General features: G+C 46.2%; 4 protein-coding genes across 25 annotated transcripts; 1 reads left to right on the forward strand and 3 right to left on the reverse strand.

The window, feature by feature from the left end:
* The first annotated feature begins 110442 nt into the window (after positions 1-110442).
* SHANK2 (SH3 and multiple ankyrin repeat domains 2) lies at positions 110443-803657 on the forward strand. 12 transcript variants are annotated; one of them, XM_073658796.1, is made up of 24 exons: positions 110443-110816; positions 314212-314440; positions 370221-370424; positions 371646-371717; positions 373234-373342; positions 374224-374375; positions 388606-388773; positions 392538-392654; positions 393641-393718; positions 448322-448388; positions 533220-533526; positions 547656-547813; positions 553975-554088; positions 619007-619082; positions 652895-652977; positions 656153-656277; positions 766506-766641; positions 771270-771350; positions 772923-772943; positions 776348-776478; positions 777478-777589; positions 779459-779479; positions 785332-787723; positions 800272-803657. In XM_073658796.1, exons 2-24 carry the CDS (start codon positions 314225-314227, stop codon positions 800825-800827), a joined length of 5496 nt encoding a protein of 1831 aa, XP_073514897.1. In that variant the 5' UTR covers positions 110443-110816; positions 314212-314224; the 3' UTR covers positions 800828-803657. The 12 variants fall into 12 exon arrangements, with proteins under 12 accessions (XP_073514897.1, XP_073514896.1, XP_073514899.1 ...); XM_073658795.1 differs by lacking the exon at positions 110443-110816 and adding an exon at positions 274358-274465; XM_073658798.1 differs by lacking the exons at positions 110443-110816; positions 779459-779479 and adding an exon at positions 274358-274465.
* A 23400-nt stretch (positions 803658-827057) lies between these two features.
* CTTN (cortactin) lies at positions 827058-864039 on the reverse strand. Of its 4 annotated transcripts, XM_073658807.1 has the most exons (17): positions 863885-864039; positions 849039-849118; positions 846972-847045; positions 846376-846505; positions 845079-845189; positions 844464-844518; positions 840937-841047; positions 838750-838860; positions 837670-837780; positions 835651-835761; positions 834097-834152; positions 833266-833335; positions 832213-832361; positions 831068-831157; positions 830832-830985; positions 828956-829027; positions 827058-828875 (listed from the first exon to the last, which is right to left on the reverse strand). In XM_073658807.1, coding segments are annotated over exons 1-17 (1623 nt in total). In that variant the 5' UTR covers positions 863886-864039; the 3' UTR covers positions 827058-828738. The 4 variants fall into 4 exon arrangements, with proteins under 4 accessions (XP_073514908.1, XP_073514910.1, XP_073514909.1 ...); XM_073658809.1 differs by lacking the exon at positions 835651-835761; XM_073658808.1 differs by lacking the exon at positions 863885-864039 and having other exon boundaries at positions 849039-849119.
* A 31600-nt stretch (positions 864040-895639) lies between these two features.
* On the reverse strand, positions 895640-948660 carry PPFIA1 (PTPRF interacting protein alpha 1). Of its 8 annotated transcripts, XM_073658811.1 has the most exons (31): positions 948347-948660; positions 943810-944073; positions 931720-931821; positions 931379-931543; positions 929679-929753; positions 929509-929604; positions 929091-929312; positions 928216-928362; positions 927833-927967; positions 922468-922551; positions 920920-921051; positions 920346-920408; positions 917830-917909; positions 916803-916953; positions 915313-915536; positions 914925-915159; positions 912801-912830; positions 912428-912579; positions 911830-912002; positions 911594-911687; positions 909421-909502; positions 909143-909343; positions 907173-907235; positions 904590-904616; positions 902809-902984; positions 902634-902731; positions 901771-901946; positions 901612-901680; positions 899820-899985; positions 899058-899128; positions 895640-897716 (listed from the first exon to the last, which is right to left on the reverse strand). In XM_073658811.1, the coding sequence occupies exons 2-30, from the start codon at positions 944071-944073 to the stop codon at positions 899070-899072; spliced, it is 3741 nt and encodes a 1246-aa protein (XP_073514912.1). In that variant the 5' UTR covers positions 948347-948660; the 3' UTR covers positions 895640-897716; positions 899058-899069. The 8 variants fall into 8 exon arrangements, with proteins under 8 accessions (XP_073514912.1, XP_073514914.1, XP_073514915.1 ...); XM_073658813.1 differs by lacking the exon at positions 912801-912830; XM_073658814.1 differs by lacking the exon at positions 907173-907235.
* Positions 948661-1031844: 83184 nt separating this feature from the next.
* On the reverse strand, positions 1031845-1043234 carry FADD (Fas associated via death domain). The gene is made up of 2 exons (XM_073659550.1): positions 1042706-1043234; positions 1031845-1032446 (listed from the first exon to the last, which is right to left on the reverse strand). The coding sequence occupies exons 1-2, from the start codon at positions 1042986-1042988 to the stop codon at positions 1032163-1032165; spliced, it is 567 nt and encodes a 188-aa protein (XP_073515651.1). The 5' UTR covers positions 1042989-1043234; the 3' UTR covers positions 1031845-1032162.
* Between the last annotated feature and the right edge of the window lie 23565 nt (positions 1043235-1066799).

Consider the following 1066799-nt stretch of genomic DNA (forward strand, 5'->3'; position numbering starts at 1 on the left):
TAATGCACAGACCATAGTCCTCCATATAGTATAATGCGCCCCTCATATTCCTCCATATAGTATAATGCACTCCCCATAGTCCTCCATATAGTATAATACACCCCATAGTCCTCCATATATAATGCACAGCCATAGTCATCCATATAGTATAATGCACAGCCCATAGTACTCCATATAGTATAATGCACAGCCCATAGTCCTCTATATAGTATACTATAATGCACTCTCCATAGTCCTCCATATATAATGCACAGCCCATAGTCATCCATATAGTATAATGCACAGCCCATAGTCATCTATATAGTATAAATCACTCTCCATAGTCCGCCATATATAATGCACAGCCCATAGTACTCCATATAGTATAATGCACAGCCCATAGTCCTCTATATAGTATAATGCACTCTCCATAGTCCTCCATATATAATGCACAGCCCATAGTACTCCATATAGTATAATGCACAGCCCATAGTCCTCTATATAGTATAATGCACTCTCCATAGTACTCCATATAGTATAATGCACAGCCCATAGTCCTCTATATAGTATAATGCACTCTCCATAGTCCTCCATATATAATGCACAGCCCATAGTACTCCATATAGTATAATGCACAGCCCATAGTGCTCATTATTGGAGGTAGACATAGATTTGTATGATTTTAGGATTACTGCTTTATACGAGCCATTCAGAGTAATCGCGGTTTCCGTTTTCTTATCACTATAAATAGATGACATCACACAATACACAGGGAACAATCGGATACTTGCTGACAAAAGCTGAAGAAATCAGACTAATAGCCGACCCCAGAGATTCACTACCAGGAATTAATGTACATTCAAGAGGGAGAGATGGAAAACTAACGAGATCTCATTTTGTTCGGTCGCCTGATTATTATTCTGTTTACGGATATAAATGTTGCTTGTGATTACCAGGGTACGAGGTTTAATGTAGTGGCCGGTGTGTCCTGAAAGAGCCAAAAATAAGTCATAGAGATACATAACACAAAATACACATATACATTTTACTTTGGACATTCACTTTTTTGTCCGATTGCAAACGATTTGCAGGGGAAGCTAATGTTCAATTTCAGAATAGTGAGTGCAGCTCTGGAGTATAATACAGGAGGTAACTCAGGATCAGTAATGTAATGTATGTACATGACGCGCCCCCTGGGACATATTCCTTTTTGAGGGGAATACCCGGCACCGGATCAGATGGGGGGTTGTAGTCTCCGAGCGGCTGTGACCCGGTCCCGTGCCCAGGGCGTCAAGCTAAGTGTTATGTGGCAGCTTTACAGATGTTACTAAAGTTCTTTTGTGTCGACTACGCCACCCGTTGTGATGCGGTCACTGTGGCCGCCGCTGCTGCAGGGTCCGCTGAGGCTGATGGTGGGTGCGCAGCTTGGTGAGATAACCCCCAACGGGAGGGGTATAGCCTCAGAGGGGACAGGCGCAGAGGATGGGGGTTGTGGTGGTGCGATGCAGCCGGCAATGAAGACAGACTCGGGTTGTGCAGTTAAGGGTGTTTACTTACTGCTGATGTTGTACTGGTCACTCCAGCTGCTAGTGACCACCCGAGCCGTGCTGCGTCCACCAGGTCCTGGATCCAGCCAACCCCCAAACAAGTCCGGAGCGTGGCCCTGAGCTCTCCCTCTGTCCTTTCTTCAGCCGTCCCCACCAGTGATTCACCTAGGTCCAGCTCCCTCGGGCCTTCTTTTGGGACACCCTTGGCCCTGGGTTCCCTGACCCTTCATGTGGTGTGCCTTCGGGGTGAATGTGGTGGGTGACCGTGACAGACACTGCCCACGGTCTCCGGTCTCTGGCTGGGGAATGTCTTTGCCCCCACCAGCTTGGGTTCCGGTACCCTCTTGCTGACTCCTCACCCGGTGCTCTAATTTGGGTTCTTGGGTCCCTTCAGTCTTCCCCCTCTGGGTCTTTCTCTGCTCCACTCTCTCTCTCTCCAGGGCTGCTGTTTCCTTCTCTCTCCTCTCCAACTGACTTGTTCTCAGCGTCTGACCCTGATCTAAGTTGGTGCCCTCCTTATATATCCCTCTATGTGTGAGCTCAGGTGACCAGCACCCAATGAGCTCCTATCACTACCCAGACTGCTCCCCCTATCTGCCCCTACACTACATGGGATGTACCACCCCCCTCCCACTCCAGCCAGGAACAGGCTCGGTTGTACCTGCACATTTCTAAGTGGGAGTACCGTCGGCCTGTTCCTCTGGAATGGGATGTATGTAGTGCATGCAGTCTATCTGAGCTCAGTTCCACACTCCTTCCTTACCCGGGAGTGGAATATCACACCTCTGGGTTGAGGTGCAATACCCCTGTAGCAGCCGAATCCTCAGGGTGCTACATTCCCCCCTGGTAAATCACAGCACGTCCTCGGGCTGTAAGACATAAAACACCAAAACATACAAAATTTTTTATATGAACATATAAAACATATAAACATTATATATATATAAAACTTTTTATATAAACATTCTCGTAGACTTCTCTTGTCTCTGGTTCCTCCTCCGGACACTGTGCACGTGTGTCCGGGAAAAGTGCGACAGTCTCTTAGAAAATCTGGTTTTCTATAAAACCGGTAGGGGGCGCTTTAGGAAGCGCAACTATATACAAGGGAAGTTGAAAGTTGGCCGCTCTCAGTCCTCGGCCAGGTAGAGGGTAGGGAATGGCTGCTCACAGTCCTCAGCCTGTAGGATGAAGGGGTTAACGGGTAAACAGTTCCCTGGTCCCAACGGGGACTATTTTAGCAGCAACAGTTTCAATTTCTATATACCCCGATTGGGTAACTATTTACAGCTCCTGCTCTGCCGCACTCAACGGCGTCTTCCTCCTGCTCTTTCTTGATATGATGTTTCTTCAGACCCGTCCGGCCATGTGAGCTGGCTGAACAAGTCCTCTCCCGGACGCGGCACCCTTGGTTTTACGGGTGCGGGCGCGGTGGTGGTGGCGCCCGGGTTGCCCAGGCCTTGCGGCCAGGCCTGGGGCACCTGGAAGGTGAAGGGCACCGTTAATACGGCGGCGCCCTGGGCTACCTGGCCTTGCGACCAGGCCGGAGGCTCCGCGGAGGTAGGGGGCGCTGTTGGTGATGCGGCGCCCGGGGGTACTAGGCCTTGCGACCAGGCTGGTGGTACTTCCTGCTTGGTCACGCTCGGGGTCGAGGCGTGTGACGTCACAGGGGTCGCGGCGGCGGCTTCCGGTTGGGGCCTAGTCTGCGTCGGTGACATGGCGTTTTCGGGCACAGCAGGGGGACTTTCGGGCTCTGCGACGGGGAGCTGGGCCAGGTAAGCGGTGTCACGGCTTGGGGTATAGGCGTCCCCTTTACCTGCCTCCATGCGTTCGGCTCCCTCCTCGGCGCCGTCTCCGGCCTTGGGTCCTCCCGCGCCATCCTCAGAGGCGGTCTCCTTCCTCATCTCGGCTGGCGTGCTCCGGGTCTTGGTTTGCTGGGCCATCTCTCGGCTCCACTCCGCCAATGTCTCTCGCTGTACCCGGGCCATCCTCCGTGCGAGGCCCTCCAGGGCAGTCTGCGCACACTCCCGGTCTCGGGGGAGCTGCGCTAAGATCTCCGCTAGACCTAGCGGGGTTGTGGACTCTAGCAGGCTCCTGACCATCGGGTCGGTGCTGCTCTGCTCTTCTTCCGGCAGGCTCCTGGCCAGCGGGCCGGTGCTGCTCTGCCCTCCTTCCTCGGTCTCTAGCAGACTCCTGGCCAGCGGGACGGTGCTGTTCTGCTTTCTCTCCATCTCCGGGTGAGCTCCTTCGATATTCTTCGTTAGACCTCTTGCCTCCGGGTGCGCTCGCTCCAGACTGCTCCAAGCGACACCCATCTTTTCTCTTCTCTTTCGTCTCCTCCCACTTCGAGGGCGGTCCCGGGGCAACTCGGTGACTGTCAGCTCCAGGGGTAGTTCTTTCACGCTGACAGACACCTCCAGCATCACAGTCTCTGTTGGTGGGGGCGGTTTCCACTTTTGGCGCCATTTTCTGTCCTGGCCCACGATGGGAGGTGGCCTCTTGCCCTCCTTTGGCATGCCCATAATGGCGTCCGCTGCTCTTCCAAGGCGGGAAATCTGCGGTTTTGGCGGGAAGCGTCGCCCAGTGGCGGGAAACTCTGCAGATGGCGGGAACAAGCTGGAAATGGCGGACAATCGGCGGGAAACGACTGGTGATGGAGTCCGATGGCGTGGACCCTCCGGAACCGGCAGGAGTCTTCTTTCTGAGGTAAACTTGCACTTTTCTTCAGGCACGCAGTACCCGGGTGTTGCGGGCACGTAATCCTGCCGACTACGCCAAAGTTGACGCGCCCCCTGGGACATATTCCTTTTTGAGGGGAATACCCGGCACCGGATCAGATGGGGGGTTGTAGTCTCCGAGCGGCTGTGACCCGGTCCCGTGCCCAGGGCGTCAAGCTAAGTGTTATGTGGCAGCTTTACAGATGTTACTAAAGTTCTTTTGTGTCGACTACGCCACCCGTTGTGATGCGGTCACTGTGGCCGCCGCTGCTGCAGGGTCCGCTGAGGCTGATGGTGGGTGCGCAGCTTGGTGAGATAACCCCCAACGGGAGGGGTATAGCCTCAGAGGGGACAGGCGCAGAGGATGGGGGTTGTGGTGGTGCGATGCAGCCGGCAATGAAGACAGACTCGGGTTGTGCAGTTAAGGGTGTTTACTTACTGCTGATGTTGTACTGGTCACTCCAGCTGCTAGTGACCACCCGAGCCGTGCTGCGTCCACCAGGTCCTGGATCCAGCCAACCCCCAAACAAGTCCGGAGCGTGGCCCTGAGCTCTCCCTCTGTCCTTTCTTCAGCCGTCCCCACCAGTGATTCACCTAGGTCCAGCTCCCTCGGGCCTTCTTTTGGGACACCCTTGGCCCTGGGTTCCCTGACCCTTCATGTGGTGTGCCTTCGGGGTGAATGTGGTGGGTGACCGTGACAGACACTGCCCACGGTCTCCGGTCTCTGGCTGGGGAATGTCTTTGCCCCCACCAGCTTGGGTTCCGGTACCCTCTTGCTGACTCCTCACCCGGTGCTCTAATTTGGGTTCTTGGGTCCCTTCAGTCTTCCCCCTCTGGGTCTTTCTCTGCTCCACTCTCTCTCTCTCCAGGGCTGCTGTTTCCTTCTCTCTCCTCTCCAACTGACTTGTTCTCAGCGTCTGACCCTGATCTAAGTTGGTGCCCTCCTTATATATCCCTCTATGTGTGAGCTCAGGTGACCAGCACCCAATGAGCTCCTATCACTACCCAGACTGCTCCCCCTATCTGCCCCTACACTACATGGGATGTACCACCCCCCTCCCACTCCAGCCAGGAACAGGCTCGGTTGTACCTGCACATTTCTAAGTGGGAGTACCGTCGGCCTGCTCCTCTGGAATGGGATGTATGTAGTGCATGCAGTCTATCTGAGCTCAGTTCCACACTCCTTCCTTACCCGGGAGTGGAATATCACACCTCTGGGTTGAGGTGCAATACCCCTGTAGCAGCCGAATCCTCAGGGTGCTACATACACAGTGACTGCACCAGCATAATAGTGAGTGCAGCTCTGGAGTATAATACAGGAGGTAACTCAGGATCAGTAATGTAATGTATGTACACAGTGACTGCACCAGCATAATAGTGAGTGCAGCTCTGGAGTATAATACAGGAGGTAACTCAGGATCAGTAATGTAATGTATGTACACAGTGACTGCACCAGCATAATAGTGAGTGCAGCTCTGGAGTATAATACAGGAGGTAACTCAGGATCAGTAATGTAATGTATGTACACAGTGACTGCACCAGCAGAATAGTGAGTGCAGCTCTGGAGTATAATACAGGAGGTAACTCAGGATCAGTAATGTAATGTATGTACACAGTGAATGCACCAGCAGAATAGTGAGTACAGCTCTGGGGTATAATACAGGATGTAACTCAGGATCAGTAATGTAATGTATGTACACAGTGACTGCACCAGCATAATAGTGAGTGCAGCTCTGGAGTATAATACAGGAGGTAACTCAGGATCAGTAATGTAATGTATGTACACAGTGACTGCACCAGCATAATAGTGAGTGCAGCTCTGGAGTATAATACAGGAGGTAACTCAGGATCAGTAATGTAATGTATGTACACAGTGACTGCACCAGCATAATAGTGAGTGCAGCTCTGGAGTATAATACAGGAGGTATCTCAGGATCAGTAATGTAATGTATGTACACAGTGACTGCACCAGCAGAATAGTGAGTGCAGCTCTGGAGTATAATACAGGAGGTAACTCAGGATCAGTAATGTAATGTATGTACACAGTGAATGCACCAGCAGAATAGTGAGTACAGCTCTGGGGTATAATACAGGATGTAACTCAGGATCAGTAATGTAATGTATGTACACAGTGACTGCACCAGCAGAATAGTGAGTGCAGCTCTGGAGTATAATACAGGATGTAACTCAGGATCAGTGTAGTGCCGGCGTCCCTGCCCTCTGCTAGGCAGGGACGCTGCTCCTCTCACCGCTCTGCTCCGTGCCCAGCATCCTCCCCCCGCTCTGCTGTCAGCGCGCGCTCCGTCCCGGCGTCCTCCTCCTGCTCTGCTCTCAGCGCGCGCTCCTTCCCGGCCCCTGTGCTTAGGGCGCGCGCACGCGCGCTCCCCTCCTCTTAAAGGGGCCGCGCGCGCCGCCCTAAAGAGTCCCCGGCCAATGGCCGGAGGACTTCATCATATATAAGGCACCTCCTCCAAAATGGAGGTGCCCGAGCAATGTTGTTTGCACCTGTGTCTCACCTGTGCTTCAGCCCTCAGGTCCCGTTGCCAGTTACCTGCCAGTTACCTGCCAGTTACCTGCCTGATTCCTGCCAGTTACCTGCCTGATTCCTGCCTGAATACTTGTTACCTGTCTGCCAGTCTGAGGTCCGACGGTCTGCCTTACTACTCCTGTCAGTCTGTCTAAGGACCAGCCTGCCCGCTCACCTGGGAGCGCATATCAGCTACCTGCCTGCTTGCCTGAGGTCCGACGGTCTGCCTTACTACTCCGGTCAGTCTGTCTATGGACCAGCTTGCCCGCTCACCTGGGAGCGCTTCTCCGTTACCTGCCTGCTTGCCAGCCCGGAGGCTCCGTTGTCACGTGCTGTGACCACCAGCTATCTCAGAGACTCTTGCCCGCTCACCTGGGAGCGCATCTCCGTTACCTGCCTGCTTGCCAGCCCGGAGGTCCCGTTGTCACGTGCGGTGACCACCAGCTATTCCAGAGACTCTTGCCCGCTCACCTGGGAGCGCTTCTCCGTTACCTGCCTGCCTGCCAGCCCGGAGGCTCCGCCGTCACGTGCCGTGACCACCTGCTATTCCAGAGACTCTCGCTTGCTCACCTGGGAGCACCAATCTACCATCTGCCTGCTAGCCTACCCGGAGGCTCTGCCATCACAGGTCGTACCTACCCCTTACCCAGAGACTGCCCTGATCACTTGCCGTATCTCCCTGTCCGTTCACCCAGAGACTGCCCTGATCACTTGCCGTATCTCCCTGTCCGTTCATCCAGAGACTGCCACCCGCTCCCTTACAAGGGCCGCCCCCTTGTATAGTAGCTCAGAGGTTCCGCCTCCCGGACCCGTTACAGTTTGCTCGGGCCATGGAACCCGGTGGCACCCAAGCTCCCTCGCTCACGGACCTGTGTCATGAACTATCCCGTCAAAGGTCCCAACAGGAGTCCATCCTGGGTCACCTGCGGAATGTCAATACTCGCCTGGACACTCTGACTGCACCACCTGCAGCCACTGCCAGTACCATGACTCGCAACCCGGCAGCTCCGCTACCCACTAATACCATGGTAACCTATCCCGGACCCCGGCTGTCTGCACCTCCTCGCTTCGGAGGTGACTCCGCCCAGGCTCGGGGCTTCATAAATCAGTGCACCCTGCACTTTGAACTTTTGTCCCATCAGTTTAATTCCGACCGGGCCAAAATTGCCTTTATCATGTCCCATCTCACCGGGGAGGCCCTGGCCTGGCTAAATCCTCTATGGGAGAGAGGAGACCCCCTGGTGTCCAACTTGCCTGCTTTTCTCTCAGCTTTCCGGAAAGTCTTCGACGAACCCGGACGGAAGACCTCATCCGCATCCTCTCTGCTACGCCTCCGTCAGGAGAATCTCACCGTGGGCCAATATGCCATACGGTTCCGCACCCTTGCCTCGGAGCTGGCCTGGGATAACGACGCTCTGGTATCCGTCTTCTGGGAGGGTCTGTCCGGTCGTATTAAAGATGAACTTGCTGGTCGGGACATTCCTACCTCTCTCGATGATCTAATAACCCTTGCCACCCGGATTGACCTACGGTTCCAGGAGCGTGCCAAAGAGGTCACCCGTGAGAGAAGGATTCCACGTTTAGCTCCTACTTTCCAGAAACCCGTCATTCCCTCCGTTTCTCCCCAGGTACACTCTCCTGAGCCTATGCAGGTCAACCAGACCAAGATGGTCAAAACCCGTCAGGACTCACGCCGTGCCGAGGGGAGCTGCTTCTACTGTGGCAGTAAGGAGCACCGGATCCGTGCCTGCCCGGAGAGGTCGGGAAACGCCTGTGTCTAGGTTCGCTCAGAGAGGTCCACCTAGACAAGAATAAATCCTCTCCATCCCTGCTGTTGTCTGTTTCGATCATCTACGGGGAGAACCGTTATTTCGAACTAGCCCAACTTGACTCTGGAGCAGCCGGGAACCTTATTTCACAGTCCCTGGTTGAGAAATACCGCATCCCCACCAAACCTCTGGCTGTACCCTTGTCTGTCGCTGCCGTGGATGGGGGCCTCTTACCTCGCCCCATTCAACTCATCACCGAATCCATTACCCTGCAGGTGGGAATGCTGCATTCTGAAAGTATCTCCTTTCATGTTCTGCCTGGACTCTCTCACGCCCTCTTGCTAGGTCTGCCCTGGCTCCAGAGACATGCACCCGTGCTAGACTGGCAAACCGGAGAGGTCCTTCGCTGGGGACAAGACTGTCATAAAACCTGCCTGGTTCCCGTCCATCCCGTCCGTCCCTCTCCTACCCCAGCTAATCTACCTGGACTTCCGATTCCTTATTGGTCTTATGCAGATGTCTTTAATAAAAAGGAGGCAGAGACATTACCACCACATAGACCATACGACTGTCCCATCGATCTGCTACCCGGTACTACTCCTCCCCGTGGGCGTATCTATCCTTTATCCGCTGCTGAGACCCGGTCAATGTCCGAATATATTGAGGAGAATCTGGCCACAGGATTCATCCGGAAATCTACCTCCCCGGCGGGAGCAGGCTTCTTTTTCGTCAAAAAGAAGGACGGCTCTCTCCGTCCCTGTATAGACTATAGAGGCCTAAACCTGATCACGGTGAAGAATAAGTACCCCCTTCCGCTCATTCCAGAATTATTTGATCGTCTGAGGGGGGCTAGGATCTTCACCAAACTGGACCTTCGTGGGGCGTACAACCTGGTTCGTATTCGTCAGGGGGATGAATGGAAGACGGCATTCAACACCCGGGACGGCCACTATGAATACCTGGTAATGCCCTTTGGTCTCTGTAACGCTCCTGCCGTCTTTCAAGAGTTGGTCAATGACATCTTCCGGGACCTTCTCTACTCCTGCGTAGTGGTGTACCTGGACGACATCTTGGTCTTCTCTCCGGATCTCCAGACTCACCGGAGGGACGTTCGTCAGGTCCTGCTCAGGCTAAGGCAGAACCATCTCTACGCTAAATTTGAGAAGTGCCTCTTTGAGCAGACCTCGCTTCCGTTTCTGGGCTACATTATCTCTCAGACCGGCCTACAAATGGATCCTGAGAAACTGTCTGCCATCGAGAAATGGCCCCGACCGGAGGGGTTGAAGGCCATTCAGCGATTCCTGGGCTTCGCCAACTACTACCGCCTCTTCATACCACACTTCTCTTCCCGGACGGCCCCAATTTCTGCGCTCACCCGTAAAGGTACTAATCCCAAAGAGTGGCCACCCGAAGCAGAGGAGGCCTTTCTTTCCCTTAAACAGGCCTTCTCTTCCGCCCCGGTGCTGCATCGCCCAGATGGCAACAAGCAGTTCTTCCTGGAAGTTGACGCCTCCTCCTCTGGAGCCGGAGCGGTACTTACTCAAAAATCATCTTCCGGGAGGATGGTAACTTGTGGCTTCTTCTCAAAACTCTTCTCCTCCTCTGAGCGCAACTATTCCATAGGAGACCGAGAGTTATTGGCCATCAAACTGGCATTGGAGGAGTGGCGTTACCTGCTCGAGGGGGCTCTTCACCCGGTAATAATTTACACTGACCACAAGAACTTGGCTTACCTCCAGCATGCCCAGAGACTTAACCCGCGCCAAGCCCGGTGGTCCTTGTTTTTTGCTCGTTTTGATTTTGTCCTTCATTTTCGCCCGGCTGACAAAAACGTCAAGGCGGACGCCTTGTCTCGATCCTTTCTGGTGTCTGATCTCGAGGAGGATCCGAAACACATCATCGATCCCGCCAGAGTAATGCAGGTGGCTCCCGTGAGTCTAAATCGTCTTCCTCCTGGTAAGACGTTCGTACCAGTACCTGATCGGGAGAAGATCCTACACTGGGGTCATTCGTCTAAACTAGCTGGCCACGCCGGTCAGAAAAAGACCCTCCAGCTTATTACCCGGCACTACTGGTGGCCTAACCTGCACAAGGATGTAATTGACTTTGTTTCTGCCTGTGTGTCCTGCGCCCGCAACAAAGTTCCGAGACACCTGCCGGCCGGCCGCCTCCTACCTCTGCCAGTACCTGCTGCCCCCTGGCAGCATATAGCGATGGACTTCATAACTGATCTGCCCGTCTCTGCCGGTTGTACGGTCATTTGGGTGGTCGCTGACCGCTTTTCCAAGATGGCTCACTTCATTCCACTGCCAGGTCTTCCGTCTGCACCCGAGCTGGCTAAAGACTTTATTCGCCACATCTTCCGTCTTCATGGCCTGCCCCGTCACATCGTGTCGGATCGAGGAGTACAGTTCACTTCCCGTTTCTGGAGAGCCACTTGTAAATTGCTGGACGTCACCCTGGACTTCTCCTCCGCTTACCACCCACAGTCTAATGGTCAAGTGGAGCGGATCAATCAGAACCTGACCAGTTACCTTCGGCACTTCGTTAATGCCCACCATTCTGACTGGGTGGATCTCCTGCCATGGGCCGAATTCTCGTACAACAATCACGAGAGCGAGTCTTCCTCCAAATCCCCGTTTTTTGTAGTCTACGGTCAGCATCCTCGGATCCCGTTTCCCGTCTCCACCTCGGTGGACAATCCGGCTGCGGAATCTCTTGTTAACAAATTTTCCTCCATATGGGAGAGTACCCGGTCCGCACTCCTTCTGTCATCCGAGCGTATGAAAAGACACGCTGACAAGAAACGTCTGGACCCTCCTCAATTCCGCCCTGGGGATAAAGTCTGGCTCTCGTCCAAATATGTCCGGCTCAAGATCCCTTCCTATAAGTTAGGGCCTCGGTTCATCGGCCCACTGGAGGTCATCAGTCAGATCAACCCGGTGGCCTATAAATTGAAACTCCCGGCCAACTTACGGATCCCTAACTCCTTCCATGTATCTCTCCTCAAACCTGTGGTGCTTAACTCTTTTTCCAAGTCTACAGGTACGCCTCCTGCTCCAGTTTCTGCTGAGGACGAGTTTGAGGTAGAGAACATTCTTGCCACCAAAAGGGTAAGAGGAAAGACCTTTTTCCTGGTAGATTGGAAGGGGTTTGGTCCTGAGGAGAGAACGTGGGAGCCCCGGGAGAACATCCATGCCCCTCTCATCCTAGCTAAATTTCTGTCTGGCCTAAAAAAGGGGGGGCCTAAAGGGGGGGGTACTGTAGTGCCGGCGTCCCTGCCCTCTGCTAGGCAGGGACGCTGCTCCTCTCACCGCTCTGCTCCGTGCCCAGCATCCTCCCCCCGCTCTGCTGTCAGCGCGCGCTCCGTCCCGGCGTCCTCCTCCTGCTCTGCTCTCAGCGCGCGCTCCTTCCCGGCCGCTGTGCTTAGGGCGCGCGCACGCGCGCTCCCCTCCTCTTAAAGGGGCCGCGCGCGCCGCCCTAAAGAGTCCCCGGCCAATGGCCGGAGGACTTCATCATATATAAGGCACCTCCTCCAAAATGGAGGTGCCCGAGCAATGTTGTTTGCACCTGTGTCTCACCTGTGCTTCAGCCCTCAGGTCCCGTTGCCAGTTACCTGCCAGTTACCTGCCAGTTACCTGCCTGATTCCTGCCAGTTACCTGCCTGATTCCTGCCTGAATACTTGTTACCTGTCTGCCAGTCTGAGGTCCGACGGTCTGCCTTACTACTCCTGTCAGTCTGTCTAAGGACCAGCCTGCCCGCTCACCTGGGAGCGCATATCAGCTACCTGCCTGCTTGCCTGAGGTCCGACGGTCTGCCTTACTACTCCGGTCAGTCTGTCTATGGACCAGCTTGCCCGCTCACCTGGGAGCGCTTCTCCGTTACCTGCCTGCTTGCCAGCCCGGAGGCTCCGTTGTCACGTGCTGTGACCACCAGCTATCTCAGAGACTCTTGCCCGCTCACCTGGGAGCGCATCTCCGTTACCTGCCTGCTTGCCAGCCCGGAGGTCCCGTTGTCACGTGCGGTGACCACCAGCTATTCCAGAGACTCTTGCCCGCTCACCTGGGAGCGCTTCTCCGTTACCTGCCTGCCTGCCAGCCCGGAGGCTCCGCCGTCACGTGCCGTGACCACCTGCTATTCCAGAGACTCTCGCTTGCTCACCTGGGAGCACCAATCTACCATCTGCCTGCTAGCCTACCCGGAGGCTCTGCCATCACAGGTCGTACCTACCCCTTACCCAGAGACTGCCCTGATCACTTGCCGTATCTCCCTGTCCGTTCACCCAGAGACTGCCCTGATCACTTGCCGTATCTCCCTGTCCGTTCATCCAGAGACTGCCACCCGCTCCCTTACAAGGGCCGCCCCCTTGTATAGTAGCTCAGAGGTTCCGCCTCCCGGACCCGTTACAATCAGTAATGTAATGTATGTACACAGTGACTGCACCAGCAGAATAGTGAGTGCAGCTCTGGAGTATAATACAGGATGTAACTCAGGATCAGTAATGTAATGCATGTACACAGTGACTGCACCAGCAGAATAGTGAGTGCTGCTCTGGAGTATAATACAGGATGTAACTCAGGATCAGTAATGTAATGTATGTACACAGTGACTCCACCAGCAGAATAGTGAGTGCAGCTCTGTAGTATAATACAGGATGTAACGCAGGATCAGTAATGTAATGTATATACACAGTGACTCCACCAGCAGAATAGTGAGTGCAGCTCTGGAGTGTAATACAGGTTGTAACTCAGGATCAGTACAGGATCAGTAATGTAATGTATGTACACGGTGACTGCACTGGCAGAATTGTGAGTGCAGCTCTGGAGTATAATACATGATGTTGCTCAGGATCAGTAATGTAATGTATGTACACAATGACTGCACCAGCAGAATAGTGAGTGCAGCTCTGAAGTATAATACAGGATGTAACTCAGGATCAGTAATGTAATGTATGTACACAGTGACTGTACTAGCAGAATAGTGAGTGCAGCTCTGGAGTATAATACAGGATGTAACTCAGGATCAGTACAGGATCAGTAATGTAATGTATGTACACAGTGACTGCACCAGCAGAATAGTGAGTGCAGCTCTGGAGTATAATACAGGAGGTAACTCAGGATCAGTAATGTAATGTATGTATGACGCGCCCCCTGGGCCAGTGTTGTTGGGGATACCCGGAGCCGGATCAGATGGGGGTTGTAGTCTCCGAGTGGCTGTGACCCGGTCCGTGCCCAGGGTGTCAAGCTCAGTGTGTGGCAGTCCTTATAGATGTTACTAGATGTTCTTTTGTGTCGACTACGCCACCCGTTGATTTGCGGTCACTATGGCCGCCGCTGCAGCAGGGTCCGCTGAGGCTATTGGTATGTGTGCAGCTTTGGTAGTATAACCCCCAACGGGAGGGGTATAGCCTCAGGGGGTCAGCCGTGGAGGATGGTGGTTGTGAAGGTGCAGCAAGGAGACTCAGAGGCATAAAATGCAGTTCCAGGGTTTTACTTACTGGTGTTGCTCGGGTCACTGTGTACAGCAGTGACCACCCAAGCCGTGCTGCGCCCACCAGGTCAACTCCCAGGCAACTCCGGAGTGTGGTCCTGAGCTCCTTTCTGTCTCTCCCTTCTTCTGGCCGTTCCCACCAGGGATCCACCTAAGTCCGGCTCCCTCGGGCCTCTTGTTGGTCAAGCCTCCTCTGGGCTCCCTGACCCTATTCTTGGTCTGCCTTCCGGGTGGATTTAGTGGGTGATCGTGGCAGATCCTGCCCACGACCTCCGGTTCCTGGCTAAGGTGTGCTGTAGCCTCTGCCAGCTTGGGATCCGGTACCCTGTTGCCGACCCTTCACCCTATTAGCTCTCTTATGGGCTCTTGGGGTCCCCTCTGCGCCTCTGGGTCTCTCTTCCTTCTTCTCTGCTCTGCATCTCAGGCTCTCAGACAGACTGTCTGACTGGCTGACTGACAACCGACTGACGTCTCACAGACTGACCCTGATCTAAGATGGTGCCCACCTTATATACTCCCTCTATGTGTGAGCTCAGGTGACCAGCACCCAATGAGCTCCTAACTTTACCCAGGCTGCTCCCCCTATCTGCCCCTACACTACTGGGATGTTCCACCCCCCTCCCACTCCAGCCAGGAACAGACACTGTCGTACCTGCACATTTCTCTAGTGGGAGTACCATCGGTCTGTTCCCCGGAAATGGGATGTGTGTAGTGCATGCAGCCTACTAGCTCAGTTCCACACTCCATCCTTACCCGGGAGTGGAATATCACACCTCTGGGTTGAGGTGCAATACCCCTGTAGCAGCCGAATCCTCAGGGTGCTACATTCCCCCCTGGTAAATCACAGCACGTCCTCGGGCTGTAAAATATATGTAACGGGTCCGGGAGGCGGAACCTCTGAGCTATTATACAAGGGGGCGGCCCTTGTAAGGGAGCGGGTGGCAGTCTCTGGGTGAACGGACAGGGAGTTACGGCAAGTGATCAGGGCAGTCTCTGGGTAACGGGTAGGTACGACCTGTGATGGCAGAGCCTCCGGGTAGGCTAGCAGGCAGATGGTAGATGTGTGCTCCCAGGTGAGCAAGCGAGAGTCTCTGGAATAGCAGGTGGTCACGGCACGTGACGGCGGGACCTCCGGGCTGGCAAGTAGGCAGGTAACGGAGATGCGCTCCCAGGTGAGCGGGCAAGAGTCTCTGAGATAGCTGGTGGTCACAGCACGTGACAACGGAGCCTCCGGGCTGGCAAGCAGGCAGATAACGGAGAAGCGCTCCCAGGTGAGCGGGCAAGCTGGTCCATAGACAGACTGACCGGAGTAGTAAGGCAGACCGTCGGACCTCAGGCAAGCAGGCAGGTAGCTGATATGCGCTCCCAGGTGAGCGGGCAGGCTGGTCCTTTAGACAGACTGACAGGAGTAGTAAGGCAGACCGTCGGACCTCAGACTAGCAGACAGGTAACAAGTATTCAGGCAGGAATCAGGCAGGTAACTAGCAGGAAACTGGCAGGAAACTGGCAGGTAACTGGCAACGGGACCTGAGGGCTGAAGCACAGGTGAGACACAGGTGCAAACAACATTGCTCGGGCACCTCCATTTTGGAGGAGGTGCCTTATATATGATGAAGTCCTCCGGCCATTGGCCGGGGACTCCTTAGGACGGCGCGCGCGGTCCCTTTAAGAGGAGGGGAGCGCGCGCGCGCGCGCCCTAAGCACAGGGGCCGGGAAGGAGCGCGCGCTGAGAGCAGAGCGGGAGGAGGACGCCGGGAAGGAGGGCGCGCTGACAGCAGAGCGGGGAGAGGACGCCGGGCACGGAGCAGAGCGGTGAGGGGAGCAGCGTCCCTGCCTAGCAGAGGGCAGGGACGCCAGCGCTACAGTACCCCCCCCTTTAGGCCCCCCCTTTTTTAGGCCAGACAGAAATTTAGCTAGGATGAGAGGGGCATGGATGTTCTCCCGGGGCTCCCACGTTCTCTCCTCAGGACCAAACCCCTTCCAATCTACCAGAAAAAAGGTCTTTCCTCTTACCCTTTTGGTGGCAAGAATGTTCTCTACCTCAAACTCGTCCTCAGCAGAAACCGGAGCAGGAGGCGTACCTGTAGACTTGGAAAAAGAGTTAAGCACTACAGGTTTGAGGAGAGACACATGGAAGGAGTTAGGGATCCGTAAGTTGGCCGGGAGTTTCAATTTATAGGCCACCGGGTTGATCTGACTGATGACCTCCAGTGGGCCGATGAACCGAGGCCCTAACTTATAGGAAGGGATCTTGAGCCGGACATATTTGGACGAGAGCCAGACTTTATCCCCAGGGCGGAATTGAGGAGGGTCCAGACGTTTTTTTGTCAGCGTGTCTTTTCATACGCTCGGATGACAGAAGGAGTGCGGACCGGGTACTCTCCCATATGGAGGAAAATTTGTTAACAAGAGATTCCGCAGCCGGATTGTCCACCGAGGTGGAGACGGGAAACGGGATCCGAGGATGCTGACCGTAGACTACAAAAAACGGGGATTTGGAGGAAGACTCGCTCTCGTGATTGTTGTACGAGAATTCGGCCCATGGCAGGAGATCCACCCAGTCAGAATGGTGGGCATTAACGAAGTGCCGAAGGTAACTGGTCAGGTTCTGATTGATCCGCTCCACTTGACCATTAGACTGTGGGTGGTAAGCGGAGGAGAAGTCCAGGGTGACGTCCAGCAATTTACAAGTGGCTCTCCAGAAACGGGAAGTGAACTGTACCGCACGATCCGACACGATGTGACGGGGCAGGCCATGAAGACGGAAGATGTGGTGGATAAAGTCTTTAGCCAGCTCAGGTGCAGACGGAAGACCTGGCAGTGGAATGAAGTGAGCCATCTTGGAGAAGCGGTCAGCGACCACCCAAATGACCGTACAACCGGCAGAGACGGGTAGATCAGTAATGAAGTCCATCGCTATATGCTGCCAGGGGGCAGCAGGTACTGGCAGAGGTAGGAGGCGGCCGGCCGGCAGGTGTCTCGGAACTTTGTTGCGGGCGCAGGACACACAGGCAGAAACAAAGTCTATTACATCCTTGTGCAGGTTAGGCCACCAGTAGTGCCGGGTAATAAGCTGGAGGGTCTTTTTCTGACCGGCGTGGCCAGCTAGTTTAGACGAATGACCCCAGTGTAGGATCTTCTCCCGATCAGGTACTGGTACGAACGTCTTACCAGGAGGAAGACGATTTAGACTTACGGGAGCCACCTGCATTACTCTGGCGGGATCGATGATATGTTTCGGATCCTCCTCGAGATCAGACACCAGAAAGGACCGAGACAAGGCGTCCGCCTTGACGTTTTTGTCAGCCGGGCGAAAATGAAGGACAAAATCAAAACGAGCAAAAAACAAGGACCACCGGGCTTGGCGCGGGTTAAGTCTCTGGGCATGCTGGAGGTAAGCCAAGTTCTTGTGGTCAGTGTAAATTATTACCGGGTGAAGAGCCCCCTCGAGCAGGTAACGCCACTCCTCCAATGCCAGTTTGATGGCCAATAACTCTCGGTCTCCTATGGAATAGTTGCGCTCAGAGGAGGAGAAGAGTTTAGAGAAGAAGCCACAAGTTACCATCCTCCCGGAAGATGATTTTTGAGTAAGTACCGCTCCGGCTCCAGAGGAGGAGGCGTCAACTTCCAGGAAGAACTGTTTGTTGCCATCTGGGCGATGCAGCACCCGGGCGGAAGAGAAGGCCTGTTTAAGGGAAAGAAAGGCCTCCTCTGCTTCGGGTGGCCACTCTTTGGGATTAGTACCTTTACGGGTGAGCGCAGAAATTGGGGCCGTCCGGGAAGAGAAGTGTGGTATGAAGAAGGGGTAGTAGTTGGCGAAGCCCAGGAATCGCTGAATGGCCTTCAACCCCTCCGGTCGGGGCCATTTCTCGATGGCAGACAGTTTCTCAGGATCCATTTGTAGGCCGGTCTGAGAGATAATGTAGCCCAGAAACGGAAGCGAGGTCTGCTCAAAGAGGCACTTCTCAAATTTAGCGTAGAGATGGTTCTGCCTTAGCCTGAGCAGGACCTGACGAACGTCCCTCCGGTGAGTCTGGAGATCCGGAGAGAAGACCAAGATGTCGTCCAGGTACACCACTACGCAGGAGTAGAGAAGGTCCCGGAAGATGTCATTGACCAACTCTTGAAAGACGGCAGGAGCGTTACAGAGACCAAAGGGCATTACCAGGTATTCATAGTGGCCGTCCCGGGTGTTGAATGCCGTCTTCCATTCATCCCCCTGACGAATACGAACCAGGTTGTACGCCCCACGAAGGTCCAGTTTGGTGAAGATCCTAGCCCCCCTCAGGCGATCAAATAATTCTGGAATGAGCGGAAGGGGGTACTTATTCTTCACCGTGATCAGGTTTAGGCCTCTATAGTCTATACAGGGACGGAGAGAGCCGTCCTTCTTTTTGACGAAAAAGAAGCCTGCTCCCGCCGGGGAGGTAGATTTCCGGATGAATCCTCTGGCCAGATTCTCCTCAATATATTCGGACATTGACCGGGTCTCAGCAGCGGATAAAGGATAGATACGCCCACGGGGAGGAGTAGTACCGGGTAGCAGATCGATGGGACAGTCGTATGGTCTATGTGGTGGTAATGTCTCTGCCTCCTTTTTATTAAAGACATCTGCATAAGACCAATAAGGAATCGGAAGTCCAGGTAGATTAGCTGGGGTAGGAGAGGGACGGACGGGATGGACGGGAACCAGGCAGGTTTTATGACAGTCTTGTCCCCAGCGAAGGACCTCTCCGGTTTGCCAGTCTAGCACGGGTGCATGTCTCTGGAGCCAGGGCAGACCTAGCAAGAGGGCGTGAGAGAGTCCAGGCAGAACATGAAAGGAGATACTTTCAGAATGCAGCATTCCCACCTGCAGGGTAATGGATTCGGTGATGAGTTGAATGGGGCGAGGTAAGAGGCCCCCATCCACGGCAGCGACAGACAAGGGTACAGCCAGAGGTTTGGTAGGGATGCGGTATTTCTCAACCAGGGACTGTGAAATAAAGTTCCCGGCTGCTCCAGAGTCAAGTTGGGCTAGTTCGAAATAACGGTTCTCCCCGTAGATGATCGAAACTGACAACAGCAGGGATGGAGAGGATTTATTCTTGTCTAGGTGGACCTCTCTGAGCGAACCTAGACACAGGCGTTTCCCGACCTCTCCGGGCAGGCACGGATCCGGTGCTCCTTACTGCCACAGTAGAAGCAGCTCCCCTCGGCACGGCGTGAGTCCTGACGGGTTTTGACCATCTTGGTCTGGTCGACCTGCATAGGCTCAGGAGAGTGTACCTGGGGAGAGATGGAGGGAATGACGGGTTTCTGGGAAGTAGGAGCTAAACGTGGAATCCTTCTCTCACGGGTGACCTCTTTGGCACGCTCCTGGAACCGTAGGTCAATCCGGGTGGCAAGGGTTATTAGATCATCGAGAGAGATAGGAATGTCCCGACCAGCAAGTTCATCTTTAATACGACCGGACAGACCCTCCCAGAAGACGGATACCAGAGCGTCGTTATCCCAGGCCAGCTCCGAGGCAAGGGTGCGGAACCGTATGGCATATTGGCCCACGGTGAGACCCTCCTGACGGAGGCGTAGCAGAGAGGATGCGGATGAGGTCTTCCGTCCGGGTTCGTCGAAGACTTTCCGGAAAGCCGAGAGAAAAGCAGGCAAGTTGGACACCAGGGGGTCTCCTCTCTCCCATAGAGGATTTAGCCAGGCCAGGGCCTCCCCGGTGAGATGGGACATGATAAAGGCAATTTTGGCCCGGTCGGAATTAAACTGATGGGACAAAAGTTCAAAGTGCAGGGTGCACTGATTTATGAAGCCCCGAGCCTGGACGGGGTCGCCTCCGAAGCGAGGAGGTGCAGAAAGCCGGGGTCCGGGGTAGGATACCATAGTATTAGTGGGCAGCGGAGCTGCCGGATTGCAAGATATGGCACTGGCGGAGGTTGTTGGTGGATCAGACAGGGTGTTCAGTCGAGTATTAACATTCCGCAGATGACCCAGGATGGCCTCCTGTTGGGACTTCTGACGGGACAGTTCAAGACAGAGGTCCGAGAGCGAGGGAGCTTGGGTGCCACCGGGTTCCATGGCCCAAGCAAACTGTAACGGGTCCGGGAGGCGGAACCTCTGAGCTATTATACAAGGGGGCGGCCCTTGTAAGGGAGCGGGTGGCAGTCTCTGGGTGAACGGACAGGGAGTTACGGCAAGTGATCAGGGCAGTCTCTGGGTAACGGGTAGGTACGACCTGTGATGGCAGAGCCTCCGGGTAGGCTAGCAGGCAGATGGTAGATGTGTGCTCCCAGATGAGCAAGCGAGAGTCTCTGGAATAGCAGGTGGTCACGGCACGTGACGGCGGGACCTCCGGGCTGGCAAGTAGGCAGGTAACGGAGATGCGCTCCCAGGTGAGCGGGCAAGAGTCTCTGAGATAGCTGGTGGTCACAGCACGTGACAACGGAGCCTCCGGGCTGGCAAGCAGGCAGATAACGGAGAAGCGCTCCCAGGTGAGCGGGCAAGCTGGTCCATAGACAGACTGACCGGAGTAGTAAGGCAGACCGTCGGACCTCAGGCAAGCAGGCAGGTAGCTGATATGCGCTCCCAGGTGAGCGGGCAGGCTGGTCCTTTAGACAGACTGACAGGAGTAGTAAGGCAGACCGTCGGACCTCAGACTAGCAGACAGGTAACAAGTATTCAGGCAGGAATCAGGCAGGTAACTAGCAGGAAACTGGCAGGAAACTGGCAGGTAACTGGCAACGGGACCTGAGGGCTGAAGCACAGGTGAGACACAGGTGCAAACAACATTGCTCGGGCACCTCCATTTTGGAGGAGGTGCCTTATATATGATGAAGTCCTCCGGCCATTGGCCGGGGACTCCTTAGGACGGCGCGCGCGGTCCCTTTAAGAGGAGGGGAGCGCGCGCGCGCGCGCCCTAAGCACAGGGGCCGGGAAGGAGCGCGCGCTGAGAGCAGAGCGGGAGGAGGACGCCGGGAAGGAGCGCGCGCTGACAGCAGAGCGGGGAGAGGACGCCGGGCACGGAGCAGAGCGGTGAGGGGAGCAGCGTCCCTGCCTAGCAGAGGGCAGGGACGCCAGCGCTACAATATAAACATCCAAAACATACAAAATTTTTTTTTTTTTTTTTCATAAACATATAAAACATATAAAACATCATATACATCATAGAAAACAGTTTCCTATAAAACCGGTAGGGGGCGCTTTAGGAAGCGCAACTATATACAAGGGGATATGGCCGCTCTCAGTCCTCGGCCAGGTATTAGGAACTAGGGACACACGGGCATCAGTTCAATTGGCTGGTCCCAACGGGGACTATATTTTAACTAGAACAGTTCTTATACCCTGACGGGTAACTATGTACAGTCTCTCTCTACCGTACTTCAACGACGGCGTCCTCCTGCTCCTTCTTTAGATTCTTCAGACCCGTCCGGGTCCTCTTGCTCCTCCTCACACCGCAGCTCCTCCTCCGTCAGGCGATGCACATGGAGGGCGTAGGGTCCTTTGGCACACTTGTGCCGGGTGAAGGTGACCTCGTCCCCTACATACAGGTCACGACCTCTGTGTCCCTCCGGCAGATGGCTTTCTACGTCTCTGCGGGTTACAAAGACGTCGCCGGGGGTCTGATGGTCTCTAATAAAGCCCCATCCGTGCTGCATGTTGAATTTTATCACAGTCCCGGTGGAAGGGGGACCATGTGCTGCACGGGGATTCCTCCTGGTCCGGCTCTTCTGCTCCGCGCTCCTTATCTGCGCTTGCTGTTCCCGGACCCGCCTCTCTCTCCGCTCCCTCTCGAAGACCTCGAGCTGCTGCCGGCAGCACTCTGCACGCTCTGCTGCGGCCGCCCGAGTCTCCTGAGTGAACCCCATGAGGTCTTCTCCGGTGGGGTCCCACTCGAACTGTGCCTCCTCCAGCGGGGGCGAGGTCCTCTTTACAGGCTTCGGAGCCGGAATCAGGGGCTCGTCTAGGGGCCTCTCTTTCTGGAGTCGGAGATGGTGAAACTCCGGTGGCCATATAAAGGGCTGCCCATCCGGGCACGTATGCTGGGCGAACAGATCCTCACCCAGGTGCGGCACTCTAGATGTTGAGGGCGCATTGATGGTAGTGGCGCCCGGGTCGACCAGGCCTTGTGACCAGGCTTGGGGCACCCTAAAGGCAAAGGGCACCATAAGAACGGCGGCGCCCGTGGTTACTCGGCCCTGCGGCCAGGCCGGTGGCTCCGCGGAGGTAGGGGGCGCTGTTGGTATTGCGGCGCCCGGAGGTACTAGGCCTTGCGACCAGGCCGGTGGTATTTCCTGCTTGGCCACGCTCGAGGTCGAGGCGTGTGACGTCACAGGGGTCGCGGCCGCGGTTTCCGGTTGAGGCCTAGTCGGCGGCGGTGACGATGCAGCGACGGGCACGGCAGGGGGAATTTCGGGCTCTGCGACGGGCATCTGGGGCAGGCACGCGGTTTCCCGGCTCGGGGTAGAGACGTCCCCTTTACCTGCCTCCGTCCGTTCAGCTCCCTTCTCGGCGCCGTCTCCTGCCTTCATTCCTCCTGCGCCATCCTCAGAGGCGGTCTGTCTCCTCGTCTCGGGTGGCGTGCTTCGCTGGCGGGTTTCGGTCTGCTGGGCCATCTCTCGGCTCCACTCCGCCAACGTCTCTCGCTGCACCCGGGCCATCCTCCGTGCGAGGCCCTCCAGCGCGGTCTGTGCACACTCCCGGTCTCGGGGGAGCTGTGCTAGGATCTCCAGCAGGCCTTCTGGAGTGGCGACCTGCAACAGGCTCCTGACCACTGGGTCGGTGCTGCCTGACTCTCCCTCCATCTCCGGGTAGGCTCTCTCTGGACTCTCTTCCAGACGTCTCATCTCCGGGTGCGCTCTCTCCAGACTGCTCCAGGCGACACCCATCTTTGTTCTCTTGTTCTGTCTCCGCCCACATTTAGGGTGGTCCCGGGGCAATTTTGTGATTGTCAGTTCCAGGGGCAGTTCTCTTACGCTGATGGACACTTCCAGCATCACAGTCTCTGTTGGTGGGCGCGATTTCCGCTTTTGGCGCCATTCTTCGACCTGGCCCACGATGGGAGGTGGCCTCTTGCCACCCTCCGGCACGCCCATAATGGCGTCCGCTCTTCCAAGGCGGGAAATCTTTGGAAATGGCGGGAATCGTCTCCCAGTGGCGGGAAACTCCATTGATGGCGGGAAAAAGCTGCAAATGGCGGACAACCGGCGGGAAACGACCTGTAATGGGGTCCGTTGGCGGGGACCCTCCGGAACCGGCGGGAGACTTCTTTTTAAGGTAACGGTGAACTTTTCTTCAGGCACGCAGTACCCGGTTGTTGCGGGCACGTTATCCTGCCGACTACGCCAAAGTTGACGCGCCCCCTGGGCCAGTGTTGTTGGGGATACCCGGAGCCGGATCAGATGGGGGCTGTAGTCTCCGAGTGGCTGTGACCCGGTCCGTGCCCAGGGTGTCAAGCTCAGTGTGTGGCAGTCCTTATAGATGTTACTAGATGTTCTTTTGTGTCGACTACGCCACCCGTTGATTTGCGGTCACTACGGCCGCCGCTGCAGCAGGGTCCGCTGAGGCTGTTGGTATGTGTGCAGCTTTGGTAGTATAACCCCCAACGGGAGGGGTATAGCCTCAGGGGGTCAGCCGTGGAGGATGGTGGTTGTGAAGGTGCAGCAAGGAGACTCAGAGGCATAAAATGCAGTTCCAGGGTTTTACTTACTGGTGTTGCTCGGGTCACTGTGTACAGCAGTGACCACCCAAGCCGTGCTGCGTCCACCAGGTCCTGGACTCGGTCAACTCCCAGGCAACTCCGGAGTGTGGTCCTGAGCTCCTTTCTGTCTCTCCCTTCTTCTGGCCGTTCCCACCAGGGATCCACCTAAGTCCGGCTCCCTCGGGCCTCTTGTTGGTCAAGCCTCCTCTGGGCTCCCTGACCCTATTCTTGGTCTGCCTTCCGGGTGGATTTAGTGGGTGATCGTGGCAGATCCTGCCCACGACCTCCGGTTCCTGGCTAAGGTGTGCTGTAGCCTCTGCCAGCTTGGGATCCGGTACCCTGTTGCCGACCCTTCACCCTATTAGCTCTCTTATGGGCTCTTGGGGTCCCCTCTGCGCCTCTGGGTCTCTCTTCCTTCTCCTCTGCTCTGCTTCTCAGGCTCTCAGACAGACTGTCTGACTGGCTGACTGACAACCGACTGACGTCTCACAGACTGACCCTGATCTAAGATGGTGCCCACCTTATATACTCCCTCTATGTGTGAGCTCAGGTGACCAGCACCCAATGAGCTCCTAACTTTACCCAGGCTGCTCCCCCTATCTGCCCCTACACTACTGGGATGTTCCACCCCCCTCCCACTCCAGCCAGGAACAGACACTGTCGTACCTGCACATTTCTCTAGTGGGAGTACCATCGGTCTGTTCCCCGGAAATGGGATGTGTGTAGTGCATGCAGCCTACTAGCTCAGTTCCACACTCCATCCTTACCCGGGAGTGGAATATCACACCTCTGGGTTGAGGTGCAATACCCCTGTAGCAGCCGAATCCTCAGGGTGCTACATGTACACAGTGACTGCACCAGCAGAATAGTGAGTGCAGCTCTGGAGTATAATACAGGATGTAACTCAGGATCAGTACAGGATCAGTAATGTAATGTATGTACACAGTGACTGCACCAGCATAATAGTGAGTGCAGCTCTGGAGTATAATACAGGATGTAACTCAGGATCAGTAATGTAATGCATGTACACAGTGACTGCACCAGCAGAATAGTGAGTGCAGCTCTGGAGTATAATACAGGATGTAACTCAGAATCAGTAATGTAATGTATGTACACAGTGACTCCACCAGCAGAATAGTGAGTGCAGCTCTGTAGTATAATACAGGATGTAACTCAGGATCAGTACAGGATCAGTAATGTAATGTATGTACACGGTGACTGCACTGGCAGAATTGTGAGTGCAGCTCTGGAGTATAATACATGATGTTGCTCAGGATCAGTAATGTAATGTATGTACACAATGACTGCACCAGCAGAATAGTGAGTGCAGCTCTGGAGTATAATACAGGATGTAACTCAGGATCAGTACAGGATCAGTAATGTAATGTATGTACACAGTGACTGTACTAGCAGAATAGTGAGTGCAGCTCTGGAGTATAATACAGGTTGTAACTAAGGGTCAGTAATGTAATGTATGTACACAGTGACTGCACCAGCAGAATAGTGAGTGCAGCTCTGGAGTATAATACAGGATGTAACTCAGGATCAGTACAGGATCAGTAATGTAATGTATGTACACATTGACTGCACCAGCAGAATAGTGAGTGCAGCACTGGAGTATAATACAGGATGTGACTCAGGATCAGTACAGGATCAGTAATGTAATGTATGTACACAGTGACTGCACCAGCAGAATAGTGAGTGTAGCTCTGCAGTATAATACAGGATGTAACTCAGGATCAGTACAGGATCAGTAATGTAATGTATGTACACAGTGACTCCACCAGCAGAATAGTGAGTGCAGCTCTGGAGTATAATACAGGATGTAACTCAGGATCAGTAATGTAATGCATGTACACAGTGACTGCACCAGCAGAATAGTGAGTGCTGCTCTGGAGTATAATACAGGATGTAACTCAGGATCAGTAATGTAATGTATGTACACAGTGACTCCACCAGCAGAATAGTGAGTGCAGCTCTGTAGTATAATACAGGATGTAACTCAGGATCAGTAATGTAATGTATGTACACAGTGACTCCACCAGCAGAATAGTGAGTGCAGCTCTGGAGTGTAATACAGGATGTAACTCAGGATCAGTACAGGATCAGTAATGTAATGTATGTACACGGTGACTGCACTGGTAGAATTGTGAGTGCAGCTCTGGAGTATAATACATGATGTTGCTCAGGATCAGTAATGTAATGTATGTACACAATGACTGCACCAGCAGAATAGTGAGTGCAGCTCTGGAGTATAATACAGGATGTAACTCAGGATCAGTAATGTAATGTATGTACACAGTGACTGTACTAGCAGAATAGTGAGTGCAGCTCTGGAGTATAATACAGGATGTAACTCAGGATCAGTACAGGATCAGTAATGTAATGTATGTACACAGTGACTGCACCAGCAGAATAGTGAGTGCAGCACTGGAGTATAATACAGGATGTGACTCAGGATCAGTACAGGATCAGTTATGTAATGTATGTACACAGTGACTGCACCAGCAGAATAGTGAGTGCAGCTCTGGAGTATAATACAGGAGGTAACTCAGGATCAGTAATGTAATGTATGTACACAGTGACTGCACCAGCAGAATAGTGAGTGCAGCTCTGGAGTATAATACAGGATGTAACTCAGGATCAGTAATGTAATGTATGTACACAGTGACTGCACCAGCAGAATAGTGAGTGCAGCTCTGGAGTATAATACAGGATGTAACTCAGGATCAGTAATGTAATGTATGTACACAGTGACTCCACCAGCAGAATAGTGAGTGCAGCTCTGGAGTGTAATACAGGATGTAACTCAGGATCAGTACAGGATAAGTAATGTACATAATATTTGTATTTTAATTCTATAAATAAACTGTAAGATAATGTAAATTTTCCTACATTGATTTACATTCTGATTATAATCACCCCGTTCTCTGTATATAATGAAGTTCTGTCCACCTAATTAAACTGAATAAACATGTATGCAAAAAAACTTGGTGTACGAGATCTGAATTAAAACACATTAATATATCTGTATATATGTAAATATGCATTTATGATAAATAATGAATATAAATGCATGACAATTCTACATGGATGCGACATACTCATCAAGCTATTAATTACTGAAAGACGGGCAAACGTGCCCTGCGGCTGAGTGGGGGAGAGGTGCAGGCACATTGTAGGGTTTTAGATTTTATGTCATAGAATGACTGAGTAGGGGGATTAGCGCCTCATGTCACGGATCTGTTCAAAATAAAACCGCCAAACAGATCTCAATAGATCATGACAGATCATAACAGTATAAAGTAAATCATGACGCGAAGATATCACATTTTAATAACTGGTTTATAAAGAGGTTCTGACTTCCGCATGGGAGGTGAGCGGCACTGATCTCTGCCAGGATGGTGGATGATCCTGCACCCGTCCTTATTGTCGCTGACCCGAAATATGTGCTCGCCAATATACAAAGTCGTAACATCTTTGCCTCGGCAGCATTGGAAGACTGCAGTGGCGCTGAATCCGATGAGATACAGCGATCTGAGCAGCGCTTACAAGCACTATACCAAAGAGTTCGTAAGTACTGCATTCTTTATCTAGGAGACCGCCAACCGCTGATATACTGATGGCTTAAAATGTTGCTATAACTTGGAAGTTTTATTGGACGTTGTACTTATGTTCTATGATATATTGATGCTGATATTATCCTGTTTATTCTTTCTTTTTGTATTTTTGTTATAGAAAATGATGTAAGCTTTTAATAAAAAATGAATTAAATAAATAAATAAAAGAACAAAGAAGAAACATAAAAATAAGAATAGCATGAAACAAAGCAAAGATGAGCAGGCGGTCATTAATGCTTTCCTTGCTTGCCAGGTTTTTTTTGCTTTCACTTGCTGTCTCCTTGAAGCTTACGCTCATGGCACCACCGATGTAGGAAAACAGGTCAAAAAGAGACTCCAAGCTATTAGACAGAAAATGAGGGCAGTGATAATTACCTGCGCACAGCTGCTAGCGCCAGACGACATGGAGGCAGCCAGGCACCGGTAACGCATGGCACATATGGAAGACGCTCTTTAGGCTTTGTAATGTGCTGCATATCAACTACATTGGTAATGATCATTGTTTTGTGCTTTAATGTGATTGCTTAAAGGGGAAATTTCACCAGGTCAATTAATTTGCTTTGCATAATGCCTCATGAAAGCAAAATGCAAGGTCTCCTGACAGAGCCATATCTTCAGTGGAGAATGCAATATTTTTTGAAGGACACATAGAGAGAAGCCACCCGGTGTTGGCCATAACTAATAGACAGGGAGTTGGGGAATCACTTGTCTGTCTTGTTAAGTGCAATATACCAATATTACTTATCATAAGAGAATGGAGTTATATGAAAAAAAAATAAACAAAAAAAAAAGCTATGCATGATACCTAGTAAACAAAGCAAATAATATTCTTAGACCATTGGACCTTTGGGGGCAGAGGAACTATTTTTTTTTTATTAGGCCACGGCCCCACTATCACTATTTGGTCAGTATTCGGTCAGTATTTTTTCCCAGGAGTGGGAGCCAAAACCAGGAGTGGGTGATAAATGCAGAATTGGTGACTTGTTTCTATTATACATTTTTTCTGATTGTTCCTCACCTGGTTTTGGCTCCCACTCCAGAGAAAAAATACTGACCGAATACAGACCAAATACTGATAGTGGGGCAATGGCCTTAAAGGGAATTTGTAAGCAGGTTTTTGCTGTTTAATCTGAGAGAAGCATAATGTAGCAGCAGAGAGCCTGATTCCAGGGATGTGTCACTTATTAGGCTGTGAGCTGTAGTTTCAATATAATCAGAGTTTTATCAGCAGGAGATTATCACTGCCTGACTAGGTTACACGTGCAAGGCAGTCAGGCTAATCTGTGCAACTCCGCCTCCATCACTGATTGGAAGTCTGCTGACAATGTAGTGTACACGGGAAGCTGCCAGTCAGTGGTGTGGGCGGGGCTATACACAGCTCAGTATTCTGAGCTCTGCTAAATCTGCAGCAGAGAAAATAGGGATTCTAACAAAACTACAGCAAGCAGCCCAGTAAGTGATACATCACAGGAATCAGGCTCTCTGCCTCTACATCTTGCTGCTCTCAGATAACATAGAAAAACCTGCTGACAGATTCCCTTTAAGTCTACCAGTTGAGTATAGTTTTATTAACGATGCTCCATGTGAAAGAAAAATTATGCAAATTAAATCTGTCACATAAAGTAAGAAAACGATCCCAATATAGAGAATCTATAATATGTCTGACAATTTAACAGACCTTGCAATCAATCTGCAGATGGTACCTGGCTTGGGTAATGCACTAAATCATTTGCAATAGACATATATTAGCCTATTCAGTAGCTACTTCTAACAGGTGCCAGCATCAAGAGAATGTTCTTACTTTCTGCGAGACGGCTACATTCGTTTTTTAATTAAGCATTTCCAATGAAGCACCAAAAATAGCTAGGATATCCCCCAAACCAACATCATAGGTGTCTCATTCGGCAACTCAAATCCTGTTCTTGGAGTTGGAAAGCGTCCCACCATTAGATAGCTGTCAGTAGATGGAAGTCTGACTTGCTATTTATCCCGGGTCATGTTCTTTAAAGTGCCAGACATTTATCCAGGCCCCGGAAGAAGCTAGTGGTGAAACGCGCGTTGGGGTGAGGGTGACATCACTCATATCCTGGTTTACCCTTTGCTCCTAGACACCATCTCTGATAAAGTATATCTCTTTTTAAGTCCTTAAACCACCTTTGTGTTTGTAATTCATCATGGGATTGCATGCACACTATACTTTATTAAGTAGGGCTTGAAAAGGTCACTTTATGTATGCCTCTATATGCTACATTTAATTAATAAATTGTGCTTTTGGGATTACATTCCATTATTTGTAGATTGTGTTATAAGGTTGCTGGTGTCAGTATAAACTGTCACAAGTGGTAATTATATTCTCTTTTTGAATTTGATTTTCCTATGCTATAAATGATACTATGTCAGTAATATGACAGTGTCCCCCTACCGGGCACTCTGTTTCTATTTTTCTATTTTCATTTTTTAATATATTGTTTAAATAAAAATTAAGTTTTATTATATATGGATCTCTTTCTTTACTCTGGATTCAGATTGTTAAACAGAGTTTGTGATTGTGATATTGTTTGAAGTGCCATAGCTATTATATTGGACTCTCTTTTGATAATAGATTTATCCAGAAGGATAGCTACCTCTGATAGGTGACATTGGTAATGGAATAAAGTGCCATGGCACCCTAATAAAAGACCCATCTCTTTCTATAAGGAATCAATTGCTCGCAGGCTCCCTAGGGGAACTAAAAAAAAAAAATGTAACAAATTCTTAAAAAAATAGAAAAGCAGCGAAAGAAATCCTAAGCAATGGCAAAGTTGCGTGTTTTTCACATTTCAAGGCACTTTAATTTTTTCCCCCCATTTTTCAGTACATTTTATGGTAAAATGAATGGTGTCTTGCACAAAAACAAGCCCTCGTACAGCCGTGTAGACAGAAAACAAAAAAAAAGAAGGTACAAAAAGGAAAAACTATTGGTGTCCTTAAAAGGGTTAAAGGTAAAATTTCCTCGGTTAATATTTTACATATTAAACTCTATCCCATTAGGATAATTTCTTATACAGCAGAATATGTTGTACGTGTGAACGTGAGCGAGGAGGTTAGAACATTTTTCGCTTTGTAACGAAGCTGCTGTAAAATGTCAGTGTAATAGAACATAATGTATTTTACAGACATATCTGGAAATGGCAGAACTGTGTCATTAAATATCCCACTAAATTCATTATATTTGTCATTTCCGGTTTAAAATGTGCAAATGAATGAGAAATGAAATGAATCTTTCCCTGCTCAACTGCACTGTGGTTCCAAAAAGGACATGAGAAGAATATTTAGGGTTAATGCTACATGTCCACATAAAAGCTTATTGACTGCAGATCCTCTAAGTATGCACTGCTTATGACTTAAGGAGGACCTGTCACCAAGTCAAAAGTGGCCAGTATTTGCTACTTTTTAAATCATTTTTTTTCTGGAAGAATTTTCAGAAGGCTCATTATCAACAGAGGCATAAGTACAAGGACTGATAACTCCTCTATATACAGTAGATGACAACAACTCTATATTCAGGTGATAACACAGGGTCCCCCATTCATAATAGGAGATGTCACAGCTCACCTCCTCCTCCTGTACAATGAGTGATAACACGTCTATATACAGTAGATAACACAGGATCCACCATTCACAATAGGTGATGTCACAACTCACCTCCTCCTCCTTCTGTACAATGAGTGATAACACCTCTATATACAGCAGATAACACAGGATCCTCCATTCACAATAGGTGATGTCACAACTCACCTCCTCCTCCACCTGTACAATGGCTAACACCTCTATATACAGTAGAAAACGTAGGATCCACCATTCACAATAGGTGATGTCACAGCTCACCTCCTCCTCCTGTACAATGACTGATAACACCTCTATATACAGTAGATAACACGGGATTCACATTCACAATAGGTGATATCACAGCTCACCTCCTCCTCCTGTACAATTACTGATAACACCTCTATATACAGTAGATAACACGGGATTCACATTCACAATAGGTGATATCACAGCTCACCTCCTCCTCCTGTACAATGACTGATAACTAGTGTTGAGCGAACATGCTCGACACTGCTCGGTACTCGCCCGAGCATCACGCTACTCGGGATGTTCGGCGAGCACAGAGCATTTCCGGGTTACTCGGACGGGAGCTCGGGTCTCCACCCTGCATGTTTGGCGCTCTTTACAGAGCCAATGAACATGCAGGGATTGCCAGCCAGTCACTGCAATGCTGCAGCCATGTTGTTTGTGGGCATTACAGTGATTGGCTGGCCGCACAGCGTCACCTCGAGTATTTAAAACCGGGCGCCGCCATCTTGGACACAGTCGCTCCGGATTAGACAGTGTAGGGACAGCGCTGCTGATTTAGGGAGAGATATTTCCTGCAAAATAGTTAGTGTAGGGTCTGTAAAGGCTGCCAGATCAAACAAACAGTCCTTTTCAGGACTAATATCCATCCCAGATACCAGGCAGGCAGGCTGTATAGGAGACGCAGTGGTTATACCAGCAAACGCTGCATTGCAGTCCTGTGTGCTCCTGTTGCTGAAATTGCTGGACTTAGCACCAGGTGTCGGGGGCCAGGAAAAATCCTTTTTTTTTCATCTAAATCCTCCTTTTTTTTTCCTCCTTCACACTGTACAAATACCCGTCTTATTAACCTTTTGGTGTGTCCCCCCCCCCCCTCAAAAAAAGCGTGTCTCTGATTTTTCAGACACAAATATAACTGTTGAAAATAGTCTGGTGTAGGCTAGAGAAACAGAAGTGTTGTTTTGCACTTCCACGGTTCAAACCTCTGTATTATCCATTTTGGGCCATTTGTATCTAAAAAAAAAAACAGTTTGAGTGTGTCGCTCACTGTTCAGCCGCAAATCTATATATTTAAAAAAGTCTGGTATACCCCAGTAAACAATAACTGTGGTTTTGCCATCCCACGGTAAAAAAATCTCTATTATTCAGGTTTTGGTATATTTTCCGTAGAGAAAAACAGTAGTGTCTCCTGACTGTTGTGACACAAAAATATATCTGTTGAAAATAGTCTTGTGTAGGCCCGACATCCCAGTGTGGTTTCGCAGTTCCATGGGTCAAATCGCTGTACTATCCAGTTTTGGGCCTTTGGTATCTAAAAAAAAAGCAGTTTGAGTGTGTTGCTCACTGTTCAGCCGCAAATATCTCTATTTAAAAAAGTGTGGTATACCCCAGTAAACAATAACTGTGGTTTTGCCATCCCACGGTAAAAAATCTCTATTATTCAGCTTTTGGTAGTTTTTTCCGTAAAGAAAAACAGTAGTGTCTCCTGACTGTTGTGACACAAAAATATATCTGTTGAAAATAGTCTTGTGTAGGCCCGACATCCCAGTGTGGTTTCGCAGTTCCATGGGTCAAATCGCTTACTATCCAGTTTTGGGCCTTTGGTATCTAAAAAAAAAGCAGTTTGAGTGTGTTGCTCACTGTTCAGCCGCAAATATCTCTATTTAAAAAAGTCTGGTATACCCCAGTAAACAATAGCTGTGGTTTTGCCATCCCACGGTAAAAAATCTCTATTATTCAGGTTTTGGTATATTTTCCGTAAAGAAAAACAGTAGTGTCTCCTGACTGTTGTGACACAAAAATATATCTGTTGAAAATAGTCTTGTGTAGCCCCGACATCCCAGTGTGGTTTCGCAGTTCCACGGGTCAAATCGCTGTACTATCCAGTTTTGGGCCTTTGGTATCTAAAAAAAAAGCAGTTTGAGTGTGTCGCTCACTGTTCAGCCGCAAATATCTCTATTTAAAAAAGTGTGGTATACCCCAGTAAACAATAACTGTGGTTTTCCTCTTCCACGGTTCTAATCTACTCTTTATTACCCTTTTTCCATTGATAGTGCAAGTGTAAGCTATTTTACTTCATTTACAATGGGCAAGGCGCGTGGCAAGGGACGTGGAAGTGGACGTTCTGGTGATGGTTCATGCAGAGGACGGGGCCGTGGCCAAGGTGAAAATGTGCCACAACCAACAGCCACATCTTCTCGCTCCCACTTCTTGACCGAATTACTAGGGAAGTACAGAACAACACCAGTATTGAGAACTGATCAGTGGGAACAGGTTATTAATTGGATAGCAGATAATACTTCCAGTTACCTGGGCACCACCACCTCCGGTCTGTCTTCCACACGGTCAACTCTTAGTAGCTGTGAGTCTCGACCGCATACTCCTCCTCACCCTGATGCTCCTTCCTCCCACCATGCCGAGTGTCGTCAGACAGCAAGTGATCCCACACTTGGACACTCTGAAGAGCTGTTCACTGGTCCATTTCCATATTTGGGCCCCTCGCCTGATACGCTTGAAGTGGTGGAAGAGGAGATCCCATGTTGCGATGCCCAAATATTTGAACAGCCACGGCCACAGGAAGTCGACGTTGGCAATCTGTCACAAGAGGTGGACGATGACGAGACACAATTGCCAGGAAGTGAGGAGGAGGATCGTGGTGCGCAAGTGGAAGAGGAGGAGGTGGTGGATGATCTAGTAACTGACCTAACGTGGAAGGAGGACATGCAGAGTGAGGCCAGCAGCACACAGGGGGAGGGAGGCAGAGTACCCCAACAAGCAGGAAGAAGCAGTGTGGTGGCCGCAGACAGAAGGCAGGCAATCGTTCCCCATAACACCAACACGAGGGACGTTGCCAGTACAAGCGGTAGGTCTTCCAGAGTCTGGAATTTTTTAAAGACTCTGCTGATAACCCCAAAAAGGCCATATGTTCCACCTGCCATGCCAGCATCAGCAGGGGTGACAAAACTACCAGCCTGACCACCACCAGCATGATCAGGCACATGGCAGCAAAGCACCCGACTTTGTGGGGCGAAACCCAGGGTCCACGACCAGTGTCAGCGGGTGTCACCACTGCTTCTTCCACTGTTGTGCGTGCAATAGAACCCCCTGTTGTGTGTGCAAGGCAATCCCCTGTCCATACTGCATGCAAAGATGCCCCCTCCTCTCAGTCTTCACTTGTTATGGCAGTTTCTCAAGAAACAGCATCAACGTCCACGTCCATGTCCCACCGCAGCATTCAATTGTCCATATCCCAGACCTTTGAACGAAAGCGGAAATTCGCAGCTAACGTCCCACAGGCCACAGTCCTAAATTTGCACATTTCACGACTGCTTGCGTTGGAAATGCTGCCTTTTAGGCTGGTGGAGACGGAATCCTTCCGCAATCTTATGGCGGTGGCCGTCCCTCGGTACTCGGTCCCCAGCCGTCACTATTTTGTCCGGTGTGCCATCCCCGCACTACACAAGTACGTGTCCCAAAGCATCTGCCGTGCCCTCAACAACGCAGTTACTGGGAGAGTCCACCTGACAACGGACACGTGGACAAGTGCTTGTGGCCAGGGACGGTACATCTCTCTGACGGCACACTGGGTAAACATAGTGGAAGCCGGGACCCAGTCGGACCTTGGGACGGAACACATCCTCCCCACATCAAGGATTGCGGGCCCTATGTCAGTCAGAGTTGCCCCCACAATGTACAGCTCCTGCGCATCCTCCTCCTCCTCATGTTCAGCCTCCATCTCAGATATCACCACATCAGTTACAAGCTGGAAGCATTGCAGTACTGCCTCCGCCAAGCGGCAACAGGCTGTGCTGAAACTCATAAGCTTAGGTGATAAACCTCACACTGCTTGTGAGTTGTGGACAGCTGTGAAAGAGCAGGCAGATCTGTGGCTGAGACCGCTGAACCTACATCCCGGCATGGTCGTGTGTGACAATGGCCGTAACCTGGTGGCAGCTCTGAGGCGAGGTGAGATCACACACGTACCATGCCTGGCTCTTGTGCTTAACCTCGTGGTTCAGCGGTTTCTTAAATCGTACTGTGGCACCCCAGGGGTCTGGTTTCCACAGTAATGTAATGTTATGTCTGAGAGCAGGTGGGAGGTCCTTTGGTCAGGGATCCTGTGCATGCCACACCTCCTGCCCAGTCTTGGGAGGGGAAGAACTTCCCCTATATAAACCCGGGGCTGAGGCAGGGTTAGGAGTAGAGAAGAAGCAGAGACAAGAAACAGTCATAGGAAGAAACAGCAGAAGCTCAGTGGGAGCAATACTACTACGAGTCAGGGGCTGGCAGCTGCAGAGCTCGCCCTGACTGAGAAGCTTTCGTACCGGACCCGGCGTCCGAGGCTGTGGGGACTAACTCTTACCCAGCAGCAGAAGCCGACCGGCAGGGGATTTCAGGTCCTCAGGCCCAGAAACCCGAAGGCAAGGTCACACGCGTGGGACCACCACCGCCATCGTGGAGCGGAAGCCATTAGAAGGCCCCGAGTCACCGGCCATACGGGTGAGCACCACACGGCACACTCAGGGACGTGGGCTACTTATATCCGCTTCTAGCAAGGTAGCCAGAAGAGTACAGTCAGTTTGGGAGGCCTACAACTCCGCCTGGCCAGGGGAGATCCCATCTGCTCAAGGACTGACCAGGCCCCGTTCGCTAGCAAGTACTCCGGGAGGGTCTATCGTTGTTACCAGTAAAGACCCTGAATTACACCGCACCGTCTCTGAGTGGTTCCTGCTACCCCCATCTTCCACGTCGGCTGCCCTGAGGCCATACCCCTCCCGTTGGGGGTTATACTATCACGCTGCACAATTCTACATCGGCCTCAGCGGTCTGCCCTGCAGCGGCAGCCCCATAGCTGCAAATCAACGGGTGGTGTAGTCGACACTCAAATAACACCTATCAAGACTGCCACACACTAAGTTTGACTCCCTGGGCACGGACCGGGTCCCCGCCACTCGGAGACTACAACCCTCATCTGATCCGGTTCCGGGTAAGCCCCCGAGTGCGAGACGCTGCGCGACACAGCAGGCCCAGGGGCGCGTCAACTTTGGCGTAGTCGGCAGGATTTCGTGCCCGCAACCACCGGGTACTGCGTGCCTGAAAAAGAGACTTTCAAACTCACCTGTGGTGAAGATTCCCGCCATCCGGCGCCATTTTCAGCCTTCTTCCCGCCATCTGTGAAGATTCCCGCCATCTTCAGCCTTCTTCCCGCCATCCGTGGAGTTTTCCCGCCGTTGGACGCCATCTTGAGGACGCCGCGCGGGAAGAAGAGGGGCGTGGACTCCGAAAAGCCCGCGAGAACTGAAGCCCCGCCTCACGTCCGGACGTTGCGTAAGGTCCTGGAAGGAGCCCAGCAGACGCCGACGTCACCGGAGCGCGACGGAAGGTCCTCAACCCAGACGATCCACTGCGGAGCCGCGGCCTACGGAAGAGGATCATCGCAAGGTAGGCCACGGTCCACTAGGGGGGAGAAGGATGTCGGATACGGAGGAGAGCTTCACCGCTTCAACCCCCGCCAGCGCCACCGCTGTCGCGGTCATGCCTTTCACCATGCCCTATATCCCGGGGGCAGCCTGGCTACCCCAGTACTCAGGGGAGTCACATACCCTGCAGGACTTTAGAGAAAGGCTGGATAGCCTCTTCCAGGTGTACCCCCTCACAGAAGAGCAAAAAGTGAGCATCCTGGTGGCCCAATTAACCGGAGCAGCCCGAAGGGAGGTAAAGTCCTGGCCACCTGGGGGGAGGACTGTCGCAGGGATACTAACCCGGCTGAGGGACACCTTTGATACCCGCACCTCAGCCGAGATCAAGCTTAGATTCTACGGGTACAAACAGCGGGCCCATGAGAGTATAAGGGACTATGCCCTGAACCTACAAGAGGCCCTGAGAGCCGTTAAGCAGACCGACCCTGACGGCGTGGGAGACGAGGACAGGCTGTTGACTGAACAATTTATAGAGGGTTTATATTGCAATGTCCACCGAACCCAGTTGCGGGCAATGGCCCTACAGGACCCTCATCTGGGATTTGCACAGTTCAAGGACAGAGCCATCCGGGTGCTCCGAGAACCGGCACCGGATGGCGTTGTGACCCACAGGCGCCCAGCTATCACTTACCACCAGGAGGCGGCGCCCTTGTCGGCAGGGCCTGTAGGGGCTGATGCGCAGGCTTTGAACAATGACCCGGCTCCAGACCTGCACCATCAGGTCCAAGAGCTAGCTAAAAGCGTTGCTGCGTTAACCCGAACTGTGCAGTCTTTAAAGGCTTCCACTCCAGGGAAGATCCAGCTGGCATCCGGACCGGAGAACATCCCGTGGCGTCGACCAAGGAGGACCCCACCGGCCAGAGGAAGACCCAGTGACCAGTACAACGAGGACGGACGACCCATCTGCCGCCGCTGCAATCAACCCGGACATATGGCAAGGTACTGTCCTTTAAACTGGCACAACCTGGAGGTAGAGGGCCAACCCCCAGGAAAAAGACCACCAGGCCCATCGAACTGGCGCGACAAATATGTCGGAGGGCGTCCAGTCTTGCCTGTGGTACTGGATGGCATCCCTATGAGTGCCCTACTGGACACCGGGTCACAGGTCACCACCATCCCGTACGTGCTCTTCAAGCAGTACTGGAATGACTCGGATATAACCCGCTACCCTGACGACGACTTGAGTATCATCGCCAGCAATGGTCAGCCCGTGCCACAGATCGGATTTAAAGAGGCGACCATTAAAATTGGTAGAGTCGAACTGGCAGCACAGGGACTGATTATTGTAGACATTGACAAACACGAGAGTCACCCAAAGATAACGCTAGGAACTAATGTAATTGAAAATTGTCTTGCAGAGGTGATTTTCCTTTTACAACAGGTTGCCAAGAACGCCATCTCCGGCGAGCAGCGAGTGCTCCAGAAAGAGATCCGGGCACTGATGCGACGGCAACAGGTGGAACTCTCCGGCGGTGAGATTGGTAGCGTAAGAATGTGTGACCCTTTCCCTATTGCCATGCCCCCAAAAAGTGAAATGATGATTTGGTGCCGGGCAGCTATTGGTCCGAGAGGTAGGGATTACCAGGCAATGGTAGAACCAGTTTACTCAGACAGTAGGCCCACCATTTTGACAGCACGGGGGGTGGTTCATGTACGCCATGGGAGGGTGCCCGTTCGCCTAATAAATATCGGGAAGAGGGAAGTATACCTACCCCGGTATGCCACGCTAGCCAAATTATATACCATCAACCAAAACTCTATACAGTCTGTGGAACCCTTGCCTCCATCTCACCCGGAGGAAGGTAACGGCTCTAAGAAAGTAATGGAGGATTGGTGTCAGCAACTACACTTGGGAACTGACTCCACTCCCTCCCACCAGAAACAGGGAGTCTACCGGGTGGTTCAAGAGTATGAGAGAGTGTTTAGTAAACACCCGTTAGACTTCGGGCGAGTTAAGGGGGTAGAACACCGCATACCCACGGGAGATCATCCTCCCATAAAAGAGAGGTATCGACCCGTACCCCCTGCACATTACCAACACGCCAAGGGGATGCTTAGAGACATGAAGGAGGCTGGGGTAATCCGGGATAGCTGTAGCCCCTGGGCAGCCCCACTAGTTTTAGTCAAAAAGAAAGACAACACTATGAGGATGTGTGTAGATTACCGGAAAATCAATCGTATCACACACAAGGATGCATACCCTTTACCAAGGATAGAGGAGTCTTTGGCTGCTTTAAGATCTGCTAACTTCTTCTCTACCTTGGATCTCACTAGCGGGTACTGGCAGGTTCCTGTAGCAGAGGCGGACCGGGAGAAGACCGCATTCACCACCCCGATGGGACTTAGCGAGTTTACCTGTATGCCGTTTGGACTTTGTAACGCACCCGGAACCTTCCAACGATTAATGGAGTGCTGTCTGGGACACAAAAACTTCGAGACGGTCCTGTTGTACCTGGACGATGTCATCGTATATTCCAAGACTTATGAGGACCACCTGAAACATCTGGCGGAAGTGTTCGAAGCCCTGGCAAGTTACGGCCTGAAGGTGAAACCCTCTAAGTGTCACCTCCTGAAGCCAAAGGTGCAGTACCTGGGACACGTGGTGAGCGCTGACGGAGTGGCTCCCGACCCTGATAAGATCACCGCAATTAAGGAATGGCCAAGTCCCTCCAGTATAAAGGAAGTGCGGCAGTTCCTTGGGTTGGTAGGCTATTACCGCAGATTCATCCCCGGTTTCACCAAAAAGGCAGCTCCCATGCAGGACCTCCTGATAGGCCAGTCCCGGAAGGCCAAGAACCAGAAGCCGCCCTTCAGATGGGAGAAGTTAGAAGAAGAGTCCTTCCGCCAGCTGAAGATGGCCCTCACGGGGGATGAAATCCTGGCGTACCCCGATTACAGCCAGCCCTTTATCCTCTACACTGACGCAAGTAACATCGGGCTAGGAGCTGTGCTGTCCCAGATCCAGCAGGGGAAAGAACGAGTAATCGCTTACGCCAGCCGAAAACTGCGACCCACCGAGAGAAACCCGGAGAATTACAGCTCCTTTAAGCTAGAGTTCCTGGCAGTGGTGTGGGCAGTCACCGAACGCTTTAAGCACTACCTCGCTTCTTCCCGGTTCATCGTGTACACGGATAACAACCCGTTGACACACCTGGACACAGCAAGACTCGGTGCCCTAGAGCAGAGATGGATGGCTCGTCTGTCCAACTACGAGTTCACAATCAAATACCGGGCAGGACGCTCCAATACCAACGCGGACGCCCTGTCCAGGATGCCAAATCTACCGGACGTAGGAGAAGATCCAGAGGAATTGGAAGAAGTCGAACTCCCTGCGTTCCACCGTCATGGGACTATCCAGTGTTCCCACCGGGTAGGGAGTAAGCAAGCCGCTACGTTTAACCCCTTGCCTCACTACAACTGGGCGGAAACGCAAGACAGCGACCCTGCCGTCCGGCTGGTAAAGGAGATGCTGACTCGGCCAGAGGCTCGCCTTGACCCAGACGCTCCGGAGGAAGCCAAGCAACTATGGGCAGAAAAGAGTAGACTGTTCCTTTACAAGGGGAAGTTGTGCCGCAGAATGGTTAACTCCCGGACGCATGAACTAATCTGGCAAGTAGTGGTGCCACGAAGAGACGCAGCCATGGTGATGGAGGCATACCACGACGGGGCTGGACACTTCGGATGGAAGAAGCTGGAGTTCCTGCTGCGCGAGCGGTTCCACTGGGTAGGCATGAGGGGAACCATCGAGAGGTGGTGCAGAGACTGTGGCCCGTGCAACCTAAGAAGGAAGGACCGTGCCAGCCAGAAGACTCCCCTGCAGTCCATCGTCACCCGGCAGCCGTTGGAACTGGTAGCCTTGGATCATGTAAAACTGACCCCAAGCAGAAGTGGCTACGTCTACGCACTAACCATCGTGGATCACTACTCCCGGTTCTTGGTTGTCGTCCCCGTCAAGGACTTAACAGCTCGAACAGCAGCTAGAGCCTTCCAGCAGCATTTCTGCCGTCCACACGGGTACCCGGACCAAGTGTTGACAGACCAGGGACCTGCCTTTGAAGCGGAGGTCTTCCAAGAATTCTGCACTCTGTATGGCTGCCGGAAGATAAGGACGACACCCTATCATCAGCAAACTAATGGACTTTGTGAGAAAATGAACCAGGTGGTAATGGATCTTCTGAAAACATTGCCCCTGGAAGAACGCGGTCTGTGGCCTGAGAAGCTGCCCGATCTGGTGGACCTATACAACCACATCCCGGTAGGTTCCACCAACTGTACCCCGGCTTACCTAATGAGGGCGAGACCTGGTAAGTTACCTGTTGACCTGGAAATGGGAGTCCTGACACCCGAGGACACTTCACCAGAAGCAGACTGGGACACAGAGAGGCAGCAGCAGTACCGGAGAGTACAGGAGAGCGTGGAGCGAAGTCTCTGTCAGGCTAGGGAAAGACAAGAGAAAACTTACAACCAGTATGCTCCCGCTGTTCCCCTGGTACCCGGAGAGCAGGTCTTGAAGAGAAAAAGACGGCTCCACAAGTTGGACGACCAGTGGGAGAAGGACCCGTACACCGTACTGCCCTCAAGCCACGACAACCCAAAGGTCTGTACCATCAGTAAAGACGGAGGGGAAACCACAACCATTGTATCCCGGGATCACCTGAAGAAGTGTCCCGAACAGCTACGGAACCCTGAAGAGGAACAAGAAGACCCTCGACCCGTAGAGGAAAGGGAAGACATGGTTAGTACTGTGCTCGGAGACTTCCCTCGGTCTTGGACTCAAGTCAATGGCGCAGTTGTGGTACCTGTACTCACCTTCCTCCAACCCGCATCCCAAGCACCTACGGAGCGACAGGTAGAGCTGGAAGAGCAGCCGGTCCAGGAGGCAGAAGACTCCACACAAGCAGAACAGGAGGATCAACCCTCTGCTTATAGTGAGCCTGCCGTACCCCTAGTGAGCCAAAGAGCCGGTAGACAGCTGCCCAGTTTACCCTTGACAGCTCCTACACCCTGTAGTTCAGGGCTAGACAGTCAGCTCCGTAGGTCCACTAGGGCCACTAGAGGCCAGTTACCCGCACGTTGGAGGATTTGAAATGTATAAGTTGTTTTATTTGTGGTTACCTGTTTTTCTTATTGCTTGTGTATAATTATGTGTTTATAGTTGTTTATAGGAGTCTTTGGTGGATTTACCGGGAATCCTGTGTACATAGTTGGAGCGTAACCCAGGACGGACTAAAGACTGTTAAGGACTCGGGGCAGAACAGACCCCTACCTGGTTACGTCTCCCTGTTTTGGTGAAATGGACACCTTGCTTTCTTCAAAGACTGCACCCGGTTACGGATATCCGTGACCACCTTTATGTGTTTCTTCTTATTGTACTATTATTGTTGTTATATCTTGTTATGTTTTTCTAAAATATGTTTAGTCCCGGAGTACTAAATTTCACTAGGGGGGAATGTGGCACCCCAGGGGTCTGGTTTCCACAGTAATGTAATGTTATGTCTGAGAGCAGGTGGGAGGTCCTTTGGTCAGGGATCCTGTGCATGCCACACCTCCTGCCCAGTCTTGGGAGGGGAAGAACTTCCCCTATATAAACCCGGGGCTGAGGCAGGGTTAGGAGTAGAGAAGAAGCAGAGACAAGAAACAGTCATAGGAAGAAACAGCAGAAGCTCAGTGGGAGCAATACTACTACGAGTCAGGGGCTGGCAGCTGCAGAGCTCGCCCTGACTGAGAAGCTTTCGTACCGGACCCGGCGTCCGAGGCTGTGGGGACTAACTCTTACCCAGCAGCAGAAGCCGACCGGCAGGGAATTTCAGGTCCTCAGGCCCAGAAACCCGAAGGCAAGGTCACACGCGTGGGACCACCACCGCCATCGTGGAGCGGAAGCCATTAGAAGGCCCCGAGTCACCGGCCATACGGGTGAGCACCACACGGCACACTCAGGGACGTGGGCTACTTATATCCGCTTCTAGCAAGGTAGCCAGAAGAGTACAGTCAGTTTGGGAGGCCTACAACTCCGCCTGGCCAGGGGAGATCCCATCTGCTCAAGGACTGACCAGGCCCCGTTCGCTAGCAAGTACTCCGGGAGGGTCTATCGTTGTTACCAGTAAAGACCCTGAATTACACCGCACCGTCTCTGAGTGGTTCCTGCTACCCCCATCTTCCACGTCGGCTGCCCTGAGGCCATACCCCTCCCGTTGGGGGTTATACTATCACGCTGCACAATTCTACATCGGCCTCAGCGGTCTGCCCTGCAGCGGCAGCCCCATAGCTGCAAATCAACGGGTGGCGTAGTCGACACTCAAATAACACCTATCAAGACTGCCACACACTGAGTTTGACTCCCTGGGCACGGACCGGGTCCCCGCCACTCGGAGACTACAACCCTCATCTGATCCGGTTCCGGGTAAGCCCCCGAGCGCGAGACGCTGCGCGACACAGCAGGCCCAGGGGCGCGTCAGTACCCCGAGTTGCCAGATCTGCTCGTGAAAGTACGCCGCCTGTCAGCTCATTTTCGCAAGTCGGCTACAGCTTCCGCCGCCCTTGATGTGTTGCAGCAGCGTTTGCAGCTTCCGGCACACCGACTGGTGTGTGATGTCCCCACACGTTGGAACTCTACCCTCCACATGTTGCAAAGGATTTGTGAGCAGAAGAGAGCAGTTGTGGAGAACCAGCTGCAACAAGGCCGTCGATATTCAGGTCAGACTCCACACATAAGACCTCAGGAGTGGACCTGGATGTCTGACATATGTACCATCCTGACAAACTTTGAGGAGGCCACCAAGATGGTGAGTGGCGATGACGCCATTATTAGTGTCAGCATCCCACTTGTCTGTCTTTTGCAACGCTCTCTGCAGAGAATTAAAGAGGAGGCATTGCAGCCAGAGTATGATGAGATGGATCAAGAAGCCGTAGCGGGCAATTACACACAGCCCAGCCTCATCTCATCCCAACGTGCATTGGGGGACAATGAGGGAGAGGAGGAGGAGGAGGAGGAGGAGGAGGAAGAACAGGAGCTGCTATCATGCGTTGTAAACGGTAGTACCTGTACAAGTGTCATACCGTCGGTTCAGCGTGGGTGGCCTGAGGACAGGGGGGAGGAGGAAGAGGAGGAGGAGGAAGAGGAGGAGAGCATGGTCAGTCGTCATCTTGGTGAGGACACGGAAATCTTGCCCGTTACCAGTCTGGCATGCATGGCTGACTTTATGTTACGCTGCCTTAACCGTGACCCTCGCGTTGTCAAAATGTTGGGTGACAGTCATTACTGGTTGGTGACACTTGTAGACCCCCGCTACAAGGAGAACTTTCACTCTCTTATTCCTGAGGTGGAGAGGTCTACAAAAATGGGGCAATACCAGAAGGCCCTTGCTGCAGAATTCTTAAAAAAATTCCCATCTGAACACGCTAGCGGCAGAGGTCACAGTTCGTTGCCCAACCAAGGCGTACAGGCGAGAGAGATGCAACTCCAATCCAGCAGAGGCAGGGGAACACTGTCAACGTTCTGGGACAGTTTTCTGACACCCGCCCAGCTTACAGGCCCTGAGGCGCGGGGTACTCTCACAAGGAGTGGAAAGTTTCAAAAGATGGTGAGGGAGTACCTTGCCGACCGTACCAGCGTCCTCCGTGATTCCTCTATGCCTTTTAATTATTGGGTATCCAAGCTGGACACTTGGAATGAACTCGCTCTGTACGCCTTGGAGGTCCTGGCCTGCCCTGCCGCTAGCGTGTTATCGGAGCGTGTTTTTAGTGCCGCTGGGGGAATTATAACTAATAAGCGTACTCGCCTGTCAACTGACAATGCTGACAAGCTGACCCTTATCAAAATGAACAAGGGCTGGATTGGGCCAGACTTCTCACCACCACCAAATGACAGCAGAGTAACATAAAGTCAAATCCACTGTGTTATTTCGGGAGGTGTATTTACATGCACCGCTTCACACCCACACATGGGTATACGCTTCCTCGTTTCGGCTGTTTTATCTTCTTCTCCTTATCCTCAGCCTCCACCACCACTATACCACCAGGGTGCCAGCATTGCAAGTTCCTTCCTCCTTATTTTTGGCAGCTTTTGCTCGCAAGGCATAAGCAAATACTATGGGACACCCACTCCCCAATAATGGGACTTATGTTTGTAATATGCTGTACTGCATGGCTCTTGTAAGGGGCATTGCAAGTTGCTCCATCCTAATTTTTGGCAGCTTTTGCTTGGAAAACATAAGCAAATACTATGGGAGACACACTCCCCAATAATGGGACTTATGTTTGTAATATGCTGTACTGCATGGCTCTTGTAAGGGGCATTGCAAGTTGCTCCGTCCTAATTTTTGGCAGCTTTTGCTTGGAAAACATAAGCAAATACTATGGGAGACCCACTCCCCAATAATGGGACTTATGTTTGTAATATGCTGTACTGCATGGCTCTTGTAAGGGGCATTGCAAGTTGCTCCGTCCTAATTTTTGGCAGCTTTTGCTTGCAAGGCATAAGCAAATACTATGGGACACCCACTCCCCATTAATGAGACTTGTGTTTGTAATATGCTGTACTCCATGGCTCTTGTAAGGGGCATTGCAAGTTGCTCCGTCCTAATTTTTGGCAGCTTTTGCTTGGAAAACATAAGCAAATACTATGGGAGACCCACTCCCCAATAATGGGACTTATGTTTGTAATATGCTGTACTGCATGGCTCTTGTAAGGGGCATTGCAAGTTGCTCCGTCCTAATTTTTGGCAGCTTTTGCTTGCAAGGCATAAGCAAATACTATGGGACACCCACTCCCCATTAATGAGACTTGTGTTTGTAATATGCTGTACTGCATGGCTCTTGTAAGGGGCATTGCAAGTTGCTCCGTCCTAATTTTTGGCAGCTTTTGCTTGCAAGGCATAAGCAAATACTATGGGACACCCACTCCCCAATAATGGGACTTATGTTTGTAATATGCTGTACTGCATGGCTCTTGTAAGGGGCATTGCAAGTTGCTCCGTCCTAATTTTTGGCAGCTTTTGCTTGGAAAGCATAAGCAAATACTATGGGAGACCCACTCCCCAATAATGGGACTTATGTTTGTAATATGCTGTACTGCATGGCTCTTGTAAGGGGCATTGCAAGTTGCTCCGTCCTAATTTTTGGCAGCTTTTGCTTGCAAGGCATAAGCAAATACTATGGGAGACCCACTCCCCAATAATGGGACTTATGTTTGTAATATGCTGTACTGCATGGCTCTTGTAAGGGGCATTGCAAGTTGCTCCGTCCTAATTTTTGGCAGCTTTTGCTTGGAAAGCATAAGCAAATACTATGGGAGACCCACTCCCCAATAATGGGACTTATGTTTGTAATATGCTGTACTGCATGGCTCTTGTAAGGGGCATTGCAAGTTGCTCCGTCCTAATTTTTGGCAGCTTTTGCTTGCAAGGCATAAGCAAATACTATGGGAGACCCACTCCCCAATAATGGGACTTATGTTTGTAATATAGTGTACTGCATGGCTCTTGTAAGGGGCATTGCAAGTTGCTCCGCCCTAATTGTTGGCAGCTTTTGCTTGCAAGGCATAAGCAAATACTATGGGAGACCCACTCCCCAATAATGGGACTTATGTTTGTAATATGCTGTACTGCATGGCTCTTGTAAGGGGCATTGCAAGTTGCTCCGTCCTAATTTTTGGCAGCTTTTGCTTGCAAGGCATAAGCAAATACTATGGGACACCCACTCCCCAATAATGGGACTTATGTTTGTAATATGCTGTACTGCATGTGACGCGCCCCCTGGGCCGTGTGTACACGTGTGTGGGATACCCGGTGCCGGGTCTCTGGGGTCTGTAGTCTCCGTGGCGGTGACCCGGTCCAGTGGCTCAGGCTGGTCAAACCAGTGGCAGTCTTTCTTAGGTTTTGAGGTTAATTGTCCGACTGCGCCACCCGTGGATTGCGGTCAGGGAGTACCACCGCTGCGAGGCAGACCGCTGAGGCTGGTGTTGTGTGCGCAGCAGAGAAAGGGATAACTCCCCACGGGAGGAGTATAGCCTCAGGGCAGTGAGTGTGGATGATGGGGGTGATGGTGCAAGAGCGCAGCAGGAACGACTCAGAGTCTTTGCAGTGCAGTTCAGGGTCTTTACTGATGATTATAAGGTAGACCCTTCCGGGAGTACTGGCTAGCATAAGAGGCCTGGTCAGTCTGTGAGCAAGCAGGAGTTCCCCTGGCCAGGTGGAGTTGTAGGCCTCCCCGTCTGTCTGCACTCTTCCTGGCTACCTTGCTGTAAGCGGGTAGAAGTAGCCCACGTCCCTGAGTGTACCGTGTAGTGCTCACCCATATGGCTGGTGACTTGGGGCCTTCTGTTAGCCTCCGCTCCACGACGGCGGTGCAGGTCCCTTGCTTGTGACTGAGCCTCCGGGCTTCTATGGCCAGAGGACCTGAAATCCCTTGCCGGCTGGTTTCTGCTGCTGGATATATAAGTCCTCACAGCCTCGGACTCCTGTGTCCGGTTCCTATTGTCTTCTGCCAGGGCGAGCTCTGCTCAGCTTCCAGCCCCTGGTCTTTAGCTCCTAGCTCCTACAGAGCTCCTTGCTGTTACTTTCCCTTGCTCTCACTCCAACTCTGACTGTTCTCTGTTCTCTGACTCACTCAACCCCGCCCCAGATCCAGTTTATAAGGGCAGAATTCTCCCCTCCCAGGACTGGGGCAGGAGGATGTTGCATGTTTAAGGCATCCTGACCAGGAAACCTCCCACTTGCTCTCCAACGTAATATCTCTATTACTGTGGTGACCAGACCCCTGGGGTGCCACACATGGCTCTTGGAAGGGGTATTGCAGTTCCTCATAATTTTTGGAAAGCTTTCCATTTACTGCTTAGGCCAACAGTGCACAGGAGACCCAGTTGCTATAAATGGAAAAAAAGGTTTAGTTAACGCCCTCTGACCTCCATGTCATTTCCAAGGGGCATTGGAGTGCCTCGAAATTTTTGGTAGGCATTGCACTCACTGTATGCCCTATAACTGTGTAGCCGAACCGCTCCTTTTGTTACAGAAACATATCCTACAAGACATATCTGGTTGACTGGCCTGATATTGATGTGAATGGTCCCTGTTCCTCCTGCTCTTTCTCCTTTGCCACTACCTCATCCATCATTTATCACCTGAAGCTTTGTTTTAACGGGAGTCATAGAACTTGGATAGTAGCAGGAAAACATCCAGCAATCCTCGGAGGAGGTAGGATATGTGCGAAAACGCTGACCACCTCAGGCCTAGCCGCTACTACATACATGCGCTTGCTTTACAACAAAACAAAGCAGATGCTAACTTCTATCATCCTCATCATGCTCCTCACCTTGGCACTCTCAACTCCCCTGATGGAGAAGCCAGGGCCCACCGGAGGAGTCTGATAGTCCGGTGGGCTTGGCCAATGCTGCCCTAAAGCAGGCCAGGCTAAGAAAAGTGTGGGAAAGGTTACCGGGACAAATAGGGGTGGCTGGGGACCGAGTATGGACACCCGGCCACCCCCTGGAGGCTGGGGAGCAAGCGGGGACACCCGGCCACCAGGCGGCTGGGGACTCAGTATGGATACCAGGCCGCCGACACAGCCATGGCGTGGTGGCCAGATTCCGCCTCCACATGCCTAAAAGGCCCAATTTAAAGTGCAAGCAAGCAAGCAGTATGGTATTGCAGCCTGGGGGTGGGTGGGTGGCAGGCTGCATACTTGCGCTTGCATTGCAAGGAATGGGAGAGGTACAATTGAACACTACCCTGGGATAAGGACTTAAATGGGGATAGTTGCAAGTCTGCAACGACAGGTTCAAGGTGGGAGGCATCTTCGCATGTACCATGAACAGGGGTTTGGCATGCACACACTACAGCGGAATAGGCTCTCCTTCCCACTAAATGCACTGGGGAGGGCACAGGTAATGTTTTGGTATATGCGCTTAATCTTATGTATAAGGCACACCAGGACAAATAGGGGCGGCTGGGGACTGAGTATGGATACCTCGCTGCCGAAGCAGCCATGAGGTAGTGGCCAGCTTCGGCCTCCTCCAAACTAAAAGGCCCCATTTCAAGTGCAAGCTAGCAGTTTGCAATTGCAGTCTGGGGGTGGGTGGGTGGCAGGCTGCACACTTACACTTGCATTAAAAGAAAACATAGCAGATGCTAACTTCTGTCATCATCATCATGCTCCTCACCTTGGCACTCTCAACTTCACCGATGGAGAAGTCAGGGCCCACCGGAGGAGTCTGGTTCTCTGGTGGGCTCGTCCAATGCTGCCTAAAGCAGGCTGGGCTAAGAAAAGTGTGTGGGGGGATGTTCCAAGGAGAAATAGGGGCGGCTGGGGACCGTTTATGGACACCCGGCTGCCCCCAGGCGGCTGGGGACCGTGTGTGGACACCCGGCCGCGGGGCAGCTGGGAACCGAGTATGGACACCCGGCCGCCGGGCGGCTGGGGACTGAGTATGGATTCCAGACCGCCAACACAGCCATGACGTGGTGGCCAGATTCCGCCTCCACATGCCTAAAAGGCCCAATTTCAAGTTCAAGCAAGCAAGCAGTATGGTATTGCAGCCTGGGGGTGGGTGGGTGGCAGGCTGCATACTTGCGCTTGTATTGCAAGAAATGGGGGAGGTACAATTGAACACTGCCCTGGGACTAGAACTTGCATGGGGATAGTTGCAAGTCTGCATCTTCTGATGCGACAAGGATCACTTATGATGGGCACACTTTTAGACAGTGACCTGGGAGTCAGAGATGCTTCCAGGGGTCTTCCCCATGCTGTTCCCATGTCTTTTCAGCATTTTATGCATGTGTCACACAGCACATGGCCAGATAAGGTTGTAAAATGTTAAAATGACATTTCCCGGTGAATGCATTTGTCATAGTTGAAAGCAATACAAAAGTGCAAAAACGCATAAAAAATGCTACTTGTGAACATAGCCGAAGGTGTGGAGGAGTATTTTTGTTTTTGGTCATTTATTTTAACTTATACACAAGTCTTTTCCCTGGAAAGGATGTTCCTTAACATATTTCACAGGAAAAAAGTTTCACTTTCGTTTTTGAACGTTTTATTGTGAGCCCGTAAAAGTGGCTTAATACCTCTGACCACGTTGTTGACAGCAGTGACCTGGGGGTCAGAAATGCTTCCTGGGGCGATCCCCATGCTGTCCCCATGTCATTTGAGCACTGTCACTATCGCTTTGGGCACTTGTTAGGCTTTTAAAAGACTGCCGGGGGTGCCGCCGCAAAAATGCTCAGGTCTCCCATAGACTAACATTGGGCTCGATGCTCGGGTCGAGCACCTGAGTATCACGGCGAGCTCGGCCCGAGCTTCGAGCACCCGAGCATTTTAGTGCTCGCTCAACACTACTGATAACACATCTATATACAGTAGGTAACACAGGATCCACCATTCACAATAGGTGATGTCACAGCTCACCTCCTTCCCCTCCTGTACAATGACTGATAACACCTCTATATACAGTAGATAACACAGGATCTACCATTCCCAATAGGCGATGTCACTGCTCACCTTCTCCTCTTATACAATGACTGATAACACCTCTATATACAGCAGATAACACAGGACCCACCATTCACAATAGGTGATGTCACAGCTCACCTCCTCCTCCTGTACAATGACAGATAACACCTCTATATACAGTAGATATCACAATAGATGATGTCACAGCTCACCTCCTCCTCCTGTACAATGACAGATAACACCTCTATATACAGTAGATAACACAGGATCCATCATTCACAATAAGTTATGTCACAGCTCACCTCCTCCTGTACAGTGACTAATAACACCTCTATATACAGTAGATAACACAAGATCCACCATTCACAATAGGAGATGTCACAGCTCACCTCCTCCTCCTAACATTATCTAATAATATTAATTATAATTCATAGTATGAAAAAATAAGCCAACATATTTAGAATAATTTCTATAACACAAAAGCTTATTTATACAATACAGTTTCTGGTGACATCTTCCCTTTCAGTGCGCTATTGGTATCTATTGGTAAATTGATTCTGACCACAGATTGCATGACACGGCCTGATCAATCCGTGCAACTTTATTGCTTTCTTATTACAGAATTGATTTTGTATCTGGTATTCCCCTATCTCGTGTCATATCACTGTACATCCCTGCAGGGTAGGAACGATCAAGCTGATAGGTTTCAGCTACTGCAGCACCTCTTGGGATGTAGAACTGCCAAATACATATCTGATTATTGAAGACGTGCATAACGGATTTCATAGAGCGAAACTACAGGAATTATTTCTCAAGAGACTTTTGCATATTTTGTCTGCAACGTCAGAAATCCACTTGTGATTAATAAGCGACTGTCATTTTATCATTGCAATAACTTGTCCAAACCCCAGAACTTGGGCCGGAATATGAGACCATTGGCCAGGGAGGATTAAAAGGGTTAGTCCATAAGTTACTCACAATTTATGTTTCAGCTACTTGCCCTTTTTCTGGTTCTCTGCTAGATCTCATAATAAACACCTCTGCAGCAGCTGAGGTGTATTATGAGGTTCTGCAGCAGCTGAGGTGTATTATGAGGTTCTGCAGCAGCTGAGGTGTATTATGATGTTCTGCAGCAGCTGAGGTGTATTATGAGGTTCTGCAGCAGCTGAGGTGTATTATGAGGTTCTGCAGCAGCTGAGGTGTATTATGAGGTTCTGCAGCAGCTGAGGTGTATTATGAGGTTCTGCAGCAGCTGAGGTGTAGTATGAGGTTCTGCAGCATCTGAGGTGTATTATGATGTTCTGCAGCAGCTGAGGTGTATTATGAGGTTCTGCAGCAGCTGAGGTGTATTATGAGGTTCTGCAGCAGCTGAGGTATATTATGAGGTTCTGCAGCAGCTGAGGTGTATTATGATGTTCTACAGCAGCTGAGGTGTATTATGATGTTCTGCAGCAACTGAGGTGTATTATGAGGTTCTGCAGCAGCTGAGGTGTATTATGAGGTTCTGCAGCAGCTGAGGTGTATTATGAGGTTCTGCAGCAGCTGAGGTGTATTATGATGTTCTGCAGCAGCTGAGGTGTATTATGAGGTTCTGCAGCAGCTGAGGTGTATTATGAGGTTCTGCAGCAGCTGAGGTATATTATGAGGTTCTGCAGCAGCTGAGGTGTATTATGATGTTCTACAGCAGCTGAGGTGCATTATGATGTTCTGCAGCAGCTGAGATGTATTATGAGGTTCTGCAGCAGCTGAGGTATATTATGAGGTTCTGCAGCAGCTGAGGTGTATTACGATGTGCTGCAGAAGCTGAAGTGTATTATGATGTTCTGCAGCAGCTGAGGAATATTATGATGTTCTGCAGCAGCTGAGTTGTATTATGAGGTTCTGCAGCAGCTGAGGTGTATTATGATGTTCTGCAGCAACTGAGGTGTATTATGAGGTTCTGCAGCAGCTGAGGTATATTATGAGGTTCTGCAGCAGCTGAGGTGTATTACGATGTGCTGCAGAAGCTGAAGTGTATTATGATGTTCTGCAGCAGCTGAGGAATATTATGATGTTCTGCAGCAGCTGAGTTGTATTATGAGGTTCTGCAGCAGCTGAGGTGTATTATGATGTTCTGCAGCAGCTGAGGTGTATTATGATGTTCAGCAGCAGCTGAGGTGTATTATGAGGTTCTGCAGCAGCTGAGGTGTATTATGATGTCCTGCAGCAGCTGAGGTGTATGATGAGGCTGTGCAGCAGCTGAGGTGTATGATGAGGTTCTGCAGCAGCTGAGGTGTATTATGATGTCCTGCAGCAGCTGAGGTGTATGATGAGGCTGTGCAGCAGCTGAGGTGTGTGATGAGGTTCTGCAGCAGCTGAGGTGTATTATGATGTTCAGCAGCAGCTGACGTGTATTATGAGGTTCTGCAGCAGCTGAGGTGTATTATGATGTCCTGCAGCAGCTGAGGTGTATTATGAGGTTCTGCAGCAGCTGAGGTGTATTATGACATTCTGCAGCAGCTGAGGTGTATTATGAGGTTCTTCAGTACCTGAGGTGTGTATTATGAGGTTCTGCAGCAGCTGAGGTGTATTATGAGGTTCTTCAGTACCTGAGGTGTGTATTATGATGTTCTGCAGCAGCTGAGGCGTATTATGAGGTTCTGCAGCAGCTGAGGTGTGTATTATGAGGTTCTGCAGCAGCTGAGGTGTATTATGAGGTTCTGCAGCAGCTGAGGCGTATTATGACATTCTGCAGCAGCTGAGGTGCATTATGAGGTTCTTCAGTACCTGAGGTGTGTATTATGATGTTCTGCAGCAGCTGAGACGTATTATGAGGTTCTGCATCAGCTGAGGTGTGTATTATGAGGTTCTGCAGCAGCTGAGGTATATTATGAGGTTCTGCAGCAGCTGAGGTGTATTATGATGTCCTGCAGCAGCTGAGGTGTATGATGAGGCTGTGCAGCAGCTGAGGTGTGTGATGAGGTTCTGCAGCAGCTGAGGTGTGTGATGAGGTTCTGCAGCAGCTGAGGTGTATTATGAGGTTCTGCAGCAGCTGAGGTGTATTATGATGTCCTGCAGCAGCTGAGGTGTATGATGAGGCTGTGCAGCAGCTGAGGTGTGTGATGAGGTTCTGCAGCAGCTGAGGTGTATTATGATGTTCAGCAGCAGCTGACGTGTATTATGAGGTTCTGCAGCAGCTGAGGTGTATTATGATGTCCTGCAGCAGCTGAGGTGTATGATGAGGCTGTGCAGCAGCTGAGGTGTGTGATGAGGTTCTGCAGCAGCTGAGGTGTATTATGATGTTCAGCAGCAGCTGACGTGTATTATGAGGTTCTGCAGCAGCTGAGGTGTATTATGATGTCCTGCAGCAGCTGAGGTGTATTATGAGGTTCTGCAGCAGCTGAGGTGTATTATGACATTCTGCAGCAGCTGAGGTGTATTATGAGGTTCTTCAGTACCTGAGGTGTGTATTATGAGGTTCTGCAGCAGCTGAGGTGTATTATGAGGTTCTTCAGTACCTGAGGTGTGTATTATGATGTTCTGCAGCAGCTGAGGCGTATTATGAGGTTCTGCAGCAGCTGAGGTGTGTATTATGAGGTTCTGCAGCAGCTGAGGTGTATTATGAGGTTCTGCAGCAGCTGAGGCGTATTATGACATTCTGCAGCAGCTGAGGTGCATTATGAGGTTCTTCAGTACCTGAGGTGTGTATTATGATGTTCTGCAGCAGCTGAGACGTATTATGAGGTTCTGCATCAGCTGAGGTGTGTATTATGAGGTTCTGCAGCAGCTGAGGTATATTATGAGGTTCTGCAGCAGCTGAGGTGTATTATGATGTCCTGCAGCAGCTGAGGTGTATGATGAGGCTGTGCAGCAGCTGAGGTGTGTGATGAGGTTCTGCAGCAGCTGAGGTGTGTGATGAGGTTCTGCAGCAGCTGAGGTGTATTATGAGGTTCTGCAGCAGCTGAGGTGTATTATGATGTCCTGCAGCAGCTGAGGTGTATGATGAGGCTGTGCAGCAGCTGAGGTGTATTATGATGTTCAGCAGCAGCTGAGGTGTATTATGAGGTTCTGTAGCAGCTGAGGTGTATTATGATGTCCTGCAGCAGCTGAGGTGTATTATGAGGTTCTGCAGCAGCTGAGGTGTATGATGACATTCTGCAGCAGCTGAGGTGTATTATGACATTCTGCAGCAGCTGAGGTGTATTATGAGGTTCTGCAGCAGCTGAGGTGTATGATGATGTCCTGCAGCAGCTGAGGTGTATTATGAGGTTCTGCAGCAGCTGAGGTGTATGATGACATTCTGCAGCAGCTGAGGTGTATTATGAGGTTCTTCAGTACCTGAGGTGTGTATTATGATGTTCTGCAGCAGCTGAGGTGTATTATGAGGTTCTGCAGCAGCTGAGGTGTATTATGAGGTTCTTCAGTACCTGAGGTGTGTATTATGATGTTCTGCAGCAGCTGAGGTGTATTATGAGGATCTGCAGCAGCTGAGGCGTATTATGAGGTTCTGCAGCAGCTGAGGCGTATTATGAGGTTCTGCAGCAGCTGAGGTGTATTATGAGGTTCTTCAGTACCTGAGGTGTGTATTATGATGTTCTGCAGCAGCTGAGGTGTATTATGAGGTTCTGCAGCAGCTGAGGTGTATTATGAGGTTCTTCAGTACCTGAGGTGTGTATTATGATGTTCTGCAGCAGCTGAGGCGTATTATGAGGTTCTGCAGCAGCTGAGGTGTATTATGAGGTTCTGCAGCAGCTGAGGTGTATTATGAGGTTCTGCAGCAGCTGAGGTGTATTATGAGGTTCCGCAGTACCTGAGCTGAACATAAACATCTGTGATTTTATTCTACTTATGACATGGTTTCTATTGGAGAATATCTTGAGTAAATGGCGCGGTGTTAAGTGCTAGAATTTCTCTGTCAGCAGTTCCTCTATATTCTACTGTTTGACCTCTCGGGTTTGTGTATAGTGTTTCCACGCTGTGATGAAGTAGTTGATTGTTCCTGTTATGTCCTAAGTAAAAGAATTCATTGAGAACTGAATGATTCTGCCGAAAGCTGAAATCCGCAACAGGGAGCAGGAATCCAATCACATTGTATCCATCGCACCTCCCAAACCTGCTCTGTAAAGGTGGAGATAGCGGTTATACACGACCGGGGCTATGATTATACACCTCCATCCTGCAGGTGAGGTTTTATATCGATGCTCTACTGCTGGAAAATCTGTATATAATACTGTATCTATCTATCTATTAATACTGCGCGATTTGAGACATCATACATAATTTTGCCCTGTAAATGTTGTTAAGTATGGGACTCCAGCTCACCTGCTTCTATTGTTCTCGGTGACACCCGGAGGATATCGATTGAATTATTCACAAGTCACATTTTCTGCTCTTATGTCTATGCTTTTTTTTTTGTACACATCGTCGTCCGTTCTAAACAAGACATCTGTAGGGAGAATGCAGAAGAAGACGCAAAGATGTGCACGAGAGTCTGGAATTGATTTCTCAGAGAATGTGGAGATACACCAGTCTACGTGGAGCTGGGAGAACTGGCGATGGCAGCCATTGATTGAACCTGGAAATGCAGCAGAAGACAATCAACCTGGTGACAACTGCAATTCCATAATTAAATATGAACAGCGTCACTATAAGGACATGGGCTGGAAAGCGGTCCGGGTTCATTGCAATGGACTGGTTGCTCTGTATACATTCCTATCTGGTTTTGGGGCAGCACATCCCTAACAATCAATCTGTCAGGTCGTCAGCGCCGGGCTGAATTGTCACTGTCATAGAACAAGTAAACTAGGTAGTATTTTATATTTTTTTAATGGCAATACCAATTCAACATTTTAAAGTGACGTCACTTGGGGACAAGTTAAAGGGGTTGTCCATTGAAGGTAAGTTCTCACCTATCAACAAGACAGGTGATAACTTATTGATTGGTGGGAAACTGACCAATGGAATCGGCACTGATCGACATAACTGGCATTTTCATCCTTGTTAGAATGGAGCCCCATTGCAAATGCCCGACCACCGCTTCATCCATTCTCTATGGGGCCGCCAGAAAATGCTGAGTGCAACGCTCAGCAGACTCAAAGGGAATGAATGGAGCAGCAGTCGGGCATGCACAAAGAGGCTCCATTCAGGGATAAAAGTGCCCTGTTCTGCCAGTGTGGGTCCCAATGTTTGGTCCCCCACCAATCAATATCCTGTTGATAGGTGATAACTTATCTTCACTGGACAATCCCTTTAATGGGATTACCAAATGTAAAGTCCTTTAAGGGAATCTATCAGTCGTTTTTTTGCTATGTAATTTAAGAGCACCGTAATGTAGGAGCAGAGACCCTGATTGGGGTGCAATCAGACAGCCGTATAAATCGGACCGAGATCAGACTGCAATGTTCGGACTGGTCAGTGGCTCTCCTGACACGAGCGTGACAGCTGCATAAAAATATATAAAGCTGTCACGCTTTGGTCAGGAGAGCCGGCGACCGGGCCGTGCATTGCGGTCCAATCTTGGTCTGATTTATTCAGCTGTCTGACTGCGTTCTTACAGTGATGTGTCACTTCTTAGGCTGAGTTTTGCCGCTTCAATACAATCAGTGTTTTATCAGCAGGAGATGATCACTACAAGACAACTGTCCTCGTGCCTTCTAGTCCAACCTCCAATGATTAGCAGCTTTCTCTCACTATACAATGTACACAGAAATAAGTGGTAGGGGTGAGGTTATACAGGGCTCAACAACTGATCTCTGCCAGATCTGCAGCAGGGAAAACTGTGACTCCACCATAATTGCTGCACCCAGTAAGCTAAGTGACACATCACTGGAATCAGGGTCTCTGTCCCTATATCATGCTGATCTCAGATTTAGCCCCACTATCAGTAGTTGGTCAGTGTTCACCAATTCTGCATTTATCACCCACTTCTGGTTTTGGCTCCCACTCCTGAGAAGAAATACTGACCGAATACTGATAGTGGAGCCGTGGCCTAAAGAGCAAAACCTGCTGACAGATTCTTCTTGCCCTTCTTAATATTCACTGAATCAGCTCTAATACATATTAAGGTTGGATTGCGGTGTCACATTGAGACGTCGCCTGTAATGAATTCCAGTGTTGCAGCATTGCAACCTGCGACCTACCGCAACTGCGACACAGGATTGCAAATGTGCAAATCGCATGTAACTCACTTGTTACAAAATTGCAACTCTAAAATAGTCGCTCGACAGCAAGTTGCACAGATATTTTTGGCTGCTCTGCATGTCTGGCGTGTCATTCATAGCACATAAGCTGATCACATATATCCCATTAGCAGAATTTGTTCTGTATATTCTCATCCCCTTTTTATGTCAAGAACGATGTTTGATTCCCGCACAATTCCCAGGTGCTGCTCCTGCGCTTTGTTTCATCCAGAGAATGTATGAATTTTGTATCTCGGGCTCATGGGACGGTTGTGGAAAGTGAACAGCCGGCTGGAGGGCTGGAAGTCAGATGAGGAATTCCCTTGGAAGGCATTCTGTGATTCTACAGCAAACGAAGCCAGAGTCCCAATGTCAGAATGATCGCAGTTTGTATGTGTGATGAGCTGTTTATGCAACGGGTTTATGAGCGCTGCAGAATTATAGTAATTGCTGGACTGAAAATATGATGATGATGATCATGAAAGTAAAAATGTAAATAATTATTCATATACTATAAATAAATGCAAAGCCACTTTAGAACACTATTATTTTTTCACACTTAGAAATATCTATATAACAGCTTGAGTCACTGTGCACATACATAATATATCTTATACTTACCCTGAGTTTCATCCTGCATAATACTCCAGAGCTGCACTCACTATTCTGCTGGTGCAGTCACTGTCTATATACATTACATTACTGATCCTATACTGATCCTGAACTACATCCTGTATTATACTCCAGAGCTGCACTCACTATTCTGCTGGTGCAGTCACTGTGTACAAACATTACATTACTGATCCTGAGTTACATCCTGTATTATACTCCAGAGCTGCACTCACTATTCTGCTGGTGCAGTCACTGTGTACAAACATTACATTACTGATCCTGAGTTACATCCTGTATTATACTCCAGAGCTGCACTCAATATTCTGCTGGTGCAGTCACTGTGTACATACATTACATTACTGATCCTGAGTTACATCCTGTATTATACTCCAGAGCTGCACTCACTATTCTGCTGGTGCAGTCACTGTGTACATACATTACATTACTGATCCTGAGTTACATCCTGTATTGTACTCCAGAGCTGCACTCACTATTCTGCTGGTGCAGTCACTGTGTACAAACATTACATTACTGATCCTGAGTTACATCCTGTATTATACTCCAGAGCTGCACTCACTATTCTGCTGGTGCAGTCACTGTGTACATACATTACATTACTGATCCTGAGTTACATCCTGTATTATACTCCACAACTGCACTCACTATTGTGCTGGTGCAGTCACTGTGTACATACATTGCTGATCCTGTACTGAACCTGAGTTACATTCTGTATTATACTCCAGAGCTGCACTCACTATTCTGCTGGTGCAGTCACTGTGTACATACATTACATTACTGATCCTGAGTTACATCCTGTATTATACTCCAGAACTGTACTCACTATTCTGCTGGTGCAGTCACTGTCTATATACATTACATTACTGATCCTATATTGATCCTGAATTACATCCTGTATTATACTCCAGAGCTGCACTCACTATTCTGCTGGTGCAGTCACTGTGTACATACATTACATTACTGATCCTGAGTTACATCCTGTATTATACCCCGGAGCTGCACTCACTATTCTGCTGGTGCAGTCACTGTGTACATACATTACATTACTGATCCTGAGTTACCTCCTGTATTATACTCCAGAGCTGCACTCACTATTCTGCTGGTGCAGTCACTGTGTACATACATTACATTACTGATCCTGAGTTACATCCTGTATTATACCCCAGAGCTGCACTCACTATTCTGCTGGTGCAGTCACTGTGTACATACATTACATTACTGATCCTGAGTTACATCCTGTACTATACCCCAGAGCTGCACTCACTATTCTGCTGGTGCAGTCACTATGTACATACATTACATTACTGATCCTAAGTTACATCCTGTATTATACTCCAGAGCTGCACTCACTATTCTGCTGGTGCAGTCACTGTGTACATACATTACATTACTGATCCTGAGTTACATCCTGTATTATACTCCAGAGCTGCACTTGTAGCACCCTGAGGATTCGGCTGCTACAGGGGTATTGCACCTCAACCCAGAGGTGTGGTATTCCACTCCCGGGTAAGGATGGAGTGTGGGACTGAGCTCAGAAGGCTGCATGCACTACACACATCCCATTTCCGGAGGACAGACCAACGGTACTCCCACTTAGAAATGTGCAGGTACGACCGAGTCTGTCCTTGGCTGGAGTGGGAGGGGGGTGGACCATCCCAGTAGTGTAGGGGCAGATAGGGGGAGCAGTCTGGGTAAAGATAGGAGCTCATTGGGTGCTGGTCACCTGAGCTCATACATAGAGGGAGTATAAAAGGTGGGAACCATCTAAGATCAGGGTCAGACAGGCAGACAGCAACCAGTCAGCCTGTTGTAGTGAAGACTTTGCAGAGCAGTGGAAGAAAGCAGAGGAGCAGAGCAGCCCCAGGCCCAGAGTGAGAGAGGAGAGAACGAAAGACCCAGAGGGGGAGAAAGAAGGAACTCTGAGAGCCCAAATACAACCACAGGGTGAAGAGTTGGCAACAGGGTACCGGATCCCAAACTGGTGGGGGCTACAGCATACCTCAGCCAGAGACCGGAGGCCGTGGGCAGCATCTGCCACGGCCACCCACCATATCCACCCGGAAGGCAGACCACGTGAAGGGTCAGGGAACCCAGAGTCAAGGGTTTTACCAACAGAAGGCCCGAGGGAGCCGGACTTAGGTGGATCCCTGGTGGGGAAGGCCAGAGACGAGGACAGGACAGAACGGGAGCTCAGAACCACGCTCCAGAACTACTTGGGGGTTGGCCGAGTCCAGGACCTGGTGGACGCAGCACGGCTCGGGTGGTCACTCAAGGCCGGAGTGACCGGAACATCTGCAGTAAGTAAAAACCCTGAACTGCACAACCCGACTCTGTCTCTGATTACCATCCTCCCTGCACCTCCACAACCACCATCCTCTGCACCTGACCCCCTGAGGCTATACCCCTCCCGTTGGGGGTTATACTACCTGGGCTGCACAAACACCATCAGCCTCAGCGGACCCTGCTGCAGCGGCGGCCGAAGTGACCGCAATTCAACGGGTGGCGTAGTCGACATAAAGAACTTTAGTAACATCAGTAAGGACTGCCACACACTGAGCTTGACACCCTGGGCACGGACCGGGTCACAGCCACTCGGAGACTACAACCCCCATCTGATCCGGCTCCGGGTATCCCCAACAACACTGGCCCAGGGGGCGCGTCAAGCTTGGCGTAGTCGGCAGGATCTCGTGCCCGCAACACCCGGGTACTGCGTGCCTGAAGAAAAGAACAAGTTTACCTCAAAAAGAAGTCTCCCGCCGGTCCCGGAGGGTCCCCGCCATCGGACTCCATCACAGATCGATTCCCGCCGGTTGTCCGCCATTAACAGCTTTTTCCCGCCATCTGCAGAGTTTCCCGCCACTGGGAGACGATTCCCGCCATTTCCGAAGATTTCCCGCCTTGGAAGAGCGGACGCCATTATGGGCGTGCCAGAGGGTGGCAAGAGGTCACCTCCCATCGTGGGCCAGGTCGAAGAATGGCGCCAAAAGTGGAAACCGCCCCCACCAACAGAGACTGTGATGCTAGAGGTGTCTGTCAGCGTGAAAGAACTGCCCCTGGAGCTGACAATCACCAAGTGGCCCCGGGACCGCCCTCGAAGTGGGAGGACTGAGAACAAGAGAGCAAAGATGGGTGTCGCCTGGAGCAGTCTGGAGAGAGCGCACCCGGAGACAAGACGTCTGGAAGAGAGTCCAGAGAAAGCGTACCCGGAGATGGAGGGAGAGCCAGGCAGCACCGACCCAGTGGTCAGGAGCCTGATGCGGGCCGCCACTCCAGGCAGCACCGACCCAGTGGTCAGGAGCCTGTTGCAGGTCGCCACTCCAGAAGGCCTGCTGGAGATCCTAACACAGCTCCCCCGAGACCGGGAGTGTGCACAGACCGCGTTGGAGGGCCTCGCACGGAGGATGGCCCGGGTACAGCGAGAGACGTTGGCGGAGTGGAGCCGAGAGATGGCCCAGCAGACCGAGACTCGTCAGCGGAGCACGCCACCCGAGACGAGGAGACAGACCGCCTCTGAGGATGGCGCAGGAGGACTGAAGGCCGGAGACGGCGCCGAGAAGGGAGCCGAACGAATGGAGGCAGGTAAAGGGGACGTCACTACCCCGAGCCGGGAAACCGCGTGCCTGCCCCAGCTCCCCGTCGCAGAGCCCGAAGTATCCCCTGCCGTGCCCGTCGCTGCAACGTCACCGCCGCAGACTAGGCCTCAAACGGGAGCCGCGACCCCTGTGACGTCACACGCCTCGACCCCGAGCGTGACCAAGCAGGAAGTACCATCGGCCTGGTCGCAAGGCCTAGTACCCCCGGGCGCCGCAATACCAACAGCGCCCCCTACCTCCGCGGAGCCACCGGCCTGGTCGCAGGGCCAAGTAACACAGGGCGCCGCCGTTCTTACGGTGCCCTTTTCCTTTAGCGTGCCCCAAGCCTGGTCGCAAGGCCTGGTTAACCCGGGCGCCGCTACCACCACGGCGCCCATAACACCTACAGTACCGCACCTGGGTGAGGACCTGTTCGCCCAGCATACGTGCCCGGATGGGCAGCCCTTCGTATGGCCCCAGGAATACATCCAGCTGGAGCTGCAAAAAGCAAGGGCCATGTGCGAACCCCTGATCCCGGCTCCAAAGCCCATGAAGAGGATCTCGCCCCCGCTAGAAGAGACCCAGTTTGAGTGGGACCCCACCGGAGAAGACCTCATGGGGTTCACTCAGGAGACTCGGGCAGCTGCAGCGGAGCGTGCAGAGTGCTGCCGGCAGCAGCTTGAGGTCTTTGAGAGGGAGCGGAGAGAGAGGCGGGTCCGGGAACAGCAAGCCCAAGTAAGGAGCGCGGAGCAGAAGAGCCAGACCAGGAGAGACCCCCGTGCAGCGCATGGTCCCCGTACCATCGGGACTGTGATAAAGTTCAATCTGCAGCATGGGTGGGGTTTTATCAGGGATCACCGCACCCCAGGCGACGTCTTCGTGACCAGGAGAGACGTTGAGTCCCACCTACCGGAGGGACACAGAGGTCGTGACCTGTATTTAGGGGACGAGGTCACCTTCACCCGGCACAAGTGTGCCAAAGGACCCTACGCCCTCCATGTGCATCGCCTGACGGAGGAGGAGCTGCGGTGTGAGGAGGAGCAAGAGGACCCGGACGGGTCTGAAACTGAAACTGTCCACAAAGAAAGAGCAGGAGGACGCCGTCGTTGAGTACGGTAGTGAAGAGAGTGTATAAAGTTACCCGTCAGGGTATAAGAACTGTTACTGCTGCTAGTTAAAATATAGTCCCCGTTGGGACCAGCCAAAAGTGAACTGTTAACCCTGTGTGTCCCTATTCCCACTGACCGAGGACTGAGAGCGGTCATTCCTATCCATAACCTGGCCGAGGACTGAGAGCGGCCATATCCCCTTGTATATAGTTGCGCTTCCTAAAGCGCCCCCTACCGGTTTTATAGGAAACTGTTTTTCTTCAAGAGACTGTCGCACTTTACCCGGTCACAAGTTGCACAGTGACCGGAGGAGCTAGAAGCAAGAAACGACTACGAGAAAGTTTTATATGAAAAGTTTTATGATGCTGCTAATATATGTTGTTTTATATGATGTTTTATTATGTTGTTTATGCAAAAAAATTGTATGTTTTGGTGTTTTTTATATCTTACAGCCCGAGGACGTGCTGTGATTTACCAGGGGGGAATGTAGCACCCTGAGGATTCGGCTGCTACAGGGGTATTGCACCTCAACCCAGAGGTGTGGTATTCCACTCCCGGGTAAGGATGGAGTGTGGGACTGAGCTCAGAAGGCTGCATGCACTACACACATCCCATTTCCGGAGGACAGACCAACGGTACTCCCACTTAGAAATGTGCAGGTACGACCGAGTCTGTCCTTGGCTGGAGTGGGAGGGGGGTGGACCATCCCAGTAGTGTAGGGGCAGATAGGGGGAGCAGTCTGGGTAAAGATAGGAGCTCATTGGGTGCTGGTCACCTGAGCTCACACATAGAGGGAGTATAAAAGGTGGGAACCATCTAAGATCAGGGTCAGACAGGCAGACAGCAACCAGTCAGCCTGTTGTAGTGAAGACTTTGCAGAGCAGTGGAAGAAAGCAGAGGAGCAGAGCAGCCCCAGGCCCAGAGTGAGAGAGGAGAGAACGAAAGACCCAGAGGGGGAGAAAGAAGGAACTCTGAGAGCCCAAATACAACCACAGGGTGAAGAGTTGGCAACAGGGTACCGGATCCCAAACTGGTGGGGGCTACAGCATACCTCAGCCAGAGACCGGAGGCCGTGGGCAGCATCTGCCACGGCCACCCACCATATCCACCCGGAAGGCAGACCACGTGAAGGGTCAGGGAACCCAGAGTCAAGGGTTTTACCAACAGAAGGCCCGAGGGAGCCGGACTTAGGTGGATCCCTGGTGGGGAAGGCCAGAGACGAGGACAGGACAGAACGGGAGCTCAGAACCACGCTCCAGAACTACTTGGGGGTTGGCCGAGTCCAGGACCTGGTGGACGCAGCACGGCTCGGGTGGTCACTCAAGGCCGGAGTGACCGGAACATCTGCAGTAAGTAAAAACCCTGAACTGCACAACCCGACTCTGTCTCTGATTACCATCCTCCCTGCACCTCCACAACCACCATCCTCTGCACCTGACCCCCTGAGGCTATACCCCTCCCTTTGGGGGTTATACTACCTGGGCTGCACAAACACCATCAGCCTCAGCGGACCCTGCTGCAGCGGCGGCCGAAGTGACCGCAATTCAACGGGTGGCGTAGTCGACATAAAGAACTTTAGTAACATCAGTAAGGACTGCCACACACTGAGCTTGACACCCTGGGCACGGACCGGGTCACAGCCACTCGGAGACTACAACCCCCATCTGATCCGGCTCCGGGTATCCCCAACAACACTGGCCCAGGGGGCGCGTCAAGCTTGGCGTAGTCGGCAGGATCTCGTGCCCGCAACACCCGGGTACTGCGTGCCTGAAGAAAAGAACAAGTTTACCTCAAAAAGAAGTCTCCCGCCGGTCCCGGAGGGTCCCCACCATCGGACTCCATCACAGATCGATTCCCGCCGGTTGTCCGCCATTAACAGCTTTTTCCCGCCATCTGCAGAGTTTCCCGCCACTGGGAGACGATTCCCGCCATTTCCGAAGATTTCCCGCCTTGGAAGAGCGGACGCCATTATGGGCGTGCCAGAGGGTGGCAAGAGGTCACCTCCCATCGTGGGCCAGGTCGAAGAATGGCGCCAAAAGTGGAAACCGCCCCCACCAACAGAGACTGTGATGCTAGAGGTGTCTGTCAGCGTGAAAGAACTGCCCCTGGAGCTGACAATCACCAAGTGGCCCCGGGACCGCCCTCGAAGTGGGAGGACTGAGAACAAGAGAGCAAAGATGGGTGTCGCCTGGAGCAGTCTGGAGAGAGCGCACCCGGAGACAAGACGTCTGGAAGAGAGTCCAGAGAAAGCGTACCCGGAGATGGAGGGAGAGCCAGGCAGCACCGACCCAGTGGTCAGGAGCCTGATGCGGGCCGCCACTCCAGGCAGCACCGACCCAGTGGTCAGGAGCCTGTTGCAGGTCGCCACTCCAGAAGGCCTGCTGGAGATCCTAACACAGCTCCCCCGAGACCGGGAGTGTGCACAGACCGCGTTGGAGGGCCTCGCACGGAGGATGGCCCGGGTACAGCGAGAGACGTTGGCGGAGTGGAGCCGAGAGATGGCCCAGCAGACCGAGACTCGTCAGCGGAGCACGCCACCCGAGACGAGGAGACAGACCGCCTCTGAGGATGGCGCAGGAGGACTGAAGGCCGGAGACGGCGCCGAGAAGGGAGCCGAACGAATGGAGGCAGGTAAAGGGGACGTCACTACCCCGAGCCGGGAAACCGCGTGCCTGCCCCAGCTCCCCGTCGCAGAGCCCGAAGTATCCCCTGCCGTGCCCGTCGCTGCAACGTCACCGCCGCAGACTAGGCCTCAAACGGGAGCCGCGACCCCTGTGACGTCACACGCCTCGACCCCGAGCGTGACCAAGCAGGAAGTACCATCGGCCTGGTCGCAAGGCCTAGTACCCCCGGGCGCCGCAATACCAACAGCGCCCCCTACCTCCGCGGAGCCACCGGCCTGGTCGCAGGGCCAAGTAACACAGGGCGCCGCCGTTCTTACGGTGCCCTTTTCCTTTAGCGTGCCCCAAGCCTGGTCGCAAGGCCTGGTTAACCCGGGCGCCGCTACCACCACGGTGCCCATAACACCTACAGTACCGCACCTGGGTGAGGACCTGTTCGCCCAGCATACGTGCCCGGATGGGCAGCCCTTCGTATGGCCCCAGGAATACATCCAGCTGGAGCTGCAAAAAGCAAGGGCCATGTGCGAACCCCTGATCCCGGCTCCAAAGCCCATGAAGAGGATCTCGCCCCCGCTAGAAGAGACCCAGTTTGAGTGGGACCCCACCGGAGAAGACCTCATGGGGTTCACTCAGGAGACTCGGGCAGCTGCAGCGGAGCGTGCAGAGTGCTGCCGGCAGCAGCTTGAGGTCTTTGAGAGGGAGCGGAGAGAGAGGCGGGTCCGGGAACAGCAAGCCCAAGTAAGGAGCGCGGAGCAGAAGAGCCGGACCAGGAGAGACCCCCGTGCAGCGCATGGTCCCCGTTCCATCGGGACTGTGATAAAGTTCAATCTGCAGCATGGGTGGGGTTTTATCAGGGATCACCGCACCCCAGGCGACGTCTTCGTGACCAGGAGAGACGTTGAATCCCACCTACCGGAGGGACACAGAGGTCGTGACCTGTATTTAGGGGACGAGGTCACCTTCACCCGGCACAAGTGTGCCAAAGGACCCTACGCCCTCCATGTGCATCGCCTGACGGAGGAGGAGCTGCGGTGTGAGGAGGAGCAAGAGGACCCGGACGGGTCTGAAACTGAAACTGTCCACAAAGAAAGAGCAGGAGGACGCCGTCGTTGAGTACGGTAGTGAAGAGAGTGTATAAAGTTACCCGTCAGGGTATAAGAACTGTTACTGCTGCTAGTTAAAATATAGTCCCCGTTGGGACCAGCCAAAAGTGAACTGTTAACCCCGTGTGTCCCTATTCCCACTGACCGAGGACTGAGAGCGGTCATTCCTATCCATAACCTGGCCGAGGACTGAGAGCGGCCATATCCCCTTGTATATAGTTGCGCTTCCTAAAGCGCCCCCTACCGGTTTTATAGGAAACTGTTTTTCTTCAAGAGACTGTCGCACTTTACCCGGTCACAAGTTGCACAGTGACCGGAGGAGCTAGAAGCAAGAAACGACTACGAGAAAGTTTTATATGAAAAGTTTTATGATGCTGCTAATATATGTTGTTTTATATGATGTTTTATTATGTTGTTTATGCAAAAAAATTGTATGTTTTGGTGTTTTTTATATCTTACAGCCCGAGGACGTGCTGTGATTTACCAGGGGGGAATGTAGCACCCTGAGGATTCGGCTGCTACAGGGGTATTGCACCTCAACCCAGAGGTGTGGTATTCCACTCCCGGGTAAGGATGGAGTGTGGGACTGAGCTCAGAAGGCTGCATGCACTACACACATCCCATTTCCGGAGGACAGACCAACGGTACTCCCACTTAGAAATGTGCAGGTACGACCGAGTCTGTCCTTGGCTGGAGTGGGAGGGGGGTGGACCATCCCAGTAGTGTAGGGGCAGATAGGGGGAGCAGTCTGGGTAAAGATAGGAGCTCATTGGGTGCTGGTCACCTGAGCTCACACATAGAGGGAGTATAAAAGGTGGGAACCATCTAAGATCAGGGTCAGACAGGCAGACAGCAACCAGTCAGCCTGTTGTAGTGAAGACTTTGCAGAGCAGTGGAAGAAAGCAGAGGAGCAGAGCAGCCCCAGGCCCAGAGTGAGAGAGGAGAGAACGAAAGACCCAGAGGGGGAGAAAGAAGGAACTCTGAGAGCCCAAATACAACCACAGGGTGAAGAGTTGGCAACAGGGTACCGGATCCCAAACTGGTGGGGGCTACAGCATACCTCAGCCAGAGACCGGAGGCCGTGGGCAGCATCTGCCACGGCCACCCACCATATCCACCCGGAAGGCAGACCACGTGAAGGGTCAGGGAACCCAGAGTCAAGGGTTTTACCAACAGAAGGCCCGAGGGAGCCGGACTTAGGTGGATCCCTGGTGGGGAAGGCCAGAGACGAGGACAGGACAGAACGGGAGCTCAGAACCACGCTCCAGAACTACTTGGGGGTTGGCCGAGTCCAGGACCTGGTGGACGCAGCACGGCTCGGGTGGTCACTCAAGGCCGGAGTGACCGGAACATCTGCAGTAAGTAAAAACCCTGAACTGCACAACCCGACTCTGTCTCTGATTACCATCCTCCCTGCACCTCCACAACCACCATCCTCTGCACCTGACCCCCTGAGGCTATACCCCTCCCGTTGGGGGTTATACTACCTGGGCTGCACAAACACCATCAGCCTCAGCGGACCCTGCTGCAGCGGCGGCCGAAGTGACCGCAATTCAACGGGTGGCGTAGTCGACATAAAGAACTTTAGTAACATCAGTAAGGACTGCCACACACTGAGCTTGACACCCTGGGCACGGACCGGGTCACAGCCACTCGGAGACTACAACCCCCATCTGATCCGGCTCCGGGTATCCCCAACAACACTGGCCCAGGGGGCGCGTCACACTCACTATTCTGCTGGTGCAGTCACTGTGTACACACATTACATTACTGATCCTAAGTTACATCCTGTATTATACTCCAGAGCTGCACTCACTATTCTGCTGGTGCAGTCACTGTGTACATACATTACATTACTGATCCTGAGTTACATCCTGTATTATACCCCAGAGCTGCACTCACTATTCTGCTGGTGCAGTCACTGTGTACATACATTACATTACTGATCCTGAGTTACATCCTGTATTATACCCCAGAGCTGCACTCACTATTCTGCTGGTGCAGTCACTGTGTACATACATTACATTACTGATCCTAAGTTACATCCTGTATTATACTCCAGAGCTGCACTCACTATTCTGCTGGTGCAGTCACTGTGTACATACATTACATTACTGAACCTGAGTTACATCCTGTATTATACTCCAGAGCTGCACTCACTATTCTGCTGGTGCAGTCACTGTGTACACACATTACATTACTGATCCTGAGTTACATCCTGTAGATCTTTTATTATAAAAATGAAAAACATAACAATAATAATAACAGAAACATAACAAAATTAATAACCACAAAATAAATAATGTAATGAAACTGGTCCAGCCGCTCCCTCTCTCCTCACACACATATTATACATATATACACAATAATAACTACTCATATTACAGACTTCTGGTCCGGTTACCAAAGAAAATAATAACCACAAACAATAAATAAAATAAACATAAACAAAATAAACAATAGCTGACAAAATATATACAAACTTTTTTTTTTTAATTAATATAAAATAAATACTAACTATACAAATATATACAAGACTAAACAAAACACCCCACACTCGAGCCCACCATTCCCAACCCCGGCACTGACCTGAGAGCTGGTCCTGCGCCTCATGCCTCAGTCCAACGTCCATAGGCCAGATCAGGCAGTGCCAGTTTTTCACCCAAATACCCAGTGTCCCAAAGTCCCACAAGATGAACCCACCTCCCCCCTTTTCCCACCACCCAACTTAACACCTACACCAAAACCCTTATATACAATATATACAGAAACAAACAATACAATAACCACAACTGACAAAGCCCAAGTTCGGTCCCTGCAGCCCTACATCACTGTCTACTGATCAATAAAACAAAAATCTATGGTGTCAGCAGCAGCCCACCACCAGGAGAGGAGATGACCAGACTAGGGCACACTAAAAGAAAAGCCCCTCCAGAGGAGAGCGGCCCTCCGTGTACCCAGTCTCTCATACTCCAGAGAACGCACCTTCACCAGGTCACCGAGTATGGTCCTAAACGCATCGTCCACTGGGAGGATTTTCCGTTGCGTCGATACTAAGCACCGTGCGTTCCACGTGTGATACCTAACCACTGCACTAACTAGAAATAAGGTGCAGCGGTCCCGACCACCCAGGTCTCCGAATGCTCCATAGGCCCATTCCGCATAAGAGAGACTGGCCAGCTGGGGCCAACCAATGGAGGCGCCCACCCTGTTGTACACCTCTGTGTTAAAGGGACAACGAAGCAGGAAGTGGTCCATGCTTTCCAGCATGGTACCACAATGCTCCCGAGGACAGTTCCTGTCCTCAGAGCTCCTACACTTCAGATTGTCCCTCACACACAGTTTCCCATGGAAGCAGCGCCAAGCCAAGTCCCAAAACTCCAACTGGATCCTGATAGAATTCAAAAGATGCAGACCCACCACAATATCCCAACTTGGGCAATCCCTGAGTGCCAGAGGCCTCTGAAAATGGGTCAAGAGAACCCATTTGTCAAGGAGCTTCCTTGGCAGAATCCTGACCTCCCACATTCCCAGACCCCACCGGCGAATTACCTTCAGAACCATGGTAGCGTAAGTCGGGAGATGTCCATGCGGTGTGCGTAGATCCTTCACTTGCCCTCCTGTCTCCCATTCCTGGAAGAAAGGCTGAAACCATCCCCTACAGGAGAATACCCACGGAGGAGCCCTCTCTTTCCAGAGGTTTGCAATATTGATCTTAATGAAGGTATTCACAAGGAATACCACAGGGTTGACCATACCCAACCCTCCTAGTCTCCTCATACGATAAGTAACCTCCCTAGTTTCCGTCTATTCCCCCATAACAGTTGGAAGAACAAACTGTAGACCCGAGTCCAGAGATGCTCTGGCATGATGCACACACTGCCCAGATAGATCAGCAAAGGGAGCAGGTAAGTTTTGATCAGGTTTATCCTTTCCCTTAGGGTCAAAGACTAACCCTTCCATTGGTTCACCTTATGAGTGGCGATCTCTAGCCTGCTGTCCCAATTTTTTCAGGGGTAATCCCCCTGGCCAAATTCGATGCCAAGAACTTTTGCAGAGACTTTGGGTCCTGAAAGGGTGTCCGGGAGATCAAAACCAGGATCTCCTCCTCCCAACCAGAGACTCTCACACTTATCCCGGTTGATCTTAGACCCGGATGCCTCCAAGTAGCGGTTTACCTCTGACATCAGCCATTCTGCCTCCCCATCAGAGGAAACAAAAACGGTGACGTCATCGGCATACGCCACCACTCTCAGAGTTGCTTCCGGTGCTGCCCGGTCCATCCCGATCCCAGCCAACAGTCCACGCTCCACCCTCCTAAGAAGTGAGTCAATCGCAAACACGTACAGCAGCGGGCCCAAGGGACAACCCTGGCGAACACCACATCCAACCTCAAAAGAGCTGCCAATCCAAACGTTCACAAGCGGGAAACTCTCTGCCCAAGCGTACAAGGTCTTAAGCCAATCAACAAACCCCCCCGGCAGGCCATACCTCAGAAGGACAGACCAGAGGTACTCATGATTAACCCGATCAAACGATTTTGCCTGGTCCAATGACAGCATGTACCCCTTCCAGTGGCCAGCAAATCTAGCCATATTTGACTTAATGCTGGAGACATTAATTGACGCCAGCGTCAACGGAGTGGGTACCGCCATCATTGGCGATTGAGTTAGATGGCTTTCTTCTTCCCTCTCCCCTTATCCTCTGCCTCAGACGAGGAATCCTTCCCCCTCTTTAACGATATAGAGGTGTCCATTCCCACATTTTTCCTTCTTTTTTTGTCCTCATCTCCGGACTCTGGGCCAGTCCCTCCTCCCAAGGACCTTGCATCCCCAGGAGAAGGAGACTCGGCGCCCCCTGTAAGCTCCGCCGAAGCCGGAACCTCAATCTCAGCCTCCTCTTCAGAGGAAGAGATGTTATCAAGGGCTTGGAACCGGTTAGAAAGACCAACTAGAGGGGAGTCAGTTTTACCTTCCTTAGGTACCTTGGTCAGAGCGGGAGAAGATGTTTTATCTCCCTTCTTTCTCTTCTTTTTGGTGCCTAGCTTACGCTTGTCCTCTAGCCACCGCTTATTATCCTCATCCATACTTTCATAATGGGAGGATTCTGAGGCAGAGGCGGTTTGCTCCCTGTGGATCCTCCTGACCTCCTCATCCAACTCATTATCCCTTGGGGCCTCAGCAGCAACACTGGCATCCAGGACAGGGGCTGCTCCAGTACCCCGGGGCTCGCCCCGCTCCCTCTCCTGTCTGCGCTTGTCTAGACGCCTCAGCTGGGCAGGCGTCTTTTTATTGCTTATTTCCCTGGCCCCTCAGCTCCCCCACCCCTGCTAGTCCCCTCCCCAGCAGAATCGGCCTCACGGCTTTCTCCCACCGGGGTCTCGACTGCATTAGCGAAGGAGCGAGGACAACGGCTGATTGGGTGACCTAACTCACCACACAGGTGGCACCTAATCTCCACACAAGAGGCAGCAAAATGGCCGACACCCCAACACAACGCACATTTCTGCACAGTTCAGTTTGCACTGAAGTGTGTGGGGTCGCCACACCTGTGACAGAGCTTCGGTTGCCCCTGGTAGAAGACCAGGATATGATCCCTACCCAGGAAGGCAGATGATGGAATGTGGGCAACCGTACCACCTGAACGCTTAAGTTTTACCATAAACGTCCAGGCCCCTGACCAGGTACCAAACTCGTCGCGGTTTTTCTTTGGCATCTCCATCACCTCTCCATACTGACCAAGCCACGTCATGATGTCATAACAAGAAAGTGACTCGTTACAAGTCATCACGGTCACTTTCTTGATTTGGTTTTGGCGAGACACTGCCTAAACGGCAAAGTCTTGCCAGTCGGGCTCATTTTTTGCCAACTCATAATTCGTCCAGAAGAGCTCAAGCCCCTCCGGCCGAACAAAGCTGACATCAAACTCAGGTGTGGAATAGGGATGTATCAAGGCGTAGATGTCAATCGCCTTGAAGCCCATCCTCAGTAGGAGCTCCACAACTTTAGACCTTGGAGGACATGCATCACGGCCCCTCCACCGAAGACGGACCACATTCCTATGCACACTCCCTGGCCCGGCTGTTGGGAGGGACCACACTGTATCTCCCCCTTTTTGCTCTCGGAAGGCCCCGAGGCCATGCCTCTCTATCTAGAAGGATAGATCAACCTCTCGACCCTCTACCATTAGTGATCTCTCCCCCTTCTTCAGAGTCTTCAGAAGGCGCCGTAGCAACATGCCGTCCCCAAAGCCCGGAGACGAGGAGGAGGATGCCCTATTTGCCCCGGAGGTGACACTGGCATAACTCTGGACAGGTGTTGCCACCACCGGGGGGGCAACTGGACCAGTGACTACATCAGCCCCAACAGCATCACCATTACCCACCTCCATCTCACCCTCCACCAAACCAGCAACCATACCACTAGACAATGAATTGGCCTCATTCACACCCACCACCACATTCATTCCTGCTGGACCAGTAACAATGGTGGATGACATTTTGACCTCAGCATCATCAGGCACAAGGGGCTCAGTCACCCCCATAGAACTATAGGTGACCTCACCCCTGGTCTTATGTGTGCCCTCCACATCATCAGTCGGTAATTTCTATTTGACATTAGGTATAATGCGCCGCTGATCTGTAGCTGCTGTGAGGCGCCGCTGTTCTCTAGCATCAGGATCCTCCAGACCAGCGACGCCAACACAAAATAGCACTTTCGTGGGAGGACTGGAACTCTCAGCCTCAGCTGACCCCTCACACTGCCGCCGCTTCTCAACTAAGTGATCAGCGGCAACAGCATTCAGAGGCGCCGAGGCTACCGGAGCTGCCCCCGACACTGGACTGCTCCCCCCTCCCACTGAGGAGCACACCACAGCATCGTGGCCTGACCGAACGCCCGCCGCCGGGTCGCCCTCACTGTCCAGCCTCTCGGCTGATGCACCTCCTGCTGCATCCCCGCTACTACAAGCAGAGACGGAGCTCTGCACCTCACTACCACGCTCTGTAATCTCCCCGAACCCTTGGCACCGGATCCACAGCAGAACCCGGCTGGGCAACGTGCAGCGCAGCTCCTCCCGAAGCCTCCTGACGAGCTTACTCGCATCTTCATACTCACGAAGGTGGCTCATGACCCAGGAGGCATAGGTGGACACAGACTCCCGGGGACTTTGAATCGTCCAACCTTCCTCCTCAGTGAGGTCGGCCTCACCTCCGTGAGCACTCAGCTTTCCTCCGGAAGGAGCACCATCATGCACGCTGTCAGGCTTACCCTCCATGCTGGAATCCTTGCGGCTTCTAAGAGTCTCCACAGTTCCGGGGGGAGTAGGAGCCACATTGCTGCGACTCCTGGTGGAGCGTCTCACCCCCGAGTCCTCCGATGTGCAGGCTGGTTGCTGGTTTCTCCTGCCCCCCGCCGGCCTGGTTCGGGAAGCAGAAGCCTGGGACTTGGCTCCATCACTCATCCCAGGAATCCCACTCCCTCCCTGGGTAGGAGAGAGAGCAGATCCCCAGGTGGAGAGGTGTTGGTTTTCACAGACCTCAGGAGCACACAGCAGGATCTGCAGCCACCACACCCACAATCACCACAGTGAGCAACAGCTGATCAGAGCTGCACTCACTATTCTGCTACTAGTCCTGTACTGATCCTGACTTACATGATTGTATGGAAACTGTATTATTCTAGCACTATTTGATACACCCTTACGCTTGGGTCACCCAAACGTTTTTCTCTTATCCGAGAACATCGATGCAATTATGCTCATCACACTCTGATTAGGGTTTGATTAAAGTGTGATCCAATTTTCTCAGTTGAGAAGAAGATAGAAAAATAAAATTTCTCCATCCTCTACAATTTGTTAGTCTGGGAAAATCAACCGCACTCGGATGTCATCAAGGCGCGGTCCGATTTTTTTGAAGGACCCATTGACTTGCATGGCCCAGTGCAATCTAATTTATGGATGCAAATCGTGCATGCTTCGATTTTTTTCCTCGGACAGATTCTTTCCTAGGAAAAAAAAAATCTGACATATGCATGGCCCCATAGAATAACATTGGCCTGAGTGCGATCTGATGTTTTGTCCGAAAATATGGCTTTCTGCATGAGTCCTAGAGAGAAGTCATTTCGGAGAACAAGTCTTGAACAATTCTACCATTGACTGGACAGATGGTAAATTCAGAGCAGAAACGAGTCCAAAAATGGGTCACACGGTGGCTCGGATACTCCACTCTCTCATTTTCTAGCATAATAGGAGTATTGGCATGACTGCTCACTACTCAGAAGCACCCACATAATGCATTGCTGGAAATGAAGAGACAACTAAAACATAGACAAGTGCACTGAACATAAGTCCATGTGAGGGCTGGAAGCACATTAATCTCACTGGTCATCAACTACTTCTAACAACGCCAAAGCCTGGAAATAAAATACAAATGCAAATAGAAACACAGTGCATTAGAAGAATCATAGCATCAATAAGAGCAACATAATAGCATAACTTGATAAAAAAAAAGGTGGCTAGCATCCTCTTATATGTAGATAAATATTTAGGTAGGTAGATACATAGTTAAACCCAGACCTTTTCAGAATTTTCGGTGGATGAAAATGATCAGAAGTCAGCAGGTAACCTATATTCAGTATATGCACTTAGTCATCCTGACTGTGACAGATTGAACTTACTAAACATGCAAGTGAGCAATGCATTGTCCTGCTATGTGCAATAAATCAGGAGTCAGCAGCTTCTTTTATCCAAATCCCAGGAAAATCAACAAGTCCTATTATAGTCTTTGAAGAAGCTGCAAATATGATTGATTAGGTTAACCAATCGAACACATTTCTTGAACGTCACCGAATTTCCGCCTGTGGAATCTTTCTCTGAGTTAAAGTGCACCTCCAAATAAAGATAATTCTGCAGAACTTACTGTTAAGTAAGGAGGTGTGCAGCTATAAGGAGAGGAGGCAGCATTTAAATATAGGCTCTGGAACCAAAAGTGTTCCCAAAATCCCCTGTGCCACATAAGACACCAATATTATTAATGGCATACAGATACAACTGCTTGTACTGCACCCAGTACAGCTCATGTGTGGCACCCCAGGGGTCTGGTCTCCACAATAATAGCAATATTATGTCTGAGAGCAGGTGGGAGGTCTCTTGGTCAGGGATTTTATGCATGCCACACCTCCTGCCCAGTCCTGGGAGGGGAAGAACTTCCCCTATAAAAACCTGGGGCTGAGGCAGGGTTGAGAGAGAGAGAACAAGAGTAGAGAAGAGAAGCAGCATAGGAAGAAACAACAGGAGCTCTGTGGGAGCAGTGCTACAAGGAGTCAGGGGCTGGCAGCTGCAGAGCTCGCCCTGACTGAGAAGTTATCACCGGACCCGGAGTCCGAGGCTGTGGGGACTAATCCTTACCCAGCAGCAGAAACCGACCGGCAGGGGATTGCAGGTCCTCTGGCCCAGAAACCCGAAGGCACGGTCACACGCGTGGGACCAGCACCGCCATCGTGGAGCGGAAGCCATTAGAAGGCCCCGAGTCACCGGCCATACGGGTGAGCACCACAGGGTACACTCAGGGACGTGGGCTACTTTTACCCGCCTCTAGCAAGGTAGCCAGAAGAGTACAGTTAGCTGGGAAGGCCTACAACTCCGCCTGGCCAGGGGAGATCCCATCTGCTCAAGGACTGACCAGGCCCCGATCGCTAGCAAGTACTCCGGGAGGGTCTATCTTTGTCACCAGTAAAGACCCTGAACTACACGCATCGTCTCTGAGTGGTTCCTGCTACCTCCATCATCCACTTCGGCTGCCCTGAGGCCATACCCCTCCCGTTGGGGGTTATACCATCCCCGCTGCACCATCCTTCCACCGGCCTCAGCGGTCTGCCCTGCAGCGGCAGCTCCAAAGCTGCATTCAACGGGTGGCGTAGTCATCCAACATCTACTGCTAATAGACTCGCCACTTAGTTTGACTCCCTGGGCACGGACCGGGTCACCGCCACGAGACTACTACCCCCATCTGATCCGGCTCTGGGTAAGCCCCCGTGCACGCGATGCCGCACGACACAGAAGGCCCAGGGGCGCGTCAACTTTTGGCGTAGTCGGCAGGATTTCGTGCCCGCAACCACCGGGTACTGCGTGCCTGAAAAAGACTGTTCAAACTTACCAGTGGCGAAGATTCCCGCCATCCGGCGCCATCTTCTACCTTCTTCCCGCCATCCGCGAAGTTTTCCCGCCATCCGGCGCCATCTTCTGCCTTTTTCCCGCCATCCGTGGAGTTTTCCCGCCGTTGGACGCCATCTTGAAGACGCCGCGCGGGAAGAAGAGGGGCGTGGACTCCGAAGGCGCGCGAGAACTGAAGCCCCGCCTCACGTCCGGACGTTGCGTAAGGTCCTGGAAGGAGCCCAGCAGACACCGACGTCACAGGAGCGCGACGGAAGGTCCTCGACCCTGACGATCCACTGCGGAGCCGCGGCCTACGGAAGAGGATCATCGCAAGGTAGGCCACGGTCCACTGGGGGGGAGGAAGATGTCGGATACGGAGGAGAGCTTCACTGCCTCAACCCCCGCCAGCGCCAGCGCTGCTGCAGTCATGCCTTTCACCATGCCCTATATCCCGGGAGCAGCCTGGCTACCCCAGTACTCAGGGGAGTCACATACCCTGAATGACTTTAAAGAAAAGCTGGATAGCCTCTTCCAGGTGTACCCCCTCACAGAAGAGCAAAAAGTGAGCATCCTGGTGGCCCAACTAACCGGGGCAGCCCAAAGGGAGGTAAAGTCCTGGCCACCTGGGAGGAGGACTGTCGCAGGGATACTAACCCGGCTGAGGGACACCTTTGATACCCGCACCTCAGCCGAGATTAAGCTTAAATTTTATGGGTGCAAGCAGCGAGCACATGAGAGTATAAGGGACTATGCACTAAACCTACAAGAGGCCCTGAGAGCCATTAAGCAGACCGACCCCGACAGCGTGGGAAACGAGGACAGGCTGTTGACCGAACAATTTATAGAGGGACTATATTGCAATGTCCACCGAACCCAGTTGCGGGCCATAGCCTTACAGGATCCTCATCTGGACTTTGCACAGTTCAAGGACAGAGCCATCCGGGTGCTCCGAGAACCGGCACCGGGTAGCCTTGTGACCCACAGGCGCCCAGCTATCACTTACCACCAGGAGGCGGCGCCCTTGTCGGCAGGGCCTGTGGGGGCTGATGCGCAGGCTTTGAACAATGACCCGGCTCCAGACCTGCACCATCAGGTCCAAGAGCTAGCTAAAAGCGTTGCTGCGCTAACCCGAACTGTGCAGTCTTTACAGGTTTCCACTCCAGGGAAGATCCAGCTGGCATCCGGACCGGAGGACATCCCGTGGCGCCGACCAAGGAGGACCCCACCGGCCAGAGGAAGACCCAGCGACCGATACAACGAGGACGGACAACCCATCTGCCGCCGCTGCAATCAACCCGGACATATGGCAAGGTACTGTCCTTTAAACTGGCACAACCTGGGGTAGAGGGCCAACCCCCAGGAAAAAGATCACCAGGCCCATCGAACTGGCGCGACAGATATGTGGGAGGACGTCCAGTCTTGCCTGTGGTACTGGATGGCATTCCTATGAGTGCCCTACTTGACACCGGGTCACAGGTTACCACCATCCCGTACGTGCTCTTCAAGCAGTACTGGAATGACTCGGATATAACCCGCTACCCTGACGACGACTTGAGTATCATCACCAGCAATGGTCAACCCGTGCCGCAGATCGGATTTAAAGAGATGACCATTAAAATCGGTAGAGTCGAACTGGCAGCACAGGGACTGATCATTGTGGACATTGACAAGCGTGAGAGTCACCCAAAGATAACTCTAGGAACTAATGTGATTGAAAATTGTCTTGCAGAGGTGATTTTCATTTTACAGCAGGTTGCCAAGAACGCCAGCTCCGGCCAGCAGCGAGTGCTCCAGAAAGAGATCCGGGCACTGATGCGACGGCAACAAGTGGAACTCTCCGGCGGTGAGATTGGTAGCGTAAGAATGTGTGACCCTTTCCCTATTGCCATGCCCCCGAAAAGTGAAATGATGATTTGGTGTCGGGCAGCTATTGGTCTGAGAGGTAGAGATTACCAAGCAATGGTAGAACCAGCCTATTCAGACAGTAGGCCCACCATTTTGACAGCCCGGGGGGTGGTTGATGTACGCCATGGGAGGGTGCCCGTTCGCATAATAAATATCGGGAAGAGGGAAGTGTACCTACCCCGGTATGCCACGCTAGCCAAATTATACACCATCAACCAAAATTCTATACAGTCTGTGGAACCCTTGCCTCCATCTCACCCAGAGGAAGGTAACGGCTCTAAGAAAATAATGGAGGATTGGTGTCAGCAACTACATTTGGGTACTGACTCCACTCCCTCCCATCAGAAACAGGGAGTCTATCGGGTGGTTCAAGAGTACGAGAGAGTGTTTAGTAAACACCCGTTAGACTTCGGGCGAGTCAAGGGGCATCCCCACGGGAGACCATCCTCCCATAAAAGAGAGGTATCGACCCGTACCCCCTGCACACTACCAACACGCCAAGGGGATGCTTAGAGACATGAAGGAGGCTGGGGTAATCAAGGATAGCTGTAGCCCCTGGGCAGCCCCACTAGTCTTAGTCAAAAAGAAAGACAACACCATGAGAATGTGTGTAGATTACCGGAAAATCAACCGAATCACACACAAGGATGCGTACCCCTTACCAAGGATAGAGGAGTCTTTGGCTGCTTTAAAATCTGCTAACTTCTTCTCTACCTTGGATCTCACTAGCGGGTACTGGCAGGTTCCTGTAGCAGAGGCGGACCGGGAGAAGACCGCATTCACCACCCCGATGGGACTTAGCGAGTTTACTTGTATGCCGTTCAGACTCTGCAATGCACCAGGAACCTTCCATCCATTAATGGAGTGCTGTCTGGGACACAGAAACTTCGAGACGGTCCTGCTGTACCTGGACGATGTCATCGTATATTCCAAGACTTATGAGGACCACCTGAAACACCTGGCGGAAGTGTTCGAAGCCCTGGCAAGTTATGGCCTGAAGGTGAAACCCTCTAAGTGTCACCTCCTGAAGCCAAAGGTGCAGTACCTGGGACACGTGGTGAGTGCTGACGGAGTGGCTCCCGACCCTGATAAGATCACCGCAATTAAGGAATGGCCAAGCCCCTCCAGCGTAAAGGAAGTGAGGCAGTTCCTCGGGTTGGTAGGCTACTACCGAAGGTTTATTCCCGGTTTCACCAGAAAGGCAGCTCCTATGCAGGACCTCCTGATAGGCCAGTCCAGGAAGGCCAAGAACCAGAAGCCACCCTTCAGATGGGAGAAGCTGGAAGAAGAGTCCTTCCGCCAGCTGAAGATGGCCCTCACGGGGGATGAAATCCTGGCATACCCTGATTATAGCCAGCCCTTTATCCTCTACACCGACGCCAGTAACATCGGGCTAGGAGCCGTACTGTCCCAGATTCAGCAGGGGAAAGAACGGGTAATTGCTTACGCCAGCCGAAAACTGCGACCCACCGAAAGAAACCCTGAAAATTACAGCTCATTTAAGCTAGAGTTCCTGGCAGTGGTGTGGGCAGTCACCGAACGCTTTAAGCACTACCTCGCTTCTTCCCGGTTCACCATGTACACGGATAACAACCCGTTGACACACCTGGACACAGCAAGACTCGGTGCCCTAGAGCAGAGATGGATGGCCCGTTTGTCCAACTATGAGTTTACAATCAAATACCGGGCAGGACGCTCCAATACCAACGCGGACGCCCTGTCCAGGATGCCAAATCTACCGGACGTAGGGGAAGACTCAGAGGGACTGGAAGAAGTTGAACTCCCCGCATTCCACCGTCATGGGACTATCCAGTATTCCCACCGTGTAAGGAGTAAATCCGCTACGTTCAACCCTTTACCTCATTACAACCGGGCGGAGACGCAAGACAGTGACCCTGCCGTCCGACTGGTAAAGGAGATGCTGACTCGGCCAGATGCACGCCTTGACCCAGACGCTCCGGAGGAAGCCAAGCAACTGTGGGCTGAGAAGAGTCGACTGTTCCTTTACAAGGGGAAGTTGTGCCGCAGAATGGTTAACTCCCGGACGCATGAATTAATCTGGCAAGTAGTGGTGCCAAGAAGAGACGCAGCTATGGTGATGGAGGCATACCACAACGGAGCTGGGCACTTCGGATGGAAGAAGCTGGAGTTCTTGCTGCGCGGGCGGTTCCATTGGGTGGGCATGAGAGGAACCATCGAGAGGTGGTGCAGAGACTGTGGCCCGTGCAACCTAAGAAGGAAGGACCGTGCCAGCCAGAAGACTCCCCTGCAGTCCATCGTCACCCGGCAGCCGTTGGAACTGGTAGCCTTGGATCATGTAAAACTGACCCCAAGCAGAAGTGGCTACGTCTACGCACTAACCATCGTGGATCACTACTCCCGGTTCTTGGTTGTCGTCCCCGTCAAGGACTTAACAGCTTGAACAGCAGCTAGAGCCTTCCAGCAGCATTTCTGCCGTCCACACGGGTACCCGGACCAAGTGTTGACGGATCAGGGACCTGCCTTTGAAGCGGAGGTCTTCCAAGAATTCTGCACTCTGTATGGCTGCCGGAAGATAAGGACGACACCCTATCATCCGCAAACTAATGGACTTTGTGAGAAAATGAACCAGGTGGTGATAGATCTTCTAAAAACATTGCCCCTGGAAGAACGCAGTCTGTGGCCCGAGAGGTTGCCCGACCTAGTGGACTTATACAACCACATCCCGGTAGGTTCCACTAACTGTACCCCGGCTTACCTGATGAGGGCAAGACCTGGTAAGCTACCTGTTGACCTGGAGATGGGAGTCCTGACACCCGAGGACACTTCACCAGAAGCAGACTGGGACACAGAGAGGCAGCAGCAGTACCGGAAAGTACAGGAGAGCGTGGAGCGTAGTCTCTGTCAAGCTAGGGAAAGACAAGAGAAAACTTACAACCAGTATGCTCCCGCTGTTCCCCTGGTGCCCGGAGAGCAGGTCTTGAAGAGGAAAAGACGGCTCCATAAGTTGGACGACCAGTGGGAGAAGGACCCGTACACCGTACTGCCCTCAAGCCACGACAACCCAAAGATCTGTACAATCAGTAAAGACGGAGGGGAAACCACAGCCATTGTATCCCGGGATCACCTGAAGAAGTGTCCTGAACAGCTACGGAACCCTGAAGAGGAACAAGAAGACCCTCAACCCGTAGAGGAAAGGGAAGATATGGTTAGTACTGTGCTCGGAGACTTCCCCCGGTCTTGGACTCAAGTCAATGGTGCTGTTGTGGTACCCGTCCTCACGTTCCTCCAACCAGCATCCCAAGTGCCTACGGAGACACAGGTAGAGCTGGAAGAACAGCCGGTCCAGGAGGCAGAAGACCCCACACAAGCAGACCAGGAGAATCAACCCTCTGCTTATAGTGAGCCTGCCATACCCCTAGTGAGCCAAAGAGTCCGTAGACGGCTGCCCAGTTTACCCTTGACAGCTCCTATACCCTGTAGCTCAGGACCAGTCAGCCAGCTCCGTAGGTCCACTAGGGTCACTAGAGGCCAGCTGCCCGTACGGTGGAGGATCTAAGTGTTTAAGTTATTTTATTAATGTTTATCTGTTATTGTTGCTTGTGTATAATTTTGTGTTTCTAGTTATTTACAGGAGTCTTTGGTGGATTTACCGGGAATCCTTTGTGTATAGTTGGAGCGTAACCCAGGACGGACTAAAGACTGTTAAGGACTCGGGGCAGGACAGACCCCTACCTGGTTACGTCTCCCTGTTTTGGTGAAATGGACACCTTTGTTTTCTTCAAAGACTGCACCCAGTTGCGGACACACCGTGACCATCTTTATGTGTTTCCTTATTGTATTTTATTGTTGTTGTTATACCCTGTTATGTTTTTGTAAAATATGTTTAGTCCCAGAGTACTAAATTTCACTAGGGGGGAATGTGGCACCCCAGGGGTCTGGTCTCCACAATAATAGCAATATTATGTCTGAGAGCAGGTGGGAGGTCTCTTGGTCAGGGATCTTATGCATGCCACACCTCCTGCCCAGTCCTGGGAGGGGAAGAACTTCCCCTATAAAAACCTGGGGCTGAGGCAGGGTTGAGAGAGAGAGAACAAGAGTAGAGAAGAGAAGCAGCATAGGAAGAAACAACAGGAGCTCTGTGGGAGCAGTGCTACAAGGAGTCAGGGGCTGGCAGCTGCAGAGCTCGCCCTGACTGAGAAGTTATCACCGGACCCGGAGTCCGAGGCTGTGGGGACTAATCCTTACCCAGCAGCAGAAACCGACCGGCAGGGGATTGCAGGTCCTCTGGCCCAGAAACCCGAAGGCACGGTCACACGCGTGGGACCAGCACCGCCATCGTGGAGCGGAAGCCATTAGAAGGCCCCGAGTCACCGGCCATACGGGTGAGCACCACACGGTACACTCAGGGACGTGGGCTACTTTTACCCGCCTCTAGCAAGGTAGCCAGAAGAGTACAGTTAGCTGGGAAGGCCTACAACTCCGCCTGGCCAGGGGAGATCCCATCTGCTCAAGGACTGACCAGGCCCCGATCGCTAGCAAGTACTCCGGGAGGGTCTATCTTTGTCACCAGTAAAGACCCTGAACTACACGCATCGTCTCTGAGTGGTTCCTGCTACCTCCATCATCCACTTCGGCTGCCCTGAGGCCATACCCCTCCCGTTGGGGGTTATACCATCCCCGCTGCACCATCCTTCCACCGGCCTCAGCGGTCTGCCCTGCAGCAGCAGCTCCAAAGCTGCATTCAACGGGTGGCGTAGTCATCCAACATCTACTGCTAATAGACTCGCCACTTAGTTTGACTCCCTGGGCACGGACCGGGTCACCGCCACGAGACTACTACCCCCATCTGATCCGGCTCCGGGTAAGCCCCCGTGCACGCGATGCCGCACGACACAGAAGGCCCAGGGGCGCGTCACATGCTTGCCATCTTTCCTAGACCATAAGGTGATAAGAAAGAAAAATAAATTGTAGCCAACATCTGTGCACAACTGTGCACCAATCTGATTGAGCAAATTGGGTAAATGTATCCAATTATTTAGTGGTGGTAATGTCCTTGACTTTTATAAGTTTTCAAGTCTTCGAGACACTTGCATAAAGGTCTTGCATGGCAGCGCAAGGCTATGGTTTTCTTTATCGTGAGTCCCGGCATACAGAGGCACAGTTAAAGGGATGAAACGGGGCATGGATGGGGCATGGTCTGTGAAAGAAAGGGGCATATTTATGCAAAAAAATGCTTAAATTGGGAAATGAGAGTTGTCAAGTGTGCTAAAGCTATGCCACCTTGTAACACAGTGGAACAGAAATATATTCCATTGATTACTGCGGCTTCATCTTTAAATCCAGTACTGCAGAATAGCCACCCAAAGCATCCTCTGCTGCAAGGTGGCTACCAGGCAATTGCTCAGTCTGGCCTGCTGCTAAGGAGGAAGGCATACAATAGCCACTTGTCTTCTACCTCGTAGGTTTAAGAGCCTCTCCTGCACTCATTGTAGAGTAGATAAACTGCTCAAGAGTCACTTAGAAAATCAGGCATTGGAAACAATGGTATTTTCTAGATCCCTAAACTCCACAGACCCTGGTAAATACACAGCTCCGGGGTCTATAGTGAAGAACTGTATCATGTAGTAGAATGCAAATACCAATAACATATGATAGAAACCTTTAAAGGGATTGTCCAGGATTAGAAAAATATGGCTGCCAGTCCTGTCTACAGTTTGTTTGCGGAACCACACACAGCACAGACTGGAGCAGCTCAAGGGAATAAGGTTAAGTCAGTACTTTTCTTTCTACACCGACAAACTACAGGGAAGCAATGTTTTGAACTTATGACTTCCAGGTTCCATATCTCACCATCCACTACTGCTTCAAATGTGAGACTAGACCCTTTTCCCTTGTTTCTTCCAGACCCATTTGCACCCATCAGAGCCGCGTCTATTGACTTTCGTCTCATGGCTCCAAATCTCCCGTATCCAATCTTCTACTGTCCACTTTTCGTACTTTTTTTGCAAACTCGAGCCGACTCTTCTTATGACGATATTGAAGTCAACGCTTCTTCATCTTTTTTCGAGCCACCATTCCAGACTTGTGTAACGTGCGTCACACTATTTAAGAGCCACATCCATTGCCATTTTTGTCAGAACTGATGGACCTTGTGATGAGTCAATTTGTTGACTTCGATATTTTGCCCGGACGTCCACCTCTTTGCTTTTGAATGGATGGACGGACTTCATTTCGTATTCTTCCAGCTGTCATGGCGCTCACATGATGCAGTTTGGCAATTTTCTTGGCAGAGAGACCGCAATCGATGAACTGGGTGACGCTGTTTCTCTTTTCTTGGGAAATCTTCTTCATGACTGCTCCTTGGATCAAACCAGTGACCTTTACTTGGGAATCAACCTAATAACACACTGAGCTGTTAGGGAATGTAAGAACAGGTTGTAATTTGTAGTATACAAAAGAAAAAGATTTTTCCACCACCAGGAGCAAAAGAGTAACAATGCAGTGACAAGACTAGAATCTTCAGGATAAGCATATGAATACAAAACTTACAACTTACCAGGTGACCGGTTTCCCCTGATAAAACTAGAAGTGACACAAAAATAGGATATAAAAAAAAAAACATATTTTATTATCAAAAAATTAATAAAGCAACAATTAACACAGGAATAAGGTGCTAATAGAAAAAGAAACATTGAAGCTAATGATTTACAACAATAGCGTGACAGGTAAGTATCACATGATTGATATTGACCTTTTATTGTCTAGAAATTGTCCCTAATGGTAAATATCCCAGTAGAAAACGAATAGTGTAGTGATAGTTATCGTCAGCAAGAAGATATTTCTAAATTTATACCGCACGATAGTGAAACAGTGGTACCACAGTGGATAGGAGTTTCATTAGGAGCATTGTTTCTGTGTGCATACTGCAATGTATCTCCGTCTCCTTTTCTTTAAAATTTGGGATGTACGCCCTTCTGTGACTGCTCTTTTTGTGAGCATTGGGAGCGAATTTGGACTGTTGCTATTGGGTCCCATGATTTCTATGAATGCCCCTGCCTGTATGACCTGAAATTTATCCAGTAAAAGGCAAAAATTGAATTTTGAAAATGAAATTATATTTACTAGTGTTTCTTTTTAAATTATTTTAGGGGAAGACAGTTTCCCATTTTTCTCTATGTAATGGATGCCTCCAAGATGAATTGTACCGGCAGCAGGCGATGTTATCATTGATGCTTTGCTGGGGATAATGAATGGCTCACATGATTTTTCTCAGGCTGCCCAGTGACGCACAGAGAGGAGCTGGGGACCAGGAGAACATCACGTGTAATTAATAAATGTAGCAAGGGGCATCCAAGTGGGAGCAATTTGCCAGGTTGCCAAAGGCCAAGAAGAAGTGCGACCGGACAGAAGGACAAAACTTGTAATATAACTAATATCGGAAAATCAATAAATACGTATTTAATAAGATATATTGTGGAGGGATCAGAAGAAAAGCAACTGCTTTCTCCTTATTTTATGACAAGCTTGTAGTTAAGAGGTTAATTAGAACTGCTGTTTACTCAGTGGAAATTCGCTTCTGGATAAAGGGAGGTCTGTACTTGTATTGTGAGTGAGCTATGGAAGGAGATATCGCTCCTTGTAATGGTTTTCGTGAGGCTACATTTTTTTTTATAAGCACTGATTTATCGCTGTTTTTGTGGTTCTTTTATCTCCTTTATTTTTCTCTATTTTTTGCAAAGAATCTTTTGCAATCTGGAAACCATCAACAAGCAGGGTCTCAGCTGATGACATATCTGTATGTGACTTACAGCCGGGACTACTCACTTTTTAGAACTCCTTCGTACATAAAGAGGTTTTCAGAAGCGATGAATTTTTTTTTCATAATTGGTCCTAAAGTTGGGAATGTTATAAAATAACACCCCTGAAAATTCATAACATTCCTTAATATATGGACAATCAAGAAATCATGTAAAACCCTTTAATGGCTTATATTTAGGAATGGCCATTAGTATTTGATTGGAGGGGTCTGCTGACCTTCGGGATCCCTGTTGATCAGCCTCCTATTTAGACAGGATCGTCGGCTAAATTGTATGATTGGCTTCCCTTGGTATTGCCCCATTAGGGGATCCCAGAAATTGGCAAAAGACTGATGAAATATTAATATATATATATATATGTATAAATAAATAAATATATATATATATATATATATATATATATATATATATATATATATAAATATACAGTACAGATCAAAAGTTTGGACACATCTTCTCATTTAAAGATTTTTCTGTATTTTCATGACTTTGAAAATTGTACATTCACACTGAAGGCATCAAAACTATGAATTAACACATGTGGTTCTAAGCTCATCAAGAGAATGCCAAGAGTGTGCAAAGCAGTCATCAAAGCAAAAGGTGGCTACTTTGAAGAACCTAGAATATAAGACATATTTTCAGTTGTTTCACACTTTTTTGTTAAGTATATAATTCCACATGTGGTAATTCATAGTTTTGATGCCTTCAGTGTGAATGTACAATTTTCATAGTTATGAAAATACAGAAAAATCTTTAAATATCACAAAAATACATCTATCCCTGCATTATTGGCAGATTTTTAAGCATTATTTCACCCCATGGACTATTACTCCTTTACTATTGCTCTGTGTAACTCTTGCAGTACAGGCTGCACACTCTTTCATGTTTATTATAGAAGAGGAAATGATGAAGATGATACATTCTCTTTATCATAAGAGGACCTAATACTAGTATAAATTCACTAGATGGTGGCCCGATTCTAACGCATCGGGTATTCTAGAAGATGTATTCGGCCGACCGGGCGCAATCAGCAGAGCGATGTTTAAATTTGGCGCCAATATCGCTGATTGTTCGTGGCCGGCTGCCGCGACCAATCAGCGAACCGTGTTAGTGAGGACCGGAGAGCGTGTTTAAATTTGGCGCCAAAATCGCTGATTGGTGGCGGCCGCGACCAATCAGAAGAGCGGTGTTTAAATTTAGCCCTAGCCGCTGATCTCCCGACGGTAGCCGCATGGAGGTCAGTGGCGCCGCCGGTCGGGGTACTTCTGCTGCGAGCAACGGGGAGATGACCGGCGCTTGCATCGCCGCTGACCTCCGTGCAGAGTGGTGTTTAAATTCGGCGCCAATATCGCTGATTGGTCGGGGCCGGCGGCGAACCGTATTAGTGAGGACCGGGGAGCGGCGCTGCCTGTGCGGGTACTTCCGCTGCTCGCAGCCGGGAAGAAGTATCCCGACCGGCAGCGCTGCTCCCCGGTCCTCCCTTCACACTTGCCGTCGGGAGATCAGCGGCCCTAGCCGCTGATCTCCCGACAGTAGCCGCATGGAGGTCAGCGGCGCCGCCGGTCCGGGTACTTATGCTGCGAGCAGCCGGGAGATGACCGGCTAGCGCCGGTCATCTCCCGGCTGCATCGCCGCTGAGCTCCGTGCAGCAGATGAGCCGCTAATGGCCGCCATCTTGTTCTGAAACCCCGGGTCGCTGATTGGCCGCGGCCGGACCAATCAGCGACGCGGGATTTCCTGGACAGACGGACAGACAGACGGGATAAGTCGATTATATAGTAGATTAGATAATGATCAGAGTTCCAGGGGATATTGCACTAATCAGATAAATAGTCTATCCACAGCAATACACCCTTGTGCACTCAAAGTACTAAGCAGAAAATTTCTCTGAAGGTGACAGTCTGAGAACAAAAGGATCGGAAATCCAAAACTAGGCATGCTGGATCCTTCTCCTAGCTGACATCATCTGTCGGATCGAGTCGGGAGGCCCACACATACATTAGACTGTCAGCCGAGCCTGCTGATATTGGTGCCTTCGACCAACGTTAATGTGATGTGTATGGGGTATTTAGACAGAAATGTGTTGTACCGCTACTGATTGATTTTGAAGGCGTTTTCCCCTTTTGTATAAAGTTAATCCTAATGTTCTCATTAGATGTGATAAAGCAATAAAAAACAAACAAAAAACTACACTCACTTCCAGATCGGTGATGCTCCTTTGCTCTCCATACTGAGTCCCTGACCGGGAAAGGTCAGCTCCAATGAAATGTGAAGACTTCAGCTGATCAGCAGCCGCTGATTGGCTGCAGTGGTCACGGGAAGTCCTTTGCCAGATGTTGAAGACAGTAGACCAGAGGGGAACACAGAGTGCAAAAGATCCTCACCAGACCAGGAGGGGAGTATAGAAGTTTTGTTTTAATAGGCTACATTCCCATGATGAGTTTTTGATGTTGCAGATTTTCTCCACCAATTTTGCACCCATTAAGTAAAATAGATAACGTTGCAATTTTTCAAAAATCTGCAACATCAAAAACTCACCAAAAACTCATCCACATTTGTTTTCTTGCCTTGAGGCATTTGTTGACATTTTTTTTGCACCAAATTCTTCAAAATGGTCCACATAGGTCATGAATTTGGTGCAAAATCAGAAAAGCTCTTTTTTATTTTTTGTCTTTCACCGGGTTTTTTTTGCAACTTTTTGGTGCAAAAAGTAGCAAATCCCTTAAGAAGTTGCATGTTTGACTTACAATGTATCAAATTAAAAACTCCGCCAGAATCCTTTAACTCTAGGGACAAGAGTGAGGTGCACCAAAAAATTGTGACATTTGATAAAAAATCGCATTTCGTGAATCTAGCTAAAACATCTGAATAACCAAACTTGTTGAGGAAAAATAAAAATAAGTCTTAAGGGGAAAAAAACGTTAAAAATTATGCAGATCGGAATGCAGCGCACAGACTGGCTGGCTGCTCTCCTGACCTCAGCGTGACAGCTTCATGTATTTCTATGGTTGGGAGAGCCGCCAGCCAATTTGTTCACTGCGCTCGGAGCTAGGTCCGATTTATATGGCCGTCTGACTGCGCTCTTATAGAAGAAGAAACGGTAATGTTCATGAACTCGAAATTCAACCGGCTATAGCTGACGCCGCATATATATACTGAAAAAGAGAAAGTTATTCCCAAAAAATGTAAAAACATCAGTGATGATCTGGGGCCATTGAGTTGTATGCAATCTTGCTAAATAGCAAATATCCACTGTAGTGCAACAAATGTTTCCCTGTGCCCCAAGCTTTACTTGGTGAGTTGTCCCACACTATTGAGGTAGATACATTATAGCAAAGTATCTAAAAATTGTTGTTGCAAAAATACAACAAAAAATATGGATTTTAGGACAAACGGGATTTATATTTTGCAATCCTACATCTCCCATACACGGACTAAACTAAAGCGACACCCACTGATGGTTAGATTGCGCCCCTTGCCGCTCTTTCTGCTGATATCCTCAATGTGTTGTACTGTGCGTGTCATGCACTAATAATAACACTAATAATAAGCGCCATGGTGCCTAATAATAGTGCCATACATTAGCAAGAAACCATATATACAGTTTTCTAAATAACAATAGTATACAGTGAAAACCACCAAAGAAAATAATTTACAGTGCCTAAATAGCAGTGCCCCATCATGCAAAGCATAAATAATACCGACATGCAGTGACCAGATAATAGCCGTACACCCATACGTAACAATCTATACAATGCCGACATAATACTGCTTTGCAAACAATATTAAGCTCTACCTGCCCTGCGCCTCCCAGCCTCTTATTCTGCCTTCTCTTCTCACTAATGGCTTATTATTTATTTCGGTTAAAGTCGTGAAGGTATTGAAATAACCTGCAGCCCGTTCTCCCGGGAAGCCGAGCATTATTGCTGTGAGTTTTCACCCAGCTCTGAAATATCTATTTACATTCATCTAAGTAAATGCATTGAAGACGTGAGTGTACTAATGAGTACGGATACCCGGTCTAATAAAATACTAATGTTTGCTGCAGGGTAGAAGTATTAATTGGAAGAAATATTCTTAAAAAGAGCCGCACTGTGGTCTATGAACAGAAATGGCTGCTCTGCCTGCATTTAATATGTAAACAGATGTAATTAAGCAGTAGGACACATCGCAGTCTGCAGCGAGAGTGGAAATCTCCTTACAGGAAGCCTGTTATCCGCTCACTGCAAGCGCTCCTTGTTACTGGTGCAAATAGGGAAGGCACAGAGGGTACACGACCTGGGCATTCACCAACTTAAGACCTAGCAGTCTTAGAATCAGGTTTTTATTTAATTGAAATTTTTTCTTTTTATTCATTCACAATAGGCAATGTCACAGCTCACCTCCTCCCCTCCTGTACAACGACAACAACTCTATATTCAGCTGATAACACAGGATCCACCATTCACAATTGGTGATGTCACAGCTCACCTCCTCCTCCTGTGCAATGACTGATAACACCTCTATATACAGTCATGGCCAAAAGTTTTGAGAATGACACCAAAATTATATTTTCCCATGATCTGCTGGCCTCTGGTTTTTATTAGTGTTTGTCTGATGTTTATATCACATACAGAAATATAATTGCAATCATATTATGAGGACCAATAGGTTATATTGACAGTTAGAATGAGTTAATGCAGCAAGTCAATATTTGCAGTGTTGCCCCTTCTTCTTCAAGACCTCTGTAACTCTCCCTGGCATGCTCTCAATCAACTTTTGGACCAAATCCTGACTGATAGCAGTCCATTCTTGCATAATCAATGCTTGCATTTTGCCAGAATTTGTTGGTTTTTGTTTGTCCACCCGTCTCTTGATGATTGACCACAAGTTCTCAATGGGATTAAGATCTGGGGAGTTTCCAGGCCATGGACCCAAAATCTCTATGTTTTGTTCCATGAGCCATTTAGTTATCACCTTTGCTTTATGGCAAGGTGCTCCATCATGCTGGAAAAGGCATTGTTGGGCGCCAAACTGCTCTTGGACGGTTGGGAGAAGTTGCTCTTGGAGGACATTCTGGTACCATTCTTTATTCATGGCTGTGTTTTTAGGCAAGACTGTGAGTGAGCCGATTCCCTTGGCTGAGAAGCAACCCCACACATGAATGGTTTCAGGATGCTTTACAGTTGGCATGAGACAAGACTGGTGGTAGCGCTCACCTCTTCTTCTCCGAATAAGCTGTTTTCCAGATGTCCCAAACAATCGAAAAGGGGATTCATCAGAGAAAATGACTGTGCCCCAGTCCTCAGCAGTCCACTCCCTGTACCTTTTGCAGAATATCAGTCGGTCCCTGATGTTTTTTCTGGAGAGAAGTGGCTTCTTTGCTGCCCTCCTTGAAACCAGCCCTTGCTCAAAGAGTCTCCGCCTCACAGTGCGTGCAGAAGCACTCACACCAGCCTGCTGCCATTCCTGAGCAAGCTCGGCACTGCTGGTAGTCCCATCCCGCAGCTGAAACAGTTTTAAGATACGGTCCTGGCGCTTGCTGGTCTTTCTTGGGCGCCCTGGAGCCTTTTTGACAACAATGGAAGCTCTCTCCTTGAAGTTCTTGATGATGCGATAGATTGTTGACTGAGGTGCAATCTTTGTAGCTGCGATACTCTTCCCTGTTAGGCCATTTTTGTGCAGTGCAATGATGGCTGCACGTGTTTCTTTAGAGATAACCATGGTTAACTGAAGAGAAACAATGATACCAAGAACCAGCCTCCTTTTAAAGTGTCCAGTGATGTCATTCTTACTTAATCATGACTGATTGATCGCCAGCCCTGTCCTCATCAACACCCACACCTGTGTTAATGGATCAATCACTAAAGCGATGTTAGCCGCTCCTTTTAAGGCAGGACTGCAATGATGTTGAAATGTGTTTTGCGGGTTAAAGTTCATTTTCTGGGCAATTATTGACTTTGCAAGTACAGTAATTGCTGTTAAGCTGATCACTCTTTGACATTCAGGAGTATATGCAAATTGCCATTACAAAAAATGAAGCAGTAAACTTTGGAAAAATTACTATTTGTCTCATTCTCAATACTTTTGGCCATGACTGTACAGCTGATAACACAGGATCAACCATTCACAATAGGTTATGTCACAGCTCACCTCCTCCTCCTGTACGATGACTGATAACACCTCTATATACAGTAGATAACACAGAATCCACCATTCACAATAGGTGATGTGACAGCTCACCTCCTCCCCGCCCTGTACAATGACTGCTAGCACCTCTATATACAGTAGATAACACAGGATCCACCGTTCACAATAGGTGATGTCACAGCTCACCTCCTCCTCCTGTACAATGACTCATAACATCTCTATATACAGTAGATAACAAGATCCACCATTCACAATAGATGTCACAGCTCACCTCCTCCTCCTGTACAATGACTGATAACATCTCTCTATACAGTAGATAACAAGATCCACCATTCACAATAGATGTCACAGCTCACCTCCTCCTCCTGTACAATGACTGATATCACCTTTATATACAGTAGATAACACAGGATCCACCATTCACAATAGGTGATGTCACAGCTCACCTCCTACTCCTCCTGTACAATGACTGTTAACACCTCTATATACAGTAGATAACACATGATCCACCATTCACAATAGGTGATGTCACAGCTCACCTCCTCCTCCTCCTGTACAATGACTGATAACACCTCTATATACAGTAGATAACACATGATCCACTATTCACAATAGGAGATGTCACAGCTCACCTCCTCCTCCTGTACAATGACTGATAACACCTCTATATACAGTAGATAACACATGATCCACTATTCACAATAGGAGATGTCACAGCTCACCTCCTCCTCCTGTACAATGACTGATAACACCTCTATATACAGTAGATAACACATGATCCACTATTCACAATAGGAGATGTCACAGCTCACATCCTTCTCCTACTGTACAATGACTGATAACACCTCTATATACAGTAGATAACACATGATCCACAATTCACAATAGATGTCACAGCTCACCTCCTCCTCCTGTACAATGACTGATAACACCTCTATATACAGTAGATAACACGGGATCCACCATTCACAATAGGTGAAAATAAATGTCCATGTGAAAATCAGGACATAAGAGTTTAATATTAGACCTAGTAGCCTCTAAAAATTGTAATATGGTTAATATTTGATATATAGATATAAAAATTACATGAGCAAAAACGTAAAAAAAACCCTGCTTTAAGCAATGTAATTTCTAATGACAGATTCCCTGTAAAATGTTGGAAAACCCTGAATGGCAAATAATCCTTAGTAGGCAGTGTAGGCTTGGAAGACTTCGGAAAACTGAGCGACATCCTGCATCGGATAATAATAATAATAATAATAATAGATGGACGGCAGCTAATCCTCTGTCTCGGAAAGCTTCATTACATGGCCATTCTTTCGTATTTCTTTATCCCATCCACTTATTTTCTCATCATAGCAGCTGTGGACGTTGATAGAATTAATTAATCCTAGCATTCATTGTTGTCTAAGCATTTCCCGTAGTTATGGCAGATGCTACACACAATCTAGGAGGTTGAGTCCAGTCGGTCACAGGGTTCAGTGGATGATACAACTATATGAACTAATGTAGCAGAGCTTAAAGGGGTTGTCTAGGAATGGATTAGAAACCATGGCTTGTTTCTGGTTGCAACCATTCAAGTGAATGGAACAGAGCTGCAATACCACAGACAGCCAATGGTCAGGGGTGGCACTGTTTCTAAAACTGTAAAGCCCTTTAACCCTGACATCTGCCTTATATTTACAGTGGATGTGCGCACTTACTATATGGAGCAGGTTCAGGGACAGAGCCCGCTACATACAGCGCATTTGATACAGTTGACACCCAAGAATAACTGCTGGGATTGGAGATAGCGCTGATCACAACAGGTTAATATCTTAGATGCCACTGTCAATCATGGCTGTAGCATTTATGGGGTTGAGAGGGTCACATCCATACCCATCATCTCACCCCCCTTCCAACAGCACAACGTGATTGTCAGGTGCCGATGAGTTGTCATCCCAGCCGGAAGCTTACTGAATGCCTCTGTGTCAGCCATGTTAGTGCAGCTATGAAGCCCAGCTGGTGGCCCGGCTTCATAGGTGTCACAGGTGTGTCGGAGGTGACAGACAGTCGCCCTGCAGTGGCCTGTAGGGGTTTTCCACGTTTGGCATTGCAGACAGCTTCCTAGATAGGAGGTTGTCTTTAGGACCCAGAAACTACCTCCCTCTGGCCTGGGTGTATATATACCTGGTCTCTGTAGGGGGGCGTCGCCGGTTATACTCATTCCTACTTGGAACTTGGCTGAAGTAGCATCACGTCCTCTTTGGAGTCTTGAGGCCGTGTGCCCTGTTGGAGATTCTTCTAAAGCTAAGTTGTAATTCCCCTGTGTTATAATCCCCTTATGTCTTTAGAGAGCTAGTAGAGGTTGTCTAGTGCGCATCTCCTTCCATGCCTAGTTGTAGCCTTACGCCAGGGATAGTAGGGCGAGGCACATGATCGGCGACAGCTGCGGAGACTGTATAGGGACGGTAGGGGAAGACAGGGTGACGCTAGTCCAGTTTAGGAGGTCACCACTTCCCCTTTCCCTAGTGTCTGGGCTCCCTTTCCCTTTCCCCCCTGTATTGCACTCACACCTGGTGTGACAATAGGAGGCTGATACTAGTATCATAGACTGCAATACCAGTATATCAGTTTATTGTATATGTCTTCTGTATTCCTCCAAACTAGCCGAATAATTTATAAACTCCGATGAATAAGTATTTAGTTGAACTGATCACTTAAGCAGTACCCTCAATTTTGCAAACTTGTTACATTGTGTACTCGGTCCATTATTCCTTTTCAATAGAGCAGAAGACGAATGAGTCTTTCTAAATTTCCAATTCACCTGCTTTAACAAATTTTTCCCCAAAATTTGATTTGTGGCAAATCACAAATATTTATTTATTTTACTAACTTATATAGCGCCATTAATTCCGCAGCGCTTTACAGACATTTTGGCCACTGTCCCCATTGGGGCTCACAATCTTAATTACCTATCAGTATGTCTTTGGAGTGTGGGAGGAAATCGGAGAACCCGGAAGAAACCCACAAAACACGAGAACATACAAACTCCTTGCAGATGTTGTCCTTGGTGGGATTTGAACCCAGGACCCCAGTGCTGCAAGGCTGCAAACACTACTATGACGCACCTACCTGGTCCGTGGGGTACTCAGTAGCCGGGCAGGTTGGTGCTGGGGATGTCACAATGGCAGTGACCCGGTCCGTGACCCAGGGCGGTCAATAAAAGGGGAAGTAAAGTAAAAGGGAAATAAAGTTTTTATATATTGTATAATGTTCGTGACGCCACCTGTAGTATGCGGCTATATGGGGCCGCCGCTGCGGTGCAGGTCCTCTGGAGCTGATGGTGACGCAGCAAAGTTGGTACAGCTCTCCACAGGCAGAGCTTAGCCCCAGGGCAGGATATAGTGATGCTATGAGGTAGATGTTGCTGGTTCTGTGTAGTGCAGGGCTGGTGATGGCACAGCAATAATTCTAGGACACAGTGGGGTGCAGTCTTCAAGGTTTTACTCACAGTTTTTCAAGACTCCAAGTTACCAGCGCCAGTGTAACCTCCCACGTCGTCCTGCGTTCACCAAGGAAGGGGTTCTCTCAGGTATTTCTGGAATACTTAACGGGACCCCTTTCTGTGTGCCTTCCTCTGTCGTCTTCCTGCGCTGGCCCTCACCCTCCTGCCCTGTGCCTCACAATCAGTGTCCCAAGCCGGTAGCCTCTGATTTTGGCGGGCAAAGTGCAGTCCCCTGAATCTTATGCGGCCACCTTTTTGGCGATGTAATTGTGGTAGTGGAAAGCTGCACCCTGAAAGTACAGTAGTCTCTGGTTCCTAGTTGAGCCTGGTTGTTCTCCACTAGTTCGGGGCCGGTCCCCTTTGCAGTCTGATCCCTCCACGTCTGTGTAGATTCGGGCGCACGGGTGGCTTCCGCACTCGCCGTGCCCCTGGGATCCCCTCTGTTCCTGGAGTCTTCCCTCAGCTACCGTCCTCTCTCAGCCTGTCCTCCTGGGCCTCTCAGTCTAGGCCCGCTCCTCTCTCCTCTCTTCCTGAGCAGAGTTCCCACAGAGCTCCTGCTCTCACTCTTTCTCCTCTCAGACTCAACTGTCTCCTTCAAGATGGTTCCCTTTTTATACTCCTTCTGAAGGTGCTCCCCTTTTCTACTTCCTCCACTCACACCCACTACATGGTTCCCCCTCTCTTGGTTCCCCCCCTTCCAACCAGGCACAGGGCTCAGCACTGTACGCATGCATCTTGCCCCGCCTGCTGGTCTGGAATGGTGTAGTGTTGGATGCAGGTGGGTGGGTCCTGGGCAGTACCCCATCCTTACCTAAGAGTGGGGCACCACACCTCTGGGTGAGATGCAGTACCTCTGTGGCGACTGAACCCGCAGGGGCGCCACACTACAATTGCTCTAGAAAGTGAGATCTCCTAGGACTGTATCCAACTCTTTTCAAGCTTCTTAACACAAGCACAAGCTTCTTACACAATGTGTAAAATGATGGCGGCCATTTTTTGTGATTTTTTTTTTTTTGTGATAAGCAAATTTATCAGATTTCTAAAAATGATATACAAATTCCATTTGCAACTAATGGATTTGCTCATCTCAACTTTCCTTGGATGTCCCGTTTGTCCATCCGCTGTTGCAACTTATGGTTGCCTAATATGTGGCTGTACAACTGAATCTCCGACTGGCAAGACTCCCGTACCCCTTGAAATGAACAGGACGCAGTATTGGTCTACTGCTGTGGTCTTTGCAAAGTTTCTCCTTGCACAGCGGCACTACCGACCCCTAGCTATCTAGTGAAAAACTGAGCGCTTGTACAGCCACTAATCTCTGGTTGTTACAGTACATTGGCGGATACAGACAGGAGACGCCCCGGTGCAAAAACAGTAAATGGGCACTTTCCAGTCCAATAGTTCCTGTTAATGCATAATTCCAGCTGTTTTGGAGGTGGTAGAGGCCCCCTAACCTCTTTGACCCCTCTGCGGCTGCACAGGTTGCACCAATGATATGTTACATCCCAGGATCTGTCGGGTGACACATCCTGTTAAATTACTCTAATATTGATGATAAAAAAACGTTGAACTCGACTTTCCTACATCTGTGTAACACTTCTATTGCAAACTGATAATTTGTCCGTGCAGCACTAAAGCTGGATCCTGCCCTGCCCACCCGCTGAGGCAGCCCCCTTTGAAGTGCTCAGCTCTATATCTTAATTTTGATCATCCAATATATCAGCCACCTGCGGTACGGTGTCACCTAAATGCATCGACAGTAAAAAATGGTTTCCTGGAATCCTCGCAGCATTAATTAGCATCAAAGTCAATAAATTCATGAAGCAGCCGAGGATCAGGTAGTCCTTGAGCTGGCAACGCTTGGTCTGCAGCAGTATGCGCCCGCAGCAGGTATATGACCGTCATTGTCACCTCTGGCTCTTCAACTCCCATTAGTATTCATCGGCGAATTAAGTGCATAAAGCAAATGGCAGGTTGTGACTGAGAGGTAAATTAATCCTAAATGATCCAATTTATCAGGACATCAGTGGATATTGTAATAGACTGGCAAGGTAATGCAGAGTATATAACAAGGCTCCATTCATGCAAGCAAAATGTGAAGGTAGGTGTGCAACCATGATCCAGTACTGTGCCCAAAACCCCTCTATATAGCAGACTTGTTTAGTTATGGTCAATATTCATCTAGTATGCCATCCATGTATGCTAGCCATGGTATCTAATCCATGGACGCAAAAAGTTTTACTAAATATTCCAAGAGTATTCCATTATACAGTTGTGCCTGTAAGGGAAATTCCCAGAAAGCTCCCTAAATCGTCCTTCTCTTCTCTGGCCTGATCCTCCTGCCACCGACTCCTCTTCAGCTAAGCGAGTAGGTGCATCAGAGGGTTATTCCTATCTAAGCAGTCGGTTACTCATCTATCTTGGCCCCAGTGGTGCATCCCATGCTCTTTGGGAAGCTGTTAAGCTCAGCTGGTGAGATGGATCTTCTAAAACCAAGGTCCAGGTGGGCGTTAGTGCAGTAAGCAGGTGAGGCACCTGGGATATAGAAAGTAGAGGTACTGGACACCATAGAAGGACAGGAGACTGAGGGACAACTCTGTGACCATTCTTGATTGGCCCAGCCATAGCCCTGACCTCAATCCAATTGAGCATCTCTGGAGAGACCTGAAAATGGCTATCCACCAACGTTCACCATCCAACCTGACGGAACTGGAGAGGATCTGCAAGGACGCATGGCCGAGGATCCCCAAATCCAGGTGTGAAAAACTTGTTGCATCATTCCCAAGAAGACTCATGGCTGTACTAGCTCAAAAGGGGGCTTCTACTCAATACTGAGCAAAGGGTCTGAATACTTATGACCATGTGATATTTCAGTTTTTCTTTTTTAAGAAATTTGCAAAAATTTCTACATTTCTGTTATTTCTCAGTCAAGATTGTTACAGATCTGGGTGGTGGAACCTCTGTGCTGCAGTGCAAGGAGGGACCCAGAGGGGCGTAACTAAGTATCAACTCGGACTGACCCTGGTCGTACGGCGGCTAACGACTCCGTGACTAGGGAGGGACCGAGCAGAGGGACCAGGTACTACTCTGGGGACGACCTTGTAAGGGAGCAGGTGACTCCCACGGTACAGATGGCGGGGACTGACCGAAATTGCAGATGGGCACAGCAGGCAGGCTGACGAGCAGAAGCCTCCAGGTAGGCTATCAGGTAGACACGGCAAGTGACGGCAGGAGTCTCTAGGTAGGCTGGCAGGTGGTCACGGCAAGTGACGGCAGGAGCCTCTAGGTAGGCACGGCAGGTAACAGGCAGGTTACAGGCAGGTAACAGGCTGGCGGGCAGGACTGGCAGTCAGGCTAGCAGCGGGACCTGAGGGCTGAAGCAGAGGTCAGAAACACTGTGCAACAACTTTTGCTCGGGCACCTCCATTTTGGAGGATGTGCCTTATATATGGGAGGGCCCTCGGCAATTGGCCGGGGACTCCTTAGGACGGAGCGCGGCCCCTTCAAGAGAGAGGTAGCGCGCGCCCTAAGCACAGTGCCCGGGGAGCTGCGTGCGCTGGCAGCAGGAAGAGTAGCGCTGGAGAACGCAAAGCGGGGAGCGAGGAGGTGAGTGGGACGGCGTCTCTGCCTGGCAGGGGGCAGAGACGCCGATGCTACAAAGATGGGGTGCAAAGTGTACTTTAATGAGAAAAAAATGAATTTTTTAAAAACAAAGAGTGAAAAATTTAAAGGGGTCAGAATACTTTCTGTACCCACTGTACATTACTGGGTACTCTGTTATATCATTGTTCAGCTCTACTACACTGGACTGAGTGACTAACCCAACTCTGCTACATCACTAGGTACTCTGCTATACAGTTGACCAGCTCTGTTATACAGTGCCTAGTGCCGATCCCAGCAGTGCTCTGCTACGTTGCTGGGTTCCTCAGCCTACCTCTGCATTGGACATATTGGCAATGATATATGTTTTTAAAATGGCACAAAATGTTTTAGAGGAGAGTCACAAAATTAAGGACCTGATTCATCATCAATTTTCATCTAGAATTTTAGTTTAAAACTTCTGGGAATCTAGTAACATTTTTGTGCAACTCAAAACAGTTGTGCAAGATAAAAGTGCAACTTGTGGCGTGTTTATGCCACCGCTGGCCTGTTGTCCCAACTTTTTGAAAAGTGGAGGTAGAACGGGTGTAGTTTATGACGGACATGTTTTTCCTCTGGTTTGTTGGGTGCCCTCATCCGTTTGGAGAGGGTTATGAAATACCAGATATTTCTGCACTTTTTGGTGAGGCCTGCGCCACTTTTTCTGCACATGGTTGGAGAAAGTCGTAGTCTCAACCAAAGAATAAACTGTATGAAAAATTAGAAAACACGGTAATGAGTTTATTAAATGAAAAACAGTAACAGCAGCTCCACTTTAAGTCGTGGACATGATATTTGAGCTTTTTTTACGTCACCCTCGTGGAGGCAGACGGGTTGCAGTGTTTGCTTGCTCTCTGTAAACCGATGAGTCAGTAAGGTGCCCAGATTTCTGTCTGTGTATTACTACTAAATATTGATGGTGTATGGTGCATCCGGTATTAATTAACCTGACTGCCATCGCCAAAATGAAAGCAAATATCCGCAAGGTTGCTATGAGACCCGCTTCCTATCAGACGGGATATATATACGATACGTCACAGATCACAGAGATTCCCTCTCTTCAGTTTTCTATAAGTGATGTGGATAATGGGTATATGGCAATATATGAGGAATGAAAATCACATTTCTGCAAGAGTTCAAGTCAGTTTCCGAGCGAGAGGCAACCTCATAGTTAGGATGTATGGATCGGATTTGCGGGTTGAACAGAATTCCTTAGGGGGCATATCCCTAAAGGGGTCCGACTAGAGACACAGACTTTCTCTAACGGGTTTTTAAAATTTACTTTTTTTTTTACATTACCTTAAAATATTAACTGTTAATTGGGTCTAAAGAGCACTGCCGGAAAAGAAAGCTTAATGTCTGCTGCTGGGAATCTCAATCTCTTCTCGCCCCCAGGTGCGGCAGCCTCGGTACGCATTGCTCCCCCTTCAAGGGTTACATTTAGATTTGAAAAATATTCTGGGGAAAAATAGGATTATTTAAGCTTATAAACTATATTATATAAAGTATACATGTGCATATATTTTATATATAATGTGTATACATAATGTTGTACAATACTGTAATATTTCCATGTAATGTATAAATGCCGGTCTCCTATGAAACCTGGGAGCAGGTGTGTACAATCATGGCAGATGTGGCGGCCTTCAATGCCATTGCCACTCCATGGTCAACCTATTTATTCCTGCTCTCACAATTGACAGTAAGGGGTACCGTGATTGGAGTGAGTCAAACTCAGGTGCCAGCTGTACAATACAGCCAGCAACGATGGTGTATGGAGAAGGCACAGATCCTGAGACCGCTCCATACATGCAGTACACACAGGGCCTAGTGGGCTTCCCTGGTGGAGTGGACCTCTGCATTTGCCTGGGATCATGGGTGCTGGTGCCGGCATGGGTTGCATTTTGGCTTCTCTAATCCCATGTGAAGATCCTACAAAGACGGTTACAGCCAGAGGAACAAGCAAGATTCAGAAAAGGCAGAGGAACAAGAGATGTGATTGCTAACATTTGATGGATAATGGAAAAGGCTAAAAAATATAACAAGGAGATCGTTGATCAGTGGTGATCACCAGAAACTTTGGAATATCATGAAGGATATGGGTGTGCAGAACCATCTGATCAGCCTCATTAGGAACCTTTACATCGACCACAAAGTAACAGTCCGAACAGGACATGGCGACACGGCATGGTTCAAAGAAGAGCGAGGCGTCCAACAAGGCTGCGTCCTGTCACCATCTCTCTTCAGTTTTTGTGCAAAAGCTATTTTCAGAAAGGCTGGACTTGTCGAAAAAGAAGAAGGAATCAATACAACATTGATAGCAACAAGTGTAGATGGAATGAAGGACTTATTACTGAGTGTCAAGATGGAAAGCTTGAACATGGGACTCCTACTCAACACAAAAGAAGTCAAAGATATTGACTACTGCCAGGTACGACCGGGACACATTTGAGATGGATGGCGACGAACTGGAAGTTGTAAAGGACTTCAACCTACTCAGATCGATGATCACTCAAGATGCAACGACGACAGAGGAAATCAATAGGAGAGAAGCTATGTGCAAATCAACAATGAAGTCACTGGACAAGGTCTTCAAGTCAAAAAACATTTCACTGGCGACAAAGACATGGCTTGCACATAGTCTGGTGTTTTCTGTGTTAACATAGAGATGTGAAATCTGGATGATAAAGAAGCAAGACAGGAAGAAGAATCGACGCCTTCGAAATGTGGTGCTGGAGAAGGAAGTTATCAATACCATGGATGGCAAGAAGAACAAACAAATCAATCTTGTAACAAATCAAGCCAGATATGTCACTGGAAGCAATCACTGGAGAAGGACATCATGGTCAGAAGAATAGAAGGAACAAGGTAAAGATGAAGACCAGCAACCTAGTGGCTTGATACCATCAAGATAACAGAGGAGAAGATCCTGGTGGACCAATCAAGCCAGACATGTCACTGGAAGCAAGGATCACCAAGCTTTGACTTGCCTACTCTTGACACATCATTCGAAGAAAGCAATCACTGGAGAAGGACATCATGGTCCGAAAAATAGAAGAAACAAGGCGAAGAGGAAGACCAGCAACCCTATGGCTTGATACAATCAGGATAATGGCGGAGAAGACTCTGGTGGACCTATCTAGGCTTGTACAAGATCAATCTTCCTACAAGAGCGCTCATTCATCAAGTCACCATGGCTCGAGATCGAGCAGAAGGCAGTTAAATAATAATAATGGCCTATGGTCATGCACTTAGAGGAGGGGAGATAAGTCTCATCTTGGGGGCCCCTTCTTAACCCTTTATGATATGCATATATCCCATACAGACACAACAAAGAACATAATGGGAAGAATTACAGCAGATACATCTAAAAATGTAACACAAAGAAAAAATATTATATTAGTTTGCTACGTCTTTAATGCACAAATTTTGGTTTGTTCAGCAACTTAATGACAATTTCTACAAAAGGCCTGAACTTCAGGGGGATCAATTAACAAAAATAATAAATGCTCTTTCTATGGCACAGGTAAGTAAAATGTTTACCTACTGGGTAATTATACTCTTCTAAGCAAGTTAATTACGATGATTAATTTTTTAAGCGCAGCCTAGAAGATGGGATTTCCCATTTACTTTGTCGCTCAGCCATGGGGGTGATTCTGCAAAGATTCCACTCCCGAGCGAACAGCACAAGGGTGGGTGGTGTGCGGAAAACAGGATTGTTCACGCTAGATTAATGGTTCGCAGGAAACCCCTAATTGGAATGATAGGATCAGCACCTGGACTGTTTTGACTGCACGGGGATGAGGACAGAAGCTCGATAAAAGACTCAGGACATAACATCAGCTGTCTGACCGCGGCGTCATACTGTATTATATGGCAAGTGGTGAGTAATACTCGTATCACACGCTGATTGACCTGTGCAACAGGACTCAGAGCTTTATGGCCGTCAGTCACAGGACTGACCTCGCAATTACCCAGCGCAACCCGAGACTGGAATTTACATGGCAGGATGAGCAGACGAGTATCTGCAGGGTGTAACAGTATCACATGTATAGTGAGAGCTACTATTAATGCACACTATATGGAGAGAACTATTGGACCCCATATCTTCATCGTTGAATCCTAGTCTACCAATCCATCCAATTGCTCCCAGTGTATAACCTCCGGCCCCCCACCCCCAGTGTATAACATCTGGCCCCACTGCACCCAGTGTAACAAGTCCGTCCATGACATTTCTTCCTCCTGAGTCTTCACCATCACCTCTGAGGGATATTATTGAAAAGTGGAAGGAGCTGCAGCAACTCAGCCACGAAGTGGAGACCCCGTAACATTACAGATCGGGGGGCCGAGTGCTGAGGAGCATATATCACCAAGCACAATGCCGAGCGTCGGATGGAGTGGTGTAAAGCCGCCACCTCTGGACTGTGGAGGAGACGTGTTCTGTGCAGTGATGGATCGCACTTCTCTGTCTGCGTCTGATGGAGGAGTCTGGGTTTGGTGATTCCAGGAGGACGTTACCCCCTGACTGCATTGTGCCCCCTGTACAGATGGTGGAGGAGGATAATGCTATGGGCTGTTATCAGGGGGCGGCAGCGGACCCTCAGCTCCAGTGATGGGAAATCTTAATACAAAGTAAAGTTAATGTGATTGAAAATAGCTCATCGTGCAAAAATAAAACAAGCCCTAGTGGTAATATACGCTGAAAAATACGGTGAAAAATAGAAAAGTTATGGCTTTTAGAAAAAGCAAAGTAAAAAAAAACAGAAAATGGCTCCAGCAGGAAAGAGGTTTAAAGTGTTATGCACTTATCTTTCTTTTTTTTTTTTTACAGCATTTCGCTTTACGTCCAACACTCCAGCGCTGATTCATTTCCGGCTTTCAGACTTTGTAAATTAATTGATGGTGACTACCAGTAACCGCCACCAGGGGGCGCTAACTACACAGGGATAGAAAGCCACAATACAGTTTAAAGCACTATGCAAGGAGCTCCCCCTATTGGTGACTGCAGGCTACCGTGTTCATGTGAGCCGAAAGAACAGCGTGAGGTCTTGCTGGGCCCCTCCAGTTAGGGCCTGGATGCAGCGCGTTTCTTTTCTTACCGCTGTCAGTGCGCCCCGTGTGGTTACTGGATGTATTACACCTATCAGTACTCGCTGCGCAGGTGGGAGGAGCTATAACTGCGCGCCAAACATCTGAGGTAACAGACGCGGAATGAGGCAGAGTCCGGCGGGCGGTGCGGGATGTGTCGTCCTGGTAACCGCCGGCCGCGGGGACATCACCTGCTGTACAGCGCCGAGCACCGTCCCCGCTGAGTGGTGAGAAACCCGGGGCACAAGCACAAAGGTGCAATATTGTATATTATCTATACTATTGTTATAGCAGAAGTTGAGGCCCCTCAAGTTCAAAGACCCCATCTATGCTATATAAGTCTGACAGTTACTTTAGGTCAAAACAACAACTGCTGAATGTTCCTTCCTTGTATCAATAACGTGTCCTTGCTAGAAGATAACGTGTCCTTCCTAGTCAGATATGCCTAATTAAATGTTTCAAGGCATAAGCATCACGAGAACAGAAACTAGTTTTCTTTTTTGCTTGCATAGTTAAATTCAGGGTGTATATAAACCCTATGCTTTGTAATAAAGTTAGAGCTTGTTTGACACATACATCCTGTCCTGTGTCTCATTCTCTCCGATATCGTAATCCAAGGATAGAAGACCCAGAAAGCAGTGACGTCACTATCTGTGTTCCAGGGCTGCAGAGCAGCGGTCATGACAGATAGAGACCCCCAGACCTGACAGGACGTGTTCAGACCCCCAAAATGTGACCCTATATACACTTCCCACCAACATATGTGATTATATACACTGCCCCCCAACATGAGAGTATATACACTGCCCCCCCAACATGTGAGGGTATATACATTGCCCCCCAACATGAGAGTATATACACTGCCCCCCAACATGTGAGGGTATATACACTGCTCCCCAACATGAGAGTATATATACTGCCCCCCAACATGTAAGGGTATATACACTGCCCCCCAACATGAGAGTACACACACTGCCCCCCAACATGTGAGGGTATATACACTGCCCCCCAACATGTGAGGGTATATACATTGCCCCCCAACATGTGAGGGTATATACACTGCCCCCCAACATGATAGTATATACACTGCCCCCCCAACATGTGAGGGTATATACATTGCCCCCCAACATGAGAGTATATACACTGCCCCCCAACATGTGAGTATATACATTGCCTCCCAACATGTGAAGGTATATACACTGCCCCCCAACATGTGAGGGTATATACACTGCCCACCAACATGTGAGGGTATATACACTGCCCCCAACATGTGAGGGTATATACACTGCCCCCCAACATATGACCCTATATACACTGCCCCCCAACATGTGAGTATATACACTGCCCCCCAACATGTGAGTATATACACTGCCTCCCAACATGTGAGTATATACAAAGCCCCCAACATGTGAGTATATACACTGCCCCCCAACATGTGAGTATATTCTCTGCCCCCAACATGTGAGTATATACACTGCCCCCCCAACATGTGAGATTATATACACTGCCCCCCAACATGTGAGTATATACACTGCCTCCCAACATGTGAGGGTATATACACTGCCCCCTAACATGTGAGGATATACACTGCCACCCAACATGTGACAGTGTATACTCTGCCCCCAACATATGAGGGTATATACACTGCCTCCCAACATGTGAGTATATACACTGCCTCCCAACATGTGAGTATATACACTGCCTCCCAACATGTGAGTATATACACTGCCCCCAACATTTGATAGTATATACACTGCCCCCAACATGTGACAGTATATACAATGCCCCTATAGGTAAACCTCCTCTGTGGTACTGGCGCCGAGCTCCTCCCCTGTGGTTCTGGCGCCGAGCTCCTCCTCTGTGGTGCTGGCGCCGAACTCCTCCTCTGTGGTGCTGGCGCCCATCTCCTCTGTGGTGCTGGCGCCCATTTCCTCCTCTGTGGTGCTGGCGCCCAGCTCTTCCTCCGTGGTGCTGGCGCCCAGCTCCTCCTCTGTGGTGCTGATGCCCAGCTCTTCCTCTGTGGTGCTGACGCCCAGCTCCTCCTCTGTGGTGCTGGCGCCCAGCTTCTCCTCTGTGGTGCTGGGGCCGAGCTCCTCCTCTGTGGTGCTGAGGCCGAGCTCCTCCTCTGTGGTGCTCAGGCCCAGCTCCTCCTCTGTGCTGTTGGCACCCAGCTCCTCCTCTGTGCTGCTGGGGCCGAGCTCCTCCTCTGTGGTGCTGGGGCCAAGCTCCTACTCTGTGGTGCTGGCGCCGAGCTCCTCCTCTGTGGTGCTGGCACCGAGCTCCTCCCCTGTGGTGCTGGCGCCGAGCTCCTCCTCTGTGGTGCTGGCGCCGAGCTCCTCCTCTGTGGTGCTGGGGCCGAGCTCCTCCTCTGTGGTGCTGGCTCCCAGCTCCTCCTCTGTGGCGCTGAGGCCGAGCTCCTCCGCTGTGGCGCTGGCGCTGAGCTCCTCTGTGGTGCTGGCACCGAGCTCCTCCCCTGTGGTGCTGGCGCCGAGCTCCTCCCCTGTGGTGTTGGCGCCGAGTTCCTCCCCTGTGGTGCTGGCCCGAGCTCCTCCTCTGGTGCTGGCGCCGAGCTCTTCCTCTGTGGTGCTGGCGCCCAGCTCCTCCCCTGTGGTGCTGAGCTCCTCAGTGGTGCTGGGGCTGATCTCCTCCTCTGTGGCGCTGGCGCCCAGCTCCTCCGCTGTGGTGCTGGCGCCCAGCTCCTCCCCTGTGGTGCTGGCGCCGAGCTCCTCCCCTGTGGTGCTGGCACCGAGCTCCTCAGTGGTGCTGGCGCCGAGCTCCTCCTCTGTGGTGCTGGGGCCGAGCTCCTCCTCTGTGGTGCAGGCGCCCAGCTCCTCCTTTGTGGCGCTGAGGCCGAGCTCCTCCGCTGTGGCGCTGGCACCAAGCTCCTCCCCTGTGGTGCTGGCGCTGAGCTCCTCCCCTGTGGCGCTGGCGCCGAGCTCCTCCCCTGTGGTGCTGGCGCCGAGCTCCTCCACTGTGGTGCTGGCGGCGAGCTCCTCCTCTGTGGTGCTGGCGGCGAGCTCCTCCTCTGTGGTGCTGGTGCCGAGCTCCTCCTCTGTGGTGCTGGCGCCGAGCTCCTCCTCTCTGGTGCTGGCGCTGAGCTCCTCCTCTGTGGTGCTGGCGCCGAGCTCCTCCTCTGTTGTGCTGGCGCCCAGCTCCTCCCCTGTGGTGCTGAGCTCCTCTGTGGTGCTGGGGCTGATCTCCTCCTCTTTGGCGCTGGCGCCCAGCTCCTCTGCTGTGGCGCTGGCGCCCAGCTCCTCCGCTGTGGTGCTGGCGCCCAGCTCCTCTGTGGTGCTGGCGCCGAGCTCCTCCCCTGTGGTGCTGGCACTGAGCTCCTCTCCTGTGGTGATGGCGCCGGGCTCCTCCCCTGTGGTGCTGGCGCCGAGCTCCTCCGCTGTGGTGCTGGCGCCGAGCTCCTCCTCTGTGGTGCTGGCACCGAGCTCCTTCTCTGGTGCTGGCGCCGATCTCCTCCTCTATGGTGCTGGCGCCGAGCTCCTCCTCTGTGGTGCTGGCGCCCAGCTCCTCCCCTGTGGTGCTGAGCTCCTCTGTGGTGCTGGGGCTGATCTCCTCCTCTGTGGCGCTGGCGCCCAGCTCCTCCTCTGTGGTGCTGGCGCCAAGCTTCTCCTCTGGTGCTGGCGCCGAGCTCCTCCTCTGTGGCGCTGGCACCGAGCTCCTCCGCTGTGGTGCTGGGGCTCAACTCCTCCGCTGTGGTGCTGGCGCTCAGCTCCTCCGCTGTGGTGCTGGCGCCAAGCTTCTCCTCTGGTGCTGGCGCCGAGCTCCTCCTCTGTGGCGCTGGCACCGAGCTCCTCCGCTGTGGTGCTGGCGCTCAACTCCTCCGCTGTGGTGCTGGCGCTCAGCTCCTCCGCTGTGGTGCTGGCACCCAGCTCCTCTCCTGTGGTGCTGGAGCCCAGCTTCTCCCCTGTGGTGCTGGAGCCCAGCTTCTCCCCTGTGGTGCTGGCGCCCAGCTTCTCCCCTGTGGTGCTGGCGCCCAGCTTCTCCCTGTGGTGCTGGCGCCCAGCTTCTCCCCTGTGGTGCTGGCGCCCAGCTCCTCCTCTGTGGTGCTGGCGCCCAGCTCCTCCTCTGTGGTGCTGGCGCCCAGTTCCTCCCCTGTGGTGCTGAGCTCCTCCTTTGTGGTGCTGGGGCCGAGCTCCTCCTCTGTGGTGCTGGCACCCAGCTCCTCTCCTGTGGTGCTGGCGCCCAGTTCCTCCCCTGTGGTGCTGAGCTCCTTCTTTGTGGTGCTGGGGCCGAGCTCCTCCTTTGTGGTGCTGGGGCCGAGCTCCTCCTCTGTGGTGCTGGTGCCCAGCTCCTCTCCTGTGGTGCTAGAGCCCAGCTTCTCCCCTGTGGTGCTGGCGCCCAGCTCCTCCCCTGTAGTGCTGACGCCGAGCTCCTCCTCTGTTGTGCTGGCGCCCAGCTCCTCCTCTGTGGTGCTGGCACTGAGCTCCTCTGTGGTAATTGACTCTTCTTTTTTTGGTGGTGGCATTCAGCACCTTAATAATACTGGCACTTCACACCTCACTTTAACACTTGCTTCAGGCACCTTTTTAGTGCCAAACCAGATCAGTAGTGTGGTATTTTAGCGGTAGAATTGGTATATTTGGAGGGTATGATATGTGAGAGACTTTCTTAGATCTCCAATGGAGCGGGCATCTGTAGGGGGTCACCCCGTATAGTTGTCTGTTGTTGCTAAGCAACAGTCCAAACATCTCTCTGCTACTGAGCAAAATGCTTTCATTAGAAAGTCAGGAAGATTCCCTAATAAATAATTCCAGGGGAAACCTCCAGTTTTTACGGGATTTTCCCTTTAATGTCTAGGCTGCTTGGCAACGGGCAGAATGTAATGTTGCATCCCTTGTAAATATACTGAGTGACAGTATGGGGGGTAATGTACAAAAATGAGGGCAAGAGAAAATGAATGAAAATCTAGAAAGAGAACAGTTTACGGTTTTACATAAAGCACCTTGCACTTGTGCACGCTCTTATAGTCGAGGCTTTGTAGCTGGATAAAACCTGACATATCTGATCCTTGGGTCCCCTGAGAGACGTCTGGTGATGGTTGTTCTCTTTATGTGCAAATCTGCTCTAATTTTAGGCCTATGGTAAAAATCTTCTGATGTATAGTATACCTCTTACAAAAGCCTGCAATGTATGGATATATAGTGGGATAGGTCACCACTGACTTCCATTGTAAAAAAAATATATATATTACATGTGAACAGGTTCAGACTACACATCAAGAAGACATATACATCCAGTGGAAAGCTATGGCACAAACGTAGCCATTGCCTACTTGACGGCTGCAGTGCGACAGCAAAAGTGTAGTGCTCCACTCCTTCGCATACTACCCTAACGGAGGCCAAAACTATATATTAATAGAGCCCTATATAAACATGTCACCGTTTATAAGCACTGTGCTTGTCCAGAACAATACGAGGGGGTTTCAGAGACACCTCTAGTAAAAACAGATCCTTTCAAAACTGCACAAAAGCCATTGCAAACAGATACAAAAGTTTCAGTTTTATTTAACGGATCTAGAAATATTGGTTTTTGCGTCCGGTTTTTGTTCCTTTTCCGTTCTTAAGTTCACCAGGATCCGTTCCAAAAATAAATGCGAACATTGACTCAGATTTTTGGCTGATCCTGTTGTAATCGTCAGGACCCCTCACCAAAGTGCCTTCTAGTCTGTGCTGCTGCTTTCCTGCCATTACAGTTTGCACTTCACTTGCTGCAGGCTTTGGTAGGACTTGTAGTTCCGCAGCAAGCCAGAGATTGCATAAGAGAGGACTACATTATTAAACAGACAGGACTGTGAATGGAAGCCTCAGCGGCTTGTCCTCCTCCTTACTATCTGCCAGGTGAGGAGTGAATTATTCCCTGCTAGAGAGGAGTGAGATGCCTCCACACAGTCCCTCCTCTCCCTATCCTCCTCCTTTTCCCATTATCTCCCTCCCTCCTCAGGTCTCCCTCTCCGATTCCACTTGCTTGAACTGTTTCATTGGGAGCTATCAGCTGTGAGAAGGCTGGCATACAGGGAGGACAGCCAACTTCTTATAACCAGGAGATCCGCATTCCTCTTCTCATGTGGATACCCCACTTTTTTTTTTTTTTTTAAGGGCACACTCTCAATTATCCAGGGTGGATATCCCTGCCTCTTTACAAGGACATACCTACACTACTTGTCACCTGTTTCTTCTGCTCAGGACACCCATATTCTTTGTATTTTACTCTCCTTTTTTGGATCCCCCTCCAGGAGCTGTGACCACCCTGGGACATGCCCTTTTCTTCTTGAGGTTACCTGCGGATTGTCGTTTTCTGATGAATGCCCAGCCATTCTGGACACAGGTACGTGCCAGGTTACAGACATTATTGCATCTCTAATTGAAAGATTGTCTTATAATAGAAAGTATGTCTAGGGACGATGGGTAGGAGAACGCACACTTTGTTTCAATCTAGGTCACTAACTTATAAAATTAGTATTGTAGTACTCTGCACAGTTCTGGAGAGGGACCTAATTAGGTTGCGTTTCCCGGTACAGAAGCAGAGTGCTTTTACTGGGTGCACCTTGAGATGCAATCCATGGCTATCTGGTTACATATGGAGACAATGCGAAGAGTTCTCGTCTTACTAAATGGCAGCTCTGTAGTCTGACATGAATGTCTGAGACTTTCTTTTATAGCGTTATTTTGTGTGCCAGTCCTGGAAAACTGTCAGTGCAGATTTTGTTCAATGAGAGCTACAGTTCCCAAGAGTTTAAGATGCCTAAATATTCCTATAAGCAGCTCCGTACATTGACAGCATTTTATCCCAGATTCACTGGGCAACAGTATGATACAATATATAGCTCCTTAATTTCCAGGAGTACAGAGTGCGAGAGCCTAGAGAACTATTAGGCATACATAGATGTAATAAGAAAGGTATAAAAATGTTAAGGTGGATAGTGACCGCAGATGGTAAATGAATGGAGTGGACAGTACAGTGTCCTCTTTGAAACATCATTGCTGCTGACGAGCCACAATAATGGTATATCCTGTCAATAAAGCCAGGATACCCCTTTAAACTCTTGGTATAGATCCATTTAGAAGTGAGTGGAATTTAGCAACCATAGGTTGGACTTTTGCTTTTTTTTACAGCTATAAGGCTGCACAGTGATTTTGGCCGTGACGCAGGTTGTGCGACTGAGATCACTCTATGCTACTGCTACATTTAGGTGTAAAATGATATCGCGGATACGATGCAGATTCCACAAAATCTATGACAGTTTACGCTACAGTACATGTATATGTTTTTTTTCAAAACCTCATCCAAACGTAGCTGCAAAAACTCGTTCAATTCTTTTGCGGATTTTCTTTGATGATTTCAATGTTGGGTGAGTTCTGCATTAAATTCTCAGCAAAAATCGTATGCTACATGCCCGATGTGGCAGTTTCAAAACTGATAGAGAGAAGAAGGATGGAAAAAAAAAACTGGTCTAATACATTTAGATGAACATCTACCCAGACTTGAAACATAACAGTGAAAATGTGTAGATCTCTATAGGCATGTCAACTGAAGTATTGTGATCCGTAGCTCATCAAGTGGGGTGTAAATGAGCTGCTGCTCATCCTCTCTGTACTGTGACATACAGTACATATCATTACAGGATATATGGGATGTAAAAGTTGCGTCCAAACCACAGAATGATTGCAACTGAAATTCCAGATTCGAGGTACATTGACCAGCATTATCAGCAGTAAGATCAATAGTCTCATGGCATGAGAGTCATTGCTCGTGCAGAGACGTACACCTCTGTCCTGCTGATGGCATCAGAGCATAGTTGCTGTTTGTGGTAGTCTGCATTTTGGAAATGGACAGTTCTGGGAAAACTTCACTTGCAGAATGCAGGTTGCCATAAACAACACTTGTACACTGCTAAATGGCAGCAAGGAAGTAGCAAATGATTTGATTTCTTTGCAAGGCTGTTGCTTTCTGGAATTGCTTTTTAAGTAATTTCCTAATGTTGTGCGGCACAAGTGGCTTATTGATGATAAGTCTATGAAGATAACTCTATGTTAGGTTGGGGCTACATATGTCACGCAACATCAGTTTCTCAGACTAGTCGTGCACCATTGCGCAACTTGCAACTGTTTTACAGCTGCTACTTTGCTGGGAAAAAATGAATAAATGTCCAAGTCGTATGAAAGTCGCAATCGCTTGCAACTTAAATTGAAGTCCTTGACAAGTGAGTTTCGTGCAACATGCTACCAGTAACAGGAAAACAAACACATTTGGAAATTTTTGTGACTTGTGTCATGGTCACGATAGGTCGCAGGTCAAAGTGCCGAACATGTAATATTGTAATGTTGCAACGCAGCACTGCTATCTCTGTGTCGGGTGACACATATTGCCGTGTAGCCCTGGCCTTACTATATCGGTAATGCTACTACGTATTTCCTTTTTCCAACTTTTGGATTGATAGCGGAAGTTTATGTGGACGTATACAATAAGTTTTATTATAAATAATACATTTGCAGATCACCTCATTAGAGCGAGCGCAGAGTTACATGTTGGCAGGAATTACAGCGTTATCCATTTTTCAAGATTTTTTTGGCCCCACAGAGAAGAATATGCGTCTGCCCGTAAGTCAGCAGGTAGCATCACCTCGGCAAACTACGACTTTTTCGTTTATTGATGCACTAGAAGTCTCAGCAAAATCAGCAAATCCCAACAAAAATAATAAAGTGCTACAATTTCGTTAAAGTCCAACAGTTCAGCTTTCATTGTTGTTGTGCTGGGACCTGTAGTCCTAACCTGTATACAGAGAAAGTTTCACAGTACCGCTCGATGACAAGTCTCGTTAGTGTAATTAAGCCTTATGGGAATAAAATCCATTCTAGCGTCCATACATATGCTGTATTCTCTCATTATTCTTGCAATGAATAGACTCGAGGCTCACAATTTTTACCTTATTACTTGTAGGGCAGTGAGAATCGAGCAGAAGACTCATCATCTGCATGCAGGACGGAATTAGGATTGGTAATGTAATTGACGGAAGAGGAGGGATGTAGATTCCTATATATTTTGAATCTATTTCTCGATGTGCCAAGTGTCAGAAGAAACAATTAGGTCAACTTCTGACAAATGAGCATTAGGAAAACCCAAAATCCTTTCGTCCCCCAATAAAGCATGTGGGGCCGCGATCGGAGGCAGCTTTGAACCTTTTTTACATTTTACACATTCAGTGCTGTATTTTTAGTATGTAATTGGATGATGATGCCAGGAACGTTTCCAGGCTGCACAGAAGAATAGGTCGCTGCATACTGTAGATATGTCATGCTGTTCTAGCAGCAGGTATGTTGCCGTCACCTGACAAACTGAATTCATTTTTCACTCTCTGGAGTTGCTCTTAAAGTGTACCCATCGTTCATTTCTCTACCATCGTGCACGTTCTGTAGAGTGCCCACTTTTTTTTGTACATTTTTTATTTTTTTTTTACTCTAATGCATATATTTCGGGCTAAAAATTATTTTTGAAATTGGATTTCATTTGCATCTCTTAGCTTTTACAGGATCTTTTTTAGTTGCAAACTCTGTGTCAGATCCTCATAGCGGGCTAACTGACCTAGCGGACTAATTACAACCGGCAATAGATAGTGCTATAGAAGACAAACGGTGCATATTTTTTAATGAAACCGAATTGCAAAAATGTTTTTTTTTTTTTACAATTCAATTGAATATGAGGCGTATGTGCAGTAACAAGTGCCGGCCACTACAACTTGACGGCCAAGCACCACAGGTAAGGACTTCCGGCCTGTGGCAGATTGACGGGGGTGCCGCGTGGAGGACCCCGGCCGATCATGCATTGATGCGCTATCTTACGGATAGGGCATCAATGTGAAAGTAGTGGACAACGCCTTTATTTATTTTACTCACTTATATAGCGCCATTAAATCCACAGCGCTTTACAGACATTATTGGCACTGCAACCATCAGGGCTCACAATCTACATTCCCTATCAGTCTTTGGAGTGTGGGAGGAAACCGGAGAACCCGGAGGAAACCCACGCAAACATGAGCGGAACATACAAACTCCTTGCAGATGTTCTCCTTGGTGGAATTTAAACCCAGGACCCCAGCGCTGCAAGGCTACAGTGCTAACCACTGAGCCACCGTGCAGTGCTAACCACTGAGCCGCCGTGCTCCTTTAAGTATAAGTGTCACGGGTGTGTCAGAGGTAACAGACAGTCGTCATGCAGTTGGTTGCAGGAGATCTCTACGTTTGGCATTATAGACATCTTCTTAGAGGCTGTCTCTAGGACCCAGCAGCTACCTCCCTCTGGCTAATTAACACTCTGCCTGGGTATATAAATACCTGCTGTGTTTCAGAGGGAGGTTCCGGCGATAGTCATTACTACTTGTGAAGGCTTTAGGAAGAGCAGTACTTCGTCCTCTCTGGAGCTTGAGGACGTGTGTTCCTTTGTCTGAATTCGTCTAAAGCTAAGCAATTTCCCCGTTTGTCATCCATCCTTGTTGTCTATAGTGTTTAGTGGAGATCAACTAGTGCTCATCTCCCTTCCCTAGCCTTAGCCATGCGCCAGGGAAAGACAGGGGAGGCATGCGTGTGGCGATTGGTGAAGAGCCAGTACAGGGACGTTAGGGGAGACTGTTATGCTAGATCAACCTAGGAGGTATCCACTTCCTCCCTTTCCCTAGTGTCTGGGCTCCCTTTCCCTCTTCCCTTTATGTTGCACTAAGTCTTTCCCACACCTTGCGTGACAATAAGTTACAAGATGATGTGATAGCATAGCTTTAATTAAAGTCTTACTAACGTTTTGCTGAGCTGTAGCAGTTGCCCAAAATTGTAGCTTCGTTAAAGCGACTCTGACAGCACAGAATGACTGTTCAAACCCAGTACAGGCGCTCAATGCACCATGGCGGGGCCAATCATTTAGGTGCACCTCCCACCTCCTTGTTTACCATCCTTCTCTGACTCTATGAAACCAGAGCTGTCAATCAAAGAAGAGGGGTTGGAGATAGAGGGAAAACAAGCAGGTGGGAAGGTGCACTGAAATCTTTGGCCACGCCACTGTGCATCGAGTTCCTGTACTTGGTTTGAACAGTCATTCTGTGCTGACACAGTTCCTTTATAGGGATTATCTCATTATGACAACTTAATTTTCCCAGCGTGTACTTTGTTACCATTGATCACCATTTACTAGATGGATAGGGTTTTTAAAAACCTGATCTACACTGTGGATTTTCAGTGAAAAATCCGTACTTAACATCTGCAGCATGTGAATTCAGCCGTACACTCCCTGACAGAAGTTATGTCGCTTATCCATGTTATGTAAATAAAAGCTTATAACCTGGCGTTAAATTCATCCATTGGTTTTATAAATTACTCTTTTGAAAGCTGAAACCCTCCAAAATTTGGTTTAGGTTAAAAAAATAAATTGTCATCAATGCTGAAATATTGATCATTTCATGAACACAAAATGGTCAGATTTTGGCAAGACAAAAGTTTTGTCGCCCACAGAAAGTAATGTGATATTTAAACAAATAATTATCTTAAAATACAAAAATATGTTGCATAAAATTGATGAATGCAGTTGTGGTGCTATTAGAGTCATATTTAATATTTTGTGTGACTTCCATGAGCTTGAAGGACTGCATCCATGCGGTTCAACAATGATTCATACAATTTATTAATGAAGTCATCAGGAATAGCAGAGAATGCCGTCTTACATGCCTCCCAGAGTTCTTCTAGATTCTTTGGTTTTGTCTTCCAAGCTTCTTCTTTCATCCTACCTCAAACATGCTCAATGATGTTCATGTCTGGTGACTGGGCTGGCCAGTCCTTCAGCACCTTGATCTTTTTTGCCTGGAGGAACTATGTTGTAGAGATGGATGTATGAGATGGAGCACCATCCTGCTGCAGAATTTGACCCCTTTTATGATTTGGAATGTTATCTAATACTTCTTGATATTTTAGGCTATTGATATTGCCTGCCACCTTGCAAATGTTTCGCACACCCCCATACTGAATGTAACCCCAGACCATGATCTTTCCACCACCAAATGTAACTGTTTTCTGGGTGTATTTTGGATCCATACTGGCTCCAGTAGGCCTCCTGCAGTATTTGCGGCTGCTGTGATGTAATTCTACTGAAGATTCATCAGAGAAATCCACCTTCTGCCACTTTTCCAGCATCCATTTGTTTAGCAGGCTGTGGGACTTTGCAAACGCCACACGGTTTTTTATTTGCCTTTTGTTTAGTGCTGGCTTCTGGGCACTGATTCGACCATGGAGGCCATTTCGAGACAGAATCCTACAAACTGTTCTAGTTCACACAGGGACTTGAGGTGACCAGGCCTGTTGGAGCTCTGCTGCAGTGGAAGAGGGGCTTGCTTTGGATTTTCTAACCAACAAACGTTCCTCCTGAGCAGTTGTCTTGCGGGGTCTGCCGGACCTGGGCTTGTCAAACACATCTCCAGTCTCTTCAAATCTTTTATTTAATTCTTTGTACTTGACTCTGAGACACATTAAAGGTGCCAGCCACCTCTGCAGTGGATCTGGTCTTCAGCCTCTTGATAATCAAGGCTTTGGTCGCAGGATGGATTTTTTGCATGTTGTCAGAGCTCAAGTTGCAGTTCAAGTGAAGGTCTGGGGTGCTGGGTTTCTTTTTATACACACCCACTAATTAACCGATCATTTACTGAGCACTGGTGAGGATGTAAACTAGGACTGGGTGCATTATATGACCAGGCGACAAAACTTTTGTCTTGCCAAAATCTGACCATTCTGTGTTCATTAAATGATCAATATTTCAGCATTGATGCCCATTTATTTTCTTTACCTAAATGAAATTTGGGAGCGTTTCAGCTTTCAAGAGTAATTTATAAATCCAATGGATGAATTTAACGCCAGGTTATAAGCTTTTATTTACATAACATGGATAAGCGACATAACTTCTGTCAGGGAGTGTAGAGGGTGATCCTGTCAATCTTACTAAAAAATCAGCAGTGTGCACCCATAGAGGGGAGGTGCTCGCATTTTCTTAAGACAAGCTATATAAAGGGTATTAACAAAAGTATTGACAGCATAGTACTATGATGACTTTCTGATCAGTCGGTGTCTTAACTCTGGGTTTGTGAAATCAAAGGGACTGAGTTCTTGTTCAGTGATGATCCCTGGCACCAACTTAGCAAAGAATTGTAACACAGGTACTGTAAAATGGTTTTACTAATCGTGGTCTTCAAATATAATTTTATAGCAAGGTTCTGTGTTGTCACACATATCCAAAATATATGCAACTGTGCTCGTGTTTAGTTGACTGCAACTTTTGATTTAATTAATGCAACTATTTCCAAAACAGTAAATTCATTATAATTCCACTATGCGATTTGGTTCACATAATCCTCCCACTTCTGGCATCAGAGCTTAAAAAAACAGCCCCATTGCCCTAGTTGAAGACCATGTTCTCCGTGTTGTGTTATACCTGATTGCAGATAATAAGCACGTTCATTCCTCCCGGTAATGAATGTAATCGTTCTCAGTGTTCTCATTACATTTTTATTATTGTTCATATGAATATTTATCAGATATAAATTTCGGGGTTATTTTTCTCGTGTAGCAAAAGAGGTAGAATCTTGTAAGACGTATGGTTTTCTTAACACTTGTTTGGATCGTGATGATCTGACCTCGCTGTCACTGTGTGGGAAGAATGTCGGAAATGTCTTTATTCTGCTAAAAGAATAGTCGTTTGAATCTGTAGAAAGCGGCATTATTTATGTGGAGGGACCAGAACTAGCGGAGATGATGTTATAGTGCTGTTTCAGTTCTTAAAGGAAAAGTGCTACTTTACCATGAATTCTGGTTAGTTTCGCTATATCATGCTTGTGATAGGCCTCACATTATCTGGTTTGGGACAGCATGGTGGTAGTTGAGTGGAACGAAGACAAAATCTGCATGGAGTTTGGGAGTATGTTCTTCTTGTGCTTGATAGATTACTAATATACCAGATACTCTAGAAAACATTGATTAAAGAGGTGATGCGGGACTTTTTGTTTTTTAAACATGAGCTGAGACCAGGAAGGGAATTAGACAAAATAGGCAAGACTTATCTATTTAATTCAGTGACGGTCCAGCACCACCGCTCCGGTGGTCTACACTGGTGCTGCAAAGATTACATCATATTCATTATTCACACAGCTGCAGCCAATCACTGGACTGGCATGTACACCACATATGTGACAGCTACAGTCAATCACTGGACTGGCATGTACACCACATATGTGACAGCTACAGTCAATCACTGGACTGGTATGTACGGCACATATGTGACTGCTGCAGTAATGATTACGTCCATCATTCACACAGGACTGTGGAGTCGGTAAGCCAAACATCCGTCTCTGACTCCGACTCCTCAACTTCCATGACTCTGACTCCACGACTCCAACGCCGACTCCCTCATACACGGCTCATGTTTAAGTGATAAATTCACTGTAGCACACATTCATCTCAGCTAAAAGTCTAGACCCTTAGATCAGGAATAGGACAGACATTTATAGGACATTTCATAACTTTTCCAAATTCTTATGAAAAAATATTCCCCACAAACTGCATTGAACTATTGTACTCAATTTATTATACACTGCTCAAAAAAATAAAGGGAGCACTTAAACAACAGAATATAACTCCAAGTGGATCAAACTTCTGTGAAATCAAACTGTCCACTTAGGAAGCAACACTGATTGACAATCAATTTCACATGCTGTTGTGCAAATGGAATAGACAATAGATGGAAATGATTGGCAATTATCAAGACACCCTCAATAAAGGAGTGGTTCTGCAGGTGGGGACCACAGACCACATCTCAGTACCAATGCTTTCTGGCTGATGTTTTGGTCACTTTTGAATGCTGGTTGTGCTTTCACACTCGTGGTAGCATGAGATGGACTCTACAACCCACAGAAGTTGCTCAGGTAGTGCAGCTCATCCAGGATGGCACATCAATGCGTGCTGTGGCAAGAAGGTTTGCTGTGTCTGTCAGCGTAGTGTCCAGAGGCTGGAGGCGCTACCAGGAGACAGGCCAGTACACCAGGAGACATGGAGGGGGCCGTAGGAGGGCAACAACCCAGCAGCAGGACCTCTACCTCCGCCTTTGTGCAAGGAGGAACAGGAGGAGCACTGCCAGAGCCCTGCAAAATGACCTCCAGCAGGCCACAAATGTGCATGTGTCTGCACAAACGGTTAGAAACCGACTCTATGAGGGTGGTATGAGGGCCCGACGTCCACAGATGGGGGTTGTGCTCACAGCCCAACATCGTGCAGGATGCTTGGCATTTGCCACAGAACACCAGGATTGGCAAAGTCGCCATTGGCGCCCTGTGCTCTTCACAAATGAAAGCAGGTTCACACTGAGCACATGTGACAGACGTGACAGAGTCTGGAGACGCCGTGGAGAGCGATCTGCGGCCTGCAACATCCTTCAGCATGACTGGTTTGGCAGTGGGTCAGTAATGGTGTGGGGTGGTATTTCTTTGGAGGGCCGCACAGCCCTCCATGTGCTCGCCAGAGGTAGCCTGACTGCCATTAGGTACCGAGATGAGATCCTCAGACCCCTTGTGAGACCATACGCTGGCGTGGTTGGCCCTGGGGTCCTCCTAATGCAGGACAATGCCAGACCTCATGTGGCTGGAGTGTGTCAGCAGTTCCTGCAAGATGAAGGCATTGAAGCTATGGACTGGCCTGCCCGTTCCCCAGACCTGAATCCGATTGAGCACATCTGGGACATCATGTCTCGCTCCATCCACCAACGTCACGTTGCACCACAGACTGTCCAGGAGTTGGCGGATGCTTTAGTCCAGGTCTGGGAGGAGATCCACAGGAGACCATCCGCAACCTCATCAAGAGCATGCCCAGGCGTTGTAGGGAGGTCATACAGGCACGTGGAGGCCACGCACAATACTCAGCCTCATCAGGAGCATGCCCAGGCGTTGTAGGGAGGTCATACAGGCACGTGGAGGCCACACACAATACTGAGGCTCATCAGGAGCATGTCCAGGCGTTGTAGGGAGATCATACAGGCACGTGGAGGCCACACAGAATACTCAGCCTCATCAGGAGCATGCCCAGGCGTTGTAGGGAGGTCATACAGGCACGTGGAGGCCACACACAATACTCAGCCTCATCAGGAGCATGCCCACACGTTGTAGGGAGGTCATACAGGCACGTGGAGGCCACACACAATACTCAGCCTCATCAGGAGCATGCCCAGGCGTTGTAGAGAGGTCATACAGGCACGTGGAGGCTGCACACAATACTCAGCCTCATCAGGAGCATGCCCAGGCGTTGTAGAGGTCATACAGGCACGTGGAGGCCACACACAATACTCAGCCTCATTTTGACTTGTTTTAAGGACATAACATCAAAGTTGGATCAGCCTGTAGTGTTTTTCCACTTTAATTTTAGGGGTGACTCCAAATCTAGGCCTCCATTGGTTAATAAATGTGATTTCTATTGATGATTTTTGTGTGATTTTGTTGTCAGCACATTCAACTTTGTACAGAACAAAGTATTCAATGAGAATATTTCATTTCATTCAGATCTAGGATGTGTTATTTGAGTGCTCCCTTTATTTTTTTGAGCAGTGTATATTTTAGGTGTTGGAGTCGGTCCATTTTATACCGATTCCGACTCTACCAAAATGGATACCGACTCCGACTCCACAGCCCTGCATTCACATACCTACTGCAGCCAGTCAGTGGATTGGCATTTATGGTATGTGTGTGACTGCTGCAGTGAATCACTGAACTTGCATGTACAGGACATGCGACTGCTGCAGCCAATCACTGGACTAGCATGTGCGCCACATGTTTGACTGCGGTAGCCAATCACTGGACTGGCATATATGGCACATATGTGACTGCTGCAGCAATGATTATGTCCATCATTCAAATACCTATTGCAGCCAGTCAGTGGATTGGCATTCATGCTATGTGTGTGACTGCTGCAGTGAATCACTGGACTGGCATGTACGGCACATGCAACTGCTGCAGCCAATCACCGGACTGGCATGTATGGCACATATGTGACTGCTGCAGCAATGATTATGTCCATCATTCAAATACCTATTGCAGCCAGTCAGTGGATTGGCATTCATGCTATGTGTGTGACTGCTGCAGTGAATCACTGGACTGGCATGTACGGCACATGCAACTGCTGCAGCCAATCACCGGACTGGCATGTACGGCACATATGTGACTGCTGCAGCCAATCACTGGACTGGCATATATGGTACGATGACCACTAAGATCATTGATTGGCAGCAGTCAAGTGAATGTTGCATATGATCTCATTTGTGTAGTAGTAGACAGGGACTATCGGAAGGGGCAGTACTGGAGAAGCAAGGGATCGAATAAGTGAGTATTGTTTATTTTATTGCTGTTGTACTTTTACTGTTCTTAATCCAATGAAATCCAAGGCTTTTGCGCAAGATAAAGAGCATGCTGTGGACCAGAACATTTGCAGCATGCTTGTTACATCTATGGTGATTTTTTTTTCTGACTTGTGTGGATAGAGTTTTTAAAACCTTGTCTTATGTGTTGAACTGTATATTTTAGGGAATTTCTGTACAAATTCTGCACTATGAATCCTCAGCAATTCTGCACCCTCTTTAAGGGTATGTGCACACACGTTGTGTTTTGCTGCGTATTTTGCTGCAGATTTTTATGTAAATTTTCAGCTGCGTCTGACAGTACCAGCAAAGTCTATGAGAAACCAGATATTCACTGTTCCACATGTTGCTTTTTGTTTGCCAGTGATTAGAAAAACACTGAAAGAAGTGACATGTCACTTCTTTAAGCATTTTTTCAGCGTTTTTTCACCCATAGGAAGTAATGGGGGGATGAAAAAATGCTACAAATGCGCAACAAAAACACACCAAAAAAATGCACCTGCGTATTTCGCTGCGTATTTGCAGCGTTTTTGATGGTAAAATAGAATGGGAGTCTTTTTTTCACAGAACTTTATGTGCATTACTAAATAGAGACAGAAGGACAGTGAAAAAAACGCTGCAAAAACGCAGCTAAACCTGCTTTTTTGACGCAGCTAATCTCCGGCCAGGGAAAAGTTATCAGCAGATTTCATGCAGATTTTGGAGCAAAAAAAGCACAACGTGTGTGCACATACCCTAACGCAGCGTAAGTCATTCATACTAGAGCTAAACAGTTTTTTGTGTATTTCATGCATTTTATTTTTACCAGATAAAGCAGTGCAACTTGTTACCGCAACACATTAAAAAAGATTTATTACCTAAAAGAACGGTAATATATTCTATACTAACAATGTTTTTCAGTACGACTTTTACTCGCGTTCAGCTCACAATGACCTTCCATGTTGCCAAGGAACCACCCATATATCTGGAACTGTTAACCTCATTGTTTAAGTGTCAGTGTAAAGGCCCTAATACTCATTCCAATAGTGTTGGCTGAACCCACTGATATCAACGGGTTCAGCTGACTGCCTGATGTATATGGATGGGCCGGCTGACTTATGGTCGGGTAAGGTGTCGATTGAGCACGTCCTATTTTGGACTGCTGATTTGATTTGTTCTCCCGGCTATAAGACGCCTGCCTACGTATCAGTCGGCAGCTTTGTCTTAGAGAACACAGGAGCGTTCAGCTCTTACAGCAGAGTCGGCCGAGATGGCTTTTGGGCCAAACAATAGGCCGACGCATAGGTCAGCTGGCTGCCATCTAATGTGTACGGTCAGTCGGCTGTTCCTGCTGCTGATCATATAGTTTAGATATCTGCAAACACTATAAAACACAGAAACCAAAGCAATGGTGCTGGACCAGGAGAAGATGAATAAATGTTTTTCTTTTTTTTTTTTTTTTTTCACAAGTATCCAGTCATATGGGGACCACTTTTTTTATAAGCAGAAAACCCCTTTAAAAATCATGCTCACCATTGGCCATTGGCTATACGGTAAGTGGCTGCAGAATCCCAGCATCAATATGTGTGCCAAAAAAAAAAAAAAAAAAGCAAGGCAAATGGTATGACAAGTGTACATTTCAAGCCTTCTTCAAAAGGAGAAGGGTCCTTAACCAATGCTCCTATCCAGGGAGCCTGAAATGTATGCAAAAAAAGTCAGTTCGCTTACGCTGCTCTGTGTCTGTATAGGGGTAATAAAGTGAACAGAATTCAATTCAAAACAGGTAATGCCGCCCCAAGAACCCGAGATTGGCCACTAGACAGTATACAAAGCTGTACACTGTGTACATCCATTCATCAGGAGCAGTGCAGAGCTGATCAGTAGATGTGCCTGGTCTCAACCCTTCCCTGATGTGAAGTTGTGGAAAAAACCCTTTAAATTTGACCCACGGAATCTATAGTCTGGGGTAATTAAGGCAATAAGTCCTTTGTAAAAGAAAATGAGAGAAATATGCAAATGTTTTCCAAAAAGCACAATCTGACCATCGACATTGGTTGCCTTTCGTAACAGATCGACAGCCCTGAAAACTTGTTCTTAATTTGCCTTTTCTGGACAACCCCTTTATCATCTACCCGCAGGATAGGTGTTAACTTGCTGACCTGTGAGTGACTGACTGCCCGAGCGTCAATTAATTCTCCATTGAGTTGCTGGAAATATCTGAGGGTAGCACTCGGTAGCCCTATAGAGAGAATTGAGCAGCGGTTAAGCATGTGCTCTGCTGCTTTGTTCTAATGGGGCCAAAAGTGTCCGGCTCTGACATTTGGTGCGGACCCATTAATTCCTATGGATAGGTGATTACTTGTTTTCACTGGACAAACCCTTTAATGGGATAGGTTTTAAAAACTTTGGAATGTTTCTGGATAATAGTGACCATAGAAACCTCTGTCATTTAAGTCTTTTTTTTTTTTAATTAATAACACACCAGAATAACTGACCACATGGGAGGAGCTTATGGATAATATGTATCAAAGCTTCATTGCTCCACCCATAATCAACAACTAAACATCTGGTTGCCAAGCAACTGACTCAAAAATAGACTGTAAAGCCGTCCAAGAAAAGACAGGGAGGGGGTATATAATGTATTTTCAGATGGCAACTCCATGGTTTTGTTTCATGGAAGAATATTCATCTCTTTTCTTAATAAATTCCTCAAAAGCCCAAGTGATAATCCTACTCCTTCATTATGCCTCTTTGTCACTCCGCTAAGGCTCTATTAAGATTTTTCAGGAATTTGTGAAGAATAAGCCCTTGTTCCGCCCATTGTATTATTACTTTTATCTTTCTAAGACGCAAAGCACAATGGTTTCCAGAGCGCTCCTGAATGAGGGTTTTTTTTCAGTGAAATACAATGACAGATTTTCATGGGGATGCCTGGCGTAATGAACAGGAGTAAAATAAATCAGTCTTGGCCTTGCTGGTAAAGGTGACTGTAAAATGCACAGTATATCTGGGTGATACGTGCTAATGATGAGGAACGTGTCAGAATCAAGTTGTATGTTCAATAATGAAGCAGATGGGGAAACTAGACCAGGAGATAGAAACTTTCTGAAATGAGGTGTCACACTCAGTCACCCGGATGTATTGCTAATAAAGATGAAAGGTAGAAGAAGTGGGGGAACGAGCAATTAAACTTTGGGGTTGTTTTATAAATAAATGATCACTGGGACCAGTGGCGGACACAGCCAGGAAAGGACCTGTGTGCAGGAACAGTATATGGGTGTAAAGCACACGCCCGGGCTGAGCGGCGTGTGCGTGTGATTCCACTGGACCGTGCCGGAGAGTGAATGCCTGGAGGGGTGTAACTAGGTATTCACCCGATCCGACCAGGGTCGCACGACGGCATACGACGCCAGTGCACCAAGGAGGAACCGAGCAGAGGGACCAGGTGCTACTCCAGGACAGACCCCGGACACGGCTGTTGACCCACACAGGGGAATACAGGAACAGACAGGTTAGGCTGGCACACAGACTGGTGGGAATAGGCAGGCACGACTGGTATGCAGGCAGGCGGGTATGCAGGCAGGGGGGTACAGGCAAGCACGGCTAGAGTGCAGACTGGGAGGCGCTAGCAGGTAGGAACACAGGGGGAATAGGACCCAGTACACACTGGGACTCAGGAACAGAACCACAGATGTGGCGGACAAACACAGCCGAGTGAGGCCGCCCAGAGAGGTGAGCGAGAGCAGGGCAGGACGAGACCGCCCGGAGCGGTGAGCAAGAGCAGGGCAGGACGAGACCGCCCGGAGCGGTGAGCAAGAGTAGAGCAGGACGAGACCGCCTGGAGCGGTGAGCAAGAGTAGAGCAGGACGAGACCGCCTGGAGCGGTGAGCAAGAGTAGAGCAGGACGAGACCGCCTGGAGCGGTGAGCAAGAGTAGAGCAGGACGAGACCGCCTGGAGCGGTGAGCAAGAGTAGAGCAGGACGAGACCGCCTGGAGTGGTGAGCAAGAGTAGAGCAGGACGAGACCGCCTGGAGCGGTGAGCAAGAGTAGAGCAGGACGAGACCGCCTGGAGCGGTGAGCAAGAGTAGAGCAGGGCGAGACCGCCTGGAGCGGTGAGCAAGAGTAGAGCAGGACGAGACCGCCTGGAGCGGTGAGCAAGAGTAGAGCAGGACGAGACCGCCTGGAGCGGTGAGCAAGAGTAGAGCAGGACGAGACCGCCTGGAGCGGTGAGCAAGAGTAGAGCAGGACGAGACCGCCTGGAGCGGTGAGCAAGAGTAGAGCAGGACGAGACCGCCTGGAGCGGTGAGCAAGAGTAGAGCAGGACGAGACCGCCTGGAGCGGTGAGCAAGAGTAGAGCAGGACGAGACCGCCTGGAGCGGTGAGCAAGAGTAGAGCAGGACGAGACCGCCTGGAGCGGTGAGCAAGAGTAGAGCAGGGTGAGACCGCCTGGAGCGGTGAGCAAGAGTAGAGCAGGACGAGACCGCCTGGAGCGGTGAGCAAGAGTAGAGCAGGACGAGACCGCCTGGAGCGGTGAGCAAGAGTAGAGCAGGACAAGACCGCCTGGAGCGGTGAGCAAGAGTAGAGCAGGACGAGACCGCCTGGAGCGGTGAGCAAGAGTAGAGCAGGACGAGACCGCCTGGAGCGGTGAGCAAGAGTAGAGCAGGACGAGACCGCCTGGAGCGGTGAGCAAGAGTAGAGCAGGACGAGACCGCCTGGAGCGGTGAGCAAGAGTAGAGCAGGACAAGGCCGCCTGGAGCGGTGAGCAAGAGTAGAGCAGCCTAGAACCGCCGGAGTGGTGAGCAAAGGCAGAGCAGGCTAGAACCGCCGGAGCGGTGAGCAAAGGCAGAGCAGGCTAGAACCACCGGAGCGGTGAGCAAAGGCAGAGCAGGCTAGAACCACCAGAGCGGTGAGCAAAGGCAGAGCAGGCTAGAACCGCCGGAGCGGTGAGCAAAGGCAGAGCAGGCTAGAACCGCCGGAGCGGTGAGCAAAGGCAGAGCAGGCTAGAACCGCCGGAGCGGTGAGCAAAGGCAGAGCAGGCTAGAACCGCCGGAGCGGTGAGCAAAGGCAGAGCAGGCTAGAACCGCAGGAGCGGTGAGCAAAGGCAGAGCAGGCTAGAACCGCCGGAGCGGTGAGCAAAGACAGAGCAGGGGGGCAGGGCTCTGTTCACATGGAACAGACAGGAAGGGAAAGGCAGAACCAGATACCCACAGGGTACTTGCAGTGAAGTAGCGAGTGGACCACAAACTCACAAACGGGAGTACAGTGACAACAAGCAGGAGTTAGGTACGAGTTCAGACTCTGCAGAAAAAGGAAAGGTACGGACATAGAGAAACACGGGAAACAGGCTAGAAGAGTATACAGACAAGAACAGACACAGTAGCAAGATACAGGAGCGGGTCTAGGTAGCAGCCCCTAGAAGGCAGGAGGAACAGGCTAGGAGCGTGTTCAGACAGGACAGACAAGATACAGGAGCGGGTCTAGGTAATTGGCCCCTAGAAGGCGGGAGGAACAGGCTAGGAGCGTGTTCAGACAGGCCTGGAAATACAGCCTCCAGGATAGGAGGACAAGAGAACACAGAAGGGACCTGGCACATTCAGAGTGCAAGAGCACACTAAATGAAACACAATGCTCAGGCAGGGATTGATTGGAGCAGCTGGGTTAAATACCAGGTGACAGACAGCAATAGGCTGAGGACGCACAAGGGGTGTGCCTGCAGCATGTACAAAAAGCAGGAAGTGATCGGGCGCTGCCCTTAAGCAGCAGAAACAGACACAGACAGCATGGAGGGAAGCCAGAGAGACATTCTGGACTGGAGATCAAGTGCGCGCTCTTGCACAGTGGGAGATGGACCACTATGCAAGGACGCCGCCAGGTATGTTACAATGGGGTTCTTGCAGTCCGATAGTTCTGTCTTAGATACAAGCTGCTTGCTGCTTTGGAGGTGGCAGTGGGCCCCCTTACCTCTTGGGCCCCTGTGCGACTGCACATGTTGCACCAGTGATATGTCCGCTTTTGACTGGGACCATCAGCAGTCACGAGAACAGTCTCAAGTGGGTGGCCCTTTTCCATAGGCTCTTTTATATTTAAAAAAAAGATCATTCGGTTTTACTCACCCTCCCCAGGTACAGCGCTATGTCTCCGATGATGCCCTGGTCTTTGTTTGGCTGCAGCGGTGACGACATGTCAAGAATGCTGCAGCCAATGACTGAGCTCGGCAGCTCTGCCAGTGTTGTTTTTTTTTACATGTAACTGAGCCCATGGGAAAAGTTTGTTTAAAGGGGACAACTTCTTTCAAATCTTTTTTTGTGAGAATAAAACAGTACTGGCCATGTGCGACCACTGCTCCATTCACTGAGTGGGAGTGGTGGTCGCACATGCTAACTACTGCTCCAGTCACACAAGTGATTTTGAGAATCATATATTTATCATCTATTCTGTGGATGGGTGATAAATGCTTATGGTACAACCTTTTCAATTTCTTGACCTACCTAACTACCAGGACCATAAAATATGAAAATTTTAAGTTTTTCTTTGTAATTTTATAATGGATTTCCTTTCTTCAGTCTATCTAATATGTCAGTTTCTGGTTCTTCTGTTTGATAAGCAGCACCACAAATAAGTTTTGGCTGTTGCCTAGAAAGTCAATGTCTAGGTGGCAAACCCCATCTTGATCTATCTGACCTTGTCACTCATTTCTGCTGGAGGTGGGTAATGCCAGAGAGGGAAGAAAATGATCCCTTCTCCCCACTGAGGACTGTGTTGGTGGGTAGAATTTTGTCAGAAAAGTTTGTCATCCTTGCATAGTCTTCCTTCAAAAAGACTGAGGAAGACACATATATAAATTAGTGCAAGGGAAAAGCGAAGTTGTAACGAAGACTTTTGGAAAATCTAAGGGGGGGGTCCTAATTAATTGTTATGGTTAATTTTTCTCTATTCTACTAGTTATTAGATTGCTTAATGTGACTGGTAAGTGATTCCTCCAGCCACTCGACAAATATAGATGCCATGGGCGTAGGTGTAGGCGGTGGAAAGGTAGCAGTTAAACCCAAGCCGTGGTGATTGAGGTGGATATAAGGCTTCTCTAACCCATAAGGAGAAACCAGTATTATAAATTGTCTTTGGTAGATGTGGGGTCTTATTACAGGTTTTGAATTTGGGCCCAAGAGCTTTAAGTTATGACTTCAAAGGATGCTGTACTTGGAATAGCATGTGATTATTATACTAAATTCTGCCATCTTTTCAACATATTCTTTAATTGCTTAGGCCAGCTTATTTGCGTCTTAATTTAATTTCCTTCGATGTAGCCTTATGAGGGCTTATTTTTTGCCGGGTGTTTTTTTTTTTTTTTTTTTTTTTTAATTTTACCATTTAAATTGAATAGTAAAACTTTTCTTAATATTTTCACAAGAAGACGGGAAAAACACCAACTGTTTTTGGACCAAGTTGATAGAATGAGGATAGCATGAAGGCCTGATGTCCTGTAGTGGGACCTCTGCTTGAACACCAGCATTTTGGCAGGTCCACCGTCGGCGACTTGTTCTCTTCACAGATGGGAGCAGGATCACAGGGAGCACAGATGAGAAAGAGCTTGGAGACCCCATGATGACCATTATGCTGCTGGCAACATCATCCAGCATGGCTGGTTTGGCGGTGAGTCAGTGATAGTCTGGGGAGGTGTATTCTTGAAAGGATGCACAAATCTCAATGTGATAGCCAACGGTGCCCTGACTGGTGTTCAGTACCTCTTGGACATTATGTATCAGTACATTTGATGCTGCTACGAGCGCCAAAGACTGTCTAGTAGCCACTGATGTCCTTACCTGATTAGGAAGGACAATATTCAGGACAACGTCCGTCTCCTCCTCAGCAGTTAATAAAGGCACGTGAGGGCCAAACACACTCCCGAGTCACATTATAAATTGCTATAATGAAATATCTGCAGATTGGATCCGTCTGCAATATCATTTTTTTTACTTGGGCTTTCAGGGGGAATTAAGCCCTTAGTTGACAACTTTGGTTTCCATTGACCGCTGATAACATATTAGTTTATATCGGGAAAGATTTTCTACTTGAATCGTCATTCATCAAGATCCAAATGTGTGAATTACGTGTTCTGAATCTTTTTTAAGCAGTGTAGATTTTTTTTTAATGCGCAATTAACACCGGACTGTAAACTCCTTTTATGTTGCAATTTTAACAATATTTTGTGTTAATTATTCTTGTGAAGTAGCCAAAAAGGATTTTAAAGGAAGTAATCATTAACCAAACTGGAAAGTTAAAGTATCACTACACGATCCCCTTCACAGCAGCATACTTTGACTGTTGCAATTTGTTACTGAAAATGAAGGTTTGCACAAAGGATCTTGTAGGTAGGTTGCTCAGAGTGGCCTATGAGAGAGGACAGTGAAAGTTTTGGAAACGGAATTAAAGCTTTAGAAGTGCCAGAGGCTGCCTGCAGGTGTAGAGGATCTCTGTGTTCTATCACACCTCAGTGTGTGCCGGCTGATTGATACACTGGGGTACAGTAACATAGATACTAACTGGTAATTGTAATTAAGGCAATTAAGTGGTGGATCGATCCCAGCTTTTCACGTGCAGGTGACACTGCCTGAGGCACATGTTATATAAAAGACGTTTATTAATCTCTTTCACAGTTATAGATTAACCATGTAACGTCTTACAGCTAGTATTTATCACTTTATAAAAATGGTGAAGAAATGTAGAACCCATTAGTTAAAGGGGTATTCCCATCTCCAAGATCCTATCCCAATATGTAGTAGGTGTAATAAGAATAATATTAGCAAATACCTCCAATTAGAAATGTAGTATAGTTTTTCTGATTCGATATGTCTCTTTCTTCATGTGCAGGTATTGCAGGACCTTAGGTATCCATGGTTACGTCCACTGATATAGTGACAGTTGGTTATCTAGCTGCCAGTGGTCGTAGCTGTGGATACCTAAGGTCCTGCGATGCTCTGCACATGAAGTAAGTGACATAGCGAATCAAAAATACTATACTACATTTCTAATTGAAGATATTTGCTAATATTATTATTATTACACCTACTTCATATTGGGATAGGATCTTGGAGATGGGAATACCCCTTTAAGTCTCTAAATGTGCTTCTAAGCCTGGCAATGGACTATTTATTCTATACCATTGGTTAAAAAAACACAGGTGCATTGGATACCTGGCTTCTTGGATTTCCCCTGCATTGCATAAGATTGCATCCTCAGCAATTAAGGATTAACTGTACTTTCAAGTAACTTTTCAGAATAATCTTTTCTGTGTATGTACACTAGGAGTAATACTATATTTGGCCATTATGTGACTTGTGTCCTGTAATTTTATCAGTTTTCCTCTCTCTGCAGGTGCGCTCTCTTACCGGGCTGTGCTCATTCTTTATTCTGTCTTCTGTCATCTTGGTTGCCCTGAGGATGGCACGCTCCTGGAGTTTTACAGTTCAGACCAGCAGCATGATAGTGACACGCCCCTGGGCCTGTGTCGCGCTGCGTTGCGCACGCGGGAGCTTACCCGGAGCCGGATCTCTTGAGGGTTGTAGTCTCGTGGCGGTGATCCGGTCCGTGCCCAGGGAGTCAGACTAAGTGGCGCTGTATTAGCGGTAGATGTTGGACGACTACGCCACTCGTTGAGTACAGCTAAGGAGCTGCTGCTGCAGGGCAGACCGCTGAGGCCGGTGGTAGGATTGTGCAGCGTGATAGTATAACCCCCAACGGGAGGGGTATGGCCTCAGGGCAGCCGACGTGGATGATGGGGGTAGCAGGAACCACTCGGAGACGGTACGGTGTAGTTCAGGGTCTTTACTGGTGACAAAGATAGACCCTCCCGGAGTACTGGCTAGCGATTGGGGCCTGGTCAGTCCTTGAGCAGATGGGATCTCCCCTGGCCAGGCGGAGTTGTAGGCCTCCCAAACTAACGATACTCTTCCGGCTACCTTGCTAGAGGCGGGTATAAGTAGCCCACGTCCCTGAGTGTACCGTGTGGTGCTCACCCGTATGGCCGGTGACTCGGGGCCTTCTAGTAGCTTCCGCTCCACGACGGCGGTGCTGGTCCCACGCGTGTGACCGTGCCTTCGGGTTTCTGGGCCAGAGGACCTGAAATCCCCTGCCGGTCGGTTTCTGCTGCTGGATAGGAGTTAGTCCCCACAGCCTCGGACTCCGGGTCCGGAGATAACTTCTCAGTCAGGGCGAGCTCTGCAGCTGCCAGCCCCTGACTCCTTGTAGCACTGCTCCCACAGAGCTCCTGATGTTCTTTTCCTATATCTGCTTCTCTGTCTCTACTTCTTCTCTACTCACTAACCCTGCCTCAGCCCTAGGTTTATATAGGGGAAGTTCTTTCCCTCCCAGGACTGGGCAGGAGGTGTGGCATGCATAGGATCCCTGACCAAGAGACCTCCCACCTGCTCTCAGACATAACATTGCCGTTACTGTGGAAACCAGACCCCTGGGGTGCCACATTCCCCCCTAGTGAAATTTAGTACTCCGGGACTAAACATATTTTTAGAAAAACATAACAAGATAATAACAATAATAATACAATAAGAAAAACACATAAAGATGGTTACGGCGTGTCCGCAACCGGGCGCAGTCTTTGAAGAAAAGCAAGGTGTCCATTTCACCAAAACAGGGAGACGTAACCAGGTAGGGGTCTGTCCTGCCCCGAGTCCTTAACAGTCTTTAGTCCGTCCTGGGTTACGCTCCAACTATACACAAAGGATTCCCGGTAAATCCACCAAGGACTCCTAAAAATAACTAGAAACACATAATTATACACAAGCAACAAGAAAAACAGGTAACCACAAATAAAACAATTTATACACTTCAAATCCTCCAAGGTGCGGGTAACTGGCCTCTAGTGGCCCTAGTGGACCTACGGAGCTGACTGTCTAGCCCTGAACTACAGGGTGTAGGAGCTGTCAAGGGTAAACTGGGCAGCTGTCTACCGGCTCTTTGACTCACTAGTAGTGTTGAGCGATACCTTCCGATATCAGGAAATATCGTATCGGATTGGATCGGGCCGATACCCAAAAAGTATCGGATATCGCCGATTCCGATACCGGAAACCAATGCAAGTCAATGGGACACAAATATCGGAATGAAAATAAACCCTTTCTTTCCTTGTAGGTTAATTCTACATGAAGTAAAACAACTAAGAATAATGTAGAATGACATGAAAAGCCGGCAATTCATCAGCGGCATACACCGGTACCCGACAATTTACAACAGAAAGAATAGAGCATCACACATAGATTAGATAGATAGAAACATGTCAGTCACATATATATGAAGTACAGTGACAGTGTTGCTTACTGTACTTGTCATTTAGTGTAAAGGATTTATTAAAAAAAATATTAGTGTTTTCGTGCACCGTCTCTTTAAAAAAGCCGGCCGGCAATTCAGCAGCGGTACCCGACAATTTATAACAGAAAGAATAGAGCTTCACACATAGATTAGATAGATAGAAACATGTCAGTCACATATATATGAAGTACAGTGACAGTGTTGCTTACTGTACTTGTCATTTAGTGTAAAGGATTTATTTAAAAAAATAATAGTGTTTTCATGCACCGTCTCTTTAAGAAAGCCGGCCGGCAATTCAGCATCTGTACCCGACAATTTAGAACAGAAAGAATAGAGAATCACACATAGATTAGATAGATAGAAACATGTCAGTCACATATATATGAAGTACAGTGACAGTGTTGATTACTGTACTTGTCATTTAGTGTTAAAATAAAGGATTTATTTAAAAAAAAATTGGCGTGGGGTTCCCCTTAATTTTAGGCTCTAGCGGAGGTTAAGCAGACAGCTGGGGCAAATGTTTGAAGCCTGGGAAGGGGGTAATACCCACGGAGCTTCCCAGGCTACTAATATCAGCCCCCAGCTGAATACCTAGCCTTTACTAGCTATTAAAATGGGGGAACCCCCCCAAAAAAATAACGTGGGGTCCCCCCTAATTTAATAGCTAGCACAGGCTAGGCAGACAGCTGGGGGCTGATATTAATAGCCCAGGAAGGGTGCCATGAATATTGGCCCCCTCCCAGGCTAGAAACACCAGCCGTCAGCCGCCCCAGAAATGGCGCATCCATAGGATGCGCCAATTCTGGCACTTAGCCTCGCTCTTCCACGCTGCCCTGGTGCGGTGGCAGGGGGTAATAGGGCTGGGGTTGATGTCAGCTTATAATGCCAGCTGACATCAAGCCCAGGTTAGTAATGGAGAGGCGTCTATAAGACACCCCCATTACTAACCCCATAGTCAAAGTTAAAAGAAAACACAAACACCCAGAGTAAAGTCCTTTAATTGAAATAAAGACACAATTCTTTATTGTTCTAAATTAAACCATACTTACCATCACGCCCATTCCAGCTGAAGCCAACGATCTCCTGCAATAAAAGTAAAATAATAAAGCAACCTCATCCTTACCTTTCGATGGTTCCCAGGACAGCTCCAGCTCTGCTACATCGAGATGACAGGATGGACCGCAGCAGAAAGCTGCCATCCAGCCTGTCATCCCGCGGACACTGAGAAGCGCAGGCATGCTTGCGCTCCTCAGTGTCTCTCTGTGACGTCATCCAGATGAGCCGAGTTCATGCCCAATGAACTCAGCTCACCTCATGCACGTCACTGACAGCGTGGGAAAGTTCTCCTGCACTCAGCGCTTCAGCGTGAGAATTCTCCCACGCTGTCAGTGACATACATGAGGTGAGGTCATGTCCAATGAACTCAGCTCACCTCATGCACGTCACTGACAGTGTGGGAAAATTCTCACGCTGAAGTGCTGAGTGCAGGAGAATTTTCCCACGCTGTCAGTGACGTACATGAGGTGAGCTGAGTTCATTGGACATGACCTCGGCTCATCTTTATGCCGTCACAGCCAGACATTGAGGAGCACAAGCATGCCTGTGCTTCTCAGTGTCTGCGGGATGACAGGATGGATGGCAGCGTTCTGCTGCGGTCCAGCCTGTCATCTCGATGTAGCAGAGCTGAAGCTGTCGTGGGAGCCATGGAAAGGTAAGGATGAGGTTGCTTTATTATTTTACTTTTATTGCAGGAGATCGTTGGCTTCAGCTGGAATGGGCGTGATGGTAAGTATGGTTTAATTTAGAACAATAAAGAATTGTGTGTTTATTTCAATTAAAGGACTTTTTTCTGGGTGTTTGTGTTTTTTTAAATACTTTACTAGAAATTCATGGTGGTCATGTCTAATATTGGCGTGACCCCATGAATTTTGGGCTTAGGGCCAGCTGATAATACCAAGCTGGCCTTAACCCCTTTATTACCCAGTGAGCCACCGCACCAGGGCCCTGGATGAGTTGGGTACAGCGCCAGAAGATGGCGCTTCAATGAACGCGCCATTTTCTGGGGCGGCTGCGGACTGCAATTTGCAGCGGGGGTGGCCCAGAAAGCTTGGGTCTCCCTGCGCTGCGGATTCCAGCCCCCAGCTGCATAGTTGTATCTGGCTGGACACAAAAATAGGGCGAAGCCCCAAGCATTTTTTTTTTTAATTATTTCATGAAATTCATGGAATAATTAAGAAAAAAAGGGCTTCCCTATATTGTTGTGTCCAACCAGGTACAAATAGGCAGCTGGTGGTTGGGGGCAGCCCATTCCTGCCTGCTGTACCTGGCTGGACACAAATATAGGGCGAAGCCCCACGTCAATTTTTTTTTAATTATTTCATGAAATTCATGGAATAATTAAGAAAAAAAGGGCTTCCCTATATTGTTGTGTCCAACCAGGTACAAATAGGCAGCTGGTGGTTGGGGGCAGCCCGTTCCTGCCTGCTGTACCTGGCTGGACACAAATATAGTGCGAAGCCCCACGTCAATTTTTTTTTAATTATTTCATGAAATTCATGGAATAATTAAGAAAAAAAGGGCTTCCCTATATTGTTGTGTCCGGCCAGGTACAAATAGGCAGCTGGTGGTTGGGGGCAGCCCGTTCCTGCCTGCTGTACCTGACTGGACACAAATATAGGGCGAAGCCCCACATAATTTTTTTTTAATTATTTCATGAATTTCCTGAAATAATTAAAAAAAAATTGACGTGGGGCTTCACACTATATTTGTGTCCAGCCAGGTACAACTAGGCAGCTGGGGGATGGAATCTGCAGCGCAGGGAGGCCCAAGCTTTCTGCCCCCCGCTGAAAATTGCAGTCCGCGGCCGCCCCGGAAAATGGCGCGTTCATAGAAGCTGGATGCTGTACCTGGCTGGCATACAAAAATATGGCGAAGCCCACGTCAAAAGTTTTGGGAAAAATTTATTAAAAAATAAATAATAATTTAGGGACTGCATCTTTATTAAGTCCTCAAATGTCATTTAGTGTTAAAATAAAGGATTTATTTTAAAAAAAAATGGCGTGGGATCCCCCATAATTTTAGTCTCTAGCGGAGGTTAAGCAGACGGCTGGGGCAGATGTTTGAAGCCTGGGAAGGGGGTAAAACCCACGGAGCTTCCCAGGCTACTAATATCAGCCCCCAGCTGAATACCTAGCCTTTACTAGCTATTAAAATGGGGGACCCCCCCAAAAAAAATGACGTGGGGTCCCCCCTATTTTAATAGCTAGCAAAGGCTAGGCAGACAGCTGGGGGCTGATATTAATAGCTCAGGAAGGGTGCCATGAATATTGGCCCCCTCCCAGGCTAGAAACACCAGCCGTCAGCCGCCCCAGAAATGGCGCATCCATAGGATGCGCCAATTCTGGCACTTAGCCTCGCTCTTCCACGCTGCCCTGGTGCGGTGGCAGGGGGTAATAGTGGTGGGGTTCATGTCAGCGCCAGCTGCCATGAAGCCCAGGTTAGTAATGATGGGTGTCTATAAGACACCCCCATTACTAACCTACAAAGTGTTAAAAAGAAAAAACACACTACACCCAGAAAAAAATAATTTATTTGAAATAAAACACCATTTTATTTAATTCTTAGTTTACTAAAAAAAAATAGTTACCTGTCCACGTTCCTGCGCTGATCTCCCATGCACAGCTGTCACATCTGGAGATGGTGACAGCTGTGCATGGCTGCTGTAAGCTCACGCTGCCGGGAACACGTCCGCTCCCGGCAGCGGGAGCCACTGACTGAGGTTACCGGAGTGCATTCAGGCAGCGCAGCTCCGGAGACCTCCTTTACGGCAGTGCTGTACCGTGGGAATTTCTCACGATACAGCAGTGCCGTAAAGCAGCTAACCGGAGCAGCGCTGCCTTAACTCTGGTGAACCCTTACGGCCCCGTCATTCTAGCGGCGGCAGCGGTTCAGAGCGGTCACATTCTATGTGGCTGCTCTGAACTGGAGATCTTCGTGGGACACTCGTGGACTGCTACGGAGGGGTAAGGATAAGGTTGTGGTTTATTATTTTATATTTTATTACAGGAGATCGATGGCTTCGGGGAATTAGGTGTCTAGGTGAGTATAGGTGTAGTTTTTTATTTTTTACTTTATTTTAGGTGACGATCGGCGGGGACAGGTAATGTATAAACTAATTTCTTTTAGGTAACCACTGGCCACCAATGACATGTATCTAACATTTATTGGGGACACAGTAGGGCAATTTATATAGCAGGATCAGGCTGATGGGAACTACTGCTCCCATCGAGCTGATCCTGCTGGCACGAGTGGACGGGGGACAGACATAGGCCGATGGGAGTAGTAGTGTCACATCGGCCTATGTCTGCCTGCACGCACAGACACCCCGCACACACACCCCGCACACACACACACCCCGCACACACACACCCCGCACACACACCCCGCACACACACACACACCCCGCACACACACACCCCGCACACACTAATCATGACGGGTCTGGGAGGTGAGGCTGACCTGTGCGGCCGTGGGAAAGTTCATGTGAGTTCATGCAGTCAAGCATGAACTCACATGAACCCTCTGAGGGCACCGCGGCTACTTCAAATGAACAGCTGATCGGCATCACCTGATACCTCAGCTGTTCATTTGAAATAACCGGCGGGAAAGCGCAGCACAGAACGGGAAAGCCGGCGGTGAAGTCTTTTCACTGCCGGCTTCCCCGCCCGGGTCCTTCGCTCCTTGGTGCTGCGCTCCCCGCCCGGTCCTAATTTACGATTGGGATTGGAGGTGGCGAGGGGAGCGGAGGATCGGGGTGGGAGGCTGCGGGGAAGCAGTATGGGGCTGTGTGATTGTTTAAAAGCCGGCGGCTTTTTACCGCCCGCCGGCTTTTAAACAATCAGGAGAATTCTCCCACGCTGGGATGGCATTCTGATGACAAGCTGGATCGCAGCTGAGCGCTGCCATCCAGCTTGTCATCCTTCACAGACACTGCAGAGCGCAGGCATTATGGGAACTTCCGATTCCGGTATTCGATATTATAAAAGTATCGGAATTAAGTATCGGAATTCCGATACAGTGAATATCGGCCGATACCCGATATTTCAGTATCGGAATGCTCAACACTACTCACTAGGGGTACGGCAGGCTCACTATAAGCAGAGGGTTGATCCTCCTGTTCTGCTTGTGTGGAGTCTTCTGCCTCCTGGACCGGCTGCTCTTCCAGCTCTACCTGTTGCTCCGTAGGCACTTGGGATGCTGGTTGGAGGAACGTGAGGACGGGTACCACAACTGCACCATTGACTTGAGTCCAGGACCGAGGGAAGTCTCCGAGCACAGTACTAACCATATCTTCCCTTTCCTCTACGGGTTGATGGTCTTCCTGTTCCTCTTCAGGGTTCCGTAGCTGTTCAGGACACTTCTTCAGGTGATCCCGGGATACAATGGCTATGGTCTCCCCTCCGTCTTTACTGATGGTACAGACTTTCGGGTTCTCGTGGCTTGAGGGCAGTACGGTGTACGGGTCCTTCTCCCACTGGTCGTCCAACTTGTGGAGCCGTCTTTTCCTCTTCAAGACCTGCTCTCCGGGTACCAGGGGAACAGCGGGAGCATACTGGTTGTAAGTTTTCTCTTGTCTTTCCCTAGCCTGACAGAGACTTCGCTCCACGCTCTCCTGTACTTTCCAGTACTGCTGCTGCCTCTCTGTGTCCCAGTCTGCTTCTGGTGAAGTGTCCTCGGGTGTCAGGACTCCCATTTCCAGGTCAACAGGTAACTTACCAGGTCTCGCCCTCATTAGGTAAGCCGGGGTACAGTTGGTGGAACCTACCGGGATGTGGTTGTATAGGTCCACTAGATCGGGCAGCTTCTCAGGCCACAGACTGCGTTCTTCCAGGGGCAACGTTTTCAGGAGATCCATTACCACCTGGTTCATTTTCTCACAAAGTCCATTAGTTTGCGGATGATAGGGTGTCGTCCTTATCTTCCGGCAGCCATACAGATTGCAGAATTCCTGGAAGACCTCCGCTTCAAAGGCAGGTCCCTGGTACATCAGCACTTGGTCCGGGTACCCGTGTGGACGGCAGAAGTGCTGCTGGAAGGCTCTAGCTGCTGTTTGAGCCGTTAAGTCCTTAACGGGGACGACAACCAAGAACCGGGAGTAATGATCCACAATGGTTAACGCGTAGACGTAGCCACTTCTGCTTGGGGTCAGTTTTACATGATCCAAGGCTACCAGTTCCAACGGCTGCCGGGTGACGATGGACTGCAGGGGAGTCTTCTGGCTGGCACGGTCTTTCCTTCTTAGGTTGCACGGGCCACAGTCTCTGCACCACCTCTCGATGGTTCCCCTCATGCCTACCCAGTGGAACCGCCCACGCAGCAGGAACTCCAGCTTCTTCCATCCGAAGTGTCCAGCCCCGTCGTGGTATGCTTCCATCACCATGGCTGCGTCTCTCCGTGGCACCACTACTTGCCAGATTAGTTCATGCGTCCGGGAGTTAACCATTCTGCGGCACAACTTCCCCTTGTAAAGGAACAGTCGACTCTTCTCAGCCCACAGTTGCTTGGCTTCCTCCGGAGCGTCTGGGTCAAGGCGAGCCTCTGGCCGAGTCAGCATCTCCTTCACCAGCCGGACGGCAGGGTCACTGTCTTGCGTTTCCTCCCAGTTGTAGTGAGGCAAGGGGTTAAACGTAGCGGCTTGCTTACTCCTTACCCGATGGGAATACTGGATAGTCCCATGACGGTGGAACGCGGGGAGTTCGACTTCTTCCAGTCCCTCTGGATCTTCTCCTACGTCCGGTAGGTTTGGCATCCTGGACAGGGCGTCCGCGTTGGTATTGGAGCGTCCTGCCCGGTATTTGATTGTGAACTCGTAGTTGGACAGACGGGCCATCCATCTCTGCTCTAGGGCACCGAGTCTTGCCGTGTCCAGGTGTGTCAACGGGTTGTTATCCGTGTACACGGTGAACCGGGAAGAAGCGAGGTAGTGCTTAAAGCGTTCGGTGACTGCCCACACCACTGCCAGGAACTCTAGCTTAAATGAGCTGTAATTCTCAGGGTTTCTCTCGGTGGGTCGTAGTTTTCGGCTGGCGTAAGCGATTACTCGTTCTTTCCCCTGCTGGATCTGGGACAGCACGGCTCCTAGCCCGATGTTACTTGCGTCGGTGTAGAGGAAAAAGGGCTGGCTGTAATCAGGGTACGCCAGGATTTCATCCCCCGTGAGGGCGATCTTCAGCTGGCGGAAGGACTCTTCTTCTAACTTCTCCCATCTGAAGGGTGGCTTCTGGTTCTTGGCCTTCCGGGACTGGCCTATCAGGAGGTCCTGCATAGGAGCTGCCTTTTTCGTGAAACCGGGGATGAATCTGCGGTAATAGCCTACCAACCCGAGTAACTGCCGCACTTCCTTTACACTGGAGGGACTTGGCCATTCCTTAATTGCGGTGATCTTATCAGGGTCGGGAGCCACTCCATCAGCGCTCACCACGTGTCCCAGGTACTGCACCTTTGGTTTCAGGAGCTGACACTTGGAGGGTTTCACCTTTAGGCCGTAGCTTGCCAGAGCTTCGAACACTTCCGCCAGGTGTTTCAGGTGGTCCTCATACGTCTTGGAATATACGATGACATCGTCCAGGTACAGCAGGACCGTCTCGAAGTTTCTGTGGCCCAGACAGCACTCCATTAATCGTTGGAAGGTTCCTGGTGCGTTGCAGAGTCCGAACGGCATGCAGGTAAACTCGCTAAGTCCCATCGGGGTGGTGAATGCGGTCTTCTCCCGGTCCGTCTCTGCTACAGAAACCTGCCAGTACCCACTAGTGAGATCCAAGGTAGAGAAGAAGTTAGCAGATCTTAAAGCAGCCAAAGACTCCTCTATCCTTGGTAAGGGGTACGCATCCTTGTGTGTGATACGGTTGATTTTCCGGTAATCTACACACATCCTCATGGTGTTGTCTTTCTTTTTGACTAAGACTAGTGGAGCTGCCCAGGGGCTACAGCTATCCCTGATCACCCCAGCCTCCTTCATGTCTCTAAGCATCCCCTTGGCGTGTTGGTAGTGTGCAGGGGGTACGGGTCGATACCTCTCTTTTATGGGAGGATGGTCTCCCGTGGGGATGTGGTGTTCTACCCCCTTGACTCGCCCGAAGTCTAACGGGTGTTTACTAAACACTCTCTCGTACTCTTGAACCACCCGATAGACTCCCTGTTTCTGGTGTGAGGGAGTGGAGTCAGTACCCAAATGTAGTTGCTGACACCAGTCCTCCATTGTTTTCTGAGAGCCGTTACCTTCCTCCGGGGAAGATGGAGGCAAGGGTTCTATGGACTGTATGGAATCTTGATTGATGGTATACAATTTGGCTAGCGTGGCATACCGGGGCAGGTACACTTCCCTCTTCCCGATATTTATTATGCGAACGGGCACCCTCCCATGGCGTACATTGACCACCCCCCGTGCTGTCAAAATGGTGGGCCTACTGTCTGAGTAAACTGGTTCTACCATTGCCTGGTAATCTCTACCTCTCAGACCAATAGCTGCCCGGCACCAAATCATCATTTCACTTTTCGGGGGCATGGCAATAGGGAAAGGGTCACACATTCGCACGCTACCAATCTCACCACCGGAGAGTTCTAGCTGTTGCCGTCGCATCAGTGCCCGGATCTCTTTCTGGAGCACTCGCTGCTGGCCAGAGCTGGCGTTCTTGGCAACCTGCTGTAAAAGGAAAATCACCTCTGCAAGACAATTTTCAATTACATTAGTTCCTAGAGTTATCTTTGGGTGACTCTCGTGTTTGTCAATGTCTACAATGATCAGTCCCTGTGCTGCCAGTTCGACTCTACTGATTTTAATGGTCACCTCTTTAAATCCAATCTGTGGCACGGGCTGACCATTGCTGGCGATGATACTCAAGTCGTCGTCAGGGTAGCGGGTGATATCCGAGTCATTCCAGTACTGCTTGAAGAGCACGTACGGGATGGTGGTGACCTGTGACCCGGTGTCCAGTAGGGCACTCATAGGGATGCCATCCAGTACCACGGGTAAGACTGGACGTCCTCCCACATATTTGTCGCGCCAGTTCGATGGGCCTGGTGATCTTTTTCCTGGGGGTTGGCCCTCTACCCCAGGTTGTGCCAGTTTAAAGGACAGTACCTTGCCATATGTCCGGGTTGATTGCAGCGGCGGCAGATGGGTTGTCCGTCCTCGTTGTATCGGTCGCTGGGTCTTCCTCTGGCCGGTGGGGTCCTCCTTGGTTGACGCCACGGGATGTCCTCCGGTCCGGATGCCAGCTGGATCTTCCCTGGAGTGGAAACCTGTAAAGACTGCACAGTTCGGGTTAGCGCAGCAACGCTTTTAGCTAGCTCTTGGACCTGATGGTGCAGGTCTGGAGCCGGGTCATTGTTCAAAGCCTGCACATCAGCTCCCACAGGCCCTGCCCACAAGGGCGCCGCCTCCTGGTGGTAAGTGGTAGTGGGGCGTCTGGGGGTCACAACGCCACCTGGTGCCGGTTCTCGAAGCACCCGGATGGCTCTGTCCTTGAACTGTGCAAATCCCAGATGAGGGTCCTGTAAGGCCATTGCCCGCAACTGGGTTCGGTGGGCATTGCAATATAAACCCTCTATAAATTGTTCAGTCAACAGCCTGTCCTCGTCTCCCACGCCGTCAGGGTCGGTCTGCTTAATGGCTCTCAGGGCCTCTTGTAGGTTCAGGGCATAGTCCCTTATACTCTCATGTGCCCGCTGTTTGCACCCGTAGAATCTAAGCTTGATCTCGGCTGAGGTGCGGGTATCAAAGGTGTCCCTCAGCCGGGTTAGTATCCCTGCGACAGTCCTCCCCCCAGGTGGCCAGGACTTTACCTCCCTTTGGGCTGCCCCGGTTAATGGGCCACCAGGATGCTCACTTTTTGCTCCTCTGTGAGGGGGTACACCTGGAAGAGGCTATCCAGCTTTTCTCTAAAGTCATGCAGGGTATGTGACTCCCCTGAGTACTGGGGTAGCCAGGCTGCCCCCGGGATATAGGGCATGGTGAAAGGCATGACCGCAACAGCGGTGGCGCTGGCGGGGGTTGAAGCGGTGAAGCTCTCCTCCGTATCCGGCATCCTTCTCCCCCCTAGTGGACCGTGGCCTACCTTGCGATGATCCTCTTCCGTAGGCCGCGGCTCCGCAGTGGATCGTCAGGGTTGAGGACCTTCCGTCGCGCTCCTGTGACGTCGGCGTCTGCTGGGCTCCTTCCAGGACCTTACGCAACGTCCGGACGTGAGGCGGGGCTTCAGTTCTCGCGCGCTTTCGGAGTCCACGCCCCTCTTCTTCCCGCGTGGCGTCTTCAAGATGGCGTGAAAACTCCACGGATGGCGGGAAGAAGGCAGAAGATGGCGCCGGATGGCGGGAAAACTTCGCGGATGGCGGGAAGAAGACAGAAGATGGCGCCGGATGGCGGGAATCTTCACCACTGGTAAGTTTGAACAGTCTTTTTCAGGCACGCAGTACCCGGTGGTTGCGGGCATGAGATCCTGCCGACTACGCCAAAAGTTGACGCGCCCCTGGGCCTGTGTCGCGCTGCGTTGCGCACGCGGGAGCTTACCCGGAGCCGGATCTCTTGAGGGTTGTAGTCTCGTGGCGGTGATCCGGTCCGTGCCCAGGGAGTCAGACTAAGTGGCGCTGTATTAGCGGTAGATGTTGGACGACTACGCCACCCGTTGAGTACAGCTAAGGAGCTGCTGCTGCAGGGCAGACCGCTGAGGCCGGTGGTAGGATTGTGCAGCGTGATAGTATAACCCCCAACGGGTATGGCCTCAGGGCATCCGACGTGGATGATGGGGGTAGCAGGAACCACTCGGAGACGGTACGGTGTAGTTCAGGGTCTTTACTGGTAACAAAGATAGACCCTCCCGGAGTACTGGCTAGCGATTGGGGCCTGGTCAGTCCTTGAGCAGATGGGATCTCCCCTGGCCAGGGGGAGTTGTAGGCCTCCCAAACTAACGATACTCTTCCGGCTACCTTGCTAGAGGCGGGTATAAGTAGCCCACGTCCCTGAGTGTACCGTGTGGTGCTCACCCGTATGGCCGATGACTCGGGGCCTTCTAGTAGCTTCCGCTCCACGACGGCGGTGCTGGTCCCACGCGTGTGACCGTGCCTTCGGGTTTCTGGGCCAGAGGACCTGAAATCCCCTGCCGGTCGGTTTCTGCTGCTGGATAGGAGTTAGTCCCCACAGCCTCGGACTCCGGGTCCGGAGATAACTTCTCAGTCAGGGCGAGCTCTGCAGCTGCCAGCCCCTGACTCCTTGTAGCACTGATCCCACAGAGCTCCTGATGTTCTTTTCCTATATCTGCTTCTCTGTCTCTACTTCTTCTCTACTCACTAACCCTGCCTCAGCCCTAGGTTTATATAGGGGAAGTTCTTCCCCTCCCAGGACTGGGCAGGAGGTGTGGCATGCATAGGATCCCTGACCAAGAGACCTCCCACCTGCTCTCAGACATAACATTGCCGTTACTGTGGAAACCAGACCCCTGGGGTGCCACAATAGCGCCGCTGGTCTGAATCGTGCAAAGGGGCACTGAAGCTAATCAGATCCAGAGAGCCAGCTTCAGAGAGGCGCTTGCAAGCTGTATAGCAAATAGCTTGCAAGCGTGTGCTCCTTGCCTATGAAACTGACCACTCTGAGTGAGACGGTAATTTAGTTAATTAATGAGCAGTAAACTTTGGAATTAAAAATCCCTCCATTCTTGAGACTGGAGAGTATTGTTTTTAATAAGAAATAAAGTGAAAAAAGGTTAACGTCTGTGTACAGGTTAGATGATAACTTATAGATCAGTGGAGGTTTGACTGCTGGGATAATAATAATAATAATCTTTATTTTTATATAGCGCTAACATATTCCGCAGCGCTTTAAATACATTATCATCAGTACAGATCAGCAGAATGAGTCCCTTAAACCCAACTAGATTGGAGCAGCATTGCTTATGACCGACCGCCACTCCATTCCCTGACCGCCATACCATTCATTCCCTTTGGTGCTGCCGATATGGGTCTAAGAACCTATAATCAGATAGTTGCTAACTATCTGCCTGTTTTACCCAGCGATCATCTCTGCTGGCTCAGAGAGTTTTTCTTCTACCGGTCACAGAATGGTCCTACTGGCGATTCTCCTACTTCCGGTGACGTCACTACAACAGAGCAGCTTTTTGTCTGCTGCTCCGCGCTATTGACGGGGCCTCACTGCCGATGTCATACTGGGAGGCAGCTGTCAATCAGCATGACGTTGGCAGTGACGCACCATCGACAGAGCAGACCAGAAGAGAAGACGCTGCTCTGTTGATGTGATGTCAAATGAAGCATGAGAGTCTTCGCCTGAGCCGACAGAGATCATCACTGGGTAGAACAGGTAGGTAGTTAGCAATTACCTTCCTGTAAGTTCTTAGCCCCATAGCAAAAAATAATCAAAGTCTCAGATAACCCGTTTTAAGTCTTGCAGAAATTGTGGTAAACTCAAGATTGCTGTGTAACTTCAAGGAGAAGGAATTTGTCAATTATACTGGCAACCATGATTTTATCATTTTTCCGGCTCAGTTTCATGCAGACCAAGTGAAAGCTTGAGTCTATTGATATACCTTGTTACATTCACATGCTTTTATTTCCCCATCGTGTTTTATCAGTGTGAGGTATGTAGAGGACAATTGTAGATTAACGTCACGCTTCCTCCATCTAGTAAATTGCCATAAGTATGGCATTGTATGGTGACTGATGGTAAAAGCCAGGGTTAGTGTGACAACTAAGCTACCTCAGGGTTTCCATATCAAGGAGAAAGCTGTACATGTCTTCCACGGTACACATTAAGGTCACGACACTCGCCATAACCCTTGATGATCATTGCGTGACCAAAAGTGATTGTGCAGGTTACCCCTGGGAATAATTTAGAAGCTAAGAGCGTGACACTTCCAATATTTCATGCAGAAAGAAAAATTGTTTATATATTCCCATGTGAAAGAGGTTTTAATCAGGACGTTACCAGGACGTGTGACCAGATCCTGAGCATAGCATTACGCTGAGACCACAAGGAATCAGCTTGACTGTACAATAAATGCTTTGGCGTTTAATGTTTAATGTCTTGTCCTAAATTAAACTCCGGGAGAGGAACGTCTTACCTCAACACAATTCTGCTCTTATATATTGACCGCTGTCATTCGACCTGACGCAGCCAGCGCTCTTCTCCGTACTATCAAGCCTGGTATTCAGCTTTTGAGTTACATTTTTAATTAAACCCTTTTGGCTGAAGCTTTGTGATTGACAGGACATTTAGTCTGCCATTGTAATGTTAGAGGATCGCAGGCTTTGGAATTGGCCATGCTGAGTTTTCACTTATACAGAAGCTTCAATGACCAGCAGTATCTATAATCGGAAGAAAATGAATAATGCAGTCACCTCTAATATAGTCTATTGCAAAAGTTTATGTATCCCTAGTCAAGTTCAATGTTTTACTGATGTGAATAGAATTTGACCCAACGGCTGCAATGAGTTAACATAAATAGGAAAATTATCTTCTAATTATAAAACATAATTTCCGGTGCACCTAATCCACTGGATAGGTCATAATTGTTAGATTGATGTGGATCACACCACTAGGATTGTCAAAGATCAGCCAAAACTGGATACTTGTCTGCACTATTTTCACGTGGTTCTCTCCTAGCCACAAGAGCTTGACCAAGGGAAGTTGAATGTAGTGGCTAGTTCCACATGTGTTTTGTGGATAGGAGAGTATGGGGGAAGCAAGTTCCAAGTTTTGACTTCCTGGGGATGCATTGCTAACAATGATGACTTATCCAGTGGATAATTTATATAGCTGACTGCTGGGACCACCACCTAGAATGGGGCTCTGAAGACCACTTTGTGAATGGAACGGAGGCTGAGCTTGCTTATGTAACAAATCCTAACTGAAATGTTTCACAAATCCATTGATCTTGCAACAATTTCTCCAGATCCCTTCTGAATTCTATACAAAATAGAACATTTTGCAACACGACTACTCCAGCTTATTGTTTGCACCATTTACCGAAATCCATGATAGCCCAATGTGGATTCAGAGCTCAGAGACCTCCTATACTTGGAGGGGACTAATTATTATAGGCTTTAGGAACTAATTTGGTTTTTAATGGCCGGTGAATGAGAATTGCCATAGACATCAGTAGAAAAAAAAAAAGTTAGCTGCCAGCAAGAGATTTCTAGGAGCATTTGAAATTAGACTCTTGAGATTTCCCCAGCCCTGTCCTTAGCTCTTGTTTATCCACATGCTTAAATAAATTATTTATCTCTAGAAGTGATATCGCAGCATGCTTTTGAACATGTTGGAAGAAGCTTTGACCTGTGATAAGTGGCCATACAGGGAGATACATCACTGGTACATTGTTGCACTTCCAAATGTAAGATGGGCAAACACAACAAGTTTATAGTCGGTCTTCTTCCCAAGATGATCAACTGTGGGTAAAGCTGGGTAGGTGAGGTCGTTCCTAGTGGAAAGCATGGTAAATCTGCTTCTATAATATTAAGTATTTAAAATTCATCATAGTAAAATCTGGTCTAGATTTGAGGTGGTCTTAACTCCTTGGTGGTGTGCCCTGTACATGTATAGGAGATGTACACCATCACTGTATGGAGCAGGCTCAGGAGCTGAGTTCGTTCATTGCAACGCAAGTGCCAGCTATAAAGTACAGCGCCCAAGAAAAACTGTTGCGAATAGAGCTTGCTCTGATTGCAGCAGTATAACCTCTTAGATGCCTTTTGGCAAAATCTAAAAAATTAAAAAATTAACTAACAAAGTCTAAAAACATTTATCCTATAAGATGAACGCCAAAAAAAACCTCAAAATTACATAGTCCCTGTGTTTTTTTTCCTGTCACATCAACACCAAAAAATGGAATAAAAATAGATTAAAAATTTCTATGGACGTCAAAGTAGTAATGATAAAAATTGTAGCTCGTTCTGCAAAAAAAATAGTCCTGATACAACTCTGTCAACTGAAACATTTTTTTTAGGTAGTAAAACAGAAAAAAATATTTTACATTTGGGATCACCATAATGGTACTGACTCGTGGAGTAAATTTACCACTTCATTTTTACTGCAAAGTCAACACTGTAAAAACAAAATCCAAAAAACAATTTTTTATTTTTTCAGTTTACAACTCCATGTTTTTTTATTTGGTAAAGTGGTGTCGTTCAAATCTAGAACTTGCCCTGCTAAAAACCATCCCTTATCTGGCTATGACAATGGAAAAATAAATAAGTTATGGCTGTTGCAAGAAGGGGAGTAAAGAACGAAAATGCAAAATGGGAACACTCACCAGCTTGTGAAAGCTTACTTTTGTTGACTGTAACACCCCTTTATCACCTATCCAGTGGATAGCTGGTAATTGTTTTATAGATGTTTGTCCCACACTTTTATCATTTTCCTTGCGATACCTCACAAGGAAGAGTTGAATGGAGTGGCTGCTCCCATACTCTATTCTAAAGGCCTCCATACACAGTAGACAAAAGTAATCAGATCCCACCAATTTAGGTGGTATTGGCCAGCAGTTTAATGTGTATGCAGGCCTCCCAACTCCTGACATGATTTCGGAAGAAGTATCCGACACGTTCAGATGCCGGTAGAGGAGTCTGGAACAGATAGAGGAGTCTTTCAGCGGCTCGCTTGTGTTCAGCTGTTTATGGATGAGTCTGGGGAGATAGCTCTCAGACAAAAGATTGTTCGGCAGTCAAATGTCCCACACTATGGCAGTCAATGGGAGTCGCAGGATTCTGAGCCAAGGTAACAATTCTTACCTAGCCAGTAGATAGCTGATTATTAATGTAGATTGGATTATCTCTTTAAAGTATTATTAGCAATCTGCTGTAGATAGCCTCTTGCTGTAATCAGCAATCTCCTGTACTCCCAAGAGCGTTGGTGTGCTTGTTCGACCATGGCTGTGTTAGAACTCGGCACTTTAGATGTCCATTCTCAGGATCGATGGTGGCACTTACATACTCATCATTGTGGTACCCAAGACAAAATCCCTTCATTATCAGACACCAGACCAAAGAATAATTCAGATCCTAATTTACTTATTTTTGGTTGATTTTCTCCATCTTCTTGACTTCCCAGGCAGCCCCACACAAAACCTCCTGACCATCCCTGGTGTCAGGACCAGGTCAGGCCACTGCAGAGCATGTCCTAACACTGCCCCTTTTCTTCTCATCCGAAACCATGCATGGTCCCGTGCAGCTGCTATGGCTGTGACATTGGTTTTAATGCTTTTGAATTTCCTGCATATGAGGAGCTTCATAATCAAAAACAAAGTCCTTGGCCACCATCCTGACCACAACTTGCGGACAGAGAGCAAGATCACTTGGTCTACTCCCTTCTCTATGCAGTCTTATAGCAACTATAAATCCTGGATCTACGCTAAACGTACCATTGAGAAATATAAAAATATAAAATTCTTTGCTGCTGTTAATGGTCCAACCTTTTTATTTTATTTGGATAAACTTCAGTGGCTTTCATGTTGCTCTTTCCATCTTCAATGACGTGAGCATCAAACATTTGAATATCAATTGGCAAGATTGTATTCGTAATCGCCAGGCTGACATTTTCTTGGGCTACTTAATAAGCTTGCCCTATTCTGTTTATAAATATGCACAGTATACCCTGCTGGTAATATACATCAGATGGTTTCATTACAGAGGTGGTGGTGCATGCCTCATTTCCTCGTCAGGGTGAATGTCATCCCCATACGCTTAACATTGTCCATTGCGGTAGTTTCCAGATTACTGTGAACAGTTTGTGAAATGGCTTATTTCCCTGTAGACCAACCTGTCGTCTTCAATAACATTGGATGTTTTTCATTGTTCATCTCATTTAGAGTGTGTATCAATTCTGTCATTCTGCTGCGTTACAATGTATCATGGAAAATGCAATGTTTTCTTTTTCTATGAATTCATTAATGGCATTATAGGGGGTTGTGCATTTGTAATGATTGGTGGCATTTCACTTCCATATCAATGTTATTAGTATGTGATCCGATTGCTAGGACCCTCACGATCTCAGGTGCTTGTGCCCGTTTTTTTTTGTCACTAAAAAAAGGGGATGTCCCATGATTAATATAACCCAGCTTCAGTGAAGTGAATGTGGTGATATGGGTACAATATAGCAATATGGATCAGTGTATTTATAGTAATACCAAGTGTCTGCAAATTGAGATTCTGATTTGGCTATTATCCTAAGTCATATTGCAAGACTTGTTAAAGGGTAGATTGTGACTTGTAGGATTACTGCTTCCAATAGGTGGCGCTATAAAGTTCAAGTCTTCTTTCAATCAGAAGAGGCAATTTGTATAAAAGCCTAGGAAGACAGCAGGAGGCCCTAAACTATGTTGACAACACATTGGCAGCCTGAAACCTTCTTGTGTGTGTGTATCAATAGTTACTTACGGGTGCCAGCTGTATAAGTCAGCCACTACCCACGCTGCATGAGGCCGGTTGCATACAGTAAATGCGCACATCCGCGTTAATGTACGACAGATTTATCTAAGGAGTGTGGCAAGACGACTCGCTCGGCTCTCCCGGAGGCAGACTCAGGACACACGTTCTCAGGTTACCTTTCTGCTGGTTTATTATCTGACATAAACTCATGCAGGGTTCCGCAGGAAAAAATAAACAAGACCCCTCTGGGGTAAACGGGAAAACAAAACAAAGTATAGCTCAGTCCATAGGTGAGCGGGTTCCGCCCGCTCTCGGTAGCATAAACTGCACAGGTAAAGTCCAGGTAACAAGCTCTGCAGCTTCCACAACACTGTCTGGAGACTTCCCTCTCCAGACCACACTCCACAGGGAAAAAAAAAAAGGACTGAGCTTTTACACATTGCTCAGCCACACCCTGAGGGGAGGTAGGGGGAATGGCGTCCCACCCTCTTTGCCATTCCCATAAAACCGCACACCCGTTAACAGAGTAAACCTACCAGCATATAACACGCTGGCAGAAAAATAAAGTAGGTCTTAGTTCACACAGGAGAGCATCCTGAGTGACACATACCTCCCCTCACATATAAAACCAATGACACTGTCACAGGAGTTAATGAGAGGTCAGATGACCACCGTGTATACAGCCAGATTAGTACAGCTCCATACAGTGTAGTGGTCGTTCTTCAGTGCTGCAGAACAAATCACATTCTCTTTAATAGGAGTTGAGCTACCCACCTAAAAACAACCACAATGCAGTTTACGGAGCTGTGCTGGTCTGTCTCTATACACTGTGTACGTCAGGTGGGCACAAGACATGAGCTGATTGTTAAAGCTGTCGGGCATCGAACCTCCGCGGATCTTATATTGGTGGCCTGTGTCATATATGTCCTGGAGAGCACCTTTAATACTTTCATTGTCATTTTCTTGCTGATATTAACTGATCATGCAGGGCCAAATGGACAAGCCGTTTAATGTTGCAGCGCAGGATGATGTGTTTTGTTTTTGTAATATATAAATATATACAGTACAGACCAAAAGTTTGGACACACCTTCTCATTTAAAGATTTTCTGTATTTTCATGACTATGAAAATTGTACATTCACACTGAAGGCATCAAAACTATGAATTAACACATGTGGAATTATATACTTAACCCTAGAACGCATACCTGGGGCCTCGCAGGCCCGCTCTGTTAATTGTTTTCTATTTTCTGCAAGATTACTTTAGTTAGAATTTTGAAACTCTAGGTATTCCTCAGGTGTATAGTTGTTTGGCATTTTTGTTTGAGTTATTCCATGTTATTTGCACATGGGCCTAAAAGGCCCCAGGTATGTGAAAGTGTAGATTTTTATGGTCATGCGTTCTAGGGTTAACAAAAAAAGTGTGAAACAACTGAAAATATGTCTTATATTCTAGGTTCTTCAAAGTAGCCACCTTTTGCTTTGATGACTGCTTTGCACACTCTTGGCATTCTCTTGATGAGCTTCAAGAGGTAGTCACCGGAAATGGTTTTCACTTCACAGGTGTGCTCTGTCAGGTTTAATAAGTGGGATTTCTTGCCTTATAAATGGGGTTGGGACCATCAGTTGTGTTGTGCAGAAGTCAGGTGGATACACAGCTGATAGTTCTACTGAATAGACTGTTAGAATTTGTATTATGGCAAGAAAAAAGCAGCTAGGTAAAGAAAAACGAGTGGCCATCATTACTTTAAGAAATGAAGGTCAGTCAGTCCGAAAAATTGGAAAAACTTTGAAAGTGTCCCCAAGTGCAGTTGCAAAAACCATCAAGTGCTACAAAGAAACTGGCTCACATGAGGACCGCCCCAGGAAAGGAAGACCAAGAGTCACCTCTGCTTCTGAGGATAAGTTTATCCGAGTCCCCAGCCTCAGAAATCGCAGGTTAACAGCAGCACAGATTAGAGACCAGGTCAATGCCACACAGAGTTCTAGCAGCAGACACATCTCTACAACAACTGTTAAGAGGAGACTTTGTGCAGCAGGCCTTCATGGTAAAATAGCTGCTAGGAAACCACTGCTAAGGACAGGCAACAAGCAGAAGAGACTTGTTTGGGCTAAAGAACACAATGAATGGACATTAGACCAGTGGAAATCTGTGCTTTGGTCTGATGAGTCCAAATTTGAGATTTTTGGTTCTATCCACCGTGTCTTTGTGCGACGCAGAAAAGGTGAACGGATGGACTCTACATGCCTGGTTCCCACCGTGAAGCATGGAGGAGGAGGTGTGATGGTGTGGGGGGGCTTTGCTGGTGACACTGTTGGGGATTTATTCAAAATTGAAGGCATACTGAACCAGCATGGCTACCACAGCATCTTGCAGCGGCATGCTATTCCATCCGGTTTGCGTTTAGTTGGACCATCATTTATGTTTCAACATGACAATGACCCCAAGCTCACCTGCAGGCTGTGTAAGGGCTATTTGACCAAGAAGGAGAGTGATGGGGTGCTACGCCAGATGACCTGGCCTCCACAGTCACCTGAACCCAATCGAGATGGTTTGGGGTAAGCTGGACCGCAGAGTGAAGGCAAAAGGGCCAACAAGTGCTAAGCATCTCTGGGAACTCCTTCAAGATTGTTGGAAGACCATTTCCGGTGACTACCTCTTGAAGCTCATCAAGAGAATGCCAAGAGTGTGCAAAGCAGTCATCAAAGCAAAAGGTGGCTACTTTGAAGAACCTAGAATATAAGACATATTTTCAGTTGTTTCACACTTTTTTGTTAAGTATATAATTCCACATGTGTTAATTCATAGTTTTGATGCCTTCAGTGTGAATGTACAATTTTCATAGTCATGAAAATACAGAAAAATCTTTAAATGAGAAGGTGTGTCCAAACTTTTGGTCTGTACTGTATATGTTTATGAAAGAAGCATATTTACTGTGTGATAGCAACAAAACCTAAAAAACTATATAAAACTGGCATCGCTGTAATCTCACTGACCTGGAGAATAAAGCCATCTAATCACTTTTACCGCACAGTGAACCGCACTAAATGAAAAATAAGAACTATTCTTGCACTGCTGTCTATATGTTCATTGTGCCTCCTAAAAATCAGAACAAGGCTCGGGTCACATTTATCCTGCGCTCTTCACTGAGCGCTTACGACGGGGTTTCCGTGTAAATTCCCCCAAACCGCAATTCAGACAAAAACCCATACAGAACCACTCTCTTTCTAGGCGGAAGGATTCACTTCGGACTCCGTCTGGTCTCTGTTCCGGCGGTGTCCCATCATTTTAGGTGTCTTTTTAGCGCACAAGTGTGGTTGACCACCGTTCTGTGAACACCTAAACACATGGATACCGCTGGCATGGACACCAGACGGAGTCCAAAGTGTCTTCATCTGCCTTCTTAGAGTGACTGGTTCGGGGATTTTGTCTGAATCGCATTTTTGTGGGATTTACACGGAAACCCTGAGTTAAGTGCTCAGCATACAACACAAGAATGTCATCCAGCCTTATTCTGGAAGCAATAAAAAAATGTTATATACCCCAAAATGTAGCCAATAAAAACCTTAAGTTAGCTCTCACAAAACTAGCCCCCACCCAGGTCCGTCATCTGTCACAGGAACTATAGGGGGTTCCCACATTACTGGTGAAACAAAGACTCTTGAAAAGTGACAAAGCTCCCACCTCATCCAGTGAAATCTGCGCTCCCAAATCCAAATGCCCCCTTCCTTCTGAGCCACACTGTGCCTATGTAACACTATGCCTGGCGCCCCTGAACGCTGTCCCCTTCTCCCTTCGTGCACGGACTTCGGTTTACTCACCAGCCCGGCACTTGGCACAGCCCTCGCCGTGCCCCTGCTCTAGCTTCCTTGTTCCTGTGTACGTGCTGCTACCTGCCGCACAAGCATGACCTCACCACTAGAGGCTCCAGTGAGCTGCTTAGTCACTCCCCTCCAGAGTAGGCCTGGTCCGTGTCGCAGTGGGTCCACAAATCCACATGCAGCACCCTTTGCGGCGCTACAATATATGGGGGCCCTGCAACGTATGGTGGCATATTTGCAATTCTCCAGTAAAAAGCATAGTTCCTGCAGCCGTGGAGGAATTCATTGAAAGGTGCAATTTCTACATAGGGGCCACATTTGGGGTTTTTCTGCTCTTCTAGCACCATAGGGGCTCTGCAAATATTGGCCGCTAACTATTCTAAGGCTCCAAAAGGCAAATAGCTTGCTGCCTTTTCAGCCCTGATGTGTGGCCAAACAGTAGTTTCTGACGAGATATGGTGCATCACCGTGTTCAGGAGAAATTGTGCAATAAATTGTAGGGTCCAGTTTCACCTATTAACCCTGGTGTAAGTGATAAATTTGCAACAAATAAGAAAAATTTAATTTTTACCGTTAAAATGTTATATTTTCATGTTCCAACGTTTTAAAATTCTGTGAGGCACTTGCACGTTCAAAATACTCTCTACACCCTTGGATGAATTCCTTAGGCAGTGAAGTTTCCAATATGAGGTCACTTAGGGGGGGTTCTGCTGTTCTGGCATCTCAGGGGCCCACAATCTATTCACACGGAATCTGCTTTATAAATGCAGAGTAGCGCTCCTTCCCATCCGATCTCTGCTGTGTGCTCAAGCAGTAGTGTACAACCACATATGGGGTACTGCCTCATTTGGTAAAAATTGCATAATAAACTACGGGGTCAATTTTCTCTTATTACCCCTCATGTAAATTATAACAGTATTTTACTGGAAAAAAAAATAATTTTGTTTTCACATCTAAATGTTATAAAGTTACCTGTAATTGAAAAATTCTCCAAACACCCCTAAATTAATTCATTGAGGGGTCTACTTTCCAAAATGGGGTCACTTGTGAGGGGTTTCCACTGTTTAGGCACATCAGAGGCTTTGCAAATGCGACATGGCGTCCTCTATCTATTCCAGACAATTTTGTGCTCCAAAATTCAAATGGCGGTCCTTTCCTTCCGAACCCTGCCGTGCGCCCAAACAGTAGTTTTCTACTACATATGGGGCATCGGTGTACTCAGGAGTAATTACACAGCAAATTGTGTGGTTCATTTTCTGCTATCACCCTTGTAAAAATGCAAAAGTTGGGGCTAAATTAACATTTTTGTGGGGAAAATTTAAAATGTAATTTTTTTTCCTCCCACATTGCTTTAATTCCTGTGAAACACATAAAGGGTTAATAAACTTCTTGAATGTGGTTTTGAGCACCTTGAGGGGTGTAGTTTTTAAATGGTGTCACTTTTTGGTATTTTCTGTCACATAGGCCCCATCAGTCACTTCAAATGTGATGTGGTCCCTAAAAGAAATGATTTTGAAAATTTTGTTGGAAAAATTAAGAAATTGCTGATATACTTCTAACTCTTCTAATTTCCTAAGAAAAAAAAAATGTTTTAAAAAATGATGCAGATGTGAAGTAGACATGTGGTAAATGTTATTTATAAATTATTTTGTACAGCTTAATTGTAAAAATTGAAAGTTTGAAAATTGCGAATTTGTCTAAATTTTGGCCAGAATGCAAAACTTATCCACCTAAATTTACCACTAACATAAAGTACAATGTGTCACGACTAGTGTTGAGCGATACCTTCCGATATCAGGAAATATCGTATCGGATTGGATCGGGCCGATACCCAAAAAGTATCGGATATCGCCGATTCCGATACCGGAAACCAATGCAAGTCAATGGGACACAAATATCGGAATGAAAATAAACCCTTTCTTTCCTTGTAGGTTAATTCTACATGAAGTAAAACAACTAAGAATAATGTAGAATGACATGAAAAGCCGGCAATTCATCAGCGGCATTCACCGGTACCCGACAATTTACAACAGAAAGAATAGAGCTTCACACATAGATTAGATAGATAGAAACATGTCAGTCACATATATATGAAGTACAGTGACAGTGTTGCTTACTGTACTTGTCATTTAGTGTAAAGGATTTATTAAAAAAAATATTAGTGTTTTCGTGCACCGTCTCTTTAAAAAAGCCGGCCGGCAATTCAGCAGCGGTACCCGACAATTTATAACAGACAGAATAGAGAATCACACATAGATTAGATAGATAGAAACATGTCAGTCACATATATAAGAAGTACAGTGACAGTGTTGCTTACAGAACTTGTCATTTAGTGTAAAGGATTTATTTAAAAAAATAATAGTGTTTTCATGCACCGTCTCTTTAAGAAAGCCGGCCGGCAATTCAGCATCTGTACCCGACAATTTAGAATAGAAGGAATAGAGAATCACACATAGATTAGATAGATAGAAACATGTCAGTCACATATATATGAAGTACAGTGACAGTGTTGATTACTGTACTTGTCATTTAGTGTTAAAATAAAGGATTTATTTAAAAAAAAATTGGCGTGGGGTTCCCCTTAATTTTAGGCTCTAGCGGAGGTTAAGCAGACAGCTGGGGCAAATGTTTGAAGCCTGGGAAGGGGGTAATACCCACGGAGCTTCCCAGGCTACTAATATCAGCCCCCAGCTGAATACCTAGCCTTTACTAGCTATTAAAATGGGGGACCCCCCCCAAAAAATGACGTGGGGTCCCCCCTAATTTAATAGCTAGCACAGGCTAGGCAGACAGCTGGGGGCTGATATTAATAGCCCAGGAAGGGTGCCATGAATATTGGCCCCCTCCCAGGCTAGAAACACCAGCCGTCAGCCGCCCCAGAAATGGCGCATCCATAGGATGCGCCAATTCTGGCACTTAGCCTCGCTCTTCCACGCTGCCCTGGTGCGGTGGCAGGGGGTAATAGGGTTGGGGTTGATGTCAGCTTATAATGCCAGCTGACATCAAGCCCAGGTTAGTAATGGAGAGGCGTCTATAAGACACCCCCATTACTAACCCCATAGTCAAAGTTAAAAGAAAACACAAACACCCAGAGTAAAGTCCTTTAATTGAAATAAACACACAATTCTTTATTGTTCTAAATTAAACCATACTTACCATCACGCCCATTCCAGCTGAAGCCAACGATCTCCTGCAATAAAAGTAAAATAATAAAGCAACCTCATCCTTACCTTTCGATGGTTCCCAGGACAGCTCCAGCTCTGCTACATCGAGATGACAGGCTGGACCGCAGCAGAACGCCGCCATCCAGCCTGTCATCCCGCAGACACTGAGAAGAGCAGGCATGCTTGCGCTCCTCAGTGTCTCTCTGTGACGTCATCCAGATGAGCCGAGTTCATGTCCAATGAACTCAGCTCACCTCATGCACGTCACTGACAGCGTGGGAAAATTCTCCTGCACTCAGCGCTTCAGCGTGAGAATTCTCCCACGCTGTCAGTGACATACATGAGGTGAGGTCATGTCCAATGAACTCAGCTCACCTCATGCACGTCACTGACAGCGTGGGAAAATTCTCACGCTGAAGTGCTGAGTGCAGGAGAATTTTCCCACGCTGTCAGTGACGTACATGAAGTGAGCGGAGTTCATTGGACATGACCTCGGCTCATCTGGATGCCGTCACAGCCAGACACTGAGGAGTGGAAGTATGCCTGCGCTTCTCAGTGTCTGCGGGATGACAGGATGGATGGCAGCGTTCTGCTGCGGTCCAGCCTGTCATCTCGATGTAGCAGAGCTGAAGCTGTCATGGGAACCATGGAAAGGTAAGGATGAGGTTGCTTTATTATTTTACTTTTATTGCAGGAGATCGTTGGCTTCAGCTGGAATGGGCGTGATGGTAAGTATGGTTTAATTTAGAACAATAAAGAATTGTGTGTTTATTTCAATTAAAGGACTTTTTTCTGGGTGTTGTGTTTTTTTAAATACTTTACTAGAAATTCATGGTGGTCATGTCTAATATTGGCGTGACCCCATGAATTTTGGGCTTAGGGCCAGCTGATAATGCCAAGCTGGCCTTAACCCCTTTATTACCCAGTGAGCCACCGCACCAGGGCCCTGGATGAGTTGGGTACAGCGCCAGAAGATGGCGCTTCTATGAACGCGCCATTTTCTGGGGCGGCTGCGGACTGCAATTTGCAGCGGGGGTGGCCCAGAAAGCTTGGGTCTCCCTGCGCTGCGGATTCCAGCCCCCAGCTGCCTAGTTGTATCTGGCTGGGCACAAAAATAGGGCGAAGCCCCACGCATTTTTTTTTAAAATTATTTCATGAAATTCATGGAATAATTAAGAAAAAAAGGGCTTCCCTATATTGTTGTGTCCGGCCAGGTACAAATAGGCAGCTGGTGGTTGGGGGCAGCCTGTTCCTGCCTGCTGTACCTGGCTGGACACAAATATAGGGCGAAGCCCCACGTCAATTTTTTTTAAAATAAGTCCTTTATTTTAACACTAAATGACATTTGAGGAGTTAATAAAGATGCAGTCCCTAAATTATTATTTATTTTTTAATTAATTTTTCCCAAAACTTTTGACGTGGGCTTCGCCATATTTTTGTATGCCAGCCAGGTACAGCATCCAGCTTCTATGAACGCGCCATTTTCCGGGGTGGCTGCGCACTGCAATTTTCAGCGGGGGGAGGGGGGGGGGCAGAAAGCTTGGGCCTCCCTGCGCTGCAGATTCCATCCCCCAGCTGCCTAGTTGTACCTGGCTGGACACAAAAATAGGGAGAAGCTTCACGTATTTTTTTTTTTTAATTATTTCATGAAATTCATGAAATAATTAAGAAAAAAAGGGCTTCCCTATATTGTTGTGTCCAACCAGGTACAAATAGGCAGCTGGTGGTTGGGGGCAGCCCGTTCCTGCCTGCTGTACCTGGCTGGACACAAATATAGTGCGAAGCCCCACGTCAATTTTTTTTTAATCATTTCAGGAAATTCATGAAATAATTTAAAAAAATTGATGTGGGGCTTCGCCCTATATTTGTGTCCAGTCAGGTACAGCAGGCAGGAACGGGCTGCCCCCAACCACCAGCAGCCTATTTGTACCTAGCCGGACACAACAATATAGGGAAGCCCTTTTTTTCTGAATTATTCCATGAATTTCATGAATTTAAAAAAAAAAAAACGTGGAGCTTCGCCCTATTTTTGTGTCCAGCCAGGTACAACTAGGCAGCTGGGGGCTGGAATCTGCAGCGCAGGGAGGCCCAAGCTTTCTGGGCCCCACCCGCTGCAAATTGCAGTCCGCAGCCGCCCCGGAAAATGGCGCGTTCATAGAAGCGCCATCTTCTGGCGCTGTACCCAACTCATCCAGGGCCCTGATGCGGTGGCTCACTGGGTAATAAAGGGGTTAAGGCCAGCTTGGCATTATCAGCTGGCCCTAAGCCCGAAATTCATGGGGTCACGCCAATATTAGACATGACCACCATGAATTTCTAGTAAAGTATTTAAAAAAAACACAAACACCCAGAAAAAAGTCCTTTAATTGAAATAAACACACAATTCTTTATTGTTCTAAATTAAACCATACTTACCATCACGCCCATTCCAGCTGAAGCCAACGATCTCCTGCAATAAAAGAAAAATAATAAAGCAACCTCATCCTTACCTTTCCATGGCTCCCACGACGGCTCCAGCTCTGCTACATCGAGATGACAGGCTGGACCGCAGCAGAACGCTGCCATCCAGCCTGTCATCCCGCAGACACTGAGAAGCGCAGGCATACTTCCACTCCTCAGTGTCTGGCTGTGACGGCATCCAGATGAGCCGACAATGAACTCGGCTCACCTCATGTACGTCACTGACAGCGTGGGAGAATTCTCCTGCACTCAGCGCTTCAGCGTGAGAATTTTCCCACGCTGTCAGTGACGTGCATGAGGTGAGGTCATGTCCCATGAACTCGGCGCACCTCATGCACGTCACTGACAGCGTGGGAGAATTCTCACGCTGAAGCGCTGAGTGCAGGAGAATTTTCCCACGCTGTCAGTGACGTGCATGAGGTGAGCTGAGTTCATTGGACATGACCTCGGCTCATCTGGATGACGTCACAGAAAGACACTGAGGAGCGCAAGCATGCCTGCGCTTCTCAGTGTCCGCGGGATGACAGGCTGGATGGCAGCGTTCTGCTGCGGTCCAGCCTGTCATCTCGATGTAGCAGAGCTGAAGCTGTCCTGGGAACCATGGAAAGGTAAGGATGAGGTTGCTTTATTATTTTACTTTTATTGCAGGAGATCGTTGGCTTCAGCTGGAATGGGTGTGGCGGTAAGTATGGTTTAATTTAGAACAATAAAGAATTGTGTCTTTATTTCAATTAAAGGACTTTTTTCTGGGTGTTTGTGTTTTTTTTAAATACTTTACTAGAAATTCATGGCGGTCATGTCTAATATTGGCGTGACCCCATGAATTTCGGGCTTAGGGCCAGCTGATAATGCCAAGCTGGCCTTAACCCCTTTATTACCCAGTGAGCCACCGCACCAGGGCCCTGGATGAGTTGGGTACAGCGCCAGAAGATGGCGCTTCTATGAACGCGCCATTTTCCGGGGCGGCTGCGGACTGCAATTTGCAGCGGGTGGGACCCAGAAAGCTTGGGTCTCCCTGCGCTGCAGATTCCAGCCCCCAGCTGCCTAGTTGTACCTGGCTGGACACAAAAATAGGGCGAAGCGCCACACATTTTTTTTTTTAATTATTTCATGAAATTCATGGAATAATTAAGAAAAAAAGGGCTTCCCTATATTGTTGTGTCCGGCTAGGTACAAATAGGCAGCTGGTGGTTGGGGGCAGCCCGTTCCTGCCTGCTGTACCTGGCTGGACACAATTATAGGGCGAAGCCCCACATAATTTTTTTTTAATTATTTCATGAATTTCCTGAAATAATTAAAAAAAAATTGACGTGGGGCTTCACACTATATTTGTGTCCAGCCAGGTACAGCAGGCAGGAACGGGCTGCCCCCAACCACCAGCTGCCTATTTGTACCTAGCCGGACACAACAATATAGGGAAGCCCTTTTTTTCTTAATTATTCCATGAATTTCATGAAATAATTAAAAAAAAAAAAACGTGGAGCTTCTCCCTATTTTTGTGTCCAGCCAGGTACAACTAGGCAGCTGGGGGATGGAATCTGCAGCGCAGGGAGGCCCAAGCTTTTTGCCCTCCCCCCCCCCGCTGAAAATTGCAGTCCGCGGCCGCCCCGGAAAATGGCGCGTTCATAGAAGCTGGATGCTGTACCTGGCTGGCATACAAAAATATGGCGAAGCCCACGTCAAAAGTTTTGGGAAAAATTTATTAAAAAATAAATAATAATTTAGGGACTGCATCTTTATTAAGTCCTCAAATGTCATTTAGTGTTAAAATAAAGGATTTATTTAAAAAAAAAATGGCGTGGGATCCCCCATAATTTTAGTCTCTAGCGGAGGTTAAGCAGACGGCTGGGGCAGATGTTTGAAGCCTGGGAAGGGGGTAAAACCCACGGAGCTTCCCAGGCTACTAATATCAGCCCCCAGCTGAATACCTAGCCTTTACTAGCTATTAAAATGGGGGACCCCCCAAAAAAAAATGACGTGGGGTCCCCTCTATTTTAATAGCTAGCAAAGGCTAGGCAGACAGCTGGGGGCTGATATTAATAGCTCAGGAAGGGTGCCATGAATATTGGCCCCCTCCCAGGCTAGAAACACCAGCCGTCAGCCGCCCCAGAAATGGCGCATCCATAGGATGCGCCAATTCTGGCACTTAGCCTCGCTCTTCCACGCTGCCCTGGTGCGGTGGCAGGGGGTAATAGTGGTGGGGTTCATGTCAGCGCCAGCTGCCATGAAGCCCAGGTTAGTAATGATGGCCGTCTATATGACACCCCCATTACTAACCTACAAAGTGTTAAAAAGAAAAAACACACTACACCCAGAAAAAATAATTTATTTGAAATAAAACACCATTTTATTTAATTCTTAGTTTACTAAAAAAAAAATAGTTACCTGTCCACGTTCCTGCGCTGATCTCCCATGCACAGCTGTCACATCTGGAGATGGTGACAGCTGTGCATGGCTGCTGTAAGCTCAGGCTGCCGGGAACACGTCCGCTCCCGGCAGCGGGAGCCACTGACTGAGGTCACCGGAGTGCATTCAGGCAGCGCAGCTCCGGAGACCTCCTTTACGGCAGTGCTGTACCGTGGGAATTTCTCACGATACAGCAGTGCCGTAAAGGAGCTAACCGGAGCAGCGCTGCCTGAACTCCGGTGAACCCTTACGGCCCCGTCATTCTAGCGGCGGCAGCGGTTCAGAGCGGTCACATTCTATGTGGCTGCTCTGAACTGGAGATCTTCGTGGGACACTCGTGGACTACTACGGAGGGGTAAGGATAAGGTTGTGGTTTATTATTTTATATTTTATTACAGGAGATCGATGGCTTCGGGGAATTAGGTGTCTTGGTGAGTATAGGTGTAGTTTTTTATTTTTTACTTTATTTCAGGTGGCGATCGGCGGGGACAGGTAATGTATGAACTAATTTCTTTTAGGTAACCACTGGCCACCAATGACATGTTTTTAACATTTATTGGGGACACAGTAGGGCAATTTAAATAGCAGGATCAGGCTGATGGGAACTACTGCTCCCATCGATCTGATCCTGCTGGCACGAGTGGACGGGGGACAGACATAGGCCGATAGGAGTAGTAGTGTCACATCGGCCTATGTCTGCCTGCACGCACAGACACCCCGCACACACACACACCCCGCACACACACACACCCCGCACACACACACACCCCGCACACACACCCGCACACACACACACCCCGCACACACACACACCCCGCGCACACACACACACACACACACACACACCCCGCACACACTAATCATGACGGGTCTGGGAGGTGAGGCTGACCTGTGCGGCCGTGGGAAAGTTCATGTGAGTTCATGCAGTCAAGCATGAACTCACATGAACCCTCTGAGGGCACCGCGGCTACTTCAAATGAACAGCTGATCGGCATCACCTGATACCTCAGCTGTTCATTTGAAATAACCGGCGGGAAAGCGCAGCACAGAACGGGAAAGCCGGCGGTGAAGTCTTTTCACTGCCGGCTTCCCCGCCCGGTCCTAATTTACGATCGGGATGGGAGGTGGCGAGGGGAGCGGAGGATCGGGGTGGGAGGCTGCGGGGAAGCAGTATGGGGCTGCGTGATTGTTTAAAAGCCGGCGGCTTTTTACCGCGCGCCGGCTTTTAAACAATCAGGAGAATTCTCCCACGCTGGGATGGCATTCTGATGACAAGCTGGATCGCAGCTGAGCGCTGCCACCCAGCTTGTCATCCTTCACAGACACTGCAGAGCGCAGGCATTATGGGAACTTCCGATTCCGGTATTCGATATTATAAAAGTATCGGAATTAAGTATCGGAATTCCGATACAGTGAATATCGGCCGATACCCGATATTTCAGTATCGGAATGCTCAACACTAGTCACGACAAAAACAATCTCAGAATCACTGGGATACGATGAAGCGTTCAAGAGTTATTGCCACATAAAGTGACAATGGTCAGATTTAAAAAAAAGTTAAGGTTAAATTTGGCTCGGTCACTGAGGGTTTAATCATTGTCTGAATTTAATAGATAAAATATAGCTAATATATTCCCTTTGTTTTCCCTGCAAGGTAAATTTGTGTCTTAAAACAGTGGCTGAAACTAGTCTGTCTGAAACATTGTTAAAATAATTAGTAATTTCCTGCCTGATAAATCATTTCAAATTAGAATTGATTATGAAAGCCAAGATTGGTAATTAGATCATACATTATATTTAATTATTTAGACTCTGTTCTGCACCTTTGAAAGCAGAAAAGTAGCACTTGCAGCTCTTAAACAGCGACGCATCAGTACAGATCCCACATGGCCGAATTATAGGAAGGACAAAATGGTTCGGTAGCGGAATTCAGGCTTTTTTTTTCATCATTTCACCCTCATTTGGATATTTTGTTCCTGTTTTTCAACACTTTATATAGGAAAGTAAATGAAGATATTTAAAATTACAACTCGTCTTGAAAAACAAACACTCATAAAGCTTTATCAACCGTGCAAAAAAAGTTATGGCTCTTGGAAGAAGGGAAGGGAGAAAAAAAAACACAGAACAAAAGTGAAAATTGGCCCCATCCTGAAGGGTTTAAAGCAATGGGAACGTAAACTAATCTCCATTTGTTTTTTTTAAATTTCCCATTCCTCTTTTGGGAAATTCTAGAATTCTATACAGTTGGTGAGCCACATTTCATGTTCCCTTAATCTGCGTGCATACAGTATGTGGAGTCAATGCTGCTGCTTCCCACTATAAGGGAACTGTAACCAGATTTCAATTCCTATTGGCAACATTTCCTCCTCTCATCTCCTTTATAACCAGCTCTTTTTATTAGAGTCCCTCTTTTAGGACAGGGTTCATTCTTTGGATTCTCTTTGAAGGTTATTGATCTTTTTTTTTTTTTTCTTTTAGTAACCGATGAAAAAAGGTTTTGAATTAATACTTGAAGGTACATTAAACTTCTCCAAAAGCGGAAAGTATGACCATCATTTATAATGTGCGCCATGAGATCAATTCAATCCGGCAGTATCGCTGCTGCCCTGTACAATTGATGGAGCCACAAGTGTTCCTATAATGCGGATGATGATCATGTCATGTCTCTCCTTCGGGTAGACTTGCTCTTTTGTCTGAGGTCGCTGGAGGTGAATTTTTATTTAAATAAATACAGTCTTTTAGAAGTAAAACCTTTAAAAGGCGACTCAGGCTTTTTCAAGGCTAAGTGGCTGGTAATGTAGAGTTTGATTTTGCTATATTTTTAGGAATATATTTATATTACATCAACGTATTACGCAGCAATGAACATCGGTCGCATAATTCCTTGTTCACAATTTATATTCCATATTATTCTATCAGTATATTTTTTGGTGTGTGCGAGGAAACAACAGAGAGAACGAATAAAACATGCTGATGTAGCCCCGGTTTGAATCAAACCTAGGCCCACAACAGTGCCAAGGTTACATAAGGCATAAGATTTAGTAAAGAAAAAATAACACAATGCTTTCAGTTATTTTTCCCATTGACCCCCTAATATTCATTGGGGTCTGTTGTGCGGCATTTTCCTCTGTGGCTGCTATTTTTAATTTTGGATGTTGAAGTGACGCAGATGTGAACCTAACTTAATATGTACCGTATGTCATGTCGGAGTCATTTGGTAAAAATGGCTGGCAACCAAAACCAATGTAAGGGATGTATACTTACATATCGTATGTTTCCCATGTACCCCTTTAGTCCTTTGTAAGCTACTAAGACTGAATTCAGACGTCTGTGAAACATAGTCCGTGTCTGAATCGTGATGTAAGGACTGGCGTCCGGTCTGCTGACCCCAACTCAACGTTCTATGAGGCTGTTGAGTTTGGGTCTGGAAACCCGCGGTCAAGTCTATACATCACAATCTGTGTACGGACTGAGTTTCATGGGCGTTTTAATTCGGCCCACGACTGCACAGACTAACCTAATGCACACTGCGTAGCGCTCTGTGTGCAACTAGACGGTGCAATATTGCATAAATATACCTCCTTACTATGGCATCTGATGAAACATGACACAATAAATTCAACAGAAAAAAATAATTCTCTATTTATATATAGTCGATAACTGATAATAATAAACACCTTTTAGGCATTTATATTATTTCCTAATTTTTATACCTTTTCTGCCTGACAAGGAATGAACCATCTATTTTACATACGACGATGGGAATGATGTACGTAGCTATAAGCGTTTAATCACTGCAGGCGTCCTCATCTGTAAATTAAGTAATTGATGCCCCCCACTGTGACAAACCGCATATAATCCGTCTATATTATCAGGATCTTCATTTTAATTCCTTGATAACGAGATGAAGGAACAGCTCATATTGGGTTCTTTTTAAAAAAAAAAAAATGTAAATGCATTTCATTACTTCTCACTGGAAGTAAAATAAAGTAATAATTGTAAAGTATTATTTGCATACTTTAATAAATGGGGTTTGGGAAGAGACTGCAAGATGTCAAAAATGTGGATTAGGACAGCGGGAAAAGGTTGCAGTAAAGCGGTGGCGTATTGCGTCTATTCCTTAATTGTTAGGTAATTGTTAAATCACTACAATTTCTTTTAGGTTGTCAAAGCCTCACTCCTGTTCCATCATATGGATGTTAGGAATCCGTCCACTCAAATAGTCATTCATAGAGAGACATTCACATATCCACTTTTACATGAGTGTAAACTGGACTGTTTCTTTCTCGTGTGTCAACCGTTTTGCATCTGTTTTTAAAATCTGAAGTAGGTAGACTGTCAGAATGTTTTTAGTCATTGACTCTGAGCTATGAAACAGTTAAAAACAGATGAAACTTTGTCAGAACTCTGAACTATAAATGACGCCTTCTACTTTTCATCTGTTCTTTAACAGATCCCCATAGATGTTAATGGCCAAGTCTGATCTGGAAAAAACAAATAAGAATAGGTAATGTTCCGGGCAAGGTAGATCTGATGGATATACAGTATATATGGATCAAAGACACTTTATGCGCTGTCCGAAGCAGCTGCTTGCCACTACCAGAAGTTGATAGAAGAAAAGTTGCAAGCCGGGTCAGAACCAGAGATACAGGGACAGAGGCTGAATCCAAACCAATGGAGTAGTCAGGAGAGCCGAATTCAAGTCAGAGAGTAGTCAAAGCTGGGCACCGAAGAGTTAAACAGCAGAGCAAATGAGAAACAAAACTGGGTCACATACAGAGGGGTATCTAATAATATAATACTGCAATAACTTCTGCTGGCAGGGAGTCACATGGGCATTTAAATTAGGCACCATACATACTTATTGGCTGCCAGACCCATCCTGCTATTGGTCCTCTGGCTGGCTCCATAGACACGCTTCCCCATAAGACCATGGTAGACCGCTATACCTTTATTAATATTGGCACATACCACCCTGCAGGAAGGGAAAGCACTCCCTCTTCTAAGGCGTCCTTCTTTATATATATATATATATACATATATATATATATATATATATATATATATATATGATGTATAATGTTTAAAGATGCAGATAAACCCCTTACAATAGTTTAAATTTTGTTTCATAAAGAGAGCCGATGATTGCAAGCCCTATTTGGTTTGTTCTCTCCAACCTGGTGGACTTCAGCTGTCCTTGTATTACCTGGGAGCCATTCAATTAAATTATTGTCATATAATATTGCATCAATATCTTCAGGGAACTTGAATACCTGGGGACAGAGACCTCATTCAGAAGCAATCCTTTAAAGGGAATCTGTCACCCCCTGGGACGTTTTTACCTATTAATGTGGGCATACAGGTAATAGAATTGTTAAACTGATTATACCTGTACTAGATGGTGGCCCAATTCTAACGCATCGGGTATTCTAGAATATGTATGCGGCCGACCGGGCGCGACTAATCAGCGAAGCAGTGTTTAAATGGGTTGTGCACTACTTTAAATTCAGGACAGCTATGTTTTAAATTTCGCGCCAATATCGCTGATTGGTCGCGGCCGCCGGTCGCGACCAATCAGCGAACCGTGTTAGTGAGGACCGGGGAGCGGTGCTGCCTGTGCGGGTACTTCCATTGCGAGCAGCCAGGAGATGACCTCCATGCGGCTACTAGCCGCTGATCTCCTGACCGCAAGTGTGAAGGGAGGACTGGGGAGCGGCGCCGCCTAGGCCACCGGTCTGGGTACTTCTGCTGCGAGCAGCCGGGAGATGACCAGCTAGCGCCAGTCATCTCCCGGCTGCATCGCCGCTGACCTCCGTGCGTCAGATGAGCCGCTACCGGCCGCCATCTTGTTCTGAAATCCCGCGTCGCTGATTGGCCGCGGCCGGACCAATCAGCGACGCGGGATTTCCTGGACGGACAGACAGACGGGATAAGCCGATTATATAGTAGATGCCCATATCTGATGTGCAGAAATCATCTTTTATTCATGTATGCTAATGATTTCTTCCAGGCTCCAGGGCGTGAGGTGTCCGGAAGAAATCTCTGTCTCTGGTTTTCATTTGCATAGCACCCCCTTCCCATCAGTGTCACACTGCCCTGTGACGTGCATTTCTGGCCCCGGAATCCCGTGCCTGCGCCCTGTAATTGCACTATTATACTTATTTATTTCTCTCTTCTATGGGCATTGGCTTCTGCGTTCTTCTGCGCAGAACAGTTATGCCAATGCCCATAGCAGGGCGGAATAGGCAAGTATAATCGCGGGATTCCAGGGCCAGAAATGCATGTCACAGTGAACCTGACAGCTGATACTTTCTGCCCGATCCAGGGGCAGCATGTATCAGGCATTGGCTGTATGAACTCAGCCGACTATGTTTGACTCCGAAACACTGTGAGACCTGTCAATCCAGGGCAGTGGTCTGGGAAAACCCAGCGAGGACCCGCCTGTCTGACTACTCTTCCGTGACTACTCTTCCGTAGCGATCATGCTATTATAGAATTTTGGATAACTAGAGGAGGAAGACATGTGAAGACTCAAACTTCAAGGTTAGATTTTAGAAAGGCAGATTTTAAGAGACTCAGAAAGAGAATAGGAGGGATCCAATGGCTGGATGTCCTTAAGGACAAAAATGTCCAGGAAGGATGGGAAATTTTTAAAAATGAGATTCTCAAAGCACAATCGTTAACAATCCCGAAAAGTAGGAAGAATGGGAAGCATTTAAGGAAACCAGGATGGATGAACACAGAACTTAAACACATGCTAAAAAGAAAGAAAGAAATGTTTATTAAATGGAAAGAGGGAGGCATATCTAAAGAAGATTATAATGCAGTCTGCAGATCCTGCAGGGCACATATCAGGTTAGCTAAAGCTGACAATGAATTAAGGCTTGCAAGATATGTCAAAAGCAATAAAAAAGAATTTTGGGGGTATGTCAAAAGTAAAAGAAAAGTCAAAGATGCTATAGGATTTTTACAGGATGAAAATGGAGAAATGGTAAGAGAGGATGTTGAGAAGGCCGAACTTTTTAATTCCTATTTTGCATCTGTTTTCTCTCAGAAAGAAAATGTAACATCAACTGATCTTCACTGTCCTTTCAAAGGAATAGAAGAATCCAAGTTATCTGTAAACAGAAAGATTGTGAGGGAATATTTAGCTAACATAAATGAGTTCAAGTCTCCAGGTCCAGATGAATTACACCCCAGAGTACTGAAGGAGATCGTAGAAGAAATTTTAGAACCACTCTCCATAATCTTTGAAAATTCTTGGAGAACAGGAGAAGTCCCAGAAGACTGGAGAAGAGCAAATGTTATTCCTATCTTCAAAAAGGGGAAGAAGGTGGACCCAGGGAACTATAGGCCGGTGAGTCTGACTTCTATACCAGGAAAGATCTTTGAACAAATTATTAAACAACATGTATGTAAGTACATGGATAAGAATGAAGTGATTAACCAGAGTCAGCATGGGTTTGTAACTAACAAGTCATGTCAGACTAACTTAATTTCCTTCTATGACAGAATCACTGACTGGGTGGATCAGGGAAATGCTGTAGATATAGTATATCTTGACTTCAGCAAAGCATTTGACAAAGTATCTCACACCATCCTTATTGAAAAAATGACCAAGTATGCAATGGACCAGGCAACTGTTAGGTGGATTCATAACTGGCTTAGTGATCGGACTCAAAGGGTGGTTGTAAATGGCTTCACATCCAGCTGGATGAATGTCTCAAGTGGGGTACCACAGGGCTCCGTCCTGGGACCTGTATTGTTCAACATCTTTATCAATGATTTAGATGAAGGAATTGAGGGTAAACTGATTAAATTTGCTGATGACACAAAGCTAGGAGGGATAGCTAATACTAGAGAAGATACAGAGAGGATTCAGAAAGATCTTAACAAGCTGGAGCAGTGGGCAGCAACTAACAGAATGGTTTATAACAGGGAAAAATGCAAAGTACTACATCTGGATAAGAAAAATGAAAAAGCATCTACAGAATGGGAGGAATAGAACTAAGCAACAGCACGTGTGAAAGACTTGGGTATACTAATAGATCACAGACTGTACATGAGTCAACAGTGTGATGCAGCAGCAAAAAAGGCAAATACAATTCTGGGATGTAATAACAGAAGCATACAGTCTAGATCACGTGAAGTCATTATAGGTCTTTACTCCTCTTTGGTCAGACCTCATCTGGAATACTGTGTACAGTTTTGGGCACCACATTTTAAAAAAGACATAGACAAACTGGAGCAAGTTCAGAGAAGAGCGACCAGAATGGTGACTGGTCTGCAAACTATGTCCTATGAGGAACGGTTGCAGGATTTGGGAATGTTTAGCTTGCAAAAAAGAAGTCTGAGAGGAGACTTAATAGCTGTCTACAAATATGTCAAGGGCTGTCACATTGTAGAAGGATCATCTTTATTCTCATTTGCACAAGGAAAGACTAGAAGCAATGGGATGAAACTAAATGGGAGGAGACACAGATTAGATATTAGAAAAAACTTTTTGACAGTTAGGCTGATTAATGAGTGGAACAGGCTGCCACGAGAGGTGGTGAGTTCCCCTTCAATGGACGTCTTCAAACAGAGGCTGGACAGACATCTGTCTGAGATGATTTAGTGAATCCTGCTTTGAGCAGGGGGTTGGACCAGATGACCCAGGAGGTCCCTTCCAACTCTACCATTCTATGATTCTATGATTCTATGATCAAGTATAGTCAAAGGTATGATAAAATGCAAAAAGCCTTATAAAAGATCAAAAAAGGTAACAGGTGGAAATACAAAAAATGCAAAAAAGGGAGCGCATGCCCAGAAGTATATAAATACCAGGGTACATAAATAGGGAGTCATGATTCCATGAAAAAATGCATAACAGTAAGTGTATGTAACTATAAACATAAGTACCGTATATACTTGAGTATAAGCCGACCCGAGTATAAGCCGAGGTACCTAATTTTACCACAAAAAACTGGGAAACTTATTGACTCAAGTATAAGCCTAGGGTGGGAAATGCAGCAGCTACTGGTAAATTTCCCCATCCTGGTACACATTGCTCCCTCATCCCAAATCCTGGTATGCATGGCACCCCTCACCCCCAATCCTGGTATGTATGGCCCCCCTCATCCCCAATCCTGATATGCATGGCCCCCTCATCCCCCAATCCTGGTATGCATGGCCTCCTCATCCCCCAATCCTTGTATGTATGGCATCCCCTTCACTGCACACATAAAAAAATAAACACACTCACCTTCCTTCCTCCCCTCTGCTCCAGCGCCGTGTCCTGTTCTTCTGCAGCATCTCATGTCAGCATCTGAGCAGTGCATGACGTCACTGCCATGCGCCCTCAGGCGCTGATGTGAGCTACCGGAATATTCACTCCTCTCCACGCTGGGACTATGAGCGTGGAGAAGAGTGAATATGCATTCTCTTTAGTAGCACTCCTCTGTACACTCTACTAACGAGAATGAATATTCATTCTTCTCCATGCCCATGGGAGTGGAGAAGAGTGAATATTCATCTCCCTTTAGCAGCGGGCACGAGTGGTAGCTGTAGCAGCCGGCTACTGCGTGTACTCCGCTCATTTGCCTCCGCAACAAAATGTGCTGAAAAACTCGGCTTATACTCGAGTATATACGGTACATCCTGCTAAGGCAAATATCATATGCACAACCAAGTATATCAAACGGTGTATATATATACAGTACAGACCAAAAGTTTGGACACACCTTCTCATTTAAAGATTTTTCTGTATTTTCATGACTATGAAAATTGTACATTCACACTGAAGGCATCAAAACTATGAATTAACACATGTGGAATTATATACTTAACAAAAAAGTGTGAAACAACTGAAAATATGTCTTATATTCTAGGTTCTTCAAAGTAGCCACCTTTTGCTTTGATGACTGCTTTGCACCCTCTTGGCATTCTCTTGATGACCTTCAAGAGGTAGTCACCGGAAATGGTCTTCCAACAATCTTGAAGGAGTTTCCAGAGATGCTTAGCACTTGTTGGCCCTTTTGCCTTCACTCTGCGGTCCAGCTCACCCCAAACCATCTCGATTGGGTTCAGGTCTGGTGACTGTGGAGGCCAGGTCATCTGGCGCAGCACCCCATCACTCTCCTTCTTGGTCAAATAGCCCTTACACAGCCTAGAGGTGTGTTTGCGGTCATTGTCCTGTTGAAAAATAAATGATGGTCCAACTAAACGCAAACCGGATGGAATAGCATGCCGCTGCAAGATGCTGTGGTAGCCATGCTGGTTCAGTATTCCTTCAATTTTGAATAAATTCCCAACAGTGTCGCCAGCAAAGCACCCCCACACCATCACACCTCCTCCTCCATGCTTCATGGTGGGAACCAGGCATGTAGAGTCCATCCGTTCACCTTTTCTGCGTCGCACAAAGACACGGTGGTTGGAACCAAAGATCTCAAATTTGGACTCATCAGACCAAAGCACAGATTTCCACTGGTCTAATGTCCATTCCTTGTGTTCTATAGCCCAAACAAGTCTCTTCTGCTTGTTGCCTGTCCTTAGCAGTGGTTTCCTAGCAGCTATTTTACCATGAAGGTCTGCTGCACAAAGTCTCCTCTTAACAGTTGTTGAAGAGATGTGTCTGCTGCTAGAACTCTGTGTGGCATTGACCTGGTCTCTAATCTGAGTTGCTGTTAACCTGCGATTTCTGAGGCTGGTGACTCGGATAAACTTATCCTCAGAAGCAGAGGTGACTCTTGGTCTTCCTTTCCTGGGGCAGTCCTCATGTGAGCCAGTTTCTTTGTAGCGCTTGATGGTTTTTGCAACTGCACTTGGGGACACTTTCAAAGTTTGCCCAATTTTTCGGACTGACTGACCTTAATTTCTTAAAGTAATGATGGCTACTCGTTTTTCTTTACTTAGCTGCTTTTTTCTTGCCATAATACAAATTCTTACAGTCTATTCAGTAGGACTATCAGCTGTGTATCCAACAGACTTCTGCACAACACAACTGATGGTCCCAACCCCATTTATAAGGCAAGAAATCCCACTTATTAAACCTGACAGGGCACACACCTGTGAAGTGAAAACCATTTCCGGTGACTACCTCTTAAAGCTCATCAAGAGAATGCCAAGAGTGTGCAAAGCAGTCATCAAAGCAAAAGGTGGCTACTTTGAAGAACCTAGAATATAAGACATATTTTCAGTTGTTTCACACTTTTTAGTTAAGTATATAATTCCACATGTGGTAATTCATAGTTTTGATGCCTTCAGTGTGAATGTACAATTTTCATAGTCATGAAAATACAGAAAAATCTTTAAATGAGAAGGTGTGTCCAAACTTTTGGTCTGTACTGTACCTGTCTGCAATCACGCAGCCAGTGTCTGATTTATGTTGCCCGTGGTTTGGACAGCATGAATTTGATTTAAAGTTCCCCTTACTAGTTGGACTCGTGCTAGTTTGGCTTCATTGTGTTATTTACCTGTTTGTACCGACTGGTAGTTCACTTAAGGCTGTGTCCCCACTATGCGTTTTTTAAGCGTTTCCGCAGCGGCAATTCCGCTGCAGAAATGCTTAAAAAAACGCTTGGTAGAAGGCCTGCCATGTTCCCCAATGATAATCCGCATGTGCTGAGCACATGCTGCGGAAATTTTCGCTGCGGATTATCATTGCGGACAAAATCCGCAGCACTACCAATTATTTTGCGGAAGCGTGGCGTTTTCTCCACCATTGACTTGCATTGGAACGCATGGAATCCGCATCACTGCATCTGTACATGAGGAATCCATGCGTTTCAATGTGCGGATGGTACCCGGGTCTGGAGAAGAGGATGGTACCCAGGTACCATAGAACCTGTAAAAAAAAGAATAAAATAAAAAATATACATTATATTACCTTCTGATGGCCCCCGGTGTCCTTGTCTCAGCTTACCGGCAGCTCGCGGTGGACTCAAGGACCTGCCATTTCGTCATTTAGTCATGTGACGGGTCACGTGACCGCTGACGTCGGCAGGTCCTTTAGTCTACCGCGAGCTACCGGCAAGCCGAGACGCATCGGATAAAGACACCGGGGACCATCAGAAGGTAAGTATAATATTTATTTTTTTTACCATTCTTTCGGTCACACTATATAAATCAATGCCGGTTGCATGGATTTAGGCTATGTGCCCACGTTGCATAAATGAAGCAGAAAATTTCTGCTTCATTTCTGCAAGTCCTCTCCCGGAAAAACGCATGCGGAATTCCAAACGCGTTTATCGCGCATTTTTCGCGCGTTTATCACGCGTTTTCCACATGCGGAATTGCCTTGCGTTTTTTATGCATTGGACAAAGGCAATTCTGCTTGCGGAAACGCAAAATTAATTGACATGCTGCGGATTTTTGAACGCAGCATAAACGCTGCGGAAAAATCCGCAGCATGTGCATAGAACTTGCGGAATCCCATTGGGGACCATGGGGTGCGGGTTACCAAGCGTTTTACAAGCGTTTCCGCTGCGGAAATTCCGCATCAAAAACGCTTGAAAAACGCTACGTGGGCACACAGCCTTATATCGTGTGACCAAGTTGTCAAGCACTTTCCAAGTGATGCTAAAATCGCTTGTCAACCCGCATGCGGAAATGCATGTGAAGAAGGCTACACATCCGCATGTCCCTGGCAGGAAAAACGCATGTACAATCCGCATGTACAATCCGCATGTACAATCCGCATGTACAATCCGCATGTACAATCCGCATGTACAATCCGCATGTACAATCCGCATGCGTTTTTTCTGCCAGGGAGATGCAGAAACGCTCAGGAAAAAATCCGGAGCATTTCTGCATCGTGGGCACATAGCCTAAGAATTAGCTGGTAAAGCAAAAGCTTCTTTTGCAATGTTATTTTGCAATTATAGGGGTTCCTATAAAATTGGGAAAGGGGGTTGGGTTGGATTAACGTTCCGCTGATTTGGTGATCTCACCAGTCTTACCTCCCGGTTTTAACCAAATGACTGCTCCTGCCGATCCCTCGTCTCAGCGGTGTTCTGCTAAGTCGGAGATGATGTTGGTGTCATGATGACCCTGACTTCCCTTGTGATGTGTATTTGCTGTCAGTGAAGCCGGTCCCCTTCCGTGGCTCGCTAGATTGTTTCAAAGTTCTGCTTTGTAATGAACTGTGCATCTGTGTCAATAGAGCAATTCCCTAATAAATTCTGAAAAAATGGCTGCACAGCTTTGCTTTAATGCCACTGCTTAACCACCCTCATAATAAAATGTCATTCCCAAGCATATGTCACATAACAGAATTGTGATTCGGACATGTCATATTGCTCCACAACTATACCCTGCATTTCTAAAATATTGATGATGGAGGAGAACATTGACATTTTAAGGTGGAATTGACCTGAAATCGCCTCATTGTAACGGCCTGTCCTTATAACAGAATAAATCAAAAAGTGATGGTTGCATGGAAGTAGATTATAATTGGGATAGCAAGCCCTGGAATAAAGATATTACAGTGTACTCACTATTTGTTTACAGCGAAATTGATTAAAAGGGAGAATGACAAGGACACAATAATGACAGCGAGATGCATCGACGTGCACATACATACTCTGGTGCTTGAGATTCAGTGCAGTCCTCTCTCATCTATTGACCCTGCTCAGCATGGTGTTTATCTGTCCTTTTAAATGCTACTTAATTGAAGCATAATTGCAGCTAATGAGCATTCTTGCCATTTCTGATAAGTGTTCTTTACTGGTATGCTACATTCATAAAGGAAGCACATCGCATGTGGAGAGCGGAGCTGGATCTTTTCCATTAATAATAGTTAGCAGAGGCAGAATTACGTTTACAAGATTTAATTTCTTTACTCAATTCGTTTTTGTGCCTGTCATTAAGAGTATTTAAAGAAAACCAGCTTATAAACTTAAGCAATAAAACATAGGAAAGAAAAGGAACAAGAGTATGGTGCTTCGTCTAATACCTTCAAGTGGGTAGATAGTAATTGTAGGGGAGGTCCCACCATGGGAAAGTTTACTTTTTAGTTAAGATAAATGTGTGTATAATCCACAAACGGGTGATGGTCAAGGTAGACTGATGTGCTCGATGTCCTGGTATATACACTGCTCAAAAAAATAAAGGGAACGCTCAAACAACGGAATATAACTCCAAGTGAATCAAACTTCTGTGAAATCAAACTGTCCACTTAGGAAGCAACACTGATTGACAATCAATTTCACATGCTGTTGTGCAAATGGAATAGACAATAGATGGAAATTATTGGCAATTATCAAGACACCCTTAATAAAGTAGTGGTTCTGCAGGTGGGGACCACAGACCACATCTCAGTACCAATGTTTTCTGGCTGGTGTTTTGGTCACTTTTGAATGTTGGTTGTGCTTGCACACTCATGGTAGCATGAGACAGACTCCACAACCCACAGAAGTTGCTCAGGTAGTGCAGCTCATCCAGGATGGCACATCAGTGCGAGCTGTGGCAAGAAGGGTATCTATTAGTGATGAGCGAGTATGTTTTGTTAACCCTTTCGCAGTTCAAGTGAAGGTCTGGGGTGCTGGGTTTCTTTTTATACACACCCACTAATTAACCGATCATTTACTGAGCACTGGTGAGCATGTAAACTAGGATTGGGTGCATTATATGACCAGGCGACAAAACTTTTGTCTTGCCAGAATCTGACCATTCTGTGTTCATTAAATGATCAATATTTCAGCATTGATGCCAATTTATTTTCTTAAGCTATACCAAATTTGGGAGGGTTTCAGCTTTCAAAAGAGTAATTTATAAAACCAATGGATGAATTTAACGTCAGGTTATAAGCTTTTATTTACATAACATAGATAAGCGACATAACTTCTGTCAGGGAGTGCATTATACTAAGTCAGCTGAATGTTGATTTAAAGAGCCCCTGCGATACCAGCTATGTAAATTGATTAGCTCAAACAATGAGACCTGGTGAGCCTTCATCTTTACCTCTAACCCCGACCTGTGCCAGATGACCTTACACAGATGTAAATATAAACAGGGATGTGTCTGTAGTGCTGCAAACAGAATCAAGGAGAAGCAAGAGGACATTCAGACTCTCTTCAAACCATCAGCTTGGTAGTATGGCTTTACCCAAAGAGACACAGATTTTGATTCTACATGATTCTAGCCTAATGGTATATAGCCCTAACTGGAAAGATACGGATCTGCTCCATTGACCATCAGAGAGACCATGGATACATTTTGGGGAGACCAGGTTGGGACGATGAAGTCACCTGGCCCCATGGATATGTTTGGGGTTGCCAGGAGGGACCTACCGGTCACCTGGCCCCATGGAAACTCTTGGAGAGGCCAGGGTGGGCCCCTCGGGTCTCCTGGCCGTGTACTTTGATGGACTGCTAGCTTCCTAAGCTTGACGCTACTTTCAGTGGGGGGCCCGCCAGACGCAGGGGGCCACTGGTTGAGGTAGTTGGCCCTGGAAGTCCCAAAGTAGAAGCTGTTCTATCCCAGACAGGTGGAGAAATGTGAAATTATTATTAGAAAGTGGCCTGAACTGCACTGTTTACTTGTACAGAAAAAGTCATAATTGCGATATTTAGCGGAAAGGTTCATTGAACTGGTACTGCAAAAGGTTTGTGCTAATTTGTTTCTTCAAAAATGGTAATTTTCAGCCATTTGGGGTGTATCTGACAGTTTAAAAAATATTAAAAAGCAGCACTTGTAATGCTTATAATATATTGTGCAATACCATAGTATATCAATCACAGTCTGTTATGTACACCATCCACCGGCTGTGATTCAGCAGACCCTCCTCCTCATCCTCCGGCTGTAACGACAGCCCATCATCGCCCCACGAATCACGGTGGGTGGGCAGTGGGTGCATGGAGCAGCGCGCCCCTCAGTCCGTACGCTTTAAATGCCACTATCAGAGATTGACAAAGGTAGTTAAGATTAACACCAGCGGGAAGCGCTCAACTCCACTTGCTACTGTTAAAGGCAATCCTGGCTGTGTATCACAGCCATTACTTGCCAGCAGTGATGCAAGCTCGGTTTTTGAGCTTGAATAAAAAAATTTGGACCGATATATGACTATAAATAGTACGTCATGTCAGGAAGGGGTTAAAAATTGTGGAAGTTCTTTGTTTGCCTGCACATTCAACTTTGATGTGGTCTGTGGTCATAAATCAGCCAAGAGAAGCTCAAAAAAGTACAAATGAGTGCAAACTACGCAAAATTTTTAATGAAACTAATTGCAATTTTTTTTCCAAAAAATACATGCATTTAATTAAGAAAAATATATATTGTCCCCAAAGCTGGACAACCCCTTTAAGTAAAAGAAGAGGCTGGTATACCTTATTTTATCACATCTGCTACAATATTTACATTTTTTTTTACATTTTGGATGGAAAAGTTGCTAAGTGTTTTTAGATCATTAGTTTATTGTGACGAAACAGCTTCTTATCTTAATCAGCTAGACGTCAAGATGTGTTAAGCCAAGAAGAATGACTATTGTGTTTGTGTTGACTTTAGAACTTGTGTGTGTTTCTTTGGTGGGTCAAGAAGGACAGACCAGTATTTGTATAACACTGAATGTTGTCTTCTCTTGTGTTCTGAAACAATGATGTTTGTTACTATGCTAATTTCATATTGTACTAAAGCCAGCTATATGTTTATTTACAAGAGCCCCCTGCTATACCAACTATGTAAATTGATTAAATACTCAAACAATGAGACCTGAGCCCTATGGAATAATACCCTCCCCAACCCTTGCCCTGTGGATGTGTACTTGAACGAACAAATGTGAACTTTTTAAGGAACATATGCCTCTAGCAGGCAGAATTGAAAGAGACTCTACAAGGAGAATCAAAGATCAGACTCTCTTCAGACCATCAGCTTGGTAGCAAGGCTTTATCCAAAGAGACACAGATTTGGATTTTACATGATTCCAGCCTAAGGTTATATGGCCCTGACTGGAAAGACACGGATCTGCTCCATTGACAATCAGAGAGCCCATGGTTACATTTGGGGAGACCATGTTGGGATGATTAGGTCACCTGGCCCCATGGATATGTTGTTGGGGGTTGCGAGGTGGGACCCTCCGGTTGCCTGGAACCCATAGAGACATTCGGAGTAGCCAGATTCGGACCAGCCTGTCGTCTGGCCCCATGGAAACTCTCGGAGATGCCAGGGTGGGACCCTCGTGTCTCCTGGCCTTGTACCTTGATGTACTGTCAACTTCCTAAGCTTGCCACTACCTTCTCTCTGTGGGGGCCCACCAAAAGTGGCGGGCCACTGGTTAAGATAGTTGGCCCTGGAAGTCCCAAAGTCGCAACTGTTCTATCCCAGGTGGACCAGCAGAAGGGTGAGACTGTAATCTTGTGCCATTTTGGATATTTGCTGGGACTGTTCTATGTGTTTACCCTCACCCTGTGTTGTCTGAGTAATATTGTGCCCACAGAAGACCTCGGATCTTCAGATTTATGTTTGATGGCTTTCTTACAATCCAAATTGTGAAACATCGGTAATCCAGAGGAGAAAATTGAAAATTTTCAGGATAAAGGGGATCTATTTAAATTCTCACTCTTGCTTTGAGGACTACATTTAGTGATAAATCATTTTGTATGTGTTAGAATTGTGCAATTTGTGGACACCCATCTCGTCTGATGATTTTGGCCTTTAGAGACGTTTATGTCATTTATCTGACAACATTACTCCCAAGCATTAGTGACTTTCTGTGATGGAGATTCTTTTCTGAGTTTTGACGACTGTATGTTCTCCTGAAGTGGAGCCTTCTCATTACCGCCATTGTGTTCCACTTGATTAGTAGGTTATAAATGTTTTCAATTTGCTTCCCGTTTGGATGGTGCATTAAGTTGTCAGCAGCTCGGGCATTAGCCACTTTGTCGTTTTCACAACCTGCCTGCAACTCAGTGACAGATTATTCAAATGATGCCGCCTGACAGCGCGTCTGTAAAATCACTAAATGAGTGGTGTCAACAGAAAGACAATGCGCTAATGATTCATGGAATTGAGTCTGCCACATAAATAAGTGACACCTGCACCAAGAGTATAGCCCGGCTGCAGCTAGTTCCACATCCTTCTGGCACGCAAGAACATATTCACACGGTGTCGTTTTGGTTGTGTCTTTTTGGAGCCGTTTCTGGATACTACGCGGTTTAATTGGCCGCTGTTTTTTTTTTAGACATTTTGATCTGAATTGATAGGTGATGTGATGAATAGACAATCTGCAATTAACAGTCTAAAGAAGTGTGTTTTTAGGGCATGCTTAAAACTGTGGGTATTGGGAATTAATCAAATTGTCCAGGGTAGTGCATTCCAGAGAATTGGCGCAGATCGCGAAAAGTCTTGGAGACGGACGTAGGAGGTTTGGATTATTGAGAATGTTTGTCTTAGGTCATTACCTTAATGGAGAGCACAGGTAGGGTGATAGAGATGAGGGAGGAGATGTAGGGTGGTGCAGAACTGTGGAGTAATTTGTGGGTGAGAGAGAGAAGTTTACATTGGACTTTGTAGCAGATGGGCAACTAGTGCAATGACTGCAACCAGTGCAATGAGTGGAGCCATCTGTGTAGTGGTTGGAGAGGAAATTTGGGTTTAGGAAGGTTAGTAGAGGGAGGAAACACAAGGAGTTCAGTATTTGACATTTTCAATTTTAGGTAGAGGGAGGACATGATGTTAGAGACAGCAGATAGACAATCACTGGTATTTGTAGTAATGCGGGGCATGAGCATGAGTATAGGAGCAGTGCCAGGACATGATAGACTGCTATGTGCAGCACAAGCAGGTATAATTTGTTGTGAGGGATGAGGACAGTAAGATCATGCCTTTCTTCAGGTGTTGTATGAAAGGATAGGTGTTTTATTTTAATCAGAGCTTGCAGCATTGTGAATTCAGCCATGTTGTGTTCCAGCGGCTGTAACATCAGATCAACACAAGATAAGTAATGCAATGTATATCCTCTTCTTAGGCATGTAATGGGTGTATGAAGGTGGACATTAGTGATGAGCGAGCGTGTATTTCTAACCCTTTCGGCGAGCACGCTCGTGTGCTCGCCGAGTATTTGCGGCTCGCTCAGCATTTACACACGTGGTCAAAATTGTTGGTACCCCTCGTTTAATGAATGAAAAACCCACAATGGTCACAGAAATAACTTCAATCTGACAAAAGTAATAATAAATTAAAAATCTATGAAAATGAACAAATGAAAGTCAGACATTGCTTTTCTGCTTCCACAGTAATTTAAAAAAAAATAAACTCATGAAATCGGCCTGGACAGAAATGATGGTTCTTCTTAACTTAATATTTTGTTGAATAACCTTCTGAGGCAATCACTGCAATCAAACAATTCCTGTAACTGTCAATGAGATTTCTGCACCTCTCCACAGGTATTTTGGCCCACTCCTCATGACCAAACTGCTCCAGTTGTCTCGTGTTTGAAGGTTGCCTTTTCCAGACCGCATGTTTCTGCTCTTTCCAAAGATGCTCCATAGGATTTAGGTCAGGGCTCATAGAAGGCCACTTCAGAATAGTCCAATGTTTTCCTCTTAGCCATTCTTGGGTGTGTTTTTAGCTATGTGTTTTGGGTCATTATCCTGTTGCAAGACCCATGACCTGCGACTGAGACCAAGCTTTCTGACACTGGGCAGCATATTTCTCTCTAGAATCCCTTGATAGTCTTGAGATTTCATTGTACCCTGCACAGATTCAAGACACGCTGTGCCAGATGCAGCAAACAGCCCCAGAACATAACAGAGCCTCCACCATGTTTCACAGTAGGGACAGTGTTCTTTTCTTGATATGCTTCATTTTTCCTTCTGTGAACATAGAGCTGATGTGCCTTGCCAAAAACTTTTTTGTCTCATCTGTCCAAAGGACATTCTCCCAGAAGCTTTGTGGCTTGTCAACATGTAGTTTGGCAAATTCCAGTCGGGCTTTTTTAGGATTTTTTTTCAACAGTGGTGTTCTACTTGGTCGTCTCCCATTAAATCCACTTTGTATCAAACAGTGACTGATGGTGCAATTTGACACTGATGTTCCTTGAGCTTGAAGTTCACCTTTAATCTCTTTAGAAATTTTCCTGGGCTCTTTTGTTACCATTTGTATTATCCGTCTCTTTGATTTGTCATAACTTTTCCTCCTGCAGCCACGTCCAGGGAGGTTGGCTACAGTCCCACCGATCTTAAATTTCTGAATAATATGTGCAACTGTAGTCACAGGAACATAAAGCTGCTTGGAGATGGTCTTATAACCTTTACCTTTTAACATGCTTGTCTATAATTTTCTTTCTAATCTCCTGAGACAACTCTTTCCTTTGCTTCCTCTGCTCCATGTTGAGTGTGGTACACACCATGTCACCAAACAGCACAGTGAGTATCTGTAGTCCTATATACAAGCCACTGACTGATTACAAGATTGTAGACACCTGTGATGCTAATGAGTGGACACAACTTGATTTAACATGTCCCTTTTGTCACATTATTTTCAGGGGTACCATCATTTCTGTCCAGGCCTATTTCATGAGTTTAATTTTTTTTATAAATTCTGTGGAAGCAGGGTTGAAAAACAATGTCTGCCTTTCATTTGTTCATTTTCATAGATTTTTAATTTATTATTACTTTTGTCAAATTCAAGTTATTTCTGTGACCATTGTGGGTTTTTCTTTCATTAAACAAGGGGTACCAACAATTTTGACCACGTGTGTATCTTAGTGCTGCCACGGGTGCATGTGTCACGGCTCGTGGAAAGGGTTAACAATACATGCTCGCTCATCACTAGTGGACAATGCTGTTAGTGAAGCCTAAAGACAAGTTTATAGTTTTACTGCTATTTTGCACTTGCAGATTTTAAAATATACCTAAAAACTAAATGACGTCGCACCAAACTTGCTAATCAGAAAGGGCCCCAGGGATGTCGGCAGGTAGGAGGCTGATCACTGGGATCCTTCTAATTGATTTGCTCAATTGATTGCTTAAAGTAAAATGTTGCTCCTTTTCTAGATCACTTGACTCAGTTGAGAATTTCATGGTCATAGCATAAGCTGCCCATACACTTTAGAGGAAAATCAACCAAAAATGCATTTTTAGAGAGATCTGCCAATATTTTTAATAAACACAAAGAACAGTCCCAGCAAATACCCAAGATGGTGCAAAATTACACAGTCTCACCCTTCCGCTGGCCCGCCGGGGATAGAACAACTGCGACTTTGGGACTTCCAGGGCCAACTACCTCAACCAGTGGCCCCCCGCTTTTGGCGGGCTCCCAAAGAGAGGATGTAGCGGCAAGCTTAGGAAGCTGACAGTCCATTGCAGTACAAGGCCAGGAGACCCGAGGGTCCCATCCTGGCTTCTCCGAATGTCTCCATGGTTTCCAGGCGACTGGATGGTCCCACCTGTCAACCCCAAACAACATTTCTATGGGGCCAGGTGACCTCATTGTTCAAACCTGGTTTCCCCAAATGTATCCATGGGTTCTTTGATGGTCAATGGAGCAGATCTGTATCCTTCCGGTCAGGGCCGTGTACCCTTAGGCTGGAATCCTGTAGAATCCAAATCTGTGTCTCTCTGTGTCACAACTGATGGTCCCAACCCCATTTATAAAGCAAGAAATCCCACTCATTAAACCTGACGGGGCACACCTGTGAAGTGAAAACCATTTCCGGTGACTACCTCTTGAAGCTCATCAAGAGAATGCCAAGAGTGTGCAAAGTAGTCATCAAAGCAAAAGGTGGCTACTTTGAAGAACCTAGAATATAAGACATATTTTCAGTTGTTTCACACTTTTTTGTTAAGTATATAATTCCACATGTGTTAATTCATCGTTTTGATGCCTTCAGTGTGAATGTACAATTTTAATAGTCATGAAAATACAGAAAAATCTTTAAATGAGAAGGTGTGTCCAAACTTTTGGTCTGTACTGTATGTTTCTTTGGCTGGTCAAGAGGGGCAGCGACTCAATGTTGGGGAACAATGATGTTTGTTACTATGCTAATTGCATATTGTACTAAGCCAGCTAGTTGTTGATTTACAAGAACAGGGGGTTACCAACTATGCAAATTGATTAAATGCTCAAACAATGAGACCTGAACCCTGCACCTTTCCCACTGACCTGTGAATGATGACTTGAGCCACAGAAAAATATAAAAAGGGATTTCTATCGTGCTGCAAAGAGAATCAAAGAATCAGAATCACAGAGAGACTATTTAGCACAGTAGTTTGGATTCAACCCATTACCAATTAATATATAATGATACAGCAGACAGACACTATGATCATTTAAAAGTAGGGGTAGTACTAAGACCTGTGCAATACGTGTGTGGGGAGCTATGTGTTACAGTTTTTCAGAATGGCATTTTTCTGCTTGTACATCAGTTGATACATCGGATGCTCACCCTAGAAAACATCGTATTTCCTAGCTTCTGTCTGCCATATGTACACAATGCAATTTCTTACTGTCTGACCCCTGTCATAGTTACCAAAGTAGTATGATTAAGAGTGTGCATAGCAAGCTGCGTAGTGACAATTAAAGCTGTTTATTAGATGTTAATTGGAGTATCTTGTGGACTAAGTGGTAGCACAGCGGTCGTTAACAACCTCGGACGTTCATAGTGCACACATCTTGTACAGCCAATTACATGAGTGATGTAAAATCTTCAGGTTGCCTTACTAAAGGGCAGGAAGGGCCCTTTATACTTTAATTAGAATGAAATCTCATGGCTTCCCCAATTACAGCAGCATTTTTCCACTTTGCCGCCAAGTTATTTGACAGAGGGCAAATGTTCGCCTACCCGACAAGTCCTCCATAATGGTGCAACTTTATACAACCACAGAATGTACTAAGGCTGGATTCACATTTGTATTGGAGGCTCCACCGCATATTGCTTGAAATTTTGCTAGAGAATTGTCATAGACACCACAATAGAAAGATGAAGGAGCCTATTATAGTCAGTGGGGTATGTTGGGCGCCATTTGTCCCCATTGGTTTTTGTTATTTGGATGGATGATTTAGTACACTGATGTGAACCTTGTCTTTAAGGCGTCCACTACTCGGACAACCCCTTCTTAAATACTACACTTTTTTTAATTTTGAAATTGCAACGCCAAAAAGTAAAAGGCATAAAATGATGGAAATCACAGGATGGATAGACATGTTAATGATATGCAAATGATGAAACAATGGAAACAAGATTTTAAAAATATTTTGAGTCATTCAGTATAAAGCATGAGTGCCACGGTGCAGAAATCCCCAAACTTACGAGCCTTGAGTACTTACATTGAGGTTATTAATCAGGACTGTGGAGTCGGAGTCGGAATTAAATGGACCGACTCTGACTCCTAATATATATAAGTAATTGGGTTCAGTAGTTCAATGCAGTATGTTCTGTAAATGTTTTCATAAGAATTTGGGAAAGTTTTGAAATGTTCTATAAATTTCGGTTATATTCCTGATGTAAGAATCCAGGCTTTTAGTTGAGATAAATCTGTGCTGCACTCTATGTACATGCTCAGCAGTAAGGCAGGGCTGTAGAGTCAGAGTCGTGGTGTCGGATTCGGGAGTCAGGGAATTTGAGGAGTCGGAGGTTTGACTTACCGACTCCACAGCCCTGTTATTAAAGGGGTTTTCCCAAGAACAAAATTTTATTTTAATCAATGGCTGTGTCTGATCGTGTAACATTGTCTGATCATACCACAGCTCCTGGGCTAGGGAGGGGAAGCAAAAGAGTATAAAGCATGGGATCACAGCTGATTCTTTTTGTGGGGTAAAGCACTTCACTGCCTTTTTTAAAGCATATTTTTACCTCACAGAAGGAATCAGTTGTGATCCCCTGCTGAAATGTCTGTATTGTCTTTTGCTTCCTCCCCTGCCCAGGAGATGTGGTATGATCAGACCATGTTCCCTACACGGTCAGACACAGCCAATGATTAAAATTAACTTTAGTTCATGCGAAAACCGCTTTAATGGTTGTCTGAGGAATATCCTGCCATGCTGAATGTACTTGAGGAAATCATCAAGATCTGCTGCTGGCAGCTCCATTTGCAGTTGCCGACAAATGATGTCCCAGATGTGCTCTACCGGAGACAATCTGGAGACACTGCCATGGTAGCACGTTTAGTCCACTCAAGCTCCTCATAGTAGCACGATCAACGCGTGGACTGGCGTCATAGTGTTGATAAATGGGTTGTGCGGCCCTCTGGGGAAATGGTCATAACACTGGTTCCACAATTGATCCATCCTGCACCGCAAGTAAAATTGGACATCACGTACCAAGCCTAAGGCTTCACACAGCTTCTACACAAGCCATCAGAAAGTTTTCGACTGTCATTGGGTTACGACCTAGATGTCAAGCTACATTTCTTCCATTGACCTCACATCACCGCTCTCAATGGCTATCATGGTGGAGAGCAAGACGACAATAGAGACTGGAAATGGGTGTCCATCTTCTTCATTATTGAAGGATGTTATATTTCCTAGTATAAAATAAAAATAATAGATGATCACCTCCTGCTCCGGCTCTGTTCTAGTTAAGTCGGTGTGGGTGCATGATATTATGCCATATAAGTATTTCAGGCAATCAGTGGTCGCTAATAGCCTGTTTCGCTCACACTTTCTTCGGACAAACCTCAAACATGCAAAGAAAGTATGAGAACTGCTGTGCATTAGTGGCCGCTGATGGTCATGAAGCATAGCAATGTCTTGTGAGCCCCTGGACATGTGGTGCCGACATCTTGTGAGCCCCTGGACATGTGGTGCCGACATCTTGTGAGCCCCTGGACATGTGGTGCCGACATCTTGTGAGCCCCTGGACATGTGGTGCTGACATCTTGTGAGCCCCTGGACATGTGGTGCCGACATCTTGTGAGCCCCTGGACATGTGGTGCTGACATCTTGTGAGCCCCTGGACATGTGGTGCCGACATCTTGCGTGATCACTTAAAAAGTTAGTTATGTAACTTGCTAATAATTTGATTGTCACTAACACTTTTTTTGTACCTTTTCATTTGTGTGCACTAGTGATGAGCGAGCACTAAAATGCTCGGGTGCTCGAAGCTCGGGTCGAGCACATTGGAATACTCGGGTGCTCGACCCGAGCAACGAGCCCAATGTAAGTCTATGGGAAACTCGAGCATTTTTCTGGCTGTCCCCCCCGACGGTCTGCAGAAGGTCAAAAATTGCCCAAATCGATGGGAACGGTGCTCAATTAAACGTCAGGCAGGCTGAATATATAGGCAGACAGGCAGGCAGGGCATACAGGAGGGTGTATGAAAAACATAGCAGGGCACTTGGAACTCACTTGTGCCCTCCGATTTTCATGCACCCGTCTCTTTAAAAAAGCTGGCTGGCAATTCATCAACGGCATACACCGGTACCCGACAATTTAGAACAGAAAGAATAGAGCATCACACATAGATTAGATAGATAGAAACATGTCAGTCACATATATAATAAGTACAGTGATAGTGTTGGTTACTGTACTTGTTATTTAGTGTTAAAATAAAGGATTTATTTAAAAAAAAAATAGTGTTTTTGTCTCTTTAAAAAAGACGGCCGGCAATTCATCAGCAGCATACACTGATACCAGACAATTTAGAACATAAATAATAGAGTATCACACATAGATTAGATAGATAGAAACATGTCAGTCACATAGATAAGAAGTACAGTGACAGTGTTGATTACTGTACTTGTCATTTAGTGTTAAAATAAAGGATTTATAAAAAAAAAAAATTGGCGTGGGGTTCCCCGTAATTTTCGTCTCTAGCGGAGGTTAAGCAGACGGCTGGAGCAGATGTTTGAAGCCTGGGAAGGGGGTAATACCCACGGAGCTTCCCAGGCTACTAATATCGGCCCCCAGCTGAATGCCTAGCCTTTACCAGCTATTAAAATGGGGGACCCCCCCAAAAAATGACGTGGGGTCCCCCCTATTTTAATAGCTAGCAAAGGCTAGGCAGACAGCTGGGGGCTGATATTAATAGCCCAGGAAGGGTGCCATGAATATTGCCCCCCTCCCAGGCTAGAAACACCAGCTGTCAGCCGCCCCAGAAATGGCGCATCCATAGGATGCGCCAATTCTGGCACTTAGCCTCGCTCTTCCCACTGCCCTGTAGCGGTGGCAGTGGAGTAATAGGGCTGGGGTTGATGTCAGCTTATAATGCCAGCTGACATCATGCCCAGGGTAGTAATGGAGAGGCGTCTATAAGACACCCCCATTACTAACCCCATAGTGAAAGTTAAAAAAAAACACAAACACCCAGAATAAAGTCCTTTAATTGAAATAAAGACACAATTCTTTAATGTTCTAAATTAAACCATACTTACCATCACGCCCATTCCAGCTGAAGCCAACGATCTCCTGCAATAAAAATAAAATAATAAACCAACCTCATCCTTACCTTTCCATGGTTCAAAGGACAGCTGCAGCTCTGCTACATTCACATGACAGGCTGGATCGCAGCCGAAAGCTGCCATCTGGCTTGCCATGCCGCAGACACTGAGAAGCGCAGGCGTGCTTGCGCTCCTCAGTGTCTGGCTGTGACGGAATCCAGATGAGCTGAGTTCGTTTCCAATGAACTCAGCTCACCTCATGCACGTCACTGACAGCGTGGGAGAATTCTCCTGCTGAAGCGCTGAGCGCAGGAGAATTCTCCCACGCTGTCAGTGACGTGCATGAGGTGAGCTCATTCATGTCCATTGAACTCAGCTGACCTCATGTACGTCACTGACAGCGTGGGAGAATTCTCCTGCGCTCAGCGCTTCAGCAGGAGAATTCTCCCACGCTGTCAGTGACGTGCATGAGGTGAGCTGAGTTCATTGGACACGAACTCGGCTCATCTGGATTCCGTCACAGCCAGACACTGAGGAGCGCAAGCATTCCTGCGCTTCTCAGTGTCTGCGGGATGACAGGCTGGATGGCAGCGTTCTGCTGCGCTCCGGCCTGTCATGTGAATGTAGCAGAGCTGAAGCTGTCCTGAAAACCATGGAAAGGTAAGGATGATGTTGCTTTATTATTTTTCTTTTATTGCAGAAGATCGTTGGCTTCAGCTGGAATGGGCGTGATGGTAAGTATGGTTTAATTTAGAGCATTAAAAAATTGTGTGTTTATTTCAATTAAAGGACTTTATTCTGGGTGTTGTGTTTTTTTTAAATATTTTACTAGAAATTCATGGCGGTCATGTCTAATATTGGCGTGACCCCATGAATTTCGGGCTTAGGGCCAGCTGATAATACCAAGCTGGCCCTAACCCCTTTATTACCCAGTGAGCCACCGCACCAGGGCCCTGGATGAGTTGGGTACAGCGCCAGAAGATGGCGCTTCTATGAACGCGCCATTTTCTGGAGTGGCTGCGGACTGCAATTTGCAGCGGGAGGGGGGGGGGAGGCAGAAATCTTGAGCCTCCCTGCGCTGCGGATTCCAGCCCCCAGCTGCCTAGTTGGACCTGGTTGGACACAAAAATAGGACGACGCCCCATGTATTTTTTTTTAAATTATTTAATGAAATTCATGAAATAATTAAGAAAAAAAGGGCTTAATTATATTGTTGTGTCCGGCCAGGTACAAATAGGCCGTTGGTGGTTGGGGGCAGCCCGTTCCTGCCTGCTGTACCTGGCTGGACAGAAAAATAGGGTGAAGCCCCACGTCAATTTTTTTTTAATTATTTCATGAATGGGAGCCATGGAAAGATAAGGATGAGGTTGGTTTATTATTTTATTTTTATTGCAGGAGATCGTTGGCTGCAGCTGGAATGGGCGTGACTGTAAGTATGGTTTAATTTAGAACATTAAAGAATTGTGTCTTTATTTCAATTAAAGGACTTTATTCTGGGTGTTTGTGTTTTTTTTTTAACTTTGACTATGGGGTTAGTAATGGGGGTGTCTTATAGACGCCTCTCCATTACTAACCTGGGCTTGATGTCAGCTGGCATTATAAGCTGACATCAACCCCAGCCCTATTACCCCCTGCCACCGCTACAGGGCAGCGTGGAAGAGCGAGGCTAAGTGCCAGAATTGGCGCATCCTATGGATGCGCCATTTCTGGGGCGGCTGACAGCTGGTGTTTCTAGCCTGGGAGGGGGCCAGTATTCATGGCACCCTTCCTGGGCTATTAATATCAGCCCCCAGCTGTCTGCCTAGCCTTTGCTAGCTATTAAAATAGGGGGGACCCCATGTAATTTTTTGGGGGGTCCCCCATTTTAATAGCTGGTAAAGGCTAGGTATTCAGCTGGGGACTGATATTAGTAGGCTGGGAAGCTCCGTGGGTATTACCCCCTTCCCAGGCTTCAAACATCTGCCCCAGCCGTCTGCTTAACCTCCGCTAGAGACTAAAATTACGGGGAACCCCACGCCAATTTTTTTTTTTAATCCTTTATTTTAACACTAAATGACAAGTACAGTAATCAACACTATTACTGTACTTATTATATATGTGACTGACATGTTTCTGTCTATCTAATCTATGTGTGAAGCTCTATTCTTTCTGTTCTAAATTGTCAGGTACCGGTGTATGTTGCTGATGAATTGCCGGCCGGCTTTTTTAAAGAGACGGGTGCATGAAAACACTATTATTTTTTTTTTAATAAATCCTTTAGTTTAACACTAAATAACAAATACAGTAACCAACACTGTCACTGTACTTATTATATATGTGACTGACATGTTTCTATCTATCTAATCTATGTGTGATGCTCTATTCTTTCTGTTCTAAATTGTCGGGTACCGGTGTATGCCGCTGCTGAATTGCCGGCTTTTCATGTTTCACTGTGAGCACTGTTCCCATCGATTTGGGCAATCACTGTAATGCCACAACCACCATGGCTGTGACATTACAGTGAGTGGCAGACAATCCCTGCTTGATTGGTGCTCTAAATAGCGCCAAACATGCAGGACGGGGACCCGAGCTCCCGCCCGAGCATCGCGCAAGTACTCAGCGAGCTCCGAGCATCTCGAGCACTGAGATGCTCGGGCGAGTAGCGAGCAGTGGCGAGCATGCTCGCTCATCACTAGTGTGCACTTTTTTTTTTATGTTTTTGTAAATAGATATTTATCCTGCTGTAAAAAGCGAAAGCAGGAAGCGGAAAAAAGAAGGAATTATTAGGAAGATCTGTGTTTGTTGTTGTTCTTTTTAAAATAAAAGGCTGTTACAATGAAACCCCAGGTTAGTAAATGTGTCCTCCCAAGATGGTGGAGAATGAAACGGGTACTGCAGGTGTGACCCTCACTGTTTACTGACTATTGAAAAGCCTGTTTGCTTTGTGCAGATTAAGAATACCCCATTTATAATGGCTAAATGTCACCGTTGCAGTAGAGTGGTTGACATTTGTAGGAGTATGGAAGCAATAAGGAAGCAGAATCTTGTGTTTAGCTTTGGTTTTATCTGTCACTTTATAAATTATATAATGTGTGAAAGATACTGTGGGCTTGAAAAACATGAATATGTAATAATAATAGCTAGAAGTGTCCAAGACATAAGATTTGGCCCTACCACCTCCATGTGACGAGGCTAAAAAGCGGTAGGGGTTGTTCGGTTTCTCCAAAAAAATATTCTATAGACAGGATCTGTGGGTTCGATCTTGGGAAATGTACCGGTACTTACTCATCCATGTCCACGAGGAAATCATGTTACCAGGTAATTTTACCGCACAATGATTGCTATGTAATAAAACTCTAAAAAAAAAAATGCTTTTTTTTCTTCAACATTTTACCCCACTTAAAATTTTTATCAATACATTATTTTACTTTCCACATATTCAAGACTACAACTCACCCTGCAAAAAGCACGTGGATTTATTGAAGGGGAAAAAATAAGAACCACAAACAAAATTTTATGGCCCTTGGAAGAAGGGGAGGAAAAAACAAAACAAAATTGCAAAAACTTAAATTGACCCGGCCAGGAAGGGGTTAAAATGATATACTTGACGCGCCCCTGGGCCTGTGTCGCGCTGCGTTGCGCACGCGGGAGCTTACCCGGAGCCGGATCTTTTGAGGGTTGTAGTCTCGTGGCGGTGATCCGGTCCATGCCCAGGGAGTCAGACTAAGTGGCGCTGTATTAGCAGTAGATGTTGGACGACTACGCCACCCGTTGAGTACAGCTAAGGAGCTGCTGCTGCAGGGCAGACCGCTGAGGCCGGTGGTAGGATTGTGCAGCGTGATAGTATAACCCCCAACGGGAGGGGTATGGCCTCAGGGCAGCCGACGTGGATGATGGGGGTAGCAGGAACCACTCGGAGACGGTACGGTGTAGTTCAGGGTCTTTACTGGTGACAAAGATAGACCCTCCCGGAGTACTGGCTAGCGATTGGGGCCTGGTCAGTCCTTGAGCAGATGGGATCTCCCCTGGCCAGGCGGAGTTGTAGGCCTCCCAAACTAACGATACTCTTCTGGCTACCTTGCTAGAGGCGGGTATAAGTAGCCCACGTCCCTGAGTGTACCGTGTGGTGCTCACCCGTATGGCCGGTGACTCGGGGCCTTCTAGTAGCTTCCGCTCCACGACGGCGGTGCTGGTCCCACGCATGTGACCGTGCCTTCGGGTTTCTGGGCCAGAGGACCTGCAGTCCCCTGCCGGTCGGTTTCTGCTGTTGGATAGGAGTTAGTCCCCACAGCCTCGGACTCCGGGTCCGGTGATAACTTCTCAGTCAGGGCGAGCTCTGCAGCTGCCAGCCCCTGACTCCTTGTAGCACTGCTCCCACAGAGCTCCTGATGTTCTTTTCCTATATCTGCTTCTCTGTCTCTACTTCTTCTCTACTCACTAACCCTGCCTCAGCCCTAGGTTTATATAGGGGAAGTTCTTCCCCTCCCAGGACTGGGCAGGAGGTGTGGCATGCACAGGATCCCTGACCAAGAGACCTCCCACCTGCTCTCAGACATAACATTGCTGTTACTGTGGAAACCAGACCCCTGGGGTGCCACATTCCCCCCTAGTGAATTTTAGTACTCCGGGACTAAACATATTTTTAGAAAAACATAACAAGGTATAAACAATAATAATACAATAAGAAAAACACATAAAGATGGTTACGGCGTGTCCGCAACCGGGTGCAGTCTTTGGAGAAAACAAAGGTGTCCATTTCACCAAAACAGGGAGACGTAACCAGGTAGGGGTCTGTCCTGCCCCGAGTCCTTAACAGTCTTTAGTCCATTCCTGGGTTACGCTCCAACCAATTGTACAAGGATTCCCGGTAAATCCACCAAGGACTCCTAAAAATAACTAGAAACACATAATTATTTACAAGTAACAGACAGGTGACCACAAATAAAACAATTTAAACACTTCAAATCCTCCAACGTGCGGGTAACTGGCCTCTAGTGGCCCTAGTGGACCTACGGAGTTGACTGTCTGGCCCTGAACTACAGGGTGTAGGAGCTGTCAAGGGTAAACTGGGCAGCTGTCTACCGGCTCTTTGGCTCACTAGGGATACGGCAGGCTCACTATAAGCAGAGGGTTGATCCTCCTGTTCTGCTTGTGTGGAGTCTTCTGCCTCCTGGACCGGCTGCTCTTCCAGCTCTACCTGTTGCTCCGTAGGCACTTGGGATGCTGGTTGGAGGAAGGTGAGGACGGGTACCACAACTGCACCATTGACTTGAGTCCAGGACCGAGGGAAGTCTCCGAGCACAGTACTAACCATATCTTCCCTTTCCTCTATGGGTCGATGGTCTTCTTGTTCCTCTTCAGGGTTCCGTAGCTGTTCAGGACACTTCTTCAGGTGATCCCGGGATACAATGGCTATGGTCTCCCCTCCGTCTTTACTGATGGTACAGACTTTCGGGTTCTCGTGGCTTGAGGGCAGTACGGTGTACGGGTCCTTCTCCCACTGGTCGTCCAACTTGTGGAGCCGTCTTTTCCTCTTCAAGACCTGCTCTCCGGGTACCAGGGGAACAGCGGGAGCATACTGGTTGTAAGTATTCTCTTGTCTTTCCCTAGCCTGACAGAGACTTCGCTCCACGCTCTCCTGTATTTTCCGGTACTGCTGCTGCCTCTCTGTGTCCCAGTCTGCTTCTGGTGAAGTGTCCTCGGGTGTCAGGACTCCCATTTCCAGGTCAACAGGTAACTTACCAGGTCTCGCCCTCATTAGGTAAGCCGGGGTACAGTTGGTGGAACCGACCGGGATGTGGTTGTATAGGTCCACCAGATCGGGCAGCTTCTCAGGCCACAGACTGCGTTCTTCCAGGGGCAACGTTTTCAGGAGATCCATTACCACCTGGTTCATTTTCTCACAAAGTCCATTAGTTTGCGGATGATAGGGTGTCGTCCTTATCTTCCGGCAGCCATACAGATTGCAGAATTCCTGGAAGACCTCCGCTTCAAAGGCAGGTCCCTGGTCCGTCAGCACTTGGTCCGGGTACCCGTGTGGACGGCAGAAGTGCTGCTGGAAGGCTCTAGCTGCTGTTTGAGCCGTTAAGTCCTTAACGGGGACGACAACCAAGAACCGGGAGTAATGATCCACAATGGTTAACGCGTAGACGTAGCCACTTCTGCTTGGGGTCAGTTTTACATGATCCAAGGCTACCAGTTCCAACGGCTGCCGGGTGACGATGGACTGCAGGGGAGTCTTCTGGCTGGCACGGTCCTTCCTTCTTAGGTTGCACGGGCCACAGTCTCTGCACCACCTCTCGATGGTTCCCCTCATGCCTACCCAGTGGAACCGCCCACGCAGCAGGAACTCCAGCTTCTTCCATCCGAAGTGTCCAGCCCCGTCGTGGTATGCTTCCATCACCATGGCTGCGTCTCTCCGTGGCACCACTACTTGCCAGAATAGTTCATGCGTCCGGGAGTTAACCATTCTGCGGCACAACTTCCCCTTGTAAAGGAACAGTCGACTCTTCTCAGCCCACAGTTGCTTGGCTTCCTCCGGAGCGTCTGGGTCAAGGCGAGCCTCTGGCCGAGTCAGCATCTCCTTCACCAGCCGGACGGCAGGGTCACTGTCTTGCGTTTCCTCCCAGTTGTAGTGAGGCAAGGGGTTAAACGTAGCGGCTTGCTTACTCCTTACCCGATGGGAATACTGGATAGTCCCATGACGGTGGAACGCGGGGAGTTCGACTTCTTCCAGTCCCTCTGGATCTTCTCCTACGTCCGGTAGGTTTGGCATCCTGGACAGGGCGTCCGCGTTGGTATTGGAGTGTCCTGCCGGTATTTGATTGTGAACTCGTAGTTGGACAGACGAGCCATCCATCTCTGCTCTAGGGCACCGAGTCTTGCCGTGTCCAGGTGTGTCAACGGGTTGTTATCCGTGTACACGGTGAACCGGGAAGAAGCGAGGTAGTGCTTAAAGCGTTCGGTGACTGCCCACACCACTGCCAGGAACTCTAGCTTAAATGAGCTGTAATTCTCAGGGTTTCTTTCGGTGGGTCGCAGTTTTCGGCTGGCGTAAGCGATTACTCGTTCTTTCCCCTGCTGGATCTGGGACAGTACGGCTCCTAGCCCGATGTTACTTGCGTCGGTGTAGAGGATAAAGGGCTGGCTGTAATCAGGGTACGCCAGGATTTCATCCCCCGTGAGGGCCATCTTCAGCTGGCGGAAGGACTCTTCTTCTAACTTCTCCCATCTGAAGGGTGGCTTCTGGTTCTTGGCCTTCCGGGACTGGCCTATCAGGAGGTCCTGCATAGGAGCTGCCTTTTTGGTGAAACCGGGGATGAATCTGCGGTAATAGCCTACCAACCCGAGGAACTGCCGCACTTCCTTTACACTGGAGGGACTTGGCCATTCCTTAATTGCGGTGATCTTATCAGGGTCGGGAGCCACTCCATCAGCGCTCACCACGTGTCCCAGGTACTGCACCTTTGGTTTCAGGAGGTGACACTTGGAGGGTTTCACCTTTAGGCCGTAGCTTGCCAGAGCTTCGAACACTTCCGCCAGGTGTTTCAGGTGGTCCTCATACGTCTTGGAATATACGATGACATCGTCCAGGTACAACAGGACCGTCTCGAAGTTTCTGTGGCCCAGACAGCACTCCATTAATCGTTGGAAGGTTCCTGGTGCATTGCAGAGTCCGAACGGCATGCAGGTAAACTCGCTAAGTCCCATCGGGGTGGTGAATGCGGTCTTCTCCCGGTCCGCCTCTGCTACAGGAACCTGCCAGTACCCACTAGTGAGATCCAAGGTAGAGAAGAAGTTAGCAGATCTTAAAGCAGCCAAAGACTCCTCTATCCTTGGTAAGGGGTACGCATCCTTGTGTGTGATACGGTTGATTTTCCGGTAATCTACACACATCCTCATGGTGTTGTCTTTCTTTTTGACTAAGACTAGTGGAGCTGCCCAGGGGCTACAGCTATCCCTGATCACCCCAGCCTCCTTCATGTCTCTAAGCATCCCCTTGGCGTGTTGGTAGTGCGCAGGGGGTATGGGTCGATACCTCTCTTTTATGGGAGGATGGTCTCCCGTGGGGATGCGGTGTTCTACCCCCTTGACTCGCCCGAAGTCTAACGGGTGTTTACTAAACACTCTCTCGTACTCTTGAACCACCCGATAGACTCCCTGTTTCTGGTGTGAGGGAGTGGAGTCAGTACCCAAATGTAGTTGCTGACACCAGTCCTCCATTGTTTTCTGAGAGCCGTTACCTTCCTCCGGGGAAGATGGAGGCAAGGGTTCTACGGACTGTATGGAATCTTGATTGATGGTATACAATTTGGCTAGCGTGGCATACCGGGGCAGGTACACTTCCCTCTTCCCGATATTTATTATGCGAACGGGCACCCTCCCATGGCGTACATTGACCACCCCCCGTGCTGTCAAAATGGTGGGCCTACTGTCTGAGTAAACTGGTTCTACCATTGCCTGGTAATCTCTACCTCTCAGACCAATAGCTGCCCGGCACCAAATCATCATTTCACTTTTCGGGGGCATGGCAATAGGGAAAGGGTCACACATTCGCACGCTACCAATCTCACCACCGGAGAGTTCTAGCTGTTGCCGTCGCATCAGTGCCCGGATCTCTTTCTGGAGCACTCGCTGCTGGCCGGAGCTGGCGTTCTTGGCAACCTGCTGTAAAAGGAAAATCACCTCTGCAAGACAATTTTCAATTACATTAGTTCCTAGAGTTATCTTTGGGTGACTCTCGTGTTTGTCAATGTCTACAATGATCAGTCCCTGTGCTGCCAGTTCGACTCTACCGATTTTAATGGTCACCTCTTTAAATCCAATCTGTGGCACGGGCTGACCATTGCTGGCGATGATACTCAAGTCGTCGTCAGGGTAGCGGGTGATATCCGAGTCATTCCAGTACTGCTTGAAGAGCACGTACGGGATGGTGGTGACCTGTGACCCGGTGTCCAGTAGGGCACTCATAGGAATGCCATCCAGTACCACGGGTAAGACTGGACGTCCTCCCACATTTGTCGCGCCAGTTCGATGGGCCTGGTGATCTTTTTCCTGGGGGTTGGCCCTCTACCCCAGGTTGTGCCAGTTTAAAGGACAGTACCTTGCCATATGTCCGGGTTGATTGCAGCGGCGGCAGATGGGTCGTCCGTCCTCGTTGTATCGGTTGCTGGGTCTTCCTCTGGCCGGTGGGGTCCTCCTTGGTCGACGCCACGGGATGTCCTCCGGTCCGGATGCCAGCTGGATCTTCCCTGGAGTGGAAACCTGTAAAGACTGCACAGTTCGGGTTAGCGCAGCAACGCTTTTAGCTAGCTCTTGGACCTGATGGTGCAGGTCTGGAGCCGGGTCATTGTTCAAAGCCTGCGCATCAGCTCCCACAGGCCCTGCCGACAAGGGCGCCGCCTCCTGGTGGTAAGTGGTAGTGGGGCGTCTGGGGGTCACAACGCCACCTGGTGCCGGTTCTCGAAGCACCCGGATGGCTCTGTCCTTGAACTGTGCAAATCCCAGATGAGGGTCCTGTAAGGCCATTGCCCGCAACTGGGTTCGGTGGGCATTGCAATATAAACCCTCTATAAATTGTTCAGTCAACAGCCTGTCCTCGTCTCCCACGCCGTCAGGGTCGGTCTGCTTAATGGCTCTCAGGGCCTCTTGTAGGTTCAGGGCATAGTCCCTTATACTCTCATGTGCCCGCTGTTTGCACCCGTAGAATCTAAGCTTGATCTCGGCTGAGGTGCGGGTATCAAAGGTGTCCCTCAGCCGGGTTAGTATCCCTGCGACAGTCCTCCCCCCAGGTGGCCAGGACTTTACCTCCCTTTGGGCTGCCCCGGTTAATTGGGCCACCAGGATGCTCACTTTTTGCTCCTCTGTGAGGGGGTACACCTGGAAGAGGCTATCCAGCTTTTCTCTAAAGTCATGCAGGGTATGTGACTCCCCTGAGTACTGGGGTAGCCAGGCTGCCCCCGGGATATAGGGCATGGTGAAAGGCATGACCGCAACAGCGGTGGCGCTGGCGGGGGTTGAAGCGGTGAAGCTCTCCTCCGTATCCGGCATCCTTCTCCCCCCTAGTGGACCGTGGCCTACCTTGCGATGATCCTCTTCCGTAGGCCGCGGCTCCGCAGTGGATCGTCAGGGTTGAGGACCTTCCGTCGCGCTCCTGTGACGTCGGCGTCTGCTGGGCTCCTTCCAGGACCTTACGCAATGTCCGGACGTGAGACGGGGCTTCAGTTCTCGCAGGCTTTCGGAGTCCGCGCCCCTCTTCTTCCCGCGCGGCGTCCTCAAGATGGCGTCCAATGGCGGGAAAACTCCACGTATGGCGGGAAGAAGGCTGAAGATGGCGCCGGATGGCGGGAAAACTCCACCGATGGCGGGAAGGAAGCGGAAGATGGCGCCGGATGGCGGGAATCTTCACCACAGGTAAGTTTGAACAGTCTTTTTCAGGCACGCAGTACCCGGTGGTTGCGGGCACGAAATCCTGCCGACTACGCCAAAAGTTGACGCGCCCCTGGGCCTGTGTCGCGCTGCGTTGCGCACGTGGGAGCTTACCCGGAGCCGGATCTTTTGAGGGTTGTAGTCTCGTGGCGGTGATCCGGTCCGTGCCCAGGGAGTCAGACTAAGTGGCGTTGTATTAGCGGTAGATGTTGGACGACTACGCCACCCGTTGAGTACAGCTAAGGAGCTGCTGCTGCAGGGCAGACCGCTGAGGCCGGTGGTAGGATTGTGCAGCGTGATAGTATAACCCCCAACGGGAGGGGTATGGCCTCAGGGCAGCCGACGTGGATGATGGGGGTAGCAGGAACCACTCGGAGACGGTACGGTGTAGTTCAGGGTCTTTACTGGTGACAAAGATAGACCCTCCCGGAGTACTGGCTAGCGATTGGGGCCTGGTCAGTCCTTGAGCAGATGGGATCTCCCCTGGCCAGGCGGAGTTGTAGGCCTCCCAAACTAACGATACTCTTCTGGCTACCTTGCTAGAGGCGGGTATAAGTAGCCCACGTCCCTGAGTGTACCGTGTGGTGCTCACCCGTATGGCCGGTGACTCGGGGCCTTCTAGTAGCTTCCGCTCCACGACGGCGGTGCTGGTCCCACGCATGTGACCGTGCCTTCGGGTTTCTGGGCCAGAGGACCTGCAGTCCCCTGCCGGTCGGTTTCTGCTGTTGGATAGGAGTTAGTCCCCACAGCCTCGGACTCCGGGTCCGGTGATAACTTCTCAGTCAGGGCGAGCTCTGCAGCTGCCAGCCCCTGACTCCTTGTAGCACTGCTCCCACAGAGCTCCTGATGTTCTTTTCCTATATCTGCTTCTCTGTCTCTACTTCTTCTCTACTCACTAACCCTGCCTCAGCCCTAGGTTTATATAGGGGAAGTTCTTCCCCTCTCAGGACTGGGCAGGAGGTGTGGCATGCACAGGATCCCTGACCAAGAGACCTCCCACCTGCTCTCAGACATAACATTGCTGTTACTGTGGAAACCAGACCCCTGGGGTGCCACATACTTACCGATTGAATCCCTTGTTATACCAGCCTCTCCCCTGCTCTGGGGAGGATCACAGATAACAGATCCTCCTCCGCTCTCTTTACGCTCTTAGTTTGTCCCCTACTTTCCCTCTATTTGAAGTTTCCATTTCAACCTGACTTTAAAACAAGAACAAGATGTCGGCTCCAGCTACAATTTAGGTTGAGCTACAGTTTGGATGAGAAAAATAATGCTGAAGGCCAGCTTTACATGGATGTAACGTGGCTGCAAGGTCACCCACGGGACCACTGAACCCTGACCATAGGGTGTATATAGTGATCTCCTCTTAGTAGGAGCTTCCATAGAAGCTAAGATGCAGCCAAAGTACTTTAACCAGAACATTTATTTCTTCCTCTCTTCACTTTGGCAGTGAGGATGAAACGCGCAGTGTTAGAATTATTTTACAGGTGCTTTCTGTCAGCAGAAATAGGTGGCAGCTGATAGAAAATTTCCACTTTTACATATTTGGCTTCTTGACATCCTAATTTATACAGATTTTAATAGATCATTGTTCCGTGTTGCTGGTCCTTAAAACAACGTCGGGTGCATGAGAATCTCAGATGAATAGTTAATAGACATCAATGATGTATATCGGTATTAGCATGCCAGCGTCAGGAGCAAAGGTGACATCCTAATCTAGAATGGCGTGAACTGACAGGTGTGCGGTATTGTTCACAGCAACAGAGCCATCTGCTTATTTTATTTCATTTTATCATTTCTAATAATTAACTGTTCACGTTTGATTGAGTTTCTGGCTGCGGCTTCTCAATGAGCATCTACAATACATAAAAACTGCATTATATTGAAAGAGTTTCCACTTGAAATGAAAAAAGTAACTACCAGTAAATATAATGCTCTTGGCTATATTCTCAGCGTGCGCGGTTTAAATGTTTGCTGTCATTTCAACAAACCTTTGCCTCGATCAATAATACAATATAACCAACTTTGTAATATATCTTATCAGAGAAAGCTACTCATTTCTCCACTTAAGAGTCACTTCTACTCCGTCCCTCCTGACTTCTCAATGCAGTATTAAAGACAGACTGTAAGCTCACTCAGGGATCAGATTACTGCTGCCTATTGAAGTCTATTGGAATAGAGTGAGTGAGAGAGACAAAGAAATCCCGCTGCTGCTGTTTCTACTATGTTAAGATTTTCTTAAGCCGTCAGACCAAAAAAAGACTAAGTTTGACACACTTGGCTCTAGTCTCTCCCATCTAGCAGATCCAAGAGGAACACTGAACTTCACCTTTTAACCCGAACATTGGGACTTACAATGGGCCCCCTTTGTTGTCTACGTGGAGTGGCTGCTGGTGAAAGGAGCAAGCCTGAGGCAAGAGTAGTCCAACTAACTGCGCCATAAACTGAAGGACAGAATCATGAGACAAAATGGTATTCAGGGAAATAGCCGGGTCAGATATCAGGAGATCAGTTTACGGTCAGGATCAGGGGGGTGTGACGACACAGCATTTATTCATTTATTCTTAATTATGCCAGACATATTGTTCAGTAAGTCAATGGAGATGAGCCATTGTTCATATGAGCCTGTAGGTTGACTCTTGTTGTATGGTAATCTGTGGAATGCCTGCTGGTTACATATTGCATCATCCCCCTGCAGTTTACTAGTCTACACAATTTAGGACAAAATGCAGGTCAATTGAATAATGAGGGAGTACCTACCCCCACCCCCAATCCTGTGGGAGAATGTCCTGAATGGGAGCTGTGGGTATAACACCTCTGGCTCCCTCTCCAGAGAGACACTACAGGAAGAGCCCATGGAACCATTACATTATCTGGTGGAATACAGATCTGCTCTACTGCTCATCACTGAACCGACGAAGATGTTTGGAGAACCCTCACTCAGGTCAACTGGCCACATACATCACTGTGCCCGGTTTGCCTTCTAAGCTTGCCGCTACCTCCTCTATTGGTGCCCTCCAAAATCGGGGATGTGATTGGTTGGGATAGTTGGCCCTGGATGCCCCGAAATCGCAGAGGTTCTAATCTCCAGCGAGCCAGCGGAAGGGTGAGACTCTGTCATTTGCACCATCTTGTGTACTTGCTGGGACTGTACTAGATGTTGTTACCGTCTGGAGCTGGAAGCACGTGCTATGTTCGTGGTATCCGTCGTCTGGAGGAGCATGGACTGTTGACTACAGACTATACTGGCAGGAGATACAAAAGCTGTGAGCCAACCAAAAGTTGGGAGACAGTGGATATCGCCTGGTACGCAGGCAGTGGAACTACCAGCCCCCGGTTGGGATCTTGTGGACTGGGGGCATTGTACTTTGGCCATCTACCCGGAGTTGCTGTAATGCCATGGACGTAGGGAATGAAAATAGTTGCATTTTAACCTGTTTAGGTGATTAATACAACCCACAACTTCAGATCCTCACAGGGGTATCACAGAGGCAGATGTAGTCGGGGTACAAGCCGGGTCAAAATCACTGTACATACAACAAAAAAAACACAAGGGTCCAGGGGACAATTCGGACACAATGTCTGTTAACTTCCAGCAATATGCTGGGAGTTTAAGTAGGGTGTGGTACTGCCCCATTGACCACAGTGGGGTGGCCTATTACATCTGTTGGACTACTGGACAGTGGTCACTGGCTCGGTGGCACTACTGGTCTCAGTAGCATAAATCCCTGGCTGGACAGCATCTGTCCGAGACAGAGATACTGACTATGACGTCGCCTCCAAATACAGTGGCATCTAGCAGACATCGCTGGAACAGGTCCAGGTAGAGATGTAACAAGTGTTTTATCTTACCCCACAGCTGGATTCACAATTACTCTGCTCAGTACTGATGTTTAAGATCCTCCATGCTGTTGCTGCTTTGTAGTAAGTGTTTATCTCACCCAAGCGCTGCACTGCTATATAATGACGTCCATTCTTCTGCCTCTCCTGACCATGTTCTACATAGAGACGGGAGCAGGAATCCGTCAAAAAGTGTCTTGTTTTAGTAGGATAATGCACCCGCTCACAAGTCTCCTATTGCCCTGCCAAAATTTTATGAAATCCCCTTTGAAATTGTTGATTGTCCGCCATATTCCTATTTTCTTCTGATTAGGCCCCATCTGATTATTATCGCTTTCCGAAGCTCAAACAAAAGAGCCGAATGGTCATTATTTTAATAATGTGGTATTACTTCGAAAACATCGTTTTTTTTTCAAGGCAAGGCCGACTGTATATCAATGCCCCATCATATATACTGTATATGTAAACGTGTGTGATATATATGTGCACTGTATGCATAATGGACTGTGGAGTCCATAGACATTGCTCCGAGTACTGCTATTAATCTGTATCTTCATATATATAATGTAAGTATTGTTCTCTATGGAGCATAAGCCGCAGCTGCTTTGAAGTGCTGCTTGTCGTAGATAAGTATCTATAATACAGAACAAAGAGTTTCTAATCTTGGGAGAAAATCTGTTTATTGCTCTATTGTAATAAGAGTTCTAAATTAAAAACTGTCCGTGTGAATCAACACAGCTGAGTAGATGAAGACGACGGCGGAAAATACAATACAGGGATACAAGTAATATCCTTCTAATCTAAGAGGTTGCTCTAAATGTTTAATCCAGGCATAAATTTTGTATGATTTTTTTTTTTACCCTGAAATGTTGTACCCCTTTACCCATTAGCTGATATTTTTAGGCCTGTATGGCAGTGCATGACGTCGCTTCCTATTACTCTGTACTACTACACATTGTTACTGGTCCGGGTGGTGGAACCTCTGTGTCGCGGTGCAAGGAGGGACCCAGAGAGGCGTAACTAAGTATCTACCCGAACCGACCCTGGTTGGACGGCGGCTAACGACTCCGTGACCAGGGAGGATCCGAGCAGAGGGACTAGGTGCTACTCTGGGGACGACCTTGTAAGAGAGCAGGTGGCTCCCACGGGCCAGATGGCTGGGACTGACCGGTATGACGGATGGACACAGCAAGCAGGCAGAAGTCTCTGGATTAGCTGACCGGTGGTCACGGTACGTGACGGCAGAGCCTCCAGGTAGGCTAGCAGGTAACAGGCGGGTAACAGGCAAGCTCTCCCAGGTGAGCGGGTTAGCAGGTAGCAGGCAGGTAACTGGCAGGTGCTTCCTGGTAAGCAGGTGGACTTGCCCATAGACAGACTGGCGGATGACCGGAGACAGACTGTCGGGCTGGAGAGTAGACAAGCTGGCAGACAGGACTGGTAGTCAGGCTGGCAACGGGACCTGAGGGCTGAAGCAGAGGTAAGAATACTGTGCAACAACTTTTGCTCGGGCACCTCCATTTTGGAGGAGGTGCCTTATATATGGGAGGTCCTCCGGCAATTGGCCGGGGACTCCTCAGGACGGCGCGCGCGGCCCCTTTAAGAGAGAGGGAGCCGGCTGCCGCAGGAAGAGGAGCGCTGGAGGACGCCGCGCGTGGAGGTGAGAGGGACAGCGTCTCTGCCTGGCAGGAGGCAGAGACGCCGATGCTACACACATTAGGGATTGTCGACTGAACCTTCTGATCTTGAGTAGACCAGCCCTTTCCTCGTTGCAAACACATGCACGTTCCTGTAAGTGTGCATGTGTATATGGGAGGGGAAATAATAATAGTTATAGGCCAAATGTGTGTTCATGTATGGTCCCATTAAGTCGAAGAAAGTGTGTTGTATGGTTCCAAAACATGGCGCCTTTTTCCAAATATTTTCTCTCTTCAAAGCTCTGGTATGGGAGAATACTACCGAAATGAAACATACAGTATAATTGAGAGACTCCTTATAGGTAACGCTGAGCTGTAATACCCCAATGGGCATGAGACCTTAAAAAACATATTCCCAATATTTAAAGGGCTTTTACCAAGTTTTTGAAGTTATCCCCTATCATTGTGGATATGGTATAACTTATCCACACGGAGATCAAACCCATCATCATTCCCATAAAATGCTCCATCAGTCCCATAAAAAATTAATGGAGCTTTGATGACTCATTTCAGAAGTCTGTTTTCGGATTCCACCACCCATCTGCAAGTTATCACCGATTGTGTGGACAGGGAATCAGATTGAAATATTGGTAATTACTAGTGATGAACGAATTTGCTGGAAATTCAATTAGGATCAGATTTATCCAATGCGATTCAAATGTGTCTTTTTATGATCCTGCTTGTCTCCAGACCCCATAACATAATAAATGTAGAGTGGGAAAAAAAATGAATGGTCAACTCTCTTCGGCCCTCAAGTTGTCCCTCACCTCACTAGGCTGACAGTCGTCCTCACAGTATGAGTCCTGTGACCCGTATCACGAAGAAGACCGGTGATCTGTGAATGGAGAGCTGCATGGGAAAAGGCGAGGGCCGAGGAAATGTTTTAATTTATTTCATTTTTAACACCTTCCTGGATCTTTTGAAACCAACAAAATGTTGGCAAAACAAATCATATTCTGGTGAATCCGAAATTCAAAGCAAATTTGATTTGCCTTGAAATTAATCCCCGTCTCTAAGAATAACACTTTAATAATCAGGGCTGTGGAGTCAGAGCCGTGGAGTCGGAGTCAGTACCCATTTTGGTGGAGTCGGAGTTGGTATAAAATGGACCAACTCTGACTCCTAAAATGTATAATAAATTGGGTTCAGTAATTCAATGCAGTTTGTGGGGAATATTTTTTCATAAGAATTTGGGAAAGTTATGAAATGTCCTATAAATGTCTGTCCTATTCCTGATCTAAGGGTCTGGACTTTTAGCTGAGATGAATCTGTGCTACAGTAAATTTATCACTTAAACATGAGCCGTGTATGAGGGAGTTGGAGTCGGAGTCAGAGGTTTGGCTTACCGACTCCACAGCCCTGTTAATAATACACTTTTATTAGTTCAGGCACACCTAAAAATAGTCAAAAAGTCAATTGAAATGTCAATGCTTGTAAGCTTTATCGCCCATCAGAAGTTGCTTCTGGTGCTACAATTTATCAAATAATTTGACTTCCTACTAAAGTGCACGATAATCACATATTCCAGGCTATTATACACCTACAGACAGGTGCTTCTCACTAAATTAGAATATCATCAAAAAGTTAATTGATTTCAGTTCTTCAATACAAAAAATGAAACTCATATATTATATAGAGTCATTACACACAGAGTGATCTATTTCACGTGTTTATTTCTGTTAATGTTGATGATTATGGCTTACAGCCAATGAAAACACAAAAGTCATTATCTCAGTAAATTAGAATAATTAACAAAAAACACCTGCAAAGGCTTCCTACGCCTTTAAAAAGGTCCCTTAATCTGTTTCAGTAGGCTCCACAATTATGGGGAAGACTGCTGACTTGACAGATGTCCAGAAGGCAGTTATTGACACACTCCACAAGGAGAGTAAGCCACGAAAGATTATTGCTAAAGAAGCTGGCTGTTCACAGAGTGCTGTATCCAAGCATATTAATGGAAAGTTGAGTGGAAGGAAAAAGTGTAGTAGAAAAAGGTGCACAAGCAACCGGGATAACCGCAGCCTGGAAAGGATTGTTAAGAAAAGGCCATTCAAAAATTTGGGGGAGATTCACAAGGAGTGGACTGCTGCTGGAGTCATTGCTTCAAGAGCCACCACACACAGACGTATCCAGGACATGGGCTACAAGTGTCACATTCCTTGTATCAAGCCACTCATGACCAATAGACAACGCCAGAAGCGTCTTACCTGGGCCAAGGAGAAGAAGACCTGGACTGTTCTCAGTGGGCCAAGATGTTGTTTGAAAGTAAATTTTGCATTTCATTTGGAAATCAAGGTCCCAGAGTCTGGAGGACGAGTGGAGAGGCCACAATCCAAGCTGCTGGAGGTCTAGTGTGAAGTCTCCACAATCAGTGATGGTTTGGGGGGCCATGTCATCTGCTGGTGTAGGTCCACTGTGTTTTATCAAGACCAAAGTCAGCGCCGCCGTCTACCAGGACATTGTAGAGCCCTTCATGCTTCCCTCTGCCGACAAGCTTTATGGAGATGGAAATGTCATTCTCCAGCAGGACTTGGCCCCTGTCCACACGGCCAAAAGTACCAATATCTGGTTTACACACAACAGTATCACTGTGCTTGATTGGCAGAAAACTCGCCTGACCGTAACCGCATGGAGAATTGATTCAAAAGGAGCCCGACCAAATATTGAGGGCATTTACTGAACAGACATTTCAGTAGGGCAACATTCCGGATTTTAAAAACATTTTTCAAGCTGTTGTTATAAAGTATTCTAATTTACTGAGATAATAACTTTTGTGTTTTCATTGGCTGTAAGCCATAATCATCAACATTAACAAAAATAAACACTTGAAATAGATCCCTCTGTGTGTAATGACTCTATATAATAGATCCCTCTGTGTGTAATGACTCTATATAATAGATCCCTCTGTGTGTAATGACTCTATATAATAGATCCCTCTGTGTGTAATGACTCTATATAATAGATCCCTCTGTGTGTAATGACTCTATATAATAGATCCCTCTGTGTGTAATGACTCTATATAATAGATCCCTCTGCGTGTAATGACTCTATATAATAGATCCATCTGTGTGTAATGACTCTATATAATAGATCACTCTGTGTGTAATGACTCTATATAATAGATCCCTTTGTGTGTAATGACTCTATATAATAGATCCCTCTGTGTGTAGTGACTCTATATAACAGATCCCTGTGTGTAATGACTCTATATAATAGATCCCTCTGTGTGTAATGACTCTATATAATAGATCCCTCTGTGTGTAATGGCTCTATATAATAGCTCACTCTGTGTGTAATGACTCTATATAATAGATCCCTCTGTGTGTAATGACTCTATATAATAGATCCCTCTGTGTGTAATGACTCTATGTAATAGATCACTGTGTGTAATGACTCTATATAATAGATCGCTCTGTGTGTAATGACTCTATATAATAGATCGCTCTGTGTGTAATGACTCTATATAATAGATCCCTCTGTGTGTAATGACTCTATATAATAGATCCCTCTGTGTGTAATGACTCTATATAATAGATCCCTCTGTGTGTAATGACTCTATATAATAGATCCCTCTGTGTGTAATGACTCTATGTAATAGATCACTGTGTGTAATGACTCTATATAATAGATCGCTCTGTGTGTAATGACTCTATATAATAGATCGCTCTGTGTGTAATGACTCTATATAATAGATCCCTCTGTGTGTAATGACTCTATATAATAGATCCCTCTGTGTGTAATGACTCTATATAATAGATCCCTCTGTGTGTAATGACTCTATATAATAGATCCCTCTGTGTGTAATGACTCTATATAATAGATCACTCTGTGTGTAATGACTCTATATAATAGATCACTCTGTGTGTAATGACTCTATATAATAGATCACTCTGTGTGTAATGACTCTATATAATAGATCCCTCTGCGTGTAATGACTCTATATAATAGATCCCTCTGCGTGTAATGACTCTATATAATAGATCCCTCTGCGTGTAATGACTCTATATAATAGATCCCTCTGTGTGTAATGACTCTATATAATAGATCCCTCTGTGTGTAATAACTCTATATAATAGATCGCTCTGTCTGTAATGACTCTATATAATAGATCGCTCTGTGTGTAATGACTCTATATAATAGATCGCTCTGTGTGTAATGACTCTATATAATAGATCGCTCTGTGTGTAATGACTCTATATAATAGATCACTCTGTGTGTAATGACTCTATATAATAGATCCCTCTGTGTGTAATGACTCTATATAATAGATCACTCTGTGTGTAATGACTCTATATAATAGATCACTCTGTGTGTAATGACTCTATATAATAGATCGCTCTGTGTGTAATGACTCTATATAATAGATCCCTCTGTGTGTAATGACTCTATATAATAGATCCCTCTGTGTGTAATGACTCTATGTAATAGATCACTGTGTGTAATGACTCTATATAATAGATCGCTCTGTGTGTAATGACTCTATATAATAGATCGCTCTGTGTGTAATGACTATATAATAGATCACTCTGTGTGTAATGACTCTATATAATAGATCGCTCTGTGTGTAATGACTCTATATAATAGATCCCTCTGTGTGTAATGACTCTATATAATAGATCTCTCTGTGTGTAATGACTCTATATAATAGATCACTCTGTGTGTAATGACTCTATATAATAGATCCCTCTGTGTGTAATGGCTCTATATAATAGATCCCTCTGTGTGTAATGACTCTATATAATAGATCCCTCTGTGTGTAATGACTCTATATAATAGATCCCTCTGTGTGTAGTGACTCTATATAATAGATCACTCTGTGTGTAATGACTCTATATAATAGATCACTCTGTGTGTAGTGACTCTATATAATAGATCACTCTGTGTGTAATGACTCTATATAATAGATCCCTCTGTGTGTAATGACTCTATATAATAGATCACTCTGTGTGTAATGACTCTATATAATAGATCCCTCTGTGTGTAATGGCTCTATATAATAGATCCCTCTGTGTGTAATGACTCTATATAATAGATCACTCTGTGTGTAATGACTCTATATAATAGATCGCTCTGTGTGTAATGACTCTATATAATAGATCGCTCTGTGTGTAATGACTCTATATAATAGATCCCTCTGTGTGTAATGACTCTATATAATAGATCCCTCTGTGTGTAATGACTCTATGTAATAGATCGCTCTGTGTGTAATGACTCTATATAATAGATCGCTCTGTGTGTAATGACTCTATATAATAGATCGCTCTGTGTGTAATGACTCTATATAATAGATCGCTCTGTGTGTAATGACTCTATATAATAGATCCCTCTGTGTGTAATGACTCTATATAATAGATCTCTCTGTGTGTAATGACTCTATATAATAGATCACTCTGTGTGTAATGACTCTATATAATAGATCCCTCTGTGTGTAATGGCTCTATATAATAGATCCCTCTGTGTGTAATGACTCTATATAATAGATCCCTCTGTGTGTAATGACTCTATATAATAGATCCCTCTGTGTGTAGTGACTCTATATAATAGATCACTCTGTGTGTAATGACTCTATATAATAGATCTCTCTGTGTGTAATGACTCTATATAATAGATCACTCTGTGTGTAATGACTCTATATAATAGATCCCTCTGTGTGTAATGGCTCTATATAATAGATCCCTCTGTGTGTAATGACTCTATATAATAGATCCCTCTGTGTGTAATGACTCTATATAATAGATCCCTCTGTGTGTAGTGACTCTATATAATAGATCACTCTGTGTGTAATGACTCTATATAATAGATCACTCTGTGTGTAATGACTCTATATAATAGATCCCTCTGTGTGTAATGACTCTATATAATAGATCCCTCTGCGTGTAATGACTATATAATAGATCCCTCTGCGTGTAATGACTCTATATAATAGATCCCTCTGCGTGTAATGACTATATAATAGATCCCTCTGTCTGTAATGACTCTATATAATAGATCCCTCTGTGTGTAATGACTCTACATAATAGATCGCTCTGTGTGTAATGACTCTATATAATAGATCGCTCTGTGTGTAATGACTCTATATAATAGATCCCTCTGTGTGTAATGACTCTATATAATAGATCCCTCTGTGTGTAATGACTCTATGTAATAGATCACTGTGTGTAATGACTCTATATAATAGATCGCTCTGTGTGTAATGACTCTATATAATAGATCGCTCTGTGTGTAATGACTCTATATAATAGATCCCTCTGTGTGTAATGACTCTATATAATAGATCCCTCTGTGTGTAATGACTCTATATAATAGATCCCTCTGTGTGTAATGACTCTATATAATAGATCACTCTGTGTGTAATGACTCTATATAATAGATCACTCTGTGTGTAATGACTCTATATAATAGATCACTCTGTGTGTAATGACTCTATATAATAGATCACTCTGTGTGTAATGACTCTATATAATAGATCCCTCTGTGTGTAATGACTCTATATAATAGATCCCTCTGCGTGTAATGACTCTATATAATAGATCCCTCTGTGTGTAATGACTCTATATAATAGATCCCTCTGTGTGTAATGACTCTATATAATAGATCCCTCTGTGTGTAATAACTCTATATAATAGATCGCTCTGTCTGTAATGACTCTATATAATAGATCGCTCTGTCTGTAATGACTCTATATAATAGATCGCTCTGTGTGTAATGACTCTATATAATAGATCACTCTGTGTGTAATGACTCTATATAATAGATCACTCTGTGTGTAATGACTCTATATAATAGATCCCTCTGTGTGTAATGACTCTATATAATAGATCACTCTGTGTGTAATGACTCTATATAATAGATCGCTCTGTGTGTAATGACTCTATATAATAGATCCCTCTGTGTGTAATGACTCTATATAATAGATCCCTCTGTGTGTAATGACTCTATGTAATAGATCACTGTGTGTAATGACTCTATATAATAGATCGCTCTGTGTGTAATGACTCTATATAATAGATCGCTCTGTGTGTAATGACTCTATATAATAGATCCCTCTGTGTGTAATGACTCTATATAATAGATCTCTCTGTGTGTAATGACTCTATATAATAGATCACTCTGTGTGTAATGACTCTATATAATAGATCCCTCTGTGTGTAATGGCTCTATATAATAGATCCCTCTGTGTGTAATGACTCTATATAATAGATCCCTCTGTGTGTAATGACTCTATATAATAGATCCCTCTGTGTGTAGTGACTCTATATAATAGATCACTCTGTGTGTAATGACTCTATATAATAGATCACTCTGTGTGTAGTGACTCTATATAATAGATCACTCTGTGTGTAATGACTCTATATAATAGATCCCTCTGTGTGTAATGACTCTATATAATAGATCACTCTGTGTGTAATGACTCTATATAATAGATCCCTCTGTGTGTAATGGCTCTATATAATAGATCCCTCTGTGTGTAATGACTCTATATAATAGATCACTCTGTGTGTAATGACTCTATATAATAGATCACTCTGTGTGTAATGACTCTATATAATAGATCGCTCTGTGTGTAATGACTCTATATAATAGATCCCTCTGTGTGTAATGACTCTATATAATAGATCCCTCTGTGTGTAGTGACTCTATATAATAGATCCCTCTGTGTGTAATGACTCTATATAATAGATCCCTCTGTGTGTAATGACTCTATATAATAGATCCCTCTGTGTGTAATGACTCTATATAATAGATCACTCTGTGTGTAATGACTCTATATAATAGATCGCTCTGTGTGTAATGACTCTATATAATAGATCCCTCTGTGTGTAATGACTCTATATAATAGATCCCTCTGTGTGTAATGACTCTATATAATAGATCCCTCTGTGTGTAATGACTCTATATAATATATGAGTTTCATCTTTTGTATTGAAGAACTGAAATAAATTAACTTTTAGATGCTTTTCTAATTTTGTGAGAAGCACCTGTACATACAGAAATAAGCAATGTATATGGGCAGTAGTAATTTTTGTACTATCTGCTTTCCAGCGGCTACTGACGTGCCTGCGCTGATACCTCGACTTTCGAGCTCCAGTATTTGAGGCTTCAGCCTCCTTTTCAGCAGCTATTGAGGAACTCGTGTTTTTGAGTTGTGACTTTTAGAATTAACCTTTTTTTCTACAGATAATATTGTTCCTAATGTGACATTTTGTACATTTTGCGAAGCACTGGGGAAGCCTAGCTTTGATTTATAATTATGCTATAATTAAGATTTCATTTAGTGCCGTCTGTTTTCTGTTTCTCATGGTTTCATCTTTTCATCAAAGAGCTGAGGAATTATAATGGCTCCTAATTCTATGTCATTAGACTCGAATCCCGTGGTTTGAGGTTTATTTCGTGTTTATGTACCTACGAAGTAATCACAGATTATATTAAAGAATATATTCTCTCTAATGAGGCAATTTAGGATCGTTGTGGCATTACAGTAATTACAGGTATTGAGGGTACTGGCTCGTCAACCTGTCACTGTTCTCATTAATATTCTCCCGAAACATTGGTAAAAAGAAAAGAATAGCATAATCTGTTTAATGTTTTTTTTTTTTTTTTTCAGTGATATTTAGTTTACTTTGCCTCAAGGGATCAATTAAAAAAAAAAAAAAGTTTAAAGTTTTTCTAGTTTGTCCATAAATGAACTTCGTGTCTTCACGTTAAATCTTAACCTCAAAGCAAGTTAAAATCTGTGGCGGGAAACTTTATTACGAGGTATTGTAGACCTAATAAGCCTTTTTATAATGATATATTGACTTTTATTGTACATTTTTATATTTTCTACTTACATCTGTAGTAGTACCTAATATACACTGTACTTGTTTCACTAATCTCAAATGTAACCAATTGGAGCAATTCCTATAATAGAGAAGAACTTTCCTTGTGAAAGAGTGTTAGAGACAGGTTAACGGGATTGTCCAAGATTTGGATATTGAAAATCAGCAGACTAGGTCATCAATATTAGATCAGTGAGGGTCCGACATCCGCTGACCCCATCGATTATCTGTTTGAAGTAAAGGCTCATTTAGACATCCGTGCAGATCGATCTGAGATCGAACCGCAATGCACGGACTGGCCCGAGCGGGACAGCCTCATAGGAATGCATGAAACTTTCATGCCCTGATCGGGAGACCCGCGGCCAGTAGTGCATTAGCGGCCCATTCTCGCACCGATGTGAATGGATGTCTGAATGAGCCTTAAATAGTATCTGAAATGCAGTATCTGAGAACGGACATTCCACATTGTACGCAGCTGTGTTACCCCCACTGTTACCCTCCAGCCCCCATGGGTCCTGCAGACAACTGATCTGTTATTAATGACCTACCTTAGGATGTGATCAATATTTAAGTACTGGACAGGCCCTTAAAAATCCAGCCTGTCTCATCACCATTTTCCGAAACTGGAAACGCAAAGGCACAAACATTACTGCTGTTCTCCTTGCTTGGCAAGAGATAGGTGGTTCTGCTAACAAACAGGCAGACCTAAGGGGTGTATGACTTGTGCAACTGCAGAAGGCACATTTCTTTTCATTAATGAAGGGGGCATTACTGGCCCAGGTGGCCTGGGCAACCCCGAAAATGGTGACCAGAAGTATGGAAAGGCATCTGCATTCCCTAATTCATTGATATAACTATATTATTGGGGTAACTTGTGGCAATATTATTCAGGCACCGCACAGTATTGTTATCAATAAATTATATGCTCTTATTATTTGGGCACCTAGGGGAAGGGGCAATTAAAAGGTCCACTTTTGGGGCCTTTTTTTTTTTTAATTTAAATGCATGTGGACTAAAAATAATTTTTGCAATTGGGTGTCATTAAACATTTTGCATTGTTTGTCTTCTATAGCCTCTGTGTTGCTCTGTCTGCATATTGAGTCAACTGAGAATCAGTCAGCCTTGTATGAGGGTCCGACAAGGATTTTCTCATTTATCTTTATTTTACTGAGGTCGTCTGAGCTGATTTATGACCACGGACGACATCAACGTTGAATATGGGCAGCACGGTGGCTCAGTGGTTTGCACTGTATGGCGGCTCAGTGGTTAGCACTGTATGGTGACTCAGTGGTTAGCACTGCAGCCTTGCAGTGCTGGGGTCCCGGGTTCAAATCCCACCAAGGACAACATCTGCAAGGAGTTTGTATGGGTTTCCTCCGGGTTCTCCGGTTTCCTCCCACACTCCAAAGACTGATAGGGAATGTAGATTGTGAGCCCCGATGGTTGCAGTGCCAATAATGTCTGTGAAGCGCTGTGGAATTAATGGCGCTATATAAGTGAGTAACGGAGGAACAGAGCTTGTACAAGTCAAATGGTGTAAAATTTTTAATGGAACCCAATTGCCAAAAAATGTGTTTTTTTTGCCGTAAATACATGCATTTAAGTAAAAAAAATGTATGCAGAGGTGGACAACTCAATAGAAATTACTATACAGACCACCATTCAACCTAAGTCCACACATGCTGTTAACTCGAAACCGTCTTCATTAATTTATTAGAACTTTTTATGTACGGGGTTTTTCCTAACAGACGTGATGGTATACTGTTTATATTCAATGGGCAATTGTCTGACCGCTGCTAACACCAATGATCTGCAAGGTCAAAAAAACTATGGCAAGTGCCTTATCCCCATTTAAATTTTTGTCTGAAAATGAAAGGCTCCAAAACAGTCCATTGATTTGACAGCCAGAAAGTCAAAGGGGCCTCAGAACTGGTGAGGTCCTTGCAGTCAGTTCACAACTCATAACTTAGACATTGATAATGTATCCTTTGGATAAGCAATTAATAGTGATTAATAGTGAGAAAATCAAAAGAATTGTCCAAAATCAACAGAAAATTGGGCAAGGAGGGACATGCCATAAAAGCGTCATGACTTGCCTCTTAAATTTCCTAACTCTGACGCTCCTGCACTCCATACTTGTCTTGGTTTAGTTGGCTGTGGTTGTGGGTGTAACGGGTCTGGGAGGCGGAACCTCTGAGCAACTATACAAGGGGGCGGTCCTTGTAAGGGAGCGGGTGGCGACCAGGCAGGCAGTCACAGCAGGTGACCGGGACAGTCTCTAGAAGAACGGGCAGGAGGTCACGGCAAGTGACCGGGGCAGTCTCTGGATGAACGGACAGATGGTCACGGCAAGTGACCGGGGCAGTCTCTGGGTGAACGGGCAGATGGTCACGGCAAGTGACCGGGGCAGTCTCTGGGTGAACGGGCAGATGGTCACGGCAAGTGACCGGGGCAGTCTCTGGGTAAAGGGTTGGTACGACCTGTGGCGGCTGATGGTAGACGTGAGCTCCCAGGTGAGCAGGCGAGAGTCTCTGGATAAACGGGTGGTCACAGCATGTGACGGCGGAGCCTCCAGGAAGACCAACAGACAGGCGGCAGATGAGCGCTCCCAGGTGAGCGGGCAGAAGTCTCTGGACAGGCGGGTGGTCACAGCACGTGACGGCAGAGCCTCCAGGTAGGCTAGCAGACAGGCAGCAGATGAGCGCTCCCAGGTGAGCGGGCAGGAGTCACTGGACAGGCAGGTGGTCACAGCACGTGACGGCAGAGCCTCCAGGTAGGCTAGCAGGCAGGTAGCAGATGTGCCCTCCCAGGTGAGCGGGCAAGCTGGTCCATAGACAGACTGACAAGAGTTGGAAGGCAGACCGTCGGACCTCAGGCAAGCAGGCAGGTAGTTGATGTGCGCTCCCAGGTGAGCGGGCAAGCTGGTCCTTAGACAGACTGACAGGAGTAGTAAGGCAGACCGTCGGACCTCAGGCTAGCAGGCAGGTAGCAGAATATCAGGCAGGAATAAGACAGCAAGCTGGCAGGAATCTGGCAGGTATCTGGCAGGTAACTGGCAACGGGACCTGAGGGCTGAAGCAGAGTAGTGAACAGTGCAACAACATTGCTCGGGCACCTCCATTTTGGAGGAGGTGCCTTATATATGGTGAAGTCCTCCGGCCATTGGCCGGGGACTCCTTAGGACGGCGCGCGCGGCCCCTTTAAGAGGGAGGGAGAGCGCGCGCGCCCTAAGCACAGTGGCCGGGAAGGAGCGCGCGCTGCCAGCAGAGCGGGAGGACGACGCCGGGCACGGAGCAGAGAGGTGAGGGGAACAGCGTCCCTGCCTAGCAGAGGGCAGGGACGCCGGCGCTACAGTACCCCCCCCTTTAGGCCCCCCCTTTTTTAGGCCAGACAGAAATTTAGCAAGGATGAGCGGGGCATGGATGTTCTCCCGGGGCTCCCACGTTCTCTCCTCAGGACCAAACCCCTTCCAATCTACTAGAAAAAAGGTCTTTCCTCTTACCCTTTTGGTGGCAAGAATGTTCTCTACCTCAAACTCGTCCTCAGCAGAAACCGGAGCAGGAGGCGTACCTGTAGACTTGGAAAAAGAGTTAAGTACCACAGGTTTGAGGAGAGATACATGGAAGGAGTTAGGGATCCGTAAGTTGGCCGGGAGTTTCAATTTATAGGCCACCGGGTTGATCTGACTGATGACCTCCAGAGGACCGATGAACCGAGGCCCTAACTTGTAAGAAGGTATCTTGAGTCGGACATATTTAGATGAGAGCCAGACTTTATCTCCAGGACGAAATTGTGGAGGATCCAGGCGTTTTTTGTCAGCGTGTCTTTTCATCCGTTCGGACGACTGAAGGAGTGCGGATCGGGTACTCTCCCAAATGGAGGAAAATTTTCTAACGAGAGATTCCGCAGCCGGGTTGTCCACAGAGGTGGAGACAGGAAAAGGAATCCGAGGATGCTGACCGAAGACTACAAAAAACGGGGATTTGGAGGAGGATTCGCTCTCGTGATTGTTATAAGAGAACTCGGCCCATGGTAGGAGATCCACCCAGTCTGAATGATGGGCATTAACGAAGTGCCGGAGGTAACTGGTCAGGTTCTGATTGATCCGCTCCACTTGACCATTGGACTGTGGGTGGTAAGCGGAAGAGAAGTCCAGGGTGACGTCTAGCAGTTTACAAGTGGCTCTCCAGAAGCGTGAGGTGAACTGTACCCCACGATCCGACACGATGTGGAGGGGCAGGCCATGAAGACGAAAGATGTGACAAATAAAGTCTTTAGCTAGCTCGGGTGCAGACGGGAGGCCTGGCAGGGGAACGAAATGAGCCATCTTGGAGAAGCGGTCAGCGACCACCCAAATGACCGTACAACCGGCAGAGACTGGGAGGTCAGTTATAAAGTCCATTGCTATATGCTGCCAGGGGGCAGCAGGTACAGAAAGCGGAAGGAGGCGACCGGCTGGCAGATGTCTCGGAACCTTGTTGCGGGCGCAGGACACACAGGCAGAAACAAAGTCTATTACGTCCTTGTGCAGGGTAGGCCACCAGTAGTGCCAGGTAATAAGCTGGAGGGTCTTTTTCTGACCGGCGTGGCCAGCCAGTTTAGACGAGTGACCCCAGTGAAGGATCTTCTCCCGATCAGGTACTGATACGAACATCTTTCCGGGAGGGAGACGATTTAGACTCACGGGAGCCACCTGCATTACTCTGGCGGGATCGATGATGTGTTTCGGATCTTCCTCGAGATCAGACACCAGAAAGGATCGAGACAAGGCGTCCGCCTTGACGTTTTTGTCAGCCGGGCGAAAATGAAGAACAAAATCAAAGCGAGCAAAAAACAAGGACCACCGGGCTTGGCGCGGGTTAAGTCTCTGGGCATGCTGGAGGTAAGCCAAGTTCTTGTGGTCAGTGTAAATTATTACCGGGTGAAGAGCCCCCTCGAGCAGGTAACGCCACTCCTCCAATGCCAGTTTGATGGCCAATAACTCTCGGTCTCCTATGGAATAATTGCGCTCTGAGGAGGAGAAGAGTTTAGAGAAGAAGCCGCAAGTTACCATCCTCCCGGAAGATGATTTTTGAGTAAGTACCGCTCCGGCTCCAGAGGAGGAGGCGTCAACTTCCAGGAAGAACTGCTTGTTGCCGTCCGGGCGATGCAGCACCGGGGCGGAAGAGAAGGCCTGTTTTAAGGAAAGAAAGGCCTCCTCTGCTTCGGGCGGCCACTCTTTGGGATTAGTACCCTTACGGGTGAGCGCGGAAATTGGGGCAGTCCGGGAAGAGAAGTGCGGTATGAAGAGGCGGTAGTAGTTGGCGAAGCCCAGGAACCGCTGAATGGCCTTCAACCCCTCCGGTCGAGGCCATTTCTCGATGGCAGACAGTTTCTCTGGATCCATTCGTAGGCCGGTCTGAGAAATAATGTAGCCCAAAAACGGAAGCGAGGTCTGCTCAAAGAGGCACTTCTCGTATTTAGCGAAGAGGTGATTCTGCCTGAGCCTGAGCAGGACCTGACGAACGTCCCTCCGGTGAGTCTGGAGATCCGGAGAGAAGACCAAGATGTCGTCCAGGTACACCACTACGCAGGAGTAGAGAAGGTCCCGGAAGATGTCATTGACCAACTCTTGAAAGACGGCAGGAGCGTTACAGAGACCAAAGGGCATTACCAGATATTCATAGTGACCGTCCCGGATGTTGAATGCCGTCTTCCATTCATCCCCCTGACGGATACGAACCAGGTTGTACGCCCCACGTTGGTCCAGTTTGGTGAAGATTCTAGCCCCCCTCAGACGATCAAATAACTCCGGAATGAGCGGAAGGGGGTACTTATTCTTCACCGTGATCTGGTTAAGGTCTCTATAGTCTATACAGGGACGGAGAGAGCCGTCCTTCTTTTTGACGAAAAAGAAGCCTGCTCCCGCCGGGGAGGTAGATTTCCGGATGAATCCCCTGGCCAGATTCTCCTCAATATATTCGGACATCGACCGGGTCTCAGCAGCGGATAATGGATAAATACGCCCACGGGGAGGAGTAGTACCGGGTAACAGGTCGATAGGGCAGTCGTATGGTCTATGAGGGGGTAGTGTCTCTGCCTCCTTTTTATTAAAGACATCAGCATAAGACCAATAAGGAATCGGAAGTCCAGGTAGATTAGCTGGGGTAGGAGAAGGACGGACGGGATGGACGGGAACCAGACAGGTCTTATGGCAGTCCTGTCCCCAGCGAAGGACTTCTCCGGTCTGCCAGTCAAGCACGGGTGCATGTCTCTGGAGCCAAGGTAGACCTAGCAAGAGGGCGTGAGAGAGTCCAGGCAGAACATGAAAGGAGATACTCTCAGAATGCAGCATTCCCACCTGCAGAGTAATGGATTCGGTGATGAGTTGGATGGGGCGTGGTAAGAGACCCCCATCCACGGCAGCAACAGACAAGGGTACAGCCAGAGGTTTGGTGGGGATGCAGTATTTCTCTACCAGGGACTGTGAAATAAGATTCCCGGCTGCTCCAGAGTCAAGTTGGGCTAGTTCGAAATAACGGTTCTCCCCGCAGACGATTGAGACTGACAGCAGCAGAGATGGAGAGGATTTATTCTTGTCTAGGTCGACCTCTCTGAGCGAACCTAGACACAGGCGTTTCCCGACCTCTCCGGGCAGGCACGGATCCGGTGCTCCTTACTGCCACAGTAGAAGCAGCTCCCCTCGGCACGGCATAAGTCCTGACGGGTTTTGACCATCTTGGTCTGGTCGACCTGCATAGGCTCAGGAGAGTGTACCTGGGGAGAGACGGATTTCTGAAAAGTAGGAGCTAGACGTGGAAACCTCCTCTCACGGGTGACCTCTTTGGCACGCTCCTGGAACCGTAGGTCAATCCGGGTGGCAAGAGTTATTAGGTCATCGAGAGTGGTAGGAATGTCCCGACCGGCAAGTTCATCTTTAATACGGCCGGACAGACCCTCCCAGAAGACGGATACCAGAGCGTCGTTATCCCAGGCCAGCTCCGAAGCAAGGGTACGGAACCGTATGGCATATTGGCCCACTGTGAGACTTCCCTGACGGAGGCGTAGCAGTGATGATGCGGATGAGGTCTTCCGTCCGGGTTCATCGAAGACTTTCCGGAAAGCCGTGAGAAAGGCAGGCAAGTCGGACACCAGGGGGTCTCCTCTCTCCCATAGAGGATTTAGCCAGGCCAGGGCCTCCCCGGTGAGATGGGACATGATGAAGGCAATTTTGGCCCGGTCGGAGTTAAACTGGTGGGACAGGAGTTCAAAGTGCAGGGTGCACTGATTTATGAAGCCCCGAGCCTGGGCGGAGTCGCCTCCGAAGCGAGGAGGTGCAGAAAGCCGGGGTCCGGGGTAGGATACCATGGTATTAGTGGGCAGCGGAGCTGCCGGATTGCGAGTCATGGCACTGGCGGAGGTTGCTGGCGGAGCAGTCAGAGTGTCCAGGCGAGAATTGACATTCCGCAAGTGACCCAGGATGGACTCCTGTTGGGACCTCTGACGGGACAGTTCATGACACAGGTTCGAGAGCGAGGGAGCTTGGGTGCCACCGGGTTCCATGGCCCGAGCAAACTGTAACGGGTCTGGGAGGCGGAACCTCTGAGCAACTATACAAGGGGGCGGTCCTTGTAAGGGAGCGGGTGGCGACCAGGCAGGCAGTCACAGCAGGTGACCGGGACAGTCTCTAGAAGAACGGGCAGGAGGTCACGGCAAGTGACCGGGGCAGTCTCTGGATGAACGGGCAGATGGTCACGGCAAGTGACCGGGGCAGTCTCTGGGTGAACGGGCAGATGGTCACGGCAAGTGACCGGGGCAGTGTCTGGGTGAACGGGCAGATGGTCACGGCAAGTGACCGGGGCAGTCTCTGGGTAAAGGGTTGGTACGACCTGTGGCGGCTGATGGTAGACGTGAGCTCCCAGGTGAGCAGGCGAGAGTCTCTGGATAAACGGGTGGTCACAGCATGTGACGGCGGAGCCTCCAGGAAGACCAACAGACAGGCGGCAGATGAGCGCTCCCAGGTGAGCGGGCAGAAGTCTCTGGACAGGCGGGTGGTCACAGCACGTGACGGCAGAGCCTCCAGGTAGGCTAGCAGACAGGCAGCAGATGAGCGCTCCCAGGTGAGCGGGCAGGAGTCACTGGACAGGCAGGTGGTCACAGCACGTGACGGCAGAGCCTCCAGGTAGGCTAGCAGGCAGGTAGCAGATGTGCCCTCCCAGGTGAGCGGGCAAGCTGGTCCATAGACAGACTGACAAGAGTTGGAAGGCAGACCGTCGGACCTCAGGCAAGCAGGCAGGTAGTTGATGTGCGCTCCCAGGTGAGCGGGCAAGCTGGTCCTTAGACAGACTGACAGGAGTAGTAAGGCAGACCGTCGGACCTCAGGCTAGCAGGCAGGTAGCAGAATATCAGGCAGGAATAAGACAGCAAGCTGGCAGGAATCTGGCAGGTATCTGGCAGGTAACTGGCAACGGGACCTGAGGGCTGAAGCAGAGTAGTGAACAGTGCAACAACATTGCTCGGGCACCTCCATTTTGGAGGAGGTGCCGTATATATGGTGAAGTCCTCCGGCCATTGGCCGGGGACTCCTTAGGACGGCGCGCGCGGCCCCTTTAAGAGGGAGGGAGAGCGCGCGCGCGCGCCCTAAGCACAGTGGCCGGGAAGGAGCGCGCGCTGCCAGCAGAGCGGGAGGAGGACGCCGGGCACGGAGCAGAGAGGTGAGGGGAACAGCGTCCCTGCCTAGCAGAGGGCAGGGACGCCGGCGCTACAGTGGGTTACGTGTGACCACTAAGGACAGTGATTGGCTGCAGCGGTCACATGTGTCGATGTGACATAATTACTATACACCCTATAGGCATCACCAGATAGTGGCTCCAGAGCAGGGATGTCAAACTTAAATACACAGAGGGCCAAAATGAAAAAAATTGGACAAACTCGCGGGCCAACCAGTATACAGTATAATGGGCCCCACATAGTCCTCTATACAGAATAATGGGACCCCCATAGTCCTCTGTACAGAATAATGGGCCCCCCATAGTCCTCTGTACAGAATAATGGCCCCCCCATAGTCCTCCATACAGAATAATGGGCCCCCCATAGTCCTTTATACAGAATAATGGGCCCCCCCATAGTCCTCTATACTGTATAATGGGCCCCACATAGTCCTCCGTGCAGAATAATGGGGCCCCCCGTAGTCCTACATACAGAATAATGGGCCAAACATAGTCCTACATACAGAATAATGGCCCCACATAGTCCTCCATACAGTATAATGGGCCCCCCGTAGTCCTACATACAGAATAATGGCCCCACGTAGGGGTGGCAGTTTTGGTGTCGCGGGCTAAATATAACCACCCTGCAGGCCAGATTTGGCTCACGGGCCGGAGTTTGACACGTATGCTCTAGAATATGTTGGATTAATCATGTACTAATACTTCTTTTATTATTTTATGGCATTTATTAGCCTATTTTTTTGTTGATCTCAAGTGACCCCTTTTATGAGATAAAAGCACATTTGTTTAAATCCACTTATTTCCATCAGAGGTATATGACAGATGTTTTCCAGGAAAGAGCCGCTCTTTTGGTATGCATTTTGTTCATGGGGTCCTATGCATGCATTTGGTGCGTGCACCTGTCAAAATCTGTAGTAAGACGAAACGTGAGCAGACCGTACAACAGTTAGACGCATTATTGGTGGTGGTTAGATCTTGGGTACCTTTGTAAAGCTCTGTCATTGTGGCATGATTCCCTGACCCAAAGCTCACGCCTAATATTAGTATAGCTACTGTGGAGATGCTGCTTTTGGGTGAGACAGAGCGTTATCTAATTTTTAATGAGATAAACACGCTTGAGATGTTTCTGCTGTGATGGAGGATGAGGTCAGGAGCTGTTGCAATCTGTCCTGTTCCAGCTGCTTGACTGTGTTGGCAGGCATAAAATAACAGTCATGGCGTGTCAGTGTGCTGGGGTCTCCTGCTAAATTTTCTCTAGATCTCTGGCACTGCATGTGTTGATGCATTAACTCATCTCAAGCTACTCTTGGATTTGTGATGGTAATAGGTAGAAGGTTTTGTCCCTTGCTTGTCCTGCCTGTCATGTCTCATTATGCAGTAAGCCCTTGTATCACCTAATTATGTAAAAACAGGGATGATTTTGTTTTAGGTGTTGTTTTATCTTATTTTTCATGCCTTGTTTGAAATTAGTAGTGCAATATGATTCAAAGAGGTAGCGGGTTAAAATGTATTTTTAAGGTTAAATCCAAGGAACGAAAATGCGAACGATAATCCAAGGAACGAAAATCCAAAATGCGAGTGACAGTAAAATAAGACAGGATGAACTTGACATTTTTGTTTTGGAAAAAAAAAAGTTTTTCAATTTCTTCTTTAAAAATTGCTGCTCGTTTAAAAGAACACTAAACACCGAAAATGCATAAAAATGAAAGTTTCCCAGCACTTCCTCTATTTATTTTCTCCTCTTTTTTGATACCATTTTGTTTTTTATTATGATTAAAACTGATCAATGTATAAAGAAATCTGTGTGTCTCAGGCGTTTTCTATCTGTGCTCTCAGTGTCCTTTGTGTGATTGTAAGACAGGTGGCTGAAGAAGGAGCCTCCTCCTCAATGTTTTGTGTCTGGTTGTAAGACAACTGGCTGCAGCAGGAGCCTCTTCCTCACCATCTTGTTTGGTTGTACTACAACTGGCTGCAGCAGGAGCCTCCTCCTCACCGTCCTGTCTGGTTGTAATACAACTGGCTGCAGAAGGAGCCTCCTCCTCACCATTTTGCCTGATTGTAATACAACTGGCTGCACCAGGAGCCTCCTCCTCACCATTTTGTCTGGTTGTAATACAACTGCCTGCAGCAGGAGCCTCCTCCTCACCATCTTGTCTGGTTGTAATACAACTGGCTGCAGCAGGAGCTTCCTCCTCACCATCTTGTCTGGTTGTAATACAACTGGCTGCAGCAGGAGCCTCCTCCTCACCATCTTGTCTGGTTGTAAGACAACTGGCTGCAGCAGGAGCCTCCTATGAACCATCGTGTCTGGTTGTAATACAACTGGCTGCAGCAGGAGCCTCCTCCTCACCATCTTGTCTGGTTGTAAAAGAACTGGCTGCAGCAGGAGCTTCCTCATCATCATCTTGTCTGTTGTAATGCAAGTGGCTGCAGCAGGAGCCTCCTCCTCACCATCTTGTCTGTTGTAATACAACTGACTGCAGCAGGAGCCTCCTCCTCACCATCTTGTCTGTTGTAATACAACTGACTGCAGCAGGAGCCTCCTCCTCACCTTCCTGTCTGGTTGTAATACAACTGGCTGCAGCAGGAGCTTCCTCCTCACCATCTTGTCTGTTGTAATACAACTGGCTGCAGCAGGAGCCTACTCCTCACCATCTTGTCTGTTGTAATACAACTGGCTGCAGCAGGAACCTCCTCCTCACCATCTTGTCTGTTGTAATACAACTGACTGCAGCAGGAGCCTCCTCCTCACCGTCCTGTCTGGTTGTAATACAACTGGCTGCAGCAGGAGCCTCCTCCTCACCATCTTGTCTGGTTGTAATACAACTGGCTGCAGCAGGAGCCTCCTCCTCACCATCTTGTCTGGTTGTAATACAACTGGCTGCAGCATGAGCCTCCGCCTCACCATCTTGTCTGGTTGTAATACAACTGGCTGCAGCATGAGCCTCCGCCTCACCGTCTTGTCTGGTTGTAATACAACTGGCTGCAGCAGGAGCCTCCGCCTCACCATCTTGTCTGGTTGTAGTACAACTGGCTGCAGAAGGAGCCTCCTCCTCACCATCTTGTCTGGTTGTAATACAACTGGCTGCAGCAGGAGCCTCCTCCTCACCATCTTGTCTGGTTGTAATACAACTGGCTGCAGCAGGAGCCTCCTCCTCATCATCTTGTCTGGTTGTAATACAACTGGCTGCAGCAGGAGCCTACTCCTCACCATCTTGTCTGTTGTAATACAACTGACTGCAGCAGGAGCCTCCTCCTCACCGTCCTGTCTGGTTGTAATACAACTGGCTGCAGCAGGAGCCTCCTCCTCACCATCTTGTCTGGTTGTAATACAACTGGCTGCAGCAGGAGCCTCCTCCTCACCATCTTGTCTGGTTGTAATACAACTGGCTGCAGCATGAGCCTCCGCCTCACCGTCTTGTCTGGTTGTAATACAACTGGCTGCAGCAGGAGCCTCCGCCTCACCGTCTTGTCTGGTTGTAGTACAATTGGCTGCAGCAGGAGCCTCCTCCTCACCATCTTGTCTGGTTGTAATACAACTGGCTGCAGCGGGAGCCTCCTCCTCACCATCTTGTCTGGTTGTAATACAACTGGCTGCAGCAGGAGCCTCCTCCTCATCATCTTGTCTGGTTGTAATACAACTGGCTGCAGCAGGAGCCTCCTCCTCACCATCTTGTCTGGTTGTAATACAACTGGCTGCAGCATGAGCCTCCTCCTCACTGTCTTGTGTCTGGCTGGAAGATTACTAACTAGCTTCTCTTCGGTGGCTGTAAGACATCTGGCTGCAGCAAGAGCTGCATTTCCTCCGCATTGCCATGTATCTGGCTGTAAGATAATGGCTAGGCTCACTGAAAATAAAAATAATTCCGAAGGATTTAAATAAATTCATTGAGCTCCCAGGGCTGTGGCGTAGGAGTCGTGGAGTCCGTGTCTGTTACGGATCCGGGTGGTGGAACCTCTGTGCTGCGGTGCAAGGAGGGACCAGAGGGGTGCAACTAGGTATCAACTCGGACCGACCAAGGTCGTACGGCGGCTCAATCGACTCCGTGACCAGGGAAGGACCGAGCAGAGGGACCAGCTGCTACTCTGGGGACCGACCTTGTATGAGAGCAGGTGACTCCCACAGGTCAGAAGGCAGGGACTGACCGGTACAGCAGATGAGCACGGCAGGCAGGCTGACGGGTGATCCGGGCAGACGGACTGGCCGACACGGCAGGTAACAAGCAGGAGCCTCCAGGTAGGCTGGTAGGTAGGCACGGCAGGTAACAGGCAGGTTCTTCTAGGTAAGCGGACTGGCAGGTAACAGGCAGATGCTTCTAGGTAAGAGGGCTGGCAGGCACGGCAGGTAACAGGCAGGTGCTTCCAGGTAAGCGGGCTGGCAGGCATGGCAGGTAACGGGCAGGTGCTTCTAGGTAAGCGAGCTGGCAGGCATGGTAGGTAACAGGCAGGTGCTTCCAGGTAAGCGGGCTGGCAGGCACTGCAGGTAACAGGCAGGTGCTTCCAGGTAAGCAGGCGGGCAGAGCCCATAGACAGACTGGCGGACTGGACTGTAGACAGACTGGCGGGCTGGAGAGTAGACAAGCTGGCGGACTGGACTTGTAGTCAGGCTGGTGGACTGGACTTGTAGTCAGGCTGGCGGACTGGACTTGTAGTCTGGCTGGTGGACTGGACTTGTAGTCAGGCCGGCGGGCTGGACTTGTAGTCAGGCCGGCGGGCTGGACTTGTAGTCAGGCCGGCGGGCTGGACTTGTAGTCAGGCCGGCGGGCTGGACTTGTAGTCAGGCCGGCGGGCTTGACTTGTAGTCAGGCCGGCGGGCTGGACTGGTAGTCAGGCTGGCGGGCTGGACTGGTAGTCAGGCTGGCGGGCTGGACTGGTAGTCAGGCTGGCGGGCTGGACTGGCAGTCAGGCTAGCAGCGGGACCTGAGGGCTGAAGCAGAGTAAAACACAGAAAGCTACAACCTTGCACGGGCACCTCCATTTTGGAGGAGGTGCCTTTTATATGAAAGGTCCTCCGGCCATTGGCTGGGGACTCCTTAGGACGGCGCGCGCAGCCCCTTTAAAGGGAGGGAGCGCGCGCACGCCCTAAGCACAGTGCCCGGGAAGCTGAGCGTGCCGGCAGCAACAGAGGCAGGAGCGCCGGAGGACGCCGGGCAGGGAGCGCGGCGGTAAGTGGGACTGGGTCTCTGCCTGTTAGGGGGCAGAGACGCCAATACTACAGTGTACCCCCCACCTTTACGCCCCCTCTTTTTTAGGCCTGAAAGAAATTTTTTAAGGAGAAGCTTGGCGTGGATGTTCTCCCTGGGTTCCCAAGTTTTTTCCTCTGGGCCAAACCCCTTCCAATCCACCAGAAAAAAGGTTTTTCCTCTTACCCTCTTGGTGGCCAGAATGTTCTCTACCTCATAGACGTCCTCAGCGGAGACTGGAGCTGAGGAGGTACCTGGATTGTCGGAAAAAGAATTAAGCACAACTGGTTTGAGGAGAGATACATGGAAGGAGTTGGGAATTCGTAAGGTGGCCGGGAGTTTTAACTTGTAAGCTACTGGGTTGATTCGCTGGAGGACTTCAAATGGGCCGATGAACCGTGGACCCAACTTATAGGAGGGTATTTTGAGACGAACATGTTTGGAGGAGAGCCAAACCTTGTCTCCCGGATGGAATTGAGGCGGATCCAGACGTCTCTTATCAGCATGTCTCTTCATCCACTCGGAGGATTGAAGAAGTGCGGACCTAGTGTCCTCCCAAATGGCAGAAAATTCGCTGACCAGAGACTCCGCGGCAGGGTTGTCCACAGCAGCGGAAACGGGAAACGGAATCCGGGGATGTTGACCGTAGACCACAAAGAACCGGGACTTGGAAGAAGATTCGCTCTCATGGTTGTTCTAGGAGAACTCGGCCCATGGTGGGAGCTCCACCCAATCGGTATGGTGAGCGTTGACAAAGTCTTGGAGGTAGCTGGTAAGGATCTGATTGATACGTTCCACTTGGCCATTGGACTGCGGATGGTAAGCAGAGGAGAAATCCAGGGTGACATCCAGCAGTTTACACGTAGCTCTCCAGAAGCGCGAAGTGAACTGGACCCCTTGATCAGACACTATGTGGAGGGGTAGGCCGTGGAGACGAAAGATGTGATGGATGAAATCCTTAGCCAGCACAGATGCAGACGGGAGACCAGGCAGAGGGATGAAGTGGGCCATTTTAGAAAAGCGGTCAGCGACCACCCAAATGACCGTACAACCGGCAGAAACAGGGAGATCAGTAATAAAGTCCATAGCAATGTGTTGCCATGGGGCTGCTGGTACGGGAAGAGGCAGGAGACGGCCGGCTGGAAGATGTCTGGGAACTTTATAGCGAGCACAGGACGAACAGGCCGTGACGAAGTCTACCACATCTTGGCGCAGGGTAGGCCACCAGTAATGCCGGGTAATGAGCAGGAAGGTCTTCTTCTGGCCAGCATGGCCGGCTAGTTTGGATGAATGACCCCAGTGAAGAACCTTCTTACGATCTCGAACCGCTAAAAACGTCTTACCGGGTGGGAGACGAGAAAGGTTCAAGGGGGCCACATTCATCACTTTGGAAGGATCGATGATATGCATAGGCTCCTCCTCTTGATCGGACGACAGGAAGGATCGGGACAAGGCATCAGCTTTAACGTTCTTGTCCGCCGGGCGGTAATGTAGGGTGAAGTTGAAGCGGGCGAAGAACAAAGACCACCGGGCCTGACGCGGATTGAGTCTCTGGGCATTCTGTAGATAAGCCAGGTTTTTGTGGTCAGTATAGATGACCACCGGGTGCAGAGTCCCCTCAAGCAGCTAACGCCACTCCTCCAGCGCCAATTTGATGGCCAGCAGTTCTCGGTCTCCTATGGAGTAGTTGCGCTCAGACGAGGAGAAGAGCTTGGAGTAGAAGCCGCAGGTTACCATTCTCCCGGATGGAGATTTCTGGGTGAGCACCGCTTCGGCTCCGGAAGAGGAAGCACCAACCTCCAGAAAGAACTGTTTGTTGCTATCAGGACGGTGCAGCACAAGGGCGGAAGAGAATGCTTGTTTTAAGGAAAGGAAGGCCTCCTCCGCTTCGGACGGCCATTCCTGTGGAATGAAGAGACGGTAATAGTTGGCTAAGCCCAGGAATCGCTGAATGTCCTTCAACCCCTCCGGACGGGGCCACTTTAAGACGGCAGAGACCTTCTCGGGGTCCATCCGTAGACAAGTCTTAGAGATAATATAGCCCAGGAACGGAAGGGAGGTCTGCTCGAAGAGGCACTTCTCAAATTTTGCATAAAGGTGATTCTGCCTGAGCCTAAGCAGGACCTGACGAACATCCCTCCGGTGTGTGGGAAGATCCGGAGAGAAGACCAAGATGTCGCCCAGGTACACCACCTCGCAAGAATATAAGAGGTCACGGAAGATGTCGTTAACTAATTCTTGGAAGACGGCGGGAGCATTACAGAGGCCGAAGGGCATCACACGGTATTCATAGTGACTGTCCCGGGTATTGAATGCCGTCTTCCACTTGTCTCCTTGGCGGATCCGGACCAAGTTATACGCCCCACGAAGATCGAGCTTGGTGAAGATCTTCGCGCCTTTAAGGCGGTCGAACAGCTCAGAGATGAGCGGCAGGGGGTATTTGTTTTTGATAGTGATTTGGTTGAGACCTCTATAATCGATACATGGGCGTTGTGAACCGTCTTTCTTTTTTACGAAGAAAAATCCGGCTCCAGTCGGGGAGGAAGATTTCCGGATGAATCCCGTAGCCAGATTTTCTTCGATGTCCTCTGACATGGCCCTAGTTTCGGCCAACGACAACAGGTAAATACGCCCACGGGGTGGAGTGGCACCGGGTATCAGGTCGATAGGGCAGTCATATGGCCTATGAGATGGCAGTGTCTCTGCCTCCTTCTTGTCGAAGACATCGATATAGGACCAGTAAGGTGCCGGTAAACCGGGTAAATTAGTCGGAGTAGATGGAGATCGAGCCGGGCGAACCGGAACCAGGCAGATCTTATGGCAATCCTGCCCCCAACGGAGCACCTCACCGGATTGCCAGTTCAGAACGGGTTCATGTCTCTGTAGCCAGGGTAGACCTAGCAAAAGAGGGTGAGAGAGTCCGGAAAGCACATGGAAGGAGATCCTCTCTGAGTGCAGCATTCCCACCTGCAGGGTTACGGGCTCTATGACGAGCAAGATGGTCACCGGAAGGAGTCTTCCATCCACGGAAGCGACTGCCAATGGTTCAGCCAGAGATTTGGTAGGAATTTGATATTTCTGTACAAGGGACTGGAAAATGAGATTCCCAGCGGCTCCGGAGTCCAGATGGGCGGTCTCAAAGAAGCGGTTCTCTCCACAGGAGATAGAGACGGACAAAGTTAAGAACGGAGAGGATTTATTCTTGCCCAGGACGACCTCTCCGAGCGGTCCTAGACACTGGAGTTTCCCGGCTTCACCGGGCAGGAACGGATCAGGTGCTCCTTACTACCACAGTTGAAGCTGCTTCCCTCGGCTCGGCGTGTTTCTTGGCGAGACTTGACCATCTTTGTCTGGTCGATCTGCATAGGTTCGGGCAAGCATGCCCGGGGAGTTGCTGATTGGGAAGGCGGTTTCTGGAAAACTGGAGCAAGACGAGGAAATCTTCTCTCCCGGGTAGTCTCCTTAGCACGTTCTAGGAAACAGATGTCAATCCGGGTTGCTAGTGACACCAGGTCATCCAGGGTGGTAGGAATGTCACGGCCGGCTAACTCGTCCTTAATCCGACCGGAAAGGCCCTCCCAGAAGGTGGACACCAGGGCCTCGTCCCAGGCAAGCTCAGAAGCGAGAGTACGGAACTGTATGGCATACTGGGCCACGGTGAGACTCCCTTGGTGGAGACGGAGCAATGAGGAGGCAGTAGAAATCCTTCTTCCGGGTTCAGCGAAGACCTTCCGGAAGGCAGTGAGGAAAGCCGGAAGATCGGACACCAGGGAATCCCCTCTCTCCCATAGAGGGTTAAGCCATGCCAATGCTTCTCCGGTGAGGTGAGACATGACGAACGCCACCTTGGCCCGGTCGGAGGGAAACTGATGTTGCAGAAGTTCAAAGTGCAGCGTGCACTGGTTCAGAAAGCCCCGACATAGGACGGGGTCATCTCCAAAACGAGGAGGCACAGAAAGCCGGGGTTCTAGGCTGGATGCCGTGGTATTGGTAGGCAGCGGCGCTGCCGGAGCGGGTGTTGCTCGACTTGGGGCTGGCGGGCTGGACTGGTAGTCAGGCTGGCGGGCTGGACTTGTAGTCAGGCTGGTATTATGCTACCATCCAGCCTGCCATCTCAAAGCCATCCCAGCGTGGGAGAATTCTCCTGCTCCAGCGGTGACGTCATTTGCCGGCTCCACATGCGCAGGAGAATTCTCCCACGCTGTCAGTGACGTGCATGAGGTGAGCTGCGTTCATTGGACATGAACTCGGCTCATCTGGATGCCATCACAGCCAGACACTGAGGAGCTTCACTGAGGAGCTTCTCAATGTCTCTGGCAAGCTGGATGGCAGCGTTCTGCTGCGATCCAACCTGTCATGTGAATGTAGCAGAGCTGAAGCTGTCCTGGGAACCATGGAAAGGTAAGGATGAGGTTGGTTAATTATTTTTCTTTTATTGCAGGAGATCGTTGGCTTCAGCTGGAATGTGCGTGACGGTAAATAGAGTTTAATTTAGAACATTAAAGAATTGTGTGTTTATTTCAATTAAAGGACTTTATTCTGGGTGTTTATGGTTTTTTTTAACTTTCACTATGGGGTTAGTAATGGGGGTGTCTTATAAACGCCTCTCCATTACTAACCTGGGCTTGATGTCAGCTGTCATTATAAGCTGACATCAACCCCAACTCTATTACCCCACTGCCACCGCTACAGGGCAGTGGGAAGAGCGAGGCTAAGTGCCTAACCTGCGCTAGAGACTAAAATTACGGGGAACCCCACTCCAATTTTTTTTTTAATAAATCCTTTATTTTAACGCTAAATGACAAGTGCAGTAACCAACACTGTCACTGTACTTATTATATATGTGACTGACATGTTTCTGTCTATCTAATCTATGTGTGACTCTCTATTCTTTCTGTTCTAAATTGTCAGGTACCGGTGTATGCCGCTGCTGAATTGCCGGCCGGCTTTTTTAAAGAGACGGGTGCATGAAAATAGGAGGGCACTAGTGTGTTCTGAGTGCCCTGCTATGTTTTTCATACAACCTCCTATATACCCTGCCTGCCTGTCTGCCTATATATTCTTCCTGCCTGATGTTTAATTGAGCACTGTTCCCATCGATTTGGGCAATTTTTGACCTTCTGCAGACCGCCAGAAAAATGCTCGAGTTTCCCATAGACTTACATTGGGCTCGTTGCTCGGGTCGAGCACCCGAGTATTCCAATGTGCTCGACTCGAGCTTCGAGCACCCGAGCATTTTAGTGCTCGCTCATCACTAATAATTATACATGATTGCACTTATACGATTATAATCGTACAAGTCTATGACATTCACAGACCGCACCGCACACTCATGGCATATGTGTGCTGTCCGTGATTAACATTGCAATGCATTGGAGAAGCTTTGTAATATATTTATTTTTTACGTGAGAAACACTGAAGAAAAACGTAACACGCGGACCAAATACTGATGAAAATTGTAATTAAAACACTGGAGAACAATGGTCCATGCTTTTACGGAGAATAAAAATTATTGTTTTCTGAATGAGCTTTAAGGGTAAATGGAGTTTTGGAATCATCAGTAAGGAATGAAGATCTTTGTAGGTTTTAGGATAGGTCATACCTCTCCTATCAATCCAGTGAAAGGACTTGACCCATGCTACTGATAGAACTGAGCTCTAACGCCGTCCTTTCATTAATGTTTTCCCTGTGGTTACTAATTGACCTGCTCTGGACATTCCAGTAAATACCAAGACCGGTTTCCCCATAGAGCAAAGTTGAAATATTTTTTTTAGCAAATATTTTACCAGTGTCCATTCCAATGTGACTCACACATCTGGGTCTTATAAAGTCACCTGTCAATAAACATCTATTATAATAAAAGAGACACAGACCTGACTTAAAACTGAGCCTTGTGTGCATTATTTAAAGACTTATCCAGGGCAGCACTATTTAATTTTTTTTACTGTGAGCCTAAGATTTAACACTACCTGCCTGTTGCCCGCCACCGATCTCTGCCGGCACAGAGCGGTCACAGACGGCTCCTGCCGGCAATTCATCGGCTAACGTCATGTCGACAGAGCAGCTGCTTCTCTTCAGCTCTGCTCTTTTGACGGGGCGTGATTGTCGATGTATTGCTGATTGACCAACTGCGGGGAGCCATCTGTCAATCAGCATGAGGTCAACAGTCACGCCTCGTTGACCGAGCAGAGCAGAAGAAGAAGAGCTCCTATGTTGATGTAACATACCTGGCGGCGTCCTTGCATAGTGGTCCATCTCCCACTGTGCAAGAGCGCGCACTTGATCTCGTGTCCAGAATGTCTCTCTGGCTTCCCTCCATGCTGTCTGTTTGTGTCTGTTTCTGCTGCTTAAGGGCGGCGCCCGATCACTTCCTGCTTTTTGTACCTGCTGTGGGTCACACCCCTTGTGCGTCCTCAGCCTATTGCTGTCTGTCACCTGGTATATAGCTCAGCTGCTCCCATCTATCCCTGCCTGAGCATAGTGTTTCATTCAGTGTGTGCTTGCACTCTGAAGGTGCCAGGTCCCGTTCTGTGTTCTCTTGTCTGCCTATCCTGGAGGCTGTATTTCCAGGCCTGTCTGAACACGCTCCTAGCCTGTTCCTCCTGCCTTCTAGGGGCCGATTACCTAGACCTGTTCCTGTATCTTGTCTGACCTGTCTGAACACGCTCCTAGCCTGTTCCTCCCGCCTTCTAGGGGCTGATTACCTAGACCCGCTCCTGTATCTTGTCTGTCCTGTCTGAACACGCTCCTTGCCTGTTCGTCCTGCCTCTCTGGGGGCCGTATTCCCAGACCAGCTCCTGTATTCCGCTGCAGTGTCGGTCTCCTCCGTACACTCAGTTCCAGTCTGAACTCTCTCCTATCCTTTACCTGTTTTGCCTCTATGTCCGTTCCCTTCCTTTTTCTGCAGAGTCTGAACTCGTACCTAACTCCTGCTTGTTGTCTCTGTACTCCCGTTTGTGAGTTTGTGGTCCACTCGCTACTTCTCTGCTAGTACCCTGTGGGTGTCTGGCTCTGCCTTTCCCTTCCTGTCTGTTCCGTGTGAACAGAGCCCTGTCCCCCCTACTCAGCCTTGCCTGCTCTGACTCCTTTGCTCACCGCTCTGGCGGTTCTAGCCTGCTCTGACTCCTTTGCTCACCGCTCCGGCGGTTCTAGCCTGCTCTGACTCCTTTGCTCACCGCTCCGGCGGTTCTAGTCTGCCCTGCTTCTGCCCGCTGCTCCGGCAGTCCTGTCCTGCCCTGCTTCTGCCCGCTGCTCCGGCAGTCCTGTCCTGCCCTGCTTCTGCCCGCTGCTCCGGCAGTCCTGTCCTGCCCTGCTTCTGCCCGCTGCTCCGGCAGTCCTGTCCTGCTTCTGCCCGCTGCTCCGGCAGTCCTGTCCTGCCCTGCTTCTGCCCGCTGCTCCGGCAGTCCTGTCCTGCCCTGCTTCTGCCCGCTGCTCCGGCAGTCCTGTCCTGCCCTGCTTCTGCCCGCTGCTCCGGCAGTCCTGTCCTGCCCTGCTTCTGCCCGCTGCTCCGGCAGTCCTGTCCTGCCCTGCTTCTGCCCGCTGCTCCGGCAGTCCTGTCCTGCCCTGCTTCTGCCCGCTGCTCCGGCAGTCCTGTCCTGCCCTGCTTGTGCTCGCTGCTCCTGCAGCCCCGTCCTGCTCTGTTCTTGCCCACCGCTTCGGGCGTTCCCTCTCTGCTGTGGTTGTCTACCGCATCTGCGGTTCTGTGACCCAGTCTGTACTGGGTCTTAACCTTTCTGTGCTCCAGCCCGTCCTTTCGGCCAGTACCTCCCTGCCTGCATACTCGCCTGTATCCACCCATCTGCATACCTGCCGTGTTTGCTTATATCCACCAGTCTGTGCCAGCCTAACCTGCCTGTTCCTGAGTCCCAGTGTGTACTGGGTCCTATCCCGCCTGTGTTCCTACCTGCTAGTGCCTCCCTGTCTGCACTCTAGCTGTGCTTGCCTGTACCCCTCTACCTGTATTGTTCCTGAGTCCCAGTGTGTACTGGGTCCTATCCCGCCTGTGTTCCTACCTGCTAGTGCCTCCCTGTCTGCACTCTAGCTGCGCTTGCCTTTACCCGCCTGCCTGCATACCAGTCGTGCCTGCCTATACCCTCCAGTCTGTGCGCCAGCCTAACCAGCCTGATCCAGTAATCCCTGTGTGGGTCAACCCCCGTGTCCGGAGTTTGACCTGGAGTAGCACCTGGTCCCTCTGCCCGGTTTCTCCGTGGTGCACTGGCGTCGTATGCCGTCGTGCCATCTTGGTCGGATCGGCCAGATACTTAGTCACGCCCCTCCAGGCACTCTCCGGTTCATGGTCCAGTGGAATCACTACAATCACACGCACACGCCGCTCAGCCCGGGCGTGTGCATAACAGCATGCTCAGGCCATGGTTCCCGTTGAGCCCCACGGCCTTCGCTCTCTGAGAAGTTTTCCAGCGAATACATGCATTAAAATAAATAAATACATTTTTTTTTTTCCTTTAGCTGAGTTCCAGGCGAATTACGCACCCGTCCAGATGGATCTATCTGCTCTCGTTCCCGCGGATCCGCTACGTTATTATGGGGATCCTAGACAAAGTCGTGCATTTGTGGAGCAATGCATGCTACACTTCAAGTTCTACCCTCTATGTTTTCCCACCGATCGGGTTAAGGTGGCATTCATTATGTCTTACCTGGCGGGTGATGCCTTGGAATGGATCAACCCCCTATATGAAACACAGGATCCGATCCTCCTGGACCTAATGGCCTTCCTGGTGGCCTTTCTAATGGTCTTCGATGATCCTAACCCGGAGGCTCCTGCTGAAGCTTCACTTCCCAATATCCCGGAGCAGCCCCAATGGGTAATGTGTGTGGGTAGCGCAATAGTCCTCCAGCCCAATGAGACTACTGCCCACCCGGAATCCTCACAGGGTGACTACGCTTTCCGGAATACTTCTCCCAACCTCAAGAGGCAGTCCAGACGTGCTAGACGTAGAGGCAAGCCGTCACGCCAGGGTCTGTCCTCCCTGAGACCTCCTGACCCCAACCTTGAAGTCCCTACTGAAGCTTCATCTCCCTGTATCCCGGAGAAGCCCCAACGGGTAATGTGCGTGGGTAGTGCACCAGTTCTCCTGCCCGAAGAGACTTCTGCCCATCCAGACTCCACACAGGAGAACTTCCTGCACCCGGCATCAGATGCTTCACCCACTTTAACCGGTGTGCATGTCCAAGGATGCTCCAAAGCTGTGGTTACCTCAGAGTCTGTGCACCTCTACTACCTGGCGGAGGACCCCCTGTTGCCTCCTGAATCCTCCGGGATACCACTCGATGACAAATGGAGAGAGAATTCTCTACACCCGGTACTCGATACTTTGTCCGCTTCGTCCTGTGAGCCTGACAATGGGTACCCCAAAGTGGTAGTTACCCCCGAGTCTCTACACCCCTCCGACCAGGCGGAGGACCTCCAGTTGTCTCCTGAACCCTTCGGGGTGCTACCTGGTAGCGAAAGGACAGAGACTCTCCTATACTCTGTACCTGATACCTCGCTCGCTTCGTCCAGTGAGTCCAACCTAGTGTACTCCGAAGCAGAGGTTACTCCCGAGTCTCTATACCCCTCCGACCAGGCGGAGGACCTCCAGTTGTCTCCTGAACCCTTCGGGGTGCTACCTGGTAGCGAAAGGACAGAGACTCTCCTATACTCTGTACCTGATACCTCGCTCGCTTCGTCCAGTGAGTCCAACCTAGTGTACTCTGAAGCAGTGGTTACTCCCGAGTCTCTACACTCCTCTGACCAGGCGGAGGACCGCCAGTTGTCTCCAGAACCCTTCGGGGTGCCACCTGGTGGTAAATGGACAGAGACTTTCCTATATCCTGGATCTGATACCTCGCTTGCTTCGTCCAGTGAGTCCGACCTAGTGTACTCTGAAGCAGAGGTTACCCGTGAGTCTCTACACCCCTCTGACCAGGCGGAGGACCGCCAGTTGTCTCCAGAACCCTTCGGGGTGCCACCTGGTGGAGAATGGACAGAGACTTTCCTATACTCGGTACCCGATACCTCGCCTGCTTCGTCCAGTGAGTCCGACCTAGTGTACTCTGAAGCAGATGTTTTCTCTGAGCCTCTGCACTCTTCTGACCCGGCGGAGGACCTCCAGTTGTTTCCTGAATCCTCCGGGGTACCACCAGAAAACAAAGAGACAGTGACTTTTCCTCATTATGTACCTGATAACCCGTCTATTTCTTCCTGTGAGCTTGACAAGATGTACCTCGAAGCAGAGATTACCCCCAAGTCTCTGTCCCCCTCCAACCCGGTGGAGGACTTCCAGTTGTCTCCTGTACCCTCTGGGGTGCCACCTGAAAATATGTGGAGAGAGACTTCCTTGTGTGCTGTTCCTGGTACTCCACCCGTTTCGTCTGTTGCTAAGGGTGGCTGGATGGGAGGTAGCATCCTAGCTACCCAGAGGAGACCAGTTTTTCCGGTGGACAGGGGAAGTGATCTCTTCGAAGTGAAGAATTGGCCCTCGAATTCCCTGCGGAAGATTCTGGCAGGCCTGAAGAAGAGGGGGCGTAAGGGGGGGGGTACTGTAACATACCTGGCGGCGTCCTTGCATAGTGGTCCATCTCCCACTGTGCAAGAGCGCGCACTTGATCTCCTGTCCAGAATGTCTCTCTGGCTTCCCTCCATGCTGTCTGTTTGTGTCTGTTTCTGCTGCTTAAGGGCGGCGCCCGATCACTTCCTGCTTTTTGTACCTGCTGTGGGTCACACCCCTTGTGCGTCCTCAGCCTATTGCTGTCTGTCACCTGGTATATAGCTCAGCTGCTCCCATCTATCCCTGCCTGAGCATAGTGTTTCATTCAGTGTGTGCTTGCACTCTGAAGGTGCCAGGTCCCGTTCTGTGTTCTCTTGTCTGCCTATCCTGGAGGCTGTATTTCCAGGCCTGTCTGAACACGCTCCTAGCCTGTTCCTCCTGCCTTCTAGGGGCCGATTACCTAGACCTGTTCCTGTATCTTGTCTGACCTGTCTGAACACGCTCCTAGCCTGTTCCTCCCGCCTTCTAGGGGCTGATTACCTAGACCCGCTCCTGTATCTTGTCTGTCCTGTCTGAACACGCTCCTTGCCTGTTCGTCCTGCCTCTCTGGGGGCCGTATTCCCAGACCAGCTCCTGTATTCCGCTGCAGTGTCGGTCTCCTCCGTACACTCAGTTCCAGTCTGAACTCTCTCCTATCCTTTACCTGTTTTGCCTCTATGTCCGTTCCCTTCCTTTTTCTGCAGAGTCTGAACTCGTACCTAACTCCTGCTTGTTGTCTCTGTACTCCCGTTTGTGAGTTTGTGGTCCACTCGCTACTTCTCTGCTAGTACCCTGTGGGTGTCTGGCTCTGCCTTTCCCTTCCTGTCTGTTCCGTGTGAACAGAGCCCTGTCCCCCCTACTCAGCCTTGCCTGCTCTGACTCCTTTGCTCACCGCTCCGGCGGTTCTAGCCTGCTCTGACTCCTTTGCTCACCGCTCCGGCGGTTCTAGCCTGCTCTGACTCCTTTGCTCACCGCTCCGGCGGTTCTAGTCTGCCCTGCTTCTGCCCGCTGCTCCGGCAGTCCTGTCCTGCCCTGCTTCTGCCCGCTGCTCCGGCAGTCCTGTCCTGCCCTGCTTCTGCCCGCTGCTCCGGCAGTCCTGTCCTGCCCTGCTTCTGCCCGCTGCTCCGGCAGTCCTGTCCTGCCCTGCTTCTGCCCGCTGCTCCGGCAGTCCTGTCCTGCCCTGCTTCTGCCCGCTGCTCCGGCAGTCCTGTCCTGCTTCTGCCCGCTGCTCCGGCAGTCCTGTCCTGCCCTGCTTCTGCCCGCTGCTCCGGCAGTCCTGTCCTGCCCTGCTTCTGCCCGCTGCTCCGGCAGTCCTGTCCTGCCCTGCTTCTGCCCGCTGCTCCGGCAGTCCTGTCCTGCCCTGCTTGTGCTCGCTGCTTCTGCAGCCCCGTCCTGCTCTGTTCTTGCCCACCGCTTCGGGCGTTCCCTCTCTGCTGTGGTTGTCTACCGCATCTGCGGTTCTGTGACCCAGTCTGTACTGGGTCTTAACCTTTCTGTGCTCCAGCCCGTCCTTTCGGCCAGTACCTCCCTGCCTGCATACTCGCCTGTATCCACCCATCTGCATACCTGCAGTGTTTGCTTATATCCACCAGTCTGTGCCAGCCTAACCTGCCTGTTCCTGAGTCCCAGTGTGTACTGGGTCCTATCCCGCCTGTGTTCCTACCTGCTAGTGCCTCCCTGTCTGCACTCTAGCTGTGCTTGCCTGTACCCCTCTACCTGTATTGTTCCTGAGTCCCAGTGTGTACTGGGTCCTATCCCGCCTGTGTTCCTACCTGCTAGTGCCTCCCTGTCTGCACTCTAGCTGCGCTTGCCTTTACCCGCCTGCCTGCATACCAGTCGTGCCTGCCTATACCCTCCAGTCTGTGCGCCAGCCTAACCAGCCTGATCCAGTAATCCCTGTGTGGGTCAACCCCCGTGTCCGGAGTTTGACCTGGAGTAGCACCTGGTCCCTCTGCCCGGTTTCTCCCTGGTGCACTGGCGTCGTATGCCGGCGTGCCATCTTGGTCGGATCGGCCAGATACTTAGTCACGCCCCTCCAGGCACTCTCCGGTTCATGGTCCAGTGGAATCACTACAATCACACGCACACGCCGCTCAGCCCGGGCGTGTGCATAACAGTTGACATGCAACTGCTGAATCGTCGGCATGACTGGTCGCTAATTGCTTTGAGTCAGCGCTGGTTAGAACAAGCAGGTTGTAGCATTTGTTAGAAACTACCTGTCTGTTAATTTTTAGGCACATAATAAAGAAAATAAAATAGTCTTGGATAATCCTTTTAAGCTTTAAAGGGGTTTTCCAAGAGGTCTTATTCAATGGGTTTGACATCCCCTTGAAAATGTTCTTAAACTTATAAAACTCTTTTGATATTTTATAGCCTTATTAATACCCTTAATAGTCCTGTTGATCGGTCCTGGTTTGGGTCATGGGACACCACTTGAGTACTAAATCACAGGGCAGAAGCACCCAGTGAGTCCATGAATGTGCGCAGGTGTCGACGGCAGTGTACTCCTTTATAGAATACGCTCCAAAACTAGGTGCTGTCCAATGAAAAACTCTTCAACACCTCATCAGGAAAAAAACTCCCCAAAGCAGCAGCGTTTCCTGAAGAGGTTTCTGCATAATTTTTGAAGGCCTCAAGAAAGCTCTGTGCTCCTATTCCTTCCTACTGCCCCCTTCTATATGTACTTTTTGCAGAACCCTGATGTTTGTGACGACAGTCTGTAACAAATGTATGTAAACAGATATTAAATGTTGTAGTATTCCGTGACTCACACATGAAACATCCGTGCCCTAATTTAGCAGACCTATTTATGAGGAGAATGCGTTAGGCTGGATTCTGTGTTTGCTTTGGTTGCTACTTTTATTATTTCTTCCTTTTATTATCCTCTTTTATTTGTGTGCGGTCAGCATAATTTTCATTGTTACAGTCTGTGACTAATTCTGTATTCATTAGTTTTATTATGGAGCATTGTGACAACATAAGTGTTACAAGTCAGGGTGAACCCCAGCGATTATGTAGAGACATTCTCCTCTCATGACACACATTTGTCCTAGTTTCCGTGGACCAGTTTTCAGTTTTCCGGAAGACTAAGCTACATGGTAAAAATAGATCAGCTGAAGGCCTTACACTTATTGCAGTGTTACTCTTGACCTCCTAATAAATTGATCATCATTCGTTTTGATAAACCCATGCTTAAAAGATGTGACTGTCTTGTTAAGAAAATATTTTTGTGTCATTGGTTACTGTGCCTGAAAGGGAACCTGTCTTTTCCAGAAACTATATTTACCTGCAGACACAATGGTAATTTGAAGGTAAATAGCATTTAAATCATGCCTGGCTGCATTAGGGTACCAGTGACTCCTTGCCCCGTGTTAGTGCTGAGTTAGGTATTGGTTAGCTGGGTGAGAAGCCTCTGACGGATATCTAGGGGGTACGGTTTCTCCTTGTGCAGGCCACTATTAAAACAATGTGCAACTTATCTCTCTTCCGAAAGGAAGAAAGCTGGCTCTCTAGTGCTACATTTCGGAGGTACATGTAAACCTTGCATTTTATTCAATTAAATCTCTGGCGTTTGTATTCAGGAGTCCAGTGGGTGGTCCCAATCATTGATTGATAGTCTTCCCTGTATGACCGTCCATGCAGAGATAGCTGTCTGTTGCTCAGCCCATCCGTCCACTGGACTCATCCAATCAAACAGCAGGGATTTCAATGAATAGACTATAGGATTTACTGAATCTTTCCATCACTTTGCTCAGCTTCTTCATCTCCACATCATGGTGTCCACAGATCGGACTGCATGTACAACATGACAGGTTTCCTCTAAAGGTGAGACGTTGACTTATAAGGTTTTACCTACTATAGGTGGCATAAGAGGGCTAGCTTCTTGGAGGAGAATTTTGTGGCTTATGCATACAATAGTATAGTATTAAGTTTACAATGTCCCATACTGTCATTTTGCACTATTCTGATTTATTATACAGAGTCACAAACTATCAGCAGTATTTTTTTGGTAGAATATTGTACCTCATGGTGACACTTGGAATGACTATGAATCCATAAAACAGAAGAGCATTGCTGAATGCATAGATCTTTACAGTGCAGCTCCATTTTGGATTTACTTTTCCTTCGTCCCTGTCAGTATCCCTGTCAATAATACAGCGTGTTCTTAATGATATAACAATGCCGGAGAATCTTTTCTTAGAACTTTGTTGTACAATGTCCCAGTTATCCCTACGCGATATTTTTTAATAAATTGACATCTGGGTGTTTCCAGTTAGGGGTGTGTCCAGTAATATTGTCCAGTTGGGGCTGACACGCACCTTTTGACATAAGGAATGGTCTGATCCCAGTTGATTTTTTTTTTCTTGGAGAAATAACAGGAATCACACAAGCAAAGTCATTAAAAATGCTCCAGAATTGCGATCTCATGATGAATACAAATATTTACTAAAAGAGACGTGTCCTCTTTGGGAAGCTATTAAAGCACTCAGGGACCGTCATATTCTTTCCTGCAGGGTCGTTGTGTAGCACATTACATTTACGATGACCACTTTTGTGCATGTCTCAACTTGAGTTAAAATAATTGCTGCCGTGATAGGAAGTAAAGTATATTCTACCACACCTGAAGTATCATATTCTGTGCTCTGACAGATCTCTATACACAGTCAGCTCTACTACATCAGACCCTATATAACAACCAGATCTGTCACACCAGACCCAACACAACACGGTTTGCTCTGCTGCACCAGACGCCACACTGTCTGCTCTGCTGCACCAGACACCACGCTGTCTGCTCTGCTGCACCAGACACCACACTGTCTGCTCTGCTACACTAGACACCACACTGTCTGCTCTGCTTCACCAGACACCACACTGTCTGCTCTGCTCTGCTGCACCAGACACCACGCTGTCTGCTCTGCTCTGCTGCACCAGACACCACGCTGTCTGCTCTGCTGAACCAGACACCACACTGTCTGCTCTGCTGCACCAGACGCCACACTGTCTGCTCTGCTGCACCAGACGCCACACTGTCTGCTCTGCTGCACCAGACGCCACACTGTCTGCTCTGCTGCACCAGACGCCACACTGTCTGCTCTGCTGCACCAGACGCCACACTGTCTGCTCTGCTGCACCAGACACCACGCTGTCTGCTCTGCTGCACCAGACACCACGCTGTCTGCTCTGCTGCACCAGACACCACGCTGTCTGCTCTGCTGCACCAGACACCACGCTGTCTGCTCTGCTGCACCAGACACCACGCTGTCTGCTCTGCTGCACCAGACACCACGCTGTCTGCTCTGCTGCACCAGACACCACCCTGTCTGCTCTGCTGCACCAGACACCACACTGTCTGCTCTGCTGCACCAGACACCACACTGTCTGCTCTGCTGCACCAGACACCACACTGTCTGCTCTGCTGCACCAGACACCACACTGTCTGCTCTGCTGCACCAGACACCACACTGTCTGCTCTGCTTCACCAGACACCACACTGTCTGCTCTGCTCTGCTGCACCAGACACCACGCTGTCTGCTCTGCTCTGCTGCACCAGACACCACGCTGTCTGCTCTGCTGCACCAGACACCACGCTGTCTGCTCTGCTGCACCAGACACCACGCTGTCTGCTCTGCTGCACCAGACACCACACTGTCTGCTCTGCTACACTAGACACCACACTGTCTGCTCTGCTTCACCAGACACCACACTGTCTGCTCTGCTCTGCTGCACCAGACGCCACACTGTCTGCTCTGCTGCACCAGACACCACGCTGTCTGCTCTGCTGCACCAGACACCACGCTGTCTGCTCTGCTGCACCAGACACCACGCTGTCTGCTCTGCTGCACCAGACACCACGCTGTCTGCTCTGCTGCACCAGACACCACGCTGTCTGCTCTGCTGCACCAGACACCACGCTGTCTGCTCTGCTGCACCAGACACCACACTGTCTGCTCTGCTGCACCAGACACCACACTGTCTGCTCTGCTGCACCAGACACCACACTGTCTGCTCTGCTGCACCAGACACCACACTGTCTGCTCTGCTGCACCAGACACCACACTGTCTGCTCTGCTGCACCAGACACCACACTGTCTGCTCTGCTCTGCTGCACCAGACACCACACTGTCTGCTCTGCTCTGCTGCACCAGACACCACACTGTCTGCTCTGCTCTGCTGCACCAGACACCACGCTGTCTGCTCTGCTGCACCAGACACCACACTGTCTGCTCTGCTGCACCAGACACCACACTGTCTGCTCTGCTTCACCAGACACCACACTGTCTGCTCTGCTCTGCTGCACCAGACACCACGCTGTCTGCTCTGCTCTGCTGCACCAGACACCACGCTGTCTGCTCTGCTGCACCAGACACCACGCTGTCTGCTCTGCTGCACCAGACACCACGCTGTCTGCTCTGCTGCACCAAACACCACACGGTCTGCTCTCCTACACTAGACACCACACTGTCTGCTCTGCTGCACCAGACACCACACTGTCTGCTCTGCTACACCAGACAAAACACTGTCTGCTCTGCTACACCAGACACCACGCTGTCTGCTCTGCTCTGCTGCACCAGACACCACGCTGTCTGCTCTGCTGCACCAGACACCACGCTGTCTGCTCAGCTGCACCAGACACCACGCTGTCTGCTCAGCTGCACCAGACACCACGCTGTCTGCTCTGCTGCACCAGACACCACGCTGTCTGCTCTGCTGCACCAGACACCACGCTGTCTGCTCTGCTGCACCAGACACCACACTGTCTGCTCTGCTGCACCAGACACCACACTGTCTGCTCTGCTACACCAGACACCACACTGTCTGCTCTGCTACACTAGACACCACACTGTCTGCTCTGCTGCACCAGACACCACACTGTCTTCTCTACTACACCAGACAAAACACTGTCTGCTATACTACATCCGACACAACAATTCCTGCTCTGCTACACTAGACACAACAAACTGGGCTCACCTTGGTTTGGAGAACATCCTTTTGGTTGTAGGTGAATTCAATTAGATATGTGGTGAGGTACTGATTGAGCTATTGAGCTATCCTCCCATCACCTTTCTTCCCCATCCCACTCAAGCATAGAAGTAGTTTTTGCTTGATCTGTGTATGTGTAAGGAGATGGACATTTCGCCCACGTTCCCCCTCGAAGACACCACTGTAAAGCTAAGTGCCCACGATGCAGAAATGCTGCATAGTTTTTCCGCTTCTCCCTGGCAGGAAAAATGCATGCGGATTTTAAATTTGTTTTTCCCGCCAGGTAGAAGCGTTTGTCAAGCGTTCTTCACATGCATTTCTGCATGCGGGTTATCAAGCACTTTTCCAAGCGATTTTAGCATCACTTGGAAAAGTGCTTGACAACTTGGTCACACTTTATAAATCCATGCAACCGGCATATATAGTGTGACCAAGTAATAGTTAAAAAAAGAAGAATAAGAATTGTAAAAAATAACGATTATACTTACCTTCCGATGGCCCTCGGTATTTTCTCCGCTCCGTCCGGTCTCCCCGGTGTCTCGCGGTGGTTTGAAAGGACCTGCGATGACGTCATTGAGTCATGTGACAGGTCACGCGACCGCCGACGTCAGAAGGCAAGTATAATCTTTATTTTTTATTTTCAATTCTTTTTTTTACAGGTACTTATGGTAGCTGGGTCAGGAGGAGAGTCTGCTCTTCTCCAAACCCGGGTACCATACGCACATTGAAACGCTTTAATATCCGTGTGTGCAAATGTGCTGACACGGATATTAAGCGTTTCAGTGCAAGTCAATGGCGGCGATTGACATGCTGCGGATTTTTCCGCAATGATAATCCACAGCAGAAATTTACGCCGCATGTGCACAGCACATGCGGATTATCATTTGGGGGCCATGGGGCACGTGTTACCAAGCGTTTTTTAACCGTTTTCGCTGCGGAAATTCCGCGGCAAAAACGCTTGAAAAACGCATAGTGGGCACGCAGCCTTATATGTCATGTATAACGTGATAAGTGTTAATAATGTGCAATGTGAATTGTAATATGTGCTGTTAGTGATAGACGGTGCTGGGCCAGACAGTAGGGCAAGATAGAGTTAATGTTTGCCTTGTAATGATTTGCACTGTACTGTGAGGAAGCTGTGTTCTGCTCAGCAAAAGACAGTGAGTAGGGACAGTTAGAGTTCATGTTTGGGATTAGCCCATAGTGGGAGGGGGCAGTGACTGTTTCCTTCTAGAACGGCAGATAGGGCCTGAATAGAGGACCTAAGGTCCATTGTAAGCAGTGGCGCATTCTGGGGTGTCCCTAAAGTGAGAGGAGACTGAAAGAAAGATAGTGAGATCCGGAGCAGAAGTGACTAAGAGACAGAGCGAATTACCGGAGATGGGTCCTGGGATAGGACGCCTGGCAGAAAGGCCCAGAGTTTATAACACCAGGAGGAGAAGGATGATGATGGAACTGGATATTCGGATTCGAAGATAATTTTTATTTCAAACTAAAATACAAGCGGTTTCGACTTCTTTGTGTTAGAACCTTGCTGTTAGTTTTTTTTTCCTTTGCTGGTCACATGACCTTGTTGGCCTATTTAATCCTGCTCCGCCCTTCTGGCTTTGCTGGACTTCATTGTATATCTACTTTCTAGCTAGCCTGTGCTCTGTATCTAACTCTGTTAGTTTGCTTGGTCTACGGACCTCTATGTTCTATCTATTTTGTTTGTTCGTCTGTCTGCTACTATTTCTGTTAGGAGGTGTCCCATATTCCTCCCAGTCCTTAGTACTTGTAGGGATTCCCTCCCCACATCTATAGGTCTCCGTACAGACTAGATTAGGACTTTAGCAGGTCTGATCGCAGGATCAGGTTCCCTGTTACATCGTAGGGATTCAGCTGAGTCCTATAGTAGGGACAGATCTCCTCTCTTTCCTTAGCTTTGGTAGCAGAACATAACAGTAAGTCCAGACAGCAAATTCTCTAAGGAAAGATTTTTCTGTTCCATCATGGTGTCGGTTCAGGATTTGGCTCATCGCCTGCAGGGACTCTCTCTGGAGGTGGCCGAGCTCCGTCAGCACGTGAGTAACTGTCCTGGAGCACATTTCTTGGAGCCTAAGGTATGTTTGCCGGATTTATTTTTTGGTGAACACCGAGAATTTTTTTCATTTAAAAATGCTTGCTTATTGTATTTTCGTTTGAGACCTAAGTCCTCTGGGGATGAATCCCAGCGCGTAGGGTTCATAATGTCACTTTTGCGCAAAGAGCCTCAGGAGTGGGCCTTTTCTTTGCAACCTAGTGATTCATGCTTCAGATCAGTGGATAGTTTTTTTTCTGCTTTGGGACTATTATATGATGATCCTGACCGTGTCGCATCAGCTGAGACTGAGTTGAGACGTTTAAAACAAGGATCAGGTAATGTGGAAAAATATTGTACACATTTTCGTCGTTGGTCCACTCAAACAGGGTGGAACGATTCTGCTCTGAAAAGTCTATTTCTTGCTGGGCTCAGTGAAAGGGTTAAAGACCTGCTAATTGCTTATCCTACACCTGAGGATTTGCAACAGGCTATGCAATTAGCTATACGGGTGGATAGAAGACTGCGTGCTAGGGTTAATGAGAGCAAATCCTCTGCTATGTCAGTTTCTGGTTATGATAATGTGTGTACTAACAGTGGTGAACCGATGGAGATTGGATCGGTGGCACCTCGCTCTCAAGAAAAAGACCGTCGTTTTTCGGAAGGCTTGTGTTTCTATTGCGGAAAATCTGGTCATTTGATTAAAGGCTGTGAGCTTCGTATGAAGAAAGAAAAAAAAAATGGTCAGTCACGCCCGTATTGCCTGTTTAAATTCCAAGGGTGTATTTTTAGCTGCTTCCACGATTGCTCAGGAAAAATTAATGGAATTTCGGGTGTTTGTTGATTGCGGGTCTACACTGAATGTAATTGATGGGGGATTCGTGGAAAAACTCAATTTAAAACCTGAACCTTTATCATCCCCCATTGCTGTGGTTTCTGTGGATGGTTCCCCTTTGAAGAATATTACTCTCAAGGTCAGTGAATTTCCTCTCACTATTAATGGTGTTCACCATGAGAAATTGGATTTGGTAGTGTTGAATAACTTGCCTTCTCCAGTAATATTGGGTTTGCCCTGGTTAAAATTTCACAATCCTGTACTGGATTGGTCTACCAGTGAAATTAAATCCTGGAGCCATAAATGTTATGACAAGTGTTGTAACGGGCGTATTGCAGCTTTGGATAGGGGAGAATTGCCTGTTCCTATTCAGGATTTTTGGAGAGTTTTTTCTGAGAAGGAATCGCAGGTTTTGCCTCCCCATAGAGACTATGATTGTTCTATTGAATTTGTCCCTGGAGCGACTCTTCCTAAGAGTCGTTTATTTAACCTTACTATTCCTGAGAGGAAGGCTTTGGAGGAATACATACAGACAAGCTTGGCCGCCGGTCACATTAGGCCCTCTAAGTCTCCTGTGGCGGTTGGATTTTTTTTTGTAAAAAAAAAGGACGGCGGTTTACGTCCTTGTCTGGATTTTCGTGAGATTAACAAAATTACGGTACGCAATCCTTACCCACTGCCATTGATTCCTGATCTGTTTAACCAGTTATTGGGGGCCAAGTGGTTCTCTAAAATTGACCTTAAGGGGGCATACAATCTGTTGCGCATGAAGGAGGGTGATGAATGGAAGACTGCTTTTAACACTCCTGTGGGTCATTTTGAGAATCTGGTTATGCCTTTTGGTCTTACTAATGCTCCTGCATTTTTTCAGAATCTGATTAATGACATCCTTAGACCTTTGATCGGTAAAAATGTGGTTGTGTATTTGGATGACATTTTGATTTATTCGCCAGATCTGGAGTCTCATTGGCGGAGCGTGCGTGAGGTATTACAGTTATTAATGGACAATTCGCTTTTTGCTAAGCTGGAGAAATGTGAGTTCGCTGTACAGAGAATTAGTTTTTTGGGCTACATTATCTCCAGCAAAGGTTTTGAGATGGATCCGGTTAAGGTTCAGGCGGTGCAGGAATGGCCTAGGCCTATTGGTTTGAAATCGATACAGAGGTTTTTGGGTTTCGCCAATTACTATAGAAAATTCATAAAAATTTTTTCTAGTATTGTCAAACCTCTGACTGATCTCACCAGGAAAGGTGCTGATGCGGTTCAGTGGTCTTCTGAGGCCATTGAAGCTTTTGTGTATCTCAAAGAGAGGTTCACCTCTGCTCCCATCCTTATGCAGCCTGATGTTACTAGGCCGTTTTTGGTTGAGGTTGATGCTTCCTCTGTGGGGGTTGGCGCAGTATTGTCTCAGGATAACGGGGATGGATTACATCCCTGTGCCTTTTTTTCAAAAAAATTTTCAGAGACTGAATTGAATTACGATATTGGTAATCGGGAATTATTGGCTATTAAACTCGCATTTGAACACTGGCGCCACTTCTTGGAAGGTGCGGAATTTCCCGTTCAGGTTCTTACGGATCATAAAAATCTGATATATCTTGATGCTGCCAAGCGCCTGAATGCCCGTCAGGCTAGGTGGGCACTGTTTTTCTCGCGGTTTAATTTCTCCGTTACTTACATCCCTGGTACTAAGAATGTTAAGGCGGATGCCTTGTCTCGCAGTTTTTCTCCCATAGTCGGTGCTGAGAAAGAGGAGAACATTTTACAAGAGGGTGTTGTGATAGCTGCTTTGGACTCCGTTTTGGAAGATGAGATTCTTAAAGCTCAGGAGAATGCCCCATCTAACACTCCTCATGGGAGGTTGTTTGTGCCTGGGACCTTTAGGAGAGATTTGTTTGTTGAGTGTCACGAATCTCGGTTGGCAGGTCATCCCGGAATCTCTGAGACCAAGAGACTGGTGGGTCGCAGTTTTTGGTGGCCTGGATGGCAGAAGGAAGTCATTAAGTGGGTGCGCCAATGTACTATATGTGCTAGATCTAAGTCCTCACATACTCCTGCTGCGGGGTTGCTTTGTCCTTTGGAGGTCCCCAGTGCTCCTTGGACACATTTGGCTATGGACTTTATAACTGACCTTCCCCCCTCTGAGGGTTTTACTGTCATCTGGGTGGTCGTGGACCGTTTTAGCAAGATGTGTCACTTGGTTCCCTTCGTCAAACTGCCCTGCGCTAAAACTCTCGCTAAGGCCTTTGTCAAGGAAATTGTCAGACTTCATGGCGTTCCTACTGACATTGTTTCTGATAGGGGTCCTCAGTTCGTGGCTCGTTTTTGGCGTGCCTTTTGTGACAGGTTGGGAATTCATTTGTCGTTTTCGTCCGGATATCATCCTGAATCTAATGGCCAGACAGAAAGGAAAAACCAGGATGTTGAGCAGTTCTTGCGTTGTTTTGTGGCAGACAATCAAGAGGGGTGGTCTGAGTTTCTGCCACTTGCCGAATTTGCTCTGAACAATCATACATCTTCTTCTGCTGGTTGTTCGCCTTTTTTTTGTTGTTCTGGGAGACATCCGTCGTTTGGGTCGTTCTCCAAGTTGGGATCTGCCGTGCCTGAGGAGGAGAATTTTTCCGGTGATTTGGAAAGAGTTTGGACGGATGTGCGTGGTAATCTTCAGGAGCCAACAGAAAATCTAAAGACTACTTTGATAGGAAACGACAGGAGGTTTTGTTCGCTGTTGGTGACATGGTTTGGTTGTCCTCTAGGAATCTGCGGTTGAGGATTCCTTCTAAGAAATTGGGTCCCAAGTTTGTAGGGCCCTTTAAGGTGCTTCAGGTTGTCAACCAATCTGCTGTTAGGTTGGAGGTTCCTACCTCCTGGAGAATTAATCCGGTCTTTCATGTCTCTCTGTTAAAAAAAGCTGTTGTGTCGGATGGTGACGCCTCTGCCTCTGTTCCTCCGGTGGTGGAGGACGGGGAATATGAAATTTCTCGCATCCTTGACTCTAGACGGTATAGAGGTAGTTTGCAGTATCTTGTGGCCTGGAAAGGTTTTGGACCCGAGGATAACTCTTGGGTGAGGTCAGATGATGTTTCCGCGTCCAGACTTATCAGAGCGTGTCACAGGAGATTTCCTGATAAGCCTGGTCCTAGGGGATCCGGAGGATCCTCTTAGAAGGGGGGGTACTGTTAGAACCTTGCTGTTAGGTTTTTTTTCCTTTGCTGGTCACATGACCTTGTTGGCCTATTTAATCCTGCTCCGCCCTTCTGGCTTTGCTGGACTTCATTGTATAACTACTTTCTAGCTAGCCTGTGCTCTGTATCTAACTCTGTTAGTTTGCTTGGTCTACGGACCTCTATGTTCTATCTATTTTGTTTGTTCGTCTGTCTGCTACTATTTCTGTTAGGAGGTGTCCCATATTCCTCCCAGTCCTTAGTACTTGTAGGGATTCCCTCCCCACATCTATAGGTCTCCGTACAGACTAGATTAGGACTTTAGCAGGTCTGATCGCAGGATCAGGTTCCCTGTTACATCGTAGGGATTCAGCTGAGTCCTATAGTAGGGACAGATCTCCTCTCTTTCCTTAGCTTTGGTAGCAGAACATAACACTTTGAGCCTTCCTCAGGTATAACATCATGCCTTAGACCAGCTGGGCTGGAGGGTTGGAGAATGCCAGAGACCCATATGACTGGTTGACTGATGTAATCACTGCCAGATTACATCAGGGGAGTTCAGGTCACATAGCAGCCACTCCAGAAGACCAGGAGGAGACACTTACACATGGAAGAAGAGGGTGATAAAGGGGGAATAATGGAGAAAAGTCTGAAAGTGGACAACCCTATTAAGAATTTTGCTATTATGTTCTGCAAAGTACCTAAAAAATGTGTCACTGGTAGATGCAATAAAACCTGGGCTCATTACAACTATGGCTGAGTCTCGTTTGAGTTTTCCTGTCCTATTGCATCATATTAGAAGCTTTTGAAAAAATCAGTTTTCTGTGCATATTTTGCTAATTGTAGAATTTATCAACCGCTTCCATGATAGCACAGTACCAGCTTCACAATCTCCAGACATTGTAAGGTCAGCAGTTGATTTAATTATATCATGTTCAACTGTGCCAGAAAGTCCAGAGAGTCTGACTGCACAGCGAGAACCCTCTGCATGACTATACCGCCAACCAGAGTAATATTAGCCCTGACATTGAGCCATGGAATAGATTTTCTATCTTAATTTTTTTAATTAAGTTCTCCAAAATACAAAGGATATTTTTGTAGTAAGTTAAGGAGAGAACTTCTATTAAAAAAGGTGGTCAGCAAGTATAGTAATTGAAAATACCCACAGGACATGTTATAAAACAACCATTATCACCCGTGATGTATAGCGATGATGGTCCCTACAGGGGTGACATTGCACACATCCTCTTTGCCACTGAAGCCAATTACTAGCCTTAGCTTTAACACTGAGACCCGGGATCGGATGACGTAGCTACGTGGATATATGGCACATTTGTGCATTTTACTGACAGCACATTGTTTCTAAGAGAGAATTCCTTAAAAGGATTTTGGCATCAGAAAATAACCTTGCTTTAAATGTACTTTTTTTTTTAAAAGCTTTTGGCAAAGTTGTTTTTTTAAAAAATTTTTTACATTACTATCTGTGTAAAAAAAAAATATAGAAATCCTACACTTTTTAAACTCCTACTTCCTGTTCTATCAGGAAATGCACTTATACATTAGCAGCAATGAACAAATTCAGACCCTATCAATTTGTATTGAAGCATCTAATGAGCGTGTAAAATAATTATGAAGGGAGTGGTAGCAGAGTCAGCTACTGTATTTGGTGGCTCCTGTGTATAAAGGTGTTACCTTGTCATGGTAATCTTGCCTCTGATGATAATGAGACTTCTGAAAAGTGTTTTGTAAAATACAAGAAGTTTGAGTCTAAAATAGCCAGTGGCAAGCGTGAAAATAGCAAGTTTGTTTCCAAGAAGCTATCACTTTAGGAGATGTGAGTACCCCTTAAAAAATATGGTGTAGTTAACAGACAATTCCTTCCTGCATTCACTTGTACAATTCATCTAATAAATCTCCCTCATATGTCCATGATTTCTCCAGCTTTTCAGCCAAGCTTCTGTCTCCCGTCTGTGTTGACCCTTGTTTATATGTATCTGTATAATGATTGCTGGGTGACCTTCCCTCCTCGCTGCAGAACAGAAAAGGCCAGCATAAATCCCCCCCTCGTCAGTGACAATCCGACAGCGTGTTACTTGGTAACATTAACGTGGTATGTGGAATAAGTCCAGATATCAACCCAGCAGAATCCATGTCCTCGCGTTTTCATCAGCTATCACACTCAGTGTTGAGCCTGACGCTGTTTAGGAAAGATAGTCTTTGATTTGTGTGGGTGGCCCGTTGACAAGATGAATTATCTTGCCATCAGGATATAATTTTACAATGGCACGGAGTTTTCTCTTACTGTCATTTTTATGGAATCTTGATGGATACGTTGCATAAAACAGCAAAGTTGGTTAGATGAGACCAACAAGTGTGCTGGAGATGGCCAAGTACAGCTTTCAGTTCCTGGTATCTGATATTCGCTGCTCTGCTGATGCCATTTTGACAGTGCGTCAGCTAATCCTTGAGTTCAGCAGTTTACTATCTACATGGGCAGAGCCGCTGAAGCTTAGCGATGTCAACATGATGTCAGATCAACAACCAATATAAGATATTGGGAGAGTCAGTGGAGGACTGGAGATGGTGAGTAAAGAGGTTTTCCCACAAACAAAGTTAATTTTAATCAATAGATCTTGGAATAATAATAATTTCCACGATTGGATGTTTTTTAAAAAAATGTTCCTGTGCTGAGATAATGTTATAAATGTGCCCCTGCTGTGTACTGTGTAATGGCTGTGTCTGACTGTGCAGGAACATGGTCTGATCATACCACAGCTCCTGGGCAGGGGGGGAGAAAAAGAGTATACAGATAGCACAGCATGGGATAGCAGCTGATTCTTTCTTTGAGGTAAAACATTGTTTAAAAACAGGCAAGTAAATGCCTTATCTCATAAAAAAAATCATCTGTGACCCCCTGCTGTCCTATCTGTATACTCTCTTTATCTCCCCCCCCTGCCCAGGAGATGTGGTATGATCAGACCATGTTCCTGCACAGTCAGACACAGCCATTACACAGTACACAGCAGGGGCACATTTATAAGATTATCTCAGCACAGGAACATTATTATATCACATCCAATTGTGGAAATTATTATTATTCAAAGATCTATTGACTAAAATGTACTTTTTTAGTGGAAAAATACTTTTATGCACTGTTTTTTTTTTTTTTTTTTTTAAATAATAAACTACACCCATACACCCAGGGACCCTGATTTTCTGAAAGGGTACAACCCCTGTAAGTGTTGTCAAATAGCACTAATGCCTCATCTCTCACCAACCATAATACAGTTGTGGCACTTGCAGGAAATGTAGCTGTTGTGGGCGGTTACAGACTCAATTTAACGGAACGTCCTGACGACTGTATTATCGGTCCGAGTGTCATGCGACAAAACATCGGATGGCACCCGGACCAACCTTAGTCTATTAGGCCATGCACATGTCCGATTTTTTTTCCTTGGACAGAGTTCAAAGAAAAAAAAACGCTGCATGTCTAAGTTTGATCCGATATTTGGATCACACTCGGCCGTGCAAGTCAGTGAGTACATGGAAATCTTCAGACTGTACACGAATGACATCCCAGTGCAGTCTGTTTTCCCTGCACTGACACAATGGAGAAGATGGAGAAATTTTGTTTTCCATCTTCTCCTCACAGTGTGCTCTAATTCTCTCATCTGAGAGAATCGGATCACATTATGCTGACAGCCTGATCAAACTCTGATCAGAGTGTAATTTACATAATCGGCTTGATACTCTTGGATGAGAGAATATACGTCCGTCTGCACCTGCCCTAAGGCTGTGTGCCCACTATGCTTTTTTTCAAGCGTTTTTGTCGTGGAATTTCCGCAGCGAAAACGCTTAAAAAATGCTTGGTAATACGTGCCCCATGGCCCCCAATGATAATCCGCATGTGCTGTGCACATGCTGCGGAAATTTCCGCTGCGAATTATCATTGCGGAAAAATACGCAGCATGTCCATTAATTTTGCGGACACGCAGCGTAATCGCCGCCATTAACTTGCATTGGACCACGTGACATCCGCATCACTGCATCTGCACATGCGGATATCACGCGGTTCAATGTGCGGATGGTACCCGGGTCTGGAGAACAGGAGACTCTCTTCCAGACCTGGGTACCATAGAACCTGTTAAAAAAGAATTTAAAATAAAAAATAAAGATTATACTTACCTTCCGATGTCCTCCCGGTGTTTTCTCCCCTCCGTCTGGTCTGCTGTATGGGTCGCGGTGTTGTGAAGGACCTGCCATGATGTCATTGAGTCATGTGACCTGTCACATGACTCAAAGACGTCACTGCAGGTCCTTCACAACACTGTGAGCCGCCCAACACACCGGACGCAGTGGAGAAAACACCGGGAGGACATCGGAAGGTAAGGCTATGTGCCCACGATGCAGAAAATTTCTGCAGTGTTTCTGCATGGTCTTGGCAGTCAAAAACACTTGCAGATTTTACACGCGTTTTTGACGCGTTTTTACATGCGGATTTGACTTGCGTTTTTCAAGTCCATTGGGACCTCAAATCCACATGCAGAAACGCACAAATAATGGACATGCTGCGGATTTTTCCGGAATGATAATCCGCAGCAGAAACTTCCGCAGGATGTGCACAGCACATGCGGATTATCATTGGGGACCACGGGGCACGTATTACCAAGCATTTTTTAAGCGCTTTCGCTGCGGAAATTCCGCGGCAAAAGCGCTTGAAAAATGCATAGTGGGCACACAGCCTAACAATCTATCATGGCCAGGTAGGTTGTCCTGCTCGGGTATAAGATGACTGACTACTTGGTGATGGCACTTTGTTATCATCGTGGGCCACATTAAACATCCACATTTTCTTTCAACCAATGACTATTGCTTTGCACAATATTAGGTGTGACAATGTAACATATTTTAAAGAGATATCCTGTGCCTAACAGACAGAATGTTCTTTGTCATCATTTATAGCGTTAACTATTTATTTTTGTAGGTTAACATTTCCAAAATTGAATTAGGAAATAATCTCATGGAAAATCGGAACCTAACCCCCTGAATGTCTGAAGTGTGTTACTTCCACCTGGAAAGGCCAGTACATTCAGAGTGACGGCTCCTTTCTTGTTCATGCTCCGTCACGTTCTGTCCTGGTTATGTGAACCATGTGCTCTGTGCTCGGTCACATTTTGATTGGCAGCAGGTGGCCGATAAGCGGATAAATTTTCATGCTCCCACAGGATCCTCTGCACATTATCTGATTAATCTATCCACCGCTCGCCAGCTGAGCTCCGCACATCACGAATGTGGCCCCGAAAATTACTCTTCTGGCGGGGGCTCGGGTACAACTTTGCTATATTAACCTTTCTGTGAAGTTGCAACATTAATAATTCTCACTTTACTTCCTTTTATTTTAGTGTGTGAATTTTGTTGATAGCAAGCAGTAGACTGGAAAAGATTCTGTTCTGGTATTCTTCTAATAAATTAGGTTGTCCAGGATTAAAAAAAATAAATAAATAGTATTTTTATTTAACTGTAAACTCCATTCAGTAGGTTGTGGTCAATATTACAGTCCCATTGAAGGAAAACTGTCATGAGTCAGGACCGCTGTTGAAGTGGCGTGCACCTCCGCGTGCGTCTCGTCACTTATCTTACTTCAATCGGGAGCTGGTGTAAGAATTGTGGTATAGCGAAAACTCCGCCGCTCATCATGCCCCGTCCCCCCCTTTCAGCTTAACCCACTAGGCAAAAATGACTATAAAAGTCGCAAAATTTTAGCACAGCTTTCAGTTGTGCCAAATCTTTACGACTTTTCAAAACTTTTTTACTCCAAAATTCTGGCTTAAAAGCTTTGATGAATTAGGCCCTGTGTGTCAGCACACAGCGATTGATGTACACATGAGCTTAACTATTGCTATATACGTACAAAATAATCTAGGGTCCTTATAGTTAACATTTTTTGATCAAGAAATAAAAACAAACAAAAAAAACAAACAACATACAACCACATCAAGTTGTACCTTAATTTTGGATGGCTCCTACATCTAATGACTCGCCTCTCTGTGTGCCTTTCATATAGTCATTAATTTTTATTTGGAGACATTGGTTCTTTAGTAATAAAAAATAGTCCTCTACGTGGATTAGCAACCGTTTCAGAAAGTATGGAGGCAGAAGAGTTTAGTAGTGGTTTGGGGGATGGGGTGAAGTGGATTATCTGACAGGTTCCCTTGAAATAAAATAGTGTGGAGCTGCAATACCAGGTGCAACCTATGATCAAGCGTGGCACTCTTGCTGGGGGAAAAAAAAGCAGACCCTTTTGTAATTGCAGACAATAAAAGGGATTCTGTGTTACCTAACAGCAGGTCACCAGCAATAAATATGTTTGCTCTACGTAGTCGATGATCCCTTTTTATCTAAGAAGTCTTTTCATGTATCTGAACAAATGTGCCCTTATTATACAGCCTGTGAATAGGTAAGGTGCATTCATCTTCTTTTATATAAGCCATCACTTACAATGAGGAACAGACAGACCAGTATCTGGAATAGGCTCTTTGTATTATATATGTAGCACCCTGAGGATTCGGTTGCTACAGGGGTATTACACCTCAAGCCAGAGGTGTGATATTCCACTCCCGGGTAAGGATGGAGTGTGGAACTGAGCTCGGTAGGCTGCATGCACTACATACATCCCATTTCCGAGGAACAGGCCGACGGTACTCCCACTTAGAAATGTGCAGGTACGACCGAGTCTGTTCCTGGCTGGAGTGGGAGGGGGGTGGTACATCCCAAGTAGTGTAGGGGCAGATAGGGGGAGCAGCCTGGGTAAAGATAGGAGCTCATTGGGTGCTGGTCACCTGAGCTCACACATAGAGGGTGTATATAAGGTGGGCACCATCAAAGAACAGGGTCAGTCAGTCAGTCTTTGCAGAGGAGTCAGTCTGTCAGAGGAGCAGAGCAGCCCCAGAGAGAGAGAGAGGAGAAAGCAAGAAAGACCCAGAGGGGGAAACAGAAAAGGAACTCTGAGAACCCAAAGTCCATCAGCGGGTGAAGAGTTGGCATCAGGGTACCGGAACCCAAGCTGGTGGGGGCAAAAACACACCCCAGCCAGAGACCGGAGGCCGTGGGCAGCGTCTGCCACGGCCACCCACCACATCCACCCCGAAGGCATACCACGTGGAGGGTCAGGGAACCCAAGGCCAAGGGTCTCCCAACAGAAGGCCCGAGGGAGCTGGACCTGGGTGGATCACTAGTGGGGACGGCCAGAGAAAGGACAGAAGGAGAGCTCAGGGTCACGCTCCGGACTCGCTTGGGGGTTGGCTGGATCCAGGACCTGGTGGATGCAGCACGGCTCGGGAGGTCACTTGAAGCTGGAGTGACCGGAACATCAGCAGTGAGTAAATACCCTTAACTGCATAACCCGACTCTGTCTTCCTTTAACATCTATGCTGCACCACCACAACCCCCATCCTCTGCATCTGACCCCCTGAGGCTATACCCCACCCGTTGGGGGTTATACCATCAAAAGCTGCACCAACACCATCAGCCTCAGCGGACCCTGCTGCAGCGGCGGCCATAGTGACCGCAATACAACGGGTGGCGTAGTCGACATTAAGAACTTAATAACATCTGTAGGACTGCCACATACAACTGAGTTTGACACCCTGGGCACGGACCGGGTCACAGCCACTCGGAAGACTACAACTCCCATCTGATCCGGCTCCGGATATTCCCCCTAAAGAATATGGCCCAGGGGGCGCGTCAACTTTGGCGTAGTCGGCAGGATTACGTGCCCGCAACACCCGGGTACTGCGTGCCTGAAGAAAAGGACGAGTTTACCTCAAAAAGAAGTCTCCTGCCGGTTCCGGAGGGTCCCCGCCATCGGACCCCATCACCAGTCGATTCCAGCCGGTTGTCCGCCATTAACCGCGTTTTCCCGCCATCTGCAGAGTTTCCCGCCACTGGGAAGCGATTCCCGCCATTTCCAAAGGTTTCCCGCCTTGGAAGAGCGGACGCCATTATGGGCGTGCCAGAGGATGGCGAGAGGCCACCTCCCATCGTGGGCCAGGACCGAAAATGGCGCCAAAAGTGGAAACCGCCCCCACCAACAGAGACTGTGGTGCTAGAGGTGTCTGTCAGCGTGAAAGAACAGCCCCTGGAGCTGACAGTCACCAAGTGGCCCCGGAACCGCCCTCGGGGTGGGAGGAGACGAAAGAAAAGAACGAAGATGGGTGCCGCCTGGAGCAGTCTAGAGCGAGCGCACCCGGAGGCAAGAAGCCTGGAGAAGAGTATCGGAGGAGCTTACCCGGAGATGGCGAGAAAGCAGAGCAGCACCGGCCCGTTGGCCAGGAGCCTGCTAGAAACCGAGGAGGGAGAGCAGAGCAGCACCGGCCCGCTGGCCAGGAGCCTGCTGGAGACGACTGTAGGAGAGCAGAGCAGCACCGACCCGTTGGTCAGGAGCCTGCTGGAAACAACGACCCCACTAGGACTAGTGGAGGTCCTAGCACAGCTCCCCCGAGACCGGGAGTGTGCACAGACCGCTCTGGAGGGCCTCGCAGGGAGGATGGCCCGGGTGCAGCGAGAGACGTTGGCGGAGTGGAGCCGTGAGATGGCCCAGCAGACCGAGACCTGTCAGCGGAGCACGCCACCCGAGACGAGGAGACAGACCGCCTCTGAGGATGGCGCGGGAGGACTGAAGGCCGGAGACGGCGCCGAGAAGGGAGCCGAACGAGTGGAGGCAGGTAAAGGGGACGTCTATACCCCAAACCGGGAAACCGCGTGCCTGCCCCAGCTCCCCGTCGCAGAGCCCGAAGTCTATCCTGCCGTGCCCGTCGCTGCAACGTCACCGCCGCAGACTAGGCCTCAAACGGGAGCCGCGACCCCTGTGACGTCACACGCCTCGACCCCGAGCGTGACCAAGCAGGAGGTACCACCAGCCGGGTCGCAAGGCCTAGTACCCCCGGGCGCCGCAATACCAACAGCGCCCCCTACCTCCGCGGAGCCCCCGGCCTGGTCGCAGGGCCAAGTAGCCCAGGGCGCCGCCGTCCTTACGGTGCCCTTCACCTTCCAGATACCCCAGGCCTGGCCGCAAGGCCCGGGCAACCCAGGCGCCACCACCACCGCGCCCATAAGACCAAGAGTGCCGCATCTGGGAGAGGACCTGTACGCCCAGCATACGTGCCCGGATGGGCAGCCATTTATATGACCACCGGAGTTCCACCGTCCCCGACTCCGGAGAGAGAGACCCCTGGATGAACCCCTGATCCCGGCTCCAAAGCCCGTAAAGAGGATCTCGCCCCCGCTAGCGGAAGCACAGTTTGACTGGGACCCCACCGGAGAAGATCTTATGGGGTTCACTCAAGAGACTCGGGCAGCTGCAGCGGAGCGTGCTGAGTGCTGCCGCCAACAGCTCGAGGACTTCGAGAGGGAGCGGAGAGAGAGGCGGGTCCGGGAACAGCTAGCTCAAGTAAAGAGCGCGGAGCAGAAGAGCCGGGCCAGGAGAGACCCCCGTGCAGCGCATAGTCCCCGCACCACCGGGACTGTGATAAAGTTTAACCTGCAGCATGGGTGGGGCTTCATCCGAGACCACCACACCCTAGGCGACGTCTTTGTGACCAGAAGAGACGTTGAGTCCCACCTGCCGGAGGGACACAGAGGTCGTGACCTTTACATCGGGGACGAGGTCACCTTCACCCGGCACAAGTGTGCCAAAGGTCCCTACGCCCTCCATGTGCATCGCCTGACGGAGGAAGAGCTGCGGTGTGAGGAGGAAGAGCAAGAGGACCCGGACGGGTCTGAAACTAGAGCCAAAGGTAACCAAAAAGCAAGAGCAGGAGGACGCCGTCGCTAAGGACAGCGAAGCAGAAGCTGTATATAGTTGCCCGTCGGGGCACAGTAAACTGAAACCGTGAACTGAAACTGAAACTGAAACTGAAACTGTTGCTGTTGCTAATATAGTCCCCGTTGGGACCAGCATGTGTGAACTGTTACCCGTATTTCCCTTAATCCCACTGACCGAGGACTGAGAGCGGTCATTCCTCCCCAATACCTGGCCGAGGACTGAGAGCGGCCATAGTCCTTGTATATAGTTGCGCGTCCTAAAGCGCCCCCTACCGGTTTTATAGGAAAACCAGTTTTCTAGAGAGACTGTCGCACTTTACCCGGTCACACGTTGCACAGTGACCGGAGGAGGAGCCAGAGGCGACGAGAATGTTTTATATTGATATATATATATATATATAATGTTTTATATGTTTTATATGTTTATGCAAAAATTTGTATGTTTTTGGTGTTATGTCTTACAGCCCGAGGACGTGCTGTGATTTACCAGGGGGGAATGTAGCACCCTGAGGATTCGGCTGCTACAGGGGTATTGCACCTCAACCCAGAGGTGTGATATTCCACTCCCGGGTAAGGATGGAGTGTGGAACTGAGCTCGGTAGGCTGCATGCACTACATACATCCCATTTCCGAGGAACAGGCCGACGGTACTCCCACTTAGAAATGTGCAGGTACGACCGAGTCTGTTCCTGGCTGGAGTGGGAGGGGGGTGGTACATCCCAAGTAGTGTAGGGGCAGATAGGGGGAGCAGCCTGGGTAAAGATAGGAGCTCATTGGGTGCTGGTCACCTGAGCTCACACATAGAGGGTGTATATAAGGTGGGCACCATCAAAGAACAGGGTCAGTCAGTCAGTCTTTGCAGAGGAGTCAGTCTGTCAGAGGAGCAGAGCAGCCCCAGAGAGAGAGAGAGGAGAAAGCAAGAAAGACCCAGAGGGGGAAACAGAAAAGGAACTCTGAGAACCCAAAGTCCATCAGCGGGTGAAGAGTTGGCATCAGGGTACCGGAACCCAAGCTGGTGGGGGCAAAAACACACCCCAGCCAGAGACCGGAGGCCGTGGGCAGCGTCTGCCACGGCCACCCACCACATCCACCCCGAAGGCATACCACGTGGAGGGTCAGGGAACCCAAGGCCAAGGGTCTCCCAACAGAAGGCCCGAGGGAGCTGGACCTGGGTGGATCACTAGTGGGGACGGCCAGAGAAAGGACAGAAGGAGAGCTCAGGGTCACGCTCCGGACTCGCTTGGGGGTTGGCTGGATCCAGGACCTGGTGGATGCAGCACGGCTCGGGAGGTCACTTGAAGCTGGAGTGACCGGAACATCAGCAGTGAGTAAATACCCTTAACTGCATAACCCGACTCTGTCTTCCTTTAACATCTATGCTGCACCACCATAACCCCCATCCTCTGCATCTGACCCCCTGAGGCTATACCCCACCCGTTGGGGGTTATACCATCAAAAGCTGCACCAACACCATCAGCCTCAGCGGACCCTGCTGCAGCGGCGGCCATAGTGACCGCAATACAACGGGTGGCGTAGTCGACATTAAGAACTTAATAACATCTGTAGGACTGCCACATACAACTGAGTTTGACACCCTGGGCACGGACCGGGTCACAGCCACTCGGAAGACTACAACTCCCATCTGATCCGGCTCCGGATATTCCCCCTAAAGAATATGGCCCAGGGGGCGCGTCATATACATAACTAACAGTGTTGCAATATAATATTACTATAGTTGAGCGCACAATGCGTTGTATCGAGGGTCAGTGGTTTGCTTTCTTCTGCACTTGGTAATATGTGGGTGTAGCATCAGCACATTATATTGTGTCGAGTTGCTTTTGTTTTCTTTTCCCATGGTGGCCTTTATTTCTCTCTTACGGCACTGGTTTGTATTTTGAGTCTTTAGAATATTTTTATCAGATGTTTGAAATTAGCATGAAATCTAAAATCCTGGTAATATATTTACATTGTTATTTTGCTGTTTTCAGCTCTTCTTTTTAAGAGCATAGTTACAAGTCAGTTTTTCTCATCTGTGTCCTGTCTGTTTATAAAGATCATAGAGTTTAAAGGGGTTGTCCACTACTGTACAAGCGATGATCGAGCCGGTCTTTCCGGGTGATTGTGTGATTTTATGATCGGTTGCAGCTCGCAAGTGACATAATAATGTCACCTGACCTATAGGAGATACAGCGCCAACATCGCTAGAACAGCGCCGGTCCGGGAGGTAAATATATGTTTTATACTTGGGGCATTTTAGAAGGGGTAGCCCTGTAGTGGACAACTCTTTTAGAGAAACTGTTCACGCATTCATTTTTTTTATGGATCCAAGCGCTTGTTCCGTTAGGCCAGGTTCAGACAAGCGCTGTTTTTTAATCCACAAAAAAAAGCAGACAATTTTTCATTCGTATGTTGTTCTGTATGTCATCCATATATTATCCATTTTGGCACATGGACAGTCCAAAAGTATGCTTATCTGAGCCAGTCATCATTTGCTCATCAGACTTGATGGATGATGGACAGCACGGTGGCTCAGTGGTTAGCACTGTATGATGGCTCAGTGGTTAGCACTGTTGCTTTGTAACACTGAGGTCCTGGGTTCAAATCCCACCAAGGACAACCTCTGCACACAGTTTGTATGTTCTCCCCGTGTTTGTATGGGTTTCCTCCGGGTTCTCCGGTTTCCTCCCACACTCTACAGACATACTGATAGGGAATGTAGATTGTAATTCTCAATGAAGACAGTGATTATAATGTATGTAAACCGCTGTGGAATTAATGGCACTATATAATAATAATAATAAAAAAAGTTTACATCCTTCAGTTTTAAAAAAAACAGATAAGAAAATATTGGATAGAAAATTGAACTGAATCGGACATTTTTTGCGGTAAACAGATGTGTGAATATGCCCTTAATCTGTGCGGTGTAGGAAAAAAAAATATAACTTCACTCTGAAACTTCAATCAGCAAGCTGTTGATACAGAAATCCTGTTAATTCCACACAGAGATACAATTTCAATGTAAATCTGCAGATTTGGCCATTGATTTTCAGCAAACTCTGCAGTGAATCCATGGAAAGCTCACATGTATTACATGCGGATTTTGCAGCGGGTTCGGAGCAGGTTGCACCCCCCTCGTTGGAAGGGATACAATCTGGAGTACAAATCTGCAACATAAATTTAAATGCTGCAAATACGTTGGTTTGATCAGCGTTTTAATGATTCAAAGGGGATGAGTAGCAAACTATTCCACTCGTAGTAATCTATGCATTGACCATTCTCTTAAACTCTTGCTGATGAGAGGGGTTCACGGATACAGCACTTCTGTTTTTAACTTGGAAAAGAGACAGCCCGAGGCAGGAGGAGAATGTGACACAAGACAGCCAGGAAGCTTAGACGATATGTGAAGACTCTCTGACCCATATTTGAAAAGTAGAATCCTTTTATCTGAAATGACATGCTAACCTTATTCCAAGGACTCCAAAATATCCGGCTTTTATATAATGTTCCAATTTAGAGTGAAGGAGAAAGGAAGAGACATCCTAGAATTCAGAAAATACCATGCAGATCCGGGGTCCGTCATTGAAGCGCTCTGAGGACCCTCAGTCTTTATAGCATTGAACAGGGCAGCTAGTGGGTGTCTGATGGTGACTGTGGAGGGGGCAGAAGTGATGCAATGTGTGAGATCATTCTGTAATGATTTATGACTTATACTTACCTGGTTCCACGCCGTTCTGGAAATCTGGGGGTGTCTTCTTACATGTGTCTCTTTCTACTTGGTTGCAGGTCATGAGCTGGAATAACTCTTGGCCCATGTATCTGTCAATTGTCAAACTCTTCTTGTAGAAATTTTCATAAACGTACACATTGTAGCTCCACTTTGTGAAACCAATAGACTGTGACATTTGATTATTAATCGTTTATACATACTGTTCATCTCATTAGGAAGGAGAAGTGCGGCCTATAATCAATTCACTGTCCGTTCTGCATGATAATTATACAAACTATTATATCCTTTGTTCAATGAGGGGAAGGGTTAGATCCAGGATTTTTAGGAAAGGCTGATTACCTGCAAAATTGAGTGTGCCAGGCTGGTTTTTGTAGTCCAATTTTATTCCCTTCCAGCGCCGCCTTTTCCTGCTTAACTGACAGCCTCTATTGCTGTGTGATTTCAGGCAAAGAAGCTGTCAGTCATGTAGGAAGAGGCAGTGCTGGGCAGGAAATAGAGCTGGAGTGACAAAGGCTGTAGATCTAGCATAGCACTTTGCATACCAATTCAAACGCTGATTTCTCAGTAGCTGAGAACCAAACCGGCCATGTAAAGATATTGCTGGACTTTGAAACATCTACATGCCCATATTAATAGTTTGGGGGTGTGAAGCCCTCCTGACAGATTCCCTTTAAGCAGATGTATCAAATGGATCTGTTTAAAAACAGAAACGTTGGTTTCCATTTGTTATCCTTTTGTGTTCATTTCCGCTTTTTTTTATTTAATTGAATCCATTACAAACGGATCCCAAACGGGAGAAGTGAACCGAGCTTGTACTCCCGAAAGACTTGAATATTTACAGACTGACCACCCTCCTCCAATTCTTTTGATTTTACCGTCCTCTGTGAGGATGTTCATTGGTGGTGACCATGGTAGGGGCTGCACAGATTGGCAATTAATGCACAATCTTAGATATTCAGAAAAGCAATGGTTGTAGTGTACTGAATGTTACCGCATCATAGGTATATACACGGAACAAACGCAGTGATCTTATTGATACATATTGCTTCCTTTATTGAGTTATTTGCAACATGTCTAGTTCGATATAGTAGTTGTATGGCTGCTTCATTTTGTTTACATCGGTATCAATAACGCCTTTTTCTTTATGATATTGATCCATTACTGACTTCAGATTGGCAATCTATTGCTTCAGGGCACGTGACGTCCTGTATTAAAGAATGTACTATGACTCCATTGTTATATGGAGTCATAATACGGAGTCTGCAATGGTCAGTCTGGGTCTCTGTGATTTCTTACAAATGGCATAAAGAAGTTTCTGGACAAATACAGCAAAAAATATAAAAAATAATCGGATGGATTCTTTACAGATCTGTGAGGACTCAGTAACCCTCAGCATAAGCTCATTGCACATGGTCATGATTGTGAGACCTTAGCTAACTGCTGGTGGACGCACAGGCTCACTTACTCTTCCTATAGTCTGGTTTCTGCAAAGTGATCCTCTGATCACTGCAGAGCAGCCAATGGGAAGAGCTTGAAGCCTGCTTGTCAGGAAAGGAGGAGAGCCTCTACAATACATGGCATTTTAGCTGAGAAAATGCAGGCAAAGTTAGAAGGGGCTATATTGTCAGCTGCCAGAGGGGGAAGGAGACTGATTCTGACAATAGTCAACCTCAACAGATCAAGGAAAACACCTAGAAGAAAAAAAAGGAATTGTATTTTATATGGTGCAAAACTGTAAACTGATTTCATATGACCAAAATTCCTTAAAATGTTTCATTGGAGAATCCCTTGCCATGTATATACAGTATATACATTAGGTAAACAAGCGCAATGCAGTGAAATCTTCGCGTTCTGTTTTCCATGCGATATTAGCGGCTTGTTACATTCCTGAAGTGAAATCTATGTGGACGTTCCCAAGAGATTCATTGCTTTGCAGGAAGTCTCTGAGGTTTTATAATGTTTCTCCTGGATCTCGACAGCCATGTTTGAGCATTATGCATTGTTTATCAGTAGGAAGCTTGTTACTTCACATGAATCCAGGTTAGTACAGATATACCTCGGAGGTAGTTAATAATTGCACGGTTGGGTGATGGGCGGCGAGCCAGCCGTAACACGAAAGCTCCTCTGATGTTGACGTATATTCTGTAAATCGTCCCCTGTTACAGTGGAGGATTGTCTCCCGTAGACTCATGTTTACTTATGGTTGGCATTTTGCTGCGGTATTTTTTTTGCCTTTGTACTGTGACACGTCCCAACCTGCTCATAATTTTCTAGGACTGTCCCAAAATACACGTCCTTGTTTTCCTTCTAGTACTGATCATCAACTGTACAAATACATCTGATTCAGTTCTTATCATCAATTTATGGCCTCTCCAAGCACGTTATGTCAATATGTATTGATAGTGAGTAGTGAAAAGGCAAAAAAACGTCTATAATTCAGAAAGTATGGAACGATGAGAGGTGTCGTGCTGCACGGCTCTCGTTCTATCACACACGATAGTGGTTATTTTATATTTGTCAGAAATATAGGTTTATTAAAAAGTATGTGTACAGGATTTTTCACAGACTACAGACAGTAACGCTATACATTGCTATTGATCTATTACTTCTTTAGCAAAAAAACTGTCCTAAAGTCTCACAACCAAATTACTACTCCATACGAGTTGTACAGAGCCATAATAAGGACACACACGACTGTGGAGTCACCATATGGCGACAGCAGTGGAATCTCCTAGTGGGCGATGTTCGGATTTCTTTGTTCCGCAACCGTGATAAAGATCTTGTCCAATACTTCTACAGCATGAACCGTTTAATGGAAGCTCTGACGATAAGTCATAATCCAAAGGAATGAAGGCTCTTAATTGGATTCTTCCAAAATGACAACATGAAACAGCTGTTGAGGTGTCTGAACTATGACCAACATTTGTGGTCCTTCTGTGGTGATTTAAAGGTGGTTGCCCTCTTACTTGGTCTCCAGGGTGGATACACAAAATAATGCTGCTTTCTGTATGAGTGGGATAGTCGTGCAAGAGAATATCACTACAATAAAGGAGACAGGCCTCTCCGACATTCACTTCAGCCACGGAGTAATAATGTCCGGCATCCAGCACTTGTTGACCCACATAAGATTTTGTTACCACGATTGCATATCAAGTTGGGCTTAATGAAGAACTTTGTAAAGGCAATGGATAAAAATGCAAAAGCATTCAAGTATCTCATTGATAAATTTCCAAGGTTGAGTGAAGCAAAGATAAAGGAAGGAGTCTATTGGATCTGAGATTGGTAAACTTCTTCAAGATGAGGAGTTTATGTGTTTGTTGCAGGGGAAGGAAAAGGCTGCATGGGTAGCATTCACATTAGTGGTAACTCATTTTTTGGGAAGCCTAAAAAACAGATAACTATGGAGAGTAGGTGGAAAATCTCCTCAAAACATATAAGGATCTTGGCTGTAACATGTCCGTAAAGATTCATTTCTTACATTCGCATCAAGACTTTCATTGTCTGATTTGAATTCAGGAGGTCAAAAGGAAATACAGTAAATGGACATGTGCAAAGTCCCATAGAATAACACGGGAATGAGTGCTATCCATCAAAACCAGGATACAACTCATCTGAGTTATATGGTCTGGTGTAGAATACATTTAATTCTGAAACTAGACTAAAAGATACAGTGGCTGGCGTAAGTATTCACCCTCACCATCCCCCCCTCCATCCCGCCTTGGCTTTTTACCTATTTTGTTACATTACAATCTGTGTTTAAATATTTTTTAATCCGATTTGTGTGTGATGCATCAGCAATAAATAGTCTAAGTTGGTGAAATGAGAAAATATAAGCATAAATTTAATTTATGGGATCAAAAAACTAAAAATTGGCATGGCATATGTATTCATACCTTTTGCTATGAAGCCCCTAAAATATTTCTGGTGCCAGCAATTCCCTTCATAAGTCCCATGCTTAGTGACAGGATGTCCCCCTCTGTGCAATCTAATGTCACGTGTCTGTCACTATATACACTTTACCTTTTCTGAAAGGCCACAGAGGCTGCAACACCATTAACAAAAGGTACCACTAACCAAGCAACACCATGAAGACCAAGGAGATCTCCAGACAACACCATGAAGACCAAGGAGATCTCCAGACAACACCATGAAGACCAAGGAGATCTCCAGACAACACCACGAAGACCAAGGAGATCTCCAGACAACACCACGAAGACCAAGGAGATCTCCAGACAACACCATTAATAAGAGGCACCACTAACCAAGCAACACCATGAAGACCAAGGAGATCTCCAAACAACACCATGAAGACCAAAGAGATCTCCAGACAACACCATGAAGACCAAGGAGATCTCCAAACAAGTCAGAGACAAAGTTGTTGAGAAGTACAAGTCAGGGTTGGGTTATAAAAAAAATAAATAAAAATATTATAATCTCTGATGATTCCTCGGAACTCCATCAAATCCATTATCATCAAATGGAGAGAGCATGGTACCACAACAAACCTGCCAAGAGAGGACCACCCACCAAAACGCTCAGCTCGGGCAAGGAGGGCATTAATCAGAGAGGCAGCACAGACACCAAAGGTAACCCTGAAGAAGCTGCAGAGCTCCCAAGCAGAGATGGAGTATCTGTCCATGCAACCACAATAAGCCGTACACTCCATAGAGGCGGCCTTTATGGAAGAGTGCAGAAAAAAGCCTTTACTTACACACAAAAATTGTAAGGCTCATTTTGAGTTTGCCAAAAGACATGTGGGAGACTCCCCAAATGTATGGAAGAAGGTGCTGTGGTCAGATGAAACCAAAATTGAACTTTTTGGCCACCAAGGTAAACACTATGTCTTGCCAAATTGACTCAGCTCATCACCCCAAGAACACCATCCCCATAGTGAAACATGGTGGTGGCAGCATTATGCTGTGGGGAAAGGGAAAATGGTCCGAGTCAAGGGGAAGATGGATGGTGCGAAATAGAGGGATATTCGTGAGCAAAACCTGTTTCAGTCGGTCAGTGATTTGAGACTGGGATGGAGGTTCACCTACCAACTAGACAATGACCCAAAGCACACTGCTAAAGCAAGACTCGAGTGGTTTAAGGGGAAACGTGGAAATGTTCTGGAGTGGCCGAGTCACAGCCCAGACCTTAATCCAATTGAGAATCTGTGGTCAGACTTGAAGATTTCTGTTCACCAGAGGAAACTATCTAACTTGATGGAGCTGGAGCAGTTTTGCCTAGAGGAATGGGCAAAAATTCCAGTGGCAAGATGTTGAAAGCTCATAGAGACTTATCCAAAGCGACTAGCAGCTTTAATTGCCGCAAAAGGAGGCTCTACAAAGTACTGACTTTATGGGTGTGAATAGTTATGCACACTGATGTTTTTAGTTATTTTGTCTTATTTGTTGTTTGCTTCACAATAGAAATAACACCAAATGTTTACAGTTGTAGGCATTTTCTTTACATCAACTGATGCAAACCCTTAAAAATACTGAAATTCCAGGTTGTGAGGTAGCAAAACCCGAAAAATGCGGGGTGGTGAATATTTATGCAAGCCACTGTATCTCCAAACTTCCAATGACATTGACAGCTACCTGTAATAAACACAACAGCTATGCCAATTTTACAAATAATAGAGAACACGTATGATAGAATTTGGTGCAACTTGCTGGGTACGTTTGACGCAGTTTTCTTCTTTGTGTCATGGCATTACACATGTACTATTATATGTCGCAATACATGTTTCATACCTCTTCTTCACCGTGTCTCTTTTTTTTGTCTAAAGGTAAAATGTGTAAGACACATGCAGTTGAAACCAGAAGTTTTTATACACTATATAAAAAGACACATATGCATGTTTTTCTCAATATCTGACTTGAAATAAGAATAAACCTTTCCTGTTTTATGTATCTTAATGCCTTTACTTGCGCATATTTTTTTGTACAGATGAACGAGGCACCTTCAGGTATCTTGAAATTGTACCCAAGGATGAGCCAGACTTGTGCAAGTCCACAATTCTCTTCCTGATATCGTGGCTGATTTCTTTAGACTTCCCCATGATGCTTCACAAAGAAGCAGTGTGTTTCAAGTGTGCATTAACCCCTTTACAGCCCAAGGTGGTTTGCACGTTAATGACCAGGCCAATTTTTACAATTCTGACCACTGTCACTTTATGAGGTAATTACTCTGGAACGCTTCAACGGATCACCCTGATTCTGAGATTGTTTTTTCGTGACATATTGTACTTCATGATTGTGGTAAAATTTCTTCGATATCACTTGCGTTTATTTGTGAAAAAAATGGAAATTTGGCGAAAATTTTGAAAATTTTGCAATTTTGAAAATTTGAATTTTTATGCCCTTAAATTAGAGAGATATGTCACACAAAAAAGTTAATAACATTTCCCACATGTGTACTTTACATCAGCACAATTTTGGAACCATAATTTTTTTTTTGCTAGGGAGTTATAAGGGTTAAAAGTTGATCAGCGATTTCTCATTTTTCCAACAAAATTTACAAAACCATTTTTTTAGTGACCACATCACATTTGAAGTAACTTTGAGGGGTCTTTATGACAGAAAATACCCAAAAGTGACACCATTCTAAAAACTGCACCCCTCAAGGTGCTCAAAACCACATTCAAGAACTTTATTAACCCTACAGGTGCTTCACAGGAATTTTTGGAATGTGGAAGAAAAAAATGAACATTTAACTTTTTTCACAAAAATGTTACTTTAGACCCAATTTTTTTTATTTTCGCAGGGTTAACAGGAAAAAATGGACTCCAAAATTTGTTGTGCAATTTCCCCTGGGCACGCAGATACCCCATATGTGGGGAAAAAACACTGTTTGGGCGCACGGCAGGGCTCGGAAGGGAAGGAGCAGCATTTGACTTTTTGATTGTAAAATTAGCTTGAATAATTAGCGGACGCCATGTTATGTTTGGAGAGCCCCTGATATGCCTAAACAGTGGAAACCCCCCACAAGTGACCCCATTTTGGAAACTAGACCCCGCTGGGAACTTATCTAGATGGGTGGTGAGCATTTTGAACCCCCAGGTGCTTCACAAATTAATCCGTAAAAATGAAAAAGTATTTTTTTTTTTCACTTTTTCATTTTTACGAATCAATTTGTTAAGCACCTGGGGGTTCCAAGTGCTCACTATGCATCTAGATAGGTGCCTTGGGGGGTCTAGTTTCCAAAATGGGGTCACTTGTGGGGGAGCTCCAATGTTTAGACACACAGGGGCTCTCCAAACTCGACATGGTTCCAATTTGTTAGCGGACACCATGTCGCATTTGGAGAGGCCCTGTGTGCCTAAACATTGGAGCTCCCCCACAAGTGACCCCATTTTGGAAACTAGACCCCTCAAGGATTTTATCAAGGGGTATAGTGAACATTTTAAACCCAGAGGTATGACACAGAATTTGATAACATTAGGTCATCATATTGAATAAGTTGTCATTAGTCTTGAGCGCAAGTGCTCGCTACTTGAGTTTGCATCGGGTACTCAGGTATGCACCATGTACTGCGTGTGCTTGAGTGACATGCTCGAGTCCCTGCCCCGCATGCGGGGATCGCTCGTGCATGGCAGGCAATCCCCGCAAAGTTTTTTTGCCCGCGAAGCATATGGGGCGGAGACTCGAGCATGTCACTCAAATACACACGATACTCAATGCATACCAGAGCACCCGATGCAAACTCAAGTAGCGAGCACTTGCGCTCAACACTAGTCACCATATCGCCATCTTTTTTTCTTACTTTTGAAAAAAATCCCAACCCCATGACAACCCTAACCCCAACCCCAGCCCAACCCTAACCCCAGCCCAACCCGAACCCTAGCCCTAACCCGTGAGTTTATTTTTTACGCCGTTCCTCGTGCGGTATAAGTGATTAGACGACTTTATTCTTCGGGTCGGTGCGATTACAGCGATACCAGAATCATATGGGGTTTTTATGATTGACAGCTGTCACACACTAAAAGACGCATTTTTTTGTAAAATCTAGTTTTTGCATCGCCATATTTTGAGAGCTATAATTTTTTCCATATTTTGGCTGACGGAGTCATATGATGGCTTGTTTTTTTGCGGGATGAGTTGATGTTTTTATTGGTGCCATTTTCAGGCACGTGACATTTTTTGATCACTTTTTATTCCGATTTTTGGGAGGCAGAATAAACAAAAACCAACAGTTCAGGAACTGTTTTTTTTTTATTCTGTTCCGCGTGTGGTAAAATTGACAAGGCTGCTTTATTCTTTGGGTCAGTATGTTTACAGCGGTACCACATTTATATAGTTTTTCTATGTTTTGGCGCTTTTACACAATAAAAGCTATTTTATAAAAAAAATGATTTTTTAGCATCGCTTTATTCTGAGAGCTATAACTTTTTTATTTTTCGGCTGATGGAGCAGTATGGCGGCTTGTTTTTTGCGGGACGAGATGACGTTTTCAGCTGTACTATTTTTATTTATATTCGTCTTTTTGATCGCGTGTTATTTCATTTTTTGTTTGGCGGTATGGTGATAAAGCATTGTTTTTTGCTTCGTTTTCTTTTTTTTTTAACATGTTCACTGAAGGGGTTAACTAGTGGCACATTTTTATAGGTCAGGTTGTTCCGGATGCGGCGATACCAAATATGTGTACTTTTATTGTTTTTTTTGTTTGTTTTTTTTTCATAATATTTATTGATGGGTACATTATATTTTTATTTTTGGTGGATTATTTATTTATTTATTTTTTTAAAATATTTTTACAATTTATTTTTTATTTTTTTTTACTTTCTGACAGTTTTTTAACTTGTTTACTTTAACTTTTTTTTCTCTGATCGCCTGCATAGCATAGGGATGGAGCACCATCCCTGTACCGTGCTGGCTGTCAGCGCTGGACAGGGAGAAGATAATTTGGAAATGCTCTGCGCATGTCCAAAAAATCTTCCTGCTGTCTGGTGACCCGGATGTGGTCATGACGACATCAGGTCGTCATGGCAACATCCTGGAAGCCGCGGCAGACAGCACTGGAGGCCGGAAGAGGAGGTGAGTATACCGATCACCTCCCCTTAGCCACCGCAATGCTGCGATCGACTTCGATCGCAGCATTGCGGGGGTTAATGTGCCGGGAGCGGTGCGGGACCGCTCCCTGCACATAGCACCGGGTGTCAGCTGTGACAATCAGCTGACACCCGGCGGCGATCGCACCCGCACAGCCTGTGTGCGGGCGCGATCGCGATGACGTACTAATATGTTACAGGCTTTTAAAGCCCAGTGCACAGACGCGTATTAGTACGTCATAGGTTGTAAAGGGGTTAAAATACATCCACTGGTTTGTCTCTAATTAACTGAGATGTTGCAAAAAAAAACAACCCTATCCTAAGCTTCCAAACACATGACATCATCATATGGGCAGTCCAGAATTGTTTAAAGTCATAGTAATTTTAGTGTATATAAAGGTTTGACTTTGTAGTAAGTAATAAAAATGCCTTAAAATATTCTCTCTCTCTCATTATTCTGGCATTTGGCAAATATAAAAAATTACGGTAATACTAACTGACCTAAAACGGGAAAGGTTTATTCTGATTTCGTGTCAGATATTGAGAAAAACGTGCAGATGTGTCTTTTTATATAGTGGATGGAAACTTCTGGTTTCAACTGTAATAACTTTTACTCTGCTCTTTCGTGGGAATTTGAAACAAATTTCTCCCCCATTGTGTTCTTTATGTTCCAGTGTATTAATGTCGTGGCTGTGGAGAGGTTAATTGGGAGGAGAGTGCTCAGCGTAGTTGCAGGCTGCATTCATGTCACCCGCGGCAGCAGGCACATCTTAGAAGTGGGAGAGGCTTTATTTTTTGGCAGAGAGCGTTATTGGCTTTGTGAGTTGTTTTGTGCTCATGTGCTCGATAGGACTCAGGTGATAAGTTCTGATCATCTCCGGTAAGTACAGCCAGCCTGATATAAAGGCAGATATCTCAACATTTCAGCGATCAGACCTCCCCGGCTGTTGTGCAGCCACAGATATTAGATTGCTGGGCGTTGTGGTAGCCCTACGTCTGTATGGACATCTTTCCTATGTAGCATATGTTTAACTTGGTGTGAAATGTAAAACTTTCTATTATGTTTGTTTTATTAGTTTTTTTTTTCTTTTCTTTTTCATTAGAAATACAATTATTACTTTTTTGGGGGATCTCAAAACATTAATGCTGTAGAATTCCTTTTTTTGGCAACTAATAATCCAGAAAGTCTGATAATTTGACACAGAACTGCAATGCAATGTGGAAGAAGCATGCTGGCAGCAGAAAAATTAGTAGTTGGAACCAAAGTTATAGATGGTTATTTTATACGGTGTATAGATGATATTGTAGAGCTTTTATATATAGTATAGTGTTATACCTAGCTGAAAGAGCTGAAAATATGTTACAGATCTGTCAGAGCTATATTAGTAGAAGAGACGCACAGAGGTCAGATCCAGCCTATATTACTGGGAGAGACGCACATACCTCACATCCAGTCTATATTACTGAGAGAAACACACAGACCTCACATCCAGCCTATATTACTGGGAGAGACACACAGACCTCACATCTAGCCTATATTACTGGGAGAGACACACAGACCTCACATCCAGCCTATATTACTGGGAGAGACACACAGACCTCACATCTAGCCTATATTACTGGGAGAGACACACAGACCTCACATCCAGCCTATATTACTGGGAGAGACACCTGGACCTCACATTTAGCCTATATTACTGGGAGAGACGCATAGACCTCACATCCAGCCTATATTACTGGGAGAGATGCATAGACCTCACATTTAGCCTATATTACTGGGAGAGACGCATAAACCTCACATAAATTCCTGGGAAGAACACGTGTACCTCACGTCAAAGTTGTATTACTCAAAAAGACACCCAGATCTCACATCCAGCCTGTATCACTGCGATGGACTTTCCCACCAGATAAATAATCTAACATTTGGATCAGGCAACAAACTGCATCTCATAGGGATCTGAAAATGTACAGAGAGATGAATATTGCAGACTGAAACTTAGTGGCATTTTATCCGAAGGCAATGACTAACATGTGTAAAAATCATTATTTTCCATGTCAAAGGTCTCCATATCCCTAGTAGGATAGATTTACTCAGTTGGATTTTCATATTAGCCCGAGTGGCCCATTTCTCTGCCCCACTTCCAGTTTTGTGCTCCACCTAGGACAGCGATTCCAGTGTAAGGCCGGGGCCCCACTAGCGTATGGCATCCGATGCGATATGCTAATGACACTCGGCTCCTGCTCTGCTGCGAGCGGGAGCCGAGTGTCAGTGCTCCGTGCTCTGATCCTCTCGCACAGCTGCGGAGGGGACAGAGTAATCAGTTTCCCCATCTCCTCTGTTGCCGGCGTCAGCAGGAATCGCACTGCACTCGAGTGATATCCGAGTTCAGTGCGATGTTTCACATGCACCCATAGGCTTATATGGGTGTGTGCGATCCAAATCCAACATGCAATCACAGCATGCTACAATTTTTGTTCAGCCTGATTGCAATCCGATCAGAGCTGAAACCAAAAAAAAAAACCGCCACTGAGCACACCATCATAGGACTAAATTGGTCTGAATGCAATCCGATTTTTTTTTTTTTTTTATCGGATTGCATCCGTCCGATTTAATCGCAAATGAGAGCGAGCCCTAAGTATGTGATCGGGGCTGTATGTGATGGAGGCCGGCTGATTGCTTATTTCAAAAGCTAAGCCAACCCCTTCTCAGTACCGCTGTATGAACAGAGGAGGGTGCTGGCTTAGCTATTGAAGTAAGGACCCAGGCGGCCTTTTTTTCTTACACACCACTGGATGGATGCGATGGATATTCTCAGCGAAGAAAATCTTATATTACACTAGCAGCACTGTGGTGGGAGATTTTGCAAAATCTCATATACCCACCGCAGGGAAAAATCCATAGTGTACGTTCACTGCCGCTATACATGTCAAATCCACTGCATTTCGGTTTAAGCTGTGGCTTTCCCTGCAAATTTCATCTTTTGCAATGCAAAATCTGCAGCCTTTCCACTGTGAAATTCTGCAGTGTACAAGTCCTGTGTGACTACATGCAATGCTCTCCCCTCCCGTAAGAATGACCCTACGATGGAATCCGTCCGGTCCTTTCAGTGGGGTGCCCATCTCATGAAACAGATCCGACGTCCGTGACATCACTTGATTTGTTGTACCACGACCATGGGTTTCTCATTAAAGGATTGCATGATACGTTTATTACAGCATACGCTGCCGAGAGAGCATGCGACTCTGAAATGAGCGAACCCCTTACATTTAGCAATTGTTTGTGATTCACGGTGAAATAATTGCCGGCTTATTTTAAAACCTGAAAATGCAGCATATCTGTCCGTTCATAGATGCTGATTTCGAAAAGATTTATTGCAAGGTTTCGACAATGCAGTCAACTGAGCAATCGACGTGTAGATCAGGTTGCTATCAAAAGAAATCACGTCATGCAAACCAGACACCCCTATTATTACAACATTACAATACTTCTTATTCATATTGCTGCCTGCTCATGATTATTGCCCACAAAATGGCAACCTCCGCTGGTTGTGCAATAAGGCGATCGTCAGTGCATTAATATGCCCTTATAATCTGATACTGTGTGGTTGTTTGCATTCCCACACTCCAAACACATTGCTGTATATTTATACAGGGAGTGTCCGCCGCCCGTGCCATTTGCAGAGCTTTAGATGTGGCTCTTCTCTTACATTTATAGTGCTTGGTGATGTATACAGCCTGGTGGTTGTCAGTCGTCGTATTACAGTCATGGAGGGAGGGGGGAGAACGGATTTTATACTTTTTTTTTTATTTTTTATTATAGAATGTCATGGTAAATATACCCATATGTGCCATAATATACTGCCCTTATAAAGGTGCCCACTGTGTATCTGTGACATATATTATATCCTGTTCTTCTATCCCTGGTAAACATGTCCTCTGAGTGACGTGGCACCATGTGACTACTTAGGGTTTGTTGATATGCTTTACCTGGATTTATCTCGTCTGTCTTACTGAAAACATGAAACGAGCGATTGTTCTCCGAGACTTACATTGATTTGTTCTATAAGACGCTGCGATGCCAGCGCTCCAGCCAGCGGCAGCTTCTGTACCTGGAGTCTGATTTGTGGGAACTACGGACTGTTTTTCTGCATTTGGTCACGGAACCACTATCAGTATTCGGTCAACCTCTCTTAGGCCCCACTATCAGTATTCGGTCAGTACTTTTTCTCAGGAGTGGAAGCCAAAACCAGGAGTGGGTGATAAATGCAGAATTGGTGACTTGTTTCTATTATGCCTTTTGTCCAATTGATCCTCACCTGGTTTTGTCTTCCACTCCTGAGAAAAAATACTGACCAAATACTGATAGTGGGGCCGTGGCCTAAGATTGTGTATTGTGACCAGGGCTGTGGAGTCGGTAAGCCAAACCTGCGACTCCGACTCCTCAATTTCCCTTACACCGACTCCGACTCCTACATATATTGCTTATATTTAAGTGAAAAATTTATTGTAGTACAATGTGAACATCAGACATTTAATCATTTTTCTGATACAATAATCAAGATATTTAGATGGAATATAATGATGGATAGCTGGAGGGATGGATGGATAGATAGAGGGATAGATGGAGGGATAGAGTGTCATAGACAGATGACAGCTACAGACAGCAAATAGTACATTGCACATATAGTTCACACACATTGTACAGAGAGCCCATAATAATCACCTACAATGTTAGCATTAGTTACCTTCCTGTGACCGAGATGAGCAGTAGTACTTTCACTTTCTCCAGCTCGGGGCCCAGAAATCGGATCCTGTGCAATGCAGGCACCCCTCCCCCTCCTCTCTCTGGTGAAGACGGCAGAAGACAGGACAGAGGAGGAGAGATTGCCCCCTTCAGTCTGGAGCCGGTGCAGGATGGGAGCACTGCAGTGAGTTTTGATAGGTGCGTGCCCCTGCTTCTAGGGGGGGGGGGGGGCAGCTGCCCCCCTGCCCCTCGCTGGCTACTTCCATGATTCACACAGAGTTTTTGGGGATCCGTTTTTTGCAGTAAAATGCAGTGTCTCTCGGCATCACAGCAAAGTCAATGGGTTTCAAGATATGACATTCAGACACATCGTTTTGTGAGGATCCGTTTTTGGGCTCAAAAACGGATCCTCACAAAGAATGAGCATGTCAGTTTGTTCGGCGTTTTTGTAATCTGCTTTTGCTATTGAAAACATTATCTATGAGCTCAAAAACCTTTCAGGTGATGCGGTTTTTTAAAAAGCTGATCTGCTTTTGCAGCTGAAAAATGTGTCTGCAAAAAACGCAGCAAAAACGCTGTGTGTGAATGTAGCCTTAGATCAGGAATAGAACAGCCATTTATAGGACATTTCATAACTTTCCCAAATTCCTATGAAAAAATATTCCCCACAAACTGCATTGAACTACTGCACCCAATTTATTATATATTTTAGGAGTCGGAGTCGGTCCATTTTATACCGACTCCGACTCTACCAAAATGAGCACCGACTCCACGACTCCGACTCCACAGCCCTGATTGTGACAGAGTCACTGGTGTGATATTCGAGGGGAGGTATGTGTCACTCAGGTTGATCTCCTGTGTGAACTAAAACCTAGTAAATTTCTTCCAGCATGTTATATGCTGGGGGTTAACACTGTTAAAGGGTGTGGTTTTATGGGAATGGCAAAGAGAGTGGGAAGCCATTCCCCCTACCTCCCCTCAGGGTGTGGCGGAGCAAGGTTTAAATGCTCAGTCACTATTGTTTCCTGTTTGTAGTGTGTGGTCTGGAGAGGGAAGTCTCCAGGCTGTGTTGGGCTGAAGCCAGAGAGCAACACCGGAGGACTGATGTTGCTGAGACTTCACTATGGTACCTGCAGCGGGCAGAGTCTCGCTGGCTAAAGGACTCTGTTATACGTTATCTTTTGTCTTCCCGTTAACCCAGAGAGGGACTGTTTATTTTTATGGGACGCTGTTGGAGTTTATGCCACAAAATAAACCCGCAGGAAGTTTACCCGAACTGTGTGTCCTGTGTCTGCCTCTGGAGAGCCGAGCAAGCCGCATTACCGCAGTATTCACTGCAGGAATATATATTCTCATGTATTAGAACAGAACTGTAGATGTCATTTTGGACAGATGTCATTTTCGAACTTGAAGGTTTTTTCATGCGTCCCTAGCAATAAACCCCCACCGATCTAAAGCTTGGTTGGGGTCCAGCAGTTGAAATCCCATCAAATAAGTAATCCTTATCCTATTAAAATTTTGTGCAAATCTGCGGCTGCTCATAGAGACTTTTTTTTCACCTCGCCTTTAAAGCAGTGAGAAAAGTGCAAAGATTTAGAGCAGCAGGGGAGGGAGACCCAAAATTTCTCTAACACATTTATTTAAACTTTCTCCTGAAATGCCACAAATTGTTGCACAAATGTATGTCTGCCCACATCAGGTGTAGATTGCAATATCTGGCACAACTGCAGACAAAGATGCCCCCAATATATTACAATTTAACGCATCTCACTGCAAGATAAATCTACCCTGTGGGTCCCAACAAAGTCTACCCAGCAGTGTTCCCCCAGTCAATCTTCCTTCTCATGAATGGGCTAAATTCATTACTTATTATGTGCACAGTGTGAACCAGCTCATGCTTTTCACGATACAGCAGGAACTTTCTCTATTTGTTACCTTGCACTTTTAATTGTTTTGGCACATCTGCCGTGCGGAGTTTACGGTACACCACTGTGAGAATTTCCGATATTCGTGCATTTGTGTCAATGGCTGAGCAGTTACTTTGTGTATCAAGTGAAGATTTCTTTGCGTTCTGTTTGATTTCTCCCTTTTCTCTTTTGCATCTGTAGTTGCAGGTGGGTGACCGAGGAAGACATTCCACCGTTCCATGATATGAATAGTTCTGCCCTTTTTTTTTATCCCCTCTGAATTAGGTATTTTGTATAACAGGTACAGCTGGACATGATCCTGATCTGACCAGACCTACATTTATGACATCAATACAGTAGTATTTAATATGCCTTCAATAAGACACATTCCCCTCACATGCGATCAGACAATATTGTCACTGCCGCATCTATAAAAGTATATCATTGAAAGGCTAAGTAATGAAACGCAAAGATTTCTCAGGTGATGGCTGGGTCGTGCAGAGACGATCATGAGATTTAGCCAGAGAAACATCTTTCAGGGTATAAATCAGCGTGATATTGGTAGTATACATTGTATATTATGTGAATTCAAAGAACATTTGTGGTGGTGCCAGGACTGATTTCTGCTGCAGCTATTCTGTATTTTATAGCATTGCACACTTTCTGCCTCTTGGATCTAATGATTTTGAAGTGTTCCACAATTTTCAAGCTGTACTTGTTCATTGTTGCCATCTATAAAAAAAGATTTGCAGAAGTTTTGAATTAAGAGATTGTAGAAATTGTATAGAGCACTATAAAGAATGACCACTTTGAGACACAAATTTGATGGAGGTACTGACAGGCTTCAAACAGCCCTCTCTACCTCCTCCCAGAGATATACTCTATAAAGAAATAAGATCTGAGGACTGTGAAAGCCAGGAAAGTAAAGAAAACTCACTATCATGTTCCTGGAGCCAATTCATGACTATACGATCCTTGTGGCATGGTGCTTCCGCCGTTGGGTAAACTGGTGCTATGAAAGAATGGACTTGGTGGGCCACAATGCTTATGTAAGCACTATAGTTTTTGGAGGTGTTGCTCGCTGGAATCGCCTTTTTGTTTTTCTTAGACATCATTGGCTCTCAAACTGGTTGTCTGTAGTGCTGAACGAGCACTAAAATGCTCGGGTACTCGTTTCTCAGGTCGAGCAAATTGGAATGCTCCGCTCGATCCGAGCAACGAGCCTAATGTAAGTCTAATGGAAACTCAAGCATTTTTCCGGCGCCTCCCCCATTTCCCCCCGGTGGTCTGCAGAGGGTTTAAAAATTGCCCAAATCGATGGGAACAGTGCTGAAATGACATGGGAACAGCATGGGAAAGACCCCTGGAAGCATGTCTGACTCCCAGGTCAATGCTGTGAACAGCGTTGTCAGGGTATTACGCCACTTTTACGGACTCACAATAAAACATACAAAAACGAAACCAGAATGGATTTTCCTGGGAAAAAATGTTAAGGAACATCCTTTCCGGGGTAATGACTTGTGTTTAAGGTAAAATAAATAACCAAAAAACAAAAATGCTCCTCCACACCTTGGGCTATGTTTGATGCATTTTTGCACTTTTGCATTGCTTTCAATGGTGAACAATACATTCACCAGTAAATGTAATTTTAACATTTTACTACCTTATCTGCCCATGTGGTGTGTGAGACATGATCAGACACATTCTGCTTCATTTATGAAGGAGGGACTCTGAAAGTCACAAAGGCTATTAGGGCCATTAGGAGGCCCTTACTATTCTTAAAGGGCCAGCATGTTGTTTCACATTATTAACGAGTGGGTCTCCTATACTGTTATTGCGTACCAAAAATGTGGACGCACCCCAATACCCCTTTGAAGAGACAGAGGAGGGCCTCAGTAAAAAAAAATGTTACCATTATAAAGGAGTGGGTCTCCTATAGTGGTAATGCTCATGCAGTGACTGCAAGGGCTACCTAAATTTGGGAAATACCCCAATACCAATTTAAAGACACATAGAGGTGGGCCTCAGTACCGACATGTTCCCATTAGAAAGGAGCTGTTCTGCTATACAGTTATAGGGTACGCAGTGAGTACAACGGCTGCCAAAATTTGGGAAAAACCCCAATACCAATTTAAAGACACATAGAGGTGGGCCTCAGTAACGACATGTTCCCATTAGAAAGCGGGTCTCCCATACTGTTATTGCCTATGCAGTCAATGCTAGGGCTGCCAAAAATGTGGATGCACTCCAATGCCCCTTGCAAGAGACGTAGAGGAGGGCCTCATGAAAAAAAATGTTCCCATTATTAAGAAGTGGGTCTCCCATACTGTTATTGCCTATGCAGTGAATGCAAGGGCTGCCAAAAATTTGGAGGCACTCCAATGCCCCTTGCAAGAGACATAGATATGGTGATATGGTAGATATGGTGGTAGAGGATGAGGAGAGGTAGGAGGACAAGAGCAAATAGACCAAGTCAGGAAGCGTATACCCATGTCTGGGTGTGAAGACAGGTGCATGGGAATAGAGTTAGACCTCCCAAAAAAAGACACTGGATTTGAGTTTGTTGCGCTGCTATCATTCGGTGGTGTTGAGAAGTCTGGCCCAATCCAGCCCTTGTTCATATTTATAAGAGTCAGCCTGTCAGTGTTTTCAGTTGACAGGCCGATGCGCCTATCAGTTATAATTCCACCAGCGGCACTAAAAACCCGCTCTGACAAAACTCTAGCAGCTGGGCAGGCCTAGACCTCCAAGGTGTAGAGAGCCAGTTCATGCCATATGTCCAGCTTGGATACCCAATAATTATAAGACACAGAGGAATTACAGAGGACGTTGGTACAGTCAGTAAGGAACTTCAGCATCTTCCCAAACTTTTCCCTCCTTGTGAGACTATCTCGCACATCAGGACTTTTGCGATGGTAGGGTCTGAGAAAATTGTCCTAGAACTTTGACAGTGTTCCCCTGCCTCTGCTGGATAGGATTTATGTCTCTCGTCTGTACTCCTTGGTTGTCCAACAAACTGTGACCTCTGCCGCCAGCACTTTCAGATGGGAATTTTTTTTAATAATTCCGCAACAAGGGCTTTCTAGTACTGCCCCATTTTAGCAGACCTGTCAACCGCGGGAATAAGATAGAAAGTTCTCCTTGTAGCTTGGGTCTAGAAGTGTTGCCAACCAGTAATGACTGTCACACAAAATTTGGAGAATGCGAGGGCCACTGGAAAGGCAGCGTAACATAAACTCAGCCATGTGTGCCAGACTGCTAACAGGCTAGACTTCCATGTCCTCACCAAGAGGGCGACTGACCATGCTCTCCTCCTCCCTCTCAGGCCATCCATGCTGAACAGACGGTATGACAGTTGTGCGGGTAGTACCGTCTATAACGCAGGAAACTAGCTCCTGTTCTTCCTCCTCCTCTTCCTCATTGTCACTCAATCCACGTTGGGATTAGATGAGGCTGGACTGTATGGAATCACCCTGTATGGTTCCTTGCTCCTTCTCATCGTGCTCCGCCTGCAATGCCTCCTCTTTAATTGTGAGCAGCGAGCGTTTCAGAAGACAGAGAAGTGGGATGGTGACGCTAATTATGGTGTCATCGCCGCTCACCATCTTGGTGGAGTCCTCAAAGTTTTGGAGGATGGCACAGATGTCTGACATCCATGCCCACTCCTGAGGTTTTATGTGTGGAGGCTGACCTGAATACTGATGGCCGTGTTGATGCTGGTAGTCAACAACTGTCCTCTGCTGCTCACAAATCCTTCCGAACATCTGCAACGTTGAGGTCCAACGTGTGGAGACATCGCACACGAGTTGGTGAACTGGAAGCTGCAAACGCTGCTGAAGCATGGCAAGGGCGGCGGAAACTAGCTGACTTTATAAAATGGGCACACACACAGCGTATTTTGGCAAGCAGTTTTGGCAGATCTGGGTAGGTTTTGAGAAACCGCTGAACCACAAGGTTAAGCACATGGGCCAGACATGGTACATGTGTGAGCTCGCCTCGCTTCATAGCCGCCACCAGGTTCTGGCCATTGTCACACACGATCACGCCTGGCTGTAGGTTCAGCGATGTCAGCCACAGATCTGTCTGCTCTTTCAGAGCTGTCCACAACTCTTCAGCGGTGTGCAGTTTGTCACCTAAGCATATTAGCTTCAGCACAGCCTGTTGCCGCTTGGCCAAGGCAGTGCTGCTGTGCTTCCAGCTTGTGACTGATGTGGTCATTTTGGAGATGGAGGCTGAAGAGGAGGAGGAAGAGGTGCAGGAGCTATAGAATATGGGGGCAACCCTGATTGACCCAGGGCCTGCAATCCTCGGCGTCAGGAGAACGTGTTCCTGTTAGTACTTTTTGTCAGTTTGTCTTTTTTGTGTTCTGCAACAACTTCTGTTTAGGAGGTGTCCCATTTTTGTCCCAGTCCTTAGTTCCTTTAGGGACCCCTCCCTTAATTCTATAGGTCTTCGTTCAGACTAGCCGAGGACTAAGGCGGGTCTGTTCACTAGGAACAGGCAGCCTGCTACATCATAGGGATTCAGCTTAGCCTTACTGTAGGGACAGCTTTTCCCTATCTTTCCTTAGTACATGTTGCAGATCATAAAAAGACAAACTGACGAAAAGTACTAGAGGTCCCAGAGGACCAAGCGAACTTGACAGAGAAAGGCACAGAAGCACCAGGCTAGAGAAACAGTCAAACACTGAAGTCCAGCACAGCCAGAAGGGCGGAGCTGGAATATAAAGGCAGATGGTCACGTGACCGCAAACCACAAGATAGAAAAAACAAACAGGAGGGTTCTAACAGTTCCGTCCCAAGGTCCAACTGGGTCCCTGCTTCCACTATATTAATCCAGTGTGCCGTCAGCGAGATGTACCGTCCCTGCCCACAAGCACTTGTCCTTGTGTCCCTGGTGGTTAGGTGGACTTTCCGGGTAACTGCGTTGTTGAGAGCACGACTAATGTTGTGGGACACGTACTTGTGTAATGCGGGGACCGCACACCGGGAGAAATAGTGGTGGCTGGTTACCGAGGGACAGCTGCCGCCATCAGGTTGCGTAAAGCTTCCGTCTCCACGAGCCTAAAGGGCAACATTTTGAGCGAAAGCATTCGCGAAATGTGTGAATTTAGTAGTGTTGCCTGTGGGGCGTTAACTGCGTATTTGCGCTTGCGTTCCAATGACTGGGATAGGGACAGCGGAACTCTGCGCTGGGACAAGGATATGGATATGGTTGCTGATGGTGCTAGTTGATAGTGTGCAATGACAGGTGCAGGGCAGGAGGCTTCTTCGCATGCGCCATGGACTGGGGATTGACGTGCACGCACAACAGCAGAAGAAGCAGTGGTGTCACCCGCAGACACTGTTTCAGGACCCTGGCGTTCGGCCCACCTAGTTGGGTGCTTTGCTGTCATGTGCCTGATCATGCTGGTGGTGGTCAGGCTGGTCGTTTTGCCACCCCTGCTGATGCTGGCCGGGCAGGTGGTGCAAATGGCCTTTTTGGGGTCATCTGCAGAGTCTTTAAAAAACAACCGGACTCGGGAAGACCTAACAGTTGTACTGGCAACTTTCGTTGTGTTGGTGTTACGGGGAACGCTTTCCCGCCTTGTGTCTGCGGCCACCACACTGCTTGTTCCTGCATGTTGTGGTGCTACACCTCCCTCCCCCTGTGTGCTACTGTCCTTCCTCTGCATGTCCACCTGCCAGGTTGGGTCAGTGACTATATCGTCCACCACCTCGTCCTCCACTTCCGCACCCTTGTCCTCCTCCTGACTTTCTGGCAATTGTGTCTCATCATCATCTACCTCTTGCGACAGTAATTGCACTTTCCCACTGTCGCCTTCGTGTGACCGTGGCTGCTCAGATATTTGGGCATCGCTACACGCGTTCTCCTCTTGCCCCGCTTGAAGCTGGCAAGGCGAGAGGCCCAAATCTATAAATGGAAAAATTAACAGCTCCTCGGAGTGTCCAAGTGTGGGATCAGTTGTCTCCGAGCACTCGGCATGGTGGGAGGAAGGAGGATCAGGTTGAGGAATATGCGGTCCAGACTCACGGCTACTGAGACTTGACCATGTGGAAGACAGGGTGGTGGTGGCAAAGTGACTGTAGTGCCGGCGTCCCTGCCCTCTGCTAGGCAGGGACGCTGTTCCCCTCACCGCTCTTCTCCGTGCCCGGCGTCCCTCTCCCGCTCTGCTGGCAGCGCGCGCTCCTTCCCGGCCACTGTGCTTAGGGCGCGCGCCCTCCCTCCCTCTTAAAGGGGCCGCGCGCGCCATCCTAAGGAGTCCCCGGCCAATGGCCGGAGGACTTTACCATATATAAGGCACCTCCTCCAAAATGGAGGTGCCCGAGCAATGTTGTTGCACCGTTCTACTCTGCTTCAGCCCTCAGGTCCCGTTGCCAGTTACCTGCCAGTTACCTGCCAGATTCCTGCCAGCTTGCTGTCCTAATCCTGCCTGATTTCCTGTTACCTGCCTGCCTGCCTGAGGTCCGACGGTCTGCCTTACAACTCCGGTCAGTCTGTCTAAGGACCAACTTGCCCGCTCACCTGGGAGCGCACATCAGCTACCTGCCTGCTTGCCTGAGGTCCGACGGTCTGCCTTACAACTCCGGTCAGTCTGTCTATGGACCAGCTTGCCCGCTCACCTGGGAGCGCTTCTCCGCTACCTGCCTGCTTGCCTGCCCGGAGGCTCCGCTGTCACGTGCTGTGACCACCAGCTATTCCAGACTCTTGCCCGCTCACCTGGGAGCGCTTCTCCGCTACCTGCCTGCTTGCCTGCCCGGAGGCTCCGCTGTCACGTGCTGTGACCACCAGCTATTCCAGACTCTTGCCCGCTCACCTGGGAGCGCTTCTCCGCTACCTGCCTGCTTGCCTACCTGGAGGCTCCGCCGTCACGTGCTGTGACCACCTGCTATTCCAGAGACTCTCGCTTGCTCACCTGGGAGCACACATCCTCCATCTGCCTTGCTAGCCTACCTGGAGGTTCAGCCATCACAGGTCGTACCTACCCTTTACCTAGAGACTGCCCCGGTCACTTGCCGTGACCTCCAGCCCGTTCTTCCAGAGACTGCCCTGATCACTTGCCGTGACCTCCTGCCCGTACACCCAGACACTGTCCCGGTCACCTGCTGTGACTGCCTGCCTGGTCGCCACCCGCTCCCTTACAAGGACCGCTCCCTTGTATAGTAGCCCAGAGGTTCCGCCTCCCAGACCCGTTACAGTTTGCTCGGGCCATGGAACCCGGTGGCACCCAAGCTCCCTCGCTCTCGGACCTGTGTCATGAACTGTCCCGTCAAAGGTCCCAACAGGAGTCCATCCTGGGTCACCTGCGGAATGTCAATACTCGCCTGGACACTCTGACTGCTCCACCAACAACCTCCGCCAGTGCCATGTCTCGCAATCCGGCAGCTCCGCTGTCCACTAACACCATGATATCCTACCCCGGACCTCGGCTTTCTGCACCTCCTAGCTTCGGAGGCGACTCAGCCCAGGCTCGGGGCTTCATAAATCAGTGCACCCTGCACTTTGAACTATTGTCCCACCAGTTTAACTCCGACCGAGCCAAAATTGCATTCATCATGTCCCATCTCACCGGGGAGGCCCTGGCCTGGCTAAATCCTCTATGGGAGAGAGGAGACCCCCTGGTGTCCAACTTGCCTGCTTTTCTCACGGCTTTCCGGAAAGTCTTCGACGAACCCGGACGGAAGACCTCATCCGCATCATCGTTGCTACGCCTCCGTCAGGAAAGTCTCACCGTGGGCCAATATGCCATACGGTTCCGTACCCTTGCCTCGGAGCTGGCCTGGCATAACGACGCTCTGGTTTCCGTCTTCTGGGAGGGTCTGTCCGGCCGTATTAAAGATGAACTTGCCGGTCGGGACATTCCTACCACTCTCGATGACTTAATAACTCTTGCCACCCGGATTGACCTACGGTTCCAGGAGCGTGCCAGAGAGGTCACCCGTGAGAGGAGGTTACCACGTCTAGCTCCTACTTTTCAGAAACCCGTCACTCCTTCTGTCTCTAACCAGGTACACCCTCCTGAGCCTATGCATGTCGACCAGACCAAGATGGTCAAGACCCGTCAGGACTTACGCCGTGCCGAGGGGACCTGCTTCTACTGTGGCAGTAAGGAGCACCGGATCCGTGCCTGCCCGGAGAGGTCGGGAAACGCCTGTGTCTAGGTTCGCTCAGAGAGGTCCACCTAGACAAGAATAAATCCTCTCCATCCCTGTTGTTGTCAGTTTCAATCGTCTACGGGGAGAACCGTTATTTCGAACTAGCCCAACTGGACTCTGGAGCAGCCGGGAATCTTATTTCACAGTCCCTGGTAGAGAAATACCGCATCCCCACCAAACCTCTGGCTGTACCCTTGTCTGTTGCTGCCGTGGATGGGGGGCTCTTACCACGCCCCATCCAACTCATCACCGAATCCATTACTCTGCAGGTGGGAATGCTGCATTCTGAAAGTATCTCCTTCCATGTTCTGCCTGGACTCTCTCACGCCCTCTTGCTAGGCCTACCTTGGCTCCAGAAACATGCACCCGTTCTTGACTGGCAGACCGGAGAAGTCCTTCGCTGGGGACAGGGCTGCCATAAGACCTGTCTGGTTCCCGTTCATCCCGTCCGTCCTTCTCCTACCCCAGCTAATCTACCTGGACTTCCGATTCCTTATTGGTCTTATGCTGATGTCTTTAATAAAAAGGAGGCAGAGACACTACCCCCTCATAGACCATACGACTGCCCTATCGACCTGTTACCTGGTACTTCTCCTCCCCGTGGGCGTATTTATCCATTATCCGCTGCTGAGACCCGGTCGATGTCCGAATATATTGAGGAGAATCTGGCCAGGGGATTCATCCGGAAATCTACCTCCCTGGCGGGAGCAGGCTTCTTTTTCGTCAAAAAGAAGGACGGCTCTCTCCGTCCCTGTATAGACTATAGAGGCCTTAACCAGATCACGGTGAAGAATAAGTACCCCCTTCCGCTCATTCCGGAGTTATTTGATCGTCTGAGGGGGGCTAGAATCTTCACCAATCTGGACCTCCGTGGGGCGTACAACCTGGTTCGTATCCGTCAGGGGGATGAATGGAAGACGGCATTCAACACCCGGGACGGCCACTATGAATATCTGGTAATGCCCATTGGCCTCTGTAACGCTCCTGCCGTCTTTCAAGAGTTGGTCAATGACATCTTCCGGGACCTTCTCTACTCCTGCGTAGTGGTGTACCTGGACGACATCTTGGTCTTCTCTCCGGATCTCCAGACTCACCGGAGGGATGTTCGTCAGGTCCTGCTCAGGCTCAGGCAGAACCATCTCTACGCTAAATATGAGAAGTGCCTCTTTGAGCAGACCTCGCTTCCGTTTCTGGGCTACATTATCTCTCAGACCGGCCTACAAATGGATCCTGAGAAACTGTCTGCCATCGAGAAATGGCCCCGACCAGAGGGGTTGAAGGCTATTCAACGGTTCCTGGGCTTCGCCAACTATTACCGCCTCTTCATCCCGCACTTCTCTTCCCGGACTGCCCCAATTTCCGCGCTCACCCGTAAGGGTACTAATCCCAAAGAGTGGCCGCCCGAAGCAGAGGAGGCCTTTCTTTCCCTAAAACAGGCCTTCTCTTCCGCCCCGGTGCTGCATCGCCCGGACGGCAACAAGCAGTTCTTCCTGGAAGTTGATGCCTCCTCCTCTGGAGCCGGAGCGGTACTTACTCAAAAATCATCTTCCGGGAGAATGGTAACTTGTGGCTTCTTCTCCAAACTCTTCTCCTCTTCTGAGCGCAACTATTCCATAGGAGACCGAGAGTTATTGGCCATCAAGCTGGCGTTGGAGGAGTGGCGTTACCTACTCGAGGGGGCTCTTCATCCGGTAATAATTTACACTGACCACAAGAACTTGGCTTACCTCCAGCATGCCCAGAGACTTAACCCGCGCCAAGCCCGGTGGTCCTTGTTTTTTGCTCGCTTTGATTTTGTTCTTCATTTTCGCCCGGCTGACAAAAACGTCAAAGCAGACGCCTTGTCCCGATCCTTTCTGGTGTCCGATCTCGAGGAAGAACCTAAACATATCATCGATCCCGCCAGAGTAATGCAAGTGGCTCCCGTGAGTCTAAATCGTCTCCCTCCCGGTAAGACGTTTGTTTCAGTACCTGATCGGGAGAAGATCCTACACTGGGGCCATTCGTCTAAACTAGCTGGCCACGCCGGTCAGAAAAAGACCCTCCAGCTTATTGCCCGGCACTATTGGTGGCCTACCCTGCACAAGGACATAATAGACTTTGTTTCTGCCTGTGTGTCCTGCGCCCGCAACAAAGTCCCGAGACATCTGCCAGCCGGACGCCTCCTTCCGCTTCCTGTACCTGCTGCCCCCTGGCAGCATATAGCAAAGGACTTTATAACTGATCTCCCCGTCTCTGCCGGTTGTACGGTCATTTGGGTGGTCGCTGACCGCTTTTCCAAGATGGCTCACTTTATTCCCCTGCCAGGCCTTCCGTCTGCACCCGAGCTGGCTAAAGACTTTATCCGCCACATCTTCCATCTTCATGGCCTGCCCCTCCACATCGTGTCGGATCGTGGGGTACAGTTCACCTCACATTTCTGGAGAGCCACTTGTAAACTACTAGACGTCACCCTGGACTTCTCTTCCGCTTACCACCCACAGTCCAATGGTCAAGTGGAGCGGATCAATCAGAACCTGACCAGTTACCTCCGGCACTTCGTTAATGCCCACCATTCTGACTGGGTGGATCTCCTACCATGGGCCGAGTTCTCTTATAATAATCACGAGAGCGAATCCTCCTCCAAATCCCCGTTTTTTGTAGTCTTTGGTCAGCATCCTCGGATTCCTTTTCCTGTCTCCACCTCTGTGGACAACCCGGCTGCGGAATCTCTCGTTAGCAAATTTTCCTCCATATGGGAGAGTACCCGGTCCGCACTCCTTCTGTCATCCGAGCGTATGAAAAGACACGCTGACGAAAAACGCCTGGATCCTCCACAATTTCGTCCAGGAGATAAAGTCTGGCTCTCATCTAAATATGTTCGACTCAAGATACCTTCTTACAAGTTAGGGCCTCGGTTCATCGGTCCTCTGGAGGTCATCAGTCAGATCAACCCGGTGGCCTATAAATTGAAACTCCCGGCCAACTTACGGATCCCTAACTCCTTCCATGTATCTCTCCTCAAACCCGTGGTGCTTAACTCTTTTTCCAAGTCTACAGGTACGCCTCCTGCTCCGGTTTCTGCTGAGGACGAGTTTGAGGTAGAGAACATTCTTGCCACCAAAAGGGTAAGAGGAAAGACCTTTTTTCTGGTAGATTGGAAGGGGTTTGGTCCTGAGGAGAGAACGTGGGAGCCCCGGGAGAACATCCATGCCCCTCTCATCCTAGCTAAATTTCTATCTGGCCTAAAAAAGGGGGGGCCTAAAGGGGGGGGTACTGTAGTGCCGGCGTCCCTGCCCTCTGCTAGGCAGGGACGCTGTTCCCCTCACCGCTCTGCTCCGTGCCCGGCGTCCCTCTCCCGCTCTGCTGGCAGCGCGCGCTCCTTCCCGGCCACTGTGCTTAGGGCGCGCGCGCGCGCCCTCCCTCCCTCTTAAAGGGGCCGCGCGCGCCGTCCTAAGGAGTCCCCGGCCAATGGCCGGAGGACTTTACCATATATAAGGCACCTCCTCCAAAATGGAGGTGCCCGAGCAATGTTGTTGCACCGTTCTACTCTGCTTCAGCCCTCAGGTCCCGTTGCCAGTTACCTGCCAGTTACCTGCCAGATTCCTGCCAGCTTGCTGTCCTAATCCTGCCTGATTTCCTGTTACCTGCCTGCCTGCCTGAGGTCCGACGGTCTGCCTTACAACTCCGGTCAGTCTGTCTAAGGACCAACTTGCCCGCTCACCTGGGAGCGCACATCAGCTACCTGCCTGCTTGCCTGAGGTCCGACGGTCTGCCTTACAACTCCGGTCAGTCTGTCTATGGACCAGCTTGCCCGCTCACCTGGGAGCGCTTCTCCGCTACCTGCCTGCTTGCCTGCCCGGAGGCTCCGCTGTCACGTGCTGTGACCACCAGCTATTCCAGACTCTTGCCCGCTCACCTGGGAGCGCTTCTCCGCTACCTGCCTGCTTGCCTGCCCGGAGGCTCCGCTGTCACGTGCTGTGACCACCAGCTATTCCAGACTCTTGCCCGCTCACCTGGGAGCGCTTCTCCGCTACCTGCCTGCTTGCCTACCTGGAGGCTCCGCCGTCACGTGCTGTGACCACCTGCTATTCCAGAGACTCTCGCTTGCTCACCTGGGAGCACACATCCTCCATCTGCCTTGCTAGCCTACCTGGAGGTTCAGCCATCACAGGTCGTACCTACCCTTTACCTAGAGACTGCCCCGGTCACTTGCCGTGACCTCCAGCCCGTTCTTCCAGAGACTGCCCTGGTCACTTGCCATGACCTCCAGCCCGTTCTTCCAGAGACTGCCCCGGTCACTTGCCGTGACCTCCAGCCCGTTCTTCCAGAGACTGCCCTGATCACTTGCCGTGACCTCCTGCCCGTACACCCAGACACTGTCCCGGTCACCTGCTGTGACTGCCTGCCTGGTCGCCACCCGCTCCCTTACAAGGACCGCTCCCTTGTATAGTAGCCCAGAGGTTCCGCCTCCCAGACCCGTTACAGTGACTGGAAGCATTATCTGCTATCCAACCAACAACCTTTTTACACTGCTCTGGGTTCAGTAGTGGTGTTCTGCGGTGCCCTAGTAATTGGGACAGGAAGGTCGAGCGACAAGATGTGGGTGTTTGTTGTGGCACAATTTCAGCTTAGCCTCGGCCTTTGCATGCACCATCACGTCCACTTCCCCGTCCCTTGCCACGCGCCTTGCCCATTTTAAATGGAGGATATTTTCCACGTTCACTACAAATGCCTGGATCTGAACCGCAGTAACAGTTGTGCTCAAAAGTTTACATACCCCGGCAGAATTTTTCCTTTCTTGGCCTTGTTTCAGAGGATATGAATGATAACCATGAGTGGAGAAAAAGTTTTTCTGTTATTGGTTGGGTGAAGCCATCTATTGTCAAACTACTGTGTTTTCTCTTTTTAAATCTTAATGACAACCAAAAACATCCAAATGACCCTGATCAAAAGTTCACATACCCTGGTGATTTTGGCCTGATAACATGCACAGAATTTGACACAAATGGGTTTGAATGGCTACTACAGGTAACATCCTCACCTGTGACCTGTTTGCTTGTAATCAGTGTGTGTGCATAAAAGCTGAGTGAGTTTCTGGGATCCAGACAGACTCTTGCATCTTTCATCCAGCCACTGACGTTTCTGGATTGTGAGTCATGGGGAAAGCAAAAGAATTGTCAACGGATCTACGGGAAAAGGTAGTTGAACTGTCTAACACAGGAAAGGGATACAAAAAAATATCCAAGGAATTGATAATGCCAGTCAGCAGCGTTCAAACTGTTATTAACAAATGGAAAATCAGGGGCTCAGTAATAACCAAACCACGGTCAGGTAGATCAACAAAAATTTCGGCCACAACTGCCAGGAAAATTGTTCGGGATGCAAAGAAAAACCCACAAATAGCATCAGCTGAAATTCAGGACTCTGAAAACTAGCGGTGTGGCTTGGAGGCAACATGGCTACGGCATTATAGTGCGTGGCAGACAAACCCAGCATGTTCACTGGTTCTCTAAAACATGCAGGGCGGGAACCAGAGCTCCCGCCCGAGCAACCCAGAAATTCTCGCTGAGTGCCGAGCATGTCGAGCACAGTGATGTTCGGGCGAGTACCGAGTAGTGGCGAGCAGACTCGCTCATCACTAGCTGTCTGCTGTTATAACCCATCCATGATAAGGAACGGCTTGGACACATTAGTTGGACGCCAGTGTTTTATTTGGATGTGATTTTCTTAACTGCACAACGTCTCTTCATCCGAACGATTCTTTATTGCCTCCTCTGATCCATTTTATCAAAACGATTCTTCATATTCTGATTCTTTCATCAGAACAATTCTTCATGTCTTTCTCTGATCCTTTCATCAGCACGATTCTTGTCCTCCTCCTCTGATTCTTTCATCACACTATTCTTTATATACTCTTCTTAGTCTTGTGTTTTTTTTTCATATAACAATATCAGTTTATGAAATACTAGCCCTGGCTTGCACCAATGACGAAGCACCTTTGAAAGTCACTTAGACTTCTCCTTTGTGGATTCAAATAGAAACTGAACCACGGAAAACTGATCACTTTCATTTCATGCTGTTGGGTCAGGGGTCTAATTTCTCTACACATAAGCTCTAATTATTAATAGCGTAGGTGTCTCTAATAAAGTTGGCGCCGTCATGTTTTGCTGCCTACTTTTTTTTATTACTGTACAGACAGTAGAGGGTTAATAATAACTAAGGACTCAGCAGAGAGTGATCACAAGTAATCAGAAACACTTAGGCTGAGTGCCCACGATGCGGAATTAATGCGTTTCCGCAGCGGCATTTCCGCCGCGGAAACACATTAAAATCGCTTGTTAAGAGATCTGGGATGTTTCCCAATGATAATCCCCATGTGCTGTGCACATGCTGCGGAAATTTCCGCTGCGGCTTATCATTGCGGAAAAATCCGCAGCACAACCAATTTGGGCTTGATTTTGCGGCTAAATCGCGCCCATTGACTTGCATTGAACCGCATAACATCCGCATGTGTACATGTGTCCTCTTTGGTCAGACCTCATCTGGAATACTGTGTAGAGTTTTGGGCACCACATTTTAAAAAAGACCTAGACAAACTGGAGCAAGTTCAGAGAAGAGCGACCAGAATGGTGACTGGTCTGCAAACCATGTCCTATGAGGAACGGTTGCAGGATTTGGGAATGTTTAGCTTGCAAAAAAGAAGACTGATAGGAGACTTAATAGCTGTCTACAAATATGTCAAGGGCTGTCACATTGTAGAAGGATCATCTTTATTCTCATTTGCACAAGGAAAGACTAGAAGCAATGGGATGAAACTAAATGGGAGGAGACACAGATTAGATATTAGAAAAAACTTTTAGACAGTTAGGGTGATTAATGAGTGGAACAGGCTGCCACGAGAGGTGGTGAGTTCCCCTTCAATGGACGTCTTCAAACAGAGGCTGGACAGACATCTGTCTGAGATGATCTAGTGAATCCTGCTTTGAGCAGGGGGTTGGACCAGATGACCCAGGAGGTCCCCTCCAACTCTACCATTCGATGATTCTATGATTCTATGCTAGTTATACACCGGGGGGCAATGGGGCCGAATGTTATACACCGGGGGCAATGGGGTCGGATGTGATACTCGGGGTGCAATGGGGCCGGATGTTATCCATTGAGGGCAATGGGACCAGATGTTATACACTGTAGGCAATGGGGCTGGATGTTATACACCGGGGGCAATGGGACCGGATGTTATACACTATGGGCAATGGGGCCGGCTGTTATCCATCATGGGCAATGGAGCTGGATGTTATACACCGGGGGCAATGGGAGTGAATGACAAACTGGAATTCAGTGATAGGGGACCAATATTTTTCTCCACATAGTGTATTTCTTCATAATGCAGGCGCTACATGAAAGCTGTGAGTGACTAATGACTGATTGTGTTACAGACCATAGAGCACATGCATCGTCACATGAATAGTTGCCTTTCAAGTATGGAAGCAGTCACCAAATGTTCTGACAAAGGCCAATCACTGTCTGTGGCATTAAATAGGTTTTCACTTACTCAGCAATCAGGTAGCAATTCATGTATCTGTCTTCCCATCCTCAGCATTATCACGTACGGAAAGGATCTGTACACTACTCACAAAAGGAAAAAAAAAATAGGAATTCACTTCTCACCGTCCTTCATTCACCAGCAGAACAGGTTTCATAATCCGTCCTATGAAGAGCTGAATGATGTGGTGATTGCCATTTTATAGATCTTATTTTATAAAATGCCTTCTTACAGACTTCACAGGAATTTTCCTGGATGATTAGGATATTGGGTTCATATTAAAGAAGCACTTCAGCAGTAAATGGCAGTCTTTCCTCAGGCCTTCTCTAAGTAAAGAGGTTGTCGCCACATGGTAAAATTGCTAAGTACTTGTAAAATCAAGCAACCTTGCAAATAACTTGTTATTAGTGTTGAGCGAACATGCTCGACACTGCTCGGTACTCGCCCGAGCATCACGCTACTCGGGATGTTCGGCGAGCACCGAGCATTTCCGGGTTGCTCGGGCGGGAGCTCGGGTCTCCTCCCTGCATGTTTGGCGCTCTTTACAGAGCCAATGAACATGCAGGGATTGCCAGCCAGTCACTGTAATGCTGCAGCCATGTTGGTTGTGGGCATTACAGTGATTGGCTGGCCGCACAGCGTCACCTCGAGTATTTAAAACCAGGCGCCGCCATCTTGGACACAGTCGCTCCGGATCAGCCAGTGTAGGGTCAGTGCTGCAGAGCTAGGGAGAGATTTATACTGCAAAATAGTTAGTGTAGGGTCTGTAAAGGCTGCCAGAACAAACAAACAGTCCTTCTCAGGACTAATATCCATCCCAGATACCAGGCAGGCAGGCTGTATAGGAGACGCAGTGGTTATACCAGCAAACGCTGCATTACAGTCCTGGGTGCTCCTGTTGCTGAAATTGCTGGACTTAGCACCAGGTGTCGGGGGCCAGGAAAAATCCTTTTTTTTCATCTAAATCCTCCTTTTTTTTTCCTCCTTCACACTGTACAAATACCCGTCTTATTAACCTTTTTGTGTCCCCCCCCCCCCCCCCCAAAAAAAAGCGTGTCTCTGATTTTTCAGACACAAATATAACTGTTGAAAATAGTCTGGTGTAGGCTAGAGAAACAGAAGTGTTGTTTTGCACTTCCACGGTTCAGACCTCTGTATTATCCATTTTGGGCCATTTGTATCTAAAAAAAAAAAGCAGTTTGAGTGTGTCGCTCACTGTTCAGCCGCAAATCTATATATTTAAAAAAGTCTGGTATACCCCAGTAAACAATAACTGTGGTTTTCCTCTTCCAAGGTTCTAATCTACTCTTTATTACCCTTTTTCCATTGATAGTGCAAGTGTAAGCTATTTTACTTCATTTACAATGGGCAAGGCGCGTGGCAAGGGACGTGGAAGTGGACGTTCTGGTGATGGTTCGTGCAGAGGACGGGGCCGTGGCCCAGGTGAAAATGTGCCACAACCAACAGCCACATCTTCTCGCTCCCACTTCTTGACCGAATTACTAGGGAAGCACAGAACAACACCAATATTGAGAACTGATCAGTGTGAACAGGTTATTAATTGGATAGCAGATAATATTTCCAGTTACCTGGGCACCACCACCTCCGGTCTGTCTTCCACACGGTCAACTCTTAGTAGCCGTGAGTCTCGACCGCATACTCCTCCTCACCCAGATGCTCCTTCCTCCCACCATGCCGAGTGTCGTCAGACAGCAAGTGATCCCACACTTGGACACTCTGAAGAGCTGTTCACTGGTCCATTTCCATATTTGGGCCCCTCGCCTGATACGCTTGAAGTGGTGGAAGAGGAGATCCCATGTTGCGATGCCACAGGAAGTCGACGTTGGCAATCTGTCACAAGAGGTGGACGATGACGAGACACAATTGCCAGGAAGTGAGGAGGAGGATCGTGGTGCGCAAGTGGAAGAGGAGGAGGTGGTGGATGATCTAGTAACTGACCCAACGTGGAAGGAGGACATGCAGAGTGAGGCCAGCAGCACACAGGGGGTGGGAGGCAGAGTACCCCAACAGGCAGGAAGAAGCAGTGTGGTGGCCGCAGACAGAAGGCAGGCAACCGTTCCCCGTAACACCAACACGAGGGACGTTGCCAGTACAAGCGTTAGGTCTTCCAGAGTCTGGAATTTTTTTAAAGACTCTGCTGATAACCCCAAAAAGGCCATATGTTCCACCTGCCATGCCAGCATCAGCAGGGGTGACAAAACTACCAGCCTGACCACCACCAGCATGATCAGGCACATGGCAGCAAAGCACCCGACTTTGTGGGGCGAACCCCAGGGTCCACGACCAGTGTCAGCGGGTGTCACCACTGCTTCTTCCACTGTTGTGCGTGCAATAGAACCCCCTGTTGTGTGTGCAAGGCAATCCCCTGTCCATACTGCATGTAAAGATGCCCCCTCCTCTCAGTCTTCACTTGTTATGGCAGTTTTTCAAGAAACAGCATCAACGTCCACGTCCCACCGCAGCGTTCAATTGTCCATATCCCAGACCTTTGAACGAAAGCGGAAATTCGCAGCTAACGCCCCACAGGCCACAGTCCTAAATTCGCACATTTCACGACTGCTTGCGTTGGAAATGCTGCCTTTTAGGCTGGTGGAGACGGAATCCTTCAGCAATCTTATGGCGGTGGCCGTCCCTCGGTACTCGGTCCCCAGCCGACACTATTTTGCCCAGTGTGCCATCCCCGCAGTACACAAGCACGTGTCCCAAAGCATCTGCCGTGCCCTCAACAACGCAGTTACTGGGAGAGTCCACCTGACAACGGACATGTGGACAAGTGCTTGTGGCCAGGCACGGTACATCTCTCTGACGGCACACTGGGTAAACATAGTGGAAGCCGGGACCCAGTCGGACCTTGGGACGGAACACATCCTCCCCAAACCGAGGATTGCGGGCCCTATGTCAGTCAGAGTTGCCCCCACAGTGTACAGCTCCTGAGCATCCTCCTCCTCCTCCTCCTCCTCCTCATGTTCAGACTCCATCTCAGATATCACCACATCAGTTACAAGCTGGAAGCATTGCAGTACTGCCTCCGCCAAGCGGCAACAGGCTGTGCTGAAACTCATAAGCTTAGGTGATAAACCTCACACTGCTTGTGAGTTGTGGACAGCTGTGAAAGAGTAGGCAGATCTGTGGCTGAGACCTCTGAACCTACATCCTGTCATGGTCGTGTGTGACAATGGCCGTAACCTGGTGGCGGCTCTGAGGCGAGGTGAGATCACACACGTACCATGCTTGGCTCATGTGCTTAACCTCGTGGTTCAGCGGTTTCTTAAATCGTACCCCGAGTTGCCAGATCTGCTCGTGAAAGTACGCCGCCTGTAAGCTCATTTTCGCAAGTCGGCTACAGCTTCTGCCGCCCTTGCTGTGTTGCAGCAGCGTTTGCAGCTTCCGGCACACCGACTGGTGTGTGATGTCCCCACACGTTAGAACTCTACCCTCCACATGTTGCAAAGGATTTGTGAGCAAAAGAGAGCAGTTGTGGAGTACCAGCTGCAACAAGGCCGTCGATATTCAGGTCAGACTCCACACATAAGACCTCAGGGAGTGGACCTGGATCATTATTGTCAGCATCCCACTTGTCTGTCTTTTGCAACGCTCTCTGCAGAGAATTAAAGAGGAGGCATTGCAGCCAGAGTATGATGAGATGGATCAAGAAGCCGTAGCGGGCGATTACACACAGCCCAGCCTCATCTCATCCCAACGTGCATTGGGGGACAATGAGGGAGAGGAGGAGGAGGAGGAAGAACAGGAGCTGCTATCATGCGTTGTAGACGGTAGTACCTGTACAAGTGTCATACCGTCGGTTCAGCGTGGGTGACCTGAGGACAGGGGGGAGGAGGAAGAGGAGGAGGAGGAGAGCATGGTCAGTCGTCATCTTGGTGAGGACACGGAAATCTTGCCGGTTACCTGTCTGGCACGCATGGCTGACTTTATGTTACGCTGCCTTAACCGTGACCCTCGCGTTGTCAAAATGTTGGACACTTGGAATGAACTCGCTTTGTACGCCTTGGAGGTCCTGGCCTGCCCTGCCGCTAGCGTGCTATCGGAGCGTGTTTTTAGTGCCGCTGGGGGAATTATAACTGATAAGCGCACTCGCCTGTCAACTGACAATGCTGACAAGCTGACCCTTATCAAAATGAACAAGTGCTGGATTGGGCTAGACTTCTCATCACCACCAAATGACAGCAGAGTAACATAAAGTCAAATCCACTGTTTCATTTTGGGAGGTGTATTCACATGCACCGCTTCACACCCACACATGGGTATGCGCTTCCTCGTTTTGGCTGTTTTATCTTCTTCTCCTTATCCTCAGCCTCCACCACCACTATACCACCAGGGTGCCAGCATTGCAAGTTCCTCCGTCCTTATTTTTGGCAGCTTTTGCTTGCAAGGCATAAGCAAATACTATGGGACACCCACTCCCCAATAATGGGACTTATGTTTGTAATATGCTGTACTGCATGGCTCTTGTAAGGGGCATTGCAAGTTGCTCCGTCCTAATTTTTGGCAGCTTTTGCTTGCAAGGCATAAGCAAATACTATGGGAGACCCACTCCCCAATAATGGGACTTATGTTTGTAATATGCTGTACTGCATGGCTCTTGTAAGGGGCATTGCAAGTTGCTCCGTCCTAATTTTTGGCAGCTTTTGCTTGCAAGGCATAAGCAAATACTATGGGACACCCACTCCCCAATAATGGGACTTATGCTTGTAATATGCTGTACTGCATGTAACGCGCCCCCTGGGCCTTGTGTACACGTTTGTGGGATACCCGATGCCGGGTCTCTGGGGTCTGTAGTCTCCGTGGCGGTGACCCGGTCCCGTGGCTCAGGCTGGTCAAACCAGTGGCAGTCTTTCTTAGGTTTTGAGGTTAATTGTCCGACTGCGCCACCCGTGGATTGCGGTCAGGGAGTACCACCGCTGCGAGGCAGACCGCTGAGGCAGGTGTTGTGTGCGCAGCAGAGAATGGGATAACTCCCCACGGGAGGAGTATAGCCTCAGGGCAGTGAGTGTGGATGATGGGGGTGATGGTGCAAGAGCGCAGCAGGAACGACTCAGAGTCTTTGCAGTGCAGTTCAGGGTCTTTACTGATGATTATAAGGTAGACCCTCCCGGGAGTACTGGCTAGCATAAGAGGCCTGGTCAGTCTGTGAGCAAGCAGGAGTTCCCCTGGCCAGGTGGAGTTGTAGGCCTCCCCGTCTGTCTGCACTCTTCCTGGCTACCTTGCTGTAAACGGGTAGAAGTAGCCCACGTCCCTGAGTGTACCGTGTAGTGCTCACCCGTATGGCTGGTGACTTGGGGCCTTCTGTTAGCCTCCGCTCCACGACGGCGGTGCTGGTCCCTTGCTTGTGACTGAGCCTCCGGGCATCTATGGCCAGAGGACCTGAAATCCCCTGCCGGCTGGTTTCTGCTGCTGGATATATAAGTCCTCACAGCCTCGGACTCTTTTGTCCGGTTCCTATTGTCTTCTGCCAGGGCGAGCTCTGCTCAGCTTCCAGCCCCTGGTCTCTAGCTCCTAGCTCCTACAGAGCTCCTTGCTGTTACTTTCCCTTGCTCTCACTCTGACTCTGACTGTTCTCTGTTCTCTGACTCACTCAACCCCGCCCCAGATCCAGTTTATAAGGGCAGAATTCTCCCCTCCCAGGACTGGGGCAGGAGGATGTTGCATGTTTAAGGGATCCTGACCAGGAAACCTCCCACTTGCTCTCCGGCGTAATATCTCTATTACTGTGGTGACCAGACCTCTGGGGTGCCACACATGGCTCTTGTAATGGGCATTGCAGTACCTCATAATTTTTGGAAAGCCTTCCATTCACTGCTTAGGCCAACAGTGCACAGGAGACCCAGTTGCTATAAATGGAAAAAAAGGTTTAGTTAACGCCCTCTGACCTCCATGTCATTTCCAAGGGGCATTGGAGTGCCTCGAAATTTTTGGTAGGCATTGCACTCACTGTATGCCCTATAACTGTGTAGCCGAACCGCTCCTTTTGTTACAGAAACATATCCTACAAGACATATCTGGTTGACTGGCCTGATATTGATGTGAATGGTCCCTGTTCCTCCTGCTCTTTCTCCTTTGCCACTACCTCATCCATCATTTATCACCTGAAGCTTTGTTTTAACGGGAGTCATAGAACTTGGATAGTAGCAGGAAAACATCCAGCAATCCTCGGAGGAGGTAGGATATGCGCCAAAACGCTGACCATCTCAGGCCTAGCCGCTACTACATACATGCGCTTGTGACGCGCCCCCTGGGACATATTCCTTTTTGAGGGGAATACCCGGCACCGGATCAGATGGGGGGTTGTAGTCTCCGAGCGGCTGTGACCCGGCCCCGTGCCCAGGGCGTCAAGCTCAGTGTTATGTGGCAGTCCTACAGGTGTTATTAAGAGTTCTTTTGTGTCGACTACGCCACCCGTTGTGATGCGGACACTGTGGCCGCCGCTGCAGCAGGGTCCGCTGAGGCTGATGGTGCAGGTGCAGCTTGTGATGATAACCCCCAACGGGAGGGGTATAGCCTCAGGGGGAACAGGTGCAGAGGATGGGGGTTGTGGTGGTGCAGTGCAGACGGCAGTGAAGACAGAGTCGGGTTATGCAGTTAAGGGTGTTTACTTACTGCAGATGTTGTACTGGTCACTCCAGCTCCGAGTGACCACCCGAGCTGTGCTGCGTCCACCAGGTCCTGGATCCAGCCAACCCCCAAACAAGTCCGGAGCGTGGCCCTGAGCTCTCCTTCTGTCCCGTTCTCTGGCCGTCCCCACCAGTGATCCACCTAGGTCCAGCTCCCTCGGGCCTTCTGTTGGGACACCCTTGGCCTTGGGTTCCCTGACCCTTCATGTGGTGTGCCTTCGGGGTGGATGTAGTGGGTGACCGTGGCAAACGCTGCCCACGGTCTCCGGTCTCTGGCTGGGGAAAGTTTTTACCCCCACCAGCTTGGGTTCCGGTACCCTGATGCCGACTCTTCACCCGGGGTTTTAATTTGGGATCTTAGAGTCCTGTTCTTCTGTGCCTCTGGGTCTCTCTCTCTCCTCTCTCACTCTGGGTCTTTCCTTCTCCTCTGCTCCTGACTTGTTCTCTGCATCTGACCCTGTTCTTAGTTGGTGCCCACCTTATATACACCCTCTATGTGTGAGCTCAGGTGACCAGCACCCAATGAGCTCCTAACTTTACCCAGGCTGCTCCCCCTATCTGCCCCTACACTACTTGGGATGTACCACCCCCCTCCCACTCCAGCCAGGAACAGACTCGGTCGTACCTGCACATTTCTAAGTGGGAGTACCGTCGGTCTGCTCCTCGGAAATGGGATGTGTGTAGTGCATGCAGCCTACCGAGCTCAGATCCACACTCCATCCTTACCCGGGAGTGGAATATCACACCTCTGGATTGAGGTGCAATACCCCTGTAGCAGCCGAATCCTCAGGGTGCTACATTCCCCCCTGGTAAATCACAGCACGTCCTCGGGCTGTAAGACATAAAACATCACCAAAACATACAAATTTTTATAAACATATAAAACATATAAAACATTATATATATATAAAACTTTTCATATAACATTCTCGTCGTCTCTTGTTTCTGGTTCCTCCTCCGGACACTGTGCAACGTGTGTCCGGGAAAAGTGCGACAGTCTCTTAGAAAAACAGGTTTTCTATAAAACCGGTAGGGGGCGCTTTAGGACGCGCAACTATATACAGGGGAAGTTGGCCGCTCTCAGTCCTCGGCCAGGTAAGGAGGGAAAGGGAATGGCTGCTCACAGTCCTCAGCCTGTGGGATTAAGGGGTAAACGGGTAAACAGTTCACTCAGCTGGTCCCAACGGGGACTATATTAGCAGCAACAGTTTCAGTTTCTTTATACCCCGATTGGGTAACTTATTTACAGCACCTGCTCTGCCGCACTCAACGGCGTCTTCCTCCTGCTCTTTGCTTATAGCTGGTGGTAACTTCAGACCCGTCCGGGTCCTCTTGCTCCTCCTCCTCGCACCGCAACTCCTCCTCCGTCAGGCGGTGTACGTGGAGGGCGTAAGGTCCTTTGGCACACTTGTGCCGGGTAAAGGTGACCTCGTCCCCGATATAAAGGTCACGACCTCTGTGCCCCTCCGGCAGATGGGACTCAACGTCTCTGCGCGTTACAAAAACGTCGCCGGGGGTGTTGTGGTCTCTGATGAAGCCCCACCCATGCTGCTGGTTGAACTTGATCACTGTCCCGATGGTGCGGGGACAATGCGCTGCACGGGGGTCTCTCCTGGCCCGGCTCTTCTGCTCCGCGCTCCTTATCTGGGCTTGTTGTTCCCGGACCCGCCTCTCTCTCCGCTCCCTCGCAAACTCCTCGAGCTGCTGTCGGCAGCACTCAGCACGCTCCGCTGCAGCTGCCCTGGTTTCCTGAGTGAACCCCATTAGATCTTCTCCGGTGGGGTCCCACTCAAACTGCGCTTCCGCTAGCGGGGGCGAGATCCTTATTACGGGCTTCGGAGCCGGAATCAGGGGTGCACACATGGCCCCAACCCTCCTCTGGTGCTCCAGTTCGTGATACTTCTGGGGCCAGATGAAAGGCTGCCCGTCCGGCCACGTGTGCTGGGCAAACAAGTCCTCTCCCAGACGCGGCACCCTTGATTTTGCGGGTGCGGGCGCGGTGGTGGTGGCGCCCGGGTTGCCCAGGCCTTGCGGCCAGGCCTGGGGCACCTGGAAGGTGAAGGGCACCGTTAGGACGGCGGCACCCTGGGCTACCTGGCCTTGCGGCCAGGCCGGAGGCTCCGCGGAGGTAGGGGGCGCTGTTGGTATTGCGGCGCCCGGGGGTACTAGGCCTTGCGACCAGGCTGGTGGTACTTCCTGCTTGGTCACACTCGGGGTCGAGGCGTGTGACGTCACAGGGGTCGCGGCGGCGGCTTCCGGTTGGGGCCTAGTCTGCGTCGGTGACATGGCGTTTTCGGGCACAGCAGGGGGACTTTCGGGCTCTGCGACGGGGAGCTGGGGCAGGTAAGCGGTGTCCCGGCTTGGGGTGTAGACGTCCCCCTTACCTGCCTCCATGCGTTCGGCTCCCTTCTCGGCGCCGTCTCCGGCCTTTGGTCCTCCCGCGCCATCCTCAGAGGCAGTCTGTTTCCTCATCTTGGCTGGCGTGCTCCGGGTCTTGGTTTCAGCTTGCTGGGCCATCTCCCGGCTCCATTCCGCCAATATCTCTCGCTGTACCCGGGCCATCCTCCGTGCGAGGCCCTCCAGGGCAGTTTGTGCACACTCCCGGTCTCGGGGGAGCTGTGCAAGGACCTCCACTAGGCCTAGTGGGGTCGCGGTTTCCAGCAGGCTCCTGACCAACGGGTCGGTGCTGCTCTGCTCTTCTTCCAGCAGGCTCCTGGCCAGCGGGCCGGTGCTGCTCTGCTCTCTGGACATCTCCGGGTGAGCTTCTTTGCTGCTCCTCTCCAGGCTTCCTGCCTCCGGGTGTGCTCGCTCCAGACTGCTCCAAGCGACACCCATCTTTGTTCTCTCCTTTCGTCTCCTCCCACTTCGAGGGCGGTCCCGGGGCAACTCGGTGACTGTCAGCTCCAGGGGTAGTTCTTTCACGCTGACAGACACCTCCAGCATCACAGTCTCTGTTGGTGGGGGCGGTTTCCACTTTTGGCGCCATTTTCTGTCCCGGCCCACGATGGGAGGCGGCCTCTTGCCCTCCTTTGGCACGCCCATAATGGCGTCCGCTGCTCTTCCAAGGCGGGAAATCTTCGGATTTGGCGGGAAGCGTCGCCCAGTGGCGGGAAACTCTGCAGATGGCGGGAACAAGCTGGAAATGGCGGACAATCGGCGGGACACGACCTGTGATGGGGTCCGATGGTGTGGACCCTCCGGAACCGGCGGGAGACTTCTTTCTGAGGTAAACTTGCACTTTTCTTCAGGCACGCAGTACCCGGGTGTTGCGGGCACGTAATCCTGCCGACTACGCCAAAGTTGACGCGCCCCCTGGGACATATTCCTTTTTGAGGGGAATACCCGGCACCGGATCAGATGGGGGGTTGTAGTCTCCGAGCGGCTGTGACCCGGCCCCGTGCCCAGGGCGTCAAGCTCAGTGTTATGTGGCAGTCCTACAGGTGTTATTAAGAGTTCTTTTGTGTCGACTACGCCACCCGTTGTGATGCGGACACTGTGGCCGCCGCTGCAGCAGGGTCCGCTGAGGCTGATGGTGCAGGTGCAGCTTGTGATGATAACCCCCAACGGGAGGGGTATAGCCTCAGGGGGAACAGGTGCAGAGGATGGGGGTTGTGGTGGTGCAGTGCAGACGGCAGTGAAGACAGAGTCGGGTTATGCAGTTAAGGGTGTTTACTTACTGCAGATGTTGTACTGGTCACTCCAGCTCCGAGTGACCACCCGAGCCGTGCTGCGTCCACCAGGTCCTGGATCCAGCCAACCCCCAAACAAGTCCGGAGCGTGGCCCTGAGCTCTCCTTCTGTCCCGTTCTCTGGCCGTCCCCACCAGTGATCCACCTAGGTCCAGCTCCCTCGGGCCTTCTGTTGGGACACCCTTGGCCTTGGGTTCCCTGACCCTTCATGTGGTGTGCCTTCGGGGTGGATGTAGTGGGTGACCGTGGCAAACGCTGCCCACGGTCTCCGGTCTCTGGCTGGGGAAAGTTTTTACCCCCACCAGCTTGGGTTCCGGTACCCTGATGCCGACTCTTCACCCGGGGTTTTAATTTGGGATCTTAGAGTCCTGTTCTTCTGTGCCTCTGGGTCTCTCTCTCTCCTCTCTCACTCTGGGTCTTTCCTTCTCCTCTGCTCCTGACTTGTTCTCTGCATCTGACCCTGTTCTTAGTTGGTGCCCACCTTATATACACCCTCTATGTGTGAGCTCAGGTGACCAGCACCCAATGAGCTCCTAACTTTACCCAGGCTGCTCCCCCTATCTGCCCCTACACTACTTGGGATGTACCACCCCCCTCCCACTCCAGCCAGGAACAGACTCGGTCGTACCTGCACATTTCTAAGTGGGAGTACCGTCGGTCTGCTCCTCGGAAATGGGATGTGTGTAGTGCATGCAGCCTACCGAGCTCAGATCCACACTCCATCCTTACCCGGGAGTGGAATATCACACCTCTGGATTGAGGTGCAATACCCCTGTAGCAGCCGAATCCTCAGGGTGCTACACTTGCATTACAACAAAACAAAGCAGATGCTAACTTCTATCATCCTCATCATGCTCCTCACCTTGGCACTCTCAACTCCCCTGATGGAGAAGCCAGGGCCCACCGGAGGAGTCTGATAGTCCGGTGGGCTCGGCCAATGCTGCCCTAAAGCAGGCCAGGCTAAGAAAAGTGTGGGAAAGGTTACCGGGACAAATAGGGGTGGCTGGGGACCGAGTATGGACACCCGGCCACCCCCTGGAGGCTGGGGAGCAAGCGGGGACACCCGGCCACCAGGCGGCTGGGGACTGAGTATGGATACCAGGCCGCCAACACAGCCAGATTCCGCCTCCACATGCCTAAAAGGCCCAATTTAAAGTGCAAGCAAGCAGTATGGTATTGCAGCCTGGGGGTGGGTGGGTGGCAGGCTGCATACTTGCGCTTGCATTGCAAGGAATGGGAGAGGTACATTTTAACACTGCCCTGGGACAAGGACTTGAATGGGGATAGTTGCAAGTCTGCAACGACAGGTGCAAGGTGGGAGGCATCTTCGCATGTACCATGAAGAGGGGTTTGGCATGCACACACTACAGCGGAATAGGCTCTCCTTCCCACTAAATGCACTTGGGAGGGCACAGGTAATGTTTTGGTATACGCACTTAATCTTATGTATAAGGCACACCAGGACAAATAGAGGCGGCTGGGGACTGAGTATGGATACCTCGCTGCCGAAGCAACCATGAGGTAGTGGCCAGCTTCGGCCTCCTCCAAACTAAAAGGCCCCATTTCAAGTGCAAGCTAGCAGTATGGAATTGCAGTCTGGGGGTGGGTGGGTGGCAGGCTGCACACTTACACTTGCATTAAAAGAAAACATAGCAGATGCTAACTTCTGTCATCATCATCATGCTCCTCACCTTGGCACTCTCAACTCCACCGATGGAGAAGTCAGGGCCCACCGGAGGAGTCTGGTTCTCTGGTGGGCTCGTCCAATGCTGCCTAAAGCAGGCCGGGCTAAGAAAAGTGTGTGGGGGGATGTTCCAAGGAGAAATAGGGGCGGCTGGGGACCGTTTATGGACACCCGGCTGCCCCCAGGCGGCTGGGGACCGTGTGTGGACACCCGGCCGCGGGGCGGCTGGGGACCGAGTATGGACACCCGGCCGCCGGGTGGCTGGGGACTGAGTATGGATTCCAGGCCGCCAACACAGCCATGACGTGGTGGCCAGATTCCGCCTCCACATGCCTAAAAGGCCCAATTTCAAGTTCAAGCAAGCAAGCAGTATGGTATTGCAGCCTGGGGGTGGGTGGGTGGCAGGCTGCATACTTGCGCTTGTATTGCAAGGAATGGGGGAGGTACAATTGAACACTGCCCTGGGACTAGAACTTGCATGGGGATAGTTGCAAGTCTGCATCTTCTGATGCGACAAGGATCACTTATGATGGGCACACTTTTAGACAGTGACCTGGGAGTCAGAGATGCTTCCAGGGGTCTTCCCCATGCTGTTCCCATGTAACACAGCACATGGCCAGATAAGGTTGTAAAATGTTAAAATGACATTTCCCGGTGAATGCATTTGTCACAGTTGAAAGCAATACAAAAGTGAAAAAACGCATAAAAATGCTACTTGTGAACATAGCTGAAGGTGTGGAGGAGTATTTTTGTTTTTGGTCATTTATTTTAACTTATACACAAGTCTTTTCCCTGGAAAGGATGTTCCTTAACATATTTCACAGGAAAAAAGTTTCACTTTCGTCTTTGAACGTTTTATTGTGAGCCCGTAAAAGTGGCTTAATACCTCTGACCACGTGGTTGACAGCAGTGACCTGGGGGTCAGAAATGCTTCCTGGGGCGATCCCCATGCTGTCCCCATGTCATTTGAGCACTGTCACTATCGTTTTGGGCACTTGTTAGGCTTTTAAAAGACTGCCGGGGGTGCCACCGCAAAAATGCTCGAGCCTCCCATAGACTCCCGAGTATCACGGCGAGCTCGGCCCGAGCTTCGAGCACCCGAGCATTTTAGTGCTCGCTAAACACTACTTGTTATTAAAAATATTCTCTGTTCTGAAGAACCGAAATTTTTAACTACCGTATATGTCCTCGTTTCATAGGTTACCTACCTCTGCTGCAATCTGCCAGCGGTGGCTGGTCACCTAGGCAAACAGCGCAGCACTTACAAGCTGGATTTGCTCAGCCTCAGTCCCCACCGGCTCCTCCGATACTGGAGCAGCAAAGCAGTTTCTGCTAATTTCACTGAAGCCAGAAGTCAAACCATGCCGCTTCCCCGACATGTCGATTTTCGGTTATGATTTTGAAAATCGATTTTGAGAAAAAAAAACCTTTAGGCCATGTTATCACGTAGCGTAAACACTGCGTTTTTTCTGTGTTTTTTTTTTTGCATTTAACAAATCAAGTAAATTGGATGTGGATGTGATTTAACTCATGCACACTGTGTGTTTTAAAGACGCTGTTGAATTGTGTGAGTTTTTGGAGTTTTTTTTCCCCTATAGGCTTCTATGGGGAGTCTGAAAAACACATGTAAAAAATGCAATGAAAAAAAGGGGAAAACATAAAAAAGCAGCAAAATGCTATGATCTGCATAGATTGCTATTGCATATTTTGGTGCAAATACCTATAGAGAAATATAGAGGGAAAATAGTTGCATTTTTTGCACATGGGGTTTTCCAGTGCTAATAAACTGATGAGTTATCCTTAGGGCAGGTGCACATGACCTTATTTTTGTTCCGAACGCGATCTGCCAAAACATCTACTCACACTCAGGTCAATGTTAATCTATTGGGTTGTGCATATGTCAGATTTTTTCCTCATACCGAGTCAGTCCGAGGAAAAAAAATCGCTGCATGCCCAAGTTTAATCTGATATTTGAATCGCCATGCAAGTTAATGGGTGCGTGGAAATTATCGGACTGCACTCGGATGACATCTGAGTGCAGTCCGATTTCCATAGACTGACTGAATGGAGAAGATGGATAGTTTTTTTTCTCCCCATCTTTTCCTCATCCAAGAGAATCGGACCATACCATGATGACACATTTTTTGGGGGACTGTCCCACCAAAATGGACAGTTTCTGATGAATTTAATGAGTACTGAAACACTGCTTCTACTCCATATATTTGAAGCACCTTGTAATCTGTGATATAAAAAGTTAGATTTTTCTTTCTACTGCTCAAATTTCATATAAAGATCCATTCACGGAGGATAGCACTCGGTTATCTGTGTGCAGACAAGTGCGACCAAGACGTCTTCTCTTGCAAGAATGATTCCGCTGGAGCTTCACGGCGTGAGGTTTTTAGCACCGCGTGGATTGTGGGTATATTCTGTGCAGCTTTACTGACAAATTTGTACAGATAAAGCTTGGATAGCAAAATCCTGGAGTTATAGTTTTCCTGTGCACATGATTACTGCTACAGAAAAGTCTCTGCAAATGCATTTTAATTTTTTTTCTATTCTTGCAAAAGTCATAACTAATAACTAAAAATAATAATAAAAAATACACATCTATGGTATTGCTAGGTCCATAAATATCCAATCTATCAAAATATAAAATTAATTGACCCAATTGGTAAACGCTGTTACGAGAGAGAAGATCGAAACGCCAGAATTGGATTTTTTTTTTTTTCCCGCTACTCCACAAAAAAAATGCAATAAGTGATCAAAACGCCATATCTACTACAAAGTAAAAACGGCAGCTCACAACAAAAAAGCCCTCATATGTCTATGTTGATGGAAAAATTAGTTACGTCTATTGGAAGAAAGGGTGGAAAAAGCAAAAGCAAAAAAACTAAAAATTGACAGTTTGGGAAGGTGTTAATGGTGTCATTTCAGGGCACATATGATGTTTTCATTTTTTTTTTTTTTTGCTGCATTTTTAGTGGGAGACTGCGGCAAAAAAAGCCTGCAAATTTGGTAGTTAGGAGCAGCAAGATGACAGCGATTTGGGGTGGGGGACTGCAGCAGGTCCCCGGGTGCAATGTCAATCCTTTGGCACCCTGAGATCCCATTGTGGCGGGATGGCGTAACCTAAATGTCTCAGTCAATGGTTGATTGACAATGGCATTTAAGTGGTTAAACAGCATCAATCAAAGCTAACTCCTATCATCGCTGCTACAGGCAGATGCGGAAATCTATATCACACGTTGCGTTTTTGCTGCATTTTTTAATGCAAATTTTAAGCTACGTTTCACATTACCAGCAAAGGCTATGAGATTTCAGAAATCTCATGCACACACATTGTTTTTTTTCTCCTGACTGATTTGGAAAACTGCTGCATTTTTTGCACACTGCAACATGTCACTTCTTTCAGCTATTTTTCACCCATAGAAAGAAATGGGTAAGAGTAAAAAGCGCAGCAAAAATGCGGCAAAAACTCAGCAAGAGAGCAGATTTTGCATGCGGAAAAAAAAAAAACGCAACTTGTGAACATAGCCTAACACGGCTCCTGAGCCGCTCTATATACCCCAATCCATGTTGGATACATATCCTGATGGCACGCTTACACTTATGGAAATAGTGTCATGACTATACAGGCTCTAATTCCCTCCAAACAGCGTATTGGAGAAACATCCCAGATCAGACTATGCCTGTTATCTTGCCCACTGATAGCTGAGGTGCAGCAAATCTGCAACAATTTTGCGACGAAATCTGCAATCAAAGTCGCTTGATAAGTTGGAAATTGTACCGCTGCACATGGATGTAACCTATTATTTCCCACACTATATGAACAAGGTGATCAATTATGAGTTCTAAGCAGCAAATTTATTAGAAGGCGCACAAACACCTCTTAATCAATTTGTCAAATCTTTACCCGTAATAAAAATGAAATCTGCTCCATCTCCTAGCTATAATTCACACCAATTCCTGGCATGAATGATGAAAGTAAAAGCTGCTGTGCCGAGAAAAACAGTGTCTCCAATTAATGCATAGAAATGCCGCTGTAGATGTAACAAGGTGGTAATATCAGCCTCCATTATTTGTATTTTCACACTTTTCTCTTTCTGATCACGTTTCGATGTTAATCTTTCCAAAAAATGTTAATCCCAACATATGCTGTATAGCAAGCAGAATATTGTAGAGTAATCCCGCTGCGCTGGGGAAATAAAAATAACTCTGATTTTTGCATATATATTTTAAGCAAAACTACCTCCAAAAAGAAAAGGGTTTTTTTTTTTTTTTTTTGCCCTTTTTTTTTTTCTTTTGCTTAGATTTAATTTTGAAAGTTATTAGAAATTACAGTTGATGGAATAAACTTGTTAAGCACATCACAGAAATTAAAAAAATCCTTGTTTATTAGTTACCGCTGTCTGGCTAGGGCCCCTGGGGGCCCACCATGCTTCTCCGCAGGCGCTCAAGTCTCAGATTTGTAAAGATTATGTTTATAAGGGGTAAGTTTATTAGAAATGAATACTGACTGGCCGAGCTGTCGCCTCTTTAATTCACAGTTTATGATTGATAGCGGTGATGTGTGCGGAGTTAAGTTAAACAGGTATTCAAGTCTACCTTTGATTCGCGATCCTCTGGGAGCTTAGACCCGCTGCAGGTTTAGGAAGACTTTAAAGGAAGGCAGAATTGCAGAAAAGGGCATCTCGCAGCTTCCACTTCAAACGTTCAGTTCTTTTTACTAACACGTGATGTTCTGAAAGGTAAAATTAGCACAAAGTACATTTTGCATCTAGACAGTTCCCCGAGCGCACATCTATAATCATTCATTCTTACTGGAGGCTCGTCTTCAAGTTGTGGGGCACAAGCACGAAGCTGCAACTGAGCCGAACGGGAAGTTCTGAAATTGAAATGTTTTGAAACGGTAAACGGGCAACCTGCTGCCATGAGGACTCATTGGGACTTAGATGTCATTCACTTAAAGATTCTTACATTTGGTATTGGTTACCTTTAGATAATAGAATTGTACTAAGTTTCAGTCTGTAATCTTCATTCTTTCATTCATTTTCAGACACCCGGATATGAATTTTTTTGCAGCTGGATTCAAGTCTCAGATTTTTCTCTTATTGGAGTGTCTCTTCCAGTAATATAGTGTGTCCTTAACAATAATATAGGCTGGATGGAGGGCTGTGAGGACCTGAGTTCTGTGTGAAACAGTAATACAGGCTGGATGTGAGCTCTATATGTGTTTCCCAGTCATATAGGCTGGATGTGAGCTCTGTATCTTTCTCCCTGTAATATAGGCTGGATTGGAGGTTCATGTGCTCCTTCCAGTAATATAGACTAGATGTGAGGTCTGTGTGTCTCTCCCAGTAATTATAGGCTGGATGTAATGTCTATGTGTCTCTCCTAATAATATAGGCTGAATGTGAACTCTTTGTCTCTCCTAGTAATATAGGCTGGATGTCAGCTGTGTATCTTTCTCCCTGTAATATAGGCTGGATTGGAGGTTCATGTGCTCCTTCCAGTAATATAGACTAGATGTGAGGTCTGTGTGTCTCTCCCAGTAATTATAGGCTGGATGTAATGTCTATGTGTCTCTCCTAATAATATAGGCTGGATGTGAACTCTTTGTCTCTCCTAGTAATATAGGCTGGATGTGAACTCTTTGTCCCTCCCAGTAATATAGGCTGGATGTGAACTCTTTGTCTCTCCTAGTAATATAGGCTGGATGTAATGTCTGTGTGTTTCTCCCAGTAACATAGGCTTGATGTGAACTTTTTTTTGTCTCTCCCAGTAATATAGGCTGGACATAAGGTCTTTGTGTATCTAGGCTTCTGCTGTCTTCATGTAGCGGCTCAACTCTAATATTGCAGTTTTCTCCCTTCCAAGATATAACTGAGAAAGCTGTGGGCAGCTGCAGTTTTCAGCCACTCAATCTGGCCTTTCTCTTATCACACCAGAAACATTTATCATCTGCCCAAAGAATAGGTGATAAATGAGAATCGGGAGCTCCTTACGACCCGAACTCTGATAGGTCACACATTAACCCGCTATCCTATATGCATGGCTCTGACACAGTCAGATAACTGCGTTATTTTTCTGCTGTACAAAATTTCTGCAAAACTGCAAAGTGTGAACACAGCCTAAACACAATCACACAATAATGACCTTTCTAATGGAGTGAAAATGGCTGTAAAGACCACTGTAAGCAAAGTTAGCCATGTACTGTTTGCTAATTTTTATATCAATCTAAAACATTTATTTTTATCTTATTTCCTTGGTAGCGCTTCACGGTAAATGACGCTGAATATGCCACGCAGTCCTACTTCCAGTGAAGATGAGATGGCGCAGAGCTTTTCAGACTATTCAATGGAGTCCGAATCAGACAGCTCCAAAGAGGAGACCATCTACGACACCATCAGGGCCACAGCCGAGCGACCAACCAGCCGGCTGGAGGATATTCAGACCAACACCATGGTCATCAGGATAGTAATACCTGATCTGCAGCAAACGGTGAGTCCTGCTTTGGGAAAGTCATGTTTTATTGGCAAACTTTTTGGATTTAGCTGGATAAAAGCAGCTGCCTTTAGTCACTTTTTGAGGTGAAAAGTGACTAACAGCATCTTATTCATCCCATAAACTGTGTCCGTGTAGATTTGTAGATGGGAGATATTTTATATCCATACAATACATTTCTGTAGATTTTTATGCATTTTGCTGTAGATGCAGAAATAAGCCACAATAGGACTGCTATGTCTGAATATACCCTGAGGCTATGTTCACATTGTAGCAGAAACCACTACAAAATTACTTTGAAAGCTTCCAAATTATGTCTATAAGATATCTACTCTAATTGTTATGTGATATTTTTTTTTTTTTCCTTTTTTTTTCCTTTACGTTTTGAAACTGCCTGCAAAAAAACAACTGCATGTCACTTCTTTGAAACGGATCCTGATGAAATCTGCTCCAGACTAAACATTGTCCAATCAAAATGCTGTGTAAAACTCCTCAGAAAAAAAAAAAAACTCTTCAATACCTTTTTAACAAAAGAAAAACTTCTCCAAAAACTTACTGAAAAAGGAATAGTTCCTGAAACTGTTGTTTCCCTTTGAAAAACTTATTGGAATCAACAGCCACAAAAACTCCATGTGAAAATTGGCTTAAGGTATGGTCACCCAAATTTTTTGACGTGGATTGTGGGGCCGGTTTGCTTAAAAATCCACATAAAAAAACTCATTGTGAGCAAAGCCGAAGGTTTTTTTTTGTAGCTTTTTGATTGGACAGAGGTTAGTTTGGAGCAGATTTCTCAGAAGCTGTTACAAATAAGTTACATAAACTTTCTTTTCCACCAGGAATTGTTCATAACTTCTTTAGGAAAAAAAGCTCAAAACCTCATATGTACAGCAAATTAGATTCCAATTTATAGGAAGAGGTCTCCAAGCATTTTTTACTAGGATTTTGGAGTGGATCCATTCCAAAACTTCAAAAAAAGCTCTTTATGAGCGTAACCTGCATTCAGTTTTTTTTTAATTGTTGAAAAGTCTACTTCTATGGGTTTTAGGGTTTGTAGCATTTTTTTCACAATACAGAATGTTTTGATTATATAGTATAGTTGTTTTCTTTTTTTCCATATGCTTTCAGAAAAATCACACGTTACAAAATAAAAAAAAAATGGCACCAAAAACTTTAGAACTTCGTGTTATTGTTGCACAAAAGTTTAAAACATTGAATAAATATTGTGTGTGACGGAAGACTACGACAGGCTTTTTGGCGTTATAAATTTATGATAGTTTACACGTGGCTGATTTGCTGTGGATTTTACCTGCCAATTTCTGCTGTAAAATCTGTAGCTTATAGTGCATTGTGACGAAACACCATCTAATCTTAATCAGTCAGACGGTTAAATTTGTTAAGCCAAGAGAAATACACTATTGTGTTTCTGTTGACTTATGAATGTATGTGTATTTTTGTGGCTGGTCAAGAAGGACAGACCAGTATGCAATTAACATAGTAACAAACATAATTGTTCACAGACCAATAGAACACAACATTTAGGGCTGAATATTGTGTTCTATTAGTCTGTGAACAATTATGTTTGTTACTATGCTAATGGCATATTATACTAAGCTAGCTAGTTTATTTACAAGAGACCCCTGCTATATTAACTATGTAAATTGATTAAATGCACAAACAATGAGGCCTGAGCCCTGTGGAATAATATCATCCCTAACCCTTGACCTGTGGATGTGTACTTAAAAGGAAGATATGCCTCTGTAGGAGGCAGATTTGAAACCGAGAACTGAAGGAGAATCAAAGATCAGAGACTCTCTTAGACAATCAGCTTGGTAGCATGGCTTCATCCAAAGAGACAGATTTGGATTCTACATGATTCCGGCCTAAGGGTATATGGCCCTGACTGGCAAGATACAGATCTGCTCCATTGACCATCAGAGAGTCCGTGGATTGGGGTTTCCAGGTGGGACCCTCCGGTCGCCTAGAACCCATGGAGACATTCGGAGAAGCCAGATTGGGACCAGCCGGTCATCTGGCTCCATGGAAACTCTCTGAGAGGCCAGGGTGAGACCCTCGGGTCTCTTGGCCTTGTACCTCGATGGACTGTCTGCTTCGTAAGTTTGCCGCTACCTCCTCTCGTTGGGGGCCCGCCACAAGCAAGGTTGAGGTAGTGTACGCCGATGGAAGACCCCAGGTCTTCACATGCATGTGAATGAGATTTCACATTATTCCATCCTCACACTGCATATCATTTCAAGGCGAATTTTAACATTTGGGTCAATTTATATTTTAGTCTGAAGCCTGTCAGATTTCAATATATAGAGTGCAAATCTGCAGTGAATCCATTGCTCAATCTGAATCTAAATCTTCATGCAACACGCTCTAATTTTGCAGTGGATGTACCACTCATTTGGCGCAGAGAAAAAAAATCCACTATATATGTGATCAGAGGGAGGGGTCTTGCAGGGAAATTTCCTTTATAGCTGTGTGCTTTGCTTTAGGCACACATATTTCAATATGTCACCGAGAAGGTTGTTTATTGATATGAGTGGGCCCTATGTAATGCCTAATATTTTCTGTGGAGGCGATGCAGGGGAATTGAGCATGTGCTGCAAGATGCATCGGCAGGCTACTGCAGATCTATGGGCACCTGAGCAGCTTGTTTCTTCACTGGGATCCCTTCTAATGTAAATGAATTATGCTCATTATATACCCCTCTAAGCAATGCACTGAACCTGGATGTTTACCATCATTTAGTATTAAATGATTCCCTTATTTTTTAGCAGCTTCCATTTCTGCAGAGTCTTAGAAGCAGGCAGAAGTACTCAACCCACGGGTGATGCAGAGAATGTGTTTAGACAGATTTCCAGTTCTTAAGGCTAATAATACAAATTAGGTTACTTAGGGGAGTGTAGGACGGAGCAATCAGCACCAGCAGGGACCATGATGAGGGCAGTGATAGTCTGCTCCCGCAGAGTCCGGCAGCAACGCTCCCATAAAGAGCACAGAAACTCTTGGTGGCTGCGTCGGGGATTGGGGATGGGGAAGATGGGAGAGATAATTATCTCCCGCTGCGCTGCCTGGATATACAGGGTACAGAGCCGTAACCGCACAGCTCCATACACCGTGTAGTGGCCGTTCTCAGGTACTACAGCTCATCAGGAGTGATGAACTAAAAGATCCCAGCAATCAGGATGGTCATCTCACTGGCACATCACCTGTATTAATGACGATAGCAGATTGGCTGCTATTTCTGACTTTCAGATGACTGTTGCACATTATATATGTTAGAACCCTCCTGTTTTTTTTTTCCATCTTGTGTATTGCGGTCATGTGACCCTCTGCCTTTATATTCCAGCTCCGCCCTTTTGGCTGTGCTGGACTTCAGTGTTTGACTGTTTCTCTAGCCAGGTGCTTCGGTGCCTTTCTCTGTCAGTTCGCTTGGTCCTTCTGGGACCTCTAGTACCTTTTTGTCAGTTTGTCTTTTTGTGTTCTGCAACAACTTCTCTGTTTAGGAGGTGTCCCATTTTTGTCCCAGTACTTAGTTCTTTTAGGGACCCCTCCCATTATGCTATAGGTCTTCATTCAGACTTGCCGAGGACAAAGGCGGGTCTATTCGTTAGGAACAGGCAGCCCGCTACATCGTAGGGATTCAGCTTAGTCTTACTGTGGGGACAACTTTCCCCTATCTTTCCTTAGTACTTGTTGCAGATCATAACAGTAAGTCCAGCCCAAAAAACTAAAAGGAAAAAAATTCGGGGATCAATATGGTTTCCGTCCAGGATTTGGCTTAACGCTTGCAGGGATTGTCTCTGGAGGTGGCCGAGCTACAGCAACACATGAGTAGCTGTTCTGGAGTGCATTTTGAGGAACCCAAAGTAGGACTGCCTGATGTTTTTTATGGTAAACAGCAAGATTTTTTTTCCTTTAATCCCTTTACGACATAGGGCGTATTAGTACGTATCTGTGCCCTGGGACTTATGGACCACATACATATTAATACGCCCTGGCAATTTCGCCCGCACACAGGCTGTGCGGGCGCGATCGCCGCCGGGTGTCAGCTGATTGTCACAGCTGACACCCGGTACTATGTGCAGGGAGCGGTCCCGCACCACTCCCGGCACATTAACCCCCGCAATGCTGCGATCGAAGTCGATCACAGCATTGCGGTGGCTAAGGGGAGGTGATCGGTGTACTCACCTCCTCTTCCGGCCTCCAGCGCTGTCTGCCGCGGCTTCCTGGATGTTGCCATGACGACCCGATGTCGTCATGACAACATCCGGGTCACCAGACAGCAGGAAGATTTTTTGGACATGCGCAGTGCATTTCCAAACTATCTTCTCCCTGTCCAGTGCTGACAGCCTGCATGGCACAGGGATGGTGCTCCATTCCTGTGCCATGCAGGCGATCAGAGAAAAAAAAGTGAAAGTCCCATAGTGGGACAAAGTAAAAAAGTAAAAAAACTGTCATAAAGTGAAAAATAAAATAAAATAAAAAATTGTAAAAAAATTAAAAAAAATAATCCACCAAAAATAAAAATATAATGTACCCATCAATAAATATTATTATGAAAAAAAACAAAAAAAAACAATAAAAGTACACATATTTGGTATCGCCGCGTCCGGAACGACCTGACCTATAAAACTGTCCCACTTGTTAACCCTTTCAGTGAACACGGTAAAAAAAAAAAAAACGAAGCAAAAAACAATGCTTTATCACCATACCGCCAAACAAAAAATGGAATAACACGCGATCAAAAAGACGAATATAAATAAAAATGGTACAGCTGAAAACGTCATCTCGTCCCGCAAAAAACAAGCTGCCATACACCGCCATCAGCCGAAAAATAAAAAAGTTATAGCTCTCAGAATAAAGCAATGCTAAAAAATATTTTTTTTGTATAAAATAGCTTTTATTATGTAAAAGTGCAAAACATAGAAAAACGATATAAAAGTGGTACCGCTGTAAACGTACTGACCCGAAGAATAAAGCTGCCTTATCAATTTTACCACACGTGGAACAAAATAAAATAAAAAAACAATTCCTGAATTGTTGGTTTTTGTTTATTCTGCCTCACAAAAATCTGAATAGAAAGTAATCAAAAAATGTCACGTGCCTGAAAATGGCACCAATAAAAACTTCAACTCATCCCGCAAAAAACAAGCCATCACATGACACTGTCTGCCAAAATCTGGAAAAATTATAGCTCTCAAAATATGGCGATGCAAAAACTAGATTTTACAAAAAATGTGTCTTTTAGTGTGTGAAGCTGTCAATCGTAAAAACCCCATATGATTCTGGTATCGCTGTAGTCGCACCGACCCGAAGAATAAAGTCGTCTAATCACTTATACCGCACGAGGAACGGCGTAAAAAATAAACTCTCGGGTTAGGGTTGTGCTAGGGTTAGGGCTGGGGTTGGGGTTGGGATTTTTTTCAAAAGTAAGAAAAAAAGATGACGATATGGCGACTAGTGTTGAGCGCAAGTGCTCACTACTTGAGTTTGCATCGCTTGCTTGGGTATGCATTGAGTATCGTGGGTATTTGAGGGACATGCTCGAGTCTCTGCCCCATATGCTTCGTGGCCAAAAAAACTTTGCAGGGATTGCCTGCCATGCACAAGCGATCCCCGCATGTTTTTTTTTTTGGGTATCTAATAACCGTGAAACATGCGGGGCAGGGACTCGAGCATGTCACTCGAGCACACGCAGTACATGGTGCATACCTGAGTACCCGATGCAAACTCAAGTAGCGAGCACTTGCGCTCAAGACTAATGACAACTTATTCAATATGATGACCTAATGTTATCAAATGCTGTGTCGTACCTCTGGGTTCAAAATGTTCACTATACCCCTTGATAAAATCCTTGATGGGTCTAGTTTCCAAGAAGGGGTCACTTGTGGGGGGAGCTCCGATGTTTAGGCACACAGGGCCTCTCCAAACACGACATGGTGTCCGCTAACAAATTCAATGGAAAATCGGCTCAAATTGTTAGCGGACACCATGTTGCGTTTGGAGAGCCCCTGTGTGCCTAAACATTAGAGCTCCCCCACAAGTGACCACACCTCCTCCTCCATGCTTCACGGTGGGAATCAGGTATGTAGAGTCCATCCGTTCACCTTTTCCTGGTCGCACAAAGACACGGTGGTTGTAACCAAAGATCTCAAATTTGGACTCATCAGACCAAAGCTCAGATTTCCACTGGTCTAATGTCCATTCCTTGTGTTCTTTAGCCCGAACAAGTCTCTTCTGCTTGTTGCCTGTCCTTAGCAGTGGTTTCCTAGCAGCTATTTTACCATGAAGGCCTGCTGCACAAAGTCTCCTCTTAGCAGTTGTTGAAGAGATGTGTCTGCTGCTAGAACTCTGTGTGGCATTGACCTGGTCTCTAATCTGAGCTGCTGTTAACCTGTGATTTCTGAGGCTGGTGACTCGGATAAACTTATCCTCAGAAGCTGAGGTGATTCTTGGTCTTCCTTTCCTGGGGCGGTCCTCATGTGAGCCAGTTTCTTTGTAGCGCTTGATGGTTTTTGCAACTGCACTTGGGGACATTTTCAAAGTTTTCCAAATTTTTCAGACTGACTGACCTTCATTTCTTAAAGTAATGATGGCCACTCGTTTTTCTTTACTTAGCTGCTTTTTTCTTGCCATAATACAAATTCTAACAGTCTATTTAGTAGGACTATCAGCTGTGTATCCCACAGACTTCTGCACAACACAACTGATGGTCCCAACCCCATTTATAAGGCAAGAAATCCCACTTATTAAACCTGACAGGGCACACCTGTGAAGTGAAAACCATTTCCGGTGACTACCTCTTGAAGCTCATCAAGAGAATGCCAAGAGTGTGCAAAGCAGTCATCAAAGCAAAAGGTGGCTACTTTGAAGTACCTAGAATATAAGACCTATTTTCAGTTGTTTCACACTTTTTTGTTAAGTATATAATTCCACATGTGTTAATTCATAGTTTTGATGCCTTCAGTGTGAATGTACAATTTTCATAGTCATGAAAATACAGGAAAAGTCTTTAAATGAGAAGGTGTGTCCAAACTTTTGGTCTGTACTGTATCTCTCTGATTTAAGGGCATAAAAATTCAAATTTTGAAAATTGCAAAATTTTCAAAATTTTTGCCAAATTTCAGTTTTTTTTCACAAATAAACGCAAGTGATATCGAAGAAATTTTACCACAATCATGAAGTATAATATGTCACGAAAAAACAATCTCAGAATCAGGGTGATCCGTTGAAGCGTTCCAGAGTAATTATCTCATAAAGTGACAGTGGTCAGAATTGTAAAAATTGGCCTGGTCATTAACGTGCAAACCACCCTCGGGGGTAAAGGGGATATAAATGCTTGTTTGTTATATTTTCGTTAGAGACCAAGGTCCTCTGGGAATGAATCATAGCACATTGGTTTTATTATGTTTTTTTTGCACAATGAACCACAAGGGTGGGCCTTTTCTCTCCAACCTAATGATCCATGCTTAAGGTCTGAAGAAGAATTTTTTTCTGCTTTGGGGCTATTATATGACGATCCTGATAGAATCTCATCTGCTGAGGCAGAACTCAGGCGTTTGAATCAGAGGTCAGGTGATGTTGAAAATTATTGCACACACTTCTGAAGATGGGCCTCGGAAGTTAGATGGAATGATCCTGCGCTGAAATTTTTATTTCTTGCTGGTCTGAGTGAAAGGGTTAAGGATTTGCTAATTGCATTCCCTGCACCTGAGACTCTGCAGGATGCCTTGCAATTAGCTGTTCATGTGGACAGGAGGCTGAGGTTCAGGCTGAATGAGGTAAAGACTCTTGTAATGTCAGGTCCTAGTCCTCAGAAAATCTGCTCAGATGGTGGAGAACCGATGGAGGTTGGGGCGATGTCATTCCGTTCTCAGGAAAGAGACCGGAGGTTCGCTGAAGGATTGTGTCTTTATTGTGGTAAAGCTGACCATTTGATTAAGTATTCTGAGCTTCGTTTAAGTAAAGAAAAAAAAAGGTCAGGTACACCCGTATAGCTTGTTTACGCTCTGCAAGTGTTAGAACCTTGCTCTTAGGTTTTTTCTATTGCTGGTCACATGACCTTGTTGGCCTATTTAGTCCTGCTCCGCCCTTCTGGCTTTGCTGGACTTCATTGTATTACTACTCTTTAGCTAGCCTGTGCTCAGTATCTAACTCTGTTAATTTGCTTGGTCTTCGGACCTCTGTGTTCTATATATTTTGTTTGTTCGTCTGTCTGCTACTATTTCTGTTAGGAGGTGTCCATTTTGTTCCCAGTCCCTAGTACTTGTAGGGATTCCTTCCCCACATCTATAGGTCTCCGTACAGACTAGCTGAGGACTTTAGCAGGTCTGATCGCAGGATCAGGTTCCCTGTTACATCGTAGGGATCAAGCTGAGTTCTATCGTAGGGGCAGATCTCCTCTCTTTCCTTAGCTCTGGTAGCAGAACATAACAGTAAGTCCAGCCTGCAAATTCTCTAAGGAAAGATTTTTCTGTTCCATCATGGTGTCGGTTCTGGATTTGGCTAAACGCCTGCAGGAACTCTCTCTGGAGGTGGCCGAGCTCCATCAGCACGTGAGTAACTGTCCTGGAGCACATTTCTTGGAGCCTAAGGTACGTTTGCCTGATTTATTTTTTGGTGAACATCAAGAATTTTTTTCATTTAAAAATGCTTGCTTATTGTATTTTCGTTTGAGACCCACGTCCTCTGGGGATGAATCACAGCGCATAGGGTTCATAATGTCACTTTTGCGCAAAGAGCCTCAGGAGTGGGCCTTTTCTTTGCAACCTAGTGATTAGTGTTGAGCCACCCCCGTAGTGTTCGAGTTCGGTTCGGTTCGTCGAACACCCGTGTGTTCGCCGAACTGTTCGTCGAACTGTTCGTCGAACACCTTCGAACACCGTTAAAACCAATGGCAGGCAAACAAAAACACATAGAAACACATAGAAAACACCTTCAAAGGTGTCCAAAAGCTGACAAACTGCTCAGAAAAATAACTAACACATGGAAAAGTGACAAGTACATATAGTCATGCGAAAATAAAAGAGGTGGAGGAGTAAAAGGAGGGGGAGACACAGATATAGGCATGTCATGCCCTTCTAAAATCCAAAAAGTGAGAAGCCGACACGGCCAGTCCGCTCCTGCCCGTGCCACCTCCGTGTCGCCGGGTTTGTGCCAGAGACGCGGTGAACCCTGACGGCCAGCCCCCCTCTCCCAATACTGGTGCCTGTCCGCTGGTGGGTCGAGCGAGCCCCCCTGTGGTGGAGGCAGCTCTAAGCTTTTTAATTTAAATTGTCTCTCTAATTTGAATGAATACACTTTAAATCCATTTACAAGGATCTATTGGAGGGCAAGTCTCATGCCAGCAGCCGCGGTAATTCCAGCTCCAGTAGCGTCCACTAAAGCTGCTGCAGTTAAAAAGCTTTTATAAGGATCGAGCTCGGCTGTCCACCGCAAGGCATCCTACTGCCAGTCCCAGCCCCTATGCCTTGGGGTGCCTCCTGATGCTCTTCACTAAGTATCCCATGGTCCCGAAGCATTTCCTTTGAAAAAATTAAGTGTCTAAACTACAGGTGGTGCAGCTTGCTTAACAGCCGGGATAATCCGCTCACTAGCAGACACTGCTACTAGGCACAAAGTATTTCCTGGGCTAGATGCAGTTAAAAATTTGTAATTAGATACTCTCGTTGGATGCTGAGAAAGCATTCCATAGAGTCTCCTGGCACGCCATATATGATTCTCTTAAAAAGCTTGGGGTAGGGGTCTAGGGGACCCTTTTATAGCCAAAATCACGGCCCTGTATCGCAATATGTCACCTAGGCTGAAGATAAATGGAACTGTAGCACCCTGAGGGCTCGGTTGCTACAGACGTATTGCACCTCACCCAGAGGTGTGATATCTCACTCTCAGGTAAGGATGGAGTGTGGATCAGGACCCGACACCTGCATGCATTACACCACATTGCCGTGGGGCAGGGCGACCAATATGCCCCTGAGATGGGCACGACAGTCCCTGTCCCTGGCTGGAGTGGGGGGAGGGAACACTGAGGAAGGGGAACCCTGTAGTGCAGGAGCAGGGAGGAAGCAGTTCCTGGGTGCATTGAGAAGGGAGTATAAAAGGTGGGCACCATCTTAGTTCAGTGCAGAGAAGTCTGAGCAGAAGTGGCAGGGAGCAGGGGCTCTGCATGAGCTCTGCTCCGGAGGCGGGCCTAGTAACAGAGGCCCAGGCCTGGAAGAGGGAGAAGGAAGGAAGAGGAGCGGAGAAGGCTCCAGGAACGAGGAATGAAGGGATCCCAGGGGTGCGGACGGGCGAGTCGCCACCGCACGCCCGAATCCACCTGCGTGGAGGGGTCAGGCCAAAGGGGGAGACCGGTCCCCGAACTAGTGGAGGCAGGAAACGACCCTCAGCTAGAAAACGGAGGCTCTGACATTTTATGTGGCGCAGCCCCTCGCTACACCCGCTAGGAAGGCACCACATAGGGTCAGGGAAACTGGCGCCAAGTTTACCAAGAGGAGGCCCGAGGCAGCCGGACAGAAGTGTTGGTAAGAAAGGCCAGACAAAGGACACACAAAGGGGGTCCTGTGAAGCGCTCCAAAGTTATCTGGGAGTTGTCTGAGCCCCTCACCTGGTGAGCACAGTACGACGTGGGCAGCCGTTACCTGCAGACGTGGTCTGGATAATAAGAACTGTGAGTAAAGGCCCTGAACTGCATCACTGACTCCGTGTCGTTACTGCTGCTGCCCTGTACCATCACCCCCATCCTCCGCATACACTGCCCTGAGGCTATACTCCTCCCGTGGGGAGTTATGCTACGCTCTGCTGCACCCACAACACCAGCCTCAGTGGTCTGCCCTGTAGCGGCGGTTCACTCTGACCGCAATCCACGGGTGGCGTAGTCGGACATTTAAACATGAAAACCACATAAATAGTTCCGCCACTGGTTTGACCGCCCTGAGCCACGGAACCGGGTCGCCGCCACGAAGACTACAACCACCAGCATCCACCAAAAAGGGTCCGGCTCCGGGTGTCCCAAGGCCCAGGGGGTGCGTCAGAACATTTTCATCACCTTTCACAATCACCAATGGGACAAGGCAGTGATGTCCTCTGTCCCCTCTCTTATACATCCTAGTGACGGAGCACCTGCTCTCATCAATTCGCCATAACCCCAATATTAGGTGGATTGAGGTGGGAGGCACCGAGTACAAGTGCTCTCTATTTGCTGATGATGTCCTAGTATATATCACTCAATCACATATATCCATCCATGCTGTTATGGCTGAAATAGATCACTTTGTTACATGGTAAAATTTTAAAATCAATGCAGCGAAGTCTGAGGCCCTCGATGTCTCCCTCCCCAAATCCATATAGGATTCCATCCAGTCCAACTTTCCCTTTGCCTGGCCCTCACAGGGTATCAAATACTTAGGAATTCCTATTCATAGAGACCTCTCCCATCTATGTTATCTTAATTTTGGGCCCTTTATTGAACAACTCCATACAGACCACGGTTGGCAAGTTAGAACTGTAAGATTCACTACGTGAACCACTGGTGTTTTGTGGAAAAGCACATGTACACCGCGTTCCAAATTATTATACAAAAAGTGTTTAGGAGTGATAAGGGAAGAATTTGTTTGTTTGTCAGTTAAACTCATTGATGGTGATGTGTGTCAGGGCTCTTTATATCACTGTAAGCAATTGCAGACACCTGTGCTAATTAGTTTGGCAGGTGTGTCCAATGAAAGGCAAGACTACTTAAGAAGGCTCTCTCACATTATTAAGCAGCCTACATTTTCTGCCAAAATGGGAAAGAAAAAGGATGTGTCGGCTGCTGAGAAGCAACAAATTGTGGAGTGTTTAGGTCAAGGCATGACTACAATCAACATTGTGCGATGATCAGGATGAAGTGTCTTGGCAATCAAGAAGTATGTAGCTGATTCACAGTACACACGTGTGCGTGCTGATAAGGGCAAATTGAGGACTCTTTCCTACAGGCAATTACGTCAGGTTGAAAGAGCAGCGGCAAAAAAGCCTTGTCATAGCAGCAGACAAGTTTTTGAAGCTGCTTGTGCCTCCAACGTCCCCCGAACAACAAGATGCAGGGTCCTTCAGAGGTTTGCAGCTGTGCATGCGCCATCCTGTCGACCTCCTCTATCCACTTCACACAAGCAGAAACGGCTCCAGTGGGCCAAACATTACATGAAGACTGATTTCAAAACTGTTTTGTTCACGGATGAGTGCCGTGCAGCGCTCGATGGTCCAGATGGATGGAGTGGAGGATGGCTGGTTGATGGACACCCCACGCAAACACGGCTACAGCGCCAACAAGGAGGAGGTGGAGTAATGTTTTGGGCTGGAATCATGGGGAGAGAGATTGTCGGCCCCTTTAGGATCCCTGAAGGCGCTAAAGATGAACTCCATAATGTATGTGGATTTTCTCAAACAGCACTTCCTGCCATGGTTCAAGAAGAAGAACCGTGTATTTCACAGCAAGATCATTTTTCTGCATGATAATGCACCATCTCATGCTGCACATAAAACATCTGCATCTCTGGCTGATATGGGCATAAAAGGGGACAAACTTATGGTGTGACCCCCATGCTCCCCTGACCTCTACCCCATTCAGAACCTTTGGAGCATCATTAAAAGGAGTGTCTATGATGGCGGGAGGCAGTTCACATCTAAGCAACAGCTCTGGGAGGGTATTCTGTCCTCATGCAAAACAATTGAAGCAGAAACCATCCAAAACCTGACAAATTCAATGGACGAGAGAGTTCAGAAGCTCCTTTCGAACAAGGGGTCCTATGTGAAAATGTAACATCACCTAGAATAAAGTTTTGAGTTGAAAACTGTTTGATTTCAGTTTCTAACAACCTGCTAATGCTTATAATTTCAAAAATGACCATTTTTTTGGTCTTTATTAAAATGAAAAGGTTGATCGAAAAGTTTGGGGGATCTAAGAGTGTGGCAACCCAGTAGTCATGATTACTTTGAATTCTGACAATATGAGGGTCATGCTGCAGGTAGTGCAGCAAGAAGGCACTTATGTGCCTTGCGCATCTCGGAGCCCCAAAATTATTTTCCGGGCTAGATGCAGCTAAAAATTATTTTTAATTTTAAATCTGGTGAAGCTTATTATAGATGGCCTAATAGGATCAGTGCTGCACACTGCTACAAAGCCCAAATTATTTTCCAGTCAAGATACAGATAAACATGATTAGTAATTTGAAAGCTTAAAACGGTTGGTAGGGTGATTTTAACCAATCATCAAGCTTTTACTCTCCCCAGGATGACACAGGGGTAGAAAAGTCGTTTCGGATCCATGATTTGTTCATCTTTATGAACGTGAGTCTGTCTACATTATCAGTGGAGAGCCGCGTGCGCTTATCTGTCAGCACACCACCAGCAGCGCTGAACACACGTTCAGACAGAACGCTGGCTGCGGGGCATGACAAGATCTCCAAGGCGTAAGTGGCTAGCTCCGGCCATTTATCCAGATTGGAAGCCCAAAAAGAGCAAGGGTCCAGTGACACAGTCGTGGCTTCAATGTTTACTTGGAGATACTCCTGTACCATCGTCTCTAGGCGTTGACTATGTGTCAGACTTCTTGTCTCCTGTGGCCTTGCAAAGGATGGGCTAAAAAAGTGGTGAAATGATTCCGCAAAATTGATGTTACCAGCAGATACTGTGGTTCTGTTACGGTTTGAGTGCTGAACACTTGACGGTCCCACGGTTGGCAAGTTGGAACTGTGAGATTCACTACGTGCACCACTGGTATTTTGTGGAAAAGCACATGTAAGATTCTGCAACAGTCTCTGCTGATACTCCTGCATGCGTGCATCCCTTTCTATGGCAGGAATAATTTCTGCAAATTTACTTTTGTACCGGGGATCTAACAGTGTGGCAACCCAGTAGTCAGGATTATTTCTAATTCTCACAATTCGAGGGTCATGTTGCAGGTAGTGCAGCAAGAAGGCACTCATGTGTGTTGCGCATCCAGGAGCACCAAGTCCCTGTTGTGTTGGTGGCGAGGTAACAATCATGCTTCCTTCCTCTGTCCTCTCCCCCCAACCTCGCACAACAGAAATGTGATCAAGGTCTCCCTCATCTGATGAGTCTTCCATCAGTTCGTCCTCCACTTCTTCCTGGGCTCCTGCACCTTCCTCACTAGTTTGGCTGCTACCATGCGCCCTGGTAAAACCATCTCCCCCACCCTCACATGCCTGCTGCCTTGGTGCTGCCGACCGTCTGGACCTTGCAGATGTTAGCCCTTCCGCATACAACTCCTCCTCCTCTACTTCCTCCACCTCCTCTTGTGCCACCACCTGACTCCGAATTCTGTTTAACATGTGCTCCAGCATGTAAATCACCGGAATAGTCATGCTGATAATGGCATCGTCAGCACTAAACATCTTCGTCGCCATTTCAAAACTGTGCAGAAGGGTGCATAGGTCCCTGATCTGAGACCACTCCTCCAGCGTGATTTGCCCCACCTCTGAATCTCGTTGGCCCAGGCTATACGTCAGAACGTATTGCACCAGGGCTTGTCGGTGCTGCCACAGTCGCTGCAACATGTGCAGAGTTGAATTCCACCGGGTAGGCACATCGCATTTTAGCCGGTGAAGTGGCAGGCCCAACGACTTCTGTAGAGATGTAAGTCGCTGAGCTGCGGGATGCGAACGGCGGAAGTGAGCACACAGCGACCGTGCCCTCTGCAGAAGGCCATCTAGTCTGGGATAGTGGGCTAAAAATTGCTGGACAACCAGGTTCAACACGTGAGCCATACAAGGCACGTGTGTGACATTGCCCCGGCGAAGGGCCGCACCCAGGTTTGCAGCATTGTCGCACACGGCCTTCCCTGGTTTCAGGTCCAGTGGAGACAACCATTCATGAAATTGGTTCTCCAGAGCTGACCACAACTCCTCAGCTGTGTGACTCACATTTCCCAGACATTTCAATGTAAAAACCGCCTGATGACGTTGAGCCCTACTGCCAGCATAGTAAGGAGGTGTGCAGGATCCCTTCTGCGCAGTTAGAAAGCTTGTGGCATGACCAGACAGGCTTTGGGTGCAGGTGGAAGACCGAGAGGAGGTTGAGGAGGCAGAAGCAGTGGAGGAACTTTGACATAAAGAGGATTGACGCACAACTCGTGGGGACGGCAAGACTTGGACAGCAGCCCCTTGTCCTGCTGTCACCATAGTTACCCAGTGCCCAGTCAGCGACATGTAACGCCCCTGTCCATGCCTACTCGTCCAAGTGTCTGTGGTGAAATGCACCCTGTCACACACAGAGTTTCTCAAAGAAGCGGTGATGTTGTGTGCGACATGCTGGTGGAGCGCAGGCACACCTTTCTTTGAGAAGTAGTACCGACTGGGCATCTGGTACTGGGGCACTGCGACGGACATAAGGTCTCGAAAATCCTCTGTGTCCACCAGGCGGAAAGGCAGCATTTCTGTAGCCAAGAGCTTGCAGATGGTGAAATTCAACCTCTTAGCTTTCTCATGGCTAGGAGGAAATGGTCTTTTACTTGTCCACATCTGAGGGACCGAGGGCTGGCTATTGTGCTTAGACGGGGTTGATAAGGGTGTCCCCGGCAAACTGCCGGTCTGTGAGGAAGATGCAGGCGGACATGTTAGGTTGCCTTGATCCAAAGGTGGTGCTATCGATGTCGGACAGCGCTCAACACCAGCTGGTGTTACCACCTCCAAAGAAAATGATGACCTGCCAATCACGCTGGCTGTTGCGGGTAAAGAGGTGGCAGGTCTGCGCCCCAAAACAGGTGTGACTGCTGTCCCCCCAGTCACAGAGGATGAAGAGGCCGCGGATGCACAAGATATGGCAGACGGTGATTGGCCCGGCCGGCTAGGCCGCATTGTAGCACACTGAGCTTCCCACTGCAACTTATGCTTCATGTCCATGTGCCGGTTCATGCATGAAGTACTCAAACTATGTATTTTTTGGCCTCTACTTAGCTTTTGCTGACAAATGTTACAGATAACACGAGTTGGGTCATCTTTATCGATCTGAAAAAATGCCCAGGCTATGCAAGGCTTAGCACCCATGCGACCTGAAGAGCCACCACGACTTGTGGTGAGAGGCAGAGTTGTGTTTGAGGATGCAGTTGTTGACGTGCTTCCAGTACTACGTCTCTGTCCAGGAAGGCGCAACCTGACCTCGTCGTCACTAGCATCTTCCTCCACCTCCTCTGCTGACCTCATCTCTTGGCTGACTGTGGGTTGACAGTGTAGCACCCTGAGGATTCGGCTGCTACAGGGGTATTGCACCTCAACCCAGAGGTGTGATATTCCACTCCCGGGTAAGGATGGAGTGTGGAACTGAGCTCGGTAGGCTGCATGCACTACACACATCCCATTTCCGAGGAGCAGACCGACGGTACTCCCACTTAGAAATGTGCAGGTACGACCGAGTCTGTTCCTGGCTGGAGTGGGAGGGGGGTGGTACATCCCAAGTAGTGTAGGGGCAGATAGGGGGAGCAGCCTGGGTAAGGATAGGAGCTCATTGGGTGCTGGTCACCTGAGCTCACACATAGAGGGTGTATATAAGGTGGGCACCAACTAAGAACAGGGTCAGATGCAGAGAACAAGTCAGATGCAGAGAACAAGTCAGCGAGCAGAGGAGAAGAAAGACCCAGAGTGAGAGAGGAGAAGAGAAAGAGAGACCCAGAGGGGGAAACAGCAGAAAAGGACTCCAAGATCCCAACTTAAATCCCCGGGTGAAGAGTCGGCACAGGGTACCGGATCCCAAGCTGGTGGGGGCAGAAAACACACCCTAGCCAGAGACCGGAGACCGTGGGCAGCGTTTGCCACGGTCACCCATCACATCCACCCCGAAGGCACACCACATGAAAGGGTCAGGGAACCCAAGGCCAAGGGTGTCCTAACAGAAGGCCCGAGGGAGCTGGACCTAGGTGGATCACTGGTGGGGACGGCCAGAGAACGGGACAGAAGGAGAGCTCAGGGCCACGCTCCGGACTTGTTTGGGGGTTGGCTGGATCCAGGACCTGGTGGACGCAGCACGGCTCGGGTGGTCACTCGAAGCTGGAGTGACCAGTACAACATCTGCAGTAAGTAAACACCCTTAACTGCACAACCCGACTCTGTCTTCATTGCCGTCTGCACTGCACCACCACAACCCCCATCCTCTGCACCTGTCCCCCCTGAGGCTATACCCCTCCCGTTGGGGGTTATCCCACCAAGCTGCGCACCCACCATCAGCCTCAGCGGACCCTGCTGCAGCGGCGGCCACAGTGACCGCATCACAACGGGTGGCGTAGTCGACACAAAAGAACTCTTAATAACATCTGTAGGACTGCCACATAACACTGAGTTTGACGCCCTGGGCACGGGCCGGGTCACAGCCGCTCGGAAGACTACAACCCCCCATCTGATCCGGTGCCGGGTATTCCCCTCAAAAAGGAATATGTCCCAGGGGGCGCGTCAACTTTGGCGTAGTCGGCAGGATTACGTGCCCGCAACACCCGGGTACTGCGTGCCTGAAGAAAAGTGCAAGTTTACCTCAGAAAGAAGTCTCCCGCCGGTTCCGGAGGGTCCCCGCCATCGGACCCCATCACAGGTCGTTTCCCGCCGATTGTCCGCCATTTCCAGCTTGTTCCCGCCATCTGCAGAGTTTCCCGCCACTGGGCGACGCTTCCCGCCCAATCCGAAGATTTCCCGCCTTGGAAGAGCAGCGGACGCCATTATGGGCGTGCCAAAGGAGGGCAGGAGGCCGCCTCCCATCGTGGGCCAGGACAGAAAATGGCGCCAAAAGTGGAAACCGCCCCCACCAACAGAGACTGTGATGCTGGAGGTGTCTGTCAGCGTGAAAGAACTGCCCCTGGAGCTGACAGTCACCGAGTTGCCCCGGGACCGCCCTCGAAGTGGGAGGAGACGAAAGAAAAGAACGAAGATGGGTGCCGCCTGGAGCAGTCTGGAGCGAGCGCACCCGGAGGCAAGAAGTCTAACGAGGAGTAGCGGAGGAGCTTACCCGGATATGGAGAGAAAGCAGAACAGCACCGGCCCGCTGGCCAGGAGTCTGCTAAAGACCGAGGAAGGAGAGCAGAGCAGCACCGGCCCGCTGGCCAGGAGCCTGCTGGAAGAAGAGCAGAGCAGCACCGACCCGTTGGTCAGGAGCCTGCTAGACACCACGACCCCACTAGGCCTAGTGGAGGTCCTTGCACAGCTCCCCCGAGACCGGGAGTGTGCACAGACTGCCCTGGAGGGCCTCGCACGGAGGATGGCCCGGGTACAGCGAGAGACATTGGCGGAGTGGAGCCGAGAGATGGCCCAGCAAACCAAGACCCGGAGCACGCCAGCCAAGATGAGGAGACAGACCGCCTCTGAGGATGGCGCGGGAGGACCCAAGGCCGGAGACGGCGCCGAGAAGGGAGCCGAACGCATGGAGGCAGGTAAAGGGGACGTCTATACCCCAAACCGGGAAACCGCTTACCTGCCCCAGCTCCCCGTCGCAGAGCCCGAAAGTCCCCCTGCTGTGCCCGTAGCCGCCATGTCACCGCTATGGACTAGGCCCCGACCGGAAGCCGCCGCAGCGACCCCTGTGACGTCACGCGCCTCGACCCGGAGCGTGACAAAGCAGGAAATACCACCAGCCTGGTCGCAAGGCCTAGTACCCCCGGGCGCCGCATCACCAACAGCGCCCCCTACCTCCGCGGAGCCTCCGGCCTGGCCGCAAGGCCAGGTAGCCCAGGGCGCCGCCGTCCTAACGGTGCCCTTCACCTTCCAGGTGCCCCAGGCCTGGCCGCAAGGCCTGGGCAACCCGGGCGCCACCACCACCGCGCCCGCGCCCGTAAAACCAAGGGTGCCACACCTGGGGGAGGACTTGTTCAGCCAGCTCACATGGCCGGACGGGCGGCCCTTCATCTGGCCCGAAGAATACCATGAGCTGGAACGGCAGCAGAGACTAAGACCCATGGATGAACCCCTGATTCCGGCTCCGAAGCCCGTGGCACGGATCTCGCCCCCGCTAGCGGAAGCACAGTTTGAGTGGGACCCCACCGGAGAAGATCTAATGGGGTTCACTCAGGAAACCAGGGCAGCTGCAGCAGAGCGCGCTGAGTGTTGCCGACAGCAGCTCGAAGAGTTCGCGAGGGAGCGGAGAGAGAGGCGGGTCCGGGAACAACAGGCCCAAATAAGGAGCGCCGAGCAGAAGAGCCGGACCAGGAGGGACCCCCGTGCAGCGCATTGTCCCCGCACCATCGGGACAGTGATCAAGTTCAACCAGCAGCATGGGTGGGGCTTCATCAGAGACAACAACACCCCCGGCGACGTCTTTGTCACGCGCAGAGACGTGGAGTCCCATCTGCCGGAGGGGCACAGAGGTCGTGACCTCTACATCGGAGACGAGGTCACCTTTACCCGGCACAAGTGTGCCAAAGGACCTTACGCCCTCCACGTACACCGCCTGACGGAGGAGGAGTTGCAGTGCGAGGAGGAGGAGCAAGAGGACCCGGACGGGTCTGAAGCTACAACCAGCTACAAGCAAAGAGCAGGAGGAAGACGCCGTTGAGTGCGGCAGAGCAGTGGATGTAAATAGTTACCCGACCGGGTACCAAAGAAACTGTTGCTACATATATCTAGTCCCCGTTGGGACCAGCTGAGTGAACTGTTTACCCGTTATTCCGTATCCATATCAGGCTGAGGACTGTGAGCAGCCATTCCCTTCCCTTTACCTGGCCGAGGACTGAGAGCGGCCAACTTCCCCTGTAAATAGTTGCGCTTCCTAAAGCGCCCCCTACTGGTTTTATAGGAGAACCAGTTTTCCAGAGAGACTGTCGCACTGTACCCGGTCACACGGTGCACAGTGACCGGAGGAGGAGCCAGAGGCGACGAGAAAGTTTTATATATATAATGTTTTATATGTTTTATATGTTTATGAAAAAAAAAAAAAAAAAAATGTATGTTTTTGGTGTTATTTATGTCTTACAGCCCGAGGACGTGCTGTGATTTACCAGGGGGGAATGTAGCACCCTGAGGATTCGGCTGCTACAGGGGTATTGCACCTCAACCCAGAGGTGTGATATTCCACTCCCGGGTAAGGATGGAGTGTGGAACTGAGCTCGGTAGGCTGCATGCACTACACACATCCCATTTCCGAGGAGCAGACCGACGGTACTCCCACTTAGAAATGTGCAGGTACGACCGAGTCTGTTCCTGGCTGGAGTGGGAGGGGGGTGGTACATCCCAAGTAGTGTAGGGGCAGATAGGGGGAGCAGCCTGGGTAAGGATAGGAGCTCATTGGGTGCTGGTCACCTGAGCTCACACATAGAGGGTGTATATAAGGTGGGCACCAACTAAGAACAGGGTCAGATGCAGAGAACAAGTCAGATGCAGAGAACAAGTCAGCGAGCAGAGGAGAAGAAAGACCCAGAGTGAGAGAGGAGAAGAGAAAGAGAGACCCAGAGGGGGAAACAGCAGAAAAGGACTCCAAGATCCCAACTTAAATCCCCGGGTGAAGAGTCGGCACAGGGTACCGGATCCCAAGCTGGTGGGGGCAGAAAACACACCCTAGCCAGAGACCAGAGACCGTGGGCAGCGTTTGCCACGGTCACCCATCACATCCACCCCGAAGGCACACCACATGAAAGGGTCAGGGAACCCAAGGCCAAGGGTGTCCCAACAGAAGGCCCGAGGGAGCTGGACCTAGGTGGATCACTGGTGGGGACGGCCAGAGAACGGGACAGAAGGAGAGCTCAGGGCCACGCTCCGGACTTGTTTGGGGGTTGGCTGGATCCAGGACCTGGTGGACGCAGCACGGCTCGGGTGGTCACTCGAAGCTGGAGTGACCAGTACAACATCTGCAGTAAGTAAACACCCTTAACTGCACAACCCGACTCTGTCTTCATTGCCGTCTGCACTGCACCACCACAACCCCCATCCTCTGCACCTGTCCCCCCTGAGGCTATACCCCTCCCGTTGGGGGTTATCCCACCAAGCTGCGCACCCACCATCAGCCTCAGCGGACCCTGCTGCAGCGGCGGCCACAGTGACCGCATCACAACGGGTGGCGTAGTCGACACAAAAGAACTCTTAATAACATCTGTAGGACTGCCACATAACACTGAGTTTGACGCCCTGGGCACGGGCCGGGTCACAGCCGCTCGGAAGACTACAACCCCCCATCTGATCCGGTGCCGGGTATTCCCCTCAAAAAGGAATATGTCCCAGGGGGCGCGTCAACAGTAAGTGGGATCTCCGACCTCATCATCATCACCCTGTGCGTTATCACACCCGTCGTCCTCAGAGCCAACCTGTTCCTGCCCTGACAAAAAACTAAAGTTGTCGCTCCAATCAGGTATTTGAGTCTTATCATCGTCTTCCTCATTGTCTCCACCAACAGGAGTTACAGTTTGGGAATGAGGGTCTACATTATGGTCAGAACCTTCTGCGTCTGGTCCTGGATCCGACTCATAAAGATTCTGGGCATCAGTGCAGATCATTTCCTCGTCTGGATTCACAGAAGCGCTGGATTCGACCTCTGATTCCCAGGCTATAGTATGAGTAAACAGCTCTGCAGACTCAACCATCTGTTCTACCTCATACTCAGACGGGCAGCTGGAGATTTGGGAGCTGTGAGGAAGCAAGTGCGATTTGGGTGACACCTTTGAGGACTGGAGTATTTGTGATGTTGAAGTTGATGTGGAGGAGAGCCCACTTAAAGGAGCACTTGATATCCGTTGAAGCACCTGCTGTTTTTGTGCCTCATCTGGAATTTGTAGCGATTGGCGTGGCCGTAAGAAAGGGATCTTATCACATTGTCCGCTAAAAGAAGTAGACATTTTAGTTTGGCTGGAAGATGGTCTTTCTTCTGCAGATGTTACTGTTGCTTTAACACCTACCCCACGGACACAACCTTTTTTCCCCTTCCCAACACGCCTATTCCCCTTTCCACCAGCAGCAGGCCTTTTTCCACTCATTTTGGTGGTTAACTAATTCACAACTCTGGAGTTGTTTGCACAAAATAACAATGGATGGTAACCGAGCAGAGCTGAGTGGCCAAACTGTGGTATTAGGCCAAAACTATTGGCTGGGTTAGATGCAGAAAAAAATTATTTTGAATTTGCAACCTGATGGAGGTCAGTATAGATGGACTAATACAAATAGTCCCACACACAGCTAGAAGCCCAAATATTTTTTCAGAGGTACTGTAGATGCAGATAAAAATTATTTTTAATTTGCAACCTGATGGAGGTCAGTATAGATGGACTAATAGACCAAGTCCCACACACTGCTAGAAGCCCAAATATTTTTTCAGAGCTAGATGCAGAAAAAATTATATTCAATTTGCAACCTGCTGGAGGTCAGTATAGAAGGACTAATAGAACAAGTCCCACACACTGCTAGAAGCCCAAATATTTTTTCAGAGCTAAATGAAGAAAAAAATTATTTTTAATTTGCAACCTGATGGAGGTCAGTATAGATGGACTAATAGACCAAGTCCCACACACCGCTAGAAGCCCAACTATTTTTTCAGAGCTAGATGCAGAAAAAAATTATATTCAATTTGCAACCTGCTGGAGGTCAGTATAGAAGGACTAATAGAACAAGTCCCACACACTGCTAGAAGCCCAAATATTTTTTCAGAGCTAAATGAAGAAAAAAATTATTTTTAATTTGCAACCTGATGGAGGTCAGTATAGATGGACTAATAGACCAAGTCCCACACACCGCTAGAAGCCCAAATATTTTTTCAGAGCTAGATGCAGAAAAAAATTATTTTTAATTTCCAACCTGATGGAGGTCAGTATAGATGGACTAATAGAACAAGTCCCACACACTGCTAGAAGCCCAAATATTTTTTCAGAGCTAAATGAAGAAAAAAATTATTTTTAATTTGCAACCTGATGGAGGTCAGTATAGATGGACTAATAGACCAAGTCCCACACACTGCTAGAAGCCCAAATATTTTTTCAGAGCTAGATGCAGAAAAAAATTATTTTTAATTTGCAACCTGATGGAGGTCAGTATAGATGGACTAATAGACCAAGTCCCACACACCGCTAGAAGCCCAACTATTTTTTCATAGCTAGATGCAGAAAAAAATTATATTCAATTTGCAACCTGCTGGAGGTCAGTATAGAAGGACTAATAGAACAAGTCCCACACACTGCTAGAAGCCCAAATATTTTTTCAGAGCTAAATGAAGAAAAAAATTATTTTTAATTTGCAACCTGATGGAGGTCAGTATAGATGGACTAATAGACCAAGTCCCACACACTGCTAGAAGCCCAAATATTTTTTCAGAGCTAGATGCAGAAAAAAATTATATTCAGTTTGCAACCTGATGGAGGTCAGTATAGATGGACTAATAGAATGATGCTATGCCCAAAAGATTTTACTTCACTAGGTGCAATAAAAAAATTGGTATTCTATACACAGGTGGTATATCTTGCAACACAGATAGGCTACTCCACTGACTAACACACTCTGCAATAGGCCAAAAAGGATTAGCTTTGCTAGATTCAGCCAAATGCTGTGAAAAAAACTTGCACAGCACTGGCACAGACCTGCCTGGCAAAAACTGATAGGAACTGATGTAACCTAGTCCTGAAAAGGACTCCAATTACAATTAGTCTTTACTCCCACAACCTATCTATTTAAGAGCACAGACCTCCCTGATAAAAGTCGTAGGAAATGCTGTAACCTAGTCCTTAAAAGGACTGCAATCACAACTATTCCCTACTCCCAAGCTATCTGTATATTTGTGCGAAAATTGGCTTGAAATTAACAAGGTATAGCGCACACAGCAACAGCGGTGCCGTCTAACACGCAGCTGCAGCAGTAAGAAAATGGTGGCGACGGGGAAAATGGCTTGGTCTTATAGGGCAAGGACATGTGACATACACTGCCAATGACACATGCCCTTGCTTGTGTGAAAAAAAGCACTTCGCTCCGTGTGTGCGCTGCTGATAGGCTGACAGATTGCACCTCCCCACTGCAAATGCGGGAAAGAGAAAAAAAAATGGAGATCTTCATTGTTCCTGCAGAGATCCATCCCCTGCCCCTCCCCCCACCCTGCTGTACACTCAAACTGCGTATTAACATTAATTTTCATCATTACTGAGAAAAAATCCAGTTATGATTTTGGTGCACGAACAGTTATCGAACATAACCTCGAACAGCCGAATTTTTCTCAAATTGTTCGTGTTCGCCGAACGGCTCGAACACCGCCCAAAACAGCTCGAATTTGAGATTGGCGAACAGTTCGAGTCGAACAACGCTCATCTCTACTAGTGATTAGAGATGAGCGGTGTTCGACTAGAACTGTTCGCCAATCTCAAATTCGAGCTGTTTTGGGCGGTGTTCGAGTTGTTTGACGAACCCGAACGATTTGCAAAAAAATCGGCTGTTCGAGGTTATGTTCGATAACTGTTCGTGCACCAAAAGCGTGTCCTGCATGTCTGGCGCTATTTAGAGCACCAATCATGCAGGGATTGTCTGCCACTCACTGTAATACCACAGCCATGGTGGTTGTGGCATTACAGTGATTGCCCAAATCGATGGGAACAGTGCCAACAGTGAAACATGAAAAGACGGCAATTCAGCAGCGGCATACACCTGTACCCGACAATTTAGAACCGAAAGAATAGAGCTTCACACATAGATTAGATAGATAGAAACATGTCAGTCACATATATATGAAGTACAGTGACAGTGTTGCTTACTGTACTTGTCATTTAGTGTAAAGGATTTATTAAAAAAAATAATAGTGTTTTCATGCACCGTCTCTTTAAGAAAGCCGGCCGGCAATTCAGCATCTGTACCCGACAATTTATAACAGACAGAATAGAGCTTCACACATAGATTAGATAGATAGAAACATGTCAGTCACATATATATAAAGTACAGTGATAGTGTTGGTTACTGTACTTGTCATTTAGTATTAAAATAAAGGATTTATTATTAAAAAAATTGGCGTGGGGTTCCCCTTAATTTTAGGCTCTAGCGGAGGTTAAGCAGACAGCTGGGGCAGATGTTTGAAGCCTGGGAAGGGGGTAATACCCATGGAGCTTCCCAGGCTACTAATATCAGCCCCCAGCTGAATACATAGCCTTTACTAGCTATTAAAATGGGGGGACCCCCCCAAAAAAATGACGTGGGGTCCCCCCTAATTTAATAGCTAGCAAAGGCTATGAAGACAGCTGGGGGCTGATATTAATAGCCCAGGAAGGGAGCCATGAATATTGGCCCCCTCCCAGGCTAGAAACACCAGCCGTCAGCCGCCCCAGAAATGGCGCATTCATAGGATGCGCCAATTCTGGCACTTAGCCTCGCTCTTCCCACTGCCCTGTAGCGGTGGCAGTGGGGTAATAGGGCTGGGGTTGATGTCAGCTTATAATGCCAGCTGACATCAAGCCCAGGTTAGTAATGGAGAGGCGTCTATAAGACACCCCCATTACTAACCCCATAGTCAAAGTTAAAAAAAACACAAACACCCAGAATAAAGTCCTTTAATTGAAATAGACACAATTCTTTATTGTTCTAAATTAAACCATACTTACCGTCACGCCCATTCCAGCTGAAGCCAACGATCTCCTGTAATAAAAATAAAATAATAAAGCAACCTCATCCTTACCTTTCCATGGTTCCCACGACAGCTTCAGCTCTGCTACATCGAGATGACAGGCTGGACCGCAGCAGAACGCTGCCATCCAGCCTGTCATCCCGCAGACGCTGAGAAGAGCAGGCTTGCTTGCGCTCCACATTGTCTCTCTGTGACGGCATAAAGATGAGCCGAGGTCATGTCCAATGAACTCTGCTCACCTCATGCACGTCACTGACAGCGTGGGAGAATTCTCACGCTGAAGCGCTGAGTGCAGGAGAATTTTCCCACGCTGTCAGTGACGTGCATGAGGTGAGCCGAGTTCATTGGACATGACCTCGGCTCATCTGGATGCCGTCACAGCGAGACACTGAGGAGCGCAAGCATGCCTGCTCTTCTCAGTGTCTGCGGCATGACAGGCTGGATGGCAGCGTTCTGCTGCGGTCCAGCCTGTCATCTCGATGTAGCAGAGCTGGAGCCGTCCTGGGAACCATGGAAAGGTAAGGATGATGTTGCTTTATTATTTTTCTTTTATTGCAGGAGATCGTTGGCTTCAGCTGGAATGGGCGTGATGGTAAGTATGGTTTAATTTAGAACAATAAAGAATTGTGTGTTTATTTCAATTAAAGGACTTTATTCTGGGTGTTGTGTTTTTTTTAAATACTTTACTAGAAATTCATGGCGGTCATGTCTAATACTGGCGTGACCCCATGAATTTTGGGCTTGGGGCCAGCTGATAATACCAAGCTGGCCCTAACCCCTTTATTACCCAGTGAGCCACCGCACCAGGGCCCTGGATGAGTTGGGTACAGCGCCAGAAGATGGCGCTTCTATGAACGCGCCATTTTCCGGGGTGGCTGCGGACTGCAATTTGCAGCGGGGGTGGCCCAGAAAGCTTGGGCCTCCCTGCGCTGCAGATTCCAGCCCCCAGCTGCCTAGTTGTACCTGGCTGGACAAAAAACAGGGCGAAGCCCCACTTCAATTTTTTTAAATTATTTCAGGAAATTCATGAAATAATTAAAAAAAAAAATTGACGTGGGGCTTCGCACTATATTTGTGTCCAGTCAGGTGCAGCAGGCAGGAACGGGCTGCCCCCATCCACCAGCTGCCTATTTGTACCTGGCCGGACACAACAATATAGGGAAGGCCTTTTTTCTTAATTATTTCATGAAATAATTTAAAGAAAATTGACGTGGGGCTTCGCCCTGTTTTTTGTCCAGCCAGGTACAACTAGGCAGCTGGGGGCTGGAATCCGCAGCGCAGGGAGGCCCAAGCTTTCTGGGCCCCCCCCGCTGCAAATTGCAGTCCGCAGCCACCCCGGAAAATGGCGCGTTCATAGAAGCGCCATCTTCTGGCGCTGTACCCAACTCATCCAGGGCCCTGATGCGGTGGCTCACTGGGTAATAAAGGGGTTAGGGCCAGCTTGGCATTATCAGCTGGCCCTAAGCCCAAAATTCATGGGGTCACGCCAATATTAGACATGACCACCATGAATTTCTAGTAAAGTATTTAAAAAAAACACAACACCCAGAAAAAAGTCCTTTAATTGAAATAAACACACAATTCTTTATTGTTCTAAATTAAACCATACTTACCGTCACGCCCATTCCAGCTGAAGCCAACGATCTCCTGAAATAAAAGAAAAATAATAAAGCAACCTCATCCTTACCTTTCCATGGTTCCCATGACAGCTTCAGCTCTGCTACATCGAGATGACAGGCTGGACCGCAGCAGAACGCTGCCATCCAGCCTGTCATCCCGCAGACACTGAGAAGCGCAGGCTTGCTTGCGCTCCACAGTGTCTCTCTGTGAGGGCATCCAGATGAGCCGAGTTAATGTCTAATGAACTCGGCTCACCTCATGCACGTCACTGACAGCGTGGGAAAATTCTCCTGCACTCAGCGCTTCAGCGTGGGAGAATTCTCACACTGAAGCGCTGAGTGCAGGAGAATTCTCCCACGCTGTCAGTGACGTGCAGGAGGTGAGCTGAGTTCATTGGACATGAGCTCACCTTATGCACGTCACTGACAGCGTGGGAAAATTCTCCTGCACTCAGCGCTTCAGTGTGAGAATTCTCCCACGCTGAAGCGCTGAGTGCAGGAGAATTTTCCCACGCTGTCAGTGACGTGCATGAGGTGAGCCGAGTTCATTAGACATTAACTCGGCTCATCTGGATGCCCTCACAGAGAGACACTGTGGAGCGCAAGCAAGCCTGCGCTTCTCAGTGTCTGCGGGATGACAGGCTGGATGGCAGCGTTCTGCTGCGGTCCAGCCTGTCATCTCGATGTAGCAGAGCTGAAGCTGTCATGGGAACCATGGAAAGGTAAGGATGAGGTTGCTTTATTATTTTTCTTTTATTTCAGGAGATCGTTGGCTTCAGCTGGAATGGGCGTGACGGTAAGTATGGTTTAATTTAGAACAATAAAGGATTGTGTCTTTATTTCAATTAAAGGACTTTATTCTGGGTGTTTGTGTTTTCTTTTAACTTTGACTATGGGGTTAGTAATGGGGGTGTCTTATAGACGCCTCTCCATTACTAACCTGGGCTTGATGTCAGCTGGCATTATAAGCTGACATCAACCCCAGCCCTATTACCCCCTGCCACCGCTACAGGGCAGCGTGGAAGAGCGAGGCTAAGTGCCAGAATTGGCGCATCCTATGAATGCGCCATTTCTGGGGCGGCTGACGGCTGGTGTTTCTAGCCTGGGAGGGGGCCAATATTCATGGCTCCCTTCCTGGGCTATTAATATCAGCCCCCAGCTGTCTGCCTAGCCTTTGCTAGCTATTAAATTAGGGGGGACCCCACGTCATTTTTTTGGGGGGTCCCCCATTTTAATAGCTAGTAAAGGCTATGTATTCAGCTGGGGGCTCATATTAGTAGCCTGGGAAGCTCCGTGGGTATTACCCCCTTCCCAGGCTTCAAACATCTGCCCTAGCTGTCTGCTTAACCTCCGCTAAAGACTAAAATTAAGGGGAACCCCACGCCAATTTTTTTTAATAATAAATCCTTTATTTTAATGCTAAATGACAAGTACAGTAACCAACACTATCACTGTACTTCATATATATGTGACTGACATGTTTCTATCTATCTAATCTATGTGTGAAGCTCTATTCTGTCTGTTATAAATTGTCGGGTACAGATGCTGAATTGCCGGCCGGCTTTTTTAAAGAGACAGTGCATGAAAACACTATTATATTTTTTAATAAATCCTTTACACTAAATGACAAGTACAGTAAGCAACACTGTCACTGTACTTCATATATATGTGACTGACATGTTTCTATCTATCTAATCTATGTGTGAGGCTCTATTCCTTCTTGTCTAAATTGTCGGGTACCGGTGTATGCCGCTGCTGAATTGCCGGCCGGCTTTTTTAAAGAAAGCGTCTTCTGAGCAGTTTGTCAGCTTTTGGACACCTTTGAAGGTGTTTTCTATGTGTTTCTATGTGTTTTTGTTTGCCTGCCATTGGTTTTAACGGTGTTCGACGGTATTCTAAGGTGTTCGACGAACAGTTCGACGAACAGTTCCTCGAACATCCCGGTGTTCGACGAACCGAACCGAACCCGAACACTACGGGGGTGGCTCAACACTACTAGTGATACATGCTTTAGATCAGTGGATAGTTTTTTTTCTGCTTTGGGGCTATTATATGATGATCCTGACCGTGTCTCATCTGCTGAGACTGAGTTGAGATGTTTGAGACAGGGATCAGGTAATGTGGAAAAATATTGTACTCATTTCCGTCGGTGGTCTACTCAAATAGGGTGGAACGATTCTGCTCTGAAGAGTCTGTTTCTTGCTGGGCTTAGTGAAAGGGTTAAAGACCTGCTAATTGCTTATCCCACACCTGAAGATTTGCAACAGGCTATGCAATTAGCTATACGGGTGAATAGGAGACTGCGTGCAAGGGTTAATGACAGCAAATCCTCTGCTAGGTCAGTTTCTGGTCATGAGAATGTGTGCACTGACAGTGGAGAGCCGATGGAGATTGGAGCGATGGCACCTCGCTCTCAAGAAAAAGACCGCAGATTTTCTGAAGGTTTGTGTTTCTATTGCGGAAATTCTGGTCATTTCATTAAAAGCTGTGTGCTTCGTATGAAGAAAGAAAAAAAAATGGTCAGTCATGCCCGTATTGCCTGTTTAGATTCCAAGGGTGTATTTTTAGCTGCTTCCACTATTGCTCAGGATAAATTAATGGAATTTCGGGTGTTTGTCGATTGTGGGTCTACTCTGAATGTAATTGATGGGGGATTCTTGGAAAAACTCAATTTAAAACCCGAACCTTTGTCATCCCCCATTGCTGTGGTTTCTGTGGATGGCTCCCCTTTGAAGAATGTTACTCTCAAGGTCTGTGAATTTCCTCTCACTATTAATGGTGTTCACCATGAGAAATTGGATTTGGTAGTTTTGAATAACTTGCCTTCTCCGGTGGTGTTGGGATTGCCCTGGTTAAAATTGCACAATCCTGTACTGGATTGGTCTACCAATGAAATTAAATCCTGGAGCCATAAATGTTATGACAAGTGTTGTAACGGGCGTATTGCAGCTGTGGATAGGGGGGAATTGCCTGTTCCTATTCAGGATTTTTGGAGAGTTTTTTCTGAGAAGGAATCGCAGGTTTTGCCTCCCCATAGAGACTATGATTGTACTATTGAATTTGTCCCTGGAGCGACTCTTCCTAAAAGTCGTTTATTTAACCTTACTATTCCTGAGAGAAAGGCTTTGGAGGAATACATACAGACAAGTTTGGCCGCCGGTCACATTAGGCCCTCTAAGTCTCCTGTGGCGGTTGGATTTTTTTTTGTAAAAAAAAAGGACGGCGGTTTACGTCCTTGTCTGGATTTTCGTGAGATTAACAAAATTACTGTACGCAATCCTTACCCACTGCCATTGATTCCTGATCTGTTTAACCAGTTAGTGGGGGCCAAGTGGTTCTCTAAAATTGACCTTCGGGGGGCATACAATCTGTTGCGCATGAAGGAGGGTGACGAATGGAAGACTGCTTTTAACACTCCTGTGGGTCATTTTGAGAATTTGGTTATGCCTTTTGGTCTTACTAATGCTCCTGCATTTTTTCAGAATCTTATTAATGACATCCTTAGACCTTTGATCGGCAAAAATGTGGTTGTGTATTTGGATGACATTTTGATTTATTCGCCGGATCTGGAATCTCATTGGCGGAGCGTACGTGAAGTATTACAGTTATTAATTGACAATTCGCTTTTTGCTAAGCTGGAGAAATGTGAGTTCGCTGTACAGAGAATTAGTTTTTTGGGCTACATTATCTCCAGTGAAGGTTTTGAGATGGACCCGGTGAAAGTTCAAGCTGTGCAGGAATGGCCTAGGCCTATTGGTTTGAAATCGATACAGAGGTTTTTGGGTTTCGCCAATTATTATAGAAAATTCATTAAAAATTTTTCTATTATTGTCAAACCTCTGACCGATCTCACCAGGAAAGGTGCTGATGCGGTTCAGTGGACTGCTGAGGCCATTGAAGCTTTTGTGTATCTCAAGGAGAGGTTCACCTCTGCTCCCATCCTTATGCAGCCTGATGTGACTAAGCCGTTTTTGGTTGAGGTTGATGCTTCCTCTGTGGGGGTTGGCGCAGTATTGTCTCAGGATAACGGGGATGGAGTACATCCCTGTGCCTTTTTTTCAAAAAAATTTTCGGAGACTGAACTGAATTACGATATTGGTAATCGGGAATTATTGGCTATGAAACTCGCATTTGAACACTGGCGCCACCTCTTGGAAGGTGCTGAATTTCCCGTTCAGGTTTTTACGGATCATAAAAATCTGATATATCTTGATGCTGCCAAGCGCCTGAATGCCCGTCAGGCTAGGTGGGCACTGTTTTTCTCGCGGTTTAATTTTTCCTTTACTTACATCCCAGGTACTAAGAATGTTAAGGCGGATGCCTTGTCTCGCAGTTTTTCTCCCATAGTCGGTGCTGAGAAAGAGGAGAACATTTTACAAGAAGGTGTTGTGATAGCTGCTTTGGACTCCGTTTTGGAAGATGAGATTCTTAAAGCACAGGAGAATGCTCCCCATGGGAGGTTGTTTGTGCCTGGGACCTTTAGGAGAGATTTGTTTGTTGAGTGTCACAAATCTCGGTTGGCAGGTCATCCCGGAATCTCTGAGACCAAGAGACTGGTGGGTCGCAGTTTTTGGTGGCCTGGATGGCAGAAGGAAGTCATTAAGTGGGTGCGTCAATGTACTGTGTGTGCTAGATCTAAGTCCTCACATACTCCTGCTGCGGGGTTACTTTGCCCTCTGGAGGTTCCCAGTGCTCCTTGGACACATTTGGCTATGGACTTTATAACTGACCTTCCCCCCTCTGAGGGTTTTACTGTCATCTGGGTGGTCGTGGACCGTTTTAGCAAGATGTGTCACTTGGTTCCCTTCGTCAAACTGCCCTGCGCTAAGACTCTCGCTAAGGCCTTTGTCAAGGAAATTGTCAGACTTCATGGCGTTCCTACTGACATTGTTTCTGATAGGGGACCTCAGTTCGTGGCTCGTTTTTGGCGCGCCTTTTGTGACAGGTTGGGAGTTCATTTGTCGTTCTCATCCGGATATCATCCTGAATCTAATGGCCAGACAGAAAGGAAAAACCAGGATGTTGAGCAGTTCTTGCGTTGTTTTGTGGCAGACAATCAAGAGGGGTGGTCTGAGTTTCTGCCACTTGCTGAATTTGCTCTGAACAATCATACATCTTCTTCTGCTGGTTGTTCGCCTTTTTTTTGTTGTTCTGGGAGACCTCCGTCGTTTGGGTCGTTCTCCAAGTTGGTATCTGCCGTGCCTGAGGAGGAGAATTTTTCCGGCGATTTGGAGAGAGTTTGGACGGATGTGCGTGGTAATCTTCAGGAGGCTAACAGAAAATCTAAAGACTACTTTGATAGGAAACGACAGGAGGTTTTGTTCGCTGTTGGTGACATGGTTTGGTTGTCCTCTAGGAATCTGCGGTTGAGGATTCCTTCTAAGAAATTGGGTCCCAAGTTTGTAGGGCCCTTTAAGGTGCTTCAGGTTGTCAACCAATCTGCTGTTAGGTTGGAGGTTCCTACCTCCTGGAGAATTAATCCGGTGTTTCATGTCTCTCTGTTGAAAAAAGCTGTTATGTCGGATTGTGACGCCTCTGCCTCTGTTCCTCCGGTGGTGGAGGACGGGGAATATGAAATTTCTCGCCTCCTTAATTCTAGACGGTATAGAGGTAGTTTGCAGTATCTCGTGGCCTGGAAAGGTTTCGGACCCGAGGATAACTCATGGGTGAGGTCGGATGATGTTTCCGCGTCCAGACTTATCAGAGCGTTTCACAGGAGATTTCCTGATAAGCCTGGTCCTAGGGGATCCGGAGGATCCTCTTAGAAGGGGGGGTACTGTTAGAACCTTGCTCTTAGGTTTTTTCTATTGCTGGTCACATGACCTTGTTGGCCTATTTAGTCCTGCTCCGCCCTTCTGGCTTTGCTGGACTTCATTGTATTACTACTCTTTAGCTAGCCTGTGCTCAGTATCTAACTCTGTTAGTTTGCTTGGTCTTCGGACCTCTGTGTTCTATATATTTTGTTTGTTCGTCTGTCTGCTACTATTTCTGTTAGGAGGTGTCCATTTTGCTCCCAGTCCCTAGTACTTGTAGGGATTCCTTCCCCACATCTATAGGTCTCCGTACAGACTAGCTGAGGACTTTAACAGGTCTGATCGCAGGATCAGGTTCCCTGTTACATCGTAGGGATTAAGCTGAGTTCTATCGTAGGGGCAGATCTCCTCTCTTTCCTTAGCTCTGGTAGCAGAACATAACAGCAAGAGTATTTCTTTCTGGGAGTACTACTTTGCAGGGAGATTTGATTGAATTTCTGGTATTTGTGGATTGTGGTTCAACACTTAATGTGATTGATAAAGGGTTTTTGGAAAAAGTTAACTTGAAATCCAAACCTTTGTCATCACCTATTTCTGTGATTGCAATTGATAACACTCCTTTGAAATGTATTACTGACAAGGTTGCTGCATTTCCCCTCACTATCAATGGAGTTCACCAAGAAATTTTGGATTTGGTTGTTTTGGATAATTTACCCTCTCCAGTCGTTCTAGGTTTGCCTTGGTTAAAACTGCACAATCCTTTACTGGACTGGTCTACTAATGTGATTAAGTCTTGGAGTCCGAAGTGCTATGATAAATGTTGTAATGGTCGCATTGCGGCTGTGGAAAAAGGGGAATTACCTGTACCTATTCAAGATTTTTGGAGGGTTTTTTCGGGGGAGGAGTCGCAAGTTTTACCTCCTCATAGGGATTATGATTGCACCATTGAGTTTGTTCCGGGAGCTACTCTTCCCAAGAGTCGCTTGTTTAATCTGACTATCCCTGAAAGAAAGGCCTTGGAGGAGTACATACAGACTAGCCTGGCTGCTGGTCACATTAGACCTTCTAAGTCGCCTGTGGCAGTTGGATTTTTCTTTGTTAAAAAAAAGGATGGCGGTTTACGTCCATGTCTGGATTTTCGTGAAATTAATAAGATTACCGTACGCAATTCCTACCCATTGCCGGTAATTCCTGACTTGTTTAACCAGTTAGTGGGGGCCAAGTCGTTCTCTGAAATTGATCTCCGGGGGGCATACAATTTGTTATGAGTGAAGGAGGGTGATGAATGGAAAACTGCTTTTAACACTCCTGTGGGTCATTTTGAGAATCTGGTGATGCCTTTTGGTCTTACCAATGCACCTGCATTTTTTCAGAACCTTATTAATGACATCCTGAGACCTTTGATTGGTAAGAATGTGGTTGTGTATTTGGATGACATTTTGATTTATTCACCAGATCTAGAGTCCCATTGGCAGAGTGTACGTGAAGTTTTGCAGTTATTGAGTGATAATTCACTCTTTGCTAAGCTGGAGAAATGTGAGTTCGCTGTGCAGAAAATTAGTTTTCTGGGCTACATTGTCTCCAGCGAGGGCTTTGAGATGGACCCGGTGAAGGTTCAGGCTGTGCAGGAATGGTCTTGGCCTGTTGGTTTGAAATATATACAGATATTTTTGGGTTTTGCCAATTATTACAGGAAATTCATTAAGAATTTTTCTGTAATTGTTAAACCTCTAACCGATCTCACCAGGAAAGGTGTGAATACGGCCCAGTGGACTATTGAGGCCATTGAAGCGTTTAAGTATCTAAAGGAGAGGTTCAGTTCTGCCCCTATCCTTATGCAGCCTGATGAGACCAAGCCTTTTTTGGTCGAGGTCGATGCTTCATCGGTGGGGGTCGGAGCAGTTTTGTCTCAGGAGAACAGTGATGGAGTACATCCTTGTGCATTCTTTTCGATAAAAATTTCGGAAACCGAACTGAATTATGATGTTGGAAATCGGGAGTTGCTGGCTACTAAATTCGCGTTTGAACATAGGCGTCATTTTTTGGAAGACGCTAGATTTGCTATTCAGGTTTTCTCAGATCATAAGAATTTGATCTATCTGGATGCTGCCAAGCGCTTGAATGCCCGTCAAGCTAGGTGGGCACTTTTTTTTTCTCGGTTTCATTTTTCTGTTACCTATATCCCTGGTACTAAGAATGTTAAAGCCGATGCTTTATCTCGCAGTTTCTCTCCTACGGTCGGTGCCGAGGAGGAGGAGAGCATTTTGCATAAAGGAGTTGTGGTGGCGGCATTGGACTCAGTTTTGGAGGATGGGATTCTGAAAGCTCAAGATGTTGCCCCATCTAACACTCCCCATGGGAGGTTGTTCATGCCTAGAACCTTTAGGAGAAATTTGTTTGTGGAGTGTCATGAGTCTCGGTTGGCAGGTCATCCAGGAATTTCGGAGACTAAGAGACTTATCAGTCGCAGTTTTTGGTGGCCTGGATGGCAGAAAGAAGTCATCAAGTGGGTGCGTCAATGTACTGTGTGTGCTAGGTCAAAGGCTTCACATACTCCTGCTGCGGGGTTGCTTTGCCCTCTGGAGGTTCCTAGTGCGCCTTGGACGCATCTCACAATGGATTTTAATACTGATCTTCCTGTGTCCGAGGGTTTTACTGTCATCTGGGTGGTCGTGGACCGTTTTAGTAAGATGTGTCATTTGGTCCCATTCATTAAGTTGCCCTGCGCCGAGACACTTGCTAAGGCGTTTGTTAAGGAGATTGTCAAGCTTCATGGCGTTCCCACGGATATTGTTTCTGATAGAGGACCTCAGTTTGTGGCTCGCTTTTGGCGTGCTTTTTGTGACAGGTTGGAAGTCCATTTGTCATTTTCGTCTGGTTATCATCCTGAGTCTAATGGACAGACTGAAAGAAAGAACCAGGATGTTGAACAGTTTTTGCGTTGTTTTGTGGCGGACAATCAAGAGGTGTGGTCTGAGTTTCTGCCTCTCGCAGAATTTGCTCTTAACAATCATACATCCTCCTCTGCTGGGTGTTCTCCTTTTTTTTGTTTTACTGGGAGACATCCGTCTTTTGGTTCGTTCTCCAAATTGGGGTCGGCGGTGCCGGAGGAGGAGAATTTTTCCGGTGATTTGGAGAGAGTTTGGACTAATGTACGTTGCAACCTTCAAGAGGCTAACAAGAAGTCCAAGAAGTATTTTGACAGGAAACGTAAGGATGTTTTGTTTACTGTAGGTGACATGGTTTGGTTGTCCTCAAAGAACCAGCGGTTGAGGATTCCCTCTAAAAAACTGGATCCTAAGTTTGTGGGTCCATTTAAAGTGTTTCAGATTGTTAACCCGTCTGCGGTTAGGTTGGATGTCCCTACTTCCTGGAAGATTAATCCTGTGTTTCATGTTTCCTTGTTGAAAAAGGCTGACGTTTCTAATAGGGACGCCACTGTCACAGTTCCTCCTGTGGTGGAAGACGGCGAATATGAAATCTCTTTTGCCTTGAATTCTAGATGGCATAGAGGGAGATTACAGTATCTTGTCTCCTGGAAGGATTTCGGTCCCGAAGACAACTCCTGGGTAAGGACAGATGATGTCTCTGCTTCTAGGCTTGTTAAAGCTTTCTACAAGAGGTTTCCGGATAGGCCTGGGCCTGGAGGAGCCGGAGGATCCTCATAAAAGAGGGGGTACTGTTAGAACCCTCCTGTTTGTTTGTTTTTTTCCATCCTGTGTTTTGCGGTCATATGACCATCTGCCCTTATATTCCAGCTCCGCCCTTTTGGCTGTGCTGGACTTCAGTGTTTGACTGTTTCTCTAGCCAGGTGCTTCGGTGCCATTCTCTGTCAGTTATCTTGGTCCTTCTGGGACCTCTAGTACCTTTTTGTCAGTTTGTCTTTTTGTGTTCTGCAACAACTTCTCTGTTTAGGAGGTGTCCCATTTTTGTCCCAGTCCTTAGTTAGTTTAGGGACCCGTCCCCTTATGCTATAGGGCTTCGTTCAGACTTGCCGAGGACAAAGGCGGGTCTGTTCGCTAGGAACAGGCAGCCCGCTACATCGTAGGGATTCAGCTTAGTCTTACTGTAGGGACAGCTTTCCCCTATCTTTCCTTAGTACTTGTTGCAATATACATCGCTGACTGTGATTTATAGAGGAGATGAGTTCCTGGCATTTCTAACAGCTATTCGGATGCTGCTTTTCCGCACTTTCTTCATACATGGGATTCTGTGTTCATCATTTCCCAGTAAACCAGTTAGCGGTGACCTACTCTTCACACATTAAAATGAAGCCTAGTCTTGCATGTCGCACAGGAGCTTTTATAATCCAGCCGGGTGCAGACACCATAGTTTTATATTCTGCTGAGTATTTCTAGGGACAGACCTATGTGTTATGTTGGACATGACATGTCATCTGTTTGGAGTCACATAATGGTATTTTTTTATGAATGAGCTCTTGTATTGGCATTTTTAAAGGAGCAATACAATCTTAAAGGGGATGTTCAAGATTTAAATGAAATAACTTACTGGTGTTGAATGGTGATGCCAGTAAGTAACCCTGAAGCCAGTGATTGGCAGATTGGCAGCCTGCATACAAGGATCAGCGGGCAGCTATGAAAGCATCTGTGTTGGTTTGGCAGGTGATTGCAGTCAGACAATTCCTTTAAGGCTGGTTTCACACATCCGCTTATCTCCTGTACCTGAAAAAAAAACAGTACCGGAAATATCCGTGTCCCATGTGTCCGAGTGTGTCACACGTGTTGCAACCGTGTGCCGCATCAGGATCACACGGACGGCGCTTGGGAATCAGCGCTACAGTTAGCACTGTTCCCAAGCGCCGGGTGCTGAACACTGCCCTCATCATGGTTCCCTGCCAGTGCTGCGATCAGCACCAGCAGGGACCATGATGAGGGCAGTGGTAGTCTGCTCCCGCAGTGTCCCCACCTGTAAAAATAAGAATAAAATAAGAAAATCCATGTACTCACCTCTCCTAGGTGTCCCCTGCTCTAATCCATACGACCGCTGCGGAGGAGGAGCCGGGGAGAATTAGCCAGAGCTGCGCTCAGTGAGTGACAGGTCACCACTCCTGAGCTCAGCTCTTGAGCCGCTCATTCTTCCCGCCTCCTTGGCTGCAGCGGTCATATGGATTACAGTGGCGGACACCTAGGAGAAGTGAGTACATGGATTTTATTATTTTATTCTTATTTTTACAGGTGGGGACACTGTGGGAGCAGACTACCACTACCCTCATCATGGTCCCTGCTGGTGTTGATCACAGCGCTGGAAGGGAACCATAATGAGGGCAGTGTTCAGCACCCGGCGCCTGGTAACAGCGTTAACTGTAGCACTGATTCCCAGGTGCCAGTACGTGTCACACGGATGTCATCGGTGTGGTATGTTTTGCGGACTGTGTATCCGCAAAAAAACTGACTTTTCTTCGTGTGGAGCACACGGACACACGGTCCGTGAAGACATAGTGAGATGTGCACAGACCCATTCATTTGAATGGGTCTGCGTGTGTCATTGTCTCTGGTACGTGTGGAAACTGTCACCACTCGTACGGGAGTCACTGACGTGTGAAAGAGCCTTAAGTCTGCAAGTCCAAAAATTTTATCTTATTTGACAAGTTTCTAATAATAGCCACATAGATTTGTAAATGATTTTTCTGGCAATAAGTGTTGAGTGACTCTACATCCAGTCTCTTCTGAGACTTTAGGAAAAAAAGTATAAACAGCTGCAAATCTTATAAAATATAACACAACAATCCTTCTTCCTAGTCTCAGTGATCCAACCTTGATGCTTTGATCATCCTCTCAGTTTTTGATTACACCCTTCTTTGTGACCGCTGCAGGCAATTAGTGCCCGCAACCACCTCCATTCTTTACAGGCATCACATGGTGCTAGTATTATAACTAGTGATGAGCGAGCATGCTCGTTACTCGAGATTTACGAGCATGCTCGGGTGTTTTCCGAGTATCTTCGGCGTGCTCGGGTGTTATTTTTGAGTCACTCCGTACTCATGATTTGCGACTGTTTGACAGCTGTAATACATGTGAGGAATGCCTAACAGTCGCAAATCATGCACACAGAGTGACTCAAACATAACACCCGAGCACGCTGAAGATACTCAGTGAGCACCCGAGCATGCTCGCCAAAAGGGGTAACAGAACATGCTTGCTCATCACGAATTATGACCTGTGAACTCAGAAAGATAAGTAGTGGTTGTTTGTTTTGTTATATTGCTTTTGTTTGCAGTTGTTTTTATTTTCTTTTGAAAGTTACTCCTATAGTACAATGTCTGATAACTGAAGACAATAGATGGCATTCGACTCCACAGTAAATGGAGGTAGCGACCTCTTAGTACAACACGGGTACATTCATAAAGCACTTCTAAGACATTCTTATATTGCGTTAAGGGATGACACTTTATGAAGAAAGATATTTATATAGTTGATCATTTTGTGTAGCACTATTGATTCAATAAAGCTATTATCAGAGGATGATTCGCCTCTGAGCTACAGAACCCTGGTAAACATGCTTGTAAGGTCTCAAAGGAATTACTGGAAAATGTGAAGCCTGAGGTGAGAGTGCGGGTATTGTACTGCATGTATGAATGGAGAATGATAGAGGCCAGAACTGATCATTAAGCTTAGAGTAAAACTGTACAAGATTGATATCTGCCATAATTATGGGAGATCAGGACGACGGAGCCTCAAATATTGGACATATGGCTACCGATAGAGATTTGCTTTGGATACTATATTATTATTTTTTATTATAGCGCCATTTATTCCATGGTTCTTTACATGTGAAAGGGATATATATAGCACAAACAATTACAGTAAATTTTGAACAATACAAGTCGGCGACTGGTACAGGAGGAGCGAGGACCCTTTCCGCAAGGGCTCACAATCTACAAGGGATGGGTGAGGATACAGTAGGTGGGGGTAGAGCTGGTCGGTCAGCGGTATGGTGGAGCGGAGGTTACTGCAGGTTGTAGGCTTGTCGGAAGAGGTGGGTCTTCAGGTTCCTTTTGAAGGTTTCCACAGTAGGTGAGAGTCTGATGTGTTGGGGTAGAGAGTTCCAGAGTAGGGGGGATGCACGGGAGAAATCTTGTATACAATTGTGGGAAGAGGCAATAAGAGGGGAGTAGAGAAGGAGATCTTGTGAGGATCGGAGGTTGGTAAGTATCGGGAGACTAGGTCACATATGTATGGAGGAGACAGATTGTGGATGGCTTTGTATGGGTTAGGGTTTTGAACTGGAGTCTCTGGGCAATGGGGAGCCAGTGAAGGGATTGACAGAGAGGAGAGGCGGGGGAATAGCGGGGGGGGGGGCAGGTGGATTAGTCGGGCAGCAGAGTTTAGGATAGATTGGAGGGGTGCGAGAGTGTTAGAAGGGAGGCCACAGAGCAGGAGGTTGCAGTAGTTGAGGCGGGAGATGATGAGGGCGTGCACTAGTGTTTTTGCAGATTCGTGGTTGAGGAATGTGCGGATCCGGGAGATGGTTTTGAGTTGGAGTCGACAGGAAGTGGAAAGGGCTTGAATATGTGGTTTGAAGGAGAGATTAGAGTTCAGGGTTACCCCGAGGCATTGAGCTTGCGGGTCTGGGGAGAGTGGGCAGCCATTGACCTTGATGGATAAGTCAGTTGGGGGAGTTGAATGAGACGGTGAAAAGATGATGAATTCAGTTTTATCCATGTTAAGTTTTAGAAATCTGGCAGAGAAGAAGGATGAGATGGCGGACAGACATTGTGGGATTCTGGTTAGTACGGAGGAGAAATCGGGTCCAGAGAGGTAGATCTGTGTGTCATCAGCATAGAGGTGATACTGAAAGCCATGTGACTCTATGAGCTGTCCCAGGCCAAAGGTATAGATGGAGAAGAGCAGGGGTCCTAGAACTGAGCCTTGGGGGACAGATAGGGGGCAAGATGAGGAGGTGGTGTGTGAGTGGGAGACCCTGAATGTCCGGTCTGTTAGATATGAGGAGATCCAAGATAGGGCCAAGTCTGTGATGCCAAGAGATGAGAGAATCTGTAGTAAGAGGGAATGGTCCACTGTGTCAAAGGCAGAGGACAGGTCCAGGAGGAGGAAGATGGAGTAGTGTCGCTTGGATTTGGCAGTTAGTAGGTCCTTGGTGACTTTAGTCAGGGCAGTTTCAGTAGAAAGGTGTGGTCGGAAGCCAGATTCTAAGTGTAGCACCCTGAGGACTCGGTTGCTACAGGGGTATTGCACCTCGAACCAGAGGTGTGGTATTCCACTCCCGGGTAAGGATGGAGTGTGGAACGGAGCTCAGTTAGCTGCATACACTACACTCACCCCATTTCCGGGGGACAGATCAACGGTACTCCCACCAGATAGATGTGCAGGTACGACAGCGTCTGTCCCCGGCTGGAGTGGGGAGGGGGGAGGAATATCCCTGTGGTGTAGGAGCAGACAGGGGAGGGACTCTGGGCATAGGTAGGAGCCCATTGGGTGCTGGTCACCTGGGCTCACACATAGAGGGAGGTATATAAGGTGGGCACCATCTTAGATCAGGGTTCAGTTCAGGCAGGAGGAGAAGAGGAGAGGAGCTCAGCCAGAGAGGGCTGACGGGGAGCTGTGGCTCAGTCTGGGCCCAGCTCCAGAGGCAAGCCTGAAGTGAGACCTGAGACAGAGAGAGAGAAGGAACAGAAACACAAGGAAAGGCCCAGAGACGCAAGCACAGAGGGAACCCTGAGATCCCACAAGATACCGGGTGAAGGGTTGGCAGAACAGGGTGCCGGATCCCAAACTGGTGGAGGCCAATTATCCTTAGCCAGGAACCGGAGGTCATGGTCAAGTTTTGGCGCGACCCCTCGCCACATCCACCAGGAAGGCAGACCATATAGGGTCAGGGAAACCGGGAAAGGTTTCACCACCAGAAGACCCGAAGGAGCCGGACAAAGGTGGGTCCCTGGTGGGGACGGCCAGTAGGAAGGAAGAGAGGGGAGCTCTGGACCACGCTCCGGAATTGCCTGGGAGTTAACCGAGTCCCTCACCTGGTGGGCGCAGCACGGCTCGGGTGGTCCTTACTGCGCACAAGTGACCTGATAAAGAACTGTGAGTAAAGCTGTGAAAACTGCAACCGCACGTCTCAGTGATTCCTTGTCACACCACCACTACCACCATCATTCCTCCCTGCCTCATTAGCTGCCCTGAGGCTATACCCCTCCCGTTGGGGGTTATACCATCCACGCTGCACCACCGTACCACCGGCCTCAGCGGTCTGCCCTGCAGCGGCGGCTTCATAGCCGCAATCAACGGGTGGCGTAGTCGAACTCTATAACATCTTAATGCCGAGCACTGCCACTTAGTTTGACCACCCTGGGCACGGACCGGGTCACCGCCACGAGGACTACCACCCCCAACAGATCCGGCTCCGGGTATTCCCCGCGTGCGCAACGCTACAGAACATGGCCCAGGGGGTGCGTCAACTTTGGCGTAGTCGGCAGGATCTCGTGCCCGCAACCACCGGGTACTGCGTGCCTGAAGAAAAGTTCACATGTACCGTAAGAAGAAGTCTCCCGCCAGTTCCAGAGGGTCCCCGCCATCGGACGCCATCTCGGGTTGTTTCCCGCTGTTTGCCCGCCATCTGCAGCCTTTGCCCGCCATCCGCAGAGTTTCCCGCCATTGGGAGACGATTCCCGCCATCTGAGACGATTTCCCGCCCTAGCAGAGCGGACGCCATTATGGGCGTGCCAGAGGGTGACAAGAGACCACCTCCCATCGTGGGCGTGGTCCCAGAAGGGCGCCAAAAGCGGGAACCGCCCCCACCAGCAGAGACTGCAATGATAGAAATGTCCATCAGCGTGGGGGGGCCGCCCCTGAGACTGACAGTCGCCAAGTTGCCCCGGGGCCACTCCCAATGGGGGCGGATAGAGAACAATTTTGAGAAGATGGGTGCGGCCTGGAGGAGTCTGGACAGATCGCACCCGGGGATGGAGGAAGAGACAAGCGGTACCGACCCCGTGGTCCGGGGCCTGCTGCAGGCCGCCACCCCAGAAGGCCTGGTGGAGATCCTGGCACAGCTCCCCAGAGATCGGGAGCGTGCACAGACCGCGCTGGAGGCCTTGGCCCGGAAGATTGCCCGAGTACAGCAGGAAGCACTGGCCGAATGGAGAAGGGAGATGGCCCAGCAGGCTGGAACCCGTCAGCAGAGGATGCCACCCGCAACATGGGGCATGTCTGCCCCTGAGGATGGTGCAGGAGGGACGAAGGCCGGAGACGACGACGCGGAGGGAGCCGCAGGGATGGAAGCAGGTAATGGGGACGTCATCACCTCGTGCCCAGTAGCCGTAAGCCTGCCCCAGCTCCCCGTCGCAGAGCCCGAAGTCATACTCACCGCGCCCGTTGCCGCACCGCCGCTGCTCCCAACTAGGCCTCAAGCGGCAGGAGCCGCGGTCGCGCCCTCTGTTACGCCACGCCCCTCGACCCTGAGCGCGGCAAAACAGGAAGTGCCACCGGCCTGGTCGCAAGGCCGAGTACCTCCGGGCGCCGCGGTCTCCACAGCGCCCTCTACCTCCACTGTGCCACCGGCCTGGTCGCAAGGCCTGGTGCATCCGGGCGCCGTTGCCCCTCCAGCGCCCTCCTCCCCAAAGGTGCCATACCTGGACCCAAAGAGGATGCCTCCGGCCTGGACGCAAGGCCGAGTACCTCCGGGCACCGCTGCCCCCACAGCGCCCTCGACCTCCACAGTGCTGCCCCTGGGCGAAGATCTCTTCGCGCAGCATACTAGCCCGGACGGGCTGCCCTTCGTGTGGCCACCGGAGTACATCAACCCCCGACTCCGGAGGGAACGGCCCCTGTGTGAGCCTCTGATCCCGGCACCGGCGCCCGCCAAAATTGTCCCGCTCCCGTTGGAGGACGCCCAATTCGCATGGGATCCGACCGGTGAGGACCTCATGGGGTTCACCAAGGAGACCCGGGCGGCCGCAGCCCGGCGTGAGGAGTGCTGCCGTCGACAGCTAGAGGTCTTTGGGAGAGAACGGCGAGAGAGGCGGATCCGCGAGGAACAGCTGCAGGCCCAAAGCGCGGAGCAGAAACGCCGGGCCCGACGAAACCCCCGTACGGCCCACGGTCCCCGCGCCAACGGGACCGTAATAAAGTTTCAACTGGAGAACGGCTGGGGCTTTATCCGGGATCACCGAACCCCCGGCGACGTCTTTGTCACCCGCAGGGATGTCGAGAGCCACCTGCCGGAGGGACACCGCGGACGTGACCTCTACCCGGGTGATGTGGTCGCCTTCACCCGGCATCAGTGTGCTAAAGGACCGTACGCCCTTCACGTACACCGGCTGACTGAGGAGGAGATGCAGTATGAGGAAGACCAAGAGGACCCGGACGGGTCTGAAGACTACCCTCAGGAAGGAGCAGGAGGACATCGTTACTAATGAACGGTAACTGAAACTGTATATAGTTACCCGTAAGGGTACCTGTCATGCTGCTAATTGGAGTGTGGTCCCCGTTGGGACTAGTGTGGAACTGTTAAAGAACTGTTTCCTGTGTGCCCCTATCCCTAACCAGGCTGAGGATTGTGAGCAGCCATTTCCTTATTCCCCACTGGCCGAGGACTGAGAGCGGTCAACACCCTGTAAATAGTTGCGCTTCTTAAAGCGCCCCCTATTGGTTTTATAAGGAACTGTTTTTTCTACTACGGAATTGGTGACTGTTGCACTTTACCTGGTCACAAGTTGCACCGTGGCCAGAAATCAAGAATATGTTCTGAAAACGTTGTATGTGAAAATGTCTTATAATAGAAAGTTTATTATGCTGCTAAAACAGTAACGCCAAAATCTTGTGTAGCACCCTGAGGATTCGGCTGCTACAGGGGTATTACACCTCAAGCCAGAGGTGTGGTATTCCACTCCCGGGTAAGGATGGAGTGTGGAACTGAGCTCAGTAGGCTGCATGCACTACATACATCCCATTTCCGGGGGACAGACCAATGGTACTCCCACTAGAGAAATGTGCAGGTACGACAGCGTCTGTCCCTGGCTGGAGTGGGAGGGGGGTGGAACATCCCAGTAGTGTAGGGGCAGATAGGGGGAGCAGTCTGGGTAATGCTAGGAGCTCATTGGGTGCTGGTCACCTGAGCTCACACATAGAGGGAGTATATAAGGTGGGAACCATCTTAGAACAGGGTCTTTTGTAGAGGTTTGGTCCGACAAGCAGAGCAGCTCGGCCAGCTCCAAGGCCAAAAGAGAGAGAGAGGAGAAAAGAAGGACCCAGAGGGGGAGAAGAGGGAACTCCAAGAACCCAAAATTAGACCAGAGGGTGAAGAGTTGGCACAAGGGTACCGGATCCCAAGCTGGTGGAGGGCACTAATCCTTAGCCAGAGACTGGAGGTCGTGGGCAGGATCTGCCACGACCACCCACTAAATCCACCCGGAAGGCAAACCAAGAATAGGGTCAGGGAACCCAGAGACAAGGGTTTTACCAACAAGAGGCCCGAGGGAGCCGGACTTAGGTGGATCCCTGGTGGGGAAGGCCAGAGAGAAGGACAAGTCAGAAAGGGAGCTCAGGAACACGCTCCAGAATCACCTGGGGGTTGGCCGAGTCCATGACCTGGTGGACGCAGCACGGCTCGGGCGGTCACTCAAGGCCGGAGTGACCAGAACAACAGCAGTAAGTAAACACCTTGAACTGCACAGCCCGACTCTGAGTCTTAATACCACCCTCACTGCACCACCACAACCACCACCCTCTACAACTGACCCCCTGAGGCTATACCCCTCCCGTTGGGAGTTATACTACCTGAGCTGCACACACACCACCAGCCTCAGCGGACCCTGCTGCAGCGGCGGCCGTATTGACCGCAAATCAACGGGTGGCGTAGTCGACACTAAAGAACATCCAGTAACATCTGTAGGACTGCCACACACTGAGCTTGACACCCTGGGCACGGACCGGGTCACCGCCACTCGGAGACTACAACCCCCATCTGATCCGGCTCCGGGTATCCCCCAAACAACACTGGCCCAGGGGGCGCGTCAACTTTGGCGTAGTCGGCAGGATTTCGTGCCCACAACCACCGGGTACTGCGTGCCTGAAGAGAAGTTCAAATTTACCTTAAGAAGAAGTCTCCCGCCGGTTCCAGAGGGTCCCCGCCATGGGACGCCATCACGGATCGTTTCCCGCCGGTTGCCCGCCATCTGCAGCTTTTTCCCGCCATCCACGGAGTTTCCCGCCACTGGGAAACGATTCCCGCCATTTCCAAAGATTTCCCGCCTTGGAAGAGCGGACGCCATTATGGGCGTGCCAGAGGGTGGCAAAAGGCCACCTCCCATCGTGGGCCAGGTCGAAGAATGGCGCCAAAAGCGGAAACCGCGCCCACCAACAGAGACTGTGATGCTGGAAGTGTCCATCAGCGTGAGAGAACTGCCCCTGGAACTGAAGTTGCCCCGGGACCACCCTCAATGTGGGCGGAGACAGAACAAGAGAACGAAGATGGGTGCAGCCTGGAGCAGTCTGGAGAGAGCGCACCCGGAGACAAGAAGTCTGGAGAGGAGTCCAGAGAGAGCCTACCCGGAGATGGAGGGAGAGTCAGGCAGCACCGACCCAGTGGTCAGGAGCCTGCTACAAGCCACAACCCCACTAGGCCTAGTGGAGGTCCTGGCACAGCTCCCCCGAGACCGGGAGTGTGCACAGACTGCGCTGGAGGGCCTCGCACGGAGGATGGCCCGGGTGCAGCGAGAGACGTTGGCGGAGTGGAGCCGAGAGATGGCCCAGCGGACCGAAACCCGTCAGCGGAGCACGCCACCCGAGACGAGGAGACAGACCGCCTCTGAGGATGGTGCAGGAGGAGTGAAGGCCGGAGACGGCGCCGAGGAGGGAGCTGAATGAATGGAGGCAGGTAAAGGGGACGTCTCTACCCCGAGCCGGGAAACCGCGTGCCTGCCCCAGCTCCCCGTCGCAGAGCCCGAACTTCCCCCTGCCGTGCCCGTCGCTGCATCGTCACCGCCGCAGACTAGGCCTCAACCGGAAACCGCGGCCGCGACCCCTGTGACGTCACGCGCTTCGACCCTGAGCGCGGCAAAGCAGGAAATACCATCAGCCTGGTCGCAAGGCCTAGTACACCCGGGCGCCGCCATTCCAACAGCGCCCCCTACCTCCGCGGAGCCACCAGCCTGGTCGCAGGGCCGAGTAACCACGGGCGCCGCCGTTCTTACGGTGCCCTTTTCCTTTTAGCGTGCCCCAAGCCTGGTCGCAAGGCCTGGTCAACCCGGGCGCCGCTACCACCACAGCGCCCATAACACCCAAAGTACCGCACCTGGGTGAGGACCTGTTCGCCCAGCATACGTGCCCGGATGGGCAGCCCTTCATATGGCCCCAGGAGTACTACCAACTGGAACTCCAAAGGGCGAGGCCCCTGTGTGAGCCCCTGATTCCGGCTCCGAAGCCCGTCAGGAGGACCCAGCCCCGCTAGAGGAGGCACAATTTGAGTGGGACCCCACCGGAGGAGACCTCATGGGGTTCACTCAGGAGACTCGGGCGGCCGCAGCGGAGCGTGCAGAGTGCTGCCGCCAGCAGCTCGAGGTCTTCGAGAAGGAGCGGAGAGAGAGGCGGGTCCGGGAACAGCAAGCACAGATAAGGAGCGCGGAGCAGAAGAGCCGGACCAGGAGGAACCCCCGTGCAGCTCATGGTCCCCGTACCACCGGGACTGTGATTAAATTCAACCTGCAGCATGGGTGGGGCTTCATAAAAGACCATCATGCCCCCGGCGACGCCTTTGTCACCCGCAGAGACGTAGAAAGCCATCTGCCGGAGGGACACAGAGGTCGTGACCTGTACGTAGGGGACGAGGTCACGTTCACCCGGCACAAGTGTGCCAAAGGACCCTACGCCCTCCATGTACATCGCCTGACGGAGGAGGAGCTGCGGTGTGAGGAGGAGCAGGAGGACCCGGACGGGTCTAAATCCAAAAAAGGAGCAGGAGGACGCCGTCGTTAAAGTACGGTAAAGAGACTGTAAATAGTTACCCATCGGGGTACAGTGAACTGTTGCTGCTTTAAATATGTCCCCGTTGGGACAAGAGTGAACTGTTAACCCGTTAGTCCCTATTCCCATTACCTGGCCGAGGACTGAGAGCGGCCATACCTCCCCTTGTATATAGTTGCGCTTTCTAAGGCGCCCCTTACCGGTTTTATAGGAAACTGTTTTTCTTGAAGAGACTGTTGCACTTTACCCGGTCACAAGTTGCACCGTGGCCGGAGGAACAAGAATGTTTACTATGAAAAGTTTTATATGAAAAGTTATGCTGATGATATATATAATGTTTTATATGTTTATGTTTATGAAAAAAAAAAAAATTGTATGTTTTGGATGTTTTTTATATCTTACAGCCCGAGGACGTGCTGTGATTTACCAGGGGGGAATGTAGCACCCTGAGGATTCGGCTGCTACAGGGGTATTACACCTCAAGCCAGAGGTGTGGTATTCCACTCCCGGGTAAGGATGGAGTGTGGAACTGAGCTCAGTAGGCTGCATGCACTACATACATCCCATTTCCGGGGGACAGACCAATGGTACTCCCACTAGAGAAATGTGCAGGTGCGACAGCGTCTGTCCCTGGCTGGAGTGGGAGGGGGGTGGAACATCCCAGTAGTGTAGGGGCAGATAGGGGGAGCAGTCTGGGTAATGCTAGGAGCTCATTGGGTGCTGGTCACCTGAGCTCACACATAGAGGGAGTATATAAGGTGGGAACCATCTTAGAACAGGGTCTTTTGTAGAGGTTTGGTCCGACAAGCAGAGCAGCTCGGCCAGCTCCAAGGCCAAAAGAGAGAGAGAGGAGAAAAGAAGGACCCAGAGGGGGAGAAGAGGGAACTCCAAGAACCCAAAATTAGACCAGAGGGTGAAGAGTTGGCACAAGGGTACCGGATCCCAAGCTGGTGGAGGGCACTAATCCTTAGCCAGAGACTGGAGGTCGTGGGCAGGATCTGCCACGACCACCCACTAAATCCACCCGGAAGGCAAACCAAGAATAGGGTCAGGGAACCCAGAGACAAGGGTTTTACCAACAAGAGGCCCGAGGGAGCCGGACTTAGGTGGATCCCTGGTGGGGAAGGCCAGAGAGAAGGACAAGTCAGAAAGGGAGCTCAGGAACACGCTCCAGAATCACCTGGGGGTTGGCCGAGTCCAGGACCTGGTGGACGCAGCACGGCTCGGGCGGTCACTCAAGGCCGGAGTGACCAGAACAACAGCAGTAAGTAAACACCTTGAACTGCACAGCCCGACTCTGAGTCTTAATACCACCCTCACTGCACCACCACAACCACCACCCTCTACAACTGACCCCCTGAGGCTATACCCCTCCCGTTGGGGGTTATACTACCTGAGCTGCACACACACCACCAGCCTCAGCGGACCCTGCTGCAGCGGCGGCCGTATTGACCGCAAATCAACGAGTGGCGTAGTCGACACTAAAGAACATCCAGTAACATCTGTAGGACTGCCACACACTGAGCTTGACACCCTGGGCACGGACCGGGTCACCGCCACTCGGAGACTACAACCCCCATCTGATCCGGCTCCGGGTATCCCCCAAACAACACTGGCCCAGGGGGCACGTCACTTGCATAATGTTTTACAAAAGAGTTCCGGTGGCATTAGCCAGATATTTTATAATGTCATAGGAAAATGTTTTATACCTGTAACGTTCTAGGAGAAGAGTACCTCCCATAAAGGGATGAGTTCATAGTTAATATCTTATATGTGAGTGCACTCTAAAAATTTTTTGTATGTCTAATTGTTTTATTCTATTCCAGCCCGAGGACGTGCTGTGGTTTACCAGGAGGGAATGTAGCACCCTGAGGACTCGGTTGCTACAGGGGTATTGCACCTCGAACCAGAGGTGTGGTATTCCACTCCCGGGTAAGGATGGAGTGTGGAACGGAGCTCAGTTAGCTGCATACACTACACTCACCCCATTTCCGGGGGACAGATCAACGGTACTCCCACCAGATAGATGTGCAGGTACGACAGCGTCTGTCCCCGGCTGGAGTGGGGAGGGAGGAGGAATATCCCTGTGGTGTAGGAGCAGACAGGGGAGGGACTCTGGGCATAGGTAGGAGCCCATTGGGTGCTGGTCACCTGGGCTCACACATAGAGGGAGGTATATAAGGTGGGCACCATCTTAGATCAGGGTTCAGTTCAGGCAGGAGGAGAAGAGGAGAGGAGCTCAGCCAGAGAGGGCTGACGGGGAGCTGTGGCTCAGTCTGGGCCCAGCTCCAGAGGCAAGCCTGAAGTGAGACCTGAGACAGAGAGAGAGAAGTAACAGAAACACAAGGAAAGGCCCAGAGACGCAAGCACAGAGGGAACCCTGAGATCCCACAAGATACCGGGTGAAGGGTTGGCAGAACAGGGTGCCGGATCCCAAACTGGTGGAGGCCAATTATCCTTAGCCAGGAACCGGAGGTCGTGGTCAAGTTTTGGCGCGACCCCTCGCCACATCCACCAGGAAGGCATACCATATAGGGTCAGGGAAACCGGGAAAGGTTTCACCACCAGAAGACCCGAGGGAGCCGGACAAAGGTGGGTCCCTGGTGGGGACGGCCAGTAGGAAGGAAGAGAGGGGAGCTCTGGACCACGCTCCGGAATTGCCTGGGAGTTAACCGAGTCCCTCACCTGGTGGGCGCAGCACGGCTCGGGTGGTCCTTACTGCGCACAAGTGACCTGATAAAGAACTGTGAGTAAAGCTGTGAAAACTGCAACCGCACGTCTCAGTGATTCCTTGTCACACCACCACTACCACCATCATTCCTCCCTGCCTCATTAGCTGCCCTGAGGCTATACCCCTCCCGTTGGGGGTTATACCATCCACGCTGCACCACCGTACCACCGGCCTCAGCGGTCTGCCCTGCAGCGGCGGCTTCATAGCCGCAATCAACGGGTGGCGTAGTCGAACTCTATAACATCTTAATGCCGAGCACTGCCACTTAGTTTGACCACCCTGGGCACGGACCGGGTCACCGCCACGAGGACTACCACCCCCAACAGATCCGGCTCCGGGTATTCCCCGCGTGCGCAACGCTACAGAACATGGCCCAGGGGGTGCGTCATAAGCAGTCAAAGAGGGAGCAGGAGGAGAGGTGGGAGAACAGTTCAGAATGGACGTGTTGTTCCAGTAGTTTTGAGGCGTAAGGGAGAAGTGATATGGGGCGATAGCGAGACAGAGAGGATCGGTCAAGGGAGGGCTTTTTGAGGATGGGTGTGATCGAGGCATGTTTGAAGCATGAGGGGAAGACACCAGTTGTTAGTGACAGGTTGAAAAGGTGGGTTAGGGTTGGGATGAAGACTGTGGTGAGGTTAGGGATGAGGTGGGACAGAATTGGGTCAAGTTAGCAGGTGGTGAGGTGTGATTTGGAGAGTAAAGAGGAAAGTTGATCGTCCGTAATGGTGGAGAAGCTGGTTTTGGAGGAGGAGGGTTGAGTAGATAGGAGGGGCTGTGGGGACTTTAGGCAAAAGCTTTGTCTGATGGTGTCAATCTTCTGCTTGAAGAATGAGGCAAAGTCTTCGGCTGAGATGAGAGGAGAGGGAGTAAGCGCTGGGGGACGGAGGAGAGAATTGAAAGTGTTGAATAGCTGTTTAGGGTTGTGAGACAGGGAGGATATGAGAGATGAGAAGTAGGTTTATTTTGCTGCAGTAAGTGTGTACTTGAAAGTAGTGAAGGACTGTTTGAATGCGATGAAATGCTCGTTGGAGTGGGACCTATTCCATTTCCGCTCAGCGACCCTGGAGGCCCTTCACAGTTCTTTAGTCAGGTTCGTGTACCAGGGTTGCCTGTTAAGTGGTATGCATGAGGGGGCGATCGAATTGAGAGCTGCAGCTGTTGTGGTGTTTTATAAACTATTTAACTATACTATTTAACTCAGCTTATCATGAATAAAAAAGAAGCTTCTCACTTTGGTACATTTTCAGTTGGCTCTAAGCTATTGGTTGGAAACTAGCTACTGTAACGTCTCCCATACACAACACACACAAACATAAGGAATGTCTGATCGGTTGTCTCTATATATATTCAGAAATTCATGGAGGACATTATAATGGTGTTCTGACCAGTGTAGATGTGAATCCAGCTCCTGCGGTGAGAAAAAACCCCACTTACTAGAAAGCAGCTGTGTCAAGGACATAATACTACAGTACTGAGAAGTATAACTGTGAATCCAGCTCTGTGGTGAGATAAAACACTAGGAAGCAGCCTTTCGGAGGACATTTTACAGCAGTACTGAGCAGTGTAGATATGAGTCGAGCTTCTAGAAAGCAGCACCGTGTTGGAAATTATATAGCAGGACTGTACAATGTAGATGCGAGTCCAGCTCTGTATTGAGATGATACGCTTACTGGAAAGCAGCAGCACAGTTTGTGTGTGTCAAATTAGGCTTTTCTCTGTCACTAATTCTATTACACCCTTATCTTCCCTTTTCCTTACACCAATAGGCAGCTGTAATCTGACCCGTCAGTTATCTGTGAGTCTGTCTTTTCATGAGAAGGACTGATTTTAGCAATTTTCCACAATGAATGATGCTTTTTTGGGGTAGGAAGGAGAAATGTCTGACAAGTGGAGAAGGAAATACGTTTCTCTGATACGATGTTAGTTTCTAATATTCACTTGTAATATTGATTGAGGTGAACTTTGTGGAATAACAGCGACCATTTGTTACGCTTCTAACCCATGTGCTTTGTTCTTTGAGCTTCTTGTCTCTTCAGCTAATAGGAGAGGGTCCTGATCAAGAGACTCTGGTCCCATTTTTCAAAAGAGTGTATAAAATAGATCAAGTAGTAAAACTGGTCAATCACAGCGACAGCAGGAAAGGAAACCTGAGCTCTGATTGTTTACTACAGACAACAAAGCAAGTTGTTATCTCAAGGAGTTTTAATAGATGACAAACTTTATAGGAGATTTATCAGAACAAATACAGATGCAGATGAACAAATGCACATGGAGCAGTTCTCAATAACAACCACTCGGGTAACTACTATTCTGATTTCAGACAGCCCGCACAAGACAGTCTGAGTGGGTCATGACAATTGCTGTTTAGGACCCTTTAAAGATTTGTGGACCAACGAGGTAACAATCTGGGATGCAGTGAGCAGCAACGCTTTAAAAAAAAAAGCTTTTAACTTTTTCTATTCTTTCAAATGTGACTTTAAGTTAAAGGGATTGTTCATGGTAGGAAACCGATCTTCATACACCCTATTAGGAATTACAATTTATTATAAAATGGTCCTTTTCTATGGATTCTTATCTCTTGCCCAAAGCATAGTAGTCACAGAGAGCGTCTCTCACTCTCATTAAATGGTGCCATTAAAAATTGCGACTCTTCCATGCAAAAAAACAAAACAAAAGCATACACAAAACGAGAATGTAAATAGCTATGTAAAAAAAAGTTGTGGCTCTTGGAAGTTGAGGCAGATTACAGCTGCCTATTAAAGTTTTAAAGTTTATGGACAGGGTTGACTAAGAGAGAAAAAAAGTCAAGAACTCCCAAACCCCCTGTTCCTGCTTTCTAGTAAGTGTTTTAGCTCAACCAAGAGTTGGATTCACAACTACACTGCTCAGTATTGCCGTATAAATTCCTCCATGCTGCTGGTTCTTAGTGTTTATTTCATTCCACGCCTTTAGTCACAGCCACACTGCTCATTACTGCTGTAGGATGTCTTCCATTCTGCTTCTGAACATTGTAGCACAATCACAAAAAAATGACCGAAGCCACAGAGCTACATGTAACTAAATCTATACTATTCGTGAAGTCACAAAGACTGAATATATAGACCTATAGGAAGCGTTGGCAAAATGCGCGTCGGTCGCTAACATGGTGGAGTACAATCCATATGCAGCTTGGAGAATTATTAAGCACACCGTCTACCTGGCCTGTGAGTCTTTTCAGCCCTGGTTTTGATGTCAAACATGCTCCATTTGTACTGATTTATTACTAAGCTACTGATGTGGCACATATATCTTTGTATTCCTTGGATCTTTTGTTTCGTGGTCTATGTACACTGGGTGAAATAAGTATTGAACACATCATCAAATATAGTAAATATATTTCTAAAGGTGCTATTGACATGAAATTCTCACCAGATGTTGGTAACAACTCATCTAATCCACATAGGCAAAGAAATCAAACCATAGATATCCATAAATTAAATTTGTGTATTAATGAGAAATTACACATCGAAAAAGTATTGAACACATGAAGATAGGTGCAAAAGCCCTGGAAAGTCATGAAACCATCTGAAATCTATTGGTAATTAGAAAGCCATCCTGCCACTTAGTGAAAAATAATATCAGTTGGTTAAACTGATGGCCTATAAAAAGGTGTCTCATTACCAAGGTGCCAAACAAGACACATCTCATGATAGATAAGCCCACCGAGCAGTCTCAAGACCTTTGAAACCTTATTGTTGCAAAACATACTGATGGCATTGGTTGCAGAAGAATTTCTAAACTACTGAAGATTCCAGTGAGCACTGCTGGGGCCATAATCCAGAAGTGGAATTGAACATCATTTCACCATGATGGGCCATGACCAGGTGCTCCCTGCAAGATTTTTGACAGAGGAGTGAAAAGAATTATCAGAAGAGTTGTCTGAGAGACCAGGACCACCTGAGGAGAGCTACTGAAAGACTTGGAATCAGCAGGTATAATTTTTTTTAAAAGAAAACTATAAGTAGTTCACTCAACCTCCATGGCCTGTATGCACGCTCAATACGCTACCTCCATGACTTTTATGCACGCTCACCCCGCAAGACTCCATTGCTGAACAAAATGCTTGTTCGAGCACGTTTAAAATTTGCTGAACAACATTTAGACAAGTCTGTGAAATACTGGGAGAATATAGTCTGGTTAAATGGGACCAAAATTGAACTCTTTGGATGCCTTAATACACACCATGTTTGGAGGCCAAAAGGCTCTGCAAATCACCTCAAAAACACCATACCAACAGTGAACTGTGGAAGTGGGAACATCATGGTGCGGCACTGGCAAACTTCATGTAATTGAAGGATGAATGGACAAATGTACCGCGGCATTCTTGATAAAAATCTGCTAACATCTACTATCATGATGAAGATGAAACGAGGTTGCACATTTCAGCAAGACAATGATCCCAAACACTCAGCCAAGGAAACTATGAATTGACTTCAGAGAAATAAAATAAAGCTTCTAGACTGGCCGAGCCAATCACCTGATCTGAATCCAATAGAAAATGTAAGGAAGGATCTAAAGCTCAGAGTTCCTAGAAGGAGCCCATGGGACCTTCAGGATGCGAAGAGTAGTTGTATGGAAGAATGGGCCAAAATCACACCTGAGCAATGCCTGCGACTAGTTTCTCCATACAGGAAGGGTCTTGAAGCTGTCATCACCAACAAAGCCTTTTTTTTTAATGAAGTTCTAAATAAATTTCAGTGACGTGTTCAATACTTTTTCCCTCTGTCATTTCTTACTATTACACATAACTTAATTTATGGACATCTATGGTGATTACTTTTTCTGTGTGGATTGGATGGGTTGTTACAGACAGCTGGTGAGAATTTCATGTCAATAGCACCTTTAGCAATATATTTATTTAGAACATTGGTGAAGTGTTCAGTACTTATTTCACCCGCTGTATTTAAAGGGAATCTGTCACCACATTTGACCTATCAAATCTATTAATATGGGCATACAAGTTATAGACTGCTGAAAAAAAGTCTTACCTGTATGTCTCATATCAGATGCCTTGTTGTTGACAAATCATATTTTATTTCTTTTAACTTTTGCTCCTAACAATGTTCTATTAAAAAAAAGAAAAGAAATCAAGACGAGCAGCTGTGTCTCTGTTGCGGCTAAAACTTATTTTTCACTCTTAATCCTTTACAGAAATGTATCCGGTTTAACCCCGATGCCACCGTTTGGGTGGCAAAGCAGAGGGTCTTATGCACTCTCAATCAGAGCCTGAAGGATGTTCTCAACTACGGCCTTTACCAACCTTTCAGCAATGGCAGAGATGGAAAATTTCTCGATGAAGAACGACTACTCCGGGAATATCCTCAACCCATGAGCAGAGGCGTGCCTTCATTGGAGGTCAGTGAACTGGCTTTTTTTTTTTTTAATTGGAACATAATTTATTTTGGCATCCATGTGCCGCAAAATAACATAGATCTAGCCAAAAAACCATAAAATATAATGGGTACATAGCCCATCTTAAAAAAAAACAGACATCCTAACAGTATTCCATGTGCCCTGTTAGGGCAAATGTCCTATTATACAGAAGAATTTCGCCTGACAAAGCATTCAATAAATGTTAAAAATAATGAATGTATGCACAGCAATGTGAAAACAGCCTGCTGTGCACATGTTCTGTCTTTTTTTAACTTCCTTTAACTACTTCAGACTTCAAAAGCCGTGATAGCAAATGAAAAAGTTCCTCTTAGAGGTCACTATAATTTTATATATGAAATTTTAAAAAAAAAAGCGTCCGGCAAAGCCGCTGCAAAAAAAGCCAACTGAAGAGACGACAATGAAGCCGCTTCAGGAAAAATGCCGCGTTTTCCGAAAGTGTCTTTTACGTCAAAAACTATGTGTGTCTGCCTACTAGTACCATTCGTTTTTTTTTATTTTTATTTTTTTGAGTTTTTCTAGCAGAAACTGCTTCATCACAACGTCTGCTTTGGAGTGGATTTAATCAGGATCCACTTCAAGCAGGTGACATTCTCTTTTTTTTTTTCTCCAACCGGACATTATTCAAAAACTTTTCAGGGAGAAAGAAAAAAAAAAAAAACAGAACTTCCCATATAAATAAAATGTGGATTTTCCATAGAAATGAATTGTAAGAGTTTTTTTAAGTGATTTTTCTTTTGATGATTTTGAAGTGGATCCACTCCAAAAACTCAGTATGAATAAAGCCTTGGAATATATGGATGTAGCGGGAGTCCCCTGTCCCCTGACAGCTGTCAGTAACCGCAGCTGATTGTTGGAGGTTGTAAAAGACAGATCTTTATCACTTACCTAATTGGGCCGACATCATTTTTTTAAGGGGACTTTATAAATGAGTCGCTCCTTTTAAAATACAGACGTACAGAAGATACCGTGATTTGAGATTCATGAAAACTGGTGCAAAAGGCAAGTGGATGAGTTACCCACAGCATCCAATCACATTGCTCCTTTATTATTTTAGTCGCCAAATATCGAGAGATAGAAGTTGCCTGATGCGATGAGCTGCAGCTCTAGTTATGGTAAATCTCCCCCAGGACCAGTATCACATACATTGGTCAGTCTGTTTAGCGTTTTGCTTTTTCTTTGCAGTTTCGTTATAAGAAGAGACTGTACAAACAATCCAGTATTGACGAGAAACAGATCGCCAAGTTGCACACCAAGGTATTTCTTCCTTATTTCAGTGTGTCCTATAATCTGCTTATCATATAATAGAAAAGTACAACGTGTCATTATGAGCATAAGTGATGGCAAATGTCCTATTGTTCTGGTATCTTATTGTATCACAAGGTCATTATCTCAGATCGTGTGTCAGCGGGTCATTGTTCTTTAATATCAGGTGTCCCGTGTACCACAATCCTGTGGTCACATGTGTCCTGTTATATCCTATTGTTCTATTGTTCTGGAACTCATTTATATCCTGCTGTTCTAGAACTTTCTAGGGCACATTTACATTTCCTTTTAGAAGCTGCTGTTTGGTTGAGAAGGATCATGCAGCCCAACAGATTTCTTTTTAGCCTCATAGTGGGGAACGTAGCTTTAAGGCTGGAAAATCATCACAAAGCTATTAAAGGGATATTCCCACAATTTAAAGTTATCCCCTATCCAATAGACTGATCGTTGGAGTTGGACCGCTGGGATTGCCAGCGATCCTGAGAACGGGGCTGTGGATCTCAACAACGGGGCTCTGCAGACATAAGAAGCAGAGCGCTGTGCTCGGCTCTCCATAGACCATGAATATCGCAGAACTTAAGCATGCACAGCCCCGCTCTCAAGATCACTGGTTGTCGTATTGATCAGACTCCCAGCAATCAGTATGTTACTCCCTATTCCACTACATCACGATTATTGGTGTTTTTCTACTTGGGGAATATCCAAACTTATTAGAAAGGTTCCTAGGTATTACACTAATCACAAAGCGTCTCTCCTTCGGAATCCCTATTAATCAGCTGTAATCTATGGGGAAACCTGACAGTAAAAGGTCCATTCCTCTGCAGCGCCCCCCACAGGGGACTATGAAACATTACACAGTGCCCATTCACATCAATAGGTAGTGTGTATAGAGGACAAGGTACCTCCAGAAGGAGAGACTTTTTGTGACAATCCTCCACTCTGGTGAAGATGAGGATCCTGAACGCCGGACACCCTTCTAAAATAGGATGTATGGACATGGGGTGTATAAACTGGGCTAAACGTTTTTTTAACACCTGCAATCAATCAGCTAATCACCCCCAGTTCATCAGCCGAACTCCTTGGTGTTCAGCTGTTATTGTCAGGGAAAATAAATGGAGAAGTCCATTGCTCACATACTATTAAATGGGCTTTCGTCCACCATGAGTCCTCCCAGAGAGTCCCTACTCCAGCTAACAGAGTAGAGGACTCTCATCTAAATAATTATTTATTATTATATAATCCATCATGACAACTCTAAATATGAACAGGGGTTATCCTAAGGATACAACCTCTTTCAATTTTGCGTCAACTCAAAAAACTTTCCGCTTCTACTGACATAAAAATCGCAGTGATTTACAGAACTGGTTTTACAGTCAAGAATTATTATTATTATATTTCTTAATTTTTGATAATGTAACCCATAAATATGTATCCCTGAAGCTCATAAAATAACCAGTGTCTTCTGAGCAAAACCTGTTGAATGTTTATGGTTTTTCTATAATTTCAGGCAAGTTTACGGAAATTCATGGATTACATTCAGCACTGTTCAGTGGATAAAGTCTGCAAGATGTTAGATCGGGGGTTGGATCCGAATTACCATGATCTGGAAACTGGTGGTAAGAGTACAGGGCATTCTCCTGGTGCAAATATTTAGTGGCAGTGTACAGGTCAAGCGTTATACTTGGTGTTTTTCCTGTAGATTGGACGGTATGTAAGAGATTAATTAGCGATTTCCTGTAATGGCCAATAATAAAATCAGATGGTACGCGTTCATCACTGGGTGCCGCGACGGCTCTCCACTGCTGCTCTGGTCTCTGACTTCAGCAGTGACGACATGACTATAGCTCACATCACCGCTGCAGCTAATCGCTGAGCTCAGCGGCTCATTCTGGACCTCAATGATTGGCTATAGCAATGATGTGCACATCCCCAATGCAGCCAAGGCACAGAGATCGGAGCAGCGGCAGAGAGATAGTGCCTGACCGGGGGATTATGAGTATCATCTGATTTTATTATTTGTACACAATGCTGGATATTAGAAGGGAGAACCTGAAAGTGGAAAACCTGTTTCATGCAAGCGTCTATCGCCATCCTCTGATGATAGTCTCCATTCTATCATGACAAATAAATTCTGTGCGGCACTTACCTAAATTTTAAACCTTTCAGAAATTACCAGGGAAAGACGCAAGGCAAATTATCAGGGGAGCCCCAACAATTCACTTCATAATCGTACACTGTATACGTCCCTCTGATAAGAGTTTCCATGCACCAGTCCCCAAATTTTGTAATATTATATACTATGACATGCAACAAATGTAGTCTGGGGTTCTCTTTCTTGCTATATACTATGATATAGTTGGATAAATCCTTTCTGGGTCGTACAACGGTCTGATGCCGAAAGGCAATATGGCCACACTTGCACTTAGCAGATTGTTATACATGATAGTGGAGCCGAATAGCCATCATAATCTGCATTTCTGCTTTCTTTCCCCTCCAGATACTCCGCTATCCCTGGCCGCCCAGCTGGATAATTCTCTAGATGTGATCAAAGCTCTTCGTAACGGTGGCGCTCACCTAGACTTCCGAAGTAAAGATGGCATGACCGCACTGCACAAAGCTGCCCGGGCAAGGACACAAACCGCCCTCGTGGTAAGTCTTAAACAATCCCAGGATTCTTATAGTATATCTATAAACATCAATGTACGCATTCAGAGTTGGGTTGTGTTCAAATGACTGCTGAACTTTCCGGACCATTCGCTTCATGACTACCTACATTTGAAGATCTGTGTTCTTGTCGCAAAAGGTTCTTTCAGGTTATTGGATCAGTCACATGCCTGGAAGGAACGTCAAATTGTGGTAGTGTATACATAATGTGCAGCAGGGATGTGTGTGTTGATTTAGCAGAATTGTGTGTGTGTGTACATGTGGAAGAGCTATATCTGTGTGTTGAGGTAGCTGAGCTGTGTGTTTGTGTGTTGAGGTAGCTGAGCTGTGTGTGTTGAGGTAGCTGAGCTGTGTGTTTGTGTGTTGAGGTATCTGAGCTGTGTGTGTTGAGGTAGCTGAGCTGTGTGTGTTGAGGTAGTTGAGGTGTGTCTGTATTGAGGTAGCTGAAGATCCATGAAACTGATTTCCTTCCCCAATATTTGTGAACGAGTATTTATAGGTTTCACATCAGTTAAGATTCTCGATATATATATATATATATATATATATATATATATATATATATATATATATATATATATATATATATATATATATATATATATATTTGACATTTATGTACAGGTTATTTTGAAAAACATGGTTTTAAAAGTCTTTATAAATGTTTTAATTTGTGTTTTATCACTGGTTTTAATTACATTTTCAATTTGTAAGATGCCTTGTTATCTGATTATATGGGATAAGGAAGGATTGGTGTCTGCAACTTAAGTGGCTGTCCCACTAAATACCTTATCACCTATCCTGTATAATCGATGCGAGTCTGCCTGCTGGGACACACACCATTCCCAAGAACAGGGTTCCCAAAGTTTTGTTTGTTAATATAACAGTAATGCCAAGTGTAACCTCCGCTCTATTTTATGGGACTGACAAAATGGCCATTTCTATCAATCTCATAGAAGTGAATGAAGTTGTAATCACACATTCACTTCACCACTCCATTGTTATGTCTTACGTGGTGAGGTGGATCCAAAAAGTCTCATCTCAGGTCTGGCTGAGCACGTCTTATGGAGCACGGGCAGGTGGCACTGGTGCAGCAGGGAAGATGAGTTGGTAATGTAGTTGTGTTGGAGATTTAGCTGAGTTGGTATAGCAGAATTGAACTAGGAGACTGGAATGTAGTGAAGCTGAGTAGCAATAATGGAGTAGTGGATAGTTGGATGTAGCAGTGCTGAGCAGCAGAACTGGACTAGTGGAGACTTGGATGTAGCAGAACTGGACTAGTGGAGACTTGGATGTAGCAGAACTGGACTAGTGGAGACTTGGGTGTAGCAGAACTGGACTAGTGGAGACTTGGATGTAGCAGAACTGGACTAGTGGAGACTTGGGTGTAGCAAAGCTAAGAAGCAGAACTGGAGTAGTGGACAGTTGGTTGTAGCAGAACTGGAGTAGTGGGACTTATATGATTCAGAGCGGAGCAGTTGAAGTAGTGGAGGCTTGGATGTAGCAGAGCGGTGTCTATATTGAGGTAGCTGAGCTCTGTCTATATTGAGGTAGCTGAGCTGTGTGTGTTGAGGTAGCTGAGCAGAACTGGAGTAGTGGAGACGTGGATGGAGCAGAGCTGAGCAGCGGAACTGGAGTACTGGAGACGTAGATGTAGCAGAGCTAAGCAGTGGAATTGGGGTAGTGGAGACGGGGATGTAGCAGAACTGAGCAGCATTACTCGAATATTGGAAAACCTAGCAGTAAGCCTAACTAGCTTAATATGCCATTGAGATGTGCCGGGTTGCTGTTGAGAAACAAGATACAGCACTCGGTCCTGGAACTGGGAAAGGTGATTAATGTCTGTTTAAACAGGATTTTGATGCCCCTGTTCTCAGGATTGTTGCAATCTTGTGATTTAGTGAGACAACCCCTTTAGGCATTTTTTTTCAGCATTTTTTTTTGCAGCGAAACCTGATCTCTTGGCAGGAAAGAAACTGCGTCAAAACGCTGGTTTTGATGCGTTTTTTGGTGCGTTTTTCAGGATCCCAAAGTTCAGCTTTGCTTCCACCACAGAAGCATGAACACAGGTCACCAATGCAAGACATATGTGAAACCATATTAACCTGAATTTCAAATGTAACAGTGGGGGGAGGCGAATTGTTCAGTAATAGTTTACCTAAGACACTGGCAGTGCATTGAATTTGTAGGACACTATATATTTTCACACTATGGTCTGCCATTGAGTTGCTCAGGGATTGTTCAATTTCACACCAATTGTACACATCACTAATTTAATTAAACTGTCCTAATCCTATCTGCCATCTCAGGTGATCAAGGCAAAATGGTAAAATCACAAAAATAAACAAGTTTCACATACTGCTCTACTTGCTTTATTTCACTAAGAACGCAGAAAAACCTGATAGCTATGTTCTCACTAGGCGTTTTTTTTTTTTTACCACCCATTACTATCAATGGGTGAATAATGCTGTAAAAACGCAGAAAAAACACCGAAAGAAGTGACATGCTCTATTGTTCAATAAACCATGCAAAGCACAAAATACTGATGACACAAAAACCAATGTGTGTGCATGAGATTTCTGAAATGTCATAGACTTTGTTGATACTGTAAAACACAAATGAAAGTTTGCATAAAAAAAAAAAAACGCTTAAAAAACACCTGTGTGAACATGGCCTAAAAGAGTATCTACTAGAAAGCTCCTGGATGATAAGAGCAACAGGGTGGTCAGCTACTTGCCTCTCCTCCCAGTGATGTGCTTAAGTCTGTAGGAAAAACCTGACAGCAATTTCTCAGCAGCACCCCTCACAGGAGAAAAGGAGAATTACATGGCTTCTATTGCAGTTATCCAGCTGTCCATGTGATGAATGGACATGCTGAGAGCGCTCTGTAACCCGCTCTCTGCTCTGGTTCTGCCCCTCTCTGTAAACTTGGGGTATTACAAATCAATATGTTCAGTGCACCTAGAAAATCTCTGACTCCAGCTCATGTGGCTGGCATCTTAAATAACCGTCGCCACAGAGTGGAATTCAGGACAAGCTGTGAACTTTCAGATCTGCCACGTGCAGTCCTGTTGTTGAAATGTCACGGATTTTCACCGCTGGTTCCACCATTAGCAATGCAAATGTGAAATCTGCAGCAAAATCTGCCTAAAACTTTGGTCTAAATGATTGCTTCCTTAAGTCTTCATCCTTCCGATGATCTGACCTTTAAACCTGGAGTTCCAAAATATTTGCTAGTGACTCCTTAATAGAGCTGAAAGTAGAATAGATCTAGTGTAGGATTATCACAAAGGCTGAGAAACGGATGGGAAGAGATCACATGCATCCCCGCAGACGGGAAATTCACATCAACGCCGTTTGTAGCAAAATGAGATCTGACATTTTTTATTGCATTGGGTTTTGAGGGACTACCATGTATTTTGTATATATATATTACACGATACATACAATATATATATCTCATCATGATAAATACACTCGTGACGGAGGATGGGAAGCCTTGTTTTCAACACTGAAAGTGCGTCAAGTGATTGGAAAGCTTAGAAATTCCATGTACGCATTGATCCACAGCGTGCCCTATCCGTCACATACTAATGGCCAACACTCGGTCGCATGCAAATACGGAATCATCCCATGCAAGCTTTCTTTAAGACGGTCTACATAATCAACTCTAAAAGATTTATTTGGATTAGTTTGGAATTTGGGATCCACAATGGATGGAGTAACACGTCTGGTGGCCTCTAGGGCACACGCTTTTCTGTACACCTGTCATTGCTCCGATTAGCAAACTGACTTGCAGCACAGGAGCCCTGCTATCCTTCTCCTACCTGCCGGCATCATTGGTTCCTTTTCTGATTTGTAAATCAGTCGCAACTTCTTCATGACGCACACATAACGTCGCATAAGGCCAGTTAGTCAAAATAGATGCTGGGACTGCCGGCAGGTAGTATGCGGTTTGCAGAAGACAATTGATGTGGCCTTTGGACCAGGGTTCTGTCAATCAATCAATTTGTTGTTCTCTATCCTATAAATCTAAAATAAGAACAAATCTAGATTTAAAATCTCTTACCATTATGTGTATGCAGCTCCTGTGCCGACCTATGTGTCGCCATGGTTACAGACTACAAACTGTCCCAATGTAGTCACATCCTGCAGTCTTCCCTTTCTGTAGATTATATAGTGAATTAAGGCTAAGTGCACATAGTCCTCGTACCTACTGTCGGGCGAATAGACACAAGGTATACGTGCTACAGTGACCATAAAACAGATTGGTGCCGTGGACGCAGTGCACACTCAGCCTAGCAGGATAGTGGGATGGGGCTGCACGCAGGGTTTGCTTGTGGTCTGTAACCATGGCGACCCACAAATCTGCACAGCATCTGTATACTCCAAATCGTAGAATAGTCATATTAAAGGGTTTTTTGTTTTTACATCTTTACCTTTACTTAGCTGTAGTGCAGGTCCGGGTCTTGAGACCCCCCATCGATCGCTCACACTGCTCTGCATACTCTTTTTATTGAGTACTCTGCTCTTTGCTTGCACCAGTGCACAAGCTGAATGTTTCTTCCTTCGGAGCCGAGCCTTACAGAGGCGATTTTTGGAGAGATCAGTGGGGAGTTGAAGGCCTGGACCCCAACAGTCTGCTGGATAAGTAGATTTAGGATGCTAAAGATATTAATAAAAACCCACACCCTTTAAATAAAGATCATTTGCAAAGTTTCTTCATATTTTATCTAGGTTACACATGTCAATGTGGTGCCCATAGTACTATATGGAGGATTATGTGGGCCCGTTATACTGTATGGAGGACTATATGGGGTCCATTATACTATATGGAGGACTACGTGGGGTCCATTATTCTGTATGGAGGACTATGTGGGGCCCATTATTCTGTATGGAGGACTATGTGGGGCCCATAATACTGTATGGAGGATTATGTCGGCCCATAATACTGTATGGAGGACTATGTGGGGCCATTATACTATATGGATTACTGTGGGGCCCATTATACTGTATGGAGGACTATGTGTGGCCATTATACTCTATGGAGGACTATGTGGGCCCATTATTCTGTATGGAGGACTATGTGGGGCCCATTATACTATATGGAGGACTATGTGGGGCCATTATTCTGTATGGAGGACTATGTGGGCCCATTATACTGTATGGAGGACTATGTGGGGCCCATTATTCTGTATGGAGGAATATGTGGTGCCCATTATACTATATGGAGGACTATGTGGGCCCATTATACTATATGGAGGACTATGTGGGGCCATTATACTATATGGATTACTGTGGGGCCCATTATACTGTATGGAGGACTATGTGGGGCCATTATACTATATGGATTACTGTGGGTCCCATAATACTGTATGGAGGACTATGTGGGGCCATTATACTGTATGGAGGACTCTGTGGGGCCCATTATTCTGTATGGAGGACTATGTGGGGGCCATTATTCTGTATGGAGGACTATGTGGGGCCATTATACTGTATGGAGGACTATGTGGGGGCCATTATTCTGTATGGAGGACTATGTGGGGCCATTATACTGTATGGAGGACTCTGTGGGGCCCATTATTCTGTATGGAGGAATATGTGGGGCCATTATACTGTATGGAGGACTATGTGGGGCCCATTATACTGTATGGAGGATTGTGTGGGGCCATTATACTGTATGGAGGACTATGTGGAGCCATTATACTGTAGAGAGGACTATATGAGGTCCATTATACTATATGGAGGACTATGTGGGGCCCATTATACTGTATGGAGGATTGTGTGGGGTCATTATGCTGTATGGAGGACTATGTGGGGCCATTATACTGTATGGAGGACTATATGGGGTCCATTATACTATATGGAGGACTATGTGGGCCCATTATACTGTATGGAGGACTATGTGGGGCCCATTATTCTGTATGGAGGATTATGTGGGGCCATTATACTATATGGAGGACTATGTGGGGCCCATTATACTGTATGGAGGATTGTGTGGGGTCATTATACTGTATGGAGGACTATGTGGGGCCACTATACTGTATGGAGGACTATATGGGGTCCATTATACTATATGGAGGACTATGTGGGCCCATTATACTGTATGGATGACTGTGGCGCCCATAATACTGTATGGAGGATGTGAAGCCCGTTATATTTTGTGGAGGGCTGTTAATATCAAGGTTGGCCCGCGACTTTGTCCAAGTTTTTTAGTTTAGCCCTATGTGTATTTGAGTTTGACATCCCTGATCTAGGTAGTAAACGAAATCATATGATTGCAAGTTATAAACTTTCTAAAAACAATGTTGAGATAAAAGATAAAAAAAAGCAAACCAAAAACACTTATTTTTTTGATTATAGGTCATTGCACCACAGGACACAACGAGCAAGGAGAGACTTTACCTTATGGACGTTTTTATTTTATTTTGCACTATGCACTTTGTTCAAATGACCATTGATATAAAACAAACAAACCATGGTTTTATAAATGTTCATAAATATATACAATGAAACACTTATATATTCTTAAATCTAAAAAGCGAAACCATATCCCCCCCATTAATGCCACACTGTGTCAATGTCAGCAGAGCTAAGAAGCCGCAAACCACATAATTGAAGAAAGGCTCGATTGTATCATGACATAAGCGATCATTGGGGATTAGATATGTTGTGTCTTCAGCTCAGCAACTTAATCCAAAACCTTTAGATGTTTTATAACAATCAAACAAGTAACATAAACCCCATAGTGACGATTCACTGTCACAAGAGATGTACCGGAGAGCAATGATCGGCTCACGGCGGCCCATTATCCTTTGTAATTGTCTGCTCTTAAAAGACGTAAAAAGCGGCAGACAACAAAAGTGAAACAGGAAAAAGAAGACTTGGGGTGGTGCAACATCTCAGGGAGAGGCAGGTGTACTCTAGGACGGCTCCGAGAATCTGTGCTTCTTTGTGGCTACAAGCGAGTGGCAAGTGGCACCATAAAGGTCTCGGATGTTTCGAGATCTGTGCTTGCTTTCAATTAAGTGTAGGTTTTCATTAGGCCCCATGCACACAGAGATTGATAATATATTCCCCAGTATTCAGTGCTCTTTCCGTAATAAGACATCCGATGCTATTGTCTACAGGTTGGATGATAACTTGCTGATAGCTGGGGGTCGAACTGTTCAGACCCTCCCTGATTCAAGGAACAGGGCCCATCTGGGCAAGTGCCAGGTCCTGAGCATCGGTGTGGCCCACTATGTCCAGGTGTACATGAATGGCCAGATGTGCGCACTGCATGTATGGAGTGACCTCAGGACCTGTGTTATACAACCGGCACCCAAATTCACTCCAGTTGCAACAGTTTAACCTCTTAGATACCTCTTTTAATCGTGACACCGTCATTTAGGAGGTTGGAGATGGAAAAAGGTGTCCAGGTTGCCCGAGTGTGTGCATGCAACTAAACAAAGTCATCTTTCTCTACTCAGGAAAATAGAAAATGCAGAGGTACGGTCAAGCCCCATAAATTTGGATCCGTACAAGTGAATATTTGCACACAGAGCTACAAAACAATCTATACTGACAGCAATAGGTGATTTTGCAAATTAAACAGACCCAAGAAAGCTGCATAAAGATAAACACCCGGCCCCCTACAGACGGTGATATACTCACCTGGTACACCTGTGCTGTGTGCGAGAGCTGTGCATTATTTCAGGAGGCCCTTCCTGTAAAAAGTAAAAATCTTACACACCTTCAGCCCTGGTTCAGTCAGTCTCTGCAAACTCTTGTTTCTTGGGGAACTAAAGCCTTTGTTCCTGTCTCCATCTCATCCGTCTGTGAGGTTCCGACTTCTCGCAGTGTAATCACATCACTTTGCTATGCCTTCCCTTAAAGGAGTTGTCATTTCTCAGTATCTTCAGCAGGTACATAATGCACAAGTATTTGGTGCAGTGTAGCAGGAAGAGGGTCTCATCCTCCAGGTCGCAATGTGGGCACAGTCTGTTCTCCCTGGGCTTGTAGCTCTGTCTGCAGGCCTGATTCAATGGCCAGACTATGGGCACTGAGTCTGTACCGGCTCACGATCTGGTGGTCTCTGGGGCTCAGGAGTTTCTCCAGATATGGGACCAGTCTTTAGACGATATATGGTCAGTTTCTGTGAGGTGATGATATCGTTCCACCAGTCACTGACATACCTCTCTTGGCTCTCGTCTACCATCTTCCTGATTCCTGCTTTTCTCAGGCTGATGTGGTTTGGCTCAGCATGGGTTTGGGCGAGCTGTTCCGGAGGACTTGGACCACCTACATATAGCAAGGCTTTATGGTGATAAGCACTTGTAGATGGGCCCAGAATGACAGCTCTATCTTCTGGACTGTTAGGTGTGAGGGTATTTTGCCCAGGTCAGACCGACTAGCACTGTTGGAGGGACTCCGATGGACCTGGGGAACGGGCTGCCGAATTTAAAGTAGAATATTTCTGTTGAGCTTGAATCCCACCTTGACCAGTCTGGGTATGTGTGAGGACCCTAGAATTCACTGTCCGTAAAGGAGTATTTTCAGCCAGGTTCTGAAGGACTTAGCTGTCTATCTATCTATCTATCTATCTATCTATCTATCTATCTATCTATTCATCCATCTTTTCCCATCCATCCTTATCTAATGTACTTGACTTTTTTTCTGCCAGCATTAACCCTCTCAGTGCTTGTCATGCTATCTTTGGCCTGTAATGAGGCTCGTTTTCCATGTGCTGACCTCTCAGGTTACTCATCGTATCACTGAGCATTCTCAAACTGTTTCTCATCTTGGAGAATCAGGTGCCCCTCCAGGGTTTCTCATGGCCTGAATTTAATTCCATATATTTCTGCTCTTTACTGGGTCACCTGTCTTGAAATCTTCCATTAGTTTCAGTGCTACCAGTGTTATGTTCTGCATTACAAGGTTGTCTTCTCAGAATGCACCTGGCGAGAAAAATGGGAAAGTGCTCAGACCCTGAGCTCTTATCAAGCACATTATATGGCAGATCAGAATGGCCATTATGGTCACTAAATGGATTTACTGTTTCTATGCAATTAGATCCTGTGGTTAAGAAACTGCACCGCACTGCTGAATTATCCAGAATGTACCAGGCGACTCTTCTGCGTGTTGACATTCACACATACATTATACATTCATGGTGTCTACTTCTTTGTAAAAAAAAAAAAACATATATATATATACAGTACAGACCAAAAATTTGGACACACCTTCTCCTTTAAAGATTTTTCTGTATTTTCATGACTATGAAAATTGTACATTCACACTGAAGGCATCAAAACTATGAATTAACACATGTGGAATTATATACTTAACAAAAAAGTGTGAAACAACTGAAAATATGTCTTATATTCTAGGTTCTTCAAAGTAGCCACCTTTTGCTTTGATGACTGCTTTGCACACTCTTGGCATTCTCACACTCAGGGTCCTGCAAGTGCTGCGGTTGCGGTTCAGAGCGACAGCTCGGACAGGGGACATCATCGGGACCTGATTGGATCAGGTCCCAAAGATGTTAACCCTTTTCTATCTTCTATATGCCGCGATCTATAGTGATTGCAGCATATAGAAGATAATGAGAGGAGAGGGGGTTGTCCACTTACCTCTCCGACTGCCCCCTGATGCCTTCCAGGACCTGCCGTTGTTATGGCAGCTGGAGGTCACATGACTGCCTCCAGATCTGCCATATATGGTGTCCTGTTGAGCTCAGCCTGCAGCTGAAGCCAGGCAGGAGACTGACTGTGTGAAACTGTCAGCAAAGTTCTCATGCAATGTAATACATGTCTATTGCATTGCTTGAGAACAGTGATTAGAACAATAAAAATTAATGTCCCATACAGGGACTAAGTAAAAATGTAAAAAAAAAGTCTAAAAAATGTTTTCAAACTGTTAAAAAAAATATCACAAAATAAATAAAAATAAATAAATAAAATATTAAACCAATAAATCCGTATATTTATGCAAAAACAAAAAGAGTACACATATTTGGTATCGCCGCGTCCGAAACAACCCGATCTATAAAACTGTCACACTAATTAACTCCTTCTGTGCACACCGTAATAAAAATAAATAAAAAACAGAGCAAAAAACTATGCTTTTTCATCATATCGCCAAACAAAAAGTGGAAAAAAATGCGATCAAAAAGCAAAATGGAAATAAAAATGGTACCGCTGAAAACGTCATCTTGTTCCGCAAAAAAAAAAGCCGCCATACAGATCCATCAGCCAAAAAATAAAAAAGTTATAGCTCTCAGAATAAAGCAATGCAAAAAAAATATTTTTTCTATAAAATTGTTTTATTGTGTAAAAGCGCCAAAACATAAAAAAATATACAGTAAATGTAGTATCGCTGTAAACGTACTGACCCGAAGAATAATGCTGCCTTATCACTTTTACCACACGCAGAACGGCATAGAAGAAAAACTCAAAAAACAGTTCCTGAATTGCTGGTTTTTGTTAATTTTACCTCCCAAAAAATGGAATAGAAAGCGATCAAAAAATGTCTCGTACTCAAAAATGGTACCAATAAAAATGTCAACTCGTCCCGCAAAAAACAAGCCATCACATGACTCTGTCGGCTGAAATATGGAAAAATTATAGCTCTCAAAATATGGCAATGCAAAAACTAGATTTTGCAAAAAAAGTATCTCTTAGTGTGTGACAGCTGTCAGTCAAAAAAACCCGATATAAATCTGGTATCTCTGTAATCGCACCGACCCGAAGAATAAAGTTATCTCATCACTTATACCGCACGAGGTAAATAAAACCAATTCTTCACCTGCTACTGATTTGTTTATTATGTCTCTCAAAGATCGCAGTAAGGCTCTGCCCACATTTATCCTGTGCTCTGCGCTGAGCACTTACACCAGAGTTTCCGTGTAAATCTCTGAAATACGTGATTCAGACGGAACCCATGAGGGAAGATTCCCTGTAATGAGGCAGATATAGGCCACTGTGGATGCCGTCTGGCCTGTGATCCCACGGTGTCATTTGTTTTAGGCGTGCATAAAAGTGCGGTTGGCCACAATTTTGTGCACTTCTGAATAAAAGGACACCGCTAAACAGAGGCCAGACGGAGTCCAGAGTAACTCTGCTGCCTCATTACAGTGAATGGATCCCGCAGGGGTTTCATCTGAATTACATCACTTGGAAATTTAGATGGAAACCCCGATGTAAGTGCTCAGCCTAGAGTGCAGGATAAATGTTACGTAAAATGTTCCCAATAAAAGCTTCAACTCAGTCCTCAAAAAAAGCTAGTCCCCTCTCAGGTCCGTCATCTGTTAAAAATATAAGGGACTTCCAAGTTACTGGTAGCAGAAAGGCTCTGGAAAAGCGAAATGGCCCTTGCCCCCCAAAAGAAATTCAGAAAATTTTGTGCTCCCAAATCCAAATGCCTAATCTACAATAATTTGTTCTCCAATTGTCAAATAGCACTCCGTCCCACCCAGATCTCGCCGTATGGCTGAGCGGTACGATACAGCCACATATGGGGTATTGCCACTTTTAGAAGATATTGTGTGACACATTTCGGCACCATTTTTACCCATTGCCCTGTGTGAAAATGTAAAATCTGAGGGTAAAACATTTTTTGTGGTAAAAATACAATTATGTTTTCTTCACTTCCCAATGGTATAAATTTAAAAATTAAAAAATACTCACTACTTCCCTAGATGAATTCCTTGAGAGGTGTAGTTTACAAAATTGAGTCACTTGTGGGGGTTTCTGCTGTTTCGGCATGTCAGCGACTCTTCAAATGTGACATGGTGTCTGCAACCTATCCCAGCCAACATAGCGCTCCTTTCTCTTCCGAACCCTGCCGTACACCAAAGCAGTGGTTTTCCCCCACGTATGTGGTATCGGCGTACTCAGGAGAAATTGCACAACAAATTTCATGTTGCAATTTCTCCTGTTACCCTTATGATAATGCAAAATTAGGGGATGAAAAACATTTTTGTGGGAAAAATGTGAAAAATTTATTTTTACGGCTCAATATTATAAACTTCTCTGAAGCACATGGGGTGCAAGGTGCTCACCACACATCTAGATAAGTTCCCTAAGGGGTCTAGTTTCCAAAATGGTGTCATTTGTGGGGGATTTCCACTGTTTAGGCACATCAGGGGCTCTCCAAACGCAACATGGCGTCCGCTAATTATTCAAGCAAATTTTACATTCAAAAAGTCAAATGGCGCTCCTTCCCTTCCGAACCCTGCAGTGCGCCCAAACAGTGGTTTTCCCCCACATATGGGGTATCGGCGTGTTCAGGAGAAACTGTACAACAAATTTCATGGTGCAATTTCTCCTGTTATCCTTATGATAATGCAAAATTAAGGGATGAAAAACGTTTTTGTGGGAAAAATGTGAAAATTTTATTTTTACAGCTCAATATTATAAACTTCTGTGAAGCACCTGGGGGTGCAAGGTGCTCACCACACATCTAGATAAGTTCCCTAAGGGGTCTAGTTTCCAAAATGGTGTCACTTGTGGGGGGTTTCCACTGTTTAGGCACATCAGGAGCTCTCCAAACGCAACATGGCGTCTGCTAATTATTCAAACAAATTTTACATTCAAAAAGTCTAATGGTGCTCCTTCCCTTCCGAACCCTGCAGTGCGCCCAAACAGTGGTTTTCCCTCACATATGGGGTATCAGCGCGCTAATGAGAAATTGCACTACAAATTGTGTATTCCATTTTTTCCTGTTACCCTTGTGAAAATAAAAAAATTGGGTCTAAAGTAACATTTTTGTGAAAAAAAGTTAAATGTTCATTGTTTTCTTCCACATTCCAAAAATTCCTGTGAAACACCTGAAGGGTTAATAAACTTCTTGAATGTGGTTTTGAGCACCTTGAGGGGTGCAGTTTTTAGAATGGTGTCACTTTTGGGTATTTTCTGTCATAAAGGCCCCTCAAAGTCACTTCAAATAAGATGTGGTCCCTAAAAAAATGTTTTTGTAAATTTTGTTGGAAAAATGAGAAATCGCTGGTCAATTTTTAACCCTTATAGCTTCCTAACAAAAAAAAAATTTTGGTTCCAAAATTGTGCTGATGTAAAGTAGACATGTGGGAAATGTTATTTATTAACTATTTTGTGTGACATATCTCTCTGATTTAAGGGCATAAAAATTCAAAATTTGAAAATTGCTCAATTTTCAACGTTTTCGCCAAATTTCAGATTTTTTCACAAATAAACGCAAGTGATATCGAAGAAATTTTACCACAATCATGAAGTACAATATGTCACGAAAAAACAGTCTCAGAATCAGGGGGATCCGTTGAAGCATTCCAGAGTAATTACCTCATAAAGTGACAGTGGTCAGAATTGAAAAAATTGGCCCGGTCACGAAGGCGAAAACAGGCTCTGGTGCGAAGTGGTTAAGTGCTATTTGTTATGCTGGTGTAATTTATAATTTATTTTTTAATCTGTATGGACCAATTCTGACACTGGCCATACACTTTAACTGGGATTTTCTGGCTGAATTTTCTGTTTTTATTTTTATTTTTTTACCTGTTTTTTTCATACTTTGTACAGTTTTTCTGCTCCTATTGATTCAGAGGTCAAATTTATTTTTCAAGCAGAAATTACTTCAGCAATGACATATTACTTCTTTTTCTCTTGTGCTCTATAGTCGGGGTTTTCCATAGACATCAGTAGGAAGATTATTTAAAGAGTATTTGAAGTGTTTTTTTCATGGGGATTTTGGAACAGAAATTGCTCCAAAAATCCACATGCAAACTTAATAATCCATAAACGAGCTGTTATTTCCGACTGTTGGCCTATATAAATGTGCCTCCGATGAACTGACCATTGAGCAAAACTTGGTCGTACGATCATGTGTTGTCCATGCAGAGAAAGGAGAAAGCTGCTACCTGACTTCTCCATTAGATCAAAAGGGACGGCCATGGGGATTTATTTTGCTCCCTTCCTCACCAGAGGTGTCTGGCAGCGACTACTCTCCTCTCCTCATTCAAAACAAATGCATGCTAAGCCGAACCGAATCTGCATGTGTATAACGGAGTCAAGAGAGTCCTTGTCAAATGAGAGGTGTATGGTCTCCATTAGATTGTGATTATATAATGACATACAAAACACGGGATTGGTCCCCATTATTACCTGTAACCCGCGTCCACTGGAGACATTGCATTATCTGTACTTGGTCACTAATGATGAGGATGAGGAATTCACTTTTCATTGTATCCCATCACTTGCAGACTCTGTTGGAGTTGGGAGCATCTGCCGACTACAAGGACAGCCGAGGACTGACCCCTCTGTACCACACCGCAATGGTGGGTGGAGACCCCTACTGCTGTGAACTGTTACTGCACGAGCATGCCACAGTGGGATGCAAAGATGAGAACGGCTGGCAGGAGATCCACCAGGTGAGCGACCTCATACTGTTGTCTGTCCTCTTTATAAATATCCACGTAATATTCTGCAAGTTACCGTTCAAGACTCTGCCAAGTATTATTAATACCTTAAAGAAGGGTTATTTCCTTCTCTACATTCACTCTCTCAATTTATTTCTATGGGAGTCCTGAGAGGAGCCTATACAAGTATGCTCGTCAGTATTAGGAAGTTACATAGAAATGATTAGAGAGAACCGTGCTTGTGCAGCGTGAAATGGGACGTGAACAAAAAAACAAAACAAAACCCTAAATGTCAGAAATGCCTTTGGTCAATGCACCTCTCCCCCAAAAAAACGCTATAAAATGTGATCAAAACATTGTATGTACACCAAAATAGTGCTAATAAAAACTACAGCTCGGAAAGCAAAAAACATGCCCCCATATGACTATGTTGATAAAAGAAAGTTATGTCTCTTGGAAGAAGAAAAGGAAAAACAAAAGTGCAAAAAACAAAAGACAATTGTCCGCAGCATGATAGAATTAATAAGCTTCCGTCTCTGATTCAGATTCCTATGGAGGATGTGACTGTTTCCCTTGTCAAATATGCATTGTGTGCTGTACTACATGCATCTTTTATTATCCTCTTCTATATGTGTTACTGTATATTACAAGTCATTAATCTCCATGCATGGACTCCTCTATGGCTGATGTACGAGTCTCACCAGTAAAGAGCATCATCGGCTCATATCCTCTGCTGTGTATAAACATGACATTACTACGGATGAAGAGGCTGTAAATGTGCCAGTGTTATGGACACTCATCTATTCATCGATTCCTCCCGATTGCGGCTCATAGTTGCAACCAGGATTTATGCTCAGACAGCACAGAGAAGATTACATATTATATAGCCCATTACTGACGCTCCGGCGAGCGTGCTGGGTCACTGTAAGGAATATGGCGGTAATTTGTCGTGCGCTATAACAACATCATTTAATCCTAATTAAACAGAAAGGCGTCTCAGCCCCGGACCCGGCATACAAGGAATCCACTGCTAATGGGAGCATTTTCTCTCCATGTCCTGCCAAGTCCTCCCTCCGCCTGCTTTCGCTATCCACGTCCATTAACACAGATACTCCATGTGAAACTAATAGTGCTCAATATAGCCACAGTTACAAATATGCCAAGTGCCATTTTACATGCTGGCACGTTTTCAGAACTGGAGTAAAAAAGAGAGAGAGTGAAAGTGGCAGCATTAGCGTATCTGCGATGCTCTGCATGTCCTGACACCTTTTTATCATAGCTGCAATGCTCTGCGTGTCCTGATATTGTTCTATCACAGCTGTGATGCTCTATGTGATCAGACACCTCTCGATCATTTCAGCAGAAACTTTTCAGAACTTTGCTCTACAGTATCTCTTCTGTAGTATTACCAGTTTACCACCCCACATGTACTGCTAGATGTAGAGCACCCATTTTCCCCCTTCCACAAGACCGCCTTACATCACCAGCACCCTACAAGACCTGCCCTATGCAGTGAACACCTCACACAACCCGCCGTATACTGTGAACACACCATAAGACTGGCCGCATGCCCAGAAAACCCTGCAAGACTGCCATATAGCTGGAATATCCCAGCAACCCACAAGACCTGCCATATACAGCGAAACTCCACAAGACCCGCCATGTACAAGGAACACCCCATAAGACCTGCTGTGTACGGGACATACTACAAGACCTTTTATATACCAGCAAAACCCCACAAGACCTTCCGTGTACGTGGAGCACTCCACAAGACCTATTGTATACTGGGAACATCCTGCAAGTCCTGCCCTATACTGGGAAAACCCAGAAGACTTACCATATACAAGGAACACTCCACAAGTCTTCTCATATACCAGGAAGACCTCACAAGACCTGTCATATAACGGGAATCCTCCACAAGACCTGCTTTATACTGAGGACACCCCACAAGACTTACCATATACAAGGAACTCCCCACAAGACTCACCGTATACAAGGAACACCCCACAAGGACCGCCGTGTATGGGGAGTATGCTTCAAGACCTTACATATACTGGGAACACACAACAAGACCTGCAGTATACCGAGAACATGACACAAAACTCTATATATCGTGAAAAAATTTCCATATATTGGGAACACACCACAAGACCCGCAGTATATTAGGAACACTCTACAAGATTTGCTATATACCGGGAAAACCCCATGAGACCCATGTTATACCAAAATCACTGCACAAGACCTCTCTTTTATCGGGAACACCCCGAAAGACTTGCTGTTTACCGTACAGTTGGATCTGACTACATTGTGCATCAGGGTCAGCTGAGTATAGACGGCTGGCAGCAGGCTTAGCTTTTTTGTATTAGTATATGAATGAGGAGTGCTCCGTCCGTGCTGTTCAGTGCATTGGGCACCCGCGGTTGGTTATTTCATGCCATCTGTACCATTCAGCTTCTACATAAAACATTCATGCTGCTGTGTGACTTGTCTTACCACGCTGAGCTTGTGATAGAGACAGCGATCACACAGACTTTCTCCTTGTAAATGATGAATTAGGAGCCCGACCCGCTCCGTCATTTTCTTTACACCGGGTCTCTGGCAGCCTCTGCTGGTACAGAGACCTCACAGCAACGCAAACTCTAGAAATGCTCACAAGCCTGACCATTGCCAAGCACCATAACAGCAATGTGCAGCAAGGCTCTGCAGAAATATCCATAGTGTACCATTATCTGATGGCCTACAAGGGGGCTGTTATGCAGCAGTGTGCTACTTAGTACGTAGTATTTGTCCTCAGTTGGAGTCGTAGACCTTTAATCCCGAGGCTGGCATCAGCACCTAGCGAACAAATGTCGAGGTTTGTTCGGCTGAGATATCCGTAGGCAACATGTACGGTGAATGTACATACAGCATGTATGGAGTGGGTTGCGGGTCTCGTCAGTTTAACCTCTCAGATGCCGCCGTCAATCCCGACATCAGCATTCAAGACGTTGGGGAATGTGCCCCTTCCAAATTGTGGGATGTCGGAGACGTTGCACGGCCGCCAGGGGCCTACTGAAGGCCCATTTATTCGCCATATTTGTAGACTTATGTAGATTGTGGCTGGGCATTATAGGAAATCTGTAAATTTAATCACACACCATTACAGTACTGCAATGTAAGTCCTTTAGGGGGGCCGATAAGAATGTAAAAAACAATAACAAATATTCATAGTAGTTCATATCACCCCCTCCGCACAAACCATTTCCTGACACCATAAATAATATGGAAAAAAAAATATTAACAGATTTGATATTTCAACATGCCTATCTGTCCAAACTAATGAAATATCATATTTATCTCATATGGGGAACACCGAAATGGCAGGAAAAAAAAAATTGAAATGGCAAAAATGCTGGTTTTTTTTGGTCACTTTGCTTCCCCAAAATGTGAAACAAAAAATGATCATAAAGTTGTAAAGACCTCAAAATGAAAAACTAAAGCTCATACCAAAACAAAAAAAACGTAAAAAAACAAGCCCTGATCCAACTCTTTGCACTGAAAAGTAAAAAAAGCTATCATCCTTGGAAGGTGAGAACGGAAAATTGAAAGCGAAGAGAGGAGCAAAGTGGGACTCTGCCGTGTAAGAAGAAGGATATGGAAAGTGTCCGGACTGTGAAGAAGTAATAAGAATATATTGGTTGTGTTCATTTACTATATGAATGGTGTAATTAGTTAATGGAAGTTGTATTCTCGTTGTGAAGTTGTACTAGGTTACTAAAGTTCTCTGTGGTCTACAGGCATGTCGATACGGCCATTACCAGCATCTGGAGCACCTACTGTTCTATGGAGCAAACATGGGGGCCCAAAACGCGTCCGGAAACACCGCACTTCACATCTGCGCTCTGTACAATCAGGTAACTAGCACACACACACCAGAGACTATACTGTGTCTAATCATTAACGGCATTGAGTTAATTTTGCCTCCAATATCCACCCCTAGAGTATTCCCTACAGGGTAGATTGTAGGAAACCTGCAACTTCTTTTCTGTACGACCAGTTTGCAGCACAGAAAGCATCATATCCCAGTAACCTGACGAAGGAAGCTATTATTACAATTTATGTATTGATAATTAAAATGTGACATCTTTCAAAAAAGCAAAATTTTGACAAAATCAGCTTAGATTGATTGACAATCTGCAGAATAATATGGCAGCTAAAACCTAGTGTTCCCTCGGCCATGCTTGGTATATGCTGTCACCTTTCATTGTTGGGGGTCCGATCTCGGAGAGATTATTAGCCTTCTCACCAGGGTCCCGCCGCCGAGTGATAGTAGATCAGGTATATAAAGATGAGTATTTGATGTTTCCTTGTGGCAGCAGATACTCCTACACAGATCAGTTATACAGGCCTCCATTTCCGGACACCTTCTTAGTCAGGATGCGTCATAGGTGGTGCTGTGTCTATACTCAGTGGACACGTTTTACTGCTATAAGAGGATTTGTTCCAATTAAAGGCACATGCAGTTTAATTAAAGGTGTAAATTTGTAAGCCCAGAGACTGACGTAGTCCCCTCAGTGCTGAGCAGTTATAAAATCAGAATAAAGAAATAAACAGCTGAGAGGGTTGTTTTTTTTTTCAGAGAGATGATGGTAGCAAATAGTATTAGTCCAATGATGGCCGAGCCAAGAAGATCTCTTCTAAGTGAAAGCTACTCCCTCCTCCGCTGCAAAATCGAAGCAGGAAATGTCCATATCGCAGACCCCCTTTAAATAACCGCTTCTAATATTAGGCTGCATTGTGAAATCCTCCTTTATGTGTGAGAACATTTCAGTAAATGATGAGTGATTTTGTAAATTTGTGATTTTTTTTCTGATAAGGTTTTCTGGTTCTCTTTACACAGGACAGCTGTGCTCGTGTCCTTCTGTTCAGAGGAGCTAACAAGGAGATAAAGAATTACAACAGTCAGTCGCCTTTCCAGGTACCAGCATCCGTTTACCAAAAGTTTACTTTTTGTAGTGTGGATTTAATGCCCTTGTTCACATTAGATGAACCATCTGATTGTAGCTGGACTGGCTGACCATCTGATGTGTAATGGGCCTCCTTCTAGGTGATGATGATGAGGGGGGCGGGAAGGATCAGGGAAGAGGGATTTCAACTGCTGATTTGCTTATTTTTAAAAGCGGATATAAGTGGTTGCTGGAGGTGTTTTGAAGTGGCTTTCTCTTTTTTTCCCCTTTAAAGACATGAGCTGAACTTTCCTATGTATGGGGGACAAAACCTAAGACAGTAACAAAATGAACATATACCCTGCTGTAAGTAAATAAATATAAGCAATAGTGCATATAAATAACACAGGAGACTTAGCTAACACTGTTTTTGATAAAAAAAAAAAATGCATAAAAGCCATCCCACCAACGTCCAGGTGTACCCAAACTGGGATGGTCCTAACCTCTAGTATTAAAATCTCATCATGTGTCAATTAAGGGCTGAGCAGGACCTTGTCCCGAATGTGGACACCCAGCAAATGGGAATCTATATAAGCGTAATGTCCAGCTCAAAGAAAGGGAGGCCTCACCCTTACCTGCACTAAGTGCAAAAACTATAAACTTAACTGAAAAAATTGAACTTGAGTATGTTTTTTTATTTATTTATTTATTTATATAGCGCCAATAATTCCACAGCGCTTTACAGACATTATTGTAAGTTGAACACAACATGATCTGTTGCGGCATACCACCGCCAGAGAAGAAGAGACTCCAACAAGAGTATATTAAAATTATACAACTTTTATTACTTACAATTCTAAAAATAAAGTATAAAAAAAGACAGGGCAAAAAAAAAAAACTCCAAACAAGGGTTGGAAACACAGCAATAATTCATTCTAGCCCTGTGTTGTAAGTTGGTTTACATGCAAAATAGAAGCATGTTCACACTCGTCATTAAACAGACAAAACCTAAGTGTCACAGGAATACTGTTACAGAGAAGGGCCAGAAGATTGCGGCTTCTGGTTACACAAACCCCTGCACGTATAAGATCTGCTTCACCTTCCTTTAGCAGTATAGGTCTTCCTTGCTCTGTTATTGCTAGGGTTAATCAGTTCTATCTATCTGCTGGAGCTCTCTTTCCTGGATTGTCTCAGCTATTCTGTGTTGGTCACTCCTCTCAGGTATACAGTGGGTACGTGGAAAGTATTCAGACCCCTTTAAAATTTTCACTCTTTTTTTCATTGCAGCCATTTGGTAAATTCTAAAAAGTTAATTTTTTTTCTCATTAAAGTACACTCTGCACCCCATCTTGACTGAAAAATACAGAAATGTAGACATTTTTGCAAATTTATTAAAAAATAAAATATCACATGGTCATAAGTATTCAGACCCTTTGCTCAGTATTGAGTAGAAGCCCCCTTTTGAGCTAGTACAGCCATGAGTCTTCTTGGGAATGATGCAACAAGTTTTTCACACCTGGATTTGGGGATCCTCTGCCCTTCTTCCTTGCAGATCCTCTCCAGTTCCGTCAGGTTGGATGGTGAACGTTGGTGGACAGCCAATTGCAGGTCTCTCCAGAGATGCTCAATTGGGTTTAAGTCAGGGCTCTGGCTGGGCCAGTCAAGAATGGTCACAGAGTTGTTCTGAAGCCACTCCTTTGTTATTTTAGCTGTGTGCTTAGGGTCATTGTCTTGTTGGAAGGTGAACCTTCGGCCAAGTCTGAGGTCCAGAGCGTTCTGAAAGAGGTTTTCATCCAGGATATCTCTGTACTTGGACGCATTCATGTTTCCTTCAATTGCAACTAGTAGTCCTGTCCCTGCAGCTAAAAAACACCCCCATAGCATGATGCTGCCACCACCATGTTTCATTGTTGGGATTGTATTGGGCAGGTGATGAGCAGTGCCTGGTTTTCTCCACACATACCTTAGAATTATCACCAAAAAGTTCTATCTTCGTCTCATCAGACCAGAGAATCTTATTTCTCATAGTTTGGGAGTCCTTCATGTGTTTTTGAGCAAACTCTATGTGGGCTTTCATATGTCTTGCACTGAGGAGAGGCTTCAGTTGGGCCACTCTGCCACAAAGGCCCGACTGGTGGAGGGCTGCAGTGATAGTTGACTTTGTGGAACTTCCTCCCATCTCCCTACTGCATCTCTGGAGCTCAGCCACAGTGATCTTGGGGTTCTTCTTTACCTCTCTCACCAAGGCTCTTCTGCCACGATTGCTCAGTTTGGCTGGATGGCCAGGTCTAGGAAGACTTCTGGTGGTCACAAACTTCTTCCATTTAAGGATTATGCAGGCCACTGTGCTCTTAGGAACCTTGAGTAATGCAGAAATTATTTTATAACATTGGCCAGATCTGTGCCTTGCCACAATTCTGTCTCTGAGCTCCTTGGGCAGTTCCTTTGAGCTCATGATTCTCATTTGGTCTGACATGCACTGTGAGCTGTGAGGTCTTATATAGACAGGTGTGTGTCTTTCCAAATCAAGTCCTATCTGTTTAATTAAACACAGCTGGACTCCAATGAAGGAGAAGAACCATCTCAAGGAGGATCAGAAGGAAATGGACAGCATGTAACTTAAATATGAGTGTCTGAGCAAAGGGTCTGAATACTTAAGACCATGTGATATTTCAGTTTTTCTTTTTTAATAAATTTGCAAAAAATTCTACATTTCTGTTTTTTATCAGTCAAGATGGGGTGCAGAGTGTACTTTAATGAGAAAAAAATGAACTTTTTTGAATTTACCAAATGGCTGCAATGAAAGAGTGAAAAATTTAAAGGGGTCTGAATACTTTCCGTACCCACTGTATATACTCACCTATTGCACTAGGGAATTACTTTACAACTTCCTGGTTTGGTGATGAAGGAGTCGTCTGAATTAGTAGCAGTCGGTTGGTGTTGTTTCAGGGTTGTAAACAGTTGTAAACAGAGGCTGGACAGACATCTGTCTGAGATGATCTAGTGAATCCTGCTTTGAGCAGGGGGTTGGACCAGATGACCCAGGAGGTCCCCTCCAACTCTACCATTCTATGATTCTATGATTCAGGAGATATATGCGTGGATTTGGTATTGTGTGTTTGTCCTAATCCTCTCCCATTTGTTTTGTCCCTCCTACTGTTCCCTTGATTTCCACTTGGTTGTTTTGTGAGTGTGTTTGTATGAATGTAGTTTTCTATTATCCTTGTCTGTTTTCCCTGTCTGTCAGGTTTGTGTTATCCTATACACTTCTATCCCATACCTCCTTGGGTGGGTGAGGAAACAGGCCAGTGTGCATATAGGAGACCCCAGCATCTTCACCCTCAGGGGGTGATTGGTGGAACAAGGATAATCTAGGGTTCTCCAGGGAAAGAACCATTGGCTCGGGAAATCACGATACAGTATCATAACATTATCACCAGACAATACCTTTTTGGATCAACTATTGATCCTATGACTGCTCTGGCTGGGCAGTTACAAATACTTAATCTAGAGGTGGCAGACGTGCGCACAGTTGTTTGCAGCGTCCATCAACTCCAGGTTTGTCTCCGGGCAACCCCTGTTGGAACCCAAGATAGCCTTGCCGGACAGGTTCACTGGGAGTAGAGATAAGTTTGTGGTTTTTAGGGAGTCCTGCAAACTGTATTTTAGGCTACGTCCCTATTCATCAGGTAACGAGGAACAGCGGGTGGGGATTGTAATCACTTTTCTCCAGGGTGACCCCACAGCCTGAGCATTTTCTCTCACCGTGATTCCCAGTCGCTTCAGATGGTCGAAGAATTGTTTAAATTTCTGGGTCTAATTTATGATGATCCCGACCTTGTCTCTCTGGTTGAGTTTAAATTAATCTGGCTTCAGCGGAGGAGTATTTCTGCGAGTTCCATAAGTGGTCTACGAATGCTAGGTGGAATGATCTCGCACTCCATAGCCAGTTTTGTCTGGTGCTCTCTAGCTAGACAAGGTGAAAGATGCCTTTGTTCTATATGACACTCCTGTCTCCCTGGAGGCTGCCATGTCTCTAGCAATCCGAGTAGACCGCTGTCTACGAGGGAAGCAAAAAGAAAAAAGAAACACCTCAGTCTTCATGTATCAATGGAATCTAGGGCTGAAACTACCAAGGAACCTATGCAGTTGAATGGGACGACCCGTTGTACCTGCAGTCCGGCGCAAAAGAGGGAGTGTATTTTTTATTTGGGGCAAGAAGGGGCATTTTGTGGGCACCTCTCCATCACATAGTTGCAAACAACCCATCAAAAAGCTAAGAACCCCGGATGGCAGGGAGAGTACCAACTCGGGTGTACATATTTCCTCTGTGGGCAGGTCACAATTCTTTTTATGGGCAGAGATCAATTTAGGTGAAAGTAAGGTGGTTATTTCAGCCTTTTTGAACAGTGGGGCAGGGGTTTAATCTGGTTGACCCTTGGTTTGTCCAGGACCAGGGTCTCAGTCCTCATAAATTGTCTAGACCTATACCTGTAATAGCTATCTATTCTGCACCCTTAATACAAGGGTATTTTACTCAGGTCGTTCGAGCTATATGTCTGCAGATAGGGCCATGCACTCGGAAACAATCGATTGTTATGTGTTAAAGGGTTTGTCCTGCCTGGTGGTTCTGGGACTACCTTGGCTGACATTGCACAATCCTGTGGTGGAGTGGCAGGCTCAGGAGGTAGTAAGATGGAGTGATTACTGTCAAGAGCGCAGCATGTGCACCTCTGTCGCCAGGGTTGCTACTGTCTCTGCAGGAATACCTGTCTGACTTTGAGGATGTGTTTTCTGAAGAGGGGTATGAAGAACTTCCACCTCATCGACCATATGATTGCTCCATTAATTTGATTTCTGGGGCCAAGTTGTCTAACGGCAGGTTGTATAATGTTTCAAGTCCGGAGAGACAGGCCATGAAGGACTATATCACAGAAAGTCTGGCTAAGCTAGTCTATCTGGATTTGTATGTCAAATCAGAGAAATGTATGTTTTCGGTTCAGGAGATCCCTTTTCTGGGGAATCTATTATCGTCCACCGGTTTTCGCATGGATCCGGCGAAAGTCTGGGCGGTATTGGATTGGGATCATCCGGAAAACTTAAAAGGTTTTTGGGTTCTGCTAATTATTATCGTAAGTTCATCAAGAACTTTTCGGTAGTGGCCAAACCACTTACGGATATGACCAGGAAAGGGACGGACTTTTCTAAATGGTCCACTCTGGCCTTTGAAGTAGTTGATACTTTGAAGAGATGTTTTACTTCTGCTCTGGTCCTTATTCAGCCTGACGTCACTCATCCGCTCATTGTGGAGGTTGACGCATCAGAGGTAGGGGTGGGGCTGTATTGTCGCAGGGTTCATCTCCAAGTAAATGTCATCCGTGTGCATACTTCTCCAAGAAATTGCCATCTACCGAGAAGTACTGTGACATTGGGAGTAGAGAACTCTTGGCAATACAGTTGGCCTTTGACGAATGGTGTCATTTTTTTTGAGGGGTCAATACATCCGGTCACGATAATCTCCTAAACATCTGACACCTAAACAGGCAAGATGGTCGTTGTTCTTCACCAGATTCAACTTTTTTGTGACTTATAGGCAGGGGGATAAGAATATTAAAGCGGTTGCATTGTCTCGTTGTTTTCTGGGAGGAGGAAGTAATTGCGAGCCGATTGCTATATTACAGAAAAGTGTAGATATCACTTCTATATGTTTTGATCTGGAAAAGGAGGTCGTAGAGGCTCAGGGGGATGCCAGTGCTACCTGTCCTTCAGGTAAACTGTTTGTTCCTGTAAACTTCCATCTTAGAATTTCGTGTGAACATAATGATTCAGTCCTGGTTGGACATCCTGGTAGAAAAGCCACCACAGATCATCTTACTCATCGTTTTTGGTGGTCTGTGGTGCATCAGGATATTCGGGATTATGTAGCTGCCTGCAGTAATTGTGTGCTTTCTTCTAAGAACCCTCATACTCGTCCGTCCGGTGCTTTTCAATCTTTGGCGATTCCCTGTAGACCATGGACTCGTTTATCTGTATATTTCATCACTGATCTATCCGTATCTGCAGGTAATACTGTTATATTGGTAGTGGTGGATAAGTTCATCAAGATGGCTCATTTCAATGCGCTACCTGCTTTACCAAATGCCAAGACTTTGGCGTCAATTTTAATAAAGAAATAGTGAAGTTACATGGGATTCCATCTGATATTGTTTCTGACCTAGGGTTCAATTTATTTCTAAATTTTGGAAAGCATTATGTGCTCGCTTAGGGATTCATCTTTCATTTTCTTCCGCCTTTCATCCACAGTCTAATGGGCAAACTGAGCGAGTGAACCAGAATCTTGAGGCATATATTAGGTGTTTTGTGTCAGAAAATCAGGAGGATTGGTTTCTTATTTACCTTTAGCTGAGTTCTCTGTGAATAACCGTTGCCAAAAATCTACAGGCAAGTCCCTGTTTTTCAGGGCATATGGGTTTCATCCTTAATTCTGCTCCTTCAATAATAATCGTTCTTCAGGAGAACCTGAGGAGGAATGGTTTTCTTCATCTGTTACATCAGTGTGGCAAGATGTTCTTAATAATTTGAAGAAGCTGGGGTCAAAATATAACAGTATGGCTGATCGGAAATGCTTGGTTGGCCTACACGTGCGTGTTGGTGATTTGGTGTGGTTGTCCTCGAAGAACATCAAAGGGAATCTGTCACCCCCTGGGAGATATGAGACCTCTAATATGGGCATACAGGTTATAGAAATGTAAATCTATACATACCTGTATGGCTCATAGTAGAGGTCACAGTGACTCCCCGGCGCCTGCGCACTAGAACACTTCAGAGAAAACCTGGGCCGGGAGGAAAAAAACGCTACTGATAATAGCGTCGATGTGCGCATGCGCAGGAATCGAGTGCACGTCACAGGACCCTGTGACGTGCAGGGGAGGGGGAGAATATGCTAAATAAACTGATAGGCTGGGATTTCTTGGCTTCCTAATCAGATAGGCGGATATTTCTTGCCGTCCCCGGGGCTCCAAGCATGTGAAAACCGATTTTATAAAAACACATTTCTCTGCAAGCAGACCTCTACTGTGGGCCATATAGGTATGTATAGATTTACTTTTCTATAACCTGTATGCCCATATTAGAGGTCTCATAACCTTAAGTTGAAGGTTCCTTCTTGGAAACTGGGACCCAGGTGTAACATACCTGGCGGCGTGCTTGCATAGTGCACCACCTCCCACTATGCAAGATCGCAATCTTAACCTTCAGTCCAGTCTGCTAGTCTTGCTCCTCTTCATGCTGTCTATTTGCCTCTGATCTGTTTGCTTAGGGCGGCGGCCCGGTTACTTCCTGATTCTTATAGCTGCTGTGGGCACACTCCTAATGCGTCCCCAGCCTATCGCTGTGAGTTGCAGGATATTTAAACCCATTCCACCCTGTCGGTGGTGCCTGAGCAACACTAATTTCAGTGTGCTCCTACTCTGTAGTTGCCAGGTCTTGTTCTGTTTTTTGCCTGTCCCGCCATTCTGGGGGCTGTATTCCCAGACCTGTTAACGGTGTCTTCTAGCCTGTTTGGCCACCATACTGGGGGCCATATACCCAGACTCGCTCCTGTATCTTGTTGCAGTGTCAGTTCCTGTCTGTACACGCTCCTAGCCTGTTTGTCTCTGTGTCCGTACCTTCCCTTTTCCTGCAGTCTCTGAACCTGCACCTAACTGCTACTCGTTGTCTCTGTACTTCTGTTGTGAGTTTGGAGTCCACTCGCTACTTCATTGCAAGTACCTTGTGTGTATCTGGCTTTGCTTGTCCCTTCCAGTCTGTTCAGTGTGAACAGAGCCCTGTCCTCTCTGCTCTGCCTTGTTCACCGCTCCGGCGGTTTCGCTCTGCTCTGCCTTGCTCACCGGTTTCAGCGGTTCCTTCCTGCTCTGCCTTGCTCACCGCTCCAGCGGTTCCTCTCTGCTCTGCCTTGTTCACCGCTCTGGCGGTTTCGCTCTGCTCTGCCTTGCTCACCGCTCTGGCGGTTCCTTCCTGCTCTGCCTTGCTCACTGCTCCGGCGGTTCCTCTCTGCTCTGCCTTGCTCATCGCTCCGGCGGTTCCTCTCTGCTCTGCCTTGTCCACCGCTCCGGCGGTTCCTCCTGCTCTGCCTTGCTCACCGCTCTGGCGGTTTCGCCCTGCTCTGCTTTGCCCACCTCTCCAGCTGTCCTCTCTGCTCTGCTTGTCTACCGCATCTGCGGTTCTGTTCCTGAATCCCAGTCTGTACTGGACCCTATCCAGCCTGCGCTCCAACCTGCTAGTGCCTCCCTGTCTGCACTCCAGCCGTGCTTGCCAGTACCCCCCCCGTCTGCATACCAGCCATGCTTTCCAGTATCCTCCTGTCTGCACTCCAGCTGAGCCTGCCAATACCCATCTGTCTGTGTGCCAGCCCAACCTGCCTGTTCCTGTATTCCCCGGTGTGGGTCAACAGCCGTGTCCGGGGTCTGACCTGGAGTCGCACCTGGTCCCTCTGCTCGGTTCCTCCTTGGTCCACGGAGTTGACTAAGCCGCCGTGCGACCTTGGTCGGATCGGGTTGATACTTAGTTACGCCCCTCCAGGCACTCCTCGGTTCATGGTACAGTGGGATCACTAATCACGCTCACACCAGTCAGTCCGAGCGCTAGCGTAACACCAGGTTTATAAACCCCTACAAGATAGTTGCTGTCCTCAGTCCAGTAGCATTTTGCTTTGCCACCCACTTTCAAGATCCATAATGTGTTTCACCGATCACTTCTCAAAAAATATATTGCTTCTTCTGAATCATCATCAGCACCACCTTCCCCAGTCATTGTTAATAGGAATCTGGAATTCCAGATACCTAAGATTATCGATTCTCGCTCGGTACACCGGTCTCTTCAATATTTAGTACATTGGAAAGGTTATGGTCCTGAGGGTACCAGCGTCTGATGTTCATACAATCAGGTTGGTCCGGTCTTTTCATGCCTCACTTTCAGATATGCCTGGTTCTTAGGGTCTGGAGGCCCCTCTTAGGACAGGGGGTACTGTCACGGGGATATCGAGACAGAGGGGCCAGAAAATCGCAGCGTCACGTTACACAAGCCCCTGCACGTATTAGATCTGTTTCACCTTCCTTTTGGCAGTACAGGTCTTCCTTGCTCTGTTATTGCAAGGGTTAATCATTTCTGTTTATCTCCTGGAGCTCTCGTTCCTGAATTGTCTCAGCTATTCTGTGTTGGCCACTCCTCTCAGGTATATATGCTCACCTCTTGCACTATGGATTTGTTGGTGATAGTTTACAACTTCCTAGTTTGGTAATGAAGATGAGTTCTGAATTAGTAGCAGTCGGTTGTTGTTATTTCAGGAGATATCTGCATAGATTTGATATTGTGTGTTTGTCCTAATCCTCTTTCCCATTTGGTTTGTCCCTCATATTGTTCACTTGATTTGCACTCTGTTGTTTTGTGAGTTTGTTTGTATTATTGTTTTCTTTTATCCCTGTCTGTTTCCCCTGTCTGTCAGGTTTGTATTATCCTATACACTTCTGTCCCATATCTCCTTGGGTGGGGGAGGAAACAGACAAATGTGCATATAGGAGCATAGCAAGGTACGAGACCCCAGCATCTCCAGCATCAGGGGTATACAGGGGAATAGGGAGGGACAGGGAAGGATCTCATTGCCCCAGGAAGTCCTGCTTACAGTATTATGATTCTAAGAGAGAAACAAAATGAAAATATACCCTGTAAGTAAATAAATAAAAGCAATCGTGCATATAAATAACATAGGGTACTTGGTAAACACTGTTTTTGATCAAACAATGCGTAAAAGCCATCCCATCAGCATCCTTCTGTTCAAAGGAACTAAAAGGAGATAAAGAATTACAACAGTCAGTCGCCTTTCCAGGTACCAGCATCAGTTTACCAAAAGTTTACTTTTTGTAGTGTGGATTTAATGCCCTCGTGCACATTAGATGAAAGTCGTCCAAATCATCCGATTGCAGCTGGACTAGCTGACCATCTGATATGTAGGGGACCTCCTGCTCGATGAGGAGCCGAGCATTCCTATGTATGGGGGAGTTGGGAGAGAAAGCCATCTGCTGAACTAGTGTAACAGCACCCCGTTTTGAGTTTTTTTTCTCCCACCAACTTTATTTATGGTGTATTGATAGGATGTGCCATAAATGTCTGACTGCTACAATATATATCCACAGTCTCCCTAAGGAAGTTGAAGATGAAGTGATCTCTAAAAGGCCTAACGTTAAAGATGACACATTTCCTTTGTATTTTAGGGGAAAGAAATATATATACCGTATTTTTCGGACTGTAAGATGCACCTAAGTTTTAGAGGAGGAAAATAGAAACAAAAAATGTGGTCATGATGCCCTGTTAAGGGGGAGGGGGTCTGCTGCTGACACTGTTATAGGGGTAATGTCACCCAATTCTGTTAATATCCCCCATCCTGGTATATATGGCCCCCTCCTTCCTATTATACGTGGCCCTCATCCCCATCCTGATATGCATGGGCACCCCAATCCCCACACCCATGGGAGTGGTGAATATTCATGGCCTTTAATAGCAGGCACGCTGACAGCCTTTATGGAAGAGTCATCAGAAGAGAACCTCTCCTACGTCCTCACCATAAAATTCGGCTTCAGAAGTATGCAAAAGAACATCTAAACAAGCCTGATGCATTTTGGAAACAAGTACTGTGGACCGATGAGGGTAAAATAGAACTCTTTGGTCACAATGATCAAAGGTATGTGTGGAGAGAAAAGGGCACAGAATTTCAGGAAAAGATCATCTTGCCAACCATTAAGCATGGGGGTGGATCAATTATGCTTTGGGATTGTGTTGCAGCACAGGGAACATTTCACGGGTAGAGGGAAAAATGGATTCAATGAAATTTCAACAAATTCTTGATGCAAACATAACAACATCTGTAAAAAAGCTGAAGTTGAAAAGAGGATGGCTTCTACAAATGGATAATTATCCTAAACACACATCAAAATCCACAATAGACTACTCCACAAGGCACAAGCTGAAGGTTTTACAATGGCCCTCACAGTCCCCTGATTTCAACATCATTGAAAATCTGTGGCAAGACCTCAAAATAGCAGAGCAGGCAAGATGACCCAGGAATCTCACAGAATTGGAGGAATGTTCCAAGGAAGAATGGATGAAAATCCCTCAAACAAGAATTGAAAGACTCTTGTCTGGCTACAAAAAGTGTTTACAAGCTGTGATACTTTCACAAGGGGGCGCTACTAGGTGTTAATCATGCAGGGTGCCCAAACTTCTACATCGGCCCATTTTCCTTTTTGTAATTTTTAAAATGTAAAACAAGAAAAAAATATATATATATTTTGCCTAAAATACAAAGGAAACGTGTCATCTTTAATTTTGGGCCTTTTAGAGATCATTTAATCTTCAACTTGTTTAACTGTTCTCAATAACAGTAATTTTGGCCAGTGGTGCCCAAACTTTTATATGCCACTGTAGATGAAAGGCATGTAGGAGGGGATGTGTACTGAACTGCTCTGTTATGCCAAGGGTTCCCTAAGCTTGGTTTTGTTATTGAGACCCTCTTTGTTTTAAGGGGAACTTTGGAATAGACAGCAAAGGGTCTTCACATTGCCAGTGAGATTCAAATTCAGGTACTTCATCGATGAAGGAAGAGAGACGGAATACATGTGACATGCATTGTCAGCAGGTAGAGTCTTCTGGTGTGGCAACAAAGACTCACCATATTTATTAGCTAGACAGAACAGAACTTCATTGTTACATACAACTGAACAGAAAACCAAAATAGACTTATTAGTAACAAATTTCCCTTGGCCCAGCGTAAACCTTCTTGTCAAGGACTTTACAGGAAACCAGTATCTTAGTCAGACATTCCACAATGTAAAATTAGAAAACACTCAAGCAGACTTCAGACATAGCAATAATATAAATTGTTTTTTTCTAAATTAATAATGATATCTAGATATTAAAAAAAATTAACCACAAAACTCCTCCCTTTTTATTATTTTACAAAACAATTTATTCATCAGCTACTTCCCCATGCTATAAAAGCCTGGAGGGGACAAATCCCGTTCACCGACAAATATCTTGCTTGTAAATCTCATCATATATGTTTATAGGAGAAGTGGCATTATATTTTGTGATGCTTAATCATGTATGTTTTCTTGCATAGTCTCTTAATAGCAAATATACTAATCCTGGCAACTATATACACTAGTAATATCAAAATCCCTATTTGTAGAATACCTTGTAGGATACTCATTAGCCATCCACCTATACCCTTGAACCAATTGACAGGATTAAGAAATGAGAAAGTGTCACTTCACCAGGAATCTTTGTTGACATGATGTTCTTGGAGCCACACATCCCTCATTTCTCTCACTATCTCTATCTTGGTCTTTACCTGGAAATTTCCGGCAGGGTCTATGTAGTGGCAACAGGTAGGGCCTATTATCTGACAAATCCCGCCCTCTCTAGCAGTCAAGTAGTCTAGCAATATGGTGTGTTGGTTAGTAACTGCAATTAGTTGTTGTCACGCTCGCGCCCGGACTGACTGGCGTGAGCGTGATTAGTGATCCCATTGGACCATGAACCGAGGAGTGCCTGGAGGGGCGTAAATAAGTATCAACCCGGTCCGACCAGGGTCGCACGGTGGCTCAGTCGACTCTGTGAACCAGGGAGGAACCGAGCAGAGGGACCAGGTGCTACTGCAGGTCAGACCCCGGTCACAGCTGTTGACCCACACCGGGGAATGCAGGAACAGGCAGGTTAGCTGGTATGCAGACAGGTGGGTACTGGCAGGCACGGCTGGTATGGCGGCAGGTGGGTACTTGGCAGGCACGGCTGGTATGAAGGCAGGCGGGTGCTGACAGGCATGGCTGGAATGCAGACAGGCAGATACTGGCAGGTATGAACGCAGGCTGGATAGGGACCAGTACAGACTGGGATACAGGAACAGAGCCGCAGGTTCAGTGGACTAGCAGAGCAAAACCGCAGGAGCGGTGAACAAGCAGAGCGGAGCAAAACCGCAGGAGCGGTGAACAAGCAGAGTGGAGCAAAACCGCAGGTGCGGTGAACAAGCAGAGGGGAGCAAAACCGCAGGAGCGGTGAACTAGCTGAGCGGAGCAAAACCGCAGGTGAGGTGAGCAAGCAGAGCGGAGCAAAACCGCAGATGCGGTGAACAAGCAGAGCAGCGCAAAACCGCAGGTGCGGTGAACAAGCAGAGCGGAGCAAAACTGCAGGTGCGGTGAACAAGCAGAGCGAAGCAAAACCGCAGGTGCGGTGAACAAGCAGAGCAGAGCAAACCCGCAGGTGCGGTAAACAAGCGGAGCAGAGCAGAACTGCCGGAGCGGTGAACAAGCAGAGCAGAACAGAACCGCAGGTGCGGTAAACAAGTGGAGCAAAGCGGAACCGCCGGAGCGGTGAACAAGCAGAGCAGAACAGAGCAGAAGGTGAAGGCGGACAGGATAGGGCTCTGTTCATATGGAACAGACTGGAAAATACAGGAAGATGGTTAGAACACAGGAGGTAGATACGGAGGCAGGGAAAGGGGACAAGCAGAACCAGATACACACAAGGTACTTACAATGAAGTAGCGAGTGGACACAAAACTCACAAACAGAAGTACAGAGACAGCGAGTTGGAGTTAGGTGCAGGTTCAGACACTGCAGGAAAAGGGAAGGCACGGATATAGAGAGAAACAAGTAACGGGCTAGGACACTGTTCAGACAGGAACTGAACCGGGAAAAAGATACAGGAACGAGCCTGGGAACTCAGCCCCCAGGGTGGCGGAAACAGACTAGAAGTCAGAGATACAGGTAGCGGCCCTGGGTACTCAGCCCCCAGGGTGGCAGAACAGACTAAATACAGGACAGGACCTGGCAACTCAGTTGCAAAAGTGAAACTGAGTGAAAGTGTTGCTCAGGCACCTCCTACTGGGTGGAGGGGGTTTAAGTATCCAGTGACTCACAGCAATAGGCTGGGGACGCATTAGGACTGTGCACACAGTGGCTATAAGAAACAAGCAGAAAGCCACGCCGACGCCCTAAGCAATCAGACGAGACATGGACAGAGCAGGTACTGGAGCAAAGAGTGCAGCATGGACTGACAGGTAAGATTGCGGTCTTGCATGGTGGGAGGTGGTGCACCATGCAAGCACGCCGCCTGGTATGTTACAGTTGTTTCTGTACAATATTAGATGTATTGAGAATGTCAAGAATCTGGAAGATCTAGTCATCTAGATAATCAGTCGCTTCTACCAACTTATCCCACATTTGCATTATGAATGGGTAAATGAATAAGACACTAAAAAATTTGTTAGCCACCCCTATTTCTACAAGATGTGGTTTACCATTTGGTCTGGGCTTGTCGTCTGCAGCTCGTCTGTACAGTGTGTGTAGCGGGATTGCTTTATTATCTACTCTTGTGTGTGGTACGATAAAAGTAGAAGGTGTCAGAAAGGCCAATGTGCAAACTCCTGTGAAATTGTTGGGTAACCACTTGTAAGCCTGATGTCCACATACAATACATAAACTCTCTGGTGCTCCAACCACAGTGTTGTTGAACAGACTAGCAATCCATTTAGATAACAAGGTGGTGCTTAATTGTTGCATAATTTTTCCCTGATACTGAGTGTCATTTGAGGTAAAACCTGATATTAGATTTTGCAAGGTGACATTTACACAATGAAGCTTAGGATTGAGAGTGGCATCAACTGCTATACACTGCGTAGTAGTGGTAGCAGATCCATTACACTCTGAATAGTCAGCTGTAGAGAAAGGAAACCCTCTGGATTTTATCTGAATACAGCTGCAAGAGGTAAAGTTCGGATTACAGGAGAGGTCGACACGACTGGTCACCCAAGGCATTTCAGTCTGACTTAGAGGTGGACCACTGCTGTTAAACAACAACCATGGCTCAGTCACCCAAGCAGCTACAGTTAAGGCCCCGTCACACTAAGCGATGCAGCAGCGATCCCGACAACGATACGACCTGTCAGGGATCGTTGCTGCATCGCTAATACATCACTGGTGAGCTGTCAAACAGGCAGGCTCACCAGCGATGAGGGGAGCAGCGATATCGTGGAAAGAATCGTTCCACGATGTCCTGCTCCCGTTCCCAGCCTGCTGCTTAAGCAGGAGCAGGCTGGTAACTGTGGTAAATATCGGGTTACTAAGTGCGCGTGTGCCCCTAGTAACCCGCTGTTTACCATGGATACCACTCTGCTACGGTGCGCTGGAGCCTCCGCTCACCGTAGCAGAGTGGTATCTATGGTAAACAGCGGGTTACTAAGTGCGCGCGTGCCCCTAGTAACCCGATATTTACCATGGTTACCAGCCAGATCGTTGGTCCCGCTGGTCACGCACAGCGATGTGTGCTGGCCAGCGGGAGGCCAATGACCAAAAAATGGTCCAGGACACTTTGCAACGATCAGCGACCTCACAGCAGGGGCCTGATCGTTGCAAAGTGTCACACATAGCGACATCGCTGGTGAGGTCGCTGGTGAGTCTCCAAAACCGTGACACAGCAGCGATCTCGCTAGCGATATCTCTTAGTGTGACGGGGCCTTTAGACCTACAGCCTTCTTTTTCTTTGTTGTTCTTAATCTAAAAGGAAAAGTGTAGTTACTTAAATAAAACATTTCATTCAAAGTCACTGGAATAGCTAAATAAGGCATAGTATTGGAGGATATTGGGCTATGTGTGCATATCCAACAGTCCTTAGGACGGTCATTAGAGTTCATGTCTTGGAGTAAGACTTGGTGATGCTTTATCAGTTTGTTATCCCAGTTCTCTTTAAGCACTTCATGGAGAGCTAGGGCAAAAGGTATGGTTGCTATCACCATAGTCCAAACAAACAGGGTCATTATCTTTGCTGCTGCTGCTGGGGTTCAAAATCTTTTTACAATGGCTGGCATGGATCCAAGTGTCCTTGCCTTGAAGCTTGACCGAAGTGGCAGTGGTTAACAGCACTTGCAATGGTTCTCTGTATCTGGGCTCCAGTGGTCTCCTCATATGTCTCTTTACCACGACCCAGTCTCCTGGTACCAAAGTGTGAGTGCCGCTGAGGCAATTGGGGTCTGGGATAGAGGAAAGAACACAATTATGAGTAACAGTCAAATGTTTATGCAACTCCAGAACATATTCAGTGAGGGAACCATAGGAGGCCTTCCGCTGCTGTGGGAAATACAACCCTGTCTTAGGGACACTACCAAACAGTATTTCATATGGGGACAGCTTCTCCCTCCCCCTTTGGGCGGTCCTCACTGAATACAATGCTATAGGCAAAACAATCTACCCAGGACTTTTGAATTTTTAGTTTCAAGGTACCATTGAGGCTTTCCACCTTCCCACTACTTTGTGGATGATAGGGAACATGGAAAGCCTGATCTATCCCAAGAGTGACCATGATTTATTTCATTAGTTCCCCAGTAAAGTGGGTTCCTCTGTCACTTTCTATAGTTTCTGGCACCCCATATCTACAAACCACTTCACTGATCAATTTTTTAGCAGTAGTGTTTGTGTTTGCTTTAGTCACCGCCCAAGCTTCTGGCCACCCAGAGAAAAGGTCAATGCATACCAGGGCGTATTCATAATTACCCACCTTAGGTAGCTGTATGTAGTCCACCTGCAGTCTCTGAAATGGGTAATCTGGTTTTGGTGTGCATTTTCGTGGGACTCGAATAGGCCTACCAGGGTTATGTTTTCCACAAACTAGACATTCTTGAACATACTTTGCAGCCATATTCGGGAACCCTGGGGCACACCAGTTTTGTAGCACCACTGCACACATAACACCCTTTGAGTTATGCACCGGAGAATGTGCAAGGGCAGCCATCATGGGGAAGAGGCAGCGTGGAAGGCAAATAAGTTTGTTTACCTGCCATACCCCTGACACTGACTGTATGGCGCCCGCTTTGACCCATGCATTCTGCTCGTGGGGGGGAGCCTGGGTCTGGAAGACCTACAGTAGTTCGAGGTCCACGGCCACTGGGACCGGTGCAAGGGATGTCTCCTTATTTGAAAGGGGGCTTCCTGCACTCCCTGACTCTGAGTCTCCTGGGGTTCCCGCACTTGCGATAGCCAGTATCTCTGTCAGAGGTAATCGTGCTGCTTCTTTAGCCGCCTGGTCGGCCAAGTCATTCCCTACTGCAAGGGGAGTTTGTTCCCGAGTGTGTGCTGACACTTTGACTATGGCTGCCCTTCGGAGAAGGGTGAGTGCTGTGAGTAGCTGCTCTACCGCTTGCGCATTCCTTATAGGTTTGTCAGCAGAGGTCAAGAAATTACAGCTTCGCCAAATGGCGCCAAAGTCATGTGCAACACCATAAGCATATTGCGAGTCAGAAAATACATTAATTTCTTTACCTTTTCCCAGATTACATGCTGCAGCGAGTGCTTTAAGCTCTGCCTCTTGCGCAGAGCAGCTGCAGGGGAGTGGTTCTTGTATCACTGCCTTACCATTGTGGACTACTGCATACCCGGTGATGAATCGTCCTTGTTCACTGTCCAAGCTCTGGAACCATCTACAAAATACTCAGCGGAGGGGTTAGTGAGGGGACATAAGTGATATTTGCCAAACCCTTTATTTCAGCTTCCATCAATGCCTGACAATCCTGTTCATGTGCCATATCAAACTGAGCTTCCTCATCTGCTGATTTGAAAAACAGGGGCAAATCTTGGCTCATGGTCTCTCCCTCTTCCCAATCCTGATACTTTCCTCCCTTTTCTAAATCCACTGGTAGTAGTGTAGCCGGATTTAGAACATTACAGCGTTTGATAGTTATATGGGGAGGTGTAAGGAGTGAGACTTCATATTTTGTCAACCTTGATGCTGAGAGGTGACGGGTCTGAGCCTGTTGAAGTATTTCAAATACAGGATGAGGAACGTGAAGTGTGAGGGGGCTTCCTAACACTGTCCTCTGTCTTTTTAACAAGTTCTGAAGCAGCTGCCACAGCTCTAACACAAGTAGGAGAACCCATAATGACTGGATCTAGGGTTACAGAGTAATACCCTAGAGGGCGCTGCCTACCACCATGTTCTTGGGTAAGGACACCAGACGCACGTCCAGCCTATTCGTGGCAGTACACAGTAAAAAACTTGTCATAATTCGGTATACCTAGAGCTGGTGAGGTAGAAAGAGTGAGCTTGATGGTGTGAAATGCATCAACTGCCTCAGAATTAATGGTGAAAGGCTCCGTTTTGAGGCATTGAAACAATGGGGCCATAATACTAGAGGCATTTCGTATCCAGAAATGGCAGTACTGGACTAGGCCCAAGAATGCCCAAAGGGACTTGGTAGATCTTAGAAGGGGTATTTTTAATATAGCCTCAATCCTCCCTGGGCTGAGATGCTTAATGCCTGGAGACAGGCAATGCCCAAAGAAAGTGACTGTGGACTTGCACAATTGGAGTTTATCTTTTGAAGCTTAGCACCCATTTTCTGCTAAGAATATCAGCAGAGATTGAGATTCATTGTGGCATATCTGGTCAGTGGTGCAGCAAAGAAGAAGGTCATCCACATATTGTAAGAGTATGGTGGATGAATCAAAGGGGCACCAGTTATCGAGTACAGTTTTTAGGGATGTGGAAAATAAGGAAGGGGAGTTAGCAGCTCCCTGCGGAAGGACTGCCCATGCATAAAGCGGGGGTGCTGAAGGGGGTGCAGAATTTACATCAGGTACAGAGGCTACAGGGGCTTGAGAGTTTTTAAAACTATCACAGATTACATAGACAGTTCCATGCCTAGTTTCCTCTGATTTATGTTCACTCATTGAGAGACGTTTTGCTACTTCTAACCACATCCTAGCCTGCTCTAGTTTGTTTTTATCTTTCAACCATCCTTCCCAATTGCAGATATATTTCTCCCATTCCTTCTCCTCCAAATTTCCCCACTTTCCCATACAAAATTTCCTCAATATTATTTCACATCCCTCTACTGCTTCTTTTCTTTTCAGTCTCTCCACTATCTCACATGCTGGAACTGGGACCACGCCCTTTAGGTTAGTCAATTACTTACTGTTGCCAGTCCCCATGACTGCAACCACTGTGCCAGAGTTACGGCAGAACTCTCTTCAGCACACCTAGAGCCTCTCAGACTCTAAATTTGATCCCGTCCCAGTCTCCTCTGATGCTCGAAAGACGGATCTGATCCTGTCCCAGTCTCCTCTGAGCCTCGGAAGACAGATCTTTAAGGAAGTACTAACACAGATTTTCCAGCCCTGTGAGCTAGGGAGATTCTTACACACAACCAAACAAATAACAATACCAAGCCTACTGCTCCACCTACTATTGCAATTATTTCTACATGATCATATAAAATTTCCCAGTTCAGAGGTTTTCCCTCTACACCTTGTAAAGGCACTGCATGACAATTATATCTGCAATAAGTGTTACTTTTTATACTATATGTTTTACAGTCTGGGTATACAGGCTAAGCAAGAATTTCAGCTACTATGATTTTCCCTCTCTTGAGCTTACACAAAACAGAACACAGACACTGAGAACAACGATTTTGATTAATCAAAAACGACTTAACAATACGTCAATCATTCAATGTACACTGCACAATCGCTGATATTAATTCCCCTGCTGTATTCGGGCTAAAAACTGCATTCAGTTACCCCTTTCTTGAGGGTGCCCATATCAATTTACAGGGGAATTCAATACCCTCAGAGTACTACCTTACCGTGAAGGATTCCTCTGTTATAGGCAATCACACTTCCCTGATCCTCTTACGGACCGATTTTCCTCTCCACCACATGGGAAGGAACACACCTAACGGGATCCCTTATCAAGCAGAGACCGTAGTCCCTTATTGGTCAATCAAAAATCATTCAGTCCCACATTCAAGGATCCTCATAGTTTACAATATCATACCAGACATTTATGACTTAGACAAAACAAACAATATAAAACAATCCTCTGACTCCTGAAATATACCGAAGAACTGCGGAGGTGCCTAATCCCGACACGCTGGGCAAGGTTGGTTACTCGTCACTTCATTCAATTATCATTCAACCGTCAATCATACATTTAAAAACCACATTGAAACATATAAGAACAACTTCAATCACTAGCAAGGGTTCAAAAATGATTGTCTTGTTAGGACCACCAGTTACCAGTCCTGGAGCCCTCTAGGTAGTACTGAATTAATAGTAATACAAGGGATTACTTACCGCGGATTTTATTCAGTAATTCCCAGAGAGATCCTTGTTGACGGGTCCAGAGGAAGTCCGGTTATGACAATCCCAGGTTTCAGGCACCATGTACTGTTATGGAGACCCTCTTTGTTTTAAGGAGAACTTTGGAATAGACAGCAAAGGGTCTTCACATTGCCAGTGAGATTCAAATTAAGATACTTCATCGATGAAGGAAGAGCGACAGAATACATGTGACATGCATTGTCAGCAGGTAGAGTCTTCTGGTGTGGCAACAAAGACTCACCATATTTATTACCTAGACAGAACAGAACTTCATTGTTACATACAACTGAACAGAAAACCGAAATAGACTTATTAGTAACAAATTTCCCTTGACCCAGCATAAACCTTCTCGTCAAGGACTTTACAGGAAACAAGTATCTTAGTGTAATGCACACGCCCGGACTGACTGGCGTGTGCGTGTTTAGTGGTTCCACTGTGCCATGAACCGGAGAGTGCCTGGAGGGGCGTAACTAAGTATCTGCCCGATCTGACCAAGGTCGCACGACGACATACGACGCCAGTGCACCAGGGAGGAACCGAGCAGAGGGACCAGGGTCTACTCCAGGTCAGACTCCGGACTGGGTAGGGTCCAGTACAGACTGGGAGACAAATTCGGAGCCGCAGATGCGGTAAACAAACAGAGTAAAGCGAAACCGCAGGTGCGGTAGTCAAGGCCGAGCAGAGCAGAACCGCAGGTGCGGTAGACAAGGCCGAGCAGAGCAGAACCGCAGACGCGGTAGACAAGGCTGAGCAGAGCAAAACCGCAGACGCGGTAGACAAGGCTGAGCAGAGCAAAACCGCAGACGCGGTAGACAAAGCTGAGCAAAGCGAAACCGCAGATTCGGTGGACAGGGCTGAGCAAAGCGAAACCGCAGACAAGGTGGACAGGGCTGAGCAAAGCGAAACCGCAGACGCGGTGGACATGGCTGAGCAAAGCAAAACCGCAGATGCGGTGGACAGGGCTGAGCAAAGCGAAACCGCAGACGCAGTGGACAGGGCTGAGCAAAGCGAAACCGCAGACGCGGTGGACAGGGTTGAGCAGGCAAGAACCGCCGAAGCGGCAAGCAAGGCCGAGCGGAGGGGACAGGGCTCTGTTCACACGGAACAGATTGGAAGGGAAAGGCAGAACCAGGTACACACAGGATACTTGCAATGAAGTAGCGAGTGGACTCTAAACTCACAAACGGGAGTACAGAGACAACGAGTAGGAGATAGGTACGGGATCAGATTCTGCAAGAAAAGGGAAGGTACGGACATGGAGAAAAACAGGTAACAGGCTAGGAGAGTATACAGACAAGAACAGGCAAGATACAGGAACAGGTCTAGGTATGCGGCCCCTAGAAGGCGGAAAGAACAGGCTAGGAGCGTGTTCACACTGGCCTGGAAATACAGCCTCCAGGATAGGCAGAAGACAACAGGCTAGAGAGCGTGTACAGACTGCAGGTTAGAGTACACAGGTAGGACACAGTACAGACACGGGAACAAATACTGCAAGACAGGTAACATACACAGGACCTGGCATGTCAGAGACAAGAAGCCAACTGACAGGGCAAGATGCTCAGGCATGGGTTAATTGGAGCAGCTGGTTTAAATACCAGGTGACAGACAGCAATAGGCTGAGGACGCACAAGGGGTGTGCCTGCAGCATGTACAAAAAGCAGGAAGTGATCGGGCGCCTCCCTTAAGCAGCAAAAACAGAGGCAAACAGACAGCATGGAGGGAAGCCAGAGAGACATTCTGGATTGGAGATCAAGTGCGCGCTCTTGCACAGTGGGAGATGGACCACTATGCAAGGACGCCGCCAGGTATGTTACAGTACCCCCCCCCTTACGCCCCCTCTTCTTCAGGCCTGCCGGAATCTTCCACAGGGAATTCGAGGGCCAATCCTTCACTTCAAGGAGATGACTTCCACTGTCCACAGGAAAAACTGGTCTCATCTGGGTAGCTAGGATGCTACCTCCTATCCAGCCATCCTCAGCAACAGACGAAACGGGCGGAGTACCAGGAACAGCACACAAGGAAGTCTCTCTCCACATATTTTCAGGTGGCACCCCAGAGGGTACAGAAGACAACTGGAAGTCCTCCGCGGGGTTGGAGGGGGGCAGAGACTTGGGGGTAACCTCCGCTTCGGAGTACACTTGTTCAGACTCACTGGATGAAGCAGGCGAGGTATCAGGTACCGAGTATAGGAGAGTCTCTGTCCATTCGCTATCAAGTAGCACCCCGAAGGGTTCAGGAGACACCTGGAGGTCCTCTGCCGGGTTAGAGGAGTGCAGAGACTCGGGAATAACCTCTGCTTCGGAGTACACTAGGTTAGACTCACTAGGCGAAGCGAGCGAGGTATCAGATCCAGGATATAGGAAAGTCTCTGTCCATTCACCACCAGGTGGCACCCCGAAGGGTTCTGGAGACAACTGGAGGTCCTCCGCCTGGTCGGAGGGGTGTAGAGACTCGGGAGTAACCTCTGCTTCGGAGTACACTAGGTTGGACTCGCTGGACGAAGCGAGCGAGGTATCAGGTACAGAGTATAGGAGAGTCTCTGTCCTTTCGCTACCAGGTAGCACCCCGAAGGGCTCAGGAGACAACTGGAGGTCCTCCGCCAGGTCGGAGGGGTGAAGAGACTCATGGGTAACCTCTGCTTCGGAGTACACTAGGTTGGACTCACTGGATGCAGCAGCCGAGGTATCAGGTACCGAGTATAGGAAAGTCTCTGTCCATTCGCTACCAGGTAGCACCCTGAAGGGTTCAGGAGACAACTGGAGATCCTCCGCCTGATCGGAGGGGTGTAGAGACTCAGGCGTAACCTCTGCTTCGGAGAACACTCGGTCGGACTCACTGGACGAAGCGGGCGAGGTATCAGGTGCAGAGTATAGGGAAGTCTCTCTCCAATTGTCATCAAGTGGTATCCCGGGGGATTCAGGAGGCAACAGGGGGTCCTCTGGTGTAGATTCTGGGTGGGCAGCAGTCTCTTCGGGCAGGAGAACTGTTGCGCTACCCACGCACATTACCTGTCGGGGCTGCTCCGGGATACTGGGAAGTAAAGCTTCGGCAGGGGCTTCAGGGTTAGGGTCCTCAAAGACCATACAAAAGGCCACCAGGAAGGCCTGCAGGTCAAGGACGACAGGATCCCATGCTTCCCATAGGGGCTTGACCCATTTCAAGGCATCAACCGCTAGGTAGTCAATCATAAAGGCCACTTTAGCCCAATCGGAAGGAAAATAGAGAGGGTAGGCCTTAAAGTGTAGCATGCATTGCTCCACAAATGCACGACTTTGTTTTGGATCCCCAAAGTCCCGTGGCGGATCCGCAGGAACGAGTGCAGAAAGCTCCATCTGGACGGGTGTGAAATTTGCCTGAAACTCATCTAGTAGCCCAAAAAAAAGTAATAAATAAATAAATTTCTTCTAGATGCACGTATTCGCTGGAAAACGTCTCAGAGAGCGAAGGCCGTGGGGCTCAACGGGAACCATGGCCTGAGCATGCTGCAATGCACACGCCCGGACTGACTGGCGTGTGCGTGTTTAGTGGTTCCACTGTGCCATGAACCGGAGAGTGCCTGGAGGGGCGTAACTAAGTATCTGCCCGATCTGACCAAGGTCGCATGACGACATACGACGCCAGTGCACCAGGGAGGAACCGAGCAGAGGGACCAGGGTCTACTCCAGGTCAGACTCCGGACACGGCTGTTGACCCACACCGGGGAATACAGGAACAGGCAGACTAGAGCGCAGGCTGGGTAGGGTCCAGTGCAGACTGGGAGACAAATTCGGAGCCGCAAATGCGGTAAACAAACAGAGTAAAGCGAAACCGCAGGTGCGGTACACAAGGCAGAGCAGAGCAGAACCGCAGACGCGGTAGACAAGGCTGAGCAGAGCAAAACCGCAGACGCGGTAGACAAGGCTGAGCAGAGCAAAACCACAGACGCGGTAGACAAGGCTGAGCAGAGCAAAACCGCAGACGCGGTAGACAAGGCTGAGCAGAGCAAAACCGCAGACGCGGTAGACAAGGCTGAGCAGAGCAAAACCGCAGACGCGGTGGACAGGGCTGAGCAAAGCGAAACCGCAGACGCGGTGGACAGGGCTGAGCAAAGCGAAACCGCAGACGCGGTGGACAGGGCTGAGCAAAGCGAAACCGCAGACGCGGTGGACAGGGCTGAGCAAAGCGAAACCGCAGACGCGGTGGACAGGGCTGAGCAAAGCGAAACCGCAGACGCAGTGGACAGGGCTGAGCAAAGCGAAACCGCAGACGCGGTGGACAGGCTGAGCAAAGCGCAGACGCGGTGGACAGGGCTGAGCAGGCAAGAACCACTGAAGCGGCAAGCAAGGCAGAGCGGAGGGGACAGGGCTCTGTTCACACGGAACAGACTGGAAGGTAAAGGCAGAACCAGGTACACACAGGATACTTGCAATGAAGTAGCGAGTGGACTCTAAACTCACAAACGGGAGTACAGAGACAACGAGTAGGAGATAGGTACGGGATCAGATTCTGCAAGAAAAGGGAAGGTACGGACATGGAGAAAAACAGGTAACAGGCTAGGAGAGTATACAGACAAGAACAGGCAAGATACAGGAACAGGTCTAGGTATGCGGCCCCTAGAAGGCGGAAAGAACAGGCTAGGAGCGTGTTCACACTGGCCTGGAAATACAGCCTCCAGGATAGGCAGAAGACAACAGGCTAGAGAGCGTGTACAGACTGCAGGTTAGAGTACACAGGTAGGACACAGTACAGACACGGGAACAAATACTGCAAGACAGGTAACATACACAGGACCTGGCATGTCAGAGACAAGAAGCCAACTGACAGGGCAAGATGCTCAGGCATGGGTTAATTGGAGCAGCTGGTTTAAATACCAGGTGACAGACAGCAATAGGCTGAGGACGCACAAGGGGTGTGCCTGCAGCATGTACAAAAAGCAGGAAGTGATCGGGCGCCGCCCTTAAGCAGCAAAAACAGAGGCAAACAGACAGCATGGAGGGAAGCCAGAGAGACATTCTGGATTGGAGATCAAGTGCGCGCTCTTGCACAGTGGGAGATGGACCACTATGCAAGGACGCCGCCAGGTATGTTACAGTACCCCCCCCCTTACGCCCCCTCTTCTTCAGGCCTGCCGGAATCTTCCACAGGGAATTCGAGGGCCAATCCTTCACTTCAAGGAGATGACTTCCACTGTCCACAGGAAAAACTGGTCTCATCTGGGTAGCTAGGATGCTACCTCCTATCCAGCCATCCTCAGCAACAGACGAAACGGGCGGAGTACCAGGAACAGCACACAAGGAAGTCTCTCTCCACATATTTTCAGGTGGCACCCCAGAGGGTACAGAAGACAACTGGAAGTCCTCCGCGGGGTTGGAGGGGGGCAGAGACTCGGGGGTAACCTCCGCTTCGGAGTACACTTGTTCAGACTCACTGGATGAAGCAGGCGAGGTATCAGGTACCGAGTATAGGAGAGTCTCTGTCCATTCGCTATCAAGTAGCACCCCGAAGGGTTCAGGAGACACCTGGAGGTCCTCTGCCGGGTTAGAGGAGTGCAGAGACTCGGGAATAACCTCTGCTTCGGAGTACACTAGGTTAGACTCACTAGGCGAAGCGAGCGAGGTATCAGATCCAGGATATAGGAAAGTCTCTGTCCATTCACCACCAGGTGGCACCCCGAAGGGTTCTGGAGACAACTGGAGGTCCTCCGCCTGGTCGGAGGGGTGTAGAGACTCGAGAGTAACCTCTGCTTCGGAGTACACTAGGTTGGACTCGCTGGACGAAGCGAGCGAGGTATCAGGTACAGAGTATAGGAGAGTCTCTGTCCTTTCGCTACCAGGTAGCACCCCGAAGGGCTCAGGAGACAACTGGAGGTCCTCCGCCAGGTCGGAGGGGTGAAGAGACTCATGGGTAACCTCTGCTTCGGAGTACACTAGGTTGGACTCACTGGATGCAGCAGCCGAGGTATCAGGTACCGAGTATAGGAAAGTCTCTGTCCATTCGCTACCAGGTAGCACCCTGAAGGGTTCAGGAGACAACTGGAGATCCTCCGCCTGATCGGAGGGGTGTAGAGACTCAGGCGTAACCTCTGCTTCGGAGAACACTCGGTCGGACTCACTGGACGAAGCGGGCGAGGTATCAGGTGCAGAGTATAGGGAAGTCTCTCTCCAATTGTCATCAAGTGGTATCCCGGGGGATTCAGGAGGCAACAGGGGGTCCTCTGGTGTAGATTCTGGGTGGGCAGCAGTCTCTTCGGGCAGGAGAACTGTTGCGCTACCCACGCACATTACCTGTCGGGGCTGCTCCGGGATACTGGGAAGTAAAGCTTCGGCAGGGACTTCAGGGTTAGGGTCCTCAAAGACCATACAAAAGGCCACCAGGAAGGCCTGCAGGTCAAGGACGACAGGATCCCATGCTTCCCATAGGGGCTTGACCCATTTCAAGGCATCAACCGCTAGGTAGTCAATCATAAAGGCCACTTTAGCCCAATCGGAAGGAAAATAGAGAGGGTAGGCCTTAAAGTGTAGCATGCATTGCTCCACAAATGCACGACTTTGTTTTGGATCCCCAAAGTCCCGTGGCGGATCCGCAGGAACGAGTGCAGAAAGCTCCATCTGGACGGGTGTGAAATTTGCCTGAAACTCATCTAGTAGCCCAAAAAAAAGTAATAAATAAATAAATTTCTTCTAGATGCACGTATTCGCTGGAAAACGTCTCAGAGAGCGAAGGCCGTGGGGCTCAACGGGAACCATGGCCTGAGCATGCTGCAATGCACACGCCCGGACTGACTGGCGTGTGCGTGTTTAGTGGTTCCACTGTGCCATGAACCGGAGAGTGCCTGGAGGGGCGTAACTAAGTATCTGCCCGATCTGACCAAGGTCGCATGACGACATACGACGCCAGTGCACCAGGGAGGAACCGAGCAGAGGGACCAGGGTCTACTCCAGGTCAGACTCCGGACACGGCTGTTGACCCACACCGGGGAATACAGGAACAGGCAGACTAGAGCGCAGGCTGGGTAGGGTCCAGTGCAGACTGGGAGACAAATTCGGAGCCGCAAATGCGGTAAACAAACAGAGTAAAGCGAAACCGCAGGTGCGGTACACAAGGCAGAGCAGAGCAGAACCGCAGACGCGGTAGACAAGGCTGAGCAGAGCAAAACCGCAGACGCGGTAGACAAGGCTGAGCAGAGCAAAACCACAGACGCGGTAGACAAGGCTGAGCAGAGCAAAACCGCAGACGCGGTAGACAAGGCTGAGCAGAGCAAAACCGCAGACGCGGTAGACAAGGCTGAGCAGAGCAAAACCGCAGACGCGGTGGACAGGGCTGAGCAAAGCGAAACCGCAGACGCGGTGGACAGGGCTGAGCAAAGCGAAACTGCAGACGCGGTGGACAGGGCTGAGCAAAGCGAAACCGCAGACGCGGTGGACAGGGCTGAGCAAAGCGAAACCGCAGACGCGGTGGACAGGGCTGAGCAAAGCGAAACCGCAGACGCAGTGGACAGGGCTGAGCAAAGCGAAACCGCAGACGCGGTGGACAGGCTGAGCAAAGCGCAGACGCGGTGGACAGGGCTGAGCAGGCAAGAACCACTGAAGCGGCAAGCAAGGCAGAGCGGAGGGGACAGGGCTCTGTTCACACGGAACAGACTGGAAGGTAAAGGCAGAACCAGGTACACACAGGATACTTGCAATGAAGTAGCGAGTGGACTCTAAACTCACAAACGGGAGTACAGAGACAACGAGTAGGAGATAGGTACGGGATCAGATTCTGCAAGAAAAGGGAAGGTACGGACATGGAGAAAAACAGGTAACAGGCTAGGAGAGTATACAGACAAGAACAGGCAAGATACAGGAACAGGTCTAGGTATGCGGCCCCTAGAAGGCGGAAAGAACAGGCTAGGAGCGTGTTCACACTGGCCTGGAAATACAGCCTCCAATATAGGCAGAAGACAACAGGCTAGAGAGCGTGTACAGACTGCAGGTTAGAGTACACAGGTAGGACACAGTACAGACACGGGAACAAATACTGCAAGACAGGTAACATACACAGGACCTGGCATGTCAGAGACAAGAAGCCAACTGACAGGGCAAGATGCTCAGGCATGGGTTAATTGGAGCAGCTGGTTTAAATACCAGGTGACAGACAGCAATAGGCTGAGGACGCACAAGGGGTGTGCCTGCAGCAGGTACAAAAAGCAGGAAGTGATCGGGCGCCGCCCTTAAGCAGCAAAAACAGAGGCAAACAGACAGCATGGAGGGAAGCCAGAGAGACATTCTGGATTGGAGATCAAGTGCGCGCTCTTGCACAGTGGGAGATGGACCACTATGCAAGGACGCCGCCAGGTATGTTACAGTACCCCCCCCTTACGCCTCCTCTTCTTCAGGCCTGCCAGAATCTTCCACAGGGAATTCGAGGGCCAATCCTTCACTTCAAGGAGATCACTTCCACTGTCCACAGGAAAAACTGGTCTCATCTGGGTAGCTAGGATGCTACCTCCTATCCAGCCATCCTCAGCAACAGACTAAACAGGTGGAGTACCAGGAACAGCACACAAGGAAGTCTCTCTCCACATATTTTCAGGTGGCACCCCAGAGGGTACAGAAGACAACTGGAAGTCCTCCGCCGGGTTGGAGGGGGGCAGAGACTCGGGGGTAACCTCCGCTTCGGAGTACACTTGTTCAGACTCACTGGATGAAGCAGGCGAGGTATCAGGTACCGAGTATAGGAGAGTCTCTGTCCATTCGCTATCAAGTAGCACCCCGAAGGGTTCAGGAGACACCTGGAGGTCCTCTGCCGGGTCAGAGGAGTGCAGAGACTCGGGGGTAACCTCTGCTTCAGAAAACACTAGGTCGGACTCACTGGACGAAGCAGGCGAGGTATCGGGTGCCGAGTATAGGAAAGTCTCTGTCCATTCACCACCAGGTGGCACCCCGAAGGGTTCTGGAGACAACTGGAGGTCCTCCGCCTGGTCGGAGGGGTGTAGAGACTCGGGAATAACCTCTGCTTCGGAGTACACTAGGTTAGACTCACTAGGCGAAGTGAGCGAGGTATCAGATCCAGGATATAGGAAAGTCTCTGTCCATTCACCACCAGGTGGCACCCCGAAGGGTTCTGAAGACAACTGGAGGTACTCTGCCTGGTCGGAGGGGTGTAGAGACTCGGGAGTAACCTCTGCTTCGGAGTACACTAGGTTGGACTCGCTGGACGAAACGAGCGAGGTATCAGGTACAGAGTATAGGAGAGTCTCTGTCCTTTCGCTACCAGGTAGCACCCCGAAGGGCTCAGGAGACAACTGGAGGTCCTCCGCCAGGTCGGAGGGGTGAAGAGACTCATGGGTAACCTCTGCTTCGGAGTACACTAGGTCGGACTCACTGGATGAAGCAGCCGAGGTATCAGGTACCGAGTATAGGAAAGTCTCTGTCCATTCGCTACCAGGTAGCACCCCGAAGGGTTCAGGAGACAACTGGAGATCCTCCGCCTGTTCGAAGGGGTGTAGAGACTCGGGGGTAACCTCTGCTTCGGAGAACACTAGGTCGGACTCACTGGACGAAGCGGGCGAGGTATCAGGTGCAGAGTATAGGGAAGTCTCTCTCCAATTGTCATCAAGTGGTATCCCGGGGGATTCAGGAGGCAACAGGGGGTCCTCTGGTGTAGATTCTGGGTGGGCAGCAGTCTCTTCGGGCAGGAGAACTGTTGCGCTACCCACGCACATTACCCGTAGGGGCTGCTCCGGGATACTGGGAAGTAAAGCTTCGGCAGGGACTTCAAAAGCAGGAAGTGATCGGGCGCCGCCCTTAAGCAGCAAAAACAGAGGCAAACAGACAGTGTGACACCCCAGGGGTCTGGTTGCCACAGTGATAGAGATATTACGTCTGAGAGCAGGTGGGAGGTCCTTTGGTCAGGGATCCTGTGCATGCCACACCTCCTGCCCAGTCTTGGGAGGGGAAGGACTTCCCCTATATAAACCTGGGGCTGAGGCAGGGTAGGGGGTTCTGAGAGGAGAAGACAGGGAGCAGAGCTGCTCTATGGGCTCTGCTCCACAGGCAGGCCCTGTCCAGGGGCCTGAGCCTGGAGTCAAGGAGAGTAGAGACAGAGAAGCAGCATAGGAAGAAACAGCAGAAGCTCATTGGGAGCAATATTACTACGAGTCAGGGGCTGGCAGCTGCAGAGCTCGCCCTGACTGAGAAGCTTTCTTACCGGACCCGGCGTCCGAGGCTGTGGGGACTAACTCTTACCCAGCAGCAGAAGCCGACCGGCAGGGGATTTCAGGTCCTCAGGCCCAGAAACCCGAAGGCACGGTCACACGCGTGGGACCAGCACCGCCATCGTGGAGCGGAAGCCATTCGAAGGCCCCGAGTCACCGGCCATACGGGTGAGCACCACACGGTACACTCAGGGACGTGGGCTACTTATATCCGCTTCTAGCAAGGTAGCCAGAAGAGTACAGTCAGTTTGGGAGGCCTACAACTCCGCCTGGCCAGTGGAGATCCCATCTGCTCAAGGACTGACCAGGCCCCGTTCACTAGCAAGTACTCCGGGAGGGTCTATCGTTGTTACCAGTAAAGACCCTGAATTATACCGCACCGTCTCTGAGTGGTTCCTGCTACCCCCATCATCCACATCTGCTGCCCTGAGGCCATACCCCTCCCGTTGGGGGTTATACCATCTACGCTGCACCATCCATCCACCGGCCTCAGCGGACTGTCCTGCAGCGGCAGCTCCATAGCTGCATTCAACGGGTGGCGTAGTCGTCCTGCATCTACCGCTGTTACATCGCCGCTCAGTTTGACTCCCTGGGCACGGACCGGGTCACCGCCACGAGACTACAACCCTCAAGAGATCCGGCTCCGGGTAAGCTCCCGCGTGCGCAACGCAGCGCGACACAGGCCCAGGGGCGCGTCAACAGCATGGAGGGAAGCCAGAAAGACATTCTGGATTGGAGATCAAGTGCGCGCTCTTGCACAGTGGAAGATGGACCACTATGCCAGGACGCCGCCAGGTATGTTACACTTAGTCAGACATTCCACAATGTAAAATTAGAAAACACTCAAGCAGACTTCAGACATGGCAAAATATAAATTGTTTTTTTTTCTAAATTAATAATGATATCTAGATATTAAAAAAATTAACCACAACAGTTTGAACAGTCATTTTTTGCTGGCAGACTCCCTTTATGTTCAGTTTCAGAAGATCATATTGTTTCATGTTTGTACCATCATTTGAAATATCAGTTACCTAACCATGCTCCTGCAATGTGCTCCTGCACCAGGTCTGAGATGCTGAAGATGGAAGAGGGGGGGGGGTGTAAGTGCACAGTGCACTTGGCCATCCAGTCCTAGAAATTCTTATTCAGGAAAGAGGGATGCCCCCGCCGATCCAGCATTGCCGCAGTGGTGGTCTCCGCCAGAACCAGATGCCTCCACTACCTGTTACCCGACCCTGAAGACAATCGCATGCATCAGGACATCATCAGAGCGGCAGTGCTGGAGCAGAGTCTGGATTCTCGTGGTAAGTAGTGCTACTTTTTTTTTTTTTTATAAGGATTCCTGTCTTCTGGTAACTTTTGAAAGGGAGCAGAAAACCCCATTCGCCATTTGACGACTCTGGTTTTGATCTCATTTGGATTCACCTTTTCTTTGCCTGATTGTTTTGCTTCCTCTCCTCGATTCTGGCCAGGTTTTTTCCAATCTTTTCTCTTGGATTCTGAGTTTGTCATGGTTTAGTAATTCTCTGGTTCTGACCCTGGTTACGCTATTTGGCTTGCGTCACCAGTCGGTGACAACTCTGCAGAAGCATCCTGGAGGACATTGCAGCCAAGTCTAGATTTAAAAGGAGCTGCTTAGATTCTGCAGATTATGGAGAAGATGCTTTCTACACAGTCATCTCTGTTCTGGACTTTAGTAGTGACTGACTGTCACCAAGCAATTCTCTACAGATATTCTGCAAGCATCAACAGTCTTGGCATTTCCTCCATTGCCATATACAATGCTTTCCTGATATAAATTGTGTAATTTGTTGTCGACAGTCATTGGAAACCAAAATCATCAACCAAGTGAGAGTTGGATCCAAATAATCCTGAAAAGTAAAAAAAAAAAAAAATTAAATCACAGACTGATCCAATTTGCCAGAATTTTGTCTCAGAAACTTATAATATGACTCATAATTGTGTATGCACCTCTGACCATGTCTAGGTATGCTCCTGAAGAGACCCTGGATGGTGTCCTTGGGGGATCTCATCGCAGAGCTGCAGGAGGACATGGGTGGCTCCTGGACGGTCTGTGACACGCCGGGGTAGCATTGGATGCACTGATACATAGTGTCCTAGAGGTTATCAGTTGGATTCAGGTCTGGGGAACATAAGAGTCATTCAATGGCATTAATACCTACATCATCCATGATCTGCCTACTGTAGCGTCGGCGTCCCTGCCCTCTGCTAGGCTACGTGCCTGCTAGCCTGAGGTCCGACGGTCTGCCTTACAACTCCTGTCAGTCTGTCTAAGGACCAGCTTTCCCGCTCACCTGGGAGCGCACATCAGCTACCTGCCTGCTTGCCTGAGGTCCGACTGTCTGCCTTCCAACTCCTGTCAGTCTGTCTATGGACCAGCTTGCCCGCTCACCTGGGAGCGCACATCTGCTACCTGCCTGCTAGCCTACCTGGAGGCTCCGCCGTCACGTGCTGTAACCACCTGCCTGTCCAGTGACTCCTGCCCGCTCACCTGGGAGCGCTCATCTGCCGCCTGTCTGTTGGTCTTCCTGGAGGCTCCGCCGTCACATGCTGTGACCACCTGTTTATCCAGAGACTCTCGCCTGCTCACCTGGGAGCTCACGTCTACAATCAGCCGCCACAGGTCGTACCAACCCTTTACCCAGAGACTGCCCCGGTCACTTGTCGTGACCATCTACTCTTTACCCAGAGACTGCCCCGATCACTTGCCGTGACCATCTGCCCGTTCTTCCAGAGACTGTCCCGGTCACCTGCTGTGACTGCCTGCCTGGTCGCCACCCGCTCCCTTACAAGGACCGCCCTCTTGTATAGTAGCTCAGAGGTTCCACCTCCCAGACCCGTTACACCTACATTCTGGGGCTACATGACACCGGATATTGCCCTGCACCAGGAGGGACCCCCAGCCCACTCCACCAGTGAAAGGTCTGACAGTGGGTCTGAGGATTACAGCAGTCAGGACATCGTTCGTTATCATGTGAATATGCCTCCCCAGACCATCATTAACCCACCACCAAATCATTCTGGATGATGGATCATGCTGGATGACCTTCTCCAGACTCTTTCATGACTGTCACATACAATCATTGTGTTCCTGCTCTCATCTTGGAAGGTATCGGGGCACCAATGTTGGCCCTGCCAATCCTGGTGTCTTCTGACAAATGCCACTCGAGCTGCACGGTACTGTGTTTTGAGCCCAGGACCGACTACTTGGCATCCAGCCCACTAGCCATCCTCATGTAGTCTGACAGTATAGACACGGGCAGCCGGTGGAGGTAATTTTGTAGGGCTCTGGCAGTGCTCCTCCTGTTCTTCTTCACATTATGGAGCAGATATCAGGCCTGGTACTGGGTTGTCGCCCTTCTACGGCCATGTCCGCTTTTTCTCGTATTACAGTCCGTGTCTTGGTATCAGTTCCATGAGACTGTAGGAGACACGGCAAACCTTCTTGCACAGAGGAGCAGGACTACCTCAGCCATCTGAATGGGCTGCAGGCACCGCCTCATGCTACCAGCAGCGACAAGGTCACTAGAAGAAAACAAAACTAGAGAGGAATCAGCCCAGAAAGATAGAGGAATTTTCGGTGGCCACCACTTGCAAAATGAGTCTCCTCTGCTCTCCCGAGATCCTGTTGTCTCTTATTTGCAGGTGACACTGATTCTTAATCTCTTCTGCTTTCTAATTGGACAGATGGATATCCCTGAAGTTTCATTGACTTGGACTTATCCTTTTTGATGTACAAGCGTTTCCACAATTTTTTTAAGCATTGTACTAAGTTGATACTTCAGGTCAGATGAACGAACATCTGTCGTCCACTGCTTGGTATATCAAAGCCGAGCAGCAGCATCCGCCCTGATATTACATACGACGCTGACCATACCTGACATGTAAGAACTATTTTAAGACTATTGTCAAAGCACAGATGGAATAATGATTCATATTTGGAGGAGCCACACATTAAGATCTAAGACATGGTTGCTAAGAGACTTTTTTTTTTTTTTAATAAGTAAGCAGGCCATTATTGGCAGATCACTCAATTGCTGCACAGAAGCATAGCATCTAGCATATATTTCGGAGGAGGATACTGGAGGCAGGGAATATAGTGTGAGAAGAGATGAGCACTCTCAGCCAGGACGAGGAGAAGAGCTGAAGGTAATTACCACCTGAAAACTCCATTTGTCAGTCTATCATTCTTTGGGAAAGATCTGTCTTACTAGGAGAACTATTTCTATACATGTATAGTCATCTGGTGATGGAGGGGAATCGTCTTTCCCTTTTAACCCTTGTTGTGCTGTCAAATAAAACACTGAGGGCATAACACTGCAGACCTCCAATGCATTAGTTCAGGAGAGCTGCAAAGAAGACTACAACTCCTAACATCTGGAGAGCCATAGATTGCATCTAATTTTAATTGACATATTGCAACTTATGACATCTCCAAGGGGAGATAGTTTACGTGACCGCAGTGTTAGGTTTAATATATTAGCTGTGACTATTTCAGCTGCTTTAAATGCATTTTAAATGGATTTTGTCTTTGATACATTTAGCAAATAAAGTGGCAATTAAATGAAAGCTTGTTACAAATTATATTACCGAGTGATATGATTGCGTTAGTGGGGGTTTCTGCAGTGATTTTCAGCATTCTGGTAGTCATTTGCCATCAGCTCTGGTTCTGCTTCATGTATGCTGTGAGTTACGCAATGTGTGGGCTGCAGGGGTTTTTTTGTACCCAGTTTGCTGCATGTAGGGTGGAGGAATTCTCAGCAGAAACACTGGCTTTACTGAAAAAATATATTGTGCCAGTGTATGATAATTGTGAAAGTCCACGAAGGAAAAATGTGATGTATTAATGGACATAATATTGCACCTAATTAGCCAGTATTAGAAGGTTTAGACCTGGGAGGATGAATGACATATCTGTGCAAAAGTAAAAATCTATGATCTGTGCACTAAACAGGGTGAAAGTGATTGCCACTTCCTTTACTAGATAGTGAAGTAAGGTGCAGCAATGTTCTCCTAAGATGGACAGGATATTTCACTCCCTCCTGCTCCCTATACACTGCATGCTTATATTTTTTCATATATTTGTATTGCTTTTACTGCAGACATCTTAACTGCACATTTAAGGGCCCATACTCATTTGCGAGAAAAATGGACGAGTGCAATCCGATAAAAAAACGGATTGCACTCTCACTAATGTTATTCTATGGGTCCCTACTCATCTGCGATTTTTTTTCTCAGCTCAGATGGGACTGAGAAAAAAATCGCAGCATGTACTCGTATTTCGGACGAGACTCGCCAGTGCAAGTCAAAGGGTGCGAGAAAAAAATCGCACAGCACTCGGACCCTGCGAGTGCCATCCGATTTTTATGCACCCATCTCCTTGAAAACCCGACATTTCATCTGCCGTGTAAAGTATAATCCCAGATTGACAATTCAGAATATATACAGTGCCTACAAGTAGTATTCAACCCCCTGCAGATTTAGCTGGTTGACAAATGCGGAATTAACTTGGCATTGTGACATTTGTACTGTAGATCAGCCTGGAAGTGGGAAATGCACTGCAGCAAATTTTGTTTTTGTTTTTTTTTATTATTTTTTTTAAAAAACGTTAAAAGTTAATTCAGAGTGTCATTTATTATTCAACCCCACAAACCACAAGAATTCTGTTTGGTCCCCCAAAAGTATTAAGAAGTAGTTCAGGCACCAAGAATAATGAGCTTCACATGTGTGGATTAAAGATCTCTTTTGCCAGCCTTTTCTGACTATTTAAGACCCTCCCCAAACTTGTGAACAGCACTCAGCCATGGTCAACATGGGAAAGACAAAGGAGCATTCCAAGGCCATCAGAGACAAGATCGTGGAGGGTCACAAGGCTGGCAAGGGGTACAAAACCCTTTCCAAGGAGTTGGGCCTACCTGTCTCCACTGTTGGGAGCATCATCCGTAAGTGGAAGGCTTATGGAACTACTGTTAGCCTTCCACGGCCAGGACAGCCTTTGAAAGTGTCCTCCCGTGCCGAGGCCAGGCTTGTCCGAAGAGTCAAGGCTAACCCAAGGACAACAAGGAAGGAGCTCCGGGAAGATCTCATGGCAGTGGGGACATTGGTTTCAGTCAATACCATAAGTAACGTACTCCACCGCAATGGTCTCCGTTCCAGACGAGCCCGTAAGGTACCTTTACTTTCAAAGCGTCATGTCAAGGCTCGTCTACAGTTTGCTCATGATCACTTGGAGGACTCTGAGACAGACTGGTTCAAGGTTCTATGGTCTGATGAGACCAAGATCGAGATCTTTTGTGCCAACCACACACGTGACGTTTGGAGACTGGATGGCACTGCATACGACCCCAAGAATACCATCCCTACAGTCAAGCATGGTGGTGGCAGCATCATGCTGTGGGGCTGTTTCTCTGCCAAGGGGCCTGGCCATCTGGTCCGCATCCATGGGAAGATGGATAGCACGGCCTACCTGGAGATTTTGGCCAAGAACCTCCGCTCCTCCATCAAGGATCTTAAGATGGGTCGTAATTTCATCTTCCAACAAGACAACGACCCAAAGCACACAGCCAAGAAAACCAAGGCCTGGTTCAAGAGGGAAAAAGTCAAGGTGTTGGAGTGGCCTAGTCAGTCTCCTGACCTTAACCCAATTGAAAACTTGTGGAAGGAGCTCAAGAATAAAGTCCACATGAGACACCCAAAGAACCTAGATAACTTGGAGAAGATCTGCATGGAGGAGTGGGCCAAGATAACTCCACAGACCTGTGCCGGCCTGATCAGGTCTTATAAAAGACGATTATTAGCTGTAATTGCAAACAAGGGTTATTCCACAAAATATCAAACATAGGGGTTGTATAATAATTGACCCACACTTTTATGTTTAAAATTTAATAAAATTCAACTGAGCAACATAACTTTTTGGTTTGTAAGATTTATGCTTCTGTTCATAAAACCTACTCTCGTTTGCAGTTTGAAGGCTCTAACTTATTTGCATCTTATCAAACCAGCTAAATCTGCAGGGGGTTGAATACTACTTGTAGGCACTGTATATATATATATATATAGATAGATTAGATAGATATAAAGATGTCAAGGAGATATATAATTAGTACTGTGCATGTGTAGCTTACTGTACATATATTTAATTAATCAGTGAATAAGTTTCTGAAAAGAAAAATGGTGTGGGATCCCCTGAAATTTTATTAACCAGCAGAGGGAAAGCTGACAGCTGGGGGCTGATGTTTATAGCCTGGGAAGGGGGTCCATGGAGCTTCCCAGGCTGTTAATATCAGCTCACAGATAAATACTTAACCTATACTAGTAATTAAAATGGGGGACCCCCTCCAAAAAATGACGTGGGGTCTCCCCTACAATTAATAACCAACAAAGGCTAGGAAGGGGCCATGGATATTGGCCCCCTCCCAGACTAAAACATCAGCTCTCAGCTGCCGCAGAAAAAGCGCATCCATAAGATGTGCCAATTCTGTCTCTTAGCTTCCGCTCTTCCCACTTGCCCTGGTGCGTTAGCAAGTGGAGTAATAGGGTTGGGGTTGATGTCAGCTTTGTATTGGCAGCTGACATCAAGCCCGGGGTTTAGTAAAGGAGAGGCGTCTATAAGATGCCCCTATTACTAACCCCATAGACAAATTGTAAATAAAAAACACCCAGAATAAAGTCCTTTATTTGCAATAATAATACCGACTCCTTTATTGAAATAAAAAAAAAAAAAAACAGTTAAGGTATGTGCATACGGTCAGGAGCCGCCTGCGGCCCGGACACTGCGGAGTAGCCGCTCGGCTACCGCTCACTATGCAAATGAGCGGCGCCATATATTTTTTTTTCCTTCACATGCGGACATTCCTCATAGAGGTTAGTCTATGGGGAAAGTCCACATGTGGACCCGCACAAGCACATGCAGCTCAGTGTCTCTGCTGGCTGCCATGCTGAACGCTTACATCATGCCAACATTCAACCTGGCTACTAGCTGTAGCAGAGCTAGATTCGTCGTGGGACAACTGGAGTATGTTCACGTCGGACAGGTGAGGATTATGTTGGTTTATTATTTTTATTCTTTTACAGGGGACATGGGCTTCAGTGGATTAGGCATAAAGGTGAGTATAACTGTATTTTTTTCATTTTTATTTCAATAAAGGAGTCAGTTTCATCATTTCAAATAAAGGATTTTATTCAGCGTGTTTTTTATTTACAATTTGACTATAGGGCTAGTAATGGGGGCGACATGAACCCCAACCCTATTACCCCACTTTTAGTCTGGGAGGGGGCCAATATCCATGGCCCCTTCCTAACCTATTAATATCAGCCCGCAGCTGTCTGCCTAGCCTATGCTGGTTATTAATTATAAGGGGGAACCCACATAATTTTTTGAGGGGTCTCCCATTTTAATAACCAATTAAAGCTAATTATACTGCTGTGAGCTGATATTAATAGCCTGGGAAGCTCCATGGGTATTTCAACCTTCCCAGGCTATAAACATTAGTCCTCAGCTGTCTGCTTTCCCTTTGCTGGTTAATAACATTTCGAGGGATCGCACTCTATTTTTTTCAGAAATGTATTTATTTGTTAATAAAAAAACATGTACAGTAAGCTACATGCCCACTGTGCTAATTATATACGTCACTGACCTATTTATGTCTATCTATCAATATATGTATTGAAGAATATTTCCTTTGATAACCATCTTAAAATGGCATAGAGAATTACTCTATTTAAAAGCTACCTGCTTATCAGCTGACGGACACTGCAATAGTAGCTGCTCTCTATTTCCAACATGACAGTGAGAGGTGCTAGATAACCCCCTTTTAAGATTAAGAAAAAAAAATCTTTACATTTTTTCTAATAACCGTGCATGGCGTTGTTCTTACTTTATTCCTCCTGAATATTACTGAGTAAATTGACAACTGGAAGGGATCATTCGCCTCGTCAATGGGCTGTGTTCCCCTATAGTCTGATACTGTCCAATCAGTGGAATGGTAACTCTCAGTTGGCAATGTAATTTTTTCATTTCCTGGAGGAATAACAAAAGACCAGCTCAGAGATCTAATAAAAGATATACAGATCTATAAATTGTATATTTTTTTAATGAAGAATACAAGTATGTAGTAAAATAGACATTAATCTCCTCTGTAGTTGTGTTTGGCATAGATTCAGTTATAAATACTGTACATTTAGAAAAGCTTTTTGGGATGGAAGAGTTGCAAGCTCGGATCTTACACATTTTCTCTACAGGACTTTATTAGAAAAGTGCAATGTAGAGCCTCACTTTATTTACTGCAAAAGTTTTGTAACATGGCAAACCACAGGTTGGATTTTTACAGATTTTTTTTTCCAAAAAATCATTAGAAAAAATAAATAAATAATGTGCATAAAAGTACAGTACAGGCTACAAATCATGGTACTGTTTTTTGAGGTCGTATTTTTGGTGCTGCAGAAATCCCATGTGGGATATGACCTGTGTGCACATAACATCCAGCTAAGTTCACACATATATAGTTTTGGTCTTGTCCAATTTATGGGCCAGACCAGCGCATGTAGATCCAAGGGTAGGGAACTTTGTTTCTGCCAAGGGCCATTTGGATATTTATACCATCCTTTGGGGGCCATAGAAATTGCACATAACGTACGTCCTGACTCTGGTACTGGTGTCAGAACGTAATCTTTCATTGCACGCGCCTCCGCGTTCAATAGTGACCAATGTGTCTGCTCACAGAGCAAGGAGAAATGAATGGGCCAGCAGCCGACAATATACAGCGGCCGGACCAAGCACTGAGGTCCCTGGGAATCTGCCCGAGGGCCGGATAAAAGGTCATCAAGGCCTTGGGCCTGAGGTTCCCCACCCCTGATGTAGATGAAGTGACCGCGGGCAAGGCCGTGCGTTGGTATCTATGATCTGGCCCAGCAAGATCCCCACACACAGACTCTATCTTGATAACCGTATCTTTACTCGTATACATTTTTAACACCGCAAAGAAAAAAAACAATAAATGACAACAGTAAATATGCACAGTAATAACGTGTACTGATAAGCTGACCCTCACTGTCCCTACTCACACGTTACCAGTCCTTTACTCCAGAAGGATGTGTCCCCTGTCGCAGGCCTGTCTGTCTTTGCAGGAGGGCGTCCCAGCCGGAAAAAAAAAATAGGAACAGCAGAATTCGCGGAAAGAAAGGAAGGGATACTTCGGCCTCTCGCCAGAGGTCCCGCTTACAGTCTCTTTGATCCGGATAGAAGCTCTGGTGGGTCCCCTTATGTAGTCCACACTCCAGTAGCAGGGAGTGTAATAGCTGTATCCTTCAGCAATGCAGAAGCTGGGGAAGGCTCCGAGCATATGGTGTTAGATAGAAGAAATCACGTTGAGAGTCTCTCCTGCGCCACACACGAGGGCCTGCACACCGTCCTGGCTCTCTTCACAGACCACAGCAGACTCCTCGTGCGCTTTTTCCTGCTTCCCACTTTGGTCACGTGACTCTCTAGGGCGGGACACAGGAGACTCAGTCTTTTTCTCTGTCATCACACCCTGCGCAGATGCAACCTCTGGCCACAAGGTGGCAACATCATCCTGTGTAATCACTTCTGTAACAGGCTCTATATCAATTATCACAGAACAGCCAGAGCCGGCCAGCTCACTACACGCCCCCCCACTCAAAGGTTGGCAGTCCCTGTCAACGACCGGCTCCAGGGCGGCGATGGCTGTGGATGTGACAGGGGGCGGCTAGGAAGAGGGCCACACATATTGGTCTCTGTAGGACTGTCCTGGAGGTACCCCTGCAGTGGTCCTCGTTGTCCGCCTAACGGGTTGGATCCCCTCTCTCCTATCAGTCACCCCACTCTCTTTCCCAGTCGACATGTCAGTAGAGGAGGTAATCGGTTCAAGTGCGTCAGTCGGACGGACAGGGGTAGGCATGCATTTAGTCTCTACATCCCCGGGGTCAGAGTCTCCGACAGTATTAGTGATATCCATCTCTCTAGGTATCACAGTAGGGGAGTCAGGCTGGGAACGGCAGGGGCGCAAAATATTACGGTGCAAAGTTCGGATGCTGCCGCTGTCTTCGCCCTGTACTCGATAGACGGGGCCACCGGGGTACGGCTGTCCAATTACTCGATAGACTTCGGTCTCCCACTTGGGCCGGAGTTTCCCTAGCGGCTTCTTTATTCGGACTAGGACCAGTTGACCTACATTCAGTGGGTCTTCTTGTACCGGAAGTGGGTCAGCGTGCACTTGATCCTGAATTTGTCGGCCTACTAGCCGGTAGACAGTCTCCATTCTCTGGCGGTGTGTTTGTAGCCAGGAAGGATAGGTACCACAGGTATCTTCTTCGGAGCTAGACAGTTGCAACTCATGGATGTCTTTGCCTGGACGGCCAAAGAGAAGGGTGTATGGGGTGTATCCGGTGACGGAATGGACCTGATTATTATAGGCCCACAGCAGTTCCGGGAGGAATCGAGGCCAGTCGGGCTTTTTGTCTTCAGCCAAAGTCCGGATCAGCTGTAAGAGGGTCCGGTTAAAGCGTTCACACGCGCCATTCCCTTGTGGATGGTAAGGGGTGGTCCTGGACTTCTTGATTCCATACATCCGTTGGAGTTCTTCAATGACTCGCTCTTCGAAACAAGCCCCCTGATCAGAGTGTAGCCGCTCCGGACACCCGTAGACCCGAACGAATTGCTGACAGATAGCCTGTGCAGCTGATTCAGCAGTCTGATCCTTGGTAGCAACAGCGACAGCGAATTTCGTGAAGTGGTCCACCATCACCAGACAGTACTGGTAGCCACTATTCGCCGTTCCGATCAACAGATAGTCCACCATCAACAGCTCGAGGGGCCTCGACGTCTTAATAGTCTGGACGGGGGCACGCTGCTCCGCGGACTTGTGGAATTCACAGGTACGGCATGCTTGACAGACGTTTTCAACCAACTTACGGAGCCCCGGACAAAAAATGAACTGCTGGGTCCACCGGAGGGTCTTGCCTATGCCGAAGTGGCCGTTCCTCCTGTGAGCTTCGCCCACCATCTCATGGGCCAACTGCACCGGGACGACAATCTGCAAACACTCCTCCAGCATATGGATAAAAGGGCCCTGCGACACAGGACTCCATCCTTAACGATCAGCCGATCCCACTGGGCAAGCAGAGCCAAGGCTCCGGTCGATAGTCAGGCTCTCACTTCGGAGGGCGGTTTCTCTTGTTTATTCACATACTGTTTCAGTAAGACGTGCTCGGGATCTCGATCTTGAAGCTTGGCCCATTCTTGCTGGGACAGGGGAGATCCCACTACGGCTTCAATCCTTCCTACCGCATACTGGCGGCTATCTTCTATTTGCTTTGCGAGCCGGGCAAAGTCAGGCATCTCATCTTCCTCCAACTCTTTGTCCCGGTCCCCCACTGGCGGGGATGATGTCACTCTAGACAGGCTGTCAGCATTCTGATTCTCGTTCCCCGCTCTGTATTTAATTTTGTACTGGAATCTAGAGAGCCTGGCCATCCAGCGCTGTTCCTTTGCCCCTAGTTTGGCATTCTCTAGGTGGGCAAGAGGATTGTTGTCCGTCATGACCAGCACCTCCGCTCCTGTCAGATAGCCGGCAAATTTCTCCATCATAGCCCAAGTCAGAGCCAAGAGTTCCAAGCGGAAGGAGCTGTAGTTGACGGGATTCTTTTCGGTGTCACGGAGAGACCTACTGGCATAGGCTATCACGCGTTCTTTATTATCTTGAACTTGAGAGAGGACCGCCCCTAGACCTTGAAGGCTGGCGTCGGTGTGCAACTGAAACGGTAATGTGTAGTCTGCATATGCCAGAACAGGGGGTGATGTTAGAGCAGCCTTAAGTGCCTGAAAGGATTTTTCTCGGTCAGGCCCCCAACTGATGCGTCGTCATCTGGGGCTGTTCGCGGTCACTCGGAGAACCTCATGCAGTGGTTCAGCAAGCCGAGCAAAGTCCTTGACAAACCGACGGTAGTAGCCTGCTAGCCCCAGAAAAGCCCGGACTTCTTTGACGGTAGTTGGCTGCGGCCACTCTTGAACGGCTGCTATCTTCTCCGAAGAGGGCTGGACGCCTTCGGCCGAGATCCGGTGACCCAAGTAGTCGATTTCCTGCTGGAACAGACGGCACTTGCTGGGCTTCAACTTCAAGCCGTGTCGCCTCAAGCGCTGGAACACTTGGCCAAGCTTGTGAAGATGGTCTTCAAAGGTGGCGGAGTATACCACGATGTCGTCAAGGTATATCAGCGTAAACTCAAAGTTGAAGTCCCCCAGACAGCGTTCCATTAGTCTCTGAAAGGTCCCCGGTGCGTTATTCAAGCCGAACGGCATCCGGTCGAACTCATACAGGCCCATGGGAAGGATGAAGGCGGTCTTTTCCCTGTCCTTCTCACTCATTGGAACCTGCCAATATCCACTGGCCAGGTCTAGGGACGAAAAATATTTGGCCTTCTTCAGGGTGGTCAGTGACTCTTCGATCCGAGGAAGTGGATATGAGTCCCGGATAGTGCAAGCGTTCAGCCTACGGTAGTCCACGCAAAACCTTAGGGAACCATCTTTCTTTTTGACTATCACCACGGGTGCAGCCCACGGGCTCTGGCTTTCACTTACCACTCCGGCGTGTAGCATAGATTCTAACAGGCTTTTCACCTCCTGGTATTGCTGAGGTGGTATCTGCCGATACCTCTCGCGGATAGGGGGGGTATCGCCCATGGGTATCTCGTGCTGGATACTGGTGGTACACCCAAAGTCTGTGTCATGCTTTGCAAAGGAGTCTTGGTGTTCCCACAGGAGTTCCTCCACTTTAGACACTTCTTGTTTGGTGTACTGAGACGTGTCTAGCTGCACTTTTTCCCGTAGTTTTCGCCCAATGTCTTCATCGTCTACTTGAGCGTTTATGGCTGAGACGGTTACCGTCCAGTCGCCTTTTGTAGACGGGGTGAATTCTAGGGGCCCAATGGGATTCACTTCCGTGGGTAGAGCATATACCCGGGCAAATTGAGTGCCGGCTTCAAGGGCTAGGCCTACGTCTGCGGTGTTGTGTAGCCTGACAGGGACTCTCCCGCTCCTCACGACGGCTAGAGTGCGAGCAACTAGTGGGTTTAGCTTACCCCCACTTGGGGTCCTCGGCTCGATCAACACTTCAACCCCCTCAAGTTGTCGGTGGGTGTTAAGGGGTAAGGAAATGACTGTCTCTTTTTCAGCGGGCAAAGTAATCCGGGTACGGCGTGGCACCGTAATGGCGGCTAGAGGTAGTTGTTCCTCTGCCATCTGTTGAAGTCCAACGGTCCGGATTACGTGCTGGAACGCCAGACGAGTCGGCTTATGTTTGGTGACTTTCTGCCAGTATTTGGGTCCTTTTCTTGTCAACAGCATAAGATCCAGGTCCTTCAAGATGTTCATTCCAACTATCACTGGGGTCTCGGAGCCGAAAACTTCCTTGACGATGACGATCCCTCGTTTTCCTAAGTCCTGTCCGCAGGCCTTTGTGTCCATCCAAGCAACTCTGGTCACTGGAATGGGTAGATTATTAGCCGCAATAATCTTAATGGAGATGTCTGGGTCATGAGCAGTTCTTGGTTTGAGGTAATTTTTGTAAAACTGTTCAGAGATCGTGGTCACTTGTGACCCGGTGTCCATCAGTCCCTGTACGGCAATTCCTTCCAGGACAACTTCAAGTGTCGGGCTATTCGAGGCAAGAGCACTCCGCCATCGGCTCTGTTTTTCCACACCCCTCTCCTTGGCCTCCCCTGCTGCGCGAGCCTCAGCTGCAGGGGTGTCTAGTTTAACGGCGGCCATTGTGGTGAGGCCCGGCGTGGTAGCTCTGCTTGTGGATATGGCTGGGGTTCCATTCGCTGGTCTGATCGAAATTCCCTTCGCTGGGGTGACTAAGGGTTTGTTCGTTGGTGCGACGGAGGTTGTTGCGGAGGGAAGTGTTGAGGACAACGATTTGCCCTATGGCGAGGATCACCGCATGACCAACACTGTCTCACGGGACGACTAGGCTGTCTTCGCTGGTCTCCCTGTCGGTCTAATGTTAACTGTAATATCTGTCTCTGTAAGTCTGCTACCATCTGTTTCAGGTCTTCCGTGTCACTGTTCGGATTTTTAATGTCAGATATGGATCTGCACGCAGCACCTTGAATCCCCACATCCATGACGGGTCCCCTTGAACGTTCTATGGCTTCCTGTTTGACTTCAGCAAAAGTAAGAGTCGGCATCATCCGGATCAAATCCTGTAACGTGCGGTTAAGATACTGGTCTCTCAGTCCTATTACAAATTGGTCTCTCAGTACCAGGTCACGAGGAGCCATACCAGCTAGTTGCTCCCCTTTTCCACAGGTTTGTTCAAGGAGTACCTGAAGGGCGTTCGCATATTGGGGAATATCCTCCCATTCAAGCTGCGTCCGTCTAAAGAACATGTGTCGCAGTGTTCCCTGGTATGTGGTCGGCCCATAGGTGTTCTCCAGCACCCGCACCAAATCATCTACTGTACGCTGGCCCCTGACCGTCTCCAGTCTGACTGTCGTCCATGCCTCCCCCTCTAGCGTCAGTACCGCCATTTCTGCCAAGGTCTTAGGGTCAATATTATACATTTCCCCCAGTATCCGGACTTGTTCCGCCCACTCTGGTACAGGGTAGTTTCGTCCTCCAAATTTCCTGACCTGATTCACAATAGACACCGGCGGGGCTTTCTGACTGTACACGTGGCCTGGGTGGGAATCCTGTTGGTCACAGATCCTGCCGACTACGCCAGATGAAGTGACCGCGGGCAAGGCCGCGCGTTGGTATCTATGATCTGGCCCAGCAAGATCCCCACACACAGACTCTATCTTGATAACCGTATCTTTACTCATATACATTTTTAACACAGCAAAGAAAAAAAACAATAAATGACAACAGTAAATATGCACAGTAATAACGTGTACTGATAAGCTGACTCACACGTTACCAGTCCTTTACTCCAGAAGGATGTGTCCCCCGTCGCAGGCCTGTCTGTCTTTGCAGGAGGGCGTCCCAGCCGGAAAAAAAAAAACAGGAACAGCAGAATTCGCGGAAAGAAAGGAAGGGATACTTCGGCCTCTCGCCAGAGGTCCCGCTTACAGTCTCTCTGATCCGGATAGAAGCTCTGGTGGGTCCCCTTATGTAGGCCACACTCCAGTAGCAGGGAGTGTAATAGCTGTATCCTTCAGCAGTGCAGAAGCTGGGGAAGGCTCCGAGGATATGGTGTCAGATAGAAGAAATCACGTTGAGAGTCTCTCCTGCGCCACACACGAGGGCCTGCACACCGTCCTGGCTCTCTTCACAGACCACAGCAGACTCCTCGTGCGCTTTTTCCTGCTTCCCACTTTGGTCACGTGACTCTCTAGGGCGGGACACAGGAGACTCAGTCTTTTTCTCTGTCATCACACCCTGCGCAGATGCAACCTCTGGCCACAAGGTGGCAACATCATCCTGTGTAATCACTTCTGTAACAGGCTCTATATCAATTATCACAGAACAGCCAGAGCCGGCCAGCTCACTACATAGACAGCAGAGCGCTCCTGCACCCGTAGCGTCCACTATGCAGACGAGTGCACCGAGCTCACAGTCACCTCTGCAGAGTTCAGCTCTGGTATAGAACTTGTCCTTAGATTATCATCTGTCTACAACGTTATCTAATTAAACACTATGAATAAAGCCAACAAAAGCAGCATGAAAAGTCTGTGTGAAATCTATTTTCCCTTCCCTTACTCTACATAATTTGAACAATTGGTGTCCACTCATGTGAATTCAAGAATTATTTTCTCAATTTATCAACTCTTTCTGTGTGTAAATCTCTCCTAAAGTCCATTAAAATAGAGGGTTGCATGTTCAGCTGCTACAGAGACCTAAATTACAGATGTTCTCCATTGTCCATAGTATCTCTCCCAATCTAATTTTACATTATATCACGTGCACACCTGCTTATCGGTATAAGAGGCAAAATCGCCTATCAGCATGTTTCTAGAGAGTAATAGAAAAGGGGAAATCCTATGGGCGGACAGGAAAAACCTAGATTTGCGGTCCCTTGTCAGGCTTGAACTTAGGAACTTTGGCCTCTTGTCCGCATTACTGATCAAAAGGCCACCAAAATCCTGAAGGCCTCATTTACTCAAGTCTGTTTCACAGTCCACGTGTGGACCGCAATGCCCGGATTGCCCTCGAGTCTCCTGACACAAACTTACAGCCTCATTTGGAGTCTATTTGGCTGTACATTCGGGTCGGGAGACCTGCAGTCAGCTTAAACATTACGGTCCGTATAGGGACTGTGAAATCCACTTGTGTAAATCTTGTCTTACTGTTAGGCACACGTCATATATGGTTATGTGTACATGGAGTCTTTTTAAGCAGTCTTTTGTAGTAGGTCCACTCCACAAATCGCCTAAAAATCGTGCAAAATACACTTGGAAGACTCTTATTTTTTTCTATTGTAAGGTCACTTTGCTGTTCATATGTTCAGTCTTTTGAGTGTTTTTTTTTTCCGCTTAAGGTTTTGAAAAACATAGTGGTAGGAATAAGAGAATATGCATGTGTTTTCTTTCAATCTTCTCCAAACAAAGCAATGTCTAGTCTCGAGGCTTAAAAAAAAAACAGAAAAACTCTTCCAAAACTATTCAAAACTTCTACAGGAATTGAAAAACTCCAAAAAACTTCCCAACGAAGAAGCGTTTCCTGAAGTGGTTTAACTTTATCGTTTTTGACCTCCCCAAAAAGCTCCGTATGCACATCTTATTAAGTCTTCAGGTTGAGTTCAATGAGGTACGATTTTTTTCCCCCAGGAACATCGCTGCAAAACATTTCACATTTCTTTTAATTAAATAGTTTTACCTCTTTAATGTGTGAAAAATATCCGGAAGCCATAGAATTCATTAGTGAACTGATAATAAGCTAAGAAATTGTCTGTTACCTCTGCGATTGTCCTAAAAGGAACAGAGAAAGGGGGTTTAGTGCCATTAGGGGGTATAACTGTAACCCTTCAATGTCCTCTACAAACCATGGACAGCTCCTAGTTATGGTGGAGGACTAAAACCGGTGATGTGAAGGTTTCTCAGGTCTGGAGAAAGTACCAAAGAAACCTCAGTAAAATTAGGCAAGCAGCTGACTGGACCACAGGAGCCCAAAGGCACAAATACACTTTTTCTGGTCTTGCCTTACCCCAGATACCTAAAAAATCAGCTATAGCCTCTTAGGAGAACAGATGAAAAGAAATGATATTTGCATTCATTTACAGCTGCTCAGCGCTTTGCACTGCTAGTTACATCCATTTATGGTGGCTCAGTAGCTAACACTGATGCTTGCGTTTATTTACAGTGGCTCAGTGGTTAGCACTGCCTTTTGCACCACTGTGATACTGAGTTCCAGTCCGACCAAGGATAATATTTGCCCTGGGGTTTGTATTTTCTCCTTGTGTTTGTGTTGGTATCCTTGGTATTTAGATTGAGAGTATTGGCAGTCTCTGTACATCGCCGTGGAACATGTCGGTGCTACATAAACTAATAATAAAAACATAATTTGCTGCAAAAAAAAAATAATAATGGTATTTATTTATCGCTCCAAACCAGGACATTGCATTAAATCATTAGTGGACAGATTTTACACATTATAATATTGTGGGTTTTTCGTAGCTCGGCGGAATTTAATTTTCTGGTGAAATAATGACATGCATCTGCTAAACCGTCATTTCTAATCACCTCCGTGCAGAGGAGAAACCACAAGAGCATAGCTCTCTCTTCATAGGGATCACATTTAGTGGTTGTAATCTAAGCGGGTTATTATGATTCTGGGATAAATGGTCCTCGTGATTGATTGGCTTCTTTATATCCCCGGCATCAGTGCAGGGATAATGTGATCAGTGACTGGAAATGGAGCCGGCCTTCAGGTGGTATTCCCCAATCATTAAAATAGTCGGAGTAGCTTTCATTTCATAAATCCGTGCCGCACGGTTTTCTGATTTGATCAATACTGTATTGTACGAGCGAGGTCCAAGCTCCGGTTCTTTTCTACGGAGCTCAGTTTCCTCTCTGGAAACAGTTGAATGTTCTATATTTGGACTTTTTGAGCAATTTGAAGGGCGAGATATGCAGAGTTTAGACTCCCGTCATAGTCATCCTTCATCTGACATGGGTCCAAATGGCCGTTTTCTGTCGTAGCCAATTGCAATACGCCGCATGCTTCCGTTTATTCCTCTGTTTTAACACTCCGTGGCGTCTCGGTCACGGCGGCATGTGTCCTCCTGACGTTAGTCTTCTGCGATCATTTTCTCATGGATTTCCTTCGGCTTCTCACAATCATCTCCTGGACGTCTGCAACGACAATGGTGAACAATTGCCTGAAATTTGCCCGACATAAGTCATATGTTTCTGTGTATGAGCCTGTGTGTACATTGGCCTCCACTATCATAGTACGCCATGGACTACCACTGCAGTAAGGAAGGCAACCATGGTGGACTGCACCTGAGCCTGCACATCCTAGCCGATCGATAAGCCGCCTTTTCCACGTTTGGATGTGTGGCGCCTCTGAGGGTTCGACCGCCACAGGGATGCTGCACCTCTTTAATGGGGTGTAGTGTTCCTCCTTTGAGGTAAGAACAGTGCGATGGTCAGGACCCTACCTCCACATCCAACACCACACTTCTCCCACCAGAGGGGGCTAGTAGGCACTAGGTGCTGCCCCTGCTGGAAGTTGGGAGACTGGGGAACCAAGAGATAGGGGAACCAACTAGTGGGTGAGGGTGGAGGATTCACATTTTAGTGACACTTTAAATTTGATATTTAATACACAGCCATTTTGGTTCTGGTTCTTTGATCGTGATCTCCCTCCCTGAGCGTGGATCCTGTGTGGACCTGCAGAGGATGGAGACACGGCCCTCGTACCCTGGCCTTGGGTCGAGGGGCAGGTTGCAGATAATGTACAGTACAGACCAAAAGTTTGGACACACCTTCTCATTTAAAGATTTTTCTGTATTTTCATGACTTTGAAAATTGTACATTCACACTGAAGGCATCAAAACTATGAATTAACCCCGTTTATAAGGCAAGAAATCCCACTTATTAAACCTGACAGGGCACACCTGTGAAGTGAGAACCATTTCCGGTGACTACCTCTGGAAGCTCATCAAGAAAATGCCAAGAGTGTGCAAAGCAGTCATCAAAGCAAAAGGTGGCTACTTTGAAGAACCTAGAATATAAGACATATTTTCAGTTGTTTCACACTTTTTTGTTAAGTATATAATTCCACATGTGTTAATTCATAGTTTTGATGCCTTCAGTGTGAATGTACAATTTTCATAGTCATGAAAATACAGAAAAATCTTTAAATGAGAAGGTGTGCCCAAACTTTTGGTCTGTACTGTATGTCTCAGCCCGGTCAAGGACCATGACCAAGAAGGCCCGGAGCTTAGGAGTGTAGCTCCACCGCAAATGGATCCCGGGGGAATGCAGACTGAGCGGTATACGCCACCTGTCCTCGCTAATCTGATCTATTCAGAGGGATTCCATCTGCAAGAGGGGTACCGGCCCCCGACACCTGACCTTGCCACTCTACGTCCTGGTCAGGGAAGCCCGGAAGGCCCTGAGGATCCCACCGGGTAACGGAAGGAGCGGAGCTGCCACCCGTACCCTTTTTCTGAGTGAAGTTCAGAGGGAGACCTGGCCTATCTACACACACACACAGACAGGAAAGGACCCGGTCTGAAGTCTAGGAACACTCTGGTGCGGGGTCCTGATTGAACACTGGACTTACTCGGAGGTTGTCGGACCCCCACCCGTCTCTGGTGACCGCAGAACTCTGCGAGGAGCAGGGAGAAGCCTTTCAACTGCAATCTCCACCGTGAGTAAAAACCCTGGAAGTTAACCCCTATGGCCTCCGGACTCTTTATTCTGCATTACACCGCAGTACGCAGCACCAGACCTCCTATACTACAACCCCCTCCATCCTGGCTCTCTGCCCTGAGGCCCTGCTCCGCCTGTGGGGAGTAGTAGCAACGACGGCTGCCATAACATCCTGCCTCAGCGGACTGCAGCGGCGCTGGTGGCCTTCACCAGGTGCCACAGGTGGTGTAGTCGAGATCAGCCACTCAACCCGGATAAGCCCGTACCACCCTTTTTTTAATGTGACGGCCCTGGGCACGGAGCGGGTCCGGGCCACGGCTGCACCCCATCGACAACATAGGACCCGGCTCCGAGTCCACCATCTCCCAGGGTAGGGCTTCCAGCGTCACACAGATGCTACCTAGCAAACTTTGCTCTTGCAAACCGTATGTATTCAGGAACTTGAAGGACTCTAATGAATAATTTCAAGCGACTATCCAGTTTTCCTTTGATTATATTCGTTAGGTCCGAAGTATGTAAATACCAGCAAAGGATTCAATCACTATCACTAAATCAGAAATGCAAAAATCTGTGTGCATGCTTTGCGGCTGCAAATCTGTCTAGGTCCAGAAATTCATCATATGGTGCCACTACTGTTTGCACGCCCCATTTCCCATTTATAATAGGCATTTTGCATAGGAAATAAATCTTAGTAAACCACCGAGAGAGAAAAGTAAGTCAGCGATCAGTCTGTAAATGGTTCCTAGCAGCTGTTTATGTGCAGCATTTAGCGCTGTCAGGCCATTGCATTCCGCTGCCGCAGCCGTCGGTTCACGGAGACGTCTCATTATCCCTTGATTCGGTGCGTTCATCCAGCGTGGCTGCTTCTTGAAGTCTTGATTAGCACTTGTGGGACGTTACAATAGGAAGATGTCATGCGGATATCAAACCGCAGAACAGGACTGAAAGGGAACCAGCACCGATTTGACATCAAGTTGACAAAACATCGCTGGTATGAAATGTGTAAAATAATAATGAAAAAAAAAAATCACTGGTAAATAGAAGTCGTTGGGTTATTTTATTGTTACGTGCTCCATCCAATAGTTTTCTAATTACCAATACCAGGAGATTTTAAAGCTTCCCTCACTCTGCACGGGTCTCGCAAGTGCCGCTTCATCTTGATAATTGTCTAAACTGCATCATGATTGGCTGATGGTAAATAAGGAGTCTCCAGACCACCAGGGATGTTATTATTACCCACTCCACTGCTCTAGACCACCAATGACACCACCACTACTCTAGCCCACCAGGCTTGTTATCATTACCCCCATCTTCTTCACTTCCTTAGCCATCAAAGGATGTTACTGTCAAAACTCTGGACTCTCCTAGACCACCAGGGAATTGATGTTGGTACTTCCTTCCTTCCTTTCATAGCCCACAAGTGATGCTACTGTCGATACATACACTTCTCTAGGCCAACAGTGATTTTATTATTAACTACTTTAATTCCCTAGTATACAAGAGATGTTACTATCAACTCATGCTCTCTCCTAGACCACCAGGGATGTTATTTTTAACTCCTTTACCTCCCTACTTTACTTTTGAACCCCTGCACTTTCCCAGGGATTTGGGGATTATTAATGTGTTTACTTTCTTAGCCCACAAGAAATGTTACCTTTCACTTTTTACTTTAATTCTCTAGACCACAAGGGATGTTACAATCAATCCTTGTAGTGTCATGGGTCACTATCGATGTCTGCACGATCCTAAACTACAAGGGTTGTTGCTGTCAATGCTGCTCTAGTCCACCAGGGATGTTATATTTCTTCCTCACAAGGAATGTTACCTTTAGCTTTTTTTTTATTTTCTGCCCCCTTAAAGGTTTTTACTGTCAACCCCTGGACTGTCGTAGCCCTCGAGCATTGTTACTCTTGATGCATGTGCTACTCTAGACCACCAGGGATGTTATAATTAACTTTTTCTTTATCCCACATGGAATGTTATTAGCCGCCCCGGCACTGTTCTAACCAAGAGACAATACACAAATACCACATGGTTTTAAACATTAAGAGTTAGGACTGTCCCATAACGGTCGCCAATGACGAGGCTGGATGGCTTTCGCATTATTTTGATAAAAATTATGTTAACTAAGTACCCTTTATTATTTTCATGCACTATTGCGATTTATTTATTTACTGCAGGGTATTTGTGTATTGTATTTCTGTCTTTGTTTTTTTCCCGGCACTGTTCTAGTTGACCAGATACAATGTTTTTAGCTATTTCAGTGTCCTAGTTGAGCAGTCAATAACCCATTGAAAGCCCAAAATTGGCATGGATGTTACCACCAGGCTCGGACTGGCTCACAGGAGAACAGGAGAATCCTCTGGTGGGCCACCACCCTCTTATATCAGCAGTATAACAACACACTTGATTCACTATATACAGACAAAGGCAGCTTCTTAATTAATTTAACAATCAACCCAGTTTATTGCTATAGACATTTGTAAATGAGGGTAAAGTCATATCTGCATGTAGCTGAAAAGTGTGACCCTGGAGTTGATGTTACTGGTGGGCCCTTTTCACCCCAGTCCAACACTGGTTACCAGTACTCACTACACTACCAGGAATATTACCCATCGCTGCAGGTGAAATACCGATTAATCTGCATCAGTCATTAATTATTTTAAATATGAGAAGATGTCTATAGCAAGTAAAGTGGCGGAAAAGGTCCCACCAGAAGTTTGTGCACAGGGACGCTTCAGTGTCTGCGTCTGCCCATAAGCAAATAAGAATTTGAGGAACGGACCTAAAAGTCACTGAAAGGGATTGAAGGGGAAAACGAACGCCACCTCCTTCTGCCCCAGCACCATAGTGAGTGCTACTACCTACAAGGATTGTCACCCAGCAAGCAGTTTAGTTATGAAGTCCTCTATTATGACATAATAGGTGGCAGATTTGGCATGCTGGAGGGCCGACCAGTGCCCATCGGAGCTGCAGTGGTCACTATATTATAAAATAACTGGACTGAAAAAGAAGAAATGCCCTCAGTATGACGGCAGATAAACCCAATGTGCTCCAGAGCCGGCCTCTGTTTGCTGTGGACGATGATATACAATTATAATTATCTTAAGCCCAAGGGTTATTTAGCTCATATCAGCAGATAACTCATGCTCAGCACCTTTCAAAATGTTTTTTTTTTTTTTTTTAATAGCAGAGCAATGGAGCAGAGGGGAGCGGTGCAGGGAGCCGGGCTGGGCAGCTGCTGCCACTAAGCCCGAGCACAGCTGCCTGACTGCTGCAGGTACAGCTGCTGAGCGCACGCTCCGCTTCTCGCTCCAGAGCTGATCATTCATTTTTTTTTACATGTTGCAAGAGCCGTTGTATCTATCACCAGTGAATAACGTGGCATTTTCTCTTTGCAGGTTGCTATAATAGCCGGGAATTTTGAGCTTGCCGAGTTCATAAAAAACCACAAAGAAACCGATATCGGTAAGTAGTCACAAATAGAAACTGATGCATTTTGAATACTTTGCATAACATATTCGGACACTGGAACCCTCTTTTATTTGTGCGCACCAGGCTTCTTTAATGTCTATTGCACAGAGCTCTTCTTATTGAAAAGGAGTGTAGTGTGTCGACGAGTTTTGTAGCTGGACTGTAAGGCTGGGGTTACACGACGGCTTTCACCATGACACAGGTTACACTGCCAAAAATCACTATACACTGTGTTCCAAATTATTATGCAAATAATATTTTCTGAGATTTTCCCAAATTACCTATATGAATTGCAGTCATTGTAATTTTCCAGTCAAATAACTATTAGAGTACAATTGAAAGGTTTTTGTACAAACTGCCTATGATAACAGGATATTTAAAAAAATAAAACACTCAAACTGCACTCAAAATGCATGTTCCAAATTATTATGCACAGCAGAGTTTTCAACCTTTTCATTTTAATAAAGAACAAAAAAATGGTCATTTTTGAAATTCTAAGCATTAGCAGGTTATTACAAACTGAAATCAAACAGTTTTCAACTCAAAACTTTATTCTAGGTGATGTTACATTTGCACATAGGACCCCTTGTTCGAAATGAGCTTCTGAACTCTCTCGTCCATTGAATTTGTCAGGTTTTGGATGGTTTCTGCTTCAATTGTTTTGCATGAGGACAGAATACCCTCCCAGAGCTGTTGCTTAGATGTGAACTGCCTCCCGCCATCATAGACACTCCTTTTGATGATGCTCCAGAGGTTCTCAATGGGGTTGAGGTCAGGGGAGCATGGGTGCCACACCATAAGTTTGTCCCCTTTTATGCCCATAGCAGCAAGAGATGCAGATGTGTTATATGCAGCATGAGACGGGGCATTATCATGCATTAAATGATCTCGATGGTCCCGATGGATGGAGTGGAGGATGGCTGGTTGATGGACACCCCATGCAAACACGGCTACGGCGCTAACAAGGAGGAGGTGGAGTAATGTTTTGGGCTGGAATCATGGGGAGAGAGATTGTCGGCCCTTTTAGGATCCCTGAAGGGGTAAAGATGAACTCCATAATGTTTGTTGAGTTTCTCAAACAGCACTTCCTTCCATGGTTCAAGAAGAAGAACCGTGCATTCCGCAGCAAGATCATTTTTCTGCATGATAATGCACCGTCTCATGCTGCACATAACACATCTGCATCTCTGGCTGCTATGGGCATAAAAGGGGACAAACTTATGGTGTGGCACCCATGCTCCCCTGACCTCAACCCCATTGAGAACCTCTGGAGCTTCATCAAAAGGAGTGTATGATGGCGGGAGGCAGTTCACATCTAAGCAACAGCTCCGGGAGGGTATTCTGTCCTCATGCAAAACAATTGTAGCAGAAACCATCCAAAACCTGACAAATTCAATGGACGAGAGAGTTCAGAAGCTCCTTTCGAACAAGGGGTCCTATGTGCAAATGTAACATCACCTAGAATAAAGTTTTGAGTTGAAAACTGTTTGATTTCAGTTTGTAATAACCTGCTAATGCTTATAATTTCAAAAATGACCATTTTTTTGTTCTTTATTAAAATGAAAAGGTTGAAAACTCTGCTGTGCATAATAATTTGGAACATGCATTTTGAGTGCAGTTTGAGTTTTTTATTTTTTTTTAAATATACTGTTATCATAGGCAGTTTGTACAAAAACCTTTCAATTGTACTCTAATAGTTATTTGACTGGAAAATTACAATGACTGCAATACATATAGGTAATTTGGGAAAATCTGAGAAAATATTATTTGCATAATAATTTGGAACACAGTGTATATGTTGTTGTGTCTTAATGCAAGTAAATGGGGTTGCACCATGGCAAGCAAGTTGCAAAAATCGAAAACTGTTGCTGCATTTTTTTTTGGCGACTTGTCTGTCTTGGTTGCAGCACCTCGTAGGTCACAATGCGACGTCATTCACTTGCATTATGCTGCAATGTAGTAGTGAAAGTCCAAGTTAGCAGTGGATTCAAAAGGAATGGGAAATATAAAGGACGGACAAATACGTCTCCTGACAAATCCACTTCCAGCTTTGACTCAAAAAAACTTCCATCCAAACCTGCGTGTGTGATTCCAGGCTCCACTGATTGCATTTTTGATCCTGGGGGGATATTTTCATTGTGCTCCTGGCAATTTGCTGTGCAGAAGACTCCCAACATCGATTGACGGCAACATGTGACACACAACAGCAATTTTCAGACAATCCGAGCAACCAAAAACATCCGTGCAACTTGCCTGTGACTTGTTGTTCTGCAGCGCTTTTACAGCTGTGACTTTGCTATAAAAAAATGTCCATAAAGCTGTCTAGCAATGCAGTTACATTATATGATGCCAATACCTCTTACACCTTTTTACCCTTTTCATTTGATAACATGTTTGCCGATGATATTCTTCATCACGAGGGTCACAGAACTGAATTAATTTGTCAGCATAATAAATGGCTAGTACAAGCTAAGCCTGTGTAGAAGAACCATAGTCCTTACCCTACATTCTACTGTCCTACGGTGCACACCTTCTCCAGTGCAATGAGGCAAGGCGCACGCTACCTATGGTAACTCATTGGTAACAGTAACTAGCATAACGGCATCAGAATGGATGGTCTCTATATATGTGACTGATTGTTGCACCATCATTTTTATCATGTTGGTTGTATTTGCTGTAATTTGGGCTCTTATTGACAGTGATATCTAAAATTGGATTTGCAATGATTCTTCCTAACATGAGGAAGCGCAAGGCAATTTGTGCTGTAATATATAGTGCACACAGCTGTACATTATGCAACACATAAAGTAAGTGAATGATGATAACACATCATGCTGAAAGTCAATATATTGCACCGTCAATACCAAGCTAAGTGTCTCCATGGTAACAGACTACAAACAATTCCCTGTGTAGTCTGATCCTGCAGTTGTACTCCCTTCCATCAGTCTTATTCTGCTTGTTAACTTACCAAATTTAAGGGATAGTAGGAAGGTAGTATAGTTGCAGGATCAGACTATGGTAACAGACTGCAAACCTATGTAGTCTGATCATGCAAACATACTACCTTCCACCGATCCCATAAATGTCCTCTAGAAGCATCGGACCGATGGAAGGGAGTACGACTGCAGGATCAGACTACGGAGGGTTTATTTGTAGTCTGTTACCATAGAGACGCATAGGTCTGCATAAATGGAGTATATGTTTATTTTAAGGTGGGCATGGCATATAGGTTGAACTACTTTTAGACTCTCTGGGTATATAATAATGGAAGTAAAACGTGCAGGTACATGTATGTTCAACAGCCACCTATGCGGTCTATTACCATAGTTGCTGCTTCCTTCCTCCATACAGATGGAGCAGACTTTGTTGTATACAATATTGCTTGTGATTCTCCTAAAACAAAAGTTGCATTAATCAGAAATGTAACAACCGAAACGTGAAGCCAAAATTCTGCACCGTCTGCACCGATGTCACATTTATAAGGCACGACAGCTACATTGTCTATGATAAATTAACAGGGAGCCTAGAGCCAGCTTCCATATTGTGAGGTTAAGGGGGAGTTTGGTCGCTCTGACTGGCAGCAGAGAATATGGTTTTTCCGTGTTTTATTGGCGGAACACTCCGTTCTGTTTGCCTCGTCCAATATCATTCACCAGCAAACAGCAAGTGCCAGGCTTGCCCCTCCACACAGATGCACGTCCTGTCCCACAGATCCCCTTATATTAACAATTAAACCCACAGGCTGCGCTCTATCCTCACAGAGCTCATCTAGAAATTTTCCTTCTTCCAAACCTGTTTTCATTCCTCGCTTCTTTCTACTTCAATTTCTTGTATATCGTAGATGTCGTATCCCAGGACCCCAGTGCAACAAGAGGATGGATTACTACTTACTGATAAGGCAGTGTCATCTGCAAACTTGTTTCCCATAGGGACACCTTAAAATATCATTAGTCCTCTGTCCCAATATTCCTAACCCAGATTAGACATCATCTCTCACTATATACAGACTCCAGATTACCCCTTGTATTCAGCTCTTCCCAGGCTACTTTTACCAGCTACTTTGCACAAAAATCCCCCCAATCATAGATCTAAATTAGGAAGAATTCTACTACTACATGACCCATGATGTGGTCGCCTTGCCTGGTTCCTGCACCTTCCTCTGCTTCCGTGTATCCCTGCAGACAACTTATTGCAAGGAAGGAAGCGCAGGAAAGAGAGGTGAGAACGTGGGGATGTCCAGAGATCTGTTTTTTTTTATTTTTCAGGGAGGATCTTTCCAGGTTGCTTCAGGATTTCAGATTATTAGAACAAAAGTAGAACGATTGGTCATAAAAATACTCCGTTATCAATAGTTAGCGCATTTCTCCATTCATCACCAGTGGATCTGTATGCAAAAACAAGAAAAAAAACGGAATTACTCATTATTATGCTGAGCAGCATGCTTGGGCTTCCTACCCGGGATACTTTGGAAGGCTCCTATTGATGGCAGCCTGATGACGGAGTCTTATTTCATGTGCTCCGTGCCAGTGGTTTACGTTTAATTGCTCTTGCTTTTCCTCTCCAATTCTCCACGGAGCTCGGATCTTAGGAGAGAATGCCAAAGATGGAAAATGTTTATTTGGCATTTTGATAATGAACACAATGTATTAAAAATAATCGCTGAATAATAATAATAATAATAATAATAGTTTATTTTTATAGCGCCAACATATTCCGCAGCACTTTACAAATTTTAGGGGGGACTTATACAGACAATACAGAATAAGCATATCTCATATCGAACGGAGTGAGGGCCCTGCTCGCAAGCTTACAGTCTATGAGGAAGTGGGGGAGACACAAAAGGTAAAAAGTACATATATTGTATAATGCAGCCTTGATATACTGAATAGGATAAATAATAATACATGGACTGGTCGCCAGCCAGTATGTGTGCAGTCCTGACAGAGGCTTTTATGTGCATGGTTGGTTTGAACCCGAAGTTGAAGAAGATTTTAATATGGGGGAAAGCTGGGATGGACAGAGTGTGTTTAGGTGATACGCCAGTCTAAAGAAATGTGTTTTTAGGGTTCGCTTGAAACTGTGGGTATTGGGAATTAATCGAACTGTCCTGGGTAGTGCATTCCAGAGAATTGGCGCAGCACGCGAGAAATCTTGGAGACGGGAGTGGGAAGTTCGGATTATGGAGGATTTTAGTTTCAAGTCATTTGCAGAACGGAGGGCACGTGTAGGGTGGTAGACTGAGACAAGGGAGGAGATGTAGGGGGGTACTGAAGCATGGAGCGCTTTGTGGGTAAGCGTGATAAGTTTAAAACGAACTCTATATTGGATGGGCAACCAATGCAATGACTGGCACAGGGAAGAGGCATCTGAGTAGCGGTTGGCGAGGAATATGATCCTGGCTGCTGCGTTCAGGACGGATTGGAGAGGGGAGAGTTTAGTAAGAGGGAGACCGATTAGTAGAGCGTTGCAATAGTCAAGACGAGAATGAATAAGAGCGACAGTAAGAGTTTTTGCCGAGTCAAAGGTGAGAAAAGTCCTGATTCTTGAGATGTTTTTGAGGTGTAGATGACATGAACGAGTGAGTGATTTGATGTGAGGAGTGAAAGAAAGATCTGAATCAAAAATGACCCCAAGACAGCGGGCTTGTAGCTGGGGAGTAATGGTTGAGCCACAAACGGAGATGGCAATATCGGGCACAGGTAGATTAATGGAGGGAGGAAAGACGAGTAGTTCAGTTTTTGACAGATTCAGTTTTAGGTAGAGGGAGGACATAATGTTAGACACAGCAGAAAGACAATCACTGGTCTTTTGTAGTAATGCAGGGGTGATGTCCGGAGCAGAGGTGTATAATTGGGTGTCATCAGCATAGAGATGGTACTGAAAACCGAATCTACTGATTGTTTGTCCAATAGGAGCGGTGTATAAGGAGAAAAGAAGGGGGCCTAGGACTGATCCTTGAGGAACCCCGACAGTAAGAGGAAGTAGGGAGGAGAAGGAGCCGGCAAAAGACACAGAGAAGGAGCGGTCAGAGAGATAAGAGGAGAACCAGGAGAGAACCGTGTCCTTGAGGCCAATAGTGCGGAGCATAGTGAGGAGGAGCTGGTGATCCACAGTGTCAAATGCTGCAGAGAGATCCAGGAGAATCAGCAGGGAGTAGTGACCATTAGATTTAGCTGTTAGTAGATCATTAGAGACTTTAGTGAGGGCAGTTTCAGTAGAATGTAAAGAGCGGAAACCAGATTGTAAAGGGTCAAGAAGAGAGTTGTCTGAGAGATAGCGGATTAGACGGGAGTGGACCAGGCGTTCCAGGAGTTTAGAGATAAAGGGAAGATTGGAAACAGGTCTGTAGTTGGCCGTGCAGTTCTGGTCGAGGGATGGTTTTTTAAGTAATGGTTGTATGCTGGCGTGTTTAAAAGAAGAGGGAAAGATACCAGATGAGAGGGAAAGGTTGAAAATTTTAGTTAGGTGAGAGGTGACAGCTGGAGCAAGGGACTGAAGGAGATGTGAGGGAATAGGGTCGCTGGTGCAGGTGGTAGGGCGAGAAGATGCAAGGAGCCTGATCACTTCATCTTCCGTGACTGGTTCGAAGTCAGAAAATGAGCAAGATACAATGTGGCGGGGGGGAGCATGCATAACATTTGGGGATTGGGAGAAAATTTCCTGTCGGATATGGTCAATTTTTTCTTTGAAATAGTTAGCCAGATCGTCAGCGCTGAGGTCGGTGGTCGGGGCCTGTGCTGTTTGATTGAGGAGAGAATGAAACGTGTCAAAGAGTCGTTTAGGATTATTGGAAAGTGAGATGATGAGGTTGTTAAAGTAGGTTTGTTTGGAGAGGTGAAGGGCAGAGTTATATGTTTTCAGCATAAATTTATAGTGGAGGAAATCTTCGGGCAGATTTGATTTTCTCCACAGCCGTTCAGCGCACCTGGAGTACCTCTGGAGAAGACGTGTTTGAGGCGTGTGCCAGGGTTGTCGCCGTCTATGCCGAATTGTTCTTTGTGTAGGAGGTGCGGCTTCATCCAGGGCGCATAACATTATTTTGTTATAATGCTTCAATGCAGATTCGGGACATGAGAGGGAGGAGATTGGGGCCAATGATGATTGCAACCTTTTTATAAATTTCTGGGTGTTAATGGCGCGTAAATTTCTATAAGTGTGGACGGTGGGAGTGTCTTGAGTAGAGTCACAGTTCTTGACAGAGAATGAAAGAAGATTATGGTCAGAGAGTGGAAGGGGAGAGTTAGTAAAGTCATGTACTGAGCAAAGCCGGGAGAAGATCAGGTCCAATGTGTTCCCGTCCTCATGTGTAGGAGAATTAGCAAGCTGTGAAAGGCCGAAGGAGGAGGTTAATGATAAAAGATGCGTGGCAGATGGGGAAAGAGGATCGCCAATTGGGATGTTAAAGTCTCCCATGATTATCGTGGGGATGTCGCAGGATAGAAAATTTGTAAGCCAGGCAGCAAAGTGATCCAGGAATCATCAGATTAGGCGATGAAAGCGGATCATTGCAGGAAGCTAGGTGGCCTCAGATATTGGTGGATTGGTCAGAAAAAAAATGGACAGAGTACATTAACTGAAGGGCAAAAATAAAATAAACCCAGGAGAGTCTATTGATCTGATCTGGAGGGCAAAATTTAGGATTATTCGTCTTCATCTCGGGTCAAGTGATAAGACCGTGTCCCATTTTTGAGGTTCTAGAGATGGGATCCACATCTACAGTCCTGGTCATCATTACTGGCACCCATGAAGTTTAAGCACATAATGTGGAATATCTCCTGAAAAAATGAATCAAGTGAAACAGTTTTTTGTATAGAGACTCGTGGTAAATACAAAAGAGCAAATGATAAACAATAATTTAAAAACAAAAACAATGGGAGGGAAAAATAGAAAAACCTAAAGCTTGCTGTGTCACTGGTATTGGCCCCCTTTACATTACTATGGAAACACATTTTGACCAGTGGTAAATCACAAAACAGATTTACCTGTGATTAATTGTCGGTGTCCATGTGACATGAATTAGCCAATGAATGATGACTAGTGTTTTAAGAAGCCACATGGTAGGCCCTGTTTTTTTGTCATAATGGTGAAGACAAAGGAGCTGTCTGAGGACATCAGAACTTCTGTTATTAGCAAAACAAGACTTCCAAAGGGTATAAGGCCATCTCCAAAGACCTTGGTATCCCAGTTTCAACAGTGCGCAATATTATTAAGACGTTTGCCAAGCATGGACCCATCAAGAACCTCCCTGGACGTGAGGGAAGGAGGAAAATTGACAAGACATGTCTTTAAAGGTTGGTGCGAATAGTGGGAAAAACACCACATCAAACATCCAAAGACCTGAAGGCCAACCTGGAACAGTCTGGGGTCATGGTTTCAACAAGTACCAAACGCCTCACACTAAACCAAGCAGAGCTTTATGGGCGGAGGCGAAGGAAGAAACCATTGCTGAAGAAAAGACATAAAAAGGAACGACTGATCTTTGCCAAAGATTACCTTGACAAACCACAATCCTTCTGGGAAAATGTTCTGTGGACAGATTAAACTAAAATTTAGCTTTTTGGCAGTGCAAAGCAACAGTTTGTTTACAGACAGCGCAATGAAGGTTATAAAGAAAAGAACACCTTACCAACAGATAAGCATGGTGGAGGATACATAATGCTGTGGGGTTACTTTGCTGCGTCTGGTACTGGAGGCCTTAACCGTATCACAGGATCATGAAATCTGAGAGTTATCGAGATCTTAGAGCAAAATGTCCTACCCAGTGTAAGAAAACTTGGTTTGAGTTGAAGATCATGAGTCCTCCAGCAAGACAATAACCCAAAGCACACATCGAAAAGTACACAGCAATGTTTGAAAAATAAAAAAATGGATTGTCTTAAAACTGCCAGCAATGAGTCCTGACCTCAATCCCATTGAAAATCTTTGGGGTGAGCTGAAATCTGCCATTGGGAAAAAGAAACCTGTTGACATTCAAGAGCTCAAACAAACTGCAAAGGAAGAGTGGGAGAAAACGCCAGCTGAGAAGTGGAAGAAGTTTATAGATGGCTACAAGAAACGTGTGGAGGCTGTCAACAATGCCAAAGGGTGTGCAACCGAGTATTAATTAGGGGGGCAACCAAGTATTAATTAGGGGTGCTTTTATTGCTGCACATGATGTTTATTCTGTTTCTTCTTTGTTTTTCAACTTCTATGTTTAAATTTCAATGTTTTATTGTTATTACTTTGGATCATTAATTTAAAAAATCCTGAGGATCTAACTTTGGTTCATTTCCATTTATTTCTAAAGATATTGTACAGTCTATGAAAAAATGAAGGGGTGTCAATTATGGTGAGCAGCATTGTATTAGACTTGCATGTTCATCTTTATGGGCACACGCTCAACTGCCCAATATGGCACCATCCAGCACCTAAATATGACTTCTACCTCTTCCGCTAGCAGGTAATTTGTCAGCCATCATCATTGCTTATCACCTCCACTACATTCCTGGTGCAGGGCAGCTGCTCCCTCTATAGTGGGTATAACAACACCATCTAGAAGCCGGAGGACACTGCCGCTCTCTCCCTATACCAGCGTTAACATAGCACCATTGCTCATAACTCTTGAGTGAGCTGCTCCCTGTTATTCGGGGGGTAGGGGAAAGGTTTGCCTCCCTCCACTTTTTACAGCTTTAATAATAATAATAATAATAATAATAATCTTTTTATTTATATAGCGCCAACATATTCTGTAGCGCTTTACAATTCAGACCATTTTCAGACATTATTGGCACTGTCCCCATTGGGGCTCACAATCCACATTACCTATCATTATGTCTTTGGAGTGTGGGAGGAAACCCACGCAAACTTGGGGAGAACATACAAACTCCTTGCAGATGTTCTTGGTGGGATTTGAACCCTGGACCCCAGCGCTGCAAGGCTGCAGTGCTAACCACTGAGCCACCATGCAGTGCAAACCACTGAGCCACCGTGCAGTGCAAACCACTGAGCCACCGTGCAGTGCAAACCACTGAGCCACCGTGCTGCCCTAACTTTAAGGCATTTGATGGCTAGTCTTTTTCATGGCAGTAGTAGACTACATCATTATTTTATTTTTAACGAGGAAGAGGAGGATGCAGCTGCAGCTTTTAAATGTTCCCCATCATATCAACATATTTTGCATAAATCAATAGTAAAAGTGAATAAGAAAAACTTTGATATATATTTCCAGAGAATTATGCTTCTGACTCGCCCCCTGGGCCGTGGGGTACCCGGAACCGGGCTTCTGTACGATGCTGGGGGTAGTAGTGGCAACCCGATCCCGTGGCTCAGGGTGGTCAGACCAAATTGTGGCAGTCTATTTATCAGTGTTTTGAATGTCCGACTACGCCACCCGTGGATTGCGGTCAGGGATAACCGCCGCTGCGAGGCAGACCGCTGAGGCTGGTGTTGGTGTGCAGCACAGGGGTAGGATAACTCCCCACGGGAAGAGTGTAGCCTCAGGGCAGTGTAGGTGGATGCTGGGGGTGATAGTGCAGGCCGCAATAGTAAGAGTTCAGAGTCCACTTCAAACAGTTCAGGGTCTTTATTGTAGGTATTATTAATGACCCAACAGTGGTACCGGTTAGGAATGGGCCTGGGTGTCTGAGAGCATTCGGGCGAGCCCCACTGGTCAGGGTGAGTGTGTAGGCCTACCGTTCTCTCTCTGCTCTTTCTGACTATCCCCCTCTTCGTGGTGTAATAGTCCACGTCCCTGAGCTGGCCGTGTACTTCTCGCCTGTATGGCTTGCGACTCGGGCCTTGTGTACCTTTTGCTTTCTCCTCGCTGTACCGGTCCCTCTGTGTGGCGGAGCCTCCAGGCTTCTTAGGCCAAGGGACATGAAATCCCTCGCTGGTTGGTTCTCTGCTGCTGGGCTTACAACCCTGACACCTCGGACCCCAATGTCCGGTTGTGTGGTTCTCTCAGCCAGGACCGGCTCTCGTCGCCTCTGTCCCTGGCTCGCAGCTTCTCCTCTGCCTCACGGACTCCTCAGCTACAGCTGAACTGTCCCTCCTTCTCTGGGACTAGTCTCAGTCCTGAGCTAGGTCGTCCAGTTCTCTCTAACCCTGCCCCCAGTTCCAGCTTTTATAGGGGCAGCCAGCTCCCCCTACTGGCCTGGGACAGGAGGTGCTGTATGCCAATTGTCCCTAACCAGGGAATCTCCCTCCTGCTCTCAGACACAGCCTTTATTATTTGTGGCATCCAGGCCTGGGGTGACACACTTCTTTCTCAATTTATGAGCCACTTCTCCTCCTCCTCGTTCACATTCCCAATGCCAACTCACTCAGGGATCAGGTTGCAGCTGCCTATTGAAGTCTATGTAGAGGGGGAGGGGAGCCAGCCTACAGTTTTTTTGTAAGTGCTTTGTATCACACCAGAGCGGGATTCACAGCTACACTGCTCAGTACTACTTCATAATGTCCTACATGCTGATGCTAATTCTGATCACAGAGACTGGAGAGCAGGAATCCCTCATGTCTGTGTGTGCTGTGTATGGGAGACATCATAGCAGCTACTCTTCACCCACTAGCTCAGAGACAACTGAAAATATGGAATCTGAAAAACTGATGAAAATGCAGGATACAGTCATATTGGCCAGAAATAGTGCTCTTCCCATTGTACACACATGACCGCTTATTCTGAAGAGTCGCCTGAAACGACACCCACTCTGTGATGTGAGAGTATGAGGGAAAAAGAGAGTGCTGAGCAGACATCCCACCAAAGACAGTCTGCCTACAAAGTAAGCAAGGAGACAGAAAATGTGCATCTACAAAAACCAGCATGGGGGAGGAAAAAGAACCAAAATCTGCAGGTTACACTCGATATTGACCCTTTTCCCCCATTACACCAGGCTATTGCTACTGATTACAACTTTCTGAAGCCGCAGTCTTTCAGTGCCGCCTTGTACTCCGCATCCAGCGTGATTCAGAATAAATACATCAATGAATTATTTATTAGAGCTGCGCGGTACAATTCTCTTTTTACTCTATGAACCATCTTCTCTTATATTGTAGCCAGATTTTATATAAATATTGAACATGTAAAAAAAATCCCACTACATTTCCTGCAGTCCAGATTACTACAGGAAAACGTGATGTTTTTTTTGTGCACTGCAGAAGATTCTTGCAGTTGGAAGCAGAATTAGTATTACGAGGTCTAAAGATTTACTGTATAGACATACAGTACAGACCAAAAGTTTGGACACACCTTCTCATTTAAAGATTTTTCTGTATTTTCATGACTATGAAAATTGTACATTCACACTGAAGGCATCAAAACTATGAATTAACACATGTGGAATTATATACTTAACAAAAAAGTGTGAAACAACTGAAAATATGTCTTATATTCTAGGTTCTTCAAAGTAGCCACTTTTTGCTTTGATGACTGCTTTGCACACTCTTGGCATTCTCTTGATGAGCTTCAAGAGGTAGTCACCGGAAATGGTCTTCACTTCACAGGTGTGCCCTGTCAGGTTTAATAAGTGGGATTTCTTGCCTTATAAATGGGACCATCAGTTGTGTTGTGCAGAAGTCTGGTGGAAACACAGCTGATAGTCCTACTTAATAGACAGTTAGAATTTGTATTATGGCAAGAAAAAAGCAGCTAAGTAAAGAAAAACGAGTGGCCATTATTACTTTAAGAAATGAAGGTCAGTCCGAAAAATTGGGCAAACTTTGAAAGTGTCCCCAAGTGCAGTTGCAAAAACCATCAAGCGCTACAAAGAAACTGGCTCACATGAGGACCGCCCCAGGAAAGGAAGACCAAGAGTCACCTCTGCTTCTGAGAATAAGTTTATCCGAGTCACCAGCCTCAGAAATCGCAGGTTAACAGCAGCTCAGATTAGAGACCAGGTCAATGCCACTCAGAGTTCTAGCAGCAGACACATCTCTACAACAACTGTTAAGAGGAGACTTTGTGCAGCAGGCCTTCATGGTAAAATAGCTGCTTGGAAACCACTGCTAAGGACAGGCAACAAGCAGAAGAGACTTGTTTGGGTTAAAGAACACAAGGAATGGACATTAGACCAGTGGAAATCTGTGCTTTGGTCTGATGAGTCCAAATTTGAGATCTTTGGTTCCAACCACTGTGTCTTTGTGCGACGCAGAAAAGGTGAACGGATGGACTGTACATGCCTGGTTCACACCGTGAAGCATGGAGGAGGAGGTGTGATGGTGTGGGGGTGCTTTGCTGGTGACACTGTTGGGGATTTATTCAAAATTGAAGGCATACTGAACCAGCATGGCTACCACAGCATCTTGCAGCGGCATGCTATTCCATCCGGTTTGCTTTAAGTTGGACCATCATTTATTTTTTAACAAGACAATGACCCTAACACACCTCCAGGCTGTGTAAGGGCTATTTGACCAAGAAGGAGAGTGATGGGGTGCTACGCCAGATGACCTGGCCTCCACAGTCACCAGACCTGAACCCCATCGAGATGGTTTGGGGTGAGCTGGACCGCAGAGTGAAGGCATAAGGGCCAACAAGTGCTAAGCATCTCTGGGAACTCCTTCAAGATTGTTGGAAGACCATTTCCGGTGACTACCTCTTGAAGCTCATCAAGAGAATGCCAAGAGTGTGCAAAGCAGTCATCAAAGCAAAAGGTGGCTACTTTGAAGAACCTAGAATATAAGACATATTTTCAGTTGTTTCACACTTTTTTGTTAAGTATATAATTCCACATGTGGTAATTCATAGTTTTGATGCCTTCAGTGTGAATGTACAATTTTCATAGTCATGAAAATACAGAAAAATCTTTAAATGAGAAGGTGTGTCCAAACTTTTGGTCTGTACTGTATATAAATACAAATATCCAGTATATATTACCAAACCGAACAGAAGACTCAGATTAGAATTTATACAATCTGTGTAATTCCTTTTCTCCAGCAACCAATAATGCAGAACATTTTAGCATATATTGCTAGTTTTCAACATAGAAACAGCATGAAATTTCTGAAAACCAAGAAGATGGGGCAGAGGAACCCAATATGATGTCCCAATACATAAACAATGACCGATTTTATGATTACGGGCAGGTTCCCACATTGGGAGGATGCAGTGGATTTTTCTTACAGCACCAGCATTGTGCATGAGATGTTAAAATATTTCATGCACATGACTTGCCCCCTGGGCCGTGGGGCACGCGGATCCGGGCGATAGAGGAACGATGGGGGTAGTAGTGGCGGCCCGGTCCCGCGGCTCAGGGTGGTCAGACCAATGGTAGTCTGCTACGTGCTTTAGATAATGTCCGACTACGCCACCCGTGGATTGCGGTTATTAGGAACCGCCGCTGCAAGGCAGTCCACTGGGGCCGATGATGAATGCAGCTGGGATGGTGTGACTCCCCACGGGAAGAGTGCGGCCCCAGGGCAGTGTAGTGGCTGGTGGGAGTGATGGTGGTGAGAGTCCCAGTACCGGTAGTGCTGGAGGCGCAAAGGAGCACACAGACAACAAGTTACAGTCCAGGGTCTTTACTCACAGTTCATTTGTTCCGGGTCACTTCTGTACAGGTAGTGACCGCCCGAGCCGCGCTGCGTCCACCAGGTGTGGGGCTCGGTCAACTCCCAAGCAGTTCAGGAGCATGGCACAGGACCCCCTTTAATCCTTTCTCTGGCCTGCCTCACCAGTGACCCACTTTTGTCCAGCTGCCGCAGACTTGTGCGGTTAAACGTGGGCCCCGTCCTCCGCTGTCCTATATGGTGCCTTCCTAGCAGGTTTGATGAGGTGTCGCACCAATAAATGATCACGACGACCGGTCTTTGGCTGAGGGTTGTTTCTCCTCCACCAACTTGGGATCCGGTACCCTTAATCTGCCTGACCCTGCACCCTGGATTCTCGTGGGTTCTTAGGGTCCCTTCCACCTTCTTGTTCCTGAGCCCTTCTGTTTCTCTGTCTCTTCTTCTCCCTTTCCGTTCCTTCCTGTTCCTTTCTCTTGGAGCTGGGCTCAGGTGGCACCACAGCTCCCCTTCACCTCCTCCTCGGCCTCTCACTAGGCCCTTCTGGAGTAGAGCTCCTACAGAGCCTCTACGCACTGTCTTCTCCTCTCTGGACAGAACCTAGATCTAAGATGGTGCCCACCTTTTATACCTCCCTCTGACCATGAGCCCAGGTGACCAGCAACCAATGGGCTCCTTCCTACGCTCAGGAACCCACCCCTATCTGCTCCTACAGCACTGGGTGTTCCACCCCCCTCTCCACTCCAGACAGGGACATGGTCGGTCGTGCCTGCACTTATGTCTAGTGGGAGCACCGTTGAGCTGTCCCTCGGAAATGGGGTGTGTGTGCTGTATGCAGCTAACTGAGCCCTGGTCCACACTCCATCCTTACCCGGGAGTGGGATATCACACCTCTGGTCTGAGGTGCAATACCCCTGTAGCTGCCGAACCCTCGGGGCGCTACACACACTCTACACACAAAAAAATCTGCAGATTTGTAATTTCAGTGCACACTTCATCTTTTGCAGTGAGAAAGGTAATAGGTGTATCTGCTTTCAAAATGATATCCGTACTGATAATTATTGCCGCAAATTTCACTGCATCATTTCCTCTGCCGTGGGGACTGCAACAGAAATGCAGCACAGGATGTTTCCTAAGGGACTTCTCTCATCAGCGTTAACTCCTTTCAAAATGCTTCTGTCAGGGCAATAAGCTGATTGACAGGGAAAGCAAGAAGCGTCAAAGCATTTCCTCTACAAGTTTAGTTATTCAGATCAATGGCCATCCATTTAATATAAGAACAGCTCAAATCCACCACAAACCTGGACCGAACCAGAGCCGCATAGGCCTCATTCACACGTCCGTGTTTAAACACATGCATGCAAAAATTATACCGGTGTCATCAGTGTGTCCGTTTTTATCATCAGTGTTTTTCACAGATAGATAAAAAATAAATGACAAAGCTTCTCCTATGCTTTTCAATGTTAGGCTATGTGCCCACGTTGCATTTATGAAGCAGAAAATTTCTGCTGCATAAATGCAAGTCCTCTCCCGGGAAAACGCATGCGGAATTCCGCACGCGTTTATCGCGCGTTTTTCGCGCGTTTATCACGCGTTTTCCACATGCGGAATTGCCTTGCGTTTTTTATGCATTGAACAAAGGCAATTCTGCTTGCGGAAACGCAAAATTAAATGACATGCTGCGGATTTTTGAACGCAGCATAAACGCTGCGGAAAAATCCGCAGCATGTGCATAGAACTTGCGGAATCCCATTGGGGACCATGGGGTGCGTGTTACCAAGCGTTTTTCAAGCGTTTACGCTGCGGAAATTCCGCATCAAAAACGCTTGAAAAATGCTACGTGGGCACACAGCCTAAAACACGTATGGCATCCGCATCAGTGTGCTGTACATGTTTTTCACTGACCCATTGACTTGTATTGGCCCTTATCATTCATGCTGCCGGATAAAAATGAATATGTCTCCGTGTGTTTTGCAGTACATGTGAACAGCAGCATAGATTATAATGGTTACATGTTGTATCGGTAAAAAAAAGTACAAAACGACACGTCTATGCCACACAGATGTGTGAATGAGGCCTTAAAGAAGGGGGTTCCTGGCAGGTTGCTTTCCTTTTTGAGATCCAAGTCCAAGTCTCAATAGGTTTTCTTTAAAGGAATTTTCTATCTTGTCCCCCGGGCCTTCCAATATGCCACCATTACATTGCATAACTCTATTTCTACATCCTAATAAAGTCCTTGGTGTTCTTCACAAACTGTGCCATAGCATCCATGTAATGCATCCAGCCGAGTGTTGCTTCACAGACTAGATTAGTGTTTAGTCGCTTCACCCAGACTAGTCCTATGGGGCGTCGCTTCACCCAGACTAGTTCGACAAAGGGTCTCTTCACCCAGACTAGTCCAACGGGACGCTTCTTCACCCAGACTAGTCCAACTGGACGCTTCTTCACCCAGACTAGTCCAAGGGGAACGCTTCTTCACCCAGACTAGTCTGGCAGCGTCGCTTCAGCCAGACTAGTACAGCGAGACACTTCTTCACCCAGACTAGTCCTACGGGGCGTCGCTTCACCCAGACAAGTCCGACAAAGCATCTCTTCACCCAGACTAGTCCGATAGAGCGTCGCTTCACCTAGACTAGTCCGACGGGGCGTCGCTTCACCCAGACTAGTCCGACGGGGCGTCGCTTCACCCAGACTAGACCAATGGGGCGTCGCTTCACCCAGACTAGTCCGACAGAGCGCCTCTTCACCCAGACTAGTTAGACAGAGAGTCTCTTCACCCAGACTAGTCCAACGGAGCAACCCTTCACCCAGACTAGTCAAACAAAGCATCTCTTCACCCAGACTAGTCCGACAGAGCATCTCTTCACCCAGACTACTTCGACGGGACACTTCTTCACCCAGAGTAGTCCGACGGGGCGTAGCTTCACCCAGAGTAGTCCGAAAAGACGTTGCTTCACCCAGACTAGTCCGACGGGGCGTCGCTTCACCCAGACTAGGCCGACAGAGCATCTCTTCACCCGGACTAGTACGACAGGATGCTTCTTCACCCAGACTAGTCCGACGGGGCGTTACTTCACCCAGACTAGTCCGGGGTGTTGCTTCACGCAGACTAGTCTGACGGGGCGTCGCTTCACCCAGACTAGTCTGACGGGACGCTTCTTCTCCCAGAGTAGTCTGACGGGGCGTGGCTTCAACCAGAATAGTCCTAAAAGACGTTGCTTCACCCAGACTAGTCCAACGGGGCTTCGCTTCACCCAGACTAGTCCGGCAGGGCGTTGCTTCACCCAGACTAGTCCAACGGGGCGTCGCTTCACCCAGACTAGTCCAACGGGGCGTCGCTTCACCCAGACTAGTCTGACGGGGCGTCGCTTCACCCAGACTAGTCCGGCAGGGCGTTGCTTCACCCAGACTAGTCCGGCGGGCCATTGCTTCACCCAGACTAGTCCGACGGGGCGTATCTTCATCCATATTAATTCGGCGTGGAGTTGCATCATCCAGACTAGTCTGCTGGGCATTGATTCACATAGATTAATCCGGCCTCAGATTCTGACGTCCTTCCTGCTGGCCATGTCATCTCCAGATTGCTGGAAATCTCACGCATGCTTGCTGCCTCCTCACTCCCTGAGCATGCGCAGTGAAGCCAGGTGTGCCACCCTGTTGTCTTCATTGGCACATTGTGCACATCTATGAAGGGGCAGTGACATTGTCCCAGGGCTGACGCGGTCAGTGAGGAGGACTTCAATCACACCCATGGGGCGCAATTGCAACTTCTAAAGTCGGTCCATACTCCAATTTAACATTAATAGGACATTATGCCATATTATTAAATATTCTGGGCTATCAGAAAGGTATCCTATATAAACATTGTAAATCTTGTAAGGGTAAAAACGCCCAGTAAGAAGCCCAAAAGTGAAATGTTTGCATATATATATATTTTATCATTTTGATTTAATCACACAGGTGTTACCGTATCAGTTCTGCTAAATTCACGTATGATAAATGCATAATACACATCACCGATCCATAATCCGGTAGGTGCAATTCTGTACCTGATTATCAGATTTTTGGTTATATGTATACATATATTCTCGGTCTATTTTAACTTCCAAATCTCTCATTGATGCACCTCCTCCCCTTATATAATTAGTTGTGGTTCTCTTCAATGTATTTTATAGTTTTAGGGTAAGTAATGGATTAAATACCAGTGGGGGGAGAAAAAAAAAAAAGAAGTTAATCCCTTACTGCATCCATCCAGCTGTCTACGAGTAAATGAGCACAGACGGTTTAGAAAGCATGTGCTAAGCCTCGCATTTCTACTATGGCTGCTAAAAGATGGAGTAACCAAACCAGGGTGCCGGCGAGCTTTCCTGAGGCTCCGCTACTACCGCGCTCCAAAGCTCCGGCAGAATACATTACAAGATGAGGTCCCGTCTGTCCGGAGAACCCTACTCGGACGCTTATATTTTGGTCGGGGGGTTCCTGTGAAGCAAGAGCCTGACCCGTATGGATTAGGTGACATGGGCTGTTCTTCCTCGTGCAAGAAAGGTTTGTCTCCTCATCGAAACGAGAGCGGGAAGCTTTGTTTCGCTGTGTGAGCTGCTGCCGTGTGTGTGCGAGTTTGTGTCGTTGATTAGCAGAATCACAAATTCTTGGATACTGTTGCTAGGTTTTGGGCCAGGAAGCCTCTATTCCTGTATACATGGATGAGCGTGCGCTGGGCTGGGTGTCTCTTTCAAAACATGTTCTCGCCTTTTTATTTTTACCTTTTTTTTTTTTTTTTAATGTAATAATTAAGGAAAAAAAAAAAAAAACCTTTCTATAATTAGAAGGCCTGCAGTAATTAGTGCAATCTGTCGGGGAGGAGCAGACGGATCTTGCTTGTAGGATGCAGATTACAGGATGTTGCGTGTTAAATATGGCCTGTGCTTTTCTGCCGTCCAAGGCGGACTAAGCCTGGAAGATTCTCATTCATTCAGTTTCCCAGATTTTCGCCATTAATTGTTTCTTAAAAAAAAAAAAAAAAAAAAGAAAAGCAGAAAATAATTTTCCTACTGAATTAGAATAGAGTAGGCCTTGTTCACACTAGCGTGGGATGGCTGCTTATTCTGTCCATATGGAGGGGTTCTCCTATCTGACATTCTGCAAAAAACTGTTTCCCTCGTGTATCGTGCACTTTGTGGATCAATCGGATCGTTGTCCCCTCTGCTTTCAGTGCATGGCAAACAGTGCTGACTGCAAAATATCCATATTATCAGAGCGATATAAAGGTGCAAGCTTAAGGCCAAGTTCCAACGTAGCGTAAATGCCGCATGTTATTGTGCAGAAAATCTGCGTTTAACTGTCCAAGTAGAGTGGATGTGATTTCCTAAAAATTTGTGCCCCCCTATGTGATTAAAGACGCCGTGGAGCTGTGCAATTTTCTTGCATTTTTAAGTATAAGAATCAAAGCTTTTCCGAAGTTATTATTATTATTTTTTATTATAGCGCCATTTATTCCATGGCACTTTACATGTGAAAAAGGGGGTATAATACAAGAATAATTACAATAATCTTGAAGTTAAAGAAAAACTTCAAATCTACACAGAAAATGTATTAAGAAATGCAGCAAACCCAATCAGAGAAAATTGTTATTGCATATTTTGGTGCGGACATTTGCAGAAAACATGCTAATAAAACCCAGCAGGAAAAAAAATCTGCATTTTTTATATTATTTGTGAGCACTGCCTCAAGGCGGCCTAATGCAAGATTTAATTGAACTGTATTGCGATCAAGGTTTGGTTCAGTGACGACATCAACGGAAGAGAAAATACTGTTACACTCTCTTCACATCTGCGTATTGTAATACCCTTCTGATTTATAAACGGAGCAAAATGATTCAATTAATGTAAATTGCAAATATGGCTCTTAATACTTGCCTTATCCAAAGAACCTCCATTGACTTTAATAGGGTCCACGGAGTTTCAGTTACATCAAAAGTCTCCATCGCAGATTCTGTCAAAGTCTGGAAAAAATGATTGAGTCTTTGGCGGAACCCATTTTAGTTCTTAAGTTCTTAGTTCCGCCAGGCGCTGTTGCTTGACATCATAAAAAATATCCGTTTCTGCTTCAATTTCCTTTTTTTGTTTTGCTTCAATGGCAAAAAAAAAAAAATTAACCGCAGGTGTGAACATAATATTACTAATATAAAGTGCCTTGAAAAAGTATTCATACCCCGTAAACTTTTCCACATTTTTTCACGTTACTCCCACAAACTGAAATGTATTTTATTGGGATTATATGTGATACCAACACTAAGTAGCAAGTATTTGTAAAGTGTAAAGGAAATGATACATGGTTTTCGAATTATTTTAAAAAATATAAATCTGAGAATTGTGAGGTGCATTTGTAGTCAGCCCCTGCAGGCTGATGTCCCTAAATAAAATCCCGAGTGGCCGATTGCCTCCAGAAGTCACATAATTGGTACATTGAGTCCATATGTGTGTAACTTCTTCTCAGTATAACTACAGCTGTTCTGAGAAGGCCTCAGAGGTTTATGTGAGAACATCAGGAATCAAACAGCAACATGAAAACCAAGGAGCACACCAGACATGTCAGGGATAAAGTTGTGCAGAAGAGTAAAGCAGGGTTAGGTTATAAAAAAAAAAAAAAAAAAAGCCCAAGCTCTGAAGATCTCACGGAGCCCTATTCAATTCATCATCCAGAAATGGAAGGAGTATGGAAAAACTGCAAACCTACCAAGACATGGTTGTCCACCTAACCTGACATTTCAAGCAAGGAGAGCGCTAATTAGAGAAGCAGCCAAGAGACCCATGGTCACTCTGGAGGAGATACAGAGATCCACAGCTCAGGTGGGAAAATCTGTCTACAGGACAACTATTGGGGTTCACTCACACTAGTGTATAAATCTTACAAGTGCAATACGAGAAAAAAAAATTGCATTGCACTTTGACCAATGGTATTCAACGAGTCAGTGCTGATATGCAAGTTTTGCTCCAGCCTGATTACAGCTGAGGAAAAAAAAAAATCACAGCATGCTGCATATGGCCGCGTATATCAAACTAGACTCGCCAATGCAAGTCAATGGTTGCGATGAAAAAAAAACAGACGGCACACGGATCATCTGTATGCTATCCAATTTTTACGCACACATCTCAAAGGAACCAAGAAATTGCATCAGCCAAGCAAAGAAAGTTCACAGCCGGTACCCTCAGATAGATGGATAGATGGATATCCTGCAGATATATAATGTAACAAGCCCCCTACTTATTATAAACCTGCACCCTTTAGTGCCTTTCATGTGGAGTTTATTGTTGAACTTTTAAGGCATGTTTAACCTAATAAACAAAAAACTACGTGGGGTCCCCCCTATTTTATAAAACCAGAAAATGTAAAGCAGACAACTGTGAGCTGATATTATTCAGGCTGGGAAGGTCTCTGGTTATTGGGCCCTTCCCAACCTAACAATACCAGGCTGCAGCCGCCCTAGAAGTGGAGCATCATATTAGATGCGCGAATTCTGGTGCTTTGCTCTTTCTGATTGCCCTGGTGCGTTGGCAATTGGGGTAATGGGGTTTTGGGTTGTCAGCTATGAATAGTGCAAAAACACAGCTGACAACAAGCCCTGGTGTTAGTAATGGAGAGTTGTCTGGTGTGTCAGGTTTGACAGAGAGTCATACTGGATCTGGCTATAGAAAGTCGCTGTGTTTGGCCTTGCAAACACCTTCTTGATCCTTTCATCATCCCTCTCCCTTTAGGACCCAGCGGTGATCTCCACCTTCTGCTGCTAATTAACACACCCTTGCTGGATCCTTAAATACACTCAGTTTCTCCAGAGAGGTGCTGGTGATAGAGTTCATTTCTCTGTTCAGATCTGGAATTCTAGCAGTTGGCTAGATTCTCCTTGGAGTTCCTTTGTGGATTGTAGTCATGATCTCTCTGGTGTCTTCTCAAAGCTAAGTGTATCCCCTTGTCTGTCTCCCTTGTTTGTCTTCAGGTGCAGTGGGGCCTGACTAGTGCTCACCCTTCCCCCTCCCAATTGTCTGCAAGTGGGTAGCTAACTGGCTAAAGGATAGAAGGCAGAGGGTGGTTATAAATGGAATATACTCAGATTGGGTAAGCGTCACTAGTGGGGTACCACAGGGGTCTGTACTAGGCCCAATGTTATTTAATATCTTTATTAACGACATAGTCAACGGGATAAATAGTAAAATATCAATATTTGCAGATGACACAAAGTTATGTAAAACAATTAATACAAAAGAGGACAGTGCAGACCTACAGAGGGATTTGGATAAGCTGGGTAGGTGGAGCATTAAATGGCAAATGAGGTTTAACGAGGAGAAATGTAAGGTCATACATATGGGAAGGAAAAATGGAAGTCACCAGTACTCACTGAATGGGAAATCATTGGGGAATTCAGAGATGGAGAAGGACTTGGGCATCTTGATTGATAGCAAACTAAATTGGAGTGCCCAAAGTCAGGCGGCTGCTGTAAGGGCAAACAGGGTAATGGGATGTATCAGAAGAGGTATAGCTGCAAAGGAGGAGAACATTGTTCTTCCACTGTACAAAGCTCTGGTCAGACCACACTTGGAGTACTGTGCTCAGTTATGGGCCCCACTATATAGAAAGGATATAAATGAGCTTGAAAAGGTACAAAGGAGGGCAACAAAATTAATAAAGGGAATGGAGGGACTGCAATACCCAGAGAGGTTGGCAAAACTAGGACTATTCAGCCTGGAAAAGAGAAGGTTGAGGGGGGACATAATAAATGTGTACAAATATGTTAGGGGACAGTATAGAGACCTTGCCCGGGATTTGTTCAAAAGGAGGGATATTACGGTAACAAGAGGGCACTCACTAAGACTGGAAGAGAAAAGGTTTCAGCACCAGCATAGGAAGGGGTTCTTTACGGTAAGAGCAGTGAGAATATGGAATTCACTGAGTGAGGAGACGGTAATGTCGGATTCACTAAACCAGTTCAAGCGGGGACTGGATGCTTTTCTAGATACCAGGCAGATTTCTGCATATACTTAAAAATAGAATAAAATAGTAGGTTGATACAGGGATTTATTCTGACTGCTGGTTTCAGAGTCGGGAGGGAATTTTTCCTCAGGTGAAGATTGGCTAAATCATTTGGGGTTTTTGCCCTCCTCTGGATCAACTTTAGCAATTACAGAACTAACAGGTCGAACTTGATGGACGCAAGTCTTTATTCGGCTTTACTAACTATTACTATTACTATTACAATCTAGGGCCTAGCTCTAGGGTCAGTAGGGATTAGGTATCCTGCTCGGCGATAGGTGTGGAACCTATTTAGGGTTGATAGGGGAGTCAGGGTGTCGTTAGATCTGCTTAGGGGTCTCCACTCTCCCTTTTCTTAGTTGCTGGGCTTCCTCCCTTTTCCCTTCGTTGTACGCTGGGTTCTTCCTATACCTAGCATGACATTCCACATTCTTATTATTTTAAAAAATATATTCTTATTATTATTTATTCAAAGAAGCACTCCCCAACTTTTTCCCTGGTTCACCAATTTAAAAAACATAGTCCACAAATGGATACTTGTAAAACATAAAAAGAGCGAAATAAAAACAAGACACTGTCTCTCCTTCACCAATTTATCATTAAAAAAAAGGTCCGACACAGGTCCACTGAAGTCCAGCGCTTCACACGACGTTCCCTGAATCCGTCATACAAAGCCTATAGTCTCCGTGAGACCCTGCATGGGACCTTTTTTTATTTTATTATAAATTGGTAAACGAAACTGCAGAAAAAGGTGGTCCTACAAAGTACTGACTCGGGGGCTGAATACAAATGCAAGGAACAATTTTCAGATTTATATAATTATATATTTATAATTAATAAACCTCATATAAATTTCCTTTACCCTTCACAAATACTTGCTACTTTGTGTTGGTATCACATAACATCTCAATAACGTAGATTGGATAAGTTTGTGGAAGTAACATAAAAAAAATTTGGAAAAGTTCACAGAGTATGAATACTTTTTCAAGGCACTGTATAGGTGATTTTATGTGGAAACCCTTTTAAGGCGAAGTTCACACTAGCGTATTTCCAGACCCTATGCTGTCTTTGTGCAGTAACAGACCACACACAGACCAATGTTAATCTATGTGGTAGTTCACAAGAACATTTTTCAAAATGGAGCGGGAAAAAATATCCCAGCAGACGCTAGTCACATACTTTTTTACGATTGAGACTTCCCCGCACAAAAAACGTATGCAATACAGACGACATCTGTTTGTCATCCATTTTTTAAAAAAAAGATTGAAAGATGACATAAAAAATTATTGGGCAGACAACCATACAGATAAAAAAAAAAAAAAATTCTTTTTGCTGCATGTGTCGCGCCCCCTGGGGTGCCACACATGTGCTATTCTTGTCCTTTCCATTGAATACTATTGCGATTGAAAACCATTTCGATTAATCTGAATGGAGTTGTTTTAGTCGAATTGGACAATTGCAGAACTATCCGCAACAAAATATGAAGCGCGGGAATCCACCCTACTCATAAATGATTTGCTTCAGCTACAAAAAAAAAAAAAAAAAATGCTAATTTTGGTTCATTCTGCAACGGAAAAAAAAAAGTAACTTCTGTGCTGCTTTCAGAACTATGTGACCTCCCGCAGCTTGAGAAATTTGCTCTAATTGCGCAAAGTTGCTGTAGATTAGATTTTTTTTTGGGGGGGGGGGGTGGTCCGCATAAATTTACCTTTGCTTATTGTGAACACACCTTGAATCCTGTCTCATCGCCGCGCTCTTATTTCAAAACCCCAGGACTTGAAATGCAAATAATGAACGTATCTCCTAATGTGACTTCAGAGGATGCGATACACAAAGACGGAAAACATCTGCTTCCTGAGACGCAGGCGAAGCGTTCCCCCGCTCAGAGCCTTATATCTCATGGAGAATAATGAGATAAATATGATCCACACTTGCCCTGGATACATATTAACCCTTGCCCCGCCGCCTGCGTACATTCCCACTTGTCAATGGTGCCATCCGTTTGCGGACATAATGCGTTATTTCTGCATCGTTTAGGCTCGGTCCTCTGCTCTAGATCCCGGGGCTGGTCAGTCCCAGCGCTGGCAGGGTTAATACTTATAAGTAGATGAATTTACAGCTGGGCAAACAATTTGGCTATATCTAATGTGGCAGAAAACTCTTCTGAAGAAGAACGTTACCCAAGGATACGAAAGTTCCGGGTTGGCCTGAAGTTCCAATGGTTGCCATGGCATCACAAATTATGCAGTAATCATGCTCAAAATAGTCTAAGGCTGCAACCTCATGAGATTATATGCATTTGTGTAGCGCGCTTTACCTCCTTTTTAGTTTATAGAAAGGTAGATTGTGCCGTCCGTTATGCCGACTTATTGTCTGCTGCGTGGGGGGGGGGGCGTCTCGTTCATTCACAGAAAAAATGAAGACGAGAATTTGTAGGGGCCCTTAAAAGTGCAGAGATTAGCCCATTAGGTCAGAGGTTGGCCACTCGCACCACCCCAAATACTTTGTTTTTACAGGATTTTTCACTTCGGATTTATGCATGGAAAATCCCATGCGTATAAGCGTACCAACAAAAAAAAACTCGTTCACACAATGTGGAAAGAAAATCTACACCAGAAACTGACCTGTGGTGCGGATTTGAGATGCAAATAGTGAAAATTTGATGCACATCTGCAACATTTCTGCATCTAAATCTGCAAGAAAAGTCATATCATTTGGTGCATTCTTTCTTTTTTGCGCAGATTTTATTCTGTTGATGGTCACGCTTCGGCCACGTTCAGTATTTGGTCAGTATTTTATATCAGTACTTGTACTCCAGAATCAAGAATGGAACAAATCAGAGGAAAAGTTTTTTTGCCATGTTTTTAGAGCAGATTCTGCTTAATAATCTGCATAAAAAAATTTGCTTCAAATAATGTTTCAATATGCTTTCTATTGATATCAATGGGAAAACAGGTCATTAGTGCACATGGTACTGTTTTTTTTTCAAGGTGTTGTTATTTTACACGCTTACAAAAATTTTAATAACGCAAGTCTTACGACTTTTTTTTGCTTTTAAAAAGTTCAAAAATTGACCACTGAATCAATAGAAGCTGAAAAACAAAGTAAAATAAAGCAGCACAAGCAGACAAAGCTCAATCTTTTAGGTTAAGTTCATACTTGCATATTTGCATTGGTGAATTAACATGTCCCAGATCTATGAATCTGCTTTGCAGACCAATTTTAATGCAAAAAAAATATCTGCAACGCAAACCCTTGAGGAAAGTCGACACCACAAATACGCAGTGTGTGTCCTTAGCCTTAAAGGGAATGGCAGTATGATCACCCCCCACCCCCCCTCCTTCAAAACCACATACACTGCTCAAAAAAATAAAGGGAACACTTAAACAACACAATGTAACTCCAAGTCAGTAACACTTCTGCGAAATCTACCTGTCCAGTTATGAAGCAACACGGATTGTGAATCAATTTCTCCTGCTGTTGTGCAAATGGAACAGACAACTGGTAGAACTGATCAGCAATTAGCAAGATACAGACCATTTCTCTGTTCCCATCCTTTTTGGCTGTTGTTTTGGTCACTTTTTCATTTTGCGATTGCTCTTGTGGCACCCCAGGGGTCTGGTTTTCCACAGTAACAGCAATGTTATGTCTGAGAGCAGGTGGGAGGTCCTTTGGTCAGGGATCCTATGCATGCCACACCTCCTGCCCAGTCCTGGGAGGGGAAGAACTTCCCCTATATAAACCTAGGGCTGAGGCAGGGTGAGGGAGTAGAGAAGAAGCAGAGAAAAGAAGCAAATATAGGAAGAAACAACAGGAGCTCTGTGGGAGCAGTACTACAAGGAGTCAGGGGCTGGCAGCTGCAGAGCTCGCCCTGACTGAGAAGTTATCACCGGACCCGGAGTCCGAGGCTGTGGGGACTAACTCCTATCCAGCAGCAGAAACCGACCGGCAGGGGATTTCAGGTCCTCTGGCCCAGAAACCCGAAGGCCCCGAGTCACCGGCCATACGGGTGAGCACCACACGGTACACTCAGGGACGTGGGCTACTTATACCCGCCTCTAGCAAGGTAGCCAGAAGAGTATCGTTAGTTTGGGAGGCCTACAACTCCGCCTGGCCAGGGGAGATCCCATCTGCTCAAGTACTGACCAGGCCCCAATCGCTAGCCAGTACTCCGGGAGGGTCTATCTTTGTCACCAGTAAAGACCCTGAACTACACAGTACTGTCTCCGAGTGGTTCCTGCTACCCCCATCATCCACGTCGGCTGCCCTGAGGCCATACCCCTCCCGTTGGGGGTTATACTATCACGCTGCACAATCCTACCACCGGCCTCAGCGGTCTGCCCTGCAGCAGCAGCTCCTTAGCTGTACTCAACGGGTGGCGTAGTCATCCAACATCTACTGCTAATACAGCGCCACTTAGTCTGACTCCCTGGGCACGGACCGGATCACCGCCACGAGACTACAACCCTCAACAGATCCGGCTCCGGGTAAGCTTCCGCGTGCGCAACGCAGCGCGACACAGGCCCAGGGGCGCGTCAACTTTTGGCGTAGTCGGCAGGATCTCGTGCCCGCAACCACCGGGTACTGCGTGCCTGAAAAAGACTGTGAAAACTTACCCGTGGTGAAGATTCCCGCCATCCGGCGCCATCTTCCGCTTTCTTCCCGCCATCGGTGGAGTTTTCCCGCCATCCGGCGCCATCTTCGGCCTTCTTCCCGCCATCCGTGGAGTTTTCCCGCCATTGGACGCCATCTTGAGGACGCCGCGCGGGAAGAAGAGGGGCGTGGACTCCGAAAACGCGCGAGAACTGAAGCCCCGCCTCACGTCCGGACGTTGCGTAAGGTCCTGGAAGGAGCCCAGCAGACGCCGACGTCACAGGAGCGCGACGGAAGGTCCTCAACCCTGACGATCCACTGCGGAGCCGCGGCCTACGGAAGAGGATCATCGCAAGGTAGGCCACGGTCCACTAGAGGGGAGAAGGATGTCGGATACGGAGGAGAGCTTCACCGCTCCAACCCCCTCCAGCGCCACCGCTGTTGCGGTCATGCCTTTCACCATGCCCTATATCCCGGGGGCAGCCTGGCTACCCCAGTACTCAGGGGAGTCACATACCCTGCAGGACTTTAGAGAAAAACTGGATAGCCTCTTCCAGGTGTACCCCCTCACAGAAGAGCAAAAAGTAAGCATCCTGGTGGCCCAATTAACCGGGGCAGCCCAAAGGGAGGTAAAGTCCTAGCCACCTGGGGGGAGGACTGTCGCAGGGATACTAACCCGGCTGAGGGACACCTTTGATACCCGCACCTCAGCCGAGATCAAGCTTAGATTCTACGGGTGCAAACAGCGGGCACATGAGAGTATAAGGGACTATGCCCTGAACCTACAAGAGGCCCTGAGAGCCATTAAGCAGACCGACCCTGACGGCGTGGGAGACGAGGACAGGCTGTTAACTGAACAATTTATAGAGGGTTTATATTGCAATGCCCACCGAACCCAGTTGCGGGCAATGGCCTTACAGGACCCTCATCTGGGATTTGCACAGTTCAAGGACAGAGCCATCCGGGTGCTCCGAGAACCGGCACCAGGTGGCGTTGTGACCCACAGACGCCCCACTACCACCTACCACCAGGAGGCGGCGCCCTTGTCGGCAGGGCCTGTGGGAGCTGATGCGCAGGCTTTGAACAATGACTCGGCTCCAGACCTGCACCATCAGGTCCAAGAGCTAGCTAAAAGCGTTGCTGCGCTAACCCGAACTGTGCAGTCTTTACAGGTTTCCACTCCAGGGAAGATCCAGCTGGCATCCGGACCGAAGGACATTCCGTGGCGTCGACCAAGGAGGACCCCACCGGCCAGAGGAAGACCCAGCGACCGATACAACGAGGACGGACGACCCATCTGCCGCCGCTGTAATCAACCCGGACATATGGCAAGGTACTGTCCTTTAAACTGGCACAACCTAGGGTAGAGGGCCAACCCCTAGGAAAAAGATCATCAGGCCCATCAAACTGGCGCGACAAATATGTGGGAGGACGTCCAGTCTTGCCTGTGGTACTGGATGGCATTCCTATGAGTGCCCTACTGGACACCGGGTCACAGGTCACCACCATCCCGTACGTGCTCTTCAAGCAGTACTGGAATGACTCGGATATTACCCGCTACCCTGACGACGACTTGAGTATCATCGCCAGCAATGGTCAGCCCGTGCCACAGATCGGATTTAAAGAGGTGACCATTAAAATTGGTAGAGTTGAACTGGCAGCACAGGGACTGATCATTGTAGACATTGACAAACACGAGAGTCACCCAAAGATAACTCTAGGAACTAATGTAATTGAAAATTGTCTTGCAGAGGTGATTTTCCTTTTACAGCAGGTTGCCAAGAACGCCAGCTCCGGCGAGCAGCGAGTGCTCCAAAAAGAGATCCGGGCACTGATGCGACGGCAACAGGTGGAACTCTCCGGCGGTGAGATTGGTAGCGTGAGGATGTGTGACCCTTTCCCTATTGCCATGCCCCCAAAAAGTGAAATGATGATTTGGTGCCGGGCAGCTATTGGTCTGAGAGGTAGAGATTACCAGGCAATGGTAGAACCAGTTTACTCAGACAGTAGGCCCACCATCTTGACAGCACGGGGGGTGGTTAATGTACGCCATGGGAGGGTGCCCGTTCGCATAATCAATATCGGGAAGAGGGAAGTGTACCTGCCCCGGTATGCCACGCTAGCCAAATTATATACCATTAACCAAAATGCTATACAATCTGTGGAACCCTTGCCTCCATCTCACCCGGAGGAAGGTAACGGCTCTAAGAAAACAATGGAGGACTGGTGTCAGCAACTACATTTGGGTACTGACTCCACTCCCTCACATCAGAAACAGGGAGTCTATCGGGTGGTTCAAGAGTACGAGAGAGTGTTTAGTAAACACCCGTTAGACTTCGGGCGAGTCAAGGGGGTAGAACACCACATCCCCACGGGAGACCATCCTCCCATAAAAGAGAGGTATCGACCCGTACCCCCTGCACACTACCAACACGCCAAGGGGATGCTTAGAGACATGAAGGAGGCTGGGGTGATCAGGGATAGCTGTAGCCCCTGGGCAGCTCCACTAGTCTTAGTCAAAAAGAAAGACAACACCATGAGGATGTGTGTAGATTACCGGAAAATCAACCGTATCACACACAAGGATGCGTACCCCTTACCAAGGATAGAGGAGTCTTTGGCTGCTTTAAGATCTGCTAACTTCTTCTCTACCTTGGATCTCACTAGTGGGTACTGGCAGGTTCCTGTAGCAGAGGCGGACCGGGAGAAGACCGCATTCACCACCCCGATGGGACTTAGCGAGTTTACCTGCATGCCGTTCGGACTCTGCAACGCACCAGGAACCTTCCAACGATTAATGGAGTTCTGTCTGGCCCATAGAAACTTCGAGACGGTCCTGTTGTACCTGGACGATGTCATCGTATATTCTAAGACTTATGAGGACCACCTGAAACACCTGGCGGAAGTGTTCGAAGCTCTGGCAAGCTACGGCCTAAAGGTGAAACCCTCCAAGTGTCACCTCCTGAAACCAAAGGTGCAGTACCTGGGACACGTGGTGAGCGCTGACGGAGTGGCTCCCGACCCTGATAAGATCACCGCAATTAAGGAATGGCCAAGTCCCTCCAGTGTAAAGGAAGTGCGGCAGTTCCTCGGGTTGGTAGGCTACTACCGCAGGTTCATCCCCGGTTTCACCAAAAAGGCAGCTCCTATGTAGGACCTCCTGATAGGCCAGTCCTGGAAGGCCAAGAACCAGAAGCCGCCCTTCAGATGGGAGAAGCTGGAAGAGGAGTCCTTCCGCCAGCTGAAGATGGCCCTCACGGGGGATGAAATCCTGGCGTACCCGGATTACAGCCAGCCCTTTATCCTCTACACCGACGCAAGTAACATCGGGCTAGGAGCCGTGCTGTCCCAGATCCAGCAGGGGAAAGAACGAGTAATCGCTTACGCCAGCCGAAAACTGCGACCCACCGAGAGAAACCCTGAGAATTACAGCTCATTTAAGCTAGAGTTCCTGGCAGTGGTGTGGGCAGTCACCGAACGCTTTAAGCACTACCTCGCTTCTTCCCGGTTCGTCGTGTACACGGATAACAACCCGTTGACACACCTGGACACAGCAAGACTCGGTGCCCTAGAGCAGAGATGGATGGCCCGTCTGTCCAACTACGAGTTCACAATCAAATACCGGGCAGGACGCTCCAATACCAACGCGGACGCCCTGTCCAGGATGCCAAACCTACCGGACGTAGGAGAAGATCCAGAGGGACTGGAAGAAGTCGAACTCCCTGCGTTCCACCGGCATGGGACTATCCAGTATTCCCACCGGGTAAGGAGTAAGCAAGCCGCTACGTTTAACCCCTTGCCTCACTACAACTGGGAGGAAACGCAAGACAGTGACCCTGCCGTCCGACTGGTGAAGGAGATGCTGACTCGGCCAGAGGCTCGCCTTGACCCAGACGCTCCGGAGGAAGCCAAGCAACTGTGGGCTGAGAAGAGTCGACTGTTCCTTTATAAGGGGAAGTTGTGCCGCAGAATGGTTAACTCCCGGACGCATGAGCTAATCTGGCAAGTAGTGGTGCCACGAAGAGACGCAGCCATGGTGATGGAGGCATACCACGACGGGGCTGGACACTTCGGATGGAAGAAGCTGGAGTTCCTGCTGCGCGAGCGGTTCCACTGGGTAGGCATGAGGGGAACCATCAAGAGGTGGTGCAGAGACTGTGGCCCGTGCAACCTAAGAAGGAAGGACCGTGCCAGCCAGAAGACTCCCCTGCAGTCCATCGTCACCCGGCAGCCGTTGGAACTGGTAGCCTTGGATCATGTAAAACTGACCCCAAGCAGAAGTGGCTACGTCTACGCACTAACCATCGTGGATCACTACTCCCGGTTCTTGGTTGTCGTCCCCGTCAAGGACTTAACAGCTCGAACAGCAGCGAGAGCCTTCCAGCAGCATTTCTGCCGTCCACACGGGTACCCGGACCAAGTGTTGACAGACCAGGGACCTGCCTTTGAAGCGGAGGTCTTCCAAGAATTCTGCACTCTGTATGGCTGCCGGAAGATAAGGACGACACCCTATCATCCGCAAACTAATGGACTTTGTGAGAAAATGAACCAGGTGGTAATGGATCTTCTGAAAACGTTGCCCCTGGAAGAACGCAGTCTGTGGCCTGAGAAGCTGCCCGATCTGGTGGACCTATACAACCACATCCCGGTAGGTTCCACCAACTGTACCCCGGCTTACCTAATGAGGGCGAGACCTGGTAAGTTACCTGTTGACCTGGAAATGGGAGTCCTGACACCTGAGGACACTTCACCAGAAGCAGACTGGGACACAGAGAGGCAGCAGCAGTACCGGAGAGTACAGGAGAGCGTGGAGCGAAGTCTCTGTCAGGCTAGGGAAAGACAAGAGAAAACTTACAACCAGTATGCTCCCGCTGTTCCCCTGGTACCCGGAGAGCAGGTCTTGAAGAGAAAAAGACGGCTCCACAAGTTGGACGACCAGTGGGAGAAGGACCCGTACACCGTACTGCCCTCAAGCCACGACAACCCAAAGGTCTGTACCATCAGTAAAGACGGAGGGGAAACCACAACCATTGTATCCCGGGATCACCTGAAGAAGTGTCCCGAACAGCTACGGAACCCTGAAGAGGAACAAGAAGACCCTCGACCCGTAGAGGAAAGGGAAGACATGGTTAATACTGTGCTCGGAGACTTCCCTCGGTCTTGGACTCAAGTCAATGGTGCAGTTGTGGTACCCGTACTCACCTTCCTCCAACCACCATCCCAAGCACCTACGGAGCAACAGGTAGAGCTGGAAGAACAGCCGGTCCAGGAGGCAGAAGACCCCACACCAGCAGACCAGGAGGATCAACCCTCTGATTGCAGTGAGCCTGCCATATCCCTAGTGAGCCAAAGGGCCCGTAGACCGCTGCCCAGTTTACCCTTAACAGCTCCTACACCCTGTAGTTCAGGGCCAGACAGTCATCTCCGTAGGTCCACTAGGGCCACTAGGGGCCAGTTACCCGCACGTTGGAGGATTTGAAGTGTATAAATTGTTTTATTTGTGGTTACCTGTTTATTGTTGCTTGTGTATAATTATGTGTTTCTAGTTATTTTTAGGAGTCCTTGGTGGATTTACCGGGAATCCTTTGTACATAGTTGGAGCGTAACCCAGGACGGACTAAAGACTGTTAAGGACTCGGGGCAGGACAGACCCCTACCTGGTTACGTCTCCCTGTTTTGGTGAAATGGACACCTTGCTTTCTTCAAAGACTGCACCCGGTTACGGACATGCCGTGACCACCTTTATGTGTTTCCTTATTGTTATTGTTATATCTTGTTATGTTTTTCTAAAATATGTTTAGTCCCGGAGTGCTAAATTTCACTAGGGGGGAATGTGGCACCCCAGGGGTCTGGTTTTCCACAGTAACAGCAATGTTATGTCTGAGAGCAGGTGGGAGGTCTCTTGGTCAGGGATCCTATGCATGCCACACCTCCTGCCCAGTCCTGGGAGGGGAAGAACTTCCCCTATATAAACCTAGGGCTGAGGCAGGGTGAGTAGTAGAGAAGAAGCAGAGAAAAGAAGCAAATATAGGAAGAAACAACAGGAGCTCTGTGGGAGCAGTACTACAAGGAGTCAGGGGCTGGCAGCTGCAGAGCTCGCCCTGACTGAGAAGTTATCACCGGACCCGGAGTCCGAGGCTGTGGGGACTAACTCCTATCCAGCAGCAGAAACCGACCGGCAGGGGATTGCAGGTCCTCTGGCCCAGAAACCCGAAGGCCCCGAGTCACCGGCCATACGGGTGAGCACCACACGGTACACTCAGGGACGTGGGCTACTTATACCCGCCTCTAGCAAGGTAGCCAGAAGAGTATCGTTAGTTTGGGAGGCCTACAACTCCGCCTGGCCAGGGGAGATCCCATCTGCTCAAGGACTGACCAGGCCCCAATCGCTAGCCAGTACTCCGGGAGGGTCTATCTTTGTCACCAGTAAAGACCCTGAACTACACAGTACCGTCTCTGAGTGGTTCCTGCTACCCCCATCATCCACGTCGGCTGCCCTGAGGCCATACCCCTCCCGTTGGGGGTTATACTATCACGCTGCACAATCCTACCACCGGCCTCAGCGGTCTGCCCTGCAGCAGCAGCTCCTTAGCTGTACTCAACGGGTGGCGTAGTCATCCAACATCTACTGCTAATACAGCGCCACTTAGTCTGACTCCCTGGGCACGGACCGGATCACCGCCACGAGACTACAACCCTCAACAGATCCAGCTCCGGGTAAGCTCCCGCGTGCGCAGCGCAGCGCGACACAGGCCCAGGGGCGCGTCACTCTCACCCCTAGAGGTACAGTAGCATGAGGCGGTGTCAACAGTACAACCCACAGAAGTTGCTGAGGTAGTGCAGTTCATCCAGGATGGCACATCAGTGCGAGCTGTGGCAAGAAGGGTAGCTGTGTCTGTCAGCGTAGTGTCCAGAGTATGGAGCAGATACCAGGAGATGTGGAGGGAGCCATAGGAGAGCAACAACCCAGCAGCAGGACCGTTACCTCCTCCTTTGTGCAAGGAGGAACAGGAGGAGCACTGCCAGAGCCCTGCAAAATGACCTCCAGCAGGCCACAAATGTGCATGTGTCTGCACAAACGGTTAGAAACCGACTCCATGAGGGTGGTATGAGGGCCCGACATCCACTGATGGGGGTTGTGCTCACAGCCCAACACCATGCAGGACGCTTGGCATTTGCCACAGAACACCAGGATTGGCAAAGTCACCACTGGCGCCCTGTGCTCTTCACAGATGAAAGCAGGTTCACACTGAGCACATATGACAGACGTCACAGAGTCTGGAGACGCCGTGGAGAGCGATCTGCTGCCTGCAACATCCTTCAGCATGACCGGTTTGGCAGTGGGTCAGTAATGGTGTGGGGTGGCATTTCTTTGGAGGGCCGCACAGCCCTCCATGTGCTCGCAAGAGGTATCCTGACTGCCATTAGGTACCGAGATGAGATCCTCAGACCCCTTGTGAGACCATATGCTGGTGCGGTTGGCCCTGGGTTCCTCCTAATGCAGGACAATGCCAGACCTCATGTGGCTGGAGTGTGTCAGCAGTTCCTGCAAGATGAAGGCATTGAAGCTATGGACTGGCCCGCCCGTTCCCCAGACCTGCATCCGATTGAACACATCTGGGACATCATGTCTCGCTCCATCCACCAACGTCACGTTGCACCACAGACTGTCCAGGAGTTGGCGGATGCTTTAGTCCAGGTCTGGGAGGAGATCCCACAGGAGACCATCCGCAACCTCATCAGGAGCATGCCCAGGCATTGTAGGGAGGTCATACAGGCACGTGGAGGCCACACACAATACTGAGACTCATTCTGACTTGTTTTAAGGACATTACATCAAAGTTGGATCAGCCTGTAATGTGTTTTTCCACTTTAATTTTGGGGGTGACTTCAAATCCAGGCCTCCATTGGTTAATAAATTTGATTTCCATTGATGATTTTTGTGTGATTTTGTTGTCAACACATTCAACTTTGTACAGAACAAAGTATTCAATGAGAATATTTCATTCATTCCGATCTAGGATGTGTTATTTCAGTGTTCCCTTTATTTTTTTGAGCAGTGTATATTGGCGTGTCGGTCTTTCAAATGTAAATTAATCAAAACCTTTATATCTTCTATCTGTTGCTGCATTCCCAAAAAATCAGCATTGTAATTCACATGCAACGGAGGCATTAAGTGCTTTGGGCTTAACAGAGAATGCTCTCAATCAAGCTAAAGAGGCCAATTGTAGGCCAAGAAATAACCTTGGGAGGCAGTGACTTGGGAAGGGCTCTGTCATGCCCAGAGCACTTTACATGCCATTTGCATATGAATTAAAATGCTAATTTTTTTAGGAATGCTGCAGCAGAAGGAAGATACAAAGATGTCGATGGATTTGTATTTCAAAACCTCCATGTCTATATATGTTGTTTTGTGGTTGACCTCACTCAGTTCATCATCTTTTTGTTACTTTTTATGCGTTTTTGGTGCAGATTTGATGTAGCATTTTTTTTTGCTGTATTTTGTAATACAGAAACGCTGCATTTCTTCATTAAAACCACAATGCAATTTGCATTTTTTTTCAGGCTATCCATAAAATTCTTTAGGGACAAATGCAGCAAAATTGCACGGTGGGTGTGAGCTTTCATGAAATCACATCTTTAGAGGATTTATATTTTCTGCAACAAAAAAAAAACTGCAAAAGAAAAAACACGGCATACAAGCTACGTGGCATCATGGCCTTGGGGTATGTTCCCACAGTACATGTTCCGCAGCGAGAAGGTTTTAGTTGTGGAAAGGTTGCTGATTTCTTGCAGATTTCACCCTTTATATTGTCCATTTCAAAGATGTGCCTGGAAAGCTCCTGTGCGGTTGTTGTGACACATGAGACAGGTGCCCAATCAGCGCTGGCGTCACTGTCTTCGCCTTCGGACAAATTGAACATGATTAGGAAATCAGAGATCAGCTGCAGCCCGGACGTCCTCTCCATGTTCAATTCGACAGAAGGCGGAGCCAGTGACGCCAGCGCTGATTGGGCACCCGGGACACGTGTCACAACAACCACACGAGGGCCCCGGGACCGTGAGTGCCCACACCACTGGAACGGCGCCCACACCACTGGAATGGCTCCGTCACGGAAGCTGAGTATAAGCTTTTTTATTTTATCTGGGGTACGACAAGGAGTTGTCCAAGTAGTGGACAACTTCTTTAAGGGTAACTGCTTCTTCCTGGGCTGGGTGACTCTAAATATATCTGTCTGGCAGAAGCAATGCATTGCATCATGGACACCAGGCGGCCACACTGCGCGACAGATTCGCCCTCTTTTTATTTTCTTGTTATGAAGTTCTTGCCGCCGATACAGTTATTTCATTAGAAGTGACGCCCGCGCTGTCTTTATTTTCATGCATTCTCGCAGATCATGCCGAGCACAGTGATAATGGCCTCGCCAAGTCAGCCAGGAAGACGCACACTTAGAGGTTAGATCAGATGCTCGGTCTTAAATTAGTTCTTAAAATAACAAAAAAATCTGCACTAAATCGGGATAATAGTATGATAAATAGAGTTCATAGGAGCCGCGGTGTGCAGGATGATCTGTCATTCACAATATAGATCTGATTCATGACTATTACTGGCGTGACGGCGTGACTACAGAATAATTTGCAAATCCATGTGTTGTCAGTGGTATCAGATACATTTATACAGATTCACAAAGCACCATGAAATAGAGACTTGTATCTTAGTCTCTTGGATGTTGCAGCTCAGCTAACATTAAAGTGAGTGGGAACTGAGCTACAGTACCGAGATCAGCCACTACAAGGTGTACAGAGCTGTGCACTGCTATCATCCAGACACCAGCACTGCTAACAGTCGGACCCCCACTGATTTAGGACAACAGGTCATTAAGACCACCCCTTAGATAACGGAATACTAACCAAACACATTAGATTTAAGTCGGCAGAGCATGTGTAGTTTTGCGGCTTCGGCTTACTGGCGGTACACTGCGGTTGGCAGGACCTGTGGACTCTGATCATGCAACCCTGATGACATCATCACAGGTCCTTCTGCACTTGTATGTTACCTGCTTATGATTGGTCAGCATCATAAGGCGGACATAAGTACACGCCTCCAGTGAAAACTATCTGAAAACTAACTAAAGTTAACTCATTGGGTGCCAAATATTTGATTGCTAATATCTCCGCAACAGTGAGGCGAAATGAAAAGAAACAAACAAAAACATTTTATTCTGCTCTGCAGCCACTATTACATTGTGTGACCAGTTCAGCATGAATAATTTGGTGAACGTTGCATTAGCTTCTTTTCCAGGCCTACGGAGGTCCCAGATGTCAGACCTTCAGCAATCATATGTTAGTGTTATGTAATCATATTATGTAATGGGAGGTCAGGAGCCTCCTCTATCAGCGGAGGACCTAGCGCGGCCCATTGCTCAAGGTCCCCTGCAGGAATCTCCTGTCTGCAGTCACCACTAGGGGGGGATGAGGAGTCCAATTTGTACACAGTGGAGCAGATTTATCATTATGATCCTATACGTGAACCGGCTTGCTGATGTGCTTACATGGCAGCCAGGGACCTGCTGAAAACCACCAACATTGCTATTTTTTTTTTTCTTTTCTTAATATTATATGGTAAATGTAATGCCATCATTCAAAACTACAACTCGTCCTGTGAAAAGCAAAGTCCTCATAAGGCTATGTAGATGGAAAAATAAAAAAAGGAAAAAACATAAGTGCAAACACAAAAAATGGCCGTTGTGGGAAGGGGTTAAATCTGTGATAGCGGTGTATGCAGTAGAATACATTTTATGAGGTCTTCACAGGAGATTTGGAGCTTTGCACCAGGAAAAACAGAGAATCGGCCACTGTAAAGATGTATTAAAAAATAATGAAGAATTGTTTTCTTGTGTCGGCAGAGACCGTTGTCGCTCCGTCCCCAGAATAATGTATCTGCAGCATTCACACTGAATCTTTCTTCTCCTTCGTGTTGTTTCCTCGGCCGTCCACCTACACATGTATAAGTTTTCACTCAGTAGGATTTGTTACTTAGAACAAAAACACCTCCACATAACCTGGCGTCGCCGGGCTCCGTTTTTATCTGGAATTATTTTTATAGCATGATTCATTAACGTTGGGCTCCTGCGTGCTACAGTGTGGCTGAATGCTAGCGCCGAGGTCACCGAGGGGTTTAAACAATCGCAAATTACGGGAATCAACGCAGAAAAAGAGCCTGTAATGGCCCATTTATAATTAGAAATATTGTTGGCATAGCTCTGTATATGAACTGGTTATCTATATAGGTCCTAACTATCTATGAATCTACTTCATATTTATTGATCTGTAGCACCCTGAGGATTCGGCTGCTACAGGGGTATTGCACCTCAACCCAGAGGTGTGATATTCCACTCCCGGGTAAGGATGGAGTGTGGAACTGAGCTAGTAGGCTGCATGCACTACACACATCCCATTTCCGAGGAACAGACCGATGGTACTCCCACTAGAGAAATGTGCAGGTACGACAGTGTCTGTTCCTGGCTGGAGTGGGAGGGGGGTGGAACATCCCAGTAGTGTAGGGGCAGATAGGGGGAGCAGTCTGGGTAGTGCTAGGAGCTCATTGGGTGCTGGTCACCTGAGCTCACACATAGAGGGAGTATATAAGGTGGGAACCATCTTAGATCAGGGTCAGTCTGTCAGTCTTTTGTCAGAGTAGAGAGCAGAGGAGAAGAGCAGCTCCAAGGCCAAGAGAGAGAGAGAGGAGAAAGAAAGACCCAGAGGGGGAGAAAGAAGGAACTCCAAGAGCCCAAAGTAGACCAGAGGGTGAAGAGTTGGCAACAGGGTACCGGATCCCAAGCTGGCAGAGGCTACAGCACACCTTAGCCAGGAACCGGAGGTCGTGGGCAGGATCGATCTGCCACGATCACCCACTAAATCCACCCGGAAGGCAGACCAGGAATAGGGTCAGGGAACCCAGAGACAAGGGTTTACCACCAAGAGGCCCGAGGGAGCCGGACATAGGTGGATCCCTGGTGGGGAAGGCCAGAGAAGAGGACAAGACAGAAAGGGAGCTCAGGACCACGCTCCAGAATCACCTGGGGGTTGGCCGAGTCCAGGACCTGGTGGACGCAGCACGGCTCGGGTGGTCACTCAAGGCCGGAGTGACCAGAACAACTGCAGTAAGTAAACAAACCCTGAACTGCACAGCCCGACTCTGAGTCTCATTTCCATCCCCGCTGCACCACCACAACCCCCATCCTCTGCAACTGACCCCCTGAGGCTATACCCCTCCCGTTGGGGGTTATACTACCTGAGCTGCACTCACATCATCAGCCTCAGTGGACCCTGCTGCAGCGGCGGCCGTATTGACCGCAAATCAACGGGTGGCGTAGTCGACACAAAAGAACATCTAGTAACATCATAAGGACTGCCACACACTGAGCTTGACACCCTGGGCACGGACCGGGTCACAGCCACTCGGAGACTACAACCCCCATCTGATCCGGCTCCGGGTATCCCTAACAGCACTGGCCCAGGGGGCGCGTCAGATCCATCTGTCTTCCCTATCTATATGCATCTATATTTGTCATTATCTATCATCTGTGTCACATCTGTGTAGTATCTTTGTACCCCTCTTGCAATATCTGTCTTATCTCTCTGTCTTAGGGAAGAGCTTGAAGGACTGCATCCATGCGGTTCAGCAATGATTCATACAATTTATTAATGAAGTCATCAGGAATAGCAGAGAATGCCGTCTTACATGCCTCCCAGAGTTCTTCTAGATTCTTTGGTTTTGTCTTCCAAGCTTCCTCTTTCATCCCACCCCCCAAACCTGCTCAATGATGTTCATGTCTGGTGGCTGGGCTGACCAGTCCTTCAGCACCTTGATCTTTTTTGCCTGGAGGAACTTTGTCGTAGAGATGGATGGATGAGATGGAGCACCATCCTGCTGCAGAATTTGACCCATTTTATGATTTGGAATGTAAGCTAATACTTCTTGATATTTTAGGCTATTGATATGACGCGCCCCTGGGCCTGCTGTGTCGCGCAGCGTCTCGCGCACGGGGGCTTCCCCGGAACCGGATCAGATGAGGGTTGTAGTCTCCGAGTGGCGGGGACCCGGTCCGTGCCCAGGGAGTCAAACTCAGTGTGTGGCAGTCTTGATAGATGTTATTTGAGTGTCGACTACGCCACCCGTTGATTTGCAGCTATGGAGCTGCCGCTGCAGGGCAGACCGCTGAGGCCGGTGTAGAATTGTGCAGCGTGATAGTATAACCCCCAACGGGAGGGGTATGGCCTCAGGGCAGCCGACGTGGAAGATGGGGGTAGCAGGAACCACTCAGAGACGGTGCGGTGTAATTCAGGGTCTTTACTGGTAACAACGATAGACCCTCCCGGAGTACTTGCTAGCGAACGGGGCCTGGTCAGTCCTTGAGCAGATGGGATCTCCCCTGGCCAGGCGGAGTTGTAGGCCTCCCAAACTGACTGTACTCTTCTGGCTACCTTGCTAGAAGCGGATATAAGTAGCCCACGTCCCTGAGTGTACCGTGTGGTGCTCACCCGTATGGCCGGTGACTCGGGGCCTTCTAATGGCTTCCGCTCCACGATGGCGGTGCTGGTCCCACGCGTGTGACCGTGCCTTCGGGTTTCTGGGCCTGAGGACCTGAAATCCCCTGCCGGTCGGCTTCTGCTGCTGGGTAAGAGTTAGTCCCCACAGCCTCGGACGCCGGGTCCGGTAAGAAAGCTTCTCAGTCAGGGCGAGCTCTGCAGCTGCCAGCCCCTGACTCGTAGTAGTATTGCTCCCACTGAGCTTCTGCTGTTTCTTCCTATGACTGTTTCTCGTCTCTACTTCTTCTCTACTCCCTAACCCTGCCTCAGCCCTAGGTTTTTATAGGGGAAGTTCTTCCCCTCCCAAGACTGGGCAGGAGGTGTGGCATGCACAGGATCCCTGACCAAAGGACCTCCCACCTGCTCTCAGACATAACACTACATTACTGTGGAAACCAGACCCCTGGGGTGCCACATTCCCCCCTAGTGAAATTTAGTACTCCGGGACTAAACATATTTTAGAAAAACATAACAAGGTAAAAACAATAATAATACAATAAGAAAAACATATAAAGATGGTTACGGCATGTCCGTAACCGGGTGCAGTCTTTGAAGAAAAGCAAGGTGTCCATTTCACCAAAACAGGGAGACGTAACCAGGTAGGGGTTTGTCCTGCCCCGAGTCCTTAACAGTCTTTAGTCCGTCCTGGGTTACGCTCCAACTATGTACAAGGATTCCCGGTAAATCCACCAAGGACTCCTACAAAGAACTAGAAACACAAAATTATACACAAGCAACAATACACAGGTAAACATAAATAAAACAATTTATACACTTCAAATCCTCCAACGTGCGGGTAACTGGCCCCTAGTGGCCCTAGTGGACCTACGGAGCTGACTGTCTAGTCCTGAACTACAGGGTGTAGGAGCTGTCAAGGGTAAACTGGGCAGCTGTCTACCGGCTCTTTGGCTCACTAGGGATATGGCAGGCTCACTGCAAGCAGAGGGTTGACCCTCCTGGTCTGCTGGTGTGGGGTCTTCTGCCTCCTGGACCGGCTGTTCTTCCAGCTCTACCTGTTGCTCCGTAGGTGCTTGGGATGCTGGTTGGAGGAAGGTGAGTACGGGTACCACAACTGCACCATTGACTTGAGTCCAAGACCGAGGGAAGTCCCCGAGCACAGTACTAACCATATCTTCCCTTTCCTCTACGGGTCGATGGTCTTCTTGTTCCTCTTCAGGGTTCCTCAGTTGTTCGGGACACTTCTTCAGGTGGTCCCGGGATACAATGGCTGTGGTTTCCCCTCCGTCTTTACTGATGGTACAAACCTTCGGGTTCTCGTGGCTTGAGGGCAGTACGGTGTACGGGTCCTTCTCCCACTGGTCGTCCAACTTGTGGAGCCGTCTCTTCCTCTTCAAGACCTGCTCTCCGGGTACCAGGGGAACAGCGGGAGCATACTGGTTGTAAGTTTTCTCTTGTCTTTCCCTAGCCTGACAGAGACTTCGCTCCACGCTCTCCTGTACTCTCCGGTACTGCTGCTGCCTCTCTGTGTCCCAGTCTGCTTCTGGTGAAGTGTCCTCGGGTGTCAGGACTCCCATTTCCAGGTCAACAGGTAACTTACCAGGTCTTGCCCTCATTAGGTAAGCCGGGGTACAGTTGGTGGAACCTACCGGGATGTGGTTGTATAGGTCCACCAGATCGGGCAACTTCTCAGGCCACAGACTGCGTTCTTCCAGGGGCAACGTTTTTAGAAGATCCATTACCACCTGGTTCATTTTCTCACAAAGTCCATTAGTTTGCGGATGGTAGGGTGTCGTCCTTATCTTCCGGCAGCCATACAGATTGCAGAATTCCTGGAAGACCTCCGCTTCAAAGGCAGGTCCCTGGTCCGTCAGCACTTGGTCCGGGTACCCGTGTGGACGGCAGAAGTGCTGCTGGAAGGCTCTAGCTGCTGTTTGAGCCGTTAAGTCCTTGACGGGGACGACAACCAAGAACCGGGAGTAATGATCCACGATGGTTAACGCGTAGACGTAGCCACTTCTGCTTGGGGTCAGTTTTACATGATCCAAGGCTACCAGTTCCAACGGTTGCCGGGTGACGATGGACTGCAGGGGAGTCTTCTGGCTGGCACGGTCCTTCCTTCTCAGGTTGCACGGGCCACAGTCTCTGCACCACTTCTCAATGGTTCCCCTCATGCCTACCCAGTGGAATCGCTTGCGCAGCAGGAACTCCAGCTTCTTCCACCCGAAGTGTCCAGCTCCGTCGTGGTATGCCTCCATCACCATGGCTGCGTCTCTTCGTGGCACCACTACTTGCCAGAGTAGTTCATGCGTCCGGGAGTTAACCATTCTGCGGCACAACTTCCCCTTGTAAAGGAACAGTCGACTCTTCTCTGCCCATAGTTGTTTGGCTTCCTCCGGAGCGTCTGGTTCAAGGCAAGCCTCCGGGCGAGTCAGCATCTCCTTCACCAGTCGGACGGCAGGGTCGCTGTCTTGCGTTTCCGCCCAGTTGTAGTGAGGTAAGGGGTTCAACGTAGCAGCCTGCTTACTCCTTACCCGGTGGGAATACTGGATAGTCCCATGACGGTGGAACGCAGGGAGTTCAACTTCTTCCAGTCCCTCCGGATCTTCTCCTTCGTCCGGCAGGTTGGGCATCCTGGACAGGGCGTCCGCATTGGTATTGGAGCGTCCGGCCCGGTATTTGATTGTGAACTTGTAGTTGGACAGACGGGCCATCCACCTCTGCTCCAGGGCACCGAGTCTTGCCGTGTCCAGGTGTGTCAACGGGTTGTTATCCGTGTACACGGTGAACCGGGAAGAAGCGAGGTAATGCTTAAAGCGCTCGGTGACTGCCCATACTACGGCCAGGAACTCTAGCTTAAATGAGCTGTAATTCTCGGGGTTCCTTTCGGTGGGTCGCAGTTTTCGGCTGGCGTAGGCGATTACTCGTTCCTTCCCCTGCTGGATCTGGGACAGTACGGCTCCTAGCCCGATGTTACTGGCGTCGGTGTAGAGGATAAAGGGCTGGCTATAATCCGGGTACGCCAGGATTTCGTCCCCCGTGAGGGCCATCTTCAGCTGGCGGAAGGACTCTTCTTCCAGCTCCTCCCATTTGAAGGGCGGCTTCTGGTTCTTGGCCTTCCGGGACTGGCCTATCAGGAGGTCCTGCATAGGTGCTGCCTTTTTGGTGAAACCGGGAATAAACCTTCGGTAGTAGCCTACCAACCCGAGGAACTGCCGCACTTCTTTTACGCTGGAGGGGCTTGGCCATTCCTTAATTGCGGTGATCTTATCAGGGTCGGGAGCCACTCCGTCAGCGCTCACCACGTGTCCCAGGTACTGCACCTTTGGTTTCAGGAGGTGACACTTGGAGGGTTTCACCTTTAGGCCGTAGCTCGCCAGAGCTTCGAACACTTCCGCCAGGTGTTTCAGGTGGTCCTCATACGTCTTGGAATATACGATGACATCGTCCAGGTACAACAGGACCGTCTCGAAGTTTCTGTGGCCCAGACAACACTCCATTAGTCGTTGGAAGGTTCCTGGTGCGTTGCAGAGTCCGAACGGCATGCAGGTGAACTCGCTAAGTCCCATCGGGGTGGTGAATGCGGTCTTCTCCCGGTCCACCTCTGCTACAGGAACCTGCCAGTACCCGCTAGTGAGATCCAAGGTAGAGAAGAAGTTAGCAGATCTTAAAGCAGCCAATGACTCCTCTATCCTTGGTAAGGGGTACGCATCCTTGTGTGTGATACGGTTGATTTTCCGGTAATCTACACACATCCTCATGGTGTTGTCTTTTTTTCTGACTAAGACTAGTGGAGCTGCCCAGGGGCTACAGCTATCCCTGATCACCCCAGCCTCCTTCATGTCTCTAAGCATCCCCTTGGCGTGTTGGTAGTGGGCAGGGGGTACGGGTCGATACCTCTCTTTTATAGGAGGATGGTCTCCCGTGGGGATGCGGTGTTCTACACGGGTGTTTACTGAACACTCTCTCGTACTCTTGAACCACCCGATAGACTCCTTGTTTCTGGTGTGCGGGAGTGGAGTCAGTACCCAGATGTAGTTGCTGACACCAGTCCTCCATGTTTTTCTTAGAGCCGTTACCTTCCTCCGGGTGAGATAGAGGCAAGGGTTCCACAGATTGTATAGAATTTTGGTTAATGGTATATAATTTGGCTAGCGTGGCATACCGGGGCAGGTACACTTCCCTCTCCCCGATATTTATTATGCGAACGGGCACCCTCCCATGGCGTACATCAACCACCCCCCGTGCTGTCAAAATGGTGGGCCTACTGTCCGAGTAAACTGGTTCTACCATTGCCTGGTAATCCCTACCTCTCAGACCAATAGCTGCCCGGCACCAAATCATCATTTCACTTTTTGGGGGCATGGCAATAGGAAAAGGGTCACACATTCTTACGCTACCAATCTCACCGCCGGAGAGTTCCACCTGTTGCCGTCGCATCAGTGCCCGGATCTCTTTCTGGAGCACCCGCTGCTCGCCGGAGCTGGCGTTCTTGGCAACCTGTTGTAAAAGGAAAATCACCTCTGCAAGACAATTTTCAATTACATTAGTTCCTAGCGTTATCTTTGGGTGACTCTCGTGTTTGTCAATGTCTACAATAATCAGTCCCTGTGCTGCTAGTTCGACTCTACCAATTTTAATGGTCGCCTCTTTAAATCCGATCTGTGGCACGGGCTGACCATTGCTGGCGATGATACTCAAGTCGTCGTCAGGGTAGCGGGTTATATCCGAGTCATTCCAGTACTGCTTGAAGAGCACGTACGGGATGGTGGTGACCTGTGACCCGGTGTCTAGTAGGGCACTCATAGGGATGCCATCCAGTACCACAGGCAAGACTGGACGTCCTCCGACATATTTGTCGCGCCAGTTCGATGGGCCTGGTGATCTTTTTCCTGGGGGTTGGCCCTCTACCCCCAGGTTGTGCCAGTTTAAAGGACAGTACCTTGCCATATGTCCGGGTTGATTGCAGCGGCGGCAGATGGGTCGTCCGTCCTCGTTGTACCGGTCACTGGGCCTTCCTCTGGCCGGTGGGGTCCTCCTTGGTCGACGCCACGGGATGTTCTCCGGTCCGGATGCCAGCTGGATCTTCCCTGGAGTGGAAGCCTGTAAAGACTGCACAGTTCGGGTTAACGCAGCAACGCTTTTAGCTAGCTCTTGGACCTGATGGTGCAGGTCTGGAGCCGGGTCATTGTTCAAAGCCTGCGCATCAGCCCCTACAGGCCCTGCCGACAAGGGCGCCGCCTCCTGGTGGTAAGTGATAGCTGGGCGCCTGTGGGTCACAACGCCATCCGGTGCCGGTTCTCGGAGCACCCGGATGGCTCTGTCCTTGAACTGTGCAAATCCCAGATGAGGGTCCTGTAGGGCCATTGCCCGCAACTGGGTTCGGTGGGCATTGCAATATAAACCCTCTATAAATTGTTCAGTCAACAGCCTGTCCTCGTCTCCCACGCCGTCAGGGTCGGTCTGCTTAACGGCTCTCAGGGCCTCTTGTAGGTTCAGGGCATAGTCCCTTATACTCTCATGGGCCCGCTGTTTGCACCCGTAGAATCTAAGCTTGATCTCGGCTGAGGTGCGGGTATCAAAGGTGTCCCTCAGCCGGGTTAGTATCCCTGCGACAGTCCTCCCCCCAGGTGGCCAGGACTTTACCTCCCTTCGGGCTGCTCCGGTTACTTGGGCCACCAGGATGCTCACTTTTTGCTCCTCTGTGAGGGGGTACACCTGGAAGAGGCTATCCAGCCTTTCTCTAAAGTCCTGCAGGGTATGTGATTCCCCTGAGTACTGGGGTAGCCAGGCTGCCCCCGGGATATAGGGCATGGTGAAAGGCATGACCGCAACAGCGGTGGCGCTGGCGGGGGTTGAAGCGGTGAAGCTCTCCTCCGTATCCGACATCCTTCTCCCCCCTAGTGGACCGTGGCCTACCTTGCGATGATCCTCTTCCGTAGGCCGCGGCTCCGCAGTGGATCGTCAGGGTTGAGGACCTTCCGTCGCGCTCCGGTGACGTCGGCGTCTGCTGGGCTCCTTCCAGGACCTTACGCAACGTCCGGACGTGAGGCGGGGCTTCAGTTCTCGCGGACTTTTCGGAGTCCACGCCCCTCTTCTTCCCGCGCGGCGTCCTCAAGATGGCGTCCAACGGCGGGAAAACTCCACGGATGGCGGGAAGAAGGCTGAAGATGGCGCCGGATGGCGGGAATCTTCACAGATGGCGGGAAGAAGGCTGAAAATGGCGCCGGATGGCGGGAATCTTCACCGATGGCGGGAAAACTTCACGGATGGTAAGTTTTAAAAGTCTCTTTTTCAGGCACGCAGTACCCGGTGGTTGCGGGCACGAAATCCTGCCGACTACGCCAAAGTTGACGCGCCCCTGGGCCTGCTGTGTCGCGCAGCGTCTCGCGCACGGGGGCTTACCCGGAACCGGATCAGATGAGGGTTGTAGTGTCCGAGTGGCGGGGACCCGGTCCGTGCCCAGGGAGTCAAACTCAGTGTGTGGCAGTCTTGATAGATGTTATTTGAGTGTCGACTACGCCACCCGTTGATTTGCAGCTATGGAGCTGCCGCTGCAGGGCAGACCGCTGAGGCCGGTGTAGAATTGTGCAGCGTGATAGTATAACCCCCAACGGGAGGGGTATGGCCTCAGGGCAGCCGACGTGGAAGATGGGGGTAGCAGGAACCACTCAGAGACGGTGCGGTGTAATTCAGGGTCTTTACTGGTAACAACGATAGACCCTCCCGGAGTACTTGCTAGCGAACGGGGCCTGGTCAGTCCTTGAGCAGATGGGATCTCCCCTGGCCAGGCGGAGTTGTAGGCCTCCCAAACTGACTGTACTCTTCTGGCTACCTTGCTAGAAGCGGATATAAGTAGCCCACGTCCCTGAGTGTACCGTGTGGTGCTCACCCGTATGGCCGGTGACTCGGGGCCTTCTAATGGCTTCCGCTCCACGATGGCGGTGCTGGTCCCACGCGTGTGACCGTGCCTTCGGGTTTCTGGGCCTGAGGACCTGAAATCCCCTGCCGGTCGGCTTCTGCTGCTGGGTAAGAGTTAGTCCCCACAGCCTCGGACGCCGGGTCCGGTAAGAAAGCTTCTCAGTCAGGGCGAGCTCTGCAGCTGCCAGCCCCTGACTCGTAGTAGTATTGCTCCCACTGAGCTTCTGCTGTTTCTTCCTATGACTGTTTCTCGTCTCTACTTCTTCTCTACTCCCTAACCCTGCCTCAGCCCTAGGTTTTTATAGGGGAAGTTCTTCCCCTCCCAAGACTGGGCAGGAGGTGTGGCATGCACAGGATCCCTGACCAAAGGACCTCCCACCTGCTCTCAGACATAACACTACATTACTGTGGAAACCAGACCCCTGGGGTGCCACAGATATTGCCTTCCACCTTGCAAATGTTTCGCACACCCCCATACTGAATGTAACCCCAGACCATGATCTTTCCACCACCAAATGTAACTGTTTTCTGGGTGTATTTTGGATCCATACTGGCTCCAGTAGGTCTCCTGCAGTATTTGCGGCAGCTGTGGTGTAATTCTACTGAAGATTCATCAGAGAAATCCACCTTCTGCCACTTTTCCAGCGTCCATCTGTTTAGCAGGCTGTGGGACTTTGCAAACGCCACACGTTTTTTTATTTTGCCTTTTGTTTAGTGCTGGCTCCTTCGCACTGATTCGACCATGGAGGCCATTTCGAGACAGAATCCTACAAACTGTTCTAGTTGACACAGGGACTTGAGGTGACCAGGCCTGTTGGAGCTCTGTTGCAGTGGAAGAGGGGCTTGCTTTGGATTTTCTATCCAACAAACGTTCCTCCTGAGCAGTTGTCTTGCGGGGTCTGCCGGACCTGGGCTTGTCAAACACATCTCCAGTCTCTTCAAATCTTTTTTTAATTCTTTGTACTTGACGCTGAGACACATTAAAGGTGCCAGCCACCTCTGCAGTAGATCTGGTCTTCAGCCTCTTGATGATCAAGGCTTTAGTCGCAGGGTGGATTTTTCGCATGTTGTCAGAGCTCAAGTTGCAGTTCAAGTGAAGGTCTTGGGTGCTATTTAACGTCAGGTTATAAGCTTTTATTTACATATCATGGATAAGCGACATAACTTCTGTCAGGGAGTGTATAACTCTGACAGGGATCGCAATGCTACTACTGGCTGTCGGCTCTGCCGACCCGAGCGTGACAGCTTCTTAGAAATACATGCTGTCACACTCGACGGCCAGTCCGAGCATTGCGTTGTGATCCTCCTCCTAGTTATACAGCCGAGTGACTCTTCCCTAATATATATCTCTTTATCTCATACATGGGGAAAATAAGTATTTGATACACTACTGATTTTGAAAGTTTTCCACCTACAAAGAATGGAGAGGTCTGTAATTTTTATTGTAGGTACACTTCACCTGTGAGAGAGAGAATCTAACAAGAAAATTCAGAAAATCACATAGTATGATTTTTAAATTATTAAATTGCATTTTATTGCATGAAATAAGTATTTGATCACCTAGCAACCAGCAAGAATTCTGGCTCTCACAGACCTGAAGCCCTCCTACTCTGCACTCATTACTTGTATTAATTGCACCTGTTTGAACTTGTTACCTATATAAAAGACACCTGTCCATACACTCAATCACACTGCAACCTCTCCACCATGGCCAAGCTGTCTAAGGACACCAGGGACAAAATTGTAGACCTGCACAAGACTGGGATGGGCTACAGGACAATAAGCAAGCAGCTTGGTGAGAAGGCAACAACAGTTGGCACAATTATTAGAAAATGGAAGAAACACAAGATGATTGTCAATCTTCCTCGGTCTGGGGCTCGATACAGGATCTCATCTTGTGGGGTAAGGATGATTCTGAGAGAGGTCAGGAATCAGTCTAGAACTTCACGGGAGGACTTGGTCAATGACCTGAAGAGATCTGGGTCCACAGTTTCAAACATTACCTTTAGTAACACACTATGCAATCATGGATTAAAATCCAGCAGGGCGCGCAAGGTCCCCCTGTTCATGCTAGCACATGTCCAGGCCCGTTTGAAGGTCGCCAATAACCATCTGAATGATCCAGAGGAGGCATGGAAGAAGGTCATGTGGTCAGATGAGACCAAAATAGAACTTTTTGGTATCAACTCCACTTGCCGTGTTTGGAGGAAGAAGAAGAATGAGTACAACCCCAAGAACACAGTTCCAACCGTGAAGCATGGTGGGGGAAACATCATACTTTGGGGGTGCTGTTCTGCAAAGGGAACAGGGCGGCTGAACCGTATTGAAGGGAAGATGGATGGGGTCATGTATCCGAAACACACAACCAGGGCAACTAAGGAGTGGATCCTTAAGAAGTATTTCAAGGTCCTGGAATGGCCTAGCCAGTCTCCAGACATGAACTCAATAGAAGATCTTTGGAGAGAGCTGAAACTCAATGTTGCCCAGCAACAGCCCCGAAACCTGAAGGATCTGGAGAAGATCTGTATGGAGGAGGGGGCCAAAATCCCTGCTGCAGTGCGTGCAAACCTGGTGAAGAACTACAGAAAACGTACAGAGAACACATACTTTTCTCCTTATAGTGTTAATGGAGAATAAAGTTTTCATTCATATGTCACCACAGAATAGATGGTAGATGTAAATCTCCCGTAATAAAGGCTGGACCAGAGGTCAGACCTGGATACCACAAATCTTTATGCTCATCTCTAGTATTTGCATATACTTGTATGTGCATTCACCTTCTAGATTCACGGGCTATAATTGGTATTTTTTTCTCCAATCTGACCTATTTTGTGCGGCAGCCTCCGGGTGATGCACATATTTTGGTGTGTGAATGCTCGGCTCATCCATTAGGATAGTGTGCTAGCACGCTGTATGCTGGAGATGGCTTCTGTGAATGTTCCTCCTACGTACATCTGTGATCTTTTTAAGCGCCAATCATTAAAATGTGTACATCCAGATTAAAGGCATCTATGTAAATGAGCGCGTTACCTGCTGTCCTCATGCTGGAAAAATCAGGAAAGTGGATTTTTCACTCAAGGGCTTTGGAGATTTTGTATATTCCTCGTATATTGTGTGACTGCTAGGCGTTATTAGTAATGTGACAGCCTAATGGTATGACCATGGGCTGTTATTACAGCATTATGAATAGTAAGGAAATTACATGACTTTATCATCAGCAAACAAATATCCCTGTTTGGATGTTTGGGTCGGGGACATTTTGCTGAAAAGAATGTGTCACTATAGAATTGCTGTTACAAATGACATGTCTGACTCTGTCCAGTTTTGTCCTAGCTTTTCTGAATGCTTAATAGTGCCCATACTCATTAGATGAAGCTTGGTGGCTCAGTGGTTAGCACTACACGGTGGCTCAGTGGTTAGCACTGCATGGTGGCTCAGTGGTTAGCACTGCATGGTGGCTCAGTGGTTAGCATTGATTTTGTCCTAGCTTTTCTGAATACTAAATAGTGCCCATACTCATTTGATGAAGCTTGGTGGCTCAGTAGTTAGCACTGCACGGTGGCTCAGTGGTTAGCACATTTGCTTTGAAGTGCTGGAGTCCTTGGTTAAAATCCTACCAAGGACAACATCTGCAAGGAGTTTGTATGTTCTCCCCGTGTTTACGTCTTTGCCTGAGTTTCTTCCAGATCCAGATAAGACAAACTGATAGTGAATGTAGATTGTGAGTCCCTGTGGGGACAGAGATGATGCTGTCTTTACTGCACTGGGGAAGTAATGGCGCTATATAAGTGAGTAAAATTTCGATGGAATCGTCGATCTGATGGGTATAAGGCATCATTGAGTTGGTTGTGACAGGGAGTTTGTAACTCCATTATCTGTCTTTTGAGAAACTGTCAGCGGATTGATTTGTTGTGGGGGAAAAAAAAAAAAAGTTACAAACTCCCCATCAGAATGAGCTCACTGACCGATTCTCAGTTCAGTCTGTAGCCAGCAACAGACAGAGCAGCACAGAGCTATAAAAGACAGATTGGTGCAAAATGAAACCCAATTCCACACGTAATCCAACTCCATTCTAAAAAATGTTTTTAACCTAAAATATATACATTTAAGAAAAAAATATATATTGCTCCTGAAGATGTTCATGTCTTTTGTGAGGGACATTTTGTTACCCAGAAATGGAAGGCATAAGACGTCGCTGATGTTACAAGAGAAAGAGGCCGCACTCAGACCTCCTTGTCTTTCAGAGTACTGACCGAGTGATGCATGGGCCGGCAGCCGGTCTCCTCATCCGAACTAGAACTAGACATCTTCATAGACAGATATGAGGCTGTCTAGATAGGCCAGGAGAGCCACATCCAATCCGTGCATTGCCGTCCGGACTCAGGCAGCAAAAACATATATGTGAATCCGGCCTTACTGCGGAGTGCAGGTGATCTGGGAGTTTAAAGGGAACACTGCATTTTTCACCCACTCCTGGTTTTGGCTTACAAATACTGATGTAAAATACTGACCAAAAACTGAACGTGTCCCAAAGGTTATTCTCAACCTTACAAATAGGTAAAATCGCACTCTGATTTTAAAAAAGAGCTGACTGCAATTTACTTGTTATTAATAATCCTTACCGTTTTCAACATCGGAGTGATTGTTCATGTTGTAGTTTACAGCTGGTTTCTAAGCTTACCGGCCACCTCTGTAGACAGTCAGGCAAAGAATAAGCAGTCTCTTAGGCTAGCAATGCAGCACTTAGAAGGTGTTTGCTATAGAGCTTGCAAGCGCTGCTCTGAAGCTGACTGGATCCGGCCAAACGCACTCTCCGCAAGCTCCTCCAGTGCCGCAGCATCAGGTGCAGAGTTACTGTCCAGCATCTTGGCCTTGCTGCTGGTCCAAACTGTCAATCATCAGGAGCCGGGAAGTTGAGGAGTGGTGCGCACCTGAAGATCTATGTTGAGAACTCTTCCGGCTTCGGTGGTCCCTTTGGTGTCTCTTCCTGCAGTGACATGTATACTTATGACCACCGCGGCCAATTATTGGTGATGCTAACACGTACAAGACGAGATCGCCGCTGTGGTCAGTAAATTACTGCTAATTGCATCCAGACTTTCTTTTCTAACCAGTTGCAAGTACAGGTGCAGCGCGGCATTTAGCCTTGAACCACAATCTGTACCCGAGGATGCCAAGACGTGCAAACTCTTTTTTTTTTTAGACCAATTTGGACAACCTCTTTTCTTAATGAGGATCCACTGGCAATGAACTGTTAACTGCATGAAGCTCTGGGCCTTTTCTTATTTCTTCTGCAAAGCTTGCTGCAGGAGAAATATAACCTTGTGTGACAATACTCCTCTTCTCAGGCTAATTATGGGGAGTCCAAAGTCAATTATTTAGGTGGCTGGAATAACCACTTGCAGATTATAGTCTCAGTAAGGGGAGTATGTAGCGTGCGCGCACAGTCAGAGGTTGTGGCCAGGCTCACCATCTGGGGTACTGAGGTCCGGTATGTTACATTAATGGCATTAATGTCTGTATCTTTTGTCACAGATTGTTAGGGGGTGGTCTGTATATTAAAGAACAGACGTATCTAGAAACTTTTGCATGCCGCCATTGAGTTCTCCACGAAGACAAACTCCAGCAACATGAACAGTTACCTGAACCCTAAAACCTCCAGTGGCCTTGAGGCATAAAAGTTGCAGCTCTGAGACCAAATCGTTCATGGAGGCCGATTCAATTTCAGGTACGCGAGTAACGCCACTGCTTTTCCCCATTATAAAGAAATAACAAAGACCATGAAAGAATATATAAGCTGTAATGTCAGCCGAACTCGACAGTTTGTGACACGATATACGTGGCATATGGTCTGCAGGGGCTTTTCTCTGCTGCGGTGGTATATGAGAAGTAAAGCCGTGGACATCTCTCTTAATATGCAAATACTTCCCTTCCTTTGTCGCAGTTGGAATAATTCATTTTCCGCCATCTTGGACAAATCAGAAATCTTCTGTGATTAATCGGTTTGGAGACGTTCATTCGGTGTAAGGATGAGTCGGGCGCAGGCTGGGTTTCCCCGCGTGCCCGTGTTATATCAGTCGCACTTTCTGACATCCTCATCTGATGGCTTGTTTGCTTATAAATAATTTCCTGTTTCCCACCTTCTTGCTGCATTTTATCATAATTACTGTGGGGGAGATAATTGCCGCCTGATCCTTTTTATGTAGAAATGTAGGTCAAGTCTGTACATTTGTGTAACTTGCAGTTAATTTTACTGTACGGAAATGTCTTCACGCAGATACGCGGCATTGTGTTGCTGCACAGGATGGCCATACGCCAAGCCAATCTTTTCAACTTCTACTTGGGGATCTCTTTTTCTTATTTTATACAAAAATAAATGCAGGATGTGGAAATCGGTGATGCCATGAGTTTTTACTTATTCCCGTGAATTTTTATCGTGGTTATGTGGGATTGAAGAAATCTACCTCATTATGGGGGCTTTACATCTCTGTACTGCATTAAGGTAAAAGGGGACCTCCGTTTTCTTAGGCTCTGCGCACATATCCTTTCTCTTGGGGCTCTGCGTACATGTCCTTTCTCTTGGGACTCTTCGCATGTGTCCTTTCTCTTGCTCTTGAGGCTCTTCGCACAGATCCTTTCTCTTGGGGCTCTGCGCACGGGTCCTTTCTCTTGGGGCTTTGCGCACTGGTCCTTTCTCTTGGGGCTTTGCGCACTGGTCCTTTCTCTTGGGGCTCTGCGCACGGGTCCTTTCTCTTGGGGCTTTGCGCACTGGTCCTTTCTCTTGGGGCTTTGCGCACTTGTCCTTTCTCTTGGGGCTCTGCGTACATGTCCTTTCTCTTGGGACTCTTCGCATGTGTCCTTTCTCTTGCTCTTGAGGCTCTTCGCACAGATCCTTTCTCTTGGGGCTCTGCGCACGGGTCCTTTCTCTTGGGGCTTTGCGCACTGGTCCTTTCTCTTGGGGCTTTGCGCACTGGTCCTTTCTCTTGGGGCTCTGCGCACGGGTCCTTTCTCTTGGGGCTTTGCGCACTGGTCCTTTCTCTTGGGGCTTTGCGCACTGGTCCTTTCTCTTGGGGCTCTGCGCACGGGTCCTTTCTCTTGGGGCTTTGCGCACTGGTCCTTTCTCTTGGGGCTCTGCGCACGGGTCCTTTCTCTTGGGGCTTTGCGCACTGGTCCTTTCTCTTGGGGCTCTGCGCACTGGACCTTTCTCTTGGGGCTCTGTACATGGGACATTTCTCTTGGGGCTCTGTGCACGGGACCTTTCTCTTGAGGCTCTGTGCACTGGTCCTTTCTCTTGGGGCTCTGTGCACGGGTCCTTTCTCTTGGGGCTTTGCGCACTGGTCCTTTCTCTTGGGGCTCTGCGCACGGGTCCTTTCTCTTGGGGCTTTGCGCACTGGTCCTTTCTCTTGGGGCTCTGCGCACTGGACCTTTCTCTTGGGGCTCTGTACATGGGACATTTCTCTTGGGGCTCTGTGCACGGGTCCTTTCTCTTGGGGCTCTGTGCACGGGTCCTTTCTCTTGAGGCTCTGTGCACAGGTCCTTTCTCTTGGGGCTCTGTGCACGGGTCCTTTCTCTTGGGGCTCTGTGCACGGGTCCTTTCTCTTGGGGCTCTGTGCACGGGACTTTTCTCTTGGGGCTCTGCGCACGTGTCCTTTCTCTTGGGGCTCTGTGCACGGGTACTTTCTCTTGGGGCTCTGTGCACGGGACTTTTCTCTTGGGGCTTTGCGCACGTGTCCTTTCTCTTGGGGCTCTGCGTACATGTCCTTTCTCTTGGGACTCTTCGCATGTGTCCTTTCTCTTGCTCTTGAGGCTCTTCGCACAGATCCTTTCTCTTGGGGCTCTGCGCACGGGTCCTTTCTCTTGGGGCTCTGCGCACGGGTCCTTTCTCTTGGGGCTCTGCGCACGGGTCCTTTCTCTTGGGGCTCTGCGCACGGGTCCTTTCTCTTGGGGCTCTGCGCACGGGTCCTTTCTCTTGGGGCTTTGCTCACGTGTCCTTTCTATTTTGGCTCCTCGCACATGTCCTTTCTCTTGGGGCTCTGTGTACGTGTCCTTTCTCTTGGGGCTCTGTGCACGGGTCCTTTCTCTTGGGGCTCTGTGCACGTGTCCTTTCTCTTGGGGCTCTGTGCACGGGTCCTTTCTCTTGGGGCTCTGTGCACGGGTCCTTTCTCTTGGGGCTCTGTGCACGGGACCTTTCTCTTGGGGCTCTGGACACATACCTTTTTCTTGGGGCTCTGCACACATACCTTTCTCTTGGGGCTCTGTGCATGGGTCCTTTCTCTTGGGGCTTTGCTCACGTGTTCTTTCTCTTGGGGCTTTGCTCACGTGTCCTTTCTATTGGGGCTCCTCGCACATGTCCTTTCTCTTGGGGCTCTGTGTACGTGTCCTTTCTCTTGGGGCTCTGTGCACGGGTCCTTTCTCTTGGGGCTCTGTGCACGGGTCCTTTCTCTTGGGGCTTTGCTCACGTGTCCTTTCTATTGGGGCTCCTCGCACATGTCCTTTCTCTTGGGGCTCTGTGTACGTGTCCTTTCTCTTGGGGCTCTGTGCACGGGTCCTTTCTCTTGGGGCTCTGTGCACGGGTCCTTTCTCTTGGGGCTCTGCACACATACCTTTCTCTTGGGACTCTGTGCACGGGTCCTTTCTCTTGGGGCTCTGTGCACGGGTCCTTTCTCTTGGGGCTCTGCACACATACCTTTCTCTTGGGACTCTGTGCACGGGTCCTTTCTCTTGGGGCTCTGTGCACGGGTCCATTCTCTTGGGGCTCTGTGCACGGGACCTTTCTCTTGGGGCTCTGGACACATACCTTTTTCTTGGGGCTCTGCACACATACCTTTCTCTTGGGGCTCTGTGCATGGGTCCTTTCTCTTGGGGCTTTGCTCACGTGTCCTTTCTATTGGGGCTCTGCGCATGTGTCCTTTCTCTTGGGGCTCTGTGCACGGGACCTTTCTCTTGGGGCTCTGTGCACGGGTCCTTTCTCTTGGGGCTCTGTGCACGGGTCCTTTCTCTTGGGGCTCTGTGCACGGGTCCTTTCTCTTGGGGCTCTGTGCACGGGACCTTTCTCTTGGGGCTCTGCGCACTGGACTTTTCTCTTGGGGCTCTGTACATGGGACATTTCTCTTGGGGCTCTGTGCACGGGTCCTTTCTCTTGGGGCTCTGTGCACGGGACCTTTCTCTTGGGGCTCTGTGCACGAGTCCTTTCTCTTGGGGCTCTGTGCACGGGACCTTTCTCTTGGGGCTCTGTGCACGAGTCCTTTCTCTTGGGGCTCTGTACACGGGACATTTCTCTTGGGGCTCTGTACACGGGACATTTCTCTTGAGGCTCCGCACACATACCTTTCTCTTGGGGCTTTGCGCACTTGTCCTTTCTCTTGGGGCTCTGCGCACGTGTCCTTTCTCTTGGGGCTCTGTGCACGGGTCCTTTCTCTTGGGGCTCTGTGCACGGGACCTTTCTCTTGGGGCTCTGTGCACGGGTCCTTTCTCTTGGGGCTCTGCGCACGGGTCCTTTCTCTTGGGGCTCGGCGCACGGGTCCTTTCTCTTGGGGCTCTGCGCACGGGTCCTTTCTCTTGGGGCTCTGCGCACGGGTCCTTTCTCTTGGGGCTATGCGCACGGGTCCTTTCTCTTGGGGCTTTGCGCATGGGTCCTTTCTCTTGGGGCTCTGCGCACGGGTCCTTTCTCTTGGGGCTTTGCGCATGGGACCTTTCTCTTGGGGCTCTGCGCACAGGTCCTTTCTCTTGGGGCTTTGCCCACGTGTCCATTCTCTTGGGGCTTTGCTCACGTGTCCTTTCTATTGGGGCTCCTCGCACATGTCCTTTCTCTTGGGGCTCTGTGTACGTGTCCTTTCTCTTGGGGCTCTGTGCACGGGTCCTTTCTCTTGGGGCTCTGTGCACGGGTCCTTTCTCTTGGGGCTCTGTGCACGGGACCTTTCTCTTGGGGCTCTGTGCACGGGACCTTTCTCTTGGGACTCTGGACACATACCTTTTTCTTGGGGCTCTGCACACATACCTCTTAGGGCTCTGTGCATGGGTCCTTTCTCTTGGGGCTTTGCTCATGTGTTCTTTTTCTTGGGGCTTTGCTCACATTTCCTTTCTATTGGGGCTCTGCGCATGTGTCCTTTCTCTTGGGGCTCTGTGCACGGGACCTTTCTCTTGGGGCTCTGTGCACGGGTCCTTTCTCTTGGGGCTCTGTGCACGGGTCCATTCTCTTGGGGCTCTGTGCACGGGACCTTTCTCTTGGGGCTCTGTGCACAGGACCATTCTCTTGGGGCTCCGCGCACTGGACCTTTCTCTTGGGGCTCTGTACATGGGACATTTCTCTTGGGGCTCTGTGCACGGGTCCTTTCTCTTGGGGCTCTGTGCACGGGACCTTTCTCTTGAGGCTCTGTGCACGGGTCCTTTCTCTTGGGGCTCTGTGCACGGGTCCTTTCTCTTGGGGCTCTGTGCACGAGTCCTTTCTCTTGGGGCTCTGTACATGGGACATTTCTCTTGGGGCTCTGTACACGGGACATTTCTCTTGGGGCTCTGTACACGGGACATTTCTCTTGGGGCTCTGCACACATACCTTTCTCTTGGGGCTTTGCGCACTTGTCCTTTCTCTTGGGGCTCTGCGTACATGTCCTTTCTCTTGGGACTCTTCGCATGTGTCCTTTCTCTTGGGGCTCTGTGCACGGGTCCTTTCTCTTAGGGCTCTGCGCACGGGTCCTTTCTCTTGGGGCTCTGCGCATGGGTCCTTTCTCTTGGGGCTTTGCGCACTGGTCCTTTCTCTTGGGGCTATGCGCACGGGTCCTTTCTCTTGGGGCTTTGCGCATGGGACCTTTCTCTTGGGGCTCTGTGCACGGGTCCTTTCTCTTGGGGCTTTGCTCACGTGTGCTTTCTCTTGGGGCTCTGCGCACGGGACCATCCGTCCACATGTAAAAAATGGTCATCAGATCTAGTATATACTTGCATTGTACCTGTCTGTTTGTGTGCAGCTTGTTCGGCACATGAAAAGCATACATACCAAAAATATGCCCTTCTGAACAATCCCTAATGGTTGTCTGGAATATAAATTCCACTTTTGAATACTCTATTATGGTGTGAGTGGTGTCTTGTTCTGGACCTCAATCTCCCGTCACTGGGACACCCACCAATCACAAAAGTGGGGTCACTTGAGTCAAAAATTTGAATGGGATCTGTTTTGTGTTTGATTTTTGGAACGGGGGTAAAAAAGTCCTACAGAGCTTTTTACAGGACTTGCAAAAGTTCGAGCATGGACACTGTCACTTCATTCAAAATGTATGCGACTGATAGAAATAACTTAGTACTAGACATTGAATGGAGTGACAGTGCTTGTGCTCGACCACCACTCCATTCAAATAGGGGGATCGGGATACGGTCCCACAGGTGGATTTTCTGCCTTGGATTTGTGTTCCTCTGAGAAAATAAGCAACCTATATTTTGCTGCTGTGGAATTTACATGCGGCGCATTTATTGCGACTGAAAACCATTTCCAGTTGCATCATTTCTGCAGGAATCGCATGGTTTCCCGAAGGCACCATTAAATGATAGGACTGTCGCAGAAGTGTGCGCAGTAATTTCGCTGCAAGAAAATTCACATATATTTAGAAGTTCTTTGCTCAGATGCATTTTAATAGATTTCAAAAGTACTTTTTTCACCCCCTCTTTGCGAGCCAGTAAATCATCCGGTTGTAATTTCTGGGCCAGCTCTGCATTTCCCACTAGTCACCAACCAGGTGACGAGGGTGGGTCATTTTCCCACAGTGACCATCATTAGGCTTACGGTGTGAGTTCACACGCTGCAGATTTGATGCAGAAATTCCTGGAACTCTTCCCATTCATCTGAATGCGACTTGCAGAAATCCATCCACCAAAAACCATTCAGAAATTTCTGCCACAAATTCACGGCGTGTGCAGTCATTTTGGTGTGGATGTTAGAAATTTCCAAACAACTGTCCCGTTCCTGCCGTGGTGGCACGCGGCTTCCCCTGCTGCCATCTGGTATCTTCAGTCTGCACAATGGCATCCTAATTGTACGACACTTTCCCATCGCTCTAAGCCGTTCCCGATTCTTCATTAAATACAATCCTTACAATAGCAGAGGACCAGACCCGAGCTGCTCACATGACTCACTCTGCGAAAGATCGCAAGATGTTTGAGCGTCTCCAGTCTGCGCGCAGCCGTTCCCCAGCTGACAGACGGGATATGGGGTGGGCTCGTCACCAGAGTCCTGGGTTCTACATTCCCAGCAATGCTCGCTCTTCCACACTTCCCAGGAACTTGCTCCTCAATGTAGGCTGCAGGCAGCTGAAACTGATGGGATAGTAGTCCTGACTCCGCGTCACTCTCAGGGTGCTTGGCACATCTCCGCTTCACTCCCAGGAAGATGAAGTCTTTGTTCAGTGCATTCACTAAGAAGGAAGGTAAGAGGCACCTGCTGGGTGGGAGTGGGAGCTGTTCCCCCGACTGCTGGGGTTTACACTTATTAAACTTCATATGGACTCATCCCTTTTGGATAGTTTTTGGGATGGTGAAGAACAGAAGGACAGAGCAGCAGCGAGATGTGGTGTAGGCTCGTTTTTTTCTGAATGGAAGTTGGAATAATGCGTGATGGAGGGGGGAGACCTGGCGTCTATATGTGAGAAGCCGCACATTAACCTCACAGATGCCGAGACTCCAAATTAATAGAATATCATAGAATTTTACTGCGGAACTACACCTCCCACCATTTGTACCTGCAACCTGCATGGTAGTGTTTGATCAAGATTCGCTGGGACCAGTAGTTCCATAATTGCTTTGTACCCAATTTGCTCTCTGCCTGATACATTATAATGAGACAAGGTTAATATTTGCTTGCTGGGACCTGTAGTTCTACGACAGCTCTATGGCAACTGGTTTCATAAGCTGATTCAAATAAGGTCCCCCATAACATATTGCTGGAACCCGTAGTCCAACAATTGCTCCTCATCATCTGACGACTTATGGAGGACACCTCCGTTCCACAGGTTAATCGATTGCTGGGATCTGTAGTTCCACTAATTTTCAATGAAGGATTGAATGACAGCCTAAGGTTAATGGCAGCATGCTGAGACTTGCAGTTCTACAACAGTTCGGCAAATATCTGACGACATCTTGAGATTATAATGGCACCACCGAGTGATAATCAGCTGATGCCAAGAGGTGGTTTCGACATCTGCTTGCTTGTACTTGTAGTTCCACAGCAGCGCCGTAGTATCTGGTAGTTGGATTATTCTGATATCTGTGACATTTCAGGGTATCTTTTAGCTGATCTGGCAGAGATCCAACCTTCTCCGATGTCTCTCATGTTGTAGGAGCGAGTGGTGATTGATTTACATGATACGAGCGGGAATTAAATTAGACTGAAACATGATTTATATAGAATTTTTTGAAAGTTTTTTTTTTTTCCCCATCTTCATTTGTTTGGGCATAGCAAAACTCTAATTAATCACTTAGAAGCAAAGTGGTCTTGATGAACCATTAGTCATCCGTCTCCTGTGGTGTCTAATTATTCCACATATTACATGCCATCACTGCAAGACATAGTGCCAGCGAGCTGCACACGTAGCCGTACATATCCCGCACCACTGGGTGGCTGCGCCCTGTACCCACTGTGCCATCAGATACCAGCCCCTTGTAATATCACTGGCATCCCTTTCTATAATTCTGCCTTCCAGGCTCAAAATAATAGCGGCTCTGAAGGTCACCGCCTCACAAATCCCTCAAGTGCCGGTCGTCCTTGTCCCCATTTTATGACTAATGATGACTGGTGCTTGGCATTTAGGAAGGTGAACTGAAACCTTGTCCTGTATTTGCACAGAATTATTATCAGTTTATGTGTTTTTTATATTGTTTAGATGATACTATGCATATAACCACAGATACTGCAGGACTGAGCTGGTCAGTTTGGCAAGTGACCGAACAAACTCCTCTAATATCGCCGTGTGATATTGTCTCGCCCCCTGGGCCGAGGGGCACCCGGAACCGGGCTCCTGGGGGTTGTAGTATCCGTGGCGGTGACCCGGTCCCGTGGCTCAGGGTGGTCAGGCCATTGGCGGTCTTTTGTGGGGGCTTTTATGGGTTAATGTCCGACTACGCCACCCGTGGATTGCGGTCAGCGCGGACCGCCGCTGCAAGGCAGACCGCTGGGGCCGATGGTGTGTGCAGCTGAGGTAGTGTGACTCCCCACGGGAAGAGTGCAGCCCCAGGGCAGTGTAGTAGATGGTGGGAGTGATGGTGCGAGCGTCCCAGCACTAGTAGTGCTGGCGCGGCGATGAAGCACAGAGATGTGGGATTGCAGTTCAAAGGCTTTACTCACAGTTCTTTATATTCCAAATCACTTCGGTACCGGTAGTGACTGCCCAAGCCGTGCTGCGTCCACCAGGCAAGGGGCTCGGTCAACCCCCAGGCAATTCCAGAGTGTGGCACAGGACTCCCTCTCCCTTCTATTCCTTGCCCTGGCCGTGCACCACCAGTGACACTACTTTTGTCCAGCTGCCTCGGGCCTTCTCTTGGGATGTTGGATGTCCACTTCCCTGACCCTATGTGATGTGCCTTTCTAGTAGGTGTAGTGAGGGGTCGCACCAAGATGTGATCACGACCGCCGGTCCTTGGCTGAGGATTAGTCGCCTCCACCAACTTGGGATCCGGTACCCTGTTCTGCCAACCCACAATCTCCTGGGCCTTTGGGGTTCCTTCTGCCTTAGTGTCTCTGGGCCTCTCTTAATGTTCCGTTCCTTTCTTCCTCTCCTTTCTGTTCCTCTCTGCTGGTCCTGTCCTCTCTGCTGTTTCTGGCCTCCACTCCAGGCCTGCCTCGTGGAGCTGGGCCCAGACTGAGCCACAGCTCCCTGTCAGCCCTCTCTGGCTGAGCTCCTTCTCTCACCGAACTGACTACTGTCCTAAGATGGTGCCCACCTTATATACCTCCCTCTCTGTGTATGAGCCCAGGTGACTTGCAACCAATGGGCTCCTGCCTATGCCCAGAGACCATCCCCTCCTGCTCCTACATCACTGGGTTTTCCTCCCCCCTCCCCACTCCAGCCAGGGACATGGTCTGTCGTGCCTGCACTTCTGTCTAGTGGGAGCACCGTTGAGCTGTCCCTCGGAAATGGGGTGTGTGTGATGCATGCAGCTTACTGAGTCTTGGTCCACACTCCATCCTTACCCGGGAGTGGAATATCACACCTCTGGTTTGAGGTGCAATACCCCTGTAGCGGCCGAACCCTCGGGGCGCTACAATATCGCATTGGATGACACAAAATCTTCTGATGTTGCATGACATCCGAGAAGTGCAGATGTGCCCCAGGTGATGGCGTAGGAAGTTGCCAACTAGCCACTTTGCATTTGCTAGGGCATTAAGATACAAAGTCAGATCAGCAAACTGAATCCTTGTCCTAAATGAAGGAAAGTCCAGCTTCAATTTTTTATAATGGTCAGTTTAGATGAGCGTGATTTCCGTTCTGTTTGCAGAGCGGACTCCTGGACGGGTGTATGGGCGGATTCACTCATCTATGTGACGCGGTCCTAGTACGGACTGCGATGCATGGACTGGTTGTGGGTCGCCTGACCTGAACTTGTAGCCTCATAATATGGCTGTTGTGTTTTTGTCAGGAGGCTGGAGAATTCTGGACCCGTCTTTATTGTATATGCACACAACGTCTTTCAAACTTGGGCAAACACTTTGTGTTTTTCAAGCACAGTTTGTTGCAAGAGCACACCGGTGGTGAATTTTCTGGTGATTTTTATATATTTTTTCCCTTCCAACTTAGAGGAAGCTTTGAAGCCAGAACATCTGAACACCGAGTCGTTTTTACATTGCCGTGCATATGGTCATGCTTTTTTAGCATTTCCATTCTCCAGCCGCTCAGAGATATTGCATTGAGTAGAACCCCTATGGTGGATATCACTGCAGTCAGAGGGGATCTGTCGAGTGCTTTGGGGTCACCAAACTAATTACATTGTTGAGCGGAGAAGTAAAGGCAAATGGGTATTTTATCATTGAGAAAATCAACTTTGAATGTTTATGTAAATGATGTTGTAAGTGCATTGAGGGCGGGACAATTGCTGGTTAGTTCAACGAGATTCACTTCATTTCCAGACACCAGCGAGGTCCACGGGGTTGGCACTAGACTGGGGCTAATGTGGAGGATCAGTGCTCTGAGGATGGTGCAAGTCCACCGATCCTCCACATTATTTCCGCCTTAGCACCATCGCCATGGAATTGATTGGAGTCTGTTTTGTGCCCGGAATCAAGCTCAGATAGGAATATGTAGCGCCCCGAGGGTTCGGCCGCTACAGGGGTATTGCACCTCAGACCAGAGGTGTGATATTCCACTCCCGGGTAAGGATGGAGTGTGGACCAGGGCTCAGTTAGCTGCATACAGCACACACACCCCATTTCCGAGGGACAGCTCAACGGTGCTCCCACTAGACAGTAATGCAGGCACGACCGACTATGTCCCTGTCTGGAGTGGAGAGGGGGGTGGAACACCCAGTGCTGTAGGGGCAGATAGGGGTTGGTTCCTGAGCGTAGGTAGGAGCCCATTGGTTGCTGGTCACCTGGGCTCATGGTCAGAGGGATGTATAAAAGGTGGGCACCATCTTAGCTCTAAGAGAGAAGAGAAGTTCAGTTCTGTCCAGAAAGGAGAAGACTGAGTAGAGGCTCTGTAGGAGCTCTACTCCAGGAGGGCCTAGTGAGAGGCCGAGGAGGAGGTGAAGGGGAGCTGGGATTTTGGCTCATCTCAGCTCCAAGAGAACGGAACAGAAAGAAACAGGAAGGAACGAAAAGGGAGAAGAAGAGACAGAGAAACAGAAGGGCTCAGGAACAAGAAGGTGGAAGGGACCCTAAGAACCCACGAGAATCCAGGGTGAAGGGTCAGGCAGATTAAGGGTACCGGATACCAAGTTGGTGGAGGAGAAACAACCCTCAGCCAAAGACCGGTCGTCGTGATCATCTATTGGTGCGACACCTCATCAAACCTGCTAGGAAGGCACCATATAGGACAGCGGAGGACGGGGCCCACGTTTAACCGCACAAGTCCGCGGCAGCTGGACAAAAGTGGGTCACTGGTGAGGCAGGCCAGAGAAAGGATTAAAGGGGGTCCTGTGCCATGCTCCTGAACTGCTTGGGAGTTGACCGAGCCCCACACCTGGTGGACGCAGCACGGCTCGGGCGGTCACTGCTGACAGAAGTGACCCGGAACAAATGAACTGTGAGTAAAGACCCTGGACTGTAACTTGTTGTCTGTGTGCTCCTTCTCGCCTCCAGCACTACCGGTACTGGGACTCTCACCACCATCACTCCCACCATCCACTACACTGCCCTGGGGCCGCACTCTTCCCGTGGGGAGTCACACCATCCCAGCTGCACACGTCATCGGCCCCAGCGGACTGCCTTGCAGCGGCGGTTCCTAATAACTGCATTCCACGGGTGGCGTAGTCGGACTTTATCGTCAGTACGTAGCAGGCTACCATTGGTCTGACCACCCTGAGCCGCGGGACCGGGCGCCTCCACTACTACCCCCATCGTTCCCCTATCGCCCGGATCCGCGTGCCCCACGGCCCAGGGGGCGAGTCAAATAAATGGGGTGATCTATGCACTTGCTGACAATTGGCCCGCCCTCAGTGCACTATCAGCCTCATCTGCATAAAGAAACAAAGTTGATTTTCCCAGTGGTCAAATGACCATTTGCAGTAAGGAAGGTACTATATGTGTAAAGTTGTATTTTTCTATTCTAACCAGCAATTAGTTTGGTGATCCTAAAGCTCCTGCTCAGAGCAGAGGGAATGGCCATCAGCTCAATGCCAGTCTGTCTCTCCACAGTGTTGTCAATTAAGACAAAGGGATGCTCATACCTAGCAACCAGTCTGCCTTAAAGGCTCGGCAGTGGTCTCCTACTATGCCTTACCTTTCATTACAATATTCATCACCTCAGGCCCCATGGCGGCCGCCTCTGTGGTTCATGTGCACGGCTTGGGTATATACGTTTTGCTTTTTACAGAATAAGACATTAGCCCACATTGTGCAGAACTGATGAGACAGCAGATTTCATGTCCGTTCTGTAGAACGATTTGTCTCTTTCCCTAGGACGTCTTCCATGAGAAATGTGTTACACTCTCGGAGATCCATAAAGATGATGTTTTGGGAATGTTGTCATTCCTAGATGGTTAATGATGGCTTCTTTTTATGGCTAAATTCCCATGTGCAAAAAATTGTCGCTTCTTTCCCCCGCAGCATTTTTTTTTAGCAGTTATCCACACTAAAATATACAAATCAATCTGTTATGTTTATTCCATTTGGCAGGTTTTTTTTTTTTTTTTTTGCTTTTTTTTTTGGTGCAAATTTAAAGCAGCGTGAATTTTTTTTTCCATTCAGAAACTTTGGGATTTTGCACTCAAAACAAATTTGTGTGTTTGTTTTTTTTTTTTCAAGCTTTTTTTTTTTTCCAGAATCCTCATAGAAACATATGAGAACAAACAATAACCCTCAGTTCTACAGCATCTTTACACATAGAGCGGTAATTAGTCTTCATGAAATCACACAACAAAAAAAAAGCAGCTGAAAAAAATACAACATTTATGCTAAATGGGAACATGGTCTCAGGTTGAGGTTGGGGGTCACACGTGACGTTTGGGCGACGTCTAGTTAGTGTCCTGGGTGACGTTTGGCCGACGTCTAGTTAGTGTCCTGGGTGACGTTTGGCCGACGTCTAGTTAGTGTCCTGGGTGACGTTTGGCCGACGTCTAGTTAGTGTCCTGGGTGACGTTTGGCCGACGTCTAGTTAGTGTCCTGGGTGACGTTTGGCCGACGTCTAGTTAGTGTCCTGGGTGACGTTTGGCCGACGTCTAGTTAGTGTCCTGGGTGACGTTTGGCCGACGTCTAGTTAGTGTCCTGGGTGACGTTTGGCTGACGTCTAGTTAGTGTCCTGGGTGCATCTGTTGAGAAGCCACTTTGTAAATGTCGTAGCGATTTTCCATTTCTTCATTAAAAATGAACCGCTGACAAGTTTGCTTATTGTTAATGGCCACACAGCTGTGCAGAAACCAGGTGGCGATTGGCCATAAGCACACCTCTGCAATGCTGCGGGTAAGCGCTGCAACATTTGGGAAGTGGCTTCTCTACAGGTGAGACACGGGCTGTATCCCTGCTGACCCCAACCTGAGTGTAAAGCCGCACAGTGCGTCCAGTTTTGGACAAAATCACGCGATTGCTTGTTAAGTAGTCAATTTGTGGCCGCTGTGGCTCATTTAATCTCTGGCCTTACCCTCAGAAGTAAGGTGGATGATGAATTACAGCACAGCAAAGTGAGTCAGCCATTGTGCCGTATGCAGATGCTGCAAAGGTAAAGCAAGACAAATGTGCAAATATAATAAGGCTCCAGCACTAAATAATATCTCAATCACTGAAGAGATCACAAAAATTGTGCATGATACTGAAATAACACCAGTGAAGATTCCTGAAGTTATAGTGTAGCGCCACCTGGTGTTAACAGTGTATAGCAATGTAAAGCTTATGAGCGAAGTGCTGATGGTCACACATGCTCCTTCACTCTCCTCAAGTCTCTGCATAGTGATCCTCTGATCATCCAATGGAAGTAGCGGGGGCTCTGTGGTAACACGGCAGTATAGCCGAGAAGACTCCTGCCGAGGAAGTAAGAAGGGACTGTGGTGTCAACTGCCAGAGGGGGAAGGAGACTGATTCTGTTCAGAGCAGCCCCCTTTTCCTTTCAGTAGCACATAGAGGGACACAAAAGCAAAAAAAAAAATGATGAAAAGGTATTTATGCTGCAATCCTATTAACCAGCCCCCCAGGGCTTTTCACATGCAAATGATTTATGTGATAAATAGTTGTCGTCTGCATGTGGAGTCTGTACATTAGTACAGAGCTATACTGCTGGGGGTGGGTGGGAAATACCTCCGCACATACAAGATAGGCATATATATGTTGGAGGCATGGCTGGATATCCCACTCTATATGGATACTTTACCTATGCAGCCCCTAAAGCTGGAAACAAGGGCATTTCCAACCGGCAAAATAGGAGAGCAGGACAACACCGAGCATGGACAGAGAAGAACCTCGGCACCTGTGACAGAAGAAAATCTGCTAGACTGATGTATACCAGCCATACAGGGTATAAAAGGACATTTCTCTCCTTCGTATGGTAATGCACGCCTATGGACATGTGTAGTGTGCACATCCAGAGCTTTCCTGGTGCACCAGCTAAACATACACCATAAACATGACATGAAGAAGGGCCCCGGCTGTGCCCTGCCATCTTTTAGACAACACCCATTCCACTAATTGTTGACATTGACTCTTGTACGTCGCTCTGTCTGTGTATGTGCCATGTGTAGCTGGTTGTTATTGAAAGTGTTGGATATCTCAGTCCTCCCATCTGGAGGATCACCAGCGTCTGTCGCACCATCTTGCACAATGGTGCTTTCCTAAGGACACTTTCTTACATGTGCGGCCTTTTTCATTAATAGGAAGGGGATGGGGTTCGGGTTCCTCTTCTCCAAAGAGGCTGTTTCTATTATTCGGAGCACCCATACCTAAAGTGATGCCCATTAATCTGCCAATGTTAACTAGAGTCCACGTACTTTTCTTACTGTTTAGGACGCGACTTTTCATCCTCCTGATCGACCCTTCACAAGGCGGTTTACGCGACATAATTGCACCCTGTAATTAGTTGTGACGGGAGAGGCCTGTTTTGGTGACAGGGTCTCTTTGAAGAGGTTCTGGAAGGGATGGGAGCACGGGATATAATTTATGTACTAGTTTATCCCCCAGGCTCCTATGGCAAAGATCAAAATGGACCTCATTAAGGGATGTTCACACGGAGCAGATAATGAGTATCAGCAGCGTGGATAAGACAAATTGCTGCAGCAAATTGTCCTCCGGTGCAAATTTTCAATCTGTATCCGGCCAATGTACAATGCAGATTTCAGAGATGTCATTCCCAGACGGAGTTTAAGGTGGATTTTGAAGCTGATTCACGTAAAAAAAAAAAACAACAACTCTGCGTGAACGTTGTGATGCAAATCTGAAGCCTTTCTACTGCCAAAATGGAGAAGGAGCCCCAATCTTGTTCACATTAGAATTATGCACGATACTTGAATCGTGGCCAAAATTGCCATGTAGGCCCAGCCTTATGGTGACTGTTTTGCCACTCAGGAGAGATAGGCTTGGTGTATGTGTCTCCCTTTCCCATAACCCTTTGCCTATTCCTCTCTCCTGAACAGTTTTTTGCTACCAACTAGGAAAGGAGAGAGAAGCGACCATAATCGCCACCTTCCCGGGACTACTTGCATATTCCTTTTTTAGGACTGCAGAATCCCTGTTGCCTCCCTATCTGTGCAATGGCCGGCATAGGTGCTTCTAGGCCTCCAAGTCCGGCTCCGGTGACTTCTCTATTGTTCCACATGAAATGTGAAGGAAGCGTTATTGCACATCTGTGTATTTATAACCGGTGCCATCCGTACTGAGCTGTCATTGGCACGCCGCACGCAGAGGATGTGCGCTTCTATATATAACGTGATGGCACTGGAAGCTGGTGGCCGGGTCCCGTCCCCTCTCCAGCTCCTTCATAAGCACAAGCTATCAATCCTTCACCGGGGATTTCCAGAGAGAATCCCCAACTTAAATGGGGTCTCTGAGCAAATTTTGTATACAAATATATGGTTCATTATCAAATAGTCAATTAGTTTGCATGTGGTAGAAAACTACGCATGTAGTGGATATTTAGATGCCAACAGTGTGCTTTTCATTTAGGAAAAAGGTAATAATAATAGAGTTAATGCTTATTAGCAAGGCGAGGACAACCATAGTCAGCTCGGTGCTGATTAACCAGGTAGTGCAGCCTAAAGACATGTTCCCACATCGCATAAATCCAGCATTTTTTTTCTGCAGATTTCAACAGTGCATTTAACAAAGTGGATGTGATTTCATGAAAACTCCGGCCCGCTGTGTATTTAAGGCTGCCGGTGAACTGTGCATTTATTGGGCAGATTTTGGGGTGGATTTCCTTCCCTTGTCGATTTCTATGCGGAACCTTAAAAATGCATGTAAAAGAAAAAATGCAGTTATGGTTTTAAGTTCAGATTTCTAACATTTCTGCACAAAAAAAATGCTGCTTTAATTTTGTACCAAAAAACATTAGAAAAGGCAACAAAAATTCCATTAATCAGAGCAGGTTGCTATTGCATATTTTGGTCTGTACACAGAAGAAATAAAGAAGTATTTTTACACGTATGAACAAGGTCTATGGGATACCTCTTAATGGCACTAAAAAGATAAAAGGCACAGTACCCAGACTAGCTAGGAGACCGTGCACACGTGCCATCAGACATCCGCACGAGCCCCTCTACAAACTGTAATGTATTTGTACGCTTGGATGAAACTGGTGGATTTTTAAATCTGTAGATACACTATTTGCGCTGCATAAAGTAAACTCTGAAACAAATCCATATGTAATATGTGCGGATTTTTACTGCAGATGCTTTGAGGAAAATCCACATATAATCCACATGTGCAGGTAAATGGGTTTTAGATGATTGCAGAAGTTTCTGTATCAAGATCTACAATGCGTGAAATCACTCTTAAGTGCAGACGACCGTAGTTTCAGTACAAGTGCGATGCGTCAAAACATCGGATCGCCCTCTGCATCGTCATCCTGTAGGAGTAGAGGCAGAGGTCCATCTATGTTGGATTATTCTGGAGAACTCCTCTTCTATCATAACACCAGCGCAGGCTCCGTCACACATTTAGATTTCGCCCAATAAGAGGCCACTTCCTAAAAGTCACAGCAGCTATTCCCTGCAAAATGGCTAGCTTCTTATGGCTCGCTGTTAAGAATAGGCTAGTTCTTTGCAAGCTGTTTTCCATTCACAATTTTATTTCAATTTTCAATCATTATTTATTACCTTTCTAACTGAACTGCCGGAAAGACTTATTTTAATAATCTCACGTGTGTACTGAGCATTGCTGCGTTTTTTTCCATTTTTGACCAAGGTTAAATTAGTTTTATCTATAAAGTCTAGTAGCCAAAAATACAAATATCAAAATTGCCATAAAATGCATGCTTTTTTCCCCCTATTATTAAATGCTCATCTGTCACGGGTGTGTCAGAGGTGACAGACAGTCGCCCTGCAGTTGGTTGCAGGAGATCTCTACGTTTGGCATTAGACATCTTCTTAGAGGCTGGCTGTCTCTAGGACCCAGTGGCTACCTCCCTCTGGCTAATTAGCTCCCTGGCATGGGTGTATGAGAGGGAGGTGCCGGCGATATTCATTACTACTTGTAAGGCTTTAGCAAGGGCAGTACTTTGTCCTCTCTGGAGCTTGAGGCCGTGTGCGCATTTGTCTGTAGTCATCTAAAGCTAAGCAATCCCCTCCCCTGTTTGTCTACCCTTGTTGTCTATAGAGTTTAGTGGAGATCGACTAGTGCTCATCTCCTCCCGTCCCTAGCCTTAGCCATACACCAGAGAAAGTCAGGGCGAGGCATGCGTGCGGCCAATATAGAGACGGTAGTTGAGACAGGGTGACACTAGACCAGACTAGGAGGTCTCCCCTTTCCCTAGAGTTTGGGCTTCCTTCCCTATTCCCTTTGTGTTGCACTAAGTCTTTCCCATACCTGGCGTGACATCATCAAGAAATGACATAACTTTTTAGATACCTATTTTCTATTCATTTTTTTTTTTTTGCAGAAAAAAGTGTTTTAAAGTAACAGCAAAACACTTTTTTTTTTCCCTTTCAGTCTTTGACTTATGAGTTATTTTTTTTAATTAAAATTCAGCATGTCACATCTTTAAGCATTTTTACTGCAGTTTTTCCCTGTTGAGTTCAAAAAGTCTTAACACCAAAAATGTATGCATCAAAAACTGCACAAAAAAGTGCCAACATCTGCAAATGAAAAAAATGCAGAAAAACCCCCCACTAAGTCTTTCCCAAACCTGGCGTGACATTATCGCCGGCCGAGCACGTTTTGAAAAGGAAAGAAAACTGAAATTTTGTTGTCTTTTTTCTTTGTGTGTTTTTGGGCGGCTGCGCAGTCTGTCTCTGGAGGTGAATGACCTCCGCGGTAAGGTACAGCAGCATCAGCGGCTACAGGTTGCCAATATGGGGGTCTCTGCAGGTAGGCCTGTCCAGTCTGAACCCAAGGTTGCCCTCCCGGACAGGTTTTCTGGAGGTAGGGACAAGTTTTTTGTATTCAAGGAGGCCTGCAAACTGGATTTTAAACTTCGCCCCTATTCCTCCAGAAATGAGGAGCAACTTGTTGGTATTGTGATCTCCCTACTGCAGGGAGATCCTCAATCGTGGGGGTTTTCTTTACTGCAGGATCCTGTTTGTCTTCAGTCTGTGGAGGGGTTTTTCGGGGCTCTGGCCCTCATCTATGAAGACCCTGACCGAGTCGCCGTGGCTGAGTCTAGGGTACGTCGCCTTCAGCAGGGAAATCGGTCAGTGGAGACGTACAGTTCTGAATTCCGTAGATGGGCGACGGTTTCTAAATGGAATGACTCAGCCCTTAGAAGCCAATTTTGTGAGGGGCTTACTGAAAGGTTGAAAGATGCCTTGGCCGTATATGAAATGCCTCAGTCCTTGGAGGCTGCCATGTCTTTGGCCATACGTCTTGATAGACGCCTTCGGGATAGACGGGTGAGACCACCTTCTCCGGGGCCTTCTTCTCAGGGTTGTGTACCTCTGCCAGGGGAGCGGTCTGGAGGTGAATCAGTACTGGGGGAGGTGGAGGGACCAATGCAGTTGGGGGGGTGTCTCTGCATCATACATCTCCCCGGAGATTTGCGAGAAAAAAGGCATCCGTTTTTTTTTGTGGGGAAAAAGGGACATTTTGTTGGGACCTGTCCTTCAATTCCTAAACAAAAGGAGACACCATTAACTCTTGGTAGTCTGGAGTTGGATAAACAAGGGGTGCATTTGGGGCCAAACTGCAGTTCCCACTTTGTCCTGACAGCTGAGGTGGTGCTAGAGAGCAAAACCAAGAAAATGTCTGTGTTTGTTGATAGTGGAACCGGAGTCAGAATGGTGAATGCTGAATTTGTGAAAACTCATGGTCTTGTTTGCTGTACTTTAGATAAACCTATTTCCATTTTCGTGATCGACTCGGCACCACTTGTACAGAAAGCATTTACTCAGATTGTACATAATGTAAAACTGAGGGTGGGATCAGTTCATTGTGAAATAATCCCTTGCTATGTCCTGGACAATCTTCCCACACCTATTGTTTTGGGTATTCCTTGGCTTGTTAAACATAATCCGTTGGTGGATTGGCAAACCAGGGAGATTATTGCATGGGGAGATTACTGCCATGAGAACTGTTTAGATATTTCCCTTGCTACTGTCTCTACGGAAATATTACCTGCTTCTCTGTCTGGTTTTGAGGATGTTTTTTTCTGAGTGGGGGTGTCAGGAATTGCCTCCTCATCGTGCTTATGACTGTCCTATTAACCTGACCCCCGGAGCTAAACTACCAAAGTCCAGACTGTATAATCTTTCTGGCCCTGAGAGACAAGCCATGAAGGATTTCATTGCGGAAAGTCTGGAGAAGGGACATATCAGACCCTCATCTTCGCCCGTGGCGGCAGGGTTCTTCTTTGTGAAAAAAAAAAGATGGCGGTCTACGTCCCTGTTTAGATTTCTGGGAATTAAATCAAATTACCATCCGTGATCCATACCCTCTTCCTCTGATTCCTGATTTGTTCAGCCAGGTTGTGGGAGCTAAGGTATTCTCCAAGTTGGATTTAAGGGGAGCCTACAACCTGATTAGAATCAGAGAGGGTTCTGGTTATGCCTTTTGGTTTGACCAATGCACCTGCAGTATTCCAGCATTTCATAAGTGACATTTTCCATCATTTGTTGGGGAGGTTCGTGGTGGTCTATCTGGACGATATTTTGGTTTACTCACCTGATTTTGAGACTCATCGGGGGCATGTTAAGCAGGTGCTCCAGATATTAAGGGATAACACACTTTATGCCAAACTAGAAAAATGTGTTTTCTCTGTTCTGGAAGTGCAGTTTTTGGGGTACTTGTTGTCATCTTCGGGTTTTCAAATGGATCCGGAGAAGATCCGTGCAGCCCTTGACTGGGAACGTCCCGAGAACCTGAAGGCTCTACAACGTTTTCTGGGCTTAACTAATTTTAACAGGAAATTCATCCAAAATTACTCTGTTATAGTGAAACCCCTTACTGACATGACTAAGAAGGGGTCTGATTTTTCCAAATGGTCGGATGCTTTCCTCCAGGCTTTTTCTTCCTTAAAGAATCATTTTGCCACTGCACCTATACTCAGTCAACCTGATGTTTCTCAACTCTTTATTGTGGAGGTTGATGCGTCGGATGTCGGGGTTGGGGCTGTGTTGTCTCAGGGTCCATCCCCTGGTAAATGGTGTTCGTGCGCCTTCTTTTCTAAAAAAAATTGTCTTCTGCTGAGAGAAATTATGACGTGGGTAATAGGGAACTTTTGGCGATCAAATTGGTGTTCGAGGAATGGCGACATTGGTTGGAGGGGGCTGTCCATCCTATTACTGTTATTACTGACCATAAGAACCTGTCATTTCTCCAGTCAGCTAAACGTCTCAACCCTAGGCAAGCCAGATGGGCCTTGTTTTTTACTAGGTTCAATTTTGTTGTCACTTTTCGTCCAGGGGTCAAAAATGTCAAGGCTGATGCTTTGTCTCGGAGCTTCCCTGGTGGAGATGACCATGAGAACCCTGCCACGATATTACAGAAGGGGGTAGTCATTTCGGCATTATATCCTGAACTGGAGGGTGAAGTGTTAGACGCACAGGGGGATGCCTGTAGCGTCGGCGTCCCTGCCTCCTGCTAGGCAGGGACGCTGTTCCCCTCACCTCTCCGCTCCGTGCCCGGCGTCTTCCTCCCGCTCTGCTGGCAGCGCGCGCTGCTTCCCGGCCACTGTGCTTAGGGCGCGCGCGCGCTCCCCCGCTCTTAAAGGGGCCGCGCGCGCCGTCCTAAGGAGGATCTCACCATATATAAGGCACCTCCTCCAAAATGGAGGTGCCCGAGCAATGTTGTTGCATAGCCTATCACTCTGCTTCAGCCCTCAGGTCCCGTTACCAGATACCTGCCAGTTACCTGCCAGATTCCTACTTGATACCTGCCTGATACTTGTCTATCTACTTGCATTCCTGCGGTCCGACAGTCTGCCTACCAGCCCTGCCAGTCTGTCTATGGATCTGATTGCCCGCTCACCTGGGAGCGCTCATCTGCTACCTGCCTGCTAGCCTACCTGGAGGCTCTGCCGTCACGTGCTGTGACCACCTGCCTGTCCAGAGACTCTTACCCGCTCACCTGGGAGCGTCCACCTGCTACCTGCCTGCTAGTCTACCTGGAGGCTTAGCCATCACTTGCTGTGACCACCTGCCTGTCCAGAGACTCTTGCCCGCTCACCTGGGAGCGTCCACCTGCTACCCGCCTGCAAGCCTATCTGGAGGCTTAGCCGTCACTTGCCGTGACCACCCGCCTGTCAAGAGACTGTTCCCGTCACTTGCCGTGACCTCCTGCCCTTCTACCCAGAGACTGTCCCTGTCACTTGCCGTGATCTCCTGCCCTTCTACCCAGAGACTGTCCCCGTCACTTGCCGTGATCTCCTGCTCTTTCTACCCAGAGACTGTCCCCGTCACTTGCCGTGACCTCCTGCCCTTTCTACCCAGAGACTGTCCCCGTCACTTGCCGTGACTACCTGCCCGCCTACCCTGGGAGCCACCCGCTTCCTTACAAGGACTGCCCCTTTGTATCGTTGCTCAGAGGTTCCACCTCCCAGACCCATTACAGTTTGCTCGGGCCATGGAACCCGGTGGCACCCAAGCTCCCTCGCTCTCGGACTTGTGTCATGAACTTTCCCGTCAGAGGTCCCAACAGGAGTCCATCCTGAGTCATCTGCGTAGTGTTAACTCCCGCCTGGACTCATTGTCTACCTCTTCGGGAGCTGCCTCCACACGCACACTTACTACCCCGGCACCGCCGCAGCCCATCAACACCATGGCATCTCTTCCCGGTCCCCGCCTCTCCGCTCCTCCTCGTTTTGGCGGAGATCCCAGCCAGGCACGGGGCTTCATTAACCAGTGCACTCTGCATTTCGAACTGTTGGCACACCAGTTTTCCACCGACCGAGCCAAAGTAGCCTTCATCATGTCCCATCTCACGGGAGAGGCACTGGCTTGGCTAAATCCTCTATGGGAGAGAGGAGACCCCCTGGTGTCCGACCTGCCAGCCTTTCTCACGGCTTTCCGGAAAGTCTTCGATGAACCAGGACGGAAGACCTCATCCGCATCATCTCTGCTACGCCTCCGTCAAGGAAATCTCACTGTGGGCCAATATGCCATACGGTTCTGTACCCTTGCTTCGGAGCTGGCCTGGGATAACGACACCCTGGTGTCTGTCTTTTGGGAGGGTCTGTCCGGCCGTATTAAAGATGAACTCGCCGGTCGGGACATTCCTACCACTCTCGACGACTTAATAACTCTTGTCACCCCGATAGACATCCGGTTCCAAGAGCGCGCCAAAGAGGTCACCCGTGAGAGGAGGTTTCCACGTCTAGCCCCTACCTTCCAGAAACCCGTCACTTCTCCCGTTACACCCCAGGCGCACTCACCCGAGCCTATGCAGGTCGACCAGACCAAGATGGTCAAGATCCGTCAAGAGTTACGCCGAGCCGAGGGGAGCTGCTTCTACTGTGGCAGTAAGGAGCACCGGATCCGTTCCTGCCCGGAGAGGTCGGGAAACGCCTGTGTCTAGGATCGCTCAGAGAGGTCGTCCTAGAAAAGAGTAAACCCTCTCCATCTCTGTTGCTGTCGGTCTCTATCATCTGCGGGGAGAACCGTTATTTTGAACTAGCCCAACTTGACTCTGGAGCTGCCTGAAATCTCATTTCTCAGTCCCTGGTAGAGAAATACCGCATTCCCACCAAACCTCTAGCTGTACCCTTGTCTGTCGCTGCCGTAGATGGGGGCCTCTTACCACATCCCATCCAACTCTTCACCAAATCCATAACCCTGAAGGTGGGAATGCTGCACTCAGAGAGCATCTTCTTTCATGTTCTGTCTGGACTCTCTCACGCCCTCTTGCTAGGCCTACCTTGGCTTCAGAAACATGCACCCGTGCTTGATTGGCAGACCGGAGAAGTCCTTCGCTGGGGACAGGACTGCCATAAGACTTGTTTAGTTCCCGTCCATCCTGTCCGTCCTTCTCCTACCCCAGCCAATCTACCAGGTCTTCCGGTTCCCTATTGGTCTTATGCGGACGTCTTTAATAAAAAGGAGACAGAGACATTACCCCCTCATAGACCATACGACTGCCCAATCGACCTGATGCCCGGGGCTACTCCTCCCCGTGGGCGTATTTACCCTTTGTCCGCTGCTGAGACCCGGTCCATGTCTGAATATATTGAGGAGAATCTGGCCCGGGGATTTATCCGGAAATCGACCTCCCCGGCGGGAGCAGGCTTCTTCTTCGTCAAAAAGAAGGACGGCTCACTCCGTCCCTGTATAGACTATAGAGGCCTTAACCAGATCACGGTGAAGAATAAATACCCCCTTCCGCTCATTCCGGAATTATTTGACCGTCTGAGGGGGGCTAGAATCTTCACCAAGCTGGACCTCCGTGGGGCGTATAACCTGGTCTGTATCCGTCAGGGGGATGAATGGAAGACGGCATTCAACACCCGGGACGGCCACTATGAATACCTGGTAATGCCCTTCAGTCTCTGTAACGCTCCCGCCGTCTTTCAAGAGTTGGTCAATGACATCTTCCGGGACCTTCTCTACTCCTGCGTAGTGGTGTACCTGGACGACATCCTGGTCTTCTCTCCGGATCTTCTCACTCACTGGAGGGATGTTCGTCAGGTCCTGCTCAGGCTCAGGCAGAACCACCTCTACGCTAAATATGAGAAGTGCCTCTTGAGCAGACCTCGCTTCCGTTTTTGGGCTACATAATCTCTCAGACCGGCCTACGAATGGATCCTGAGAAACTGTCTGCCATCCAGAAGTGGCCCCGACCAGAGGGGTTGAAGGCTATTCAGCGGTTCCTGGGCTTCGCCAACTACTACCGCCTCTTCATACCGCACTTCTCTTCCCGGACTGCCCCAATCTCTGCGCTCACCCGTAAGGGCACTAATCCCAGAGAATGGCCGCCCGAAGCAGAGGAAGCCTTTCTTTCCTTAAAACAGGCTTTCTCTTCCGCCCCGGTGCTGCATCGTCCGGACGGCAACAAACAATTCTTCCTGGAAGTGGACGCCTCCTCCTCTGGAGCCGGAGCGGTACTTACCCAAAAGTCGTCTTCCGGAAGAATGGTAACTTGCGGCTTCTTCTCCAAATTCTTCTCCCCTTCTGAGCGCAATTATTCTATAGGAGACCGAGAGTTATTGGCCATTAAGCTGGCACTGGAAGAGTGGCGTTACCTGCTCGAGGGGGCTCTTCACCCGGTAATTATTTACACGGACCACAAGAACTTGGCTTACCTCCAGAGCGCCCAGAGACTTAACCCGCGCCAAGCCCGGTGGTCCTTGTTTTTTGCCCGCTTTGATTTCGTTCTTCATTTTCGCCCGGCAGACAAAAACATCAAAACTGACGCCTTGTCCCGATCCTTCCTGGTGTCTGATCTAGAGGAGGAGCCTAAGCACATCATTGATCCCGCCAGAGTAATGCAGGTGGCCCCCGTGAATCTAAATCGTCTCCCTCCCGGTAAGATGTTCGTAACAGTACCTGATCGGAAGAAGATCCTACACTGGGGTCACTCGTCTAAGCTAGCTGGCCACGCCGGTCAGAAAAAGACCCTCCAGCTTATTACCCGGCATTACTGGTGGCCTACCCTGCACAAGGACGTAATAGACTTTGTTTCAGCCTGTGTGTCCTGCGCCCGCAACAAGGTTCCGAGACATCTGCCAGCCGGTCGCCTCCTTCCTCTTCCAGTACCTGCTGCCCCGTGGCAGCATATAGCTATGGACTTTATAACGGATCTCCCTGTCTCTGCCGGTTGTACGGTCATTTGGGTGGTTGCTGACCACTTTTCCAAGATGGCTCACTTCATTCCCCTGCCGGGCCTCCCGTCTGCACCCGAGCTGGCTAAAGACTTTATCCGCCACATCTTCCGTCTCCATGGCCTGCCCCTCCACATCGTGTCGGATCGTGGGGTTCAGTTCACCTCACGCTTCTGGAGGGCCACATGTAAGCTGCTGGACGTCACCCTGGACTTCTCCTCCGCCTACCACCCACAGTCCAATGGTCAAGTGGAGCGGATCAATCAGATCCTGACCAGTTACCTCCGGCACTTCGTTAATGCCCACCATTCGGACTGGGTGGATCTCCTACCATGGGCCGAGTTCTCTTACAATAATCACGAGAGCGAATCTTCCTCCAAATCCCCGTTTTTTGTAGTCTTCGGTCAGCATCCTCGGATCCCATTTCCCGTCTCCACCTCGGTGGACAATCCGGCTGCGGAATCTCTCGTTAGCGAATTCTCCTCCATTTGGGAGAGTACCCGATCCGCACTCCTTCAGTCGTCCGAGCGGATGAAAAGACACGCTGACAAAAAACGCCTGGATCCTCCACAATTCCGTCCTGGAGATAAAGTCTGGCTCTCGTCCAAGTATGTCCGGCTCAAGATTCCTTCCTACAAGTTAGGGCCTCGGTTCATCGGCCCACTGGAAGTTATCAAACAAATCAACCCAGTGGCCTATAAATTGAAACTCCCGGCCAACTTGCGGATCCCTAACTCCTTCCATGTATCTCTCCTCAAACCCGTGGTACTTAACTCTTTTTCCAAGTCTACAGGTACGCCTCCCACTCCGGTTTCTGCTGAAAACGAGTTTGAGATAGAGAACATTCTGGCCACCAAAAGGGTAAGAGGAAAGACCTTTTTTCTAGTGGATTGGAAGGGGTTTGGTCCTGAGGAGAGAACCTGGGAGCCCCGGGAGAACATCCATGCCCCTCTCATCCTTGATAAATTTCTGTCTGGCCTAAAAATGGGGGGGGGGGGCCTAAAGGGGGGGGGTACTGTAGCATCGGTGTCCCTGCCTCCTGCTAGGCAGGGACGCTGTTCCCCTCACCTCTCCGCTCCGTGCCCGGCGTCTTCCTCCCGCTCTGCTGGCAGCGCGCGCTGCTTCCCGGCCACTGTGCTTAGGGCGCGCGCGCGCTCCCCCGCTCTTAAAGGGGCCGCGCGCGCCATCCTAAGGAGTCCCCGGCCAATGGCCGGAGGATCTCACCATATATAAGGCATCTCCTCCAAAATGGAGGTGCCTGAGCAATGTTGTTGCATAGCCTATCACTCTGCTTCAGCCCTCAGGTCCCGTTACCAGATACGTGCCAGTTACCTGCCAGTTACCTGCCAGATTCCTGCTTGATACCTGCCTGATACTTGTCTATCTACTTGCATTCCTGCGGTCCGACAGTCTGCCTACCAGCCCTGCCAGTCTGTCTATGGATCTGATTGCCCGCTCACCTGGGAGCGCTCATCTGCTACCTGCCTGCTAGCCTACCTGGAGGCTCTGCCGTCACGTGCTGTGACCACCTGCCTGTCCAGAGACTCTTACCCGCTCACCTGGGAGCGTCCGCCTGCTACCTGCCTGCTAGCCTACCTGGAGGCTCTGCCGTCATGTGCTGTGACCACCTGCCTGTCCAGAGACTCTTACCCGCTCACCTGGGAGCGTCCGCCTGCTACCTGCCTGCTAGCCTACCTGAAGGCTCTGCCGTCACGTGCTGTGACCACCTGCCTGTCCAGAGACTCTTACCCGCTCACCTGGGAGCGTCCGCCTGCTACCTGCCTGCTAGTCTACCTGGAGGCTTAGCCATCACTTGCTGTGACCACCTGCCTGTCCAGAGACTCTTGCCCGCTCACCTGGGAGCGTCCACCTGCTACCCGCCTGCTAGCCTATCTGGAGGCTTAGCCGTCACTTGCCGTGACCACCCGCCTGTCAAGAGACTGTTCCCGTCACTTGCCGTGACCTCCTGCCCTTCTACCCAGAGACTGTCCCCGTCACTTGCCGTGATCTTCTGCCCTTCTACCCAGAGACTGTCCCCGTCACTTGCCGTGACCTCCTGCCCTTTCTACCCAGAGACTGTCCCCGTCACTTGCCGTGACTACCTGCCCGCCTACCCTGGGAGCCACCCGCTTCCTTACAAGGACTGCCCCTTTGTATCGTTGCTCAGAGGTTCCACCTCCCAGACCCGTTACAACGCCCTTGTCTCCCGCCCTTCAGGAAGGTTATTTGTACCATCTAATCTGTGCCGCAAAGTAATTAAGGAGCATCATTATTCTGTGCTTGCTGGTCATCCAGGTGGTAAGGCAACCGCGGATCTCCTCTCTCGTCGTTTTTGGTGGCTTTGGTTGCATCGGGATGTAATTGGACATGTAGCTGCTTGTAGTATTTGCATGCGTTCTAAGGTTTCACATACCCGTCCGTCTGGTTCTCTTCTTCTGCTACCTATCCCTAGTAGATCATGGTCACACTTGTCCATGGATTTTATTACTGACCTACAGGTTTCTGCAGGCAAAACGGTGGCTTTGGTGGTTGTAGATAGGTTCAGTAAAATGGTTCATTTTGTCGCATTGCCTGCGCTTCCAAATGCCAAGACACTTGCTCAGGTGTTCATAAATGAGATTGTGAAGCTTAATGGGGTTCCCTCCGATGTGATGTCTGATCGGGGGACCCAGTTTGTTTCCAAGTTCTGGAAGGCATTCTGTTCTCGACTGGGGGTGCAGCTATCCTTTTCCTCTGCCTTCCACCCGCAGTCAAATGGACAGACCGAGCGTGTCAATCAGAATTTGGAGACCTACGTCAGGTGTTTAGTTTCTGAAAATCAGAAGGATTGGGCATCCTACTTACCGCTGGCAGAATTTGCCATTAATAATAATCGTCAAGAATCCACTGGCAGGTAACCGTTCTTCGGTGCATACGGTTATCGCCCACAGTTTGGTACCTTTAGTGGTGGAGGAGGTTCAGGAGTTCCCGAGGTAAAACGGTTTGCTTCGTCGCTCTCCTCGGTATGGCAGGGTGTTCTGAGTAATTTAAAGTTCATGGGAGACAGGTATAAACGTATGGTTGACAGAAAACGCTTGCCAGGTCCGGACCTGAATATGAGTGACTTTGTGTGGTTGTCTACCAGGAATATAAGATTGAAAGTTCCTTCTTGGAAGCTGGGACCTAGGTTTATTGGTCCCTATAAAATAACCGCCGTCATTAACCCAGCAGCATTTCGTCTTGAACTTCCTCAGGCCCTTAAAGTCCACAACGTGTTCCACACGTCCTTACTTAAAAAATATGTGGAACCTCTTGAGCCCTCACCTCTACCACCACCCCCCAGCAATGCTTGATGGTAATCTGGAGTTCCAGATTTCGAGGATTGTAGATTCTCGTCTCCAACGTCGTTCTCTACAATACTTGGTGCACTGGAAAAGCTATTGTCCAGAGGAGAGAATGTGGGTTTCAGCGTCAGACGTGAACGCTCCCAGATTGGTTTGCTTATTTCATACCTCTTTTCCTGGGAAACCCGGTCCTGAGTGTCCGGAGGCCACTCATAGAGGTGGGGTACTGTCACGGGTGTGTCAGAGGTGACAGACAGTCGCCCTGCAGTTGGTTGCAGGAGATCTCTACATTTGGCATTACAGACATCTTCTTAGAGGATGGCTGTCTCTAGGATCCAGCGGCTACCTCCCTCTGGCTAATTATCTCCCTGGCCTGGGTGTATAAATGCCTGGTGTGTCTGAGAGGGAGGTGCTGGCGATATTCATTACTACTTGTGAGGCTTTTGCAAGAGTAGTACTTCGTCCTCTCTGGAGCTTGAGGCCTTGTGCGCATTTGTCTGGAGTCGTCTAAAGCTAAGCAATCCCCCCTGTTTGTCTACCCTTGTTGTGTATAGAGTTTAGTGGCGATCAACTAGTGCTCATCTCCTCCCGTCCCTAGCCTCAGCCATACGCCACGGAAAGTCAGGGCGAGGCATGCGTGCGCCGATCGGTGAAGAGCCAATATAGGGACGATAGTTGAGACAGGGTGACTCTAGACCAGACTAGAAGGTCTCCCCTTCCCCCTTTCCCTAGAGAAGGCTTCCTTTCCCTTTTCCCTTTGTGTTTGTTTTTCTTTCGTGCCGAAAAAAAGTGTTTTAAAGTAACAGCAAAACGCTTTTTTTCCCCTTTCAGTCTTTGACTTATGAGTTGGGTTTTTATATTAAAATTCAGCATATCACATCTTTCAGCTTTTTTACTGCAGTTTTTCCCTGTTGAGTTCAAAAAGGCTTAACACCAAAAATGCATGCATCAAAAACTGCACAAAAAAAAGTGCCAACATCTGCAAATGAAAAGAAATGCAGAAAGAAAACAAAAACACAGCATGGAAAATACAGTGGACGTGACTGCCAGCCCTCAACCCTGTCCCATATTAGCTTGAGCTGATTGGAGGAGTTGAGAAATAAGGGGAATCGCCGTGATTACTTCCAGCCCAAAAAAAGTCTAGTGCTAATAATCTAAGTCATCAGCTGATTGTGACGGCGCTGATTCCACCCAAACTTTGTGGAGTAGGGCTGCAGAAAGGTAAAATGTGCCCGCCTAGTAATGTTTTTTGCACATGGAAACAAAAATGTATAAAACTATTTCCTTAGCTTAAATCTATGATTATTAAGCAGACGCCTCACAGCACATTTCCCATCATCTTCGCCTCAATATGATGTGATCTTACAGTTATTACTCTCCATACATGTGTATACCATAAGCTGCATGTCTCTACATCCCGCAGCCCATCGCTTCGCCATCCATTAACATCTATTGGGCGGTAAACAGATTGAGACCAACATTTTTGACACCCTTTGAATTATAGTTACAGCCCCCCCACTAGGACGGGGCTTGTGCATGACATATGTTTTTGCATTGGGAACCGTACAGAACCTGGCGGTATTCTTTGTTAATTTCCCAATGTCAGATTGAATATATCTGAGAGTTCTCTCAGTGCATTTCATTAAATTGTCCAATTTCACACGTCTGTCACAGCAGACGGCTAGATTTCTGCGCTCCCAGGAGGGTGTTGTCATTTAACCTTCCTTCTTTCTTGGCCTGGTTGTGTCAGTAAAATAAAGTCATAAAGCAGAACGCTGAGTGCAGGTGTTTAGTGTAGGGGATGGCGGAGTGATGTGGATCGCGCCTGGTGACTTTGCATTGTACTGGGTCCTAGTGCAGTTTGTATATGATATATTTCAGCCTGTTTCTTTATATACATATATATATATTTTTTTTTTTTGCAGTGCCATTCAGGGAAGCGCCCAGCTACTCTCACCGGAGAAGGGGGCCGCAGCATACCTTGACAGCACCCAGAGTCCTCCTTCGATCCAACAGCGACAACAACCTGAACGTGAATAATATCCCTGAGTGGTCCGCCGCCTCAGCCTCTTTACACCGCAGCCTTTCACCACAGCTACTGCAACAGATGCAGAATAATCCAAATGGAACTGTGAAAACTATTGGGAGCTATTCCCAAGTACCACGGAGCCGCTCACCCTCCCTGAACCGCTTAGGAGAGGATGCAAAAAGGCAGCAGCACAGACACGTCAGGTATGATCTCCGCGTAGCCTCAGACTTGGGGTCTACCTCCACTTTTAATTGCATTGTAATTTTCATTGTTATCACACAGGGCACTATCCTCTGCTGGACCCCTTATTATGGCAGAACCTTGGTCCATTAGAGGGTCCTTCAGGAGGTCCTTGGTATTGCATATGATTTTGTTTCACAGTAAGAATATGAACCTCAATGTCTGTACTAGCCGCTGGTCTCTTGACTTCAACTCCTGATCCTTATATATGCTTTTGGGGCTGATCAGTTTGTGTCAGGCGACCCGCGTTAGGTACAAACTTTGTGGTCTGTGCTCGGACCGTGAATATCGGACATGTGAAACTGGTCTGAAGCAAAGGCTCTGTTCATGTTAAAGCTGAATTCGGGACGATCTCCTGAGGCATTGCTCCTACCGAAGGCCATTGTAGTGTCACGGGTGTGTCAGAGGTGACAGACAGTCGCCCTGCAGTTGGTTGCAGGAGATCTCTACGTTGGGCATTGCAGACATCTTCTTAGAGGCTGGCTGTCTCTAGGACCCAGTGGCTACCTCCCTCTGGCTAATTAGCTCCCTGGCCTGAGTGTATAAATACCTGGTATGTCTGAGAGGGAGGTTTCGGCGATATTCATTACTACTTGTGAAGCTTTAGCAAGAGCAGTACCTCGTCCTCTCTGGAGCTTGAGGCCGTGTGCGCATTTGTTTGGAGTCGTCTAAAGCTAAGCAATTCCCCCCTGTTTGCCTACCCTTGTTGTCTATAGAGTTTAGTGGAAATCGACTAGTGCTCATCTCCTTCCTTCCCTAGCCTTAGCCATACGCCAGAGAAAGTCAGGGCGAGGCACGCGTGCGGCGATTGGTGAAGAGCCAATATAGGGACGGTAGTTGAGACAGGGTGACACTAGACCAGACTAGGAGGTCTCCACTCCCCCCTTTCCCTAGTGTCTGGGCTCCCTTTCCCTCTTCCCTCTGTGTTGCACTAAGTCTTTCCCACACCTTGCATGACATGTAGTCAGTTCTATAGAAATGCTGTGGAAGGTGTCCTTAAAACAATCTGCACCCTTAAAAAGAAAAAAAAATATGCATTTTTCATTTTGTGCAGAATATATTTTTATCTGCGTCCCTTAGATCTACTTTCCTATACAGTGATTCAAAGAAGGTGTACTGTCCCGATGAAAGAAAAAAGGATCCATTAATTGAATGGAGCCTTATTGATTAGTTTGGCGCATCTGCAAAACTGTGGCCACATCTTGCCACTATGTTCTTAAAGTCTCGGTGTCTACGATGGTTTTTTTTCTTAGATTTTGCTTTGTTCATTTCTTTGCTATTCCTTCATGTCTTAGTAAATTGACAACTGGGCATTACCATTCTTGTTTTTCAAAGGGTTGTGTACATGGATATCTAGCACTGAATGTTAATCCCAACTGAAAACACCCACTTGTCAATTTATTTACACATTTCCATCAGGAATAACAGAGGATCAGCACTTTGCAGCCTTCTAAGGAAGAAATTCCAAAATTGTTATTTATGGGCAATGAGTAAATATAGGGAAAAAAAGTTTTTTGTAAGTTTCAGGGTTCTTTGTTTGTTGTTTTCAAGAAGCAAGGCCTTGGGCTGAACCTCTGATTTACAGCTTTCAGCATCAGAACCTAAACATGGACAGGAGGCTTTTTTTTTTTTTTTTTATAACGCTGTGTTTGAAAATGAAGCGAGACTTGATGGGGCTGAACATCACTAGTTTATAGTATTTAGAACGGAGACTTTGGTGACACAAAGGTACAAGGAGGTACTCGGATCCTATAAGCCGCTCTCTTGCCTGGGGTTAATCCTTAGATCTGCTGGCAGTAGGAAAACCAATGATGGGTTGTCACCTTTGGCAAAGCGTCAATTACTTCCTAGGAGGAACATTTAAATGTCTTGTCAGCACGTTATTACACATTGCTGAGGAATCAGGACCCAGAAGGAAAGGTCCGGTTATTACACACAAAACCTTTGTGTATCCGACAACACATTTCATCCATTATGCCTTTGATTCTGGTAATTTTCAATGCAAATAATCAAAATATATTGGAGAAAAAAAAGAGTAAGTCTGGTTTCACACGTCTGGATATTTTCGGTACCGGAGATATCCATGTCCGTGTGCACCTGTGTGGCGCCGGGTGCTGAACGCTGCCCTCCTCATAGTCCCCTGCCGGCGCTGCGATCAGCACCAGCATGGACAATGTTGAGAGTAGTAGTCTGCTCCTGGTGTCTGCTCCTGTAAAAAGAAGAATAAAATAAAAAAAATCCATATACTCACCTGTCCTAAGTATCCCCCCGCTGTAATCCATGCGACTGCTCAGCAGAGGAGCCGGGGAGATAGACTTGCCCCAGAGCTGCGCTGAGCTCAGTGAGTGACAGGTCACCTCTTGCTGAGCGCAGCTCCGGGGCCGCTCGCTGCAGGAGGGCAGCGTTCAGTATCTTGGTGCTTGGGAACAGCGCTAACTGTACCGCTGATTCCCAAGCGCCGGTACGTGTCACACGGACTTATTGACTTGAATGAGTCCATGTTATCCGTGCTGCCGGCCAAAAATGGACATGTCAGCGTGTGGATCACACTGACACACGATCCGTAGAAACACACTGACATGTGCGCTGAACCATAGATTTGAATGGGTCTAAGTGTGTCAGTATCTCCGGTACTTGTGGAAACTGTCACCACATGTACCGAAAATACTGACGTGTGAAAGAGTTGTGACAGAGTCACTGGTGTTATATGTGAGGGGAGATTTGTTTCATTGCGGCTACGAGCGCTAGTGAACTAAACCTACAAAATTTCCTCCAGCATGTTATGTGCTGGGGGATTAAACCATCATTTTCAAAGGGAGTGTTTTTCTGTGAATGCCCACCTATCTCCACCTCAGGGTGTGGTTGAGCAAGTTTAAATGCTCAGTCACTGTTTTTTTTTTTTTTCTCTGTTGTGAATTTGGAGAGGCAAGTCTCCAGACTGTGGAACTTGAGCTCAGGAGGAGCTGAAGTGTGCTGCAACTTGTGCGGGCGAACCCCGCACACCCATGGATGGTGTTATTGTTTGTCTTTCGTTTTACCGTTATGCCATCAAGGCTGAGTTTATTTTGCTGAATCTGCAGTGCTTTATGCCATTATAATAAACCTGCAGACGAAACCGTTCCTGAGTCTACTTCCGTAAGCAGCCGAGTGAGTCGTCTTGCCACAGAGCCCTAAAACATTTTTATTTACTCGGTCCCACTTATAAAGTGTCTCCTAGAGAGGTCAAACATGGGCAGAGTTCACACTGTGATGGCTATGTCAGTGATGGGTTGTGTGATGTTTAGTTTAAAGGACGCGGCCTTTTCTCTCGTACATGGGTTTAAGTTGAGTATTACAGCTCTACTTTTTAAAGAGGACCTGACAAATTTATTAAATAAAAGAATGATATTATTGGTGCATATGGAATATATATATATATATATATATATATATATATATATATATATATATATGTTTTGCGAAAACAATCAAATATTATATTAAAAAAAAACTAAAGCAAAGCGTAAAAAAATTTATTTTATTTTTACTAGTGTAATGAATTTACACTAGCATTAAAGGTTGTCCCTACACTTGTAAGTATTTGCTGTAGGCATTTCTGCATCAGTGTCTCGGGAGGAAAAATACTCCATAAAAAATACACATATTTGCAGCATTTTTTGAGTGTGTTTTTGATGCATGTGTCCACCCCCCCCTCCTCCATTCATTAGAATAGGTGAAATACTACAAAAACACTGAAAGAATTGACATGCTTCAGATATGAAACGGCTTCAAATCTGCAAGGAAAAAAATAAGGAGCGTGTACATGAGATTTCAGAAATCTCCTTTACTTTGCTTGGACAGTAAAATGCTGCTTTCTTCACTGTAAAAATGCGGCAAAACGCAACGTGTGAACGTACCCTTATAAATCTGTGTTATCTGTATAGAGTTCCTATGCAGATGTAGGAGTTGCTTTTTGGTTTTAATTCCCTTTGAATGAACGACATAGTAGCAAAAAAGTACACAGGCGCTCGCTATCGCCGTTGTGTGCTGCAGTTATCAGGTTGGCGGCTGCTGGTCTTCTTTGGCCCCAAACTGTTTTGATCCCAGCCTCCGAATCTGTGTGCATTGCTGCAAGGGAGAATACAGCGCTCGGTGGTGGCACAACGAATGTCGGAGGTATAATGACCCATTGGGACTTCGTCATGGTCCTTGCATTGACCCTAAATTCAGAATGTGCCCTTTATTCGTCTTCATATCCTTTTTCCTAACCTTCCCCTGCGATACTATTGTAAGATGAGATAAAACACACAGGCAGATTCACGTCCGCGCCTCTATTTTTGGCTCTCGTCATTCTCCGCGGTGAGGCAGGGCTGTGATATTTATATGTTAATGTATTCCGTCTTTAGCCCTTTAGTAAAAGCTGAAACATTTATACAGCAAGAAAACAGACAGCAAGAAATGAAAATGCCAAAGCCAGTCTTTCTGGGGACGTGGTCTTCTGAGGATGGCATCCCTGCGCCCCGCATCTTTAATGTGCCAGGTCCTGTTTGTATATTCTCTCGGCAGTGAGATGAAGGTGATGGTGGATAAACGCGTTTTAGACGAGAGTTGTTTATTGGACAAATGAGGACTTATTGGCACAGAGTAAGTTCAGGCGAAGCAATGCATTGGCACAGAGAGGATCGTTCCCTGGCAGCTCCTACATTCTCAGCACAGCTGTTACTGAACTACAACTCCCATGATGCTTGGCACGTAGGGAACAGAGACGATGCACACACCTGCTTTGTATGTAAGACAGCTGGACAAGGTATTGAACGGAGTCAAGAGGGCCAAAAGCAGAAGAAACCTTACAGTATGTTCCCACCCATGATATCTGGCAAAATTGACCCCTGTAGGCAGTGTGTGGATTGTTCAGACATTCCAGGCTTTGCGTTGCACAATCGATATATTGCCGATTTCACAGGTTTACCACAATAGAGAGGGGTCAGTGTTAATGTCACGGCACTGTGACACAACAGTGCCGTGACATCAACACTGGCCCCTCTCAGTCGCGGAAAATCTGTGACAGCAGATTTTTTTAAAAATCTCATTTATGATAGCGCTGATGAAATGTGCAGAGGATTTCCTTTACGTCTTCTACCCATCTATGGACAGTCATTAATCCAATCGTCCACCTTGTAATACAACATTGACTACAATGCATACACTTCCCCAGATAAAATCAGCTGTTTGCCAAGGGTCTAAGGAGCCGGAGGGTCTAAGAGCGTGGCTCTGTGATGAAGCAACCACTTTTCGATATTGATTGGAGGAGGTGAATGATTCAGGCCATTTTCACTATTATGCAGATGTTTACTCTTTGCGGTATTTCTGCTTTCTTAAAATGTTGCCCATATATAATTCAAAAAATGTTTTCCCAACATTTCGCCTTGGCCTCTTTCTTCAGGAGCCTCTTATTCTTGCATAGGTTCGGTCATATTAGAAGCCGATAGGTGTGACCGCGTGGTGGGTCCTTTAAGTCTCTGTCCTGTTTCTCACTGCAAAAATCCTTGACCTGGTAGCGTTTTACAGTGCTTGCTATATGGATTTTCAAGATCATTTGTATATCCGAGATATACGGTAAGCAGCGGTTGTGATATTATAAGCCAGGTCACCCTATAGCTGTAGATCTATATATAAATTCTGGCTTTTAAGTGCCTCCGTATCAGATGAGATGATGTTTTGACAGCAATTAATCATTCACCATGACATTTGTCATTGTCACAGTGTTCCCTGGGTTTATTCTATTTTGGTCTAGTAAAAAAAAAAAAAAATTAAATACTCTGTATGAACATAAAATACAGATATTTAAAGGGGTTTTCCACTAGTGGACAACACCTGCTTAATTCATAGCCCCATACAAAATAAATATATAGTCACCTTCTGCAGTGGCACAGATCCATCAGTGTCTGCGCTGCTGTTACCGGCAGGTGACTTGACACTGACGTGTCATGTGACTGGTGCAGCCAATCAGCGGTGGATGATTGGTTGCAGCTCATCACTATTCTATCAGAGCAGACTAAACAGTAAATGGTGCTGCCAGTCCGCGGCTGTTGATTAGCCTCAGCAGTCACATGACACAACATTATCATGTCATCCCTCGGGAACAGAAGCACCAACATCGCTGGAATGCCGCCGCTGCGGAAGGCGAGTATATACGCTGTATTTATTTTCTGTTTCCCACATTTAATTAATCAGAAGTTGTCTAGTGGTAAATAACCCCTTAAGCATGGTGTACGAATATGTTGTTGTTGATGTTTGGACACAATTAAAACCTATCTGTCATGTCAGAATAAGCTGTCTTGTGTGTGTGCACCTGAGGAATAACACTGTATCTGGCCATCATATGACTTGCATATCTGTTGACTCCATCTATAATTTCTAGTTGTCTATGAAGTAGTGGTGGAGTAGCTACTATGGTGTCTCCCATACTCAGCACATACAGACATGAGGCATTCCTGCTCCTCTCTCTCTATGTAGCACATGTCCGGAAGCGGCATGGAGAACATTACACAACAGTACTGAGCAGTGTAGCTGTGAGTACAGGTCTATAGTGACATAAAGCGCTTAGTAGAAAGCTGAAGTATGGAGGCTCATCCAGTGATGTTCGGTCCCAGTCACCTGGTGAGTGCTACTCACCCTCACTTGCTATTTAGCTTTGCAGCTCTGTGGCCTCTACTGATGGGAAACAGGACTGCTTTATGCTCTCTGCAGCATTACCAGAAAGTATGGATGTGCTTATTACTTGGCTAACACCTAATATCAGTACCTTGCTGGATGTGCGCAGCAGATATACAGAGCACAATATAGGACACAACATGGCCTATTAATGGCGTCTGCATAGCACTAAGGTAACTAGGTAAAAGCTCATAGCAAAGGAAAGGATATCTGAGTCCCAAACAGAACAGCGAGGATCAGGTGACATCAATCCTTAATTTTTGTGGAAGGACCCATGTTCATCCGTTTTGCTTTTGGTCCCTTTCTGTACGTCAGTGTGCTTCCCATTTCACAAGCGCAAAGGATTTTTTTTTCCCCCAAAACACATGTAATCCATTAGTGACAGAATTGCAGCCCGTCATAGTGTGGCGCTCGTCTCCCCTCGAGCTTCTCTTCGGCACAGATATCCCAGCGATCTCCCATGCGAGGTGTGAATGACAGCTTGGCCACTGTTACTGACCTTTATAAAGTTCGCTCTGGTTCCTCCTCATCACCTGGACGCAGACTCTTCAGGGGTGACTTAGAGGACAAGTTTCGCCGGCGGCCGACATCCTCCAGGCACTTATTAATCTAGTAAACCATTGGAAGGAAGATGCATGTACCCGGCATCCTGCCCTTTACAGCTCCTTTAATTACCATCCACACATCACGCTCTCTAGACATTTGGACACTTTCTAATAAAGTCGGCTTTTTGTTATTGCAATTTTTCTGGTGAATGGAAGAATAAATATGGAGGTCACAGCCGGCTGCGTTCTATAGGGAGAGGTCCCCCGAGACTTCTGGGAAATAAACTACCCCGAATATGCAGATCCGCTCATTGTAGCACACGGTACACACACTTCTCTAATCCTCGGGGGATATCAGATTTCTTACTATTTCTCTAGGCAATCTGCTAACTCGCCGCACACCTGAATCACTTAAATCGTTGATTTGTCATTTTCACAACTGAAAAATGCTGACTGCACCAGTATGGCCTGAGAGCGTCCCGGCAATAGCGCCTGCACAGGCTGAACATAGCCATTTAATAGCCAGTGTTTCAACCTCATGTCTCAATAATTGCCCCCAATTGTTTTCAGGCTCCTTGCAGAAGAAATAAGTAATGAGCAATTTATGGGTATGTTCACACGTGGCAAATGTGCAGCAGATGTTCTGGAAAAAAAAATGCATGGGAAATTACAGTAGCAGAGATGGGAATGAGACTTTACCCTAGTTTTCATCATTTGCAATCTGATTTTACAAAAAAAAATTGATTATTTCATTGCAACTTTTCTACTGCAGATAGAGCTATGAGCACATACACTTACGGTTCACTTCCGTACGCCGGATGCATTGGATTTTCCACTACTGAATCACATGCAGAGAATCTGCTGCATAACTGCATTCCCCAAAAAGTCAAAGAGTAAATTGATTAGTGCTGCTGATTTTTAATGTCACCCAACGTGGAAAAAAAAAAACAGCAACATTTCAGGATTTTCCATTCCAGGTCTCGGATTTTCTGCTGCAGATTCTGCTGCTTTTTCTACTGTGGAAAGTTGAGCAAAAAAAATGTTCACAGGACGCCGGCCCTGCGACAATGTTGGTGGTCTGTAGCTGCCCAGAATATTGGTTGTCACTTCTAAAGGGGCTGTCCACTCTTTATAATCCCCTTTTGCTAGTATAGTCTATGTGTATCTGTGTAATGCATGGACTTCTAAACAACATACGCCTTTAAAGCGTTTGTAAAACTCGACTTCTTTCTGCCAAAAAACAGCGCCACACCTGTCCAATGGTTGTGTCTGGTATTAGAGCTCAACTCCATTCAAGTGAATGGGGTCGATGTGCAATCGAGGTCCATCTTCGCCGGCTCTCTCTGTTACAGCTCCGTCTTATTCTTCTTTTCATTGTCAGTATTAATAAGCTGGTAGTTGTCAGTGGCATCGACATTGCGCTCATGCTTCACTGAATATTTATTAAAAAAATAAATTGAAAGTAAATACTTCCCCCTATATGATACGTATTTGCCTTGAAATTGGAAGGAACGATCCACTTCACATATTATGCATCTGGCAGTATGAAATGACTGGCAGGATTAGTCCTAGTAAATATATGCAGATTACATTCTGAGTAACATGTGGAGCGACCCTTCATGGGCGATAACAGTATTCGTGAGAACGCGACAGATGAACGAAATCTGCCGTGACTTCTTGTACAGCCTCGATGGCTCCTTCCCTTCTATCTGCTCTCTTACTCGACATAGTTCAGCATAAGAACTTGTGTATTCGAATGAACTACTGCTTTTAACAAATTTTTATGGTAAACACATTTTTTTTGCACATATTTCCTAGCTTTCATTTTATTTTTTCATTTCTCTATATAAAAAAAAACTGAAATCTTGCAGTTTTTACTCTGAGCCTAATAATTTGCTGATGCTTCCTATTCTCTAAAGATCACTTCTCTGTAATCATGTCTGTGATAATGGTGAGATGATTGCCAGGGCCAGCTCCAGGTTTTTCTGGGCCCCGGGCGAAAGAGTCTCAGTGGGCCCCTTTAACACATACCACGATTCATGATGCAGAGATACGGCGGAGAAATATATATATAGTACAATGCAAAGATTTCACTTCATGAGTGATATCTATTGTAAATTCCACAATAGCTCAGAAACCGGTGAATCGCTCCACACAGAATAGTGGCCCCCATATAACGCTTCATACGGAATACTGGCCCCCATATAAGACCCCATACAGAATACTGGCCCCCATATAAGGCCCCATAAGGAATACTGGCCCCCATATAAGGCCCCATACGGAATACTGACCCCCATATAACGCCCATACGGAATACTGGCCCCCATATAACGCTTCATACGGAATACTGGCCCCCATATAAGGCCCCATACGGAATACTGGCCCCCATATAAGACCCCATACGGAATACTGGCCCCCATATAAGACCCCATACGGAATACTGGCCCCCATATAAGGCCCCATACGGAATACTGGCCCCCATATAAGGCCCCATAGGGAATACTGGCCCCCATATAAGACCCCATACGGAATACTGGCCCCCATATAAGACCCCATACGGAATACTGGCCCCCATATAAGACCCCATACGGAATACTGGCCCCCATATAAGACCCCATACGGAATACTGGCCCCCATATAACACCCCATACGGAATACTGGCCCCCATATAAGGCCCCATACGGAATACTGACCCCCATATAAGGCTCCATGCGGAATACTGACCCCCATATAAGGCTCCATGCGGAATACTGACCCCCATGTAAGGCTCCATGCGGAATACTGACCCCCATATAAGGCTCCATGCGGAATACTGACCCCCATATAAGGCTCCATGCGGAATACTGGCCCCCATATAAGGCTCCATATGGAATACTGGCCCCCATATAAGGCTCCATAAGGAATACTGGCCCCCATATAAGGCTCCATACGGAATACTGGCCCCCATATAAGGCTCCATACGGAATACTGGCCCCCATATGGAATACTGGCCCCCATATAAGGCTCCATACGGAATACTGGCTTCCATATAAGGCTCCATACGGAATACTGGCCCCCATATAAGGCTCCATACAGAATACTGGCCCCCATATAACGCTCCATACAGGATACTGGCCCCCATATAACGCTCCATACAGGATACCGGTCCCCATATAATGCTGCATGCAGGCTGTTACCCCCCACATAATGCTCCATGCAGGCTGTTACCCCCCACATAATGCCCCATACAGGCCCCTCCCTTTTAATGCTCCATGCAGGCTGTTACCCCCCACATAATGCCCCATACAGGCTGCCCCCCCCCTTATAATGCTCCATGCAGGCTGTTCCCCCCCACATAATGCCCCATACAGGCCCCCCCTTTTAATGCTCCATGCAGGCTGTTACCCCCCACATAATGCCCCATACAGGCTGCCCCCCCCCCTTATAATGCTCCATGCAGGCTGTTCCCCCCCACATAATGCCCCATACAGGCCCCCCCCTTTTAATGCTCCATGCAGGCTGTTACCCCCCACATAATGCCCCATACAGGCTGCCCCCCCTCTTTATAATGCCCCATGCAGGCTGTCACCCCTCCTCTTTGTAATGCTCCATGCAGGCTGTCACCCCTCCTCTTTATAATGCCCCATGCAGGATGTCCCCCCCTCTCTTTATAATGCCCCGTGCAGGCTGTTCCCCACCTTATAATGCCCCATGCAGGCTGGTCCCCACCTTATAATGCCCCATGCAGGCTGTCACCCCTCCTCATTATAATGCCCCAAGCAGGAATCCCCCCCTCTTTATAATGCCCCATGCAGGCTGTTCCCCACCTTATAATGCCCCATGCAGGCTGTCACCCCTCCTCTTTATACTGCCCCATGCAGGCTGTCACCCCTCCTCTTTATAATGCCCCATGCAGGCTGTCACCCCTCCTCTTTATACTGCCCCATGCAGGCTGTCACCCCTCCTCTTTATAATGCCCCATGCAGGCTGTCACCCCTCCTCTTTATAATGCCCCATGCAGGATGTCCCCCCCTCTCTTTATAATGCCCCGTGCAGGCTGTTCCCCACCTTATAATGCCCCATGCAGGCTGGTCCCCACCTTATAATGCCCCATGCAGGCTGTCACCCCTCCTCATTATAATGCCCCAAGCAGGAATCCCCCCCTCTTTATAATGCCCCATGCAGGCTGTTCCCCACCTTATAATGCCCCATGCAGGCTGTCACCCCTCCTCTTTATAATGCCCCATGCAGGATGTCCCCCCCTCTCTTTATAATGCCCCGTGCAGGCTGTTCCCCACCTTATAATGCCCCATGCAGGCTGGTCCCCACCTTATAATGCCCCATGCAGGCTGTCACCCCTCCTCATTATAATGCCCCAAGCAGGAATCCCCCCCTCTTTATAATGCCCCATGCAGGCTGTCACCCCTCCTCTTTATAATGCCCCATGCAGGATGCCCCCCTCCCCTCTTTATAATGCCCCATGCCTCCATACATTAAAAAAAAAAAAAATCAAATACTCACCTCCCTTCTCCTCACCTGCTACCTGCCGCTCGCTGCTCGGCTCCGAACTCCAGCGTTGTCGGTATCTTCCCGCTCAGCGCTCCCTGTGACGGCTCAGGGGAGGGCGCGGTGTAAAGACGTCACCGCGCCCTCTGACCTGAGGCGTCACAGGGAGCGCAGAGCAGGAAGACAGCTGATCTGCGGAGGCACGGGGAGAGGTAAGTATCGGGCTGCCGGGGCCCTGAGCAAGCGGCGGAGAAGGGCGGGCGCTGACACCGGTCTCCTCCGCCCATAGCCCAGCGGGGTGCGCGACCGCCAGTGGGCCCCTCTGCCTGCTCAGGGCCCCGGCATTTGCCCGGGTGCGCCGGGTGCTGACGCCGGCCCTGATGATTGCTATGACTAGTAACACCTATATATAGATAACACAGGATCCATTGTTCAGAGTAGATGTCACAGCTCACCTCTTCCTCCTCCTGTACAATGACTGATAACACCTCTATACAGCTCTTGCAAAAATTAAGAGACCACTGCAAAATTTTCATTTTCTCTGATTTTTCTCTTTCTAGGTATATTTTTGAGTAAAATGTACATTGTTGTTTTATTCTATAAACTACTGACAACATGTCTCCGAAATTCAAAGCTAAAAATTTTGTATTTATTTGCCGCAAATGAGAAATCGTCAAAATAATAAAAAAGAAGCAGTGCTTTCAGACCTCAAACAATGCAAAGAAAACAAGTTCTTATTCATTTAGAAATAACAATACTCATGTTTTATCTCAGGAAGAGTTCAGAAATCAATATTTGGTGGAATAACCATGATTGTTAATCCCGGCTTTCATGCGTCTTGGCTGCTTTCCACCCGTCTTTCACACTGCTTTTGGGTGACCTTATGCCACTCCTGGCACAATAATGTAAGCAGTTCTTCTTTGTTTGCGGCTTGTGACTATCCATCTTCCTCTTGATTACATTCCAGAGGTTTTCAATGGGGTTCAGGTCTGGAGATTGGGCTGGCCATGACAGGGTCTTGATGTGGTGCTCCTTCATCCACACATTGATTGACCTAGCTGTGTGGCATGGGGTATTGTCCTCAGAGTTGGGGAACATTGCCTGAGCAGAAGGAAGCAAGTGTTTTTCAAGGATAACATTGTATGCGGTTTGAGTCATACGTCCTTCACAAACATTAACCTGCCCAATTCCAGCCTTGCTGAAGCATCCCCAGATCATCACCGATCCTCCACCAAATTTCACAGTGGGTGCAGACACTGTGGCTTGTACGCCTCTCCAGGTCTCCATCTAACCATTAGACGACCAGGTGTTGGGCAAAGCTGAAAATTAGACTCATCAGAGAAGATTACCTTACTCCAGTCCTCTATGGTCCAATCCTTATGGTCTTCAGCAAACTTTAGCCAGGCGCTCCTTTGCTTCTCATTGATGAAAGGCTTTTTTCTAGCTTTCCATGACTTGAGGTCTCTAGGAGCCAGTTATGAACTGTTCTTGCCGTGCACTTCACCTCAGCTGCCATTTGCCATTCCTTTTGTAGGTCACTTGATGTCATCCTGCGGTTGCTGAGTGACATTTGAATAAGATGACGGTCATCCCGGTCGGTGGAGAGTCGCTTTCGCCCTCTGCCGGTCTGTAGCTTTGTTGTCCCCAATGTCTGCTTTTTGACCTTGTTATAATGGACTGCCGTCTTCGAAATTTTAAGGCTGGAGGCAACATGACGCTCACTGTATCCCTCTGCTAGTAAAGCCAGAACTAAGCCCTTTTTTTCCTCACTCAAGACTTTTTTCTTTTTAACTCCTTTGGCATGGTGAAAAGTAATTTTTTCATTCAAATTACTTTTGGCCTATTCCTAGCACTTGTTTTGCCATCCAGCTTGTCCTATTGCAAGTGAATTGTGAAGACCACAGCAGTGTTTTTTATACTTTCCCTGGTTACATAAGATTTGGTTCAGATGATCACCTAATCAGAAGCACATTAAGTAGAATGAGGTGGACGGTGGTTGGACTTCAACTGACATTGGAATGGAACGACTGTCAGACATGTAGAGATGGCGATTTTTAGAAAACTGTGTAGTGGTCTCTTAATTTTTGCCAGAGCTGTATACAGTAGATAACACAGGATCCACCATTCTCAATAGGTGATGTCACAGCTCACCTCCTCCTCCTGTACAATGACTGATAACACCCCTATATACAGTAGATAACACAGGATCCACCATTCACAATAGGTGATGTCACAGCTCACCTCCTCCTCCTGTACAATAAATAACACTTCTATATATGGTACACTCTAGTTGTATCCCAACACCTCAGAACACAATGTTATGCTGGAGACATAATATAATTCTGATAATCTATCTTTATATTTTTCAGTCCTGGTCCCAACAAGGAGGTGGCCACTGCTGTGGATTACCAAGGTCCAAAACGCAAGCTGTACAGTGCATTACCGGGGAGGCATTTTATTGTGGTAAAGCCGTATCAACCTCAAGGAGAAGGCGAGATTCCACTCCACAAGGGCGACAGGATAAGAGGTAAGATGGCTAATAAACCACCACGGTACTGTAGAGCTCATTCATACTTTTCTGGACACTCATCCTATTACAATCGCCGGTCACACGGATGATTTTTCATCTGTTTTGCCATCCATATTGTACGGTTTTTATATCTGTATGGTATCTTTTTTCATTGCCAGGTTAAAAAAAATGTACAAGACCAAATGTAGCTTCCTATGTTAATAATTACAATGTATTCACGATAATCAGATACTTTACGGATGACCAGTGTGGGATCTGATCCTTTTTTTTTGTGCATCCTTTGTGGGGACGGCACAAAGGTGGCATTATTACTTTTGGAGAGGGCACTCGGGGAGTCATTGCTTTTTATAGAGGCATTTATACTCTCTAAAGGGGGCACTCAGATGGCATCATTTTGTTTTGTTGTTTTTTGAGATGAAGGCTCAGTCGCTCGGATTAAGGGAGCATTAACTTCATTTTATTTTTTACACCGGTGGTATTTTTGCTTTTGGAGAGGGCACTATGAGGGGGGTGGTGTTGATACTTTCTAAAGTGGGCATTAATAGTTTTAAGGGAACACTCTGGGTTTTATTGCTGGGTTAGGGGGCACAATATTTGCCTTGCTCTGGGCGCTGGCATCATATGTATCTGGTGCTGCTATAGACATCAGAGCTGTCTGTCTTGGGTAATGAGGGGTTTGGAAAGGAAATGAGAAAAGACAAGGCTTGATGTGTTTTTTTTTTCTTTTTCCTCCCTTTTTATTGAGCAGATGGCTTCGGCAGATTAGGGCTTGATTAATGAAGTGAAGTGTACTGTTTGATTACCAGACCATCAGTTACATTGTAAAATGACGGGATCTAAGAAACGTAACCTGACTGGAGATCCCGGGCCGCCCGCTCCACGTAAGGAGCAGCCAGCAAAATAAAGGGATTTCATCATTACTTCAGATTTCATTTTGTGTCCTTTGGGGAGATTTGGAGGAGGTTTTGGTTTACTGAAGTGGCTTTGGAAGAGTTTTTTTTTTTTTTACCTGAAGTGTTCTTTGCAGCCTTTTGATTGGACAGTGCTTAGTTTCGAGGGTTTTCATTAAGGACCACGTACTTTTTCCCACTAGGCGTTTTTTTAAAAACCTCTTCAGTAAAAAAAAAAAAAAAAAAAAAGTTTGAAAATCTCCTTATATGCCTAGCAGTGTACATAGGGATAAGTTGAAAAAGTTTTTGAAAAAAACATTTTGGAGAGAATCTGCTAAAAAAAAATTCCACAAAAAGCGTTTAGTGTGCAGGTAGCCGAAGGGTATGCGCACGCGACGTCTTTCAGATGCCGGCTTACCCACTGAGTCTTTCAAGCAGAAGATGCTTCAGAAAAATGTGAGCGCTATTTTTCCTGAAGAATATTTTTTGGCACCTTTTTTAGTCAATTTTTTGCAACATTTTTTTTTAAAATTGTATGTATAAAATAGTGATTTTTTTTTTTTTTTTTTTTTTTTTTACAAGCAGAAGCCGCCTGAAGAACGGACCGTGCACCTCTTTTAACCGCTTTGCGGCGTTGGAAACCTGTTAAGAGAGGCTCAAAAGATGGAACGTGTGAACAGCGAATCATTTTTACATTGCAGAGCATATGTTCATTCTTTTCAGTGCTTTTTTAGGCTGGTAACGAAACTTACCCGCCTGTAAAACGTGTCGTGTGCACATTCCCTTCTTGTTCAGTGTCTGCGTGATGCAGAACAGGACAAGTCTTCCAGCTCCAAGATGAGGATCCTGAACAGAAGACCCCCACCTCCCCTCTATTAATTCCCTAATAGGGTCAATCAAAATGTTTTTTTCTAATCCAGACAACCCCATGTAACCAACAGAGAATGGTATAAAATACATTCAATTGATAAATTGCTTCTTTGAAGAATTTTTTTAATCTCCTCTCCCATTGCGTAGAAATGCTAAAATTATTCCATTGTTTGAATCGGAAAACATGGCGGAACTGATTGAAAATCCGCTCTCCGTGCAAAGATAATGAGGGCGATTAGTCCTAGTGATTAGCATGCTGCACAGCTCTGTACCAGACAGCATCAGACTGCAGGGGATGGTTCTGCTAAAGAGAGGAAACCTGTCCATGTCCGGGGGATTAAGTATGGACCTCGTAGTTAGTAATAGGCCCCGGTTACTGCAGATGAAGATTTGGGCTTCTCTTATGTCACCGGCGCTGAGATAAGTAACAGCTGGAATGTGAGAACGGCCGTGGGCGATACCTTACTTCATGAGGCTCATTAGGCCTGGTAACATATGTATATTGCTTCAAGGAGCTTTATGCCTCTTAAAGTAATTAATTGGAGGAGGGGGTTCTCCCTTAATTGAGACCTCCACCCCCAACACATTTGTAAAATCAGGTATATATTGGAAGGAGCGAAATGGCCTGAAAGGTTTCTACAAAGAAACTTTGTCATTTTTTTTTAAAAATATTTTTTAAATGTTCAAGATCTCTGCTTGCTGTCTGTGATTGAAAAGCTTTATGTCAAAGTTGTAAACCCTACAGCTCAAGGTCAAGAGATTTTCTGTAAGCCAGACAAGTTAGAATTATACTATGCACAAAATTTCAAAGAGTGGTTTATTCTAGAGCACTTAGGGTTTATTAATCAATAATGCTCAGGATGTGTAATAAATGCATGATCCTGGGCTCTGACTTGCGGGAATCTTCCCTGATCAAGAGGATGGGGGTCTTGTGTTGCCCATATGAATAAGGGGGTGGTACGGAAGCTTGACCGCTAGAGATGAACAAAAAGATTTGCAGGACCCTGGACCAGTGGCCAAATCGGTAGTCTGGAGCCACTGGACCAGAGCCCTGGAAACCTTCTCCTCTCTGCAGGCATCTCTGGCGCTTCTTCTTACTAGTAGGCCTGGCGTGATGTCATTGTTGTAGCACGACATCGTGCTGGGCCTACTAATCAGAGAAGGACCCGGAGATGCAAGATGGAAGAGCGGTGGAGGATTTCAGGGCTCTGGTCCCTCAGCCATGAACTACCGATGTGGTCACTGGACCAGGGTCCTGCCAACTTCACCTTTCCATTCACTGTCCATGGGAGCAGTGCTCCTGCATGTGCACTACTACTGCCATAGATACGTAGAAGTGAATGGAGAAGACTACTCTCCATTCTAACACTATGGATGGCTGAGGAGTCCTGTGGTCGGACCCCAAGAGATCATGGATTTATCACTATTTCTGTGAATAGATGATGAATGTTGCTGGGAGTATGACATGCAGCGGTAATTTTTTGTTTCAGTATTGATCACATATCGAGTTATCACGAGATAACGTCTTAGATGCAATGATTAAGAACTTATAGTTCGAAACGCGTTTGCTGTTCCTCTCCAAGGTGGACTTTTAATATTTTTTGCATGACCCAATAAAATATGGATTTTAGAAGATTTGTTCAGCTGGATCTTCCTGGTTCCTCAACGTCTTAGATTGGGGTTTTTTTTGTTTTTTTTACATTTGACCTAGGTATTATTATTTTTCTAAATTAGTGCCCTTTGTGGACAGGTTTAATAATACATGTACAGCAGAGATTCCTATAGAAGCCGCTATTAATTAGTGTGGAGCTTGGATGTATAACCATATCAGTGACTTGGTAATTGGCACCAGAACCTTCTGGACAATCTATAAGCCACGTTTAATTAACCTCTGGTTTGGATGGTTTCAGACTATGTGCAAAACAGAGCACGTAGTTCTGTAGCCGAACCCAGTGATAGAAGGTGAACTAATGGGATTGTGATCTACACCATCAATATGGAGATCAGTGCTGATTTCTACCATGTGATTTGTGTTAACAGAGTCCCATCCCGCCCCTTTGACATTGTGGAATTTAAATGTTCTGCTCGTGGGTCTGAATTTACAGTTCTGGGGACTACGAATCAACAGTTGTATCAGTCATTACATCAACGTCGTTTCTGTTTTCGCTCTTGATTGCTGACATAATTGTGACGTTTTCACATTTCAGCCCTGGACATATAGGATCTTGTGTATTCTGTATTCCTACTGACTACTTTGCAAAGCCTGGAATCTATAAACCAGATGCTATTGACGGATTATTTGTTGTTCTTTATTTTAAAAAAAATGCTATCTATACAGTACAGACCAAAAGTTTGGACACACCTTCTCATTTAAAGATTTTTCTGTATTTTCATGACTTTGAAAATTGTACATTCACACTGAAGGCATCAAAACTATGAATTAACACATGTGGAATTATATACTTAACAAAAAAGTGTGAAACAACTGAAAATATGTCTTATATTCTAGGTTCTTCAAAGTAGCCACCTTTTGCTTTGATGAATGCTTTGCACACTCTTGGCATTCTCTTGATGAGCTCAAGAGGTAGTCACCGGAAATGGTCTTCACTTCACAGGTGTGCCCTGTCAGGTTTAATAAGTGGGATTTCTTGCCTTATAAATGGGGTTGGGACCATCAGTTGTGTTGTGCAGAAGTCAGGTGGATACACAGCTGATAGTCCTACTGAATAGACTGTTAGAATTTGTATTATGGCAAGAAAAAAAGCAGCTAAAGAAAAACGAGTGGCCATCATTACTTTAAGAAATGAAGGTCAGTCAGTGCGAAAAATTGGGAAAACTTTGAAAGTGTCCCCAAGTGCAGTTGCAAAAACCATCAAGCTCTACAAAGAAACTGGCTCACATGAGGACCGCCCCAGGAAAGGAAGACCAAGAGTCACCTCTGCTTCTGAGGATAAGTTTATCCGAGTCACCAGCCTCAGAAATCGCAGGTTAACAGCAGCTCAGATTAGAGACCAGGTCAATGCCACACAGAGTTCTAGCAGCAGACACATCTCTACAACAACTGTTAAGAGGAGACTTTGTGCAGCAGACCTTCATGGTAAAATAGCTGCTAGGAAACCACTGCTAAGGACAGGCAACAAGCAGAAGAGACTTGTTTGGGCTAAAGATCACAAGGAATGGACATTAGACCAGTGGAAATCTGTGCTTTGGTCTGATGAGTCCAAATTTGAGATCTTTGGTTCCAACCACCGTGTCTTTGTGCGACGCAGAAAAGGTGAACGGATGGACTCTACATGCCTGGTTCCCACCGTGAAGCATGGAGGAGGAGGTGTGATGGTGTGGGGGTGCTTTGCTGGTGACACTGTTGGGGATTTATTCAAAATTGAAGGCATACTGAACCAGCATGGCTTCCACAGCATCTTGCAGCGGCATGCTATTCCATCCGGTTTGCGTTTAGTTGGACCATCATTTATTTTTCAACAGGACAATGACCCCAAACACACCTCCAGGCTGTGTAAGGGCTATTTGACCAAGAAGGATGGGGTGCTACACCAGATGACCTGGCCTCCACAGTCACCAGACCTGAACCCAATCGAGATGGTTTGGGGTGAGCTGGACCGCAGAGTGAAGGCAAAAGGGCCAACAAGTGCTAAGCATCTCTGGAAACTCCTTCAAGATTGTTGGAAGACCATTTCCGGTGACTACCTCTTGAAGCTCATCAAGAGAATGCCAAGAGTGTGCAAAGCAGTCATCAAAGCAAAAGGTGGCTACTTTGAAGAACCTAGAATATAAGACATATTTTCAGTTGTTTCACACTTTTTTGTTAAGTATATAATTCCACATGTGGTAATTCATAGTTTTGATGCCTTCAGTGTGAATGTACAATTTTCATAATCATGAAAATACAGAAAAATCTTTAAATGAGAAGGTGTGTCCAAACTTTTGGTCTGTACTGTATATAATGATCGCGATCAAGCTGCTGCTCGACAGACTATGTATTTCCACAGTCAGACCCAGGTCCTTCTCTGCCCCCTTCTGTTTTGAGGCCTGCGGGCACATAGCAAGGTGAATTACTAGCATTAAGGACCATCCTGATTGGGTACACCTTGTTGCGACAGGATGGCTTTTATGTTTTTTTTTATTAAAAAAAAAAAAAAAAAAGTCAGCTTAGCACAATATTTTAAAAAATGAAAAATCAGGGGTGAATATCCCGCTGACATCTAGGCTCAGGTGTAAATGGCTTAGTCTCCCTTCTACCGAATTAATATGTACATCTTGATCTTCGCTAACATTTGTGCAATGTTTTTGTTGTTTTTTTTTTTCCCTTAAGAAGCAACTCTAGAAAATAGAGCTAAACCTTTCTTTATATTAATTGGGAGGTTTTCAATCTGTTTGCAGTTGTAAGCATTGGAGAAGGCGGATTCTGGGAAGGCAATGCCAGGGGGCACGTTGGATGGTTTCCTGCAGAATGTGTGGAAGAAGTTCAGCCGAAGCCAAGTGAAGGGCGACAAGGTAAGACGATCCTGGAAATGCACTGGCTGATCAATCCCCTTTAAGCCATGTAATATATGATTTGTGAGGATGTGCTGTATTTTTAGCACTCGGCATATATTTCTGTGCCATTGTCATGTGAGGGAGGTGTTTGATAAGGTGCGGAGGAATCAAGCGCATGTTAACCAACGTGTGACAGAAAGAGAGCAGAGACTAATGCTAAGAAAACGGCATTTGTATAGATGGGAGTGCTCTGCAGGAAGCCTGCTGAGACTTTTGGTACCCCTAGGAAATTAGCAGATTTAAATACACCTCCATACTCAGCCAGCTCGTGTGAAAAATCTTCCACCTTAGTATCATATCACATTAGACTTGACATAATGTTCTGATCCGAGGACCACAAGGACTTCAGGCATTTGTGGTTGTGACATACATGGGAGCCGTGCAAAGTGCTTTCCATTCTTGGAATTATGCGGTATTTTTGCTTGGGAAAATCCCTTTAATTAATAGCTTTCTTGGTGCACATTTTACAGCTTGGGAAGATTACAAAGGCGTCCATGATTACAGAATAAGGGAGATGGGGTGAAAACTGCGGAGTGCTCATCTTTGGGTGTGGATTTGCATTTTGCTATGTGAGGCTATACATGCTGCATATAGCGGGTTTTACTCATTGCTAGTTTGGCAAAGACCATTTTTTGCTCGTTCTTGGGATTACAATGCCAAAAACAGGGTCGCAAAGGTACCGTAAGGGAAGAAGCTGCCAGTGATGTAGCACGACGTGAACAGAATATAACCTCTTAACAGTAATATTTATATACCGTGTACCATCAGTCCAGGAGCACGGCCATATTTGTGGACCACGTTCACTCCGTGTATTCAGGGGACTTTGGAAGTGAATCCCAGATGAGGAACCTGGCAACATATTTACTCGGCTAGACTACAAATATTCCATATGGCTCAGATCCCTTTTGAGCTGGGGTGCACAAATTTTTTGGTCCAAGGACCACATTGCCATACTGAACTAATCCCAAGGGTCACAATTTTTTTTTAAAGGGGTAGTTACATGAATACATAACCAGAACCACCACCAGTACATTAAATCACCGGAACCAAATATTGAGTATTTGAGAACGATTTGGAGAGTTTCTGCTCCAAAAAAATCAGTGTGTACACATGCTAACTTAAATTGAGTTTTTTTGAGCAGAAACTCACCAAATCCTTCTGATAATCTTAAATCTCTACGTTTTGACACTTTTTAAGTCTTAACATAGCCATGAAGCATGTTGTGGATTGCAACACGTGTACAATATCAGAACCACTATCTGCACATGCGTGCAGCACCAGAACAACCATCATTACATGAATGCAGTATTAGAACCACCATCATTACATGAATGCAGCACCAGAACCACCATCATTACATGAATGCAGCACCAAAACCACCGTCCGTGCATGAATGCAGCACCAGAACCACCGTTAATACATGAATGCAGCACCAGAACCATCGTCAGTACATGAGTGCAGTATCAGAACTACCATCATTACATGAATGCAGCTCCAGAAACACCGTCAGTATGTGAATACAACGCCAGAAACACCATCAATACAAGTATACAGCACCAAGCTTAGTACAGCAATCAATTGTAATGTCAGGTCAGCCCCATATACATTTGTATTGTATAAACCTACAATTCCCAGTATGTCCTTATGGAGCAGAAACTCGACAAATCCTTCTCACAATCTCAAATCTCTAAGTTTTGACACTTTTTTTTAAATTTTAACATAGCCTTGAAGCATGTTATGGATTGCAATGTGTACAATATCAGAATCACTGTCAGCACATAAGTGCAGCATCAGAACAACAATCAGTACATTAATGCAGTATCCGAACCACCATCATTGAATGAATGCGGCACCAGAACCACTGTCAGTACATGAATGCAGTGCCAGAACCACTGTCAGTACATGAATTCAGTGCCAGAATCACCGTCAGTACATTACTGCAGCGCCAGAAACACCATCAGTACATGAATGCAGCTCCAGAACCGCCAGTACTTGAGTGCAGAGCCAGAAACACTGTCATTACATGAATGCAGCACCAGAAATACTGTCAGTACGTGAATGCAACGCCAGAAACACCATCAGTACATGTATACAGCACCAAGCTTAGTACATCGATCAATTGTAATGTCAGGTTAGCCCCATATACATTTGTATTGCATGAACCTACAATTGCCAGTATGTCCTTAAGGAGATGCTGGGAGTTGTTGTTACCAGCCATCATCAGACTGCAGACCATACTGGAACCACAGCACCGATGAGACGCAAGCTGGATCACAAAGTAAAATTTACAACACCTTATGGGTGACATGTTCTCTGATTGGAATCGCTCCCATCCCTTTTGTCTCCTTGTAGCACAGACGCCATGATGAGATTTATTGCCCAAAGCTTATTTCTCCAGACTTCCCTTTTCTCCGTCTTCAGCACCACGTCCCGACATGGTGGCCTTAAAAATAAAAGCTTCATTATACTGCCCCATCAATAAAAATCTCCCATGCTGCCTTACTGAATAATTAATTGCCCCTCACTGTGCTTCCTGCACAAAATATCCCCTCACACTGCTCGTCTCTATAATAATCCCCCCCGAACTGCCCCTCTCCAAAATATCCCCACACTACCCCTCTGTATAATATCCCCACCATACACTGCCCCTCTCCAAAATATGTCTTCATCAGTGTTCCTATCCGGTTTCTCCCACAGTCATAGATCACAAAGTAATGAATTGGAAACATTTGCAGCTTTGATACTTTTGTGTCTTCATTTATATTCTCTCATTACCATGAATTAGTCCGAAGACTTTTTTTTTTTTATCCTCTCCCATTCTTCCGGCCAGGATTGCCGAGGACAATTCCCATGCGCGGGGGTCATCTTCCAGTCATTATTTCATTACCAGTCTTTATTTGTGCTGCGCATGTAATTAGCCTACATAGATGACTGTGCTTCTGTAGGCGCCGTGCATTATTTAGACCGTCTGATTTGGATGAGAGTTGAAGGCGTAGGGGGTAACGGGACCTTCTGACTCGAGAATCCGCATCATGCAAACTGCTTGTTATCAAGAACGATGTTAATGGGTTCTCGCATGTCCTAGAGGCTTTTGCGCACCCACAATAAAGCACTCGGAAAAAGATTTTGTAGGCGGAGGACAGAGCGGGTAGAACGAGACGTGAGCTGATATTTACAGAATGGTCGGATCATTTGCGCTGATGCAGCATCTCCTATCTGTGGCCTGCGGGACATCCAGCTCACCAAATCCTTACAGGGAAGACCTCCAGCTGTTCTAGTACAGGACATGCTTTTCCTTGTAGTTCTACATTAATTATTGCCCCATGCTGTGTGCAATTTGCTCGTAAATGGGTCACGATCCAGTCATATTTCAATTTTTTTTTTAATAAGTGCGGGGTTGGGGTTAAGGTGAAATCGCACATGGCTGCCATTGCAGCGGTTAGCCTGTACAGGAAATCATCGAGGAAGAGCGCAGAACGACTGAACACATTGTTCTGGTCGGAGTCTGCTCTGGCGGTGGATCGTACTGAGATTTACAGAGTGTTTACTAGCGCTACAGCCTTTCTCGGGATGAATGTGGCATTGCAGCTTTGCCATATTCTCAGCATCGATGCGGAGCTGTGATAGCAGAAATAAAGCAGCCATGTTTTTCTAATCCTGCACAAGAAGGAAGAAATGTAAAGCGAGAATTCCAAATGTTAGAAGCGGATATAAAAAGGCTGCTGTCACGTTCTTATTTCAGGAGGACACCGCTACTTTGCCTCACAGGTTCCTACTTTACAGGGAACAGTGCGCTCCGGAAGATCAGTATTTTGGACCAATAGCGTGGCTGCAAACTGAGCGCTCTCCCATGATCCTATATCAGGCAACTTATCCTCTGCAGCGTCGGAGGAGCCTGGCAGATACAGCGATCCGGCCAGCTTAAGAGCAGTGCTTGTAAACGCTTCATTCCTTGCCTAGGTCATCCGTCCACCTCTGAAATTGTTGCATGGTTTGGCTTCTTCATCCTTTGGTACATAGCAGAATGAGTTATCATTGATCTCGCTGTCTGGTCTGTAAACCTTATCTCTCTTCTCCTGAACTATCTTCTAAAGCGCCCTCTAAATACATAAGAAGCTGTTGGCCAAACGATGGTTCGGCCGATCATTCAGTGAGCAGGTTTCTCACATACAGAGGAGCGTTCGCTTTGCCGAGCTCTCCCGTGTTCTCCATGAGAAAGAAAGATGCTGTCAGACATCTCTGGCAGTGGCTTATCCCCTAGAGAACAAAATGATCGGCCCTCTAACATTTGACATGTTGACTCCTTATCTCCCGAGACATCATCTTTCTGGGGTCCACACACATTAGACTGTCAGCTGAGCTCGTCGATATCGGCAGATTCGGCCAGCGTTATTCTAATGTGTATGAAGGCCTTAAGTCAATTTTTGACCAGATGGCAGCTGAACAGTGATTGTAAGAGATGGTAACACAAATTTAATGGCTGTCTCTCCTGACTTGCCTTCCCCATACCTATGCTTGCTCACCTCAGATGAGCATGCATGTTTTGTTTTTTTTCATGGAGTAAGGTAACTAAATCATTGGTTGACTCTTCTCTCACAGAGAATGGAAGGATTGGGCAGCTAAAATCCAACAGCCCTGAGGTTTGCTGTCGGGATAGAGAAGGGAATTCCCTTATTAGATGGTCGATCGTTCCCACCAAAATCAATGGGAACCAGAGATTCGCAGCAAGAGCATTGTGTGCGCCGCTTGTTTTTCAGTCGGGGAAGGGAGCTGGTGAGACAGGACCGCTCCTGGTTGTTTTCACCGCCCATTCACCAGCTCCTTAATAAGAGGGTCCATGCCCAGATGGGTGACCTCCAAGTCACTGAAAGAGGCTTAATTGTGCATGTGTGGAGGAACAGAAGTCTAACTCTCCGTACTAATGAAATGGCGCATTATCAATGTATTGGGATGTAAAATAATAAATGTATTTTGTCATTGAGGGCGTAGTATCGTCGCACGTCCCGCGTGCCATCGAGGAAGGAGACGTTACTGTTTCATCTATGGTATTACATGTAGATTTCACTCTCTTCATAGGTTAAAGCCATGTATAATTAAATTAAGAAGTGGCGGTATAATTGTGTTTGCCTGCAGAACTAAGCAGATTTGCTCTCATAGTAATTAGCGTGCCGAGGGTATTATTGCCTTACTTATACAAACCAAATCAATGCGCAATCAATAGACTAATAACCGCGGTCTGCGTGAAATCCTGCAGCTTCTCGCATATCTTGTGTGTGGATGGTAATATAGGGCCTTATACGCATCCCCCCAATGTTTGATGATTGCTCATTAAGAGACCATGTCCCCCTTGGGGCTTTTGCTTCCCTGCACAGATGCTAGATGTTTGCATTGCTTTGGAGGGTCGGAGAGGAGAAGTCGCCCTTGCCGTCTTTTAGCGCTGATTTTGCTGTACGGTGTCAGTTTGCACTTGCAATGTTGGAATTCTATTCTTGAACCCCTAAAATCATGTGGAGCCATTCTATACTATTCTGCTTGAGGATATGCCATAATACATCAAGGTTATCATTAATGAAGCTGCATGTATAGACGTAGCAAGAATCCAGCGATCGTTCAGTACCGTACACCGTTATATGCAAAGTGCATGTTGTGCCTATGGAGGGTGCCAGCAATATTGCTGTTTTCCACCATTGTACATGGCAACAACTGTCCACTGGGACCACTGTATAAAAGAATCCCAATACTATACCCAATATACGTTTCTAGATTCACTTTTTGTCCTTTGCCCGTTGTGTGTGAGTGTATTCTACTCTGTGGCCACAAGGTGGCAGTGGCTTAATGCAAAACAGTATACAGTGTAACAAAACAAGCTGGGATTGGAGAGCATTGTGTTTGGTTGTGTACAGGGCGTGTATCTACCATTGCCATTCTGGGGTTTGCATCTTCATAACTGATTCTTTTGCAACAAGCCACCTCCCAATCACATTGATGTATAGATGCTTTCAGGTGTGACAAGTCAGAGCTTTGATGGACAAATGTGTTGTTCTTTTTTATGCTACTTTTCATCAATTTGGTTAGACCTTGTCTTCAGAGAGTTGGTTGCTGCCCCATATCTCTGTGTAGCCAAAGGGATTAGTACAGCTAATGACAGCGATTCCCCCCCCCCCCCCGTTCATTATTATTGTGTGCATTCTGTATAAAACTTCTTGTTCATTGTATTAGGAAATAACACCAAGACTAAAATGATCAGATGCTTCATATATTGGCCTCATTTATTATTATAATCAATGTGTACAAGATCCCGGGCCCAGATGGTCTGCACCCAGGAGTTCTTAAGGAACTTCTCTCTGTGCCCCCTGCACACAATCTATAGAGACTGTGCTAAGCGACTGGCACAAAGCTGCTCATATACAATAAATTCTCCAGGTCTTTCTAAGGTAAAGGAGTAAAGTTTACATCCATTGTGGGGGAAAAATCTTTGTGTGGCTTGTAGGGGATTATCCACAGAAGTAAGTGACAGAAATAATATTATAAGTGATCGCCTCTTTGGGCAGAAGTTGTCAAACCAACCTGTTGAGGTTTATATACTGAGGTGAGTAGAAACGTGGACATAGGAGTGGATGTGGATATAGTATTTTTGGACTTTGCAAAGGCATTTGACACTGTCCTACATAGACACCTGATGGGCCTATTGCTTAGAAAGTAAAGGTTGTAATTAGATCGAAAATGGGCTCTAAGTCCACATCCAGAGAGCCGGCGGTGGACGACGGATAGTCTGTATGGCCTACGGTTATAAATGGTTACCCCATTGTTCATTGTTGGGTCCAATGTTTATTAATGATATAGAAGAAGGGATTGTGTTGTTTCTGTTTTTGCTGATGACACCAGGTTTTATAATACAAGCTGACCTGGATAAACGTGAGTGTATGGGCATCCACATGGCAGATATGAGGTTCAATGTGCAGAAATGTAAAGATATCCACCTGAGAAATAACAATATTCAGTAATCATATGTTGTAGGTGTAGTAAAACTAGGAGAGTCACTGGTAGAGAAAGATCTTGGTGCACTTATAGATGACAGACTAAATAACAGCACAATGTCAATCAGCCGTCGATTGTCATGTATTATGATGGACATGATCTCGCAGGACAGGGGCGTAATACCAGCACTTTACAAAGTGCTAGTGCCACCTGATCAGGAAAATGGCACCAGTTCAGAGAAAGGAGGACGCCCTAAAGGTACAAAGAAAAGCCACAAAACTGATAAGGTGAATGGAGGAGCTTAGTTTTGAGGAAAGATTTAAATAATTGCATTTTTGACTTGAACAAGTACATGAATGATGCATGCAAAAAGAATGGTCAAAAGCGGTTTCATGTAAAACCCCCGCAAAATACAAGGGGGCGCTCCCTACGTCTGGAGAAAGAAAGGTTCAATCTCCAGAGGAGGCGAGGCTTCTTTACCATGAGGACTCTTAGTCTCCGCTCCAGCCGACCTCAGGAGCCGGTCACAGCGGGAATCAACAATGGTTTAAAGAAAATGGCCTTGATATATATATATTTTTTTATTTAGAATTAAATAACATACAGGTAAATGCTTATGTAGATGTGTAAAGTTCTTTTCTGATTATTTGATCCAGTGGATCTGCAATTGGGATCAATAGGGAAAGAGTAGCTCTTTAGGGATGGATCGGGTGCGGCTCTACATATGCTCCATTCTCTCGGTTGAGCTTATAGTATACAGTTAGGTCCATACATATTTGGACAGAGACAACTTTTTTCTAATTTTGGTTCTAGACATTACCACAATGAATTTTAAACAAAACAATTCAGATGCAGTTGAAGTTCAGACTTTCAGCTTTCATTTGAGGGGATCCACATTAAAATTGGATGAAGGGTTTAGGAGTTTCAGCTCCTTAACATGTGCCATCCTGTTTTTAAAGGGACCAAAAGTAATTGGATAATTGACTCCAAGGCTATTTCATGGACAGGTGTGGGCAATCCCTTCTTTATGTCATTCTCAATTAAGCAGATAAAAGGCCTGGAGTTGATTTGAGGTGTGGTGCTTGCATTTGGAAGGTTTTGGTGTGAAGTAAACATGCGGTGAAAGGAGCTCTCCATGCAGGTGAAACAAGCCATCCTTAAGCTGCAAAAACAGAAAAAACCCATCCGAGAAATTGCTACAATATTAGGAGTGTCAAAATCTACAGTTTGGTACATCCTGAGAAAGAAAGAAAGCACTGGTGAACTCATCAATGCAAAAAGACCTGGGCGCCCACGGAAGACAACAGTGGTGGATGATCGCAGAATAATCTCCTTGGTGAAGAGAAACCCCTTCACAACAGCCAACCAAGTGACCACCACTCTCCAGGAGGTAGGCGTATCAATATCCAAATCTACCATAAAGAGAAGACTGCATGAAAGTAACTACAGAGGGTTCACTGCACGGTGCAAGCCACTCATAAGCATCAAGAATAGAAAAGCCTAGACTGGACTTTGCTAAAAAACATCTAAAAAAGCCAGCACAGTTCTGGAAGAACATTCTTTGGACAGATGAAACCAAGATCAACCTCTACCAGAATGATGGAAAGAGAAAAGTATGGCGAAGGCGTGGTACAGCTCATGATCCAAAGCATACCACATCATCTGTAAAACACGGTGGAGGCAGTGTGATGGCGCGGGCATGCATGGCTGCCAGTGGCACTGGGTCACTAGTGTTTATTGATGATGTGACACAGGACAGAATCAGCTGAATGAATTCTGATGTATTCAGAGCCATACTGTGTGCTCAGATCCAGCCGAATGCAGCCAAACTGATTGGTCGTCGTTTCATACTACAGATGGACAATGACCCAAAACATAAAGCCAAAGCAACCCAGGAGTTTATTAAAGCAAAGAAGTGGAATATTCTTGAATGGCCAAGTCAGTCACCTGATCTCAAACCAATTGAGCATGCATTTCACTTGTTAAAGACTAAACTTCAGACAGAAAGGCCCACAAACAAACAGCACCTGAAAACCACCGCAGTGAAGGCCTGGCAGAGCTTCAAAAAGGAGGAAACACAGCGTGTGGTGATGTCCATGAGTTCAAGACTTCAGGCAGTCATTGCCAACAAAGGGTTTTCACCCAAGTACTAGAAGTGAACATTTTATTTACAATTATTTAATCTGTCCAATTACTTTTGGTCCCTTTAAAAACAGGGTGGCACATGTTAAGGAGCTGAAACTCCTAAACCCTTCATCCAATTTTAATGTGGATACCCTCAAATGAAAGCTGAAAGTCTGAACTTCAACTGCATCTGAATTGTTTTGTTTACAATTCATTGTGGTAATGTCTAGAACCAAAATTCGAAAAATGTTGTCTCTGTCCAAATATATATGGACCTAACTGTATATATTTGCTTTGTCACTAGCATTTTATGCTCTCGGTCACGGGTAATTGGTTAGGTTGAGCGAGTATGTTCAGTCTGAGTACGCTCGGGCCGAGCTCCGAGTATTATAGCTGCTCGGTGATATGGTTGAATCGCTCCCGTGTGCATGATTTGCAACTGTTTGACAGCTTTATTACATGTGAGGAATGTGTAAGAAATAGACATAGAAATAGACATTCCTCACATGTAATAAAGCTGTCAAACAGTTGCAAATCATGCACACGGGAGCGATTCAACCATATCACCGAGCAGCTGTAAATACTCGGAGCTCGGCCCGAGCATACTCGGCGAAAGGGTTAATAGAGCATACTCGCTCAACACTAGTAATTAGGTGTTCTCTCCATGTCTGGCAATGTGCACTTCTTTGGGTCAGTATCTAGGAACCAGTCTCTACTTACACAATCTCCTGTACGATCCTGTTGGGCTACAACTACCGTCATCCCAGCTTTCTCCTAATTTTGCCATGGAGCACTCCCAACATTCGGATTGCTTTTTATTATGTCGTTTCCCATGGCATGTTGGGAGTAGTAGTGGTCTACGTTTAGAGTACTATAGAGTTGTGTTATGCTATTTCCAGTGGTCGGGTCATGGGGTAGTAAGTAGTGTTCAATTGTATTATAGTGTTGTCTATTGGTTGGAGCTTGTTGGGTGTGGTAGTGCTCTACGTATACAGTGTAATAGGATTGTATTATTGCTATGTCCAGTGGTTAGGTCATGCTGGGGGTTGTAGTGCTTTATGTATACAGAATAAGAGAATTGTATTATGGCTATGTCCAGTACTCAATGCATGCTGGGGGTTGTAGTGCTTTATGTATACAGAATAAGAGAATTGTATTATGGATATGTCCAGTACTCAGGGCATGCTGGGTGTTGTAGTTCTCTATGTATACAGAATAAGAGAATTGTATTATGGATATGTCCAGTACTCAGGACATGCTGGGGGTTGTAGTGCTCGATGTATACAAAATAAGAGAATTGTATTATGGATATGTCCAGTACTCAGGACATGCTGGGGGTTGTAGTTCTCTATGTATACAGAATAAGAGAATTGTATTATGGATATGTCTAGCACTCGGGGCATGCTGGGGGTTGTAGTTGTCTATGTATACAGAATAAGAGAATTGTATTATGGCTATGTCCAGTACTCAAGACATGCTGGGGGTTGTAGTGCTCTATGTATAAATATAGAGGCATATTATGAGGTCCTGTGGTTGGCTCATGCAGGGAGCCATGTACTGTGTCTGTACACCGTCCTGATGGAGTAGATTCGGCTGGTCGGCAGAACATTTTCTAGTAAAATATATTGCAATATTGGCAGTGATTTTGAGTACATGTAGTTGCAACGAGCAGTCAGCGTCTCATCTGTATTGTAAGGGGATAATTCTAGTGAATTGACCATCATTCTGACGATTATCTATGTAGTTTAAAAGAAAATTGCCGGTTCGGAAATGTAAAATGCATCAGACATAATTTTATAATGCCTCCACAAGTCCTCATAGAAGAAGCAACAGGCGGTCATGTACTGATAACGGAGCGGGAAAGCTCAAAAGTCACTTGTCCTCATTTTATGATGCGAGTAATCAGAAAGGGTCTTGGGTTCCCTCGTTTCCTGCCCCCCTGCACAAGTTATCATCATACATTATGGGCTGGACTCCAGATACCATTTATTATCGTGTTCTCTAAGGTGATGAGGTGGTATTTGTTCCCTTAGCATCACTGGAAAACGCCACAGGTTAAAAATGAGGGTGGGTGCAATGGTGTCACTCGCACACCCATCATCCATGAGGGGCACCGCTGCTTTTCTAGGTCTCCTAGTCTAGAACTTTTCATAATCTGTCAGATTCTGTTAATGGAAGTTTATTGTTATCAGACATGAATGAAGCTGGACACAAACTCGAGCTTTCCACGGAGCTGTCCAGCATTTCAGGAAACTTTGTCGTAAAGTTCTGTAATTGTTGCCAGATCCATAGTACAAATACAATATGTTATGGTGAAGCTCGGTCACTACCGAAGCTCCAAAACAGCAATGTAATACATTAGACATGTATCATGTACTTTATTTTACTATATTAATAATTTTATTTTTTATTTTTTTAAAAACCTTCCTGGGTGTTGGCCAACTGGAGATACACATATATAGTATACAGAATGCAGCTGGGTACCCCGTGCTTTATAGTGGCAGCCATTAATGAGATTTGTGTCTGGTATTGCAGCTCCATTAAAGTGAATGGAACTGACTGAGCTCCAATACCACGCTCAACCTGAAGACCGGTGTCCTTTCCCCAGAGACCAGGGTTTAACATGGGAGCTCCATGCAGTGTCTCAGCTGTGTGTTTAATGTCACTATTCAGCTGCAAACCAGGGCTGTGGAGTCGGTAAGCCCAACCTGCGACCCCGACTCCTCAGTTTCCCTTACACCGACTCCACGACTCCGACTCCCACATATATTGCTTATATTTAAGTGAATAATTTATTGTAGGACAATGTGAACATCAGACATTTAATCATTTTTATGATACAATAATTAAGATATTTAGATAGAACATGATATATATTTATTGGAACACAACTTTAGAACACAAAAAACTAATAAATTGTAAATATGTAATACACTATGTAATATTGATTGCGCATATATATATATATATATATATATATATATATATATATATATATATATATATATCACTATGTAATAAACTATGTAAGTGGCAAAAAACAGTTTTCAACAAAAACATACTAAATAACATTTGTCCAGTCTATGAATTTGTTCTAAGAAATAGAATCGCCTCCATCAGATCTTCTTTCATAGGTGACTTCAAATCTGACCTAATAATTTTAAGGCTGGAGAACAACCTCTCTATACTAACTTGGTTTGGAGGCAAAGCAGTGACCACATGGGCAACATCTCTAACAATTTCCGGGTATAAAGGAATAGCCTCGTGCACAGTCAGTTCTGATGAATGGTTGAATTTTTCTATTTCTTTCAGAGCAAGTGAAACATTTTGCTAAAATCTGGTCAGTCTGCTTGCTATAGGAGACGGAGTGAAATCTTTATCCTTGCGACAACGCTTTGCCTGCTCCATGTCATCCAAATACTTGTGAAAGTCAAACTCCTCATCTGATGAAGATGAAGATATGGCGGCCGTAGCAATGTCAGGACCCGAGTCCTCTTGCGCCTGGCAGTCCTCCTGTAGGCCACTCATCCTAACTGCTACCTCAGTCAGAGCTTCATTCTTTTTGGTACAGATAAGATATGGATAGACAGATATGGATAAATGGATGGATAGATAGATAGATAAAGTCATAGAGGGATAGATAGATAGATAGTGGGATAGATAGTGGGATAGATAGTGGGATAGATAGATAGATAGATAGATAGATAGATAGATAGATAGTGGGATAGATAGATAGTGGGATAGATGGAGGAATATATAGGTAAATAGAGGGATGGAGAGATAGATACAGGGATGGATGGATACATATATGGATAAATAGATGATAGATAGCCATATGGATGGATAGATGAAGGGATAGATGAAAGGATGGATAGATAGATAGATATATAGATAAGATAAAGTCATAAATAGATAGTGGGATAGATGGAGGAATAGATGGAGGAATAGATAGATTAATAGAGGGATGGATAGGTAAATAGAGGGATGGATAGATAGATACAGGGATGGATGGATGGATAAATATATGGATAGATAGATAGATGATAGATAGCCATATGGATGGATAGCTGGAGGGATAGATGAAAGGATGGATAGCTAGATATATGGATAGAGGGATGGATGGATAGATAGAGGGATAAATGAAAGGATAGATGAATGGATAGATGGAGGGAAAGATAGATAGATGGATAGATAGAGGTATGGATAGGTAAATAGAGGGATGGATAGGTAAATAGAGGGATGGATAGATAGATACAGGGATGGATGGATGGATAGATAGATGATAGCCATATGGATGGATAGCTGGAGGGATAGATGAAAGGATGGATAGAGGGATGGATGGATAGATAGAGGGATAAATGAAAGGATAGATGGAGGGATAGATAGATAGATAGATAGATGGATAGACAGAGGGATGGATAGATAGATGAATACATGGAGGGATAGATAGAGTGTGATAGACAGATGACAGCTACAGACAGCAAATAGTACATTGCACATATCGCACATACAGTACAGACCAAAAGTTTGGACACACCTTCTCATTTGAAGATTTTTCTGTATTTTCTTGACTATGAAAATTGTACATTCACACTGAAGGCATCAAAACTATGAATTAACACATGTGGAATTATATACTTAACAAAAAAGTGTGAAACAACTGAAAATATGTCTTATATTCTAGGTTCTTCAAAGTAGCCACCTTTGGCTTTGATGACTGCTTTGCACACTCTTGGCATTCTCTTGATGAGCTTCAAGAGGTAGTCACCGGAAATGGTTTTCACTTCACAGGTGTGCCCTGTCAGGTTTAATAAGTGGGATTTCTTGCCTTATAAATTGGGTTGGGACCATCAGTTGTGTTGTGCAGAAGTCTGGTGGATACACAGCTGATAGTCCTACTGAATAGACTGTTAGAATTTGTATTATGGCAACAAAAAAGCAGCTAAGTAAAGAAAAACGAGTGGCCATCATTACTTTAAGAAATGAAGGTCAGTCAGTCCGAAAAATTGGGCAAACTTTGAAAGTGTCCCCAAGTGCAGTTGCAAAAACCATGAAGCGCTACAAAGAAACTGGCTCACATGAGGACCGCCCCAGGAAAGGAAGACCAAGAGTCACCTCTGCTACTGAGGATAAGTTTATCCAAGTCACCAGCCTCAGAAATCGCAGGTTAACAGCAGCTCAGATTAGAGACCAGGTCAATGCCACACAGAGTTCTAGCAGCAGACACATCTCTACAACAACTGTTGAATGTTGAATCACAAAGAATGATAATGTGCGGCGTTTTTCTAATCTGCTTTTGCTATTGAAAACATTATCTATGAGCTCAAAAACCTTTCAGGTGATGCGGTTTTTTAAAAAGCTGATCTGCTTTTGCAGCTGAAAAACGTATCTTCAAAAAATGCAGCAAAAACGCTGTGTGTGAATGTAGCCTTAGATCAGGAATAGAACAGCCATTTATAGGACATTTCATAACTTTCCCAAATTCCTATGAAAAAATATTCAGCACATTCTGCATTGAACTACTGTACCCAATTTATTATATATTTTAGGAGTCGGAGTTGGTCCATTTTATACCGACTCCACCAAAATGAGCACCGACTCTCCGACTCCACAGCCCTGCTGCAAACACCTTATTTGTATATTGTATTCTCTCACCCCTGAAAAAAATCACTCCACTCCACTAGGCGACTCTTTTATGTCAAAGTTATGGTCCACTGCCTGTTGTTAAATTTGATTGGTCAAGACTGATTAGGAAATGGGAGCGTGTCTTTGCCTCTGTACAGGAAGTGAGGACGGGTATTTTATCTTTAAGGAAGTGGGGGCGGGTCCTTGTCTCTGTACAGGAAGTAAGGGCAGGTCTTTGCCTCTATGCAGGAAGTGAGGATGGGTCTTTGCCTTTGTACAGGAATTGGGGGCAGGTCTTTTTCTCTACAGTTAGTGAGCGAGGATCTTTGTCTCCCAACATGACATGGGGTGAGTTTCTGTATTGCTACAATAGCTTGTTACAATACTGGCGTAGTACTGATGGAAACCAGTGGCCGAAGGAGCACAAGCAGTAACAGCAAGCGGTAGTTAAAGTTCTTGCAGTTGTAGGAAACAATCCATAGATGAATAGAACAGTCAGGGTAAGAATGTTCAAGAGCCGGAGACTGAAAATAGGCTAACAGCTAGTGGTAAGGAGTGAAACTGCAGCACAATATTAAAGTAAACAATAGCAGCCACTGGTGGTCAAACTGTGGAAGAGCAACAGAAATCCTGACATAACTAGGTGTACGCCTTTTTCTCCCTACAAAAAGAGGGGGTAGATTTTTGACTCTCTAGTCTCTCTACAGAAAATGGGTGTGAGTCTTTGTCTCCCTACAAGAAGTGTTTGGTGGCAGGTCTTTATTTCTCTATAGTAAGTGTGGGTGGGTCTGTGTCACTTTGAGGGGAGGTCTGTGTCTCACTAAAGGATTTGGGGGTGGGTCTCTATCTCTCTACAGGAAGCAGAGGCGGGTTTTTGTCTGTGTACAGGAAGCTTAGGTGGTTCTTTGTCTCTCTACAAGAAGCAGAGGCGGGTCTTTATCTATGTACAGGAAGCATAGGCGGTTCTTTGTCTCTGTACAGGAAGCATAGGCGGGTCTTTGTCTCTGTCCAGGAAGCAGAGGCGGGTCTTTGTCTCTGTCCAGGAAGCAGAGGCGGGTCTTTGTCTCTGTCCAGGAAGCAGAGGCGGGTCTTTGTCTCTGTCCAGGAAGCAGAGGCGGGTCTTTGTCTCTGTCCAGGAAGCAGAGGCGTGTCTCTGTCTCTGTCCAGGAAGCAGAGGCGGGTCTTTGTCTCTGTACAGGAAGCAGAGGTGGGTCTCTGTCTCTGTACAGGAAGCAGAGGCGGGTCTTTGTCTCTGTACAGGAAGCAGAGGTGGGTCTCTGTCTCTGTCCAGGAAGCAGAGGCGGGTCTTTGTCTCTGTCCAGGAAGCAGAGGCGGGTCTTTGTCTCTGTCCAGGAAGCAGAGGCGGGTCTTTGTCTCTGTCCAGGAAGCAGAGGCGTGTCTCTGTCTCTGTCCAGGAAGCAGAGGCGGGTTTTTGTCTCTGTCCAGGAAGCAGAGGCGGGCCTTTCTCTCTACTTATAGTGCTGGCAGAATGCTAATCAAGAAACTGCCCACTGAAAAAAGAGAATGAATGTCAAGTTACAGATGGGGAGAATCGGGGCAGTTCCTGAACATATTACACTGGCGTGTGCACCATGTTGTTGTGACTGATGGGGGCAGCGAGCCCGTGCTTCTCTGCAGGGTCTGTGAATATATCCTGAGATGTGTAGATGTAGTACAGATTATTATTATGTCGTGTTGTAAGGTTTCTGATTATAAGTTGTGCTCTGGTTATATCTCAGTCCCATAATGAGGTGCAATCAAAATGTTTTTCAGGTGTAATTGGAGAATGGGCTCTGCAGGTGCGGTATGAATTGGATCTGGGAGTTTGTCAGGTGATCGGTGAGAGCGTTGTCAGTTCTGCTTGAATGGCTGCTTGAGGCATGAATTCTGTCCCACAAGGATTAATCCTGTTTAGGAGATGTCTAGAAGTGGCTTTCAATGGATCTTAAATACGCCTCTTGATCACACTCCCTCTGAGACAGTCAGGCTTAATAAAAAATGATAACTTGAAGATGTTCTTAAAGGGCACCCGCTGCACACAGGCACCAGCCGTTTTGTGGACTGTACCACTTTTCCTCGAGAATCTGAGCTATGAATTTAAATATTTGCAGATGAAATAACATTCCTTTAATCCAACATTTTATCATTTTAGTTTATAATCTGACAGCACAGAACTGAATGCATTGTGACGTTTTCCAAAAAGCCGAAATATGAGAAGAAAGACCGGATTCCAGAATCCGTCTGATTGTAGCAAATGTTGTGATAAAGGGATATTCCCATCGTGTAAAAGGAGCGATGTTATATGCCGTCCCTCTATCATTGGTCGGGGTCTGATATCTGCGACTCTTTAATTTTGTAAATAAAAGGGCCAGCAACGCTGATCTGGTTTTCTTTGCTTTGTAGAGCACTACATCCATATAGGCTTTTAACTTCATAAAGTAGTCCCAGTGACTCTACCTGCAGAATAGTGAGTGCAGCTCTGGAGTATAATACAGGATGTAACTCCGGATCAGTAATGTAATGTATGTACACAGTGACTGCACCTGCAGAATAGTGAGTGCAGCTCTGGAGTATAATAGAGGATGTAACTCAGGATCAGTAATGTAATGTATGTACACAGTGACTGCACCCGCAGAATAGTGAGTGCAGCTCTGGAGTATAATACAGGATGTAACTCAGGATCAGTAATGTAATGTATGTACACAGCGACTGCACCAGCAGAATAGTGAGTGCAGCTCTGGAGTATAATACAGGATGTAACTCAGGATCAGTAATGTATTGTATGTACACAGCGACTGTACCAGCAGAATAGTGAGTGCAGCTCTGGAGTATAATACAGGATGTAATTCAGGATCAGTAATGTAATGTATGTACACAGTGATTGCACCAGCAGAATAGTGAGTGCAGCTCTGGAGTATAATACAGGATGTAACTCAGGATCAGTAATGTAATGTATGTACACAGCGACTGCACCAGCAGAATAGTGAGTGCAGCTCTGGAGTATAATACAGGATGTAACTCAGGATCAGTAATGTATTGTATGTACACAGCAACTGCACCAGCAGAATAGTGAGTGCAGCTCTGGAGTATAATACAGGATGTAACTCAGGATCAGTAATGTAATGTATGTACACAGTGATTGCACCAGCAGAATAGTGAGTGCAGCTCTGGAGTATAATACAGGATGTAACTCAGGATCAGTAATGTAATGTATGTACACAGCGACTGCACCAGCAGAATAGTGAGTGCAGCTCTGGAGTATAATACAGGATGTAACTCAGGATCAGTAATGTATTGTATGTACACAGCGACTGCACCAGCAGAATAGTGAGTGCAGCTCTGGAGTATAATACAGGATGTAACTCAGGATCAGTAATGTAATGTATGTACACAGCGACTGCACCAGCAGAATAGTGAGTGCAGCTCTGGAGTATAATACAGGATGTAACTCAGGATCAGTAATGTATTGTATGTACACAGCGACTGCACCAGCAGAATAGTGAGTGCAGCTCTGGAGTATAATACAGGATGTAACTCAGGATCAGTAATGTAATGTATGTACACAGCGACTGCACCAGCAGAATAGTGAGTGCAGCTCTGGAGTATAATACAGGATTTAACTCTCGATCAGTAATATAATGTATGTAGACAGTGACTGCACCAGCAGAATAGTGAGTGCAGCTCTGGAGTATAATAAAGGATGTAACTCAGGATCAGTAATGTAATGTATGTACACAGCGATTGCACCAGCAGAATAGTGAGTGCAGCTCTGGAGTATAATACAGGATGTAACTCAGGATCAGTAATGTAATGTATGTACACAGCGACTGCACCAGCAGAATAGTGAGTGCAGCTCTGGAGTATAATACAGGATGTAACTCAGGATCAGTAATGTAATGTATGTACACAGTGACTGCACCCGCAGAATAGTGAGTGCAGCTCTGGAGTATAATACAGGATGTAACTCAGGATCAGTAATGTAATGTATGTACACAGCGACTGCACCAGCAGAATAGTGAGTGCAGCTCTGGAGTATAATACAGGATGTAACTCAGGATCAGTAATGTAATGTATGTACACAGCGACTGCACCAGCAGAATAGTGAGTGCAGCTCTGGAGTATAATACAGGATGTAACTCAGGATCAGTAATGTATTGTATGTACACAGCGACAGCACCAGCAGAATAGTGAGTGCAGCTCTGGAGTATAATACAGGATGTAATTCAGGATCAGTAATGTAATGTATGTACACAGTGATTGCACCAGCAGAATAGTGAGTGCAGCTCTGGAGTATAATACAGGATGTAACTCAGGATCAGTAATGTAATGTATGTACACAGCGACTGCACCAGCAGAATAGTGAGTGCAGCTCTGGAGTATAATACAGGATGTAACTCAGGATCAGTAATGTATTGTATGTACACAGCGACTGCACCAGCAGAATAGTGAGTGCAGCTCTGGAGTACAATACAGGATGTAACTCAGGATCAGTAATGTAATGTATGTACACAGCGACTGCACCAGCAGAATAGTGAGTGCAGCTCTGGAGTATAATACAGGATTTAACTCTCGATCAGTAATATAATGTATGTAGACAGTGACTGCACCAGCAGAATAGTGAGTGCAGCTCTGGAGTATAATACAGGATTTAACTCTCGATCAGTAATATAATGTATGTAGACAGTGACTGCACCAGCAGAATAGTGAGTGCAGCTCTGGAGTATAATACAGGATGTAACTCAGGATCAGTAATGTAATGGATGTACACAGTGACTGCACCAGCAGAATAGTGAGTGCAGCTCTGGAGTATAATACAGGTTATAACTACAGATCAGTGTCCTTTATTACTCTGCAGGGTATGTGATGTAATGTATTTTATATGTAAATATCATTAGAAAACATTTGATAATTTTGTAACTATAGGCACTCCTCTTGGTCCTTTTGGAATAGCTATAATCATAGTTTTGTGTGTTTTCAGAGGCTTCTGTAATGCTTCATTGCTACACACATAGATGCTCTTTTCATGACCTCCTTGTACATGGAAGAGCAGGAACTCCGCTCAGTAGAGCCAGTGGTTTACTAAATAAGCTTATAGGGAGGAAAATCATCCCCTTTATAAAATTACAATAATTATCTGTAAAGATCTATTGATGCTAGGCTATCCTGGGTAAAGACTGCTCTGATAATTTCAGAGAAAAGCCATTAGACTACCATTTATCCTGGCAAATGAGGGAGCAATTATTCCTAGATGGGTTTCTTTTTTATTTATCATTCAAAGAACGTAGAAATTCTCAGGAAAAAAAATTTAATAATAAAATTGTGGGGTTTTTTTCCCCACACAAAATCTCATGGTGCCTTCATCCTCCAAGAGTAATTATTGTAAAAAATGTAACCAGGGATTGTCACCATTTTTATATTTTATTTGTATCGGTTTTATAGATATATGGTATTTTGAAGCCATTATCACTATGACATCATTTTAGTCCGTCAGATGAACACAGCAGAAAAAGACATGTTGGTTGCTAAATTTTGATAAATTCTCTGATGATATGTAATTATTCATCTCTTTTCTCGTGTGCCTTAGTAGAAGCCTCTACCACAAATTCTGAGAATGATCGCAGAGAATGAAGGATTTCTGCTCTCCTGTCTCTATATAGCATATGCTCAGAAGCAGCAGCATGAAGAAAATTATACATCAGAATTGAGCAATGTATCTGCTTTTTATTATTTTGCACTATTATGCTATTTTCAAATTGAGCTGACATACCTTGTGACTATGTATGAACAAGCCTGGGGATGAGCCAAAATGTTATATCGAAAGAGTCACACTTATTCCTGTAAAATTTATGCTTTACTTGGATGAGTTTTTTCGATAGTCACATTTGAAAATTGCACAATACTTCGAAATAATAAAAAGCATCAAACATATGAGAGTGCTGTATTTCAAAAATTATTGTCAAACTCTCTTACAAGCACCTCACAGAAAAACCGAGTGCCGACCTTCTATTTAATTAGCTGTGAATACAGCTCTGCAGCAATTATAAATCACTTACTAGTAGTCAGCAGCAGCATCTAAGGACACTATACAGCAGTACTGAGCAGTGTAAGTGTGAATCCAGCAGTACTGAGCAGTGTAAATGTGAATCCAGCAGTACTGAGCAGTGTAAATGTGAATCCAGCTGTGCTGTGAGACAAAACAGCAGAAATCAGAAGTAGCATAGAGGGCATACAGCAGAACTGAACAGTATTGATGTGAATCCAGCTTTGCAGTGATTATAAGTCACTAGTAGTCAGTAGCTGCATGGAGGACACTAATACAGCAGTACTGAGCAATGTAGCTGTGAATCCAGCTCTGTGGGGAGATAAAATACAAGCAATCAAAACAAGCAAAATTGAGCAGTATCAATGTGAATTCATCTCTACAGTGATGGGAAGACCAGTCGGTTCAGGGGTTAACCAGGCAAAGTGCATTGAAACCCAAGGGGTCCACACACACTGTGTAAATCCCAACCACATCGTCATTTCATAAGCTTATAGGGAGCCTGCCAGCTGATAATGCTGCCCAAACCACATGCAGCATGAATCAGACGCAGCAGTGTAAGATTTACTTTTGAGATTCTGCGGTGTATCAGAAAAAATAATCTTTGAAAAACTGGCCGGGGACTATGCATCTCACTGACAAGTGGAGCTTCTCCCCACCCCAATCACCTAGACCGTCACTCCCATATGTGTGTAAAGGAAAACAGGGTGGGGAGAACCCAGATGGCTTTACAAAGTATGTTTTATCTAAAATGCCGCAGAATTAAACATATACGACTTCAATAATGCAGCCAGTGTCTTATTCATTCTGCCCGTGGTTCAGTCAGCATGAATTGGAAAGCGCCTTTCAACAGAGGTATCCGGGGTCCATTGCTTGAGGCAAACGGCTAGACGAGGACGAGAAAGGAGGAAACCGCCGGCGAGCTGGGAATCGGCGGATTACGATAACGTGACCGTATTCTGTGGAGGGTTAGAGATTTGTCAACTATCCGCTGGTTTGTCCAGTGGCTGCACCGGTACCGCCAGTTCTTGTACTGGACTTGGCCCGCTCTGGCCCCCGCTGTTGTGACATTGAGTTGACCTTGTGCACACGTACATCCTGTAGACATAGCCGTGGTGTTTGTGCTGCAGGCGAGCCGCGTTTCTGCACATTTCCCGTTATACAATGTGACTCGTTCAGTAAACACTCTCCAGATGTCAAGGATGAATATTTGTTCAGATTGTGAACATAAATGTTACCAAGTGACAAGTCTCCTCCTGAGCCTGACCATTAGTACATCTCTGTTGTCATGGGGATGTTTATGCCGAGGATCGGATTGTAGCATCTTGATGTGAATCATAGTTTCTCAGAATAGGCGACTGTTACCTTACTGCAGCGATGGGAAGAGGATCTGCAAGACGGCGCACATCATCCCCGCCCAGAGGACCGGGCTTATCTGTCCCACTATTATCAAATCAGAGGATTAGATACCAAAGAGGAATTCACTAAAAATCATCCTCTGTAGATCCTGATCATTTAGATATGTGTTTATGCAGCGATGTAGGAAATTAGTTTAGAAATGGCACGTGGGTTGGTGGAGGTCTTCTCAACTCAATAACTGCTATGTATACATGAGAACTCAAAGCGATGTCACTGTGGTCACTGCAGACTATACAGTGCTGGCCAAAAGTATTGGCACCCCTGCAATTCTGTCAGATAATACTCAGTTTCTTCCTGAAAATGATTGCAATCACAAATTCTTTGGTATTATTATCTTCATTTAATTTGTCTTCAATGAAAAAAACGCAAAAAGAATTGTCCTAAAGCCAAATTGGATATAATTCCACACCAAACCTAAAAAAGGGGGTGGACAAAAGTATTGGAACTGTTTGAAAAATCATGTGATGCTTCTCTAATTTGTGTAATTAACAGCACCTGTAACTTACCTGTGGCACCTAACAGGTGTTGGCAATAACTAAATCACACTTGCTGTCAGTTAACGTGGATTAAAGTTGACTCAGCCTCTGTCCTGTGTCCCTGTTTGACCACATTGAGCATGGAGAAAAGAAAGAAGACCAAAGAACTGTCTGAGGACTTGAGAAACCAAATTGTGAGGAAGCATGAGCAATCTCAAGGCTACAAGTCCATCTCCAAAGACCTGAATGTTCCTGTGTCTTCCGTGCGCAGTGTCATCAAGAAGTGTAAAGCCCATGGCACTGTGCCTAACCTCCCTAGATGTGGACGGAAAAGAAAAATTGACGAGAGATTTCAACGCAAGATTGTGTGGATGGTGGATAAAGAACCTCGACTAACATCCAAACAAGTTCAAGCTGCCCTGCAGTCCGATGGTACAACAGTGTCAACCCGTACTATCCGTCGGCATCTGAATGAAAAGGGACTGTATGGTAGTATACCCAGGAAGACCCCACTTCTTACCCCGAGACATAAAAAAGCCAGGCTGGAGTTTGCCAAAACTTACCTGAGAAAGCCTAAAACGTTTTGGAAGAATGTTCTCTGGTCAGATGAGACAAAAGTAGAGATTTTTGGCAAAAAGCATCAACATAGAGTGTACAGGAAAAAAAAAGAGGCATTCAAAGAAAAGAACACGGTCCCTACAGTCAAACATGGTGGAGGTTCCCTGATGTTTTGGGATTGCTTTGCTGCCTCTGGCACTGGACTGCTTGACCGTGTGCATGGCATTATGAAGTCTGAAGACTACCAACAAATTTGGCAGCATAATGTAGGGTCCAGTGTGAGAAAGCTGGGTCTCCCTCAGAGGTCATGGGTCTTCCAGCAGGACAATGACCCCAAACACACTTCCAAAAGCACTATAAAATGGTTTGAGAGAAAGCACTGGAGACTTCTAAGGTGGCCAGCAATGAGTCCAGACCTGAATCCCATAGAACACCTGTGGAGAGATCTCAAAATGGCAGTTTGGAGAAGGCAGCCTTCAAATATCAGGGACCTGGAGCAGTTTGCCAAAGAAGAATGGTCTGCAATTCCAGCAGAGCATTGTAAGAAACTCATTGATGGTTACCGGAAGCGGTTGTTTGCAGTTATTTTGGCTAAAGGTTGTGCAACCAAGTATTAGGCTGAGGGTGCCAATACTTTTGTCCGGCCCTTTTTTGGAGTTTTGTGTGAAATGATCAATGATTTGATTTTTGCTTCATTCTCTTTTGTGTTTTTTCCTTGCAAGCAAATTACATGAAGAGAATAATACCAAAGAATTTGTGATTGCAATCATTTTCAGGAAGAAACTGAGTATTATCTGACAGAATTGCAGGGTGCCAATACTTTTGGCCAGCACTGTAAATATACTGTATCTAATAAAAAATGCATTTTGACTAGAGATGGTACAATTGAAATAGCAGGTCCATTGGCCACGTTCATTATCCTCCTAGCTGCCAGCATCCATGGCTCTTCCTTTGATTAGCCAGCCTGGTGCAGCGTCACATATGCTTCATGTGCCAGGCCGACTAATCAGAAGAGGAGCCAGGTAAGAGGCCGTCCCCAGTGCTCCCGTCTGGCAGCCTCAGATTACTGACATGGCCGCTGGTCTGGGTTCTGCAAATCGATTTGCGTCATGTGTAATTTTGATAGTTTATTTTAGCCTCCTAATTTACTTGGCAATTTTCAGAGCTCCCATAGAAATAAATAGAGAGCCACGTCACTTGCCACGTCAATTTATGCTGCGGACGCAGGTACGAGTTTCACTCTTCGTCATGCAAAAGGTGAAATGCGCGGCTTCCCTGCTGCTTTTTTGCAGTGACTTCCACAGCGGTTGCCAGAAAATAGGCTGCATGGGAACATATCCTTAGGTGTCACCATAAAGGTGCAAAATATAATCTCATATTCTATAGGTTAATTCTTTGGGTCCAGACAGGGCACTCAGGATAAAGCAGTGCTGATTTGTAATAAGAGATCCTGCTGAATAATGACCCTAAACCTGAATGTATAGAGCGGCCCAGCCGAGGTGAACGCAGTGACAATATGTTTCACTAATATATGTTGAATATTTATCAAAGTCAACAAAAAAACAAGAGCGATCAGTAGGTAATTAGCATAAAATATGGTGCACCCACATTCCCACCCACGTGGCTTATGTCGGTTTCCACTTGTACTCTGAGCCAAATCTACAGAAGATGTTTCCCACCCCCCTTTGCTCATCACAACATACATTATCTCTGTGTGCTGCGGAATGGTACGACTTCTGCATTTCTTCTCTGGGATGACAAAGTGCATTCACATCTCACTTAATTATTTGTGATTAATAGAATTTATTAAAGGGAAGGTTCCCATTACAAATAGTGGCTGATCTGCCTGCAGCATGTTATACAGCAAAAGGAGCTGAGCAGGTTGATATAATATATATATATAATATATATATATATATATATATATATAGCTTTGTGGGAAAATATTTAATTTAATATAATGTAATTTATTTAAGTAAATTCCTGCTCTTTCTGTGCTTAGCAGTCCAGTGGGCGCACCTAATCAGTGAACGATCTCCTTCTCTGTATGACTGTGCATAGACATCACCAAATAATACCACCCACCAAACTCAACTTAAATACAGAAATTTAGAAGAATATAATCCAAAAATTATATATTAATCTGTTCGGCTCCACCTGCTGTAAAACATAGGACTGCATTTACAGTGAGATAGGTACCCTTCAAACGATATGGGCATTATTGTTTATTTAAATGGTGTTTAAAAATTAATTTTTGCAATGGGTTTCATTAAATATTTTGCATCATCTATGGCTCGCTGGAGAACGAGTTAACTGATAATCTGTCAGTCAGCTCATTCTGAGAAAGTTTGTAACTCTAAGGGTACTTTCACGCATTGTTCGTTTCCGGCATTTTTTTTTTAAGTCGATCCACTCTTAAAAATGCCTGAAAAAAGCACTTAGAAAATGAGTCAAAGTATCTTCCTATTCATTTCTATGTAAAAACGACTTGTTGTGCATGTGTTCAGGCTTTTGAGCGTGTTTTTTTTTTTAACTGCTTCAGGTTTCAAGCATTTTCCTCTAGAAAGACGCTCCATACTTTACAATAAAAATCAATGGGAATGCTAAAAGAAAAACGCCACGAAGACACCCGAGCGTTTGTTTGCTCATTTTGTAAGAGTTTCTGCAGCAAAATAAAATGTTAGTGTTTTCTTCATTGCTTAATCCTAATGAATGTAAAAAAAATGTCAGAAAAACACCCAAAAAAATACTAAAAAACAGTTTACGAAAAACGCCAACGAATGCCATTAACAAAATGCTTCAGGAAATTATAACAATTCATTTAAAAGATTCTGTCAGGATATAAAAAAAAAAAAAAAAACAGCGTTTTCCTAAAGCAGTTTTTGTTTGGAAAACCTCGTTTTTTTCACCCTCCTGAAAACAACATTGTCTGAACATTTCTTTGTCTTTTACTGTGCTGACTTATGACCACAGAACACATCAAAGTCCAGCTGAACTTTGTGGTTGCAATCAGATGAGAGGAGAAGGGAAGAGCTCTCTGACAAAATCTCAGTTAACCCAATAAACCGCCTGCAATGTTCAGGAAATCAGAGCCTGTAAAAGTCAAACGGTGCAAAATATTGAATGAAAAACAATTGCAACTTTGTTATTAGCTCAAAATGCATACATTTAATAATTAAAAAAATAAATAGTCCTCAAAGTTCTTTATATCCTATAAAGCAGGGGTGGGGAATCTTACTTCTGACGAGGGTCATTTGAATATTCATACCATCCTTCGGGGGCCGTACAAATCACACGCTAAAGGACCGACGGCCGTCTAAATACATCTACTGTTATTTAGGGATCATAGTACAGGCTGTGTTCTGTGAGATGATATTTAGGGGTCATAGTACAGGCTGTGTTCTGTGAGATGATATTTAGGGGTCATTTTACGGGCTGTGTTCTGAGTGATATTTAGGGGTCATTTTACAGGCTGTGTTCTGTCTAATATTTAGGGATCATAGTACAGGCTGTGTTCTGTGAGATGATATTTAGGGGTCATTTTACAGGCTGTGTTCTGAGTGATATTTAGGGGTCATTTTACAGGCTGTGTTCTGTGTATTATTTAGGGATCATAGTACAGGCTGTGTTCTGTGAGATGATATTTAGGGGTCATTTTACAGGCTGTGTTCTGAGTGATATTATTTATGGGTCATAGTACAGGCTGTGTTCTGTGAGATGATATTTAGGGGTCATTTTACAGGCTGTATTCTGTGTATTATTTAGGGATCATAGTACAGGCTGTGTTCTGTGAGATGATATTTAGGGGTCATTTTACAGGCTGTGTTCTGAGTGACATTATTTAGGGGTCATAGTACAGGCTGTGTTCTGTGAGATGATATTTTGGAGTCATAGTATAGGCTTTATTCTGTATGATGTCACTGGCTCCTTGTCCCGTTGTAAGCTGTGGTCTGGAAAATATTACTGATCATTGACGTATTTTGCTTCTGGTTGGTTTGTAGTCTGTGTTCTCAACTCTTCTTCTGCTTCCTGCTAAATGTGTGCTTGGTATCATCAGTTCCTAGCTAGCTGCATTTATTTTAAAGGAAAAAAATAATAAATAGAATTTGAAGTTTCTATTTGATAACTGCTAAAAATGGGCAAATTATCCTCTGCAAGCACCTATAAAAAGACTCATTCAAAACTCAATTTGCCAGGTGTACTATTTGCACAATGTACCTAGTACTTATGGGAGGCACAACGGGCTCTTTAATAAATGAGTTTTGAAAATGTGATTTAAGTAACATATTCCAGTGCTGCTTTCTATCAAGTAGATCATTAATACGTTTAATTATCCATCTGATTACAAGTTGCTAAAATTAACAGGAATGAGATAATAACTGCAAGTACAGGAGAGGCTTGTTCAGTAAAGTACTTATCAAGCGGCTGGTAAAACCTTCATGTACCCTGATCAGCCGTAACATTACAATTTGATATTTTGTAGGTCTTCCTTACCACCTATTGTGCCACCAAAACAGTTTTATGGCGTCTGACACCAAGACCTAAAAGGGAGATTGTCAGCCAAACTTACAGTATATACTAAGCACTTACCCTTGTATAGCCCCTAAATAAATGGCACCTTTAGTGTTCCACACGTTTTGCAGAAACTAAAGTGGTGTGTGCAGGTTACTGATCTCCGCATTCAGAGAACTGCTAGATCTGCTGCAGATAAAACAGGGATTTCATGTAAATTGCAGCAAGCAGCCCAGTAAGTGATAACTGGAATCAGGGGCTACATCATGCCATTCTCAGATAGGGTAGCAAAATTCTGGTGTCAGATTTCTTTGAAAGGATTAATATTGACTTGTAGGATTGCTCCATCCAATAGGTAGCACTAAAGAGCCATATAATGATCATGCAGCCATCATACAGTGTGGGGCCATTATACAGTGTCGAAGCTACTGGGAGGGTCTTTATACGGTGTTTTGAGGGAAGTAGTGAGGAACTCGCACTGTGTATAGGGAAGCTGTGGGACCATCATACTGTGTATAGGGGAGCTGTGGGACCATCATACTGTGTATAGGGGAGCTGTGGACCCATCATAGTGTGTAAAGGGGAGCTGTGGACCCATCATAGTGTGTAAAGGGGAGCTGTGGGCCTATCATAATTTGTATAGGGAAGCTGTGGGACCATCATACTGTGTATAGGGGAGCTGTGGACCCATCATAGGCCCACAGCTCCCCTTTACACACGATGATAGGCCCACAGCTCCCCTTTACACACTATCCTAATTTGTATAGGGGAGCTGTGGGACCATCATACCAGGGCAGTGGAGTCAGTAAGCCAAACCTCAGACTCCTCAATTTTCATGACTCCGACTCCATGACTCTGACTCCGACTCCCTCATACATGTCTCATGTTTAAGTGATAAATTTACTGTAGCACAGCTTCATCTCAGCTAAAAGTCCAGACCCTTAGATCAGGAATAGGACAGACATTTATAGGACAGTTCATAACTTTCCCAAATTCTTATTAAAAAATATTCCTCAAACTGCATTGAACTACTGTGCCCAATTTATTATATATTTTCGGAGTCGGTCCATTTTATACCAAATCTGACTCCAACTCCACCAAAATGTACACGACTCTGACTCCGACTCCACAGCCTTGCATCATACTGTGTATTGAGGAGCTGTGGACTCATCATATTTTGTATAGAGATGCTGTGGGTCCATCATACTGTGTATAGGGGAGCTGTGGGCCCAATATATTGTGTATAGGGGAGCTGTGGGCCCATCACACTGTGTATAAGGGAGTTGTGGGCCCATCATACTCTGTATAGGTGAGCTGTGGGCCCATCATACTGTGTATAGGGAAGATATGATCCCATCATACTGTGTATAAGGAAGCTGTGGGCCCATCATACTGTGTATAGGGGAGCTGTGGGCCCATCATACTTTGTATAGGGGAGCTGTGGGCCCATCATACTTTGTATAGGGGAGCTGTGGGCCCATCATAATGTGTATAGGGGAGCTGTGGGCCCAATATACTTTGTACATGGGAGCTGTGGGCCCATCATACTGTGTATAGGGGAGCTGTGGGCCCAATATACTTTGTACATGGGAGCTGTGGGCCCATCATACTGTGTATAGGGGAGCTGTGGGCCCAATATACTGTGTATAGGGGAGCTGTGGGCCCATCATACTTTGTATAGGGGAGCTGTGGGCCCATCATACTTTGTATAGGGGAGCTGTGGGCCCATCATAATGTGTATAGGGGAGCTGTGGGCCCAATATACTTTGTACATGGGAGCTGTGGGCCCATCATACTGTGTATAGGGGAGCTGTGGGCCCAATATACTGTGTATAGGGGAGCTGTGGGCCCATCATACTGTGTATAGGTGAGTTGTGGGCCCATCATACTTTGTATAAGGGAGCTGTGGGAACATCACTCTGTGTATATGGGAGCCGTGGGCCCATCATACTATGTTTTTATTTTAAAACAAAATATGTTAATGTATCAGTTGTTTTTTTAAACTAAAACCTGTGGGCCCATCATACTGTGTATAGGGGAGCTGTGGGCCCATCATACTGTGTATAGGTGAGTTGTGGGCCCATCATACTGTGTATAGCTGAGCTGTGGGCTCATCATATGGTGTATATGGGAGCTGTGGGCTCATCATATGGTGTAGTGGAGCTGTGGGCCCATCATACTGTGTATAGGGGAGCTTTGGGCCCATCATACTGTGTATAGGGGAGCTGTGGGAACATCACTCTGTGTATATGGGAGCCGTGGGCCCATCATACTATGTTTTTATTTTAAAACAAAATATGTTAATGTATCAGTTGTTTTTTTAAACTAAAACCTCATTATTCAGGGTTGATTGCTGGGTTGGCACTGGGCAATAAATAACTGGGTTTTGGGTTGCAGTTTTGGCACTCTGTCTCTAAAAATGTTCGCCATCACGAGACACAGGGGGAACCTACGCTGCATCTTGTGTGATGTAACTGATTCATAGCCAAGTCTAGAAGATTTTAACCAGTGTTATGTCATTTACTCCTGGATGGATTATAGGCTGCGTTCTGAATTTTGTTTCTGTTTTATGGTCCTGTTATGCAGCGGTGTATGTTTGGTGTCAGCGCTTACTTGCTTGTTATCGTGCTGCTTTCTGTGATGTCACCTGTTCCTAATGTTTTGATTCACTCCATTCCTTTGCAGATTTATGTGTTACAAAATGTGCAAATAATCCAAAATTGCATGATCAAAAAATGGACTCGTGCAAAAGTAACTCTTTGACATTCCAGATTTCAGCTCTGAAGCCTGCAGAATTGTGAATGCAGCTGTGAATCAGGCTTTGGGGTACATGCAGGTGTTGCATGGAGACTTTGTTTGAGTAAAGAGGCTTGTATATGGATGGGGCTCTGCATTAGTACATTTATTTTCCCGTCGGCGGGCATTCCCCAAAACTATTTAGATGCAGTTTATCTTTATTGGGGAAATCTTCTAATTTCAGAATCTGTCCTGGCTATAATCCTGTTGGGCGGATTACCAGAGCCAGGTAAATATGCACAGCAAAAAAAAATCTTTTACATATTGAAAGCAATGTCAGAAGGTGGTATTTCAGCACAATATGACTCGTGTCATGTGTAGAAATGCCGGGAAGGTTTGGCTGCCTAATTATAGTTACCATGGCTGCGGAGGAGACCTCAGTGACTTTGCAGACACTCTGTTATTGGGGAGGTGACTAGTGCAATCATTTCACAATCTGTAAATTACACAAATCTGGATTTTACAGAATATTTTCCTTGCAATACCCCAGCCGCACGCCCCTTGAGGTCCAACAGCTCCGATTGTATTCAATAGACGCTGCAGCACACGGGTATGGCGAGGAAGAAAAGCACATTTATCTACGTAGCTGAATACAAATTTCAACATAACAAAATACAATTCTTTTCAATAAAATATGATTTGTCTCAAGTTAACCACAGGTTGGTCGACAGTGACCTGGAATCCTTAGCGTCTGACACTGGTGCCAGCCATTTTAGCAGTGTACAGAAACATTAAGGGTTTTTCTGATGCAGATTTCATTGCAGAAATACCTTGGCCTTTCAGCGCATTTTACAAATCTGCAGCGACGGTCAGTTTTTCGCTACAGATTTTCTCTGCAACCTGTGGGTAAGATTCTGTAAAATTCTATCCTCCTCCTCCATGGTGCAACTATAAGGCTTCATTCAGATGTCAGTGATTTTTCTCAAATGCAAAAAAATAGAGTTTTTCATCGGTGTTTGGTCAGAATGACAGTTTTTACCATCAGTTTTATCAATTTATTATAATTTTTTTTTTGCATTCCAGGTTTCTCATTTTACTCCTTTCATGCTGTTCTTCTTTTTTTTTTTTTTTGTTCATGTACCCCTAGACTTGCATTGGTGTATTTCATCCATAAGCCCCATAAACTATAAGGGTATGTGCCCACAAGCAGGAAATAGCAGCGCTTTGGACGCAGCGTATTTTCGCTGCTTCCAAAACGCTGCGTTCTAATCACGCAGGTGAATGTGCATGTGTTTATTGAACAATGTGGATTTACCGCATCTAATGAATGGCTACAGGTGAAGCTACACAGTGGAGTAAAGCCGTGCCGCGGGTGAGTTTATGCAGCATCACATAGAAGCACAGTGGGCATGGGATTTCTATAAAGCCCATCCACTGTGCTTCTGCTGTACAACGCAGCGTTTTGTTTTGGACGCAGTGCAGGTGAGCTGTGTCCAAAACGCTGCTATTCCTGATCGTGGGCACATGCCCAAATGGGTAGGTGTTCTATTTGTGGAAAAACTGACATCTGAATGAGGCCTAATTCACAGCTGATTTTCCGGACAGAAAATCCAGGCAGAAATCTGCAGCATATTCAGCCAATGTGGATGTACCCTCAAGTCACTGTTTGGGATTAGAAAACAATGTCTGCTTCTTTGCTTGTAAAAGCGTTACTCTTGTCCATGCCGATTGTTGCATTATTCAAGTGAATGCAGGAGAGCTGCAATACCAAACTCCGCTTATGGACAAGTGTGGTGCGGCTTCCTTTTTTTCCTGCACAGCAGCGCTCCTAGTCACCCACTGTGCAAGGTAGTTTCTGTGCTAAAGAGGTTGGCTGCATTTTTTTTTTTACTCCAGTCCACATTTGTGATTTGAGGGGGGGGGGAGAGGTGGGCCATGGGACATTTATGACATCAGTAGGTTAGCAGTCAGACCTGCATCTATCTCAGGAATGGATCCCCCACACACGTGTTCTCCGCAATGCAAAAGAGTCAGCGCATGTTCAGCCCTTTCTATTCTTTCTATGGAAGCTTCAAAGTCACCACATATCTGTATTGTTCATCCCCAAAAAATAATGTTTTTCACCTACTGGGAAAGGGACAATGAATATACCCCCAATAAGGTTTTTTTTTTGTGTTTTTTTATATTGCAAAATAACATTTTCCAGACTCTGCGAGCATTGCAATCTCTCCAGCCATGCTCTCAAATCTGTAAGTGCAGCTCTAGAAATGAATTGAGAAGTGAAGTGCCATCCTCTATTCTCCCTGGCTCCTGGTGTGAATACATTTAATGGTTTAAACTTAAAAAAAACAAAAAAAACATGTATTTCCAAATGATTGCACTATATCGAGCTCCAGGCACGGAGCAATCAATGAACACTCGATTTGGCGCACTTCTCAGCTCACTTTTTTGTAGATATTGGGGTGTCCTTCCATTGTGAATATGGCCAACAATATCTTCTAACATGGACCCTTTGAAGAATTAGGAAACATTTTACTAGCTGCTTTAGTAGTTGCAGCGTAAAGAACAGATTCAGACTTGGGTGTCCATTGCTGCCAGAGCTGAACTCATTGATTAAAACGTGATGTGTCTCCTTTAATTGCTGGACTCATCGGAACATCTGAGATCCACGTCAAACAACATATAAAGGAACATCTATAAATAGAGAGATGGAGAAACGTAAAACAATTGTAACTGCTGCGCTGTCCTCGAAGCGCTGCGTCCTTGGAGATCACTAACTCGTGTTACCAAGAACTTGGGTGGCAAACAGCAGTGTAACATGGCATGAAACAGCGTGCATTATATTCTGCTAGTAGAGTAGGTTTCATTTGTAAGGATATTATTCTATAAAAATGAGCAAAAATGCGCCTCCTGCAATGAACTTTTTCTTATTTTTTACATTATTGCAATATTCAGTGTAAGGCCACGGACCCACTATCAGTATATGGTCAGTATTCGGTCAGTATTTTTTCCTCAGCAGTGGGAGCCAAAACCAGATGAGGAACAATCAGAGAAAAGGTAGAATAGAAACAAGTCACCAATTCTGCATTTATCACCCACTCCTGAGAAACAAATACTGATAGTGGGGCTGTGGCCTTAAAGGAACCCTATATCGCTCCCCGCTCACGATTGTTTCTGATTGTTGGACTACATTTCCCATGAACCTTTTCCACCAGTGCTTGCTCCACACATTAGTCCCACCCAATCCTCCTAAAAGCGAAGATGAAAAGCAGCCGTGCAGATGCACAAATGTCACCGAATAAAGAGGCGGTCATGTGACACTTGGCCCTACATTGTTGCATTAAGGTAACTGGCAATTTACTTCTTTTATAAGGAAGGAAAAGTCTCACAGTAAATTAAGGCGCCTAGGGAATTACAAAAATAATGAGGGGGAGAAAAGAGGAAAACACTTCGAAACAAAGTCCCAATAATTTAGTGAAAACATTAATCTTTATTTGCTAATTAATTCAGATGTGGAAATGGATCACAAACACAAGGAATTATTAAAATCAATGCGGTAAGGGGACGCCAGTACTGGAGTACAAAACTTAGTTGGGATAAAGAAATGAAATCATGATTGTTCCAGTATTACCTGATGTACAAAATCAGATTAGATTGTATATATTAAATAGATAATCCATAGTACATACAGTAATTCAATGAATTTAATAAAGTGCAAGTGCCTATATGATGTATACAGAGAGGATTAACACTGTTATCAGTTTGGTTGTAGTACCATATAAATATGCAATGTGAGGGGTAGTGGCAGCTTTAGTTAACAGGGTCCAGGGTATATAAACATCAAACTGTTACACAAAGATCATGTCTAGATGATACCTATGTACTACATATAACAATCTCAAAACATCAGCCACTTTACCAACCTTGTAAGGGGATAACGTATACTTACAGTGTAGCAAGTGCAAACCCACTCCTTAATGTCTCTCACCCCGACGCGCGTTTCGATTTACTGCTTAAGTCTGTTGTAATTTAAAAGCAGAAATTTTAATCTCCTCCATTTTCCCCATCATTAAATAAATGGCTTCCAGAAAATGGCGACCCAAACAAAATCTCGTATTTACCGCACATTTAAAACCAAACACAAAAAAAAATGGCGGCATTGCGGGTCTTTTTTCACCATTTCACTGTACTCGAAAAATAATTCTTGTTTTTCAGTACATTTCATGGTAAAGTGAATGGTGTCAACCAAAAGTACAACTTGTCCTGTAAAAGAACAAGCTCTCATATGGCGATATGGATGGAATAATAAAAAAGTTATGGCTTTTGGAAGAAGGGGAGGAGAAATCGAAAGTGCAAAAATGACAAATGGCCGTTGCTGGAAGGGGTTAATATTCGATCGTGTAAATGCACGTATATCTCATTCTATTGGAATATGAGTTTACTTGTCTGTTTTTGATCCCCGCTAGTTTCCCTCTCCCACCTGTTGCTCGTTGCCCCCTTTACCAGTCCCCTGTGTATTGATGTTAACCCGCCGCTCTGCCTCCATGGTTCTCACAATGGAGAGGAGATCCTAGCGTCTAAATGAGATTTTATAATTAATAATGGTTTTTCCCTAATACCGCGCGCTTTAATTGCAGACTGTACAATGAGAAGTACATTTCATTATTTCAATTTACTGGATAAGGAGGGGGAGGGTAATTAAGTTACTCCATGTAATGAATGGGAAGCAATAGTCAAGGTCAGAGACCAGATCCTGAGAAGGAAGAATTGCGAGCTGTAATTCAGCTATTATACGATGTTTGCCCCATAGTAACAGACTCCGCTCCCGTATCCAATGTATGATATAGGAGGGGGACTAGTCCTAAAGACCTGAGACCTCGCCTGAAACTACGAGAACAGTCCTCGGTCTCCACATTATCCTGGTGAGCAGGTTTTTTTCCTTTTTGTAGAGCTGCCTGATACTTCACAAGGGGCTCATTGCCCGACACCTTGAGGTCTTCATTCACACAAAGGCAATTAATTAACTTTGCCATATATACTTTCAAGAAGTAATTGATTAATTGCATGTTAATTAAATGCCATGAAAGCTGTCCCAGGACATCTCGGAGGTACAGGGTGGAGAAGTGTAAATTCTTCTCTGTAGAAGGCTAAGGATGTAGACGAATAAGCGAGGCTGGCAAGCCTCCAAATCCGAGACGTGATGAGAATGCAGTTCGGTTTCGGTACCATATAAAGGATGAATAACCGTTTGTGGTCACAGGGCGACCTTGCCAAATTCTGTTACTTTAAGGGACTGCAATAAAGCTTACAATGGTTAAAATCACAAAGCATCATTTTATATGGTTGGCTTTTTTCAGTGGAGACAGTCTGCTAGCCCAGTTAATAATAATGGGGGAACTCCACTGGCGGCAGTGGTAATAATGGGGGCACTCCACTGGCAGCAGTGGTAATAATGGAGGGCAGTCCACTGGCAGCAGTGGTAATAATGGGGGAACTCCACTGGCAGCAGTGGTAATAATGGGGGCACTCCACTGGCGGTAGTGGTAATAATGGGGGCACTCCACTGGCAGCAGTCCTAATAATGGGGGCACTCCTCTGGCAGCAGTGGTAATAATGGGGGCACTGCACAGGCAGCAGTGGTAATAATGGAGGGCAGTTCACTGGCATCAGTGGTAATAATGGGGGCACTTCACTGGCAGCAGTGGTAATAATGGGGGCACTTCACTGGCAGCAGTCCTAATAATGGGGGCACTCCTCTGGCAGCAGTGGTAATAATGGGGGCACTGCACAGGCAGCAGTGGTAATAATGGGGGCACTCCTCTGGCAGCAGTGGTAATAATGGGGGCACTCCACTGACAGCAGTGGTAATAATGGAGGGCAGTTCACTGGCAGCAGTCTTAATAATGGGGGCACTTCACTGACAGCAGGGGTAATAATGGGGGCACTGCACTGGCAGCAGGGGTAATAATGGGGGCAGTTCACTGGCTGCAGTGGTAATAATGGGGGCACTCCACTGGCATCAGTGGTAATAATGGGGGCACTACAGTGGCAGCAGCCCTAATAAAGGGGGCACTCCTCTGGCAGCAGTGGTAATAATGGGGGCACTCCACAGGCAGCAGTGGTAATAATGGGGCACTCCACAGGCAGCAGTGGTAATAATGGGGGCACTCCTCTGGCAGCAGTGGTAATAATGGTGGCACTCCACTGGCAGCAGTGCTAATAATGGGGGCACTCCACTGGCGGCAGTGGTAATAATAGGGGTTCTCCACTGGCAGCAGTAGTAATAATGGGGGCACTTCACTGACAGCAGTGGTAATAATGGGGGCACTCCACTGACAGCAGTGGTAATAATGGGGGCACTACAGTGGCAGCAGCCCTAATAAAGGGGGCACTCCTCTGGCAGCAGTGGTAATAATGGGGGCACTCCACAGGCAGCAGTGGTAATAATGGGGGCACTCCACAGACAGCAGTGGTAATAATGGGGGCACTCCTCTGGCAGCAGTGGTAATAATGGTGGCACTCCACTGGCAGCAGTGCTAATAATGGGGGCACTCCACTGGCGGCAGTGCTAATAATGGGGGCTCTCCACTGGCGGCAGTGGTAATAATAGGGGTTCTCCACTAGCAGCAGTAGTAATAATGGGGGCACTCCACTGACAGCAGTGGTAATAATGGAGGGCAGTTCACTGGCAGCAGTCCTAATAATGGGGGCACTTCACTGACAGCAGGGGTAATAATGGGGGCACTCCACAGGCAGCAGTGGTAATAATGGGGGCACTCCACAGGCAGCAGTGGTAATAATGGGGGCACTCCACAGGCAGCAGTGGTAATAATGGGGGCACTCCTCTGGCAGCAGTGGTAATAATGGTGGCACTCCACTGGCAGCAGTGCTAATAATGGGGGCACTCCACTGGCGGCAGTGGTAATAATAGGGGTTCTCCACTAGCAGCAGTAGTAATAATGGGGGCACTCCACTGACAGCAGTGGTAATAATGGAGGGCAGTTCACTGGCAGCAGTCCTAATAATGGGGGCACTTCACTGACAGCAGGGGTAATAATGGGGGCACTTCACTGGCAGCAGTGGTAATAATGGGGGCACTCCACTGGCAGAAGTGGTAATAATGGGGGCACTGCACTGGCAGCAGTGGTAATAATGGGGGCACTCCACTGACAGCAGGGGTAATAATGGGGGCACTCCACTGGCAGCAGTGGTAATAATGGGGGCACTCCACTGGCAGCAGTGGTAATAATGGGGGCACTCCACTGACAGCAGGGGTAATAATGGGGGCACTCCACTGGCAGCAGTGGTAATAATGGGGGCACTCCACTGACAGCAGTGGTAATAATGGGGGCACTCCACTGGCGGCAGTGCTAATAATGGGGGCTCTCCACTGGCGGCAGTGGTAATAATAGGGGTTCTCCACTAGCAGCAGTAGTAATAATGGGGGCACTCCACTGACAGCAGTGGTAATAATGGAGGGCAGTTCACTGGCAGCAGTCCTAATAATGGGGGCACTTCACTGACAGCAGGGGTAATAATGGGGGCACTCCACAGGCAGCAGTGGTAATAATGGGGGCACTCCTCTGGCAGCAGTGGTAATAATGGTGGCACTCCACTGGCAGCAGTGCTAATAATGGGGGCACTCCACTGGCGGCAGTGGTAATAATAGGGGTTCTCCACTAGCAGCAGTAGTAATAATGGGGGCACTCCACTGGCGGCAGTGGTAATAATAGGGGTTCTCCACTAGCAGCAGTAGTAATAATGGGGGCACTCCACTGACAGCAGTGGTAATAATGGAGGGCAGTTCACTGGCAGCAGTCCTAATAATGGGGGCACTTCACTGACAGCAGGGGTAATAATGGGGGCACTGCACTGGCAGCAGGGGTAATAATGGGGGCACTTCACTGGCAGCAGTGGTAATAATGGGGGCACTCCACTGGCAGAAGTGGTAATAATGGGGGCACTGCACTGGCAACAGTGGTAATAATGGGGGCACTCCACTGACAGCAGGGGTAATAATGGGGGCACTCCACTGGCAGCAGTGGTAATAATGGGGGCACTCCACTGGCAGCAGTGGTAATAATGGGGGCACTCCACTGGCAGCAGTGGTAATAATGGGGGCACTCCACTGGCAGCAGTGGTAATAATGGGGGCACTCCTCTGGCAGCAGTGGTAATAATGGGGGCACTCCACTGGCAGCAGTGGTAATAATGGGGGCACTCCACTGGCAGCAGTGGTAATAATGGGGGCACTCCACTGGCAGCAGTGGTAATAATGGGGGCACTCCACTGGCAGCAGTGGTAATAATGGGGGCACTCCTCTGGCAGCAGTGGTAATAATGGGGGCTCTCCACTGGCAGCAGTGGTAATAATGGGGGCACTCCACTGTCAAATGGAATTCCTGCTGTAAAACATTTTAAAGTGTTGATGTAGTTATTTGGGGTAGGGAGCAGTGTTGTGTGCTTTTTCTATGTACGGATATTTCTGACCTGGTTTGGGGACATAAAGCAATAAGTTCAGTAATACAATATTGCAGACAATGATCATTGTATCACGTCACAGGCGTTTCCTAAACAGGTGTATATTCTATATGTGCCATCCTTAATACACCGCCTGATGTCGCCCATGATATTACTTCTTCTTTCCTAATCCCGTACATATTGTTTGACATGAGATATTTGGGCTGGCAGAGCTGCTCCCATGGATCTTGTAGAGCTGCCAGAATATTTAGCTTCGTGTTTGTATCACAAGAGACGAGCGGTGGAACTTCGTATGGGGCTGCTATGGTTACAGGCACTCTTGAATGTACGTTCAGGCAGCTGAATTCCCGATACATAGATTTAACCATTTTATCATAAACGGGGCTGTGTTTATATAGAAACCTCGTGTGCAAAATATCTAAAATGCAGAGGAGCAAGGCAGCCAGTCCTGGGGTAAGGCCTTGGCGTATCTGGAGAACCCAACTAGTAATGACTCCACTCTGGCAGAAGGATTGGAAAATGTCAGGAACTTATAACGTAATACCAGACTAGTAAAGATCTCGGACCCAGGAGGGGATTTACCATACTGAAGTATTGGAAAATAAGATGCAGGATGACTGGAGATTTATATAGTGCATTAGCTTCACTATGTAGAGAAAAGCATATGCCCCCTGCACATTCACCTCCAGGAGCTTTTCTGACCTCATCTAACATCCATAGACATTAATATGGAGCCGACCCCTCTGCAGCTTCCCATAGGGTTGGAGAGGCCATGTATGAAAAAGGAATTGTCCCGATCAGACGACCCTTTCACCAAGGTGTACGAGCCCTACCAGGATGTACTCGTGATGTAATTTACAGTGAGTACGGAAAGTATTCAGACCACTTTAAATTTTTCACTCTTTGTTTCATTGCAGCCATTTGGTAAATTCTAAAAAGTTTATTTTTTTTTCTCATTAAAGTACACTCTGCACCCCATCCTGACTGAAAAAAGAACAGAAATTTAGACATTTTTGCAAATTTATTTAAAAAAAACTGAAATATCACATGGTCATAAGTATTCAGACTTTGCTCAGACACTCATATTTAAGTCACGTGGTGGAAGAAGTTTGGGACCACCAGAAGTCTTCCTAGACCTAGCCGTCCAGCCAAACTGAGCAATCGTGGAAGAAGAGCCTTGGTGAGAGAGGTAAAGAAGAACCCCAAGATCACTGTGGCTGAGCTCCAGAGATGCAGTAGGGAGATGGGAGAAAGTTCCACAAAGTCAACTATCACTGCAGCCCTCCACCAGTCGGGTCTTTATGGCAGAGTGGCCCGACGGGAGCCTCTCCTCAGTGCAAGACATATGAAAGACCGCATAGAGTTTGCTCAAAAACACATGAAGGACTCCCAGACTATGATAAATAAGATTCTCTGGTCTGATGAGACGAAGATAGAACTTTTTGGTGATAATAATAAGCGGTATGTGTGGAGAAAACCAGGCACTGCTCATCCACCTGCCCATTACAATCCCAGCAGTGAAACATGGTGGTGGCAGCATCATGCTATGGGGGTGTTTTTCAGCTGTAGGGACAGGACGACTGGTGGCAATTGAAGGAAACATGAATGCGGCCAAGTACAGAGATATCCTGGATGAAAACCTCTTTCAGAGTGCTCTGGACCTCAGACTTGGCCGAAGGTTCACCTTCCAACAAGACAATGACCCTAAGCACACAGCTAAAATAACAAAGGAGTGGCTTCAGAACAACTCTGTGACCATTCTTGACTGGCCCAGCCAGAGCCCTGACCTTAACCCAATTGAGCATCTCTGGAGACTCCTGAAAATGGCTGTCCACCAACGTTCACCATCCAACCTGACGGAACTGGAGAGGATCTGCAAGGAAGAATGGCAGAGGATCCCCAAATCCAGGTGTGAAAAACTTGTTGCATCATTCCCAAGAAGACTCATGGCTGTACTAGCTCAAAAGGGGGCTTCTACTCAATACTGAGCAAAGGGTCTGAATACTTATGACCATGTGATATTTCAGTTTTTCTTTTTAATAAATTTGCAAAAATTTCTACATTTCTGTTTTTTCAGGCAAGATGGGGTGCAGAGTGGACTTTAATGAGAAAAAAATGAACTTTTTAGAATTTACCAAATGGCTGCACTGAAACAAAGAGTGAAAAATTGAAAGGGGTCGGAATACTTTCCGTACCCACTGTAGCTACTAAAGTGCATCATGGGGGATTGATTACTCCTTTTTATTGTGCCTATATAAAAGTACTTTAAGACTTTGTTCTCACATGCAAAAAGGCTGTTTTTTTCTGCAGGCATCAGCACCAAAATCAGCTCTATTACATCTGTGCTGCATTTTTTAATGCAGTTTGCACCCTTTTTTTAAGCTTTTTGATGTAGATTTGAAGCACCATTTTATTTATTTATTTTTCAATGCCTTTTTTAGTGTTGAAATTGTGGGACTCTGCACTTAACACAACTTTTTTAGACAAGCTTTTTTTTTTTTTTTTAAGCTTCCCCTAGAAGCCTACAACATACAATTCTTTCAACGCAAAGTGGGCTGAGTTTTCCTGAAATCACAGCCAATTTCCTTGAATTGTTAAACGCAGCAATGACGCTACGTGGGATCACGGCCCGAGTGCAGAATTGGTAGCACTCACATGAGGTACACAGAAGCGGAGTTGGCCTTTAAACTACCTGTAGAGTAGCCACCTCCTCCGTTATGTACGTGGTAATCAGTCCCTATTACGAGTCTTGTCTTCTTAGGTGCCTGAGATCCAAGACATTTGCCTAATTCATGTTCTCACATTATTGCCTCGGCAATGAAGCTTCCACACAACTCAATGACTTGTTCACCGAGCCTCCTGCCTTGTGAACAGAGTGCCAGGATGTGACGCCAAACCAGGCCTTTGTTTCCCTCTGCCTTTTCCAGTCATTCCTCAAGTGTGTGATGTGTTTGGAGTCTTTTTTCATCTCCGCTGCGCTGCATGGAACAAGGCAGAGGGGAGGGAGGATGAGTCATTAAAGTGGACAAGTCAATTTGAGATTGCGCATCGGGAAAATTGCTGGTTCTCCGATGTTGTACACTGCAAAGAGAAAACAAAGGTTAAGCTTACATTCACACAACGGTCCCCTTGGTACCTGCTCTAAATAAATATAATAAAAAACGACGGTCGCCTGCGCTCGGCGCCTCTTATCTACTCCTCTCCTGTAGAGTGACGCGCAACACGGAACTCCGCAGGGGCAATTGGTTTTATCTTTTCACGCTGATACGTGGTTATTATCCCTGTGCTTTCTTTTCTCCTCGTTATGTAGGTTTTGTGCATTTCCAAATGACCTACCAGTTTATTTGCAGACAGGGTTTTTGTGGTGGTCAAAAACGATGATTTTTTTTTCTTCTTTGGGAAGTTTTTCATTTCTTGAAAAAGAGTTTCAAAGAGTTTTTTGAAGCGTTTTCAGGTATGTGCACACAACGTCGTATAGACGCTGACGTTCCCTCAAAGTTTTTGAGACAGAAGATGCTGCAGGAAAAAAGCCAGCGCTGTTTTTCCAAAAACTCTTACAAAAAAAAAATAAATAAATTAGCTGCTGTCATTTTTCTTTCTTTCATATGTAAGAGTGATGACGTTCACGCAGAAACCGCCTTCTGGCTATGTTTACACACGTTGTTACAGCACCAGCAAAGGCTATGAGTTTTCAGAAATCGTCACTGAATTCCTAACTGGTTTTGAAAACTGCAGCGTTTTTTAATTCTGCGGCATGTCAATTCTTTCAGTGTTTTTGCAGCATTTTTTCACCCATAAAAAACTATAAGAACGTTCAAAAATGCAGCAAGCAGATTTTGCAGTGTTTTTTGCTATGTGTTTGGTGAATAAAACTACATTTATTAAATCTGTACCGTAGACAAATCTGAAAACACTGCAAAAATACAGCAAAACCTGCATTTTGAATACAGTGTTCTTACTTGCCAAGAGAGCAGGTCTTGGCTGCAGAAAAAAAAGCTGCAAAAATTATGTATGTGAACATAGCTTAAGAATTGTCAGGACACTTCTATTAGTCGCTCCATTACTTCCGAAGCCTGAAGCAGTTAAAAAAAGACCTGCACAGCTAGTTGTTTTGATGCTGCCGTGCATTATGTCCATTATTTTCAGGGTTTGAGCACTTTTATAGGTGAGTTCAAGGCAGAATGATTTTTGGCGAGTTTCTTACCATACGTATTTTCGAAAAACTGCAAGTAACCTATTTTACTTAATTGGTGCAGAGAATCTGCAACATCAAAAACTCACCAAAAGCTCTTTGTGGGAACGTAGCCTAAAGGTTTTTTTTGCAGCCTTCTGATTTCACAATGCCTTGTTTGGAGCGTTTTCCATCAGGAGCCGCTTCAAAGGAGTGCATGCACTTTCACATCACATCAGTAAATGCTCCTTTTTTTAGGTTTTGCAGCAGTTTTTCTTTTTCAGAAGCGCTTCCTAAGGCTATGTGCAGACGGAGTCTTTTTGTTGACGTTTCTGCTACGAAAACTTGAGTTTTGAGATTTGGAAAGTTTCCACTCAGTTTCCACTTCAAAAACTCCTCAAAACCTCTGTGTGCACATAGCCTGAGGCAATTTTGGAGAGGTTTTATTTTTTGCTGAAGTGTTTTTTTGCAACCTTTTGATTTGGCTGTGCCTAGTTTGGAGCAGATTCCATAAGGATCCTCTTCAAACAAGTGAATTGCCCTTAAGTAAGTAATGTAATGTATGTACACAGTGATTGCACCAGCAGAATAGTGAGTGCAGCTCTGGGGTATAATACAGGAGGTAACTCAGGATCAGTAATGTAATGTATGTACACAGTGACTGCACCAGCAGAATAGTGAGTGCAGCTCTGGAGTATAATACAGGATGTAACTCAGGATCAGTAATGTAATGTATGTACACAGTGACTGCACCAGCAGAATAGTCAGTGCAGCTCTGCAGTATAATACAGGATGTAACTGAGGATCAGTAATGTAATGTATATACACAGTGACTGCACCAGCAGAATAGTGAGTGCAGCTCTGGAGTATAATACAGGATGTAACTCAGGATCAGTAATGTAATGTATATACACAGTGACTGCACAAGCAGAATAGTGAGTGCAGCACTGGAGTATAATACAGGATGTAACTGAGGATCAGTAATGTAATGTATATACACAGTGACTGCACCAGCAGAATAGTGAGTGCAGCTCTGGAGTATAATACAGGATGTAACTGAGGATCAGTAATGTAATGTATATACACAGTGACTGCACCAGCAGAATAGTGAGTGCAGCTCTGGAGTATAATACAGGGTGTAACTCAGGATCAGTAATGTAATGTATGTACACAGTGACTGCTCCAGCAGAATAGTGAGTGCAGCTCTGGAGTATAATACAGGATGTAACTCAGGATCAGTAATGTAATGTATGTACACAGTGACTGCACCAGCAGAATAGTGAGTGCAGCTCTGGAGTATAATACAGGATGTAACTCAGGATCAGTAATGTAATGTATGTACACAGTGACTGCACCAGCAGAATAGTGAGTGCAGCTCTGGAGTATAATACAGGATGTAACTCAGGATCAGTAATGTATGTACACAGTGACTGCACCAGCAGAATAGTGAGTGCAGCTCTGGAGTATAATACAGGTTGTAACTCAGGATCAGTAATGTATTGTATGTACAGTGACTGCACCAGCAGAATAGTGAGTGCAACTCTGGAGTATAATAAAGGATGTAACTCAGGACCAGTAATGTAATGTATGTACACAGTGACTGCACTAGCAGAATAGTGAGTGCAGCTCTGGAGTATAATACAGGAGGTAACTCAGGATCAGTAATGTAATGTATGTACACAGTGACTGCACCAGCAGAATAGTGAGTGCAGCTCTGGAGGATAATACAGGATATAATGTATTTGGAAAGTTGCTCCACTACTTATGCTTATGTATTCTTTTTACAAATTGTAAACTGGGATGGGTTATTGAGGAAGCCTTGTTTTAGAGATAGGTGCAGGTTCCAGTGGTTGTATCCACAGGATAGGCCATTAATGTGTAGGATAGAAATACGTCTTTGCGCTTTAATTTTTCTCCTCATATCCACTGGTCTCTCCAATAAAACCTGATGCCATCATCTTCATTGTGCTGTAAATTATGATGTAAAAAAAACCCTGTAAAGATAAAATACAAGTGCAAAGGGCAAGAATGGCAGAAATAGTATAAGGAAATATAATAGAGCAGAAGCCATGGACTGGTCGCTGAGGCACTAAGTCTCTGATTGGCACTATGCAATTTACACCAAGGCTTTCCCTTCAATTTATTTTGGGTGTTTTTCTTTTCCTTCCGTCCTGATTTGCTAATGTAGAAACTGTCCAAAGTGTTCATTGAAGCATAGGGAATGTCAATTGACATGGTTGGCCCTGTGGTTCTAAAATAAGAGACAAACTAGTATTACCCACTGTACATTGGTAAATCCTCGGAGCTTGATGAGCTGGAATTGATGCAATAATTAGCCGAGATTACTTTAATGGGTAAATCTAGAGCAGTTAAACGCGGATATAAGACGGAGCCATGAAATCACTGCCGCTCTTTGTGTTGTCACTGAAATGTTTTTCCATAGGCAATTCCAGACAGACAATACCGGTAATGAGTTTGATGGGGTAACGTATCGCCTACTACACGTGGCATGGGGCCAATGTTTGTAATGTACTGTACGTGCTCTGGCTGTACCGTATATGATGTATCAGGGAAGCGGTTATGCCAGGAGCAGATTATCTGTCAGCGCCGCGGAGATGTCTGCGCAGCAGTTTGCTGAATATACTGTGATTGACAGCCACTCCGGGTTTTTTTTGCACAAGATTTCCAATGCGACTGTCAATCACGAGGACGTCAGGAACATGCATCAGTGCAACGATCAAAGACGAGGAATCTGGAATTCAAGTTTATTTATTTTTTTCTTGAGATTCCCCTTAGTCGTGTTTTCTGAATAGATATATTGTGTTCTTACAATGTTGACAAAATGGTGTTATATCATTCAGTGACCTCAGAGGGGCGCTCTCTAGGGTATAGAAAATGCAACCCAAAGACAAGGCAATGAAAATGGTAACTTCAGCTGATTTATGTTGCAAGGATTGTCTGTAGTAGTCACCGCTCATCTTATGACACCTACTCCTGACATCGCTCTGTCAGCACAAAATGACTATTCACAGGACCTCCCTATCTTCTATCTTCTTCTATCTTCTATCCTCTATTGCAGGACCTCCCTATCTTCTATCTTCTATTGCAGGACCTCCCTATCTTCTATCTTCTTCTATCTTCTATCCTCTATTCACAGGACCTCCCTATCTTCTATCTTCTTCTATCTTCTATTGCAGGACCTCCCTATCTTCTATCTTCTTCTATCTTCTATTGCAGGACCTCCCTATCTTCTATCTTCTTCTATCTTCTATTGCAGGACCTCCCTATCTTCTATCTTCTTCTATCTTCTATTGCAGGACCTCCCTATCTTCTATCTTCTTCTATCTTCTATTGCAGGACCTCCCTATCTTCTATCTTCTTCTATCTTCTATTGCAGGACCTCCTTACCTTCTAGGTTTCCATCTATCTCTGGCTCCTATAAAGTCAGAGCTGTCAATCAAGGAGAAAGAGGGCGGAGATAGCTGCAGAGCAATTAGATGGGAAGGTACACTGAAGTATTTGGCCACGCGCCAAAGGTGCACTCGAGTGTGCCTGTGCTTGGTTTGAGCAGTTATTTTTCACTGACAGACTCCCTTTAATACAGCTACAAAAGTGTTGCCGAGCTAGAAATTAATATTTCTACGTGCATTTAAAATATAAATATCTACAATCTGTCCATTCACTAGTATGCACTTGGTCATTGACACTACACTGTACGGAGTTTTGCCATCTCTGCTGTACCCCAGCTCGTTTAGTCAGTTGATCGATGGGGGTGTCTGAACTCAGCCCCTCACTTATCTGATTTTGCAGACCTATTCTAAGGTTAGGTCAGCAATGTTACAGAGGAATCTGTCACTTGCGCAAAATATTGACTTAAATACCTTGCAAAAATCCCTTTTCTTGCTATTTTTCTCTGCGTCGATACATTGCAGACACAATCACATTTTGTTGCTTCTCGAGCGCAGTATGTGAAATCTCTGCTAATAACTGAGCGTTTCTTCAGTCTTCTCTGGGGGTGTGCACTTTCTCCCCTCTCTCCCAGACACTGCCAATCACAGCTCAGTAGCATCTTAGATTGCTAGATCGGCAGCTAAGCTGTGATTGGCAGTGTCTATGGTGGGTTAAAAGCGCACCCCCCCCCCAGAGAAGACTGACGAAACGCCCACTTTATTCTTTAAGCAGAGATTTCACATACTGTGCTTCAGAAGCAACAAATGTGAATATCTCTGCAATGGAGCGACGAAGCGCAAAACCGTAAAAAATGTCAGAATCAGCAAAGCTGAAGGATTTTTGCAGGGAAGTTAACTTTTTTTTTTTCCTCTTTATAGCCACAGGATACACCCTTAATGGGAATGTCATTTTTTTTTTAATTGTTGCAGATTATTATTACTGCCTAAAATAAAAAATGTTTTTTTTTTTTTACCTCCTGAACCGCCGCTTATCATCCACTTTGAGCCCTGAGCTGACATATTGTCGTTGTGAGATTTTTTTTTCAGTGAACCCCCCCCCCCCAAAAAAAGGTAAATGACATCTCTTTTTTAATGTTGTAAAATAACATGGTAGAACTTAATACTATGTTAAAAAAAATCAGGAAAGTATCCAAACATTTTAATAACCGGCTACATGAAGCCTGGAAAGCTGCAGTTCTCTGGCTCACACAGAAGTCTGCCCCTTTTTTCCCGTAGAAGTTGCTCTGTTCCTGTGACTTTCTCTGAGCTGAACAATGGATCTTTGCCCGGCATAGAAAGCCGTCACCTTGGTAGAAGTTACACTATTTAAATGCATGTGACGTAAACCCGTCCGAAGATGGACGATGCTTAGATATACTCCGTTTGTAGAGTTATTCATCTGCATTTAGAAGCCGCTCAGTCTTATTCTAATCACAAAAGCGCACAGACAACCTTATCATCGATGAGGAATTGTCGGCCTGATTACAAAAAGTGGAAGACATTGATCTTTTTAGTCATTTCAGAGGTCGGTGGAGTTCTCAGGACTCTGACCTCCGCGAGTCATCAGGGCTACAACAGGGTCACAAATTATTAAAGTTATTTATAAAACTTAATAAAAATTATTGAAAAACAAATTACTAAAAAGCTACGCTTTAAGTTTACCATAGCAACGAGAACTTTTTCTTTAAAGCGCACCTCCACTTTTGATCGTTCACCTGACCAGTCTTAGGGTACAGTCATTTTGGTCACATTTGTGACTCTGTTCCAGAACTGATTTATTATCAAATTGAGTCTAAAAATTTATCTTTTGAGCTTTTATTTTTTCGAAATCTGAAATAAAATATCTCACAAGACTACACTATTGTTTTTGTACTTCAAAGATGGATGCAGCCAGAAATAAAAGCTCAAACAGAGTCTAAAGTTGCCGTCTAAAAGTTTTATTATCCGTTTGATAATTAAAGCCTGTGGTTCCATCGAGAGGTATGACCAAATTCCATTTTTTTTTCTGGGGTTCAGGTGGAACCATGTTGTAGCAGAAATGTAGTGTGAACATACTCTTAGATGCTGGGAGGAAAGGTACCACCCGTTTAGTATAATGCATGGGTTCTATTCTAAGTATTTGGACTCTTGCACAATACTTTGCAGGCGGTGGACGATTGCTACAGCAGTTGTACCACTCAGGCTGCGTTAGTACATCTTCCATACTGCGTGGTTGGGTCAGGTGAAGGATCAAAATTTCTGGTCTGCTGCTGTCCACTTTGGGTCATGATTTGCAATGGAAAGGATTAATTCTTCCACAAGATAATTCTGGTCACAAGATCACTAGTTCTTATGTCATCATGGTCAAAAATTGCAAACAACAAGGGCAGGGTCCAGAAAAAAAATATTTGCATTGATCATTGTCTGTTTGTAAAAAAATATATATATATATATATATATATATATATATATATATATATATATATATACAACAAAGTGCACGCTCTGCCATGTAACTAATAGAGGGATTGAATCATTTTCTTATCCTCTCTAATGGCATGCGTAATTGCTCCAGGTTTTCAGGCGTCCTTCACCCGCACTTATTTCGATTAGTGACTGATGCATTTCCATGGTAACACACAGCAGAGAAAGAACCCGTTGCTAGAGTGTGGGCACAGAGAGATGTGGTCCTTATTCTGAGCTTACAACTTGTGTAAAATAACACATTCCTCCTTCCGTGGCTCTTTTTATTCCCCTTCCTGTCCCGAAAAAAAGGAGAGAAAAAAAAAAAAAAAAAAAAAAAGGAATCGTGCACCTCATGTGCTCTGCTGACTTTTTAGCATTGTTCATTTTTGTATCTTTTTGTATTTTTTTTAATTCTGTTTTGCAAAAAAAAACAAAACAAAAGGAACACGAGCCTGTTTTTTTCCGTTTGCCCGTGTGGATATTACAGGACTTACAAAGTTTAATCAGCAGAATGTGGGAATATAATTGATGAAGTGATGTGAGGAGCGGCAGGGAAGAGGGGATCCCTCGGAATGTGTGGTCCCGACATCTCCGTGTGAGATGGTCACATCTAGCTTGGAAACTATGGCAGACAGTTCCAAATTCAAGAAGAAAGTGCATTTTGGAGGTACTGTAGGACGTGTCTGTGTGTCTGATGTATTTTTTGTAGACAATATACAGAGAGGAAAGTGTGAGGGGATTTACTAATTTTGTAATTATTTTTATTTATTGTTTTTGTATATATATATTTTTTTTTATTACTTATCATTTTATGCACTTTGCAGGTTTTCTGTGCATAGTCATATTCTGTATCTATTTTACCTAGATCCTATATGTTTAGTTTCCTTTTTTTTGTATGGTGTTTTTGTTTTGCACCTTTTGTGTTTGCTGGTTAATTCACTACTGATTTTCCTTGAGTGAATGAAATCCCTATTTATAATGAACGGAGTAGACAGACAGCTGTCAGCAGCACTGGAGATTGGGTAAATAGGTTATATCTTTATATGTCTGATGCTGTCATTCTCTGTGCACACTTTAGTAAGTGCATCGATCTAAGGAGCAGTACATGTGGTTGCACTAGCACCGGGGAGTGTGTCTGTGTCAACCGCCGGCTCTTTTTGTGAACCGCACATGTAGTGGGGGTTCTGCTGGACTTTATACCCTCTTAATTTCTCTGCTAAATGTCTTGAGTGGGTTAATGGTGGTCATTGGGGGCAGCCAGCAAATATATATTCCTATCTTTTGATTGTTCTGCCTCTGTAGAACTACCAGTCTCAGCAAGTCCTGCAATCCAGAAGTGCAGCAAGCTGCTGAAGAGTAACAATAAAGGGATGTACATACAGTTATTATGTAGGCGTTTCCTTGTAGGGGGTTGTTGTTGTTTTTTTGTCGTGCACAATAGAAAATTAAAAGACAAAAACGTGCGTTTAGTAGCAAACTAAAAGAAATGTGCATTTCCTTTGCATATTTACACATTCCAGATTTATTGTACTGGACCGTCTTATTAGAATTCTGTAATTTTTTTAGCATTTTTTTTTTGTCTGCCTTTTTTTTTCTGAATTTGCTATTGAAATCTCTCATTTTTTGGGAAATGAAGGGGCTGTGCTTTCAATCCGCAGCCTCATGCATCCCTTCCCGTTTGGTAATTAAAGGCTTTGGTACATAATTATAGGCCACTGAAAGACAATAATGGCATGTACATGAGCGGTCCGTAAGGGTCTTATCCAAGCGAAGCTTGGAAATTTGAAGAATTAGGGCAAATGCTGTGGCAAAATGTGTCATTTGCCGGAAGAACAAAGTAGCGATATAAAAGTAACACTCAGAACAAAACTGATACATTGTCATATGTCTGGTGAGAGGATGATACATGACAGCGGGATTACAGATCAGGAATGATTGGGCGGTCTTATAGAGAGGAAATTAACCTACATGAGACGGTCACATTGAAAAACGGAAGCAGCATGATTGATATACAGATCAATAGACTTTAATCCATTTTGTGAATGGAAAACACTTATTTCGGTAGAGCATTTTAATATTTATGTGGGACATGTGAAAAGCCTGATAGATGAACACGAGCAGCCAAAGCAGAGAAAACTCAGTCTTTATTTTTGTATGGAAGCTGGAGATCAAATTCCTTATAGAGTAAACTCTGTTTTATTCGGCCTGGATGCAATCACGCTGCATATTTTCACTGCAAAAAATGCATCGGTTATCTGTAACTTCAAAAATCAAGTAAAAATGCAACGATTTGTACCACAATTTTAGATAATTGTGGGGAAAAAAAACACAGCACAATTGCATTGTATGCATTGTGTTGCAAATATGGTGATGTGGATTTTTGAGGCTGAAAAAGCCAGATAAAGTTTCTAATAAAAAAAAAAAAAAAATTGCAAGTGATTTTTGGCACGATTTTGTAAGAACACATGTTTTCTTAAGCTGTTTTGATGCATTTGGTTTCCAGTATCATCTCTATGCTGATGACACCAATTATACAGTACACATCATCTCCTGACATCACCCCCACCTTAATGCAAAATACTAGAGATTTGTCTGTCTCTAACACTATGTCCTCCCTCTATCTAAAACTGAATCTCTCCAAAACAGAACTTCTCCTGTTTCCTCCCTCTACTACCTACCTGTACCCAATATTGCTATTTACTTGGGTGGTTCAACCATAACTCCCAAGAGGCACACTTGCTGTCTTAGGATCATATTTGACTCCGAACTTTCCTTTATTCCCTATATCCAGTCACTCACTCGCTCATGTTACCTGCATCTTGAAGGGGTTGTCCACTACTAGGACAACCCTTTCTTAAACTAAATGTTCAGCCTCAATAAAATTAAAAAAGTCTATACTCCCCTCCCGTGCTGACTCCGTTCCAGCGATGTCAGCTCTCTCGGTCCTGGGGCTGTGATGCGGTGGAATAACTCGTGATGCCCATCACCCAATCAGCGCTGGCGTCAGTGGCCCCACCTTCGGACAAACTGAACACGAAGAGGAAGTCTGGGATCAGCTGCAGCCCTGGATTTTGCCTTTTCTCACCTCTGAAATGCAAAAACACTTACTGTCGCTCTTATTTATTCTCGTCTGGACTACTGCAACTCTTTACTGATCGGTCTCCCTCTAACTTAACTTTCTCCAATCCGTCCTGAATGCGGCAGCCAGGGTCATATTTCTCTACAGCCGCTTCACCGATGCCTCCAGCTTGTGCCAGTCATTACACTAGTTACCCATTCACCACAGAATACAATACAAACTTATCTCTCACCCACAAAGCTCTCCACAGTTCTGCACCACCCTATACGTCATCCCTCATTTCTAACACCCTCCTTCTGACCTTCGTTCTGCAACTGATCTACACTGTGTGCAGAATTATTAGGCAAGTTGTATTTTAGAGGATTATTTTTATTATTGATCAACAACTATGTTCTCAATCAACCGAAAAGACTCATAAATATCCAAGCTTAATATTTTTGGAAGTTGGAGTGGTTTTTTTTTTAGATTTGGCTATCTTAGGAGGATATCTGTTTGTGCAGGTAACTATTACTGTGCAGAATTATTAGGCAACTTAATAGAAACCAAATATAATCCCATCTCACTTGTTTATTTTCACCAGGTAAACCAAGATCAGTGCACAAAATTTAGAAATAAACATTTCTGACATGCAAAACCAAAAACCAAAAAAATTAGTGATGAATATAGCCACCTTTCTTTATGATGACACTCAGCAGCCTCCATCCATAGATTCTGTCAGTTGCTTGATCTGTTTTCGATCAACATTGCGTGCAGCAGCCACCACAGCCTCCCAGACACTGTTCCGAGAGGTGTACTGTTTTTCCTCCCTGTAGATCTCACATTTTATGATGGACCACAGGTTCTCTATGCGGTTCAGATCAGGTGAACAAGGGGGCCATGTCATTATTTTTTCTTCTTTTAGACCTTTACTGGCCAGCCATGCTGTGGAGTAGTTGGATGCATGTGATGGCGCATTGTCCTGCATGAAAATCATGTTTTTCTTGAACGATACCGACTTCTTCCTGTACCACTGCTTGAAGAAGTTGTCTTCCAGAAACTGGTAGTAGGTCTGGGAGTTGGGCTTCACTCCATCCCCAACCCGAAAAGGTCCCACAAGTTCATCTTTGATGATACCAGCCCATACCAGTACCCCACCTCCACCTTGCTGGCGTCTGAGTCGGAGTGGAGCTCTCTGCCCTTTACTGATCCAGCCTCTGGCCCATCCATCTGGCCCATCAAGAGTCACTCTCATTTCATCAGTCCATAAAACCTTTGAAAAATCAGTCTTTAGATATTTCTTGGCCCATTCTTGATGTTTTATCTTATGTTTCTTGTTCATAGGTGGTGGTTTTTCAGCCTTCCTTACCTTGGCCATGTCCCTGAGTATCGCACACCTTGTGCTTTTTGATACTCCAGTAACGTTGCAGCTCTGAAATATGGCAAAACTGGTGGCGAATGGCATCTTGGCAGCTTCACGCTTGATTTTCCTCAATTCATGGGCAGTTATTTTGCGCCTTTTTTGGCCAACACGCTTCTTGCGACCTTGTTGGCTATTTGCCATGAAACGCTTGATTGTTCGGTGATCACGCTTCAAAAGTTTGGAAATTTCAAGACTGCTGCATCCCTCTGCAAGACATCTCACAATTTTGGACGTTTCAGAGCCCGTCAAATCTCTCTTCTGACCCATTTTGCCAAAGGAAAGGAAGTTGCCTAATAATTAAGCACACCTTATATAGGGTATTGATGTCATTAGTCAACACCCCTCCTCATTACAGAGATGCACATCACCAGATTTACTTAATTGGTAGTTGGCTCTCAAGAATATGCAGCTTGGAGTAGGACGACATGTATAAAAAGTATCATGGGATCAAAATACGCATTTGCCTAATAATTCTGCACACAGTGTAAGACTAACATCCTCCATAATCCGAACCTCACACCTCCGTCTCCAAGACTTCTCTCGTGCTGCTCCAGTGTTCTGGAATACACTACCCTAAACTATCCAACTAATATCTAGCCCCCATATTTTTAAGTGTGCTTTAAAAACACATCTGTTTAGACAAGCCTATCCCCTCTAGTCACTAACCTAACTCTCCCCTGTTCCCTCCTTCTAAATGTTAATCATAATCTGCTCCCCCCTATTCATCTGTCTCCATATCCTCCATGCACCCAATAGCACACAGTAACTGCACTCAGACAGATCCTGACTGATGACCGCATCGTGCAGCCTTATAAGAAAACCCTTATTATTATAATGATGGCTGGACCAGACATAACAGCACGTTCTACCTATTGTGCCCCCAATATTTTTTTATAGATTGTAAGCTTGTGAGCAGGGTCCTCATTCCTCCTATAACTGCTGAGCTACAGGTGCATCTCACTAAATTAGAATATCATCAAAAAGTAAATTTATTTCAGTTCTTCAATACAAAAAGTGAAACTCATATATTATATAGAGTCATTACACACAGAGCGATCTATTATATAGAGTCATTACACACAGAGGGATCTATTATATAGAGTCATTACACGCAGAGGGATCTATTATATAGAGTCATTACACACAGAGGGATCTATTATATAGAGTCATTACACACAGAGGGATCTATTATATAGAGTCATTACACACAGAGGGATCTATTATATAGAGTCATTACACACAGAGTGATCTATTTCAAGTGTTTATTTCTGTTAATGTTGATGATTATGACTTACAGCCAATGAAAACACAAAAGTCATTATCTCAGTAAGTTAGAATAATTAGCAAAAAACACCTGCAAAGGCTTCCTAAGTGTTTAAAAAGGTCCTTTAGTCTGTTTCAGTAGGCTCCACAATCATGGGGAAGAGTGCTGACTTGACAGATGTCCAGAAGGCAGTCATTGACACACTCCACAAGGTCCCAGAGTCTGGAGGAAGAGTGCAGAGGCCACAATCCAAGCTGCTGGAGGTCTAGTGTGAAGTCTCCACAATCAGTGATGGTTTGGGGGGCCATGTCATCTGCTGGTGGAGGTCCACTGTGCTTTATCAAGACCAAAGTCAGCGCAGCCGTCTACCAGGACATTGTACAGCACTTCATGCTTCCCTCTGCCGACAAGCTTTATGGAAATGGAAATGTCATTCTCCAGCAGGACTTGGCCCCTGTCCACACTGTCAAAAGTACCAATACCTGGTTTACACACAACAGTATCACTGTGCTTGATTGGCAGCAAACTCGCCTGACCTTAACCCCATAGAGAATCTATTATAGAGAATCTATGGGGTATTGTCAAGAGGAAGATGAGACCCCAGACCCAACAATGCAGACGAGCTGAAGGCTGCTATCAAAGCCACCTGGGCTTCCATAACCCCTCAGCAGTGCCACAGGCTGATCCCTCCATGCCACAGGCTGATCCCTCCATGCCACAGGCTGATCGCCTCCATGCCACATTGCCGCATTGATGCAGTAATTGATGCACAAGGAGCCGACCAAGTATTGAGGCATTTACTGAACAGACATTTCAGTAGGACAACATTTCGGATTTTAAAATAATTTTTCAAGCTGTTGTTATGAAGTATTCTAATTTACTGAGATAATGACTTTTGTGTTTTCATTGGCTGTAAGCCTTAATCATCAACATTACCAGAAATAAACACGTGAAATAGATCCCTCTGTGTGTAATGACTCTATATAATAGATCCCTCTGTGTGTAATGACTCTATATAATAGATCCCTCTGTGTGTAATGACTCTATATAATAGATCGCTCTGTGTGTAATGACTCTATATAATAGATCCCTCTGTGTGTAATGACTCTATATAATAGATCCCTCTGTGTGTAATGACTCTATATAATAGATCCCTCTGCGTGTAATGACTCTATATAATAGATCCCTCTGTGTGTAATGACTCTATATAATAGATCCCTCTGTGTGTAATGCCTCTATATAATAGATCCCTCTGTGTGTAATGACTCTATATAATAGATCACTCTGTGTGTAATGACTCTATATAATAGATCTCTCTGTGTGTAATGACTCTATATAATAGATCCCTCTTCGTGTAATGACTCTATATAATAGATCCCTCTATTGTGTAATGACTCTATATAATAGATCCCTCTGTGTGTAATGACTCTATATAATAGATCACTCTGTGTGTAATGACTCTATATAATAGATCCCTCTGCGTGTAATGACTCTATATAATAGATCCCTCTGTGTGTAATGCCTCTATATAATAGATCCCTCTGTGTGTAATGACTCTATATAATAGATCACTCTGTGTGTAATGACTCTATATAATAGATCCCTCTGCGTGTAATGACTCTATATAATAGATCCCTGTGTGTAATGACTCTATATAATAGATCCCTCTGTGTGTAATGACTCTATATAATAGATCACTCTGTGTGTAATGACTCTATATAATAGATCCCTCTGTGTGTAATGACTCTATATAATAGATCCCTCTGCGTGTAATGCCTCTATATAATAGATCCCTCTGTGTGTAATGACTCTATATAATAGATCCCTCTGTGTGTAATGACTCTATATAATAGATCCCTCTGTGTGTAATGACTCTATATAATAGATCCCTCTGTGTGTAATGCCTCTATATAATAGATCCCTCTGTGTGTAATGACTCTATATAATAGATCACTCTGTGTGTAATGACTCTATATAATAGATCTCTCTGTGTGTAATGACTCTATATAATAGATCCCTCTTCGTGTAATGACTCTATATAATAGATCCCTCTATTGTGTAATGACTCTATATAATAGATCCCTCTGTGTGTAATGACTCTATATAATAGATCACTCTGTGTGTAATGACTCTATATAATAGATCCCTCTGCGTGTAATGACTCTATATAATAGATCCCTCTGTGTGTAATGCCTCTATATAATAGATCCCTCTGTGTGTAATGACTCTATATAATAGATCACTCTGTGTGTAATGACTCTATATAATAGATCCCTCTGCGTGTAATGACTCTATATAATAGATCCCTGTGTGTAATGACTCTATATAATAGATCCCTCTGTGTGTAATGACTCTATATAATAGATCACTCTGTGTGTAATGACTCTATATAATAGATCCCTCTGTGTGTAATGACTCTATATAATAGATCACTCTGTGTGTAATGACTCTATATAATAGATCCCTCTGTGTGTAATGACTCTATATAATAGATCCCTCTGTGTGTAATGCCTCTATATAATAGATCCCTCTGTGTGTAATGACTCTATATAATAGATCACTCTGTGTGTAATGACTCTATATAATAGATCTCTCTGTGTGTAATGACTCTATATAATAGATCCCTCTTCGTGTAATGACTCTATATAATAGATCCCTCTATTGTGTAATGACTCTATATAATAGATCACTCTGTGTGTAATGACTCTATATAATAGATCCCTCTGCGTGTAATGACTCTATATAATAGATCCCTCTGTGTGTAATGCCTCTATATAATAGATCCCTCTGTGTGTAATGACTCTATATAATAGATCACTCTGTGTGTAATGACTCTATATAATAGATCCCTCTGCGTGTAATGACTCTATATAATAGATCCCTGTGTGTAATGACTCTATATAATAGATCCCTCTGTGTGTAATGACTCTATATAATAGATCACTCTGTGTGTAATGACTCTATATAATAGATCCCTCTGTGTGTAATGACTCTATATAATAGATCACTCTGTGTGTAATGACTCTATATAATAGATCCCTCTGTGTGTAATGACTCTATATAATAGATCCCTCTGTGTGTAATGACTCTATATAATAGATCCCTCTGTGTGTAATGACTCTATATAATAGATCCCTCTGTGTGTAATGACTCTATATAATAGATCACTCTGTGTGTAATGACTCTATATAATAGATCACTCTGTGTGTAATGACTCTATATAATAGATCCCTCTGTGTGTAATGACTCTATATAATAGATCCCTCTGTGTGTAATGACTCTATATAATAGATCCCTCTGCGTGTAATGACTCTATATAATAGATCCCTCTGTGTGTAATGACTCTATATAATAGATCCCTCTGTGTGTAATGACTCTATATAATAGATCCCTCTGTGTGTAATGACTCTATATAATAGATCCCTCTGTGTGTAATGACTCTATATAATAGATCACTCTGTGTGTAATGACTCTATATAATAGATCCCTCTGCGTGTAATGACTCTATATAATAGATCCCTCTGTGTGTAATGCCTCTATATAATAGATCCCTCTGTGTGTAATGACTCTATATAATAGATCACTCTGTGTGTAATGACTCTATATAATAGATCCCTCTGCGTGTAATGACTCTATATAATAGATCCCTGTGTGTAATGACTCTATATAATAGATCCCTCTGTGTGTAATGACTCTATATAATAGATCACTCTGTGTGTAATGACTCTATATAATAGATCCCTCTGTGTGTAATGACTCTATATAATAGATCACTCTGTGTGTAATGACTCTATATAATAGATCCCTCTGTGTGTAATGACTCTATATAATAGATCCCTCTGTGTGTAATGACTCTATATAATGTATGAGCTTCACTTTTTGTATTGAAGAACTGAAATAAATTAACTTTTTGATGATATTCTAATTTAGTGAGATGCACCTGTATGTGTTACGTTGTATTGTTTTTATTGTCTGTACCTGTCTCTGCTTATTGTAAAGTGCTGCGGAATATGTTGGCTCCATATATATTATTTCTTTTTAGTTGTGTGTGGACCCCAGCCTTCCATCAGTGGGCCAGCAACCAGGCGTACATTCCTTGCAGTGGAGCATGAAAGATTAACCAAATTTAGTAAGGGATGGGCACCTCTCAAGGAGTTTAGCACATCTTACTCCAGCGCACATGTCATTAAGACTGGCATACAAAATTATTATTGTTTTTGTTTAAAGTTAAAAAAAAAAAGGGCAACACCTGGAGCATACTGCTGTTTTTTCCTTCTTATTAAAAAAAAAAGCTCAAGCAAATCCTCAAAAGAATAGATACAAAACAGTTATGAAGGTAGACTCTTCAATCAAGTACTAGGCTTTTGTTTTTGCTCTTGTAAAATTCACTTTTTTTATTATTTAAAGTAAAGGAAATATTTCTATCTATTGTCGACATTAACTTGAAAAGTTTAGCTCTCGCCCTTACTCCAAAGCTATTTCATATTTGCATGGGTTGATTGGCTGAACGAGCGTTAATACGAGGGCTCCTTCTTGATTATTGGCTGGTGTAAACATGCCACCAATTAGTCAACAAGCAAGCTCATTCCTCAGCTAATTGGATTGTTTATTTGGGCCATTGAATCATCATGTAACCAGGGGACGTCCTGCTGACAATATGCAAACTTAAGGCAGAACAATAGTATTAACAGTTGTTCTGTCCCCATGCAGTTTGCCGCCTGCTTGTCATGCATTGTCACTTTACCTGGGTCACGTCAATGCGCTTACTATTCAGCTGGTGCAGGCACTGTGTACATACATTACATTACTGATCCTGAGTTACCTCCTGTATTATACTCCAGAGCTGCACTCACTATTCTGCTGGTGCAGGCACTGTGTACATACATTACATTACTGATCCTGAGTTACCTCCTGTATTATACTCCAGAGCTGCACTCACTATTCTGCTGGTGCAGGCACTGTGTACATACATTACATTACTGATCCTGAGTTACCTCCTGTATTATACTCCAGAGCTGCACTCACTATTCTGCTGGTGCAGTCACTGTGTACATACATTACATTACTGATCCTGAGTTACCTCCTGTATTATACTCCAGAGCTGCACTCACTATTCTGCTGGTGCACTCACTGTATGAATACATTACATTACTGCTCCTATAATGATCCTGAGTTACCTCCTGTATTATACTCCAGAGCTGCACTCATTATTCTGCTGGTGCAGTCACTGTGTACATACATTACTGATCCTGTACTGATCCTGAGTTACATCCTGTATTATACTCCAGAGCTGCACTCACTATTCTGCTGGTGCAGTCACTGTGTACATACATTACATTACTGATCCTGAGTTATATCCTGTATTATGCTCCAGAGCTGCACTCACTATTCTGCTAGTGCAGTCACTGTGTACATACATTAAATTACTGATCCTGAGTTACATCCTGTATTATACTCCAGAGCTGCACTCACTATTCTGCTGGTGCAGTCACTGTGTACATACATTACATTACTGATCCTGAGTTATATCCTGTATTATACTCCAGAGCTGCACTCACTATTCTGCTAGTGCAGTCACTGTGTACATACATTAAATTACTGATCCTGAGTTACATCCTGTATTATACTCCAGAGCTGCACTCACTATTCTGCTAGTGCAGTCACTGTGTACATACATTACATTACTGATCCCGAGTTACATCCTGTATTATACTCCAGAGCAGCACTCACTATTCTGCTGGTACAGTCACTGTGTACATACATTACATTACTGATCCTGAGTTACATCCTGTATTATACTCCAGAGCTGCACTCACTATTCTGCTGGTGCAGTCACTGTGTACATACATTACATTACTGATCCTGAGTTACCTCCTGTATTATACTCCAGAGCTGCACTCACTATTCTGCTGGTGCAGTCACTGTGTACATACATTACATTACTGATCCTGAGTTACCTCCTGTATTATACTCCAGAGCTGCACTCACTATTCTGCTGGTGCAGTCACTGTGTACATACATTACATTACTGATCCTGAGTTACCTCCTGTATTATACTCCAGAGCTGCACTCACTATTCTGCTGGTGCAGTCACTGTGTGAATACATTACATTACTGCTCCTATAATGATCCTGAGTTACATCCTGTATTATACTCCACAGCTGCACTCATTATTCTGCTGGTGCAGTCACTGTGTACATACATTACTGATCCTGTACTGATCCTGAGTTACATCCTGTATTATACTCCAGAGCTGCACTCACTATTCTGCTGGTGCAGTCACTGTGTACATACATTACATTACTGATCCTGAGTTATATCCTGTATTATACTCCAGAGCTGCACTCACTATTCTGCTAGTGCAGTCACTGTGTACATACATTAAATTACTGATCCTGAGTTACATCCTGTATTATACTCCAGAGCTGCACTCACTATTCTGCTAGTGCAGTCACTGTGTACATACATTACATTACTGATCCTGAGTTACATCCTGTATTATACTCCAGAGCAGCACTCACTATTCTGCTGGTACAGTCACTGTGTACATACATTACATTACTGATCCTGAGTTACATCCTGTATTATACTCCAGAGCTGCACTCACTATTCTGCTGGTGCAGTCACTGTGTACATACATTACATTACTGATCCTGAGTTATATCCTGTATTATACTCCAGAGCTGCACTCACTATTCTGCTGGTGCAGTCACTGTGTACATACATTACATTACTGATCCTGAGTTACCTCCTGTATTATACCCCAGAGCTGCACTCACTATTCTGCTGGTGCAGTCACTGTGTACATACATTACATTACTGATCCTGAGTTATATCCTGTATTATACTCCAGAGCTGCACTCACTATTCTGCTAGTGCAGTCACTGAGTACATACATTACATTACTGATCCTGAGTTACATCCTGTATTATACTCCAGAGCTGCGCTCACTATTCTGCAGGTGGAATCATTGTGTACATACAGTGGATGAAATAGAAAATTGGTGACGTGTTCAATATTTAAGTAAATGTATTTCTAAAGGTGCTATTGACATGAAATTCTCACCAGATGTCTGTAACAACCCATCCGATCCACAGAGGCAAAGAAACCAAACCATAGATGTCCATAAATTAAGTTACATGTAATAATGAGAAAGGACACAGAGAAAAAGTATTGAACACATGAAGAAAGAGAGGGGCAAAAAAGACAAAGTCATGAAACTATCTTAAATCTATCAGTAATTAGAAAGCAATCCTGCCACTTAGTCAAAAATATCAGTTGATTTCACTAAAGGCTTATAAAAGGTGTCTCATTACCAAGGTGCCACACAAGAAACATCTTATGATCTCACATCTCATGATGAATAAAACCAGTGAGCTGTCTCAGGACCTTTTCAACCTTATTGTTGCAAAACATACTGGTTGCATTGGTTACAGAAGAAGTTCTAAACTACTGTAGGTTCCAGTGAACACTGTTGGGGTCATAATCCGGAAGTGGAAAGGACATTTCACTACAAACCAGCCACGACCAGGTGCTCCCACCAAGATTTCAGACAGAAAAGAAAAATTATTGTCAGAAGAATTGTACAATCGCGAAGAACCACCTGTGGCGAGCTACTGAAAGACCTTGAATCAGCAGGTATAATTGTTTCAAAGAAAATAAAAAGTAATGCAATCAACCTCCATGCCCTGTATGCATGCTCACCATGCAAGACTTCATTGCTGATTAAAAAGAATGTTCAAACACGTTTAAAGTTTGCTCAACAACATTTAGACAAGCCTATGAAATACTGGGAGAATAAACTCTGCTCAGATGAGACAAAAATGTAACTCTTTAGATCCCATAATACACACCATGTTTGCAGGCCAAAAGGCACTGCCTATCACCTCCTAAACACCATACCAACAGTGAAGTTTGGTGGTGGGAACATCATGGTGACGGGCTGTCTTTCAGCATTCGGCCCCTGCAAACTTCATATAATTGAAGGACGTCTGAATGGATAAATGTACCGAGACATTCTTGATAAAAATCTGCTGCCATCTACCAAGATAATGAAGATGAAATGAGGGTGCACATTTCAGAAAGACAATGAGCGCAAACACACAGCCAAGAAAACTCTTCTTGGTTTCAGAGAAAGAAAATAAAGCTGCTAGACTGGCCGAGCCGATCACCTCACCTGAATCCTACAGAAAATGTATGGAAGGAACTAAAGCTCAGAATTCTTAGAAGGAGCCCACGGGACCTTCAGGAGGTGAAGAGTGTTTGTGTGGAAGAATGGGACAAAATTACATCTGAGCAATGCCTGCGACTAGTTTCTCCATATAGGAGATGACTTGAAGCTTCATCACCAACAAAAGTCTTTGTACAAGGTATTAATAAAATTTCAGTAAGCGTGTTCAATACTTTTTCCTTGTGTTATTTGTCAATATTACACAACTTAATTTATGGACATCTATGGTTTGATTTTTTTTGCCTGTGTGGATTGGATGGGCTGTTACTGACATCTGGTGAGAATTTCATGTCAATAGCACCTTTTGAAATAGATTTACTTAGAAAATTGTTGATATATATAACCCATGTGAGACACAGGGGGGTTGCTTGCCACTTTACACTGACGCCAGGGTCTGTACACTAAGCAGCTGACATGTAGGCCCGGACATGTGCTCAACACAGACAGGTGCAACCTACCAGTCAGGATCCCGGGAAAGATGGATAAAGGCTTGACACATGTTCCTGACCATATAGCATTTTGGGCTTGAACACACACAGAGACTTGTGTGTACAATATCCTGGGTAAGCCGCTGAGACGTGTTACTTTAGCTTACCGTAACCCAAATGGACAATTTCTTTGTAACTACTTCAACTATTATGGACAATCGAATAAACCTCTATATTTTTTTTTTATAAGAATTATTTTGATTTGTTCTTTAAAGTATCACATCTGGTAAGAAGTCCTGTATAAATAAATATACAGAATAAGTTATATTTAACATAGATATGTCATAAGTGGTGCATTCGATTGCTACAATGAAAGCTGCCGTTTTATTTAGGCTGTACCATTACTTCCTTATGTAAAAACAATCTGTCAGGTTCCCTTTAACACATAGTATTTATTTTATTGCTTTCTGTCACTTTTCTCTTGGTCTTTGCTGCCGATTTGGTTCTGTGACAAAACACTGGACTGTGACAGATTTTAATTTTATCTGGCACCAAACCGAACACAGACATTTACCATGCGGACCTGGAAAAGGCGATTTTGTAATTAATTTTTTTTGCTCGTTAATTAGCTCAAAGGGTTTCAGTAGATTGCTTGTAGTTTGGTGGAATGATACATATAGGAAATCAATAGGGGAGTCATGTGCCGACTGCAGGACCAGATGCATCATCTCTGAATATTCGCTGTGTTTAATGTATTACATTGATTGCTCGTTAATTTAATCGGGCAAAGGACATAATAAATGTTAATTACTGGACACTCAAGACAAATAACTAGATTCTACGGATTGTTGTTTTTTTCCTGCCCTGGGGTCATGTATATGTTGAGGAGGTGAAAATCCTTCATTAGCTGCTTATATTCAGACCATATAGGAAGGGTGCAGTGTTTTGCCATTTACAAGGAAGCAGAGCTCCGCTTTTAGGACGTGTAATGTTTTATTGCACCGTGCGTCACATTTTGTTGCTGACTTTTCCCCATTACAATGGGAAAAAAAGTTATCATAAAACTGTCCTACAATGCAATTCTAGAAACAGCGTAAAAATGACTGCAGAATTAGATGCATTACACTGTTCTTGTTTTATATCCTAGATGTTAGAAACAAATAAATACTGTAGATAGACAGATGTGAGAGAGGATAGATAGATAGATAGATAGATAGATAGATAGATAGATAGATAGATAGATAGATGTAAGAGAGATCAATGTTAGCGAGACGGATATGACATGGATAGAGATATGAGAGAGGTAGATATAGGATTCTAGATTGATAGATACAGATAGACGATAGATATGAGAAAGATCGGAGACATATAACGAGATATGTTTGTATCCATATAATTACAATATGAAATGTGACAAGATAATGATGTTAATTGGTTTCAGAATTTTCCTTTTTCCTTTTCAAGAAACGCGGACAGACAGGACGAAAAAATTGTTTCGACACTACACTGTTGGTTCCTATGACAGTTTTGATGCTTCCAGGTAAGACATGTTAATTGTGTTTTAATTTTGCAAATTTTTGGATTGTATTTTCCTCGGTGATGTTATTTATGGGGAAATCTGACAAGAAAAATGTATCGCCTATCAAGAGAATATTATGTACACTGGATCGGATAGGCCATGTATCCTCTGGAACCCTCAAATGCTGGGAGAACTGGGGTCTTCTGAGCCCACCATTTAGCTGTAGCAGTGACATGCTATAATGGGCACAAACTGACCTGTTTTTCCATTAGATAGAGGGCTCTAAGGATGCCCCCTTCCCCTGATTATTGATTGTTAACCTATGTTTCATTTGCATGGAGTTTTACTGCCGGGGAGGAGCAGCATGCAGCTTACGGGGCAAACGGCAACTTTTGGGTAAATGAGCAAAAGTGATCCATTCTATAGATTTTGCTTCCCGTTATGTGTATTTCTCATTTACTTTGTACTTTATGCCTGTTTTTATTGGTATACAATAGTAACATTCGCTAGCCTGTGACAAGTAGCCCTTTGCTTTCTGATCTCCGGTTCCCCATTTATAGCAGTTTATCGATTTGTTGTGCAAAACTTTTTATTTTCCAAGTGATAATTTGGTGATGCTGCGCCCTTGTTTGTCCTGACATATATTAAAATTGTATGTAAATGTTTTGCTAGTGTCTTCCTAGTTATTGCACTTGAGACTGTTTGATTCCAGCGCCTGAGACTTTCTTATAGATGGGAAGTTGGAGGTAGTTCTTTTTATTTGTTGCGTCGTGGTCTCTGCATTATTGGTGCAGTTGATTTTTGTTTCAACTTTGTGTTTATTAAACATTTTTCATAAAAAAATTAAAAAAATACATTGTCATTCATTTTGCAAACAAATGAAGTACAGTCAGAGTGGAGAGACAATGACATGGAAAATAAACCGTAACAGTAAAGGGAGTAAATATATAACTCTAGAGTTCTCTCTTCGGTCTTGAAATGAAACGTAGGATGTAAACAAAGTTCCACATGGCACGGTGAATATTCCTCACAAGTATACAATACCTGTCATTGTTACAGGTTAGTGAGAGTCCTAGTAGTGAACTTCCAAACATGGAAGGGTTATAAGCGGAAGCGTTCTCTAAACAGGTCCCATAATCCCCATATTTTTTCGAAACCATCTCCAGTGTTGCGTAGGTTTGCAGTCATTTTTTCCATAAGGTGGATGTCGCTTATTCTAGTGTGAAGGTCCGATATCGTGGGAGCAATGGGTTTTTGCCAGAATAACGGGATCAGACATTTAGCAGCCGTCAGTAAATGCAATAATAATTTACTTTTTTATTTTTCTAGTCCTCTAGGGGGGAGGTTCAGCATGTATATATGTGGGTCTAGGGGTATATAAACCCCAAGGACGTCATTTAGCAACTGCTCCACTTTTTCCCAATAGCTCATTATCCCTGGACATGACCAGAATATGTGGAAAAGGGATGCCCCATTGGCACCACATCTCCAGCAACCATCTGGGATGGTATGATTCATTTTGTGAAGTAGTTCTGGAGTATGGTACCAGTGCATCAAGATCTTTATCTGGTTTTCTTTATAAAGGGTGTTGACAGAGGATTTGTAGGCCCGAGACCAAATCATTTGCCATTGTTGGGTAGTTAGCGTATGGCCTAGCCAGCTTTCCCATCTGGACATGTAGGAGTGTTGCACATTAAGTAATGGGGTCGGGGCTTGCAAAATAGAATATATGTCTGAGATTAGTCCTTTGGTCGAGGGGACGCCGGCGCATAACTGTTCAAATCTAGATGGGGTGAGGGATTCAGGTGGGCCAAAATTAGATCTGAAATAGTGGATTATCTGCTTGTATGGATAGAATAAGGTTCGTGGTAGTTTGTATTTATCGGCTAGATCAGTAAAAAGTTTAAATTTCCTGGTCAGAGGGTCCACCAGATCCTTAAAACAGAAAAGACCTGCATTTGCCCAGGTAGCAACCATTCCTGCTGAGAAGAGATGTGGTAGATGTGGATTATACAGGAATGGGGTCAGGAAGGATGTATGGGGCGCTAGCTGAAATTTCATCCTCGAGGATCTCCAATCTCCCTGGTGAATGCCATAGGGCCTAAAAGTGCTGTTGTGGGTATGTCATTAGGTGGACCCCATATCAGGGACGCCGGGTGGTAAGGGGCCAACCACAGCTTTTCAATTTCCGTCCATTTATTGTAGGCGAGAAGTTTTGACCAGGAGGGGATATGGCGCAAGTTGGTCGCGTAGTAGTATTTAACAATATCAGGGCAATTTAGTCCTCCTTGCGTTTTAGGGGCACATAGTACCGATCTAGGAATACGGTGGCGGCCAGAATGCCAAATAAATCTTAATAGCATGCATTGGATTCTTTTAAGCGTACCCATAGGTATTTTAACTGGGATAGTTTCAAATAGGTATAAGAATCTGGGCAATATAGACATTTTAATTGAGGCTATTTTTCCCAGGAATGAGATTGGTAAAGAGGACCATTGTTTAAGGCGTCTCTCGGTATCTCTAATTAATGGGGGGAAGTTTGCCTTGAACATTTCTCCATATCTAGGGGTGATACGTATACTCAAGTATTTAATGGAGGACAAACCCCAGGCAAATCTATATGATTGCTGTAGGCAAGTGAGTCTCTGTTCCGTGATGTTAAGCGGTAAAGCTTCAGTCTTTCCCGAGTTTATTTTATATCCAGACAGTTTAGAGTAGACATCAAGTGTCTTTTGCAGATTAGGGAGAGATATTGAGGGGTTCGTCAGGGACAGCATAACGTCGTCAGCAAAGAGGGTAATTTTAAAGTCTTTACTCCCAATCCGGATCCCCGTGCTGTCTGGGTTAATACGGATCTGGGCTGCCAGGGGTTCAATGCGGAGTACATAGAGTAAAGGGGAGAGAGGACATCCCTGGCGAGTCCCATTACGTATGAGGAGACGTTGGGAGTGGGCATGAGGCAAACGGACAGTTCTTCAGGACAAGAGTAGAGAGCCGTAAGGGCGGTAACAAAGGGCCCTGACAGGCCAAAATGGCGTAGGGTAGAAAACATAAACGTCCAATCCAGCCTATCGAAGGCCTTCTCTGCGTCTAGGCCTAGAAGAAGTGCCTCGTCACCTCTTCTATTCACTACATCTATCAAATCCAGAATGCGTCTCGTGTTATCTCCTGCCTGACGGAAACGCACGAAACCCACCTAATCTTTATGAATTAACTGCGGGATTCAATCTCTCCGCCAGGATTTTTGTAAAGATCTTAAGGTCAGAATTAAAAAGACTGATAGGCCGGTAGCTCGAACACTCCACAGGGTCCTTGCCTTCTTTGGGGATTACCGTGATATAGGAGTGGAGCATAGCGGCGGGGATTGGACCTCCCTTTAGAAAACTGTTAAATAAAGCAGCCATATGTTGTGAGAGTAGGGACACATAGGTTTTATAATATAAATACGGGAGACCATCCGGTCCGGGGGTTTTAGAGGTAGGTAGATTTTTAATCGTTTCTTCAATCTCCTCAGTCGAAACTAATCTATTGAAATCTAACAGTGCGTCAGGGGGGAGTTTAGGGAGACGGCATGAGGTCAAAAAGTCTTCTAAGAAAACGTCTGCAGGAGGAGAGGAAGGAGGTATAGTAGGAGGCAAGGAATAAAGGGCAGAATAGTAATCGTAGAAGGCACGAGCCATCCCGTCAGGGTCGTAGTTTATGAGTCCCTGGGAGTTTCTGATACCATATGGGGCATTCGTGTACGCTTTTTCCTTTAACTGTCTCGCTAAAATAGTATGAGCTTTGTTCCCATATTCATAGTACTTTTGACGGGAGAAGCGTAGGAGCTTTTCCACCTTTCTCAGGGACAGGTCTTTCAATTTAGTTCTGAGGTCTATCACTTCCTTCAGGTCTCTGAGGTTGGGTCGCGCAATGAGTTTGACTTCGGCGGATTTAAGCTTAGCTTCATAGACAGAGTGTTGCAGTTTAGCATCTTTTTTCAGAAGGGAGGATAGCGCTAAGCACTCCCCCCTGAAAACTGCTTTATGCGCTTCCCACAGAGAAGTGAGTGAAGGGGCCGTAGGTGCATTTTCAGCAAAATAATGTAAAAGGGATGTCTTCAGGATGTCATTCGTCATGTTATTTGTCAGAAGGGATTCGTTAAACCGCCAGTGTGTAAGTTCCGTCCGGGTGGATGAGATCTCAAGATCCATCGTCAGGGGAGCGTGATCACACCAAGAGATAGTCCCTATAGTCGCCCGCTTCAGGAATCGTAGCGTCATCACGTTACCAAAAAAGTAGTCTATTCGACCATGGGACTGATGAGGGTGGGAGTAGAATGTAAGTTGCCTAGCTGTCGGGTTATCTACCCTCCACAGGTCGTAGAGTCCGTGTTTACGTAGTAATCTCCGGAATTGCAACGAGTCGTGTACACTTCTCCGATGTGAGTCAGGGGTGGATCGAATGTAGAGTCTGTCAGAGTTATCAGAAAAAGCAAGATTAAAATCCCCTCCAATAATGTGCATGCAATTCCGGTCAGGATTGAGTTTATTCAGGACAGAAGTGAGGAAGGATATCTGACCGGTATTAGTGGCGTATATATTGCATAAGAGAACCTGGATACCGTCAGTGTCTCCCATAAGTATTATGTATCGCCCTAGTGGGTCTAGACAAGTAGTCAGGATCTGGAGTCTACAGTGCCGGGAAATCAGGACAGCTACCCCTGCCTTTTTCGATTGTGAGGATGCCGAGTAAGCTCGGGGAAACCAGTTTTGTGCAAATTTAAATGTTCCAGTGTTAGTCAAATGGGTCTCTTGTAGAAATATGCGAAAAAAAAAGAAAGGGCGCATGTGTAGACTCACAGGGCTATTCATATAATTAAAAAATACCAGTGCACTCACCTCTGATGGTTGTGTACGTCTACACAACCAAGATTAAGCGTGTGATTTAATGAGGCTCCGGGTCACCTCTATTTGTAGTACCGTCCTGTCGGTGTTTGCCTCACAACTCCATGCTCCTCAAGTGGTCACACGATCCTACCGGACCAAATACCACATCACCGCAGGTCCTCAGTAGTTTAACCCGGAGGCTGGATAACCGCAGGTCCTCAAACATCCAAATATGCCCGGCTGCTCCTGCCGCTTTGGCTCCGTATGGAGATATTTCACATGTAAACAATGGTGCATCGGTCTCAGGGAGCGCCAAAGGAATACTGGACAATTTAATAGATGGCAACCGACCTTTATTCTTCCTCCAATACTACTGCCACAACGCGTTTCAATGGTCTAAGCCGTCTTCATCAGGTGGGGTACACGGGCGTTTTTTACTTCTTGAACAAGATTTTGAAAGTCCTTTTTTGTGGGGAGATTTTGAATGTATGCCCACCAATCCCGAGGGGGTTGCATTGGGGTGGAGGAATTAGTGGCTTGAAGAGGGGGTGTAAGATCACAAATATGAACAATGTCTAAGAGGGACTCATGCTGCGGAGTAATAGCCTCTGTGCCAACCTCTCCGTCCTTGGAAGCATGCCAGTGTTGGGGAGTCAGTTTAGGGGCTTTAGGTCCTCTCTGTGGCCTGGGGGGATCCAGGAAAGCCCTCTCCTGCTGATGCAAAGGATGGGCTTCCCCTGACAGACTGGGGGCAGCTGAGGAGAGCAATGGTGGTCTGGGTTCAGATGATGAGGCACGGTTCACAGCAGTAGCATGGCCAGGGGGGTAGCACTCTCGTATCCTGGGGCTGCTATTTGAGGTATTTGAGCTATAGGCCCAGCAGGGATTTCCCCCAGAGCCCCCCTCGGCTTCCCCATTAGATTCCATGTCTGGGTGGAGATCAATTAGATAGCGGGGGGGAGGAGGGGGTGGGGGGTCCCTTCTCACCTCTGACTTCTCCATCCAGTCGGCATGTGAGGGTGCAGCAGCCGGATCCAGTCCCTCGGAGCGCTGCGGCAGGCTCCATCCCCGCCAGTCTCTCTGCTCTCCCCCTGCCTGCTCCATGTTACAGGCGGGAGATCCGAGGAAGAAGGAGGGCGAAGCTATGGCGTCCCGCGCCATCTTGATGGACGAGCGCAGCGAGGATTCACCATGTCGCTCCTCAGTCTCTGGAGGGCAGCTTTCCTCCGGACTGGTCTGCGGGCCGCTCCTCTGGCTGTAGTGAGGCTCAATGACCTTCTGGTGAGTGACAGGCAGGTTGCAATCGGGATCCGGGTGATCTGTCGGCATGTCAGTGCTGCTGTATGGCGGGGACGGTGGAGAGGTTTCCCGGGCCTCCTGTCTAAAGAAGCCGTCAACGGTGTCGGTGCCTCTGGGCCCTTGGGGGTCTTGGGCTGCCGTTTTTTCCCCATGGTGGGCGAGGTGCTAATGTTGAAAGTGTGATTTTAAGTCCTGGGGTAGGGAGCTCTCCTCACCCACATCTTCCCATGTGGACTTCCGGTCACGCCCCCCGATGCAGTTGATTTTTATGGGGTACCATTTTGTGATATTAGGTTGTCAGTGGAGCTATTGGGTTTACATTGTTTATGTGTCAGAAGTGGAAGTCAGGAGATTTTAGCTGCTTTGTAACAATAATTTATTACAAAGAGAGTTCACCTAAAGTGAATGCCAACTTTTGCATTTATTATTTTTTTTTAATAAGTTTAAAATTGTGCACTGATTAATTTCTTAACATTATTGTATAGTTATTGGCATTCAATTATTATTATACCAAACCTCAACACTGTCTGCCTGGGGTCACCACTAGTGGGAGCAAAGGAGCTTACTGCATTGTACCCAATAGTAACTCCGTGTTCAGTTAGCTCCCCCTAGTGGTGACTGCAGGCAGACAGAATTGTATTACTTAAAACTGCAAAGTGTTTTAGAAAAATAAGCAACTTTGCAATTAGAGGGTTGTCTGGGCAAAATAAAACTTTGCCTAGGGGATGGGATATGCAAAAAAAAAAAAAAACATACTCAGTCATACTTCCCTATTGGCACCTCCTGAATCCATTTTGGACCACAGTCAGATTCACACAGTCAGGCAGTGGTAATACCCCCAGTGCACCAGACCGCTGCAGACTGTGATTGGCTGCAGTGGTCAGGTGGCTGAACAGCACGTCATCAGATTTATTATACTGACGCATTGCTCAAAGCCACTTATTGGTGAATCGTTTCATCTTCCACTTCTAATCTTACTTTTGATCAAACAAACACATTTCTGCATTCATAGATTTATACAAGAAAGTAGTAGCACAAGCAACTCACCTCCTTCCAGGTCCATAAAATTTCTCAACAAAAAACGAAGAACTCTAAAAAAGATAATTTACAGGTTATGTCACATGCAGCGATTTTGCAGCATTTTTTTCCGTAGGAGAAAAAAAGCAATTGCCAAAAAAACACAGTTATAGTTCCACTTTAAAATGTGCGTTTTTGCGCTGCTAAGCCTCAAAAGAAGAAGAAAAGCTGTAAAATTATGAGATTCTGCAACAAAAAAGCAATAAAAAACATGACGTCTGAATGAGCTTTTACAAATCTCATTCATTTCCCTGCTACTTTAAAGACGTGAAGAAGTGTGCAATTATGTTCAACTGCTCCTGTAGGGTGAAACCTTGCACCATGGTCCTGGTGAATACAAATTCACAATTATTCTTGTTTTTTTGAGTGTTGAGGTTATTCCCTGTTCTTTGCATCTAAAATTAATGGAATTCATCAACCCCTTTGTTTTTTTGTATTTTTAGTGTGGTCCTCCGGTCCATAGTTTCCTCTTTACAAACTTACACTACAGGTAAAGTGCAGCAGCGAAGTTCCACCCAGAGAAGAGGATGGGCCGGTCCCCTACCCCCTGATCATACTACAGGCCTGATTGAATATTTGACCAGCACTTACCAGCTACATTTACAACTTCAGGGGTCTGTGACCGTAGGGCAATTGTGCCCTGTAGCTAAAAGCAGGTTCACTTTAAATTTAGAGAGGAGCTGCCCATTATATCGTGCCTGCCCTGATTTCCTCATGATTTCTGCCCTCTGTCTTTTTTGCCTCTCTGCTGTTTTCTCTTCCCAATTAAACATCTCTTTTTATTTTTGGCTCTGTTATTCACCCATTGAATTAAATTTTTTTTCCCTTCACCCCCCCCCCACCTCCTCCGTCGTTGTCACCAGTCTGAATGCTGCGCTGATTTCTCCCTGTACTGCTATGCATAATTACTCATAATTAGTAGTGTGGGCTGACTGACTATTGATCTTACAAGAATTTAGCATCTGCTCAGCAGACACCGCACTCCGGCAGAACACGGTGTAATCTCTGCAGCCCGGACCTGTCCTCTGATCACGGCTCTGTGCGCACCAGGCCATCAGTCCATCTCCAAAGCTGCTGCAGGATGTGTGCATGTTGTGGCCTTCAGTATATAATAGAAAACATCCTGAAACGGAAATAAATTGTGAGCAAAGACTGTTCCAAGATTGGTTTGCATCGCTTTGCTCCACCGATGTCAGATCCATATTCAATGACCAGGGCTGAGCAGACAGCCTGGAAGCTTTTCTTCTGAACGCTCCCAGTGGTGTGGTTTTCTGGAGCATCCTTTTTCATATGACCCCATACAACACACATTAATGCTGCAGATCTCTGTATTCGTACAATTACAGACCAAGTGCATGCAATATTCTGTTACATCACACCATATATTGCTCTAATTGCACTTACTGGCCATTAACATTACAGCCACTGACAGATGAAGTGAATTATATTGATTATCTGTTGACAATGGCGCCTGCACGAGGTGAGATGTATTATGCAGCAACTGAACTGTCAGTTCTTGAGGTTGATGTGCTGGAAGCAGGAAAATGGCCAAATGTAAGAAACTGAGCAACTCTGAAAAAGAAGCCAAATGGTGATGGCTAGATGACTAGACTAGAGCATCTCCAAAACGGCATGTCTTATGAGATGTTCAAGATATACGGTGACTCTTGTGGGGTGTTTCCAGTGTACAGAAGGTCTTTTGGGGTGTTCCTGGTTTATGGGAGGTCTTGTGGGGTGTTCTCGGTATATGGTAGGGCTTGTGGGGTGTTCCCGGTATATGTAACATCTTGTGGGGTCTTCCCATTATACAGCAGATCTTGTGGGGTGTTCCCAGTATATGGTTGGTCTTGTGGGATGCTTCCAATATGCAGGAGGTCTTGTGGGGTTTTCTCGGTATTCAGTAGTTCTTGTTGGGAAGTCTCGGTACACAGCAGGTGTTGTGGGGTGTTCCCTGTATACAGCAGGTCTTGTGGGGTGTTCCTGATGTATGGCAGCTGTTCTGGGGTGTTCCCCGTATACGGCAGGTCTTGTGGGGTGTTCCCTGTATACAGCAGGTCTTGTGGGGTGTTCCCAGTATACAGCAGGTCTTGTGGGGAGGTCTCTGTATACAGCAGGTCTTGTGGGGAGGTCTCTGTATACAGCAGGTCTTGTGGGGTGTTCCCAGTATACAGCTGGTCTTGTGGGGTGTTCCCAGTATACAGCAGGTCTTGTGGGGTGTTCTCAGTATACAGCAGGTCTTGTGGGGTGTTCCCAGTATACAGCAGGTCTTGTGGGGTGTTCTCGGTATACAGCAGGTCTTGTGGGGTGTTTACGGTATACGGCAGATCTTGTGGGGTGTTCCCGGTATACAGCAGATCTTGTGGGGTGTTCTCGGTATACAGCATGTCTTTGTGGGGTGTTCCCAGTATGCTTAAGGTCTTGTGGGGTGTTCCCAGTATGTGGCCAGTCTTGTGGGGTGTTCCTGATGTATGGCAGGTCTTGTGGGGTATTCCCAGTATGTGGCCGGTCTTGTGGGGTGTTCCTGATGTATGGCAGGTGTTGTAGGGTGTTCCCCGTATACGACAGGTCTTGTGGGGTGTTCTCGGTATACAGCAGGTCTTGTGGGGGGTTCTCAGTATACAGCAGGTCTTGTGGGGAGGTCTCTGTATACAGCAGATCTTGTGGGGTGTTCCCAGTATATGGTTGGTCTTGTGGGATGCTTCCAATATGCAGCAGGTCTTGTGGGGTTTTCTCGGTATTCAGTGGTTCTTGTGGGGAAGTCTCGGTACACAGCAGGTCTTGTGGGGTGTTCCTAGTATACAGCAGGTCTTGTGGGGTGTTCCCGGTATACAGCAGGTCTTGTGGGGTGTTCCCGGTATACGGCATGTCTTGTGGGGAGGTCTCTGTATACAACAGGTCTTGTGGGGTGTTCCCAGTATACAGCAGGTCTTGTGGGGTGTTCCCAGTATACAGCAGGTCTTGTGGGGTGTTCCCAGTATACAGCAGGTCTTGTGGGGTGTTCCCAGTATACAGCAGGTCTTGTAGGGTGTTCCCGGTATACGGCAGGTCTTGTGGGGTGTTCTCGGTATACAGCAGGTCTTGTGGGGGGTCCTCAGTATACAGCAGGTCTTGTGGGGAGGTGTCTGTATACAGCAGGTCTTGTGGGGAGGTGTCTGTATACAGCAGGTCTTGTGGGGAGGTCTCAGTATACAGCAGGTCTTGTGGGGAGGTCTCAGTATACAGCAGGTCTTGTGGGGTGTTCCCAGTATACAGCAGGTCTTGTGGGGTGTTCCCAGTATACAGCAGGTTTTGTGGGGTGTTCTCTGTATACAGCAGGTCTTGTGGGGAGGTCTCTGTATACAGCAGATCTTGTGGGGTGTTCTCAGTATACAGCAGGTCTTGTGGGGTGTTCTCGGTATACAGCAGGTCTTGTGGGGTGTGCCCAGTATACAGCAGGTCTTGTGGGGAGGTCTCTGTATACAGCAGATCTTGTGGGGTGTTCCCAGTATACAGCAGGTCTTGTGGGGTGTTCCCAGTATACAGCAGGTTTTGTGGGGTGTTCTCTTTATACAGCAGGTCTTGTGGGGAGGGTCTCTGTATACAGCAGATCTTGTGGGGTGTTCTCAGTATACAGCAGGTCTTGTGGGGTGTTCTCGGTATACAGCAGGTCTTGTGGGGTGTTTACGGTATACGGCAGATCTTGTGGGGTGTTCCCGGTATACAGCAGATCTTGTGGGGTGTTCTCGGTATACAGCATGTCTTTGTGGGGTGTTCCCAGTATGCTTAAGGTCTTGTGGGGTGTTCCCAGTATGTGGCCAGTCTTGTGGGGTGTTCCTGATGTATGGCAGGTCTTGTGGGGTATTCCCAGTATGTGGCCGGTCTTGTGGGGTGTTCCTGATGTATGGCAGGTGTTGTGGGGTGTTCCCCGTATACGACAGGTCTTGTGGGGTGTTCTCGGTATACAGCAGGTCTTGTGGGGGGTTCTCAGTATATAGCAGGTCTTGTGGGGGGAGGTCTCTGTATACAGCAGGTCTTGTGGGGAGGTCTCTGTATACAGCAGATCTTGTGGGGTGTTCCCAGTATATAGTTGGTCTTGTGGGATGCTTCCAATATGCAGCAGGTCTTGTGGGGTTTTCTCGGTATTCAGTGGTTCTTGTGGGGAAGTCTCGGTACACAGCAGGTCTTGTGGGGTGTTCCTAGTATACAGCAGGTCTTGTGGGGTGTTCCCGGTATACAGCAGGTCTTGTGGGGTGTTCCCGGTATACGGCATGTCTTGTGGGGAGGTCTCTGTATACAACAGGTCTTGTGGGGTGTTCCCAGTATACAGCAGGTCTTGTGGGGTGTTCCCAGTATACAGCAGGTCTTGTGGGGTGTTCCCAGTATACAGCAGGTCTTGTGGGGTGTTTCCAGTATACAGCAGGTCTTGTGGGGTGTTCCCAGTATACAGCAGGTCTTGTGGGGTGTTCCCAGTATACAGCAGGTCTTGTGGGGTGTTCCCAGTATACAGCAGGTCTTGTGGGGTGTTCCCAGTATACAGCAGGTCTTGTGGGGTGTTCCCAGTATACAGCAGGTCTTGTGGGGTGTTCCCAGTATACAGCAGGTCTTGTAGGGTGTTCCCGGTATACGGCAGGTCTTGTGGGGTGTTCTCGGTATACAGCAGGTCTTGTGGGGGGTCCTCAGTATACAGCAGGTCTTGTGGGGAGGTGTCTGTATACAGCAGGTCTTGTGGGGAGGTCTCAGTATACAGCAGGTCTTGTGGGGAGGTCTCAGTATACAGCAGGTCTTGTGGGGAGGTCTCTGTATACAGCAGATCTTGTGGGGTGTTCCCAGTATACAGCAGGTCTTGTGGGGTGTTCCCAGTATACAGCAGGTTTTGTGGGGTGTTCTCTGTATACAGCAGGTCTTGTGGGGTGTTCCCGGTATACAGCAGATCTTGTGGGGTGTTCTCAGTATACAGCAGGTCTTGTGGGGTGTTCTCGGTATACAGCAGGTCTTGTGGGGTGTGCCCAGTATACAGCAGGTCTTGTGGGGAGGTCTCTGTATACAGCAGATCTTGTGGGGTGTTCCCAGTATACAGCAGGTCTTGTGGGGTGTTCCCAGTATACAGCAGGTTTTGTGGGGTGTTCTCTTTATACAGCAGTTCTTGTGGGGAGGTCTCAGTATACAGCAGGTCTTGTGGGGTGTTCCCAGTATACAGCAGGTCTTGTGGGGTGTTCCCAGTATACAGCATGTCTTTGTGGGGTGTTCTCTGTATACAGCAGGTCTTGTGGGGAGGTCTCTGTATACAGATCTTGTGGGGTGTTCTCAGTATACAGCAGGTCTTGTGGGGTGTTCTCGGTATACAGCAGGTCTTGTGGGGTGTTCTCAGTATACAGCAGGTCTTGTGGGGTGTTCTCGGTATACAGCAGGTCTTGCGCAGTGTTTCCGGTATACGGCAGATCTCGTGGGGTGTTCCCGGTATACAGCATGTCTTTGTGGGGTGTTCCCAGTATGCTTAAGGTCTTGTGGGGTGTTCCCAGTATGTGGCCGTTCTTGTGGGGTGTTCCTGATGTATGGCAGGTCTTGTGGGGTGATCCCAGTATGTGGCCGGTCTTGTGGGGTGTTCCTGATGTATGGCAGGTGTTGTGGGGTGTTTCCCGTATACGGCGAGTCTTATGGGGTGTTCTCAGTATACAGCAGGTCTTGTGGGGTGTACCCAGTATGCGGCAGGTCTTGTGGGGTGTTCCCAGTATGCGGCAGGTCTTGTGGGGTGTTCCCAGTATGCGGCAGGTCTTGTGGGGTGTTCCCAGTGTACGGCAGGTCTTTTGGGGTGTTCCCAGTATGCAGAAGGTCTTCTGGGGTGTTCCCCGTATATGGCAGGTCTTGTGGGGTGTTACTGGTATATGGTCGGTCTGGTTAGGCGTTCCCTGTATATGATGGATCTTGTAGGGTGTTCCCAGTCTCCGGAGGGTCTTGTGGAGTGCGCCCTGTATATGGATAGGTCTAGTGGTGTGTTCCTGGTATATGGTTGACCTTGTGCAGTGTTTCTAGTTGCTCCTTACCCACCCATTGGACCTCTTGGCTATGATTACTATAATAATAATAATAATAATTTTTATTTATATAGCGCCAACATATTCCGCAGCACTTTACAATAAAGCGGGGACATGTACAGACAATAAATTCAATTCAAGATGAGACAGTTTAAACAGTTACCGTATTTTTCGGACCATAAGACTCAATTTTTTCCCCCCAAACTATGTTGGGTTATCTCTGTATCAAGATAATTTTTATTGGTATGCCGGGCTGCATGGTCGCACGAAACACGTAGTTTATACTACTTACATAACAACATGATGACCGGTTCCCTTTAACATCAGCACTAGCTCAGCTTCTGTATCTATAAAAGCACAATCTAACATGCATCACACTCCATATCCCTCTCTTTTTCAGATGTTTTCTCTGTGCATGACACCCACTCTCTGCAGTCTGCCGTATTTTCCGAACGTATCGTATGCTTACACAATTAAATCATTGGATTATAGTGGCTTTAATGATATCTTACATGCAATATTATAACACTCGATGATGATGGCCCCCTCGTGCACATTCACAAATGTCCCAGCCGGATGTCTTACATAACGGCCATGCTTTGCATTCGGTCATCACATGTGCATACACGGCATTATATTGTATCCATCAAATGCATTTGATGATCGGTGCATTCACCTTTACATTGTAACGCAGCCGCACATCGCTGTTCTTTATTTCTTTATCACATTTCTACGCCCACACTGCACTTCAGAGCAGCACACGGCATTATTGTGCTTCATCTGAGACCCATGAGATAATCTGCCTTGGGCCACCCAGAGCCGCACAAGAAACAGGCCGACTCCATTCATGAATTGTCTTTGTCTGAGCCAGATGACAAATTACATGTGAAGACTGAGCTTTTATAGGCCGCATTGCTTCAAATTGATTAATATCTTAACTGAAAGGCACATTGGTGATTCAGAAGTATTTACCTTAAAACACTTGCAGTTAATGTGTTCGTAGCAGCCGGGTGTGATTGTAGAACAGAATTACCCAGCTTTAATTAAACCCCGATGCATAATTTAGAACGGTCCATTTGTGTGGGTTTGACTCATACTCTGCTGGTACTTTAACGCTTTCTGGCTTGGTGGAGGCTGATAAAAATGGGATTTCGTATGTGCTAGGTAGGAAGGGACGGCACGTCAGTGCATGTTAGAGCCGTCTTTAGCTGGAATCAGGTAATCAAAGATGTTTTAGCAAGAACCTTCTTAATTGTTCCCTGTACTTTTCAGGGAGCTTGATTTTATTTGATAAATAAGCAGTCTGCAAATCACTTTGCAAAAATTATGTTGCCTTAGCGCATAAAAAATATCTCTTCAAAGATCTGACCATTAAGTATAATCCATCTCCAGCAGCAGAAATAGAAATGACAAGAGTCATTGCAGAAATTGGGGGCGGGTCTTTGTCTCTCTACAGGAAGTGGGGGCGGGTCTTTGTATCTCTACAGGAAGTGGGGGCGGGTCTTTGTCTCTCTACAGGAAGTGGGGGCGGGTCTTTGTCTCTACAGGAAGTGGGGGCGGTTCTTTCTCTCTCTACAGGAAGTGGGGGCGGGTCTTTGTCTCTACAGGAAGTGGGGGCAGTTCTTTCTCTCTCTACAGGAAGAAGGGGTGGGTCTTTGTCTCTACAGGAAGTGGGGGCGGTTCTTTCTCTACAGGAAGTAGGGGTGGGTCTTTGTCTCTACAGGAAGTGGGGGCAGGTCTTTGTCTTTTTACAGGAAGTTGGGGAGCATCTTTGTCTTTCTACAGGGAGTGGAGATGGGTCTATGTCTGCACAGGAAGAAGAGATGGATCTTTGTTTCTATAGGAGGTGGGAGCAGGTGTTTATCTCTCTATAGCAGGGGTGGGGAATCTTTTTTCTGCCAAGGGCCATTTGGATATTTACACCATCCTTTGGGGGCCATAAAAATTGTGAGCTAACTTATCCCACAAAGTACGTCCTGACACTGGTGTCTGGACGTAATCTTTAATTGCACGCGCCTCAGCGCTCAGTGTAGAAGAAAAATACAGCTGCTGTACCAATCACTGCGGTCCCTGGGAATTTGCCCAGAGGCCACATAAAAGGTAGTCAAGGGCCATAAACGGCCAGCGGGCCTGAGGTTCCCCACCCCTGCGCTATAGGAAGTTGGGGCAGATCTACGTCTATAGGAAGAAGGAACATATCTTTGTTTCTCCAGAGAGTGGAGGCGAGCCTTTGTCTCTCTGCAGGAAGTGGGGGCAGACGTATGTCTCTACTAGTGTTGAGCGAGTATGTTCTATTAACCCTTTCGCCGAGTATGCTCGGGCCGAGCTCCGAGTATTTACAGCTGCTCGGTGATATGGTTGAATCGCTCCTGTGTGCATGGTTTTCGACTGTTTGACAGTTTTAGTACATGGGAGGAATGTCTATTTCTTACACATTCCTCACATGTAATAAAGCTGTCAAACAGTTGCAAATCATGCACACAGGAGCGATTCAACCACATCACTGAGCAGATATAAATACTCGGAGCTCGGCCCGAGCGTACTCAGACTGAACATACTCTATCAACCCTAGTCTCTACAGCTAGAAGGAACATATTTGTTTCTACAGGATGTGGGGGCAGGTCTTTGTCTTTCTACAGGAAGTGGGGACGAGTCTTTGTCTTTCTACAGGAAGTTGGGGTGGGTCTTTATCTTTCTACAGGAAGTAGGGGCAGGTCTTTGTCTACAGGAAATGGGGTTAGGTCTTTGTCTTTCTGCAAGAAGTGGGGCGGGTCTTTGTATTTCTACAGGAAGTGGGGACGGGACTCTGTCTCTATGGGAGGTGGGAGCAGGTCTTTGTCTCTACAAGAAGTGGGGGCAAATCTGTGTCTACAGGAGGAAGGAACATATCTTTGTTCAGAAAGTGGAGGTGGACTTTTGTCTGCAGGAAGTCGGGGCAGACCTATGTCTCTGCAGGAAGAAGGGACATATCTTTGTTTCTACAGGAAGTGGATGTGAGATGTTGTCTCTTTACAGGAGGTAGTGGTGGGTTATTATATGTACAGGAAGAAGGGGCAATTTTTTGTCTCTCTGCAGAAAAGGGGGTTGACCTTTTCTGTCTCTGCTCTTGCTCTCCTGTCTGTCATACTGGATACATGCTTATCAGAGACACCGGCTTTCAGTTTGTGATAGGCACGCCTTTAGACAAAGTCAGGAGAAATATTTGCTTGGAGGTTAGGGAAATAAAGTCAAAGTATACAGGGTTGTCCAAAAGTAGGTGGACAGAAAGTGTAATAAGGTTATGAAGGGGGAGATTTATCAAACATGGTGTAAAGTGAAACTGGCTCAGTTGCCCTTAGCAACCAATCAGATTCCACTTTTCATTCCTCACAGACTCTTTGGAAAATGAAAGGTGGAATCTGATTGGTTGCTAAGGGCAACTGAGCCAGTTTCACAGATCTAGTTTTCACAGATAGATCTCCCCCAAATGTGTTTTTCTTTTCAGATAATTCAGATAACACATAATGGCAAATAATTTAAATACAGATCAAAGAAAATGGATTTTAACAAGAGTTTTGGAAATCTCAAAATGCTGAAACCGTTAGAGCAAATTGGGTTGAAACAAAAGAGACAAACCATTTACCGCATTCGTGACAAATTCAATGCCACTGGCTCAATCCTTAATGCTCCAAAAACTGCTCGACCCAAAACAGTCTGTACAGAAGATAGTAAACAACTTATTGCTGAAACATTTGTTCAGAGTCCAAAAAAAGTCCCCAGAAGAGCCTCTGTGGAATTGGGAATTCAAATGACCTTTATTTCCAACAAGATGGGGCCCCTCCACATTATTCAAGAGTGGTCCGCGAGTATCTGGATGAAACATTTCCTAATAAATGGATTGGCCGAAGAGGCCCACTTGATTGGTCGGCACGTTCACCAGACTTGACCCCAGTGGATTTTTTCTTTTGGGGAGCACTCAAGGACAAAGTTTATAGTCGAAAACCAAAAAGTGTCAGTGATTTGAAAAATTACATAAAAGATGCATTTCAAGAAATTAATACCCAAAGAGACTTGTGCAAAAAAAATTGTCGAAGCAAAAGAGGCCGACTTCAAAGCTGTGCAAATTGTAATGGAAAACAGTTTGAGCTCCTGCGCTGATAAAATTTAAGGGCTTTTGTATTATTGTTCAGAATAAAATTTAATTGTCAATGTTATGCTTGTGTTAGTAAATATAATTTTATATATAAATCAAAATAAATGTTATTATTTTCTGTCCACCTACTTTTGGACCTCCCTGTATATAGTGCTGGAAAAAATGCTGATGAAAAGGAATCGCCCACTGCAAAGGAGTTAATAGCAACATACAGGACATGAGGATCGGGACAGCTCCTGGACTTACAAGATTGGTATATGCACCAAAAACTCTTTTAGGTTGTGTGCCCACTATGCGTTTTTCAAGCGTTTTTGCCGCACAATTTCCGCAGCGAAAACGCTTAAAAAACGCTTGGTAATACGTGCCCCAATGATAATCCGCATGTGCTGTGCACATGCTGCGGGAATTTCCGCTGCGGATTATCATTGCGGAAAAATACGCAGCATGTCCATTAATTTTGCGGACACGCAGCGTAATCGCCGCCATTGACTTGCATTGGACCGCGTGATATCCGCATCACTACATCTGCACATGCGGAATCCATGCGTTTCAATGTGCGGATGGTACCCGGGTATGGAGGACAGGAGACTCTCCTCCGGACCCGGGTACCATAGAACCTGTAAAAAAAAGAATAAAATAAAAAATATTATATTTACCTTCTGATGGCCCACGGTGCGCTTGTCTGTGCTTGCCGGCAGATTGCGGTGGACTGAAGGACCTGCGCTGACGTCATTTAGTCATGTGACGGGTCACGCGACGCTGACGTCGTCAGGTCCTTCAGTGTAGTGTACCGTGATCTGCCGGCAGCCAGGACGGAGCGAAGCAAGACTCTGGGGACCATCGGAAGGTAAGTATATATTTATTTTTTTATTTTTTAACATTCTTTACGGGCACACTATATAAATCCATGCTGGTTGCATGGATTTATATAATGTGACCAAGTTGTCAAGCACTTTCCAAGTGATGCTAAAATCGCTTGGAAAGCGCTTGTCAACCCGCATGCGGAAATGCAAGTCAAGAACGCTTCACATCCGCATGTCCCTGGCAGGAAAAACGCATGTACAATCCGCATGCACAATCCGCATGTACAATCCGCATGCGTTTTTTTCTGCCAGGGAGATGCAAAAACGCTCAGGAAAATATCCGGAGCATTTCTGCATGGTGGGCGCATAGCCTTAACGAGGTTAGGCAATTTTTATTAGCTTTCTAGTGGATTGATTCCAGATACCTGATTGGTGGAGATTCCAGAGGAGGCCGTGGTGCTCCACAGATTAACACGTCCCCTTTATTATTTCCCAAGCACAGCTCTATAACTTTAGTGAGGTCACTGCCTGTTGCTGCAGCTTAGCCCCATTAACCTGAATAAGAAAAAACAAATTCTGAAAGTCCGGAGTTGTGCCAGGCAGGCAATGAAGGTCTCCGTCAATCAGCAGATTGTGGGGTTTCACTCCCTGACTGGATTATATTTATGATGGGTGCATGTAAAAGATGCACCACATTCTCTAGGAACCGTGTCTCCTAATTTATTGCTCATTATCAGTGGTATTTTTTATAATGCAGCATTCCTCACGTGTAATATTTTAATTCTCACGTTTTTCCCTTTACTGTAGCTAAAAGACTTGAAAAATGCTACACATGTAACAAAATAAATGGGAAAAAGGCATTTGTAAAAAAAAAAAAAATTAAAAGCTATAAAGAAGTATGTTTGAAGGAAGCCTATGTTATTCCCATGTAACTAATTAATTGTGGGGGAATCTGACTCCTGAGATTCACAGTGATTCTGACACTGAAAGGCCTGGGGTAGCGCCATGTCCCATTTTAAGTTTTCCCTGCAAAGCGGTTCTCCCGGCCACCGTACTGCGGCAGGGGAAATTTTCTTATTCACATTTACACAGGTTAATGAACTCGCAAATTATTTGCATGGGGGTATTATTTTACCCCTTCTAGTATCCAAGCAGCACTACATTTTTCTGTGCCATGTTGTTCACCAGGTGTACAGTCTTGTTACTTTAAAGGGAATCTGTCATCAGCTTTTTGCAACTTAATCTCAGAGCAGTATAATGTAGAGACAGAGACCCTGATTCCAGCAATGTGTCCCTTACTAGGCTGTTTGCTGTAGTTTTGATAAAATCACAGCATGGAGATTATCACTAGAGAACAAGTAAACCTGCAGCTATGTATGTTATCCATATTCATGAGTTATGTAGTACCCCGCCCTCACCACTGATTGGTAGCTTTATGCCTATGCACAGTGTACACAGAAAGCTGCCAATCGGAGGTGTGGGTGGGGTTATACACAGCTTAGCATTCCAAGAACTACTTGATCTCCAGCAGGTAAAACTATGATTTTAACAAAACTACAGCAAGTAGCCCAGTAAGTGATACATCGCTGGTATCCATCCCTCCCCCAATCTCTCTATTAGTTGCCCCTTTTTTTCATTTGCGCATTGTGTCTACATGTTTAGTGGGTTCATAGATAATGTTTTGTGCTTTCCCTACTTCACTCGTGTGTTTTCGGGTCATTTATTCCTTGTTTTCTTCTAGCCTCTGGCACTCAGTCATGATTGCTGTGTAATTTGTTATCTCACATATTGTGTTCTGCCCGACCTCTGCTATCTATATGCCGCCCGTCCTCTGTCTGGCACATTCAGGTTTATCTGTAGTGAGCATTTACATGTGTAGCATGGGTTTGGAAAATGTATAAGACCTTCAGATGTAACCATTCATATCACAAGGCAGAAAGATATCCTGGCGGAATAATCTAATATTAAACCTAACAACCCAAATTCAGTGGCTTTGTTGTGTTGAACGGTTTCGTCCTTTCTAGTAAGTATTCAGGATGAGCTGTCCTGTGTGTGTACATAGGAATAACACTATATCTGCCCATTAGATGACTTGTATCCTGCATTTTAAGCAGTTTTTTTTTTTAACCTGGCTCTTCTTCTAATTTGTAATCTACTGGGAGATATGTAGATCTGAATCCATCTCTGGGGGGAGGTTACAGACTTGTTAGGAAGCTCAGTGTAATACTGTTTCTGCCTTTGCTTGTTTCCTCACTGTGCTCCACTCTCCATTGAGTATAATGTACAGTGAGATGGTTGTCCGTTTTGTCTTAGTAACAGTTGTTTAAGATGTTGTTTTCCAAAGTGCATGAGGATTTCAATAGGGATGAAAAGTGGCTCATAAGTGAAGAAAGAAGCATATTTGTCTGATTTTACGTATATTAGAAAGTTTCTTATACTTGCCCGTACTATCATGCGAAGTTTGGTGAAAGTCCAGTTTCCATTTAAGTTAACTTTCTTCACCTTGATATTCTACATCTGTACATTAACAAAAGAAAAATACTGTATTATTCTTTTTTTTTTCCATGTATTGCCATAATTTTACAATCATTATGTACCTTTTAAAGACTTTTCTTCTGTGGGTCGTCTCCTGAATTAACCCCATGCAGAGTCAAGTTTGTTATTATACACAGTTCATTTCAATAACACAATATGAGGAGATTTATAAAACTGTGGAAGGAAAAATAGAACTAGAGTAGCACTCAGTCATGTTGCGTCCCTTCTCTAGGAAAAGCCATTAAAAATGAGAGCTGGATTGATTGGTTGTCCTGGGGCCTCCACAATCTATGTTCCTATGCCATAGTCCTCCGGACGATTGACAGCAGCTAAAGTCTCTGACACTTGTCTTGAGAACTCTCAAGCTGGGTGCCGTTATCTAGGCCCTGTATAGCCCTGGTCATACGGGCAGTTTGTCAGTATTATTAGTTCACCCAGTGCCCTGATTATTCAATCTCTATATTATTTGTATGCTGTTTGGTACTTTAATTATTGTACTTTATGGTAGTTTTTGAAAGACTAATTTTATGTAGGAAGGGTGATAACATGAAGAAATGTTCTGTATGAGCCCACTTTAGTCTTTGGAGGTTGCATAGTAAGAGGAGATGTCAGCAACAGTCTGTGATTGGTAAGGAAGGTGATGCCATGAAAACAGTTGCTTCATAATCCTTTTAGGGTGGTCCGAGTCTTTACAAGATGTTGAGACCTCAGGAACAGGCTGTGATTTGGCAAGGGGGTGAGAACATGAAAAAAAGTTCATACATTATCCGTTAAGGGTGATCAGAGGCTGTACAGGGCAGGAAGATGTCAGTGACTGGGGGTGATGACATAAAAAAAGTTGCATCAATATTGTGGAGGTTGATAACGTGAAAAAAGTTCATACATCTTTCCTTTAGGTTGGGGAGATATCAGTAATAGGTTGTAATTGGTGAGAGGGTGATAACATGAAAAAAGTTGCTTCATAATCCTTTTTAGGGTGATCCGAGTCTTTACAGGATGATGAGACCCTCAGGAACAGGCTGTGATTTGGCGAGGGGGTGAGAACATGAAAAAAAGTTCATACATTATCCGCAAAGGGTGATCAGAGGCTGTACAGGGCAGGAAAATGCCAATGATGGAAGTGATGACCTGAAAGAAGCTGCTGCTTTATTATCGTGGCGGTTATAAAAAAAAATGAAAAAAGTTCATACATCTTTCCTTTAGGTTGGGGAGTTATCAGTAATAGGCTGTGATTAGTGAGGAGGTGATAACATAAGAAAAGTTCATCTCCTCATGCGACAGTAAGGCTGTGTGCCCACGTAGCATTTTTCAAGCGTATATGCTGCGGAATTTCCGCAGCGTAAACGCTTGAAAAACGCATGTATATCCGCACCCCATGGTCCCCAATGGCATTCCGCAATGTCAATGCCCATGCTGCGGATTTTTCCGCAGCGTTTATGCCGCGTTCAAAAATCCGCAGCATGTCATTTAATTTTGCGTTTCCGCATGCAGAATTGCCTTTGTCCAATGCATAAAAAACGCAAGGCAATTCCGCATGTGGAAAACGCGTGATAAACGCGCAAAAAATGCGCGATAAACGCGTGCGGAATTCCGCATGCGTTTTTCCGGGAGAGGACTTGCAGAAATGAAGCAGAAATTTTCTGCTTCATAAATGCAACGTGGGCACATAGCCTTACAAGCTGTAATATTCACGCCTTCCTTCCTGATGTCACTTACTGCTTCGAAATATTGCACCTAGAGTAATTTAAAGTAGAGATTTTGGTTCTAATATGATGCCAGGACATAAGATGTATCCCTTATATTGTAGCTGCTACAAGCCTTTGTGCATGTGTGACAGGCGTTATGCCCCCTGACCCCTGTTTTCTCCATGCTACCACATCAGAGGGCATGAGGCCAGGGGTAAAGACTCTACATGGAGACGACTATCAATCACTTGTTAAAGTAACTATGACACATGAATGACATTTTTCGTTCTGCACGATGCATATGGGGGAGCAGAACGCTCCTTTTCGCTATATGCTGTATCTATCATACAGAGCACATTGACAATCATGTTCTCCCAGCCCGTAGTTAATGCTCCTCCACCATCTGCATCAATAGACTTGAACAAGCCCTTAGTACAGAATTAATTGGGCGGCAGGATGGGTCTGCTAGGTTCCTCATCTGTCATATATTTCATTTTCCATAATTATTGAAGATGATTGTCCAGATAGAGGGCACCTATGGGAAACATGACAGTAGCAGAGTGGGAAACCGTAGGAAGAATAATAATATTCAGTGTATCGCTGCTAGGACAAGTGATATGTCAGTGCTTATAATAGAGCGGATCTGCATGACGGGGAGGGGACGGATCTTCATCCAGATGATGTGCTTCTTGCTTTTGCACTCTCTTATCCAGCACGTTCTCGTCTGCTGCCCTTTGGCTTGCAGCATTTTGTTTGCAGATTTGTCACACAGCGTGGACTCGTGGCGTCATTATGTAATTGCGCTGAACTATAAGAGACTTGTCCTTGACGCACGTGCTGTGCGGCTGGGGATGAAGATGGCTGGGCTTAGACACAGACTGATGATCATCCCTTGGATCCTGGTGTAAGGCTAATCCTTGATTTTGCCTGTAAAACGCTTGCACTTGTTCTATAATCAATGGTTTATACTGGTCAATTAGTGGTGTAGCTATAGAGATTGCTCAAGTTGCATTTACTATGGGCCCAGGGGGTCTATAGGTGAAATGGTGTAGGTGACATTTGCACCCAGTGTGATCATATCTCAATTTACAAGTGTATACTTCATTATGGAGTGTATATAAATATATTCTAAAACACGCTGGAGTGTAGAGACGGCGTTCACACCTGGCCCCTCTGCCTGAGTGGGCTTCAGTGATCGCAGTGCACAAAAGAAGACTCCAGTATTGTAGATGGGAGGGGACTGTGTTCCTCTAAAGGGATTGTCTACTACTATATTATTTTTACTAAGGGGCCAATGGTGGTCTCAAATCAGAAAAGGACTATACTCACCTAATGGACCCCGACCATTCCTCCACTCTGTGCCCATCTCCCTCGCCAGTCTCCTCGCTGCTTCTTCTGGCCGAGGACAACTATGATTGATTGCAACCTTGGTGTTTTGTCGGAGCTGGATGAAAAGTTGTAGTAGTGCCTGTTTGCTCTCTCAGTAGCAGTCACGTAAAATCCATCACCAGAAAAAAAAAATTAGAAGATCGTCAGGGGCCACAGGCAACAGTGCAGAAGAATGGTGAAGATCCAGTAGTTAAGTAACTGTTCTTTTTTTTTTTTTTTTTTTTTAAGACTACCATAAGCCCATTTAATAAAAAAAAAATTGCAGTGGACAACCCCTTTAAGTTTCACCTTCCATTCCTAGCTAATTCTGATTTCGAGCATTCAGAGATATTAGTGCACTCTCACAATTGGGGTTTATTGTGCACAATTCCTATTCTAATTGATAGCACCCGTCCAGGATATTCTCTGAGTGTTGTACGGTTGGCTCAGCATATGTGCCACCCCGAAGGACCGTGCAATAGTGTCAGATGCAGGTGACAGGTGCTTTACCCAATCTGCTCACCCATCTGTGGCAGGGAAGGCTTTTTTGTGTGTATTCATTTGTTTATAAAGTTGCATACTTTAAGGGAACAGACAAAATGGCATCAGCGCAGCAGAGGTGCAGCCAGAATGCAGTTTTCCCTTAAAACCGTGCGGTTTTTGTAATTGAATTTTAAGGGCTTTGCTGCTAAATAGCAGTGAAATTAACTGTTTAACATGCACATATCCTATGGCCCATTTAAACAAGCCAATAATTACCATTCATCGTACGAGCAAAATACTCGTTCGTCAGGCGCGATTATTTTTTAAGCTTGTTTAAAAATCATCTCTATCGGCAGCACATTGTCCTGTGTCAACGGGATGATGCGCTGCCGATAACATGATGTTCTATGGACACAGAGCAATCGTATTGACAATAGTTCTGTGTAGATAGAATTTTTGTTGGCTTGTTTTACAGGATGATACAGGCCATTAAATGACAAGACGAGTGGCTGAAGGTTTCGACAGATCAATTTATATACGACATGCACATAACCACTGTGTTCTCATACAATATCATGTTATCGGCAGCATGTGTGATGTTTACATAGGATGAGGTGCTGCCAACAACGATGATTTTCTGACAGAATTTTGCATGTTCGTGATTGATGATCTGGATTGGCCTGTGTAAAAGGGGCATTAAACTTGGTTTTCTACCCCGCGTCCGTGACCTGATGTAAAGTAGTTAAATTACAAGAGAGAAGCACAAAGCCTGTGCGGGAGCAGCTGGGGGCTGTAATGCTCCATAGTGCAGAGACCTTTGACCTCTATGTGCTGCCATATCAGTCTCTGTATGTGTACAGAGCTGCTCTTCCCTATATCTTTATTGATACAGTAAAGGCCCATATACTTCTGTGGGGATTTATGATTGTAGCGAGCTGTAAGATGACATGTGCATGAGACCTAAGGCTATGTTCACACATCTTGGTTTTTTCAGCGGTTTTTGATGCTTTTTTTTTAATGCAAATTTGCAGCTACCTTTTACAGTACCAGCAAAGTCTATGAGATGCCAGAAATCTCATGCACACTCCTTGATTTTCCTTTTTAATCAGGATTTTGTGATTTGTGTGTTTTTTTGCAAAATAGATCATGTCAATTCTTTCAACGTTTTGTCATCGTTTTTCACCCATTGGAAGTAATGGGTAGTGAAAAACCGCGGAGAAAACCCCTAGTGTGAACATAGCTATCAGGTTTTGCTGCGTTTTTAGTGAAAATAAGCAAGTACAACAGTATGTGAAACATATATTTATTTTTGTGATTTTACCATCTTGTCTTAGTCACGGAGATGGTAGTTTTGTATTAGGAGAGTTTAATTAAATTACTGATGAGTACACAGTAAACATTGGCTGAGCTAGGTGTGAGATTGAATATACCTGTGGCCAGGGAAGTGTGAAATTGAACAATGCCCAGAGGAACTGAATGGCAGACCATAGTTGTGAAAGTAAATAGTGTCATACAAACTCAATGCACTGCCAGTGTCTTAGGTAAACTATTCCTGAACAATTCACCTCCCCCACTGTTACATTTAAAATTCTGGTTAATATGGTTTCACATATGTCTTGCATTGGTGACCTGTGTTCATGCTTCTCTGGTGGAAGCAAAGCTGAACTTTGGGATCCTGGCAAAAACCTGTGTTTTTGATGCATCTTCTTTCCTGCCAAGAGATCAGGTTTTGCTGCAGAAAAAAAAAAAACGTTGAAAAAACGCAATGGGTGAACTAATACTCTTTATTAAAAGGACTGTCAGCCAAATACGTCAGCAGCACAAAACGCTTTATTCCTGATGATTTACTACAATGTATCAGCATCAGCAATATGTCTGCTATCAGTACATCACCGATAACTGGATACAATGGGAAACTGAGTCTGTTCAGGTTTTAGCATCTGCAAGTGTTATCATTTATATTCACATGTCCAGTGGTTAATTCTGTTTTTGGATGACGATAACAGAAATAAAACAATCCAGTACAGGATTCATTCATTTGAATGGAAACGGAAATGTCCTAAAATATCTTATGTTTGATGGTAATCCAGCTGCTATTTGTATTTTAGCTTGATCAAAAAAAACTTAACGTGCACAATTTTTTTTCTCCTTGACAAAAAAGACAGATAGAAACTGGATCCATTTCATTTTTACCATTGAAGTCTATGAGAAACGCATCATGATGGATGGTCACCTGTTATGTCATCCGTAAACTGATCCTTCTTTTTCCGTTACAATCGGAGCAAAAATGGATGCAAAACGTAGAGAGCATAGTAGTGCTCGTCAGAGCAAGTATTCCCTCGTATGGGAGAGTCAGGGGAGATAGCTGATGGTTTGAACCACAGCCATCCAAGGTGTATGGGGGGCTTTAGAATCACCAGCTGATTGAAAAGGGCCATGTCCCATTCCTAGTTTACCAAGCACAGCTCCATACTTTCTATAGTGCTTGTGTCTGTATGAGAAAAAAACGAGGGTAGTTTCCGGCACAACCGACTAGATAAAGCCCTCATTAGCATAGCAAACGGGGACAATATAAATGCTTTTTTTAAACCTAATTTATACAGAAAATCGTTATACAGGGCTGGTTAGGCAGGGAATTTACTCATAAGTAAGTGCATGCTGCTGGGTTGGAGATCATAGGGGACCTGACAGGTTCCCTTTAAGTCCCTCATTTCTGGCCCCCTTTATTTAATAATGTGCCCCATCCTGGCCCCCTAGGTCCCTTGGCCCTGGCTGTGCCCCCTAGGTCCCATGGCTATGGCTGTGCCCCTTAGGTCCTGTGGCCTGGCCCCAGGCATCATGCCGCATCCACAGTGATAGAAAAAAAAAAAGATCCCTTTTACCTGCCTGCGCTTCCGGCGCCGTGCGGCATCCTCTTCATACTGATCCGGCGCGCTCATGTTAAAATGGCCGCCAACCTAGCAGAGGCCGGCGGCTGGCGTGAGTGAGCCCGTCTCAGGCACCGCATGACAGTGACGTCATACGCCGGCAATATCACTGTTAAGCCCCGCCTGCAACGGGCGCACACACGTCAGCCGCCGGCCACTTCTAGGACGGCAGCCTCGTTTACTATAGCGACGGGGTAATACATTTCAACTGAATGTGGGTCCAAGGACACACATTCAGTTGAAACCAGCGGGCCCCCTCTACGTCCTGCTGGGGGGCCCATTGGAGAGTTCTCTGGTGGGCCAGTCCGACCCTGCATACAAACGCTCGTTCCTGTGTTTTATATAAGAGAGCCTTTGCCAGATTCCTCTGTCCTCCAGACTCTCCTGGCAGCGGCTTATCTCATTGGCAAACAAAAGGATCGGCCGCAGAAATTCAGCATCATCTGTTATACAACCCCTGGCAAAAATTATGGAATCACCGGGCTCGGAGGATGTTCATTCAGTTGTTTAATGTTGTTGAAAAAAAGCAGATCACAGACATGGCATAAAGCTAAAGTCATTTCAAATGGCAACTTTAGGGCTTTAAGAAACACTAAAAGAAATGAAGATTAAAAATGTGGTATTCAGTAAGGGTAATTTTTTTCAGACCAAGCAGAAGGAAAAAATTATGGAATCACTCAATTCTGAGGAAAAAATTATGGAATCACCCTGTAAATTTTCATTTTCAAAACTAACACCTGCATCAAATTAGATCTGCTCGTTAGTCTGCATCTAAAAAGGAGTGATCACACCTTGGAGATCTATTTCACCAAGAGGACTGACATGAATCATGGCTCCAACACGAGAGATATCAATTGAAACAAAGGAGAGGATTATCAAACTCTTAAAAGAAGGTAAATCATCATGCAATGCTGCAAAAGATGTTGGTTGTTCACAGTCAGCTGTGTCTAAAATCTGGACCAAATACAAACAACATGGGAAGGTTGTTAAAGGCAAACATACTGGTAGACCAAGGAAAACATCAAAGCGTCAAGACTGGAAACTTAAAGCAATATGTCTCCAAAACAGGAAATGCACAACAAAACAAATGAGGAACGAATGGGAGGAAACTGGAGTCAATGTCTGTGACCGAACTGTAAGAAACCGCCTAAAGGAAATGGGATTTACATACAGAAAAGCTAAACAGAAGCCATCATGAACACCTAAACAGAAAAAAACAAGGTTACAATGGGCTAAGGAAAAGCAATCGTGGACTGTGGATGACTGGATGAAAGTCACATTCAGTGATGAATCGCGAATCTGCATTGGGCAAGGTGATGATGCTGGAACTTTTGTTTGGTGCAGTTCAAATGAGATTTATAAAGATGACTGCATGAAGAGAACATGCAAATTTCCACAGTCATTGATGATATGGGGCTGCATGTCAGGTAAAGGCACTGGGAAGATGGCTGTCATTACATCTACAATAAATGCCCAAGTTTACATTGATATTTTGGACAGTTTTCTTATCCCATCAATTGAAAGGATGTTTGGGGATGATGACATCATTTTTCAAGATGATAATGCATCCTGCCATAGAGCAAAAACTGTGAAAACATTCCTTGAAAGAAGACACTTAAGGTCAATGTCATGGCCTGCAAATAGTCCGGATCTCAATCCAATTGAAAATCTTTGTTGGAAGTTGAAGAAAATGGTCCATGACAAGGCTCCAACCTGCAAAGCTGATCTGGCAACAGCAATCAGAGAAAGTTGGAGCCAGATTGATGAAGAGTACTGTTTGTCACTCATTAAGTCCATGCCTCAGAGACTGCAAGCTGTTATTAAAGAAAGAGGTGGTGCAACAAAATACTAGTGATGTATTGGAGTGTTCTTTTGTGTGTTTGTTTTTCATGATTCCATATTTTTTTCCCTCTGCATGGTCTGAAAAAAATTACCCTTACTGAGTACCACATTTTTAATTTTGATTTCTTTTAGTGTTTCTTAAAGCCCTAAAGTTGCCATTTGAAATGACTTTAGTTTTGTGCCATGTCTGTGATCTGCTTTTTTTCAACAACATTAAACAACTGAATGAACATCCTCCGAGCCTGGTGATTCCATAATTTTTGCCAGGGGTTGTAGAAAAGTCAGGAGGCCCCCAAAACATTAGCTGGTTAGCCAAAACCAACAGGCTTTTATGTAATGTCTCTGGCCGTATGTATACATTGAGTATTTTTGCTGCGATTTGGAGTGAAAACTGAACAGAAATTCCAAGTTTTCCAGGCTAAGAATCTATTCTATGTTACATTACTACAAGATGTTGTGATATTCTTACTGTGGAACGTTGATTTTACTTTTACACCAAGCAGTATATATGAGCTATGTTCCTCACCCTATACAGTGGCATGTGGAAGTTTGGGAACCCCTGGTCAAAATTAGTTATTGTAAATGTTGCGCCCCCGGGGCAGTGGGGTACTCGGCAGCGGGGCCCTCAGATGCTTGGGGGGGTATCACGGTGGCTGGCCCGGTCCGTGGCCCAGGGCGGACAACTGAAAAGAGGGGAATGTATATTGGGATAATAGGTTTGTAAATGTTCTTGACGCCACCTGTGGTGTCTGGTGAGGATCACCAGTGCTGCAGCAGTCCACTGAGGCCGGTGTTGTGGCAGCTTAGATGGTATCGCTCCCCACAGGTGGAGCAGGGCCTCAGGGCAGCGTAGGAGGGGGGATGCAGGACAGAGGGGACCCAGCCGGGTCAGAGCAAGAATAGGAGCACACACGAAAGTCACTTCAGTACCTTTTACTGATGGAAATTCAGGCACATCCCAGAGCACTGTAGGGTGAGGGGTGCACGTCCAGATTCTCCCCAGTGAGCGGGTGTAGGGCCTCCTGTTTCTTGCCTCTCTGTAGTAAGTTTCTGACCTGCCTGGAGCTAGGCCTAACTTGGTTTCTGTTCTGCACCTGCTGACTTGGTGATAGGGCCTTCTGTTGGAGATCACTCTCCCTATTCTCTGGGGTCTCCGTGATTCCTGACCCTGGTACGTATCAGCTTTTGGTGATCCTGGGACATGTAGTTCGCCAGGGGTTCCGGTTGTTTTCTATTGGTCATGAAGATCCACGTAGACTCGAACCCGGTGTCCGGTATATGCTTCTGGGGTGAGCTTGTAAAGCTCCTCTGCCCCCTATGTTACTCTCTTCCACTTGCCTTCGGCCCCGCTCGGGCCCTCACTAGGCTACACACACTGCAGCCGGGACGCTGCTCTTCTTCGCCACTCTGAGTGTCGGCACACTCCTTGCTCTCTATCCTGAGCTCTGTGAGTTCTAGTCTGGACTCACTCTACAGACTATACTGAACTCTTTCTGCAGGAACTTCTAGGCTCTGGCTCGACTGCACTGACTCCTTCTGTGTCTGAGCAGGAACTGCTGAATCACTCAGCTGCCTAGCTCCACCTTCCCTATTTATATCCCTATCGGGCTCCCTCTGGTGGTCTGAGGTGGAAGGTGGAGGTGTGTGTATGCTGTGGGGGCCTCTTGTGGAGAAATCCGGTAATGCACCCCTCTAGGATCTGTGGTACCAAGCGCAGCTGGGCGCCATATAAACAGTTAAGCATTTTAGAGATCATTAATCTTCAACTTGCTTAAAGTTAAAGATGACACATTTGCTCTGTATTTTAGACAAAGAATATATAGTCATCTTTTACATTTTAAAAATTACAAAAAGGAAAATGAGCCAATGCAAAAGTTTGGGCACCCTGCATGATTAGTATCTAGTAGCGCCCCCTTTTGAAAGTATCGCAGCTTGTAAACACTTTTTGTAGCCTGACAAGAATCTTTAAATTTTTGTTTGAGGGATTTTCATCCATTTTTCCTTGGAAAATTCTTCCAGTTCTGTGAAATTCCTGGGTCATCTTGCATGCTCTGCTATTTTAAGGTTTGGCCACAGATTTTCAATAATGATCAGATCAGGGAACTGTGAGGGCCATTGTAAAACCTTTTGAGACGATTGTAGACAAAATGATACAAATTACAATGGAGCCCGTTGAACCGCATTAGGATAGAGCATCCCATCTTGGCCGGTGTGGAAAGCAAGATGCCAATGTGAACAGAGCCTTTCTCTTGTATACCAATGGTTTCATATTTCTTCTTTGCCAACTCTCATTGCTTTTTTATGCTTTTCGTCACTTTGTGTTATTTGCAGCAATTTTCGTAATTGTTAAAACGGAGTAAAAATGCCGCATTGCTGCAAAAATAAAACCTGTTACGGCTTTCTTCATATACTTTGTTTTTTTTTTTCTTGCTCGTACAAAGAACATGGATTTCCACGGGGGGGGGGGGTTTATTTGCAAGCTTTTATTAGGGATTTTCCTTCATACACATATACAAAAAAATTCTTATAGAAAAGCCTAAGAAAAAGACCCGATCTTTGACCATTCTGCTTTTGGAAAAAAACACTAAGGATCTTAAAATTCACTGGAAATGTAGAGTAGCTTAAAAAATGTATACCGACTGTAGAAAAAAACAAAACAAAACACACAACTTTTGAAACCACTTTACTATCGCTCTTAATTCCCCCAAATATGTGAATGTGTGGTCGGGCCGAACGCTCCTGAGTTCTCTATGGGCAGAGTGCAGTAAGTCGCTGCCAGGTTCATTGCCTGATCCTTATTTTCTTCCGACATCACCTGTTGGGGAGGGGGGAGTCGGGAGGCCTCCATAAACATTAGGTGGCTGTCCAAACCCTCTGACTTTCGTCTAATAGGTATAAGGGGCCTTTAGACTGTAAAACAATCGGTAATTCAGCATTAACAAGTAAAGGGGGCCTGCATTTCTTTAGATGTTTTTCTGGGGGTTCTATGATTATTTTGCTCACTTTTGGTGTGCTTCCACGTACCAAAAAGGCAGTGAGACTTCCATACGGATTTTACACAAGGTAAATTGGCCAGCATTGTAAACTTGAAATCCAAAATATGTCAATTTATCCTGCAGATGTTGGGGCATGTTCACATTGATATCTGCATCAGTAGATACCACTGCAGGAGGTCCACAGTGGAGACGCCAAGTGGGAAGATGCCCTTGTGTGAATGCTACTACTGGAATCATGCTGTCTGTATGGAAGTTTATAGATGCTTTGCACAGTATTATATGTGCAGTATTTGGGCATAGGACAGCATACATCATTATATATACATTTGTATTTCCAGTCCCATTTTGAGCTTTTCCATAAACTGAAGGCAGAATAAAGTCTGAGGTTCTTGTGGATTGATTTTCGTCCCCCGTTCAGGTAGTGGCGGGAGCTCATCTGTATTCACGTGAGCGTGCAGGATGCAGGACCCGTGTCTTGCAGCAGCCGCTGCTTCATCCTCTCACAGTTCCCTCTTTGCCCCAGTGACGTCACTCATCCCTGAGTCAGGTACCAAGCAGGATGCCCAGTGCAGCTCCTGTACCCGTCACCATCACCGCTGTGGTTCCTAAATCTCTCACAGCTCAGATGTCACACATCACCTCCTTAAATGAGAGAAGGGTCATGTGAGGTAATGGGGGAAGCAATGTGCATCAGCACCGAACCTGGGGCAGACGTCCACACTGCAAGGGCATCCCTCCTTCAATCTGATCCTTGATCTTTGCATTTCCTACAGTAATGCTTTAAGACTTTCTGCAGTGCAATTTGTAGTGATGGGGATAATCTCTGCTCCTGGAGGGGTCACTGTCTGACAAGGTACCAGACGGGCATCCTTGCTACAGACGTACATCTCTGAGCATCTATGTGATGCTCAGTCTTACTTTTCTCACGAAGGGGTTAATTCTAGTGCAGCAGGCAGCTGTCACAATGGTGGTAGCTTTACAGTAGTGATTAATAGAGGTTGGGATTATTTTTGTTATTAATGCCCCCTCCTCCTCCCCATCGGAATAGAGCCGGTACCCTGCTATACTACTGAGATGATGCAGTTTTCCTGACACCGGGGAAATTTGCACTGGATGACGCGGAGCTCCACGTTGCTAGCATTCCTGGCAGTCACATGATCATGTGGGATCCTTACAGCATGCAACATTTAATAAGACTAGAAATGGGGGTTTGATGCAAGGCTCTCTCCTGTGACTTCATATATGTGCCTTTGGCTGGCTTGGACTAAAAGCAGAACCCCCCCCAAAAAAATCTGTCTTCATGATGCCACCTGATTTTTGGCTGGGTGTTGTTGGATTTTGGAAGAGGACCCCGGTGGATCCATAGCCGAAGAGTTTATTAAGGGATTGTTCTCCAGTTCTTGTGGGTAGTTTCCGTCGTCTCGCACACAGCTGACATGATCACACGCTCCCCGAGCCATTTGTACATAGGAAGAATGAGCATGTCGGTTTCCTACCTCGGTCTGCTGCAAGCTCTCCTCCCCTCGCAGCTCTTGCCTTCTGCCATGTAGTAGTGGTCCTGCCGAGTTGTTGGTTTTTTTTTTTTAAGTTTTTTTTTAATTTTTATTTCATTTTTTTTTTTATTTTTCCTTAATGTCTTTGTATACTCTTTCCTTGATTTTTTGATGCCACGCTTGGCACCTGCAATGCCATCTGATTAATTGGGTTTGACGATGATGATGATGAACATGCATTCTCGAAGAGCAACTGCAGCCGTGATGATGAGAGGCTGTAATAATGGTCGTTATGCTCGAAATTCTCCCCACAGTGACTGCATTATCGAAGAGAAGACCGTGGTTCTCCAGAAAAAGGATAATGAAGGCTTCGGATTCGTACTCAGAGGGGCAAAAGGTAAGAGGCGTCCATGCCAGTGTCAGGTAACGTGTCTGTCTGTGTGTGGTTTTTTTTTTTCTTCTTGCCTGAAATTTAACGAGAATTATTCCTGGTGCTCCCAGTTGCTAGACAACACCGTTCTCCCCCTGCTTTTCCACTCGGCACCATCGTACCTCATGCTTACATATATGAACGTGCTTTACGGTCATCCTCCACCTCCATACAGCACTGGATAAACATGCAAAACTTTTGCAAGCCTCAATTAACCGTCCAAGATCTGCTCCTGCTTCAGAGAGGAGGGGGGTGCAGCAAGCGTTTCTGGCTCTGCTCACATGCAAAGGGTTAACGCAAGCAGCAGACGCTTCTTGTTTGACATACAAGTAATGCATGCCCTGGTATTTCCACCATGCTTCCTGCACAATAACTCGGTATAAAGCATCTTACACCGCTCTGACACCTTGCACAATGGACTGTAATAAGTTCCATGAGTTTCTTGGCAAGTTGCCCCTCCCCTCTCCTAATTTTTTGGAAGGACCCAAGCTCATTTCAACCCCATTCATCACCTTCATAGCCCACCGATAGGATAAAGCTTTTATTTCCACCGCGTGCATTAGCATACTGCGTCTATTTAAAGGCTCGCCTTCCATTATAGTATCCCCGTAGCGCTGCTGCTGACTGCCGTCATACACAGGATCCTCCCCCAGCCTGACAAGACTTTGGGATTAGTGAATATAGATGCTGTACGCCCTGCACATGACAATATGCAAATATTACCAGAGGAGAGGAGGAGTGTAAATTTGGCATCACCAAATAAAGTTGCGGGGTGTTCGGCGTGTTTTTTTTTTTTTTTAAATGGTTTTGCATTTGATGATAATTGCGTTGACAGGTGTACAAGTCCCCGCTGCGGCTTTTTGGGTCGGATGCACTTTAATTATGCAAAGTAATGCTAACTAGCAGTAATGAGGGTGCATGTATGAGGGCAGGCGCCAGGGGGCTATGCACAGGTGTAACTTGCAGTGTACTGGGTGGGGTGCTCCTCTCATCCATTGGTTTTATCTAGAGCCCGGTTCTCTATTTAGGTGGGCTAAGAAATACACTCTGCCATCACAGTCAGAAACAATACAGTTCATTTTGCAGCAAGATCCTCATATTTCCTCTATAAATCTCTAGTTTATACCAGTTATGGTCAGAGCAACCGCTGCATCCTGACGCATTACTGCTCTTCTATATTCCTATTGCATCATCCCCCCTATATGAAATAATGCACGGTGCTGTACACACGGTGCTGTACACTATGTATGTGCACAGAATAAAAAGCATATAATGTGAGGGTTGTTTGTTGTTTTTTTTGCAATGGATGCATCCATGGTTGTCCAGTATCACGACTAAAAAATAGTATTCTGCTTAAAAAACGGGAAGTTCCATAGGATGGCGCTGTGTGAACTCAGACTTAGGCCTCCTTCACACGTCCGTATAAAACACGTGCGTGAAAAAACAGTACCGGTATCATCAGTTTTCCATCAGTTTCGTTAGTGTGATATGGTGTGTCCGTTTTTACCATCAGTGTGATATTGTGTGTCCGTTTTTACCATCAGTGTGATATTGTGTGTCCGTTTTTACCATCGGTGTGATATTGTGTGTCCGTTTTTACCATCGGTGTGATATTGTGTGTCCGTTTTTACCATCAGAGTGATATGGTGTGTCCGTTTTTACCATCAGTGTGATATTGTGTGTCCGTTTTTACCATCGGTGTGATATTGTGTGTCCGTTTTTACCATCAGAGTGATATGGTGTGTCCGTTTTTACCATCAGTGTGATATTGTGTGTCCGTTTTTACCATCAGAGTGATATTGTGTGTCCGTTTTTACCATCGGTGTGATATTGTGTGTCCGTTTTTACCATCAGAGTGATATGGTGTGTCCGTTTTTACCATCAGTGTGATATTGTGTGTCCGTTTTTACCATCAGTGTGATATTGTGTGTCCGTTTTTACCATCAGAGTGATATGGTGTGTCCGTTTTTACCATCAGTGTGATATTGTGTGTCCGTTTTTACCATCAGAGTGATATTGTGTGTCCGTTTTTACCATCAGAGTGATATTGTGTGTCTGTTTTTACCATCAGAGTGATATGGTGTGTCCGTTTTTACCATCAGTGTGATATTGTGTGTCCGTTTTTACCATCAGAGTGATATTGTGTGTCCCTTTTTACCATCAGAGTGATATTGTGTGTCCGTTTTTACCATCAGAGTGATATTGTGTGTCCGTTTTTACCATCAGAGTGATATTGTGTGTCCGTTTTTACCATCAGAGTGATATTGTGTGTCCCTTTTTACCATCGGAGTGATATTGTGTGTCCGTTTTTACCATCAGAGTGATATTGTGTGTCCGTTTTTACCATCAGAGTGATATTGTGTGTCCGTTTTTACCATCAGAGTGATATTGTGTGTCCATTTTTACCATCAGAGTGATATTGTGTGTCCGTTTTTACCATCAGAGTGATATTGTGTGTCCGTTTTTACCATCGGTGTGTCATCGGTGTTTTTCTAGTATGGATAAAGTAAGTTACAAAGCTTTTCCTATACTTTGCAATGTTAAACCCGGACAACACACGGAATGTACGCTGATGCCATATTATACATGTTTTTTTACATAGACTTGTATTGGCCCTTGTCCGTTTTTCTTCCGGCAGCGCAAAGGACATGTGCATAACACAATAGATTGTAATGGGTTCAAGGGGCCTAAGATGTGCAGAGAACCTGGTCGTGGAAGAGCAGAAGGAACTCTCTTTACTTCTCTCCTTCCAAAAAAGTTATCCTCTTCATTAGTTAGTTATGTTCTGAGAAATTGGGGAAGATTCACTTAAGTATATACCAGCAGATAGGACGGTAAACACTGATTATTCAGCAGGGCGGTGTCATGGAGGCTTATCAGCTTGATTTGCTGATCAAATGGGGAAAACCTTGCACCACTTAAATTTCCTCTGCAGATTTTCTCTGCAACTTGTAGTTAAGATTTCGTAAAACGCATGTAGAATACGCAGGGGATCCGCTGCATATCCACCCCGTGTACACGCACCTTATATGAACGTATCATCCCACAACTCCAGGGGGAACATTGTAACATTTTGCACTGTTTTTGCACATATTCTGGATGTCTTGCTTGAACTACTGTCCTGTATATTTTTCCCCTCCAGCGGATACTCCTATTGAGGAATTTAACCCTACACCAGCCTTCCCTGCGCTGCAGTACCTTGAATCTGTGGATGAGGATGGAGTGGCTTGGCAAGCCGGCCTGAGGACGGGGGACTTCCTGATAGAGGTAGGAGGACACGGCTCGTATCCAGTACTCAGCACCAGCGCAGACGTTATACTTTATATGGCGCCAGGTTGTCCTATAACCCGCTGTATGGAGGGTGCGCGTATTATCATTAATCCTATAACGGTCACTGGGCCCGTTTTGGTAGTGAGCAGCCTGTGTCAGATTATTTGTATTGGTGGATTTTACAAATCTTTAGATATATGTGGATGACTTTTTTCTGGTGTTTCTATATTTCCTGTAGGACATTTGATTATTTGATGACATTTTACATTACTCTTTGTGGTGTTGGAAATTCTGATGTAGGCCCAGATGATGGATAACCGTGTTATTGAAAGTATGAATATGTATTGAGTTCAACTGGATTTATAGACGTCTGGTTTTATAGAGGACATTCGATGTATTAAATATGTTTGTGCTGTTCCCGTCATTACGCTATGATACTGCTGCATTGGGGCTAGCAGGTGCTGAGTGACGTAGGCAGCAGAGTGACGTAGGCAGCAGAGTGACGTAGGCTGCAGGGTGACGTAGGCTGCAGGGTGACGTAGGCTGCAGAGTGACGTAGGCAGCAGAGTGACGTAGGCTGCAGAGTGACGTAGGCAGCAGAGTGACGTAGGCAGCAGAGTGACGTAGGCTGCAGAGTGACGTAGGCTGCAGAGTGACGTAGGCTGCAGAGTGACGTAGGCAGCAGAGTGACGTAGGCTGCAGAGTGACGTAGGCTGCAGAGTGACGTAGGCTGCAGAGTGACGTAGGCAGCAGAGTGACGTAGGCTGCAGAGTGACGTAGGCAGCAGAGTGACGTAGGCTGCAGAGTGACGTAGGCTGCAGAGTGACGTAGGCTGCAGAGTGACGTAGGCTGCAGAGTGACGTAGGCAGCAGAGTGACGTAGGCTGCAGAGTGACGTAGGCTGCAGAGTGACGTAGGCTGCAGAGTGACGTAGGCTGCAGAGTGACGTAGGCAGCAGATTGACGTAGGCTGCAGATTGACGTAGGCAGCAGAGTGACGTAGGCAGCAGAGTGTGTGCAAATACAGTATTGACCCGGGTGGAAAACAAAACCATTCAGCACCTTCTAAAATACTCTGTATTGCTGTGGAAAATCCCCCCCACTCATTGCCTCACTGTATCCATCAGATGCAGCCCAGTCATCAGTGGGCAGGTCACTGCTTCCTGCCGGTCATCACCTGTCGTCCATAGAAGCCTATGACTTCTCAGTTAACTATATTCCAATCCTATTTTTTTAATAAACAGCACCTTAAGGGACAACCCTCTCAACACTAACATAACCAAAGAAAGTAACATGTCACTGCCTCCTACATAATCAGTACACTCTTCATCTGTAACACTCTGCTGCTTGGAAACCCTACATTTTTCAGCTCTTCCTACACCCAGATCTAACCTCCCTCACTGACATAACCATAAGTGAACAGGTCACTGCCTCCTACATAATCAGTACACTCTTTTCTTGCCATACATTACTATTCTGCAGTTGGGAAGCCCTGCAACTTTTTTTCCCCTTGCATGATGGGACACACCTTATCACATGCGTCTCTATCCTCAGAGGCATGAGCAAGCAAGTGACTGCCCCTTACAAGATCAACACACTCCTCCCCTGCTGCTACCACCTCTCCCATGATCGAAGTAAAGATTTTTCTGTTTTTACTAACTTTACCGCAGAAAGATCTGTAATTGTAGAGAATGAAATACGATATATACGGTACTAGCTCAAGTATATAACCACCCCACCCCAAGCCGATCAATACCTTACCCTCTACAATCAGTGCTGGACAAGTCCCATTTTCTTTGGGATTTTGGAGACTTTGACGACTTTTGTGTCTTCAATGCAACTTCATTTGACTAATTTATTAGTCAAATTTATTAAATAATGACTGAGCAGTTTTCTTTGTGATGTGCTCACAGGCTGTTCCCATTAATTAGAGGAATTGCTTGTTTCATTGAGTGAAGTGTACACAGGCCTGCGTTACATTCATCGGGATATTTTGTCCCATTCTGCAAAAAAAATTATCTCAAGCTTGGTAATAGATTTTTTGGGGCTATGTCAGACATTACTGACAGTGTTATTTAGTTTTTTTTACCCACAGCCAGGACTGTGCATAGTGATCCTCCGATCACTGCAGGGCAGTCAATAAAAATGGCTTTCTGCCTTCTTGTCAGGAAAGGAGCAAAGTGTCTGCAGCACCTGGCAGTAAAGCTGAGAAGACTCCATCTGCTAGGCAAGTAAAGCTGTAGTCACAGGTCCATATCATACTGTGCATGCTCTGAGAGAAATACCCAGCCCGATCGCATGTCTTCTAACCCAGCGGCCACCTATATGCCAAGGAGGCCGTTCGTTCCGACCATGACACCGTGGTCAGGTAGGATATTGTGCCCGAGCATGGACCATATAAATAGGATGTGTGAATTCAGCCTGAAAAGGGGCTATATTGTTGGCTGCCAGGGGGGGAAGGACACTGATTTAGCCCCGCAGAACAAAGGGAAATGCATGGGACAACAACAAAAAAATAATATAAAAAAAGGTATTTTTTGGACTAGAAACACTGCAGATTACTTTGAAACGGCTATAACTAAGACTTGGTATGGAAATAATTCACGCGATAACCCCAATAGTGGTTTCTAAAGGGTAAAATATCCATGGAACGATTACTCGCAAGAACACCTAAGGCTGCAGTCTCTGTGTTCAGTCTATGGATTGGTTATTACAGATGACCAATAACGTCTTCACCCAATAAATGGGGAAGGTGAAAACTGCATGTGTGAAGTCAGCAATGTGTGCACACAGCCGTTCGTATAAAACCTGCTGCTCTACCACCAGTACTCCGCATACTCTCCACACTCTGTGAAATATGAAAATTGTAAGATTGATTGCTGTAAAACTTAAATTCCCAGCATGGATGACCATGTGCAGACCCGTGCCAGGTGAGTTTTAGCAGCCTTTTAGTGGAACAGGAAATGCAGTGTATATTGTGGGCACACTGGCACTCATTGTACCTGGTGTATGTGAGAAAACGCCTTAAAGACCAAAGGATAATTCTGGTCATTTGCATATATTAACATTACGTAGGCCCAGATTTCTGGATCCAGCCTTCAAGCATTGCCATAGTTTCTAAGTCATCATGAGTCATAAGTCATAACTCTGTAAAGAGAAACTATCATTAGATTTGGAGTCACCAGCCTGTATTATGCCATTGTCAAAACCATCTGCAGTTAAAAAACTTATACATTAATCAGGTAGAGGAGTCCAACAGCTACTGGTGCATGCACACTGTGCAGATGAAGCCAAGAACGGTATACCCTTGCTTCATGGGGCAGTTAGTGCATGCACACTGTACTGGTGAGGCTGAGGACGGTACACCTTGCTTCATGGAGCGGTTGGTGCATGCACACTGTACAGGTGAGGCCGAGGACGGTACACCTTGCTTTATGGGTTAGTTGGTGCATGCACACTGTACAGGTGAGGTCGAGAACGGTACACCTTGCTTTATGGGTTAGTTGGTGCATGCACACTGTACAGGTGAGGCCGAAGACGGTACACCTTGCTATATGGGTTAGTTGGTGCATGCACACTGTACAGGTGAGGCCGAAGACGGTACACCTTGCTTTATGGGTTAGTTGGTGCATGCACACTGTACAGGTGAGGCCGAGGACGGTACACCTTGCTTTATGGGTTAGTTGGTGCATGCACACTGTACAGGTGAGGCCGAGGACGGTACACCTTACTTTATGGGTTAGTTTGTGCATGCACACTGTACAGGTGAGGCCGAGGACGGTACACCTTGCTTTGTTGGTTAGTTGGTGCATGCACACTGTACAGGTGAGGCCGAGGACGGTACACCTTGCTTTATGGGTTAGTTTGTGCATGCACACTGTACAGGTGAGGCCGAAGACGGTACACCTTGCTTTATTGGTTAGTTGGTGCATGCACACTGTACAGGTGAGGCCGAGGACGGTACACCTTGCTTCATGGAGCGGTTGGTGCATGCACACTGTACAGGTGAGGCCGAGGACGATACACCTTGCTTTATGGGTTAGATGGTGCATGCACACTGAACAGGTGAGGCCGAGGACGATACACCTTGCTTTATGGGTTAGATGGTGCATGCACACTGTACAGGTGAGGCCGAGGACGGTACACCTTGCTTTATGGGTTAGTTGGTGCATGCACACTGTACAGGTGAGGCTGAAGACGGTACACCTTGCTTTATGGGTTAGTTGGTGCATGCACACTGTACAGGTGAGGCTGAAGACGGTACACCTTGCTTTATGGGTTAGTTTGTGCATGCACACTGTACAGGTGAGGCCGAGGATGGTACACCTTGCTTTATTGGGTTAGTTGGTGCATGCACACTGTACAGGTGAGGCCAAGGAGGGTACACCTTGCTTTATGGGTTAGTTGGTGCATGCACACTGTACAGGTGAGGCCGAGGACGGTACACCTTGCTTTATGGGTTAGTTGGTGCATGCATGCTGTACAGGTGAGTCCGAGGACGGTAAACCTTGCTTTGTTGGTTAGTTGGTGCATGACCACTGTACAGGTGAGGCTGAGGACAGTACACCTAGCTTTATGGGTTAGTTTGTGCATGCACACTGTACAAGTGAGGCTGAGGACGGTACACCTTGCTTTATTGGTTAGTTGGTGCATGCACACTGTACAGGTGAGGCCGAGGACGGTACACCTTGCTTTATGGGTTAGTTGGTGCATGCACACTGTACAGGTGAGGCTGAAGACGGTACACCTTGCTTTATGGGTTAGTTGGTGCATGCACACTGTACAGGTGAGGCTGAAGACGGTACACCTTGCTTTATGGGTTAGTTTGTGCATGCACACTGTACAGGTGAGGCCGAGGATGGTACACCTTGCTTTATTGGGTTAGTTGGTGCATGCACACTGTACAGGTGAGGCCAAGGAGGGTACACCTTGCTTTATGGGTTAGTTGGTGCATGCACACTGTACAGGTGAGGCCGAGGACGGTACACCTTGCTTTATGGGTTAGTTGGTGCATGCATGCTGTACAGGTGAGTCCGAGGACGGTACACCTTGCTTTGTTGGTTAGTTGGTGCATGCACACTGTACAGGTGAGGCTGAGGACGGTACACCTTGCTTTATGGGTTAGTTTGTGCATGCACACTGTACAAGTGAGGCTGAGGACGGTACACCTTGCTTTATTGGTTAGTTGGTGCATGCACACTGTACAGGTGAGGCCGAGGACGGTACACCTTGCTTTATGGGTTATTTTGTGCATGCACACTGTACAGGTGAGGCTGAGGACGGTACACCTTGCTTTATGGGTTAGTTGGTGCATGCACACTGTACAGGTGAGGCCGAGGACGGTACACCTTCCTTTATGGGTTAGTTGGTGCATGCACACTGTACAGGTGAGGCCGAGGACGGTACACCTTGCTTTATGGGTTAGTTTGTGCATGCAAACTGTACAGGTGAGGCCGAGAACGGTACACCTTGCTTTATGGGTTAGTTGGTGCATGCACACTGTACAGGTGAGGCCGAGGACGGTACACCTTGCTTTATGGGTTAGTTGGTGCATGCACACTGTACAGGTGAGGCCGAGGACGGTACACCTTGCTTTATGGGTTAGTTTGTGCATGCACACTGTACAGGTGAGGCCGAGGACGGTACACCTTGCTTTATGGGTTAGTTGGTGCATGCACACTGTACAGGTGAGGCCGAGGACGGTACACCTTGCTTCATGGAGCGGTTGGTGCATGCACACTGTACAGGTGAGGCCGAGGACGATACACCTTGCTTTATGGGTTAGATGGTGCATGCACACTGAACAGGTGAGGCCGAGGACGGTACACCTTGCTTTATGGGTTAGTTAGTGCATGCACACTGTACAGGTGAGGCTGAAGACGGTACACCTTGCTTTATGGGTTAGTTTGTGCATGCACACTGTACAGGTGAGGCCGAGGATGGTACACCTTGCTTTATTGGGTTAGTTGGTGCATGCACACTGTACAGGTTAGGCCGAGGAGGGTACACCTTGCTTTATGGGTTAGTTGGTGCATGCACACTGTACAGGTGAGGCCGAGGACGGTACACCTTGCTTTATGGGTCAGTTGGTGCATGCATGCTGTACAGGTGAGTCTGAGGACGGTACACCTTGCTTTGTTGGTTAGTTGGTGCATGCACACTGTACAGGTGAGGCTGAGGACGGTACACCTTGCTTTATGGGTTAGTTTGTGCATACACACTGTACAAGTGAGGATGAGGACGGTACACCTTGCTTTATTGGTTAGTTGGTGCATGCAAACTGTACAGGTGAGACTGAGGACGGTACACCTTGCTTTATGGGTTAGTTGGTGCATGCAGAGTGTACAGGTGAGGCCGAGGACGGTACACCTTGCTTTATGGGTTAGTTGGTGCATGCACACTGTACAGGTGAGGCCGAGGACGGTACACCTTGCTTCATGGAGCGGTTGGTGCATGCACACTGTACAGGTGAGGCCGAGGACGATACACCTTGCTTTATGGGCTAGATGGTGCATACACACTGAACAGGTGAGGCCGAGGACGATACACCTTGCTTTATGGGTTAGATGGTGCATGCACACTGTACAGGTGAGGCCGAGGACGGTACACCTTGCTTTATGGGTTAGTTGGTGCATGCACACTGTACAGGTGAGGCTGAAGACGGTACACCTTGCTTTATGGGTTAGTTGGTGCATGCACACTGTACAGGTGAGGCTGAAGACGGTACACCTTGCTTTATGGGTTAGTTTGTGCATGCACACTGTACAGGTGAGGCCGAGGATGGTACACCTTGCTTTATTGGGTTAGTTGGTGCATGCACACTGTACAGGTGAGGCCGAGGAGGGTACACCTTGCTTTATGGGTTAGTTGGTGCATGCACACTGTACAGGTGAGGCCGAGGACGGTACACCTTGGTTTATGGGTTAGTTGGTGCATGCATACTGTACAGGTGAGTCTGAGGACGGTACACCTTGCTTTGTTGGTTAGTTGGTGTATGCACACTGTACAGGTGAGGCTGAGGACGGTACACCTTGCTTTATTGGTTAGTTGGTGCATGCACACTGTACAGGTGAGGCTGAGGACGGTACACCTTGCTTTATTGGTTAGTTGGTGCATGCACACTGTACAGGTGAGGCCGAGGACGGTACACCTTGCTTTATGGGTTAGTTTGTGCATGCACACTGTACAGGTGAGGCCGAGGACGGTACACCTTGCTTTATGGGTTAGTTTGTGCATGCACACTGTACAGGTGAGGCTGAAGACGGTACACCTTGCTTTATGGGTTAGTTTGTGCATGCACACTGTACAGGTGAGGCCGAGGATGGTACACCTTGCTTTATTGGGTTAGTTGGTACATGCACACTGTACAGGTGAGGCCAAGGAGGGTACACCTTGCTTTATGGGTTAGTTGGTGCATGCACACTGTACAGGTGAGGCCGAGAACGGTACACCTTGCTTTATGGGTTAGTTGGTGCATGCACACTGTACAGGTGAGGCCGAGGACGGTACACCTTGCTTTATGGGTTAGTTGGTGCATGCACACTGTACAGGTGAGGCCGAGGACGGTACACCTTGCTTTATGGGTTAGTTTGTGCATGCACACTGTACAGGTGAGGCCGAGGACGGTACACCTTGCTTTATGGGTTAGTTGGTGCATGCACACTGTACAGGTGAGGCCGAGGACGGTACACCTTGCTTCATGGAGCGGTTGGTGCATGCACACTGTACAGGTGAGGCCGAGGACGATACACCTTGCTTTATGGGTTAGATGGTGCATGCACACTGAACAGGTGAGGCCGAGGACGGTACACCTTGCTTTATGGGTTAGTTGGTGCATGCACACTGTACAGGTGAGGCTGAAGACGGTACACCTTGCTTTATGGGTTAGTTTGTGCATGCACACTGTACAGGTGAGGCCGAGGATGGTACACCTTGCTTTATTGGGTTAGTTGGTGCATGCACACTGTACAGGTTAGGCCGAGGAGGGTACACCTTGCTTTATGGGTTAGTTGGTGCATGCACACTGTACAGGTGAGGCCGAGGACGGTACACCTTGCTTTATGGGTTAGTTGGTGCATGCATGCTGTACAGGTGAGTCCGAGGACGGTACACCTTGCTTTGTTGGTTAGTTGGTGCATGCACACTGTACAGGTGAGGCTGAGGACGGTACACCTTGCTTTATGGGTTAGTTTGTGCATGCACACTGTACAAGTGAGGATGAGGACGGTACACCTTGCTTTATTGGTTAGTTGGTGCATGCACACTGTACAGGTGAGACTGAGGACGGTACACCTTGCTTTATGGGTTAGTTGGTGCATGCAGAGTGTACAGGTGAGGCCGAGGACGGTACACCTTGCTTTATGGGTTAGTTGGTGCATGCACACTGTACAGGTGAGGCCGAGGACGGTACACCTTGCTTCATGGAGCGGTTGGTGCATGCACACTGTACAGGTGAGGCCGAGGACGATACACCTTGCTTTATGGGCTAGATGGTGCATGCACACTGAACAGGTGAGGCCGAGGACGATACACCTTGCTTTATGGGTTAGATGGTGCATGCACACTGTACAGGTGAGGCCGAGGACGGTACACCTTGCTTTATGGGTTAGTTGGTGCATGCACACTGTACAGGTGAGGCTGAAGACGGTACACCTTGCTTTATGGGTTAGTTGGTGCATGCACACTGTACAGGTGAGGCTGAAGACGGTACACCTTGCTTTATGGGTTAGTTTGTGCATGCACACTGTACAGGTGAGGCCGAGGATGGTACACCTTGCTTTATTGGGTTAGTTGGTGCATTCACACTGTACAGGTGAGGTCGAGGAGGGTACACCTTGCTTTATGGGTTAGTTGGTGCATGCACACTGTACAGGTGAGGCCGAGGACGGTACACCTTGGTTTATGGGTTAGTTGGTGCATGCATACTGTACAGGTGAGTCTGAGGACGGTACACCTTGCTTTGTTGGTTAGTTGGTGTATGCACACTGTACAGGTGAGGCTGAGGACGGTACACCTTGCTTTATTGGTTAGTTGGTGCATGCACACTGTACAGGTGAGGCTGAGGACGGTACACCTTGCTTTATTGGTTAGTTGGTGCATGCACACTGTACAGGTGAGGCCGAGGACGGTACACCTTGCTTTATGGGTTAGTTTGTGCATGCACACTGTACAGGTGAGGCCGAGGACGGTACACCTTGCTTTATGGGTTAGTTTGTGCATGCACACTGTACAGGTGAGGCTGAAGACGGTACACCTTGCTTTATGGGTTAGTTTGTGCATGCACACTGTACAGGTGAGGCCGAGGATGGTACACCTTGCTTTATTGGGTTAGTTGGTACATGCACACTGTACAGGTGAGGCCAAGGAGGGTACACCTTGCTTTATGGGTTAGTTGGTGCATGCACACTGTACAGGTGAGGCCGAGGACGGTACACCTTGCTTTATGGGTTAGTTGGTGCATGCATGCTGTACAGGTGAGTCCGAGGACGGTACACCTTGCTTTGTTGGTTAGTTGGTGCATGCACACTGTACAGGTGAGGCTGAGGACGGTACACCTTGCTTTATGGGTTAGTTTGTGCATGCACACTGTACAAGTGAGGCTGAGGACGGTACACCTTGCTTTATTGGTTAGTTGGTGCATGCACACTGTACAGGTGAGGCCGAGGACAGTACACCTTGCTTTATGGGTTATTTTGTGCATGCACACTGTACAGGTGAGGCTGAGGACGGTACAGCTTGCTTTATCGGTTAGTTGGTGCATGCACACTGTACAGGTGAGGCCGAGGACGGTACACCTTGCTTTATGGGTTAGTTGGTGCATGCACACTGTACAGGTGAGGCCGAGGACGGTACACCTTGCTTTATGGGTTAGTTTGTGCATGCACACTGTACAGGTGAGGCCGAGGACGGTACACCTTGCTTTATGGGTTAGTTGGTGCATGCACACTGTACAGGTGAGGCCGAGGACGGTACACCTTGCTTTATGGGTTAGTTGGTGCATGCACACTGTACAGGTGAGGCCGAGGACGGTACACCTTCCTTTGTTGGTTAGTTGGTGCATGCACACTGTACAGGTGAGGCTGAGGACGGTACACCTTGCTTTATGGGTTAGTTTGTGCATGCACACTGTACAAGTGAGGATGAGGACGGTACACCTTGCTTTATTGGTTAGTTGGTGCATGCACACTGTACAGGTGAGGCCGAGGACGGTACACCTTGCTTTATGGGTTAGTTTGTGCATGCACACTGTACAGGTGAGACTGAGGACGGTACACCTTGCTTTATGGGTTAGTTGGTGCATGCACAGTGTACAGGTGAGGCCGAGGACGGTACACCTTGCTTTATGGGTTAGTTGGTGCATGCACACTGTACAGGTGAGGCCGAGGACGGTACACCTTGCTTCATGGAGCGGTTGGTGCATGCACACTGTACAGGTGAGGCCGAGGACGATACACCTTGCTTCATGGGCTAGATGGTGCATGCACACTGAACAGGTGAGGCCGAGGACGATACACCTTGCTTTATGGGTTAGATGGTGCATGCACACTGTACAGGTGAGGCCGAGGATGGTACACCTTGCTTTATGGGTTAGTTGGTGCATGCACACTGTACAGGTGAGGCTGAAGACGGTACACCTTGCTTTATGGGTTAGTTGGTGCATGCACACTGTACAGGTGAGGCTGAAGACGGTACACCTTGCTTTATGGGTTAGTTTGTGCATGCACACTGTACAGGTGAGGCCGAGGATGGTACACCTTGCTTTATTGGGTTAGTTGGTGCATGCACACTGTACAGGTGAGGCCGAGGAGGGTACACCTTGCTTTATGGGTTAGTTGGTGCATGCACACTGTACAGGTGAGGCCGAGGACGGTACACCTTGGTTTATGGGTTAGTTGGTGCATGCATACTGTACAGGTGAGTCTGAGGACGGTACACCTTGCTTTGTTGGTTAGTTGGTGTATGCACACTGTACAGGTGAGGCTGAGGACGGTACACCTTGCTTTATTGGTTAGTTGGTGCATGCACACTGTACAGGTGAGGCTGAGGACGGTACACCTTGCTTTATTGGTTAGTTGGTGCATGCACACTGTACAGGTGAGGCCGAGGACGGTACACCTTGCTTTATGGGTTAGTTTGTGCATGCACACTGTACAGGTGAGGCTGAAGACGGTACACCTTGCTTTATGGGTTAGTTTGTGCATGCACACTGTACAGGTGAGGCCGAGGATGGTACACCTTGCTTTATTGGGTTAGTTGGTGCATGCACACTGTACAGGTGAGGCCAAGGAGGGTACACCTTGCTTTATGGGTTAGTTGGTGCATGCACACTGTACAGGTGAGGCCGAGGACGGTACACCTTGCTTTATGGGTTAGTTGGTGCATGCATGCTGTACAGGTGAGTCCGAGGACGGTACACCTTGCTTTGTTGGTTAGTTGGTGCATGCACACTGTACAGGTGAGGCCGAGGACGGTACACCTTGCTTTATGGGTTAGTTGGTGCATGCACACTGTACAGGTGAGGCCGAGGACGGTACACCTTGCTTTATGGGTTAGTTTGTGCATGCACACTGTACAGGTGAGGCCGAGGACGGTACACCTTGCTTTATGGGTTAGTTGGTGCATGCACACTGTACAGGTGAGGCCGAGGACGGTACACCTTGCTTTATGGGTTAGTTGGTGCATGCACACTGTACAGGTGAGGCCGAGGACGGTACACCTTGCTTTATGGAGCGGTTGGTGCATGCACACTGTACAGGTGAGGCCGAGGACGATACACCTTGCTTTATGGGTTAGATGGTGCATGCACACTGAACAGGTGAGGCCGAGGACGGTACACCTTGCTTTATGGGTTAGTTGGTGCATGCACACTGTACAGGTGAGGCTGAAGACGGTACACCTTGCTTTATGGGTTAGTTTGTGCATGCACACTGTACAGGTGAGGCCGAGGATGGTACACCTTGCTTTATTGGGTTAGTTGGTGCATGCACACTGTACAGGTGAGGCCGAGGAGGGTACACCTTGCTTTATGGGTTAGTTGGTGCATGCACACTGTACAGGTGAGGCCGAGGACGGTACACCTTGCTTTATGGGTTAGTTGGTGCATGCATGCTGTACAGGTGAGTCCGAGGACGGTACACCTTCCTTTGTTGGTTAGTTGGTGCATGCACACTGTACAGGTGAGGCTGAGGACGGTACACCTTGCTTTATGGGTTAGTTTGTGCATGCACACTGTACAAGTGAGGATGAGGACGGTACACCTTGCTTTTTTGGTTAGTTGGTGCATGCACACTGTACAGGTGAGGCCGAGGACGGTACACCTTGCTTTATGGGTTAGTTTGTGCATGCACACTGTACAGGTGAGACTGAGGACGGTACACCTTGTTTTATGGGTTAGTTGGTGCATGCACAGTGTACAGGTGAGGCCGAGGACGGTACACCTTGCTTTATGGGTTAGTTGGTGCATGCACACTGTACAGGTGAGGCCGAGGACGGTACAACTTGCTTCATGGAGCGGTTGGTGCATGCACACTGTACAGGTGAGGCCGAGGACGATACACCTTGCTTTATGGGCTAGATGGTGCATGCACACTGAACAGGTGAGGCCGAGGACGATACACCTTGCTTTATGGGTTAGATGGTGCATGCACACTGTACAGGTGAGGCCGAGGACGGTACACCTTGCTTTATGGGTTAGTTGGTGCATGCACACTGTACAGGTGAGGCCGAGGACGGTACACCTTGCTTTATGGGTTAGTTTGTGCATGCACACTGTACAGGTGAGGCCAAGGATGGTACACCTTGCTTTATTGGGTTAGTTGGTGCATGCACACTGTACAGGTGAGGCCGAGGAGGGTACACCTTGCTTTATGGGTTAGTTGGTGCATGCACACTGTACAGGTGAGGCCGAGGACGGTACACCTTGCTTTATGGGTTAGTTGGTGCATGCATGCTGTACAGGTGAGTCCGAGGACTGTACACCTTCCTTTGTTGGTTAGTTGGTGCATGCACACTGTACAGGTGAGGCTGAGGACGGTACACCTTGCTTTATGGGTTAGTTTGTGCATGCACACTGTACAAGTGAGGATGAGGACGGTACACCTTGCTTTATTGGTTAGTTGGTGCATGCACACTGTACAGGTGAGGCCGAGGACGGTACACCTTGCTTTATGGGTTAGTTTGTGCATGCACACTGTACAGGTGAGACTGAGGACGGTACACCTTGCTTTATGGGTTAGTTGGTGCATGCACAGTGTACAGGTGAGGCCGAGGACGGTACACCTTGCTTTATGGGTTAGTTGGTGCATGCACACTGTACAGGTGAGGCCGAGGACGGTACACCTTGCTTCATGCAGCGGTTGGTGCATGCACACTGTACAGGTGAGGCCGAGGACGATACACCTTGCTTTATGGGCTAGATGGTGCATGCACACTGAACAGGTGAGGTCGAGGACGATACACCTTGCTTTATGGGTTAGATGGTGCATGCACACTGTACAGGTGAGGCCGAGGACGGTACACCTTGCTTTATGGGTTAGTTGGTGCATGCACACTGTACAGGTGAGGCTGAAGACGGTACACCTTGCTTTATGGGTTAGTTGGTGCATGCACACTGTACAGGTGAGGCTGAAGACGGTACACCTTGCTTTATGGGTTAGTTTGTGCATGCACACTGTACAGGTGAGGCCGAGGATGGTACACCTTGCTTTATTGGGTTAGTTGGTGCATGCACACTGTACAGGTGAGGCCGAGGAGGGTACACCTTGCTTTATGGGTTAGTTGGTGCATGCACACTGTACAGGTGAGGCCGAGGACGGTACACCTTGGTTTATTGGTTAGTTGGTGCATGCATACTGTACAGGTGAGTCTGAGGACGGTACACCTTGCTTTGTTGGTTAGTTGGTGTATGCACACTGTACAGGTGAGGCTGAGGACGGTACACCTTGCTTTATTGGTTAGTTGGTGCATGCACACTGTACAGGTGAGGCTGAGGACGGTACACCTTGCTTTATTGGTTAGTTGGTGCATGCACACTGTACAGGTGAGGCCGAGGACGGTACACCTTGCTTTATGGGTTAGTTTGTGCATGCACACTGTACAGGTGAGGCCGAGGACGGTACACCTTGCTTTATGGGTTAGTTTGTGCATGCACACTGTACAGGTGAGGCTGAAGACGGTACACCTTGCTTTATGGGTTAGTTTGTGCATGCACACTGTACAGGTGAGGCCGAGGATGGTACACCTTGCTTTATTGGGTTAGTTGGTGCATGCACACTGTACAGGTGAGGCCAAGGAGGGTACACCTTGCTTTATGGGTTAGTTGGTGCATGCATGCTGTACAGTTGAGTCCGAGGACGGTACACCTTGCTTTGTTGGTTAGTTGGTGCATGCACACTGTACAGGTGAGGCTGAGGACGGTACACCTTGCTTTATGGGTTAGTTTGTGCATGCACACTGTACAAGTGAGGCTGAGGACGGTACACCTTGCTTTATGGGTTAGATGGTGCATGCACACTGAACAGGTGAGGCCGAGGACGATACACCTTGCTTCATGGGTTAGATGGTGCATGCACACTGTACAGGTGAGGCCGAGGACGGTACACCTTGCTTTATGGGTTAGTTGGTGCATGCACACTGTACAGGTGAGGCTGAAGACGGTACACCTTGCTTTATGGGTTAGTTGGTGCATGCACACTGTACAGGTGAGGCTGAAGACGGTACACCTTGCTTTATGGGTTAGTTTGTGCATGCGCACTGTACAGGTGAGGCCGAGGATGGTACACCTTGCTTTATTGGGTTAGTTGGTGCATGCAGACTGTACAGGTGAGGCCGAGGAGGGTACACCTTGCTTTATGGGTTAGTTGGTGCATGCACACTGTACAGGTGAGGCCGAGGACGGTACACCTTGCTTTATGGGTTAGTTGGTGCATGCATGCTGTACAGGTGAGTCCGAGGACGGTACACCTTGCTTTGTTGGTTAGTTGGTGCATGCACACTGTACAGGTGAGGCTGAGGACGGTACACCTTGCTTTATGGGTTAGTTTGTGCATGCACACTGTACAAGTGAGGCTGAGGACGGTACACCTTGCGTTATTGGTTAGTTGGTGCATGCACACTGTACAGGTGAGGCCGAGGACGGTACACCTTGCTTTATGGGTTAGTTTGTGCATGCACACTGTACAGGTGAGACTGAGGACGGTACACCTTGCTTTATGGGTTAGTTGGCGCATGCACAGTGTACAGGTGAGGCCGAGGATGGTACACCTTGCTTTATGGGTTAGTTGGTGCATGCACACTGTACAGGTGAGGCTGAGGACGGTACACCTTGCTTCATGGAGTGGTTGGTGCATGCACACTGTACAGGTGAGGCCGAGGACGATACACCTTGCTTTATGGGCTAGATGGTGCATGCACACTGAACAGGTGAGGCCGAGGACGATACACCTTGCTTTATGGGTTAGATGGTGCATGCACACTGTACATGTGAGTCCGAGGACGGTACACCTTGCTTTATGGGTTAGTTGGTGCATGCACACTGTACAGGTGAGGCTGAAGACGGTACACCTTGCTTTATGGGTTAGTTTGTGCATGCACACTGTACAGGTGAGGCCGAGGATGGTACTCCTTGCTTTATTGGGTTAGTTGGTGCATGCACACTGTACAGGTGAGGCCGAGGAGGGTACACCTTGCTTTATGGGTTAGTTGGTGCATGCACACTGTACAGGTGAGGCCGAGGACGGTACACCTTGGTTTATGGGTTAGTTGGTGCATGCATACTGTACAGGTGAGTCTGATGACGGTACACCTTGCTTTGTTGGTTAGTTGGTGTATGCACACTGTACAGGTGAGGCTAAGGACGGTACACCTTGCTTTATTGGTTAGTTGGTGCATGCACACTGTACAGGTGAGGCTGAGGACGGTACACCTTGCTTTATTGGTTAGTTGGTGCATGCACACTGTACAGGTGAGGCCGAGGACGGTACACCTTGCTTTATGGGTTAGTTTGTGCATGCACACTGTACAGGTGAGGCCGAGGACGGTACACCTTGCTTTATGGGTTAGTTTGTGCATGCACACTGTACAGGTGAGGCTGAGGACGGTGCACCTTGCTTTATGGGTTAGTTTGTGCATGCACACTGTACAGGTGAGGCCGAGGACGGAACACCTTGCTTTATGGGTTAGTTGGTGCATGCACACTGTACAGGTGAGGCCGAGGACGGTACACCTTGCTTTATGGGTTAGTTGGTGCATGCACACTGTACAGGTGAGGCCGAGGACGGTACACCTTGGTTTATGGGTTAGTTGGTGCATGCATACTGTACAGGTGAGTCTGATGACGGTACACCTTGCTTTGTTGGTTAGTTGGTGTATGCACACTGTACAGGTGAGGCTGAGGACGGTACACCTTGCTTTATTGGTTAGTTTGTGCATGCACACTGTACAGGTGAGGCCGAGGACGGTACACCTTGCTTTATTGGTTAGTTGGTGCATGCACACTGTACAGGTGAGGCCGAGGACGGTACACCTTGCTTTATGGGTTAGTTTGTGCATGCACACTGTACAGGTGAGGCCGAGGACGGTACACCTTGCTTTATGGGTTAGTTTGTCCATGCACACTGTACAGGTGAGGCTGAGGACGGTGCACCTTGCTTTATGGGTTAGTTTGTGCATGCACACTGTACAGGTGAGGCCGAGGACGGAACACCTTGCTTTATGGGTTAGTTGGTGCATGCACACTGTACAGGTGAGGCCGAGGACGGTACACCTTGCTTTATGGGTTAGTTGGTGCATGCACACTGTACAGGTGAGGCTGAAGACGGTACACCTTGCTTTATGGGTTAGTTGGTGCATGCACACTGTACAGGTGAGGCCGAGGACGGTACACCTTGCTTTATGGGTTAGTTGGTGCATGCACACTGTACAGGTGAGGCCGAGGACGGTACACCTTGCTTTATGGGTTAGTTGGTGCATGCACACTGTACAGGTGAGACTGAGGACGGTACACCTTGCTTTATGGGTTAGTTGGTGCATGCACACTGTACAGGTGAGGCCGAGGACGGTACACCTTGCTGTATGGGTTAGTTGGTGCATGCACACTGTACAGGTGAGGCCGAGGACTGTACACCTTGCTTTATGGGTTAGTTTGTGCATGCACACTGTACAGGTGAGGCCGAGGACGGTACACCTTGCTTTATGGGTTAGTTGGTGCATGCTCACTGTACAGGTGAGGCCGAGGACAGTGTACTTCCTTCATGTGCATGCAGTGAAGTGCCGTACCCTGCTCCCCTCTTCACCTGCGCATGCGCGGCTTGCTTCTGGGCTTTCTTTCCTGTTAATGTACATTTCTTTATGACCTGTTTGTGATGCTAAACTCCAGCTGCTTACTGACTTGCTGGAGGATTAGTGTACCCAGCCCTACTGCCTCCACAGATTTATTCTCTTGAAATAATCTAATAGTTCAGTATGTCAAACCATAATCGTATTGCCGCCTTAAATTGTGTCCTGCGTAGAGCAATGCGGCATTTAAGTGCTCAGATGAAATGCAAACAAAGGGTTACAGCGTGATGCTACCGCAGATTCATACCACCAACATCTAATTAGCGAGTGATTTAATGGCTAATAGGAAAATGGGCAGACGGATGAGGGCCATGTGGTCCTGCGTTCTCCAGTTCTCTAATACAATTAACCCGTTCAAGCGTTCCAATATGGCTGCCCTCCTGGTGGAGAAGAGCCCTGCTTAGGTTTCCATGGAGACAGGAGCAGTCGTCGCGTGGACCCTGAATTTAGCTCTCAGATGCTTAGATAAGAAAATAGTTGATATGCGGTACAGCAAATAAAGAGGAAGGTAAAGAGACGGCATTATGGCGATCTGCTTGTATGCACCTGCGGCTATTAACTAGTTAATCTGCGATCTCTCCTGTGCCGCGGGGTATATGAAGCGTATTGCTGCTCTTATGTATGTAGTACATTAGATGCGTCATAGATGTTGCAGTCATATTGCTCTTCCCTGGATTTTCTGGTCCTTTTATTTAGGTCTTGTGTGCAGGTTTCGTCTTCTGCTCCTGCATATATTTATCACTACGTGGCCAGGACCACAGAATGGCTTCTGATATGCAACGTCATGGCCCAAAACCCTGTGACTATGTATCTGTTGTCAATCTACAGCTCCCAGCATGCCTCACAGGTGATACATGAGACCATTGGCCTATGGGCGAGCACTGAGTTTTTTGGAAAGTCCTCAAATCATTACTCAGCAATATTAATGAATACCTCGCTCAATGAGGCAATATGGCCTAACTCAAAAGGGGGAAACGGGGTGTATGCAAAAATACATGATAAAATTGTGCCAAAATTATGGTGCAAATTGCTGGTGCAGAATAAGCCAGCTAATAGGTGGTGTAAAGATAGATAGAAGTATGTGAAGATCCCCTATATGTATCATCCAGCTTCCACCACTGTGATACATTTATAGCACATTGTAAGACTCTAGATTGTTTGCACCTAAGATTGCACAGGATTAGTAAATCTGGCTCCAGCAGTGTCTGACCGGAGGTTGCATGACTCAAGCATACTCTTTGTGGGCACAGGACTGCCCTCTATGGGCTTTGGCAGAACTGCAATGTCATGCATTAATGATTGGTCATGGTCATTCATCTGACTACTGCAGAGGAAATAACTGGAAAAACTATTGCTTTGGATTCTGCTTCTCTAACACCCAGTGGATATTACAGAAGTTAGACTGATGATGATCAGCTAATCATTGGACTGACTTTTATTTAAGGCGACTTTTCAGAATAAGCTGTCCTATACTTGTTTCTGAGCATCGTATGCATTAATCACCATTTTTCTACTCTGTAGGCTCTGTGTCAAATGTCCATTTGTCCAAGCTAGTGGGTGGATTAGCTGCTAGGATGTTTCCCATACACAGCACACACAGACTTGAGGGATTGCTGCTCCCCTGTCTCTATGTAGCACATGTTCAGAAGCCACAGCAGCGTGGGGAGCATTATACAGCAGTACTGAGCAGTGTAACTGTTAATCCAGCAGTACTGAGCAGTGTAGCTGTTAATCCAGCAGTACTGAGCAGTGTAGCTGTTAATCCAGCAGTACTGAGCAGTGTAGCTGTTAATCCAGCAGTACTGAGCAGTGTAGCTGTTAATCCAGCAGTACTGAGCAGTGTAACTGTTAATCCAGCAGTACTGAGCATTGTAGCTGTTAATCCAGCAGTACTGAGCAGTGTAGCTGTTAATCCAGCAGTACTGAGCAGTGTAGCTGTTAATCCAGCAGTACTGAGCAGTGTAACTGTTAATCCAGCAGTACTGAGCAGTGTAGCTGTTAATCCAGCAGTACTGAGCAGTGTAACTGTTAATCCAGCAGTACTGAGCAGTGTAACTGTTAATCCAGCAGTACTGAGCAGTGTAACTGTTAATCCAGCAGTACTGAGCAGTGTAGCTGTTAATCCAGCACTGGGCTAAGAGAAAAGACTTAGTAGAAAACAGCAGCATCATGGAGGACATTATAAATGGTACTGTACAGTGTGACTACAAATTTAATCACTGAGATAAAGCACAAGAAAGCAGCAGCACCATGGAGGACATTATACAGCCATTCTGAGAAGCATAGCTGTGAATCTAACACTGGGGGGAGAGAAAACGCTTACTAGAAAGCAGTATCACTGTGTTTCACTATTTTTCTTTCACCTCCCATCTCCACAGACTTCAATAGGCACCTGTAATCTGACCCCTCAGTGACCTGGCCGTCTTTCTTATTTTGAGCAACACATATTTTAGCAGTTCATGAGAGTGAATGATGAGTTGAGGAGACAGGCAGGAGGGGAAGTGGCTCATAAATGGATAAATAATATGTCTTACCAGAGAAATATTCCAAGTTTCCTAGATATTTGCTTGTACAATTGATATATGTAATATTTCCAGAAACGACACATGACAGATATGCAGCAGATTTTATTGATAGAAAATCTTCTGGGGGATTACTGTGCCAGATTTTCCCAAAAACTCATCCACACGCTGCGGATTTGTCTGTCAATGAATTCTGCGGCTTTTAATTTATCAGCGGATTTCTTCAGTAAAGTAGTTGCTTCTCCACAGTGAAATCCAAACCAGATTTTTTTAGCTGTGGATTTTCCACTGCTGACAATCCGCAGCCGATTAGACCCATGTGGTTGTAATCCTAAAAAATCCTAAAAGGGATGACTTCATGAGATATCCCATTTAAATCTTAAGTAATTGTATTGTTTAGTGTCTTTATGTTTTTACAGTTTTTCTAATAAAAATATATCAAAGTAAAATGTTTCTAAAAAACAACTCTTAGCTAAAAGCCGTGGATGGAGGCTCTGATGTATTGCTGTAGGGTCACCATACACTTGTAGTCTGGGGGCCACATGTCGCTGTCTTGCGATCTGTTTAGGACATAAATGTGAAGTTCAATTATCACTTTGCAGCACAGCAGCGTCTGATCCGTTTTAACAGGTTAATCGAAAAAAAATCATCGTAATTCTTGGTCACAGTATGCGAGCAAAACCTGTAAGACATTGCTAAAATTGTGGATAGACTGGGACAGGAATAATTGTGTTTCTAATAGATCTGATTGTAGCTTTCCACCTGGCCGCACACACTCCCGGATAGCTTCCTCAACCTGAGACAGATGTATTCTATCTATGGATTATGGGGTGTGTTCAGACACTGCGGTTAAAACTTGGAACACTCTGTGCAATTTGCATATTGCAAAGATCATGTAGTATTGAGCACATGTGGGGCCCCTCAGTCATTGTACAGGAGGAGGAGGTGAGCTGTGACATCACCTATTGTGAATGATGGATCCTGTGCTATCTACTGTATATAGAGGTGTTATCAGTCATTGTACAGGAGGAGGAGGTGAGCTGTGACATCACCTATTGTGAATGGTGGATCCTGTGTTATCTACTGTATATAGAGGTGTTATCAGTCATTGTACATGAGGAGGAGGAGGTGAGCTGTGACATCACCTATTGTGAATGGTGGATCCTGTGTTATCTACTGTATATAGAGGTGTTATCAGTCATTATACAGGAGGAGGAGGAGGTGAGCTGTGACATCACCTATTGTGAATGGTGGATCCTGTGTTATCTACTGTATATAGAGGTGTTATCAGTCATTGTACAGGAGGAGGAGGAGGTGAGCTGTGACATAACCTATTGTGAATGGTGGATCATGTGTTATGTCACAGCTTACCTCCTCCTCCTCCTGTACAATGACTGATAACACCTCTATATACAGTAGATAACATAGGATCCACCATTCACAATAGGTGATGTCACAGCTCACCTCCTCCTCCTCTACAATGACTGATAACATCTCTATATACAGTAGATAACACAGGATCCGCCATTCACAATAGGTTAACTACTGTATATAGAGGTGTTATCAGTCATTGTACAGGAGGAGGAGGAGGTGAGCTGTGACATAACCTATTGTGAATGGTGGATCATGTGTTAACTACTGTATATAGAGGTGTTATCAGTCATTGTACAGGAGGAGGAGGAGGTGAGCTGTGACCTTCTATTGCAAATAGTGGATCCTGTGTTATCTGCTGTATATGTAATCAGTCATTGTACAGGAGGGGGAGGAGGTGAGCTGTAACGTCACCTACTGTGAATGGTGGATCCTGTGTTATCTGCTGTATATATAGGTGTTATCACTCATTGTGCAGGAGGAGGTGAGCTGTGACATCATCACTTATTGTAAATGGTCAATCATCGGTAATTGTACGGGACATGGTGGGGATGACCTGTGAAATCATCTATTGTGATCAGTGGAGCCTTTATTATCTATACTATATATAGCGGTATTATCAGTCATTAAAAGTTCATAGAAAAAATTCTCTTTAAAGGAACAACCCAAGTAAAATGTACACACCGTGGTTCACCGTGCAGGGTATACTGGGGTGATATATTGCCAAGAAGGGTATCGGTTTCAGACGCCACCTCCGCAGGCCTCACACTAGGCAGATATCTGTGTCCGTTTTACTCAGTGTTCCTTTAAATTTTAGCATAACTGCTTACGTTTTTGATAATGTTACGCAGAATATTTATATAATGCACTTGGCTCATGATAAAAAAAAAAGTAAATTTCCCACTCCAGGTTTAGAACAATACTATTACATAGCTCCTGCGTCTTACATCCAAGGAGCGAAGAGACATCGCTGTGCTGGGTCCAAGAGCCGCAGAGATCGATATTCAGTGTTTTGCCAATTGTGGAGTCTGTTACATTGTCCCGAGAGCCCCCGAGGTGTTAGATAAGTGAAACATAATATCACTACAGGCTGCTTCTGGGCCAATGCTGAGCAACCTGCAACTGGCCGAGCAGAACATCTTGTGCTGATAGCTGATTTCTCACCTGCGCTTGTCCCTCTCACACTAGGGGTGTTGATCAGGGATTGTGGAGGGGGCACATCGGACTGGTAAAGGATGTTTTATCATTTTACATTATCAGGCTGCAACACGGTGATGGTGGACAACGCTTATGATGATGGAAACTATTCCTGCAGTTCTAATGGAAAACATGCATGCACGCTGGCACCAATATCATGGCTTTGCTGCCAATTTTCTAGGTCATTAATAGGGATAGACTGGGCAGTTCTGCACTTAAAGGGAAATTCACATCTCACCCACTCGGTGCAGATGGTTTTACAGAAATACCTGAGTGGGTTGTACTATACGGTTTCCATAGTCCTGATCACCCAAGGCCACCACATATAGACAGATATTACCATATCGGGTCAGATGGGGATGGCTTAGGTAGCAAAATCTCTTTAAGGGAGAGGCAGAGTCTGCAAGTGTAGAAATTTATTTTGGGCCTGGAAAACTTTTAACTGGTGGTGCAGTCAATAATTGGACTGCAGATTGCTGAATCCTGACACTTTTCAATATGCATACTGTCAGGATTCCCCTCTATTTCCAAGTGGAACAGTTGTCATGTGACTGTATAGTTGAGGTGACACGACGACAAGCTTTTCATCTGCTTCTCGCACCAGACCATTGGGAGAATTATGTGATCACAAGTATGCAAATCATATACTTGTGGTCATGTGACCTCCTGTCAAGCTGAAAACAAAGGACAATCTTAACAGTGTGCATATTGTTAGGCTTCAATACTCTGCTGTCAAACATTACTTTTTAGCCTGGAAAACTCCTTTAATTATGAATTAATGATGTTTTCCTCCTCAGCAGTATTCCCCAACTTCATAACTCTCCAGCTGTTGCAAAACTACAACTTCCATCATTCCCTGACATCATGGATGGCCACCGCTTGTTCGGCACTGAAATCTAAGTAAAATCCCATATCCAATGATTTCAACGGGAAAATTGTCAATTATGATCAGACAGTCCAGATTTTTTTTCCTGCATAAAAAAGGAACAGGTCACTTATCAAAGCAGCTGGAAGCCACACTCACATTAACCCTTTTAAAAGGGGCTAATCCACTTGCGGATCCTCGTCATGTCAGATGGTAGATCTGCAGCAGAAATCCAAAGGTCGTCCTCAGGCTTTTGCTGCAGATTCTTTTTAAATTTTTGTGCATGCAAAATTCCAAGTGTTCATATAAAATTAAGCTGTCTGGGCATGATGGGAATTGTAGTGCTTAGCCACGTATGAACATGACTCATAGTGTAAGCTCGCTTACTCCGAGCTCCCAGGCAGAGCCACGTAACTCATGAAGAATATCCAGGCTTGTGCCTCGGGTACGTCACCACTTCCTAATGAATCGATTCATTGCCTTCTCATGAATAATCTGTTCCTGGTGAAGTGATAGGTTGTCTTCTCATGAATATGTATTCAGCCCACAAAATGGCTGCCTCCGTCATGTGTAGGCGACCGGAGCGCGTTAACACTTTAATACTTCTCTTAATGTTACATTTATTATAGTTTTCTTTCTATTTGGAGATTTATTGATATTACTATTATTCTTGTACTTTATGTGTATAAATACAGTTAATAGTTAGGTATCAGACTGATGGATTTTTGGTAAGTAGATATCCAGCGGATCTTGAAAGGTTGTGAACGCTTCAGAATTTTCTATCTTTCTGACTGTATTTGACCTTTAAAGCTTCATCAGATTTCACACAAGTCCTAAAGGTAGATAAAGAACCGAATCAAACAAATAAGTTAAAAATATTAGACTTTTATTTTATAACATGGTTCCAACACATCTGCGAGTTGCAAAGTATGTGAACCTTTGCTGTCAGTATCTGGTGTGATCCCTATTGCAGCAATAACTGCATCAACTGTAAATGTTTCCGGTTATTGCTGATTAGTCCTGCACATCGGACGGAGGAATTTTTGCACATTTTTCCCTACAAAACATCTTCACCTCTGTGCTGTTGGAGGGTTTTCTTCCATTAACTGCTCGCACAGCATTTTTATAATGGTAAGGTCAGGACTTTGTTCACATTCTATAACTTTACCTTTATTCTATTTTAAAGAGGATCAGTCAGCAGGATATTTGACCCCCTATCTAAAGGCATGAGTTTAAAGCCCCTTTAGCGCTTATTACATTCTTGCCTCGCTTGAAGAATGACATTAAGGATGAATTTCTCAAATATGTCCCAAAGTTTTAATCACAAATGCAGCAGGGTGGGCACTTCACCTCCAGCTCTGCTGTTATCCCACCCTTCTCCCTGGACAGGTCACTCTTCCCTCAGTGACCCCTCTCCAGTGGCGCCTGTCATTTTCCTGGTTACTTTAATTATAAGGAACATCGCATGTGCAGTGAGCTCCCAATGACGTTGCAAGATCAATGGATCGGCTCCTGCAACATCGTCAGGAGCTTAATGCACATGCACCACCCCTTCGGATGAGACGGACCCGAGCAATGACGCTGCCTGTGCAGAATCTCAAGCAAGGGGAGGCAGGTCACTGAGAGAAGACTGACCTGTCAATCATACACCAGAGGTTGCTGGTAGGCGGGGTAAGGAAGAGAGCACAGCAGAGCTGGAGGTGCAATGCCCGCTCTGCTGCACTCCTGATTAAAACTTCAAGGACAGATTTTTCAAAAATGCCCCAACCAAATACTACAATCCTGATATTAATGCAATAGGCGCTTTATACTTGCCTTTAGTTAGAAGTCGATTATTCTGCTGGCAGGTCCTCTTTAACCATTCTTTTGTAGAACGACTTGTGGCTTTGGGTCGATGTCTTCCTGCATGATATTCTGCTAACAGTTTCCTTTAGGCTGCATTCACACGCAGCGGTCAGGCTCTGGCTTTAAACACCTATGCCGCTGCGTTTTTTCCACTGTGTCCCTACACAATCAGCCTTGTGCATCAGCCTCTGTAACAGATGTAGATAGACCGATATGAGACGGATGTACAGTGCATTGTGAAAGTATTTGGCCCCCTTGAACTTTTCTACCTTTTGCCACATTTCTGGCTTCAAACATAAAGATATAAAATTCTAATTTTTTTGGGAAGAATCAACAACAAGTGGGACACAATCGTGAAGTGGAATGAAATTTATTGGATATTTTAAACTTTTTTAACAAATTCAAAACTGAAAAGTGGGGCATGCAATATTATTCGGCCCCTTTACTTTCAGTGCAGAAGTTCAGTGCAGATCTCTGAAGGATCCAATGTTGTCCTAAATGACTGGTAATGATACATAGGATCCACCTGTGTGTAATCAAGTCTCCTTATAAATGCACCTGCTCTGTGATAGTCTCAGGGTTCTGTTTCAAGTGCAGAGAGCGTCATGAAGACCAATGAACACACCAGGCAGCTCCGAGATACTGTTGTGGCGAAGTTTAAAGCCGGATTTGGATACAAAAAGATTTCCCAAGTGTTAAACATCTCAAGGAGCACTGTGCAAGCGATCATATTGAAATGGAAGGAGCATCAGACCACTGCAAATCTACCAAGATCCGGCCGTCCCTCTAAACTTTCATCTCGAACAAGGAGAAGACTGATCAGAGATGCAGCCAAAAGGCAAATGATCACTCTGGATGAACTGCAGAGATCTACAGCTGAGGTGGGAGAGTCTGTCCATAGGACAACAATCAGTCGTACACTGCACAAATCTGGCCTTTATGGAAGAGTGGAAGGAAGAAAGCCATTTCTCAAAGAGATCCATAAAAAGTCTCCTTTGAAGTTTGCCACAAGCCACCTGGGAGACACACCAAACATGTGGAATAAGGTGCTCTGGTCAGATGAAACCAAAATCAAACTTTTTGGCCACAATGCAAAATGATATGTTTGGCGTAAAAGCAACGCAGCTCAAAACACCATCCCCACTGTCAAACATGGTGGTGGCAGCATCATGGTTTGGGCCTGCTTTTCTTCAGCAGGGACAGGGAAGATGGTTAAAATTGATGGGAAGATGGACGGATCCAAATACAGGACCATTCTGGAAGAAAACCTGTTGGAGTCTGCAAAAGACCTGAGACTGGGACGGCGTTTTATCTTCCAGCAAGACAATGATCCCAAACATAAAGCAAAATCTACAATGGAATGGTTCAAAAATAAACGTATCCAGGTGTTAGAATGGCCAAGTCAAAGTCCAGACCTGAATCCAATCGAGAATCTGTGGAAAGAGCTGAAAACTGCTGTTCACAAACGCCCTCCATCCAACCTCACTGAACTCGAGCTGTTTTGCAAGGAAGAATGGGCAAGAATTTCAGCCTCTCGATGTGCAAAACTGATAAGAGACATACCCCAAGAGACTTACAGCTGTAATAACAGCAAAAGGTGGCGCTACCGAGTATTAACTCAAGGGGACCGAATAATATTGCACGCCCCACTTTTCAGTTTTTAATTTGATAAAAAAGTTTAAAATATCCAATAAATTTCGCTCCACTTCACGATTGTGTCCCACTTGTTGTTGATTTTTCCCAAAAAATTAGAATTTTATATCTTTATGTTTGAAGCCAGAAATGTGGCAAAAGGTAGAAAAGTTCAAGGGGGCCAAATACTTTCACAATTCCCTGTAGATAGGAGACAGATATAGACAGACATTAGTGAATGTAGATGTGTTACATAGAGGGAGCCCTGCTGCTCTAGTGTAAATCGGCTCCTCTGTATGTAGCGTGCTGTTATATTTCCCTATACACATCTTTCTGGCTCTTCTGGCTGCTCTTATTGTACATATAGATGATGAAGGAGCCTTTATATTGTGCATCGTATAGATTTTCTGCATGCTTGCACCCAGCGGTGATCCTGTTTATTATGTACTAGAATATTCTAGGCCGCACATTCCTGCGAGCGTACACGGCAGTTAGCATCTTCTTTCTAATGGGATTAGTATACCTCGCAGCATGTATAACATTATCAGGATAGATCTGATATTCCCATTTATCATAGTGCTGTACATCCCGGCACTGTGTCCGCACAATACAACAGTGTCGGCCTTGTTTTTTTAGGTCATTATTCCTGCTGACCCACATTACAGCCCTGATGTTCAATGGTGAACGTTCACTCTAAAGTGGTTATCTCACAAGAATACTTTTGCTCACTGGGACTCCCGCAGATCAGTAGGACGGTGGTCCCGAGCACCCATGTCGCTCTTGCCGAGTTGGAGATTATTTGGATCAGCTGTCCACCTTGTACGCTGCCGCCCTATGCAATGTCGAAATACATCTCTCCACTATTTCCATCAGCTCCATAGACATTGTTTGAGTGCAAATACTGTGCTAGACAAGTGCTCGATTCTATCCTTCTCATTGCTTAGTGTAATGGGAGTGACTCAGGACCCATTTTCTAGTGGGCGAACGCTATATTCATCTGTTTCCAGCAGTCCTATTGACAATGAAAGGAGCGGAGGCCGAGCATGCATACACACCTACGTTCATTAGCCCCTTTCTTGGCATCGGTCGTTGATCATACTCCCAGCAATCAACAAGTTATAAAAAAATAATATATATATATATATTCTATCCAACTCCAATAGTACTGTTCTAGTGGTCCTGCTGGTCTTTATTTCTTAGCAGTGATGACGTCATTCACATTCACATGAACGCTGCAGCCAATCACTGACCTCAGTGGTGATGACATCATGTATCTTCTGAAAATTCTGAGGTCCAGCGATTGGCTGCAGCAGTCTTGTGGATGTGCGTGACATCATGGTTGCAGGAAAATCCCTATATACCAGTCAGGACCACCAGAGCGTCGTCTGATAAGCAGGTGAATATTGGCTTATTTTTTATAATCCTTTTTTTTTTTCTGTTAGCTATTGTTCAAGTAAAGGACACTATCTTCAGGCCTGACATCACACAGGCGTAGTCCACACCCAGTTTATTAAAGAGATTTTGGAGCAGAAACTGAGACGAAACTCTCCAAATCCTCCTCCAAAACTCCTCAAAATCTTTACCATCATGTGTGAACCGTCAAAGTTTGTGTAGGAAACCTCTAACTTTGTGAAGCCTATAAATACATGAACACTACATAAATCTCATGCCTGTGATTTTTTTTTTATTATCTCAGGACGTAATCTGAATGCTAGAAATTTCTACGCTGTAATGAGAGCCGCTCTGGCAGCTATGATTTTAGAAATCCAGGATAATCATTGCAAAGGCAGGTTTACACGAGCAAATAGATTGCCTGTGCAAGCGGCGGTCAATGATCTATCCCAATTATTGTCTCTCTTTTAAGGTCTTTTTATATGGACTGATGGAAATGCATGGGGCCATAAATGGTTAATACTATTGTTTGGTTCAGATACGATTTGCGTATTGTTACGTGCAGTTCTCCTTTCTACACAGGGATGGCGGATACACGCTTAAAAGATACAATCAATTGACTAATAATAATGTAGATGGACCAGCGATTGGGAACGCTGATTTGCTTATGGTCGATACATTGTACCGCGATCATTGTTGTCCTTGTTTATCCAGTAGTGTCATGTTATGGGTGATGAATGAAGTCTCTCTTGTCCACTAATGGCCTTGATTCAGACACTGGTTTCATGTAGGGATGATATTTACTTCACCTCTCCAGCTTGTCTTTTTAATACCTTTTCAATCATGGATGGCATTGATTTAAGTCCCCGGAGACTCCAGACATTTGTGTCGTGGTCAAGATTAGTTGTTTTTTTTTTATTATTCCATGGGAAGGTGACGGTGGCCCATTGTAAGAAGATCATTAGTTTCCTTCATACTGAGGTTTTAATTAAAAGATGAAACCAGCACATTATTCATATCAGGGGTGCAGCAATTAATAAATTACAAGAAAAGAAAACTATGCACATGACTCTAACCATAAAGTTGACTATCTATCTATCTATCATCTATCTATCATCTATCTATCATCTATCTATCATCTATCTATTATCTATCATCTATCTATCATCTCTCTATCTATTATCTATCTATCATCTATTATCTATCTATCTATTATCTATCTATCTATCATCTATCTATCTATCATCTATCTATCATCTATCTATCATCTATTATCTATCTATCATCTATCTATCATCTATTATCTATCTATCATCTATCTATTATCTATCATCTATCTATCATCTATCTATCTACTATCTATCTATCATCTATCTATCATCTATCTATCTATCTATCTATCTCTCTATCATATATTTATAGTGTGTGAATTGCACTTCTATGCAGAATGATTTCCATGAAAGAAGTAGTGGGTCAGTCGGGGTGATTCATCTTGCGGTTCAGCAGTGTTTTACATGATTTTACATATTTATTCGCCACCCCGCTTGCTCATGTATTATGTATGTGTGTTAATATGTTTGTAAGATGTTTTTTGTTTGCTTTTAACTGCATTTGGATTCCTGTTGTAGCGTACAATACCCGTCATGTAGCAGAGAGTGAGGGAGAGCGGGAGCACGTCGGCCACATCTTGTCTGATGTCACGCACCGGCAGACTCGTGCTTACCTTTCCATTCTCTAGAATAGTCATCCAAGATGAGTATTTTGGAGGGGCCTCGCAGGTAACTTGTTACCTCCCAGTTTTCAATATTTATTTATTTTATCCCACAGCAATGTTGCCTTGCAGGACTGTGGACTTTGGTTCAAATCCTACCAGGATTTCAATTTGCCTGTGTTGTATGTTCTGCCCATTTTTCTTCCTATTGCTTTCCAAAAACTTAATCACAAAAATAAAAAAAAAAAAGTCTGAAGTGGACCCCTATGGTTGTGTGCATTACATAGGGACTTTAGCTTGTTCTTTTGGGAACAATGATGTGAGTGAAGTGTCAGAAGCCGGGACTAGGGGACACTGTATGCACTTGGGTAAAAAACTGGTTAACAGACAAGAAACAAAGAGTCATTGTAAATAGTGCATTCTCTAAACTGGCTAAAGTCAGCAGTGGGGGCCACAAGGATAGTCATTGCGGACCACAAGGATAGTCATTGCGGACCACAAGGATAGTCATTGCGGACCACAAGGATAGTCATTGCGGACCACAAGGATAGTCATTGCGGACCACAAGGATAGTCATTGCGGACCACAAGGATAGTCATTGCGGACCACAAGGATAGTCATTGCGGACCACAAGGATAGTCATTGCGGACCACAAGGATAGTCATTGCGGACCACAAGGATAGTCATTGCGGACCACAAGGATAGTCATTGCGGACCACAAGGATCGGCAGTGCGGACCACAAGGATCGGCAGTGCGGACTACAAGGATAGTCAGTGGGGACAATAAAGATCAGCAGTGCGGACCACAAGGATAGTCAGTGGGGACAATAAAGATCAGTGCGGACCACAAGGATAGTCAGTGCGGACCACAAGGATAGTCAGTGCGGACCACAAGGATAGTCAGTGCGGACCACAAGGATAGTCAGTGGGGACCACAAGGATAGTCAGTGCGGATCACAAGGATAGTCAGTGCGGACCACAAGGATAGTCAGTGCGGACCACAAGGATAGTCAGTGCGGACCACAAGGATAGTCAGTGGGGACCACAAGGATAGTCAGTGGGGACCACAAGGATAGTCAGTGCGGATCACAAGGATAGTCAGTGGGGACAATAAAGATCAGCAGTGGGGACCACAAGGATAGTCAGTGGGGACCACAAGGATCGGCAGTGGGGACAATAAAGATCAGCAGTGCGGACCACAAGGATAGTCAGTGGGGACCACAAGGATAGTCAGTGGGGACCACAAGGATAGTCAGTGGGGACAATAAAGATCAGCAGTGCGGACCACAAGGATAGTCAGTGGGGACCACAAGGATAGTCAGTGGGGACCACAAGGATAGTCAGTGGGGACCACATTATTGGGCCCAATTCTTTCTATTCTCTTTATTAATGGCCTTATGGATGGGATTAATAGTAAAGTGTCAGACTTTGCTGATGACTCAAACATTTGTCGGAAAATAAAAACTGAGCATTAATGTATAATATTACGATTTAGATAAGACGTCTGCATGCAACAGACATATGGTTTAACGTTGATAAATGTAGAGTAATAGAGTAGCGGCCTCAGTAATAGTATTGCTGTGTATATTTTAACTGGAAATATGCAATGGACTAAAGAACAGAAGGACGGGGGAATTCTGGTTACAAGTAAAGTAAGCAGCAGTACTCAATGTCAGGCAGCAGCTGCAAAGGAAAACAGATTTTAGGATGTATATAAAGAGAGATGAAAACCCGTGACACCAATGTAATATTACCCCTCTATAAATCCCTTGACAGACCACATCTTGAATATGGGATACAGTTTTTGGCTCCAAATTTTATAAAAGATTTTGGGAAGTGAGAGTCTGTTCCAAAGCGGCAACTAGATTATTACACGGGGAAAAAAGGCCTCTCCTATAATGAGAGGTTAGAAAATGGACTGGAACATGAGTTATTCCTTATGGAAACCTTACAAAGGACATTTATTATGTGTGGAGGAAAGACGATTCTAGCATCTAAATAGGAAAGGATTCTTTACAGTTAAAGCAGTGAGACTGTGGAATGCCGACCACATGAGGTAGCAATGGGAGATACTACATCAGTATGTGAAGGGAGTCTCTCAGCCCAAAGTGATTATGTATAAACTAACCCACACCGCCTTTTAGAGGATATCGCTCTTATAATAATCAGCCTCCGTTCTGCAGAAACGAACCTTTAATGAAATATGCTAATTAGGCTGCTCGTCGCACTGCTCCGCCCACTGGGTTTGCATGCCCCGCCTCCCTCGCTGCTGATTGGCTTGCCTGAGCTTTCTTTGGGGATTGCTCACTCCGGGCAATTCACCAATGTCTGTCTCCAGTGAGGGGAAACATGCAAAACCAGTGGGCGGAGCGGTGCCAAGCGGAGAGCAGCCTAATTAGCATATGCAAATTAAAGAAAGGACTGAATGGATATCTAATAAATGGCATTGTGGGTTATCAATAGTCTAGAGATAGATCATGTAGAATTGATCCATGAGTGGTGATCCCCTCTGTACAGCGCAGTGGAATATGTCGGCGCTATTGTAGGTAAATTATCGGGCGGATGCAATAATGCTGCTTGCTCTGGCAGTAACCTTGTCAGGAAAGCACACATTTCCCTTGTACTGTATTAAAAATAATCTGTAAATTGGGTCATGTTGATTATAACCTTGGAGTTTTTTTAGCTGCCAGAGAGAACTGTCGCTAAGAGCTTTGTGGGCTGAACGGTTACGAGCTCCAAGGAATGAAATCTCAAGGCCAGCGGCTGACATGTTGGATGTGCGGTTCATGGCCGACGTTTCCTTACAGGCTCATCCGCGGCAGCTTAAAAAAAAAATGCAATTGTTCTCATCGTTTTCCATCATGTCATGTGGATCTGTGGGGTTGTCATCATAGGAAGGGTTAACCCCTTCAATGATTCTTGATTTTTATTTTATTCTCGCACTGTAGAAATAATGATCATCTTGAGTTCTTAAGCCATAGCATAGGTGATAACGTGCTGATTGATGGGGGTCGGACTGCTGGGACTCTCAGCAATTTCGAGAACAGAGCTCTATGACACTGCCAGAGATAACTGAGTGCAGCACTCGCCTATATAGAGGTGTTATCAGTCATTGTACAGGAGGAGGAGGTGAGCTGTGACATCACCTATTGTGATATCTACTGTATATAGAGGTGTTATCGGTCATTGTAGAGGAGGAGGTGGTGAGCTGTGACATCACCTATTGTGAATGGTGGATCCTGTGTTATCTACTGTATGTAGAGGTGTTATCAGTTTTTGTACAGGAGGAGGAGGTGAGTTGTGACATCACCTATTGTGATATCTACTGTATATAGAGGTGTTATCGGTCATTGTAGAGGAGGAGGTGGTGAGCTGTGACATCACCTATTGTGAATGGTGGATCCTGTGTTATCTACTGTATATAGAGGTGTTATCGGTCATTGTACAGGAGGAGGAGGTGAGCTGTGACATCACCTATTGTGAATGGTGGGTCCTGTGTTATCTACTGTATATAGAGGTATTATCAGTCATTGTACAGGAGGAAGAGGTGAGCTGTAACATCACCTATTGTGATTGGTGGATCCTGGGGAGGAGGTGAGCTGTGACATCGCATATTGTGAATGGTGGATCCTGTGTTATATAGACGTGTTCCCTTTTATTGTGATCCTATCTATGATAGTAATAAGATGACTGCTGAGAAGTGTTCTCTACAGAACAGTTAGTGTCTGACTATTTTGAAACTTGAAATGAAAACCTAAACAATGAAAATCAAATTTTAAAAAATTATGTAACATTTTTGAAAAGTAGAGTTACCATCCATAATTATGATGTAATTGTTCTTTTTCTGGTGACATATTCCCTTTAAATGATTCCTGTTCCTGGACATTTCAGCACTGCTGCCTCTCTTTGGACTTCAATGCAGAATCGGCCAGTGGTCTAGGAAGAGGGTCCCGAGATGACATCAAGCTATTTTTACCGACTCTGGCGATTTCTGGTTAAAATCTTAATCTTGTCTCACTTACTAGTCGCTGACTTCTGCTCTCATTAAATGCAATGTACACATCATAGCCTAGTTAGTCAATATACTGTAAAGCCCGCGATATGCATTATATGGCTATCGGACGAATGATGGTTCAGCTGATCGTTTCGCCGGAAGTCATGTCTGCCGGTAAGCCGAGACCTCCTGTGTTCTCTATGAAGGAGCGGCCACCGGCTTTGGCTTATCTTTGGGAGAACAGAAGGAGTGGCAGTCCAAAATCGGATATGCTGGATCCTTAACTTCCCCAGTAATCAATTGTCTGGGGTCCTTATACACGTTAGAGTGTCAGCTGAATACGTCGATATCGGGATATAGTCTGTGTATGGGGGGCTGAAGGTTTTTTTTTTTTTTTTACTAGCCAGATAAACAAAATTGCTTTGAATTAATTGGAAAATATATTTTATTCTAAAATATTTTGCTCAAATTGTTGTGTTTTTTTTCTTTATAAAGAAACTAGGAAAGAAACAAAAATGTCTATAAAACAAAAAGTAACCCATGCTCACCTGTTGTACTCCAGCTGGGTTCACTGCTGCCCCCCTGTAGTCCCACCATTTCTACTTATTTTCTGCAGCAACGACATTCTGTCCATGTGTATGTGACCGCTGCAGCCTATCACATCCCTGCATCAATACGAAGGCCAGAAAATGCCTGTAGCAGTCACCTATGGCAGACAGCATATAATTGGTGCAGGAAGTAACCAGGCACGTGGTTAATGAGAAGTTTAGGTTATTTATTTTATATAATTCACTTCTTTTGGTTGATTTTTTTTTTTAATACTGCAAAACACCTTTTCTTTACATTGATCATAGTCCACAAAATGAGTCTCTTCAGGTTCCAAAACAGAATTACAGAAGAAGTTTAGTAGGGTGTCTCGTGTGATGACCAGTATCAGAACTCCCTCGACTCGTGCTCCTTTTCGACGTATCTTCCCAGCTGTTAATGAAGGACCCCCGTTCTATCCTAACGTTTCATAAGCTGTCATCCAGAAAGGCAGCTGGTTATCTCTCCGCTCAGACTCAAAGTCTACGGAGAACTTGAACACAGAATATTTTGGCTTCTAAAAATTCAATACCTCGTAAGCCGTTATCTGGGGACTTGGGTACCAAGCACATTATCAGTCTGCAAACATCTGCCAGACAAACAATGGCCACCAAAAAAGTTCTCACTCCAGATGTGGACAAATTTACTTGTGGAGCAAACTGAGACCAATTACTGGCATGAATCACATATTAATGGAAGTCAGCGCCAGGATGGTCTTTAAATTCTCCAGTAAATTTCCTGAACTAATCGTTATATAGGACATTGAAAAGGCCAAAATGGGCAATATAAATACAATTCCATGGCATAACGGCTTTATTCGGTCAGAGCTGGAGCTGAAGACCTGGTCACATTACATTCCCAGAGGAATATTAGTAATATTATCACCATTAATTGAACATTTAGGCTTATTTTCTATATTAAATAGTATTTTATAATGCTGTCTGTCTAGGCCATTAGCAGATGTAACATTGCAGCTATGTTATATTGCAGGATCGGTCCACTATTGGACAACCTTTTTAATGCCCCCAGTCTGCTTAATAACATAAAAAAGCATACTGAGTTCTGTGTCCCCCGATGATCTTGTGATCTATCGGCCGGTACTGTTTTATATTTTACATATAGAATGGGGGGAAAAAAAAACGCCTCCGCAAAAGACGCTTCAGGTAAAACACCGCCGGCGTTTTCCTAAAGTGTCTCCTTATAACAAGAACCATGTGGGCACGAAAGACCCTCTGTGCACATACCATTGGGCTCCCTTATCACACATTGTTTTGATGCAGTTTTTGAAGTCAAAACTAGATGTAAATTAAAGGTGGAGAAGTAGAATATTTCCCGTTAGCTGCTTTTTTTTTCACCGTCCATTCTTTGCATTAGTTTTGAAAACTTCCCCCGTCAAAAAAAAAAATGTAATCAAAAGAGCACTAAAAGCAAAGCAAGAAAAAAAGGCACAAATTAGAGGTGTACAGCTGCAAAGCAAGAAAAAAAGGCACAAATTAGAAGTGTACAGCTGCTCGTAACAGGGCTCAAAAGAAAATTGTCCGTATGGTTAGCATGTGTCTATTGTAAACTGTTTAGAAAAATATTTAGATTTGAGAGTCCTCAGTGGTTGATACCTTTCAATGGCTAACTGAAAAGATGGTAACACATTGCAAGCTTTCCAGACTACTCAGGTCTCTTCATCAGGCATAGTATACCACAAAATATGAAGAGTCACATATTTATGCACAACAGGGCTCAGAAATAATACAGTAGTATAACCCGAGTTGTCTCGAAACCTTGCAATTGCAATTACCATCTTTTCAGTTAGCCATTAAAAGGTATCAACCACTGAAGACTCTCAAATCTAATTATTTTTCTATCTACTGGCTAACACAGTACAAAGATTTATCAACTGTTTTAGTAATTTTTTAAGCCCTTTTTTTATACAATTTCTTGTTGGGCATACTGGTGGTTTTGCAATAGTTTGGAAACCACTGCTCTAGAAGACGACTCTAGCAAGTCTGTAACAGTCCCCCACCATCGTGTGCTATATATCATCCGAATGTGGCAAGAAATCCGTCTAGCCACTGCACCACCATTGCCTGGCTTGGACTGTTATTTCTGCTCCGCTGTACTTAAGTCACTGCTATAATCTGGCTGCCATGTGCAGCACTTTAAGTTATAGCCTCCATAGCTTCCATTACAGGAGCGGACATTATTTAATTTGCATGTCTGTACACATTAGTAGCCGTCCTGGCCACAGGTGTATCTGAGTCTTTGGCCACACTGTCTGCTCCCTGTCTACCCCAACTTTACCCATATGGCCAAGGGTCAGGTTTGCTGACACCAGGCCTGGCTTGTCGAGTGTTTTTTTTTTTTTGGGGGGGTAATACGAATAATATGCTGCTGTGCTTTACAGATTTATTGTTCATTTTTTGTGATGATATATGTGCAACTCCATATGTGACCTCCATAATAAATCTTTTTTACAGCCCCGTCCTCCTTTTGTTGCGGGATCTGATGTTTGGGCGGTGATTGAAGCTTGACATGACCGTCCATAGGTATTTAATTAGGGTTACGGCCAAAATGCATGGGAACAAAGGATCTCCAAGTAGGCATTGCCAGCAGGAGCCCTTACCAGGCGGCGTGTGCGGTTAGGAGGTTATAGTGTAACTCTTGGACGCTCGGCTCTTGCTTCTGACAGACATTACAATATTGTATTTACTTATTAAAACCCATTGCCTAGTGACAGAGCGTTGCTAAGTAACTGCCGAATGGTACGTAGCACGGCGCCATCGTTTGCTAAATCCATCGTCCTGCTTTCCTCCTTTAGGCATTTAGGGGAGTTTATATCTCTGCTCCCAGTGTTCTTTTCTGGATATTATTAGGGGCCGTACGTAGGAGCCTGTCCTCCGCAGGGCAGTCTGGTCATTGTGCTGCGTATGTATATTGTGTGTTGTCAAGCACTGCACAAAGAAGATGCACACTAATCTCGCCCTGTAATCTTAAGTGAACACAGCCTAGTTTCCTTATTGTATGTAAATTTTATAGTCAGTTTTGGTGAAATTGTACCTGTCATGTTACCCGAAAGCACATTAAAGCATGGTAATGTTGCCCTCATCATCCAAATCAAGTTAAGACTGATGTTGGTGCACATACCAGAGTAATATGTACTGGACCTGTCTCAAATCATGCTCTGTAACTTGCTATCCACTTTTCTTAAGTGAATGGTTTCCTTTCTTTAGCATTCTGCCAGCAGTATAGGTGCTGGAACCTCACTTTCCAGTATAGCTAGTTTTTTGCCACTGCCTGTCTTAACCTGAAAGTCCCCTCTGATATGCTTGTAAGTAGATTGAGAGATAGGAAAACAGATGCAAAGAGGCAAAGACCTGCCTACAAGAGCAGGAGAAAAGAGCTGCCCCAATTCCTGTAGAAAGGGAAAGACGTGCCTCTACTTTCAGTAAAGCAATAAAGACTCAAGCCAACGTACTATACAGACAAATATTCACTCCCACTTCTTGTGGAGACAAAGACCCAGCCCCACTTCCTGTAGAGTGACAAAGACCCGCCCCCACTTCCTGTAGAGTGACAAAGACCCGCCCCCACTTCCTGTAGAGTGACAAAGACCCAGCCCCACTTCCTGTAGTGACAAAGACCCGCCCCCACTTCCTGTAGAGTGACAAAGACCCGCCCCCACTTCCTGTAGAGTGACAAAGACCCAGCCCCACTTCCTGTAGAGTGACAAAGACCCGCCCCCACTTCCTGTAGAGTGACAAAGACCCGCCCCCACTTCCTGTAGAGTGACAAAGACCCGCCCCCACTTCCTGTAGAGTGACAAAGACCCGCCCCCACTTCCTGTAGAGTGACAAAGACCCGCCCCCACTTCCTGTAGAGTGACAAAGACCCGCCCCCACTTCCTGTAGAGTGACAAAGACCCAGCCCCACTTCCTGTAGAGTGACAAAGACCCGCCCCCACTTCCTGTAGAGTGACAAAGACCCGCCCCCACTTCCTGTAGAGTGACAAAGACCCAGCCCCACTTCCTGTAGTGACAAAGACCCGCCCCCACTTCCTGTAGAGTGACAAAGACCCGCCCCCACTTCCTGTAGAGTGACAAAGACCCAGCCCCACTTCCTGTAGAGTGACAAAGACCCGCCCCCACTTCCTGTAGAGTGACAAAGACCCGCCCCCACTTCCTGTAGAGTGACAAAGACCCGCCCCCACTTCCTGTAGAGTGACAAAGACCCGCCCCCACTTCCTGTAGAGTGACAAAGACCCAGCCCCACTTCCTGTAGAGTGACAAAGACCCGCCCCCACTTCCTGTAGAGTGACAAAGACCCGCCCCCACTTCCTGTAGAGTGACAAACCCTCCCCCACTTCCTGTAGAGGGACAAATACCCGCCCCCACTTCCTGTAGAGGGACAAATACCCGCCCCCACTTCCTGTAGAGAGACATAAACCCTCCCCCACTTCCTGTAGAGGGACAAATACCCGCCCCCACTTCCTGTAGAGGGACAAATACCCGCCCCCACTTCCTGTAGAGAGACATAGACCCGCCCTCACTAACTGTAGAGGGACAAATACCTGCCACTACTTCCTGTAGAGGGACAAAGACCTGTCCCCACTTCCTGTAGAGGGGCAAAGACCCACCCCACTTCCTGTAGAGAGACATAAACCCTCCTCCACTTCCTGTAGAGGGACAAATACCGGCCCCCACTTCCTGTAGAGGGACAAATACCCGCCCCCACTTCCTGTAGAGAGACATAGACCCGCCCTCACTAACTGTAGAGGGACAAATACCTGCCCCCACTTCCTGCAGAGGGACAAATACCTGCCCCCACCTTCCTGTAGAGGGACAAATACCTGCCCCCACTTCCTGTAGAGGGACAAATACCTGCCCCCACTTCCTGTAGAGGGACAAATACCTGCCCCCACTTCCTGTAGAGAGGTCTTCCTGTATTTTGTCTCTGTGTCTCTGCTACTAGAAACTGATTAGACCCGAGAACAGGCAGTGGACAGCAAGATACAGAGAAGGGGGTATGACCGCATAGTGACCTGGATCACATTATCTATCAAAGTCATCTGAAATTACAGGGACTATTAATCTTCTCTCCAGTAAGTGCTTTTACATAGTTTAATAACCATTGTAGAAACCTTTCCTGTTCTTGCATCTGGACTGTTCAGTGCTTTCTACATGGTAGAAAAGTCCAGGTTTGGCTGTTACTTAAATGTATCTATCACCAGATTTCACAATACAAACTGCATATATTACTAAATAGGTCTCTTAGCCCTGATCAAGCTGGAGTACATACTACTTACTTTGAAATACACGTCTGAATAGTTACATAATCCTCTGAGCATTTTATGTGTCCAGCAATATAATGGGAGGATTATACAGACTTTTTTTATATGGATATCCACAGTGTGGTCACTGCATTCTGAGTCTTCTATCCTTTGGATTACGATATCGGAGAGAGAGTGAGACACAGGACAGGATGTGTGTCAAACAAGCTCTAAACTTTATTACAAAGCATGGGTTTTATATTCACTCTGAAGGCAGGAAACGGATTTACCATATATGGTTTGATTATACAATTTTAGCACACAAAGACTAACTTCTATTCTCGTGCTTGTGTTGAAACATTCAGTCGGACACATTAAATTAGACACATTAAATCAGATACATTCTGATGACTGGCAAGGACGCATTATTGATTCAACAAGGAACATTCATAGCTGGTGTTTTTTGACCTAAAGTAACTTTCAGACTTATATAGCATAGATGGGGCCTTTGAACTTGAGGGACTCCATCTTCTGCTATAACAACAGTAAGTACACCAATCTCCTCAGATCTAAGAAATCTCATCAATAATCTATGAAAATTATATTGTGAAATCTGGTGACAGATCAGCTTTAACTTCTTCTTTGAGTGACCACCAAGCCTAAATACAGTGCCACACCTCTTTATACTCTTCATGGGTCGTGTGTGGTATTGATGGAGCTGAACAATTATATAGCACACATCTTATTTACAGATATTTCACTTTTTCTGGAAGAATCTACTTTTTTTTTTTCCTCTACAACACTGTACCCCAAAAAACTGATTTGCACATTTACGCCATCAGAGCAGGGAAGTTACAGCAGAATATAATTGTGATCACATTGGCACCAAAATCTGTGTCTGCGCGGTGGGATCTCAACAGTGACTGGCAGAAGGGGTCCCTCTTTTGGGATCGACTGCAGCTCTGACCCTTTGAGATTGCTCACTTCAAAAGAATATATGGTAGATATAGTCATCATTTTTATTTACCCTGAAGTAATTTTAAGAAAATATGTATCTGGTTTTATAAAGAAAATTTAATGGGAAAAAGTTATGATGCAAGAATAAACCTGGTTGCTGCAGACCATTGCAAAATATTAGGACCCCAGGAATATGGTGACCTGATGAGATTGAAACCAATGTCTGTGTTCTACAGATGTCACGGGTGTGTCAGATGTGACTGACATCTGCAGTTGGTTGCAGAAGATCTCTTCCTTTGGCATTACAGACACCTTCTTAGCTGTTTCACTCTAGGACCCAGCGGCTACCTCCTTCCTGCTAATTGACACCCTGGCCTTTGCAGCAAGAAGGTGCCGATGATACTCACATGTTTCCTTCTGAATGCTTGGAGCTCTCAGACTGCTATCTACCTCTGTGGTGCTAGGAGGACACTTGGAGTTATCTCTCTGAAGTCGGCTAAAGTTAAGCTACTTTCCCCCGTGTTTGTCTTCCTTGTTGTCTTTAGTTGTTAGTGGGGATCGACTAGTGCACATAACCCCCCTTCCCTATTCAGGGCCAAGCGCTAGGGAAATACAAGGTTTAGGTTCGCATGCGGCAATTGGTGAACCAATATAGGGACGTTAGTGGAGACAGGGTGATATCAGATCAGCCTAGGAGGTCTCCACTTCCCCCTTTCCCTAGAGTCTGGGCTCCCTTACCCCCTTCCCTTTGTGTTGCACTTAAGTCTTTCAACCACCTTGCATGAAGATGACATTAATAACCACTCTCGGATATGACAGTACCAACTGCGGCTTTACAGCTACCTGTATGATTGTATATATTATATAGGGTATCATATGCCTATATGGGTCATCCACTTCTAAAAAAGTGTATTTCAAATGTGTCAGTTTTTAGTTCAGCATTTCCACTTCTGGTTATTATCATACACCAAGTCATAACGTGTGTGAAGGGGGCTGACTGTAGGTATATATCTAAAGCTAAGCCATCCCCCTTCTCTGACTGTACATCGGCTATGACTTGGCCCTCTTAATACACATTACTGGTCATGCCAACATTGGAAGCTTTCCACTGCATCGAGCGCAGGGCTGGGATTGGATCTGCCAAACCTGGGACAGAGGCTACTCGCTGAAGATTGGAACTTCTCGGAAAATAGTAGTATATCAATAAGTTCTTTATAATGCTTAACACATCTGAAACTTAAAAAAAAAAAGTGGACAATCCCATTTGGCTGTATGTATAAATACAAGTTGGGTTAATGGCCTCACTGCATCTCTCTCTGTTAGGTTCATGTCACAGTAAATGGTCATCCAGCGTTCCAGCTCTGTTTTCATGTACATAATGTGTTCATATTGTCGTTTGTGTCGTAAGCTCCCTGTAAGCTTCTTATATATGATAATCCACTGCTATGGATGGTGCTTTAATTAACTTTCCCTCTTAATCTTGACTACTCTTGAGGCTTGAAGATAAGATGGCATAGGATTGCCGGTTAGGATCTGAATTATGAAATAATCTGACAAATGGGGTCAGTTCAGATACTACCAGCCGAGTAATAGGGTGGACGGGACTAATCTCGTCACTCGGGGAGGGAGAGGTGTCCACTGTGAACTGGTGTCAGGCTAAGGCCATGGCCCCACTATCAGTATTTGGTCAGTATTCGGTCAGTATTTTTTCCTCAGCAGTGGGAGCCAAAACCAGGTGAGGAACAATCTAGAGAAAAGGTATAATAGAAACAAGTCACCAATTCTGCATTTATCACCCACTCCTGCTTTTGGCTCTCACTACTGAGAAAAAATACTGACCAAATACTGGCCTAATGGTACGTCCTGGAAACATCCTTTCTTCAAACTTGCTTCTAGGACTTTTGCATCATCTTTTATAGAGAGAATATACTCACAGAAGCCGAATATCCATGTTTATCTTAAAATGTTTTTCCCCTGAATATTTTAATAAACGTGCTGTAAAAAATAAAGTACTAATCTCACCGATCCCCACCTGTCCTCTTTCAGAGAGCATACTCACCTTACCAATCTATACCAGTGCTCTTCTGAATGCATACTGACCTTACCAATGTCCACCAGTCGTCTTCTAAATGTATACTCACCTTACCAATGTCCACCAGTCATCTTCTGAATGCATATTCACCTTACCAATGTCCAACAGTCATCTTCTGAATGCATACTCACCTTACCAATGTCCACCAGTCATCTTCTGAATGCATACTCACCTTACCAATGTCCACCAGTCGTCTTCTGAATGCATACTCACCTTACCAATGTCCACCAGTCATCTTCTGAATGCATACTCACCTTACCAATGTCCACCAGTCATCTTCTGAATGCATACTCACCTTACCAATGTCCACCATGCATCTTCTGAATGCATACTCACCTTACCAATGTCCACCATGCATCTTCTGAATGCATACTCACCTTACCAATGTCCACTAGTCGTCTTCTAAATGCATACTCACCTTACCAATGTCCACCAGTCATCTTCTGAATGCATATTCACCTTGTCAATGTCCACCAGTCATCTTCTGAATGCATATTCACCTTACCAATGTCCACCAGTCATCTTCTAAATGCATACTCACCTTACCAATGTCCACCAGTCATCTTCTGAGTGCATATTCACCTTACCAATGTCCACCAGTCATCTTCTGAATGCATATTCACCTTACCAATGTCCACCAGTCATCTTCTGAATGCATACTCACCTTACCAATGTCTACCAGTTGTCTTCTGAGTGCATACTTGGCTTACTGCTCCTGCCACTTCTCTTCTAAAATAATACTCATCTTACAGATCTCTGTTGCTTTTCTCCTAAAAGCATATCCACCTTACCAATACCTGCCACATCACTGCTAATGTTGCCTGCCCCCCTCACCCCACCATTCTCTTCTGACACCTGGCTGTCCTTATGGTTCTCCTTACAGCCAGGACAGGCATATTACCAAAGCTGCTGCCAGGGATTGACTTCAGTTGATGTACAGTACACAGCCAGCCTTGGTCCCTGAGTAGATTAGCAGAGAAGCCGAGCTGAAAAGTAAGGTTATGGTTACAGAAGAGAAGCAGTGAGTATCGGTAAGATGTTGCTTTTTTATACTTTAATTCAGAGGTGGCAAACCCGTTTCGACACTGGTCATGAAACAGAATTACAGTGGGTGAAATAAGTATTGAACACGTCACAAATTTTCTAAAGGTGCTATTGACATGAAATTTTCACCAGATGTCTGTAACAACCCATCCAATCCACACAGGCAAAGAAATCAAACCATAGATGTCCATAAATTAAGATATGGGGAAAAATGAGAAATGACACCGGGAAAAAGTATTGAACACGCTTACTGAAATTTCATTAATACTTAGTACAAAAGTCTTGTCTGAAATCGTGCATGGAGCACCTGATCGTGGCTGGTTTATGGTGAAATGATGTTCTTTCCACTGCCGGATTATGGCCCCAACAGTGCTCACTGGAATCTTCAGTAGTTTAGAAATTCTTCTGTAACCAATGTGTTACGCAAGGTGAGGGAAAGAACAAGTGTACAACGATGGGAAGTGGGGTAAGGGAGCACAACAACTAGGTAAAGGAGGATTGGAGACCCCTAGGCAGACCTAATATCACCCTTACTACCCTATCGTCCCTACATACAGTACAGACCAAAAGTTTGGACACACCTTCTCATTTAAAGATTTTTCTGTATTTTCATGACTATGAAAATTGTACATTCACACTGAAGGCATCAAAACTATGAATTAACACATGTGGAATTATATACTTAACAAAAAAGTGTGAAACAAGTGAAAATATGTCTTATATTCCAGGTTCTTCAAAGTAGCCACCTTTTGCTTTGATGACTGCTTTGCACACTCTTGGCATTGTCTTGATTAGCTTCAAGAGGTAGTCACCGGAAATGGTTTTCACTTCACAGGTGTGTCCTGTCAGGTTTAATAAGTGGGATTTCTTGCCTTATAAATGGGGTTGGGACCATCAGTTGTGTTGTGCAGAAGTCTGGTGGATACACAGCTGATAGTCCTACTGAATAGACTGTAAGAATTTGTATTATGGCAAGAAAAAAGCAGCTAAGTAAAGAAAAACGAGTGGCCATCATTACTTTAAGAAATGAAGGTCAGTCAGTCCGAAAAATTTGGAAAACTTTGAAAGTGTCCCCAAGTGCAGTTGCAAAAACCATAAAGCACTACAAAGAAACTGGCTGACATGAGGACCGCCCCAGGAAAGGAAGACCAAGAGTCACCTCTGCTTCTGAGGATAAGTTTATCCGAGTCACCAGCCTCAGAAATCGCAGGTTAACAGCAGCTCAGATTAGAGACCAGGTCAATGCCACACAGAGTTCTAGCAGCAGACACATCTCTTTAACAACTGTTAAGAGGAGACTTTGTGCAGCAGGCCTTCATTGTAAAATATCTGATAGGAAACCACTGCTAAGGACAGGCAACAAGCAGAAGAGACTTGTTTAGGCTAAAGAACACAAGGAATGGACATTAGACCAGTGGAAATCTGTGCTTTGGTCTGATGAGTCCAAATTTGAGATCTTTGGTTCCAACCACCGTGTCTTTGTGCGACGCAGAAAAGGTGAACGGATGGACTCTACATGCCTGGTTCTCACCGTGAAGCATGGAGGAGGAGGTGTGATGGTGTGGGGGTGCTTTGCTGGTGACACTGTTGGGGATTTATTCAAAATTGAAGGCATACTGAACCAGCATGGCTACCACAGCATCTTGCAGCGGCATGCTATTCCATCCGGTTTGCATTTAGTTGAACCATCATTTATTTTTCAACAGGACAATGACCCTAAACACACCTCCAGGCTGTGTAAGGGCTATTTGACCAAGAGGTAGAGTGATGGGGTGCTACGCCAGATGACCTGGCTTCCACAGTCACCAGACCTGAACCCAATCGAGATGGTTTGGGGTGAGCTGGACCGCAGAGTGAAGGCAAAAGGGCCAACAAGTGCTAAGCATCTCTGGGAACTCCTTCAAGATTGTTGGAAGACCATTTCCGGTGACTACCTCTTGAAGCTCATCAAGAGAATGCCAAGAGTGTGCAAAGCAGTCATCAAAGCAAAAGGTGGCTACTTTGAAGAACCTAGAATATAAGACATATTTTCAGTTGTTTCACACTTTTTTGTTAAGTATATAATTCCACATGTGTTAATTCATAGTTTTGATGCCTTCAGTGTGAATGTACAATTTTCATAGTCATGAAAATACAGAAGAATCTTTAGATGAGAAGGTGTGTCCAAACTTTTGGTCTGTACTGTGTGTGTATATATATATATATATATATATGTGCACAGTGGAAGTTTTCACAGCGGATTACATTTCCTGAACGTATAAAGTTGAGATCCAAAGTGAATCCACAGCAACATCTGTGTGTGACACTTGAAAGATTTTGCTGTGGAACCACCCCTGATTCCTCCCACAACATCTGGATGACGTAGTGTTCGTGTTCAAACATCCGTGATATTTCTGCGTCGATTTCCACACTGATTAGGTTTTGAAAAATCTTTGCTGCATCTGAATGTGGTCTAATGTTTTCCACATTGCCAAAACAGTTGGTCTTCCTTTCCTGGGGCGGTCCTCATGTGAGCCAGTTTCTTTGTAGCGCTTGATGGTTTTTGCAACTACACTTGGGGACACTTTCTAAGTTTGCCCAATTTTTCGCACTGACTGACCTTTATTTCTTAAAGTAATGATGGCCACTCGTTTTTCTTTACTTAGCTGCTTTTTTCTTGCCTTAATACAAATTCTTACAGTCTATTCAGTAGGACTATCAGCTGTGTATCCACCAGACTTCTGCACAACACAACTGATGGTCCCAACCCCATTTATAAGGCAAGAAATCCCATTTATTAAACCTGGCAGGGCACACCTGTGAAGTGCAAACCATTTCCGGTGACTACCTCTTGAAGCTCATCAAGAAAATGCCAAGAGTGTGCAAAGCAGTCATCAAAGCGAAAGGTGGCTACTTTGAAGAACCTAGAATAGAAGACATATTTTCAGCTGTTTCACACTTTTTTCTTAAGTATATAATTCCACATGTGTTAATTCATAGTTTTGATGCCTTCAGTGTGAATGTACAATTTTCATAGTCATGAAAATACAGAAAAATCTTTAAATGAGAAGGTGTGTCCAAACTTTTGGTCTGTACATATATACAGCATTGTACTGTAGTATGCTGCAGAAACCCAGAGCTGTATTCACACTTTTTCCTGTCTTCCCTGGAAGCAAGTTTGTAGCTATGATCACTGAAATTAAAATTCATGGAGTTATTTGTATGAACGCCGCTTCGCCTGATTAAGTCTGGGCCCTTTGGGATAATCGCGGCTCCACCTTTACATGTTCTTTGAATTAGTCGCAGCTTTTTAAGAAAAGTAAGCATAAGACTGAAGTGCATGGCAGCGTTGTGACATTCGCTCCGAGCGTGTGCATTACTTAATAAGAAAGCAGCAGGGGCAGAATTATTGGAATAGAAAAGCTGCCTTGTTCTTAATGGTGACTTTCCCAGTCCTACATTTTTCCTAATTTTTATGCCTATGCTTAATATAGTGAAGTATTTGTGCATAGAGTATGTGTGTGTGCCCAGAATAAAAGTATATCATCACTACCTCTGTTAGCCAGTGCTGTGTTAAAGTAATACATTTAGATGGTACTCGCAGTCCTTAGGTCCAATGCTGACTCTTCACTGCTCACGTCACCACAGGAGCAAATCAGTGAGCTCAACGGCTTGTGTTGTCTACATCGGTAGAGCTACTGAAGTCAGTGATTGGCTGCAGCAGTGATGTGCACTGCAGTCGTGACTTCACCGCTGCAGCCAATAGTCGCCTCTGGATCTGGGGGAGAGTGTGTACCATCTGATTTTATTATTTTAACACAGTGCCAGCCATTAGAGGTCAGTGAAAATCCCCAAAGAGGGGTTGTTTTATTTTCTTAAATGAGTGCAATTGCAAAGCGCTTGCCAAAAACTAGAAACTTTGCCATTTACCTCTTTATTAAATATCATCTCCTTTTATCAAGAACAAAGGGATTTTTATTTCATTAGTCTATTGTTTGTTGTCTTTGTTACCTTCCTCCTACCCTGGTAGCGCAACACTTACAAGCTGTTTGTTATACTGCTTGAAAGTGCTGCTCTGAAGTTGGTTGGATCTGGGCAGTTTCAGCGCCCCTCGTTCCTCTGATGCTGCAGAGGCAAAGCGGTCTCTGTCCGCAGACTGGAGGAGCTCACAGTTCAGACCAGCGGCACAGCTTCACCACTGGTCCGGGCTGTCAGTCTGCTCGAGGGCACCACTCACCGGCAAGCTGGAAGCCGGGAGGTTGCAGAGCGGTGCGCTCCTGAAGACTTAAAATTCCAAAAATCTTTTGAAGCATTTATTATCTGTATATAGAGTAGATGACAGATGTAAAATCAGGGGAATCCCCCACCAATGTCTAGAATGAAGGACACCGCATCTCTAAAATGGATATGAATAGCGGTACCAGAGCGCCAATAACAGGGCAAAAATATTAAAAGGACTGATTTATTAATATACACACAACGCGTTTCGGTGGACACAGCCACCTTCATCAGGTGTGACAAGCAGCAAACAATTGATCCTTATATACATTTGACTAGGTATACAATTACTTAAAAGGGGCGGGGCCAGATACAGAGTAATACCTCTATATTAACCCCTTGAGTTCATATATGCTCAATAGAGTAAAAAAAAATAATGACCTTATAATAGAGGGAATGTGTATGGAAATTACTCCTCCCTCCATACTGATTACTGATCCACCTATTTTATCCACACAAGCAGCAGATGTAGAATTTATTGCTAATCCGTCTACTATTTCCACACAAGTAGCAGATATTGATGAACTGAACTTCACATTACATATTAACACACAGGAGATATCCCATAGTGGATCTAATATCTCAGAGCTTTCTAGTGCAATACAGACTCCTATTGCTGGGGAGTCATCTGGTCAGATCCCGATAGCGGATACACTGAATATTTTAAATCAAGGGAGACCTTCTGATAAAACAAGTGGTATAAACCACATAAAACCCCCTATAAACAGAATGACATCCTTGGAATTATCTCCGATTTTGAATGAAAATAGTATCTTGATAAATCCTCAAACACAGAATGCAGTTGCATCTCAAACTAATAAAACGAAAATTACACATTTTTTTCACGTGGTCCCCGGACGTTGTCCAAAACGAAAAAGAAATTTAGGGGATGTAGAGGGAGTGGAAAAACCCGAGGCCTCAATAACAAAAATAGTCCAAATGCCGAAATTGAGACACAATCCAAATATAAAGAAAATGAAATCTTGCCAATGAACCAGAATACAAATTCCCTGCAGATAGAAACCCCTATCGGTTGTGGGGGCATTTTTAATATTTCTAGCTATGTGCTATCTGAAGCTGAACGATCCTTGTTAGGTCGAGGATTATCTTTCTGTCCAGCTGTCCCATTTAATAATTTCACTTTGTTCTGTGATTTAAATGAATTTATAAGGAAATTGACACTAAAAAGACATTTTCTATTGGAAGATCAGAGAAAATCACATCCTATTAGTTCATGCTCAACAGTATCCCCCTCCATTCAAGAATCTAATATACCAGGCCCCCCATTACTGGACCCTTTCACTCATGTAAATGTGAAGGGGAAAAATAATTTTTATCCATTACATCACAAAGGTTCACACCTTGAAACTTTCCAACAATTAATTTTGAGGGACCTTAGGACATTCCCCCCAATTTCTAAAAAAGTGAACAACTTGAGCTACCAGGAGAAATGTGCATTAAAAACCCTTCAGGATAATAAAGAAATAATTATAAAGAGAGCAGATAAGGGAGGGGGGACTGTGATAATGAACAGAGGCTGGTACATCAAGGAGGGCCTCAGAATCTTAGACGACTCAAACTACTACGTGAAATTAGAAGCAGACCCATCTGTAACCATTTTTTTGGAGTACAAAGGACTTGTAGCAGGGGCCTCTACAGCTGGCTTCCTCAATAAAAAAGAAAAATCCTTTTTAGACATTAAAAAATTCAAAGTCCCTTATTTTTATTTTTTACCCAAAATTCATAAAGATAAATTTAATCCCCCTGGACGTCCTATTATTTCTGGTATTAATTCTATCACATCCAACTTATCCCACTATATTGATCTTTTTTTACAGAAGTACGTTTTATCCCTAGATTCTCATTTAAAGGATTCCACACATTTAATTAGACTATTGAGAGAATTACCCCCTCTTCCAGGCTGTCTTCTTATTACACTCGATATAAGCTCTCTTTATTCCAATATCACACATGTATTGGGTTTACAGGCAATTAAAAAATTCCTAGATGAGGACCCTAACTTACAAGATCCTCAAAAAAACTTTTTATTGAGGGGTATAACTTTCATTCTTGAGAACAATGTATTTTCTTTTGAGGGGGTGATGTATCGGCAGCTGAGGGGCTGCGCGATGGGGACGAGGTTTGCCCCCAGTTATGCAAATCTATATATGGGGGCATTCGAGTCTATCCACATCGCGCAATCCCTCGGCGCCGATAAATCCATCGTTATGTACCGCCGCTTTATAGACGATCTGTTTATTATATGGAGGGGAAATACTGTGGAGGCTGCCAAATTTATTGATGAATTAAACTCTAACGACTGGGGTCTTTCCTTTACCTCTACCATATCTGAGAGTAATATTCAATATCTTGACCTTCAGATAAATATAGACAATTCGGGTAAAATATCCACATCTACCCACTTTAAGGAAGTGGATGTAAATAGCTATCTTGAATTTGACAGTGGCCATCTACCCAGCTGGATTAGAAATATTCCATACGGTCAATATTGGCGTGTCAGAAAAAATTGTACACATGATTCGGATTTTTTTCTGGAATCTAAGGTTTTACAAAAACGTTTTAGAGCTAAGGGATACCCCCGGAAATTATTAGAGGATGCTTTCTCCAAAACTAGATCCCTATCACAGAACCTGTGTATCAACAAATCCAAGAATACCAGCCAAGAGCCATACAGCGATTTCAGTTTAAATCTGATTACTACCTATGGTAAACCTACGCAAGTGTTATCCAGTTTATTAAAAAAATACTGGTTCATTTTAAGTAATGATCCAATATTAACTGGTCATTTACCGGAATTTCCTCATGTCATATATCGGAGGAGTAAAAATCTAGGAAACTATATAGCCCCTAGCAATACAACAATTGGTAGAAGACCGAACCATTCAGTTCCTATTAGCAATAATGGATGTTATAAATGTAATGTCCCTAAATGCTTATGCTGTCAATCCATTGATAACGGAGCCAAAACATTCGTCTCTGCGGTCACTGGAGAGATATATCCCATTCGCTTTAGACTTACATGTCAGTCCTCATATGTGATCTATCTGCTCCAGTGCACCTGCGGCCTGCAATACATTGGCCGCACTATCCAAGAAATGCACTCCAGATTAAATAAACATCGCCAAAATATTAGAAACGGCTTTCCCCTACATAGTGTTTCTAATCATTTCTTAAAAGAACATCAAAAAAATCCTAATAACCTAAAACTAACTATCATTGATCATATAGTTGATACACACCCTGATAGACTAAATCGTCTCATTACACGTGAAAATTATTGGATTTTCAAAATGGGAACCTTGTCTCCTGAAGGTTTGAACCTTAATATAGAGAAGACAACTTTTTAAATAATTGTTTTCATATTTTAGCAAATTTATTATATATATCTTTTATATGGAGGAGGAGGGGGGAGGAGAGAGAGAAGGAGGGAAGAGGGGAAAGGAGAGAGGGAGGGGAGGAGGGAGGAGAGAGAGAGAGGGGAGAAAGAGGGAAAGAAAAAAAAAAAAAAAAAAAAATTTAAAGAAAAATTTTTTATTTTTTTTTATTTTTGTTTTTTTTGAAAATTTTTTTTTTTTTTTGGGGGGGATTTTTTTTGGAATTTTTTTTTTTTTTTCTCTTTCCTTTCTTCGTCTACTTTTCCTAATTATAATGATAGAAACTGATTGTAATTTTATACTTTATATTTATGCATTGTTTTATGTTGTATGTAAAAATTATTATTATTTTTTTATATAATCTAAAATATAGGGTGGTAGATGACAATATATCCTATGAAGTATTAAGATTATAGGATTCACAAGTTGTTGTTTTTTTACAGCGAATCCTTTTTATAAGAACCCTATATGCTTCATTAGGCATTATTTTATAACAATCCTTTTTACTCTATTGAGCATATATGAACTCAAGGGGTTAATATAGAGGTATTACTCTGTATCTGGCCCCGCCCCTTTTAAGTAATTGTATACCTAGTCAAATGTATATAAGGATCAATTGTTTGCTGCTTGTCACACCTGATGAAGGTGGCTGTGTCCACCGAAACGCGTTGTGTGTATATTAATAAATCAGTCCTTTTAATATTTTTGCCCTGTTATTGGCGCTCTGGTACCGCTATTCATATCCATTTATTGTCCCTTTCCCCCTGTTGGGGTGCGGTAGAGCTGCCTTTAACTTATTGTTCTTTCACCTGTGGGAGGAATTTAATTAGAATCACTACCCTGGTTTTCCAAGCTGCGCTGCCCTAACCCCTCCGGAACGCTGCCGGGGGTGTTGGTGAAGCTGGGCGTCCATCTCGGCGTTACATGCAACTAACCTGACCACGTGATCCACCACCGAGAGATCAGGATCTGTGAACGCCGCTGGAAATAGATGACAGCCACCAACAGAGCGGAGCTTGTGGAGCTTTACACTGGGGTTGTGCAGAGGTGCACAACTTCATAAGGTTAGTAGCCATCCTCACACCCCTCTAACAATTGCAATACTGAGTCACCCATTGCGCCTTGTTCTCTCCTCTCTTTACACCGCATCTCTAAAAAGCAGAATTCACATAGGTGTCTAAATGGGGCCATTAAGTATATTGGGGTAGACACCGTTACTTTGGACCCTGTTTGGTGTCCAAAACGTTTGACAATATTTTAGTGTTTGCATAAAAAGTCAAACCGTGCCGGAATAAAGTTTAAAGTTAATCTGTCCCATAATTGTCAATAGGTCTATGGCCCCCTTCTGGGCCATGCACATAAAATGCCGTCCTCTGCAGCGTGTCCACATGGACATTACCTGTTAGATCTTCTCATATAGGTACCATACACATGTTCAGTTTTTAAATACATCAGATAGGGACTGCTCTGATCTGGGTTACCTTGACGTTGGTAGAGCCGCTTAGTATACATTTTTTGCAAAAAATGTATCTGTCTGAGTCCCGGCTTTGGGTGATATAGATGGGAAAACCGATGTAATGCTCAGCAAGTAGCGCTGTTTGAAAGTGAAGCCAGCATAACCCATCCCTTTCCATCACAAAGCCCAGTGGCGGGACTCTAACCCATGGGTATGGTTGTACCTGAGGGGTGAATGAGTGCGCGAGTTTGTGGTTACCTGGAACCTTCTGCACTCAGTCGCCAAACACGTGGCAGGTGCACGCTCAAGCCCTGACCTAACTCATTTCCAGACAATCGTAATATGACTCCATTCCTGCCCTGTAAATGCCAGCATGACTGCAGTTCTGATGCCACAGGCTGAATGATGATGCCGTTTGTCTCCGTTATTGGCTGTGTAGCCTCGACGGGATTTGAGGCAGTTATGTGGTGCAAAAGTTGCACCCATATTACACTCCTCTTTGGTCACTTTCAGCTTGCTGACTGTTTCCGCATTAACCAGAGATTTTTTTCTACATTGCTCAGCGTTAAGTTTTGCAATGCATGCTGGATTCTTGGTGATGTACAGGGAATAGCAGATGATTAGATGGGAGGTCTGCTGCATTGTGCTTGCATTATATGCTTTATTGGATATGAGTTTCTGCAATGCAGCTTTTAGACTGAGCGAAAAACATTTATTCTGAATTCAGTACAATGCAAGAAAATCAGAAAACAAACCGATCTATGGGATATAAGCTGTCTGATCCTTATAGTGGGGTATTTCCGTATTCGTTTTCTACATCTGTTGTCGCTAGGGCTATACATTTTATTATGCATTAAATATTGTCAGAATATAGGATTCATTTATTAGATATTGTACCGGCGCTCATTGGGAACATAATATTAGAAAATTACCGATCCTTTAATTTCCCATGTCACATTTCCCACTGAGCCTCATAATACACCTCATGCGACTTCAGCTTGTGCTGTGTACGTTGGGGCAGGATGAGCAGTTATCTGATTATAATTAGTATTATAATAAAAAAAGGTAATGCTTCTATACAAAGCACAGGATCCACCATTCACAATAGGCGATGGACACAGCTTCTCCCTGTCCTGGCACAGTGGCCTCTGTACAGGAGACTGAGCATGCCCACAGCAGACACAGTGACCTCTGTACAGGAGACTGAGCATGCCCACAGCAGACACAGTGACCTCTGTACAGGAGACTGAGCATGCCCACAGCAGACACAGTGACCTCTGTACAGGAGACTGAGCATGCCCACAGCAGACACAGTGACCTCTGTACAGGAGACTGAGCATGCCCACAGCAGACACAGTGACCTCTGTACAGGTGACAGAGCATGCCCACAGCAGACACAGTGGCCTCTGTACAGGAGACAGAGCATGCCCACAGCAGACACGGTGACCTCTGTACAGGAGACAGAGCATGCCCACAGCAGACACAGTGGCCTCTGTACAGGAGACAGAGCATGCCCACAGCAGACACAGTGACCTATCTACAGGTGACAGAGCATGCCCACAGCAGACACAGTGGCCTCTGTACAGGAGACAGAGCATGCCCACAGCAGACACAGTGACCTATCTACAGGTGACAGAGCATGCCCACAGCAGACACAGTGACCTATCTACAGGTGACAGAGCATGCCCACAGCAGACACGGTGACCTCTGTACAGGTGACAGAGCATGCCCACAGCAGACACGGTGACCTCTGTACAGGAGACAGAGCATGCCCACAGCAGACACAGTGACCTCTGTACAGGAGACTGAGCATGCCCACAGCAGACACAGTGACCTCTGTACAGGTGACAGAGCATGCCCACAGCAGACACAGTGGCCTCTGTACAGGAGACAGAGCATGCCCACAGCAGACACGGTGACCTCTGTACAGGAGACAGAGCATGCCCACAGCAGACACAGTGGCCTCTGTACAGGAGACAGAGCATGCCCACAGCAGACACAGTGACCTATCTACAGGTGACAGAGCATGCCCACAGCAGACACAGTGACCTATCTACAGATGACAGAGCATGCCCACAGCAGACACGGTGACCTCTGTACAGGTGACAGACCATGCCCACAGCAGACACGGTGACCTCTGTACAGGAGACAGAGCATGCCCACAGCAGACACGGTGACCTCTGTACAGGTGACAGAGCATGCCCACAGCAGACACAGTGGCCTCTGTACAGGAGACAGAGCATGCCCACAGCAGACACAGTGACCTATCTACAGGTGACAGAGCATGCCCACAGCAGACACAGTGACCTATCTACAGGTGACAGAGCATGCCCACAGCAGACACGGTGACCTCTGTACAGGAGACTGAGCATGCCCACAGCAGACACAGTGACCTCTGTACAGGTGACAGAGCATGCCCACAGCAGACACAGTGATCTCTGTACAGGAGACACAGCATGCCAACAGCAGACACAGTGGCCTCTGTACAGGAGACAGAGCATGCCCACAGCAGACACAGTGGCCTCTGTACAGGAGACAGAGCATGCCCACAGCAGACACGGTGACCTCTGTACAGGAGACAGAGCATGCCCACAGCAGACACAGTGGCCTCTGTACAGGAGACAGAGCATGCCCACAGCAGACACAGTGACCTATCTACAGGTGACAGAGCATGCCCACAGCAGACACAGTGACCTATCTACAGGTGACAGAGCATGCCCACAGCAGACACGGTGACCTCTGTACAGGTGACAGAGCATGCCCACAGCAGACACGGTGACCTCTGTACAGGAGACAGAGCATGCCCACAGCAGACACAGTGACCTCTGTACAGGAGACTGAGCATGCCCACAGCAGACACAGTGACCTCTGTACAGGTGACAGAGCATGCCCACAGCAGACACAGTGGCCTCTGTACAGGAGACAGAGCATGCCCACAGCAGACACGGTGACCTCTGTACAGGAGACAGAGCATGCCCACAGCAGACACAGTGGCCTCTGTACAGGAGACAGAGCATGCCCACAGCAGACACAGTGACCTATCTACAGGTGACAGAGCATGCCCACAGCAGACACAGTGACCTATCTACAGGTGACAGAGCATGCCCACAGCAGACACGGTGACCTCTGTACAGGTGACAGAGCATGCCCACAGCAGACACGGTGACCTCTGTACAGGAGACAGAGCATGCCCACAGCAGACACGGTGACCTCTGTACAGGTGACAGAGCATGCCCACAGCAGACACAGTGGCCTCTGTACAGGAGACAGAGCATGCCCACAGCAGACACAGTGACCTATCTACAGGTGACAGAGCATGCCCACAGCAGACACAGTGACCTATCTACAGGTGACAGAACATGCCCACAGCAGACACGGTGACCTCTGTACAGGAGACTGAGCATGCCCACAGCAGACACAGTGACCTCTGTACAGGTGACAGAGCATGCCCACAGCAGACACAGTGATCTCTGTACAGGAGACACAGCATGCCAACAGCAGACACAGTGGCCTCTGTACAGGAGACAGAGCATGCCCACAGCAGACACAGTGGCCTCTGTACAGGAGACAGAGCATGCCCACAGCAGACACAGTGGCCTCTGTACAGGAGACAGAGCATGCCCACAGCAGACACAGTGACCTCTGTACAGGTGACAGAGCATGCCCACAGCAGACACAGTGACCTCTGTACAGGAGACAGAGCATGCCCACAGCAGACACAGTGGCCTCTGTACAGGAGACAGAGCATGCCCACAGCAGACACAGTGACCTCTGTACAGGAGACTGAGCATGCCCACAGCAGACACAGTGACCTCTGTACAGGAGACTGAGCATGCCCACAGCAGACACAGTGACCTCTGTACAGGTGACAGAGCATGCCCACAGCAGACACAGTGGCCTCTGTACAGGAGACAGAGCATGCCCACAGCAGACACAGTGACCTCTGTACAGGAGACTGAGCATGCCCACAGCAGACACAGTGACCTCTGTACAGGAGACTGAGCATGCCCACAGCAGACACAGTGACCTCTGTACAGGAGACTGAGCATGCCCACAGCAGACACAGTGACCTCTGTACAGGAGACTGAGCATGCCCACAGCAGACACAGTGACCTCTGTACAGGTGACAGAGCATGCCCACAGCAGACACAGTGGCCTCTGTACAGGAGACAGAGCATGCCCACAGCAGACACAGTGACCTTTGTACAGGTGACAGCGCATGCCCACAGCAGACACAGTGACCTCTGTACAGGTGACAGCGCATGCCCACAACACCATCGCATAGTCTTATAGTCATAGAGAATAGGATGCTTTATGTACCAGGGTACCTGCTGTAAAACAAAGTTATGGATCTGCTGTTTATGCAAGCCTCGTCATCAAGAAAATTGAATAAAATAATTCAAGAAAATAGAAACAGATTAGAAAAATAAGCTGTCCAGTGCATGTTTTTAACAAATAATTAAAAGAAAAGGTGATAATTATACTATATTTTACAATGCTTTTAGTGTGGGAAAATTGAAAAAAAAATTAAAGATTTTGATATGGGATTAAAGGTAAATCTTTCTAAAATAAGTACAGTAATTAACCAATTACTCTCTCGGACGTGTTAAGATACAGGAAATATATATATATATTTACATCCAATGCTCATTAATTCTTGCAATCATTTTACTGCTAAATTACAACCTTACATTATGCTGATATTTTTTGCGGGGGAGAAGATGACTTTATATTGTGACTAGAGGTGTTCTATAAATATAGATGAAAGATGACCCCGTCCCCCACTAAAAGGTAACGAGTCTACTGTTCTAATGCTGCCTAATATATATATCTGCCTCTCCTGCACCCAAGCCGGAAGTAAAGACTGATCTTTGACAGACAGAAGAACAGGAGCAGAGAGACAAACATAGTAGGCATAAAAGAGATTCAGGATTTCCGTTCAGGGCAGGTAATCTATTGGTAGAGTCAAAGTATGCTGAGAAGTGAAGGGAAAGAGAGTTCCAACTCATATAGTTCTGGCAGAATGCTGATGGAAAGTAGGTTTCTTGGACACATTAGACTGAATGTTCGCTTTCTAACCTCCCATAGAAGTGAATGGGAAGAGCATACACCTATTCATTCAGAGGTGTGAGACAAGAGCCCAGTTCTCGCTATACATGTGGTTCTCAGACGTGGGAGCTGCATCGATCACATATTTATGACTTAAGGCCTATTCTGTGGATATGTGTATAGATATTCTAGTTGGGAATACCCTTTTAATCTACTTTAGCAAACAGGAATGGATGCCAACTGTAGGGCTGAGGGGCCAGTGCCCCGGGCCTCACCCATACTACACCAAGTACAATCATACAGACATAAATCTATGTAATCATATGGAAATTCATACACTATTGCTGCGTTCTGGCAGTCGCATGTTGCAGATGTAAAATATTAATCACCACTGAGCATCATGCCGAGATTACTAACCAGCACGGGAATGAATGAAGCGCCTGACCTGATACCTGGATCAGTTACTTATTCATGGCGGGAGACCCTGCCGGACAAAGGATGTGACCCACTGCTTTACGAAAGCGGCCGACGCTGCTTGTATGCATTGCAAGCAGATTTATAACTTGCAGCAACTGTCTCCTAGTAACAAACCTCGCACCTTGTCACACGCAGGGATGTAAAACGCGAGGAGACAGCTGCTGCAGCCTATAATCCAGAGCATGGGGTGTGTAGTCTGCAGCGACGTGTGCACAGATTTTACAGCGCTGCCTCATAATAGGCCAAAGCTTCATAGTGCAAATGGGTTTAACCTCTTGTTTTCACAAAATGCTCAAAATGCAATTTAATTATACATAGGAAAAACAGAAAATTGCTGTTTCATTGTATGCCAACGGGGATTTCGATAGGATTCCATCTTTGATATACTGTAACTAGATGCACACCTGTCGGGTTATACGGTGCAAAAACAGAGAAGAAATCCTGCTCAATTATGGTTCCAGGTTTTGCCACTCAAATCAGAAATGTTTGGTTTTGTTTTAACCCTTCCATGACCATGAAACCTACTTTTTACCATAATTCTGCCTAATGGTGCAGATTTTCTAGATTGGGCAATATGGCACTGGTTCTCTACACTTACTGGCTAAGGGGATGGGACCAGGACTGGACTGCTCTCTCCGAGGGCCTCATAGTAGCTGAATGTTCTGCCTCTACTTAATGTATACCCATTCTCTTTTGCCAGCACAAACGGTGGGAACCGTCAACAATTTTTCATGCCACATAATGGTGTTTGTGCCTCACTGATTGTCTAGTACTTAGAGGATGACTCCGCATGCGAAAAGTGTTATTATTCTTTATGCAATTGGAATAAATCTTAAAACCGCTACCTGACCAAGAGATGATTGCCACCAATTTAGCAGCTCATACTGAGTTTCTTCCAGCTATAGATTTTCCCAGCAGTTTGACAATTAATATGTATTACATCAGCAAGTCAGACTACATGGCCCTAATAGGCGAATATGTAATATAATATGTCTGACATTGTGCCTGAGTGTGTTCACATAGGGGTCAGCCAGGTCTGAATCCGTTCATATGATGGTGGCCAGTCAGGTATGAGTGTATTTAGTTGATGGGACCAGGTCTGAGTGTGTTCTCCTGGTGCGACCAGGTCTGAGTGCGTTCTCCTGGTGCGACCAGGTCTGAGTGCGTTCTCCTGGTGCGACCAGGTCTGAGTGCGTTCTCCTGGTGCGACCAGGTCTGAGTGCGTTCTCCTGGTGCGGCCAGGTCTGAGTGCGTTCTCCTGGTGGGACCAGGTCTGAGTGCGTTCTCCTGGTGGGACCAGGTCTGAGTGCGTTCTCCTGGTGGGACCAGGTCTGAGTGCGTTCTCCTGGTGGGACCAGGTCTGAGTGCGTTCTCCTGGTGGGACCAGGTCTGAGTGCGTTCTCCTGGTGGGACCAGGTCTGAGTGCGTTCTCCTGGTGGGACCAGGTCTGAGTGCGTTCTCCTGGTGGGACCCGGTCTGAGTGCGTTCTCCTGGTGGGACCCGGTCTGAGTGCGTTCTCCTGGTGGGACCCGGTCTGAGTGCGTTCTCCTGGTGGGACCCGGTCTGAGTGCGTTCTCCTGGTGGGACCAGGTCTGAGTGCATTCTCCTGGTGGGAACAGGTCTGAGTGCGTTCTCATCAGGGCTGTGGAGTCAGTCTGTGTCCATTTTGGTGGAGTATATATAGTAAATTGGGTACAGTAGTTCAATGCAGTATGTGCTGTAATTTTTTTCATAAGAATTTGGGAAAATTATGAAATGTCCTGTAGATGTCTGTTTTGTTAAGGGTCTAGACTTTTAGTTGAGATAAATCTGTGCTGCACTTTATGTACATGCTCAGTAGTAAGGCAGGGCTGTGGAGTTGGAGTCTGGAGTCAGGGAAATTGAGGAGTCAAAGGTTTGGCTTACCGACTCCACAGCCCTGGTTCTAATGGTGGGAAAAGATCTGAGTGCGTTCACATGGCAGGATCAGGACTGAGTGCGTTCACATGGTGGGACAAGTTTTGCCTGTGTTCACATTGTGGGAACAGGTCTGAATGCGTTCACATCGTGGGATCATGCTGAGCGTGTTCAAATGGTGGGAGCAGGCCTGAGCGCGTTCACATAGTGGGACCAGGCCTGAGCGCGTTTAAATGGTGGGACCAGGCCTGAGCGTGTTCACATGGTGAGGGTCAGCCAGGTTTGATGCGTTCACATGGTGAAGGTCAGCCAAGTCTGAATGCGTTCACATGGTGGGGGTCAGCCAGGTCTGATTGTGTTCACATGGTGGGGGTCAGCCAGGTCTGAACTTGTTCACATGGTGAGGGTCAGCCAGGTCTGAATGCATTCACATGGTGAGGGTCAGCCAGGTCTGAATGCGTTCACATGGTGGGGGTCAGCCAGGTCTGAATGCGTTCACATGGTGAGGGTCAGCCAGGTTTGATGCGTTCACATGGTGAAGTTCAGCCAAGTCTGAATGCGTTCACATGGTGGGGGTCAGCCAGGTCTGATTGTGTTCACATGGTGGGGGTCAGCCAGGTCTGAACTTGTTCACATGGTGAGGGTCAGCCAGGTCTGAATGCGTTCACATGGTGAGGGTCAGCCAGGTCTGAATGCGTTCACATGGTGGGGGTCAGCCAGGTCTGAATGCGTTCACATGGTGAGGGTCAGCCAGGTCTGAATGCGTTCACATGGTGAGGGTCAGCCTGGTCTGAATGCGTTCACATGGTGAGGGTCAACCAGGTCTGAATGCGTTCACATGGTGAGGGTCAGCCAGGTCTGAATGCGTTCACATGGTGGGGGTCAGCCAGGTCTGAATTTGTTCACATGGTGGGGGTCAGCCAGGTCTGAATGCGTTCACATGGTGAGGGTCAGCCAGGTCTGAATGCGTTCACATGGTGAGGGTCAGCCAGGTCTGAATGCGTTCACATGGTGGGGGGTCAGCCAGGTCTGAATGTGTTCACATGGTGAGGGTCGGCCAGGCCTGAATGTGTTCACATGGTGAGGGTCGGCCAGGCCTGAATGTGTTCACATGGTGGGGGTCAGCCAGGTCTGAATGTGTTCACATGGTGGGGGTCAGCCAGGTCTGAATGTGTTCACATGGTGGGGGTCAGCCAGGTCTGAATGAGTTCACATGGTGAGGGTCAGCCAGGTCTGAATGTGTTCACATGGTGGGGGTCAGCCAGGTCTGAATGCGTTCACATGGTGAGGGTCAGCCAGGTCTGAATGCGTTCACATGGTGGGGGTCAACCAGGTCTGAATGCGTTCACATGGTGAGGGTCAGCCAGGTCTGAATGTGTTCACATGGTGAGGGTCAGCCAGGTCTGAATGTGTTCACATGGTGGGGGTCAGCCAGGTCTGAATGCGTTCACATGGTGAGGGTCAGCCAGGTCTGAATGTGTTCACATGGTGAGGGTCAGCCAGGTCTGAATGCGTTCACATGGTGAGGGTCAGCCAGGTCTGAATGTGTTCACATGGTGGGGGTCAGCCAGGTCTGAATGTGTTCACATGGTGAGGGTCAGCCAGGTCTGAATGTGTTCACATGGTGAGGGTCAGCCAGGTCTGAATGCGTTCACATGGTGGGGGTCAGCCAGGTCTGAATGCGTTCACATGGTGGGGGTCAGCCAGGTCTGAATGCGTTCACATGGTGGGGGTCAGCCAGGTCTGAATGCGTTCACATGGTGGGGGTCAGCCAGGTCTGAATGTGTTCACATGGTGAGGATCAGCCAGGTCTGAATGTGTTCACATGGTGAGGGTCAGCCAGGTCTGAATGTGTTCACATGGTGAGGGTCAGCCAGGTCTGAATGTGTTCACATGGTGGGGGTCAGCCAGGTCTGAATGTGTTCACGTGGTGGGGGTCAGCCAGGTCTGAATGTGTTCACATGGTGGGGGTCAGCCAGGTCTGAATGTGTTCACATGGTGAGGGTCAGCCAGGTCTGAATGTGTTCACATGGTGAGGGTCAGCCAGGTCTGAATGCGTTCACATGGTGGGGGTCAGCCAGGTCTGAATGTGTTCACATGGTGGGGGTCAGCCAGGTCTGAATGTGTTCACATGGTGGGGGTCAGCCAGGTCTGAATGCGTTCACATGGTGGGGGTCAGCCAGGTCTGAATGTGTTCACATGGTGGGGGTCAGCCAGGTCTGAATGTGTTCACATGGTGAGGATCAGCCAGGTCTGAATGTGTTCACATGGTGGGGGTCAGCCAGGTCTGAATGTGTTCACATGGTGGGGGTCAGCCAGGTCTGAATGTGTTCACATGGTGGGGGTCAGCCAGGTCTGAATGCGTTCACATGGTGAGGGTCAGCCAGGTCTGAATGTGTTCACATGGTGGGGGTCAGCCAGGTCTGAATGTGTTCACATGGTGGGGGTCAGCCAGGTCTGTGTTCCATCACTCTCCTACCCTCAGGGAAACAGAACAACATCTTGAGATTGAAAGTTGTAGGTATTTTCTGTTATTTCTCCTATTTGTGTAACTGTTTTGTATGTTTGTATTTCTCCTTTTTTTGTGTTTTTCTTTCTACCCGTTTCTGCCCTTTTTTATATTAATATAGTAACATAGTTTTTGAAGTTGAAGGAAGACTAAGTCCATCTAGTTCAACCCATAGCCTAACATGTTGATCCAGAGGAAGGCAAAAAAAAACCATGTGGCAAACACTAAGCTCCACATTGGGGAAAAAAAAATCCTTCCCGACTCCATATGACAATCAGACTAGTTCCCTGAATCAACGCCCTATCAAGGAATCTAGTATTTATAACCTGTAATATTATACTTTTCAGGAAAGGAATCCAGGCCCTTCTTAAATGTTAGTAGTGAATCCCTCATTACACCATCATGCGGCAGAGAGCTCCATAGTCTTCAGTAAAGAATCCGCGTCTGTGATTATGATTAAACCTTCTTTCCTCCAGACGTAGAAGATGCCGCCTTGTCCCCGTCTCAGGACTTAGAGTAAAAAGATCAGTAGAAAGGTCTTTGTACTGTCCCCTCATATACTTGTACATAGTAATAAGATCACCCCTAAGCCTTATTTTTTCCACAGTAAATAACCCCAAGTGTAATAACCTGTCTTGGTATTGCAGACCCCCCAGTCCTCTAATAACCTGTCTTGGTATTGCAGACCCCCCAGTCCTCTAATAACCTTGGTCGCTCTTCTCTGCACCCTCTCTAGTTCAGCTATGTCTTTCTTATACACCGGAGACCAGAACTGTACACAGTATTCTAAGTGTGGTCGCACTAATGACTTGTATAGAGGTACAATCATGTTCTCCTCATGAGCATCTATGCCTCTTTTAATGCATCCCATTATTTTATTTGCCTTTGCAGCAGCTGCAAAGCCAAAAACGTTCGTAAAATCGATCCTTGTCTGCTCTAAAAAGCACCCATAGCCCTTCGGAGAGTGTTTGGCCTTTTGATCATTGGACAGAAGTGTATGTTTTGGGGACTCATTACCCCATTCACTTGGTGACTGGTGGCAGCATCTTGTGTCTCTGGGGTGCGTGGACTGTGACAGGGTGCGAGCTTGAGTGGAAGGTGCAAGACTGATTGAGTGGAGATAGATGAACCCCTTGCTGTCACCCACATCACGTGCTGAGAGTTCTGTGTGTGACAACACTGATGAAGGGGATCTCAAGTAGGGATGAGACTAACGCTTAATATACTTACTGCCAGTTTGAGCATAGCAATAAAAATATTCACCCCTATTGCAGTTGTTTTTTTAAAAAAAAAGCTGATCACATTCGATAGATCAGTGTAAAAGGAGGAATTCAAACGATCCTACTAATAGTCGGACGTGTTTCTTCTAGAAAAGGACATTTTTGTTAGTGGGGAATGACTGCCACCACACACATTTTGTGTTTTCCACAAATTATGGTAAATGGATGTGGTCCCACTAGGAAAGGGGTGTAGCCTGAATGCATCATCCATCATACGTCAAAAAAAGTACCAACATTGTCTCACAAATTTCTTGCACAAAAAATAAGCCAACCAACTACTATGTCTTCTAAATTTAAAGATGTGCTGAATGATGCGCTGTTTTTTTTTTGAGATCGTCTATTTAAAGTTTGCACGGTCTAAGAATATTGATAAATCTGCTTCATTATGTTTAGATGCATAATTATTCACTCCCTTACTTCCCTGGCTCCTATACGTAAACTACTGTAATATCTGTGTTTGATCTTATACTTTAGCATCAGCCCTGCATGTCTGCTTTACATAGGAATTCATTTTCAGCCTTTTTGCCTGCAGATCCCCAGTTTTATTGGCAGAAACCTTGTTACTGCTCTTTCCATTTGCAAATTTAAATTCCCAAGTCCCATGAATAAAGCTGACGCAGCCCCTAATCTCATCTCCACAGAAATAAGGGACAAATGAAGAATGACAAACTAGGACTCCAAGGATCCTGTGTATAAGTCTATAGATCGTCTTAAGTTACATTCTCACCAGTGTTTGATCATCTCTGAAGGTGTCATGTTCATGGGGCCGTGGCGGAAGAACCCGAGCATTCACAGGCTTCCTTCTCATCAGCACCATAGTGATCCCCAGCAAGTGGGGGAAATGGTGGCTTTCATAGTATTAGGCCTAGGAGAAAGAGGTGTAAAGGACATTATAGCCACCTTTCAGGACATTTCTTCTACAGAAAAGCATGTTTTTTGGTGCTAAATATCATTTATGCTTTTGGGTTTCATTAAAACTGTTGCCTTTTATAGCCTTTATGTTGCACTATCTATTGCTGGTTGCAAAATGATTTCTCATTGTATCTGTAAGTTGAGAGTGTTCTGACTGGAGAAATTGTAACGCTTTTTTTTTTCCTCTTCTCTCAGCTGATTTATGACCACAATGTTAAACTCAAATTTGATGTGATCTGTGGTTATAAATCAGCCGAGAGGGAGGCAGAAAAGACCGATGAGAGTTGTGAATAACATCAAGCTCACTGATGGATTCTCAGTTACTTCATTCTGCAGCTAACAATGGATGGTGCAACACGGAGGCTATAGAAGGCAAATTGTGCAATATTTTTAATTAAACTTGATTGTAAAAATTATTTTTAACCGATTTTTTTTAACCCAAAACGCATGCATTTAATGGGGTCGGACAACCTCTTCTAAATCCCCATGTTTCTCCCCAGTAACACCTATAAGTTTCGTCACTCACTCGCTCTCCCGGGGATCACATCACGTTATGTCATGCGATCCCTGTGACCAATCAGTGCTGGCTTCACTTTCCTATGAACATAATTGACATCCGGAGGAAGCGAGAGGGCAGCAGCGGCTCTTAAGACCTCCTGATGTCTTAATTTGTGGTTTTCTTTGTAGTATAGGACAGCTTCTGTTCCTTCCAGCCTAGAGATGAGGATCCTGAAGAGTGGATCTCTAATACTAAAACTGAAAATGGATTTTCAAGACTAGACAACCCCCTTAAGAAGCCAATGATGGCACACACCTCTATCAGCCGTGGTCCGGATTTTTTGGCTATGACATTGTGACGATGCTGATTATATGGCTCGTGCAGTAATGAATTGATGCTCATGTTCATTTACATGCCGGCACCGTTCTCGGGCAGTAATGTTTGGTAATGGTTAGCCCTTGTCATGGATCTGCGTCTGGGAAGCGCCGGGTTGAGTTGTGCATAATATGAACGTCATCCCGGCGAGTGTTTTCAGCGTATCGGAGTTGATGCACCTACATTGCCGGGGTGGGGGTGGGTTTGGTGGTGTATTTTTAGCCCCTCGAGACGCCTCCCTCTCCAGCAGCTGCGCCTCTACAACTGTGATTAGTTTGTTCTCTGAGCGTTTTCTTTTAAAGTCATTCTCATATAATAATTTTATTGTAATTTCTGCAGCTGAAGACCCTTTCCCAAAACCGGGGATAATCGCTCCACGCCATCTGAACACCTTGGGCTTTCTTTTTTTTCCTAAAAGCATTTTCAGACAATTTCTGTCATTACCAAAAGCGGTTCCACAAGATAACTATTTGTGTACACACAAAAAAAAAAATAAAGTTGCTGCTCTTGTTAAAATCTCAATAGCTGGGAAGGATTTTCCCATCAAGCGACCAGGGAGGGCAATTAACCCTGCGTGCACCATATGTGCAGTTCATTAGCGTAAAAACGACTGTTTCACATACAGTACTCAGCTTGGTGGCACCGCTGCTCATCTCTGCGAGGCACACACTGCTAATCAATTTCACCCCAATTTAGTCACGTGACTTCTAATTTCACCATGGCTTCCCATTTATTCTGTCAATATAAAACCGCCAAGATGGCAACGTGCAATTATACATGAACGAAAGCAGTTACAGTGAGCAAACGGTGCCGTCTGTTAGATGGGTTTATCATTTATGTATCGATCTCACGCAAAATACAAGGTAAGTGAGCGCATCCTAAAGAACGAAAAGGTGCAAATTTGTTGCATATGGAATGCAAAAGTATGTGCACAATCATGTAAGACTGTATACTGTGTTGCTAGATGTTCTATACTTATCAATTGTTTGAGCCCACCTGCCACAACAAGGTGACCTCACGGTTCAGACCCCCATATTTAACACTACACCTGTATAACAGGAGATGTCTGCATACATCTCAGCGCCCGCAGGTTGCGGTTACATCTGTGTTTGCATTGCAGCACCTTTACACCGGCCCATCTATGTCACTTTATAAGAGGGGCTGACTGTCTTTTGCATTGTACTTGTGGAGGAGGTGACTGCCGTCATTTAAGTCCCGCCGTCCTCCCTCTGTCCAAGGCTGATTTTAACATATTGAGTAAAGAGGTAATTTTGTAGACCTAGGTGAATAAGAGGCCAGTCTTTATAGGTAACCAGTGTAGTGACCTAAACGATGTCTTGTCAATAGTGCGCTAAGAACCTTGCATAAGGTTTTACTGCCCGTCATTCCCGCTCTGCCAATTCAATGCTTCCCATTCATCTCCAGTTATGTTGTTTGCAGACGTCACTGCATATATATATATGTATATATCCCATGTGACCGCAGCAGCCAATAACCGGCCTCACCAAAGCATAAAACAAGGTGTAATGTACACGTGATGCAATAGTACAGGAGTAATGCACATAGTCATAATGTGCACAGCAGGTGTCTACATGGGGCTCTATAATAAAACGCAGGGGCTCATCCATATCTCTGTAGTCATCAATACCTGCTCCTTATATCTGAGTGACAATGGGCACCTTTCGTTTTCGGCTTTAGCTATCTGCTAAGCCGCTACCTTGGTAGTTACGCCCATAAGGGTAAGACATGAGAAGTCCAATTCATTGATGCATTTGCCCCTTTATTTTGCCTATTTTGTGGGGTTATTTTTGCCTGTTTTTCTTCTTTTAAATTTGCACCTTTAAAGTCTATCTTATATCTTCTCCTGTGTTTCTTTATGCAACTTTTTGCACTAAAAGGACCACAAAAAAGTTAGAGACAAAAATAAAGCATATTTTTTTTTAATTTGGGAAAATACATGAACCGCATGCTCCAATTTGAGAATCATGCACAAAAACGTGAAAAAAGAGAAAAAAATAAAAAGTGACTTTAAAAAAAGAAAAAAAAGAAAAATGCAACTCTCAAATGATGAATCAGACCCTAGGACTCAATTTAGGAAAGATTTCGTCTCCCGGCTGCGCGTCCTGTCCGCGCCCCGATAAAGAATGACAGCGTGTGCTGACCTGGAAGACCAGATTACTGAAAGCTTTAGCCAACATCTTGCCGTAGACCTTTGCCATCATTCAATAGGGTTTTCCTTCTTCTTTTTTCTTCTTCTCTTGTGGGATTATTATTTAATAATCCCCTAACTCCAGCTGTGAAGCAGTTGCCAACCCTCTTGCACCGAGGAAGAAGTCTATGGATTTGCGATCTGGACAGCTGGCAGAGACCCTCACAAAGCTCGCTATTTATTCAGTCTTTCTGCTCTTTGTACATATTTCTATCCGCCATCGGAAATCAATCAAACAACACCGGACTGTTAAGTAATATTTGTCATTATAATTGCAAGCTGTTTGCCATGTAATTAATTCCCCGCTAATGGCAAAACGCAAACAATAGTTTCAGGCGCCGTCTTCTGGATGCTGAAAATGAAATGTCAATACCATGTTTAGCATCGCAGTGGTGTTTAAAGAACGGTACGGTCTGACAAGAAGCCACACTGGCAAACGACCGGCACTGTGACACCTAGTGCAACATCTAAGCCAGGGCTGAAAACAGTCTGCCAGCACTGTCTACGGGCAGGGTACTTATAGCAACCTATGGAAACCTGGCGCCATTGTGGGATGAATGCTCATGCTAAACTTCAGGGACCAATGATTGGGGATGCATTCTTATACGCTCTCCTGGGCCGCCAATATAACGGATACTGTTGAATTATTGCATTTTATTTAATTTAGTAAAAAAAAAACTTCTGCAACTTAAAAATACTTAGAAATGTTATTCCTTACCATCTCTGCTTGCTGTGTCTACAGTTTCTGTGTAGACTATATCGCCATAGTAACAGACTACAGCCATACCCTGTGTAGTCTGATCCTGCTGTTCCACTCATTTTTTTATATATATATATATGTATGTATATATGTATTGGATTGCAAAAATGGGCACAGGCTTAAAGGGCTTTTCAGGTTTTGGAAAACTTCTTTACCCAGGGCACTTTGTTAAACAACAATCAAATTGTTTTGAACTTCCCCCTTCCCAGGTCCAGCGCTGAGTCTCCTCGGCTGCTCCTGGTGTCTGATACTGTCTGCAGCGCTGATGTCACATTGACAGCGCTGCGGCCAATAACTGATAGCTAATAACTAATAGCTCAGTGGTTCTGCCCAAGTTTATGACACGAGACGCTGAGCTCACTGAGCAACTGCAGCTCTGTGAATGTGATGTCACAACTGCAGACAATAGCCGCCACCGAGAGCAGCTGCGGAGAGTCAGTGCTGGACCTGGGGAAGGGATGTGAGGCACAGTTTGTTTGTTTTTTTTAAAACAAACTGCAACTGTGGAAAGAGGTTTAATAAAACCGGAAAACCCCTTTAAAGGGTATCACAGATGGTCACCTATGTCAGATCGTCCTGCGCCTCTGGGTCCCATTGAATCTTGCTCTTTTACAGCCGTCCATGTTGCATGTCTTCTCTTCAAGTCTTTGCACTGCTGACTTTGAAGATGAGGCGATTGGTCACTCCCCACTATACATTTTGGGAATATTACCGTCTAATAAATTTACCATTTGTTCGGAACCATAGGATGAGCTAATATTTACCCCATACTTGCAATCTTCTAGTGGTCGAAGGCAGTTGCTCCTTGTGACAACCCCGTTGTCCTCCCAGTGAAGGTGGTTTGGACGTTGAGGCTCAATGTAAGGACTGAGCACCTCCTGTTTCTTTTTTCCGGACATTCTAGGAGATTTGTCGGGTATGATTTAACCCCTGCACGTCCATACTCAAGCATGCATAACATAATTTAGGGAATATTAGTGTCGCTCCTGCGCGGCACACTGAGGCGCACAATGGCCTGCACATGCGGTTTTGTGTCGCAGAGCGGTGGGAAGGAGGCAGTTTGTAGCAGGAGGGGGGGTGCACAAGAGGTGGGAGAAGACTGGAGAAAACCAATGTGAAGAGACCGTGTGAGAAGTTCATGGTAATGACGAGTTACTATAGCAACAAAGTCGCCCCCCCCCCCCCTTCCCACTTTATTTCAGTCCATTATCAACCTTTTGATGTTCTGTGCATTCAGAGGGGAAGATCACACAGACGTTTCTTAAGACCCCCCCCAATTGATATCCCAACACTGGCTGACATAATGATATTTTATGTCTGCTGTTACGAGAAGTGGACCTGTGGGCGAGACCCCCGAAGTGGGAGTGGACGGTCGGGCATCTGCAGCTTTCACTCCAGCCCAAAATTAATTTGTCAGCTCCTTTTGCGGCGACGGCATTGTTCTTCATCATCCCATGTACAAAGTGAGCGTTTGCTGGTAGCAATTACCGGCAGCTCGTCCCCAGCTGTGAGCCCGTCTTTATGCTCTCTCGCCGTCTCCTCGTCTAATCCCACTCGAGCATGGTGTAACCGTTCTGTCACCGGCTCGTGGCTGGATTTACGTGTGTACTAATGTAATCACAATGTAAACAGCTCATTGTCATTCAGTATAATACTCTAATCTATGCGTACACCTATCCCAGTCCGTATCCTCCGGTCCCTGGACACCGTGACGTCTGCAGGTACGCAGCGGAGATACGCTGCTCGCTGACGGTTGTAATGCCTCAGTCTGCATTTTTTTCAGTATTAACCCTTACATTTTTCTCCTCCTTCTCTACATATTGTATATCTCCAGCAGTGTCCATCTCGTGTCCAAATATATTGAAATACAAACTAAATGACCCAGTTTTTTTTTCCCCAGTGACATAACACTTAGGGGTGAGTGGGATTAAGGCCGAGACAGCAGAACTATAAATGTCACATGAGGGTCGGGGGCCTTCATGCACATTCGGCATCCAGGAGCTTCTAGCTACCGTTCTGGATTGATGTGATGCAAGTGCAGCTGTTAGGAAATGCTGACATGATGGACGGTGACATAACGTGAGAGGACACCATGCGTTGGGCGTTCATCAGCCATTCTGAACGGTGGTTTTTTTTCTTCTAAAAGTTGCAAGTCATCAAATCCGATTTAGAGGGACAGATCCTGCTGGGGTCTAATCTGATTTAGAGGGACAGACCCTGCCGGGATCCAATCTGATTTAAAGGGACAGATCCTGCTGGGGTCTAATCTGATTTAGAGGGACAGATCCTGCCTGGATCCAATCTGATTTAGAGGGACAGACCCTGCCGGGATCCAATCTGATTTAAAGGGACAGATCCTGCTGGGGTCTAATCTGATTTAGAGGGACAGATCCTGCCTGGATCCAATCTGATTTAGAGGGACAGACCCTGCCGGGATCCAATCTGATTTAAAGGGACAGATCCTGCTGGGGTCTAATCTGATTTAGAGGGACAGACCCTGCCGGGATCCAATCTGATTTAAAGGGACAGATCCTGCTGGGGTCTAATCTGATTTAGAGGGACAGATCCTGCCTGGATCCAATCTGATTTAGAGGGACAGATCCTGCTGGCGTCTAATCTGATTTAGAGGGACAGACCCTGCCGGGATCCAATCTGATTTAAAGGGACAGGTCCTGCCGGGATCCAATCTGATTTAAAGGGACAGATCCTGCCGGGATCCAATCTGATTTAGAGGGACAGATCCTGCTGGGGTCTAATCTGATTTAGAGGGACAGACCCTGCCGGGATCCAATCTGATTTAGAGGGACAGACCCTGCCGGGATCCCATCTGATTTAGAGGGAAAGATCCTGCTGGGGTCCAATCCGATTTAGAGGGACAGATCCTGCTGGGGTCTAATCTGATTTAGAGGGACAGATCCTGCCTGGATCCAATCTGATTTAGAGGGACAGATCCTGCTGGGGTCTAATCTGATTTAGAGGGACAGACCCTGCCGGGATCCAATCTGATTTAAAGGGACAGGTCCTGCCGGGATCCAATCTGATTTAAAGGGACAGATCCTGCCGGGATCCAATCTGATTTAAAGGGACAGATCCTGCCGGGATCCAATCTGATTTAGAGGGACAGATCCTGCCGGGATCCAATCTGATTTAGAGGGACAGATCCTGCCGGCATCCAATCTGATTTAGAGGGACAGATCCTGCCGGGATCCAATCTGATTTAGAGGGACAGATCCTGCCGGGATTAAATCCGATTTAAAGGGACAGATCCTGCTGGGATCCAATGTTATTTATCGAGGCAGAAGCTACTAGTATCTAATTCAGAACAGATCCGGCTGGGATCCAATCACATTTACATGGACAAATCTTACTGGGATCTAATTCAGTTAAGGGAAAAGATTATGCTGAAATCCAGTAACATTTTCGGATCTTGCTGTGATCCATTTACAGTGACAGATCCTGGTGAGTCCAGTCATCCCATTTATTGGAACAAATTCTACTGTGACCTAATCCTACTTTTTAATGTAAATTCCTATGACCCAATTCAGTTGAGAGCACAGATTCTGCTGAGATTCCATTTGCACTAACAGATCCTGCTGTGATCCAGTACCATTTACAGTATCCAATCCCATTTGCAGGGAATGATTTTTCTAGGATCTACTTAAGTTAAGGGAAAACATTATGCTGAAATCCAGTCCCATTTTTAGAAACTGCTTGGATGAATTTACAGTGACAGATCCTGTGGGTCCAGTCCCATTCACAGGGAGAGATTGTACTGGGAGCCAATCCCAATTAGAGGACTGCTTCTTATAATTAAATTAGGCTAATTCAATCTTATTTTTTATGAACAGATCCACGTGGGATCTGTTTCCATTATCAGTACCAGATTCTCTTGATTCAATCCCACATAGAGGAACAGATCCTACTGAGTTGCAATCCCATTTAGTGAAACAGATTTAGCTTGAATCTGTTTCCAGTAATAGTTCCTAATGGAAACCAGTCCATTTTTAGGGACAGATCTTAGAAGGATCCATTTTAATTTCTGGAACAAATCATGTTGAATTCTCATTTAGTGGGGCAAAACTTGCTGATTTCCAGTCCCATTTATAGGAATAAATCTTGCTAGGATCCAATTCCATATTCATGTATACATCCTGCTGAGAACCAATCACATTTACAGGAGCAGATTGTGCTGGGACAGATCCCGCTAGGACACCATTCACTTAATGAAACAAATCTGCTGGGATCCTTTTTCACAGTGGATCTGAAAATAAGGTTACTGTATATAATAAATACCCAGCTCAGAGCACCAGTCCTGTGGTGTGTGGAGTGATGGGATGTTTGGAGCCATAGGGTCTTGTATTTCTGCATATTTTAGCTTCAGGTTTTCTTTCCGCACTTATAGAATGGATCCTGTTGGATCCGTTTGGGGATAAAAAAAAATAACTAATGAAGAGCGTGAATCTGCATTAACCGTCCTTGGACAGGATCAGGAATGGGCGATGCAAGATTGTGTGAAACCGCTCACTTTCGTGTTGTCTGTGCAGATTGCTATGCAAGGCATGGTGATACCGAAGGTGAATCCCACTGGGTTCAGTCACTGCAGTGAAGGTTTTTATGTGTTGATGGGGACGAGTATGACCCCCAAAAGGCAGATGCTTAATAAAAGAAAGAAGAACTCTTGCCAGCAGAGAGAAGGTAAAGGACTGAAAACTGGTGAAAGAGATCGAATTTCAGAATTGGAATCCAAGAATCCTAATCCTATATGAATGTCCTTTTACATGGGTGCATTTACCCCATTGCATGAGCAATGAAACACTGGCTAAAGCCTTATTTTGTGATGACACACCCGCTGAAGAAGCTAGGGTGAAACGGGCGTTGGGGCGCCAGGGCCACACAGCAACTTCATTCTTCTCATCACAAGATGTAAATGCACTTTTCTTTAATATTAGTCATATTATGGATCATTTAAAGGGACAGACATTAGAGGCACTGGGAAGCATATACTATTACTTATAAGTTATGGTATTGTGGTCCTCCATTTTGGTTACTCTGCTTTTTTTATCATTTTTTTATGCTATTTAATGGATAAAATATGTAATTTTATGAGACTTTAGTCCAACCAGAAATTTCCAGATTATTAGAACTTCTGGATCACTAGAATATTTCTTGTTAATGGCATTTCTTGTTAGTCACACGCTGATTCCCAAATGTGTCAGGTACGAACCATCAGAAGTGCACTTTAATATTTCATAATGAAACTAGGAGGAAAAATGTCACTGCTTTCAGCCCTGGTCCATTTCCTACAGCATTAAAGGGGTATTCCCATCTCCAAGATCCAATCTCAATATGTAGTAGGTGTAGTAAAATTAGAATATACCTCCAATTACAAATGTAGTATAGTTTTTCTGATTCGCTATGTCATTCCTCATGTGCAGGCATTGCAGGACCTTAGGTATCTATGGTTACGACCACTAGCTAACTAACTGTCACTATATCAGTGGTTGTAACCATGGATACCTAAGGTCCTGCAATGCCTGCACGTGAGGAAAGAGACATTGTGAATCAGAAAAGCTACACTACATTTAATATTAGAAGGTATTTGCTAATATTATTATTACACCTACTACAAATTGGGATAGGATATTGGAAATGGTAATACCCCTTTAAATCCACAAAGTTGTTGAACTTTTTTGCAGTGTCAGCATGTAGTATAGCAAAAAATCCACTGTTGGCCATAAACTATCATATTAATCCCCATCATCCCATGGTATAGAAACCAATTCTGCAGGAAATAAGTCTGTGTATGAGCAGAGCGCGGGCGTCTTGTATTGACAGCCGTCCTGTTATACATGGCTATCATTCCTGTGCCACCTTTTATAATTCTTTTGCCCCTTACAAGCCCTATGCTTCCTGCATAGGATTGGAAAGTTCCACATCCTTCAGAGTATATAGCCTGTAAGTCACTATTTTACTCTAGTGTAGGACTCTCTTAAAGGAACACTTTTGATAAGTTGTTAAAGGGGTCATCCAGCACCTCTGTTCCACATCTGGAGGTAAAAGGTGATCCTCACGTGTTGACCACTTGCCAGGTATCAGGCGCCTATCCCATTATTAAAGCAGTATAGGTGTACAATACCTTCCGGCTGATATGTGTCTAGTGAGGGATAGACCCCCCATGTCAGGAGCACCTCCCGATGTTGAAGTGAGAGGTTTTGGACAAGCAATTGTGTGAATTTGCCAACTTTCTTGAATAGGGATGAGTGGTGATACTGGAAAGAGCCCAAAACTAAGGCTACATTCACACACCTGAGTGACATGTCCGTATACTGTGCGTTTTTTCCTTGGACGGCACATGGAGCCACAGTTTAACAGACCTGCACACATCTGTATGTGAGATCCTGAGGCTCAGAGTAGGTCCTATCCTCATCTGTGTTTGTAGATCAGAATCTGACATCCAAGTCTATTGGGATCCGTAAAACACGGATTTGGAGGCTTCTGATTTTGCTTCAGTGTCTCACGGATCTATTGCTTAATGGTCAATTGAAATATAAACTTGTGACCTTCCAGGCTTCTTTTTGTGGGCTGGGATACACAGACCTTCTTCAGTGAAAAATAAAAGTATGAAAAAACAAACGGATGCCACACGAGAAAAAAAAAAGTCCATTCATTTCTCCCGGATGGTAAAATTCACATGGAGGTGTGAATATAGCCTAAGGCCAATTCTGGAAAATAAAATATCAGAGAAAATACATTTGCACAAAGATCTGTATTTCTCGGTGCCCTCTGACGAGTGAAGCGCTCCCCGAACTTACTGAGTGCTCACATCTCTATGTAAGTGGATGGTAAGATATGTGGTGACAGGTTTCCTCTAAGCAAAGTACTTTTCAGCCTATCATCAATCATGAAGCCTGAGGCTAGGCCAATGAATAATGGCCCCGTGCCTTGTGAGCTCACTATATACACATATATATGTCTATAAATATATACCTTGTAAGGAAATTACTAAATGACATAAGACTAGAGACGGACATATGAATAAATGTCCCACCATTTACGAGGAGTAAAGTACAAACACCTTTCCATTAATATCGCTTTCCTTTTCACTTTCCTATTATGTATAGTCCTAAAGGCAAAAAAATTGGTTTTATGGTAGGCATTTCTCACTAGCACTCTGGACTAAGCAGCCTGTTCTCCTGCGCTCAGAATCAGGCGGACATTTCTTCTGCGCTCGGGGTCAGGCGGCCACTTCTCCTGGGCTCTGGGTCAGGCGTCCACTTCCCCTGGACTCGGGGTCAGGCATCCACTTCCCCTGGACTCGGGGTCAGGCGTCCACTTCTCCTGGGCTCGGGGTCAGGCGTCCACTTCTCCTGGGCTCGGGGTCAGGCAGCCACTTCGCCTGGACTCGGGGTCAGGCGTCCACTTCTCCTGGGCTCGGGGTCAGGCGTCCACTTCCCCTGGACTCGGGGTCAGGCGTCCACTTCCCCTGGACTCGGGGTCAGGCGTCCACTTCCCCTGGGCTCGGGGTCAGGCGTCCACTTCTCCTGGGCTCGGGGTCAGGCGTCCACTTCTCCTGGGCTCGGGGTCAGGCGTCCACTTCTCCCGGGCTCGGGGTCAGGCGTCCACTTCTCCCGAACTCGGGGTCAGGCGTCCACTTCTCCCGAACTCTGGGTCAGGCGTCCACTTCTCCCGAACTCTGGGTCAGGCGTCCACTTCTCCCGAACTCTGGGTCAGGCGTCCACTTCTCCCGAACTCTGGGTCAGGCGTCCACTTCTCCCGAACTCGGGGTCAGGCGGCCACTTCTCCCGAACTCGGGGTCAGGCGGCCACTTCTCCCGAACTCGGGGTCAGGCGGCCACTTCTCCCGGGCTCGGGGTCAGGCGGCCACTTCTCCCGGGCTCGGGGTCAGGCGGCCACTTCTCCCGGGCTCGGGGTCAGGCGGCCACTTCCCCCGGGCTCGGGGTCAGGCGGCCACTTCCCCCGGGCTCGGGGTCAGGCGGCCACTTCCCCCGGGCTCGGGGTCAGGCGGCCACTTCCCCCAGGCTCGGGGTCAGGCGGCCACTTCCCCCGGGCTCGGGGTCAGGCGGCCACTTCCCCCGGGCTCGGGGTCAGGCGGCCACTTCCCCCGGGCTCGGGGTCAGGCGGCCACTTCTCCTGGGCTCGGGGTCAGGCGGCCACTTCCCCTGGGCTCGGGGTCAGGCGGCCACTTCCCCTGGGCTCGGGGTCAGGCGGCCACTTCCCCTGGGCTCGGGGTCAGGCGGCCACTTCCCCTGGGCTCGGGGTCAGGCGGCCACTTCCCCTGGGCTCGGGGTCAGGCGGCCACTTCCCCTGGGCTCGGGGTCAGGCGGCCACTTCCCCTGGGCTCGGGGTCAGGCGGCCACTTCCCCTGGGCTCGGGGTCAGGCGGCCACTTCCCCTGGGCTCGGGGTCAGGCGGCCACTTCCCCTGGGCTCGGGGTCAGGCGGCCACTTCTCCCGGGCTCGGGGTCAGGCGTCCACTTCTCCCGGGCTCGGGGTCAGGCGTGCACTTCTCCCGGGCTCGGGGTCAGGCGTGCACTTCTCCCGGGCTCGGGGTCAGGCGTGCACTTCTCCCGGGCTCGGGGTCAGGCGTGCACTTCTCCCGGGCTCGGGGTCAGGCGTGCACTTCTCCCGGGCTCGGGGTCAGGCGTGCACTTCTCCCGGACTCGGGGTCAGGCGTGCACTTCTCCCGGACTCGGGGTCAGGCGTCCACTTCTCCCGGGCTCGGGGTCAGGCGTCCACTTCTCCCGGGCTCGGGGTCAGGCGTCCACTTCTCCCGGGCTCGGGGTCAGGCGTCCACTTCTCCCGGGCTCGGGGTCAGGCGTCCACTTCTCCCGAACTCTGGGTCAGGCGTCCACTTCTCCCGAACTCTGGGTCAGGTGTCCACTTCTCCTGGACTCGGTGTCAGGTGGTCACTTCTCCTGGACTAAGGGTCAGGTGTCCACTTCTCCTGGACTAAGGGTCAGGTGTCCACTTCTCCTGGACTCGGGGTCAGGTGTCCACTTCTCCTGGGCTTGGGGTCAAGCAGTCACTTCTCCTGGACTTTGGTGTTATTTTAATGAATGTGAGTGCTGTGGATGTCTGCTTTGCTTGTATAGTGGCGACGTTCCCCTCCCTCTGCATTGAGGCGGTGAGTGCTGCTCAGAGGACAACACAGGGCGCTGCAAGGAACCAGTGTCCCCATATAGCATGGCAACCACATGTGGGGCAATGCACAGTGGCATGATAACTGTTTGACCTTTTCTTAGGATAGGTCATCAGTATCAGATCAGTGGGGGTCCGACACCTATCAGTTATCCTCAGATTCACCTGTGAGCACTGTGCAGGACAGGAGCAGCACAGCTCTGCACACTGCCGGGTACAGCTGCCCACATTGGTGCTCGGCTTGTTGCTTGGTTAATAGTACACGGTGGCACATGCAGCACACAGGCTGGAGAGCCACAGGTTGTACCCGCTCGCTGTACTTAGGATCAGACACTTTTGTTCTGCACGCTCTGGTGACTTTGGAATATCTAATTAGCGGGATATTAATATTAAGATTGCAAATGCATCTGTTCTTATAAAGAAAGCCTGAGTGATGCGCTCCTTCCAGGGTGGATGCTCCTCATACAAGGGGAGATTGTACTATTAGATGATTCTCGGTGTAATATAAGACATGGGATGGTGATGGGCTCTGTCATACTCTGCTGAACACTAAGAACAGCCATTACTACAGTACACTGGAAGTAATAGCGGATTTCTTTCTATTGCTCCTAGAAGAATAGCCGGGCCTTTGTGTTGAAAAGTAAAATAATCTCAATTTTACAAAATTCCGACATGGCAGGAAATTGGAGGTGAATGTTTCACTGGGTATATCTGATATATGAAATAATGGTCTGCTGGAGCTCATAGTCCTTTGAGAGTTTTATATTCTGACAGCTGGTGGTCCGAGCTTGTTCCTTTAACCCCCTGAGGATCATCCGTGGCTGCATTTTGTATGCAAGGCCTTTACATTGCAGTACTTCTCTAAGAGCTATGTGCTTATTATGATTCCTAATCTCTGGGAGAGTCGTCTCCTATCTCAGATGGGACCATTTTTATGTAGGTTGTGGGTTTGATGCTGATTGTGTACAGTTAGAATATTTTTTTTTGTATAGATCAAAGAGAATAGTGTTCTGACATTTATTTGCATGGTACGGTGCCCCCTGGTGTTGAGAGTGTATAACATTATGCACATCCACCTAATGTGTCTCTGCATAGTCGTCCTCTGATCAATAGCAAAAAAGAAGCAAGACAAAAATATATCTCATACCCTACCATAATTATATATAAATGTAAAGCAAAATTGCATAATAAATATAGGGTACTTAGTGAACTATTTTTGATCAAAAAAAGTATACAAGCCGTCCCACCAGCGGCAAGGTGACCCTAAATTGGGACGGTACCTATACTGCCTATATTAAAAACCTTACTGTATATCAAAGTTGAAGTAATGCATATAAAAGGGTAGACAAATAGGACCGGGTCCCAACTCCAGACCACCTAGGCCCGTGGTAAGCTACATATATACTAATCAGCTCAACAAAGGGCATGCCACACCCTTAAATTGCACAGAATGCAAACAAGTCAAAAAACCAGACAATGTGAACTGAGGTCTAAGATGGCAGACATACAAGAAACAGAGGCATGTTCACACTAGCAAAAAAGAAGCAAGACAAAAATATATCTCATACCCTACCATAATTATATATAAATGTAAAGCAAAATTGCATAATAAATATAGGGTACTTAGTGAACTAGGGTCACCTTGCCGCTGGTGGGACGGCTTGTATACTTTTTTTGATCAAAAATAGTTCACTAAGTACCCTATATTTATTATGCAATTTTGCTTTACATTTATATATAATTATGGTAGGGTATGAGATATATTTTTGTCTTGCTTCTTTTTTGCTAGTGTGAACATGCCTCTGTTTCTTGTATGTCTGCCATCTTAGACCTCAGTTCACATTGTCTGGTTTTTTGTCTTGTTTGCATTCTGTGCAATTTAAGGGTGTGGCATCCCCTTTGTTGAGCTGACTGGTATATATGTAGCTTACCACGGGCCTGGGTGGTCTGGAGTTGGGACCCGGTCCTATTTGTCTACCCTTTTATATGCATTGCTTCAACTTTGATATACAGTAAGGTTTTTAATATAGGCAGTATAGGTACCGTCCCAATTTAGGGTCACCTTGCCGCTGGTGGGACGGCTTGTATACTTTTTTTGATCAAAAATAGTTCACTAAGTACCCTATATTTATTATGCAATTTTGCTTTACATTTATATATAATTATGGTAGGGTATGAGATATATTTTTGTCTTGCTTCTTTTTTGCTAGTGTGAACATGCCTCTGTTTCTTGTATGTCTGCCATCTTAGACCTCAGTTCACATTGTCTGGTCCTCTGATCAATGCAGAGCCGCCAGTATTTTTGTCCTACTTGTCAAGGAAGGAGCGGAGCCTCTGCAGAACATCTTAGCATAGCTGAGAGAACTCATTTGGCAGAAGCAAAAATTGTCAGCGGCCAGAGGAAGAAGGAGTCTGATTCTATTCAGAGCTGGCCCCCAACAGCAGAGATTAGCAAGGGGGGACACATGGAAGCACCGCTGAGCCCAGTGATTGGCTGCAGCAGTCACGTACGCTGTAGTTGTGATGGTGCCACTGCAGTCTGACCGTAGAGAACGATGCATTGGTGTTTTCTGATATTTTTCAAAACTGCTTCAGCAAGTAGCCTGTCACTTATTAAAGCAGTTTCCAGGCGAATTTCACCCATAAGCCTTATCCGGCGGCTGGTTAGCTCCACTGAATTGCGCTTATACGTGTGCAGATCCCTGGTAGAGCAAGCTGCAAGTCCGCAGCATAAAGCCAAGGTTTTGCATCCACTGTGGATTTCAGCGCAGAAACGTCTGATTTACGTACATTTACACCATGTAAGCTTATGCTTCTTTTCTATGGACCGCGCCTGCTACTACAGCTGTACCTCATTCAAAAGCATTGCAGTTTCTAGGACAAAAAACAACAACTCCAACATCCCTAAAAACATATTATAACCACTTGTCCATCCACTTTCTATGGGAGTAGTGATCACACATGCTCAGTATCACACCCATAGAAGTGACTGCATCGTGATCACAAGTGCGCACCGCTTTATTCACACAGTGGGCACGGGACCCTCAATTTCAGGATCACTTGTGATCCTCATGGTCAGATCCCCAGAGATCAATCATACAGTACAAGAGGGCAAGTCTTTAAAGGTGAAGAAAATGTGTTCAACTCGTGCCAGATCCCGCTCGCACCCTATAGCAAAGATGGACAAAACTTTGAGTATCTGGTGTAAAATCAGGATTTTGACCGCAATTGATTCTGAAGCTTTTTAAGTTTTCAAAGTTTTAGATTTTTTTTAAAATGTCAGTAACTCAGGGGAAGCAGGAGCATTCGCAGGATATTACAATAGATGTGGTGTACAGAGCTTCTGTCCTTGATGAGGATCACAGCTGCAGCTCCATCTACAGAGCGAAAATGGAACTGCAGCCTTAACATAATGGAAAAGAGAGAGGACAGAAGGAGAGATGTCTAAATCAGGAAAGGTCAAAACACAATACTGCAAAGGAATTCATTTGGGGTTGGATTTTTTTGGGGGACCTCGTGATTCTTAAATTTGCAAAGCAGATGACCTGAGCAATCTGAGATTAATCATATGGATGCTATAGGCTATATGACAACTTGTGTAAATATACAGATCATTGGTTACAGGCTCTTTAAAGGGATCTCTTGTTTAGAAAACCTATTTTTTTAAAAATAGGTCATTAGGAGATTCTGTGGTAAAGGGGTATTTCAGGTAATTACTACTCAATGAGTGGGTGACCTCATCTGAGACCCCCATTGACCCGCAGGATAGGGGACACAATTTGTTTTTGTTCAGTCACTATGGGACTAGCACAGCTTCTCTCTGGAGGACTGTGTGATGCTTCTTTACTCCAACAGAAGAATGACACTTTCCCCATTGATTACAGCTGCTCGCAGGGGGATGAGCACTGCTTCCATGTTGGTCAGTTTAGTAGGATTGCCAAGAATTAGAAAAAACGTGTCTGCTTTATTCCAGCAATAGCGCTACTCCTGTACACAGGCTGTATGTGGTATTGCAAGTCAGCTTTATTTACTTCAGCAGATCTTCAGTACCAGACACAACCCATGCACCGGTGTGGAGCTGTTCTGGAAAAAAGCAACCATTAATGTCGGAGGATTTTGCTGTCATGTACAGGTTTATTTTCCACCTTTTTTTATCAAAATGTTATACATTGTGGTTTTGCAAACATTAAAGAGCCAGATATTGCACATGTCTGTACCCGGTGATTTCTGTTTTATTTCACAATGTCAGGCGGTGATGGGTTCAGGGCTGCGCCCCATTCCCCCGATACCTTCTCAGCCACTTTGCATTTACTGCACAGAGACCGTCGCTGCCTCTTCTCTCTCCGCACTAATCACGCCGTCTCCTGTTGTCTGCCATTTATTTCCTGTATACAAACTACAACTGAATTTAAATTGGATGAGAAATGAAAAATGTCCCATTAACTCCATGTAATCAGCTTTAATTGCACCTTAATCAGGTCAAGCATATGCTTATAAACTAATTAAAGTTTGTGTGTTCTGCCCTCAGTCTACCCCACTGTTACTTATCAGTCTCTCTCTGCTCCCATAGCACTGGAATCACTGGCTCGGCTCGGGGTACTGGATCACCCCCATACAGAGCTGCTCTGTGTATGGTGGTAATGGGATTCTTTGATTAACCCTCATTGCTGCTGATTCTCAGCTGTATCGTGCAGGGTAAAATACTGCTCTTCTGAGCTCATCCCTGTTGTCTCTCTATTGGCAATACCTGCTGATGGAAAATTAGCTGTCGTCAGAGCTGGGCATTATTCCATTAGTGCCTACGTGCATTATCAATGAGGATCTAGCAAGCTGGAAGGATGGCGCACCAGCACTGCTTAGAGAATTTGGAACTTCGTAACCTTTTCATGGGCTTTATTAATTCTAGATGGTCTCTACTCCAAGCTTTTCGTGGCCAAAAGATTACTCCTCAAACCTCCCCTAAAACCTCCTCAATACTAAACAGACTTATGACCTTGGGGTGAATGCACACGCTGCAGAATTCAATGTTCATACACTTGTTTGCAGTGGGATCACTCATGTATGTACCCCATAACGCAGCGGGATCACTCATGCAAATACCCAATAAGGCAGCAGACCACTCATGTAAATACCCCATAAGGCAGCAGACCACTCATGTAAATACCCCATAAGGCAGCAGACCACTCATGTAAATACCCTATAAGGCAGCGGGATCACTCATGTAAATACCCCATAACGCAGTGGGATTATTTATGCAAATACCCATAATGCAGTGAGACCACTCATGTAAATACCCTATAAGGCAGCGGGATGACTCATGTAAATACCCCATAATGCAGTGGGATCATTCACGTAAATACCCATAACGCAGTGAGACCACTCATGTAAATACCCCATAACGCAGTGGGACAACGCATGTAAATACCCCATAATGCGGCGAGGCCACTCATGTAAATACCCATAACACAGCAGGACCACTCATGTAAATACCCATAACGCAGCGAGACCACTCATGTAAATACCCCATAACGCAGTGAGACCACTCATGTAAATACCCCATAACGCAGTGAGACCACTCATGTAAATACCCATAACGCAGTGAGATCACTCATGTACAGTTATATGAAAAAGTTTTGTCACCCCTATTAATCTTAAACTTAATGTTTTATAAAAATTGGTGTTTTTGCAACAGCTCTTTCAGTTTGATATATGTAATAACTGTTGGACACAGTAATGTTTCTGCCTTGAAATGAGGTTTATTGTACTAACAGAAAATGTGCAATCTGCATTCAAACAAAATTTGACAGGTGCATAAGTATGGGCACCTCACCAGAAAAGTGACATTAATATTTAGTAGATCCTCCTTTTGCAAAAATAACAGCCTCTAGTCGCTTCCTGTAGCTTTTAATGAGTTCCTGGATCCTGGATGAAGGTATTTTTGACCATTCCTCTTTACAAAACAATTCCAGTTCAGTTAAGTTTGATGGTCGCCGAGCATGGACAGCCCTCTTCAAATGATCCCACAGATGTTCAATGATATTCAGGTCTGGGGACTGGGATGGCCATTCCAGAACATTGTAATTGTTCCTCTGCATGAATGCCTGAGTAGATTTGGAGCGGTGTTTTGGATCATTGTCTTGCTGAAAGATCCATCCCCTGCATAACTTCAACTTTGTCACTGGTTCTTGAACATTATTGTTAAGAATCTGCTGATACTGAGTGGAATCCATGCGTCCCTCAACTTTAACAAGATTCCCGGTGCATTGGCCACACAGCTCCAAAGCATGATGGAACCTCCACCAAATTTTACTGTGGGTAGCAAGTGTTTTTCTTGGAATGCTGTGTTTTTTTGCCGCCATGCATAACGCCTTTTTGTATGACCAAACAACTCAATCTTGGTTTCATCAGTCCACAGGACCTTCTTCCAAAAAGAAATTGGCTTCTCCAAATGTGCTTTTGCATACCTCAGCCGACTCTGTTTGTGGCGTGCTTGCAGAAACTGCTTCTTTCGCATCACTCTCCCATACAGCTTCTCCTTGTGCAAAGTGCGTTGTATAGTTGACCGATGCACAGTGACACCATCTGCAGCAAGTTGATGCTGCAGCTCTCTGGAGGTGGTCTGAGGATTGTCCTTGACTGATCTCACCATTCTTCTTCTCTGCCTTTCTGATGTTTTTCTTGGCCTGCCACTTCTGGCCTTAACAAGAACTGTCCCTGTGTTCTTCCATTTCCTTACTATGTTCCTCACAGTGGAAACTGACAGGTTAAATCTCTGAGACAGCTTTTTGTATCCTTCCCCTGAACAACTATGTTGAATAATCTTTGTTTTCAGATCATTTGACAGTTGTTTTGAGGAGCCCATGATGCCACTCTTCAGAGGAGATTCAAACAGGAGAACAACTTGCAAGTGGCCACTTTAAGTAGCTTTTCTCATGATTGCATACACCTGGCTATGAAGTTCAAAGCTCAATGAGGTTACAAAACCAAAAAAAGTGCTTTAGTAAGTCAGTAAAAAGTAGGTAGGAGTATTTAAAACAAGAAAATGATAAGGGTGCCCATACTTATGCACCTGTCAAATTTTGTTTGAATGCAGATTGCACATTTTCTGTTAGTACAATAAACCTCATTTCAAGGCAGAAACATTACTGTGTCCAACAGTTATTACATATATCAAACTGAAATAGCTGTTGCAAAAACACCAATTTTTGTAAAACATTAAGCTTAAGATTAATAGGGGTGCCCAAACTTTTTCATATAACTGTAAATACCCCATAACGCAGCGGGACCACTCATCTACATACTCCATAACGCAGTGGGACCACTCATGTACATACCCCATAACGCAGCGGGACCACTCATGTACATACCCCATAACGCAGCGGGACCACTCATCTACATACCCCATAATGCAGCGGGACCACTCATGTACATACCCCATAACGCAGCGGGACCACTCATGTACATACCCCATAACGCAGCGGGACCACTCATGTACATACCCCATAACGCAGCAGGACCACTCATGTACATACCCCATAATGCAGCAGGACCACTCATGTACATACCCCATAACGCAGCAGGACCACTCATGTACATACCCCATAATGCAGCAGGACCACTCATCTACATACCCCATAACGCAGCGGGACCACTCATCTACATACCCTATAACGCAGGTAGTATTTAGTATTTCAGTGGGTTTTTCGTCTTAAAGAACTGCATTGTAATCTGAATAGAGGTATTCTGTGACATTAGCTTAAAGGGGTAATCCCAGAATATAAATCTATCCTTCAGATAGGGAATAACTTTCTGGCACAGCTGTCAGATCCCCAGTGATCCCAATATCCATGCTCTGGATCCGGAGAGCCGCGTTATGGAGATGGAGTAGAGTCAGGGGCGATCGTCCTCTGCTCCATACATTGTATGTGGAAATGCCAGAAATAACCGAGCGTGGTACTCGGCTTTCTTTGGCGATGACGTAGACAATATGTGGATCAGAAGTTGAGTAATGTCACCTCTGCTCTGCGGGATTTAATTCCCAGGTTTGCTCGGAAGAACTTTAAATTCCGGGAATAACCCTTAAAAGCTGTAAAAAAAAAAATAAAAACCTTGCGGTACATTTCATCTTCTTCCAGCACATCCCAAACCTTTGCATGTTGCCTTCAGATGTGAACATCCAGCCTCTCCGCTTCGGCTGTTCTGTTGCTGAACAATGCCACCACCACCACCTCTGCCCGCAGCACCCACCATCCATTCATCTTCTACGTGAATACTCTAAACAGGCGTGTAGGATAAAATATGGGGAGGGACAGGGCAATAACCCGAGCCGCTGATGAAACGGGAGTGTGTTTTACACCTCTAAAGACACTGGAATGACATCACTAATATTTGACCGGTCCTAGTGGAAAAAAAATACAGAACCTAGAGGCCAAAACCAAAGAAAACTAATATAAGTCGCCTCCAGCACCCCTAACAAGTTCTTACCAGTTCATAACATGGCAGAAATATTTGTCAATGATTGCACCAACCCAGACCAGCAGAGAAACGAACATTAACCCTCACTATTCTTCCACTATTCTAATGGGTGTGTAATTCTGCAACATGGTCTTGAAAGACATACGGTAGCCATTTCTCCTCCTCCACTAGGAAAGTGTGTATATTAGTCTTCGTTCACACTTTTGCAAGAAACTGCAGCTTGCAGACATGACTGGTCTAGTTGTTACTATAGATGGATTCCTCGTCAAGGAGAGGTGAACTGGTGGGAAGCATTACATATTAATAGTGCACTGCGTGGCCAGTTCTGGAGCCCCCATATTTTGGCAGAATGGGGGGGAGTCCTGACTCCTGTGCAGCACATAAAGAAGTAGATGAGGTGAATAATTAGCCGGACATTAATGCTGAATTATTTATAATAGTTTATGGCAGAAAGGAGACGCTACAATGTTTCAGCATCTGAAATAAATTACGATACATTGGAGAGGGCTGATCTCCTTCTTTCTGGATTACTAACGGGACAGACGACCTCTATCCTCCTGATTAGTTGGATTCTACGAATGTAATCGGCGCCTATCAGATATTTAATAGCATAAACGTTCGATATATCCTAAATGTCTCAGATGGGAATACTCCCCAATAGCCAAGTTTTGCCGCAGCCCTTGGGGTAGGTTCAATCTGATAATTGGTTCTCAGACAAAAAAAAAAAGGTTATATATACATCAATGTGGCAAGCACCTCCATATTTACTGATATGACAAGCCTTTAATTGCCAAATCAGGAAATCTGATGTGAAGCCAGCGGTCTACTTAGAAGAAACAAAGAAAGATTTTTTTTCGAGAGCCGCTCATTTTGAAACAATTTGTGGCACTGAAGTGAAACCACTTAATCATGGCCCTGTAGTCTCCGACGGGATTCAGAAGAGTTTCTGCACAGGAGATATTAGTCAGTGTTGACTAGCTTTTCTAATCTTCTTGGGTGGTACGTCATTTCATCCTGCAACACGGCTTTATTTTACCACAACCGACAAGTGGTTAGAAGGCGCCTTGACGACGGGTTTACTCGCTCTCGGCACTGTCCTGGTTTTTAGGATCCGAAATTAGTAAATCGTACACAAAATGGGTGAGTTGTAATAAATGGAGTTTGAGAAGGTCAGGATAAGGTATAACAGGGGCAATAGCATCATCAAAGATGACCTGCAGAGAAACACAAGCTTGTCCCAGGCTACGAACACCATGGCATGTAATTCTCCCATGCATTTCATCCTATTGTTCCCCCCCCCCGTTTTTATTTTTTTGTATGGATGGAGCACTATGTGCCGGAGCCATTTCTGTGCTTTGTAAGTGTTCATTAGACTTGAAGTGTGCTTTTATTAAGTCGAGCTCTCCTAGATGGGTTATAAACTATTCAGTAGAGTTAATTATTCATGTTGCTCAAAAGCCATTTCATCATCTGCAAGTTACCTTTACCTCGATGCACAGCTGGTAAGTGACCGCAGCATATTCTCCCTGCTTCCTGAATCATTGCAAAATAATGTGAACTGTTGGATGTATTAACTTACGCTGGACATCTACATAGGTGTATGAAGACCCTTACTTCATGTAGGTGTATGGAGACCTTCACTACACTGTGTGCAGAATTATTAGGCAAGTTGTATTTTAGAGGATTATTTTTATTATTGATCAACAACTATGTTCTCAATCAACTCCAAAGACTCATAAATATCCAAGCTTAATATTTTTGGAAGTTGGAGTGGTTTTTTTTTAGAGATTTGGCTATCTTAGGAGGATATCTGTTTGTGCAGGTAACTATTACTGTGCAGAATTATTAGGCAACTTAATAAAAACCAAATATAATCCCATCTCACTTGTTTATTTTCACCAGGTAAACCAATATCAGTGCACAAAATTTAGAAATAAACATTTCTGACATGCAAAAACAAAAACCAAAATAAATAGTGATGAATATAGCCACCTTTCTTTATGATGACACTCAGCAGCCTCCATCTATAGATTCTGTCAGTTGCTTGATCTGTTTTCGATCACCATTGCGTGCAGCAGCCACCACAGCCTCCCAGACACTGTTCCCAGAGGTGTACTGTTTTCCCTCCCTGTAGATCTCACCACAGCCTCCCAGACACTGTTCCGAGAGATGTACTGTTTTCCCTCCCTGTAGATCTCACATTTTATGATGGACCACAGGTTCTCTATGGGGTTCAGATCAGGTGAACAAGGGGGCCATTATTTTTTCTTCTTTTAGACCTTTTCTGGCCAGCCACGCTGTGGAGTAGTTGGATGCATGTGATGGAGCATTGTCCTGCATGAAAATCATGTTTTTCTTGAACGATACCGACTTCTTCCTGTACCACTGCTTGAAGAAGTTGTCTTCCAGAAACTGGCAGTAGGTCTGGGAGTTGAGCTTCACTCCATCCTCAACCCGAAAAGGTCCCACAAGTTCATCTTTGATGATACCAGCCCATACCAGTACCCCACCTCCACCTTGCTGGCGCCTGAGTCGGAGTGGAGCTCTCTGCCCTTTACTGATCCAGCCTCTGGCCCATCCATCTGGCCCATCAAGAGTCACTCTCATTTCATCAGTCCATAAAACCTTTGAAAAATCAGTCTTAAGATATTTCTTGGCCCATTCTTGACATTTTATCTTATGTTTCTTGTTCACAGGTGGTGGTTTTTCAGCCTTCCTTACCTTGGCCATGTCCCTGAGTATCGCACACCTTGTGCTTTTTGATACTCCAGTAATGTTGCAGCTCTGAAATATGGCAAAACTGGTGGCGAATGGCATCTTGGCAGCTTCACGCTTGATTTTCCTCAATTCATGGGCAGTTATTTTGCGCCTTTTTTGGCCAACACGCTTCTTGCGACCCTGTTGGCTATTTGCCATGAAACGCTTGATTGTTCGGTGATCACGCTTCAAAAGTTTGGAAATTTCAAGACTGCTGCATCCCTCTGCAAGACATCTCACAATTTTGGTCTTTTCAGAGCCCGTCGAATCTCTCTTCTGACCCATTTTGCCAAAGGAAAGGAAGTTGCCTAATAATTAAGCGCACCTTATATAGGGTGTTGGTGTCATTAGTCAACACCCCTCCTCATTACAGAGATGCACATCACCAGATTTACTTAATTGGTAGTTGGCTCTCAAGCCTATGCAGCTTGGAGTAGGACGACATGTATAAAAAATATCATGTGATCAAAATACGCATTTGCCTAATAATTCTGCACACAGTGTACACGGCCGTACACTGCATTGTGCAGAACATCTTGGCACCACCTGTGACCTTGATAAACATCAGTGGTTTGGTCACTCTGGCAAGACTGAGACGCACTCAAACACTGTGTGCTACCCGGATACTCTGCTCCAATCAACTTCCTAATTTTTCATCCTCACATCATGACCTTGTCTCCATCACTTGACATCAGAGGCCAGATCTTCTCCAAGTTTTTACAACTAAATATATTTCCATAATTGTCCAGGTCATTGTCTCCTACAAGATCAACTCACTCATCTCCCACTGCTGTCGTCTTTCCCATGTCCCATACCTTATATGCTATAGCACAAAGACATTTTTAATACTTTTATTGTGTAAATGTGGTAAAATAAACAAAATGTCTTTAAATTTTTTATCCACATATTCCCCACAGAAGAATATTAACACTTACGTTTTGCCGTGAACACAAAATGAAAAACAGCAATTCCACCACTTTTTTGTATGATTTTTTTGCCTCACAAAAACTTAAATAGAAAGTCATCAAAAGTTCACCTGTACCCCGAAATGTTATCAAATAAAAACTACAAAAAAACCCCTCAGACCGCTCCATTAATGGAACAATAAAGCTCCACAATAATAAATGATTTTTGTAAGATTAATAAAACATAAAAACCTACAAATTTAGTAACGCCATAATTCTATCAATTTACAGAATAGAATGTATTTTTTATCTTCAAAATGGTCAACAAAAGTATTGCTATTTTTTTGCCATTTCTCTACAACTTTTTTTCCATTAATAAATCTTCTGTGCACAACAATATTGGTTAAAAAATACAACTTGTTCTTAAAAAAAAAAAAAAAAAGTTAAGGCCGATGAAAAAAAATCTCTGTATCTGAAAGGGCTAAACTGTCCGTGGCACGGAGGGCAGCATAGTCTGCAGAGGGGTAGTAATTCTTCATGCTTGTTTGGTTAATTTTATCTCATTTCCTGACTAGCATACGGTTCTGTTCTGTATTTTAGGAACTGGATGTACTCGTTTTGTGACTTGTTTGTCTAAATTACATTTTGGGCATGATACAATCTGGAGCCTCCCCAAATTCCAGCAGAGATATTTTTGCTTAGAAGAGACACTTTGGTTTCTCAGATCCGTGATTTTTGGAAGGCGTTAAATCTGGGAAGCATCTGAGTCCTTGCAGGGGGTATTCTAAAAATACACATTGAATGTGTTTCTATATTTATATTTAATTGCTTCCCGTTTGTCTCTACTCATCACGAGAACGTTCACTGACCTGGTGCTCGAATGATGCAAAACGCTCCGTGTCCCGCTTTGCTTATTTCTGTTAAATTAGTGCTGTCATTACACGACTTTTCAGGAAATCGTGTTATAGGTCACAACATCTGAACCCCATCTCCACCTAAACTCTGCAGGCAGAAAGCGGCACGAAAATAAACCATGATGGCGGCCAGCCCCACTTATGAACTGGATGGACTTGTCTTTTTTTCCCCGACTTTAAAAACTAAGTTCCTATGGTTGTGCGTCATAAGAGGAGTCTGCTCTGGACTTGCCATTATAAGTGAACCTCAACAACTTATATCGAGCTATAGGGAGCCCCAAAGGGGTGTTTGTACCCAGGCCTTGGAAACAACTATTATGTATGTAGTGTGTGTATAGTATAAATGGCCACAGTAGCTGGGGACTGTCCTTTCTCGTAGTTGGCATTTAATGCAAAGTTTCCCGTATAGTGGCCCCTGATAACCATCGAACACTCCTGTTTACTACTTTGCATATCTATCACCAGGAGGAGGATGGAGGATTGGGGTTCTTTGTTATAGTGGGTACTGAGTTGTCGGCCTTCCCACCAATCCAGAAGTGCCCATACCGTAGATGACTGTCAGCTGAAATCTTCTTTCGGATGTCATCTATCTCTCCCATAAACATGACTTCTCGCCCCCATACACATAGTCGGCCACTGTGGGTTCAGCCAACTCAATGGGTTTGTTTAAGCTTCTTCTATCAGGAGCACATCGCTCCCAAGCCTCCTGACTTCCTGAGCGCAGGGGACGGTGCTGTCCGGTTTGAGTGCCAGTTCAGGCCACATCGTCGTCGTGCTGGCCTAAACTGCCAGTGCTCTGCCGCTGCCATATGGGGCAGTTTTGCCTTGGCAGCATCAGAAGCGCAACCGGGCTGAAACTGGCGAGGATCAGGAACTAACAGTGCTCTACGACAGTCCTGACTAGTCTCAGGGGAGTGCTTACAAGCTCAGTAAAAAAAAAAAAGCTTATAAGCTCTGCTCATCTTCGGCCACTGCTCCTAGACAAAAGTGGTAGCCGGTCTCCCTGGCAACAAGCTATAAAAAGTAAAGATAAAACATGGCTACAAGGAGAACAGAAGCAAATTTTAATGAAAAAATTATTTGCAAGGTTGGTTGTTTTTGCAGGCACATCCTAGAAGATGAGAATAAACCTCTAAATGTTTAGGCTGACATACACATTAGACTGATCACTTGTCCTTTGTGGGTTTGTAGTTATTCTCTGAAAGTAAGCAAGAATGTTTCCATTCATTTGCATCTAGCAGAAGATTTGCACATAGAAAAAAAAAAAAGAAAATTGCGGTGTAGATGAATAACCCAGAAAAGAAACCCTTTTTTTCTAACCTGGTACAACTCCTAAAACAAATACAACGTTTGTGGCAAGGAGGTAATGGAACTCAAGAAGGTCCACTGCATTTGCCCCTAGTGGTCTTCAATGGTATTACAGACTATACTTGGTCATTTTGAGGATTGCATTGATCTGAAATTTTAAGATTGCAGAATACATTGTAGAAAAATCTGAGCAGATATGAAATGTCTACCATAGATTTCATTCTGTGTAAATTTGCATTTCATTTTCAGATGAAATTGAAATGCTGTACAGTAAATTAGTTCATCTTCCCTTGAGCTTTGCTGTACAGTTTGCAAAAAGTAAACCTGCTTTATCAGTTATTGTCTCTATGCAGAGACATTACAGGGCAATAAAACATTATTTAGATGCAATGAATCTTCCCATATTTCCTATCTTTATAAACCCTTGAGGCAGATCTGAGTTGTCTCTTATTAAGGGATAGAAGTGGGGATTTCAGCTCTGCAGCGCTCTGCACAGTTGCCCAGTCAGTCTGATCTCAAGTACCTGCGTATGATGGGTCAGCGAGAGTGGACCCTGCGGAGCGGCCTCATCACTGCTCTCAGCGTCTCACATCCTCCTTTTGTTTCGTAGATAAAAAGATCAATGATCCTTGTGACATTCAGAATAAGGATTTAATATTTTCTGCAGTCTGTCATTTGCTTGAAAATGTCATCTAATGCAGAGAACAGGCCTTTTCTAGTGCTCAGCGAGGCCTCGTGTCATTGTTTCTGTGTGTGTATAATGTAGGCGGCCGTCCATGATGCCACTGATTGTAATGTGCAATTATATGGGATACATGATGATAGTTTAACAGAAATATACCTGCATCAATGGGCATCTCCACCCAAAAATTACATCTGTATTTACATATAAAAGCACTTAGAAAAAAGGCACAAAAAGAAAAATATCATTTTTTCTTGACCTTTTTTAATGTTCCTAACATTCAGCAGTGCAAGGTTATGCTCCCACGGGATGCAGTGGCAAAAACCATTCGCAGGATGAAATGTGTGGTGACATCAACAGCATAAATTGACATCCTGACGATTGTAAATCCACAGTGATCGCATTGTAATCCTGCCTGTGATGATAGTGACAAGGTATAGATAACGCAGGATCCACCATTCACAATAGGAGGTGTCACAGCTCACCTCCTCCTGTCCAATGACTGATAACACCTCTATATACAGTAGATAACACAGGATTCACAATAGGTGATGTCACAGCTCACCTCCTCCTCCTTTACAAACACTGATAACACCTCTATATATAGTAGATAGCACAGGATCCACCATTCCCAATAGGTGATGTCACAGCTCACCTCCTCCTCTTGTACAATGACTGATAACACCTCTATATACAGTAGATAACACAGGATCCATCATTCACAATAGGGGATGTCACAGCTCACCTCCTCCTCCTGTACAATGACTGATGACACCTCTATATACAGTACATACACAGGATCCACCATTGACAATAGGGGATGTCACAGCTCACCTCCTCCTCCTTTACAAACACTGATAACACCTCTATATACAGTAGATAGCACAGGATCCACCATTGACAATAGGGGATGTCACAGCTCACCTCCTCCTGTACAATTACCTTTGCACAGAGGATGCCCTCTTCACTCTCCCATAGTTAATCTCTATTCTTTTGCTGTCTGTGGTTCATGTGACCTCTAAATGTTATTTACAGGAGCTCCGGCAGAATAGTCGCCCTCATAACCATGTACCGAAACAGAACAAAATACCTACAGTCATCAAATGTGAACAGAAATAAATGCCTGTTTTTGGTTAGTAATATAACTTTATACAGAATATTTTGAATATCTACAATCATAAAATATGAAACAGAAAAACTATGTATTTGTGATACATTATCCTTAAAGCTGTGACTGATTTTTCTTATCCATCCATTACTCCTACGTGGATATAATGTTGTGTGAGATAAGGTAGCCGTCACCACGTACGTGTAAGGGGTAAGAGTTGAGAACATGTGATACTGAAGGATATTTTAGGGAATCCGTCACCAGATTAAGATGCACCATGTGAGTGCAGCATAAAATAGGGGCACAGACCCTGATTCCTGCTCTTGGACTTTTTGCTGCAGTTTTGATAAAATACTTGTGTCCCTAGAACGTGTTTCTATCCTGCCTAAATGACAAAGGACCCGGTTTGTATGTAAGTGTAGGGTAATCACTTATATGTGACATTGCCTTTAAAAAAAGTGAACAACCCTTTTTGTATGCCTCCCTGGTCCCCATAGCGAAATGCCTGTCCAGCCCCTGTAGCAGCACCGGCAGAAGCTGGCCGGAGGCAGCGCCGGACCAGTCTGATCTCTGACTATGTTCCCCCGGCTGGATCTTCGAACTATATTTTCTCTGAAATGCCAGAGGGTTTCATAGAAAATATACCTGGCTACAATCTTGCAAACCAGGCTCTGATTCATGCTGCCTCTGGTTTGGGCAGCATTAACTGTGTGACAAGTTCCCTTTAAGAAAATGTGCCGCAAAATGATGCTGCTGGTTCCAAGAACCAATGATCGGCGAATGTTGTGGGGTGTCGCACCTCCACCGATCTGATATTGATAACCTGCCATAAATATAAAGGACCAGCCAACACCTAGGCAAACGAGATTTTTATTTATTTTTTTGGTAAAAAAAAATTACAACCTTTAAAGTAACTTTTGCTCAAACTGTAAAGGATAAAAAAAATGTTTTGAAAGTTTTGTATTCACCTACCCTGTCAGCCCATTTTGGACCTGGTTAAGGGAAAGCTGTCGCATCACATATTTATACATGGATGCAATCAGCAATATCGTTTTTAGGTCAGTTAAAAATATCTGCCCTAATTTACGGTTTTCAAGGTCCAAAAATTTTGCAACATGACTCGTTTTGGATGGATTATAAAGTGTATCTCGGGGTAAAATGAGGCTCTCATACATCTAAGTGTTCACAAAGCTCTGCTATACACATAAGCCCCGATTCATTATTTGCAGTTTTATGACTTTTTTGGTCTTGTGTTCATTGTCGTTTTTTTTTGCACCAACTTCAAAATGGCGCACGGAAGGTTGATGAATTTTGAACAATGTCAAGAATGCTCTTTTCTGTTTTTACCATTTCTTTGCGCCTTTTTAAAGCAAAAATTTGCATGATCCTTTAACTTGATGCACATTTGTCTTCAATTGCTCAAAAATAAAATTACAGATCTGTTGTCTCCATTGGAGTACAATTAATTGTTCAAAAAGATTGCAACATTTTGAAAAGTTGCAAATGGTGAATTAGGCTAAAATATCTGGATAAGGAAATTCACACTCACATTGTCAAAAAAAAACAGACGAATCCACGTAAAGTTAATTTACAAGAAGAAAAAAAGGAACAAATTAAATAATCAATAAATCACAAACATAAAAGTCACTAATAGAATCATTTTTACTCAAGAAAAAAGTGATCAGACGATGATGAATCGGCGCCGGAGTCTTGTCATCGGCAGGAAGTTCTAAGCTGAAGACTTATGTCGATTCCACCACCGCTCGTGTATCCTCTCCATCCACTGACCGGAGAGTTATCTCCGGTATAAAACATTACACCCAGCTGTAGACTTGACAAGTGAACATAAATTTACAGGGAGCTTACAGTACGGGGCCCAAGTGCCTGGTAAGACGTAGGAGAGGAAATTACTGTACTGTGAAGGCTGATGGATCGCTGGAACCTTTCCGGTGACATTCATACTGTCAGGTGCACACCGTGTTAAGCACTCTATTTGCAGAAAAAAATCGTTTGCGACCTTTTCAAATTGTAAAATAACATGGCTAAAATGTGGCATTTCAGACGGTAACTGAACTACATTTCCCAGGATCCCCAGGCGGCTGACTTATTGGTACAATAAGCCAGTAATTTTCATGCATAAATTGAACTATAAGCATTTATTCACTCTCACAGATGTGTTGCAAAAATTTCTGTGCATGTTCCGTTCATGCATAAACACAGTGTAAATCTAGCCTTAGAGACTTGCTCTTCTTTCTGGAAGAGAGCTAATTTGCATACTTTCCCCTAGGAAGCATTGCCTTTATGTCTGCTTACACCAGATAGATCTCCACAAGGAGAACAAGTACTTTCCAAAAGACGCCTCAATGGCATCTTACCTGATCAACCAGAGCCATACTCTGCATTGAGAAGGAGCCAAAAAGTCTGTAAGTGTTGTCTCTAGATGAGCATCATTTCTTTGACTACTCTTTAGTCTGGTTGTAAGGTTCTTTAGTGGGTCGGACATTGACTTACAGGTTAATTATCTATAGGCCAGGTACTAATGGTGGAGGACTAATTTGCAGCTTTCTCAAGTACAATGGGACTTCAAAATTGTGGCCCATTTTCACCTACTTTTCTACAGCTGTCGATCTGTCTCTGGAAGGTGTAGACACTATTCCCATACACGGTGCTACTTCAGGATTCCTTTCAGTAACAGTATTGTAAATACCGCTGCTTCTCTACATTGCTGCAGACCGTTCTGTTCTACTTGCCCCATTAGCCATTGGTTGCCCGTCAGCCTCTGATGTATGCGAGTAATATGGGCTGGGTAGCAGCTATAATTCCTTTGGCTAATGTCAGATGTTTGTCTCCTTTTGAGTGATATAAATGGATGCTCCTGTGGTGATTAGAACAGCGGCCCGTATATCTTGCGTGCAAAATGCTGCCGCATATGATAATGTGATGATATTGTGTAAACTAGCAGCAGATTTCTTAATGCTGTCCCACCAATCCTAAAGGGCGATTCCACCCAAAAGGTCTCTTATACACATGCAGTTAGAGGCCACATATTCATGGTTCAGATTTAGGTGTAATGTAAATGGGTTAAAGCGTCTAACCCGGATTGGTCTCCTGTGTTCTGTGTAGGGGAAGGGAAGCAATAAGAGCTCTGGACAGATATAAAGTAACGCTCAGGTCACTTGTTATTTTCACGCTTCTGAATTATTAGTCAGAATAACTCTCTTATAAATCATAACCAAAGTCCTACAAAAGTACCAGTCTGGCCTGTACAAATATATCATCTTATAGGACCTGTACTCCTTAAGGAGCATTTTTATTTTTACTTAAATTCATGCATTTTTTCCTTAAAAAAATTGAAATATGGTTTTATTAAAAATGTTGGCTCTTTTGACTTCTACAACCACTGTGTATCATTGTACATCAGATTGCAGAATAAGTTACCAGTGAACCAGTCAGTGAGCTTCTTCTCACAGCCGGCCTTGTCCTATCTATATCTGACGTCTGTGGTTATAAACCGACTTAGATGATGATTCAGGAGAAGAGAGGTAAGACTTACACACCAGAGGACGAGCTCACTGACTTATCACTGGAAACACACTCTGCCATGTGTTATTATGTACAGTGATATCTAGAGGCTGAAGAAGACCAACACTAACGTTATTAATAAAAGCCTGCTGTAAAATGGTGTCCATATCCTACGGGATGGGAACGTCACAAGGGGGTTTGTTTAGTACGGCGGAAAAAGACATCTATAAATGGGTAAATGCGGCTTATAGAATCATAGAATGGTAGAGTTGGAAGGGACCTCCTGGGTCATCTGGTCCAACCCCCTGCTCAAAGCAGGATTCACTAGATCATCTCAGACAGATGTCTGTCCAGCCTCTGTTTGAAGACGTCCATTGAAGGGGAACTCACCACCTCTCGTGGCAGCCTGTTCCACTCATTAATCACCCTAACTGTCAAAAAGTTTTTTCTAATATCTAATCTAAGATCTCAGTGTGAGAATTCCTCCTTATTTATCTGGAGCCATTGTGACTTTTAGAAATCAGCCAAACCTCAAGCAAGTGGTAGATGCCACCGACCGCACTGTGGGAACCCAGCCTCGAAGATGGGACCCGTCCACAGCCTCCGCTTACATAACTTTATTACACTGGGCTTACAGGCAGCTGATTGACATGAAGGATCTACACTCATTTTTAAACTACATGTATGATGATATGATATCCCACATATGGCATAGTTACTACAGTGCATTAGCATTAAATTCCATTCTGCTCCTAAATTGGCCTCACAACATAAGGGCCCATTTATATCTGGAGCTTCTGAATTGCCTGTTACAGAGGGATCAGTCGTCATAGTTCGTTGTACGATGCTCCGGGCTAACCAGCCATATTCACAACACAAGATCTGTGTAACTCTGGACCTTCTGATTATCACGCGCAGGAGACATGATGAGTGACAGTCGTTTGCCAATTAATATTCGGGTATAATTAATTGACGAGGTTGCAGAGGGAGGTAGAGCAGTTCCTGGTAATGCTGTACTGATTGATTGATGAAGCGGTTTGTTCTGCAGTATGAGACCCTGGAGTAAAGCACGGACCACCTTCATAGGAGAGTGCAGCTATGTTCTGTAATTGCTTTTGAAGCTGATTTTACCAGCAAAATGTATGCGTCCCGCTGGGCTGCCCCTTTTAGTGCTGTCCAGGTTTCAGGGCCGCAGGACATAGAACCTCATAAACGACACATTGCTGTACAGCGAACAAGCACAAAAACCTTAAAGAGAAAGTGACATCAGGAAGTGACCCAGTATTTAATGAGCGTTTATATGCTAAGTTTTTGGTGACTTTTTTTTACTTTTTTTTAAGTTTCCATGTTGTTATAACTATATTAAAAAAATCTTGCAATTTTGACTCTGACCACATACCCTCGGAATAGGCTGTTCTGTAGAAATAACTTCTTTAGGATTACAATGGTAGATATCAACTCTATATAGATAACGCAGAATCCATCATCTAGAACCAGCTCACCTATCCCTCCTCCCCTGCACAGGTCAGAGTATGCCTATAGCACACTTACATAGAAGTAAAGCGGTTATGTCACAGCTCGCCTCCCCCACCTCCCTGCATCGGTTACAAAGCATGCTCACAACACCCTCTGATAGAAGCATATGGGTGCTGTAATAGCTCACCGGCTCCTCCTCCCTGCGCAGATCACTGAGCATGCCCACAACACACTGCCATCAAAGTTAATCCACCTTTCACAATGCGTGATGTCACAGCTCTCCTGCATCTGCCTCCCTGCTCACTGACCTCTGCTCAGAGTCGCATCTCTCTCCCATGGAAGTCGATGAATATCTTTGGGTCCTTGTTTTCTGTGGACCATGTGGCTGCTGTAACTCTGACTGCTTTTAACAAGATCTCAGGCTAGATGTCTGCACCCACAATGTTTGTGGAGGGTATGGCTGATTTATGATGACCCCTGAGGTTAATCATTGCTAAAGGCTGTGAGGACCACCATGCAAAGGCCAGCCCTTCCAAAGCTTTAACCAGTTATTAGCACATGGCAGTCAAGTGACAGTGTGATGCTATAATGCTAAGTGACATTCTCGTACAAACCATTATTTCCGTCTTAGGTGGTGATATACTAGGGAACTGCATCTCAGATATATCTGAAGGTCAGTGCTTGTGACGCGCCCCTGGGCCTGTGTCGCGCTGCGTTGCGCACGCGGGAGCTTACCCGGAGCCGGATCTCTTGAGGGTTGTAGTCTCGTGGCGGTGATCCGGTCCGTGCCCAGGGAGTCAGACTAAGTGGCGCTGTATTAGCGGTAGATGTTGGACGACTACGCCACCCGTTGAGTACAGCTAAGGAGCTGCTGCTGCAGGGCAGACCGCTGAGGCAGGTGGTAGGATTGTGCAGCGTGATAGTATAACCCCCAACGGGAGGGGTATGGCCTCAGGGCAGCCGACGTGGATGATGGGGGTAGCAGGGACCACTCGGAGACGGTACGGTGTAGTTCAGGGTCTTTACTGGTGACAAAGATAGACCCTCCCGGAGTACTGGCTAGCGATTGGGGCCTGGTCAGTCCTTGAGCAGATGGGATCTCCCCTGGCCAGGCGGAGTTGTAGGCCTCCCAAACTAACTGTACTCTTTTGGCTACCTTGCTAGAGGCGGGTATAAGTAGCCCACGTCCCTGAGTGTACCGTGTGGTGCTCACCCGTATGGCCGGTGACTCGGGGCCTTCTAGTAGCTTCCGCTCCACGACGGCGGTGCTGGTCCCACGCGTGTGACCGTGCCTTCGGGTTTCTGCTGCTGGATAGGAGTTAGTCCCCACAGCCTCGGACTCCGGGTCCGGTGATAACTTCTCAGTCAGGGCGAGCTCTGCAGCTGCCAGCCCCTGACTCCTTGTAGCACTGCTCCCACAGAGCTCCTGATGTTCTTTTCCTATATCTGCTTCTCTGTCTCTACTTCTTCTCTACTCACTAACCCTGCCTCAGCCCTAGGTTTATATAGGGGAAGTTCTTCCCCTCCCAGGACTGGGCAGGAGGTGTGGCATGCACAGGATCCCTGACCAAGAGACCTCCCACCTGCTCTCAGACATAACATTGCCGTTACTGTGGAAACCAGACCCCTGGGGTGCCACACTTGGAGAAGTGATCTCCATTACAGGAAAGATAAGGTAATTAGAAATTACAAGCAATAAATCTGCTAATTGCCACATACTGTATATTTTTCACTAGAAGCCCCTTTACATGGGCCAGTAATTAGCTGAATGAGCACTCATCACCAGTGGTGGACTCGTGTAACCGTACCACCGATCAGACGACGAACAAGCAAGGCGCTAAGTTATCGGCTGATACGTTATCCTCACCCTAAAATCGTCAATGTCTTCATTACATCGCCCCGCGTAAGCAGAACGATTGCTATAATGATCCTTAACCTCCAGACACGCAACATTTACACACACAGGGCTCAAAATCTATTTTTCCCAAGGGTGATGGTGGCAGCCTATAGAAAATCTGGGTAAATAGCTGTGCCCTCCAGCTGGACAGCTGCGGTACAAGAGGGAAGAGCCTTTAAGATGTTCTAATCAGGGCTGTGGAGTCGGAGTCGGTATAAAATGGACCGACTCCTAAAATATATAACAAATTGGGTACAATAGTTCAATGCAGTTTGTGGGGAATATTTTTTCATAAGAATTTGGGAAAGTTATGAAATGTCCTATAAATGTCTGTCCTATTCCTGATCTAAGGGTCTGGACTTTTAGCTGAGATGAATCTGTGCTACAGTAAATTTATCACTTAAACATGAGCCATGTATGAGGGAGTCGGAGTCATGGAAATTGAGGAGTTGGAGGTTTGTCTTACCGACTCCACAGCCCTGGTTCTAATATAAATAAATATATATAACACATTACCACAATGAATTTTAAACAAAACAATTCAGATGCAGTTGAAGTTCAGACTTTCAGCTTTCATTTGAGGGTATCCACATTAAAATTGGATGAAGGGTTTAGGGGTTTAAGCTCCTTAACATGTGCCACCCTGTTTTTAAAGGGACCAAAAGTAATTGGACAGATTAAATAATTGTAAATAAAATGTTCACTTCTAGTACTTGGTTGAAAACCCTTTGTTGGCAATGACTGCCTGAAGTCTTGAACTCATGGACATCACCAGACGCTGTGTTTCCTCCTTTTTGATGCTCGGCCAGGCCTTCACTGCGGTGGTTTTCAGTTGCTGTTTGTTTGTGGGCCTTTCTGTCTGAAGTTTAGTCTTTAACAAGTGAAATGCATGCTCAATTGGGTTGAGATCAGGTGACTGACTTGGCCATTCAAGAATATTCCACTTCTTTGCTTTAATAAACTCCTGGGTTGCTTTGGCTTTATGTTTTGGGTCATTGTCCATCTGTAGTATGAAACGACGACCAATCGGTTTGGCTGCATTTGGCTGGATCTGAGCACACAGTATGGCTCTGAATACATCAGAATTCATTCGTCTGCTTCTGTCCTGTGTCACATCCTCAATAAACACTAGTGACCCAGTGCCACTGGCAGCCATGCATGCCCAAGCCATCACACTGCCTCCGCCGTGTTTTACAGATGATGTGGTATGCTTTGGATCATGAGCTGTACCACGCCTTCGCCATACTTTTCTCTTTCCATCATTCTGGTAGAGGTTGATCTTGGTTTCATCTGTCCAAAGAATGTTCTTCCAGAACTGTGCTGGCTTTTTTAGATGTTTTTTAGCAAAGTCCAGTCCAGCCTTTTTATTCTTGATGCTTATGAGTGGCTTGCACCGTGCAGTGAACCCTCTGTAGTTACTTTCATGCAGTCTTCTCTTTATGGTAGATTTGAATATTGATACGCCTACCTCCTGGAGAGTGTTGTTCACTTGGTTGGCTGTTGTGAAGGGGTTTCTCTTCACCATGGAGATTATTCTGCGATCATCCACCACTGTTGTCTTCCATGGGCGCCCAGGTCTTTTTGCATTGATGAGTTCACCAGTGCTTTCTTTCTTTCTCAGGATGTACCAAACTGTAGATTTTGCCACTCCTAATATTGTAGCAATTTCTCGGATGGGTTTTTTCTGTTTTTGCAGCTTAAGGATGGCTTGTTTCACCTGCATGGAGAGCTCCTTTCACCGCATGTTTACTTCACACCAAAACCTTCCAAATGCAAGCACCAACCTCAAATCAACTCCAGGCCTTTTATCTGCTTAATTGAGAAGGGAAGGGATTGCCCACACCTGTCCATGAAATAGCCTTGGAGTCAATTATCCAATTACTTTTGGTCCCTTTAAAAACAGGGTGGCACATGTTAAGGAGCTGAAACTCCTAAACCCTTCATCCAATTTTAATGTGGATACCCTCAAATGAAAGCTGAAAGTCTGAACTTCAACTGCATCTGAATTGTTTTGTTTAAAATTCATTGTGGTAATGTCTAGAACCAAAATTAGAAAAATGTTGTCTCTGTCCAAATATATATGGACCTAACTGTATACCACCTGTATGTGTGTGTGTAATATATATATCTCTCTATCTATACTTATACTGCATTCAGGTGGTCCGTGGCCTTGGCTGCGGCGGTCTCTTGTCACGTGCACATCCCACTTCTCATCAGTCAGACGCTGATAGATCGCCTGACCTCGAGCTCTGCTCTTTATACTGTTCACATTAATGATACGACCTGGAAGCACATACAGGGCACCTGAATTTCCTTGCTTTCTTTCATCTTCTACTGTCTATTAACCCTATAAGACCTGGTCTAGTTTTTTTTTTCTTATTTTTATATTTTCAAAGCTATTTTAAAAGCTATAACTTTTTTATTCTTCCAATTATATACCAGTATCGGGGCTTGAGGATTTTTTGTTTTTTTAGTCGTGTGTTGTATTTTGGCATGGCATTTTGGGGTGCATACATTGTACTGTATAATTTTATTATTTATCCCGTGATACAAATGACTTAACCACCCATGGAATAAAAGTAATTAGTGATGTGCGAACGTGTTCGGATAAGGGGTTATCCGAGCACGCTCAGGTGCTTACTGAGTAGCTTCGGCATGCTCGAAAACTGCGTTCGAATCGCCGCGGCTGCACATGCAGGGATTGCCTAACAAACAGGCAATGTTTGTAATATTTAATAGTTGGACGACTACGTGTAACCTGGAGGCTAAAGCTGATTATTTTGTAGTGTGTCCAGCCGCGTTGTTTTGCAAAGTCTCCTGTTCTGTTTTTTTCCTCCTTTCTGACTGCCAAAACGGGGTTCACTTATGTCCTTTGCATCAGGCTCAGTGTTTTAAGCCTGATGAAGCTTAACATATCACTAATATTAAAACTCCCACACCAGGGCTATAAATGGCGCACAATGGATGGAAGCGATTGGTACAGATTTTGCAGCAGAAAAGCATTAACTGCTCAGGTTCCCCTACAGCAGGGATGGCAAACTCAAACACACAGAGGACCTAAATGAAAAACTTGGACAAAGTCGCGGGCCAACCATTATACAGTATAATGGGCCACACATAGTCCTGCAAACAGTATAATTGCCCCACATAGTCCTCCATACAGTATAGTGGCCCCACATAGTGCTCCATACAGTATAATGGCCCCACATAGTCCTCCATACAGTATAATGGCCCCACATAGTCCTCCATACAGTATAATGGCCTCACATAGTACAGTATAATGGCCCCACATAGTCCTCCATACAGTATAGTGGCCCCACATAGTGCTCCATACAGTATAATGGCCCCACATAGTCCTCCATACAGTATAATGGCCTCACATAGTACAGTATAATGGCCACACATAGTCCTCCATAAAGTATAATGGCCCCACATAGTCCTCCATACAGTATAATGGCCTCACATAGTCCTCCATAAAGTATAATGGCCCCACATAGTCCTCCATACAGTATAATGGCCCCACATAGTCCTCCATACAGTTTAATGGCCTCACATAGTCCTCCATACAGTATAATGGCCTCATAGTCCTCCATACAGTATAATGGCCCCTCATAGTCCTCCATACAGTATAATTGCCCCACATAGTCCTCCATACAGAATAATGGCCTCACATAGTCCTCCATACAGTATAATGGCCTCACATAGTCCTCCATACAGTATAATTGCCCCACATAGTCCTCCATACAGAATAATGGCTCCACATAGTCCTCCATACAGTATAATGGCCCAACATAGTCCTCCATACAGTATAATGGCCCAACATAGTCCTCCATACAGTATAATGGCCCAACATAGTCCTCCATACGGAATAATGGCTCCACCTAGTCCTTCATACAGTATAATGGCCTCACATAGTGCTCCATACAGTATAATGGCCTCATATAGTCCTCCATACAGTATAATGGCCCCACATAGTCCTCCATACGGAATAATGGCCCCACATAGTCCTCCATACAGTATAATGGCCCCACATAGTCCTCCATACAGTATAATGGCCCCACATAGTCCTCCATACGGAATAATGGCCCCACATAGTCCTCCATACAGTATAATGGCACCACATAGTCCTCCATACAGTATAATGGCCCCACATAGTCCTCCATACAGTATAATGGCCCCACATAGTCCTCCATACAGTATAATGGCCTCACATAGTACAGTATAATGGCCACACATAGTCCTCCATACAGTATAATGGCCCCACATAGTCCTCCATACAGTATAATGGCCCCACATAGTCCTCCATACAGTATAATGGCCCCACATAGTCCTCCATATGGTATAATGGCCCCACATAGTCCTCCATACGGAATAATGGCCCCACATAGTCCTCCATACGGAATAATGGCCCCACATAGTCCTCCATACAGTATAATGGCCTCACATAGTCCTCCATACAGTATAATGGCCTCATAGTCCTCCATACAGTATAATGGCCCCTCATAGTCCTCCATACAGTATAATGGCCTCACATAGTCCTCCATACAGTATAATGGCCTCACATAGTCCTCCATACAGTATAATGGCCCCACATAGTCCTCCATATGGAATAATGGCTCCACATAGTCCTCCATACAGTATAATGGCCTCACATAGTCCTCCATACAGTATAATGGCCCAACATAGTCCTCCATACAGTATAATGGCCCAACATAGTCCTCCATACGGAATAATGGCTCCACATAGTCCTTCATACAGTATAATGGCCTCACATAGTGCTCCATACAGTATAATGGCCTCATATAGTCCTCCATACAATATAATGGCCCCACATAGTCCTCCATACGGAATAATGGCCCCACATAGTCCTCCATACAGTATAATGGCCCCACATAGTCCTCCATACAGTATAATGGCCCCACATAGTCCTCCATACGGAATAATGGCCCCACATAGTCCTCCATACAGTATAATGGCACCACATAGTCCTCCACACGGAATAATGGGCCCCACATAGTCCTCCATACAGTATAATGGCCCCACATAGTCCTCCATACAGTATAATGGCCCCACATAGTCCTCCATACAGTATAATGGCACCACATAGTGGTCTATACACTATAATGGCCCCACATAGTCATCCTCATAGTATTATGGGCCCCACAATGCCTTCTATACAGTATAATGGCCCCACATAGTCCTCCATACAGTATAATGGCCCCACATAGTCCTCCATACAGAATAATGGGCCCACATAGTCCTCCATACAGTATAATGGGTCCCACATAGTCCTCCATACAGAATAATGGCCCCACATAGCCCTCCATACAGAATAATGGCCCCACATAGTCATCCTTATAGTGTTATGGGCCCCACAATGCCTTCTATACAGTATAATGGGCCCCCATAGTCCTCCATACAGTATAATGGCCCCACATAGCCCTCCATACAGAATAATGGGCCCCACATAGTCCTCCATACAGTATAATGGGCCCCACATAGTCCTCCATACAGTATAATGGCCCCACATAGTCCTCCATACAGTATAATGGCCCCACATAGTCCTCCATACAGTATAATGGGCCCCACATAGTCCTCCATACAGTATAATGGCCCCACATAGTCCTCCATACAGTATAATGGCCCCACATAGTCCTCCATACAGTATAATGGGCCCCACATAGTCCTCCATACAGTATAATGGCCCCACATAGTCCTCCATACAGTATAATTGCCCCACATAGCCCTCCATACAGAATAATGGGCCCCACATAGTCCTCCATACAGTATAATGGCCCCACATAGTCCTCCATACAGTATAATGGCCCCACATAGTCCTCCATACAGTATAATGGCCCCACATAGCCCTCCATATAGAATAATGGGCCCCACATAGTCCTCCATACAGTATAATGGGCCCCACATAGTCCTCCATACAGTATAATGGGCCCCACATAGTCCTCCATACAGTATAATGGGCCCCACATAGTCCTCCATACAGTATAATGGCCCCACATAGTCCTCCATACAGTATAATGGGCCCCACATAGTCCTCCATACAGTATAATGGCCCCACATAGTCCTCCATACAGTATAATGGCCCCACATAGCCCTCCATACAGAATAATGGGCCCCACATAGTCCTCCATACAGTATAATGGGCCCCACATAGTCCACCATACAGTATAATGGGCCCCACATAGTCCACCATACAGTATAATGGCACCACATAGTCCACCATACAGTATAATGGCACCACATAGTCCTCCACATAGTCCTCCATACAGTATAATGGCCCCACATAGTCCTCCATACGGAATAATGGCTCCACATAGTCCTCCATACAGTATAATGGCCTCACATAGTCCTCCATACAGTATAATGGCCCAACATAGTCCTCCATACAGTATAATGGCCCAACATAGTCCTCCATACGGAATAATGGCTCCACATAGTCCTTCATACAGTATAATGGCCTCACATAGTGCTCCATACAGTATAATGGCCTCATATAGTCCTCCATACAGTATAATGGCCCCACATAGTCCTCCATACGGAACAATGGCCCCACATAGTCCTCCATACAGTATAATGGCCCCACATAGTCCTCCATACAGTATAATGGCCCCACATCGTCCTCCATACGGAATAATGGCCCCACATAGTCCTCCATACAGTATAATGGCACCACATAGTCCTCCACATAGTCCTCCATACAGTATAATGGGTCCCACATAGTCCTCCATACAGTATAATGGCCCCACATAGTCCTCCATACAGTATAATGGCCCCACATAGCCCTCCATACAGAATAATGGGCCCCACATAGTCCTCCATACAGTATAATGTCCCCACATAGTCCTCCATACAGTATAATGGCCCCACATAGTCCTCCATACAGTATAATGGGCCCCACATAGTCTTCCATACAGTATAATGGGCCCCACATAGTCCTCCATACAGTATAATGGCCCCACATAGTCCTCCATACAGTATAATGGCCCCACATAGTCCTCCATACAGTATAATGGCCCCACATAGCCCTCCATACAGAATAATGGGCCCCACATAGTCCTCCATACAGTATAATGGGCCCCACATAGTCCTCCATACAGTATAATGGGCCCCACATAGTCCTCCATACAGTATAATGGGCCCCACATAGTCCTCCATACAGTATAATGGCCCCACATAGTGGTCTATACACTATAATGGCCCCACATAGTCCTCCATACAGTATAATGGCCCCACATAGTCCTCCATACAGTATAATGGCCCCACATAGTCCTCCATACAGAATAATGGGCCCACATAGTCCTCCATACAGTATAATGGCCCCACATAGTCCTCCATACAGAATAATGGCCCCACATAGTCCTCCATACAGAATAATGGCCCCACATAGCCCTCCATACAGAATAATGGCCCCACATAGTCATCCTTATAGTGTTATGGGCCCCACAATGCCTTCTATACAGTATAATGGGCCCCACATAGTCCTCTTTATAGAATAATGGCCTCATATAGGGGTGGTGGTTCTGGTGTCGCGGGCCAATTATAATCACCCTGCATTCCAAAGTTTGCCATGTATGCCCCACAGTAATTGCCTCTCCACCCCCGAGATGATATACAAAGAGTATTTATAATATATGAGGCGTTAACCTTATTTCATTTACACTATGAAATGAAAATGAATGAAGAAATGAAGATTACACAATTGTGCTAACTACTAACATGTAATAATCATTCTTCCATGTCAGAGGTGTCCAATGCCTTTAACTGGTTGCACTAGTGTCATGCACACAGAGCTTGTATCGGTCACTGTCTTGATGCACAGTCCCATTAAATAATTTACATTTCAAGGATCATGAGCTAATCTTGACAGGGCGCCTGCTACTAAGTAATTCTCTGAGAGGTAATCGCACAGAGCTCTATAGAGTGATTTTTCAATAAAGGTAATAAAGAAGCAATTGAACATTTGCTTGTATTTTCGTATAGATCACCATTATCCCATAAATCTACAGAATATTAATAAAACACCTGAGTTCCTGGCTATGAAAAGTGATAAATTGCTTTTGCAGCGGGCCATCTGTTGGCATCATTATCTGAAGTGATGTTATTTAACATTCGATGGAGAAACCTACTTAATCCTCAGAACATTTCCATAGGGATGGCTATTTTTTTTTCATACTCATTATCAGATAAGAAACATGCGCTTTGGGAATGATAATATGTTAGTGTAAGCGTGGGGTCCGGACTTGGGCTGTGACGTGCTGGAGGTGGGGCGCAATATTAGATGGCCGGTAATAAACAGCATTTAGTAAGAGACGTGAAAGAACACATGCAGCTTTACCTACAATTCAGTCATCTGCAAAGTCCGTACATCACAAATTAGACTGTTGGCTTAGGGCCGAGACGTTGGTGGTCCCCGCCGGTCCTGCAGTTATGACATCCTGGCCATCACTCACATTTCCGCTGCTGACACCACAATGCTGTTTACTTGTATAGTATGTGGCTGCAACGATCGTATAAATGAAGGAGAAGATATCTCCACTTCAGAACCGGTGGTGGCCACCAGAACGGTGATGCTAGAACAGCGGGGATACGAAAGGGAATTGTTATTTCTTTAATTTATAACATCTCCTTCCCTTTCGGTCCTTTTAAAAGGAGGCAAAGATGGTGATAGGAGCATAGAGATTGTCCACCCACTGTCTAATGAGAATTACCACCTGATAGATATAATAAGCTCTATGTAGAGAAGTCTGATACTTTTGTGACTTTCCTGAATTTTTTTTCTTCGTAGGTGCACACTTCAGGTCTTACTACATGTATAGAATCATGTTATCAGTTTGGGAGATTTTTCGCTATATCTATGTTATTTGGTGCGTGCTTTAACATTCTGTTCCCTAGTCTATGCCGTGACGGTGGTGGACCCATGGGGTTCATGTTGATGTGACAGCCATAATGATTTCTAGTCACCAATTCAAGACCAACCTTTCTTGAAGATCATGTTGAAAATCTGACACTTTGGGGTCGTGGAGTAATTGGGGACAACAATGTGTAAAGAATTCATGTAAACCATAGCTATCTGAACGCCACACACATAATCTGTATATGTATGTACTGAAGTATGTATATACCTCTCTCTGCAGGTAAACAATGAGAATGTCGTGAAAGTCGGACATCGGCAAGTGGTCAACATGATCAGGCAGGGGGGCAATCACCTCGTCCTCAAGGTGGTAACGGTGACCAGGAGTCTAGACCCGGATGATACGGCCAGGAAGAAAGGTACGCCTATGTGACACTTTAGCCCTAGGTGTGTCTGACATGCAGATATTGTTCTGTGAGGTTACAAGCTTATATTGTCCTGATATCCTCAGGGTTTACCGGGAAGTGAATGGACTAATGCGTGTGAGTGAAAAAGTGCTCTCCAATCTGTGGCTCTATAGCGGATGTACAACTACAATGCCCAGCATCCCTGGACAGACATTGGCCTGCACAGACTGGAGACCACTGCTGTACAGTCGTCTATGTAGCAGTGATACCACACTTTACTGAAGAATTCACTGTTGTATATTCATGAACAAACCTACAATATGGCTGTCCCCATGATGTACCCACAGCAGGTGCTCTTTAATTAAACTGTGATTTTTGTTTTTCTCTTTTCGTTACGTTATTTTGTTTTATTTTTCAACTTTAAAGCTATTTTCTGTAAAATTCACTATGGCAACTAGCAAAAACATGCAGCTTGTCTTCTAAGCCAGAAATGGATAATACTGCTGATCCGGGAAGAGAAGCTAATATGCACAGGAGACACCAGGGAAATCATTTTTTCATGGCCACAGCATGCATTATTATGCCATTTTTACCCACTGCAAACCCAGCTGGACAACAGCACAGAGAGCTCGGTCATCAGCACATGGCGTGCTCAGCTCCTGCGCCTCTCGGACGATGGCTAGTGCCATGTTGTGCTCCCCTCCGTGCTTCTCTGACTGGTAGATGGTGCTGCGGGTGCGACAGAACAGTCTGTACACAACCTTAATATGGCCACTTTTGTATTTTCCATCACCTCAGTCTGGATTCTGAGCTCAAGGGTTTAATTTTGCATGTACTTAACAGAGGACTGTAAATTATCGCACTTTTCTGAGCAAATTGGGAACTGACCATCGCTAACCCAATTCTCCTAAAGCCATGATAACCAATATACACTGTAGTTTTAGAATTCTGGAAAAATGTGCAGCCCTGTTTCTGCACAAAGAAGTCTCGGTGGGCTGAGCCGCCATAACAAAATCACACCTCCATACAGAATAATAAGCCCCACATAGTCCTCCATACAGAATAATGAGCCCCACATAGTCCTCCATACAGAATAATGGGCCCCACATAGTCATCCATACAGAATAATGAGCCCCACATAGTCCTCCATACAGAATAATGAGCCCCACATAGTCCTCCATACAGAATAATGAGCCCCACATAGTCCTCCATGCAGAATAATGAGCCCCACATAGTCCTCCATGCAGAATAATGAGCCCCACATAGTCCTCCATACAGAATAATAAGCCCCACATAGTCCTCCATGCAGAATAATGAGCCCCACATAGTCCTCCATACAGAATAATGAGCCCCACATAGTCCTCCATACAGTATAATGGCCCCACATAGTCCTCCATACAGAATAATGGCCCCACATAGTCCTCCATACAGAATAATGGGCCCCACATAGTCCTCCATACAGTATAATGGCCTCACATAGATCTCCATACAGTATAATGAGCCCCACATAGTCCTCCATACAGAATAATGGCCCCACATAGTCCTCCATACAGTATAATGGGCCCCACATAGTCCTCCATACAGTATAATGGGCCCCACATAGTCCTCCATACAGTATAATGGGCCCCACATAGTTCTCCATACAGAATAATGGCCCCACATAGTCCTCCATACAGTATAATAGCCTCACATAGTCCTCCATACAGAATAGTGGGCCCCACATAGTCTTCCATACAGTATAATGGCCCCACATAGTCCTCCATACAGAATAATGGCCCCACATAGTCCTCCATACAGTATAATGGCCCCACATAGCCCTCCATACAGTATAATGGCCCCACATAGTCCTCCATACAGAATAATGGGCCCCACATAGTCCTCCATACAGAATAATGGGCCCCACATAGTCCTCCATACAGAATAATGGGCCCCACATAGTCCTCCATACAGAATAATGGCCCCACATAGTCCTCCATACAGAATAATGGGCCCCACATAGTCCTCCATACAGTATAATGGGCCTCACATAGTCCTCCATACAGAATAATGGGCCCCACATAGTCCTCCATACAGAATAATGGGCCCCACATAGTCCTCCATACAGAATAATGGACCCCACATAGTCCTCCATACAGAATAATGGGCCCCACATAGTCCTCCATACAGTATAATGGGCCCCACATAGTCCTCCACACAGAATAATGGGCCCCACATAGTCCTCCACACAGAATAATGGGCCCCACATAGTACACCATACAGTATAATGGGCCCCACATAGTCCTCCATACAGAATAATGGGCCCCACATAGTCCTCCATACAGTATAATGGCCCCACATAGTCCTCCATACAGTATAATGGGCCCCAGATTGTCCTCCATACAGTATAATGGCCCCACATAGTCCTCCATACAGTATAATGGCCCCACATAGTCCTCCATACAGTATAATGGCCCCACATAGTCCTCCATACAGAATAATGGGCCCCACATAGTCCTCCATACAGTATAATGGCCCCACATAGTCCTCCATACAGTATAATGGGCCCCAGATAGTCCTCCATACAGAATAATGGCCCCACATAGTCCTCCATACAGTATAATGGGCCCCACATAGTCCTCCATACAGTATAATTGGCCCCAGATAGTCCTCCACACAGTATAATGGGCCCCACATAGTCCTCCATACAGTATAATGGCCCCACATAGTCCTCCATACAGTATAATGGCCTCACATAGTCCTCCATACAGTATAATGGGCCCCACATAGTCCTCCATACAGTATAATGGGCCCCAGATAGTCCTCCATACAGAATAATGGCCCCCAGATAGTCCTCCATACAGAATAATGGCCCCACATAGTCCTCCATACAGTATAATGGGCCCCACATAGTCCTCCATACAGTATAATGGGCCCCACATAGTCCTCCATACAGTATAATGGGCCCCACATAGTCCTCCATACAGTATAATGGCCCAACATAGTCCTCCATACAGAATAATGGGCTCCACATAGTCCTCCATACAGTATAATGGCCTCACATAGTCCCCCATACAGTATAATGGCCCCACATAGTCCTCCAAACAGTATAATGGGCCCCACATAGTCCTCCATACAGTATAATGGGCCCCACATAGTCCTCCACACAGTATAATGGCCCCACATAGTCCTCCATATAGAATAATGGGCCCCACATAGTCCTCCATACAGAATAATGGCCCCACCCACATAGTGGTGGTGGTTCTGATGTCGCTGGCCCAATAAAACCACCCTGCGGGCCAGATTTGGCCCATGGGCCAGAGTTTGACATATATGTTTTAGGTACTTCCCTTCCCTTAGGCAGCTGGAAGCATGAGAACATTAATCCAAGGATTTATCCAACTCATGAAATAGCCACAACTACTTTATCCACATACTTTATCCACATAGACAAGCACAAAATCACCTGGTGAATAGTTTGGGGGAGGAGGAGAAACCCTGTTTGCAGATTCCTTTTTAACATTTAAAACGTTGAGTCAATGTTATCTTGCAGATTTTTTAGCACACATTTCATCCTGTGCATTGAAGGGGTGAACTTTGTTGAAAATCAATGGCATTTTCACTAATGAATGAGTCTGCTGCAACTTAAAAAATAACCCTCCAGCTGCTGTGTCTTCCACATGGGGTTTTCAATGCCCTGTATTGTAATTTGCTTCAGATTTGAAGTGCGGAATCCGTAACGTAAATCTTCAATGGCTGAATTCACACTTACAGATTTGCAAAATGTTGCAGGTGCCCATGGAGAAATTCATTGTTTTTTTCCCATCTGCAGCCAGACATGTGAATGTGACCTTACTTGTAACTCATTTTAGCTCCACAATGCACTGCTGACTAAACAGAAATCAATGTAACATATATGTATATTGGGTTAGAATCAAGTAGTGCGTAAATCACAAACTAGCTGCACGGCTTTTATGCATAGCAGGCTGATGCTTTCGACAATTAGAAGGGCCCCTCTATGATCGGATGATCACAGGATGGTCCCACCGCTGGGAAACTCAGCTCAAGTGTGTAATTCCCCAGCAGCGCCTCCGCAGGTGAAGAGAAACATTACACAGCTCTCATTGATATCTATAGACTGTCTTTATACTGCACTGAGGTGTCGTGTCCTCCGTGAGAAACCCTCATTGTAGCCGTCCTCCTCTGTGGCACGCTGGTTACCCTGATCACAGTCAGAAATATGTTTAGGGTGGAAATACATCATTGTGGGAAGGAGTGAGGGATGTTTTAGGTTGGCGCATGTCAGAGCATCCAGTAGTAATGCTGTGATAAATGTGCCGATTTATTGTAGAAACAGCGCCACTCTCGTCCACAGGCTGCGTCTGGTAGCGCATTCACATGAATGGAAATACGTTTTAATACCAGGCACAGCTTATGAACAAGAGACGCCATTTCTAGGTAAATAAGACTTTTATTTCTGTCCTTAAATATTCCGTATACAGAGTAACAAGCTGGATGTGATTGACCATTGAGCTGCTATGCTGTCCATACACCCAGGATAATGATTGGGATCTTGTTTTGTGGCTATTAATGATTCTCTTGCCATTTTGTGTTTTTATTCACATTGTCACTGATTTGTGTATGTCCTTCTTTCTAATGCTAAGCCCCTCCACCTCCAAAGCGGGCTCCCACCACTGCACTGTCATTGCGGTCTAAATCTATGACCTCAGAGCTGGAAGAACTTGGTAAGGGCGTTACTCTATTGGCATGCTGAGTGTTGGGCTTGAAGCTTGAGTTTGATTTTAATGCCCGGTCTGGGAATGATGCACGTGGTTTTTATGTTGATTTACATCTTTTTTTTGTTTGCATGAGTCTGTTTCTCAATTTGCAAAGTGCATTTGCTGCCCGCAAAAAAAAAAAAAATTATCCTGAAATGTTGCCCAGTCTTACTTTTTTTTCTTCCCCGAGTCCACCGTTTATATTTCTAATTTTTCTTTTATCTTGAATTCTTGGGCATTCTCAGCGGTGGATAAAGGTAAGATGTGGGAAACCCTGTACAACATCATTCTGACGGACTAATGAATGGTGCACTCACTCCTGAACTGGCTGCATGTAGGAGAACCAGACATACCTAGCCACCTTTTTTGGGGGGGTCCTGGCTGCTAGACTACAGCTTTGCTTTTTTGTCCTGGTGTCACCTACATGGATGGATAATGGCCCAGATTTGTCCTTGCACTTTGACAACAGCTGATAGTATTGCAGACCATTGGATTACAGCATGTCCAGACAAGACATTTAAAGAGATTGTCTATAATATATATATATATTTTAACAAACCAAAGCCAATGGTACAAAATATTAAAGGGATTAATATCTTATCAATCCCCTGCTGGTCCTGTGCCGATTTACTGCAGAGGTCACATTATGCGAGTAAAGACCAGTGGGGACCTGCAGAGCGTCAGCATGGGGGCTGCAGGGGTTGGTAAGGTAAGTATTTCTATAATGGGTCATTGTGCACAAAGGCCGTTAAGAACACACCTACAGACCAGGTTCTTACTGTGTGCAGAGACACCATGGAAGCAGACTTCCACAATATGGTTTGGGGGTCACTAGTAAGCAAGTGCATAGCTTATGTGCATACGGTGGGGCTCTGGAGGGTGGGCTTCACTCCATATTTATTTTGTCGCCTTCTTAATATGTGATGAAAACCTGCAATAGGATGTGGTCTGCAAAGTTAGGAAACAAGAGAGTACAAAATGCTCTTGAGTCATGAAACTAGACGGGGGACTCAAGACCTCATATCAGAAGGAAGTACAGGGGGTGTTGGAGTCGAGCAGCTCCGGAATTGGGGACTGAATTTTAGTGCTGCCTGACCTGTCCTTTTTTAAGTCACCGCCAGAAAATACAACAAGAATAAAACTGTAGCTCCCATATAACACAAAGGGGTATTCCCGTCTGAATTATGTACCACCTATCCACTGTATAATTGACAGATGCAAGTCCAACCTTTGAGCCTCCATCCGATTGCCAGGCAGCACCTAGGAGGAGATTTATTGATGCGTCGGCCGGCGATAAATACCCCTTTGTTTATTACGTTTGTACCTGCGCATTATTGTGACCTTTCATATGACAACAACCATTGAGGTTTGGTATTTAAATCCCCATTTAAAAGCCGATAAATTGGTTGTTAAATGACAATGTCACAGTATGAAGGCTGCGGTTAATATAGAGGTATGGATGATACATGATGTTTTGTATGAGCATTTTGTATTTCACGTGCTTCATTTTGACAATCAGTATTTCTTTCTACTTGCAAGCATCAGTTCGGAGAAAGAAGGGTAAGGGAGACGGCTACTTTGTGTCCTAAAACTAACACGTCGCGCTCTTTCCTTACTAGCAGTTGTGTTACAGTGTATACCTCTGTAATATCGTGTCTATGGCATCTACTGTATCTTGTCTACAGCTTCCTGAAAGTAGTAACAGCCACTTATTTTCCTGAGTTGTGCAAATAAACTGGGGAAAACCGATACCACGGGCTTATAGCATACGGGAGATTGGAACAGAGTTTCTAAAAGATTTCACTCAAAGGAACGGTCAGATCACTGTTTTTCTGGTACAGAGCTTAAAATCCTCAGCAAATACATTGAAGAGAAACGTTCACCATGCAAATGCAGTCCAGTGTGCAGGCAGTGTGTTATAGAGCCGGGGAGCAGATAGATAAATCGTTGTGTGAGAAAAGATTCTGTATGCACACTCATACAGGAAATCTGTAACTCACGGATAGGCTCCATGCAGACTGGACTGCATTTTCATGGTGAGAGATTCTCTAATAATACCGATCAGGCTACCTGCAGCTGCCACTAGAGGGAGCTTACTGAACGCTGTTTACACACCAGCTCCCCCTGGTGGTGGTAGCAGGAAGCTTTTATTTTACTATTCAGCTCCACGCCTGCGCAGGACATTTGCAGCTCTGTATCCGGTTAAAGGGACTGTGACATCACCAAATGCTGAACAAGATGGTAAATTGTGGAGATTCACCTGAAAGTCCCTCCACATGTTGTCAGTGATGATCAGTTTGACAGAATAATGAGCAGTTTTCTGACCATTAACTTCATATATAATCCTGAGAGTGGGACTTGGAGCAGAAGTAGAGTATTTGCACCTCCGCTCCATTCACTGACTAACGGACTGCCAAAGATATATGAGCATTGTACCTGGGTATTGGGTTAACCCTTCATGACACTCCATAGGTTCACTTACACTTAAGACTTGCTTTGAGGCTGATAATAATAGGGAATATCACTCATGAACCATGCATTATTTTGACAGCGAGTCACGGTATTCACACCCCCATCCTATTGCGTGTACAAGGTGTCAGCGCTATCGATATTAATGCTGACGTCTTTTTTCATGACACATAATTGGTGCTGCATTCATCAGCATCTTCTGGAACATTCATTCCCCTTCAGGCTTTATAAGGCGTAATACACAATCTTCTGTTGGTGCCCTTAGAGTACTGAAGGGTTTTTGGATGCAAAGTTACAGCCCTAGTGCTGCAAGTCATCAATGTTCAGTGCCGGTCACCCCCTCGCTGTCTTCACGGATGCGATAAATATTGGGATATATGACGATGACGAAACCTTTACATTCGACATAATACTAACTACTACATTAGTGGGAACTTAAAAAGAGAAATCTGCATTTACTAGAATTTAATGCAAGCAGAGTATACAGAGAAGTCCGCTCTGTTCTCTTAGAGCTTCTGGCTGATTGAGGATTAATATAATCCAGCTGGTCTTTGCCTCCTTCAGTTTTGGCTATCCTTTTGCGATGTCACCCTTCTGGGATCCCGAGAGTCTCCTGACTGCTGCTCTCTGCTTGGCTGAGATAAGCTTCGCTATATATTCATTGCGCTTCTTCCATTACTCGCTGGGATTACAAGAATACGTCCCATTTCCGAGTCACTAGTCAAAGTCCGGTGAAGACAGGCGAGTGGCGATCAAGTCCACAGTAAATCAAAATCAGGCGGAAGATGCACATGGACCCTTGTCTGGTACATATGTGGTCACCGTCTTCAGATCCCTCCTCCCCAATATAATCACAATGTGCAAGAAGCCTTTCCCTATGTTCCCAGCTCTGACGTGGTCCGATTGTGACATACTGTACATGTTACAAATCTCAAAAATCGTGACCTCAGATTATATAAAGGGGATTACAAAGGATGCCCAGAGCTGTATCTCATGTTCAGGTGTCTGGACGTATAACTTCTGGACTAGTGAGAAGCAGACTTTTCCAATATACTAAAATGGTTTCCAAACAGGAGCTTTATTAAAAGAGGACCCGTCTGCTCTCCTGTCACGTCTGTTTAGTAAAAACTATTATTGAATAATCTGCCAATTCTGGAGCAGATTTCCTTGGACCTCTGTGTTGTGCTATCACTCTGTTACTCTTCCTGGAAATTTATGAAGTTGACGGGGCTGGGTGTTACTACTCCATTTGTCAAAGGTGCGCGTCTCCACAAAGTATGAGTGTGTGAACACTGATTGGGCACTGGCCAAAGTCTGCATTTACATATCCCTAACTAGTACCACCTACTTGTCAATTTATTCATACATTTCCATGAGCAATAGAAGAGGAACAGTACAATGCAGTTATCTGAGAAAAGAAAATTCAAATGGTTACTAAAACAGACTTGTCAGAAGAGGCAAGAAGTCCTCTGTAATGTCTAAGGAGGATAAAAAATAGTATAAGGTTTTAATTGAAAATCAAGAAAGAAGAGGAGGTAATCCAATGAGTTATTGTAAAAGGCGATGAGACCCCTCTTACACCAGGTGCCATGACTATTTGCCAGTCTATGGGTAGAGGTTAAAAGTTTCACCAGCACCATTGAATTTATAGGGAGTGTCCATCTTAATAAATTAGTAAAATTGCAAAGTGCTTGTAAAAATAAGCAACTTTGCAATTTACATCTTGTTGAAAATCCTCCTTGTCCCTGAATATTAGAATTTCTAATTCTATAGTTTACAGCTCATTGCTGCGGTTACCAGCCACCTCAGAGGTGGCCAGTTTCCTATATGCTATACAGCTTGCAAACGCTGCTCTGAATATGGCTGATTCGCTGGGTCCGGCCATCCTTGCTGCCCCCTACGGTCCTGATGCCTTTACTTGCAGCATGGGAAAGCGCACACTTCTGGCCAGCGGCTCAATCAAGTCACTGTCTCGATCTGTTAGTCATCATTAGCGCACTGTACCCTGGACATGCATGAACCTGGGAGGCATCAGAGCAGTGCTGAAGATCGAAACTGATACAAGCCCTTTAATGCCTGTCTGTAGTATTAACCACATGCAAAGATCAGGGGGGCAGACAGTACAGACTGCTTGCACACCTCAGGAATACAGCCTGTTATCAGGAATGTCTATGCTAAAGGTTTTCTCTGTGTTTCTATGTAGATGTTCAGCTGTCAGATGTTGAGTGTTTGAAGAGGAGGATTGTAATTCGCATTTCACTAAGTAATGGTCACCTGCATGTAGGCTTCTAATACAACCATGCATGCAGCTCCGATCATGGCAGCTCAGTTCTGCTTGCACGCCTCGAGTATGCTGATCATGCAGTGCCTGGAATTATCACTATTTATTTTTTCTATTTTCAAGAACATTATTTTTAAAGCCTGAAATCCAGGAAGCATTGACGGCCTTATATGAAGGGCCCTGATGGATCGTGCACTTCTGATTTGTATTGCAGATAAAGCTGAGGACTCTACCCCCATATCAAAGCCTTTAAGACCTGTGGACAACGTGCCATTAGACTCTAGGGTGGCCACAATTAAACAGCGTCCATCCAGTAGATGCTTCCCTCCTGCTACGGAAACAAATGTGAGTAGGAGAGAGCTTGTTAGACATCAATGCACCAAGTCTAGACATGGTACACTGAAGGCCACACGGAGTTCTTACCCAGGAGAGAGCACAATACTTTATAGAATGATCATTTAGTAGGTAAAAATCAGAATCGCAGCTGCCTTTTTAAAGTTTAGTAAAAAATATAGTGCCACAACCTATATTCCCATGGTGGCCTAATTTAATGATTGGGGGCAAAATTTAGGCCAATAGCTGAAAGTGCTTATTATCAGCAATTTTCTCCATGTTGCAAAATCTTCATGGAGTGAAGCCCTGATAATCAGCGAATAATTGTTAATGGGCTTGTTCCAAATTATCGGTCCTTGTAAATATGCCGACAAAATATGATAGTCTATGCCGGCAGAAAAATCATCATGGGGAGCTCATTGCCTCGTGTAAACAATATGCGAACGGTATGAGGACAGAATAATCGTATTACCCATCGTTCTGTCCACAAACCATTTGTATCGGTCCCTGTGAATGAGCCATTAAAGAAACACCGATCGACTTGTATGTTGTCCATCGCCGCTAGTTTATGGACCGAAATCTTCTCCTTTAAATGCACAAAAGGAGAAGATCTCATTTGACTGTCGATGACGGCTCAAAAGGAAGTGACGTCAGTTTTCCAAAAGTTGAAAACCTAAATGTTTCTTCAGTATGGTATATCCCACGGAAAGTTGTTGCCAATGGCTTGTGCCATGTCACCTGTCTAGGACCACCTTACTGCAGAACGTAATCCATGAGGCTTTTGCTGGTTGTTGGCCCGCTCATTCTACATACTGGAGATAGAGGCATTGTGTATGACCTGGCCTTGGCCAATGACTTACACGACATATCTACACTCAGGAAAGGCCATGTTCTGTTTATTGTATTATTTGCAGTGATTTACACGCGGCTTATCCTCTGTGACAATTGTGTAATGATGCCATGTGTGTTTCCGGGCCTCCATGAGTTCTCTCTTATTTTATTCTGTTTTAGTCAATGTATGATAGGCAGGGTATCGCTGTTATCCCGCCCACTGTTCCAGGAATCCCCCATGGTCCTTTTCTGGGTATACCTCGTGGCACTATGCGAAGGCAGAAATCAATAGGTAAGAGACGTGTTCTGCTTTGTGTGTTCTATGTGCACCTTTCTATTAACTTTATGCTCCAACTTGGCGACCATTGCATGACGTCATTGCGCTTAATATCATGGGTAATAATACTGGGATGGTGTTTCCGCTGCTCGGGGATCTCGTGTTTTATCTACTAAATGTACTGGGCTCTGCTCTGAAAGAGGATTTGCAAGTTTGCAAATCTGATAGAGACTAAAATGACCCATGAATCCAAAATCTACCTCAAGTCTTGTCCAATAAAGATTTTTGTGCCGTTATACAGTTTATCTTTTCATGGGTTTGGTGGTCGGGATATGAAACATTAAAAGGCAGAAGATAAGAGATAATTATGTCTTAAAAAAAAAAAATAAATTACAAGCTTGTCTGTAGTTACAGAAGAGTAATCAAGACGCATGAAAGCAAGACATGTACAGTCCGCGGCAATAACTGTAAACCGGGGGCTAAACAATTATATACAATATGTCAGGATGGGGGCAGATGCTCAAAAACTTTCCACATACCATAAACAAAAGTTGTAAAACCTGTTGTATCAACTTTATTTTTTCTTTCGCTCATGAACTGAACCCACATGGCCAGAAAATGTAAATGTAGCTTAAAGGGAATTTCTCTTTTCCCAGTTGCAGTTTGTTTGTTAAAAAAAACAAACTTCTTTACTCCCCCGTCCGTGAGTCTTCGCTGCTGCTCCCGATGACTGTTATTGTCTGCAGCGCTGATATCATGTCGACAGCACTGCAGCCAGTCAGTGAGCTCAGCAGCTCTCATGCCAAACTGCTGAGCCCACTGATTGGCTACAGTGCTGTCAAAATTATATAACCGCTTCTTACAATAACAGTCATTGGGAGCAGCAGCGGAGACTCTGTGCTGGACCTGGGGAGGGGGAGTAAAGTACAGTTTGTTTTTTACAATAAACTGCAGCCAGAGAGGAGGGTTTTTCTGAAACTGGAAAACCCCATATAATGTCCTGTAGTTTTCATGTTTGTCACCAAGTACCGGAGATGACATAATAGAGGCAAAACCTGAAGCTTCTGGGCCTCAATGTTAAATTTCCAATGGGTCCCACCTATAATAATGCCTATGTCATAGGGGCCTCATGGCCAATGTGTCCCTGCTTCTTCTGCAGCCCCTATTACTAGCCCTCGGTGCATACCCAGAATTAGTAGCAAAAGGATTTTCCCTAGTTCTGATAGGGTCCCTGAGAGACTTACTGATCACAAGGGCGCCATTGCAGGAAACCCTGGCTTATTTGGGAACTGTATTACCGTTGGTCGTATCCCCATTTGTCCTAGAGCTTTTAAGCATTGGAGTCCACTCATGTAAATCAATGGACATCCATTGTTTTATGGGGGATCGTACTGAATAAACAATTGTGGGGATGATCACCCCATTGACAGCCTTTGTGCCCTTTGTAGCTCTTGGAAGATACTTGTTCTCCTTGCGGAGAGCTAACTTGTACATTGAGTCTTGCAGGCAATGCTTCCTGGGAAATGTATGCAAATTAGCTCCTCTCCAGAAGAGCTGACTGTCTAATGCCATCTATAGGCAACTACCCTGTAAGCCAAGGCTTGACCAATTATAGAGCCTTGAAACCAGAGACGCTCATCAATGTCAATGGACCCAGGCCGTGAAGGTTGCAGGTTGTGTCCGGGTGGCGCCGCGCTCCCCCCTGCTTGTGTCGTTGTGTCTGTGTGTCGCGGTTTCCTTCCATCTTTCATCAGATCTGCAGTTAGTAAATGAATCGCACTGTTTGAAGCTGAAATAATACTGTATAATCTAATGCTACATGACTAGGCAGCGAAAATGGAAAATGATTTTCTGCATAATTAACAAGTGATTTCCTTTTGTCAGACAGCAGAATCACTCTGTCAGGTTAGTAGCATAGTATACTATAGGATGTGCAATTATACTCGGATTCGTCTCACCGTCTCATTTGCATGTTCTGCTGTTTTATTTGCAGGCTGCAATTAATGTTTATTATTGGCAAGTTCCATTAACGCCTCTCATTACCTTGTATGTGTGTGTGGTTTGTTTGTTTGTTTTTTCTTTAAAATCACCAAAATCTTTTCCACACAGTGATGCTTACAGCCATGTACTGGAGTTCATACACCGGGGCTAATTCTGCACTCCCCATCCCACTCCTCTGTACTCCAGGTTTTATTTCAGCCCCGTTATTCACCGCCCTGCATTATAAACCTTACACAACCAAACCATTGCCCGACTGTATTGGAAAGGTCTTGTCATAGGTCTTAATTGTGTCAGCTTGCCCAGGAATGCCATGTGCAATGCAAATATACACAAAAGCAAAGCTCGTTTGTTGGTCCATTTTGTAGGATTTCTGAGGATTAATAGTAGAATTCAGTCATATAAGAGACCCTTCAAAATAATATTTTCTGCAAAACATAATTTAAAAGGGGTTGTATCCTCTATCTGCAGGAGCGCAGCACTCCTCTGGTTGTGGGACTGGACGGGGGGGCAGATAGTTCTGGCCAGTTTGCTATGAACTGAGCAGTCTCCCATGATGCAATCAGAGACAGCATCGGAGGAGCACAAGACTCAGCAATCCGGTCGGCCTCGGAGCGGCGCTAAGGCATAGAGCATGCATGAGGTGTGCGCTCATTGACTAGGAAACTGGCCAACTCTGAGATGGCAGAGGTGGCCAGTAACCCAGGCAACGAGCAGTACACCATAGAATTAAAAATCACTCATTCTTGAGTATGGTAAGTTGCAAAGTTGCTTTTTTTTTTTTTTTTTAACAAGCACATTGCAATTTTACTCATGTAATAGGATGATAACCCCTTTATGTGCCGCAGTAATATTATCTGTGGTGATAGCCTGCGACTGATAACATATTCCATGTATCATTCCACATATGTGATACAGCAAGAATTTCCCATTATCGAAAAAAGTGTCAAGCAGGGAAGCGCCAACCAATGTCGGGGTGCGCCAGGCGCAGTCTGATCGTGAGCGCGTTAGTAAAGAAGCCATGATGAAAATGTGAACGGAGCTGTAGGTTATGTACAAGAGACATATGAACGCTGATATTTCCATGGTAGAATATCTATTTCGCTGCCGATTATGTTATGGAAATGCTGCAGATTTATTGCAGATTCTATAGCAAAGTGTGAGATCCGTGGCATAAAGTCACACATTGCAGACGGAAATCCACAAACGGTGTTGGAGTCTTAGTGCGGATTGTACAGAGTGGAAAAGGTTTCCCAAAATCTCAACAAAAAGGGTTGCTGTAATAATAACCTGTGTATTGGACTCGTGTGGCCCCTGCTAATAAATGAGGCCCGTAGTGATCAATAGAAGGGTCCAGCAGTGATCTGTAGAGAGCCCCTGTCTTTGTTCAGCTCATTCACATTAGATCAGGTATTGTTAACCCCCTAGAGGCCGCTGCTCTCTGCCCATGCTACAGGTGGTAGTGAGCTTTCACGGTATCTCTGTGTCCCTGGATACCTGCGATTGTCTGCAGCCTGGGATCTTCAGAGTAAGCAGCCGGCACATAGACGGGTGGGGGTGACTTAATCATCAACTATATGTTACTCGTACTATTGAGTTGTGCTACGTCTCATCTGCCATCTTCCATTCTCCCACATTAATAGTCACTGAGACCCCTTATTGAGTTGAGACACATTGTTACCTTCCCTCACCAAAGCATCCCTTAGAGGGAATTTGTCACCAGGATTTTGCCATCTAATCTGAGAGCAGCATAATATAGGGGCAGGGATCCTGATTCCAGCGATGTATCACTCACTGGGCTGCTCGCTGTAGTTGTAATAAAATCGCTGATTTATTAGCAGGAGATTATCACTAGAGGACCTGTAAACCTGCTGCCATGTAGTCCTCCATATTCATGAGCTCTGTATAACTCCACCCCCACCACAGATTGGCAGCTTTCTGCCTATGCACAGTGTACACAGGAAGCTGCCACTCAGTGGTGTGGATGGGGTTATAGAGAGCTCAGCATACAGAACTCTGCTAGATCTGCAGCAGATAAATCAAAACCGCAGCAAACAGCCCAGTAAGTTACAAATCAGTGGAATAAGGATCTCTGCCCAAACATCATGCTGCTCTCAGAAGGGGTAGCAAAAATCTGGTAATGGATTCCTGTTAAAGGAAAACTGTCTAAATTGCTGCCACCATCTCATACATATCCTGTTATGTATGGAAATCAATGCCAAACTGTCCCAAGGGCAGCCTAGGCCATCCCCAGTGTCTCCGGTGAGCCTGACCGTTCATCCCCTTGGCCTCTAAGGGATACTGTCCTTTGTGTCACCGAGCCGTCTTACCCCAGCTGAGCAGTGATCTTGTGAGACAGCTTCATCTGAGCTGCATATGCTGCTGGACAAGTCACTTCTCCTCTAGTTTGCCGGGCTGCAGGGGGAAATGAGGACACCGAAATCTCTGCAGACTGCAAAGGATATGGTGGTGGCCATTTAAAGCAAGAAAACCTGATGGCAGGTTCTTTTAATACAATGACACTGGTGATTACAGACATAGTAACCCTCAAATCAATGAATCATTGAGAAAAATGTGGCCAGGCTGAGCCCCCCCAGACTAGTGGTCCTGTGGGGGGAACACCCCTCTATCCATCTGCTTCAGTAGGATTCAAGACTTTTCACAACCCTACTAAGAATAGGTTTAAACCTAGTTATTTTCTAAATATTTTTTTGGGATCCGCTCGTGTTATTTCACCCACAAGGCAAAGTTTTGTCAAATTTGTGTTTGTGATATTCCTTTCCTCATACGTCATTCTTGTCCCATTCGTGTCCTCTTTGCTCTCGTGTGGTCTGCTTGAGACGTGAACAAAAATGTGTATTTTTTTATATTTTTTTTTGCTTTGACTTTGGTGTCACAGTTTGAAAATAGTTTCAAGCCTAGAAGATGGTGGGAACTAAACGGCGTAAGCACTCACATCTCAGCTAGTCAAGGACTGAATCAGTACAAAACATTACAGAGAAGTAAAAAATATCACCAGTGTAGGAACACATGTAAAAATGGCTGCAGTTACCACGCCGCTAGAGTTACCCTACAGCTTTCCCAAATACGGGCCACACAAAACTTTTGACTTAATTAAGTTTCTAAGAAGCATTTCTTTTGCTTTTTTAGATTGTACCTACATATTGCAGTGCAATGTTCAACCCACAGCCGGTATCCAGAAGAATTGCATCCACTCCTATGCTATCCTATGGACTGCACTCGGCCGGCATTCAATAGTCAAAATTGGCAAATTTATATGAACATCTATATATAAATGTGTTCATAAATATATATATATAATATATATATATATATATATATATATATATATATATATATACACACGATATTGATCTTCTAGACATTGCAAAGTTATATCATTTCATCATTACCTTATTTTGCTTCCTTCTCCCTCACACCATGTTGTAGTGATATCTCGCATGTCGGGTTCATGCTTCTTTAGAAACAGCTTTTAACTGCTGCTCAGCAAACAGTTTATGTATTATTCCCTGTCTTAAGCCTTTCTGGTCTTCAAACCTGTACTCCGACAGAAGACTTCCCCAACTCTGACTATGGAAAGCAAAATAAATGAATAAAGTGTACGCCCAAAATTCATAACTTTGCAATGTCTTGAGTATAACTTAATAATAAAAAAAAAAGTTTACTTACTCTTTAAAGGAATTGTCCATGATTGTGAGATTAATGGCCAAGCTCATCAATTTCAGATTGGTGAGACCAAACATCGGAGTCCTGGATAATCCCTTTAAGCAGCATGATATCGTGACCTTCTGTTGTTTGGCCACAAGTTGCTGTGTAGCCAAATCTTAAAAGCAAATGTTTACTTGTAATAATCATGACATTTATAGATCCAAAGCGCTGCGCCGAGAAAGGTTTTGAGTTTTGTGATTGGAGCCACTTTTCTATAAAACCTTCACTATATGGCCGTATTCACTAAAGCCCTAAGCTCCCTCTAGTGGTGGCTGCAAGTAGCCAGAAAGTTAAGCTTGGTGTATACAACTCTTACCATTATAGAAATATATTCAGAAATTAATCAGAGAAGTTTTAACTTGTTTAGATAAAGAAAAAAAAAAGCCCAAATGGTATTAAATGGGCAATATTCACATCGAGGGTCCGGCACACACAACTCATACTGAAAAGTCCAACCAAACCTTCTAGTACTTGAAACAGAACCTTTGTCAATGGAAAATGGATGACAAATGTTCATTATATTTCTGTTTTTTTTTTTTCACGAGACACAAAGATATTCTCTCTTGATTCATAAAATACGACATCCCATTCGTAACTTTCAGCTCACTGTGGTGTTGCTAATTAATTCTGCTCCTAATTTTAGGCCGTCCATCGTTACTGTGACTAGTTTATACTACCTTTTATACTTCTCGCTAATCACTGAAAGTTAAAGGGGTATTCCCGCCTTATTAGATGATAGTATAATGCTATCACTTTATGATTGGCGGGGGCCTCATGTATAAAAAGAGGTGGAGACAGGACGGTTTAATGATTGCTGTATGACTGAAGTACAGTCAAGAACATCAGGATATATCTATATTATAGTGTCGAAAAATCATCAAATGCATAAAAAAACACAAGTATAGAGGAATAGTATCCACGCAATCAATCAGATGACATCTCGATGATTGCAGAGGGTTTGCTACGAGCATCACCTCCATGGTTTGGTCTCCACCGCTTGTAAAGCATGAGGCTCAGCTCTCGATTTCTATTGCTGGTCATAGCCGCGTGTCTGTGCCATGATGGAAAGTAATAATAGCAGCAGGCAGAACATACAAAGATCCAGTGCTATAGGCAGCTGCATATAAGCCATAGGTAGAGTCATAGAGTTTTTTGGCAGAGGACCAGTAAATAAAATTCACCTAAAAGTTAACCGGCCATATAGCCATACAGGGCAACTCCAAAAATCAGGAAACCGCAGTAAAAGGGATTCTCCAGGCTTCCAATATTGATGACCTGTCCCTCACTGATCAGCCGTTACTGTGTCCTGTGGTCGTCAGAAGTTCATTGGAACATCACAGCTCTGCACACTAGTGGCCATTCTTGGGTACTGAATCTAATCCACTTCAGTAGCATCTGAGCTGTAGTACCCGAGAACGGCCACTGCGCAGTGCTGGTCTAGCTCCATTCACCATGTACATCTAGCCCCACCATAGATAACAGCTGATCAGTGGGAGAGATAGTGTTTGAGATTCCCACTGATCTGATATAGATCCAGAAGATAGGCCATCAGTATAAGAAGCCTAGAAGACCCCTTTAGGGCATTTTGGTTGACGGGAGGTCCTTATTGGTCCAGTACGTAATGGAAATGATGACTGTGATCTTAACACAATAGAGCTTGTATCAATATTGCACCCTTTGGATAGACAATTGACCAGTTGGTAGGAGTCCCACAGATCACAAGAATAGAGGGGTCTTGAGACCCCATTGTCTATGGGACTGTCAGATATAGCTGAGCATTACACTCAGCTATCTCCATCAGTCCCATAGACTCAGTGGAGCAGCATGTTTGACCACAGGGGACTCGGGACTCTTATGATCGTTGGGGGTCCTCATCAACTATCTTATGTGTCTTATTTTAGATGAATTCGAGCACATAAGAAAACAAAGTGCACAAATCCTCCAACCTTATGACAGATTTTCCCTGTATGTTTAGGAAGTAGTCATGAATCTATGATAATTCTCTTATACTCTGCACTTTGTGGTTACAGGTATAACTGAAGAAGAAAGGCAATTTCTGGCGCCTCCAATGTTAAAGTTTACAAGAAGCTTATCTATGCCCGATGCCTCAGAAGACATTCCACCCCCTCCAGCCACTTTACCGCCATCACCGCCTCCACCGTCCCCCTCACCATTTAATTCACCCAAGTCTCCATCTCCCAGAGGATATGGAACCATCAAGCCTACGTTTAACCAGATTACAGGTGCAAAGTCTCCTCTGCCGGCGGTGCGGTCGGATAACATGGGCACGATAATGAGAGACAAGGGCATGTATTACAGACGTGAGACGGATAGGTTTTCATTAGACTCTGAAGATCTTTATAGTTCTAAAATGTCGTCCCAACAGAACTTTGTAAAGAAGAGAGGCCAATTACCTGAAAACCCTTACTCAGAAGTCGGAAAGTTAGGAAATAAAGCTGTATACGTGCCAGCGAAACCCGCTAGGCGGAAGGGCATGCTGGTCAAGCAGTCTAATGTGGAGGATAGCCCAGAGAAAACCTGCTCCATTCCCATCCCAACCATCATCATCAAAGAACCTTCAACTAGCAGCAGTGGAAAGAGCAGCCAGGGAAGTAGCATGGAGACGGACCTGCAAACCTCAGAGCAGCAAGGACAGCTAAGGCCAGACGACTCCCTCAACGTCACCGGTCCGTTTGCTGCAGCCATTGCCGGAGCAGTGAGGGACAGGGAGAAAAGGTTAGAGGCCAGGCGAAACTCCCCGGCATTCTTGTCTACAGACCTGGGAGATGAAAGTGTGGGACCAACGCCCAGTCCCAGGTTACGGCACTCCAAGTCCATCGACGAGGGCATGTTCTGTAATGAGGAGAGCTTTAAGCAATTTGTAGGTCCGTCCTCGCTAATTTTAAGCCGAACGGCTAATGCATTCGGAAACCACGGGGATGCAAACAATGTGCGATCAGGAAAAGGAAAGGGACATGAAAACAACACAACTAAAGGGATAAATGTTTCTGGAAATTACATGCATCCAGTGACAGGGAAGTTACTAGATCCTAATTCACCGCTGGCACTGGCATTAGCGGCTAGAGACAGAGCAATGAAAGAGCAAGTTCAACCCAGTCCTAGTCCCACGGAAGTAGACAAGTCCGATCTCAATAAGCCTCTTTTCATCGATACAAAGCTTCGCCCCAATGCAGAAAGTTCATTTCCCGCTGCAGCCAGCAGTACCAATAAGCAAAATCAACGAGGGGTCTTAAAAAGACAGGAGACCGAAAATAAACATGACACAGAACCGGTGAAGGAAGAAAAAAGTCACGAAGAGAAAAAGAACATGCTGATCAACATTATGGACACCTCACAGCAGAAGACCGCCGGATTGCTCATGGTACATACGGTAGACGCCTCCAAAGCAGACAATCTACTTAATGACAACGAAGACGTAGAAAAAGAAGCTTCTCCGGAGAATCCGACTACAGCAACTCCAGCAGCCGAGCCCAATGATAATGTAGAGAACGCATTACCCAAAACAAGCGATGCCAGCTCGCCAGCGCCCCCCAATAAAGCCATTGTTTCCGTCTGCTCTGTGGATGAACCGGTCATCCTACCGTTCCGCATCCCTCCTCCACCTTTTGCCTCAATAGACGTCGATGAGGACTTTATTTTCACTGAGCCACTGCCGCCTCCTCTCGAATTTGCCAACAGTTTTGATATTCCTGAGGATGTCTCTGCAATGCCAGCAGCTACACTGGCAGACTTGTTGATGCAGAGGAAGAATGGCACCTTTCCCCCTGGTTCGTATCATCCCAATGTTGCCTCTATTTCTCTAGAAAGTAAAAAGCCTGGGGCTCTGTCGAACTGCCTGCCTGCCTCGTACATGCAACACCCAGAAAGTTTTGATAACGTCACAGACTCTGGGATCGAGGAGGTGGACAGCCGCAGTGGCAGCGACCATCACTTAGAGACAACTAGCACTATTTCCACTGTCTCCAGCATATCTACGTTATCCTCAGAGGGGGGTGAAAATTTGGACACATGTACAGTCTATGCAGATGGGCAAGCATTTCTAGTGGACAAGCCCCCAGTACCTCCGAAGCCAAAAGTGAAGCCCATAATCAACAAAAGCAATGCACTTTATAAGGACGCCGTCCTGGAAGAAAACATGGACACTTTTGTTATCCCTCCCCCCGCTCCGCCTCCTCCCCCGCTCGGGATGCAGCCCAGTTTATCGAAAGCTGGATATCTAAGGACCTCCAAGTTATGGGGCGATGCCCCAGACGTGAGGAGTCTAGTCATGCCAAGTCCCAAAGCCAATGTCATTAGCGAATTAAATTCCATATTGCAACAAATGAACAGAGAGAAGGCCACAAAGCCGGGGGAAGGATTAGATTCACCCACTGGAATGAAACTCCCAAGTCTCGGCACAAGGTACAGTAACAGCTTTCTATATGCTATTCCCATCGCCATTGGTCACCCCGTGCATATCTAGCTCTGGGTTTCATTTTTGGGTTAGTGGAAGTGTAAGAGAACAAGGAAAATGTTCATTCAAGTGTAACATTACCAGGGAGAAGTAACCGGACATCGGCTGCATGGAAATATTGGCACTCACACAGCCTGGATTGGTATAGCCGATAAAAACTCAGTTTTACCAAGGGATTTGGCTGGTTTAGGGTGGTGCAGCTATAACAAATGTATAGGGAGAGGTCGCTACTGAGCCCCTGATGCCACAGAAGAGAACGGCACCTCGATACTCTAAGCCTTAGAGCTCGGTGATAATCATGCTGCGCTGAATTCCCATATACTTCTGCATGTTATTGAATGTCCCCTTACCTATAACCAGCAGCAGCGAGCCGTCAGGCCCAGGTCTAGCATTTGCATTTGTGAAGTTATACTGGAACATGAAGTTGTGCAAGAAGTTTGCAGTTTTTGGCATTTTTACGTCCAGCACTTTTCTGAGAAGTGTGTGGAGCTTAGCGGCAGGGACGTGGCCCAACAGTTTCACTATAATATCCCACAGAAAGTTGCATCAACTATAGCAGAAAATGGTCTAGGTTTTCTGACTTTGGGCGAACAAGCAGCTGTGAAGATGCAGCAAATTCTTTAAATGGTGCGCTCCTCTTCAAGGGGTTGTCCAATCTTGGGACAAAAGTCTGAAGTGACAATGTGTGATGTTGCGATTTTTGTGATGTGAGTGGGCGCTCGCGTGACCACACGTATGTGATTTGCACACTATTGTCACAGTTTGGCAGTCACACAGCATCACTGCAGACATTTGCCCCAAGCATGGACAACCCCATTAATGATTTTTGGCAGATTTACTACCACAGACTTTTGGATCAAGACTGACGTATAACACAACAGACTACATGAATTTACCTCTTAGCGTTAAGCCAGTCGTGACGGCATTGACACTGCCTCAGTGACAAGTAGCAGCGGTTTTACTTTGCACTTATAGCACTGCCGCCCCCTATCTGGCCTTACCCTTACAAATCAGGTAAAAGCATCCTAATTCCAGAAGTCAAAGCAATTACCCCTAACAGGTCGGTTTATGCAGAGATTATTACATCAGGGCCACTCGCCTCCCAATGTAGAAGCGAGCAGCGCTGGAAACCCTGTTCAGTAGGAAAGGGACGAGATGACTTCCCAGTAAACCAAGTATCTTGAACTTTCTCTGTTCCTTAGTGCATAGCCTCAGCAATATCCAGGTAGCATTTCTAGACATGACGCTAAACCCCATACTAATTCATCTGATATAACCGCTCCAATTATAGGAGGTCCCCCTGTAATCCCAGGGCTAATGTCATGTCCCCAGCTGAACCGTCAGAAGCCCTCAGATACTGAGAGACTTAAAGATGTTATCGGCCTCTATGTTTTGATATGCAAATTCACTAATTGCCTTAAAAATAAAATGTAGAAAACTAAACTAAAAAAAAAAAAATAAAGAGAAAAACATCAAAACCCAGATCTGTGCCGAGGCTGATTCTTTTCTCCGGGAAATCTTCTCTAAAGACTTCACAGGCTCCAAATCATTTACATTAAACTTTTAACAACCTTTTCTGAGCCAGAGGGGCTGATGATACCTGAGTGGTCTGCATCCTCATGGCAGAATTATATGGTGATTTATAACGTGGATATAGAATGATGAAAACAGCGACGGCTACAATACTCTAGACACATGATACCAACCTCTATAGATCCTTACAAGCCTCCTCATCCTGCTCAGTTCGGCATTTACCGGCGGCTCCAGCCTAGCTGCGTTGTGTATTGGGAGTCTGCGGTACTGTAAAACCTTCTTCCACTGCCCTATAACAATGCTTTATACCAGTGTGCCCCCAATTGCATTCTTTAAGGACCACGACAGATCAGGATTTCCTTAGCATTTCACAGGTAATAATTCCATCTCCTGTGCAATACTAAGGAGGTCCTGAAAACAATGTGGCGGCGGTGGGCCTTGAGGACTGGAGTTGGGGAACACTTCTGCATACTGTATCACTGCGCTGACTATAGTTCTGCCACATAGTCACCAGGAGGTCACCGCATGAAGAGCCAATGTACATGACACCAAAGTCAGAATGATTGATAATGTAAGTAACTAAACTACTAGAAAAAAAAGAGGACGCAGATAATTGTACACAGGTAAATTATGGGGGGAGCCCCGCTAATAAATATAAGCTAAAAGAATGAGAAATACGGTGGCCTCATACAACAGCAATGGCAAACCTACAGCATGAACTGGAATGGATCCCAGAGAAGAGAGAAATACTAAAATGTCATCTCACAATAACCCCCTCAGCTGCTTCAGAACCTCATATGCCCTAGCATGTAACTCAAGATCAGTACAGAATCCATAATGTGAGTACAGCTCTGAAGTATAATACAGGATGTAACTCAGGATCAGTACAGGATCAGTAATGTAATGTATGTACACAGTGACTGCACCAGCAGAATAGTGAGTGCAGCTCTGGAGTATAATACAGGAGGTAACTCAGGATCAGTAATGTAATGTATGTACACAGTGACTGCACCAGCAGAATAGTGAGTGCAGCTCTGGAGTATAATACAGGATGTAACTCAGGATCAGTAATGTAATGTATGTACACAGTGACTGCACCAGCAGAATAGTGAGTGCAGCTCTGGAGTATAATACAGGATGTAACTCAGGATCAGTAATGTAATGTATGTACACAGTGACTGCACCAGCAGAATAGTGAGTGCAGCTCTGGAGTATAATACAGGATGTAACTCAGGATCAGTAATGTAATGTATGTACACAGTGACTGCACCAGCAGAATAGTGAGTGCAGCTCTGGGGTATAATACATGATGTAACTCAGGATCAGTAATGTAATGTATGTACACAGTGACTGCACCAGCAGAATAGTGAGTGCAGCTCTGGAGTATAATACAGGATGTAACTCAGGATCAGTAATGTAATGTATGTACACAGTGACTGCACCAGCAGAATAGTGAGTGCAGCTCTGGAGTATAATACAGGAGGTAACTCAGGATCAGTAATGTAATGTATGTACACAGTGACTGCACCAGCAGAATAGTGAGTGCAGCTCTGGAGTATAATACAGGATGTAACTCAGGATCAGTAATGTAATGTATGTACACAGTGACTGCACCAGCAGAATAGTGAGTGCAGCTCTGGGGTATAATACATGATGTAACTCAGGATCAGTAATGTAATGTATGTACACAGTGACTGCACCAGCAGAATAGTGAGTGCAGCTCTGGAGTATAATACAGGATGTAACTCAGGATCAGTAATGTAATGTATGTACACAGTGACTGCACCAGCAGAATAGTGAGTGCAGCTCTGGAGTATAATACAGGAGGTAACTCAGGATCAGTAATGTAATGTATGTACACAGTGACTGCACCAGCAGAATAGTGAGCGCAGCTCTGGAGTATAATACAGGAGGTAACTCAGGATCAGTAATGTAATGTATGTACACAGTGACTGCACCAGCAGAATAGTGAGTGCAGCTCTGGAGTATAATACAGGATGTAACACAGGATGAGTAATGTAATGTATGTACACAGTGACTGCACCAGCAGAATAGTGAGTGCAGCTCTGGAGTATAATACAGGAGGTAACTCAGGATCAGTAATGTAATGTATGTACACAGTGACTGCACCAGCAGAATAGTGAGTGCAGCTCTGGGGTATAATACAGGATGTAACTCAGGATCAGTACAGGATCAGTAATGTAATGTATGTACATAGTGACTGCACCAGCAGAATAGTGAGTGCAGCTCTGGAGTATAATACAGGATGTAACTCAGGATCAGTAATGTAATGTATGTACATAGTGATGCCACCAGCAGAATAGTGAGTGCAGCTCTGGAGTATAATACAGGAGGTAACTCAGGATCAGTAATGTATCAGTAATGTAATGTATGTACACAGTGACTGCACCAGCAGAATAGTGAGTGCAGCTCTGGAGTATAATACAAGATATAACTCAGGATCAGTAATGTAATGTATGTACACAGTGACTGCACCAGCAGAATAGTGAGTACAGCTCTGGAGTATAATACAGGATGTAACACAGGATCAGTAATGTAATGTATGTACACAGTGACTGCACCAGCAGAATAGTGAGTGCAGCTCTGGAGTATAATACAGGATGTAACTCAGGATCAGTAATGTAATGTATGTACACAGTGACTGCACCAGCAGAATAGTGAGTGCAGCTCTGGGGTATAATACAGGATGTAACTCAGGATCAGTAATGTAATGTATGTACACAGTGACTGCACCAGCAGAATAGTGAGTGCAGCTCTGGAGTATAATACAGGATGTAACTCAGGATCAGTAATGTAATGTATGTACACAGTGACTGCACCAGCAGAATAGTGAGTGCAGCTCTGGAGTATAATACAGGATGTAACTCAGGATCAGTAATGTAATGTATGTACACAGTGACTGCACCAGCAGAATAGTGAGTGCAGCTCTGGAGTAGAATACAGGATGTAACTCAGGATCAGTAATGTAATGTATGTACACAGTGACTGCACCAGCAGAATAGTGAGTGCAGCTCTGGGGTATAATACAGGATGTAACTCAGGATCAGTAATGTAATGTATGGACACAGTGACTGCACCAGCAGAATAGTGAGTGTAGCTCTGGAGTATAATACAGGATGTAACTCAGGATCAGTAATGTAATGTATGTACAGTGACTGCACCAGCAGAATAGTGAGTGCAGCTCTGGGGTATAATACAGGATGTAACTCAGGATCAGTACAGTATAAGTAATGTGTGTGCACAGTGATGCAACTATTTATATAGACACATAATGTAAATGTAGATCACCCCCCTTGACATTTTTCGTGTTTTACTACTTCACAACCTGGAATTTCGCAGTTTTTTTTGTTGCAGGTTTGCATCAGTTCATGTAAAGAACATGCCGATAACTGTGAACATTTGGTTTTCTTTTTATTGTGAAGCTAACAACGAATAGGACAAATTAACTGAAAACTTCAGTGTGCATAACTATTCACCCCCCTAAAGTCAGTATTTTGTAGAGCCTCATTTTGTGGCAATTACAGCTGCAAGTCACTTTGGATAAATCTCTATGAGCTTTCCACATTTTGCCACTGGGATTTTTGCCTATTCCTCAAGGCAAAACTGCTCCAGCTGCATCAAGTTTGATGGTTTCCTCTAGTGAACAGAAATCTTCATGTATGACCACAGATTCTCCATTGGATTAAGGTCTGGGCTGTGACTCGGCCACTCCAGAACATTTCCACGTTTCCCTTTATACCACTCCGGTGTTGCTTTAGCAGTATGCTTTGTATGTCTTGTTGGAAGGTGATCCTCCATCCCAGTCTCAAATCACTGACAGACTGAAACAGGTTTTGCTCAAGAATATCCCTGTATTTTGCACCATCCATCTTTCCCTCGATTCTGACCAATTTCCCTGTCCCTGCTGCTGAAAAACATCCCACAGCATGATGCTGCTACCACCATGCTTCACTGTGGGGATGGTGTTCTTGGGGTGATGAGCTATGTTGGTTTGGTGCCAGGCATAGCATTTACCTTGGTGGCCAAAAAGTTCAATTTTGGTTTCATCTGACCACAGCACCTTCCTCCACACATTTGGGGAGCCTCCCATATGTCTTTTGGCAAACACAAAACGAGCCTTACAATTTTTGTGTGTAAATGAAGGCTTTTTTCTGATCACTCTTCCATAAAGGCCTCCTCTATGGAGTGTACGGCTTATTGTGGTGGTATGGACAGATACTCCAGTATCTGCTTGGGAAATCTGCAGCGCCTTTAGGGTTACCTTAGGTCTCTGTGCTGCCTCTCTGATTAATGCCCTCCTTGCCCGGGCTTAGAGTTTCGGTAGGTGGTCTCTCGGGAGGTTTGTTGTGGTACCATGTTCTTTCCATTTCATGATAATTATTTGATGGTGCTCTGGGAAATCATGAGAGATTGGGATATTTTTTTTTATAACCCAACCCTGACTTGTACTTCTCAACAACGTTGTCCCTGACTTGTTTGGAGATCTCCTTGGTCTTCATGGTGTTGTCTGGAGATCTCCTTGGTCTTCATGGTGTTGTTTGGAGATCTCCTTGGTCTTCATGGTGTTGTCTGGAGATCTCCTTGGTCTTCATGGTGTTGTCTGGAGATCTCCTTGGTCTTCATGGTGTTGTCTGGAGATCTCCTTGGTCTTCATGGTGTTGTCTGGAGATCTCCTTGGTCTTCATGGTGTTGTTTGGTTAGTGGTGCATCTTGTTAATGGTGTTGCAGCCTCTGTGGCCTTTCAGAAAAGGTAAAGTGTATATAGTGACAGACACGTGACATTAGATTGCACATAGGGGGACATCCTGTCACTAAGCATGGGACTGATGAAGGGAACTGCTTGCACCACAATTTTTTAGGGGCTTCATAGCAAAAGGGGTGAATACGTATGCACATGACAATATTTAGTTATTTTATCCCATACATTTAATTTATACCTATATTTTTCTCACTTCACCAACTTGGACTATTTTGTGCTGATGCATCACACACAAATATTTACACACAGGTTTTAATATAGCAAAGTAGGTAAAAAGCCAAGGGGGTGAATATTTTCGGAAGCCACAGTAAAAAATCTAAAATGTTGTGGCGCTGCCCTGAAATAAGATATTTTTATATTTGTATCATGGAGAGGATTGGAGCGTTTACTCAAAGTTGCTGTAACAATCCAGAGTCTCTGGAGCTGATGATAAACGAGTCCTGTTAGTACCAACACAACAGATGTGACACATGGGGAGGGTCTGGGTTCCCATAGTTATGTAGCCACAGAGCGGTCATATGTCATTCATCCTGGATGAGTTTGTCTTTGTGCTCTATCGCCACCTTGTGGTTATTTGGAAGAATGCAAGCAAGACAGACACAAAAAAAAATTTAAATGGGAGTGGCCGTATAGAGCAACTTCCAGGGCGTCTATGATCAGATACAAAAGCTCAATACTAAGGGAGGAATGCTGGATTATTTTGAGGACTAAAAGTATTTTGATTTTTATAAATTTTAAGAAAAAAAAATGACATTTCACATCTTCCAGATCTCATATTGGTCACAAGTCAGCAGGGCTGCCATCATTACTGCCATTACTGGTGTATGGGGCCCGGTGAGCAGAAGCAAATTGGGAGGGCCCAGACTGGATGATACACGCTGAGGCAGCACAGCCAAGCCACTGTATAAACGGCCTGGCACATTGTGTTGCACACTGGGGCCCGGGCTAATTACTTTCCTTTGCTTTATTAAGCAGTGGCTACAAGGGGGGGCAGGCCGCATCTGACATCAGTGACGTCAGACGTTTCCAGAGCACCCCGGGCTCTTGCGCCACATTATATGCGGGAGTTGAGGGCCTGAAAGTGATGAGGTGCAATCGCCAGCCCACTCGCTTGTCTGACCTTCCTTTCCCCCATCCGACCGCCCTCTACTCTTCTTGTGCCCCCCTCCCTGCTTGTGCAGTGTGAAGTTGGAGGCCATCTCTGTCTGCTGCCTGCAAACTACTAAGTTCAACCCTGCTGCCTGCGTGCCTGCCTGCAGTAAGGTAAAGTGCACATGTAGCGTTTTTGATGCGTTTTCGCGGCGGTTTTCCTGCGCGGAAACGCATCAAAAACGCTCTGCCAGCTATTGCAATGGTAATCCTGATGTTCTGTGCACATGATGCGGAAATTTCCGCTCAGGATTACCATTGCGGAAAAAAACGCAACGTGTCCATTGTTCGGGCGTTTCCTCCGTGAATTCGCGCCCATTGACTTGAATTGAACTGCAGTATAATAATAATTAATATTAAATATTTATTTAGAATTATACCTGCGGATTTGCTGCATTTCAATTAAACCCAATGGGCGCGAATTCGCGGCGGGAACGTGGTGCTGGCGGTACCCAGGTCTGGAGAGGAGGACTACTACTCCTCTCATCAGACCACCGCTGCCACTGATAACAGCGAGAGCGGCGCGGCTGGGGGAGCAGTAGTTCTCCTCAGCCAAGCCGGCATGCCTGCGGTGGTTAAAAAAAAACAAAACACTAAACTCACCTGTCCGGCACCCACCCCTCCTCCCCGATGTCATCCTGGTCCCTGGCGATGTTCTCCTCCCGGCGGCCAGCGCGCTCTCTCCCAGCAGTGTACTGCGCTGCCAGGACCCGCGGTCACGTGAGCAGTCGGCTGATCGCTCACGTGACCTCACCATGGGAACATTCTGAAGAATGTTCCCATGGTGGTGAGCTCACCAGGGCTGATCAACCCCAGTGACCTCACTTCTGCAGCAGCAATGTACACTGGCAGGAGTGATTTTACACTCCTTGTCAGTGTACATTGCTGTCTTCTATAGCAGTGACATCAGTGATTGGTGATGTCATTGCTGTAGAAGTGACCTGGATCGCCGAGGGACAATCGTTGGCGGCAATCGTGGACTACGTCGTGATGGCGGACAGGTGAGGAATATGGTTGTTTGTTTTTAGTTTTTTACTTTTTTTTTCAGAAGATCGAGGGCGGACAGAGTACAATAAAAAAAAAAATTAAAACTATGTGCTTTTTATTCCATTATTCTGGCCGTGTCTTTTATTGAAAAGGCGGCGATAACTTTACTATGCAGTAATCTAGCCAGTAAAGGCTAAACAAACAGCTGTGGGCTGATATTAATAGCCAGGGAACATTTTTGGCTAATGACCCCTTCCCCGGCTATTAATATCAGCCCCCAGCAGTTGGCTTTCTCTCTGCTGGTTATAAAAATGATGCAGGAGCCCACGGCATTTTTTTTTTTCATAGCAGCGCTTTGGACACACTTTTTGCTGCGTACAAAACGTTGCGTACTATTGAACGCAGGTAAATCCACATGTGTTCACTGAACCATGCGGATTTAACGCATTCAATACATTCTAGTGGTCAAATTTATGTTGCGGAGACTAGCGACTCCGCAAGAGAATTTGACATGCTGCGGTCCTGAAAGATGCGCCGCATGTTAGTGTATACGGGTGGTCCGCAGCCTCAGATGTTCACATACTGTACATGGGATTTCTAGAGATCCCATCCACTATGCTGTAACATCTGGACGCTGCGGGTATGACGCTGTATAAACACGCAGCGTCAAACCTGCAGCGGCTTATCATAGCGTCGTACCCAAACTCGCTATCAGCATGTCAATTTCTGCAGCGGACACGCTAGTCTCCACTGCAGATTTTGACGGATTGAAGTGTCATTATATGCGGTGGATTCACATGTACTGACAACGAAAGAACACTGCGTTTTGGACGCAGCAAAAATACACTGCGTCCAAAGCGCTGCTGAGTGCTGATCGGGGGGACGTAGTGGCTAACGAAACAGCTGTGAGCTGTTAATAATGGCCAGGGATCATGTTTGCAAATGGCAACTTCCTAGGCTAAAAATAGCAGCTCACAGCTCCTGCATAAATTACATGAATGGAAATGCTAATGAGATTGGGTGTATGGGATTAGCTAACACCTAGCCCTTTTGTGTGGTGATGAAAAGCTGTCAATCAGAACCTTTCATCACCAACCCTAATTAAAGTAAAGAGTAAATAAACACAGACACAGAGTAAACAATTTATTTGAAATACAACAGACACAATCTTTAATAATTTAAATTAACCAATATTCTTACCCGAGTTCTGACGGTAATCGAAGGGTTTAAGCAATGTCCCACCAAATAACTTTATTTAGCTCCAAAAGCATTCATTGATGTACAAAAACGCTTCTAAAAACGCAACAAAACCACACGGTTTTTCCGCAGCTTTTTCCCTGCCAAGGAGATGCAGAAACGCTCAGGAAATTTCTGCTTCAAATCCTGAACGTGCGCACATAGCCTAAGGTACAGCTGTCTGTCTTAAAGGGGATATTCTAGTGACCCAATACTTATCCCATATACACAACTTATGGGATAATTATTAGGTCCAGTTCACATAGCGGATCTTCAAGCAGAAGTTTGCCTCGGATTGCCTTGCCAACATTCTGCCGAATATCCACGGCGGCCGCTTCCTTCATGCCTCCGACTCATCTCTATGGGAGACATCGATGAGGATTGTGGAACGGTGGGTTTTAGCCGCAGCTGTGCTGAGAAAAAGGACCTGTTCGCACCAAAATTCTGCTTGAAAATCTGCTGTGTGAGCTGGACCTTACAATCGAGCGGCTGCACACATGCCCAATCAGTTTGTGTCACCCCTTATATATCATAATATAAACAAACTGCTTTTCTAATAGACTGGCACATCCAGAAAAGATCCCTTTTCAGAAATCACTTTATTATCGATGGGAACTGGTAATGTGTGATTGGTGAGGACGTGGTGCAGAAGTGGAGTTTTTCCAAGAGTGGGGGTGGAGGCGGAGCAGGAGTCTCAACAGGACAAATTTTGCCAGTATGGGGTCCTGAAATTCCTGGTGGCAGCCATGCAAGTCAGTATTTACACAGTTCTGCACTCTACACCCTGCTTTACACTGTAGCACACAACCCCAATACTATAGCGCCTCCAGAAGGAAGGAAAGTGTAAGGATGGTTTCCTTCAGGCCATATACGCAGCGCATTATCCACCACAGAATGGCGTCAGAGAATCTCCCGTGTGTTGCAGCATTGTGGCTTTCTAGCCTCCTCACACAATGTGATCGCTCACCGTACTCTGCAGATACCACCACTGATTTCCCCCTTTGAAATGCAGTAAATTTGACACTGTCATTTGCTGATTTTCTGCTGTGAGAAAGTCCCTAAAATTCTTCTAAGAGCCTATTTGCTGTAGTTTCTGAACTAAGGTAGATGGTAAAGGAATGGAAATTGAGAGTAAAAACTGTATGTGGGAATCCAGCCCATTAAAAGCCCCAAAGCTTCCGATTTTGGTGATTTCAGAAATGGGGGGAAAAAAAAAAAAATTTCCCCTATATGACCCAAATAAAGTGTAATCTTGGCACTTTATGGACAACCAGGGATTGGGGGATTGTATTTTTACCTGTAATAGAAATTAGGAGGGGATGATGAACAGCTGAAGTGACACAGATGTCTGTGGGGACACGCGGGGCTCCATTAATAATGCACCAGCTATAACACAGTAGTAAAGCGTGGCATGAAATATTTACATGCAGAAAGCTCTGTCGGGCAGTTACATGGTGGATGTCCTTCACTATACGGCTTTTGCTTTCCACTGTGCTTAGACTTTATGAGACGATCCCTCCAGGAGAAATATACTGGATCTCATAGTAAACTACAAGGGGCACTGGCCAAAAGACTCCATTTTGGTATGAAGTATTACTAAACATTGAATCAAAAGTAAAAAGCCAACAATCCCCCAGTCACGTGATCAGCGCGAAAAAATAAACTGTGCTGGCTGTTACAATGATTTCTCTGTCTACGGGTATGATATATATTTCAGAGGAGAGAGAGATTATGTCCCCCGAGCCCCCATCCCCTCCTCGGTACTTCTACCATTCCCCAGTCCCTCCTTCTCCGTCCCCCGGCGCCATCTTTTTGTAAAAAAAAAATGGCTGGTGCATGCACAATGCGCCCACCGAGATCTGCCGGCCAGTACCTAGCAACAATAGGGAATTTTTCTTATTGGTTACTTTTAATCACTGTGATACACCCTATTCACTAAGGAGTTAATAGGGGCTTTATCTACCTTTGCAGACTAATTTTTATGCACGTATTTTGGGCTAAAAATCATTTTTGCAATTATGTTTCATTAAGGCTCTGTTTCCCTAAACATTCATTTTTCATGTGGTCCGTGTATATCAATTAAAAGGAGCTCAGAAAAAGACAGATCCAGCTACAAACTGGCTGTGAGAGTGAGCTCACTGATCGATTCTCAGTTAACTCATTCTGCAGTCAGCAGTAGACAGTACAGCACAGAGGCTGTAGAAGGCAAACGGTCTAAAATTTCTAGTTAAATCTAATTGCAAAAAATGACTGTAAGCCCAAATTTCAGGCAATTAAATAAAAAAAATAAGTCAAGAAGGCAACCGTTTTAAACAAAAGGCAATTATCAGCTCAGTGACTAGCTGACTGGAGCTGCAGGCAATCCCCTTCATGGTTTAGGCACCTCACTGTGCTTATTGTAGTGACTGGACCTGGAGCTGCGGCTCCCATTTACAGTCATGGGACGGTCTCCACAGCGTACAGTAACAAGGTACAAGCAAAGAACTATACAATGGACGGACGGGGTACTTGGAAGATCATCCCCAGTTTATGATGGGGGGATTCTGAGTTCTTTGACAGACAAAGCACAGACAGCGATAAAGATTATAATGTCGGTTTGAGTAATTATCAGAAATATCTAATGAACATCAGATCTAAAAAAAATCATACAGAGAACAGTGGCATTGCATTTATATAGTAACACTAGTGTTCTGTTTCGTCCCTGTTTAGATCATCTACTACTTGTCCATGTTTGGTTTCCTTTTTATGATCATCTTGTAGACAGAGCAATGAGCTGAATATCTCCCTAATGTCTTGGTTCTCTCTCCATAGGGGCACAGATGTATTGAGTACTGTCTCAGGTAACAGAAATACCACAGTCACTTTCACTGTCCGTCCTGGAGCCAACCAGCCATTTACCCTGCAGAACAGGACCCCTGAATTCGATGGCAGGATTTCCGGGATGAGACGAGCCCCCAGCCCTGTGGTATCGCCTGCCGAGATCGCCAGAGATATCAAACCTGGTCCCCTTTCTGCGCCACCTGCCTCCATTTCTGATGTCTTTATTCTGCCCACTCCGCCCCCTACAGGGGATCTTTTTGGGATGAACATGGGGAGAAGCAGGTCCCCCTCCCCATCGATTTTACAACAGCCAATTTCCAATAAGCCTTTTTCAGCAAAGCCTGTCCACATGTGGACTAAACAAGATGTAGCCGACTGGCTGGAAAGTCTACACCTCGGAGAACACAGAGAGATGTTTATGGACAATGAAATTGATGGGACCCATCTACCAAGCCTCCAAAAAGAAGATTTGATAGACCTTGGGGTGACGAGAGTAGGGCATCGAATGAACATAGAACGAGCATTAAAGCAACTCTTGGACAGATAGAAGTATCTTTTGTTGCCTCTTCATTTTTTCTTTCCCATTCTATTTAAAAAAAAAATTCTTAACGGGGCCCTTTACAACAATATTAAAAAAAAATCTTAATTGAAAAAAAATATCTTTCTTTACTGCAAGTTTAAATAGATGTACAGATAATTTATAAGCACAATATTTTAAGGAGATAAGTGGCTGGTCTACTGGGCAGCCTTCGTGCCACTTTAGTTGTTGAAAGAAAAAGAGGAGAAAAAAAAACAAAAAACTTTTGTGATTTAATAATTCTATTTCTGTGGAATAAAATATTTAGAAAATAAAAGCAAAAAACATTAGAACAACCTTTTTTAAAAAAAAAAAAAAAAAAAAACGAAAGAAAAAAAAAATCCACCTCATTTGAATGCATCTGAACCAGCTGAGCTGAGTTGTATTTTCTACCTTTATAGAACTTCTTTGCAGAAGAACAAATCTTTCTTCAGAAGAGTGGGTATGGATAATGCAGCGATTACTGAAAACATGAGAAGAAATTAACTCCAACCCCTAATGGAATCAAGTCATGTATCCCCCTCGTTCAGCGTCAGGGAGGCCTCTGCAGGTTTTTGTTTTGTTTTTTCCGGCTAGGTGACCCTACTTCGCCTCCCCCACCCCTCTGCAGGTTTTTGTTTTGTTTTTTTCCGGCTAGGTGACCCTACTTCGCCTCCCCCACCCCTCTGCAGGTTTTTGTTTTGTTTTTTCCGGCTAGGTGACCCTACTTCGCCTCCCCCACCCCTCTGCAGGTTTTTGTTTTGTTTTTTTCCGGCTAGGTGACCCTACTTCGCCTCCCCCACCCCTCTGCAGGTTTTTGTTTTGTTTTTTTCCGGCTAGGTGACCCTACTTCGCCTCCCCCACCCCTCTGCAGGTTTTTGTTTTGTTTTTTTCCGGCTAGGTGACCCTACTTCGCCTCCCCCACCCCTCTGCAGGTTTTTGTTTTGTTTTTTTCCGGCTAGGTGACCCTACTTCGCCTCCCCCACCCCTCTGCAGGTTTTTGTTTTGTTTTTTTCCGGCTAGGTGACCCTACTTCGCCTCCCCCACCCCTCTGCAGGTTTTTGTTTTGTTTTTTTCCGGCTAGGTGACCCTACTTCGCCTCCCCCACCCCTCTGCAGGTTTTTGTTTTGTTTTTTTCCGGCTAGGTGACCCTACTTCGCCTCTCCCACCCCCTCTACTGCGGGCTACTCTGAGACTGGAAGGGGGTTGTAGATCTTACGTGGTATTATTTTGCAGGTACTAATTTGTATCAAAGTTGAAATTTATCATTGTAATAAAGTAAAAAAAATACAAAAAAAAAACAAAACAAGCAAAAAGGTGTTTTACTTGAGACAGTTTTTGGTTGTTTTTCAGTTTTAGGGGGTTTTTCTTTTCAGCTGGGGCAAGACTACCTACAAAAATGAATCAAACCACAAACTTAAGCTTTTGGGTTCTTTTTTTTTTTTCTCTTGGTCCATGGTTACATAGTGGAACTTCTCAACCTTGTTACAAAGTGTAGAAATGATTTTGCAGCCATCGTTGTCTTCCACTTGGTGATAGCTTCAGAAGATAGATATGAGAAAGGCCGTGTTATTTTATTTTTTTGTATAGAATGAATATGGTATTACCTCTCTGACGTGCCAGTTATTGATATGTGCTTGCGTTAGGTCATCATTGTGGAAAGAGATGACTACGGAAGACATTAAGATTGAAATATTTGCCTTCACATTGGATTCTAGTGAATCCGTCGCCTACACACAGCGAGAGCAGCTAGGCTTCCCCTTTAGGCGTCAGAGATCGCGCCAACGTCACGTGGGTCGTGTCCTAGAGAAAGACTTTTGGATCAGTTCAGGATTTCCAGCGACTGTAAAGGGTACAGCGAAGCCCCCGTAACAAGTCTGCTTCACTGTGTGTAGGTGATGGATCAATGTTTGAATAGCAAAGACCCTTGAAGGGATGTGTTTTTGTTTTGTTTTTTTTAGCTTTGAATATGTGTTTTTGTTTTTTTTTCCCCCATAAGCACCTAACAAACTTGTATTTAATAGAAACACGATTTAAAGAGCTAAATATATAGTCTATTTTTACATGGTGTCTTATGGAAGGATGTATGGGGCGTAAAAGGTGATCGTCCATATTTGCTATTAAGAAAAAAATTTACAAAAAAGAGTTATCATAAATATATTTAGTATATCAGTACGGCAAGGTGTGAGCCATGCTGCCAGAGACCACCGGGCCCCCCTTACTGTACGAGAAAACCCTACACATGAAGATCCTGAATCACGCGAGCAGTCGCTGGGGGAGTTTTAGGTTAGAACTTTTTGTTAAATAGTGTAATTTAAGAGACTTTTTTTCTTGACATATCTAGTTTATGTAATTCCTGTGTATACAACACCAAAACTTTACAAAAAAAAAAAAAAATTATCTTGTAAATTGTGTAAAACTTGCACAGCTGCCGGTGATGGAGAAATTCTGTGATTCTCCTTGGATTATTTTGTTACATTATACAAATGACTAGGTGTGACTGTTTAACTACATCACAGGGGTCTTTTTTTCTTTTTTTTTTTTTTTTTTGCATTTCGCCCTGTGATAACTTGTTTCATTAAATTAAGTTTTGGGAAATCTGCGGAACACGAATTTTTAATTTGGATTAGACCATATCAGAGCCTACACTTAGCACAGATGCCGCCCCCCCACACACACTTTCTTTAAAGTGCGTCTGTTTCTCTAGTTTGTGTTACCGCCTGTGTTCACATTGTTAATGTTGCTGTATTTTTTGTGCTTTTAATTCCAATGATCAAGAACAAATTTGAAAAAAAAAAAAAAAAAAAAGAATAAGAATAATTCAAGCTACTGTAATTGCACTTTTTTTTTCCAAATCCTCAATACTATTGTATGGCAACCAAATTACTGTAAGAAATAAATATCATATTGCACTAAGATTGTGGCTCTGATTGCAGACAAAATAATGTTCTTTTTTTTTTTTTGGATTCAATAAAAATGATACCAAGTTGCCAACGCTCTTGAATTAATGTTTTTTTTTTTTACACTTTATAGAGAAGGGAAGGAACAAGGTTACTTGAATACATCAGAGATTGCAATGTGAAGGGACTGAGAATGTGATCGACGTTCAATTTAACAGAAAACGTCTGGGATTGTGCAGATTTGCAGTTTTAAGCCCAAAGCAAGTGGTTTCCACTTCATAATCCACATGAAAAACTGTTTCAAAGGTCCCGATTCATCAAGCAATTTTCATCAGAATTCTGGTGTAAAACCACTTGAAATGTTGCAGGTTTTTTTTTGGGTGTTTATGTAAGTCCCAGACAGCTCCGTCAACTTTGGGTACAGTTCGGCGGGACAGGGTGTAAACTTTATCACAATTTAGGCCACACAAGTGGTGTAAATTATGATAGAAATGTACGGCAGCCCCCCGGTGGTGACGCACAGAAGTTAAAATATCCGCCCAACTCTTAATGATGGGAGCACTGGAATAAGATGTGCCAGATTAATTAAGAAGGCCATACAAAACATCGGCCAAATACTCTTTGAATAAGCTTCAGATGGATTTTAATGGCAAAATCCGTGGCCATGGTGCTGCTTTTCCCACAAATATTTCTCCACATTGACATGACGATACTTGACAGTGATTGTTGGAAAAATTGTTGAATTCTGTACTACCGGACTGAAGGATTGTAGATAAATGAAGCCAAGAATCCAGGAAATTTGAAACGCGATTTATTGTCTACACATTTCAAAGTAGCTAAACTTCTTCTTCAGGACAAACTACAGTGAATTTCCTGGATCCTTTGCTTCATTTATCCAGTATCCTTCAGTCCGGCAGAGCAAAATTCAATGCATTTTTCCAACAATCACAGTCCTTCCCATTGTGGGTCTGCAGCTGCCATGTATGGTTGTAGTCTTACAGCCTGGGAAGGTGAGCAGTTTTTCTATATCCTATCCCTATATTTATCGGATTAGACCCTATTTGCTATTATTTTCCCAGCCTATTTCACATATGTCGATATTTGAGCAGTTTCTGCTTAAAAAAAAAATGAAAAAGGCTCCAAATTTGACTACTGGATCAATTGATGCGGGAAAAAAAGTGTAAATATGGACCAAATATGTGGGGAGATTATGTTAATTTTTCAGCCAGAAAATATGACATCCATAAAAAAGTAACGTCTTTTTTTGTTTATGGGGTCTTCTTTCCGTTCCTATTGATTCACAAGTCAAATTTTGAGCTTTTATTGAGCACAAACACTACAAGAAATGACGTTGCTGCTTTCATCTGGAAAACAAAGCACGTGGCAAAAAAATGCACATGTTCATTAGGTGTGTTTTCCCATAGATATTAATAGGATGCTTATTATAACTATTTGAAGTGCTTTTTTATGTGGATTTAGGAGAAGAATCCACTACAAAATCTACGTAAAAAAAAAAACTGTGAACTTAACTTTATGGTATATGCACCCAATGAGACTTTGAAATTTGGATGAACCCGCCAAGTTTTTTATTATTTTAGTGGAACCCGCTTTAGGACATTTTTGCTGCATTTTTAAAATGCTACAAAAGACTCCAGACATCTTCTGTGTTTCTTTTTGGGCTCACTATAGAATTTTTCATTTAGGCCACGGCCCCACTATCAGTATTCAGTCAGTATTTTTTCTCAGGAGTGGAAGACAAAACCAGGTGAGAAACAATCAGAGAAAAAAATAGAATAGAAACAAGTCACCAATTCTGCATTTATCACCCACTCCTGGTTTTGTCTCCCACTCCAGAGAAAAAATACTGACCGAACACTGACCAAATACTGATAGTGGGGCCGTGGCCTTAGGGCACAACTCAAAGAGCACATAAGCCAGATCCAATAGGTGCAGCCAACCCGGTGTGCTGTTGTAAAAACCTCTAAGGGAGGTCCCGCGGTGCGTACTGGTGGAGGTACCAGGTGAATGGCGCTCTCATGGTTGCGAATGTAATGGATAAAAATAGTACCAAAAATAAAAATTGATTGAAAGCGCTACATTTCAGCAGTGCTTGAGGAAGGCTGGATACAGCTTAAAACGCGTTGTGTTTGTAATAAATGATTTCATTGAGTTCTTAACGCTGCACGTTTTCACTGCTCAAAAAAATGCAGCGTCGTTCAGTTTCAGAAAAGTGGATGGAATATATAGAGATGTGACACCACCGCGCTGAGTTCCCCACTTAAGGGTAGGCTGTACCGGACATCCCTTAAGACATGACTGGTACAGTTTCGGGAGCGAACAGAACCTGAGCTATTTGCACTATCTAGTTTACATGGGTCTGTATTGGCTTGCATGCATTGGCCTCCCTTGTTTGTTGTATATGTGGAGATCTGCTACAATAGGAATCACTGATCCCAACGGATAGTCTCAATAAACAAGTCGGAAGAAGAGTTTTACAGAAATGAAAACAGTTTCATTATCTAAGTGTGGACCATCACAGAATACAATTCAGAACCTGGACGCTCAGACCAACACAGGTGACCACCTGGCTTCTCTGGAAACAGATTGATATTATACCGTATGTACAGTGGCACCCCTGGTCACAATTACTGTTTTAAGGCCTCGTCACACTTAGCGACGCTGCAACGATCCCGACAACGATACGAGCTGTCAGGGATCGTTGCTGCATCGCTATGTGGTCGCTGGTGAGCTGTCAAACAGGCAGGCTCACCAACGATCAGGGGAGCAGCGACATCGTGGAAAGAATCTTTCCACGATGTCCTGCTCCTGGTTACCAGCCTGCTGCTGAAGCAAGAGCAGGCTGGTAACCATGGTAAACATCGGGTTACTAGGGGCACACGCGCACTTAGTAACCCATTGTTTACCATGGTTACCACTCTGCTACAGTGAGCGGGAGGTTACCGCTCACTTTAGCAGGCTGGTAACCATGATAAACATCGGGTTACTAGGGGCACACGCGCTCCTAGTAACCCGATGGTTACCACTCTGCTACAGTGAGTGGGAGGTTACCGCTCACTTTAGCAGGCTCGTAACCATGATAAACAACAGGTTACTAGGTGCGCGTGTGCCCCTAGTAACCCGATGTTTACCATGGTTACCAGCCTGATCGCTGCTCCCGCTGGTCACACACAGCGATGTGTGCTGACCAGCGGGAGTGCAACGACCAAAAAATGGTCCAGGACACTTTGCAGCGATCAGCGACCTCACAGCAGGGGCCTGATCGCTGCAGAGTGTCACACATAGTGACATCGCTGGTGAGGTCGCTGTTGCGTCACCAAAACCGTGACACAGCAGCGATCTCACTAGCGATCTCGCTATATGAGACGGGGGCTTTATTGTGAACAGTTGAGCAAGTTGAAGATGAAATGATCTCTAAAAGGCCTAAAGTTAAAGATGACACATTTCCTTTGTATTTTAAGCAATATATATATATATATATATATATATATATATATATATATATATATATATATATATACACACATATATATATATATATATATATACACACACACACACACACACACACACACACACATTTATATCTTTTACATTTTAAAAATTACAAAAAGGAAAATGGGCCAATGCAAAAGTTTGGGCACCCTTGGAGATTTGTGTTCTCAGATAACTTTTACCATGGTTTCAGACCATAATTAGCCTGTTAGGGTTATGGCTTGTTCACTATCGTCATTAGGAAAGGCCAGGTGATGTAAATTTCCCAGCTTTATAAAAACCCAGCCTCCTCTAACCTTGTGCCAAAAACCAGCAGCCATGGGTTCTTCTAAGCAGCTGCCGAGCACTGAAAATGGTGAAGGCTATAAGAAGATATTAAAGCGTTTTCAAGTTTCCCTTTCCTCAGTTCGAAATGTAATTCAAAAATGTCAGTTACCAGGAACAGTGGAGGTCAAGATAAGGTCTGGAAGACCAAGCAAAATTTAATTGAGAGCTGCTCGTAGGATTGCTAGAGAGGCAAATCACAACTCCTGCTTGACTGCGAAAGACCGTCAAAAAGATTTAGCAGACTCTGGAGTTGTGGTACATTTTTCTACTGTTCAGAGACACCTGCACAAATATTGTCTTCGTGGAAGAGTCCTCAGAAGAAAACCTCTCCAGTCATCAGAAGTGCAAAACAACATCTAAAAAATGCAAGACGCCCCGGGAATCTCACAGAACTGGAAGAATTGTCCAAGGAAGAATGGATGAAAATCCCTCAAACAAGAGTTGAAAGACTCTTGTCTGACTACAAAAAGTGTTTACAAGCTGTGATACTTGCAAAAGGGGGCGCTACTAGGTACGAACCATGCAGGATGTTCAAACTTTTATATTGGCCCATTTTCCTTTTTGTAATTTTTTTGGGGCTAAAATACAAATGAAATTTGTCATCTGTAACTTTAGGCCTTTTAGAGATCATTTCATCTTCAACTTGCTTAGCTTTTCACAATAACAGGAATTTTGACCAGGGGTGCCCAAACTTTTACTTGCCACTGAATTTATGTTAGGTCATTTCCTTCATAAAGGATTTTCCAAATGTTTCATATTGATGATGACCTATCCTTTGAGACCAGCCATCGTTAGTTAGTTTCAGCCAGCCGAATGTGAATGGAGCCGAGCAGCACAGCTCCATCTACTGTGCAGTGGTTGTTCTCTGCTACTGCAGCTCAGTTTCTATTGAAGTGAATAGGATTCAAGCTGCAGTACCCGAGAGCTGCCACCACATACTATGCTGTTTGTCTGCATTTGTGATTTACAACCATCCATTGTTCCAGCTGAAAATAACTCATAGGTGGGGTGCTGGGTGTCAGACCCCCCAACAATCTGACATCGACGAACTGTCCTAATATGGTAAAGCTGGACAACCCCTTTTTAAACTTGGACATCTGACAATTTGTGTTCTAGTCGTTGAAGCTCTAGAACAGACCTCAAGAAAATATTCTCTTATAAATCATGAGATGTGGATGACTCTTAAGAAATACTGGAATATCCTACAATTGGGTCAGACACACGATATATTTCCACGAATCCGGCAATTACGTATCGATGTGCACGAAAATTTAAAAGAAATCCTGGTTCAAAGCCACTAGAATCAGCACAAAATAAGTGGAATCTTCTGCTCCAGGACCCAACATGGGGTTGTAGCCAATGTGGATCTTGTGTAGCGCGTTTCAATATTGAATCCATCATCTGACACCAACACTTACAGGATTACTCATACAATTACATGAACAACCATTGGGGTGATTTACTGCGCCAAATGCCATGTAACAAGATGTACGTTGGTCTAAACTCACGAGAACTTCGTAGATGAGTCAGGAGCATGTTCTGCATATCCACTCTGCTATGAGATCTTGAAGACATTACGGTACTGAAGACACTGCCCAGTCACTTTAAACTTTTTTCTAATTGTGATCCATCCCTGTTGAAAGTTAGTGGAATAGACAGGGTCCTAATCAATGATTGGAAAAAAAACTATTGGACCAAAAGGATGTACGTTAGTACTGTATCAAGGATATAATCTATGACCCTGAATGCTCTCAATGAAACTTTAAGCTTCTCTCCCTTCTTGTAGGTTTTCTGGTTGATCTGTTTTATTTGTTTTTTAATGTTTTATTAATTATTTTCTTCTTTCTTGTAGATATTTTGCCATCTTTTTGAATCGTGGTATAATCCGAATGGACCTGTCGTCCAACCATCAGCCCCATCATCATCATCACTTTTTTTGATACATATTCTCTTTCTCGGTGTCTCTCTACATGTATACACTTTTTGGCTATTCATCTATATAATTGTTTCTTTTATTTTTCATATTTTTTTCTTGTTTTATATTGTTATAATCCATCTACTTTATCTTGGGTTCACATATTTATCATATTTTTCTTATTCTAATAATTTTTCTTTTTACACTTTGGCGTTAATTCCTCTGTATACTTACCTTCTTTTACTTTATTCCTTGTTTTTTTACACTTCACACTCACACGTTACTTCTCTTTTTCTTTCCTTCATGAACTCCTTGCCTCTTTTACCCTTGTACCTCGCATCATTTTTGCGTTTCACTGCGACACCTTACCAACGTCCAGCTAAACCTCGTTCCCCTGGGTTCCAGCGTGGAGCGCAAGCATACTTAACGTCCTGTGTCATGCATGTATTACTTCCCTGGCCCTTTAGGTTATTGCGTTTGAACCTGGAGTGCGCACGTGTATCACCTCCTCCTCAGCTAGCGCGCTGAGGAGATGCGCCCTCTGGTGGGGAAGTGACGTCAGTGTCCTCCCATGCATGGGTTTAGTGCTGCAGCTGATAATCACAATAGGTCCTTCCTGATTGTATCGCAGGTATTTAAACCCAAATGGACCAATATCTCCTTCATTCCCTTGTTAAAGCCACCGACGAAACACGTGTCTGATTCCTTGCTCGTGGTGTGGGGTTTGTATCCACCTGGACTTTATTTGCCATCCATGTTTTATTGACACTGCATGACTATATCTACATTTTTGGGATGCATTATACGTCTCCTTGTATACCTATGCCTTCTTGACCATATTATTTATATATATATATTTGAAGGTTATGCTACATAGCTACAGCATGTATTTCTATAGGCACAATGCCACTTTATTAATATTATACAGTACAGACCAAAAGTTTCTCATTTGAAGATTTTTCTGTACTTTCATGACTTTGAAAATTGTACATTCACACTGAAGGCATCAAAACTATGAATTACCACATGTGGAATTATATACTTAACAAAAAAGTGTGAAACAACTGAAAATATGTCTTATATTCTAGGGTCTTCACAGTAGCCACCTTTTGCTTTGATGACTGCTTTGCACATTCTTGGCATTCTCTTGATGAGCTTCAAGAGGTAGTCACCGGAAATGGTCTTCCAACAATCTTGAAGGAGTTCCCAGAGATGCTTAGCACTTGTTGGCCCTTTTGCCTTCACTCTGCAGTCCAGCTCACCCCAAACCATCTCGATTGGGTTCAGGTCTGGTGACTGTGGAGGCCAGGTCATCTGGCGTAGCACCCCATCACTCTCCCTCTTGGTCAAATAGCCCTTACACAGCCTGGAGGTGTGTTTGGGGTCATTGTCCTGTTGAAAAATAAATGATGGTCCAACTAAACGTAAATCGGATGGAATAGCATGCCGCTGCAAGATGCTGTGGTAGCCATGCTGGTTCAGTATGCCTTCAATTTTGAATAAATTCCCAACAGTGTCACCAGCAAAGCCCCCCCACACCATCACACCTCCTCCTCCATGCTTCACGGTGGGAACCAGGCATGTAGAGTCCATCCGTTCACCTTTTCTGAATCGCACAAAGACACGGTGGTTGGAACCAAAGACCTCAAATTTGGACTCATCAGACCAAAGCACAGATTTCCACTGGTCTAATGTCCATTCCTTGTGTTCTTTAGCCCAAACAAGTCTCTTCTGCTTGTTGCCTGTCCTTAGCAATGGTTTCCTAGCAGCTATTTTACCATGAAGGCCTGCTGCACAAAGTCTCCTCTTAACAGTTGTTGTAGAGATGTGTCTGCTGCTAGAACTCTGTGTGGCATTGACCTGGTCTCTAATCTGAGCTGCTGTTAACCTGCGATTTCTGAGGCTGGTGACTCGGATAAACTTATCCTCAGAAGCAGAGGTGACTCTTGGTCTTCCTTTCCTGGGGCGGTCCTCATGTGAGCCAGTTTCTTTGTAGCGCTTGATGGTTTTTGCAACTGCACTTGGGGACACATTCAAAGTTTGCCCAATTTTTCTGACTGACTGACCTTCATTTCTTAAAGTAATGATGGCCACTCGTTTTTCATTACTTAGCTGCTTTTTTCTTGCCATAATACAAATTCTAACAGTCTATTCAGTAGGACTATCAGCTGTGTATCCACCAGACTTCTGCACAACACAACTGATGGTCCCAACCCCATTTATAAGGCAAGAAATCCCACTTATTAAACCTGACAGGGCACACCTGTGAAGTGAAAAACATTTCCGGTGACTACCTCTTGAAGCTCATCAAGAGAATGCCAAGAGTGTGCAAAGCAGTCATCAAAGCAAAAGGTGGCTACTTTGAAGAACCTAGAATATAAGACATATTTTCAGTTGTTTCACACTTTTTTGTTAAGTATATAATTCCACATGTGTTAATTCATAGTTTTGATGCCTTCAGTGTGAATGTACAATTTTCAAAGTCATGAAAATACAGAAAAAATCTTTAAATGAGAAGGTGTGTCCAAACTTTTGGTCTGTACTGTATATATCCTTATCTGTCATTATGATACTCCCATTATTATATGACTGATTAATGGTCCAGATATTATGTATCTTTTTATACACCAGACGCTAAGTGTACTACACGTGACAGCATTTGCCACCATTTTAAATTTTTATATCATGATAGAATCATGCAGTGATACATCTTTGCCTCATCATGAGTTTTTAACATATTTTGTGTCTAATTGTTTCCCTTGAATCAATTTTCGGTCTGTTTGTATTTACGCATGAAACTAAAGATTGTATTTTGAATATACATTGGTTGTATGTGGCTTCTATAGGTTTATATGTCCTCTCTGGACACACAACCACTTATATATCTATTTACTAATTGAAATAAAAATAATTGTTACAGAAATGAGAACATGTTTTTAAAATGTATTTTACTCGTCCCTTGTGGTTATATAAAAAAAAAAAAAAAAGTTAAGGAGTAAAAAATCTCATTCTTGTTGCTGAAAAGAAAAAAAATATTAAAAATCTGGTAAATTTACCCCCACACCATGTACTTCAATCCAAATGTATCGCTGCTGGAAATATATTCTTAGGCTATGATCACATTGTTAAAAAAAAAAAAAAAAAACCAAAGTGTTAAAAAAAACTATTTTTCAACCGCGTCAGGAAACACTCCCATTTATAGCCAGTTTTTGGTTGTTTTTTATTTTCTGAAGCATCTCCAGATCCAGTTTTAATGACTTTTGGACGAGTTTTTACTATTTTCATCTTTTTGATTGGACAGCGCCTAGTTTGGAGTCAATTTCGTCAGGATCTTCTTCACAGAAGGGACGTGCGCTTTGTTTTCCCCATCAGGCGTTTTTTCAAAACCTATTTCAAGGAGTGATAGGGGGAGGTGGGAAATACTTAAAACACTCCTCACATCAACAGCGACATAGATTTCCCATAGAAATTAAGAAGAAGAAAAAAAACTCAAGAAATTGAACCAAGGCTCGACCCCCCACTGATCCCGAAAGACCCCCCCTTAGTAACAATCGGACCCCCTCAACGAGAATCGCGGGTCCCAATGGTTACCATGGTACCCTGAGGTCACGTGATGACCTTGGGGTACGGTGGCCTGTGAGATCCAGCTATAAACTGGGTCTCACAGGCACAGTCAGTGAAGCACTGGCAGGTCTTATGCACTGCAGTACACGAGTACAGCAGTGTATGAGACCAGAGATCAAAGTAAAAAATATACAATGTCCCAAACAGCGCTCCTTCCTTCCCAGCCCTGATGTGTGGCCTAATATTAAATTCTGACGACATATGGGGCATCACCGCGTTCGGGAGAAATTGCGCAATAAATTATGGGGTCTAATTTCACCTATTAACCCTTGTGTACCTGACAAGTTTGCAGCAAATACAAAAATTAGATTTTCACCACAAAAGTCATATTTTCACGTCTCAATGTTATAAAATTCTATGAGGCACCTAGGTGTTCAACATACTCTCTACACCCCTGGATGAATTCCTTAGGCAGTGAAGTTTCCAATATGGGGTCACCTGGGTGGGGGGTTCTGCTACCTCAGGGGCTCGGCTAATGGAACCCACAATCTATTTAAACAAAATCTGCACTCTAAATGCAGAGTAGCGCTCCTTCCCATCTGACCCCTGCCGTGTGCTCAAACAGTAGTGTACAACCACATATGGGGTATCACTGTGTTGGGTAAAATTTGCATAACAAATATAACCCCTCATGTAAATTATAAATTTGGTGCTAAAACAGTATCTTAGTGGAAAAAAAAAATGTATGTTTTGTTCTCACATCTACAATTTATAAAGTTTTGTGAATCACCTGTAGGTTAAAAATGCTCAGTCCACCCCAAGATGAATTCCTTGAGGAGTCTAGTTACCAAAATGGGGTCACTTGTGGGAGATTTGACCTGTTTAGGCACATCAGGAGCTTTCCAAATGCGACATGGTGTCCGCTCTCGATTCCAGCCATTTCTGCATTCAAAAAGTCAAATGGTGCTCCTTCCCTTCTGAGGTCACACAGTGGTTTTAGCCCCCATATTGGGGGCCTATATGACAGAAAAGTCCTCAAAACCACATTCAAGAAATGTATTAACCCTTCAGGTGCTTCACGGGAACTAAAGCAACATGGAAGGAAAAAAATTAAGATATTTACTTTTTTTTTTTCACACAATTTTTTACTTTAGCCCCAAATTTTTTATTTTCACAAGGGTAACAGGAGAAATTGGACCCCAAAAGTTGTTGTGCCATTTCTCCTGAATTCGCTGATACCTCATATGTGGGAGAAAACTACTGTTTGGGCGCACGGCAGGGCTCGGTAGGGAAGGAGTGACGTTTTGGAATGCAGACTTTGATGGAATGGTCTGCAGAAGTCATGTCGCGCTTGCAGAGCCCCTGATGTGCCTAAACAGTGGAAATGTCCAACAAGTGCCCCCTTTTCGGAAACTAGACCCCTCCCCCCAGAGAATTTATCTAGATGTGTGGTGAGTACCTTGAACCCCCAGGTGCTTCACAGAAAATAACGACTTGTGAAACAAAAAAAAAAAATAATAATCACATTTTTTCCACAAAAATGTTATTTTAGCTCCCCCAAAAATTTTTTCACAAGGGTAACAGGAGAAAGTGGACACCAAAACTTGTTGTGCAATTTCTCCTGAGCACGCAGATACCCCATATGTGGTCGAAAACTACTTTTGAGGCACAGTGCAAAGCTCAGAAGGGAAGAAGCGCCATATTGGAGTTCATATTTTCCTGGGGTGGTACGACTGTGCCATATCACATTAGCAGAGCCCCTAAAGTGCAAAACAGCAGACCCCCCCCCCCATAAGAGACCCCATTTTACAAACTACACCTCAATGAATTCATCTAAGTGTGCAGTGAGCATGTTGAAACCACATGTGCCTCACAGAATTTTACACCATTGAGTTATGAAGAAAGATAATTACATTTTTAACCACCAAAGTTTTGTTTTAGCCTCAGATTTTACATTTTTACACTGGGAAATGGGTAAAAATGGCACCATAATTTGTCACACAATTTTTGCTGAATGTAGAAATACCCCATATGTGGCTGCACAGTACTGCTTAGCCACGCGGCGAGACTCGGGAAGGACGGAGCGCTATTTGCCTCCTGGAGCACAGATTTTCCTAGCATAGTATGCAGACCCCATAAACACAGCTCCTAAGTGCTAGAAGAGCAGAGTCCCCCATTTTGGAAATTATACCCCTTTGGGAATGTATCTACAGGTGTGAGGATTTTAACTACATGGATGTTTTCCAGAAACAAGTAGCAGTGGATGCTGCTGAGTGAAACTTGCCACCTGCCTTTGTAGTGACCAGTACATTGTAGTGACCAGTACATTGTAGTGACCAGTACATTATGTCCAGCTCGTGTTTCTGGAGACATGCACCCATAAATTAGGCGGGCTCTCATCGCTACAGAAATGTCAAACATGTGGACGCTAACTGCGGTTTAGGCACACTGTGGGACTCAAAAGGGAGGTGGGCATTTGTATTTGGGAGCACAGAATTTGCGGAATTTCTTTTAAGAGGTAAGGGCCAATTCACTTTTCCAGAGCCTTTGTGCTACTAGTAACGTGAAAGCCCCCTATATTTCTGTTAACAGATGACGGACCTGAGTGGGTACTTGATTTTTTTTGTGGATTAAGTCGAAGCTTTTATTGTGATCCAAAATGTGATGTAAATGTTCCCATTTATCCTGTGCTCTACGTGGAGCACTGATATTGGGGTTTCCATTTAAATCTGGAAGTGATGTAATTCAGATGAAACCCCCGAGGGATCCATTCACTATAAGGAGGCAGCAGAGTTAGGAAAAAAAAAAGAATAATAAAAAAAAAAAAAAAATCTTTTTTTTCACTTGTCCAAAGATGTCCCCCATTGTAACCCATCTGACTGCTCACACAGAAGAGCCAGGGAGAAGGATTCTTGCAGCGAGCGAGCCCCGAAGCTGCACTGAGCTCAGTGAGTGACAGGACACCGCTCACTGAGCACAGCTCCGGGGCCGCTTGCTGGAACGAGTCATTCTCCCCAGCTCCTCGGCATGAGCAGTCAGATGGGTTACAGTGGGGGACATCTTCAGACAGGTGAGTATAAGGATTTTATTGTATTCTTATTTTTACAGCAGGAACAAAATACTCTCAACATTGTCCCTTGCTCACGCTGATCGCAGCGCCGACAGGATACAATGATCAGGGCAGCATTCAGCACCCGGCGCTTGGGAACAGCGCTAACTGTACCACTGATTCCCAGGCACTGTTACATGTGCTCCTGATGTGGCACACAGACACACATCTCCGGTACTGGAAACATCAGGACGTGTGAAGCCGGCCTTTGTCTGGCCTCTGTTTAGTGGTGTCCTTTTTTTCAGAGGACTGTGGCCGACGGCACTTTTATTCACACCTAATAAAAAGACGGACATTGTGGGATCACAAGCCAGACGGCATCCACAGTGCCTCCATCTGCCTCATTACAGGGAATCTTCTGCCCAGGGTTCCGTCTAAATCACATATTTCAGAGATTTACACGAAAACCCCGATACAAGCGCTCAGCGCAGAGCGCACGATAAATGCGAGCCGAGCCATACTGCGATCTTTGGGAGGCAGAATGAACAAATCAAAAGCAGGTGAAGAATTGGTTTTATTTATTTTTTACGTCGTTCCTCATGCGCTATAAGTGATTAGACTTTATTCTTCCGGTCGGTGTGATTGCAGAGATACCAGATTTATATTGGGTTTTTAGGTTTGGCAGCTGTCACACACTAAAATTTTTTTTTTTTTTTTTGCAAAGTCTAGTTTTTGCATCGCCATATTTTGAGAGCTATAATTTTTCCATATTTTGACTGACAGTCATGTAAGGGCTTGCTTTTTGTGGGACAAGTAGACGTTTTTATTGGCACCATTTTCGGGCACGTTACATTTTTCGGTCACTTTCTATTCCGATTTTTGGGAGGCAGAATAAACAAAAACCAACAATTCAGGGACTTTTTTTTTTATGCCGTTCCACGTGTAGTAAAATTGATAAGGCAGCTTATTCTTCAGGTCAGTACGTTTACAGGGATACCACATTTATAAATTTTTTTTTTGCATCGCTTTATTCTGACAGCTATAACTTATTTTTCAGCTGATGGAGCTGTATGGCAGCGTCTTTTTTGTTGGACAAGATGACGTTTTCAGCGGTAACGTTTTTATTTACATTTGTCTTTTTGATCACGTTTTATTCCATTTTTTGTTCGGCGGTATGTTGATAAAGCACCGTTTTTTTGCTTCGTTTTTACTATGTTCACTAAAGGGGTAAACTATTGGGATAGTTTTATGGGTCAGGTCATTACGGACGCAGCGATTCCAAATATGTGTACTATTGTTTTGTGTTTTTTTTGTTCATAATATTTATGGGTACAAAAGTAATTTCTCTTGCGGAGACTAGCGACTCAACATGAGAGATTGACATGCTGCGGTCTGCAAAGATGCGCCGAATGTGCGCGTCCGCGGTGATCCGCAGGTGCACGGAGACGCATAGTGGCCATGGGAAAAGTAATCAAAGAACGAACCTTCTTAAGAACACACATTTCACCATAATCTTTTGGTGTAAACCAAACAGGCTGCCAATCACCGCATAAAACAAGCAAAATGCTAGTTCATCAGGTGAAATGATCTTTTGTGCAGAACAAAAGACCATCATTCTCAGCAGTGCATTGTCCTGTGTAAACTTGCACTGCCAAGAACCATAGCAGCCCAATGCACTCAGTGTCTGGTTTACTTCTGTGTATAAACAGGTTATTGAACGACCGCCGATTGGTGGTCATGAAGTGCCACCTGTCGATTGTGGGGTCTGAAGGTTTTCATTAGTAAACCATGTTTAATCCATGAACATTATTTAACCCAAACGGTAAGCGCTGTAGACATAAAAGGAAAAAATACAAAACCCGAACGGCCCGATTCATCATTTGAGGGTTTTGTTTTTTTCAACTCACTTTTTTTGCAAAAAAAAAAAGACAAGCATTTGCAGAAAATGAATCAGTCACAAAAAATCCCAATTACAATCTCTTGGGCTCCTGTGTGGCTGCACAGGTTGCACTAATGGTATGTTCGACCCTGGTTCAGCCTGTTTCCTGCACATCCGGCATGGAGATGGAGAGATGCCGTTTGCTTACAATGATTTTTTTAGCACCAGTAGCTTATTGCTGTGGCTAGCTGGTCCCACACGCCCCCTCCTGTGATAGGCAGCTCGCTGTCTATGGACTTTGTATATACAGAGCCTGGTGTGGGCGGGGGAAGCTTTTCAGCTCGGCTTCATTGCTAAATCTAGAACGGCAGCACCCAGTAATCTACTCGTATATGATACCTCGTTGGATTCAGCTTCTCTTTGCCTACATCAGGCTGCTCTCAGATGAGGTAGCAAAAACCTGCTGACAGATTCCCTTTAATATCTGCAATTTTTCAATTTGGATTGAATTTTTAATGAAACCACAGAAAGCGTCTGCGACTTTCATGAAGTGGCTGCAAAGCAACAGCACCTAAGAGTCTTAAGTCTCATCGACTTCTGCACTTTGCAGGTCACACTTAAGCATAGGTTTAAAAAAAAAACTTGTGTGAATTTAGCCTGAACCTGTAGGCAGTTGACTACTAGAGCTTTATGATTTGGCTGTTTAAAGAAAGAAACACTCAGGACCCTATAAAGACATTATTTTTAATCCTAAAAAACATACAGCCATTCAATATCTTTGGATCTGCTGAGCGTTAAGGATCTATTGGAGCTCCTGGATGGATAAGACCATCACAAGTTACCAGATCTCCTGTGCCGCTTATCTCCTGAACAGAGCACACACCTTAACACTTGTGTTTCTAGTGGCTTCATTTTTGCAGCAATGTAAATAATCAGGCTTTGGGCAATTACATGAATATTATTGACGTGACCACTGGACGTCGCTGCATGGGGGATCGCGCCCTCGCCGGGAGTCGCTGCATGGGGGATCGCGCCCTCACCGGGAGTCGCTGCATGGGGGATCGCGACCTCGCTGGCACTAAACCCCTGGCACTTGTACACAGCTCTGCCACATTCCATGCCGATCTTGCAGAGATTTGTTATATGCATTAGACTCCGTTATTGCTAAAGAAGAATGAATATAAAAATGCTTTTAGAAGAATGACCATGGGGCATGTAAAAGTAATCTATAACCTTACACAATGGGACCAGGCGACGAGCTGTACTGCTTCCGGTCCTGAGCACTTTCCTTGAACATAAAGTGCACTCACACTGTGAACTGGCGGGATCTGCTTTACTGCTTACGCAGTAGTCCGAGTGCATTATAAGCTAGTGGACTATAGGGGTTGTGGTATTAGTATTTAGTTACATAAACATGATCCACGGGTTAACGACTTTACATAAAGAAACACAGGAAGAATAAAAAAGGTCAAAACGTTTCTTTCACAATAAATTAATAAGGTCGGGAAGGACAAGTCCAAAAAAAATAAATAAATCACAAACTATGACCTTATGGTGAATTCAAGCAAGGATGATTATTAATCGCAGGCTTTTCTGTGATTGTCCAATTAAATGAATGGGCCTCACCAAAAACCTAGTGCTTGCTCCAAAACAACCTCATTGAAATGAAGAGAACTGATCATCTGCAACAAGTCTCCAGCGTGTGAATCCGCAAGAATAGTTAAAAGTAAAAAAAAACATAAAACATTATAGCTCTTTGAAAAACATAGAAGGGTAGGAAAAAAATTTAATGCAAAAATGAAAAATTGACTGCGTCCTTAAAAGGGTTATCTGGGGAATATTTTTTTTTCCTTCTCTACGAGGCTGAACGCTCCCTGCCAGTCCTGCCCACACTGATCTCTCTTGGCTCAGGCGGTGATTTTCCAGCTTCCTTTGACCACATGTCGACACAGCAGCTAATTCTCTTCCATCCTGCTCAGCCAAGGGGGCGTCACTGCCACCATCCGGTGGATATGCCGACTGGCAGCCAATCAGCTGTGACGTCCCATCGACTCAGCAGGGCAGAAGAGAAGGAGCTGCAGCTGAAGTAACTGCGAGCGGCCACTTTGCAGTCTACAGGACCGCGACTGTTCTTACGATATACGCTCTGTACATCCGCCTGGTGCCTGGCAAACAGTCGATTGATATTGAAATAGGTGGCACCAAGGTAGTGGAAACCCCTTAAGCTTTCGTAGGAGGTAGGACTCTAATACCACAGTTTTTGCAACTGTGTAGGAAAGCACAGAAAACTGCCCTTGCCTAAACAGAGCAGCACGATGGCTCAGTGGTTAGCACTGCAGCCTTGCAGCGCTGGGGTCCTGGGTTAAAATCCCACCAAGGACAACATCTGCAAGGAGTTTGCATGTTCTCCCCGTGTTTGCGTGGGTTTCCTCTGGGTTCTCTGCTTTCCTCCCACACTCCAAAGACATACTGATAGGGAGTGTAGATTGTGAGCCCCAATGGGGACAGTGCCCATAATATCTGTAAATTGACTGAATTGTAAAGCCCTTGGAATATGTTTGCGCTATATAAATAAAAAGATTATTATTATAAACAGAAGATCAACACAATACATATTTCTTATAGCAAAACAGGATACATAGTTATCTGCTATACACCACAAACATTGGATTGCCGAGACCCCCAACATTACTACAGTAGGGGTCCAGAGTGTGAATTTTGCAATTGCAGCAGATCAGTCGCATTATGTAGTCAGTCAGTCCTGCACCCTCCATTGTTCACGTTTCCACTAGTGATGAGCACAAGTGCTTGTTCTTCGAGTTTGCCTAGGGCGCTCGGGTATGCACCGAGTATGCTCCCTATGCAGAGCGTAAGAGCTCATGACAAACTCCTCCGACTGCTGCGCTCTGCATAGGCCGTGATGTCAGATGACGAAGCAGCCGCTGCTCTAAAAAGAGGGTCTCCCTGATGGGTTCGCCTCGATCATCAATGGAGAAGGATTGGAGGGAAAATGTTACACCCAGCAATCGCCCCTGTATCGCTTTCTCACTGCACTACGCCACTACAGACATCATAAAAACTCATATCATAAAAGTAGACAAGCGAGTACTTAACAGTTTGCAAAACATTGTTGCCTAAATCCAAAAAACAGCACCTCCCCAAGCTACAGGTTGTGTGCGGTATTGCAGCTTGGTCCCATTTACTTTAGTGCAGCTGAGGTGCAGTAGCAGACACAACCTGTGGGCAAGGGTGGCACTGTTTGAGAGAAGGCAGCCATGTTTCTCCAATGGTGGACAATCCCTTTAGTATTTGCACATTACAGGAGCACAGAAAGGTGTAATAAAATGTCAGCTCTGACCTGTGGATGTTATATGCCCGGAGACGTGCATGGCGTTGCCGCGACATTTCCCGGCCTTTTATTCACAATCAATGCTCCATTTCATCAATTATTTGATAGGTCAGTCATCAGCGCCCCGGCACCGCGCAGCGGGGGCTCCGGGTGAAGAGCAGATCAATACGTGTGAAAAGGGCAGCGCTCGCCGTCCTGGAAATGTCTCCTGTACAAGAAGCTACTGCGGACAGCGTTCATGGAAGAGAGTCCTGAGGGAATCCAGAATCTTATCTATATTAATAGGAGTCAGGCCCGCTCCCACCCGGGCGTTGTTATCGGACATGGCGGCCGCCTGTCCTCCTGACCAAACTGTATCCATGGAGATACACAAAACGTCAAGAGACGACAGCGGAGGTGAAGTAATGGCGGCCTAGAGGTAGTGAGGCCTGAGGGCCCCATAGCAACCAATCACAGCTCAGCTTTCATTAGAGACAATGCTCTAGTAGAAGGAAAGCTGCACTGTGATTGGTTGCTATGGGCAACAAGGCCTGTTTTCAAAATTGAGGCCTATACATGTTAGTTATAATGTGGCCCTAAAGTGTGCGCCATGTTTGCCTAAAGGGATGTATTCTGTGACAGTATATACAAGGATCTTACATTGCTGCCTGGGATCCTGTCACGGATCTAATATTACATCACATCCTGCCAAGATGTAAGATGCCTATAATGATCGGCCATGTTAGCCCAGCTCTGTACCATAGTGCCCTGCTGCCGCCAGTGTGGACAGAAGCAGCAGACATTAGCGCAGGGTCTTGTCTAAGTGACTCATCGAGCGCCATCTTATAACAGTGGAGGACGATTTACTAAGTCAAAAGTGCCCAAAAAAAAACATCCCCAAAATTACCGTACATGTGACGTACATTTGTCTTATTCGCCAAGACACACGTACGGTAGTTTTGGGGATGTGTTTTTTTCGCCATTTGTCTTATTCGCTTATTAAGATGGAAATTATGCATCAAAATTTAAAGTAGGCACACTGGTGTAAAGTTAGGCCGTGTGCACATGGGGCCAAAAACTAAGTGTTTTTCAAGTGGAAACCGCTTCAGGAAGTTCATTTTAATCAAAAGATATTGGAATAATAATTTCCACAATTGGATGTGATTAAATAAAATGTTCCTGTGCTGAGATAATCTTATAAATGCTCCCCTGCTGGGAATCTAAACTGTCAGCACGCAGTGGAACGCATAACTTGTGTTCCACTACCACTTCCTCCTTGCCAGTACGCATCCCGCGCATGCGCATACGCGATTATGCGTTCCACACAACAGGAACCTGCGTTCCACCAAACAGGAAGTAGGGAAACAGAGCGCGAACTGGCTATTTAAAGCCAAGTCGCACACAGGGTGAACACACTCGGTCACCTCGTATAGGACACAGGTAAGGTCCACCATACCAGGGGGGCAAGGGCATCTACATTACTCATGAGATTATGCAGAATGGCCTGATGTTTTTTCCTCATGCTCTGTCAACAGACTGGCAGCCTAGTCTCCCATACAACCCTTGTTGGCATGCAGTAATTTCCTCCTCCTGGAGTCTGGTGGCCATATGTGCCACATACTACTTATCGCTGGGGACTCTAAATCAACCTCCACATTTGGTATATATCCAACCATATTTTCTACCCTTGTTTTCCTTTTCCTATTCATTTAAATTACACCTGGTATATGAATTTTCATTTTAATCTCCGTTCCAGCTGTCAGAGATCCATCCTGAGGAATATTTACCTCCTATGGCTCCAAACTCAATTGATTCAGGGTATTTAGGTCTCCTTGGATTTAACTATCTACTGCTCTCTATTTTTTGTTTCTGTTTTTCTGCTATTCTCTACCTGTTTATTTCACATATATCTGACTTTTTCCACAAATGCCTTATTTGTATTGTTCCTTAATGTGCACCATAGCACTTCTCTAGAACAAACCTTTTCAGTCACCAATACTAGTTCTGCTACGTCATTCGAATTCTATGGCACCTTGATGACTAACTACAACTCTCTTCGGATAAACATACCGGTCCTCATACGAGGCATCGATCACCTATTTGTTGTTTTTTCAGTTATTTTTTCTATGCATGTAATCAGTACTAAATGCTAATTACTTTTTGTCTGTTTTTCTATTAACATGTATAATTTTGTTTAAAGCCTCTGATGAAAACCCCGGTGGGGTTGAAATGTTGGGCAAATCACTCACTGGGGAAACAATCAAAGAAATTGAGTTTAATTTAAAATGTGACTTTTTGATCATTTATGAGTGCCGGAACCTTATTTACTCGATTATAGTACGACTATGGCACTATAAACAGTGTGCAACTGGCACCTTAAAAAATAAAGGACAGTGGAAAAAAAAAAAAAGTGCCTATTTTTATAGACAGTTGGAACCTGGAATTCACACGTTTCAAATTAGTTGCAGAAATTTCCATTACTGTCCAATTCATCTGAATAAAGCTTCTAGAAATCAGTGTGCGTGCTACAGAAGAAACCCAAGAATGGAGCCTATTTTCGCTCTCAAATAATTCTGCAACATTCAGGCCAGGTTCACACAACGACCGTATAATAAAAATCTTGAGTTTCAAACAGAATTAAATTACGAGAAATTATTGCAACGTATCCATAAAAAAAAGAAATATCAGATGCTATACATATGGAGTCTGTTTTTTTTGCACATCCATAGACGTGAATGGGCAAGTCTGATCGGATTTATTTAAGAAACTAGCAGTGGTGTAACTTGATGCTCATGGGCCCCAATGCAAAAGCTCCAACAGGACCCCCAATTATTGCAAGTCTTTAATAGTATTAGCCTTTCTATTAGGCCAAAGGGACTTTTTGGGCCACCTATGCTCCAGGGCCCGGATGTGATTGCAGCCCCTGCACCTTTTGTAGTTACGCCCCTGGAAACGAGTGTATGCTGAGATTTTTTTTCTCGCATTCAGAGTTGGACAGTGGAAAAAAAAAGTTGCAGAGCTGCACTGCCCCATTGTATAACATTAATAAAACTTTGTGGACAGCACTCGAACCAAAAATACGGTGGTATGAACGAGCCTTTACCCTTCTAAAAGCCGTAGGCCCGGGTGACTGATTTTGCATCCTAAACTGCTTGCATTAACTGCAGCCAAAAATTCAAGTTTGCTGGATTTTTGCTCACATGCGGCTAACATTAGGCCACACATTAAGACGTGCGCAATCGTAACTTGATTGTGTCATGGCTAAGATGCCATCGCAGATATAAAATAATTTTTGTTGCACGACCAAAGTCACCATGTAGCTCTATCCTGATCACTGCACACAAGCCTCCACCTCCCTCACTGCTCTGATAAAGCATCTATATGTAGTCTGCCACCTGCTGGGCAGTGTCTGAACCTGCACTTGTTCACCATCAGCCCATTTCTGACATGTTGTACAGTTTATATCCTTTGGTAAATCGCTATATGAAGCTCCCTGCATTTCTCAATATATTTCAGAGAGATGAGGCTTACAACAAGCTACGCTACTCAACATGCCCATCGGATGTTCTTATGAACCAGTGCACGCTTTTCCTTTGCACGGTGAGTTTTCATATATGATCTATAAATGTGCAATGTTGGAGATCTGTCACAGTAATAAGAATTCTATCCTTTTCCTACCTCTGAGCAGTGAAGTCTCCTGGCTGCAGGGAGAGGAGGCTGCACTGGATCCTGCACCAGCAATTAGGAGTTAAGCAGCTCCACCTGCGTCGTGAGCTTAACCCTGTCCTGTCCATGCACACAGATGTCAGGGATTGCTGGGAATTGTAGTTTTACAACAGTTGGGAGAGCCAGGGTGGAGACCACATCTTAATTAGCTTTTAACTGTTTCTTTAAGACAAAACAGAGGCTTATTCACACATTAGTCATATTGAGATTAATACGAAAACAAAATATCAGGGCAGTATGTGAATATAACCTAAGGCTACCTGCACCCCCAGTGTCCTTTTAACTCATTAGCATGATGCAAAAAAATACAGCAGTGTGAAAGTGAGCATTAGACCTCATTCAGACGTGCGTGTTTCATGAACATAATCCATTAGTGTTTTTCATGTCAGGTTTTATTTTTTTTATAATCTATGGGCTGCTCAGATGGTGCTGCGGATAACAGCGATAGAGAAAAGGAATCCATTAAAGTATATGGTGCTATTCACATGTCCGTGCATGAGCTTTGGGGAGCCCAAAAAAAACCCCAAAACACAGACATGTCCATTTTTAATCTGAACCATAGAATAAGGCTATGTGCCCACGATGCAGAAATGCTCCGGATTTTTCCTGAGCCTTTCTGCATGTCCCTGGCAGAAAAAACACATGCGGATTGTACATGCGGATTGTACATGCGTTTTTCCTGCCAGGGACATGCGGATGTGTAGCGTTCTTCACATGCATTTCCGCATGCGGGTTGACAAGCGATTTTAGCATCACTTGGAAAGTGCTTGACAACTTGGTCACACTATATAAATCCATGCAACTGGCATATATAGTGTGACCGAAAGAATGGTAAAAAATAAATACTTACCTTCTGATGGCCCCCGGTGTCCTTGTCTTGGCTTGCTGGCAGCTCCTTTAGTCTACCGTGAGCTGCCGGCAAGCCGAGACAAGGACACCGGGGGCCATCAGAAGGTAAGTATAATATTTATTTTTTATTTTATTCTTTTTTTTACAGGTGCTATGGTACCCGGGTCCGGAGGAGAGTCTCCTGTCCTCCACACCCGGGTACCATCCGCACATTGAAATGCATGGAATCCACATGTACAGATGCAGTGATGCGGATTCCATGCGTTCCAATGCAAGTCAATTGCGGCGAAAACGCCATGCTTCTGCAAAATAATTGGTAGTGCGGCGGATTTTTCCGCAATGATAATCCACAGCGAAAATTTCCGCAGCATGTGCACAGTACATGCGGATTATCATTGGGAGACCTTCTACCAAGCGTTTTGTAAGCGTTTCTGCAGCGGAATTAAGTGTTTCTGTTTGTGACACAACAGAGCATGTCACTTCTTTCAGCGGTTTTGCAAAGTTTTTTCCACTGATTGAAAGCAATGGGCAGTGACAAAATCGTTGAAAAAAATGCAGGTATCAAGTTTTGCTGCGTTTTTTTATGCCAAAACCCTTATGAAGTTGAATAGGTAATCTTTTTTTTATGCTGAACTTTAACAGCATGCATAGAGACAAATGGACAGTGGAAAAAAAAGCAGCAAGAAAAACCAAGCAAAACCTTTTTTTCTGCAGCTTCCTGCCTGCCAAGAGATCAGGTTTTGCTGTAGAAAAAAAAAAAAAAAAAAAAAAAAGCTGGGAAAAATGCCTAGTGTGAACATACCCTCCTAATAGTGCACGGAGGCTACCTGACGGCACACCGAGACCGTCCCGCTCCATACTCAAAATCTACATGGCACCATAGAAACTGATACAAACCTTCATTTTCCTATCCAGCTAGAATCGGATTGGTTGCAATGAGTAGAAAAACTTTTATATCTAATTTTCTTAATGGGCTAGTATATATTCAGCCACAGTAGACGCCGTGTGTCTGGATGTAGGTCAATATAAGACTTGGTGTATTTTTTTTTTCCTTTGAAGCAAAATAAAAAACAAAGAGCGACCGATTAATTTACAATACATGTGCACAAAATCTGCCAAATAGAACATCAAAACCCCCAATGAATTCAGCCCAATATAAAACGTCAGATGGTTGAAGAAAACAACAACAAAAAAATCTTTATTGAAGCTTCATTTACAAAATTATCGATCAATAATGAAGTGCCGTATGCAAAATACAGATAACAGAAAAAAAAAAAAGACTAAAAAAACCAATAACCCGCTTAGTCTGTGTTACACCCGACAGGGGGTTCAGAGCAACACTCTGTCCACTGCAAGACCCAAATAATTGGTCCAAGACCCCTCAACTATTAGAGAGTCAGAAGAACTTTAATAGGAAGAAGAAAAATCAAAAGAGGAAATTATTGGAACAGGCGAAGTCTGCAGCAGTGAACTCCGCCATGGTCGTGCAGGGACAGGAATGGGCTTCATGGAAAGACTGGAGAATTAAAGGGGGTCTCTCCAGCACCTCCAATTTCCACACTGCGTCAACCGCTGCCAACCAGGAAGCAGGCACCAGTCCTATTCATTAGTATTGTATGTGCGCACTACGCCTGCCATCACTACTGAAGTGACACTTGTCGGAGAACCCCTTTACAATTCCCATGAACTCTTGATGGGATTGTAGGAGATAGATCATTTATTCTTATCTTTCCAGAAATGGCACCATTTGTGTCGACAGGTTGTATCTAGTATTACAGTTCAGCTCCATAAAGTGAATAAGCCCCGGCTGCAATACCCGACACAACCTGTGGACGTCAATGGCGCCGTTTATAGAGGGAAGGGAAAAGTGTTGATACCTGCAAAGAGAAGGGGGATTCATTTCTCTTCAGGGGGAGTTAACGCAGGTTGAATTCTAGAACGGGACTTGGATGTAAAACCCTGACAGTCATCAGTCGGAAGAAGACCCAGCATTCTGGGAGGGGGAAGGAGTGTAACACAGAGGGGTGCTTCCTTATGGGTGAAGCGCCTCATTGCTAGAAATCAAAGCTAATAAAATATCTGACCCTTATTGGAGGTTTTCTTAAAGCGACAGGCTCACAGTTTTAATACACCTCGGCCTGAGGTCAGTCAGCGGTCTGCCGTTCTGGTAATACTGGAGGGACCGGACTGATCACGTGTGGTGCGGTGCACCGGGAGAGGGAGATGAGGAAAGCTGCAGCCGAGTCCCTCTTATTATTGGTCACTTTAAAGGAGCCCAAATTACTTAATGGTGCGAGCGGCGCCCACGGCCGGATACACGTATGGCACACAAGACCTGGGGTTCTGACTTATGACAAATAAGGAGGGGGGGATTAAAATCAAGATGGCTTCACATACAGGTCAGTACGTTAATACAGAACCACCATCGTTTATGAAACCATCCGACATGGGGGGGGAGGAGGGCAGAGACCGCTCGATGATCAGCCTTGGTCAATCTTCTGATGAAGTGAAGGCACCTCTGGCAGCAAAAAGGGTTAACAGCCTTTAAAGAGACATTTTACCCGCCTGCAGCAGATAACTGCACATTAAAAGCCTTATATTTACTATAGAGGGAAAAACGAAAACTATATGTCGTAGGTAGAACGCCGCTCCCTCTCCAGAAGAACAGGAAGAAAATAGAGACAATGATTTGTAGTGTAAGAATCCAGCTCAGGTACTTATGGCAATATTCATCTCAGAGAGGAGCTCGCGGAGCGGCAGCAACCAGACTGAGCTGCGGAGCCGCTGCAGAGCCTCTGCGGAGCGCGGGGCTGGGCGCAGGGTCCTCCCGAAGGGAAAATAGGCGGCTTGTTCTACTGTCGCAACTCCACGTAGTTAGCAGGGAACAGCCCGTAACGTTCCTTACAAAATCCCCTCCACCAGCCATCATCAATCATCTCAATGTTTGTGATCAGGTCGTCTGGGTCAAAGGAAATTTCATCATCGCCGGCTGAGAAAGACAAAGGGGATGTTAATCTCCGAAGCACAAAGCCCTCCATACAAGAAAACCGGAGAGCGGGCCACACTTACCGGCCTGATAGTCGTACAGGGCGATGGCCGTGATGCCCAGGTCGCCATCGTAGTCTGCATACACGTTCTCCGCTGCAAGGAAGGAAGAGAAACGTGAAAGTGAACCTGCAAAATTATATAGTGGCGGGAGCAAAGCCGCTGCCACCCTCTGCTCAGCACCAAGAAGCGGGGTCTGCGGAGCCATCAGTGATCCCGATATACCGGGGATCTCCAAGAAATAACAGTACGGGAGCATCTCGTTAGAACTCTGCATCGTGCCATTCCTCTGTTATTCATCTTGAAAATGTACGACAACTAACAGGACATTATCGTTCACATTATCAACAGGGTGAGTCCTTAACTCCGCCCAGATGCCAATTCATTCATACATGTCACAAATTTGCATGAGGACTAACCGAGGAATAACAAAACAGTTCTAAAAAAAGATGCTGAAGATGGATTTCATAGGGAACATACATTTTTATTAGCACAGTCATATCAAGGGGCAGCGCCGGTAATGCAGCAGCGCGGGTAATGCAGCAGCGCCGGGTCTGTTTTATTATTAGTTCAATTCTTTGAATTTACTTAAAAGAGGGTTTCTCTGTATATTTTGCAACGTCATGTCAACTGCGCATAGCACATCTGTAGTCAATCTCTGGGCTCAGTAACTCATGTACAGCTGCAGCTAATCACAGAGCTCAGCGGTTGGCTGCAGCGGTGAGGTGCACTGTCATCACATCACTGATGAAGCCAAAACACAGATCGGATCAGTACTGAAAGCCGTCGCCAGAACCCGGAGAGGGCAATACTGAGTGTTATTTTATATGAGTGCCATCGTTTGGAAATTACTTTTTTAAAAGTGGAAAACCACTTTAAAGTAGATCTATACAACCCTCCATATTATTCCAGAAGATCTCCACATCTACAAAAGTAGTCTATCCCTGATGACATGTACTCGGGGCACCTTTAGGCTGCGTGCACACTACGCGTTTTTGATGCGGAAATTCCGCAGCGTAAACGCTTGCAAAACGCTTGGTAATCCGTGCCCCATGATCCCCAATGAAAATCTGCATGTTCTGTGCCCATGCTGCGGAATTTTCCGCAGCGGCTTTTCCTTGCGGAAAGATCCGCAGCGTGTCCATTATTTGTGCGTTTCCGCATGCGGATTTGAGGTCCCAATGCATTTGAAAAACGCTGCAAAAAAGCATGTACAATCCGCAAGCGTTTTTACTGCCAAGAACATGCAGAAACGCTGCAGAAATTTTCTGCGTCAATTCTGCATCGTGGGCACATAGCCTCACACTATCCCATGTACGTGTGCATCGGTAATTTGGACCCAAAATATAAGGACTCATGGTGCTTTTTTTTTCCCCATTATTAAAATGAATGCATTTTTTACTAAAAATGATGTTTCCATTAAAAGTTTGGCAATTATTCCCCTTGCACATGACCGGCTGCCAAGTAAGTTAACAGACAATCTGTCAGTGAGTCCATTTTGAGGGAAAGTTTTTAAGTTGTTTTTTTATGTCTTTTTCTGAGCAGCTCTCTGCTGAAATACAAAAAAGAAAGTTCAGCTCTTCTTGATGAGATCATAAATCCAGGAGCTTAAAAAGACAAAAGAGTCACAAAAACACCCTATCAGAACGAGCTCACTGACACATTTTCAGTTAACTCATTCTTAGCCAGCAATATGCAGAGAAACAAACAGCCTTAAAAGACAAACCATGCAACATTTTTAATGAAACTTAGTCTAAAATACACCAAAAAAAAAAAAGTCCCCGCAGGAGTCCAGATGCATTAAATATACAAAATTAAAGTGAATGCAGCTTTGCCTGGATTCACCACTTATCTAACGCATTTCACATAGTATGCCCCCCATGTGTCCACCATACTTTACCCTCTTGGTATTCTGCAGTGTCGTATACTGCCTCTGTGACTGGCGTTCCGGCTTTCTGGGTCACTGCCTCCTCGTAGTCGGCGTTCTCCTCATACACATTCTCGGGTACGGCAGAGGGTTTCGCCGGCTCCGTCTCGTACACCGGAGACGCGTCCTGCGAGCAGCAGAAAGAACAATCAGCCTCGACTACAGCCATTCATATATGGGCTCATGGAAGGACGCGCTCATCCTCTCACCGAATACACCGGGCTCGCTGGGGCTTCTTCAGACACTAGCCGGGGTCGAGGAGATGCAGGAGGAGATGCAGCTTTGGCCTTTTCTTGCTCCTTAACATATGAAGTACAGAAAATACATTTAGAAAAAGTCAAAATCTAGCCAACAATGCAACATCTCAGAATTATTATACAAGCTAAAGGGGCGCAAAATAAAGTGAATTTAAACATTAATAGTGATAAGAGCTTTAGTTTCCTGAAATACAGCTCCAAACTTCATACATATATCTAATATTGTGATCGTCATCAGCCACCACTAGATGGCGCACACTATCATGAGCAATGTACAGTCAGCTCCCGAGCTCCCCCTGGTGGCAGCTGCAGGTATCCTGAACTCTATCTATTGTCTAATGCAGAGGATCCCAGGGAAAAAAAAAAAAACACTCAGCAGAGAATCAAGACCCTTTTATATGTACAAGTGGCAAGTCGAGACCACAGACTGCGGCAATGTGATCTTCTCAGATGTATTGGACATTGAATTTTCCCTTACGGCCATATTCCCAAGTATGCTCTGCAGTTTTTCCGCTGCGTTTAGTTGTGCAGCCAGTCTATGCTTAACAATTCAAGCAAAGTAGATGTGATTTCATGCGTCTAATGATGTCGTTGAATTGTGCATTTTTTTTATTGCTTTGCTTTTTTTACCTTTATAGGCTTCTATGGGGAACTTGGGAAAAAAAGTGCAATGAAATTGCATTTATTTATAAGTGTAGAATCCCAGAGTTTCTGTACTAAGTGAATAAAAAAGGGGGGAAAAATAAAGTGCAGCAATAATCGCAGCAAGTTTCTACTGCAGATTTTAGTGCAAACACATACAGAAAAAAAATAGTTATGCCACGTGGGAACATGGCCTAAAATTTTGCAAAATTCACTCTTAATGGCTAAATTAGCCCATCGTCTACGCATCGACTGACAGAGGAGGTGACATTCTGGTAATATACCGACTCCGAACTTATTATTTTCAGGAGCGGGAGGTTGATAGTAAAAACCATCACAATCCGAGGATAATTTAGTCACGTGCCGGATGATTAGAGCTGGACCGTGGGGCTAATGGACCCACGTCTATAGGAGTGAACTGCAGCGCTTTACTGATACGGCGCCTGGTCACTGACCTTCAGCGTCCGGCGCGCCTCCTCCTGTTCCTCCTTCTCCCGCTCCATCCTCTGCATTCTCTCGGCCTCTGCCTTCTTACGATCTTCCAGTTCTTTATCCTTGGCGAGGTTCTCAAAGTTCGCCCGTATGCTGCTGGCTTTGTTTCCCTCTATGAGACAAGAAATCAGACAGAATACACTCGGGTCGTCACAATGTGGGCAGTGGATTGCCAGGCTCTTTCGGATGTCGCACTGCAATGCACGGACTGGCCGCACAGCTCCTGACCTGACCATATATATTTCCATGCATCCGTCACGCTCGGGTCAGATGTGCGGCCAGTCCGTGCATTGCGGTCTGACATCGGATCATTACAGCGTGATGTAAATGATCACGCAATGCTGGGATCTCTGGACTGAGCCACATACAGATGGCTTCTAAGTACAGTACAATGGTCATTCGGCCAGCAGCTCTCTCTCCGGTCTCTGCCGAGCTCCCATGTTCTCCAGGAGAAAGCCGCTGTCCGACATCACTAACTTAGCTTCTAGAGAACAAATGGCTTAAAATTCTGAAATCAAACATGCTGGATCCTAATCACCCCCATATAATCTGTAAGGGTCCCCTATACACATTAGACTGTTAGATGAGCCAACAATGGGTTCGGCTAACGTTAGAATAAAGGCCTCCAGACACCACGGACTAACGGCTCCTTCAACCCTAAGGGCACAAGGACTTTTTGCTGGATTTAGGACGTAGGTGCGGGCGGCTGTGATACAACGCATCAACTGTGAGACACATGCAGGATGGGTTTAGGGTCTCTCTAAATGCATCAGTCAGAATTCAATTACTCCCAAATATTTGAGAATAAATCCAATTTTTCCAGAAATGTGTTCAATGCTGGAACGTCTGCAGAAATCCTACAATGGAGAGAAGTCTTCAAATACTTTTATTTTGGATGCCCCTCTTTCCAGCTTCTGAAAACCTGTGTGCACCAGTCCTGGGGATACGATATAACTGCAGCCCATGGAAATGCCCACACAGGTCAGTCAGGTCGGGGCTATTGTGCCATTACTCACCGGCCTCCACCGGCCGCGTTCTCTGGTAACTTGGAGCCACCTTCTCCACATCTTCAAAGGAAGCCGCAGCCTGAAAATGGGAAAAATATGTTCAATACTGGGCTGCAAATGTGAGATTTTAATAAAAAAAAAAGCATGTATTGATTTAAAAATAACCTATCGTTTTTTTGTCTACAGCTCCTATGCAGACCTATGTGTCTCCATAGTTCCAGACTAGCACGAAAGGTGTGCGGCCTGATCCTGCCATCATGTTTTACACCCTTCTTCTGCTGTCTATATATGAGCAGGAAGAAGTGGCAGAAAAAAAAAAAAAAAAAATGGAGTAACATCCGCAGGACCAGACTACACAGGGTTTGTTTGTAGTCTGTAACCATGGACACAGATCGGTCTCCATGGGAGCTGTGGATTATCTTCAAAGTTTGCTTTACATTTTTAATAAATAAATAAATTTAGGGAAAAAAAAAAAGATGCTGGCATAAATGACTTTACTCAACTAAAAAGCTACGAAGCCCAAGATTTATGACGTTTTCTAAAATTGCATATTTAAGTCCTGGCTTTCCTTTGACTCTGAAGGTCCAGGGGGTTAGGACCCACCGGTCACACATTGATGGTCTGTCCAAAGATTACTGGGTCTCGCAAGTCACTGGTTTTACGATCAAAAGTTTACAAATAAATGTGCATCTAGAAAGATAAATTATCTCCAGGTCTCCGCGTCTCCCGGCTGTAAATGCATTACTCTGCGGCCGCCCAATTGTCCACAGTACATCCCAAAGCAGCAGAGACCACCCAGACATTTACGTACCACCACTATTTTTTTAGGATAGCATTTACCTTGTCCATTCGATCCTTCTGCACTCCATACTTTCCACCAAACCCCTTGGAATAATCTAAAAGACGGGAAGAAATTACTACACGATCATAGTCACAGATACAACAACATGGTCTAGGCGGCCGATGACGTACAGAGGCCTGATGCATTTACTATCTAGAGATATTAGACTATCTGGTCACTAATTCATTATTCCTTAATTGCATCCTAACGTCCCTGCTCCTTGTAAAGAGCAGCAAAATCAGCCAACAGATATATTGTGGGGAATTGCTATAAATGAGTTTGCAATGCATTCATCTACTTAAGTGTCTCTATAACCAATGCTTCCCTTCACACAATTTTGGCCACCTGACACCTCCCATAGGGGGAGCTCACTGCACATACATGAATACAGATCCTATTGAATGCCAGCATAGTGAGCTCCCCCTAGTGGCGACTGCAGGTAAACCATTTTTTTTTCTTCCTTTTACCTCTATGGCTCTGAACAGATAGAGAAACGACTGTGGACATAAATCCATTGAAATCAGTGTAGTCAGACAAAGTCCAGCAAGTCTGTAGTAAACGGTCTTTCGAACTTGTAGACTTTCTTTCCGCATCGTGTGCCATTCATTATTGCTATTAGAAAAGGCAAAATCTGCATCAAAATTGTTTTTTTTTTGCCCCTGGAGTCATACTGGACCTATTCCTATTCATGCCATCTGTAATATCGTCATTAAAGAGACTTTGGGGTCCCCCAGCAACCAGCTGATAGGAGGGATATCCCCAGCAAACAGTCACACTGCAGGGGCACGGCGCTGGAAAGTGACGCACGTCATGTCTGAGGGTCTGCAGATGAGCATGCATTGCACAGAATGATGGGCGCTTACCCCAGTGGCTAATGCAGACATCCCACTTTAGGGGGGCAGCCATCTCTTACCTCTATCTACCCCAATATACTATAAAAAGCCATTGTCCGTGGAATTAACTTGACACGTCAGTGGGGGGTCCAGATGTGGAGTTCCTATAATTGCTAAAATTAAGGATCAGCTGTGCTCCTACAACTAAGTGTGGCATTTCTGTTCTCCTTGGGTGTAAGGTACGAGCTTGTCATCAGCCTCATGGGGGGAGCAAAGAAGTGATGATCCATCAGATGGGGTACCATCTTCTGCCCCTTTGCTCTAGAGTTTGGTAAGCTGTCAGCAACTGGACCCCATAGAACAAGAGTTTTCCATTGCAAAAAAAATTATTGTCAGTGTGTAATGCGGCCGAGCTGCAATACCAGACCCTGCCCATGGACAGGAGAGGCACTGTTCACATTTTAGGAGGTCGTGCAGTATGTACATAAGGGGTTACAAACTTCTCCATATGACCTTGGCCATAAACGACATTATGAGCAGTGATCTATAGTGACCTGCGGCTGTATCCCACTCTGGCCGTTAGTGTGAGCCCCCACTTCCCATAGCATAGTAGTATAGGTTACAGTGAAAGGGAGGCAGCACAAGGGAGGGGCGCAGATTAGACAGTGTAGGACAGACGGACGGACCACATGGAACGAGGTGCGGAGGAGCACAGAATACCTTTTTGGGATTCGTGGAGCTGGAGTTTCTCTTGGTGATCCCAGCCAAGCGCACACTTGTCTTGTCTGTCAGTCTGTACACCAAACTTTCCTCCAAACCCTTTCACATAGTCTACGCACACAGAAATCCACGTGCCATTAAACGGGAATGAGACGCACCCCATGCACATACAACAGGTTAGGAGTTACAGACGTCTGCTGCCGCTTATGACCCGGGGGGTAAAGGGACGAGCCTGCTAAATGGGGGCGAGCCTGCCAATTGGAAACCAACGCTAGTCTGTATGGCGTAAAAGGCCGTCCAATCTACACTGAATATGTGAAAACCATTCCTTTATATCTTATTTACATGCTGAGATACGATGATTTGAAGTTACAGGGCCAAAGCCTGAGGCTGCACTACTGCCAGATCCCAAAGATACTATGTCCGGAGCGGCGACCTGCTTCTTATTGCCTCTAAACAGCAGATATATGGGGTCACAATTGTAAGTTATGATGCAGTCATGACAAGTCGATAGCTGATAGGATGCAGATGGGCTGTCTCAGTGGTGCAGCCTCAGGCTTCAGGCCTGTAAATTCAGGTGACCATATCTTCGCATAGAAGACAGGTATTAAAAAACAGTTTTCATATTTTTAATATACGGGGGGCTTTCTGTCTAAGGGGATCCCGTGGTATTTAAAATATTAAAGACATACCACTATACATGTGCAAATTAGCATACCAATATATGACATTGGCTAATGTAATAATGGGATATGACCACCGTACACCTCAGCCGATGAGTCTAATGTGTATATGGGCCCCGCCGACAGATGATGCCGGGGGAGATAAGGATCCGGATGGCCGATTTCGGTCTCCTCCTGTTTTTGGCCATCAAAAAAGTCTGGTAGCAAATATCTCGTAAAAAGATGCATTCGGCTCATGTATGGGGGAAAACGGGGGAGATGACTGTTGGCCAGAGGATCCCAACGAACGACGGTCCTGTCGACAGCCATCTGGTGTGTCCTGGGCCCTTAGTGTCTATAGTTCCTATTTAGCAGGCTCATTTGGGAACAAGGATTGCTGGAATATTAAGCCCCTTTATACAAGACAATTAAAACAATGATATAAGAAGGTCACAGGTAATAGGGTGGAGGACGGGGAAGGAGCAGGTCAATGATTCCCTTTATAGCGCCCCCTTCATGCAGCACACAGCAATATTACATAGCACCAGTCCCATATACACTGAAGGAACAGGCAGCAGACACCCTACAAATAAGCCTCAGATCTCCAACAATCATAGGGGCCAATGGTGGCAGCATTTCAGATCTGTCATAAAAACATGGATAAATGTTTTTATTATTAATGGATTCGTTGCTTTTTCTTTACTTAAATCATTTTTTTTAGTAAATCCTGACGGGAGAGTTTATAATTCTTCTCTTCCTTCTTGTATTCATGAAAAACAATTTTAAAATTAAGATTCAGCCAAAAAATACACAAAAAAGACTCTTCCCATGTCCCATTGCGGGAAGGGGTGAACATGTGTACCAAAAAAAAGGAGGAGGAGAAAAATTTGCCAGTATACATCATCCTTAGCAGTGGCAATATCAGGGCTTTATATACTGCCACCATTAGCCAGGAAATATCTAGAAAAACCATCCGATCTAGGAAAATGGAAATGTTAGTTCTCTCGTGAGATTTTTTTTTTTTTTCATTCTTTTCATGCTACAGGTTTTTCCGGTGTTTTGCTCACGTTGCAGTCAGTCAGTCACGTAAGGCCACGTTGCCACAATGAGTTTTTGGGGAGTTTTTTTACGCTGTGTATTTTTGAAAAAAAATAAAAGTAACCTATTTTACTAAATGGGTGCAGAAAATCCTGTAACGTCAAAAACTCACCAAAAGCTCATGGTGGGAACTTCTCCTAATATCTTCAACTTGTATCCGCACGACGCCATGCGAGATACAGACACGGGCGGAACAAGTCCCTGGTTACAAACGATGCGACCAGGGACATAAAACCACAAAAGAAAAGCGATACTAAACCTTTCTGGGATTCGTGCTTCTCGGTCTTGCCTTGATACTCGTACCCCACAGCGCTCTTGTCTACGTTGTCCTTATCCACACCATATTTACCACCAAAACCTTTAGAATAATCTACAAAACGAAAACACAGAGGACATTTACTAAAAGCCAAAAGCGCCAGAAATCAGCCTCCAACTGGGCCACAAAACTGTCGTACGTGGCACGTTTATTACGCGCCCTAAACATTTAAGGCTCTCTAGACGATGACGTCTGCAAAGGAGGCGGAGATGGGGCAACTGTGAGTGCAAAATATTCGTCTCAAATAAACCAGAAATTACTTAAGGATAAAAGAAATATCCAACACGGCGAGTAAAGCTGCACAGAATGTATCACACAGCGAGCAGTGCTATGGAAAATGTGGCGCAGTTTGTGTGGTCACAATTTAGACTGTATAGGAAGGGCCATAAGTGTTCCTGTAACAAGTCCTTGGTGCATCGTCTGGTACATCTACCCCAAAAACTGAATCTTAGACTTTAAAAAGTGAATGTCTAATACTTCAGCATTGGAAGGAGAGCAGCGCAGATCATAGCACCTGCAAATACTCGCCAGGTATCTGCAGAAGCGACATCAGCGGCGCTCACCCCCAATGCTGAAGTGAGCAGCACCGAACTATTCTGTGACGTGGCCTTTCAACCTGTGATTTCTTAAAAAAAAATAAAAACAATTATTCTCAGCTTATTGATGCCAGACTCTACTTATATAATGGTGCAGGATCCCCTACATTGTGTTACTTCTTTTAGCATTACCACTGCAGCCAATCACTGTGTACAGAGATGAAGTGCTGACCAACAGTATGACCAATGATGGGCTGCAGTGGTTGTGCACCATAAGAGGAAACAAGGAGATTGGTAAGAAAACTAGGCAGCAGGAGTGCCAATGCATGTATATGTCAGGGGCGGAAAAACTTTTGAAGACTTAAGCCGAACGCCTGTCTTACAGGAACATCAGACAAGCGGCAAATAAAAGCTTCATCATCTCCGCGCCTTTGTGCTTCTGCTCTTGGGACATCACCGATCATGATGTACGTTCTGCATTACAAACCTTTCTGGGATTCGTGCTTCTCAGTCTTCCCTTGGTAATCGAATCCTACAGCGCTCTTATCCACACGATCCGCCTGGACGCCAAATTTTCCACCAAAACCAGTGGAATAATCTAACAAAAGAAAAAAAAAACATACATATCAAATAATAAATCTTTAAGTTCTGTATATTTATTCTATTTTTATATATGAGTTAAAAGTTAAAAAAAAAAAAAAGGGTGCAAATAGATGACTAATACAGTGAGTATATAATATATTATGTTTTTACAGATCTGATCAGAGGAGCAGACAAGTTCTGGTGACGCTGCTCTCCAGCCCCCACATGATGAACGAACGTCCAAAAGGAGAAATGATATGACGAATCTCTCTACTCAAACTGCATAACACGTTTCTACCTAAAAAGGGGGTCTTCACCAGCACCAGAGTTAAAAAGTGAAAACACATCACATCAATTACACTTTTGATATCGTGCGTCATTTCGGCGGTGGACGAAGAGCGGCGTCAAAAAAAGTTTACTTTTTTCCCCCCATTGAATCAACTTCTCCAAGATACCAATGAGCCGCAGGAGGGTTCCAGATAAAGGCATCATGGCATGAGGCTCAGCGTTCCCATATACTGGCCGTAAGAGCGGGAACGAGACAGAAATAGGCTCAGGACCATGGACCCCAAGTGTAAAGTAAAGCAGTGGAAGTGCAGGCTCAAGAAACTGCTCCGTAATAAATATGGCGGTGCTGATGAATGCAAACAGAGGAGCAGCGCAAAATAGAGACTAGACAATGCGGTGTGCATAAACCTAGATGTGCTCTCGGGTATGGATAGGCGGCCATGCACGCAGGGCTCTCTGCATTTATTTGCACCAAAGCTGTGAAAATTGCCACCGGCAGGTATCAGATATGCCCAAAACATCCCAGATTAAAAAAATCACTTCTGATCCCCAAAAAAATGGCACAACAGCATTAATAAATGAGCACTAACATCTCTTCTACGTCTGTCTCCGTTACACTATTACTGCTTGGACACTTAATTAAAATGGATAAACCCAAAAGTTAGTATTTCTATTCCCTTCATGTTACCAGGGTCCTTGTAAACTGCTCAAAAAAACCCCCTGTTTTCATCTGGTCACGACTTCTCCTGGCGTCTGCACCTCCTCAGCGTTCCTGCGCTCATTCTGCTAATTAACTTCTGCTTTATCCAAATTCCACCTAATCCATTAACATGATAAAACACCCACAAAGAAAAAAGCCGTGAAGAACTCGCTTTATTTGGTACCATCACAAACTATTAACTTCTTAAGGGCTGAAAGATTTATTTGTTTTTTTTACTTTTTGTCTCCCACTTTTTCTAGGACTTGGATTTTCACAGTATTGGTTCTCTTTGTCTTTTTACACATCATTTTCGGTCAATATTTGGTTGCATTTAAATTTACAATTATTTTTTAGTGTAGAAAAAATGCATAATAAAATCAATGCCCACATTTTTTTTTTGCTGTTAAAATTAATAGAAGACATGACTATTGCATAGGTCGAGATGAGCATTGTGATATAATCAGTTTCAGAACATGTACATGATATATATGTAATAGATGTATTGAAAAAATGCAGTTTTTAGATTTTATTTTATTTTACTATATCATTTTTTTTGTCCCCTTATGACAACTATTATTTATCATTATTTTTGGACTGTGCGATTTACCCATTTTCTTCCAGTTATTTGGGTATTTTGCTTGTCTTCGGTTTTTCTAACAATGTAGCATCATAAGTCAAAATAAGAGTCCAATGTTGCCTGTGTATGGAAGGCTTAAATGTGTCATTTGAGTTGACAAGACAAAGGGAGACCCTCCTCATTTTAAAAGGGAATCTGTCATCAGGACACTATTTATATGCACTTGTAGCGCTTTCAACGACAAGTCCAGCAATACCTTTATGTGACCGGTCCGATCTTTCATTGCTGAGAAATCAGCGTTTGAACCAACACGCAAATGAGGCTAAAGTGCTTTCGGCAGATGGAAGCACTTCCCAAGCCTCTGTCACTCCGGTTGTATACACACATATGCCGAAGCCCGATCAGGGAACAGCCCCTGTCTACATTCATGCTGCGTCTGATCAGTGTTATCTTGGCGGCCCCCTCCTAGAAGACGCCCGACGTCAGTGAGGTTTCCGAGGTTATCATCAGTCACATTCTGCACAAACCTTTCTGGGATTCGTGTTTCTCCGTTTTGCCTTTGTAGTCGAAGCCGACGGCGCTCTTGTCCACGCGATCAGCTTGAACTCCGTATTTGCCCCCGAAGCCGCTGGTGTAATCTGGAAAGAGATCACACAGGAGACATCAGTCCACAGCGCTGTAAGAAAGGCCCGGGGGGCTCTGGCATTTTACTCATCTGACCAAAAAGTTTGTTTTTCTTCCCTTTTCTAAGTGGAACATCAGCCACATCCTGCAGCGGTTATAATGAGGGGGCAGGTATGAAAAGGAAGATGTATGTACAGTGACTGTGCCTGCAGAATAGTGAGTGCAGCTCTGGAGTACAATATAGGATGTAACTCAGGATCAGTAATGTAATGTATGTACACAGTGACTGCACCAGCAGAATAGTGAGTGCAGCTCTGGGGTATAATACAGGATGTAACTCAGGATCAGTAATGTAATGTATGTACACAGTGACTGCACCAGCAGAATAGTGAGTGCAGCTCTGGAGTATAATACAGGATGTAACTCAGGATCAGTACAGGATCAGTAATGTAATGTATGTACACAGTGGCTGCAACAGCAGAATAGTGAGTGCAGCTCTGGAGTATAATACAGGATGTAACTCAGGATCAGTACAGGATCAGTAATGTAATATATGTACACAGTGACTGCAACAGCAGAATAGTGAGTGCAGCTCTGGAGTATAATACAGGATGTAACTCAGGATCAGTAATGTAATGTATGTACACAGTGACTGCACCAGCAGAATAGTGAGTGCAGCTCTGGAGTATAATACAGGATGTAACTCAGGATCAGTAATGTAATGTATGTACACAGTGACTGCACCAGCTGAATAGTGAGCACAGCTCTGGAGTATAATACAGGATGTAACTCAGGATCAGTAATGTAATGTATGTACACAGTGACTGCACCAGCAGAATAGTGAGTGCAGCTCTGGAGTATAATACAGGATGTAACTCAGGATCAGTAATGTAATGTATGTACACAGTGACTGCACCAGCAGAATAGTGAGTGCAGCTCTGGAGTATAATACAGGATGTAACTCAGGATCAGTAATGTATGTACACAGTGACTGCACCAGCAGAATAGTGAGTGCAGCTCTGGAGTATAATACAGGATGTAACTCAGGATTAGTACAGGATCAGTAATGTATGTACACAGTGACTGCACCAGCAGAATAGTGAGTGCAGCTCTGGAGTATAATACAGGATGTAACTCAGGATCAGTAATGTAATGTATGTACACAGTGACTGCACCAGCAGAATAGTGAGTGCAGCTCTGGAGTATAATACAGGAGGTAACTCAGGATCAGTAATGTAATGTATGTACACAGTGACTGCACCAGCAGAATAGTGAGTGCAGCTCTGGAGTATAATACAGGATGTAACTCAGGATCAGTAATGTAATGTATGTACACAGTGATTGCAGCAGCAGAATAGTGAGTGCAGCTCTGGAGCATAATACAGGATGTAACTCAGGATCAGTAACGTAATGTATGTACACAGTGACTGCACCAGCAGAATAGTGAGTGCAGCTCTGCAGCATAATACAGGATGTAACTCAGGATCAGTAATGTAATGTATGTACACAGTGACTGCACCAGCAGAATAGCGAGTGCAGCTCTGGAGTATAACACAGGATGTAACTGAGGATCAGTACAGGATCAGTAATGTAATGTATGTACACAGTGACTGCACCAGCAGAATAGTGAGTGCAGCTCTGGAGTATAATACAGGAGGTAACTCAGGATCAGTAATGTAATGTATGTACACAGTGATTGCAGCAGCAGAATAGCGAGTGCAGCTCTGGAGTATAATACAGGATGTAACTCAGGATCAGTAACGTAATGTATGTACACAGTGACTGCACCAGCAGAATAGTGAGTGCAGCTCTGCAGTATAATACAGGATGTAACTCAGGATCAGTAATGTAATGTATGTACACAGTGACTGCACCAGCAGAATAGTGAGTGCAGCGCTGGGGTATAATACAGGAGGTAACTCAGGATCAGTAATGTAATGTATGTACACAGTGACTGCACCAGCAGAATAGTGAGTGCAGCTCTGGAGTATAATACAGGATGTAACTCAGGATCAGTAATGTAAATGTATATACACAGTGACTGCACCAGCAGAATAGTGAGTGCAGCTCTGGAGTATAATACAGGAGGTAACTCAGGATCAGTAATGTAATGTATGTACACAGTGACTGCACCAGCAGAATAGTGAGTGCAGCTCTGGAGTATAATACAGGATGTAACTCAGGATCAGTAATGTAAATGTATATACACAGTGACTGCACCAGCAGAATAGTGAGTGCAGCTCTGGAGTATAATACAGGAGGTAACTCAGGATCAGTAATGTAATGTATGTACACAGTGACTGCACCAGCAGAATAGTGAGTGCAGCTCTGCAGTATAATACAGGATGTAACTCAGGATCAGTAATGTAATGTATGTACACAGTGACTGCACCAGCAGAATAGTGAGTGCAGCTCTGGAGTATAATACAGGATGTAACTCAGGATCAGTAATGTAAATGTATATACACAGTGACTGCAGCTCTGTAGTATAATACAGGAGGTAACTCAGGATCAGTAATGTAATGTATGTACACAGTGACTGTGCCAGCTGAATAGCGAGTGCAGCTCTGGAGTATAATACAGAATGTAACTCAGGATCAGTAATGTAATGTATATACACAGTGACTGCACCAGCAGAATAGTGAGTGCAGCTCTGGAGTATAACACAGGATGTAACTCAGGATTAGTACAGGATCAGTAATGTATGTATACAGTGACTGCACCAGCAGAATAGTGAGTGCAGCTCTGGAGTATAATACAGGATGTAACTCAGGATTAGTACAGGATCAGTAATGTATGTACACAGTGACTGCACCAGCAGAATAGTGAGTGCAGCTCTGGAGTATAATACAGGATGTAACTCAGGATCAGTAATGTAATGTATATACACAGTGACTGCACCAGCAGAATAGTGAGTGCAGCTCTGGAGTATAACACAGGATGTAACTCAGGATTAGTACAGGATCAGTAATGTAATGTATGTATACAGTGACTGCACCAGCAGAATAGTGAGTGCAGCTCTGGAGTATAATACAGGATGTAACTCAGGATTAGTACAGGATCAGTAATGTATGTACACAGTGACTGCACCAGCAGAATAGTGAGTGCAGCTCTGGAGTATAATACAGGATGGAACTCAGGATCAGTAATGTAATGTATATACACAGTGACTGCACCAGCAGAATAGTGAGTCCAGCTCTGGAGTATAATACAGGAGGTAACTCAGGATCAGTACAGGGTCAGTAATGTAATGTATATACACAGTGACTGCACCAGCAGAATAGTGAGTGCAGCTCTGGAGTATAATATAAGATGTAACTTGGGATCAAAAAAAAAAGTATGTTGTAGTACAGATTTTATGTGCAAAACATTAAAGCATAACAAAACCAACGACAACCTATCCATTAAAGTTCTCCATGCAGCTTCTCACCTTTCTGGGATGCATGCTTCTCAGTCTTCCCCTGGTATTCAAAACTCATAGCCGACTGTAGAAGAAAACCAGGGCTATAGATCACGTATCACAATAATAACATTTGCAAATGAAACTGAGTAAGTAATTCTGATGGCATCAACGCTACACGCCAAATCTAAAGGGCATCTCCGGCTATAGGGAACATCATGGGAGGAGATTTCCCGGGTGAGTGTCCTGTACTGCAGCCGCTGCCCCGACTGATAATCTGCCCGTCCGTCAGTCATGACAATCTATCGCCTGCTGCCACCTTTCCCATAGAAAGCTGTGAAAAACCCAGCGGGTCCGGGTTCCTTTAAGGAGTTTTGGAACTATGGCATTGGTGCAATTACATCAGAAGAGCAGCACTAGTAGGGGCTCTGTTTACATTCACACATGTGAACAGGTTGCAGAAATCCTATGTACATGAATGGTATGGGGACTGTTTGGGGAGCGTAGCCATGTCACATACATCTGCATACGTTAGCATTATACATTCCTTGATAATTCAGCACATTTTCCTGGGATCAAAACCTAAAAAGAACTTGAACATGAATATGGACGTTAGATAAACCACAAGCTGGAAGGAAACATTACCTGATCCACCCGATCTGTCTGAACGCCAAACTTCCCTCCGAAGCCCTTCACCGAATCTGACTGCGAGCAATGCTTGGCCAGCTTCGCTTGGTATTCATGCCCCACCGCGGACTAGAATGAGAAGAAAACCTGGAATCAATACTTCGTTCATTGTCGCACCAATATAACTACTGGTTTGTATTCTGCGTTTCCAGTGATGTGACTGGACTGTCACAAGGAGCAGGAACGTTCCGCTCGCCAAATCCTGGATTATTCCGCCCACCACTTCCCGTTCCCTGCACGCAGGCAGTCATCAGAGTGATGGAGCGGCTCGGCGTGAGGCTCCGGTATCAGCTGGCAGCCGCATCAATAGCTCCATTAATACCAGTCATCTCATTTACAGGCCGCTTCCTGACGAACACATCAGCTCTGCGAGCAGAACTGTGCACCATCAGTCACACCGCAGCCGAGTGCAACGAGCGCTGCACTGGAGGCCTGAATGCAGCAACTATTAAAGGGTGTTAATTATCAGGTTTACTCTTCACTCACTGCAAATTAGAAAAACAAAAATAAACTTTTTTTTTCTTCTTACAGTAAAACTCAACCTCTCAATTTTCTGACCCATTTTACATATTTTTCCCACTCTGCAGCATGGATGTCATGTTGACAGCGCTGCACCCAATCAGTAAGATCAGCGGCTCTGATCTGCTTGTGTCATCAACGCTGACAGATCCACTGAGCTCAGTGATTGGCTGCAGAGCTCATAACGTGACATCAACACTGCAGACAATAACAAACACAAGGAGCAGTGGCGGAAGAATTGGTGCTGGACCTGCGGTGGGGAAATAAAGCAGACTATTAAAAAAAATTATAGTCAAGGAACTGGGGTTTCCTATCCTATTAAAGGGATCATCTCATAACAATGTTGGCATGTGCCATAAATGTTGCAGCAGAAGCAATGGATGGCTCCGGGGCAACAAGGACATCCATGCATGGCTCATTATGCCACAGCGCTGTAAATAAGACTGACAATTATGTCCTCAGGACTGTGGACCACCTCTATTAGGGGCTCCCTGCATTGCACAGTGCTGCTATTAGACATGATAAAGTAGATACACGCTGAGTTTGGGATCTTCTCTGATCTTACGGCATTTGCAAAAAATCACCATAATTAAAGCGGAAGTTATATGGTGCGGCAATTTACAATTGCCCATAACATCCATTGGTGGGGAAAGGGATAAACGACTTGCTTTCACTCTGCAAACTTATCTTACAAAGTCCTTGATAACTATTATCTGTAGTGTCCTTCACAGCTCACCTTGTCCATGCGGTCCTGCTCCACACCAAACCTTCCTCCATATCCGTGAGAGGCTTTGGGTCCTTCATCCAGCTCCTGTTCCTTCAGGGACTTGTGCTCCTGGGAGACATTTTCCCTCAATGTATGAATGCTAAGGGGAAGAAACAAATGGAAAAATAAATATATTATCGCCGCCATCAAAAATCCAGTACTGCTAATGCTGTAGGACATACGGGGGTCGTGTGGTGTAAAGTCCATCACTTCTTGTATTCCCTTTATTAAGAATAAGCAAGCAAAGGGGTGCCCATTATTTCCCATACAGGGGACATGTGACATTACATGGTGACTAGTCAAATAGATACCCACATAATGTAATAGGTGGCCACGTCTATGTCCAAATACAGAATATAAACGCTGTCCGTCCCCAGATGAGCACTGATCAGCTGTTATTGTGGGGTAAAGCAGCGGACAGGTTCTGACGTAGCTCCCACTGACACAGACGGGCTCCCGGGCTCATGCACGCTCTCTGACGGCTAATGCACTAATGAGAGGATCTAGCCCGGACCATGCTGGGATAAAGTCCTGAATGGTGGATATCCGCGCCGAGCATCACTTACTTGATGTGCTCCTGGTGCCCAGATCCTTCCACTGTTTTCGCTCCCCATCTCTGTTCTTTCTCACTGAGGTCATTCTATAAATAATAAAATGAAATGATATATTAGTTCTAGTCTTGAGCATGAAATCTGAATGCAGCTTTGGATGTGACTGGAGCATAGAACAGAATGCCATGACAAAGATAGACAAGGATCACACATTCAGTACCACTCGCTTACATGTGAATAGTACAGTGATCACACGAGGCCACTACCGCTCCACTGACACCATACTTCATGTCACTCACTCTCTCCCTTATGTTGAACCCTAGCACACATACCTTCGTCATCTATCCCGTGGCCAGGTGACACATTACTTGTGGGATAACTCCTTTAAGGAGGTTATCCAGAACTTTAACATTGATGGTGTATCCTAAGGATAGGTCATCCGTGTTAAAGTCCTGGAAATTTCATTTAAGTCTTATGTAAATTAGACCTAAAGGGTTTGATCTATATTTTAGAAAGCATAAAAAGTTCTGCCCGTAGCGCTGATTGGTGGTTGGGATTTGGGGGGGTACAGATTATATTTGAGCGGTGTAGAAAGTCAATAAGAAAGGAAAAAAATGTTTAGTTAACTTCTATATTGCAAGGTTGCATGATTGGAAAGCTCAAATAAATCTACCTGCTGTCAGTGAACAGTAAGATCCTTGTATTTAGAGAAGATCTGCTGGATGTCAGGGGGTACCAGGGTATTTAGAGATGATCTGCTGGATGTCAGGGGGTACCAGAGTATTTAGAGAAGAACTGCTGGATGTCAGGGGGTACCAGAGTATTTAGAGAAGAACTGCTGGATGTCAGAGGGTATCAGGGTATTTAGAGAAGATCTGCTGTATGCCAGGGGGTATCAGGGTATTTAGAGAAGATCTGCTGGATGTCAGGGGGTATCAGGGTATTTAGAGAACTGCTGTATGTCAGGGGGTATCAGGGTATTTAGAGAACTGTTGTATGTCAGGGGATATCAGGGTATTTAGAGAAGATCTGCTGGATGTCAGGGTATTTAGAGAAGATCTGCTGGATGTCAGGGGGTATCAGGGTATTTAGAGAAGATCTGCTGGATGTCAGGGGGTACCAGGGTATTTAGAGAAAATCTGCTGGATGTCAGGGGGTACCAGGGTATTTAGAGAAGATCTGCTGGATGTCAGGGGGTACCAGGGTATTTAGAGAAGATCTGCTGGATGTCAGGGGGTACCAGGGTATTTAGAGAAGATCTGCTGGATGTCAGGGGGTACCAGAGTATTTAAAGAAGAACTGCTGGATGTCAGAGGGTACCAGGGTATTTAGAAAAGAACTGCTGGATGTCAGAGGGTACCAGGGTATTTAGAGAAGAACTGCTGGTTGTCAGAGGGTACCAGGGTATTTAGAGAAGAACTGCTGGATGTCAGAGGGTACCAGGGTATTTAGAGAAGAACTGCTGGATGTCAGAGGGTACCAGGGTATTTAGAGAAGAACTGCTGGATGTCAGGGGGTATCAGGGTATTTAGAGAAGAACTGCTGTATGTCAGGGGGTATCAGGGTATTTAGAGAAGAACTGCTGGATGTCAGGGGGTATCAGGGTATTTAGAGAAGATCTGCTGGATGTCAGGGGGTATCAGGGTATTTAGAGAAGAACTGCTGTATGTCAGAGGGTATCAGAGTATTTAGAGAAGATCAGCTGGATGTCAGGGGGTATCAGTGTATTTTGATACAGGGTTGATTCTACTGATACACAGTAGCAGAGAGGTTTGTGCAGCTCCTACTGACATGTCTACACTGGATACAATTGTATCCACTAGATATGTACAGATTCACTGTGCTGGAATGAAAACGAGTTCCTATTCGCTGACAGCAAACCATTATCTTGAAAAACTATAGGAAATTGAAACACGAGGTAGATTAGAAAGTTATAGGAGTTTTCATTTGTACGTTGATTACGTTTTATGAAACTAGAAACTCTGACAATGGAAAAAAGGAAAAAAGCATCTACAGAATAAAATTAATAGAATCAATCGGGCCGAGACTCCGCAAAGCTTTCAATGGATTTTATCAGCTCACCACAAAGTCAGGATCTGTCTCCCAGTCGTCTCCATCATCTGCAGAAATGGAAAGAGAATGTCCTGCTGCAGATTTCCACATCTGGAAGATAAAAGCGGCCATTATTATACTCGGTCAGGATGTTACTACGCATCACAAAGAAGAAAGAAGCCAAGACATGAGAATTGTATAATCTGCTTAAAGGGACAGCGCACATAAAATGGAAAATCGCAAACAAAACTTCTGCGTAGGAGGCCGTGGACGTCCGCATTAGTGATCAGATACTGTACAGATGGTTCATCACTTCAATGTTTGTAAGAAGGGAAAGGAACAAATGGTCTTCAACCATTTGTAGACTACAACTCCCAGCATGCTTGATTCCGGACTATGGAATTCAATATTTATTGACCTATTACTTTTGTCCTGATGGTTTGCTACAATGTATCAGCCTGGAGTCAGGACATTTAGCTCAGGAAGGAAAGTCTTGTATGGAGAGAACTGTAAATCTGCATAACCTCTGGATGTAAACTGACAGTAAGCAGAGATCTTAAAAAGGGGTTCTTAAAAATAAGCTAATGGGGGTTTTAGAACTAATCAAAAAGGAAAAATTAAAAAACACACAGAGCCCTCTGTTTCACTGTCCCCTTAGTCTTGTAATGAGACTTGTCACATGATTATTGCCGCCAATCAAGGGCCACTGATCAGCTGCAACCTTCAAATTCTGCCGGAGCCAAGAGAAACTCTCCCTCTTCCAGCTTGGATAGAATGTGAAAGCTGCAGCCAATCAATGGTCCCTGATCGGCTGCCACAATCACGTGATGTCCCCCACCGTGAGAGGACGTCAGGAGAATGTTAGGAGACCCTGGCAAGCGTTATGGAGGGGGGGGTCCGGTAGGTGTGTATATTTTTTATCGTTCTTTCATACCCCCATGAGCTTGTTTTTTAATATTGCAATAATGTGGAGGACAACCCCTTTAAAAAAGATGAAAAATTGAATCGCATAGCATATAAGGAATCTACATACTTTCTCAAGGATATCCAAGTTTTAATACACTATACCTAACAAGATGGCATAAAAAACAATGGCTTCCAAAGGTGGTATATGAAAACTCAAAACAGCGCCACCATTGACCATAGGCTGTGTGTGGTATTGCAACTGAGCCCCCATTCACTTGAATAAGACTGAGCTGCAATTACCAGTAAAGGCCAATTTCACAAGTCATTAGGTAAAATGATGGTTTAAACTACAGATCATATCTGACACCACAGCAGCTCTGCTGTATACTGGGAGAACTGGGTTGTCCGGTATCGGAGTAGGTTAATGCTCATTAACAGCCTCTGACTATTAGCCACGGGTAACGCAAGGAAATAATATAATGTTCAGATTGTGAATTACGGACACAAAGATCAACGTGCAACAAGCGGCTTCATAATGATGGCCGGATGCAAAATTAGGATTTTCAGTATCAGAATGTTTTTTTCCACATACTGATATGTTTTTCCTTACTAATCTATTTTACTTGCTTATTAGAGCCATTAATTCCACACACATCATCACCGCTGTCTCCATTGGAACTCACAAGCTAAATTCCCTATCAGGAGGTCTTTAAAGGGTGGAAGGAAAACCGGGAACCTGGAAGAAACCCACAGAAACACGGGGAGAACATTCAAAGTCCTGGCAGATGTCCTTGGTGAGAGGACCGAGGACCCCAGCGCTGCAAAGCAACAGTGCTAACCACTGAGCCACCCATATATCTACAGTACGGTTGGTAACTTACAGATCAGTCTGGGAACCACACCGATCATCATAACAGAGTGCATGCCTGACCAGCGCTCCACTCATTCTCTACGAGTGCAGCGCTCGGCAGCCCATAGGGAAAGAATGGCGCGCGTCGGTTGAGCATGTGCACAGCTTCTCCATTCTAATGGGGATAAGAGAGTCCGCTCTGGCAATTGGTGCGGGACAAGAGGTTGGCCTACCCATCAATATGTAAATTATCTAGCGGATAACTTAACCTCTTTAAACGTTAAGCCCACCATACCCATTAGATGGTTCAGCTCCTGTACTCGTTATGAGAGATATGTCTGGCGGCAGCTTACTTCCGGGAGACAATAAGATCGGCAGCCCGAAGTCAGCCATGCCAGATCGATATTTTCCCTTACAATAAATTTCCCAGGGCTCTCAAACACATTATTGTCGGCCAAACCTGTCGATATTGGCGGGTTTGAACAAGTCATGTGTATGGGAGTTTTGGTCTGTGTTCACAAAACAATGAGTTTTATGCTTTTTGGAGGAGTTTTCCTTTTCCTGATGCAGTTTTGGAGAGTTTTGTATGAGGTTGTTTTCTTTCCAGGCTTTTGCAGAACCATACAAGATTCATTTTGTCACATTTTTTAATTTTCCCATTCATCGCTGGCTTTGGTTCTTATTCCTGATCAGTGCAATAGTCATTGTATAATTGGCTTCTTGTCACACATCTGCATGTCTTACATGCAGGGACAGAATGGCCCACCCAGCGCACATAGCATCTGTGCTACACAACTGGTGCCCGCCTCTAATTTTTGGACACAGTCTTTTTGAGGAGTTTTTAGAGTGGGTTCACTCAAAAGAAAAAAAAAAAAACTTGACAGACTCCCGTCCTGTTTATTTCTATTGTAGAACCCCTTTGCTGTTCATATGTTCAGTCTGTCGTGCGTTTTCTTCTGCTCCAGGTTTCGGAAAACGCCTGGTGAGAAAATTAAGTGCATGTCCCTTCTTTGAAATAGCTCCCGATGGAATCTCCAAACTAATCACTGTTCAATCTGAAGACTTAAAAAAAATGCTCAAAAACTCTTCAGAAAACAAAAAACTCTCAAAACCTCCAAAAAGAAGGAGCGTTTCCAGAAGCGGTTTCCTCTAGAAAACTTGTCATAGAATCCTAGAATGTTAGAGTTGGAAGGGACCTCCAGGGTCCTGGTGTCCAACCCCCTGCTCAACGTAGGATTCACTAAACCATCTCAGACTGATGTCTGTCCAGACGCTGTTTGAAGACTTCCATTGAAGGAGAACTCACCACCTCCCGTGGCCGCCTGCTCCGCTCATAGATCACCCTCACTGTCAAAAGGTTTTTCTAATATCTAATCTGTATCTTCTCCCTTTCAGTTACATCCCATTGGTTACATTGTGACCAGGGCAGTGGAGTCTGAGTCGGAGCTCATTTTGGTGGAGTCGGTATAAAATGGACCGACTCCTAAAATATATAAGAAATTGGGTACAGTAGTTCAATGCAAAATGTGCTGAATATTTTTTCATAGGAATTTGGGAAAGTTATGAAATGTCCTATAAATGGCTGTTCTATTCCTGATCTAAGGCTACATTCACACACAGCGTTTTTGCTGCGTTTTTTGAGGATACGTTTTTCAGCTGCAAAAGCAGATCAGCTTTTTAAAAAAAGCATCACCTGAAAGGTTTTTGAGCTCATAGATAATGTTTTCAATAGCAAAAGCAGATTAGAAAAACGCCGAACAAACTGACATGCTCATTCTTTGTGAGGATCCATTTTTGAGCCCAAAAACGGATCCTCACAAAACGATGTGTCTGAATGTCATATCTTGAAACCCATTGACTTTGCTGGGATGCCCAGAGTCACTGCATTTTACTGCAAAAAACGGATCCGCAAAAACACTGTGTGAATCATGGCCGTAGACAGCGAGGGGCAGCTGCCCTACCCTAGAAGCAGGGGCACGCACCTATCAAAACTCACTTGTACGCTGCAGTACTCCCATCCTGCACCGGCTCCAGACTGTAGGGGGCAATCTCCCCTCCTCTGTCCTGTCTTCTGCTGTCTTCACCAGAGAGAGGAGAGGGAGGGGTGCCTGCCCTGCACAGGATCCGATTCCTGGGCCCTGAGCTGGAGAAAGTGATAAAGTGAAAGTACTACTGCTCATCTCTGTCACATGAAGGTAACTAATGCTAATATTGTAGGTGATTATTATGTGCTCTCTGTACAATGTGTGAACGATATGTGCAATGTACTATTTGCTGTCATCTGTCTATCACACTCTATCCCTCCATGTATTCATCCCCCTATCCCTCCATTTATCCATTCATCTATACTTTAACTTATCCCTCTATCTATCCATCCTTTCATCTATCCATCCATATGGCTATCTATCCATCCATCTATCCATCCCTCTATTGATCTATCTATTCCTCCATCTATCCCACTATCTATCCATCCCTCCATCTATCTATCCATGACATTATCTCTTATCTAACTATCCATCTATCCATCCATATGGCTATCATCTATCTATCCATATATTTATTTATCCATCCATCCATCCCTCCATCTATGACTTTATCAATCTATCTATTTATTTAAATATAAGCAATATATGTGGGAGTCGGAGTCGGTGTAAGGGAAATTGAGCAGTCGGAGTCGCAGGTTTGGCTTACCGACTCCACAGCCCTGATTGTGACATCCCTTCAGATATTTGTAGACAGCTATTAAGTCTCCTCTCAGTCTTCTCTTTTGCAGCTAAACATTCCCATATCCTCTAACAGTTCCTCATAGGACATGGTTTGCAGACCACTCACCATTCTGGTCACTCTTCTCTGAACTTGCTCCAGTTTCTTCATGTCTTTTTTGAGATATGGTGCCTAGAAGTGGACATAGTATTCCAGATGACATCTGACCAAAGAGGAGTAGAGGGGGATAATTTCTTCACGTGATCTAGACTCTATGCTTCTGTTAATGCATCCCAGAATTGTATTTGCCTTTTTCGCTGCTGCATCACACTGTTGACTCATGTGCACCCTGTGATCTATTAGTAGGCTGTCGTTTTTGACTGCCTCAGAAATCGATGTGCATAAAACCGCACTGCTGTGATCGGAGCAACAGTTACGACACAGGCATTTAAGAGGCTGATAATAGGGGAAGGTGTCCATTTCAATTCCCATCAGCTTTCCCTATAACACGATTATAGGGGGCAATGAAGGTCCTCTATGTCTTTCATGTTTGTACACCTATGCAAACTGCGGATCAGCTTAAAAGAAGATCGGTAAATTTATAATACTCAGCAATATAACAGAATGACATTGTACTGTAGTACAAGTTCCCTAGGGGGACCAATAAAAAAATAAATATATATACACAGTATAGACCAAAAGTTTGGACACACCTTCTCATTTAAAGATTTTTCTGTATTTTCATGACTATGAAAATTGTACATTCACACTGAAGGCATCAAAACTATGAATTAACACATGTAGAATTATATACTTAACAAAAAAGTGTGAAACAACTGAAAATAGGTCTTATATTCTAGGTTCTTCAAAGTAGCCACCTTTTGCTTTGATGACTGCTTTGCACACTCTTGGCATTCTCTTGATGAGCTTCAAGAGGTAGTCACCGGAAATGGTTTTCACTTCACAGGTGTGCCCTGTCAGGTTTAATAAGTGGGATTTCTTGCATTATAAATGGGGGTGGGACCATTAGTTGTGTTGTGCAGAAGTCAGGTGGATACACAGCTGATAGTCCTACTGAATAGACTTTGTATTATGGCAAGAAAAAAGCAGCTAAGTAAAGAAAAACGAGTGGCCATCATTACTTTAAGAAATGAAGGTCAGTCAGTGCGAAAAGTTGGGAAAACTTTGAAAGTGTCCCCAAGTGCAGTTGCAAAACCATCAAGCGCTACAAAAAAAAACCCCAGGAAAGGAAGACCAAGAGTCACCTCTGCTTCTGAGGATAAGTTTATCTGAGTCACCAGCCTCAGAAATCGCAGGTTAACAGCAGCTCAGATTAGAGACCAGGTCAATGCCACACAGAGTTCTAGCAGCAGACACATCTCTACAACAACTGTTAAGAGGAGACTTTGTGCAGCAGGCCTTCATGGTAAAATAGCTGCTAGGAAACCACTGCTAAGGACAGGCAACAAGCAGAAGAGACTTGTTTGGGCTAAAGAACACAAGGAATGGACATTAGACCAGTGGAAATCTATGCTTTGGTCTGATGAGTCCAAATTTGAGATCTTTGGTTCCAACCACCGTGTCTTTGTGCGACGCCGAAAAGGTGAACAGATGGACTCTACATGCCTGGTTCCCACCGTGTAGCATGGAGGAGGAGGTGTGATGGTGTGGGGGTGCTTTGCTGGTGACACTGTTAGGGATTTATTCAAAATTGAAGGCATACTGAACCAGCATGGCTACCACAGTATCTTGCAGCGGCATGCTATTCCATCCGGTTTGCGTTTAGTTGGACCATCATTTATTTTTCAACAGGACAATGACCCCAAACACCTCCAGGCTGTGTAAGGGCTATTTGACCAAGAGGTAGAGTGATGGGGTGCTACGCCAGATGACCTGGCCACCACAGTCACCAGACCTGAACCCAATCAAGATGGTTTGGGGTGAGCTGGACCGCAGAGTGAAGGCAAAAGGGCCAACAAGTGCTAAGCATCTCTGGGAACTCCTTCAAGATTGTTGGAAGACCATTTTCGGTGACTACCTCTTGAAGTTCATCAAGAGAATGCCAAGAGTGTGCAAAGCAGTCATCAAAGCAAAAGGTGGCTACTTTGAAGAACCTAGAATATAAGACATATTTTCAGTTGTTTCACACTTTTTTGTTAAGTATATAATTCCACATGTGGTAATTCATAGTTTTGATGCCTTCAGTGTGAATGTACAATTTTCATAGTCATGAAAATACAGAAAAATCTTTAAATGAGAAGGTGTGTCCAAACTTTTGGTCTGTACTGTATATATATAAAATTGTATTATTTTTTTTAACCAAAAAGCAAAATATAAGAAGATGGAATGACAAAATTGCAGTATTTTGGTCACTTTGAAAAATAAAAGATCAGAAAGTCATATAAAGAAAAAAATTATAGCTGCTGGAAGGTGAGGAGGTAAAATATAAAGGGAAGCCGGGTCCACTGGGACGCCGTCGCCCAAGGGCCCAAAAAACCTGGAGCACCTTTCGCAGATCTGCATGCTCCTCCATGACTGTTATCGCTGGCTGCTTCGGGGTTACTGGGGTCTTCGGATATCACAGTGTTTGCAGTCTCTCGCCAAGCAGCAGCGATGACAGACATGGCTGGACTCGTGCCGTGACTCACATGTCTCTCTCTAGAACAAAGTGGTAGATAAAGAATAATCCAGAAACATTGACAACTCACTGACGGCTGCTTAACCCTTTGTGGCCTGTATAAAGTGATTAATTTGCAGTACTAGCTAAAGGAGAACTCCAACCAGCCAGGTCAAGAACGGCACAGAGACAACCCCTTTAATAAATGAGGCGATCACCCTGGGTAACGCTTGTGGCAGCCTCCAGGACACGTCCCTTTTAGAAGCTGAGGCAGGACAGATCAGGTCTTCTTTATTACAAGGCCTCGTTGCCCACAGCGACCAATCAGAACTCAGTTTACATATCTCAAATAGCTCTGAATTCATAAAAGCAGAGTTCTGATTGGTTGCTATGGACGATGAGGCTAGTTTTCCTCTTAAACAGTTCTGATAAATGAAACCTGAGGTGGGGGAACATTTACCAAAACTGGGGCAAATCAAAAGTGAAGCAGTTGCCCATAGCAACCAATCGGTTCGTACTTTCATTTTCCAGGTGCTCTTTGGAAAATTAAAAGAGCGACTTAATTGGTTGCTATGGGCAACTGCTCCGCTTTTTCTTTGCACCAGCCCCGTGGTCTCTATTGAGTGACCGCATGAATTCGGCATATATAATGTACAAGTATTGACCGCGCTGCAATTCCCCACCACTGACAGGAAGCATATGGACATCACCGCCGTCTAGATATATTTATTACGGGTTCAATACGAGCAGATGCTGTTAGGAGATTAGATCGGCCGCCATAACAAGTCCCCGGGCGCTCTTCAATAAAGCCATTTACTTACTGCATGGCTGATGTCCTCACAGAAAGTGCAGGGGGGGGGCACTGCATCACAAGACATCAGGACCACATGTAATACTCCACATACCCAACATATGGTGAGCCAGACGCCCCGGGGCGGGGGGCGGCAGGAGACGCCCGCGCAGCCAGTCACACCCCGGGGGCGACAGTGGATACCCGCGGAGCCAGTCACACCCACGGGGGGCAGCAGAGGATGCCCGCGGAGCCAGTCACACCCACGGGGGGCAGCAGAGGACGCCCGCGGAGCCAGTCACACCCACGGGGAGCAGCAGAGGACGCCCGCGGAGCCAGTCACACCCACGGGGGGCAGCAGAGGACGCCCGCGGAGCCAGTCACACCCACGGGGGGCAGCAGAGGACGCCCGCGGAGCCAGTCACACCCCGGGGGCGACAGTGGATACCCGCGGAGCCAGTCACACCCACGGGGGGCAGCAGAGGACGCCCGCGGAGCCAGTCACACCCACGGGGGGCAGCAGAGGACGCCCGCGGAGCCAGTCACACCCACGGGGGGCAGCAGAGGACGCCCGCGGAGCCAGTCACACCCACGGGGGGCAGCAGAGGACGCCCGCGGAGCCAGTCACACCCACGGGGGGCAGCAGAGGACGCCCGCGGAGCCAGTCACACCCACGGGGGGCAGCAGAGGATGCCGCGGAGCCAGTCACACCCACGGGGGGCAGCAGAGGACGCCCGCGGAGCCAGTCACACCCACGGGGGGCAGCAGAGGACGCCCGCGGAGCCAGTCACACCCACGGGGGGCAGCAGAGGACGCCCGCGGAGCCAGTCACACCCACGGGGGGCAGCAGAGGACGCCCGCGGAGCCAGTCACACCCACGGGGGGCAGCAGAGGACGCCCGCGGAGCCAGTCACACCCACGGGGGGCAGCAGAGGACGCCCGCGGAGCCAGTCACACCCACGGGGGGCAGCAGAGGACGCCCGCGGAGCCAGTCACACCCACGGGGGGCAGCAGAGGACGCCCGCGGAGCCAGTCACACCCACGGGGGGCAGCAGAGGACGCCCGCGGAGCCAGTCACACCCACGGGGGGCAGCAGAGGACGCCCGCGGAGCCAGTCACACCCACGGCGGGCAGCAGAGGACGCCCGCGGAGCCAGTCACACCCACGGCGGGCAGCAGAGGACGCCCGCGGAGCCAGTCACACCCACGGGGGGCAGCAGAGGACGCCCGCGGAGCCAGTCACACCCACGGGGGGCAGCAGAGGACGCCCGCGGAGCCAGTCACACCCACGGGGGGCAGCAGAGGACGCCCGCGGAGCCAGTCACACCCACGGGGGGCAGCAGAGGACGCCCGCGGAGCCAGTCACACCCACGGGGGGCAGCAGAGGACGCCCGCGGAGCCAGTCACACCCACGGGGGGCAGCAGAGGACGCCCGCGGAGCCAGTCACACCCACGGGGGGCAGCAGAGGACGCCCGCGGAGCCAGTCACACCCACGGGGGGCAGCAGAGGACGCCCGCGGAGCCAGTCACACCCACGGGGGGCAGCAGAGGACGCCCGCGGAGCCAGTCACACCCACGGGGGGCAGCAGAGGACGCCCGCGGAGCCAGTCACACCCACGGGGGGCAGCAGAGGACGCCCGCGGAGCCAGTCACACCCACGGGGGGCAGCAGAGGACGCCCGCGGAGCCAGTCACACCCACGGGGGGCAGCAGAGGACGCCCGCGGAGCCAGTCACACCCACGGGGGGCAGCAGAGGACGCCCGCGGAGCCAGTCACACCCACGGGGGGCAGCAGAGGACGCCCGCGGAGCCAGTCACACCAACGGGGGGCAGCAGAGGACGCCCGCGGAGCCAGTAACACCAACGGGGGGCAGCAGAGGACGCCCGCGGAGCCAGTAACACCCACGGGGGGCAGCAGAGGACGCCCGCGGAGCCAGTCACACCCACGGGGGGCAGCAGAGGACGCCCGCGGAGCCAGTCACACCCACGGGGGGCAGCAGAGGACGCCCGCGGAGCCAGTCACACCCCGGGGTCGGGGGGCAGCAGAGGACGCCCGCGGAGCCAGTCACACCCCGGGGTCGGGGGGCAGCAGAGGACGCCCGCGGAGCCAGTCACACCCCGGGGTCGGGGGGCAGCAGAGGACGCCCGCGGAGCCAGTCACACCCCGGGGTCGGGGGGCAGCAGAGGACGCCCGCGGAGCCAGTCACACCCACGGGGGGCAGCAGTGGACGCCTGCAGAGCCAGTCACACCCACGGGGGGCAGCAGTGGACACCTGCAGAGCCAGTCACACCCACGGGGGGCAGCAGTGGACGCCTGCAGAGCCAGTCACACCCACGGGGGGCAGCAGTGGACGCCTGCAGAGCCAGTCACACCCACGGGGGGCAGCAGTGGACGCCTGCAGAGCCAGTCACACCCACGGGGGGCAGCAGAGGACGCCCGCAGAGCCAGTCACACCCCGGGGGCGACAGTGGATACCCGCGGAGCCAGTCACACCCACGGGGGGCAGCAGAGGACGCCCGCGGAGCCAGTCACACCCACGGGGGGCAGCAGAGGACGCCCGCGGAGCCAGTCACACCCACGGGGGGCAGCAGAGGACGCCCGCGGAGCCAGTCACACCCACGGGGGGCAGCAGAGGACGCCCGCGGAGCCAGTCACACCCACGGGGGGCAGCAGAGGACGCCCGCGGAGCCAGTCACACCCACGGGGGGCAGCAATGGACGCCCGCTGAGCCAGTCACACCCACGGGGGGCAGCAGAGGACGCCCGCGGAGCCAGTCACACCCACGGGGGGCAGCAGAGGACGCCCGCGGAGCCAGTCACACAGAGGGAAGTGGAAGAGGAGATTATCAGGGGAGCACTGCATCTTCTACTGGGCACACAGTGACTGGCAGAAGGTGAGGGGATTGTGCCAAACACTGGGACATATTGTGATTGGTAACAGTGGGACATTGTGGCTGCCAATGAGTGAAATTGCTGTAAAAACTGGGAACATTTTAGGGGCACACTGTATATTAGGAGCAGTAGGGGATGGCTTTCCTTCCGTCTCTCGTACCTTATACACATTTTATAATGGAGCTCAGAGATGAATATACGCTTTATTATAATGTGAAGATTCCCCAGATGCATTATGTGCAGGATATAACCGGACTAATCACCCTATAAAATATAAACGTAGGAATGAGAGGAGACGAGTCAGACGTTGTGTTCCCGGCGTGAAATCTGTCCTACACGATGTTGCTAGCACACACAGCCTTACCCTGCCAAGCAATACGAAAATGACTCAGGATCCTGCGCTCCCTCCAGCTTTATAGGATCAGCACTTTTCCCCCCAACAAACACACAGCCACAGACCACCATATGCCATCTTAACCCTTCACATTCCAGGTGAGAGCGCACGTCTCAGAGTAATGCAAGCACAGGTCTGTACACGATGTGGAACGTGCAAACCAGGAAATAGTGATCTGTCACACCCTGTGCGGGCGACACAATCCCTGACCTCCCGAATACAAATGTCCTCTTATCCTGCCTCATACACAGCCCCTGTGGCTGAGTCACCTCAGCCGCCTTATTAACACACACGGTCACTCCCAGGACACTGCACTGAGAGCAGAGTACATGCCCACAATGCGTTTTTTAGGCAATTCCGCTGCAGAAACGCTTAAAAAACACTTGGTAGAAGGTCTGCCATGTTCCCCAATGATAATCCGCATGTGCTATGCACATGCTGCGGAAATTTCCGCTGTGGATTATCATTGCGGAAAAAAACGAAGCACTACCAATTGTATTGCGGAAGCGCTGCGTTTTCGCTGCCATTGACTTGCATTGGAACGCGTGTAATCTGCATCACTGCATCTGTACATGTGGATTCCATGTGTTTCAATGTGCGGATGGTACCTGGGTCTGGAGAAGAGGATGGTACCCGGGTACCATAGAACCTGTAAAAAAAAAAAAGAATAAAATAAAAAATAAACATTATACTTACCTTCTGATGGCCCCCGGTGTGCTCGTCTTTGCTTGCCGGCAGATCGCGGTGGACTGAAGGACCTGCGCTGACATAATTTAGTCATGTGACGGCAGGTCCTTCAGTGTACCGCGAGCTGCCAGCAAGCCAGGACGGAGCGAATAAAGACTCCAGGGGACATCAGAAGGCAAGTATAATATTTATTTTTTACCATTCTTTACGGTCACACTATACAAATCCATGCCGTTTGCTATGCTATGGAGCATCCCTGCAACAAGCCACCGCTGTAGCTCCTGACTAACTGCTGCAGTCTCATGCAAGAAGAAAGGGAGTAGTGGATTGGTGGAGGAATCGGTGGTTTCGGGAGCTGAGTGTGCGCTATTAAATCATTTATATACCACACTTGGGCTACATGTAAAATAAAATAAGGGCCTGAGCCGGCCTTAGGCTGCCCCCTACATGTTCCTCTGAGTAGTGAAAGGAAATGAAAACTGCACATATGAATATAACCGAGCACTGTGGCCCCTCTGCATCAACCAATGAATCAAGATCTGTTAACTGTCAGTGAATGGAAACACTTGTTTCTATCCAGAGGCTGAGATCTTGAAAAGATTAAGTCCATCTCACAGCTGATGGTTTGTTACACTAATCCATGCAATCATTGTTTGAGTTTTACAGTCCACAGATTTTACCTTCATTGATTCATTGTAGCAAATTATCTCTAAAGAAGAGAGGTTTGTGCTATAGATTTAAAGCAGCCTACAGAGGAATTGTGGATAGAAAATACAAGTGTAGCAAACTCTCAGCTGTGAGAAGTAAAGTTTATGTTTTCTACACCTGGATATGCACTAGAATATTTTGATTCACTGAAAGCAAACAGAGATCTTGCAAAGGCGATGTCGTTTAGAAAGTGACAAAGCTTATGACACAATGGTGATGACTGCAGACTACTCACTAGTCACATCTGTCTGTATCCCCTTTGGTCATGGAGAGGTATGGATAACAACCCATAAGAGCCAGTTTAACCAGTCGATGAGCAAAGATCACAAGAGGACAATAAAATCCAACACAACCCAAAAAAGTAGCCATTTTCATAGTGTACTAACCACCAGACTGCCGGTCATAATGGAAAATCTTACGTCATATCCACCACAGATTTTTAGGACATTCAACATCCTATGTACGTGAATGAGACTTCTGCACCCAATTCACATAACAGATATTCCTGCTTGATACTTGGGGGAAATAATATTTCCCCCACATGCATCTGACCTTATGAGCAACAGATTCTGCAGAGAAGCCAAAGATTAGCCCCAATAAAAGGCGACTGTTAATCCTCATACAGATCAGTGACTGAGCAACTGTTAATTCACAGCAGGAGGCCGAGAATCTGCCGCTGATTCGCACAGATCCGCTCTTACATGTGGAATTTATAGAAAATTATTATATTATTTTTATTACTGTTAGTGAAGAAAGTATAAAGACAAGACTGAGAAGGAAGAGGAGTGCGGGGAGGTGTGGAGCGACCTGTGGGGAGTAGATAGATGCTGGGAAGCAGAACGGTGGTATATTGGGGAGCAGTCAAGGAATGAGAAGTGGACAACAATGGGGGATTCTGGAGATGATGGGGGCAGAGTTTTAGAATGGTTTACAGCACATTAATGTATGATAATGGGGTGGCAGGAGTACAGGGAAACACATAGTGCTGGACCAAGCTGGCAGAAAAAGGAGAACTCAAGAGAGACGCAGAGCGACAGCGAGAAGGGGGGCAAGCGAAGGGGCGATGGCGAGAAAAAAGTGAAAGCGACGGTGGGAAGGGGGGCAAGCGAAGGGGCGATGGCGAGAAAAGAGTGAAAGCGACAGCGGGATGGGAGGCAAGCGAAGGCAAGAAAAAAGAGAGAAAGCGAAGGCGGGATGGGGGGCAAGCGAAGGGGCGAAAGCGAGAAAGAAGCGAAAGCGAGAAGAGAGTGAAAGCGACGGCGGGATGGGGGGCAAGCGAAGGGGTGAAAGCGAGAAAGAAGCGAAAGCGAGAAGAGAGTGAAAGCGAAGGTGGGAAGGGGGGCAAGCGAAGGGGCGATGGCGAGAAAAAAGTGAAAGCGACGGTGGGAAGGGGGGCAAGCGAAGGGGCGATGGCGAGAAAAGAGTGAAAGCGACAGCGGGATGGGAGGCAAGCGAAGGCAAGAAAAAAGAGAGAAAGCGAAGGCGGGATGGGGGGCAAGCGAAGGGGCGAAAGCGAGAAAGAAGCGAAAGCGAGAAGAGAGTGAAAGCGACGGCGGGATGGGGGGCAAGCGAAGGGGTGAAAGCGAGAAAGAAAGAAGCGAAAGCGAGGAGAGAGTGAAAGCGACGGCGGGATGGGGGGCAAGCGAAGGGGTGAAAGCGAGAAAGAAGCGAAAGCGAGGAGAGAGTGAAAGCGACGGCGGGATGGGGGGCAAGCGAAGGGGTGAAAGCGAGAAAGAAGCGAAAGCGAGGAGAGAGTGAAAGCGACGGCGGGATGGGGGGCAAGTGAAGGGGTGAAAGCGAGAAAGAAGCGAAAGCGAGGAGAGAGTGAAAGCGACGGCGGGATGGGGGGCAAGTGAAGGGGTGAAAGCGAGAAAGAAGCGAAAGCGAGGAGAGAGTGAAAGCGACGGCGGGATGGGGGGCAAGCGAAGGGGTGAAAGCGAGAAAGAAGCGAAAGCGACGGCGGGATGGGGGGCAAGCGAAGGGGTGAAAGCGAGAGAAGAGTGAAAGACGGCGAGAAGGGGGCAAGCAAAGGGGCAAAAGCGACGGCGGGATGGAGGGCAAGCGAAGGGGCGACGGCGGGAAGGGGGGCAAGCGACAGGGTGAGGGCGAGAAGGGGTGCAAGGGACAAGGTGACAACAAGAAAGGGACAAGGTGACAACAAGAAAGGGACAAGGGACGAAGCGATGAGGAGAAGGGTGTGGGATTGGGTGTAGCTCTTGAATGGGGAGGGGTACAGGAGAATATATGGAGTGTACAGAGAGGAGCTCAGGACACCGCACCAGGAGGACACGACCTGATGCGATACAATGTACCGCAGTCTCCTCACCCTGCTCCTGCTCCTGCTCCTGCTCCGGCCGCGGCTCCGCTCTGCGCTCTAGAGGAGGGGTCTGAGCGTCGCTGTATCCCACTTCCTGTCTCTCCCGATCTGACGTCACTAGAGTCACGTGATTATCCCGGTTCCTACTCCCTTCCTGGAGCGCAGCGATCACGTGACTCCTGGAATGTTACATTGTAGCAGCGCCGCCTGTGTAATCTGTGCGGTGACAAGAGGGGAGGACTGAGCTGTGAGGGCTGTACAGTGTGTATGTATATCCTCTGCCGACTGCACTGCAGGATTATCATATAGATGAGAGAAACCGTCCTAGACTTTAATCAGAATATAACAGAATGAGTAATATTCTACAGACATTAGTAATCCTGTATTATTCCCCAGAGCTGCACTCACTATTCTGCTGGTGCAGTCACTGTGTACATACATTACATTACTGATCCTGAGTTACATCCTGTATTATACTCCAGAGCTGCACTCACTATTCTGCTGGTGCAGTCACTGTGTACATACATTACATTACTGATCCTGAGTTACCTCCTGTATTATACTCCAGAGCTGCACTCACTATTCTGCTGGTGCAGTCACTGTGTATATACATTACATTACTGATCCTGAGTTCCATCCTGTATTATACTCCAGAGCTGCACTCACTATTCTGCTGGTGCAGTCACTGTGTACATACATTACATTACTGATCCTGAGTTACATCCTGTATTATACTCCAGAGCTGCACTCACTATTCTGCTGGTGGAGTCTCTGTGTACATACATTACATTACTGATCCTGAGTTACATCCTGTATTATACCCCAGAGCTGCACTCACTATTCTGCTGGTACAGTCACTGTGTACATGGTACATTACTGATCCTGAGTTACATCCTGTATTATACTCCAGAGCTGCACTCACTATTCTGCTGGTGCAGTCACTGTGTACATACATTACATTACTGATCCTGAGTTACATCCTGTATTATACCCCAGAGCTGCACTCACTATTCTGCTGGTACAGTCACTGTGTACATACATTACATTACTGATCCTGAGTTACCTCCTGTATTATACTCCAGAGCTGCACTCACTATTCTGCTGGTGCAGTCACTGTGTACATACATTACAATATTGATCCTGAGTTACATCTTGTATTATACTCCAGAGCTGCACTCACTATTCTGCTGGTGCAATCACTGTGTACATACATTACATTACTGATCCTGAGTTACATCCTGTATTATACTCCAGAGCTGCACTCACTATTCTGCTGGTGCAGTCACTGTGTACATACATTACATTACTGATCCTGAGTTACATCCTGTATTATACTCCAGAGCTGCACTCACTATTCGGCTGGTGCAGTCACTGTGTACATACATTAAATTACTGATCCTGAGTTACATCTTGTATTATACTCCAGAGCTGCACTCACTATTCTGCTGGTGCAGTCACTGTGTACATACATTACATTACTGATCCTGAGTTACCTCCTGTATTATACTCCACAGCTGCACTCATTATTCTGCTGGTGCAATCACTGTGTACATACATTACATTACTGATCCTGAGTTACATCCTGTATTATACTCCAGAGCTGCACTCACTATTCTGCTGGTGCAGTCACTGTGCACATACATTACATTACTGATCCTGAGTTACATCCTGTATTATACTCCAGAGCTGCACTCACTATTCTGCTGGTGCAGTCACTGCGTACATACATTACATTACTGATCCTGAGTTACATCCTGAATTATACTCCAGAGCTGCACTCACTATTCTGCTGGTGCAGTCACTGTGTACATACATTACATTACTGATCCTGAGTTACATTCTGTATTATACTCCAGAGCAGCACTCACTATTCTGCTGGTGCAGTCACTGTGTACATACATTACATTACTGATCATGTAGTTATCCTGAGTTACATCCTGTATTATACTCCAGAGCAGCACTCACTATTCTGCTGGTGCAGTCACTGTGTACATACATTACATTACTGATCCTGAGTTACATTCTGTATTATACTCCAGAGCAGCACTCACTATTCTGCTGGTGCAGTCACTGTGTACATACATTACATTACTGATCCTGAGTTACATCCTGTATTATACTCCAGAGCTGCACTCCCTATTCTGCTGGTGCAGTCACTGTGTACATACATTACTGATCCTGAGTTACCTCCTGTATTATACTCCAGAGCTGCACTCACTATTCTGCTGGTGCAGTCACTGTGTACATACATTACTGATCCTGAGTTACCTCCTGTACTATACTCCAGAGCTGCACTCACTATTCTGCTGGTGCAGTCACTGCGTACATACATTACATTACTGATCCTGAGTTACATCCTGTATTATACTCCAGAGCTGCACTCACTATTCTGCTGGTGCAGTCACTGTGTACATACATTACATTACTGATCCTGAGTTACATCCTGTATTATACTCCAGAGCTGCACTCACTATTCTGCTGGTGCAGTCACTGTGTACATACATTACATTACTGATCCTGTACTGATCCTGAGTTACCTCCTGTATTATACTCCAGAGCTGCACTCACTATTCTGCTGGTGCAGTCACTGCGTACATACATTACATTACTGATCCTGTACTGATCCTGAGTTACATCCTGTATTATACTCCAGAGCTGTACTCACTATTCTGCTGGTGCAGTCACTGTGTACATACATTACATTACTGATCCTGTGTTACATCCTGTATTATACTCCAGAGCTGCACTCACTATTCTGCTTGTGCAGGCACTGTGCACATACATTACTGATCCTGAGTTACCTCCTGTATTATACTCCAGAGCTGCACTCACTATTCTGCTGGTGCAGTTACTGTGTACATACATTACTGATCCTGAGTTACCTCCTGTACTATACTCCAGAGCTGCACTCACTATTCTGCTGGTGCAGTCACTGTGTACATACATTACATTACTGATCCTGAGTTATATCCTGTATTATATTCCAGAGCTGCACTCACTATTCTGCTGGTGCAGTCACTGTGCATACATTACTGATCCTGAGTTACCTCCTGTATTATACTCCAGAGCTGCACTCACTATTCTGCTTGTGCAGTCACTGTGTACATACATTACAATACTGATCCTGAGTTACATCCTGTATTATACTCCAGAGCTGCACTCAATATTCTGCTTGTGCAGTCACTGTGCACATACATTACATTACTGATCCTGAGTTACATCCTGTATTATACTCCAGAGCTGCACTGACTATTCTGCTGGTGCAGTCACTGTGCACATACATTACATTACTGATCCTGTGTTACATCCTGTATTATACCCCAGAGCTGCACTCACTATTCTGCTGGTGCAGTCACTGTGTACATACATTACATTACTGATCCTGAGTTACATCCTGTATTATACCCCAGAGCTGCACTCACTATTCTGCTGGTGCAGTCACTGTGTACATACATTACATTACTGATCCTGAGTTACATCCTGTATTATACTCCAGAGCTGCACTCACTATTCTGCTGGTGCAGTCACTGTGTACATACATTACATTACTGATCCTGAGTTACCTCCTCTATTATACTCCAGAGCTGCACTCACTATTCTGCTGGTGCAGTCACTGTGTACATACATTACATTACTGATCCTGTGTTACATCCTGTATTATACCCCAGAGCTGCACTCACTATTCTGCTGGTGCAGTCACTGTGTACATACATTACATTACTGATCCTGAGTTACATCCTGTATTATACTCCAGAGCTGCACTCACTATTCTGCTTGTGCAGTCACTGTGCACATACATTACATTACTGATCCTGAGTTACATCCTGTATTATACTCCAGAGCTGCACTCACTATTCTGCTGGTGCAGTCACTGTGCTTATACATTACATTACTGATCCTGTGTTACATCCTGTATTATACCCCAGAGCTGCACTCACTATTCTGCTGGTGCAGTCACTGTGTACATACATTACATTACTGATCCTGAGTTATATCCTGTATTATATTCCAGAGCTGCACTCACTATTCTGCTGGTGCAATCACTGTGCACATACATTACATTACTGATCCTGAGTTACATCCTGTATTATACTCCAGAGCTGCACTCACTATTCTGCTGGTGCAGTCACTGTGTACATACATTACATTACATTACTGATCCTGTACTGATCCTGAGTTACATCCTGTATTATACTCCAGAGCTGCACTCACTATTCTGCTGGTGCAGTCACTGTGTACATACATTACATTACTGATCCTGTGTTACATCCTGTATTATACTCCAGAGCTGCACTCACTATTCTGCTTGTGCAGTCACTGTGTACATACATTACATTACTGATCCTGAGTTACATCCTGTATTATACTCCAGAGCTGCACTCACTATTCTGCTGGTGCAGTCACTGTGTACATACATTACATTACTGATCCTGTACTGATCCTGAGTTACCTCCTGTATTATACTCCAGAGCTGGATTCACTATTCTGCTGGTGCAGTCACTGTGTACATACATTACATTACTGATCCTGTACTGATCCTGAGTTACCTCCTGTATTATACTCCAGAGCTGCACTCACTATTCTGCTGGTGAAGTCACTGTGTACATACATTACATTACTGATCCTGTACTGATCCTGAGTTACATCCTGTATTATACTCCAGAGCTGCACTCACTATTCTGCTGGTGCAGTCACTGCGTACATACATTACATTACTGATCCTGAGTTACCTCCTGTATTATACTCCAGAGCTGCACTCACTATTCTGCTGGTGCAGTCACTGCGTACATACATTACATTACTGATCCTGTGTTACATCCTGTATTATACTCCAGAGCTGCACTCACTATTCTGCTTGTGCAGTCACTGTGTACATACATTACTGATCCTGAGTTACCTCCTGTATTATACTCCAGAGCTGCACTCACTATTCTGCTGGTGCAGTCACTGTGTACATACATTACTAATCCTGAGTTACCTCCTGTACTATACTCCAGAGCTGCACTCACTATTCTGCTTGTGCAGTCACTGTGTACATACATTACATTACTGATCCTGAGTTATATCCTGTATTATATTCCAGAGCTGCACTCACTATTCTGCTGGTGGAGTCTCTGTGTACATACATTACATTACTGATCCTGAGTTACATCCTGTATTATACCCCAGAGCTGCACTCACTATTCTGCTGGTACAGTCACTGTGTACATGGTACATTACTGATCCTGAGTTACATCCTGTATTATACTCCAGAGCTGCACTCACTATTCTGCTGGTGCAGTCACTGTGTACATACATTACAATATTGATCCTGATTTACATCTTGTATTATACTCCAGAGCTGCACTCACTATTCTGCTGGTGCAGTCACTGTGTACATACAGTACATTACTGATCCTGAGTTACATCCTGTACTACACTCCACAGCTGCACTCATTATTCTGCTGGTGCAGTCACTGTGTACATACATTACATTACTGATCCTGAGTTACATCCTGTATTATACTCCAGAGCTGCACTCACTATTCTGCTGGTGCAGTCACTGTGTACATACATTACATTACTGATCCTGAGTTACCTCCTGTATTATACTCCACAGCTGCACTCATTATTCTGCTGGTGCAATCACTGTGTACATACATTACATTACTGATCCTGAGTTACATCCTGTATTATACTCCAGAGCTGCACTCACTATTCTGCTGGTGCAGTCACTGTGCACATACATTACATTACTGATCCTGAGTTACATCCTGTATTATACTCCAGAGCTGCACTCACTATTCTGCTGGTGCAGTCACTGCGTACATACATTACATTACTGATCCTGAGTTACATCCTGAATTATACTCCAGAGCTGCACTCACTATTCTGCTGGTGCAGTCACTGTGTACATACATTACATTACTGATCCTGAGTTACATTCTGTATTATACTCCAGAGCAGCACTCACTATTCTGCTGGTGCAGTCACTGTGTACATACATTACATTACTGATCATGTAGTTATCCTGAGTTACATCCTGTATTATACTTCAGAGCAGCACTCACTATTCTGCTGGTGCAGTCACTGTGTACATACATTACATTACTGATCCTGAGTTACATTCTGTATTATACTCCAGAGCAGCACTCACTATTCTGCTGGTGCAGTCACTGTGTACATACATTACATTACTGATCCTGAGTTACATCCTGTATTATACTCCAGAGCTGCACTCCCTATTCTGCTGGTGCAGTCACTGTGTACATACATTACTGATCCTGAGTTACCTCCTGTATTATACTCCAGAGCTGCACTCACTATTCTGCTGGTGCAGTCACTGTGTACATACATTACTGATCCTGAGTTACCTCCTGTACTATACTCCAGAGCTGCACTCACTATTCTGCTGGTGCAGTCACTGCGTACATACATTACATTACTGATCCTGAGTTACATCCTGTATTATACTCCAGAGCTGCACTCACTATTCTGCTGGTGCAGTCACTGTGTACATACATTACATTACTGATCCTGAGTTACATCCTGTATTATACTCCAGAGCTGCACTCACTATTCTGCTGGTGCAGTCACTGTGTACATACATTACATTACTGATCCTGTACTGATCCTGAGTTACCTCCTGTATTATACTCCAGAGCTGCACTCACTATTCTGCTGGTGCAGTCACTGCGTACATACATTACATTACTGATCCTGTACTGATCCTGAGTTACATCCTGTATTATACTCCAGAGCTGTACTCACTATTCTGCTGGTGCAGTCACTGTGTACATACATTACATTACTGATCCTGTGTTACATCCTGTATTATACTCCAGAGCTGCACTCACTATTCTGCTTGTGCAGGCACTGTGCACATACATTACTGATCCTGAGTTACCTCCTGTATTATACTCCAGAGCTGCACTCACTATTCTGCTGGTGCAGTTACTGTGTACATACATTACTGATCCTGAGTTACCTCCTGTACTATACTCCAGAGCTGCACTCACTATTCTGCTGGTGCAGTCACTGTGTACATACATTACATTACTGATCCTGAGTTATATCCTGTATTATATTCCAGAGCTGCACTCACTATTCTGCTGGTGCAGTCACTGTGCATACATTACTGATCCTGAGTTACCTCCTGTATTATACTCCAGAGCTGCACTCACTATTCTGCTTGTGCAGTCACTGTGTACATACATTACAATACTGATCCTGAGTTACATCCTGTATTATACTCCAGAGCTGCACTCAATATTCTGCTTGTGCAGTCACTGTGCACATACATTACATTACTGATCCTGAGTTACATCCTGTATTATACTCCAGAGCTGCACTGACTATTCTGCTGGTGCAGTCACTGTGCACATACATTACATTACTGATCCTGTGTTACATCCTGTATTATACCCCAGAGCTGCACTCACTATTCTGCTGGTGCAGTCACTGTGTACATACATTACATTACTGATCCTGAGTTACATCCTGTATTATACCCCAGAGCTGCACTCACTATTCTGCTGGTGCAGTCACTGTGTACATACATTACATTACTGATCCTGAGTTACATCCTGTATTATACTCCAGAGCTGCACTCACTATTCTGCTGGTGCAGTCACTGTGTACATACATTACATTACTGATCCTGAGTTACCTCCTCTATTATACTCCAGAGCTGCACTCACTATTTTGCTGGTGCAGTCACTGTGTACATACATTACATTACTGATCCTGTGTTACATCCTGTATTATACCCCAGAGCTGCACTCACTATTCTGCTGGTGCAGTCACTGTGTACATACATTACATTACTGATCCTGAGTTACATCCTGTATTATACTCCAGAGCTGCACTCACTATTCTGCTTGTGCAGTCACTGTGCACATACATTACATTACTGATCCTGAGTTACATCCTGTATTATACTCCAGAGCTGCACTCACTATTCTGCTGGTGCAGTCACTGTGCTTATACATTACATTACTGATCCTGTGTTACATCCTGTATTATACCCCAGAGCTGCACTCACTATTCTGCTGGTGCAGTCACTGTGTACATACATTACATTACTGATCCTGAGTTATATCCTGTATTATATTCCAGAGCTGCACTCACTATTCTGCTGGTGCAATCACTGTGCACATACATTACATTACTGATCCTGAGTTACATCCTGTATTATACTCCAGAGCTGCACTCACTATTCTGCTGGTGCAGTCACTGTGTACATACATTACATTACATTACTGATCCTGTACTGATCCTGAGTTACATCCTGTATTATACTCCAGAGCTGCACTCACTATTCTGCTGGTGCAGTCACTGTGTACATACATTACATTACTGATCCTGTGTTACATCCTGTATTATACTCCAGAGCTGCACTCACTATTCTGCTTGTGCAGTCACTGTGTACATACATTACATTACTGATCCTGAGTTACATCCTGTATTATACTCCAGAGCTGCACTCACTATTCTGCTGGTGCAGTCACTGTGTACATACATTACATTACTGATCCTGTACTGATCCTGAGTTACCTCCTGTATTATACTCCAGAGCTGGATTCACTATTCTGCTGGTGCAGTCACTGTGTACATACATTACATTACTGATCCTGTACTGATCCTGAGTTACCTCCTGTATTATACTCCAGAGCTGCACTCACTATTCTGCTGGTGAAGTCACTGTGTACATACATTACATTACTGATCCTGTACTGATCCTGAGTTACATCCTGTATTATACTCCAGAGCTGCACTCACTATTCTGCTGGTGCAGTCACTGCGTACATACATTACATTACTGATCCTGAGTTACCTCCTGTATTATACTCCAGAGCTGCACTCACTATTCTGCTGGTGCAGTCACTGCGTACATACATTACATTACTGATCCTGTGTTACATCCTGTATTATACTCCAGAGCTGCACTCACTATTCTGCTTGTGCAGTCACTGTGTACATACATTACTGATCCTGAGTTACCTCCTGTATTATACTCCAGAGCTGCACTCACTATTCTGCTGGTGCAGTCACTGTGTACATACATTACTAATCCTGAGTTACCTCCTGTACTATACTCCAGAGCTGCACTCACTATTCTGCTTGTGCAGTCACTGTGTACATACATTACATTACTGATCCTGAGTTATATCCTGTATTATATTCCAGAGCTGCACTCACTATTCTGCTGGTGCAGTCACTGTGCATACATTACTGATCCTGAGTTACCTCCTGTATTATACTCCAGAGCTGCACTCACTATTCTGCTGGTGCAGTCACTGTGTACATACATTACATTACTGATCCTGAGTTACATCCTGTATTATACTCCAGAGCTGCACTCACTATTCTGCTGGTGCAGTCACTGTGCACATACATTACATTACTGATCCTGTGTTACATCCTGTTTTATACCCCAGAGCTGCACTCACTATTCTGCTGGTGCAGTCACTGTGTACATACATTACATTACTGATCCTGAGTTACATCCTGTATTATACCCCAGAGCTGCACTCACTATTCTGCTGGTGCAGTCACTGTGTACATACATTACATTACTGATCCGGAGTTACATCCTGTATTATACTCCAGAGCTGCACTCACTATTCTGCTGGTGCAGTCACTGTGTACATACATTACACTACTGATCCTGAGTTACATCCTGTATTATATTCCAGAGCTGCACTCACTATTCTGCTGGTGCAGTCACTGCGTACATACATTACATTACTGATCCTGAGTTACCTCCTGTATTATACTCCAGAGCTGCACTCACTATTCTGCTGGTGCAGTCACTGCGTACATACATTACATTACTGATCCTGTGTTACATCCTGTATTATACTCCAGAGCTGCACTCACTATTCTGCTTGTGCAGTCACTGTGTACATACATTACTGATCCTGAGTTACCTCCTGTATTATACTCCAGAGCTGCACTCACTATTCTGCTGGTGCAGTCACTGTGTACATACATTACTAATCCTGAGTTACCTCCTGTACTATACTCCAGAGCTGCACTCACTATTCTGCTGGTGCAGTCACTGTGCATACATTACTGATCCTGAGTTACCTCCTGTATTATACTCCAGAGCTGCACTCACTATTCTGCTGGTGCAGTCACTGTGTACATACATTACATTACTGATCCTGAGTTACATCCTGTATTATACTCCAGAGCAGCACTCACTATTCTGCTGGTGCAGTCACTGTGTACATACATTACATTACTGATCCTGAGTTACATCCTGTATTATACTCCAGAGCTGCACTCACTGTTCTGCTGGTGCAGTCACTGTGTACATACATTACATTACTGATCCTGAGTTACATCCTGTATTATACTCCAGAGCTGCACTCACTGTTCTGCTGGTGCAGTCACTGTGCACATACATTACATTACTGATCCTGTGTTACATCCTGTATTATACCCCAGAGCTGCACTCACTATTCTGCTGGTGCAGTCACTGTGTACATACATTACATTACTGATCCTGAGTTACATCCTGTATTATACCCCAGAGCTGCACTCACTATTCTGCTGGTGCAGTCACTGTGTACATACATTACATTACTGATCCTGTGTTACATCCTGTATTATACCCCAGAGCTGCACTCACTATTCTGCTGGTGCAGTCACTGTGTACATACATTACATTACTGATCCTGAGTTACATCCTGTATTATACTCCAGAGCTGCACTCACTATTCTGCTTGTGCAGTCACTGTGCACATACATTACATTACTGATCCTGAGTTACATCCTGTATTATACTCCAGAGCTGCACTCACTATTCTGCTGGTGCAGTCACTGTGCTTATACATTACATTACTGATCCTGTGTTACATCCTGTATTATACCCCAGAGCTGCACTCACTATTCTGCTGGTGCAGTCACTGTGTACATACATTACATTACTGATCCTGAGTTATATCCTGTATTATATTCCAGAGCTGCACTCACTATTCTGCTGGTGCAATCACTGTGCACATACATTACATTACTGATCCTGAGTTACATCCTGTATTATACTCCAGAGCTGCACTCACTATTCTGCTGGTGCAGTCACTGTGTACATACATTACATTACATTACTGATCCTGTACTGATCCTGAGTTACATCCTGTATTATACTCCAGAGCTGCACTCACTATTCTGCTGGTGCAGTCACTGTGTACATACATTACATTACTGATCCTGTGTTACATCCTGTATTATACTCCAGAGCTGCACTCACTATTCTGCTTGTGCAGTCACTGTGTACATACATTACATTACTGATCCTGAGTTACATCCTGTATTATACTCCAGAGCTGCACTCACTATTCTGCTGGTGCAGTCACTGTGTACATACATTACATTACTGATCCTGTACTAATCCTGAGTTACCTCCTGTATTATACTCCAGAGCTGGATTCACTATTCTGCTGGTGCAGTCACTGTGTACATACATTACATTACTGATCCTGTACTGATCCTGAGTTACCTCCTGTATTATACTCCAGAGCTGCACTCACTATTCTGCTGGTGAAGTCACTGTGTACATACATTACATTACTGATCCTGTACTGATCCTGAGTTACATCCTGTATTATACTCCAGAGCTGCACTCACTATTCTGCTGGTGCAGTCACTGCGTACATACATTACATTACTGATCCTGAGTTACCTCCTGTATTATACTCCAGAGCTGCACTCACTATTCTGCTGGTGCAGTCACTGCGTACATACATTACATTACTGATCCTGTGTTACATCCTGTATTATACTCCAGAGCTGCACTCACTATTCTGCTTGTGCAGTCACTGTGTACATACATTACTGATCCTGAGTTACCTCCTGTATTATACTCCAGAGCTGCACTCACTATTCTGCTGGTGCAGTCACTGTGTACATACATTACTAATCCTGAGTTACCTCCTGTACTATACTCCAGAGCTGCACTCACTATTCTGCTTGTGCAGTCACTGTGTACATACATTACATTACTGATCCTGAGTTATATCCTGTATTATATTCCAGAGCTGCACTCACTATTCTGCTGGTGCAGTCACTGTGCATACATTACTGATCCTGAGTTACCTCCTGTATTATACTCCAGAGCTGCACTCACTATTCTGCTGGTGCAGTCACTGTGTACATACATTACATTACTGATCCTGAGTTACATCCTGTATTATACTCCAGAGCTGCACTCACTATTCTGCTGGTGCAGTCACTGTGCACATACATTACATTACTGATCCTGTGTTACATCCTGTTTTATACCCCAGAGCTGCACTCACTATTCTGCTGGTGCAGTCACTGTGTACATACATTACATTACTGATCCTGAGTTACATCCTGTATTATACCCCAGAGCTGCACTCACTATTCTGCTGGTGCAGTCACTGTGTACATACATTACATTACTGATCCGGAGTTACATCCTGTATTATACTCCAGAGCTGCACTCACTATTCTGCTGGTGCAGTCACTGTGTACATACATTACACTACTGATCCTGAGTTACATCCTGTATTATATTCCAGAGCTGCACTCACTATTCTGCTGGTGCAGTCACTGCGTACATACATTACATTACTGATCCTGAGTTACCTCCTGTATTATACTCCAGAGCTGCACTCACTATTCTGCTGGTGCAGTCACTGCGTACATACATTACATTACTGATCCTGTGTTACATCCTGTATTATACTCCAGAGCTGCACTCACTATTCTGCTTGTGCAGTCACTGTGTACATACATTACTGATCCTGAGTTACCTCCTGTATTATACTCCAGAGCTGCACTCACTATTCTGCTGGTGCAGTCACTGTGTACATACATTACTAATCCTGAGTTACCTCCTGTACTATACTCCAGAGCTGCACTCACTATTCTGCTGGTGCAGTCACTGTGCATACATTACTGATCCTGAGTTACCTCCTGTATTATACTCCAGAGCTGCACTCACTATTCTGCTGGTGCAGTCACTGTGTACATACATTACATTACTGATCCTGAGTTACATCCTGTATTATACTCCAGAGCAGCACTCACTATTCTGCTGGTGCAGTCACTGTGTACATACATTACATTACTGATCCTGAGTTACATCCTGTATTATACTCCAGAGCTGCACTCACTGTTCTGCTGGTGCAGTCACTGTGTACATACATTACATTACTGATCCTGAGTTACATCCTGTATTATACTCCAGAGCTGCACTCACTGTTCTGCTGGTGCAGTCACTGTGCACATACATTACATTACTGATCCTGTGTTACATCCTGTATTATACCCCAGAGCTGCACTCACTATTCTGCTGGTGCAGTCACTGTGTACATACATTACATTACTGATCCTGAGTTACATCCTGTATTATACCCCAGAGCTGCACTCACTATTCTGCTGGTGCAGTCACTGTGTACATACATTACATTACTGATCCTGAGTTACATCCTGTATTATACTCCAGAGCTGCATTCACTATTCTGCTGGTGCAGTCACTGTGTACATACATTACAGTACTGATCCTGAGTTACATCCTGTATTATACCCCAGAGCTGCACTCACTATTCTGCTGGTGCAGTCACTGTGTACATGCATTACATTACTGATCCTGAGTTACATCCTGTATTATACTCCAGAGCTGCACTCACTATTCTGCTGGTGCAGTCACTGTGTACATACATTACACTACTGATCCTGAGTTACATCCTGTATTATATTCCAGAGCTGCACTCACTATTCTGCTGGTGCAGTCACTGTGCACATACATTACATTGTACAACTTTATACACACGTGGTCAAAATTGTTGTTACCCCTCGTTTAATGAAAGAAAAACCCACAATGGTCACAGAAATAACTTGAATCTGACAAAAGTAATAATAAATTAAAAATCTATGAAAATGAACAAATGAAGGTCAGACATTGCTTTTCTGCTTCCACAGAATTTATAAAAAAATTAAACTCATGAAATCGGCCTGGACAGAAATGATGGGACCCCTGAAAATAATGTGACAAAAGGGACATATAAATCAAGTTGTGTCCACTAATTATCATCACAGGTGTCTACAATCTTGTAATCAGTCAGTGGCTTGTATATAGGACTACAGATACTCACTGTGCTGTATATAGAGCTACAGATACTCACTGTGCTGTATATAGAGCTACAGATACTCACTGTGCTGTATATAGGACTACAGATACTCACTGTGCTGTATATAGGGCTACAGATACTCACTGTGCTGTATATAGGACTACAGATCCTCACTGTGCTGTATATAGAGCTACAGATACTCACTGTGCCTGTATATAGGGCTACAGATACTCACTGTGCTGTATATAGGACTACAGATCCTCACTGTGCTGTATATAGAGCTACAGATACTCACTGTGCTGTATATAGAGCTACAGATACTCACTGTGCCTGTATATAGGACTACAGATACTCACTGTGCTGTATATAGAGCTACAGATACTCACTGTGCTGTATATAGGACTACAGATACTCACTGTGCTGTATATAGGGCTACAGATACTCACTGTGCCTGTATATAGGGCTACAGATACTCACTGTGCTGTATATAGGGCTACAGATACTCACTGTGCCTGTATATAGGGCTACAGATACTCACTGTGCCTGTATATAGGGCTACAGATACTCACTGTGCCTGTATATAGGACTACAGATACTCACTGTGCTGTATATAGGGCTACAGATACTCACTGTGCCTGTATATAGAGCTACAGATACTCACTGTGCTGTATATAGAGCTACAGATACTCACTGTGCTGTATATAGAGCTACAGATACTCACTGTGCTGTATATAGAGCTACAGATACTCACTGTGCCTGTATATAGGACTACAGATACTCACTGTGCCTGTATATAGAGCTACAGATACTCACTGTGCCTGTATATAGGACTACAGATACTCACTGTGCCTGTATATAGAGCTACAGATACTCACTGTGCCTGTATATAGGACTACAGATACTCACTGTGCCTGTATATAGGGCTACAGATACTCACTGTGCCTGTATATAGGACTACAGATACTCACTGTGCCTGTATATATAGCTACAGATACTCACTGTGCCTGTATATAGGGCTACAGATACTCACTGTGCTGTATATAGAGCTACAGATACTCACTGTGCCTGTATATAGGGCTACAGTTACTCACTGTGCTGTATATAGAGCTACAGATACTCACTGTGCCTGTATATAGGGTTACAGATACTCACTGTGCCTGTATATAGGACTACAGATACTCACTGTGCCTGTATATAGAGCTACAGATACTCACTGTGCCTGTATATAGAGCTACAGATACTCACTGTGCCTGTATATAGAGCTACAGATACTCACTGTGCCTGTATATAGAGCTACAGATACTCACTGTGCTGTATATAGAGCTACAGATACTCACTGTGCCTGTATATAGGGTTACAGATACTCACTGTGCCTGTATATAGGACTACAGATACTCACTGTGCCTGTATATAGGACTACAGATACTCACTGTGCTGTATATAGAGCTACAGATACTCACTGTGCTGTATATAGAGCTACAGATACTCACTGTGCTGTATATAGAGCTACAGATACTCACTGTGCCTGTATATAGAGCTACAGATACTCACTGTGCTGTATATAGAGCTACAGATACTCACTGTGCTGTATATAGAGCTACAGATACTCACTGTGCTGTATATAGGGCTACAGATACTCACTGTGCTGTATATAGAGCTACAGATACTCACTGTGCCTGTATATAGGGCTACAGATACTCACTGTGCCTGTATATAGAGCTACAGATACTCACTGTGCTGTATATAGAGCTACAGATACTCACTGTGCTGTATATAGGGCTACAGATACTCACTGTGCTGTATATAGAGCTACAGATACTCACTGTGCTGTATATAGGGCTACAGATACTCACTGTGCCTGTATATAGAGCTACAGATACTCACTGTGCCTGTATATAGAGCTACAGATACTCACTGTGCCTGTATATAGAGCTACAGATACTCACTGTGCCTGTATATAGAGCTACAGATACTCACTGTGCTGTATATAGGGCTACAGATACTCACTGTGCTGTATATAGAGCTACAGATACTCACTGTGCTGTATATAGGGCTACAGATACTCACTGTGCTGTATATAGAGCTACAGATACTCACTGTGCTGTATATAGGGCTACAGATACTCACTGTGCCTGTATATAGGGCTACAGATTCTCACTGTGCTGTATATAGAGCTACAGATACTCACTGTGCTGTATATAGGGCTACAGATACTCACTGTGCTGTATATAGAGCTACAGATACTCACTGTGCTGTATATAGGGCTACAGATACTCACTGTGCCTGTATATAGAGCTACAGATACTCACTGTGCCTGTATATAGAGCTACAGATACTCACTGTGCCTGTATATAGAGCTACAGATACTCACTGTGCCTGTATATAGGGCTACAGATAGTCACTGTGCTGTATATAGAGCTACAGATACTCACTGTGCTGTATATAGGGCTACAGATACTCACTGTGCTGTATATAGAGCTACAGATACTCACTGTGCCTGTATATAGGACTACAGATACTCACTGTGCTGTATATAGAGCTACAGATACCCACTGTGCCTGTATATAGGACTACAGATACTCACTGTGCTGTATATAGAACTACAGATACTCACTGTGCTGTATATAGGGCTACAGATACTCACTGTGCTGTATATAGAGCTACAGATACTCACTGTGCCTGTATATAGGACTACAGATACTCACTGTGCTGTATATAGGGCTACAGATACTCACTGTGCCTGTATATAGGACTACAGATACTCACTGTGCTGTATATAGGGTTACAGATACTCACTGTGCCTGTATATAGGACTACAGATACTCACTGTGCCTGTATATAGAGCTACAGATACTCACTGTGCTGTATATAGAGCTACAGATACTCACTGTGCCTGTATATAGGGCTACAGATACTCACTGTGCTGTATATAGGACTACAGATACTCACTGTGCTGTATATAGAGCTACAGATACTCACTGTGCCTGTATATAGAGCTACAGATACTCACTGTGCTGTATATAGAGCTACAGATACTCACTGTGCTGTATATAGGGCTACAGATACTCACTGTGCTGTATATAGAGCTACAGATACTCACTGTGCTGTATAAAGAGCTACAGATACTCACTGTGCTGTATATAGAGCTACAGATACTCACTGTGCCTGTATATAGAGCTACAGATACTCACTGTGCCTGTATATAGACCTACAGATACTCACTGTGCTGTATATAGGGCTACAGATACTCACTGTGCCTGTATATAGAGCTACAGATACTCACTGTGCTGTATATAGGGCTACAGATACTCACTGTGCCTGTATATAGAGCTACAGATACTCACTGTGCCTGTATATAGAGCTACAGATACTCACTGTGCTGTATATAGAGCTACAGATACTCACTGTGCCTGTATATAGAGCTACAGATACTCACTGTGCCTGTATATAGAGCTACAGATACTCACTGTGCTGTATATAGAGCTACAGATACTCACTGTGCTGTATATAGAGCTACAGATACTCACTGTGCCTGTATATAGAGCTACAGATACTCACTGTGCTGTATATAGAGCTACAGATACTCACTGTGCCTGTATATAGGACTACAGATACTCACTGTGCTGTATATAGAGCTACAGATACTCACTGTGCCTGTATATAGAGCTACAGATACTCACTGTGCCTGTATATAGGACTACAGATACTCACTGTGCTGTATATAGGACTACAGATACTCACTGTGCTGTATATAGGGCTACAGATACTCACTGTGCTGTATATAGAGCTACAGATGCTCACTGTGCTGTATATAGGGTTACAGATACTCACTGTGCCTGTATATAGAGCTACAGATACTCACTGTGCCTGTATATAGGACTACAGATACTCACTGTGCTGTATATAGGACTACAGATACTCACTGTGCTGTATATAGAGCTACAGATACTCACTGTGCTGTATATAGGACTACAGATACTCACTGTGCTGTATATAGAGCTACAGATACTCACTGTGCCTGTATATAGGGCTACAGATACTCACTGTGCTGTATATAGAGCTACAGATACTCACTGTGCTGTATATAGGGCTACAGATACTCACTGTGCCTGTATATAGGACTACAGATACTCACTGTGCTGTATATAGAGCTACAGATACTCACTGTGCTGTATATAGGACTACAGATACTCACTGTGCCTGTATATAGGACTACAGATACTCACTGTGCCTGTATATAGGGCTACAGATACTCACTGTGCCTGTATATAGGACTACAGATACTCACTGTGCTGTATATAGAGCTACAGATACTCACTGTGCTGTATATAGGACTACAGATACTCACTGTGCTGTATATAGGACTACAGATACTCACTGTGCTGTATATAGAGCTACAGATGCTCACTGTGCTGTATATAGGGTTACAGATACTCACTGTGCCTGTATATAGAGCTACAGATACTCACTGTGCCTGTATATAGGGCTACAGATACTCACTGTGCTGTATATAGGACTACAGATACTCACTGTGCTGTATATAGGACTACAGATACTCACTGTGCTGTATATAGAGCTACAGATGCTCACTGTGCCTGTATATAGAGCTACAGATACTCACTGTGCCTGTATATAGGGCTACAGATACTCACTGTGCTGTATATAGAGCTACAGATACTCACTGTGCCTGTATATAGGGCTACAGATACTCACTGTGCTGTATATAGGACTACAGATACTCACTGTGCTGTATATAGGACTACAGATACTCACTGTGCTGTATATAGAGCTACAGATACTCACTGTGCTGTATATAGAGCTACAGATACTCACTGTGCTGTATATAGGACTACAGATACTCACTGTGCTGTATATAGAGCTACAGATACTCACTGTGCTGTATATAGGGCTACAGATACTCACTGTGCTGTATATAGAGCTACAGATACTCACTGTGCCTGTATATAGAGCTACAGATACTCACTGTGCTGTATATAGAGCTACAGATACTCACTGTGCTGTATATAGGGCTACAGATACTCACTGTGCTGTATATAGAGCTACAGATACTCACTGTGCCTGTATATAGGGTTACAGATACTCACTGTGCTGTATATAGAGCTACAGATACTCACTGTGCCTGTATATAGGACTACAGATACTCACTGTGCCTGTATATAGACCTACAGATACTCACTGTGCCTGTATATAGAGCTACAGATACTCACTGTGCTGTATATAGAGCTACAGATACTCACTGTGCTGTATATAGAGCTACAGATACTCACTGTGCTGTATATAGGGCTACAGATACTCACTGTGCTGTATATAGAGCTACAGATACTCACTGTGCCTGTATATAGGACTACAGATACTCACTGTGCTGTTTGGTGACATGTTGTGTACCACACTCAACATCGACCAGAAGAAGCGAAGGAAAGAGTTTTCTCAGGAGATTAGAAAGGAAATTATATAAAAGCATGTTAAAGGTAAAGGTTATAAGACCATCTCCAAGCAGCTTGATGTTCCTGTGACTACAGGTGCACATATTATTCAGAAATTTAAGATCCATGGGACTATAGCCAACCTCCCTGGACTTGGCCACAAGAGGAAAATTGATGACAAATCAAAGAGACGGATAATACGAATGGTAGCAAAAGAGCCCAGGATAACTTTTAAAGAGAGTAACCCCTTTAAAGCCCATGATGTACTAATACGCATCTGTGCCCTGGGACTTAAGAGCCTGACCCGTATTAGTACGTCATCGCGATCGCGCGCACACAGGCTGTGCGGGCACGATCGCCGCCGGGTGTCAGCTGATTGTCACAGCTGACACCCGGTACTATGTGCAGGGAGCGGTCCCGCACCGCTCCCGGCAATTTAACCCCAGCAATGCTGCAATCGAATTCGATCGCAGCATTGCGGTGGCTAAGGGGAGGTGATAGGTATACTCACCTCCTCTTCCGACCTCCAGCGCTGTCTGCCGCGGCTTCCCGGGTGTTGCCATGACGACCCGATGTCGTCATGACAACATCCGGGTCACCAGACAGCAGGAAGATTTTTTGGTCATGCGCAGTACATGACCAAACAATCTTCTCACTGTGCAGCGCTGACTGCCTGCATAGCACAGGGATGGTGCTCCATTCCTATGCCATGCAGGCGATCAGAATAAAAAAAGTGAAAGTCCCAGAGTGGGACAAAGTAAAAAAAAAAAACTCAGAAAGTGAAAAAAAAATGAAAAAAAATTGTAAAAATATAAAAAAAAAAAAAATAATCCACCAAAAATAAAAATATAATGTACCCATCAATAAATATTATTATGAAAAAAAAACAAACAATAAAAGTACACATATTTGGTATCGCCGCGTCCGGAACGACTTGACCTATAAAATTGTCCCACTAGTTAACCCCTTCAGTGAACACGGTAAAAAATAAAAAACGAAGCAAAAAAACAATGCTTTATCATCATACCGCCAAACAAAAAATGGAATAACACGCAATCAAAAAGACGAATGTAAATAAAAATGGTACCGCTGAAAACGTCATCTTGTCCCGCAAAAAACAAGCTGCCATACAGCTCCATCAGCCAAAAAATCTAAAAGTTATAGCTCTCAGAATAAAGCGATGTAAAAAAAATTTTTTTCTATAAAATAGCTTTTATTGTGTAAACGCGCCAAAACATAGAAATATGATATAAATGTGGTACCGCTGTAAATGTACTGACCCGAAGAATAAAGCTACCTTATCAATTTTACCACACGCAGAACAGAATAAAAAAAAAAAAAAAAAACAATTCCTGAATTGTTGGTTTTTGTTTATTCTGCCTCCCAAAAGCTGGAATAGAAAGCGATCAAAAAATGTCACGTGCCTGAAAATGGCACCAATAAAAACGTCAGCTCATCCCGCAAAAAACGAGCCGTCACATGACTGTCTGCCAAAATCTGGAAAAATTATAGCTCTCAAAATATGGCAAAAACTAGATTTTACAAAATGTGTGTCTTTTAGTGTGTGAAGCTGTCAGTCATAAAAACCCCATATGATTCTGGTATCGCTGTAGATGCACCGATCCGAAGAATAAGGTCGTCTAATCACTTATACCGCACGAGGAACGGCGTAAAAAATAAACGCTAGGGTTGTGCTAATGTTAGGGTTGGGGTTGGGGTCAGGGTTGGGCTAGGGTAGGGTTAGGGTTAGGGTTGGGGTTAGGGTTGTTTTTTTTTTTCAAAAGTTAAAAAAAAAAGAAAAAAAAAAAAGATGACGATATGGCAATTAGTGTTGAACGCAAGTGCTCGCTACTTGAGTTTGCATCGGGTGCTCGGGTATGCATTGAGTATCGCGGGTGCTCGAGTCTCCGCCCCATATGCTTCGCGGCCAAAAAAAAAAACCTCGTGGGGATTGCCTGCCATGCACGAGCGATCTCCACATGTTTTTTTTGGGTGCCTAATAACCGTGAAACATACGGGCGGGGACTCGAGCATGTCACTCAAGCGCACGCTGTACATGGTGCATACCTGAGTATCTGATGGAAACTCAAGTAGCGAGCACTTGCGCTCAAGAGTAATTGTTATGTTCTGCTACCAGAGCTAAGGAAAGAGAGGAGATCTGTCCCTACGATAGAACTCAGCTTAATCCCTACGATGTAACAGGGAACCTGATCCTGCGATCAGACCTGCTAAAGTCCTAAGCTAGTCTGTACGGAGACCTATAGATGTGGGGGAGGAATCCCTACAAGTACTAAGGACTGGGAGGAAAATAGGACACCTCCTAACAGAAATAGTAGCAGACAGACGAACAAACAAAATATATAGAACATAGAGGTCCGTAGACCAAGCAAACTAACAGAGTTAGATACAGAGCACAGGCTAGCTAGAAAGTAGATATACAATGAAGTCCAGCAAAGCCAGAAGGGCGGAGCAGGATTAAATAGGCCAACAAGGTCATGTGACCAGCAATAGAAAAAACCTAAGAGCAAGGTTCTAACAGTACCCCCACTTCTAAGAGGATCCTCCGGATCCCCTAGGACCAGGCTTATCAGGAAATCTCCTGTGAAACGCTCTGATAAGTCTGGACGCGGAAACATCATCCGACCTCACCCAAGAGTTATCCTCGGGTCTGAAACCTTTCCAGGCCACAAGATACTGCAAACTACCTCTATACCGTCTAGAGTTAAGGATGCGAGAAATTTCATATTCCCCGTCCTCCACCACCGGAGGAACAGAGGCAGAGGCGTCACCATCCGACATAACAGCTTTTTTTTAACAGAGAGACATGAAATACCGGATTAATTCTCCAGGAGGTAGGAACCTCCAACCTAACAGCAGATTGGTTGACAACCTGAAGCACCTTAAAGGGCCCTACAAACTTGGGACCCAATTTCTTAGAAGGAATCCTCAACCGCAGATTCCTAGAGGACAACCAAACCATGTCACCAACAGCGAACAAAACCTCCTGTCGTTTCCTATCAAAGTAGTCTTTAGATTTTCTGTTGGCCTCCTGAAGATTACCACGCACATCCGTCCAAACTCTCTCCAAATCACCGGAAAAATTCTCCTCCTCAGGCACGGCAGATCCCAACTTGGAGAACGACCCAAACGACGGATGTCTCCCAGAACAACAAAAAAAAAGGCGAACAACCAGCAGAAGAAGATGTATGATTGTTCAGAGCAAATTCAGCAAGTGGCAGAAACTCAGACCACCCCTCTTGATTGTCTGCCACAAAACAACGCAAGAACTGCTCAACATCCTGGTTTTTCCTTTCTGTCTGGCCATTAGATTCAGGATGATATCCGGACGAGAACGACAAATGAACTCCCAACCTGTCACAAAAGGCACGCCAAAAACGAGCCACGAACTGAGGACCCCTATCAGAAACAATGTCAGTAGGAACGCCATGAAGTCTGACAATTTCCTTGACAAAGGCCTTAGCGAGAGTTTTAGCGCAGGGCAGTTTGACGAAGGGAACCAAGTGACACATCTTGCTAAAACGGTCCACGACCACCCAGATGACAGTAAAACCCTCAGAGGGGGGAAGGTCAGTTATAAAGTCCATAGCCAAATGTGTCCAAGGAGCACTGGGAACCTCCAAAGGACAAAGCAACCCCGCAGCAGGAGTATGTGAGGACTTAGATCTAGCACATATAGTACATTGACGCACCCACTTAATGACTTCCTTCTGCCATCCAGGCCACCAAAAACTGCGACCCACCAGTCTCTTGGTCTCAGAGATTCCGGGATGACCTGCCAACCGAGATTCGTGACACTCAACAAACAAATCTCTCCTAAAGGTCCCAGGCACAAACAACCTCCCATGGGGAGTGTTAGATGGGGCATTCTCCTGTGCTTTAAGAATCTCATCTTCCAAAACGGAGTCCAAAGCAGCTATCACAACACCCTCTTGTAAAATGTTCTCCTCTTTCTCAGCACCGACTATGGGAGAAAAACTGCGAGACAAGGCATCCGCCTTAACATTCTTAGTACCAGGGATGTAAGTAACGGAGAAATTAAACCGCGAGAAAAACAGTGCCCACCTAGCCTGACGGGCATTCAGGCGCTTGGCAGCATCAAGATATATCAGATTTTTATGATCCGTAAGAACCTGAACGGGAAATTCCGCACCTTCCAAGAAGTGTCGCCAGTGTTCAAATGCGAGTTTAATAGCCAATAATTCCCGATTACCAATATCGTAATTCAGTTCAGTCTCCGAAAAATTTTTTGAAAAAAAGGCACAGGGATGTAATCCATCCCCGTTATCCTGAGACAATACTGCGCCAACCCCCACCGAAGAAGCATCAACCTCAACCAAAAACGGCTTAGTCACATCAGGCTGCATAAGGATGGGAGCAGAGGTGAACCTCTCCTTGAGATACACAAAAGCTTCAATGGCCTCAGAAGACCACTGAACCGCATCAGCACCTTTCCTGGTGAGATCGGTCAGAGGTTTGACAATACTAGAAAAATTTTTTATGAATTTTCTGTAATAATTGGCAAAACCTAAAAACCTCTGTATCGATTTCAAACCAATAGGCCTAGGCCATTCCTGCACAGCCTGAACCTTAACCGGATCCATCTCAAAACCTTCACTGGAGATAATGTAGCCCAAAAAACTAATTCTCTGTACAGCGAACTCACATTTCTCCAGCTTAGCAAAAAGCGAATTGTCCATTAATAACTGTAATACCTCACGTACGCTCCGCCAATGAGATTCCAGATCCGGCGAATAAATCAAAATGTCATCCAAATACACAACCACATTTTTGCCGATCAAAGGTCTAAGGATGTCATTAATCAGATTCTGAAAAAATGCAGGAGCATTAGTAAGACCAAAAGGCATAACCAGATTCTCAAAATGACCCACAGGAGTGTTAAAAGCAGTCTTCCATTCGTCACCCTCCTTCATGCGCAACAGATTGTATGCCCCCTTAAGGTCAATTTTAGAGAACCACTTGGCCCCCATTAACTGGTTAAACAGATCAGGAATCAATGGCAGTGGGTAAGGATTGCGTACAGTAATTTTATTAATCTCACGAAAATCCAGACAAGGACGTAAACCGCCGTCCTTTTTTTTTAGAAAAAAAAATCCAACCGCCACAGGAGACTTAGAGGGCCTAATGTGACCGGCGGCCAAACTTGTCTGTATGTATTCCTCCAAAGCCTTCCTCTCAGGAATAGTAAGGTTAAATAAACGACTTTTAGGAAGAGTCGCTCCAGGGACAAATTCAATAGAACAATCATAGTCTCTATGGGGAGGCAAAACCTGCGATTCCTTCTCAGAAAAAACTCTCCAAAAATCCTGAATAGGAACAGGCAATTCTCCCCTATCCAAAGCTGCAATACGCCCGTTACAACACTTGTCATAACATTTATGGCTCCAGGATTTAATTTCACTGGTAGACCAATCCAGTACAGGATTGTGAAATTTTAACCAGGGCAATCCCAATATTACTGGAGAAGGCAAGTTATTCAAAACTACCAAATCCAATTTCTCATGGTGAACACCATTAATAGTGAGAGGAAATTCACAGACCTTGAGAGTAATATTCTTCAAAGGGGAGCTATCCACAGAAACCACAGCAATGGGGAATGATAAAGGTTCGGGTTTTAAATTGAGTCTTTCCAAGAATCCCCCATCAATTACATTCAGAGTAGACCCACAATCAACAAACACCCGAAATTCCATTAATTTTTCCTGAGCAATCGTGGAAGCAGCTAAAAATACACCCTTGGAATTTAAACAGGCAATACGGGCATGACTGACCATTTTTTTTTCTTTCTTCATACGAAGCTCACAGCCTTTAATCAAATGACCAGATTTTCCGCAATAGAAACACAAGCCTTCAGAAAATCTACGGTCTTTTTTCTTGAGAGCGAGGTGCCACCGATCCAATCTCCATCGGTTCACCACTGTTAGTACACACATTCTCATAACCAGAAACTGACATAGCAGAGGATTTGCTCTCATTAACCCTTGCACGCAGTCTCCTATCCACCCGTATAGCTAATTGCATAGCCTGTTGCAAATCTTCAGGTGTAGGATAAGCAATTAGCAGGTCTTTAACCCTTTCATTGAGCCCAGCAAGAAATAGACTTTTCAGAGCAGAATCGTTCCACCCTGTTTGAGTAGACCAACGACGGAAATGAGTACAATATTTTTCCACATTACCTGATCCCTGTTTCAAACGTCTCAACTCAGTCTCAGCTGATGAGACACGGTCAGGATCATCATATAATAGTCCCAAAGCAGAAAAAAAACTATCCACTGATCTGAAGCATGTATCACTAGGTTGCAAAGAAAAGGCCCACTCCTGAGGCTCTTTGCGCAAAAGTGACATTATGAACCCTATGCGCTGGGATTCATCCCCAGAGGACCTGGGTCTCAAACGAAAATACAATAAGCAAGCATTTTTAAATGAAAAAAATTCTCGGTGTTCACCAAAAAATAAATCCGGCAAACATACCTTAGACTCCAAGAAATGTGCTCCAGGACAGTTACTCACGTGCTGACGGAGCTCGGCCACCTCCAGAGAGAGTCCCTGCAGGCGATGAGCCAAATCCTGAACCGACACCATGATGGAACAGAAAAATCTTTCCTTAGAGAATTTGTGGGCTGGACTTACTGTTATGTTCTGCTACCAGAGCTAAGGAAAGAGAGGAAATCTGTCCCTACGATAGAACTCAGCTGAATCCCTACGATGTAACAGGGGACCTGATCCTGCGATCAGACCTGCTAAAGTCCTAAGCTAGTCTGTACGGTGACCTATAGATGTGGGGAAGGAATCCCTACAAGTACTAAGGACTGGGAGGAAAATGGGACACCTCCTAACAGAAATAGTAGCAGACAGACGAACAAACAAAATATATAGAACATAGAGGTCCGTAGACCAAGCAAACTAACAGAGTTAGATACAGAGCACAGGCTAGCTAGAAAGTAGATATACAATGAAGTCCAGCAAAGCCAGAAGGGCGGAGCAGGATTAAATAGGCCAACAAGGTCATGTGACCAGCAAAGGAAAAAACCTAAGAGCAAGGTTCTAACAGTAATGACAACTTATTCAATATGATGACCTAATGTTATCAAATTCTGTGTCGTACCTCTGGGTTCAAAATGTTCACTATACCCCTTGATGAAATATTTGAGGGGTGTAGTTTCCAAAATGGGGTCACCACTTGTGGGGGGTTTCAACTATTTAGGCTCATCAGGGGCTCTCCAAACGCGACATGGCGTCTGCTCTCGATTCCAGCCGATTTTGCGTTGAAAAAGTCACACAGTCCTCCTTCCTTTCTGAACTCTGCCGTGAGCCCAAACACTGTATTTTCCCCACATATGGGGTATTGGTGTACTCAGGAGAAATTGCACAAAAGTTTTTGGGGTCCATTTTCTCCTCTTACCCTTGTGAAAATAAAAAAATTGGGGCTAAAACATTTTGTGGAAAAAGTTTGATTTTTTTATTTTCACGGCTCAATGTTATAAACTTCTGAGAATCACCTGGGGGTTCAATGTGCTCATCACACACCTAGATAAGTTTCCTGAGGGGTCTAGTTTCCAAAAAGGTGTCACTTGTGGGGGGTTTCCACTGTTTAGGTACATTAGGGGCACATCCGCTAGTTATTCAAGCAAATTTTACATTCAAAAAGTCAAATAGCGCTCCTTCCCTTCCGAACCCTGCCGTGCGCCCAAACAGTGGTTTTTCCTCACATATGGGGTATCTGCTTACTCAGGAGAAATTGCACAACAAATTTTGGGGTCCATTTTTTCCTGTTAACCCTGCGAAAATAAAAAAAATTGGGTCTAAATTAACATTTTAGTGAAAAAAGTTAAATGTTAATTTTTTTTCTTCCACATTCCAAAAATTCCTGTGAAGCACCTGAAGGGTTAATAAAGTTCTCGAATGTGGTTTTGAGCACCTTGAGGGGTGCAGTTTTTAGAATGGTGTCACTTTTGGGTATTTTCTGTCATAAAGACCCCTCAAAGTGACTTTAAATATGATGTGGTCCCTAAAAAAATGGTTTTGTAAATTTTGTTGGAAAAATGAGAAATCGCTCGTCAACTTTTAACCCTTATAGCTCCGCAATAAAAAAAAAAATTTTGGTTCCAAAATTGTGCTGATGTAAAGTAGAGATGTGGGAAATGTTAATTATTAACTATTTTGTGTGACATATCTCTCTGATTTAAGGGCATAAAAATTAAAATTTTGAAACTTGCAAAATTTTCGCCAAATTTCCGTTTTTTTCACAAATAAACTCAAGTGATATCGAAGAAATTTTCCCACAATCATGAAGTACAATATGTCACGAAAAAACAATCTCAGAATCAGGGGGATCCGTTGAAGCGTTCCAGAGTAATTACCTCATAAAGTGACAGTGGTCAGAACTGTAAAAATTGGCCTGGTCATTAACGTGCAAACCACCTTGGGTTGTAAAGGGGTTAAAGGTGAACTTCAAGCTCAAGGAACATCAGTGTCAGATCGCACCATCCGTCATTGTTTGATCCAAAGTGGACTTCATGGGAGACTACCAAGTAGAACACCATTGTTGATAAAAAAAAATCATAAAAAAGCCAGACTGGAATTTGCCAAACTACATGTTGACAAGCCACAAAGCTTCTGGGAGAATGTCCTATGGACAGATGAGACAAAAATGGAAGTTTTTGGCAAGGCACATCAGCTGTATGTTCACAGACAGAAAAATGAAGCATATCAAGAAAAGAACACTGTCCCTACTGTGAAACATGGTGGAGGCTCTGTTATGTTCTGGGGCTGCTTTGCTGCATCTGGCACAGCGTGTCTTGAATCTGTGCAGGGTACAATGAAATCTCAAGACTATCAAGGGATTCTAGAGAGAAATGTGCTGCCTAGTGTCAGAAAGCTTGGTCTCAGTCGCAGATCATGGGTCTTATAACAGGATAATGATCCAAAACACACAACTAACAACACCCAAGAATGGCTAAGAGGAAAACATTAGACTATTCTGAAGTGGCTTCTATGAGCCCTGACCTAAATCCTATTGAGCATCTTTGGAAAGAGCTGAAACATTCTGGAAAAGGCAACCTTCAAACACGAGACAACTGGAGCAGTTTGCTCATGAGGAGTGGGCCAAAATACCTGTGGAGAGGTGCAGAAATCTCATTGACAGTTACAGGAATGGTTTCATTGCAGTGATTGCCTCAGAAGGTTATTCAACAAAATATTAAGTTAAGAAGAACCATCATTTCTGTCCAGGCCGATTTCATGAGGTTAATTTTTTTACAAATTCTGTGGAAGCAGAAAAGCAATGTCTGACTTTCATTTGTTCATTTTCATAGATTTTTAATTTATTATTACTTTTGTCAGTTTCAAGTTATTTCTGTGACCTTTGTGGGTTTTTCTTTCATTAAACGAGGGGTACCAACAATTTTGACCACGTGTGTACCTGCATTTTTCACAAGCTTTTACCTCTGCAGACTATGCCTCTAATTTTCAGTCGTCTCTGAGCTAGTGGATGGAGATTAGTTGCTATGATGCCTCCTATACACAGCCATGAAGAATTCTTGCTCCCGATGTACAAGTGCTTCTCACTATATTAGAATATCATCAAAAAGTTAATTTGTTTCAGTTCTTCAATACAAAAAGTGAAACTCATTATATAGAGTCATTACAGAGTGATCTATTTCAAGTGTTCATTTCTGGTAATGTAGATGATTATGGCTTACAGCCAATGAAAACACAAAAGTCATTATCTCAGTAAATTAGGATAATTAACAAAAAAACACCTGCAAAGGCTTCCAAAGCGTTTAAAAAGGTCCCTTAGTCTGTTTCAGTAGGCTCCACAATCATGGGGAAGACTGCTGACTTGACAGATGTCCAGAAGGCAGTCATTGACACACTCCATAAGGTGCCAGAGTCTGGAGGAAGAGTGGAGAGGCCACAATCCAAACTGCTGGAGGTCTAGTGTGAAGTCTCCACAATCAGTGATGGTTTGGGGAGCCATGTCATCTGCTGGTGTAGGTCCACTGTGTTTTATCAAGACCAAAGTCAGCGCCGCAGTCTACCAGGACATTTTACAGCACTTCATGCTTCCCTCGGCCGACAAACTTTATGGAGATGGAAATGTCATTCTCCAGCAGGACTTGGCCCCTGTTCACACGGCCAAAAGTACCAATACCTGGTTTACACACAACAGTATCACTGTGCTTGATTGGCAGCAAACTCGCCTGACCTTAACCCCATAGAGAATCTATTATAGAGAATCTATGGGGTATTGTCAAGAGGAAGATAAGAGACCCCAGACCCAACAATGCAGACAAGCTGAAGGCTGCTATCAAAGCCACCTGGGCTTCCATAACCCCTCAGCAGCCACAGGCTGATCGCCTCCATGCCACATTGCCACATTGATGCAGTAATTGATGCACAAGGAGCCCGACCAAGTATTGAGGGCATTTACTGAACAGACATTTCACTAGGATAACATTACAGATTGTAAAAACATTTTTCAAGCTGTTGTTATAAAGTATTCTAATTTACTGAGATAATGACTTTTGTGTTTTCATTGGCTGTAAGCCACAATCATCAACATTAACAGAAATAAACACGTGAAATAGATCCCTCTGCGTGTAATGACTCTATATAATAGATCCCTCTGCGTGTAATGACTCTATATAATAGATCCCTCTGCGTGTAATGACTCTATATAATAGATCCCTCTGCGTGTAATGACTATATAATAGATCCCTCTGTGTGTAATGACTCTATATAATAGATCCCTCTGTGTGTAATGACTCTATATAATAGATCCCTCTGCGTGTAATGACTCTATATAATAGATCCCTCTGCGTGTAATGACTCTATATAATAGATCCCTCTGCGTGTAATGACTCTATATAATTATAGGAGTTTCACTTTTTATATTGAAGAACTGTAATAAATTAACTTTTTGATGATATTCTAATTTAGTGAGAAGCACTTGTAGCACATTTAGAAGCAGCAGCATGGAGAACTTTACACAGTAGTGATGAGCGAGCATGCTCAGGTGCTTAGAGTAGCTTCAGCGTGCTCGTAAATTATGCTCCAGTCCCTGCGTCTGCATGATTTACAGCTGTAAGAGACTCAACACATGCAGGGATTGCCTGTTTGTTAGGGAATCCTCACGTGTTGAGGCTGTCTTACAGCTGTAAATCATGCAGACGCAGGGACTCGAACATAATATAAGAGCACGACAAAGCTACTTTAAGCACCCGAGCATGCTCTGTGAAAGGGTTAAACGAGCCCGTTCGCTCATCACTCTTACACACCAGTACTGAGAAGTATAGCTATGAATTTGGCACTGGGGTGAGAATGAACATTTACTAAAAAGCAGTAGCAATTATGAAGGACATTATACAGCAGTAATGAGAAGTGTAGCTGTGAATTCAGCACCAGGGTGAAATTAAACACTTACTATAAAGCAGCCAAATGGAGAACATTACACAGCAGCACTGGGCAGTGTAGCTGTGAATTCAGCACTGAGGTGAGAACAATTACTAGAAATCAGTCAAATCGAGAACATTATACAGTAGTACTGAGTAGAGAGTTGATGTGAATTGGATCGCACATCCCATTCCATTGGTCACGACAGAAGTCTGTCGCCGCTGCCTAGGAGAGGGAGTATGGCCTTTTACCTGCTGGTGTCTTTGGCTCTTTAAATTAGCCACGCTGGCGTCATCGTTGCGGCTTTATGCACGTGACATCACGCCAGGCTAATCAAAATTAGAGCCGCAGACGTCAGCAGGTAAGAAGTTCTACTCCCTGTCCTATGCAGCAGCCACGGACCACTGTTGTGGCTGATAGAATGGGAAGTGCAAATAAATTAACATTAACTCAAGTACTGAGCAGTGTAGCTATGAATCCAGCTTTAGGGTGAGATAAAACACTTACTAGAAAATCTGCAACACGTGTATCTGCCATGCTCTCCGCCTTCTACAGGTAGCTGTAATCTAATCCCTCAGTGAGTCGACAATCCAACTTGTTTTTACCAACACTGATTTTAGCAGGTCTCATAAGTGGAAAAAGAAGCAGATTTCGCCAAAAAGATACTTTTATAATGTTTTCTTTATATTGGGGGCTCGGGCAGAGGCTTTTCCTGAGTAAGGTCTTCAGCTTCTGAGTACGTGATGTCCTTCACGCTCTCCCGGTATCTGAGCCGGATTTACCAGATGCCAAATGACACACAAAACGATAACTTTCACAACATATTTATTGGCAGTGGAAAATGCTTCAGTATTTTATTGAAAGAAAGCAATAAATAATACTGTGATAAAAATAGTCCAAAAAAGTCCATAGACTGTACATATATTGTTACATAATCAGAAAGTACACAAACAGGATTAGAAAACAAAAATGTAACAAGGAATCCAAATTTATACATGAAAAAAAAAAAAGAAGGAAAAGACGGTTTATAGAACGTCAACTACAATAAATAATACATTGATATCAAACAGAACAGATTCGTAGGCAAAAGTGTTTTTGTAATGTTTTTTTTCTTCTTTGAACATTACGTCCAAGTAAAAGGGGGAAAAAAATCATCAGGATCACGGCCGAGGTTAGGGGGCAAAATTGGATCCGCGCACAAATCCTAACATTACCCCGGACACGACTTCAGTGCTTCACGGAAGGAAACAAGATCGGGGACGACCTTACAACTGCGGCAAAGAAATCCAGCCAGGGTGCAATGGTCGCCCCAAGAGGTAATCCTGAGATCTGTGCCACCGAATATCGCCGTCTAGCCAGACCCGCGTCTCGATTGTTTCCTCCAGGAAGAAACACAACTCGACTGAAAAGGACAATGAAAACGATAAGGCCTTCAGTATAAAACAGGCTGTAAAGTGACAACCTACAAGATCGGGCAGGAGAGATTGGTCCTTACAGACTCCCTGGACTGATATAAAGCCCGGCCTTATAATATAATATATAGTGTTTTTAAGGCTGGGCAGATGAGGCCAGGGAACATGGTGCCTCCAAAAAGGTATTAGATAAAAGTTCCACTTCTATAGTAAAAACAGCGCCACTCTAGTCTATAGGATGAGCCCCGCGCCGCGGCCCAAGGACAAGCCCGTAAGGACAAGCCCCACGCCGCAGCCCAAGGATGAGCCCGTAAGGACGAGCCCCACGCCGCAGCCCAAGGACGAGCCCGTAAGGACAAGCCCCGCGCCGCAGCCCAAGGACGAGCCCTTAAGGACAAGCCCAAGGACGAGTCTAAGCTGTGAATCGACCTGTTAAAGGGCCTGCCAATCACTTGATGAATGGGTGAAGTCGTTTTTTAAGCTTGCTTAAACATACTAGTTCTCGACAGCGCATTGTCCGCTTTTACCAGTACCTGTGCTGTCGAGAACAATAACCTTTTGTGCGCAGAATTCTGTTACTAATGATCGTTCTGTGCACATGAAAGTGCAGTCGAGCAGTCTAATAAAACCGCGTTCTCCCTTTAAGTAGCTGATTAGCGGTCACTTGACGGGTGCAATGCAGCTTCACTGTAGTACCAAGAACAGACTGTAGACGAGAGTGGCGCTGTTTTTTAGAATAAAACAAAGCCCTTTTTATTATCCTACCTTTAAATGTAGTTATGGCTTTTTCTGATATTACAGGACATAAAAAGAATATATGTTACGTTAAAACTGTTAACCCAACGTAACAAAAAAAAAAAAAAAAAAAAAAAAAAAAAAGAATAAGAATAAGAATAAGAGTACGCTCTTTTCCCCCCTCCTATTAAGTCCGACCAGGAGATAAATGAACCAACGTAGACCGGGTAAATCATTCTAAGGATTGTGGAAGGCTGGGGACACTTCACAATCTTGTACCAGATCAACAGATTTTCTGAATGACTGTACAAATACAATAATAAAAAAAAAATTTACACAGAAAAAAAAAAGCGTTTGTCATCTCATTATGAAATATACCCATAAATTACAATACTAGAATCATTTACAGAGCCCCCCCGGTGATTAGCAAGGACTCGCCTGGAGTTACAGTACATTCAGTAAGAAGGAGGGATAACGGCGGACAGATAGGAGGATGAACGAGGAGACGTGGAAAATGAAGTACGAAAAAAAAAAAATATGACAAAAACGACGGTTAAAATTCTAAAATATTTCTCCTATCTATAATTTTTACTCGCTAAATTTAAAAACTCTGTATTAAAATATCTCAAAAGTGTCTGAACAGCTTGATTTGTACGGAGAAGTCGGCAAGGACTGGAAATGTGGAATCGAGAAGGATTCAGATGTTGCATATTCATCTGTAGAAGTAATGAGGGTAAACTGCAGAGGAGAGAATAAGAGGGAAATTAGACATCTGTGCAACTAATTATTGAAGAGCGTGAATACTTTTGCAACCACTTTTTTTTTTTTTTTTCTTTTAATTTACCGCATCTTAGATAAAAGAACTATGCAAATTAACCTGAATACAAAATACATAACTTTTGTGTCTGCGTCTCCACGGTAACAGACTACAAACAAACCTCGTGTGTAGTCAGATCCTAATGCATTTCATCTGCCTCCTCCACTACTAAATCATTAAAGGGGTTGTTGAGCTTCATAAAAAAAATATATATGGGTCCAATGATGCTTGCACCTTAAAGGGAATGTGTTAACAAAGGACGAGCTATTGTTTAAAATTGGGGTTTTCTTTAACCCTTTCACCGCCGGGCGATTTTCCTTTTTTTTTTTTTCTTCCCAGAGCCATAACATTTTTATTTTTCAGTCAATATAGCTGTATGAGGGTTTGTTTGTTTTTGTGGGACGAGTTGTACTTTTGAATGACATCATTGATTTTACCATATGGTGTACTGGAAAATTGGAGAAAAAAAAAATTCAAGTGTGGTGAAATTGAAAAAAAAAAGTGAAATGATTGATAGCGGCATTCAACTGGCTAACAGCCGCGGGTGGATCTCAGATCCACCCACAACTGTTAGAGGCACTTGATGGCTGATTTAATAAACCATCAAGTGCAGGGAAAGATGTGGGCCCAGTGCCGGAGCCTGCATCAAAGGCAGGGGCACGACTGATGACATAAATATAAGTCATCGGGTGTGAATGGGTTAACGTGTTTTTGTTTTTTTTGCACTACAGCGATCAACGCATCAATGTGGAGCTGCCTCATAAATGATTGTCCTCCAATGAAGCTATAAAATAAGGGAGATGGCCCCTTTCTGTAATGAAGCTGGTCGGGCAATCAATCAATCATGTATTTCCCCCCCTGCAATGGTGGAAGATGCCGATATTCTCAGCAGCTTTTCATTCAGGCTCATAGATGAGGATCCTGGAGCAGGACGCTCTAACAGGACGTACAGAAAGAAGACGTCTTATAGATTTCCAACAGCCCATATCCACGACCATCACTTGTAAATGGAGGGACAAAAGCAAGTGACCTACAAGCACATGTGGCCCAGGGTTATCCCAAAAGAATCCTACACATTTGATGGGATGAAATCTCAGGGAATCCCACGACACAGAACTAATTGACTTCCATGTAGCATTTCCTGCAAAATGGTTCGGACAGACCTCAAAGAAGAGAGACCTCGGACCATGAATATGTGATAAGGACTGAGTGGCGGTGGCCGAGGAGGTTCACGGGGTGACCCCAATGTGGAGAACACTTACCGACAGACACCGTTAGCAGGAGTATGTCCTAATTGTGGCTGAATCCAGTCTTTGTATTCCAGACACATTGCCTATTAATAACCATAAGAGACGTGCAAAAAAAACACGACATGCAGTTAGTGTAAAGTTAAACATGTGAGAAACGTTCAGATATTAAACTAAGCTGAAGCAGACCCCCCCCCAAAATAAAGGGGGGCACCGATCACTCACCGTAATAATCACACAGACCTAATAATGGTAGTCACTGATCAGACATTCACTGGCTACGGGGGCAACTGACTGATTATTGAGGGTCCAGCTCCTGGCAAAAAAACAAGATTTTGCAGAGGAAATCTGTGGCCCGGCATTTACCCTTCAGCATCTTTGTACCACATGCTCGGCGGCTCTTAAAAATGGCAGCCTGTGTGATACGACGACATCTCGTGGCCGCTAGAATCAGGGCTCGCTGTTCCAAATTATTGAGGGGGGTGGACACCCCCTTTATGGAGTCCATATGCAGTCAGAGCAAATCTGGAACTGGTGATGCTCTCAATGCAATCACAAGTCATTTTGACATCGGACAGCAGATGATCATTCCTTAGATTAGGAATCCTCTACCACCTACATCATCCCTTTTGGGTTAAGGTTAAGAAAACATGGAGTCGGTTAAGAAAAAAACAGAAAACACGATAAGGTGTTATGGAGTAACCCATGCACCAACCAACCGCACACGTCCGACCATGCTCGGCAATCACAGAAGGGTTAATGATCAAGCGGTCCTACCGTCCATTTGCATTTTCTTTGGCTGCATAGAAGGTGAAGACATTGAGGAGTTGACTCTGAAGTTGGCGGGTAGCGTCTCCGCAGAGCCGGCGCTGAGCCCTCGCACATCCTTTGGTCGGAATTTCTTTCGCCACGACGGGGCCCGTCTAAAGCTTTTATCGTCGTCCTGTAAAAGCGGAAAGCTGGTGTCAGCGGAGGCATCAGACAATGGACGACCATGTCAATTTGGGAAATTAACCCCAGTAATAATACGCACCAGGTCGGAAAGGCCGGTTCAGCGGGGGCTCCGGTGCTGAGCCCGCACTGAATCGGGCACATGTCAGCTGATTCTTACAGCTGACATGTGCCAGCAACAGCCACAGCCACGGGTAGAATCTCAATCCACCCGCGGCTGTTAACTAGTTAAATGCCGCTGTCAATCTCTGACAGCGGCACTTAACTCGCGCTTCCGGGAAGCGCGTCCTAGGCCCCGCCCATCTGTGACACCGTCACGTGATTGTGGGTTACCAATGGGTGGGCATGACAACCCAGGGTTTGCAGCAGACCCCTGTGGTTGTCATGTCTCAATTGCTATGAGCGCCACCCAGTGGTCAGCGCTCATAGCAAGTGAGCATTTCTCCTGCATACAGGCAATCTGCTCATGGCCTGCATGCAGTAGAAGCAATCAGACTACTGCTGCTTCTAGTCTCCTATGGAGACTATTGAAGAATGCAGTAAGTGTAAAACATCTGATCTACCCCAAAATAGTATCAATAAAAACGTCAGATCGGTGCGTAAAAAATAAGCCCTCACCCAGCCCCAGATCCCGAAAAATGGAGACGCTATGGTTCTTGGAAAATGGCGCTTTTTTTTTTTTTTAATAGCAAAACTTTGGATTTTTTTTTCACCACTTAAATAAACAATAACCTGTACATGTTTGGTGTCTACGAACTCGGAATGACTTGGGAGAATAATAATGGCAGGACAGTTTTAGCAATCAGTGAACATGGGAAAAAAAGGACCCAAAAAACAACTGTGGAATTGCATATTTTTTTTTTGCAATTTCACCACACTTGGAATTTTTTTTCCCCGTTTTCCAGCACACGATATGGTAAAACCAGTGGTGTCGTTAAAAAGTACAACTCGTCCCGCAAAAAAATAAGCCCTAACATGGCCATAGTAACCAAAAAATAAAAAAGCTATGGATCTGGGAAGAAGGGGAGCAAAAAAATGAAAACGCAAAAACAGAAAAACCCAAGGTCGTTAAGGGGTTAAAGACTGATTCCCCCCCATAGTTTTTCTCCTGCACAGCGGCACTCCTCATTTAACCCCTTCCTGCAGTGGCCAATTTTAGTTTTGTTCTTTTCCCCTCCACTTCTTTCAAGAACTTTCCATATCCAGATAATGGCTGCTTGTTGTTGTTTTGCTGTTGGGCGTATTGTAGTTTTGAATGGCACCAATAACTTATATCATATAATGTAGTGAAAAAGGGGGGAAAAAAAAAAGCAATTTCGCTATTCTTTTTTTGGGGTGTGATTTTCCAGCTCTGTTATTGAGATGCTAAACTATTTATTTTTTAAAGTGGTGATAAAAAAAACAAAAAAAAAAACACATGTAAAGATTTACATATGTAAAAAGAAAAAAATTGGTTTGTGTTTCCATTTTTGAGACCATTCTGTACCCTTTTGGGATGCATAAAACCGAGTAATAATATAACTTCCTATAGTGAAAATCCCTTTTACTGTAATGTGATGAGGACATGTGTTCAATTTTTATAACCCCCCCACAATAATATACACGCGGTATAACATACATCATCGAATCTCCTTTCCGTTCCTCTTATGAGAAGGTTGTTGAATTCCCGCTCCAACACTGAACGTGCCTGAAATAAGAGAAGGGAGACTGCGGTCACCGGCCCGTACCTCAATGGCGCCCCCTACGGGGTTCAGCGTCGCTGTGAAGTCCGGCTCACCTGTGTGTTCTGAGTGGGGATCTGTAGCAGCAGACCCAACGTGTTGTGATCGAACGTCTCGTCTAAGGCAATCAGGGCACCGTGAACGCCGCTCTCCAGGAGGTTATTTGCATATTCTTTAAGCCCGATGGATAAAACCCAGTTGATGACCCGTTCATTGCTCCAAACCAGGACATCTGCAAGAAGAAACGAGACGGCAGACATTTATATGGTGAATGGATTTCCCTGCACAAATCTAGAAGCCACAAAAGCAAACGTCCCTCTACTGTATATGGGGAGTCCATGAGACAGGACCTCTGGACAGTCGGCATGTAATATCACCATATACGTCTGGATGTGTAAAATAAAAGCAGATCATAATGCCCAAAATAATATCAGTATCCAAATATTATGACCACGTGTACCCTTATAATACCGCCAAATATGAGTCATGTATTACTGCCATGCAAGGGTCAATAATATCGCTAATCCAATGCCCAAATAATCCCGTGTCCATATAGCTCTGCTTATATGGCTCATAAAATAATGCCAGAAAAATGCCAGAATATCCCGTTCCTGAGATTTCTGTTCTCGGGCGGTAGAACGGTCAATAGCCCTGTATATGGCCCAAGCAAAAAGCTACAAGAAACTGCTACTGAGTTGCCCGCGGGGCATGTAAAAATCATTTGGAATTGTGGGTATGAACTGCGGGATGTGCACATTGTGTCCTGGTGCGATCTACACTCTCACTCGTGCAGGGCATCCCTCGTGCAGGGCATCCCTCGTGCAGGGCATCCCTCGTGCAGGGCATCCCTCGTGCAGGGCATCCCTCGTGCAGGGCATCCCTCGTGCAGGGCATCCCTCATGCAGGGTATTCCTCCTACCTGTACTTTCGCTCTGACTTTCCTCCCGTCGCTTCTCCAGCTCTTTCCTGTCGTAGTTCAGCCTCCGTAAGCACATGATGCCGCACTGGAAACTGTTCCTATGTGTAGAAAAGGAGAATTCGGGTGTTTTTTTTTTTCTTTGCATGATGATGTCACCGATGATGTTATATCTTACCTGTGGAAGCTGTCCACCATTTTTAATTGCCCGCGGAGATCCTTCTTGGTTAGATGGTCCAGCATCCTGGCATCAACAAGGCACTCCATGAAATAACTGCGATATTGGGGCAACCCCAGGCTGGGCAGCCACTCGTTCCCAATCCACTCGTGGTTCATATCCCCGTAGGCCAAAGTCTGGGGGGGACAGGGAAGCGTTAGCATGGGGGCCCTTCCCTTGAGCCGGCGTCTGACAAGCGTATTACGGGTACAAGTCTGTCAAATCGCGGGGTTAAGGACTCGACAGAGGTCTGGATCCTTAGACCCGGATGGGCTGTGCCCGCAATGTGCTAGTCCCAAACCGGCCCAAGTCAATGAAGTCATTAAAATGTGAACGCCAATCATGGCAGCGAAAAATCACTGGTTATATAGATATAAAAGCCGGGGCTCCAAAGTGACAGGACGTCACCGCAATACACGGCACGATCATTACATCGCCAAAAAAGTTGTAGACGACCTTTTAAACATTGCAAAAAGGCCGAAATGGTCTGAGAGGGGGGAATACGGCCCCCACGAGTCGGAGTAAAGACTTATAAAAACGATCAGTGATCCCATGATCCAACAGCCCCCCTTTAAAGACGTGAGCACCGCGGAGCCAGAGCCTAAAGGTGTGAAATATTCCCCAGGTTCTTGCCGTATCCCCGGTGGTTTTAATGTGCAGATTTTATATGTGGAAGCCTTTAAGGGGTAATGCGGATGAAATCACACGCGTCGTGTTATATCATCACTTCAGTGACTATATCACGTGAAGTCACCAGACTTATCAGTAAATACTTGGCCTTTCTATAAAAAACTCAGTCATCGATTCTTAGAACTCGGCGTTACGTCATTCCTCTTTTCACCCTCCTGGAAATATACGGACAAACTGACAAGAGGATATTACCGCTCCCCTCATCAACGGGAGAGATACTAAACACTCAAACACGGTTTAATCACAAAGTCCCCATGCCAGACATTCCCTTCTAGCCAGAAGAATTGAAAGTTGTCAATTCCAGGAGGAATAACAGAGGAAAGGCACAAAACAGAATCCTAGAATAAAGACCGTTCAAAAAATATCTTAAGAGAAAATTCTCAGGGATATCCATCTAATGTGGAGCCCACTGACTGCCTGCAGGTATTGCACAGGGGCGCGACTGCCGCCACCGACGGGCACCGTAAAGGGGCGCGACGGCCGCCACCGACGGGCACCGTAAAGGGGCGCGACGGCCGCCACCGACGGGCACCGTAAAGGGGCGCGACGGCCGCCACCGACGGGCACCGTAAAGGGGCGCGACGGCCGCCACCGACGGGCACCGTACAGGGGCGCGACGGGCACCGTACAGGGGCGCGACGGGCACCGTACAGGGGCGCGACGGGCACCGTACAGGGGCGCGACGGGCACCGTACAGGGGCGCGACGGGCACCGTACAGGGGCGCGACGGGCACCGTACAGGGGCGCGACGGCCGCCACCGATAGATCAGGGGCGCAACAGACACCGGCCATGCACAATACCTGCCTAGTGCTGACGGACGCACTTTATGTGGAAGGGAAAGGTGTTGGATAACCCCTTTAACATCGGCCTCGTGTGGCGAGTTCCCGGGGACTTTACCTTGCATGCGCGCTCGTCTTATGTCAGATATTGGCACAGTAGATCACAATGCAAAATCAGAATTTATGCAAAAGGTATTGATGACTAATCTGAGACTAAACACTGATTAGCAAAGAGCGAAAAAAAAGGCATATATTAGTGAAAAAGCTCAAACCTGAGCCCAGCTCCCCTCCTCATCGTCCTGGGGTTACGTAGTTAGGAAAGCAAAAGAATACAGAGAGTTAGTCAGCCGGATGAATGGGATTACCGGTCACTCCATGCAGCACACAGGATGCACATGCAATTGGGAAAAACATAGAACCAGTCAGGAACCTCTGATGCTCGGGGGGCTCGTTGCCCACTAACCCACATTGTACTGCTGGATACTTCTCCTTTGTCGCTGTACATTCCCATTACAAACCCCTGCCCCCGTTCCCATGTATATGGGGGTCCCTCCACAGCACCCAGAAGTGTCACGTGGCCGCAGCTAGAGGACCCCCCCCAAGATCACCAAGAGGTTCTCTGGTTTCTATTATTCTTCCAAAATAACCCTTTCAGTGCTGGGCAGAGTGTTGATAACTTAAAGAGTAGTAACCATCGTTTTCATTTTTATTTCATACATCAATAGTACACGTGAAGATCAGCAATTTTGTAATAGAGAAATCTTCTTTTTCCTCCTGGACTGAACGTTATCCCTCTCAATTCACGAGTAAAATCATCTGCATTTAGTGAAGACAAGATTATTATTTTCCCATTACTAGATTAGGAGATGACAGTTGGTGCTTGCAAAATTCTATGGAGGGGGAGGAGCTAGAGACCGACACAAACATTCCGCTTCAAGTTCTTCTGAAACCACAGTTACACTTCTCCAAAGAACTTTATGAGCACCAACTGTTATCTCCTATCTCAGTAATGGGAAAAATCTAGAGATACATTTTGTCTTTGAATTAAGGGTTTTGAGAACGATTAGTCATAGAATGCTAGAATGGTAGAGTTGGAGGGGACTTCCAGGGTCCTGGTGTCCAACCCCCTGATTAATGCAGGATTCACAGGATTCCAGCCTCTGTGTGAAGACTTCCATTGAAGGAGAACTCACCACCTCTCGTGGCCGCCTGTTCCACTCATTGATCACCCTCACTGTCAAAAAAGTTTTTTCTCGTATCTAATCTATCTTCTCCCTTTCAGTTTCATCCCATTGGTTACATTGTGACAGCCCTTCTGATATTTGTAGATAGCTATTAAGTCTCCTCTCAGTCTTCTCTTTTGAAAGCTAAACATTCCCAGATCCTTTAACCGTTCCTCATAGGACATAGTTTGCAGTCCGCTCACCATCCTGGTCGCTCTTCCCTGAACTTGCTCCAGATTTTTTATGACTTTTTTTAAAATATGGTTCCCAGAACTGGACACAGTATTCCAGATGAGGTCTGACCAAGGAGGAGTAGAGGGGGATAATCACTTCACCTGATCTAGACTCTATGCTTCTCCTAATACATCACAGAACTAGGTTTGCTTGTTTTGCTGCTGCATCACACTGTTGACTCCTGTGCAGTCTGTGATCTATTAGTATACCTAAGTCTTTTCCACACGTGCTGTTGCTCAGTTCTATTCCTCCCATTTTGTAGATGTCATTTTCGTTTTTCTTGCCCAGAATTAGAATCGTGCATTTCTCCCTGTTATATACCATTCTATTACTTGACTGCCCATTGTTCAAAGCTCATCAAGATCCTTCTGAATCTTTTCTCTGTCTTCTCTGGTGTTATCTATCCCCCCTAGCTTTGCATCGTCGGCAAATTTGATTAGTTTACCTTCAGTTCCCTTATCTAGATCATTTATAAAAATGGTGAACACCACTGAGGCCAGGACAGAGTCTTGTGGTACCCCACTTGAAACACACTTCCAATTGGCTGAGCAACCATTTATTACCACTCTGAGTACGACCACTGAGCCAGTTATGAATCCACCTAACCGTAGCCTTGTCAATCCCATACTTGGTCATTTTTTCAATAAGAATAGTACAAGTTACTTTATCAAATGCTTTGCTGAAGTCGAAATATACTGTATCTACTGCATTTCCCTTATCCACCAAGTCAGTGATTCCATCATAGAAGGAAATTAGATTAGTCTGGTATGACTTGTTTGCTACAAATCCATGCTGGCTCTGGTTAATTACTGCATGTACTTCAATACATATTGTTTAATAATTTGTTCAAAGATCTTTCCTGGTATAGAAGTAAGGCTCACTGGCCTGTCATTTCCTAGCTCCAACTTCTTTCCTTTTTTGAAAATAGGGACAACATTTGCCCTGTCCAATCTTCTGGGACTTTTCCTGTTCTGCAGGAATTTTCAAAGATTTTAGCTAGTAGTTTTGCAATTTCCTCTGCTATCTCATTCAGTACCCTGGGATGTAAATCAGCTAAGTGTTCCCTTCCCTATCTCTGTCTATAGATAGTGTGGATTATTTTATTCCTTCGATAGCACAGTGAAGATCAGACCGGGAGGAGAAAGAAGTGGATTTCTCTATTATGTTTTTTTTTTTTTTAAATGAAAATAAAAAACGACGGTTATTTAAGTGTCACCTCCGCCAAACACTTCTAGGGATAAATGAAGAAAGACGCAAACCTAAAAGTAAAGAAAACTAAAAGGAGAACATCTGAGCCGCTACAAATCCACTCATTGTAAAACTACACAGAGAAGGTCGTGCGTGGCCTCCGGGCGGGGGACACGATGCTACAGACAGGCGGCGGTGCCGGAGACTAACCGTTTGTGGAGAGGCTGTGAGAGTTTCCATCTCTTCGTGTGTTACCCAGACATTTCCCGTGGACTAATACAAGCACATCCAGTGAGAGGGAAGCAGTGAGAGAGGGAAGGTGGCACAATATGTAAGCAACAGGTACATGGTGGAGCAGGAGAAAAGCAAACGCTAAGAGTCTAAGAAGGCAAAAGCGTGAACCTCCGACTAGACGGGGAAAATGCGATAGCGCAGCAGCCGGTGAGCGCCATCGTCCGATTTCTATGGACCGGGCAGAGCGGCGTTTGCTTCCGAGTCGTAGCACGGACCAGGTGCAGGTAGCTCATATTTATGCACTAGGATACAAAGTGCTGCCCATCTCAGAGCAGCCGACAGCAACGTCCACGGCCGGTCCGTGCCGTCATATGAAAGCAGAGTCCGCTATGCAAGTGCATTAGAAAGACGAGGACTCTGCCGACTGCTGCAACATGAGCATTTTTCTATAGAATTGGAGGGAAATGTTAAAGGGAATGTACTGAGGTTGTAAGTAATCACCTATCCACAGGATAAGAAATAAATTACTGATGACTGGGGAGTCTGACCGATCCCGAGAAAGGGGCTCTGCACGGAGAAGGCGCAGCTCTGCTTCATACATTGACTATGTGACTGCTGGAGATAGGTGAGCGCTGTACACCTTTCTCCAGGTATCCTATAGAAAATGAATGGAGTGGAGGGGTGCCTGAACTGGAGCGCTGCTCAGTTCACAGGGGTTCCCAGCAGGGTCCATTTTTGGGATCATGGGTGCCCCAGTGATGAGTGTGTTATCCCCTATTCATATCTTAAAACCTTGGCACAGTCCTTTTAAGATTTGACCAGACAAAAGGTCTACAGAGAAGAACAGCTGGAAACATGACCTGATCCCAGACCCTGGCAAGACAACCCTCCCACCACCACCTCAAAATCCCGCATTAAGATGTAGTAGAATGGTGACACTTGGAGGGGAAAAAGAATAAGAAAATGAATCGGCCATGTAAAAACTTAAAGGGGTATTCCCATCTCCAAGATCCTATCCCAATATGTAGTAGGTGTAATAAGAATATTAGCAAATAACTCCAAGTAGAAATGCAGTATAGTTCTGATTAGCTATGTCACTTACCCCATGTGCAGGGCATTACAGTAGCTTAGGTATCCATGGTTACGACCACTAGCAACTAGCTAACTGTCACTATATGAGTGGTCGTAACCATGGATACCTAAGGTCCTGCAATGACCTACATGAGGCAAAGACATTTTGCTAAATCAGAAAAACTATACTACATTTGTAATTGGAGTGATCAGCTAATATTATTATTACTACACCTACAACATACTGGAGATGGGAATACATCTTTAACAAAAAAGGCTGTTTTGTTTCCAAAAACAGCACCACTCTTGTCCAATAGCGGCATTGCAGCCAATCCCGACTTTTGGTAACAAATCAGTAGTTCATAGGGGGATTAACTTTACAGAACTGGGGTCTTGGGTTGTAGTCTTCCTCCCATATACTATGAGATCGCCCCGTGCGTCTGTACGAGATGGGGGACGATAAGTGATATGTGGATAAATGGATTCGGATCATGTTAGTAGAAGACTCTTTCGGTAAATTTCTAGAACTGAAAAAAAGTCTTGAAAGGCGCAGGTTCTCCCTGTGGAGTAGGAAGGAAGTCTTAAAGGCAATGCTTCCTGGGACAAGTATGCACATTACCTCCCTGCCAAAAAGAAAAAGATTGTCCCTATAGCGCCATCTATAGGTAGTTACAAGGGAACACAGACTTTGGGGGATCCAGGTGATAAAAAAAAAAAAGTGCACAGAAAGACCCCAAAAGCCACTGATAAGATGCTAGGTGGTGGGACTGTGCTGTATATCTCATCTACAGATCAGGGGAGTCCCTCCCGCTTAGAGGGGGTGTATGGATTTCCCCGAGGAAAGTTACTACATTCACGTCTTCTAATGTTCTTACCGTTCTGGACGTTGGAGGAGCGGAGGGGCTGGTTAAGGACATGATCTCTTGGATGGCGAGTCGCAGCTTTAACCTGTGCAAAGGGTTACTGATACCGATCTCCCTCTGGATTTCGGTGTCGGACAGAGCGGACATGATGGCCCCGCTTTTCACATTGGCTCGACACGCAGCCACGTACCAGGCGGGCATCCCGACCCAGAGCTGAGGATGGTAGACAAGGCCATTAATAGTCATGTAGAAGTATACACAGCCATTAAATCTGCCAGAAAGACCCTTACCTCCAACCAAACGACCACGGTCGGCCCGTCCCACTGTGCAAATGGCAGCCCCTGCCGCCGAGCCTCCTCCAACAATTCGTGCCTGCAATGACAGCGCGAGGAGGACGGGGACATTATACACATCCATATACATAGACCGCAGCGTCTGTGTTACATATGCATTAACTGGATTGCCTACAACACGTGACCACTGCAGGCAATCACTGATGTATCTCATTGTCACCTAACAATAGCCCAGTGATTGTCTGCAGCGATCTAAGTAATCAGCTACGCAGCTCTGCTCCTTTCCTGATGAGCAGGCAGAAAGCCATTTCTAGATAAACCACCACTTTACCCCATCCCCGATCTTTAGGACACAATCCGCACCGTCCGGCATCCTCCCTCTGTCACAATTCCAGTATAGCTGCATCTCCTCCAATATAGATATCAGTTCTGCTGAGACTAGTAGTTCCATATGCAATCACCGCCCACGATAGCCACAAGTTTTCCTTGATGACCAGACGTAGAGCGGTTTCTAATTGGGGTATTTTATATAAGGATAAAGGAGTAAAAAAGATCACTTACAAAAAAAAAAATGAAGTACACAAACACGTGGCGCACTAGATTCCACCTGACCCTGGGTTTCGCCTGTCGGCTTCTTCTTGGGGGGAAGCTTTAAGAATAAATCAGCTTTTAGCTCATTTATTATTTTGAGTAGCCAATCATCCGGCAGAGCTGCTTTATGTCTGGTTCTTCTTTAAGGGAGACTTGTGACTGTATTGTTGGCAGTGATCACTTGTGGAACTACTGGTCTCAGCAGAACTGATACAACATCATTGGATGAAGCCCACTGAAACGGAGGATGATGTGGATTCTGCTTTGAAGATGGCAGTTGCAGTAAAGTTGTATTTTATCTGTTTTTATTGTGAAGCGCGTTGGACCACTTCATTGAATTTTGCCTTGCTCCAAGCTCACTGGTGTCCTTGCGGTGGAAGCGGTGATCGCTGTCTGAAAAGAGCAACTGACCACCAGAGATTGGCTCATTAGGTGGACGATCACATTGCTATGTTTGCTGGACACTAGGTGGCGCCATACTGTGTGAGTAAATGTCAGTACTCGTCAGATCAGTCTCTTAAAGAGCTATCGCCTATACATTGGATAGGGAATAACCTCCCAATTGCTGGCGGTCCAACTTCAGGGACCCCCACAGATTGGGAAGTTATCCTCTAGAATACCCCTTTAACAGTAAGTGAACACAATCTGACATGGCAATACCATAGTACATCAGTAGCGTTATTACAGGGGCGTCAAGTCCTGTACAACATTGATCACAGGAGAGATCCTGAAATGACCCCACAGCACTAATAGAAAGGACGGAGAGCAGCTCCAGAGGAGGAGAAGAGAGATGCAAAAGTGACCTATGAGTGGCCAGAGACATGCAAACAGGACCAGAAAGAAGATCATCCGCCACTCAGCCATTGCTCATACTCACCACGATATGATGCTACTACAATACACAGGGGGATAAGCAAAAAAAAAACAACAACCATGAATGCAAAAACACAAATCCTGTTCCCCGAACCATTATATACACACACAACATGAGGGCGCAGAAATGGAGTTTGGCTTTTCAGGTCACTTAGTAGTAGATTAAACGCTAAAATATAAAACTTTTTGCAGCTTCAAATAAAAAAAAGAAACCTCTGAAAAGTTCTGAAACTTTTTAACTTTAAATATGGTAAAATAAAAAACTTTTCGCAGCTTCAAATTATAAAGTTTCAGAACTTTTCAGAAGTTTATTTTTTTTATTTGAAGCTGCAAAAAGTTTATTTTACCATTTTAAAAGTTAAAAAGTTTCAGAACTTTTTTTTTTTTTTTTTAACTACTTTAAAAAAAAAAAAAAAAAGTGTAAACGGGAGAATTCCAGCTTACATCAACAGTCTGAAAACCTGTCAGACCCAACATTTCTCACAGCTGAGGATTTGGTACAATTCAGTAACAAAAAAAAAAAAACTCTCTTGTAAATAAAACAGGCTGGACTATATACATTATATACATTTACCCTCCCAAGAGGAGGGATTCCACTTATGACGTCCATGTCCTCATGATTTACCATCAATTTGGAAGGAAGTATTAACTCTTTAAGCAAAGATGCATTCTTTTTTTAAACTGCAGATATGAAATCAGTTCTTACTTCTTTTGGAGCTTTCGGTTTTTCTCTACTTGTCCTCCAAGCTTTGCAAGTCCGAGGGATTCTTGGGAAGTGCTATCAAATTCTGGAATTCCACCTGGTAATGATATTCAGTCATTTTTTTGTGATCTGTTCTGGTATACAATAAATCCAGATTATCCTCAGGACTACAGCACCCAGCAGAAAGCATTTACATTAACCCTTCACCTTCCCGGCACGTGACCCAAGTGGCCGCTCACCTGCTCCCAGAGACTCTTTGCCCAATTGCCCAGGACGACCCTTCTCTTTTTTGCCGAATAGGCGCCCGATGGATGACTTGATGCCTTTCTTCTTCGGGGCTTTGTTCAGGGAGTCCTGGCTGCTGTTACTGCTGCTGGGATTGCTGACCTGACCGTCCTGCGAGCCTGTGGAGCTGTAAGAGAGCACTCAGTACGGCCGCGGGTCAACACTAATATCAATGTCTCACTATTGCTCCCATAGAAGTAAATGCACTCCCTTTACACATTTATCACGTATTCGCCATATCCCAAGTCCTTCCTTCAATTCAAGGTCAACATGGCTGCCTTCTTCCAAAAAGAGCATCAGGTTGTGTCCAGGTATTGCAGCTGATCTCATGTGAAGGGAAAGGAGAACAGCTGCAATACCAGACATGACCTGCAGCCAGCAGTGGCATGATTTTTGAAAGGTGCCATGTTTTCCTAATTATGGACAACCCCTTTAAATGTCAGCACTGCACTGTATACATAGCTAGCTTTGCAAATCAGCCATATACTGTGACCTAGAAAGATGTCCGACTGACGAGCTTCCTACACGATCTGTCCGATCTCCGGTACGTACTTTCTGATGTCTCGGATGTCCTCGTGGCTCATGGTGTGCAACGCTCCTTTATGAGCTGAACTTAACCGCAAGGATCTGGGTGAGGAGGGAGGAGACGTCTCGCACCGTATTGTCGCTTTGTCATCGCGAGGATCGTCTCTAGTACCTGGAGGCTGAACACACAGAGAGACAGCGCTCAGCACCACATGTCACTAACCAAATATTCTATCTTAGATGTGAAGACAAAACTGGATCTCAAATAATAAAATTATATATAAAGCGAAAAAACAAAAACGGAAATTATATAAATGAATGGAATGATCGCTTGACTCGGTAGTGACACACGCATGCAACAGCACGGCACGATGGAAGGGGAGAAATAACGCAGTATTACCTTTCTACGATATTTCCTTAAATCGCTAGGCTAATAAAGACGTGTAAAGAAAGGAGTTAGTAGGAGGAAGCAAAGGCAAAGCTGAGAAAACCTGTAAAAGAGACGCCCATACAAAGTGCAAAGTAACATCAACATGGGCAGAGAGCTACTGCGTAATAAGTGCAGTCACCGTGTACATACATTACTGATCCCGAGTTACATCCTGTATTATACTCCAGAGCTGCACTCACTATTCTGCTGGTGAAGTCACTGTGTACATACATTACATTACTGATCCTGTACTGATCCTGAGTTATATCCCGTATACAGGAGGTAACTCAGGATCAGTAATGTAATGTATGTACACAGTGACTGCACCAGCAGAATAGTGAGTGCAGCTCTGGAGTATAATACAGGATGTAACTCAGGATCAGTAATGTAATGTATGTACACAGTGACTGCACCAGCAGAATAGTGAGTGCAGCTCTGGAGTATAATACAGGATGTAACTCAGGATCAGTAATGTAATGTATGTACACAGTGACTGCACCAGCAGAATAGTGAGTGCAGCTCTGGAGTATAATACAGGATGTAACTCAGGATCAGTAATGTAATGTATGTACACAGTGACTGCACCAGCAGAATAGTGAGTGCAGCTCTGGAGTATAATACAGGATGTAACTCAGGATCAGTAATGTAATGTATGTACACAGTGAGTGCAGCTCTGGAGTATAATACAGGATGTAACTCAGGATCAGTAATGTAATGTATGTACACAGTGACTGCACCAGCAGAATAGTGAGTGCAGCTCTGGAGTATAATACAGGATGTAACTCAGGATCAGTAATGTAATGTATGTACACAGTGACTGCACCAGCAGAATAGTGAGTGCAGCTCTGGAGTACAATACAGGATGTAACTCAGGATCAGTAATGTAATGTATGTACACAGTGAGTGCAGCTCTGGAGTATAATACAGGATGTAACTCAGGATCAGTAATGTAATGTATGTACACAGTGACTGCACCAGCAGAATAGTGAGTGCAGCTCTGGAGTATAATACAGGATGTAACTCAGGATCAGTAATGTAATGTATGTACACAGTGACTGCACCAGCAGAATAGTGAGTGCAGCTCTGGAGTATAATACAGGATGTAACTCAGGATCAGTAATGTAATGTATGTACACAGTGACTGCACCAGCAGAATAGTGAGTGCAGCTCTGGAGTATAATACAGGATGTAACTCAGGATCAGTAATGTAATGTATGTACACAGTGACTGCACCAGCAGAATAGTGAGTGCAGCTCTGGAGTACAATACAGGATGTAACTCAGGATCAGTAATGTAATGTATGTACACAGTGAGTGCAGCTCTGGAGTATAATACAGGATGTAACTCAGGATCAGTAATGTAATGTATGTACACAGTGACTGCACCAGCAGAATAGTGAGTGCAGCTCTGGAGTATAATACAGGATGTAACTCAGGATCAGTAATGTAATGTATGTACACAGTGACTGCACCAGCAGAATAGTGAGTGCAGCTCCGGAGTATAATACAGGATGTAACTCAGGATCAGTAATGTAATGTATGTACACAGTGACTGCATCAGCAGAATAGTGAGTGCAGCTCTGGAGTATAATACAGGAGGTAACTCAGGATCAGTAATGTAATGTATGTGCACAGTGACTGCACCAGCAGAGTAGGGAGTGCAGCTCTGAAGTATAATACAGAATAAAGTTTGCTATCTGTATAGTTTAGCAGCTGACAATAGGGACAGACACATTCCGTAAACCTGCAGGATATGTACACACTTTCCTCCACTAAAATGAAGAGTCCGTGGACATCAAACAGGGAATGATCTCAAGAAAAATTTTCAGAGCAAAGACCAATCACCGTAAGAAGCAGGATTAGCACGACTGGCATAATAGTCCAGAGAACAGACAATAATAACGTCCACGCTTTGCAGACTCTGTTCACATCAATGGAGCGGAGCTGCAATACCAGACACAACCATGGATGGGTGTGGCGCTATTTCTTATAGAAAACGACAATGTTTCAGTCCTAATGTAAAACCCCATATAACAGGACACAAACTGGACGGTGTGGACTACACAACCCAGCATCCTGCATATAAGGAACTTACCAAGGTCATGACACCTAGCCTGTCCACTTCACGGGCCGGGCTGTGTGGGATTCTTCTGGGGGTGGACCGTCCACTACCGGGAGGGGACGACCCGGAGAGGGATGTTCCGGTGAGCGAGGGAGGGATAGACGTCATGGACCTGAAGTGGCCGATGTTGTCTAAACTTCCACTGCCCACCCGGGACTCGATCTCCTCGGCTCTCTGCTCTGTGTTTTCCTTCTCCTCTTGTATTAACCTGAGAACAAGAAATCAGCTGTCACGTACGCGGGGAGACAGAGTAGATCTAGGGTTGTACTCAAGGGTCGCAACAGCAGTCGGTTTGGTGCAATGGAGGCCCTCATCCATTGGGCCGATCAGATGAGCAACGGATCATAATCATAGGATATACCTGATTTCCTTATTAATGGCGTCCAACTGTTCCTGCAGCATTACAGCGAGGGTCTGCGCGTCGGCCTGGCCGCACGGAGAAAGGAGGTCTACGGAGCTGAATATGGTGTCTCGGTCGTCCTCCATGTCAGAGATATCCACGTCGCTTTCGAATGCTTGTGCGACATTGGCCAGGACATTGGCCTGCTGGGCTCGCTCCCAGTCCTGCTCATTCAGAGTCTGTACCTGTAAAAGCAAAAAACGAGCGGCTGAATGGACAAGCGTAGGGGGCGATGGATAAAATACAAAACAGAAGAAAGAAGGAAAAATGCAATGCACTCAGACTGCAGGGGGCGACACTTACGTGCTGAGAACGCAGATCCAGAGAGTGAAGGGGAGAAAGAGAAAACACGGAATTTAGATAAAAGTAACGTCACGTGATGGGAAATGCAACGTCCACAACAAACAGCGGAAAGTGCACAGAAAAGACAAAAACTACCGCACCCCTGGAGACACTAATACAGACTTATAGAGCACCGTTCCTCTGTTAGACCTCCTGGAAAAGTAAAAATGTCCTAAAACAGTCTCGTCAGGGGAGGAGACACATTCTCTTTAAAAGTTTACCGGCGACATCAGAAACCTTTTGACTTTAAATTTTAGTCATCGCTGGGGGTCTCAGCACCCGTTATTGGTTACTACAGCTCAGCTCTTATTCAAGTGAATGGGAGTTGAGCTGCAGTATCCAAGAAGGGCTGTGACATGGTGGTGAATGGATGAAGCCGTGTGTAGGAGCTGCAAACAACCCATCAGTGGGGGTCCCAATGATAGAACATCAATATCTAAGTGTTAGACATCCCCTTTAAAGAGAACCTGTCATCACGATTTAACCTAACGTATGGCCATAATGGCCCTGTTATACTGATTTAATCGATACCTGTAGTGAAAAAAATCTGTAGCCTGTTCTTGATTAATTCACCTTAGAAGTTTTGGTGCAATAGCCTCTTCATGCATCGGGCGGGATTGTGGGTAGGGTCTTTGGCTCAGCTGTGGCCCCTCCGTTTTTGCATCAGCCTTTTTTTTTTTTTTTTTTTTTAAATTTGCACTAGCGCGGCCCTTACAGCAGGCGGCGCTTACGCACAGTCATGTCCCAGCGGACTCCAGCAATATGGTACCGGAGGCAGCGTAAGCTCAGATTAACCTCTGGCGGGTCTGCAGCAAAATGGCGTTGGTAGCTGCGCATGCGCAGATTGGGATCTCGGCTCAATGATGAGCCGAGATCTCGATCTGTGCATGTACCGCCATATTGCTGGAGACTGCCGGAGGTTAATCAGAGCATGTGCCGCCTCCGATGCCATTTTGCATTTTACAGCACTATTATGGCCATACCCTTACTTTAACAGGTTGAATCGTGATGACAGGTTCTCTTTAAAGTTTTATGAGATTTCTTATTGCCCTTTAAGCGGACATCACTACTGTTATTTTACGTGCCACATTCCCAGAAAACAGTCCAACCTTTGAGGGCTCGTCCCGCAGAGCAGCTAGCCGTCCTTTCTGCGGCCTTCGGAGGACCAGCGAAGAACTGTAAGACTCGGGATGGCCATCAGACAACGAAGAAGGTGCGAGAGCATACCGGAAGTCAGGAACGCTGCCCAGGTGAGGCCGGCTGCAGAGATACAGATCGTGGCATAAAAGAGTCGCTCGTGATCATATAATACTTAGTTTCTCCTCAATGCAGGGGCACTGAACACTTCTGCACAGATTACTGCCAATCAGTGGGGGTCCCGGCAGCAGAACAATTTGCATTCAGCTTATTTTTAGGGGATAAAAACTTAATCCCTTTAATGGCTCCTGCACTAAAACTTCTTGGGAGTAGAGGCCCCTCAGCTACCACAAGGGATTTTTCCATCCCCTCCTTTCGTCTGGTTGTCATATGAGAATGAATCATTTCTGCTGATTAGAAGATGAACTCTTCCTCCCACTTATGTAAATTGGAGAGGGAATGACGCACTTCCTATCTGATAAAAGGAGGAAGATATGGGAATAAAAATAAAAATAATCCTGAAAGTGGATTTCCAGTTATGCAAAAAAAACCAATTCATCCTGAAAAAAAAATCTGATCTGAGTTTGCTCCAGAAATCAGAGGTAGAACCAGGAAGCTTTTCTGGTGTAAACTGTCTGGAAACTGCACCATATTGATATATTTATGAGGATTTGACTAGGAAAATGCACATTTTTTGCAGAAATAAAAACCCATCTGGACAGGACCCTGCACTATCATTTTTTATTTTGCCCTCAATGGCCGTGGTCCGTGCGGTCTGCTAGGTTTTAGTCTGCAGGTGCTCAGCCCTGGAGATGAAATCCTAGAAAACAGCACGGACCAGACAGACAAATGCAAGCAATTAAGGGGAAAATAAAATAACTCACTCGGCAATGTTTTCTGCAGAACTAGAAGTAAAACAAGCAGATCCCTGGATGTACTTTAGCATCTCAATGGGTGACGTATATTAAAACACACGTTATTGGGGGGGGGTCTCGGTACCTGTGGTGAAGCGATGCTGCCCGTATCCGGACCTGCTCATTCTCGGATCTGAGATTTTCTATTTCAAGCAGTAGCTGCTCCTAATAAAAAGAATAATATCTGTGAGTTTAACTCCTCATTGTATATACGATCTTTGGCAGAAATGTACGAGCTTATGAGGACTGTAATATCACGGCACATTGACTAGGGACCTCCAAAGCCGCACGGTGGACATACTGCCATCATCGCTGCCGCCGCGTGTCCATGTACGACAGGTGTAGTCGAGCGACCAAGGAATCTGTACAGAATCTACCAGGAAAGTGCAATACATTTTTATCTTAAAGTGATCTTCTATCTTTCAAGATTATTTATTTATTTATTTTACATGCTTGAGGCTAAAAATTATTTTATGCATTTCGGCTTCATTAAATATTTTGTACCCTTTGGCTTTTCTTTTACACTTTTACGCTTTTTATCACTTTACATTTAACTTTGACGCAATTTAGTCACAATTACATGACAAAAAAAAAAAGTCACCAAAAGATGGACAAACCCTTTTAAAAGCCTCCTAAAATCCCTTTAAATTTTACCCTAATATCTAAACACTAATAGTATGTAATTTTCTGTATAAAAGTAGGGACCCTAATGAAAGATAAAAGCCTGATTTACCACTGGAATCCACACCCCACTGCAGCGCTGCCGCTCCGTGCAGAAGTGATGGCGCCCTGACCGATGATAGGCTGCGGATTTGATCAGCTTTCATGTGCCTCTAAGACACAGGTGGATCTGAGATCCACCAGCGGCTGTTAACTAGTTAAATGCTGTTGTCAATCACTGACAGCGGCATTTAACACGTGCCGGGCAGGAGAGCGTCACAAGTCCTGATGGGTTGTCACGACAGGCGGGGGTCTGCATAGCTGAAGCCCTGCTATGTGTAGCACAGGCGATCGGATGATCGCAGCTTCAAGTCTTCTAAGGGGACTATTGCAAAAAGAAAAAGGTAAGTTTTAAAAAAAATATTAAAAAAATGAAACAAAAAGTTCAAATCTCCCCCTTTTGCCCCATTGAAAATAATAATAAAAAAAAAAATTGGTATCGCTGCGTTCAGAAATGTCCGATCTATCAAAATATAATGTAAATTAATCCGATTGGTAAACGGCATAATGAGAAAAAAAAATATCGAAATGCCAGAATTATGGGTTTCTTTGGTCGCCGCAACACTGCAATAAAATGCAATAACACACAATCAAGACATCGTATCTACCCCAAAATGGTATCAATAAAAACGTCAGCTCGGTGCCCTCACCCAGCCCCGGATCCTGAAAAGTGGAGACGCTTCGGGTCTCGGAAAATGGTGACAGAAGCAAAACTATTTTTTCTTACAAATTCCAGATATTTTTTTTTTCATCTCCTTAAATAAAAAAAGAACCTATAGATGTTCTGTATCTGCAAACTCGTACCGACCTGGGGAATCATATTACTAGGTCAGTTTTAGCATTTAGTGGACACTGGAAATGAAAAAAAAAAAAAAAAAAAAAAAAAACGAAACAATTGCGGAATTGCACTTTTTTTTTTTGCAAGTGCACCGCACTTGGAATTGTTTTCCAGACGGTTATATGGTCAAATCAATGGTGTAGTTCAAAATTACGGCCATATTGATGGAAGAATATAAAAAAGTTATGGCTCAGGGAATAAGGGGAGCAAAATACGAAGGAGCAAAAACAGAAAATCCCAAAGTCATGAAGGGGTTAAGTAAAAAAAAAAAAAGAAGATGCATAATGTTTGGTTGCAATGTAGAAAAAGTATCTGACAGCAGCCGCCATTATAACACCGAGGCGGAACAGCCACAGGATTTAACAAGGCGCGTAAGACTGGACGATGTCCCGCGAGTGCACAACTATAATAAAACCAGTGTTAAGAGATAACGGACGGGCTCCTAATAAAGATGAATCATGGCACAATGAAAAGTTCTGCAGCTTTCTAATACGCCTGGTGCTTCCAGATCCCGGCGGTGAGTGTCTGGCAGCAGAGAACGGATCCCGATCACGTCCTGGTGCGTTAGGAGACAAGATCGGGATGGGATTTTCTGCCACTGAAATGTTCCTATACTCTGACAGCAATCAGGGATTTCTAAGGTGGCGAGAACTTTAAACAAAGTATTTGCAAACCGTTGCAGTACAAAAGGATTAAAGGGGCTGTCTGCTCCCAGACACCTGCTGCTCCTCCGCTCTAATACCAGTGCCCCCCACCGGTCTAATGATAAATAATGCTACGTGATGGCTGCAGCCAGAGGCCCCTGATCATCGGCAGCCTTCACAATGACGTCAGAGTGAAAACTGCAGGTCATCAGTCCGGCTCTTCCCGGCAGCAGGGAGAGTGCAGCAGTACATGGCGGACACTCAGATGAATGGCTTTAGACCTCAATGTGTGCAGGGCTCGTGGGCGGGGGTGATTCTTATGACAAGACCCCTTTAAAACTCTAGGTCGACATTTACATTTGTGCGATGCTGCTACGCTGCTGTATTCCTTAAACCAACCTTCTCGTGCTGAATCTCGTCTATGAGCTTCTTGGCAGATTCGACATCTCTGATAAGGGCATTCTGCAAGGGAGAAAACGTGATTTCACTATATATTTCATACATACCGAACACCCTACAGATACAGGGGGTCTCGCCGATACTTTACATCTACGAGCTTCGCAAAAATAGGGGGAAAATGTGTGCAAAAGAAATAAAACCACCAGTTAAAAAAAAAAAAAAAATGACATTGCAAACAAAACGAGTGATGGTTCTGCTTAACGGGAAGTTGAGATATGAAGAGCTGTTTGTGGGGTCCTTACAATGCAGAGCTGCTTTCTCTGGGTGGAGGGGGTATATTTACGTCACCAGTACCCATGGGGGACCACCAGTACCCATGGGGGACCACCAGTACCCACGGGGGACCACCAGTACCCACGGGGGACCACCAGTGCAGCGTCTCAGGCGCCGCACACAAGGGTGGGCATTTCACTTTTTCAGTTATAGCTACGTTTTTGGCTCATACACCTATAATATAGAAAAAAAAGGGATCTCTGCTGACCCCCACAGCGATGTAAGACCTCCCAGGCCGTACCTTGTCCTCCAGAGACGCCATCCTCTCCTTCAGGTGGAGCTGTAGCCGCTCATTGGACTCGGACAGCAGCTTGTCCACGGTCTCGGACAGTCGCTTATTGTGCTCTTCGTTCATCTTCTCTCTCTGACGGGCCTGGGGAGATTAAAGGGCAATCTCAAACATTGCAGATCGAGGGGTTATGTAAGACTGCGGTCCGGGGCGAGACCGCCCTCTTTACAGGGGGCTTAAATTAGGCACAGATATACTTAGAGGGCTAATTTTAGCCACGGTGCTAATGAATGTCAGCAGTGTCGGATTTAACTGTCCGCCTGGAACGGAGAACACAACAGGAGGGGGGGTGAGGACTTTTGGAATCTGCCATATGTTAAGAGCAGGAGTCACAGATTCAGGAAAAAAAAATGTATACAAAAAAAATTCAATTTTTTGTAAACTGGTTTGAAGGGAAGATTTCTTTATATTTTAAACTTCCCTAGAGTTTTATTTTTTAATGTAACAAAAAACAAAAAAAATCAAAAAAAAAACAAAAACACACAACACACTTCCTGGCCTTTGCTCTTCATGGCTCCAGCTTTCCGGCCTCTGCAGGGCTGTGCTGATGCATTGCATTATGATGGATTACAAGCTGCTCACAGTGTGCGGAAAAACCCCATGACAAGCCCTCTGGGCCCTGCTATGTCGGAGGCGATTCTCACCTGTGGGAACCCGCATTTATGGCCCAAGACACTGGCAGGGTGGGGGGAGGGGAGGCTATGGCCCAAGACATTGGTAGGGGGGCTATGGCCCAAGACATTGGTGGGGGGGGGGGGGCTATGGCCCAAGACATTGGTGGGGGGGGGGGGCTATGGCCCAAGACATTGGTGGGGGGGGGGGCTATGGCCCAAGACATTGGTAGGGGATAGGTGGGTTTGACCAGAGACATTGGTGGGGGCCTGTGATCTGAGACATTAGTGTGTGGGGGGGGGGGGGGCTATGACCTGACACATTGCTGGGGGCATGTGATCGTTGGGAGCTGTGACCCGAGACATTGGTGAGGGCCTGTGACCCGAGATTAATATGGAGTATGGGTGGGCTACGACCCGAGATATTAGTGTGGGCCTGTGATCCCAGACATTGATGCCCCCAATACATTGGTGGGGAATGGGAGGGCTATGGCCTGAGACATTGGTGAGGGATGGGTGGGCTATATTCTGAGACATTGGTGGGGGATGGGTGGGCTATATGCTGAGACATTGGTGGGGTGTGAGCCTGTAAACTGAGACATTGTGGTGAAGTGGGGGTTTAGGGGAACATGGGACTCAAGACATTTGGTGGGGAAAAAGAGACCAGGACCCAAGACACATCAAACCAATTACATAATCACTGTACAATGTAAACCTACACATTCACTATGTGAAGCAGGGTCTTTAGTGGAGGCTGCGTCTGGGTCCCATTCTCCTCCATGTTTAGGTCCGGATCGCGGTGCAGACAGGGGGAGAGGCCTGTAGTGTTGCAGCCTAGCCTGTATCTGCACCGCTCCGGTGTCACCCGGCCACCATGCCGGCGTCTTACCCGTTGCAGCTCCTGGTTCTTCTCTTCCAGCTGAGACTCCATCTGACGTAACCGCTCTTCGATATTGCCATGTCGCTCCTCGGCCTATTGTGATAAAGGCAGGAAAAAACAGAAGGTCATGTCGGCTTCTCAACATGCCACACAGCAGAAAATGTAGTTATTGGTGAGATTCTGCAGTGTGAATACAAGCCAACAGCAGGTGTGCACCGCAGCAGTGACTGATCATTGCCGGGAGGTGGGTGCAGATGACAATGCACGATATACGGCCCCCTCAGTGATGAAATGGAGAAGCGCAGGCATTTACAGGTCTCATTAACAGGGCTGGTTTTTGCATTTCTAGGTTTTTTTCCTGCATTGTGCCCCTCCTGGCAATACAGGGAACTGCAGTCGGCCGCACTCGCTCATAGCTGAACCGCCGCTGTGCGGGAAAAAATCCTTCATCTTCAGACTCGCTCAGTAAGTCCACAACCATTTGCTTTTATTCCTGTGCAGGTAAAAACAAAAACTACTGTTTTGTGCACGCAGCTCCCACGCATACTCATGTGTCTCCACATTTACACATGACAAACCCTGTGCAGTCTGATCCTGCCACCGTAATCCCTCTTGCCTATCCACTACATCACGTTTTCTAGGTTAGCAAGAAGTGGAGAGAAGAAAGGGAATAGGACTGTCGGATCAGACTACACCGGGTTTGTTTGTAGTCTGTTGTCATGGAAACACAGATCTGCACAGAAACTGAAGATATAAAACAATAGACGACCTTTTGCAAGATTGCTTCCCTTTTTTATTATTATTTTAGATGCACTGAAAAAAAAAATGGGTTCACATTTGGAAGAAAGAGCCCCAATAATTCCAGCGGACGCCACCTGGTAGAACAAGGTGACTAGGGGATGTCGGTTCTTATACAGGTGGGATCCTATGAATGACGTCTCTATGGGGAGAATTCTCCATTTGTTATTTTCCACTACAGCTCGATGACGCATTTCATTCCTAGAGATAATGGGATTCATTGTGGGAGATTATAACGTACGGTGCATTGTACGAGGGCGAAACACCGGAGGCCGGAAGCCAAACTTCCTTATACCAAGACGTTTTGTGTCCTATAAATCTATCATGCCTGGACATGGGATGATGGGGGTCATCCGTGCCCTGATTACCATTAAGCTTACCTTCTGTTCTACAAAGTTACTTTTTTCCCCAATTTGTTTGCAGAGTGCAGTGCAAAAAAAATGTGCTTCAACAAGGAAACAGTCAACAAGCAGGGCCAGAAAAAACATTAATAAGAAGGGGAAAAATATTGTATTGATTCTCATTGCTACATTCTTACAGCATCTCCAGGAGCAGACAGCGGCACGACTTTCCTCTGCTCGCACGGATCGAAGCCTTGGTTGTGCCCGATGTTGTGGGAGAATGTGGACGCATGAAGTCACACGACACTCATGGGGGCAATACTATTTCCTTTGGTATATGCATGTATAGAGGTGAACAAAAATACTCGTGCGACTACGGTCCAGCAGCCATGTTCATAGTCCGGGCCCTGCGAACCTCCTCCGACCCACCGGTGCCTCTCCTGAATAGTAGGTCCGCTGCAGCCTCATCATTGAGGAGTAATGGGGCCATAATTATACTCCTTCTCATAAGAAGAGGCAGCCCGCGGGAGGAGGTGCACCGGCGGGAGGAGGTGCGCCCGCGGGAGGAGGTGCGCACGCGGGAGGAGGCGCCTGCTGGACCAGAAAATAAATTCAAGAGGCGCTGTAACGAGGTTCCCATCGATGCTGGCTTGGAGAACGCCTCAACCAGTATTATAGGTGTTAAATCCACAGTCAATGAAGCAAACAGGTAAAACAAATTTCACAGCAGGCGACGGTACGGAGAAAACTTCACTAATGCGAGGGATAGCGACGTCCTCCAGAACAGAAAACAAGCCTGGAAAGAACGGTGCTGGATCCAGAAAGGACAGATTCAGGGAAGTGTCTAAAATATAAAGGGTCCTCGAGGTTCAGAAAATCATCAAATCAGTGGGATCAGCACCTTGATGCCAAACACCTGATTAAAGGACGGCAGAGCAGTGGGCGCCCTTCACCGTTTACCTAATGCCGGCACCTGGTATTATAGCTCGGTCCCATTCACACCGGGTACAGGCATTACTAAATGTCCAGAGCTGGACCAGGTGAACAACGAAGGGGACCCCGTGCCCACTGTGACCTGCTTCAATCCACTGATCAGTGGTGATGCCTAGAGTCGGACCCCCAACAATCAAATAGGGGGGAGAGATCGTACCTTGCAGAGAGCCCTCAAATATCCTACGTAGTCTCAGTGTTCTGTATTCTATGTTCTGGATTATCAGTATCTCTCCATTTTGGATTATAGGTTTATTCCCATTATTGTAAGTTATCAACTATCCAATGATTAGGTAATAACTCCGACCAGTGGGACTCCGTTGACCCAGAGAATGGGGCTCTGATGGAATGAAGCGATGGCCACGCACGTACCCAGCGCTCCTTCATTCTCTATACATTGCCTCGGCTTCTGCCAGTCCCATATGGAGCATTTTAGAGCCCCCTCTCAGGATCGGTGGGGGTCCCAACAAGTCGTCGTTGGATAGGTAATAGTAGGTTCCCGCTCGCTATATACAGACAAGTACACACAGAGAAGCATTATCAAGGCGGCTCATGCTTAGCGGCCAGAAGGGGCAGACCCCGGCCTTGGGAAAAGCTGGGTACATAGTATTAGTTGTGTTAGCGGCAGCACGACATGCACGGTGTAGCGGGTGCTGAATGGATGCAGTGCGGAGGCTCACTCGGTACGGCGGCACATCCCAGCCATGGAATGGATTGTTAGCTTTAGCCGCAGATGGATGCATGGGATCCTTTCACTGCCCTTCATCAGAGAAAGCAATGGAACAAGCATGGCAGAAAACAGTGAGCGTTGTCTACCTTCCTAGGCACAGGTCCAAGCATCTTAGCTTCCTGAGCAGCAGGCTTTCCCGGAGGCAAAAGCTCAGACTACAGAGTCAGAGGACAAGAGAAGTGACAGAGACACACGCACAGACAGAGGAGGCGAGGGCGCTGGAGGAGGCGACAAGTTCAAAATTGGGCTAAGTTTTTATTAATACAAAAGCAAACTTTTTTTTTTTTCTTTTGCGCCGCTCACTCCAGACCTCACCGCCTCCGAAAACGTGGAGAACAACATGGAAGACACAACCGTAGAATGACAAGGACCTGTCGGGTCTCCTGACAATGTTTTAGCAAAAACAACAAGTCTGGATCATCTGGTCTTAACCTCCATAAGGAACAGCATGGTGCTGAAATTTATCTTTTGCATTGTCCCTACATGGTCCGGCACCGGCTGCCCCAGAACTACATATCCATCTGCTCAGCCTGCAAATTAAACCGTGCGGTCCAAGTATATGTGACCGGCAAGTAACGGCACATCGCTAGGATCGGCCATCACTTAATGATCCCTGATGGTGCATATGAAGAATCTGAACCACAACATCCCCCTACGCAGCGGCGCCTCCAGACACCTGGTTGTGTCAGGAACTGCAGGTAGTCCCGTGACATGCCGCATTAGCTTTTTTTGCTGCCACCTGTGCATACATTTCCAATACCCGATCTATACATATTGCACTGCAGCTTGGTGCGGATTCTGCATCACAATAATTCTGCCAATGGCGAACGTCTGGGTGAAGGGTTTTTTTTCAGCAGATTTGTCATTGAACCTTAGAGCACCTTAAAAAGATATGTAAGGAAACTGCACAAATAACAATCCCCTAATATCAGGTCGTCATCAGAATCCCTGCACCGAAGCTCCCAGGGCTGAGATTTCTTGTATTCACTCTGCAGCCCGGATACTGGTGTCCATATTGTATCGTGCCAATTACCAGTAATGGATGGGTGAGCGATCAGTCATTATCTACTATGAAAAAGAAACCCTATAAAAACCTGCCCGTTAGTATGAGAACACTGAAAGCCATTCCCATAGGAAGATGACATTAGTGATTCCCTTACACTCCCTTTTATGTAGCTCCAAGGCCGATCTCCATATTTTATAGGACCTCAAAAATTAATATGGACTAAAAGATATTTGTGAAAATCTCCACCAGCTCCAACATGGACCATGAGTCCAAGACCCGTCCAGGACTCCTGCACTATCGTTTTCTCCTGCCGTCTTGCATGAGCCATAGCGATTTTTTCAGTGCCTGGATTAGACACACTTCATACACCCGCACCTGACATGTCATCACCATGTCAGGAAGGGGTTAATGAAATTCACAGACTAAGTGAAACTTTCAGCCGAAATATCATCATATAGAACAGGGCGAGAGAAGCGGAAGGATATAGCGAGTTTTCTTGGGAAAGACTTAAAGAGGTATTCCCATCTCCAAAATCCTATCACAATATGTAGTAGGTGTAATAATAATAATATTAGCAAATATCTTCAATTAGAAATGTAGTATAGTACTCCTGATTAGCCATGTCACTTGCCCCATGTACAGGGCATTGCAGTAGCTTAGGTATCGATGGTTACAGGCATTCATAGTGACAGTTGTTAGAATGCCCTGCATATGGGGTAAGTGACATAACTAATCAGGAGAACTATACAGCATTTCTAATTGGATGCTACTGCTACTACGATCTTGGAGTTGGAAATACCCCTTTGAAAGGTCTGCACTGAATGCGAGTGACCGGGAATTAAAAGGGGTATTCTTATAGGGTAGGTTTGGCATCTTTTAAAGGGGAATCCAGTCTACATAAATTATCACCTATATATACTGGTCTGACTGGTGCATACCACCGATCCCCAGAATGGAGGGATGCATGTCCACCGATCCCCAGAATGGAGGGATGCATGTCCACCGATCCCCAGAATGGAGGGATGCATGTCCACCGATCCCCAGAATGGAGGGATGCATGTCCACCGATCCCCAGAATGGAGGGATGCATGTCCACCGATCCCCAGAATGGAGGGATGCATGTCCACCGATCCCCAGAATGGAGGGATGCATGTCCACCGATCCCCAGAATGGAGGGATGCATGTCCACCGATCCCCAGAATGGAGGGATGCATGTCCACCGATCCCCAGAATGGAGGGATGCATGTCCCTCGCTGTCCCCAGAATGGAGGGATGCATGTCCCTCGCTGTCCCCAGAATGGAGGGATGCATGTCCCTCGCTGTCCCCTGGCAGGTAGAGTTAATCCTATGCCATAAAGATACTTCCATTGCTGGGATGAGCTATACTTTAACCTTAGGTGTAAGAAAACAACCACCATTGACCAGGCTTCTAGGGTGGCCACAAGGTTTAGTTAATTGTCTAGCAATTGTGGGGCACATCACATGACCATCGATGGTGGTCTCATTTACCTTTGAGAGTGCAGCGACTCTCTGGGCCAACTCGGCCTCCACCTCGGGCAGGGTCTCTGCTTTCCTTATCGTCTGCTGAAGCTTCTGCTCCGCTAGTTCCAGACGTTCCTGAATCTGCCGGTTCTTTTCTTCACTCTGGAATCAAGAACACATTGATTTATTAAACCCTTAATAATCTCCTAGACAACAAGACACAGTCTTTTTGGCAAATTTTACACACGTTAGTGAAAAGCTATATAAGATCTCGAGCTACTGAAATAATTTTTGTGGTATTTTTAGGGCTGTTCAATAACGTTTAACAATTTTTTTTTTTTTTAACTTCTAAACATCCAGAGTTCATGCATAGAGGGCGTATAGGAGTATAGAGGGCGTATAAACATTACCTGTCGGAGTACTGATTCCTTATTAGCAATTTCATTTTCAAGTTTATCATTGAGGTCATGCACGGATGTGGCTTCGCGCTGGGCAGCGAGGTAGCGTTTTTCGAGAGTCGTAATCCTCTCTTCCATATCTTCCTTCTGGGCCATGGCCTGAGAATGAAGCAGTGACGAGATGAAGGTCCGCATTCACCAAACACCGACCGGCTCCACTATAAAAGGTCTCCTGCGTATCTCAGTCACCAAGATTTGATAATCACTCGTTATTATGGTTAATATCCTGAACAGATCACATCCTCCAGAAACCTGTGCAGACACCAGAACTTCAAAGACTCCTCCTTGATCCAAAACCTCTCACTGCTCCTCTTGTTCAACCACAGATGCATCTGATGGTTCCCATACCCCAGGCCCTGGAGACTCAACCAGAGACCGGCGTTCTCCTCCACCACCCCAACCTGCGGCGGCCGACGCTCCTCCCATTCCACATGGGACTCATTCAATCCCCCGCTCGCGGCCCGGAGCCCTCCTCCCCACCCGCTCGCGGCCCGGAGCCCTCCTCCCCACCCGCTCGCGGCCCGGAGCCCTCCTCCCCACCCGCTCGCGGCCCGGAGCCCTCCTCCCCACCCGCTCGCGGCCCGGAGCCCTCCTCCCCACCCGCTCGCGGCCCGGAGCCCTCCTCCCATAATGCTGCATCTGATGCTCAACAGACCCAATACTGCAAATCCTAGCAGATGTCCCGCTTCTATTCTCCATGGTTTTGCTTTTCCTTCCTCAGACACACATTCCTATGATTTTCTTATTAATATTAATATTTGTCCTGTATTCGCAGCCATCCTCTAACATGGCAGCTTCAGCTCCCGGTCGCCATCACGTCTCCTCACCTCTCGTACGTCACGTTGCAGCTTTGTGTTCATCTCCTCAGATTTAATGAGATCTTTCCTCGCCGTGTCCAAGTCTTCCTCCAGCTCAGTAACCCGGTTAGACAGGACGGCCAGGCGCTCCTTCATCTGACTCTGCTCCTTGGACTGCTTGTCGATCACATCCTGGAGCTCCATCACTTTAGACAGGTCTTCATCGTGACTTAAAGAGCCGTCAGATGATCTCTGTCATAAAATGCAGAATTAACAAGGAATCGCCTCCGGGAACTCGACAGATCGCATCAGGAATAGATGAAAAGGAAATCAAATCACCACGAGCCCGGAGCCGGCCTGTTAGACAGCCATCGCTGACTGCACACGCCAAGCTCCTGGCAGTCCCATGCAAAAGATCTACACCCTGGTGCACACAGAGGACACCCACCTTGCCGTTAGTGCTGGGTGTATTCTCCTGCTCGTGATCTCCGGACTCATCATTGTAGCTTTTCTTCTGATTGTTCTGCTCTCGTGAAACCATCAGCTGGATGGGCGACAGCGGGATATCAGCGATTTCACATTTACTGCTCGCGATTGTACGGTGATCGGACAACTCACCTCTTTGTGCGTCACTGCCAGCTCTTCCTCCAAGAGGCTACATCTCTCCAATGCCACTCGTAAGCGCTCCCGCACCTGGAGAGACGAGAAGACAGATGAGGTGCAGCTCAGGTGTGATCCCTACAACAGGGGCCTATGTGCGGAGTGTGAACAGCGGCACAACCACGGCTCGGTACTTCAAGGTACATTTTCATTCCAGAAAAAGAATAAAGAATGTGAGAAAAAAATAAAGAAATAAGCATTACTAACCTCGTGAATCCTGCGTCCCGTCTATCAGTGACCTCCCTGCTGCAGCATCGTCATGTGCAAATATCAGTGCTCAGAGCAGTGATTGGCTGCAGTGGTCACATGAATGATAGATAGGACTGGAAGTGATGACGCCCTGATAGGAATCGCCATATCAGCGATGATTATTTCATAACATTCCTTATTTTGTTCCATTTTGAAAAATCCCCCCAAAGCCAATGCATAGGACTATGCTCTATGTGCCCGAGTATCAGGTTTCCCTGTTTTGTTCTTTGCACTTTCGTTTTTTCTTCCTCTTCTTCCAAGACCAAGAACTTTTTTATTTTTCAGTCCACATAGCCGTAAGAAGTCTTGTTTGTTTTTTTTGCAGGAAATGTGGTAGTGTTATAGGATACCATTCACTTTAATATATTATGTACTAAGAAATTACGTGTGGTTTTGTTTTACGGGAGAAAATAAGGATTTCATGCTTAGTATTTTTTTTAAAGTGAATCTGTCACCACTTTGGAGATATCACACCTCCACTATGGCCATACAGGGTATAGAAAAGTAAATCTATACATACCTGTATGGTCCATGGTAGAGGTTTCATTGCAGAGAAAAGCGTTTTAATCAACTCTATTTTGTACAGGCTTGGCGTCCGGGTGACCAAGCAATCCCCGCCTATGTGCTTATTATTCCCCTAAATTCCCGCCAAGTGGTGACAGATTCCCTTTAAGAGTACCACCAAGATGGCGGCCAAGGGGGCCTTCAGCAGGCAGCCAGCTGTCACCGCATCTCATTGGCGTAGTGGTGGAAAGGTGGGACGAGTGGGGCGGCGTAGGCAACCAAAGCAGCAAGTCTTGAATGCAGCTACCAGAGATTGACAGAGGCATTTAAAGGGTTGACCAATAGCAATAGGAGCTAGCTCTGGCCGACGCTGCCCGAGGCAGGTGACGGCTGTATAACACAGCTATGTTTTGCATCGGGAAGGGGTTAGGCTCCACGAGGATAACGTAAGGGACATCATTCACATATATTAGAGACGAAAAAGAGGAACTCTACAACTTGCAGGTGGGGTCAGCACCCCCCCATCAGACCGCTCGAAGGTCATGGATCAAGAATACCCGTCTGGAATAGTCAATGTATTCTTGGAGCACCAATTTGGGCTCTAGGAGTAGCGCCCTCTAGCTGTAATAAAATCGACCCTACACGGCGCAGTGCATAAAGGGGGCAGAGCTGCTTTAACACTAGAGTTATAAAAATAAGTTGTAACAATAGCCCCAATCCCGCATCTCTCCAATCCTGCGCTCAATTAAATTATCCTCCAGAATTAGGGACTGAACCAAACAAATTGTCCCGGGAAGGGAACCGAGACGTGCTGCTCTCAGAAACCAGTTTCAGCCCCATTAAAGTATTATGGAGCGTCAGTCACCCGCGGGCGTCTCATCGGGATCAGTCACACACGTTATTACCTTTTCATCTAAAGCTTTATGATGTTCAAAAAGAGACTTCAGAGCTTTCAGGACTTCAACCTCACTGGAGACTCCGGCCGGGGACTGGGCCTGCCTCTTCACCACGGTCATCCTGAGCGAGCGCTCGTGCCGGGAAACAAGACACTCCAGATGTTCCAGAAGGAGCTGCAAAGATACAAAACATGCGACTGAGAAAAGGCACAAATCAAAAAGGACACGAGCAGATAAATGAGAAAACATAACCCAGGTGGCTGCACTGCCCTCACCCGTTACCCCATGTGTCATCCTCACCCGTTACCCCATGTGTCATCCTCACCCGTTACCCCATGTGTCATCCTCACCCGGGTATTGTTCCTTTCCGCCTTCAACTCCGCAATTTCTTCCTCCCGCTCCAGCAGCTGCTCCCGGCAGATGTTCAGCTCTTTAGTCAGCGCTGCAAACTCCTTTAAGACAAAATGAACATTCACTTGGAGGGTCTGATAAGGTGTAGGGGAGAACTTGTCGATTTCTGAAGGGGGGGGGGGGGGGATCAGCCACAGGAACCCCCACTGACCTCTATAATGGGGGCAGAAATGCACCATCAGAATAAAGCAGTTGATGTGCAGCCGAACCACCGCCCCATATTATCTGTGGGACTGCTGAAGAAGAGCATGCGCACCATCGCCCCATGTTATCTATGGGACTGTTGGGGAAGCGCTTGCACACCACCACCACATATTATCTGTGGGACCACTGGGGAAGCGCATGTGCACCACCGCCCCATATTATCTACGGCACTGCTGAAGAAGCACATGTGCACCACCGCCCCATATTATCTACGGCACTGCTGAAGAAGCACATGTGCACCACCGCCCCATATCATCTACGGCACAAATGAAGAAGCACATGTGCACCACCGCCCCATATCATCTATGGCACTGCTGAAGAAGAGCATGCGCACCACCGCCCCATATTATCTATGGCACTGCTGAAGAAGAGCATGCGCACCACCGCCCCATATCATCTATGGCACTGCTGAAGAAGCACATGCGCACCAACGCCCCATATCATCTATGGTACTGCTGAAGAAGCGCATGCGCACCACCGCCCCATATCATCTATGGTACTGCTGAAGAAGCGCATGCGCACCACCGCCCCATATCATCTATGGTACTGCTGAAGAAGCGCATGCGCACCACCGCCCCATATCACCTATGGTACTGCTGAAGAAGCGCATGCGCACCACCGCCCCATATCATCTATGGCACTGCTGAAGAAGCGCATGCGCACCACCGCCCCGTATCATCTATGGTACTGCTGAAGAAGCGCATGCGCACCACCGCCCCATATCACCTATGGTACTGCTGAAGAAGCGCATGCGCACCACCGCCCCATATCATCTATGGCACTGCTGAAGAAGCGCATGCGCACCACCGCCCCGTATCATCTATGGTACTGCTGAAGAAGCGCATGCGCACCACCGCCCCATATCATCTATGGCACTGCTGAAGAAGCGCATGCGCACCACCGCCCCATATCATCTATGGCACTGCTGAAGAAGCGCATATGCACCACCGCCCCATATCATCTATGGTACTGCTGAAGAAGCACATATGCACCACCGCCCCATATCATCTATGGCACTGCTGAAGAAGCGCATATGCACCACCGCCCCAAATCATCTACGGCACTGCTGAAGAAGCACATATGCACCACCGCCCCATATCATCTACGGCACTGCTGAAGAAGCACATGCGCACCACAGCCCCAAATCATCTACGGCACTGCTGAAGAAGCACATATGTACCACCGCCCCATATCATCTATGGTACTGCTGAAGAAGCACATGTGCACCACCGCCCCATATCATCTATGGCACTGCTGAAGAAGCGCATGCGCACCACCGCCCCATATCATCTATGGTACTGCTGAAGAAGCGCATGCGCACCACCACTCCAAATCATCTATGGCACTGCTGGGGAAGCGCATGTGCACCACCGCCCCATTTATTGCCTAGGATTCTTCCAGAGAAGTGCATGTTTGGCCATAACTCCATACTATCGGATGATCTGTGAACCCGGCTCTTGAGGTCAGTGATGATTCCAGCAGTTGGACTCCCATCAATCAGCTAGGCAGATGGATAGGTGATAACTTGCCGAATAACGACAACTTATTTACTATCTAATGCTTGTTCACTAAGTGTCAAAACACTCAGGGGAAAAAAAAAAAAAACATGAGCGCACAGAAAAGTTTTCCCGTCATTCAGTGCAATGCTTAATCAATGAACAAAAAGCTCAGCAACTTTCTGCTATAGTATTTAAATTCCTCAGCTCGCAATCAGTGTATTGAAACTTCTTTTACTCTTTCAATACATGTCCAGTTCAACCCAACAGACGGATGTTTACGTTGTAATAAATGACGGTAAAAAATACCTTGTAATTATCTCCTCTGACTACACAAAGGTTAAGAGATTATCTCCCTCTGACACGGGTGGTGATGTCCACCCATGATCCGGCGCACGCTACACACATGACCCAGGGGATGAGTAATGGTGAATGACGTGTAGTGTGACGGCAGAGTATCTGAGCCGCAAAAATATCCAGGGAGATTCCTGCAGTTTGCGAGGTCCGTGGTGTCGTCACAGCGCACGCATGGGGTGATGGCTAATCTTATTTGCCATGAAAGTAGCACTACAAAGTCTCCTTATGGCCAGGGTCAAATGCTCCCTTACAAATCTGATACAATTGTACCCATTCCGAACAATCCTGTAAGTTGGATGCACCATGGGCGACTTCCACTGATACATTGTAGCACACTGTCAGCTGCGAGCAGCTCTCAGGTTCTCGGCCCCTGGGTGTAAACAAGAATCTTCCCATTCACTGACCAGGATGCCATCTCCATAGAGTTGTAGGTCCCCCACCTCCTAAACATCTCACCTGGTCCACAGATGTCCTATCACACAAGTCCTGGTCACCGTATGGACTAGACCAGGAGATACTAGATTGTCAGCTCCCCGGCACATGGCCCAGCGGGGCAGGATAAATGAACCCACAACAACAAAAACATCCGTGTAACCGGATCCGTAACGACAGTCTCTTCACCTTTCATACTCGGCAGTAAAATTCCTTGCTGACTTGAGGAGAGTTAATGATTACGAGGGTCAATATCAAGTCCCAGGGACCGGCGCTCAGTCGCTCTCGGCAGAGGTTCTTACTGTTCACACACTTGAGGCCTCCTGAGAACGTGGAGCAGCCGAGGGATTGTGTCCTTGTGATCTACACAAACTGTAACCACAGGGAAGGAATGGCAATCTGTCCCGCGCCTCGGAGCATTTCTAAAGGATCCGGCTGCAGGGTAACAGGGGCCTAGAAGAGGAATTCCAGAAGAGGCGGGTGACTGCCCCCAGGGTCAGCAGCTGACACCGGGTGTACATGGCAAACACTCCGCCATATACCGCACAGGAGTCTACAGGGCTGACGGCTCTATTCGCATTTCTTTGTGGGACAGACGTGGCCTTTTTCCAGCAACACGTATCCATGTATAAAAGGGGCTGACCCATAGAGGATTTATCACCAATCCATGTATGATCGCTGGGGGATCAGACCAATGGGACCCCCAACATCTACAAGCCCAGGGGTCTGCAGGATGACCATGAGATAAGCACGTTGGTGATTGGAGTATTGGTCGCACGCGCTCACCCCGACCGCAGGAGGAGCGGTCGCACGCGCTCGCCATTCATACAGGTTACCTTGGTACCACACTCATTCTCGAGATTGCTGGTGGTCTGCACGGCTGAACCCCAGTAGTCATACTGTAGATAGGTAATAAATATTGCTTATGGGACGACCCCTTTAAGATGATTAATATGAATACACGTGGACATGACGGCCTCATATACAGGGGAGAATGAGCAGGTGCCAAAAAGCAAGGTGACAACCTCTACGAGCGCTACAATGGCAGCTATCAGAAGTTGTCAGCCTGAACCTGTGGCTCCAAGCAAAGGAAGCAGAGTTTTTACACCGGGGCCAGCAGCCATTATGGCACCGAATTCTGGACACATTTTGCTCTTGGTTTTATCCAGCATGATCTTGGTTGGACTTTTTATGCCAAAAAAAAGCACCGAGGAAAGAAAGAAAAGTCTGATGGAACTATCGAGGCGTCAGGACACTATGGAGCTGCTGCTTTCCGGCACAGCCGAGTTCTTACGGGTCACCGGCGTCGCGGCCAGTTTTGAGAAGGGCTTTAAGTTTAGCGGATAGGGACACGGGTCTTCCCGACACAGGTTTCCAGAGAAGACAGAAGCTGAAGTGTGCCAGAAAAATCCCAAATCTGATCCAAGAGTGAATAGCAGGCGGAGATCTGTTCCTAATAAAGCAGCAGGATTAACGTCTTCCAGTTGTTGCATCTGAGCGACATGCATGAACATTTCCCGATCCGTTCTCAGCCCAGACAGGAAAGTGTTACTGACGCTGACTGATGGGAGCCGGCCTTTATAGGGGACGATGTCACCTGACAGCAGCAGGCAGCCCCAACATCATCTGGCCGAGGGTGGTCTTCTCCTCGTCTGACCCAGTGACTACTCTGGGTGGGTCACACGAGGTGATCCCTCCACCAGGAGGCTTCCAGGAGCAGATTTAATGTAATTTATTTAGGTTTTTACATAATGGGAAACAATGCTGGGACAAAAATCCCACAACAGATTGCATTACCGTCTGTTTACTGCAGAGTTTATGGCTAAAAGCACGCAGCACTTCACAGTTCCTTAGCTGATCCAGTAAAACGTCCCAGGAAGGAAATGCAGAGACAAAGCCCCAGGACGCGTGGACTCCTCAAGAAAAGCTGCACTGGCACAGACCAGATCAGGGGTCATATACTATGCCCTGCATGTCCTGACGTGGGTATGATGGAAGTTGTAGCTGCACAGCATAACGTTATTTAACAGAATAAAAATAAAGAAATCAACTATATCACAGTAACACAAGCTGGATGTGAGGTCTGTGTGTCTCGCTCAGTAATATAGGCTGGATGTGAGGTCTGTGTGTCTCTCCCGGTAATATAGGCTAGATGTGAGGTGTGTGTGTCTCTCGATAATGCAGGCAGGATGTGAGCTCTGTGTGTTTCTCTCAGTAATATAGGCTGGATGTGAGGTCTGTGTGTCTCTCCCAGTAATATAGGCTGGATGTGAGGTCTGTGTGTTTCTCTCAGTAATATAGGCTAGATGTGAGCTGTGTCTCTCCCATTAATACACGCTGGATATGAGGACTGTCTCTTTCCCAGTAATACAGGCTGGATTACAGCAAATGGAAAAAACAAATAATCAGTGCAAGATCCCATAGCTCTGAAGGTTTTCTACAATGTATCATGAGACAAGTACATCACCTATAGCACAAATCTCTTCTAGCCGAAGTTTTCTACAATGTATCAAACGGCAACAATATGGTTTAGTAATGTACAGCTATTGCTACCCAAAAAGCAACCTGACTTCCGCATAAAGACTTGACCCCATTCACTGAAGACAAGCAGAGACCTTGCAAAAGGTAACAAATTGAAAATGTAACGCATTTTATTTATACTATTTATACCAAGTTAATAGTGAGTGAACCCCCTCCCCATTCAGGGATCCCACCAATTAGCATCTTTTGTTCGGGATGACCGGTCTATGAGTTACAGAGTGCCCATTGACTTCAGTTAGAACTGTGTAACATCCCTTTCATCCTGTGGGGGCGCTATATGGACATAGAACACCTGCTGCCTGATTTCTCTTCTCCACATATTTTACAGCTGCGACCTGTGATCATCAGCGGACCGTCTGACAAGGATTGTCTACAGAACAAGGCTCCTTTAAGATTTACAGAAAAGTAGAAAATATAAAAAACTTGAGTGCTGATAAATGCTTGATCAATGAGCGATCCTGATAACTGGTTGGTCATATCGTTAATGCAGCAGCACATCTACCAGTGTACACAGGAGATGTGCCGCCGAGAATATGCCCGCTGTACGGGGACTGCAGGACGATACCAGGGATGTATACAGAAGATGTGCTGCCGAGAATATGCCAACTATACGGGGACCGCAGGATGATACCAACGATGTACACAGAAGACGTGCTGCCGAGAACATGCAAACTATACAGGGACTGCAGGACGATACCAGGGATGTACACAGAAGACGTGCTGCCGAGAATATGCCCGCTGTACGGGGACTGGAGGGCGATACCAGGGATGTGCACAGAAGATGTGCTGCCGAGAATATGCCCGCTGTACGGGGACTGGAGGGCGATACCAGGGATGTGCACAGAAGATGTGCTGCCGAGAATATGCCAACTATACGGGGACTGCAGGACGAAACCAGGGATGTACACAGAAGACGTGCTGCCGAGAATATGCCAACTATACTGGGACTGCAGGACGATACCAGGGATGTACACAGAAGAAATGCTGCTGAGAATATGCCAACTATACGGGGACTGCAGGACGATACCAGCGATGTACACCAAAGATGTGCTGCTGAGAATATGCCCACTGTACGGGGACCGCAGGATGATACCAGCGATCCATTATTCAGTCGGATGAGTGAAGCCGCAATCCAAGAAGTGCAGAGAGGAGTCGGACGGACACACAAGCCTCGCTGTGTTCTTGCCGTAGCCCTTGGCTGCAAACCAAACCTGTGACCATCTGTTCAGCAGAAAGCCGGACACGCCGTCCGGACACTGCGCTCTAATAATGGGATTAGCCCCTTCGCTGGTGGGAGACTCCTCTTGGGCCTTGTAACGAGCTGTAAGTTACAAAACACACAAATGCACAAAAAAACAAAAAAAAAAACCACACATCACAAAAATCGACTCCCGACGTCGGCAGTCTGGCACAGAGTCCAGGAAAGAATTTACTTTACCGCGATGCAAAACAAAGGCGCTACTGTACGAGCAATAACCTCCTGCCGGGAGAAAACCTGTTATCTGTCTGCACTACGGGCAATAAAATGACGGACTGGACGGATGTCACGTAGGAAAGTAACAGCGGAGCAAACCCAAACAAAAAGCAAAAGTTCTGCGGTGGCCCCGAAAGTGTTATTACATGACGTGACACACACTCGGCACTGCTACACCATGTGACAACCGTACACAGTCATTTACAGCATTGTTCATCCGCTGATATTAATAGCAGCGAGCGCCCACACACTAAACAAAGGTAATTAAACCTCTAAATCATTTAAAGGGACTGTATCAACTGCACTGGAAAATGCAATTTTGTGGTCCCTGTTATCAGTCATCACAGGCTGGGGGGAGAAAGGACTGTTGAGTTCCTAAATGGGTCAGAGAACATCCGCCTGCGAGGAGTAAAAAAAATATATATATCACTGAATTTCCACACAAAAAAAAAAAAAAGTTTCAACGAGGATTAAAGTCACAAGGGGCCAAACTTTTTTTTTTTTTGCAGCGGTGGCCTCTCTGGGTAAGACCTTAAAATGGACCAGGAAGGAAAGACCCCCTAAAAAACACACTCACACCCAAAATAAAGGGGCTCCCAGTCATTCAGATGGAGAAACCCAGTAAGGAACTTTAAAAATAAGTTCAAAGGGATTGTAAAGGATAAGAAAGAAGGGGTTCCGCTTTATACCCCCGGCAGACAAAGAAGAAACTACACTTCATGGGATGGCCAGTTCTTCAGTACTCAGGGGAGTGCAGCTGAGATGCAATACCAGGTGCTGCCCATGGACACGGAGGGCACTGTTTTTTCTATTGATTGAATAAAAAGGTATTGCAGTCTAAAGAAGTGCTGAATTGGGTAGATGGTGGCTCTTGCATCCTGATGCTCCTATTCAAGCCAGCGAGGGAGGCCGGCGGCCGGCACAGCCAGCCCAGCGAGGGAGGCCGGCGGCCGGCACAGCCAGCCCAGCGAGGGAGGCCGGCGGCCGGCACAGCCAGCCCAGCGAGGGAGGCCGGCGGCCGGCACAGCCAGCCCAGCGAGGGAGGCCGGCGGCCGGCACAGCCAGCCCAGCGAGGGAGGCCGGCGGCCGGCACAGCCAGCCCAGCGAGGGAGGCCGGCGGCCGGCACAGCCAGCCCAGCGAGGGAGGCCGGCGGCCGGCACAGCCAGCCCAGCGCTCGGTTATCTCCAGCGGTTCCTTAGACAATGAATGGAGTGAAGGTGCACATGCTCGACCTCTGCTCCAATCAGACAGGGATGTTCTGCGCCCCACTCTGAGGATGGCGGCTGTCGGACCCCCAGCCGTCAGTGCGCTATTCCCTTTCATAGCTGCACTGACCACCATCTTGTTTGATTCGACCATTTATACCAATATCCTGTGCACATAGAATAAAAAAAAAAAAAACGTCTCCTTCTCTTCAGACTTTGTGTAGAAGGCGCTGGAGCAGAATTTTAAGCAGATGGTTTATATCAGGAAATTAGTGCTTAAAATTGGCGATTAACCCTTTAGGAACGCATTTTCATTAAAATAAAAAAAAAACACCCCATCCCATCAAAAATCTAGATGTATGATAGGTTTTACTGGTGATATAAAAACTTGTGAGCGCCACATTTACATTCACTGACAGCAAACACCCAGCAGAACAGAACAGGTTTTTTGAAAGGTAAAGATGGCGCCTTATCACTAAAGCTGCACGTGAGACTGCGGCCGATCAGACACCCGTCAGGATGACCGCTATCTCTGCTACCTCCCCATAGGCACGGACCACTGCTCCGCTGAGCGTGGACGCGTTTTGGACAGAACGTAGCGGACGTGGCTAATATTTCTGGAGCGAGCGACCAAAAGTAAAATAAGTATACAAAAATTCTTAAAAAAAGAAAAAATGGTGGGTCAAAGACATAACAGCCCTCCCCCCGTCTCGCTCGGCTGCAGTAGAAACATATGGACTCTATTAAATGGTCTCTGAAGCCGACTTCACACCTAGACCTCACTATTCATTTGCTGTTGGCTCATTTCACGGCGTTTTAAACTCCTTCCACAATCACGAATTAAAAAAAGGGGGAAAGAAAAAAAAGACACCAAACGCACAGAAATCCTGTTGGCATCTTTGATGTCTTAATTCTGCAGGTAGAGGACACTTTAGTTTCGCTCGTTTTTGCAGAGCAGGAGGAGCGACGGCATTTCAGGATAATCTGGTTTATGCTCAGGGCAGGGCCGGCACACCACGAGGGGGGCAGAGAGAAATTAAAGTCACATCTCAGGCATTTTCAATCGGGCTGACTCGCGTCACGGGCCTCTTATTCCTGACTGAACAGATCCGTCCTTTACGTCTCCTGCACTCGGAGGTCAAAATAATAATTTAGGGTGCAGAATGGTAAATGATGTCAAGGGTTTTCTCTGTATACATACAAGTACGGTGCAAGGAGGAAGCCGGTGGAATAATACAGCTGAACGCCGGCAAAGATCCCATGATGGCATCATAGTGACCCTAAAGACGTTGCACTACCCCCAGTACAGGAGACGGCACAGCCAGCACCTATCCTAGACCTGTGGACGGTCGCAACACCAGAAAAGTAGCTGGAGGGACCCCCTACCCTGCCGCCGCGCAAGAATGGGACCCCCTACCCTGCCGCCGCGCAAGAATGGGACCCCTTCAGTGCCCCTTTAAAGAACCCATGTGAAGAACTGGACGGAGTTCCCGCGGTACATGCAGAGCTGCCGTCCATCTTACGTCCATAAAAATAGGCAAAAATGTGGTTGAGAAGTGGCCGCGGTCTTTACAGGAAACATCCATGATTGCTCTGTGCACATAGAATATCATTGTTCTCGGCAGCACTTATTCTGCCGATGCGCTGCCGAGAATGATGATCTTTAAGCTCGGGTGAACCGCTCTCTAACGCCACCATGGATCGCACGGGCACAGACTCATCGTGACAAGGTTTTGGAAAGGGTTAATGTGAGAGTACAGCCGGCGTAATATTCGCACTTGGATCAATCATCTACTCCGTTATCACTTCTCTATTTCCTCAGAAGACATTCGCATGGACCTGTGACTTAATCGTTGCAGAAGCAGCAGGAGAGCTCTGCCCCGCGCCCGTCTGAGCGCCCATCAGACACCTCGCTCTTCGCAGAGTAAGAACGTGATGACAGCAGAGAGTAATCGCAGGAGCAGCACGGAGAACGGCTGACAAAACCCTCCGGCCGCCTCCATAGTTCTGTCACTGAACATAAGCACTGATTGTCCTGACATAAGTGGTGGAAGAGCGGCCCCGGGGCCCGGCCTCCGATTCTCTCCCATCTCCAGGATCTGGTTATCACACCTCACTGCTCCTGACTGCGGCGGTCCCGTCCCACCACACAGGTTTCCTTCAGAGCTGCGATTACAGACGGAGGCGGAAACAGTCTAGAAAAGCCGGCAGATCCATCGCCGATAACCAGCTGATAATGGGATCGTCCAAGGGTCATCGGAGAGCAAGAACAACACCGCAGGCATCACAAATGCCTGAACCCAAAATGAGTAATGTAACCTGAGTCTTAGGGCAAGTGATCATATGTGCGGCCATAGTCAGCTGCTGCAAGACAAATACACCCCGGGGACAAAAAGATCGGTCGTTACCATGTGCCGGATTGTGAGACACAAGCCCCCAACACAAATGAGACCCAACATAACCAGATAGATCACACTGCCATCAATGGAGGCGACGGGGGGCTTGTACTTAGCTATGGGGGCAATATAGAGGGGAGCAGAGATCACAATATTCTGTGCGCTCCGGATCTGCACGTGGTACATACTCCCCCCGATTCCTCTACGCCACTAATACTAATGGTTCCATGATGGAGTTACTAGTTCAGCAACTGTCTAATACACGAGAGAAGACCCCACTCCTATAGATCAGGGAACCTGGGTCTCCATCCTGCAGCTCTCCAGGTTTTGTGGCACTACAACTCCCATCATGCCCTCCCATTTCACATAGTTTCACAGCAGCTCCAGAGTCACAAATTGCAGAAGACAACTCAACTCATGCGAGACCCCCGGCCCGACTCCACGCAGTACACACCGGGCGCACGACCCTTTGTTTCCAGCGACTTTCCTCCTCACTAACCGCACAGTAATCTCCGGGATAATTGAACAATGGAAAAGCTCAGACTCATAAGCAGCGGGCGCTGAAGACCACCTCCTCCTCTCTTAAGGGGGCGTTCTCACCGCTAACTCTGCCAACACTACATCGCTGAGGAAAGATGCCCGGCCGGCTCTGCTACAACCGGGACTGCTCTGCAGCATTGGATGCCGCTCCTGAAGATGATGGGACATATCGCTACAGTACACCATGATGTAATTACCTATGGGACCCCCACCACTCCTGAAGATGATGGGGCATATCGCTACATGATGTAATTACCTATGGTACCCCCACCACTCCTGAAGATGATGGGGCATATCGCTACATGACGTAATTACCTATGGGTCCCCCACCACTCCTGAAGATGATGGGGCATATCGCTACATGACGTAATTACCTATGGGTCCCCCACCACTCCTGAAGATGATGGGGCATATCGCTACATGACATAAATACCTATGGGACCCCCACCACTCCTGAAGATGATGGGGCATATCGCTACATGACGTAATTACCTATGGGTCCCCCACCACTCCTGAAGATGATGGGGCATATCGCTACAGTACACCATGATGTAATTACCTATGGGACCCCCACCACTCCTGAAGATGATGGGGCATATCGCTACATGACGTAAATACCTATGGGACCCCCACCACTCCTGAAGATGATGGGGCATATCGCTACATGACGTAATTACCTATGGGTCCCCCACCACTCCTGAAGATGATGGGGCATATCGCTACATGACGTAAATACCTATGGGACTTCCACCAGTCCGGAAGATGATGGGGCATATTGCTACATGACGTAAATACCTATGGGACCCCCACCACTCCTGAAGATGATGGGGCATATCGCTACAGTACACCATGATGTAATTACCTATGGGACCCCCACCACTCCTGAAGATGATGGGGCATATCGTTACATGACGTAAATACCTATGAGACCCCCACCACTCCTGAAGATGGGGCATATTGCTATATGACGTAAATACCTATGGGATCCCCACCACTCCTGAGAAAGAAGAGAAAGCAGTGCTGCGTTCACTGTGCAGTATTTCCTCTGCAGCACAGCGCTATACCTGTCGATGGCTCCAGCTGCAGCCCCCTGCACAGCAATGTTCCTGGCCATCAGAGGTGTGACCACAGCTCTGCTTCCCCATCATTCCCAGGATATGCAAGGGTCCCATAGATAACAAAATGATGGAATAGACTTGCAATGTGTTGGAGATACACCTTTAAATGTTGAAGTATAAAGCACAGACCCTGTGCCCCACAATGATCCTGATATGCGGCTGCCAGGCGCCACTTATTGGTCACCAGAAAGGAGATCTCACAGGTAACGTCCAGCTGCTCTGATCGCTGACATTGGGGTCCCTCACAAGGACTGGTGGCACCTACCTGAGGCAGCGCCGTGTTCAGCTGCCGCTGTAGCGAGTCCCGCTCGTGGGTGACTTCGTGCAGCTTGCCCTGATTTAGCGCCAAGGTCTCCTGGGTCTCTCGCAGCGTGTCCAGCAGCCGGTCTCTCTCTTCTAGCATTGAAACCATGAGTTGCTCAAAGTGGGAATCAGAGTCCGTCTGCAGGGGCGAGCCCGATCCATGGCTGCCGTTCCCCCCCGGAGGCATCTCAGCCTCGCTGATGGTTGGCATCACCTCGCACATCATCTAAAAAGGGAAAATAGCAGGATTAGGATGACTGGCACTAAACATTCAGAGAGCACTTCAAGGCAAAAGTAAGGAGTCACAGCGCCGTCTTTGTTACAAAGTCAATTGAGGCTTTTCTTGGTTATATTGGTTTTCGGGAAAGCCAATATGGCTGCCAGGATTGAGGGTCATGTCTTTTATCAGGGTCCTAATTTTGGCAGTTGTATCAATTCATGGAGGAAACCTGGCAGCGAGTTTTCAAATTCCCTGCAGTGCCCCCACAGGAGAAATGAAGTATTGCATGACTCCTTTTGTAAATAATGGGCTGGATGTTTAAAGAGGGTGTTCTCATGTTCCTACCTTCTGGAGCGCACCGCTCCCCTGCCTCCCGGCTTCCTGCTTGTTGGGGGGACGGTGCACTCCAGAAGATTGACAGCTCGGGCCGATGGCATGGCTGAGCCACTTGCCTAAAGTGTGGATAACCTGAAATAATGACCCAATCTCCAGGTCCTGGAGTTGAAGATAATTTCAGCACTGAAATCTGCATCAAGCCGATAATAAAATTGTCTCCTATTGGAAGGGAAAGGGGGTTCTGCGCCCAGAATTTCCGAGCACATCTCAATCTGAGCCACCAAATCCTTCATCAAATTTGTATACAAAATACACACCCAAGTTCTAAGGTCAGACCACCGAGACTATTACAGCAGAACTACTACTACTCATGTCCTAGTCAGTCCTAAAACATTCAGAAAATGAGAATATTCCACCTGCAAAACAAAGAAATCACCGCTGTGGCATGAGAAGCCGCAATTACAAGCCGGCAAATACCGGCCACTCATCATCTGATGACGTCGTGCAAAAAAAATCCATTTACATCATCGGACATCAGAGCCAATCCCACCGCTCTGACGCTGCATACAGATCACCCCCGCACGAAGATCCACGCATGCAGCGCACCAGCAGAGATCAGCGCACCAGCAGAGATCAACTCATTAAGATCCACGCACGCAGCGAACCAGCAGAGATCAACGCATCAAGATCCACGCACGCAGCAAATCAAGGTCCACGCATGTAGCTCACCAGTGGTAAGATTCACGCACGCAGTGCACCAGTGCAGAGATCAATATAGGCAACGCCAAGATCCATGCAAGAAAAGAACAAGCGCAGAGATCAGCGCACCAAGATCCATGCACGCAGCTCACCAGCAGAGATCAAGGTATCAAGATCCACACAAGCAGCAAATCAACATCCACGCATGTAGCTCACCAGCGCCAAGATCCACGCAAGCAAAGGACCAGAGCAGAGTTCAATGAACGCAGTGCTAAGATCCATGCACACAAAGAACAGGAGCAGAGATCAATGCATGCAGCACACCGATCCACGCGTACAGAGCATTAAGATCCAGCGCATCACACACAGTGCACCAAGATCCGAGCATACAGCTCACCAGCGGTAAGATCAATGCAGGCAAAGAACAAGCACAGAGATCAAAGCATGCAGCACACCAAGATCCATGCACATAGCACACCAGCAGAGATCAACGCATCAAGATCCACGCACACAGATCAACGCACCAACGCAGAGATCAACGCATGCAGCTCATCAAGAGCCATGCACGCAACCAGCGCATAGATCAACGCAAGCAGCACATACATAGACGGCCTCTGAACAACACTGTTATATTGAGCAGTGAAGAGATAATGACAGATATGAGCAGACAGGGATAAAAGTCCATGCACTAACAAATGATGGAACGGAAAGATAAAATATGCAAAAACCTACATAGACCAGCTGCAAAGTTTAAGTAGCCACATGGGGGGGCACTATAATGGGAGGACGGAGGTTTGCTATAAAGTGACCCAATACTTAGCACAGGAGAGGATCCATCACCCAGACAGTGACATTTTGCCATCTATTAGACAGGTAACACATTTAAAAATGCCATAAACACCTTAAAAGGGAAGTGCAGGATTAGAAAAACATGGCTACCAAACACAGCGCCACTCCTGTGGATGTGATTGATATTGGAGCTCAGATCTACAGAAGTGAACAGCGCTGTGCCTCAATACCACACACGACCTCTGGACAGGGGAGGCGACGCTTTTGGAAGAAAGCAGCCATGTTTTTTTATATCCTGGGCAATGCCTTAAATGGTGGAGGAAGGGATCGACCAGTGATGCCTTTACAATACCCAGAAACGAGGCATTTGGCTTTCTACATGGCTCTTATAGACTTCAATGCAAGCGCTGACGTCATGTCGATAGCACTGCAGCCAATCACTGAGCTCAGCTGCTCTGCCCGACATCAGAGCCGCTGAGCTCAGTGATTGGCTGCAATGTTGTCAATGTGACATCAGCGCTGCAGACAATAACATACTGGGAGCAGCGGTGGAGACTCAGCACTGGACCTAGGATAGAAGATTAAGGCTATGTGCCCACGTTGCATTTATGAAGCAGAAAATTTCTGCTGCATAAATGCAAGTCCTCTCCCGGAAAAACGCATGCGGAATTCCGCACGCGTTTATCGCGCATTTTTCGCGCGTTTATCACGCGTTTTCCACATGCGGAATTGCCTTGCGTTTTTTATGCATTGGACAAAGGCAATTCCGCTTGCGGAAATGCAAAATTAAATGACATGCTGCGGATTTTTGAACGCGGCATAAACGCTGCGGAAAAATCCGCAGCATGTGCATAGAACTTGCGGAATCCCATTGGGGACCATGGGGTGCGGATATACATGCGTTTTTCAAGCGTTTACGCTGCGGAAATTCCGCAGCATATACGCTTGAAAAATGCTACGTGGGCACACAGCCTAAAGGCACAGTCTTTTTTTTTCTTTAAAGAGCACCACAGGAACAAGGGGTTTTTCAAACCAGAAAACCCCTTTAAGATTGCAATATTACAGCTAATGATAGGGAGTGTGGTCACAAGGGGCAAGCTAAAAAGTAACATTTTATGAAAACTTAACAGAAGTTTTGATTACTGGGGGCCGAGACCCCCTCTGAGCGCAGAAAGCAAGAAAAGCTCAACCATGATTTTCTCTCCTCCTAAGACTGAAGACAAGGCTCATACTTTTTATCAAGGCACCTTCACTGCTTCTCAGAGATCTTTGGGAGCCTCCACACCCCAAAGCCCCTCTGATCAAACCGTCGGAAATCTCTACAAGTCAACAGGGTTTTTTTTTGGAAAGTGTAGTTGTCATTCGGCAAAGAGCCGGAGAAGGAAGATTTAAAGGGATTGTCCGGTCAGTAGCTTATCCTTAGATCATCAATATCAGATTGCAGGCATCTGACAACCTGCAGCCGATTGGCCTTTCCTCAGGAAGGTCTCCATCGACATCTACTCACCCGACAGCTCCTTTAAGAGCCTTTTACAGGCAATGGAACAGCAGAACGAAGATTCATCCCAATTATATTACAGGTGTGCATGCATCTCCCATAGAAGTACATGGAAATGGCTGCACGCTCAGTTCTCTGTCCCCAGAGGTGGCACAGTGTCTGTCAGACATTTATGACATCCTGTCAATCCACCCTCAGAGGAAAGCTGGCAGTGTGCCCGATGCACACCAAGGCATCACCTGGCTGCACGGGGCCACAGGGCCCGGAGAGGGATTGGGTGCTCAGGGCTTTTCACTATTCTTGAGGTCCGGTGCCCCCACATCTGACGCAGAACTACAACTCCCAGCATGCCCTGACAACATAGGTGCAGGTGACCCCTCTCGGCCATTTGGGGTTCAGCACTTTTCGGTAATTGCCCCCACACATGATATAACAGGGGTCTCCAATCAGTGTCTCTCCGGATGCTGCCAAACTACAACTCCCAGCATGTCCTGACGGCCGCAGCCACAACGACAAGGAACCAGGTGACCGCTCTCAGCCAATGATTTCAGAGCTAAGTACTTTTTTTTTTTTTTGCAGTAGCCTCCAACCTTGGCCCGTCCACCGCTGCAGGACTACAACTCCCAGCATGTCCTGACAGCTGCGGGCACCACGCCAGGGAACCAGGTGACCGCTTTCAGCCAATGAATGGGGGACTGAGTACTTCCAATGCTAGAAGGGCCCCAACACAGCAGTGGTCGCCCCTGTGACCCCATACTGGTCAGGACGTAGCCGCGCTCGCCCCGGGGCGATGCTCAGGTCGCCTCACACTCAGTAAATGGCGCAGGGCCCCACCTCAGGGCCACAGAGGAGCGTGCACCATCACTGGAGCGCAGCACAGAGTATTACAGCGCAGAGTGACGTCACAGCTGGACCATTACAGCAGAACGTGTCACCTGCCCACACGCCCGTTATTACCTTGCTGGGTCCTCCCGGGGTCCGGCCACTGACGTGTTATTCTGTGTTCTGTTCAGCATGGACCGGGCCGGTGAGAAGGAGGACGGGGATCCCGGGTCCGTGCACCGAGGGCAGAGGGAATCCCACAGACACGTCCTGCGGCCCCGGAGCTCCCTGCCGTCCCGTGTCGGGTGGAGCGCTGCCGGGCACGGGATCCCCTGCTCGGTGTCCCGGTTCACTCAGGCCGCCTCTCTGTTCCCGGCATACACCGCGATGCCTAGTCGGTGCGTGACGTGCCCGGCATGCATTGCGTCACGCTGTGGGAGGAGTTAGAGAGCCGTAACCAGGGAAACGTGGGCAGTCACCTGGCTGTGACAGGGAACCAATGAGTAGAGAGTGGGCGGGGCATAAGCAGGTGAGTGACAAATGACTGCAGTCACGTGATGGACCGAGATCTGAGCGGGAAACTGATAGTAGCGGAGACAGCACCGGCGGCTGACAGATTCTGAGCGATCCAGAACCGACACCTGACAGATCCTGAGCGACCCAGAACCAGCGACTGACAGATCTGGAGCGATCCAGAACCAGCGACTGACAGATCCGGTGTAGTCCAGAACCAACACCTGACAGATCCTAAGCGATCCAAAACCGACGCCTGACAGATCCGGAGCGATCCAGAACCGACACCTGACAGATCCGGTGTAATCCAGAACCTATGACTGACAGATCCTGTGTAATCCAGAACCGACACCTGGCAGATTCGGTGTAATCCAGAACCGACACCTGGCAGATTCGGTGTAATCCAGAACCGACACCTGGCAGATTCGGTGTAATCCAGAACAGACACCTGGCAGATTCGGTGTAATCCAGAACAGACACCTGGCAGATTCGATGTAATCCAGAACAGACACCTGGCAGATTCGGTGTAATCCAGAACAGGCACCTGGCAGATTCGGTGTAATCCAGAACAGGCACCTGGCAGATTCGGTGTAATCCAGAACAGGCACCTGGCAGATTCGGTGTAATCCAGAACAGGCACCTGGCAGATTCGGTGTAATCCAGAACAGGCACCTGGCAGATTCGGTGTAATCCAGAACAGGCACCTGGCAGATTCGGTGTAATCCAGAACAGGCACCTGGCAGATTCGGTGTAATCCAGAACAGGCACCTGGCAGATTCGGTGTAATCCAGAACAGGCACCTGGCAGATTCGGTGTAATCCAGAACAGGCACCTGGCAGATTCGGTGTAATCCAGAACAGGCACCTGGCAGATTCGGTGTAATCCAGAACAGGCACCTGGCAGATTCGGTGTAATCCAGAACAGGCACCTGGCAGATTCGGTGTAATCCAGAACAGGCACCTGGCAGATTCGGTGTAATCCAGAACAGGCACCTGGCAGATTCGGTGTAATCCAGAACAGGCACCTGGCAGATTCGGTGTAATCCAGAACAGACACCTGGCAGATTCGGTGTAATCCAGAACAGACACCTGGCAGATTCGGTGTAATCCAGAACAGACACCTGGCAGATTCGGTGTGATCCAGAACAGACACCTGGCAGATTCGGTGTGATCCAGAACAGACACCTGGCAGATTCGGTGTGATCCAGAACAGACACCTGGCAGATTCGGTGTGATCCAGAACAGACACCTGGCAGATTCGGTGTGATCCAGAACAGACACCTGGCAGATTCGGTGTGATCCAGAACAGGCACCTGGCAGATTCGGTGTGATCCAGAACAGGCACCTGGCAGATTCGGTGTGATCCAGAACAGGCACCTGGCAGATTCGGTGTGATCCAGAACAGGCACCTGGCAGATTCGGCGTGATCCAGAACAGGCACCTGGCAGATTCGGCGTGATCCAGAACAGGCACCTGGCAGATTCGGCGTGATCCAGAACAGGCACCTGGCAGATTCGGCGTGATCCAGAACAGGCACCTGGCAGATTCGGCGTGATGCAGAACAGGCGCCTGGCAGATTCGACGTGATCCAGAACAGGCGCCTGGCAGATTCGGCGTGATCCAGAACAGGCACCTGACAGATATGGACCGATACAGAACAGGCACCTGACAGATATGGACCGATACAGAACCGACACCTGACAGATATGGACCGATACAGAACCGACGGATGACAGATCCGGTGTAATCCAGAACAGACGACTGACAGATCCGATGTAATCCAGAACAGACGACTGACAGATCCAGAACAGATACCTGACAGATATGGACGGATCCAGAAATGACAGATCCGGTGTAATCCAGAACCAACACCTGACAGATATGGACCGATCCAGAACCTACACCTTATGGATCCGGTGTAATCCAGAACCGACACCTGACAGATCCAGTGTAATCCAGAACCGCAGACTGACAGATCCGATGTAATCCAGAACCAACACCTGACAGATATGGACCGATACAGAACCGACGGATGACAGATCCGGACCGATACAGTACCGACAGAAGACAGATCCGGTGTAATCCAGAACCGACGGCTGACAGATCCGGTGTAATCCAGAACGACGGCTGACAGATCCGGTGTAATCCAGAACCGACGACTGACAGATCCAGAGCAGATACCTGACAGATATGGACGGATCCAACAATGACAGATCCGGTGTAATCCAGAACCAACACCTGACAGATATGGACCGATCCAGAACCGACACCTTATGGATCCGGTGTAATCCAGAACTGACAGATCTGGAACGATCCAGAAGCGACACCTGACCGATCCGGTATAATCCAGAACCACCGACTGACAGATCCGGTGTAATCCAGAACTGACACCTGACAGATCCGGTGTAATCCAGAACTGACACCTGACAGATCCGGTGTAATCCAGAACTGACACCTGACAGATCCGGTGTAATCCAGAAGCGACACCTGACAGATCCGGTGTAATCCAGAAGCGACACCTGACAGATCCGGTGTAATCCAGAAGCGACACCTGACAGATCCGGTGTAATCCAGAAGCGACACCTGACAGATCCGGTGAAATCCAGAAGCGACACCTGACCGATCCGGTGTAATCCAGAACCGACGACTAACAGATCCGGTGTAATCCAGAACTGACACTTGACAGATCCAGAACCGATACCTGACAGATATGGACCGATCCAGAACTGACACCTGACAGATCTGGTGTAATCCAGAACTGACACCTGACAGATCTGGTGTAATCCAGAACTGACAGATCTGGTGTAATCCAGAACTGACACCTGACAGATCCGGTGTAATCCAGAGCTGACACCTGATAGAGCCGGGCCGATCCAGAACCGACACCTGACAGACCCAGTGTAATCCAGAACCAACGACTGACAGATCCGATGTAATCCAGAACCAACGGCTGACAGATCCGGTGTAATCCAGAACCAACGGCTGACAGATCCGGTGTAATCCAGAAGCGACACCTGACAGATCCGGTGTAATCCAGAAGCGACACCTGACGGATATGGACCGATCCAGAACCGACACCTGACAGATCCGATGTAATCAAGGACTGACACCTGACAGATATGGACTGATCCAGAACTGACACCTGACAGATCTGTAACGATCCAGAAGCGATACTTGACAGATCCTGTGTAATCCAGAACCAACGACTGACAGATCCCGTGTAATCCAGAAGCAACACCTGACAGATCCGGTGTAATCCAGAACCGACACCTGACAGATCTGGTGTAATCCAGAACCGACACCTGACAGATCTGGTGTAATCCAGAACCAAAGCCCGACAGGTCCGGAGCGATCCAGAATTGATCTGTCAGCCGTTGGCTCTGGATTACCCGCCTCTGTCTGTCGGGTTTGGACGGCCGGACTGCAGACAGCAGAGTTTTTTCTGTGTTCTGGGTGTGAGGTTTGTTGGACGTCACTTGGTTTCTGGTCCAGGGACGTCTCTAGTTGATGGTTCTGGATCCTGATGGTGGCGTCTGGTTACATTCAGTCCAGGAGTTGATTGTGGGATGAAGCTGAATAAAGTGTTTGGAGCGTCGTCAGCTGCGGCTCATCCTCCGTCCAGATGATTAAATATCGTCAATGTAACGGTGATGGGACAATTGGACGGGAAGGACCAACCAGCCCGGCCTCAGGAATTTCTGCACAGTGTGGAGGCGTCACTTGTACATACAGTGGGTACGGAAAGTATTCAGACCCCTTTCAATTTTTCAGTCTTCGTTTCATTGCAGCCATTTGGTAAATTCTAAAAAGTTCATTTTTTTTCTCATTAAAGTCCACTCTGCAGCCCATCTTTACTGAAAGAAAAATGTTGAAATTGACATGTCACGTCTTTCAGCTTTTTTTTCAGCATTTTTTCACCCATAGGAAGTAATGGGGGGGATGAAAAAACACTACAAATATGCAGCAAAAACGCACCTGTCTATTTTGCTGCGGATTTGCAGCGTTTTTGATGGCAAAATAGAATGGGAATCTTTTTTTTCACAGAACTTTATTACTAAATAGAGACAGAAGGACAGTGACAAAAACGCAACAAAAAACGCAGCTAAACCTGCGTTTTTGACGCAGCTAATCTCCTGCCAAGGAAAAGGTATCAGCAGATTTTGGTGCAGAAAAAACACGTGTGTGCACATACCCATAGAGTGCGCCCTCTACATAGGGTACTACAGAGAGTACCCCCTACATAGATTACTACAGAGAGTGCCCCCTACATAGATTACTACAGAGAGTGCCCCCTACATAGAGTACTACAGAGAGTACCCCCTACATAGAGTACTACAGAGAGTACCCCCTACATAGGGTACTACAGAGCGCTCCCCTACATAGGGTACTACAGAGCGCTCCACTACATAGGGTACTACAGAGAGCGCCCCCTACATAGAGTACTACAGAGAGTGCCCCCCTATAGAGTACTACAGAGCGCCCCCTACATAGAGTACTACAGAGAGCACTCCCTACATAGATTACTACAGAGAGCACTCCCTACATAGAGTACTTCAGAGAGTGCTCCCTACATAGAGTACTTCAGAGAGCGCTCACTACATAGAGTACTTCAGAGAGCGCTCCCCTATATAATAAGAGTACTACAGAGCGCTCCCCTACATAGAGTACTACAGAGAGCGCTCCCTACATAGAGTACTTCAGAGAGCGCTCCCCTATATAAGAGTACTACAGAGCGCTCCCCTACATAGGGTACTACAGAGAGCTCCCCTACATAGAGCACTACAGAGAAAGCCCCTACATAGAGTACTACAGAGAGTGCCCCCTATATGGAGTACTACAGAGAGCACCCCCTACATAGAGTACTTCAGAAAGCGCTCCCCTATATAAGAGTACTACAGAGCGCTCCCCTACATAGGGTACTACAGAGCTCTCTCCTACATAGGGTACTACAGAGAGCTCCCCTACATAGGGTACTACAGAGCGCGCCCCCTACATAGAGTACTACAGAGAACGCTCCCTACATAGAGTACTTCAGAGAGCGCTCCCCTATATAAGAGTACTACAGAGCGCTCCCCTACATAGGGTACTACAGAGCGCTCCCCTACATAGGGTACTACAGAGCGCTCCCCTACATAGGGTACTACAGAGAGCTCCCCTACATAGAGTACTTCAGAGAGCGCTCCCCTATATAATAGAGTACTGCAGAGCGCTCCCCTGCATAGGGTACTACAGAGTGCTCCCCTACATAGGGTACTACAGAGCGCTCCCCTACATAGGATACTACAGAGAGCGCTCCCTACATAGAGTACTTCAGAGAGCGCTCCCCTACATAGAGTACTACAGAGAGCGCTCCCCTATATAATAGAGTACTACAGAGACCGCCCCCTACATAGGGTACTACAGAGCGCTCCCCTACATAGGGTACTACAGAGAGCGCTCCCTATATAGAGTACTTCAGAGAGCTCCCCCTACATAGAGTACTACAGAGATCGCCCCCATATAGAGTACTACAGAGCGCCCCCTACATAGAGTACTACAGAGAGCGCCCCCTACATAGAGTACTACAGAGAGCTCTCCCCACATAGAGTACTATAGAGAGCACTCCCCTATATAATAGGGTACTACAGAGCGCTCCCCTACGTAGGGTACTACAGAGAGCTCCCCTATATAGGGTACTACAGAGAGCTCCCCTACATAGAGCACTACAGAGAGCGCCTCTACATAGAGTGCCACAGAGAGCGCCCCTATATAGAGTACTACAGAGAGTGCCCCCTACATAGATTACTACAGAGAGTGCCCCCTACATAGAGTACTACAGAGAGTACCCCCTACATAGAGTACTACAAAGTGCCCCCTACATAGAGTACTATAGAGAGCGCTCCCTACATAGGGTACTATAGAGAGCGCTCCCTACATAGGGCACTATAGAGAGCGCTCCCTACATAGGGTACTATAGAGAGCGCTCCCTACATAGGGTACTACAGAGCGCTCCCCTATATAGAGTACTACAGAGAGCGCCCCCTACATAGGGTACTACAGAGCACTCCCCTATATAGAGTACTACAGAGAGCGCCCCCTACATAGAGTACTACAGAGAGCTCTCCCCACATAGAGTACTATAGAGAGCACTCCCCTATATAATAGGGTACTACAGAGCGCTCCCCTACATAGGGTACTACAGAGAGCTCCCCTATATAGGGTACTACAGAGAGCTCCCCTACATAGAGCACTACAGAGAGCGCCTCTACATAGAGTACCACAGAGAGCGCCCCTATATAGAGTACTACAGAGAGCGCCCCCTACATCGAGTACTACAGAGAGCGCCCCCTACATCGAGTACTACAGAGAGTGCCCCCTATATGGAGTACTACAGAGAGCACCCCCTACATAGAGTACTTCAGAAAGCGCTCCCCTATATAATAGAGTACTACAGAGCGCTCCCCTACATAGGGTACTACAGAGCGCTCCCCTACATAGGGTACTACAGAGAGCTCCCCTACATAGGGTACTACAGAGCGCGCCCCCTACATAGGGTACTACAGAGAGCACTCCCTACATAGAGTACTTCAGAGAGCGCTCCCCTATATAATAGAGTACTACAGAGCGCTCCCCTATATAGGGTACTACAGAGCGCTCCCCTACATAGGGTACTACAGAGAGCGTCCCTACATAGAGTACTACAGAAAGTGCCCCCTATATAGAGTACTACAGAGAGTACCCCCTACAAAGAGTACTTCAGAAAGCGCTCCCTTATATAATAGAGTACTACAGAGCGCTCCCCTACATAGGGTACTACAGAGAGCTCCCCTACATAGGGTACTACAGAGCGCTCCCCTACATAGGGTACTACAGAGAGCGCTCCCTACATAGAGTACTTCAGAGAGCGCTCCCCTACATAGAGTACTACAGAGAGCGCTCCCCTATATAATAGAGTACTACAGAGCGCTCCCCTATATAGGGTACTACAGAGCGCTCCCCTACATAGGGTACTACAGAGCGCTCCCCTACATAGGGTACTACAGAGCGCTCCCCTACATAGGGTACTACAGAGAGCGCCCCCTACATAGAGTACTACAGAGAGCGCTCCCCTATATAATAGAGTACTACAGAGCGCTCCCCTATATAGGGTACTACAGAGCGCTCCCCTACATAGGGTACTACAGAGCGCTCCCCTACATAGGGTACTACAGAGAGCGCCCCCTGCATAGAGTACTACAGAGAGTGCCCCCCTATAGAGTACTACAGAGCGCCCCCTACATAGAGTACTACAGAGAGCACTCCCTACATAGATTACTACAGAGAGCACTCCCTACATAGATTACTATAGAGAGCTCTCTCTACAAAGGGTACTATAGAGAGCGCTCCCTACATAGAGTACTTCAGAGAGTGCTCCCTACATAGAGTACTTCAGAGAGCGCTCACTACATAGAGTACTTCAGAGAGCGCTCCCCTATATAATAAGAGTACTACAGAGCGCTCCCCTACATAGAGTACTACAGAGAGCGCTCCCTACATAGAGTACTTCAGAGAGCGCTCCCCTATATAAGAGTACTACAGAGCGCTCCCCTACATAGGGTACTACAGAGAGCTCCCCTACATAGAGCACTACAGAGAGAGCCCCTACATAGAGTACTACAGAGAGTGCCCCCTATATGGAGTACTACAGAGAGCACCCCCTACATAGAGTACTTCAGAAAGCGCTCCCCTATATAAGAGTACTACAGAGCGCTCCCCTACATAGGGTACTACAGAGCTCTCTCCTACATAGGGTACTACAGAGAGCTCCCCTACATAGGGTACTACAGAGCGCGCCCCCTACATAGAGTACTACAGAGAACGCTCCCTACATAGAGTACTTCAGAGAGCGCTCCCCTATATAAGAGTACTACAGAGCGCTCCCCTACATAGGGTACTACAGAGCGCTCCCCTACATAGGGTACTACAGAGCGCTCCCCTACATAGGGTACTACAGAGAGCTCCCCTACATAGAGTACTTCAGAGAGCGCTCCCCTATATAATAGAGTACTGCAGAGCGCTCCCCTGCATAGGGTACTACAGAGCGCTCCCCTACATAGGGTACTACAGAGAGCTCCCCTACATAGGGTACTACAGAGAGCTCCCCTACATAGGGTACTACAGAGCGCTCCCCTACATAGGATACTACAGAGAGCGCTCCCTACATAGAGTACTTCAGAGAGCGCTCCCCTACATAGAGTACTACAGAGAGCGCTCCCCTATATAATAGAGTACTACAGAGACCGCCCCCTACATAGGGTACTACAGAGCGCTCCCCTACATAGGGTACTACAGAGAGCGCTCCCTATATAGAGTATTTCAGAGAGCTCCCCCTACATAGAGTACTACAGAGATCGCCCCCCTATAGAGTACTACAGAGCGCCCCCTACATAGAGTACTACAGAGAGCACTCCCTACATAGAGTACTATTGAGAGCACTCCCTACATAGAGTACTATAGAGAGCGCTCTCTACAAAGGGTACTATAGAGAGCTCTCCCTACATAGGGTACTATAGAGAGCACTTCCTACATAGGGTACTACAGAGAGCACCCCCCACAGAGTACTACAGAGCGCCCCCCTACATAGAGTACTACAGAGAGAGCCCCCCTACATAGGGTACTACAGAGAGCGCCCCCTACATAGAGTACTACAGAGAGTCCTCCCTACATAGAGTACTTCAGAGAGCGCTCCCCTATATAATAGGGTACTACAGAGCGCTCCCCTACATAGGGTACTACAGAGAGCTCCCCTACATAGAGTACTACAGAGAGCGCCCCCTACATAGAGTACTACAGAGAGCGCCCTCTACATAGAGTACTACAGAGAGCGCCCTCTACATAGAGTACTACAGAGCGCCCCCTGCATAGAGTACTACAGAGAGCGCTCACTACATACAGTACTACAGAGAGCGCCCCCTATATAGAGCACTACAGAGCGCACCCTACATAGAGTACTACAGAGAGCACTCCCTACATAGAGCACTACAGAGAGCGCTCCCTACATAGAGTACTACAGAGAGCGCTCCCTACATAGAGTACTACAGAGAGCGCTCACTGCATAGAGTACTACAGAGCGCTCCCTACATAGGGTACTACAAGTAGCGCTCCCCTACATAGAGTACCACAGAGAGCGCTCCCTACATAGAGTACTACAGAGAGTGCCCCCTACATAAGTACTACAGAGAGTGCCCCCTACATAAGTACTACAGAGAGCGCCCCCTACATAGAGCACTACAAAGAGCGCCCTCTACATAGAGCACTACAGAGAGTGCCCCCTACATAAGTACTACAGAGAGTGCCCCCTACATAAGTACTACAGAGAGCTCCCCCTACATAGAGCACTACAGAGAGCGCCCCCTACATAGGGTACTATAGAACGCCCCCTGCATAGAGTACTACAGGGAGCGCTCTCCTACATAGAGTACTATAGAGAGCGCCCCCTACATAGAGTACTACAGGGAGCGCTCCCCTACATAGAGTACTTCAGAGAGCGCTCCCCTATATAATAGAGTACTACAGAGTGCTCCCCTACATAGGGTACTACATAGCGCTCCCCTACAGAGAGCGCCCCCTACATAGAGTACTACAGAGAGCGCTACCCTATATAATAGAGTACTACAGAGCGCTCCTCTACATAGGGTACTACAAAGCGCTCCCCTACATAGAGTACTACAGAGAGCGCTCCCCTACATAGGGTACTACAGAGCGCCCTCTACATAGGGTACTACAGAGCGCTCCCCTACATAGGGTACTACAGAGCGCTCCCCTACATAGGGTACTACAGAGCGCTCCCCTACATAGGGTACTACAGAGAGCTCCCCTACATAGGGTACTACAGAGAGCGCTCCCCTACATAGGGTACTACAGAGAGCTCCCCTACATAGGGTACTACAGAGAGCTCCCCTACATAGGGTACTACAGAGCGCGCCCCCTACATAGGGTACTACAGAGAGCTCCCCTACATAGGGTACTACAGAGAGCTCCCCTACATAGGGTACTACAGAGAGCGCCCCCTACATAGAGTACTACAGAGAGCGCTACCCTATATAATAGAGTACTACAGAGCGCTCCTCTACATAGGGTACTACAGAGCGCTCCCCTACATAGAGTACTACAGAAAGCGCTCCCCTACATAGGGTACTACAGAGAGCGCCCCCTACATAGGGTACTACAGAGCGCTCCCCTACATAGGGTACTACAGAGAGCTCCCCTACATAGAGTACTACAGAGAGCGCCCCCTACATAGAGTACTACAGAGAGCGCTCCCTGCAGAGAAGCTCAGATTGACTACTATGTATACAGCCCCTATGCACACAGATCTGTCTCCATGATAACAGACTACAAACAAACCCTGTGTAGTCTGACCCTTGTGTCGTACCCCCCCCCCCCCCTCCATCTGTACCCTTCTTATGCTTTACTTGTATTCTGCAGTGGATATATAGACGATCTCTTATATATAGGACCTGTTCCAGTTCAGTTCTATGGGGCCGGTGATCCTGGGAGGCGACAGTCACAGTTTTATTAGGTAAAGCGGTTCTTTGTGACTCATCTGAGTGATCAAATTAGACAACTTGTCACATAATGACAAAGCACTAATTATCACTAAAGAACCAAGGTGTTTACAGGCAAATACAGGACACCATGCTGGAGACAATTCACACCCGACCAAACAAGCGCTGATTGTCATTGGCGCTGAAGGGGCAGAAAAGTCCTGATATTCTACTGCGTAAACACCGAGGATAAATCCTGATCACAGTCCAAATATTATCCTAGGAGAAAAAAAACACAGTTACAAACAATCTTCTAAGGTTTCTGATCATATTCACATGTTGTGTTAGTTGCAGCCACTTGACACATTTATTCCTACATGAATAATTGGAATTTGTGTTGGAATCAGTCATTTTCCCTTAATGTTATTCATTTTAAAGCCCCATGAATTCCCAGGTGCAGGGCTTGTGAAGAGGGATCACATACATAAAATACATGTTGTAGGGATTCGCACAGGTAGTGTTCACACAGGCAACGTTCTTAGTCCAACAAGGCAAAGATTATTAGGTCCATAAACAGCACCATTAACACAAAACAGCCATGCTCCGGCACAAAAGTGAACACAGCAGGAAAGTATACTACATACGTCAGGTATACATCTAATACTCCGGCAGGTATTCGTCCACCCACACACAAGTCAGTATGAGATCTCACCAGCTCCTACAATCTGGTAGACTGTTCACCATTAAATGGTCTTTTTTCTCTCTAGGACCAAACACTGCTCAACTCCTCAGCTGACTCCCCAGTTCCTCCATTCAGAGGGAGACTCTCAGTTGTCTCTCTCCCAGCTACAGCTCACATCTTTGCTGGTCACTCACCAGCTTACACACTCGCCTCTGCTACATCCAGCACACTCACTGGCTTACTATCAGCAGCAGCACACCCTGAACCCATTTTCTGATTCTTCGCAAAACACTGCAAGTGAACTCCTAATCAAGACCTGCAGTGCTAGGACTTAACCCTCACCTACCTGGCCTTGCTACAATATATGAAATACAAGTACAATAAGCGATGGCCTGGGACAGAGGGGAGAGGATGGCCTTACAATCTATAAGGTTTTGTGGAAGGAGACAGTAGGTCAGGGGGGTTGCTGTGGCTTCGGGGATGGTGAAGTGGCAGCAGGGTTATTGCAGGTTGTAGCTTTTGTGATAAAATGGGTTTTCGGGTTCTGTCTGAAGGTTTTTGATTGTGGAAAATAAAATGAGAAAGTCAGAACTCAAGCAGCCGTACATCTAAATCGCCCCATACACACTATGCATATGCACTATGGTTTGCCAAGCTCACTGATTTCGAGGAAACTAGCTAACCATATATTATGTATGGTGCGTCCACATTGTCTTCAATGTTGGTGGAGAGAAGGATCAGGCAGCAAGACTTGGGCTGAATGTAAAGTGGGGGACCGAGCAGACACCACTGCTCCGCCACACTGTACTGGCAACTAGTCGTAGGAGGCGCCGGGTGTCGAGATGGCTAAAAATAATCAGTTCTTCCAGTGGAAAAGCTTCCTATATTTGGCATTTTCAAGACTTTTTTTTACCATTTTTTTTAATGTTTCCGGAAGTTGCTATAAAAGTTTTATTAATGTTTTTAAACTTTTATTCAAAGTGTTTGTTTTTTTTTGTGGGCAATTTTTCACAGTTTTTGAAACTCGTTAAAGAGGTTGTCCACTACTTTTTCATTGATGTCCTATGCTTAGGATAGTCTGATCGGTCAGGGTTCGACACCTGGCACCCCTGCCGATCATCTGTCCTTGGTCTGCGTAAAGAAACTCATCAAAAACTCATCATGGGAACGTGGCCTAAATATTGTGTCAATCTGCACTTCCAGTTATTAACAGCAAGTTGCAATCCTAGATGCAGGAGGCATCTAAAGTCACCGTCCAGCCCGGACCCGAAACTACGAAGAGGAAGCAGAAGTGCAATGTAAGAAACGTCGCTGTCTGCGCAGATAATGAGCCCTCTTTGTCTGTTCTCTGTCCTCTCATATGATTTCATTGTGATACTTTGTAATCACATTCCTCATTTTTCTGTTGATATGAAACTAGGAAATAGTAGCACAAAAAGCTCCAACATCAAGGCAAAAACATCCAAACCATGTCCAGGATGAAAAAACATGGCTGCTTTCTTTCAAAACCAGAGTCACCCCTGTCTATTGGCTGTGTGTGGTATTACAGTTTTCTTTTGCTCCACATCGGGTTTTGCAGGTGGCCCGGCGTGCTCCCATGTGCTGTGTTTTCTAGGCATATATAAGGCCTCCCAAGACACACACCTGTATCTTCGTATTGTATTAAGACTTTCTAGTAACTCTTTTAGTTGGTCTGTGCAAAGTTCCTGTCCACAGGCTCCTGGACGTCTCCTGGCTGTCTGTGGTTTCCAGTCCCTGAGTTACTTGTCTGCGGCTTCCAGCATCCCTGCTGCCTTTCAGTGGTCTTCAGGACTTTACCTGTCTGTGGCCTCCAGTAACCCTACCTGTTAGTGGTCTCCAGGACCCCTTTAAGTCTTTCAGTTTGCCTCTATGTGTCCTCCTGCAGCTTCCAGTACGTCTCCTGTCTGCTTGCAGCTTCTAGGACCCCTTGAAGACTTTCAGTTTGCCTTTACTTTCCGCCTGCTGCTTCCAGGACTTCTCCGGTCCGCTAACGGCTTCCAGGACCCCTTTAAGACTTTTAAATTGTCTCCAGTAACTCTGCTGTTTCCCGCGTGCATCACCCGCCTGCTGCACAGACACTCGTAGCACATATGACCACCCGGACCTTGGGCTTAGAGGATCCACCTCACCTAGTGTGCCCACTTTCTTTAACAGGGGCCTTTAGGTTCTTCAAAGACAAAGCTGACGATGGCACTATGCAAACCTGGACAGATGCCATGGCACACAGGTCTTGGGCGGAGGGAGTCCATCATCATCTGGGTATGCATGATCCAAACTAGGGTGTAATAGACAAAGGGTCCCTGTGACTTATCCATGGAGCAGACATAGACACCCTATGGCACGATCCAACCTATAAACCACCTGGCAGCCGCCCGCCTGTGATGCACTTTTGCTTTTTAGACGATTTTCATATTGTTGCACCATTAACTATTTACTGGCGGTATAGGGGCCCATACACATCGGATTAAAGTCTTCTGATCCGGACAGTTTCTGACACCTCTTATGGCGATTTCCTGATTTGCATTTTTCGCACCCACCATGGGATCCCAATTTCAGAAATTGTTTCCTACAGACTGGAAGGTTCGGAATAACACAGGAGCGACATAGAAAGCGCGGAGCCCCCTCCCTTGTTACTGAATGGACCTGATCTGCCTTTACTTCTGTGCACCAAGAAACAAGATATAAAGCAAAGAGCCAGAGGGCAGCGACCGGAAAATGGAAGTGCCGCGCGCTGCCATAAACCTCTATAGATGCTCTCCAGCACCCTCCAGCCCCCTGGCCACCGTCTGATGGAAATTCTTGCTACATCAACTCGTACTGTATATTGCAGAGCAATCTCACTGGTACTTTATTGAGGCTTCGCGCCGGCTGTTCTTAAAGGGGCGGTGCACTATCTAGAACTAAACAAATTTTTGGGTGTCCGACTGCAAGAACATCCAGTGATCATCTGAAATTTGTGGCTACACCTGGTAGTATGCATTCAATGCTCCTGCAGCGCCACCATAGGTGAAATAAAGCATTACATGGTGCATGAAATGGGCTTTATGGGACCTCACAAATGCCTTTGTAGCCGTTCTCTGCAGAGGATCCTCTACTATTAGACCCCACTATTCAAGTATTAACAATAGAGTATTTATTTACTTTTTAACTAAAAGTATTCAGAATGATACATTGTATAATCAATCACCAAGATAACAGTTGGGTGAAACAAACTAATTTGAAGGGGTTTTCCAGGATTTATATATTGATGAGCCATCCTTTAGGTTATCAATATCAGATCCCTAGGGGTCCGACATCCAACACCCCTAGCAGTTTGATGCTCCCGTGGATGTGTAGTGTACGCGGCTGGAACATTCACTGTGCAATGGCCGCTCGTGGGAACTGCACCTGATTCCATACTGAAGTGAATGGGAGCGGAGACGCAGTATCCAGGAACGACCACTTCAGAGGAGACCTTGACAATCCCTTTAAGTCCCAATCCACAATGCTCATAGGAATATAATGCAGCCTCCACACAATCAGCACAACTTGTCCGTAAAAAATAATTTAATGGAAGAAACAAATCCTGCAGAAGTCCACTCGGAAGTGTGTAATTATTTTAGCATTTGCGTCCCTTTAAGCCCGGCTAGGTGAGGCCTCTTTCATGTGAAGTGACTTTACAGACTTCCTCCTGCATCATACCTGAAGGACAAGCAGTAATTCTGCGGATGACGCCTTCTTTGGCCGCACTTGGGGTGGAGAATCGTAACTTACGGAAGTTCAGACTTGTATTATGAATGGTTAAACTGGAGAACACATGGAGTCTTATTTGCTCATATAAAAAAAATATTTTATTCATCATAATAGTTAAAAATACAAACTACAAAAATTGATATAAAGTGCATACAAAGACAGAAGAATAAAAAGCGCTTAGCCCAAATTTTCCATAATTCATACGAATGGTATCCCATGTTAATGAATACAGGACCATAAATATAAACCTATAAAGAAGAGACTTAGAAAAGTGAAATCAATCCCAAATTTAATAAAGTACCAACAAACGAAGAATTTCCTAATATGTATACCTTAGCTGATAATAATAAATCATCATAACATTTCATTAAAGGCAAACAGGAATTCAAAAAAACTGGGGGATCAGTTTTGTGAAAAAATAATGAATTTTATTCAATATAATATAAATATACAAAACAAGAAAAGATCATATAAAATAGGGTGAGAAGTACTGCCGCAGCACTATGGGAAGGATTGTGGGATATCCACCATAGTGACAAAGGGGGAGAGACACTGGGTCCTAGCCAAATAGATAAAGTATCCTAATAATTATACTGGATCATGGAATGCACTGATAGGTATGTTGCTAGTAATTAAGTATATACAGGGGTTGGACAAAATAATGGAAACACCTAACGTTTTGGCATCATAATCTTCGAACATGTTATAAACATGCAAACCGTGACATATGGTAATCTTTTGATATGTGTATGTAAATTAACTGTTTGTTTTGCAGAATTGTAAGAACATTGATGAGAACCTGATACCAATGGCAGACCTCTCGGATTTTCAAAAAGGACAAATTGTTGGTGCTCGTATGGCAGGCGCTAGTGTAACCGAAAGTGCCCGAATGCTTGGCGTGTCAAGAAGTACTGTCTCCAAAGTAATGACTGCGTTTGAAAGAGAAGGAAAAATGTCCGAAGCAAAGCACAGGTCCGGCCGAAAGTCGAAGTTGACTGAGAGAGACCGTCGGACTCTAAAACGAATTGTGAGAGAGGATCGCAAGACCACGGCTCCGAAAATCACTGCTGAGCTCAATGAACAACTACAGAACCCAGTTTCCACGAAAACTGTTCGTCGGGAGCTGCACAAATCTGGATTCCACGGAAGAGCTGCAATTAGAAAACCGCTGCTCTCAATGACAAATGTTTCCAAGCATTTAGAGTGGTGTAGAAACCTCCAGAATTGGTCCCTCGAGCAGTGGAAACATGTGATATTCTCCGACGAATCATCGTTTACCCTTTTTCCGACCTCCGGCCGAGTGTACGTTTGGTGACAGCCGAAAGAAGCCTTCCATCCAGACTGCCTTCTCCCAACCGTAAAACATGGTGGAGGTTCTGTGATGATCTGGGGTGCTATTTCGTGGAGATCCGCCGGGCCAATGATATCCCTTCATGGAAGAATTAACAGCCGAGATTATTTAGGCATTTTGGGCGACCAAGTGCATCCTATGGTTCAAGCACTGTTCCTGGAGGGGAACGCCATCTTTCAAGATGATAATGCACCAATCCATACAGCTAGAATCATTAAAGCATGGCACGAGGAACATTCTAATGAAGTTGAGCATCTCATCTGGCCCCCACAATCCCCAGACCTCAACATTATTGAGCATTTATGGTCGATTTTAGAGATTCAAGTTAGATGTCGATTTCCGCCGCCATAGTCGCTCAAAGAACTGGAGGGTGTATTAACTGAAGAATGGGCTAAAATTCCTTTGGAAACAATTCACACCTTGTATGAATCCAAACCTCGGAGAATTGAGGCTGTAATCGCCGCAAAAGGTGGACCTGCACCATATTAAACAAACTTTTGTTGATGTTTCAAGGTGTTTCGATCACCATAAAGTAAGTGCAACCTGGTCCTATTTATATCCTAGTCAAAGACTTAGAAGAATGAAGGATAAAAATTACCTTGTGACATAATGTCAGGTGAAGCAAGGTGCGCTTGGGACCCGTGTGATGGCCTCGACGCGCGTTTTACCTTCTGGCTTCGTCAGGACCATAAATATACTTATGCTGTCAAATGTAGTGTAATAGAAAATCTTTATCTATGTTTTAGACCAACAGATACCAATACTCAGCATGAGTAGCGTAAATCCAGCAAAGGGACAAATAACTTACCAATGTATCTGGAAAAGGGATAAGGCCAGCGCTGCAGAAATCCCCTGGAAAATCCCCTACGCGCGTTTGGCTTGTTAATCGCTTGCTTCATCATGGAAGATATGTATTGTGAATGGATTGAAAACTAGAAATTTTCCGGGACGGTGATTGGGTGTTATGTGCAGAACATGAAAATCTTTGAAGAACTAAACATTCTGCAACTTTGCGCTTCAATATCTTACAGATTTCAAGATCTCTGATTGCTGTCAGTAGATGGATGCTGCTGCCAATCACCGGCCACTAAACGGCTACCAATCACAAACCATTTGCGGTCGTTTAGTTACCTGTTCAGACAGGACGGCTGCATTCCATGCACACAGACTGATCCATCATTAGTACAATCATTTTGTGCTCTCACAATATCTTGTAATCGGCAGCACGTTCTGTTCTCACATGATGATGTGCTGCCGAGAATGAAGACTTTCAACATGCTTAAAAAAACGTTTCATCCGACAGATGCACGTTTTGCTCACTTGTCAGCGAATAGTGGCCCGTTAAGGTTTCGTTCACACACAGCGGTCATGCTGCAGCTTTTAACCTTAGTCGTCCTGTGCAACTGCGATCTTTCCACCTCTTCCAAAATCACTTAATCCTGCAGCAACTGCTTCACCCTCAATTCCACATGGCTATGATGATCGGCAAGTTACTTATCTTACTTAAGGGGGGTAAAAAATCTGCAACATGAAAAACTCATCGTGTGAACATATCCTTAAAGAAATCTGATCAGTGCCAAAGGGGTTCAGCTCCTCGAAGAGACCATTTATTTTATAAATCAATGGTGTTCTTAAAGCAAAGAGGTTGTAAACGGTTAAAAAAAATAGTTGCTTTCCTCCCCAAACAGCTCCACCTCTGTGCACAGGTTGTGTCTGGTATTACAGCTCTGCCTCATTCATTTCAATGAAGCTGATCTGTAATACCCGACACAGCCAGCGGACAGATGTGGCACTGTAACTAAGCAGCCATGTTTTTCTAATACTGCGTAACTCTTTGTAGTTCTTGTCAAATATGGACAGACCCTTTTTATATGAAAAACTGACAGGTGGTCATCTACTATTGCCGGAAGGATCTATGAGATACAGAACTTCATTTCTCTGGACTTCGCCTGTCAGTGACAGTCAGTGTCAGTATGGAGAGATCTATCTGTTACTGCAGGTAGATCGCAGGAATGTGCGGAATGTGGAATTCCAAAAACTCCACTCAGGGAGGCGACGTCTCCCAAACACTCAGCACCGATCTGAGTCCAAAAGACAATGTTCTCCTTGTGATGAAGGCTCCTTATATACAAGTCTCCAAGACACCAGACACATCTATTGTCTGTCTGTCTGTCTGTCTAACAATCTATCTATCCATCTATCTATGTATCTATTATCCATCTATTATATATCTATCTGTCTGTTATCTATTTATTATCTATCTATCATCTATCTATTATCTATCTATCGATCTATTATCTATCATCTATCCATTATCTATCTATCTATTATCTATCTATTATCTATCATCTATCTATCGATCTCTCCTCCTTACAGTATTGTTTTCTTCATAATGCAGTATGACAGCCTCCCTCGTACTGTATACAATGAAATGTTTATTATGTGACAATTTCTGTTTCGCACTTTGATACATTGTCTTGGTTCTGATTACTTTGTTTATAAATTTTTTGGAGACATGAGTGACGGCGCATTGTGACAGATAATGTCAGGACGGTGACAGGTGATGTCAGGATGGTGACAGGTGTTGTCAGGACGGTGATAGGTGATGTCAGGACGGTGACAGATGATGTCAGGATGGTGACAGGTGTTGTCAGGACGGTGATAGGTGATGTCAGGACGGTGACAGATGATGTCAGGACGGTGACAGGTGATGTCAGGATGGTGACAGGTGTTGTCAGGACGGTGACAGGTGATGTCAGGACGATGACAGCTGTTGTCAGGACGGTGACAGGTGTTGTCAGGACGGTGACAGGTGATGTCAGGACGGTGACAGGTGATGTCAGGATGGTGACAGGTGTTGTCAGGACGGTGATAGGTGATGTCAGGACGGTGACAGATGATGTCAGGACGGTGACAGGTGATGTCAGGATGGTGACAGGTGTTGTCAGGATGGTGACAGGTGTTGTCAGGACGGTGACAAGTGATGTCAGGATGGTGACAGGTGTTGTCAGGATGGTGACAGGTGTTGTCAGGACGGTGACAAGTGATGTCAGGACGGTGACAGGTGATGTCAGGATGGTGACAGGTGTTGTCAGGACGGTGACAGGTGATGTCAGGACGGTGACAGGTGATGTCAGGACGGTGACAGGTGTTGTCAGGACGGTGACAGGTGATGTCAGGACGGTGACAGATGATGTCAGGACGGTGACAGGTGTTGTCAGGACGGTGACAGGTGTTGTCAGGACGGTGACAGGTGATGTCAGGACGGTGACAGGTGTTGTCAGGACGGTGACAGGTGATGTCAGGACGGTAACAGGTGATGTCAGGACGGTGACAGGTGTTGTCAGGACGGTGACCGATGATGTCAGGACGGTGACAGGTGATGTCAGGACGGTGACAGGTGTTGTCAGGACGGTGACAGGTGATGTCAGGACGGTGACAGGTGTTGTCAGGACGGTGACAGGTGATGTCAGGACGGTGACAGGTGATGTCAGGACGCACCGCTTCTGATGGATATCGTGGCTCATCACCATTAATTAGCTTCTATTTCTGTATTAATCTTCAGGTTTTGAAAGCCGCCCATTTCCCCTTAATTTTTAGATGATCAAGATCTTTGACGCATCTTTATAAAACATTAGGACGAAAGAAGGTCTAGGTACAACTCTGCATAGAAAACCAAGTACATTAGAGTCTGGGTTTATATACGAGGCTGGGATCATAGAGGCCAAGCCAATCTCAATGGGATTATATAGGGCTGGGTTCACATAGGATTGGACAAATGCAAGGCCGGATTCATATATAGCTGGGCCAATATAAGGTCAGGTTTATATAGAGCAGGGTCAATATAAGGTCAGGTTTATATAGAGCAGGGTCAATATAAGGTCAGGTTTATATAGAGCAGGGCCAATATAAGGTCAGGTTTATATAGAGCAGGGTCAATATAAGGTCAGGTTTATATAGAGCAGGGTCAATATAAGGTCAGGTTTATATAGAGCAGGGTCAATAAAAGGTCAGGTTTATATAGAGCAGGGTCAATATAAGGTCAGGTTTATATAGAGCAGGGTCAATATAAGGTCAGGTTTATATAGAGCAGGGTCAATATAAGGTCAGGTTTATATAGAGCAGGGTCAATATAAGGTCAGGTTTATATAGAGCAGGGTCAATAAAAGGTCAGGTTTATATAGAGCAGGGTCAATATAAGGTCAGGTTTATATAGAGCAGGGTCAATATAAGGTCAGGTTTATATAGAGCAGGGTCAATATAAGGTCAGGTTTATATAGAGCAGGGTCAATAAAAGGTCAGGTTTATATAGAGCAGGGTCAATATAAGGTCAGGTTTATATAGAGCAGGGTCAATAAAAGGTCAGGTTTATATAGAGCAGGGTCAATATAAGGTCAGGTTTATATAGAGCAGGGTCAATATAAGGTCAGGTTTATATAGAGCAGGGTCAATATAAGGTCAGGTTTATATAGAGCAGGGTCAATATAAGGTCAGGTTTATATAGAGCAGGGTCAATATAAGGTCAGGTTTATATAGAGCAGGGTCAATATAAGGTCAGGTTTATATAGAGCAGGGTCAATATAAGGTCAGGTTTATATAGAGCAGGGTCAATATAAGGTCAGGTTTATATAGAGCAGGGTCAATATAAGGTCAGGTTTATATAGAGCAGGGTCAATATAAGGTCAGGTTTATATAGAGCAGGGTCAATAAAAGGTCAGGTTTATATAGAGCAGGGCCAATATAAGGTCAGGTTTATATAGAGCAGGGTCAATATAAGGTCAGGTTTATATAGAGCAGGGTCAATATAAGGTCAGGTTTATATAGAGCGGGGTCAATAAAAGGTCAGGTTTATATAGAGCGGGGTCAATATAAGGTCAGGTTTATATAGAGCGGGGTCAATATAAGGTCAGGTTTATATAGAGCGGGGTCAATATAAGGTCAGGTTTATATAGAGCAGGGTCAATATAAGGTCAGGTTTATATAGAGCAGGGTCAATAAAAGGTCAGGTTTATATAGAGCAGGGTCAATATAAGGTCAGGTTTATATAGAGCAGGGTCAATAAAAGGTCAGGTTTATATAGAGCAGGGTCAATATAAGGTCAGGTTTATATAGAGCAGGGTCAATATAAGGTCAGGTTTATATAGAGCAGGGTCAATATAAGGTCAGGTTTATATAGAGCAGGGTCAATATAAGGTCAGGTTTATATAGAGCAGGGTCAATATAAGGTCAGGTTTATATAGAGCAGGGTCAATAAAAGGTCAGGTTTATATAGAGCAGGGTCAATATAAGGTCAGGTTTATATAGAGCAGGGTCAATATAAGGTCAGGTTTATATAGAGCAGGGTCAATATAAGGTCAGGTTTATATAGAGCAGGGTCAATATAAGGTCAGGTTTATATAGAGCAGGGTCAATATAAGGTCAGGTTTATATAGAGCAGGGTCAATATAAGGTCAGGTTTATATAGAGCAGGGTCAATATAAGGTCAGGTTTATATAGAGCAGGGTCAATATAAGGTCAGGTTTATATAGAGCAGGGTCAATATAAGGTCAGGTTTATATAGAGCAGGGTCAATAAAAGGTCAGGTTTATATAGAGCAGGGCCAATATAAGGTCAGGTTTATATAGAGCAGGGTCAATATAAGGTCAGGTTTATATAGAGCAGGGTCAATATAAGGTCAGGTTTATATAGAGCGGGGTCAATAAAAGGTCAGGTTTATATAGAGCGGGGTCAATATAAGGTCAGGTTTATATAGAGCGGGGTCAATATAAGGTCAGGTTTATATAGAGCGGGGTCAATATAAGGTCAGGTTTATATAGAGCAGGGTCAATATAAGGTCAGGTTTATATAGAGCAGGGTCAATAAAAGGTCAGGTTTATATAGAGCAGGGTCAATATAAGGTCAGGTTTATATAGAGCAGGGTCAATAAAAGGTCAGGTTTATATAGAGCAGGGTCAATATAAGGTCAGGTTTATATAGAGCAGGGTCAATATAAGGTCAGGTTTATATAGAGCAGGGTCAATATAAGGTCAGGTTTATATAGAGCAGGGTCAATATAAGGTCAGGTTTATATAGAGCAGGGTCAATATAAGGTCAGGTTTATATAGAGCAGGGTCAATAAAAGGTCAGGTTTATATAGAGCAGGGTCAATATAAGGTCAGGTTTATATAGAGCAGGGTCAATATAAGGTCAGGTTTATATAGAGCAGGGTCAATATAAGGTCAGGTTTATATAGAGCAGGGTCAATATAAGGTCAGGTTTATATAGAGCAGGGTCAATATAAGGTCAGGTTTATATAGAGCAGGGTCAATAAAAGGTCAGGTTTATATAGAGCAGGGCCAATATAAGGTCAGGTTTATATAGAGCAGGGTCAATATAAGGTCAGGTTTATATAGAGCAGGGTCAATAAAAGGTCAGGTTTATATAGAGCAGGGTCAATATAAGGTCAGTTTTATATAGAGCAGGGTCAATAAAAGGTCAGGTTTATATAGAGCAGGGTCAATATAAGGTCAGGTTTATATAGAGCAGGGTCAATAAAAGGTCAGGTTTATATAGAGCAGGGTCAATATAAGGTCAGGTTTATATAGAGCAGGGTCAATAAAAGGTCAGGTTTATATAGAGCAGGGTCAATATAAAGTCAGGTTTATATAGAGCAGGGTCAATATAAGGTCAGGTTTATATAGAGCAGGGTCAATAAAAGGTCAGGTTTATATAGAGCAGGGTCAATATAAGGTCAGGTTTATATAGAGCAGGGTCAATAAAAGGTCAGGTTTATATAGAGCAGGGTCAATATAAGGTCAGGTTTATATAGAGCAGGGTCAATATAAGGTCAGGTTTATATAGAGCAGGGTCAATATAAGGTCAGGTTTATATAGAGCAGGGTCAATATAAGGTCAGGTTTATATAGAGCAGGGTCAATATAAGGTCAGGTTTATATAGAGCAGGGTCAATAAAAGGTCAGGTTTATATAGAGCAGGGTCAATATAAGGTCAGGTTTATATAGAGCAGGGCCAATATAAGGTCAGGTTTATATAGAGCAGGGTCAATATAAGGTCAGGTTTATATAGAGCAGGGTCAATATAAGGTCAGGTTTATATAGAGCAGGGTCAATAAAAGGTCAGGTTTATATAGAGCAGGGTCAATATAAGGTCAGGTTTATATAGAGCAGGGTCAATATAAGGTCAGGATTATATAGAGCAGGGTCAATAAAAGGTCAGGTTTATATAGAGCAGGGTCAATATAAGGTCAGGTTTATATAGAGCAGGGTCAATATAAGGTCAGGTTTATATAGAGCAGGGTCAATATAAGGTCAGGTTTATATAGAGCAGGGTCAATATAAGGTCAGGTTTATATAGAGCAGGGTCAATATAAGGTCAGGTTTATATAGAGCAGAGTCAATATAAGGTCAGGTTTATATAGAGCAGGGTCAATATAAGGTCAGGTTTATATAGAGCAGGGTCAATATAAGGTCAGGTTTATATAGAGCAGGGTCAATATAAGGTCAGGTTTATATAGAGCAGGGTCAATAAAAGGTCAGGTTTATATAGAGCAGGGCCAATATAAGGTCAGGTTTATATAGAGCAGGGTCAATATAAGGTCAGGTTTATATAGAGCAGGGTCAATATAAGGTCAGGTTTATATAGAGCAGGGTCAATATAAGGTCAGGTTTATATAGAGCAGGGTCAATATAAGGTCAGGTTTATATAGAGCAGGGTCAATATAAGGTCAGGTTTATATAGAGCAGGGTCAATAAAAGGTCAGGTTTATATAGAGCAGGGTCAATATAAGGTCAGGTTTATATAGAGCAGGGCCAATATAAGGTCAGGTTTATATAGAGCAGGGTCAATATAAGGTCAGGTTTATATAGAGCAGGGTCAATATAAGGTCAGGTTTATATAGAGCAGGGTCAATAAAAGGTCAGGTTTATATAGAGCAGGGTCAATATAAGGTCAGGTTTATATAGAGCAGGGCCAATATAAGGTCAGGTTTATATAGAGCAGGGTCAATAAAAGGTCAGGTTTATATAGAGCAGGGCCAATATAAGGTCAGGTTTATATAGAGCAGGGTCAATAAAAGGTCAGGTTTATATAGAGCAGGGTCAATATAAGGTCAGGTTTATATAGAGCAGGCTCAATAAAAGGTCAGGTTTATATAGAGCAGGGTCAATATAAGGTCAGGTTTATATAGAGCAGGGTCAATATAAGGTCAGGTTTATATAGAGCAGGGTCAATATAAGGTCAGGTTTATATAGAGCAGGGTCAATATAAGGTCAGGTTTATATAGAGCAGGGTCAATATAAGGTCAGGTTTATATAGAGCAGGGTCAATATAAGGTCAGGTTTATATAGAGCAGGGTCAATATAAGGTCAGGTTTATATAGAGCAGGGTCAATAAAAGGTCAGGTTTATATAGAGCAGGGTCAATATAAGGTCAGGTTTATATAGAGCAGGGTCAATAAAAGGTCAGGTTTATATAGAGCAGGGTCAATAAAACGTCAGGTTTATATAGAGCAGGGTCAATATAAGGTCAGGTTTATATAGAGCAGGGTCAATATAAGGTCAGGTTTATATAGAGCAGGGTCAATATAAGGTCAGGTTTATATAGAGCAGGGTCAATATAAGGTCAGGTTTATATAGAGCAGGGTCAATATAAGGTCAGGTTTATATAGAGCAGGGTCAATATAAGGTCAGGTTTATATAGAGCAGGGCCAATATAAGGTCAGGTTTATATAGAGCAGGGTCAATATAAGGTCAGGTTTATATAGAGCAGGGTCAATATAAGGTCAGGTTTATATAGAGCAGGGTCAATATAAGGTCAGGTTTATATAGAGCAGGGTCAATATAAGGTCAGGTTTATATAGAGCAGGGTCAATATAAAGTCAGGTTTATATAGAGCAGGGTCAATATAAGGTCAGGTTTATATAGAGCAGGGTCAATATAAGGTCAGGTTTATATAGAGCAGGGTCAATATAAGGTCAGGTTTATATAGAGCAGGGCCAATATAAGGTCAGGTTTATATAGAGCAGGGTCAATATAAGGTCAGGTTTATATAGAGCAGGGTCAATATAAGGTCAGGTTTATATAGAGCAGGGTCAATATAAGGTCAGGTTTATATAAAGCAGGGCCAATATAAGGTCAGGTTTATATAGAGCAGGGTCAATATAAGGTCAGGTTTATATAGAGCAGGGTCAATATAAGGTCAGGTTTATATAGAGCAGGGTCAATGAAAGGTCAGGTTTATATAGAGCAGGGTCAATATAAGGTCTGGTTTATATAGAGCAGGGTCAATAAAAGGTCAGGTTTATATAGAGCAGGGTCAATATAAGGTCAGGTTTATATAGAGCAGGGTCAATATAAGGTCAGGTTTATATAGAGCAGGGTCAATAAAAGGTCAGGTTTATATAGAGCAGGGTCAATATAAGGTCAGGTTTATATAGAGCAGGGTCAATATAAGGTCAGGTTTATATAGAGCAGGGTCAATATAAGGTCAGGTTTATATAGAGCAGGGTCAATATAAGGTCAGGTTTATATAGAGCAGGGCCAATATAAGGTAAGTTTTATATAGAGCAGGGTCAATATAAGGTCATGTTTATATAGAGCAGGGTCAATACAAGGTCGGGTTTATATAATGCAAGGCTAATAGAAGGCTGGGTTCATATTATTATTAATTATAACACCATTTAATCCATGGCGCTTTACATAATAAAACAAGTACAATAATTCATATAGAGCTGGGCTAATATAAGTTGGGTTTATATAGGGCTGGGCCAATATAAGGTCAGGTTTATATAAAGCTGCACCAATACAAGGTTGGGTTTGTATAGGGCTGGGCTTATATTAGTTCAGGTTTATATAGGGCTGGGATCATATACGACTGGACTAATGCAAGACCCGGTTCATATGTAGCTGGGCCAATGAAAAGTCGTGTTCATATAGGGCTAGACTAATACAAGGCCTGGTTTATATAGGGCTGAGCTAATGCAAGGTTGGGTTCATATAGGGCTATGCTAATCTGCATGAGCCACGGGCGCCGGTGCAGCCGGCAGATGAAGCACACAGGAAACAGGTAGCGGAGGTACTGGAAGCCGTAGGCGGACAGGAGATGTTCTGGAAGCAGCAGGCGGAAACATAACCGAGGTCCTGGAAGACCAGGAGCAGGTAGAAGTCCACTGACCAACATAAAAGTCTTAATACCAAGACACAGGTGTGTGTTTTCAGCCTTACATAAGACAAGGTAGATGGTCACATGCTATCACACCAGGCTTCTTGCAAAGCCCAAGGAGGAGCACAAGAGAGTTTAGTGGACCAGGGTGAAGGGAGCAGAGCCCAGACCTGGAACAGGTGTGTAACATATACCAGTATTATTAAGGGTAAAATAAAAATCGGAACTTTTTGTTTTATATAAAATTTCTAAAAGATAATAAAAAAAATCAAGTTCCTTTGTTGTCCCTGTAGCACCAAGGCCTGAGAGCAATGGCTACCGTTGCCCCCCATATGGCTGTGCTCCTGTAAATAAAGCCTTCGCCATTCAGACTATCTCCGAGCATTTTTCCCCCTGTGCAGTAATACATTTATTTTCCGACTTATGTGTTATATGATCCTTCACAATAGAAAACAGCTGTTTTACTGCATCACAAAGGACGGCCGGGTTCCCACAATGCTCTGCACATGATGATTTAACTGAACGTGTGAGCTTGGCTTTAAAACAGCTATTTTTGGCCAATCCCGACTTCTGGGCAAACAGCCAGATATGAATCAGATATGGCGGCTGAAAATAGCATAAATCATCGCAAATGTGTATTTTTTGCAACACGATGCAGCCCAAATGCATTCCTCTTCTTTCCTTTCTGTTCATGGGGGTCAAGGCCAAGTCCGGGAGCGTGCCAGGAACCATAGTTAGCGGCGGCAGGCTTGTCTCCATTGTAATTTGTTCACTTACTATAATTTTCCCTGGAAGAATTCCAGATTTTGCTCTCTCCGTGTTGGATTTGTGAACCTGGAACAGTTAGCGGATTTATTGTCATATGGACGTGTTGCAGGTTTGCAGTGAGGGGACTTATAGGACCTGGAACAGCAGAGCTCCGTACACCATGTAGTGGTCGTTCTCGGTACTGCAGCTCAGCTCCTATGGAAATCAATGTGATCTGAGCTGCAGCACCGAGAACCGCCGAGAGGCAGAGGAGATGTGAGTGGATCCAGTGGAGCGGTGAATGTGCCGGGCTGGAGGAAGGAGAGACGCCAGCACAAGTGCGTCTGCAATTGAGAGAGACAAAGAGAAAAGAAACAACTCATGGTTTTTGTATAAAGTTTCTTGCAAACTTTAGAAACTGTCGGAATCGTTTTTGTAAAATCATTGGACTGTTCTCTGTGTTGTGACTCCCTGTCGGGACACCGACCTTGTTACCTGGTCCTGGTAAGAAGAGATTATAGCAACATCTAGCGCCATTCTTACAGGTCTAGCAGTTCAGGTCCACATAGTCCTGTGGCTACAAAACCATTTGAAAGAACCCATTAGCCCCGCTCAGTGTTATGTTTAGCTTCTGTACATCTGGTGTGTGCACTGATTTCTGCACTCTGAAATGTTATCTTGCACTATACCGTGTTACATACAGTGTCCTCCATTATAAATAGCATCGTCCTTTATTACATACTGTACAGTGTCCTCCCTTATTATATATAGTGATATCTTGTTTTGACTTACCTGGTGAGATGGATTCTCGAAAAACAATGTCCGGGTGGGCACACGGGACATGGGCATTGGTGCAGCGAGCAGGTGAGGCATGCAGGAAACAGGTAGTAGAAGCACTGGAGGCCCCAGGCAGACCGAACTCAGGATCCCTACAAGTCTTAATACCAAGATACATGTGTGTGTCTTGGTGAGCCTTTTATAGGCCCAGGCTAAAGATCACATGGAAGTACACGGGGCCACCTGCAAAGCAGGACGTAGAGCACAATAGATTTCAGCGGACCGGAGTGAGGTTAGCAAAGTCGGATCCGGCACAGGTGTATAACACATCCCTTATTTCATACAATGTCCTCCCTTATTATGAATAGCAACGCCCATTATTACATAGTGTCTTATTAAGTTATGTATAACACTATCTTTTATCGCATACAGTATCCTTCCTTATTTTCTATAGCACCATCTCATGTTAGACATAGCATCCTCTCTTATTATGTATACTGCCATCCTTTATTACGTACAGTATCTTCACTTATGAATAGCATTATCCTTTATTAAATACAGTGTCCTCCCTTATTACATAGTGCCCTCCCTTATTATGTATAGCACCATCTCTTATTACATACAGTGTCCTCCCTTATTAGGTATAGCACCATCCCTTATTACATACAGTGTCCTCCCTTGTTAGGTACGGCACAATCCCTTATTACATATAGTGTCCTCCCTTATTAATTATAGCACCATCTCTTATTACATAGTATGCTTAGTAAAGCCCCTTCTTTAAAGCAAACCTTTTGTATTTGTTTGCATCAGTAATACATGTGAATACAGTGTCCTCCCTTATTAGGTATAGCACCATCTCTTATTACATACAGTGTCCTCATTTATTAGGTATAGCACCATCCCTTATTACATAGTGTCCTCCCTTATAAGGTATAGCACCATCCCTCATTACATACAGTGTCCTCCCTTATTAAGTGTAGTACCATCCCTTATTACATACAGTGTCCTCCCTTATTTGGTATAGCACCATTCTTTATTACATACAGTGTCCTCCCTTATTATGTATAGCACCATCCTTTATTACATACAGTGTCTTCCCTTATTATGTACGGCACCATCCCTTGTTACATATAGTGTCCTCCCTTATTAATTATAGCACCATCTCTTATTACATAGTATAATAAGTAAAACCCCTTCTTTAACCACTTAAGGACGGAGCCAATTATGTACTTAATGACCAAGCCAAATTTTACAATTCTGACCACTGTCACTTTATGAGGTAATAACTCTGGAATTCGCTTCAACGAATCCCACTGATTCCGAGATTGTTTTTTCGTGACATATTGTACTTCATGATAGTGGTAAAATTTCTTCGATATGACTTGCGTTTCTTTGTGAAAAAAATGGAAATTTGAAGAAAATGTTTAACATTTAGCAATTTTCAATCTTTTAATTTTTATGCCCTTAAATCAGAGAGATATATCACACAAAATAGTTAATAAATAACATTTCCCACATGTCTACTTTACATCAGCACAATTTTGGAACCAACATTTTTTTTTGTTAGGAAGTTATAAGGGTTAAAAGTTGACCAGCGATTTCTAATTTTTCCAACAAAATTTACAAAACCATTTTTTTAGGGACCGCATCACATTTGAAGTGACTTTGAGGGGTATACATGACAAAATATACCCAAAAGTGACACCATTCTAACTGCACCCCTCAAGGTGCTCAAAACCACATTCAAGAAGTTTATTAACCCTTCACGTGCTTCACAGGAACTGAAGCAACGTAGAAGGAAAAAATGAACATTTAACTTTTTTTCACACAAATTTTACTTCAGGCCTTTTCATTTTCTCATTAACTAGAGAAAATGAGCCACAAAATTTGTTGTTCCATTTCTCCTGAGTAAGCCAATACCCAATATGTGGGGGGAAAACCACTGTTTGGGCGCACGGCAGGGTTCGGAAGGGAAGGAGCGCCATTTGACTTTTTTAATGTAAAATTTGCTTGAATAATTAGCAGACTCCATGTTGCGTTTGGGGAACCCCTGATGTGCCTAAGCAGTGGAAACCCCCCACAAGTGACACCATTTTGGAAACTAGACCCCTCAGGGAACTTATCTAGATTTATAGTGAGCACTTTGAAACCCCAGGTGCTTCACAAAAGTTTAAAACATTGAGCCGTAAAAATAAAATGTTCACATTTTTCCCACAAAAATGTTTTTCAGCCCCCAATTTTGCGTTTTTATAATTGTAACAGGAGAAATTGCACCATAAAATTTGTTGTTCAATTTCACCTGAGTAAGCCGATACCCCATATGTGGGGAAAACTACTGTTTGGGCGCACAGCAGGGCTCGGAAGTGAAGCAGCACCATTTCCCTTTTTGAATGTAAAATTTGCTTGAATAATTACTGGACACCATGTTGCATTTGGAGAGCCCCTGATGTGCCTAAACAGTGGAAATCCCCCACAAGTGACCCCATTTTGGAAACTAGACCCCTCAAGGATTTTATGAAGTGAACATTTTGAACCCAGAGGTATGACACAGAATTTGATAACATTATGTCATCATATTGAATAGGTTGTCATTAGTCTTGAGCGTAAGTGCTCGCTACTTGAGTTTGCATTGGGAACTCAGGTATGCACCATGTAGCGCAGATGCTCGAGTCCTCGCCTCGCATGTTTCACGGTTGTTAGACACCCAAAAAAAAACATGCAGGGATCGCTCGTGTATGGCAGGCAATCCCCGCGTGTTTATTTTGGCTGTGTAACAACCGCGAAACATGCAAGGCGAGGACTCGAGCATGTCACTCGAGCACCCGTGGTACTCGGTGCATACCCGAGCACCTGATGCAATTTGAAGTAGCGAGCATTTGCTCTCAACACTAGTTGCCATATCGTCATCATTTTTTTTTCTTTACTTTTGAAAAAATCCTAACCGTAACCCTGGGCTAACCTAACCCTCGGCTAACCCTAACCCTGGGCTAACCCTAACCTTAACCCTGGGCTAACCCTAACCTTGGGCTAACCCTAACCCTAACCCTGGGCTAACCCTAACCCTAACCCTGGGCTAACCCTGACAAAAAAAAATATATTTTTTATTTTATAATTTTCATTAACCTTCATTTAAGGGGGCTACAAGAGGGGGTTTGATTTTTTTTTATCACTGTGATATGGTTTATGACAGTGATCAAAATGAACCAATAGGGAAAATTTCCTGTTGTTGCCGGGCAGATCTCGGCGGGCGCACTGCGCATGCACCTGCCATTTTTTTTTTTTTACTGAAAGATGCCGGGGAGCCGAGGGACTATCAGGGGGAGATCGGAGGACGGTGGAGGTACCGAGGGCTCAGGGGGCTTCATTTCTCCCCCCTCTGACATGTATATCATGTCAGAGGAGAGAGAAATTAATGTAAACCGCGGGCACACTTTTTTTTGTGATCGCCACTATTCGGTGAACAGCAGTAATCATGTGACAGGGGACCGAAAAAACCGGACCTGGTCATATTCTCCAGGGTCTCGGCTGCCTCCGGTAGCTGAGACCCCGGAGAATTTCTGACTCTGGGGGGAAGGGGCACTACAGCCTTATTCCTCAGCGTCGCATTTTCACGGTGCAGGGGAATAAGCACCCTTAACTGCCACCGTGAAAATGTGTTATGGCGGTCGTTAAGGGGTTAAAGCAAACCTATTGTATTTTTTGCAAAATCAGAAATACATGTGAATATATGATACATTGCAATATAACCTATTAAATGTAAATGTTTTACTCCTCACTTTCCAGCAGCTTTGGATCCATATTCCCAGTATGTGGACTCTGTAAATCTTTAGTAACCTCCTCTGTATCTAGAAAGTCCATAAAGTTTTTATTTTTTCACTTTTCTCTAAAAAGTAGAAAACATATGATGGGCTTAGAGTGTTGTGCAAAGTACTATGCAAAGTGTGAGCAGAGGAAACTATGTACAGGGTGGTCCAAAAGTAGGTGGACAGAAAGTGTAATAAGGTTATGAAGGGGGAGATTTATCAAACATGGTGTAAAGTGAAACTGGCTCAGTTGCCCTTAGCAACCAATCAGATTCCACTTTTCATTCCTCACAGACTCTTTGGAAAATGAAAGGTGGAATCTGATTGGTTGCTAAGGGCAACTGAGCCAGTTTCACAGATCTAGTTTTCACAGATAGATCTCCCCCAAATCTGTTTTCTTTTCAGATAATTCAGATAACACATAATGGCAAATAATCTAAATACTGATCAAAGAAAATGGATTTTAACAGAGTATTGGAAATCTCAAAATGCTGAAACCGTTAGAGCAAATTGGGTTGAAACATTTGGTGCTCAAGCCCCAAAGAGACAAACCATTTACCGCATTCGTGACAAATTCAATGCCACCGGCTCAATCCTTAATGCTCCAAAAACTGCTCGACCGAAAACAGTCTGTACAGAAGATAAGAAACAACTTCTTGCTGAAACATTTGTTCAGAGTCCAAAAAAGTCCCCAGAAGAGCCTCTGTGGAATTGGGGATTTCACGAGCTTCTATCATGCGAATCCTGAAATCTATTGGGTGGAAAGCTGATCGTCCACGTCTAATTCATGGTTTATTGGAGGATGATCCAGACAGGCGGCTGCAATTTAGTGAGATTATGCTTAACGAAATTGAAGAAAATCCAGTAATTTTATATAACATTATGTGGCGTGATGAAGCTTCTTTCACATTATCCGGCCATATTAACAGACATAATTGTAGTTACTGGTATAAGGAGAACATGCATTTAACATTAGAGCAACAACTAAATGAGCCCGGTGTCAATGTTTTTGGGGGGGTATTTCAAGTTTTGGTGTTTTAGGACCAATATTCTTTGATGGAACAGTCACAGGAGATGAGTATCTCGAAATTCTTAAGAAGTTGTTCCCCAGTTACAGCAACAGCCTAATTCAAATGACCTTTATTTCCAACAAGATGGGGCCCCTCCACATTATTCAAGAGTGGTCCACGAGTATCTGGATGAAACATTTCCTAATAAATGGATTGGCTGAAGAGGCCCACTTGATTGGCCGGCACGTTCACCAGACTTGACCCCAATGGATTTTTTCTTTTGGGGAGCACTCAAGGACAAAGTTTATAGTCGAAAACCAAAAAGTGTCACTGATTTGAAAAATTACATAAGAGATGCATTTCAAGAAATTATTACCCAAAGAGACTTGTGCAAAAAAGTTTGTCGAAGCGAAAGAGGCGACTTCAAAGCTGTGCAAATTGTAATGGAAAACAGTTTGAGCTCCTGCGCTGATAAAATTTAAGGGCTTTTGTATTATTGCTCAGAATAAAATTTAATTGTCAATGTTATGCTTGTGTTAGTAAATATAATTTTATATATAAATCAAAATAAATGTTATTATTTTATGGCCACCTACTTTTGGACCACCCTGTATAAGGAAAGAGCGTGCCCACTCAAGCATGCAAAAAATTAATGCATTTAAAGAGGTTGTCTACTACTTTTTAATATAATATTAACTACTTTGATATATAAGTCATCAATATAAAAGTAGGGGGATCGGACCCCTGGCGGCAACCACCACCAATTAGCTGTTATCAGTGAAGTTGGTGACCAGAGGTAAACCGTGTAGAGAGAGGAACAGTGCTGAATAGTGGCCGTTCCCGGGTACTGAAGATCAGCTCCTAAGAGAATAAGAGCTGATCTGCAATCCCTGGCAATGGTAGAACATTCCAAGATTCAAGTCTTATAATTTTCATGCATGTCATTGGGAATTTGCAACATTGTCAATGCATATTTGCAACAATTTTTGGCAAACAAAATTAAACAATGGCTTGATGCCATTGGTCGGATTTAAATCCAGGATCTCAGTGCTTCATAGGAACAGTACTAACCCCTGAAATGCTTCCTACATAATCCTGAAATTTACATTTACATTTTTCCTTAACCACTTCGCGCCAGAGCCTGTTTTTGCCTTCGTGACCAGGCCAATTTTTTCAATTCTGACCACTGTCACTTTATGAAGTAATTACTCTGGAACGCTTCAACGGATCCCCCTGATTCTGAGATTGTTTTTTCGTGACATATTGTACTTCATGATAGTGGTAAAATTTCTTCAATATCTGTTGCGTTTATTTGTGAAAAAATTGGAAATTTGGTGAAAATTTTGAAAATTTTGCAATTTTCAAACTTTGAATTTTCATGCCCATAAATCAGAGAGATATGTCACACAAAAGAGTTAATAAATAACATTTCCCACATGTGTACTTCACATCAGCACAATTTTGTAACCAAAATTTTTTTTTGTTAGGAAGCTATAAGGGTTAAAAGTTAACCAGCGATTTCTCATTTTTCCAACAAAATTAGCAAAAACATTTTTTTAGGGACCACATCTTATTTGAAGTGACTTTGAGGGGCCTTTATGACAGAAAATACCCAAAAGTGACACCATTCTAAAAACTGCACCCCTCAAGGTGCTCAAAACCACATTCAAGAAGTTTATTAACCCTTCAGGTGTTTCACGGGAATTTTTGGAATGTGGAAGAAAACAATGAACATTTAACTTTTTTTTCTCAAAAATGTTACTTTAGACCCAATTTTTTTATTTTCACAGGGGTAACAGGAAAAAATGGAATACACAATTTGTAGTGCAATTTTTCATGAGAGCTCTGATACCCCATATGTGAGGGAAAACCACTGTTTGGGCGCACTGCAGGGTTCGGAAGGGAAGGAGCGCCATTAGATTTTTTGAATGTAAAATTTGCTTGAATAATTAGCAGACTCCATGTTGCGTTTGGAGAGCCCCTGATGTGCCTAAACAGTGGAAACCCCCCACAAGTGCCACCATTTTGGAAACTAGACCCCTTAGGGAACTTATCTAGATGTGTGGTGAACACCTTGCACCCCCAGGTGCTTCACAGAAGTTTATAATATTGAGCCGTAAAAATAAAATTTTCACATTTTTCCCACAAAAAATGTTTTTCATCCCCTAATTTTGCATTATCATGAGGATAACAGGAGAAATTGCACCATGAAATTTGTTGTGCAATTTCTCCTGAGTATGCCGATACCCCATATGTGGGGGAAAACCACTGCTTTGGTGTACGGCAGGGTTCGGAAGAGAAAGGAGCTCTATGTTGGCTGGGATAGGTTGCAGACACCATGTCACATTTGAAGAGTCGCTGACATGCCGAAACAGCAGAAACCCCCACAAGTGACCCCATTTTGTAAACTACACCTCTCAAGGAATTCATCTAGGGAAGTAGTGAGTATTTTTAAATTTTTACATTTATACCATTGGGCAGTGAAGAAAACATAATTACTAGTGTTGAGTGAGTATGTTCTATTAACCCTTTCGCCGAGTATGCTCGGGCCGAGCTTCGAGTATTTACAGCTGCTCGGTGATATGGTTGAATCGCTCCCGTGTGCATGATTTGCAACTGTTTGACAGCTTTATTATATGTGAGGAATGTGTAAGAAATAGTCGCAAATCATGCACACGGGAGCGATTCAACCAGGGGTGGACACAGACTGTAGTGGGCCCCTGTGCAAGAAATTTTTGGGCCCCCCCCCCGCCCTGCCCTTCATAGGGCAACAAAGTTATGTAAACATAACCCCCCCATGTGCATCTCTCACCCCCCCATGTGCAGCTCTCATCCCCCCCATGTGCAGCTCTCATCCCCCCATGTGCAGCTCTCATCCCCCCATGTGCATCTCTCATCCCCCCCGTGCATCTCTCATCCCCCCCATGTGCATCTCTCATCCCCCCATGTGCATCTCTCATCCCCCCCATGTGCAGCTCTCACCCCCCCATGTGCATCTCTCATCCCCCCCATGTGCATCTCTCATCCCCCCATGTGCAGCTCTCACCCCCCCATGTGCAGCTCTCATCCCCCCCATGTGCAGCTCTCATCCCCCCCATGTGCAGCTCTCATCCCCCCGTGCATCTCATCCCCCCCAGTGCATCTCATCCCGCCCCCCGTGCATCTCATCCCCCCGTGCATCTCTCACCCCCCCCATGCATCTCTCAACCACCCATGCATCTCTGATTCCCCCCACTCCTAGTTAATTAATTGTATTGAAAAAAAAATAAAACTTGTTATACTTACCCCCATGCGATCCCTGCAGAATCCTGGCGCTCGTCCACGTCGCTGCCACCAGGTTCTCCTGACTTCCGGCCATGTGACGGCGCCATCACATGACAGGAAGTCAAGGGAATCATGAAGGCGCTGCCGCAGCAGTGCTGCACTGCTACACAGAGGAAAGCAGCGCTGAGATGTCCCGGCGCTTAGCGCTCAGCATGGGGCTGGGGGCCCAGGGCCGGCTCCAAGTTTTTGTGGGCCCCGGGCGAAAGAGTCTCAGTGGGCTCCTTTAACACATACACGATTCATGATGCACAGATACCGAAGAGAAATATATATATAGTACAATGCAAAGATTTCACTTCTTACATTACATGAGTGATATCTATTGTAAATTCCACAATAGCTCAGAAACCAGCGAATCGCTCCACACAGTATACTGGCCCCCATAAAATGCTCCACACAGGAGACTGGCCCCCATAAAATGCTCCATACAGGATACTGGCCCCCATATAACGCTCCATACAGAATACTGGCTCCCATATAACGCTCCATACAGGATACTGGCCCCCATATAATGCTCCATACAGAATACTGGCCCCCATATAACGCTCCATACAGGATACTGGCCCCCATATAATGCTCCATACAGAATACTCGCCCCCATATAATGCTCCATACAGGATACTGGCCCCCATATAACACTCCATACAGGATACTGGCCCCCATATAATGCTCCATACAGAATACTGGCCCCCATATAACGCTCCATACGGAATACTGGCCCCCATATAACACTCCATACAGGATACTGGCCCCCATATAACGCTCCATACGGGATACTGGCCCCCATATAACGCTCCATACGGAATACTGGCCCCCATTTAACGCTCCATACAGGATACTGGCCCCCATATAACGCTCCATACAGAATACTGGCCCCATATAATGCTCCATGCAGGATACTGGCCCCCATATAACGCTCCATACAGAATACTGGCCCCCATATAATGCCCCACGCAGGCTGTTCCCCCCACATAATGCCCCATGCAGGCAGTTCCCCCCATATAGGATGTCACCCCCCCTTATAATGCCCCATTCAGGATGACACCCCCCCTTCCCTTATAATGCCCCATGCAGGATGTCACACAACCCCCCCGCCCTTATAATGCCCCATGCAGGATGTCACCCCCCCCTTATAATGCCCCATGCAGGATGTCACACACCCCCACCTCACCCCCCTCCCTTATATTGCCACAGGCCTCCATACAATAAAAAAAAAAAAATCAAATACTCACCTCACGTCTCACCTGCTGCTGCTCTGCTCCGGACTCCAGCGTCGCCGGCCTCATCCCGCTCTGCGCTGTGACTGCTCAGGAGAGAGCGCGGTGTAAAGACGTCACCGCGCCCTCTGACCTGAGACGTCACAGTGCCGCAGCCGCGGAGGATGCAGGAGATGCTGCGGAGGCACGGGGAGAGGTAAGTATTGTGCCGGGGCCCTGAGGGGGGGCGCTGACACCGCTCTCCTCCGCTCACGGGTCCCATAGCGCGTGGGGTACCCGACGGTGAGGGCCCCCCCCCGCCTGCTTAGGGCCCCGGCATTTGCCCGGGTGCTAACGCCGGCCCTGCAGGGGCCCCATGAGGAGACGCACAAGAGGGGGGCCCCAACGGGGCTCCGAGGGGGCCCTGACCGGCCAGGCCCCATACTGGAGTCAGGACAGTCATGCCCTGATGGCGGCCCTGCTGGAGGCTGGAGGGGCCCCCTCTCCCTCGGGGCCCCCGTTCAATGAACGGGCTGCACGGGCGGTAGGTCCGCCCCTGGATTCAACCATATCACCGAGCAGCTATAAATACTCGGAGCTCGGCCCGAGCATACTCGGCGAAAGGGTTAATAGAACATACTCACTCAACACTAAGAATTATATTTTTACCACAAAAAAATGTTTTACCCTCAGATTTTACATTTTCACACAGGGCAATGGGTAAAAATGGTGCCGAAATGTGTCACACAATTTATTCTAAACGTGGCAATACCCCATATGTGGCTGTATCGTACCACTCAGCCATACGGCGAGATCTGGGGGGGACGGAGCGCTATTTGACAATTGGAGAACAAATTATTGTAGAATAGGCATTTGGATTTGGGAGCACAAGGGCCATTTCGCTTTTCCAGATCCTTTCTGCTACCAGTAACTTGGAAGTCCCTTATATTTTTAACAGATGACGGACCTGAGAGGGGACTAGCTTTTTTTGAGGACTGAGTTGACGCTTTTATTGGGAACATTTTACGTAACATTTATCCTGCACTCTAGGCTGAGCACTTACATCGGGGTTTCCATCTAAATTTCCAAGTGATATAATTCAGATGAAACCCCTGCGGGATCCATTCACTATAATGAGGCAGCAGAGTTACTCTGGACTCCGTCTGGCCTCTGTTTAGCGGTGTCCTTTTTTTCAGAAGTGCACAAAACTGTGGCCAACCGCACTTTTATGCACGCCTAAAACAAATGACACCGTGGGATCACAGGCCAGACGGCATCCACAGTGCCTATATCTGCCTCATTACAGGGAATCTTCCGTCATGGGTTCTGTCTGAATCACGTATTTCAGAGATTTACACGGAAACTCTGGTGTAAGTGCTCAGCGCAGAGCGCAGGATAAATGTGAGCAGAGCCTTACTGCGATCTTTGGGAGACATAATAAACAAATCAGTAGCAGGTGAAGAATTGGTTTTATTTATTTTTTATGCCGTTCCTCATGCGGTATAAGTGATTAGATTACTTTATTCTTCGGGTCGGTGCGATTACAGAGATACCAGATTTATATTGTGTTTTTATGACTGACAGCTGTCACACACTAAAAGACACTTTTTTTTGCAAAATCTAGTTTTTGCATCGCCATATTTTGAGAGCTATAATTTTTCCATATTTCGGCCGACAGTCATGTGACGGCTTGTTTTTTGTGGGACGAGTTGACATTTTTATTGGTACCATTTTTGGGTACGTGACATTTTTTGATCGCTTTCTATTCCGTTTTTTGGGAGGTAAAATTAACAAAAACCAACAATTCAGGAATTGTTTTTTGAGTTTTTTTTTTATGCCGTTCTGCGTGTGGTAAAAGTGATAAGGCAGCATTATTCTTCGGGTCAGTACGTTTACAGCGATACTACATTTACTGTATATTTTTTTATGTTTTGGCGCTTTTACACAATAAAACAATTTTATATAAAAAAAATTTTTTTAGCATCGCTTTATTCTGAGAGCTATAACTTTTTTATTTTTCGGCTTATGGAGCTGTATGGCAGCTTTTTTTTTGCAGAACAAGATGAAGTTTTCACCGGTACCATTTTTATTTCCATTTTGCTTTTTGATCGCATTTTTTTCCACTTTTTGTTTGGTGATATGATGAAAAAGCATAGTTTTTTGCTCCGTTTTTTATTTATTTTTATTACGGTGTGCACAGAAGGAGTTAATTAGTGTGACAGTTTTATAGATCGGGTTGTTTCGGATGCGGCGATACCAAATATGTGTACTTTTTTTGTTTTTGCATAAATATACGGATTTATTGGTTTAATATTTTATTTATTTATTTTGATTTATTTTGTGATTTTTTTAACAGTTTGAAAACAATTTTTTGACTTTTTTTTACATTTTTACTTAGTCCCTGTATGGGACATTAATTTTTATTTTTCTAATCACTGTTCTCATGCAATGCAATAGACATGTATTGCATTGCATGAGAGTTTTGCTGACTGTTTCACAGTCAGTGTCTCCTGCTAGAGTTCAGCTGCAAGCTGAGCCTAGCAGGACACCATATATGGCAGATCCGGAGGCGGTCATATGACCTCCGGCTGCCATAACAACGGCAGGTCCTGAAAGACATCAGGGGGCCGTCGGAGAGGTAAGTGGACCACCCCCTCTCCTCTCACTATCTTCTATATGCCGTGATCACTATAGATCGCGGCATATAGAAGATAGCAAAGGGTTAACATCATTGGGACCTGATCCAATCAGGTCCCGATGATGTCCCCTGTCAGAGCTGTCGCTCTGAACCGCAACCGCAGCACTTGCAGGACCCTGGGGGTCCTGAGGGCTGCGGGACGACCAACCGTTCATAAATGTCGGCGCTGCACAGAACCCAGGCAGCGCCGACGTTTATGTACAGTGGGCTGTCGGGAAGTGGTTAAGGTCTCATTGCTTTGTATAAAACTACAAATTGTCTCTTCAGAGAGGAAGAGGACGAGAACTCTAGTGCCACCTACAGGAAGTAGCAATCCTAAAAGTTTTGCAGGTCTGTGCTTATCCATCTGGCACTAAGTTACCTCTGTTGCCCCATAACTACAGCAGTGATTGGTCTTTTTATTTAATGTTGGTAGCTTAGTATCATAAGGATCTTTGATCATCAGAAACAGCATATTGTATATTCTATCTATATCATTCACATATATGTTGCTTGTATAGTCTGATGTTGGATGGGCCACCACCCAGTGTGGTGTTTACTGGGTTTTTACTTGTGTTTTAACATTTTTTGGTTTTGTTCTGTGACATGCACTTAATAAAATATATACAGTGGGTACGTGGAAAGTATTCAGACCCCTTTACATTTTTCACTCTTTGTTTTATTGCAGCCATTTGGTAAATTCTAAAAAGTTCATTTTTTTCTCATTAATGTACACTCTGCACCCCATCTTGACTGAAAAAAAAACAAACAGAAATGTAGAAATTTTTGCAAATTTATTAAAAAAGAAAAACTGAAATATCACATGGTCATAAGTATTCAGACCCTTTGCTCAGTATTGAGTAGAAGCCCCCGTTTGAGCTAGTACAGCCATGAGTCTTCTTGGAAATGATGCAACAAGTTTTTCACACCTGGATTTGGGGATCCTCTGCCATTCTTCCTTGCAGTAGATCTAAATGTGGGAAACAGAGCGCACAATAGGGTGATACCCTATGGAGGGAGAGTAAGAGAGTGTTGGTTCCACTCACCTGATGGAGTTGTGACAGGCACAACTCCTATGTAGGCACGAAGAAAACCAGCTGCTGCTGCCCCGTGGCTGGAAGATGAATCCTCCAGGAGATATTGGATCCAGTTGGATAAACACGTAGCTGGGCTGCGCTGCTGAAGTGAATCAATTCTTCAGAGATGATGATGATGATGAAAAGGCTTTTTATTAACAACGCGTTTCAACGCCGTACTGGCGTCTTTTTCAAGTAAAAAAAACCAAATGTCATTTGTTTTTTTTACTTGAAAAAGACGCCAGTACGGCGTTGAAACGCGTTGTTAATAAAAAGCCTTTTCATCATCATCATCATCATCATCATCTCTGAAGAATTGATTCACTTCAGCAGCGCAGCCCAGCTACGTGTTTATCCAACTGGATCCAATTCTTCCTTGCAGATCCTCTCCAGTTTCGTCAGGTTGGATGGTGAACGTTGGTGGACGGCCAATTGCAGGTCTCTCCAGAGATGCTCAATTGGGTTTAGGTCAGGGCTCTGGCTGGGCCAGTCTAGAATGGTCACAGAGTTGTTCTGAAGCCACTCCTTTGATATTTTAGCTGTGTGCTTAGGGTTATTGTCTTGTTGGATGGTGAACCTTCGGCCAAGTCTGAGGTCCAGAGCACCCTAGAAGAGGTTTTCATCCAGGATATCTCTTTACTTGGCCGCATTCATGTTTCCTTCAATTGCAACCAGTCGTTCTGTCCCTGCAGCTGAAAAACACCCCCGTAGTATGATGCTGCCTCCACCATGTTTCACTGTTGATATTGTATTGGGCAGGTGATGAGCAGTGCCTGGTTTTCTCCACACATACCGCTTAGAATTATCACTAGAAAGTTCTATCTTGGCCTCATCAGACCAGAGAATCTTATTTCTCATAGTCTGGGAGTACTTCACGTGTTTTTGAGCAAACTCTATGTGGGCTTCATAGGAGGGGCTTCCATCGGGCCACTCTGCCATAAGGGCCCGACTGGTGGAGGGCTGCAGTGATAGTTGACTTTGTGGAACTTTCTCCCATCTCCCTACTGCATCTCTGGAGCTCAGCTACAGTGATCTTGGGGTTCTTCTTTACCTCTCTCACCAAGGCTTTTCTCCCACGATTGCTTAGTTTGGCTGGACGGCCACGTCTAGGAAGACTTCTGGTGGTCCCAAACTTCTTCCATTTAAGGATTATGGAGGCCACTGTGCTCTTGGGAACATTGAGTAATGCAGAAATTCTTTTGTAACCTTGGCCAGATCTGTGCCTTGCCACAATTCTGTCTCTGAGCTCCTTGGGCAGCTCCTTTGAGCTCTCATTTGGTCTGACATGCACTGTGAGCTTTGAGGTCTTATATAGACAGGTGTGTGCCTTTCCAAATCAAGTCCTATCAGTTTAATTAAACACAGCTGGACTCCAATGAAGGAGTAGAACCATCTCAAGGAGGATCACAGGGAAATGGACAGCATGTGACTTAAATATGAGGGTCTGAATACTTATGACCATGTGATATTTCAGGTTGTTTTTTTTTTAAAATTTGCAAAAATGTCTACATTTCTGGCTTTTTTTTTCAGTCAAGATGGGGTGCAGAGTGTACTTTAATGAGAAAAATAAAGGAACTTTTTAGAATTTACCAAATGGCTGCAATGAAACAAAGAGTGAAAAATGTAAAGGGGCCTGAATACTTTCCGTACCCAGTGTACATTTTTCATATATCTGTTGCATATGGTGATCACTGCGTATTAGCATGCTTCCTCTTCTTGTTCATTTTTGGTCTCTTTGTGGCATGCTGCATGTGGATCACATTTGATTAGATGGTGCCGTCCATTTGTGCACACTAGTATTTGGTTCTTGTGGAAGTGGACCTATCTTGGCCCTGTTTTCTTCCATTCTTCAGGAGTGTTGGCACATCTCTTGTTTTGCTGTTATATAAAGATGGATCTCTTAGCCAGGGAGACGGAGGCCTGGAGCAATCGTGCATTGGGGTTTTTCGAGGCGGGACCTCACCAAGTATCCGAAGTTGTGGCTATTGACTCAGATTTTCAGGTATTGACTAGAGAAATAGCTACAGTAATTTACAGTACAGACCAAAAGTTTGGACACACCTTCTCATTTAAAGATTTTTCTGTATTTTCATGACTTTGAAAATTGTACATTCACACTGAAGGCATCAAAACTATGAATTAACACATGTGGAATTATATACTTAACAAAAAAGTGTGAAACAACTGAAAATATGTCTTATATTCTAGGTTCTTCAAAGTAGCCACCTTTTGCTTTGATGACTGCTTTGCACACTCTTGGCATTCTCTTGATGAGCTTGGCATTCTCTTCCCTGATGTGGGAAGCTGAGGATTCCTTCCAAAAGACTTGGAAGACAGGACTCCTTAAATGTTCTACTATACTAATGGACATGCTAATTGAGCATGATCAGATTTTATTGAATAAACTGAAAGAAGACATTAGGGGACGAGAGGAGAAACTTAGAGGTTTTGACACTGACACCCTTTAAACAGTGGTTGAAGGTAACCATTGATCAGTTTGAGAAAGACATAATCAATGGAAAGAAAAATAAATTCCACAGGGACAAAGTGGATTTTGACAGTGGAAGGACTTTTAAGTGGAGCCATAAGGGGAGTAGACAACGGGGTATAGCGGAAACCAGACCCCCTGCGGATGTTAATACACGGCTCGAGTTATCATCGAGCGATTTTTGTTATCTTCAGACCCAAGCGATGTCAAAGGGGCCGCCGGAGGGCTAGAGGTGTCACCAGTGACCAAAGGAAAAAAGAACAGAGGGGCTACAGGAATTGGTCCCCGTCGTACAAGCGGGAGACCCGCTACAACAAAAGACGATGAACCGAAGCATCACTGACTCAGCCATGGTGGACACAGTTAATTTACAAATTATTAACTTATCGACTTCTGTTCTATCCGACATTGAAAAATCTGTCCTGACTCGTGACCTTTCGTTTTCACCGATGAATACTCTTAATAAGTTTGAATTTGTGAAAGACCTTTACCTTTTCTGCTGACAGTTTACAGTTAAACTTCTATATCACCAGCCCTCCCTTATTAACAACCTTCCACCAGATGAGAGACAAACCTTCCAGGTCCTCTTAGACCTCCTACAGGAGAATGAAGATCCTCGGCCCCGACAGAGGTTCGCTGGTAGACTGCCGTCCCAGGCCACGCCGGTGTTTTCTATGTTCCCAGCGGTCCAAATCTTATTTGACAGCACTTGTAGAGATATTTGGAATTTGAAACTGGACCACCACAAATGTAATAATCTTGACCGAGAGGAAAGAAATGCTCTCACTCAATTAAAAGCAAATCAAGATTTCATCATTCGGGAGGCGGATAAAGGAGGTAACATCCTCCTGTGGCCAAATGATTTGTATATTAAAGAAGCAAGTCGCCAACTACTGAATCGGTCCTGTACAGCCGGGTCGTAACAACATCCTGAACAAGAAAGAAATGGACTCCCCATCTGATAGTGCCGACATTTTATTGATTACCGAAGGTGCACAAGTCATTGGTGGAGCCGCCAGGTAGGCCGATCGTTTCAAGGATTGGTGGACTGTATGAACGCCCTTGCATATACCTAGACCACTTTCTCCAATCATTGGCACGCTCTCTAAAATCATATGTGAGCGATTCCTCCCACCTAATACAACACCTAAATGGTCTACCTATGCCAACTGACACGTTCCTTGTGACTTTGGACGTTGCGTCCCTATATACGAGCATCTCACATGATCTAGGCCTTAAAGCGGTCACACATTTTCTAAACCATCATTCTACGGGGGACCGCAGACATGATTATGGAACTCCTACATTTTGTCCTTGACAAAAATTACTTTGTATTTGACAGGAAGTTCTATAGACAGATAGCAGGGACCGCGATGGGCACACGTTGTGCGCCCTCGTACGCACATCTTTACCTTGGGTAGACTTTAGTTTATGCACATGAGACATTTCAAAATAAAGTCTTCATGTGACTCAGATTCATTGATAATATCATCCTGTTGTGGACAGGCACACAGAGTGAATGTGAAACCTTTATCGGTGAGCTTAATGACAATGCACTAAATATTAAATTAATGTCAGATTCCTCCCAGAACGAAATTGACTATTTGGATCTGAAATTGCTCAAGGAGGGTACTCAAATTCTTATTACTCTTTTCCGCAAACCAACAGCAACTAACAACTTGCTACACTATACAAGTTTCCACCCGACACATTTGAGAAATGGCATCCCGAAAGGACAATTTCTCCGACTCCAGAGGAACTACACTATGGTTGAGGAATTCCAACGACAATCTAAGGACTTGACCCAACGGTTCATCAACAGAGGATACCCACGACGTGTGGTGTCGGGTGCTTTTCAGTGTGCAAGTGGTAGTAATCGTGAAGAACTACTCAAAACACAGGTACGTAGGTCTACTAGACCACTGAGCCTGATTACAGGCTTTAACAACCAGTGGCAAGATGTCAGGAATATCCTTACTAGAAACTGGGGGATACTCTTAAGTGAGCCCAAATTGGCCTTGCACATCTCGTCGGCCCCCAGTATTGTGGCCCGCAGAGCAAGAAATCTTAGGGATAATCTTTGCCAGAGCCATTATACGCACCCCACAGTTAAACTTAAGAGAGGGCTTATGGCACCTTTCCTTGTGGGGGGTGCAATTTTTGCCAGTATGTGGTGGCACGGGATGGGATTGTGCTTCCTGTTTTCCCTTATCAGATCTCGTAATGTGGTTTATGCTTTGATCTGTGGGTGTCCAAAAATATACGTTGGACAAACGTCGCAGGAGTTGAGGAAGAGGATTCAACAACACTTCTCAAATGTCTCAACGGCCATAAGGGATCGGGACAAGGAAAAGACACTAACGTCGGTGGCGGCACATTTCCTTGATGTCCATAACGGTAGATTGACTGGACTCCAGATAATGGGACTAGAGAGCATACGAACCAGCATTAGGGGAGGTAATGTCACCAACGCTCTCCTTTCTACAAGCAGTTGTGAATTTTTTTTTTTGACACCTCTCTAACTTTGTTGGATCCATGTGGCAGGTATTCTCATGGCTTATACTCAAAGACATCAATGGATCCCCTAGGAACCTTACAAACTGGAATTACAACACCAAATAGGGATTCAAGGCTCTGGATTCATTTAAAGGACTGTTTGAAACCTAAGGACCTCAGATACGGGGCCAAAAGCAGGACTTATCCAACATCGGTGCCTCCCTCCTGTTATACAGCATGGATCTATGGATCATAAATTGAACATCTGAAGAAGCTGGGGCCCTGGATTTATTTCATATGTATCAAATGCCTGAACACAAATCCCTGGTGCAGATAATAACATTAAAAATTTGTAAAACGAGTAACGATTGGTTGCTTGCCCCTTGGGAGGGGGGGGGGGCATTGTAATGATGTAATGATGATTCTTGCATATTCCTCCGTTTATGGTCTGTTTCTGATGATCAACATGCTGGATCCATTTGCTTCAAGTGTGTGTGTGTATATAATATAATGAATCAAGATACATATATATATATATATATATATATATATATATAGGGGTGCAATGGAACTTGCCTCATATGCCCCCCTGAAGAAGCCACTAATGTGGCGAAACGCGTAGGACAGTTTGTTTGCCCATCCACACTCACTTGTGAATTTTTTTTTTCCTTCTCACTTGATTATGTCTTTATGATTTTATGGGGCACTTTGGTCAGTGCAACTTCCGGCCCAGCTGAGACCGTCTTCCATGGGCTGACCAGGTATTCTGAACAGGGTTCTGGTTTTCAAGATACACCTGCATTTGGTGGGTCTCTGCTGGGTATGTATTGCTGAACAGGCCTTGTTGTGCACAGACGTGCATCTACGTTTGCATTAGTTTTGCAGGTCTGTACTTATCCATCTGGCACTAAGTTACCTCTGTTGCCCCATAACTACAGCAGTGATTGGTCTTTTTATTTAATGTTGGTAGTTTAGTATCATAAGGATCTTTGATCATTAGAAACAGCATATTGTATATTCTATCTGTATCATTCACATATATGTTGCTTGTATAGTCTGATGTTGGAGGGGCTACCACCCAGTGTGGTGTTTACTGGGTTTTTACTTGTATTTTAACATTTTTTGGTTTTCTTCTGTGACATGCACTTACTAAAATGTATACATTTTTCTTATATCTGTTGCATATGGTGATCACTTCTTCTTGTTCATTTTTAGCAATCCTAAAAGTCAATAGTGACCCTTTAACGAGCCTTATCACATGACTTAGGATATAAGCCAGAACCAGAAACTTATATCCTAAGTCTTGTGATAAGACTCGTTAATGGGTCACTATTGACTTTTAGGATTGCTACTTCCTATAGGTGGCACTAGTGACACTTTGCATATTTCCCAGAGGAGCATTGTGGCTTTAAAAGTCTCTTCACCGAGATATGCTTAACATGTTGCTCTCTGCAAGGAGAAATGTTACCCCTTGGATATAAAACTACAGATACTGTTACTTGATGCTGATCTGTAGCTGCTGGTTGACATCACTGCCATCTTGAGGCTAAATCAGGTATTGCATTTCAATAAAATCAGGCTACTGAATATATTATGGCCCGTGGTATTTTATTTTATTTTTTACAAGAGCAAACTATGTTCTTTTTTGTGTTGGAATTATTTTTCCTATTAAAAACTCTGGGCACAATGTATATCATTATAAGTCATACGTCGTGGGTCTGTTCGGAGCCACTGATGTGCAGTGGAACCGGCACGTCAGTCCTTGTCTCTTGTGGTCCCCAGTGCACTGTACATTCTATATGATGTATGCGCCACAATACACGTTAGGACTATTTAACAGTGACATCCCAGTAATGGGAAGCTATTGCCCTGTGTTAGCTGCCGACCCCAGACCCAAAGTCTCATCTATGTGATTCTAGTCACCGAGGAGCCATGAGTGTTTTCTATCCACACCAGCAGCTGTTCTGTACGGTCAGATAACAATTTGTTGTGGATATTATCTTTCAGGTAATGAATCACTATAAAGTGAAATAATAAATGCACAATTGTTCCCCGTCCCCCACATACAGTTTACTTTTTAAATGCATTACTTATCCTGTACTGATCCTGATTTACCTCCTGTATTATACTCCAGAGCTGCACTCACTATTCTGCTGGTGCAGTTACTGTGCACATACATTACATTACTGATCCTGAGTTACATCCTGTATTATACTCCAGAGCAGCACTCACTGTTCTGCTGATGCAGTCACTGTGTACATACATTACATTACTGATCCTGAGTTACATCCTGTATTATACCCCAGAGCTGCACTCACTATTCTGCTGGTGGAGTCACTGTGTACATAGATTACATTACTGATCCAGTACTGATCCTGAGTTACCTCCTGTATTATACTCCAGAGCTGCACTCACTATTCTGCTGGTGCAGTCACTGTGTACATACATTACATTACTGATCCTGAGTTACATCCTGTATTATACTCCAGAGCTGCACTCGCTATTCTGCTGGTGCAGTTACTGTGCACATACATTACATTACTGATCCTGAGTTACATCCTGTATTATACTCCAGAGCAGCACTCACTATTCTGCTGATGCAGTCACTGTGTACATACATTACATTACTGATCCTGAGTTACATCCTGTATTATACTCCAGAGCTGCACTCACTATTCTGCTGGTGCAGTCACTGAGTACATACATTACATTACTGATCCAGTACTGATCCTGAGTTACCTCCTGTATTATACTCCAGAGCTGCACTCACTATTCTGCTGGTGTAGTCACTGTGTACATACATTACATTACTGATCCAGTACTGATCGTGAGTTACCTCCTGTATTATACTCCAGAGCTGCACTCACTATTCTGCTGGTGCAGTCACTGTGTACATACATTACATTACTGATCCTGAGTTACCTCCTATATTATACTCCAGAGCTGCACTCACTATTCTGCTGGTGCAGTCACTGTGTACATACATTACATTACTGATCCAGTACTGATCCTGAGTTACCTCCTGTATTATACTCCAGAGCTGCACTCACTATTCTGCTGGTACAGTCACTGTGTACATACATTACATTACTGATCCTGAGTTACCTCCTGTATTATACTCCAGAGCTGCACTCACTATTCTGCTGGTGCAGTCACTGTGTACATACATTACATTACTGATCCTGAGTTACATCCTGTATTATACTCCAGAGCTGCACTCACTATTCTGCTGGTGCAGTCACTGTGTACATACATTACATTACTGATCCTGACTTACATCCTGTATTATACTCCAGAGCTGCACTCACTATTCTGCTGGTGCAGTTACTGTGTACATACATTACATTACTGATCCTGAGTTACATCCTGTATTATACTCCAGAGCTGCACTCACTATTCTGCTGGTGCAGTCACTGAGTACATACATTACATTACTGATCCTGTACTGATCCTGAGTTACCTCCTGTATTATACTCCAGAGCTGCACTCACTATTCTGCTGGTACAGTCACTGTGTACATACATTACATTACTGATCCTGAGTTACCTCCTGTATTATACTCCAGAGCTGCACTCACTATTCTGCTGGTGCAGTCACTGGGTACATACATTACATTACTGATCCTGAGTTACATCCTGTATTATACTCCAGAGCTGCACTCACTATTCTGCTGGTGCAGTCACTGTGTACATACATTACATTACTGATCCTGAGTTACCTCCTGTATTATACTCCAGAGCTGCACTCACTATTCTGCTGGTACAGTCACTGTGTACATACATTACATTACTGATCCTGAGTTACCTCCTGTATTATACTCCAGAGCTGCACTCACTATTCTGCTGGTGCAGTCACTGGGTACATACATTACATTACTGATCCTGAGTTACATCCTGTATTATACTCCAGAGCTGCACTCACTATTCTGCTGGTGCAGTCACTGTGTGCATACATTACATTACTGATCCCAAGTTACCTCCTGTATTATACTCCAGAGCCGCACTCACTATTCTGCTGGTGCAGTTACTGTGTACATACATTACATTACTGATCCTGAGTTACATCCTGTATTATACTCCAGAGCTGCACTCACTATTCTGCTGGTGCAGTCACTGTGTACATACATTACATTACTGATTCTGTAGTGATCCTGAGTTACCTCCTGTATTATACTCCAGAGCTGCACTCACTATTCTGCTGGTGCAGTCACTGTGTACATACAATACATTACTGATCCTGAGTTACATCCTGTATTATACTCCAGAGCTGCACTCACTATTCTGCTGGTGCAGTCACTGTGTACATACATTACATTACTGATCCTGAGTTACATCCTGTATTATACTCCAGAGCTGCACTCACTATTCTGCTGGTGCAGTCACTGGGTACATACATTACATTACTGATCCTGAGTTACCTCCTGTATTATACTCCAGAGCCGCACTCACTATTCTGCTGGTGCAGTTACTGTGTACATACATTACATTACTGATCCTGAGTTATATCCTGTATTATACTCCAGAGCTGCACTCACTATTCTGCTGGTACAGTCACTGTGTACATACATTACATTACTGATCCTGAGTTACCTCCTGTATTATACTCCAGAGCTGCACTCACTATTCTGCTGGTGCAGTCACTGGGTACATACATTACATTACTGATCCTGAGTTACATCCTGTATTATACTCCAGAGCTGCACTCACTATTCTGCTGGTGCAGTCACTGTGTACATACATTACATTACTGATCCTGAGTTACCTCCTGTATTATACTCCAGAGCTGCACTCACTATTCTGCTGGTACAGTCACTGTGTACATACATTACATTACTGATCCTGAGTTACCTCCTGTATTATACTCCAGAGCTGCACTCACTATTCTGCTGGTGCAGTCACTGGGTACATACATTACATTACTGATCCTGAGTTACATCCTGTATTATACTCCAGAGCTGCACTCACTATTCTGCTGGTGCAGTCACTGTGTGCATACATTACATTACTGATCCCAAGTTACCTCCTGTATTATACTCCAGAGCCGCACTCACTATTCTGCTGGTGCAGTTACTGTGTACATACATTACATTACTGATCCTGAGTTACATCCTGTATTATACTCCAGAGCTGCACTCACTATTCTGCTGGTGCAGTCACTGTGTACATACATTACATTACTGATTCTGTAGTGATCCTGAGTTACCTCCTGTATTATACTCCAGAGCTGCACTCACTATTCTGCTGGTGCAGTCACTGTGTACATACAATACATTACTGATCCTGAGTTACATCCTGTATTATACTCCAGAGCTGCACTCACTATTCTGCTGGTGCAGTCACTGTGTACATACATTACATTACTGATCCTGAGTTACATCCTGTATTATACTCCAGAGCTGCACTCACTATTCTGCTGGTGCAGTCACTGGGTACATACATTACATTACTGATCCTGAGTTACCTCCTGTATTATACTCCAGAGCCGCACTCACTATTCTGCTGGTGCAGTTACTGTGTACATACATTACATTACTGATCCTGAGTTATATCCTGTATTATACTCCAGAGCTGCACTCACTATTCTGCTGGTGCAGTCACTGTGTACATACATTACATTACTGATTCTGTAGTGATCCTGAGTTACCTCCTGTATTATACTCCAGAGCCGCACTCACTATTCTGCTGGTGCAGTTACTGTGTACATACATTACATTACTGATCCTGAGTTATATCCTGTATTATACCCCAGAGCTGCACTCACTATTCTGCTGGTGCAGTCACTGTGTACATACATTACATTACTGATCCTGAGTTATATCCTGTATTATACTCAAGAGCTGCACTCACTATTCTGCTGGTGCAGTCACTGTGTACATACATTACATTACTGATCCTGAGTTATATCCTGTATTATACTCAAGAGCTGCACTCACTATTCTGCTGGTGCAGTCACTGTGTATATACATTACATTACTGATCCTGAGTTACATCCTGTATTATACTCCAGAGCTGCACTCACTATTCTGCTGGTGCAGTCACTGTGTACATACATTACATTACTGATCCTGAGTTACATCCTGTATTATACTCCAGAGCTGCACTCACTATTCTGCTGGTGCAGTCACTGTGTACATACATTACATTACTGATCCTGAGTTACATCCTGTATTATACTCCAGAGCTGCACTCACTATTCTGCTGGTGCAGTCACTATGTACATACATTACATTACTGATCCTGAGTTACATCCTGTATTATTCTCCAGAGCTGCACTCACTATTCTGCTGGTGCAGTCACTGTGTACATACATTACATTACTGATCCTGAGTTACATCCTGTATTATTCTCCAGAGCTGCACTCACTATTCTGCTGGTGCAGTCACTGTGTACATACATTACATTACTGATCCTGAGTTACATCCTGTATTATTCTCCAGAGCTGCACTCACTATTCTGCTGGTGCAGTCACTGTGTACATACATTACATTACTGATCCTGCGTTACCTCCTGTATTATACTCCAGAGGTGCACTCACTATTCTGCTGGTGCAGTCCCTGTGTACATACATTACATTACTGATCCTGAGTTACCTTCTGTATTATACTCCAGAGCTGCGCTCACTATTCTGCTGGTGCAGTCACTGTGTACATACATTACATTACTGATCCTGCGTTACCTCCTGTATTATACTCCAGAGCTGCACTCACTATTCTGCTGGTGCAGTCACTGTGTACATACATTACATTACTGATCCTGAGTTACCTTCTGTATTATACTCCAGAGCTGCGCTCACTATTCTGCTGGTGCAGTCACTGTGTACATACATTACATTACTGATCCTGAGTTACATCCTGTATTATACTCCAGAGCTGCGCTCACTATTCTGCTGGTGCAGTCACTGTGTAAATAAATTACATTACTGATCCTGAGTTACATCCTGTAGATCTTTTATTATAAAAATGAAAAACATAACAAAATTAATAACCAGAAAATAAACAATGTAATGAACTGGTCCAGCCGCTCCCTCTCTCCTCACACACATATTATACATATATACACAATAATAACTACTTACTAGTGTTGAGCATTCCGATACTGTAATATCGGGTATCGGCCGATATTCGCGGTATCGGAATTCCGATACTTAATTCCGATACTTTTACAATATCGAATACCGGAATCGGAAGTTCCCATAATGCCTGCGCTCTGCCGTTTCTCTGAAGGATGACAAGCTGGATGGCAGCGCTCAGCTGCGATCTAGCCTGTCATCAGAATGCCATCCCAGCGTGGGAGAATTCTCCTGATTGTTTAAAAGCCGGCGCGCGGTAAAAAGCCGCCGGCTTTTAAACAAGCCACAACCCCATACTGCTTCCCCGCAGCCTCCCACCCCGATCCTCCGCTCCCCTCGCCACCTCCCATCCCGATCGTAAGTTAGGACCGGGCGGGGAGCGCAGCACCAAGGAGCGGGGAGCAAAGGACCCGGGCGGGGAAGCCGGCAGTGAAAAGACTTCACCGCCGGCTTTCCCGTTCTGTGCTGCGCTTTCCCGCCGGTTATTTCAAATGAACAGCTGCGGTATCAGGTGATGCCGATCAGCTGTTCATTTGAAGTCGCCGCGGTGCCCTCGGAGGGTTCATGTGAGTTCATGCTTGACTGCATTGCATGAACTCACATGAAGTTTCCCACGGTCGCACAGGTCAGCCTCACCTCCCAGACCCGTCATGATTGGTGTGAGTGGGTGTCTGTGCGATGTGTGCGGGTGTGTGCGGTGTCTGTGCGATGTGTGCGGGTGTGTGCGGTGTCTGTGCGATGTGTGCGGGTGTGTGCGGTGTCTGTGCGATGTGTGCGGGTGTGCGCGGTGTCTGTGCGATGTGTCTGTGCGATGTGTGCGGGTGTGCGCGGTGTCTGTGCGATGTGTGCGGGTGTGCGCGGTGTCTGTGCGATGTGTGCGGGTGTGCGCGGTGCCTGTGCGATGTGCGCGGGTGTGTGCGGTGTCTGTGCGATGTGTCTGTGCGATGTGTGCGGGTGTGTGCGGTGCCTGTGCGATGTGCGCGGGTGTGTGCGGTGTCTGTGCGATGTCTGGGGGTGTGTGCGCTGTGTCTGTGCGATGTGTGCGGGTGTGTGTGCGCGGTGTCTGTGCGATGTGTCTGTGCGATGTCTGCGAGTGTGTGCGGGTGTGCGCGGTGTCTGTGTGATGTGTGCGGGTGTGTGCGTGCAGGCAGACATAGGCCGATGTGACACTACTACTCCCATCGGCCTATGTCTGTCCCCCGTCCACTCGTGCCAGCAGGATCAGCTCGATGGGAGCAGTAGTTCCCATCAGCCTGATCCTGCTATATAAATTGCCCTACTGTGTCCCCAATAAATGTTAAATACATGTCATTGGTGGCCAGTGGTTGCCTACAATAAATTAGTTCATACATTACCTGTCCCCGCCGATCGCCACCTAAAATAAAGTAAAAAATAAAAAACTACACCTATACTTACCTAGACACCTAACTCCCCGAAGCCATCGATCTCCTGTAATAAAATATAAGATAATAAACCACAACCTTATCCTTACCCCTCCGTAGTAGTCCACGAGTGTCCCACGAAGATCTCCAGTTCAGAGCAGCCACATAGAATGTGACCGCTCTGAACCGCTGCTGCCGCTAGAATGACGGGGCCGTAAAGCAGCCCCGTCATTGCATAAGTGGGTTCACCGGAGTTCAGGCAGCGCTGCTCCAGTCAACTCCTTTACGGCCCTGCTGTATCGTGAGAAATTCCCACGGTACAGCAGTGCCGTAAAGGAGGTCTCCGGAGCTGCGCTGCCTGAATGCACTCCGGTAACCTCAGTCAGTGGCTCCCGCTGCCGGGAGCGGACGTGTTCCCGGCAGCGTGAGCTTACAGCAGCCATGCACAGCTGTCACCATCTCCAGATGTGACAGCTGTGCATGGGAGATCAGCGCAGGAACGTGGACAGGTAACTATTTTTTTTTAGTAAACTAAGAATTTAATAAAATTGTGTGTTTTATTTCAAATAAATTATTTTTTTCTGGGTGTAGTGTGTTTTTTCTTTTTAACACTTTGTAGGTTAGTAATGGGGGTGTCTTATAGACGCCCATCATTACTAACCTGGGCTTCATGGCAGCTGGCGCTGACATGAACCCCAGCCCTATTACCCCCTGCCACTGCACCAGGGCAGCGTGGAAGAGCGAGGCTAAGTGCCAGAGTTGGCGCATCCTATGGATGCGCCATTTCTGGGGCGGCTGATGGCTGGTGTTTCTAGCCTGGGAGGGGGCCAATATTCATGTACCCTTCCTGGGCTATTAATATCAGCCCCCAGCTGTCTGCCTAGCCTTTGCTAGCTATTAAAATAGGGGGGACCCCACGTCATTTTTTTGGGGGGGTTCCCCATTTTAATAGCTAGTAAAGGCTAGGTATTCAGCTGGGGGCTGATATTAGTAGTCTGGGAAGCTCCGTGGGTATTACCCCCTTCCCAGGCTTCAAACATCTGCCCCAGCCGTCTGCTTAACCTCCGCTAGAGACTAAAATTATGGGGCATCCCACGCCAATTTTTTTTTTAAATAAATCCTTTATTTTAACACTAAATGACATTTGAGGAGTTAATAAAGATGCAGTCCCTAAATTATTATTTATTTTTTAATAAATTTTTCCCAAAAATTTTGACGTGGGCTTTGCTATATTTTTGTATGCCAGCCAGGTACAGCATCCAGCTTCTATGAACGCGCCATTTTCCGGGGCGGCTGCGGACTGCAATTTGCAGCGGGTGGGGCCCAGAAAGCTTGGGCCTCCCTGCGCTGCAGATTCCAGCCCCCAGCTGCCTAGTTGTACCTGGCTGGACACAAAAATAGGGCGAAGCCCCACGTATTTTTTTTTTTTAATTATTTCATGAAATAATTAAAAAAAAATTGATGTGGGGCTTCGCCCTATATTTGTGTCCAGCCAGGTACAGCAGGCAGGAACGGGCTGCCCCCAACCACCAGCTGCCTATTTGTACCTGGCCGGACACAACAATATAGGGAGCCCTTTTTTTCTTAATTATTTCATGAATTTCATGAAATAATTAAAAAAAAAAATACGTGGGGCTTCGCCCTATTTTTGTGTCCAGCCAGGTACAACTAGGCAGCTGGGGGCTGGAATCTGCAGCGCAGGGAGGCCCAAGCTTTCTGGGCCCCACCCGCTGCAAATTGCAGTCCGCAGCCGCCCCGGAAAATGGCGCGTTCATAGAAGCGCCATCTTCTGGCGCTGTACCCAACTCACCCAGGGCCCTGGTGCGGTGGCTCACTGGGTAATAAAGGGGTTAGGGCCAGCTTGGTATTATCAGCTGGCCCTAAGCCCGAAATTCATGGGGTCACGCCAATATTAGACATGACCGCCATGAATTTCTAGCAAAGTATTTAAAAAAAACACAACACCCAGAATAAAGTCCATTAATTGAAATAAACACACAATTCTTTATTGTTCTAAATTAAACCATACTTACCATCACGCCCATTCCAGCTGAAGCCAACGATCTCCTGCAATAAAAGAAAAATAATAAACCAACCTCATCCTTACCTTCCCATGGATCCCACGACAGCTTCAGCTCTGCTACATCGAGATGACAGGCTGGACCGCAGCAGAACGCTGGCATCCAGCCTGTCATCCCGCAGACACTGAGAAGCGCAGGCATACTTGCGCTCCTCAGTGTCTCTCTGTGACGTCATCCAGATGAGCCGAGTTCATGTCCAATGAACTCAGCTCACCTCATGCACGTCACTGACAGCGTGGCAAAATTCTCTTGCACTCAGCGCTTCAGCGTGAGAGTTCTCCCACGCTGTCAGTGACGTACATGAAGTGAGCTGAGTTCATTGGACATGAGCTCACCTCATGCACGTCACTGACAGCGTGGGGAAATTCTCACGCTGAAGCGCTGAGTGCAGGAGAATTTTCCCACGCTGTCAGTGACGTGCATGAGGTGAGGTCATGTCCAATGAACTCGGCTCACCTCATGCACGTCACTGACAGCGTGGGAAAATTCTCCTGCACTCAGCACTTCAGCGTGAGAATTCTCCCACGCTGTCAGTGACGTGCATGAGGTGAGCCGAGTTCATTGTCGGCTCATCTGGATGCCGTCACAGAGAGACACTGAGGAGCGCAAGGAAGCCTGCGCTTCTCAGTGTCCGCGGGTTGACAGGCTGGATGGCAGCGTTCTGCTGCGGTCCAGCCTGTCATCTCGATGTAGCAGAGCTGGAGCCGTCGTGGGAACCATGGAAAGGTAAGGATGATGTTGGTTTATTATTTTTCTTTTATTGCAGGAGATCGTTGGCTTCAGCTGGAATGGGCGTGACTGTAAGTATGGTTTAATTTAGAACAATAAAGAATTGTGTGTTTATTTCAATTAAAGGACTTTATTCTGGGTGTTTGTGTTTTTTTTTTTAACTTTCACTATGGGGTTAGTAATGGGGGTGTCTTATAGACGCCTCTCCATTACTAACCTGGGCTTGATGTCAGCTGGCATTATAAGCTGACATCAACCCCAGCCCTATTACCCCACTGCCACCGCTACAGGGCAGTGGGAAGAGCGAGGCTAAGTGCCAGAATTGGCGCATCCTATGAATGCACCATTTCTGGAGCGGCTGACGGCTGGTGTTTCTAGCCTGGGAGGGGGCCAATATTCATGGTTCCCTTCCTGGGCTATTAATATCAGCCCCCAGCTGTCTTCATAGCCTTTGCTAGCTATTAAATTAGGGGGGACCCCACGTCATTTTTTTGGGGGGGTCCCCCATTTTAATAGCTAGTAAAGGCTATGTATTCAGCTGGGGGCTGATATTAGTAGCCTGGGAAGCTCCATGGGTATTACCCCCTTCCCAGGCTTCAAACATCTGCCCCAGCCGTCTGCTTAACCTCCGCTAGAGACTAAAATTAAGGGGAACCCCACGCCAATTTTTTTTTAAATAAATCCTTTATTTTAATACTAAATGACAAGTACAGTAATCAACACTATCACTGTACTTCATATATATGTGACTGACATGTTTCTATCTATCTAATCTATGTATGATTCTCTATTCCTTCTATTCTAAATTGTCGGGTACAGATGCTGAATTGCCGGCCGGCTTTTTTAAAGAGACGGTGCATGAAAACACGATTATTTTTTTATATAAATCCTTTACACTAAATGACAAGTACAGTAACCAACACTGTCACTGTACTTATTATATATGTGACTGACATGTTTCTATCTATCTAATCTATGTGTGAAGCTCTATTCTTTCTGTTGTAAATTGTCGGGTACCGGTGTATGCCGCTGATGAATTGCCGGCTTTTCGCATACATTCTACATTATTCTTAGTTGTTTTACTTCATGTAGAATTAACCTACAAGGAAAGAAAGGGTTTATTTTCATTCCGATATTAGTGTCCCATTGACTTGCATTGGTTTCCGGTATCAGAATCGGCGATATCCGATACTTTTTGAGTATCGGTCCGATCCAATCCGATACGATATTTCCTGATATCGGAAGGTATCGCTCAACACTACTACTTACAATACAGACTTCTGGTCCGGTTACCAAAGAAAATAACCACAAACAATAAATAAAATAAACAATAGCTGACAAATATATACAAACTTTTTTTTTTTTTTTTAATTAATATAAATTAAATACTAACTATACAAATATATACAATACTAAACAAAACACCCCACACTCGAGCCCACCATTCCCAACCCCGGCACTGACCTGAGAGCTGTTCCTGCGTCTCATGCCTATATCCAACGTCCATAGGCCAGATCAGGCAGTGCCAGTTTTTCACCCAAATAACCAGTGTCCCTCAAGATGAACCCACCTCCCCCCTTTTCCCTCCACCCAACTTAACACCTACACCCAAATCCATATATACAATATATACAGAAACAAACAATACAATAACAAACAATACAATAACCACAACTGACAAAGCCCAAGTTCGGCGCCTGCAGCCCTACATCACTGTCTACTGATCAATAGCAAAAATCTATGGTGTCAGCAGCAGCCCACCACCAGGAGAGGAGATGACCAGACTAGGGCACACTAAAAGAAAAGCCCCTCCAGAGGAGAGCGGCCCTCCGTGTACCCAGTCTCTCATACTCCAGAGAACGCACCTTCACCAGGTCACCGAGTATGGTCCTAAACACATCGTCCACTGGGAGGATTTTCCGCTGCGTCGATACTAAGCACCGTGCATTCCACGTGTGATACCTAACCACTGCGCTAACTAGAAATAAGGTGCAGCGGTCCCGACCATCCAGGTCCCCGAATGCTCCATAGGCCCATTCCGCATAAGAGATACCGGCCAGCCGGGGCCAGCCAATGGAGGCGCCCACCCTGTTGTACACCTCTGTGTTAAAGGGACAATGAAGCAGGAAGTGGTCCATGCTTTCAAGCATGGTACCACAATGCTCCGAGGACAGTTCCTGTCCTCAGAGCTCCTACACTTCAGATTGTCCCTCACACACAGTTTCCCATGGAAGCAGCGCCAAGCCAAGTCCCAAACCTTCGAGGGGATCCTGATAGAATTCAAAAGATGCAGACCCACCCCAAGATCCCGACTTGGGCAATCCCTGAGCACCAGAGGCCTCTGAAAATGGGTCAACAGAACCCTTTTGTCAAGGAGCTTCCTTGGCAGAGTCCTGACCTCCCACATTCCCAGACCCCACCGGCGAATTACCTTCAGAACCAAGGGTAAGCCGGGAGATGTCCATGCGGTGTGCGGAGATCCTTCACTTGCCCTCCTGTCTCCCATTCCTGGAAGAAAGGCTGAAACCATCCCCTACAGGAGAATACCCACGGAGGAGCCCTCTCTTTCCAGAGGTTTGCAATATTGATCTTAATGAAGGTATTCACAAGGAATACCACAGGGTTGACCATACCCAACCCTCCTAGTCTCCTCGTACGGTAAGTAACCTCCCTCTTGACCAGGTTCAGTCTATTCCCCCATAACAGTTGGAAGAACAAACTGTAGACCCGAGTCCAGAGAGGCTCCGGCAAGATGCACACACTGCCCAGATAGATCAGCAAAGGGAGCAGGTAAGTTTTGATCAGGTTTATCCTTTCCCTTAGGGTCAAAGACCAACCCTTCCATTGGTTCACCTTCTGAGTGGCGATCTCTAGCCTGCTGTCCCAATTTTGTTTGGGGTAATCCCCCTGGCCAAATTCGATGCCAAGAACTTTTGCAGAGACTTTGGGTCCTGGAAGGGTGTCCGGGAGATCAAAACCAGGATCTCCTCCTCCCAGCCAGAGACTCTCACACTTATCCCGGTTGATCTTAGACCCAGATGCCTCCGAGTAGCGATTTACCTCTGACATCAGCCATTCTGTCTCCCCATCAGAGGAAACAAAAACTGTGACGTCATCGGCATACGCCACCACTCTCAGAGTGGCTTCCGTTGCTGCCTGGTCCATCCCGATCCCAGCCAACGGTCCACGCTCCACCCTCCTAAGAAGCGGGTCAATCGCAAACATGTACAGCAGCGGGCTCAAGGGACAACCCTGGCGAACACCACATCCAACCTCAAAAGAGCTGCCAATCCAACTGTTCACAAGCGGGAAACTCTCTGCCCCAGCGTACAAGGTCTTAAGCCAATCAACAAACCCCCCGGCAGGCCATACCTCAGAAGGACAGACCAGAGGTACTCATGATTAACCCGATCAAACGCTTTTGCCTGGTCCAATGACAGCATGTACCCCTTCCAGTGGCCAGCCCTACCCTGCTCCACCGCCTCTCGGACACAGAGCACAGCACTAATCGTACTGCGGCCCGGAACAGAGCAATACTGGGCCCCCGAAAGGAGGTGGGGTGCAAATTTCACCAGCCGATTAAACAGCACCTTTGCTAAAACCTTCCTGTCTGCATTGAGAAGCGCTATGGGACGCCAATTCTCAATGCAAGATGGGTCCTTACCCTTTGACAAGATGATCAGGGCAGACCTCCTCATTGACTTTGGCAGAGTGCCCGAGGAAAGACACTCATTGAATACCTCGGTCAAGAGGAGAACCAAGGCGTCCTTAAAGGTGTTATAGAATTCAGATGTTAAGCCATCTGGACCGGGAGATTTCTTTAGGGCAAGCCCTTCAATTGCCAACTTAACTTCCTCTTCCCTGATCATCTCTGTCAAAACGCCAAGAGAGGGGTCTACCCCTGGTTCGGGGACGGCTTCAGCCAGAAAAGCCGACATCTCATCACAATCCAGATCCCTCTTCCCCAAGAGGTGCGAGTAAAAGGATCTGACGACCTCCATGATCCCTGATCTGGATCTTTTCAGGGAACCCGCAGTGTCAACCAGTCCTGTAACAACTTTACTATTCACTGACATCTTGCAGTTTCTGTAAGGGTCGGGCGAGCGGTACTTCCCGTAATCCCTCTCAAAAACCAAAGATGCGTGTCTATCATACTGACACCTCATTAGCAAAGATTTCACTCTGGAGATCTCCTCGCGGCTACCTCCAGTTGAGACAAGATGCTCGAGTTTCCTCCCCAGGCCCCGATACAGGCGATACCTGTCCAGGCTCCTGAGGCTCGAGAGCTGGCGGAAGAATCTCGCCACCCTTTTCTTGAATATCTCCCACCACTCTGACTTACTACTACAAAGATCCAGTAAGGGTACCTGGCTCTGAATAAAATCCTCAAAGGACTGTCTTATCTCCGCTTCTTCCAAGAGAGACGAATTGAGCCTCCAAAAGCCTCTTCCCATCCGGGGGGTCTCTGTAACATTCAGGGAAAACAAAATCATACAGTGATTGGAGAACTCCACCTCAACAACAGATACTGCTGAAGAGACGGCTTCCTCCTTTAAATAAAACCTGTCTATCCTGGACCTACCGTTACCTCTATGATAGGTGAACCCCTCGTGGCCTGCGGTGTGCCGGATGTGGACATCCACCAGGCGAGCCTCACTAGCTATACTATTAAGGACGACGCTATCATAAGTCAGCTTGTCTCTGGAACCTCCTCTATCCCGGGGCCTCGTGACAGTGTTGAAGTCCCCTCCAAAAACGACTTGCCGACTCGTAAAAAGGTAGGGCTTGATCCTCATAAAGAGACACTTCCGGTCCCACTTAGATTGGGGACCATAGATGTTAATGAGCCGAAGCTCCTGTCCCTTCATGAGGACATCTAATATCAGGCACCTCCCCATTTCTAACTCAATAACCCGTCGGCATTCTACCGGTGCGGTAAAAAGGACCGCCACTCCGCTATACGGCTCGGCCGCAAGAGACCAATAGGAGGGCCCGAGTCTCCACTCCCTCTTAGCTATAAACACCTCTGCCATATTTGGCAGCCTGGTCTCTTGCAAAAAGAAAATGTCAGCTTCAACCCGGCTGAGAAAATCAAAGGCCGCAAATCTAGCCATATTTGACTTAATGCTGGCTACATTAATGGACGCCAGTGTCAACGGAGTGGGTACCGCCATCATTGGTGATTGAGTTAGATGGCTTTCTTCTTCCCACTCCCCTTATCCTCTGCCTCAGAGGACAAATCCTTCCCTCTCTTTAATGACACAGAGGTGTCCATTCCCACATTTTTTCTTCTTTTTTCGTCCTCGTCTCCGGACTCTGGGCCAGTCCCTCCCCCCAAGGACCTTGCATCCCCAGGAGAAGGAGACTCGGCGCCCCCTGTAAGCTCCGCAGAAGCCGGAACCTCACCCTCAGCCTCCTCTTCTGAGGAAGAGATGTTATCAAGGGCTTGGAACCGGTTAGAAAGACCAACCAGAGGGGAGTCAGTTTTACCTTCCTTAGGTACCTTGGTCAGAGCGGGAGAAGATGTTTTATCTCCCTTCTTTCTCTTCTTTTTAGTGCCGAGCTTACGCTTGTTCTCTAGCCACCGCTTATTATCCTCATCCATACTTTCATAATGGGAGGATTCTGAGGCAGAGGCAGTTTCCTCCCTGTGGATCCTCCTGACCTCCTCATCCAACTCATCATCCCTTGGGGCCTCAGCAGCAAGACTGGCATCCAGGACAGGGGCTGCCCCGGTAGTCTGGGGCTCGCCCCGCTCCCTCTCCTGTCTGCGCTTGTCTAGACGCCTCAGCTGGGCAGGCGTCTTTTTATTGCTTTTCTTCCCTGGCCCCTCAGCTCCCCCACCCCTGCTAGTCCCCTCCCCAGCAGAATCGGCCTCACGGCTTTCTCCCACCGGGGTCTCGACTGCATTAGCGAAGGAGTGAGGACAACGGCTGAATGGGTAACCTAACTCACCACACAGGTGGCACCTAATCTCCACACAAGAGGCGGCAAGATGGCCGACACACCCACACAACGCACATTTCTGCACAGTGCAGTTTGCACTGAAGTGTGTGGGGTCGTCGCACCTGTGACAGAGCTTCGGTTGCCCCTGGTAGAAGACCAGGATACGATCCCTACCCAGGAAGGCAGATGATTTAATGTGGGCAACCGTAGCACCTGAACGCTTAAGTTTTACCATAAACGTCCAAGCTCCTGACCAGATACCAAACTCGTCGCGGTTTTTCTTTGGCATCTCCACCACCTCTCCATACCGACCAAGCCACGTCATGATGTCATAAGAAAGCGACTCGTTACTAGTCATCACGGTCACTTTATTGATCTGGTTTTGGCGAGACACTGCCTGATCGGCAAAGTCTCGCCAGCCGGGCTCATTTTTTGCCAACTCATAATTTGTCCAGAAGAGCTCAAGCCCCTCCGGCCGAACAAAGCTGACATCAAACTCAGGCGTGGAATAGGGATGTATCAAGGTGTAGATGTCAATCGCCTTGAAGCCCATCTTCAGCAGGAACTCCACAACTTTAGACCTTGGAGGACATGCATCACTGCCCCTCCACCGAAGACGGACCACATTCCTACGCGCACTGCCTGGCCTGGCTGTTGGGAGGGACCACACTGTATCCCCCCCTTTTTGCTCTCGGAAGGCCCCGAGGCCATGCCTCTCTATCCAGAAGGATAGATCAACCTCTCGACCCTCTACCATTAGTGATCTCTTCCCCTTCTTTAGAGCCTCCAGAAGGCGCCGTTGCAACATGCCGTCCCCAAAGCCCGGAGATGAGGAGGGTGCCCTATTTGCCCCGGAGGTGACACTGGCATAACTCTGGACAGGTGTTGCCACCCCCGGGGGGGCAACCGGACCAGTGACTACATCAGCCGCAACAGCATCACTATTACCCACCTCCATCTCACCCTCCACCAAACCAGCAACAACATCACTAGACAATGAATTGGCCTCATTCACACCCACCACCACATTCATTCCTGCTGGACCTGTGACAATGGTGAATGACCTTTTGACCTCCGCATCAGGCACAAGGGGCTCAGTCACCTCCATAGAACTGGAGGCGACCTCACCCCTGGTCTTGTGTGCCCTGCACATCATCAGTCGGTAATTTCCGCTGTTTTGAATTTGTAGTGATGCGCCGCTGATCTTTAGCCGCTGTGAGGCGCCGCTGATCTTTAGCATCAGGATCTTCCTGACCAGCGGCGCCAACACAGAATAGCACTTTGTTGGGAGGACTGGAACACTCAGCCCCGACTGCCCCCTCACACTGCCGCCGCTTCTCAACTAAGTGATCAGCGGCAACAGCATTCAGAGGCGTCGTGGCCTGATGGAACGCCCGCCGCCGGGCCGGCCTCACTGTCCAGCCTCTCGGCTGATGCACCTCCTGCTGCGTCCCCGCTACTACAAGCAGAGACAGAGCTCTGCGCCTCACTACCGCGCTGTGCAATCTCCCCTCGCCTTTGCACCGGATCCACAGCAGAACCCGGGCTGGGCTGGGCAACGGGGCTTATACAGCGAGCTGAGCCTGCCGCCGACTCAGGGGGTACAGGGAGGGGGGCATAGACATAGCTTACCGCTTCCTGCAGCTTTGGCTTGGTCTTCTTAGCCTTTTTGTGGCCCCCAGGTGCCTTTTCTGGTAGATCGCCACCAAGATGGAAGTTTTGGAGCCACACTGGGGACTCCAGGAGCTTTATCTCGGCCATTAGCGCCCCTCCCTGGCCGCTGCTGTCACTGTCCTCCCCAGAGTCGGCAGAACTGTGACCGGATGCCATTGCCGCCTGTCCTGCAGGGAGCTCGCTGCACGTGGCCTGCGGGTGACTTTGCAGGCTGCCAGGTGGGGCTTCCTGCTGGTCATCATCACTCTCATCATCCACCTGGCTCTGAGGCTGCAGCCCCATCTGCCTTTGCTCTCTGGTATCAGCCATTTCTCTGAAGCGGCCTTCATTTATAAGTTTTTCTTTGAATGGACCACTCTGCTCTCTGATGGTGGCTTTCCTTACTTCCAGCAGATGAATCTCACTGGTCAGCCGCTTTAGATCGGCCTGGAGTTTAGCCTTCCTCTGTTTGGAGGCTCCTGCAGCTTTTGCGCTTGTGCAGCGCAGCTCCTCCCGAAGTCTCATGACGAGCTTACTTGCATCTTCATACTCACGGAGGTGGATCATGACCCGGGAGGCATAGGTGGACACAGACTCCCGGGGTCCCTGCAGCGCCCATCCCCCCTCAGTTAGGTCGGCCTCACCTCTGTGAGCACTCAGCTTTCCTCCGGAAGGAGCGCCATCATGCATGCCGCTGTCAGGCTTTACCTCCATGCTGGAAGCCTTGCGGCTTTTGGGAGTCTCCACAGTCCCAGGGGGAGTAGGAGCCACATTGCTGCGACTCCTGGTGGAGCGTCTCACCCCCGAGTCCTCCGATGTGCAGGCCGGTTGCTGGTTTCTCCTGCCCCCCGCCGGTCTGGTTCGGGAAGCAGAAGCCTGGGACTTGGCTCCATCACTCATCCCAGAAACCCGCTCCCTCCCTGGGTAGGAGAGAGAGCAGATCCCCAGGTGGAGAGGTGTTGGTTCTCAGAGAGATCAGGAGCTCACAGCAGGATCTGCAGCCACCACACGCGTAATCAGCACACTGAGCAGCAGCTGATCCAGAGCTGCACTCACTATTCTGCTGGTGCAGTCACTGTGTACATACATTACATTACTGATCCTGTACTGATCCTGAGTTACATCCTGTATTATACCCCAGAGCTGCACTCACTATTCTGCTAGTGCAGTCACTGTGTACATACATTACATTACTGATCCTGAGTTACCTCCTGTATTATACTGCAGAGCTGCACTCACTATTCTGCTAGTGCAGTCACTGTGTACATACATTACATATCCTGAGTTACATCCTGTATTATCCTCCAGAGCTGCACTCACTATTCTGCTAGTGCAGTCACTGTGTACATACATTACATTACTGATCCTGAGTTACCTCCTGTATTACATTCCAGAGCTGCACTCACTATTCTGCTGGTGCAGTTACTATGTACATACATTACATTACTGATCCTGAGTTACATCCTGTATTATACTCCAGAGCTGCACTCACTATTCTGCTGGTGCAGTCAATGTGTACATACATTACATTACTGATCCTGAGTTATATCCTGTATTATACTGCAGAGCTGCACTCGCTATTCTGCTGGTGCAGTCACTGTGTACATACATTACATTGCTGATCCTGAGTTACCTCCTGTATTATACTCCAGAGCTGCACTCACTATTCTGCTGGTGCAGCCACTGTGTACATACATTACATTACTGATCCTGACTTATATCCTGTATTATACTCCAGAGCTGCACTCACTATTCTGCTGGTACAGTTACTGTGTACATACATTACATTACTGATCCTGAGTTATATCCTGTATTATACTCCAGAGCTGCACTCACTATTCTGCTGGTGCAGTCACTGTGTACATACATTACATTACTGATCCTGAGTTACCTCCTGTATTATACTCCAGAGCTGCACTCACTATTGTGCTGGTGCAGTCACTGTGTACATACATTACATTACTGATCCTGAGTTACATCCTGTATTATCCTCCAGAGCTGCACTCACTATTCTGCTGGTGCAGTCACTGTGTACATACATTACATTACTGATCCTGAGTTACCTCCTGTATTATACTCCAGAGCTGCACTCACTATTCTGCTGGTGCAGTCACTATGTACATACATTACATTACTGATCCTGAGTTACATCCTGTATTATGCTCCAGAGCTGCACTCACTATTCTGCTGGTGCAGTCACTGAGTACATACATTACATTACTGATCCTGAGTTACATCCTGTATTATACTCCAGAGCTGCACTCACTATTCTGCTGGTGCAGTCACTGTGTACATACATTACATTACTGATCCTGAGTTATATCCTGTATTATACTCCAGAGCTGCACTCACTATTCTGCTGGTGCAGTCACTGTGTACATACATTACATTGCTGATCCTGAGTTACCTCCTGTATTATACTCCTGAGCTGCACTCACTATTCTGCTGGTGCAGTCACTGTGTACACACATTACATTACTGATCCTGTACTGATCCTCAGTTACATCCTGTATTATACTTCAGAGCTCCACTCACTATTCTAGTGGTGCAGTCACTGTGTACATATATTACATTGCTGATCCTGTACTGATCCTGAGTTACATCCTGTATTATACTCCAGAGCTGCACTCACTATTCTCCTGGTGCAGTCACTGTGTACATACATTACATTACTGATCCTGTACTCATCCTGTATTATACCCCCGAGCTGCACTCACTATTCTGCGGGTGCAGTCACTGTGTACATACATTACATTACTGATCCTGAGTTACCTCCTGTATTATACTCCTGAGCTGCACTCACTATTCTGCTGGTGCAGTCACTGTGTACACACATTACATTACTGATCCTGTACTGATCCTGAGTTACATCCTGCATTATACTCCAGAGCTGCACTCACTATTCTGCTGGTGCAGTCACTGTGTATATACATTACATTACTGATCCTGAGTTACATCCTGTATTATACTCCAGAGCTGCACTCACTATTCTGCTGGTGCAGTCACTGTGTACATACATTACATTACTGATCCCGAGTTACATCCTGTATTATACTCCAGAGCTGCACTCACTATTCTGCGGGTGCAGTCACTGTGTACATACATTACATTACTCATCCTGAGTTACCTCCTGTATTATACTCCAGAGCTGCACTCACTATTCTGCTGGTGCAGTCACTGTGTACATACATTACATTACTGATCCTCAGTTACATCCTGTATTATACTTCAGAGCTCCACTCACTATTCTGGTGGTGCAGTCACTGTGTACATATATTACATTGCTGATCCTGTACTGATCCTGAGTTAAATCCTGTATTATACTCCAGAGCTGCACTCACTATTCTCCTGGTGCAGTCACTGTGTACATACATTACATTACTGATCCTGTACTCATCCTGTATTATACCCCCGAGCTGCACTCACTATTCTGCTGGTGCAGTCACTGTGTACATACATTACATTACTGATCCTGAGTTACATCCTGTATTATACTCCAGAGCTGCACTCACTATTCTGCTGGTGCAGTCACTGTGTACATACATTACATTACTGATCCTGAGTTACCTCCTGTATTATACTCCAGAGCTGCACTCACTATTCTGCTGGTGCAGTCACTGTGTATATACATTCCATTACTGTTCCTGAGTTACATCCTGTATTATACTCCAGAGCTGCACTCACTATTCTGCTGGTGGAGTCACTGTGTACATACATTACATTACTGATCCTGAGTTACATCCTGTATTATACTCCAGAGCTGCACTCACTATTCTGCTGGTGCAGTCACTGTGTACATACATTACATTACTGATCCTGAGTTACCTCCTGTATTATACTCCTGAGCTGCACTCACTATTCTGCTGGTGCAGTCACTGTGTACACACATTACATTACTGATCCTGTACTGATCCTGAGTTACATCCTGCATTATGCTCCAGAGCTGCACTCACTATTCTGCTGGTGCAGTCACTATGTATATACATTACATTACTGATCCTGAGTTACATCCTGTATTATACTCCAGAGCTGCACTCACTATTCTGCTGGTGCAGTCACTGTGTACATACATTACATTACTGATCCCGAGTTACATCCTGTATTATACTCCAGAGCTGCACTCACTATTCTGCGGGTGCAGTCACTGTGTACATACATTACATTACTCATCCTGAGTTACATCCTGTATTATACTCCAGAGCTGCACTCACTATTCTGCTGGTGCAGTCATTGTGTACATACATTACATTACTGATCCTGTACTGATCCTCAGTTACATCCTGTATTATACTTCAGAGCTGCACTCACTATTCTGCTGGTGCAGTCACTGTGTACATACATTACATTACTGATCCTGTACTCATCCTGTATTATACCCCAGAGCTGCACTCACTATTCTGCTGGTGCAGTCACTGTGTACATACATTACATTACTGATCCTGAGTTACATCCTGTGTTATATTCCAGAGCTGCACTCACTATTCTGCGGGTGCAGTCACTGTGTACATACATTACATTAGTCATCCTGAGTTACATCCTGTATTATCCTCCAGAGCTGCACTCACTATTCTGCTGGTGCAGTCACTGTGTACATACATTACATTACTGATCCTGTACTGATCCTGAGTTACATCCTGTATTATACTCTAGAGCTGCACTCACTATTCTGCTGGTGCAGTCACTGTGTACATACATTACATTACTGATCCTGAGTTACCTCCTGTATTATACTCCAGAGCTGCACTCACTATTCTGCTGGTGCAGTCACTGTATACATACATTACATTACTGATCCTGAGTTACATCCTGTATTATACCCAGAGCTGCACTCACTATTCTGCTGGTGCAGTCACTGTGTATATACATTACATTACTGATCCTGAGTTACATCCTGTATTATACTCCAGAGCTGCACTCACTATTCTGCTGGTGCAGTCACTGTGTACATACATTACATTACTGATCCTGAGCTACATTGTGTATTAAACTCCAGAGCTGCACTCACTATTCTGCTGGTGCAGTCACTGTGTACATACATTACATTACTGATCCTGAGTTACATCCTGTATTATACTCCAGAGCTGCACTCACTATTCTGCTGGTGCAGTCACTGTGTATATACATTACATTACTGATCCTGAGTTACATCCTGTATTATACTCCAGAGCTGCACTCACTATTCTGCTGGTGGAGTCACTGTGTACATACATTACATTACTGATCCTGAGTTACATCCTGTATTATACTCCAGAGCTGCACTCACTATTCTGCGGGTGCAGTCACTGTGTACATACATTACATTACTGATCTTGAGTTACCTCCTGTATTATACTCCTGAGCTGCACTCACTATTCTGCTGGTGCAGTCACTGTGTACATACATTACATTACTGATCCTGTACTGATCCTGAGTTACATCCTGTATTATACTCCAGAGCTGCACTCACTATTCTGCTGGTGCAGTCACTGTGTACATACATTACATTACTGATCCTGTACTGATCCTGAGTTACATCCTGCATTATACTCCAGAGCTGCACTCACTATTCTGCTGGTGCAGTCACTGTGTACATACATTACATTACTGATCCTGAATTACATCCTGTATTATACTCCAGAGCTGCACTCACTATTCTGCGGGTGGAGTCACTCTGTACATACATACATTACTGATCCTGAGTTACATCCTGTATTATACTCCAGAGCTGCACTCACTATTCTGCTGGTGCAGTCACTGTGTACACACATTACATTACTAATCCTGTACTGATCCTGAGTTACATCCTGCATTATATTCCAGAGCTGCACTCACTATTCTGCTGGTGCAGTCACTGTGTATATACATTACATTACTGATCCTGAGTTACATCCTGTATTATACTCCAGAGCTGCACTCACTATTCTGCTGGTGCAGTCACTGTGTACATACATTACATTACTGATCCTGAGTTACCACCTGTATTATACTCCTGTGCTGCACTCACTATTCTGCTGGTGCAGTCACTGTGTACACACATTACATTACTGATCCTGTACTGATCCTGAGTTACATCCTGCATTATACTCCAGAGCTGCACTCACTATTCTGCTGGTGCAGTCACTGTGTATATATATTACATTACTGATCCTGAGTTACATCCTGTATTATACTCCAGAGCTGCACTCACTATTATGCTGGTGCAGTCACTGTGTACATACATTACATTACTGATCCCGAGTTACATCCTGTATTATACTCCAGAGCTGCACTCACTATTCTGCGGGTGCAGTCACTGTGTACATACATTACATTACTCATCCTGAGTTACATCCTGTATTATACTCCAGAGCTGCACTCACTATTCTGCTGGTGCAGTCACTGTGTACATACATTACATTACTGATCCTGTACTGATCCTCAGTTACATCCTGTATTATACTTCAGAGCTGCACTCACTATTCTGCTGGTGCAGTCACTGTGTACATACATTACATTACTGATCCTGTACTCATCCTGTATTATACTCCAGAGCTGCACTCACTATTCTGCTGGTGCAGTCACTGTGTACATACATTACATTACTGATCCTGAGTTACATCCTGTGTTATATTCCAGAGCTTCACTCACTATTCTGCGGGTGCAGTCACTGTGTACATACATTACATTACTCATCCTGAGTTACATCCTGTATTATCCTCCAGAGCTGCACTCACTATTCTGCTGGTGCAGTCACTGTGTACATACATTACATTACTGATCCTGTACTGATCCTGAGTTACATCCTGTATTATACTCTAGAGCTGCACTCACTATTCTGCTGGTGCAGTCACTGTGTACATACATTACATTACTGATCCTGAATTACCTCCTGTATTATACTCCAGAGCTGCACTCACTATTCTGCTGGTGCAGTCACTGTGTACATACATTACATTACTGATCCTGAGCTACATTGTGTATTAAACTCCAGAGCTGCACTCACTATTCTGCTGGTGCAGTCACTGTGCACATACATTACATTACTGATCCTGAGTTACATCCTGTATTATACTCCAGAGCTGCACTCACTATTCTGCTGGTGCAGTCACTGTGTATATACATTACATTACTGATCCTGAGTTACATCCTGTATTATACTCCAGAGCTGCACTCACTATTCTGCTGGTGGAGTCACTGTGTACATACATTACATTACTGATCCTGAGTTACATCCTGTATTATACTCCAGAGCTGCACTCACTATTCTGCGGGTGCAGTCACTGTGTACATACATTACATTACTGATCCTGAGTTACCTCCTGTATTATACTCCTGAGCTGCACTCACTATTCTGCTGGTGCAGTCACTGTGTACATACATTACATTACTGATCCTGAGTTACATCCTGCATTATACTCCAGAGCTGCACTCACTATTCTGCTGGTGCAGTCACTGTGTATATACATTACATTACTGATCCTGAGTTACATCCTGTATTATACTCCAGAGCTGCACTCACTATTCTGCTGGTGCAGTCACTGTGTACATACATTACATTACTGATCCCGAGATACATCCTGTATTATACTCCAGAGCTGCACTCACTATTCTGCGGGTGCAGTCACGGTGTACATACATTACATTACTCATCCTGAGTTACATCCTGTATTATACTCCAGAGCTGCACTCACTATTCTGCTGGTGCAGTCACTGTGTACATACATTACATTACTGATCCTGTACTGATCCTCAGTTACATCCTGTATTATACTTCAGAGCTCCACTCACTATTCTGGTGGTGCAGTCACTGTGTATATACATTACATTACTGATCCTGAGTTACATCCTGTATTATACTCCAGAGCTGCACTCACTATTCTGCTGGTGCAGTCACTGTGTATATATATTACATTACTGATCCTGAGTTACATCCTGTATTATACTCCAGAGCTGCACTCACTATTCTGCTGGTGCAGTCACTGTGTACATACATTACATTACTGATCCTGAGTTACATCCTGTATTATACTTCAGAGCTCCACTCACTATTCTGCTGGTGCAGTCACTGTGTACATACATTACATTACTGATCCTGAGCTACATTGTGTATTAAACTCCAGAGCTGCACTCACTATTCTGCTGGTGCAGTCACTGTGTACATACATTACATTACTGATCCTGAGTTACATCCTGTATTATACTCCAGAGCTGCACTCACTATTCTGCGGGTGCAGTCACTGTGTACATACATTACATTACTGATCCTGAGTTACCTCCTGTATTATACTCCTGAGCTGCACTCACTATTCTGCTGGTGCAGTCACTGTGTACACACATTACATTACTGATCCTGTACTGATCCTGAGTTACATCCTGCATTATACTCCAGAGCTGCCCTCACTATTCTGCTGGTGCAGTCACTGTGTATATACATTACATTACTGATCCTGAGTTACATCCTGTATTATACTCCAGAGCTGCACTCACTATTCTGCTGGTGCAGTCACTGTGTACATACATTACATTACTGATCCCGAGTTACATCCTGTATTATACTCCAGAGCTGCACTCACTATTCTGCGGGTGCAGTCACTGTGTACATACATTACATTACTCATCCTGAGTTACATCCTGTATTATACTCCAGAGCTGCACTCACTATTCTGCTGGTGCAGTCACTGTGTACATACATTACATTACTGATCCTGTACTGATCCTCAGTTACATCCTGTATTATACTTCAGAGCTCCACTCACTATTCTGGTGGTGCAGTCACTGTGTACTTATATTACATTACTGATCCTGAGTTACATCCTGTATTATACTCCAGAGCTGCACTCACTATTCTGCTGGTGCAGTCACTGTGTACATACATTACATTACTGATCCTGTACTCATCCTGTATTATACCCCAGAGCTGCACTCACTATTCTGCTGGTGCAGTCACTGTGTACATACATTACATTACTGATCCTGAGTTACCTCCTGTATTATACTCCTGAGCTGCACTCACTATTCTGCTGGTGCAGTCACTGTGTACATACATTACATTACTGATCCTGTACTGATCCTGAGTTACATCCTGCATTATACTCCAGAGCTGCACTCACTATTCTGCTGGTGCAGTCACTGTGTACATACATTACATTACTGATCCTGAATTACATCCTGTATTATACTCCAGAGCTGCACTCACTATTCTGCGGGTGGAGTCACTCTGTACATACATTACATTACTGATCCTGAGTTACATCCTGTATTATACTCCAGAGCTGCACTCACTATTCTGCTGGTGCAGTCGCTGTGTACACACATTACATTACTGATCCTGTACTGATCCTGAGTTACATCCTGCATTATACTCCAGAGCTGCACTCACTATTCTGCTGGTGCAGTCACTGTGTACATACATTACATTACTGATCCTGAGTTACATCCTGTATTATACTCCAGAGCTGCACTCACTATTCTGCTGGTGCAGTCACTGTGTACATACATTACATTACTGATCCTGAGTTACCACCTGTATTATACTCCTGTGCTGCACTCACTATTCTGCTGGTGCAGTCACTGTGTACACACATTACATTACTGATCCTGTACTGATCCTGAGTTACATCCTGCATTATACTCCAGAGCTGCACTCACTATTCTGCTGGTGCAGTCACTGTGTATATATATTACATTACTGATCCTGAGTTACATCCTGTATTATACTCCAGAGCTGCACTCACTATTATGCTGGTGCAGTCACTGTGTACATACATTACATTACTGATCCCGAGTTACATCCTGTATTATACTCCAGAGCTGCACTCACTATTCTGCGGGTGCAGTCACTGTGTACATACATTACATTACTCATCCTGAGTTACATCCTGTATTATACTCCAGAGCTGCACTCACTATTCTGCTGGTGCAGTCACTGTGTACATACATTACATTACTGATCCTGTACTGATCCTCAGTTACATCCTGTATTATACTTCAGAGCTGCACTCACTATTCTGCTGGTGCAGTCACTGTGTACATACATTACATTACTGATCCTGTACTCATCCTGTATTATACTCCAGAGCTGCACTCACTATTCTGCTGGTGCAGTCACTGTGTACATACATTACATTACTGATCCTGAGTTACATCCTGTGTTATATTCCAGAGCTTCACTCACTATTCTGCGGGTGCAGTCACTGTGTACATACATTACATTACTCATCCTGAGTTACATCCTGTATTATCCTCCAGAGCTGCACTCACTATTCTGCTGGTGCAGTCACTGTGTACATACATTACATTACTGATCCTGTACTGATCCTGAGTTACATCCTGTATTATACTCTAGAGCTGCACTCACTATTCTGCTGGTGCAGTCACTGTGTACATACATTACATTACTGATCCTGAGTTACCTCCTGTATTATACTCCAGAGCTGCACTCACTATTCTGCTGGTGCAGTCACTGTGTACATACATTACATTACTGATCCTGAGCTACATTGTGTATTAAACTCCAGAGCTGCACTCACTATTCTGCTGGTGCAGTCACTGTGCACATACATTACAATACTGATCCTGAGTTACATCCTGTATTATACTCCAGAGCTGCACTCACTATTCTGCTGGTGCAGTCACTGTGTATATACATTACATTACTGATCCTGAGTTACATCCTGTATTATACTCCAGAGCTGCACTCACTATTCTGCTGGTGGAGTCACTGTGTACATACATTACATTACTGATCCTGAGTTACATCCTGTATTATACTCCAGAGCTGCACTCACTATTCTGCGGGTGCAGTCACTGTGTACATACATTACATTACTGATCCTGAGTTACCTCCTGTATTATACTCCTGAGCTGCACTCACTATTCTGCTGGTGCAGTCACTGTGTACATACATTACATTACTGATCCTGAGTTACATCCTGCATTATACTCCAGAGCTGCACTCACTATTCTGCTGGTGCAGTCACTGTGTATATACATTACATTACTGATCCTGAGTTACATCCTGTATTATACTCCAGAGCTGCACTCACTATTCTGCTGGTGCAGTCACTGTGTACATACATTACATTACTGATCCCGAGTTACATCCTGTATTATACTCCAGAGCTGCACTCACTATTCTGCGGGTGCAGTCACGGTGTACATACATTACATTACTCATCCTGAGTTACATCCTGTATTATACTCCAGAGCTGCACTCACTATTCTGCTGGTGCAGTCACTGTGTACATACATTACATTACTGATCCTGTACTGATCCTCAGTTACATCCTGTATTATACTTCAGAGCTCCACTCACTATTCTGGTGGTGCAGTCACTGTGTATATACATTACATTACTGATCCTGAGTTACATCCTGTATTATACTCCAGAGCTGCACTCACTATTCTGCTGGTGCAGTCACTGTGTATATATATTACATTACTGATCCTGAGTTACATCCTGTATTATACTCCAGAGCTGCACTCACTATTCTGCTGGTGCAGTCACTGTGTACATACATTACATTACTGATCCTGAGTTACATCCTGTATTATACTTCAGAGCTCCACTCACTATTCTGCTGGTGCAGTCACTGTGTACATACATTACATTACTGATCCTGAGCTACATTGTGTATTAAACTCCAGAGCTGCACTCACTATTCTGCTGGTGCAGTCACTGTGTACATACATTACATTACTGATCCTGAGTTACATCCTGTATTATACTCCAGAGCTGCACTCACTATTCTGCGGGTGCAGTCACTGTGTACATACATTACATTACTGATCCTGAGTTACCTCCTGTATTATACTCCTGAGCTGCACTCACTATTCTGCTGGTGCAGTCACTGTGTACACACATTACATTACTGATCCTGTACTGATCCTGAGTTACATCCTGCATTATACTCCAGAGCTGCCCTCACTATTCTGCTGGTGCAGTCACTGTGTATATACATTACATTACTGATCCTGAGTTACATCCTGTATTATACTCCAGAGCTGCACTCACTATTCTGCTGGTGCAGTCACTGTGTACATACATTACATTACTGATCCCGAGTTACATCCTGTATTATACTCCAGAGCTGCACTCACTATTCTGCGGGTGCAGTCACTGTGTACATACATTACATTACTCATCCTGAGTTACATCCTGTATTATACTCCAGAGCTGCACTCACTATTCTGCTGGTGCAGTCACTGTGTACATACATTACATTACTGATCCTGTACTGATCCTCAGTTACATCCTGTATTATACTTCAGAGCTCCACTCACTATTCTGGTGGTGCAGTCACTGTGTACTTATATTACATTACTGATCCTGAGTTACATCCTGTATTATACTCCAGAGCTGCACTCACTATTCTGCTGGTGCAGTCACTGTGTACATACATTACATTACTGATCCTGTACTCATCCTGTATTATACCCCAGAGCTGCACTCACTATTCTGCTGGTGCAGTCACTGTGTACATACATTACATTACTGATCCTGAGTTACCTCCTGTATTATACTCCTGAGCTGCACTCACTATTCTGCTGGTGCAGTCACTGTGTACATACATTACATTACTGATCCTGTACTGATCCTGAGTTACATCCTGCATTATACTCCAGAGCTGCACTCACTATTCTGCTGGTGCAGTCACTGTGTACATACATTACATTACTGATCCTGAGTTACATCCTGTATTATACTCCAGAGCTGCACTCACTATTCTGCTGGTGCAGTCACTGTGTACATACATTACATTACTGATCCCGAGTTACATCCTGTATTATACTCCAGAGCTGCACTCACTATTCTGCGGGTGCAGTCACTGTGTACATACATTGCATTACTCATCCTGAGTTACATCCTGTATTATACTCCAGAGCTGCACTCACTATTCTGCTGGTGCAGTCACTGTGTACATACATTACATTACTGATCCTGTACTGATCCTCAGTTACATCCTGTATTATACTCCAGAGCTGCACTCACTATTCTGGTGGTGCAGTCACTGTGTACATACATTACATTACTGATCCTGTACTCATCCTGTATTATACCCCAGAGCTGCACTCACTATTCTGCTGGTGCAGTCACTGTGTACATACATTACATTACTGATCCTGAGTTACCTCCTGTATTATATCCCAGAGCTGCACTCACTATTCTGCTGGTGCAGTCACTGTGTACATACATTACATTACTGATCCTGAGTTACCTCCTGTATTATACTCCAGAGCTGCACTCACTATTCTGCGGGTGCAGTCACTGAGTACTTACATTACACTACTGATCCTGAGTTATCTCCTGTATTATACTCCAGAGCTGCACTCACTATTCTGCGGGTGCAGTCACTGTGTACATACATTACATTACTGATCCTGAGTTACCTACTGTATTATACTCCTGAGCTGCACTCACTATTCTGCTGGTGCAGTCACTGTGTACATACATTACTGATCCTGAGTTACATCCTGTATTATACTCCAGAGCTGCACTCACTATTCTGCTGGTGCAGTCACTGTGTACATACATTACATTACTGATCCTGAGTTACATCCTGTATTATACTCCAGAGCTGCACTCACTATTATGCTGGTGCAGTCACTGTGTACATACATTACATTACTGATCCTGAATTACATCCTGTATTATACTCCAGAGCTGCACTCACTATTCTGCTGGTGCAGTCACTGTGTACATACATTACATTACTGATCCTGAGCTACATTGTGTATTAAACTCCAGAGCTGCACTCACTATTCTGCTGGTGCAGTCACTGTGTACATACATTACATTACTGATCCTGAGTTACATCCTGTATTATACTCCAGAGCTGCACTCACTATTCTGCGGGTGCAGTCACTGTGTACATACATTACATTACTGATCCTGAGTTACCTCCTGTATTATACTCCTGAGCTGCACTCACTATTCTGCTGGTGCAGTCACTGTGTACACACATTACATTACTGATCCTGTACTGATCCTGAGTTACATCCTGCATTATACTCCAGAGCTGCCCTCACTATTCTGCTGGTGCAGTCACTGTGTATATACATTACATTACTGATCCTGAGTTACATCCTGTATTATACTCCAGAGCTGCACTCACTATTCTGCTGGTGCAGTCACTGTGTACATACATTACATTACTGATCCCGAGTTACATCCTGTATTATACTCCAGAGCTGCACTCACTATTCTGCGGGTGCAGTCACTGTGTACATACATTACATTACTCATCCTGAGTTACATCCTGTATTATACTCCAGAGCTGCACTCACTATTCTGCTGGTGCAGTCACTGTGTACATACATTACATTACTGATCCTGTACTGATCCTCAGTTACATCCTGTATTATACTTCAGAGCTCCACTCACTATTCTGGTGGTGCAGTCACTGTGTACTTATATTACATTACTGATCCTGAGTTACATCCTGTATTATACTCCAGAGCTGCACTCACTATTCTGCTGGTGCAGTCACTGTGTACATACATTACATTACTGATCCTGTACTCATCCTGTATTATACCCCAGAGCTGCACTCACTATTCTGCTGGTGCAGTCACTGTGTACATACATTACATTACTGATCCTGAGTTACCTCCTGTATTATACTCCTGAGCTGCACTCACTATTCTGCTGGTGCAGTCACTGTGTACATACATTACATTACTGATCCTGTACTGATCCTGAGTTACATCCTGCATTATACTCCAGAGCTGCACTCACTATTCTGCTGGTGCAGTCACTGTGTACATACATTACATTACTGATCCTGAGTTACATCCTGTATTATACTCCAGAGCTGCACTCACTATTCTGCTGGTGCAGTCACTGTGTACATACATTACATTACTGATCCCGAGTTACATCCTGTATTATACTCCAGAGCTGCACTCACTATTCTGCGGGTGCAGTCACTGTGTACATACATTGCATTACTCATCCTGAGTTACATCCTGTATTATACTCCAGAGCTGCACTCACTATTCTGCTGGTGCAGTCACTGTGTACATACATTACATTACTGATCCTGTACTGATCCTCAGTTACATCCTGTATTATACTCCAGAGCTGCACTCACTATTCTGGTGGTGCAGTCACTGTGTACATACATTACATTACTGATCCTGTACTCATCCTGTATTATACCCCAGAGCTGCACTCACTATTCTGCTGGTGCAGTCACTGTGTACATACATTACATTACTGATCCTGAGTTACCTCCTGTATTATATCCCAGAGCTGCACTCACTATTCTGCTGGTGCAGTCACTGTGTACATACATTACATTACTGATCCTGAGTTACCTCCTGTATTATACTCCAGAGCTGCACTCACTATTCTGCGGGTGCAGTCACTGAGTACTTACATTACACTACTGATCCTGAGTTATCTCCTGTATTATACTCCAGAGCTGCACTCACTATTCTGCGGGTGCAGTCACTGTGTACATACATTACATTACTGATCCTGAGTTACCTACTGTATTATACTCCTGAGCTGCACTCACTATTCTGCTGGTGCAGTCACTGTGTACATACATTACTGATCCTGAGTTACATCCTGTATTATACTCCAGAGCTGCACTCACTATTCTGCTGGTGCAGTCACTGTGTACATACATTACATTACTGATCCTGAGTTACATCCTGTATTATACTCCAGAGCTGCACTCACTATTATGCTGGTGCAGTCACTGTGTACATACATTACATTACTGATCCTGAATTACATCCTGTATTATACTCCAGAGCTGCACTCACTATTCTGCTGGTGCAGTCACTGTGTACATACATTACATTACTGATTCTGAGTTACATCCTGTATTATACTCCAGAGCAGCACTCACTATTCTGCTGGTGCAGTCACTGTGTACATACATTACATTACTGATCCTGAGTTACATCCTGTATTATACTCCAGAGCTGCACTCACTATTCTGCTGGTGCAGTCACTGTGTACATACATTACATTACTGATCCTGTACTGATCCTGAGTTACATCCTGTATTATACTCCAGAGCTGCACTCACTATTCTGCTGGTGCAGTCACTGTGTACATACATTACTGATCCTGAGTTACCTCCTGTATTATACTCCAGAGCTGCACTCTCTATTCCTCTGGTGCAGTCACTGTGTACATACATTACATTACTGATCCTGAGTTACATCCTGTATTATACTCCAGAGCTGCACTCACTATTCTGCTGGTGCAGTCACTGTGTACATACATTACATTACTGATCCTGAGTTACATCCTGTATTATACTCCAGAGCTGCACTCACTATTCTGCTGGTGCAGTCACTGTGTACATACATTACATTACTGATCCTGAGTTACATCCTGTATTATACTCCAGAGCTGCACTCACTATTCTGCTGGTGCAGTCACTGTGTACATACATTACATTACTGATCCTGTACTGATCCTGAGTTACATCCTGTATTATACTCCAGAGCTGCACTCACTATTCTGCTGGTGCAGTCACTGTGTACATACATTACATTACTGATCATGAATTACATCCTGTATTATACTCCAGAGCTGCACTCACTATTCTGCTGGTGCAGTCACTGTGTACATACATTACATTACTGATCCTGAGTTACATCCTGTATTATACTCCAGAGCTGCACTCACTATTCTGCTGGTGCAGTCACTGTGTACATACATTACATTACTGATCCTGAGTTACATCCTGTATTATACTCCAGTGCTGCACTCACTATTCTGCTGGTGCAGTCACTGTGTACATACATTACATTACTGATCCTGTACTGATCCTGAGTTACATCCTGTATTATACTCCAGAGCTGCACTCACTATTCTGCTGGTGCAGTCACTGTGTACATACATTACATTACTGATCCTGTACTGATCCTGAGTTACATCCTGTATTATACTCCAGAGCTGCACTCACTATTCTGCTGGTGCAGTCACTGTGTACATACATTACATTACTGATCCTGAGTTACCTCCTGTATTATACTCCAGAGCTGCACTCTCTATTCCTCTGGTGCAGTCACTGTGTACATACATTACATTACTGATCCTGAGTTACATCCTGTATTATACTCCAGAGCTGCACTCACTATTCTGCTGGTGCAGTCACTGTGTACATACATTACATTACTGATCCTGAGTTACATCCTGTATTATACTCCAGAGCTGCACTCACTATTCTGCTGGTGCAGTCACTGTGTACATACATTACATTACTGATCCTGAGTTACATCCTGTATTATACTCCAGAGCTGCACTCACTATTCTGCTGGTGCAGTCACTGTGTACATACATTATATTACTGTTCCTGAGTTATATCCTGTATTATACTCCAGAGCTGCACTCACTATTCTGCTGGTGCAGTCACTGTGTACATACATTACATTACTGATCCTGAGTTACATCCTGTATTGTACTCCAGAGCTGCACTCACTATTCTGCTGGTGCAGTCACTGTGTACATACATTACATTACTGATCCTGAGTTACATCCTGTATTGTACTCCAGAGCTGCACTCACTATTCTCCTGGTGCAGTCACTGTGTACATACATTACATTACTGATCCTGAGTTACATCCTGTATTATACTCCAGAGCTGCACTCACTATTCTGCTGGTGCAGTCACTGTGTACATACATTACATTACTGATCCTGAGTTACATCCTGTATTATTCTCCAGAGCTGCACTCACTATTCTGCTGGTGCAGTCACTGTGTACATACATTACATTACTGATCCTGAGTTACCTCCTGTATTATCCTCCAGTGCTGCACTCACTATTCTGCTGGTGCAGTCACTGTGTACATACATTACATTACTGATCCTGAGTTACCTCCTGTATTATACTCCAGAGCTGCACTCACTATTCTGCTGGTGCAGTCACTGTGTACATACATTACATTACTGATCCTGAGTTACCTCCTGTATTATACTCCAGAGCTGCACTCACTATTCTGCTGGTGCAGTCACTGTGTACATACATTACTGATCCTGTACTGATCAGTTGTTGAGCCTGCAGTGTAATGTATGCACCGCTGTTATTTTTGGATTGGTCTGGGATCTCTTTTATTATTCTGCATATGACGTATTTGTAGAGATCTAGGTGCTGGTTCTCATTTTAGACATGTAAAATATGTTAGCAAAATAATTTTTCACTATTTTTATGATTTACTTTATGATAGGTGCATGCTCAGAAATCATATGTTCTCAAAGAAAAACCCAGTATGGGCCCCAATGACCACTCTCCTAAATGTATTACAGCTTTATTAAAGTAATTGCTCCCCCTCCCCCACATTCCATGTTTAGATCCAACGTTCTGTGAAGATTAAGGCCATAATATATGGGAGAGTTCTAACTTGAGAAATGATTTATTCCTAATGGCTCATAGCCGCCACTAGAGGGAGCCGAGTCCATGGATTTACACAGATAGTTAGAACTGTGCAGATCTGTAAGCAGTGAGCTCCCCCTAGTGACAGCTGCGGGTGGTGGAAAAACAGAATAATCTTGTAACCTGTTTCTTGTCAATATATAATCAAAGTTGTCAGGATTTGGGAGTTGTCGCTATTTTTATGATGTCCCATGACTGAGGTTAATGGCTTCTGTTAGTCTCTCTGATACCAGCCTCAGTTTGCATTTCTCTAAGGCTTGTACCAGGGCTGATACAGTGGCACTATCTTTCTTCATTTTTCTCCACTCTATCAGGCATTGCATCAGTTGCTCCCTCATATTGTATGGGTTCGCACACATAGCTTGTTCTATTATCATCTCTGGAAGCCCAAGTGTCCGGATCAGCCGCCTCCACTCCTTCGCCACGTTATCACATATGATGTCAAAGGCCTCGTCCATCTGATCTGTGCAACAAAGGAAAAGCCAAACTATCAATGTATGAACATACTAGATAGAAAGATAGATAATGGATGGATAAATAGATAGATAGATAATAGATGGATAGATAGATAGATAATAGATGGATAAATAGATAGATAGATAGATAGATGGATAGATAGATAGATAGATAGATACTAGATGGATAGATAGATAGATAGATACTAGATGGATAGATAGATAGATGATAGATAGATAATAGATAGATAATAGATGATAGATAGATGATAGATAATAGATAGATGATAGATAATAGATAGATGATAGATAATAGATAGATGATAGATAGATAGATAGATAGATAGATAATAGATAGATAGATAGATACTAGATGGATAGATAGATAGATGATAGATAGATAATAGATAGATAATAGATGATAGATAGATGATAGATAATAGATAGATGATAGATAATAGATAGATGATAGATATGAAAGATAGATATTAGATAGATATTAGATAGATATTAGATAGATAATAGATAGATAATAGATAGATAATAGATAGATAATAGATAGATAATAGATAGATGATAGATAGATGATAGATAATAGATAAATAGATAATAGATAGAGAAAAAAGCTTGACAAAGACTCTTAGGAGCTGAAACTTTGTTTTTTTTTGCACACATTGCAAATTAAAAGTTTGTTCACTTTCTTAATATTCTTATAATGTGCTGCCTGCTTTTTTGTATGTAGCATCGGCGTCTCTGCCCCGTTCTAGGCAGAGACGCCGTCCCTCTCACCTCCCCGCTCCTGGCGTGGCGTCCTCCAGCGCTTCTCTCCCCGCTGCTTCCGGCACGCGCTCCTTCCCCGGCAGTGTGCTTAGGGCGCGCGCGCGCTCCCCCTCTCTTAAAGGGACCGCGCGCGCCGTCCTAAGGAGTCCCCGGCTAATTGCCGGTGGACCTCCCATATTTAAGGCACCTCCTCCAAAATGGAGGTGCCCGAGCACTCTGCTTCAGCCCTCAGGTCCCTTTACCAGTTACCTGCCAGTCACCTGCCAGATTCCTGCCTGTTTCCTGCCAGTCACCTGCCAGATTCCTGCTTGATACCTGCCTGATATCCGTTTACCTGCTTGCAAGCCTGCGGTCCGACGGTCTGCCTTCCGACACCTGTCAGTCTGTCTATGGACCAGCCTGCCCGCTCACCTGGGAGCGCTCATCTGCTACCTGCCTGCTAGCCTACCTGGAGGCTCCGCCGTCACTTGCCGTGACCACCTGCCTGTCCAGAGACTCTTGCCCGCTCAGCTGGGAGCGCTCACCTGCTACCTGTCTGCTAGCCTACCTGGAGGCTCTGCCGTCACTTGCCGTGACCACCTGCCTATCCAGAGACTCTTGCCCACTCACCTGGGAGCGCTCACCTGCTACCTGCCTGCTAGCCTACCTGGAGGCTCTGCCGTCACTTGCCGTGACCACCTGCCTGTCCAAAGACTCTCGCCCGCTCACCTGGGAGCGCTCACCAGCCACCTGCCTGCTGTCCTTCTACCCAGAGACTGTCCCTGTCACTTGCCGTGAGTACCCGTCCTTCTACTCAGAGACTGTCCCTGTCACTTGCCGTGACTACCTGCCCTTCTACCCAGAGACTGTCCCTGTCACTTGCCGTGACTACCTGCCCTTCTACCCAGAGACTGTTCCTGTCACTTGCCGTGACTACCTGCCTGTCTTCCCTGGGAGTCACCCGCTTCCTTACAAGGACCGCCCCCTTGTATAGTTGCTTAGAGGTTCCGCCTCCCAGACCCGTTACAGTTTGCTCGGGCCATGGAACCCGGTGGCCCCCAGATCTCCGATCTGCACCAGGAAGTCTTACGTCAGAAAACTCAGCAGGAGGTGGTAGTGTCCTATCTACGGTCCGTTAACTCTCGTCTAGGCGCATTGTGTGACTTGTCTATGTCTACTTCTGGTCCAGCCGTGCCCATTCCTGCGGTACCGCAATCCAGTCCCTTAATGGTACCCGACTATGGACCTCGGCTTCTGGCACCTCCACGCTTTGCCGGCGAACCTACTTTAGCTCGGGGTTTCATAAACCAGTGCACCCTGCACTTTGAGCTATTGGCATACTAGTTCATCTCCGACCGGGCCAAGGTGGCCTTCATCATGTCCCATCTTACTGGGGAGGCACTGGCATGGCTAAATCCCCTGTGGGAGAGAGAAGATCCCCTGGTGTCCGACCTGCCGTCTTTCCTCGCTGCTTTCCGGAAAGTCTTCGATGAACCTGGACGGAAAACCTCTTCTGCCTCCTCTCTGCTACGTCTCCGCCAAGGGAGTCTCACCGTGGGCCAATATGCCATACGGTTCCGCACCCTCGCTTCTGAGCTTGCCTGGGAAAATGAGGCTCTGGTGTCCGTCTTCTGGGAGGGTCTTTCCGGTCGGATTAAGGACGAGTTAGCTGGTCGGGACATTCCTACCACTCTGGATGACCTGGTGTCACTAGCTACCCGGATTGGCATCCGGTTCCAAGAACGTGCCAAAGAGACTACCTGGGAGAAAGACTTTTCTTGCTCTGCTCCTACTTCCCTGAGACCTGCCTCTCAATCAGTCACTCCGCGGGCGCCCTCGCCTGAACCTATGCATTCTGTGCAATTTAAGGGTGTGGCATCCCCTTTGTTGAGCTGACTGGTATATATGTAGCTTACCACGGGCCTGGGTGGTCTGGAGTTGGGACCCGGTCCTATTTGTCTACCCTTTTATATGCATTACTTCAACTTTGATATACAGTAAGGTTTTTAATATAGGCAGTATAGGTACCGTCCCAATTTAGGGTCACCTTGCCGCTGGTGGGACGGCTTGTATACTTTTTTTGATCAAAAATAGTTCACTAAGTACCCTATATTTATTGTGCAACTTTGCTTTACATTTATATATAATGATGGTAGGGTATGAGATATATTTTTGTCTTTTGTCTTTTGTAGGTTTTGTTTCTTTTTTGCTAGTGTGAACATGCTCCTATTTCTTGCATGTCTACCATCTTAGACCTCAGTTCACATTGCCTGTTTTTTTTTTTTTTTCTCGCCTGAACCTATGCAGATCGACCAGACCAAGATGGTCAGATCTCGCCAAGAATCTCGTCGAGCCGAGGGAAGCTGTTTCTATTGTGGCAGTATGGAGCACTTCATCCGTTCCTGCCCGGAGAAGCCGGGAAACGCCAGTGTCTAGGACCGCTCGGAGAGGTCGTCCTAGACAAAAGTAAGCCCTCTCCGTCTCTGACTTTACCGGTCTCTATTGCTTGGGGAGAAAACCGTCACTTTGAACTCGCCCACCTGGATTCTGGAGCTGCTGGAAACCTCATCTCCCAGTCTCTGGTAGAGAGATACCGTATTCCCACCAAGTCCCTGGCTGAACCATTATCAGTCGCCTCCGTGGATGGAAGACTTCTCTCGGAGACCATCCTGCTCGTCACTGAACCCATAACCCTGCAGGTGGGAATGCTGCACTCTGAGGAAATCTCATTCCATGTGTTGTCCGGACTTTCTCACTCCCTGTTGCTAGGTCTACCTTGTGTCCAGACACACGAACCCGTATTGAACTGGCGATCCGGTGAAGTACTCCGATGGGGTCCAGACTGCCATAGGACCTGCCTGGTTCCGGTCCGCCCAGCTCGCCCTCCGCCTACTCCAGCTAATTTACCAGGTCTCCCGGCTCCTTACTGGCCCTATGCGGACGTCTTCGGTAAGAAGGAAGCAGAGACGTTGCCACCCCATAGGCCATATGACTGCCCGATCGACCTGGTACCTGGCACCACTCCTCCCCGTGGGCGTATCTACCCGTTGTCTGCAGCCGAGACCCGGGCCATGTCTGAGTACATTGAAGAGAATCTGGCTAGGGGATTTATCCGGAAATCTACTTCCCCGGCTGGAGCCGGATTCTTCTTTGTCAAAAAGAAAGACGGCTCGCTACGCCCCTGTATTGACTATAGAGGACTCAATCAGATCACGGTTAAAAATAAATACCCCCTTCCGCTCATCTCTGAGTTATTTGATCGTCTTAAAGGCGCCAGGATCTTCTCCAAGCTGGATCTACGTGGAGCGTATAACCTGGTCCGTATCCGTCAGGGAGACGAGTGGAAAACAGCATTTAATACCCGGGACGGACACTATGAGTACCGTGTGATGCCCTTCGGTCTCTGCAATGCTCCCGCCGTCTTCCAAGAACTGGTCAACGACATCTTCCGTGACCTTCTTTACTCCTGCGTGGTGGTATACCTGGACGACATCTTGGTCTTCTCTCCGGATCTTCCCACACACCGGAGGGATGTTCGTCAGGTCCAGCTTAGGCTCAGGCAGAACCACCTCTATGCTAAATACGAGAAGTGCCTTTTTGAGCAGACCTCTCTTCCTTTCCTGGGCTATGTTATCTCCCAGACAGGCTTGCGAATGGATCCCGAGAAGCTCTCTGCTGTCCTAAAGTGGCCCCGTCCGGAGGGCTTGAAGGCGATACAGCGATTCCTGGGCTTCGCTAATTACTATCGTCTCTTCATTCCTCACTTCTCGTCACAGACTGTGCCCATATCTGCGCTCACCCGTAAGGGAGCAAATCCCAAGGTATGGTCATCCGAAGCTGAGGAGGCCTTCCTTTCCCTGAAACAAGCCTTCTCTTCTGCCCCTGTGCTGCACCGTCCGGACTGCAACAAACAGTTCTATCTGGAGGTTGATGCCTCCTCCTCTGGAGCCGGAGCGGTGCTCACCCAGAAGTCTTCCTCCGGGAGAATGGTAACCTGCGGCTTTTTCTCTAAAATCTTCTCCTCCTCTGAGCGCAATTACTCCATAGGAGACCGAGAACTGCTTGCCATTAAATTGGCGCTGGAGGAGTGGCGTTACCTGCTTGAAGGGGCTCTATACCCGGTGATCATCTATACGGATCACAAGAACCTGGCATATCTCCAAAATGCCCAGAGACTTAATCCACGTCAAGCCCGGTGGTCTTTGTTCTTTGCCCGCTTCGATTTCATCCTTCATTTCCGCCCGGCGGACAAAAATGTCAAAGCTGATGCCTTGTCCCGATCCTTCCTGTCCTCCGACCAAGAGGAGGAGCCTATGCACATTATCGACCCCTCCAAGGTGATGAATGTGGCCCCCTTGGATTTGACTCGTCTTCCACCCGGCAAGACGTTCGTGGCGCCTCCAGACCGTGAGAGGGTTCTTCGCTGGGGTCATTCTTCTAAACTAGCTGGCCATGCCGGCCAAAAGAAGACCTTCCTACTCATTTCCCGGCATTACTGGTGGTCTACCCTGCGTAAGGATGTGGTAGACTTCGTCTCTGCCTGTTCATCTTGTGGCCGCAACAAAATTCCCAGACACTTACCAGCTGGTCATCTCCTGCCGCTTCCCATACCTGTTGCCCCGTGGCAACACATCGCTATGGACTTCATTACCGATCTTCCTGTCTCTGCCGGGTGTACTGTCATTTGGGTGGTCGCGGACCGCTTCTCTAAAATGGCCCGCTTCATTCCCCTGCCTGGTCTTCCGTCTGCACCTGAGCTGGCTAAGGACTTTATCCGCCATATCTTCCGTCTTCATGGCCTACCCCTCCACATCGTGTCGGATCGAGGAGTTCAGTTCACCTCGCGCTTCTGGAGAGCCACATGTAAACTGCTGGACGTCACCCTGGACTTCTCCTCCGCTTACCACCCTCAGTCCATTGGTCAAGTGGAGCGGATCAATCAGATCCTTACCACCTATCTCCGGCACTTTGTTAATGCCCACCATTCTGATTGGGTGGACCTCCTTCCTTGGGCCGAGTTCTCTTATAATAACCACGAGAGCGAATCCTCTTCCAAGTCCCTGTTCTTTATTGTCTATGGCCAGCACCTCCGGATTCCGCTTCCTGTCTCCGTTTCTGTGGACAACCCTGCTGCGGAGTCTCTTGTCAGCGAATTTTCTACTATTTGGGAGAGTACCAGGTCCGCTCTTCTTCTGTCCTCTGAGCGGATGAAGAGATATGCTGATAAGAGACGTCTGGATCCGCCTCAATTCCGTCCGGGAGACAAGGTTTGGCTCTCGTCCAAACATGTGCGGCTCAAAGTACCCTCCTTCAAGTTGGGCCCTCGATTCATCGGTCCCTTCGAAGTCCTCAGGCAAATTAACCCTGTGGCCTACAAATTAAAACTCCCGGCCACCCTACGGATTCCCAACTCCTTCCACGTATCTCTCCTCAAACCCGTTGTCTTTAACTCTTTTTCCAATAATCCAGGTGCCCCTCCTGCTCCGGTTTCCGCTGATGACGTCTTTGAGGTAGAGAGTATTCTGGCCTCCAAGAGGGTAAGCGGAAAGACCTTTTTTCTGGTAGATTGGAAGGGGCTTGGTCCTGAGGAGAGAACTTGGGAACCCAGGGAGAACATCAACGCCCCGCTTCTCCTTGAAAAATTTCTTTCTGGCCAAAAAAAGAGGGGGCCTAAAGGGGGGGGTACTGTAGCATCGGCATCTCTGCCCCGTACTAGGCAGAGACGCCGTCCCTCTCACCTCCCCGCTCCTGGCGTGGCGTCCTCCAGCGCTTCTCTCCCCGCTGCTTCCGGCACGCGCTCCTTCCCCGGCAGTGTGCTTAGGGCGCGCGCGCGCGCGCTCCCCCTCTCTTAAAGGGACCGCGCGCGCCGTCCTAAGGAGTCCCCGGCCAATGGCCGGAGGACCTCCCATATTTAAGGCACCTCCTCCAAAATGGAGGTGCCCGAGCAATGTTGTTGCAAAGCCTTCACTCTGCTTCAGCCCTCAGGTCCCGTTACCAGTTACCTGCCAGATTCCTGCTTGATACCTGCCTGTCATCCGCTTACCTGCTTGCAAGCCTGCGGTCCGACGGTCTGCCTTCCGACACCTGTCAGTCTGTCTATGGACCAGCCTGCCCGCTCACCTGGGAGCGCTCATCTGCTACCTGCCTGCTAGCCTACCTGGAGGCTCTGCCGTCACTTGCCGTGACCACCTGCCTGTCCAAAGACTCTCGCCCGCTCACCTGGGAGCGCTCACCAGCCACCTGCCTGCTGTCCTTCTACCCAGAGACTGTCCCTGTCACTTGCCGTGAGTACCCGTCCTTCTACTCAGAGACTGTCCCTGTCACTTGCCGTGACTACCTGCCCTTCTACCCAGAGACTGTTCCTGTCACTTGCCGTGACTACCTGCCCGTCTTCCCTGGGAGTCACCCGCTTCCTTACAAGGACCGCCCCCTTGTATAGTTGCTCAGAGGTTCCGTCTCCCAGACCCGTTACATTGTACTTATATATGCAGTATAGATTCATAGATAAATAATAGATAGATAGATCTATCCATCATCTATCTATCGATTATCTATCCATTATCATCTATCATCTATCTATCTATTATCTATCTATTATCTATTATTTATCTATTATCTATCTATTATCTATCTTTATCTATTATCTATCATCTATCTATCATCTAACTATTATCTATCTATTATCTATCTATCATCTATCTATCTATCATCTATCTATTATCTATCTTTATCTATTATCTATCTATTATCTATCTATTATCTATCTATCATCTAACTTTTATCTATCTATCATCTATCTATCATCTATCTGTCATCTATCTATCATCTATCTATTATCTATCTTTATCTATTATCTATCATCTATCTATCATCTATCTATTATCTATCTATTATCTATCTTTATCTATTATCTATCATCTATCTATTATCTATCTATCATCCATCTATCTATTATCTATCTATCATCTATCATCTAACTATTATCTATCTATTATCTATCTATCTATCATCTATCTATCTATCATCTATCTATTATCTATCTTTATCTATTATCTATCATCTATCTATCATCTATCTATTATCTATCTTTATCTATTATCTATCATCTATCTATTATCTATCTATCATCCATCTATCTATCATCTATCTATCATCTATCTATCATCTAACTATTATCTATCTATTATCTATCTATCATCTATCTATCATCTATCTATCTATTATCTATCATCTATCTATTATCTATCTATCATCCATCTATCTATTATCTATCTATCATCTATCATCTAACTATTATCTATCTATCTATCATCTATCTATCATCTATCTATTATCTATCTATTATCTATCTTTATCTATTATCTATCATCTATCTATCATCTATTATCTATCTTTATCTATTATCTATCATCTATCTATTATCTATCTATCATCCATCTATCTATTATCTATCTATCATCTATCTATCATCTAACTATTATCTATCTATTATCTATCATCTATCTATTATCTATCTTTATCTATTATCTATCATCTATCTATTATCTATCTATCATCCATCTATCTATTATCTATCTATCATCTATCATCTAACTATTTATCTATCATCTATCTATCTATCATCTATCTATTATCTATCTATTATCTATCTTTATCTATTATCTATCATCTATCTATCATCTATCTATTATCTATCTTTATCTATTATCTATCATCTATCTATTATCTATCTATCATCTATCTATCATCTATCTATCATCTAACTATTATCTATCTATTATCTATCTATTATCTATCTATCATCTATCTATCATCTATCTATCTATTATCTATCTATTATCTATCTATTATCTATCTATTATCTATCTATTATCTATCATCTATCTATTATCTATCTATTATCTATCTTTATCTATTATCTATCATCTATCTATTATCTATCTATTATCTAACTATTATCTATCATCTATCTATCATCTATCTATTATCTATCTATTATCTATCTATCATCCATCAACTCATTAAAAGCTACAGGAAGCGTCTAGAGGCTGTTATTTTTGCAAAAGGAGGATCTACTAAATATTAATGTCACTTTTCTGGTGAGGTGCCCATACTTATGCACCTGTCAAATTTTGTTTGAATGCAGATTGCACATTTTCTGTTAGTACAATAAACCTCATTTCAAGGCAGAAACATTACTGTGTCCAACAGTTATTACATATATCAAACTGAAATAGCTGTTGCAAAAACACCAATTTTAAGAAAACATTAAGCTTAGGGGTGACAAAACTTTTTCATATAACTGTATCTCATAGTATAATAGAAGATAGATAGATGGACTGATAGATAGAGAAATAAATTACAGATAGCTAGAAAAACATAGCAAAGCAAGGCCAAAATAATATAATGCAGGTGCTAAACTTTTTGGACACAAACCCTTTTAGTCCAGTGTAATATATATATATATATATATATATATATATATATATATATATATATATATATATAGTGAGAGAGAGAGAAAAATAAGCAGCACTCCTATTAAATGTGAAAAAAATAAAGGACTTTTTATTAGTCCATGTTCCATAATAGAACCTTCCTCAAGAAAAAGTTGCTAAAGGTTCTGTTATGGAATCGAAACCTCGCCACATGGACTAATAAAAAGTCCTTTATTTTTTTCACATTTAATAAGAGTGCTGCTTATTTGTCTATATAGATAGATATAGGGTTGGACTGGCCCACCAGAGAACCGGAGAATCCTCCGGTGGGCCCTGGCTTCTCCTTCAGGAGAGTTCATAGTGCCAACCTTGCAGCTGCTATGGGGCTCTTGAGCAGGGGAGAAAGGTGGGCCCTCAGAATCAAATCCTCTGGTGGGCCCAATGTTCTTCCATCTGACACTGGATAGATAATAGATCGATATATACGTAGGTATGTAGACGGATGATTATTTTGCTGTAAGGCGCATTCCTTACGTTTCCCTTTCAGGCTGCTCCCCGATTGCATATCTTATTCTCACCAGTAATCTGCTGGTGTTAGCAGTTTGTATATAAGCATAAGGGGCACTACAGGTGACAGGACGGCACACGAGCCTTGTGACCAGCACGTAATAATAATTACATGGCAGTGCTTGTTACTGAGACATATTGCGGTATTATTAGATAACATTATATGCGGAGCTGTTATGTGGTCACTGTATGGCGGTATATACTTTGGCATTGTGTGGTACAGTACTGGGCATCATCCAATGTAAGACTTGCTCTGACCACACATTTTCAGTATAGCGCCCACTGCAGGGCATACATGGTATTACATGACAGGGCTGAATTCTCTGTAGTGGAAACCATTCTTTGCAGCATTTCTCATATTAGGGTTTTCCCTTTACAAAAACCCCCTGAGCCTTAAAAGGTCTAACATGGGACAATCCCTGCAGATGAGGTGCGCCCACCCCTGGTCGCCTTCCCTACAGGTGATACATCCACATTTCCCCTATTAGGAGACTGACATTTACCTCTTTCCTTCGGCTCCTCCTCGGGGTGCTGTCCGAGGAATAGTTCGACTTTTTTGACCAGATCAAATCTATTAATGGTCGTCAGCAACGAAATAAGAAAAGTGAGATCGTCCTCGGAGATGTCCGTCAGCTCCTGCAGTTGTCTGAACAGATCTAAGGGGCTTTTGATCATCTCCATTTTCTTTTTCACTATTTTCTTACTGCAGAGAAACTTCATACTCTCCAATTCCCTCTCGTCGAGTTTCTCAGATATTTCTAACAGCAGTTTGGGGAAATTGTCCATTTTGGCTGCGGAATTTTCGCTTTCGCTTTCCAGAAATGCTGGTTTCTTCCTAAATGTTCCAGTATAGAAACGTTGTGACCACAACAAATTAATGGAAAACCCTAAAGAGATTCAAAGTAACGAATCGTCACCACGAGTATAAATCGGAGAGGCGCAAACTTTGGGGTTTCCTGGTAAAGTTGTGTCGACTTCTCAGAGCAGGAAGTTAGAGAGAAGTGAGATCTGAGCATGTCCTGCTGCTCTTCTCCTCCCAGCCCCACAGCAGAACGCCTCCTCGCCTCCTGACAGCATACACCAGAGACATACACAGTATATACACACTACAAAAGCCCTAACCAGGAACTTGCAGGATTCACACTGATACAGTTGTTGCATCAAGTTCACCATTTTTTGTTTACAGTTACTCATTTACTTTTTTGTGCAAACTTTTTTTTTACTTTGTAACTTTTTGAAAACGTTTAGGCTCCGGAAGTAACAAATGATAGTTGACCGTCATCGTCTCAGATTTCTCCTTCCTTGTATTGATTTTTTATTTGAATAAATATGAAAACAAAACAAATGAAAAGAAACAGTTTTATATTAGAAAATAATAAAACAAAAATACAAAATAAATAAAGACAATATCCTGTTTCCCAGGATTCTCATTCTCCGGCTCCTCATAATAGTAGGTACCTGTCTGCTCGGCACGTTTGACCTTTGTTAATCTAATGTGTAAGGTCACCTAAAGGGGTATCTATCCCACCTCTTATATTTATGGTATATGCACAGACTGACCGATGAGGGGGGTCTTACCTCTGGGACCTGCATCTATCTCAAAAATTGGATGCCATCTTGCACACGTGCACAGCAAAATTCAGAACGCCCATAGAAGTAAATGAGGAAAACTAGTCCAAGTGCATTGTCCCGCCTCCAGAGCACCTCCAGCCTGATTTGCATATAACTGTTAGGCTAGATTTCTCATGACAGGTACATCAGATCTGACCCAAAAAGTTGTCAATTTTATAGGTTAACCTATATAGCCGTAGTACTTCCGTATCTAAACTGCTGGCGGGTTCCCTTCCATATTCTTTTTACATTTTAAAAAAAAAATCACATTAATGTAACAACTTATAACACTTTTGCACGCGCTTTATTATGCCAGTTACTTTGTAGCTGTTATTATACCTTATGTGCAGTACATGAAGTTGATCATCAGGGTTGACCCTCATTGTCTGCTGAATGGCGCCAGGTAGAGTCAGTCTCGGTGGTCTTTGCTGTGGTATTTGGGGGTCTTAGTTTAGTGCTGTAGTATTGGGAATCTTTGCTACGATCTTGTAAGTGGAGTTAGCGGAGCTGGTTGAAGATTTTTAATGTGCCGGACATACAGGTGCATCTCACTAAATTAGAATATCATCAAAAAGTTAATTTATTTCAGTTCTTCAATACAAAAAGTGAAACTCATATATTATATAGAGTCATTACACACAGAGGGATCTATTATATAGAGTCATTACACACAGAGGGATCTATTATATAGAGTCATTACACACAGAGTGATCTATTATATAGAGTCATTACACACAGAGGGATCTATTATATAGAGTCATTACACACAGAGGGATCTATTATATAGAGTCATTACAGACAGAGCGATCTATTATATAGAGTTATTACACACAGAGGGATCTATTATATAGAGTCATTACACACAGAGGGATCTATTATATAGAGTCATTACACGCAGAGGGATCTATTATATAGAGCCATTACACACAGAGTGATCTATTATATAGAGTCATTACACACAGAGGGATCTATTATATAGAGTCATTACACGCAGAGGGATTTATTATATAGAGTCATTACACACAGAGTGATCTATTATATACAGTCATTACACACAGAGGGATCTATTATATACAGTCATTACACACAGAGGGATCTATTATATAGAGTCATTACACACAGAGGGATCTATTATATAGAGTCATTACACGCAGAGGGATCTATTATATAGAGTCATTACACACAGAGTGATCTATTATATACAGTCATTACACACAGAGGGATCTATTATATACAGTCATTACACACAGAGGGATCTATTATATAGAGTCATTACACACAGAGGGATCTATTATATAGAGTCATTACACACAGAGGGATCTATTATATAGAGTCATTACACACAGAGGGATCTATTATATAGAGTCATTACACGCAGAGGGATCTATTATATAGAGTTATTACACACAGAGGGATCTATTATATAGAGTCATTACACACAGAGGGATCTATTATATAGAGTCATTACACGCAGAGGGATCTATTATATAGAGTCATTACACGCAGAGGGATCTATTATATAGAGTCATTACACGCAGAGGGATCTATTATATAGAGTCATTACACGCAGAGGGATCTATTATATAGAGCCATTACACACAGAGTGATCTATTATATAGAGTCATTACACGCAGAGGGATCTATTATATAGAGTCATTACACGCAGAGGGATCTATTATATAGAGTCATTACACACAGAGGGATCTATTATATAGAGCCATTACACACAGAGGGATCTATTATATAGAGTCATTACACACAGAGGGATCTATTATATAGAGTCATTACACACAGAGGGATCTATTATATAGAGTCATTACACACAGAGGGATCTATTATATAGAGTCATTACACACAGAGGGATCTATTATATAGAGTCATTACAAACAGAGGGATCTATTATATAGAGTCATTACACACAGAGGGATCTATTATATAGAGTCATTACACACAGAGGGATCTATTATATAGAGTCATTACACACAGAGGGATCTATTATATAGAGTCATTACACACAGAGGGATCTATTATATAGAGTCATTACACACAGAGGGATCTATTATATAGAGTCATTACACACAGAGGGATCTATTATATAGAGTCATTACACACAGAGGGATCTATTATATAGAGTCATTACACACAGAGTGATCTAAATAAATAGCCGATAATGTCTGTAAAGCACTGTGGAATTAATAGCGCTATATAAGTGAGTAAAATAAATATATACCGTATTTTGCTAATTATAAGACACACCCCAAATTTTGGGGTGCAAAATAGGAAAAAATATATAGATATTTTTTTAAATAAAGTGGTGCGCCTTATAATCCTTTTTACCTGGGGGCAGTGGTAGTGGAGGGGGGTGTCACAGGAGCCAGGCACATACCGGAGACTGGCGGCAGAGGAGGCTGCGGCAGGAGACGGGCAATGCTGCGGCCCCGCCCTCAGAAGAAATGTCAGTGATTCAAGGCGGTGGTGGTGGCGGCAGGAGCTAGGCGAGTTCAGCGAGGCGATGCTGCGGCCCTGTACTCAGAAGTCGGCGGTGAGCGGAGGCGAGGTTCCCTATCCTGTACATAGCCCTGCGCTGTGCTTTTGTAAAAGGTCCGCCGGAGCATGCGCAGATTGAGATCTCTAGAGAACTCGGCCAGTTCCCGCCGCCACCAGCACCGCCTTGAATCACTGACATTTCTTCTGAGGGTGAGGCCGAAGAATCGCGCCGCCACTGCCGCAGCCGCTACCAACCTCCTGTGTTTGGGACCCCTATCCGACGACGCCCCCCAAGTAACCATAACTTTTCATTATAAGACGCACACCCTTTTTCCTCCCAAATTTGGGGGGGAAAAAGTGTGTCTTATAATCCGAAAAATACGGTGCGTAAAATAAAATAAATAAACAATATTGCCCCCCACAGTAGTCCCCACCACAATATGATGGTCGCCACAAGCCCCCCACATCATATGATGACCCCCTTTCAGTAGTCCCCATCACAATATAAGACCCCACAGACCCTTACAAGTCCTGACTAGGAGAGCATGAGCTGCCATGCAGCGCAGTGATCTAGAGGGGCGCGTCTATGGGCTCCGGGCCCCCTGAACGCTGGGGCCCCATAGCAGTTGCGTGGTCTGCCTCTATGGACGGTACACCACTGGGAGCAGCGTAGGATGGGCGATAACTTCTTCATTACTCCTTTGATTCTCAAGAATATACAGAAGGACACAAAGGCGGACATATCATTTGTGCATCTCAGGGGCCCAAGAGGTGGGGGGGCCACGAATCAGGTAGAATTGTGCATTATGAGGAGCGACTGGACTGGAAAGGGCCCATATACTGTTCTTGCACAGGGGTCTCTTCTGTCTGTGACGGTGAAGGCATTTATGATCGGTGCTGAACTTCGGGTGATCGTACTGCACATCCAGATAACAACAGGTTTTCTAAAAAAAAGTGTAAAATGAAAAATAGTCGCTATAAGACACATTTAACGTCTGTTCTCTGCCAAGGTCTGACGGGCACAGAATGAACCTCCTGCTGCGCTCAGCGTGGAGCCGCGAAGTCATTGCTGCTGATCTCTGCCACGTCGCTGATTCTTCAGAGAAAAGCAAAGAAAACCAAGTCACATTTTGGTTTATTTATTTATGTCAACAGTCGGGAACCAATTTCACATGAATTGTTATAGTCTGGGAGCGACAGAGGCAAAGTCACTTTAGTAAAAAGTTAGACAGGTGTGAGCTGCCATCTAGTGTTGGAGAAGATAAATGCAGGGGTTATTTTTTTTTTCCTTAAAGGGTTTGCTCATTTAAAAAAAAAAATAATTAGAATAAAGAATTCATATAAAAACTCCTGATTAGCAGTCACGTGACCATATTCCTTACACCGAACACATGGTAATGTCCCTTTTCCCTGCTGTAGTATCGTTGGTCGGGTTCCACTTATGCTCTGATTGTTGCCCCTATGATTTTGCACTGCGTTTTTATTTGCATTTGTATTTTATTTCCAGGCTTTGGCGCTGCCAGAAGTAGTTGCTGACCAGTGAGAGTAATGTGCTTCCAGCCCTCACATGGACGTATGTTCAGTGCACTTGTCTATGCTTTACCTGCTAACTTCCAGCAGGGTATTCTGTGCTTTCCTATGATTAGCGCTGGGTCCTGCAAATGCTGCAGCAATTTAGAAGTTAAAGATGTTTTACAGTTTAAAAAAACTGAGTCCCCCGGCTGCATTTTGTTTTTAAAAAAATACAAACCCTTCTTTACTCCCCATCTTGGCATTCGGTCTCTGCTGCTGTTCCATTGTCTGTTCTTGTCTAGAGCGCTGCAGACAATCAGTGAGCTCAGCAACTCTCAGCAGCAGAGCTCAGTTATTGGCTGCAGAGCTGTTGACGTGACGTCAGCGCTGCAGACAACAACAGACACCGAGAGCAGCGGTGGAGACTCATGGCAGGACCTGGGAAGGGTGAGTTAGGCACAGTTTTATATAACAAACTGCAACTGGAGGATATGGTTTTCCAAGGTTGGAAACTCCTTTATGGTCTGACTGATGTCCAGGAGACTGTCATTCTGAAGACTTAGCACAAGTCTCTCCGCCTAGCAGGTCCCAGGCTCGGGTTCACCCATTTCAACGCCATCCTGAGATCTGGCCCTGATCCAGTCCATGAAATAAGTGCTGGACACTGAGCCCAATGGCTGTGCCGAGGTTGATGAGTAATGAGAACAGTGATTGGCTAGTTGCAGCCAAAACATTAGGCCCGGAGCAGCAGCGAGGAGCCGGCGCTGGACCCAGGGAGGGTGAGTATTTGCTAACTTTGATATTTTGGGTATTTTACACAGTTTGGTCCACTTTCCTGAAAGAGAGACACAGAGGCTTTGTGGTTCTAGTTTTGCACTTTCTGGGGCAGTTTGGCCAATTATCATTGCTTTAACAAGCAAGTTTGTGAAAGGGGGAATGTGGATTCGCCTTGTGGTCGGGTAATAGTCGTCAGCTGGAACCACGTTACACAGCACGAGTTTCTATAATGGCGACACTCAGTCCTTATACCCAAGTTAATCCCTGACCCTCTACTGACCGCACATTCCTGAAAAAAGGCTGCACCAGTACAGGGTTAAAATGCCAGTTCACTGCGGACCGCCCTCAGTGGTATATGAGGGAAGTGCACTGGTGCAAAATATTGGAGAACGTGTAGCACACCTTGCTTGCAGACTGTCCAGCACTTATGTAAGTACACCCTTTGCACATTTTGGCCAAAGTATCAACTAATGCCTGATGTTTTTCATCCCGGCAGGATGTGGCCCAGCCCGGTAATGTTGGTTGGAGAAACTAGGATTGCTGTTGTTACCTGTCCCGGCTCCACTGGCTTCCTTTGCTTGTTACTCTCTGTGTCTATGGAAACCAGAAGTGCATTTACAATATCATCCTGTTAGACCTTATTATAGGCCAACTCAGGTGGCAGCATACTGCCTGAGTATTCAGGTTGTTGGCATTCGCTTCTTCAGTGCTTTTATGTTGGCTTCGCATCGCTGAACCCTGTTGCAAACCTAGCTCAACCTCATCGCTTTGCCGGCTATGCATTTATTTGTCCTCTCTTCTGCAAGCCCTCTTCTGCTGTACCGCTGTGTCTGCTCTGAAGCAGTTGCTGCTTCAGTCTTTCATGGCTGTGTTTGCTCTTCATCTGCGGACTCTGCTGCAAACACAGCTCAACGAAATTGCTGGGCAAAATCTGTTATACCGCTGTGCCATTACTGCAATGGTGGACTCTGTTGCAAATCTAGCTCTACTATATCATGGAGACTACTCCGCATCACAGCTGTGTCTGCTCAGCCTTTGAACGTCCAATTCCACATTGCTATCCAGTGTCCTTGAGGATTACAACTCTGCTGCATCTGTTCCATTGTTCCAGTTCTGCTCCTCTTGTGGCGTTAAATTTTCCAACTAGGTCCCAAAGCTGCTATTCATTATTATTGTCCCTGGAACTAATATTTTAAGGGTCTATTGGCTGCTAACTCACTTTATATGCCGTTCTATAGATATATGGGATGCACACGACTGTGCCGGGCCAGCATTATTAGTTGCAGTTTTTCGATAATTTGCCTCTAAGGCCATACGCACAATAGAATATTATGAACCTGTACAACCTCAGTATACAGAGCTATATTGAGGCCCCACTTGCTATGCCTCTAATGTCATATGGGGTCCTACAGCTCTATAGTAAAGACCTGCAGTGATTTTGTTCACACCCCTTAATGATTTTGCTTGATTCAGACTTTCATGCATTATTTTTCAGAGATTTAATGCAAAATTTCATGAAGGCGACCGTGAGTGTAAAACCCGAGGTGGAATTTTCGACAAGTTTCAAAAGGTTTTATTACAATTTTTCTATAATTCAGGTTTTATTTCTGCATGTAATGATGTTTTATGTGCCGGCATGTCAGACATAACAAATTTTGTCTGTTTGTTTTCTGTGCATTTTCCCTTTGCGGCAATTGTAACATTTTTTTCTGTTCGCAAAGACTGCGATTATACACGTATCCACCAGGGGGCGATCAGGTTCACAAGTAAAATCAGCAGAAGTGTCTGAGGTATTTCTATTGCATCTGTGACAAGAGAAGTGAAATATGAAAATTTTTACGTTGCTATTACACTTTGCTTTATGGCATGCCGTAAAGTATACCTCCATGTAAAATCTGTTACTTGCACATTTAATGGTGCCGGATAATGACATTTAGCGTGCTCTATCGATGTTTGATCGAGGGAGGTCTGATCATTGTGACCCATAACACTCAGCATGTTTAGCATTGCGTCCCTTCATGGCACAGCGCCACCCATATGGTTGTGGCTGTGAGTGGTACTGCAGCTCAGCCCCATTAACCCTCCGTCAGGGGCAATATGTTTCATAACGAGTTTAGGGGCATTGCGCCTGTCCTGTTAGTAAAAGGGGCACCACTGCCCTATTATTATAGGGACCTATCCTAAGGGTTAAAATCTCAGAGAACCCTATTAAGGATTTAGGGGGGACACAGTCTGATTTACATTTCTGGTAACATAATGTTGTTTGCCCTAGGACATTTAATGCAGGAAGTAAAGTCTGGGATCCTCGCTCTTTTCCCGTGAAGTGTGGGCGGCCGCCGGCCTGACACCATTTTTTATCCCGCACCGTGAACTTCATCCCGCACCGTGAACTTCATCCCGCACCGTGAACTTCATCCCAACTGTTATTTTGTTTCCAAAGCAAAGAAACTTTCCAGAAAGAGAAACATTTACATTCGTTAACACCGAGCAGCTAAATGGTCTGCAGGGATCACAATAAGTCCATACAAGGGACGGACAGCAAGAAAAAGTGTGAACACGCATCAATTAAACTTGCCACGGTGACCGCTCCTCCATGCGCTCCATCATTACAACCGTGGATGCATGAAACCGCCTGCACACTGTGCATTTACAGACACGATCCCGCATGTGGAAACATTGCGCTTTTCTCTTCTGTGTTTATTTTGCCAATGTTTTCCACCGGCGTCTGCACCGAAATGTGCAATAGCGATGGCGGACACAACAGAAGAGGTCCCTGTGCAACAACAGAATAGGCCCCTGTGCAACAACAGTATAAGGGCCCGCTGCAGTCCAATAGCTCCTCATAATGCTCAATTCCACCTGTTTTAGAGCTTGTAGTGGCCCCTTTATCTCTTGTACCAATGGTATGTCCGCCCCTGTGCAATAGCATCAGCCCTGTTTATTGCAAATTTGTACCTTTTTTAATGCATTTCCCCCCTTTTTTTTTTTTGCATTTTTGGTGCAGATTTAATGCAGGATTTTTATTTATTTTTTTTTCTCTGCAAAAACATTTCACACTGTGTTTTTTTTCAGGCTCCCCTATAGGGAAAAAATGCACCAAAAAACCCCCATCTTTAATAAACGCACAGAGCGCAGGAGTTTACATGAAATATTAATAAAAATTGCAGCTCCAACTGGAAGGTAGAGAAAAAAGACGCAAAACTTAGACAAAGGTGCCAGACATATTCTATCATGCAATAAACAATTATTATACCCGAGACGAAGACTCCGGTTTACTTCTATGAGCTCCAGTCACTGGTATAAGGCACATATAGAGGGTCCACTGCCAGCGCGCCACTGGTCATAAAGGTATTATATATCCTACAACCATTTTCACTGCGGCCATGGCGCCAAAGGGGCCCTAAGAGCCACATTAGACCGTGTGCACACAGTGATTTTGAGACGGATAAATGGTCTAGTGGAAACTGCTTCAGGAAACGCTTCTTCTTTGAAAAATTTTTTTAAAGCGTTTTTCATTTCCTTAACAGTTTTTTGATGCGTTTTGGAAGCTTTCTGATTGGAAAGTACTTATTTTTGGAGAGGATTCCATCAGGAACCGCTTCAAAGAAGGGAAACGCACTTTACTTTTTTCCACCAAATGTTTTTCAAAATGAACTGAATTTTGTTTTTCACTAATTGGAGTGGAAACTCTTGTTTTTAGAGGAGGATTTTTGGAAAGTTTCTGCTCCAAAAACTCATCGAAAAGACTCATTGTGAACATACCCACTGCAATAAGTGGGGGGTGTTAGCTTGGAGGTTTGCATCAGGGTCTAGAAACTTGAGGTTTTGTCTTTGTCAACAACATCGTGACCTGGTGCACTTTTATTTGTGCACTATATGGTACTATTATGTGGGCGCTCACCCCTAGAAAGACACTTTCTGCCAGTAATATTTGGATATAGTGTGACAGTTTTGGTTTTGTGCTCTCTGCCTTGCTTAGAAACACGTCCAGCTCTCTGACACTGTATCATACACCTTTTACGCTTTCTATGATATCATTATTTTAGCACTCCATGCCGGTTTTTTATATTGATTTAATTTGCAACATGAAGATTGGCAGAATAACGGTAGCATATAAAATCATCCGGAGATGATTGCAAAGGCCACGTTGATGCCACAAAAGATATTTTATAAAAGTTTTCCAAAAAGTTGCCAATTGTTTATTTCTTTTAAATTTTAGCTTCCGACAGTTTTTTTTTGAGTGACGTGAGGTTTAAGGGATCTCATCAGCCTTGATCCAGCCCTATTTTTTAGATAATTAAAACATGTTAAAAAAAAGTTACTTTTCTCTTTACCCCAAAGTCTTTACAAATGATAGTAAATGTATCTAAGAGACACAATATTTCACATTTCTCCCAAGCATGAGTCGTTTTTTTTTTTTTCTCCGATTATCAATTAATTCGCTTGAAGGATAAATAGGTCGGGTGTTTGCTTCCTGACTCGGGAAATACCTTTTCATCCTGCTTCATGTCACCAGTCGCCGCGAGATACTGTGTATACAATTGTACAGGACAAGGGGATAATGTTGTACCTTCTTGTCCTCAAAATAACCGGAGATACTTCAAAAGCTGGAGACGCCTGTGCAATAAGATGGATCTGCGTGCCTACTGCCTGAGGTCAGCTTCTTGGTAATTCATACTTTCATCCGATATATATAAAAGTTTTAATCATGGGCCTGGGTTCCACGTAGACTGGAGTTGGCATCGGGGCCGTGAACATCTGGCGAGATTTCAGCTGTTGAGTCACCGAACTACATTGTAACAGAGATGAGAGAATCCGGGCGCTCGGCTGAAATTCCATTGCGAGCCATGAGTGATGGGATAAAAGAAAGGGATTCAGGGAAATGTTTGGTTCTTCTCAATAACACTGATTTAAAGGGGTCTCCAGCTGTACAAATATGATGCCCCATCTGGAATATCCTTGGCCTTGAACATCAGATTGGCAGCAGTCAGACACTCAGAACCCACCGTTGATCACCTGATTATGGGGGCTGCTTGCTTCTTCATTTTTTTTACTTCCCAGGCACAGCGCTGCAGTTTTTTTAGTGGCTATTCCTGGTATTACAGTTCCCTTGAATTTTATTAAAGGCTATGGACACTTTTGACATGGAAAAAAATGATTTTTACATACCGGTGTGTTATTGGTTGCACTAAGTTTCAGTCTGCAATTTTCATTTATTCATTTAGTTTTTAGCCTGATCTAAGTTTCACATTTTTTTCTCTGGTGGGAGTGTCCCTCCCAGTAATACAGGCTGTGTGTAAGGTCTGTCTGTCCTTCCGAGTAATAAAGGCTGGATGTGAGGTCTCTGTGTCTCCCCCCTTTAATATAAGCTGGATTCGAGATCTGTGCCTCTCTCCTAATAATATAGGATGGATCAGATATGTACCTGAAGAAGTGGACGGGACGTCCACAAAACGCATAGTAATCTTAGCTTTTTAGTAATAAACTACAAGATTGTTTAATATATACAATCTCTCGGCAAATTTCTTCACCACGGAGGAGTGCGGTTTTATTCCAGGCACCAACTTCATCCTATTACAAGACAACCTTACAAGATCCCTAGGGATTCTGTGCTGGCTGCAGCCCTTCGCTACTAATTCTTACATGAGTTGTGCATTACACAACTCATAAAGGTGAGCACATTTTCTTTTACCTACTTGGTTATTGTTGTATAGCAGCTCTATTGCCCCACTATCTCTCCACTTATTTTCAATATAGGGTGGATGTGAGCTCTCCATGTCTCCTCCAGTAATATAGGTGTTACGCTCGCGCCCGGACTGACTGGCGTGAGCGTGATTAGTGATCCCACTGTACCGTGAACCGAGGAGTGCCTGGAGGGGCGTAACTAAGTATCAACCCGGTCCGACCAAGGTCGCATGGTGGCTCAGTCGACTCCGTGAACCAGGGAGGAACCGAGCAGAGGGACCAGGTGCTACTCCAGGTCAGACCCCGGTCACAGCTGTTAACCCACACCGGGGAATGCAGGAACAGGCAGGTTAGCTGGTATGCAGACAGGTGGGTACTGGCAGACACGGCTGGTATGTAGGCAGGTGGGTACTGGCAGGCACGGCTGGTATGCAGACAGGCGGGTGCTGACAGGCACGGCTGGAATGCAGACAGGCAGATACTAGCAGGTATGAACGCAGGCTGGATAGGGACCAGTACAGACTGGGATACAGGAACAGAGCCGCAGGTGTGGTGGACTAGCAGAGCCAAACCGCAGGAGCGGTGAACAAGCAGAGCGGAGCAAAACCGCAGGTGCGGTGAACAAGCAGAGCGGAGCAAAACCGCAGGAGCGGTGAACAAGCAGAGCAGAGCAAAACCGCAGGAGCGGTGAACAAGCAGAGCAGAGCAAAACCGCAGGAGCGGTGAACAAGCAGAGCAGAGCAAAACCGCAGGAGCGGTGAGCAAGCAGAGCGGAGCAAAACCGCAGGTGCGGAGAACAAGCAGAGCGGAGCAAAACCGCAGGTGCGAAGAACAAGCAGAGCGGAGCAAAACCGCAGGTGCGGTGAACAAGCAGAGCGGAGCAAAACCGCAGGAGCGGTGAACAAGCAGAGCGGAGCAAAACCACAGGTGCGGTGAACAAGCAGAGCGGAGCAAAACTGCAGGAGCGGTGAACAAGCAGAGCGGAGCAAAACCGCAGGAGCGGAGAACAAGCAGAGCAGAGCAAAACCGCAGGTGCGGTGAACAAGCAGAGCGGAGCAAAACCGCAGGTGCGGTGAACAAGCAGAGCAGAGCAAAACCACAGGTGCGGTGAACAAGCAGAGCGGAGCAAAACCGCAGGTGCGGTGAACAAGCAGAGCGGAGCAAAACCGCAGGAGCGGTGAACAAGCAGAGCGGAGCAAAACCGCAGGAGCGGTGAACAAGCAGAGCAGAGCAAAACCGCAGGTGCGTGAACAAGCAGAGCAGAGCAAAACCGCAGGAACGGTGAACAAGCAGAGCAGAGCAAAACCGCAGGTGCGTGAACAAGCAGAGCAGAGCAAAACCGCAGGAACGGTGAACAAGCAGAGCAGAGCAAAACCGCAGGTGCGGAGAACAAGCAGAGCGGAGCAGAACCGCAGGTGCGGTAAACTAGCGAAGCAGAGCGGAACTGCCCGAGCGGTGAACAAGCAGAGCAGAACAGAACCGCAGGTGCGGTAAACAAGCGGAACAGAGCGGAACCGCCGGAGCGGTGAACAAGCAGAGCAAAACAGAACCACAGGTGCGGTAAACAAGCGGAGCAGAGCGGAACTGCCGGAGCGGTGAACAAGCAGAGCAGAACAGAACCGCAGGTGCGTTAAACAAGCGGAGCAGAGCGGAACCGCCGGAGCGGTGAACAAGCAGAGCAGAACAGAGCAGAAGGTGAAGGACAGTGCTCTGTTCACATGGAACAGACTGGAAAATACAGGAAGATGGTTAGAACACAGGAGGTAGATACGGAGGCAGGGAAATGGGACAAGCAGAACCAGATACACACAAGATACTTGCAATGAAGTAGCGAGTGGACACAAAACTCACAAACAGAAGTACAGAGACAATGAGTTGGAGTTAGGTGCGGGTTCAGACACTGCAGGCAAAGGGAAGGTACAGACATAGAGAGAAACAAGTAATGGGCTAGGACACTGTTCAGACAGGAACTGAACTGTGAACAAGATACAGGAACGAGCCTGGGAACTCAGCCCCCAGGGTGGCGGAAACAGACTAGAAGTCAGAGATACAGGTAGCGGCCCTGGGTACTCGGCCCCCAGGGTGGCGGAAACAGACTAGAAGTCACAGGTACAGGAAAAGGCCCTGGGTACTCAGCCCCCAGGGTGGCAGACAGACTAGAGTCAGGACAGGACCTGGCACCTCAGTTGCAAAAGACAAACTAAGTGAAAGTGTTGCTCAGACACCTCCTACTGGGTGGAGAGGGTTTAAGTATCCAGTGACTCACAGCAATAGGCTGGGGATGCATTAGGACTGTGCACACAGTAGCTATAAGAAACAAGCAGAAAGCCGCGCCGACACCCTAAGCAATCAGACAAGAGACATGGACAGAGCAGGTGCTGGAGCAAAGAGTGCAGCATGGACTGACAGGTAAGATTGCGGTCTTGCATGGTGGGAGGTGGTGCACCATGCAAGCACGCCGCCAGGGATGTTACAATAGGCTGGATATGAGATCTGTGCATCGCCCAGTAATATAAGCTGGATGTGAGGTCTGTGTGTCTTTCCCACTAATGTAGAATGGAAATTAACTTTCTGTGTCTCTCCCAGTAATATAGGCTGGATATGAGGTTTGTGTGTCTCTCCTAGTAATATAAGCTGGATGTGGGGATTATGTGTTTCTCCCAGTAACATAGGCTGGATGTGAGCTCTGTGTCTCTCCCAGTAATATAGGCTGGATATGAGGTCTGTGTGTCTCTCCCAGTAATATAGGCTGGATGTGAGCTGTGTGTGTCTCTCCCAGTAATGTAGGATGGAAATGAACTTTCTGTGTCTCTCTCAGTAATATAGACTGAATGTGAGGATTATGTGTCTCTCCCAGTAATATAGGCTGGATATGAGCTCTGTGTTTCTCTTCCAGTAATATAGGCTGGATGTGAGCTATGTGTGTCTCTCCCAGTAATATAAGATGGATATGAGCTCTGTGTCTCTCCCAGGAATATAGGCTGGATGTGATGCATGTGTGTATTTTGGATGCTGTTGTCTTCTTTTGCTTTCACTTATGAGCACCACTGTATTACTGCTCTAATTTCCTCTTTTTCCAGCTATTTTTCTCTCTTCTCCCTGAGACTGTAGGTGCTTTCCTCTCTCTTAACAGTGTGTACAAAATTCCCCCAGTCTCCCTGCAGCCATCTCTAAAAGTGAGAGAAGAGAGATGCAACAGAGAGAGAGAAAAACAACAGGAGCAGGATTTATAACGGATTTAAAACAAAAGCAGGCTGTTAGAGAAGAGGTTGTGCAGCAGCAAAATGATTGACATTTTTTTAATGAAAACTACATAGAAATAGTATTTTTCGTTTAGCTTAAATAACAGAACCCAAATGGAAGACATAATAATCAGTGAAGCTTTTCTGCTCCATTTGCATGTCTGATGCCATGAGATTACCGTACATATGCCATTTGTGTTCTCCTAAAATGGATGAGGCGAACATAACGTACATGTGAACAGAGTCCAAGAAAACGACATGTTACATAGTTTGAAAAAAGACCTAGGTCCATCAAGTTCAGCCTTCCTCCACCAATTGTACATTTTGTCACTATAACCCACAAAGTTATGTGTATCGAGGAAATCTTCCAGCCTTCATGTGAACGGAACCCAAGAGTACGAACATGTGAACGGAGCCTGAGAGTACGAACATGTGAACGGAGCCTGAGAGTACGAACATGTGAACGGAGCCTGAGAGTACGAACATGTGAACGGAGCCTGAGAGTACGAACTTGTGAACGGAGCCTGAGAGTACGAACATGTGAACGGAGCCTGAGAGTACGAACATGTGAACGGAGCCTGAGAGTACGAACATGTGAACGGAGCCTGAGAGTACGAACATGTGAACGGAGCCTGAGAGTACGAACATGTGAACGGAGCCTGAGAGTACGAACATGTGAACGGAGCCTGAGAGTACGAACTTGTGAACGGAGCCTGAGAGTACGAACATGTGAACGGAGCCTGAGAGTACGAACTTGTGAACGGAGCCTGAGAGTACGAACTTGTGAACGGAGCCTGAGAGTACGAACTTGTGAACGGAGCCTGAGAGTACGAACATGTGAACGGAGCCTGAGAGTATGAACTTGTGAACGGAGCCTGAGAGTATGAACTTGTGAACGGAGCCTGAGAGTATGAACTTGTGAACGGAGCCTGAGAGTATGAACATGTAAACGGAGCCTGAGAGTACGAACATGTGAACGGAGCCTGAGAGTATGAACTTGTGAACGGAGCCTGAGAGTATGAACTTGTGAACGGAGCCTGAGAGTACGAACTTGTGAACGGAGCCTGAGAGTACGAACATGTGAACGGAGCCTGAGAGTACGAACATGTGAACGGAGCCTGAGAGTACGAACTTGTGAACGGAGCCTGAGAGTACGAACTTGTGAACGGAGCCTGAGAGTACGAACTTGTGAACGGAGCCTGAGAGTACGAACTTGTGAACGGAGCCTGAGAGTATGAACTTGTGAACGGAGCCTGAGAGTACGAACATGTGAACGGAGCCTGAGAGTACGAACATGTGAACGGAGCCTGAGAGTACGAACTTGTGAACGGAGCCTGAGAGTATGAACTTGTGAACGGAGCCTGAGAGTATGAACATGTGAACGGAGCCTGAGAGTACGAACATGTGAACGGAGCCTGAGAGTACGAACTTGTGAACGGAGCCTGAGAGTACGAACTTGTGAACGGAGCCTGAGAGTACGAACTTGTGAACGGAGCCTGAGAGTACGAACTTGTGAACGGAGCCTGAGAGTATGAACATGTGAACGGAGCCTGAGAGTACGAACATGTGAACGGAGCCTGAGAGTACGAACATGTGAACGGAGCCTGAGAGTACGAACTTGTGAACGGAGCCTGAGAGTACGAACATGTGAACGGAGCCTGAGAGTACGAACATGTGAACGGAGCCTGAGAGTACGAACATGTGAACGGAGCCTGAGAGTATGAACTTGTGAACGGAGCCTGAGAGTACGAACATGTGAACGGAGCCTGAGAGTACGAACTTGTGAACGGAGCCTGAGAGTATGAACTTGTGAACGGAGCCTGAGAGTACGAACATGTGAACGGAGCCTGAGAGTACGAACATGTGAACGGAGCCTGAGAGTACGAACATGTGAACGGAGCCTGAGAGTACGAACATGTGAACGGAGCCTGAGAGTACGAACATGTGAACGGAGCCTGAGAGTATGAACTTGTGAACGGAGCCTGAGAGTATGAACTTGTGAATGGAGCCTGAGAGTACGAACATGTGAACGGAGCCTGAGAGTACGAACATGTGAACGGAGCCTGAGAGTACGAACATGTGAACGGAGCCTGAGAGTACGAACTTGTGAATGGAGCCTGAGAGTACGAACATGTGAACGGAGCCTGAGAGTACGAACATGTGAACGGAGCCTGAGAGTACGAACATGTGAACGGAGCCTGAGAGTACGAACATGTGAACGGAGCCTGAGAGTACGAACATGTGAACGGAGCCTGAGAGTATGAACTTGTGAACGGAGCTTGAGAGTATGAACATGTGAACGGAGCCTGAGAGTACGAACATGTGAACGGAGCCTGAGAGTACGAACTTGTGAACGGAGCCTGAGAGTACGAACATGTGAACGGAGCCTGAGAGTACGAACATGTGAACGGAGCCTGAGAGTACGAACATGTGAACGGAGCCTGAGAGTATGAACTTGTGAACGGAGCCTGAGAGTATGAACTTGTGAACGGAGCCTGAGAGTATGAACATGTAAACGGAGCCTGAGAGTACGAACATGTGAACGGAGCCTGAGAGTATGAACTTGTGAACGGAGCCTGAGAGTATGAACTTGTGAACGGAGCCTGAGAGTACGAACTTGTGAACGGAGCCTGAGAGTACGAACATGTGAACGGAGCCTGAGAGTACGAACATGTGAACGGAGCCTGAGAGTACGAACATGTGAACGGAGCCTGAGAGTACGAACTTGTGAACGGAGCCTGAGAGTACGAACTTGTGAACGGAGCCTGAGAGTACGAACATGTGAACGGAGCCTGAGCGTACGAACATGTGAACGGAGCCTGAGAGTACGAACTTGTGAACGGAGCCTGAGAGTACGAACTTGTGAACGGAGCCTGAGAGTACGAACATGTGAACGGAGCCTGAGAGTACGAACATGTGAACGGAGCCTGAGAGTATGAACTTGTGAACGGAGCCTGAGAGTATGAACTTGTGAACGGAGCCTGAGAGTATGAACATGTAAACGGAGCCTGAGAGTATGAACATGTGAACGGAGCCTGAGAGTACGAACATGTGAACGGAGCCTGAGCGTACGAACATGTGAACGGAGCCTGAGAGTACGAACATGTGAACGGAGCCTAAGAGGACTATGTGCTGAACATTGATGCCATGTCCTCGATAAACCTGAATCCAGCTGCGCATTTTGGTTTGTTTCCAACCTCATTCACCACGTATACATCTGGATACTTGTGACATAGTATAAGTGTCATGTTTCTCTATAGAATATCCTCTATCCATTGATGACTTACAGGTATGTTAGTCTGTAAACTCCACTGTTTTCTGCAGTTTTTGTCATAGGAGATTTCTAGGTACAGCCCTGCCAGGACTTTCTTCTAAAATCTCCACATAAGCACAATTTCTTGCAGTAGGGACATGGTTATTCCTGTAGAGTTTGGGTCCAGTTTCTCCTTGTATATACATCTTCGCCTGGGAATATTCGGCAGCAGATCTGGTGTCTAAATGACGCTGTGTGCACATACCCTAAGAGCAATGGACATTTGTGCTGGAGGAATCGTCACCCTATGCAGAGACTGCTTCAAGTAACACACAGTTAGTCTCAGGAAGCTCATACATGTGAGGTTTCCATACAACGCTTTTCTTAAGTTAATGGTAGACCTGTTTCCTATCATGGAGGGTCTGCTACCATCAAGACATTAATGCGACGGTCCGCTCTGCCAAGAATGTGTTTGCATCACTGGATCCCGTACTATAAACTATTGTACAATCCAGGACACGCCAACCAGCCATCCGTGGCCGTAATGTGTGTGTCACTGGAAGCTGCAGAAGACAGTAAAATTACGATATCCCATCAGGTTGTGCAGCATCGTAGTGTAGTAAGTTACTCGGGGTTAAGATTGAAGCATTTTGATCCTCCTACAAAACTTTCATAGTCAGAATTACACGAGTCTATAACTTTGTTATCCGTCCTATTCTTTGATATGATATAGACCAACAAACCATGCAGGGGAATTAGCTATTTTAAAAATTTACAAGGAGTCTGTACCATAGAGGCAGATAACGTAGTTGCTATCGAGCCACTAGGCCTAGATGCGGCCTGTCTCCCATTTCAATCGGTGAAGCAAGCCCGAGAGAATGGACAAGTGAACAGAGCTCTAGGGACCAGACAGGTGAAGAGAACCAAAGAGAACAGACAAGTGAAGTGAACTCAAGAGAACTGATATGTGAACGGAGACCTAAAAACCAATAGATGAAGAGAAGCCAAAAGACTGGACATGTGAACAGGTGGTTCAGGAGTGATCTGTTGCACAGCTTCTGGATACCCACAGTTGCGGTAGAAACTTTACAGAGCAGATTACATGGGATAACAAGCTTTTACTTCTCAGAACATGAGGTAAAGGAAAAAAACGCACAGTCACACAGTACTGCACAAGGAAGTAAGAACAAAACAGAAAGTACAAGAGAGACTTTTTTCTTTTACAATGCAGTAAACAAGGAAACTCTACACAACATCGCCATCTACTGTCAGATCAGCATAAAGTCCTCCTTCACACAAACAAAGAAGTCCACAACTGTTGCATATACAAACACCCTTTCTCAACAGTAAGGACTTATTCAGTCAAACCTAATTTCTTCATTAGTCTCTGATGTTTTTCAGCATTCAATGCCTTTGTGAAAATGTCTGCTGTCATATCTTCAGTTGGACAATATGCTAATTTCAGGATTCCTTGTTCCTGATGGTCCCTCAAGAAATGATACTTCACATCAATGTGCTTTGTTCTTGGGTTAACTCTTTTCATCTGAGCAAGAACAAGACATCCCTGATTGTCCTCATTTATTTTTGTTGGTTCCAACTGTGCTTGTCCTGGGTCTGTTAGCAATTGTCTTAACCATAGCACTTCTTGACTCGCATGTGCTGCTGCAACATATTCTGCTTCTGTTGACGACAGCGTTACTATGGATAGTTTTTTACTAGTCCAACTAATTGGTCCACCTGAGAGAAAGAAAAGATAGCCACTGGTAGATTTTCTGTCAGTTGGATCTCCAGCCCAATCTGCATCAACATATCCAGTTAAATGCATTTATCACTTGTAGGCAGTTTCAGTTTAACATTGCTGGTTCCTTTCAAATAACATATTACTCTCTTCACAGCATTCCAATCCGCTTTATTTGGCTTGGACACTTTTCTACTCAGAATTCCTACTGCTGCTGCAATGTCTGGCCTTGTAACAGTCGCTAGATACAGTCATTTTTCTATCGCCATTCCGTACTCTTCATTATTTGGAAACACATTTTTCTCACTACTCATCTCTTTAAGATAATTAGTTTCCATTGGAGACTTTGCTGGTTTTGCATCCTTCAATCCAAATGTTTCAGTTATGTCTTGAATTATGTGATTTTGATTAAGTAGGAATACAGATAGAAAGAGAAGAAGATAGAAGTTTCCTAAGTACTGTTTCACATTTCTCAAGTCTTTGATCTCGAAATGTTGATTCAGGATTTTTAGTATGTCTTCTTTATCCCTTTCTTTTTCAAAACAAACTAAAATGTCATCAACATACAGTACAGACCAAAAGTTTGGACACACCTTCTCATTTAAAGATTTTTCTGTATTTTCATGACTATGAAAATTGTACATTCACACTGAAGGCATCAAAATTATGAATTACCACATGTGGAATTATATACTTAAAGTGTGAAACAACTGAAAATATGTCTTATAGGCTGTGTGCCCAAGATGTGTTTTTTAAGCATTTCCGCAGCGGCAAAAACGCTGCAGAAATGCTTAAAAAAACGCATGGTAGAAGGCCTGCCATGTTCCCCAATGACAATCCGCATGTGCTGTGCACATGCTGCGGAAATTTCCGCTGCGGTTTATCATTGCGGAAAAAAATGCAGCACTACCAATTATTTTGCGGAAGTGCTGCATTTTCGCCGCCATTGACTTGCATTAGAACGCATGGATTACGCATCACTGTATATGTAGATGCGCATTCCATGCGTTCTAATGTGCGGATGGTACCCAGGTCTATAGAAGAGGAGACTCTCCTCCGGACCTGGGTACCATAGAAAACTGTAAAAAAAAAAAGAATAAAATAAAAAATATATACAGTATATACTTACCTTCTGGCGGCCCATGGTGCGCTCCTCCTTGCATGCCGGTAGTTCGCGATGGACTGAAGGACCTGCACTGACGTCATAGTCATGTGACGGGTCACGCGACGCTGACGTCGGCAGGTCCTTCAGTGTACCGCTGCCGGCAAGGGAGAACGGAGCGAAGCAAGACTCCGGGGGCCATCGGAATGTAAGTATAGATTTATTTTTTTATTTTTTTACATTCTCTCGGGTCACACTATATAAATCCATCCCTTTTGCATGGATTTATATAGTGTGACCAAGTTGACAAGCACTTTCCAAGTGATGCTAAAATCGCTTGGAAAGCGCTTGTCGACCCGCATGCGGAAATGCAAGTGAAGAACGCTTCACTTCCGCATGTCCCTGGCAGGAAAACGCATGTACAATCCGCATGCGTTTTTTTCTGCCAAGGAGATGCAGAAACGCTCAGGAAAAAATCCTGAGCATTTCTGCATCATGGGCACATAGCCATGTTCTAGGTTCTTCAAAGTAGCCACCTTTTGCTTTGATGACTGCTTTGCACACACTTGGCATTCTCTTGATGAGCTTCAAGAGGTAGTCACCGGAAATGGTTTTCACTTCACAGGTGTGCCCTGTCAGGTTTAATAAGTGGGATTTCTTGCCTTATAAATGGGGTTGGGACTATCAGTTGTGTTGTGCAGAAGTCAGGTGGATACACAGCTGATAGTCCTACTGAATAGACTGTTAGAATTTGTATTATGGCAAGAAAAAAGCAGTTAAGTAAAGAAAAACGAGTGGCCATCATTACTTTAAGAAATGAAGGTCAATCAGTGCAAAAAATTGGGCGAACTTTGAAAGTGTCCCCAAGTGCAGTTGCAAAAACCATCAAGTGCTACAAAGAAACTGGCTCACATGAGGACCACCCCAGGAAAGGAAGACCAAGAGTCACCTCTGCTTCTGAGGATAAGTTTATCCGAGTCACCAGCCTCAGAAATCGCAGGTTAACAGCAGCTCAGATTAGAGACCAGGTCAATGCCACACAGAGTTCTAGCAGCAGACACATCTCTTCAACAACTGTTAAGAGGAGACTTTGTGCGGCAGGCCTTCATGGTAAAATAGCTGCTAGGAAACCACTGCTAAGGACAGGCAACAAGCAGAAGAGACTTGTTTGGACTAAAGAACACGAGGAATGGACATTAGACCAGTGGAAATCTGTGCTTTGGTCTTATGAGTCCAAATTTGAGATCTTTGGTTCCAACCACCGTGTCTTTGAACAACGCAGGAAAGGTGAACGGATGGACTCTACATGCCTGGTTCCCACCGTGAAGCATGGAGGAGGTGTGATGGTGTGGGGGTGCTTTGCTGGTGACACTGTTGGGGATTTATTCAAAATTGAAGGCATACTGAACCAGCATGGCTACCACAGCATCTTGCAGCGGCATGCTATTCCATCCGGTTTGCGTTTAGTTGGACCATCATTTATTTTTCAACAGGACAATGACCCCAAACACACCTCCAGGCTGTGTAAGGGCTATTTGACCAAGAAGGAGAGTGATGGGGTGCTACGCCAGATGACCTGGCCTCCACAGTCACCAGACCTGAACCCAATCGAGATGGTTTGGGGTGAGCTGGACCGCAGAGTGAAGGCAAAAGGGCCAACAAGTGCAAAGCATCTCTGGGAACTCCTTCAAGATTGTTGGAAGACCATTTCCGGTTGAAGAACCTAGAATATAAGACATATTTTCATTTGTTTCACACTTTTTTGTTAAGTATATAATTCCACATGTGTTAATTCATAGTTTTGATGCCTTCAGTGTGAATGTACAATTTTCATAGTCATGAAAATGCAGAAAAATTTTTAAATGAGAAGGTGTGTCCAAACTTTTGGTCTGTACTGTATATGAGTACATAGATCCATCTGTCCATTAGTCTTTTTGTGTACAGGCAAGGATCAGCTTTGCTTATTTTAAATTTTTCATTTATGAGCACCTCCGTGATTTTATCATTCCACGCTTTAGTAGCTTGTTTTAAACCGTATATACTTTTCTGTAATTTGCAAACCATGTTTGGGTTACTTTCATCTTTGAATCCTGGAGGTTGTTCCATGTAAATATCTTCTGTTAAACTTCCATTCAAAAATGCTGTCTTTACATCCAGGTGTTTCAGTTCCATTTGTTTCATTGCTGCAAACAAAGTTCTTATTTTAGTATGTTTGACAACTGGAGCAAATGTTTCATCATAGTCTTCTCCATACTTTTGAGAATAACCTTTAGCTACGAGTCTTGCTCGATATCGTTCAGCTGTGCCATCTATTCGGTACTTTACTTTAAAAACCCATTTACATCCTATAGCTTTTCTTCCTACTGGTAATTCTGTTAGTGTCCATGTTTTTGAGTCATGCATGGATTTTATTTCTATTTCTGTTGCCTCTATCCATTTATTGGCTTCTTTTTCAGGAAATCGAGATACAGTATATCTTCCCAAGAGATAGGCTCATCAATTTTACTTGTACTTGCCTTGTATGAAAGGTATATTGGTGGTTTTCCTTTGATTTCTCTTATTGAACGTCTTGGTTCTGTGTCTGTTTGTAGTTGTATCTCTTCACTTTCAGTATTCTGTTTTTTATTAATTTCAACTTCTTTTTCATCAGATATTCCTTCAGCTATATCATTGCTGTTTTTCTCATTTTTTGTTTCCAGTGAAAATCATAGTGTCTTCACTTAGATCCTCAATGAATGTCACATTGTTACTCACCATAACTCTGTCTGTTTTGGGATCTAGGATTCTATATCCTTTGCAATTTTCACTATATCCAAAAAATATTCCTTCCATGGACCTATTTTGAAGTTTGGAACGTTTTTCTGTTGGAATGAATACAAAAACTTTACAACCAAAAACCTTAAATGATTGACACTTGGTTTCATACCTTGCCACAGTTCATACATTTTTTTTTTTTTACAGTTTTCTAGAAAAAAGTCGGTTCTGTAGATATGTAGCTGTCATTCCTGCTTCACCCCAATATTTCTCTGATAGTTTGGAATCTGTCAGCATACACCTTATTTCAGTCAGAGTTCTGTTTTTCCTTTCTGCTACTCAATTTTTTTCAGGTGTGTATGGAACAGTCTTTTGATGCTCTATACCATTTTTTCTTAAGTAGTTTTCCATTTGGTGTCCTGTGAATTCACCTCCA

The sequence above is a fragment of the Phyllobates terribilis genome, unplaced genomic scaffold, assembly GCF_046119375.1.
Source record: "Phyllobates terribilis strain yellow unplaced genomic scaffold, ASM4611937v1 Scaffold_13__5_contigs__length_258822181, whole genome shotgun sequence".
NCBI lineage: Eukaryota > Metazoa > Chordata > Amphibia > Anura > Dendrobatidae > Phyllobates > Phyllobates terribilis.

What these genes read in the sequence shown, in the direction of transcription:
- CTTN (XM_073658807.1), bottom strand. An exon ending in GAAGCATGCATCCCAGAAAG is followed by an intron (nt 841,048 to 844,463) that starts GTGAGAAGCTGC and finishes ATCTCTTTCCAG; the next exon opens with ATTACACCAGCGGCTTCGGG. An exon ending in GCTCCACGAATCCCAAAAAG is followed by an intron (nt 834,153 to 835,650) that starts GTATTCTGTGCT and finishes CCCGTCTTTTAG; the next exon opens with ATTATTCCAAGGGGTTTGGT.
- FADD (XM_073659550.1), bottom strand. Translation starts at nt 1,042,988, where the DNA reads ATGGACAATTTCCCCAAACTGCTGTTAGAAATATCTGAGAAACTCGAC. An exon ending in GGAGGAGCCGAAGGAAAGAG is followed by an intron (nt 1,032,447 to 1,042,705) that starts GTAAATGTCAGT and finishes TTTGTTGCACAG; the next exon opens with ATCAGATGGACGAGGCCTTT.
- SHANK2 (XM_073658796.1), top strand. Translation starts at nt 314,225, where the DNA reads ATGACGCTGAATATGCCACGCAGTCCTACTTCCAGTGAAGATGAGATG. An exon ending in CGGGGGACTTCCTGATAGAG is followed by an intron (nt 656,278 to 766,505) that starts GTAGGAGGACAC and finishes CTCTCTCTGCAG; the next exon opens with GTAAACAATGAGAATGTCGT. An exon ending in CAGCAGAATCACTCTGTCAG is followed by an intron (nt 779,480 to 785,331) that starts GTTAGTAGCATA and finishes TTGTGGTTACAG; the next exon opens with GTATAACTGAAGAAGAAAGG.
- PPFIA1 (XM_073658811.1), bottom strand. Translation starts at nt 944,073, where the DNA reads ATGATGTGCGAGGTGATGCCAACCATCAGCGAGGCTGAGATGCCTCCG. An exon ending in TGGCAGTGACGCACAAAGAG is followed by an intron (nt 929,605 to 929,678) that starts GTGAGTTGTCCG and finishes TCGCCCATCCAG; the next exon opens with CTGATGGTTTCACGAGAGCA. An exon ending in AGAACCAGGAGCTGCAACGG is followed by an intron (nt 921,052 to 922,467) that starts GTAAGACGCCGG and finishes TAATCTCCCCAG; the next exon opens with GCCCGTCAGAGAGAGAAGAT.